This window comes from Dicentrarchus labrax, unplaced genomic scaffold (assembly GCF_905237075.1).
Source record: "Dicentrarchus labrax unplaced genomic scaffold, dlabrax2021, whole genome shotgun sequence".
NCBI lineage: Eukaryota > Metazoa > Chordata > Actinopteri > Moronidae > Dicentrarchus > Dicentrarchus labrax.
The window spans coordinates 26,273,491-27,416,860 of record NW_026136721.1 but is presented as its reverse complement, the minus strand read 5'-3'; the positions used below and the strand labels follow the sequence as shown (position 1 = coordinate 27,416,860).

At 40.1% G+C, this 1,143,370-nt stretch overlaps 33 protein-coding genes and 2 long non-coding RNA genes across 90 annotated transcripts; 23 read left to right on the top strand and 12 right to left on the bottom strand.

Moving 5' to 3' along the window:
• Positions 1-39,270: 39,270 nt before the first annotated feature.
• Positions 39,271-57,476, top strand: si:dkey-27h10.2 (proteoglycan 4). Of its 2 annotated transcripts, XR_007881650.1 has the most exons (11): positions 39,271-39,438; positions 39,965-40,195; positions 40,341-40,466; positions 41,017-41,061; positions 41,215-41,294; positions 41,708-41,804; positions 41,907-41,993; positions 46,101-46,367; positions 47,408-47,494; positions 47,932-48,001; positions 56,262-57,476. XR_007881650.1 is itself a non-coding variant. In XM_051385318.1 (10 exons), exons 1-9 carry the CDS (start codon positions 39,405-39,407, stop codon positions 47,449-47,451), a joined length of 1,011 nt encoding a protein of 336 aa, XP_051241278.1. In that variant the 5' UTR covers positions 39,271-39,404; the 3' UTR covers positions 47,452-47,494; positions 56,262-57,476. The 2 variants fall into 2 exon arrangements, 1 of the variants encoding a protein (XP_051241278.1); XM_051385318.1 differs by lacking the exon at positions 47,932-48,001.
• Positions 57,477-63,261: 5,785 nt separating this feature from the next.
• frem3 (Fras1 related extracellular matrix 3) lies at positions 63,262-93,713 on the top strand. Its single transcript, XM_051383905.1, has 24 exons — positions 63,262-68,465; positions 69,406-69,495; positions 80,333-80,479; positions 81,459-81,689; positions 81,840-81,965; positions 82,229-82,480; positions 85,891-86,040; positions 86,129-86,338; positions 86,456-86,653; positions 86,738-86,902; positions 87,300-87,482; positions 87,578-87,708; positions 88,319-88,477; positions 88,574-88,877; positions 88,961-89,092; positions 89,187-89,518; positions 89,970-90,162; positions 90,264-90,368; positions 90,662-90,789; positions 90,886-91,020; positions 91,378-91,504; positions 91,610-91,797; positions 91,900-92,046; positions 92,130-93,713. The coding sequence occupies exons 1-24, from the start codon at positions 63,437-63,439 to the stop codon at positions 92,697-92,699; spliced, it is 9,432 nt and encodes a 3,143-aa protein (XP_051239865.1). The 5' UTR covers positions 63,262-63,436; the 3' UTR covers positions 92,700-93,713.
• Positions 93,714-93,742: 29 nt separating this feature from the next.
• smarca5 (SWI/SNF related, matrix associated, actin dependent regulator of chromatin, subfamily a, member 5) lies at positions 93,743-103,240 on the bottom strand. Of its 3 annotated transcripts, none has more exons than XM_051383907.1 (24): positions 102,970-103,240; positions 101,488-101,610; positions 101,228-101,394; positions 101,029-101,138; positions 100,812-100,912; positions 100,517-100,696; positions 99,667-99,822; positions 99,437-99,568; positions 99,228-99,296; positions 98,942-99,051; positions 98,594-98,820; positions 97,660-97,781; positions 97,403-97,555; positions 97,132-97,264; positions 96,865-97,013; positions 96,640-96,762; positions 96,422-96,529; positions 96,173-96,286; positions 95,940-96,062; positions 95,462-95,594; positions 95,247-95,365; positions 94,847-95,059; positions 94,631-94,741; positions 93,743-94,234 (listed from the first exon to the last, which is right to left on the bottom strand). In XM_051383907.1, exons 1-24 carry the CDS (start codon positions 103,039-103,041, stop codon positions 94,169-94,171), a joined length of 3,114 nt encoding a protein of 1,037 aa, XP_051239867.1. In that variant the 5' UTR covers positions 103,042-103,240; the 3' UTR covers positions 93,743-94,168. The 3 variants fall into 3 exon arrangements, with proteins under 3 accessions (XP_051239867.1, XP_051239869.1, XP_051239870.1); XM_051383909.1 differs by having other exon boundaries at positions 101,029-101,129; XM_051383910.1 differs by lacking the exon at positions 102,970-103,240 and adding an exon at positions 102,120-102,219.
• A 1,510-nt stretch (positions 103,241-104,750) lies between these two features.
• usp38 (ubiquitin specific peptidase 38) lies at positions 104,751-115,325 on the top strand. Its single transcript, XM_051383906.1, has 11 exons — positions 104,751-104,907; positions 106,664-107,354; positions 108,776-108,911; positions 109,089-109,218; positions 109,473-109,574; positions 109,982-110,140; positions 110,240-110,433; positions 110,517-110,610; positions 110,734-110,840; positions 111,271-112,618; positions 113,295-115,325. Exons 2-11 carry the CDS (start codon positions 106,673-106,675, stop codon positions 113,463-113,465), a joined length of 3,123 nt encoding a protein of 1,040 aa, XP_051239866.1. The 5' UTR covers positions 104,751-104,907; positions 106,664-106,672; the 3' UTR covers positions 113,466-115,325.
• A 1,721-nt stretch (positions 115,326-117,046) lies between these two features.
• Positions 117,047-168,378, top strand: gab1 (GRB2-associated binding protein 1). 6 transcript variants are annotated; one of them, XM_051384308.1, is made up of 13 exons: positions 117,047-117,501; positions 117,684-117,847; positions 150,716-150,844; positions 151,533-151,698; positions 154,687-154,912; positions 155,602-156,287; positions 158,469-158,563; positions 159,177-159,474; positions 161,834-161,926; positions 163,263-163,356; positions 164,017-164,128; positions 166,259-166,387; positions 166,495-168,378. In XM_051384308.1, exons 2-13 carry the CDS (start codon positions 117,776-117,778, stop codon positions 166,651-166,653), a joined length of 2,259 nt encoding a protein of 752 aa, XP_051240268.1. In that variant the 5' UTR covers positions 117,047-117,501; positions 117,684-117,775; the 3' UTR covers positions 166,654-168,378. The 6 variants fall into 6 exon arrangements, with proteins under 6 accessions (XP_051240268.1, XP_051240269.1, XP_051240270.1 ...); XM_051384309.1 differs by having other exon boundaries at positions 117,047-117,530; XM_051384310.1 differs by lacking the exon at positions 161,834-161,926.
• Positions 168,379-182,816: 14,438 nt separating this feature from the next.
• Positions 182,817-185,363, top strand: LOC127355145 (piggyBac transposable element-derived protein 2-like). The gene is made up of 2 exons (XM_051385653.1): positions 182,817-182,933; positions 183,382-185,363. The coding sequence occupies exon 2, from the start codon at positions 184,344-184,346 to the stop codon at positions 185,160-185,162; it is 819 nt and encodes a 272-aa protein (XP_051241613.1). The 5' UTR covers positions 182,817-182,933; positions 183,382-184,343; the 3' UTR covers positions 185,163-185,363.
• Positions 185,364-288,546: 103,183 nt separating this feature from the next.
• Positions 288,547-415,692, top strand: inpp4b (inositol polyphosphate-4-phosphatase type II B). Of its 8 annotated transcripts, none has more exons than XM_051386711.1 (22): positions 288,547-288,667; positions 295,959-296,003; positions 306,177-306,295; positions 312,123-312,239; positions 334,257-334,336; positions 354,829-354,940; positions 358,801-358,870; positions 361,972-362,119; positions 369,249-369,379; positions 377,438-377,542; positions 381,433-381,541; positions 390,973-391,156; positions 396,855-397,190; positions 398,012-398,150; positions 402,583-402,755; positions 403,411-403,534; positions 404,308-404,434; positions 406,016-406,156; positions 406,667-406,764; positions 407,168-407,280; positions 407,787-407,941; positions 411,261-411,451. In XM_051386711.1, the coding sequence occupies exons 1-22, from the start codon at positions 288,583-288,585 to the stop codon at positions 411,433-411,435; spliced, it is 2,886 nt and encodes a 961-aa protein (XP_051242671.1). In that variant the 5' UTR covers positions 288,547-288,582; the 3' UTR covers positions 411,436-411,451. The 8 variants fall into 8 exon arrangements, with proteins under 8 accessions (XP_051242671.1, XP_051242672.1, XP_051242673.1 ...); XM_051386712.1 differs by lacking the exon at positions 411,261-411,451 and adding an exon at positions 414,648-415,692 and having other exon boundaries at positions 288,551-288,667; XM_051386713.1 differs by lacking the exons at positions 288,547-288,667; positions 295,959-296,003; positions 306,177-306,295 and adding an exon at positions 307,018-307,181.
• Positions 415,693-417,237: 1,545 nt separating this feature from the next.
• On the bottom strand, positions 417,238-433,395 carry LOC127355646 (interleukin-15-like). Of its 8 annotated transcripts, none has more exons than XM_051386722.1 (7): positions 433,127-433,395; positions 420,703-420,729; positions 419,982-420,064; positions 419,519-419,606; positions 418,841-418,885; positions 417,961-418,092; positions 417,238-417,782 (listed from the first exon to the last, which is right to left on the bottom strand). In XM_051386722.1, exons 1-7 carry the CDS (start codon positions 433,193-433,195, stop codon positions 417,678-417,680), a joined length of 549 nt encoding a protein of 182 aa, XP_051242682.1. In that variant the 5' UTR covers positions 433,196-433,395; the 3' UTR covers positions 417,238-417,677. The 8 variants fall into 8 exon arrangements, with proteins under 8 accessions (XP_051242682.1, XP_051242690.1, XP_051242684.1 ...); XM_051386730.1 differs by having other exon boundaries at positions 420,008-420,064; XM_051386724.1 differs by having other exon boundaries at positions 420,008-420,060.
• Positions 433,396-433,540: 145 nt separating this feature from the next.
• On the bottom strand, positions 433,541-441,931 carry znf330 (zinc finger protein 330). Its single transcript, XM_051386721.1, has 10 exons — positions 441,835-441,931; positions 441,342-441,514; positions 441,219-441,238; positions 440,760-440,830; positions 439,636-439,712; positions 438,531-438,657; positions 438,338-438,442; positions 438,134-438,180; positions 436,320-436,437; positions 433,541-435,116 (listed from the first exon to the last, which is right to left on the bottom strand). Exons 2-10 carry the CDS (start codon positions 441,459-441,461, stop codon positions 434,839-434,841), a joined length of 963 nt encoding a protein of 320 aa, XP_051242681.1. The 5' UTR covers positions 441,462-441,514; positions 441,835-441,931; the 3' UTR covers positions 433,541-434,838.
• Positions 441,932-442,868: 937 nt separating this feature from the next.
• rnf150a (ring finger protein 150a) lies at positions 442,869-459,849 on the top strand. The gene is made up of 7 exons (XM_051386720.1): positions 442,869-443,536; positions 450,770-451,020; positions 452,031-452,102; positions 452,300-452,382; positions 452,511-452,607; positions 452,754-452,967; positions 455,400-459,849. Exons 1-7 carry the CDS (start codon positions 443,083-443,085, stop codon positions 455,516-455,518), a joined length of 1,290 nt encoding a protein of 429 aa, XP_051242680.1. The 5' UTR covers positions 442,869-443,082; the 3' UTR covers positions 455,519-459,849.
• A 1,585-nt stretch (positions 459,850-461,434) lies between these two features.
• On the top strand, positions 461,435-469,112 carry LOC127355062 (aminoacyl tRNA synthase complex-interacting multifunctional protein 1-like). The gene is made up of 4 exons (XM_051385537.1): positions 461,435-461,863; positions 463,819-464,021; positions 465,409-465,577; positions 466,714-469,112. The coding sequence occupies exons 1-4, from the start codon at positions 461,464-461,466 to the stop codon at positions 466,878-466,880; spliced, it is 939 nt and encodes a 312-aa protein (XP_051241497.1). The 5' UTR covers positions 461,435-461,463; the 3' UTR covers positions 466,881-469,112.
• Positions 469,113-469,733: 621 nt separating this feature from the next.
• Positions 469,734-494,231, top strand: tbc1d9 (TBC1 domain family, member 9 (with GRAM domain)). The gene is made up of 21 exons (XM_051384888.1): positions 469,734-470,517; positions 477,119-477,229; positions 479,432-479,550; positions 480,124-480,352; positions 480,582-480,843; positions 481,383-481,590; positions 482,481-482,687; positions 482,778-482,942; positions 483,410-483,560; positions 486,057-486,271; positions 486,368-486,485; positions 486,570-486,855; positions 486,972-487,101; positions 487,514-487,612; positions 487,910-487,978; positions 489,096-489,336; positions 489,538-489,603; positions 489,833-489,919; positions 491,050-491,118; positions 492,107-492,210; positions 492,320-494,231. Exons 1-21 carry the CDS (start codon positions 470,397-470,399, stop codon positions 493,118-493,120), a joined length of 3,858 nt encoding a protein of 1,285 aa, XP_051240848.1. The 5' UTR covers positions 469,734-470,396; the 3' UTR covers positions 493,121-494,231.
• A 2,510-nt stretch (positions 494,232-496,741) lies between these two features.
• On the top strand, positions 496,742-499,875 carry ucp1 (uncoupling protein 1). The gene is made up of 7 exons (XM_051385215.1): positions 496,742-496,906; positions 497,114-497,250; positions 497,565-497,763; positions 498,316-498,513; positions 498,616-498,717; positions 499,075-499,255; positions 499,341-499,875. The coding sequence occupies exons 2-7, from the start codon at positions 497,125-497,127 to the stop codon at positions 499,453-499,455; spliced, it is 921 nt and encodes a 306-aa protein (XP_051241175.1). The 5' UTR covers positions 496,742-496,906; positions 497,114-497,124; the 3' UTR covers positions 499,456-499,875.
• A 51-nt stretch (positions 499,876-499,926) lies between these two features.
• Positions 499,927-506,063, bottom strand: elmod2 (ELMO/CED-12 domain containing 2). Its single transcript, XM_051385214.1, has 9 exons — positions 505,899-506,063; positions 504,315-504,462; positions 504,195-504,223; positions 503,353-503,450; positions 503,102-503,231; positions 502,648-502,781; positions 501,220-501,288; positions 500,928-501,061; positions 499,927-500,824 (listed from the first exon to the last, which is right to left on the bottom strand). Exons 1-9 carry the CDS (start codon positions 506,058-506,060, stop codon positions 500,667-500,669), a joined length of 1,062 nt encoding a protein of 353 aa, XP_051241174.1. The 5' UTR covers positions 506,061-506,063; the 3' UTR covers positions 499,927-500,666.
• Positions 506,064-508,899: 2,836 nt separating this feature from the next.
• On the top strand, positions 508,900-514,350 carry gprin3b (GPRIN family member 3b). Of its 2 annotated transcripts, XM_051385669.1 has the most exons (3): positions 508,900-509,068; positions 509,198-509,270; positions 511,403-514,350. In XM_051385669.1, exon 3 carries the CDS (start codon positions 511,489-511,491, stop codon positions 513,730-513,732), a length of 2,244 nt encoding a protein of 747 aa, XP_051241629.1. In that variant the 5' UTR covers positions 508,900-509,068; positions 509,198-509,270; positions 511,403-511,488; the 3' UTR covers positions 513,733-514,350. The 2 variants fall into 2 exon arrangements, with proteins under 2 accessions (XP_051241629.1, XP_051241628.1); XM_051385668.1 differs by having other exon boundaries at positions 508,900-509,270.
• An 8,674-nt stretch (positions 514,351-523,024) lies between these two features.
• Positions 523,025-545,967, top strand: zgc:154142 (uncharacterized protein LOC555481 homolog). The gene is made up of 25 exons (XM_051385588.1): positions 523,025-523,293; positions 526,238-526,368; positions 527,491-527,584; positions 528,734-528,874; positions 529,113-529,210; positions 531,669-531,795; positions 532,252-532,461; positions 533,551-533,766; positions 535,548-535,688; positions 536,589-536,834; positions 537,042-537,227; positions 539,201-539,310; positions 539,492-539,592; positions 540,120-540,397; positions 540,675-540,838; positions 540,975-541,158; positions 541,260-541,478; positions 542,644-542,778; positions 542,934-543,155; positions 543,260-543,442; positions 543,643-543,755; positions 543,844-543,938; positions 544,527-544,816; positions 545,021-545,181; positions 545,731-545,967. Exons 1-25 carry the CDS (start codon positions 523,143-523,145, stop codon positions 545,926-545,928), a joined length of 4,194 nt encoding a protein of 1,397 aa, XP_051241548.1. The 5' UTR covers positions 523,025-523,142; the 3' UTR covers positions 545,929-545,967.
• Positions 545,968-546,759: 792 nt separating this feature from the next.
• fam13a (family with sequence similarity 13 member A) lies at positions 546,760-605,800 on the top strand. Of its 4 annotated transcripts, XM_051384451.1 has the most exons (26): positions 546,760-547,035; positions 551,778-551,973; positions 553,845-554,054; positions 556,685-556,862; positions 559,104-559,251; positions 561,801-561,878; positions 562,900-562,986; positions 567,167-567,414; positions 573,826-573,867; positions 581,766-581,807; positions 581,947-582,132; positions 583,134-583,338; positions 587,706-587,764; positions 588,126-588,168; positions 593,973-594,129; positions 596,582-596,644; positions 598,734-598,950; positions 599,051-599,192; positions 599,308-599,389; positions 599,495-599,700; positions 599,934-600,017; positions 600,706-600,801; positions 601,845-601,928; positions 603,200-603,399; positions 604,182-604,283; positions 604,411-605,800. In XM_051384451.1, the coding sequence occupies exons 1-26, from the start codon at positions 547,009-547,011 to the stop codon at positions 604,532-604,534; spliced, it is 3,306 nt and encodes a 1,101-aa protein (XP_051240411.1). In that variant the 5' UTR covers positions 546,760-547,008; the 3' UTR covers positions 604,535-605,800. The 4 variants fall into 4 exon arrangements, with proteins under 4 accessions (XP_051240411.1, XP_051240412.1, XP_051240413.1 ...); XM_051384452.1 differs by lacking the exon at positions 596,582-596,644 and having other exon boundaries at positions 546,762-547,035; XM_051384453.1 differs by lacking the exon at positions 601,845-601,928 and having other exon boundaries at positions 546,763-547,035.
• On the bottom strand, positions 574,191-577,873 carry LOC127354515 (uncharacterized). Its single transcript, XR_007881569.1, has 3 exons — positions 577,548-577,873; positions 576,884-576,980; positions 574,191-574,659 (listed from the first exon to the last, which is right to left on the bottom strand). It is a non-coding gene; the product is annotated as an uncharacterized LOC127354515 (long non-coding RNA).
• A 1,837-nt stretch (positions 605,801-607,637) lies between the features above and the next one.
• Positions 607,638-633,155, bottom strand: herc3 (HECT and RLD domain containing E3 ubiquitin protein ligase 3). 5 transcript variants are annotated; one of them, XM_051384594.1, is made up of 26 exons: positions 633,065-633,155; positions 632,655-632,753; positions 630,395-630,739; positions 628,308-628,467; positions 627,800-627,876; positions 626,852-627,073; positions 626,517-626,608; positions 626,172-626,302; positions 625,857-626,008; positions 625,096-625,169; positions 624,159-624,283; positions 623,946-624,005; positions 621,222-621,333; positions 619,398-619,587; positions 618,391-618,554; positions 618,117-618,230; positions 617,817-617,843; positions 617,621-617,719; positions 617,283-617,453; positions 617,052-617,195; positions 615,757-615,923; positions 614,391-614,457; positions 613,428-613,510; positions 611,898-612,081; positions 610,585-610,687; positions 607,638-609,590 (listed from the first exon to the last, which is right to left on the bottom strand). In XM_051384594.1, the coding sequence occupies exons 3-26, from the start codon at positions 630,615-630,617 to the stop codon at positions 609,382-609,384; spliced, it is 3,150 nt and encodes a 1,049-aa protein (XP_051240554.1). In that variant the 5' UTR covers positions 630,618-630,739; positions 632,655-632,753; positions 633,065-633,155; the 3' UTR covers positions 607,638-609,381. The 5 variants fall into 5 exon arrangements, with proteins under 5 accessions (XP_051240554.1, XP_051240556.1, XP_051240557.1 ...); XM_051384596.1 differs by having other exon boundaries at positions 632,660-632,753; XM_051384597.1 differs by lacking the exon at positions 632,655-632,753 and having other exon boundaries at positions 633,065-633,152.
• Positions 633,156-635,992: 2,837 nt separating this feature from the next.
• On the top strand, positions 635,993-645,014 carry ppm1kb (protein phosphatase, Mg2+/Mn2+ dependent 1Kb). Its single transcript, XM_051384895.1, has 7 exons — positions 635,993-636,131; positions 637,358-637,866; positions 638,161-638,261; positions 640,481-640,646; positions 641,182-641,326; positions 641,467-641,601; positions 642,899-645,014. The coding sequence occupies exons 2-7, from the start codon at positions 637,424-637,426 to the stop codon at positions 643,028-643,030; spliced, it is 1,122 nt and encodes a 373-aa protein (XP_051240855.1). The 5' UTR covers positions 635,993-636,131; positions 637,358-637,423; the 3' UTR covers positions 643,031-645,014.
• Positions 645,015-645,683: 669 nt separating this feature from the next.
• abcg2d (ATP-binding cassette, sub-family G (WHITE), member 2d) lies at positions 645,684-660,229 on the top strand. Its single transcript, XM_051384572.1, has 16 exons — positions 645,684-645,882; positions 647,821-648,041; positions 649,074-649,133; positions 649,223-649,337; positions 649,925-650,077; positions 650,188-650,345; positions 650,911-651,062; positions 651,266-651,367; positions 652,808-653,058; positions 655,100-655,182; positions 657,175-657,264; positions 657,371-657,492; positions 657,683-657,837; positions 658,004-658,093; positions 659,200-659,312; positions 659,531-660,229. The coding sequence occupies exons 2-16, from the start codon at positions 647,824-647,826 to the stop codon at positions 659,676-659,678; spliced, it is 2,010 nt and encodes a 669-aa protein (XP_051240532.1). The 5' UTR covers positions 645,684-645,882; positions 647,821-647,823; the 3' UTR covers positions 659,679-660,229.
• Positions 660,230-661,084: 855 nt separating this feature from the next.
• On the bottom strand, positions 661,085-671,124 carry pkd2 (polycystic kidney disease 2). Of its 2 annotated transcripts, none has more exons than XM_051385326.1 (15): positions 670,124-671,124; positions 669,199-669,312; positions 667,837-667,970; positions 666,904-667,154; positions 666,587-666,811; positions 665,600-665,828; positions 665,328-665,498; positions 665,058-665,239; positions 664,849-664,969; positions 664,659-664,757; positions 663,703-663,824; positions 663,467-663,584; positions 663,187-663,350; positions 662,712-662,859; positions 661,085-662,110 (listed from the first exon to the last, which is right to left on the bottom strand). In XM_051385326.1, the coding sequence occupies exons 1-15, from the start codon at positions 670,545-670,547 to the stop codon at positions 661,901-661,903; spliced, it is 2,712 nt and encodes a 903-aa protein (XP_051241286.1). In that variant the 5' UTR covers positions 670,548-671,124; the 3' UTR covers positions 661,085-661,900. The 2 variants fall into 2 exon arrangements, with proteins under 2 accessions (XP_051241286.1, XP_051241288.1); XM_051385328.1 differs by having other exon boundaries at positions 663,187-663,347.
• Positions 671,125-673,780: 2,656 nt separating this feature from the next.
• Positions 673,781-684,933, top strand: g3bp2a (G3BP stress granule assembly factor 2a). Of its 2 annotated transcripts, none has more exons than XM_051384379.1 (13): positions 673,781-673,961; positions 675,905-676,023; positions 676,113-676,194; positions 678,082-678,255; positions 678,448-678,538; positions 678,758-678,863; positions 679,001-679,181; positions 679,749-679,850; positions 680,262-680,364; positions 680,488-680,547; positions 680,722-680,853; positions 680,940-681,067; positions 681,602-684,933. In XM_051384379.1, exons 2-13 carry the CDS (start codon positions 675,929-675,931, stop codon positions 681,881-681,883), a joined length of 1,536 nt encoding a protein of 511 aa, XP_051240339.1. In that variant the 5' UTR covers positions 673,781-673,961; positions 675,905-675,928; the 3' UTR covers positions 681,884-684,933. The 2 variants fall into 2 exon arrangements, with proteins under 2 accessions (XP_051240339.1, XP_051240340.1); XM_051384380.1 differs by having other exon boundaries at positions 673,783-673,961; positions 680,940-681,058.
• Positions 684,934-686,006: 1,073 nt separating this feature from the next.
• Positions 686,007-689,241, bottom strand: LOC127355286 (uncharacterized). Its single transcript, XM_051386003.1, has 3 exons — positions 689,091-689,241; positions 687,413-687,484; positions 686,007-686,730 (listed from the first exon to the last, which is right to left on the bottom strand). The coding sequence occupies exons 1-3, from the start codon at positions 689,152-689,154 to the stop codon at positions 686,201-686,203; spliced, it is 666 nt and encodes a 221-aa protein (XP_051241963.1). The 5' UTR covers positions 689,155-689,241; the 3' UTR covers positions 686,007-686,200.
• Positions 689,242-692,457: 3,216 nt separating this feature from the next.
• Positions 692,458-713,317, top strand: uso1 (USO1 vesicle transport factor). 7 transcript variants are annotated; one of them, XM_051384502.1, is made up of 27 exons: positions 692,458-692,707; positions 694,250-694,336; positions 695,533-695,597; positions 696,290-696,366; positions 696,620-696,631; positions 696,914-696,976; positions 698,718-698,818; positions 698,914-699,016; positions 699,222-699,277; positions 700,364-700,484; positions 700,594-700,772; positions 700,878-701,018; positions 701,118-701,206; positions 701,304-701,458; positions 702,291-702,496; positions 702,670-702,690; positions 706,425-706,535; positions 706,727-706,845; positions 707,062-707,243; positions 707,333-707,454; positions 707,571-707,709; positions 708,664-708,830; positions 709,718-709,783; positions 710,552-710,650; positions 710,745-710,849; positions 711,066-711,281; positions 712,375-713,317. In XM_051384502.1, the coding sequence occupies exons 1-27, from the start codon at positions 692,642-692,644 to the stop codon at positions 712,444-712,446; spliced, it is 2,940 nt and encodes a 979-aa protein (XP_051240462.1). In that variant the 5' UTR covers positions 692,458-692,641; the 3' UTR covers positions 712,447-713,317. The 7 variants fall into 7 exon arrangements, with proteins under 7 accessions (XP_051240462.1, XP_051240465.1, XP_051240463.1 ...); XM_051384505.1 differs by having other exon boundaries at positions 712,350-713,317; XM_051384503.1 differs by lacking the exon at positions 696,620-696,631.
• Positions 713,318-718,801: 5,484 nt separating this feature from the next.
• Positions 718,802-760,695, top strand: coro2aa (coronin 2Aa). Of its 2 annotated transcripts, XM_051383789.1 has the most exons (13): positions 718,803-719,092; positions 738,313-738,388; positions 745,964-746,164; positions 748,979-749,095; positions 749,958-750,107; positions 750,682-750,861; positions 751,704-751,820; positions 753,687-753,791; positions 753,877-753,973; positions 754,987-755,099; positions 755,220-755,310; positions 755,921-756,180; positions 757,003-760,695. In XM_051383789.1, the coding sequence occupies exons 3-13, from the start codon at positions 745,964-745,966 to the stop codon at positions 757,138-757,140; spliced, it is 1,569 nt and encodes a 522-aa protein (XP_051239749.1). In that variant the 5' UTR covers positions 718,803-719,092; positions 738,313-738,388; the 3' UTR covers positions 757,141-760,695. The 2 variants fall into 2 exon arrangements, with proteins under 2 accessions (XP_051239748.1, XP_051239749.1); XM_051383788.1 differs by lacking the exon at positions 738,313-738,388 and having other exon boundaries at positions 718,802-719,092.
• Positions 760,696-765,395: 4,700 nt separating this feature from the next.
• Positions 765,396-772,369, bottom strand: anp32b (acidic (leucine-rich) nuclear phosphoprotein 32 family, member B). 4 transcript variants are annotated; one of them, XM_051383793.1, is made up of 7 exons: positions 771,665-772,369; positions 768,901-769,050; positions 768,684-768,806; positions 767,695-767,887; positions 767,480-767,604; positions 767,322-767,388; positions 765,396-766,073 (listed from the first exon to the last, which is right to left on the bottom strand). In XM_051383793.1, the coding sequence occupies exons 1-7, from the start codon at positions 771,716-771,718 to the stop codon at positions 765,994-765,996; spliced, it is 792 nt and encodes a 263-aa protein (XP_051239753.1). In that variant the 5' UTR covers positions 771,719-772,369; the 3' UTR covers positions 765,396-765,993. The 4 variants fall into 4 exon arrangements, with proteins under 4 accessions (XP_051239753.1, XP_051239752.1, XP_051239754.1 ...); XM_051383792.1 differs by having other exon boundaries at positions 765,396-766,076; positions 771,665-772,360; XM_051383794.1 differs by lacking the exon at positions 771,665-772,369 and adding an exon at positions 769,587-770,132 and having other exon boundaries at positions 765,396-766,076.
• A 1,845-nt stretch (positions 772,370-774,214) lies between these two features.
• On the top strand, positions 774,215-776,473 carry hemgn (hemogen). 2 transcript variants are annotated; one of them, XM_051383791.1, is made up of 4 exons: positions 774,215-774,383; positions 774,733-774,811; positions 775,276-775,877; positions 775,975-776,473. In XM_051383791.1, the coding sequence occupies exons 1-4, from the start codon at positions 774,320-774,322 to the stop codon at positions 776,085-776,087; spliced, it is 858 nt and encodes a 285-aa protein (XP_051239751.1). In that variant the 5' UTR covers positions 774,215-774,319; the 3' UTR covers positions 776,088-776,473. The 2 variants fall into 2 exon arrangements, with proteins under 2 accessions (XP_051239751.1, XP_051239750.1); XM_051383790.1 differs by having other exon boundaries at positions 774,733-774,823.
• A 2,129-nt stretch (positions 776,474-778,602) lies between these two features.
• trmo (tRNA methyltransferase O) lies at positions 778,603-782,916 on the top strand. Its single transcript, XM_051385554.1, has 6 exons — positions 778,603-778,821; positions 779,257-779,408; positions 780,303-780,477; positions 781,289-781,446; positions 781,693-782,235; positions 782,385-782,916. Exons 1-6 carry the CDS (start codon positions 778,733-778,735, stop codon positions 782,618-782,620), a joined length of 1,353 nt encoding a protein of 450 aa, XP_051241514.1. The 5' UTR covers positions 778,603-778,732; the 3' UTR covers positions 782,621-782,916.
• Positions 782,917-783,708: 792 nt separating this feature from the next.
• On the top strand, positions 783,709-795,266 carry spag5 (sperm associated antigen 5). Of its 2 annotated transcripts, none has more exons than XM_051385366.1 (25): positions 783,709-783,788; positions 784,296-784,367; positions 784,471-784,590; positions 784,710-787,012; positions 787,124-787,316; positions 787,483-787,599; positions 787,816-787,908; positions 788,014-788,148; positions 788,430-788,549; positions 788,661-788,753; positions 789,055-789,189; positions 789,476-789,569; positions 789,702-789,849; positions 790,007-790,057; positions 790,361-790,535; positions 790,786-790,919; positions 791,658-791,826; positions 792,176-792,323; positions 793,056-793,302; positions 793,556-793,688; positions 793,807-793,887; positions 794,000-794,149; positions 794,253-794,327; positions 794,473-794,553; positions 794,663-795,266. In XM_051385366.1, the coding sequence occupies exons 2-25, from the start codon at positions 784,329-784,331 to the stop codon at positions 794,732-794,734; spliced, it is 5,106 nt and encodes a 1,701-aa protein (XP_051241326.1). In that variant the 5' UTR covers positions 783,709-783,788; positions 784,296-784,328; the 3' UTR covers positions 794,735-795,266. The 2 variants fall into 2 exon arrangements, with proteins under 2 accessions (XP_051241326.1, XP_051241327.1); XM_051385367.1 differs by lacking the exon at positions 783,709-783,788 and adding an exon at positions 783,835-783,853.
• A 1,087-nt stretch (positions 795,267-796,353) lies between these two features.
• foxe1 (forkhead box E1) lies at positions 796,354-798,388 on the bottom strand. Its single transcript, XM_051385589.1, has one exon. It carries the CDS (start codon positions 798,006-798,008, stop codon positions 796,917-796,919), a length of 1,092 nt encoding a protein of 363 aa, XP_051241549.1. The 5' UTR covers positions 798,009-798,388; the 3' UTR covers positions 796,354-796,916.
• Positions 798,389-820,356: 21,968 nt separating this feature from the next.
• Positions 820,357-859,589, bottom strand: sh3gl2a (SH3 domain containing GRB2 like 2a, endophilin A1). 4 transcript variants are annotated; one of them, XM_051386506.1, is made up of 12 exons: positions 859,370-859,587; positions 833,116-833,184; positions 831,974-832,046; positions 830,626-830,769; positions 830,151-830,284; positions 829,895-830,053; positions 828,144-828,247; positions 827,893-828,008; positions 826,287-826,301; positions 826,120-826,131; positions 825,632-825,643; positions 820,357-823,024 (listed from the first exon to the last, which is right to left on the bottom strand). In XM_051386506.1, the coding sequence occupies exons 1-12, from the start codon at positions 859,412-859,414 to the stop codon at positions 822,828-822,830; spliced, it is 1,080 nt and encodes a 359-aa protein (XP_051242466.1). In that variant the 5' UTR covers positions 859,415-859,587; the 3' UTR covers positions 820,357-822,827. The 4 variants fall into 4 exon arrangements, with proteins under 4 accessions (XP_051242466.1, XP_051242464.1, XP_051242463.1 ...); XM_051386503.1 differs by lacking the exon at positions 820,357-823,024 and having other exon boundaries at positions 824,932-826,131; positions 859,370-859,589; XM_051386505.1 differs by lacking the exons at positions 820,357-823,024; positions 826,120-826,131 and having other exon boundaries at positions 825,162-825,643.
• A 9,273-nt stretch (positions 859,590-868,862) lies between these two features.
• cntln (centlein, centrosomal protein) lies at positions 868,863-953,463 on the bottom strand. Of its 4 annotated transcripts, none has more exons than XM_051386498.1 (27): positions 953,123-953,459; positions 952,755-952,833; positions 949,398-949,486; positions 947,765-947,849; positions 944,474-944,608; positions 943,382-943,561; positions 941,298-941,431; positions 939,562-939,724; positions 938,744-938,980; positions 931,000-931,140; positions 925,234-925,353; positions 922,276-922,397; positions 918,249-918,365; positions 910,575-910,675; positions 907,619-907,716; positions 906,104-906,633; positions 903,083-903,164; positions 899,427-899,508; positions 898,818-899,086; positions 894,898-895,131; positions 893,433-893,530; positions 890,551-890,677; positions 890,298-890,435; positions 888,644-888,829; positions 882,874-883,071; positions 878,581-878,655; positions 868,863-869,736 (listed from the first exon to the last, which is right to left on the bottom strand). In XM_051386498.1, the coding sequence occupies exons 2-27, from the start codon at positions 952,824-952,826 to the stop codon at positions 869,626-869,628; spliced, it is 3,924 nt and encodes a 1,307-aa protein (XP_051242458.1). In that variant the 5' UTR covers positions 952,827-952,833; positions 953,123-953,459; the 3' UTR covers positions 868,863-869,625. The 4 variants fall into 4 exon arrangements, 3 of the variants coding, with proteins under 3 accessions (XP_051242458.1, XP_051242457.1, XP_051242459.1); XM_051386497.1 differs by having other exon boundaries at positions 953,219-953,459; XM_051386499.1 differs by having other exon boundaries at positions 953,389-953,409.
• A 3,593-nt stretch (positions 953,464-957,056) lies between these two features.
• LOC127355539 (uncharacterized) lies at positions 957,057-958,291 on the top strand. The gene is made up of 2 exons (XR_007881784.1): positions 957,057-957,263; positions 958,154-958,291. It is a non-coding gene; the product is annotated as an uncharacterized LOC127355539 (long non-coding RNA).
• Positions 958,292-962,023: 3,732 nt separating this feature from the next.
• Positions 962,024-1,126,969, top strand: bnc2 (basonuclin 2). 6 transcript variants are annotated; one of them, XM_051386496.1, is made up of 8 exons: positions 962,024-962,467; positions 1,031,759-1,032,109; positions 1,035,753-1,035,815; positions 1,080,058-1,080,160; positions 1,082,048-1,082,283; positions 1,111,942-1,114,355; positions 1,120,183-1,120,256; positions 1,121,348-1,121,485. In XM_051386496.1, the coding sequence occupies exons 1-7, from the start codon at positions 962,465-962,467 to the stop codon at positions 1,120,211-1,120,213; spliced, it is 3,201 nt and encodes a 1,066-aa protein (XP_051242456.1). In that variant the 5' UTR covers positions 962,024-962,464; the 3' UTR covers positions 1,120,214-1,120,256; positions 1,121,348-1,121,485. The 6 variants fall into 6 exon arrangements, with proteins under 6 accessions (XP_051242456.1, XP_051242450.1, XP_051242452.1 ...); XM_051386490.1 differs by lacking the exon at positions 1,120,183-1,120,256 and having other exon boundaries at positions 962,025-962,467; positions 1,121,348-1,126,969; XM_051386491.1 differs by lacking the exons at positions 962,024-962,467; positions 1,120,183-1,120,256 and adding an exon at positions 1,030,330-1,030,776 and having other exon boundaries at positions 1,121,348-1,126,969.
• Positions 1,126,970-1,143,370: the final 16,401 nt, after the last annotated feature.

Sequence of the window (1,143,370 nt, the reverse complement as noted above, 5' to 3'; positions counted from 1 at the left end):
CTTTAAGGACACTTCTAATATTATGTTTGTATTTTTACTTAGCATGGTTTTTACTTGTAGAGGAGTATTTATACATTGCAGTGTTGGTACTTTTATAATAAGTAAGGATACATCTTCCGCTGCTATCCATATGGTGGAGTTACCTCATGGATATGTATGTGAGCCAAGTCTTAAAAAAATATTTGAAAAATGATCCATAGGTTTTTATCAGTTCTCAAATAACTGAGCTTATGAGAGGGGCGTGGAGATTTCCGCAGGACACCAACATTATGAAAATGGAGAATATAATGTTACATCACAAACTGTGTCATGGGTGTTTGACTTTGTTTCTAAATATAGTCTAAAAGGTTTATTCTGGTAACCGCAGAATGACAAATTACAAGTGTTAGGCAGTGGAAAATCGGCTACAACGTGAATCAATCACTGTGACCTAATGGGCAGCAATTTGATGCCCTACAGTTGAACATACTGTAAGGCATCTTACTTTGGCTCCTGATAATACCAAACCAAATGTGGGACGAATCCTCTTTCATTCCCCTCTTCAGAAAAGTCTCACGATAGCGATCCGAAAGGGAATGTCCAATCATGGCAATTACTGGAGAAACAACAGCCACCCCCCCCCCCCCTTTTTTTTTTTTTTTGGATACACAGAGAATCTGAAATCAGTTACATTAGCGGCACCTGTTCTTACTTGGGGGTCTCCGGTACTCACCAGAGCCCCAGCTCAGCTTATCTACAGGAATCTGGAGCGGGAGGAATCCAGGAGGGGTTGGTTTGATTGTGGGCAATTATGGAAATGACTGTGTGTGCTATGAAGCCGTGGCAGACCATGCCAGATCTGACCCCCCACCCTCTACATTCTTTACGTTACCCAACTGGAGACATTTCAGGACCAAGTATAGCCAAAGTGCTACTGCAGTATTCTGGATGTAAAGGAGGGAAGGAACAAGACCATATGCAGAGAAGGAATCTGCCACCACCACCACCACCACTACCACCACCACCACCAACACTCGAGCTCCTCGCAGAGAAAGGAATATAACTGCATTGTCGAACAGCGTGAAAACATGTGGGATGCAGCTGTGGAGCAGAGAAGAGTACATCTGCTGGGAGAGATAGACCATTAGAGAGAATCACAGTTCGACAGACCGCAGTCCTAAGCTGACAGAGTCCTAGTGAGGCGCAGCACACACACGCACACACGAAGAAATAAGCAAACAGCCATACGGTGTCTTCTCTCACAATACTCGATCTGAATTAATTTGGGTTTATTACATTCTTCACATAGCATTTCAGGTGCGGAGAGACTATGTTTGTAACTCATTATTGATATGAATAAAATATTAACAATGATAATTCCCTGAAAAAGATACCACCTGCTTTGCTGTTTTATTTCTGCAGGGTCAGTTGGGGAATTCTCAAACAGTCAGCGTCTGACCCTCTGAGAGGATATCCCGGAGGATGATGGTTAGGTTTTTGCGTGTGACCACATGAGGATCAACAACATGAGTCTGGAGCTTTGCAAGCTCTCATTGCTGCCTCTACTGTTTCCCTGACTGAGGAGATGTTGAAAGCTTACTCTGTTCTTGCTGTCCATTCTGTTCCTGCATTGTTTGCTTCATAACTCAGAATTGTAATCACGAGCATACACAACAGGACTGATGACAGAACTCCATTTGTGCTTATTCAATTTTTCCATTCCAAGCTGGCAAAACCACTACCTCACACCTCACAGTTCATAAGTCCACCTAAAGTTGTCTCCAAGTGTTGTCAGAGGTGGCCAACACTAAGCTGTGGGTCCAACAGAATTCATCTGTAGAGCTGCAAGAAAAGTGGGAATTTTAGCCCTTTTTTTTGACTCAGTAATTTTGTATGAACATGAACAGAACAGAACATCTTGTCCAAATAATGGTAAAAATTGGAATCAGTTCATGTTATACTGTTGTCATGTTGCTGTGATTTATGAATCAGAAATTCAACCTGTTTGTGACAATTCTGTTTTCAAGTGATCCTAGTAGCATGGCTCTGTGGACGGTAATGGTGGACTGGCTAGCTGTTGGCCCACCAATCTGATCCAAACTGAAATACCTCAATAATAATTTGATGGGCTGGCATGAAAGTTGGTACAGACATTCATGACTCCTCAAGACTTTGGTGATCACCAGACCTTTTCCTCTCGCACCACTACTGGCTTCACATGTGTAGCTTTGAGTGAAATGTCTTAACAACTATTGGACGGATTGCAATGATATCTGTTATGCACATTCATATGATATCGTATTACAATCACTTAATTACAATTCATTGATTGATTCCTGAACTTTTCCATCGGGATAAAATGTCTTACTTGTTCACTTTGTCGAATACTTTGGTTTAGTGATAATTAGCTAATGTTAGCATGCTATCACGCTTAACTAAGATGGTGAACATGGTAAACATTACACCTGCTTAATATCAGCATGTTAGCCATGTCATTGTGAGCATGTTAGTGTGCGGATGTAAGCATTCAGCTGAAAGCACCGCTGTGCCTAATACAACCACACAGAGTCGCAAGAGAGGCTCTTGGAAGGAGTTTGATCAACCTTTTGTAAATTTGCATAGTAAAGTATCACAAAGGTATTATCTGAAAGTCGGACTAGTGGCGAGTAGATATCTAACAGTATGACTACAGCGCATTCCCCTCTACCATAGAATTGGAGCACATGCAATGCATACAGAATACATGCAATGTAGCCCCGCAGCGTCACATCACATTATACCATTTTTCTCAACTCCACAACTAACATGAAATCATTAACGTCAGCTCACTGCTAACAGTCATTCAACCACGTGTGTACTTTTCTTTCATGGCTTCCATCCCTCACCTTGCAGCACACAGCAGCATTGTGTTACTCTCACACCTTCTTTAATGGCCCAGCTTTGGCAATTGCAAGCCCTAAGGCATACAGAGCTCGGAAAGTGTTCACAATGTCATTAATAGTCCTGACAACAGCTTAATGAGCCTCTGCCATCTGTTTATGAAAGCTTCAGGGAAAAGCGAGAGAGAAACAAGAAAATCAGATCCAGTAGCGATTTCCAGCTGTGTGAGCGCGCCTGATTTCCACTTCAACATTTCTAAACACATGAGGACATTTTAAGTGTAGTGACTTATGCAGCGTCATCTACTGTGAGTCAGTGACTGAGCCTGGGCTGTCTGCCCGGTATCAACAGCCTCTAAATCACTAGCTTCAACCATCGGACCACACTACCTCGCCTTTAGCTTCCTTGCCCCTCCTTCCTCTGTACCACCCTGGAGTGTCCTTAGGCCTTGTTTGGCTAAAGTATACACATGGCATGAGTAACTGAAGCCACCCAGGGCTCCCTGGCGCGGTGGCACGAGACACATACCGGGTTGCACAAGTCGAGAAGATGAAGTGTCCTGTCACTGTTTACGCGATACTCAATGCCTGATGCATACAAATACACACAAATACAATGACACAGCTCCAGGGAGATAAATACAGCAGCACTGGCTTGCATTGCTCCACACAGGAAACTGATCAGTCATTTGCTTCAGATAGATGCCTTTCCAGATGTGTAGGCGCAGCAACTCTTTAGATTCCAACTCAAGGAGCTTAGAAGTGGTCATTCTACCTCTCAGGGGTCTCAAATCTCTCACTTCACTTTGATCATGTCTTTTTTAATCTTAAAGCAAAAGGAAGGGAAGGTTTGAAGTGACCATAGCTCAGCCCCGTTAGTACTCGGCTAATTACCTCTGTAGTCTGCTTTGAAAGGGACTATTTCCATTTCCTCCCTGTTTCAGTTTCTTTGGTCCTCTCTGAACCCTATAATAGAGAATAGCACAATCCCCCGAAGGCAAGTAAGAGGTTAATGCAGAGATTGATGACTCTTTGTGGCCACTTGTTTGTAAATGTTTCCATCAGGGGTTAAAAGATCCCAAAGTAGCACCGTACATATGTGTGCAAATTGCAGATTCATTACAGTCGAGAATCACTGCGCTGCAAATGAATTTGGTGGGATGGGATGGGATGGTGGCAGGCGGGCGAGTAGTGGTAAGTGTAGTCTGGTGTGGGCAGCAATGATGGTGGTCCCTGACTGTCGATGCTCTCTCCTTTCTTTCCCTCCCTTTACTCCCTCATTCCCAGTACCCCGCCGTCCTCAGCCCATCTGTTCCTGCTTGGCCTCTCAGGCTCTCCCCATCAGGTAGGCCTAAGCTATTGAGTGCTCCTCTCATCTCATGGCATCCTAATAAGCCAGGCGGAGGAGTGTGTGTGTGCATTTGCACATGTGCAATAGGCTACCGTGTGTGTTTTTTTAAAATGTACTGTCTAAAACGTTTGATAAATGAGGGCCCACCAATGTCATTAGCTGGCTATCAACTTACCTTTGGGTATATTAGCTCAAGTTAAAATATTTAGCGTAAAGAGGTACAGCGAGCTGTGCTCATGTTATTCTTCTAAATACAGACAGGTAAGAAGAACAGAGGATTTCAAACGGCATGCCATTCTAATGCCATTTTTATCTGTTAGTGATTTGCTAACAGATTACTTTGACAGTTTTAAATCTAAGCAGTGTCACACCTTTTCTGAGCCATTTCTGCCTTTATTAAGGACCATGCCATTAAGTTTATGCCCCAAATTCTTGCTTGCGTGGTGGATATGGAAGGCATCAATTCTCACTCTAAATTTGTACATTTCATCTGACTAGACTTGCCTGCAGTGTTGCTCTACAGACAGATAATGTATATTGAACTTTTATCATTCAAACAAAAAGGCTGGCAGCCACAACGGCCGAGATTAATCAATTCCACCCTTATTTAGATTAAGCAAAAGGGAAAGTATTTTATCCATTCCTTCCATTATTTGGAAAAGTAGCTCTCAGGGTGGTCCGCAGCATGAGTTTGGAGGGATGATTGGTGTGATATGAAGTCCTGTACAAGTTCTCTCAAAAGTGGACATTATATGGTTTTTTTCAGGGCTTGTGGTCAATTGTGAAATCCTGGTTTACACAGTCTCTTGCGTTGGGATCGTTTTACAACAGAAGGAAAAGAGGCGAATGGAACAGGCGCTCCCAAAAAGGCAGTTAGGTGTGGTGTGGAATCAGTTTTGAGATTTTTTCCTTTCATCCCACCTTGCAAAGGTCACAGTTTGGGAACCCACGGTGTTTTACTGTCCCAGGGAATTGTTTTGAGGTCTCATTTCAGAGTAATATTTCCTTGTCTGGCCCTTGTTCTTTTATATCAAAAAGCTGAAGTGAAAACTTCCCCTTTGTCTGGGATCTGGTTACCAAGCATGAGTCATTTTTATAATGTGCCAGCCTCTCCTGTCAGGATGTTTTTGTTCTAATCCCTTTCAGTTAGTCCAAGGTACGTCTGCTAGAAAACACTGCCCAGTTATTACAGTATACATTTTCATATTGCCACCCTAAATGTAATTCAAACTGTGGTCTCCTTTGTGTTTTTGGATCATACTAGCCATGGAAGGTATTTGGTGGTAGCTTTGATGCAACAGCTTGAAAATTGCAATGTGCCAGATTCGCTACTGCTTTTGTTAGCCTCACTTGCTCTAAACTCAGTGTGACATAAACATGTTTCATTCATTTATGTCCAGGTGTATTTCCACCTTGCCCCTGTTATTACTCTTTATGTATTACCTAACACTTTAATAGCTACAGTGTCTCAGAACTGGTCATGCACTACTGCATGTTAGTTAGATGTGTTTTTGCGTGCTCATGGCCTTAAGGTTCTCATTAGCAGCAGAGTGAGCGTTGTGTCAGAAGGTGGTCTCCATGTTGGCCCCAGTGATGGCAGGTTTGAGTCAGTCACTACATTTTTCATGCACTCAGGGAAACAGGTTACTGGGAAAAAGCCTACCATATTTTTAAGCAAAAAAAGGCAGACGTATATTAAGTGTTAACAGTCAGTTATATGGGACTCTCCAGCTCAATTATTATTTTTTATTTTTCTTTAATTTATTGTAGGAGCATTTTGATTGATGGTGCAGTAGGAGAACAGGCTCTAAAGTCAACAGTGCAAAGTTTTTATTTGCTGTGCAAATCTGAATTTAATACAAATAGTGTACAGCTCAGCTGTGGAAAGTGATTTATTCAGACTCATCTGTTTTAGTCTTATATTCTTTTTTAGTTATTTTGGACACAAGGATGAACAGTTACTGGTAACAATCTTTCTTTTCACTGCTGCGTTGCTGTCACAGCATGTCATGTGCATTTTTTGTAATACGCACAAGCACATATATCTCAAATACAAATAAGTGTATACATGGCCAAAAAAAACATATTTCTTTCGTGGGAATCTAGCTGTTTACCCAGATTTCTGGGTTTATACATGTGAAACTAGATTTATCATTTACACAACTTAGCTAAAAATATCTTGTGTACAATAGTGTTTTTCCTCTGAGTACCCAAGTAAACCCAACAACAAGAATATATTCCAGCGCACACCAAGATACAAGGAATGACACCGTTTTAAAAAAATCTAGTTAATACAGAAACCTGACAAAAACTCTGTTATGAAAGTGCATGTAAACACACTGTGTGTGATTGAGCAGTTGGGTCCCCAGCCTTGGACCTCTCTCAGCAGGGTTCATCTCAGACGGATGGGGTCACTGCCCTGTCTGCCACTGTATGTCCCCTCCCATTCCTCAAAGCCTTTGTCACATTGACACTTGGACAGACATGATCTGAAACCTGCAGATGTCCTCCATACATGTGCATAAACCACACAACAGTTGCAGGCTCATTACCATTGAACACTCGAAAACATAAACACTGGCTCATTATCTTCATACTCCCCTCATAGCCATTTAAAGCAGACAACAAATTAACAAAAGTCAGTGACCATAAACACAGGCTACATGTTTGTACTTCCTTGTGGGAAAGAACATTTTGTAAATAATTTAAGAAACAAAGGATAAATCAGGACAGTGTAAAACCCAAGTTTATCTTCAGCTAATTGCAAAGATACAGAACAGAACTTTTTGGGTGCAGTCCCCACTGTGCTACATTCCAGATGCTGATAGCAGAATTGGACCACCAAGGACTTTAAGTATACTTACATGACTTGAGATGTACAAAGACGCTGATAAAATGTTTCCCTCTGCTGCTTATCCATCCTCTCCTTGTCAGTGAGGCAGTGTTTTGTCTGTAAGGCAGCGTCTTTTATTTTTACAAGTCTACAAGAACAAGTTTGAATTCTGTGCATGGCCATGGCCTAAAAGAGTGTAAGTCTGGAGCCAAATTTTAAAAACAGAACTTACTGCATCAATGCTCTGTTACTCTGAATAATCGACAAGACACACTGCAACAACAGAGGCACTGTTGTTAGGTCGATCAGTCCTCCACATTGGTCCAGACTCATGCTCCCCTCAGGATGAACTGTAATAACTTTGGTTATCCCCTGACTTTCCCTCTAGTGCCATCATCATGGGAAACATTGCACCTGAGCTCCATCATATTAGCGTTACATTGTAAGCATGTTTGCATGCTCAAAAAATACAGTCTCACTGAGCTGCTAGCATGGGTGTTGACTTTTGGTCTTGTTTTAATTTTATGAATACCACTCCTTTGTATGGAGGTGGTAAATCTTTGACACCTGGATGAAAAACCAAAACTATCTGCATGGCTAGAAACAACCAGGACCGAGTGAGAAAAATAGGTTTTTTTTGTAGTTTTGGTGAACCAACCCTTTCATTCAAGGATCTGCTTTGAAATCCATCTGGTACAAGTACTGTACATAATTGTGAGCAGCAATACTGTTAGTCGAATGGTGGCCTGCATGAGCAGGTGTTTGACGTCTATGCTCATAGATGTACAGTCTGTGCTAATTTGTTGTAAAAGGCAGACTTTTTTATTCAGTCTTTGGCAGAGGAATATAAAGAAGGAAATTGGGTGTCTTGCCAACATTAGGCCACAACTGGAATCAGTATTTCTTTGACACAATGTCTTTGATTAGTAAGGTTGTTATGATTTTACAGGCCAAGACATAGAAGCCATATGGCATGTTTTTTATTAAGATGCTAAATGAACTGAGCCTTTATGTTCTTGTGGTGCACGCAGCCCACCAAAAGAGCTCTGTGAATTCTGATATCCAAGGGAGAGTTGACCGAACTCGACAATGCTGGTGAGATAAACCAGCAAGCATATTAGAGGATGGATTGAGCATAAATCATTTGTGCGCCGCTGTGCAACATTCAGATGCATTTCAACACTTGTCCTTCCTTGGGAAAGTGGATTTTTTCCTACCAGTGTTTCACAACCTGTGGCTTGCATGCTGTTTCATGGAGAAGGAGACTGCCAAGTATCACTGCGTACTCCAAATATTTGTGTGGTCAACTGGACAGTGCTGTTGCGGTTGGATCCCATCAGTAATGTTCAAACACTCTTGAACTTGCTTCATGTTTTATACTGTGCTGTTCAAGTGTTGTGCATTTATTTTGTTATTCAATGAATAAAATGTGGCAGACATTCAAGGGAGGAGATGTCTTTCGGTTGTCTGTTGATTTCTGTTGTCCTGCTCTAACTGAGCAGAATGAGCATTTGGTGCACATTACAACACTTGAATGGGCAATAAATTTGGGTTTAATTGCTTCATAAATAGAAATGACAACAATGCTGTATATCTATGGATGTTTGGTTCAGTTGTGAATCAGTATCAATGACTAAGTGACTACTTTGGAAAGTGCTGAGATTTTAAGATTTTAGACAGCGTGTAATCAACAGTGACAGGCCCATTTTTATTTCAGGAAATTGAAATTCATTCATGCAATGCTTCAGTTTGCATCGCAAACATCTTACGTTTCTCTTGGATCTTTAATCCGCTTGTCATCTTAGTTCAGTTGTGTCAATTACCATATTACTAGGGCTGAGCAAGTGCTTGGCTGAATCGAGTCAATGCATTAATATCTGTTTTCTAATAAACAATAAATATGGATTAAAAAAAAAAAAGCTTCAGCTCTGTAAATAGTTCTCTTACTATTGAGATAAAAAAAAAACATTGCCCTGAATTTCAGTTCTGAGGCTGTTCTGTAAATTGTTCTCTAATAAACTTCTGTCCAGCGGTCTAAGCCTTGCCCACTCCAAGTACATATAAAGATACCGATACAGGTGCACTCACTCTTTCCTATATTACTGTATAGGTAACAAATAATCAAAGGGAGGGCAGGGATATATAGGAAGACATTTCTCCTCAGTGTAAAATAATAAGACCATACTTATGGCACGCGTGTACATTTTTAGAAATGTGGTAAAACACAAGATACAGACAATTTAAGATTGTGAAAATGTCTTCCTATATATCCCTGCCCTCCCTTTGATTATTTACACAATACAAACCTCAAGCTCTACATTGCCAGTTGTTCTTAAAAATCAAAGAGAGTACATTTAAGTGGGATAAAAACATATTTCATTGAAGCTTCTTCCTATTTTGCACATGTGCCAAACCTTTTCCCTTTATTTTGCATTTGATGTGCAGTTTGAGATTTTATTTGCATCACTGTCTGTTACAAAGACAAGTCTTTTCTTGTGTTTCAACCTTGTGCTCACAGAGTATTGTCTGTCCACTGTAGCTACTTTGGGTGGCTACCACAAACAGTGCAGCATTATCTGGCGACCAAAATGTTTGGTAATTTGTCAGTATGGGTATCCACAGTCACAGTATACAAACTTCTATCGTTGTTAGAATACAGCTCAGTTACTGTAAGCTCCATGTTGATTCATCACTGCTGTAGACCTCCGGTGTAGACGGAAATGTAATTTGAGAGTGTAACACAAACTTGAACACAGAAAAAATTGAGGAAAATCATCACATTTATTGGGAATGGTGAAGTTTCCAAGATCAACTGCAAAATGTTGGACATCCTTAAATCACTGTGTCTGCAGCCTCATTAGCAAGCAGCTGAGGGAGAGGAAGCCGTATTTTAGTAAATGTTTGCATACCCAAGTGTGACAACTTCACCAGTGGCCAAACAGAGAGGTGTCATGTGTTTGTACCTGTCTTTGTTGAATGCTTAGCAACCAGTGGTTTAGTCATTTATGACTCTTGTAGATCCACACGACTAAATTATTTTCCATCATAACATAAAGTCTTAAGCAAAGGTCTCACATATAAATTGGCTTAGGGCCACTGCTGGTATTGTCATCTCATAGGAGTACTACGTCAAAGTTTAAGTACTACAAGAAAGTGCTATATTATAATAATAATAATATTATTATAATATTTCCATTACTAACATTGTGCCAACAGCAGTTTCTATTCATTTTTATATCATAATCTTTGTTGTTCGCAGTCCAAACAACAAATAAAGCCCTGAAACATGCTCTATTCTTATCACGCATTTGCTGGCACCTTTGATCTCATTATTTTACACATCATGTTGCAGGCCGGCGGGAGGGGGACGGAGGGCCGGAAATGGCCCCTGGGCCATCAGTTTGAGACCCCTGGTCTAAAGGATCTTCTTAACGCTTTAGACTACTAATGGATTTATTTTTTGAAAAGTTAGTCCACAACCGTAATGTGAAAACTTTATGTCTGATTTTATGTTGCACTTTGTTTTAAATCATACATTTAGACTGAGTTTCTTGTGCTGCAGCTGTTGTTGTTTATAAAACTATACAAAATAATATCACTGTTGTAATGCCTCTCAGCTGACAACTTGCCCAATGAAGTCTTCCAAATGATGTGGCACTGTATTGACATTCTGGGTTTACTGTGTTTGCAGTCACCTTCTCTATGTTTCGGGCGTGGTTATCCACTGTTGCAACCAACCTTTTCATGCATTTGTTTTTTATAAAAATTGTAGACTTTTTCTGTTTGTGGAACTATGTTGCATGTGAGAGCAGAAACACACTAGACACAGCCCATTGACATTATTTATAGCATTGACTTTACAGCTTGAAATGTATATTTTCTTTTTCTGTCGTGTCCGAATGATAGTCAGTACACAGTCAGTACAATTTGACATTTCAAGTTAACAAAATATCATACAGCGTCTTAAAGCCAAATACTGTATTGACACATGGATACATAAGGAGGCAGTGCAGTATACAGATTATGCCAATGATAATTGTTTAGCAGGTTGTTTGGACTGGCTGTGTGTCACAGTGTGGAGTCCTGGCTAAATATTTACCAGGTGCTGGGGGGTTAGAAGGCATACTTGGCTGAGCTTGAGTCTCTGGTTCAGGAGCAAGGAGCCGGAGGGTGGGGGGGGGTGCTAAGATGCTGAAGTCATCGCCACCGACTGATGTCGTTAGAGAGCCAGTGACGTTCACTCCTGACCCTTTTACCATTTAGGGGGCCCTGGACTGATATGAGTGTTATTGACCCAGAGGCCATGCGTGGCATGTTTGGGGTCTGCAGAATATATCCCAAGCTTTAACCTATACAACGAAGCCAATTATAGCTGCGAAAGGCCAAACAATACAATCCATCAGTCAGGTTTCTCGGGTAAACAGGAATGGGCAGCCCATGTCGGGGTAAACTCCAAATCCCTGAGAAGCTAAGGGTCAGTTGAGCTGTTTGATTGTCTAATTTGGGGCTGGACTCTGTGTGAGTGTGTGTCTGAGAAAAAGAAGAGAATGAGAGATAAAAAAAAGAGAGTATGGGAGACTGTGCATGTGTTTGTGTATGTGTGTGTGTGTGTGTGTGTGTGTGTGTGTGTGTGTGTGTGTGCATCACTGCGCAAACACTACAGGTCTGGAGGCACCGAGACACCTAATGAATGTGTGTTTGTCCTTCAGACCCCACACACCTCTGTTTATTTGAACATGGGATAGTGTTCCTGAGCTGTTTTATCCTCCCTGTGTTTGCCACTTAACACATGCACCGCAGGGTTGGCCGGTGCAGCAGTGTGCACCACATCTAAAAAAAAGAGGAAAATATCAGTCAGCTTGACAATAATAATAGACAAACAAACTGTGTCTTGTAGTTTGTGGATACAGTGTTCCTCTTCATTATTGTTCAGTCTTCATTATGAAGCAGGGTGATAATCCAAACAGCCCCAGCGCAGACGGTGCCAAAGGCAATGGGCCAACGGAAGATTGGCGGTCGGTTTAGTGTCAATGATGTGGTGATGTGGGTCAGGGATAGCAGCAGCAGCGATCATTGCACAGTGGCTAAGAGCCCAGCCAGACCACCGGGGAGGAGGCCTTCACCTCTTTCCTCAGCCATCAATCACTCACATACATATAAGCAAAGATAGATACAAGCAAACACAAGCAGACGCTCATCCTCGCCATTATGTATAATTTACACTTACTTTCAACCAGAATTACCTACGATGTTGTACGATGTTATAATTTACACTATGCTGTATATTATTCTTGCCAGATCTTTGGTTCCTAAGCAGTGATTGATGCAGCATATGTTGTGGTAAATGGCCGATGTGTATTATTGTTTTTTATGTTCTCTTTATTTTGTTAAAGTGGACAGGCTTTTTTTTGCTCAGACCCCCAAGATTGTCAAAGATGAATGAACCCTAAAGGCCAGGGTATGCTCGCAATGGACTAGTTTTTATGAAGTGTCCTCCAACCAAGTCAGATGTGTTTATAGCCAACAGCTACACTCTAAGGCGGGTGAAAAGCCTGCTGTCGTAGAGAGGAGTGAGACAAACAGAGATACCTTACACATACAAAAAGTGGCTCTGTGAAGTTAAAGTCCTGTGTACTTTCTCACTTCCAAACACCTGCCAAATCCTGCATTAAGTGGGCCTGATAAGAGATAGACTATTTCAGAAACTGAACAAATTGTCAGACACAATTCCACCAATTTCAATGTAGATAACATGAGAAGAAGGAGATTTCAGATGCTTTGCGACCATTTGATAAGCACTTTGGTGAAGGCATAATCCCATCTTAAATCCCCAAGGTCATACAAGGCCTCAACATACAGACCTCCAATTTTATGATCAGTGTTAAGGAGGGTTATGTCTCTTCAATCAGGCCAGACCCCCATTAATGTTCAGTGCCATATTTCGCCTTAGACTTAGGAAAGTGGCATACTGAAAACTCTGTGGATTGACATTATTATTCCATAGTACAGACAAAACTGTTTTAAATGCATGTTTAGTTTGGAAGAAAAGCTGACCAAGGGATCAGTCTGTTACTTTAAAATGTGTATTTTTGTCACTGAATTGTGTGTTTAAGATCCTTAAAAGCTGGTCAGTGCAGACAGTATATCAGAATAAAAGCTCATCACAATGGCTCTGTAATCTTTGGCTTTCTGTTTTGGTTTATTTAAAATGTTCTACAATATTTACAAAATACAACAAATCTGACTTTCACTCCGTGAAAATAACAATGAAGTCCTGGACATTTTTGTATCTTTGTACCTGATGTTTCATATTACCGTAAGGATTCCCTCTGCACCAAACCTGCTCAGCATTATGTCAGTAATGGTGAAGTGTGTTTTTGACCTTTGAGACCTCGGTGTGTCTTCTGTGGAGGCCTGCTACTCATCTGGTGTTAGCTGTTTCATGCTGGTATCATAACTGACAGTTATTAATGTTTATGGTTATCAGCATGAAATTCACCCTGAAAGTGGTGATGAGAGGGATGAGAAGGAGTGTCTGGAGGTGTTGAAGAATTTGTGAAGTTTGATATTTATAGCCTGGTGTCTAGCATGTTGCTTTGTGAGTTTTGCGATGAAATTAGCAAAGGTTCATACATAAATCCATGAAATAATCGCCACTGCCGAATAATAAAGTCTTTCGTTTTTATATTTATTATTATCAACTTCACACACTCACACGACACATATATGAATATGCATGTACTACTACAACACACACACAGAGGCTGCCCTGATGTAGCACCTCTTTAATTCACACCAGCACTTGCTATTCTTCGCTGGTGGTGTGATAGTATTCGCTGAGAGTCGTTCCTCCTGAGTCTTTCAGTTGTCTCAAACACTCTACTTCAGCGCAAGGCCTTATTGCCCACCCAAAGAGGTTATAGGGATTCTCGACTGCCCTCTCTCTCCCTAAGTGGGTGGTCCTCTGGGGTATGGCTGAGGCACAGGTGGAGCATTGTAGGGGTGCTCACAAAAATAACCCCCCTCACTCCTCACCAACAAACCCTCTCCCACCCGTTTTGCCACGCCTGCTCTACGGAAAGGTGGACTAAATTTTGCAGAACCCTCCATTAGACCGTTACGGCACTAAACACTGAAGGTGAAATGTTGACACATACAAACCTGTGTGTTAGCCATTCTGGGAAAAGCTGAGCAAATTAAACTCTCATAAAAAATACAGCATTCTCTAGTCCTTTATTAACTAAGAGCTTTGATTTCAAACTATATCCAATTGCTCTGGCCAAAGTGTGATCATAATAAGGTGCTTGTTAAATACAACTCTTAACACATTTTTATCAGGCCATGGGCAACAACCTTGTGTTATATCAAAAAATATCTCCCCTCCCCTACTAAAAATATTCCCATGCTCTGGTTTTGTAAATAATTATAGTTCTGCTGAATGTGTTTTATAAAGTTTACATGGTAGGTTCAGTGCACCCTATCTGTTGTTTGGAACCCTGCAAACCACCAGCAAGATGTTGACATATGGCAGCTCTGGTGTAGTGCACAAGGCATGGATTACTTGGGACCATAATAAACAGGAGCATAAAGAGGGATCTGTGCAGACGGGGTGCCCTGAGAGGGGTGACTCTCCTCGGACCTCCTTGTCTTAATATCACTGTGTCTGTCTCCAGCTTTCTGAAAACCCTCTGGGGAAGTAGGGATGCTTGATGTAATCACACGCACTCCCATCCTGTACAATTGGACTGTTTGACTCGGTTGGTAAGAGGCTGCCAGCCACCTGCTCATATGTGTTAACAGAGTGATTTATTGTTAAAGGATGATGAAGCTAGACACAGAACACGTGTCTTGATAACCTTACAAGCTTTGGAATGACAGGATATCAGCAATACAAAGGTGTAATAATGAGAAAATGTGTTTTTTTTTTTACCATGTCATGCAGTTGACACATAAACTCATAATAGAGACATATCTGTGCAAGAATACAGCAGGTGCTCCCCGTAGTGAAATTGCAATGCTAGTGTGCACAAAGACTTGGCTGTGTGCTCCATCCACCTGCACTTAGGTAAAGATATGCCAGAATTTCTGATTCAATGAACCATCTATACAAGGTCGAGTGACATACTGGTCTGCATGCTTTCCACCTGTACACCAATGCAGAGGGCATTGTGCAAAAAAAAAACTAGCTAGTTCACATTTTGTTGATCGTCTTACTGCAGAAAAACACCGTTAAGATTGACGACTTTGGCATGGTTGCCAAACATGCAGTGACAGGCACTTCAGACAATGATGGGATTGCAGAAGAATCAGCCAACTTCATGTGAGGCTAAATAACCATTATCAGAGTTCCTATCCTCTTACGTCTCCCATAACTTCCTGCTTAGATCTTTGCGAGGGCCAGATGGTTACATTGGCCACTGGGGATAGCAAGAAGCCCAGAAAGACAGTTTTACAATGTGCAATTACGGGACAGATAAACTAAACGCTCAACAAAGCAAGGCATTCCCAGATCCCTGGCTTCTAGACTTTGATAAGGAACAAACTGCATTCCTTGGCCAATTTACTGTCTTCAAAATTGAAATACCAATGCTAATGAACACTCTTACTGTAGCTTGAATGCAAGATTTTTGTCTCAGTGTAATGAATGCAGGGCACTGTAGATATACTGTAAAGCATGCCTCCGTGATCCAACTGTGGAACCATCAACGCGTGCTTAAAAATCTTTGCAAAGCACTCAAAGCTGTCTGATTTGTTTTGGGCTTGGTCACATGCCAATTGATGCTAAAGGGGATAGAGTTTCTTAACCAATGAGCAGGGCTCCACATATTGCTACACTCAGAGTTCAGCCTGTTTTGTTCCACATTAACATTTCACAGAGAGATCAGGCGCCTGCCCTCTGTGCTTTACCCCAGGGAGCAAGAATCCCCCACAAACTGACACTGATACAATCTCCAGGTAATGGCTGCCTGCCTACAAGCCAGAGGGTGCCTGAGGATATACTGTGAGTGTGTGTGTGTGTATGACTCGAGGAGGCACCCAGCACCACTGGTGTGGTCACAGGGCCAAAGTTCACTCAGAAATGTGTGGCCTGGGGTCGAGAGGTGCTATGGCCTCCGTTAACGGTGAGGGTAGAGTTTCAACCTCCACCCTCACCCTCTCCTCTTTCTCCAGGCTGCTCTGCCACTTACATTTCTCACCATGACACGTGTGACGACCCCCACCTTTTAGTCAGGTGACAGAGGCTTGATGGAGGTGAAGAAAGAGCGGACAACAGAGCAGGACAGCAGGGTGTTAAAAAACAGAATTGGCAGTGGTTTGGTGGTTTAGATTTGTTGATCTGTCGAATGTACGTTAGAGAAAGTCAGTACGAAACAAGAAAGGATCGTTGAACAGGTTTGTCAAATTACTTTAATGTGGGAGCAGGTGTGTTGATGGTGCAATGGTGTAAATACATGGTTCACATATGTAATAACTAGTCTCTGCATTTGGAGCGAGGCAGTGGTGGAGTCTAAGTACAATGACTCAAATACTGTGCTTACATACAGTTATGAGGTACTTTACCCTTGTATTTCCATTTTATGGAACTCCATATTTTGCCTTTTACCCCACTGGTTTTATTTTATTTGACAGCTGTAGTTACACTGCAGATTAAGAAATGCATCATAAATAAAGAGTTAAAGGCCCAGTGTATAGTATTAGCATCTAGCGGTGTAGTTGCAGTGGTGGCCGTAAATCACGCACAAAAACATGACAACCTTATCTACCGGCAGTGTTTGGTCCCCTCTGGGCTCCTGTAAAAACATGGCGGTTCAACATGACAGAGCTTGGAAGGCAACCCATGGTGTCTGTAGATAAAAACGTCTTAATGAAAGGTAACCAAAACACAACTATATGTTATATTATATATATTATATTCAGGTGTATACACTACTACTATGAAAATGTTACACTCTGGATCTTTAAGTAATATAATATCTAATAATATAATTAAGAGAATTCTGCTGCTTAATTAAGAACCAATAATAGTTCTTTAACTTTTGATTTTTTAACAGTCCCTCCAGAAAAACGCGATTATGCGATCGCATAATTCAATGCATAATCAGCCAAAGTCTGCATATTTATGCGGGGACTGCTTTTTTTTCAAATACGCCGCACTTTCGCCGCAAGAATTGCTGATTTTCGCGCAAAATATGCGGGGCTTGCATGATTCCATAATCCCCGCATTTTCGTTGCAGAAAAGTCACATATATCTTAGCAGAAAGTTGATGTTGCGTTTACTTCACACAAGAGCAGCCATTTCTCCCTGTTGCCATGGGAACGTTATGAAGTGATGTAATTACGCGACGTGAACATCATCGAAAAGCTGCAAACCCCGCGATGAAGCCATGATGAAGCCCGCAAATCAGTCTCATATTTTATTTATTCATTTTTACAGAAATTGTAGCATATTCCTTTTGTAAAGCTACAGAACTTGTTTGACTCATCAATGTTTTGTAAGTTTGAGCCATGTGTTTATTAAGGTCTGAAATAAAACAAGATGAGAACTTAAATATTCCCAGCACTTTCTATGATGTAGTATGCTTGCTTATCATAGGAAGTAATAAGAAATGACTCTTTACATTAAGGTAGTAGCCTAGTGAGAACAGGGTTTTGGGGGAATCACTTTTTTTTCTCTTTTTCATCAAACCGCAGTTTTTGCAAGTTCCCGCAATTTCATTGCATAAAATTGCATAAATATCTTGCATATTCCATCGCAATTTTTAAGAAAACGTGCTGCATAATCAAGGATTTTTGCCCGCAACAATCATAAAAAAAACCTCATTTTTCTGGAAGGACTGTTTTAAGACATTTGCCTATACCGATAGTACATTTACTTTACCTTGACTTTAACATGTAATTAAGTATTTTTACATTTTATCATTAATCTTTTTACTTAAAACCTGCAATAACTGATTATGACTACTTGGGTCAGCACAAGCTGTAAACACATCATTGACAAATATCACTTTACAAAATTGTTATGGCTGACCTACTAGCAAACAGTTGCCTATTTAGACATCCAGCGCAACATTTGCATTCATTTGTATTTATGTCTCTAGCCAAGTCATTCATTCTCCTTTTAGCTCAGTTTTGATCTCCATCAACCCCTGAAATATTTGGCTCTTTGGCTGCTAAATTCTCCCCTTTGTTCACCAACTAGTCTCTAACTTTGTCAGCTGTTTGGTGCTTTGAAGGTAGCATACAGGTTTATCAGATCTTTTTTGCTGAAAAAAACAAAACAATGACCTAAAAAAAATGGTGAAAAGCCTCGTAGAGCTGAGGGAAACTGAAGAGTCGGGTGACAAGTATATGTGTCCATCATTACAAGTTATCTTTTACATTAGACAAACTCATTGTTAATATAAAAACATCGATTTGTATAGCTTTAAGTAAAAGACCTAAATACCTCTTCCACCACTGGAGCAAAGACATCCAGCGCTGTTCTTCTGCTGTACAAATTAACATGGAAATGTGACTCTGAAGTGTCCACAAACAGGAGCTATTCTCTCTCTAAAGTTACAGTGACAGTTTTAGTAGTGATCTGTTCTGGTAATTTATGGTATTAATTGGTGCATCTCACAAACACAGACACAGACAAACACGCACACACACATAGGCACACATTCTCAGCCGGCCCTGTTTAAGTGTTCCCCAGACAGTATGTGATCCTCAGACAGGACAGTGCTTCCTCCTCTAGTACTCAGGTCCTGTCTGAAGGATCAGCCTGGCGAGGTCATCCAGACAGACAGGGAGAGAGGATCTCTCTCCTTTATGATGCTCCTGAGCCCGGCCAGAAATATGTTGTATTTTTTTTTGTTCTGTCTGAACTGATGTTACTAGCAAATGTTGTTGACATCTTTTTCAGATTTGTCAGTGCTTTTTGTGCTTTAGCTTCGGTGTGTCCCCCCCCGTACTCTGTTTGAGTCTTTCCCTTTACATCTGTTTATTTCTACCTCGCCGTACCTGTACCTCTTTTTTTCTGTTTTATAAAATGCAGACCTGTTAATTCCCTAATTTTACACAATTTATCATCTCTTTGACATGATATCCTTTGCAATGTTCTCCCCTTTGTTTTTTGTGCCTTTACAGTTTTGCCTCCTCGCCTCCCTCTGTCTCGCTTCCTCTGTCTCTGTCTCACTGCTGGTGTTTTTCTGAAAAATAACAAGGTCTGGGGCTGTGCGTGTGCATGTGTTTTGCGCTGGCTGCATAGACTGGATGGGCTGGCTGCACTGGGCTGGCTTCTTGTGTGGTCCCCCGGCAAACTTTATGATTTATTCAGCTAAAGGCAGAGGAGCACGACCCCCAGTGACCACAGAGAGAGAGCTGCACGTGGGTTTAATGATTTCACCACAAAAATGTCTGCTATGGCTGGGCCTGCATGGAGCTCAGAGCCCCCCCACTGGCTGAATGGTGGGGAGGGGGGTTTTGAAAAGAGAGCTCGGCTGACCGGCCTGAGTCAATATAAACGCTTACCACTACACATCTACTTGGAGGGATTACGAGGGAAGACGAGTACAGACAGAAAGCTACATCCGTTGGCATGTTCCAAATGTTCTAAACTCCTGTCTTCCAACAAATGCTCAGTGATTCCTGCATGCGTGTTGTTATTTTTTATCACGCATTCTGCTATTTTTCTTTCTCCATCCCAACCCCCCTGTGTCTTGTAGCCAGTGGGAGATTTCAGAGGCATTATTGAAATGTGGACACTGAGGATGATGTAACCAAGCTTTCAAGAACAGGGAGAGGGGCAGAAATAATAGGGGGGGGGACAAGGTTGGGGTGGAGTGGTGGTTGGGGTGATGTGGGGGGGAGGTATTTGGCATATTTTTCTCTGCTGGTGTCCAGGTCTGCTGGCTCAAGAGAGTGACTGCTGAGGGCTTGGATCTGGATGCTACGCTCGGTGCTGCTTCTCTCTCTGTCTGTTTGGCTACAACTCCCCAGAACAAGATGATGTCATTCAGAGGGATTTGTGAACATTCTTGATGAAGAGACAAAATCACGGGGGTGAGCCTAATTATGCTGCCCGAGTGTGAACAGGTCAGGGAGCTACGCCGCATCTCGTTTGAAAACAGGCCGGCTTGCTTTTTCAAACAGAAAATGCTCCTGCATATTTTAAAGATAGGGAACAACAACATGGAACAGGTGGAATTTATTTTTTTCAAAGAAAAGACATAATAAAATGAATGATGGCTGCACTCTATTGAGCTACTCCAGTGTAAGGGTCCTGGTATCACACTAATATAACAGAACCATTGTTAATATTATTAGTAATATCTGCTGTGAAAAAGGTCTGTTCAACTGATGTTGTTCACTGCAAGTCAAAGATTCATAGTTACTAGACTATGCAGTTAAATACAGTATATGCAATGCAGTTGTTGCATCATGATTTTTTCTGTGCTTTAAAATTCTTTCAGTAACCTTCTGACCAAGCTGTAACTTACTGTGTATCATTGCTGAGCTGACAATTGCACTTTCATTCATCATTAAGAGGAACTATGTGCTACCGAACTGGGGGAGAAACAATCTAAAAACTGACACATCAACAGCAACATTTATATTCATTCTGGAGTCATGTTTCTGGCTACCTGATGTATGTAAGTCAAATATTAACTCTCCTTTCAACTCTGTTTTGGTCTCCACAAACTCCTGAGAAAAAATCTGATCTTGTTTGCTGAAAACAGGGTTGATGAGAGCAGAGTTGTGGGCTGTAAAACAATGAGACAATGAGCTAAAAGAGGCTAAAGGACATAGAACAACTCTCCAACTCTCTGTTCCCTCAAAGTCAGCACTGTCAGCTTGCTATTAGCTTGAATTAGCGAGTTGATTTTTACTTTGCTCTTTCAAGCGAATCCACTGATCACTGTGTTCCACTGGAATTAACTGAATTTGCCGCAATATTTCACCATTTTAAATGCTTTAAAGATTTGTTTGTGTGGAAACCTCTACTAAGTGCTTCCTGCCATGTACAGAAGCTCTCACAGGGTAGTATCACTTACATCACAGCAGGTTTTAGTCTGTGTTTGCATGGATGCCTCCCGAGCGTCTCTGCATGTATGTCAGAGGGTGAAGCGGTATCAAACCAGTCATCATTACAAGCTCATTCCACAACCCCAGGAGGGATTACACAACGGTCAGTGCGCAGTGGGTGTGACATACGCTTCTCCATCAACCCCAGGCTCAGGGCTCACAGTGAGTAATGAGTCCACCCAGCAGAACCTCAGCACACGCCCAGGGCCCAAGGAAATGTATGTGCTCACCATGTCTGGTATGACAACCCCCCTCCTCGACTAGCCAGGAACACAAACTCATATCTGCTGCTCTGTCTTTGATCCCCAACAATCCCTCCCACAAAACATATTATGTGTTTTTTATATGGCGAGCTATGTAAGGTTTAATGGCTTATTTCTAGTAGCATCTCATAGGTCTACAGAATACGCACAGATGTACACATAGACACACATGCCATGTGTCTGTCTGCTCGTCCGTCTCTCTTCTTGCTGTATCTCTCTATCACATACACACTCGTGCTACCGGGTCTAGACATAAATCAATATGACTCAAAATGCAAAGAAAACATTGACCCAAAACATACAGAGATGATGAAGGCATTTATTTGCTCAGCAGGGTCTGCGATGATATGTGAATGGACCATTTTGTTTGCTTAGAAAATGGAGGTGAATTAATTGATGTGCAGCCAGTGTAATTTAATGTCCAGAGGCCTGTTGAGCCCATTATAGTCAACTGGGAATTTCTCCTGGTAAAGCTGCTGGTTTAGCTGCTGAGCAGACCTCCAGAAAATGCTGGAGTTCCATTTTTCACCTCTCTTCAGTAATAAGTGGAAAATCCAGGGGAAAAATGAGAATCAACGCAAAGAGACAGTTCTTGTTCGTCTCCACTTTTTCTCTGTCTCACCTCTTGTCGTTCTGGTTTCCTCCTCCCTCCTTCTCGCTTCCTCCTGGTCCTTGGAAGGATTTGGTAATACCAATCGGTTCCAAGAGTGACATATCCTCACGCTCCTGCACTCCGACTTTCCCCTTCGTAACCCCCCTCCTCTGCCACCCTGTCCCTCTTTAAGAAGCATTTGTTTTGGGTCTTGTCACCACCATGCACTGTGTGGTTCCAGCCACGATGGTGGCAGACCGTCTCTTGCTAATTACCACACTCTAGATGAGTCACAGAGGGAGAGAGACCGAGAGAGAGGCGTTCTCCGCTATTTTTGGCCCCTGACATCGGCCCCATAAGAGACTTTCCCCTCCGTGCCTACCCCTCTCTGTCCCTCTGATCTCTGGACCTCCTCAACAGATGAAACGAGCACTTTGAGGAGGGCCTCAGTCACTGGACCCGCTCTACTCTTTGCTGGCCTGGTGTGAACAGCTGCCTGTTTTGGTTTGTGTCATACACACAAACATTCATACACTGTTTGGGTTTGAAGGCCTCTCTCGGCAGGTCCTCTGTGTCCTATGAGTTATGACAAACGTTATTATGCTCCCTTTCACATTACTTTAGCACATGCTGCCAGAGTAGATCACTGTGTTTTCCTAGAGCATGGGTCATTTGGCCACCATCCAGTGTTTGAACAGCTGTAATGAGCACTCAACATTAATAACTTCACTATGGAAAGAGAGAGATTGGCTAGTCTTTATAAATGAAAAAAGTGATTTTTAACACTTTTGATTCCATAGTGTGGAGGATATGTGGAATACTCTGTTGAATTTTAGTGTCATGTCTACATTAAGCTGTTGTTCACAGAATTCATATGTTGTTGTGAAAATATCCACATCCACCAGGAGTCAATTGACTGGTTGGAGTTCTTGGTTTCCTTATGTTTATTGGTTAGAGAATAGAAAAACATCCTTAGGGAGAGAATGCTTGCCATCACAAATTTCCATTTGTCACTGATGGAAATAAGCACATTTGTTTCATTTTTTACAAAGACACATAGGGAGTAGTAAAAACTGTACTCTCACTGCTTTTAGGCCACCACAGCGTGACCCAAATTAGACTTTATGTGCCACTTTGTAATGACTAGCTACGGCCCCAATTTTACCCTTGACAAGATTTAAATAAGGACCCATTTGCTCTGGCATCAGTGGTGTAGGTAGCAAAGCAGCAGGCCGGCTGGCCGGACATGTGCTCTCAGCCAGAGCAATCTATCATTACCAGTGTAATAAGGGGAACTGACTTTTTTTATGTCTTACAATTGAGAGCAAAATGAATGCTTCCACACAAAGTGATAATCACAAGGGCTTGCCAAAGGAGAGGTTGCCAGAAATCCAGTACTGCTTTCTTTTTCTGCTTTTCATCCCAGTGGGTTAGGAGGGCTCATCGCTGGTTGATTGCTGTCTAATTTAGTGCTGACCTCGAGGACTGCTGACTCTTACAAGGTCAAATAGCTGCTACTATATTTGTAGTTTTTAATGAGCATGTCAGGATACAGTATGTATTACTGCACATAAAATAATGTCACAAAGATGGGTTTTAGCCATAGTGGTCAGTCGGTCGATCCCCTTTGGTCCAGACTGAAATATCTCAATAACTACTTGATGGATTGACATGCAATTTGGTACAGATATCCATGGTGCCCTAATGGTGAATTATGGTGACTTTGGTGATCCCCTGACATTTCATCTATGGATGATGTTGACATTTACGGTTTTAAGTGAAATGTCTCAACAACTGGTTGGATTGCCATGGAATTAGGTACATACATTATCTATCTATCTATCTATCTATCTATCTATCTATCTATCTATCTATCTATCTATCTATCTATCTATCTATCTATCTATCTATCTATCTATCTATCTATCTATCTATCTATCTCTTTTCCCTTTTCTGTCAAACCTGGCTTAAACTTTCTCTCCTACCTTGGTGTTTGACATTCCAACCTGCAATTTAATAGAAAGAAAGACGTTACACTGTTTGGCACTGAATATTGCTCTACTCAGGGGGAATTATTCCAGTAGGTTTTCACTTTGAAACTGGTTTTAGGTCAGCCGCTGTGTTGGAAATCACTCATTGTTGTGTGGTCTCTCTTCCATTTTCCATTGTGTGGTCAAGAGAATTGCGAGCGCCTCGTACAGTGCTCCATCCTGCCCAGTCAACAGAACAGGGGGGCCTCTCACAGCAACCAACAGCCGTTTGAAGATGAGGTTTGTGGCTAGTTTCCACCCACAACGCCAAGCTGTCTCTGATTAGACCTGGGATCTAATTTGAGAAGGGGGCTAAGAGTGGGTTCGGGGTGTGGGGGTCTGTGTGGCGCAGCCATCCTCTCCCAGAGGGCCCTCAGCTCAAGGGCTTGTGTGCTTGACTTTCTCTCAAGAAATACATCCTGATGGTACGAATAAAAGTACAAGAAGAACATGCAGAAATGGAGATGATTGGGAGAAGCCCGACATCCTCTCTCTGCTTTCTTTTTCTGACAAACTACAGAGGAAACCCCTGTCTTAAACTTCCAGCCATGATGTTGAAGACTATACCCCCCACTCATACACACACACACACACACACACACATATGCAGGCTCTCCTGGTCCCAGTAATCATGACGCTGGTCGACCCTCTGACCCAAGTGATGTATTTCTGTGCAGTGTGTCGGCTCCCTAAGTGTGTGTTCTGGCTCCAGTCTGGGTCATGCATTGTCGGGAATGTTGATGAAAAATGACAGGCCATTATTACATGCCACGGCTGTCCCCTCTTCTCCCCCTGCCTTACCCACTGATAGGGGGATACTTTTGAAAAATCGAAAACCAGAGTCACTACATAAAAAACGAACACCCCCCCTGCAAGGTCCAACTGAGTGCTTTGAAGACCCATTTTTCAAGAACTTTACGGAATATAAACCTGACACAATTTTGCATCCTTTTTTTTTTTTGCTCAGCTCTCTCCTTACTCTCAGCCTGCCTCCTTCATCCTACTCCATTAGGTTTTTATGGACTCGAGTTTCTCTGTGGAGGTCATTGTAGTGCTAATGTTCTGCAGGGTGGGGAACAAAGCGCAGAGCATGTAAAAGAAGCCCTGGTTCCTGAGGGAGGAGATCAGGCAGCTGCAGGCAGGGGGTGTGAAGGTTTCGGTTACCTGCTCGCTGCCTGAACACTCGACTCTTCTCCTTGCGGCTCAGGACCACCTGGGTAGCAGGCGCTGCTTTTCGAGGAATCAGATAGTGTGGATACAAGCAGAGAGACACATAAAGAGTTCACATACAAAAGAGAAACTAAATGATGATCACACACGCACACACTGAAATGATGAACCCACAAATCTCTATCCTTCACTGACCCATATCTGCTGAGCACAACTCCAGGGGTCTGGGTGGATGTCAAAAGGTGTGGTGGCTGTCAGTGACGGTTGACCTTGCACCAGTTCTCTGATATCTCCTGTCACACATCACTGCCCAGGAAGCACTTTCCTTTCTCTTCTAGTCTTTACACACTTCATCATGCTGTCTGACTACAACAAGGCTCAAACCACAGACCGCTGACCCATGTTTGTGTGTGTGTGTGTGTGTGTGTGTGTGTGTGTGTGTGTGTGTGTGTGTGTGTGTTGAGCAGTGGTATGTAAATTAAACATGATGGATTTTTACCATGTATCAATAAACTTTTGTTTACAGTAAAACAACAGTCTGTTTTAAGTTGTGTGCATAATGGATGCAGTGGATGAAGTAAGGCTTTTTTTGATTAAGAGAATAACAAATCAATATACTGTAACAAAATGACTAAAAGTCCAAAGATGTTAACAATAATTAACTAATTGAGGTTCAGAGTTCATTCTTGAGCTTGTAAACCCAAACTCCATCTGCTGATCAAGAGCACATGAAGTCCATAACGATTGGACAAACATGTCAATATGCTAATGAAGATCATGTGATATGACAGAAGCTCCACAACAGCTACTAAATGGACTAAATTGAGTTTTTCTGTCATTAAATAGATACAGAGTAAAAACATAACATGTCAAACTAAAATTAAGAAAAATAAGGAAAAAAGAATATCAAAATAAAGGTAGGAGTCCTTACAACACAAATGTTTGCTATAATATAATACAGCCATATTTACAATAGTAATTTGTGTCAGGCAAACATGCACTCTAACATAGCAAACCATTATTCCTAGCACGGATCGACAACTCATCCAATTTTCTTCAGAGTTTTCTCAAGCTCTTCCCATGTGTTTTTAAAGCAGCTGTAATTTATGTTTTTGTTATACCACTGTATCAAAACACAATGTGAAAATGTGTGACAATGTGAAAGGGGTTACTCATATTAAGTATCGAATCTGCAGCTCCATTTTTGGCTGCAGCTGCAGATGTTTCCACAAAAAAATGTTTTGAAAACCTACTGTACAATATCTGCCCGGCACCAAACAACACACAGATATTTCCCTCAGTTTTTAGTGACCAAAAATAGAGCTGAAAGAAAGTACAAATTGGATTTACATTCAATTGGTGGCCAAAAACGCAACTATAAATTAATGATAATAACCGTAACTGCTAGATGTGTGAGAAACAACTGTTTGCTAACACGCTCGCCTTAAAAGATTCAACTTTTTAGGTGATTATATGTCAAGCTGTGTCTGTTGCCCCCAAGTGGCCAAAAAAATCCCAGTTATTGCAGATTTAATGGTCCATTGTGTAACTGCTCAGATGTGTTCCAAAACTTAAGAAAGACCACTTATACATAATGTGTTATCATTTAGTAGGAGGGGACGTGCATTATTTCTTCCAAACTATATAATAACATTTAAAGTGTTTCTACAATGACTAATGTTTTCCATAATGAGCAGCTATATGGCCATAATTGGTTGTAATTAAGAGGAGTATAGAAAATGAATGGAGTGGCCGCCACAGAGATGGTATCTGTGCATATTGTAGTCCATATATAGCACATATGTACATATGAATTACTTCATTTCAGTCAGCCATAATTTCCACCCATTTAAAAGAAAGACTATAAAAAAAAGTCACAGCAAGCCAAGAATAGTTCTTGTCTTAATATCTGGAAGCATTTAGATGTTGTTGTTTTTGCTCAGCAAACACTTTAAAGTGGAAAGAGAGCTGTGGTTGACCACAGGGGAATAAATATGGTTTCTGATCAGCTCGCTAATTACCTTCCAAGGAGTAAATATGAGTTAAAAAAAAGGGTAAAAAAAACACTGTGAGCCACCCTGGTGTAAATACTAGCTGTTACACACAAATGTGGTCTTCAGATGCTTTATAATCTAAAGTGGTGTGTTAGAGCACTTTATGTGCGTTACTACACTCTAGTGTTCGTAATGCTGCTGCAGCTACAGTACATAAGCATCACCACTCAGTCCTCCCCTACTTGTTGACTAATGCTTTGTTTAACACACTGAAGTTAATGTAGCCTTTTTTGGTGCTTTACACTGTATCTACATCAAGGGTCATGGCAGCTTCTGTATGTGTGGAGATCTGTCACCAGGCCTGGTCACTCCTACAAGAAAGATTTTTACATCTTGTTCACTGCGACAGAGCTTAACTTTATGCTTCGTGACATGCGAATGCAGCGTTACGTAAAGGGGGTGATGAGAGTGTGACACTCGCACACACACTGTCTGTACTCCTCTGCCTGTCTGCCCACTGTAGTTCAATCGCAATCTCGAAGTTTCCTGCCAAACTCCTGCTAATGTTACTCTTGACCACAGTCCAATTTGGAACATGTGGACTGCGGCTTGACATTCACTTGCACACAGGTCAGGATCATGGGTCAGGATGATGATGTGCGTCTTGAGCACCTTCCTCTCTCTGTAATGTTATGTAAACCTCTTCAAGTGTATTACACTGGGCTGCTTCCTGCTGCTATGTGTGTGGCATGCTGCGTACGTCAGCTGATGAGACATAAAGTGAGTCTGTTTGCGCAGTTATAAATACTTGGACAGTGAATGGAAGCAGCCAAATTACCAAGGACTGTTTTGATTAAACTGTCGCAGTGTGGCGTGGAAAATCATGCAGAAATTGATTATGACATGAAGCTGACAATGACATGAGAATCATTTCTGTTTCTTTGAGCACAGATGCCAGGACTGAATATGAATTGTGACATGTTTTTTCCTGCAGATTAATTAAATCAACAAAGCACAAAAGTTTTGACAGGAAAAAAAATGGCGTTTGTCAGATTTAAATGGACTTCAAATTAGCTTCATTGGACTTCATCCTTGCTTGTTTCCTCGTTATATCTAAAGCATGAAATGGTAAGGCAACGAAAAAATGGTGGTGTTGTGCACCCTTTGCAACAAATCAAACACAAAAGTCAGCAAAGGAAACTCAAGAAGAATCACCTGCAGTCTGCTCCTGTGTCTCAGATATTAAGCTATCAAACAAACAAGCCCTACCAAATAAGATCATATGTTGTTTTCAACCTGGGATATTCAGTGATTCTTTTTAATATTTGCTATCAGCATTTGAACAATCAAACCTGTGTATGTTTAATGTTGTTACCAGATTGAGGGCAGGCTCATGAAATTGAGGCCACAGCGAAACCATATTCCATCGTACACGTTATGGAGCTGATCGCGCTTGTTCTAGGCAATGCTCTAGGGTAATTGAATATTACAGAATAGGCAGCTGTTCTATTTTTGATGGTAGCTACTTGCATCAAGCAGCACAGAGCATATCCCACTGGTAAAAAGTCACAGAAACTGCATAGAGAATCAAAAATAAAATACTGCGTGCAGACTGCTCCTCGAATTTCACACTAGATCAACATTGTGGCACCAGCAAGAAGTCAATCAGTTAGAGACAGGTTACAGGAGATTTTAAGTGTAGAAATGTACCGTTTTGTACTATTTTTAAGGATAAAATGTAAGTAAACAATGTATGGCAGGCATCATGCTCTGGAGACGCGTGGATCGCAGAGACAATATACGTCGCAGACCTAACGTTATAAAGCTGTGCCCGGTGGAATTTCGGGGTTAGGCATTGTTTCCCAATCTACCAAGTGCACATTGTTTCTTTTTATTGATCTAATCTGTTATCACCAAAATGTAAAGGAACATATTTCTGATTTTGATTAAAAGATCACTTAGCTACTGCTCGCAACTTCTGGCTGCACATCTTGACATCAATTTCAATGGTAGATGATAATTATATTTCTGTAATAATAAGAAAAATAAAACAACACAAGAAACAGTGTAAGCAATCTGTCAGAGATTAGTTTCTCTAAAAATCAATCTTATTCACTTAACTTAGTGGTGATCTTAGAAATAAAATGCTACGTTGTTAAGCTTCTCCTTTCCCATAACCAAAAGTACAAAAACTCAAACTGGTGCTATACGATCAATAGTATCTTTGATTTGGAGTCAGCAAAGCCTAAAAACTCATTGAAGTGTATCTGTGGCCAGACAAAGGCAAAGCAAAGAGAGAAAGTGGCATAGAGCACGGTGCCATGACCTGGAGGTCATTGGCAGTAGATAATCTGGTATGAGAACAACTGATAGCCTGTCAGTAATGATGGGGCCTAATGCTGGAGAAGAAAAAGGAGGGGAGCCATAGAAGAAAGAAAGAAACCTACTGAGAACTCCCCTATGTTTTTTGTCATCTGTGTGCCAAATTAGGGTGAGAGAGGAGAGGAAAGGGAGGGGGGAGGGCGATGAGAGCGAAAGAGAGAGTGCAGATGGACCACACCGACTGACTGGTTGGACTAATGTGGACGTTTTCTCTCCGGGGTCAGATATTTACTCCTAATTAGCTGGAGGAATGCAACGCATGAGAGCGGAACAGATACGTTACCGTTTTGGCCGGAATTTCCTCTCCTTCCGTGGCATGCGCTGCTTTAACCTGATTAGGTATGGCACTTATCAGAGGAGATGAAAGCACTGTGGGGATCGGTGACGCATTGCTGGACACCCCTGCTCTGCTCCCACTTCACCCCCATTTCCACCATGACCCTCCCCGTGGTCATTACTGGTTGTGCCATGTGTCATGGTACTAGGAAAACTGGGTCGATAATTTACAGTAAGACTGACAACGTGACCTCGGCGTGGCACTTGTTGCGGGACTGGATCAAAAGGAAGTTGTTGAGAATAAACAAGCGGGGAGACTTTCTATAAAAATTATTTTTATTGAAGGATTTAAAATGAGATAAACAAGTTTTACGAGGTGGAGAGAGGGGCATGCTGTTGTCAGGAAGTGAGACAACTGCCAGTGTATGTGAATGAATGTGTTTCAGTGCGAGTATCAAACCTGGAAGCAGCAAGTCAGACCAGATTTTGTGGTTGTACTCCAGCTCCAGTGCAGAGAAAAGCTTGTGGAGGTGGCAGGCCTAACTTCCTGTTAATGATGGATTAGAAGGCTTTAAATGGCAGTTGAAGCTAGCTGGTATTGGCAAACTCGGTGTGGTATAGCTTTAATCTGCTACATCTGTGGTTTTTCTTGAGAAAAGGGGCAATCCCGACTTTGGCACTTGGCAGGGATATTGTTTTCCGCATTCATCATGTCTGAAAGCCATTTGGTTTGAATTCACTCAGAGGTGCGAGGTTGTTGGTGGAATACAAAGAATTATAGTTACTGTACAAAAAAAACAGAACATATTTTAGTTTACCTCCAGTGGTATCTGTCCATGAAGATGGTTTTGGTTTTATTTAGCCAGATTTTTAGGCTTTGAGATGCTTCCCACCATTTTTGATTACTTTCTACCAAGAGAAATAAAACAACGGGGCTTCAGCTTCTGAAAAGACACATTGTTGTTGAATTTGTAGCCACACCGGTGACATGGCCCGTCTATCGATAATCTGCTTTGGTCCAAAGTGATGTATCTCAAGAACAACCAAATGCATTGCCATTTCACTTGGTACTTACATCCATGGTGCCCAGAAGATGAATCTTAATGACTTTGATGATCCTCTGACTTTACCCAGAACCACCAGTAGGTCAACAATGACACTTATCCTGGGTAATATCGCTACATCTACAAGATTGGTTCACTGTGTAGCGAAAAAAAGCCCTGTTCCCCCGCAATGGAAGGATCTGAGACAGTCTCAGGCTCAGTCACCCATTTTTTTTTCATATTGGTTTCACCACGCATTGTAAACAACAAGCAGTTACACACACACACACACACACATTCAGTGACTGTATCATTACAGCGGTTCTCTTTTCACAAGAGTAGCATTGTGTGTGTGTGTGTGTGTTAAGGACTGCTATAACGATTATATTTTCAACACTTGAGACCAAGGGAGAAGGATAGTCTTGAACGACTGTGTATCCCTAAGGGCTCATGACAACAAGACTTTTTGTCCACCCATTTTTAAAAACATCAACAGTCAGCCAATGTTACTGTCTTTCAGAGGCTGCAGCAAGCTCAGTTTTAAAGGTCGAGTGAAGATGTTGGTATCATATTAAACTAAACTGAGACCTAAGGCATCCATTGGAACAAGGAAGCACTGCATGGCTCTGAAGGCTGATTTGACAGGTGCTCTTTAGTTAGGCCAGTGAGGGTATACAGAAAACACAAATCCAGGAAATGTTGCTCAATGTCAAGTGGTGCAGATAAACATGGAAAAAGAATCAGGCACTCCATCCATAGATTCTAATAATTCTTCGAGCATGGGCAATAAAACCGACCAATGCGTATCGACTCTAGGTCTTCATCGGGGTCTGACAAACACTTAAAAAAGTCAGTCACAGAGGTAGAAAACAGCTGTTTCGGTTGCTCTCCTCAAACCCAACAGTTACACATGGAGAAACTCACATGCACAAACATGCACACGTGGCTGGACCAGATAAGTAAACAATGCTCAGGGACAAAAACAAGAAGAGGGAGCGTGGCGCCCTCACGCCACTACATATTTAGATAGCAAAAACATGTTTGCTGCTATATTAATGTTTTGAATATTGTATATACAACCGTCAAACATAATTAGTCAAGTCTGTGATCAACACAATCGCAATTCAATTTACCTCCGTTGTATTAAAACCTGAGCAAAGGTTATAAAGCTATCTGGATCTAAAATGTCTTTTTTTGTTATTTGGGTGAACCAATCCTTTGTGTGTGCAGTGATGAATACAGTTACTGTGCTTAAGAGGATATTATTGTTTGAATGTGGTACAGACACAAAGCTCATGATATGTGCGTGTGGAGGACAGAAATGTGTTAACCCTCATGTTGAGGACGGAGCTGGTGGTCTTCCTACTGATGTGGTTCTGAATTCAGGCTAAACATATATTTTTCAGAAATCCCCAACACAAACAAAATCAATCACTGGCTGTCACACAAACCACCAGTGAAGTGGAACTCCATGATTACACACTTTACTTATCAGTGTTCATACATAACCTTATTTAAAAAAAAAAAAAACACCATGAATATTGCACTACACTAAATTACAATCTTTCTTCCTTCTTTAGCTGTACATTTCAGAATGGAAATGATGTCAGATTTCACTATTACTGCCATATGCCATATGAGAACTATCACTTCTGAATGCAAGACCTACCTCTGCTTGTAGCCAGCGGCACATCTGTGCACCTTCTGTGGTGGGCTCTGCCTGTGGTGGGCTTTGCTTTGTGTGTAAGAAGCAAGCAGATACACATTATACAGACACACATGCTCACAGACGGCCGCAGGTGGGCCTCCAGCGTGATAGCAACAACAAATGACTTTTACTCTCGAATGAACAAACTCCATCCAGAGCGTATTCCCAACTGCTAATGATTTGTGCTACACCTCCTGTACGGGATGTCCGAGCAGCCCCTGAGCATTATGGGCGCCTCAGAGCTGATGGCTGTGCTAATGACCTGGAGGGATAATTTGTAATGTGTGTTACAGTAAATGACAATGAGGTCATACCCTCTAATTTTCATTTTGTACCCCACACAGAGCTTGTTCCCAGCTCCCACTACTACTACTTTATTTCCCTCTCTTTAACTCTCCCTCTCTCACTCACACACACAGACACACACACACTTGCTCGCTGATGGTCTGTATTTGCTCAGGAGTTACTGGAACAGGACACAACAAAGTCTGGAAGCAGAAGGACATCCAGCCTCACAGCCTCCAGGTCTCACGGTTCCACTGATTGACCTGATGAAGACCAAAGGCTCCAATCACTGAGACTGCGTGTGTGTGTGAGCGCATGAAGTATGTGTGTGGGCACGGCTGTGTGTGTGAACATGCTTGCGTGTATGTCAGCACCTGACCACACACACTGTTTGGATGAACCGTTATCATTTGCACATTAGACTTTTGAAAATACTCCAGAAATTCCAGGGCCAGAAACAGTCTTGTCCTTTCCTTCTCCTGCTGTCTTCTTTCTTTTATCCCACACAAGAAGACCCACATCAGTGGTCTGTCAAGTGTGTGTGTGTGTGTGTGTGTGTGTGTGTGTGTGTGTGTGTGTGTGTGTGTGTGTGTGTGTGTGAAGATAGATACCAGTTGGTTTTATCTGCTGACTAGGTGGTACAGTGGAGATGCTGAAAGCACTGGAGTGCTGCCAGTGTGCCTGAATTTAAATACAGCTGGTTGGTAAATGTACATCGACAGAAAGAGACTATAGTGTCTGTCTTCTTCTCATATGCACTGCTGTGCCTGTCTCTAATGTACATCATATCTACTCTCCTGATTGTCTCTATAAAAGATAAAATAACTTTCCAGAGCAGTAAAATCCTTCCTCATAAACCATTTTGCAGTGTTTTAGCATCAAATTTATGGATCTATTACTCAAACTTCCTGGGTTGTATTTTATCATTTCACCAGTACCCCCGCTGTTTCTGGTGTGAACACCGCCTAAAATACAAAGATATGTTGTTTACAGTGATTTACCACAGAAAAAAACAGTGAATCCTCAGATTTATGATGCTGGAACCAGATTTTTTTTGCTTGGTACCTGACTCAAATTATTGATTATTGACCTTTAATTTTAAGTTTAGTTTAAAAGCTGATCCTGGAAACAGCTCTTGACAAAACAATCTCTGCTCAAGGTCCTCTTACTCGGTTGTTCTGGAGCTTTTGACCATATCACACTGTCCTCGTCATCAGATGAAGTTTACTCTTGGTAGACTACAGTGTAGTTGTTCAATCCGTCCAATATTCTGAGCACTCACAGGACTTCTTCAAATCAAATCACATAATTGAAAAGCGCTGAAACAATTGGCCGAGTAATTCGTTGATTGACAAAAAATAAACATGACTGCTTCTCAAATGTGATAAATTGATGCATTTCTCTGTTTTAAATCATAGTAAATTGAATATCTTCCTCCTGCACTGAACGGATTGGACAAAACAAGACATTTGGCAGTTTGTGATGTGCTTTTTTCTGTATTTTGTTACATTTGTTAAACTAAATAATTAAGGGATTAAGCAAAGAAATAATCAAAAGATTAAGTGGTAGTAAAAATAATCATTAGTTACAGCAATCTCTGTATCCTCTGGCTGACACGGCTGTTTACCTCCTATCTGTATCCCACTGCACTGCTGACTAACTGGAAGCCAATTTTAGACCTTTCTTTACCACACACAAACGTTTCCTCTTCAGCTCTTTATTTTTTTTACAATATTGCACCAGCACTTTTCTTGGCATTTACATTGTGATTGTTGCCTGCAGGCAACACCTTTCCTCTCCTATTCCCATGGCTAATACCTATTTATATAGTGTTTCTTATGTTTCGCTTCCCCATCAAACAAGGTAACGATGCCAATACTGTAAGCCGCTTTCATTCATCAAGCACACTGGCATCAGCTGAGTGATAAATCCACTCAATAGTGCGTGGGTGGTATGCATCCTCTGGGTGGTCATATTTGGGAAATGTGAAGTCCAATAAAGGTGTATAATTTGGAGGGCATTTTTATCCAGCCTATACCAGATGTACACAAAATTTCCTGAAGTAAGCAGCGGGTTCAACACAAGATATTTAAAGGCATTGTTTTCATATTCGCTTTGGCAGGCAGGTTCATTTTAATGAATTTCCTTGGGAATTATTTGCAAATAAAGCTCAGTTCTTCCAGAAAATTACCATTTGGCAGACAATTCACCTGACTTACTTGAGCGCAGGAGGAAGTCAAGCTTGTGCCACGATGAATTTGTCTTACTTATGTGCTCTTGTAGAAAATTCTGAAGACAACACACTCAGGATATCAGCGTTGGTTTCACTGTACGCAACCAGCTTATGGATCAGAGAGACCCATTGAGAGAAGTGAGTGACAGAGGGCAGCAGGGAAGAAAGAAAGGAGCGAATGAGTGTTCTGGCTTCTTGACCTCTTAGCATAAGAAGTCTTCTGAGTTCAAACTCCAGTGATTACAAGCTGAGCTGGTATTTAAAGTGGCCCTGCTCCCCCCCCCACCACCACCACCACCACCACCCTGCCTCTCCTCCTCTTCTTCTCCTTCCCCCCATTCAATGCAGACTCGTGTGAGCTGTGTGTGCATGTGTGACAATGCCTACGACTTGAATATAAAAGTACATACCACATGAACCTGTGTGTGTGTGTGTGTGTGTGTGTGTGTGTGTGTGTGTGTGTGTGTGTGTGTAGGGGTTTAGTAGAGTAGGTGGGCAGGGTCAGGGGTTGCTTAGTGGGGTTCTGGAGCCTGTGGGCCTTCTCTATTGTTCAGGCTGGAGGAGCTAAAGGGGGGCAACGAGTATTGAGGCCGAAGGTATTGCCTGCTTACGGTAGGGGGTTAGCAATAAGTGTGTGTGTGTGTGTGTGTGTGTGTGTGTGTGTGTGTGTGTGTGTGTGTGTGTGTGTGTGTGTGTGTGTGTGTGTGTGTGGACTTTTGCTCCAGGAGGAACCCACGAGGGGCGGGAAAAGGAAAGTAATTACAGATGATATAGGACCAAAGGGAGGAAATTGATCAAAGAAAATGGGTGACCAGGAAGTAAGCAAGGGATCTTTGTTACCCCTTCAATTAAACTGAAATGTCTCAGTGGTCTCTCTCTTTGAGCTGCATATGGTGGAGCAGGACTGTGGGGAAATAGGGCTGAGTGTGGGGGTTCTTTCTGGAAGAGGAGAGGGGGGTTTATAGAGGTGAGGCTGATAGATAGATCGACTCTCTGTGGAAGCTGACAGAAAGCCTCCATACCCTACTGTATTTGCATTAAAGAATAGTTCCACAACTTATTTTCATAGTTTTTGTTATAAATATAACAAGCATTAGTTAAGGCACTGGCTGATTGGCATCGACTGTTTCAAATAATCCTCAATATCATTAGTTGCAATCTTATTCATGCAGGTGTACACAGTGTAGACATTATACGCTGCCACTTATCACTGTTACTCTGCTAATTGGTGCATGCCAACACAGTCAACTCCTTCCACCATATGTTTGTTAAGAGGGATTAGTTATCCATCCTCGTGGTAATTGGGATTCTTTAAGAGCCCAACCAAAGAGAAGAACCTTTTCCTTCACATATTACTATATAAGTTTGCTATAAATGGTCAGTTCCTTGATGTAAATGACTTGCTACTGGTAAATAGTAACATTGTACTCACCAAGTGAATTGTCTCGAAATGTGGTGAGATTACGTTACTGACATTTTGATGGGACACAAGAAAAATAAGCAGTCGGATTACCATATGGTTTTTGAACAAATGCTCAGGTTACACTCAAAAAACAAAGAAGGCAATATGTAAAATTAAACTGTCCATTGCAAACATCCATCAAGTTTTACAGACAGACTTTCTGGTTCAACTTTGACCTCCCATACCCGCCATATATGAATTATTACCAACATTTTGGGTACACTCACTTTAGATTTGACCTCCAAATAATGTGGTTTAACTGCTTGTTTCTTACCCTGTCTGACACTGAGTACAGTATTTTCACAATGAGTAGAAGTGATTAAAAACTAGAAACATAAAACCCAAGATGTGATAAACTGGAATTTTCTCATGCATTTGCAAACAGATCCTGGAAGGGAAAAAGATATATTTTGTCATGTCATCATATGTGTCACTTTATCCCTGTCTTAATGCAAAATGTTACCCCACTTGCTAACTGATATTCCATTTAAAGATTTTTGTATATAGCTCATCAGGACTCATTTTCATTATAAGCTTTGAGTTATACATAACTGGAATCAGTTGGACAGACTGTTCCTTATGTGTTTGATATGTTGCACTTTTTGTATTGTTCGTTTGGAGAGTGGCGTTGATACTGATTGGATTATCCCAATGAAATAAAGTTAATTTAATTCAACTGAATAAAAAAAAGAAAGAAAATCATGTGCAGATATGTAAAAATACAATTTCCAGTTCACAGTATCCTCATTGAAACTTTCAAAGTCATCTCCCTCTCTCTCATTTACTGTTGCTTCTCTGTTGCTTGCTTGGCAAATGTGAGTATACAGTATGAATAGTTTTACAAGGCCAAGGGAGAAATAACAGTGAGGGGAGGTGGTGGTGGTGGTGGTGGTGGTGGTGTGTGGGATGGGGGGGTGTAGGGGTAAAGAAAGAGAAAACAGGTTGTCAGTGTGGTTGAACAGCAAAATAGCATTTTCTCCCTCGGGCTCAGCCTCCACAGATGTTTCATTCAGGCCCCATGGCAGGGCCACTCTAAAAAGTGCTCCAGTCCCGACACAATTCAGCCCCTTTGTGCGCTGAAGGAGAGAAGCTCAGCCCACTGTTTACTGCTCGTCCACCCCCCCATCCCCCCTTGTCTAACCCCCCTCATGTTAGCAGGCGGAACAATTGGGGAGGGCCTTGCCCAGAGCTGGGGCGGTGTGGCAGGTCAACAGAATGGGCTGTGAATCCTGTGCCTCTGAATCCTCCGGGTGGGTGGTCCAGCTCTCTCCTCTCTCTGTGTCTCTCTCACACACACATACACACAGAAACACACTTTCTCCTCTGCTCTCCTCTCCTCTCCTTCTTCTCTCCTTCTCCTCTCCTCTTTCCTCTCCTCTCCTCTCAGTGATTAGCTCATCCACCGGGCCAGGCCTGGTGCTGGTGTCTGGGCTCTGTGATGTGGTGATAGGTGGCCCAGAGAGGAAGCCAGGCAGGGGTCTTTCTTCAGGATTAGCGGACTCTCAGTTCCTTGTCACTGTGAGTGGGCCCCGGACAGACCCGGTCAGGCCAGTCGGCAGGAGGGGCCTGCGGTGCCCCACGTGGAGCCTGCCAGTGACTGGGTGGCAGTTAACACTAATCCTGCTGCTGATTACCACTGGCATGGGGAAATAAACAGTAATAAATGAACCTACAAGGCTGAGCACACATACACCCTTACGACAACTCCACCCACACGAAGACAAGTAATGCTGACACGCTTGACCGCACACACACGTTTACAGCAACTAACACGTATCTTTATTATGGATTAATTTGCTGATAATTCTCTCGATTAATCATTTAATTGTTTAGTCTATAAAATCCCCCCAAAAATAGTGACAAATACTTGCCCAGAGCCCCAGGAGATGTATTCAAATGTCTCTCACTGTCCAAAATCGCAAAATATTCACGTGACAAAGAAAAGAAGCTGAAACCGGTGGAAGTTTGCCTTATAAATGACAGTCAAAACAGTTGGTGATTCATTTTCTGTAGATCAACTGCAACATTCAACATCAACAATATTTTCCTCAACCACCTCAACACATACCCTGCTGTCCTCTTTTGCCTCAACAATATTATTATTGATCTTTATCATAGAAAAAACTGCAATAAAACCTGAAATCATGATTCCTATATTTACCTAATTTCTTTCACACTATATCAGACAAGAAATACATAAAGGTACAGTTAAAGTAAGTCTATACCTTCAGCAAGAGAACAGGGCAACTGTCTTAGCCCCATCTGGCGTCTTTCCCCATAGTCACAGCGACATCTAGTGGGCAGAAAATAGTACTGACAATAATGAGAAAATTGCACATTGTAACCCTATTTTGCAACAGCATCAGTTTCTCAAGAACAAGACATACAATTGGTAATTATGACTTTACAATGTATTGCTTAGAGTAAATACACTGAAAACATAAATTGGCAAATTAATCCCTTAAACACATAAATATTAGACACAATATTTGTGTCTCTCACAGGTGCGCAGCTGACACAAATATGCTATATTGTTTGCAAAATCAATGACTAGAAGCATTTTGACAGTAACAATACACACCTGCTACCTCGTATTGCTCTGTAGTGAGAGTCTGAAGCAATGTGCCAGCATGATGTTTCCTCTTACTGTTTAAGCAACACTGTTGTATGATGCATCCTGCTGTGGTCAGAGGCGTTGATCCTCTTTTTTGGGGGTTATTTTTTAAGCATGCAATGCTCAGAGGCATACAGGAAGAAAAGCAGCATTTGAAAGCATCACCTTCGGGCCAAGAGCTTCAACAATATATCTGAACATTGTAGCTTCTCCCACCTGCTGCTGCCATCAAACAAACTTACAATGACATCGATCGGCCCCTACTTCTTTATCCTGGGTGAGGCTCTTTATATGTTTATGTGTTTTATGGACATGCACCAGATTACACTGTGTTCATCATTCATTTTATGACTAACCTAAGTGTTAGTCTTGTCTCGTTTTGATGTTGTTCTGTATGGGTTCAGCTAATTAATTGTTGATGGTAAAAAAACAATACAATTTAAATGCTTAATTTAATAATATCATCATCAGAGAGGGGAACGGGGTCACACCTTAACATATGGTACTTGCGTACAGCTGGTTCCCTTCGAGGTTTACAGTTAACAGAGCTGCTGTGAGTCATGTAGTTTGAAGATGCAGTGCGTGGTTGAGTCACAGATCAGAAAATGAATTACGGTTAAATGTATCGTCTGTGATCAATTCTTTATTGTATATATACACAGACACAAAGAAAAAAATGAAAACACAAAACGGGCATTTGTTGAATCTGAACTTGATGATGAAAAAAGGTTTTTCAGCTTAAACTTTGGTCATTTTTGTGTTCACCTATTGGATCGTTTTGAAAAGGCCGTTTTTTTCCGCAGGTTTGGTGGTGGCGTCTGTCACAGCACAAGAGACATCCTCTGTCACATCTCCAAATAACTTTAGCTCCACAGTCATTCCTAATGACACTATTGCTAATAATGAAATAACCTTGAACACCAACACCACCAACACCACCACTGGTGCCAACTCGACTATGCCCACTACCAGCAGTGCCATGAATATCACCAACACCAGCAGCACCATCCCACCTTCAACAACAAAGCTGACAGGTGACAGCTATTATCTGAACTATGTATTGGCTTATGCCTGTACCCATGTTGATTTCCAAAAAACATGTCTGTAGTATGTTCAGTCCATGATTGTTAATCTCTTTATTATGATTTGCTTGTGGAATAAAATGCTTCTCTGATTCAGGTGATGGAGGTTCTACAGATGGCCGAACCTCCAAAAATACAACGCCCAAAATGCTCTCGGCTGGTCCTTCAAGCAAAACAACCACTAAAACAACCACTAAAACAACCACTAAAAATAAGGACAAAAGTGAGTTGAGACTGCTGATAAACAATATTCTAGTATTTGGTGTTCCCTTATTTGCTTGAGGATTTACATTAGCAAACACTGTGATACTGTTTGGTGAGTACAGTTACATACAGCTGCATAGCCTGGAATTGGTACTGTATAAATTAAACATGAGCATAATTAGTTGCTGCACACACCAGCTTGTTAAATTGGATCTTGTAATGAATATTATTGATAATACTTTAAAGCTGCAGTAATCAGTATTTTTATATAACAATATATATGATAATAAACAACGGATTGAAGGACTACCTACTATGAAAGGTGTGACTTGACTGTTTTCAGCTTGTTTTGCTGCCCCCTAGCTGCCAAAAGAATCTGTTAATGCAGCTTTAAACCATTTGAGTATGTAATTGATAATGGGAGCCTGGAAGCACCTTTCCTTTATGACACTGACGGCTCATTAGCAGGTTTATACTGGCATCCCAACTTCATATTCATTGTTTGATGACAGCTTTTTCCTCTTTTAAAATGTAAACATTTTCTTTTCTTACTTAAACTTTTCTTACAGGCATCACTGCTAAACCTCCGTTGGCAACATCAGGCGACAGGACTGGTGAGTTACATTTAAATGTGCACATGTTGACAAAAGATATCAAACCACAATGTATATAGAGTAGATTTGTTTCTTCTAGTCTTCGTCTGGAGCCAGATTAACCACAATGTGAGCAAATATCTTTATAAACATGAACTGCATTACCTCCTCCAGGCATTATCATCCTAGTTGTGATCGTGCTCGTAGCTTTTGGATTTGGTGTTGCCTGCTTCTTGGCACGGAGGAGAGGAAGGGTAAGTAGAGTAGCTCCTCGCTTCCATTAACCAAACAAGCAATAGGTTTTGGCGAAATGTGCTTATTTGCTTTCTTTCCATGAGTTGAGATTACAAGATTGATACTATTCTTGTGCTTGTTTTACATATGAAGCTATACCCATCAGCCTGTCAGCATAGCATTAAAAATGGAACAGCAAACCTATAGCCTATTAACACGTAGAGGGTTAATCAGTGAGCTTTAAGGTACACAGATGTTTTCACCTTTGGACAAAGCCAGGCTACCTGTTTCCAGTCTTTATGCTAAGCTAAGCTAACCAGCTGCATGGCAGTACCTTCATATTTAGTGTACAGACATGAAAGTGGTCCAAATGTCGAACCATTCCCCTAATGTTGTGACATTATGTGTGTGTCTGAATCTCCTCTTCCCACAGCGCTACTCTGTCGACTTCACTTCCAGACCGGATGAAGCCAACATCCCTCTCAGCACTGTGGAGCCTGAGATGCCTGTCGATAATGCTCCTGTGAATGGTCAGTAACAAAATAAAATAACTGTACAAATCCAAAAAGATTGTGCTGTTCTGTGGTTGCAGTCAGAAAATACTATAATCCTGATCCACGTACACTTTTTAGGTCTGCAAACCTTTGAAAGTGCAGAAACTACTACAAAAGAGCCACAAGAACCAGAGGAAAAACCTGAAGTACAGGACGAGCCCAAAGGTAAGAACATATTGTGTTGTTGTATCGATGGAGCTCAGAGAAACAGAGCAGGATATTTGTTTGAGTTGTAGCAAAGTTGTGAATTTTAAAATGTGTTGTTGTGGGATCATTGTGCACTCTTTTCCTTCCTCTTTCTTAAGATCAGTTAAACAGAATAAAAGGAAGTACAGTTTGTGACAGCTCGCTACAACATGGCGATAGTATGAGATTCCTGCAGGCATATATAGAAATTTTAAGCCAGAATAGAAAATGTGTTTTGCGCTACCACAGACACTGATTTGTAAGCCTAATACAAATCTGAAGTAAAAGAGTTAGATATTTACTATATGTCAAGCAAGTTTGTGAATTTATTGTGAGCACAGTTGGTAATTTCATAAGAGGCTAATCTGAAAAGTTGCAGAGCGGAATGACTCGGGCTGAACAATAACTTGTACAAATGTATTTCGATCAGTTTGGACCACAGAAAATACTGTATCTGTGACGTAAAGCGTATGCACAACTGACACACAGCACTTCTGTAGTTTGAGAGGAGATGGGATGAACGTGCAACCTGCAGTACCCATGGTTACCACTAGATGGGAATGAATCCCAAGTTAAAAAAAGGAATTCCTTATTCAGTTTTCCATAGGTGCTGATCCCTCATATCTCCTGCAGTGGTTGTTGTTGCCATTTTGCCATCTAGAAAGTCTTATTATGTATAATTTAATTCTCAATATATAAAAAACATTCTAAAGTCTTTGTCTTCATATGCAGCAAGTCAGAAAATAAGTCAAAAGGTTTTAAAATCCAGATATTGGGCAACAACATCACAAATATTTGTGAATTCAGAGAATCAGTTCCTTTATAATGTCTTTGTTTTATGCAAAATGTTAAACATTTGGTGCCATACAGTGTAATAAGTGCTTATATTTGTCTTATTGCTTTGGCATTTGTCTGAGAATGAATGAAGTGTTCCTGTTTTACTCAAAGATGTCCTCCCAGGCCGAATTAGCAAGGTAAAAGATACAGTTCATGTCTGGGCCTGTCTGTCTGCCCTGGGCCGCACTTTGTTTAAATGGACAGTGCTGATGGCCGCTTTGAAAAGCAGCTACCTCTCAAATGGTTCTCTTCCTCTTATGGGAGGGAAATGTTGAAGCAAGAGCAGGTGAGCAACCAGATTCCTCTGGTTTCTCCAAAGTTAATCTTAATCAGCATCTATTAGAAATGTGTCATTAGACTGAACATAACCACAGGTTTGTTTAACACAACAGCCACAGCTTCAGCCACCCCTCACCCATGACCTCTCGGAAACACTCACACTTTGTGCCCTTGTTCCCACGGGCCCTTTTATAAACCTTTTCTTTGTGTTGGCATACAATTAATGTGACTGTCATAAGGAGCAGCTCTTACATGAAGTGTCCTGCGAGTTGTTTTTACATCTAAAGTGAGAGTCAAATGTTTGTGACTCTTTAAACCACAGAATGAGATAAGCATTAAAAGAAGTGTTACAGGAAAACAAACATCCTTCCGCAAAATGATGACTAAACTAACTTACAGCAACCCTGGGCAACTAGTATAACGTCAGACGATTAGTACCCAGAAACATTTTACATTTCATACTAAATGATACAAAAGAGGTGAAAGAGGCAAAACATATCAATGGTTAGTCAACTTATACCAGGATTGAGTGCCTCTTTGCATGTAGAAAATATTTCACCAGCAAGTCTGATTGGTCACTTCCTGTGAGTTGAGTGCAAATACGTCTTCTCCTTTCTTTTCCTTTTCTAACTAATTGGGTTTATAATCTTTATTTTCAAAGACATGGCCAAGAAGGCAAAAATGTCTGACAATAAAATGTAATGTTGTTGGTCAAATTAAATTGTATTAGCTCTGTGTTATCTGTTTGGAATGGGTTTCTATAAAAAAAAATCCCACACAGTTTTATAATTTGCGAATTATTCTCCTCTTCTTTGATGTGAAGATCGATACCACATCGATGTCATTAAAGTCCCAGCACACCAACACATGTGTTTTCAATTATTCTGGCTGATTAGACCGTCGCTCACGTTGATGTTGGGCAGGGTTATGATGGGGCTCACGTGGGGTCACCAGACCAATAAGAATGATAAAGGTGTAATCATTCACACACAGTAGAGTGTGGGAGATATTGATCAAACACTGTATGTACACGCCCACACAGCCCTCAGAAGTGGTCTAATCAGCCAGAAAAAGTGAAATGACCTGTGTGGGTAGACTCAGGGTGTACAGGGGCCTTTAAGAGTGGGCAAGCATGTAGTCTAGTTTAGCATTAAGACTTGAAGCAGCTTGCATATCTCTCTCCAAAGTTAAATACATACAACTGCCCCAAAGCTCACTAATTAACTTGTTGTTTCTTGTGTGTTTGGAGATGGAGGAGTGCTTGAAATAAACTAGTTTGTACAATGATTCGTCACATCTGAAGGCAAAAGCCTTTATAACTGTTCTTCACAGGCTCACTCAAACACAGGGTGAAAAGCCTGCCATCACAAAGAGGGTCAAGACACGATAATTGCTCAAATATGGGAGTACCTGTGGAACATCTTTGGATAATCTTTGAAAAGTTGAGACTCTGCTCTCTCTTCCACGCACCTGGCCAATCATTGTGGGATGTGGAAGTGATTGTTTGCTTGTCTGTTTAAGAAAGTTGAGAGGGTTCTCACTCAATTGTAGACAGCTCTGAGGCTGTCCTTGTGCTAAATGCTTATGTGGGCGTGCTAACAGCCTCAGAATAAAAATGCTAACATCCTGGTGTTTAGCAGATGTAATGCTGACCTTGCTCACCATCTTGGTGTTAGCATACTAACATTTACTAGTTAGCACTTAACACAAACTACAGCTGAGGCTGATGGGAATGTCAATAGCTTTGCAAAATTCTTGGTAATAAATTAAAGTACTGGTGCTAACTATAAGGCCAGGGTATCACCAAAGTTATTAGGATGCATCCTCTGGGCACCATGGATATCTGTACCAAATTTCAATCCATCTGATAGTTGCTGAGATATTTTAGAGAGAGTTATGTACGTGTAACTATTTATTGACTTCACAAAGACTATGGGTAGTCACTGCACCCAGCTGTTGTTCCTCAAGTGTTAATTAGTGAGCTTTAGAGATGCTGGTAGGCAGATTTTTTTTTTAACTTTGGAGACCGCTGGGCTAACAGTTTCCACCTGCTTCCAGTCTTTAAGCTAAGGTAACTGCCACCTGGCAGTACGAGTCTGCATACGTAATGCACAAAACACAAGAGTGGTATCAATCTTATACTCATGGAAGGAAAGCGAAGAAAGACATTTCACAAAAGGTTGAACTATTTCTTTAAATGAACCAATAACCTTTTTTATTTGTTATCACATTTCCAGTCTGTATATTAAAAGGAGTTAAAAGGACAGTCAGGTCAAGAGTCCACCTGTGACAAAGAGTGTAGTCATCCGCCATAAAACAGACAGACATGATGATCCTCTGAAGATTGGAATGATGCCTGAGGATCCATCTTACTCATGGCAGAATTATGTGGACACCTTCCTCTCCCCTTCATCTCCGCTTTCCCTCCACCTAACCCTGGGTCAGATAATGATGGGGCCGCCCTACTTTCCCACAGCCTCCAACAGCTGCATGGCTGTGGCTCATTAGGAACTGGTCAGTAATCAGCCGCCTCATTACCAACATGGTGGCCCCCTCAGATGCATTTGCTCAAGAGAAATCCCCCCCCCCGACTGTCAGACAGGGCAAAACCCCTTCAGGTTATATGAGTGGAAATACTGTTATTATGTGGGTGCTAAATACAGAATGCAGTCAACCAAATATCAAATCTGCAATGTCATATAAGTTTAAATGATGGAGAAACATGTCAACAACATTACACAATGAATATATTGCAACAGTTCAACTTCCTATTCAAAGGGCATGACATAAGTGTTGGGTTTTTCCAGTATTTTCCAATGACTCAACCTTCGTGTTATATTAATGTATCCACATATTGTGTTTTCTCTTACATGTGTCATGCTATAACTGGATTCTGGGTAGAAGAAGAGTGTTAATGTTCTTGAAAACCACTGAACGAGAAGTGTGGTTTGTTGTTGTTGTCTTTCACAGCTGAAGCAGATAAATCTGTTGTTGAACCCAGCGCTGAGTCTGCAGCTCTGGCACCGTCCCCAGACAGCTCAGAGGACAAACCTAAAGAGGACGTTGTTGAGCCGAGTCCTCCTGCACCTGTGGAGCCCAGTCCTCCTGCACCCGCGGAGCCGAGCGTGGAGGAGAAAACCGATGATGAAGGCGACGTCTCCAACAAGACCTCTGTGGAATCGCTGAAGGAGACAAATGAGAACAACAGCAACAATGCTGACTTCAGTCAGAGGAGAGGTTGGCATTTAAAGTGTCTCCCCTACAAATGGTCGTTTTGATTGCAGACCTTTCACAGTCACGCAGAGTTTACAACATAAACTCATCTGATGATCATCTACTGATTATACTGTATGTCTTCCTCCTTTTAGGATGCTACTACTGTATAGTTTGTTGTATTTACTGTAGACTTGCATGGTGGACAGAATAGTGACAGAGTGACAGTTCCTTTGCTATCTTCATATCTCAGTTACAACTTACTGCAACATGTTATTTCAAAAGAATTTCCGCAAAATGGTGACAAGAAAAGAGAACTTGCAACTACTCAGTCGTTCACTTATTCTCCAGGTATATTGCGTATACCTACTGGACTCTGAAATTCATTTTCATTCAACATTAAAAGACTTTTACGTTTTTTCCAAGTCTATCTTAATGAAAAATCCATATTCGAGTGACTTTATGCTTTATCCTCTCCATACTGGTCGTCCCAGTGGTGTTAAACTGTTTGAGATGATGGTAAAAATCCACAGTCCTTGATATGAGCAAGTCAAATCAAGTCAAAGTTGGTCTTTTTAGTACAAAACTCCCCCCTTGTTCTTCACCAGACGACGTTTCCTTGCTGAGTTACAGTCGAGGGATAGTTACACAAAGAGGCAATTTCATACCAAGAAGACTGTAATACTGGAAGACAGACACTTTATCTGGCTAACTGAAAAACAGTGTCTCATATTAGCTTCAGATGAACCTTATAATGCACTTTTGCAAAGAAAGGACTGTATTTTTCTCACATCTCTGCTCTCATACACCGATAATGATACATCTGCTGTAAGCTAATATGAGCCGATTTTATCAGTCTATCTCTAGTTAATATAAATGCCTCTGGCATTAAATTTAGAGGTAATTGTATCAGTGTTATTCTTGTTATTCTAATGACTAATTGCTTCTTCTGTCTAATTTACAGTATAAGAAAGCAATAAGGTCACATTACAAGGTTTTTGAGTTTAACATTGTGACCTCCAAGCCATCAGCTGTTAATCCCTTGCTTCTTTTCTTTTAATCAGATTCAAAACTCTTCTGGGACGTTCCTCTCGATTGTCCGGTGTGAGGTACATTGCCTCTCTGCTCCCGTGCTGTTCTTCAGGAACTCGGTAAGACCACAGTGGACAGACGCTCTGCTGCAGCTGCTTCCCTGCTCAACCAGCTCAGGTGTTAGTGAGGGGAAAACCCCCACCCTGAACTGCAGGTCAGCATGCTGTGTACATCCACTGGGGGTGCTGTGCTACTGCTTCCCATCCTGAATTAAGATTTTAAAAATAGAGGAGTCATAACCATTAAGTCTAAAATTATAAAATGTGCTTGTCCCCAAAATTGTAAATCATACTGACAGTTTGACATCCAGTAGTTTAAAAATACACACGGGAAGCTGCATCCAAAACTGAGTCTCATTGCCAGTTGAAAAAGTCAGTATCACAACATACAGTATATCACTTATTCAAACTGTTTATATGTGTTACGTAGCCTAACTATATGTCTGTCTGCAAAATAATAAATCCATTTATTAGCTTTTTACCGATTGTGTCTCAAGGTCTCCATCAGCATTATCACAAGACAACTGAGCAAACTCAATCCACTGATGAAGACCAGGGAAAAAGCTGGCAAGTGGACCTGATTTTTAGTCAAATGATTATTTAAATTACAATTTCCAGGGTCAAAAATAAATCTCCATCATCTATAGATCTATATGCTTTAAATAATTATGAAAAAGCAGTTGTTCCTTTACTTAATTAATGCAAAACCAACTTGTTTATACAAAAAAACCAACTCTATTTCTGCTAACCATGAACCACGTTTGGCTTTCATCCCTGTTTCCTTTTGGTTCCTCCTGCTCTATCTATCTGGCTCTGATGGATGAGATTCTTCTTGCACGAGTACTAACATGGGCCCTCTCAGTCTAATCATCATGTGCTTGAGGATGTAAGGCCCACACCTGCACTCCCTCTCTCTTCCTAAACACTCAGGACTGAAGCCTGAGGCCCGAGGAATTCACACTGCTCTTAACAGCTGATGATAAGCTCACATCTCAGAAGCTAACTGTTCAGATGCTCCGTGTTAGTCGTCACGGGTCATCTCCGCTCGCACAAAAACATCAGCTTCAGAAATCTCAAGCATCTCCACTGCAGCAAAGGCATTCTATCTCTAAACACTTGTTCACATAGTTGTATCTGTGATGTGGTCTTCAGCTGCAAACATGTCGCTGGAAAATGTGTCCGAATACACATTTTTCACAGCAGCAGCATTCTGACTCATCATTCATCAGTAGGAAAAGCACAGGTGTTACTTATGACATTAACAATCTGTTCTATGGAAGAGTCTCATAAGCCATGTCAGTGTGACGTTGAGCCAGTATGCACAATACCAGGAGAGGCAGCTAACTTTCTCCAACTCACTCACTGTGTCCACCCACCCTGTAGCTGCCAGTACTTCCTCAAAGGACGCTGATTGGTCCGGTACCACTGTGCTAGTGAGATACTTTATTCATTTCTAGGGGATGGACTTACCTCAAGCTCCTCTTGCAGTCGTTTCCTTGAGCACATTTTGTTAGATGAATGGTATCTAGAAGTATTTCTGTCTGATGGTGTAACATTTACTTACACTGACAAGACTCTTCTACTTGCAGAAAATATGTGAATAAATACCAAGATGCTTTAAGTTGAACTGAAGTTTTTGGGTGCGCAGAAAGTCCTTTCTTTATTTTAATAAAGTTGTTTTGGAAGTATTGATCCAAAATATCTATGACATACAATGAGATAGTTTATATGAATTCAAAATACATATGTGGAAAACAATAACTTGTTTACCTTTGTATACCTTTAGACTACCTGACAGCATGTAACATCTTTGCAAAACCTGCTCACAAGCTGTCAAACATGCTATCGATATGGTTTCAGTTCCTTGTTCCTTATGTAAAACTGGAAGTTATTTGGATCATATGTGAACACTCTATTCTAAGATTCAAAGATGGCAAATGTTTCCATGAAACGACACATTTATACACGCTTATCTTTAAATCTTTATCTGAGTAAATTCCCCTCTGTGAAAATGTACAATTAGTTTTATTCAAAGTTCCACTGAAGCAAGATCACGAAATCACGTGAGAATCCATCTTGCCTTCGATCTATGCGTCTGTGACAAACAATTTCGTCCGTCAGGTAAGTCCTGAAGTGATAATTAAACTTAATTCATAGACAACTGAATCATGTCACCAGAGAGAGTTCTCCCTGTGTAGCTCGTAATTTGAAAAAAGAGAAGAGAAAAGGAAAAAGTAAACTCTTCACTCTTTCCCACCTGGTTTAGGAAGTGATGAGAAAGCTGAAAACTGAAGTTGAAAGGCTGCTCACCATTCTGCAGTTGTGGATAATGGACATGAACTGACAGGTCATAAACTAAACCAGCATAATTAGACCTGGGACGTTACTGTGTTATTTTCCAGTCAGAGCTCTGCTTTCATGTTTGATGGCTAATGTTTGAGGAAACTGTCTGCACCGCCTGGGATGAATATTTCACAGCGACTGAAAGAGAGTTACAGACTGAGATTTGACTGTGTGAGACAAACGAGGCTAGTAGTTAGCTAGAAGCAGCTTGTTTTATTTGCAGACGCTCTTTTTCGGAAGGGGCTCCTGGTTCAGAGACAGGTCATAGAGGCGAGGACGGGTAAGAAACTGAAACAGATTCTTTGTCTTTATACTAGATGTTCTTGCCCATGATAAACAAATACTTAAGAGTTTAAAATACTCATGACTCATTTTACTTTTTAGATATCTGCCTCCTTTCCCTGCTTCCAAGTCGAAGCAAAAGTCATAATTTCCTTGGGCAACATGGCAACTGTAAACACAGATTTATGGTTGGCAGGATGACAATGCACAATGAACGCAGGATCTTTATCTCAGTAATGACAGTGAAGAGAAGCTTCCTGCTTGCGAGGTTTGATGTGGTTCAGATCGGCAGGTCAGCCATTACACCTGGGCAGCTTTACAGGAAGGAGGGACTGTCGGAAAACGCAGACTGACACTCCCTTCACATTGCGAGCAGAGAACAGCTGGTGGAGGTTGGTTCTGCCCCTTCCCTCTCTTGACTTCCTACCACAAACCATCAAGTTTTGGTCAAAAAAATGAAAACTTGCAGTGTCAAAGTGTTGAAGATAGCTATTAGACTTACATCATTAAAGGGCTGCCCTTAGGGTTTATGCTGTACATGGAGTTTTGAGGTTGACAGCAGTGTGTCATCACTTTTTTCATCTGATTTTGATGATTTTTTAAGTTTGAGAGAAACAGGATTTTACAGTATGCTTCATTACTACTTTTTCAAAACCCCAAATGCACAGTGCTTGTGTGAAAATAGTTTCTTTTTTATCTACAAGGTAGTGCACCCAACAGTGATGGTATGTAAGACATGTAGTTGCAGTTTAAAGTGAAGAGAGGCTCTTGGATAGCACCTGGATAGCATAATGTCAAGGCTGGATTAAAATGACTCAACATTAGTCAGTGTTATTTAGTATTAGGATATATTATTAGCATATTTAGTAACATTCTTGTTTAAATAGAGGCTAATGACGACCTCTATTCTTTTAAAAGTGGAAAAGATCTAAGATGTTATATCCAAAAGCAATGTTCAATAATTTGATAATCACAAGTTTCATATAGCATGAAATAAAAGCATCAGCGCGTTCATTCTTGTCAGTGTTTTGGGATATACAGTGATACACCCTCATCTTAGTTAAACACACACCAGCAGGCATTCATAAAAAGACCAAAGTGTCTTTTTGTGAATGCCTGCTGGTGTGTGTTTGGTTTATCAGAGTCAACCTACAAAGCTTTGTAAGATGATATACATGGGCTGGATCATTGGTGTCTGTACGGGAATATGAAGCGAAAGCCAGCAGCCAGTTAGCTTAACTAAGCATAAAGACTGGCAATGGACAAAAGTTGCATTTTTCAGTTGGTCATACTTCTTGGATTATTTAATGTTTATTGGTGCTTATTGGTTATTAATAATTAAAGGTCTAGTGTGTAGAATTTAGTGGCATCTAACAGTGTAGTTGCAGATCGCGACTCACTCATTTCAGTCTCCATTTCCGCGAGGGAGAGACTACGGTGGCCGTGAAATGCATGAAAAAATGCAAACAGCCCTATCAAACCTATTTGGTTTGTCTTTTTTGGGCTGCTGTACAAACATGGCGGTTCTACATGGCGGCCTCCACACAAGGCGACATGCTGCATCTGTAGATAAAAACGTATCATTCCTGTCTTCAGATGATTATACACAAATGAGAACATACCTGTGAACAACATATTCTATTTCTGCCAATAGGTCCTCCTGAACATTACACACTGGACCTTCAATACAGTGGATAAATATTTAATATCTGTAAGTTTTTAGGGGCTTTGAAGGAAATAAGGTTGTACTTGTAGATGAATCCCTGAAAATCTTAAGCAGAAATTGAGCTGTTGGTAGTGCAACTTGCACATCCCGTGGCAAAGGTCAAGTTGAACAGGTCAGTTTCACTTGTTAAAGCTCCAAAGTTTAAATGAAAAAGGTTTACTTGTCATTCCAGGCATACAAGTGACCGTTACAGGACAAAGTAAATCCGTCAGTGGTGTTTGGCCTCTGACTTTTAGGGATGCCATTCCCTTTAATGTCCTGTCAACAAATTAGAAACAAAATGGAGTAAGGAGATGAGCTGATTGTTTTTTAACTGGAACCAATTCTGACCTTTTCCGCATGATATCATTACACATCTACACCAGATCAATACCTTTCTTTTGTCTGTATGCATACTGTATGTTAATGTTCATTCCTGTGTGATGCCTCTTTATCAAAACCAAAGGACTTGTCCTCTTCCTGCTTCGGTTCGTTGACCTGCAGAGCCTTCTGGGTTGAAGTCTTTTCCAAAGGTCATAGGTCAGACAATCCTAATTAAAGGGTACACAGTGACTGCAGGAGAATAATGTGGCCCCAATGTCAGAGTCAACTGGCTCGCATTCTTTCTCGTCACTGAGCAAGTCTCTGCAGAATTGGATGTGCAGCGGCTGCTGTGATGTGTAGTCCAAACGAGGATACATTTCAACACCGCTGTACATGACACAACCTGAAAAACACAAAAACAATATTTGCAAGAACCAAAGAGCATTTTTCACAATTGACCCAATCTTTTATTATTTTATACTCAAGCACGCAATTTCAAATTCTGAATTCAACACACAAGTCAGGTGTTTAGAATCAGAGTAAAAGTGAGTGGACTTTCCCTGTTGCTCCAAGCTACATCCTTTTATTTTAAGAGATGTCAAAGTATGCTAGGCCTTGACCTTCACTATTTACGCCATACACATTTTACAACAAGAGTGTCACATTTTCTAGATTCTTCCTTTGTACTTCAGTTCATGCTTTGGCAGGCGGCCCGCAGAACATCTATATGCCTTAATTTAGTAGTGCATGTTTCGCCTCTTTGCACGCCTCTTAACAAAAGAAATAGAGGAAGCTAGTGGTAACACAGTGAAAACAATCTGAGGAGAATACAGAAATAGAGTTAGCACTACAGTCATGCGATGTGGAGTCAAAGCGGGTTAGCTGTGAGCAATCACACCCGTGACATTTTGAGATCTATTGACCGTTCTGCCTCTACTCTGTCTGGTTACTAATGCTTTGTTCTTTTCTACAACTCACCAAAAGAGCAAACAGCTGTGTAGTTTATGCTAATAATGACAACTGACTGTAATTTATAATTGTGATGATCATCCAGTGGCGGACTCAGGCTGCCTGAGGGAGCGGGAGTGAAACGAATAAAAAGGGCACCTATGTGTAAAGATGCATTTATGGTGATACAGCTTAGTCAGGGTTAGGATTAGCACCATAGATCTTTAGGAGTCCACCAGTGTGATCATCTGTGCACAGGCATTATAAGCCTTGTTGCTGATTCCCTGGTGATGGGATTAGATAGATGTTAACAATATGTTGTAGCAAATTAATAAATAATTTTTCCTCCTGTTATGACTTCACCAAAAAATGTATGTGGTTTGTGATCTTCATAACAAATCAACGCTAGCGGGTGACACAGCAGTGTTTTTAGCTAAATGCTCACAATGACAATCTTATATTGATATTAAGAAGGTAATATTTACCAGGTTCAGTTTAGCAGGTTAGCATGCTAACATTTGCTAACTGGCACTAAACACAAAGTGTAGCTGAGGGTGATGGGAAGGTCAATAGTTTTGTGACTATTTGGTCACAAATGCATTTTGACCTGATAACAGTAAAGTCACACGGATTCATTTATCACCTTTTTTTGCCCCCACTCCATCTAATAGATGTCAAGTTATTTCACTCAATAAGTAAAAACTTTGACCTGTCGGTCACTAAAAGTTACCCTCCAGGGGCCTTGAATATCTGCACCTTATCTGATGGTAATCAGTCCTGTAGTTGTCAATATATTTTACTTTGGACCAAAGTGGTGGAAGCTAGGCCACTACTGGAGCAAAAAAGTTACTTTGCTCTAAAAAGATGAGCGCAGCATCCAGCGCTTTCATGTCCACACGGCTAGATCTAATGACTCCTGCGACCTGCGACCCCCCGAGAATGCAAACCCCACATGAGGTCTACAGTTGTAGGGACAGTTTCCTCTCCTGTTGTCCTCTCCAGGCTGGTTTAGACATTCCTGGCCTGGCTTTGTGCAGTTGGCAGGGCTGCTGTGATCAGGAGGCCTGCTGACAGACGGATGTTCATTCACCTGCCGGTATCGCCTCTGGCATCGGCTTCACATTCCTCAGGCTGTGTGAAGCTGTCAGACTCACACCGTGGCTTTATTACATCTCAGTCTCTCATCATTCACACACAGTTTAATGTGAACTCAGGTGGAATCTCATATGATGCTAAATGAAAGTTCCTAAAAATGTTAAACCTTTAGTTTCCTTTCATGTGATGCGAGCTGATGTGTGGACATATTTGATGTTGAAACATTCGGATGGAAACGCCGAAGAATTGTGATGAAATCTGTGTGTCAAGCCTGTATATATTCCACACTCTATTGCACCACCAAATACTTAATGAGTACAGGTTAACAGGTTGCGTTGTATCAAATATATATTTTTGTATAATATGTGCATGTAAAAGCTTGATGAAATAGTGAATCCTCGCAGGGCGATTTGGTGAACTAGCCAGCCAGCCAAAAACATTCTAGTGCCAGTCAGTCAAAAGAGCTTCTTTCTGTTTGTACTGGGATCTTTGTTCCCCTTCATTCAATATTCAATATCATAGTTACTGAAATGTGGAAAACGGCTAACGGGACCGTAAATTCACACAGGTTGTTAGAAAGATGCATTTGTACCATCGACTCCTGTCTCATAACTTTCTACAAACCAGTCCTCGTCTTATACTCCGACAGAAGAGGGTTAAATTAAAGTAGATGGCGCAACACAGCTAAAATAGCTTCCTCCATTTTGAAATCTCCACCTCTCCGTAAGGTCAGTCGTGCCAAGAGTCGTCTTTGCTATTGGTCAGTGGTGTATTGGTGCAGTTGAACTTGACAAGAACTTTTTTAGAATGAATTGATTCCACTGCAAATGTTTGAATGCCCTAACTCTGACCTAAAATTAGACCTGACCATAGCGTAGTTATAACCCAATCCAAATCTGAACCAGATTCCTGTCACAATTATGAAATAAAGACACATTACGTTCACTTTGAGCTGAACTATTCAGAGTACAACTTATATTTCTGGGATTTTCTATTATACATGTTTATATATTTTCATGGAATTGTTTGAACAAGTATTCAAAGTTTTTAAAACTGAGTCAGGAATATGTAACTGCTGTAGAACAACATCCCTCTGCCTCGTAGTTCAGGAAACTTAACCTTGTAGTAATCAATCTGTCAGTTCTGATGCGTTTTATCGCTCCAGTTGTTCCAACTTCTGTTTTTGTGCACACCCCTTGTTTTGTCAATAGCCCCAATAAAGACATTCATCAGTTCACAAAATACACACAAGTTCAGCTGAGTGACACATGATGTACTGATTGACACTATCACCGTGTTACAAGTGGTGATTTAAGTGAAATAAAGATTTTAATTTCCAACCCATCGTACAAAGGCCTCTCAGAAACGGCTTCTTTGCTTCAGATGTCAAACTAAGTAGAACAAACAAACTTACTTAACCCCAAAACGAATGAATGGCATTTGTGGGTTTTCTTTTTGTGGGTGAGTGAAAAGGATGAACATCCCTACATGGGATTCAGTTGAGCATTTTTTTTTCCACACTACTAAATCCCTCTTGGAATGCCCAATCTTTCAGCAGCCAGGTTTTCACTATAGTGGCTAACCGGTCTCCACAGATCCCTATCTATCCCCGTGGCTCAACTCAGAATAGCTGTATAGACTAAGATCAATGTGAAGTCTTACCTGTAACCTGAGCCTCAGTAATCACATTACTGGTCTAAACCCAAACTCTTTTATATTGGTGCAGTTCAGATTAACTTGTGACCCGAGTTTTTGACTATTGTGGCGTTTGTGACAACAATATACCACTTTGAAATATGCCATTATACAAATATTTGTATAAATCCAAAGACGAACACTCCCTGTCATGCTGTCACACCACCCTCAGGGACTACACTGTTTTTTGAAGCCATTTAATGGTTAAGCGTAAATCACATCAATAGATTGGGAGTAGGATTATGTCAGTTATCCTTTCCCTCAAACAGATGTTTCTCCATAGAGGTCAAAGTTTATGGCAAAGGCCACATATACTTGGCCAAAGCAGAAGTTACAAGAGGAAAAAGCAGGTGATTGCAGGACACGTGACTGTGGGACAGGATACATTGTTTTCATTGTTCTGTGCCTTTTTTTTTTTTTTTTACTCTCTTTCAGATTGAAGAAAGACTCAAGTGACCGGGGTGAAAGAGGACACACTCGAGTTGGTGGCTGCATCATTGTTGGAGACAAAATTAGTTGTAACACAGAAGCTTTTTCAACGTTAAACGGCAGCTGAGCTCAGCTTTTTAAGTATTTTACTGATTACTCAATTTGTGTGCTTTACAAACTATCAAAAAATACTGGATTTATAGACTAAATGTTACAACGGTAGCACTTTATTTTAAGTGTTTATAATCAGTATATAAAGATATAATAAATGGTTCATAACAAACTATAATGTAGATGGAAACAGATAGCTTATGGTCTATTAATATGTTTGTCAACAACTATGGAGTTACATAAGTGAAAGCTTCTGTATAAACAGATAATGAATGACAATATAGTAAAACACAGCTGTAATAATATAAAATATGTCTTCATAGGAGAAGTTTAATTAAATGTGTATATACTGATTATAAATACTAGGGTGACTTAAAGGACCAGTGTGTGAGATTTAGTGGATCTAACATTGTAGTTGCAGATTGCTACTGTAGAAACATGGCGGTTCAACATGGCGGCATTCATGGAAGGCAACCCGCTGTGTCTGTAGATAAAAATGCTTCTAAAGTAACAAAAAGACAACTGTTCCTATTTTCAGGTGATTATACAATAATAAAAACCTACCAACATAACATATTTCAATGCATTTCTGCCAATAGATCCTCCTAAATGTTACACACTGGACCTTTAAAGTAAAGTGTTACTGGAACTGCTTTACAATAAGGTACAAAAGGTTTTTAAGTTGTTGTTAATGATCAAATAATAAATAATGTAAATAAATAAATGATATAACAATGTAGTGTAAGTGTAAATACAACTATCGGCATTTTATATTCATTGCCAACTCCCCAATCAAAGATATCCTTATTTGTGGGCTGGTAACCATAAAACTGGTCTCTGTACGCTATATAACAAAATATTACAGCTTTTGCCCCTGAACAGTATTTTTGGTACTCATTTGTAAAATATAATAATAATATATAAATAAACAAGATGATATACAGTGGGATGGCAAGATTTTAATTAGTGGTATAGTATTAATTTAGGATGCAATGCTATTTTTGTTGATGCTGCATTTGCTTTTTTTTCCATTGAGTAGTATTAAAGTTTCCGTTATGTTGAAAGACTTTAATGATGTATTAAATAAAAGTATTCTATGTTTGTCCCATATGTTTTTGGTGTTATTTACCAGTAGAAGGCATTTATTTATAGTCTTTGAAGTGGTGAGTGATAGTTCACCTGGTAGAGCTGGCGTCCCACGTACCAAGGCTGAGTCCTTGCTGCAGAGGCCACCGGTTCGAGTTCAACCTGTGTCATCCTCTCTCTTTCCCCCTTTCCTGTATATCTTCAGCTGTCCTGTCCAATAAAAGCAAAAGCAACCACGTTAATGACAGTGTGACACCAGAAGCTATGGCTGTGTGGAGTGAAACGGTACAGAATGAGAGTAAAGATAAAACAATTTATCAACCGTACTTTTTTCATCAAATATTTCAAATGATACTAAAAGTTTCAGAACCAAAATAACTTTATTAACATCCTATAACACCACGTAACCCTCGACAACTTCATTCACAAACTTGATTCACAAGGTTATGAAGTATATAAACAGTACATCCTCGCATAACACTGACACATTTTATGTGCTCCTTTGACCTGAGAAAAATATTTATTAGGTAAATTGGCACTTGGTAAGTCCATTATACTGTTTCTCTGCTGCTCCCCTGCTGACTTTCACCAACTGTTCTTTTAGATCGCCCCCACTCGTTTTACTGTAAGTGCAAACATGAGCTCCAGGTGCAAACACATTTAGTTCAAAGTGACAGTGTTAAAAGATAGGAATCCCCCAACACTGTGCTGCCCACATTCCTGGGTCTCTGATTTTGGAACCGGTGTTGTCCAGTATATTAAGGTCATTATTGGTGCTGATTAAACCTTAAAAAGAGACTTGGATAGAAGATTATTAATTATTAAGATAAAACAATTAACAATTTAACACACAATAAAGCACAATTGACTGCTGTGTGGGGTTCAGGTTCATCACTGAAGGACTTGCCTATATGTATATATATGGATCTAGATTCCTGTTTAATTTCACGAGCCATATAATATTTTTATAATTTCCATCTACAGTGATGTGTTGCCCAGTGTTTGGGTCTGATCCAGCTTCTATATCCAGCCTGTTTCCATGGGCTTCCACTCTCCTTTAAAGACAAGTGATAGCACCAGCCTATATCAATCTGCCCGCAGGATGCTTTAATCCACCATTAAGCAGATGAAATGTTGCACTGAGCCTGCGGTGCAGCAGTGATGGCAGGAGCGGATCTAAAATTTGTGCGTGCACTCCTCAAACCTGACCACAGTCATGGACACCCTGCACCAAATCATCCAGTGCAGCAGAACACAAACCTCTTCCCCCTCGGAAGTGGATCCAAATGTCTCAGGTCTCAGTATCCTCTATTTATACGCTGTGTATATTTACAACAGGCCGGATGATTAGGATGCTAGCTTGTAGTGAAGAAAATGTAGGGGCAATCTTCTTTGGCTATTCTAAGGAGACAAGAAGTTTATCGGGGGTGAGACACCTCTCTGATGTCATAGTTTGTTTTCAAAGAATCTGTCAGAGCTACTTTCGTGAGCTACTTCACACATTCTGCAGTTGATCCTTAAAAATGTATTATTTTACCTTTACATGACGAGGTGATCTCAGTGAGATTGAGATCTCTATTGCAAGAGAGGCCAGCAAAATGAAACATACAGAGAGAAGACAGCAGTGATAATTGATTCAAACATACTATTGATGCACATAGAAAGCATCTCATCCATCAGAGAGACTCAGGATTTATATGTGATGCGAAGTGGTGAAAAAGCTTTCTAAACTCAGTGTTAAGCTATTTGCTATTTGAGGTTAGCCTGTGTTAAGATATAGCCAAGTCAGCAATAGTTTTAAAATTGAGGAGAAATGAAAAATATTGACAAAATTTCAATAAAAGATCCTTAAAAATAAATAAAAAGTATAGTACATAGACCTCTTTTTGTTGCTTTCAAGGCCCGGACCACTTTTTCATATAGTCCACAATAAAGAGTAGGACACTGGTCTCCTCTAATGAACCACAAACCGCAATGATGAACTACATCAGATGTGGAATGAGCAAGGTTTAAGGGTGATCTCCACAGACAAACACATAACATGACATGATGGTCAATTTCAGGATAGATGCTTTATTCTAACACAAGAAAATCATGAAAAGTGTCATTTTAAATAATGTTTGAAGATAGTGGCGCAGATCTGAACTCATGCAAACATCCCTCATATTTCTGTGGGTGTATCTATTGATTAAAGTAATTAATTTTCCTATGAACACACATATGTGCACTTAATGAACTGCATATGGAGGTGGACATTAGAACTACCAAGGTTACGTCTGTGCGGTAGATGAGCTCTGATGCTGCAGACCTTTACCTGTAGCTGACCTTCTGTATACGTACAGACGCATACACACACTGACAGTGATACATATCTACAATTGTCCAACACAGCTGGACTGAGCTGTTCACCAGCTGTGTGAACGGTTGAGATGTTCTCGAGTGATAAGGCTTATGGACACGCTCAGAATGTGAAGAATGATCTCTTTCATAAAGGGAAAACATCCATTAAAGCTTCTGTCAGTGTGCGAACTTGTGGAATGTTGTAATGATTTAAGTTTATTAGTCATTTTTAACCTATTTTTTGAAGGAAAAAAAATCAACTAAATTGTCTGAATTGAAGCCATTACTATACTTAATTTCAATGGTTCTTCCATCACATTTTCAAATGAGGTCATATTTACAACTTGTGATGCATGAAAATAAATGATAACGAATATATATGATTGTATAAATGTGTCTGATCTGATCTGAATTTTGTCTTTGTTTGTTATTGGAGTATTGTGTTCTGATTGCAGGGATGAAAATATGACAATGTATATATTCAATTATTTTTAAATTATTTTTATTTAAAAAAAATACATTTGCTTGGTTTTATTCTTTACAAGGTGGTGGTGACTTGATGACCATGGGAAAATGTGGGTCAAAAGCCAGTAGAGAATTACTGGTCCAATGTTTGTCACCGTATGGCCAAAGCACAGGATGCCGCTCACTCACCTACGGACTGTGTACGGAGCAACAGGACAGTGACTGCAGTTCACTTAACGGCCATTGGTGTCACTATTAACAAGGGTTTTCTAAAAGTTTCAAATAGAACCTTTAAGGCAAACATCTTTCTAAAAAGCTTAACGAAAGTGATGGAGGATCTGAACGGGGCTTCATCTTGACAAACGTGGCTGGGTGGCTGTTAGGGATACAGGGAAAAGATCCACTTGGACTTTGTTTTCCATTTATCATAAGGTCATTACTGCCTGCTGTCATCATTAGCTGCCCCCTGGATGAAGAGTTGATCCTGGGCAGCATGGCCTGGCCTCGGCCCAACTTCTCTCTCTGTTTACCATAGACGCTCAATAAAGGCACGGCATGTCTTTAATATCTAATCTGGACAAAGCCAAACTAATGGCTCAATGAATGCCATGCTTCTGATTCAAAGAAAACACGTTTAGTAGTTGTTTTCCATTCTTTATCAACCAATCACCTAATGCTGGAGAGGTACATTGATTTTTTCCTTAAAAGGTTTAGGAATCATTACATTATAACATTATCATTTTGTCTTTTAAAAGAGAATTTGGATTCATGATCGAGATCTGACTTTTTAGTCCATAGGTTGATATTTTGCAGTGCACTTCTTTGCCATGGGAAGAATGTGAGTGAAATCCAGGAGTAACAGAGTATAAAAAGCTTGGTGTGTTTGTTTCTATAGTTACACCCCACGGTGTGTGTCCCCTTTTTATTCTTGGCTTGTCAAGTGAGGAGGGCAAGATTTATTTAGGGGATGCAATGAAAAGTGTGATACAGAATGCCTGGATGCATATGGCATCTCTGCTATTTGGCCCACGCTTAGGAGAAGGTTGCTGAGTGGTTCACAGTGTTGTCCTTAAAGCATTATCATGTCCAATAAACAGAGGAAACTACAGAAATATACTTTATATATCTATACTATAAATTGTTCAACGTATCAAATTAGACTTCATCTATTAATTGCTTTAAGGTAGCCATCACAATATTTTCCTACAACAGATTTTCAGTCTTGCATTCTTGTCCATTTATTGATGAGAACTTTTTTTCAGCTGTTAACTTGCTACATTTACAGATATATGTATCTATTAAAAAATTGAACTTCATGTAAGATTTGCCCTGCTATACAGTAATATATCATCACTGACATCCGTAACAATAAAACTTTCCAAAAGTTTCAAAAATGTCAACCATTACAATTGAAAGAACTGTGTGAGAATGTTTGAGCAATGCACACGGATCACTTCATCAAGTGTCAGGCCCAACTCAAAAGATGATCCATAAAAGGCTACTAGGTATTTTTATCTTAACATGACCTTGTGCACCATACTGAGTACACATTCTCACATTCTCACTGCATCCAGTATGACTGCTTGATTTCTCCATGCCTATGCAATGTATTTTCTTCACAGATTTCACCTCTCCTTGCTAAAATAAAAATGTTTTGTGTCCCTAGAATCATGTTTAATGTTTTACACTTTTAAAACCAAAGATAACATCTGCCTTTACAAAATATGTTTAATTAGACCCTGTCATAATAAAGGAAGGGATTTTCAAGATTGGATATTGCATTGATTAAATCCTGTAGTGACTGCCTTACCGCCAGTGAGAATGTGTACAGTATTAACAATTAAGACTGAAGATTGATAGAGAACTCGCTTCTTAAATCTTAAAGTATCTGAGCAGTATGTTGAGCTGTGTTGTGTTTTCTCTTCTCTGTGAGAAACCAAACAGTGTCCATACACCTGTCCTGTCAGCTGATGCCAGGTTATTGTCCCTCAGTGTGGGACTAACAGCCTTTTCGGTGCCGAGGTGTCCCACTGAAGTGACCTCAGAGGCACTCTGCCTCATAAGCAGAACACAAAGGCCTTTGGATGGTTATTTCACACAGGTCGTTTATCGTCTGATTGTGTTGATTGTGGTAATACACTTAATTTTTTGTTTGTTGAAGCTTGAGTAAGAACTCAAATTCATGCCAGATTTATTTCATTTATTTATTCTTTATACCATAGAACAAACAGGAAAAAATAATCTACAATAAATTACATTGTGCATGTCATCCTTTAACTGAGAGTTGTGAGAGGTTGAGTTGTGCTCTGCAGAATGAGTCCACTCTTCACAACCTAGAGCCGGGATGCCAGAAGTGGTCTTGACATGGAGACTTTGAGGGTGTTGCTATTACTGATTACTGACTGCTTACTTCATTAACATAGTTTACATCCAAAGCAGTTTTTGAAATCACACAGGTCAATGATGATTCATCAGAGCACTTCAAAGTAACTTTTAAACGACTTGCAGAATCAACTGCATACTGAGCAAAGCATTTATCATTCACAGAAATGACTGTTTTTTGCTTTACTTAACGTAACATTTACCCCTTAAAGGGCACAATTAAGTTCTTATGTGCACAGTAATTTCCAAAAGTAAAGCATGCCAATATCAAGGAATGATCAACTGATATATTTTTTAGATTTTATAAATAAATTGTGGAGAATTAGAAAGTAAACCTAAATAAATTAAAACATCGAGACAGAGAAAATGTATTTGATCATCCAAATTCCACTGAATTAGGTTATGATCTGCTTTTGCACTGGATTTTATCCCCCACTTTTTTCAGAGAGAGAAGGGGAGAAGGGTGGGTGTTGGTTGAGGGAGCACTTTCACAGTCTTGTCCAATGGTCTATCTTAAATTAGCCATGGGAGGAGGCTCCCTCCCTGTGCTGACAGAAGGAGGAGTCTGCGCCTGTCACTGTCTACTGTTTCATTATTACCTGCACAGCCCTGCAGCATTCACCACACTTGTGTCTCTGTGTGGCCACATAGAAACAGATAGAAACACAGAGGACAAACTCCAAGGCCAAAACCATCACAGAGAGATTTCTTTTTTTAGGCTTTTTCCCCACTTGGGACGGGAATCTGCCTGCTACTGCTGACTTGTGAAATAAATCGCAAGGCAACTAGCAGTGGATATGGCTGGTTGTCTGAAAAGTTCCCCACTTTGTCAAAAGTGGGCACTTTTTAGATGCCTGCTTGTAACATTTACTCTCAGCTTCTGTTTTGCCTCAATAGATGCAGAGCCGTTTGACCCAGCTCACCTTTATCGCTACAGATCTGGACCTAATGAAGACAACATTATCATTGCTAACAATGAGATCAGGGTGCCTTTTGGGAGGTCTGTGTTTCTGGACCCTGTGAATGACCTGGTAACAGAAGTGCAGCCTGGTGACCGCTGCCACATCACAGTTTTGGACAATGACCCACTGGCCCAGAAACCTGGGATGCTGACCCCTAAAAAGTTCCCCTGTTCGTTTGGACCTGATGAAGTGAAATACACTCATTTTGGATCTCGTAGCCCCAGCAAGGATCGTGTGAAGCTGCAGCTTCGTTATGACTCCCAGACGGACACGGTTATCATCCCTTTCATGCTGGAAGTGGAGGTGGTTTTCCAGCAGCTTGAGATCCTCACCAGGAATATGCCCCTTAATGTTGAAAAGCTCAGTGGTGACAGCAACGCTATTGATAAAAAGGGCCTGGAGTTTTCCTTTGAGGATGGTGTCACACAGTGTAAGATTGCCACTCTGGTCGGCGCTGGAGGTCTTCCCAGGTATGGCACTCTTTTGAATAACCCCTCAAATGGCCAAATGGTCGACTGTGATGAGTTTGTGAAACAGGGCATTCGCTACAAGCACACAGCTAAAACCAACTCACCAAACAGAGACTATATTCCAATGATGGTAGAGCTGCAGGATAATGAAGGCAACACCATAATGCAAGAGCATTTCCAAATGATGGTTAGAATCAGAGAGGGTGCAGAAAATACCGCTCCTAAGCCCAGCTTTGTAGCCATGATGATGATGGAGATTGATCAGTTTGTGATGACAGCTATTACAAGTGACATGCTGGCTGCTGAAGATGTTGAATCTGACCCAGATGATTTAATCTTCAACATTACTTCACCACTGAGCCCTCAGCAGGGTTATATCATCAGCACAGATGATCAGAACCTGCCTATCACGTCTTTCTATCAGAGAGACATCAAAGATCTTAAAATAGCTTATAAACCACCCTCAGAGGACTCAGAAGAAGAGAGGATTTTCCAGCTAGAGCTTGAAATTGTAGACACTGATGGTGCTGTGTCTGATACATTTGCTTTTATGATTGTGGTGAAACCTATGAATACTTTGGCTCCTGTAGCGACCAAAAATACAGGGCAGCTATTGTTTGAAGGGCAGTCCCGAGCCCTCTCCAGCTCCCAGAATTTAGAGATTAGTGATGAAGATAACCTGGAAGATGTGAGAATAACCGTTGTTGATGGCTTAAAGCATGGAGAACTGACCATGCTCGGAGCTCGCAGGAAATTCTTTACACCTGCCGATCTAGACGCTGGCATTGTGGTGTACCAGCATGATGGCAGTGATACCTATAGTGACAACATAATTTTTAGAATGACTGATGGCATTAATGAAGTTGAGTTTTTGTTCCCCATCACTATTGCTCCCACTGATGATGAGCCACCTATTATCAATGCTAACACTGGCCTTGTGCTATTCAAGAATGAAGTCATGCAGATTTCTCCCTTCATCCTGAGCGCCACAGATATTGATTCAGAAGATTCTACCATTAAGTTTATCTTGGAAGCACCCTACTCCACTGTAGGAGAGCTCCTGCTAAGGCAAGTGGAGCCTCCCTCTGACCCGTCTCTCTGGAAGTTCAGCGAGACAGATGAGATGTTTGAGCAGGTGGTGACTGAATGGTTTCAGCAGGATATTCTTGATGGAAAGCTGTTCTATCGTCACATCGGAGCCCATAGCACCACCACTGTGATTGATCATTTTGTGTTCCGGGTCCAAGATGATAATGACCCTCCTAATCAATCAGGTGAACACATGTTCACCATCAAAATCCATCCCGTCGATGACCTTGCCCCAGAGCTTTTTCCGGGCACAACCCTTCACATGACAGTTCAAGAATATGAGCTGACACACTTCAAGAAGAAATTTTTGTGTTATAGCGATCTAGATTCAGATGACAGGGACCTGAAATACACCATTATTAAGACCCCAACTGACACAGATGAGAATAATCCAGCCCCCTTAGGTGAAATTGTGCTGACTGACAGCCCTGACACTGTAATTACAGAGTTCACACAGGCCCAGGTTAATCACCACAAAGTAGCTTACAAGCCTCCAGACCAGGAGTTGGGCATCACTCCAAAAGTGGCTCAGTTCACATTCATTGTTGAAGACACTGCTGGTAACACAGCAGATGGACTATTCACCATTTTCCTACAGCCAGTTGACAACAAACCCCCATTTATCACCAACACAGGGTTCACTGTTATGGAAAGAAGAACATATGTCATCACTAGGAAAGAGCTGCATGCCACAGACACAGATACAGATGATGAAAATATCATCTTCACCGTGACCCAGATTCCTACTTATGGGCAGCTGCAGTATTTGGGGATCGACATGGCAAATGGTGAAACATTCATACTTGAAGACATCGCAAATGGTCGTCTAACTTACATCCACGGGGGAGAGGAATCCCTCAGTGATGTCATTAAGCTTGATGTCAGTGACGGTTTCCATGAGGTACCCATCATCATTAAGATCACCATTGAGCCAGTCGATGACAAGACCCCCACGATTATGCTCCCAGCAGGTCTGCTTGGAGCATCCATTGATGTACTGGAGAACGGAGCAACAGAGATAACAAGTAATGTCATTCAGGGCCGTGATGAAGATACAGATGACCTCGTGCTCACTTTCATTGTTGAAGAACCTCCTAGGCTGGGTGAAATCCTGGTCCATGGTGCTCCTGCTGAGAGATTCACCCAGGAAGACATCATCACTGGGGCAGTAGTGTATGCTCACACATCCGGTGAAATCGGACCGATCAAAGAGTATGACTCCTTCAACCTTACTCTGTCTGATTTGTCTGATCAGTGGGTTGTTGGTGGAAACAAGGTCCAAGGTGTGACAGTTTATGTCACCATCCTTCCTGTTGATAGCATTCCACCTATTGTCAGTGTTGGAGAGCAGTTTGTTGGAGTGGAAGGTGAGAAGAATGTCATTACACTCAACCACATCCAAGCCGAGGATATTGACACTGACAATGATGATATTCTGTGCACCATCATCGTCCAACCAACATCTGGGTATGTGGAGAACATCTCCCCAGCCACAGGCTCTGAGAAGTCCAGGGCTGGTACAGCCATCACTGCATTCAGCATTAAAGATGTTGCCCTCAGCCATGTCTATTATGTCCAAAGCATCCACAAAGGGGTTGAACCTGTGGAAGATCGTTTCACGTTCCGCTGCTCAGATGGTATTAACTTCTCTGAACGCCACTTCTTCCCCATAGTCATTATTCCAGCCAATGACGAGAAGCCTGAAATTTTCATCCGTGAGTTTGTGGTAATGGAGGGCATGAGTCTGGTTATTGACACACCAATTTTGAATGCAGCTGATGCTGATATCCCTGGGGATGAGCTGCACTTTGAAATCATCAAAAACCCCAAACATGGCACAATAGTTCAGCAGCTAACCACTGGCACTATCCCTGTGGAAGGATTCAACTTGGAACAGATCAAAGAGGCATCCAACATTGTCTATGAACATGATGACTCAGAGACCAAAGAGGACAGCTTTGAAATCAGACTTTCAGATGGGAAACATACAGTGGAAAAAACAGTTCTTATTATGGTTATTCCTGTTGACGATGAGACACCAAGGATGGCTATAAATGATGGCCTTGATGTTGAGATTGGAGAGACGAAAGTCATCAGCAACAGGGTTTTGAAGGCTACAGATCTTGATTCTGAAGACAAAGAGCTGACATACGTTGTGCGTTACGGCCCAGGCCAAGGCTACCTTCAGCGTATCAGCAAGTTTGGGGATGTTTTGGGTAATATTACCCTCGGGATGAACTTCACACAGGACGAACTCGACAAACAGCTCATCCAGTACGTACACACAGGCCAGGAGGGAATCCGTGATCTGCTGAAGTTTGATGTCACAGATGGCATCAACCCCCTTATTGACCGTTACTTTTACATCAACATTGGAAGCATTGACATGGTCTTTCCAGATGTTATCAACAAAGGTGTGACTCTAAAAGAAGGAGGGAAAGTAACGCTTACCACTGACCTCCTCAGCACCACTGATATTAACAGTCCTGATGAATACCTCAGCTTTAGCATCACAAGAGCACCTAGTAGAGGCCACTTAGAGAGCACTGACCACCCAGGTGTTCCCATTTCCACCTTCACCCAACTGCAGCTTGCTGGCAACAAGATCTACTACATCCACACCTCTGATGATGAGATGAAAATGGACAGCTTTGAATTTGAGGTCACAGACGGTTACAATCCTGTATTCCGTACCTTCAGAGTCTCCATCACTGATGTAGACAATAAAAAACCTGTCTTGACTATCAGCAAACTGGTTGTGGAGGAGGGAGAAACCAAGCTCATCACACCATTTGAGTTGACAGCTGAGGATCGGGACACCCCAGACAACCTACTGCGATTCATAGTCACCCAAGTGCCAGTGCACGGGCAGCTGCTTTTCAACAACACCAAACCAATCACAACCTTTTCGAAGCAGGACCTAAATGAGAACCTCATCAGCTATAAGCACGATGGCACTGAGACCAACGAAGACAGCTTCTCCTTCACTGTCACAGATGGCACTCATAATGATTTTTATGTCTTTCCTGACACTGTGTATGAGACCCGCAAGCCCCAGATGATGACAATTCACATCAACACTGTGGACAATGGTGTGCCCCAGATTGTGGTTAACAAAGCTGCTGCCTCACTGAAGGTCCTCCAAACAGGCCACCTTGGCTTCCTGATCACCAGCAAGGCCCTTCGATCGGAGGACCGTGACAGTTCCCAGAGAGTCCTGAAATACTCTGTATCTGAGGCTCCTCTGCATGGTTTCATCATAAACACTGCCCTGGGCAACGACAGTATCAAGACCTTCACACAAGGTAAGCTGATGTCACCCCATTTAATCTTTATTTAATCTTTTAACAGTGTTTTGACTTTTTCAGCTGCACTAATAAATGCATTTCGATTATCAGGTAAATTTACTCAATTATCACCTGACTGCAGTTCCCCTCACATTTATGAAGCATTTTAGCCTTTTTCACTTATTGTTTTGGTTTCATGGCCCACAATTTTACTGTTTTGCTTACCACTCTCACCCTGTTCCCAGCAGTAGCAGGCAGCTGTTTTCAGCCAAAAAGCTCAAATAAACCCACTGTACACAACAAACAATCTACAGCAGCTAGTAAACATAGTGGAGCATTTAGTGACTGAAGAGTCAGATATTTTTTCTAAGGATTTGATGGAGTCCAAAACAGAGCTACAAGGAGAACATTGGACTTAAATGTATCAGCTGGCCAGAAACACATGCTAAGTAATGTTTCTTTGTGTCAGCTGGATATGTAAATAGGCAACTGCTTGCTAACATGTAAGCCATATCAACTTTATTTTTTGAACAAGTCAATGTTGTGTTTTGCAGCAAGTGGCAAAAATAATAATTTAATACTGTTTAAGGTTCATTATCATATAACACTGATATGGAGTAATATTTTTATAGTAGTGAATAATAATTGTAACAAAAGAAGGTCTTTCTAATATGACAACTAAAGATTAGTTGTGGGGTGTATATGATTATATATATTACAACTACTAATCATCATAATAATAACTGTAGATTATATCCCTGTAATAGATATTTCTAACTTATAAATATTTAGACTGCTTAAAACAATCCTGAATGCTTCATAACATGTCTCCTGTGGCCCATATCCTGTGGCCTTGTAATGTAACTTAAACCTTGTAAAAGCAGCTTTAGTCGTCACAGTTATCTTACCTAACGTTTTCAGCTAACACTTTATCTCTCTATATTTGTCGTACCAACAGCTGATATCGATGACATGAAGATCTGTTACGTGCTGTTGGATGGAAGCAACGCCACGAGTGATATCTTCTACTTCACAATTGAAGACAACGGTAGGAATCTTTTGATATATCCTACTTTTATGCGCTGACATCAAACTGGAGCCCATTACTCAGGAATCATTTGCCAGAAGGCTGTCCTCAGACTTTATCTGAGATTTTAATGGCTTTTTAAAATTGAAACTTCCTGCTCTCTGTCAATCTCCCAAGTGTTTGCATCACAAAGACTTAAGGCAGTTGGCCATGACTGACACCCAGTATAGAACCGCCATCTCTTTTTCGCCCCACTGGAAGGGTAGCAGATTTAAAGAACAGGGGTCAAAGGGGACGTAAGCCAAACACTGAGTGTGGGTTGGTAAAAGTAAAAGAGGTGGGACAACCTCATGCTCTAAACTTTATTGTTAAAGAACAATAGGATCCTTTCCCTCGGGGTACTTTTTTGAGTTTTCAAATGTCCCCTTTCATCCTGTGCTTAAAGCAACCCTGTGAAATGTCTAAAGGTAGGTGTGATGAGCTATTCAGTTCATACTTTCTTCTGGAATGTTTTAAAGAGTTCGGTCTAGACCTACTCTATTTGAAAAGTGTCCTGAGATAACTTCTGTCATGAATTGGCGCTATACAAATAAAATTGAATTGAATTGAATTGGAATCAATCTCAGAAAAAAGTTTAGGTTTGGCCTCAAAAATTATTTTACCGATCATTACCTGCAACTGTGTGAATGGTGTAAAAGAATGCTACGATTCTTGAAATACTGGGAATTTCTGCATAACCCAAATGAAGAGATGCTGTTATAGTCTCTAATTTGTACTTTACAAGCCATCAATATCCAATAGAATCATTTACATTTTGAATTATATCCATTCCTCATCTCACTCAGGCACTCCACTCTTACACTTTGGTTTTCAGTAACTCTGTCTATTTCCTGAATATTATCTTCCCTTACACTCCCCTGCCATATGAGCTTCACTTTTACAATGTTATTAATATCTACAGGTATAACATGACAATCTGGTGGTCTTCTCATTTAAAAATATCTGTGAACATGTTCTCATCCTGTTTATCCTAAAGAATTCTCTTAAATGAACCATATATGCATGGTACAGACATGAGGATATACCGTATAATCGTGTCAACTCTAACTCTTGGGTAGATTTACTTGAACAGCATTATAAATATAGAAAATGAAAAGCAATAAAATGCAACAGGTGGCCATTGCTATTTTAGTATCAGCTATAAAATACAAAAGAAGATTTGGAAATGCAATCAGTGCAGCAGGGAAAGTTTAGTCTATAATTATGCACGATTGAGGGCCATGTTGGTGAATGTACCATCATCACCATCAGGGCCATTGAGAAGGCAGGACTGGGAGGATGTGTCTTTTTGTCAAATTACTGTCTTTTTGTCAGCAAAGTGAAGCCTCTTATTAGCCTCGACTGGATTCCAGTAATTAACTTTTTCCCCAAACTGTAAGTGAAGTAGGTGATAATTTATCTTTAATGAGGGTCAGTAGCTCTGACATTGATTTAAAAAGATAACACAACCATTATTATTCTTTAATCTCTACTGTTCACCAGTATTTTTAGTTCTTTACCTTTCATTTGTGACCTATTAATCTACCTGAAGCAAAGCTGATTGGCACTTCTGTCTTTAGATGGAGGTTTAACCACTGGAAGGGAACACAAGGGCTTCAATTAGCTCAACAGTCCTTTTTGTGTTTGGTTTTGCACATCCTATAAGCTTCCAGCCAAGTCAGCAGAACCAGGTGCAGTGGTGCAGGCTGGGACATAAAACAAAACCGTGTTTCCGCATGACCACGGTTCACATGTAAAGGCCACAGACAGTGCCGCCTTGAGCTCACACCACAACATACATGTAATTAATAGCATACACATTATTATATTATTATTATTGTATATATTATTTCACAAATAAAATGGTTAACAAATGCTCTCCTGCACACTTACCACCACACATAGGCACAAACACACACAAACAAATACACAGACACATCCGGAAAAAGATCAGATAACAGCCATTTAAGCCAACCGGGGAATCACTAATGTGAAGTGTTGAAGAGGTGACTCCTGGGTGGAGGTAGCATTATCCTGGACATGTAGGGACATGCAGGTTGAGAGCCTGCTGTTGGTCAGCCTATCTGCTTATAAATCTAAGTAGGTGAACTGTGAGAAGCAAAACTCCAGGTCTTTAGAGATTTGCACCCAAGATTATCCCCTGAAAAGTGGTTTCTGTCAGCACGCTTTTCCTCATTTTGTAATGTGAATTAATTGAATGGAATAGAATGAAGTTTGGAATTAATCCAAATAAAGTGGCTTTATGGAAACACACACATTAGAGAGACAGACACCGAAAGGTAAACAGATCCAGATCCAAACAGAGATTATTCTTATTATTATTTTCTTTTTACCATATATAGAGCGTAATCATTATTTTTCCTAGTCAAAGCTTTTTCAAAACTATTTATCTAATTGAGTTCTTAGGTTTAACACAGTTTGAGTGTGACCTTGCTCTAGGAAATACCCCTCAGATGCACTGATATGGGCAGCAGCTTAAGGGTCTTAGCAGCTTTTAAAAGGTATCTGCCACGACATGCACTGCGCCGATGCTTCTTTACAAGTCACAAATACACACACACACACACACACACACACACACACACACACACACACACACACACACACACACACACACACACAAATACACTCAATCTACATCATTAACATATCTTCCAGGAGTAGTGTAGTAGTTTGGCATACTTTATATAGCTCAAATGTTGCAGGTTATGTGTTTGTTTCTGCAACTGTGCATATCTATCTACAGATACATCAAGATATTTATCAGAGGTTTGAAAGTGCTCTGCCAAGTAGTAATAGTATGTGTGTGGCCAGTCACAGCTGAAGTGTGTCATAGTAAGAGGTCAGAAGTGGACTTCAGTTTCACACCAAGGGTCTCAGCGTAGACCTGCTGGTCAGCGGTTAAATTCCAGAGTTTGAGGAGAAAGTTGGTGTAACTTTATCAAGTCAGGACACATCAAGCAAACTTTCTGGCTTGTGACCTCTGCAGAAATGTGTTGGAGGTGAATAAATCATTCACATGACAGAAGCAGAAGAAAAACAATGAATGAACATGAGGAAGCTGCAATGTGGTGTGTGTTCACAGATTGGTGGGTCGTGTACAAAATACATTAAATCAAATTAAATTAGACTGCCAATGTCACTGCAATATTTGAGTCTATATAGAAAAAGAAATCTAGAGATCATTATTTTATGCCATGAAATATACATAGTTTGCAACATGTTTAGCATTATCTTAGCAGATAGATATTTCCCAAATGCTGATGTTGAGCACTTATAATGATATTAAACATAATGAGTCCATCATTTTAGCAAAATTTTAGAATTTCTACAGAAACTGATACATGTGGACCTTTAATAATATGACGACCCACAAAGGCATTTATCTTAGGAATCAAACTGTTTTGGTGTGAGAGCTGCAGAGAGAGATGAAGGAACATTGATTTATGGGCGGAAAGAACGGGAGATTTCTTTTATTTATTTGCTTCACTTTTACTAAATGTCGTGTTTGAGGCAGTGACCTCAAACACAAACTGTAGTTCAACTTGGGTCACTCTGTCGGTCTGCTGGGAATTTCTAGTAGAAAAGCAATAACCTGCATGCAAGTGACCAGGTCAGAAACTCCCTGCGGCCATTCAAAGTGTGGGATAATGAGGCAATAAATACTTGCTTTTACAAGTGGATACACAGCTCACATATATCCTTGTCCATCAGGCATGGGCCCAGTGAGCCACAGGCTAACAGAAAAAAAACCTTACTTACTGTCAGACGTGTTGAGACGTCTGTAGTTCATTTCTTAGTGTTATATACATGTCAGATCTTTAGACTTTTCCTTGCCTTGTCAATTGTAGGTGACAGATAGCCTCAGATTTCACAGCAACACTAATCAGCCTCTACTGATTAACAGATGCAAAGAAAGAGAGAATAGAGCCTTTGCATTCAGATAAGTTGAGTCTGTGCTTTTTCCAATAGCAACAATATAGTCATCCAGCACTGGAAAGGGATCATAGACCCCAGTGGGTTGAGTGTTATGTGATCATTCAGAGCCGGGACAGGAATGCACTTCCTTGGAGACTCCAGACTCCAGAGCCACAGACAGAGCAGGGCCTGGATGTGGAGTGGTATCCCGAGCAGACAGGTGTGTACGTGAGAGGGAAGGCTCCAGGGGGATCCCCTTTCAAAGCCCTCCGTCACCCCACTCCCAGCTCCGCAGAAATCCAACCCAATCTCAGATAGCCCGATAACCTGCAGACTTCTACTGCGAGGTGCCTGCTCTTGAGGGGCACTTCCCCTGAGGGTGCAACGATACCCAGAAAGGGAAAATGAATGAAAAGAGCTAGAATGAAATGTGTATGTAGGAGTATTTGTTTGTCTGTTAGAATCCTCCTCAGTACAGTAGGTGTACTCTGATGTACAGTAAGACTGCATGCTGACTGACACAGCCATGTTACACCCCAACTTCCTAACTGTGTTTTGGGATCTTACATGTCACCCGTGTCAACAGTCACCAGGAGATTTACTGGCTAATGGTGCCACAGCCGGGGCCCCCTGTGACTAGAAGCTGAGGCCTTTCACCCCCTCTCTGTTCTCACTCTCCCTCCTTCCCCTCCTTTAAGACTCCTTCATGGTATTACTATTCTTTTTGTTTGGTGTGTTCATCTATTTGCCTCTTCTGCATTTCTTTCCCTTCTCTTTCCTTGCAGGGTTTTCCCCGTATCCCTTTCACTTAACTATGATATCACCTAGTTTTCTGTCTTTCTTTCTCTTTTTGTCCTTTTTCTTCAGCCTTGATTTATGGCAGTTAGAGGGCTGCAGGGTGTGGAGTTATGATGTATGGCTACAGCGGTTATTCTTATCTGCTCTCATATGGCAAAGCTGTTGCTGCCCCTAGCCAAGTTGTCATTGAGTTACTAGCACTCCTTTTCCTTGTACTTTTCTTTTAAGCCACGCTAGCGGCGTGGCTCCAGGGACGCAATGTTGTTGTGTCGTATTGTCGGCCAACCATTTTGGTGGAACTCCGTTAGATTTGGTATAGACGTCCATGGTGACCGGAGGGTGTATCCAATTGATTTTGGTGATACCATGACTTTTTGTCTTGCGCCACTGTGAGGTTTACATTTGTGGCTTTGACTGAAATGCCTCAAAAACGATTAGATGGATTCTCTTGAAATTTGCTACAGACATTCACGTCCCCCTATAGGATGAATTGCAGGGGCTAAAGGAGACCAATTCGGTACAGTACTCAGTACCACTAAAAGATTCAGTGTAAAGTGTACAAGGAAGAGGAGACAGCAGCTGCCTGCAAAGACCCACATACAACAAGCCGTCACGATTGCGTTTCCAATAGGAAAATACATGTGCTTTAGATTGGGTCAACATAAACAATAGTTAGTTTTCTTATACATTGCTTCTAAATTGTTTTAATGTTTTTGTGCCAAGCAAATACCTGTGGGTTTTTCACAATGCTGAAGTGAATCCCGCTACCTTTCTAAAACTGTTTGGTTAGTGCTGTAGGTTTTTATTAGGCAGTCGTTTCTTGCAAAAATCCTGAAGTAAAGTTAAGGTTACGGGGAAAAAAAGTTCTAATGTTTGGTTTTTATTCTTACAACAAGACACTGTTTTGTTTCTAAATAACTCTAACTACATGACTTGATATCTGTCCATAATATAGGAATGGGTGTTTGTGAAAATCCATGCTCTTTATGTCTGCTTTTCTTCCATGTTTATTTATCTTTTGACACATTATGGTTTGACAGTAACTAAATATCCCTTGTACAACATTTGATATATTATTAGATTAAAAGTGTTGCAAGCATCAGTGCTGCCTTTCCAAGTGTTGCAAGCAAGGGTCAAAGAGGATGTGGCTATCAGGCCCTGTCAAATTATGATTTGCAACATCCTGCTGAGATCACTTCACTGTCCTGCACTGAAACAGCAATCTAGCCACTGTGATGTGTCGATTTACAGCACAGGCTGCCGCTATCTGGTAGGAATGATAAAAGTTATTAATACATTTAAACATACATCATTCCTAACATGAATTCTTTGCAATGCAGAGAGGAAGCCATAGCTGTCACTATTTGAAAAATCCCTTTCTACACATATTAAGATGTTAAAGCAGCAAAATAAAGAAGAACAGTTCTTCTGTTTACATCGACATTTATCTCCATGATTTAATAGACCACACTTAAAAAAAACAGTGGAAATTAAATACCGGGCATAGCTGACTGGAACCTTCCCAGTATTTATATCAACGGGATGATTAATGAGGAAAGGCAATAATGGTGATGCTTGTCACTTGATGAGGATATTCTTAGAAGGTTGCTCTTCCTTGCATCATGCTGGTGAACGTCAAAGCCTCATATTGACCTTCCTCACCAATGATATCTCCGGCCTGACCCACTATCCCACCGCATCTATGTATGGTGCAGGCGGCAGTGCTGTGTAAATATGAGCTGATAAGGAATGTGCTGTCAAAGGACGCTGGTGCAGGGAAAATCTCTGGCTATAATGTCCTGTGTATGCTTTCAGGTTGTTTTGCTGAAGCCTTTCGCTGAGTCATTCTGCCATGCTGTACCTAAAATATTTCACAGTTTTACAGCTTTGCATTTTCTGACGCTGATTTTTATTTGAAAACTGCATCTAAATACCTACATGTGCCACTTTGTTGCAAGCTACTATGTGACCCACGGCACTAAAAAGAAGGCAGCCAGTGGGTCTCACTCGGGTCCTAAAACAGGAAAACATTATCATACCTCTTTAATATTCATTGCTTGCCCTTGTCAGTGATTAGCATCAATCACACTGAAGCTAATTTATCAAATAGCTGCTAACAGGGACATTTAGAAACACGTGCCACCTATAAAACTTTTTTTCCCCAGCAGAAATTATGATGACTGTCAGTTTGAAAAGCTAATGGAAATGTGAGCTGAGCCAGGCAGCTACTGTATGTATTGGATTTGATAGCCGGACCAATATAGTGTGTGTGTCATAAAAATTGTAATAAATTAGACCATTAATCATGTCAGAGCAGCTATTTTTGACCTATATGAGCTGAGACCCATGCCAGCTCCAGCATCAGTGTCTGACAACATGTACAATAGAAGTCAGAAAAAATGGAGATTCCTCTCTCGTACACTGGTGCAAACAATGTGGAGGCAGGCAGGGAGGCATGCCATGGTGGTAGATCTGGCCCACCCAGACTGTGGCCTGCTGTCCCTTCAGTTGTCCATCCCCTCAGCGAACAAAGAGGACACAGGGAGGAGGGGAAACATGGAGGGGGGTGGAGGTTTGCAGAGTACAGCTGTCACTCTGCTCCACCTAATCTGGGAGTCTGGCGGGAAAGAAGAATTTTGTGGGACACAGTGAGAGACGGACAAAGAGAGAGAGTCTGAGAGGAAACTTTGCTTTGATGCTCTTGAGCTCAGCTAGAAAACTCTCTCTTCTTGTTATTCCTCCTTCTGACCTCGTGTTACAATGTGATATGTCAACAGTGGATAAGATACTTTGCAATTCTTGAGGAAGGACTTGGAAAAAGAAACATACAAAAGTGACATTTTAACAACACTGACAGTGTCCAGTTATTCTGGACCAAAGTAACCACCTGTGTACTACTGGTACAGCAAAGAAACAGCACCTGTTGAGCAGACCACAGTGTAATAAACCCACTGAGTATTCAGGTCAAGGAAAATGGCAGATGTAGCTTTTTCACTGGTCCCCTCAGTGCTAAAGGTTATTTCCTTATGACACAAGATGAGCAAACTATCGACTTATCGCAGCCATTTGAATACAGCTCAGCCTTCCAAGTGTATCAGACAAACTACGGTGGCCACAAAAACGTGTAAGGCCCTATCTACAGCCAGTGTTTGGTTTGTCTGTTACTGGGCTACTGCAGAAACATGGCGGACCCCATAGATAAAAACCTCTGTAGTTAAAAACAGCTCATTCTGAGTTAACAGAAACACAACAAGTCATATATTCAGGTGATTATACATTAAGGAAGACATACCTTTGAATATTATATTCAATTTCTACCAACATCTCCTAAATGTTACACTGGACCTTTAAAAACCTTTTTCTAAAACAAAAAGTAATGTGTTAATCACAGCAAGGAACCATGAGTGAATTAGGATTTGATTTCAAATAAATGTCAGGCAATGTTTTAAAAACAGTTAAAATTTGATACATAGATATATTCGTGCAATCCCATTACATCATTTCACATATGTCATGTTACATGGGTGCCTCCGGTTGATGTACATATCAGGTAGCATTGCAGTTACAGTTTTTCTGTTTTGACTACACCACAAGTCAGGTTAACTATCTGAGTTCATATATTAGTAATATTCCTAATATTTTTGAAATAGTTTGAAATTTAGGTATACGAGTACAAAAATACAGTAATAATTTCGAACCTCTTAAAACCTGTTGCTTTGTGTGTGCACTATATGAGTCTGTTATTTAGCACAATATAGTCTAACAATCTATGAAATACCAGTGCAATTGCTGTGTTCCTTGTCTCATTCATATAAAACCTCCATTGTCTTACTCCTTGTGGCGATGCAGAAACCTGAAGCCAACTGATTGCTCGATGCCAAAACAGAGGCAGCTTTTTGTCTGCGCCGTGTTCATTTGATAATCCACGATGATAGCCACCGACTAAGCTTCTCCGTATATCAGCTCCAAATAGGGCCGGCTGCCAGGACACACTTTCTCCAGCTCAGAAACAATCTGATAATTGAATCCTTTCAAAGAAAGACATCAGGCCTGAACAAGGAGTTTTTCTTTTTAGCCATTCATGACATGTGAAGCAGTCCATATAGAGAAATTGTATCAGTCAGGAGTTTATATAGGCTACATTTACCTGTGTGTATAGTTGTTTCTGCTCAGAATACAACAAACATACAGTATGTTTTCTAAATGTATCATTTAATACATGTACTGTATAAACACCTAAAGAATTTGCGGGTGAGAAAAAACAGACATGATACATGTTTCCTGTATTTTTAGCCATGACTGTTGGAAACCTGAGCATGGTTGAGGGTAGCTGTGCCCACTGGGCTCTGCTGCTCCATGTTGTCAGCCTTTAATCAGGCGTCAGCTTCACTAGCCGAGAACATGTCAGTCTGCGTGTGGACGACGGCATATAGAATAGTACTGCAATTATATAAGGTAGTCTATTATAAATGGAAGATGGGCCTCCATGTTTACTGCCCAATCTTGTCATTTTCGAGATAGTTAATGCCAGTAGAGGTGTGATGGAGTATTGTCATTGTCCCACTTGTTGCTATCAGTTCCATCTGAACATGCTTCTGCGCCTCGGTGAGTGTGGTTTGCCCCTGTTGTGGCTCGGTCTAGTTATGCTTCAGTGTCGACATGTGGGTTTGAGGAAGTGGCCCCCTTCCCATCCCGAATACCCACACTCAACCCCCCCAGTGTTTTCATTCTCCCCAGTCACACAGCATAAAGACTGCAGCCTCTTTCTTTCCCGCTGATGCAAAACTGAGCTCAATGCTGGTTCATTGTGTGGACAGACAGCGGCTGCTTGCCATTGTTCTCTGTGCACTTTTTTTCAAGCTACTTTGCCAGGTACGATGTTCTGCTCACCTTTGTGTTTTGTAATTTCTTTGACATGTATCACACCGAATAAAACATGATTAGTTTTTAGAAATAGATGACTGTCCTTCCAAACTGCTCAGTGTTTCTTCTGACCCAATGAAGTTCCCCCCACTCCTCTGGGCGTCTTTAGTAGTGTTAGGTCAACAGGGCCGCTGTCAGTGTGACCAGCCGTGCGAGACTAAAGAGAGACAGCCTTCTCTAACTTCCCCGATCCAAAGAACCCACTGAGCTTGACCCATTTCACATCAAAAGTCACAGGTCACCAGGCTCTTCTCAGTGAAGGATAAAACATAAGGGCCTTTCGCCGCTGTTGTTAAAAAAACATTCAGATTATGTAGCAGAATCTATAATCTTGAATATCTCTGAGGCAGCCAGTATCAAGTCATTGACCAAAACCGATCTGACAGTTTGAGGGATTATATGAGTCATGAGATAGTGTGGATTAAGGACAGGACTGGGTCTAAAGTTGCGGATCAGTGGCAGGTGACTCTGAGCTTAAGATGGTTAAGAGTGTTTTGTTCAGATGTGTGTTTTATGAGCATGGCCTCAGATAAGTACTAAATTAAGATCACGAATGCCCAAATTAAATGATTTAAGACTGATGATACATACAGAATATGTGAACATGAGTTTGTCAGGCAAGTGGCTTTGGTAATATAAGGTGATATTAGTTGAAGAGAGGGATATAGTGTCACCCTTTGAGGTCACTAATGGAGCAAAAGAAGCCTCATTGCCTTGAGAAAACAGAGTGTGGACATGATGGGGTGAGGAAGATTAACAAGAGGCCAGCTCATTAAAGAAATAATACTATCACAGAATCTTTTTTATAATAAGACCATGCACATCTATGTTTGTATAAGCCCTATTGAGTGTCTAAAGTACAATGGAGCATTACTGTAGGTAGAGGAGGATAAGAATCAGAGGAAATAAGAAACAACTCTTCTTGGGGCCCAGTGAAGTGAGGTTTTTGGAAGCCTTGGTATTAAGTTATCACGTTTCCCTTCCAAAATTAAAATGCCCCTTTGATTCCTTTTATCCTTGAGCCCAGAGCAGATTGCAGTTTATATGGCTCAGTGGCTTCTAACATGAACAAAATAGATTGTTTCCTTGTTGTACTGTGCAGCGGAGGAGGCCTTTCAAACAAAGAATTGGTGCAATAAGCTTTTGTTCTGTGTTTTAGGTGGAAACAAACTAAAGCCACAGCCATTCCGGCTCAACTGGGCCTGGATCTCTCTGGAGAGGGAATACTATTTAGTGGACGAGGATGCCAAATTCCTGGAGGTGACACTGAAACGCAGAGGCTACCTGGGGGAAACCTCCTTCGTCAGTAAGTGTTGTTTAGCATTTGTCATGATACATGAACTTTGGAATGGATGTTCTATAACTTAATGACTAATAACTTTAATAATTATTTATATACTCTATATATTTATGGATAGTCTTTAGTGACTTTAGTTTATGTCAGAAAGATATAATTATTATATTTATGGATTAGTTTTAACCAGAGTTTGTGACAAAAAAGACAATATTCATTTTTTGCTTCTTATTTTTTAGTTTAGTTCTCTGTTAGAGTCATCGTCAGAGTTTCTGTAGTGTTTCCCGTCAGCAATAAATTGATATGAAGGATGATGACACCACACAACATGCCCTTATTAAACTGACAATTTAACAAAGAATTATTGCCCCTTTTATTGTTTCCTTAGACTGGATTATGTTATTTATGCACCATTTCAAAGGCCAGCGCTGCTATAAAACATCAGCATAACTCTCTCATTTAATGCAGATGTATGTTAAGCTGCAAGATGTCTTTGGTTTATTCCCCCCAGTTAAATTGAAGAAAACTTAAAATCACAATCAGCATTAATAACAGTGTTGTGGCCCTAAAGGTGCAAAACCTTTGTGTTCTTGTTGGACTGGTGCTCCATTTCCTCTCTTGTCTGAAAGGTCTGATTGAGAGCACATATGACCTTTCCTAGTAAAGGTCACAAGGAAATGTCAACATGCTGCTCTGTTTGGCTGTGTCAGACTCTTACAGATTTATAACAACACATGTTATCGTGTACGCTTCTGTCTTTGAAGATGCAAGAGGATAGTAAAGGAATAACTTTACAGCGACATATAAATAACATTTTAGATGCAGGTTGTATCCAAGTATTAACCCAAGAAATGTGTGGGGGAAAAAATAAGTGTGTGGGTTTTGACATCAGATAGAATACAACCACCATATCTACATTATGTAAATCATGAACTACAAAACATCCACTTCAATCAGCCATTAAATCTCCTTTCAAATTCCTCTCACTCAGGTATTGCCACCAAGGATGGAACAGCTGAGAAGGACAAAGACTTCCGTGGCAAAGCCCAGAAGCAGGTCCAGTTCAACCCCGGTCAGACTACAGCAACCTGGAAGGTGAAGATCTTCACAGACCAAGAGTTTGAGACCTCTGAGACCTTTGAGATACAGCTGTCAGACCCAGTCATGGCTGCGCTGGAGTTTCCTGACACTGCAACAGTAGAGATTGTGGATCCTGGAGATGGTAGGAATTTAATAATTCAAGGTTCCTGAACAAAGCTTCACCACCATAAACAGAGCATTTTTAATTCAAAGACTTGAATAGATGATTTATTGAATGACAGCATTTCTTATACATGATTGCTCATCATCTGTGTTTCTCTTTCCAAAACAGAATCGACCGTCTTCATTCCTCAAGCAGAGTTCAAGATTGAGGAGGATGTCGGAGAGCTGTTGGTGCCGGTACGGCGTTCAGGAGATGCCAGCCAGGAACTCATGGTTGTTTGTTACACTCAGCAAGGTGAGATGAATCTGTTTGTAGTTGTTGTCTTTCAAAAGTATTAAGTATCATGACATTACATATAATGCAGGTAACATAGTAAATGTTGGACCATGGTAAACTACCTTACCTATCTTCTTATACATATTTGTTTTTTACTGTTTACTGTTTCCCTATGTATTGCATTCTGTTTCCCTTGACCTCGTGCTGCTAATTTCCTGCCAAGAATGACTGAAGTTTCGAGTTGAATCTCCTGTCGTCTCTCTGTTCCCATAATTCCTCAGCCACGGCCACTGGCACCATACCCAGCACTGTGCTGTCCTACTCTGATTACATCACCCGACCTGAGGACCACACCAGTGTGCTGCGTTTTGACAAGGATGAGCGAGAGAAACTCTGTCGCATCATCATCATTGATGACTCCCTGTATGAAGAGGAAGAGAGCTTCAACGTCAGCCTCAGCATGCCCATGGGCGGCCAAGTGGGCGCCAATTTCCCAACCTCCAAGGTCACCATCTTGGCAGACAGCGACGATGGTGAGTGGAGAGAACTGAGCTGAGCTACTTTAGTTGTAGCAACACTTTTCTCGAATCAACAAACTTCATGTGTCTGGGTTTTAGCAGAAAGATAGACAGATCCTGTAGAGAGATGGATCGATAGATAGAAGCAGTGACCTCGTGAAATTATTACAGATAGAAACAAACGCAATTATCGCTCGTCTCAAATGTTTTTTTAGCTTTCATTAAAAAACATCCTTTTTTAAACTACAAACCGTGACCTAAATAATTGTATAAATCTACATTTATAGATTTACAAGTAGAAGAAGTGCATCTTGTCTTAACATTTGCAGGTGTAGCAGGCTTTAAAGAAGCCAACCAGATCAGGCAAGTGAGCAATAAACTGATACATGAGCAGATTACAGCATTATTATGCAACATTATAAGTTACCGACTTCTGTGACTACGATCAGTGTTGTCATACAGGTTCAGGAATGATTCCGATTCATAGCGAACTTCCTATAGACAGCTGAAAGATCTTTGTTTCCTGCTAGAGAAAATATTTATTTTCAGTCTTTCCAAACAAGCAGCTCCAATTTCTCGTAAAAGCTGTTTCTTTATTTGGCCTTTGACTTGGTTTCATAGGTTATTTTTAAAAATATGAGGTTAAGGAAGAACAGCATCACATGCTGTGGTTACAGCGCTACTGAAATTCATGGTGGCAGGTGTTGGTGATCCTGCTGCTCAGTGTCTCTTTGATGCTCTACTCTGCCATTTTGGTATCTGCACACCATTAAGCCTGCCACAAAAGGTTCACAGGCGGCACAATAACGACAGTCGCCAAAACAAGACCCTGGATACTGTACTCGCTTTAATGGCTTTACAGTATGTTCAGGTCCATTACTCTGCCTGTGCTTGGGTCTGACTGCTTTGTTTACACACTGCGTCATTCTTTATCCACCATACTCTGTCTGCCTCTGTCTGTCTGTCTGTCTGTCTGTCTGTCTGTCTGTCTGTCTGTTAGAAACAAAATAACAATAGACAGGTGTTGAGAGCGAGAATGGCGTCCTCAGTAGATGTTCTGCTACACTGTTGCCTGTCTGACAGATAAAAGGGATTCAAACCTCACTGTGCTCCTCGAGCGACCTCCGTCCTCATTGGCATTCAGGGGAGCTCAGGGGGAAACAGAGGGCATCCCTTTGTCTGCAGGGACCAAAAGGCAGGTGGTGGAGAGAGAGGGACTATTATGCAGGGAATCCAAATGACTGGCATGTTTTTACCTTTTCCCCTGTTTTGTGGTATCTGGGCTATGTTGCTCATTTCTGTTAAAGATATTAGACCTACAACGTAAGAAGGAATGCAGTTTTTAAAGCTATAAATCACAAATACTGGTTTGATTTGATCTGTAAAAGAAAATTTGACAAACCGTAGCGCTCCAATTCTTAAAATCCTGAAGGGAATTTCTTGTCTTTCTTTTGCGACCAGTAATGCCAGACTTATTCTGTCTTCCATAAATTCCTCCGCTGTACCTCCAACCTTTCACAGAGGCTAATTTCCTGGACTTGCTTGTTGTAGTGATAGACGTGGTCACAGAGCAGGCATCCCTCCCAACCAATTTGGAACCGAAGTACAATTGAACTTTATGTATAAATAATCAGCGTGCATTCCCAGACATGTGAAGAGACAACAGAAGACTCCTCAGTGTAAACCTCTATTGTGGTTCTACTTCTTGGTGGGTCCTGAAGTAACACCCTACCATAAATCTGGTTCAGTGTGTGTGTGTGTGAGTGTGTGTGTAAAACCATCTGCCTGCCTGAGTAAACTTGTGGTTTGGACTCTCGCCAGCATCAAGCCTCCATTGTTACTGTATTTGTCTGCCTCTTCCTCCCACTGATCTTTAAGGTTGCCATGCTGGCACTCATTCCCCTCATACAACCCTCCCCCACTTCTCATCCTCCCTGGTACTAAATAGCTGGCTTGGAGGCTGAAAGGCATTGAAAGTGTGCCAGGAATCCTTCCTTTAGCATCAGTTGTCTGTTGCAGCATCAGTCAACTTCTAAATAGGTGCAAGATCTGCCAATTCTGCTCAAGCACCAATAATTGAGAGCAACTTTATTGTGAGATTTGATGTGTTTTTGCCTATGGTCTTCATCACTTTCATCAAACAAAACTTTAAATAGACAAATACAAAACCCCAAACTCTTTCAATGCCACATTATCTATGTAGACAATATATGTGTGAATTTACCTCTGCCATGTTAACTGTATATTGCATATGTGATTGGTTATTGTTTTTTATATTTAATGTTTCTGTAATGAAGGCCATCAGCCAAAATGCTTCCGTTGTAAAGTAGGGATAACGTTTGCTGAACAGTGGCCACAAGTAACATTTATGGGATAATGGTAAATGCTACAACATAGTTTAGCAATATAGCACTGACAGAAATTGCATAGTGTCATCTTTTCTCTCTCTTTTTTTGTTTCAGTTTATAATCTAAAACCGCTTTAGGCATGAATTTGCAGCTCTATCAGTTGATCTCTAAGAGCACTGGCTGGACACAGTGTGATGAAAACACACTTTATACAGAAGTGAGGAGAGATGAATTGACAGTGTGTTCCAAGGATCTGAATTCTTGCCCTCTGCCTTTGCAAAGTGGATGGTTGCCTCTTTGTCTCTGCCAAACCCTCACCATACTGCCTATCAGCTGCTCTATCATCAGAAACTGTGATCATCCTTTCACTCGAGCAACACACAAGCACACGTCTTATTCTTCAGGTGTATCCTCAGCCGTTTGGCGCGGAGTTCAGACAGAGCTGTCTGGATTTAGATAAGTGGGGGAGGAAGGTTGAAGGAGAACAGGATAAGAGGGATGACAGCTCTCTTCCTGTGCTGAGTCGAAAATGAAAGAGTTGACTCAGCTATTCATGCCAATTTGTCTCCTGAACCTGATCATAAAAAGCTGCAAAATATGTTATTTAAATATACTCAGATATTACCCAAAAACATCTGAATATCAAGGCTTGATAAAAAGCTGAAATGAAAATATCTTGATTAGGACAAAATGTTATGATGATAAATATATTTCATTTTATATAGAACTGTAACATCATAACTTCATTCAAAGTGAACAGAAACAAAATAAAACTCACCCAAACCATCTGTGTTAGTCTTTCTATTGTTCTGACAATCACCAACTCTGCTTTGGTCAAAATAAATCCTTAATTCACCGACGTACAAGAGCAAAACAGCAGTTTTAGTCGCTCTCCTCAGTTGAAAACAGAAAGACTTATGCACGCCCGACCAAACTGGATTTGTAAACAAAGCACAGACAGGCAGACAGAGTGTGATGTCATTCCCCGTTCAGGGCATATCAATGTTTTAAATCTCATATATATGTATATATAACCTTTAATCATTTCTGCTTTCCTATTATTCCCAAATCCCACAGAGCCCTCGCTGTATTTCGGGGAGCCTGAGTATGTTACGGATGAGAGTTCAGGCTACGTTGAGGTGAAGGTCTGGAGGACAGGGACTGACCTGTCTAAGACAGCAACTGTCACCGTCCGCTCCAGGAAGAGCGATCCTGTCTCTGCAGAAGGTAAAATATGCAGTTTGACAGAATTGACAGCAGCGAGTTGTGATTTTTCCTCACAGTGTTAATTAATGATTTCCTCTCTACCCGGCAGCTGGACTAGACTATGTCGGCATCAGCCGCAACCTAGACTTTGCTCCTGGAGTGACAATGCAGACATTTAGAGTGACCATCCTGGATGATCTGGGTCAGCCGGAGCTGGAGGGGCCTGAGACCTTTGACCTCGTGTTGCGGATGCCCATGAATGCTGTGCTGGGAGAACCAAGCAAGACTACTATCACCATCAATGATACAGTCACTGACCGTGAGTGTCAAGCACACAAACAAAAACCTTCACTTTTTCTTCTTTTTTTTACTTCAAAGTAGCTTCACTTAATCACAGTCAAACTCTCATCTAACAAGTTGATTACTTTCTTTGTAGTGCCGAAGGTTCAGTTTAAGGAAGGAAGCTACAAGGTGGATGAGTCTGACGGGGAGGTAACAGCCATAGTGTACCGCAGTGGAGACATTAACATCAGGTCCACGGTGCGCTGTTACACACGCCAAGGCTCTGCTCAGGTCATGATGGACTACAGTGAAAGACCCAATACTGACGCATCAGTCATCACTTTCCTACCAGGTGAGACGACCTGCTCCCTTCTAATCTCCCTCTTCCTCTATATCCTGCAGCACTTATCTGAATATACCAACCATTTTTCTCCAGGTGAAACTGAGAAGCCATGCGTGGTCAGCCTGATGGATGACTCCGTCCATGAAGAGGACGAAGAGTTCCGCCTCGTCCTGGGAACTCCCAAGAGCAAGTCTCCATATGGAGCTTCTATCGGGGAGCAGAAGGAGGCACTGGTCACAGTTACAGATGGGAAAGACAGTATGTACTTTACTTTTTATCCTAATGACAACACAAAAAGCCAAAATGGGATCAAAAAATGTGGGTGGGGAAAATAATTGGTCTAACCTCACATAAGAACTACTGCAGAGATGCTCTTGAGCAAAGTACTTATCTTCTAACTGCCAATAAGAGTTTTGTACAAGACAGGCTGCAAATATGAATCAGTATGTTGCTGCAGTTAAGTGCAAATTCATTTTACATCTATGCATCATAGAAACTGTATAGAATCTGACTAAGTTAAGTATTTTACTGCTTCTGAAAAGACAGAATTGCCAACAATGGTCCACAAGCAACAACATTTCCTTTATAACACTGTTGTTGACAAAAACTATGGTGATTTGGGTCATGTGTAATTCTAATTTTCTTCCTGTTCTAGAGCCCATCATCCGTTTCTCCGAGATCAAGTACAGTGTACGTGAACCTCAGGTCAAAGGTGACTTGGCTATAGTGAAGATTCCTATCCTGCGTGTTGGAGACACCTCAAAGGTCTCAGTGGTGAGAGTGCACACCAAGGACGGCTCTGCAACATCCGGAGAGGACTACAACCCACTGTCAGAGGGTAAGAACCTGGTTTAGTGGCACAGTAGCTTGCACAGCGTATATGTTGGAGATATGTTTTTGATCATTGCTCTCTTCACTGTTACTGTGTCTAAGATGTTGAGTTCAAGGAGGGTGACAAGGAACACTTTGTGGAGATTGAGATCCTGTATGACGGTCAGAGGGAGATGAGAGAGGCCTTCATTGTACACATGAAGCCTGATGACAACATGGTGGCTGAAGTACAGGTGACACAAAGGCCACACAGCACATACACACACACACACACACAAATATAAACCAGTAGCAAGTCCTGTATGTGTACACGTACAGTGCTGCATATCTACACACGTGAGCATGCGCCCTGTCATTTCAGCCTGTGTTAAAATAGTCACGCAGCAGCTGGCATTGCTGTCAGCGCGCCTGAACCACAGAGTCTTATAAAAAGCTTTTCCCTCTGGAATGAAATGCTGAGGGGGAATGTCCCAGCAGAGCCAAACAGTAGACAAACCTATAAACAGAACTGGGACATTGTACTCATATACTCTACATCAGACATGTGAAGCTCATGTGAAGGTAGAATGAAATATGTGGGAGGAATTGTGAAAAGGATGTTATAGTACTTATATGTTTGTCTTGAACCAAGACATCCCAAAATTATTTTGCATCTACACCTCACCAATATCAGTTTGGGAGTTTTCTCTGTAAAAGTGCTTTATAAGTTGCTACATGGTAACAGTATCAGCATCAGAATCGAATAAGTCCATTATGCATAAATGAATGTATGTGACTGGCTGATTTGTCTGTCAGTTTTTAAAGTCAAAATCCAGCTCACGTTGCCTTTCCTCTTCTTGCTAGATGAACAAGGCCATTGTGTACATTGAGGAGATGGACAGTGTGGCAGATGTTACTTTCCCAGCTGTGCCCTCGGTGGTTTCCTTGCTCATGTATGATGACACAGCTAAAACTAAAGAAAAGCCCCACCCGCCCAATGGATACCCTGTTGTGTGTGTGACGGTGAGTGTAATGCTTCTACTGTTTTTCATAGCCACCCACACCTCCAGATTTCTTTCATTTTTTCTAATCCGCCATCTGTCTTGTCATCTCTTGTAGGCTTGCAACCCTAAGTACCATGACTTTGACAAAACCGGTTCCATCTGCTCTGCGGAGAACATCAACGACACTCTCACTCAATATCGTTGGCTGGTCAGCGCCCCCACTGGGTCAGATGGAGTGACCAGCCCCATGAGGGAGGTGGACACTAATACTTTCTTCACCAACACCAAGTCCATCACTTTGGATTCGATCTACTTCCAGGCCGGTTCAAGGGTTCAATGTGCAGCAAGAGCCTTCAATGCCAATGGAGATGCCGGCTTGGAGCTGTCCAGCCCCATTGTTGTAATCAGCAAGGATGAGGGTGAGCCAATGACTGATGGGACAGACGCAAATGTATGCACGATATAGAGTTCATTGGTTTAATTGATTTTTAACTCTTTGCAGGTATGTGTCAGCCTCGGGTCTCAGGCACTGTTGGCGCAGAACCTTTCTCCGCTAAGATCCGGTACACTGGTCCAGATGACCCAGACTTCCCCAACCTCATTAAACTCACCGTCAACATGCCTCACATGGATGGTGAGCAATAAACATTTGTTGCAACTGTTAGTCCCAACTGTTTCGTAATCTAAACAAATGCCCAGAAATTTAACAAGCATTTCACTCTCAACAGGCATGCTGCCAGTGATCTCCACAAGAGCTCTGTCCAACTTTGAGCTCACCCTGAGCCCAGATGGCACACGTGTTGGCAACCATCGCTGCTCCAACTTGCTAGACTTCAATGAGATCCAAACTGGCCATGGCTTCATCACTGATGCAACAAAGAACCCTGAAATCATTGGCGAGACTTCACCCTACCAGTACAGCACGATCATGCGCTCAACCAACTCTCTGCGATTCTACAGGAACCTTAACTTAGAGGCTTGCCTCTGGGAGTTCACCAGCTACTACGACATGTCAGAGCTGCTGAATGACTGTGGAGGCTCCATAGGTACCGATGGACAGGTACGACACCCATAAAGGCAAAAACTACAGCAAATATAACATTCTAAAGCCTGGTCAACCCATTATTATTATTATTATCCTCACTTTTTCCACCAATGTCAACTGTCTTGACAGTGAGAGTAGCTTATTAGAGACAAGTTTATTGTGCAAGTTCATCTTTTAGAATAGAAACCTTTATGCCCAGTTCAAAAACTCTAACTTTAACTTTTTTAAATTAAATTAAATGAACAATCAATAAAATTGCTAAGTATATTCTTGTTGTTGGTTTGCTCACCAGCAGCAGTAGTTTTCCAGCTAGCCCTGCATGTAGTCACCAAGCTTGTAGAACCACTTATATTGTGAAGTTGTATAGATTCATTTTACTGTGCCACTTTTTGGTGTGACCAGACTTTTAAACCTAAAGATACTTCCTACATGATCCTTGACAATGCTTTATTTATCTCTTATTCAGGTGCTGAACCTGGTCCAGTCCTACGTCACCCTGCGTGTTCCTCTGTATGTGTCCTACGTCTTCCACTCTCCAGTGGCTGTGGGAGGCTGGCAGCACTTTGACCTGCTGTCAGAGCTCAAACTCACCTTTGTGTATGATACAGCTATTCTGTGGCAGGATGGCATTGGCAGCCCACCTGAGGCTGAGCTACAGGGTATGTTCTGAGACCAGTGCTGCTTCCTGCTAGTGCTTATGGAAGGGAAATTTTAAGTCCATTTGTAAAACACTGTAAAACTTTGACCTCTGTTCTCATAGGAGCCATGTACCCAACCAGTATGCGTATAAATGAGGAGGGACGTCTGGTGGTCAACTTCAAGACCGAAGCTCGCTACAGGGGACAGTTTGTTATGTCTCATCCAGGTAAGAGTGGCGCCCATGGACACACACACATCCACTAAACCCATCTAATGTGGTCATTCTATACAGCAACCTCCTATTGGATTACCCTGTGGCCCACATCCTCTCTTCATCTATTTCTGGAGTTCCACATTAGGGGTCCTTCCTGTGTAAAGGTGCCGGAGGTCATTTCAGCAAATGTCAAAATGACCCTGCAGCGTTTACAGTCAGAAGCAGAAGCAGTAACTGTTGCTGGTTCCAGTTCGGACAAAATGAAGCTTGAAAGATTTATGACTGTACACACGTTTGTTTTTCAGGAACCAGCTTGTCATCCATGGTGATGTGTGCTGACCACCCTGGGCTGACATTCACTCTTGCCCTGGTCAGGACTGAGCCAACTTACAACCAGCCCATGCAGCAGTGGAGTTTTGTCTCAGACTTTGCTGTGAGTCGATACGCAATCAAACCTTGCAAACTGTGGTGAAATGATCATAAACCTCTTAAACTTAACATTGTTTCTGTGGTTCTGTTTGACCTCTAGGTGCGAGACTACTCTGGGACCTACACAGTGAAGATGATCCCCTGCATTGCATCACCCAACGGAGAGTTCAGCATCCCTCCTGTGTGCCATCCAAGAGAGCCACTCACGTTTGACATGGACATTCGCTTCCAGCAGGTTAGACCAGGATATCCTGAAAAAATCCCCTGGTATTATTTAATTCTGGGGTCACAACTGTCAGGTCCAAAGTCAGAATACAGATGACACTGCAAAATGGCCATCTTAACAACAGACCTTTTTCAGAGAAGCCATTTTGACATTAAATAGTAGGGTTAACACAGGTGTTATATATGATACTCAACAGAATACCTGTGTTTACCCCGCTATTTGATGTCAAATTCATGTCATTATCTCTCCCTAATGGTAGAAACATTTAGTACAAAATTACTTGTTAAGATGGATACTTTTTTTCCCATATCTGCCACAACACTAGAATATTGTTCTGTGTATGGTAACCCTCACTATGTGCTCTAGGTAAGCGACCCAGTTGCAGCTGAGTTTAGCCTCAACACTCAGATGTTCCTGCTGTCCAAGAAGGAGTTGTGGTTGTCTGACGGCTCCATGGGCTTCGGAGAAGGGACTGACGCTGCTTTTTCAGATGGTATCACAACACTGCCACCCAGTGGATTTTAGCAAACATTACATTAACCCTCTGAGAATCTAATGCTGGAGTCCAACTTTCCATTTCATCTGTTCTTTGCTTTAGGATCCACTATTTATGGCCGTGTGATGGTGGACCCCGTCCAGAACCTGGGTGACTCCTTCTTCTGCAGCATTGAGAAAGTCTTCCTCTGCACTGGAGCAGATGGTTACGTTCCAAAGTACAACCCCACTAACAAGGAGTATGGCTGCCTGGCAGATGCCCCCTCTCTGCTTTACAGATTCAAGATCCTGGTAAGAAGCAGTGAATCCACAAGGACAATACTGTGACAACCTGTGGGTTGAGGTAACCAAAGTAGTCAAAGTCATTTCTGATTTCTGTGTGTTGCTCTGCAGGACAAGGCCCAGCCAGAGACTCAAGCTTCAGTATTTGGTGATGTTGCTTTTAAGGCCACACTGGCTCAAGACACACCTGGAGCGCTGCCTTTGGTCAAACAACCAGGATCAGATGGCTTCACACTCTCCTCATCTCCACTTTTCCAGGTCGGTAGGATTCTCAAAATACAGTATATTCATGTATTGCATAAACACACACATAAGTAAGGAACGGTGTTTTTCTTCTGCAGGTGGCTGCTGGTCGAGAATGGTTCATCCACACTATTTACACAGTCCGCTCCCGAGAAAATGCCAACCGCAACATTGGCAAGCGCAGCGTGGAGTACCTGCATCACAGCATGTACTCTGTTGAGCAGCCAGAGACCTCCAACATGGCCACCCACCGCCACCGCCGGGCCGCCCCTGCTTTCTCAAACCCTGCTCTGACCCAGGACATAGGTGTCGACAACAACCGGGGAACCAACATCCAGCACATCGCTCTAGACCGGGCAGACCGCATGGTGGTCAGCCAGCGCCAGCCCTGGTCCCCTAACCGTGATGCTCTCCTGGAGCGCCCCCTGCTGGAGAGTTCTGGTAGAGAGCCCGCTGACAGCTCCACCATACCCATGCTAGTGGGCCTCGCAGGTCTGATCCTCCTCGTCTGCCTCATCGCCACCATTGTTATTCTGCTGCTGCGGCGCAAGAAGAGGGAAAAGAAGACCCAGTTCCCTCCTTACACCACCTCCTCGTCTTCTGCCTACAACGGCTACAGCCAAGGTCCGGGGAGCATGTGGAGCAGCTCAGACAACTCTGAGGTCTAGATGTGGACCCCCCCCGACCTCAAAAACCTGCCCCCTATTGAAAAGACTATGATAGTCTCCTCCACCATTGTGCCTTCAAAGCCCAACTCTTGTAGCACTGAACAGAGCCCAGTACAACCTATGGACAGCACACTATTTCAGTGCTTGGGGCCTACATGCAGAGAATGCACCAGAGTTTTCAGAGGCTTATTGATCTCTGGTCATGGTTAGTTCTTGCTGTTATGTACTGTAGGTTTCTGCTTTTTTTGGAGCCTATTTTGAATCATGGATGTACGTTGAAGCCCCTCACAATGCGAGTTGTAAAATATCCCGCTTTATCCAAGGTTTGCAAATGCATGAAAATCCCAATTTAGTAAACGCAATTATTTCCCGAGTAAAAGGCAATCTTGTTTAAAGCAAATCATTTTCTATGTTCCTCCTTTTAAAAAAAAATAGTTTACCAAGTTTTTTTATTGTAATTCACTGTTCATTATTTTGTTTTGTGGAGAGTAGAGCAAAATGGACTGAATGTTAGCTCAAGCTGACCTTAATGAATGATAATGTGATGATTTTTAGTATTGATATTTCACTGCTTGTTTTAAGAAGCCTGCAGTATACCTGCCCATTACTGAGTAACAATACCAATAACATGTCATTGAAAGGGATTGTAAATGTCAGTTTAGTGTTTTGAGAATGCAGAAATTTTCTTTTTTTTTTTTTTACATTTTCTCTGGTCAATGTGGCTGAAATCAGATGCAAAACTATCTGTGTACATAACAATGTAGGACTATGAAAAAAATGTATTATTACACCCTGGAGAAACTTGAAAAATTAAGAAATATACGTCTTTCTTGTTTGTTGATCAAGTCCTGAAAAAAACAAAACAAGTGCAGCATAAAAGGTATAATTATTCTTCTACAGGTGACAGTATATTTTAATGTGCCAATTGTTAGTAAACATTTATGGCTTTTGTGTCAATTTCGAGTTTGGATGTATGTACACTTCAACTGCAAAATATAAATGTCCTTTTTTGAATCAGTGTCTTAATTACCAGAGTGCACACATTTTTTTTTTTTTTAAAAAAAGGTGAAAGTTTATTTGTGATGTTCAAAAACACATTTTCTACTTCACATAGGAAGATAAAAGAACAAATGTTTTCTTAAAAATAACAAGGGTACATTTTGTTTCGAGCAATGGAATGTGGTACAACCAACAGGCATAAATACATTTATCTCAACTTAGTACTAGTAGAAAAAAAGGACTAGCAAACAAAAACTAAACCAGCACAGCTGCAGTGTATAGGTAAGTGACAACAAGGCAGGCTTGTAAAGAACACTTCCTAAAACCTATTACCACAAGATCAGTCCATCAGAGGGTTTTACACAGTACATTATCACAGCCTGCAAAACAAACAGACACTAGGACTAAAGATACCGGAGCTGGCTGCCGCTCTTGAATTCTGACATGGAGGATTCAAGTTATGAACAGCTTCACAACTTGAGCTTTTTCCTGCGTCCACGGCCATCTGCAGTTCCCTCTGACTTCCGTTTCTGGGCCTAGGTAAGAGGAGAAAATGATAAGGAAAAACTTCCGAAACAGTAGCCAAGGCCTACCAGGCATAGACAGGAGCTGAGCAGCAAACCCTCAATACTTATTTGTACTTTCAGAACATGTGTTAGTATCAGTACAAAAAGTTTAATTGAACTCCTGGTCTAATTTGTACTATAATTTGCGAACTTTGAAAATATTTTTTGTAGAAAAACATGTTTTTATTTCACAATCCACAATAAAATAAAATAAAAAAACATAATTTGGAAACCCTCCAATCATATCAGCACTGGTATGGATAAAATTCAAACAATATCCAGCCCATGACAAATATCTTGAATTTGTACAACTCAATTAGCATCAGTAAACAAGTTGCTTTAATACAAGATTGATTTGTAACTTACTGATCCAGACTTTGGGCCCCGTTTCTTTTTCTCAGCCTTCTCCCTCTCCTCCAGCTCCATGTTCTCTCTCTCGATCAGTGTGATCAGGGTGTTACATCGCCTCTGCAGCTCCTACGCACACACATCATCAAACATGATTTAAATTTTTGAAACATCATGTGCAAAAACAAACAAAGATAAAAGCAGGAGAAATGGTACAAAGCAGGCTAAATTTACCATTGCAGTCCTGGATTTGAGGAACCAGTCGAAGCGGAACTGAGGGGAGTTGCGGATGCACTGACGCAGCTCGTCGTACACGCTCTCCTTGTCGAAGCCCAGCTTGTGAAGCATACAGATAAGGAAGCGGTCCTCCTCCTCCGTGTAGTTCTTGCCTTTATTGGTGCCATAGGAGATACGGAGCTGATGGAAGGGAGCCTTGTAGCGACCAATCTGGGGAAAGGAGATGAGAAACATATTGAGGGGCCGTTAATTAATCAGGAAGAGGAGATAATGTAATCAAGAGATAATTAAAGAATTGGAGCCAGATTTTAAGTGTTTAACACAAGGCTTAATGAGATAACGCTTATTAGGTGGTATAAACAAGAAATGAATAGCCAAATGGCTGACAGTCAGCTACCTTTGAGTCCAGTGCTTTCTTTATGCTAATCCTTCTCTGGATCCTGGCCTCTCCTCTCTCTATCTGGGCCATGATCTTCTCGATATCCTGCAGCTCATTACAGCGCTCCCAGAATACAGCTGGAGGAACAAACACACATTAATTCACTAAATATACGGAAGACAGATGTTTGGGTTTGGCTATCGAATAGAGGAATAATAAAAACGAATCATTACCAGAATATTCCATGACTTCCTCAGGAGTTTTCCCCTCAACCTCTCTGGCAATGTTCTCGATATCATCTCTTCCCCACTTCTCGTTGGCTTTGATGAACTGGTTGAAGTCACGTTTGTTCCAAATAGTAAATCCCTGCAACAACGGTACAGCTGATTAAAATGTGCACAATCTAGATCCATCCACAAAACGTCTCATTCTGACTTGTATATATGTATGTATGTATGTATGTATGTATGTATGTATGTATGTACGTACGTACATACATACATACATACATACATACATACATACATACATACATACATACATACATACATACATACATACATACATACATACATACATACATACATACATACATACATACATACATACATACATACATACATACACACACACACACACACACACACACACACATACATATATATACATATACGCCATGAATTGATTGTATTTAGTGAGAACAATCAGTACCTGTTGCAGCAAGTTCTCCTTCTCCTCCAGCTCCTCCTCTGTGAGAGCCTCAGCCTCATCAATCTTACTCTGCTCCTCTTTCTGGAGCTGGGCCGAATTTGGCATGTCTGGATTACGGGGTACCTGAGGAGACACAGCCACAGATTGACTTATTCTAACAATTCTAAAAAGACACTGACGCCAACTAAATTAAGACAAATCATTTATTTCTCATTTGAAAGACATCTTTGTACCTTGTAGCCTATGGTCTTTCTGTAGAACAGAATTTCCTTTTCTAGAAGCTCAAAAAGACGTGGAGGGAAGAACTGGAAGTCCTGTACATTTGGCTGCTTTGGGGGACGAGGAGCCTGGGAAATCGAGTCAAACAAACATTATGCAAAAAAGCAGGATAAAATCATCCTTCATAAGAACATTGTAATTACACATTCTGCTGCGTTTCTGCCTTACATCCTGAGGGTGATTACAGAGTGATTCGTCCCTACCTTGGGTGCTTTGGGCTCACTGACTCGCAGAGCTTCTCTGAAGTAGGCATCCACAGCGTAATTGGCTTTCCTTTCTCTCTTGGGTGGCTCGATCCAGTTGGTAATGACCTGAATGAAGAAACAAGGAGGAGAAACAAGGTAAAGATTCAAAGGTTCATGTTGTTGAAATAAGGCAATTAAAGACTGTTGTTATACTTTTTTTTTTTTTTTTTTTTTACCTTTTTCTTCTCTCTGTAATCTTCTCCTTCAAATGTGTACACACTGCTGTTCTCTGTGTCCATGGTGAAGTTTCTCAGAGAGCTCTCACCCAGTGAAGACATCTTCTCCTTCAACTCCATAGTCTAGCATATGAAAAGTTCAGTGTTACTTTTATGGAACATTTTTGAAACTAGATACAGAATAAAGCATTGTTCATAGATTAATTCTAATGCATCCAGACTCACCTTCCTTTCACCTCTCTCCAGGATTTCATCAATGTCATCATCCGTGATCTCGCTCTCTTTGGAAGCAAACACGTGTGTGGCACCGTGGCGGATGATGGACAGCATCTCATCCTTGCCCAGCTTGTTAGCGCTTGGATCCACAAGTCTTCCTGTTAATCAAACAGACAATATCCTGTTGGTATTTTCTGTAATGTACCAATTGCTTCATTGCTCTGACACTTGAATTAAGGCAACTAATAAGACAGGAAATGAAAATGAATGAATAACCTTGCTGGATGACAATGGAGTCCAGGCGCAGTTTCATCTCGGCCCTCTCCACAATCCTCTCCTCCACTGTGTTTTCAGTGATGAAACGAAAGACGCGTACCTGCTTCTGCTGACCAATCCTGTGAGCTCGGTCCTGAAATAAAAAGATAAAACTGGTCAAGTCCCCTCAAAGTAATACAGGACCCACGCTCATATTTAGGGAAATAAATTATCAGAGCCTATAAAGCTTTACTACTGAATAAGGAACGTGCAGTTTGTTCTGAGTACTAACCATGGCTTGAAGGTCGACTTGAGGGTTCCAGTCTGAGTCGTACAGGATGACCACATCCGCTGTAGCCAGGTTGATACCCAGTCCTCCAGCCCTGGTGCTCAACATGAAGATGAACTTAGCGCTGTTGGGCTCATTGTATGCGTTGATAGAGATCTGAAAACACACAAACATGCATGAAACTGAACTTAATCTGACTTAACTCTTTTTATGGTTTCCTCTCACATGACATCTTCTCATACAAGATGCAAGCACCACACCTGTCTCTCCTCGTGCGGCGTCTGGCCATCCAGGCGACAGTAGCCGTAGTTCCTCCACATGCAGTAGTCCTCCAAGATGTCCAGCACCCTGGTCATCTGACTGAAGATGAGCACACGAGAACCTGTAAAGAAAGACGGCCGCATCAGTGAAAAGAATCTATAAAAACAACAGAAGTCTATAAAAAACTAAACTATTTGTATTACAAATGTGTTCCCTCCATTCTGTCTGATCTGATATGTAAAAGATTAGTCTAACACTTATGTTTGATTACAGTTGGTTTAATGACATTAACGGAGTACTGTGCTTATTATAAATCCTATTTTATGCCACCTCACACTTTTACTCCACTACATTTCAGAGGCACACACTTTACTTTTTACTCTGCTACATTTATTTGACAGATGTAGTAACTTTCAAATGAAGAAACACTGTTTAGATTGCACCAGTGGTTTCAACCCTTTTTGTCAAAAATGATGTGCTGAGTTGAGTTGTTAGCAAATCAATGGAGTAATTCCCCCTCTAAATTGAAAGCATAACTTAGTTTCTTCTTCTTTCCTCCTCCATTAATAATCTCACGACCCCCACGTTTATCTTGTGTAATAGTTGAAAGTAGCTCTACTTCAGCCTGTTGTAACAATCCTATAATAATGATATATACAATAATATGCATATCATTCACAGGAGACATCTTACTGCAGAACTAGTACTATTACTTGAAGTATTTTTACCATTTTATTTTACTGAAGCAGGGATCTGAATGAATGTATGTGAAATGGAGCATTTTAAGATTGTTGTATTGGTACTTATACTCAATAAGAAACCTGAGTACTTCTTCCACGTCTTATGGATGATAAACGTGTGTTGTTCTGTGAGACAGTATCTTAATATTCTATTCTGCAACAGAAATACTATACTGAAAGACCATCTACATACCCTGCTTCTTCATCTTAGGTAGCAGCTTGTCCAGCACCACCATCTTGCCACTGTTCACCACCAGGTGGAGGTCGGTTGTGTAGGGGGGACCAGGCTCGGCCCCGTCGAATAGGTACGGGTGGTTGCAGCATTTCCTCAGCTGCATGAGAACGTTCAACAGACGCATCTTGTCCATCTTACCCGCCGAGTTCAGAATGTCAATGTCCTTCATCAGAATCTTTGTGTACCTGAAGGGTTGTGGCATTAGTTAATATTACATACTGGTGTACAGCAATTTCACATCAGTATCCAGGTTATTTCAAGAAAAAAAAAAGAAGCTTAGGACTCATTTTAACTGAGGATGCTTACCACTCTCGCTGCATCTTACTCAGGCCCACATACATCTTGATCTCTTTTTTTGGAAGCAGAGTCTTCTCTACGTCGGCTTTTATACGACGAAGCAAGAAGGGACGGAGAACCTACACACACACACACACACACACACACACACACACACACACACACACACACACACACACACACACACACACACACACACACACACACACACAAAAAGCCAGGTCAAAAGAGTGCACACGCCTTAAAATGTACAGAGATGAGCTGGAAGTTGACACGAGGCACATTCAATACTTACAGTGTGAAGACGTTCGACCAACTTCTGATCACCCAAACAGTTGTTTGTGTCAAACCAGGAATCAAAGTCCTTGTGGAGGGAAAAAAATAATAATTAGTACCAGAATACAAATTTTCACTCTAAATAGCAGACTCGAACCACATTACTGCAACTAAACACTTTCTAGTGAAACACCCTGTTGTTCTTGTGCATTTCTAGCCGATTCTTACCTCTGCTGAGTTAAAGACATCAGGCAGCAAGAAGTTGAGCAGAGCCCACAGCTCGTGAAGGTTGTTCTGCAGGGGTGTTCCAGTCAGCAACAGACGGTTGGTGGTCTTAAATTCTCGCACAATTTCTGATAGCTATGGGAAACAAAAGGGCATTTTGCTTCTTTAGGAAATCTTGTAAAACTGGGTTCTGACATATGTAAATATTTATTGCATTTCAGTGGCTGTCTGACCTTTGATTTCTCATTCTTGATCCTGTGGGCTTCGTCGATGACTAGGTATCTCCAGTTGAACTTCTTGAACACTGCCTTTTCAATGATGAGCATCTCGTAGGATGTGACACACACGTCCCATTCTCCAGGCAGCAGCACATCTCTAATCAGGGCAGTCTGAAATTGAAGCAAAAACATTTTTGTTTTGTCGTGTTAACACAGTTACACAGAGTATCACACAGGAAATGTGCATATAAGCACCCGCAAGAATACGTTTTGGATAGACGAATACCAAATAAACCAGTTATTGTTCATTGGTGGAGCTAAAGTTGGTGGTAGCCCTCCTCGCCCTGAAGTCTTGCCTCCACACATACAGAACAGTCAGTAAATGTATTTAATACAGTTTTGCTGAGATGCACACTACATTAATCCAATACTATAACCCAACAGGGAAAACAATCAAAGGATCTAGTGTCCACAAGAAATCAAGGCTGGAAGTTGACTAAATCTTGCATCAGCTATTTTGATTTGGGTCCATATCATTAAGCCTAAACCAGAAGCCAATTGCATCAGTCTCTCTCTCTCTCTCTCTCTCTCTCTCACTCTCACTCTCACACACACACACACAAATCCCAGTTCAAAGTGAAGTGTAATATTGCAACCAGACAAATTAGTGGTCTACTGATGCCATCAAAAAAGCTTTTTCTACAAAAAACTGACTTGCAAAATTAAAACTACGGCTACTGTGCTAAGAAGTTGTATGGTTGACCAAACTAAATTAACACTGTACAACAACCACATTAAAATCAAGCAAATATGAAGCATTACAAAGCAAAATATCACAGTCATAATATCATATCACAGCGCCTACCCTCTGGTCTCTATCTCCAATCAGGCAGACTGCACGGAGTGAGGGCACCCATCTCTTGAACTCATTCATCCAGTTGTAGAGGGTGGACTTGGGCACCAGCACCATGTGGGGACCAGGGATGTTTCTGTAATGCTTCATGTAACCCAGCAAAGCAATAGTCTGAAGAGTCTTCCCCAAACCCTGTGTGTGAGACATGGAGCAGTACATGTAAATGCAACAACCTTGTAAAATTCACATATTTCTCACTCCCCTTTGAATGTAGAAGTTACAGTTTTGACTTTGAGAAATTACTGACCATTTCATCAGCGAGGATGCCATTGATGCCATTCTCATACAAAGAGATGAGCCAGTTCAGACCACGGACCTGATAGTCTCTCATTTTTCCTGTTTTGACGTCTAGATGAGACACAAGAAAACTCATAAACATCACCTCTGCTTATCATATGTGTTTCCATATGCCTTCCTCTCAAGCCTCAACAAACTATTGTATTAAATATATAATTATTTCTTACAGGAGGGAGAATCATCAAAGCGAGTGCAGACATTAGTAGTCTTGGTGCTCTCGTTCAGAAGCTCTTCGTCCTCCTCTTGCTCTGTGCGGCGATGACGATTACTGTCAAGCATGAGAGAGGAACAACACATTGTGATCATTACAACGGGAGTTTAATTGCTATAATTAAATAGATATCTATTGCGCGGCAGTGAACTCACTCTCCAGCAGAGAGCAGATTCTGTTTCTCATCTTTCTTGATGCGAGGACGTCCTGGTTTCATCTTTAAGGGGGAGGTGGGGGTCTTCTGTGCGGCCGGTTGGATGAAATGAGCAAACAACTCTGTTTGCTTCAACAGGTACTCAAATCTGTTGGTCCGGTCTGTTTGCTACATACACAAGAAGACAGTCTTGTTAACTTATTTATCCGAGAGCGGAGCAGCGAGCCGTGTAATGTAAGAAAATAGCAACGGCGTCCTTACCACTTTCTCCTCATACCCCGGAGTAGCATCTTTAGCTTTGGATGAGGAGGGGGAGGCATCTTGTCCATCAGGCCCTGCATCTGAAGAGGACTCTTTTCCAGCATCGGAAGAATCAGACTTTTCCTGAGCAGAAAAAGAGTAAACAGAAAAACAAGTCTTGGTTAGTGGCTTCCCTCAAATTTGTCAAACAACAGCAGACAGGAACAGAGTAAACAAAAGATCAGGGCTACTCTCTGGAACCCATAGAGAAAGTGGTAGAAATACTACTGCTATCATGGCAGACATCTTCCAGCCTCCCCTACACGAACCCTTAAACACTCTGGGCAGCTTCTTCACCCTGCGACCCTGTGAAGGAGAACGACTGCATGTTTTTTAGTCCCTGCTGTTATTACCGCTGTTTGCAGTGGCCCAAAAACAACTGGATTACAGGTCAATCACATTACTCAACCTGAAAATTAGTAATACACACTTTGAACTCTCTCTTTGCTGCTCTTGCTATTAACACTGCTACATGCAGAGAAAAGACACTTCACCAACCGCACAATTTTTGTATTAAATGTTTCCTTTGCTCCTTATTTGTCACTGCTGTTGTTATAATATACGTTTATGTAACCATATATTGTATTTGTTACCTTTATTGTTGTTGTTTTTTTAGCTTTATTTTGTGTATAGTGGGGGCGCATAACATAGTCCAACTTTTTCAAGATACCTATTTTTACTGTCCATCTGTTGTAACGTTACTTGCTCCTATGACAGTTCCCCTGCGTTGGATCAATACTGTTTGTTTTGTATGCTCTTATTTCAACTGCACACCTACAAAACACCCACCGCTTTTTTAGGATTTTAACCCAAACTCAACACTTTAACAGCGGGCGGGCAGGCAGCGCTGTAGCAGCATCGCTCCTCGGTTACAGAAGCCATTATTGTCCCACTGAAAACAAAGACGCGGATGGGACAGCTGAGCGGGTTGCTGCTCGTTCATTGTACTACTGTTCACATTCACAAACGCTATTTTCTTTACTTCCTAAAAGCCGGAGCACAGCTACAACCAACTCGCCGAGTGAATGTAGTCTGGGAGTAAACAAAAAGCACGCCGGGACTTTGAATGTGCTGCTAATCGATGGGTGGCTAGCTCGGCTAAGCTAACTAGTTAAGGCTTATGAAAGCGGCTGGCCTTGTTGCTGCTGTGTGCTGTAGCTTCAGTCCCGACTCAATGGGACCGAGCTGCTGCTGCTGCTGCTGCTGCTAATGGTAGCGCCGCCGCGGCCAGCTAACCAACGTTAGCTCCAACAGCCCGCACCGACACCGACAGAGTGAAAGTTTACCACCGCGGGGATTTCACAAACACGAACCGTGAGGTGAACAGACGGAGGGGTTTGTTTTTTTTTTTTTTTTTTTCGACGATTGGGCTCTTGAGTGACAGGTCTGTGAAAGATGTCCGGCGCTGAGAGGAGACAATGCCCCTTTTAAAACCACCTTTACCTCCGCTCCTGGTGCTTCTTCAAGTTCAGTCGGCTCTTCCCGCTGTTCCTCGCAGTTTGCGCTTTCGGACATTTCTGGCGAATTTCCTCTTCGATTCAGATGTATCGTCCGTTAGTTTGGTGCCTTGTGTGATCCCGTATGAGCGCCGATGGAGATTTTCCGAACTTTTCTCTCGATAAACGGGAACTATCCGGTTGTTTATAATGAAAGACTCACCGGTTGGGCACAGGGAGCACGTTCGCGCTAGGGAGATTGTTCTCGGCTACCCGCGTTCACACTGGGAACTATCGCGAGACTTGGCTGTGCTGCATTCAGTGACTGTTGGGAAATGTTGGGTTGTAGGTTTTATTGTGGATCACTTTATTTCTTTATACAATTTACAACTATGAATAAATGTAATAAGCATTGGATCTTGATACGAGTGTGTATATTTACCCATTGTGTCTGTACAAAACTGTTTATTTTTTATTTTTTATATTTTAATCCTGGATGAAAGGAATGAAAATGCAGCAATAACAAAAAATCTTCCAGTATATCAAAATCAATTTCATTTATCCTTGGTAACAAAACTTGATGGACCACACAGAATATTTTGGTTTTGTTAAACCAGAACACACTTGAATTATCTGATTCACAGTACCGATCATTTAATAGCATGCAATATATAATAATAAATTATCCAAAGACTGTAGTACTATGCTGATTGAGTTAAAAGATTGAGTTTGATACATTTACCAAGAAGATAATTATTTCACTAGTTTAAAGCCTGAATCCAGGCTTGGTTAATAAAGCATTATAGTTATTATCTAATCACTGTGTTATACTTAACAGCATAGTTTATTTAGGTAAAATGTACTGTAACAGTATCCTGTTGGTGAATCAGCTGAACTTGTGAGCAAGTTTTGTTTAAAGTACATTTTATACACTCACAAATACAATTTAAAAATATGTTTCCTGTACATCCAAAGTAATCTTCTACAATACATTAACTCCTGTTTGGATTGTAATTACAGTTGTTTAGTTCCCAATATAGATTCTTTTGTGGGGAATTTCCTCATAGTAATCATTTAAAAAACACAGCTTTGGTGAGGCTATTTTAATATGTCCATCAATCCTCTCTATATATTCTGTAACAAACCTTTTTGTAGCATTTCCCTAATTTAACCTAATTATGAAGACAAGTCCAATTAAATTGTCTTCAGTGACTTCCATAAAAAGCAGAGCAAATTGGTCAAAGTACATTTTCTAAAGCTCCTCTTTTCTGTTATTTGAAATAAAGGCCTACTGAACATCATACTCAGTCTGTACACAATGCATACTCTGCCTCCAATCTTTCCATCAACACATTTACATAGTATGTGTAATATAAACATAGATATATCACATCATATTTATGTATTTACTTTAAGACATTCTATATTGTTTTCACATTATACATATTTCACACACACCACATTTAACTTGTATGTTGAAGTAAAGTGAAATTTAAGATTTTCGGGGAACAATAAAGCATCAGTCACAAGAGACATTGACATAAACACGGCAGCTTATTTGATCGCTAGACGAGGTGTACTTGAATGCAGCACATGAACTGGGCATAAACGGCTCAGATGTGCCCAAATAGCTTAATGAGAATCTGACAACATTTAATTCTTCTCATCCAAAACGTTAAAAAAAATATATAATTTACCGAAAACAACTAATATTATTCCCTAAAAAAAAAAAATCGTAACAGGCACAAAAATTGCGTCACATAAGGTCCTAACAAGGTCCTACCAAAAGCTCCGTTTACGGAATGACGTCGGCGGACGGTTAATCAGCTGATTTCTGAGCGATCAAATGAACCAAAATAAAACGGTTTTATCCATCAAAAGAGGTTTAACATCCACCAACAACTGACGGTATCCTGCTCCGACACGGTTGACATGCTTTATTGGGGTAAGTCCGGACTGTAACGACCCTCTGCCGCGCTGATACATGGCGGTGTTTATGCTAAGTCAGTGGGACCTGACGTTACTCCGCTACCGTTAACGTCGGGCCCGTTTGAGGTTTGCTTTGTTCGTGTTTTTGTTTTTCCGTTGCAGGAGGACGTTAGTAACCGCCGTCGCCATGGAACGAGATAACGGGTTCCAACGGTTTCAGTTATATTAACCTCCGTGACACGTTTTTTTTATTTTTTTATTTTTTGGGGCGTACAGAGAAAACACGTTAACGTTACAGTTAGCGTTAGCATGGTAGCCGCCTGTATCCACCTATATTTATATATATTTATATATATATATATACAACGTTATATACTGTCAGTGGTATCCACACAGCGGTTGGTCGCTGCTCTACTCAAGTGGCGACACTCACTCATCCTGAGAACCATCAGTGGTTGTTAAATATAAATGGACAGACCTGGCTTATGGTGCCAGAACATGGATGCTGTATTTACTCTTCCCTGCTGATATTTGTTGTCTAACAAAATCAAAGAACTGTTATTCAATGTCATACATATTTATTATCCCAGACACTAAGTTACATGATTTCTAAATATAATGCAAATGCTCTTGCTGTAATAATATGGTTGAAACATTAGATCATTTGTTTACTCACTGTATACATGTGGCAGCCTTCTTTGTTGATTTCCAGTTGGATCTTAAAATATACTTTGGAACATTTTGCTTAAAGAACATAATTTGCTACTAATATTAACCCATCCTAAATTGACAAGCAATGAACAATATATAATTAATTACCTCATTATTTTAGCTAAAGTTGTACCTTTATGAATGTTTTGAAGAAGATGCCATCTTATACTACTTTTAAACAAACAAATATCAACATATATTTGCAAACGGTTTCATATTTAAAAAACCTGTTACAAAAAAATAACCAAAACAATCAATTTATTTACAAAATATAGAAGAGTATATATAGTTTACTTGGTTTCAGTGAGGATCAATCTATAGAAAAAATATGACTGTGTAATAAGCTATCTGGCTTTGCAGTTTTTCCATTCATATATTGAAATTGGGACAGAAAAGATTAGTCAAGATGACTAATCAATAGAAAATGAATCAGCAATAATCTGTCAAGTCATTAACTGTCTGAGTTAAGTAAAATATTCAAAATGTACTTGTTCTGGCTTTTCAAATGTAAGAATTTGCTGCTTTTTTCTATTTATATAATTATAAATTGTTTTTTTATTTGTGTTGTGGGTTGGATCAAATTGCTTTAAATATTTTACAAAAATATAAAAATCATGAAAAGGTCTATCAGTCTCTAATTAGGTCTTTATTGAAATTCAGTATTTGACATTTGTTGTGTTTTATCATGGTGCCAAGCATCACCCAACTGTCCAATTGTCAGAGGGTGTAAACCTCCCTTTTCGCCCTCAATAGTCACATCACAGTAAATTCTACGAGTTCTGCATTCCAGTTGCAGCACATTGTAGCCGAGTACACACGGTCTACCTTTTGAATGCTGACAGTCTGTGCGCTCAATGAATGCAAACAATGTGTGGGCTCTGATGGTTGGGGTAGAAAAGAGCACCAATAGCCTTTTTTCACGGACATTTTGACTTGTCACTGTACTAAAAGCACAGGAGTTAATAATAACAACATAGATATGTCCCCCACATTTATTTTACCATCAAGTGTGACTGCAGGAATTATGTGACCTTTTTAATAAGTTGAATTCTTTCCTACAGACCGCCATTATGGACAAGATTTTGGAGGGCCTTGTGAGCTCCGATCACTCCGTTCCAGTGAAGCGAGCCATTGTGAAGAAGGTAGTGGAAGCAGCAGAGAAAGAGGTGACTGAGGAACAGTGTCAGTCGTTATTTACTCTCACCACCCGCTTCATCTTGCTTGGTGAAGATGCCTTTCAGAGGCAGATTGGCCTCCAGGTTTTGGATGCCTACGCACGTTACCACCGCCCAGAGTTTGAGCGTTTCTTCAGCAAAGACTTTGTCCTCAGTCTTCTTCAGCAGGGCTACGACCAGCTGGACCGCAAAGACCCAGCCATTATAGACTACATTCACTGCTGCCTGCGGCTGCTCATCAGCTGCCCCTCGGTGCTGGAGATCTTTGGCGTGATCCAGGTGGAGGTTTTAAGGATGGTGTGTGAACGTCCGGAGCCTGCTCTCTGTGCCCGCCTGAACACTTTGCTGTCAGACTTTGTGCAGTGCATCCCGAGAGATAAGTCGGGCGTTTTGTTCTGCCAGCAGCTGGTGAGGACCATCAGTTACTTCCACTGCTTTGCCAGCCAAGAGCGGGAGCTGGGAGAGTATATAAGTCAGGTGACTAAGGTTAGCACACTGCTGCAAAACATCTGGAAGGCTGACCCTGCCACACTGCTTCCCTCACTGCAGGAAGTCTTTGCCATTATCTCTTCCACAGGTGGGTTCCTTCCTTCCTTCCTTCCTTCCAAAATGGGTATGATATATGAGATTACAGTTAAGCAGACCTTAATTCATATTTGAGCAAGAACTGCCATTTGTCTGTAGTGTAATGGAATAGTTAAAGATGTTCTAAAGAAGTTTAAAATACCAACACATTTGGATCTCATTCATAGATTTATAGATGTAACGAAGAAAAGAGTATTGCATTTGGCAGCATGAAACCATGACATTATACCCTTCCCTCTATAAATCTTGGCATTAATACCAGCGTTTTAGCGCATGATTGAGCACCTGGGAACAGTTACCTTGTTTCATTTTGGTTTTTCAGGCCCCCGCCAATAGCTGACTTTGATCCCTTGGCTTAGTTTTCTCCTTTTGTATAGGTGAATGTTCATCCAGCTATGTTCAGCATTATTGGTGCACTGATTATTTTCATTTAAGAGCTAATAGCTTCATTTCACACTTGTCATTGCATGGAGCCCTTACCTTTCTAAATCCACTGATTCAAGGAGTACAATTTCCCCAAGGGCAAATATTGAAAATGTATTTTTCTGTGAGGATTTTAGTTGAGTTCAGAATATTTCAGCTGAAGTCAAAGCTGCAGTTTTCTTGTTGATGGTAAATGTTAGGATTGTCCTCAGCTTACTGTGCTGTGTTACAAGTGACTGAACTATGGAGCAGCACAAAATAAACAAACAGCAGGCAGCAGTTTCAATTGAATAGCCACACTCACAGCATGGATGCGAGCAGAGCCACCTTGGGTTTAAAGGTCACTGTGCTCCTATTTCAATGACTTTCTTCAGGTGAAGTGTGCTGTTGATCTTGAGTATTTTGTTCGTGCCAGGGAAGATGCTGTCAAATCCACACTCTTCACTTTAAGACACTATAACAAAATATTACAGGAACCCATCAAAGGAAAGCTGTGATGCAAGATAGGATTTTGTTAATGTTCAGCTGTCAAAGCAATGTAGATATGTTTATTAATTATGAGGTAGGCTTACTTTAGTGTAAGTGTGCTCTGTTGCAGATATATTATGTAAGAACAAATAAATATTCTCCTCCACTTAATATCAGCAGATAGTCAATATTAAAGAACTTGGATTGGGGACTGACATCCCAAGTTAAACAACTTTCAACGGCTGGGAGGCTGAGAAAAACAACAGGAACAACTTAAAACATAATGTAACCAAACAGCACTGCAAAATATTGAATGTTTTAAACACCGCTGTCTAATATTTGAGGCCTTACTTTGTGTTGGTGTTGCACTGCATGATATCACACAAGGGGCTCCAAATTTTCACAACCGTAAAATTTAACTTGAAATGCCCAATTTTACCCGACTTACTATTGATACAAATGGAAAAGGTGGGGGGTGTATTTACAGGTATGCACCATTTCTACTCTATTTATTTTTTGCAGACCCCGCCTTCGACCCATCCATTGCTCTGGCCAGCCTAGTCCAGCACATCCCCGTCCAGATGATCACAGTGCTCATCAAGAGTGTCACCACAGACCACAATGTCAAAGACGCAAACATGACTAAAGCGCTCTGCAGGTAACCTCACACATCTAGTCATCCAAAATAAATGGCTTTTGCAATATATGTTATTATGAATAAATTTTGATGTATACAAATTATTATTATTTTTCTCCACATGTATGTTACCATAATGTTACAACACATTATTGCACATTATTTAAACCGTATAAAATCTTATTCTCTCTGTTCTAGGATGATCGACTGGCTTTCTTGGCCTCTGGCTCAACATGTTGATACCTGGGTCATTGCTCTGCTCAAAGGACTAGCTGCAGTTCAGAAGTTCACTATCCTCATTGACGTCACTCTGCTTAAAATTGAACTGGTTTGTAGTAAGAACTCCTTATTTTGATTTATTATGGACCTCAGGAAGAAGCTAGACGGAATTTGTGTGCATCCTTTAAAGCTACACAGGTGTAAAACTGTGGTAATAATTACGCTAGACTGCAGAAATTTTTCTGAAAAATGTTTTGCCTAGGGCTGGTAAAAAATGACTCACTTGAATTATTGAACCAATTCCCCAGTTAATATACTGTGAATGTATTCATAACATAAAGATTTATTTTTTTACCCCTGTAGGTATTCAGTCGCTTGTGGTACCCCATTGTGCGGCAGGGGGCGCTCGCTGTGCTCTCCCACATGCTGCTGAGTTTCCAGCACTCTCCTGAGGCCTTCCATTTGGTAAGGGATCTCCTGTCTCCTCACAGCCCATTTCCCTCTCATATGGCCACTTTATTGGTTTTTCTCATTTTTTTCCTCTTGTGGCTTAAATTACTTCAAAGCTGCATAGACTTCTTTTCCCAGAACCTCAGGCTCGGCACCGCTCTCCCGCTAATGATGTGTGAAGCACTTAAATGCCGAGCAATGGCCCTTGAGTTGGCCAATTTCATTAGTATCTCAAAACATGAATAGTCTCAAAAATACTCACTAAATGAGACCGAACCCTCTGTGGGGTTCCTGATTTGCAACTACCCTCTGGCTGACCGCGTTGTGGATTTGTATGATTAATATTAGCAGGACCTTCCAAGGTTTGCCGCACCACAGTGTCTTCAACATTTCTCTCTCATCTTCATCCCTCATTGTCCCAGGTTGTTCCACATGTGGTGCATCTAGTCCAGTCTCTGAGGGCAGATGGTCTCTCCACCAGTAAAGCTTTCTTGCTGCAGTTCACTGAGCTCATACACTGCATGATGTACCAGTACTCCGGCTTCCCTGACCTCTATGACCACATACTAGACGCCATCAAGGTAAAAGAGAAGGAGACCACCGTTCAATCTACAGCTTTAAGACTTACTTGTAGACTTCTTGAGTGTTCTGTATCTAATCATTTCAATGTGTCCTCTCAGGATCTCCCCAGACCCGGAGAAGAGAAGATCAAGTTGGTGTTGAATCAAAGTGCCTGGACTTCCCAGTCCAACTCATTTGCCTCCGGTCCTCTGAGGCAAGCTGGGAAGTCTGAGACGGGCAAGACTGGCCTGGTTAACCTGGGGAACACCTGCTACATGAACAGCATCATCCAGACCCTCTTCATGGCCACAGAGTGAGTTGTGTATGCAGAAACCACACATACACTCTGAAAGGCATGAATATGGACAGTCTGAGTGTAACTTTGTTTTTTCTCAGTTTCAGGCGGCATGTTTTATCATTACATCTAAATGGTTCCAACACACTCATGAAAAAGCTTCAGCTGCTGTTTGCTTTCCTTGCACACACTCAGGTTAGTGTTGTCCTGTGTAATAGATGTTACAGAATATAATTAATGATGACAACAACAATTGATGACACGTCGACTGTGTGTGTGTGTGTGCGCGTGTGTGTGGTGCCTGTCTGTTTCCTGCAGAGGGCAGCATATGCTCCCAGAAACTTCTTGGAAGCATCTCGGCCTCCCTGGTTCAATGTCGGCTCTCAGCAGGACTGTTCTGAGTACCTCAGATTTCTTCTAGACAGGTACGCTCACACTCCATGGAGATCAGATGAATAGTATGAGGGTCGTGTCGAGTTGGTGTTTCAAATGTCAAATACAAAATAGCTTTTCTGCTTTTCCTCTATTGGCCCCTTGCTGCCTTTGCCAAATGAAATCAGGCAAAATTATACAACATTAGCGCTTTATTTGTGTGTCACTGAATGAAACATGTTAATACAAAAGCCTTAGCTATTAAGAACACAGTACAAAAAAAGCATTGTGAGTGTTGAGTGTGTGTGTGACTGGGTCTTACTGATATAAACTGTACTTTCTCTAGAACTAAAGGAGGTGACTGTGGGTTTTGTGTTTGGAAGAATATATGTGGTACACCATCACCGCAATGGCACAAAATATAATCAATACTTGTTTGTATTTTCTCTCTAATGTTGAATATCCCTGATTCCTGATCTAAAGGTTACATGAAGAGGAGAAAACAATTCAGGTCCTGGAATCAGCTAAGCCAAAGGTGTCCTCCCCTGTTGACACAAACAGCAAAGACCCAACAGGTCAGACTTCTCCAGCGGAGGGACAAGAGTCATCTTTGACTCCAGCAGAAACCAAACCTGGGAATGACGGGAGGACTTTGATAGAAACGATGTTTGGTGGGAATCTGATCACAGGTATTCGCTGTTTGCAGTGTAACTGTATCTCTGAGAAAGAGGAGCCTTTCTCAGACCTCTCTTTGGCCTTCTGTCCTTCTGCCACCTCCCAGGGCAGCCCTCAACCTGAGGGGCCCTCAGAGGAACCCAAGGTCCTCTGTCAGGGATCTGTCAATGGTGGCAGTGAAATCCCCGAGGCAGGCTCAGCCAAAGCCCCAGCAAGCAATGCCCATTTTGTGCCAGCGACAAATGAGCCCCCTCTCTCTGTGCCTGACCTGGTGAACTATTTTCTGGCTCCAGAGATCCTGGATGAAGAGAATGCCTATTTTTGTGAGAAGTGTAGCTCTCTCCAGCGGGCAGAGAGGACCATGAAAGTGGTGTCGGCACCTGAATACTTAATCCTCACCCTGCTGCGATTCTCATATGATGCCAAATCCCATGTCCGGAGGAAGATTCTGGACAATGTCACAATCCCGCCGCTCATGAGACTTCCTGTACATGGCCCTTCAATTCCTACACAATGTTCCTCTTCTACCTCTTCTCCTCTGCAAGTGGATTCCCCTGAGAGCAGTGAGAATCTGGCCAAGAAGCTCAAACCATCTCAAAAAGACGAGGAGGAAGAGGAGAAGGAGAGGATAGAAAGAGCAGAGCAGATCAATCGAGGAGGAGAGATGTCAGTCCAGTCAGTGCCCTATGTCCTCAGCTCAGTGGTGATGCATTCTGGCATATCGTCCGAAAGTGGCCACTACTACTCTTATGGCCATAACATCAGCGGAGCAGATGGAACACAGCATCCAGCCAATCACTTTGCCCTCGAGGAGGATTTGGGAAATGGCCAGGCCGAGTGTAGCCTCTCCACTTGCTCAGCTCTCTCAATTCCACCTGAACAAGGAGAAACACAACCTAATAGTGGCCAGGAGGCAAGGGATTGGCTGCTGTTCAACGATAGCAGAGTGACATTCTCATCCTTCCGGTCAGTGCAAAACATTACTAATCGCTTCCCCAAGGACACAGCTTATGTGCTCATGTACAGGAAACAGGAGCTACCGGGGCAGAGCATAAATGGGGGGCTGATGGCAAATGGAATGAGATTGAGTGCCGAGCCTCCCCTGCAGAAAGAACTACTGGATGCTATTATCAAGGACAACAAGCTGTATTTACAGGTATGTGGGGGTGAACAAAAAACATACTTCTCCCACATACAGGTGTTATGTTACCTATTCAAATCATTCCCTATAAAGTATAGCAATAAATGCAAGCCAAGTGGGAAGTGATTAGCATTAGAGCAAGTTTTTTAATTGGCTGCTAAGAGGTTCGGCGGATATTTTGGCTGAAATACTGTGCTTATTTTTATGGTTTACACGCATTTGACGTATAACATCATTACCACTAACCCCTCTTAAGTGTAAGGTTATTATGAAAGTCGAGGACTGTACAAGATTCTCTCAGGTGGAAAGAAGCTGAGGAAAAACAGACTGTACTTTTACAGATAACTAAGGGCCTGCAGAGTATAGCTTTTCTTTTTTCCAACTGAACTTGAAGCCAAACCTGAGCTGTCCTGCTCAAAGACGTGAGGTGTAATTTCACGAGTCATTGAACTGTGCCGTGTTGCGTTGACTTTCCAGCGCGCTTGTGTAAGTGACTGAAGTAAATCACCTCTAGAGGGTGCTGTATTAATGTTTAAGTGACAACACTGATGCACTGTAAGTCACATAAAGCTACACCAATGCTAAATGAACTCTCTCGCACAGCATGCCGGTAGGTTAAGTATATATTGTAGTTTACATTTTAAAATGGTCTAACTTGGAGACGTCTCTCTTCCATCCATGCTGTCAACAGGAACAGGAGCTCAATGCTCGGACCCAGGCTCTCCAGGCCCCTTCGTCCTCGTGCTCATTCAGGCCCAACGGTTCAGATGACAATAACCCACCAGGGAGCTGTGGCCCATCTGGTGGAGGAGGAGGAGGAGGGGGAGGGGGCTTCAATACCATTAGTAGACTGGTCTTCTGAAAGAAAAAGAAAAAATGCTGCAGGAAACTAGCACTAAGGGAGTCCTGAACTGTCATACCATAGATGTGCATACAACCTCATAAAAAGAGCACTGAAATGATCTAAAAAACACACACACACACACACACACAGAGCACATACACAGAGCATCTCTGCTGATTCTGATCTCCAAGTCTTATACTTTAGTTTAGTCTTTATACCACTGTCATTTAATATTTTCTATTTTATTTAGATACATTTATTTGATCTCAACATTGTAATCTTTTATTCATCCTCCAAATTTCAAAATGTGAGGTTCATAATACTTATTGGTGCGAATTTGTTCTGTCCTACGAAATGAAAGAAATACGGCTACAAATAATTTGATTTTATAGAAATATATTAAATAACCATTGGTCTCCTAATAAAACGTTACTTACGTGATAAATATGTAAAATAACTTGTTTATATCATCTGGCTTGGCGGAGTGTTTATAATACCTCACACGCACACACATACACATAAACATATGCAAATACATGCATGTGCAGTGCACAGTACAGAAGAAAGAATTCAGCTGTAAGATAAAAAGACTTTTTTGATTTGTCATAGGTCTGAACACACAGCTCACAACCTTTTGTTTACTTTTCTGATTTGCATGCGTCTATTCTTCACAAGCTGTGGAGTTTGATTTTCAAGATATTTGAATCTTTTTTGATGTGTGCTTTGGTGTTTTATAGGTTTCATATCCCATGCAATAAATGTACATATGACTTAAAAATATCATTCTGAATAATCATGGAATACAAAACTATATGTGGAAAATTGAATACTATACAGAATAAGGAAAATTTTCAAGATAAAGGCATTTTCAATATGAATATTTAATGCTCTTCTCCCACTAATAGGTAGTGTGATCTACAGAGAATAGCAGACTGCTTCTTTTAACATATTTGACGACATTTAACTGTTTGAAGGCATATTTTAATGTATTCCTCTGATCTGATCATTCAGGGAGACTTTTGTGTTGATGCTGATTTTATGTGCCTTTTGATATTTAATGCAGATTTTCGAAGAGGAATTTGTCAGGATATACACCTCAGCTGTACTGTGTTAATATTCATAATGGCTTCACCTTTCCCTACAGTAAGAAAAAACAGTATTTGTTGTATTGTCTAACTTAACCAGGCAGGTTATTTAAGGTAAATTTATTTAAAGTGGTATGTTGGCAAAGAGGTGGGCAGATGTTGGGGACTAAACTATAAATGTAATGGTTGACACGTGGTGATACAAATGTTAAAAAAAAAAAAAAGAAAGTATGAAAATGAACTGACTATTAATAAATACTCAATTGAGCGATGGCAAGACAAAGCAGCAGATGGTTTCTGGAAACCTTAAATCATTTTTTTTTGTGTGGAAATGAGCCAAACAGCTAAGGTTATGAGTGTGTTTTTATGCTCAAGCGTACCTCAATGTCTGCGTCACCTTACTTGTCACATTTCCATAATTCCACTTCTCCACTACAGAGAATATATTGACCACTAGGAGCCATCTCTAGTACTACATCTCCACTTGAATGGATCTCCTACTATAAATAATTTATACTCTTCTTGCAGTATATACAGACCCTGTCATCGGCATTGCCAGGTAGCTCGATCTAAATGTGGCAAAATGGTATTAAAGCTGCAAATAAATACAAAAAACGTCTAATCAGTTAAATGCTTCAAACTGAGATAATGTTAAATTCAGTATATTATTGATTATTGATAGCTGCAGACCTCAAGAATTCCACTCAGAAACATGCATTTTCAGTATGTAAGTGACTTTGTTGATTAATAAAAAATGCAGAACTGTATGTTGTTGCATAATTCATCAAAACAAGCATCATCTCATTTTTTGTTTTTTTTTGCTTTGATTGCAAAATATTTTTGTACAAATGGAAGTAAGTACTAATATAGCTAAAAAAAAAGGAACTGGGAAATCACATGCAGTCACATATTGTACCCACAGACACTGGACAAATGATTAGTTGTAATGTAGCAATAGCAGAATTGTTTGCACAGGTGCCATTTATTACTAATTAGCAATTGATATGGTAAAAACATCGCAGTAGCACTAAAGCTTTCAAAGGGCATTTGCGAAAAAAATCAATTATTCTCAATTATTAATCAACCAAACCATTACTCTTTTCTCCTCAGATTTATTGAAATGTTAACTCCTGGGAATGGTTTGATATTATATCTACTCATTAAATGTAATGTCATATTTGGACTTTATAGTATTTACATGAGCTTTAGCTTTGTATAGTTATATATATATAGTTATATATGTCTGTTCATCTAATGTGGGTACAACACAAGCTATTTGACTTTTAAAACAACTGCAGTGGCTCTTGTGCTAAATATGATATCATGAAAATAAGTAATTAACTGGAATGGTGTTTTGTATATACAGCTTCTAATTGCTCCCTATTTCTTCATCCATACAGAGGGATGTTGAAAGAGGTAATGTGCCTGTACAATGGCAAAGTCATTAATCACAGACTAACAGGGAACATCCTTTGGGGGAAGTGTTTACCATTACAATAGCATTCCAATAAGATTCCTCAGATACCAATCTAAGTCCACGGCAAACACTGCTTTGCCAGTGAGTCCAATATATTGATCAGATATGGTAAACCAGATCAATATTAGATTTACAAACCTTTTTCTTAACACTTTAGTGTTGGACAAGCTGCCTTTAAAACGCTACTGTATACAGTTCAATTAAAATAAATGACAAAAACCTATCTACATGTAACTAAGGATGGGTCAATAAGTTCAAATCAAACAATACATGATTTTAATGGCGAGTTTTCTTTAGGGAATAAACGCGCATTATGGATAGTGTAGTTTAGCAGTGCAATCATTTCTTGGGAGCTTTCGGTTCACACTGAGGTGGCTCGTTTCTTTGTCTTTTCTTCAACTGTTTGAGGCCACTTATTGTCCTCACCCGGAGGTCCATAGAGCGTTATTACACCATCTTTCATCTATCAAACCGCCCTACAGTCGTTTGTTGTTGTTTGGGACGGTACATAAACGATTTTTGAACTACATGTCCCATGGTTGGAGCTCTACAGTTTTCCCTGCACGCCGCCGCCTCCCCGTTTCGTCCTCAAAACTAAACGTTGCTGTTAAAGCGAGCGGAGCTACAAGAGTGGAACATCCGGTGGTAACCTTTCAAAACAAATCTCCCAATGAAGAACATACCGCTGGGAGGACGCGTTGAAGGAACGTGTTTTGCGTCGTAAATATGAAATTTACATTCAAGGAAGATTTTGTAATCCACGAATGAAAATACATTTGTTCCTAATTATAAAAAAAAAGCATATTTTACCAAATCAACAGACGTATTGAACTCTGAAAGATTGAGCAAATGAGCATAGATAGTTAGGGCAGCCAACTATTAATCAACAACGACTTAACGTTAAATCGCTGTCCGTTTGGGCCGTTAACATTGGTACAATAGCCGTTGAAACAAACCTTCTGGACAAGCCAAACGTTTATTTTGAAATTAGGATCACCAAACTTCCGGCCTCACGCCGTTAGGCCTTTTAGCTTGACGCCGCCATGTTCTTAAGGAGAGTGAGTTGAGGGAAAGACGAAGCCACCCTGTCAATCATAATTAAGGAACCACGGGAGTAAACTGGTAGGGAAGCTCGGCGGAACCACTGTGTTTACGGTGAAGATTGTTTTAATTTGCGCAGAAACGACAACTATGCACCGGTACACTGTGGGACATTTACATCGCCCAACTGGGAATCGCTCCACTTTGACGGGAATTAGCATGAAGCGTTACATATAACAACAAAAAAAACTTAGCGACTCTCAGTTGCCTGCGCCTGTTTTTTGCCCCCACAGCGTTCCAGTTTGAGCAAAATACACAAGTCACCGTTGATATTTGTACAAAAGGCGGTGCCGCGGAGGTTTATATCAACTCCGAGCTCAGGATATATCCGTCTGTTTGACTACAACTCGTGGAAAATCTGGTCTGTGCATTTCAGAGAACTGCCTTGTCGGTGAGTCGACTTTCGATGAAGGAGTGACGGTATTCATCGCTCTTTTTATTAAAAAAAAAAAAAAAAAACTAAACAAAAGGAATACACAAATACTACATTTTAACTTTTTTTTTTTTTTTTTTTTTTTGGTACTTCCAACTTCCACCGTTTGAGCTTTGTGTCAACATTTGTTTTTTCTTCAGGTACGAGAAGACACTCCCAAAAACAAACGAAGCCCAAAATCTCTCCGCTCATAAACTCCAGGGGAGAGCAAGAGAGAAAAAAGGGAGCAGATATGAGTGGGGGAGATGTGATGTGCTCAGGGTGGCTGAGAAAGTCTCCTCCTGAAAAAAAGTTGAGACGTTACGTAAGTGCACTTTTATATCCTATTTGTTACGTTGTAATAAAGTAACATGTTAGACAAAAAAAAAAAAAAAAAATGTGCCTGCTTTTTTCCCTCCCTTGGACACTCTTCATGTGCGCGGTTGGGCACGGTGACAGACGTGTGTAGGCCTCATCTTGTGTGCATTTCAACAATTAAGTTTTTTTTTCTTCTGAATCCTAAAAAAGGTGTGGGATTACTCTGAGCTCGGTTTTCTGGCAGTAAAAGTGACTTAACCTATGAGTTAGCAGGCAGGAGGCTATTGTTTTGCACGGCTACAGGACACGTTGTTGTTGTTGTTTATTTTGTGTCAGAGCTTTTCATTATCAGACAGCCTCCTTTAATGGCTTCTTTATACCACCACGCAGCAATCCAGTCTCACAGCATTACCTCTGAGGATTCACTTGGACCAATAACACAATACATTGATTAGCCTGGGAAGCTTGTGCAGTCACAGTCAGTTCTCCCTGTGTCAAAGGCGGTAGATGGTCATGCCAAAGGGTTAAATGATTTACAAAACAACTGCGGGCTACATCAAAGGATGACCCCATTCCTGCAAATTGCAATGTTTCTAGAGAGTTGTCCCATGTGCATAATGAAGTGTAGTTGTTTGTCAGAGCTACTATGACTACCGGTATTAATGTCTACAACCGTACACTGACTGACCACTCCTACGGTTAAAGGATGATTTTTCTTCATCTAATCTGTCACACTGGCAGTGAATTGTCACTGTTTTGTGTGTGATTCTCTTGGAAAAGCAAATAACTTAAGTAGCACATGTTGGCTATCAGGTCTTCATGCTTTCCTTCTGGGTCAGTGGATATCTCCGTTATTGATATTTGAATTACAAGGCCCGCAACCTGAGAGGAGGGGTGTTTTCACAGAAACCACAGGTCCAATGAAGTGTTTTTTCTGAAAGCAATAAAACTAAAATCTAGCCACAAAGACAGCAGAGCTTTTCCCCAGTCAAAATCCCAGTTCACTACCTTTTATTGTGAGCATTTTTCTTGTGTTAGTGTATGCTTTTACGAGTGGTAATCACTCACAGCTTCATAACTCGGACCAGAGATGACATTTTGTTTACAATTTGTAGGAAGAAGTAACCATTTTTTAGTTATCAGAGGTCACCCTGATGTACATTATGTGGTACTAAGAATTTAATAGTCCCTCTTCAGAATGTTCTCACTTCTGCATCACTTGAAATAATCTCCAAAAACGATTGTTAGCCACAATCACCCGAAATTGTTCTTTCTCAATAGATTAACAGCAGGCTGGTGGATGACTTAATTGTTCTCAAGGGGATAAAGCAACTAGCTGCTCCGGTTTCATAACCGTTTTCTGAACACCGTAGTGTATATTAGTCAGAAGGCCATCTCACAGTATCTCATGAGGACCATGAGAACTGCTCTGATGCTGGTTTTATACAGAAGAAGATTTAGTGTAGTTTACAGGTGACCAGCAAACTACATTACAGTTGTTGTTTTGTTATGAAAATATCTGTGGTCAGTTGTTCTAGTTGATTTTTTGTTGGATATTTGCATTGTAAATTAATGGTTAGCCATCACAACCACTATCCCACTTTTTTGTTTTCCCCCCTTTCTGACTAGAAATGAGGATCTTGATTGATAGCTATAGCTATTGCCTGGTATTTGACATATAGTGAACATTGATTTGTTTTCATTTTAGTACCTAGACATGAGTAAAATCACAAAAATGTACATTCAAAATTTCAAAAAGTGGTTTCCCATGAGCTGCTACCATTCAAAAAAAAAAAAAAAAAAAGACTATAAATTCTGTACACAAAAGTGGTTGGCTCCCTGTGAAAGGTCATTGTGCTTTGTCACATGAGGCTTTGTAATCCATGGAAGTGCTGACTATCCTTTTTTGGCAGATGACAAATGGGTAAACTGTTACCTATCTGGGAACTGGCCAGCAGCTGTTTGAGTTGATGCCAAAAATAAATAGAGAAGTTCATTATTTTCACCAATAGAAGTCACGCAGCCGGTAATGAAGCACTGTGGTTATAGGCTGGCAGTGATTAGTGGCATCATGTTGTGGCTGAATCTAGGAATTGTTTTGGTATTTGAATAATCTGGTGACCTTTTTTTATTTGATCTATTGTTCTATAAAAAAAAGAAGTGATATCAAGACATTGTCAAGAGTAAGTACTTGCTCTAAGTTAACTGTGTTTCCTGGATTACACAACATTTAGTGTCATTGGCACAATGGTCAGCTTACTTTTTAGCTACACTGCTAGCGACCCACAGCCCTTAGTGTAGTAGGATATGCTACAATGGTAGTGTAAGGGCAAAGTATTGTTTGGAAATGTTGATATCAGGACCAGTACCATATCTGGGCTTCAATACCAATATTATTAATTTTAATTCTTCCTTGCCTAGTCAATTAATAAAGCTATTGTACGGTTGAACCCTTAAATATCTGAGGTTGTATACATACAAAGTTGTGTGTAAATGTGTGTTGTGTTGCGTGGCAATCATACAATAGGATCTGTTGGCAAAGTTAGCTTGTGATTATTGCTCTAAATATATCAGCCATAGTAAAATCTTATGGTTCAGTCAGTTGTCTTCATGTCATTGGTACATAGACTAAATCAGTGGCATTATAGTTACATACCCTATGCCTTAGTTAACTGTATTCACTTCACATACATTTTACATCACAACACAACGCAGTGAGCTTTATGAGAAAATGAATACGAGCCTTCAGCTTCCTCTGTGTCCGGGAGGAGAAGGCAGTGAGGCCAAGGTTCTGTTTGGCAGCGACACTGTGTCCTCCTGACTCTGTTTTTGTTTGTCTGTCATCATTTGAGTGGATATTAGATGTATCGCACACAAGTTTTTTTTTTTACGGTCAAATATCAGTATCATTATAGTTGTCCCCTTACTACTTAAAAGACAAACAACAGCAGTCTTTGTCACATTTCAACTAGCTTTGTCTTCACCTCATCCTTCAGCTAAAACCATAGTTTACTATGTTTTCTACTAGTATTATCTGTTTCATGATCACCACTTCAGAAGTTTGGCTCTACTTGATTTGTCTGTCATCACCTTTTTGAGGGTCTGCTCAGAAAGTGGTGACATTACAGTAAGATACACACAAATACCAAACTGGTTTAAAATGATATCAGTTAATACAGAAATCAGGAAACCATTCACATTACCAGATATCTCGTTTCACAGTTTAACAGTTTATCAAAGAGAACCCAGGCTTCTGTGCAGTCGTCTTTATCTTACTAAACAAATAATCAAGGAAAAATTACATAAGAAAAACCTCATTTGTTCTGAAACAATCAGAGTACCCGGCATTGTTAAGGTAAACATTTGGTTTAGTGACTGAGTTGAAAAAATAAACGAATGGAATAGAAAACATTACAGTAGTGTGTGAACATGCCGCTACCACCGTCAGCGCTCTTTTATTAGTCCCATCTCCAGATGGAGCAGCGGTAGACTCTTAAGTCGGGGACCCTGCTTACCTGTTTAACCACTCAGGGCAAAGTTTGCCCCCGAGGAGCTGCTGCTGATTGGTGGAGCTCAAAGGTGAAAGCAGTTCAGCAGACCTGCCTGCATCTGAGCAGCCCCAGCCATCATGGGCTTGACACATGCTAGACAATGATGTGGACCAATAGAACAACGTCATACTGCTGAGTCATTGATAGGCTGCAACCAAAACAAAGCATGGATGGAACAGTTGATTTTGGCTATCTCTGATTTTCCTAAACTTTGTTTTACGACCTAACACCACTGCTAATGTAAATTACCATTATCATCAAGACAAGAAAAAGAGTTACTAAAACTTTCTGTAATCAGTGTTTACAGCTCAGAAATAATACTTACATTTTACTGCTGATACAAGCAGTGGAAAAACTGAATTAGTGTAATTTCTCTGGGTTGTTTTTCTTTCGTCTCATAAACAATTTAATCATCATTTACATATAATAAACAGAATGTATGCAGTATTTACAATACAGCCTTTGAAGTGGATTAATTCGTTTTTGTAGTCAGAATTCTCTGAGAAAGAGTCAACACTTCATGGCCATTAATGTCTCATTCAGGGGCAGCATGAAGGTATCTAACCACAATTGCTTTTGTAGGACTTTTCCCGGCGAGAGTTTGTCATAAGTGTATCCTCTGCGGTTTTCCTTTTCATTGACACTGCATTTTCCATCTGGTTCTCCTTTTCCTCTTTCATTTCTCGTACCTTTCAATTTGTGAATTTCTGCAGAGGGCCGCAGATAGTGTGCCTGTGACAATACATTGCCACATGATATCATTATGTGAAATAATATCATGTGGTATTCGGTTAAACGTCTCTCTCTCTCTCTCTCTCTCTCTCTCTCTCTCATCCTCATCAGCACCAAAGAACAGTGTCCTAACCTCTAAGACCTGTCTACCTGTCCTGACCACACACTGTACCTAATGAGGCTATATGCCTTATGAGGTATAGATGCCTATGTATGTAGCAAACTTCAGTAAATAATAAGATTCAGTGTTTACCACCACACCCCTGCTGTGACTGTCCGTCTGTGTCAGGCCTGTTATAGACTGGTGACCTGTCCACCCTGGCACTCTGGGACAGCCTCCATACCTAGTAGTATTCAGTGATGGGTGGATGGTACTTTGACTGTGTCTCATCTCAAGCATCAAATACTTTGTCACTGTATTTTTTTCCTAGCCGATGTCGGCTACAATCTCTCTTCAAATCTAAGTTTCTTGTTTAAACAAGATACCGGCTTATCATGTTTTAACGAGAAAAGTTTGTAATACAGGCCTAACAAGATAAAGTGATATGATGATGTAACAAGAAAATGTTCTTATAAAAATGTCCAGTAATAGCAAGACAATATGTCATAAAACATAAAAACACAAAAATGATCTTATAATGGGCAAATATCTTTTGTCATGGTGGCAGCAATACCCTGCTGTAATAAAAGGAATATGAACCACAGACTTACCGAAATGGACATTAGGGGTGGGCCACTAACCCAATTTAGCCAATGTCTGTCTGTTTCTGAGCTCCTTTCAAGAGCTGTTGCTTAAGTCCTGCAACACCCATTGTTAATAAGGACAGACACGCTTCCATTTTGTCCCACATTTATTCTCCATCTTAATTTATAACAAAGATACGTGCAACACAATAAGGACTACCACTTCTCTTTGAATAGTTAGGTATATGCAAAACATAATCTTTCAGTTGATCATATAGTATACAGTTTATCCTCACTGAGGTAAATATTTAAATTTACAGTAATATTGATTTTTGATTATATTGCTAATTTGACTTGCCTTTTTTTCATTTCTTTCCTCTCAGCTACAGAATATGGATCAGGATCATTTTATGCCATGTAGTGCACTGGCATGTACCCATTAGAAACAGATAAGGATTTTTGTTATTCACTTTGTCCAGCCCTTAACGGGGCCTCAGTGCTGCAGCACAAGGCTGCTGGGTAGACCGGAAGAAGGAAAATATTGAACCCTGAAGGTCCTCCTTTGATGACTGTAAAGGGAGACTGAGGACATGCTCCACGCTGGTCTTGAGTCCTCTCAGCTGGGGGGAAATGCATTTACAGTATACACCACTGTGACCATAAGCCATTACTTCTGTCTGTGGCTGACTGGAAACAATCGTCATTTGCAAAGTAAAGAGAAATATGTTTGCAACGAATGTGACAGCTCGGTCATATGAAAACAAAGGCACAGCTCTTTGATTAAGTAGAGGATTCATTAAATCTGCTTAGCAAGTGGAACAGAGAACAAGCACTCACTTTATGTTTAACCCCCTCCCCACATGCTTGAAGAAACAAACAAACAAGCAGCCTGAACGGGATGCAACAGAGGCGTACTTGTGCAGCATTAGCCTCTTAGGCTAACAAAGAAAAATTACTGGGCCGTGTCCCGACTGCCACAACAACGCAGCTCTCCATTTGAGCGAGAAGACTACTGCTGTATGATCTGCCACAGCTTGAAAATGGCTTGCATGTGCCATTAATTATTTAATGTCCATTACAAACAAATAACCATTAAATATTAATATCTGTGCTACTACAATAGTTATCCTTACCGCCCCACTTTTGTCCCAGACTATTGTCATTGTGTCATACATAGGGCGTATCAGTTGCATCGTAGCCCAGTTGGTAACCAGCATGGTTTCAAAGTTATGCAGTAAGGACTCGACTCAGACATATATTAAAGGTTCATTATTCTTTGATAATTGATTATTTTATCAGCTTTGATTGAAATTATTATTTTTTTTTCTCCAGTTGTTGAATTCTTTTATGACCCGAACTGGTGTTTGGGCCTTTGTTTCTAAACACAATGGAAGTGAACATTGTCTCCGTTTTTTCTGGATATTTATAGAGTGTAAATATGTAGCAAGCCTGAAATCATGTCATTGCATCACAAAGGAAAACACAGCCACAAAAACAAAACGGCCAGTAAGAGCAAAGGCCTCTGAAAGTTGGCAGTACGCGTGGTAAATGTCTCAGCAGTCTGTTGTAGCCTCCCGTAAGTGAGATGATATTTGAAATGTTTAATGAACATCAGACCTATCACTATATTACACAGTTTTCTTTATGTATGTGTTCTCCATCATAGCTTTATGTGACAGCAGTTTTGAAACATGAATTACACATCACTCCAAACACCCAAATGGGCCGTCCAGTTAAAAATAAATCAACCAAATTGATCTATTTTGGTTAACTCATTGTTTCCCTGCGTAAATAATGCATATACATATTTCTTAATGTCTTTGTGGGTACGGAGTTTTAATCGTTTAAATCTATATGTATCTGGCTCGTGGTGTCTTTGTCTCCCTGCTGTTTCTGTTGTCATGTGATCATCTACAGCAGGATTTGGTTGTCTGCATCAGAACAATACAGGTAGTTCAAAAGACACAAAGGTAGATTAAACTAACCTTGAGTCATGTCCAGCCTTTGTCTTAATTTTTGCTCACTTACACTGTTTCTTTTACAGTAGATCATCTTTTGTAAACTAGATACTTGCATGCATAACCTTCTGTGCAGATTCTTGACCAATGGAAGTACCTTTCAAAGGGCAGTAAACCATTGTTATTGAAATTGAAGATGATTGCCATCTGTTTGGCTTCTCTATAAAGAGCTTTACTATAGTGTAAAGTTTAAAACAGTGGAATTAACCCAAAGGTCACAATACAATTTAGTGTGTTTGTATAAAGTACAATACAAGATATGAGCATGACACAATATTGTCTGTCCCCTCGTCCTTTCATTTCACTGGTGGCAGGAGAAAAATGTTAACAAGGAAAACCCAAGACAGATTGAGGAGAGAGACGAGGGAGCGTTTCAGTTTCAGTTCCCATAAAGTACGCAAAGGATCTCAACACAGTGTCATAAAAATCCCACCACCAACTAGCATTATTTGCAACACAGACGCACCAGCGCAGGCTAGGCTGCAGGCTCAAAGTATCAGCCTTTAGTGGCATCTAGCGATGTAGTTGCAGATTGCAACAAACTCACCTGAACTGCCCCCTCTAAGCGTGTATGAGAAACTACGGTGGCCTTGAAAAACATGAACGGCCCTATCTAGAGCCAGTGTTTGGTTTGTGAGTTCTGGGCGGATCAACGTGGCGGCCTCCGTGGAAGAGGACCTGCTCCCTCTGTAGATAAAAATTGCTCATTCTGAGGCAACGAAAATACGACTCTTATTTTCAGGTGATTTATGCGCTAATGAAAACATACCTATGAATGATTTGTACAAATTCTGCCAATAGAATCTCCTGAATGTTACATACTGGACCTTTTTAAATAGTGTGCTATCATTTCTGATGACTAAATCTTGATCAGGTTATGCTGGCACTGCATACAATTTATTCTCATTGCCCCCAAACAGCTTTGAATTATGTTATTGTATCCTTCTTTAAACCTTGTTGTGTTGCCTTAGTGGCGCACTGAGATTGTCGGATTTAATTGGTAGGTCAAGGCTGACATGGAGCATTTTGTAAACAGATGTGTCTCTTTTTGCCTGGTGCAGCTGTTTACCGTCCTATGTGCCAAGTCCACCAGCAGCTCACAGAGTGACTGGAGAACTGGTTCTCATGCAGGCTTGGTTTTCCTGTTTGAGACTTGGGAACAGATTGTGAGTTGTGTTTTCTGCTGGAATATGATTCTGCTGAGTCGTAAAATGATCTTATTGTGCTATTTGTCACTGTGCCAAGTCGAACAGTTTCAAGTGCAGCTATTATTAAATGCAGATGACAGAAACCTCTCAACTATTTGCCAAGGCTAATTGTACACGTCATCATGTGCATTTCCAGTTCTTCGCATGGATCAGAACGATTCTCATATTCACTGATGTAACATAGATTCAATTTGAAGGCAAAAGTCTCTCATACTTGCTTTGCATTGTTTCTCACGTTTCAACTGTTCAGCTAATGACACCAGGCAGTAAAAATAGTGTGTCATAAGGCTGCCTTCTATTTCCAGAGTGTAGTTGTAGTTTGTTCTCGACATAGAACAGGGCTAGTAGGGGAACACAGATGGCCAAAGATGGTCTACACTAACCAGACCAAAAGACTGTAAGGGTCCCTGTTCTCATCAGATTTGTGTGTGTGTGTGTGTGTGTGTGTGTGTGTGTGTGTGTGTGTGTGTGTGTGTGTGTGTGTGTGTGTGTGTGTGTGTGTGTGTGTGTGTGTGTGTGTGTGTGTGTGTGTGTGTGTGTGTGTGTGTGTGTGTGTGTGTGTGTGTGTGTGTGTGTGAAGAAAAAAAGGACAAACAGAAGTAGGGCCAAATTTATGATAATGTGCATTCCCTGAATTTTTGCAACGCAAGGACACTGCTTCAAGACTAATGGTGTAAGACTATAAATATGTATGCAGTGACGTGCAGGCTGGGATATACCACAATGGTAATCAATAAATTTGTCATCATTGTTGAGGAGAGTGAAGAGAATTCAAACGGGATGAGAAAGACTGGAGTGCTTCTCTAAGCAACACCATTAGGCAGCCTCCAGTGAGAGCAGCTCTCTGTTCTCTCCCTCTTTCTTTCCGTTCCCAGTGCTTCTTGGCAGGCACAGACAGCAGGAATGTGAGGTTGCTCTGTGCTCCTCTTTGCTGGTCTGCTGGGGTGTGAGCGCCTAGTCCTGGGCTGCTGCTGGACGTTCAGCTTAGGCTAGGATGGGCTGGACTGCACTGCACTACACTGCAATGCAATGCAGTGCAATGCAATGCATCTGCACTGGCCGATTGTTGTTTCTGCAGCACCGGGAGGGAAGAGGAGCCGCTCCCTGGCGCCCCAGCAAGGCATGGCCGCCCCTTCCTGTGTGAGGCGCTGATGGCTACCAGATGGCGGGTTAAGAGAAAGGAGGAGGGGTCCTATATTCTCTCCCTCTTATTCTTTATCTATCCTCTCTGCCTCTATATTGTTATTTTTATGTTTGTATTCTCTACTTTTATCTTGTCTTTTTTATTTTCAACTTACCCCATTTTCATCAACTCCAATAGCTAATTGTTCTCTTAATAAAGGAGGATGATAACCAATGTGATGGTGAACCTGATTTTGCAGGCTGTATACCATGCTGTGTTTCTCTAGGTGTTACATACTCTGACACAAAAGATGTCACTATGACTCACTTGTGATCAATGACTCAGTGAATAATTGTATTCTTTGAAAGCCCTCATGATGCGTACTCTTTAAAAGTCCATAGGTAACATAACGTGAGTAAGCTTTATTATCACTGTAGCTGCAACAACCGTAGACGTCTGCAGACACCTGTTGAGCAGGAGCTGAGGGCTGTGAATAATCAAAAAGTCATCTCTTATGTCTTTTCCTAAACACTTTGAGAAGGTGATGTGAAAGAGAAATCAACGAAGACTCAGGAAGAGAAAACTGCGGTGCTAAGAGAATCCGACTGCACTTACACAAGGCTTTTTTTTTTAAACAAACCTTATTTACACAACATGCAAGACAAGTAAGGTTTCCTTTTCAAAACTGGATCACACCTCCTAAGAAAGGATGTTTTCAGTTTATACAAAAGGTATATTCTCTAGGAACAAAATGGATGTTGTTGAAAATGAGTCAGCATTTATCAGCATTTATGTATATAGTATTTTGTTATGATGAGATATGATGTTGACTAGAAATTTAATATGCTTGTTCTTAAGGTTACTCTTAACTTAAGAGGGTTTGAGAGAGAAGAAATATTTATGGATTTGGATGTACATAAGTTTTGGATTGTGTCACAGTGTTTCTGGCACAAGGAATTGTGGGATGACATTTACTCCTTTTCTTTGGTAAAGGATGGTCCAGTGTGTCCAATGCTAAAGGGGCTAAGAAATTAAACAAAGTGCCTTTCCTTTGCATATTGAGAATTCAAACGGCTCTTATCCTGGCTGTATCTGAAATACTTCCGGCTTATTTCACTCAGTTAGGAGCGTTCCTAAGCACAAAAGACACAGCCGAAGTGTGCATGTGGTGCTTGATGGGCAATAACTCATGAGAACTGAGCTGGGTGACCAGTGGACAAAAGCCTGGTTCTCACCAACAGGAGGCCCTCTAAACTTATTGCACATAGAAAGCACTACTACCTCTTCAGTGTCCCCAGGGTACGGGTACGGTCACAGATGATTTCACACACCTGCTTGATGAAATTAGCTCTCATAGCTTTGCTTGGAGGTTGATCTGTTTGTACTTTTATGCAACCACTCCCTCTGCTAGTTTAAAAGAAGATATCAGATGCATAAAAATTTCATCTGTTGACCATGCTGCATTTAATAATCCTTTTTTTAAAAAAAAAATCATAATTAAAATTATAGGCTGTCTAATGAAGCAGGGTTACTATCTGGATAGCTGAGTATAATAAAAGAGACCTATTTTCATCTTCATGTTCAACGGGTTTGAGGTATTCCAAAACCCTGAAATCTGATTATATTCTCAATGAATCCATCCATAAATAAAGGTTTATCTTACCTTTTCAGATCTTAGTTCAAAACCAAACGATATTCAGTTTATTATCATATATATGGAACATGATATGAAATATTCACATTTTTAACCAAAACGGAAGCTGTAGCCAATAAATCTTTTGCATTTTGCTTAAAAAGACTTAATTATAATTAATACTTCAGCAATTAATTCATTATCAAAATAATTGGTAATCTAGTTTTGACGTGTTGTGTTTTCTTCTGTATTCAAGCGATAGCTAGTTGTAAATCTGAGTATCGAATGTTGTTGGTCCCGTCTTGTGTACATGTGTTAAGCCCTATTGGACTGTTAACATTTTTAAATCGGCACTGACACTTGACGTCACAAGTTACATCTTTACTTGATGTTATCAGTATAACCTTGCCTCAGGGCTTCTACCAAGTCATGGAAAGAATATCAGCTAATGTGATGTTTATGATCAAGTTAGTCTGACAAAGAGAAGCCATTGCTGCCAGATGTCTTGTGACCTAGGCCTTTAAAACACTTCCTCTTTGTGGGGTATTCTACTTTTTAGATGGGAAAATTTGTACTCATGTCAGAGATATTACAATGAAAAATTCCAATGTTTCAAGACTAGTTGTGTGCCTAAGAATGAAATTGCAGTTGCATTGGCATCTGCTATTTCAGGGTACCAAATAATTCCCAGCAGGTCGTACAGATTATTGAACATGTGTTGTCTGTTGCAGATTCTCCAGTCTAGTTTTTAAGAGATTTTCCCAGGGAAACATTTGTTGTAATCCTCTGCCTAATTTGAGCCCTTGGAGAAGTTTAGTGATTGAAAATGTTGGATGATTAGAGTGATCAGGTTTGAGGCCAGCTTTTGAAGGTAGAAATGTGTGTGACTCTCTTCACATTTAACTCACCTGTCATTTCACACACACACAAACACACAAACACACACACACACACACACACACACACACACACACACACACACACACACACACACACACACACACACACACACACACACACACACACGCAGACAGATGCAGCTGGCACTCTAGTTATGTGGTGCTGTGTGATCTGACCCGAGCCGCTGTGTCTGCAACCCCTTAATATAGCTCATTGCTGTCATGGTAGTTTTTGCCTGTCTTCTCTTGCTCCGTGCGCACCAATATGTGGGCATGTTTGTCCCGGCCTGAGGACAGACCGAGTTAGACAGGGGGGTGTTGGGGTGTCAGCCTGGAGACTAGATGCGAAATATTGCTACAGACCTGTGTAATTTCCCAAGTTACTGTGACTCAGACAGGCAATAAAATAGATGCTGTCTGTGTGTAATTGCCATTAGGCCTTATTTGTGTTTTTATTAGGCTTTCAAACATAGTAGGAATCCTCAGAAGAAACAGAAATGGACAGAGAAAGATGGATGACTCTTTGCTATTCACCACTGGTCCCGTTGTGGCCACCATCCCTGATTGCATTAGAGTTACTATGGTGCTGCCTGATATCTTTGGCCTGGCCTCAAGCCAGAGGACATGGTTAAACTCGCACACATGTACACGCACACACACAGATGCAGCAGAGACCCCTGCTCTCAGAGAGCATTCGTTTTCAGCCTGATTGGGAGCTGGGTGTCTGGAGGACCTCCTCCCTCCTGTCCACCTACTTTCTTGGCATTTCTCTGAACTTTCCCTGGCATACTGCTCTTCTTTTAAGGCATGTTGCGGGTGTAAACCTGTGAAACCTGTGGAATACCTTGGCCATCTTTGTCTCATCTATGAGCCCATGGCATTTGGATAACCAACTACTAACTGTTTGAAGTCCAAGCAGAGCTCAAGGTCGGTAATTTGTATGACTAGACTTTAAATTACAATTTGGAATTACTATAAGAAACCAAATTCACTTTCTTTTGGTTTGGAATAAAGGCAACCCAGTAATGCTGGTAAATGCAAGAGAAAATATGAAGAGGAAAATTCATAATATGTATAAAATGTAACGGTCTGTAAATATTATTCTTCTGTGGTGTGATGTCCTGGTGCAGTTCTGCCTAACATTGTGTGAAGTTGCAAAGGGAATTTCCAACACTAGCCTTTTATGATCAGCAGGTTTAGTTACAGGTTTTTAGTGTAACAAACACATTTGCAATTGAGCTGAGATTAAAGGGGAAGTTTTGGTTCAGGAATAATAGCTCTCTCAACATCTGTGTTGCATATAATAACTTACTGATTAGTACAAGTTGCACGAGCAGTTCTGCAGCAGTGGTGAAAAAAGGAAAATCTGCTTTTTATATTCCATGTTTTCTCAGAGACATCTTAAATATGAACTTTTTGCATGAGATTTGCTATGTGTCATTAACTTAACAGTTGTGTAAACATTTGGCTGGACTGCATTGTTTGACTGTGTACACGTCAATAGGGGCTGAAAGGAGAATTGTTCAAGCCCCTCTCGTCAGCGGTCAAGGAACAGCGTGATCATGTGAACCAAGTCTGCCATGTCAAAGGAATGTGTTGAATTCTAACGATGCAGCTTTGACAAGTGCATGTGACTTTGTGCGAGAGCTTAGATTGGCGAGGGCAGGAGAAGCAAAGGCAGGAGAGAGCAGGTAATCAAAAGAAAGAATGCAATGGATACAAGTGGCAAGGCTGTGGAGGAGCAAGCATGCAACATTTTGACCTCCTGCTTATCTGGTAAAAAAAAAAAACGTATTAAAACTGAAAGACAAAACAACAAGGATACTGTGGGAATGTGATAAACTTGTGTTTTGGGGAGTCACATATCCTGAAGTCAGATGAGCCGGTCTTTATCTCTAGCACAGCTTTGGTTCTCATGGCTGAGAGTGGGCTGCCATCTGCACTCACAAACCGTCCTCAGAGTATGCAGATTGAATAGGGCACTGTATGAACAAGGGTAATTAAGCACATTGAGTCTGGGAATCATTTTCAGGAAAGATTCCCATTGGTTGTATAAAGGAGTCATAGTAATTGTGGTGTTAGTGTATAAGTCATGGAGTAACACTGAGTTTTTGTCGGTATGTTTCTTTATTAGAGGAGCAGTTAAAACACAAAGACAGTCAGATACTTGTTCCTTCCATAAGCAGCTGGTGTCTTTTCACCAAGAAATCACTCATTAGAGGTCATTTTCATGCATCGGTGTGACGGGAATTTCTTTTGCTCTTCCTATGAAGTGGACAAGAAAACCGCTTTTAAAAAGCAGAAAATAATTTTTTCTTCTTTACTCTATTGATGTGTTTACAATTTTTACAAAAACTGTGCCGGGGGGAATTAAGCCCAGTGCGCATAATGGATGCACAATCTCCATTTCTCCATGCCCTTAGCTTAATGTTGTTACTCCGTAGGGTAATAGGTAATGATTGCCGATCTGGATTTTGCCCTTGCCACCAGAAGCCAATGTGAGTGCGTTTTTACCACGCTGGAGGAGCAATAACTATCAATTACAAGAAAGGGAGAAATATACTTAAGTAATGGAGCGAGTGTCGACTGGCCATGATTTGTGCTTTAGTGATCTTCCACATGCACGACTTCATTTTTTATTCTGTCATGAAGATTAGAGCGGCACAATTAATGGAAATATTGTGACAACAACATTATCATGATAATTAGATTTTCGTAGTATTTTTCAGTGAATTGCACAGCCTTAATGAAGATGCCTTATTTGAACCTGGATTGTTTTGCTGTATATCTACAATCCTTCTCATTGTAATCTCTTAATAATCAGATTAAAAGCCCAGTCAGAATTAGAATACGTCATATACAGACCTTGTTGAATAAACAGGACCGTTTGGAAACAACATTTTGTGTAAAGGAGGTGAAATTAAGCCTTAATACTTTGTTCAGGGGATAAAAGTGTATCAAGTAACTTTTCACTCTTATAATTAATTTTAAGATTATATAGTCTTTCTTTCATCGTCTACATCTTCATTGATTTGATTCTGCAGACTATATTCTGATAAAAGTGATGCTTCAGCAGAATACACAGTAAATGAATAATTCATTTGCATTCATCTTGATTTCTAACTTTGTAACCTATAAACAGGATACCCCATATAATAATTTTATGTAGCATAATTGGGTGGGAATCATCATTCAGTATGATGGTGATGATGATCATATTTATTCAGATCAAAATGTCCCAATAAACTGTAACTGCAGCCATTGTTGCACACAGAGTGTAGTTATTCACATTAGGGTGGCTCAAAGAGGAAACTACTGAGTGACAGTGGAGTAAAGGTCTTCACAGGCTCACCTGAACCCCTAGGACCTGGGACCCCCACAGGTTTGGAACTAGCAATTTCTATTATAGTTCAAATGGGTAAAGAGTTGAAGTTATCGCTATTATGCTAGATGCAACAAAAATACAAAGCTATTTCTAAACTAGTTAATAGCGTTTGTCATCAGTCACTGGGACAGCAAGTGGACTTTTAGGCTGGAATAAAGAGTGGATTAGCCATGCTGTTTCAATCAGCAAGAGAGGAATAACAGAAAACCTGGATCTATTTTACCAAATTTCTTGGCAAGGAGGATAGATTGTGTCACAGGCAGACACAGGGGAGAAGGCTACTAACTTTACATTGGGTAATATGCGAAGTTTTCTTTGACAACTTGTAAATTAACGTTAACTTCTTAATAACAATCATCTGTGAAATCGGTGCCAATTAGGTCTGTCTCCCGACCCGATTTGGGTCAGAGCCTTCCTTTTGGCCTCCCTCGGCAACAGCACATGCATTAGATGTCCCTAAAATGTAAAATGCACAAATGTATAAATTTGTTCATTGGGTTATTACAGAGTTTGTTGAATAACACAATGGTTCATAGACTGAAAAGGTTAGGAAATTAAACCTTTTTTAAAAGAGAAGCTGTGTGTGCAAGAGATGGTAAGTGCGAACTGAGTTCAGTACGAATGAGTGCAAGCTGTTAGAACAAATCTCCAGGCATGCAAGCACACACCCACAGAAGCCAACCCACAGCTGAAGAGAGAGAGAGGAAATAAAAAAAAAAAAAAAATGCTGACATTGTTTTAGGGCCGTTTGCGTAATCATTCAGTTGGAAAAATACTTTGCATTGTTACCTTTGCTGCCTGCATTGGTGGCTTAAACTGAATGTGTATGAGGGATTCCACACATTCTTCACTGAATGTAAATCAGTGTACGGGAATCACATGAACACACATGCAGCACACAACCTCTGAGGTATGTGTTCACACCACGCACATTCCCTTTCAACTGAAAGTGAAGCAGTATCATCTGAATGTGACAACAGAGACTGGAGGTGTGTACCAGTTTCAGGCGACTGGCTGAAAAAGGAGGTGTGTCTTTAACTTAACAAGCCTCGGCATGCTCAACAGCTCAGCTCATAGAACAGGACACCAAACATGTTTAATGCAAGTACTAAGAATAACCATGTTGTATATTTCTGATCTAAGAAAGGCCGCATATCAGAATAGAATTTGCAGCAGCACCTGAATTCATGTCATTACCATTCATTATTACCCGTCCTTTGAGCGTCCTATGAATTAAATTTCAGATTTTCATTGACTGGAATAACTAGAAACCAAAATTCTACTTCAGCCTTGTTTCATCTCCTGTTTTGCTGCGTAACCAGGCACTGCTTTTTTGAATGCAACACCACTGGCAACACAGAAGCAAGTCCATTTCCTTATCTCTGTGTACGGCATCTCAAGCCATTTCCTAGTGGACGGACTCCAGCAAGAGAGGGGCTAATTAGATCATGTCTAAGGCAACCTCTCACTGGCCACTAAATGTGATTTGGAATAATTTTCATTGGGCTGATTGGATTAGACTGCTGCAGTTCACTGCATGGATAAGGATTGGGTTAGACACACACAGAGTGGAATAACACAGTATTAACAAGGAACCTATTATCCAGATTCATTTTAGTCTCATTGAATTGTAATCAATCAGAAAACCTTAAAATATAGAAACTACACTTTCTGTTGCTTTAGTGGTGTAAACTGCATATATACTAAATATACACCAATATACAGTATATATTAATTTCATGTAACAAATAAGCCAAACACTCACACGTACGCCCACACACTCACCCACAGATGCTTTTCAGGCCTGACTATGGAGAAGTCATCCATCTCACCATGCAGTGGTCCCCCTACAGGAAGCAGTGGGACCGTCATGAGTCTGCCGCTCAACCCACAACCTGCTGTAGTGTGAAACCCTCTGCTTCACTGAGAGCTCCAAGGCTGTGCTGCTGCAGGCTCATATTTAAACATCTAATGTAAAAAAATATCTCAGAAGGTCCACAATAATAATCTATAATATTATAAGTGGACCATTTTGCACTGACTTGTGAATGTGCAGGAGTGGATCAAAAGCCACGCCGGGGATTCAAAGTGGGACGGTGCACTTCTTGGCATGTGGGCATAGCTTGTTGAGTATTGGCTGATATTTTTGGTTCTGCCCACCTATCTTGGGCCAGTGTATTGTAGGTGTACTGTAGTGTAGAAGCAGTGTGCAAGGGGGGTTGGGGTGGGCAGTTGTTGCCAGGGGAGGTGGTGTGTTATTTTCAGTCCATTGTGTCTACTTCCTGTGGGTCAGGGGTTATTGGAGCAGGGTGTTGCAGACTTTATGGAGTAAAGAGGAGGGGAGGGAAGTCAGCAGGGTAGGCAGGAAAGTGGCCAGACTCATTCGACAACAGTGGCTGGTCAGCAGCTTGCCTACCTTGCTTCTCTCGCAATGTTTCTCGTTTTTATCTGCGCCAAGCTCGGACGCTTCAGAACCAGGTAAAGAGCCACGAAATGCATTTCAATAACCAGTGAGCTGGTCATTTGGCATTTGAATACTGCTATCAGCATTTTATAAATATTGTTGGCTTGTTAGTCTCAGCAGAAGGTCAGAGACGGACTGAACTATCCAACAATTTTTCTTCAACATTAGTATGGTAGAGTTTGTTTCGGGCAATAGCACACCAATAATATGGAAGACAGGAAGTGAAATGAAGCTTGATGACTCTTATGTAACCTGAACAACGGTGTTTGGGGCATTGAGTTGTCAAGAGCACTGCAAGCTGCTCTTTGGTTCAGTGTTACGTCCCAAGTAATCCTTTTCAGTGAATCATGGAGGAATAACTGATTGTAAAGTAACAGCCTGAAAATGAATGATCACAATAGAGTGTATGAATGACTGTCAATGATAAAAAAACAAGTGCTCCAAAGGATGACCGGAGAAGCGATAGCCTTGCTTTCGCTAAGAAATGGCCATCACGAGTGCTGCCACTTCAAGCGTTTGCAGTGACAGCGCTTGTGTGAGGAGAACTTTGACTTTGCAATATTGCATTTCAGAAAGAAATCTTGGGAAACAGCAAACTGAAAGAGTGAGCAAAGTCCATTCTCTTAGCATAATTACTTCGTCTTCTCTCGAAGCCTTTGTTTTGCAATCAGGTGTCACTTTGTTTTGATGGTTAGTGGCAAGCTCAGTGCTTAGTTGTTGTACCCATATGCTTTATAGGCTATTATTATGTTCTTTCACCTGACAGTCTTGAGATATTTATTACTTCTTTTTACCAGTGTGTCTACAGCTCTTATGCAGCCGTTTGACTACTACATAAGTAGCTCCACTCTCTCTCTATATTTCTTTTTAAGTATAAATATTACAGTGGTAGCTGTTTCTATAATTCTTTTCACCAGTGCCAGCTGTTTGCCCACAAATTATTATGAGAAGCAGCTAGCACACGGGATACAGTTTCTTTCAAATGTGGGCTGAGACATATATAAACAAATGGTATCATGGCACACGGGTGAGTCAGGGGTAAAACAGTCACTGTAGATGCAGTGGTATGCCTGGCCTGGTCATTTTTGTAATGAACAGAACTGGAAGTGTTTGCAGGTGGGAGCCCTTGTCTTTAGGTATAAAAAGGTGATGGCACTAGACAAGGACATGTTTAACTATTTCTGCAGCTAGAGTAATGCTGCTGCATGTATACAGTATATATGCAGTACGTTGCATTGCACAATTTCTGTCCAAAGAGGATGAGTCTCTCACTCATAGAATTAACATCAGATAGGGATTCTTAACCACTTCCTCCAACACAGTTTAAAAAAAAAATCTTGCAGCAAGTCATCAACTTTCGTTACTGAGTTTTCAGAGTCCAGGTGTGATGTGTGTTTTTTCCACTTGAAGTATAAGAGGTCAAATTATTTCAGACCAGCTGGTGTAGGATTCCCTTTAGTGAGTCTGTCTAGAGGAAATACAGGCTATCAATGTCTAGTTACCCCGTTTGGGGGTCTGAATCAAATCCACAATTTTCTGCACAGCTTATGAGACATTAGCTACTCACATAATGTTAATATAGAAGAAGTTCTAAAGTTAGCGCTTGACCGACCCCCAAACACAAGCACAGTGACAAAAAGAGGCAAAACAGGAAATCTTTTTGCCCAGAGTGTGTGTTGGGACCAGATGACCAGGAAGATAAAAAGCGCTAACAAAGTGGAAACTTCCACTAAGGGATGTTATTTTGCTTTGTGTGTGTTTTTCTCTCCTTTTCTCCGTTTCACAAAGCCCCATGTTTCCTGGAAAACACGGTAAGAGGTAGTTGATTCAGTTTTGATGAAAAAGCTAATACTGTGAGTGCTGAACAGTTTCCTACATTATACGTAACTACTGACGCTTCTGTGCTCCCTCAGTCATACATGATGTGCAGTTGTGTTAATGTTTAAACCGACTCCATGTGAGTTAATGCTTTACCCTGTGAGTACGGTTTAAGTCTGAACCTAACCTGCCTGAAAGCTGTGTAGTGAGGCCGTGGGGGGGGGGGGGGGCAGATGTCAAATGTGCCTGGCAGAAAATTGATTGAGTCATCACTGATTTCTGAAAATAAACAAGCCCCATCGCACTCGGCTACAGCGCAGAACCACTGAGCCGTCCTTCACTTCCTCATGCTCTCATCTGCTCTATCTTCCCCACCTTCTCCCTCTCACTCACTCACTCTCTCTCTTGGTCTTTCCCTCCCTCTGCCTGTGGATACTCTAATGAATGATATGGAATGATTACTTGACTGAGAGTTCCTGTCCCCGCCCTACAAGAAAGAGTTAGTGCAGCAACGACTGCAATTACACAGTTGCCTATCCAAGACATTGGAGTTAAAAGCGGTGCCGTGGTCCTGGGCCGTGTGGAATAGGTACAAAGAACCATAGAACTTGTTGACTTGAACACGTCTCTGACAAAGCCTCAGAGAATATAACACCTGCTGTTGAAAACCTCGGTAAGCAATGCAACACTATTATCACTCTGCAGATATTATTTGTCAAAGTTTTGTGCAGAGAGCTGTTGTTGTTGATAATGGTTTAAACCTTGTTCAATTATTCCAATATGTGCTTCTGTTTTGAAACCTAATGACTGGGTAGTTGCTGTTTCTGATCTCCGCCAGAATGTTTAGTTTTCATGTGAAATGGTTTGAAAAAATCATGACATTGTCTTGTTATTAGGTCACCTGCAAAACCCATGAATTAAAAACACCTGTTTGCCGCTCAGATGGTCTTTTCATGAGAATGTTGGTCTTTGTGTGCTCTGTTTGAAAAGATACCAAGGTCTGTGTTCTTTGGACAGTTACCGTAGGTTGTTAGGGCTGGGGTCAGATGGCGCCTGGCTGGGTGAGAATTTCACAGCTGCACATGAAAGAGGAGCGACTGTGGGATGGTAAATTGAGGGAGAGAGTGAGGGATTGTGTAGACAATAACCGGGGAGAACTTGACTTGTTTTGATCATAGGTGCTCCTTATGAATCAATATACTGTTGATGAGCAGCATGCATATAGGATGTCAGCTTGCTGATGTACCTTTCACTCTTAAGAGGAGCTCTTAATGTAGATGCTGCCTTTGACAGTTGGTGTTTAGAAAAGTAGCTTTCACTTTCTGACTTTTAAGCATTTGGTAATATCAGATAGTGTTAACAGAACGGGGCACAATCTGGGCTATTTTTAAAGCACACAGAAAACAGGCACACATGCACACTGTCTTTACATTACACAGCAGATGTCAGTTTGCTAGTTTATTTCTGGCATAGCAGGAATGCACAAGTGTTACCTTGAAAGTATATGCCCAGCTGCATAAAACAACTGCTCTGTTTTTAGGTATGGAGCTAATTTGTTTGGCATTGAAGCCTGTGCAGAGGCTGCTGCTGGCTCGCATTGCTGCACCAGTGTCTGTACCAAACCACATTAACTTTCAATCTGGCCACTTATAATAGTTTCATATAATCATACATTAAAGAAATTCTTATATTGAGATTGTGGTTCTAAATAATGTTATTAATAATAATAAAAAAAATGAACATTTGCATCTGTTGCAGCATGTACTACATCTACAGAATTTTTTTAATTTTATTTTAATCATAGGATTATGATCTTGTAAAGTACAGCCATTTGACTCCATGGATGAACATGAGATAGAAGGTCAAATTTACTCTAGTTTGACCTCCTACCTCTGTTATCTAAATCAAGATAATGCTTATACAATGCAATATTTATATATATATGTTATTGCTTTATTCATTTTGTTTGTTGTCCACCCCTGTTCTGCATTATGATTCATGTGGATGCATCAGACACAAAACCATTTGAGTTGACATTTTTCAGGACTGACATTTCCCAGCTGTACACTGGCACAATGTGCAGCCACAGAATGAGGAAGCATCAAAGTCATTAGAAATGATTGCTGCTTCGAGTCCATCCAAATCCTTAGTTACGTGTGTGTGTGTGTGTGTGTGTGTGTGTGTGTGTGTGTGTGTGTGTGTGTGTGTGTGTGTGTGATGATCTGTCTTGTGATGATTTATGCAAAACATAAACTAGAACTTGGATAAAAAAGGGCACCTACAGTATTATAGGCCTTGGTGCGACCATGTAAGGTTAGTCATTTGCAGAAAAGGATATACAGTTTCTGAGGAATTCTGGATCATGAGCTGTGTGGTTCTTCTGGAAGAATTGAGACTTGAGATTCTCACTGTTGTGTCTCTGACCTGTGTGGGAAGATGGGGCACTTGCACACAAAGCAAGGATGTGATGTTTCAGTTTAACAAAGATTTGTTCTTGTTTTCTCTTGGAGAGGAGAGAAGTGAAGAGGTTGACTCTCACATGGGAGCAGTGCTATGCTGCGGACACGGATAATAATTGATAAGTTCAGAACCAGTTGGGACTTGGGAGTTACGTTTTTGCTGTGGGTGTTTCTAAGATGGACATGCAAGGGTTCAGTAGGACACACAGGCACACCTAAGCTAATGTTGCTGTTACTTAAGTAATGTTGCCTGGGTGGTCCTATCTTTAGCTTGTTTTCACTCTATTTCTCTTGGTTAATTCCTCTGCTGCCTTTGACCTCAATCCTATTATGGGTGTAAAGAAAAGAGACTCTATATTTCCTACCTTCTTTATTTGGACAATCAGTCTTTGTCAGTTGTTCTCCTGGATCCAGTATAAACATACAGGACAGTATACTTTTACAATAGTTAGCTGCTGCATTATTGGAGCATGACATTTAAATTCAATCTCAAATTTGTTGGACAAGATAATTAAATAATAATTAATTTACCTTGTTGATTTTATATAGCAAGTTGTCCATCTACACCTCTGTTGCTGGGATTTGAACACTGCCGTGGTTCGTGTAAAAAGTAGTTAAAAGTACTTCTATTTATGCAGAAAGGTGCAGTCTGCAGTGCTCTCATGTGTGACTTTGCTTCCATAGGCCTGCCTGGCAACGTAATTTGTCTTTGTGCTGTAGAGTGTGCACTTTGGTATTACAGAACAACATGATGAAAAACTCATTATTATTTCAACATGCAGTTTGTACGTCACTGAAATGTTAAAATAACTACATCAAACCTGCATGTTAAGATAGATTACAAAGCAGGGGAGTGGATTTTCAAAGCAGTGCCTCAATATTGGGTGGAAATCTGGGTAAAACCTTTATTACATTTTTCTGCACTGTGTAAGGCCTTCTTATCTGTTGACTTAAAAGACCCCCAGTTACTGACTAGCTGTCTTTGCAGCATTAGCAAGGAAGAGCTTTTGTGAAGGAGGCATGTAGAGGAAGCTGTCCATGCTGTGGCATATCTGACCTTTTTTATTGAGAGTACAGATGGGAAACAGAATCATAAAGTCTCCACAGGAAGCCAGAGGAAGGCTCAGATCCAGGGAAGAGGATGGAGCCTTCAGATGCAACAGAACAGAAAAAAAAAAGAAATTCAAGGAAGGAGATTTGTCAGTGATTAGGAGCTCTGCGCAGACCTTCAATTAGCAAAGGAGACGAACAAAGGAATATTTCAGTGCTGTAATCTGGGGACAGGGCTGCATCGCTAGAACCATCAGCTCAACCAACATGAGTGGTGAGACGAGACAGATTTTAAAGCCTCCATGAAATGCTGTCTTTACTTCCTTAATGTGATGTATTTCGTCTTGAAACAGGATGTCGTATAAGGCATAACACAGTGAAAGATCATTCTAAATCAGTGTCATTTAGGGAAAGAAAGGCATTCGGACAGTCCAGGTAATCACTTAATATGTGCTTTGCCACAGTAATTGAGGGTCTAAGGATAGTGCGCACTTTATATATGCTGTATATAATATAAAGGCCCTTTTAGGAAAAATTTGTGATTCTCGTCTTTGGGTTATGTAGATAAAATTTTCACTTCTGAATAAGCGTTTCATAGTGTGTAATTTGGTTAAAATGGGCCTGTCAAAGCTGCTGCTGCTTTGTGCCCTTTAATCTAAAAGCTGTGTCACATCAGCTCTGTGGTTTTTGCAATAAAACTGGAAAATGAAACATTAATTCAGTAATAGTTGATGGTAATGATGACCAAAAGTATAAAAATAAAAACCAGATTTGAACAGAAATGGAATAATATTGTTGGTGAAAGCAACACTGTTATTTGTTGGGGTGCACTCCCACTTCATTTCTCAAGTAGCACACCCTCTAGTCTCCCCTAGTCCCACCCCCTCTGATTTACCAGTGGCAGTTAAGAGGGTCTGTGACAACCTGATTACATAGAAGAGGAAGTCAGAGGAGGGAGAGGTCACAAACTACAGACCCTCACACACACTGCAGCACATGATAAAGTCAGAAGGGGCAAACAACAACAAAAACAACATGACACTTGCTTACTCACTTTCAGTAACAGAAGTAACTAAAGTCCCAGAATGAAAACAGCTCCTGTGGATATACAGATGGCAAGGTAGGCTCACTGTTTTTCACTCAAGCTCTGAAAAACATCTGTCGTGGATTATCTACAAACATTTGCGGGAATATTTAGTAGTTTAGTAGTAACTGTTTTTGTTTATTTTATCATTGATGATTCTTGGTGATGATGGTTAGTGTTTGGGCTAACTGGAAAACGTTCCTCCTCAAATCACATGCATGTTTGTGTCTCTCTATGGAACATTTTCCCTACATACAGGTAGAGGCAAAGTGCTCATTAGTTCACCAAAGCTTGTTTAGAGCCTGTAATGTCAATTCCCATTCGAGTTTGGATCCAGTTACATCATTTATTTACTTTTACCTATGAAACTGAATGATAGTTCAATTTACACTGCCTGGGTTTTGTTGACTTTAACTTCAAACATGAACTAACAGGTTATGCACAAGCAAAAACAGTACCATGCTTAATGTCTGAAATGGACTGAATTAAGTTAATGAAGTGTAGATCTGTTCAAACATCACCGGTGTCTATAGTCCATCTACACCACGACTTTACATTTGAGGACATAGTTGTAATACTTAAAATAATACAAATATTTGAATTGAATCTCTTGCAACCTCGTTCTTTTACAGGTAAACAAGAAGACATCTTGAAATTAGCTCTACCTTCCTGTGCATATGGTTAAAGTAGCTCGTTTGTTGTTGTGGTGTTAGCCAGGCAGTTCTTTACTTTCTTCATTGTGAATAGAATATTGAGCTTCCCACCTGCTATGGATGTTCATGTCAGGGTGAGCCATTCATTGGGTTATCTAACAAGCCTCCATCATGTGTGACTGTGATCTGAACAGAACGAGTGAGTGATATAATTGGCTGACTATTAACCACTGTCCAGGATGCTGGACCTCAGGCATGCACATCGTTCATGGAAATCCCCTCTCCTTCCAGCAGGCGGAGGGCTGATGACGTTGGCCGAAAAGCCTCACTTAGCCAAAGGCCATGGACTCTTACTTGACGTTAACTGCCCTCTCTGGTGCTCAAGGATGTAAAAATAGCCTTTTAGCAAGAATCCCAGTCATGTCTCGCTAACAAAGACTGATTTATACAAGTTGCGGCACTAAGCATAGAGGAGCTTTTGTCCCTCCCCTCCTTCTCCTTCTGCAGACCTCGTCACCAAGGCCATGAGCGCCAAAACCTCTGACGCTCTTGACACTCCTCTCTTAGAACAGCCTTTGTTCAGCATAGTCCCACCGTCCTGATAGTGAGGCTTAGGGAAGCACTGTGGTCTACAAAATTGCGTATTTGTTTACTGCATTTGTGTCAGATTGCAGTGTCATGGAAATATTTCGTAATTGTTTTTTTTTTTGCTTGTCTGCGTCAGCAAACGCAATTATTTTAAATTCAGGCATTTGCTCAAATAATTGAAACAAACCCGCTATATGTCCAAACACGGCAGAAAGGGAAAGATGGGGTGAATTGCCAATCATAGTTCGAAGCAAACAAACAAAACAAACAAAAACAGTATCCCTGTTTTAGTGTTGCTGGAGTCATCCACTGGCTCATCCTTACTAACTTCCAGCTCATATAAGCATACTGGGACTTGAAAACCCATTTGTTTAGGAACATGACAGTCTTAAATGTTTAGAACTGAAGTCATTTTAACATTGTGCACTGAAGCTTTTGCAACAAATCAGATCAGAAGATTAAAATGTCCTCTGATATAGCAGTGCTTTCACGTAAATTTTTCCACATGAACGCTGAGTGAGATTACTGCACCTGATGCTTCATTTAAATTTTTCTCACCTCACTCTAAGCATCCTTATTCCTTCTAACGAGACAGAGACTGCTGAAGAGTACACAAATAAATACTGACACACTGGTGACTGTTGTATGTTTAATTTCCTGCTTGAGAGAGATAGATTGTGTGAGTATGAATCCCGTGCAAGAGAGACCTTTTTATATCAACGGACCATAAAATGTGGTCAGTTTTCTGTGCGTCCATAAAACGTACTGAGATTGTGTGATTTTATGGCAGATTTGTTCTGTTATCACTGAAATCTTGACCTTCACTCCTTCGTCTTCACCCTGTGCTCATCCTGCGCCCCGTCTCTCTCTCGCTCTATCCCTTGAGCTGTGTTTTTCTGAGGAACAAACAGAGAAGCTGTCCTAGTTAGGATGAGTCAGTGCAGCTGGGGTGCAGGTCATTTACCCACAGCCCACTCAGACGGGACAGATGGCCTGGCCACTCGCATGCTGCTAAGTGCTAACTATGCATCCAGAGCCTGTGAGCTAAGCTAATGCTATCACCTAATGGGTGAACTGGAGAAAGGTCAACTAATGCTATTAAAACACTGATCTACTGTATGTAGAGATTAATACATCACCAGGCAAAATGATGAAAAATATTATCAGTCAGACCTGTTATTTACATCCACCAAGGTATTGGAAAGTGTGACCTCTTTTAGTTATTTTATATGCCTTGTGCTGCTGAGTCTGCTGCTGAAATGCACAATAATAATACTTTCTTCTTGCTAATCGTTTTTTCTTGATGGTTCACGTTGGGGCTTATAATCAGTTACACATATGTCAAAAATAAACTATGTACTTGCACTGATGGCAGTGTGAGCACAGGGGGTGAGAGAGTCTCCTCTAATGTGTCACTTAAGTTAGTGTCTGATGTGCAGTCTATGAATATTGTTGATGCTGAGGTTCTGCTAAATATAGAGTATGGTATGGATTGTGTACAGAGATATTCTCTATTTATGTGTAGTCCTCGTCATTCTCTTTTTTGTCTTCTTTTTTTAATTGGCTGTGATCCCCTGAGTGGGGGGTCTAATGTAGTAGTAGAACAGCTGTGCACAGATTCTCCTCCCAGGGTGCAGCAAAGTTTTAGCTGTGTATCATGGTATATAGAAGATGTATCGATCTGGGATATATACACACTGCTATCGGCAGGTCTTTTGCTATGTGTCAAATATGGTAACACACCCACACAATAGATACTGGCCTTTTAAAAGAAGCATGGAAACCTAAGTGTCTGTGTGCACTTCACTTAGCCATGCTTATCTGGTTGCCTCTTTGCTTTCAAGGAATAAAACTGCATGATACTCTCCAAACTGTTAACTGTTGATGGGTTGAGTTTTTCTCTGTAAAGTCTTGGAGGAACTATTGGAAGTGTGTTTGCATATTGTCTGTGCATTTGTTTTGATTGTGTGCACATGTAGCACATATATCATAGAGATTACAGTCTGTGGAGTAATGGGTTACCTAGAGTTGTGTGTAAAGTTTGCACAATATTTGAAACATTAAAGCTTTACTGTTTCACAGTGAGCGTAAGCCTGAGATTCCAACCCTTAAGATTAAGTATTGGCAATCTATTTAGTGTCCTTTTAACTGTCCTATAATTGTCTTTGGTCCATTACATTTAATGTGAAAAGCTGGCACATGTGCCTGTATTAGCACCGACTGGCATACATGAATTGCAAAAGACAACATCAGTGTGTCAAAGAAACGGCACCCCTGTCCAAGAGACAGTCATGTATAATGTCCCAACTGCTGCTGCTGCAGAAATATAGAAACCCACAGGCCCATCTCGGTATCATTTACCATTAGAGATATGGAGGCTGAGTTTAAGTATGCAGTTTAACAGCCTGTGATGACAGTACATTCGCATTAGCAATTAGTGCACTTAAAGGCTTTTTAGGCTGCATTAAGCTATCTAAACCATGAAGCACGATTAGCCTTTTAAGTGCAGTAAAGCTGGAGTTGGTGGAGCTTGAACGGTGTTGGCAGGAAGGTTCACCAGCAACTAGTTTCACATATTTATACTAATACATTAGATGAAACTCTTGTTAACAGGAGACTGATTTGGCCACACATTTTTATTTTTAGCAGCGGCAGGCTAAAACATAGCTCATTTCCACTGTCTGTTTGTTCCGCATCTTACTGCATTTGGGAGTCTTGCCATGTCTTTAATAAACACACAGTAGTGCCATATTGTCTCATCTATTTCTCTACTTCTCCTAGTATGGATTTTAACATTGCATGGTACCAAGCAGGACGTTTCCAATGCCTGATATGGTAATGATATGACCCATTTCATTCTTTATTACTGGCAAAAACAATAAAACGCTGAAATGTTGAACAAGCAAAATCTAAGGTGCTGGATTTGATGAGCTGTTTCTTCAGCACAGAGAAAGTAAGAGCTCTCACCCTGCCACTATTTCTTAGTACCATGAACATCACCCAGCCACACAGTCATTCCCCTCTTCTTCTTCTTGAACAGAGTCCTCCTCTGACGTGAGTGATAGTGCTGTATTTTGTTTTCATTTAGTTAAAAATTTGGGGCCAAAGCAATGAAACTTTGGTGATAACAAGTCTAACAAAACCGATGTCCTCAAGGACATTTGTATTGGATTGCATTAACTTTCACTGTGGTTCATAATGTTGTGTCCACGTCCTGTAGATGCAGAGGGTGGTGCTTAATAATGCAGATAATCTCTCTTCTCCATCGTCTCCTCTCTCTGTCTCTCTGAAACCACATTCCGGTAGACATTATTTTCTCCCTTGTTACGCACTTCACCTACTTCTCTCCCCCACCTTTGCCTATGTCATGCTTCAGAGATGTTGGGTCAGGAGGCCTCTGACGGCAGCGTGACTCCACTTAGTTGGCATCTGTGCCCAACACTCCCACCCTCCCTTCCGCTGTCATCGTCTTAGTCAGACCCTCAATGCCCTCTCTGTCTGGCCCCCCTAGGCTCTAGGACCTGGGTGGGCGAATAGAGGGTGTCTTCCTGTGTCTCACCCTATCAGAAAACACACACACAAAAAAAGGGGGGGGATAGAGAGGGAGCTAGCATGGACAGCTGCCATGCTAGGGGAGCCCTCCCCGTCCCAGTCCAGTATCGTCCCATGCCGTCCCATTCCCAACCCTGGGGCTGTGAACACTAGACTCCTACAAGCTGAAGTGGGCTCTGTGATTGTTGAGTGAGCTGAATGGTTCAGAATCTGTTGTTGGTCTACTAAGGAAGATGAGAATGGATGTATACCCTGCAGCCATTAAGTACTGCAAAGCTGTTGGGACTTGAACCATTACTTCGACACAACTGTGGCTACAATGGAATACACAAAACAAAAAGGACTAGATACCTCATCATGTTCTTCATGAGCCTTGACAGGAGGTATGTAACGCTGGACAACTACTCATTATTTGGCAACGGTTTTCTGGTCATCCAGTTCCAGTATGCGTTTGTGGCTTTGGGTTCAAGTCCTCTGGTGTGGTTTGGGTTCTGTCATGTTGATATTCAGTGTGTTCATTCATTGTCAGTGATGAGTCTTGTAAAGCCATGTAAATGAGTAACGTAGCTTCCTTAACCTAGTCTAGAGAGAAACTCGGTTAAGAGTTACATTTCTGCTCAAGAAACATGTTTTTTGGCCACATAAGCAGATTTCCAACAAGTCTGGCACAAGAGTGCACATGTATGATAGATTTTTACATAATATAATTCTGTGGCAGCAATACAGAGGAATGAAAGACAAGATGATTGATAAAAAGTGCATTCTTGTATCCAAAAGTCCAAAGTCCAACCACAAGTGAAGGAAGTACTAAAATGAATCTATACACATCAGTTTCCTCAGCAGAAGTGTGGATTTTTAAATTCACATTCATTTGCAAATTAGGAAAAAACTGTTGTCTCACTACAAGTGCCTGTTATCACACTGCAATGCCAGTCCAAATGCTCTTACAAAAAAAAAGAAAAAGACCACTTCAGGCTGTAGTGCATATCACTAATACACTTTAAATCTGCCTGCATTGGTTCAGAAATATGGTGGGCAGAGGTAGAGGAGAAATCTGATTACTGACCAGCTGCACGTAAATGTGGATTTTACAGTAACCAGGTTATCACAGTGCATGTAAATGTGTTCTCTGACTTCCTGCTTTAACCTGATTTCTCCCACTTTCCTGGCGTCTTGTGTGCCTATAAATGTAATAAGTACCTGTGTGTGCATGTCAGTGAAACGCACCACTCGCATCAGGTGAGAGTGGCTCTCACCGGGGAAGGACAGAATTGTGTTGTGCTGCTTCTTACTCTGGGGAGCGTGTTTATTTTTATGCACGTGTCTGGTACTGAACGGGTGGTACAAGTCAGTGGTATAAAATTGTGCAAGTGTGTATAATTGTGGATGAGGAAAGCTGTGTGAAAGTCCACAGATGGAGGAGAGATGCTCAAGCTACCACACAGCTTGCTATCCTAGCACTACTACTGTCTGTAAACATGCTAATATGGTAGTACAGACACAGTGGATGCAGAATCTCTTCAGGGCTGCTCCTCTTTGAATTGGAAACCACTGCTTTTAACTGTGACTGACCCTTAACGTCCTATCACCTGTGGATTTAAAATTTGATTTTGATCTTAAATGTTGAGTTTGCATATTATTTAGATTAATACATTTTGACTGTCACAGGAGTGAAAAGCTGTTGATACATCATTTTTGCTGTTATCTTTTTGCATTATTTCCTTGATGTACTAATTGTGGCTCATTACAATATTTGTACTCTCTATGCCAATTTCTTCCATTTTGATAATTAAATTATAAGATTAGATTTATATACTTAATATACCAGATTCAGTGTGTTTTTTATGACTTTTTCTTTCTATTGTGCCACTATAAAGGGGCTGTCCTTTTATAGCAGCCCATTTTTATGATCTCTGGGTGTCTACATTATGCTGCTTGTGGAGCTGTTTGATTTGTAATTGTGCAGAAACTGCTTATCATAGCCAGTGAGTACTGTATATAGTGCCTGGTTTCCTTTTTTATCTCTTAATTGTAATTGACCTGTTGTTTTCTTGTGTGAACTTTAAGGGATTTCTACTCCATGTCTGTTAAGCAGTTTTGTTAAACAGGTCTCACTTGCGTCGTTCTTTAGCATGTACAACTTACCCAGTTGTCAACACTCACCATGGGCGGGCCTGGCCTCGCTGTAACCTAAGCCCTGGGTCCTTCTGTTCCCCACAGGGTAACTTGACCCAAGATTGCTTTGTCATGTGCCGGAGAAAGAGGTTCCCTCTCCACACCCACCGTCTTTGTCTGACCAACACAACACAGACACATCAGTGGTGTTTTTTTGCACACTCACTTTAGCTTTTATAGTTAAATTTGGTATTTAAGTGGGCCTGTCTCAAAGGAGGTAGGTTTAATAGGTTTAAGCCTCATTTGGACTATGTGGGTGTGTTTGTGATTATATAATGCAGTCCTTTTGAACTACAGTGTGTGAAACATGTGCTACATGCGTGAGTGCAATATGTCAGTGTGGGATGTGATTTTGTTTTCTTTTTGTATGTAACTGTGTGTTATTTAATGTTTTAGTGTGTTTGTCCATGTGACACGTCCGCGTGCCTGCGGCTTAAAATTGAAGGGCTTTGTTCCTTCATTCTGTTTGTGGAGGGAAAGGTCTGATGCTCTTCATGCTGTCTCTGTCCGGGGCTTGGCCCGCTAACAAAGGACACCCTGTAGATGGAAAAACAGCTAAGGGATGAAAAACTCAAGCCCTCAGCATTATTAATACCGGCAAAATCTTACCCCAAAACAACAACAGCAAAGCTTTAGTTTGCATACCTCACACTCTGTTGGTATGCACCCTGATCTGTCTGATCTCAGTGGTGGTTGTTTGTCTACCGGGTCTTGTCTATCATTTCAAACTCACATTCCAAATAGCACTGGGAAAGTTTCTGGTACTCAGTTGATCATCAGATTTTGTTTTCGTACTACCTATTCACACACACAAAGTGTCCATACATAGCCTACTTTGCTAGCTTTAGCAATACAAGGAAGTAAATCATTTTTGAATAAACCCCCTTTCTTATTATATCACCCAGCAGTTGCTCAAACAAGTCTTGCTAGTATTTTGTGGAGACCTTATTTTGAGCTCTAAAGCAAAACATTCAGCTGAACTGCCATGACTCAACAAAATCACAAGTTCATGACCCCATTGAGTCTGCATTTAAATGAATCACTGCTGGATGTGTTCTCTAAATAAAACTACAAACACCATGAGGTGGAAAACACAATCTTAAAACGGCACAGTGTCAGTGTAGGGCCAAAATTATTTCTTGCTTCTTGCTTCATATTTATTTTGAAGCTCCGAAGAGGCTTTCTTCCCTCTCACCAACCTTTATCTTTTAAACAACAACCCATGATATGACTGCTATGCATGATATGTAAACAAGTTCTGAAGCTGTATGGTTTGTTTTTTTCTGCCAGTAAAATAGCTCTGTATTCTGAATCTATGAACTGATATATTCAATTATCCCATATAATAAGGATAATTAGGATAAGTATTATATTACTCAATCTCTTTTTTTTTTCTCTGTCTGCTATGCTTGAATTTAAAGTCTCCTGTCTGCTTTGTGGTGCATTTTTCTCACAGACAACAGCTCCCATTTGAAAGAAAAGACCTAATTGCCTGTTTCTCTTTATAGATTTGGTTATTCGCCCCAATCAGGGTGCTAGACCAAACTATGTGGCTTTTGTTCTGGTTATCCCAGACACATATTTCTGGTTGCGGGCCTCTTCCCTCTGGCTCTGAGTATTCTTCAGTGAGGGCAGTGCAGCTGGTCGAGAATGCACACAGAGACACAAGCTATGCTAGGACACATTGGCTAAACTGGAAAAATAAAGCATTTGGCCAGCCTGTGGTCAGTTGGGAATGGAGCAGTCATTGTGAGAACACACATATAACCTTTGGCCTCATTTCTGTGCTCACCCTGCAGGCATGGAAGAAGCGGTGGTTTGTTCTTCGCAGTGGCCGTCTGACAGGCGACCCAGACGTGTTGGAGTACTACAAGAATGACCATGCCAAGAAGCCCATCCGTGTGATTGATCTTAACTTGTGTGAGCAGGTATGGTTCCTAATTACCATCAACCTGCATAAGAGCCCAGTTCCATGTTTATGCATATATGATTCATGCTTGAAGAAGTCCAATTTTAACAGAGTTTCACACACAGTGTCACAATTTATCCCCTCATGTAGCCATTTAAGACACAGATATTAGCCTTTTCCCCTTTTCCTCAAAAACCAATAAAAGTTGAACTTTTAAAACCCTGAGCCTTGCTGCTAATATTTAAAAAATATTTGACATTTATGCATTTTTGTGGAAAACTATGTAACTTTTATAGGTGTAACTTGAATGCAGTCATCGTTGCCAAAGAACACAAACTAGAGTTAACTCAAAAAAATCTTGGAGGGTTTAAGATGCAATGATATTATCTATCTATTTTAGTTTAGTCAATAAAAGAAATAGCAGTCACAATTTTCTCTAGCCCAAGGCAAAGTCTTCAAATAATTAGTCCAAGATGCCAACATATTCATCATATAATGCAAAGAAACTAAGTAAAATCTGACAATTCAGCTGGAACTTGGGAATGTTTTTAAAGTTGAGTAAAAATGATGATTCGCTTACGAATCAGTCAATCATCAGTCTACTTGTCACTTTCATGTACATTTCTCTTTGACCAGCTGTAAATTCAGTCATGTCTTTTTTTCTTGACTGATGCCATATTAAACTAATATGTTTGTTACCCTTTCAGGTGGACGCTGGGCTGACGTTCAACAAGAAGGATTTGGAGCACAGCTTCATATTCGACATCAAGACCATTGACCGTGTCTTCTACCTGGTGGCTGACACCGAAGAGGAGATGAATAAGTGGGTTCGCTGCATCTGCGACATCTGTGGTTTTAACCCCACTGATGACGGTAAGGATGGGCATTTGATAGCACATCACTGCTGCCACCCATCAATATAATATCAGTCAGTCAGGAAAATCCCCTTTAATTGCTTATGTCTTTAAAGCCTGTTTTTATGGAACAAACTAGAAGTGAGGTCTCCAGTAGGGGTGGAAGTGGCAGATTACATCTGTACTGCCAAAAAGCAATGATGAACAGGCTTGAAAACATCTATGCTGCTATCTTTGTCTCTGAGGCTAGAGACTGCGATTGCATTGATAAAAGCACTGTGTTTATATTATGACCAGCAGTATCATATTGCTGTTGACTAATATCCTGTTAAAATTGTAGAATATTAGTCATAACGGCTGGTCATGAAAGGCTGCAGGTCACAACCACAAAAAAGCATACAACATATACTGCAAGGCTTAAACAACACAATATTAGCCCACCTGCTAATTACTGTACATTTGATTGGTCTCTGTTTTGATGCCACTGTTGTGCCTCTCAGATATCTGTGCCTCTTTTTCTCTGAAGGAGTTAGGTGAACAGGCTGAATGTGCCAGAAAGCCTCTATTCAGCATAGTTCTCAGCTGAGGTCTAATGATCCATGTGTTGATCCTTGTGTTGTGTTGAGGCTCACGTTACTCTTGTTCCCAGTACTGGATAATCAAAGCATTGTGTGCCTGTCGGTCTCACTGCCCCTCTTTCGTTCTTTCCCTCTTATCTGGTTCTCATTCTCTCGTTTGCATACTCTTGTTTCCCTCTCTTTCTCTCCGCGTCTTTGAGCCTAATTTCAAGCTCCGCTATTCGCACCTCCGTCTTGGTCTTCGATAGTTTGTCCCCATCCTCGATTAAATGTGTTGTGAATTGGTGTTTCACTGATTTACTGTCTGACATATCACGCCACCAAGTTTCTTGTAGGAGTAGAATGTGCTTTTCAAACCTGGCAACTGAGTCACTGATTATGCTGCTCCAAGGTCGTCCCCTCCACAGTATTGTGACTTTGCCTCCACCTCTGTTACAAAGCTAGAGTTGCAGGGAACCCTGATAACAACATTCATGGCACCTCTTCAGCAGAATTATTGAAACTGGCTGTTAAAACCCGGATGTGCAAACAAACAGTAAGCCTATTCAAGGAGAAACTACAAACAAATATCCTTGCAGATAGCCTTCCACACAGTTCTTAATACAAAAGAATGTCCCTGGCTCTCCCTTTTGCGCATGCTTACACTTCTCTGCATGTGAGACCCAACTCCCACTCCTCTGTCATGTGTGGCCACGTTAGAGTGCCTCATAGCTGGACAGATATTAGAGGAGGGAACATTAGGGGGAACAAAGACTCTGAGGGACAGTGTGTAGGAGTTATAGATGAGCAGAGGGGATTTTCCCTTTTCCTGTATGAATCAGCACTTAAAGCTTCAACAAACTGATAGAGAAAAGGGAAGATAGCCAAGGAGAGCGGAGCAAATAATGCACTGTAAAGAGTGAGTACATTTCTATACTTTTAAAAGAAGAGAAAGGGGGAGGGGGGGCTTGTGAGTTGTGGAGTGGGAGGAGAACTGTGAAAAGGAGAGAAAAGTAGAACAACGTGGAATGAAAAGATATATATATATATATATATATATATATATATATATATATATATATATATATATATATATATATTTCACCAAGCATACGCATCAGCCATCTTGGCAACAATCAGCTCCAGCAGAAGGGTTTGAAAAGGACTCTGACATTTGAAAACTCAGTGTGACAAAGCAGAGACCTTGAGGAAATGCTGTCTGAGAAGGAGTGCGTGGGATTCTGAAGGCACCATATTCAGACTCCAGACAAAAAAAATTAAGCTTTTAAGTAGGTTTCATGTGTGTATGTGTTGGACATGAAAATGATGGAAAATGGATGAAAATACTAATTCTTGATGGTGTCTTCTGTGTGTTTCAAGTTGATATTGCCAGTGTTATTTAGGGAATCTTGTCACACATATGTCACACTTCACAGACATATAATGTCCTCCACGTTAAGCTGGACAGCCTGCTGTATTTGAAAAGGTTTATTTCCCCCAGGATCCACCCAAGTAGGAAGTGAGGCTATAGGTTCTTCTGGCTCATTGGATCAGTTAAGAAGAGGCACTCTGTGTCGTAGCTGCAGGCTAACAGCTTTGATTTGGGGTTGAGTTTAATAAAGAGTGTGTGGCGAGCTATTCCAAAGAGATATCTGAGATCTGTCCTTGAGTTGTTCATCAGAGCGAGCCTACACACATCAGCTGCTCAAACGCGGACATTATAGAGACATGAAGTTGAGGTAGTGTCAGTCAAAATGCTGCTGGTGACTATAGACTGTTACATTGGAATTGGGTTGCTAGGAAACAGCTTGGGTCCAAGTTTACTCTGCCAGAGTTGACATTGGCAAACACAGCTTGCTGTTTACTTTCTGCCTAATATCATCAGTCACCAACATCACCTGCACTGTCTCAATAGGCTTTACACGTCCACAACAGGAGAAGTGCCCAACTTCCTTGGATGTCTGGGGCTTCTTTAGGAGCCACGAGGTTAACAAAAATGTGAAATACAAATGTACAACAATGTGGTTGCTGCCCCGATTACTTACCACAAAGCCACCGTACCGTGTGTAAGCCTGATCAGTCATTCACTGACATCTGCTGAGCTAAGGGTGACAGATCTTGATGACATCTCGTTTTTTGATCACTTGTCACTTGATTACAGTCTAAACAATAACTCATTCATTATACAGCCTTTTGTTGTATAAAATGACACCACTGCCTCCCCCCCAGAAGGGTGAGACCTTATTTCATACAAGTGCTTTCATTTCTTCTGGTTTTAGTGGGGGTGATCATTAATTCAGTGACTGTGGCCCATGTCTTCTGTAGTCAGCTGTAGAAAAACCTGTACTGTATTTGTCCTTTCAATACTTTGTGGCACACGTGGTTTGGGGATTACACATAAACATAGCCATGCTGGAATTAACTCCGACCTTCTCATTTGTTTCCTCCAGAGGCAGCAAAAGCTGCTCACCAGTCAGCCATCGGAGGCCTTGTGGTGGATACCCCCCCACACCCAGCACTGGGTAATATTGTTGGTCCAGCAGCAGTGCTGTCCAATGTGCCACCTCCATACCAGCCGGTCAGTGTGCGACACCTGGACTCTCAGTCCAGTTCAGAGGAGCCTCAGGATTACCTGTGGCTGGTCAACTGTGAGAGCAAAAAGCCTGAACCCAACAGGTGAGTTTGTTTTGTCAATGTATGCTTATATTCACTGTGCTGGAGTGCTATACTGTGACATAAGCTTCTCTCTGTACATTTTTCCAGCCCATTTATTTTTTTTGTACTGCCACTCTCGCCCTTCTCTCTGCTGTGTGGTGTGTAGCTCAGTGCAGCTTCACTCTCCATTGGAGGGAGACCAGGAGTATTTGCTCCTGGAGGAGTGTGAGAGCAAGACTCTTCCACCCCAGACTAGTCTGTGAGTGGCCAGCCTTTCAGCTGGAACTGCCTGCTTGTGTGAAGTGCGACACATGTACAACAAAACAAAGACATGAAAAACAAAAACACATCAAAAATTGCTTTGCTGTAAATTAACATGGCATCTGTAGATGATTATTGCTGCTGGATTTGTTATAGATCAGCACAGACTGAGTTGTACTTTACTTAACACCGTATTAATTTAGTCATTTCCCGCATGTTTAGAAATGACCCAAGTACCTCAGTCCTCCACTTGACCCCAAAAGAGGTGCTAATATGTCAAGAGGTGTCAAAGATGAATGATAAGAGATGTTTGTGTATAATTTCAGGTTACTAACTATGGCTTGCAGACAGTGCTGTGAAGGCTTACTCTGACTGAATGGATTTCTTAGCTTCTTTAAATCAATTGTAGATATTTAATTCTCTGATGTACCTGTTTATTGTCTTGTTAGAGCCCATGCTGAGTGTTCCAAGTCTACCTCTTCAGAGACGGACCTGAATGACAACCTCCCCTCTCACCGCACGCCCACATCCTCCACCTCCTCGGCTAAACACACCTCACACAACGGCTTCTTCCCACAGCACCCGGCCCCTGCCTCCGCCTCTTCCATCTACGACTCGCCTCCATCACGCGGTGCCTCGCTCTCAACTGACAGCGGCCTTTACCACCTCCCTCGCAGCTACTCCCAGGACACTGTGCTGCTCCCTAAGTCAGCCTCCTCCCCCTCAGCCCATCCGGACAGCGGGGATGGCTCTGAGCTCTATGTCTTCAACACACCATCACGGAAGCCCTCAATGGAGACACAGATCCGCAACCTTTCCATCAGTTATGATATCCCACCAACACCTGGCGCAAACTGTACCTACCAGGTGCCCCGCACTTTGTCAATGTCGACAGGGGTAGTAGGCTCAGAGGGTGGGGGAGATGTAGTACCCCCTCCCAGACCACCCAAGCCTTCGCTCAGTTCCACCTCAGGACCCCCGCCACCCCCTGCTGAGCGCTCACCTACGGACACCTATTGTGTGCCCCGCTCAGCGTCAGAGACGGATGGAAACTACTGTGTGCCTACTAGTGCTGGGAATAAGGCTTTACGCAGCAACACTATTGGCACTGTGGACTGTTCACGCATCCGCAAAGGTTTGTGTCGGGGAGAGTTTTGTTTTTTTTCTTTTTTGTTGTTGTGTGATTAGAGATTTTTTTATGCATTGCGAAACTGCTATGAAATTAGAACATTTTCTTCATGATCTTAAAATATTTCAATTTAAATATAGCGTTTAATAGGACACACATTCACAAAGTGTTGTATAAGATTTTGACCTTTATGTGGAATGATATTTTTCATCATCTAGACATTATAAATGACCTTATAAGGCTTTTGCACAGCTTTTATGTGGGCATTCTGTACCCTTTTCACTTTCTTTTGATGGATGATAAGAGACATCACCGGAGCTTTTGGCATGTTTTCTTCCGGCTGCAATCCCTATTTTCATCTTCTTTACTCTTCTGTTCACAATCCATTCAAACTGTCAAAAGCTTATCAGACGTGAACACGGAGCAGACGGTTTTCTGCAGATGTCTTTAGGGTCTTGGTGATTAAGAGTCTTGACAATTAAGAAAACTTTGAGCAGCAGTTCCGACCATATATATTGGTTATAATACTCAGTTCTAACATTTAAAAGAAAGCAAGTTATATGAACAATCATCTCCATATGCCCTCACTTGTGGACAAATACAAGCCTTCTGTTGCATCATGGAAACCACAGATATCTTTGGCTAGTTATTAGCAGAGCCTTCTTTGTTGTACATTCACTGTGCTGTCACTTAACTATGGAGCACTGGTGCTGTTCTGTAAATCTAACAGCACAAGACACATACATGTGATGTTTAAAATACTGTATTATCTTCTTCTGAATAGGCAAGAGATGCATTTTATAGTAACAGTTGAATAAAATTAGAAAGTAAAGTAGATCTAATTAGAACACTTTACGTTTGTAACACCAATCAATGGACGGCACCCTTTGTAGAAAGGCTTAAAATAGATAGAATACAACTTTCTGACAAGAAGAGAGAAACTTATGGAGTAAGGTGGGACACAACATATATTCTTCCACTTACTCCTCCCTCTTGTGGTGATAAATGTCATTACAGAGGTATTAGTGGCAAGATTATTTTTTACAAAAACCCAAGAGAGCCTCAAGTCTTTGGTGAAACTTAGTATATTTTTAGTCTTACCTGTGCCACACACAAGCTTTCAGACTAGTAGTCATTGCAAAAATACTAAACATGACAGGTTCGTCAGATGAGGTGTGTGAATTTATGTTGAATGAAGTCGTTGTTGTTGTGAATATTCCTCCCAAAACGTGACTGGGTTGAAGGATTTATTGATGACCAATAAACAGGCGAGTGTATCCAGAGGTGAGGGGAACCTAAATGAAAATATGTTAAAGAACCATTGAACCCAGCTTATGTGAATTTTTGTTTCTTAGAGGGCAGCTACAATATTTCAAAGTAATGACATTTCTCATTGTAAATATTCCCGCTCATGGTCTTCCCCCACTCAGTCTTCCTCCGCTGACACTCTCATTTGCCTTACAAACCTCTCTTAGCTCTGCTGTGGTTCTTGTGGCTGTAAGTGAAATGCATTAGTGACTGCATCAGTGCCTAATGAGATTGCAAAAACAATAATAATGGGCTACACAGTAGAGCTCTTACATATAGCTGCTGAGCTTTATCCCACTGAATAAAAGAATCTTTACAGAGTCATGAAAACATTTTGATTAGATCTCTACTGTGTGTATTATTGAGATTATTCTATAGCTTAAAGGTCCAGTGTGTAGGATTTAGTGGCAGCTAGCGGTGTAATTGCACATAGCAACTCCCTCGCTTACCCCTCCCTTTAAAAGCGTGAAGAACTTACGAAAAAACTGAAAACATCCCTATCTAGAGCCAGTTAGGTTTGTCCCTTCTGGCCTGCTGTATATGCCAGTTCAACATAGCGGACTCCATGTAAGGCGTCTGTAGATAAAAACGGCTCATTCTAAGATCACAAAAACACAAAGATTCCTATATTTAGGTGATTATGCAGCAATGAAAGTATTATATTCATTTTGTGTCAATAGATTCTCCTAAATGTTACACACTGGACCTTTTTAAAGCAGCTTGAAATTTGGCATATAGCTTTGATATGGGAAGTGTAGGCTAATAGTTTGTCCTGTGTTTGATGAAATTACTGAGTACTAAATGTCTAATCCCATAAAGCTGCAGTATGTATGTTGCAATTATGTGTATATTTGGTAATTTTATTGATTTTTTTTGCAGATTTTGGATCCCAGGATTGCTACGACATACCTAGATCATTCCCTTCTGACAAAAGCTGCTCATTTGAGTTCAATGAGAACCTCAGCAGCTACTTTGTAAGTTTTCTTCCAAGGTTCACCAGTGTATGAGCTCCCAATTCTGTTTTGGGAACATTGCTGTGCTTTCACGTACTGGCAGACTGTTTAAAGGGACGTTTTCATGGGAAAATTGGCTGATTAAAAAAATATCAAAATCACAGTATAGACAAATACGACATCCAAATAACAGAAGCTGCATAATAAAGGTAAAATTTGTGACAAAGCAGCATTATAATGAAGTACTGTAATGCTGCAGAGAGCCCCTGGCCTACAGATGTTCCAGATATAAGAAAATGCGTGTTTGATACAGACCCTAACAAATGTCACGTCAGCATGATTTAATAGATTATGGTATTCTGTTTTTCTTTATTGCTGCCCAATAGAATACACGGCTACATAAACAAGCCTGCTACATGCAGTGTATTTATTAACTTTTTTTTTTTTTGGAGAATCATACACATGTAGGCGTACTCACAAAGGAAAACAAGCGCCTTACCAAAACATATTGGGCCTACAGTTACCCAGTTAACTGTTGGTGCTTCTTGGCTTACAATAAGGTTTAGAGGCAGCCGTGTACAATCTTGGTCTGTCCTCTGTTTGTGAACCTGTATGTATGCCTTGTCTCCCACAGAAAAACAAAGGAATGATGCCAGTGGGTAGCCAGTCCACAGAGGAGGTAGACCAGAACTATGTACCCATGAGTGCCAACTCCCCATCACACCATCACTCGGGCAGTTTGCCAGAGCCGATGCACGAAGCGAACTATGTGCCCATGACCCCAAGCACCATGGAGTTCTCCTCCCTCGGAAAGCAGGTCCCCCCACCCGCCCACATGGGCTTTCGCTCCAGTCCCAAGACCCCTCCTCGCAGGCCAGTGCACGGTGACCAGCCCCCACCTGTCGACCGAAATCTCAAACCTGATCGCAAAGGTGAGAGGCCGATGGGTGTGCATGCATGTATAACTGGGACTAGGATCATAAATGTTCTATAGGTTTGTTAAGTTCTTGCTGCAGGGTTGATGTGTGCTGAAGTTTATTGTTGCACTTAACATTTTCCAGTATGCTCGGTATTCACTAATGCAACAACTGACCATGCTTTGTCTCACACTCAGCTGCTATTCTCACAGTGCTGGCTCATGGTCATAAAGCCATCTGTAAAAAAAAAACTTTTCCATCCATTCTCAAAGCAGTGTCTTTATTCTTCATACTTCAGTAGTTGTTATTGATGTGGAAAAATGTTTTCTCATTTTGTTGCCCTTGGTTTTTCTGGTGTATTAAATACAACCATCTTCCTCTGCGCCTGTCCTTGACTAGCTTATTTCACCTCTTGATGAATTAGTTTAGTGCCTGCTACATCCTCTTACATCCAACACAGTAAGCTCCTTGTCAAAAGCACTTTTGTCCCGAGCTCAAGAGGCCCTGTAGACCATTTTGGAGGGGGCTGGTCCCTGTGCCATGGAGTGACCGAAGCCCGGAGTGGTCACCTCCGTCCCCTTTGTTCCCTTCATCTGAATGGAGCTCTTTGATGAAAGACCTAATAGCAAAGGGAATTACAATCTGGGCAGATTGAAAGGCTGAGCAATGGGCAAAGAGAGAAAGAGAATTGAAGGATGTCAGAGAGACAGGGAGTCATCACGTAGGCAAACTAAAAGCCAGGGCTGTTATTGTCGCTGAAGAAAATAGGACATGTTATGGACTTCTACATTTCCCAGTGGGGAATCCTCCCATGCACAACTTTTGCTCTTTTTTGGTCCCGTGACCTTTGAGCCAGTCATCTCCAGATTTGGCATGCACCGTCTCTGGACTGTAATGACTAACAGTTACAAAAAAATACTGTTTTACTCCAAATCATCCGGCTGCTATACTACAGGCCACCAAAAAAACATTACTCAAAGCCGTCTGTCTCGACTCCAAAATCATCGCTGCCAGTAGCAAATCAATTTCTAAGCAGCTCATCAGCACTATTGTGGTTGACCAATTCTCTCACATAAAGAAAATCAGCCTTTAAAAATGTGTAATTATCTGCTACAGAATATTTTGATGCATTGGTCATAGAATCAAGTTTGCTTTCAAGAATTTTCAGAAAGGTACGACAGTAAAAAACTATTGCCCCTTTTGTATTTGTAGCTGTGTCGTTCTTAATTTTTCTTGCTATCTATCACTTAATTTATCTCATTCAGGTCCAGCAATTCCAAGTTTCTATTTGTTCTGTACTGTTTCTCACAGGATCTTACTTGTCTGTCTTCACTGTATTTGTTTTGGTTTTATTAGGAGAGCTAAGAAACACAAATGTATCATGTCTAAGTCTTTTTTTGGGGGGGGGGCGGGGGTTCTTCTTCTAATAGCATATTGTTGATGCATTTTAATGTTTTAATGTACAGCACTTTGTAATTGATTATTTGAAAGGTGCTAAACAAACATGAATTATTATCATAGTTTAGATTCAACACTCAATCCCACTTACATTTAACACTTAACGTGCTGGGTAACTTGGATCTTGGATTCAAGCTACTTGGATTTGCTAAACTCTGTGGGCAAATACATTTTTAAATGAACAGAATATAACATGCTCCTATTGATTTTTCATTGGATATGATTACTTTCTTTATTTACCATGAGCCATGCAAAATTCCTCTGTACTGTGGACTAATTCAACTCACTGCCAGCTATGTTCATCCTGTTTGCACTTCTTTCTCTCTCTCTACTTCGGTTGTTTCAGCCGTATGTAGTGAAGGCTTTGACATCTGTGTTCAAGGCCGGCAAACAGCTTTTACTTTATTAACACTATGATATGTGATTTCTCTGAAATGAATTATCTTTCTTTGAGATTGCGGCACATTTAGGTTTTTGCTCTTGTCAGCACTGCAGAAAAATGTTGTTATCAGTGTGTTAATGTAAAAGGAGCTACAGAATGTGCCTCGTCAGTAAGTTACTCTGTTCTGCAGATTTGTGTGTGCTCTTCTCAACATGACATGGTTTCTCAGTGTACTCTCAGTGCTTATACACAGCTCATCGTGCATGCACAGCTGTGATGTCAGTCTTTGTGTGGGAAGCCGTGGTGCATGGAGTGAGGTGCATGTTGGGCAGTATGGGTCTGCTGTTGTCATGACAATCATCCTCTTGATAACTGTGCTGCACAGAAAAGGTGATTGGGTGTACATGAGGGTGTAGTTTTGTTCAGCAAAGTCTCGTCTTTTGCTTTGCATGGCAGGGCGGTTGTTACAGTAGGGCTTAACTGTTGTGATCACCAAAAATTTTATAATAAGCAAAGTCTTCTTTCACCAATCAGGTCAGAGTCCTAAAATAATAAGAGCAAAAGGTGTCGGTTTAGAGCGAACCGACTCTCAAACCGTAGGTGAATTCCCGAGGGGACGACGCAAGGGTAGGTACTCTACACTGAACTGCCATTGTGTATCTGAAAACCTTCCATTCTTTGACCTGTCCAAACTCTGCTTCATCTTGACTCTTTGCATGTTTTCAATAGTGTACTGTGGGATTTCTCTTGTTTCTCAGGCCTGCTGGTGCTATAAAAGATTAACTGTGTGAAAACCCAGAATCAATTTAACTGTACCTTTTCATACTTCTGGAGATACCCAAATAGGTTTAAAAATATAACATGGGTGTCAGAGCTGTCACATTAATCCAGTCTTATTATTTTAAATCCCAGCAGGAGGGGGATGAGTGTGCACTTCATGCATGGTGGATTTCACTCGATACCATTTTGAAGCTCGTGAGCAGTCACAACATGCTTTTAAAAATAAACCTAAATATCTCACTCTATTGTGACTACTTACATGCAGTCAACCAAATAACTTACTAACATTTCTCTTCTCAAACATTTCATTTTATGTTTTTCTCTCACATACTGTGCTTCCAAAAACACACATTCACAGGTAGCAGCCAAAACAGAATTATTGTCACAAAAACACTCACATGGCTCTGGAAAGTAGTAGATAGCTGCTCAGGAGGAAATTGAACAGAGATATCATCTTATGAAAGAGAGAGCAGTGGCTTCATAAGTATGTAGTTTACAATGTTTTAGTCACAGAAGCCATGGGTAATGAGAATCTATGGTGAACATCTACTGTATAGTGAGTCGCCATATTAGGTTGTGATAACATGTAAGCTGTTACATTACACACAATTTTGCATTGTACATACAGGCCCATTGTTTTCTGTTTTTATTGTTTTCCCACCCTTTTAAAGGAAACTTAATGGTTCAAACTACATTTCACAGATTTAATGTCTTGGTCTTCACACATCACAAAAATCTCATCTCAGTTTGCAAAAGACAAAATTTGCTTGTGATGAAGATATATTTTTTGGGTGATAGAAATTGAAGGGATATATTGGGGGAGTGGAAATGAGTCATTTGTGATTTGTAAGGCAATACATTATGAAACCAGAGTTGCATTGCAAATGGCATTTTAAAATCTAATTTTCTAGGTTTTGTTTGTAGGATTTTCTTTTATAAAAGCTGAAAATATAGTGAGAAATGTTTGTATGGTTTACATATACATTCATTGTGTCATTTGTTCCAGTCATGATCTGCCTTAGAAACATTTTATAAAGTTATGATTAAAACAACCAAAACACTATGAACACATTAATTCCACATAATATAAAACTCCTGCCGTTGACCTTTGTCAGCCTTACTTACATGTAAATTAAGTATGTGTCTTAAGCACGGACTGATTGCTATGTGTACCTTGCTTCAGGAAGACCTGCTCCACTGGAGATTAAACCACTGCCAGAATGGGAGGAGCCCTGTACACCTGTCCGCTCGCCTGTCACACGGTCATTCGCTCGGGAGTAAGTATCTAAAATGTTCAGCAACATTTTTCATAAATTTACATTTTGCTAACAACAACTAAGGGCATGTTCACACTTCTCTGCTTTCCTATCAGCCCTGGGGGGGGTTCAAGTGTGGGAGGCGGTCTCAAAACAGACACTGTGCCTCACATCTCATCGACAAGAGTGGAGTGCTTTTCTAAGTTGAGAAAAATGTGACTTTATAAAGGAGTACGACATGGGACTACAAAAACAAATTGCTGTGCATCATCTTATGGTGCCTAAAGCAGCTGATGTTGTTGTGCATTGTCCTACCTGCTTGTTATATTTCCAACACAAAACACAGTTGAGATTTGGTGTGAACATTCCCTTATGTAGTAGATACAATTAACTAAAGAAGTAGGCACTAACATGCCATGCATTACTGTAGTCACTTTGTTACCAAAGTAACACTGCTCAAACAAACCAGTCTGGGATATGCCTCAGAGCTACACTACATTATACTGAATGCCGTTTGTTGGCTTATCTGGGATGAGGTCTATTTCTGTGCTTAGTGCTGCAGGGACTCTTCAGGCTGCAGTGGTTTATAGTCGTGCCTGTTATGTCTGTATTATATTTTGTGCTCACCAGACACTGCCTTTGCCTCGAAGTCAGTGTGTAAACATTGTGAATGCTGCTCAGTTTCTCTAGGTTTCCAATGCCAACAAGACCCCCGTCAGTGCATAGTACGGCTTCCAGCACTGACTCCGAGGACACTGAGGAGAATTATGTAGTCATGTCCACAGATGAACCAGTATGTAACACACAACTATCCTCTGAAGTTGCATGATTACCTTTTCTATACCTCTCAAATCACAGATAATCAAAACTACAGTAAACAATCTGCTTAATGTAATTTTATTTTTATTGTGATGTGGTCTTTTGTGGTTTGTTGAACCAATTTTACATCATAAAATCTACAAAGAAAGTTTTAACAACAGATGCACCATAAATACAGTGCGTATGAGGCAGACAAAGTTTTCAGGGTTGAACATCATGCAGCCGAGAATGTCAAGCTGTAATTGTTAGCAGAAATCCCATTTCCTAAGGTATACATTAGTGTGGGCAAATCACTTGTTGCTGCAGACGGACTCCTCGACACTTCAACTCTTTTCTTTGCAGTTTCCTCTTGTCCTGCTGCCCTCCTTCCTTTATTCTCTTTTCCTTTGTTCTTTTGCATTTCAGGTATTGTGTTCTTTTAAAAAAAAAAGCTTGTCTTGTCAAAGCAGTACCCTTTCTGTAGTTCAAAAGATCCCTTTTGGTATTTTGGATTTTGGAAAATGAATTGAGTTTAGGTGTCTTTTTAGTCATTCAGTAATGTCTGCGGGAAGCAGGCACAAATGTACCCAGAATAATATTAGGCACATCAGCCGTACACTGATGGGACACCATTTCTGTCAACAGGGATTCTTTCTCTCACAGTTTGGGTATTCGATGTACCATTTTCCTATTTTTTTTTTTCTTGCTGTAACAATTTGTTAACCTTTTCCAACATTTGCTTTGATATTGTCTGCTGACTTCCTGTTCTTTCATCACTCATGTTTATTTCTTTCTCCCTAGTTCCTCATTTCTCTGGCTTCCTTAGGCCCTGGCTTCATCCATTTTCTTTTTCTTGCATTTTGTTCTTGACCATCTGCTTTTCTCTTCTTGTCTTTGTCACTACTTCCTTCTTGCTCTGTGTAGAGAGGAGTCCTTCTACTGCACAGTCCCCATCACCCCTGTAAAGAGGGAGGTGGAGGAACTTGACACCATAGAGGAGGTGAGCAGGGTTGCCAGGTTAGACATGCATGGCCTACCCTGTCAGAATGCCAGAGGTTACCAGTTGCAGATATTATTAGATCAGAAGTGCATAGTACATACTTTGTTGTGCTGTTATCACTCCCTCAACATCAGCTAGAAGCTGTGGCTTGGATACAGTTTGCAGTGATTTTTAGATGCTGTACACAATCACTTTTTCTTACAATTAGTATTTCCTAGTTTTGTCACCACCATAGTGCTAATAACTCCACCCAACTTGTAGTTAGACATTAACACTACCTATAGGCCAAACATGTACCTTTTAGTGTTGTCACAATACCAGGAATTGGACTTGTTCTTCTAATATTTACACTCTTTCCTTATCTTAAATTTGATGTCAAGATGTCATAGCAAAAAGAAAGGAAAACACAAAGTAATGTCAATGAACCACTGCTTTATTTGACAATGTGGGAATGACCATAAACTAAACTAAACAAAAACATAACAGAAACTCTGCAATCTGAACAGGTCCCAAAAACCTTGTCAGAATTCAAATGAAGATATGTTACAATCAGAGTTGCTTTGCAAAGTTATTTGTCTTTTATTGGACAGCTTTGAAAGCAACTGGATTTTTGGCATGTTGATTTGGTGCCAGTTTTTGTTGGCTGTATCAGCGAAATGGTCGAACCATGCTTCAGTGAACAAACCTTGCCAGTCTGGTGCCTGTCAGAAAGGGAACCAGTTAGACTGAATGTTCACTGATAAAACAACAGTGTCACCCGTTTGTTGTCACTGTTTTAACAACCTGTTTTTATGGACTGGGACTACTGTGCACATGTATTTTGCATTAATTGTCCATTGCAGTCTTTTATTCTGTAATTTTTTTTTTTCATCTCCAACCCTCTGTACCTGTATCTGCACCCTCTGTTGGTGTGTTGAATGCAGTTTGGACTCACAGAATATGCTTTGTGAAAGTACCAACTTTTTGGTAAATCAAATATCGGTCAGATCTCTTGCAATCTTAGCAAACAAATGTTGGTTATTGTGACAACGCTATATTGAATCAAAATATGAGCTTTGTTTCACTGTGACACCGCCTCAGAGTTCCTCTTCTGTCAATAAAAGCATCCTTTCCTGGCTTATGTAGAACATGAAGCTTGTTGCGCCCATGACTGCGGATGGTGGGAGCAGCCCTATGGTGAAGCCAAAAGGAGACAAACAGGTGGAGTACCTGGATTTGGATCTTGACCCTGGCAAATCTACCCCACCTAGGAAGGTAGGAATTTATCAATCCCCCACATCCGGAGCCGCGTGTTCACAACTACAGGAAGTCAGTTTAAAGGAATTTTAAGAACAACGCTTTTGTGTGTTTTCATTCTTCAGATGAAAAGCAACGGAACTGGCATGGCAGCGTCAGATGAGCGCGTTGACTACGTGGTTGTGGATCAGCAACGGACACAAGCCCTTAAGAGCACCCGGGAGGCCTGGAACGATGGCCGCCAATCCACAGAGACAGACACCCCTTCCAAAGGACCCAAGTGACCCTGTGGTCCCAAACGCCAACCCACCATCCAAACCTCCAAACCACTGGGCCTTTTACATTAGTGTAAGCTCTGGTTTGTGCTTTGGGACGGTCCAGCTGTCATGTTCCACCTCAGCAAGATCCTTAGTGCGTAGGGGCCAGTGGAGCTTCATAGCCACTCAACTGTCTTTAGTTTACACTGCTGCACGGCCTAGGACAGCACTGTGTGTACAGTTGTAGGGAGGGGAGTGAGCCAGGAATAAGCTGTATGCAGTATGAAAGCAGGTGGAATGACTGGACTTGTCTTCGGGGGTTTGACTTAAGCAGACTCACAAACTTTGAACATTCACTGCCTCCTATGTTGGATTAGAGTTTTTTGTTCTGTTGTTGACCTCTCAGTGGCCGGTGAGCGGATCCAGACTTTAACATTTCCTTAAATTATAATGCTGTTTGATGTCGTATTGGAGTGTAAGGGAAATCACCTGATAACATGATTACAATATTTCGTCAATGCAACACTCAACTAGTTAGGATAGCTGGTTAACAGTGTTGATTTTTTCAGTTTCTCCTGTTTGAGTCTGGTGATGTTTTTCCGTTGGCACTGATCACAGGTCAGTTTAACAGTTTTTTTTCACTAAGTTACGGTGGATGGCTGAAACTGACCCCGATCTGCGTCTGAGGCAAACTTCAAACCTGATCCCTAAGATAACCAAGTACGATAGAATTTCAGAGTTTTATTACTTTTTTTTTCTTTCGATGCAAAGGCAGTTGAACTCGTTCCTTTTACATCTAACCAAGTGCTCAATTTAAGCTTTGGATTCACTCAAGGTTTAATCCACTGAACATGATTTGATTTCCATTGACTTTGTACGTGGAGATGCTTCAATCTGTTATAATGGAAGTGCAAAGACTGTACAAAAGTGTTATGTATATAAACAGGAAAAGTGTCCTTTATTTGTATGGAATATCCAGCGTGTTTGACTCGAAGGTATATGGATTCTGCAGGGTAGAATCCTGTGCCTGACTTCGGTGGTATCAGGACTTATGATTAATGAATGAATTACTGTGAGTTTTTAAAAGAACATGACAGGTTTTCTATAAGTTATGCAAAGGTATCAAACTTAGGCTAGAGAGAGAGAAAATCAGGTACTCTTTATAAATGCATACTAATACAACTATCCATTTTCTAATTTATTTCTCAAGTTATTTCATCAGGTGGATGTCGTGTCCACTTTTAGCTCAGTATTCTTGATTCATATGGAGGAACATTTGCTAAAAGTCTGTTTTTAAAATAATTAGTTTGACAAGCGCCGGTCAATTAGTTTCACAAGTTCATGAAATCCCTAATTTCTCTCTCCTCTTAGGTTTAATTTATTACAAATTGAACTGGCATACAGTTTTGGGGAAATTGACTGCCTCCTGTAGTCGACGTGATGCATCTTTTCTAGACAGTGAAAAAGTCTTTATGTCTGCATAGATCTGTGCTTTACTAACCTGTGAACTCTCACTCAGAAGTCCCAAGCATGTGTCAACAAATCATTGCTGTACATATTTTGCCATCAATTAGATTAACATGTATCATTTGAAAAATGTGCCTACTAAGTCATCTTCATTCTACTTCACTCTTTCCTTACTGCAGTCTCTTTGTGATATGGTCTGCAAAGCTGATGATGCTTTATCTTTTTAATGAATCTCGACAGAAAAAGTAAATTTTAAAAATGGACTAAATAAAATCCAACCTCTTACGCATGTGTTGTCTTTTCTTCCATATGATTGGGAAAGGAAAAGAATAGCAAGTGAAAGAGTCCAGTGTTAAAGGTAAGTTTCTCCTGTCTTTTTTTGTTCAATCATATTTAGGTTGTAAAGTTGATACAATTTCATACATAGCTTTTGCACACAGATTTAATTTCAGCTCTCTGACAACTATATCATGGAAAATTTAACAATGTATAGTTTTTCAAGAACATTTTTGCCAGTATGATCTTATCATCTGAATACTTGAGGATCAAACACTGTAATACTATTCCTTCTAGTATGGCGCTATCAATATCTCCATCCACATAATTTCATACAAACTGAACAAAGCCTGAGGTTGTGCGTTTCTGGTTTCCCTTAATTTTTACATCTTATATATTTATACCTGAGTTCATTTTTAACTTCTTAAACCAGACCGCAGCAAGGAAACCATTCCCTATCCTTTAGTAGGCTACAATGCAAGACATGAAAATAATATATCATTAAAAATAATTATATTAATATAGTTATACATACAGTTTGGGTAGATGTAACAATTATTAGGGCCTGAGCACTGGTCGGCAAGCCCTATTGTATCTGTAGGAATTATTTTTTTCTACCTCTTCGACCGCAACATTTTCAAAAAGTCAGGAAAATTTGCACAAAATTCAAACGTGAAAACGTATGCATTTGCATGCATTTGTACCCGTGACCGGGCACCGCCTATTGGCTCAGAGTCCCGCCCTGAACACATATGTGTGATAATATAATATATAATTATAATATAATAATATATAATTAAAATATAATATAATATAATCGTGAGAGCGATATAATATAATCGTGAGAGCGCCACCTAGTGGTAAAAGGAAATGTAATTTTTTATACTTCTATGTATCTTCCAGCTGATTTTCTGACAGAAGTTCCTTAGGACATTGACGATGACATCTTATAAATCATAAGAACTTTTCGAAAATCGGCTTCCACTTTTTGGGGGGCTAAACATGCCCCAAAACTCATGAAACGTTGCACAAAATTCAGTCGTGGTGAAGGCTAACGTAATGTCTTGGTCCTGTAGATGGGCGTCGCAAAATGGCTTAACACGTCTACCTGCCAATATGTATGTGATGAATATGGTGAGTTGTCGTTGAACGCGTGGCGTGGCGTTAAATTTTGATGTACCGAGCATTAATCTGCTATAACTTGAGTGTACATAGCCCAATCGGCCCCAAACTTCACTTGTCTGATAAGAGTCCTGCCCTGAACACATCTATACGATAATATTCAGTAAAAGTGCTAGCGCCGCCTTGTGGTGGAATCTATTACACTTTTATGTATTTCTCCCAGCAGGTTGACCACATCTAGCTGAAATTTAGTCAGAAGACCTTTAGACTGTTGACAATGACATCTTATGAATCTTATGAATTTTTATTGAACTGTGTTGCCGTAGCGACGCGGCGAACATCACCTTGTTGTTTCAACATTTGATTACATTTTGCGGCGGCTAAACAGGCTCAACACCTCATGAAACGTGTCACACACTTCCCAGCAACCGACTTTATTAAAATGTAAAAGCTTCAACGGTCACATTTTTACGATTTTATGTTGGAAGACAAAACCTGAAAGTCTCTTAAGCTTATGTCAGATACAGACCCACTGTTTATTGATTATAGATTATTGATTTAATCTATTACATACAGAACATAGCTCCAGAGTTTCTACATTGTTTATTGATTATAAATTATTGATTGACCCACTGTTTAATGATTATAGATTATTGATTGAATCAACTACATATAGAACATAGCTCTAGAGTTTATTCACTGTTTATTGATTATAGATTACTGATTGAATCAACTCCATATAGAACATAGCTTTAGAGTTTATATACTGATTATTGATTATAGATTACTGATTGAAACAACTCCATATAGAACATAGCTCTAGAGTTTATGCACTGTTTGATGAGGAAATGTTAGAGGTTATAGATCTAAAAATCAATATCGGATGACAGACAGCAGCACTTTACAGCCACCATAATGTCTTACAGTCGTATTTATACTGGGGGTCTTTATTCAGACTCAGGCAGAAATAGGTTCAATTTTTATTTTGTTTTTATTGCAAAATTCTTTATGTTTTTATGGTTTTTGTTTGCTTTGTTGTTGTTGTTGTTGTTGTTGTTGTTGTTGTTGTTGTTGTTGTGGCCAAATTGTTTGTCTTTATGTTTTGTCTGCTGTATTTTTTTTTTTGTTGTTGTTGTTGTGGGAGGAAACCTGAGACCCAGGAGAAAACCCATGCAGACACAAGGACACAAAGGGAAAAAGGGAAGGATGGGGGAGAAAGGGGGAATAGGGGTGGAAAGAGGGGGGTAAAGACAGAAAGGGGGTAAGGAGAGAGGGGGAAGGAGGGGGTAAAGAGAGAGGGGGTAAGGAGAGAGGGGGGTAAGGAGGGTTTAAGGAGAGAGGGGGTAAGGAGAGAGGGGGTAAGGAGGGTTTAAGGAGAGAGGGGGTAAGGAAGGTTTAAGGAGAGAGGGGGTAAGAAGAGAGGGGGTAAGGAGGTTTTAAGGAGAGAGGGGGTAAGGAGGGTGTAAGGAGAGAGGGGGTTAGGAGGAATGGAGGGGGTTTGGCGAGGTAAAGGGGGGAGGAAGGAGGAGCTACTGTTTTCCAGCCTCCTCCACCTCACTGTCACTGTTGCCTTTCTTTAGCAGCCAGCGCATGAAACCCTTCTTCTTCTTGGGTTCCTTCTTTTCTTTTTTCTTCTCCTCCTCTTGTTTTTTCTTCTCCTTTTTTTCTTTTTTCTTCTCCTCCTTTTCTTGTTTTTTCTTTTCCTCCTTGGCTTTCTTTACTTTTTCTTTTTCTCCTCCTTCTCTTTCTTTTTTGTGGCTTTATCCTTCTTGTTTTTCTCTCCATCTCTCCGTCCAGTCTTGCCGAAGATGTTGAAGCCTCTCCTGCTCTTCTTCTGCAGGTCTTTATCCACGAGGACTTTATTCTCCTCCTCCTGCTGTTGGACTTTCTCGGTCAGGATTTTGTTTTGGTCCTCACAGCTGTGAACCTGTTGAGTCAGGATCTTGTTCTGGTCCTCACAGCTGTGAAGCTGCTGTTTCAGGATTTTGTTCTGGTCCTCACAGCTGTGAACCTGCTGTGTCAGGATGTTGTACTGGTCCTCGAACTGCTTGAGTCTCTCGTCCCAGCTCTGGTTTTGCCGGTCCAGGTCCTCAAGCTGCCTGTCCTGCAGAGCTCTGGACTCTTGCTGCCATGCTTTGTTGGTTTCCATAAAGTTGACTCTGGTCCTCGTGAGCTCCTTCTCGGTCTCACAGAGCCTCGCGGACAGACTCTCCTTCTCTTTCAGGTCTTTCATTTTTCTTTTCTTCTCCAGTCTCCGTGTCTTCCTCTCCAGGGTCTTCTGGCCACTTTTCACCCACTTGTTGTGAGAGACCAAACCCCTCCTGGTGTGGATGCTGAGCTCCTGGAGGTTCTTCTTCTCCTGTTGCACCTGTTGTAAGGTGTCCTCTTTGTCATTCAAGTTCTCCTGCAGAGCTTTGAACCTGATCTGCCAGGAGTTCTCGCTCTGCAGAAGTTTTTCATCTTTGTAGAGCAGCTGGTTCAGGGCCTCAGTCAGTCTCTGAGACAGACCCTCGTTCTCCTTGGTAAGGTTAAGGACACGGTTGTCCTTCAGTTGGAGCTGCTGCTCCACCTGGTACAACTGGTCCTTCAGTTGCTTGTCCAGTTTCTGGTGGTCCTGCTCCAGTTTCTGGTAGTCCTGCTTCTGTCTGACAGCAGCCTCCTCCTTCTCCCGTTGCAGGCTGGCCACCTGCTCCGAGTGGGATTTAATGGCAACATTCAGTTGGAAGATCTGCTGCTTGTAAGATTTAAGGGTCTCGCAGCTGTTTTTGACATCGGCTGCGAACTCCCTCTCCCGGAGTTCCAGCAGACCCTCGAGTCTGTTGATTTGCCACTTTAAATTGTGGATCTTGAAGCCGAACTTCTTCCTTTCGGTCACCAGGCTCTGCCTGTGCTCCGGCACGCTTGTCAGCTCGCTCTGCAGACAGTGGTTGCTCTCCTGATCCTGGTCCAGGTGGGCCTCCAGATGGCAGACGTCTGGGGTAGACCTTGAAGCTTCAACTTCGTCAGAAAAACAAACCCTTCTCTTTGGCTTATTATCTGGATAAGGCCCAGGATTGTTTGCTGGGACCTCTGTGTCGTTGATCAGGTCTGATCTGGTGAAGGTCATGCTGTATATGAAGGTTGTTTGTGGATCCATTGTCAGTAACAGTGTTTGCTGTGATAGACTGTGATTGTCTGTAGCGTGTCTGTAGTGGATCGACTCTTCTGGTACACGGTGCTTGTGTGTGCAGTGGAATGAGTTTAGACTCTGTGGTCCTCCTGAGGTCTCTCAAACAGATTGCAGAGTTCTAGAATGTGACATCAAAGGTTCCGTTCTGTCAGCTTTGATGTCACACGCACCAACATTCTAAAAGAGTTTTTTTTCTTTTTCCCCCTTTTTTTTGGTTTCTGTTTGAAAAGTGGGAGGAGCTTCATCAAATTCCTGAAATTCATGAATTGTTTCTTATTAATAACGTTAATTAACTGACAGCTGAAGCACTTCTATGGTTTTGGATCGAATAGACACAGTTGGCCAAACTCTCTGATTTTTCTTTCTGTGAAGAAAACTAAATAAAACAGTTTTTAAACGTTTACATTTATGTCTACACATATTTTGTTAATGTTTTCTTCCTGATTATGTTTTTAGTAATATTTTATAAAATTTGACTTAATTTGATGAAAAAACTGGTAAAATTTGTCATTTGTTTTATTTATGACTCAATTTCGTTACTTTATTAAATTATTATGGTTTATTGAGTTTTATAACCTTTTAAGTCAGGTTGTACAGAGTTTAGGGATTCAACTAACCAAAAATATATTCATACCAGTTCATTTTTAACTTCTTAAACCAGACTGCAGCAAGGAAACCATCCCCTATCCTTTAGTAGGCTACAATGCAAGACATGAAAATAATATAACATTAAGGAAAATTTGATTAATATAGTTATACATATCAATCATATACATACATATATACATACAGTCTGGGTATATATAACAATTATTATATAATGATTTGCATTATATAAGGATAAATAAATTAATTAAATAATTAAATTAAACCTACAAACGTGGCTACACGAGCAGATCCCTTTCCAACGTCACCATGCCCGGCTTCCAGACGGTTCAAGCCGAGAGGGACACCACCGCGACCAGCATGAAGAAAGGAGGGGGACTTGCCGTGCTCATAAACAACAGGTGGTGTAATCCCGGCCACGTCTGTGTGAAAGAGTGTGTCTGCAGCCCGGACATCGAGCTCGTCGCCGTGGGACTTTGCCCGTGTTATCTGCCACGAGAACTTTCCCGTGTTATTGCCATCACTGTCTATATTCCTCACAGTGGTCTTCATCATCACCATCACTGATTACATTTATGATGTCTTATTTATTCTCCTGTACAGCACTTTGGTCAACTTTGGTTGTTTTTAAAGTGGATTACATATACATACATGTAGGCTATGTGTCGCTAGTGAAGCTTGTCTGGCCAGGAATGCAAATATGGCCATTTAAACCCCAAATAGACAATGGATAACTAACTTACATGTGTCTATAATGTTAACACAGTTGTGTAACAACACGATACAGTGTGTGGAACAGTTTAGAGCCCTGTTTCAGAGAATGGGATCAGTGAAAACTTTTAGAGTTTGACAGTTCTAGAAAGCGCAGTAATTTAGTAACCATGGTAACTCTGTCAGAAGCCATTCTCACATTAAAATAGTAGGGTAAACACAGGTGTTACCCCGTTCCATTCAGGTCAAACAGAGTCAGAGGGCAGGCTGGCTCCCTGGAAAGGCTCTTCGACACTAAATGGAATGGAACTATTGTTAATATCATTGGTAACACCTGTGTTTACCCACTGTTTCATGCCAAAATGGCTGCTGTGAAAAAGGTCTATTCAGAAAGCGGAAAATCTCAATCACCCAAAGTGTCTCTTACCCAGGTGTGCTAGATGAAGAGTACTACTTTCTCTTAACCCTTTATGGGGCAAGTAACCATATTCAGTCACTTCCACACACATTCAAAATACCCTCCCCCTTGCCTCCATTTGGAGTTGTAGAGTCATGTGGTTTTCTCTCAGCCAATCAGGGGAGATCAAGCTATTTGACAGCTATTGACATCATGGCATCTGACCAATCAGCAGTGGCCTGGAGCACTTCAAACACAGCCATCTTGAAGAAATCATAAATATTGCTTTTTTGAACCTGGCTTCTCCCACAGCTATATTAATAACATCATAACTAAACATGGTAGGTGGATTTAACTCACATATTATTTGGTTGAATAGTTTTGTTAAAGATTGAGAAAACTAAATGCACCATATTTGATCATATGCCCCGTTCACCTAAGACTAGCATGAGTGGCACAAGTGTCCATTTTTAGACATATGCCTTATGAATGTATTTTTTTTTTATTATACTTAAATTGCATACACAGGTGTTTACTGTTAGTGTGAGGCTTAGTACTGTGTGAATTGATTTTAATTACTCAATATTGGTTTGTGATAAAACACAGTTATGAGGAAATATAAGTCGTACTAACAGTAATTATAATTGTATTTTCTGTCTTTATTGTGTTTTTATATTTTCTATGTCAATACTCTTCTTTTCCAGTACATCTACATTACACTGTTACTGTTTTCCTTAACAAATAAATCTTTATATTAACTTAAAAGCATATTCCTTTTGCAGCTGTCTGCTCGGCTCTTTTATGGGAACAGGTATACCGTTGTTGTTCCCGAAAACCCTGCCATCAGCGATGATGATAGCTCAGAGGAAGAAGACAACGATGTGGCAGATCCCAACTTCCTTCCACCCACCCACAACCTGGACATTGATGGCCCTTCTGCCAAAAGGAAGTGCGTGTGGCCTGCAGTGGAGGTGCTTGTAGATGAGAACCTGGATGAAAATGAGGACCTCGACGAAAATGATGAAAATCAAGAGCCGGCACCAACAGCAAAGAGGCCCACAGCAAAAGGAAGCCAGAATCCCGATGAACTCTCTGGAAGAAGGTTGACCTGGACAACCCACCCCTGCCTGAATACGAGCACATTCCCCCTGACTTCATCCAAAGTCCATTTGATTATTTCAGCAGGTACTTCAGTCGCGAAGTAATTTCGCACATAACATATCAAACCAACTTATATGCAACCCAGATGAACATCAACACCACCTTTGCCACCACTGAGGATGAAATTATGAACTTTGTGGCTATACTCATCTACATGGGAATTGCTGAGCTGCTCTCCGTTGATGACTACTGGGCAATGGAGACCAGGGTCTCGCAAGTTGCAAACCTGATGTCATCCAAGCGGTTCAAGTTATTGAAGAGGGTTGTCCACTTTAATAACAATGCTCAGATCCCTGGTAACAATGAACGCTTCTTCAAAGTCCGGCCATTGTTCAACTATCTGGTTACTGCTTTCAGAAGAGAGCCAGAGACCCCCAAGCAGTCTGTTGATGAGGTGATGGTTGCCTACAAAGGCAAGACTGCTGGCAACCTGAGGCAGTAACTTAAATCCAAGCCAGACAAATGGGATTTTAAATTATTTGCCAGGGCTTCTCAGGATGGCTTCATTCACGACTTGATCCTATACCAAGGGCAGACTAGACTTGAGGCCCACAGTGTCCCACTGACACCTGAACAACAAGTCATGGGTGTCACCAGCCAGACAGTCTCCGTCTTGGCCAGCACCATGTCCTCCTCCAGTCCAAAAACCATCTTTGCAGACAATTACTTTAGTGGCCTAGATATTGTGCAATACCTCAAGAGCAAGAACTGCCGGTACACACGAACAGTCAGGGACAACAGGACTGGTAATGCTCCACTCAGGCCCATCAAAGAGATGATGAAGAAGGCTGTCCCTCGTGGTACCTGTGACTACATCACCAGTGATGATGGGATCCTGATTGTCAGGTGGAAAGACAACAAGGTTGTCGCTCTGATGTCCACCGACATGGGGGTAGAGCCTTGGTCCTCAGTCTACAGGTACTGCATTGACACCAAGAGAAAGGAACAATTGAGCTGTCCATATCTCATCAAGAGCTATAATGCAAACATGGGAGGGATTGACAAGAGTGACATGCTGGTCCGCCTCTACCGCACTCCCTTGAGAGCAATGCAGCAGGAAGGGGAACATCATGAGGTCAAACCTTGTCTGTAGGGTCTGCCAGCTCCACCTGTGCCTCAATGCTGAGCGCAACTGCTTTGTCAAGTACCATGAAGCAGTTGCCTAAGTGACTGAACTGGCCTGAATTGGACTGACACAAGAGAAGAAATGAGTTCATTATGCAATGTTCCTAAATGGTCTATGACAGTGGCCAGTATTTGTCCCTCAGGAGAAAAAAATGTCTTATAGTTTTTATACATGCATTCTTTTAAAAACAAAACAAAATGTGTTTTATTTTAAACCATGATCCTTGTGGCTGCTGATATTTTATTTGTTGTTTAGAATTATTTTGTATTCATCAAGTATTTATGATTTATTTAATTTTTCTTTGATCAATTATAAAGTTTGTTTCACATATTATTATTTATTTACAATTTCTATGCCAATTTTATTATTTATTTACTTCTTATTTGGCAATATTTTGACTGTTACTGTTGTAACAAGTGGGCTTGTTATGGGTTCCAGAAACAGTTCCGAACTGATTGTTATGTGTATGTGTATTTGTTGAATATGTGTTTTTCTTGTATGACAGTCAAGCCAGTATCAGTACCTCAAGACAGAGATGTCTCTAAATAAATGTTCCTTGCAGTTTGTGCCTATAATAAATAAATGTTCCTTGCAGTTTGTGCCTATAATAAATAAATGTTCCTTGCAGTTTGTGTGTGTTTTTCTCATATATTTTTAAAATTCACACTCAGTAATTTTTTTACCCTAGACAGGCAAGTGCTCATATATGGTAACATCATTGAACTTGATTTGCAATTCAAAGATGAAAAATATTGATAATTTTTTGCAAAAAAAAAAGTCCTGTAACATCCCCCATTAGCTTTCTGATGTTAAATTTAGTATTTCCAAAGATTTCAATGAGTGTCCTATAGGAAGCTTGTGGCTAATTATTAGCATACATAACGCCTGTAATATTTATTTTATATATTTTTTAACAATCATACATTCTTACTAGGATTCTTTTTTTTTGACAAATTGGCCCCTGTTCAGACAATTAAGTTAACAATTTACTTTTACATTTCTTCACAGAAGTGAACCAAATGCTGGGATATAAGCCTACAGTGTGGTGTATATTTTTAAGTTTCTTGCAGTCCTTAAAATCAAGGCCTTGCGACCCCCTGTGAAGCTTCAGCGAACCCCCGGTTTGGAACCACTGACATAGGACAGGTGAAGCTTGACAGGAAGCTTGGGAGAGAGAGATGGGGGACAACATGCAGTAAAGGGCCACTGGTTGGAAATGGAATATAATAGTCATAAGTGTGGATAATCACCTCAAAATAAGAATTGTGTTTTTGTTAACTTAGAATGAGACATTTTATCAACAGACTCTGCCTTCCTTCAGTGGAGACCGACATGTTGAATGTTTTACTGTAGCCCACAATGGATAAAACAAGAACTGGCTGTAGATAGGGATGTTTGCGATTCTCGGCCACCATAGTTTCTTCCTCGTACTTGGAAAGGGAGGGTAAAAATTTTATATCGGAAGACAAAACCTTAAAATCTCTTAAGCTTATATCAGATACAGACCCGCTGTTTATTGATTATAGATTATTGATTGAATCAACTACATATAGAACATAGCTCTAGAGTTTATACATTGTTTATTTATTATAGATTATTGATTGACCCACTTATTATAGATAATTGATTAAATCAACTACATATAGAACGTAGCTCTAGAGTTTATTCACTGTTTATTGATTGATTATACATGATTGATTGAATCAACTACATATAGAACATAGCTCTAGAGTTGATACACTGTTAATTGATTATACATTATTTATTGACTCAACTCCATATAGAACATAGCTCTAGAGTTAATATACTGTTTATTAATTATACTTAATTGATTGAATCAACTCCATATAGAACAAAGCTTTAGAGTTTATACACTGATTATTGATTATAGATTACTGATTGAATCAACTCCATATAGAACATAGCTCTAGAGTTCATGCACTGTTTAATGAGGAAATGTTAGAGGTTATAGATTTAAAAATCAATATCGGATGACAGACAGCAGCACTTTACAGCCACCATAATGTCTTACAGTCGTATTTATACTGGGGGTCTTTATTCAGACTCAGGCAGAAATAGGTTCAGTTTTTATTTTGTTTTTATTGCCAAATTCTTTATGTTTTTATGGTTTCTGTTTGCTTTATTGTTGTTGTTGTTGTTGTTGTTGTTGTTGTGGCCAAATAGTTTGTTTTAATGTTTTGTCTGCTGTATTTTTTTTTTTTTTTTTTGTTGTTGTGGGAGGAAACCTGAGACCCAGGAGAAAACCCATGCAGACACAAGAACACAAAGGGAAAAGGGAAGGATGGGGGGAGAAAGGGGGAATAGGGGTGGAAAGAGGGGGGTAAAGACAGAAAGGGGGTAAGGAGAGAGGGGGAAGGAGGGGGTAAAGAGAGAGGGGATAAGGAGAGAGGGGGTAAGGAGGGTTTAAGGAGAGAGGGGGTAAGGAGAGAGGGGGTAAGGAGGATTTAAGGAGACAGGGGGGTAAGAAGAGAGGGGGTAAGGAGGGTGTAAGGAGAGAGGGGGTTAGGAGGAATGGAGGGGGGTTTGGCAAGGTAAAGGGGGGAGGAAGGAGGAGCTACTGTTTTCCAGCCTCCTCCACCTCACTGTCACTGTTGCCTTTCTTTAGCAGCCAGCGCATGAAACCCTTCTTCTTCTTCTTGGGTTCCCTCTTCTTTTGATTTTTCTTCTCCTCCTTTTCTTTTTTCTTCTCCTCTTGTTTTTTCTTCTCCTTTTTTCTTTTTTCTTTTCCTCCTTGGCTTTCTTTACTTTTTTCTTTTTCTCCTCCTTCTCTTTCTTTTTTGTGGCTTTATCCTTCTTGTTTTTCTCTCCATCTCTCCGTCCAGTCTTGCCGAAGATGTTGAAGCCTCTCCTGCTCTTCTTCTGCAGGTCTTTATCCACGAGGACTTTATTCTCCTCCTCCTGCTGTTGGACTTTCTCGGTCAGGATTTTGTTTTGGTCCTCACAGCTGTGAACCTGTTGAGTCAGGATCTTGTTCTGGTCCTCACAGCTGTGAAGCTGCTGTTTCAGGATTTTGTTCTGGTCCTCACAGCTGTGAACCTGCTGTGTCAGGATCTTGTACTGGTCCTCGAACTGCTTGAGTCTCTCGTCCCAGCTCTGGTTTTGCCGGTCCAGGTCCTCAAGCTGCCTGTCCTGCAGAGCTCTGGACTCTTGCTGCCATGCTTTGTTGGTTTCCATAAAGTTGACTCTGGTCCTCGTGAGCTCCTTCTCGGTCTCACAGAGCCTCGCAGACAGACTCTCCTTCTCTTTCAGGTCTTTCATTTTTCTTTTCTTCTCCAGTCTCAGTGTCTTCCTCTCCAGGGTCTTCTGGCCACTTTTCACCCACTTGTTGTGAGAGACCAAACCACTCCTGATGTGGATGCTGAGCTCCTGGAGGTTCTTCTTCTCCTGTTGCACCTGTTGTAAGGTGTCCTCTTTGTCATTCAAGTTCTCCTGCAGAGCTTTGAACCTGGTCTGCCAGGAGTTCTCGCTCTGCAGAAGTTTTTCATCTTTGTAGAGCAGCTGGTTCAGGGCCTCAGTCAGTCTCTGAGACAGACCCTCGTTCTCCCTGGTAAGGTTAAGGACACGGTTGTCCTTCAGTTGGAGCTGCTGCTCCACCTGGTACAACTGGTCCTTCAGTTGCTTGTCCAGTTTCTGGTGGTCCTGCTCTAGTTTCTGGTAGTCCTGCTTCTGTCTGACAGCAGCCTCCTCCTTCTCCCGTTGCAGGCTGGCCACCTGCTCCGAGTGGGATTTAATGGCAACATTCAGTTGGAAGATCTGCTGCTTGTAAGATTTAAGGGTCTCGCAGCTGTTTTTGACATCGGCTGCGAACTCCCTCTCCCGGAGCTCCAGCAGACCCTCGAGTCTGTTAATTTGCCACTTTAAATTGTGGATCTTGAAGCCGAACTTCTTCCTTTCGGTCACCAGGCTCTTCCTGTGCTCCGGCACGCTTGTCAGCTCACTCTGCAGACAGTGGTTGCTCTCCTGATCCTGGTCCAGGTGGGCCTCCAGATGGCAGACGTCTGGGGTAGACCTTGAAGCTTCAACTTCGTCAGAAAAACAAACCCTTCTCTTTGGCTTATTATCTGGATAAGGCCCAGGATTGTTTGCTGGGACCTCTGTGTCGTTGATCAGGTCTGATCTGGTGAAGGTCATGCTGTATATGAAGGTTGTTTGTGGATCCATTGTCAGTAACAGTGTTTGCTGTGATAGACTGTGATTGTCTGTAGCGTGTCTGTAGTGGATCGACTCTTCTGGTACACGGTGCTTGTGTGTGCAGTGGAATGAGTTTAGACTCTGTGGTCCTCCTGAGGTCTCTCAAACAGACTGCAGAGTTCTAGAATGTGACATCAAAGGTTCCGTTCTGTCAGCTTTGATGTCACACGCACCAACATTCTAAAAGAGTTTTTTTCTTTTTTCCCCCTTTTTTTTGGTTTCTGTTTGAAAAGTGGGAGGAGCTTCATCAAATTCCTGAAATTCATGAATTGTTTCTTATTAATAACGTTAATTAACTGACAGCTGAAGCACTTCTATGGTTTTGGATCGAATAGACACAGTTGGCCAAACTCTCTGATTTTTCTTTCTGTGAAGAAAACTAAATAAAACAGTTTTTAAACGTTTACATTTATGTCTACACATATTTTGTTAATGTTTTCTTCCTGATTATGTTTTTAGTAATATTTTATAAAATTTGACTGAATTTGATGAAAAAACTGGTAAAATTTGTCATTTGTTTTATTTATGACTCAATTTCGTTACTTTATTAAATTATTATGGTTTATTGAGTTTTATAACCTTTTAAGTCAGGTTGTACAGAGTTTAGGGATTCAACTAACCAAAAATATATTCATACCAGTTCATTTTTAACTTCTTAAACCAGACTGCAGCAAGGAAACCATCCCCTATCCTTTAGTAGGCTACAATGCAAGACATGAAAATAATATAACATTAAGGAAAATTTGATTAATATAGTTATACATATCAATCATATACATACATATATACATACAGTCTGGGTATATATAACAATTATTATATAATGATTTGCATTATATAAGGATAAATAAATTAATTAAATAATTAAATTAAACCTACAAACGTGGCTACACGAGCAGATCCCGGACTCCAACGTCACCATGCCCGGCTTCCAGACGGTTCAAGCCGAGAGGGACACCACCGCGACCAGCATGAAGAAAGGAGGGGGACTTGCCGTGCTCATAAACAACAGGTGGTGTAATCCCGGCCACGTCTGTGTGAAAGAGTGTGTCTGCAGCCCGGACATCGAGCTCGTCGCCGTGCGACTTTGCCCGTGTTATCTGCCACGAGAACTTTCCCGTGTTATTGCCATCACTGTCTATATTCCTCACAGTGGTCTTCATCATCACCATCACTGATTACATTTATGATGTCTTATTTATTCTCCTGTACAGCACTTTGGTCAACTTTGGTTGTTTTTAAAGTGGATTACATATACATACATGTAGGCTATGTGTCGCTAGTGAAGCTTGTCTGGCCAGGAATGCAAATATGGCCATTTAAACCCCAAATAGACAATGGATAACTAACTTACATGTGTCTATAATGTTAACACAGTTGTGTAACAACACGATACAGTGTGTGGAACAGTTTAGAGCCCTGTTTCAGGGAATGGGATCAGTGAAAACTTTTAGAGTTTGACAGTTCTAGAAAGCGCAGTAATTTAGTAACCATGGTAACTCTGTCAGCAGCCATTCTCACATTAAAATAGTAGGGTAAACACAGGTGTTACCCCGTTCCATTCAGGTCAAACAGAGTCAGAGGGCAGGCTGGCTCCCTGGAAAGGCTCTTCTACACTAAATGGAATGGAACTATTGTTAATATCATTGGTAACACCTGTGTTTACCCACTGTTTCATGCCAAAATGGCTGCTGTGAAAAAGGTCTATTCAGAAAGCGGAAAATCTCAATCACCCAAAGTGTCTCTTACCCAGGTGTGCTAGATGAAGAGTACTACTTTCTCTTAACCCTTTATGGGGCAAGTAATCATATTCAGTCACTTCCACACACATTCAAAATACCCTCCCCCTTGCCTCCATTTGGAGTTGTAGATTCATGTGGTTTTCTCTCAGCCAATCAGGGGAGATCAAGCTATTTGACAGCTATTGACATCATGGCATCTGACCAATCAGCAGTGGCCTGGAGCACTTCAAACACAGCCATCTTGCAGAAATCATAAATATTGCTTTTTTGAACCTGGCTTCTCCCACAGCTATATTAATAACATCATAACTAAACATGGTAGGTTGATTTAACTCACATATTATTTGGTTGAATAGTTTTGTTAAAGATTGAGAAAACTAAATGCACCATATTTGATCATATGCCCCGTTCACCTAAGACTAGCATGAGTGGCACAAGTGTCCATTTTTAGACATATGCCTTATGAATGTATTTTTTTAATTATACTTAAGTTGCATACACAGGTGCTTACTGTTAGTGTGAGGCTTAGTACTGTGTGAATTGATTTTAATTACTCAATATTGGTTTGTGATAAAACACAGTTATGAGGAAATATAAGTCGTACTAACAGTAATTATAATTGTATTTTCTGTCTTTATTGTGTTTTTATATTTTCTATGTCAATACTCTTCTTTTCCAGTACATCTACATTACACTGTTACTGTTTTCCTTAACAAATAAATCAGAGTTGGCTTAATATTAACTTAAAAGCATATTCCTTTTGCAGCTGTCTGCTCGTCTCTTTTATGGGAACAGGTATACCGTTGTTGTTCCCGAAAACCCTGCCATCAGCGATGATGATAGCTCAGAGGAAGAAGACAACGATGTGGCAGATCCCAACTTCCTTCCACCCACCCACAACCTGGACATTGATGGCCCTTCTGCCAAAAGGAAGTGCGTGTGGCCTGCAGTGGAGGTGCTTGTAGATGAGAACCTGGATGAAAATGAGGACCTCGACGAAAATGATGAAAATCAAGAGCCGGCACCAACAGCAAAGAGGCCCACAACAAAAGGAAGCCAGAACCCCGATGAACTCTCTGGAAGAAGGTTGACCTGGACAACCCACCCCTGCCTGAATACGAGCACATTCCCCCTGACTTCATCCAAAGTCCATTTGATTATTTCAGCAGGTACTTCAGTCGCGAAGTAATTTCGCACATAACATATCAAACCAACTTATATGCAACCCAGATGAACATCAACACCACCTTTGCCACCACTGAGGATGAAATTATGAACTTTGTGGCTATACTCATCTACATGGGAATTGCTGAGCTGCTCTCCGTTGATGACTACTGGGCAATGGAGACCAGGGTCTCGCAAGTTGCAAACCTGATGTCATCCAAGCGGTTCAAGTTATTGAAGAGGGTTGTCCACTTCAATAACAATGCTCAGATCCCTGGTAACAATGAACGCTTCTTCAAAGTCCGGCCATTGTTCAACTATCTGGTTACTGCTTTCAGAAGAGAGCCAGAGACCCCCAAGCAGTCTGTTGATGAGGTGATGGTTGCCTACAAAGGCAAGACTGCTGGCAACCTGAGGCAGTAACTAAAATCCAAGCCAGACAAATGGGATTTGAAATTATTTGCCAGGGCTTCTCAGGATGGCTTCATTCACGACTTGATCCTATACCAAGGGCAGACTAGACTTGAGGCCCACGGTGTCCCACTGACACCTGAACAACAAGTCATGGGTGTCACCAGCCAGACAGTCTCCGTCTTGGCCAGCACCATGTCCTCCTCCAGTCCAAAAACCATCTTTGCAGACAATTACTTTAGTGGCCTAGATATTGTGCGATACCTCAAGAGCAAGAACTGCCGGTACACACGAACAGTCAGGGACAACAGGACTGGTAATGCTCCACTCAGGCCCATCAAAGAGATGATGAAGAAGGCTGTCCCTCGTGGTACCTGTGACTACATCACCAGTGATGATGGGATCCTGATTGTCAGGTGGAAAGACAACAAGGTTGTCGCTCTGATGTCCACCGACATGGGGGTAGAGCCTTGGTCCTCAGTCTACAGGTACTGCATTGACACCAAGAGAAAGGAACAATTGAGCTGTCCATATCTCATCAAGAGCTATAATGCAAACATGGGAGGGATTGACAAGAGTGACATGCTGGTCCACCTCTACCGCACTCCCTTGAGAGCCAAGAGGTGGTACATGCGGCTCTTTGCATACGCCATTGATGTCAGCCTCACTAATGCCTGGATAATGTATAGGCGTGACAGCAAGGCTCTTTGTGTGAATGATGGCTTGTCACTGAAGAACTTCAGGATCCAGGTGTTCAAGACGACCAGTAGCTCAAAGTCAATGACATCGGGTCCCCGCAGGAGCTCAGCACCGCTGCCAGGCAGCTCCAGCACTTCTGCTGATATCCCCAAGCCTATCCGAGGACACCACAGTCACGTCCCACACTACTCTGTTTGGTTTGATGTGTCACTGTTCCGTGCAGCAATAGCCGCCAGACCTGCAAGCAATGCAGCAGGAAGGGGAACATCATGAGGTCAAACCTTGTCTGTAGGGTCTGCCAGCTCCACCTGTGCCTCAATGCTGAGCGCAACTGCTTTGTCAAGTACCATGAAGCAGTTGCCTAAGTGACTGAACTGGCCTGAATTGGACTGACACAAGAGAAGAAATGAGTTCATTATGCAATGTTCCTAAATGGTCTATGACAGTGGCCAGTATTTGTCCCTCAGGAGAAAAAAATGTCTTGTAGTTTTTATACATGCATTCTTTTAAAAAACAAAACAAAATGTGTTTTATTTTAAACCATGATCCTTGTGGCTGCTGATATTTTATTTGTTGTTTAGAATTATTTTGTATTCATCAAGTATTTATGATTTATTTAATTTTTCTTTGATCAATTATAAAGTTTGTTTCACATATTATTATTTATTTACAATTTCTATGCCAATTTTATTATTTATTTACTTCTTATTTGGCAATATTTTGACTGTTACTGTTGTAACAAGTGGGCTTGTTATGGGTTCCAGAAACAGTTCCGAACTGATTGTTATGTGTATGTGTATTTGTTGAATATGTGTTTTTCTTGTATGACAGTCAAGCCAGTATCAGTACCTCAAGACAGAGATGTCTCTAAATAAATGTTCCTTGCAGTTTGTGCCTATAATAAATAAATGTTCCTTGCAGTTTGTGCCTATAATAAATAAATGTTCCTTGCAGTTTGTGTGTGTTTTTCTCATATTTTTTAAAATTCACACTCAGTAATTTTTTTTACCCTAGACAGGCAAGTGCTCATATATGGTAACATCATTGAACTTGATTTGCAATTCAAAGATGAAAAATATTGATAATTTTTTGCAAAAAAAAAAAGTCCTGTAACATCCCCCATTAGCTTTCTGAGGTTAAATTTAGTATTTCCAAAGATTTCAATGAGTGTCCTATAGGAAACTTGTGGCTAATTATTAGCATACATAACGCCTCTTAAACACTACAATATTTATTTTATATATTTTTTAACAATCATACATTCTTACTAGGATTCTTTTTTTTTTGACAAATTGGCCCCTGTTCAGACAATTAAGTTAACAATTTACTTTTACATTTCTTCACAGAAGTGAACCAAATGCTGGGATATAAGCCTACAGTGTGGTGTATATTTTTAAGTTTCTTGCAGTCCTTAAAATCAAGGCCTTGCGACCCCCTGTGAAGCTTCAGCGAACCCCCGGTTTGGAACCACTGACATAGGACAGGTGAAGCTTGACAGGAAGCTTGGGAGAGAGAGATGGGGGACAACATGCAGTAAAGGGCCACTGGTTGGAAATGGAATATAATAGTCATAAGTGTGGATAATCACCTCAAAATAAGAATTGTGTTTTTGTTAACTTAGAATGAGACATTTTATCGACAGACTCTGCCTTCCTTCAGTGGAGACCGACATGTTGAATGTTTTACTGTAGCCCACATGGATAAAACAAGAACTGGCTGTAGATAGGGATGTTTGCGATTCTCGGCCACCATAGTTTCTTCCTCGTACTTGGAAAGGGAGGGTAAAAATTTTATATCGGAAGACAAAACCTTAAAATCTCTTAAGCTTATATCAGATACAGACCCGCTGTTTATTGATTATAGATTATTGATTGAATCAACTACATATAGAACATAGCTCTAGAGTTTATACATTGTTTATTTATTATAGATTATTGATTGACCCACTTATTATAGATAATTGATTAAATCAACTACATATAGAACGTAGCTCTAGAGTTTATTCACTGTTTATTGATTGATTATACATGATTGATTGAATCAACTACATATAGAACATAGCTCTAGAGTTTATACACTGTTAATTGATTATACATTATTTATTGACTCAACTCCATATAGAACATAGCTCTAGAGTTTATACACTGTTTATTGATTATACTTAATTGATTGAATCAACTCCATATAGAACAAAGCTTTAGAGTTTATACACTGATTATTGATTATAGATTACTGATTGAATCAACTCCATATAACATAGCTCTAGAGTTCATGCACTGTTTAATGAGGAAATGTTAGAGGTTATAGATTTAAAAATCAATATCGGATGACAGACAGCAGCACTTTACAGCCACCATAATGTCTTACAGTCGTATTTATACTGGGGGTCTTTATTCAGACTCAGGCAGAAATAGGTTCAGTTTTTATTTTGTTTTTATTGCCAAATTCTTTATGTTTTTATGGTTTCTGTTTGCTTTATTGTTGTTGTTGTTGTTGTTGTTGTTGTTGTTGTTGTGGCCAAATTGTTTGTCTTAATGTTTTGTCTGCTGTATTTTTTTTTTTTGTTGTTGTGGGAGGAAACCTGAGACCCAGGAGAAAACCCATGCAGACACAAGAACACAAAGGGAAAAGGGAAGGATGGGGGAGAAAGGGGGAATAGGGGTGGAAAGAGGGGGGTAAAGACAGAAAGGGGGTAAGGAGAGAGGGGGAAGGAGGGGGTAAAGAGAGAGGGGGTAAGGAGAGAGGGGGTAAGGAGGGTTTAAGGAGAGAGGGGGTAAGGAGAGAGGGGGTAAGGAGGATTTAAGGAGACAGGGGGTAAGAAGAGAGGGGGTAAGGAGGGTGTAAGGAGAGAGGGGGTTAGGAGGAATGGAGGGGGTTTGGCAAGGTAAAGGGGGGAGGAAGGAGGAGCTACTGTTTTCCAGCCTCCTCCACCTCACTGTCACTGTTGCCTTTCTTTAGCAGCCAGCGCATGAAACCCTTCTTCTTCTTCTTGGGTTCCCTCTTCTTTTGTTTTTTCTTCTCCTCCTTTTCTTTTTTCTTCTCCTCCTCTTGTTTTTTCTTCTCCTTTTTTTCTTTTTTCTTTTCCTCCTTGGCTTTCTTTACTTTTTCTTTTTTCTCCTCCTTCTCTTTCTTTTTTGTGGCTTTATCCTTCTTGTTTTTCTCTCCATCTCTCCGTCCAGTCTTGCCGAAGATGTTGAAGCCTCTCCTGCTCTTCTTCTGCAGGTCTTTATCCACGAGGACTTTATTCTCCTCCTCCTGCTGTTGGACTTTCTCGGTCAGGATTTTGTTTTGGTCCTCACAGCTGTGAACCTGTTGAGTCAGGATCTTGTTCTGGTCCTCACAGCTGTGAAGCTGCTGTTTCAGGATTTTGTTCTGGTCCTCACAGCTGTGAACCTGCTGTGTCAGGATGTTGTACTGGTCCTCGAACTGCTTGAGTCTCTCGTCCCAGCTCTGGTTTTGCCGGTCCAGGTCCTCAAGCTGCCTGTCCTGCAGAGCTCTGGACTCTTGCTGCCATGCTTTGTTGGTTTCCATAAAGTTGACTCTGGTCCTCGTGAGCTCCTTCTCGGTCTCACAGAGCCTCGCGGACAGACTCTCCTTCTCTTTCAGGTCTTTCATTTTTCTTTTCTTCTCCAGTCTCCGTGTCTTCCTCTCCAGGGTCTTCTGGCCACTTTTCACCCACTTGTTGTGAGAGACCAAACCCCTCCTGGTGTGGATGCTGAGCTCCTGGAGGTTCTTCTTCTCCTGTTGCACCTGTTGTAAGGTGTCCTCTTTGTCATTCAAGTTCTCCTGCAGAGCTTTGAACCTGGTCTGCCAGGAGTTCTCGCTCTGCAGAAGTTTTTCATCTTTGTAGAGCAGCTGGTTCAGGGCCTCAGTCAGTCTCTGAGACAGACCCTCGTTCTCCTTGGTAAGGTTAAGGACACGGTTGTCCTTCAGTTGGAGCTGCTGCTCCACCTGGTACAACTGGTCCTTCAGTTGCTTGTCCAGTTTCTGGTGGTCCTGCTCCAGTTTCTGGTAGTCCTGCTTCTGTCTGACAGCAGCCTCCTCCTTCTCCCGTTGCAGGCTGGCCACCTGCTCCGAGTGGGATTTAATGGCAACATTCAGTTGGAAGATCTGCTGCTTGTAAGATTTAAGGGTCTCGCAGCTGTTTTTGACATCGGCTGCGAACTCCCTCTCCCGGAGTTCCAGCAGACCCTCGAGTCTGTTGATTTGCCACTTTAAATTGTGGATCTTGAAGCCGAACTTCTTCCTTTCGGTCACCGGGCTCTGCCTGTGCTCCGGCACGCTTGTCAGCTCGCTCTGCAGACAGTGGTTGCTCTCCTGATCCTGGTCCAGGTGGGCCTCCAGATGGCAGACGTCTGGGGTAGACCTTGAAGCTTCAACTTCGTCAGAAAAACAAACCCTTCTCTTTGGCTTATTATCTGGATAAGGCCCAGGATTGTTTGCTGGGACCTCTGTGTCGTTGATCAGGTCTGATCTGGTGAAGGTCATGCTGTATATGAAGGTTGTTTGTGGATCCATTGTCAGTAACAGTGTTTGCTGTGATAGACTGTGATTGTCTGTAGCGTGTCTGTAGTGGATCGACTCTTCTGGTACACGGTGCTTGTGTGTGCAGTGGAATGAGTTTAGACTCTGTGGTCCTCCTGAGGTCTCTCAAACAGACTGCAGAGTTCTAGAATGTGACATCAAAGGTTCCGTTCTGTCAGCTTTGATGTCACACGCACCAACATTCTAAAAGAGTTTTTTTTCTTTTTTCCCCCTTTTTTTTGGTTTCTGTTTGAAAAGTGGGAGGAGCTTCATCAAATTCCTGAAATTCATGAATTGTTTCTTATTAATAACGTTAATTAACTGACAGCTGAAGCACTTCTATGGTTTTGGATCGAATAGACACAGTTGGCCAAACTCTCTGATTTTTCTTTCTGTGAAGAAAACTAAATAAAACAGTTTTTAAACGTTTACATTTATGTCTACACATATTTTGTTAATGTTTTCTTCCTGATTATGTTTTTAGTAATATTTTATAAAATTTGACTGAATTTGATGAAAAAACTGGTAAAATTTGTCATTTGTTTTATTTATGACTCAATTTCGTTACTTTATTAAATTATTATGGTTTATTGAGTTTTATAACCTTTTAAGTCAGGTTGTACAGAGTTTAGGGATTCAACTAACCAAAAATATATTCATACCAGTTCATTTTTAACTTCTTAAACCAGACTGCAGCAAGGAAACCATCCCCTATCCTTTAGTAGGCTACAATGCAAGACATGAAAATAATATAACATTAAGGAAAATTTGATTAATATAGTTATACATATCAATCATATACATACATATATACATACAGTCTGGGTATATATAACAATTATTATATAATGATTTGCATTATATAAGGATAAATAAATTAATTAAATAATTAAATTAAACCTACAAACGTGGCTACACGAGCAGATCCCGGACTCCAACGTCACCATGCCCGGCTTCCAGACGGTTCGAGCCGAGAGGGACACCACCGCGACCAGCATGAAGAAAGGAGGGGGACTTGCCGTGCTCATAAACAACAGGTGGTGTAATCCCGGCCACGTCTGTGTGAAAGAGTGTGTCTGCAGCCCGGACATCGAGCTCGTCGCCGTGGGACTTTGCCCGTGTTATCTGCCACGAGAACTTTCCCGTGTTATTGCCATCACTGTCTATATTCCTCACAGTGGTCTTCATCATCACCATCACTGATTACATTTATGATGTCTTATTTATTCTCCTGTACAGCACTTTGGTCAACTTTGGTTGTTTTTAAAGTGGATTACATATACATACATGTAGGCTATGTGTCGCTAGTGAAGCTTGTCTGGCCAGGAATGCAAATATGGCCATTTAAACCCCAAATAGACAATGGATAACTAACTTACATGTGTCTATAATGTTAACACAGTTGTGTAACAACACGATACAGTGTGTGGAACAGTTTAGAGCCCTGTTTCAGGGAATGGGATCAGTGAAAACTTTTAGAGTTTGACACTTCTAGAAAGCGCAGTAATTTAGTAACCATGGTAACTCTGTCAGCAGCCATTCTCACATTAAAATAGTAGGGTAAACACAGGTGTTACCCCGTTCCATTCAGGTCAAACAGAGTCAGAGGGCAGGCTGGCTCCCTGGAAAGGCTCTTCTACACTAAATGGAATGGAACTATTGTTAATATCATTGGTAACACCTGTGTTTACCCACTGTTTCATGCCAAAATGGCTGCTGTGAAAAAGGTCTATTCAGAAAGCGGAAAATCTCAATCACCCAAAGTGTCTCTTACCCAGGTGTGCTAGATGAAGAGTACTACTTTCTCTTAACCCTTTATGGGGCAAGTAATCATATTCAGTCACTTCCACACACATTCAAAATACCCTCCCCCTTGCCTCCATTTGGAGTTGTAGAGTCATGTGGTTTTCTCTCAGCCAATCAGGGGAGATCAAGCTATTTGACAGCTATTGACATCATGGCATCTGACCAATCAGCAGTGGCCTGGAGCACTTCAAACACAGCCATCTTGCAGAAATCATAAATATTGCTTTTTTGAACCTGGCTTCTCCCACAGCTATATTAATAACATCATAACTAAACATGGTAGGTTGATTTAACTCACATATTATTTGGTTGAATAGTTTTGTTAAAGATTGAGAAAACTAAATGCACCATATTTGATCATATGCCCCGTTCACCTAAGACTAGCATGAGTGGCACAAGTGTCCATTTTTAGACATATGCCTTATGAATGTATTTTTTTTAATTATACTTAAGTTGCATACACAGGTGCTTACTGTTAGTGTGAGGCTTAGTACTGTGTGAATTGATTTTAATTACTCAATATTGGTTTGTGATAAAACACAGTTATGAGGAAATATAAGTCGTACTAACAGTAATTATAATTGTATTTTCTGTCTTTATTGTGTTTTTATATTTTCTATGTCAATACTCTTCTTTTCCAGTACATCTACATTACACTGTTACTGTTTTCCTTAACAAATAAATCAGAGTTGGCTTAATATTAACTTAAAAGCATATTCCTTTTGCAGCTGTCTGCTCGTCTCTTTTATGGGAACAGGTATACCGTTGTTGTTCCCGAAAACCCTGCCATCAGCGATGATGATAGCTCAGAGGAAGAAGACAACGATGTGGCAGATCCCAACTTCCTTCCACCCACCCACAACCTGGACATTGATGGCCCTTCTGCCAAAAGGAAGTGCGTGTGGCCTGCAGTGGAGGTGCTTGTAGATGAGAACCTGGATGAAAATGAGGACCTCGACGAAAATGATGAAAATCAAGAGCCGGCACCAACAGCAAAGAGGCCCACAACAAAAGGAAGCCAGAACCCCGATGAACTCTCTGGAAGAAGGTTGACCTGGACAACCCACCCCTGCCTGAATACGAGCACATTCCCCCTGACTTCATCCAAAGTCCATTTGATTATTTCAGCAGGTACTTCAGTCGCGAAGTAATTTCGCACATAACATATCAAACCAACTTATATGCAACCCAGATGAACATCAACACCACCTTTGCCACCACTGAGGATGAAATTATGAACTTTGTGGCTATACTCATCTACATGGGAATTGCTGAGCTGCTCTCCGTTGATGACTACTGGGCAATGGAGACCAGGGTCTCGCAAGTTGCAAACCTGATGTCATCCAAGCGGTTCAAGTTATTGAAGAGGGTTGTCCACTTCAATAACAATGCTCAGATCCCTGGTAACAATGAACGCTTCTTCAAAGTCCGGCCATTGTTCAACTATCTGGTTACTGCTTTCAGAAGAGAGCCAGAGACCCCCAAGCAGTCTGTTGATGAGGTGATGGTTGCCTACAAAGGCAAGACTGCTGGCAACCTGAGGCAGTAACTAAAATCCAAGCCAGACAAATGGGATTTGAAATTATTTGCCAGGGCTTCTCAGGATGGCTTCATTCACGACTTGATCCTATACCAAGGGCAGACTAGACTTGAGGCCCACGGTGTCCCACTGACACCTGAACAATGTCAGCCTCACTAATGCCTGGATAATGTATAGGCGTGACAGCAAGGCTCTTTGTGTGAATGATGGCTTGTCACTGAAGAACTTCAGGATCCAGGTGTTCAAGACGACCAGTAGCTCAAAGTCAATGACATCGGGTCCCCGCAGGAGCTCAGCACCGCTGCCAGGCAGCTCCAGCACTTCTGCTGATATCCCCAAGCCTATCCGAGGACACCACAGTCACGTCCCACACTACTCTGTTTGGTTTGATGTGTCACTGTTCCGTGCAGCAATAGCCGCCAGACCTGCAAGCAATGCAGCAGGAAGGGGAACATCATGAGGTCAAACCTTGTCTGTAGGGTCTGCCAGCTCCACCTGTGCCTCAATGCTGAGCGCAACTGCTTTGTCAAGTACCATGAAGCAGTTGCCTAAGTGACTGAACTGACCTGAATTGGACTGACACAAGAGAAGAAATGAGTTCATTATGCAATGTTCCTAAATGGTCTATGACAGTGGCCAGTATTTGTCCCTCAGGAGAAAAAAATGTCTTATAGTTTTTATACATGCATTCTTTTAAAAACAAAACAAAATGTGTTTTATTTTAAACCATGATCCTTGTGGCTGCTGATATTTTATTTGTTGTTTAGAATTATTTTGTATTCATCAAGTATTTATGATTTATTTAATTTTTCTTTGATCAATTATAAAGTTTGTTTCACATATTATTATTTATTTACAATTTCTATGCCAATTTTATTATTTATTTACTTGTTATTTGGCAATATTTTGACTGTTACTGTTGTAACAAGTGGGCTTGTTATGGGTTCCAGAAACAGTTCCGAACTGATTGTTATGTGTATGTGTATTTGTTGAATATGTGTTTTTCTTGTATGACAGTCAAGCCAGTATCAGTACCTCAAGACAGAGATGTCTCTAAATAAATGTTCCTTGCAGTTTGTGCCTATAATAAATAAATGTTCCTTGCAGTTTGTGCCTATAATAAATAAATGTTCCTTGCAGTTTGTGTGTGTTTTTCTCATATTTTTTAAAATTCACACTCAGTAATTTTTTTTACCCTAGACAGGCAAGTGCTCATATATGGTAACATCATTGAACTTGATTTGCAATTCAAAGATGAAAAATATTGATAATTTTTTGCAAAAAAAAAAGTCCTGTAACATCCCCCATTAGCTTTCTGAGGTTAAATTTAGTATTTCCAAAGATTTCAATGAGTGTCCTATAGGAAGCTTGTGGCTAATTATTAGCATACATAACGCCTCTTAAACACTACAATATTTATTTTATATATTTTTTAACAATCATACATTCTTACTAGGATTCTTTTTTTTTGACAAATTGGCCCCTGTTCAGACAATTAAGTTAACAATTTACTTTTACATTTCTTCACAGAAGTGAACCAAATGCTGGGATATAAGCCTACAGTGTGGTGTATATTTTTAAGTTTCTTGCAGTCCTTAAAATCAAGGCCTTGCGACCCCCTGTGAAGCTTCAGCGAACCCCCGGTTTGGAACCACTGACATAGGACAGGTGAAGCTTGACAGGAAGCTTGGGAGAGATGGGGGACAACATGCAGTAAAGGGCCACTGGTTGGAAATGGAATATAATAGTCATAAGTGTGGATAATCACCTCAAAATAAGAATTGTGTTTTTGTTAACTTAGAATGAGACATTTTATCAACAGACTCTGCCTTCCTTCAATGGAGACCGACATGTTGAATGTTTTACTGTAGCCCACAATGGATAAAACAAGAACTGGCTGTAGATAGGGATGTTTGCGATTCTCGGCCACCATAGTTTCTTCCTCGTACTTGGAAAGGGAGGGTAAAAATTTTATATCGGAAGACAAAACCTTAAAATCTCTTAAGCTTATATCAGATACAGACCCGCTGTTTATTGATTATAGATTATTGATTGAATCAACTACATATAGAACATAGCTCTAGAGTTTATACATTGTTTATTTATTATAGATTATTGATTGACCCACTTATTATAGATAATTGATTAAATCAACTACATATAGAACGTAGCTCTAGAGTTTATTCACTGTTTATTGATTGATTATACATGATTGATTGAATCAACTACATATAGAACATAGCTCTAGAGTTTATACACTGTTAATTGATTATACATTATTTATTGACTCAACTCCATATAGAACATAGCTCTAGAGTTTATACACTGTTTATTGATTATACTTAATTGATTGAATCAACTCCATATAGAACATAGCTCTAGAGTTAATATACTGTTTATTGATTATACTTAATTGATTGAATCAACTCCATATAGAACAAAGCTTTAGAGTTTATACACTGATTATTGATTATAGATTACTGATTGAATCAACTCCATATAGAACATAGCTCTAGAGTTCATGCACTGTTTAATGAGGAAATGTTAGAGGTTATAGATTTAAAAATCAATATCGGATGACAGACAGCAGCACTTTACAGCCACCATAATGTCTTACAGTTGTATTTATACTGGGGGTCTTTATTCAGACTCAGGCAGAAATAGGTTCAGTTTTTATTTTGTTTTTATTGCCAAATTCTTTATGTTTTTATGGTTTCTGTTTGCTTTATTGTTGTTGTTGTTGTTGTTGTTGTTGTTGTTGTGGCCAAATTGTTTGTCTTAATGTTTTGTCTGCTGTATTTTTTTTTTTTGTTGTTGTTGTGGGAGGAAACCTGAGACCCAGGAGAAAACCCATGCAGACACAAGAACACAAAGCGAAAAGGGAAGGATGGGGGAGAAAGGGGGAATAGGGGTGGAAAGAGGGGGGTAAAGACAGAAAGGGGGTAAGGAGAGAGGGGGAAGGAGGGGGTAAAGAGAGAGGGGGTAAGGAGAGAGGGGGTAAGGAGGGTTTAAGGAGAGAGGGGGTTAGGAGAGAGGGGGTAAGGAGGATTTAAGGAGACAGGGGGTAAGGAGAGAGGGGGTAAGGAGGGTGTAAGGAGAGAGGGGGTTAGGAGGAATGGAGGGGGTTTGGCAAGGTAAAGGGGGAGGAAGGAGGAGCTACTGTTTTCCAGCCTCCTCCACCTCACTGTCACTGTTGCCTTTCTTTAGCAGCCAGCGCATGAAACCCTTCTTCTTCTTCTTGGGTTCCCTCTTCTTTTGTTTTTTCTTCTCCTCCTCTTGTTTTTTCTTCTCCTTTTTTTCTTTTTTCTTTTCCTCCTTGGCTTTCTTTACTTTTTCTTTTTTCTCCTCCTTCTCTTTCTTTTTTGTGGCTTTATCCTTCTTGTTTTTCTCTCCATCTCTCCGTCCAGTCTTGCCGAAGATGTTGAAGCCTCTCCTGCTCTTCTTCTGCAGGTCTTTATCCACGAGGACTTTATTCTCCTCCTCCTGCTGTTGGACTTTCTCGGTCAGGATTTTGTTTTGGTCCTCACAGCTGTGAACCTGTTGAGTCAGGATCTTGTTCTGGTCCTCACAGCTGTGAAGCTGCTGTTTCAGGATTTTGTTCTGGTCCTCACAGCTGTGAACCTGCTGTGTCAGGATGTTGTACTGGTCCTCGAACTGCTTGAGTCTCTCGTCCCAGCTCTGGTTTTGCCGGTCCAGGTCCTCAAGCTGCCTGTCCTGCAGAGCTCTGGACTCTTGCTGCCATGCTTTGTTGGTTTCCATAAAGTTGACTCTGGTCCTCGTGAGCTCCTTCTCGGTCTCACAGAGCCTCGCGGACAGACTCTCCTTCTCTTTCAGGTCTTTCATTTTTCTTTTCTTCTCCAGTCTCCGTGTCTTCCTCTCCAGGGTCTTCTGGCCACTTTTCACCCACTTGTTGTGAGAGACCAAACCCCTCCTGGTGTGGATGCTGAGCTCCTGGAGGTTCTTCTTCTCCTGTTGCACCTGTTGTAAGGTGTCCTCTTTGTCATTCAAGTTCTCCTGCAGAGCTTTGAACCTGGTCTGCCAGGAGTTCTCGCTCTGCAGAAGTTTTTCATCTTTGTAGAGCAGCTGGTTCAGGGCCTCAGTCAGTCTCTGAGACAGACCCTCGTTCTCCTTGGTAAGGTTAAGGACACGGTTGTCCTTCAGTTGGAGCTGCTGCTCCACCTGGTACAACTGGTCCTTCAGTTGCTTGTCCAGTTTCTGGTGGTCCTGCTCCAGTTTCTGGTAGTCCTGCTTCTGTCTGACAGCAGCCTCCTCCTTCTCCCGTTGCAGGCTGGCCACCTGCTCCGAGTGGGATTTAATGGCAACATTCAGTTGGAAGATCTGCTGCTTGTAAGATTTAAGGGTCTCGCAGCTGTTTTTGACATCGGCTGCGAACTCCCTCTCCCGGAGTTCCAGCAGACCCTCGAGTCTGTTGATTTGCCACTTTAAATTGTGGATCTTGAAGCCGAACTTCTTCCTTTCGGTCACCAGGCTCTGCCTGTGCTCCGGCACGCTTGTCAGCTCGCTCTGCAGACAGTGGTTGCTCTCCTGATCCTGGTCCAGGTGGGCCTCCAGATGGCAGACGTCTGGGGTAGACCTTGAAGCTTCAACTTCGTCAGAAAAACAAACCCTTCTCTTTGGCTTATTATCTGGATAAGGCCCAGGATTGTTTGCTGGGACCTCTGTGTCGTTGATCAGGTCTGATCTGGTGAAGGTCATGCTGTATATGAAGGTTGTTTGTGGATCCATTGTCAGTAACAGTGTTTGCTGTGATAGACTGTGATTGTCTGTAGCGTGTCTGTAGTGGATCGACTCTTCTGGTACACGGTGCTTGTGTGTGCAGTGGAATGAGTTTAGACTCTGTGGTCCTCCTGAGGTCTCTCAAACAGACTGCAGAGTTCTAGAATGTGACATCAAAGGTTCCGTTCTGTCAGCTTTGATGTCACACGCACCAACATTCTAAAAGAGTTTTTTTCTTTTTTTCCCCCTTTTTTTGTTTTTGTTTGAAAAGTGGGAGGTGCTTCATCAAATTCCTGAAATTCTTGAATTTTTTCTTATTAATAATGTTAATTAACTGACAGCTGAAGCACTTCTGAAGTTTTGTATTTGCATCAATGTGGTTAAATCAACTGAGTGAGACAGTTCCCACTAACAGCAGATACAGCAACTACACTAACAGCTAAGTGAGAAAACGTAAGAAAAAATAGACACAGTTGGCCAAACTGATTTTTCTGTGACGTTAATTTATTTATTAGACATATTTTGTTAATGTTTTCTTTTTCATTATGTTTTTAGTAATATTTTATAAAATTTGATTGAATTTGATGAAAAAATAGTTAAAATTTGTTAATTTTCGGTGCATTATTAAATTATTATGGTTTATTGAGTTTTATAACCCTTTAACTCAGGTTGTACAGAGTTTAGGGATTCAAATAATCAAATATATATTCATACCAGTCCATTTTTAACTTGTTAAACCAGACTGCAGCAAGGAAACCATCCCCTGTCCTTTAGTAGGCTACAATGCAAGACATGAAAATAATATATATATATATATATATATATATATATATACACATATTAATCATATACATACATATATACATATAGTTTGGGTATATAGAATAATTATTATATAATGATTTGTATTATATAAGGATAATAACTAACTTCCAGAGCAGGTTTAAAAGCTCAGTTAACCCTCACCAGTCGCAGCAGAGGGATCATTTTGTGTTCCAGATGTTTAGAATAATTTTAATTCTAAACAATGGTAAGTGTTAGCAAACTTTGGTGTGTGTCATTAGCATTAGCTATCTCATTAACTTTCATATCAAGGAAAAATATCTTTGGGATATCTAGCTTTAGCTTTGCATTAACCTCAGTCAGTCAAGTCTATAATGCTAAAGGAGTGACATTATCATACAGTCTTGTAATGGGTCTAGGTTTGGTTGGTGCCCATATTTTATATTTGAACCCTAATTGTCTAGCTAACATTAATGAAAATGCAGCGCAGCTAGCTAGCTAATAGGTGAGAATTCAACTCAGAAGTTTTTGTCTTTTGACATTATTTTTGGCGCTGTCATTGATTTAGTTTAGGCATGTTGGCTAACTTTTGTTGGATATACGTACATTATGTATGTGTCGCTAGTGAAGCTTGTCTGGCCAGGAATGCAAATATGGCCATTTAAACCCCAAATAGACAATGGATAACTAACTTACATGTGTCTATAATGTTAACACAGTTGTGTAACAACACGATACAGTGTGTGGAACAGTTTAGAGCCCTGTTTCAGAGAATGGGATCAGTGAAAACTTTTAGAGTTTGACAGTTCTAGAAAGAGCGGTAATTTAGTTACCATGGTAACTCTGTCAGCAGCCATTTTGACATTAAAACAGTAGGGTAAACACATGTGTTACCCCGTCCCATTCAGGTCATACAAAGTCAGAGGACAGGTTGGTTCCCTGGAAAGAAGAAAATTGGCCCCTGTTCTATTGAGACAATTAAGTTAACAATTTACTTTTACATTTCTTCACAGAAGTGAACCAAATGCTGGGATATAAGCCTACAGTGAGGTGTATATTTTTAAGTTTTCTTGCCGTCCTTAAAATCAAGAAGGCCTTGCGACCCCCTGTTAAGCTTCAGCGAACCCCAAGTTGGGAACCACTGACATAGGACAGGTGAAGATTTAGGAATCTGGGGAGAGAGATGGGGGACAACATGCAGTAAAGGGCCACTGGTTGGAATTGATCCCGGGCTGTTACAGTAAAGACTCAGCCTACATGGGCCAGGGCTCTACCAGGTGAGCTACCACACACTCTCAGTCCAAATGTGTTTAAAGCATTTCAGTGACTTAAATTTTCTGTATTTGTTAAAGTAGCTGAAATGAAGCCACTGAATGCTGTTGAGCCAAGATCAGAATATATTTGTAGAATTTAAAGGTCCAGTGTGTAACATTTAGGAGGATTGATAAGCAGAAATGGAATATAATTGTCATAAGTGTGGATAATCACCTCAAAATAAGAATCGTGTTTTTGTTAACTTAGAATGAGACATTTTATCTACAGACTCTGCCTTCCTTCAGTGGAGACCGACATGTTGAATGTTTAGCTGTAGCCCACAATGGATAAAACAAGAACTGGCTGTAGATAGGGACATTTGAGATTCTCAGCCACCATAGTTTCTTCCTCACACTTGGAAAGGGAGGGTAAAATGTCTAAGTCTAAGTCACACACACAGATCAACTTTTTTTTTAACCTTGATGCCTTTTCAAGTGCAAATCACCCAACATCTTCTTGTTTGATCTATATGTATTTTTTTTATTCTTCCAGCTGTATTTTTAATCTTCAGTTGTTGGCCCCTGTGTTTTGTCCCCAGTCAGATTCAAGCTGAACAAATATATTTAATATAGGCTATGGTCTAATACACAGTCAGACTGAGAAGTCTGATTAAGGATTAAATGTGACTGGAAAGTGAAGGTTGAATATTTTTGATTTTTGGAATCAGTGGCTTGACAAAAAAGGCCGAAACAAGGTCCAGTTCTTACAACTAAGACCTCTCCATGACAACCAAGCAACACCATCTACAGAGGAGGGCAACAAGATGTAGTTCAAAGCCTCAGAAACAGGGAAGCGTGGGACCTTGTATTGCCTTTTTTCCCCTGGAAAGTTGTGTTCATAGTAATCAGTTACAGATGTATTGCTTAAATGTTAAAGAAACTATGGAATTACAGTAGTTGTCTTCCAGGTTTTATTGAATCAGACATCAGTGTATTTTTACCCTTGCCCTTACTATTCCTAGTCTTTGCTACAGTTTTCACTGTAGAGTGTTATGCACCTCATGTCTTGGGAGAGATGCCCCCAAGCCAAAATCTCAGAATAGCAATTTAAAGCATGAGTCACCTTGCACAAGAACCTTTCAGTCATTTCTTGTTGTTAGTTTTATTAAACTGGCCACTAGATGGAGCTGTTGTTTGAGGAACTATATGGCTCTCCTTTGCCTATATGCTTTCCCTTTGCCCACACCCCTTTCAGTGCAGTCACTTCTCTTGACGTCCTCTTGTCTGCGGCTCTGCAGTGCTATGGCAGCCTGCATTACTTTTGCACGTTCTTTAGTATAAACTTCACAGGCCAAGGTGATGTTCTTCTGGGTAACTGTAATGAGGTTCTGGACCACTAAGGGCCTTAAAATCCATGAGTTTGTAATTTAGATGTTTAAAAAAAAACGCAGATGTCAATATGTGGCTGTTTTTAATACAGTATGTACAGCGAGCAAGTGTTTGCAGTGTCTAATGGCACAGGCAATCCACCGGAAGGCTATGGCAGGGATATTCAATTTGCAATTTGTAGGGTAATACGGCTCAGATGCAATCTACTGTGATCCCTCGGGAAAGTTTGTCCAGAAAGTTTCTCAATGTGCTTCCTCTGTATACTATATTCTTTAACTACCGTAACACACTCATTGATAGTTTAACACATTGGTTCTGTGTTACAATAAACAAGTACTTTCCAATCCAGGCATGGTTAAACTGATGGTTTTCTTTGTCAAATTTACCTGATTGACATATTTTTAGTGGAGCGCTTCCCTGCTTGTGACTGTTAATAGCTAGATGTTTTGAAAAGTTATAGGGATGCACCAAAACCAGTATTGGTAATCCGGTCTGATACTGTGCTCATATACTTGTAATTGTAATATTACTACTCCGATAGCACTTTATGCCAGAATGATGTTATATATCCCCAGGTAGGTAGAGGAAAGGCAATGTCAGCAGTTTGAAGACATTTTAAGCAACTTTTACAGCAACATTAATACATTCAGAAAGAGAGGAACATCAGATGAAAATAAAATATATAATCATTAGAACTGTAACTGATATGATTCATATCTGTACTCGGTATCGGCAAGTAACCAAACGTAAGTCCTTGTACTTGTATTTGGTCTGAAAAAAGTGGCATCTGTGCATCCCTAGAAAGCTCATAAGCATGAGAAAATATTGATTTATGAAAGATATGATTGGCGGTGTATTGCATCTCTCAACTGAGATGTGAAGGAAGCAAGATGGCTCACTCGTTAGCTACTTCTTTGTAATTTATTTATTTTGTGGTTTATAGGCTTATATGCTCGGCTACTCAGGTTGCTTCTTGGCCTTCTGAATAGGCTGGCTTTACAGGGTCACTACAAGGGTGATTTGGGGTAAAACAAATGTGTTACCTTCTCATATGCAAGTTTATATACTAACCAGCGCTCAACATTGCCATCATTTTGCATCCTGAAACACTACATTTCAACACACATTTATACAAACCTGTGTGTCACAAGATGCTGCGGTCCCTCAGATAAATAAAACGTAATATCTTTTGCAAAATATATTGTTGATTATCCTTTGACACAAAGGTTCTCATAGTGGGGTCCATAGACCTGTGTGGATTTCAGATATTATTCTTTTTGTTGGGAGAAATAGGGGTGAACAATTGTTATTATGATAGTTAATAAAAAAAAAAAAACAGTAGTACAAGGTCCATCCCATTTTAATTTTGATATTGGTGATGTATGCCTGCTTCTACCTACATACAAAACAGTACTGACATTTAACTCTCTCAGCTTGCTAATTATCATAGATTTATGGTTTCAGTACAGGTCTCTAGTTTACTCGAATGCAAAATATGAGCTGACAGCCTTTACATTCTGGTCACATTAATCCTGTAAATCTGTAGAACTCCACATCATGAGATGTACTACATCCTACATAAATCTGCCTTTCATTGCACTCAACATCTCTGCAAATAACCTAATTAAAGCTCATATTGGGATAGGCTTATAATTGTTACTATGACATACGGCAGATTGTAAACGGTCGCCATCAGGTGGCTTCATGCTTTGTTCAAATGGGATTTTTAAAATATTCATGTCACTTTGTCAGACGTGGCGGGTGGAAGTAAGCATATGGCAGTTGACAGGTTTTGACTTATTTTCTTTTTAAACTATTACTTTTTCAGTGCTCAGTGGAGTAGCTGGTTTGCATGCTTGATGTGAGAGAACTAGATTACTGATAATGTCATCATCTAGGCCTATGCCAGGGTTATTTTCATTTTATACTTGGCGATGAGGACCTGAAGAACATCTCCCTAGCTGTAAACACGGTTTCACGTCTGCTTATATAAAATGCTTTATATACAATTACACTGTGTCTTACAGTTATTCCAACTATAATTTACTGCTTTCTCAGCTCTTTTCTCCTTCTGTAACAACTTCCTCAACAACATTATAGCCTATTTGATAGAAATGGAGAGTAAGAACCACACGTCGTACCCGGCATTGTTTCAGTGGAAACAACAAGCAATAAGAAACAATAAGCCACATATAAAAGGTAGCCATTACAGCTTTTGTATTTAGAACTTGTTAAGCATATACAGATGCATTTACAACAAATGAAACATGTTATCCTTCTTTCAGTGAAAAGCTTTAAGCTGTTGGGAGAAAAAGCATTTTGAATCACTATCTGTGTGTCATAATGAGGTAATTTTTGAAATTTAAATATAACTTAAGAGCTGCTGCTCTGTTTGTTTACATGTGTGCCTCTACCTACACAGTTGTAGCTGTGTGCAGCCTGGGGAGCCTCTATGCAGTATCTTTGGCAGTGTGTGAGTAATGGAGCAGGCAGAGAGGCTTCTTAACAGGGCCAGCAGAATAATTATGAGGCGAGCTGAGAGGCTGTTCCTGGGCAGCAGGGAGGCTGTGAGCTTTATTGGGCCTAGCTGGTCTTCTTGGACTTCTGCCTGGACTGATGGGAGAAGTCTGTAAGGTGGCCTGGGGTGCTGTCTTATGGGGCCAGTTACAGGGGTACACATGTACAGGGATAACTGTGGTGTGTTTTGGCATAAATGTTGGCGTTTGGTTTACTATGTCATTGTTACCTCATATGAAACCAGTTTATTAGGGATGCACCGATTGGGAAATTCTGGGACGATTCCGACCAATTTGTGCCAGGGAAACAAATAAATCTACAAAGATAAACATCACTGCCCTGCTGCAGTCTGTGTCTCTTTTCATCCAGGATGTGAGACGTAGAGCTGAACGGTCCTTACTGGTGCATGGAGCACATTATTTGTTTGCGTGCAGTTTTTGCCAGTGCTTTTCTTCAGTATCTGAGTTGGCAATGACCAACACGATATTGATGCGCAAAATTGATGCGCCACAACAGATAAACATCGGCCACTGATATCAGTGAATGCCATCCTATCCGGCCCAGTAGGCCGATGTCAGTCAACAAGGCGAATATCTGCAACGTTCAGCCGATATATATCGGTGCAAGGAGCTGTGTAGTTGATGCTCAGAATACTACATCATGCCTGGTTAATTAACATCATTAGTGTGAGTGAAAGGTCAGCACTATAGACCTCAGTAAATTATGCAGATGTGTGTCATATTAATGGGGAACACACCATAAGTGTTGAAAAGGAACATTCCTCAAGCGGGATGTTTGCCCTAGTAGGCATCATTGGGCTGGAAATTCATTTAATTTGATTGGTAGTGGTAGCTGCATGTGTCCTCTGCTGGATAGAGAGTAAGAGTGCAACCGATACCAGTATCGATATTTTAATATTAATATAGAGTAATGATAATGACAGATGAAACTTTTGAATGAAATTAACATTTTATCACATAAATATATAATTATAACATTACAGAAAAGGTTATTAATTATTATTTTTACTATATTGTGCAGCCCTGAATCTTTTGTTGGCATGCTCTTTCAGCTGGTCTTATTTCTTTTGGTGGATTTTACACAGTTGGTATATACAGTAGTTTGTTGACTTCCTTTTTTATTTTGCCAATATTTCTGTTTGACTGTTGGTTGAACTCCTCTCCAACTTACCTGTCTCTCTGAATGAACATCCTGAATCTTGGATGTACTTCTGATCAAATGCATCTCATTACAGTATTTCCTGGCAGTCCCGTATTGAGTCATCTATAGTTCTGTTTACCGCATCTGTCGCACTCCCTCATCTTCCAATCCTGGCAGCCTGTCTGTCATTCTCTTAACCCTCAACCCACCCAGTCAACCTCTCATCTCGCCCGCGTGCCATCTATCTGTCCATTTTTCTTTCCCTCTCTGCCTCTCCAGCTTTTTCTCTTTCCCCACTGTTTCAAACCTGTAATCACATTAAGACTGAGCCAATGCTGGGCTGAATCTAAAACAACTCAACTTAACATCACTGCTCAGTCAGTCCAGATACAGCAGACAAAATCAATTTCTCCCCCTTGTCCAACTTTTTAAGTCAGCCATACAGCAATATCCTCTTGACACTTACCTTCCCAAAGCACCATTGTACAATTGATAGAGGTGAATAGGCATTATGAAAAAACAAAACAATGCCAGTAGAGAACACAAAGAGAATTCCTCTTGTGATTTTGTGCATGATTCTATGTGAAACTTGTAAACTCAAAGATGTTAAGTAGAGGGTTGTGTACATCTGCTGAATACCTAGCAGTTCATCCTTGTCAATGTAGATAAAGACTGTACTGTACATGAAGAATTAATTGTGTTTCCTAGTTATGTTTTCTCTATAATTCCAGATCAAAGCAACCCTCCTCTCCCCTGTCGAGTCCCTATCACTCAGCAATAACTTGGCCTCACTTGCCTGCATATGCCCTGTCTTTGACATTATATTGTGGATCCCACCTCCTGGCAACAGGCCAGAGGAGAAAAAGTGAGTGATTTCAAAACCCTCTCTTTCTCCCTTGCTCTCTCACTCTCACCAAAGCCTGCTCTAATCAGATTTAGCGAGGGCTTTAGGCTTGAGTTTTTGTGTGTGACTGCAATGTCATCAGAAGAGATTTGGAGCACTAAAACCATTACTGTATTGGAAAGAGTAGTAATTGTATTTAGAAAGCAGGAATTCAATGGGAAATCATAATTCAGCTTATGATTTGCGTCATTTTCCACTCCACAGTTTGACTGCATTTATTGCACATTTGCACAGGTCCATTAACTAGGCTGATGATTATTATATTACCAAGGATATAACTGCACATTTCTATTGCCCCAGATACTAACTTTACACTGCATAACGAGGTGCTATTAATTTTTAATAGCTTAAGGAATTTGCCTGAAGATAAGACTAAATTCACCCCTCCTGATAATGCACTACAATGCCTAGGCTAACGTCAGTCACCCCATGCACAATATAGGACTAAATGTTGCTCAACAGTTCAGTTATTTATTAATAGGATTTTGTTAATAGTCAGCATTGTAGATTATCTGCTTCTTACAGATGAGAAGTTATAATAGCGCAATATTAATTGCAAGGGAGAAGAGGACCTCAGTTGTGCATACTAAGATATCAATCTTTGATTACGCAGCTGCCCGAAGATGGCACGGTATTTTCTGCCTCCAGAGCGCTCACTGTAGGAGTCCCTTGACTCAAATATAGATTGGCTCCTTGAGTCTGGTCTTGGGTGTAACTGGATATGTTTCTGCCTCTGCCTTCACTTTTTGTTTTGTGGTGTGTCAGCTGTGTATCTGTGGAGCTGGTTGTCCTACACAGCATCTTGGAGCTTGCCAGTCTGACAGGGTGTCAGTGGGGCTTGTGTCACATTATTGTCAGGAAAAATCTAAGTCAGGGAAGATATTAAGTTATTGAAAAGCCATGTCTGTAAGGCTTGTTGACTACAAGCACCTAAGAAGTAGAAGAAGTGAAGGAAAAGTACTACACTAAATCTTGACTTAATGTGCCCATCAGTCACCTACTGAGACTTATCATTATTTCAAAGTCTCAAGGTAAATTCATTATAAATTGTTAATTTATATGCTATTCATACTGAAAATATCAATTACTGTCAGTAAGCAGTAAGGATGTTAAGCTCAGCTCTTTGAAACCTTGCTCGCTCTTGTTGTCTATAATGAGTGTGAAGCTGTATTACACTGCCACATCCTACCCCTTATAGTTATGTATTATAGATCATTAGTGCTGTGATTAGGTAACAGCGCTTTGCAACATGGCAAATCCTGTTGAAAAACCAGGCTCCTCATCAGATATGAGTTGCCTGAAGAGTTTTTTTACCAGGGGCTTGCTGGTGAGGCACACTTGACAGGAAACACAGCTGAGTTCGGCTGGTCCCTGTTTTCCCAGTGAAAACAGCTATCCATCTGTGTAATAGGCCTTGTCAAAAGTTTACGGAGAATCAGCAATTCACAAAGACTAGCTGCATTTGCCATCCAAAGGAACTCTGATAAGCTGTAAGAGCCCATTGAGGCAGTGAGCAGGCTTTGATGCATAGTGATATCTTGACAGTTGCTGTCCCCTTCTCATTCGGTTTCCACTGTTGAGACTCTGAACTTTCTGATGAATGTTATCTACGCACTTTCTTCTTCCTCAATGCCTTATGTGATATTTACAAATAATAAGAGATAAATGCAGTAATAACCTAATTATTAGCTTTCCTCTGCTCAGAAGCTCAATCTAAGTAACTTGCTGCCTCATTGAATAGCTTCATTTATTAACAGTTTCTGGTCATAATTTTGCTTCCCATAGGAGTTTGAGATCATTATCCTCTTGTTTGAGTTCAGATATTGATCTTGTTCACAGCTGAGTTGCCAAGATATTCAGAGAATTTCAGCTTTCTGCTAGATTATTATTATTCAGTTGCACCGGTGACTAAAAGAACATACTGTTTATTTAAAAAGAACTATTGAGATCTTTTTTTCCCTCTCTCATAAAAGTTTGATGTGTCTTTTGAACAGGTTATTTCAGTTATATCAGATAATAGCCATAACTACCATGTAAAGTATATTTGAGCTCTTTGACTTGTTTTGTTTTTAAAAATCCCAACCGTAATGGGGCTAATGGTGTCCTGAAATTACTAATGTACTATTTTAAAGCAATTTAATGTACTTTTTAAGGACTGGACTTTTTCAACATTTATAATTGTAATCTTAAATAATCAAATTAATGATGAACTTATTTGACACACATTATAAGAAGAATGGAATGGGAAAAAAAGAAAAATACTGCTTGTTCAAACCTTTGTCCAGCTCTATGGACATACATGAAGTGGACACAAAGATATAGCACTATTGATTTTGTCTAGCCTTGGAAAAAAGGTAATAAAAATGAACAATTGTGTGCACAAATACAGAATTGCTTCTTTTATACTTTGGACTTTGCTTATGTGTGTCGTGTTGAACTGAACAGAAAAGATAACAGATAGCACAATGGACATCCATTTGGAGATTACTTTCACTCATCATTATGGCACGTTGAAAAGGAAAAACATGCTGTGGTTAACAAATGCTCTCCTGCTGTGCACTTTGTTACATTTTGTGTCCAGAATTTCTGAGTGTAGGTCATAACAGGGCGACATTAAGAGTTGATTGTCACTAGATGTGGAAGGGGCTGATTAGTTTGAATGATGATAAACTTTATTTGAGCTTAGCACAGATGCTGTTGACATAGTTTGCACATAATAAAGGGCCTATGACCCCTGTGTAAAGTGTCAATGCTGATTGGATGTGCCCCACTCTGACATAGTACGGTAAGTCTGAATAAACTGTATGTACCCTGATGCTGGACTTATCCCAGTAGTAAAAGCATAGTACAGTGGGTTAATACAGTGATTAGATGTTAACTTTTTGTGTTTCCAGCTTCTTAAGTGCAAAGATTTGCTGCATTTCTTTGTCTTAGTTGATAATTAACTAAACACTGGGTTCTATCATATTCTATGATGGACATTTTTCAGTATTTGTAATGAAAATAATTGGCAGGTTAATGGATTTCTTTTTTAAATACACTTTTTTACATCAGGGAAATGCACTGGTGACTCTAAATAGTTACAAGAGTACTGGTATTGGTTGTTGTACTGGTCATCGTTTGCAGATTCATGGGCCACAGCAAACAGACAGTTATTGTTATCAGCCCTGAAGCTCCATGTCAGTACTGCTTTATTTTAGTAATGTGAGAAATGTGTGTATGTGCATATATTATTCCACATACCTCATGTTATACAGCACTTGTTTAGTGAATGTTTGTATGTATATGAGTCTGTCTGTGTGTGTATGCACATGCATGCAGCTCCCTTTTACGGATATATTACCCAGGCTTTTATCCAGTATCCAGCCATTTCAAGTTATCAGAATGAGGGTTACATTATTACATTATTTTATAGTGTGCAAATAAATCACATCATGCAGAATTGGGTGCATTCTGAAGTTATAAGCTCCCACAACAAAAGCAGTTTAACACTTGGCCAATATGAATAGCAGTGAAACATCAGGACAGGAATATGTTTAGGGATACATTTTATGTGTCCCTGGCTTGGCATGGTGAAATGCCTTTTAAAATTGGAGTCTGTCCAGTTGTCAGTGACAATGATGCTGATTTATTGGAGCATAGGGAAGAGACGCAGGACAGAGGCTATGTTTCCCTCAAAAGTTTTCCATTTGGTAAATGATGCTTAGGTGTTCACTTTCCTTTGTTGACATGGGCCTAAAGCGCAGCTGCATCTGCACTAATGCAGAGTGGGTAACACGACACTTGTGCCCACACGCTCTACTAATAATGAAACAGTCTTTGGTTTTTAATGAATGACCATGCAGTTCTTCACAAACAGCTGATCTAATGGTGTTTAGTATAGTGATATGGCATGAAGAGGATAGATAGAAAGGCAGGGATGAATATGATACAGTATTCTTCACTTTCTCAATCACAATGCTAGCGTTTTCTGATTCTCCTGTGGTCATTTATCTGCAGAGTATTCACCAAATGGAGTTTTACAGTATTTCAGCAGTAGGGTAATAGGCTGCAATTAGCATTTGAATAAAGTTTACTCCTTATTCAAATGATGTCTCAGCAAAAGTGCATTTGTGTCTTTTTTTCATTAATTGTGTTTTATGGATTCATTTGCTGTTATGATATTTGTCTGTGAAATCCTTCATTAAGGAAGAAGTGAAACTCCTTTGTTGTGTAATAGCACAAAAGACAAACAGAAAGTCTAATTGCTTTTCTAGGCGCACTTTATCCACAGGAAATGTCACTGCATATTATAAGCACATTACTGTATTTTGCTTTAGTCATTGTTTCTCATAGGTTATAGTGTAAAGGGGAAGGGAAAAAGTTATACCATAAATTATATTTATGGTATGACTCAACTGACTCAATTATAACTTTATGTATTTCATAAATATATATTTTTTTATATTTTAGTAAGAAGGATACCTGTTTTCTGGTTTGCTATAGTTTGTCATATCAATTTGCTGTTGCTGCTGTTGGCTGTTAAAAGTAGGCTTAGTGATTCTACGTAATGCGATTCTAATACAGTATATATATTAGCAAATGTTTCCTAACAGTCTACTAGCTTTCTGCTCTGTGTGTGCACTGAAAAGAAGAATCCAGTGGTTGTACACAGCCCTGGCTCTGTGGATCAGACCGAGCCACACAACACTAACTTCAGAGTTCATTTCTAGTTTGCTAAAATATGCTGTTGTTGTGATGTTAGTTATAGTACCAGGAGAGTTGTGGGTATCGCTGTCTGGAGCTAGTGTGCTGGCTGTGGGAAACCGCCTCGCCCTCTCTGCAACAGTAGCGACAGTCTGCAAAACCGCAAAGTATCTAACGTTTGTTACATTACTTGCTTTGTTCACTCTATATGATGGTTTTGATTTGTCATGGTATTTTTTTCTCCAGCATTGCTTACCCCACCTTAAATGCAAACTCAAGTTTTCTTCTGTGTTTACCTGTGGCTCTGGTAAATTTATCATAATAAACATTTCCATCACTACAACAACATATTTATAGCATAATTGCATCTTTTTAGACAGAAGCACTGTTCTTGCTCGCAAATGAACTCCGATCAGTTGTACTTGGCGGTTTTTCATTTTGGTCCAGCCCATAAATGTTCAAACTCTCAGGGGTCGATGGCGGGGTTCCAGTTGCACAGAATTATTCAGTATTTAATTTGTTTTTTTACACACATTGTTTTTATTTCAGTTGATTTTTAAGCGTGTTAGAGGCAGTGTTCAGTATCCCTGCTGTTTATATTTAACATACAAGGGCTCCAGATGGATCCCCCCCATTTATAACTATGATGTTGGTGGTGTATTTATGTTTGTAAAATATCTGTTTTTTTCAATTTGAAAACCAAATTATCTGTTTTATTTTATAATTTTATAATAGTTGATTACTGATAATTAGGGGTCATTATGAAATCATGTTTATCCTAAGTATCTTAACAATAAACATGGCAATTTGCATGGTCTCGAATATTTTAGTTTAAACCACACACACACACATTAGGATTAAATCCATCTGACATAAAATAAATGGTATACTATTTGATTTATAGAATAAATATAGAATCTGAGCACATCCCTAATAACTGTGAAAAAGTTCACAGAGAACTTTGTAGAATCTAATTACAATTAAAAAAAAGTCAGGTTGAAAGACTTGGCAGCTGCAGCATAACAGAAGGTTCTGAAACTTTAATGGATCATCAGAAATTCTGCATATCGTCAGTATTTATTTTCTTAAGTTTGCCATGAGTCTTCTATTGTGGGGAATTAGCTTGGGAGTAATTGGTAACTGGTATGAGCATAGTAGTATTTATAATGAAAAATGTATATGTTTAACCCATTCCTTAAGCCTTCTCAACCGAATAAAAGAAGGAATCCTCAAATAATCAAAGTAGAAGAGACACACACACCTGTAGATAAAAACGGTTATTATTATTAACAATTAACAATTAACATGATTCTTATTTTCAGGTGATTATACACTAATGAAAACATGCCTGGGAATATTATATTACATTTCTGCCAATAGATCCTAAATGTTACACACTGGGCTTGTACATAACAAGCGTGTAAAAGATTAAGATGTTCTGTCATCAACCATCATTAAATGTAAGTCAGCTCACTGTGTAGCAGAAAATACAGCATGTATTTAGAGTACATATCATACAAGACGGTATAACGCGTACATTTATAAAATTATGTTGACAGCACTTTACTGAAACTTGTTTTACATCATGTGTCTTCTGTGCTTTCAAACATCTGTAAGTCAGTGCTGTCTCACATTAACATCTCATAACCCCGCAGCTAGATTTAAAAGTCAGTTTGAAAGAAATCAGTACAGTACACCCTAGCAGTGCATCAAACTCACCATTCTGGCAAACTATGCATAGTTTATGGAGAGGTAAGTACACATTCAAGTCAAAATTTTTACAGAAAGTAAAACTAAAGTTTGTCTTATGCATGTAATTAAATGCAAAGCCAGCGTTTTCCTTCAGGAAATTGGTTAGCAGAGGTGGTATGCAGTTCACATCCTGGTGTATTTCTTCTCATGATCAGTCTGCTTGGCCTGAATAACTTTTTCTTATATAACTAAATTGCTTTTTCAGTCCTATGTCGTATGTTTTCTTTATGCTGTGGCATTGCCTCTTAGTTAGTGCTGTTTGGACCCCACACTGCCCTCTGGGACCTTCCCAGGCATTTTACAGCCTGCTAAACCAGCCTTGGCCATTGCTACCCACAGCTCAAACAATTTAATATATTGCCTTCACGGCTGCCTCTTGCTGTCCAACCTTGTTCCCTGCATTCCCCTTCTCTACACTGACCTTTTCTGGAGGTGGTTTTTCCTCAAGATGTCAAGCAGGGAGGGTGATTCAGGCTGCCGTGCTGCGACTGCTGCAGCCGTTCTCAGAATCTCTTGATGAAGCTCCAGTAAACAAAACAGAGAGACTGCACAGAGGCTTTTCCAGAGCCGTTATTGGCTGTGCTGTGGCGCTGCTGTCTCTTCACGTCTGTCTTCTTGTCTTCCTTATGTGTACAGACAAATACGGAGGATGGACAGGGATGCTGACAGACGTGACTAAGGCTTCATGTGAATGCTTTCTTTTATAACAGGTAAGACTCACTGCTGAGAATTATTGGTGAAATAGTTCAATTGTGCCTTTTGCTTGTCCATACTGTAATTATCAATTGCAAAGAGGCATAAAAATGTATGCAAAATAATTAAAACAATGTAGGGGCTATTTTTGAGTGGTGTTTTGTATTACATCATTTAGTAGTTGACTGCAATGGGTGTTAGGTCGGCAATTTATTTGCCACACAAGTTAATAAACAGATTGCTTGTGCATCCAGGTGGTGAAAATGCTTTCTATTTTGAAAGTTAGTGTCATTAAGTGCTACACTGTAAGAAATCTAAAGATTCAGAAATTGGAAAATGAATCAATTGTTTTGGCTTTTTTTTCATTTCCATAGATTTGTGAAACCATCAGTAAGAAGTTTTGACAAAATTGGCATGGTGAATCTTCAACCGAGCCTTGGTAATTATAGCTAAGATAAAACACTGAGAACTGCACATCAAGTGAAGTTGACAGTTCATGTAGCTTAGTGTGTGCACTTACTGGTACTTCTTCTGCAAATGTGTTTGGGTTTGCATACTTTGCATGTTTATTTGTACACATGTACATATCCATCAGTGCACGTGTAGGTGTGTAATTCTTGTGTCTATTTCGTAGATAAAAAGTAATTTTAAGAATAGTTTCTTGTCTAATCACAAACCTCGGTACACAAGCCAAGGTTGCACATTTCAGGCATATTTGATGCAATCTGCTGTAGTTTCAAAGCCTCTCCTCTATAAACAGATGAGTGCAATTTGTTTTGTCATTTCAGCCAATATGTTCTGACTGCCAACATGCTTTCCACTAAACATCTAAAAGCACTCAAGGAGAAAAGAGGCATAGTTATTATTTTAATCATTGTTACACCACAGTACACGTGTAGATGCACACTTGCATACACACAGGCACACAAGTTACACTCGCCCACCCACACATACACAGAGTTACATATTCTGTTGAGGAAATGGAGCTGTGTGACCTTAACTGACGCTAGCATAGCTTGCAGCTGAGGTTCAGGTCACCACTGACATGCATGCTCTAAGTGCAGAGGAGGCTATCTGAGGTGAACAAACCCCAGCATTTGTACAGTTGCACAATTGCAATCCAATTTAGAGCCCCTGCTTTTTAAGTCTAGTGCGTCCAAGCGGTTGTCTAGCTGAGATGAACTGCTCCTTCTAGATGAGATAAAGCACACTCAGTGTTCTCCAGTAAGATAGATGGGCACATTTGCATGCTGGGCTGTCAGTTTCACCGCTGCCAAGCCTCCTTCTTCCTTAATTTCTTTTTAGGCTGTCCTTCTTTCTGCATTTTCCAATGTCTGGCTCTCAAAAGGGATTACTACATAAATTACTGGTAGTTAGGGGATGCCATGATGTCTAATGTATTATTCACAGTTGACTGACAGTAGTACTTAATTTTTTCCAGCTTTAAATGTGTCTATAGTGGGTAAAGGGGGCAAGGAGCCTATGCAAATAACAATGGGTTGTAGCTAATGAATAGACCATGACAGTAGGTTTTCCAGGTAGTTAAGCCAGAAGTTAATTCTGACAAAATGACATATGTAGTATTTCAGAGTTGGTATCTTCATCATGTTCATGCCTAATTACTGGAAATGAGATTTGAGTCAGTGAACAAATAGAAGTTATATTAATGATTAATTAATTTGAATATACTGTATGTATTGACACTTTTAGATTTGGACCAATAGCATATAGATCTATATACACTGTTTAATAATACACTATACATAGTGCTATATATATGCAGAGTAATACATTAATGAATTAAGGATGAATGAATTGAGGAGAGATAAGCAGCAGTGTCAGTGCCAGGTCATGTTGAACAATGTTGAACAATTTTGAGAAAATGGATAAATAGCTGTGTTACTCCAACACAGTTCTGCGGACTGGAGAGGAGATGCAAAGTCTTACCTATTCTTACAGAGTACACAACTCATTATCTAATGTGTTTTTTTTTTTGGACTAATCATAGAAAAAAAACTGTTGTTTTTGTTTATCCAGGAAAAGCCTAATTGAGATTAAAACTTTTCCGAGGGTAACAGGGCCAAAATAGATAGCAACAACAATGACAATCAGCATGAGACAGAAACACAAAAGACGCCACAAAGGTGCTATGTGCAATTATGAACACAGTAATAAGATAATGTCAAAGCTTTCATGAACAATCCAAGAGCTGTCTTAAATCATTAAATAACAAAAGACCAATCCAAAACTTAATGAAACAATGAATGCCATCAAGATTCTAATGTAGCCCAAAACATTAGTAGTTTGTATCTTAGCTCACTTTTCATGCCTCTTCTGTGTTCTGGTCTTATTTTTCTCTTAGTTTCATCACATAGAGTATATCACAACATGTTTAAAAGTTTTTTAGTTTTTGTTTTTTTAGCTCACAGCCAAGTTGAACTCTCAGTGTAACTGTACATCTACAGACATCCAGCTAGTGGACAAAACCTTTAACTGCAATTACAGATTAGTGAAGCTCATAATGCTTCTCATTTGTTTAATGTCTCAATGTTTACTGTACTCTGGTGTCATTGTACAGTAGAAAACAAGGTATTTTTTAGTGAAAAGACCATTAATGAACTGTTTTTGTTAAATCTAATTTGACTACAAATGACCAAAGCTGATCTATACAATCTATTTAAATTGAAACAGTAGTTCTCACTGTTTTATTTTCCTAACTTTTCATGCATTCAGTTTCAGCAGTAAATGGAGCACTCTGTATCACTGATGAGTCTGGGAGCCAGAGGGAAATATTTATGATGGAATTAGATTATTCTTTTCCCCCCCCTCAAACTTGAAAACAGAAGTTGCTGCATGAATTTGTCAGAGATGAAATTACAACTGACTTTCAACATCTGTGACAGCCATCTGTGGCTCCAAAGGTAGCCTATTCTGTTCTTTCTCCATATGCTTGGGTTCTTATGAGATGAGTCGTTGGAGTCTGAATGCGAGTCTTGTGTTGTAATGGAAACCTAACGATGTCCCATGAGCTCTCAGCTCACATTGACAATGACTAACAGACAGTTTTCTGTTGATCACAGACATAAGTCCCATTGGAGAGCACTGCCTACTTGTGCTCATGAATACTCATAAGTTTTAATGCAGTGAACTACAAGAACTGGTTCTCTGGTCCGTAAACCTCCAGGTGTATCTTGGAGGAATAGTTAAAAATAGCTTAGGTAGGAGGCAGAAATGTGCTTCAGGGTGTATTTCAATAACCAGTGTCAATTAATGGCTATCATAGTTGCAAAGAAATCAGTATCAGTATGAGTTTGGTGAGTTGGTTGTGTCAGACGACTCAAATAATTGTATATTTTTGACATATAGCAGTAAAGTTAAGAGACTGTTATATATTATAAATCCTGGTGGATGTAACTTTGATTTGAGTTTGTGGTATGGTGTGCAAGTAGTGCTACCCCTCTAGGGAGAGATGGGGCATAGGGAAATGTTGAGAGATTAGCCTTACATTGAAACAGCCGCAAAACCACTCATTATTCATTCTTCCTCCTGTCAATGTGAAGTATTACTGTCTCTTCCAGTCTTGACACACTCTTACCAAATCCACAAGGGGCCTTTCGTTTAACTGCTGTTCCCTTCACAGTGCTGTTAAATGGCTCATTAGTAAGGCTAAGGTGTCATGTACTGAAGGACAAATGTATTGGCTCTGCAGCTTTACCTGTTCTGTCATATACATAAAGAATGGAGAATGGAGCTTAGTGCTGTCCATGTAGCTCTCAAAGACAGTCGGCTCTAAAACCAGGGAAGTGTTGTATTGAAGAGATTTGAATTCCCTCGTGACGTTTAATTCCCTTGTGACATTAATCAAATAATTGTATTTGACAAGGATGTCAAAGGTATCTTGCTGGATTGATCTTGCTTGATCCCTGCATAAACATTCTGTGTCCATGGAAAGTTTTTTCAAGGTCAGACAAACTGATATAGATACATGCATGTAATGTCCTTGGTTATTCTACATATACCCATCTTTCTGAAGCATTTGTCTCACTTTTATTCAGTTTTGCTAGAGGGATATGGGACTTTAAAGAATCTAAATTTGCACTCTACCGAATGCAGAATTGAACTATATGATGTTTTCTGGGTTTCATAAATTTGCCCTATACTAGTTATCCAGTGAGACATGAGCTGTGTACTGGTGTAAGTACAACAGAAATGTGAATCTGACCATGGAATTGCCTGATAAAATAGCAGAGGATGGAATAAGCAAGAAGGTGTTAATGTGGAATAACTTGCATGGTTTTTCCATGGGCTTAACGGTTTTACTCAATATTTGAGGGGGCTGATATGTTGTATGTCTACAGAAATAATATGTTAACCCCTTTTAAATTCAACCTTTTTTGTGGTCTGAAAAAACATTTTGGAAATGTCAAAACTAAATGACATATGTTCCTGAATTTACATGTAAGGTCTTTTTTATATGGAAGCCAAAGTTGCACAGTTGGCTATCAAAGTTTGTTGATTCAAATACTTGTACATGCAAACTGTGTGATTTGGGAAAGTGTGTGTAGGTCCCATTTGCGTTTTGTATTCTAGACTTACATACATAGAATACATTGAAGTGTATTTTTCATGAACTGTTTATCCAAAAATTTGATTGGTTTTTAATCTCAATGTGTTTACGTTACTAACTACTACTAACTTATTGGTTTTCTTATTTCTCCAGTATTCTAATTGTACATATACACCGATCAGCCATACCATTATGACCATTGACAGATGAAATGAATAACACTGATTATCTCATTATCACGGCATCAGTGGGTGGGATATATTAGGCAGCAAGTGAACATCCTCAAAGTTGATGTGTTAGAAGCAGGAAAACTGGGCAGCATGAGGATTTGAGCGACTTTGACAAGAGTTAAATTGTGATGGATAGACGACTGGGTCAGAGCATCTCCAAACCTGCAGCTCTTGTGGGGTGTTCTCGGTCTGCAGTGGTCAGTACCAATCAAAAGTGGTTCAGGGAAGGAAAAGAACCGGAGACAGGTTCATTGGCGGCCAAGGCTCATTTATTTCACATGGGGAGTGAGGGCTGGCCCGTGCTGTCCGATCCAACAGACGAGCTACTGTAGCCCAAACTGCGGAAAAAGTTAATGCTGGTTCTGATAGAGGTGTGAGAACACATAGTGCATCACAGTTTGTTGTGTATGGGGCTGCATAACATTATGACCACCAGGGTGCCCAGGGGGCTGATCGGTGTACATTTTCTTTAGGAATTTTATTTTGTTGTAAACATAAAAGTCTGAAAATCTTTTTCTTCTGAAAAAGTATACGAGGCATTTTGAATCTGGCTTTTATTCATTTGTGGTGCATAGCTGTATGCACAACACAATAATAAAAACTTAATTTATTTATTCATTTGGTATTATATATGGATTCATATACACGTTTGTGACTCTCACTGTGCCACATTACCAGAAGTAAGAGTAAGAGCAAGTGTTGTGAGTTTGTTTTTGCTTGCCAGCAGTAAGGTTCAAGGTAGATTTATTTATCATTTTCCAGAAAAATGTGGAAATGTATTTATGATTGAAACTCTGTCAGGTACAACACTATCACTGAATGGATCTGCAATGCAAAACACTTCCATTGGCATGTTTGTCTTTGAAAAGGGAAGTTGTTACAAAACTTTGCACATTGTCCTTTCTCAGACTCCTTTTATCCCATCCCATTATTTTTTTCTCTCTTTCTCTCTCTCTCTTTCTCTCTCTCTCTCTCTCTCTCTCTCTCTCTCTCTCTCTCTCTCTCTCTCTCAGTCTATGTACATCCAACCTTTTTCATCCTGTCGTTCTGCTATCAGTTTAGAGGAAGAAATAGATTGTCTCCTCGCTCCCGTAATCAATTTGTGTCAGCACACCAGGTTTCTCTCCGGAACTGCCAATGCTGGGAGAACACTTGGTATTCACAAAATGAAATAATGGGCCACCATAAATTCTGTAGAGAGGCGCTGTCTGTTTCACTTATGTTTAGGGAGATCTCCACTAGATAACTCTTGATAGCATCTTCTATAGTGGCACCAGTGCTCCTGTGTGACTCCTCTCCTCTCACAGCTTTTAAATCCTTATGTTTCTGGTGGTCTGTCAACAGTAAACAACTGGCACCAACGTCTGTACGTATCACTTGAGTTACATTTTGGCGTTTTTTAATGCAGTGGGGCTATTTAAAGCTTAATCTTTTCATGCTAGTTGAGGTTCTTTGAAAATCTACAGTCTTACCTGGGTAAGCATTCCCTTCTCAGGAGTTAACTACCATTGCAACAGCCTCGTGCCCCATGATATTTCCTCTCATTTTTAACAAACTACCACATGCTGTGATATTTCTGAGCACTCTAAATATAGTAGTTTTTCATTTTTTTTACCCTGAGGCAGAAAACAGCATCTAGGTAGACACATAGCCCTACATTCACTTAGTCATTGAAATTCATGAGGAGAGGGGTAAAAAACAGGGCTAATTTTTCAAGAGCAGGTTCACAAGCACCAGGTCATTTGTAAAACCTGTTCAGATGAATACACATGAAATAAATGTTAACTCTGCTGACAGGCTATTAATAAAAGGCCTTACTGTTTGATTTAGAGGCAAGGCGATGGTATGTGCCAAGGGAGGTGGGAATGCTATAAGTGGGCACAGAGAGGAGAAGCCTTATCTTGGTCTAACTGATGTCTTTTGGGCTCCTTGAGTCCCTCAGGTTGATTTGGACTTCTCTTTATCACAAGTGGTACACGGCAGGCGGATTAGCCGACCAATCCTGGATCAGTGAAACAACGCTATACTGGTGACATTCGGATCAATATTATCCTCAAATGACTTATTAAGATGTACCAGATCTGGCTGGTTGGGAACTAAATTAGGTTAACCGTGAAAGTTAAACCAAGAGGCCAGATGAGGTGAGGTGGTTTTCCCCTTATACTGTCTCACATCTTGATGTGCATTTGAACTGGTGGATGATTAAATAGCACTCTATATTGTAGCGACATTGATGCTAGTTCACAGCAGATGTTTTGACTTGTCATATTAGGAAAAGCACAGGTGTTACTAATAACTTTATCAGTGGCTCAATTTTATTTCCATGACAGTGACTGAAGCAAGCTGCTTCAGTTTAGGGCTGATACGATTCCTTGAGTTACTCGAATAACTTCCAAAATCCATAACTTGATCCACATTATTTGCATCGAAGCTTTGTTTAATCCACACAACTATATATAGTAATGGTAAATGGTAAATTGGCCTGAACTTGTATAGCGTCTTTCTAGTCTTCCGACCACTCAAAGCGCTACTTGCCACAATCAGCCAAGTCCTACTTTTGATCAACCTGACAAATGAACATTCAATTTTCACTCTCCTTTCAGCTTTGCTTTTGTCTCCACTAACTCTTTAGCTGCGCAGTGCTCCACTATGTTCAGCAGTTAGTCACTCATTTTGTGTGTTTGTCATTTAGTGCTCGGCATGTTGCATACAGTTGGTTTTAGAGCTTTCTTGTTGAAACCAGCCGTCCTAAAATAATTCAAAACAGTAAAGCTGCTGGTGTAAAACCAAAACAATGGGCTGAAAGATACTATAACTACACTGCAGAGTTATGATAATTCTCTGTGGGTTTGTTGCTACCAGTGACCAATTTCACATGGTTATCTTAATAGATGATGTTAATTGATTAGAGCAGCTTTTATATCCACATTTTGTTAAAAACATTACTTTTCCCACAAAAGATATTTTGCCAATGCAAAATGGTCAGAGCATCTGTTGCTTACTTCTACATTTTTTCACAATAATACTTAAATTCTAATTTCGGGTGGTTTTCGAACTCTAGGTTGTTATTTACAGTGTGTGATGCTTACAAACTTCTGAAGGCTGAAAGGAAAAATAATCAAGAGGAAAAAATATTATCCATTGAAAAGAGCCTGTGGTGGTGCCTGTAATCAGCAGGTCTCAAACATAGGCTATTGAGGCAGTGTTGATGCTTGAAGCTGTTAGTTTAGTAGGCAGGGAAAAGGGCTGATGTTTACCTCTTACTGCCCCCCAACACTGCTCTGTGTAACCTGCTGTGTCTACTGTTTCCCTACCGACCTGAAAAACCCAGTGTGCAGAATTGCCCATCTGCTGGTCTGCTGGCATGTAGTGCAACCCAGTACGCGAGATTAGGAGATCAAGGGAGTGCATGTCTTTCCTCACCCTGCCTGCGAGCTAGTTTGTGTGTGTATCCTGAGTGTGTGCTATGTCACTGTGAAAATGTTAATGAAAATGATAATTTGCCATGAAGTCCATGAGAGCAAATATGCAACACAATGAGTGAAATGCAATAGATATTTTTTGAATTAAAAGGAAACACATACTTAGTGAGAGTTATGCTACAATTTATATTATAATGATCCCTCTTTTACCATGGTATTTCAGAGTAAACATCATGTAAATAGCAGACCATGAAATTAATCTTTAACATTACTATACATACCCTCAAGCAATAGGCAACAGGGGTGAAATAATGTGATTTACCATATTTCCATACAGAAAGAGAGGTGGGAGGCAACTAAGAATTTAGTGGGGAGGGGGAGAAGATAAGTTCAAAGCTACGTGGAATGTGCATAGCAATCCATTACACTGTCATGGTAGGGAAAGAGATTGCAGGCCCATTCTCACCAGGGGAATGTGCCAATTATTAGATAATGTTCAGAACAAGCCGTCATGGATTAAAGCTTTGCAATAGTCAGGATGCTCTTCAAATAAAGATGGTTTGATTAGCATATACTCAGCTTTTCCAACTACCACATAAAGTTTGAGGTTCAACGGAAGATTTCCGCCCTGTACAAATCCTGTACAAGAAATGCATTGTCAGAGTCAGAATTGCTGCAACTACTAGAGTAGACCAAGAATATTGTATTGCAAATCTTTGCTAAACAGTATTCATTTAGCTTTATTTTTGAATTCTGATGATCGAGACAGCATTACAACCTGGCCAAATGTGTCCACCTTGATGTTTAAAACACTGGTAGGACCAATCGATTAAGCTGAAAAAGATAAAGTGACAAATATTTTGATAATTAATTATTTGTTTGAAATATTTATCAAGGAAAAAGAGCAAGCATTAGCTGGTACCAGCTCCTCAAATACAAGAATTTGCTTCTTTCTCTGTTTTCTGTCATTGTTACTTGAATATGTTTGGATTTCAGACAGTTGGAAGCAATGTGACAATTTCACCATAGAGAAATATGAAAACTGCTCTCTACACTCTGTTGACACTGGATTCCTCAAAAAATCATTTACAGATTAATCAATAATTTTAATTATTTATAGTTTCTCCGGTCCGTAGACTAATTATATATCAACATCCAATTTTGCAAATACGTGAATATTAGAAAAATTAAAAGTAAATGAAAAAACTAAGTCATATATAGGAGGAATTTACATATAAGAGGCTTGTTTGCTGCCCTTCAGTGCTCCACTTGCCTCCGTTGATCCTCACATAAACTTGAGTTTGTTGCCCTCAAGGACTTGTAACTTTCAAAACAGTGAGGCACATCTGATGATCATGAACCTTACAATATATGTACACAATTTTAAAACCACTCACTCACTAGCATTTTTTATTAATAAATGCATATAAAACTACATTGTCATTTTGGTTGCAATACTATAGATCTTCTACCACTAAATCATACATCACAGTACATTTCTAATAGTAAAGTGTCATTGACTAAGACTGCTTTGTGTGTTTATTAGACATATTGTCTTGAAAGAGGCTGAGAGCATAAAGTTCCTCGGGGCTATTTGATATCTCTGGATTTATTATTTAATTTTCTCTGATATTTCTCTGATGACTGATTGAAATTCTATATTAGTAACACTTGAATCATTGCACTCAGCTGGAGCAGCAATTAGAATACATTTTATTGTGCATCTGCAACCGTATTTTAATTCGGTTGAATGTTCAGCTGGCATGTCATGTGGTCATAGGACCGTCACATGACATTTTCAATAAATTTAGCCCCTAATCACAACTAAACCACAGGATAATAAATGCAAAATAGATGTGTGATGAGAGACAGTATGAGAGCTGTAAGATTGTAAATCAGTCCAATGCGTAGCACTTGAAATGCATGTAAATGAAGCCATTAGATCTTAGTGCATTTATGTTTCTACAGGGCTGAAACAATCTATGCATTTCTGATGAATATATCTTTTCCATCTTGTAATCCATTGATTTATCATTGAGTCCATAAAATACCAATATAATAAGATACATTTGTATCAAACACCTTTAGCTTTTGTCAATAATAAACCCTAGTCAGTGAGAAAAGCTCTTTTGAGCAACCCTTTTCTAGACAGTGATATGAAGGGTTTCACTCCTGTTTTTGGCTGTCAGACAGATGGAGAGCAAAAGAGAAAAATAGCCAGCATACTATCTCCTAAATCTTACCTCCTGTTAAGTTAAAGACCTCTTCTATTTTTCGTCATCGCTTTCAATAAGTGAACCAATTGTCTGACACCTGCATCACACTCTTGGACTTGTTGTTATCATCCTAGAAATTCACACAGATTTTTACCTTTTTGATAAAAAAAAGGAGCAATTTGGTGTACTCATATGACAGAGGCTGAAAAAGCCATTTGAGGAGGCTGTTCTGTATGGGAAAGATGCTTTCTTTTTTGGGCAGTGACAAGTTGAAAAAAGAAAAAGAATTATGTGTGTAAGTTTGACAATTCTGAGTTAGGGTTTTGGTGGAAACAGAAAAGCCTGACTGTGAGCTCTTGAGCTACAGTCTTCTGAGACGACACACCAAGGGTCCACCCACAACGATGGTTGATTCTGTTGCTGCAGGGAATCTCCTTTCACCACAATATTGTCAAGCTCCCATAAAAATGCCATTCTGCTAAATGAGATGCATTAGCCTTGTGGGGAACATACTCTTCATCAGCTCCATTTAAACAGGAGTGATTAACACATCTTCTTTAATAGTGCTTAGAGGAGGGGCTGCTTTCATTTTGGCCTGAAGTCAGTTAGTCTCTTGGGAGATAATTAATCATTATCTTTAAGCTGTAAGTGGTGACCATAATGACAATATTTCACAATTCTTAAAAAGAAAATGTTTTAAAGACATTTGATGAGTTCTTTTTTATTAAGGCATTCCATAGATATTTTATATATATATATATATATATATATATATACACACAAGACAACTATAAGGATTCATCTTCTGAGCAACATGATTGTCGGTAACAGATTTCATACAAATTCATCCAATAGTCAACCAATATTTCACTAAAAAACAACCTCATGGTAGAGAAAAAGGCTTGGGATTACAAAAGTTAGGATGCTTCATTCTCTGGGGACCATAAATGTACCAAATTTTATATCCAGTATTTGTTGAGATTATCCAGTCTGTACCAAAGTGGTGTTGGCAGGTAGACCAACTGACTGATCAGAGTCATGTTAAGACTGTGACTAAAATTCTACACTTGAACCTAGATGATCAATATATCATATCACAGGAACAGTTTTTAGAACTTATATAATGCACATTTTTGTTTGAGACAAAACAAATTGGGTCACTGGATCATTTATACGAATAAATGGTTGTAGAATCTGGCAGGATGTTCTTGAGGATGTTCTCCAAATACATTTAGAAAGCAGAGAAAACATTCTGTATGGGGTGCAAAAAAATCTTCAAAACAATAAAAAATAATCTCTGCTTGAGTCTTGAATAAGCATCATGCAAATACAGTCGGAAATCCCCAAACAATGGAGAATACCGCAAGACGGCCATCATGGTAGTGTACATGTACCCAGCTTATGTGAAGAAATAAACATGTCCTTGTGATCTGAATTGTTCACTCAGCCAGCTTGCTGTCCACATTTTTAAAAGAACATTTGAACACCTTTGTTTTATACCCAGAAATGATCCTGGCACAGTAAATGTACAGATAGAGTGAAGCAACAAGGATCTAGAAATTGCTCTTGAATGCCGTAGGAATCTTTTAATTTGAGGAATGAACTCATCAAGCCTATTGGCCCTATATCCTCTACTAAATGAAAATTAGGCAAGATGATGAAACGCAATCTAGATATGAGGACTGTCCTCTATTATTCAACTAAACTGCCTCCCAGTGACCACGGCCAGAACCAAACGCAGCCTCCGACGTCATCGGAGGCCAGGTGGTTTGCAGCTGCTCCGCTCAGGACTGTGACTCCGGGGAGGCAGAGACAGGAGAGGTGTAAAGCAAGGAGAGGAGTGAGTTTGTAGCGAATTGATTTGTAATTAACATTATACATCCACCGTATTAAGTATTAATTTTTGTGAAATTGGGAGTTATTTAGTCCCGTGTTTAGAACAAGGAGATTTATGTGATGTTACACTGTGTTAAGATAAATTAATAAATTAATTTCCCCCTTTTCCGTTAACATTTAACAGGCAACTATTAATATATGTATTTAAAAAATTTAATTAATATCATAAACGTTCAATGACTAGTCAACTAATGGCTTGAACTAACAACTAGTAGTCGACTAGTAAAATCTTTGGTTGGGGACAGCCGTACTAGATATTATTAAGAAAATACATGAATTCATTTGCCATATTCTGCAACATATATAGCTATAATCATCATAGTTTGAAGCCTATTTAATTGATGAGCCTAGTTTTCTGAGTGCTATCAGATGCAGATACTGTATACAGTGTGATCAGCTGCATTTTAATTAAAGTATTTATTCACTGGGAAATACTGTGCTTCACTAAACCAACCTAGCTTGTGTGCAAACATGATGAACTAATGCCTTTAATCGAGGTGACAGCCAGCAGCATGTCAACATCTTATAACGGCCCCCAAGGACAACCATGCTTCAAGAACAAACAAATATTCAGGCGAATGTGCTCCACATCCATAAACTGTGCAATTATCAAAACACATACAAGAGCCAAACACCAAACAGTAAAAAATGCCTACAAATCCAGAGTCGCTACAATTATCAAAAACACATGAAGAAAGGGAACACAGACAATGGGAAGGTGCTAAAAGAGAAAAGACTTTAAAGAGAGAAAAACATACAAGAGGAAAAACTCATGCAAAAAGAAAAACCTGGCAACTAGTTTGACTTAGCATCTGAAAAAAGAAGATATGCATAGATGTCCCGAGAGCAATAAAAAGGGGCAGTAAATAGAAACTGCAAACAGAGAAAGAAAGAATCTTTATATCAACCAAAAACAAACCCTGAGGACATATAGAAAAAAAATATAGAAGAAACCTCAGGAGTGGAAATATCAGAGAGATATCCCCCCATTTTCAAATGGCGAGGAGAGCAGTAGGAGCTACTGTTGGACAATTGGTCTTAACAGCTGGTAGAAATCCAAAATACATCAAGGCCTGAAACAATTGAAGAGGAAACCTAAAAAATTCACTGGAAAAAAATCAATCAATAAATAAAATATTTCAAGAAATCAACTTCTTCAGTGTAACACTCACCAAGGTCTAAATATCAGCAATGACAATCAGCCCAACAGCTTTACGATGAATGATATTCCAGTGGAACTCCACGCACCTATTATAATAATAATAATTATTATTATTATATTGGCTTCTGTTGAATACAATATCACTCTTTTAATGGAATTATACATGTAAGGCATATTAATGGCAGCATGGTTCTGCTTTGTATTGATGTGGCATTGCACAGAAACACGACTTTGTGAGACAAGACCAGATGGGAGTGATATGCCGAAATGAAAATGTCAAGTTGTTATCTCGTTTGGCACACACTGTATCAAACGTGGTGGAAGAATTAAACAAAAAGATGCATTTTGCTGGTGGGTTTTTTGCTTTTAAACCTAAAGCATTTTTCTTATAATGAGCATTAGAGGAAAAATACTACACATGTGTATTCAAAGAATCAAGGTAACGCAAGGTTGTATAACAAAATTAAAGTTTTCAGCTCTTTCATGCTACACACAGAAAAAATGTCTATTAAATTCATAGAATAAAATAACACAAATAATTCTAATGTGCATATTTTGAATAACAACACAGTGATGATAATTTGGTGAAGTATGCAAATGTTTGGAGATCTCTTGACACATAAAAAAATGTCACATCCACTGTAAAAATAATTACTATGTATTTTTTTAGATTGGTGGCCTTGTGTGTTCTCAAGCGTTTACATGGTGGCATCAGTATCCACATTTACAAGAGTTCTTGTCATGATTGCTCACAAAAATGTTAAATCTTCTTAGTGCCTTGCCAGTAATACGATTAACACGTAAAAAGACGATAGTGCAAAGTTTATGAAAATTAAAATGGTTCATCCTCTGGGAATTATGAATGTGCTCAGTAAATTTCATGCCAATCTACCAATTAGATTTTGATATTTCTTGCTAACAAGTAGTTTGGCTTGATGGTGTTGCTAGGGGAAAAAAGATAAGGGGTTTTAATAATATGTCAGACTTCAGACTGTTAGTAGTGGAACAAATTCTGTGGAAATACAGTAATTACTTTTTTAGATATCTTGTAATGGACCAAAAATTGGCAAACGGAGAACGTTTGACTTGATGACCTCAAGATTGAAAGTCAGGGGATCCAGAATTATGCGTTATGCCCTGGGGACCATGACTTATTCAAGTCAGTTTTCATGGCAGTCTGGTCATTATTGTTGATGTACTTTTTTCTAGACTAAAGTGTTAAACAGATGGGCAGACTGACCAATATCTTCAGGCCCGGCACTGTTTATATCTACTTTGTATCATCCGAATACAATACATAAAACAAGCAAGTAGAAATCAAAACATGAGATTGAGATAATGTTAAAAAGCTCATGCTGCAGAGAGAAAGAAAGGGGTGGGGGAATGTGTATGAACTATGAAGAGTACACAATGTCTCTTAAATAGGAGACAGTTTATAGAAAAAGTGGATACATTGCTGTCGTATCTCAACAACAGTCAGGCAACAATAGCTACTTTTAAAACTTCAACCACACAAAGCCAGTACAATACAGACAATATTCTGGGCTCTCACAGACTGAGTCACCTCAAATGTACTCTACTATTTACAAAGAAATTATAGTTTTTGTGCAATTTTATAAAGGCAGGAGAGTTGCCTTAACTCACCAAAGAGCTAGTCATTTGAACATTGTTATTCCATTGTTTTTTTCCGGATGTGCTAAACCCTTTGTTTTGTTGTTATCAAAATATTAAGTTATTATGGTTTGGACTTCTATATCTCAGCACAGTCAGCAGGACTAAAGGGTAATGGAGTAAAAACCTTTTCACAACTTCCATTTCTGTTTCTATTTGGCTGCCAAAAAAGTCTCTGGTGTTTCGTTTGTTTTTATGGGAATATTTCCTTGTCCTAGATATATCCAGTTGTAGATAATGGGTAGTATTTCTGCATACCGATACAGAAGATGTAGACGATGTAGAAGCCTGATTTTATATTGACTTTTACCATGTACATACGTGCCGAGGGGTGTATCATACGTTTGTGATAATACTGAAATCATCATATGATTTTCAAACGCATAATGACATATTGTGACGTGTTTACGAATTGCACTATGACTATGTATAGCTGAAAGTAGATGTAACATTGCTGCTAGCTCAGTGTTAACTTCAGATATGTGGACGTGGTTTGTTTACATTAGAAAAAGAGCAGAGGCGCTATACACAATGTACTACATCATCTAGTAACTATATTGGCCGTGAGAAAAGTCGCATCAAGGTCTGATTTGCAGTAACCTGATTGTTTAGATTATTTCTGCTAACTTACCAACTATTAAATCAAACAATGTTTGTACTTGTCTTTGTAAATCTAAAGCCATTAATGGAAGATTTGTTTGTCTAAATTAACTATAAATCATAAGTCATTAAAGTGTTTCATCAAAGCTTATGTATTGAAATATTATTTTTAGCCATGTTGCCCAGCTCTGCCATTTTGCTATGTTGTGAGGGAATTGAGCCACTAACTTGATATGCACAGACAAGTGTGGGTCTTGATGGGTTCTTGGCTTGTTGTCCTACTGTACAGTGGTGTCACCAAATGTCCCTGCAATGTGGAAAAAGGAGCCTGTTCTTATTTCTGCCTGTCAGTTGCTTTTGTATTCTTTTTACATTCATAGTAGGCATCTTTTGTGTGCGTGCTCACATGCACATAAGCACCCTCCACACTTATCTGCTCATACTTAATGTTTTGGAGTGGTCTGGAAACATGATTGTTTTCATCCCCAACTCATATTATTTTCTGTTGATGCCACTGCTTCGCTTCTTCGTTCTACATCTTGCTGTAATATCTCTGTAATGCTTGTGCCCCGAGGCTGGATTTAAGCCTCTGCAGAGAATCACTGCAGCTATGAGGGCTTATCATTCATAGCCTCGACATGGAACAGTAACCCATCCCATGTCTTTGCTGTGATGGAACTGCATGTGTAAAGTTAGTGTGCTATCAAATTATTCCATTAAGTATCTTCCACTTCACCTGTCACTTATGATTTGTGGAGATTTTACAGACACGCATGAGGCACACAGAGCACACTTGTCTCATACTGTACCGCACATTTCACACTGGTTTCACATAGTTTAATATCATCATCATCATAAATGTATGCATGTAGAGGTTTTTGTAGCTTCAGCCTTGGTTCCGCGTGCTGAAAGTACACATCAAAAACTTTTATTAGGGAATTTTATTGGGGATTTTGAACACAATGAGACAGTTTTGTTTTTATAACCTGGAAATTACAAAACAAATCCACCAAACCAATTTTCATAACCACAATCGTAAGAAGATTTTCTTTGCATGTTTTACTCAAGGTTTGAAGAGGTTAGGCTGCAAAAATAACCGAGGGCTGAATAAAATTGTGAACTGTAGAAAAGGTGATACAAAAATTGTTTATTTAGAAAATAAAATGTCTAACTTTTTACAGAAACCCGTACAACCTGCTGCTTGTGCTCAGAGCCATATACTTAGTTTCTCTCGTCCGTGATAGTCTCCCAGGGGATGCTTGTCTTGATGTGGACCCTTGAAGTGTGAAAGAGCACTACAGGCCATCAGTACATTGCAGTTGCCACCCACACAACATCAATTTGGGGCTGACAATAGCCTTGCAGGAAAGAAACTCAAGGGAGAGAATTTTAGCATCAGTACCATAAGCTCCATAATGTTAGATGTCAATCTGTATTTCTTGTGCATTGAGTCTGTGAAAAGAAATGTGACAATGCAGCAGACTTAAGAGAGATCAAATGAGAGTTTGGTTGAGTGTGTTTTGATGATATTAAAAGTGGGAAGGTGGTGACAGAAGGTGTAGTGAGTTAATCCACACAAATGGTTTGATTGAAATGTAAACTTTTTTGCTGTTATTACTTTGCCTGTTGAGTGTGGCGGACAGGTCTTTATTGGAACTGGATACTGGTCATGTAGACGTGTGTAGGTCTGGTTCCAAATCACTTTCAGTCTAATTGGGTTGGTATAGTTCCCTTTCTATTGCCGCGGGTCTTGGGGTCTGTGTGTCTAATAGCCTAGTGTTTCCAAGATAACTTGCTGTCAGAACTGATGATTATTATCATGGCAGGAGAAAATATGTTTTTTGATGTAAGTATGTGAACTATAAAGTGCAGGGGAAAATTACATTTATTGCTGCTCTTTTCGACCGTGGACACCCATTAATTAATGTGGCATCCTGCAGCTGCCAGTGTGGATGCTCTGTTTTTGTCTTTTGGTTTGTGTTGACTGGATTTTGGACTGTATTTATTTGGACTGAGTGTAAATGTCTGAACATCCCATTCTGATTAATAAAAAATATTCCATTCACATCAGATTTTAGTAGTTTGTATTTAGAGTATGGAAAATTGTGGTTTGGGGACTTGGAGGCAGGTATTCTCTTTATTAGAAATTAATGAGGTTATTAGGTTAAGTACTATATTAATACGTTTCTAATAGAGGTTTCATAAATCGCTCTTTCCTTTTCTGTGAGTGGGACACAGACTGTTGACCACCTGTCATCACAGGCAGGCATTTTGACACATGTCGTATTTCCATAGCAGCTCTTAAGTTTGACTTGTTGCTACAAAGATGAATTATTTTCATCTCTTCTCTTGGCCACAGTCCCAATGTCGAGTCTCTATTTCCCACAGCAGCCTCAGGCACATACGTTAGAGACCTGTTTCTGGGGGAATGTGGGATAGTTTGTTGTAGTTGCCATGCCACATCCCTATCCCTGTCCTGACCTCAATGCATGGGACCCAATGGGCTTTTACCCTCCTTTTCAACTCACTAGGTGGTCTGCAGCACTGACATATCTAACACAGTGGAAATGACTCTTCAAGGGCTGCGAAAGCCCTTAGAGATGATGACATTTTCTTTCATGAGAAATCCTCCTGTCAGTGTCACAGTCAGTCAGAGAGCGACGCAAAGCTAAGGTCTGAAACACACAGAGCTGTCGCCTTCAAAGGAGAAAGTTGGAGGGTTCTTGAAGGTTCAACTGAAACTATACTGACCACCCAGACTTGAAAGGAAGGACCGAGATGAGCTATGTTATAATTATTTCCCATTTCAGCATTAAAATGTAAATTTATTCAAGAACAAAATCACAATATTTAATTTGTTATGCTTCGTTTTTATCACCAATTTTGATCTTTGTAGAATTAAAAGGTCAAAGACTTCTGAGGTAATCTATTCTTGTTTTTAGATATTGGATTTGAAAATAACAATTTTCGTACAATATTTTGCTCTCTCTTTCACTGTCTAGGTTTCTCTGTCTTGGTCTACAGAAACACTTACATTAACTCATGTACTGGTATTTTGAAGTACTGGATATTTACTTGTGTAATTTAATTTTTTTATTGACTTTGCTCCTGGTACATTTTCTGCATATATATCTTCAACCTAGTCAACACATACAACATACAATAAGCTACATAAAGATTGCTTTCTATATACAGAAATATGTTTTTGACTTACCTTCACTGATATAAATAGAGTAAACAAAATAATAGAAAAATCTGTCAGTATAACACAATACAATCCAACAGCACAACAAACTACATCCTCCTGTATGACTATACAGTTGAATCAGTGCCTCTCTAAATCAATTCCAATAAAAGCTGAACATTATAACCTTCATGAAGGTAGGATTTATTGCAGGACTGTTGTATTAGACTGCATTAGCTTTAGCTTGGTGTACCTAATAAATTGGTAACTGAGTGTAAATATACAATATTGTTTACCTCTTCTGTATCACATCCATCTCTACCCAGTCATCCCCCAACCATTCATATTCATATCATCTCTCATTCACATCCCTGTTATCTGATAGGCACACATCGATCCTCATCCACACAAACATCCCATTATTCATCTCTACATATTCATACAGCCATCACACCCCTCTCTCTCCCCTCTACTCCTCTCACTCCTTCAACTCTGCCTTACCTCTTTCTATAAAGCCTTATTATCCAGGAAGTAATAAAACCATAAGTCACCCTATAACATAATGCAAGTGCACTCAATGAAAAAGAACAAATATTCCTAAGAAATTCAAATAGTACAATTAATGTAATAGCTGCAGACTCCCTGCAAAGGCCCTCAGGGAAAGCCCAGGTGGGACCAATCTCCCACTGCTTCCAACTGTGCTGACCATCTGTCTGAATTGAGCACTCCACAGTCCCAGTGCACTGTTTGAGTACAAAGTAGGGCCCCCTAATAGTCGACTTAATCGTTAGTTGCTGAGAAGAGTCTAAGTCGACCCATTTTTCATTAGTTGGTTAGTCGCAAAAAAAAAGAAAAACAGCATCAGAATCAGTTCGGAAGCTGTGCCTTGTCGCCAGAAAGAAAAGTATCGGGGCATTGTTGCAGCTTTTCTCTTGTAACGCAGGGAGTCACTTACCTGTGCGCTGTTGCATATGCTAACTGTACAAGCTGCGTAGGAGTGGGGGGGGGGGGACCCAGCGGAGAATGCTGCTAACGAACGTTGTTGGAACGTGGCTGGAATGTGCGACAGAACCGGATCAGAGTGGTGCAATGGAGGCCAGCCGATTTACAGCGGCTTCAAACTGTTTATGTTGCTGATGGCAAAGACTGTTCATGCACTATTATACTGAATGACTCCTGACATTAGGGTTGGGCGATTAGACAAATACATCAGCGATTGGTTTGGTTTTTTTGGGGGGAATTTTTGTCACTTTGTTTGCTAAATTAATGGTCTGTCTCCAAAAAATGAGAGCTGCTGCTCAGTGACAGACATTCAGCTGTGCAGGACACACACTAAGCCAAGAACAAGTGGGAGGAGAAACAACTCTAGAGCCAGTGTACTTTCACATCTAACTGCAGTGAATTAAGGGTTTATTTTGATTAGCTTGACGACAGGGAATACGGGAAGATGAGGACAAAGCAGGGTCAGGCTGGGACAGGAGAGGCATAAAGGCGCAATCACCAATTGTTGGAATGATGGTGGCCAGTTGGAACATTTTAATATATTGCCCAACCCTACCTGACACTGAGTAACATGAAATCAAGTAACTCAGGGAAAAGGGTTTTCAGCTGGCTGCTATTAGCCAATTTCAGTTTCAGCCATTTCTTTTGTACAATGTACAATAAATACTCTCTCAACCCTGCAACCCCACAAAACCATCCACACAAAGCAATTGTACATATGCCCCATCGAAAAAAAAGGTTGCTATAGTGGTTGCCATAGTAAATAATGTTGAACAATTTAAACATACTTGTAAGTGGGATGTTGCTCTGTGTCTGCAGGATTTAAAAGAAGGAAATTGTTAACCAACACATTAGCCATACAAACTTGAAGCTGATACTACTTTATAGATGTAGGCTTCTGTTCCCTAGTGGCCCAACTCAATAGCTGGGCTTGTATATCTAAATAATAATGATAAATAAAATACACAAATTAGGATTTCAGTAGTGACAAATATAGCATGCAGACTTTCATAATAATCTATATATTTTTTTAATTTTAATATGTTAATTTCTCCCTCTCTGTCTTCTTCTGTTACTTTGCCTTATTTTCCATCTATTGTTCATTTCCAAAGGAGTGTCTTATAACCATAACTGTTATTCAGAAGTGACCCTATTAAAAAGGAAAAAAACGCTTAACAATCCTCTTGTACTCCTTACTGTTATCACACCTTTTTGGCCCACAAAGAACTGATTTGTTCTTGTATTCATTGTGTGATAAGGAAGTATTCCATACTTGGCACCTTTATCTGTGGGAGTTATTTCTACAGTGTGACATAATTAGAGCCATTTCTTGTGCAGGTAATTATAATGAATAAATCATAGTTGGATATTTAATTACAGTCTCATGATGTGACGATATTCAGTTTATCATTGCTCACAGTGATTTCTCAGAGACCATCAAGCAGCTGGTTTGACAGCAAGCTCCTTTTGTTACAGGACGTGTATTAAAGCAACATTGTGTTTTAGCGACATTGCACATCAGTAGTGTGTGCAGTCATAAATCCTGATAAAATTCTGTTCCTTGAATTTATCTGACACTGCTGCAGTCTGCCAGCTGCATTTAGGTGAAGCAGCTTGTTGGTCGCAAACAACCAATGAAAAAATGTGACCGGCAGAGTGCCACAAAGATCTAGCTAGCCACTTCATGAAGGAAAAAAATCAGTGAACCTGGAAACTCTATCACCCACTGTGTGAAAAGCCTATTATTCTTAGTACACAGTACAATAACTCCTTATTACCGTGCAGCATTCATATCTTCAAGTGCTCTTACAATAATAGTTTTCCAAATGTTGCCAATATTGTTTTCCATCTGCCATCGATTCAAGTGTAATTTGAGCGGATACACCAGACATTTCTTTTGCAATATGCATACATATTGGTACAGTATTTAGCATGCTGTGCACATTTTATGTAGTGGTGAAAGAATGTGTGGGCTGATTCCTAGTCCTGTCTGCTCTCTTTGTAATTATCAATTAGACTTTATTTCCCAAGAGAACAATAAGTCTCTTCCACAGTGTATGGCGGACCCCGATCCAGCTGCTGTGTGTGAACAAAACATTACCTCAATACCATTGCTGCAGTGTGACACTCACAGTAAGAGGGAGAAATTAACAGCTCATGTGTTATATATCATGTTAAATGCAAGTTAGCACACAGTAAAATCCCTACGCGATACAATATTTAGGGATTATTGGAAGATTCCAAACCTGATTAACAATTTTCTGAAAATATGTTTCACTGTACATTCTGTGAAGTGCCCATGATTGTACAACTACAATCAGACAGCTGAGGTTAATTAGATGACATATGATATATGGTTTACACTGACCTCTATATAGTTCCTCATCCTTTGTCCTATTATTCATACTTTTCACAGACTTCAGCGCCATTAAGATGACTGAGCCCCCTTCTCTGCTTTGAAGGGGTCCCTAAGGCTCCCTGAATGAAGCTCAAACTCATCACTTTCTTTTGAGTGAAAATAAGTCCATATACATTATCTCTGTCAACTATCAACAATGGGTTTTGCTGTTTCAGAACACAGAGGATGAAAAATGATACGACTAAAACAATAAAATAAAACATCAGGTCCAGCAGGGTACCAATCTGACTGATATACTATAAGTTATCAGTTGTTTTATTTGGTCTTTTTTTTAAACAGACTGCCCTGCATCTGGTGATGCATGATCATTTTGCAAAAAAAAAAGCCAGTTTTCACAGTGTTTCTTCTTTTATTCTCTTTCAGGCAGCCATGTGGATGAATTAGTTAGCTCCAGACTTGTATGAAGAATAACAAAATATAAAACCCCCAAAACATCCAGTAAAACTGGAGGATGGTTGCATAGAAGTGGCTGTCTACATAAATGGGCCTACAGGAAGATGTGTTTATTATTAGCTTGACAAATATACACACAGAAACTATTGTGTGTACCATTTACAATATACAACAACAGAATAAAAGGCTGGGAATAGGCTGACAAAAATATGAACATCTTGATATTACTTCTGCATACCACCCACCTTATCAGCTACTAATGTTCAACATTTTTAACTACATCAAACATTATTACAATTTTGACTATACATATGTCCGGGTTACAAAGGTACTCAGTGGTCACCCACCCCTGTGTTCCTGATTCAGTTTGTCTTTGAAGACCATTTTTATACTTGCAGACCCTCTGCAAGTAATTTTGGTCATTTTAACTTGCTGTTGTCTACCACTGTTATCTCTCTGGGGCTCAGTCCTCTGTTGTCTCAGCTGACAAACACTGCAGCCCAGCAAAGGCAGCAGCAACCTCAGCTACTGCCTCATTTTGTTGCATTTCCTCAGTGGTGGCTCATGTAAGCTCACCTTGACTTGACAATGTAATTCTCCTGCGACACTCTGCAAAGTCATTTTGGTTGATTAAAAAGTTGTTCTCAACACCAATAGCCAGAGTTGTCACTGGTTTCCTTTGGGTGGTGAGAAGGAAATGAAACTCCTATTGTAGTTCTGCCACCGTCTCCTGATGTCAGAATATGTCAGTGGATGGCAGAAATACAGTAAACCTCAGGACAGCAATACGGAAGAACATTGGAATGTGTTCGTAACTTTATACATACGCCAACCTTCCAACAAATACATGGAAATAAGGTTGAAAAAGGGATGTCATTGATGTCTTTACAGTGACTTTGCAAAATACAGAAGTAGGACCACTGCACTGATTAATCCTCAGTTGTGATTGAAGTCTTCCTGCTTTAGCTGTGTGTTACTCTTTGATCCATGTCTGGTGCAGCTAATCAACTGCACTGAAGTGAATACATTTTAGTAGAAATCAAAGTTTGTCGACAGGAACTACACAAAGAAAGAGAGGAGCAGGACATCTCACCTTGATCAGGGGCCTCATACCTGCAGATTTCTTTCATTTTTAAATATTTTTTTGGGGGGGGCTTTGATAGCCTTTAATTGACAGTGACAGGAAAGGAGAGGGAGAGAGGGAACAGCACCCAGCCAACGGGCACAGTCCAGAGTCAAACCTATGGCCTCTGCGGAAAGGACTCAGCCCTGGTATATGGGGTGCCAGCTCTACCAGGTGAGCTATCCAGCAGTCCAACCTACTTGTAATAGTGTGATAGGTGGGTGTCCTGGTGGGTATCATGAATGAACTGTGGACTAAAATTTTGTGTTTGTTACAAAACAGGGCTAAGAGAGAAAACCCTTCAGTCGTATTAAACCGATACAAAGGTAGACTGCACGAAAGACAATGGCACAAAGTCATTGAAATGTATTTCAGGCTCCATTATAGACAACCAAGCAGGAAGATGGATTTAATATGAGCCTGACGAGACTTATGGCAGCTGGAAGGATCAGGAGTGTTACCATATGTAAACTCCTCTCAGCTAATGTTTACAATTACAGTGGTAGCAAATTGGAGATTGGTGGCCAGTTTGCATATCAAACGACGCTGAAGAGGAACTCTTTGGCTTTGGTGCACAGGGATGTATTTACTCAGCAAACAAGTTTAATTGGGAAAATAATTTTCCAGCTGCTGTGGATTTGAGGCAGAGGGGGTGTGTGTATGTGTGTGTGTGTGTGCATTTACAGTATTCAGTACAAGGCTCCTAAATAATTAAAACCAGCCAAGGGGAAATTAATGGACCTGGCTTGTTACTGAGCTCCATCATGATAAGACCACCAGCCACACAATCCCCTTTAACAGACCTGTCAGGATTTACTTCATGTGACAGCTGCCATTCTGTGTCTTGATGACTAATTGATCCTCATAGAGATTGCCTGCAGAGAGAGCTTCTCACAAAGTGCAGGAACTGCAGAAGTATTGACAAAATGTTGGGGAGACTCGGATGGAAGTACACATGCTGTTGAGCAGGAAAGGCTTCCTTAGGGCCAATTGTGAGTCTCGATCAATGTTACGGTATGGGATGAAATCAATGGGATGTGGCCTCAAGCTTCCGAACTGCCTCTGTTCATGAGGAGGTGTAGGTTTGACATCTCTGCCCCATGTGTAGGTGGGCATTTAGTATAAACTATGTAGGTAAAAGCACTAATGGGTGCTAACATACTTTAGTATCCGTGATGCTTATCATGGCTCTCTCTCTCTCTCCCTCTCTCTCTGTGTCTTTGTGTGTGTGACAGAGATAGAAGAGAGTTACTAAGAAATAAATTGCAGATAGACATCTAGCACAAGAGAGCTTGAAAAGGGCAGAAGAAGTTACAGTATCTAACTGTATCTTCAGATTCAATATAGTGGCCCCTTTTGTTTTTCAATATGTTTTTCAAGACCACTCACACTTGGATAGAAACAACTTTATATACTCTCCCAAATCCGGTGCTTCCTCCACTTCCTCCTCCCTTCACATCTTTTTCTTCCTGTGGCTGAGGAGTCATTAGGAATTTGGAAGATGCACTTTGACAAGGGGGCCACACAGTCCCCTGGCCTTCAGGCTGAGTCTGGCTGAGCTGGACCGGCACAGTGTTATTCTGACGTTAAAGCAATGGTAGAACAAAGGATGACACAAGGTGAAAGGGAGGGCGGCGGGGATGGAAAAGTGGAAGGAGAAAAATAGGTATCAGTGGTAGGAAACATTGAATTGCAAAGGAGAGAGATAGGATGTGTGCAGTGCAAACTTTTGCTCTAATGTGATTTGTCTACAAATTGAGGAGAGCAGCTTGAGTTTGCCTCCATTAAAAAGGTAGTTACAGATAACCTTTGCCTTTATTCAAAAGTAATTATCCCACTTTTCTTATCTTAGATATTGTTATCCATTAGAGACATTTAATTAAAAGAAATGTGCTGTTTGAAAATGCTAGTGCTTGATATTTTCCTCCTTCATGAGCAGAACATTTTGAATATCAGTTCTTTGGAAGAAGTCATAAATGCATAGCCGAAACTGCATGAGGTAGTGCAGAAACACAGTCTCCAGCCCCAAAGGAAAAGTTTCAACAGCACATACAGTAGAATGACTTGCTGCCTCTGTATCAGTGCCAGTTGTCAGAGCAATCAAGCACCCAGCTGGACTATCATTTGGTGCCACCGAGGTGGTTTCAAAAGTAATAGGATTTCTTGCCCTCCAGAAACAGACTAGTCCTTCTGTGTGTGTTTGACCAAGAGGAATGGAGAGGCATAAGGAAAGGAAGTCCTGGACAATGTGGTGCTTTCTCCTGATTGAAAACAAACTCATTGTTTCCCCTCAGGTGAAAACAGTTTTAGTTCCAAGAATCGTTTTTTATGGCTTTTTTATTTTGTGTTACAACCCCATTTTCCCCCACCAACATTCTTGTTTACATTGATAAGAAGGGTTACAGGAGCAAAAAAGGTGCTGCAATGGCTGTGTCGTCTTTGTCCTTTTGTTAATCCATTTCATTTGTGCTTGAGCACACAACTGAAGGACTTCTTAATATTGCTTCAACGCACGCAGCAGAGGGCTGCAGGTTGGAATCGAACCTGGGCGGCTGCAGTAAGGACGCATGCTTTGGTCAGTGTTTTCACCAGTGTTAATCACTGTTTGTTATTTAGAGGAGGAGACCTCTGTTGATAATTTGAATCCCGGTTAAAACCTCTGGAAGTTCTGGATCTGAAGTTATCAGAGAAACATTAGCAGCAGGTTAACTTGCAGTTAACGGTCGGGACGTCCTTTGTCCACTAGAGTCCCAGAAACATAGATTTTTTTAAAGTTAAAAGTGCTTTATTCAGGGTTATTGTTTTGATGTAAGAGACTCCATAGCCACAGAAATTACATATTGTACTTTTTCACTTAAAATGTGGCCATAACAGCTCATTAAAATAATCCTGTTTTTTTAACACGTGAATTTTTGAAATTAATCTAAATTAAATTTGACAGCAGTTGTCATCACACTGGGGTGGCCAGGCATATTTTAGGGGTGGCAGTTGCTAGGTGATGGTATGAATATTTGCATCACTATTTAACATATGGCCTTTTGTGCATGATATAACATTTCTTTCCCCCTGAAGAATATTGCATTATAATATGCTGTGAGAATCCCTTAACAATGGTGTGCAAGTTGGACAATGAAGGCTTTGTGAACTCAGTACAAGTCAGCATTGCCTCGAGAAAGAGTCATGGATTGGTCATGTGTGTTGCCCATGTTTGAACAGGGGTGATTGACTGCTGGTGAAATGTAGCGGTATGTGTACGGATCACATCACAGTGTCCCTGGAGTGATAGAACTCACTCTCTGTGAAGCAGCTCATTGATCCTGAACTTAGATCTAAAACTCAGATTCGAGCTACCTCTTCTCTGCATCGATGGAAACCAGTGTAGGTGGGGAGACTCCTAGTGAGGATGCCCATTGGGAGGTATACTGGGAGATACACTCGTGACATGCTGGAGGGGACTTTATTTAGCTGTCCGTGGAGCTTCTTGGGATTCTAAGCTGGAGTTAGCTGTAGAGAGAAAAAGGGGCAAACAGACCCACCCAGAAAATGTTTTTTCTCTTGCTTCATTGTGGAAACATGTCCATGAAAACCAGAAATGCTCTGATTTAGATTGACCTCTGAGCTTACTCAGGAGCCTCTGCTGAGCTTACCTACACTTTACACCTCTTAGTTCCTATGAAAGGCTCAGTCTATTCTTAAAGTCTGTTTCCAATCATTGAACTGTGAATTTCAGCTGCTACCACCTGGCCTGCAATTCAAGGCTTTACAACCAAAAAATTCAAAACTGCTTTTGTACCTGCAGCATTGACAATGATCTGTAACAGTCTGACTGTAACTAGTCTATCTCAGTTTATCCTATTACTCTTATGATAGTGGAAGGAAATATTTTATGTTGTTTTGTTTACATTGATTATTTTTAATTACGGGCATGTAAGACACTGTTAGAGCATTGAAACAAATAGGAGATTTATTAAATAAACAATCAACAGGAAATAAATCAACAGCAATTTTGATAATCGGTAAAGAATATAAGACATTTTAGAAAGAAAAAAAATCACTGGTCCAGTTCCTCAAATGTCAGAATTGCCTGCTTTTAAATCATTTTAAATGTAATATCCATGGGTTTTAGTCTCTTGGTCAAACAAACAGGCAATTGGAAGACATCACCTTGGACTCTGTAATTCTTGAATTAAAAATAATCAACAGTTTTAACAATAATGAAAACACTTATTAGTTGTACCGTCGGGAACAATAAAATGTACCTTGACCTCGTCCAAATATCAAGTGGATAAGTGACAAAAGATTAATGGGCAGATGGATGGTACAACAGCTGAAAAGTCTCACACCTAATTATAGACTTGTCTGCTGCGGCACGGCGGTGAACAGTGCTGACCGTTGCTCTCTTGACAGAGTTCTTCTCCATTTTCTGCTTGGATACACAGCAGGTATAAGAGGGGAGGCTTCAGGAGGTGAAGGGGTGAAAGAGGACAAGACACAGATAAACCATTGTTGTTTTGTTCCATTATTTGTATTTCAATTCATTCATTTAATTTCTACTATGTGCTGATCTAATAGGTAAATTCATGCAGGAGTTAGTCCAGGTGACTCTCTGCCTTGAGATCAGGATGGTTGGTGAAAATAATTTATTCCATCTTGGCTCTTTTATCAATACTGTGACAGGTGAAATGCTTTAAAATCTTAATTGTGATCATCCTCCTTCAAGGTCTCCTCATGGCCACACCAACTCTGAATGGTCTCTATGGTGCTGCGTTCTCACTAGCTCCTAGTAACTCTCTCATGCCTCAGCAGATTCATGCTCCATTAGGAAAGCCCGACCTGCGGGCAACACAAGCACCTTTGTGCCCCCAGTCTTATTTTTCTGAGTGCACTCTACTACCGTCTTGGATTCACAGCCCATCTGTCCTTTGAAAGACAATAATTGTGATAAAGGTGGATTGTGAAATTTGATGACTGTTGCTCTTGTAATCCCACGTCTTACACTGAATTGAATCTTCCCCTCAATACACCATATTTCCACTGGTGGTGTGTCAATTTACATTTTCATCATAGTCAACCTGATTCATTGCAGTCATTTTTAAGCAAAGGCTAGAATAGAAAGAGAATAGGCATTGCTACAATATTTGGAAAGTGTCTGTCTCTTTTTTATGTTGCATGCTGTTAACCACAAGGCCTTTTGTGGCAGGATATTGGCATACTTGTATTTTGTAAAGCATTTATTTGTAATTCATTGAAGTTAACGTCTATAACACACCTTACAATTTAAAGGGAATTATGGATGTGCATAGCATAGCATGTATAGCTATTTGTGTCTTTTGTTTGCTTTATTAAAGTGAGATGCTTGTTCATACCACAAAAGATCCACCTCCTTTCAAGTTAGCCTCTCTTAATTATATTACGTCATGTGATAGTTGCCCCAAACAAGATGAAGTGGTATCATAGAAAACAGCAAGGTAACCATTGTCATTTGATTTCTTCTCTCTGTGAGTAATCAATGTGAAGTAGTACATTAACAACTAAACAGCACCCTCCCTCATTAGGTTACTTTACTACTAGATAGATTGAATAGCAATTATAATGGCTCATAGTCACTGCTCCAACATGATTTTGTAAGCCCAAGACCCAATGGAAAAACACAGGATTAGGTCCACTGCACATTTCACATCATCCTACCTCACAGCTACTTCAGGGGAATGCTCGAGGATGTGATGAGAACCACATGCGGTTAAACCAGACAGAGAAATGCTCTACCATGCTGTCAGTCCCAGTTGGAAGTTTGGAAATTCTCTTGAGTTGTCTGAGATCAGATTCAGTGAGAGGAAAACACTCAAAAAGAAACATGGACATCCTACAAGCACTGAGATCCACTGGTAACTTACAAGTCTTGCTTGGACTGCAGTGATGTTTTCCTGTCTACATTTCAGACAGAGACATTGTTCTTCAATTGGTCTCTCTATGTACAATATTTACAGTATATACCAAAGGCCGGGTCCAGGAATACACAAGCTATCCAGTGTATCAAAACCCTCCTAGAGCCCATTTTCAGGAGCTCTTGGTCACAGGTAATGAACCCCAGAGGGAGAATTATTTTATGTTCCGCAGCAAGATATGTTGTAATTTCTGTACTGAGTGAAAGGAAACAATAGGTTATAAATATAACTGCTGTTCCTTACAAGGAGGTGAGGGGACAACAATTGCTGCCCCAGTTCATGGCTCTTAAGAGGTTATGGTAAAATACAGAGCAGAAATGAGGGGAATACTGTGTACTTGACATGAATACGTCCACAGGGGAGGGCAAGGCCTCCCATAACGTACAAAGCACTTACTGATCCAACAGGCACAAGTGCAGAAACTGGGTCTGCAAAGTGCTTCTAGTCCCACAGGTGCATACAGTGTTCTGACCCCTCTTCATCAAGCCTATTGATCATTCAAATCCTAGAGCTATTTGGTCTTAAAATTTTCATTTGTTTGTGAAAAAAGAGGAAGAAAAACAAGATTTGCGTGTTGCCCCTAACAATGAAAACACACAGAGGTAAATAAACAAACAGACAATACAACACATGCTGGGGCCTTTTAAGTGCATTGTGTATCCCCGAAGTGGTGCTCCCCTTCTTCAAATGGAAAGCAGAATAAAAAAAAAAAAGAATCAAACTAAACTGGAAAATTTCCAGTATTCATGAATGTAAAAACAGAAATGATTTGTGAGGAATAAAGAAGGGCAAATTCATTCAAATCGTTATCACCTGGCAGAGATCGCATAATTTCAGTAACACTTTGAATCAAATATGTTCATTGGAAGTGTTGCTATCGTAGAACATCAAATATCTGTTTTCATCACAAAGTTCTACACCCTTTGTCGTGCTGTTTTCGTCAGTTCGATTTCATATAAATACTTCAAACAGGAAAAATAACTTACTGTATTTTTCATTGTAGGTATATATACACATGGCAGTGGTGTGAGTGATTGCCAGCCAACACAGAGTAATCAGTATGCGCTGCAATGTACAGAGCAAAAACTGTGGAGGCAAGCTACATCTTTTATAGATGTCAGAGACTGGCTGCCAAATTGTCCCAGTGGTCCACTATTCCAGTTGTGTTAGGCTCTTCACCTAATATCACTGAACCATTTCTTACATGGGAGAATGGATCTCCCAGGGCCACAGTAACATTGTAAGTTTCAGTTTTCGCTCCTGAGCTAATTTAATCTTAAGTGCCATATATTTGCCGTATACTTGTGGTGATTGTGCACCTCCGGCAAACAGATGTTAGTGTCCTCTGGGGGGGAGCTTTTGTGGTGGATAAACTCAGGATTGTTCACCTTTATCACTACATTTTTTCTACATGCTTCTTTCAAATGGAAGGACAGTGGATGATTTGATTGGCCATGACTGATGTTTGCCTTTAAGGAAAACTCTCTCTTAATTTTTTAATAATGTACTCTCTCTTTATCCTGCCTGTTCTAACATCCATTGTTTGTCACTTGACCCTGTACACCTACATCATACATCACTCACTCTGGCTGCCCATTGTTTCATTTTACTAATAGTGTAAAAATCCTTTCTGATAGATACATACATAATATTCTCACTAGTCCAGTGAAATAAAAAGGTTACCTTGTATCCCTAAATGTGTTTAGCTTATTTTACATCACAGTTGCAACCATTTCCTTGGTTGGGACTGGGGCAAACAGATGCTGCATGGAGACATAACTCGGAATGGGAATGAGTACTCAAGTACTTATTTGGACATTAGTATTTGTTTTAACATATAAGGCTCTTGTATTTAGATCTGCACATGCACAGCCGCAGATAACATCACTCATCTAGTGTTACAGGTAGATAGACATGGCATAAAAGTGGTGTTTGGAAATATTTTGAAAAAGTAGATGAAATGAACATGCATTGTAAGCTATGTACCAGTACATTTTTGTATCATAGAATAAACAGTTTGATGATTAACCATTTGCGGTTTAAGCCCAAGGAGAAAACTGCAGAGACAGAAAACAGGCAACCTCCCATCACCTCATTTGTCAACTATAGCAGTGCTAGCAAGTGCCGTTGTGATGCTACCAAGGCAGAGCAGATTAGCCAGCTCCTTATAAATGTGATATTTTCTGGTAAACTCTGTGGCAGGATAAGGATTCTGCGAGCTGATGGCGTTTGTTGAGGTGTAGTACAAAGCTACCATCACAGCGAACAACAGCTACAAGAGTGGGGAAGATGTGTGAGGAAAGAAACATCAGACTTGTATAAGTTGCACACTGGATCAGGTTTGACTTCCAAATTATTTGTGATGTCACAAATCAGGCTCATAGGCCACTCCTTAAAGGTCCAGTGTGTAACATTTAGGCAGAAATCCAATATAATATAAAAATAAAAATCTATGTTTCCATTGAATGAAATGTTTTTATCTACAGACACCGCGAGTTACCTTCCAAAAACTGGCTCTAGATAGGGCTGTTTTTTTTTGCACATTTCATGGCCACCGTAGTTACTCCCTCACGCTTGGAAATGGAGGGTGAAGCAAATGAGTTGCAGTCTGAAACTACACTGCTAGATGACCCTAAATCCTACACACTGGGCCTTTAACATGCTTGTAAATTTTAAAGCAGCCTTGAGGGACTCATAAATCGACATGGATTGAATCGGCTTAACGATTTTCTGCTCTATCATGAGGTAAAAAGATTTTCAATGAGCACAGAGAATAATAATGTAATACTAACGTGCATGTCAGTAAACACCTAGTGTCTTTGAGAGTAAAACACCACAAGCTCCAGGGATGTTCTTCTGTAGCTGGTTCTGTGGTTTTATACTGGACTAGTGCTTATTAGTAAACCAACCTTACTGCTTGGCTGGTGGAACAGCAGGACAGATAAGACACAAACTGCTGACAACAGCAAAACCACAATAGACTCTGGTGCTTATTTACCTTCTTTAATCTTCCTTTTACTTTTTATCTCCTCAGTTCAACAAAATTAGCAAAATGGTGCCATCTTTAAATGAAAACTAGTTATTTTGTTTGCTCTACCCAGCTGTTGTAGGAGTCATGCCTAAATATAGATCTATATGTGAGCAAAAGAATATGATTAAATAAATGTTATTCCTTCTTCCCCCTTTGTTTCTTAATAGTAGTGACCTAGACCAGCTGCTAGCTCTTGGACTACGTCTGTGGTCTCCAGCCTTGTCATACAAAGCACGTTTTTTTCCCCCTAGTCAAACAAGAGCAAATGATTTCAGTAGTTCCCCTCTGATTAAATATATGCTAATGATAAATAGCAGCTGTATTGAGGTTGGAATTTACTCCCTGCATGGTTTCATCTGCTGTGAAAGAAAGAGAATATTATCTTTATTTACGTGCAGAGAAGCTTTCAGTTTTTCTTTGGCAATCAATGCTACAGGAAGCTTTAGCTGCTTCACAATAAAAGCCTTAGAATTAGCAGCACTGAGCTTTGGGGCCTGTCAATTTTTTTTTCGATTCTATAACAGTCGCCAAAATTAAAAATAATAAAATCATGCAGGCTTTAAGCGTTTTACATTCACCCAGAGAGAACACTAATGCTTGAAAACCAATACTGCACATTAACAGCTAAGACAAACGGTATTCTCACACACACACACACACACACACACACACGCACACACACACACACACACACACACACACACACACACACACACACACACACACGCACACGCACTGTCCCTCTGGCCATACTCTCCATCACTCAGAGTTATGGTAGCTACACTGTGCCTTCCGGAGCAGCCACAGACTCATCCCCATAGACCTGTCGTACATGGTTCAGCGCCACATTTTCAATTGTTCTTTAGACCCTCATAAATCACCCTTGAAAATGTGTGTGTGTGTGTGTGTGTGTGTGTGTGTGTGTGTGTGTGTATGTGTGTCCACTGCCAGTTGTGATCTCTGCCAGCTGTTCACACATTACCAGCGTGGACTTGGAATACTTGACCCGCCAGCATGCACCTGCCATGTTGCTTTTCATTTACACTTTTCAGCCGACTTTTAAAGGCTGAATTATGTGAGCCTTTTAAGAGAGTTGTTTTTTCTCTCACATTTCCCCTTTACGGTGAATCTCTTTGCTCTCTTAAATTCATTCATCATAAATTTCCAAGCTCATAAATTTTCAGCCTCTGCCATTTCTGCTTTCCCACGCCATTGACACTCCTCATTTTCAAGTCACCCTTTCTCACAAATCAGCCCTCCTCCTTCATTCTATGAACCAGCTTCTATCCTGATCTTTAAATTTCTTTATGGTTTTGTCATTCTGGTCTTTGCCGAGGTGTTATGCTATCTGGTGCCATATTGCAATCTGTTCTTTCAATAATGTCCAGCTCCTCAGCAGATCATGGACAAAGATCCTGGAGAATATGATCTATGTCACATTTTTTGAATCCTCCAGGTTGCAGCATCAGTCATTGCAAGAATATAAATTCAGCTCCTGACCTAGATGCATCTTTTGGCTTATGGTTTGTTCCATTATTGCTGGTCCCTGCTCCTTTTGTATTCCCCATTCAATCCGTTGTAATCTTTGCCCTCAGCAGTGGGCTACTTATGTAGCATAGCTGCTACAACTTCTGCAAGTATGTAATGAATTTCAACCTTGTCTCTCAACCTTGTCTATTCCACATATTCAAAAATTCTTCGGCTATTCTCTCTGCTCAGAAAATCCCTCAGGTCTTCAGACCTAGCGGGTAAGTTCTGCATATGGCCGGTGATGTTTTTTTTTTCTTTTCCATGAGCCTTTTAGTGTTAACTCATGGGAGAAAATCTGTCTCCTCTGGCCTCTGTTGGCCCTTTACCCCTCATTAAAGGCTAAACTCTGTCTCCAAAAGCCCTGTAGCATTTAAATACAAGCTATGTAATGTATATCCACACTGTCTAGTCTTTTCTCTAATGTAGTTCTATATCTAAACATCTAAAAAATATACCAGTAACTACATTTCAGGTTTTCGTGGGCCATTATGACCACAGAAATTGCGTGTTTAAAAGTGTTTTGCTTTAGTTTTCCTCAGATTGTGTTTCTGGTATTGGTTGTGTTTAAAATTTAAGAAGGAATCTTACACATGCTGCCTTTTGCATTGGGGGACTGTAGCCTTCTCTGGTGTCTGCATGTTCAGTAATATGGGATACCTGTGTAAAACTCAGTTTAGCCCCTTGTGGGCTTTTATTGTTGTTCTCTGTAAACTTTGATGACTTATGGCAACTTTACTCTGGCTACACTTTCTCAGTGTTGACTTCAGAGTAGCTCTGGCCTACCTAATTACTTGCTTGCTTAGGGTAAAATCATCACCTTCCCCCACAGACTGGATAATGGAGTGGAGGATTGTGTTTCCACAACAATGTAGCAAATCCAGGGCAGCTCTATGGTAGTAATGAGGGCGGGGCTGCTCTTTCATTTCCCCACCCAGGTTTATCCTGCCAGTCTGGGAAATGAAACAGGAACCTTCTCATCATCAGCCCTTTTCTTAAACCTTCACGACACCACTGCCACAACATTGTTAAAACAAAGAGGCTGTTAGATTGATAAAATCTTTTCTAACATGGACTCTTCAAATTCTCTTCAGTGATTGTTTTTGTCTTATTTTGTTTATGTGCATGTACTATTATAATAATAAAAAATAAAGTGGCAATATTCATTTGTAATTCCACGTACATGTTATTTAATTGCATTTACATGGTTAACTTAAAAAGGCTTGCATTTTAAGACACATTAGTGGCACAATTTGTGTGTCTAGATTCTCAAATTGTATCAAATATTGCAAAATATGGTTAGACCTCAAACACAAAATCCAAACCTGACTATTTTGTGGAATTACACCGAAGAAAAACTATGATCATTAAAAAAAATAGACAAAAGAGGTTACCTTTTTTAACAGGATTAAATTAGCATTATGTTTTTTGTTAAAGATTGTTCACCCCATCTTTTGAAATGTTTGTTCATATTCTTTGATCTTAAAGCTGTCACACTTATTATTTGATTAAGTCATTACATTACATATTCACATGATCAGGACACATGTGACATCTCATAAAGGCCTGACTGTCTAAATGTTAATTAGAGAAACCTAAACATAGGAGAGAAACATAATAAAACATACGAGCTACAGAGTATTTAAATAATTAAAGCCACATTTCCTTATCTATTTGGGTAACTAGCTGTGTCAAAACTATAGGTATATTTACCATTTAATTGATGATTAACTTGATAAATATTAGTGTAATTATGAAATATCTCTTACCTATCTTTGTAGCAACTAATTCCCCTCTAAGTCCTACCATCTACACTGTCATGTAACAGTCACATGTCATTTCAGGTCTCATTGCGTCGTCGAGTCTCATCTATAAATTACTCTAACCTGATTACATTCAGAACTCCATTATCATTTAAGCAAACGAATGTATTTTTTTTTTTTTTTAAGATACTAGGAGGCAAAATGTGTCATCTTCAAACTTGGCTTAAAAAGGAAGAGTAGAGAGGGTGGCAGGCTGCAGAAACACGCAGTCTATACAAGGATAATCCCTGGCCAGTCTTGATATGGAGATGCTTCACATTTGCGACTGGACTGCACAATTCCTGTCTGAGGAAAAGAAAAGCAGTGAAAATGATGCATGGTCAGGTGACTTGGTTGCAGCTGGTCCCGTCTATCTTCAGTTGGAGAGGGATAATAACAAGCGAGATTGCTGCCAGCAGGCAGTGTTCCTCATTGGGAATCTGCTCACTTTGTGGCAGCAACGATATACAGTCAGAGTGTATGTTGTCTTCCTGCTGTGGCATGATGAGAAATAATGCAAATGCTTTTGGCAACTGTGTCCCAGGATGCTGTGTTTCAATAAGCCTAATAACTCAAGTCACTAAGGATTCTCCCACCCAGAGAGAGAGCGTAGGTTTTCATGTGGCGTAGAAAAGGGCATGGTGGGGCAATATCAAACTGGTTGTATTGAACAAATCTGCAGGGAAGGTCACAGACAGGGCAAGCTTAGGCTGCAGTATGCGTACGGAGCTTCCTAAGACCCTGTTTTCCTGCGTCTTCCGCAGAAAATCCTTCTAAGTATGGCTGCATTTTGCCGGTTGAGACTGTGAGCCAAGTGATTGATTGTCAGGTTGAAATCACATTTTTTAAACAGTCAAAGTTGGCCATCAATCATTGTCCGTCTGCAGTGAAGGCACCAGCTATACTGAAGACAATCTTTCTCTCACTCACTCTCTCGCTCTCTCTTTCCCATACACACACACTCTCTTTCTCATATTTAGTCTGTCTTGTGGTGTAACGTCAACTGTGAGGCTACTTAAATCTTTAGCATGTACTATACACACATGCATATTTTACACCGGACTAATAGAACATGTTACTTGCATGTGGCAAGAACAAAATAAAAATTAAATAGACAAGTTCCCAGAGCAACAGCATGGGTATTGAGGTTCACTCAAACTTGAATCACATACTTGAAAATGCTGTGTTTCTATTGGCAGAAAACACTGATGAACACAGCAAATAGAAAAATGATTTAGGGTCCTATATATGTGAGGACCTCAAGATTTTTATTACGGCACTATACTTCCCTATTGATTAGATAACATTTATTTGAGCTACAGTGTAACGTGCACTAAATCCTTGAGTGAAATTACTTGGAGCAATGTGTCCGCTGTGATATAAAATCAATGCTCGGGGGGGGTTGGCTGATGGAGTTAATGGTACCGCTTTTTAATTTAAATTATAAATGCTGCAAAGGCATTGTCTTCATTAAATTCATTTACACCTTTTCACAACATTCACCTTTTTGAGTTATTGATTGAGCTTTGATTCCCGTTTGTTGCAACAGACAAGATACCTAGTTGCGGCACATAAATGCCAGACATATTTCCATTCTAAATTGCTTTGCACTGGAAGCAACAGCCATCTGTGTAAAAAGGAATAAAAATGTCTGCTCTGCATTGAAATCAATCTTCTTCAAAGGCAAGGAAGGATATTTCAGGAGCCCCCTGGCTGTCTATTATAGCCCATAAACAGACGATGGTACAGTGTGCATGACCATGCATTTTTGTGCTTCTGCAAGTGTGTATTTACAATATTTAACAAGGCTTTTAAATAATTAAAACAAGCAAATGGGAAATAATGGCTCCTGTTGTTTCATGGATTCTACTGGATCATGACAATACAACAAACCCTGGCAGTATTCATTCTACTGTTTTTATCATTTTTTGCATTCACGCATTCAGATGCAGAAAAACGGCAACCCTGAACACAAGAGATTCATTTGTAGAATTAGGTTTTGCACATTGGCCCTGATATTATCCAAATCCAAAGTGGCCTTCTGCATGTTTCTTATCAAACAATCTTCTCTTTCCCCACAACTAGAACTTGATCATCTCTCTTTGAGTTGATCAGATTTCTTTTGTGCTCTGCAATACCCGAAAATGCCAGCTACATCCCAGTTGCCCTTCATCCAGTGGGCTACTCTCTTCTCAGCTTCTCAAAGCTGGGTTTCTTTTGGGACCTCTGGCTATCCATTATGGCCCCTATCAGCCTCACACACGTGCAAGTGCAATATTGACTTGCCCTGAGCCCTGATAACATCTCCATTTAATCCACAACCACCTAGTTTGAGAGAGGGGTTTAGTAAATGAGGGAGAGAGAAAATAGATGCTGACACATCTCCCCTATCCACTGTTCCTTTTATCTACTAGTAGTAGTCTTTTAACATGGTTGGTTTGTGTGAATTCAGAATTACTTGAGATGCACTGGAGAGCTTGTGGGGGTGACTTTGAGGCACACTTAAAGACATGCTTGCAGCAGCCCAGGGTTCAAATCCAACCTGTGGCCCTTTGCTGCGTGTCATCCCCTTTCCTGTCTATCTTCAGCTGTCACTATCGATTAAAGGCAATAAAAAAAGCCCAAAACAAAATGTAAAAAAAAAGACATGCTTGAAAACCATTTGGCAGCCCAGGAGAGAGAGGTATCATATTGATCACTTAATTCAGTATTTATTTTCTGATTGGATTTGAGATTTTAGTATAGGATACACAAACAATAACCTCACTCTTGCATGTCTTTTGTTGCCAGTGTTTGTCCTTTTCAGGTGTGACAGCCAAATTCTGAATGGATAAACACTTGCATAGAGAATGTCAACTTTTGTGAGAAGTTGTCATACGCATTTACAATGCTAACTGATATTGAGAGTTGGTGTTTTGAGATGTTTCAGATTGTTTTGCTCCAAGGCCATGTAATCTCTGGCCTTCCCTGCACATACGTATTATTAGGAAAAAAATAGTATTATTTGCATCTCATAACCATAGTATTGATGTCAGGTGAGGTGAGTGTGCCTTATAGTTGAGCTCCTTGTAAAAGGTAAGATTCAAGTTATGGGGTCAACTGACACAGTTTCATACTGTATATGGCATTTTGGAGAGCTAAGATGCAAGTTCTTTTACATGTAATGAATCTAATTTAGAATAAATAAAACCATAGGTAAGACCAATGTTATCTTTGGAGTATCCATAATGTGATTTGGGTTTGTTTGTTTGATCTGTAAAATCCTTTGGATGATGTATGTGTTGAGAGAATTGCTTACACAGTGATGTGTAAGCACAGATATTTGGGTTAATTTAAGTTCCCATTAAGTAAAGTTTTATTACATTTTCAATACCACTATGTTTAAAACAAATAAAATACTATTATTCAATAGTATCGAAAGTACTGAAGCTATAAAAAAAAACAGATCTACAGAAACCTAAGACTGCATAGATGAAACAGTGGTGAAGAAAATCAACTGGTCCTCTGTTGATTGAGTAGTAATGTTAATTACTTTTAACATTATTACAAATGTGTTCAGTTATTGTACCTCAAGGAGAAGACAAACACAACATACAAGGGGACGTGGGACATCAGTCATCAGCCGTTATAGTACACAGCAACTGTTTGTTGATTGTATGCATCATAAAGTGCTGCTGACCAGTGTGGTCAAGTTCAGGTTCAGTGTAAGTTAAGGGCATTTATTGCCTGTGGAACAAAAGTTAACGTTCAGTGTCTTTTTCTGTACCAGCAGGTCCCGATCTGTTCTCAAAGATCAATCAAGGCATTTTTAAACTGATTGGTATCGGCTATATTGAGCTTTATTGACCCAATCTGATCTTTTGTTTACTTCAGCTTTCACACAGCTGTTTTTACTCATGAAGCTTTCATGCATGGTGCAGTCATTGTCAACTCTCTCCACTTCCTGCCTCTCCACTCTGCTGAGCTGTGTGTGTGTGAGTGTTAGAGCCAAGGCAGCCCCGCCTGCTGTGGAGTTTCACTACAGGCCCTGCTCAAAGGAGAGACAGCGGTAGAGATCTGACAAAACACTCTCAACAAGCCACAAGTGCAACAAAAAGCCAATAAGATTAGTTAATTAATGAAATCCGCACAAAAGAAGAATACAGAATACAGACAGTATTCAGGCAAAGGCTGCACGGAAGCACCAAACATTGGCGAGAAAAACCTTCAGACAGCAACAGGGCCAAAAAAAGCCAAAAAGTTTGTGCGCCAATATCTGACCCAAGAGTGACAACATTCTTAATGGTATCTTAGAGTTTGTCATTTTCTTGAAAACTGTTGATGACTTGGAGGCGTATACTATTTATGTGTACAATAAACCGCTTTCTTGACTTTTTATGACACTGCTGGAGTCTTTCTGGGGTCGGGCCTCACTGATTGTTGTACAGAAACACAAGTTTATAACTTTTACAAAACGTTGTCCTCTGATGTCCTCCAGCTGATCTGCCTCAATTCTCTGTGATTTATGGACTTTCCTGATGGACATATTACTTTTTCCTAAAGTAGCTAATGGGCAGTTGAACAGTTTCCTGATGGATAGTATCAGCTAACTGTTTTACTAACTTTAATGTTAGCTACTGTTAGCTAGTTAGCTCAGTAAGCTGACTAAGACCCCTCTGTACTGTATTAATTTGACATTTTTATACTTTAGATTATAACTATTGTTTTTGTTGCATTGCATTACATGTTTTAATTGCACTATAAAGACTATATATATTTTCAACATTTAACAGATTCTTAAAGATGTTGTAATCTTGACAAAAGTGATTAAAAAGTAAAATCTGTTGATACACTGCAGTGTTATTGTAAGGGCTAAAAATGTAGAGACCACCGCTGTAAAGGCAACTTTACAGCCCAGATTTGTCTATAAGAATTCAGTGCTACCAGTGAAAAGTTTTACTCTGAGTCATGGCTATGGCATGCTGAACTGACAGCACCAGCTCCTTTGTGAAAACAAATGCTTTAATGAGCACTGATGATTGCCACATTTATAAGTCTGACGTATGCAGATTATGGTCAGGCTGTTTTGTGATATTTGTTATGACTTTATGCCTCTACTCCATTTGAATATGAATCCAAACAACTGGCATTATGTAATACAAACATGAAAAACTCTGCTGCTGTTGGCTACACAGCAAAACAGGAAAAGCTGAAGACCTCTTTCCCATGCAGTCGTGTATGGAAGTTTTATGAATAATGCAGGAAGCATGAGCATTGGGAGGTGGAGAGAGGATGCCAGTTTGAGCTTTAAACATAGAGTATTTGACATCTGAGTGAACATGGACTGACTGTAGATCTCTGCTTTGACAAACACATCCTTCACTTGACTGTGCTTGTAGTTCTGGCAGGAAGCCAGATATTTTAATTTCAATTTGCCATTATAGACAGAGAAATTGTGTAGTGTATATATATTATGTATATACAGTATTGTATGATGTATATATACATAGTATATATTGGTACTTAGTTTGCACTATGATAATAATTTAACTGTACTGCCAATTCAACATAAGAGTGATCTTGATGAATGTATTTTAAGGTGTCTTCGATAAGGTTTGCTGTGTTGAGTCACCAGCAGGAACAGCTGAGTTGCCAGCTCTGGAGAGAAATAATTTGACTTATTTATAGCTTTATTTATTTCAATGTTTTAACACATTAGTGTTCACATTAGCACCAGTGCCTGACGTCAACCATCTTTATTTTGTTATTCTCACATTATGAAATACAAAAAAATAAAGATTATGTAGATAGGTTTTACCTTTTCTTGTGCTTGTGTGCCCACCACCTGCGGAGCACCATTGGATGTGTGTGCACCCTCTTGAGCAGGCTTCCAGATCATATTTAAGTGAGCCACACTGTATATCTGGACTGCTATTGCAGTTTTAAGCATAGGCGTTGGAAGCCCCCGCAGCTTCTCAGATTAGGAATTCGTCTCACTTGCCTGATAATTACATGCTGATTTTAACGGTTGTTTTTGAAGAGCCAGCCATTCTTAATGAAGCCTAAGCCAGTGCCTTAAAGCTTTCAATTGAAGTTCAGTCCCTCCCCACTTAAGACATTTGCTTCCTTAATTTAAATTCAGATCACCAATACTGTATAGTGAACTTTCTTAAATGTAGCCATAAGTACAACATATGCCTGATAAAGGCTCTCTATCAGTGTGTGAGGAAAGGATGTCATGAAATTGTTGTATTTATTTATAAACATACATTCTTAAAGTAATTACAGCAAATACATGGCATTCATTTGATTTCTATGTACAGAAGAATTTGGTTATTTTAATGTTTTCATTTTTACAATATGTAAATATGCAAACATAATTCTTATGGTGATGAAGGTGAAAGTACTTTCATCAAGCAATACAGGATATTAGGGCCTCCAACTATAGATTATTTCACAATCACATTGTGCTGCTTTTTATTCAACAACAAAAATAATTACACTATTATTTTATGAAAGGTCAAGTATGAAGAATAAACTAGGTAAGATTTACTGTTGTTATTGTTTTCCTTGTTCAGAACCCAGCATAACTTGTTAAACATTAAACAACAACAATTAACATTATTAGTGGAACACCAGCTGTATTTTGAACACAGTGCTGTGAGGAAATTAACAAAGCCTGCAGCAAAAGAGCTGTTTCAAATTTAAGGCTTTTGTTCTCAGTCATTTTATTTATTGACTGCTTATTTTCTTAAAGCAAGTGAAGAAAACACTCCCTGTGATAAAGTAGTGCACGTGACCACTGTTAGAAAACTCACTAAGGCACTTGTGAGGTACTGTCTGCTCTGTCTCTGCAGTAATTAGCAGATAGCACATTAGGAGGATGTGTGTGACATGCACCTTTCAGTGTAGTGATATAACATGACAAAACAGAAGTCCGAACAGATGTTTGTGTCTTCTCGTGTTCATGTTCTGTAATACAGTATACAGTTTGTCAGGACAAAGTGTGTTTTTCTAAGAAGGTATTGAAAGGGCTCAGAGGTAAAGCGGGTTGTCCACTAAATGGAAGGTTTTGGTTGGATCCCCTGGCTCCTCCTGCTGCGTGTTGAAGTATCCTTGAGCAAGATACTAAACCCCAAATTGCTACCGATGCTGTATCATCGGTGTGTGAATGTGTTTGAAAGGGCGAATGTGGCATGTAGTGTAAAAGTGCGTTGAATGGTTGGAAGACTAGAAAGGTGCTATAGAAGTACAGGTCCATTTACATTTTTGCCAGGACAAAGTGTGTTTTTCTAAGAAACCAGGTATTGATAGAGTGGATGCTGCCAAACAGAGGTCAATATGAGTTGCAAAATGGTGAATTCATCACCTTGTATATGATTTACAAAATTGTCCACACAATAGTTGTGATGTTTATTGGAAGGATTATATTCTGTGTCTCAATTCAATATTTAATGTTTATGAACTTAATGTATAAGTGGAGCTGAGTCCAAACCCAAAACACCACTGATGCGGCTAATACTAGATACACTTTTGGATTTTGTAAGAAACTGGATAATGAGTTTTTGGTTTAGTTTAAAAAACTGAAATCAGATTGTGGCTTGTGTTTGTCAGCTAAGCAAATAGCATGCTGCTGTGAGGGATAGTGTAGCATAATGAAATGGGGATATGAAGGTAAGAATAAACTTTACTCCATATAGTGCAACTAACTTGTAGTTCTTTGCATTACGACTGATGTTCCTAGATGCTCAACTGACGGTGATGTGTTGCATGCTGCTTGCAGTTAATGAAAGTGCATTTTGGTTTAATTGCAATTTCCAAAAATAATCTACAAAGAGTTTTGTAGCCTGTGTGTACTTAACAACTACACAGTACACAGCGCCAGTAAAAACAGCAGGGAAACAGAACTGTGAAAACCATCTAAGAACTGTTAGGAAAAGGAACAAAAAAACAACTGTATGTATGTAGAATAAAACTTTAGGAGGTGGCAATATAAAGCTTCTGCTAAAATAATAAAATAATAAATAATGAAATGAACAAATAAACCAAATAAAAAGCAGGTTTATAAAAGTAAGCTTCTAACCCATACACTATAAGAAGAAGTCTTGAGTATGAACTAACTTTGGTTTGTCTGTAGGAGGAGCTTCCTGTTTAAAAGCAGAAAGCTAGAAGCGTCTCAGGGGAGTTGAAAGCAGGGTCAGTTCAGGTGCAAATGTAGACCTGCTGGAAGCTTGCCGCTGGCTGCCCAATAGCCATGGGCTTAACCTAGGTTTTCTTTTTGTTGACTGATGGATTGCTTCATGTTCTTTTGAAAAGTTTATGTTTTTTTGTTTGTTTGTTTTTGATTTTTCATTTTTGTGAATAGTTTCCCCACAGCCTCACTAAAACCAGCCTCAACTGGTTTTCAACCTGGTTTTTGGTAAGACAGTGTTGAGTATTTAGACAAAACATTTGCTTTAAAGTAGAGGAATGGGAAGTGTGCTCCCATTCTAATTAATTAATGTGTTTAGAATCGGTAATTTATAGAAAAGTAACAATTTTGACAGATGTAAATTCTAACCTACGATATCATTTTTCCTGACACATGGCCAAAGTAACATTTTAGGGGTCCTTGTAAACGTTTGCTGTTGGGCTCCTCTTTTTGTGTTTTAGTCATTTATATTCTTTAACAAATTTACCATTTCTTTTACAATTAACAAAATTACCAACAACCATTTAACATGCAGCATCTGGGGGTTTTCTGGGCCTTGGATGTCTGGAGTCATGGGGCAGTTATCAACTTTTACCAAGAAGATTTCAAAGTCATTATTTATGGGACACTTACCAAAATGTTCAAAAGTATGGCTACACTACACGCCTGCAATCAAAATAATTGCCTAAAATGTTATAAAGTATTCTATTGGTATTGGCCTCACTTTAAGGGTACAAGTATTGGTATACCAGTATCGTAATTTTAAAATTGATAACCAGCCCTAGTTCTTGTAACTACAATCTAGTTTGTAAGTTTCTGCACAACTCTTCCAATCAGCTTTAAACAATAAGGATGTCATTGTTCTATATTTTTCTTCTTCTCAACAACACAAAAACTCATGTTAGTGAGTATTATAGCAGAAGGACAACATCTGTGGGACTGAGTCGAACTACATTGCCCATGTTCATCGAAAGGTCAGGCAGTGCAACGGTGCGGCTCATTGATGTGTTTTTAGGTATTGGAAAGCAATCGATGTCTATGGCATAGAGGATTTTGATATTGGTCTTTTGATAGGATTTGTTGACAATAAGAAAAATGTAGAATATCAGCAGTATTATCCCATGCATATACCAGTGTAATAAATTGAGATTATGTGACATTATGAGTGTGAAATTGGCTGTGATTACATTAGATGGATGGGTAAGTAGATGGATGGATAGATTATCTGCTTTGTGATTTTTGCTTGAAACATTTTAGATGTTCTTGGGCTCAATTCCCTGTGACAGTTGAGTTGTAAATGTTGCTTCCAACGGTGCAGTCCGGGGGAAATGATGTAGAAGAGCAAAGGAATAGCTGCAACCTACAGGGCTTGTATCAAGCGCTGTAGTGCCTGTGGTTGTAATAACAATAAATTGGTTTCTTAGAGAACCCATTGTTGTAGGCTGAGAGGTTGCAATTCACCCCGCTGCAGTGACTTACCCTTAAAATTAACAGCTCCTAAAACTCAGCGTTTTAAGTGTTGTGAAGCACTATAAGGCATGTCATCCATGTATCCCAGTAGTTATGATTGTTATGGAGCTTCTTGGTTTTCACTTGTACCTCAGGTTCCTTTAAAATGATTTGATGCCTTCAGGCAGCTGTTCCCTCCCCCATCCGCTTTCATCTACTCTTCTCTTCTGCTAGGTTGGCAAGTAATAATAATAGGACAGCTCCAATACACACTCCTGCTCACAGCATGTACTGTATAGACTCAATAGTCATGCAGATATCATCTACATGCATTTGCAAAGGCAGACACTTGCATTGCCTCCAGATATCAAGTCAGAACCAGTCAACTGCAGCAGCATTCATAGGTTGGAACATAAAGAAAGAAACAGAGTGTATAGAGAGTTCACATTGAAGCTGCTTTGTACTTTTGTGCAACAATAGAGAAATGTCAATAGCACTCTTGCGTAAATGTTATGTGGCTGTTGGCCGATGTCAACATTTATGTTATTTGTGTTGAAGGATCTCAGCTCACATAACCGTTACTTTTGTCAGCATGGAGTGGCGTTAATCTTGAAAGAACCTTGTTGAGAAAAAAAGTGCCATTTATACTGTATATTGACTTTCATGTAGGAGGAAATGTCTACAGCAAAAATAAAATTTGGAATGAACTTCAAAAATATCTTCGAGAGCAGGGTCCCCCCACCCCTTCCAAGTGCTTCATCAATTATGGAGGTAGCTGGTGCAGTTTGAGGTACAGCATGCAGTGAAGCAGCAAGAGCAATAGGAGACAGCTTTCCCAGCGTCCTACAACCCACTGCTCCCATTATCTGAAGCCATGAAGGTTAACAACACCAAAACAACGGCACAAGCCGTTATTGTTCAGTAAATGCGGTCTACTGTGACGCCGCTGTTGGCTGAAGTGTTTGTTTAACAGGATATCATAGAATCAATTAGATCTGTTGTGAAGAGCAGCGAGTGAGAGAGCAGGTGTCTGTTAATTTTGTACCTCTACATTGTCGTTTAGTAGTCAGCTTGATTTGGACGTTTTATTAATTCAAGGATATAATCCAGTGGTGTCTAAGTTGTTGAGCCCCTAGATCAAAATACATTTTAACTCCATATAATATCCACTGGGCATGTCGATCCCATTGTATACAAAATACACCAGATTTTGGTGTATTAACCAAAATGTGTGTGTTGGTTGTGATAAGGTACATTTTAAACTTTTAAGACTTCATGAAACCCTTTTGTCATTTATATATTTGTAGAACTGCAATAACCAGTGGAAACAAGCCATAAACTGTCACACTGACATTTATTACCTTTTAAGTTATTAGCAAAAAATCCAGCAGCTATGGAGCAATAAAAGCCTTCATTTGGGGTCATCTGACTGGCCACTATAAATGTAAGTCCAATACTGGTTTTGATCTTCACCAACTCCTGAGGGACATATCTGGCTCTTTAGCTACAACAAGAAAACTCCAACGTAGAGCTGAGGGGAACTGCTAATTAACACTAATACTTATCTGTGAGTTTGTCACTACGAGCAGGCCCTTTCACATACAAGTAGTCATGTTGTTTATAATTAATGTAAGACATTTTGATTAGTAGTAGTAAATATTCTGATTATATGCCTTGATTGGACTCAATCAACACACTTGTATGAAATGATTATAACAGCCAGACATCCTCTGTCAAACATATATCAGTAAAAGAAATTCATTGAGAATAAGAACACATAAAGTAGTGCTATTTTTCTTGAGTTGCAGAGTTTTCTTGCCATGGAAAGTCCCTGCATCAACCCCCACCTGCTGTGTAAGCTCTGCAGTACTTCCCCTGTTAGGTGGTATAGTCTGTCGCCTGTGTGAACCTCCTGATCAAAGCTTCAGCAGAATAAGGCTCAACACAGCAGGGCCAGATCCCCTCTCCACAGCTATAACAAGACTGAGAATGTGAGGAAATAACTTTGCAGTCACGGTTATTCTCCAATAAGTAAACAGATTGTTAGAAAACCTAAAAATAAATGTATGAAAGCACACGCACTCTACATACATACGTGCCTATATGCTCAAGTTTGTATCTGTTACAGTATAAATTAAGTGAACAGGACAAGGTTAAACCTCACAGCACAGGGTTTCCCGCAGGAAACGTGTTAGTCAAGGTGATAGACCGTCAGACCGGGGTGGGCGGATGGTGAGGTAGGCCTGCTTCGTCGTACGAAGAAACGCGGTTTGGAATGAAAGGGAGAAAACAGGATAGAGTATCACATTGGCAGGCGTGTGTTGCTCAGGTGACCTCCTTAGCTGCAAAGTGCTGTGGCATATGGGTTTTTTTTCTTCTGCACATGTACAGATATGTGCCATTTTTATGACATTTTACAGGACATCAACAGCTTCATTTAAACTAGCATAAAAGCTTATTGGCAAATATTATGGAGTTGCCTGAACTCAGTCTCTTGATTTGTCTGATTCCATTGTAAATCTTTGATGATAGATCTTTTGTTAGAGAGTAATTATGTCTTGTCGGGCCCTTTTTACAGAGTCCCAAAGCTTTATATTGAATTCACTTTGAGGCAACAGATTGAATTTAACACGAATAAAGACAATAGGCAGGGAAAACTCATTAAAAGAGACTCTAAGTAGGCCTGATAAATGAGAACTGTGTTGTATATCACAGAAATAAGTCTGTTGTGGTTGAGTCTGACAGCATCATAAATCAATGTGGCTAATTAAATCAAGGTTATAAGTGTTATGTCATTAGATTGAAATGAGACAAGTCTTTTGAGAAACTGCCCTTATTTGAACTGTCTGAGGGTATTGAGGCTACTGCTATGTAGTTATTAAGATGTTATGAAAAACAAAAATAATTACAAGAAGCATGCTTAATTCATTTGCACCACCTCCTTTAGAAATAATATTTCAAGATATTCACCCCGTTGGATTAGTAACCATGAAGCAGAAGATACCAGATATTTCTCTTCACATTTTTGACCAAAATATAATCCACATACCAGCTTTCTGAACAAATCATAAAAGTGATTGGGCTGTCTCTTGTCTTTTCAGAAAGCTTTTAACCCCGGTGATTAGCCTCTGTCAGCTCCCTCAAGTCTTTCTGTGACACCTCTTTGGGCTTTTTATCGCCCATTTGTTGCTTTTCATTCTGGATGCTGGGAGAAAAATCATCATTAGCTCCCGCCTTATCTATTCTTTTTATTTTACCCCTGTGATGAGCCTTGTCGCTGGGATTTGGCTGATAATGATTGGTGCAGCAGTGTAAGCTTAATGGCTTCTCTTTATCTTCAAAGGCTTTGATTCCTCATTGTTGTTGCTTAGCAGACAATTAAGGGGTAAAGGCCTTCTTGGTGATGGATTTCTGTGAGTGTTTTTTTTATTGAAGTACACTACTGCCCTGATTTAAAAATACAGAGTGAAGTACAACATATGACTTAAGGAACCTAGTTTATTCATGATGCACGTTGACTAGTTTGGCATGTTTTTTATATTAGAGTCACAGAAAACCTTTCTTACTTTACTTACTATTTACATTAATTGTTACAGGGAACGTGGAGTTAGTAAAACACTGCATGTGAATTGAGATCCTTTACTTGACTGAAGGCATACAAATAAATAAACCTTTTCACAAGGTATTTATCTAGGCTACAAACAAAGCCACTGAGTCATTTTCAGAGGACAACTTCAAGAAAAGGCTTAAAAGCCTCCCTTTGGCCACAACATCAGACAAGCTCTGTCTAAGCTTTATCAGAACAGTTTATCACACATTTGCACATGACTTTTAAAGTTGTCAGATCTCTGTACTGTGCACACTACACAACTTTTATTCTGGTAACCAAGAGCCTTGAAGTTGTTTTTGTTTTCACACTATGTGACTGATCAGCACCAGGGGGTCACACACTTCAAGATATTTTACAAGGAACCTTTCAGGTCTCCAAACTACGTTTCGTCAGGAGTCTGTGCTAATAAGAACACGTCATGTTTAATCAGAAGAGTAGTTTAAAAACATGCACAAAGGGCATGACTTTACACCATACCGATGTTAGAAACTGAATAAAATAACTTGCTAATTAGCCTGATCTGTCACATTATTAAACCATTAATCAAACTAATAACAGCACTCAATCTTAGACAACATTATCATACTTTTAACAGTTACCTATAATGTTTCTGTAGTTATGACAAAACGTTAAAAATTATATATACTATCAATCTGAATTCAACCAAAAGCTCCCTGCACCAGACTCCCTTTAAGAAATATCACATATTAACAAATCCTAACATCCTTCATAAAAACACATTACTTTAGAAACACCAACTAAAGTTTGTTGTTTGTTCACAGTTTACTTGTCAATTTGACATCAATATAATCCATAAAAACTGTATTCCATACGATGTTGCCTCGTGTTCAGCCTGCGTTGTACCTGCACTCTTTTAGTGAGAACAGACTGTGGCTCGTAACACTGTTTAATCCCCATCCATTATCCGGTATCTGAGGAGGTTTTTTTTCGTCTGTTACCAAAATAACTACTGGTTCGCTGCTTCCTGTCTGGTGCTTGAGAGAGAGGTTACCCGATTCTGCTCTCACTGGCTGAAACCCATGGTTCCCCGAGTCTTCTCCGTCACGACCAGATATTTAGCTTGCTATATATTTTTCTGGTGTCAGAACTGTGGGTTTGCGTCGTTGAACAGTTTACACAACACGATCCCCCTCAAGGGAGCAAGCGCTGATTTGCTTCCAATCTGGGGGCATGTGTCACCAATCTCCCAAAATAGTTGGTGGGTGGAAAATCAGGGCTAAAGTCACGTAGCATGAACTGGGCTTTATGTCTGCTCACTTGCTGTGTTTAAGGAACTAGTATATAACACATATATTTGAGTAACAAGTGAAAATCTGATTTGGAAAGTTCAGATATATTTCTTAAACTTGTCATTAGTTTCTGGTAATGCAAACAAGAATGAGTGATTACATCAAAATTACAGTGATGTACTCACTCAGTCAACAATAGGTGTGTCTCTTTGCTGTGCGAGCCATCACTTCTAAAATGTGACTAAAATCTTCCAGAAGTGTGGTGTGAAGTCTTGATTATTAGCGAAACTTTTTACAATATTCATACATGTGAGAAACAGTTCCTCGTAGACACTGCCTGAACAAAAGTGAGCACACAAACACCACCACACTTAAAGTAAAGTAAAAGAAATCCTTCTTACTTGATTACCTTAAAATAGCCTCAAACCCCAGGGATGGCTCTTATATTGAACAAAGGGGCAATATTCACCAAAGGAAGGTAGCATTATTTTAGAAGGTTTGTTTTTTTTACTTACTTACTTACTTACCAAAGAGTTTATTAAAAATAGCTTGTGTGGAACAAAGTTGCTTAACTAATTAAAGGCCTAATTAGAAAGTGTAGGCAGCTTAATTGGCACTCCATATACTTGACAGGAGCTTGTCATGTCCTTACAGATGTTAATGGCCTTTGATACCCTTGATCTGTGGATACCACAGATACATCCAGTACACAGTACTGCACTTATATGTAACAAATCAGTTTCTAAGTTCACAGTTTTGAAGGACTTGATTTTTTATCTGTGCCAACTTAAAGCTACAGAAAAAATATATGCTTCAAGTCTTTATAGCTGCTGTGGATGTTCTGTGCAATGTGAGGAGATAAATAAATTCAGTTCAGAATATGTGAGACCGTGGGGACTCGTGCAAGAATCACTTGTAAGAACAGAAGTGGCACATACGAGCAATTTCAAAAAACATATTGCCAATTTTAGAATTTTCTGTTCTCTTCACAGTGTTATTATCATCATGGCTGACAAATTTACTGAAATGTTTTTTATATTTTTATCATTTTATTGGCATATTCCATCACAGCAACTTCTACAGTTCAGTAGTTGCTGGAAATAAATATCTCACTGAACTGCCTCAGGTTCTTTGTGTCAGCCCAGTATCATCACCTACTGTAGCTTGTGATATTCTTGTCTAATATGTCTGTGACTGTCACGTCCCTTTGACCGCCTCTCATATTAGTCATGGACTGCTTTGATTTGAAAAGAAGTTTTCTTACTTCATGTAAACTATTTCCTCTGTATGTCTGCTACAGTACAGTAGTGCTCTGATGACACGTTTCTGTACTTAGTTTTTTTTTAACAATCAAAAAAACATTAACAAATGACCTTTAATACAACTACTTACACTGTTTCACTTAGTTGTGATTTATATGTTATATTTTAGTTATATTTTATATTTTATATTTTATTCTATTCTTCTATTTGTGTGTTGCCTAAGGAATTCGGGCAAAGTAGGTTTTCATTGTACGTATAAACCACTGTGTTTCTTACTGTACATATGACAATAAACCTTAAAATTTTTGTGAATGACCTACAAATGGGACAGAAAAAGTAATAATCAAATCACACAAACGTGCACCTCTTCTTGAAAAGGTTCATCTGGCTGGAACGAGTGATCTGAGACCCGTTGTATAGTTTACATTTTACCTCACAGAAAAAAAGAGAAGTTTAGAATACAAAAAAATGCATAAACCTTACTGTATGTTCTGCCTATATGCTGTGTTTGTGTGTTTTATCTTTTAAAGATGTAAAAGAAAGCGCAGGGCTGTTGCTTTGCCTGTCCAACACCATGGTCCATAACAATATGTCATGACATACAATTACCAAATCTTCATGACATTTAGTATGAACAACTGGGGATTAATTAATATTGGTGATGCATCATCTTGTCTAGTGACCCTCAAATTTTCCCTTTGGCCAACGTATTTATCCTGACAAGGTAGCTCAAAAACATATGTACCACCTCCATTAGGCCAAAATTCTCACTGATGCAGTCCATAATAAACAATTTGCATTTTAGATATTATATGAGCCTTGCTCTTTGATAAACTTTGATATTGTTGTTTTGTTGCTACTGTGGCTTGTCATTTTCCATAATAAACACACGCATACACACATTCAAAATGATTTAGGAGGCAATTCAATAATATAATAATAGTCTAAAGAGAGAGAGCTGACCTTAATCAACCTTTGTCTTTTGCTGCACAAGCTTTCTCCTGTTAAGATTGTAATTGAGGTCTGGTGAGCCACAGCTAAGCTTCTTCATTCTCTGGTTAGCTGGGGAAACCCTGTAGCCATCTTCATTAGAAACAGCCAGTCAACAAATTCACAAGAGGCTTTGCAGCTTGAAAAAAAAACAAAACCCTTCTGTAGCCAACTCTTGCTCAGTCATGGAAAAAGATTTTGTTATGAAATGCTGACTGACTCCTTCTAAACGTCTGTGTAGCAATCCATATGTAGGTGTGACATAAAAAAGGTAGTAGGAGAAAGAGACTACGTACTACTTGAAATAATATATATCTGTGAAAATTATTTTAAAATTTTACAATAATAAGTACCTTTTTGATGTTTCTGTTGAAGGAGAAGAATGGCCTGCTCAGTGCTTCACAGGCTGCATCAAACTCAAGCTGTTTAATGTGCTTTTGGTACATGTGTGTACGAGCACACAGGGTATATTTTAAGCCTATTGTCCTTTAGATGCGCAGATGAGAGGTGCAGTCATTGTAAGAAAAAGTGTGATCTGATTGCAACACTGCTGCTACTTCAAAACTTTGACAATTTCCAGCTATATGAAAATCAAATAACCTAAGACATATGCATTTATTAGACAAAGCTATCTGCTCTTTAAAATACGTGTATGACTGGTACTGAAAGTATTAACAGAATAATCTATTCTGACATAGTAATAATCAGATATAACAACATACAATAAGATGTAAGGTCCTGCTGCTTATTTCCATTATTTCATTATATATCTTTATACATGAAATACGTTGGGTTATTTGAGTGTTTGTAATGCAAAGTAAGCAAATTAAAGAGTGTAAAACTCATTTATCAGTTTTTCTAACTTAAAAGCATCACAAGTGGTTAATAAATCATTAAATGTGCTGTCAATTAAAATAACTTAGTTACAGGCCTATATTAGCTTCTCAGTTCTTGTATCAATGTGATTATAGTATATCTTTTGAAATGCAGCCATACTGAATGTGCATACAGTGTTTGTTTGTAACTGTATTTTCTGCACACAGCAGATACTGTTAATTTTCACAGTTTTAAATGTTCACATCTGTCTTTTGAAGATAAAAGCTTTTATATTTTACTTGTGACAGATTCAGCGTTGCCCCTTACAACAATGCTGACTGAATTTGATAATTAAATTATAATTAAGTAGAATACAGTCACTCTCAGTTCAGTCTTGAAAATAGAACCGCTGTTTACATTATATTTGTAACATTTTTCTGCACATCCTTAGAAAAGGAATGAAACATTGTGAGAATTATACAAAATAATAAATTAAAACGTGTAATCAGTGAAGTACTTGTAACATTAATATACATGTACGATTCTAACAAACATCTTGTTAAAGGTCCAGTGCACATTTAGGAAGATCTATTGGCAAAAACAGAATATAATATTCATAGGTATGTTTTCAATAGTGTATAGCCACCTGAATATAGGAATCATTATGTTTTTGTTACCTTAGAATGAGCGGTTTATATCTACAGATGCTTCAGGTCACCTTCCATGGAGTCCGCCATGTTGGACCACCATGTTTCTAAAGTAGCCCAGATTGGACAAACCAAACACTGGCTCTAGATAGGAGTGTTTGTGGGTTTTTGTGTGTTTCATGGCCACTGTAGTTTCTCCATTGTGCTTGGAAGGGGAGGGTGAAGCGAGGGAGTTGTTATCTTAAACTACACTGCTGAATGCCACTAAATTATACACACATACTTCTAAATTGTAAAATGGCCTTGAGGGAATCATAAATAGACATGGACTGAACTGGCTTAATGATTTTGCTCTATCATGAGGTACCTAATTTGGAGTCCATACAAAATGGTGAGTAGTAAGGTTAAGGTAACAAGTAAGTCACTCAACACTGTACGTTGTACAGAAAAGGAAGATCATAAATCAAATAACTTCCAATAGAAAATAATTGTGTGGAAGTGAAACTTTAGATAAGTCCTGAAAACCTTACTGTTCATGTTTTTATCCTGAAAAATCGAATGTTTTAACAGTGTGGTATCCATTTCGTTAGATATTGTATCTTCACTCAGTGGCTTCTTTATTAGATACATTTGTACAATCTAATGCAGTCCAGTACAACAATCCTCTCAAAACATCTTTATGGAGCTTATAATGATATTGTTGGAAATACAAAGGTTTACTATTGAGGTCGTAGTTAAAGGTGGTGTACTGAATTAATTACATTTATTTAGAGGTGTTCTTAATTTGTAAACATGTAAATTAATGAACACCTCTATGATAATGTCAAATCCGAAAACTGACCAATACAGGCATCATAAAATTAGACTTTATGAGAAGACAGTTGTATTGGATTTCATGATCTGAGGCTATGTACAGACTGTTTCAACACATTTCCTGGACAGGATCTATCTATCAATCTATCTATCTATCTATCTATCTATCTATCTATCTATCTATCTATCTATTAGATTCTACAGGTGTACCTTATAAAGTTGACACTAAGTGGATTAGTTTTGTAATTGTGGGAGTTTCTTCATTAAATAAAACAACAACCAAAAAAGAAAAAAAAAATTGATTGATTGATTGATACTTGGTTCTATGCAGCACTGCCACAATATTAACTTTAACTTGTGACTTTCTGTTAATGGTACAACAAATGGTTATACAATGTTAAATAGATTTGCTAGATTCACACAGTGGAATATTTAAAGGTCCAGTGTGTAACATTTAAGAGGATCTATTGTCAGAATATAATATTCCTAGATATGTTTTCATTAGTGTGTAATTACCTGCTTTTGTTACCTTACAATGAGCTGTGTATCTACTTCCAAGGAGTCAACTGTGTTAAACCACCATGTTTTTACAGCAGCCCAGAACAGACAAACTAAACACTGGCTCTAGACAGGGCCTTTTGCGTTTTTTGTGACCACTGTAGTTTCTCCTACACGTTTGGGCAAGCAGTATCTAGTTGATTGCAATCTGCAAAATTCCCTGCTAAAATTCCTCTAAATTCTACACACTGGTCCTTTAACTGTGTCTGAGTTTGGTGCCTGTAAAACTGAATTGAACTTGCTGATATGCCCTCTGCTTCTTCTGGGCTAATTAAAAAGGAGCAGTGAAAGCCCATATGGACTTGGTTTTCATTATTTAGTTTGACGGCTCTGTATTAAAACATATTTCAAAAGTTTTGACCCCCTGCCTCCAGTAGGGACATGGCAATTTACCAGCACATCCAGACTGTTTTATGTTCACAGTACACAGAACTGTCATTGTTGGAAACACTCACTGACTTTACCAGTGTAATTATCCCCACTCACCACAGATTGAAATGCTTTCCTGCATGTCATCAAGTACATTAAAAGAAAGATTATTGGCTGCGATGGAAATTACTTTCTCTGCAGGTGAACCAGAGTGCTAGAGGATGCTTACGGTCACAATATTCTGCTGCACTGTGTGTGGAAATGATGTGGTCTGTGTTCCACATTAATGTGATGATTGTGATGATGGTGAAGGTGACAATGACATAGATAATTCAGCACACACTCACACTTGCCCTTTCTCTGAATTTGTTCAAGCATGTGTGTGTCCTTTTTGTCCAGCCCCCTCCTTGCCATTCTGTCTTCCTTTTGCAGTGAGCTGTGCTGTGTTAAGCTGTATTGTACTGTTGGAGCATCCTGAGTGCTTGTGTCAAGGAGGCTTGCACGCATTGCTTCAAGCCTCTGAGCCATGCAAATAATTGTGTTCCTGACTGATGTCCCATGCATTTTTCATACCAGAGCTTGACTGTGTGAGCAATGAGCAAAAAGTTTATTCCCTCCCGCCGTCTTCCCCCCTCAACACCACCGTACTGTTCCTTTCACCTCCCCACACCCTCTACCTTCACCTCATGCTCATCCCTCCACACATACATTTCCAGCCTCTATCATTGAAATCAATGGAATTGATTCTCCTGGGGTTAATGGATTTTTCTGCCAAGGTGAGGAGGATGCACTTTAATCATGGCAGATCTTAAATATTTTATCAGGGAGAGCCAAAGGTTCAGAGCTGGAGCTGGCAATGTAGAGGAAGGAATGATAGGGGAGAGAGGTTCACTGTGCATCTCAGCACTCTGGTGTAACAATGGGCCAAATGTTGCTCAGTTCAGAAAACAGCAACAAAATGGTATCGGGGAGAGGATGACAGGTTGTGCTCTTGTGTTTGTAGAAACCAAGTAATGCAATTGAGTTCAGTTACTAGGTAAGAAGAAGGTATTAATGTCAGTGGGCGCAGTGGTTTAAACAGATATTGGATTAGTTCACTGAGCTTCCATGGGAAATTATGCTTTATATGTTTTTTAACTTTTGGTTTTACATAATTTCCATAAAACAATTTTATGGTGGTAAATAAAAACATTTAACCCAAGATTTTCAAGGACCAGAAACGACAACATTACTCATAACTTTTACTTTAACATGCACTAAATGTTTTGTTGTTCTGTGACAGTGGTGTTCAGCTTAGAGAATTCACACCTTTAACATGTAGGCTTTGATGATACATTTTTTGTACTATTTTAACCATAGACTGGAGCTTGAAACATTTGTAATACATTTTATTCAAAATTTTGTTGTCATGCTGTGGTCGTCCGAATAACATAGACTATGTCCCATTTTGTTAAATTAGGCTTCTGTTTTGTATGTAACACCAAAAAACATTATATTATTTATTGGACAGTTTGACAGCTAAGAGACACAGCAAACATGGGGAGAGAGAGGGGGGTATGACATGAAACAGGAATTGAACCTGTGGCATATGCAGCAGACATGCAACTACCAAAGCGCTCCAACTCAATTGTTTTAGAGTTACACATATACTGTTAAATAGTGGAACGTCATGATATTTTTAGCATTCAGCTATTTCTTTTCTCATGTCAACGATTAGCTTCAATGAAAGCACATAATGCTATCTGCTGAAGTTCCACACTCCTTCCAATTATTGGCAGTCACTAGTGCAGCCATAAGGACGAAAACCCTCAACTAGACCACTAAACCATGATGGTTTGGAATGAAATCATCTTTTAAACTTAACCCCTGCACCCAGGGGCGGTCCTAGACCATTTGGTGCCCTAGGTGAGCTTTACTGATAGCAACCCATCCCCACGAGAAAATAACTCATGTCCAAAGAATTGCACATTTATTTAAACAATGATAATGATAATAAAGATAATACAAACAATATAACAATATGTGCAAAATAATAACCCTGTTCAACAATCAATATACAAAAAATAAACTTTTAAACATATTTTTAACAGTAGTTCAACATCTGAGAACAAAAAGTGCACACTAAAGAATCAAAACAAAAAATCTAACTAACAATAAAACATTGTGTGCAAAATTAGATACTGTAAAATGTGATTCATATAACCTATTATAATAAAATATACAAAATAAACAAATAAGGTTCAAATTCACCCCAAGTGAATAGAATAATATATTCTACTTCACACTAATATCACACTTCATTCACAATGCAATCTTTCTGGCCTTCCTTGCCGCAAAGTCATCAATTACCTCCTCGTAGGAAATCTGACCACCAACCTCACGGTTGATACTGATTGTGGCCAGACCACTGAGGCTTTCTTGAGCCTTTATGTACCTTTCTCTTTTGCACGTTTCTCCTGCTCTTCTTTTCTATGCTTTCGAAAGTGCACCCCGGATGGCTTTTGTCGTTTCATTTTCCATGGACTGTAGCTGTAACCCGTCGACACACAGCCGACCGACCGACTGCGTATCAGTGTGCGTGCTAGCATGTTGTGACCATGACATGTAACAGCTAAAGGTCACGTCAGAATTGTCATTTATTTTACTTAAGTTTAATTTATTTTTTATCTCAAAGTATTGTTGAAGAGGGAGGGATGGCAAAAACTGTTGAAAAAATAAATAGACATTATAATTTTAATTCAAATTTTTTTCTTGCCGCATATTTGGCGCCCCTCACTAGGTGGCGCCCTAGGCAAGCGCCTATGTCGCCTGTAGGAAGGACCACCACTGCCTGCACCTCCCAAAGTCCTCATCTTAGCTGTATTAAAAAATTGTATTAGCCTAGTTTATCAAATTGAACAATAGATACTGCAGCTTTGCAACTTTGGAATAAATTGGTCCACTGAGGACCAAAAGGAAGGGCTTTATTGAAGCAACAACTCCATTCAGGTTGAGTGAAAATTTAAAAAAGACAAATACAGACAATGGGATAGTCACCATCCAAACTAACAACCCATCACTCATTTCAGTGTGAATTTGTGATCAATAGATATAGAAAACCAATAGCAGAGTATTTTCTGACAAGCCATCATTTAATATTTGTGTGTCTGTCATCAATAGATCCAGATAATGAATACACAGCATTGCATTGTAACAATTACCTAAAGTACAGGTGCTTAAATCAGCACAAAAAATGACAAAAAAAACAATGACAATGTGTTTCTGAATTTTCAAGAGTATAAAATAATGAAACATTACCTGGAAGCCAAACTAAAAGAGTAAATTGCTTCCTTCCAGAACTTTCCACAAAATATTTCTGCTTTCGCTATTTGTAGTTAATGAGGTCCCAACCACAAGCAGAAAAATGTTTATGCACAAACTTAAAAACTAAGACGACTCCCACAAATATTAATGAAGTCCAAAAATTTACTTAGTTTGTACTGTATGCACGAATTAAGATAAAATGCATACCATTTTTTCAGGAATTAGGCCAATGTCTGCAACACTACATAAGTGTATTATTTTTATTACCTTAGAATAACCTATTTTTATCTACAGAGGGAGCGGGTCCTTTTTTAAGGAGTTTGCCATGTTGAACCACCATGTTTCTACAGTAGCCCTGAATGGACAAACCAGACATTGGCTCTAGATAGGGCACATTTTTATGGAATTTATGCTAGCTTCTTCTCTCTGTGAGTATAAATATGAAGATAAACCGACTCTCTTTCAAGTGTTTTAGAAAAATGCTTTTGTCTAGGAAATAAGAAATTTTAAAAAAGAAATCATTTTAAATCAAATTTTATATTTTCTGTCATATAAAAGAAAAGCGTTTTTATCATTGATTATTAAAGCATGGAGCATAATTTATGAGTGCATGAATTCATTTGCATTGCCCTAATGTAATTTATAACACTTGCTGTGAATGTCCATGCATTAACCATTCTGATACATTTATGGATGTTGATTAGTGCTCGGCTGTATGACCAAAGATTTGTATCACAGTATTTTTTAAGATTCAGGCAGTATACAGCAGCGGTATATCATGGTATTTTATTTCTTTTATAGGTTTGTAGTGGCTTACTACTGTCAGGAGCAAACATTTTAAATTTACGTGACATTTTAATGTTATAATTTATATAATGACAGCTTTGATTACTATAGGGTTTTCTTGGCCTCACAAAATGATACAACATATGAAGGAATTAGAATCTACACAGTTTCTATTTTGCAAACTGTGACGTGCTAAAAACAGAACTTAAAAATAGAAAAGATATGTCAACAACAATATTGCTTCCTTTTCAAAACAAAATATTTGAAAATGGTTATATAAATACTATAAACTGACATAAAATACTCTGAGTTATAGTGGTTCTTTCAGCTATGCAACGGTGTGGCGGTATATGAAAAATGAATATCATACGGAAGATTAAAACCAGTATATCGGTTCACTGGGTATATTGCCCAGAACTAATGTTGATGTTAATCTTGGAAAAATGACCCCCGTAGCATTAAAACAGGCAGATTTCTTTGGGCTATCAGAGAAAGGTTTTTTGTAGGTTTTGGGAACTGCCCATTGTTCTGAAACCCCAATAGTCAGAAAAATTTATTAATAGACCAAAAGCCCATTTGTCTGACAGCCCGTTATCCCAAAAACAAAACCCCACAAAAGGCCTGTTTTCCCAAAAATATTTCAATAATGACTTATATTATATTATAATTGCATCCCTGTTGTCCTTTTACTTTAGTGTATTTGGATGTGTAGAAAAGGATGAAGAACGTTGTCTTCATAGTCAGGTGACCTTTGTCATAATGGTATCAATAATAAACATGTATGAAATGGTTTGGTTATATTTAGGTATCAAAATGACTTGGTTAGGTTTAAGAAAACCCAAGGTTTGGGTTAAACTAAGAACATTGGTTAATGCCAGTTACATTGCATATGTAAGTCGGTGATACCAGAGTATATTCACTGCAATGGGCTTTTGTTTCAGAATAATGGGCTGTCGGACAAATTGACTTTTGATCTAATGGGACATTTTTCAGACTATTGGGTTTCTGAATAATTGGCTGTTGAAACTATGGCATGGCACCGTAGGTTTTACAATAGTCAAGAAAGAAGACAAAATGGCTTTTCCAGCATCAATTGTCAGCCTTTAAACTACAGTCCATGTGGCCTAATGCAAAAATCTTAAAGAGCGGCTCTTTTGATGTCAAGTCAAATTGGAGCATAAATGGAAACCTAAAATGTTTTAGACTTGAAGAACACACTACCTCCTATGCCCTCTCTAAACCTGACAAGCTCATCTCATCTCATCTTGTCTAAGATAAAATAAGATAAGATAGGATAAGATAAGATAGACTTTATTGATCTCACACTGGGAAAATCACTTTCTACAGCAGCTCCAGATACCACCGATCAAAAAAATACACATTAAATAAAAACAGAATAGAAAAATACAAGATATAATGAAAATAGGAACAAATAAGAGTTGTATGTACACTATATACAGCTTTTTTATATAGATGTGATTGATATGGAACTTTTCAAAGGTCACAGCAGGAGGTAGTGGCATGTCTTTTTCCAGCCCTACCTTTAAGACGACGAAGGATGAATGTGTGAAACTTAAAATATTGATTTTAGTTGATGTTACTTTAAAGCTAAACAGATTTTGAACAGTGCACACAATCCTTTTCTAAGTCTGTCTTTGTCTTCTATCAGGACCAGATGAGTCACTGCATGTCTTAATGTCTGAATATGACACATCATAATGAAAGCAGTTTCATGTTCTAGCTTAATTGACAGTGGTAAAGTAGCTTAGTCATAATTACTACACTTCCTACTCAGCAGAAGGTTTGAAGAATGAGACATCTGCACCCGAGACAACGCTGCACACAGCAACATCAGAAACAGAAACGTTGAATTAAATATCATCTTAATCACAAAGGGAATGTCACACAAGGCCACGTTCATAATATATTATTATACTCTTATTCAGATTAATTCATCACTGGTTGGAATGATTTCATGGTTTAAAAATAAATGCCCTTTATCAAGAAGTAAGGCAACCCATGTCATGTTGAAGGACAAGGTATAAAATAAATAATTCTTAATTAGTTGTTAACTTGTCAAGGAACTTGACATCCTCTGGCAGTTGCATTTTAAAATCAAATTTTACATGAAGAGATGAAAACTTTTTACTTAAGGGTTAATTTTTTTCCTATTTAATGAAAAAGCATGCAGGCTAGTCTGTACTTCTGAGCCAACTGATTGCCACACTTCCACAGTAGCAGCACCTTTGTCCACTATGCTGTTTCCTCTCTGAAGAAGAACAAGCTACAGCGTTGGTACCTGGGTTAAATGCAGGAAAAAAGACGTATACCCTGAGTGCCTCATTTACTAAGCTCCAACATTAGAAGCTCTGTGTTACCCTCAGACTTCATTAAAAGTTACACGAAGCCACATAGATGCAGTTAAAGATGATGTATGTTGTGTCAAACACGTTGCCCCCATGAGGAGTAAGCTGAGCCGACACTGAGGACACATGAACCCTCAGTGTAATCACCAAAGGCTTTACCAGCCCACCATGTCTGTGCTTACTAGTGTTGGGGGTGATATAAAGAGATGGTGATTAACTATTAAATGTCTGCGTAAGCCTGTGGTAAATGGCATGAAGAGTTTAATGGCCATTAAAGCAACTCATACTAATATGCAAATCATAGGGAGTAAACCAAACTCATTTCCTGCTCAGCCTTTGGAATCTTATATAAAAAAATTCCCTTGTACATTTTATTCTCTGCTGACTCACAAAAAGCTTCTTTTGGCAGATTTTTATTTATTAATTTTTTCAGTTAGGGAGCAGAGCTAGATGGAAGAAAACTTTACTACTTTGAATCTGGCTGGCCTTTTTGATTGTCCATGCAAGGCTGTTGGATACCTTCTTAAAAAGCAGTCATTTATATGTTTATACATTAGTTTTCAAAGTTTTCTGTTACTTGTGACACCTAAGAGTGTAGAAGAGTAATGGCTGAGTGCCAGCCTGAATATTTGAGTAATATCACAGGTCTCCAACAGAGCCATGGCAGCCCAGACCACTTCTAATCTTCTGATCTCTCCCTCCTGCTGGAAATGATAGAAAGTCATGCATGCTGGGAGGAATGTTTTTTATGTAAAAAGGCAGGAGAAGACCACCCTTCATTGGCTAAGACTTCAGGAAATGTACGATGGCATGGTAACTTGGTACAGAGCTCAGCAGTGATTGTGGAATTACATTTACAAAAAGTACATTTACATACACTTTAGTTTTCTTATTTTCAGTCTTATCCTGGCTTTGATCATATTTGGGTGATGACTTTAACATGAAGGGATCCAGGTAGTCCAGTTGGATTAAAAGAGTAATGCGTTGTAAAGGCTAATCAGATGCCAAAACACTGAATCAGAGCCTTGCACAGAGTTGGGTACCTGTGGGTACCCGGCTATGGGTATGAGTATGGGTATGGGAAAAAATGGACTAAATGTGGGCAGGCAGCGGGTGAGAACAAAATGTGTGTTTTTTTTCTGGAGAAATCAGTAATGAAAATGGGCAGGCTATTTATAACATATACACTACTCACAAAAAGTTAGGGATATTCGGCTTTCGGATGAAATTTCAGAATGTACATAAAATGCACTATAACCTTTCCAGGTGATCTTAACTTGACCTTCTACTTAAATGCCCTACTTTCATGATATAATATCACTGTAGCATCAACTTTTTACATTTTCCATAAATTTCAACCGAAAGTGGAATATCCCTAACTTTTTGTGAGTAGTGTAAATCAGCTAAATATGATCAAGCCTAAAAAGCTGCCATGTTTTTTTTTCTTAATTTGTAAGCTCACACATAATCTGAGGAAATGTACAGCTGCAGCAGGAACGCAGGTGCTGTACCAGTTGACAGAAACTTTTCTGATAACACAACTCTCAGAATGCCAAAACAGAAGGTCAAGGACGCTATAACCCAGAAAGCTTTAAGTTTACATGCCAGATCGTTTGAAACTGTGTATGGTGATGGATCTAGCGTACTGCCAGCTGGTCGTGGGGATGCAGCAGCAGCAGCGTAGTGTGTAGCAACAGTTGGTGATTGATTCAGCCAAACAGTTATTTATGCTTATAATGCTTTTAATTCATATTTGTACAAGTTACACATCTAATTGCGCAAGTAAAAATATGAATATATGTGTAGGCATCCAGTTTTGAATTGCAGTTATTTGCGAGTAACCGGTCGGTTCTGGTACTGAGCTCTGCAGGTGCGGGCTGATGTGGGTTTGCAAAACTGGACCCATGCGGGACTCTGCATTGAACAACAGGTTGGAGTGCTTACCGCCAAATTCCAACGGGCACGGCCGCGATGCAATCCAGCTCCACCACGGTCGCCAGTTCTAAGGAATGCTTCAAAATAAAGTACTTTTTATTTATTTTTATTTTACCTTTATTTAACCAGATAACTCAATTGAGAACCAATCATCATTTACATTGACAACCTGGCCAAGAGGCAGCAGCAAGAGCCAATCCAATATTTCGCATTAGCTGTATGTTACAGCTAATGCAAAAAACAATACAGTTACACAAAGCTTTAACTCAGCTCAATATATACAGTATGTACACAACAGAGGTCAAAGTACTGTTTTCCAGAAAAGTAGTGCGATGATCAGAAACTAATGCATGTACTGAGTTATTAATGGAGGATAATGGAATAAGGGTGTGCAGTTTTAGCCACTTTTGCAACTGGTTCCAGTCAATGGAAGTGTCAGCAGAAGGAGGGAGAACTTTTGGGGTGTCCAGAGTAATGACCTTGCTAGAAAAAAATTGTGATTACTGTTAGAAATGCATAGAAATGAGTAGAGAATGGAGATATGGAGGGGTTTTGCCAATGATGATTTGTATTCAAGTTCTGAACCATCCAAGGAGGCGATATTAAGGGGGCTAGTGACTCGAGGTAGGTTCCTGTTGAAGACCATATATTTAGTTTTATTGTTTTTTTGTTGTAGTACACCTACAGCTACATCGACATTGTGACACCAGACCAGAAGTTAATCAGTCAAAGGCAGGTTAGAGGAGATTGAATTTGCATCTGGGGGAATGTAAACTGCAGCAACAAGATAATGATGAAAAATATGGTTTTACATCTTCACATAAAAAGCATGACATTTTAGAAACAGTGCCCATCAGCTTTGACTGTGTGTGAGTACCAAGCATCATTAACGTAAACACAGAGTCTGCCTCCTCTCGTCCTGTCAGCTCGTAACACGGCCTGCCCATCAAGTGCTGATCTGGGATGTTGATGGAGCAGTCAAGATGTGGGCACAACAATCTCCAGATTGGACTTGAGCTAGGAGCAGCCTCAAGTCCAAGCTAGGCCAGTATGGCTCCTATCCCGGCTTTCTTTCCTTCTCCTCCTTGGGGCTAAGTGATCACAGTACCCGGCTGGTTCCAGCAAATCGGCTGAGTGGATTGTCTCAAGGTCTGCTGTTTGTTAATCCAAACCCCATGCTTTGTTTTCCAGCGACTGTAGACTATTTTTGTCATAGTTGGAAGAAATTAACCGATTAAAATGTTTTAAGCTACTAGATGTTGCATCTGCTCTGCGGTTGCCTGAGCAACAAGGAAGCAGAAAGTTATTTTTTTGAAGTGTATGATGACTGCACTTTTTTGACATTTTTATGCCTGTGGCATGTATTTTTTAGGTGCAATCGTTTATTGTGCATTTTTTAATCATTCCATATCTTTTTTTTTTTTTGATTTCCTTAGAGGTTTGATTAAGGAGTCTTTTACTTATTGTACAAATAAGTACAATAAGTAACAGACACCTATAATTATTTTCTCAATTACAGCCTTAGCAATTAGTTATTTAATTGAATATATATTTATTTCAGCACAAATACACTCTGTTTGATTTATTTTTCTGATCTTGTTCATTTAGATGAATCCCACAAGGCTGTCCTAGTCACTGACAGTATAATTAGCTGCATCCTTGGTAAATCAGATGCTAATTACACGCAAATTATCAGCGCAAATTGAATGAAAGGCGCAGCGCAAACGCACATCTGCCCAGAGGTAACAAAGGGTCCTAAAGGTTAATTATGGTATTTTACAGTGTATGAGTAAAATATTGTGCTCTCTGTTTCATCACCAGTTTGTTTAGCAAAATGGTCAAGGTAAGCATATAAATAAACTTCAAAACCAGAAATGAGGGCCTAGATTAATTAATAAGTAATTGTTTTATATTCACACTGATTCTGTGCAGAAAAATGTCTTAATTTGGATCATAGAGAGACAGGTCTGGGATTGTTTGTCTGCATGTTGGTGCTCTTTCACCAATGTGAACAAGAGGATCCAAAACACTGGCCAGCATCAGCAACCTATCAGTACCATTAGCATCCACAACTCTGTCTATTTGTACAGTATAAGGGACTGCACAATGAATGAACAGTTTTTATCCTCATGCAGCTTAGCATGGGCAAACCTGCATCCTGCCAGTCTGTAATTACCTATCAGTGGCCTAACTAATCTGGATTGCATTGTGTAATGCTTCTGTGAGCCAGCTGCAGTGAGAGACATGCCCTACCCTTAGAATGGGCCAGACAAACAACAGGGGCACATGGAGCCTGTGTATGCCTGCTGTCATTCTCTGACAGCAGGCATACACAGCAGACAGAGTGCAGGATCTGGGGGGCTACTTCTCTCAGCTGTCTGTGCCCTACCCTCAGCACCAGGCTGGCATGAGCCAAGAGTTGGCAGATTTGTAAACGTGAATTGGTGCCATGCATTTAAATACAATAATCTTTTAAAAATAGACTGCCTTGACAGTATGCTTGTATTTTGTGTGTGTGTTATTTAGATTTTCTTTATGTTTGGAAGACCTCCTGCCTGCCTGGTATGAGGCCCTCACATTGCAGCATCACCACTGTGCTTCAGATATAGAGTGACAACTATGAATTGGAATCAACCTATGTTTCTAGCCACAATATCTTAACTCCTCCCCTTATCCTCGCCTTCCTCCCTGCCCTGCAGATGGCCTGACCTTTCCAAATAAAACTCATCCCTCTGCTGATCCCTTCTCACAAAGCTCTTACGTGTAGCAATGCAAAGACTGAAGCTCTTTTTAATCTGTTATCTGTAAGATGTGGGAATCTGTTTCCATCAAAATGTTTCGTTAATGGATCAATCCTGTAAACTGCTTGGCTTTGTAGCCCAACATGGCTGTTGAAGAATGTTCCAAGATGCTACTTAAAAGAAGCGTAAAGCTGAGGTTTGTCTATTTTAAACTTAAAGTAGCCTCTGACACATGAGCCAGTGGTGTGTAGAATGAGTGGAGGCAGGAGATTTCAGGGAGCAGGTGTGAGATTTATGGTTTGTGGCTGACTTATGTGCACATTACCAGGTGACAGCATATATGTTGTATAACATAAGATTTACATTGCAGTGATCCAGAGGAAGATTTGATACTGACATTACTCTTAAGATTCAATCTTCTTGATTCTTAATCTTGAATCCTTTCCCTGGTTGCCTGAACTCAAGATGTAGATTTAGTGAGTGGAAGTGTGGAAAGACAATTATATAAAAGTCTCTTTTTTTGTACATGAAGTTGTATACAGTGCACATAAAGTTGTATTTAAGTAGTATATTGTTGAATTATCTATTATTTTGGTTGTTTGGGATTTTTCAAGAAACATAATGCTTTAAAGAATATGCATTAATTTTTGTCATGGCTGTCAGTTCGGCCATCCGTCCATCTTTCAGTCTGTCTGTCAGAGTCCAGAGTGAAATATGAATTACAACTATTGAATGAGTTGCTATGAAATTTGGTACAGACATTCATTGTCCGCAGAAGAGGAATTATGTCTGCTTGTTCAACACAAAATACCTATAAAACTAATGTGTGGATAGCCTTCAGATTAATGATATATCGGCTGATATATTGGTCCACCCCTATTTTGTAGTAGTTAGATTTACAGTGTAGGTTTCAATCCATAAACCTCCTTGTTACATATATTTTCCTTCTCAGTAATGGTTTGCACATTCTTAAATTCTAATTTTCTTCTTAGGACTGTGTTACTTAGTTACTATGGTTACTTAAGATGTACAGCAACAAGACTTGGAGATGGAAAACTAAACTCAGAATAGAATTCAATTTAGACTTCGCTTGGCTCACAATTGTTTGTTTGGTTCCTGTGTTAATTCTGGTGCCTTTTTGTCTTACAAGTCAAAAAGAAAATAGAATAAAGGGAATCCAAGCAACAATAAAACCTGGCTTTACAGAAAGTTGTGTAATGGTTAAGGTTAGATCAGTTATGACCTTTACTGACAGACATATGTTACTTATAGAGGAACAACACTGATAAAGAAATATTTAGAGAATCAGCCGTGGGTAATAAAAATACTTTTGCTGCTTTACTAAGAATGATACATGGATGTTGGCACAGTGGTGTCTCTCGCAGCCAAGTAATTCAGAAACATAGTAGAAACAGCTAATCCATATCTCGCCTGCCCAAAGCCATTTCTATTCCACTGTGTCAGAGCCACTGCTAGCATAGCTGGAGTCCTTCTCTGTCTCCTTTGTCGGAGAGACTTTTGTAAGTAAGGAAAAGAAAAACTATCTCTGCACAGCCTACAGCACTTATTCTATAAAGGCTCATTTAGTGGGGGTAACTTTGTAATCATGGCACAGCTGGCAACTAGCAATTAACCTAGCTCAGGCTAAGTGAGTGAACAAGTTCCACAGTTATAGTCTGGACTCCAAAGTGTGAGAGTTTGGTATGCACAGCACAGACCTTAATGGGCAACAGTGAATAGAGCAATAAATTGTTAAATACATTTTCCCACTTTATTTTCTCCCAGGCACAAACCTCTACAAATTACATATATACAGAACTACTGATGAGACAATAAGTTTTCATACACCTGTTTCTATGTGCATTTTCAGTTTGTACCAAAAAAACGCAACAAAAAAACTTTTTACTCTTGGCTGAGGCTAAAAAGTGGTGTATGTAGTCATGGCTTAGATAAAGCATGTGACTTTAATGCTTCTGCTCCCCTGGAGGGACAGCAGCAACATTAGTTTAGTCCAGTCCTCAAATTAATAAATGAAACAATCATAAATGCCATTTCCATCCCGTTTTCTACATTGTTTTCCACAGTTCAAGCTTTAATAAACTCTTTTGATCACATCATCTCATTGCAACCCCTTCTTCTGCCATGGTTTCATGGCACCTGACTGGATAATTAATTGCTCCAGCTATTTACATTAATGCACCCAGCTTCTAATATTAGTTGGCTTTTCATGAGTGTTATGAGGATGCTGAAGGATGGACAATTGTGTAGAAAGTTCTACCACTTTTTTCAGCAAAACATAATTATTCATTTATTTAACACCTAAGCACATTATGGAACAAGGAGAGACCTTGCAACTTCAGTCATAATACGACAAAGCAAAGTAACTATTTAAACCCTTCACATATTTTTTCTGTTATTGTGATGATTGAACAGTATAAGGTGTTCTTGCTGCTTTGACAATTATGACTACATTCAAGTACAAGTTGTTCCAGGGCTTTATATATATATAAGTCTTCAAACTATATTCAATTGCTTGCATATACAGTACATTGAAAGAGTTATTGATTGCTACAATCATTGCCTCTGTTGATATTGGCCATGAAGTGACCTTTTTATAGTGTGTAGTCCTTGTTCTGTGCAAAAATTAATTCTCAAGTTCTGCTAAAGATAATATGCGGCTAGGAAAAGTGTGTGTCAAGTATTTTCTGAACAAAAGCCATTCTTTGTGTTCTCTTTGCTGCCACTGAGCAAAGAAACACTGTCTGGGGGAATTAATATTTGGTTGTGGATAAAAATCCACTACGGCTGTCTGTCTCGAGTGTTCTCGTGTTGGCCTGGCTCGCTGCACTGAATGTACGGCTTGACAGACAGGAGGAGTCACACAACGTCAATTTCATTTATTGAAAATGAAATGTCGGTCAAGCTGAAAAGAGCAAATAATTCAACTACAACCGTGTGGTAATGATGACAGAAAGTTCATAACCCAACTCGGCCGCAGAGAGAGTGATTTTGCCCTCCGAGCAATTTTAAAAGCCCTGTTTGGAAATAATTCAGTAGCACCAAGTCATAACTAGGTATGTGCACGATTAGCCGTCCAGTCGTTTAAGCATTGCTCGCCTCACTGGTCAGATTAATACTAGGCGGTTAAACTATTGTTAATATTTTATTAGCATAGGCCTACATTGTAATACGCCAGTTGACTGAACGCCAGCTGAAGATGTTACACAGACACCTGAAAAAAATGGTTCCTTGTAAGACCAGCACAGTTTGTCAGTGTTTTGATCTAGTATAAAATAAAAAAATGGTAGTGTCAGAAATGATCTGGCATATAACAACTCGATCAGAGTTATGCAGAACCACATTTAGCACAGTGGACATGTGGACGTTAACCGGCAAGGAGAGCAGGCTGTTGGCACTAGCACTGCAAACGTTAGCCACCCTCAGCAAACCAAGATGAAATTGTTTACTGTTCCAACCCACGGATGTAATGCCTCTTGGGCTATTATTAATTATCTTTTGATTGGTTTTCAAATGGATGTTAAGATACAGGCAATTTTTTTTCAGACAATATTTAACCTTGTCATAGAAATTGTGCTCAATTCTGACCATTTTCTATTTTTTCTTACTTTTAGACTACTTGACTAGTCTGAATTTAAATTTCCATTTAATCAACAGGGAGATTAGTCGCCAGGAACATCCCTAATCATAACAAGAGCTACATCGGCTACCAGGGACTGGATAATAATAATTAATGTAGTTTCACTTGGAAAAATGTGAATGTATACCTTAATTTGTGTCCATGTAAGAATGCAGAATTTTGCAAGTGCAATCGCTCTTTTTTTTTTTCGCAGAATCAGAATACCAGTGTTGGGTTTGGGGTCAGTGGGTTGATGTGAAGGATGCTGGATTTCTAGATTTCAGATCCATCTGCTTCAAAAAAATAAGTTCCTTCCCCAAGCAACTGAGTAAATCCCTTTTACAAGACACACATCAACAACTGGGATACCAGCAGTGGTGCAGTAAAAGAGGATATTTTAACCTGACATGACAACACATGATGAGAAATCAATAGCCGCATCTCTCCACATACTCTGAAAGGGAAAGAAGTAAAAGGGAAAGGATGGGGGGGTTGGTCAGTTCATTTTTAATGTGAAGAGGATTCATGTGGACCTTGACAGATACTGATTGTTGGTCCCATTAGATCAGATGACACAACTGAATACAGATACTGTATGGAGAGAAATTCTACATTTTATACATATACACACACTATATATGTGCTACATGACATAAGCTTTACACATACAGTATATACGCTATGCATACTAATTTTGTTAATCTTGCTTGGTCAACATGTTGTGAGTTTTGTTGGATAGGATAGAATTTTGAAGGATAGGTTCACATTTTTCAAGTCTATTTTAATACAATATTACGTACGTATAATACGTACATTTAAAGCGTTTATTGTTTGCTGTGATTGTTCCTCCTGTCCGTGCTGGCCCCAAAGAGAGCAAATCTTAAAGCATTTTCAATGTAAGTAATGGCTTCAGCAGAGTTAGATTAATCAAATGGTATCAGTTACAACTTTTTTAATACCAAATTTCTGCTTTGTGTTACTATCCTGTCGTTGGGGCTTTGCAAGAAAACACTATCCATAGAAGCAAGTGGGAATTTCACAGTGAAATTATGAACTCGGACAACTGAAGCCTTATATCAACTTGTTCTTAGATTTTGTCGCCCATCGTTTGCATTGAAATTGGTTCAAGTAGAGCTTTCTTTGTCGCCAGTATGGGCAGCAGGAATAATTACAGCAACTAAAAACCTGTTCAATGCAGACATGTCAGAATTGTTTTAAGATGAAAAAGGATGTGAACCTAACTTCTTTTCCTTTTATGTGATCCGTTTGAAATTGTAACCTCTTCCCAGAGTGTTGTTCAGTCTTTGAGTTAAGAATTTCATTAGCAGTAATTGTCACGGTGTGATACTATTCATGTCCACTTTGATTCAACCCGATATGTTCAATGATTAAAGTCGTCACCAAACAGGCTGTATTTTTAATAAGAAATTGAATATGTGTGAGAGATCTGCTGCCTGCAAGAGCAAGATCGTTTCATCATTTCAGGCATTATGTATAGCCTTGTATTAGATTGTGTGTTGGCACTGTTAGGTTTACTCACTGATTTGTATTAACTCCAGTCCTCCACATAAAAACCAAAAATGTAACTAAACATTGTAATATTTTTTCACATTTCAGTCTTCACACTCACCATATTCTCATTGTTTGTGCTTGTGTTGTCATTTGATGTGTGCAGTTGCTGGTTTCTTTGCCATTTCAGAAAAATGTATGGCACAAACATGTTAAAATCAAAGAAAGGGCACCCAGCAGGGGTAGCTGTCTAGTAGGTGAATACTTTGATGTTGTCGTTATTGTGCTTGCGGTTGCCACACTCAGCATGCTGATTTCTGTAACCACAAATAAAACATTAATGCGCAATGGGTGTTAAAAATACAACAAAACAAACTGAAATACAAACTTGCATGTGATAGTTACACATATAAATCATTACATGTATAAATTCATGTGCAGGGATTTAAGGAATGGATTTAACTGAGGCCAGAGAGTGCCCTGAGCAGTCGGTCCTGCTCATTTTTGGCCACAGTGTGTATTTACACCATGAGAATGGGATGTCTCTTGCTGCGGCTATCACAGCTGTGTAACCCTGGCGGAGGCAACATGCACCCCAGAGTCAGGCGTGAATCAAGCTATTGGCTCTCCTCAGTTAATACTGTGAAGGAGTGTATCACAAATTCTAATGGGCCTCAAGTGCTATTGGAATGGGTAAATGTGAGGATCTATTCTCAAGGCTTTGGGGCCGAATAGCTAAAAAGGGCATGTTTATTTTCTTCTCCTCTCCTCAGTGTACTTGTACTATGCTCCATCTCTAGTGCATTGTCTATTGATTTTCTCCAGCCCCCTCTATCAGTCAGGCTTTAATAAGACAACACATGTCGCCTTTAAAAGAAACGTATTAGAATGTTAATGGTTCACTCCACAAACCTGTTTGCCTCTCTGCTGTGGTGTGTGTGTGTGTGTGTGTGTGTGTGTGTGTGTGTGTGTGTGTGTGTGTGTGTGTGTGTGTGTGTGTGTATGTGTGTGCCACCACATTTTCATTAAAGGAGAAGAAGACAACATTCATCTTGATGGTTTTAGGGAGTAAAGGGGGTGGAAAACAAGGAGAATGTGGCAATAGAGGGATGAAGGGATAAGGATGGAGAGGGTAGTAGAAAGTGAAGAAGAAACCTCCTCGTGCAGAGTGGATTCATCTTCTGTCTTATTGCTCCTGTAGGGACCAATTTATCTTCATTTAGGTTTTTGGCACCAACCCCAAGCCAGACCAGCCGCCTCAAGAAAGCACATGAGCCCAATGTGGCTCTTTGCATCTAGGGGTTTGACCAGTGCTGTTTTTTTATAGGCTGAAAAATATTAAATAAATACTATTATTTTGATCTGACAGTCTAAAAAATGGCTTTAAATTCAACACTTGTATGACAAAGTGTTGCCCCTGAAATTGCATTTGTTAACAGTTGAAAAAAAGCATTATTTGAGTGTTAAATTGAATTAATTCTGTAATGGGACACACAATCTCTAACAACTGGCATACATTTCTATTATTTTGCTGGTCTGGTACTATTTGGCAATAACTACAAAGGGTTTATTAAGGAGTTTGAATTGATTTAAAACAAATTATTCAGTACCAAACAACTTCATAGAGGTGAGAATTCAAGAATAAGTAGAGATTATATTTCGGAATATCAATAATTTTCCCTGCTGGAGGATCTGCGATCAGGCTCACAGACATTTAGCAGATCATGGATGTAGGCAGGAGCCTCACCATTTAGGGCTTTAAAAACAAGTAGTAAAATCTTAAAGCCAATCCTAAAATGCACAGGTGACCAGTGAAGATCAGCGAGGATGTGATGTGGTTGCTTCTCTCAGAACGTGTTAAAGGCGGGCAGCAGTGTTTTCTATCAGCCGCAGTCTCTGGATGTTTCGCCTGCTGATACCAGAATAAAGTACATTGCAATAGTTACGTCTAGAGGAGATAAAGGCATGGATGACCTTTTCTAGATCTGTGGATCAAAGCAATGACCTGGATCTTGGTTAAATGTCTTAGACGAAGCAGACTGCACCAGATTTAGTCACCTGAGCATCAAAAGACAACTGAGTCAAAAATAACACCTAAGTTATGGTTTGTTTTCTCAAATGGCTTATGCTGATAGTTTGATTTCTTTGTAGCTCATATACACAGTTACTAAAAAAAAACACCTCTATAAATATAGGGGAAAGGTGCTATCACCTTGAATAAGTAAGTATAAAAGATAGTTGTAACTACTTGCTTTTAACCCCTGATAGCAGTTTAAAAGCCACTATTTATTATGTGTGTTCATATGTTTATCATCTAATATTTCAGTCTTTACATTTCAGGTTGATGCTACATGTCTTAGTATTATAATACATTCTGTTGGTGCTTTAGGAGTTTGAGGCTGCCACCTTCTCTGTGTCTTTATTGAGCTTTAGCTCAGACCATAACACCCTCTCCATTCAGCAGAGTATAAATTAACATTGATTTTAGATATGGTGTTACTGTAGCATCATGGCCTTGGTGGCCAAATAACTAACAATAACCTTCACAGTATGAGTGTGTGGGGAGGTGGGAGGGGAACAAATAAAGACATAGAGGAAGGGAGAGGAAGAGGGCTGCCAATATAAGTCTTTATTAACATTATTAAAAACTGTGGTGCATATGTCTAAGTAACACAAGAAATACCTATTATCTCTGTCACTTTCTCTCTTTAACCTGTTGATTTAACCCTGTAGTGAAGCTGCCATGTTGGGTTATAATCAGCAATTACATTATACTGCACTAAAAAACACTCACTGCACTGTGAATTCTCTATCGCCTTCTCTCCCTCTTCCCCTCCTCTCCCTGTCTACCATATGTAACTTCCAAAACCACATGCTGCATGATGCTGGCTTCCACCGTATGGAGCTCAGCAATCAGATGCTGGTTAATTGTTATCCTTGTAGAAAAGGAAAAGGGAAGGGGTGGTGGAGTGGCAAGAGGAGGCTGGTGAGGGGGAGGTAGACGGATGTCAGAAATCAGAGGGACCCCTGCTGCCATGTCTGGATGCAGCACTGGCTGCGCAGTGAGAGGAGGAAAGGAAAGAGAGAGGGAGAGAGGGACAGAGTTGTGTCTTTTTGACTGTGTTGCGCTGTGCCGTCTGGTCTAGGTGCCCTACTGACAGCCCAAGATTGATGGATAGAGCTGTGTATCGCACATAACATCAATTCTGTCCTGCTTTCTCTTTCATTCTGAGTCTCACTCCCTCATCACTCCTCCCTTCCCTTCCCCTCTCCTGCTCTCCCTCTCTCTCCCTCTCTTTCTCCCTCCCGCGGCTGCTCCAGGTCCCTTGCCTGTCCCTCTCTTCCGTAAGGCATCTTTAATGCTGCCAGAGAGCGCGCTGTGAGGCAGTAAGAAAGCGAGGCGAGCGGATTGCTATCTTTGTGACAGCTTTTCTGCTTGGCAGGCTGCGTGTGAGCCGGGGAACTGGACTGGACTGTGGTGTTTCGTGGAGGAGGTGGGAGAGGAGGTGGAGGAGCAGGGGGGAGAATTGGGGGGCAAGCTGGACAGATGGAGGACGGCACCCAACAACTGGGACACTGCATGGTTGACATGAAGGAGCTGAGCGCCAACCCTGAAGGACTGACCGCTGCCGGTGAGCTGACTGCACTGTGTTGTCTGTCTGTCTGTCTGTCTCTTAATCTGTCTCCTCTAGCTCTCTCCCCTGTCCTTCCTTATACAGTTAAACTCTTTAACACATTGTCTGCTATTAGAATAATAGATGTTTTTATCCTGTACAATGCCCCATTGCTTCTGTAAATGTGTGTCCTAATGATGTCAAGTTTTTGCACAATTTTCTATCTATTATTATGTGTGCAGTGGTTCTCTCTCTGTGTATGTGTGTTTGAGAGAGAGGGAGATGGAGAGTGTGTGTGTGTGTGTGTGTGTGTGTGTGTGTGTGTGTTGAGAGAGAGTGAGAGAGGTAGAGTGAGGGAAGGGTGGAGATACCAGAGGGAAAGATTTTTAAATGCACGATGATCAATAATCAATTGACCGAATTCAGTGCAGTTTCATTGTGTTGTCTGAATAACTCTTGCCTCAGGGTCATATTGCTGCAATTATTACAAAGGAACAATCATTATATATGCCATTAACATAAAGTGTTTCCAGGTGAAGATAATTTTAAAGAAAAATTAGCACACACTGTCCTACCAGCCAGTTGATACAAGAGTTCTGATGATTTTTGGAAATTTCTGTGGGAGCAACATAATGTAGATACCCTAATATTCAATATTCCTTCAAAAATATTCCAGTGAATTGATTTTAAAACTTACCAGCTGCCATTCTGGTTTCAGGTTTTCCAATTAAGTGTTGCCGTGTGGTTGAATTAAAATCACAAATTGTCTGTCTCAGAATGTGGTCAATTATGTCAAAAAAGTCTGCCTCACCTAGGCTTTTTGAATTTGATTTAGTGACTCTGCGGAGAAAAGTTTTGAAAAACACTTTTTTGACATGTCTGTTTGTGCATGTGTGCCTGTGTGTGCATTCATGTTTCTGTCTGTGTGTGTTCCTGCATGCATGAGAGTATGCATGTGTGTGTGCTTTGCCTTTTTACTGCAGTCATATTCCATATAGCCTGAATGTGTTGTCACTAATGAGCACTGGCAGAGGCAAACTAGATGTCTCAGTGCCCATTACAACAGGAGAATGCTAAAGAGATTAGCCATATCAGCGATGCCACAAAGCCTGCTCTCCAAGTATAATACCTTTGCTCACCAAAAAGTACAGACACTGCATGCAGCGCCGCCAAGCATTTGCATTGGCATGCAAGCTCAACACCATCATCTTCCCCATGGGGATAAGTAAATGGAGCTGTACAAAGAGGAATGAAAGCGCAATTCATGATGCCTTGTCTCCTTTGCCTCGAATCACACAGATACACACTGAACCAGCTTACATGCACAATTACACACATGCAAACACACACACGCATAAGCAAATAACAAAACAAGTACACATCAGTCTCTCCTCATACAAATTCATGTATGTACACTCCAACACAGCCACACACACACATGCTCATACTCTAACAGTTATGACCGGATCGCGAACCCTAGATATACGCTGCTATAAAATCACACAGTCACAGTTTGGAGATGACATCTGACAGATGTGGGAGTATAACAGTAATGACAAACACTGTACCTCTGTTTTCTTTCCGCTGAGCATCCTGGGAGACAAAAGGGAAGCGCAAAGCACATAATTACCATGTTTGGCACGAAAGACAGGTTGACAACCCTGCATTATCAGTCGCAAGGTGAAATAGTTTATCTCCTCCTTCTTGACAGGAGAGAAAAGTGGGACCAAACAGGGTGCTGCTGAGTACCTATTAAGGTGGGATTGAATTGGCATTTTACAAACTCCCCACCACAAGTGGTAAAATAATTTTATTTTCAATAACATTAATACCAGAATTTGCATATGGGCATGCAAGTTTAGAATGAAAGCTACAACATAATTGATGTCGTTCATCGCACAGTGCTTGACATCACAAAACTATTTCGGAGCAAAATGTCTCACTCTGTGCCCTTGTTAACCCTCCACACTCCATCTCCCATCGGTGCAACAGTCAAGACCTCCTCAGCACACCCAACTGATTCACAACACTTCATTAAACGCTGGCAACAAAACCATCTGTCCCCTCTCAATCTCCCAGGGCAGTAATGTGACGATAACTCACTCTCCCATTCAGCACCACTTGTCCTAATAGGATGCCTGTTTGTGCAAACATCAATCGAGTTAGAGTTATGTTAGCCTGGCTGATGACTGAATCATCAGAAAAGATGTGCAGGTGTTGTTTAGGCAATTTAAACTACAGAATAGAGAGAAGAGCAGAGCACGGTACGATTGGACAAAAAGAGTTGGAAGAAAGAAAGATTGCAATTAGTGTGCGTGTGAATGTGTGTGTGCATATGTAGTGAGGATGAGTAGAGTTTGGTGGTGGTGTTTGTGCTTGGGTGGAATGGTTTTTTGAGCCAGTTATATCCCTGAAATATCAAATCCCATGGTGAGCCAGTCACATAAGTAAATTATTAATATCATCTCAAAATCCAAAGTAAATAGTATTCAAAATATAAACAGCATTTGTTCTTAGGCACAGGCTCTTACATCTAATATCTATTCATGAAGAGGATAAGAAGGAGTGATTAAGCGTGTGTACTATACCCACTGCAAGGGGGTTTATCAGAGCTCTTTTTGGAAATTGCTTGATTTTCTTAGTTGAGCCGGCAGTATATGACAGGGACCGGGGGAGCGACAGGCAGCATTTTGGAGCTTTTCCACAATTATTTTTTGTGGAGTCAGGAATAAGCAGCAATCCCATGTGAAATCTGCGTGCACACTCCCCCACATTTCCCACTTTCATTCCTCCTTTCAGAGTATCTGCTAGAAGCTAGTGAGCGGTTATCACACTGTGCAGTGGGTGAAGAAGCAGGGCAATGAGAAGGGAAGAGGGTTAAATGATCATATGCAAGATGGACAATTTAAGTCCCTGTACATTAATTAACTTTGTCATTCCAGAGAAATCACCTAGTCTGCTCACATCCTAATAAATTACCCTCTCCTCTCCCTTCAGCGTGCCTTTTTCCCCACTGATACCACCCGCAGACAGGGGGGTGATAGATTGGAGGTATAGTGGGGCTGTGCTGTTATTTCTAGAGCCAGATGAAACTGCAGTATAGCGGGCGGGCACACCTCATTTGCTTTGGACCCCTCTGGGAGTTACATCTGCATGTGCCGCCTGCCTGCCTGCCTGCCGCCTTACTGAGCTTATTACCATATTCATAATGCCAACGGATATCGATTTTAAATACCACACCTGTTCCACCTTTCTCCACATACTTATCCACACATTGGAGCCAGATCACCTGTGAGCTTCATGTGCTAAAAGAGATGAGATTAAGGTGGACAGTACAGGTGGTTGACCTCTCCCCATGTAATTGGTAATTATTGTAATTAGACTTTGTGTATTTGTTTTGGTCAGCCTGATTGTTACTGAGGGGTTAATGATATGCAATATGTGCAGTGCTCGAAGACAAGAATGATGTCACTGTATTTATAACAGGTGTTCTGTCCTCGGGTTGCGTACGCATAATTTGACTAATTACTGTGAATATGGAGTCAGTGTGGACATTTGAACAACCGTTTCCAGAGCTACACTGGAACAGATGCAACATAACCTGTGTTGCCTGTCTTATAATCAAAGCATCTGACATGATCCTTCTATAAATACTTGACACATTCACAAGCTGCACTCTAAAATTCAGACATCTTTTAACTCCAATCCTCCCCCTGCTTCACTATCAGGCATATCTAGTTGCTTTTCCATGTGTGTATGTCTCATGATCAGAATCCATTATCAGACCTAGACTTAGCTCCACTTCTTATCTGCATTCAATTATTTCCGAATGACAGACAGACATTTTCCACTGCTTTTTACCACTCCAGATGAGTTGGCACAGATGGAGTCCTCCAAAGTAACTGGGCTGTTCAAGTGACAGTCCCTTCTCATGGCACCAGAGACAAGACCCAGCAGCTGGCTCTGTCTCAGCCCACCTAGCTAAAGGGCTTTTTGTTGCCACCACACAACATGTCATCCAGGCTTATTAAAGTTTCATCAGCACTCACAAGGAAGCCTTAGTGGTGACAACATGCGGAGACATGACCCTTGAGGAATGGGATGATGATGAGGGTAATGTAAAAACCAGATAACGACAGAAAATTTATTTACATGCATAATTGGCCTATTTGTGTATCTGCATGTGTGTGTGTTAACTTGCCCACATGCTTCAGCTATGTGTGCACTTGATTAATTAGACGTGTGCTGTACTTGTATGCATGACAGATATTGCGCTAAGTTTGCATAAGCCTGTTTATTCAAATGCAGCCTATCCTAACAAGTACAGCAGATGACAAAACCAAATTCACTGAAACTTGGGAAAACCTTGACAAATTGAAATTTTATCCACAATTTTGTCAACATACTCACTCTTTTAGATATGCACGGGAAGTTGCTTGTATTTTTATTCATCATTTTGCCGTGCATTGGGTTTTCTTGGCCTCAGTAGGCAAGTGATTCTCAAGAGGGCACCAGGTAATGATAATGATTTCCATAATTTAGTATGCTTGTTATTCATTAGCAGTCCCTGTAACATTGTTTGTTTTGCATGAATTTAAATGAATGTTCCAAAGAGAATTTAAACTTCTGAAGAGTTGGGTTGACAATGCCTGAATTTATCGAGAGTAAACTCATCATTTTTGGAGATCATTTAACAAATGTACAAAGCAACATTATGATAAATGATGTTAAAACTGAAAGAGTGCCTGAAATCACATTTTGGGAAGTGATAATAATGTTGGAGAACGCATACAATATGTTCTAGTAAAAATTCCGTCAGTATTGCAATAGAGTGATATGCAACACAGTCTAAAATGTTGGATCTTTTAAATCAATCTTCATTATACACTTTAGATTGTTTAGATTGTTCACTTCCATGCATTACTTACTGTGTGGAAGCACAGAGAGGCATAAGAAATAAAAAAATCTTCCAAATAGAGCTGTAAGAATTTTAAACAAAAAAAAAAAGCTCTCTGTTTATAAATTAAAGGCCAATTTCTGAATATAATCTATTTCAACCCTGAACATTTTCCTGAATAATTCTCTGATCTTGGACAGTTCCACATTTATCTCCACAAGATGAAAACAACAGCACCAAGACGTATAATACGTCTCTGATTTTGTAAAAGGACACCTTGTGACCTAATCCATGGGGATTGTCAGTAATAAGCATATATTTTCTGGACCATATCTATTAGCATGCCTTGTGGTAGTGTAGCAAGCTCTTAGATAAAACCCCTTTTTTCTTTGTGTCTCAGTAGAACAATCCAGGAAAACAACTGTGTAACAACTGTTAATTATACTAGTTACAAACGATTAAAATATTTAATGTCATAGTTAACTTGCAAGTAGCTGGAGAGGTGCCAGTTTCACCTCCTGTGCACTGCCAAGGTGCCCTTGAGCAAGGCAACCTAACCCCAAAACCTGCTCATGGGGTGCCGGTAACGTTGCAGCCCCATCACTCCACCATCTATCTCCCCTTTGCATGTCCGCAAGTGCATGAAGTATGCATTTCAGCCTGTGTGTGTGTGTGTATAAAAGAGTGAAAAGAACAATTTCCCCTAGGGGATCAATATCTTCTTCTTTCTTTCTTCTAAACAGCATAGTCTGCGGTGTTAGCTTAGGATAAGATAGATTTGATGCCTTTCCAACATGCAACCTAGTCTTTCACAATTTGTTACCTTAGTATTACATAATTTTGCTGTATGATTGTTGATTAGTCAGATCTAAGTAGGCTTGTTCTCTGTAAAGACCTTGAAGACATGCATTGTGATGAAAGGTTTTGCAAATAAACGGACCTGACTTGACATAAAAGCTGCCAAGAACGTGTGGTCAAGTAATTAGAAAACACAAGTAAATCATTTTTAGTCTTTATAAAAGATCCTCATTATATAAAATGACTATTACCTAAAGTCATGTGGCTCCCATACATCAGTAAGCATCGAGTATCCAAGGCCCATTAGTGGGGTTGATGAGCCTTGGAGGGGCCAATTGTGTCCAAGCACCCCAGGAAGAGGAAAATGCCATTTAGTGGTTTAGGACTCCTCTGTGCGTTTCACCATCGTGCAGGTGTCTTATCTGTTTGGCGATTGAATGGTTGTGTGTCAGACTGGGAAAGTGATAAATGAGAGACAGCGCTGATGACAAATGATACAGTCCTCTACTCATCATTATGGCATAAACCCTCAAGGACAATGGATACCTAGAAACAGTTGTTCTGTCGCTCACAGAGATTGCAGTGTGTTTGCATAATCTAAAATAAAATTTGCTCTGTGGTGGCACATTGGTGATAATGGATCAGATTTCAACCCCTTAAGGCTAAAAACAAACTGGCGCCAAACAACCGCCCCTATCATTTTGTATGTATAACCGCCAGACCAGCGGATGCGCTGCTCTGTGTTGCTTCATGCCACTGTCCTATTTCCAGTGTTGCCGCACCTGGAATTATAGATGATAATGAGAAAAAAGACATTAACTCGTGAGCCATAGCTTTGAAGAGTGGCTCTTCAGGTGAGTTTAAATAGTGACACATGATTTTAAGCTAATGTCTTTTGGTAGACACAATAGTACGATCAATTATAGTACGAAAACAGAAAACAGTTGGCCTTCACAGTCCAAAAGGTTTAGAATACATCCCACTAAGTGAGAAGACTGTGCCACCTGCTGTTGTAAATTTATACCAGCATTGGGCTGTAATAGCAAAGGAGTATTTGTGCTGTTTCCACAAGCCTGCTGACCAGCTCCGAGAGATTGATGTACCACTGCGCTCCAGTTCCTGTCTGTGCTAGGGGCGGCGTCATATGACACACACCATATGACGCGCCGCGGCGCCAGTATGTTTTAGCCTTTATATTATATATATTCACTATCTATGGGCTATGTGTTCATCCCTGTTCATTTACTGTAAATTAGAGGAACACCTCTTCTGAGCTGAAACATCCTGTATAAAAGTTATTTAAAGATGAGAACTTGGGCTCTGGGAAATTGTGATGGACATATGTCACTCTTTTCTGACATTTTACAGACTAAATGATTGATTAACCATAGTAACTGACATTTTAATCTGTGATGAAAGTAATCACAGAGTAGCCCCAAATGTCCTCACTAAGTCAAACTGCAGTAGTGAAAGTTCCAGTTCTCATTCAATGTGTGTTACTTTATTTGTTTCTTCTATTGTTCTAATGTTTTTTCTCTTCCTTACTTTTATTTCCCACTCCCTCTACTTTAATCTCAACTCCACTCTATCTTTCTGTCTGTCTTTGTCTCTCAGGTGTTATTCTAACACCCAAGCTGCCTCAGGTGGAGTTCAGCCTTGGTAAGTCCTATGTTTACTCTGTGATTCAATGGTCATTTTACTTTACAGGGAAGTACTGAAAGTGATGATGTCTCACACTTCCCTGGCATTCTTGTAAGCACATTAAATAAAGGACATATGATGCATACTTGCACACTTTTAGTAACGTCAAATCCCTCGTTGCCAGCCCAGAAACACAGCAAAGGTTTATGGCCTAAAATAAATCCAAATGCAACAATTATAAACACACATCAGCACATCAGTCACTTCCTGACAGTTACACTAATGCAGAAGTCAGTCAGAATTAGTGGCAAAATGCAGACATCCTTCATCTTTTCTCAATTTTGACACACACACTTCAAGCACGGTTAGAAGGGACGAACTTTTCGTCTAGATGGCCTCATTGGTTTTTTATGCAACTGAGATGTTGGAATTCTATTTCTAGACTATTCATTGTGGACCTGATCAAGTTTCATAAAGTTAAAATCCAAACAGAAATGTTATTCCTAAGGTCTTTGACAGGTGATATTGACAGCATTAAAGACTTATGACTTGGCTCCCTTGTTTCTATCTTTTGAGGCAATTGCAGCAAAGGCTTCCCATTGTTCCGTTCACTGGAGAATGACCGAATGCCGTTATTCCAGGCTACAGTTTCTTAATACTAGGAGGAAAGATGATCATTTCACAATCTTATTCTCCCTGGTGTCACTTAATGACCGTCTGGCCTTGACAGTGCTAAGTGTATGGCTTATTAGCATTTAAAACTGTATTTCAATGTTTTTAAACCGCATGTTGATACCTCATGATTCTGAACACTACTGACAGTCCCAGTGCCATTACAGTGAGCCATTATGACACGTGATCAGAGTCCATATAGAAATTGTGTGCAGCTCAATAGGAGAGTCATTATCTTGAAAACATGCACAATCACACACAAGTGCACACAATTGGGTGTAAGTGCACATATAGTAGATGTAGGCATACCAATATCTTCTGCAAAAAATCAAATAAAGCCTTTGAAATGCTGTAACTTTAGGGTTTGCACTTGAATAGAAAGGCTATTTGAATGTAAATTCTGTCATGGTAGAAAACAGAACTGACAGCTGGCACAGAGTTGTCCTTCTTTAATTGCAGTGGTTGAATGTGTGTGCTCAATGTACAGTACATCAGCTCAGATACAATAATAATCTTTGAAAGGCAAGAGAAAAAAAGACATGTTTTGATGATGATTTTAAGAGAACTGACAGTCAGAGCAAGTCTAAATTCCTCAGGAAGCCTAATTCAGCAACTACAAGCACAAAGACCAAAGGCAGCTTTGCCAAACTTCCAGCTGACCCAGTGTACGAGTGTCAAATAGTTGGGTGGTTTGTAGCTTTTAAGCATGTCGAAGGCACATAATGGGGAAAAGCCGTGCAGTGTTTCCTAGATAAGCAAGAGAACTTTAAAGTAAACTCTTGTATGTACTGGAAACCAATGCAGTGGTTTGAGGAGTGGTGTGATGTGCTTCCGTTTTTAGTCCATGTTAGAAACTCTGGCTGCATCTTCTCCACATTATCTCCAAATTATACTGAGTATAAGGAGTAATTGTTGATTGTTAATCGGGCTCACTGTGTTTGGTTGTGTATAGGAGTGGTGCCCAACTTCTGCAATTAACTTTGCAGCTAATTAACATTTAATTATATCACTGTAGACAAACGTGGTATTTAGGGGAATAAGGCTGCACTTAGATGTTAATGATTAAAGGGGGCCTCCACCGATTTTACTCGTCAGGGGGAGTACCACTCAGCTCGTGAAAACAGATGTTCAGTGTTTGCTGTGGCTTTAGAGTGTGCGCTCTGTAAAGGTTAAGACTTGAAATATGTATTAGAAAACCTGCGTTACAAACTGAAGGTGTGGCCTCTGCTGCTCTGATTTTGATTGTTTAGATTTCAACCCGTCTCTTTTGTGTCCCCCAACTGTATTGTGCAATAAATGCAATTGTAAATCACTGGAGTGCCTCCTTAAAACAAGCAATTTCACAAACACATGAACTTATTCTGACTGTCACAAGAACATCTTTGCTGTGGTCAGTGCAATACCATAAACTAATAAATGTCTTGTCTGATTGAAAGTCTGATTGAAGTTTAATAATATGACCAATGATTTATAGCAAAGGAAAGCCTCTCAGCTTACATAGTCTATAAACACAGACTGAGAAAACATTTTATCCTTCTGCACAGATACAGTAGAATACATTTGTTTATCAGGCTCATCACTTGCTGGATTTTTACTTCTGTAGCTTTGGACTTATTTTTCAAACCAAAAATAATGAGGATATTTGTGTGTTTGCCTCTGTTTTGACACCGTGTCATGAAACCTCATGTGGAGAATCTTCTGTACCCAAAATGTAAGATAAAAACAAACAGCTCACTGGAGAAATTTAAATTTTGTGCAAATTTCTGTTACTTAAAATCCGACCAATTTAAATCACTTCTGAGCCTCAGTCTATGTCTGCAGTAGACTTATTTCATTTTTATGTCTTGTATCAACCACTGGATGAGAAGAAATATTGATAAAATGAATGGCTGATTATTTATGTTGTTGTGACCCCCAACCACTGCTTCACTTTAAAAACTTAATTTGCTTTCAGGGAAACACAAGTCCCCCTGGCTCCCCCACAAATTAGCTGCAGCAGTGCATTAGCAGTATAGTTATACACATTCATACGCTAATGTCTACATAGACAAGAACTTAACAGCAGCATATTTTAATTTTGAATATTTCATACACTTGTCTCTCTTTTATAGTTTTTTTTTTATTCTCTTATCAGAGTGCCAGTGTAAATGATGACCATGACATGCTGAATGTCAGGTTATTCTGTGCTGTGATTAACTACAGTAAAAGCAAAAGCAGAGTTTTTCTCCCATGAACACTCTAGCAGGAGTCCTTTGTTGTTTTTCAAGTGATGTTCTTGGTTCTTTACAGTAGTTTTCCAAAGTTAATTTATAACAATCTTCAACAGTGTTTGAGCTTTATGTGTTACAAGACACAAGGTTAAAAAATACATTGTTGATATTCAAATTTATATTCATTTCACCTGTGAATTGTATTTTTTGCATGAATATCCAGACGAGGTCCAAATCTGCTTGTATTATACAAGATTTGTTTCAAACTTGAGGCTTCCTTTACATATAAAACAGTAAATTACAGGCATTTTATTAAAGTCTTTCACAGATTTAACATCATATGCTTGTCAATATCTTATACATTTACATGAGTGATAAGCAGCACTGTGCAGCAAGTGAAGGACATATTTATCACAACACGACAGCCCTAATTTACCCTCAGTTTTCCCCAGACCCACTGGCAAACAGGTGTGCAAAATGGCGGCACATGCAAATAATGTTGTCAAATTAATTGAAGCATTGAAATAATTATCATGATGAATAAGCGTCTTCTAGAGATGAGCGTATCTTCCTGTCTCCTGTGGCAAATCCCAGAGCTCTCCTCACGATTAAATGGAATTTAGATTCATTGTGGGGTCTCAGAGGCCCACTGCATTAAAACTCATTTCCAGCAAATTCATCTTGAAAGAGCTCAGCACATTCCAATCACACAAAATAAATACAGCATAGTAATTGAAGCCTCCAAGGATGGGCAAACATTATTACTCCAATTGCTCAATTGTTATGGTAATTTAGGAATCAGTCTCAGTATACTTTGGTAGTTGAGTCGCTTGACTAAAATTGCAAGTCACGTCATTGTTGAATTAATTTTAACCTAAGCTAAGACACACAATTCACTAATAAATGACCAAAAATCTACAAATATAATGTTCTTTAAGGCACTTAAATTTTTTTTTTCCTGCTCTTTAATCCCTTTGAGTCTCTCTCACTTTAATAGGCCTTTCTCCTCTTTCCTTCTTCCATGTCAGCAAGCCCTCATTATCTCCCCTCTCACTCAGGCTTCCTTCCTGAAACTCTAAATGTCTCTCTAAGGGACTCCTATGTCCTTTCCCTCTGTCACCCTCTTTATTTCCCTTTCCTGCTGCCCCCACCCAGCATCATAATAGCTCTGACCTTAGAGGGTCAGTCGAAGTGTCATATCCCTGTAAGAGAGCCAGTCTAGTGATGCATGGTTTGGCACCCAGTCCCATTTCAATCACCAGTCTGGCTGTGGTTAACTGTGTGGTGGCTAGGGAAGATCCCCCAGGCCAGTCAAATATATGTCCCCTGAGGTGACTGATGGGGACAGTCAGCAGCTTATCTGCAGTATCCCATCTCAGATCTTGTGTGTATGTGACTGCTGGGGGGCAAAAACTAAAAATAATGTTAGAATCATGTCAAGAAAAGAGAGCCTGTGTAATTTTGACAAATGGGGAGCAACAAATTGCAGAGGTGATTATATGATTAAACAGAATGAAAGAAAAAAGATCAAGCTCTTTGGACACTTTATGGCTTCTGGTGATTCATGTATGGGCATGTATGTCATGGCAATCAGCACACACTTTTGTATTGTTTGTATGTACAGATATGTTCAGAATGTTTATACGGGTGTGTAAACAGTTTTGAACAAGCAGCACTGACACAGCAGACCCCCAGTCACAGGCACACAGATGCTGTTTGTAGCATCAGTGCCTATGAACATCTTTTTGCACGACTTTGTTTTGGTTTTTGCCTGCACATACACTTCCCTGCTTAAGCCTTCTTCCTGCATAATCAAATGTTTTACCTCCTTTAATGTGAGTCCAAAAGACTTGGCACAAGGATCTTGAAGAGAAAGGGGGGAATGTGGAATCAGAATAGCCCCTAAGAGATAATACATGCATGAGCTCTGCTGTACTACAAGATATGTACAGCTCGGTCTTGTAGGCTTTTCTCAACAACAGCTGCAAAGAGAATCAGTGGCTCTGAGTGTTAATGTTTCTCCATATTGTTACCAATCGTAAATATGTTAGCCATCTTCTTTTCCCCCGAAGTCAGTGGCTGTTAACCACAATTTAGTCACCGCAGATTTATTTTAGAATTGGGATAAATTGGATGGTGGTCAAGAGATGCCAGATTTATCGCCAGAAGGGTCAACAATCTGGCTTTTGGACGATCGGATGGATTTCTGGCATTTGAGAAATGCTGGTTGACTTGAAGTTTGAGCAGATCCAAGCTTTGCTTTCCCACATGACTGCTGTCAAAAGATTCACTACAAGCTGTTGTAAGATTGTTTTAATATTATTGAAGTAGTATTTTGCAGGTTGTTATTTTGCCCTGTTGTGCTGATTGAGGCTGTGCTGCAATAGAAATAAAACTAAACATTGCTGCAAAACAGACTATATTGTCTTCATCTTTCCAGCCGTCTGCAGGCATATTCTTTTTTTTTGCTCTTGCTTTTTCTTCAAAGAAGAATGCTCAAAGTAGTACTGCCTTACTTCATTTTTTGGATGCAGCTCTCTTGTTTGAATACAACTTAAGTGGAATTGCCAATGGTCAAAAAGCGATCAGGGGTTGTGTTTGTGAGCATAGAAGGCATTTAGGCTGTGCAGAAAGGATGAAAACGTAAATCGAAAAAAATGAAAAAACCTTGTGCCTACCCAGCTTTATGCACACTTTGCAAATTGCATTTGTTTCATTGCTCAGTGATGCTTGTGGCCACCTTCAAACATGTGCACAGGCACCGAAAGGACATGGGAGTCCTTCTTTAAATAAATCCACCGGTCATCAGTGGGTTTATTGCAGCTAGTCTCACCCAGTTATTAAACATGCAATAAAATATATGTATACATAGACCCACACACATACAGAAATGAAGATCCCAGATCACTTCAACATTATTCATGTTTTCATCCATGACTCCTCTGGTTTTGTGGGAAAACATAAAGATGTACTATAGATCAGTGTTTCTTAATCTCAGTTTTGAAGACTCTGAGTAGGTTTAAATCTTACAAGTGCAGTCATGCTACATTATAGCCAGGGCGTCCAAAGTAAATTCATACAGATTAGATTGGCTTCATTAACATTATCCAAGGGTTTTTAGTCTTGTTACAGAAACTCCTGATTTACATAGATTACATATTTAATGGATCATAGGGTTTACAGTATGAAAAATTACAAGCATTTTTATTTTTGCTGTAAAAACTGCTCATACAGACAATACATCTATAAAATATATAAACAGCAACAACAGCATGTCCCTTTATTATAGCAGTCGGAGAACAGCATCAGTAATACATGCTTCAAGGTTTGCCTTGTAATGGCTCCATGCACTGAAGTCCATTTATACCAAGTTATTCCCTTCATGAGTCACTCTATGCTCCCCTGCTGTGGCGGTGCCCCTTTTACTCTTTACCAATTCTCTGATGAAACTCTGACTATGTGTGTCCACCCAAAAATGTAAAAACAGAGGCTGTTCAATAAAGCACCATTACAAAATAAGATCTTGTATTTTGAACACTCTTAAGTGGGTCTCATTATGAGACATACTGTACCCTGGAGAATTGGAGGAATTAGCAAATGAGATTTCATCATTCGTCAAAGGTCTGTTTCAGAATTGCTGTCATGGTTTGAAGTAATAGATGGGAATTATTTATCAGTATCCATCATGCAGTATCCTTTCAGACGCCATATCTAGTTAAGATCCCAACTGATGTACATTTGGCTATTTTGAACAAGAAAAAATCAAATTAACATAATAATTCAGTCACTCCAAGGTCAGATTTATACCGATGACCTCTTGACTTTTTTAGTTTATGTTTGTTTGATGTTCAGGTTGAAAGCTAAAAGCTCAGTTTACTTAATCTATCATCATTTAGGAATGAATATAAATACTTTTCACAGGTAACCCAACTCCTTATCTGTGTGGCATTTACACTTCTTTTTTCTGTATGATATATTCTTGTGCACCGATTTCTGTTTACCACTCACTGTTATTATTATTAGATAGGTCTCTTTTGGAAAGAGATACAGCATATATTTCTCAAAAGACCTCACAGATAAACTAACATTTGGAATTCTGTTATTTATTTATTTTTTTTGATAATGTACTGTAAACATTGGGTTAGGGTAGAGAGGATTGCAGTATATGCAACACTTTTCTCAGATTTAAATGCAGAACATTGTGAGTCAGTGCTTGGCATAGACAGATGAGCTAAAGATTTACTTGAGGCAGAATTATAGGCATGTTTAGTCATTTGTGTGAAATATATACTAAAGTTAAAAAGTTCAGAAAAAAGATATATAAAGAAAGTTAATCATGTTAATATTTGAGCTGCACCAGTGTTAAAAGGACAGATTCACATTGTTTCAATACTGAATGGCTCATATGTACGCTGAAGTTGGTAACAGGTTGCTGTCCATACTAGCATGTCCATGTCAGTATTGTTTTAAGACTTGAAAAAAACTAGTGCAAAAAAACAGAAATCCTTTAACTTGATATTTGGGCAGCATATTCAGATTTTTAAACTCCCCTATGTCTAGCCAATGTCTTTCAGGTTAACTTATCATTACAGACGCTTATCTCAATACTAAATGCCACCCAATGTCCTTACAAACAATAGCTGTAAACCTGCTCCTGTTTTTGCATTTTATTTGTTTCCAGTGTTCTTCAACATACCTGATTGGTGTTGTCAGAAGTGTGCTCTGTTTCACCCGACAGTGGTGTCATGGTACATTACTACATCCTAGAGTACACTTTTACATCTCTACAGTACAGGAAGGTGAGAAGCTAAACCACTGTAGGTCAGCAAAAACAAGATTTTAGGCTGGTGTTAAGTTACTCTCCCTTTTGCAGTGTTCTCTTTTTCATAAAAGTCAGCCAGAGGTGAAATTCAGTCAACTCATGAGTGTTAATTAGCTACTAACTTGTAAATCCTGCCAGCAGAATCTACAATTTGTCCACTTCTCGTTGATTCTGAAATCAAGGATCCAGAGTTTGAAGAGAGAGTTTTTAGTGTTAAATGTGTATTGTAAACTGCATACACACAGTGCTGGAATGGAAAGGCCTTAGTTTCAATTCCAGTGAAATACACAAATGATTAACGCACAATGGTGTAAAGCTGTCCTGATAAAACAAAATGCATATACATTTCTTCATATATTCATAGGTATTGTGTGATATTGGGGCATCTAATGTATGTCGTCAGTAAAACGTTTTTTGCTTGAGTGTAAATTGTTATACAAACTGCTGTTGATCGAGAACATTGTGATTCTTCTGATAGAGCAGATGATCACGACGCAACAAGAAAGTTACAAAGTATTTTCACTGGAATTGGTACAATTTTCTTTTAGAGTAATTATTCTCTGTGTATAACAGCATTCAGCATAACAGCAGATGTCAAATGACAATACAAACCCTCTGTTTAATTGAACCCTTTTGAATATTTTACACTGTCAATCAACCTTCAACCAAATATTTCTCAGTTGCGTCACATAATATAGGTTAAAAGGAAATAGCAAAGTCACAGATGACAAATAAGCTTTGAATTTGTATGCTGGAAGCTTCCTGTTTTATTCGTCTACTTTGTGGCAGACAAGTGTGTGACAAATGCTCATTAAGTCCCTGCTTTGTTTGTGTTGCTTTTCTTTAAAAATGCCAAGGACAGTCACCTTGACAGCACGATCAGCATTCCTCTGCTACTGGGAAATGCCTGTTTCCATCTTAATTTTACAATAGGGGAAAATCACCATGGGTTTATGCGTGTGTGCATTCAAAGAATGCTGTACGTTGTATACTATATGTGTGCAATAAAGGTACAATTTCAATAAATCTGTTCCTACAAGTGGCCACTCAAAAGAAACACTTTACCACGTGGTTTTCCTCATCTCTTTACCTAAGACATCAGACAGAATCAGATAACCCACCTCTAAACCCAAGAAAAGGAAGGTCTATATATATGTCAGAGCCTTTGATGCCCTTTTACTGAACCCTTCATTTCATTCGCCAACTTTGTTCGGGCTCTTCAGTCCTTTTAAAATGCCTCCCACAAGAACCCCTTTCATCTCTAGTTGCTGTTCAGTTGCTTAAATATTAAAATCAAACCCATGAAGAAGGAGCTGCACACAAAGAAGCAATCTTCTGCCCTTGCTGTTTTTTTTAATGGAATTTCACCCACTGAGTGATATTATCCAGACTTTTTTTTGCAAAGTAATGTGTGAAACTGACCAGGCATTGCAAGCAGATCAATTGCTGTTTACATGCCAGAATTGTGCTGGGTAGATAAAATGCAGCTCTTGGACAGGATCCAAGGAGGTTGCTGAACACAAATTTGTCATTACTGTACTCGAGTGTACACAAATGTTCATTAATAGATAAATTCAAAGCCATATGGTGTAATTTACTGGGTATCAGACCGGATGTTTTTTGTAGGCCTTCTATTTGTAGCAGATGTAAACAGAAGAGTTACATCTTCAACTTGTTTTGACTAACCACAGAAAATAGAAAGGTTGCACATAACACATTTTGAAAGGTTCAGAAAAAATGAAGGTGTTTTGTTGCTGTGTGACTCTGTCAGAAGTGGAACTTTACTACCTTATATCTGACTCTACCAAAGAGATAACAAGGATGTCCTAGTACTGCAGTGTTTATCAAGGAAAGATGCATCAATTTGGCTGTGATCACGAGTGCTATCTTGTTACGGGGAGTTTCTGTTGGTAACCAGGAAGCGTTGGTTTCCTATAAAGGAATTGTGGGATGCATAGTCTGTTCCTGTCCTTGGAAGCCGGTGAGAAGCTGCTTTTGTTGTCGAAAATGAAAGCCCTAATAAAACTGATATCTCACCGCCAGAAGGAATTCTACTTTCCTCGCAACCATTTTAAATCAACTGCTGAGGCAACAATTTTATATCTCAGTGTATATATATATTTTATTTATTTGCTCAAAATTTGTGTTTAAAAGTGACACAGAGAGTGAGGACAGTAGATTTAACTCTTGTGTTGATGCAGCTCTTTAATGCTTTGGCATCTGACATCTAATCTGACAGTAGATATTTATATATCTTTAACCTTAGAAGTTTGCTTCTCCTTTTTTCTCTTTATTTACCCTGTTCCCTCATTTATTGTCACATTCTCCATTTGTGACCCAGTGTTGTGTGATTTGTGTCAATCGTTAAGGATTATCCTGTCTGATTTTGATTTTGGTCCTCTTCTTCTCCTCCTTGCTTTCCTCTTGTCTCTTGTTCTCTCCATCCTCTCCCCCCGCCATTGTCTCTCCCTCTCTTCCTCTTTGTAGCCTGTAATGATCTGGTGGCCTCAGGCAGAGACAGGAAGCCCAATGCTTTGGTCCAGGTGGCTGTCATAGATCCCCACAAGCAGCACCTCGTCTCTCATGCCTGCACAGAGATAGTGGAGGTAAGGCCCCACACACACACACACACACACACACACACAAACAGACAGATATACACGTACAGCCACATACATGCACCATCCTATCCTTGCCTCTCTGTGACCTTTGATGTTTGTTGTTTTGCTGTGTCTCTGGGTCACTGGGCCTTCGTTTGTGTTCTCTCCATCTCAGTCTCTCCATCTCTGTCTGCCCTCCTTTTTCTCAACCATTTTTTCCTCATCTGACTCACTGAACTGGAACAGACAATGAGCATTAACCCTCTTTTTTTTTCTGTGACAGTCCAGACATCTTAAAGGGTTTCTGTGTGTAATCAGTTGTATCTCGCAGTGTGTACAGTATTTGCTTGTGGGTTTAGCTGTGTGGGAGTTCCATACAGTCAGAGTGTTTTTATGCTCTTTGACTTCTTTAAATGCTTCTTTTATTACCTCCAGTGTGACAGCACTGTTGCTAAGGCAACAGGCACACAAGTGTTTTTCGGGCGGCAACAGCTGCCCCCTGTCCCACTATGAAACACCCACTTACACACATGTATGCACACACACGCACATTTTTTTTCCTCATATGAGGGCAAAGTTTCCTGAAGCACATTATTTTCCTGCTAATCCAGTAAAGCTAAATTAGCATAACCGTCTCTTTCAAAGGCTGCATTTCAACTGCTTTTCCCCCTCAGTCGTGACAAGGGAACAGCAGTGTGAGTGTGTATGTATGTGTGCGTGTGTGTGTGTTTGAGTATGTGTGTGTAGGAACACAGGATGTGGTAGGATACTGTATGCTGGCTCAGCCAGCTCTGCAGACACTCGGAGTGCTGCTGGAGTTTTGATTTCATGGCTGTAGTGTTCAGGATTTGGAGCTGAGGATATGGACTGCTTTCGACTTCACAAAAACAGGGTATGTGGACATTCTGTGTGATTTTACAAGTCTGTTTTAAAAGAGAGGTTTGCAGCCTTCTAAGAGATGTTTAAGATAGTCTGAGGAGTTTTCTCTGCCATATATTCATTTTATTAGTCTGCATAGTGTAATAAAAGTGATGATCTCCACTATTACATATACCTGTATATTTAGCTCTTCACACAGAACTCAAATAAATCAGATCAGTCATAGTAGCGTTATTTTGACTCAGAAGGAGAACAACATTGAAAAAAGTCAATGTGACATTAAAATCCTCTTTGAATGAAGTGTTTGTGTGTTGTTTAGAGGACCAGAGGTTACTTGTCAGGACAGTGGTTATCAGTAGGGTTTCCCACTCATACATTGTCATCCAATATGCAGAGCAGCAGATGTTCATTAACCTTTGTGGCCAAAGGAGGATCTATGTGCATGTGTGTGGGTGTGTATTTGTGTGTATGTGTATACTGGGGAGCCCCACTGTGTGTGTAGCATGAATCTGAAGACAGCTCAACTGCTACTTGTGTTTGTCACATTCCCGGGATGCCTGCTCTCAACAGCTGCTGCTGGCTTTGCTGGACACTGGTTGGAGTCTTGGCTACATGAAAGCTTCAGCATTAGTTCTACTCATGTGATAGGTATATTATCAGGAATCCATGGTATATGATGCAAGGGTTTAATTTAGAAGATAAATGATGGAACATGCCAGCTGCTACACAGCCCTCGCTAGTCTTACCCATGAATCACTAGACAGGGGTCAGATGAAAAGAACAGGATAGCATTTAATCATCTTGGATCTGGACTTACTTTTAAAAAATGACCTCTTCGGGTGTTATATGAAAAAGTCAAAGTTTTACAGAACACAGAATATGCTAAATAAAGGTATCAACAGTGTCATCTTAAATTACGTTATTATTACTTTAACTAAATATCTTAAACTACTACTGTACCGAAACATTAAACAATGTTTTAATGTTTCCCACAATACAGCTGAGATTATTTAACTACTTACTGTGGGGAAAAAAGAGCGAGAATTGCAGATGGTAATGTGACAGCCTCTTATGAACACAGACAACAAAAATATTATGTTATTGGCCGTTTGTTTATTCTACTTTCATATTTCAAAAATAGAAAAGAAGGTAAAAAAGATTCATATAGATCCAAAAAAAAGCCAGTCTATTGGTGCTGGTGTTGTCTAATTGGGCAGGTAAAAATAGTTTTGGGCAGCTTGGGATAATTGAGGCTGTATCTTGTACTACTTGGGTTGTTTCCTTTAAAAAAGTTAGTCTATATTCTAATGATTGGTCCCCTCTTCTAATGACAAAGCACTGTGTGCATTGGTCAGCACGTAATGACTGATGACTGATGATCGATAAAACCAAATGTCATTTCAACTCATTAAAAGTTTAAACTTTTCTAATAATTATTTGGTCATCTCTGTCATCAAAGACTTAACTCTGTTTACATACGGTAAGTGAAGACTTTTTGTATGAATGTTAATGTATGGAAATAAGAAATTGGGCTACTTTGGATCGTCTGGTGTCTTGAATCTGGGAACACCGGTTTCATTTCTTATTAGTACAAAACAGAGTCTACATTCATTTCTTGTATGCTGATTTCCCAAATAATGCACCGTTAACATTTGTACATAGTTCATACTCAGTGTTATTATACACTGTATTGTATGGAACTGGGACACAGTGCCATATTTCCACAAAAGGCCTTCTTATCTCCACAGAGCGAGTTAATGTCTCAGTGTGTGTACTGTATGTTAATTTGCTGCTGGTAAAACAGAAAAGACCCAGGGAAAACTTAAATATCTTTAAAGTGGAATAGAAAACATCTTTGAGAAATTGTATTTGTAGCCGGCAATACAAAAATGCTATCTAACATCTCGTAGGAAAATCCCATTCCTAAAACATGTGCAATGGGTTCAGGAGTGGTGGTACTCGAGGGGATTTGACGTCACGCTAAGCCAAGGGATAAAACGGCCTTTGATGTCATGCTAGTCAAGTGAAGAACCCCCTGCCTGGAACAAGTCCAAAATGTCTAGTATTTGTGTGTGTGTGTGTGTGTGTGTGTGTGTCTGCGGGTGTGTATGTGTGTGTAATTATGAGTGGTCAAGGGAGGGACAAAAACCTCTAATGTAGGGAGATTCAAGCCAGAATACTTGTACTTCCCCTCCAACCCAATCACACACAAACACACACACACACCCTCTAATGGCCTAAATTGGCCGTTCCACCGGGGTTTGTAACCCAAACGGACAAAAAGACAAGAGAGGGGCAGCTGTCTCCCATAGCATATGTTGACCACTTGTATGACAGTCTGGTTAACTTCTCTGTGTAAATGAAGACAGGCTTAACACTTCAGCTCATCTCAGCCCATCGGTAGCGCTAAGAAGATTCAGCCACAGCTGAGGCTGCCAAGCATGCTGGTAAGTCTGAATGAGGCCTATTCAGTGGGCCAGTGAGGGAGGTGTAAGGGGTTTTGTGTGTGTGTGTGTGTGTGTGTGTGTGTGTGTGTGTGTGTGTGTGTGTGTGTGTGTGTGTGTGTGTGTGTGTGTGTACCTGAACATTCTTGAGTATAATGGCTCTGTCTGTCTTTTTGTCAGTGTACAGTACTGATATACATCCAGATTTGCACTGAGCTCAAAGCAGTGCACTGGTTCCTCTGTGTCTGTACCCGCTGTGCTGAATCAGACTGTGTGTTTAGGATGTTAGTGTACACAAACCACAAAGCTTCATGGTTGGGCAGCAAAATGGCACCAGGCAACAAGACTGGTACTACCATGTCTAGAGAGGCTGAAACAAGAAGCAATAGACTTGTTTTATTTCCCCTCCGTCAGCACATGGAAGATTTCTGAAGGATCAGTGGGGTTAGTGGTGCGGTGAGGAGGTGGGTCTGCATGTTCCCTCTGTGTATGTGTGTGTGCAGTTGAACACATAATTCTATCTGTGTGTGTTTTAGGGCCCTTAATGCTTTGGCTTTCTATCCTCAGACAACCTCTTAATGTAGGCAAAGTCTTGAGGCGTGTTTGTGCGTCATTCTTACCTGAGCTGCAGTTATGCTGATTTATCATTCATTTGGCGTTTGTTTTGTCTATTAATAACAAATTAAGGGAATGTTTAGGCTTTTTGAGGCAGCAATCAGCCATTGTGCATGTTATGTTTATGTCTGTGATTAATGGAAAGACCAGCGCCTACAAACCAATTCTCAACCACAGATGTGTTTAAGTAGAGAAATAGGGAGTGTGGTATCCATTTTTTATTTCCTTCTCAAAATGTTGTTGATTTATTCTTCTAATGTTTAAAGTCTGTGTAATACATCGGTGTTATTTCTCATCGTCTTCTAATTTTGATTATATAATATCATTTTTTTGTTTATTTTTCATTAGCTTGTTGTTCATGCTAATGATTCCAAATTTAGAATAACTAACAACAAAATGAGTTATTAAATATTTTGTTTTGTGTGAGTGAAGAGGTTTACCTAACAAAATGCAGTGAAACAGACCAGTTAGAATATTTCACTTGTGATTTGGCTGACACAGCCATACATATATACATATGCATATTGTGGTTTCTGAGATGATGTTTTTTAATTGAAGGGTGTGACCATACATTTCATACATGTCTGCCAGTCTGTCTGTATCAGTCTCATTACCACTTCCCAGCCTGTCCCCACACAGTCCCAAAGGATTGTGTTCTAAAGACGCCCATCAGTGCGCAGCAGAGGAAGAGGAAGTCCCCTGTGTAAACACAAAGTGCTTTGAATTGGTTCAAATAGACAACACCAAATGGCTGAACAATCGTCCCTAAAAAGCCCCTCAGCTTCTGGTGCAATAAAAGTCACTTATATTAGGATTAATTGCTGATTCTATGCACTGCAAAAAAAAAAATACATATATAATTTTAGTTTAAGCTGGAATTGACTCAAGGTCATAATTGGGGAAATGTATGCACCTCAACCTGCTGAATCTGTCCAGATGCCACCACATGGGCATCTAACTACGCTGAAAATCCTAACAGATCTTTTCAAATCTTCAGTTCATGAGGTTCCATTCTGCTGTTTTGCAAATAACAAGAATCTCCTGTCTCTCAATACCATGTTGAAAAAAGGTATATTACCTTGATACTGACAGAATATGTCCCTTTTTTCAGAATGTTCTTGAAACGTGGGACATTAGTTAGATTATGGAAGAGAAACCTGCCTTATGTCATGGTGCCTTCTGTTGTTTGAAAAATTCCTCCTAACAGGTGAAACTATACGGGTGAAACAAGTGACATCAGGTTCTTACTTTACTGGTACTGCAGGTGTTTTAGAGAGGGTTTTACATCTAAAGTAAATACCAGTAACACCTGTGTTAGGGTGGACAATTTTACACTGCAGGCCATGGATAGCCCTGCAGCTCCAAAGGCATAGAAGTTAAAAGTGATGACTGGATATTGTGATTTCAGGAGAGTTGTGAGTAAATATTAGCTAATGCCATGCAGCCCTCTGGTATGTTTGAAGACACAACACAGGCTGCTGTGAGCACTGGTTTAATCCCATTGCCACCCTGCCACTGTGCCAACTTGCCTGTCAACATTCATTGCTCGTGGCCTGAAGTCTCAGTTGGCAGCCAGAGCTCCAGGTAGACCCACCTGGGAGAGCTCTATCTACTCCTTTTTCGTGCCCAGGAGAGGCAGCAGGGGAGTGGGGAGTGGGGAGGAACGCTGGGAGGAGGAGGAGGAGGAGGAGGAGGAGGAGGACAGACTGAGCCCAGCTGTTGGCTCATTTACCCACCAAAGTCTCCCTCCGTCATTTTCTCCCTTTGGCTTCCTGCTTTTTTATGAACATGTGTGTTGCAGTTCAAATGTGCATAAGGGCACACACTGTCACACACATGCACACACACACATTCAGTATCTTACCCTGTTTCTGTGTTGCCCCTCTCTCTGACAGGCGAACAAAGACCCGCTGTTTCTGACGGGGGTGACCTTCCCTTCAGAGTATCCTGCTAGCCCAGAGACACTAGTCAAGCTGACTGTGTATGATGCAAAGGACAAGAGCCAGGAATCAGTAAGTAAACAGTTGTTGTGGGTTTGTGTGTGTGTGTGTTGTATGTTTGCATGTTGAAAAAAAACCCAGTGTGTGTGAAAGAGAGAGATAATGATGAGAATTTGTTCAAAGCAAGTCGTGAAGCTCACCTTTCATCAGCGTCATCTTTCAAATGTTGGTTGTGCAGTACTGAGCTTTAAACTTTACAGGGGATGAACATGAAAAGCTGTGAGAAATCTGCAGCAGAATCTCATTATGTTTAAATTTATCCTACAGATTCTGAGCTATAAAGAGTTATGTGATGAATTATAGCAGGCAGTGAATTATGGCACTATCTTCGTAATCATTCGTAGTCTCAGTCTCGGACCGAGACCTTTGCCTTGAGTTTTGAAGGAAAAGGGTGTGCAGCCTTCCATGAGCATCTGAGCATAGCAGCCCGTCCTCAGGCGTTGAACCCCAGGAGAAACTAGACGACACATAAGTGGGAATGGGAAAGAGAGCCAGACATAGAATCCTGATTCAGACATTTTAAACAGACTTTATAACAGGCTTTTCAGTGTGGGTGTTTGCATGGTCAAATCCCCGCTCTGAAGAGGGCATTATTTCAGTGGAGTGGTAGTTGTAGTAGGTCAAACAGTGTGGCTATCTTCATTCATTGCTTTAATCTTCAAATATCACACCAAGCTATACTGAAATATGTATAAATGTTTCTTTGTTTTTCTAAACACGAGGCTGGTACACCACTCTGCACACATTATAGAGTAATCATTCAGGAAGCATCCCCAGGATGTGTCCCGGGCTCCATCAAACATCTCTGGACATTTTTTTCTTGAAGCAACTCAAACATAATTTCCTCTGGATAACTGAAATAAATGAATGTTAATGGGATTATTATGGGGAGCTGTCAGTTCATGCAGTCACATAAATAGCCTACAGAACATACCTATCTGACTTACTCAATATACACTTTTCATTTAAAAAAAAGAGCAATAGACCATATTAAATGCAAACACATGTTATTGTCCTATGGGTTGTGCAGTTGTACACCTGTGTAGTTGTACACCTGTACACCTGTACAGATTCTGTCTTCTAAAATAACTTTGCATGCACTATGTGTTCACATATGTGTCTCTCCTGAGACCTAAATTCAGCTGAAGCAGGGACATCATCTGATCTTGCATACTGTACATATTTGGTGTGCCGTATCTTAGTATTTTGGACAATGTATATTTGTGCCATGGGACTCTGTGCCTCCTGGAGACAGTATTCTGCTTAGAGAACTCTGCTGGTAATAAAGGTAAAGAGGAGAGTTGATCTGAGGCTAATACAAACTCCACCTGCTATAATATATTCGTCCAACTATTCATGGAACAGGATAATATATTCATCCTGCTTCTTTGTGCTGCGCCGTGCCAAGATACCTTTGTTCGCCAAATTTCTGAGTGTGTTCTCTGAGTTTGTTGTTGTGCTTGCTCCTTGTATCAAGTGTTTAAATCGTTCACAGATTCATTGAAATTGAAACTCAATTGGACAGTATGCTCTTTAAAGGAGCCTCATGTCTCATGTCCTGTTACTTGAAAAACAACATTAAATGGAAAACAAAGTTAAAACTTCTATACTTGTGCGGTACTAATTAAATGTAGATGTAGAAAAATTAAATCTGTAAATCAATTTACTTTAACCAAGTTTTATCACGTAGCACAACATTTTGTTGCACTTCTGTGGATTGACATTACCTTGTGTGTCTACCTTTATAGTAATTTCCTCTTTGAATATATCCTTGAAACATAATCCCACAATTAATTTGCTTCAAATGGGAACACAATGGTTTATTCTAAGGTGTGTATTGAATATTCATGTTCAACAACACCCATGTGAGCTCAGCACTGTATAAAGCATCCATTCATTGCCTGCCTCGATCCTGGGAGTATTTCTTGTGCTGTGCTGTGCGCTGCCACCAGAGGTTTTAATAAACTGAACAGGTGGCCAAGCAAGCTAATGCCTGGACACAAAAATATTTTACTGATACCTAAAAAAAATATTTATAATATACTATATTGTTGAGGCACTGTATAAAAAAATATTTTATTAAACTGCTTTCGAATTTGTGGTTTTGAAAGTCTCTTATGCTGTCCCTCACTCTCTCTCTCTGTGAGTGATTTTTCTCAGTAGCACCTGTCAGTCTGTCAAGAATATCACTGATACACAACACAGCATTTCACTCTAGCTTGGCTTTTGGAGCTCAAGGCTGAACTAACAGCCTTACAGGACAGGTCCTGTTGAGCCTTCTACACTCATCTCCACAACCCCCACCACCTTCAAAGGAAAAAAGTTTTGAATGATGAGCTGCATCACAACTTTTTGTCAGGTAAAGACTTTTTGTAGCCACTTCACAAAATCTCCCCGTTTGTGTTAGAAGAACACATGTAGGGGCCTTGCAATAGTTGAGGATCTTTATTTCCTCTTTTTTTTTTTTTTTTTTTAACCCAGGCACCAGTGCTCTCATGCTGTGGTCGCTTTTAGACTTTCGTCTTCGCTCGGCTGGGCACAGCCTGCTTGCCTGGGTCTCATTAAAGAGTCTTTAAGTGACACAGGCATGACCCTGAACATGAGCTGGCACAATGCGTCAGCCCCCAGTCGCTTAAGTGGCAGATCGGGAATCACTCAGCCAAGGCTCAGTCATTTAATGTTGCTTTTTTTTTGAGAATGAGCATGGGGGGCAATTTGTTGTGTTTGTGTGTATGTGTATGTGTTTTACAAATCAGCCGTCAACTTTTACATATCACTTTCAGGTCCGGTGGCAGATGTTGTCACTGAAATGGAAAAAAAAGCACACATGGTAACCACTGAATTTCTATTAAAAAACGTAGCAAATTTGCAATTTTGTCTGAATTGCCACGTCGTCTATTCACCAGAAGAGTTTTGGAGTGGAAATAAGAACGGAAGAAATTGTAACAGTGAGGGGGAGGGAACTGATGGAGCGAGGTTTATAGATGACTGCTTTAACATTCGTAGAGGACCGGAGAATTTCATAGTAGGATGATTTCCCTCTGCCTTGGGCTTCCCATTTAGATATTCTAAGATGACACTGGCTGCATGGTCATGAATATTTGAGAACACGCACAGGTCTGAGAGAACGATAAGTGAGGGAGTGGAGGTGTGAGAAGGAGAACGACAGGGTTAGATATCTCTCAGGTGTAAGTGATCCCCCCCTCAAGCCCTAGTTGTCAAAGGATGACAGGCTAGCCTTACTTTGTCACTGATGTCTTACCTGCAACTGCACTTTGAATGGCTCCAAGGGACAATAAATTCCCTTTCAGCTCGCATTCTGATCACTGAATCAAGAACAAAATCACTCTGGCTGAAAAGAGATATACTTCACAGAGTTCACTTCATTTAAAGTAATCTTATCACAGGCTCAGCCAAATCTTTGAGCATAATGACTTAAACAAAGACGACTCAAAGTATAACTAATTTGATGCATCTTGTCTCAAACATTGGTTAAACTAGGAATAAGAGAAAACCGTATCTGGCTGTCATCAGAGAAAGCACTAAATGATAATAGCATTTCTAATACAGGCGACGGATTCGAGTAAAAAGCAGCTTTTATTTTCATTGGAGGTTGGAGTGGAAGATGTGGTCAGACGAACCATTTAGGGCTCTTGGATTAAATCTCTGCACCCAGTCATTATCTTCAAAGTTCATCAGAAATCAGAGCAAGGCTCATCTGAGAGAGGTGAGATAAATAGCGGGCTTGAGTTAAAAGCATATGAAAGAGGTAAATAAGATTATTTGTGTGTGTTTGGTGCATCAGGTTTGTGCTCACTTACCTCCGTGAAGAGGCCTGAAGACACCCTGCTAATGACAGACCTGTGGTTTGTTGTCAGTGCAAACCTATTACTGAGTGTTCTTGTGGTATAAAGAGATGGGACAGCTGCCTCTGGAAGAGCTCTTCTCTCTAATCACAGCCTCATTTATCCTGCCTTTGCTCTCTGCAATCTGGAATGAACGTGTAATGCAGTTTTCAGTTTGCATTCCTATTACGGGCCATGGTGAGGAATTTTGATTGGTTTCTGTGATGTGCACCGTAGTGTGACAAACAAAAGACCTCATCTGAGTAAAACAGGAAAATGGGGCATGTCCGGTCATTTCCATAAAGCCGCCATAAAATGTATTCAATCAAATAAAACACAAGCAGAGGGTTTTTTACTGTGTTGCTATAATGGCCATTTCTTCCTCTGGCCGCCACAGGCTGCCTGATGAAAACACACACACACACCATCTGCACTAAAGGGATGGAGCAAGATATCTTTGATTCAGTGGGCAATGGAGAAAGAGCTGATCAAAGTTCCATCTCAAACTGCTGGCCTTTTTGCCACACACACACACACACACACACACACACACACACACACACACACACACACACACACACACACACACACACGCCCGCTGAGAAAATTGGATAGAGGTTGTATGAGGAGTCCCAAAGCATGGATAGGATGGGGTGTTGTTGGATTTTGTCAGTGGGTTCCCGCTTGAACTTTTCAAATTAAATTCAATCATAACAGAAGTTAATATCAGCACACTTTTTAATATAGAGCAGATCTAGAACATACTCCATATACAATTATTTACAGAGACCCAACATTTCCCACTATGGGCAAGCACTTGGCGACAGTGGCCTCAAGCAGACCCTGAATCGAGGCGGGCCGCCATCTGCCTAGACAGATCAATTCAAATATAAGTTGTAAAATAGTAAAATAAGTTATAATATTTACCTATCGAAATATCTTCTCTTACTTGTGCTGGGAAAAAACACAAAATGCTTTACTAACTTGAACTTGTTACAGAAATATCTACAATATATATCTTTGCTAATATTGAGCATTAGCAACAGCCGCAAAGTTACACACTTTGATGTAGACGTTACTCAATCTCACACTGAATTTGAAATAGTTGTTGTTTGTTACTTGTATTGGGCAAACCATAATTTACAAAAAAAAAAGTTGCTAGCTCAGTTTATATATGTTTGACTAAAATATTCACTCGAAAAACATTGATGTGTTACATAGACAATACAGTGGCAAAAGCCAAATTTTTGCATCGCCGATTGTTGTTTGCTTGACAAAGATTGACTTTACAGATGACGATGATTTAGTATTGTCTCCTGCAGTTAGATGTATTTGTGACTCTATTTCAGTTGTTAACATACATCTTTTTTTTAATTGTGAAACTATTTACCAGATGTTTCAGGGATGGAAGGCCTTCAGAGAGACAAAGTTTAGATTTCATTAAAAAAGTCAACATTTTCAAATTCCACATACATTTAAATGCTAAAATAACTCACTTAACAGATAGTACATTACCCATACACAATTGTGTTAGCTTTCAGTCACTCAATACTATATACAACGTTACATTGTTGTAATCCTTGCAAATTCTCTCATTTTGCTTATTCTACCTGATTTGAGAACTGTATGACTGGCAGATATTAGCCACATCTCAAGAGGCAGTTTGAGCATCCACTGTTCCATAGTGAATTGTCGCTCCAATTATGAACTGCTGAAGTATGGAGAATCCCAGCCTCAGTTAATCCTGCCCTGTCAATAATCATGATGTGTAAAAGGCGGTGACTTGACATATTTTTGGCACAGCCACTTGCTTTTAGCTGGATGAGTGTCAATGTGGTGGGAATTTTCTGTAAGTGCACGAGTTTACTGCCAGAAAGAGAGAGAGGGGAGAGAAATGGAAGCAGACAGGGAAACAGAGCAGACACTGAGAGAGGGCTAGAGGGGACACACGCAGACACACACACACACACACACACACACACACACACACACACAGAAACACACTTTTACAAGAACCAATCTCAGAGATATCCAAGAAAGGTCTTGGTAGTGATTGGGTGGACAGCTGAGCAGTGATAACCTACGAGAGTAACAGTCCTCAGATAAGGACTGTCTCTTGTCTGATGGCCACTTTGCTTCCCTCACCATCATTGTGGCAATGTCAGCCAATGTCACAAGTGCTGAAAAGTACTACTGTTCAAGTCGGCAATACTAAAATTAGTCAAACTAGTGACCTTTCTCTCTTTCTTTCTTGCTAGCTGGCAGTCTTGTAGTCAGAAAATGTAAGATAGTTTAATGGTACTTTTAGTATTAGAACTACTGCTCTAATGGATAGACGTCATTACAATGGATGCATACTTTCTTGTCCAATTAGTGTTATACCAACACAGTATATTAAAATGTCACAAAGATAGTCAGTACATAACAGTGAACCCTGCCTTATTAAATTAGGTCTTTTAGTTTCCTGCAAAATACAGGTTTATTCAGAGCCTCCTCTAGGATAATGTCATTGCCTATGTAATCTCAGAGCAATGTTTCTATCATTCCTTGTAACCTTAACACTTTACTTGCATCAAAATATTGTTATAGAAAAAGTATCATTTATGATGCATAAATCTGATTCATCCCACTGATTTAGCTTGCTGGGTTCAGGGATTAAACCAGCTGTCTTCCTCGAACTAACAATATAAGGAAAACAATATATGGCGTGTCAGGCTGAGACATGAAGGGGGTGTGCTACATTCTTAGAAATGCCAAAGATAGCTCCAGGTTGAAGATGTTAGTATGTGCATGATAGAAAATTCTACCTTGGCTTTCATTAGCAAGCTGGTTCAATTGTCTGACCCTTGAGTCAATCAACCACTTGAATTCATTTATGAAAAGTTAGCAGGGGTCTGATTCCTGCCAATCATAGTAGAGAGGAGGAGTGAGCTCCATGGATGGTGACAGGTTTGACACTTGTCAGTCACGTCAATGGCAAGTGAGCCACACAGATGCAGGCAAATCGTAACAGTGGGAACTTGAAGGGTGGCTAGTGGGCAGTGGTGGAGGAAGTATTCATATTCCTACTTCCACTTCCAAGTCCACTGTGCAACATTTAGGAAAAGGTATTGGCAGAAATGGAATCAAATATCCACAGATATAGTTTCATCATCGAATAATCACCTGAAAATAAGAATTGTTGTGTTTTCATTACGTTAGATTAAGCAATTTTTGTCTACAGACGAAGTGGCTCCTCAGAACAGACAAACCAAACTCAGGCTCAGAAAGGGCCTTTCACGTTTTATCCGACCGAATCTGACCAGGTTGTAAGCATTAAGAATGATTATATAGAAAAAGCCAATTTGTTTGCTGATGGTCTGGTGTGTATACTGTATGTAGGTCATGTACAGGCATCAATATTAAACTGAGACTGTTTTATAAGCAGCTAAAAACTCCTTAACTAAAAGTACGAAATCAGGAAAATGTACTTAAAGTATTAAAAGTACTTAATGCAAATGTCTCCTGTGTCTTACACTAATATATATCATTATTTTTAGTCGTGCATTAAAAGTAGGTTAACAGTTGTAGCTGGTTGAGGTGGAGCTCATTTAAACTATTTTAGAACTAATTGAAGTAATGATTGATTTTATTGTGGTTTATTCTGCTGATTATTTTCTCCATTGATCAATTGGTTTTGGATTGTTTGGTTTGTAAAACTTCAATTAAAAAAACAGTTCTTCAATAGTGAAGAAAGCCATCACAAAGTGACAACTTCACAGTACTTGTTTTGCTCAACCAACAGTATAAACCTCATGATTATTCAGATAAGTAAAAGAAAAGCAGCTTGTCCTCACATTCATATATTTTGTGTGTACAAATCTGTAATTTGTAAAGTAACTAGTAATTAAAGCTGTCAGATACATTTAGTGGAGTAAAAAGTACATAATTTCCCGTATGTGTACACCACCGACTGTGGGTGTGTGTGAGAAACTATTGGCTTTCATCATACAGGGATGATGTGTAGTAACACCCTCACTTTCACCAGAGAAAAGTGCTGCAGTCTCAGTGATTATGATATACTGTATACAGAAGTTCCACTTTTGCCACTCTCACATTCTACCCATTCCAACTGGCCATAAATTATCTTCATTTATGTGCATTTAATTTCACATCCTACCCAGGCAGGCAACAAAGAGTGCATTTGATGGATTGCACAATTACACTTCTGTGAACCTCCAGTTGCCTCTCCAAATCTTGGAATTGCCTCTCTTTTATCCGCCCTGTAGCCAACGGGCATCAGAGTGTCTGCGGAAATCCTCTTTCATAAATTCTCCTTGAATTCTTTTTCTAACTTGAAATTTCTGTGCTTTGACAGCCTGGCTAATTATTCACTTCATTACTAAGACTCTGATTTTGTTTTTAACACTGCTTCTATTACTGTCGCCCGTGGCCTCAGCGTTTCATCCCCCATTACAAGCAAAAGTGAAAGGATAAAACCTCAGGCGAGAAAGGAGAGAACAACCTGTTTTGCCTTGTATGATAATTGGTGAAGCGTTCACTTAGGCAGAAATAAAACACCTCTGGATGAGACTTTTGCTTTAAGTGCTTGAGCTACATTAAAGCAGCTTGAAAGTCCTGCTGTAGATGCCAGTGGCATGTAAAATGTATAGATAATGGGCTGATATTAGAGCGGTAAAGTCTGTCCTGTTTGCGAACAAAGCCTGCAAATCAAGTTCATCACTGACAAGACCATGGCAGCTTTTAATATTATGGATTCCGAATATATACTTATGGCAAGCCTCCAAAACTTGAATGGGATTTGCCTTTCATAAGACTGATACATTTGACATAGTAATGAACTGAAGTGCTTCTTCAACATGAAGTTCCATAGAGATAGGGCGAGATTGGCCTCAAAGCTTTGAAAGAACTGCTCTGTCTGCCTTTTCTTATTAAAAAGAAAATCCTGTTAACTTTAGCACACTTGTAAAAGTGTTGAAGCCAGACGGATGACAATTGAGGGGGAAATAAATGGTCCCCGACCCTGAAGAATAGAAAGTTTAAACACTCTAAAGCATTTTTATTGACAACTGAGCACTCGCTCTGCCATGTCAGGTTAACACTACATGTGTCTCATATGGCATCTGAAAAGCCCCATGGAAAGGCTGTTAGGAGCGTAACATGTCACGATGCAGCGATGTTTTCGAAAACATTTTAGGCTCTTGCCACAGCCTGAGCGTCAGAAGTGTTTTCTCACAGTAATGATATCATTTTATTGGCTAACAATACTTCAAACTCCTGTGTACTATATTTAGAAAGGCACCAGATAACTGCTTATGTTTCCCACCCCCCACTGTGTTGACATGCACTTCAATAAAGTGACTCATTGTGCCAATTAATATTTACAATTGTTTGAAATTAAGTGCACTCTAGGCTTTGTTGTGAGAGTGTATGCAGTCATTCGTGAAAATAGTTGTTGGAATAGTGCACGCTCATTAAAAGCAACCAACTACATCTAAGCAGAGAAGCTAATTACTTATAAAAACTGCTGAGCAGATGTCTGGCGCTCTTGCCATGAGGAGACGCCCTTTCTTTCCAGGGTAAAGCCACAAGTTAACACAAGTAGTACACTAGTAAACATTCTATTTATACATGAGTAATACAAGGAAGCCTTACTGGAGACAGTGAGTTCGGTGCCAATGAATTGAGTGTATTTTCATTAGTATTTTACTATGCTGTATTTTGATTCTAATTCTGTAGAAAAGACACATCATTTATAGGTGATTTAAAAACATTTAGATAGAACATGGGTATCGAACTTGCCAGTGTAATCATTGTAAATACTGTGTATATCCACTCAGACATATACAAAAACAATCGGCATTAAGTGCAGTAAATAGAGAGGAGGAAAAAACATGATGTATACATATAATGTACATATCTACACATGAGCAAAATTAAAGGAATACTTTTGGGGATATTTTGGGAAAGACCCTTGGTCCCCATCTTGCTGAGAGCTAAATTAGAAGATCGAAACAACTCTCATTTTTGTCTGTTCAATATGAAGCTAGAACCAGCAGCTGTTTAGCTTGGCTTACCAAAATGACTGGAAATCAGCCCTGCTCCATCGAAAGGCTTTTCAACACGTTGTATCTTGTTTGTTTAACCAGTATGAAAGCCAAAGTGTAAAAACAACACATTGCGTTTTTCTTAATGCCAAACTAAGGCTCCAGCTTCATATTTACTGTACGGACTTGAGAGTGGTATCAATCTTCTCATGTTGGCAAGAAAGTGAATAAACATATTTACCAAAATGTAAAACTGTTCCATAACTAAATTTATATAGATGATATCCTTATAACATATAACCTGGTAATTACTTTCAATAGGATAAAACTGACATTCCCTTAAAGTTAGCTATACATCAGGATGCAACTGATTGTAAAAAGAGGATGGAACAGAAACTGCTTGCACTTGGTTTTTCTTAAGGCCACAGTAGAATAAAGGTTATGGACATGTACAATATACTATTCAGGCTAAATCTCTCATAATCTATTACTGTGCATGTAACTGACAGTACGTCCTATCAGCATGCAACTGACGTGCATATAAATGGGGCCTGGCAAATTGCCTTATCAAGCACCAGGTAACCACTTGATGCTGAAGTGCCCCTTTCCAGGAAACCTCCTCTTTGTCATAACCTCTCCCAAACCCTTCCCTGTATAATCCTACTCCAATCTCCTCAAGGTGGGATTTGTCTGGATCAATTTCATAATGCATTATTCATTTGAGAATTTAATCAAATATCTCCTCCACCAATCAGCCCAACCCATACCTCTCCTAACCCTCCATCGTCTCTCTACCCATCATATCAGTGATTGTTGGTGTCACCTGCAATAGCAGATTATCAGCCAAATGAATTATTGGGTCACAGGTGAATTAGACGCTTGGCTGACTGTAATCTTTTTTTCTCTGGCAAAAGTAGCTTAGTGTAAGTTAGTTTTTTTCTTTTTTGAGAGAGAGCGAGAGAGAGAGAGAGAGTGAGAGAGAGAGAGGGAGGGAGAAAGAGGGAAAAGTGCTTGAGAAAATCCCCTTTCTGCCTGGCTTCCCGTGGGTTTCTGCAGTGTAATGGTTTCCTTTGAGAGGCACGGGTGGAAAGTGCTGATGCTTGTTGGCTGTGTATGTGTATGTGTGTGTGTGTGTGTGTGTGTGTGTGTGTGTGTGTGTGTGTGTGTGTGTGTGTGTGTGTGTGTGTGTGTGTGTGTGTGTTTGAAGGCAGCTATTTTCCATGGCTAACTGAGCCACTGATGAGCTTGCCAGCCAGGCCAGGGTCTTGTACAGTGTGTGAGTTTTTGTGTGCCTGCACATGCGTTAGTCTGTGGGCAAGCAACATTTGGAATCATGAGTGTGGATTTCAGCGTACAGTAAAGTCACACTAGGTGCGTGCAATTAAAACCCTGGAGTCGGTCAGTCGAGATAGATGTAATAACAAAGCATTTTATGACATTAATGCATAACTTTCTCCTGTCTGTCTGATCATCGCTGTGTGCCAACGGTGCCAACATTAAAGTATATCACCACTTGCACAGCAGTCAGCCTTCTAAGTTTGTTGATGAAGATAATGACACATTGCTTTTCTCCTCCGCCCCTCACCCAGGAGGACTGAAAAGTAAATGAGTGTGGGGCAGAAGGGTTCTTGTCGCTGCTTTGTTGTTCTGTTCTGTGAGCGCAGATGGAATTATATGATAATCAGAAATCAGCCAACATTGTTTCCCCTCTGCACACCCAAAGAGGGTGGGAAGCCTTTAAATATCTAAAAGAAACATTTTTTCCCTCCCCAGGAAACACAAATATATTTGTTTTGATCTTATCCTTTTTTTAAAAAAAAATTATATGCTATTCATGAGTATACACGTCTAAAAAAAACAGTTCTGAATCTATTCATCTGCTATCTCATAGCCACCAAGGACAAATTCTACTTTCACATAAGCAGTATATTTAGTTCAAAAGGCTCTTTTGTTGGTGTTGTTCCACATCAACCGGCAAATATGTCATTTAGGCAACTAATATGGCTGTGGCGTGCAGAGGAACAAAAATAGCTAGCGGCTGTTGCACTTCTCCCACTCTTTCCTGCATCTTGTTGTTTACTAAGTCAAGGTGGTACAAGCTGTCTGAAACTGCAACTTCTATATGGACCTAGCTGTATGTTATGCCACGAGAAATGAAGGGGCAGGAGAGCTTGCTCTGAAACTCCCACACAGTAAGAGTGAGTGTGTTGCCATAGCTTGCTACAGTTCACGACTCACCTCTTACACTATGAGTGACACACACACACACACACACACACACACACACACACACACACACTGCCTATCACTGTATCTAGCATGTCAAATGATGTTAAAGATGGCTAAAAGTAACATAACACTGTACACATAACACACGGAAAAAAATGCATGAGATTGAATAAGACTCATTATTTTCCAATAAAAGTTTTTTGTTTGATAGAATGTATCTATAGTGAAGATACTCATTAGTATTAAAGCACAACCAGTCTGTTGGAGAAATGTTGCAGAAAGAACTGTCCGCCCACACACACCTTTGACCCTCATCTGCTCCAACTCTAAATATATAGCAGCAAAATCCACACAATTGTATTTGAATCTCACACACTGAGGGATTAATGCTTCCAGGTACAGAGTGCATATCCTCGGGGCAGGGCTCATTGTGTTCCGACATGTATGTTCAGCGAGGATGCGGCACCCCTTGGATTTGACTGTACAGTGAAGTCATTGAGGAGCAGACTCTCAAGATATTACGGGGCATCAATCCCTGTCTGTCTGCCTGTCTAGGCTGTTAACCACCTCTGGGCTGCACCATTGATCTCCGTAATTGTCTCGCACTCTTCAAAGGGAGCTGAGAGTTGGTTTGATCCGAGCTGTTTACTTTCACAGCCCCTATAGCCCTGCTCTCTGAAGAAGAGAGCCATCAACCACTTCAGGCATGAGCTAGCATATTATAGTACTATTACTGTGCATGTGCTTGTGTTTGTGGGTTTGTGTGTGTGAAAGAGAAAGAAAGTGAGGTAGAAAAGAGAGACCCAGCATAGCCTGTAGCCTTACAGGCCTGGGGGTGAGCTAGCAGCTTCTTGCTGTTACATAAGGGCAGGGAATTGCAACCTGCACATTCCCTGTTATCTATTCATGGGTATGTAAGGGAATTACTACATAGAACCCTATGTTCTAACTCTGTTGCACATAAAATTACAGGCTTCATTCAGCTATTGTTTGTCTGAGAAGTGTTTTCCTTATGCAAGACACCAAAACCTTCATACTACCGCCACAAACAAGATAACAGAGATGACGTGACAAACAGGATGTTAGGCTTAGCAACATGCTTTGTGGGTGATAAAATGATAAAGTGCATCCTTCTCCTCTCTGCATGCAACATCATTCTATTGCTGCATTTGAGGACTTCAAGTTTAACCGCAGAGTCAGAGAAGGGGAAGTTGCTAACCAGACCTTCCTTCAGGTCTAGCTGATAGCAGCTTGCAATGACTAGCTGATAATAAACACTTGCATATTTTACAATGAATGATCATATGGATCTGTCTCATCTGCTGACAGAAACGAAAAGGGTCTATTAAAATGCAACTCTATCAAAACAGTTCCAAGTTTGCCGTGCTGTAATTTAAATATAGGACTCAAGTCAGTGGAGGGGATTTGAATGGGGCTATACAGTCTTTGGACCTGCTACCAAGTCATGTTTACAGACTGTGAGTGAAGGAGCCTTGATTTTTATCACCTAGTCTGCAGTGGGGTTAGCCATTAAAGTTTATGGACCAAAGAAGAGAGAGTGTGGGGGGAAGGCATTGGTAGTGTGCTTCCAGTGTACCAAGGGCAGGCTGCATGTGCCACAACTAGAGTTTATTTTCTCTTACCTGCAGCTTTGTCTGTGAGATAGATATACATGGATGCAGGAATTTGATTTTCTATTAACTGTTACTCAGGCACATCCTTATCATTCTTGGTGCCCGGTGTAAAACTGTACTCAGTGGCATCTGTCTGATAGTTGGCGAGGCACCAAAAGGACGCAGCCAAGACGTGATTAAGTAAGCAAGAGCAGGTATAGAGGGAGGGAAATGTGAAAAACTAATAGAGTGGTAGGACAGGCTTCTTGTTTGGGGGCAAGCATTGACAAGCTGAAGAATGTATGCGAGAGCAGGTATGAACACTTGTATTGCTGTCTTTCCTCGCAACTCGTCTTCCTTCTGTGACAGAGAATTACAGATATTCGGGAATCTTAAACTGTTTTGTGAGAAAGAGGGATATTAACTTGTCGGACGCTCTGCACCGTTTATCATACATGGCTCTGTAGATCTCTCTGTACTTACAGTAACTGCAGGAGAAGGAATCATAAAAGGTCTTTCCCCAGTCTCTCAGCAGTCGGCTTTCAGTGAGTATTTACCTTTCAGGCTGAAAAAGTCCAATCAAGTCTCTGAGTCAGGTGCAAAAATATCTTCTTGGTTCAACTAGCGGAGAAAGTGTGCCTCTTTAATGTTTTTGAGAAGCAGGATATTTCACATTACAGAACATGTATTTTCAGTATACCAAACATATTGCCTGCCAATGACAGCCACTAGCAGTGCTGACAGAAAGCTGCATCTACACTTTCTTTTACCTCCGTCTGTGTTTGGATTATGTGCCACTTTTGTTGAATTGTCTTTGGTAGCACACATGAATTGTGACATTATCTGATCGAAAAGCATATTTCACACTCCCAGAAAAAATGTCCTGCTCTGGCATATTGCAGATATACAATGGAAAAAAAGTAGCACTCTAGAAAGACTGGAAAATTAATTCAGTGGAAACTCTCCAGCCCCCCAAAAATATGGAGACTTTATATTCAGTGCAACACTATCAAAGATGGTATAATAGGCTGGGATAATGATCGAGTTTGTTTGTCATTGTAGTCCATATTTCAGCGCAACGAGCTGTACTCTTCAAACAGCTGGATAATTAAACTAGCAAATGCATTAAGTATTGACAAAACTGCACCATTGTAGCTCCAATTTTAAAATCACTTAGATATAAAAATATTGATTCAGTACTTAATCATAATGCACAGTAATGTAGCCCTTGTTGTTTTTCATACTCTACTTCTTCAGTTTAGTTTAGATATGGATTTTTCTTAAACCTTCCATGTGTTCTCATGGTAATTTGCACTTGTCTCACTTCAAAGTGAGATAAGAATTATCACTGAATTATGTGAGCACAGAAGTTAAGTCATGGAAAGCTACGCCAATTATGAGCCCACTTCCAAGATTTTACACTCAATAATCTTACTAGAGTCGAAAAAGATTAAAGTTTAGCTTTCTTTTTATCAAAACCAGACCCAGAAGGCATTCATCTCGCCTGTTTCAGTTTCATGTTTGCACAAGTCATACTTTTTGTTTTACAGTAGGTGCATTTGGTGCATTTGATATATTAAAAAGTTATTCATAAAGCAGACAAAAATAGTACAAACGATTAATAAGGCATGTAATAGCAAAAACCACTAGAAGAAGACATCAAAGTATGTTGTATCTGAGTACAAATCAGTATTTTTACACTCAGATAAGTCTGCCTTGCGTTGCTTGGAGTGCACACACACTCCCTTAGGACCAGAGTAACATAACAAGAAGTACACAGCATCTGGGGCCTGCTATACTTGCCCTACAAAGGTCAGATTTAGAACAATTAAAAATCCTGTCGGAACTGATTATGGCCAACGGACCGATATGGAAACTAGAAGCGGAACCTGCCATACTGGGCTGAATATAAGACAACGCTGATTGTGTCCAATGCCTGGTTTGGAAAATACACTTTCAGACTAGTTCAGTTGGGAAAGGTTCCAAAATATACTAGTCCAAGGACAAGATGATTAACATTTGTGCAAAGAGACATGTTAACCTTGCAACGGTAAGACTACTTTACTTTAAGTGAGATTCAGTACTGTTTGGTTGTCCCTTTCATGTAAGCTGCTGATAATTCAATGAAGAAATAGATTGGGATGGGCAAAAGGGGTGAGCTCAGGTCTGGCTGCTTCTCTGTCTGTCTGCAGACATTTCTTTTTTTCTTCTTTTTAACAGATTAGAAGCAGGCGAATGAGGTCAAGGTAGAGAATCATGAAAAGAATATATCAGGGAAGAATGAGAGACAATGTCGAGGGTAGGCAGCTAAAAATGAGAACATCAGCTCACCCGGGGAAAACACAACCGCCTGTTTTTGTCTGCGCTTGTCTGAGTTTGGAGGTGACTGGCCATCTAAGATCCCTTGTTTCTGTCTGAACATCAGCTGCCAGTGGCATTTGTGCAATGATCTTTACATGGACTAACACATCCACTGCCTACAGATTCATCCAAGGTCCATGAATAATGTGTGTGTGCATGTGCAGTGGCGATAGTGTTCAACCAGCTGTGAGTGCTGGTTAAATAAGGCTAAAAAAGTAGGAATTAAGAAGTACTTAAGCTTTTCCTTTTGCAGCCAGGATCCTCAAACATTTCCTCTGTGGTAGGTAGCTTGTGCTCCCTGTGTTGCACATAAGACCAATCCCTGCCAGTCTCAGTGTGCTTTTCAGGAACTCAGTTTGACTGCTCTAAAATATGTCAAACATTTTGAACTTCAAAGTAGGGCATTAAAAGATATAATTTAAAAAATCCAGTTTTGAGTGTGCTTGAATTATATTTTCAAAAAGCTTTGATCTAGCATTTTCAATGCATGTTGTTAATTGACATATATTTCTGTTCCCATAAGATTCAAACACATTCCTATTGTACACAGATTTTTAGAGTGGGAATGCGCACAAAAAAGGCCACAAAACACAACAATAATTACAGTAGCAGTTACCAACAAAGAATTCACAAATTAATTTGGCAACAGCAGAGATGCACATAAACACTGCTTGCCTAGTCAGAGTTAGTTTGTTAGCAGACTGAGAAGCATTTTGGGTAATCCTTGGCAGGTATGAGTGCTGTATCTGACTCTGGCTTCCACTTGGCACCCAGGTCATAATGAATGCAGCAAGAACACTTCAAATCCAGTGTTTCCACCCACGCTCCCTAATTCCACACCCCATCTCCCATATTAAGAAAGCCTGACGACTCATCACCATGACCTCCAGTGCTCAGTGTGTTAGTACATTACAGTCTGTGTGTGCTTACAAATGTTAAATGTCTGGGTGGTGTGTGTGTCCATGTGTGCTTTAGTGTTTGTGCGCATGTCTCATTGTGTTTGCTTGTGTACCTGCTCAGGGTGATAAGGGCCGGTTTGGAGCGTGTCCTTTGTTCTGCCAGAATTACTCATCCCCCTGTGTCAGCATGGGTGAATTAAAAACCCTGCTTAATCCAAGGTTCGAGCCCAGATAGTTAAAACCTAAGCTCGGTGTCACTGGCGTTGCTGTGTGGGTTTGTTCGCCATTGTCCTAAAATGGATTGGTGTGTTTTTTTTCTCTCTCTCAGTGGCAGCTGCATATGTCAGTAAATATCTGAGTTGGTTGAAATATCTAAAGAGCCTTTCAACAAGCCTCTCCTATGATGCTCAAGTATATCAGTGTGTGTCTTGAAGTGTTTATCTGTATGTGCACACACACACTCCTACACATATAGTACCTTGCGCTGTGTGGTCGGAATTCATGTTAATTCAAGTAGCCATAACAAGTGTTTCCTTTGCTGTTGGCCATCTGAGTCACAGGCTGCAACTGAGGTGTGACACACAACTCTGTCTCTGTCTTCCTCCCTCCCTCCCTCTCTCTCTGTCTCTCTCTGTTTCTCTATATTCTTCTGTGTCTCTCCCCCTTTTTTGTGTTGCTATCTTGGTTCTCGACCCATTAATTGTTTGCCTTCCTTCCTTCCTTTCTGTCTCTTCCTCTTCTGTGTTGTTCCACCCTCCTCCTCCTCCTCCTCCTTCTTCTTCCTCCTCTCCACCTCGACTTCTTGTATTTGTCGACTCCCTCCCCTTTTGTGGCTCCCTCCTCCTCTCTGTCTCTCTCTCTCTCTCCCTCTCGCTGGTCTCGCTTACTGTCAAGCCAGCCACAGCAGCAACAGCAATAGCGTCAGTGGCTCACTGTAGCCAGTTCTCAGTCACAGCGGAGGCTGCAGTGTGTGTCTATATGTGTGTGTGTGTGTGTGTGTGTTGCGTGTGTGTTTACAATGTATGTATCAGCCAGTGTGCCTGCTGCTCTCTAAAGAGCGAACACATCGCATACATGGAGTTACTCTAACTGAGGACTGGAGGAAGATATGTAGGAAGACCGTCCTGGAGCTCATTAAGAGGAAGAAAGAAGACATAACAGCACTTTTCCCCTCTCTCTTCTTCATTTCAGTCTGTCTCTCTTTGTCGACCTCTCCTCATTTCTATAGCTCTTCTCTCACTGTCTTACTGGCATACTTGTTTGCCGCTGGATTGTGTGCAACATAACTGTAAGTGTACTTCCTTGTGTGTATATTGTTATATACTGTATGTGTGTAATGTGCGTGATCTCACTTAGTGTGTCAATTTGAACTTACTGTGTCCATATTTTGTGCCCGAGTGCACACATTTGCATGTTAGTATAAATGGCATGTCATGACATCTCTAATGACTTAATTAGGCCAATTTGTAAAGCCCTATTTGTAGTGAAGGAGCAGTGTATTCATGTAGACACTACTGACCTCCATGGTATAATTCTGTTAATATTCATAAATGTTCGCCAGATGCGTATTATTCAGCGAGTGCCAAAACTGTCACCGCTGCCATTTATATAAAATGTCATTTGTTGGCGTTGCATGTGAATGAATGTCCTCTCCTCCAGGTATTCTCTGCAGTCTGTGTGTGTGTGAGTGAGAGACAGACAGGGAGAGAGGGAATGATTGAAAGAGAGTTAGTGTGTGTCTTATGTGTGTGTGTCACTCAGGGCGTGGAGAAAATCAATAGATCTACAGCTTGAGTTGGACCGTTTACCTCTGCCAAGTGATGGGCAGACACTGTGGCCTTCAAAGGTTCACAGACAAATGCTTGGGATTGCCATAGTAGTACACTATGTCAGCTCTGCGTGCTCCTGCACAAGTGTCTTTCATTTTTTTTGTCTATGATTGATCTTTTGTGTGTGTGTGTGTGTGTGTGTGTGTGTGTGTGTGTGTGTGTGTGTGTGTGTGTGTGTGTGTGTGTGTGTGTGTGTGTTTGTGTGTATGTGTTTTCGAGAGTACTTGGTTAGGATGTGTATTTATCTCTGAGCTTGTGTAAAATGTCTCACTGGCAAGCAGCTGTCGCTTTTTTTGAAAAGTAGTGAAGGAGATCATAGATCAAAAGTTTCTCCTGTAGCTTGCAGCCAGCATGGCCAATAGGACCAGTCAAGGGAACGGACAAGAGCAGGCAAAAAAATAGATAGAAAAAAGAGAGCCAGAGCATGTGTGAAGGGAACAGAGCGAGACCATCATAATCAATCCTCCATGATCCTGGAAGAGCATCATTTGTCTTCTTTTCTCACTCCACTCCTCCTCTTGCCCCCATCTTTCTCTCATTTTCTGTGGTACAGCCACTTTGATCTTGCCTAAGAAGATGGTCCCCAGAGCTTCATTACTTTTAAAGCCTTCATCGTGAGGGGCCATAAAAAGATGCTAAGGAATGGATTTCTAAGACCATTTACCAGACGTTCTGTACCGGCTTGCGAGTAATGGCTACATAGGGATATAATGTTCCTCCACGGTGCGTAATGGCCTTCTGTGGCTTGTGCTCTGGGTTATCAGGGCTATCTGGGATTGGCTATGATACGTCAGTGCTAAAGAACATGACGTTGTACATATTAAATGGTCCCTACCGGGAGTCCTGGCTCTGTTTAATTCATAAGGACATGTCTATATGCTGCGTGAACTTGTAACTGAATATGCTGCTTGGGGTTGTGTGTTTTTCTTGGTAGATTTGAGCTGCTTCTTAAACCTTTCACTGTGTTTCAGTATAATGCATTATAGGTTTTTCTCATAGGACTGTTTACAGACCTTGTGTTTTGGTCTCTTCCTCTTTTTCTTTCTGCGCACGCATTCATGTGTGTCTCCCGTTGCCCACTTGTGAGTGGGCCGGGGCAAGAGAATGCGTTTGGGGCTGTGTTTTGCCGTAAGCATGTGAGGATTCATATGGGGTAGCAGGAAAATGCTCAAGGAGGAAATGATTGAGAGAAAAGGTCAGTAGACAGGATGCCCTTTTTTATCTGATACAGGAGACTGCAGAGAAAGCGAAGAAGGGAGAGAAAGAGCAGTGCAGTGGTAGGAAGAGGGAGGAACCAAGATTAGAGGTAAAACTATAGCCAGATAGCCAAACAATAAAAGAAAAGATAAAATAAAGGTGAAGAAAAACACCATGCTAGTAGGGCGAACTCAAAAAAGCCTATTAGAATATTTTCAGCCAGAAACAATATATCATGAATCTAAAAATCAGTGATTCATGTCCGTGGCTTTATAACAGGGAATGCAACTGTCATGTGACTTATGTTTCAGCATTCTGCCTTTCATCTGTCATGCCCTCTTTACCATATGACCCTAGTTCTATGACACTGTTTTACGTCCTTTGTTATGCTTTTACAATATTTCACAGTAGAGATGAACTGATCCAACTTTTATTCAACTTAGAGTATCAGATGATACAGCTCTGGATTCAGTAACAGTGCTCACTTTTTCCCAATTTTCACCATTTTTCACACTTAAAATCTGAATACCTTACTGTGTGTAACTCCTTGGAGTCATTTTTATGTAAGGTAACAACCAGGTCAGGGACTGCTGTGACACTAAAAAAATTAGTTGGCGCCCCTCTGTGACTGAATAAATGTATTTGATAGCAGAGACAGAGAGACACTGTATTTAATGTGGATTTGTCTTGTCATGATTAGAGATAAAACAATAAGTCAATTCATCAATTAGTAGAAAGACGAAATGAATTGGCAAATACACAGATCAGCCATAACATTTTTGGTATTTTCAGACATCTTATAGAGAAATCTTTGATCAACATATTGAGAAAATGGTCTACAGATGAATGATACCCAAGCTGCTTGATAAGTTAAGTCTGAGGGCTGATACTGATCTGCCATGTCAGATTGGTACATCCCATTTTCACAGGCTGACTTTGTTTGCGCTCTGTCTTCTATAAGGTGCAGAGTAAAACTCTATTAGGTTTTGGGAGCTTCCTGGTGTTTGCTCGCAATACATGCAACTCATTTCCATTCATTACAAAAAACTGACACAATCCTGTTAGCTGCCTTTGACAGCTCTCTAAAGGCTAAGACAAAACACAAATGGTCTTGTTTCATATCGTCACTTCACTGTTCTGGCACTGTTGTAAAAACCTAGAAATAAAAACTAAAAAAACTTAAGTTTGGTAAATGAAAGGGCTAGAAATGATATCTCAGTTTCTCAGAAAGGAGTGTAAACAAGCTTAACAACACTTAATTAAGACATTTTTTGGCCAAGTATGATGAAATATGTGGAATCACCTTTTGTACCTGTTGTTAATTACTCTGTGTTTTAGCTTTGTTCGGAGCAGCCTGTGTCCTTGAAACAGACTCAGCCCCCTCCCCCCTCCCCCCCTTTCTGCAGCACAAGCTAGCATGTTAATGGTGTTACTTGCAGGTGCAGGACATTGTGTTTGTGTGTATGTGGATGGGCTTGCATCTGGGCATAGCTGTGTGTGTGAGAGAAAGAGAGAGAGAGAGAGAGAGTGAGAGAGTCTGTGTGTGTGTGTGTGTGTGTGTGTGTGTGTGTGTGTGTGTGTTTTCTTACGAATGTGGATCATCTCTCTTCGTTATTGATGGGCTCGTCCCCTACCTCACTCTCCATGACCCAGTTCTCGTGTGCTGACACCCCCTGTTCACATCATGCCCGCAGCAAACACATGTTGTCAGAGCAGTGAGAAAGGGGGAGACAGAGGGTGAAAGAGAGATAGGAAAGGAGAGTAGATTGTTTGTCACCATGCCTTATGTCAACAAGATCACACGTTTAGCTTTTTTAGATCACATTTAGAGCACAGGACTCAAAGTAAATTCTGACACATTATGTCTGATGCTTACCTGTTTGTAACACCTCTATGGTACAATCAAAATGAAGAAAAGAGTTGTTCAGCAGTCTCTCTTTATTTTTTTTTACTTTTAACTGTTTACTTGCTCCTGTAATGTATTTTTTCTTCTCTGTGTGGTTCTACAGAGCAGCTTCCTGGGTAGTGCCACATTTTCAGTTGCCGATCTGCTGAGAGCTAAAGATGAAAGACTGACCTTGAGTCTCAGGTAAGTGCATGTTTCTGTCATATTCTGTTCATTGCTCTCTGTGTTCCTCCAGGCTAAATAAAATTCTGACTTTAGAGTCCAAACATTATGCCTCTTCACACAAGAACTGACAGACCAACTTAAACATCAAACCGAGATGAGTTGGGAAAAGAAACCTTCCCACAGATGTTGCAACGGCAGCTTCAGAAGCGTTGCAGTAGCTGCCAGGGTTGTTTGTTTCCGAGATGTTGTGTTAGCATGTGGGAATACAGCACTCTGATCTGCTTTTTGTTTTTTCTTGGTAAATGGAGGTGGGACAGAGTGTATTTTCTGATTAAATGAATGGAATGAAAAGGAATATCTGTGTCTTGCTTGAAAGGCGGGCCAAAATCATTTTACTATATTTTGGGATACATATTGAGCCAAAGACTGACATCATAGAGTAACCAATCAAGAAATATGTTTGGCCTGCATACATGCATGCTGTATAAAGGTCAAGAAGGATGCAGGTGCCCTCTGCTTTTAGTCATGGAAGCTTAAGTGTAATTCTTGATTAAATCAAGCAGCCAACAGAGAAAGTTTTATTGTTTAAGAAAAGTTAGAGCGCTACCTTCCTTAAAGACAGGGCTATAAGGATATAATCAGTAATTTTGCGACAAACAAGATTTGTTGTTTTCCTTTTGGAGGACACATCGAAACGTCACAAACAACAGATAAGCAGTGCTCCAGAACATGATTAATGGTGTGTCCATCTCATGAGGCACTTGACATGATTGCTAAGAGGTATGTCTATAAATAAATGGCTACCAAGGCTTGACAAGCATGAAATGGTATTTTTCTGGTAGGTTTAGTGATTTTACAGACACAGGAGTAGAATGGGTTTTTTTGGTGGAAGGATTGACTGTCAAAATGGTGCAATTCATGCACCGTTTGAGTGTTTGATAATTGTTTTAATACTTTCCACCACTTTAGAGAAAGAGGAAACAGCTCTGGCCTGTTGTGTGTTAATTGGCTGAATTCTCTGTGTGCAACTCACTGTCAACGGAGCTAACGGCGTAGGTTTAGGCAGGAATGTGAGGTTGTTCAGAGCCATTCAGATAAGGTGATCATTAATTAAACACCTACACAAAAAGCAGTGCAATCACATACTTGACTCATTTATTAAAACAGTTTTTAAATACAACCAATTAAAAACAACAACTCAGTGGGTTTTTTTTGCTGCTGCTGATACTGAGCTTGCTGCAGTGATTAGCAGGTGTATTCTAGGATCCTGTAACATCACTGTTGGATGTGGACCACGTTTGATAGGTACTGACCACTGCAGACCGAGAACGTCCCACAAGAGCTGCAGTTTTGGAGATGCTCTGACTCAGTCGTCTAGCCCTTGTCAAAGTCGCTCAAATTCTGCCCGGTTTTCCTGCTTCCAACACATCAACTTTGAGGACATTCACTTGCTGCCTAATATATCCCACCCACTGACAGGTGTCATGATAATGAGATAATCAGTGTTATTCACTTCACCTGTCAGTGCTCATAATGTTATGGCTGATCGGTGTATCTTAGAACTCTGTCACTGTCGGTACACTGCCTTATCGGTCGTGAAAATCTTGATTTTGAGACAATGACATGGCTGATAGCTAGCTTGTCTTGTTGTTTAACATAGTGTCAAATTATATTTATTGTTTGTCAACCGTACACAGTGTTATTGACTTTGAATGTTGCTAGCATAGCATTAGCTCTCTGACTCTTCGCTGAGCCAAAAGGATCTGTGAGTGGAAGGAACTAGAAAACATCTCCCACTGCCAAGTCGTAACCAGAGTTCCTCCTATTCACTGGAGTAGTGAACAACGTTTCCGTTGCATTAGAACCTGCACGATGTCCGTTACGCGTCGGATGGTTCTGGCCTCCGTGTCGTCCATTGATTCCTGAGAATGGCTGCATTTTTGAGCTGATTCATAAAGCATTTCACAATAAAGTATTACTCAACATCCCCACATTGTAAAATGTATTTCATAATGTAGTATGTTGTCATATACACAGTGCAGAGATAACAGCCTTATGTCTTACCGCTGACTGTGAGTCTGGATTTTATGACATACTTGTTGCCTAAAGGGATAGTTTTGTTGCAGACATAGTACCTCACGCATCTTGACTGAGGAACCGTATTGCAGGTTACATAGAGAAAGGTGAAGGTCAGAAGGGTTACCATGGTGACCAAGGTTCCATCGACTGGAACACAAAGGAACGTAAATGTTGTGTTTGCTAGTAAGTGTTGCAAACATTTGCTAGTATTTGTGTGTGTATGTGTGTGTGGAAATACCATGCCGACATGTGGACTTTTGCTCATGCCTGAAGCAGCCGAAATAAAATTAAGTATACACAATACTTTATGGCTTTTCATGCAAGTATTATGTATGATCCAGTGGTCAGGATGTTTTTCCTCCACCTGTAAACTGTTAAGATGAAAGTGTCTCTCTCTGTTTGTGTTATCAAACAGAATTTGTTTTTTCCTTCACATTCATAGTTGTGTCTAAAAATATGCCCCTTTGGCAATCCACTCTCTTTTTTCTTCCCCTTTCTACTCTCTTTTGTTATGCTTTTCATTTCCTGTAGGTGATCTCAGGTCACTGGGTATAATTGCATCTTGCACGATTGACTATATGAGCTGCAGTGAGAATAGAGATTACAGCCCCCCTGTGTGTGTTTGCACATTTGTGTGTGTGCATGCACACTTTCATGCAGGTGTTGGTCTTTCCTCCCCTGTAGTCTCACTGCACTGTTGTGTTTCTGGTTCCTTTTGTTGTTTAGTGGTATATTTTTATTCTTTGGGATAACGTGAAGTCCTCCCATGATACTTGCAATGCTGGCACAAGCCTTTTTAATAACAAAAAAAAAAACAGATTACTAAAATGTCAACAGTCTGCTTCTGTATTCAGAGGCTGCTGTTACTATGCTGTCTTCATCATTATTACTGCTCTCTCCACCTACACATACTAAACCATTAATGTTCAGTAGCATTCTTTATGGCCGTGATTCCCAATATGGGCTCAGGACTCCTAAAAGGGGTCTCAGGATTAATTGGAATGGTTGGGAAATGATTAACAGTTTAGGAAATCAGATAAAACATATTTCTGCCACACAAATCATGTTGATTTTTTTCATACAACTTTGCTTTTTTTCCTTGCTAATATAGGTGATTATTTTGACTTTTTCATGCCTTTTAAATTACTCAAATAAAACAAGAAACTACTAGTTGGAAACCAGTGGTGAGTCAGCATTCCTTCATTTTCAGGGGTCATGAGCCAAAAAGGGTGGGAACACTTGTTTTAGGGTTTATTAATATCCGTTACAGAAGATTAAGAAAGCCACTCACTGTGTAAACAGCAAAGGTTTTTTAAATAAAATGAGTACACAAGGAAACATTCTGCACTAATTTCTAGTACAATGATCGGATGCTGTTTATAGACTAAAGATTACTCATCACCATTTATGGAATCAAAGGGAGGAACCCTTTTAGGTGCTGTGCTAAATAATGACAGAGACCATATTTAAAATCTTCTCTACACAAACAGACCCACACAAAGGTATAATGGCCTAAAGAAGTGTTGCTGGTGTGGTGTAGGAGCTGGAATGTGTTACACGGCACAGTCGGTGATGCATGCATAACACATACAGACACAGAGGAAACTGTCTTGATTCGATATGCTGTTTGCTTGTTGGTTCATCCAGTGAGAAAACATTTCAAAGATGAGCAGCTTTTCATGAGCATGTATGATTCATTCTGGGCTGTTTGACCTGTGGATGAGCCTATGATTCACAGTTCAAATTTGTTCTGCTGGCCAAGCAGCTCGGATGCTGCAGCACTGACATGGACAGGAATGCAATTCATTCGGCCCGTTAAGGAACAGATGCTTCATTTTAATACAATGTTCTAATCCCCACTCGGGTTAGCTGTTGCAGAAAGTCAGTTAATTTGAGTTGACTTCGCTCAGCAGTGGGACTACTTTATCTCCATGAGGCGAGGATTGATCCCCTTCACTGAATCTCAAAACCAATATGACTTTGACCAACTTCCTTCATAAGTTCCAGATTGACATTGGTGCTGAGCATATGTAGAGAGGAAATTGGTATTTGACCAGCGCCAGTGTGTGTATGTGAATTTTGCTTTTACTTTGGCCCTTCAGTAAAGTTCACTCTGCTACAGGGCTATCCACCTCAAAACTCATTCCTTATTCCCATGAATTCTCTTTGCATTTCAGCTCCTCTCTCAAGTCTCCTGCTCACTTTTATGTGTGGCTGGTTAGGATGTTTGTCACGGATTGTTTTTGTTTCCTGTAAGGCACGACAGGTTTGATTTGGGTCACTTTTTTTGAAGGTCCCTGACAGTGTCACGTTGAATGATTGGGAGTGGTGGATACATGGACTCAGCCCTTGTGCAGACCCGTCTCTTTTGTAGGCACCAGTAGCCACTGAAGTGATGATGAGGGAATCTTGCCTTCCTGCGGCTCTCACACCAAAAACCACCAACCAAAAAGCACACCAAGGTGTTCACACTCACCGGTATACAAACTGAAGCAGCGTGGACACACAAGCCTCTGTAAACCACGGACACAAGCTCACAGGAAAAAAAAAAAGGCTAGTTGGAGAATTGAGCTGTTTCTTTGAAGTCTGGACCTTTATTAATCAAAGAGCAGACATCTGATTTAAAGAGAATTATTGATGATTTGTTTGATCAGCACACAAAGTTTGCCGGACAAAAACTACATGTTGAATGTCTTATTAAAAGGCTGCAGTCTTTTAAAATTTGTTAGTAGAGATGGGAATGAATTTAAACAAAATTGGAAGCTGAAGAGAAGGAATGCATCACTTCTTGTGTGACGGTATCTGTGTGGTGATTGAGATTAAAAGTCTGAACGGAACATAAATACTCAATACTAAAGTCATCTAAAAAGAAATGAGCTGGCAGTAAGGTCACTGTGTCACCTGAGGTCAGGTTTTAGACAGCTTACATGATCAAGGATATGTGATTCTGTATGCAGGCGTGTGTACATGTCCATGTGCAAGCATTTGTGTTTTGAAGATATGCTTGCATCAGAGCAACATGTCCTCAGTGTTTTCCTGCCTCAGGTTATGCCTCAGAGAACTCACAAGTACCTCACTGCAGCATACTTGTTGTAACTTGGTTGTAATATGAGAGCAGCTGTTTTATAATGTATGTGCCTATTTCTGTATATACAGAAATTACAGCATTTTCTGTAACATTTGTAGAGTGGACAATTATTAACAGTATTATCTGTTTTGTTTTTTTTGGCACCATATACAGTTAGACAAAGAATGTTAGCGAGCAGTTGCCTATATTTACATCCAGATATTACAGGGCAACATTAGTATTTATTTGGAATTTTATTTTTATATCTAATATTTATTCTCATTTTTGCTCCACCAACACCTGAAGGAAATGTCTTGGTTTTTAGATGCTTCGCTAACCTTGTCTGTCTGCTGTTTGATGTTGGACAGGTAGAGTATAGTGAATTTTAAAGAAACTTTTTTTTCTAAGAATAACTGCCAGCTTTTGCAGGAAATAAGGTTGATAAGAGTGGTGAGACTGAATCAAAAGTTGCACGCAAAAAAGATGCTTAAATGTTGGAAGAGCTGAGAGGAACTCATATCTGAGGGGTTGTCACTATGCGCCACCCCTTTTTCATATTACATGCAATCGTTTGACCCAGAACTAATATTTATTAAAAGAAAAAAGATCAGTGCAGCTTTAACCATAGTCCTGTATAGTTGCTTTAATAATGAAATACATACTCTTTATATCTGCAACTGCCGTTAACCCTCCTACACACTAAATATGCTGTCACAATATAGGACTGTGAAGAGTGACCTCCAAGCTGCCTTTACCCTGGTACCTGCACAGAGCTTGTAGTAAATCTCTCTCTGTTTGTGTGTTATATGGACTTGGACTCCTTGCCTGATTCCCTCATGGCCATTACTCAAACAGAAAGAAGGAGCTACTGTACCATAGAAATGCTCCTATATCTTGGCTGAGTGATGCATCACATTGCCATACTAAGTCAGAAGTATTTGTTTATAATGCAATAACTAACCACTATCATAATGAGGTTCCTAATTGTCTGCTGTTTGCAAACATAACTACAGTACATAATCTGTGGTATTTACTGTGGTATCATGCTGACTAATGGTCTCGGGGTTTGTGTTTATGTGTTACAGCCTGTATACATTTGCAGGTTTTTATCCTGCCTCCCCACAATCTCTGTAGGTGTTTTTTACTGAATAACTTGAGATGGGTTGTACCTGTTTCTCCCTCCAGAATAGACTTTCTTTGCAGACACGCACTTTCTAAATCTAGCATGGTTTAAATGGGTACCTGGGACGAGCAACATAACCAGTGTGCTACAGGAGCTGGAAGGAAGTCAGCACTGCAGAGGTCTCTCAATAATGTATGTTATGTATACACATGGGAGGAAAGATTATTATCTCCAAAAAGGGAGGTGAGCCTCTTCACTCGACATCAGAAGCAAATAGTTTTGTCTAAAAGGTACAATGAGTAATGTGAAACGTCTATACAGGTGCCCATAAAGATTATGCAGTATATACATGAGTTTGCCAAATTAGTGACACACTTTCCGTTTTTCATTTTGCTATTAGCCCTGTTGAAAGCTTAGCGTTCGTTCTCTTGCCCTCTAAGTCTCTCACACTGTAGTTCCGTTTTGCTCTTCTTGTTATCTCCAAAAAACTTTATACACTCAGTAGGAGAGGCACTCTATGACCCAGTTCTACAGCACAGTTTGAGATTTGATTTTGATATGAATTTGTATGCTTGTGTTAGTGTGTGTGCGTGTCTATGTGCACATGTGTGCATCAGAGATTTACCATGGCGAGGCTACATTATCTCAGACCAATGCCTCTGCTGCCTGGCTTCTTGGCTTATTTATCCATTCCCACTGGATAGACCCTCTCTTTACTGTCCCACCAGTAACAGTTTAGCCTGTCATGATAACACCATTTTGCCACCCCAGAGTCCTCACTATCGCCCTGTCCCAATTCTCCACAGACAGCCAACTCTCCCTTACACGTATCCAGTATGACTGATTTTATCAAAGCCTGACTAAAAGCCTAAAGATCAACTATCTGATCCAGTTATACTGAAGAAAAACTGCATGTGTGTGTGTGTCTGTGTGTACCGGTTTGTGTGTCCTTGTATTAATCATGTTGTGGGAACATTACTCTTGTCACATTACGGGGACTCCCATGCCCCACTTTGGGATGAAGAGCTGGTCCCACAGGGTAAACCCTTTTAAGGTTAAGATTTGGTCGAGGTTAGGTTAAGATAAAGTTGCACTACATTCACTACATACAAGGTGATTCACAGGCACAAGTACACTTCAAAATACAACTTCTCCAATGATAAAATGTCTTCTTATGAACAATTTATTATAGAATATTTAAAGGATGCCAGCTGAACCTTAGGGGTTCGGGAATAAAACAATGATCCCAGCCTATCATACTTTCTCATGCATTCTCCCATCCAGGTTGTGGTCAGCTTCAACCCTGCTTAGGGTAAGGCTTAGACTTAGTCATGTAGTTGTTATGGTTAAACTTAGAGTACAACCTAGTCCCAGGAGAATTCTAAATTAATGATCTCATATTGTTAACAGCATGACACAAAAATGCTATGCAGTATTTAAATAACAACCTTTGTGTGTGTGTGTGTGTGTGTGTGTGTGTGTGTGTGTGTGTGTGTGTGTGTGTGTGTGTGTGTGTGCCAAATGTAAAGCAGTCCTGCTAATTACACTACTCTGTGGAGTGATTCTTCCTCCCTCCCTTGTGTGAGTCACACACACTCACACATATGTCGCCATTTTTCACTGTGTAGTAATTAGCTGCTCATTTTAAACCGTAGGAATATTTAGTTTGAAAAAAAAAAAGAAATAAGGAGGATAATTATTAAACATAAATGTTTTTAGTTATGGAGTTTTATCAGTGTAGCAGTGAATAGAGGAACATATGTACTGACACACTTAGGGGAGGCTAAAGGACACTTAAGGCCACGGCATTTGAGTCTATAGCTGGTGGGAAGTGTTTTATCTGTAATTCACACATTGAGGGGACTGTTGGAAGCAAGTTTGTGTGTATGTGTAAGTGTGCGTATGTGAGGAATCATCGAATAAAATGCAGGTAGAATGGGTTTATGCTCACATCACCTTGCATGCACGCAAGCACACACACAAGGATAACCATGCACATGCATACACATTAGCTACACACATGCACATACAGTTGTTTCACATACAGTATATATGGTAATACTAACACGCACAACCACATACACTACATGTGTATGTAAAAGAGGGAGAAAAGGCTGAAATAAATGCACATATGGCCTCCTCATTTTTCCTCCTTCAATACTAAAAATGCTTCTTTTCCGCACAGTTCTTCTGCATAATCTGTGAGATCCCCCAGGCTTTAGGGCTCATGGGCAGAATATGAAAATAACTAACTCGGCCAACGCTGTACCGTAGCATCAAAATGCAACTCTGAGAAAAATGGGTGAGTTGGGGGGGAATATTCCATTGACAAGCTGCCTTAATTACCTGCCATGAGTAATTCCAATTCCAATAAACTGAGCAGAAACATCAGGGATAACCCCAAGCACAGTATAGAGCTGTTAAACTAACATCCATAATAAGGTAATAGTGCTATGGTAAGATCTGTTAGACTGGGTCAGTCATTCATAAGGTTCTTCCTATGGCTCACCTCTTTGCAACATAACACATATAGGTCGAAGAGATGGGAAAATGAGATGTGTTAGGAGCAAAAGATGGGGGAGATTTAATAAATCTGGCCTGATGTGGTGCTGAGGCTTGCTAGAGGCACAGCTCACTAAATGATGAGAGGATGATAATGAGGACAAAATGAAGGGAGGAAGAAGGGAAGAGAGTAGGTGTATAAAATCATGTCTCACAGGTTTCTGTTTGTTTTTTTTATGCCATCCTCTATTTTTGCGCTAAGATTAAATTGTGGTGTTCAATCATTCAAGCACCCTGCTGGGGCAATGTAACGGAGAGCAATGCAATCTTTCCTTTTGCACCAACTCCGATATGTGCCCCATAGAAGGTGAGGTCATGTATAATATCCTGTCTGCCTTGCTGTTTAATATCATCCTCAGTAATGCAACGCAGTGTCCATTTGTAGGCATATAGTGGCTTTGAATATTCAGATGTTTGTGTTTCTTGCAGTGCCTTTATATATAGGGTTTATAGAACACTTCAGCTTCATGTTAATTTAAAATTCCATGTTGCATCAGTTCTATCTAATCTAAACAGAATTACCAACAATTTGACACACTGCTGTGCGTACATTACACTTATACATGCACACAAGGTCTCCTCCGGTGATGTTGTACGATACACTCATCTGGCAGCTTTCGATTTATTTCATCTCTGTGAAGTTTAGATCCGCAGGTCCTTATTTTTTATGTCCCTCCTCACTGTGGAGTTGAATGTGGTGGTATGCAGCCTACCAATGATATGAAAAGTTAAATGAAGCACGAGGATTGCAAATATGAACATGAGTTAACAGTCATGCAAGCATTTATGTACATGAGACCAGTTTATTTTTTATGTTCTCTTATAAATGTGAATGTATGATACCTGTTGTAATATGCTTTACAAAGCAACTTGTAGTCCACTTTGACGTGTTTTCAGTAACATAATACAACTATGAAATTTTAAACTTGCTCAACAAGTAAATTATAAATCTATATTTAAACTTTTCCTTAAATTATATCTATGTATTTTTCTAAAAAATAATAAAATCAAAAACTTTGTTCCTGTATTTGTTTTGGTGTCTGATTCCAGAGTGACCAGCTCATTGCTGTTTTGAGCATCTCAACAAACAAGAATAACTCACATCTATTGGATCTGTGTTTGTCCAGTCATCTATGCTGCATATCCACTGTGAGATGAATCCTCCATTTGCATAACAAGGAGCTCATGTTGACTCATAATGTTGACACTGTTTAGAGTAAACTGTGAGTAAGGCTGCTCTGCAGGGCCATACTGCTCAGGTGCATTTCTATTATTTTGTTCTCAGGCATTTATATAAATGGTCACTCAGGTCACTCAGTGTGTATGAGCAAAAGGAGCTTTTTAAATATGTTGTTTCAGACATTGCACACACACACACACACACACACACACACACACACACCACAGGGGCCAAATAGTCCATTAAAAAGCCTTCATGTTTTTATAATGAAGGTTGACTGTGTCTTTGCTAAGTCTAAACTCCCTTCATTTTAGGTCAAGTTCAAATATTTATCTTGTTGCCTTAACACTGTAATAGTATACTGCACCATGGAATTGTATCTTATTTATGTAGCTAGACTATATTTTTTTGTCTTTAGGGAAACAGAGTGAGACGGTGAGAGAACTACTCGACAGTGAAGAAAAAAATATTTTCTGCCTAAAGTTTTTGCTCCTTTGCACTTCTCTTTTTCGTGTCCAGGAACGGAAGAAGCACAGAGGTTCTATTATTATTATTATTATAGTGTACATACACTCCACTATTTGCATAAAGTTCACATTCCTATACTGCTCCATGTTAGTCTGAAGTGATATCTTTCAGGAAGACGCATAACTTTGCAGAACTCGATCCCGGTGTCTTTTAACACCCTGACAGGGAGCCCATGCAGAATATTAACTACTTGCCTTGTCTATACCAATGACCTGTATCAGCATTGCTCTCAAATCCCTTTCATTCACTGAGAAGGAGAAAAGAGCTCTGTGATGCCTGCCATAACCGGATTTTAAAGGCTAGTTTTGATAGAAGAGTTATGGTTGACCTTTCTTATTGTATTTTTAAAGTAACTTTGACTCAGTTAGGGAGACTTAGCCTTAGAATTATGATTTCAGTCTGCCCACTGCACATATTTTCTCCTTGCCATGTTTGTGTGTGACTGTAAAAAATAGCCTTTATAGGACTTTTACATGTGACTTTCTTGACCTTTAAAACTGAAAAATGTTCATAGTAAAATATGGTCATTTTAATCATGATTATGCTGGTGATCTTCTGACTTCTCATCTAGTGCCATTAAAAGGTCAAATGTTCCTCTTTTTCAACAGACCTTACATTGGCACATACAAATGTTGGTATGCTAATGTTAGCATTCAGCTCATAGCGTAACTGCTGTTGAGTCTCAGTAAATGCAGAGTCTGACAAAGTACAACTTGATGAACATAAGGCTGAGCCTGAGGGCCACTGTACACAGGATAATCTATTTTAATAAAAGTAATAATATGGTCTTTTGTCTCGCACCACCCTCAGAGCACACTTCACTATTTCTTTCCCACTATTGAGAAGGATCTAACTGTACTTTCCGTCTGGTAATGTTTAATGTATTTCAGATTGTATTTGAAATCCATACCTGCTGGTCACTGTTTTGTATGAACTGTCTAGTTTGTATTTACTTCCTAAAGCTTTTTAGCTTTTCAGTGCACGCAAACACACACACACACACACACACACACACACACACACAGAGAGAGAGAGAGAGAGAGAAACATAGTTTAATAAGCAGGTGATTGTTCATTTTGGAGTGGTAAGTATTAACCTGTCCTTGGTAAGTCCATTGAAACATCTACATTAGGTTTTAGGTATTAGGTGTAAGGTTACAGCAGAGCTTCATCATGAGATTCTGTGTCGTGAAAAAATGTTCCACAATGCAGCAGTTATATCACTTAAAAGTTCCCCTTCTTTCTTGGAAAGATCACTGTAGACCAAGTAAGTCAGTAAAGCAGTGAACCTGAAGCTATAAAAAAAACAGAGAGACATACAGACTTTGTATTCTTGATATTCTGAAAGGAGCACATATCATATCTGTTAATATAGTGGACAGAAGGCAAAGCAAGTGGTAAACCTCAAGTTCAACAACAATTACAGCACATTAGCAAACAGTTTGTTAACTCCTGCTCAGCTATCTTGGTGTTTTGATTTCATTCATGGCATTTCTCAGTATCTCGTCCCTATTGGCTGAAAAATGAAGCATGAAAGCTCATTCTTGACCTTAGAAATAGCTATTTTATTAAAATAATTCGGTCCACTTACTAGCTTTTTCTGTAGCTTTTAATGGTTAAGAATGATGATGGACAATCATCCTTAAATTCCAAGAGTAATTGTACCTTAAGTCCTCATTTTTATTTTAGGAAATTTCAAGGTAATACATCTACTTCAGGATGCTCGGTAAAACATTTCCACTGATTGACTGCTCTGAGATTTTGTCAAAGGCTTTTACCAAAGTTGTGGAGCCAAGATTTCAATGGCACAATCATCACCAACCTTTATACAGCTAACAGTGGTGCTCCAAAGGTGTGAGGCTCCATTGCCCTGCCATCGCCACCACTACCAACAGTAGATCTCACTTTTCATCTGCTATGATGTAGCTCTCACACACTCTTTTGTCCTCTTTAGTGCACATATACCTGCACATACCGTTGTTTGCATGCAACATCCCCTTCAATCCCCTAAAGAAAGCTGCATAGAGACTTAGATAAAGGCTTGTTAGTGCTTCCTCCCCTGAGGTCGACAATTGAACCTGCCATTAGGTCTCCCAGGATGTTGACACAGATCAATCTGACACAATCCCATCGCAGCGTTCCAGGTAACAGTCACATAACAATCAGATGACTCCAGGGAGTCACTGCGCCCAGCCAAGAAAAAGTCCATCACATAACCCCACCCAAAACCATATCCAGTACCAGAAAGTGAATGAGGGTATTTTCTAAAATGTCAAACCATTAATTTAAAGGTCCAGTGTGTAACATTTAGAAAGATCTATTGGCAGAAATGTAATAAGATATTCATTGGTATGTTTTCATTAGTGCATAATCACCTGAAAATAAGAATTGTATGGAGAGAATTCTCCATAGAATTGTTGTATTTTTGTTACACTATAATAAGCCATTTACATCTACAGAAGGTAGACCCACAATCTTTCTACAAAACACAAACCAAACACTGTCTCTAGATAGGACCTTACCCATTTTTCGCGGTTTGCAGCCACCATAGTTTCTTCTGCACACTTGGAAGCTGAGCGATATTCAATCGGTTGCAATTTTCAACTTCACTGCTAGATGTCACTAAATCCTGCACACCGGTCCTTAAAGCATTAACATTTACTCATCAGGCCATGGCTTACTACCTTTAACTGAGGGGGGGGGGGCTAAAACACACAGTGGATACAGACGACGACTTACCGCCCATCCTCCAGTAAGTGCATGCTTGTCAGAATCAGTGGCAGTCTAGATACTGTTGGTTGGCTTCTTTTTCAAGAGCAATTACAGGACAAAAACCATCTGTTTGACAGAGATGAAAGGAGACACTGTGTTTTGTCAGCTCTTTTACAGTTTGTTGAAAAATAATTATGAAGCCTTAGTGGCTCTCTGTGGGGGCATCTACTCTCTCTCTGTTTCTGAGTCATTACCCTTGAAACCGACTGATTTTTCTCTTTTTTTCAGAATCCGATGCATGTGTGCGAACAGGTTTTATGTTTTTTTTTATGTTTTGCAGTGCAGCTTGCTAGCTTAGTTTGACCCCCTACCACTTAAATGTTGATAATGTTGTATTCATTGAGTTGAGTTGTGAAGGAGGTCACCATCTGGGCATACAGTACGTTCTTTGTCGCTGCACCACCTGCACTCTCCCACTCAAATGTCATCTCCACCCACGCTCATTCAATTGTCATTGATCTGTATTTAGCTTTTCAATGACTTCACACTGAATGTATGTGACTTGTCTTCATTGTCAGAAATGTATGCACCCAACTAAATGCACAGAGTTGAGAACACCTGCACCTTTCGATCACTCATCTTATGTATAAAAAGCTTTACACTGAACTATGCTACAGTACTAATAAGAACTGTTCTATGTAGTTCAGAGTATTGGAAGAATACAAAGGATAGTGTGCATGTATCTTGCCTTAAATCCATCACGCAACAACTGCCACAAACATTCATTTAAAGGGCTCTCCACGGCAGTAACAGTCAATAATGCCAATGTAGTGTGTTCCTGAATTTGTGCCGACACATACCACCGGGCTGGGTGTGTCAGTCCCAGTGCGTGTGTGAATATTTTGACAAGTGCAATAGCACAGAACTGACAGGCAGTCATCATAATCTTATACTGATAATGTGAGTGATAGAAAAGACATATATAATACACTCACTGTTGACGAATTGCTACAGAACGTTACTGTAAAATGATAAATGTAGATCAAATTACAATTATAAGTACAAATGACAAATAAATGTTTTAAAATATCAGTAGTAGTAAAGTTAGCAGTTACAGAATCCAGATAATACTGTAAGGTACAAAACCCTTTCAGATATGGTGTGAGTTGCTTTAGGGAGATTACACGAATATTGATCTTAGTGGTGAATGTGAAATTTTGGTAAATCAGATTCATGATATCAGTTTGCTGCTAGAGGGACAACTGATGTAGCCCCACCTTTTCACTCTTGTTAGCATCAGCACTGGACATCCCACCACTGGTCTTTCAGCCAGTATGTAGCCATGCTCCTCATTAAATAAAGTTTGTATTGTATGATCATCATCATTATTAGTCACTTGTACTACTGTAGTTGTTGCTCATGGTGGGAACAGGTGGGCCTCTGTAAATAATTTTATAAGGAGTACAGTCTAGACCTACTCCATTTGAAAAGTGCCCTAAGATAACTTTTGTTATGAATTGGAATCATACGAATAAAATTGAATTGAATTGTATTCTCAGAGTTTTTTATTGGTACTGTGGTAAAAAACATGATAAAAGTCGAAGTGTTTCCTGGCCTACATATACTTGCCCTTCCACATCCTGACAGTAGACATGACACCACACAAGCCATGTGAAAACCCCATGTAACTGAGAAATGCAACTGCCTTATTTGAGCTGTATTTAGTCCCTTCCTTCCGTGTGTGATGTTTGTTTTTCCTGTTGATTGTGTTTTTAGTTATATTTAAATTGTAACTGGTGTGCTGTCTTGGTCAGGTTTCCTTTGAAAAGAGATTTCAATCTCAAGGGACCTTTTGGTTAAATAAGGGTTGAAGAAATAAAATAAAACAATCATCTTCTGGGCAAAATACAATTGATATGTTTCATGATTTTTTTAATGATTTTAAGATTTAAAGCAGACAGACAGATTTTAGGTGCTTCAGTAAGTCCTCATGCGTCTGCATTGCATCACCACGGTTAACTTACAGGTGGGCATTCAGGTGCTGCTGCTCACAGCTGTTGTGTACTGCAAACATACCATTTACACCAGAGGTCTCAAAATGCCACTCCACAGGCCATGTCCGGCCCCCCATCCCCTTTTATCCGGCCTGTGACATAATGTCAAAAATATAATATAATCCAGCCTGCAACACTATTGTTTTTTTTTATTTATTCCATATCAATTTAAACTACCCTTTCATATACAATTAAAATGAAAAAAAGACAAAAACAAATTCTGTTTAAAAAATTTATTTTATATCGCTTAAAGATTGATAAGAAGAGAGCAGGTTGCTGGGCTTTTTTTTGGCTACAAACAACAAAGATGATATAAAATGATGAAAATTTATAGAAACTACTGTTTCCAGTTTTTGTTATGTAAGCAATGAAAATATTGTCAGAATATTGCACTTTCTTGTAGTACGTGAACGCTGAAGTGGCCCTCCTATGAGATGACAGTGCCATCAGTGGCTCCAAGGCAATTTGAGTTTGAGACTCCTGATTTACATTATAATTCATTATCGTATTGGAAACATACTGACTTTCTAGAGAGAGAATATATAGAATTTGCACATGACAATCATCCAGCAGGTAGTTTTGAGCCCCAGCCTGGATTGATGTGATTGCTTAAAGAAATATCCTTTCTGCTTCGTTTTTTCCACCTTGCATCTTCTGTGAAAACAGCTTATCCCCAGACTGTTTCTGACACTGGTTAAGCACTAACATAAAAGTAAATGTAGTGTGAAGACAGTTCTCGTCATGCAAAAATACAGTAGTTTGTGTGATGGAACTGGAACAAATAGGATGCGTTGAAACTCACAAATCTTGTGCAACCATGCGTCTTGCCCTGACATAGCTCCTATTCTGCTTATTACAGATGTATTGCAACAGACAAACTGATTTTTATAAATTGCATAAATTTGCATGTTGTCGAGATTGATCCCAATGGTGTGTTCTGGATAAATCAGCTTGTTTTGATTGAAAATTGGAGACGTGCTCAACCTTTCAAGCATAAAAAGTCCGTACATACCACTGCCACTAAAATCGACTACTGTTTCAGTATCAAACTGATTTTTTACGAAACTTTAATTCAAGATACATTGCGTATTTATTTTGCATTAATTTCAGATTCAAACTGAATATACATATAAACATAGTGAAAGTCTCTTTCATCAAGAGGAAACCAGGGCAGTTTTTTCTTTGGGAATATACTTCAAGTGGTCCAGACAAGCCGGAGAGTGTGTGCTCAGTTTAGTGTCCCCTGGTGATTCGGGCCAGCTCAATGAACAATGCCCGCAGTGTAATCTTATTGATTGAGTCAGTCTTCTAGTCTCAAAATGTGCAATTGCTGCTGAGTCACATGATAATGCCATTCATCCCCAATGAAAATCAAGACTCTCTGTATCACTTCTTAAGCTTGGCATTCCCCATTATTAGAGTCCCATGTCCTAACATCTGTCCTCAGTGAAAACTAGCCAGCGCTATATTTAGCCCACCCGTCCAGCTTTATATAGGTCAAGAATCCCATCAACACTTCCACTGCTACACTTCAAGGCTGTAGCATTCTTTTTGCCTGTCCTGGCAGGATTAGTTAGTTTTCTCTGACCACTCCCATTCGACAGGCAACATACAGTGTTGATAAGACCTGAAGGACTCCTAAACCAAATCTCCTGTGGGCAAAATCCAGAGCAAAAAGCAAAATAGTGTGTATTTTTAGTGTCCTACAGTTGAAGTGAGGGGAAAAGCCAATGGTGTTTTGCTTCATTTCTGTGGCTGTCAGGTGTTTTCCTCTGTGAGGCTTCCCACAGAGAAAAGCGCCTGACAGCCACAGAAGTATTGCTGCTTTGAAGTTTTTTGATCAACTTTCCCCACCCACAGGCTGTTAAATTTAGACCTTTGAAAATGTTGTACAATTGTCCTTTCCTCGGCGTCACTCTGTAATTCTTTAGGTTCATAAGGCAGCAAAAAAGAACATTTGCTTGGGCGCTTTCATTCTTGGAGTTATTTTTCTTTGCCATTTGACTGGCCTTAACTTCCCAAGAAGTGGTAACGGTAATAAAGGTCTGTACATATTGATTATGGTTATGTACAGACCTTTACTACCTTTACCACTTCCACTCTGCTCAGAGAAAAACAAGTTGAGGAAAAAACAAGTATGTGGTTGTATTTACAGACAAAGACAGAACCACTCCTGATTATTACCTACTGTATCATCACATTTTGCACAGACCACTGCTGTGCTGTACACCACAGTATAACCGCTCATTTCACCAAACAAAACATCACAAATAGTGACCTTCACCATTTGTGTCTGCCATCTAACCACCAAACACGCATATAATAACAGTAGCAATGGTAGTGTTTACAGTAATAAGGGAAAATACTACTAATGATAATTGTTATATAGTAGAAAACCGCAAACAAACTACAGTGCTCAGGTTTCTACTGGATATGTTTACTCAAACTGGGAAAATGATTTTCATTCCTGTTGGTGTGTGGTGGTTTTAGGTATGACTCGTTTGTCTTAAAAATGTTTAATTCACATAATCTGCCACAGTTAGCAGACATTTTCATCTGGGGTCTTGCCTGGGTGGATATCTGTTTCTCATTTAATTGAGTACACTCATCCTCATTGTAACAGTTGGCAGGTTCCTTTTGGACCTGAAATGCACTGCAATGTGACATAAAGTTATAAAGACATTTAAAGTCATTGTTGTAGAGACAAACTGAGTGAGTGTCACTTAATTTGTCTGTTGTCATGGTTTGAAATAGACAGTGCAGTTAATTTTTATTTGGCAAATTGAATTTTCTAGCTCGTGTATTTTCAATAAAATTCATCACAGCTAAGGAAGCATAATACAGCAGCACCTGCAGTGAAGACTACTAATCATTGATCCTTTGAAGGAAGTAGGAAAAGTTCCAGTTTAACCGTAAACATTTATTTTGGGGATCCTTAGTAGATAATATACTGAATTTTCTATACATTTTTGTATTGAATCTTTTATTCAGAAGAAGTAAACGTATGTTCTATTCAGCAGGAGACTTTTACTTTATATGGATAATTTATAGACTCACATTTGAGCAGTTGCTCTATAATACCGTGTATACGTACTTAACGTGTACAGCTCATACATCCCAAGCCTGTTGGACCGGCAGGGTACAGATCAGTTATTTGAAACAAATTACACTGTATGTTCCTACATTGGAAAATGAGTTTGTAAATTGCAAAGAATAGCTTTCAAAAGAAAATAACTGTTAAATGGAAGCCACTTCCCTGATAACTAATTATTTTTTGAATTGTGCCGAATTCGTAGCAGACATTTTAAGCACATTATTTTTGTCACTTTAACAAAGCCGTCTGATTAAGTGTTGTCATAAAAGAGATCCTGGGCCAATTAGATTTAAAAAGGGATGGGCTCCCAGGCAAAGAACAATCTGCAGATTTGTTTCCATGCCAGCTCTAACAGACGGAAAGAGAGGGGTGGTGGAGGAGGAAGGGATGTGGGAGAGAGATCGGCTTCTTTTTCATGCACAGCTCTCATCAGAGCCTTGAAAGTTAATTCGAGGTCAGTTAGTGTGCTTGCTTAAATACTGTAGTTTGCAAAAAAAAGTTTGTGTCACCGCAAACCAGACGTTCTGTCAGAAAGTGGACGTCTCTGCCCTTTTTTTGGCTTGGTTTTAGCAGAATTTGCACAGCAAACCAGTAATGTGGAGATGGAACAAAATTAAATCACTAGAATGAGCTGCTGAAGACTTCTTTTCCTCACAGACAATAATGTATAAAGATTGTATTTGAACAGGTGCTGAGTTTATGGTACATTTGGCCGCAAATCAAAAAAATCACAATATATCTCTCAAAGGCATAAACCAATTATCTTAAAGCAATTCTAACAAAGTCTCCTCTGTCTGTTTAAATGGAGAGATTCATTAGTGGATTGAAGCAGAGTAATCTAAAGAGTAGAGGGGCACTGTAACCCCTAAGGTTTGCCTACGGAGGACTATCATTGAATGTGATGCATGTTAATCTCCATTTCCTCGATTATTTGCGGGCCACTGTCGGTACATACCGTTTGTTCAATGTCAGGGTGACTTTCTTTTACCATGCTTTAGTCTTCTGTGTTGCACAGGGAAAAGAAGGGGAGAGAGAGAGATGATGAGGAATGGGGGGAAACAGAAAGATGAGCAGAGGAGTAAACACTGAGACAGGTGTCTGGCAAGGGACAATGATTAGATTTATAAACCAACCAATGTTATTTTCTCTGCTTGGGGACTGCTGCAAGACATTAAGCGCTAACTGATGCTCCCAGTGTCCCACCGCAGAGACACTTTTCCCTCCATCCTCCTCCTTGGTATCCCAATCCTCTTCTCCTGTAGTCCCTAACATCCCCCCCTGCCTCTCTTCTGCATCTCTTCTCCCCTTTCCTCTTTTCCCTTAGGTGCGATTAGATTTTTTCCCTCGAGTCTGACCAAGATGGATTGGCCTTGAAAGCATCCTTTCTGCTTCTATCACTATCCTTGCGCTTTCTCCTACTCAGTCAGGGGTGTGTCATCCTTCCCCCCCTGTCTCCCAAGACCATTGGCTGGCACACAACATCCAATATTTTCTCCAGCTGGAGTGGAACTGAGCACATTAGGGATGGGTCTGTTAAGGTGATCATCTTGCTCGTGCGATGCCCAGGGACTATTTTTCTTCATTTGTTCAGCGTCTGTCTTGCTGCCAATACTATAGATTTTCTATCAGCTCCTTAATCATGGACCTATGATTGGGAAAGTGATTGGTCGGGCTCCCTGATATGAAAACTCTAGTATCAATTTCGTGTCTGTCAGGGCACATAGCCTAGGTTATTAGACAGCCATTTGAACAGTTATACGAAATGTTCCTTCCTTCAAACCCACCATCCTCCCACTGGAGCAGGCTCGGCTTTATTCAGCATGCACACTCTGCTGCAAAATCTGTCAGAAAAAGGAATCGCCGCAGTCCAAGCGTCTATGTCCTGATTCCACTTTTTAGTCAAACAGCTTTATGATTTCACAACCTGTTCAAGGCTGGAAATAAGCTTATTAGTTTTGGAGAGTTGGGGGGGGGCAACATGGAGATGTTTATTTTTCAGGTCTATGGAGGGCTAATAGTCAGAGGAAAAGATAATTTAACAGAACGTACTTTTTTCCAACAGATTAAACGACGAGACTAACGCTATGTAACTCTCTTCCTGTGTCCCTCTAGGTCATCTGATGGTGTGTGCACAGCAGGAACAGTGGTGGTGAGTCGTCTGAAGATGGGGGAGATGGAGGAGGTTGACGTAGACCACATCACCACCGACATACCGTCACATAAGGTAAAACAGCAGGGTGAAGAGAAAAAGCAGGAGTCTCCATTCTCCAGATGCCTAGTGCTAATGCTAGGATTAGACTGGCACTGCTCAAGTCCTCCAATGAGATTAAATAAACTTCAGTAAACCCTAATGGGGATTTAGAGGATGTCTGTCTGTGTGTGTGTGTGTGTGTGTGTGTGTGTGTGTGTGTGTGTCACGTCTGTGTCCATGAGTACATTTGGGTTGTCCCTTCATAGAAAAAAATTAAACAGAGAAATTAGCATTTTGACATTCACACACTTGACTCTGTTTGTGTGTGATTGTGTAGCTAGTCCTACAATCTTCCGTCATCTGACCAATCGGAAGATATTTCTTAAATGTGGCTCCCTTGCCGCCGCCGCCACCCCCTTCTCCACTCTAATCTCATACAATGCATATGCTTAACTCAGCTCTGTAGTGACTCAGTAATCGTAATCAGGGAAGAGAAAGAGGAAGAAATAGTATCCTCCTTCAGAGTTTGACAGTAAACCGAAGATTGTGTCATCTGAATGGGGTGCCTCCACACCAGAAATGAAGTTGTATGTACTCTGATTTCACTTAATTTTCTGTACATTCCTAATGAAGCCAGATTAGTTAAACATTTGTCAAGTGTATATGTGCTTTAGAGGCAGAGTCTGGTATTAAAAAGTGAAGAAGGAGCTTTAATGATATTTCTAAGGGGGAACGTTCTGATTTTCTATCACCACAGCACAGCTCTGCAAGGCAGCATGGAGACTTGTAGTTCTTGCCTGTTTTTGATTTGCTGGCGTGCATGTGTGTCTGTGTGTGTCTGTGTGTGTCTGTGTGTGTGTATGAATCACTGTCTTATATAATTGACCAAGGGCTTCTACATGGCTGACTGGCTTTCTCTTCTGCCCACCCCTGTTGCTGGTGCAGGGAGGTTCCCTGCTAGGCTCCAGAGTGTCACTGACAATCTGCCCATGTCGTCTTGATGAATGTGTTGCCCTGTGTGTTTGTGTGTGTGTGTGTGTGTGTGTGTGTGTGTGTGTGTGTTGTCACAGCACATTTCCCCTTGTGTGTGTGTGTGTGTGTGTTGTTTCCGTTGTCAAAGATGAGGGGAGAAAAGAGGGAAGGGATATGACAAACATTAGGGAGGGCTCACTCGAGACTCAAGACTCACTTGTGGGAAGTTCTTCTTCAATTTACCATAGTCATGTGCGTGTCTTGCTTCCTGAATGTACTGTGTGTGTGTTTGTGTGTGTGTGTGTGTGTGTGTGTGTGTGTGTGTGTGTGTGTGTGTGTGTGTGTGTGTGTGTTTGTGTGTCTTTGGGAGAGTCTATGGCACTTGTTTGATCATTCCCTGTCATTGCTTGGGTGGCTGCTGCTTATGAATATCCTACTGACCCTGAAAAAAACAGTCAGCTGAAACAAGAAAGAGACTCCAGTCACCTTTGATCTGGTCTCTTTACATATTTTAGTCATCAAAGAGCCATCGAACACATGCTCTCCGCTGCCCACAATTACAATGGGACTCATTTCACAGCTGTGGCCCTTGGCTCATTGTTAATACTTTTCATTATCAGAGATCTTACTTGTGCACTTACTGAAATTTCCAGATGCCAGTTCTTCTGTTCAACTGACACATTTTATTTTGCAGTTTGTCTGCGTGTGTGAGCATGGGCATTGGTTGGGTGTCTGTTTTATTCAGGATCAGTTTCTAAGCTAGGAGAGGCGATGGATTGTTCCTAGCAGTCATTAAAGTCCTTTTCTGGGGACAGGTTTGGCTGTCTAGCTGTGTTAAATGGTTCATCAGACAGGGCAGAGCTGACATACAGTGAGCAAAAAAGATTGTTAGTTGTCAGTATTGCTTTGATGAGGAGTCCCAGTCTTAACGTATCAAGAGGCATTGAAGGTTTTCAGTATCAAAGACTTAGCAAAGGCGGCGTTGTGACATGGACATATTTGGGTTTTATGAGTAGCAGAGTGTGCAGATAGAGGGGTTGTAGTTTTACAGTGTTTGTTGAATTAACTTGTCGGTTTAATATTGAATAGCACCAATAATATGCTACATTAAAAACAAACAACAAGGATTTTTTTTGCCTTTACTAAACAAAAGCAAAAGTATAAAGAACAGTGTGTCTAACATAAGATGCAATAGTTAGCAGCAATAGTAAGCTGCAATAGTCCAGCTGCATTACATACAGTTAGTTGACTCTTTATCCAAAGTGACTTATAGTAAATGCTTGTGAATACATGTGAATACACTACCATTTGCAATACATCAATACAGTACAGTACATCAATTTATATGCTAAACTACTACACAAGCTACTAGATTACTACCTACAATAGTAACCAAGCATCAGTTCCACAACCAAAGAAAACATCATTCTCTACCTACAGTTGTTTGTGAGATTACAGGTTGAGGTAAAAACAGCTCCATTCACAACATATCTACTGTGTAGTATTACTAAAATGTCTGGAAGCCGATTCTGGATGCTGTCAGAGTTTAGGGTAATGTTATGAGCTCTGTCTATCACATTTTGCATCTAACAGCCTGAGCTTCATTTTTCTTTTCTTACCTGACTAGCTCTATGCTGCAAGAACAATGCTGTTTCTTCATTACCCTGTCTTCTACATGGATCTTTTTACAATATTCTCCTTTTAGAACAAGTCAACTGGAAACATTAGACAGTCAACCAGAGAGAGCATCAAGTCTTGGAGCCACTGTCTAGCTTAATTAACTAGAGCTGATAAAAATCTTCCAGCGACAGTTGTTACTTCAACTGTCAAAATCGACAGTTGCTGTCCAGAAATGAGAAGCTGCTTTTATCTGGTAGAATTTTGTCACTGTTTTCATTTTAAACTCTGTATGTGCCATGTGCAAATTTTACAGTAATAAAGGGAGCTTGCAAACAATCAATTGTAGTTCATTTATCCATGTGTAAACCATTCAAAATACTAAAGGAAAATTTAGAAAAATTCTCCTGAATTAAATTGAACAGTATATGTAGTATGATGGTGGATTTTCTTCTTTATGACAGAGTTCTCGCCCCGGTTCACTGAAATAAGCAATAAGCACATTATAAATAATGGGTCTGCTGCCCAATAACACATTGTAAATGAATGATTAAAATTGTGTGGTTCCCCATCTGTATTAGGTAAGATGCTATAAATCAAGAGCGTACATACAGAGCAGGAAGGTATTCTTGTTGTTTCTTTTATTATCTAATTTGCTCTGTAACCTGCGGTTGTACTGTACAAACCTATTGTACGGTTAATGTCACCTTAATGAACATGTTGTTTCTGTACTATATGTCTGTAAACAGAAATGTACTATCAGAGGAGGAAAGAACACCAGGTTGATAAAGACTGAAATGGCAGTGAAGGTAATAAATTACCAACCCAGTCAATAAAGTCACAGTAGGAGTTTTCCTTCAGCTGTCACCTGCTGTGCCTTCACTGATTGCAGTGAAGGCACAAGAGAAACATGCTTGAGGACCTAAACTAAAGAAAGCAGGGCAGCAGCTGTTTGCTTTGTGTGGTTCCATATATGGTCTAGTCTTAATGTAGTATTTGTATAAGCATACAGTACATACATTCAATTAAACTAGTTGAATTTAACACACAACTTGAGAGAGTTGCTGACTCAGGTTGGACACTATTGTTATAATAATGTTAGTTATATTGACTGACAAAGCTAACTTGGGATTGTCATACTTAAATTGCCACAAAGCTGTGAGATGAAATTTTGGTTTATGGGTGTTGTGTAATAGTCATGATCAACGCCCATCTGCTCCTCATATTGTTGTCTCAAAAGCAACACTTTGATGTCAAGTAATATTCTCTTTCCATTTCTCTCCTTCTGTTCTTTTCCTTTTCAGTGTCCCATGGTTTGTGAGTCTGCGTCCCATGCCTGCATCGACAGAGAAAATAACCCACTAACAGGGCCGGGTATGTTTCACACCCTGAACACCTATAATTTCAAAATAATTGCTAAATAACTTGGAAATGGCCAAAGAAGGGATTTTTTAATGTTCCTTTCTTCTTATTTCTGTACATTTTGTTTCTTTGTCCACTCATGACAAAAAAAAAAAATATTTTTACTCTGTTGTTGTGGCCTCAAAGGAAAGCTTAAAATAATTAATCTAGACTCCATTGTAGTGCAGAAAAGGTGCTAGTTAACATCTTCCTTCAACCAGAAGTCCCTTAATGTTGACATGTGTCTAATTGGCCTTGAACTGCCCTTGAATATCCTTTCCATTAACAAAATGAATCAGGGGTATATTATTAATATATATTAAGAAATTGAATAATGAATTTGTTTTCCTGCTTTTATTAAACAGCAGTCTTGGTGTTTTTAGGCACCGGGGAAGAATAGAGGGCGGTATCTCGCAATAAGGTTAACCCTCTTGGTTCTTTGTGGACTAAATGAAGACGAGCAAAAGATGCCTTGCTAGCTGCGTGAGACCAATTTAGTGGCGACACTGAAAGCTATCTCTTTCTCTGGTAGAGAAAGAGAGAATTGTTGAGAGAGAATGAAAGACATGTAGACAGAAAAGGGATAGACTTGAAAAGGTCACGACTCCTGCTGTGTTGAAACTTCACAGCCCTTGTTCATTGGAGACTTGGGGAAACTAGCTTCCTTTTTTCATCCCGTGCATTCATTTGTTCCACAGATCTGTTTTCTCTTTTATCCAGAATCCCACCACCTCCCTAAGCTCCCCAGCAACCCCACGCCTCTTGTTATGGTGTCATTGTCGCTTACTGTTTCTACTGTAATTAGCTAGTGAACTGCAACCATGTTTGCAGGTGCACATCTGCAGCCCGTCAAAGCAATACCCTCCCTGCAGACCCCGCCAGATTGAGTAATGCAATTTAGTCTTCCACTTTTATTACCTTTCAAAATGAGCATGCAGAGAGCAGGGAGATAGGGTAGCCTACGCACAGCACGTCTCGGGGAAGTCATTTTCTTAAGAGGTGTCGGGAAGGGAAACAGAGGCTTCTGATTGGTGGTCAGATTAGTCTGGTGGCGGGGGTGAGTTCAGGGGTTAATCTGCTTCTCTGACGAAGGTGGAAGTCAGCAACTGTCGCTCTTCCGATTAAGGTTGTGCCTTCACCCCCTTCTCTCCATGTGTCCCTTGCTCCCCATTTATTTTTGTCATCCATTCCACTTTCTCTAATCCCCATGCCAACAATGGCTGAATATCCCATTTCATTTACTCTCAATTATGAATCCTTTCTGGGGTCATTCCAGTGCCAGGCATAACCTTAATCATCATTAATTTTAACATCAACTTTAGCATCGTAGAAAAATAATAATAAGCCTCTCTATAGCCTGTTCATCTTACAGTTATTGTCCTTCAGAGGATCTCTATTGCCTGCATGTGACTGCGTTTATGGGGTATCCTTTGTTTTTGCATATGTTTAAGAAGAAGAAATTCAGCTAAAATGAGTTGTTTTAATAAAATATCTTCAAGCTATTCCTGCTGTTTTGATGTTGAACATGTGTTTGTTGTAAATGACAAGATGTTCTAAACAGTGACAGAATATACTGTTTTTCAGTATAATACCAGATGGTGCTTCATTTCTAAGGCGCTTGTTGTTGTTACTGTATATGGATTTTTTGTTGTATATTAATCTTGCTAATCATGCATAGTTTTTACCTTTAAAAGAAAAGTTTGATATGCTATATTTATATCTTATTATTATGAACAAATCTTACAAAATGACCTCTATGCCACACATGAATGAACTACTGTACATTAGACTTGTTTCTACAAAGACAATGCTTGTTGGTAGAATTCATTCATTGTTTGTTTTTAATGGGATTTAGTGAAAATAAGAACATTACCGAATATTGACAGGAAAGCATGTAATAATGTGAGCTAAAGCTAAAAAAAAATTCCATGAAAGACACATTTGTCTTTTTTTTTTTTAAACTTTCCACAAGCCAGTTTCTTGTTTTGATTTCAAATGGTTGCCCAATATTCAGACAGTCAGCACACTTCATGACATTGCATCATATATAATTATCCTCTTACTACATAAGAATTCCCGCTGTAGTGCACCTTCTTGAACCCATCTGCATTGAAGGGCATCACTGAACACTTGAGGACTAATGACGTAGCACCACCAGGATTAATGACTTGGGCACTTAGATAGATGACTTTGGAAAAAAGCACAATCTGGGGCCAGATTGGGGCACAGTACAGTATAAAGGGTTTTGTAGTGGGAGCATTCTCTGTACTGTCAGTAGGAGCAGAAGTGTGGCTCCCACTTTTGAATTCAAGCAAAAACATTTTACTGGTACCATGCCATGTTTGACTGCCTAGAGCGAGATTGTCAACGCTTCACCCCGGGTGCTTCAGCTCCGACTTACTGAGTGACTTCCTTTATGACTGCAGCTCTGGAAAGGAAAAGGGGTAGTAAACAGTGTTCAAGGCGCACAGCTTTCTTGCCCTCTGCTGCCAGCATGCAGATAAGAGCATTAGAGCTGTTTTTCGTTTCCAGCCTTCGATTGCTGCTATTAGCCACTCTCTGCAAAACTGAAGAAGATGGGGCTGCGTATGAATAGGTTTTAATGGAAGAACTGGGTGGTGGGGTTAGCAAGGATAGTTTCAGAATGATTTTGCCCCAGTGTTGTACAATAAACAAGCAATTAAAATGGAAATGGAGGAAATAATATGGCAAAGATTAACAGGACAAGGTCTTTGTTTTTCAGTCTATTCTTGTCTTCTGTGCTGCCACTGAAGTAGAAAGAGGGAGAGAGAGAAAGAGAGGGACTTGTAAGATGAGAAACGCCTTATCTATGGCAGACAAAGTTATTGATTATAGAATTTAATTTGTGCTTCATACCTCATGCAACTTTTGAAGAGTTTCTGTCTGTAGCTTCCTTGACGTAGCCAGCTGTCAAAGTTGGTTTAGATCCTCTCTTTTCTTTTTGTAAACTTTAACATTTTAGAATCATCTTTGATGAGAATGTGATGCATTTTCTGCTGCGTCAGATGATTCAATATACCTTTCTTCTCTTTTCCTTTGTGTCCCTTGTACAGTGTTCAAGAACCCAGTATGCAAAGTGTACAGATTTCAAACAGTGGACAGCAAGTGGATGCTTGTGCGGGAACAAATGGAGGAGTGCACGTTGTCCTTTAGCGTCCCTAAACAGCTGCTCTCGCTGTATATTCAGGAGGACATGAGCAGGTAAGTCACTTTGAAATCATACTGTTGATCCTGTGGATGTCACTGCCAGCTTTCTCATTGCATCAGATAGCTCATTTCCTGTTTATGCAGGCATAAACTAACCAGCCAATGGAGAACAATCAAAAGTTAAAAGTAAAACTCCAACCAGTTGTTACCTCATTATGCGTACAGTAGGTGTGTGTAGTTTCCAGACGTCTTTCCCGACCTAGTTCACCGATGTAAATGATTATTTAAAAGTTCCGCCTATATTTGGAGAGGACTGAATTATTCAGATCTGCTTAACACTTCAAAAGAGGCTCCTGTGCCTATGTATCCAGAAAACGACAAACATTGTCAAACACACACTCATGCACACCTTCTTCCAAGGTTTCTCGCCAAGCATTGTAAGAAGGCCCCTGGAACATCCTGCCACTAGTGCTGAATCAGACAAAAACTTTAAAGTTATAATTCTTCAGATTTTAATCCTTTTTAATTTGGCAAAACCTGCAGTTACTTGTAGTAACAGCAAGTGTAGGTTAACACTACAGGCCCCTGAATTCAAACACTCCCCGGAGCAGCCATTTTGTCAGAAATAGAACAGAAGAGCCAAACAGACTTATGTTTTAATAAAGAAGTCAGTCAATAATTGGCCTTTTTCCATCATGTCATGAGCAACAACAGTCTGACTTTACTTTATATTATTTACAGTGCAGGCTGTTTCCACACGACTGCAGGTCACAGTAAAGTTGGTTATCTTTCTGAGGAGCCTGCATCTCCGGCAGCTCACTAAGACATCCCCTTCTTGTTCCATTACTCCCTCACATACTTAAAACTGCCAAAAATGTTATGAACACATATAAAATTGCACCAGAACATTATAGAAATCAAGAGCATAACTGCAATTAAATTCCAGTCCAGTTAATATTGTGTGAGAATGAGGACAGGTTACAACAAGGTCAGAAGGAGGTGATGTTTCAGTAGTCTCTGAGTGTGCACCCGTAATTAGATCAAAGAGTCTCTTCCCTCAGGCTCGACCAGTGTTTGTCAAGGCAGATCATTACTCAACTGGCCTGTTGTCCCTGGCAACCCCTTCTCATACATAACACACAGACTCATCCATACATGCACACGAACGCACACACAGTTTAAGAGGATTTCTTTCAATACAACTTCACTTCAGCCAAGGAATAGCCACAAAAAGATGCAATCAGAGATTTTGATGAACTTGCTGGTGGGAGGAGAGTTTGATTTGTAATCACTGTGTGCACCTAAAGGATCACACGGAGTTCAAGGACACATTTGCATCCAAAAACGTACACACAACTGCAGTCATACCATCCACCGCACACATACTCATAAAAACAATGGCACAGCCATTATTGACTAGACAAGCTTTGTTATCAGTTTACCTGTCACACAGATGTACTGGAATCCGTTCACATTCCCAGACCGTGGTTCCCACGTGTCCTCTCACAGTATCTCCAACCCTACTTTCTGTTTAAATAGAAGCTGATCTGCTATGCAAACTGATCATTTAAATCAACTAAATTTAGAAGACAATTATAGAATATTTATTAAAATGTCTTATCTGTATAATACAGCTCATGAAGCACACAGCAGGCTCCAAACCATGACAACCATATACAATGTTTGTTTATTAACAGGCATGTGTACCGTATCTCCAGCTTGGTCGCTTAAGCACCTCTCCTATAATCCTCTTTAAATGTTGTCTTTCTCCACGGTGCCTCTCCATTTAGCCGATCCTGTCAGCCAACCTCACACTCTTGGATGTTTTTAATGATTCAGTTAGTGCTGCAAAGTTGCGAGTGCAGCGTCGGATGGTGGGTGGCATAGTTTGCTTCAACACTGTATGATAAGCTTGGATGTTTCTTCCCTCTGTTTGTTCGCTTTGAAGTCTACAGTCATGTTCTAATCTCACTCTGCAAACACAGAGGTGGCTGATTTTCTTTCGTTCCTCCAGTGAAGATGCTGTGATTCCTACGTGTGTGTACGTGAAGAAAATTAATGCGTGTGTAGTAAAGTGTCAGTGTGTGGGTGTCGATTAAACCCCATTCATTAAGAGCTGTCTGGTTTCTCATTAATGGAAAAAATAATGTCCCCCTTCTTTTCCTCTTAATAAACAAGTGCTGTGATTGTGTATCAAGATCCTTATAAGGGACATTTTGACATTCGGCTTCACTGTTTCCAGTTGTTCTGTACAATAAGGATCAGAATTAATGAATGTGCTTGTTGGATGGTGCTGTTATTTTATTTTTATTTTTTCTTCAGAATGAGCTGCATGTGTTGTGAAAGAAGGGTTTGCTTTTCAGTCCTCTCACGCAGTTTTTATTGACCCCACACACAAAGCCCTCCGTGATTAAATTGAACAAGCACTATAACGCACCATGAAATAAAGGTGCCCACATGACAGGTCTTTGCTCTTTAGGAAATGTATTCTGTTTTCCAAGCCATCTGTCCAGGCCAGTTATAACACATGGTTCTTCTTGATTTTTGTCCATTGTTTCATTTTATCTGCATCATTTTTTAGTCAAAATAAATTACTAAACTGCATCAACTACTGTATGTCTTTATATTAAATCCAAATTATTATTGTATGTAGTGTATGTACATTTTTAATAATAGTATGCCTCTTTCCCTTTACCTTCCATCCATTATCATCATATTTCTATTCTATTTCTACTTATCTACTAATTTCTTATGTCATAGTGAAAAGGCAGAATTCAACTTGTGATTGTTTGGGAAGTGTAATCAGCTGAGCTACATAACGTACTGCATTGTTCCAAATACTTTGAGTTATTTTGGAAGCACTTTCTTTCAGCATGAAGAATATGTAACAAAAATCTGCTCCCACACTGTTGACGACAGACAATCAATCCAGACAAACAATCCAAGGACCAAGGAATCAGCCATCCAGAACAGAAAAGAACAACATAACATACCCTATAAAAGTTTAAAGATCATTATCAACTATATGAGTAATGTCAACAAACCCCAAACAGTAACACAATACCACTGACAAAATAATAATCATCCATAAACAACAACAGATATAAGGAAAAGGGGTTAATTCTCACCACAGGATACAATATTAGAAGAGTATGTACACGGCATCTTAATATTTTTAAACTAAACCAAATACGTTGTTTCCCAGGTCCAGAGTCTCGAATTTGCCCAGTCCACCAAGTTGACTGATTTTCTGAAGGGTCTGAAGATGGAAATAAAGTGTAATGAGTTGACAATTCTGTCTGATACCAACAAAATATGTTGCCCAATTTGAGTGCACAGTACAGTATTCATACATGAAACAGGTTAGATCATTTAAACCATGTAAAAAATAATTAGATCCTACTGTATAATATTAAATATTACATTCACAATGCGTTTTCACTTTGAGCATTCAAACAAAATGAAAAAACTCTCAGATACTTTCTTATGTATAAACTACAACTATAAGACTTTTTTTTCCAACGTCTGCAGTTAGATGTAATACTAAAAGACTTGATTGACGCTGTGACCCTTTCTTATATGCATATAGTTAATCAACCTGCCCTATCTCCTTTCACGCCTTTCCTCAATCACACCTTTACTCTTTCCAGACAATAGCACTCTGATTAAGGAGGTGATACTAAATCCCTCTATCCGCCATCCCACTGCCTTATCACCCTCATTTAGCAAGCAGATGTGTTTCTCTATTATTTAAGCCTATTATTTACACTGGGATCGTCCATCCTGACCTCCACTCCAAACTTCCCGACACAAAATAACAGATCTCTCAGGAGACAAAAGTGCGGTTTGACACTGTGATGCCCAAATAGCAGTGGCTGAGAGGTATACTCAGAGGATATAGATCACTGTAAATGGCTGCAATCTCTTAAACAGCACCATGTACCATTTGCTATATATACCAGAAAATTAGACACATCGCCACTTGATTGGTTAAAATGAGCCATTTACAGTATTAGGGGCCACTTCAACTGAAGTAGGTATGCTGGAAACAGTATGTTTGATTGAAACCAGGGGGAAATGTGGGGCCCTACCCAGACCTCATTGCTGTCATCATGATATCATAATCTTGTTCGGCCTAAGGCTTCCATTAGCATGCATCAATGAAAGTGCAGTGATTATATTTTTTTATCTTAGTAATTTGTTTCTGATGCTAGATTTTTCTTTGTTTTCATTTCAAATACGAAAGGAGAAATAAAAAAACGTTAAGCGACTCACTAATCTCATCTCTGGGACTATTGCACACAACACCTTTTGAATAAAAGTGTATATTCAGCTTTTGTCTCTGTTTAAATCCCTTTATAATTAAGAATGGCCTCAAGCATTATTTATATGCCAAAAGTAAAAACAATGTTTTCTTCATATAACCTGAAATCACATGCATGCCAGTGCTGCTGCCCATGGTGGTGTAAATTCCTTTGCTCATGGTAATCTGGAATGTACTTACTTTGTGAGGAAGCCTCCTATCTATCTTCCTATGCCATAAGCATAACTTACTTACAACCACCTGCAGAGCATGTTGGCAGAGTTGCCCAGCATGTGGCACCTCTCTGCCTTGAGGTTGTTTCCAGCTGCAGTTTTGTTTAGAACTAGAAAGAGGCAAGAGATGAGGAAAATATCTTATGTGTGATCTACCATTCTTTTAAAGCTAGTTTAGTTGTTTTTAGCCTGCTAGAAAACTGCATATTCTCTAGTAATTTGCAAATGTTTGCTGTATGTTTATGCATTGAGCTAATGGCAAAATGCAGTGTGGTGAGTCTTGTCACCAAAATTATGAAGGAAAACCTGTTTTACATGTGTTACTTCTAGTGTTATCAACCCAAGCAGGTTGTTTTGGTTTAATTTACCCAGATGTTGATGTTTTTGAGGCAGATACTGATATCAAGATTTAATATTTAAATCTTATAACATTTTGTTTTTTAATTTTAACTGAAAACTCTACTTGTCAGTGCTCTCTGGTAGCCAAATTATGTAATGGAGACAAACCAATTTTGGTATTTCTGTTTCTTGTAACTTATCGGCCAACATATACACGGATGTAGATATATCTGCAATTTATTATGTCATGTGGAATATACTATTATGTAAATTTAGAAAATGTATACTATCAATGTTTGGCATCTGGGCTCTGATCCCATTGCTCCCCACAAGGAAACATCAAGTTCAGCACAGCAGTGAGTGGGGAGTGACAATACTAACTTCCCCCTCTAGGAATCGATCAAACTAAGACAACAAACGGCCAGGCAAGGGCCTAATTTGTCACCATTTGGTTCCAGGATCTCCAGATCATTGGTCCCTAAAATACTCCCGAAAATAACTCCTGCGCTGTTCGGGTCAGTGTGGTGCTGCACAGGCAAAATAAAACAAACAACAGTCGCTGCAGATCGCGAGCTGGCTCCAGAGCTCTGCAGTGCAGCATGCTCTGTCTCAGCAGCCTGAGATTCAGAAAGGTTTGCATATAAATGTTAAGCCCATTCAGGAGCCAGGAGGAAAATACAAACTTGACAAAACACTCATAAAAGTATCCAGAAAATTACTTAATTGCAGTAACGTGACAAGTTTCAGTTCTTTCCTTCCAACCATGGTAACATCATACCATGAGGTATGGAATATAATATTCATAGATATGTTTTTATTAGTGTATAATCACCTGAATATATGAATCATTATGTTTTTGTTACCTTAGAATGACCCTTTTAGACACTGCGGGTCACCTATGTCCACTCTGCTGAACCACCATGTTTCCACAGTATTCCTGAGGGGAAAAACCCAAATCGGCCTCTAGATAGGGGCCTTTATGTTTTTTGCACATTTTGTAGCCACCATAGTTTCTTCTTTGAACTTAGAAGAGGAGGGGGAAGCAAGGGAGTTGCAATCTGCAAGAAATGCCACTAAATCCTACACACTAGGCCTTTAAGCTTATGTCAGCCAATATATCAGTGTAGCTGTTTGTGCTTACAGGATTAAAAAAGATGTTGTGTACCACCACATAGCACATGGCTAGATACCACGAAAGATACATGAGAAAATCTTTGATATGTAGGATTTGATCATACATATGACCATCACTATGTCTTTCTTTCTGGCACCATTTTTATCGCTGCTGTGTACTTAAAAGTAATGTGTAAATAATTTACTTACCTGGAGGAAACCTGGAAATAGTCTGGAGAGGCTTTCAGCACCTAATACTTTGTTGTAGTAGTTGAACTACAACAAAGAAACAGCTACTACATTATGCATTCAAGCAATTATACCTGATCTTAACAATAAGTCGGACCAATGAGCATTTGTGCATGCAGGCTTTCATTTGAAGTCGTACAGTATACAAAATGTATGAGGTGTAATCACTGAAAATTGGGCCTGTTATCATGAAAGCAATGCATATGACCATGTATTTGTTATCCTGAATACTATATTGAATCCCCTTCAACCTCTAATTTCTGTAATATCACTGCAATTAACTTTTCAATGGACGCTGGAGGGCTGGGTTCTGAATGATATCTGTCCATCTGATGTTGCCTTTCACATGCAAATGACGAACCAGGCTGTACAACCCAGTAGGAAATCAGGCCCCCACCTACACACACATGCACACACTCATGCACGGCCATTATTATTTCCTGAAGAAAGAGCACAGATGAATTTGGCCTTGGCCTGCAGGCACAGCTTGATGAAAGACAGGCAACCGATCGCCCCAGTGGCACCAGTAAAGACTATTTCATAAGTAGTGGTAGAAGAATGGTAGGAGCAGGGGGAAGAATTTGATAGGGCAGAGTGGATAAGTGGGCACCAGCTACTAGCCTGAGGTTCAGAAATGTGTTTATCTGGCCAAGCACAGGGTGCTTTGGGATGTTACTGTGTGTGTGTCTGGTTCAGTGTGCGCAAGCTTGTGTTTGTTATACCAGGCTTTTTAAAGGGGTTTGGGAAGCACAGATATGACCCAACACCAGATGTAGCATTACAATAATATTTAATAGTTTTTCTCCCTTAAATTAGATTTTTTTATGCCTAAACACTGAAGCTAAGCTGAAACAGCAAGCAAGCCAAGATTTGTGAATTTCATTGATGAAGAGTTTAATATCTATTAAAACCACAAAGGTACTCAGAGATCTGTGTTTATCTGCAGGGTACAGGACCTGAGGGAGCTGGGGGAGCTGTCTCCTCACTGGGACAACTTAAGAAAAGAGGTGATGACACGATATGGAGGAATCATCAGCTCCTACCAGGAGACTTTGGCTGAACTGGACAAGATTACTGGTATGACTGCACCTGCTCCTAAAGTTTACATTCATGTACCCTATGTGCCCACACATGTATTGATGCACATGCATACAGTGGTGTTTTTCTCAAAATCATTTAAACACACTGGGTTTTGGCATGTCCTTGGTTCCATAGTCTATGTTTAAATGTGATTGTCTTCAGGTTTTCTGTTGAGTATATGAAAATGCTTCTTTTTCTGGGGGATTGAAAGTCAACATTGAGCACTGTAAAAAAAAAAAAAAAAAAAAAAAAAAAAATATATATATATATATATATATATATAAGTGAGAGCACCTGGCTAAAGTTTGCAGATGGCACTGCATACCTTATCAATCAACCAACTCTTTGTCGTTTCTGTAAATTCAAATAAAGATTTCTTTCTCTGTAAAAAAACAGTGTTGGTATTGGTGAAAGTAGTCTCTTACTGTAATGTGTGGTCCCCAAATATAGAGAAATGATGGGAGTAATTAAAGTAGTGAAGTATATAATGTCTCTAGTCTGGCCCGACCTGTCACCGCGTTGATTCTGTTATAACAGCTCAAAATATTGCAGCAGCCACTGACCTGTTAGGTTTAGTCCAAAAAAAGGAGACAAATTTGAGTAGAAGGGTGGATTCTGTGTGAACTGAATGGTAAGCTTTAGTTTTTTCATTTATCTACTTGCTGTCAAAGAGTTTCCATACCATAGGTTGCATTGGGGACAATTGAAACATATGCCAATGTGCTCTTCTGTGTTTTTTTAAAGTAAACGTTTGCAGTACACATGAAAACGGTTACAAATCTAAGCCATGTGCAAACAAAAACATGAGTCTTGCATCTCATTTACAAATAGTCAGTGTTCTACTTCCTATGCAAATATTTTTTGCACACTTTTTGCAAATGTTTTACATAATAAAATTAATCCACTCCATTAGCTCTAATGTGAACACAGAAAGTAATTAGGCTGTTTCTCATTTGCCTCTGACATTGAACAAGGAAACAGTGGACACGTGATAAAGCCACAGAATGTCACTGATGATGGGGGTGTTGGAAATGTATTTAGAAATATGTAGGTGATTCTGTTTAGTTTCATTACTCAAAAGCAGAATGAAACCAACAGTGTACACTGTCCTGTATATATAGTAGAAATTGTCCTTGTATGTACTTGTATACTTGTACAAACCCTAAAAGACACAAACTCATTTTATTGTACAGAACAACAGATGTTAGGTGTTTGTAATACTGTACCTTAATTAACTGCCTCTGTCCTCAACTAAACTCATTCAGTTATTACTAATGAACATCTTAACAACAACAAAACAGAAACATTAACTACAACAGCAGGATGTGTGTCTTTTCCTCTCCATATAATCTCTTCCTATGCATATATTAGCTTATTAACATACAAACATTATGACTGATTATTTTTACTCTGATTTGCTCTCAGCCCCATAATGAGATATTTGTCTTTGCTGCTTTTTCGTTTGCCAAGCTGATAAGAGATGATGGTGGCAAAGCCTCTGCCCGCCCAAGCTCTAAGAAAGGGGGTTAAGGGCAAGGGGAATGGATTATGTGGTCTTAGTCATTATGGTTCCTGTCAAGTCCTTTGTGTGGCCCAGATGCTGAAATACATAGAGGAGCCCCAAGGAGCCCCTGCACAACTCACCACGCTAATCCAGCCTTGCATGAACTGAACAGGATGATAGACATTGCTAAACAAGTTGGGTGGGCAAACTGCTGCAGATGAATCATTGATAAGTAATATCATTTAAAAAAGGTGGAGAGTAGAGAAAGAGAGACAGTGTGTGGAGGTGGTTTGAGAGTGAAGACCAGTGGGTGAGAAAAGACGGGAGACAAATATAAGATAATTACTCAAACTAAACAAACAGTGAAAAATAAAACTATTCAGTGGTTGTCACAAGAGAATATAATGTAAAATGCATCATTGTCCTCTTAAAATGTACAGTAGGTCATTTCTGCCGCTAGGGGGTGTCTCACATCAAAACAATAGCAAAAGATGTAGTTGGATGACATTGTGAGGCAGCGTGTGATCATGGAAGTTGTCTTCATTGTTTACCACCATTGCTGATAAAAACCGGTCTAACATGATTCAGGAAGAAATTGTTCATGGATGACTTAAGTTTTACTCATGTTAAGTTTAGTCATGCTCACCAACTTCCTTCCCTCATTGTCTGACATATCCGCAAGCCACCCTTACTGGAATAACATTACAGATTTCTCTGGATTTTAACATTGTTGATTTGGGATCATGTAAGTACACAACTGGACAGATTATTTCTTGTTTGTACATACAATTTATTTGTTTTAGGGGATGTATCAGTATGGTCTTTAAATAACAATACACAATTGATGGAAGGATGTAAAATATAAAGTGCACCCACGCTTTAAAGTTACATTTTTGTTTTCGAAATAATTGGTTTCACATGGCTCTGAGGATTCCGTATTTATACGCTTATATTAATTGGCTGACGCACATAATGTAAGGTCGATCCTGAGTCAGAGGGATTTTCATGTACAAAAGAAGAATTAGTGCTCTGTGCGCATTTCATGGGTCAGGCGTAGGTTTTTAAAATTTATCTGTTATTTATTCAATTCTGTTTTGGAAGAACAAAAATCTGGAGAAACTGCAGGTAGTAGAAGAAGCAGAGAATCCATCCACTGAGAGACTGAGGCAGTCCCCATCTTCAGGTTCAGCACCCTCAATGATTCCATTTTATCCATTTTTAATGATGAGCTGACCTCAGCAAACACTTCAGATGCTCTAATAACTGTATTCCATTCATAAATTAATCATCCCGTCTTCCATTGTTTACCAGCCGGCGAATTAAGGCACAGATGTAATCCCGTTAACATAGTGTTTGTTGGACCTCCAATGCTGCTGGCACTTCTCTGCACAAAGCTGTCAGTCACTCTTAAACTCCACTTATGGGATAACTACAGCTTAAGGCCCAGAGCTACGTATTGTAGATTAAGGCTCATATCTTAGTTTCTCTCTTTAATATCTATATAAGAACAGTAGTCTCTGCAGACTGTTGCCTCAAGGTAAAGATGTTCAGCTGTGGAGTGCAGAGATATTTTTTCAGGTTACCACGGTTAAGATTCGTCTTAGTAATACTCAAGAAAAGCCACTTAAAAATGTTGGCCAAAATGTTAAAAGACATAAATTGAATGAAAGTCATAAAAAAAACATTGTACTGTCAGACATGATTCACTTGTCCAACTTGCTCACACAGCATGTGTCCAATTCTATTCTATGTCTACAACACACATCTAACTGTGGATTGATTGAAAAACCCTGCTGTGCTCTCAGTGCCACAGGACCATGAAGATAAAACCCTTAACATGCCATAAAAGACCTGCATTGATCTGACAGACCTCACTTGTAAACTACTGTTTTTCTAGTGCCTGTTGCTGCCGTTGGTGATCTTTTTTCTTCTCAGCTTGTCCTCGGGCACCCAGACAGGAATTTCTAAAAGCATAGGATATTTGGTTGCTCATCTTCTGACGGATTCAAAAGAGCACAGAAAAGTGGCTAAGAGCAAAGAAATGACAGAAAGGATTAAAAGAAGAGATAGTGGGCAGATGTTGGTCAGTACTGCTGGCAACCGGCCCTTCTGTCACATAGCCGGCCCACCTGGGCAAACAGATGGGGAACTGATATGACTAATTCATCTAACCTACAACGGTCACTAGCTCGATTAGCCGGATCCCCAGAGCTCTACAGCCAACAGTGAGAACCCACCGAACAGGATGACAGTCGAGTCATTGACTTGAATGTTACCCTTTGGAAACAGCTTCCCCTAGCACAGAAATGGGTTAGGGTTGGTTTTTGACATTTGATTATTTAATGGACTGCTGTGTTTGTTACAAATATTGAAGGTCCCTAAAGGATAAATTCTAATGACTTTGGTGGTCCTCTTGACATTTGATCTACCGCCATCATCTGGTCGGTTTCAGTTTGCCCAATACTTTGTTACATCACCCGATACCTGTAAAACTAATGACAATCCCCTCGGTCTCAGCCTTACTTTGTGTTTAGTGCAGCAAATGATAGTTAGCATGCTCAACTACGATGGAAAACCTGGTAAATATTACCCGCTAAACATCAACATGACTGCATTGTCACTGTGAGCATGTTAGCATGCAGCTAGCATTTAGCTAAAAGCAGAATTATGTTGCTAGTAGCGTAGCTGTAGACATAATAGCCTATGTGTCACAGCTGAGCATGCAGAGATGTGGTTTCCGACTGTCCTGGAGATGATGATCGTGTGTCTTCATCCCTAGTTTCGCATAGCCAAATCTATGTCCATACTGGATTTTAGTGCCCTGCCAGCGTGCCCACTATTTTCCCGGGAATTTCTTTACTGTTGTTGTCTTATCAAGGCAGCAGCAGAGATGGTTGCGAGCAATTGGCTAAGTATTCCGGAGCTCCAGTATTTAACATCGGGGGATTATAACTGTTGCCGACTGGACAATGTGGACATTCCCAAAAACATCTTAGATTTGTGCTAGGGTAACATTACAGACGCAGTTCCTGCACATTCATAGTAGCCACCGCCCTGCATCTGCTTGGTAAATACAGCACATCTGGGGACAGAAAGAAAACTGTTGAAACTGTATCTCAACTACACATTTTTATACATTGAGCTTATGTTTTGGTCTTCACTATATTTAGTCAACAGATTGTATATTCAGTGGTTAGACATGGCATCTGTTTATATTTGCACTTTGATTAGTAGCAGCAAATTTGCTACCACCATAGGAAGAAGACATGATTGATTTTCAGTGCTTGGAAATAATAAACCACATCACTTTCAAAAGTGTTATCCGATTCTGAGGTAACACATTTCAGCTTGAGTGGGCTAGCAATTTCAGCATTATATACAGTGATGGAGGTGCGGTGGATTTGTTTTTATGTTTGGCCAACCTGCCAAATGGTGTTAAAAATCTGTGTCAGGTTACAGGTTTTCTCACAGAGGGCCCTATCTTGCCGATCTGAAGCGCAAGTATCAAACGCAAAAGTAGCTTTGTGGGCGGATCTGGGGCGCTGTTGCTATTATGCCGGTGGGATAAATGACTCTTGCGCCCAGCGCAAATCTAAAATGGGTTGGTCTGAAGTAGCTACATTAGTCATAGGTGTGATTTGGGCGTAACGTGCAATAAACCAATCAGAGCGTCATCTCACATTCCCTTTAAAAGCAGGCGCGCTTGTTCCATGGCGTATTGCTATTATAACGGCGGATTGGCCAGGCGCACGCCAGGAGCGGTTCACAGCCAAGGAGACCGACGTTCTCGTCAGGGCCGTGAAATACCGAGAAGTGACATTATTGACATGAAATAAATGTAACACAGCCATACAATAAATCCAAACAATGAAACACAGCTTCACAGGAAGAAGACCATGGCCTCGGGAGCAGTGCGCACAGGCCGAGCAGTGCGCAAGGGCCAGCTGAGGAGGGAGCAGCGCCGGTGTACAAAGTCAATTGCGCTGAGTGCAAGATAGAGCCCCTAGAGTCTATGAGAACACAAACCTTCTGTAGCACTGAGGCTTTGGTGTATACTCATCTGTTGCCTTTTTTGTTAATATGCTGCAGTTAACATACATTATGACCTACAGTACAAAAACACATTGTGCTTCACCTTAACATACGGTCCTACCACTCTCACACATTTTAAATGTGTTAAGTAACTATAGGTTACCTAATGTTATCCCTGGTTCTTTGATAACAGGGTGAGGTGTTTACTAGGGGAATCACCTCAGTGACCAATTACAGAAGCCCCAATGACACTATATCTATCAGTGATAGACAGGTCGAACTGTGCTAGGGGCAAATCATGGCAATTCAGTTGTGAAATGTCTAACAACAGTAGAATAAAAAACAAAATTATTAGTGACATACAAGCAAATCACTACAATAATGCCAGTCTTAATACTTAGAAATAGTAGCAGAATTTCAGTTGCTTTGTCAATTGTCACATGTTTTTGTGTTTTTGAGAAACTTTAATATATAGTATTAAATTAAGTCTCTGCTTCATATTTATTTTGCTGTCATAGATGTATTAAGATTCTGATTTGAGATATAGAAACAAAAAAACACAATTACAGTTATGCATATGTGGTATGATAAATATACCTTCAGTTATGTCAGTATTAATGGGTAATTGTAAAGTAGTAGTAATAAATAATATTTGTTTGTCTATTCTAATGTTAATTGATGTAACTCTCCTTATGAAAGTGTTTATTCTTCCTTGGTAGGTTTTTCTGGGGGTAAAAACTCACTTCTTATGGTTGAAAGGAATAATATGATGTTTTTCCTACATCAGCAAAAGCGTATCTGAAAAAAGAGAAAAACTGGGTGGATATTATGATAAGCCAGACGACAGACAATCATTGCCAGCAAAAGAATTTAACTTTATCAACAGACAATTGAAGGAAAAGACGTCACACCAGTGGCAACAATGGTGTGTGTCAGATGATCTCTGTGATCACAACACAGCCAACTACATATCACAAAAGATAAAGAGAGGAAACTTGTCAGGGCTAATACAACAGTAAGTCATAAAACTACTTCACTTATAATAAAAAGGAACAGGTGAAACTCCTCACGCACATGTATTTGCATATTTACACACTTCCATGACACTAATTTACAGTAATTGTTACATTACAATTTGGATAATTAAAATACATCGACAGGTTCAGCACCATCAGGGTCTCTATGACTTCTACAGTGAAATAACTTCCTGCATACAAACTGGAAAACCTGTAACTTGCACTAGAGTGGTTTTCACTGGTTTTGTAAGTCAAGAGTAATGCCTTGAATAGGAAATTCAAAGTCATGTGTCTTAAAAGAGGATTTAATTAAAAGTTTTGATGCTAAACTAGATTATGAAACTTTGTGATATAAAACTTTTTGTTCCCTTTTTGGTCTTCTGTACCTGCTCCAAATAGTTTCATTCTAAGTGACTTACCTCTGCTGGCAAACATCACAACACTTCTAAATTGCTTCTGTTGCGTGATTGTTCTTGAAAGCTTAGCCTAATCTCAAAGAGGCCCATCAATCCTATTTACATATTTGAGATTTGAGCAGCCAACATGGAGTGTCAGATTGTAATTTTGAACGTAACTATAAGCCAGAGTATCATTTTGCAGAAAATTTTAATTGGCCATTTTGAGCAAAGTAGAGGCTGCAAAGGGCATACAATCCTGTGCTTAAAGGATTACACTGCACATTAGAGGATGTCATTAACAGTTGATTGAAAAACACTGAGATGCTTGTTGATCTCAAATTGATACATTCTCTATCTGGTATGTTGTGTGTTAAATGGTCTTGCATGGGCATTTAAAAGCCCAATGGTTTGGAGGTTTAACATAATTTTACTCATAACCCAGTGTCAAACCACGTATAATTTGTACGAGTAAATAGTGTTTGTGTAATTTGTTTCGTTTTATGTTACAAGTATGTTTTCTTACGGTAAATGTGGTTTTATTAATTTGAAACTTTGATTGTGCTTGTACTTTGTATTTGAGTATTCTGACATCATACTTAATAAGCGACCACTCACTGATTTCATACATTGTTTGCCACCATTTTACAACATTGTGACAATTAAGATGTGAAATCCTCAACACCCTTATAATGTATAATTGAATCTGCAGTGCAGCTACTTCTCCAACCTCTAATTTAAATGGATTTTAATTTGGTGCTATGTATTCCCTTTTGTCACTCAGTTGTTCATTAAATAGATCTCAAGTCATTCAGTTGCACAAGGCTTTTCTTTTTATGGAAAATCAAAGAGAACATTTCAACATCAATTCAATTTATTATCTAATGTTTGCTAATCTATTTCCATGTGCCTTGTTCTTCAGCACAAAAACAAGGTAATAAAGAGAAAAGCTATATAAAGCAGTCATGTTGGAAAGATCATTGTATAGTTGTAGTATAGACGTCAAGGCTGTCTATAACAGAAATAAGCTTTCATTTTCATCTTTGAAACCTCCACAAATGATAATTAATGGCAATCTGACATATACTTGTGTCTCCATTTTTTTCAGGTCGTTCATTCAAGCCAAGCTGCTGCAAAGCCCAGAAATCTCTGGAGTTCATCCCAATAAACTTGCACACCCAGAGGATGAGGGTGACGTGCCCCAGAAAAACAGGTATTACACTATGACCTTAGACATGTGTTAGACCTTTTATTACACCCATTACTTGACTCTTTTGGCCACATGGGAACAGTTGAAACAAATTGTGAACACAACATTGACATAGCATAAATAACAGTTATTTACAACAATTACTGAGCAACATTATCATTAATTCGGAGTCGAATCCCTGCCTACCTGTAAGTCTCTCTTTAGCTGTTTACCATGCACCACTGTGTTAACCAGCTAGTCACTATGTTGTTCTGCCATTTGGTGCTAAACACGTAGTGTACAGTTTTTGTCAGAGTTTTTCCATTCAAAACAGCTGCCTGCTGCAAACGGTGCTATGGGAGCGGTTGGAAAGAACAAAAACAGTAAAGTTGTGGGCCCGACATTAAAACAATGACCTAAAACTCGCTATAAAACTCGCCAATGGGAGCTATAGACTCATGTGATAATTCACTGTAGGTTCATCAGTACAAGCAACCCACTTTCATATTGTAACATTTATTTCCCTTGTCATACATTTTAAATGTAAACATATTGATTAAAACACTTTGGACTTTAACCGGCCACCCTCTGGTTCCCAAGCTAAGTCCCTATGGACTGACTGCCACCTCTAGAAATGTTGTTCCATATGAAACACATTTCCATAGTCTGCTGTGGTTGTCACCTGCTGTTGTCTTTCTATGCCTGACTTCTCCATCTGTCAGCGATACGCAGAGGGCTCAGACAGGGTGGTTCTCGGTCATCACACAGGCTGAAAGGTGAAAATGAACTTGGCCTGAGAAAGATAGACAAAACACTAATTAAGCCCTTTGCATTTCTCCGGAGAGAAAGACTAGGCTGTCTCCTCTGCCGCTGCTCTCTAGCTGGCAGAGCCTGTTATTGGCCTGGAACTGTCTCAGTGTATTAAGGCGACTAACTGCTGCCTCACTATCTGTGAGTGGGCTCCATTTCAACTATACACTCAATGATTGATGGAAAGTTGAAGAGAGACAAACCGTGACATAAACTGTGGTTCTTTCAGTGAAGACAAAAGGGATGACAGATAAAATAGGTAAAATCAAGTCATCATCCATCCCTGCAACCGTCTTACACTGTCAAGGCTGAAAAGGGGGAAAAATCAAGATAAAACAAGCCTTAGAGGAGTTTGTCAATTGACTGATTGACACTCTGATAATTACCCTCTTTGGGCCTACACCTTGACTCACTTCCAGGCAGTGGTGCTTTAGCTGATGTGTGTGTGTGTGTGTGTGTGTGTGTGTGTGTGTGTGTGTGTGTGTGTGTGTGTGTGTGTGTGTGTACACTCTACCAGCTATACTACACTAGGGCTTGGAGTTAGACTCTCGTGCAGGATACATACAGCTCCCATCAGCTTCATGATGTTAATTAAGAAATCTGGGTAATCTAAATTAATGGTGCATGGTATTTAAAGACAGTGCTGTGGCAGAAAGACATTAGGGGCAGATTTTTTAAAAATCTCTTACCGATATTTATCAAAATATATTTTTTCTTTATTAAATAGGAAGACGAGGGGGAACCAAATGGCATAGTGGTTGAGACGCATTGCATATAAGCGCAATGTCCCCATTTAACAGTTTAGTTATAAGCTTCCAGGTGTTTAAAGTATGAGCTGTACAAAAAATGACAAGTGCAACAATGGCACTTCCTCATGAAATGGCACCACATGAACATAAGTTCAGACTGTTCAGTCAGGTCCTATCCATCCCCCCGTGCAGACGCCATGACAAACCAGTTGAAGTCTTGAGTAAGAAGATCCCTCACTCGCTGGCCTCCCACTTGCAAACACTGCATATTGAGTTATTTTGAAGAACTGAATTCATATAAGTGAGGGAAGGCTAAATAACAGAAACCTGTCTGTTTAATGCAACCAGTTCACCAGCCCCACAAACTCCAAAATGAACATACAGTTGAACCAACAGCTCTTGTTGTAATAATCTTGTTTCATAGTGAATTACTGAATTACTATCACATTGCACATTCGATTTAAAAAGGAAAACACATTGAATAAATGATTGCAATCAGTCCGGCTCAGGAAACACTGGAACCTGCTCCTTAATGGAGGCAAGTCTTAATTTCCAACAGTAGTCAATTGCTCTATTGTTCCGTTTGATTTTCTGAAGTGATGCATTTCACTGAGCTTGGCTACGCAATCCACTCAACAACGCTAAACCATTCATTTTCATTTTGTCTATTTATCATCCAGCAAGAAGAGGAAATCGGGTGTAAAAAAACACATTGAACTCAAAACAGTGTTCATTTGTTTTGCTGGGAATGGCTGTCTTCTGTCTCTAAAATTACAACTGCAAAATATCTCCAGCCTAAAAAGCTCAGCTTGGCAAAGCTGAACTGAAAGCATTGTTCAGCACTCTTTTGGGTCAAGTAAAAGGATGTTTTGTCATTGTTAAACAGGATTGTGGAATGGGTTAAGTATGAATTATAACCACTCATCCTGACTGCCACATCCAATTTCCTGTTTTAGAAAGCAACTGTGCTTAAACATCTTGTTCTGTTCTTGATATATTGAGAGAAGGATGGTGTGAAAGGAAGAGCAGGCAAATCAAGCACAAATTGGTCATTGTGCTTGATGTTCTGAAACCTGCCATTGTGTTTCAGTATACTGCTGCTGGGAGAACCAATTAAGGGAACTTGGACATTTGAAAACTCCAGGGGCCAAACGTGTGGCGGACAGGGAGCCTCATGGCCAGGCACAAGGATAATTAATGGTAGAAGCAGTGGGTAGTAGCAAAGCCCCCACATCAAACCACTATTGGTCTATTGTGGTGTTGTTAGGGGACGGGAGGCTGTTGGCCACTCTGTCATTCACATCTCTGTGGCAACACTTGGAGCTGTGCTGTGTCATTAATTTCTATTTTCAACCATTTTTCAAGCAGTGTTTTCCTATGGTCGGGGCTGTGCACTGTTGTTTTCCCGGAGGTGTTCATTAACTGACCTGGCACTCAACCACACCAAAATATTCACCCCCATAAACCCCTGTCCACCCCCTCTTCCTCCTCTATGTTTTTTCTGATTTAATTGTCAGCCTCATCTATTACTCATTCAAAACAAGGCCTGTTGTAAGCACCTCTGTGCCCGCCTAGCCGTCTGTGAAGTGTTTATTTACTTTTGACGGCGGTGTGCAAATTGGAATGAAGCGCTGCGACATTGGCCGTCCTTCTGGTTCAACATGGGACCAATGCTACATTAAGACCGAAAGATAGCTGGAGAGGTGACTAGTAATAGAGCGATACTGACACAATATAAATCAACCTGAAATATGTATGCCTAAAAGCAAATATAGTGGCAGAGTGCAGACGAATGTCATGCCTCTTTTGTGTGAATAAGTAGCATAAAAACATAAAAATACTGTGTGCAGGTAACAAAAACGAACACCTTGCAGGAACCCCACGACATGACTTTGACATTTTAATGTGAACTAAAGCCCTGGAACCGCTCCATGGCATATTCAAAAATACTGAATCAACCCTCATGTCAAGTACCGTTAACTAGGGGCGCCCTATAGCTCACCTGGTAGAGCTGGCGCCCCATGTACTTAGGCTGAGTCCTTGCTGAAGTGCCTATGGTTCCTTCTCCAACCTGTGACCCTTTTACAGGAAAGGGGGGACAGAAAGGGAACAACATGCACCAGTCTTCAGCTGTTCTATCTAATAAAGCCAAAAAGCCCAAAAATATATATATAGATTAAAAAAAACCATTAACTATCGATATAACACTTATTCGAGGTATCTTTGATGGGTATAATTTATTTTTTGAACCTTGTTTTTCTCACCTCAAGGTCCTTTAGTGCCAAGGTTTCCAAGGTGCTGTATTATACATCTCACTGTTTTAAATCCTATCAACTCTATCTGCTTTCTTTACAGATGCGTTCTATGACATTGTTACTGTTGGTGCCCCTGCAGCCCACTTCCAAGGCTTCAAGTGTGGTGGTCTTCAGCGTGTCCTTAGCAGATATGAAGCAGAGAAAAAGAGGTAGGAAAAAAACACCTTGCAAACCGGCACAACATGGTGTTTAGAGGGAGCATGGGTGATTTAATACAGGACACATGCTGAGGTGGAAACAGGCTTGTATTGACAAAATAATTTAACCTCGGCATAATTGATAGTGACAAACAAATTGTCCCTGGCCCGTGGACTTGATTTTCCAAGCCCCATACAGTTACTTACAACCAAGCAATGCTGAATTTAGACTAGAACTCCATTGCCTCTGACAGCTCAATTTGACTGGAGGCAACAGGCATGATGGAAAAGGTTTGTTGAGTCAGAAGTTCCTCTATACTGGTTCTTTTCCCTGGCAAGCATTTTTTCTCCCTCCTGAAGTTGTATGTTAACTTGTCGCTGAGGAGCCACACATTTTGCTACAACTTCCCAGCTGCCAGCTGGAGCTCGCTCTTCAAATGCACTTGAATTCAAAACCAAGTCATCAGACCAAGTTTTTTGTGGAGAACAAGAACATTTATCATAAATAGTGTTACCACAAAAAGTATGAGATGTGCGACAGTCCTTCATCAGTGAAAAGCACTGCAATAATCAGTTATTATTACTGCCAAATATATCACAAGGAGTGAGTCCTTAAGCTGAAAAACTGAATTCTGTGAAAAAAACAGTGTACCAAGAAGTCTGAGTGATATACTGGCTTTGCTTAGACCAGATATTTTGTGAGTTGTTCTCACTGACACACAGGGAGACTCTCAGATTGAGTTTTATGTGAGATGGAGTTCAGTCTGTGGCTGTGAACCAGCTCTCTGCTTGATTGCTTGATGGGAAAAATATGTCTTGTGTGTTTCCTTTACTGACCAAAACCGCTAGCTGTACAAACACTCAGGGTTGACTGAATAAAATGAGACCATGCTACTATGATCGTATTTTATATACACAGATACAAAGATAAATGTATACGTGCATACACTGACTCAAAGTGCACTCCAGGGCAACATATCCATATGACTTTCTCAAACCTGAGATCAGCAGTATCCTGTACATTTTGCTGTCGTTGCCCTTTGGGTGCAGGGTGGAGGAATATATGTCACTGGAGTTCAGTATGTGGTCACTTGAGTGATGCCAGAAGAAATGAAGGGTGATTTTTCCCAAAGCTCCCCATAGAGTGCAAAGTCATTACAGACCATGCCAGATCCAATTAGTTACAGAGTTTGCAGCTCAAGAAAGAGGGGAAGAGAGGCAAGATGGAGAGGGGTGAGGTGTGGGTATGAAATGGATAAGTTGATGGGAAAATAGTTGGGAGCCTCTACTGATAATAGAAAATAAAGAAAGGATTTCTTTACGCTAAAGTGCACAAGTGAATTTGGTGAAGATGGTCAGTTTTATCGGCTAGCATGAACTATGATAAGGTTTTTCCAGAATCCACTGAAGTGAAATCATTTACTTTGAATGAGAGATTAGACTTCAGAAAGAATTCTCCAGGGAGACAGAGCTTTTTGTTTCATATTTTACTTAGCTAATGACTCACTGTAGCTTAAATTTCCAATTTTCCGCCTGGCTAACTACGGCCTGCACTGAGCCTTATCCATGTTTGACCTGGAATGCAGTCATTTGTCAGTCATTGTCAGAAATAGGAATAAAGTCAATTTCTCTTTGATTTTGCAGCATGTTTGGAGTGGCCATTTTAATGAACGTGCGTGTTTACTTTAAACGAGGGACATTCATCATTTCATGGTTTAATTTGCTTTTATTTTGCATGCACTAAACATCTGACCAAATATTTAGATTAGAAGGGCCCAATGAATTTTTGAATGTGAAGTGCGGTAGTCATGTGCGCATGTTGAGTAGAGAGTCACTTAATTGCAGAGAAAGTCAGCCTATTTGAGCAGAGCAAAGATACATGTGTGAGCGCACACAGACACTCACTCATTATACTTCCAGTATGTCTTCTCGCCTTTCAGAAGCAGCCTTTTGTAATCACATTTGATTAAAAAGGGAACAGTCGGTGAGATGTGAGACTTGGCTATTCAATGTGATATTAATTCATCAAAGAGAAGATGGAAAAGGATTGAGGAAGGGGGGGGAAAAAAGGAAAACCTGAGCGCAGAGGTGTTACCAGGAGGGCAATAAAATAGCTATTCGTCTTTGTTCCCTGGACACTAGAAGAGAGGGAGGGGGGTTCTTTCCAGATCCATTAAAAACCTGCATTGGCCAAACTTGGCAATGACCAGAGTATGCAATGTAGTTTGTCTCTCAGGATGGGCCCGGAAAGAGTTTAATCAATAGCTACACTTAGTATTCTTCCAGAAACCCTGCACATGTACACACAGGGCAAGAGCATTTATCTTTCATTAATGCATGCAGTCCCACTTAAATGGCTGTTTTAAAAGTCACTGGATTTTTATCCGTTTTTAATTGAACCCTGTAGACAGAGCTGTGGATTTGCTGAGGTGGTCTAATCTTTCATTAACAGCCTTCTTTTGAATTATTCAGCTAATCTGCATAACGATGCAATACACTTTTTTTAGACACAGGTTTTATTGAACTTGAGCACTGCCAATTTCTCCCAACCTGGACTGATGGTGCGTATGTGTCGGTGTGTTTTTGTTGCACATGCATGGGAGTGGGAGATATACAGTAGTATATGGCGTTGACTTTTATACAGTTTTTCTGTAGAATGTTAGACAGCCCTGTTTGTAAGGTCAGCTGTACAGACGCTGTGCAGTGGCGTTCCTCTCTACATGTGTCTTTGAATTCTGTCCACCGTAACAGAGAGGAAGGAAGCACTGTCATTTTTCCAGGCCTCCTGGTCAAGCAGAACTGCCAAATGACACGTTTCTGGGACACAGAGAGTGGTTGAAACTACATTGCACACACTTAATAGAGTCTCTTGGGGCCGATGTTCAGATTTAATGTGACTAGCAGCATGTTGTCCAACAAAATAACTTCCTCCCAGGATTTCTGTGTGTGTTCAGAGACAGGACATTGGCAGTGGCTGGGACTCCATGCTGATGGACAGCAGCTTGTTAGTTCTTTGCCTGCTCCAGGTTCTGTGGGTGATGAAGAGGGACGCTGGCAGTAGCCTTGAGGCTTATATGGTCTCAGATCAGGGTTTCTAGCTTGTGTCTGAATCACTGAGGAAAAGTTTGGCTGTTATTTTAAGAACTGATGTGAGATCAGTTCCCAGTGGATGGTTCAACAGCAGATGGAGTTTGGCAGTTAAAAGAGTCTGGTTTGAGATCAGATCTTCTAGCATGTATCTATAGCAGACTATATTTTTCACTGTGTCCATGTGGCAGTGGTCTGGTGTAAGAACTGTGATTAGAGCGTGCTGTCTAAATGACGAAGGAGGCTTTGGCAGTCACCTGGAGTGCTGCAGGGCTCTCTGCTGACGTAGCTGCATTTTACTCCTGCTGGCTGTCAGCAGCAGGCCACAATCTCTTCATTAATTTCCTCTCCACTATTAATTAGCCATGCACTGGAGATGTGGGCTTAATTAGGCCGCGGGGTCCAGCGGTTTTCTCCCTCTCATTACTGTTATAACCAATTCCTATTGATCATTTAGGAAAACCAAGGGGAAGTTCATCCTGGATTATACTGGTTTTAATAATCTGTTGCCTGGAGTCTCCTCCTAGACTGGAGTTTACCTGATGAAGTGTTGCACCACAAATGTGTAAGCACGTGGATGGGCCTTTATCCTGGAGACATAGTGCTGTTTGTTTGTGTGAAATTTGAATTATAAGAAGATGAAGGGAGATAATTTCATGAGTCAAAGGCCACTGTGCATATTGTGCAGAGGGAGTGGCAGCACACCTTCAGTATTTTCATGGCTGGAGGCGCGTGGTGTACCAGGGGTGCACATGGAAATGAGGTGGGATTAAGAAGAATTTATTATCATACATTATCTGTGAGTGTGTTGGGGTCTGACAGCAATTCCTTCTAAAAGCATTGCTCTCTCCACAATGATGTACTGACGTCATGTAATGGAGTCTGGAGGAGTTTCACCTAAGAGGAAACTAATCTCTTACAGGGGGAGGAGAGTTGCAAGTGTAAATGTAGTCGAGCCCAAATATGTGAGACCCAGGTGAATTGAATTCTTGTTTCTGAACATATGGAATATCGAGCAGTCTCCAATGCATTATGTGATAATGTCACCAATAATGTCTCTGCGGCCAAACAGGGAACAAGACCTTTACATGTCTGTGTAAACTAAAAATTACCGTAATGAAACTGGATGCGAGCCACAAATACAGTAATTATGTAGTTTTTATTACAAATTATTTTTTGCCAGTCACACCATACTTAATATGAAACAGCACAGTAATATGACGAGTAGTCATGCTCTGCTGTTCCACATCATGCTGTTCGCCACAAGTCAATCTTTACTGCATGTGTCTTGAGAATGGCTAGTCTCCACTGTGACCTGCCCTGCATTGAGAAGCGGCACAGCTGGCACAACATGAAATTAAGGTTTGCCAAAGTGTGTCACACAAAACTAAGAAATTCAGATGAAAAAGAAACCTGACACCTTCAGGTGACTTTATAGGAAGTTAATCAACTAAAAGTGAAAGCCTTCATACATGCAAGCTGTTTTGGTTGAGAAATATTAAACTGTACTCTGCATCCTTGGTTTAGTGCCACAATTGGGTGTCTAACTATTATTTCTCTGCAGCTAGATGTGTCTGCAGGTAAGATTTTTTAATGACAGGAAAACAGGCAACTAGAACTGGACTAAAAGGGGTTTGTATGATTTTAGAGGTCTCTAGAAAATCAAGTCAGAAGAATATCACAAAACACGAGTGCAGCATGTACTGCACAGTTGACTCTGGGCCACAGGCTGGTGGCTTTGGTTGGATGTACAGTAGGTATGCTATTAAAATAATGAGATAATGAATAATTCCTAACATATGATTTATATGTACTATGTAATGGAATATGAACAAATAATGCTGTTTCTTCCATTGTAGCTCCTATTTGAGATAATTTAAGTAAAACAGAATTTGTGGACACATTAGAAAACTCTACTCATTATGCCATATTTATGCTTACATGTAGGGTTTTCTAACATGCAAGAAATCTGAGTTTCATTGATCTTTATTTCACAATGTGGCACAGAAAAATTTAACTAGCGCATCACTATGGTTAAAACACTCAAGTAGACCTGTCACGATAACAAATTTTGCTGGACAATAAATTGTCCCAGAAATTATTGCGATAAACGATAATTTGTCGTTCCGAGACCATTTTCATCTAATATAATGATATTGGCATAATAATGCAGGTACACCTTTTAAAAGATCAATAAGCTTTTTATTTCTAAACAATATGTAATACTGGAACTGGAAGACATTTTAAATATCCACAAGAAATGAACAAAACAACCAAAAACAATAAATAAAATGGACTCTCAGTCTCTGTTAACAAAAAATGCACTGGAATAAAAACCAAACACAATCAAAAACAATAAATAAAATGGATGTAGACAAAATTGCTCAGACATAAAGAGTGATACATTCCTTAACAGGCAAACCTGCCAGTTAGGACCTTTGTAAACAAAAAGTGCAAAAGAGATGAAGCAGATGCCTATTACCAATATTGACAACTTTGGGCTTCATATGAACTATGAACCTCGCTAGTTCCCGCCTCCTCAGCACGAGCTGAACGATAAATCTAACACACCAAGAGAGGCGGGACTTAAGCCAGAACAGCCTTTTGAGGCAACAACAGGAGAGGGGGGTGGGAGAGGAGGCAGCCGCAGCGAGCGCAGACACAGAGCGGCCAGAGAAACGGAGCGACTGTAGTAAGGCGTTTGTGCAAAACTGCGGAAAAACTGCAGAAAAAGTGTGGGTGTCCCCCATGGGTACGATGCCCCTGGGGTCACCGATGCACTGGAGTGGTCATCCAGTCTCTTTGGTAGAGAGAGAGACGAGGAAAACAAACAAAGCATGTAAATGGAAATTATCGCGGCCGGAAAAATTATCGAGGTCTTTTTATTTATGGTGCGATTAATTGATTTATCGCATATCGCGACAGGCCTACACTCAAGACAACCTTCTAGATCAATGTTTTAGTCCTTAGTTTGTGTGTTTGGAGAAAAAACAAGAACGCTAGTTCACTTGAAATGCTCTATACTGCATGTATGGAATCTAATGAGTCTCTTAGGTCTGTAGGCATACACAAATGGCATGCAAAGTTTAAATAATTGTTGGACAAGTGACTCATTCACAGTATGAATATCAATAAATTCATCTTCATCATTTATTGATTTGTTAAAACAACGCCTGGTGTAGAAATTCCCAGTAGCGCTTATATTGCTATTATATATATGGCATCAACAAACTTATACTCTATGTACAGAAAGCCATCTAACCTTTTGTTTGATTTTCAAAGGATTTTGTACTTTCTTCTGGGATCATAACAGATAATAGAGCGCTACAAGGCAAAATAATACGGTTGATATCACACACTCAGAATGGTCTGATCAAATGGTAACTGCATAGGAACAAAAATGTTTAACTTAAAAGAAATTCGTTCAGATTCAAACATGAAATAGATCTACCATCAAACAAACAGTAAAAAACAAGTTCTTCTGGGAGCCCCTTTAATCAAAAGTAAAGGATTTGGGAAGAAGGAGGCCTTTTATGAGTTCAGTTGTGCTGTGAGTCAGCTTGAGGCTAAGTCCCTCCATCCTAAGACCTACACAGGTGGGTGGATTTTCTGTTCTTGTATTTATTTATTAATATATCATGCACTCCAATGACACCACAGGCTGTGGCCTCAGACGTTACCTTAGGGTTCAATCATCACCTTTCTGACACATATGCAACAAAAAATAAATATCATAGGTTCCACAAAAAGTTGTAAGTTTTGCAGGACTGTTGTACTATATTGTGTATTTTTGTGTCCACCCACTGTTTTATTGGCAACACGTTTTAACAACTTTGCACAAAGCGCTCCCAAATTACATCAGGGATGGAGCGGCCCTATAGCTCACCTGGTGGAGATTGCGCTGCAGGTATAAAGACTGAGTCCTTGCTGCAGCAGCCAAGGGTTCAATTCCCACCTGTGGCCCTTTGCTGCATGTCATCCCCTCTCGCTCCACCTCCCTTCCTGTCTATCTTCAGCTCTCCTATGTAATAAAGGGGAAAAGCCCAAAGAAATATAAGAAGAAAAAAAAATTACATCAGGGATGGAAAAAATGCCAAGGCTTGAAATGACAATCCAATTCTTGTGTGCAACATCCCCTTTGGCATTTCATCAAGTTTGCATTCACAGATTTATGCTGTTTTACCTTTGCATGGTTTGCTGTCTTGGTAGACTCGTTTGGACTGACAGCAATGCTGATGAGGCAATTAAAGTTCCTTGCCTTAGCCAGCCTTTGAGGGGATCAATTCTGTCCTCTAGCATCAGGTGGCAGGTCCCAACATTCATTACTGCCTGCATAGGCTCCCTAATGGGATTGGATTTGTACTTATGAGTCAACAGGGCTGTTATTGAATCTCAGTCGCTGAAGCAATTGTCCTCTTCCAACAACTTTCTCCTTTGCCTCGTTTCTGGAGTCTCTCTATTGTTGCAGTCCTGTAGGATTTTTTTCTCTTTAGTTCTGCATAATGTAATAAGACGAATGTAAGCTCACATGGGATGAAAGGGTTTTACAGACTTTGCTTTGTTGCAGTAGATTATTCAATTATGGTCTTCTCTGTGCTGAAATCTTAGCATTTGAAGGTATGGTTATGGAAGTGGGCATAACAGAAGTTTGCAAGTAAGAAATGGTTTTGTTCTGTGCAGTTGACTATTTCACACTGTTTGCCCTGTGTCTCTCTCTCACTTAGTGATTCCTTTGATTAGCTTTGAGGTTGTGGGTGGTAGTTCTCCAGGGGGCTCATTAGCTGTAATGACAAGGCCAAGATTTTAGAGTTAGCCAGTCAAAGACATGGTTAGTGGCTAGTACCTACTACAGTACGTCTAATTTTTTACAGTCTTCAGGTTTTCACACTTATTGATACATCAGGTAGTGTGGTTCCACACAGGGCGACTTCTAAAGGAGCACTGTCTTTCTCTTACTGCAAAATATTAGGAGCGCTGCAGAGAATACTGTATTATGCTAGTCCTTTGTATGTGCCCCTACCCTCCCCCCTCTCTCTCTTATGTCAATTATGCCTTAGGATCTGGCTCTTGGGTCTGGCCTACATAGAGGCTTGCAGAGCTGACTCTAAACTAGCTGGGAGGGTTGCAAATGACTTCCTCGCTCCACGCTACGTCTGATGGCAGGAAGTCAGCGGAAACTCATTGAAAGTCACTGGAACTTTACCCGAGGAGAATGTTTGATTGGAGTGATTTGCCCTGAATCTAGGAACTGACAAAAGGTGTTTTTGTCTGAGATTAAATAGCTCCCTAGAAATGAGAAATGGATTAATTATTCATAAAGCGAAAATGGGTTGACATTGGACTGCAGGTCCAATTTGACAGTTCAGGCTGAGTACCTGGAAAGCGTTGCTGCTGTACATTTTCAAGGCAGCAAAAGTAGCAACACATAATGAATTAAGCTCAGAAAATTAGTGCGCCATAATGTAATGTTAGTGGTCAATAAAAACCCATTATTTGTCTGTTTGACCTCAACACAACAAATAACCATTTGACATTGTAAAGTAATGATCAGACACATTTTTGACCAGATGAGAGAATAGTTGTTTGCTTTTTGGATGTCGTTAGATAACAACAAGAGTTAAACATGTTTCTTTTTTAGTCCCCTTCATAAAGATCCGGCCTGTGGCTGCTATACTGTGTTTAATTTATCTATTCTGTCAGGGACTAATTTACACCTGTGTGTAAAAACAATTAGATGCAATTTCTAGATGTTAGGGAAGGTTGCGCTTATTATTCACAACAGGGTGTTGTGGAGGTGAAGAGCTGCAACAGTGTAATGCACAAAGCAACTAAGTTTGGGGCATTACACGCTCCACAACAACCAAAGGCATTGAGAGAAACAATTTTCTAAATGTAAAATGCGATGTGCTCAGGCTATCTTTATTTTAAGTGTAGAAAAGCACTTACATTTGACTTAAATTACACCTTGATCAGTTCTGTGTGTTAGGATTTTATGTGTCAGCGTTGATTTTGCCGGCAGTTGGAGCATGTCATCCAGTGCATGCTGGAGAGAAGTTTGTAGCTTGTTTGATATCAAATTATGTCTCTTCCTACTCTAGCTAGTTTTGGCAAATGCTGGTGGGAGGTAGACTCCAGCAAGAACACCAGCAGCACTGACATAAACAAACATGGTATGAGCTTCAGTCCAGTATGGCTTCAATGTTATCTGAAGCAAGTGAGTCCCATTGTCCTTTTTAAAACAGATTTTGGCCCCTTTCATATGTAAGAACTGATACAGTATCCAGTCCATTGCTGTGCAACTGCAGCAAGATCTGTCAAATCTGAAATCTAATGTGTTTTTTCTCCCTCCACCACAGCTTCAGCACTGCCTACCAGTGTATCTACTACTCTCCAGAGCACACAGCCAAAGCTCAGGAGGTGCTCAGCACCATGAGCCTCCTCCAGCCCCTCATCACAAGCTTAGCGGACCAGCTCCTCCAGGCTGCCCAGGAGCACTCTTCCCCCGGACTGAGGGATGCACTCAAGAACCTTTCTGACAAGGTGAGGCTGCCCCTAAACCCTGCACTCACTCTCACTTCCATCTAAACTATCCCTTTATTTCACTTGGCCTCAGGCTGCTGCAATACTCTGACCACCTCTTTTATTCTTGAACATATCTGCAAACATTGTCAGGTAATACATCAGCATGAAAAGCTTTTAGATTAATCTGTAACTATGGTGATACGTTCATTTAAACCCAAACTTAGTTATTTGCTCGAGGGTTTTGCCTCTAAACTTATAAGCAATCATTTTCCTGTTAAAAGTTGCAATCTGGGGGCACCCGGTTAGCTCGGTGGGTGGAGCTGGCAGCCAATGTGCCGGGGCTTGGTCCTTGCTGCGGCAGCCCAGGGTTCGAAACCGACCTGCGGCCCTTTGCTGCGTGTCATCCCCACTCTCTGACCCCCTTTCCTGTCTGTCTTCAGCTGTCACTGTAATGAAGGTAGTAAAAGCCCAAAAAATATATAAAAAAAAAAAAAAAAAAAGTTGCAATCTGAGGACTATTCAGGTGGCCATATTAGCCTAAACTGACTGAAACACTCCTATGTTTACCGTCTCAAAGGAGTTATTCTCCAAGAGTGACTTTGTACCATATTACTCTCCCAGTTTCATTCCAAACAAAACTGTGTAGTTTATAAATTCTCAAAACAACTTTAAAACTTTCAAATCCAACATTTGCTTTGACACAGTTGCACACACAGATGCACACACTAAACAGACAACCTCAGGAAAAATCCATAACTCATCATAAAAACGCCAAACTAACAAAAGTGAATAGCAGCATGGAGGTTTATGGAGTTGGGGCGTTTTTATCAGTATAATTAATGAATTACATCTGGTGCTGTCAGATTGCAATCTGTTGTGGGAGAGATTGTTTTTGCCACAGTGGAATAGAGCCCAATCAGCCCGCTTAATTGGTACATTCGCTCTGTCACCACTTCCTCTCATCCTTGATTAGACACGCACACATTGGCCAAGTAAACCCCTGGCCTGGTCAGCAGAAGCAGGGCTGCTCTCTGATTAAAATCTCAAGCTGTGTTTGTGTGTGTTTGTGTGTGTGTGTGTGTGTGTGTGTGTGTGTGTGTGTGTGTGTGTGTGTGTGTGTGGTTGAGGGCGGTGGAAGTGTGAAACTGTGTGTTTGCGTGTGTGTAAAAGCTGATGCTCAAGTGACATCGCTCTCTTCAAGCCTTTAAAGGCTCCAATCATGAACAGCGTTGAATGTTTTATATCATTCCTCCTTTACATCTGGTCGCAAAAAATCATCTTTTTACAGACACACAAATACTGGGTGTTAATGCAAAGGTGTTTCACGTGACTCATGCTAACTTGCTCACACATTTCAAGTCTAGTTTTATTTATATAGCTCGAAATCACAACTTTGCCTAAAAACACTTACTTAAAGGAATAGCTTGATAATTTAAGAAAAAAAGCTATAGGCAGCAGCTTCTCTCCAGCTACATATTTACCAAATGAACGTGAGAGTGACATCAATCCTCACATCTAACTCTTGGTAAGAAAGTGAATAAATGTATTTCCCAAAATGTTGAATTATTCTTTTAACAATCTGTACATCATACTAGAACTGCAACAGTTAATTTAATAGTCAATTAATGAAAAAATATAATCCAACTCCAACTATTTTGAGAATCAATTAATCATTTGAATTATTTTTCAGACAAAAAAGACAAATATTTCCTGGTCCCAGCTTCTCTAATGTGTTAAAGCTTTTCTTCATTTATACTAATAAACCGACTGTCTTTGAGTTTTGGGCTGTTGGTTGAACAGAATAAGCTATTTGAATACTATACATATTTTATAGACGAAACAATTGATTAATTGACAAAGGAATTGGCAGGTTAATCAGTAAGGAGAGAAATCCCACACAAACAGTGTCTATCTTTAGGCCCCAGATTCAGATGAGCAAAAACTCACCAACAAAATATTAATTGGGAAAGGAGAAAAGACACACGCAGCAGACAAAAGAAATAACCCTCCATACTCACACTTAGCGGCAGACAGGTATTTGATATCCTTCTTACAGACATATAAATAAAGGTGGATGCATTTGAAAGTGCGTCTCTGCAGGGTGTGTGAAGTTTCTTTCAATAAAGACAGTGAGTCACACCTTCAAAGAATCTGGGGAAGATGAGACACCTGCAGAGAAAATCAGGGGGATGTAAGAACCTTTTTTCATCAAGTACTTGCTGCCTCTGACTTTTTCCTTCTTGGTTCAGACCACCCGACTCCAGGCCTAATGTAATATTTCACTCCCAAATACTTTTCCTGGGCACATTCTGATTAGCTTTGGACACGGCAGATGTGCTGTTGCTTCTCTATATGTGATGATGATTCTGTTGATGATGATAATAATAATTTCACTCTGATGATAATCACAGTGAAAAGGCAATTGCAACGTATCTCCCCTCCCTCCAGCTGTGTCCTAGGACAAGTTATATGTCTCCGCTGTAACGGTTACCTGAGAGGAGCTGTGGGTTTGATTGTCTATGCATGATTATGTTAAATTATACGGTGTATAGAGGTCATATACGCAATAGTGAGTAAGTGTCCTCACAGCCAAGTGCTGCTGGAATCTGACCAGCTCTATCCATTCAGCCTCCCTTCAGCTCTCAAGTGAAGTTACGCTGAGTGAAAAAGCTCTATTTTTAACTCAGCCAAAATCCACTCATCCTTCAGGGTAAAACCATTCGAAACCATTCGGGGTGAATAGATTCCTACACTTTTCTTCTTTTTTAGATCAAACGTAACTTATTTTTCCGCAGTTGGAGTCCACAGAGGCGCTTTCTGACTTGCACTTCTGCTCAGTCAAGATCATATCAGCAGATATATTGAAGAAAGACTAGCAACAGAATTTATCCCGAGGGATTTTGAGCATTTCAGATCTGTATACCAGGTAGGTGTGGAGGAGCTACACTGAGGAGTAGTTTTTTGCACGTGGAGGAGCAAAGTTGCTTTGGTTTAGCCTTGGTAAGAAAATGAAGATGCAGTGCTTTTCTCCTTTGCCCAAAGGACTCCACCTCAGATATTTCACTTTGAACACAATATCTATATGAACACTGCAGTACAGTATATCATTAAAATGTTTTCTGCACTTTGCTGTAGATCCTGATGTTAGAGGATGTAAGCTTCTATACCGGCTGAATATTTAGGAATGTAATTGAATGTTTGATTTGTAATTTAAGCAATTCCTATCCAAAAGTAAAACGTATAAAAAGTTACTGTATGAGCACTGGCATAGTCACATACACAACTTCTTTGACCCTGTGATTAAGAAGTGCAAATATGATCCAGATTGTTTTAAATACAGTGTGTGGCTTTGTTCACTCATCTCTGGAAAGATAATGAATAATACATGTTCTCATAGATTGCAAATTAACATTGAGGTCAGATATTCAGAGTTCAATTTGAATATAAATTTACATTTTGAATTCCCAATTCCTGTTAAGTGTTTTGGTTACTGACTGAATCAAGCGTGGCTCATTTTTTAGTCATTTGGACATTTTTATCTTTTAAAACGATGTTTACTTTGTACACAATTGTGTGCATCACAGAATAGTTTTCCAGCAGAATCGCTTGTTCTCAGGCAATTACACACATAGCCTTATCCATAGACTTCAGCACTCACATCATTTACTTACAGTAATGGAACTCATTTGGATCCATTCAAGGCAATTAAAATGGATATGAATTCAACACAATGGTGTTTTTAGTGTAGTCATAATTTGCTTTCTCTGTTCAAACATTCATCAAATGGGCCGTTTCGTGTGGATAACAGTCTTTATATTATTTTAAATTAAGAACAGAACAGTTAAACTAGGCTCAGATGGAACAGTGTTGTTTTCTTATTGACTGAAACAGACTGTAGCTGCATCATAAGAGGAACACTGAAAGATACATTCTTAAAGCAAGTCAGAAGTTTCTTCTCATTAAAAGCTACAATGAGTCAGATTTGTGAAAGTGGTCAGAGTAACAGAACCTGTAACCTGCCAGTTTTGGGAACGACAGTTTAGGTCCATATGAAGACAGGAGAAAGGTCATTAGTGCTGACGCTGATGATAGTTGAGTAAAGACAGCAGGTGAACAAAAACACTGGTGAATCTTCAAACTGAACTAATTATACTAAATCACCATTGTTACTGATTGAATGAGTAGCCTTTTTTTATCAGTGCAATGGGACAAAAAGGTGATACCTTACTGTAGAAAGACAAACAGTGGGTGTAATAACACAAAACATTAAGACGTAACAAACAGAGATTATGATTTGAATTTGGTACATATTTGTTGTTGTTTTTGTTAGTGGGAGAACTATGCATATACCTTTAATATTTGTATGTGTTTCTGTGCATGTATAAAAGTGTGTTAGTGTGTTGTGAATTCATGTATGCATTAGTGTGACCAGAGGAATGTGCAGGTATGTGCGAGGAGGAGGAGAACTGGGAAAAAAATATTAATAATAAAAACAAAATTATAATCATAATAATCAATACATTCAATAAATTGTATTTAAATATGATAAATACATTTTCTTCTAATGGTAACAGTAGCTTTTAGCAGTAAGGCGCCTCACTGGTGTCTAAAAGCACCAATACCAGCTATTAACCTTGTAATGTAAACAGTGCTTGTGTAGGCCACGTTTTGTTCTGAACTAAATGTAACTGTTTTAACCAGCCACAGACTGAAGTGAAGACAGAATCAATAGCGAACGTCACAGCATTAAAGTGTGAAGGGTGAACGCTCGCTTACTGATGTACACGCGCTGCAGTCTCTTAGCTTAGAGAAAACTGAATGAACTACAGTGAATACAATGATGTGATGATGATTATGATGATGTTGATCAGCAAAGTGAATCGTAATTTCCGCTTCTGTACCTCCCAGAGCAGCTTGATGTCCCTAATTGGCTCAAGAAACATGAGCAGAAAGATCATTGGTCAAGATATTGTTATATAGAGAGAAGAAATATTAAATTATGTTTCTTATACCGACATTTTTTAGTTTATTGCTTTTTCTTTTGACTTGCTGGATAGTAGAGTAGTAATTACACAAATGACACAATCATAGAAGTGAAAATCACTCCTTCTGCAGGCTCACTACTCAGTCCACATCTGTGAGGTAGGAGCAGGAAAACAGGTGTTTGTGTGACAAAGATATGTATATAATGACCTTGCAGGTTTCTTTTAGACTGCATTATGTTGTGTTAATAAAATTGCTTATTGCATTGCTAACTCAATTACTCTTGAGAGCCCTTATCATTTTTTACGCAGTGGCGGCAGCTAGAGCGAGGCTCTTTGGTACGGGGATCATCATCAACTTACAGTAGCTGGTGAATTTGAGATCAAAGGAGGTGTGCTCCTCGGAGAAACAGGCTGGAGGAGGAGTAATTGAATTGTTTGTTGTTTGTTGCTGTTTTTGTTGCTCACCGGCTGTGCTGTGGTAATGGAAAGCAGCTACTTCATGGTGAAGGAGAGTGTTCATTTTCCTTGTTTCTTTTCACTTCCTCTGTAAATAGTTACCCGCTTCCAAGCTCACTTCCACCAGTATTTTCCTCCACCCACTCACCCCACCAGTGTGACAATCTCTCTCACTTACTCTGTCTCTTTTGCTTTTTCAGCTCTTAAATTTTCATCTGTTTTGCTGTCCCACAATAACTTTTTTCCCAATCTCTCTTTTTCTCTCTTTGCCACAGACAGAACAATTTGTTCACACACTTAAGGATGAATTGGTCAAGAGTGCGCTGCTAGCACTGCACGCAGCACGGCCCGGGTACGTTTCCAAGAACCAGAAGCAAACCCCGGTGCAGGGAGGCCAACATCAAGGCCACATCCACCAGGACAGTGACCAGAATCAAAGCCCAGTCCAGGGACTCCCAGGCCACAGTCCAACCTTGTCGGTCACTGAGAGCACAGCGGTGTGTAATAATGTGGAGGGATCACAAACCACGACTAGAGGAGAAGGTGGGACTCTGCCGCTGAAGCACCAAGACTCCATACCGCACCATAAAGAGTATGACGAGGAGGAGTGGGTGAGTGGGACTACTTTTCTAAATCTTTCAGAGCTATGACTTATGTTTTTTACAAAAACAATGTGACAAGTATTATTTTTTCTGCTGGTCCTCGCAGTAGAGCACACAGAGGGAGACAAACGTATTACAGATAAACCATTTTTATGGCAAATAATTTCAATTACTTGCAAAATTAGATTCCGTACCAAACATTTTTCTTTTTAATGAGAGGGTTTTCTCTGGGGAGTTTAAACATTTCATCATGACAAACTGGCTGCAGAATGTTATTGTGGTGTAGCCGTTGGTGTGTTTGCATCTGCCACAATGACAGCAGGAGTTTATCATGATTTCTGCACACAAATGCCTAATTATCTCTCTAAATATTCCTCCCCATTATAACATGTTCAAGACATATTTTTGAAGCAACAAAGTACCAAAATACACACCGCCACTTAGAATGCACATACATGGACTCTTGGATTGTCATAGTTGTGCACAAACAAAAGTGAAAGCATCTATTTGTCCGTTAACAGTTGGACCTCAGGAAAAGACGGAGAAAGGTGGAAACAATCCAAACGCTATGAGAGGAATCTCATAGCCAGACAGCAGTTTCCTTTTGACCTTTTGGATACAAAGCCCGCTCAGACTGTAAAGGGAAACACCTTTTTGCTTTGTTTCTTACAGATAAGGGGATACTTTTTTATGCTTTTAGCTGCTTCAGCAGTTTTTCTTTCAGTTGTTGTTAGTTTTTGTTGTTTTCCCTCAATTTCACTGTCTCAAACACAGTAAGAAAGAACGAGATCTAATCATCTGACTGCTTATTGTGTATTCCACTCTTTTAGGACAGGGTGTGGGCCAACGTGGCCAAATGTCTGAACTGTGTAATCGCCATGGTGGATAAACTCCAGGAGGAAGACAACAGCAAGCAGGAGCCAGTCCCTGACCAGCAGCTAGCTGATGTCATCACCTCACACAACCCCGGTAAATGATACACAGAAGCACAATCATATAATCATCTCTGGTGACTGTCACCATCATGTGAAACCTGTTATATTATTACACAAGTTATCTGATTTTGGCTGGTTGAAATCTACAATCCTCTCCAGCTACTGGGCAACAACATTAGTCACCTGTTTTGATTGTAGCCCAACAACATGAGGGTTGTATTTTACTATAATGGACATCCAAACATCCCTCCACTTTGGGCTCCATAAATCAGCTCCTTCAAGTGGAAACATACAACTTCAACTCCCTTCCTCCTCCTAGCATTTCCAAGTGGTATTCGTCGCAAAGACAGCCGATTGCTTTCCATTTTCCTCAAAGCCTAGCTCCGTGAAGTTTGTTCCCAGTGGCAAACATGGGAATGCATAGTGAAAGCGAGGCTTATCTAAACGTGGATGTTGTCATTATGTTATGGCCAGTGTACTGTGAAAACAACATTTACTTTATAATGATAAGTTAAAGCAAATAAGTTTTATAATTTCAATATAAACATGGTTATCTGTTCAATTTTCCTTTCTTGTTTTTATCATAGTAGGTCAATTTCTTCAGCAGCAGAATCAGAACCCAAAAATCAAATATACTTAGTTTACTGTTCTAGATAAACCTTGCTCCCTTTATACTTACCAGCAAAGGTCTAAAATATCCAACAACAGCCCCAACAGGCGTAGTTTCTTTGTTATAGTTGTAGCTTTCTGTATGATAAATTGGTATTAAATGTCTTCATATGTGTTAATTCAAGCTATTAAATGAAACTCTGTGCTATCTGTAGACAACCCACTGTGTGTAAAAAGACCCAGACTCAATGATGATTTAGACATCAACTGTTTGATGTTATTTGTCTATAAAAGCCAAAACCACTCAAATATTTTCCCATTTTAGAGGTTGTTGTTCCTCTTCACTTAAACAGGTCCTGTGCTGCATCATAGCTAACTTTTTATGTAGTATAGTGCCGAATTGGGTTTAACTTTTCCATCATTATCATTGGCAATATAGTATTGTGACTTATCTGATATTTCCCTTCCTGTCCCCATCACAAAGCAGCAGCTAATTTTAACTTGAAAAGAGCTTTTTGGCCAAAGATTATATTAATAAACTGAATCAAATACATTTTCACTGTGAGGGAAATAACACTGAGCAGTCAATGTCTTTCAGTGTATTGGAAAAGCCTCAATTGAAATAAGTGAGACAAGACTGCGGTCCAACTTAGAGGCTCCCTGTTGTTTAAGCATTAGAAAAAGAGAAACTTAAATCGTTGCCAGAGAAGTGGATGAAAGCAATATTTGATATGCAGAGCCATTCACTGTTGACTGCAAGCTGCCCAGTCTTCCCTTACGTCCAATGAAATCCTGCCTCAAGCTTGTGTCCAGACAAGTGCCCAGCCTGATACAACTGCCAACTGGCACACAGAGCAGCGGCATTAGTCTGACCAGGCGACAACGAGAGTGTGTGTGTGTGTGTGTGTGTGTGTGTGTGTGTGTGTGTGTGTGTGTGTGTGTGTTTGTCACAGGCAAATGCACATTCAGGCATCGGTGCAAGCGGTGGTGCATTTGTATCATTTTGTGCCTGCATGTACATGTGTGTCTGTGTGTGTCTGTCTGTCCAAGTGAGCTGGCAGGTAAGAACAAGGCGCCCGGTGTTCAGTCTGAAAGATAAGCTCAACCCCCCCGAGCACCTTTATTAAGATGCTGAACAGGCTCAGAGCAAGTGGTCATCTGCCTGTCTAAATACAAACATGGACGGAATAATGAGAGCGGCTTTATCTCCTAACGGAGACCAGTGAAGCCCAGACTTTTGATGACAAGGCGTTGTGGGGTTTGGATGTTTGGACAGGTGGGCTAGCGAAGAGATGACAGCTGGAGTTCTGTTTCCTCCTCCTCTGTGCAGAGGCGGTATTTGCAGAATGAGATAAGACATGATTTCTCTGACAGGGCAAGGGCAAGGCTGATGTGCTATACATTCTTGGCCGTATCCAAACGTGCTTGTGTGTGTGTCTGTTCATTCTGATCCTCACTTCCCCAAAATAACTTTTTTAAAATGATGAAGCTAAACAAAATGCATGGTTAAAAAAACTCATTTTGTACATTACTTAACCAACACTGCCCTCTGTTGGCTAGTGAGGAGATCATAAACTTGTTTTTGATGGAAATGCATCCATGAAATACCACTAGAGCTGTGTCATACATTTAACATACTGTTTCTAAGCAGGGTTTTAGTATCTAGTGTGATAAAATGAAGTATACACAAGAAAGTAAGTATGCATACTGCATCTGTTTCATCTCTGATTGTGCTGTGGGTATACAGTATTATCTAACAATGGAATACACAAAGGAAATCACGGCTGCAAAAGTTTCTTTTTTTTTAAAATAGCAAATAAATCAGTGTATTATGACAATTAGTATACAGTACATAGTCAGTGGTTCCCAGCCAGGGCTACTTCTGCAGGTTGTACATGGAAAGCTCAACTAATTAAGTCCAAGTAACTGAACTACTTTTGGTTTGATTTCAAGATTTTAACATTTATTTGTGTTTAACGTCCAGTGTGTACAATATAGGGGCATTTAGCAGTGTAATTGCAGATGGCAACTCCCACGCCTTCACGCCTCCAGCCTCCCCTTCCAAGTGTGAAGTAGAAACTACAGTGGCCACAAAACACATGAACAAACGCAAACGTTCCTGTCTAGAGCCAGTGAGCCAACATAACAATTCCTCTATTCAAATGCTTTAATAAAAACATGCCAATAGATCTTCCTAAATGTTACCCACTGGCCCTTTAAGTGTAAAAATATACAAATAGAATGTGATAATGATCAATAATCTATAAAAACCAGTAAGCTTCCCATCAACCTTAGTCAGTTGTAACACATAAACTCCACATGTTGCAACTGTGTGCGTGAAAAACTAGTTATCAAGTGACGAGAGAAGTTGAAATACTTGAAAGTATTGTATAAATAGTTTCTCCAATCTTGCGACAACCTAACAATTGGCTCACTTTCAAATGGAGCCATGGGCTTTTACTTTAGAGTAATCTTTTTCAGTGTTATGTTCCACTCCAACATCCTTTTTCAACAGAAATTACACCGCATTAAGAAAGTAAAGAGGCAATTACATAATGTCTTTAATGAGCTTTGGTACAGTGTGAGATATTTGGCAGTACATTTTAGGGGCCTTCTTACAAGTAGTAATTTCCTGACAGAGAACGCATGGTGCACAGGTGGGAGGTTTCTCTCAAACGAGGCAGTGTAAAGCGAGATGGACAAAAAATATCTCAGATCTGTTCCTGGTGAAAAGTCATTACACTGCCAATTTGGTGACTTTTTGGCAAATGTACAGAATAAAAATGGCATCAGACCGTTTTAATTCACACTGTCCAACCAGTACAGTAGATGTGTTTAAATCAGAATTATATTTAATGTTGTTAAAGCAGGAACAGCATTAAAGCAGTCTGAACTGATCTACGAATTAATGAGTGATTCTAACAGTATCTGTTATCCACAGCCGTGTGATACTGAATGAAAACTTTCTCCTTCAGTTCATTAAACCCCTGCAGATGGCTCTTTTCCAACTTTATTTTAACAAATGTTGTTTGATGTTTCTTTACTAAAACATATTATGGTGCAAAGGCTGGTCTGTCACATAAATAGTGTGATCATTTAGGATGTAATTTAGTGAAGAATTAGGACTGAAAGTATTGAACAGCTTTAACAAAGTACTTGTTTTTATTATTTATTTATTTCGTCACTGTACTAATTAACTGTTGAAAAGCCCTCACCATCTGCCTTTGGCTGCAGATTCCTGGTGCTGTGTGTTCACATCATGCCACTATCCAGACAACAATATGATTTCCTGAAGGAATGTAGAGTTATTGTTGTCAAACTTCACTGATTGGCACAGCTGTTTCAGACCTATAAGACCAGTGATGTGACTGGTTGAGAGTATATTTATTCTTATAACCACACCTTCCGATTCTATGTTTCTACTTCACCCAGCCCTTTATACTTTGCACTGTGCCACATTTATGAGCCAACATATATTTAAATAGGGTCCAATGTGTTGCCTTATAGTACAGTAAAATTTACTGAATTAAAAATGCATTGGCCAATCATTTACCATTATTTGCTGTGCTTAACAAGAAAATAAATACTGTGCCGTACTGTATATATCAGTTTTATTTCATGTTCACACAAATATTTATATGTCATGTTTTTGTATGTGAGTCTCTTATCAGCTGACCATTTACTGTAATTCCTCCCCATTTTCAGGAAACACGAATGGCTGAACTGGTTTCACTTCACAGATGTGTGTTGTTTCTGACAACATAAGCCTTAAGGCATATTTTTATCTACAACCGCACCATAATTATCATTCCATCTTTGCCTCTTCCTCTCTGTTACCATTCCAACTTTCTCTTCAGGCGACTGGCGGGAGCAGCTGCGTCCTCCAGTGACCAGGTTAAAGGAGTGTGTGATGGAGGTGGTGGAGAAGGCGAAGAAAGCCATGACCTTTGTGCTCCTGCAGGAGGCAGCCTGTAGCATTCCACAAGGCTTTCTCCTCCAACAGAGGCGAGATGTGGTCTTCAGTCAGGCAGTAGGTGGCCACACTGAAAGGATAAACAACTCTTGTAGAAGTCCTCAGGAATTTACCTGTCTTGTACATACCCTGTGTTCACAAAACCACTTATAGATTTCACTTTGTAATGCAGATGTCAACACAATACTTGACACGCTGACCGGTAAAGCAGTTTGCTATCTAATTGCCCTTTGTGGTCCAAAGTCCAAAGCTTTTTTTTTTTTTTTTTTTAAAGCAATAGGCCATAATTGTTCTATAGAAGTTTAATACAACAGCGTCTATTCATTTGACAGATTGGGTATCTATACACCAAAATATAATGTGTGTGACGCAGAAAATATTTAAGTTAAACTACAATCTTAAATCAAATAACTATCAAGGGAGAATTACAACTCAAATGTTGTGGTCCGAATACAGCTGTGAGGCTGCAGCTGAACATCCCCTTGTATTGCAGCTGAACTATTTCAGAACCTGCATATTCTGGGCTCCCTGTTTTAGCTTCATATGGTTTGTGGCTGCTTAGCTGTTTTTGCAGAGGACAGCTTATAGAAGATGTTGCTAAAATGTGTGTGTGTGTGTGTGTGTGTGTGTGTGTGTGTGTGTGTGTGTGTGTGTGTGTGTGTATGTGTGTGTGTGTGTGTGTGTGTGTGTGTGTGTGTGTGTGTATTAACAGCTGGCAGCCTTAGCCTGCGGTTTCGTGATGAGGCTGTACGCAGGAATGCAGGACAAAGGCTTCCTGAGGCAGCTCCACCTGGTTGGCCTGGTGGCCCAGTTTGAGAGCCTTCTCAGCACATACAGTGAGTAAATCTGGAAGAGTAAAATCACAATTGGCAACTTCAAAACCTCTGAACACAGATTGAACACTTTTATTTGGTTTCTAGAAAGGAAAAAACCCGGCATAGTGGTTTGGTTTAGGTGAGCCAAAATGTAGCTGACTGATGACTCACTGGTTTTTTTTTGGCATATTACATGGCCTTTTATTGCTTTATGTTTTACACAACATTTTTCCGGGACACTGGATTAAGGGCCATGTAAGATATGAGCATACCTATTCTAGTTACCTGTTCCACCATGATTAAAGGCACACTATGCAAGATTTTTACCTTAATATAACAGCTTCGAAGTCATTTCGATGGTAAACAAACTCGTAGTACAGCGAATCATCCCGGAGGCCTGAGGGGATCAGGCCGTGAGTGCAGAGACGCAGAGCCGTATATAGAGACGGCTCTGGTGAGTGGTATTTACGACAGTTAACGTTAAATACAAGTACTCGGCAGCGACTCTAGGGGTAGCTGTTTGACAAAACCGGAAAACTGCATAGTATGCCTTTAAAGCTCTCATTAATGCTGGTTTGCCAAAGCTCATGGTACAGCCCTCAAAGAACGGACTAGTCAGCAAAATTAACTGCTGAAACACGGCTAATACCTTGACCCATTTTTAGGATCCATGTTCCATCATCCAGTTAAATTTTACAATTTGAGCCGAACTCGCCTCGATTTGAGAAACTAAAAAGATGCACGGAGAGCAAGAATCCAATCACTACTAATTTTGTTTTATTAAACCGTTTAAGGTGAAGAGATTGGGATGCTGGAGGACATGGAGGTTGGGATCTCAGACCTGCAGAGAGTCGTGTTCCAGATCACAGAGGCCAAGACAGATGACCTCAGCGACCTCCAACCTTTAGTGTGTGGCCGACGGTGAGACATTATCTCCTTCTCTTTGCTTTTTCTTTGCTTTAACACTGCATTTGAGTGGGCCTCTTTATGTGATAATGGCAAAGACAAAGCTGTTGTGTACTACAACCTATTGTAGCATTGTTCAGTACATTATAAGGAACAAGTATAGATAATGGTCTGTTGTTGGCCAGTCGCCAACACACCCAGCTGACTGAATTGAAATCTTTTCATTTTAAGATTTGAAATTAACATTTTATTTTACTTCTCCTATAGATTCTTTATTTTTAAAAAAGGGCATGACATGTAATTGCAGTTTCTGAGGGAAATGGGCTGTGCAATTTAGTACAAATAATAGGGAGTGGAGACAGTGTTCATTTGGTACACTTTGAATGAATTTCAAGTAACCTTGTACAAAAGTAACCATGTTTTAGTCAAATTCCATTTGTAAACACTACCAAACTACTGTGTTACTACTACTGCTGTGTAATTTCCTGGTTCTTTCTTACTGTGAAAAAAAGAAAAAAGCCCATCTGAACATATGAATACATAAATATTTTACCCAAAGAAGCTCTGAGGACTGAAATATTATCCATAAAATTAGTTCAAGACAAGAGATTAACAGTGTGCCCGTTTTTGGGGTTTTTAATCTACATTCCTGTCAATAAATCAGTCTAGTGTAAGACCTTTATACTAACTGTTACCTGCTGGTGCTCAAGTACTCTGATCAGTGGGTACTTACAATCTGCACAGTTTACTGTTTACAGTTTACTGTTTACTGTACGGAGCTGCAGCCATTTCCTCTGACCCCTCCTAGTCCATGTCTGCACTTTCACACAGACAGAAGCCCACTTTAATATTTCTACTGCAGTGTTTTAAGAGATTCCAGATCAAATATTAATGCAGAGGTGTTAAGCTGTTTATAGTGTATCATATTCAGTGTACAGTCCTGACTGTAAAACACCAGAAGTGATATTGACTAATCTAGTAGGATGTCTGCTCTGTTTTGTGCTATCTTTATTATCTGCTCTCCGACCATAATTATAACAATTATAACAATGCTTGCTACTGGGGTTCTTTGTGGTATACACTGTTTGGACCAAACAAACCCCAAGTGACCTGCACAATGGAAAAAATCCTGTGTAATAGTATGCCAAGGGTCCCCGCTGTAGTAGTTTGCCATGGCAGGGTGGAGTGCTGAAGTCATCGTTCATAAATACCCTCCCCCTGCCTGCAATAAAGCAGAAGCTCACTTCTAGGACATTTGCCACAACAAGGTCAAGCCAGGTTGTTTGAGCTGGTTGCTGTACACGTTATGCCAACTGTAATAAAATGTTACACTCCTCTTGCTCCACCCCCTCCCCCCTCCATGCATATCTGTAAGGCTGTCTGTCTCACACGCTTACACTCTCTTACACTCATGCATTAAGACCGTCAGTCTCTCTTTTTAAAAGCTTGCTCAGGCCTGTCTTGTGTGTCAAATTGTACAATTTCCCAAACATATCAAATTCTAAAGAATTGCAAAACATATAGAATTTCTGTTATATCACTTTATCTCTGCTGGCTTCCATTTCTTTCTTTCTTTTTTTCTCTCCCTGCATTCAGAGACCACTTCACTGTAGAAGTGCCATTACCACGACTGGTTTTCCAGACCTTGCCAGAGGAAATCAAGGAGGGCAAGCCTCTTCGAGTTTTCCCGGTGCTGTTTAACGTGGGCATCAACGAACAGCAAACTATAGCTGAGAGGTACTGCAGATACTCTTTGTTCACTGTGAAGAACTTCCAATCTGTCGCACTTAAGAACAAAGTTGTGTGAACGTGTTAACCTAGGCCAGTGTGGTCTTAAGGTTATCAATATGAAGTACTAGTGTTGTGCATGTCTTGTTCTTTATTCTTTATTCTTACAAAGGGCATCCATTATATCATTAATCATTAATTAAATTAGAATAATCTTCTGTGCACGAGGCATTCAAAACTCTGCCACACTCACTCTCCCTCATAGGCAGAAAACGGTTGTAACTATATTGCCTTTATGTATGTTAATTGGTTTAAGATGTTTTCTCTAAAAGCAAAAAGCAAAATCCTACCAAAGCAATTATTTTCATGTTTTACCACGTTGTTTTTCAGCTGAATGCAGCATTCACTGCTCTGCATTATTGTTACATCCACTGATAAACAGTTAAAAAAAAGATTAGTGTTTAGCGTCTTGGTGATGCTCTGCCATAATTGACTTTATTCTCTCTGTCATCTTCTCAGGTTTGGAGATATCTCTCTACAAGAAAGAATAAACCAGAGGAACTTTGAGATGTTAGAAGCCTATTACAAATCATTAAGTGAAAAGGTGCCACTAGAATGTAAGTGCACATTTTCATTTATTTTACCAAAGAGAAATACTCTTTATCTTTGTAAACCTTTCCAGGTCCCACTGCTGCAGCAAAGCAACTCTTATGTGAAGTTATAAAGATGTGGAGAAAAGAGCATTAGCCAAAAATATATTGTAATATGTATTGATCTTATGAGTTTAACACAATTTATACATTGCCACTTTATCGTTTAAAAGGTGGGTCTTGGAATTTAGTCTTTTAAAACAGTGAGAAAAAAGTGTGGGAAGTATGAAGCAAATTGTTTTTTATTTAGTCTGCTACCAACAGAACCTGCATTTAGCCTTGAGTGGCAGCCTGTCCTTACATTTTCACAACAGCTGCACAGGAAACAGAACCACTTACTGGCAATGCATTTTGTATTTTCTATGAACAGGTCTACCGTGTTTTCAGACACAGACTGACATAAAGGAATTACTTGAAACCCTGGGCCAGAATGTAGTCACAAAGAAGAGAAAGAATGTGGAGATACTATGGATTGCTGGAACGGTGAGCAGTAGTTGTTTTTGTAACTTTTTGTCCTTGTCAAGTAAGACAGATTTCTCTGAACCAAATAAACATTGTCTTGCATAACCATGGTAACTGTAGATACTGACAATACTGGCATATTGATATTTCATGGGCTTCAATGGGAGTAATGAGCCAAGCGAAATGTAACTGCCTGGGCATGATAGATTGACTTAAGATGATATTTAATAAACATTGACATTCAACCTGAAATTAAATCTCTTTCAGTGAACGGTTATACATGTTCTTACAGTGCTTGTGATCCACTGCAAGAATCTGTTTAAACAAGATGGATCTACAGCCATCTTAGTGGCTCTGTGCTGCTGTTCAGATGGAATAATGTGACTAATGAAAAAAAATAGTTTTTAGTTGGAATATCACCAAAGATATTATAATTCATCCTCTATGGATCATGAATGTCTTTTACTGACAAAGACATCAGTTCGCATTACTGATGCATGTATTGTATTTGTTTTTTTTCCATTCAGATCTGCCGAAGGTTAAATGGCATCAGGTTTACCAGCTGTAAAAGTGCCAAAGACCGGACATCCATGTCTGTCACATTAGAGCAGTGTGCCCTCCTACGTGATGAACACCAGCTCAGCAAGGATTTCTTCATCCGTGCTCTGGACTGTATGCGGAGGTAAGACAGTAATAAAAGAAAGTATAAAACTATTATGGGTGCAAGTTATTGTTCCAACCAATCTCAAACATGCTGCATTTAAAAGGTCAGTCATCCAAATAACTTGAAGATAGTTTCTTATTTTGATTAAGTAGTATGTAGCTGTGTGATAGTTTTGGTTTTATTTCCTCAGATAAAGAGATCAGAGATCCATCTCTGAGATTTCTGCCTCAACCCCAATGTAATGGGGGCTCAAAACTATATGGTGGTTACTCTGGATAATCCACAGACCTCCCTAGCTATTTTAACTGGAACTACTTTCTACAAAAGAAATCAAATTTAAGAAAAATCAACTGACTAGAGCTCTGTGGGTAATCCAGAGTAACCAACTAACACAACACAAACACAATACAATTCACCTAGACTGTATTTGGGTTATTAGTGAGTTTTTAGTGAGCGTACCTCAAAATCTCAGTTCCTAAAACCAAAACTATCAGCTTTATACTACTAGTGAAAATTTGGTAAACTGACTCTTTAATCAATATATCTGAAGTCTTAGCAGTTGTTATACTTAAACAAAAGTGTTAAAAAAGTCTGGTTAAAGTCATAACTTGCACCCACATTAATATTATTATTGTTATGTGTGAAAAAGCTGACGTTCATTTGCACACATCAAATACATTTCGCTTACTCCCTGCTTATCACTGTTAAAGATGTGCCCGTATAGACATCATCATGTGTTCCCATCAACATCACCACCTTCCCTCACACATTCAAAGGCAACCATGCATGTTCCTATCAGTGCTGCAGGAATGCTGCTGCCTTTGGTGTTTGTGTTTGCCAGCAGGATAAACATCTGAATCAGTCTAAGTTCTAATTAAAGAACCTTTATAAAGCCGCTGGTGAAGTGCATATCTGAAATGTCTGGTAATGATCTGCATAGCTGATGGTAGCTGTGTTAGATGAATGGCCACAAGTCAATCTCTCAACATATTCTACAGATGCTAGATGTTAGGACCACGCAGAACTCTTCCACTCCTCCTTTTCTGTCATTGTGGTTATTTGAAAAAAAGAGCTCTTGTTTAAAACGTATCCATGTACAATGCACAGCACAGTAAGCAACTCAAACCTGTGCTTTATTTGCCAAAAGAATTACAGCTGGCAAGCATGTAACTAGCCTTGAGCACACCTACCTAACATTAGGCAGAATGTAATGAGGATATTGTCACACCAAAACAAAACAAAAATGTATGTGTGTGGCAGATTATTATCACTTCCTGATGTCTGACATTTTTGAATATATGTCATATTGCTCCCATAGGGGGTTGAAACAAAAGTGCAACAGTAATTCACTGTCTTACTGGAGGAGCTGCATTCAAACAGTAGTTCGGTGTTTATACAGTACCTACAGTAGAAAACTATACTTCTAAGATGACTGTATTAGCATCCATAGCTTTATAATCTTTTCAGAAATGTGTGCATTGGGTTTTATTTTGTCATTGATTTCACATTAAGATGTATTAAAACGTCTGGGTTTTTATAAATGCGTAATGGTGGGAGATCAGTGTTAGGATCTAGAGTAAAAGGATAAAAGGAAGCTGCATTTTAGCTGTGAGAGTACACTGCAGTGATATCCTCCAGGCACAGTGAAGTGATTCTCTTTGACCGTCTGCATTGTCTTCACCTCTGACACCAGCACGCTCCTTGAGAACAGCGACTAAAATCAGATTAAACACTGTAAGCTCTTCTATTTAGTTCTAAATAACTAAGGCTGTGGTTCTAATTAAACCTCCATACTTAGTAGATTGATTAGTCTTGAAGAAGACAAATTTAACTTTAATTCAGTGTTGAACTGAGGTGAAGTGAGAGAGGGTAATTAGGGGATGCTAATAAGTGCTACCTAAAAGGAGGAAAATCTTAACACACTTCTTAAGTGGCAAATATGAACATTATACTCTGTTGTGTTTCCTCGCCACTCCAATATTTTTATGTTGGAATTAATCTGAATTTAATATATAAGCACTAAATTAATAAGACATTACTGGTTTTGTATGGCACATGTTTTTTTGTTTTTTTATCACTAATATAGTGCATAATTAGTGCATTTAACCTGATTAAAGACGCCGTCGGTCGGGTTTGTCAGGTCACACCTGTGTGGTTGACAATATCAGTGCTATTTTACGTCATCACTTTAGTAAATAATATATTTGATTTCCAGTTCCCTGCTGAGTCAGTGATGTTTAAGAAAGCTGCTTGTTTGCCTTTTAGATGGAAAGTTACATTTTTCCTATATAATATGTACAGCAACTTCAGTGGGTATTTAAGGTAATTCTGTCTGTTGTCGTGAAAAGAGGCAGAGGATTTGTATCTCACATTTGTCCATTAATTGATTTCACAAATTAGGTTTGTTATTTGTTTTGAATAGGAATGCGGAAGGCTTTAATGACAGTGAAAAGACAGGCTGGACCAGTTGACTCGCCGCAGCTCCATTTAGTTTTTTCCAATTGTGGCCGGTTGTGAACCTACTACAATATAGTTTTACAGCTGTGTTTTACAGTATGTGATATAAAGTTTGATATTAGGAAGTTTGTCATTTATATAATTTTCTGGTCTCGACATGCAACAACAGCACACAGATTTAGTACATAGTGTCTCTTAGTCAGTCTATCCTTGTTGGTCTAACTAATCAAGTATTTCATCTGTGTTGTTTCTGTGACTCATCTAAAACCTCCAGGCATGTGCTTGTTTGTCTTACACACACGCCTAAAGGTCCTACAAACTGTTGTGGGTTTCTTACAGGGACTCTGGCAATGAAAAGAAAGCAGATTCACTCTTTGATAGAGATGTTTACTGTACTGCTGACAGCGAGCCACATCTGTCAAAAAGTGTGAATGAAAGTGAAATGCTATCCTAAAAGAAATCAATAGAGTAAATCAAACTTAAAAACAGATGTTTAACAAAAACCTGTTAAACCACTACTTTGAACATGAGCCCTCTGCTCTAGGCTGCACTAGATGAAGCCGGATGTAATGAAAACACATTCTACATCAAGCTTTTTGTTTTTGCATCATTTTGCATGCCTCCTCCTCCTCCATCCTCTGCCATCTCAGCTTTCCGTGAGCATGTTTCTCACATTTGTGGTTGTTTGTGGCTGTGGCTTTTTAAGGCAAAGTCTGTACTAATGTGTCTGAGTGGGCCTTCTGGTAACAGCCTTTTTTGGCTCTCAAGTGGTCAAACTGTGCCAGAAGTGCCTCTTAGACAGCATCTTAGCTGTACTAACACCACAGTGTATTGATCTATCTCTGTTCATTCTGTTTCACTCTGATGGGCACCCCTGCAGTCGGCTGACCCAGGGAGACATTGGGCAGTGGGAGGACCCTGAGGCTGGCGCGTTGACAGAGAACAAACCAGCATCACGACACTTTTACCCCATTGCCCTGCTGCTCGTTAGCTCCCACTTACTGGTTGTGTGGCTCATTTTAAGTCTTGTTTTTCTGCTTGCAAAATATCAATAAATTGCTGACAATGCCATTTCTGCTCAATTCTTTATTCTGTGTTTGCTGGTTCTTCTGTTTAGAGTGGCAGTAGTGTTATGTGATTGACTTATCTGTATAACGGGGCGATCGAGGCATTTTTTTACTTATCGGTACAGGCTACATCAGGCTTCATTGATCCGATCTTTAGTACTATATCAGCTGTCACACAGCTGTCTTTACTCGCAAAGCCATTGTCAACTTTCACCGCTGTCCGCCTCTCCATTCTGAGCTCTGCATGTCAGGGCCAGAGGAGAGACAGCAATAGAGAGCCAACACAGCAACACTCAACATGCCACTGCAAGTCCAACAAAAATCCAGTGAACAAAAAGCCAATAAGTAATTTATCAATGTAATTGGCACAAAAAGATGGACAGAAGGAGAAAAAAAACGTTGGCTATCCTTACTAATTTAGTGCGAGTGGCTTTCTATCAACCTCAATCTACATGTTCATCATAATCAAATATCGTGTCACCCAGTGCAATAGTGTGGCACAGAAAAGTAAGCTATAATTCAAATACACAAAAAATATATAATATATATATATATATAATAAAAAATATGTTATTAGGATCAGTTCATTGTTCCTTTCGCTCTTTTCATATGATTTGCTGAGAATTATATAGAATATTGCCAGCCTTATCCTTTAACATCTAGCATCATATAAAACAGTCGATGCTGTACATAAAATGTGGAGTTAACTAGCAGAAGTTATCTGTGAAACTGATTCGTTTTTTAAAGATCTTTTTGCAGTGGCACGTAAAACATGTACAGTACACACGTTTAGATCTGGATTACGCGTATGGCACTATATGGTCCATTAGTAAAGGGTTCATGGGTTTTGCGGAAACATATCACAACTCATTTTCTGAAATACAGCTGAGATGCACATTTCAGTGTGCCTAAAACAGCAATTGTATTATTAATTGAGAAGGAATTAACCACTTTGGTATTTAGCACTGTTCTGACAGAGCTCATTTTATTTACACCAAACAATAGGTATGTAGGCCTTCAGAGCTTTTCCTTCTTTCCAACTTTGCTGTTTCAGGGGACAATCCCACACTGTCTTCTTTTGCAATTCTTTTTTCTGTCTCTCTGTCTCTAACTCTTAACTGTTAAAAGTCACAACTTATTTACTATGGTGTGCTCAGTATAGCAGTGTGATTGTAGCTCTTTTCAGATTTTCACATACCTATGCTGCAAATTGTACACAACAGCAAATGTTTCCAGGGGACACTTAAAACTGCTGAACGTGCTAATTATAACTAGCAAGATACATCATGCAGTCAAACTAAGATTAGCTTTTAGCTCATTTTGCAACATTATTGTATTGAGTAGTCAACTTCAGCAACTTGCATGTCTGGATTTGTTTTTAAACCCAGTCTTTTGTGTCAGCACATGCAAAGTAAAAGTAAAATACAAAGAACCTTGTGTAGCTCTGATCCAGAAAACCCAGTAAATAAATTAAGGATGAAAGTAAATATTCCACTCCCACATAGAAACATATTTAATATTTCTAAACCCCCACCACTGAGATTTCCACTATCCTATACAAACATATTTCAGTAACTTTCAAAGTGTTCCACTTTTACCAGTAATGAATGGACAACTGTATACCTTGGTTGATGATTTGAGTGAAAGAACAAGTCCTGTTACTGTATGTATTGCCAGTTCCAACTTGGCAAAAACATCTCACAGTCCAATCAAATGCAATGGCATCCCAAAATTCAGGTGGTCCTACATCTAACTACTTTACCCTGTGTTCTTTTATAGGCTGTTTTAATGCTTTAACACAGTGTAATCCAATAAAGACAGTACGGACCTACAGCAAAAACCATAATCTGTGACATTTGTTTCTTATTTGTTAGGACTGAGTCTCAGATGAGCTGATTCATGCCTTAGGCATTTGATCATAGTTGTGGTGGAGGTTTTGTGTTGGATTGCATTTTGATCAACACTAAGTTATTTCTAAAATCAGCCCAAAGGATTTCATAAAACAAGGATCAAGGCACTTTAAGGTACTTAAACCTGAATAAAAAAGCCAGGTCTTGGCTGAAAGATTTGAAAGGTTTGTGATTGGCATTGAAGGCCGTTCCTCTCATTATAATACCAAAGTGTTCTAATTTTAAATCAAAATGTGAATATTTTTAGATTTTAAAAATTACAAGATGCTCGAACAGGAACTGTTCCACTGGGTGTTGGAATAGAACAGTTTATTTTGGCTAATTAAGAGGTCTGTCCTGGTGATGGCAAGGTGAAGGTAATACAGGGTGCACTGTGTTAGGAACATTTTCACCGCTTTACTTTCACATCAAATAGCTCTTCCTTTGGTACTATGTTTCCTCAGCCCGTTCAGTATCCATCTGCAAAAGTTCTTATACTCTGGTTCTCCAAGGTAAACAGCATTTCCTCATCTCTGTCATAATCCCTCATTTCTATTTTCTTATGTTGGTTTTTTCTTGCATAAATGTGAGTCCAATCCAAACAGCTGATCTATAGCGTAATTCACCGTACATTTAACCCCACAAAAACTATGCCCTTCAGTACAATTGTGAGGTACTTTACTTGACTGTTTCCATTTTCTGTTATTTCATAATTCGACTCTACCACAACTCAGAGGAAAATATAGTTTTTACTCCACTACAGTTATTTTACAACTTTAGTTACTAGTTACTTTGCAGATTTAGATTAATACAAAATATAAATCAACTAATAAATTATGATATATTATTATAGACTGAGCTTCCCAGCGGTATATAAAGTAGTTAAAATGAGCTCCACCTTTACCAGCTGCAACATTAAAGTGATAAACACATCAATAATTATAATACAATAATATAATATATATTATTATATTCTGCATAATGAGTACTTTTTTGGTACTTTAAGTATATTTTGATCCTAACACCTTCATACTTCTACTGAAATAAAACTGAATGCAATTTTATTTTTCAGCATTTCAGCATGTTATCAACCTAGCTGTTCAAATTAAACAATCAATTATTTTATTCAGTAAGAACACAAATTAGTATTTTGGCAAGTCATTTTGTTTAGAGAGAATTCACTTGTATTTTTGGTGAGAAGCCGGTTTTAAAGGCTTCTCACATAATTCAGAAACTCATTCATGCTTCCTTTTTTTGTTTTCCTTTCTTTTCTTCCCTCATTCCTCTTCACCCTCTTTATTTGATCACCAGAGAAGGATGTCGGATTGAGAACGTTCAAAAGAATATTAGATGCAGGAAATATGCCTTCAACATCTTGCAGCTGATGGCCTTCCCCAAGTGCTACCGACCACCAGAGGGGACTTACGGCAAAGTTGACTCTTGAGGACACAAGTAATGTACTATCAAAAAAGTCATTGTGTGTAAGTAGTAAATATGAGAGCTTTGACAAAATAGTGAGGATGTAAAATGTTTCTTTCTTTTTAAGACAATTCTTTGTTTAGTTTTTGGTTACTCTGTTATGTAAGGGGGCAGTGTATGTGTTTATTGTATCCCAAGCTGGATTTGCCAAATGTGTTATTTGTCAAGTTAATGCACTTTCTATATTTGCCTTTTTCATGGCTTAAGCAGTGCTGAAGAGTGGGAAAATACATTGGATAAACTTCTGTGCCACAGTGTTTTTTGTGGTCTTCCCAATGCTTTAGAAACAAACAGTTTATAGTCTCATTACATGTTTGGATATACAGAGCTGTACAAGATGAAGATTCATACCCAAAAGTTCCCTCCTGCTTCTAGGAGTTCATCATTTTGTGCAGTTCATGAGCATTTGATCTGTACATTATTATGGTATCACATATCCTGGTCCAAACTTTCCTTATACTGTTTTTGACTGTTGCAGATGTGTAGTCTCATTAATTTTGACTGAACTGTCCTCATGGATGTAAGTTACATACCAGTATTTTAAAGCTTATTTTGATAACTCATCCCATTCTCGTAATGGTTGCACCTGAGCTTTTTTCCCTTTTTATATCTCAAGGTACAGCCAGTGTAACCACATGAAGTATAGGTGGGTGTTGGAACAAGATGAGGCTATTGGACCATCATTTCTGAATGCTATATAAGAAATTGCATTATTTATTTTTATATTCAAAGATTATTTTATTTTCTAAGGGTTGATACCTTGGACTTAAATGCATGTTTGAAATGTATTTGTTGTGTCATAGACTTATTTACAACTGGCTATTTGAATAAATATAAATAAATGAATAATAATAAAATAAAATAATGGTTTAATGTGGATATTTGTGATTGTATAATGCTATATGTATGTATGTTTTGCATACTGTTAACACTGAATTCCATAGTTGTGCATTTAATTGAACAATTGAACTACTACAGTTAAATGAGTCATAATTGAATACAGGCGTTGTATTAAAAACATTAAATATATTCAGGTCAAAACAACTTCCAAGTAAAGCACTCAGAGAGACTACTTACAGACTGTAGTCTTAAAAGGAGGCCCTGAAAAATGTGTCACTTGCTCTTTCATGGTGAACAGCATCTATTGTCACCTTCGATTCACAGCAGGAATGTTGGATTCCAACGGGCACCGCAATAAAAAAATGTTTTAAGGATTAGTGTTTTGGATTTAGTGGGATCTAGCAGTGAAGTTGCAGATTGCAACTATTCGAATACAGCTCAGCCTTCCAAGGGTGTAGGAGAAACTACAGTGGCCGTGACACTCAAAAATCTAGAGCCATTGTTTGTTTTGTCAGTTCTAAGCTACTGTAGAAACATGGTGTTTCAACATGGCAGCTTTGGTATAAGAGGTCCTGCAGCGTCAGTAGATAAAAACGGTTCATTCTAAGGGAACGTAAACACAACAATTCTTATTGTCAGGTGATTATATACTAACGAAAACATACCTATGAATACACACTGGACCTTTAAAATGCATCAAAACATAAAAAATAAAAAAACTTTTCAAACCACTCCTGAAGTCTCAGTTCTTTGCCATTGATTTGTTTTCTCAGTATGTTCAAATAATCCCCCCCCAACTAGTAAATGATTAAAGAAACCACTTATGAGGTGGTGATACTGACAGTTTGCTCACCAGGCTAACACAACTCATTGACTAAGCTCTGTCTCTGTCTGTATCTAGTTACAACACAAGACACCCATGAACACACATTTAGAACATAGAAAAAGATTTTCAGCACCCTCATTGTCCTCATTACAGCAAATTGTTGCCACATTAATCTGATGTGACAGAGGCTATTGAAAAGTCTTCCCCTAAATCAAAGACGAATCCACACCTCGATCATTATCACCATTTTCCCATGAGTCATCTAGATCACTATTGCGATACAGGAGAATGCTTCCAACCTGGTAGATGCACATTAACAGAAATAGAAAATCTGACCTGACACAGAGCCATCATTATTAACACCTGTTGCAAGGAATCAACTTACTCTTTGTAAGGCACAGTCTCCACAAAAATGGATTACCTGAGAATACATTTGTATGAGCAGCTAGTAACAGCAGGCTACCATCATTTCTGGCTTATTCCTTATAACTTACCTGCTACTCCTCATGGACTTACTTTAAGGTAATTTATAAAGTGGTTTTGTCATTCTTCCATTTCAGCTCTCCAGTGTCAAATTCCACACAGAGGATCATATGATGAGACCAATGAAGAGCACAGGAAGATCATAATGTTCTCTTCTTTTTTTCACTTACTTAAAAGTAACCTATGGAGTTTTTTACCTCTAGTAGCACTAACTTTACAGAGTTCTAAATGGTACGGTAAACTTAAAGATAAGAGAAATAAAATGAAAGACTATACAGTTGGGATATTATTTACTGGAGTATAACAACTATTCTCAAGATACTGGATACTGTATAATAGGTATTACATTCAATAGTGTTTAGCAGTGAGGTTAATAATATACATTCTGTATATACAGTACATGATGCCTTTTTACGGTACTTCCTTATACTTTTTTTAAAACTGTACAACGGAAAGGCAGATTGTGATACACAGTGACGGAGAGACTTATTCTGTACAGACAATAAGATGTACTTTCATCCTATACATTTAAACTGTTATATTACACATCAAATTTAGTGTGGTATGTCTATATTATAAAATACAGGACGGCATGGTTTGTCACAGGTTTACACAGTTACAATGTAATATTTAAAAAATAAAAATCACAAGAGCCATAATTCTTTACAAATATATACAAATACACATTCTTAGCTTATAATATTTACACCATATTACGTGTTCGCCAATGTAGCCATGTTTTCCAAAAGTGTATTTAGTCTTTCCAGGAATATTGTAATATTTTCAAGTGAGTATGCTTCGCATGGTGGACAGACAACCTAAGATTCAAAAGAGACACAATAACACATATTTAAACATCAATAAAATACATATTTTTTAAAGTAAAGAAATAAAAAGCTATTATGACACTAGATTTGTGTACTGTAGTAGATTGCATTGAAAAAAGTACCAGCATTGATTTATGAGGATATTTACAACCATATAAACAGGACTTACAGATTCAACTGTAGGCAGTGTGTCATTGAAATCCATGATGCATTCTGTATCATTATTCATAATTTCTTCTTCACCGGCGACCATTATCAACTCCAACATGTAACATCTGAGCGACGTGATTTTACAGCTCTCCTAGGAGAGAGAGAGAGAGAGAAGTTCTGTATGGTCACATACATTTACAGATTAATTACATTGTAGTAATTTGTAGCTGTCATGGCGTTCATTATGCAAGTATTAAAGGTCCAGTGTGAAACATTTAGGAGGATCTATAAGGAGAAATGGAATATAATATTTATAGGTATGTTTTTATTTGTTGGGATGCCTTCCATGGAGTTTGCCATGCTACTGGTTCTTGATAGGGGTGTTTACGTTTTTCACATGATTCACATTCACTGTTGTTTCTCCTTCACGCTTGGAAGGGGTGGGTGAAGCGAGCGAGTTGCAATCTCAAACTGTACCAGATGTCACTAAATCCTACAAACTGGACCTTTAACAGCTTAAAGGCAGCAACTTGATCATGTTCACAAATCAAGATAGAAAAGAATATAATTCCTTTACTGTCATTGCATATGGTACAACAAAACTGTGTGGCAGTCACACAACAAACAGCAATCAAAAATCTAAATTAGAGAAAAATAAATCAAATATATAATAAATAAAGCGTCTATTTCCTGACACCTATAAAAAATATATAACTGATATATACTGAACATTGCAGTGCAGAGTTCTGCAAGTAGTGCAGTATATATAGTGCAGTTGAAATGTAAACATTAGTGCAGTCTTCTATACATAATACATACAAAGTGACTTCTTGTGCCGTCTTCTATAAATGTAACAGTAAGTAACTCAAAACGCACATTTCAACATGTACTTAACTTACTTTAATGTCATCACCTGATGGAGCATACAGCATAGCGTCAGATTTCTGAAAATAAAATGAGACAAATTATAGTTTTTAATAATTGAATCAAATATTAAAAGGTCCAGTGTAGGATTTAGTCGCATCTAGCGGTATAATTGCAGATCGCAACTCCCTCACTTCACTCTACCGTTCTAAGCACAAAGGATAAACTACGGTGGTTGTGAAATGCGTGAAAAAACCTCCCCTATCTAGAGCCAGTATTTGGTTTGTCTGTTCTGGGCTACTGTAGAAGCATGGCGGACTCCATGACGGACGCCTGTAGATATAATGAGCTCATTCTCAAACAATGTAACGATTCCTATAATCAGGTCATTACACACAAATGAAAACATACCTATGAATATTATCTTCCATTTCTGCCAATAGATCCTACTAAATGTTACACACTGGACCTTTAAGTAAAAAATAAACTATCCACTACATGTGTAGAAGTCAACAAAGTATCAGTGAATATAAAAATATGAAGGTTTCTACAGTATAAAACACAATATTTTATTTATATTCCATGTTTATATTTTATATTTTCTTCCTATGTATATTTATATGGAACATTGAACATGTACAAATAAAGGTATTCGTATGAGTGTTAAAGATGAACATAATCAAAATTTTATTTTATTTGATACCTTCTCTCACCTCAATGGCGGGTTTCAGCCTGTTCAAGCAAATCTTTACCTCTGTTACATCAGGCACAGAAGCAGCACACGTAAATGGACTCAAGAAGCTTTAAGAGAGTGAAGAGATACAATGCATTTTATTTATAAGAATGACATCTTTTTGATGTTTTGAGTTCTTGCAACAGTGGCTATGAAAGCAGACAGATGTTTAAAAACTAGTGTGTATTTTACTGACCCACTGTTACATTATGCAAATGACTCAGCTTCAAGTTGTATCTTGCAGATACTTTTCTCAACAGTAAATTAATTTGTAGATGATTGTTTTCTCATTCAGACCCTTTTTTCACTTCACAAAACTATAAACAAAAAGTATCCTTTGTTGCTAATATTTTCTCTCATGAATAACATATAATATCTGACTTATGATATCCAATATTTATGATAACCAACATGTAACTTTTTGACAAACACTGTATGCCTACCTCAGAATTAAGAAACAAAGCCAGACCTGAGTTTTGTGACTCTCTCGGCACAGGTTACAGGTCGACTGGAACAGGACGTCTTTCTAGAAATAATACAAGGAAATGTTAGTATGTCATCCTTTGGGTTGGTAAAGCTTTAATGAGAGTGTTAAGAGAAGACATTTTGGTTAATAAAGTAAATTTGCCTTTATAATACTTTATTTAAGAGCATAGTCCTTTGATATTATAGTTATCAATCTGATAAAACTAAACCACATGTTTTTTAGAAGGTCACAAATGCAAACATAAGACCCATGGCAACAAAGAAAGTATTTTTCTTTCATATTTTATAGGACCAGTTTGAAGTATTTGGTGGCATCTAGTGGTGAAGTTGCAGACTGCAACTAACTGAACACTAGTTGCATGTTGTTACGGCTGACACTGGCTGCCCTTTAGTGTGTATTTATTATTTGTTTCCATGAGTGATCCTGCCGGGTATGCCAATTCAGCTGTGATCCCCAATTCAGCTGTTTAATTAATTGGTGAGAGTTTGCTGAGCTCCTTTGACTACTAGGTAAGTTAAGTGAGCTCATTAGTGGATTCAGCTGTCTGCTTGAGTGAGTGCTGCTGGCTACTGAGCACCATGGCAGAAAAGTTTAATTTGGATACATTTGTAGAACATCCTACTGTTGAACAAGTACATAGTTGTAGGAAGGATGATTTAGTGGAGATAGCTACTCACTTCAATATTCCCTTTGTCAGGTCCATGCTTAAAAAAGAAATTAGAGAACGAGTGATTAGTGGATTGGTGGAACAGGGTGTGATTACTTTGACTGAGCAGTTGGAGTCTGTGTCTCTTCCCAGTTCCTCAGCAGAAGCAGAGAGTGGTCCAAGTACTGAGACACCCTCAGACTCTGGGAAAGTCTACCAGGCAGGTAAGCGAGGGAAGACCCCATTTACTCTGCCTAAGTATGATCTTTCCCCACAGAGCAGTACTGGCAATACTGAAGCACGGCTTAAAGTTGGCTGGCTCGGTTGCAACTGGAATCTCATGACAGGAGACTCAGTCCAAGCTCCAGCTCCAGTTGGAAATAAGAAAAGCTGAACTTCAGGCTGAGACTGAGAGGGCAGTGAGACTGAGACAACTCGAGCTTGAGGCTTCTGACACGGGGCGGAATGCTACTAGAGGCTCAGGTATGTCACCACCTTCCACCACCTCCACCAGTTCACCTAAAATAGTGTTTGACATTAGTAAGCATGTGGCTTTAGTACCTGTATTTTGGGATAATGAAGTTGACTCCTATTTCAATGTGTTTGAGAGGATAGCTGTTGCTTTACAATGGCCACCAGAAGTATGGACGCTTCTGCTTCAGTGTAAAATGCATGGTAAAGCTCAGGATGCTATGGCTGCACTCCCTGTTGAAGATAGCTTAGATTATGAAACTGCTAAGACGGCTATCTTACGAGCATATGAACTTGTGCCTGAAGCATACTGACAGAAGTTTCGAGGTCACAAGAAAACTTCTGCTCGGACCTATGTTGAGTTTGCCCATGAGAAGGGAACTCTGTTTGATAAATGGTGTGCAACATGTAAAGTTAGTGATTTCAATGCATTGAGAGAGCTGATCCTGTTAGAGGACTTTAAGACGTGTTTGTCTGAACGTATTGTTGTGTACCTGATTAAACAGAAAGTAGGTACACTTTCTGCTGCCGCTGTGCTGGCTGATGAGCATGTGTTAACCCATAAATCAGCTTTTTCTCCAGTCTCTGCTGTCTCACGTTCCTCCTCTCCTCCCAGATCCTCTAATCCACGTGGGCCGAAAGAGGAAAGGGAATGTTATTACTGCCACCAGGTCGGCCATGTCATTGCAAATTGTTTGACACTAAAACGCAAAGAGCTGAGGACTGTTTAAAGCAGATTGTGGTGTGAACACTAACTCATCTGACCAGAAAATCGATGACTGTTTTAAGCCATTCGTATTTGATGCCTTTGTGTCACTGACTGGTGAGTCAGCTGATAGACACTCCATACAGGCTTTGCGAGATACTGGGTTCTCTCAATCTGTTATTCTGGCGTCAGCTCTGCCTTTTTCTGATAACTCTGCTTGTCATTACAGTTCAGTTCTTAGAGGAGTTGAAATGGGTTATGTGCCACGGCCAGTGCACCGCGTCCATATTAAGTCCTCCCTTGTTACTGGATTCTTCCCAGTAGCGGTTTGTCCTGAACTGCCAATCCCCGGTATCGTACTCCTGATGGGGAACGACTAGAAGTCCTAGATCAACCCCAGTGTGATGGGATTCGGACATCAGATCAGACACCCTCGAATGTATTTCCAGCCTGCGCTGTAACTCTCTCTCGCTCCCATGAAATTAGCCCAGATGATCGTGAAGTTTCGTTGTCTGACAGTTTATTTATGTCAGTTTTTTCAGGTGACAAAGAGGAGAAGGAAGAGGCTGAGTGTTTCTTATTGCCTGTTCAGGATGAGACTGCTGAGGAAACGCCCTCGCCTGGCCCGGAACTGCTGTTAGCTGGAGGTGCGGCATTTCCAGTCAGTCGAGAGCGTAACTGGTGATTCTGATTGTGATTCTGTTTACCAGATAGTTGTTCCTGCAGGATGCCGCCAGCATGTGATGTCAGTGGCTCATGAGAGTAAGTGGGCAGGACATTTGGGCATAACCAAAACATATCAAGCCATCCTCCGACATTGGCCAGAGGGGTATTGCACAAAACCAAGATAAGGGATTAAGCCGGGATATGTTGGTTATCCTGGCTTAATTTAGCCTCAAGTCTTATCCCGGCCAAGTTACTATGGTGATTTATTCTCTGCAGCTAGCCTGCTCCAGACCAGGCTAACAGCCAGGCTAAGATTAACCCTAGTGATTCACCTGTATTTCCACCGTCAATCCTGTGAGGAATTAATGTGTTTTACAGCATGTCCATGGTCTTTCTAAGTATGTTGCATTATTTTAATTATCCTGCATTAAAATATTATATATATATATTCTCATTTCTCATTTCATTTAAATCTGTTGGCTGTTTGTAATTGCAACAGTCTTTTTATATTGATTCAAGTGGTAGTATTATTACTCAGGCCAAGTGTTATATTGCTATGCTAATGAAGACTGCTTGTCAAAATGCATAAATATTTGTTTATTGCAGTAATTGAGATTACAAAACACAGCTGATGAAGTTGCAAAGGTGTTTTCAATGAAATCTGTGACAAGGGCAATATAGTGTATATATATTATGGCATGCCGTTTAGGAAATTAATCTTTTAATATATTGAATGAATCTTTGAATATATGGAATGAATCTTTTAATATATTGAATTAATCTTTTAATATATTGAATGAAACTTGACTGGTCATCAAGGCACTGCTGCCATCTTGTAGAAGTGAGAATGAGTCAGTCAGGAACCTTGTGGCAGCAATACTGAGCAATGAGGACATTATTAACTCATTGCTTGTACGGGCCAAAATCCTTCCCATAGTACCCGTGCCCAATACTATTCTCCTGATGAAGAAGTTCACTCCCTTTTTAATCGTGGCAGGCCGGCTACAACAGGCCTCAGGCAAAATCCTGACAGAAAAAGCAAAAAAGTCTTCCAGTTCCAGAAAGTATTGTAATATTTCAACTGTTACCATTTTGTAAAACCAGCTAATCCAGAAGGCTATCACTTTGATGAAAAGGATACAACTAGGTTTTGAATTTCATTCAGTATTCTCACATTTCTATCAGTATATCCAAGCTTCATTCCATATATTCAAAGATTAATTTCCTAAACAGCATGCCATTTAGACTATATATATATATATATATATATATATATATATATATATAGACCCATTGGCAGACCCATTGGCCGTTGGAGATGACTATCTCATTGAGAGATACAGATTCTCAGGTGATGGACTAAGATATTTATGTAGGCTGCTGGGTCCAAAAATACAGCACCAGATGGCACGAAGCCATGCATGTTTTGCAAGTGGGAGATGCCTTTATTCTGTTGGGGATGCAGAGAACCTCAATAAAGGAACCATTTGCCTCACATATCCTAGCTTGGTGGGCTGCCCCCTGTGCCAGTTCTATGGGCTTTTTTTTAAACTGCTACAATCATGCAGACATTTAACATGTCAGCAGACACCTAATCTATTCACCTCATTTGTTCACTGTTATCTACTTTAGAGTCACTTACCAGCCTGCAAAATGTTCTTGTATTTAATTTTAACTTGCTGCCAGGTCCTTTTATGGCCAGACAAGTTTGTTCTTTATGATGGATAGAAAGATAAAATAGATAAAAATAGATTAAATGACACACATTGTGGATAATTGTTTGCACTTAATCATACTCTACATTTAAGTAACATGCACCTCTACTTGCCACATTTAAAGCAAAGTGTACAACAGTTGATTAGTGGACTTAAAGTAACTCCTTTGGTCCTTTAATTGTAGCCTAGTGATGACAGTTCCAGTGGAGCACTGTTTATTAATTGTACAGTTTTGGACTACTTAAGCATTAAGTCGGTCCGCTATTGTCTGCCAGGCTTTCTCTCTTTCTTTAATTATGGCATTGGTATTGCCTTTTTTTCTTATATCTTTCACCTCTTCATAGAACTCCATCAGGAGCTGTTGTTCAGCGGCCGTGAAATATGAAGCGCGACTCTTATCCATGTTCCCATCAGTGATTCTGTGAGCGATCGCGAGGTCTAGTTCAGTATGCCGTGAACACGCACTTATCCTGACTATCTACACCTGGCTTAACATAGCCGCGCCTTTTCATCCTGGCTCGGCAAACGTGCAACCGATTAAGTCAGGATGCGCCGAGCAGGCTAGGTCAAGCCGCGCTTGCTCAATTATCCTGGATTTCTTTATTCTGCTTTTGTGCAATACCCCCCAGGTCTAAAGTCTGACATTTCTAAACATTGCCGTGCTTGCCATGTGTGTCAGGTTGTCGGGAAACCTAGCCAGATTGTCCCTCCTGCGCCATTACATCCCATTCCTGTGATAGCAGAGCCATTCGAGCGGGTGATTATCAACTGTGTTGGTCCTCTACATCGAACTAAAAGTGGAATTCAGTATTTGTTAACTTATGTGTGCTGCCCTCCTTGCTCTGTTGTTAGCACTACAGCACCTTGAGGTCTATGTTGGGTCTACTTCTCTACCTGTTGTGGTGTTCACTGATCATAATCCCCTTGTTTTTCTGTCCCGCATGTTTAATCACAACCAACGACTCATGCGGTGGGCACTGTTGGTACAAGACTTCAACCTTGACATCCGACATAAAAAGGGTTCTGAACCTTGTAAATATATTATCTGATGCTTTGTCTAGGCTGTAGAGTTTAGCTATGTGTTATGTATGTAACTTTAACGTAAAGCCGCAAGGGCTTGTAATTTAAGGGGGGGAGTGTTACGGCCGACACTGGCTGCCCTTTAGTGTGTATTTATTTGTTTCCATGAGTGATCCTGCCGGGTATGCCAATTCAGCCGTGATCCCCTGTCGAGGATTGGTCCTTCTTGAGCTGAGACCGCCTACTTCCTGGTTGCTGTTCCCTGGCATCTGTGATTGGTGTGGCTGTGATTTGACTGAACCTACCAATCAGCAGTCTTCAATCAACCCAAGCTGCACTTAAATAACTTGTGTGTCCACAGTTCAGAGCGGCTGTGAACCAGAGATCAGTTCGCCTCGCTGTTGGTTGCGTACTATTGTGTTTAGAGAGTTTAGAGTGTTTGTATTCCTCTAGTATTGCCTGGCTGTTGCCTGAGTGGTTTCAGTCAGTGTTCTTTGGAATCTTTGGAATTCATTTAGTTTGATTCAGAGTACCTAGAGTTGGACTCCCTTTTGTTTGAGACATTTAAATTGCAGAATAACTGCTAATTTGTTTTTGTTCATTGTATTTTTGAGCTTATGGGTGCCACCATGAGAGTAGCATCTGCCCCTAAGCATGACTCATTTGACTCTGAGGTGGGGTTGACTTGTGTCAATAGTCACCTTAATAAACTCTCATTAGTTAAATAAACGCCTGATTTTAACCAGAACCTGACCAGTTGTCACATTCCACCTCATTTACTATCCCAGTCATATGTTGCTGCTCTCCATAACGGGCCGGGTCGTAACACGTGTATTTGACTAGCTGGGAATAAGAACGGCTGTAAGGTGTGTAGGAGAAACTACGGTGGTTGAGAAAACAGAAGGCAATCCTGTAGATATTCATTCTAAGGTAACATAACAGTTCCTATATTCAGGTGATTATACACTAATGTCAACAGATCCTCCTAAATGGTACACACTGGACCTTTAATTTATAATTTCAGCTCATTTTAAATTGATCACACACTGTAACCAGTAAACCTATTTCATTTTTAGTTTGTTCTGTAAATTCAGTTTGACCTGCAAGCATGAAATGAGAAATGTGATCTTTTTTAAGGCATTTTAGCCTTCATTGGACAGTTTGACAGCTAAGAGGCAAACCGGGCACATGGGAAGAGAAGGGGGGTATGACATGCAACAAAGGTCCCGGGCTGGAATTGAACCTGTGTGTCTGACAATGAGTGACAAGACAATATTCGCAGGCCAATAAGATCTACATTTTTATTCTACCTCTCCAGCCTTAGTCAGAGTGCATGAGCACCACTAACCTGAAAGGTATATGGTGCTCATGGCAGCTGTTTGTTCAGAGTTTAATTATGATAATTATAATTTCATTTATAATTTGTCAGTTTTAGCCAACCAACAGTCCAAATCCCAAATATATTCAGTTTAATATAATATATAACATCAAATCCTCATCTTCTTCAAATTGACCGGAACAATGAATCAGTTATCAAGATAGTGACCAATTCGCTTGTCGATCAACAAATCAACGAATCATTTCAACTCCCAGATAATTCAGAGAGTTGTCCTACAGTTCTGTGATTAAACCAGTGCTTTGTGTTTTCATATCTCAGGCTGACATCCCTGCATATTCAAGCAAAGCAGTGTGTGAATCTCTCATCTTCAGTGTAGCTGACCCTGTTGGAGGTCAGAGAATGTGTGAAATAGAAACAGACTTTACCAGGATTTACAGTTTTATGTATGTAGTCCTCTAACTGAGCCTCTTGTTCTCATTTTGTCAAGTTCAACAAGAGCCAAGCGGCAGGCTCACCAATCACATATAGGACAATGGTACCCAATGATTTTGCAATAAGTGCATAGATCCGTCAGGCCCATTAGTGGGAAACTGAGGTTGCCAAACAGTAACTGCTGTTTTCATTGTGTTGCTATAGCAGGACTGGTTCCCATGCAGACCTAGATTTTGTAATCCTTTTCTTACATAATATTTCATGTTTCTAAAGCCCAGAGATATTTTACTGGCAGAGAGAGGTACAGAAAAAAAAGTTCTGCAAGCAGCAGGAAAAGAGCCTCTTGATGTTGGACCTAACATAAATAATTGGATATGGATATTTACAAGATGGAAAAGGTTAAATTATTTTTAAACTTAAAGATGGATATCTTCATACAACACTGGTAAAAATAGGTGCATTCTTATTCCTGTTTTCTTATGTTTACTACTACAGGGTTTGAATGTACTTTTTCTCTTACTGCTTATATACTCATTCTTATTATTCGTATTTTGGATCTAATAACATTGTTTTTTGTAAAATAAAGAAAAAATAAATTACTATTCTTTTTTCTTTATTTTACAAAAACAAAGAATCTTCAAGTCCACTGGACATAACGCCATCTAACAGATGTGTTCCTGATTATTTCAAGACTGCCTGTGTCTTCTTTTCTGATTCTTATCTTTCTAACCAATTACTTCCATTCACATTAAAAATCCTAGAGAAAATTGTCTCAAATTAGTGGTTTGAAGTCTTGATCAATATGGGGCTCTATTGTAGGACCAATTTTATTTTTTATTTTACTCCTTTAGGCTACATTATCAAACAGCATGAGATTTCATTTCATTGCTTTGCAGATGATAGTCTACTGCACTTGTACTGTAACCTATCTCAATCAACTGTCTGGCTGCTGTGAAGGATTAGATGGCAGAAATTCTTCTTCAGCTTCACCCCTTCAAAATGGAAATTCTTATTATAGCTCTTGAGCACACTACAGCCAACTTCTGCCTGCTGTTGTCTCTCTAGCGCAACATTTTGTACCTGCTGTTAAAGGTCCAGGGTGTAATTAATATATAACAAATAGTAATCTATAATATTCATAGGTATGTTTTAATTTCTGTATAATCACCTGAAGGTCTGTTTTCATTACCTTAAAAATAGGAAGAAGTGTATTCTTGCCATTTCTGATTATAAAAATAGTTGCTATTGAGCAACTTATCAATTGATCAATAATCTTCATAATTATTTCAACTCTAAAGAGTTTTGTGTTCTCAAATCTCTTCATGCAACCAACACAATCACATATTGGTGTCTCCTCACTTAAGACAGCAGAAACTTATTTCTTTTTCTTTCAACACAGAGCATCAAATCATAAGTTCAAACCTGCCTTAATTTCTTGTGCTAAACAACTCCATATCTTGCCTGTCAGTTACAATCCACATCACACAGACCGTAATGATTTCTCTAACCAGACACTTTAATTAGAAACAATCTTACTGTCACTGAGAAAGAGAGATTGTTATTCTTAGATGAGCTCTGAAGATCCCTGAAATGCTTTGCTATGATATGATTTAACGTTTCATTTTCCAGTATGACACAACTCTGAAGCAACTCTGCATCAAACCAATTGAGAAAAACTATGGCCAATGCCTAGATGTGTACATATTGTAGCCGTTTGTGAAAAAAGATCTCCTTCAGACATGTTTTCAGACTTAAAAATATTATAAAAAATATAAAACCATCTGTCTAATGGGAATTTCCCATTATTATATCAGGCAAACTCTGCATGTGTTAGGGAACCATCCATGGGTGAAGTAAAGATAATAAGTAGCTCATGTTGTTGAGTGGAGGAAACATTAACATGCAGTTGCATAATTTAATCCACAACAATGGATAATTTATTTTAGAAGATAATTACATGTTTCATATGTAGTATCAGAATCTACAGAATAATTAATAACTATACCTGTTAAATAAATGTAGTGGATTGCAAAAACTTTTTAAGATTCAAGAGATTTATCACATTAATCTACGTGTACAACAACAGTGAAATGAGACTATAACTACTTGACAGCTGAGCTGCACAAAGGGCAAAGTAACAGAATATCAATATAAGAAAAACAACATAAAGCTATATGCAGGAAAAATAACAAAATCACAGAAACTGTTATGAAAATAAGTGACGCGTTCCATCAAAATGACATCAAATTGACAGCCTAGACAAAATTAATTTTCGCGACGACGAAATTGCTCAACTTTTAAATTCAATTCCTGTAAGACATGCTACTTCAGACGACAACTGGATCGACCTTATTACGGACTTTTTCACCGCACCGGCAGCTGAGAGTGAGAGTGACAGCGGCGGCTCGACCTCCGGTATTTCGCGCTACCGACACCGGCCGGCTCCGATCGTGATGGCGAAGAAAGTGAGTGTGACGGAGGCCAGGAGGAAGATATTCCACTGGTGGCTGACCCGATGGTAGCATACAATGTCTCTGATTATAATTATGTAAAGCAGTAAAGTTTATTTATTTGAATATAAACTGTCTATAAATGTCTTTCAATTCATTTGGAATATGGCGGAATGTTGATTGCTATCTTTAGAGCGCTTTTTCTCAAAAACAAGGTTTGGTGACAGTCGACCTTTGGAAGAGCGTGTCTCATACAATTTTTGGAGTAGAAAAATAATTTTGGTATCGCCATAAAGCTGAGACTTTCCTCTTTACAGCCATGAAGAAAACTCAAAATGTGTTTCTGGGTCAAAGTGACTCAAAATGATGGAGCAGGTCACATAATAAGAAATAAGTGGCGAGTTAAAGAAGTTGGAGTGTGCAACCAAAATGCAGTGTGTGCGTTGGCAGTCTGGACAAGTGAGCTTTTAAAGGGCAACTCATGTGCAGGATATGTGCTGAGAGTTGAGCCTCTTAGTCTTGGCCATGATGGGGCAGAGACGCTGGCTTGGACAGCTACTCAAACTATTTGTGGTTGGGGTGGTGAATGCCATTATTGATCCACTTTGCCCTGGATCTGCACCGCCTGGTGATGATTCACATCTGTCACACCACAACATTCAACAGAGGGCCTTTTTATTCGAATAGCTGCTTGATTTGACCAGCAAGTCATGTTTTCAGAAATACTGTGGCCGTGAAGAAGAATTTCTGAAATAATAAATTTGCTTAGCCACCTGAGGTTATGCAAGCGCTGCCTTGCTTTCTTAACCAGGGCGAAAAAGGGTGAAATCTGTTTCGGGTTTACTCAAGGTACCTGTAGCTGGTTAAAGAATGAAACTTAGTTTATTTACTGAACTTGTACTTTTACTTGTATTTTACTTGAGTATTTCCATTTTGTGCTACTTTATACTTTTACTCCACTACATCTCAGGGGGAAACATCATACTTTTAATCAACTACATCTATCTGACAGCTGTAGTTACTAGTTTGTTTGCAGATTAAGATGTCACATATAAAACAACATATTTTTCTTAGATAGGACTATCCAACCGTATATAAATTAGTCAGATAAATTAAAATGCTGCTTTCGAGTTAATGGTAATGACTTGTGATATAATTACAGTCCATTAAATAAACTTACACACCATAGTAAGCACTTTTACTTATATTTTAAGTACATTTTTCTCATAGTACTTGTAATGTATTTTGACTGAGGTAATAATAATACTGGATAATAACAATAGACAAGATTATTTATTAAGCACTTCTCAAAACCAACATTACAAAGTTATTTACACAAAACAAGCAATAAAAAAAGTTGTACAGCACATAAAACATCCTGACATATCACTCACTGTGACATGTCATTAAAAAAACAAAGGCACAATCACCTGTAGTCTTACATGTAGACACACGAACAGCCAGCAAGTTTTTGTCAATGACATCAAGCTGCTTACAAATTGTTAAGTGGAGAGCAACCGTTAGATATAATCTGGAGTGTGTGTAGAATCTGACACTAGAAGACTGATTTCCTATTTATCTGCTGAAGCGGGAACGTTTCTCACCTCAAATCTCACTTAAGACGTGTACGTACAAGCATAAATTGTGGAGGACAGTCATGTTTCAATGTGCAACTTACACCAGTGTTTTGTTAAAACTTGAAACCTCCAGAACACCACAAACTTTGAGAGTGGTAGGAGAAATCTTGTGTTGAGCAGTTAAACTTCAATATTTGCATATTGTATATTCTGGACTTGCACACAAATTAGTATTTAAAGCAGAGTATGTTTATGTATTAAAACAAATGCTGCCTAAAGATAATCAATAATAATAATCCAATAACTAATTACTCAAATATAGTACTTGAGTACCATTTTGAGGTATGTGGTATCTGAAAGTTATAGGATATGTGACCTTTGACCTCCCCCTTCACATTCAACAATTCTAGCATATTATTTATTAGAAATAGATGCTTCTTCTGAAAAACAACAGACCTATAAAAGTCTAGGTTTGACGCAAATAGACAGAGTTGTTCATTTGGCTGGATGTTCTCCAAGCTCTCAAGTGCTTGTTTTGATGCTGGACTGTTTTGTAATAAACCTTTATATACAATCAAGACGGTGTCAGCGGACTTCTCTTCAATACATCTTCACATCATCGCTACTTAGTATACAACAGGTACTTTACTTGAGTATCTTGATTCAGTACTACTGTGTACTTCTACTCTACTGCATTCATTTGGCAGCTTTAAATACTTTTCAGATTCAGATTTTTAACACACGAGGACTATTATTAACCCGTTGGGTGATTAATTGGACTGATCTTCTGGCATTTTGAGATAATCGACATCCGATGAGGCCACTAAAAAATGTCTTCAGGCACATCTGCAGGCAGCCTCGTCAGTGTGGCTGCTGTGGAACGACGTTAACATTCCCCCTTGTGAGTTTTGGGAAGGTGGCGAATACGTTGTTTTCGAGCCCTTTACTATAACGCTCATGCAACCTGCTGTAAAACCTGAATTTCCTACACAATAGAATTTAACATGACTTTTCTTTTGATATCAGCCATCAGCTGCCCTGCTCTATAAAATATCGACTAATATCGGCCACTGAAAAACCAACTGATATCAACTGACCACTAGTGTGAAGTGTTATTGGATAGCTATTGACAAATGACAACATTAAGTAATAATATCCAATAATGCAATGTATTAACAATAATATTAAAGGCTGAAAAGAGTGTTTCTGCATGACTTCTTTTACTTTTGATACTCTACATTACATTTTGCTGCTCAAAATACTTTATTCATTCCCCAGGGAGGAAAATGAGTGCCACCATAGGACAGACAACAGGTAGAATAGGAGAAGGTGTACACATCTCAAGGCAGAGAGCATGACACCATACTAAATAGTGTAAACATCAGCATGACTGTACAAATATAGTGGATGAATAAGACATTAACAATCCTCAGAAGTTTTACTTAAGTAACATTTTCTGAATACTTCTTCCACCACTGAACAATATTTGTAATATTGTCCTAAAAAAAGAGGTCATTCTGCATAGTTAATGATATTTTAACCGCATTTTGCTGATAATACTTTTACTTGTTGTGAATGTTTACTGTCCTTCACTGCGTTATTACAAAAGCTAACACACGGTTGGGTCATCGTGAATAAACTGCAGTCAAATGTCTTCACTATCCCACACTTTAAGCGGATGTTTGCAGATATTTTGCCGTCTGCAGTGACAACAGGAGGAGCTTGTTGATTCAAATCACGCCCTTGGCGACAGTCAACCGAAAGTGAAAGTGAACCCCTGACAGTACTGGTGTTGTGTTTGTTTGGTTTTTGAACAAATAACCATAATGGTGCACGGATCTCCGACAGCAGATTAAATATCTCCCGCGAGGCCCACGTGGATCGCCAAATTGACACACCTCCGATCATTACGCACTATTCATGTCCTGCCGGTGTGAACTTTGCCACCTTCCTGACTTCCTAAATTGAAAACTGGAAGGCCTACTCCTACAAGCCCAAACCTGAAGTGGTAGTTAGGCTACAGGTTAGTTACACCTCACACGCACACACACACACTCACACACAGAAAAGTAAGCTCACCGCTCGCTGGTCTCCGGGGCATGTGGGCTGGGCGAGGATCACCGGGAGCGCCGACATAAGGGCTGTCATCTGCGTAACGGCAGCGGTTGTTCTCCTACCCAGCGGAGCAACAGGCAAAGATCACATTTTTGCATTTCATGTGTTATGATAAAGCTCCTTTGTCTCATTGATCCGAGTCCAGTTTCATTAACACTTAAGTGGAGCGAGCGTGATCCAGATGTCGCTCCAAAGATTTCACACACGCCCTGCTGCTATCGTCATATTTTAAGTTCACTCCTCCTCTGAGTCGTCACTTACACATCAGTACGTGTTAGGACTGTTTTTTTGTTTTTTTTTTAATTGGAGATTATAATTGGTCATTTAGTCATATCAAGCAAAACCATCTTTTAATTTCAAAATGCTCAGTCAGACGTGTTTCTTTTTTATGATTTATTGGCATATTATACACAAACATGTCTCAACAAGTGCAGATGATTACAATGATCAAGGGCCAATATGTTAAGAGGTTTGGAAAGCTTTGTGAATTACCACAGTAACCGGCAGTTTATCATATATTACACTGTAAAGACATGATCCTAAAGTTTATTTCAGGCTGTAACCAGGGCTGATACCATATTCAATATGAGGGCCAAAAGGGATTATTGAGTTGCAAAGTGGGACAGGTTATTTCAGACAACCAAGGCTCCAGAAGTAAAAGTCATGTTAATTTTCTGTTCATGTAGTTTACATAGTGTTAAGATGACCGACACCTCCAAGGCTCAGATGGTCATGAAACTCTCCCGGATGCGTCATCAGTTCAATACAAAGGATGACCAACTACATTAGAAAATATGACTGGGGACAAGACTGTAACCATAAAAACAAACAAACACACACACAGGTAGAGAAGTTAACTATGACCCCCAATGTGCATTTCTGTAAGAATTATCTAATCGTTTGACCTTGAAACAAATCAGAGCTGCAGCATGCAGGAAAAAAATGGCTTTTGTTCTGCAAGCTGCAGCTCTGATTTGCATCCCTGACTGTCTTGCTCCCTGCAGCTACAGTGGCTGATAACACGATATCCATATCCAAGTTGAAATAATTAAAACTGATTATCATAACAGCAACCTATAGAGCATTGTTACAATATTATGATTCCTGTGTTTCTATGTTGAAGAACATTGAGAAAATCATTCAAACAAAACTTTGAAATGCAAATTTATTGTTGTAAAAAAAAACACTTCAGGAGTTAGCAGCTGCTCCCACTTCGCAACTCTGTTACTTGTTTGTGTCAAAATGTAAATGGACTATATGCTCCTGGTGGATCAATCCGGCCCTGAATGTCACAACAAAAGCAGAAAACAAGATGTCTCTAGGACTGGATATAGAATGTTATATACCTTTTCAGTACCAACTGAAATATGTCCATTTATTATCAAAAACCATCAAGGAATACATGTTGGCAGTGACTGTCAGGTCAGATTCATAATTCATAACGGTTTACTTATGTTCTTATAAGTCAGTTTCTGATTAAAATCAAAATTAATATTTTAATTCTGACGCTTCTAGTTAGGTAACGAGTCTGTGTGTTGTAACAGCACTAGTGTTGATAACCAGCCCCAGTTATACCAACTATACTCTTCCTAATTCTTCCTCTGTATGTCTTTATTAATTCCTGACGTGTAATATCATGTTGGGACTGTACAGGTTTCTTTAGTCTCTGTCTCAGTTTAGGCAGTCTCGTCCAGTTTAAGAACAGCCACAGAATCAGCGACCTTTTCCTCTCCACCTTCTTCTTCTTCCTCCTCTTCGTCATCATCTTCCTCCTCCTCGTCATCGTCCTCCTCGTCATCGTCCTCATCATCATCATCATCCTCCTCTCCATAGTCGTCCTGTTGGTCTCCGCCTCCAGATGCTAAGTTCTTCCAGTAGGAATCGTAACCCGACGCTCCGTAATCATCGTCGTCGTCATCAGCTCCGGCCTGGCGGCCGAACTTCAGCGTGCGAGCTGCAGAGAACACAGTTGTGACATTAGCTCAGGTTTCACTCACTGGGATGGTGAAGTGACAAAAGAAAAGTCAGGTGAGATCAATTGTGTTTCTGCAAATTTTAGAAAATCATGTTCTTGTAATTAACGTTTAAAATGATTTCAGTAAGTATTAAAAAGTCAATTTTGGGATAGACCCAGTTAGTGCCTCTCATGTATTATTACTATAGCATCTGAGTCACAAAGCATTTGTTTTCCTAAAAAAACAACAAAACATCCACCATGGAAGGAAGTTTTTTTCATCCATTTGATCTGAAGAGTCTTTGAGGATTTTTGAAAAACAGTAAATGTTAAATAAATTGGCTTCTGTTTTTTTTTTTCAGATCAGTCTTTATTTTTTTAGGAAACAGATGTTTCCTAGCAAATGAATAGCTCTGTGATTTGAATGGCTGCTCGTGCGCCAATAAATTAGTTATACATAAGAGAACATATTACTGATCTGGATGATGAGATCTATGGTACATTACTTGGATTTAATGCAGTATCACAGTGTAAAATGCATTTAAATGATCTTTTAACACTTATTCAAACTGTAACTCTGGTATACCACATTATAATAATGCATAAATATTGTAAAGCTTTTTGTGAGTCACAACAGATATGAGTAGATTTTCAACCAAGCTCTTCAAGCAGAACAGAGATTTTGCTCGACTCATTTTGAGCTGACACAAAGTGTCTCACTTCTCTAATGCCAACAAGCACAAAGAGATAACCGTCAAATGGCAGCAGCTGAATTGGAGAGGTCAGGTCTGTGATAACACTGCAGAAATCTCATTCTTGAAGATGAATAAATCAATTTCATCACATTAGGTTATCCTATAATACTGCAATGTTGTATGTGAAGCAGTCACACAGGATCAAAGAACACATGGTTTAAGTGCCATTTGGTCTCTTTTTGTTCACGAGTAGAAAAAATAAATCTGTCAATAGCAAAATAAATTGTGAGTAAATGTTGAATAAAAAGGTGAAATGAGGAACCAAAACCTATAAAAGAGAGACACATTTGTGACAAGCAACTGAGTTTTTATGGGAAATATAATGTAAAAACGTCTTCACTCTTTTTGTTTCGTTTTTCAAAATCATGATTTAGCAATTTCCTCCAAATGGCAGATTTACTGGAAATAACAATGTTAAGTAGTTCAAAGGTTTGTGCGTTAGACTCACTGGACATGCTGAGGTCTTTGGTCTCCTGGGTTTCGTGACCGCACTTGGGGCAGGGTGGAGCTTTACCTTTCTCCTGTTTGAAGACCTTACTCTTGGCATGGTCATCACAGTAACAGGCCTGAGAGGACAATGGTGAAATCATCACATGGAAATATTAACAGCACACGCATTATCTTGATATATAGTTTAATTTCTGATTTGAAAATATGAAAATGAAATCTAATGACTGTTCAGGCTTGTTTAGACAAGTTCATTCATCATTGTGTCTTCCTTTTCTGCCTCAGGTATAGAGCTTCTCATCTGCCACTGTAGTGAAAAGGTGTATGTGTTGCTGGTACAATTGTCACTATGACTATTCATATATACTTTTCACTGTCTATTTTTGGCAGCTCTCTAGTGAACCTGAACCTGTTGACATGGGCGTTTTGCAACATTGCAGATTAGAGCTTTAGGACTCAATATAGTTTTCATTTTGTTCCTGATGGGAAATGATGGAATCATTTATGTAATTTATGAATGATCTATAGACTTTTAGGCAAAAGAAGAAAAGTCCTCATTTTATGCAAAAAAGCATGCTAAAGTTGAGCTGAATTTGAGCCACATTGTTGTTGTGTGTGAACAAAGGGATGCATCTCAGCCAGGATGGACAGGAGGAATGATTACACCCTCACTAACTTTATGGAATGTACATATGGGCATGTGAGGCATTATCCTTTGAAACCTGACTTGAAAGTGTGTGCTTCTTTTGTAATTATACTGCATGTTTGTGTTTATCTGTTGTGTGGGTGGGTGGTTTGGGCAAACACAAAAGTACATTCAGTGCAAGACTCATTCCGCCTAGATGCATCACAGAGCGGCACAGGAAGTAATTCCTGCCTGTGGCCATCAAACTCTTCAACTCCTCCCTCAGAGTGTCAAAACTCTGAGTCACTAGTCATTAAACTGGTGCTGGTAATGTGCAGTAAGTCGATTAAGGTGCAATATCCGGGTCAACGTGCAATTCACTTGATTATTATGTGATTCTTTGTAATTATCTATAACTTCTGCAACACCACAATTATATTTCTATTTTCTATTTTTACTTTATGTATATACCTATACATTCATTTCAATTCTGTGTTAGATCTTATGTATAAGTACTATTCTTTAACGATGTGTGAGTAGAACTGTAACGAACATATTTCCCCCACGAGATCAATAAAGTGTTTCTGATTCTGATTGCCAATTTCATTTGGCAGTCTGTAGCCTGCAGCACTTTCTTGTATTTTATTTATTGTATTATTCTCTACATGTTACTTTTTGTTGTATATTTTATTTTATGTAAAGCACATTGAGTTTGTATATGTAATGAAATGTGCTTTAAACCAACTTATACTATTTACAAGCTGCCGAGTCATTTTCAACCACTGCCCTTTATAGATAAAGCTGCAATTAGATAACATTGCATATCGGTAACCAACTGCTCTAACCCAGTGACGGAGGGGGGGAAATGTTCTGTGGGCAGCAGCTCTGGCCTTATTTGGCAACATCAAGTTTTATCTGGTTGGGGCGCTCTCTTGCTGCCGTTTAGTAGAACATTTTCTATTTTTTCAATTACATATTTCCTGCATACCGGGAATATTTCCTGTTGTGTTGTAAACTAAAAGCAAAAGCAAATAAGAGGGAGGATTCAATTTGGCTCTTTCTTATCAGTCAGGAGATGTGATACCATATTTTTGCTTTACAGAAAAAGGTCTAGTGGTTCTTAAGGAGCCGATAAACATGTACACTCCCTCCACTATGTTTTCTGAAGTGAGGATAGATGTTCCCCTCACCTTACAGCGCAGGCAGGAGTGTTGTCCCAGTCTATTACAGGAAACACCTAAAATGGAACGTGAGAAAAGGCAAAACATAAATCACGTTTGCTCTTTGGCACACATACCCTCTGGATATTGTTCTCTGGAACAGTTCCGATACACTTTACTTTCCCCCCATTAACCACAAAAGGGACATTGTGAAAGGAAAACCAAATGACTCACATTTATATGTTTCTGCCTGAAGGACTTGGCAGCTGGCCTGGTGTTCAAACTGATCATCCTCACACAAGAAATTTTGACAAAAGGAACAGCGGAAGATTCGCCCTCCTAATCAGGAAGTTGAGACAGTCAGTGGTGATCTTTAATGTGACACTACTGTGACTGGGTGAAATTCAAACAAACGGCAGAGTCTTACCATGATCCCACACACTGCGGTCACACTCAATGCAGTCTGCATCAGTCAGAGGACACACGCAGGAATGAGTGCTAAGACATTTCCTGCCGTGGCACACCCAAGCTTCACAGAAGTCACACACTGCGCCCTTGTGGAAGAAAAATTACAACATAAAAAAAGAAAATCAAATATTTGCCATGAAGATCTTTTTCTGAAACTTACTGTACAAAAACAAATAAACTGACCTTGAACAAAAAATAAAGTACTGTATTGCAGGTTATTTTAAAACCTGCTACATGCTTAGTAGTGCTCACAGATCACTGAGCATTGGGCTCATTCATCACTTGCACGCTGTACGTCATTTCTGTCATTATTCTGGTACACTATTACAGCATTATCTGATACTACTTGGACTATGTGTTTCTTCCTCATCTCTGGTCGTCATTATTATGGGCATAATTGTTATATCCTGTTGCAACACTTGCACAAAGTTTACAACTGTGACAGTGACAAAGACTGATAATGAGATGATAATTTTATGCACGTTATTATAGACATTAGTGCCCATTAGTGTTTTACATTTTATTACTTGCACAGTTTCATTTCTCCGATGTTATCTCCATGTATCCTGTGCCACTGCTTACCAAATCTATATAATACTGTAGGACCAGTAGTTTGCTCCCTCAAAGTCAGGGTCATTTTTTTTGTCTCATGTAAGAAAAGTTGGTTTCCAACTAAAGTTGGTTTTTTTGGGGCTTTTTATTGCCTTTAATCGATAGAGACAGCCGAAGATAGACTCGAACCCTGGGCCGCTGTAGCAAGCAGCTGTACCAACTGAGCTAACCGGGTGCCCTGGTTTCATATTAAAGAAATTTCTGCACAGAACACAGAAATATCACGATAAAAACATACTTAATGAATAAAAGCTGATTTGCAAACACTGGCTGGCCTGAACTAAAATAACAGAACACATTATTAACAAACAATAAGAATCGTGTACTGTATCCGCTTTTTATGTTGCTACAACCAAATGTCCTCATTAGGATTTGTAAGTACGGATGTGTCACCGCACATACAGGCATTCATGCTGCGTGATTGTATCAGTTGAGAAATGTTGACAACTTACCACCATGGCCATTCCAGTGCTGTGGATCCCAGGATGTTTGATCACACAATCTGATGACTTCATGCACTTGGTTTTGCCTGACAACACAAGCATTAAATATTTCATAGTTTAATAAAGTGTCACAACCTGTTTCTCTCACATTATTATGATGAAAAAAGTTGTTGGAGCACATAATTGTCACGCACTGCTGTCTGCCAAAGTATGTTTTACGATACCACCAATTGGGGGCGCCAAAGTAGAATAATTACTATAAACTTTTACACATGGTGGGTTCAGAGGTGTACTCCACTGGCTTTACACATACGGATCAGCTCACCTGTTAAAGTTAATACTACTCAGCCTGTGAAAACAGTGATATAATGTGTCCTGTGGCTCTGAAAAAGCCTACTTAAGTTTGAGGTTATCAGCTTGGGCTTCAAATTCATAATGGAAAGACTGCCAAACTGGAGATGTAGAGACTGAAAGATATGGGGATTTACAGTTCCTGTCAGGGAGGGTCTAACAAAAGACTAGGTCAGGAGGCATAATAAGGCTTATTTCTAGGGATTAAAAGTTAGGATATCTCGACCTCTGCTGCAACAAATTTGACCATTCCTTTTTTAAAAAAGGACAAGTCTGGTGATATTCTAGACCATTTTATTGTCACAAATCCCACGAAAAGACCAAAACCAACAATTAACTGATTCAACATGTAATGTCTGTGCAGCCTGCATCTTATCCCTCTTTGCTAAGGACCTCCACTGTTGTTCAAAAATACATTAACGAGCCAGACTGCTGCACTGAGACATGAGTTGATCCAATGTACACCATCCTGCTGCTGTAAAGACTTACTAGGGCACCAAATCTGTGGCTGAAAATAAACAAATGCACTATTAACTTCTGTTTGAGAAACCCTTGTTAAAAACTGTGTTCAAAGTGATCAGCTGTTTTACTTGTTTTATATTTAGCTTGAAATTAATGTATATATTCATGATATGTTTTTAACCATTTATGTATTTATGATAAACGGGTTCGGGTCTAAAAGCCATAAACAGGCTCTGGATGCCTGTTTTTCATTGTTCATATTATTTAAAATGATAAAGTTCATCTAATGACATACAAACATTTCACTGCAGTTTACTCACCACACTGAGCGCAGACAGGCAGCTTCTGCACTGAGTTACAGAAGTAGCAGAAAGCTCTGTTCTTCTGTTTTCTACCAGGTGACATTACAAGGAGAGAAATAGGTTTGTTAACTGGTTAACCAGTGATATTCTACGTACTTAGATCTTTAATTTAAGGAAAAGTAGCAATACCACAGCGTAAAAATACTCACTTATGTTACAGCTGGTAAAGGTGAGGCTAATTTCAAATCATTCATATACTGCCAGGTGGCTTAATCCATAATATATAATATTTTATTAGTTTAATCAAATTTTGGTAGAATAATCTGAATCTGCAAAGTAACTAGTAACTAAATGTAGTGGATAAAATATACAATAATGGCATAAAATGTCCACATTTGAGTAAATGTAGTTAGATTCCACCAGTATTTAGCTATACTTGAATAAATTACAGAAACATAAAGCAGTACAGTCACTTACCTCTGACATTTGTCACATTCCTACAAAACAAAAGACAAAAATAAAATAAATAAATAAAAACAGTAAGAGAGTATTTACTACGTTATATACTTTAAGCATCGACTTCAAAAGCTATCTACACACCATGTTAAAGTTGCAGGGGTGTTTGGCCACTTGGATGTGTTCCCGGTTGGCTCGACTCTGTTTCTCTCGCTCCTTTCGACTCTCAGCCTTTTTCCGGGCACCGGTTTTCTTCTTGGGCATTTTTCCGGTTCAACGGGGCCGGTAACCACGGAGATAACGGCCGGTTGTCTGACCTGCAACAGACACGGACCATTAGGTGCGGTTGTAACGGTTAGCTGCTTCATTTAAGATGGTTAACTTATTTGGCGCATTATGAGGCAATAACAGCTGGTTAATGTTCACATCTGGCCTGCTACTCACTCGACTACCAGCGAGAGTGAAGAGAATCTACCAGCCACATTAAATTACATTAAACTACATTAAATTACATTGAATTAACTTTACGTTGATGTTATATTATATGTAGATACTCTGTGATGTTTAGTTTTTCTGGTAGTTACATCTAAGTGTCATTTATTGAACGAGTTGCAGAAAAAAGAAAGAAAAATCTTACCGAAATGATCAGCACTCCAACTTCTTCTAGGTCCGGTCGGAAAAACGGTCCGGGCTGAAAACATACTGTTTGTTTTTTGTTCCTACTTTTGTTCCGTGTTCCCTAAATACAATAAATTATACTTCTAGGTCTCCCCAGTGTGAGTCAAAACTATTTAAATATCAGTTGTGTCTGCTTTACAACTTCACAATCATGTGTAGTCTGTTCACTAATGAGCTGGTTAATAGTTAATGAATAATTTTCCAATGTTTATTTATCAGTAATTTAATATTGTTTCTTTATACTTGGCAAAGCAACCTATTATATCACTGTGCATTAAAACAAATTATATAGACAAACATGACACAGTACACTTTGTACACATGAGGCAAGCAGCTTTGTGAAAAGCTCTAATATTGTTATTTTATAGACAATGAAAACAACTTCACTTCACAAACATCTAATAGTGAATCTGTTATAGATAATAGATCACGATTCTTAAAATTAATTTTGCAATTTAATTTTTTAGAATTTATAATTTAAATAACACAATATAATAATTAATTTACTAGATTATTTATTATTTTTTTTTATTTTTTTTTACTTTGATGTATTTAATTAAACACTGTAAGAATGGTGTAGCCTGAATTGTAAAAAATCTATTTTACAAGAAAGACCTGGCCAAGGTAGCAGCCATACTAAATCAATCACCACATATTAACATCAACAACATAATAACAATAAAACAAACTAAACAACACACGCCTCCGTCAGCATTTAATTACATAATAATAATACTAATAATAATAATAATAACAGTGCAAACCGCGTTCATTGCGGTTAATGCCAAATGTATAAGCATGTTTTCATTGGCAGAGCTTCACATGATTTATGACTGTTTTGAGTTTCTCCACATTGCCACGGGGCCTCAGACGCACCTTGTCCACGCCCCAGGTCACGTGCTAACGAGCGGCGAGCCAATCCCGAGCGAGGACGGCAAACAGCTGACGGGGAACAACAACACTTTACAGCGTCGTCTTTTCCTGCAGGTGGTGGTGTGTAGTGGACTCCCGCACGTAGCTCGCAAAACTCCTAGGACACCCAGGGAGTCTATGAGGGGCTGGTGTCCGGCTCTGGCTTGCTATGCACGGTTAATGCTTTAACCTGTAAAACAAAACAAAAAAAGGGGGGAGGGAAAAAGAGGGACGTGGTGCGAGGAGACCCTGAGCTCGTCACCCATCCCCTTAAAAAAAAAAAACCCACCGCACAATGGCACCGTCCCTCATCCGAGCTTGCCGCAGTCTGGCTCTCTCGACGTGGCTGCTGTCGTTTTGTTTCGTCCACTTGCTCTGCCTGGACTTCACCGTTGCGGAGAAAGAGGAGTGGTACACTGCTTTTGTCAACATCACCTACCTGGACCCCGTCACTTCGGAGGTCAAGACGGAGAAAACCGAGTGCGGTCGGTATGGCGAGCACTCGCCCAAGAAAGAAGCCGGGGGTCCGGTCCTGGTGCCGTCCCTCCTGCAGGACAGACAGGCGTGCGACCCCAACATCAGGTTCCCTCCTGTGGCTCACAACACCGCCTGGGTGGCGTTGGTGGCTGCGGGGAACTGTACATACCGAGAGAAAATCCGTAACGTTGCCAACTACAACGCCTCTGCGGTTGTGATCTACAACGTGGGCTCCCCCAGTGCCAACGACACCATAACGATGCCCCATCAAGGTAAGAGACAACCTGTCCACCTGAAAAGAGGAGTTCTGACAGTGTGCTCGGTGGTGTGATGGAGGCCTGAGAGGATAAGAATCAGTTGCTTCTTAAGTGTTGGGCACCTCTGGCCAAGATTAATGGTTTTCAACCCTCTTTGCTTGAAGTTCAAGAGCTGTTCTGCAATCAGCTAAATAATCAAGACAACTAGTCTTGGTAAAGTAGAAAAGTGCACTGAGTTCCCAAGCAGATGCACTGATCCACTGCCTGTGACTGGCTGTAGGTCTTCCTGAAGCTGTTTCTCAAATGTGGGTGCAACGTGTGAAGGTTATGTTGTGATATGATGTTATAACACCTGGATTGTATTATTTAAAAGGTCTGATATTAGTAACACCTGAGTCCAAGTGTACTTTGAGTGATATGAACATGTTTCCCTCTGTTACCTTTTGGTCTTTTCACAGACATCCAGACTGTCTAAACTTTTGATGACAATCAGGAGCTATCTAATTGAAGAATAAGTGGAGAAGATCACAAATCTGACACGTTTGATGCTAGCTTTTGGTACTTGACATTGCTAAAACATATTTAGGGGCCACAGACACATATCGATTGGTGCCACATTGTCAGTTTCACCTGTGGGCTTAAGAAGAACATCAAACACCGAAAACCCAAACACAAAAGCTGATCTGTGTCAATACACAGAACACATATTTAAGAACTCAAATGTGTAAATAAACCTTGTGTAAACAACACACCTTTTGACATAATCCATACAAAATGTGCTGAAAACACGGACCTCAGATTCACCTATCAGGTTCCTAAGGTGTCACATTCCCTTTCCCTGTTTGTCGGAGGCAGAGTCGTTTGTTCGCTACCTGTTGGTGACAGTGTTTTGTTGTTGTGACCAGTAAGTAAGAGGCGCAGGTCACGAACACAACTGTGGTCATGTTTTAGGAATCTTAGACAAAAACCAAGTTTAGTTGAACTTGAAGGCTCATAATGTCACTGGGGAGATTGAATTCTAGGGGCTGTTGAGGTAAAAGGATGCGCAGTGCCGATGGCTGAGGGGGTCATTTCCACTGGGGATAGGGGAGACATGTCACCCTCACATTTAAAATCCTATTTTTGTCTCCCTCACTGCTCTTGTTTCAGGTTGCTTTTCTTATAAAGTCACTCTGAACATTGTCCGTCTGATTGTGAATGCAGTATCTCAGGAACACCTTGAGGGAATGTCTTCAAAATACACACTATTGTCCACTTGGACTCAAGGATGGACTTTATTTTTGGGCTTTTTTTTGCCTTTAATTGATAGTGACAGCCGACGGGGAAGCAGGGAAAAGAGAGAGGGGATGACAAAGGACCACAGGTTGATGAACTCATGGTTGCTGCAGTAAGGCTCAGCAACCCCAGAGCTATCCTGGTGCCCCAAACAGATTAGATCTTGGTAGTCTAAGGGTCGAGATCAGTGTGACCTCCGTCTTGTTCTCATGAACGCAATATCAATATCTTTGTTATTCTTTACATTTCTGGCCATAATTTACACACACTACCCCCCAGCGTCTGCCACCACTGTATCAAACAAAAACAACCACACACTCTGAATGACGCCTCATTGGTTTAATGATCCTGGAAGTCCAACTCTAATCAGTGTATTGTTTATGTGCTCCTCATCAGAGAAGCACACACCTCCAGGGGCTCAGATACCGGTTCTGCTTTGTAAAGTGGTCTCCTTGCTTATATTGCTACTCTCTACTTATTTAATATATAGTTGGTTGGCTATCATGCATAGATACAGTACATTTATTGTTTTTTCTAGTTTGGTAATAGATCTACAGTTATCCTAAAGCATGTAAAAAGCATGTAAAAGAGTCTTTTTGTTTTAGTTTAACTCTTGATGTCATCCCTTAATTCTATTTTAAGCACACTTTATTATTATTATTATTATTATTATTATTATTATTAAAATGAAATGTGACTTTCAGGCTTTCTACAGTAGCTGTGAGCAGAACTGTGTTTTACACTTGACTTGTATTTCCATTGAAAATTGACTCCGGCCACCCTCCCTGTGCCAGACAGCAGCACAATGCATGAAGGCTGTTTGACAAAAGGATCTGTACAGAAACAGATGTTCAAACAAAGAGTGTAAAACACCCGATGACATAATGGTCAAGTGACTGTGAGATGTTTTTAACCAAAAGGTCCACCAAAGTATCACAGGCATTTTTCATAATAAGCAAATAATTTAAATTCTATGTAAAGCCCTTAAAGCTTCTTCTCAAATTCAGTGTTTTGTCTCGGAGAATCGCCCTGACAGACGGTTAAAGCATAAACAATTCTCTTCAAACAGCTCATAAGTCCAGTGAGTAACATTTAGGAGGATCTATTGGTAGAAATGGAATATAATATTCATAGGTATAATCACCTGAAAATAGGAATTGATGTGTTTTTGTTATCTTAGAATCAGCCGTTGTAATCTTTCCATGGAGTCTGCCATGTTGAACCATCATGTTTCTACAGTAGGCCAGAAGGTACAAACCAAACACTGGCTTTAGATGGCGTTTTTCGCGTGTCAAAGGTGTTGCTAGTAGTTGTGAACTCACAGAGAATCATCATCACCAGAGTCTGTTGTTGCAGTCAGCTCTACAAAGCTGTTCACTGTTCCAAGGCCAGCAAAAGTTTTGGTTCACTCTTGCCACTCTCGGAAATTGTGTTTCCGCCTACCGCACACACCTGTTTTCAGCAAATACTTTCTATTATTAACCCTCTCTGCTCAGCACCAAACAGCAGACAGACTATGTTAGCGACTAGCAGTTGGTCGTAGTGGAGGATTTAGCAGCTTAAGAGCCAGATATTTCCCTCAGGAGTTAGTGGAGACCAAAGAAAAGCTTAAGAGAGGGTGAATGGCGGACTTGGCATTCATCAGGTGGCCAGATGCACAACTTTGCATGAATGCTAATGTTTTTCCTGGTATTCTACCTGTGTAAAAAGGAAGCTGTTTGCTTACATGTTTAGCTCAAGAACATGAGGTGATAATATGTACAATATGATGTAGGTCAGTGTTGTGTGGCCCCAATATGGTTAAAAAAGGCTAGTTACGCAGGTTGAAATGCAGTTTGCTGCTAATACCTCTGTACCTTTTTGCAAGCCTTTCACTTATAATACAATATTTTCCATTAATCTCCTGCTATATTTACTCGAGTAAGGGGTCTGCCAGCATGTCTGTTGTACAGTATTTGATCATTAACATCCTCTGTTCCTCCTCCGTTCTTGGAGTAGTGTCCAGTACACATCACTAGGTTACCTGCAGCAAAACATGAAAGGCACCAGGCTATTTTAAAGACTTGACCTGCTTTGAACCATGACATAAATATAAACTGAGATACTTTAGGAGACAGAAACGGCAGCCAGGAGAGATGTAATGACAAAGCTTGTAGAGAAGAGGAAGGTAACCGAGAGTACAGTGACAAAGGAACAGGTCTTAATGGGTTTGACTGAATGTGAGGCTGCCAAAGAAAGAATGGAGCACTTTCCTGTCCAGAGCCAACACAGCCGGGCTGTAAAATCCACAGTTGCTAGAAACCTCTCATGGCCTGTCTTCATCATTTAAGGCTGAGTGGTGTCAGAGTCATGCTGGATCATAAAGCCAGGTCAGATACTGAAGGTTTATCAACTCGTAAAACCAGAGTGTGTCATTTTTACACTTCAGTTTTTTGTGTGTATATAAATCATAGATGTAACATGTTAATTAATGTTATACATTAGACAGAACCAGGCTAGCTGTTTCCCCTTGTTTCCAGTCTTTATGCTAAGCTATGCTACCCAACTGCTGCTTCAGTTTCATTTTGTCACACAGATATGAGATGACGGTGGTGCGATATGTTAAAATTTATACGTCTGGCCACCGTCAGTCCAACAACCGGCAACCGTTGTGGAAATTCAAGTTTCTCTCTTTCACCAAACTAACTCATTTCAAAACAGACTTTATTCAAACTCGAAAGAAACAAATGCAACTCACCAAACTATCTTCATTAGTCTTTCCACTGTTCTGGCAATCACCAACTCTGGTGTCAAACACCATCTAAAACTGAGTTCAATGTGAAAATATTCTGGCTCTACAGCTGTTTTTCCTCTCACTCATTCTTCAGTGTGTGTATTGCGTCGCTGAACAGCGGCTACTATTCTTTGGAGGCAGACCATAAAATTAGCAAAACTGGGCCAAAAAGCTGATATATCATCCAACTGCCCAACCCTATCTCTGGCAACAACCTTCTTATTTAACTCTTGCCATGAAAATAAATAAACGAGTTTCCCAAAATGTCAAACTGTTCCTTCAGTCAGCGACTCTTCAGTTTATACTTGCATTAAGCCACGGTGTAGCCTACTTTGTGTAACTGGTAAAAGTGTACCAGTTAATTCTGTAGTAATCTGTGCTTCAGTGTTATCCACTCAGCGGCAGACCAGAAGCCTGCTAATAAAATGAACAAGGTGGTGTCCACTAACTTAACCCATTCAGTATTTATTCCTTTATTTCTTATTCCACATCTTTTCACAAGTTCAGCCTCAGTCTCAGACATTGCTCTCCTGTTTTAGAAGCAGCTATTTTTGTCCGCTCTGACTGCGTCACAGCGAACAGAAGACAGAGATAAGAGTCAAGGCTTAGGGAAATCTTACATGCCTGGTTATTCCTTTCTTTATTTCTGCTGGCTATGAGGCTGAAGCGTGCCATATACAGGCATGTTTTTCAAACTCTCCAGAGTCTGAACATCATTTGCCTTTTGACAAGAGATAACGCGATTTATCTTGTGTTTACAAAGGCAGTTGTTACATCACAGTGATTTGCCCTGCACACCATATGGCCATATAAAACCAGAACAGGAGTGTGTGTATCTGTACACACATTAAAAAAAAGAGGTTTACAAAACAGCGAACATGCATACACTTATGTTGTGAGAGGGTCTTGAGAATTAACTTGTATTATTAGGGAAGACAGATAATATATTTCCCCTATTTTAAAACATTTATTTTAGAAATTCTCAAAATGAAAACAATGAATGAGAAAAACAGTCTCTGTAGGAAGAAACTTAAATAAAGAAGTGTGTCAGCTTGTGAGAGTCTGAATAGACGTTATGGTTCAGCAGTGTATTACCATCTGTTTGCTGTCCAAACACAAGCTTTTGTTTTCTCTGTCATTGTAGCAGCGTTTGCTTTAGAAGGTCTAACATACATAAACTCATTTTGAGGGAGCAGCCATCGTAATACAAGAATAAACCTTTGTGTTTACAGTGGAGATATTGCCAAGTGAATTTCTGTGTAGGTGTGGGTGGGTAGGGATTTAGGTAGGTTTTGGCAGAGGATGGTACACATTAAGTGTTTTGTATCATACCCTTAACAAATTGTTAATTTAAGCATTGGTTTAATTGTTTAAAATGAATGTACTTCTTCTGAAAAAAAATAAAATAATAAACAATCATATTCTGTTCCTTCAATAATTTAAGCTTTTAACCAAGACTCATAGATACTTGTGTTGATTCTTGCATATGCATGAAATAATATAGTTTCAAAGACTTTTTTTTTGGTCTTATTTCTCAACCCTGGTCATATAAAATGTAGCAGCTGTGGAGATTTAACAACAAACCTGTTACATAAAGGGATTAGTAAGCATGGCAGCAATAATGCATTGCAGCTACATCCGGAAAATGTGACATATCTGTGGTATGTAAAGCCTTAAACTCCTCTGAAAAACACCATATTTTATTTCAGTCTTTCAGTACCGCTGCAACAGAATATAATATCAAAATAGCTCCGTGCAGATCAGTGCAGAGCATGAGGATTTGTAACAGCAATCTAACTGGCAGGCAGCACAGCGGGTGCTGTTGGTGATGGCAGGTTGAGTAAAGCCACTGTTTATGGTGACTGATAGAAGGAGTGGAGCACTACGGGGAGCCACTGTGACTCCATGCAGCCATAAACAGGCGGCAGAAGGAATATGATGTAACAGTTTCTAAGGCTGTTGATGCAGTTCCTGGAATCATCAACCTGCCACCGTACAGCTGAGAGAAGAGCTTTGTTATTCCCTTATTGTGTCTAGAAACTACTGAGTCATTTAAGCATCATGTCCCATGTGTCAGGCCCTCATCACAAACAACTTCAAATAAACTATACAGAAGAGAGTCTGAGAGATACTGGATTTTTTTGGACCAGTACTTAAGTGATAAGCGTGTGTACGTCAGAGCTGAAATAATAGAATAGCAGAATAACAGATTGATTTACAGAACAAAAAACAACACACACACATACATGAATGTATGTATATGTATATATAGAACATGCAATAACATTTCTATAAAGAACTGGATGTCTGTTAACTCTAGAGGCAGAAGGCAAAGCTTATCTATCACCGTAGGAGACTGAAGTGTTGAGAGGCATTAGCTGAGAGGGTGAGAAGTAGTTAATGCAAATGCTAGGAGCTAGTGTTTTCTATCATGGAAACCCATAGAAATCCTATTCTGTGGGCGCACAGTATCATGGCCCTGTTTCAATTCCAACCTGTTGCCCACCATCTCTTCTTTCTTTCATGTCTATCTTTACCTGTCCTATCAAAATAAAGGCATAAAAAGCCCCCCAAAATATTAATAAATACTATTCTGTAAACACGGTGTCCCTCCTGGACATTTCGGGTGTAGGAGTTGAAAAATGCTTGGTGACTCTGTAATGCAGAAGCCATCATTGTGCACAACATGCAAAGCAACAGAAGGTTGCTTGCAGGAAGCCTCTTACATAGAGAGTGAGGCTTTAGTTGTACTGTCCTGTCTAAGCTCCCAGGACCTGAGTTTTAACCCGTGCTCTGCTTTAAACCATAATTCTTTAAATTCCAGGGTTAGATGCCGGCCAGTCTACTTACTTAATTGCCTTTCTCTTGTTTTGCATAATTACCAACCAATAAAACAAAATTTGATATGGTTTTAATTAATTTTTTTCCTCTTGTCATGACATTTTGACATCATTAAGGCAGCAGTTAATGATAATTTGCATTATATAATTTTTTTGGATTAATTTATTGATCTTTTTACCTTTAAAATGTCAGAGAATAATGAAAAATGCCTGTTATAATTTCCCAATGTCCCAGGATTGCAATGCAATTAAGGTTTGAATTCTCAGACACAATACTGCGGACGTGACTTAGCTATGTCCTTGATTCATTCACCAAACGTCTAACCTGCCGCTTGCTGCGTTGTATGTGTGTGTCTGCAGGTACCGGCGATGTTGTGGCCATAATGATCCCAGAGCCTAAAGGTCGTGAGATTATGGCTTTGCTGGAGCAGCGCGTTGCGGTCACGATGCACATCACCATAGGAACCCGCAACCTGCAGAAGTACGTGAGCAGAACGTCGGTGGTGTTTGTATCCATCTCCTTCATCGTTCTCATGATCATCTCCCTCGCCTGGCTCGTCTTCTACTATATCCAGAGGTTCCGCTACGCTAATGCACGAGACCGCAACCAGGTATGACTGTGTGCTCCTTGTCCAATCAGAGTATAACTCTACAAGCTGATGTGTATCTGTCTAAAAGGGATACTAACGGTGCTGTAGTGCTGTGGTCTCATTGGCCCATGCATTTTTCCATCTGATGATGGCTCTGTAAGGCTATAAGGAGAGGCCCCAACTAGCAGCTCTAATTGTAATTGTAATGTTATTATGACAGCTGCCCGAGAAGACGCGGCAAACCAGTGAACCATCAACCAACTCAGCTTTCTGGCCGTTTAAACAAACAGTGCAAATACTCTATGAATATCTGCCTCTGACGTTCTTGTGACGTCTGTAATGACAGTCATTGTGCCTGTTATGATAGGAGCCAGTGCCATGACAACCATTGTTTGCGTTTTCTACATTGAATTATGTTGATTTGTGTTGAATTCAGCCATATTGAACAAATCTGCTCTCAGTTTATTCCCAAGGCAGCCCAGTCAGGTAAAGCCGTTAAAGCATGTAGGTGTGTTTGATAACTATTGCACATGCCTGTCAATTCTGTCAATCTGTCGCCACCTGTTCTTCCAATATTTGCTAGGGTTTTTTTTTATTATTAAACAAGCATCATTTTCTTTTATGCAGAGAAACTGGAAAATAAATAAATATAGTAATAAATGTGTCAAATTTATTGCTGCCTGTGTAAAAGATTAACATGCTTCTCCCATCCTGGCAGCATTTTCAAAACCACCAAGAGTTTAAGTTAGATACTTTTAATCTAATGATCTCTTATGTCACATTGTATGAAAAGCAACTGGTGTACATTGTCATTTGTAGTCATTTTTCTGCTTTTCTAACTGCGGTTTGATTAACACACAGTAGGCGATGTCAGCTCTCCTCTTTTCATTTCCAGTAAAACAAATATGAGGATGTTAAACTGACAAATACCCAATGTGATACCTGCATACTGCTGAGTCACTGACTCTTTTTTTGTCCACTATTAAAAACCTGCTGGTGTCTGTGATAAAGTTTTTTTTTTATGTCTACAGAGACGTTTGGGAGATGCTGCCAAAAAGGCCATCAGTAAGCTGCAAGTACGCACCATTAAGAAAGGAGATAAGGTAAATGATGTTCCCTTTCACATAAACTTTAAAGCATGTTTAGCTAAAAAGTAAGTTTAAAGTATATTTAAAATAAATGTCTTTGTCCTTATTTGAATTATACTGTACTTTTTTGCTATATAGCTATAGTTTAGAATTCATTTGTCTGTCATTTTGCATATCTTCTATTTCTTTCTTGCCTGTGTTCTGTGTTTTAGGAGACTGAATCAGACTTTGACAACTGTGCAGTTTGCATTGAAGGTTATAAACCCAATGATGTTGTAAGGATATTACCATGCAGGTAATGGTCGTGTGCTTAATATTTGTTGTACATACTGTAGCTTAAAAACTAGGTGTTATTTAACATGATATTTCACTGCATTGTAGTTTCACATGTTTTATTTGTGCACTGCCTTCTTATTTGGTCAGACACATCTTCCATAAGCACTGTGTAGACCCATGGCTGCAAGACCACCGTACGTGTCCCATGTGTAAAATGAACATCCTCAAAGCGTTGGGAATCCCAGTAAGGTCCTTTTACATATATACATATTTTAGTTTTAAGAACATTTTATTGACTGACTAATCTAAATCTAAAGTGCAAAACATTAAAGTAATGAATCCTCATTCTATGCATGAGAGTGCCTTTTAAAGACATCTTGCATGTTCCAGCTCAACGCGGACTGTTCAGACGATATTCCTCCAGACTATGAGACATCTGTCGGGGGTCCACCCACCAACCCCATCAGTGGAGCGAGTGAAATCACAGTTAACGAGAGCTCGGTGGTTCTGGATCCAGCTGGAAGAGCAATGATCCTTCAGCAGCTCCACCCTAACGCAGAGACAGAACCTCAGACAGGAGAGGAGAGCCGCATCATTGCCAGCAGTGAGTACGCATTTCTAACACAGAGTTAATGAACTGACTTTCTGACATATAGCTAGGCTGGAAAGTTGGGACATTCAATTTGAATCCACACAAAGTTGTCACCACCTGCTCCGTGTGTTCTGTGCTTGAAAATAGTTTGGGGCATTGGAAAATTCTGCAGATGAAACAAGATTTTCTGTCCTCCATCCCACAGAGGAAACCAGCTTTTGTAACAGTGTGCTCGTTCTGGTTTTACACCCCTTTTGTCGGTTTTGTCATTAGAGGGTTGAATGGTTTATTCTGAGGTCTAAATGAGGCCAGCAGCCACCTGGTCATTGTTCCCCATTCAGGTCCTCTTGTGCAATACAAGAGGGTAAGAATAGTGTTCCCTTTTCAGGAAGTCACAACCTAACCCACATACACTCACATAGCTGTTAAAGTATGTTGTACATTTAAACATACAATATGTCATTTTTGCTGCTAGAGGGTCTCTCACATCAAACCAGCAACAAAAAACATTTGGGATAAAGCAGGTACATAACTCAACAAAATATACAAACATAGGTCTAGTATTTATAGACATTTTAATGTGGAAATGTTATACATATCTTTAAGCACCTTATGCAAACACTGAAACGTTTACAACTGCAACATCTGCTAGTTATCAGCCCCTTATAGTGAGTGCATGCACATGCTCATACATGTGTTTTTGCAGCCATTAAGCATCTGAAGCCAAAACATCACCCCAGAACAGGAATGAAGCCAGAGTTTTAAATGTTTTGAGTCCCAGCACCTATTGTATGGGTGGATGGAGGATGTATTTTGTAAATACAATTTTGAGAAATGATTGTAGTTCTGTTTTGAAAACCTTGTATTTATAAGTCACGTGACTAATTAAAACTAACTTCTGCAGAAACCAGAAACATCAGACACAAACGCTGATGAAGGCAAGATAGATGAAAACTTTTGGGGAACAATGCAAGTTATTTCACACATATTTTTATGCACTATATATACCGATATGTAATATATTACTATAAACGTTTGGATTGTTAATTGGTTAAAACAAGCATCTTGAAGACTTTTGAAGGGTCTAAGCAATTTTAAGAGTCTTTTTTGACAATTAAAGACTAAACAGTTAACAGAGAAAATAAGATTTTTCAGACCTAGTAATTTGTTTTAGCTACAACATCATGTGCATGTTGTGCTCCATTCTGCTTCCATGGGAGTGGTTTCATTTTTTATGTGATGGCACAACTGAGAGGTAAAATTGTAAGCATAGTATTTGTTCTCCTAAATACTGAATGTTAGTAATGTAGTACTTTCTAATTTGCCTAAAGGGGACTCTTCTCAAAAGAAGACCTCGCACAAAGAATAATTTTTACTTTTGTGCAGTTGCCACAAGCAGGTTTTCTCCTCAAGACTAATTAGCATGTAAATTAGATGTGATTTGTCACATGTCACAGCACTATTGAGCTAACGAAGACGATGTCACTGACAGGCAGTTAGCATGAGATGAACAAGCCGATCTGTCAGGGTTTCTGCTGCTTTGGGTTGGCAGTGATGGAGCGCAGATTGTGTTGCGTCCCTAGCCAGAATAATGAACGCTGTTGTTAATGGTAATGCCCCAATCACTCTTTCCAGAGTCATTAACTGGGTCGGTGTGTGTTGGAATCAGGGTCCCAGAAAAAGACCTGATTTGTTGGTGAAATGTGGGACTTTTTGGCTTCTGTCTGTTGTTCCAGTTATTTGTCTTTGTAGTAATTCCTCCTAGGGTCCCTTTCATAGACTGCATGATCTGCATAAAATCCTTCTTAGTAAGAGATGGGGAGGTGGGGATCAACAGTTTGCATTTCATGTAAAAAAAAAAAAAGTCCAGTCAAAGCTAACATTCTGGCAGGCTAAAGGTGTCCGAATATTCAAAACAAACTAGTTTGTATTGTCCGTGTTGTCTGACCACATCTGAAGGCAAAAGTATTTATAGCTATAATGAAATGCCACACTAGAGGGCAGGATGAAAAATCTGCTGCTGTTTCCATCCGAATTTTAAACGAGATTCCAGAAAATGCAAATATATCCACATTTCCATTCACTATGACTTTGTGATTATTATGAGTCTAGATAAACAGCTAATGGCCAGTTGCACTCGAACAAACAAAAACATGATGGAAATTTGGCATTTATGTTGGTTTTATATAATATTTTGTCTCTTTAGTGGAGTGAAAGCTTCAGGTGATGATATGTCAATGTTGTGTTTACAACTTGTTTCCACACTGCCCCCAAGTGGTAAAAAAAAAATAGTGTTAGTGCAGGTCTAAGTCACAATGACATAAACCCAAAGAAATCAACCTTCTTTAAAGGACTTGACAATAGAATATTGTCCCTGGTATATAACTCCATCCCACAGTGATCTGTAATAAATTACCTCCCTGTTGTGTCCCCCCCCCGCACAGGTGAGCACCAGCCTCCACTCAGCAGCGATTCGGACACTTCTATCATGACGGGCGTGGAGGTAGGCATTTCTGAGGTCGACGTGTCCACAGAGCAGGAATGTGAGGTGGCGAAATCCTGAGCCAATCGAAGCTGAGAAAAAAAAGCATGATTCACCAGGACGAGAGCAGGACCGAGTGACCGGGGGCCCCTAGATACTCGCCACGTCTTTGGCCCCTGGAGGAAGTGACTTCTCAGAAGATGGGCAATTGAGCAATACAACATAGCAGCACAAAAAACATCCAGTTCTGTCTTTACTGCATCTGTAGACATGTTGCTTGCTCGTTTTCTAGCAGTCACACCTCACCATTTTGTTGGTTTGACTGCCATGGTGACCAGACAGCCAATCACAGCTCTCACATTGTGGTGACCCAGTTTTTGTCCATATAATCTTTTCACATCCTTAAACCTAGCATCTGAAATGCAATGTTGTAGCTCTTCACAGTACTGAGAAGGCTGAATTAGTTTCTCCTCACTCTGGCAACCTAAACCTGCTGCTGGACACAATATGAGCACAGGAGCAGCAGGGCCTCCTTAATGCCAGATTAAAGCATTAATTATTATTAAGAAAAAGTGCAGATTGTTTGATTTCTTGGTACGAGATCACTGCCAACATATTCCAGAAGTAAGTTTTATTGATGTGATGGATATATAGCACGTAAGAGAGCCTATATCAGCAATTTGTTCTCTGTCCCTAACAGTTGGTGTGAATTCCCACCAGCAATTTTTTCAACTTCAGACATGGGTACATGTTATTATCCCTTGAAAAACTTGAAGTTTCTTTAAGTTCATGTGGTCCTGTGATATTTAAGGAGTTGGAATATGTATGCACACATTATGCTGTAATTTCAGATTTTCTAATTTTGTGAGACCTTCGTTTGTAACTTTTACCAACTGAATATTCCTGTTGTTGAGAGGAAGTAACCAAACACAAGGGAGATATTTCTGTCCTCACATTTGACAATCGTAGCTTGCCACAAGCAGTTTGAAGTGATGTCACCCACTGCCCTACTGAAACTGCTGCTGATTTACAAGTTATCACAACACATGGCGCTGGTGATCGCTCCCTGCTGTTGGTCAGGAGGGAAATGTCCATATCTGTGTTAACACTGCTGCTAAATACAGCTGGCAATAGCAGTTGTCACTACCAAATACTGGCAGTGTGCACATCCTGGAGACAAACTTCCTACACTTGTCAAGCCAGCCAATATAAATAAGTCAACAAGTCTTTGTGCCAAGATTATCAGTAGCACTTTAAACACAGTAGTTGTATTTCATGCACACTGATTCCCTTGGCTGTCAGACAGACTGGAATGACAGTGAATGTGTTCATGAAACTGAAGTAATAACACGAGGCTTACGCCAGTTGAAAGAGGGAGAGAGACTGTTTTTGGTGGACAATGAAGGAGCTATGCCTTGCCTGACAAATAAGCTGAATTTAAAATGGTCTGGATGTTCTTTGAGGAATTTGAAGCTCCAAGCATGGGATTTTTTTAAGGCATGAAAAGCTTAGAGCATGAAAATGTTTACAACTATGGAATCAGTGAAAAGTTTTGCTTGGACTACATCCACACTAAGCTGGCTTATTTTAGAAAATGACACGTATGCAGCCTAGTGTTGTCGGGGTAAGTGGTTTTCACAAAGATCTCCACACAAAAACACAACAACATTGCCTATTCTTCATCCTCTGTCAGCAAACGACAAACCTCATCACAGCCAACATGTGCTCAGAAATGGGTTCGACTGGCAGTTACTCTGATGAGTTGAAAAGAGCCCTTTATATAATTTTTTCATATATATGTTCAAGGGTACAACGCCCTCTGGTGGCTTAACATTAACCCCACGTAAAAGCCCAAGAATAAAGAAGGTGACCACACAAGTTTTTAAATAGCTTTCAACTGTAAATTGGATGTAGAGGTGTAACTTGGAGTTAAGCTGCAAATTTGAGTCATATAGGAAATCCTCTCATTTTGATTAGCATTTTATTTGGAGTTTATTGCCATCACAGTTGTCACAGTTGCAGTTACAGCTCAGTTTTCAAGGTGAGAGGACAGACCAGCTTTAGCCAGCTTAGTGTGAACGTACTCTTAGACTCCCATGACGATGCTGACTGTTAACCTGCATTCATCATCTCTTACAGTTTGTAGCAGAATTAATTATTCTACTTTTCCCCTTCTTGTGTTCTGTTGTAGTCCAGTCAATCACCTTATAATACGTTTTTCAGTCATTTCATATTGAGCAAGGTCAGTAGGATCCAATACTCGACTGGATCTGTGTCCTCTCACATTCCTGTAGACTTGCACACTGATGAAGCACAGACCCGCTGACTGTGTCGATGGGGCCAGTGGAATTTAACTGGGGTTTTTTCACTTCCAGTCATAGTTTCCATGTCCTGGGACTCTGTTATATAACACACACATGTGCACACATCCCAGTTTGGGTCAATAATTGAAGGATCATTGAATGTAGGGGTAAATGTTTTGGCGTTTCATGAAAGCGTTGGTTTTAGAAAACATGTTAAGTTTCTTTAAGCGTTTTGTGAGACTGTATGTTCTTCATTGTAATGGCTTAAGACAACACTTTCTAGAGATAACCATAGTAAAGTAAGAATATTTTGGCTCTGTGAAATAATGCCTGCAGTTGGGAAAAAGCTTGACAGTTTTCACATTACCTCACTTTATATTTAACTGTCATTAGCACATACTGAGCAGTTCTACATGTAACCTAAAATTTCAGCATGACTGACGTGTGGTAGGAAGCACTCATGAATGTACATTTTCATACACTATCTATTAGACAATACACGTGGTAACAGTTGGTTTGATAAAAAGCCTGGTTTACTTCTAGCTATACATCTTTGGCATTGTGGATATGAAAGTAAAGGATGATTGTGATTCTTGCCAGCACACTGTAGATACAGATGTTTAAGTCTCAGTCAGTCTATTCTGGACCTTTTTAAGCCTCCTGTATAATACATCAACTCACATGGATATTGAGACAGCACAATACATGAGACAGAAACGCCCAAAAACATCAATATCTCTCCTCGTCTTTCTTGTTTGTTCTTACCGGCCCACGCTTTGAATTCATGAGTCTTCAATCATGAGCACAAAAACATAACAAAACTCTCTTTCTGACCATTTGTTTGGTCGGCGTAGCAACAAGATAAAGCAAAGCACATCCGTTTTCGTACCAGATCTCTTGATTCTAGTTGTATACTGCCTGAGAGAGCGAGTTTGTCTAAAGCTGGATTAAGGCCTTCTTTTCACGGAGCAACTATAATAATGATAAAATATATATATTATTAATATAATAATAAGCTATAAGGACATCTTTCAGTTTTGTCTGTTTACAGTGTTTCAATAACAACTCTTGTAGGAATAAATAGAATTCAAAATAATTTTAAGACACAAAAGACCTTAGTGTACTCCATGTAATGGCATTCAGTGTACTTATGAAGTAGGGTTGTTGTTCCTAATTGTACCTGCAACATTAAGTAACACTTTATTTTATGTGTCTGTAATTTCCTAATCATTTCCAACAAGGATCCTGGAAGGAACTTTGTAATTTGGTGCTAATTTTGGGGAAAGTAGAAATGTTTTTAAAAGAAAAGCTCAAACTAAATATTCATAAACCTTCATACATTGTTAATAACTTTATTCTCCATATGTATTCATTTATTATAAATGTATTTTTATTTGTTTATCTGACAGGGACTGCTGTCATTTATCAACTGAAAAACGTAAATGAGCCGGAGTCCTTGGCTAGATGTAAAAAAAAAAAAAAAATGGAATAAAACACAATCTTGTAAAAGTCATATACACTGCATATTAAATAAGCACAAAACACATCCACCAATAAATATTGTCACAGTATAACACCTAGTAATTAGCGGACTAAAAGCCTCTCCAGGTTAAATGGATTTAATTGAAGTGAATGCATCAATTGAATGCTCTCTATATTTCCTTATAATTAGCACCAAATGATGTTGAGTATTCAACATTTATTCAGAAATTATAGACCTGTAAAATAAAGCATGGCCCAACATACAGTAGTTTTGTTATCGGTAGTTAATCAAAGCTTTTGTGTATTTCATTGTCACCTTGTCACGTGTTTTCTTCTGTTAATGTAAATTTTCCTCTATTGCACTTTAACCCTCCAGTGGATGGGGAGCGGCTATGCTGAACGACTTGAGAAAGTCTTTTTTTATGTACAGCTTTTGAGAAAGAGGGCTACAGTGTTGAACGTGGCACATGATTAAGTTGTTGCTTATTGTATAATGTTGTGATCTTCTATCTGTACTCTTGTGTATATGTGGGGTGATTGGGGGGGGGGATATCAATATATTGTACACTATACCCAGCAGAAATAACAGCATTGCTATTTTGTTATATAAAAGAATTCTAAATATGATTAGCAGTGTCTGTCCTTTTTTTTGTACCATGATGCACGTGTAGGAATGTCAATGATTGTGAGTTATAATAAATTTGAATCAGGTTTTTTCAACTTTGTTGTTTTACATAAGCTCAATAAAGAGTGTTTTGCTACATAAAGAACACTGGTAATGAACACTATCAGAGCTTGTGGTGTTTGAGTGGAACTGAGGGAACCAGAATAAAGCCCATTATAATAATAATAACATAACATGCAACCCTCTGGCCACCCGATGCATATTTCTCTAGATCCACCCCTGGTTGTTATGATCTATGCTTTCAGCTCTCTGTGAATAGGTCAGGGTTTATTTTTCCTGCAGGCAATGAAGGGTTTTTGCATGGAAAGAATGTGAAGTGTTTCCTGACTGTGACACTAAATACATATAGTTTAAATATAGTCTGGAAACCAGTTTAATACTGTACGTACAGTAGAAAAGCACAACATAAAGTCATGTTGTAACAGTAGGTGGCAGCATGCAGCTTTCAGATCGTTTGAAACCCTTGAAACTAAGACAGAAAGAGGAGAAGGAGGAGGAGGAAAAGTGAATGTGAAAAAAGTAAATTGTCTAATCTAACAATGACCAAGCTCCAGGGACAAAAAAAACACTAAATCTGTCAAAAAAAAGAAAGCCTCAGAAAAATCAGGAGTGTTTCCAGACTTTTTAAAATGGGGTGGCACAAGAGGGGCACTGACTTATACAGAAAGTATATGTCCCAACTTTATATTCTTTCCCAATTTATGCAATTCCAATATTGTTGTTTAGGGACCGAGTCTGCTGAAATATTCAAATACACTAGGCAAAAATAACACGTAGGTACCACATGCAAAAAACTGAATGTTTTTTTGCCCAAAAACTGCCTGAGATTAGCATAAAGTAGGTAGTAGTAGTTGTTACCCATAGAACCCATTTTCATTCAGATATCTTGAGGTAAGTCAAGGGATCACTTTGAAATTGGTCATGCCAGTTTTTCACCAAAATTTAGCCTAACTTTGGCGCATTACTTAGCTCCTTTATCTGGCATGACATGGTTGGTACCAATGGATGCGTTAGTCCATCTAGTTTCATACGATCTTTCTAGCTTTAAAAAGGAGCCCACTACAGCCTCAGTGAGTTAGTGTGTAATGGAAGAGGATAATTATAGTGGGGTGGCACTAGGGGTGGCCCATCAGATTTAATGGGTGGCACCAGCCTCTTGAAACGCCCCTGCTATTAATTATGAAAGACTGTTAAAATAAAATGAAAAAATACACAATTCAGACAGATTGTATAAAAAGTTCCCTAAACAGGAAATAATCTGCTCAAAATTCATCCAAATATCTCGTTTTACACAAACTTATTGCTGTTACTGAGTTCATTGTTTGGGTTCATACAGTTTTGATATGAAATGTCCATTAAGAAATAGGTCACTTAGTCAGTGAATAAGTCAGTTTTCTCAATGATAAAAACGGGTCCCTTAAGGAAAAAGGTTGAGAACCAATTCTCTTTTTTTCTAATCTAATCCTGTGGAGGGCAGTGATGAGGCCAGTGGCATTTAAAACCACAGCAGAAGGGAGAGGGAAGAAAAGGAGGCGGAGGTGAGAAATCAGTGCGAGATGCAGTCTCCAAACCCCTGCGATAAGATGGGTCGTCGTGAGGAGCTCAGTGACTTTCAGCGCGGTACTGTCGTCGGATGCCACATGTGTAAAAAGTCTGTCCGGGAGATTTCCGCCCTGCTGAACCTGCCTCGGTCCACCGTGAGCGCGGTGATTTTGAAGTGGAAACGCGGAGGAATAACGACGGCTCTGCCCCGGAGCGGCCGACCGCACAAGCTCAAAGAGGAGGACCGTCAAGTGCTGGAGAAAGTGGCGCTGGGAAATTGTTTGCCCTCGGTTGAAGCTCTCACCACCGAGTTTCAGACCGCCTCCGGGGCCAGCGTGAGCTCCAGGACCGTCCGCCGAGAGCTCCGCGAAATGGGCTTCCGTGGCCGAGTATCCACTTACAACAAGCCCGTAGGTGAGTTCAGGAGGGTCGGGAATGAGAGGTTCAACACTCGCCCCTGTCCACATACTTTTGGCAGCGTTACACCTATATGTGACTGCAGAGCATTGTGACTGTGCGCTCTCTCCCTCCAGCTGCTCTTGTTTCCTCAGGAGTTTTTGGGACCCAGCTGCAGAGATTTGCTCCCATTCAACCACAGGAGCATTAACAGGTTTATAACTGACCCAAAGCTCAAGCAAACATTTTTAAAAATCACATTATGCACTCTAGAGAAACTCCAAGGTTTTGGAAGGGGTAACTTTTAAAATGTAATCTGATATAATTACTAATTACCTTTTTAAAAAGTGTAGTCGGTAACCTAATGCAGGTATCACTATTAAAAGTAATTACTTGATTACTTTCTTTTATTTTTGGATTACCTCAATATTAAATATGCGGAAGACATGAGAAAAATATCAAGAAGTATGGATGTAAGTGTATTCCATAAGGAAAATGTAACCTTAGAACAGAAAATAGAAACAAAGATTTTTATTTTCAGAAATGTGTCTTCTACACAAAGAAAAGATTCATTTTTAAAATTGTAATCCTGCTAAAAATCCCATTTTTTTCTAAATGTAGTTGTTATCAGATTAGGCCGTATGTATTGGCAAGAATCTGGCGATATGATAAATTTTTAGATAGATAGATAGATACTTTATTTATCCCGAAGGAAATTCAAGGTAAATTCTGTAACTGTAGTGGATTACTTCCCAATCCTGTTCATTTCATGGAGACTTTGTTTGGATGTTGCCTGGCTTGGCTGGATTAAACAGTCTGCAAAACATCTTATTGACCCTTTAATACCTTTTTAATACCTGGTTGCTCTGTTAGTTTGTGGTAATTAAATTAAACACAACTTTTATGTAAAGTTTTTTTGTCACCTTTTTAAGCGCAAATGTCAAACATTTCTTGTTTCTAGCTGCTCAATTAATGCAGTCCTGTCTTTGTTGATGTTGTTCTTTTTGTGGTGCTAATTCCTTAACAAACCTGCAGTTGATTAAATTACTAGAAACCACTGATATGCAGTGAACTTGGGACATTGCCTGGTTGTTAATCCAGCCTTGTTGCTTGGCATTTGTAAAAATGTCATAGCTGGTGTGGGTGTCAGAGTCTGTCGATTTGCATTTGAATCTAAACTTTGGGCTCTTGTGGGAGAAAATAGGGAAACTAGGAAAAACAAACATTTCTTTCACTTTGGGCCTCATTCCATAAGCATTGTATTGATATTCTGCCTCCACTCTCCTTGAAGGCTTTTCCACAGGGTTTTGGAACTCGGGAGCAGGGATTTTCTCCCATTTAGTCACAAGCGCATTAGTGGGGTCAGGTACTGATTTTTGGCGATAAGATCTGGCTCACAGTCTGCGTTCGAGTTCATCCCAATGTTAGCCAGAGTTGAGGTCAGGGCTCTGTGCAGTTCAGTCAAGCTCTTCCACAATAAACTGAGAAACCCATTTCTTCATGGAATTGGCTTTGCTGTCATGTCGAAAGTTGGAAGCACATTGTCTATTGTATTTTTGAATGAATATTTTTGTATTGTAGCGTTTTTGAACATTTTGTATAATCTCAACTACATTTAGTTGCATTGTGGGGGTGTTATGCCTTTTAATTTGACAGGGATCCCTTGAGACAGACAGACAGGAAAGGGAGGGAGGGAGGGAGAGAATCCATCTTGAGTTTGTTTACACGATTATTAGGGGTTCAAGTCCTGACGGGGCGGAAACTAGATTTTCTGTCATTTAGAATTTTTGACATCTTCTCCTAAACCGTAGGTCCGATTGCTACCAAATCCTCTGTGGATCATCACTGGAAGAAGCTTATGAAAAGTTGCATAATGCTTGTTTATCTTTCAAGTTATTAACCAATCTGTATATTATTGAAAATCTAATAAACATTAATACGGCTGTATTTATAATCTATTTCTTTGACGCCAGGAGGGGGGAAAGCAGAGACGAAGCAGGCAGATGAAGATGAAGCCAAAGTGGATGTGTCTCGACTGGACCTGCGCGTTGGACGTATAATCGCAACTCGGCAGCTTCCAGAGACCGACGGTGTTTATGTGCAGCAGGTTGATGTTGGAGAGGCTGCTCCCAGGACAGTGGTCAGCGAGCTAGCTAGGCACATACCGGTTGACCAGGTGCAGTATTACTCTTATATAATGAATGTGTAGTTATGGAATTTCTTGACTATCATGGGGTTTTTTATATGGATTTATTACAGCTTCAACTTCATTTTCATTTCACTTTCATTTTCTAACAATTTTCCAGAAGCCAAGGTCTCTACACTAACAGCTCAAACCCAACAATATTCAACCTTTATGGCTGACATGGCCAAACATATGTGGACACCTGAACATTACACTCACTCACTCGCTCTAACAGCCTCCCTTTTTTGGGGGGGGGAAGCTTTCGACAGGATTGTGGAACCTGGCTGCAGGGATTTTGCTCCCATTCAGCCACAGAAGCATTAGCAAGATCAGACACTGGTTTGGAAAGACGAGGCTCACAGTCGGCGTTCCAGTCCGTCCTAAAAGGATTCAGTGGGACTGAAGTCAGGGCTGTGTGCAGGCAGGCTCTTTGTTTTCAAGGAATTGTCATGTTGAAACAATAACAGCACTTCCCTAAACTGATGCCTCAAATTTGGATGCAGGCCATAAAACAACATTTGTATGGTTTATCTCCTTTTTTTTTAAATTGCTTACTCCAAACCACAAAAACACAGCCCCAACACAACCAAAAGTATGTGGGCACATAGTGTGTCATTTAAATCAAAACACATGCTTGCTGAGATCATCTGTGCAAAACACTGTCTGACTTTGCCAGAAGCTGTAAAACCTCAGAAAAACATTTGGAAGAGGCAACATTTCCATGGACAAAGACAAATATTAGAGATTAGTTTCTTTAAACTGTTGATGGTGTTGGAGTGCTGATAGTCCACATAATACTTCCACATAATACTACTTTTGGTCTTAGTCTGTTTTGCATGGTTTTGGGCCCCTTTTTAGTTTTTACAGCATACAATGGCAGTTATTATATACTGTAACATTAAGATTTCCTGTCTACATCTAAGACAATACGCCAGCAGCAGCCAGGCCCTTTCCTGTTTCAACATCACACACACACACACACACACACACACACACACACCCCCAGCACAAAGCAAGGTCCATTAAAAAGGGTAGCTCAACCAATGTGATTATTATTGATTATTATTGGCATTATTTTCAAATATCTGGAACATATTACATGAAATGTTGTATTTCACTTCTCAGCTCTTCTCAAGCTCAAGCTGCCTGTGGTCTTTTACATTTTTGTAAGCCACAGAAGTCTCTTATTCATGAGACACACAACCCATAAACCTCAGACAGTAGTTTTGAATTAAGGGATTGGAATTGGTGTAGGCTAACCATATGAATATCAGTTCTAGTTGTTTCTGGTTTACCTCATGTAAACTGGGTTATAACATGTTGTCTATTGTTCAGGGAATATGGGCTGTAAACATTTAATCTTCTGTCCCCCATGCAGATACAGAATCGCTTGGCAGTCCTGCTTTGTAACCTAAAACCAGCAAAGATGAGAGGAGTGGTGTCCCAGGCTATGGTCATGTGTGCCAGCTCACCAGACAGGGTTGAAATCCTTGATCCTCCAAGTGGAGCAGTACCAGGGGACAGAGTCACTTTCCAGGGCTTCCCAGGTACCATGACCTGATTACTGCAACTTTAAAACAGATTAATCATTAGCATCAAACTTAAATCCAACAACCATTTCCAACCAATCAGACACTACGAAGACTATAATTCAAGCCTGACCGATATCTGTTGGCTGATATTGGTTTAATCCAGACATATTGGTATTGTATCGGTGTAATGCAATATGCCGATATGATACCTTTTTTTCCCCCGGTGCTTGTGGTAATATTCTGGTGCAAAGTTTATCCAGCAGAGTGCGCTGTGATATACAATATTGTGGCAAGCAACATAGAGTAGAAGAAGCAACTCAGTGATGTCAAGAAGAAGCAGGATGGTTGGCAATGTACATGTTAAATTATTTATCATGTTAAAGAATATTTAACTCAAATATTCTTAGTTGTTTAAGAAAGCAGCCTTCTGAGTACCTTATTGTAGAGTTATATCTGTGCAAAATCAGTGGAAGATCCGCATAGAAAAGGTCTACTTTTTATTCAAGCTTAAAAATTTACAATATCAGATGCTGTATTGGTCATCACTGAGATTTTTCTCACTCTAAAATCAGTATCAGTCTCAATGATCCCATACCATATATGTCAGGCTCTAATTATAATAATATAAGTGAGTGACTTGATGTGTGAATGAATGAATGTCACTGAGTTTAGCCTACTAAAAGAATTTTCCACAGAATGCATGATCTTGTTGAACCTTCCTGTTGCCAGAAAACAACAATGGTGATAGTATAGGGCGCAGTGTGCTTCCAACTTTGTGGCAAAAGTTTTTTGGGGAAAAAAAGCTCTTTCCTGTTTAAACATGTGCACAATGCGAGGTCCATTTTAAAAACTGTCTTTCTCCAACACTCTCAAACACCTTTTGGGTGGACTGGGAACGCTGACTGGAGCCAGACATTATTGCCAAACCCTAATTCTTATGGCTGAATGGGAGCAAATCCTTGCTGCCAGTTTTCATAATCTTGTGGAAAGCCTTTCCAGGAGATGGGAGGCAACACGGTTTTGCTGTTCTCACTCGGGGGTTATGCAAGGACGTTTACAATTTCCTGGACCCAGTTAGCCTGCATTTGTGATGGATGAGTGGATAACAAAGACGGTTCTTCTAATGCTTCAAACTGGTTTGTTGATTGCAGGTGAACCGGACAAAGAGCTGAACCCCAAGAGGAAGGTGTGGGAGCAGATTCAGCCAGACCTACGCACGGACGGCCAGTGTGTGGCATTCTACAAGGGAGCTGCCTTTGAAGTTGTCAGCAAGGGAGTGTGCAAAGCCCAAACCATGAGCGACACTGAAATCAAATAATCTAACAGAGCTGCTCGAAATAGCTCAGTGCAAATCCCTGCAGCCAGACAGGATCCAAAATGTTGTGGAGAGCCTCCCCAGAAGAGTGGAAGCAATGCATTAATGCCCATGGTTTTGGAGGGACATGTGCAACAATCACATGGATGGTCATGTTTGAGTTTTCACATGCCTTTCTACTGTAAGGAAGGTGATAGTGAAGAGTATGTTGCCCTCTGTTGGATGGACAGGAACATAACCATTATCATTATGAAAGTCTGAAGTTCTGTATTTGGCCAAAGGAGAGCGCCACCGTAACCATGATAATGTACAGTAAGTGTATGGAGAGACATGAGAACATACGGAACACAGTCATACCCAGCCTGGTGAAAAGAATCCCTTTTTAGTTGGGAAATATTTGATAAAATATAAAAGCTTTCCCGTGACGCCACAGCGGTCATTTCCACTGAAGCGTGGATGAAACTCAACAGTGGTGAAGTCCCCTTGAAAAAGGGACACTGAACAGGTTTACTTTCTTTTGACAGTATGAAAATGAGTAGAGAAATTACTTTTGAAATTAGTAATTTGAGACTTTTACATTATTGAATATTACATATTTATGTACGGTCAGTTCTTTGTTATTACAGTTCTCTGAGCTGGCTAATGATGGAAGTAAGTCAGTGCATTATGTATCTGCATGTGGAAAGTTTTTATTTGAAGGATTACAGTATTATATCTGAGATCCAGATGATCCTGCTTTTATCTTAATCTGTATCTTACCAGGAATCTCTGGAAATCTGACGGTTCTGAAATGTCCATCTTGTTATTAGCTCAGAAAAGGAGGTTTTGTTTTTGGTGTCAGCAGGATTACAGAAAAACTACTGGCTTGGTTTTGATGAAACTTGGGTGTAGCATGGCCCAAGGAAGAACCCATTTGATCCAAATCACAGGGCGGACACACTAATTATTTTTCACTTTCGTGAAAATTTTCACTTTTGTGAAAAAAGAAAAAAAACATTTGCATATCACAGAATACTGGACTATTGTCCTTGGAGGGGGTCTGGCTCTGCGTATGCCCCTCTAGTTGCTCATTGTTACTCTATATATTGTACATGTAAGTTAAACCTTAGCTTCTATATGTCCTACTCCATGAGACAGTTCTGTGGCTTCCATTTATTATATTGGTAAGCCTATTAATCATTTGAAGGGGTTTCTTGGGTTTTGTGGGTCTTCTTTTTTTTTTTTTTTCCTAGCAAGTCCATTAAATGACCTGAGAAGAAAAACAAAGTTCTTCTTCCCTTTTTTATTTTAAAGGAAGAGCTGAAAACTGCTCATAAAGAATGGGGATGTGATTCAGGAACTAGGAAGTGGAACAGTTGGTCTGAGGCACAATGTTACTGGTTTGAGAGGGAATGGTATTTCGTAGGCTGGTAAGTAACATACCAGAAAAAAATCCAGTTTACGAATTTCCCATTAAAAGGACGTATCAGTCTGACTGTAAAGACCCTATTGATCTATAAGCATTCACTTCGACACTACAGGTTTTTTTCTGTTGACTAATGTACATGTTGACTAATACTACAGGCGGACATTAATAGAACTTTAATATTAAAGGGGCCCTCCCTTCTCCCTTCTCCCCACCCACTCACCTACAGTTCAATCTAGCCATGTACAAACCCAGAGAGGAAATCATACTGGAGTTAGTGGAGGTACTGTAAATCACTCATTTCTGTCCCTTCATCTTTAATAACAACTGCTGTGGTGGAGTGAGTTCTGCAAGTGCACTGCCTGTTGACTTGAAGCGGTTTACAGGAGGGGAAAGTTTGTTAACAACCACCTGAAGCCGTGTTTCGGTTGATGTGAGTCAACTTGTGAATAAAGTGCTGCTCCCCCTCGTCCTGCATCCTGTTTTTGAAAAGTGCAGGAAACCCAACGAAACTCTCTATTCTCTCTATGTCATACTCTCATAGTGTTTGGTATTTAGTCATACATGCTCCTAATCTTTTCTATTATCACTTTCATCTAGTATAATAATATAATGATATATTACACAACCAGGCAAAGTGGGCAGCAGCCCCGATCCCTATTTCATCCATCTGGCAATAAATGTGTGGTGATTAGATTCATTACAGAATTGTTTGGTAATATGCACCACTAAAGAAAAAAAAAACGAACAGTATGAGTCCTGGTGTATACAGTGTCATATATATACATTATTAACTGTTTGCACTAAATAAATAAAATCTTTAAACCCAAGACTCCATTCATTTTATGGCAGCACCATTCCATAAAATGGGAAATACTCACATTTTCCAATAATTTAACCTGACAAACGGTGTTTGTGTCTTTAGAATAGGAGTGTATAGAGAACATTCTTTAAAAAATATGAATAAAATAACTGAGGATGAATGTTTACGTCTTATTAGGTCAATTAAATACCTGACAAATTAGGAAACGACAATACATTGACGCAAAACACACCCAGTAAGCAAACAGTTTTTTCCAGTTTCTGTCACTCAGTAAATGTTTATGTTACATGATTAATCTCAGGAGTTTCCTCTTGCCATGTTTACATACAGTAACTGACAACTCCATAGTGTGTGACATTATCAGTGGAAACAGTGAACATATGCTCATCAACAAACAAACAAACAATCAGCTCATCTCTGTCCACACAAAACAAAAAATAAATAAAAATAGATCACATTTAGGGACAACAAAAGTCCAGACTGATGTTAGAATAGGAAATTGGAAAAGTTGAGTTTAGCGTGTTTTTGAATTCATTCATTATTTTCTCCACGTGCCTCCACCTCCAGCCCGCTGACGTCGCGCGGTGGCCAGCCCGTGACGCGCTCGCTTTCATTTTACGTGCGGCAGCGGCGGCGCTACAACGGAGGAGGAGGAGGAGGAGGAGGAGAGAAGAAGACTGCTGCGTTAAGTGTCAGCTTTACAGTTGAAGTGTCGTCTTCACGCTGCCACACACGGACGGACACCGCATCCTGGGGAGCGCGTACAGTCTATTTAACGTTCATTGTGATCGGCTACAACGCGGTTTTATCTCCGCCGAGCAACAACCGCGGACCTCGGCTACCGACACCTGCCTGCCCACACGGAGCATGCACAACAAAGACTGATCCAGGCACTGCGCTGTGCGGCAGCAACCCGAGCCAGGGCTGCTCTACGAAAACCCGCAAAGAAACCCATCTATATTAAAGGCTGCACACAGAGCGGGTTTGGTGCTGCAGGACGAGGAGACGGAATTCGGTGTTTGGGACCTCCATATTGCAGGCCGATCCGATCCGATCCGTGCCTGGCAGGTTTAATTATAGCAACACTTGCATGCGCGTCTGACTTTCGCGCGGACGTCCAATAGTAGACGGTGTTTGAAGGGGTCGAGGAGGAGAATATCAGGGCCTCCATCGGTGTTGTTTTTAATAATTTAATAATCTCTGCTGGACGCACTCACACACCCCGTTTGATGGTCGCCGTCGTCAGTCCTGTGTGTTCAATGTTCCCTTAAAAAAAAAAACCAGGAGAATTATGTGGGTCAGTCCCGAAGATGTGTTACTGGCGGGCGCATTATGGATCACCGAGAGAGCAAATCCGTATTTCATCCTCCAGAAACGGAAGGGCCACGGGGATGGAGGCGGAGGACTGGCGGGTAAGCTCTATTATTATATACTGCCTCGGATCCATAGCAACAAAAAAATGTCAATACTTTATTTAAACTCAGATTACCGATGATGAGAAGGTGAGATGTAAAGTAGGGGGAGTGTTTGTGTTGATGTTGGACATCAGGAAGCACATGGACGGTTAATGTGAGGAGCATCACATGACCAATCAGCGGCCACAGGTGGCCTTTCACCTGAATGTGTCAGTTAGCACAATAGTCTCTGTTTCCTCTACTAATTGATAAATTAACACTCTTTGTCAGCGTGCTTTAAAGGAGACTAAACCTTTGATCAAGCATGCTGACATCCAGCAAAACCACTCAAAGGACAAAGTCCAGCATATATACTGTCTGCTCTGACCATATAGTTCAGCAATTGGGTCATATTATGGTATACTCTGTGGTAAAAATGACTTAGGCTGCTCCTGTCTGTAAGAGAAAATGAGCTCTCAGCCATTACAACAATGCAAACAATAGCAGTTCTTGTGCAGCTGCCAGTGGCTCAACAACAGTGAATCTATTTGACCACCAACCAGAGAAATGGTCTGTTTGCTTGCTCATGCTGAATCATTCCCCTTCTTCCTTCTCTCACTCCAACTCCTCCCTCTTGCTTATTTCATCCAAAATGGGTCAAGCAGCAGCAGCAGCAGGAGAAGGAAGAGGAGTAGGATGAGGAGGAGGAGGGACATCTTATGGAAATGACAGTTTAACAAGCTGCTGTCCTGTTTTCTGTCAGAATCTTTTGGAAATTTGGTTCATTCCTTGACATGAATTCAGCTGGTTGCAGGCAACCACACAAAGCACCACTTCTTTAAGAAGATAAGATACGATAAGACGCTGTTTGACATCTTTGAGGGAATAAAGGAGATAATTATATACATAGTTTGTTCCCTGAAACCTTGATATATGAACTTGTTTGGGTGCTGATTTTGACACTTTTATCTGATGCAGTCATATGCAGAATAACGCCTGCAATAATAAGATGCTGGGTCCAGAAACCCCCATTCCTCCCTTTGTGCATGATCTTTACCATTGTGGAATATTGTTGTGCTAGATTCTGACACAGGAACAACTTCGAGGCCCTTATCATGTCAGCTGATGATGCATATTTCCATATTCCAAAACAAATTTACAATTAATTAAGTTATTACAAACCAAATGCCACACAGTGAATCTGGAACATGTTGGGGGGCTCTGGTAGTTGGTAGTGGATTATTTCAAGGCATTTTTTGCTTCTGAAAGTGAAGCCATTAAAATTGATTGATCAGTGTTGATCATCACATTTTTGTGTCACTGTCACTGCTCATTGAGCTTTAAGTTCAGTTAACTCTGGCACTGGAGTAAGTGATATGGATAAAAAGCTTACTTATAAAAACCAATCTTGATATACTATAGGGGTTTGACTCCTCATCATAGCTTCTATTTATGTAGTAAATAGCAGTTCAAGAGTGATTTTTAGAGGTAAAACTCTAACGTATTTCACAAGAAAAGTACAAAGATTAGAACAAATCTGAGAACGTTGTGTTGCAGAATTTTATTTTTCATTATTTCTCACCCCTGTAATTGTATTGTGACCCCCTACAAATTTAGGTACTTCATCACAACGATGTAAGCGTTGTTTAAATCCAGTATTATTATAAAGCAATGGTAGCCAAATACACCCAGAGATATTAAAGGGATAGCATGCAGGTGATAAATAGTATGTTAAAATCTCTATATATTGTCATATTTACCAACCATAGTTGGGCTAATAAAGGCTTAAAATAAAGATTACGGTTTTGTTAAGTTTAAGACCTGACATGCATCCAAATATAATGCACTGGTAACACATTTAGAATATAATATTTGTGATTTTACCCTCTTTGATATTAATAATTCAAAATAAGACCTGCAGCCTAATTTTCTCGGTCTCTGGTGAGTTATTACTGTAGCAACATAAAGTGTGCTAAGTGGTGCTAGGGGATGATGTCATTGTTATGTAAATGCTGAGCTTGCTGACTTGTTCTGTGTGCCAGTTGGCACTCGGCGCCCAGTGACCCTGGCACTGTCCCCAAGCACATCTTCCAGGGACAGGGGAAAACCGTCCGCAGCACCGGGATGGAGCATTTTACAGAGCCAGGCACCAATCTGCATATTCAACCTTACGGGGCTCGAGAGCCAGTGTCCGAGCTGGCAGAGGGCCAGCGTGGTGAGAAAAGGCAGATGTGTATTTGTAGGCTGGGAAACATCAGTACAGTAGCTGAGCAGAGATTGGCAGTTGCAGAATGCATTCACTTCCTCCAGAGAAAAACAGAGAAATAATTAACTCTGGAAAGGAAGAAGAAATTAATGGGGCTCTCTTGGGGTACGAACATTGCTGTCTTAGTGTCCATCCAGTCTGACAAGTCAAACAGAGGATCTTTCTCCAAATGTCCTCAACTCCAGTTCATCTTATTCATCTAATTAAACCTCATAAAGTATTCATCCTTCTGGAGCGCTGAGTAAGCGTACTCTATTGTAGTTTTCCTTTTAAGACTCAGAAGCTTGTAGGATGATAGAGATTTTAAATGTAAGTGTTCTCATTGGTGTACGTACCAGTTAAGATTATTATGCATTCAGAGAATAATAATATATTTATCATTATGTGATTTAAACCCTCGCTGTCAAGTTTTGAACCAGTAGTAGCACTATGGAGCAAAGGCAGTGATGAAGAAGAAGAAGAGGGCAATCAAGCAAACGTCCATGTAAACAACACAGGTTTCAAGCTTTTAAGAAGAATCATCTTTGCAAATGTTTTACGAGGAAAGAAATTAATTCAACACTTTTCCAGGATAGAGACAAGAAAACCCCACAGGGCATGTTTAAAAGATGCATAAAAAGCTATTTGACTTAAAGGTCCACTGTGTAGGATTTATTGGTATTTAGCGCTGTAGTTGCAGATTTCACTTGCTTCATCCTCCCTTTCCAAGCGCGAGGGAGAAACAACAGTGGCCATGAAACATGCAAAATAAGTGAACGGCCCTATCTAGAGCCAGTGTTTGGTCTCTTATTTTCAGACTATTATGCACTAATGAAAACTTGCCTATCAATATTATTTTCCATTTCTGCCAGTAGATCCTCCTAAATGTGGCACTTTTAATAAAGCTGCAAGCACGTGTGCAGTTTAGGATACCTGCTCAGTTTTTCGTGTAATATAATTTGCATGACTGATAAGCTTCCAGGTTAAAACAGTCACTTATTGTCTTACTCTTGTCTAATAATCGAGTTTGCATGTACAGTATTTTGTAGGACAGTGCAGAAGGACGTTTGAAAAAAAGTCTTGCATCCAAGTGTCTTTTGTTGTCTATGTGTGCACATATATATCTTCGGAGAGGAAGTAAAGGGAATAAGAACAGAACAAAACCTGCTTTAATCAGACTGTAGATTAAGTCAGATTCAGGCCGTCGTGTCTGTTGCTACTCAAGCTGACACAATTGTGCTGATAGCATAAAATTACACCAAAGTTTGAGTCATACAACAACACCATGTTTTACAATCCAGCTGATAATTACTGTACGTTTGGCTGGGAGTGCGTCATGCCAGACAGATACTGATTCTCTCCTTTGTAGGCCACCTAGTTACCTTGAACTTTATGACTTGTCCTTAATGTCAGCAGATGTTGAGAAACAATGGAGAAGCTAAAAAATACTTTTGATTGCATATGTGGAAGCAAGGAAACCTGCACATGTGGCTGATGATCAAGGCTTGTCTCAGGTTTCTGTAATCTGAAACAGTATTGATTTTGAGTCTGAGGGAGATTGTAGTCCTTTGTGTGCACAGCAACCATCCCCCTCAGGCTATTTGGTTTTTTTGGCAGAAAGAGGATATAAACACAAGAAAACAAGTAGTTTTTACCCTCGTGATGTTTGTTCGGTTTCTTGTTCTTCCACAGAGTGAAAAACATTAATGTTTCAGAGAAGGTGATTTGTTTTGCTTTGTAACAATAGGGAGCTTTTGTTTCTGAGAAGAGAGGCACAAAGCACCACATGATTTTATAGCTTGTTCTGTTCTCAAGAGTGTTTTCCTAACCCCCAGAAATAATAAACGGAACATGTGCCATTACAGCTGTGTGTAGTGTTCCTTCTTGTAGGTTGTGCACCCTCTCTTTCAGCGTGTGGAAGGAAATGTATCTCCGTAAAGGCAGAGGTGTGAGTTGGAACAAGCAGTCACGTGGACACATGGTTTGATGGGTTATTGCTGCAGGCATGTGATGCTTGGGGTTACCGGTAGTACATCATAACAAGCAACCCATGTTTTGGGTTTTCTCTCATCTCAGTCTTACTGGAGGTGGGACTGGGTGAATATTGAGTGGTGTTGCACCTAAAATTGTCTCCTTTCTTGTGCGTAACCCCTCTGTTTCCTGCGTTAAACCTCAGTTGGTAGGTTGAACCTTTCGTTACATGCAGTGCAACTAAAGTCCAAATTCACTGCATTTTCTGTGTCACTTCAGTATCTTTCTTACTATTTTGAAAGGAAGAACTAGCACCTTAAAAGCCTTCTCTGAGGTCAGCGTGTGAGCAACTGTTGAACTTTTCAGTTCTGACTTTTAACCATGTGATTTTTCTTTTGAGGAAGTTGTCTTCACACTTGACAAGAGGTGTTTTGTTTCTTATAAAGGGACAAAACCAAAGTGTCAGGCTGCATTCTCTCATTAGTTTCAGTGTGATTACTCTACTCAACTGCAGCCATGTGTCTGTGTTATTGACTTCTTCAGCCCTGTGGATAGGGTTAAGTGGTGAATATCTTGTGTATGTTCCTGACAGGGGTCTGACACATGACAGGAGTCAATAACTTTAGACACAGCAATCACTATCTAACTGTATGCCAGGTTTAGAGATGGTCTGCCAGCTATTTATTGAGTTCATTTGGACAAAATGGTGAGAGTAGGAATGTAAATAGGAAAATGAAAGATATGCCGAGGAAATGAGGAGAATGCAGTAGAAGGCAGGCAATTAGAGGACCTAACTGTAGTCTGAGGTCTTTATAAAAGGGGTCAGCGAGTCTAAAGCACACAGATTCACTTCTTTTATTATGTCTGTCTTTTCTTCAGACATGTTTTCCTCTCAAAATAAGAAAACATTTCAGCTTCCCTCACTTGTCTCCTCTCTCTCTCTCTTCCCCCCCCTCTCCTCCCCCTCATTCTCTCTCTGTGTGTGACTCATACTGTGTTTGCCCTGATGAGCTGCTGAACAAAAATAACCTGTCTCTCATTGCAGTTGAATCTATACCTTCTCCAAACCAAGGAGAATATTAAGTCACAAACAACTCCACTAATTCTTTGGAAAATGGTGCCAAAATGGCAACATGGCTGACTGCAGGCTTGTGTAGGAGAAAATACATTTTGTGAAGGAATCTTTTTCCGTCATAATTTGTCTTCAGTCTCGTTTAGTTAAAAACAATTGCGAGAAAATTGTACCATGAACCCAGTATTGTGAGTTGTATCATTACATATCTAGTTACAAGTGATTATTAAAAGGTTTTTGGGGTCTCCAAGTTGTGAGAATCTCTGTGGCTGGTGAGTCATTAACAAAGTCATGTCATAAATAAAGTCAGTAGTAAAGGGTCAAAGGCTATGAGTCATCTCATAATAAGACAGCAGTAAATATAAATATTAGTAAGTCACTATAATAATAAAGGGCTCTTATCTGACTGATAAGTTTTCTGGTTTGAGTATACTTCATTTTCTGGTTTTTCGCCACAGTAAAAAACACTAAAACCCTCTTAGAATTGGCTTGTAGTTTGGGTTTGGGACATGCCTCATGTTTTCTTGCTATGGGTGTGTCTTCCTCTTTCTTGCCTTTGCTTTCTACGTTTCTTTGCATGTTATTGTCACCTGCTGATCAGTGGATTAATGTGAAACCACTTGCAGGAATGTTCGCCCACATGACATGCATGTGCACGAGAATCAGCAGCAACAGTAATTTACAAAACAACAGCAGAAACACTGGCATATGTCAGACCTTTAGGTGCATCGTTCCTCTCCATTTAATTCAACACTTTAGCCCATTCATCCTTTTCTCAGGTGACTTTCTCTTTATCTATCACTGTCTTTTATCACCTTGTTGATCAGCCTGTCAATTAGTTTTACACTGGTGGTTATCTGCCTTCATTTATCCCCTGGGTTCAATTAACAAAATCACATTTAGTTATCACTTAATCATAATTATCTAACCCACAGTCATATATATATATATATATATATATCTCACTAATCTAACAAGTCTAACAAGTAAACAAATTCATTTAATGTCAAGCCACAGGATGTTTTCATACACTCAAATCTTAAACCACAAGACCTCACGGGTTTCCCCTTTGCTTAAGCATAACAAAATGGTCTGAAAGTATCAATGCACTTAATGTGTTAGCCGTCTCACATGGTTATTTATGGCTGTTGTACTTTTATTTCACAGCAGAACAAATTTATGGGTTATCTGCATCATGAGATAAGTTAAATGTAAAGTTATTATTGTTTCTGGACCAGCACAAAGAGTTTTTTAGTTATCCTTTGTGATTGGAAACCTGAAGTATTTGCTTCTCAGGCTTTGATAACCAGACTTTACTGTTAACCTTACAGGTTTGCTGGTTGGGACCCTGGATGTCGTCTTGGATTCCAGTGCTCGGATGGCCCCCTACAGGATCCTGTACCAGACTCCTGACTCTTTAGTTTACTGGACCATTGCTCATGGTATGTGCACATTAACACTTGGGTCAAAAACTGTGAGGAGATACATGTGTCTGGAAAAATGAAGCCACTTACCTCAAGACCACTTTGAGAATTCAGTTTTTTGATTCACACCACTTAAGGTGCTTTTATCGACACATTTGAGTTATACAGGTATGGGCTATTCCGGTAGAGAGCCCTCTGTATTTTTATCCCCCTGTACATCCCTCCCGTAGCCGGCACACAACACATGATGCCTTTTAGATACTGAATGCCAAGCATTACATCATGCCCCAGTGGTTTCAAAGGGCAGGATTACAGGAACATGTGCAGGAATCAATACTCAAATACGTGCGGATTTCATATAATCGGCTCGTGTTCACATTAATGTAATTTGCATATTCTATGTATGCAGTGTGCTTTGTAGACCGTCTGTGGAAGTAAATCATGCTAATTAGCATCCACACACTCCAGATTGATTAGATGCAGCTGTCTTTCTTTTTCATTTTTAGTGTGTCATTGAATATAAAATGCTCCCAGCTGTGTGTCAGGAAAAGCTTTGAAACTTCCAACACGAAACCAAGGTTGCAACAATTATTTTCATTATCAGTTAATTTGCTCATTATTTTCCCGATTAGTAAATTAATCGATTTAATCTACAAATGTAAAAATAGTGGAAACACAGAAATTTCCTGTAGCAAAAGTTGACATACTCAAACTGCATGTTTTCCCCAACCAACAGTCCAAAACCACAAGGCATTCAGTTTACTATTAGAAAAGACAAAGAAACCAAGCAGATAATCACATTTGAGAAGCTTGAACCAGTGAACTTTTGTCATTTTAGCTTGAAAATGTACTAAATTTCGACAATGTTGGTAGGAGTACTTCTTAATGGTCCAATGTGTAACATTTAGGAGGAGCTATTGGCAGAAATGAAATCTAATATTCATAGGTATGTTTTCATTAGTTTATAATCACCTTAATATATAGGACTTGCTGTGTGTTTGTTACCTTAGAATGAGTACATTTTTATCTACAGACAGCGCGGGTCACCTTCCAAGGAGGCCGCCATATTTATACAGTAGCCCAGAACTTGTCCTTTGAACTTGGAAGGGGAGGGTGAAGCAAGGGAGTTGCAATAAGCAACAACACCGCTAGATGCAACTAAATCACACAGACTGGACCTTTTTAAAGCTGAAGGAGAGAAGAATCTGGAACACTGTAAAGACATAAAATGAGCCAGAAATCCTTTTTAGGAGCCAGGTTCGTCCTATGCTTTGGTTTTAGAGCGCCTCAAATTCCATATTACAATGTTGATGTGTTGAACACCTACTCATTTATACACAGACAACAGTGTACAGCTGTATGCATACATGTATGTTTTGGCACGTGTTCTGTACGCTACCATTTTTTAAATACTTTATGTTCATATACATGTGGGAGTTATGGGCAATAAAATGCTAATTTTGGGTAAATGTAAATTAATCTGGATCTGGAACAGAGATGGGACACTATTGAGACACTGGCAAAGATGAATGTGATAGTTTATGTTTAACCATGTGTTTAATTCAGGAGTTCCCTACAAAATGTGTATATGAAATGAGTTCTATTTGTGTTCCCTATCTGAAATGAAGGCCCACAAAATACTAGCCTGGCTGGGACATTGCAGTTGATCCCCACTCCCCCTCGCTCTACACCCCTCCCAATCCTTAATTCCTCAGCCCAGAGATAGCAGGAGAGTGGAGCAGTCTGCCAGACGAGGCTAATTCAGTGAATGTGCACTTACTGAAGGGCTGTTTGCAGCAGTGTTGAGGGATAATGGTCCACAGTGGCAGCCATTACTGACATCAATTTCTCCTGCAGCCAAAAGAAATCTGCTTTAACCTCACTGATCACTGATTCCTCTAACAAAATGGTAGTGTTGCTGTTTGAACAGAATATGGACGATATGCATTTACTTTACTCTTTGCGCTTGAAATTTGACTTCAACTGATGTTTTTTACATCATTAGCCATCCAGTGAAAGAGGATCTCCCAACTCACCGTTAAGAATACAAAATACCCCAATATCTCTTACAAGAATGAATAATTTTACCATAAATTCACATGTGACTCTGTACTAGATAATTACTACAATGCCAGTTATTTCTGAAACATTACACCTTCATGCTCCTTCTGTGAGCTCAGTGGCTGAGTGCTCTAACTTTTCCTCCTCGCTCCTTTGCAGGAACCTCCCGTAAAGAGATCACAGAGCACTGGGAGTGGCTGGAACATAACCTGCTGCAGACTCTCTCCATCTTTGAGAATGAGAATGACATTACCACTTTTGTCAAAGGAAAGGTCCAGGTAACTAATCAAAGTTTACATTTGTAGATGTTTTGTACAGATTATACATACTTATTCAGAAAAGAGAGGGAAAGAGTATACATGGTGACACTGTACTTGTTAATTGGGCCCCTGCCAGATCTTAGAACAAGCTTTCTGGTTTGAGTTTAACGTGTGAAAAAACATCTTCCAGTCAGCGTTTATGAGATTGTGGTGCCGTCTTTTTCCAATTTAAAGAGAACCTGTTATTAAGTATGCAGTTTAAAGAAGGCCACAACTGCAGTTTGAATCTTTGAGCACTTGTGGACGACCCCAGAAGTGGGCGTCAGAGGATTAAGATTAATAACTGTTCCACATACATTTAAGAGGGCAATGTAAAATCACACCTTAAACAATTCTCATCTAATGCTGCTCATTTATTCCTGGCAAGATGATGCCTGTAGGAGGCTGTGCTTGATGCATATTACAATGTGGAATTTGGGTTTTTACTCTAAAACATCAATCACAAAGACTACTGCTGCTCCTCACTTCAAGGTCCCACTTTTTAATGTCCCAGCTCATTACTTCATTCCGTCTCTTTCCATCTTGCCTCAGGGGATCATCGCAGAGTACAACAAGAACCATGATGTCAAAGAGGACGATGACACCGACAAGTTCAAGGAGGCTAGCGCCAAGTTTCGTAAGTTGTTTGGGATGCCGGAGGAGGAGAAGTTGGTCAACTATTACTCCTGCAGCTACTGGAAGGGCAAGGTGCCACGACAGGGATGGCTCTACCTCAGCATCAACCACCTCTGCTTCTACTCGTACTTACTAGGAAAAGAAGGTTGGATATAGACTCTATATTACACTATTATCACAGTTTATAGTGCAGTCAGTTGTTACACCTTTCTGTACCCAAGATCTAAACCATACATCAAACTTTTCATCATTTTAGTATTCTTACATGCATCTCAAGGCAATATCCTGATATCTTGAGAGCTACTTTGGTCCATTGGTTTGTCTTGACGATATACACTAATATGTCTATCTTAATGCCTTTCTGTAATTATCAGCCAAACTGGTGGTGCGTTGGGCAGATATCACCCAGCTGGAGAAGAGCGCCACCCTACTGCTGCCCGACGTGATCAAGGTGAGCACCCGCATCAATGAGCACGTCTTCTCCGTCTTCCTCAACATCAACGAGACCTTTAAGCTGGCGGAGCAGCTGGCCAACATCGCCATGCGTCAGCTCCTGGACAACAAAGGCTTCGAGCAGGACCGCTCTCTGCCCAAGCTCAAGAAAAAGTCACCCAAGAAGGTGTCGGCACTCAAGAGGTAAAGGAAAAACTGACGCGAGTTGGAACCCTTGTACTCATTAATAATAAATGCTGTTTAAGCATGATTATGGCATGCAGTCAACTGATCATTAATGTGTTAATGTGCGGTAGAGTAATGAGTTATCTAGACACTTAATGACAGAAGATGAAAGTCTAAAATGGCATTGCAAGTTCAGATTTTAAAAGCAGCAAAAGAACAACACATGTTAGAAAATAGAAGGGTATTGTGGTTTTTAACTCTAATAGGTCTCTGCAAACCCTTAAGAATGGTGTCAAGATCTAAATTTGTTTGAATTTATGTAAGCATGATTTGGTTTCACAGCAGCGCATTATGATATGTGTCTGTCTGGGGTTGGTGTATGATGGTTGCTAACACTTCAAGATATAATGAGTTGTAAGGGTTTTTTTTGCCTTATGAGCCATACTAATTATGTTCATGCATCAATCACAGTGACTATTTCAGCCTCAAACCAAGCTGTTCTATTATATATCTACAAAAATCTGTCATCTGATATGACTGCATTTTCCATACTTCAGGGATTTGGATGCAAGAGCTAAGAGTGAGCGTTACCGGGCACTTTTCCGTCTGCCCAAAGATGAAAAACTCGACGGACACACAGACTGCACCCTGTGGACTCCCTTTAACAAGATGCACATCCTGGGACAGATGTTTGTTTCCACCAACTACATTTGCTTCACCAGCAAGGAAGAGACACTGTGTAGCCTCATCATCCCACTGCGTGAGGTGAGTTGTCCTGGCTAAATGTGTCTGTTTGTATATGAACCGCTACAGTAAGCGGAAGAAATAAAGTTTTTCTTTTTCAGCACTGCAGTCAAAACAGCAGTCACCAGCAGTAGCTGAAAGAAACCTCTAAGACGTGTCAATGTGTATGATAATGTTGTCTACCGATCTGCTCTAGAAAGACACGCACGCACACAGTGTACAAAATACATCTGTCATGCTAAATCACAGTCATCCATTTTGTTTACAGACAGCTCTGGATTGGGATTCATCTGCTATTCGTAAATCCATTACAAAGTCCTTACTAAGTTCTTACCAAATACTAGCTAGTTTTCATCAAGTTGGTTACTGAGTCCTAAAACATATGGGATGTTTTAGCTAGTAGAGACTCTATTAATATTTCAATCGGTTGCTAGGAAACATCCAAAGTGACGTCCAATCAAAAGCAATCAATTATGTAAACAGGAAGTCACTGCACCAGTGTCTGTTACACAACTTCCAAAAATAATCTCAATGGGTCAAACAAAATAATATACTTAAATGTTAATGTACAAAGGTTATGGCTTTTATTTATATATGCATACATAGAGAAATAAGTGTGTTTCAGAGCAGTTTTCAAGCAGTTTGGAATAAGTTGGATGTTTTCTTCGATTAAGCTGACCTAACTGGCAATATTTGGTCCTTTAGTCTGCCATTATTGGCATATGTGATGTGAAAACATCCTTCTACTGTCAAACTCTGGACATTCTGCATAGTGAAGCTCAAACATTCAAATAAAGGAACAAATGAGCTTTTCTATTTCTGACACTTGTCATGGATGTGGCTGTTTGTCATTTATTGCTTTTATTTTTTTTGTTAACTGAGATTGTGAACATTCCCCATCGTTCTTCCAGGTGACCATCGTGGAGAAGGCAGACAGCTCCAATGTGCTCCCCAGCCCGGTCTCCATCAGTACCAAGAATCGCATGACTTTTCTGTTTGCTAACCTGAAGGACCGAGACTTCCTGGTCCAGAGGATTTCAGACTTCCTGCAGCAGACCACCTCTAAGATCCACCTAGAGAGGGAACTTACTGGCAGCCTGAACAGCTCAGACGACGAGGTGAAAAATCTTTTAGCCCATCCTGAAGTTGTGTCTTAAATACAAAAACTAGAAAATAATGTGAATAATGATATAATGTGTCCCCTCCAGGTTTACTCCCAGCATGGATCTCTGCTGTCCAGCAGCCCACAGCACAGTCTGGGCTCAGAAAGCGAGCGTACGTTCAACCTGAACGACAGCAGCGTGCCCACAGCCACCCAAGCCCTCATGACCATGTACCGCCGCCGCTCACCTGAAGAGTTCAATCCCAAACTGGTGGGTTAAATGCACTTTTGTCAGGTACAATTAAAAGCATTCAATCTCGTTACGCATTGAAGGGCACGTAGTAACACCTTATCTAATAATACTCTAATTTGTTCTGCTTCTGTTAAAGGCTTCTTTTTTGCTTGCCTTTTAACAATTGACATTTTCGCACCCTTTCACTGCATTGAGATTAAGCTGCATGGAGGATTGCTGCTAACTGCAGCCTAGCAAGATAATTTTTCCCACAAGACTGTGTGCAAATAAAGCTACACCTGTTTGTTAACCTCAATTCAATGCAACAGTGATCCTGCATTATAAAATATTACAGTATTCAGGCTTTAGTGAGTGTGCAAGAAATACATTTAGTAAAAAAACATATTTTAGTCCAAAGCTGCTGGTGTGAAATGGTTACAGCAGGGTTGCAGTAAGTAGTAGTTGAGCTACTGCATCTCATGAAATTGTTTTCCCTCCCTGCTCAGGCGAAGGAGTTCCTGAAGGAGCAGGCATGGAAGAACCACTTTACGGAGTTTGGCCAGGGAGTGTGTATGTACCGGACTGAGAAGACGAAGGAGCTGGTCCTAAAGGGAATTCCTGAGAACATGAGAGGAGAGCTGTGGCTGCTCTTCTCTGGTGAGGAAATGTTCATAAAAGGCCTGAAGTAAACACGGCTTTAAGACACTCTGAGCATAAAGTAGTTTACCTAGTGAGACCACACCCTGCATACTACGTGCTCACACTTGATCATAACAACACATGCTGAATATTTGAAGCAGTTGTCATTTACCCACAGGCACCCTACTGACAAATACACAATGTTTTTTTTCTGTAGTGCTGCCAGAGGTGGGAAGTAAGGAAGTACAAATACTTAGTTACTACAAATACTAACTTATTTAGTAACATAACAAAAACGCAGAAAACAACATAAAAGACATAGCGTTATATGACAAAACAGACAAGACTCGACCTTATTCGAAGTTTCAGTTGGCTTTGCACAGAAACAGCTGGTATGTTCTTCAGAGGATATACATAAAACATTAAATATAGTGTATTTCAGAACCTGTACTTTTTCAGTACTTCTTTTTTACTATTCAGCCAGTAAACTGAAAAATTGTTTTTCTTCTCCAATTTTTTCGTTTGAATGATTTTACACCCCGGAAGATGTAACGTAAAAGGCAGTATTTCACAAGGAACAGTGAACAATTTGAGAAAAATCTGGAAAAAGTCATTTGGAGGGACCCCTCAGATATTTTTAGGGACAGCGCTCAGGTGGTCCTGACCCCCAGGTTAAGAACTACTGGGTTGGCAACTTGGAGGAGCGTCCAAGAAAACGCTTATTCTCTGGGTGGAAAACATATACCGTACCGCAACAGCAGTATATTTGGAATTATACTGTATGTTCTTTACTGCACTGAATACTTAAATATGAAAATACAGCACGTATATGCACAAAGAATATGTACTTTACAATTGTTGTTTTCATGGGCACAATAATGCCACTACTGTAAATACACAGAGAAAAGCAGTCTGGTCACTTAAAGAAGGTTAAGTAATAATCATGCTGACATGACAGAAGTTATCTTTAATATCTGGAGGAAATGTGGTTCGGAGACTTAAAAAGAGAGGAGGACCTATATCTTGTGACTGTCATTCTTTAACAACTTGCTGCCTTGTCAGGTATGCAACAAGCTCCAGACTTTCCTGTTTACAGGTAGAGTCATGTGTTATGCACCAGCCGCAGCTTGTACTCATCCTCACCTGAGCGGAGCTGGGTTACAAACAGTTCCTCCCTCTCTCCCCAGTGACCCACTTATGGCTCACTTGGTTGTTGCCGTAGCTGCATTGTGTTTATCTCAGTCACACTCACCTGCGTCTTACCCAATGAGTTTTCCTTTCACTAATCTAAAAAAAAAATATTTACTACGCTTTTTTCAAACATTCATAATTGGTATCTGTTTTTAGATCAAACGGTATCAAAACCAGTTTGGCGAGCTTAATAAGCACTTACTGAGGAATCTGGATAACTGTGCTGATTAAAACCTTGAACCTGGACTGATATAAACAGATTTACGTATGTGGGTTTACTCTGCAGAGTTATTCAGATAAAGTTAACCTCTAAGGCATGTAAATACCAAGTGCAAGTGCCATTTGTGTTACAGCGTATTTACTACTGTGTACGTTTACTACTTAACATTTGCAATCTTCTTGGTTCTTGGTTTCTTTAAATCATACTTTGTGTTAATACAGAGATACCAAAGACAACCTTAATGTGACAATAAGGATTGTAGGGCATCTTTTTGTGGATGCTAGTGGAGTCTTCTATATGTGCAGGCCATAAGAGTGTGATGTGCACATTGATGAGTAACTGAAATACTTAATGAAACTTGTGTATATGTGAAACTGGAACTCAGATAAAATCAGTTCAGGTTTTTGTGTTTATGATGGCTTATGTAGTATACCATATGACTACCAGGAATAGTGTAGAGTTATGACAACCAGTGGAAGAAATCTGGAAAAACAATATTATCCTTTTTGTTTCCTTTGTTTTTTGGTGAGATGTCTTCCTAAATTAAGTTATTTTTTTCTTTTTTATCTCACCAGCACAATCTTTTCTTTATCCATTAATTATATTTTATTGTTTTGTAACTTGTGCAAATGAAAACTTAAGACTAATGGTTCAACATAAAGAAGGAAACTTTCAAACTTCCAGAAAAATTCAAATTTAATAAAAATATTGACCATATATTCTCCCAAGTTGACTGATTGCACAAATTGCTACTCTTAATAAACCTACAAGATACAGAAGCCACGGTACCACATACCACTATACCTAGATGCCATCATGGATATTGACCTGAAATATAGTATATGTATTTATTATATTTATTCAGTACCTTTTTATTATTTTGGTATTTCCATGTCCATAAAGTTACTTATCTATGTATCTCTTCATGTACTTCTGCTGCTGTGACAATAAAATCTCCCCTGCATAAGGTCAATAAAGTTAAAATTATCTTTATAGCATTTAAATATTTAATGACATTTTGCAAGTTATCAACCCCATCACAAAGACTATTACCGTACCTCTACCAGTTTAAACCTTTTTAAATCCCGTGTGTTTTTTCATAGGGGCGATCAACGAGATGGCCACCCACCCCGGATACTACGAAGACCTGGTGGAGAAGTCGATGGGCAAATACAACCTGGCAACAGAGGAGATAGAGAGGGACCTGCACCGCTCTCTCCCTGAGCACCCGGCCTTTCAGAATGAGATGGGCATCGCTGCCCTCCGCAGGGTCCTCACAGCCTACGCATTCAGAAACCCCAACATCGGATACTGTCAGGTAAACACGCTGTTGTTTTGATTTTGAGTTGAGCTGACAGAAACCTTGCAGCCCTTGACAATACTTGACTTTTTATTCTCTCCCTCGACACCACAGGCTATGAATATTGTGACGTCTGTGTTGCTGCTCTATGCCAAAGAAGAGGAGGCTTTTTGGCTGCTTGTGGCGCTCTGTGAGAGGATGCTGCCTGACTACTACAACACCAGGGTCGTAGGTCAGTATGTGCGCCTCCCTCTGTGTTTTAGGGTGTTTGATTTGACAGTTTTCTATTTGTTTAACATCCCCCGCTCTTCCCCAGGAGCCCTAGTTGATCAGGGTGTCTTCGAGGAGCTCGCTCGCGAGTACGTTCCTCAGCTGTACGACTGCATGCAGGACCTTGGGGTCATCTCCACCATCTCGCTCTCCTGGTTCCTCACCCTCTTCCTGTCTGTCATGCCGTTTGAGAGTGCGGTGGTGGTGGTGGACTGCTTCTTCTACGATGGCATCAAGGTCATCTTTCAGCTGGCGCTCTCCGTGCTGCATGCCAACATCCACCAGCTGCTTGGGTGCAAGGACGATGGCGAGGCCATGACCGTATTAGGCAGGTTAGGAAATATCTAGATTCTGGATATTATGGGTGTGTCATTCACTGTCAGGACACAAATATTACTCTACGCCAAAAACCATTTATCTATATATTTTTGACATTTGCATATTGTAGATACTTGGACAGTGTGACCAATAAGGACAGCACCCTCCCTCCCATCCCCCACCTGCACTCCTTACTGACCGACAATGGAGAACCACATCCAGAGGTCGACATCTTCAAACTGGTCCGCAGCTCCTACGAGGTATTTAACCTGATGATAATGTGTCTCTGTGAGCCTGTGTCGTCCTCCATGTTGGGAAAAGTACAAGTTTGAGTATGTGAGTGCTCAAGTTTGTCTGTTTGTCCCCGTTTGTCATCCATTTCCTTTCTCAAGGAACTGTAAGGTTACAGCTTTCAGTGTTTTGAATTTTAAATGTAATTGTTTTCGGCTGACTTGATGGTAATAATATACTTTTTATTTATTTGAGTACTTTTTCACTTTTACTTGAGTAAAGAAATTGAATCAGTATTTCTACTTTTAGTCTTTTTTAGTCTTTTTAGTATCTGTACTTCTACTTGAGTAAAGAATGTGTGCACTTTTTCCACATCTGGATAACAGTAATACCACAGCCAGGTTCACCTGTATTTCTCTCTGTTTTTCCTTTTTGTGCCAGAAATTTGGTTCAATCCGTGCAGATGTGATTGAACAGATGCGGTTCAAACAGAGACTGAGGGTCATCCAAACCATTGAAGATACAACTAAACGCAACGTGGTGAGAACCCACTGACTTACTCTTATAGATACTAGAATTAGGCAAAAGTTTGTGATTTTTAAGACTATTTACTGCTAATGTTCTTGCTCAACCCTGTTGTGAAGACAGAAGAACAGTGATCTGATAACAAACCAACTCTAAATATATAATGGTAAAAAAAAGTCTCTTACTTCTGCAGGTTTGAGCTTTGAAACTGAACTACATTCTGGTCATTGTTAGATTATCTGCTCTCTCTTCACACTTTATATTATTATCTATGTTCTATTTTTACCTAATGTGATTATATTTATCTTTCAGGTCAGGACAATTGTAACAGAGACGGCCTTCAGTATTGATGAGCTGGAGGAGCTCTATGTGCTCTTCAAGGTGAGTTACAGCTTACAGTTCCCACTAACTGTTCTGCTGCAAGAGCACTACAGACAGGAAATCAAAAAGTCTTTTGTTCTCTACAGAGAAAATAAATAATAGCCTAGGAGCCTTAATATTAGTGCTCTAGCTGTTTTCCTCTAGTCCAACATATTCTTGGGGCACAGGCCTGTATAAACACAAGGTGAAGATTAATGTGCCACTTTAATGGCGCGGTCTTCTTAATGATTCAGATTATTCAAGAGTGAAATTGTTTTCCAAACATGCTGTCAAAGCATTTTGTGTATTTCACAAACATGACAGAATGAGACTACACTAATGGTTATTGTTTATTAGTAAAACTCAATATCTCAGGAACACCTCGAGGGAATCTCTTTCAATTTGGCACAAATGTCCACTTGGATTCAAGGATGAACTCATTAGAAGTTGGAGGTCAAAGGTTGAGGTCATTGTGACATCACAAAACACATTTTGGACATATTTTAAGAATAGATGACCATATTTCACAATTGGTGGGACAATGAATCTGTAAAACTTTTGACTCAAAGTGACCTTGACAAACATTTTTGGTCATAACTCAAGAATTGATGCGGTAATTCTGACAAAATTTCACACAGATCTTTGAAGGGACACAACGATGAAGTGATGACATGTTTTACCCAAAAGCTCAAAGGTCAACTTCACTGAGACATCTAAATGCCCTGGCTATTTTTGGCCATTATTCAGCGCCATAACTCTGGAACAGAAGGGCAGATTGTCATCAGAATAATGTGACTGCAAATTATTGGAGTCGCATCTAAAAATGCCCAGAGAAAACAAAAGCACAACATTTTGTCTAACTATACTACAAGAATCCATCTTTACATAGTAATCAAGTATCTGTGTACCTGTTTAGCCAGTACATTTATCATAATCCTTTTTATTTATCATTTAAAAAATGTATATCACTGATATCATACATTTGTACCATCAATATACTGATAACTTCCATTAAGGCCAAAAAAACTGCAATATGGCTTGTTGGCGGTGGCATACTTAGTAATTCTACTTTGTATTTAAATTGTTTTGATTTTCATATGGTGTTTTACAGTTTTCACTTCTCTCTTCGCATCTTCAGGCGGAGCACCTGACCAGCTGTTACTGGGGCGGCAGCAGCAACCCCACAGAGCGTCATGACCCCAGCCTGCCCTACCTGGAGCAGTACCGCATCGACGTGGAGCAGTTCAAAGGCCTGTTCAATCTGCTGTTCCCCTGGGCCAACGGGGCCCACTCAGACCCCCTGGCTGTGCGCTTCTTCCGTCTCCTTGACCATAACGGGGATACCCTCATCAATTTTCGGGAGTTCATAAATGGCCTGGGTAAGCACAGTATGGGTTGTGGGTGTGTCCTTGTAAATATTCCTTGGGAGTAATGGTTTGTAACGCAGCTGTTCAGTTGACAAATTGATGTTGTACTCTGTTGTGATTGTAATTTAATGCAGTATTGTATTTAAGATGATGTATTACATTTGGAAGCAGCTACGATGTGTCTGATTTCTAAAGCTGGTTGTTGTGTTTCAGGTGTTTTGTGTCACGGGGACCTTACTGAGAAGCTGAAGCTCCTCTACAAGATGCATGTCATACCTGGTGAGTGTGCATCGATGCAGTTCATTCATCTTGGAAAGTCGTCTTTAGGGAACTTCAGAAAAATGTTTAATTTCAATGGAAAATGTTACGCTTTGAACACTTTGTCTTACACTTGACAAATAATTTTCTCAGGATTAATGTGTCATGTGTTTGTTTTTTTACTACATGACATTACTACAACTACTCAGTGTCTTCAGCTTAATGAATACTTAACTTTGACTTTTATTAGAAATCACCCATGAGCAGGAAGAGCCAGACTCTGCCTTCGAGGCCACTCAGTACTTCTTTGAAGACATCACTCCAGAAACATCCATCGGTAAGGACCTGAGACTGACGTTTTTTGTGATCACATTTGTATTGCATTCCATACACACACTATGCATGTGCAGCAAGATGATATAATATAACCATATATCATCATTAACATTGTATGTATGGATGGATGTATGGATGGATGTATGGATGGATGTATGTATGTATGTATGTATGTATGTATGTAGGTATGTAGGTATGTATGTAGGTATGTATGTTCCCACATTTACCCACAATATAACCCTCAAGATAAAATAAATAATGTCTAGGAGATTAAAGATGAAACAGTATTAGTGGTACTTGTTTGAATATAACAACTCTGAACCCAATTTCTCCCATTGTATAGTAAAGATACAATACTGTACTCATCAGAAACAATTCAAAAAGCAAGTCAAATTTTATTATTATTATTTATGTAATTCTCAGGAGTATAAAATTAGTTAATAAAGCTGTTGTGCTTTGATGTGCAGATTGTTTGTAGACAATTGTTGAGTTAATTCATTGTGCCTCATTTGAAATAGACAGCTTTCATTAGCTCTCAGCAAATATTCACAATATGAGGTGACACATTATATGTTTCTGTATGTTTCTGTTCTCCTGGTGATGTATTGTACAGCACTGTTGCTGTTTTCAATATAAAGCATTTGATTGATAGATTGTTATCATGATATTTGTATCTGTGATATATGTTTTTGTGATTATGGGCATGTGATTTGCAGTGGAGAGTGTGGTTGCATTAACCTTGAAACCGTAGACATCGTGTGCAGCCTGAAAGCACAAACAAAACTTTGATACACAAGTTAAATTATGCATGTACGGCACAAGCCTGCAGGAGTATCATGTGTTGAATATGCAGAAGAGAGAGAAACTGCCTCAAACAGCTTTGCTGATCTGAAAGCTGTTGTTTGGAAAATTAAACTTGTGATGTAGTGTCACTTGTATTATGTGGCCTGCAGTATGTAGTTTGGAAGCAACAAAATACAGTAAATGTTTGATGTAATGTGCTTGTTTTCAAAACAGAGAATAGAGGATGCAACTAAAAGCGCTAAATGTTCATTCTAGCTCTTGCAATTGGATATCCTGACGTTTTTAATTGAACAAATGTTGATGTTCGTCACGCTCCTCTCTCCTCAGGTCATGACTCAAAGTGCAGAAGTGAGAGAGATGATGGATTCGTCAGAGTTACATTTAAGACTGAAAAAGGTAAGCAGTGTAGTCAGTTATTGCAGAAGGAACATAAAATATGTATTATACTATGCTATATTGTCCCCATTTGCCTGACACGAGCAGCAAGATGTTTAATTTCATTTAAATGGCAAACCATTCAAGTGTGAAATTAGCTAGTCTTGAGGAGCAGCCAAGAAAATTGTCTTCACACAAAACTGTATTATATGGGTGTGACTTTCATATACTCAACATGACTGATGTAAAACCATTGCCACAGAATATCAAAAAAAATCTTATTTCCTTCTGGATGTCTGAAACAACATGTGAAATACACACACACACACACACACACACACACACACACACACACACACACACACACACACACACACACACCAACAACAACAAGCTGTACTCATTTATCAAAACACTGACACCAATTCAAGTTTTGTATTTACCTGAGAAATAGGGTAAAAAAATGTGTTCAGTCTTTAATCACAGTACAGAAACTGGCAGACAGCAGTTGCATCTAAAACTAAAGCTGAGCTCCCACATAAATCATTCGTCTGTGGGGGGTCGCTAATAAATTATTAACAACAATTACTTTAATCATAAAAAAAGCATTTTTCAATGTAACAAGTATTATTTCTCTCTGGATTGACTGCCTCCTTTCTATTGGATTTATGACTCATGCATCCTCCCACGAGTGGAGCACTACATAGGATAGGGCATTAGTGCATAAAATAATGAGACTTACTTTCATATGATACCAAAAGTGTGGAAATGTGCTCTACCTTTGAGTGATGGGTCTCAGTTGGCATATTTCATTTTATTGGCACTTCGTTGCCATATCGCAGGGCAATTTCAGGTTGTTGAAATCTACTTGTTCAATTGTTGCAATAGTTGTCTAGGCTATTATTTATTTATCCCTGCCCCTGATGTTGCTTTTGGACCCTGTCTAAATCCAAAATGTGAGTTTGTGAATAAATAATATCAATAACGCATTCATTTGTAAATCTTACAGTGAAGAAGCTGAACACTCCTGAATATCGCCATTACCTCAAACTGTGGAACCAGGAGACAAAACCTAAGCGAGAAAACACAAAAGATCTCCCCAAGCTGAATCAGGTAAGACTTCGCCCTCTGTATCGGTCTTTATATACAATATGTGTATGGGAAACTCAGTTGTTACAGTAGTGAGTATGGCTAACCTGTCGTGTTTTTTTTTTTCCTCCAGAGCCAGTTTATCGAGTTTTGCAAGACCCTCTACAGCATGTTCAGTGAGGATGTTGCAGAACAGGAGCTGTATCATGCCACAGCGACAGTCACCAGTCTGTTGCTGGAAATGGGAGAAGTGGGGAAGCTCTTCTCCTCCTCTGGCAGAAGGGACCACAACATGGAGGATAAACCAGAGTCCAGCATGTGTAGGAGAGATGTCGCAGATCCCAAAACCACCCAGGAGGCCGTGTCTGACAGTGTGTTCCAGGACCAGAGTGACGCCTTTGTCCCTGCAGGTCTGGAGAACAAGCCAAACCCCTGTGAGGAGGGGAAAGGGGACGACGAAAGGAGCGAGCAGCTGCCACCTATGCAAGACATCAAGCTGGAGGACTCGTCTCCCAAAGACACAGGCACGTCATCCGCCATGCTTATCTCAGATGATGAAACCAAAGATGACACCTCAATGTCATCTTACTCGGTGCTCAGCGCAGGCTCCCACGAGCTGGATGAAAAGCTGCAGTGCGAGGACATTGCAGACGACACAGTGCTGGTGCGCAGCGACAGCGGCTCCGACGGTGAAAGAGGTAACCGCCATGGCGGCGGACCCCACGACAGAGGGCTGCCTCACAGCACCAGCATTGATAAAGACTGGGCCATCACATTTGAGCAGTTCCTGGCCTCTGTGCTCACCGAGCAGGCCCTGGTGCATTATTTTGAGAAGCCAGTGGACGTGGCAGCTCGTATAACTAACGCCAAGAATGTGCGTAAAGTTGGGCGCTCCCTCTCGACAAGTGACTATGAGATCTCGCTATCTGGCTGAGGCCTTTTTAAGGGAGATTTCACACAAAGACTTTTGCTGTTTTGAAAGGGAAACATGACTATCAGTCATTGGTATAAGTGAGTTTTAGAGGATAATGAAGGTAAATGTGAATTGTATGTGTATGATAGTTGAATGAATGTGACCAAAAACTGCTGTTAGCAATGTATTTTACCAGATGTGAAAGACTTTTATTATAACAATCACTAGGTTCTGTCCAGCTAAGAAGGAACAGGACATTAATATTAAGGTTTGCTCAGATGAAATCAGTGTGAACATGTAGTAGCTGTACTTTATAAGACATTATGCATAGGTGTTAATATCGTAATCTCTAGTACTTCTTAGGCTATGTAGATGTAAATGTCCACAGACACGGTACAGTTCTAAACTGGGATATTGATAGTCTACGTACGGTCACCTAACATTATATCTGCTCAAACTGTTGCTCCCTTACTTTATGATTCCATTTGCTGTTAATCACTAAATATTTTTAGTTTGTTGTCAAATTACAATACGGGGAACTAGAAAACAAAGCTGTAAAAATTCAATGATGAAGTGAATTTTCATTTATTATTGTGTAAACTCTCTTCAGCTAACACAATGTGTCACTATGGCAGAAACTGTTCTTTTTCACACACATATCTATAGCTTCCTGGACATTCACTCCCCAAAATTGTTGCCAATAATCACTCCAGTGTGTCTTCTTCAGTTTTATTGATAATTGCAAACAACTTGTACAAAAACAATCACAACCACAAAGGGTTAAGGAGTTCAAAGGAAGGTATGTGTGCTAAGAAGTGATGATTACACTAAAAAAAAAAAGCTGTTGAATGAAGAGCCTGCACTTTCTTTGTTTACAACATAATGTGATCCACTAATATGTATTTGCTTGACATTTGCGTACCTATTGTCTGTACTCCAAACTAAACTGTTTGCCTTTTTTTAAAAAACATGTTTTAACCTTTTTGCTCTGAACATTTTTACTTTGCTGTTTTTATGTGAATATTTTTTTATTTTAAACGTCCAGGTGTTATTACTCTGGATTATGATGCATTGTGTGTCACTCCATCTAATTAAAATTACAGTATGATTGACTCAATGCTGCACAGTATAATGCCTCAAGCCTCTTCCATTGACTTCCTCAGACCGAGGAGGATACTGAGTGTTACTGCCATCTGGTGGAAGATAATTTATGCTACCAATCATTAATTTCCTCAAGATTTTTAGCAAAGTCAAATATGATTCCACAGACGCAAACATGTTATTAACATTCGTTCTTTTTGAACAAGTTGAAATATACAAAACTTGACGATTTATGCTCGGAACATTGCACTTTCTCAAAATATCGGGACATTTCATTGAGAGCCTTTTGAGAGAGAACGCAGCAACAAGCACTTTGAAGACCTTCTTTATTAAACCTCAGTTGGTTACAGGGCTTCTCTTACGCTTCCTCTAAACACACTGGGGTTGTAGCTCAGGTCAACCAATCACAGTAAGCCTAATGTGCCCTCTCCGACACATGATAAAGCTATAAATTATGAATTATGAATCTATCAGAAATTATGTTTGTACGAGCAGGGTGATGAAATATTGCTTATATCTGTTCTGGTGTCCACAGGTTGGTCTCACTCTTTGCTTTCCAGAAATTATAAAATCCTCATCTTAAAGCAATCCTGAGGTTTCATATCTAACTAAATGAATAGGAAGATTCTTATTTCCCTGCCTTGAGGGCCTTTTGTTTGCTTTAGATCCTGTTTCTTCAATGTTATTTATTATGGTGTTTTTAAATTAGCATTATACACTCAATTTCCAGTTTATTAGGTACATATAACTTAAACTAATGCAGCCCTGCTTTCATGACTATTATATGTTCAGATTTGTCAAAACTGATTTGAATTCCACGACTTTACTTTGTGGTGTTGTTGAACTGTATTGCTTGAGAGGTATTTATAATATTTAGTTTATCCTCATTGATATACAGTAAATAGCATTTTAGAAATACCTCACAGTACAGTACAACACAATACAACTCAACAAGCAACAAACTACAGCCTCCAAAATGACCATGAAGTTGAATCAACACCTCTCCAAGCAGTCTCAACAAACACTGATTATAACCTTACATGTAGGAGTTATTGCAGGACTGTGGTATAAGACTAGTTTTAGTTTTACCAATTAAACCGGCAACTGAGCGTTGGGGGAAAAGGTCACACATTCTTCCCTTTTACTTTTTCCCCAAAAAACAGATTTTCCCATAATTCCAATTCTGTTTGAGAAGCTACATAGGTTGAATTTAGGGCAAGGTATTACGAAACAGGCACCGTCACTGCTGCCAAACTGCTGAGAGGTCGAACGCGGTGTGATGCAAAGTTCTTATCTGCTAGTGAACTTCAGTCACCACTTCACGTCACTACTCTCCCCCAAAGCTTTTTTTTTTAAAGCCGGTGTCCTCTTTCATAGAAATGTGAAAGGGATGTGTTATTAAAGAAATCCTATATGAGCAGCAGGATGTAATACGTTTTATAACAAACAAATGAGAATGAGATGAAATACTGTGTGATTCAGTAAGGCTACTACGAGAGTGGATGGGCAACCTGGTGTGAGGTTTGACTCCTGCCAATCAGCTACTAACACTTTCTCTGTTGTGTTGACCTGTTCTGTCATTGGCTGAGAGCAAAGACAAGCCTCCAATGAACTCATCTGAAAATGTTTTATTATTATATTATTTTAATGCAGTGGTACAAATCTGAGTAAACTGAAGACCACTGTCTAAGTGACATATTTTATGGATATTTCATATTATATTCAACAACAGTACAGAACAACTGATAAACTGTACAATTAACCCAAACAGTGAGCACAGTAACTGCAGGAAGTTTTTGTGATTGCATTATATTTTGTGTATATTGCATTTGAGATTATTATTAGGAATATTTTATACAATTCTCTCTGTATTATGTACTCTTAAATTTTAACAATCATAAATACTTAATTGGCTTCTTTTTTTGACAAATTCATTATTTCCTCATTGTTCTATTCACTATTTGGTTGTTTTAACTTTGTACTTTTTTTGATGCAGGACAAGGCAGTGTTTGATTAACTTGTGTTCAGGTCTTCACTGTGCTCTTATCCTGTGAGATTATTATCAAAATATAAACTTTTTTTAACTTTAAAATATCTATTTAATTTAGTTTTCTTCACAGAAATTAATGAAATGTAATATATTCTATACCTATAAAAACAAGAAGGCCTTGCGACCCCCTATGAAGCTTTGGCGACCTCTAGTGGGAGTCTGGACTCCTAGGTTGGGAACCACTGATCTAAGAAAGTAAATAATTAGTCAGTGACATACACAGGACAGAGGGAAAATCTGCCAGTATTTCCAAACTCTGCTTACTGTACTGAACAAGAACAGTGTTGATTATAGATTTTAGATAAATTATATATTTAAGGCAAGAAATAACCAGGATGAAAAGTTACAATGCCAGAATGGGAAACTAAAAGAGTTGTTTTTCTGAAATGTGTCTGCACTGTGGGGTAAATTGAACATTGACTTTCTGACAGTCGGTGGACTTTGATTAGACCCTTGCGTACAGGAGTACACAGTAACGCCTCTCTGTGGATGTCGTAAAAAAAGCCAGCCAGATGACATATAAATACAGAGCAGAAGATGCATCCTTCCTTTCTGTGGAGTGGGACCCTTTATGGATTATAATCTGGCCAATCAAATCCTTCCCGGTGACAGACAACTAAGGATCAAAAGGAAGCTTTAAATTCTAGACGCACAATGTGAGTATGTTTTATATCATCAAGCCACACTTTGATTGTTGGCTCATAAAATGTATCACTCACTAACCTTTCAGTTTAAAAGATGAATGATAAGTATCACGGTTTAATGTTTATATGCTGGTTTCCTACAGCAGAATCCTGCTGATGTGATCTGATTGTGCCTGTGTGTGTGTGTCTCTGTGTGTTTGTGCATACTTTTAACACCAGTATCAGAAGACATGGTGGGACTTAAACCCTCAGATGTTCCCCCTCCTCTGGGGGTGAAGATGGCGAGTGCTGGGGCGGCAGCCTGTATAGCTGACATTGTCACATTTCCTCTGGACACAGCCAAAGTCAGACTACAGGTATCTGTTCAGTAATGCTGACAAAGAAAGAAGAAAATCTTTGTTCATTCGTATCCAGTATCATATAACAAGGTTTACTTCACATTTACTGCTGATGTTATATTGTGATGTTCAGATACTAATTTGGAAAACAATGTGATGTTGGCAGCTATTGACTGAGCAGCTTGACTTTCAACTTTGTCCATTTCATTGTCCATAAATCAATTGCACTCATTTGCATTTCTGTTGCTACACGCTGCACAGTTTAGTCAAAATGTTTTCTACTTCCATTCTGAGAAGACAGTTTTAGCCTTGAGTACAATCTGTGACCCCAGATTCAGGGAGAGAAGACTGCAGTGGGAGGCATCCGCTACAAAGGGGTGTTTGGGACAATCAGCACCATGATCCGAACAGAGGGGCCCAAGTCCCTGTACAACGGGCTGATAGCAGGGCTGCAGAGACAACTGTGCTTCGCCTCCATCAGAATTGGCCTCTATGACAATGTCAAAAATTTCTACACTGGTGGCAAAGACAGTAAGTGGTTACTTTTTTTTAAATTACATATTCCCAAATACATTAAACTCTAAAAAATCAGACAATCTCTGGTTACAGAACGTTTTTACAAAATAAAATGTCCCATTGTCACGAACCAAAACCCCTACATGAAAGATATCAGCTCAAGAACATTTTGTAATAGAGCCCAAAAGCCAAATCTGTCTCAGAAGTCAAACCATACAACATATCACACTCTATATCCTTAGATCTTTGATTTAAGAGGGTAAAACTCCTCCAAGAGTTCAACAGTTACAACACTAAGAAAATAAAGAACACAATAAAATAGTTTCAGTTTCCACAAAGAGTGACGTATGAAGATCTGAGGGCAGTGACACTGACTGATGGTTTAATTATACATATGTACACATGTATGTATATATGTATACATATGTATATATGTATGTATGTATATATACACCCACACACACACACATATAAAGTAAAGCAGAAGTACCTCACAATTGTAACTGGATTAATTGTATTAATTGAGTTATATTCCACCATTGGTTGATCCTGTCTGTCTTTCTCCAGATCCCGGTGTACTGGTACGTATTCTGGCCGGCTGTACTACAGGCGCCATGGCAGTGTCCTTTGCACAACCCACAGATGTGGTCAAGGTTCGATTCCAAGCCCAGACGAACCTGGACGGTGTGGCTCGTCGCTACACTGGCACAATGCAGGCCTATAAACACATCTTCCAGAATGAGGGCATTCGAGGACTCTGGAAAGGTGCCGTTAGCAAGCAGGCTTTAAATTAATGAACTCATGAAAATAAGACCCTGAAATGGTTTAAACTGATCTGAACTTATCGTTCTTTTCTGGCTTCTTTAGGCACACTACCCAACATCACAAGAAATGCACTAGTCAACTGCACAGAGCTGGTTACATATGACCTGATCAAGGAGGCCATCCTCAAACACAACCTGCTGTCCGGTGAGTGAGGGAGCTTGTGCATGTGTGCCTGGGCTACAGTAACACACACACACACATAATGCTATCCCAGAGAGACAGCTGATTGGGCAGAAATGTACACACCCTCCCACCCCTTCAACTCTACCGCAGCTGATAACAACTCACATGCCGGTACAGGACACGGTGTATTTTCCCTTCACAGTGCTGTAAATACAGTAGTTAATATGATTTATCTCAATCATTTATACTGTCCTATTCACAGGGTTACGTAATCTACTGATATGTGTTTCTATACTGCTCAGCACAGAGCAAAGGCCCCTCCTGTTTACTGCCATTCACTCGTTTTAAGTTGTTTTGTTTCCAACTTCCTCCACACAGACAATCTGCCTTGCCACTTTGTATCTGCGTTTGGCGCCGGCTTCGTTACCACGGTCATCGCTTCCCCGGTAGATGTGGTGAAAACTAGATACATGAACTCACCACCAGGCCAGTACAAGAGTGCCATTAACTGCGCCTGGACCATGTTGACTAAAGAGGGGCCAACGGCTTTCTACAAAGGGTGAGCTCTTCCCCTCTGACCCCAGCACGCACTCTTGAGGTCATGTGGTAAATCTGTTTAAACCTCTTTTCTTTGTTTCTTGTAGATTTGTGCCCTCATTTCTGAGGTTGGGATCATGGAACGTTGTGATGTTTGTCTCGTTCGAACAAATCAAGAGAGCGATGATGGTCACAAAGAAGAAGATGGAGGCCACAAATTGAGTTTGACTGGAAAACTTGAACTACCAGCCCTGCGCCGGAGCATCGCTGAAGAAACCTAATGAACATCATATCACATTTTAGTTTTATTCTCTTTTGTCTTGTGGTGACAAAGAAGAAAATCCTTTGTTGAAAAAGGAATCTACTTTGTATTTGACTTTATGTTGAACTGATGTGTAAAAGAAATGCATCTTTATATTTATAATTTTTCATAATGAACCCATTCTAAATTAATGGGAGTGAATGGTGCAAACACTTTGTTGTGACAACCTCCTTTGGGAAGTTGGGTTTGCTCTTTAAGACCTGTTAATCTATATCTGCCACATTCTTAGGCAGACTAGTACATCTGTATGTGAGAAATAATAATAAAATGTACAACAGTATGTATGTGAACCTTTAAATATATTTGACTTGTTTTAAAGACCCTGTGCTTGCTTATTAACTCGTGCTATCACTTCCACCACACAAAACACATTTCAAAACGTCAAAACGTGTATTTATTAACTTTGAGTAAGATCTGTTAATCATTACATACCTTCCTTGAAAGCAAATCACGGCATAAAAATAACAACAGGTAATAAAAATGCATTATCACTCTTCAGAAATACAAATTTATGAAAATGGAGGCAAACAACCATTTTGATTTCCACATCACCTATATTACAGAATACAGATGACATCGAGGGGGACACATCAGAACGTGAACTAGTTATTCCTTACATTAGGTTTTAGCTATGGTCAAATGAAATTCCTGAGCGGGACAACTGTGAGAAGACATAAGTCTCGTTTACATAAATACAAACAAGAAAGCTACAAATATGGTAGTTAATCGCCATTTTTAATTTTAATTAACTGTCTTTTGCTCAAAGTGCTTTAACTCTTACAACAGACACACCTGTTCTCGCTACAATCCTCCGCAGCTGCTCTCATTTGCCCTTTTTTTACGAAGCTTAATTACACGCCGGAATGGTCATTTTTGAGGTATAGGGTGTTAGATTTGTGCTCTATTTTAAAAACCCTTAACTACCACTTAGACAAGATCAACAGAGCATGACTAATGAATCACAAAACCAAATATAAGAGGATTTATCGGTTTGAATTTTTGAGGAATGTGAGTGAGCGACCAGCTTCTGCGTTTACGGTTCTCGCTTTCTTCTGCCCAATCGGACAAGGTCAGGGGCCAGGGAGAGATCAGAGGAGATTTGTGAATAGCGTTAGTTTTTAGAACGGACAGTCAATGTGAGGGATACATCGGGGTCCTGTAGATGCGTCTTGACTATATCGTGGAATTTTTCTCTGTACTGATTGAACTGCATGATGCTTTCTGGTTCTTCTGCCACCCAGAATTTATCAAATTCAAATGCCAGATAACCTAGAAGATAAAGAAAAAAAGCTTTAGAGAATTCTTTATTAAAAAAAAAAAAAAACAGCCTACAAATAGAAAATAGAGAAATCATGTGATTGTTTTTACTCACAGTATAGCTGATGAAAGTGCCAAAGCTCAGGCGTGCCCAGTACTGTATTGTAGAAATGGGGTTTCAAAGCACCACTCTTCAGCAGGCTGTAGGCCATTTCTGTCAGGTTGATCCCAACTATAGCATATGAATACCTACAATATGAGGAACACAAAATGATGAACCCAATGAACTGCAGCAATTCCATTTCTGGCAGGTCTAGCATTGTGCAATAATGCATTGATTTTAGGAAGGTTTAACAATACTGATATTGAATATTGTGATACTAATACTGTACATGAATGTCTCTTACCCTAGTTTAGGATGGTTTGCATGGGACAACACCTGACGAGCCTCCTCCGTGTAGTTTTCACTGAAAAAACTGTAACAGAGCAAAAACATTTACGTGTAATTATCATTTACTGTAAAACTGTTTTATACTTTGCTTATATTTACTGATTTCTAAAGATGAGTCTGTTTACAGGTTTTAAGGGGTACAACTGAGAGTCTGGTAAATCGCCTCAAGTGATGTCATTGAGTCAGTTGGGACTGAAGATAGAAATTGAAAAGGGGGTGTGTTAGAAAAGGAGTGAGCTTACCAGAACTTTCCTCATCTATGCTTGAGGGTAGTGGCTCGAGACTAAATTAGCCGCAACGAAACACACGCAAATCTCTAACTGATCCTCTGGCGGTCAAGTGACAATGACAATAACAATATCTCTGGCTCTGCCGCATCGATTTGGATCTCTTTTTTTTAAACCTGAGTCTGACTATGTTATAGGAGTGGTGGAGTACTCTTTAAAAGGTTAATGTTTTATTAAATGCATTTTTTGTAGACTACATAATGTATCTGCGTTGTATATATTCTAATGAGTTGACTAAAACGGTCATTCGTTTGTCTCTTAACTTCTTTCTGCCACAGCTTTCATTTGTTTTACTGTATGTCACTCTTTCAGCTATAGTAGTAGATCGTGAGGTAGAGGACGAGGCATAAACACACAGATAATAACAGGGAACAGATTTTAGAGACAGATTCAAAAAGGTTTGAAAATGCAGTTCTTCCAAGCAAGTACAGTTCCACTGATTGTGATCAAATCATCCAAACAAAGAAAATCAGTCTTTCACTGTCTGTCACAGGCGAATCAATCAGATCAATGAACCATATAACGTAGTCAAACTCTTACTGAAGCCGGTCGGGAGAAGAGCCAATACATCTTTTCCAGTGAGAAAAGCCTTCAGTGCCGTTCTTTTCTCTACTTTCCATGAATAAATACTCTCCAGTTCTGATATAACTGATACTAGCAGCATCTACACTAACCTCTTTAGTGGCTGCCATTGCTGTCACTTCTCCCCCATGTCATCACACGCATACATAGCGTTAAACCACATCCGTAGTAGTAGTTCCTCATAGGATGCTAACGGGTCTAAACCACTTGTGTTTCGGACACAAGAGCAAAGCTTGTAGCCTGGCAAGATGGTTTCTCACTTGATTTAATTATTTCGTAACTCCAACTGCCACACAAGGTTAGTATCTGTGCTATGTCTCACGCTTTCCTCATGTTTTGTTGCTTTTCTTAGTTTTATTGATATTTTAAACCATTGTTGACCCTGCTTTGCAGCAAGGGAGAAGCCGATAAAAAGACAGTACATCATAATGGTCTTAATGCTCAGTGCTGACATTATCTGTAGCTCTTTATAACCTGGTTAATAAATGTCTCATTGTTATTCATTGGGGACTCACACAAGGTTGATTAGGCCCAGCATGCCCATTCCTCTGAAGTCAGTCTTGGGGTCATCTCCTTGGAATCCAATGTCTCCCCACTGTTTGGTTATCCTGGACTCCAGTTTGACTGTTGGCATCAGCAGGTCCCACAGCTGAGAGTACAAATACTTCCAGGGTTACACATTTTTACTGCCAATTTACTGAGATATACATACAGTGATGCCAAATGTGATTTTGTGCACAACATTTTGGATTCATACTTTCTATCATTTAATCATGCTACTTTATTGTGCTGTCAAATTTGATTAGACATTCTAAATGTGGTTTCTCTTTCTATAGCTTCAACTGCTTTTGTTGTGCCGGACATACTTCAAACATCCACTTATTTGTTCTGTGGAAAGGTAATCATGTGGCTTAAACAAGTAAAGCAGCTGATTTACTAATGGACTGATCCCAAAGCAGGAACACACACCTTCAACAGCATGGCCTCATGTTCTTGGTTGTCTGAGTTGAAGACTTCCTTTCTCATGTCTTCCACAGATGTATACAGGCTGCTGTGTCCTGTGATCTGTAACAGACAGACGTGTAGACTTTCCTTGAACCTAGAAAGGGTAGGGGAGTTAAACAAATGATTAATACACTTAATATTATTTGAAGAATTGATGGTGGCAAGCAAAATGACATGATCATGATGAAGATGATGATGATAAGAAGTAACCTTACTGGGGATCTTTTTGGGGTTTGACATTCTTCACTTTCATAATTTGATCCACACATTGCTCTAATTTATCCTTGTTGGTTTCCAAAGCTCCTCTTAAAACCTACAGAGGAAAAGAGAGCACAGGAGAGGAGGAGGTAGTCACAGAAAAGTAATGATAGAGAGAGCTTCCACAGAGAATATTGGCACAGTGGCTCCTATATAATGTGTCAACCACAGCAAAAAAAGAAAAAAAACCTTTCAAAGTCAACCTCAGGCACAATGAAAAGGATGACCAAGCACTTCTGTTCCTACACTGAATGGACTGTTTATCGGAAAATGCTTAACTAGCTATATAGCTAATTCATCTACGCTTGGCAAGTGTATTTATAGATAAGGACTGATTAAGCTCACAGGATATGTCTTTATTGGAGTTCACACATACAACGGCATAACTGATAATGGACGGGTCAGTAGTGAAGCAAGAGGAGTTTCCTTGACAGTTGTCTGTGTACATTACCACCAATTAATCCAGCTTCTATCTCATATCTGCTGTACTTAGATTATAGTCCAGATCTACAAAAAGGGTTTACATTAATCAAATCCTGCAGTTTGACCCTGTTAGTGTTGTTAAGGGCCTCAATGGAGATTAGGAACTAGTTTCACTGAAAACAAAAAAACTGTTTCTGGTGTGTCTATACAGTATGTAAAATAAACAGAAATTGTCATATTCAAAGCTTTTCTTAATCTTAAACCACAACTACTAAAGCTGGTCCTAGAAATTGCCAAGGAGCTGAGTATCAGAAACAACGCTATAACTCATTACCTAATGAAAAACTGACAGTTAACAATGGTGACATTTTCTTACCTTGTTCTTTGATGACCGGAGAGAATACTCTACAACAGGACATGAGAGGCAGATTACTATAATTGTAAAAATGTACAGTAAGCAGGAAAAGTAGACGAGGTTTGGGATGATTTAATGCACCTGCTTTTGTTGTCCTTGTTGCCCCAGGCTTGTATCCGGAGCATATTCTCTGCAGCTCACACTTCCCTGTTGCCTGTCTGAGGAGCCACTTCAGCAAGTATCTCAGGAAGGATGTGTAGACGTACTGCCAGATATACCCCAGCATTTTCTAGAACATGGACAGAGAAAAGAAACTGAAAAAAAGAAAAATATGCAATCTAACACATAACAGAACATTGGTCTGATAATCCACTTTGTTAACACTGATCAATGATGGATGGTGCTGCATTATGGTTAATTTGTACCCCTTCGATTTTCCTTTTAGGGTGCAAGAAATGTCCTAGAAAGCGATGCATCAGCAAACTACTGGTAGTTTATTTGGAAATAAAAGTATAAAAGTACTAAGTAATCAAAATTCTGCTTTATTGGCACGATCATAATCATAGACAGTGTTTCCATTACAGTTGCATTTCAAAATGCATTTATTATAGTAGCATTTTAATATGATAGTTGGTCAAGCTTTAAATAATTTATTATGGCTGTAACTAATGACTTATTTCATTATTGAGTAATACGCAGATTTATTTTGAGAAATCATTTGGGTCTTTCAAAATGCAGTAAAAAAAAATAAAAAACAATCTCCTAGAGCCCAAGTTGATGTCATCAGATGTCTGGTTTTTACCAACAAACAGCCTAGAAACCCCAAAATATCATATTTACCATCATGAAAGACGAGGAAAGGCAACAAATCCTCGCATTTGAGAGGCTAGAACCATTACATCTTAGGCATGTTTGCTTGAAATATAACCTAAACTTAAACGATTAATCAATTACTAATATAACGTCATATATAATCATCAATCACATTAACAAGCTTATCATATGTTCTGCATATAAAGTGTCCTGTAGTGGAGTTAAAAATCTATTTTCTCTTACATGCAGTGGAGTAGCAGTACATAAAAAGTACATCTACTGTATTAAAGCACAGTGCTTGAGTAGAAGTACTCATTTAGCTCCCAACCACTGCCTAAAGATACTCAGCACAATGTAATGATGAGTAACATTATGGCTGAAACAAACACTGGTCTGTCTGTGTTATCATCACAACAATGGCCACTGTTAGGAGCAGTTGAGACAATATCCTGCGTTTAAAACAAACCAGACTGCGGTATGACAAAATGATCGTACATCACTGTTAAAATACAAACACATATTACACCTATAATAGTAAGTGGGTCATGTTAACGTGAAAGCAAACGACCAGCCAAAACAATAGCTCTGTATTAGTAAGCTAGCATTGAGGCTAATGCTAACTTCGGACGAGTCCATTCAGTTTACGTCAATAAAGATTGGGAGACTTTAGTGGAGCTTTAAGCAAACAGTCTGACCACTGCATACAATGTCAGCAAACTGCGAGCTGGTCGCCTCTGGTTTTAATAAACGACCTAAAGCTCTCAAGAAGTCACAGATGGTTCAGACAACAGGTTGTCATGGTATTCGCCCCAACTGTTAGCTATACGTGTGTTGACCTAGATTAGGCGGCGTCGCAAGCATTGGTGCTCCTGACACAATTCACGACGAGCAAGAGGGTGATGTTAATCTTACCTTACTGTCCAAGAGACAATGGCTGCCAGACAAATAAACAGCCAAACTTATCCTCACTTGCGAGCTACCCGCCGTGTGGTCGGTGAGGTTAGCAACGCTCCTCTCTTGACAACAGTGAAGTGGCTCTGGTGCGTTCAGGCTCTCACCAGACAAACAGTTCATATGAGAGTCATTACACGCAAGATTTTTGGATTTCATTTAGTTTAATAATTACACGTAGAATCTTGTGTACATTAAAAAAAGCAAATAATTGACAAGTTTTGCTCAAAAATGGAGGATAAACTCCGTGAAACCTGAGTTGAATTTCAATTGCTTTATTGGCACGAATGTCACAAAACAAGACAGTATTTGCCATCACATTAAGAATCAATGCAACTAAATAAATTGTATAAATTAAAACAACTTGCTATGTGTGTGTTTGTGTTTGCATTACATTGTTGTGTTTGTGTGAATGTATTTCTGTGTGTGATTTTGTATGTGTGTGTATAAAAGCAAGAAATAATCATGAAACAAACGAATAATAATAACAATAGTTGATTTTTGTAACAATATCTTATCAAACAAGCAACAACAACCAAATATTATTATTTATAAGAGATAAGATAATCTATTCTAATCTCAGTTTCCACTCGTTGTTCTAAAATGATGGCATGAGGAGATAAATTCCGGGATTTCTCCCAGTAAATAGGGAAGTCTCTTTGATTCAAATTGGAAGTATATTTTGGTTATAGAAAGTATTTGTCTCTCTCGCCAATTGACATGACGCCTTTGAATGCAGCACACGCCGCCTGTAAATGAATATTGCTGCTGCAGCGCCACCTGCTGCCCAAACCTCACCGCTGTCTGCGCTGCAGAGACAATGCTTCACAGCTGCAGAGCAATATAGATGATTTATTGTTCAGAGATTGTGTCTTTTAAGCATTAGCTTAGCTAGACTGTATTTAAGTGAAGTGTTAACCCACGGACTCATCAAGTCCACAAACCGAGACAGACATTACTATACTATAACTATAAGTATTACAGTCTGCAGATAACGTTGGTTTCAGCCTTGTCAAGTATTTGCATTTCCCAATTTAACCACAAGATGATGCCAGATCCATAATATGACTGTGTGTGTGTGTGTGTTAGATTCTTTTTTTAAATAGACCAACATATTATGTTAATGTAATATTTGGTTTTAAGTCGTCATTATTCCACTGACACCATTCATATTGAGTTTTACACTTCCTAATGCAGCCACTTCACAAATGGTGGCAGCAGACCACACATCTTCCCCATTAAATGATATTTCCTCTGACCAGCTGTGTCAGCTTTTCTATACTGCACATAAGTCCTCACCCTGAAGAGGAAGTCTGGTATATCAACAATGCATATAGTCTATTGCTCACCAATGGTGCACTCGACTGTAATTAAGTCGAGGCCTACCTTCTCACCTAATCAGCCCCTCTGGGCTTTTAGAGGCTGGAGGTCTATCCCATACAATTACTGCTTTTACAGGAGGAGCTCCCGTCTCTGACCCAGGCTATATTTGAAAACTGAATCCCCAAAATAACCACTTAGATTTTAATAAAAGTCTGAGACACTAGCCTAGGTCGAGCTAGAAAGTAGCTTATAATGCTGGTATTAAATTATCATTATAATTATTTGTTGCAGCACCACAGGTGAGAAGGTGTGTCTCTCTGGTTCACCTAAACAGGAGCGTGTCCATGGGGTGGCCTGGGTTGGTAAGGGCTGACATGATGCAGTGCCTTTCACCCACCGCATGTCAGTGTCTATCATAAATGGACTTTTTGTATCCAGTTTAAAGCAACATTTTTACGATACACTTTCGTGTTTGTCACTTTGACCTATCTTTTAACCAGATGAAGGATTTTACTCATCGGACATCTGGATAGGCAGGCTGAGTAAAAGTTAGCAGCAGCTCGGCTGACAGGACGTCCGGGATGTCCTTTGCATGCCAGAGAAAACACTGATTTTTTTAAGGTGAAACTGCTTTATTCAGTGTTTTATAGTTTTTAATCAGTGGGTCTGACATCTGTGGCTGTAATACTTCCAAATGTTCTGTTTATCGTAAAAAATAAATAAATAATAAAAATAAACTATTAATCATAAAATAATAAATCAGGGGTCTGTTTGTTTTAGAGATCTGTGGATAATTCAGCTAAAAACTCCTGAACAGAACAATACACAACGAAGGACTCCTAATAGCAGAGAATGCCACAGTCAGTATCACATCTTTCCCTAAGTTTGTGCTTCTTTGGCCACTGTATCTTCTTAAACATCCTGTGACCCCCTCAGATTTATCTTTTGACCTTCAGTTTTGGCACCACCAGTCACTGTCCACCTGTAACAAGAAGTAAAAACACAAAAAGAATAAGTCTAGTAATAAATACTTTATGTTTTAATGGAAAGCATTTATTTAAATTTACATTTCATGCATGGAATTAGTGATGTTTAACATTTTATCTGTTAAAGCACAATTTGATTATATTGATCATTGCAATCTTTTTTGTCCACATAACACCTTTTAATAGAAACTGTTCTGTTGCGAAAAAAGGGAGAATTCCAAATATTTATTTTCTGAATTGATCGTAAATCACATGAAAGTGCAGCTAAACTGAAATAGCTGCATCTTTGAGAAAGCAGGATACTTCATGACACCAGATTATAAATGTGAATTTATTCATCAGACCCCTTAAAACCACAGAGGAATGTAAAAGTAGCCTACCTTATTCTATAAATGATCTTCCTTCATGCACCCCTTCAGACAGACACACACTGTAAACAACACACAGGTCTTCTCATAAATCCATTTCTGAATGATACAGAAACGCACAGCAAAATAAAAAAAACGACATAATCTCTTGGAATATCGCAGGCTGCTTTAACAGACACATAATCATAAATCTAAAAGTGATCAATTACATGTGCAAGTGAGGCTCCTCTGGATGCCTGCGGCTGATACAGCACTGCCCCCCCCCATTCATCCATTCATCTGGTTTACTCTGCTGCACCACGTTGCCTGCGCTGGACCAGTTCAGTCTGGGGTAGCACACACCATGAGAGGTCCATTTTGTGAAAGGTCCACTTTTTCTTGGCATGAGGCAACGCTAGTAGAGACCTCAGAGGAGAGCATCCATCGGTCGGACAGCGGTGACTCATTGCGCACGGTCAGTCAGTCAGGGTGCTTGAATTTTGCGCTTTTCTGAGGTGGATCGATACCTCTAAGACCCATATTCTGGTGGAAGGCGTGGCTTGGTGTCACCGACACAGGGTTGATTTTCCATATTCATTTCCAGGGTTTAGCCTCTCCTCACTGACACGAACGCGCCAACGGCACCCTAAGGAACGGGACATAAAGCGCCTCTCAAGGTAAGCCATCCTTCCCATTTTCATTAGACTGTGCTTTCCTTCGTGTCAGATGTTCAATTTGTCCGCAAGGTCAAATCAAATCAGCAAATATCAGTGGCCTCTGAGATGTTCGGGTGGGACAGGACTGCAAATGTAGGCTACAGTACATGACATAGATCTTAATTGGCCCGAAGACACTGCGTGCAGCACTTTAATGTATGTAATGTTTTTGCGGCTGGGCATGAATTCACATTCTGCATGCACTCTTTATGTTATTTTTCTAAACTGCTGCAGGGAAACATAAAGCACAGACACCAGGGCGTTTTTAATTGTTGAATGTCTAATTGCAGTCAGGATATGCTTTCCATAAATATTTGCACTTTGACAACAGACACGCAGATGCATAGTGGGAGAGCACACACAAATGGGCTGCACCTGCCCATGACCAGCCTACTATTCTGTTTTATTCAAGTCACACTTAAAATGATTGGTTCAGGTCACCAGTGCACTTAGAGATAGGTGATTAATCGTTTAAAATAAGACTGACAGGATGGATTATACTTTATTTGTGAGTGATCTAGACATAAATGTGGCCTGAATGGAAAACAATCTATTATGTTTGTTGTTGTCCCTCCCAAAGAGGGGCAATGTGGAGACATGTGATGATGCTTGTGAATAACTCAGAAGACAATGCTGGGTTTAACAATAGTTTCATTGAGATGAACTGCACATTATGCAGAATAGGTTATCATCAGTAATGTCGCTGAAATGGAAATGGCCAACTTGCTTTCTGTGGATCACTGAAATCAATCAACCGGTGGGTTCTTCCTCTTTGGATGTAGCCTATAGGCTGTTTTGTATGATTGAAGTCTTGATCACAGTGCAATTCATTTGTCTGACTCTAAAGGGTCAGATATCTCAGACGTCTGCTGAGTGCTGGCACATTGCTTTGGCCCAGATGCTTTTACACTTTTAGGAGACAGGCTGTGATGGAGTCATTCATCAGGCCCAGGATGAAGAGATTTGTGAAACTGTAGGTCAGTGACTAGACTTTATACTAGATTGATTGCAAGACAAAAGAGGATCTCAAGACACACATACACATTTTTGGCTTTCAAACCTTTTCGGGTTTCTGTCATTAGAAGTGCAGTCACACAAAAATGTAGTTATAGTTAAGATTATTGTGATTGTTTTTGGCATCTTGCAGGGTTACTTTTTAAAAAAATGTATCTTAAACTGAAATTGTTCCAACAATTTCAAAGATTAATCACTGATTTAGAGTAACACTGCTATAAAGTGTGCCATTTATAATAAAACACAGCGATGAACATTCAATTGAACTGATAAAACAAGATCACAGGGGTGAGCCCCCTCCGTACTCTGTAACACTGATTATTCTGGGTATTTATGGTAACTTCAGATGAGAATTGGATGCTACTGCCAAGCAAACACATAAATTAGGAACCAGACAAGACTGTTGGGTCCAATGAAACTCCACTGAATGTGGAACATCCACGATTTTTAATCAAAAACATGTTTTATCTTTAAGCACTTCCAGCCAACATATGTCAAAGTCTGACTTCTGTACTTTTCTACTTTGCTTCCAAGTTTGTAAACTTTGCTTTACTTCAGTGACTCTGACACAGCACTCTTTAGGGATTACTCCCAGTTATTCATTATTTTGTTATTTGTACAATTTGTTCAAGCAATTTGAATTTGACATAGCTTTAACTTGTTTTAAGTGTAGGTTTATTTATTTCTGTAGTATCTTATCACAAGCAAAACATGAAGTCACACTCTACATTACAGTGATTTAGATATGTTGTTATGATTGTTATGATTCATTTGATCAATCGATTTGGAATCACATGTGTCAATCTTAATTCAAAGCAGTGGTTAAATTAGGCAAATGCAGGTCATTGATTGTTCTGTTGCTCTGCCTTTATTCTAACACAATTATTTTTAATGCATGTTAATGACTGTGCAAAGAAACTACCTGGAATTATGGATTCAATTCACATAATGCTCATCTAGGCCTGGACTCCTATATGAGTCTGGTTTCATTATTTTGGTCTAAATCAAGATTAAGTTGATACAAAATGAAGCTCCATTAATAAAAACAAACTATATCTGTTTTTATTTTCCTCCTTTAGGAAATTGCACAAACTGACTGGTATTGTGCATCTGTTTTCATCTTTGGATTACGGCAATATTTAAAGACTGAAACAGGGAATCCAGCATGGGAACTAACCCAAAAAGGACAGTGACAGTCCAGATGGTGCCTCAGCTGGCTGTGGTGGACACGCTGGGCAATAAGGAGCCTAATGCCAACTGGGCTAAAGAGCCCAACCTCAAACTCTCTCAGGTTTGTCCAAACCCCACCCTCACATCTCCAGACCACAAACAGGATAACTTATCTCTGACTGCTTCTCCGGCTAACACCATCCCACATACTCAAAAAACAGCCTCCAAGGGAAGTGAACCAGTTAGCAGCGCTGTGTCAGAAAAACCAGCACCAACTAATGGAAATCAGACAAAATCAGAGGTTGTGACAGGTGGAGACCAACAGATACCCGACCTGTCTCTAACAGGCCACGGTGTGGGTGAGGCAGGAGGCCTCGAGAGGGATTCAAACGCTAATGTGAAAATGTTAAGCCTGGCTGAAGAAAAGGATATCTGTAAGGCCGCTGTGCCGCCTGCTCTTTCAGCGTCAAAGGTTGACATGCAGACCAATGACTGCAGAATAAAAGGCCTAAGTGCAGCAGAGGGAGAGTGTGCACAGATGACATCCTCAGTCAAAGCCACAGCACGAGAGGACAGAAATAAAAATCTTTCCCCAAATGATAAAACTCTTAAAAACACCTGTGAATTAAGGCTTACAGCAGCTGAACCACAACACGATAATAAAGGGAGTACTTCAGCTCCCACAAACAAGGACACTGCCGTACCACAGAAATCTCAAGAGCCTGATCATATACGTAGCTGTTCACAAAGCAATGTCAGTCTGCAAGAGACACCCAAACCTAAACAAAGCATGGAAACAACTGCTGCTGCTCCACTTAGCTCCACTACACCTCCACCTAAGAGTAAAGATGCAGAGGCGGGGTTTACAAATAAGAATTCAAGTTCAACACATCCAGAGAAGGATTTGTCACCAGTAAAGAAACCTCAAGTCTCCTCAGATAAACATCAGCCAGTGTCTTCACAAACGGACTCCTCTACTCTGCCCCAGGTTATGCAAAACATGGAGGCATATGGGCAGGTGGCTGAGGAAGTCAACCAGACTGACACAGCTGCCTTTGAAGGACAGCAGCAGCAGCAGCAGCAGCAGCAGCAGCAGCAGCATTGCAAGCTGTACAGAGAGGCTTCGACAATGACCTTATCCCTTTCAAATACCCCAGTCAAGCAGTGCCATGATATGGAGGTTCAAGCGGTGGCTAACACGTGCAGTAAGGCTGTGGCGACAAGTCCGAGCCTGTTGCCTTTCGCTGTGCCTCGCAGGCCAAGTAGTGGTGCAGTCCAGAGGGAGGAGGCGCAGAGCCTGGCTGTAGTCTACCAGGTTGACGGGGGTGTGGGACTGCATCAAATGAACATAAGCTCTCTATCCGCCTCTACTGATCCGAGGTCAGAGAGACTCACTGTTGAGGCGGAGATGTGCCCCAACAAAAATGCCGGCATGGTTTTCCAGTCAGAAACTTTGTCCCAGCAGCAGGACAAAAGGCTAGGAGCAAAGCCTAAAGACCCCGGGTCAGCTCTCTGCAACACTCAGCCAGTTTATCAAATCAACATTGAACACAGCAACCACAAGGAACAAGGAGAGACAGGTAACTCCCAATATAAAAAGGGAGGTCAGACATCTGCTGTGAAAACAGCCGCTACTGAAGCTCCCTCTCTCAAATCAGGAACACCCCCAGAGACAGCCGGTGCTACCAAGTCTGGATCTGCTGACAGCAGCAAAGCTGCGCTGTCTCAGGCTGCTGTTACAACCAAGCCCAACCAGGCCCTGCCAACAACAACAGCAACAAACACTACATCAAAGTTAGAGCTAACTAAAAATAAAGCTGGAAGTCCTAAAGCAAAGGCTAAAGCTGGAGGTAAAGCCAAGACAAAGGAGACAAAGTCCAGCAAAAAGAAGATAGGAACGGAGAGAAAGGAAGAAGAGGATGACCAGTCAGAGAAGGAGAAAGGAAAGAGCGTCCATGATGTCGTCTGGGATGAACAAGGGATGACTTGGGAGGTCTACGGCGCTTCTGTGGACCCAGAATCCCTTGGTTTTGCCATTCAGAGCCACTTGCAGTGCAAAATCAAGGAGCAAGAGAGGAAACTGATAGTCCGGACCTCCTTGCGAAAGTCGGTCTCTGACTCGCCGCAACGTGGCAGGAAGAACAAAAGGAGGCAGCAGAACATTTTCAGGTCAATGCTGCAAAATGTCAGACGGCCCAACTGCTGCGTGCGTCCCCCTCCCTCCTCTGTCCTCGAGTAGCACAGCACAGAGGTAGCCAATGTCAGACTCCTCCCTTTTCCTAGAGGTCAAAATGTTTGTCCTCCCCCTCATCATGATTGCAATGCCAAGTGAAACATTAATGGTGCGACGATCCCTGTAAGTAAGTATACTGGAGTGTTGTAGCATAAAGAGTCAAACTATTTGTGATGTTTGTGATCAAAGAAAGTAGGAAATAGATGTATAAAAATGAACAACTCAAGACTTATTTTCTAGAAATAGATACGATAAAAAAAAGAGAAAATAATTTTTGAATAACAAAGGCAATAATAGTGAAATGCATGTATATTAGGCAGTTGTATGGCCTAAAATGAAGTCCAAACCTTCCCAGTAAAAGGCACTGATCATGGGGTAGACATATTACTTAATGTCAGAATATTTGTGCAAATATATTAAACAAACATCTCATTACATTTGGTGAATTTGGTATATGTTTTTGAGGTGTTTTGGGGCCCTATATTTATAAGATTGCTGTATTTTCTTTTCATGCACATTTATTTTTAGTGGGTGATTACGTTGTGCAAAAAGGGACTGTATGCATACATGCGCTGTTTAATCTCTGTTCTTCTTTGGTTTTCTATTAAAACAACCAAAAACTGAGTTGAGCTTTACATATTCTTCATTTCTGACCTCTTGGAAAAGTCTTCAGGCAGGTATAGCATCCCCGTTCTTATCATTTTTAAGCTTCTTTTCAGTTTTTTTTATTTATTTATTCAAACAATACAATGAACACACACACACACACACCAACCCGAAACACTAATTCAAAGCCACACAACCAAACATATTATCAGGCCCAACAACCTAAATAATCAACAAAACATCAAGAATTAATATAAAAAATTAGTAGATAAATAATAGATGATAATAAAGGTAAATACTTTATCTTACTTACAGATGAATCAAGACATTTTTAAAAACATTTGCAGCCTCTCAAGATAAATAAAATTTATTTCTTGACAAAAAGGTAGGGTTTTACAGGAATTAAAGGTCATTAAAAAAAAAGAAAACCTGGATAATAAAAAGCTCAATCACACATAGATAACTCCACAAGAGAATGTTTGTGTCTAAGCCAGGTGCTCATGTCAGGGGAAGTGAGACCAGCAGGCGACCTCAGCGCAGTCCACGGGAGATGTAAGGAAGTGTGAGACTGCAGCTGAGAGTAAAGGTGCAGTAGGTTGTAGACTGTGCTGGATAAATGTGTGTCGAGTTTAATGAGACAGTTTCTGATCTCTAACGAGGGCATGAAGTTGCAATGGCTACTTAGATCCCAACTATTTACTTTTGATTGACAGGCACCCCAAGTTTTCCCATGTGGGCCTAAAGATTTTATAATCAATGAACGCTTTTACATGAATCCAATAATTAGATTTGTGTGAACAGAAGATCTCTACGGGGTTGTTTCAGCCAGAGGAAAAAAAATCAGTGCGTTTTGCAGTTTTTTAGGTCAGCGAAGAACAGGAGAGATCCAATCTTGGGGATATTTCTATCTATCTCTAAGATGTACTGTTGGATATTGCCTTGTTGTGATGTAGATTGATATCATAGATTTTTAACAGGTTATTTGAAGTAAGTCTATAGTCATAGGAGAGGAGGCTGAAAACTGGTTATTTACAGCTAAAAGCCTAATGGACAGTTTTAGTTTTATCTGCACCGAGCAGAGTGGGCAGGTTTTATTGCCCATTGTACATTGTATTGTCAGTAATGGAGACCTGAGTGAATAATAGAAGCTATATAATATAAAAAAAAGTAAATGTAATTTAGGTGTAAGAGCAATGTTAGGATACTAAGACTTTCTAAACTGAAACAGAAGATGAAATCAGAAACAGAAAAGATTCCCCTGAAAACGTGACTTGTAAAATTTTTGGGGGTCTAAAATATTGACAATTGTCTACTTTTGCATGTATTTCTATTTTTATCTTTATCATCACGTATCATGCATAAAAGTAGGCTATATTTGATGTATAATTCATGCATAAGGGTGATTCATCACAAATTCACTCAAATAAAGATTGTTGCCGTCACCATCAAAGCATGGTGGGCTTATATCCTAAACCTCACTTTCACTCAAAGATGAGAGGAAAAAAACCCTTTCCTAGTCCCACTCAGTCTGCGCGTTGAGTCACTGTTATTCCCCAAAAAAGTGACATTTGATAGTTCCAACTTCTCGAATGTGAAGATTTGTTACTTTTCCTTGTCTTACATTAGTAAATTGAATATTTTTTGACTGTTGTCTGGACATAACAAGACCTCTGATGACATCCATTTGGGCTGTACAAAATTGTGATGGGTATTTTCACTGTTAGATTAGTTGAGTCAATATTAATGAATAATGAAAATAATTTATGTTTGCAGCCCTAGACGCAGTACTGAGAGTCAAGTATTTCAATGGAATCTCAGTTTGAACTCATCTAATTTAATTAAGGTTTTAGGTTTATTGTAGGGCTCCTCTGAGTTCTCCCTTATAATGTTCCTATCATGGGATTTCCAGCTGGCATCATTCAGTGTAATAACATAATAATACAATTTGAATGTGATAATATACTTGTAATCTCTGTGCTATGAAATGTCACAACCTGTAAAAAACAGCACCGACTGAAGTGCCTAATCCTAATGCTTTTCTTTGATCCGCTGGAATCAGAGGACACAGCTACAAAGTTGTACTTATCATATCTGCCTCATCCTACCTGCTTAGATTTGTGTAAGAACAAGATCCTGTGAATGTTTCTGGGACGTAGCAGTGAACCCCCGTGACCTCTTTACATACATTACTCTCCTACTTAAGATAAGTCTTATGGAAGAGTGCCACACTAATCTGTAGAGTCATATTAAGTGTCAAAGTCAGCCTCAGGTAGATTAATGTCTGTCTCTCCTCCTCCTCTACATCCTGCTCCAGTCGTGGTCAGTTTCTCCTTTAAACGTGGACTCTTACATTTCTGTATGCCTGGTCACCAGCCTTAATTCTGAATCTTTCACCATAGCTTTAATTAGCTGTGTTTCAATTTTTAATAACCCCCTACCCACTGTGTCGTTATGCCCGGTTCCCATTTGGAAGTGCAGATTAGATTCGGCCACAGGCGGTGGTTAGCACGGAGGGAGATTTATTCCACTGACAAGGAACATGGAGTGAGATTTCAAAGTCATATGGACAGATACCACCTACTGCTATAGTAACCAGACCAGCATTCAACTAGCTTTCAATATTCACCTCCATGGATATTTTAATTAACACACACCTTGGGCACATAACTGTACTCTATATTCTTATATGGAAGCAGTGGGGCATAGTTTTGACTTTGTTGCATGTCATCCTCAACTTTCTCCCCATCTCTAACGTTGACTGTCAAAAAAAAAGAAGGATAAAGATGGTGCTATTCTTATTAATTGATCATTTCGTACAACATCCGGGCACTCAAAGTGGGAATAAATAGTACATTTGCTGGGGGACTATTTTCAGCTGTGGATTAATACACATTTGGTGATGAAGGAAAACGTCCCTGAGTACAACAGTGACAGTGACTCACTGACAACAATGAAGGTCTGTGGGATGAGATATATCAGACTTTGGCTATGATTATTATTATGTTTTTTGGGGGTTTTCATGGGATTTGTTGACACAGGAAAACTACAAAACCTGTAGCTCCACCTCACTATGAACGCTATACATGTTATTTCTATAAAATACAAATATTAGTTTTGCCATAATAAATAATTGCATAATACATATGTCACAATTTATCAATGATGTTTAAAGTCATGTTTCCATTTTGTAATTATTTTTTCTTTTTGTATTAAAGAACATGGTTTATAACCTTATAACAAAGCTGTTTAAAACACTGGTGATTAAATGCGCATCTTTGGAAACCTGACAGTGACAGTTCAGCGCTAATACCCAGCTTGAGAGCGAAATAATAACCACTTAACAAGGAAACTCCCAGGCTGTGTCAGAAGCTAAAATTAAAGACTGATAGTCCATGAGAGGAAGTAGGAGCCCCCTGTTACAGCCCAAGGGCCTCCCCTGACTCACGCTGAGATGTTGAAACTAATGGTGTTGGTACTGTGTGCAAGCAGATAGGCTGCAGGGAAACTGCTGTGCAAGGAGTAGATGTAAAAAACAGGTAATTTAGTGAGGTGTGAAATATTTATTAGATTTATTTATTTATAAAAATAAAAATAAATCATGCACTCTTCACACTTTTTCTAGATGCTTTTACAGGTTGTCAGATTTAATTTAACTGATAAAAATGTACATGTTAAAGTGAAATGAATCCGCGCGTAAGGTTAAGTGACCTGCAGGTTTTATTGATTCCTTATTCAAATGTATGAGAGACTGTTTATCTATAGATAGATAATCGATAATAATCTAAAAATCTTAATTTCTGACTTTGAAATACTTGGTTTTCCTGAGTGGAAAAGATTAAACACTATATCTTGCCCTGACCCTCCTATTTGGACTGCAGACTTTTTTCACATTTCAAAGTGTAAACACTCAGTATGTGTAACTCAGTAATAGCATTCTCGGATTCTAGGGGGAATTCAGGGCAGCAGCAGCATTTTTGCGCTATAATTGAAGTCCCACAGATAAGTTGCTGTCCTGGTATTGGGATTTGAGATCTGCTCGCAATGACCCAGTTAGCTTCACAAACACATTAGCTTCTTCAGCTCGTATAGAAACCCTTATAGAAACCATGCAGATGCAACAGCACTTGGCCTGAAGCCATGACAATTATCAAGACCATCATCAGGATTAAAATCTATCCACTCACAGATCATTTGTATCATATTAGATACATTTTTTATCATGGGAATGGGAGTGTTAATTACTATTTACAGATCGTAGTTTGAGATTGTGGAGCTGGTATTAGGGGTATTAGTATTAGGGGTGGCTGGTGATCATAGTGTTGCCATATAACAAAGGCTTCAAAACTGATTTATCTACTGACTGGTGGAAGCTGTGAATGTTTCCATTTTCAACCATTTCTGTGCTGTTTTTCCACAATCGTTTTTCATCTTCTGTGTGCCTCTTTCTCTCCCTGTGCCTCCACCTTCAACTCCAACTCCCCATTTTCTCGCCAAGCCTCCATTTCTCTCTGTCCCAGACGCTCCTTTCTCTCTTTGAGGATGATATCATAATGAAGCATTGTAAGCGAGTACAGTGAGGTGATTAAAGCTTCTGCTGCCCTCCACTCTGCAGAATACTTCCCCTAAAACGGTCCGCTGCTGCCCCTCTCTCTTATTCATCTTCGCATTGTATTAGCCAGCTAGCTGGAAGTAAGGCTTGTCCTCCTGATGGCTGCTCAGTTCCCAGTGGAGTATGTGGCCTACATATGTTTGTGGTGCAACATTGAGCTGTGAGAATGTGTTCCTTTATCAAAGAATTCCCGTTTTTTTGCAGCGTACCCCTTTTGTTTCCTCAAGCATTCACTTTTCTGAAGCTGCGCACTCTTTCTTTCTCTCTGTATGTCTTTCCTTTTCCTGTCTGTTTTCTCATACATGCATGTATCCAGCGTCCATCATCAATTGCTTTCCATTCAGCTCACAAGCACATGCCCTCGTAACCTTTATAATACACAGAGCATACGTGTGCAAAGATGCACGTTTGAAAAAAAAAGCACACACTCACACACACATATATACACAAAGGTCACCTTCCCTGGCTTCATTAGAGACTGCTTTATTATGGCTGACAGATGTGCCCATAAATCATAGGTCCCCCGGTGGAGCGAGAAGATCCAAAACAAACTGATAAAGGTGAAACACAGTGAGAAAGGGAAGGGGAGACAGAGAGAGAGATAGAACGAGGGGCAGACAAACAGAAGAATACACACACACATTAATCAATACACTGTAGCTATTGGTAATGTGTTGAAGAGTAGATTTCTGCCATTGAGACAAAACCATCACACCGCCTAAAAAATTATTCTGTTGTCTTTGGCATCCCCGTGGAGAGATAAGCAGCTTTTGTTACATCACTGACTTTTGTCAAAGAGAGAAAATGGAAGGAAAGTCCTTATCTTTAGAGGAAAATGAACTGTTAAAGGGAATAGATTGCTGCTTCAGATTCTAAAATATCCAAAGTGACTCCAGGAGAGATTCAGATAAAAACCCAATCGAGCGTCTTTGTATGATTCAGCCAGAGACGAAGATCCTCCTCGTGAAACTCATTACTTCTGACCTCGGTGCTTTTGTTACAGCACGGCTTGTGTCACTCTGCATTGTCTGCAACACTGTAAAGGAAGTTAATCCTCCTTTTTTTTTTTTTTTTTTTTTTTTACCTGAACAGACACAGAAGTGAACTCTTTAAGGTCTGTGAGAGAAACACTTTACATAGACATTACAATTATGATTTAAAATAATTCCTAATTTTGAATGTGCAAAGCAAGGAGTCTTGATCAAGTAAAATAGCTTTAGCTTCTTTTAACCCATGCTACTCTGTTTGAATTATTATATCGCCTTCAGCCATAGCCAGGAGTCAGCCTCAATGCATCCTTTATACTTTTATACTATTTATACTTATACTATATATATATATATATTTTTTTTTTACATTTTCTTGGATTTTTAGCCATGCTGCGTGTGGGTCAGTCCACCAGTATTAGACTGACTGCTATGAAATTTACAACAGATATTCAAGGTCTCCAGAAGATACAATGTAATGACTTTTTTTAACATTATCACTTGTAGTGCGATAGTTCTAAATGTCTCTCCTGGAAGTTGGTTCAAAGTCTGGCATTTAGCACAAGCACAGGGTTGCTAGAATGTAGACTATTAGTGTTATTAATGTTTTTTTAGTCAAAGGTTTTTTATGTAACTTTCAGAAAAACGTTGTTAATAGTGGCTATTAAGTGAACTGCAGAGATTCTTATAATAACAATGAATGAATAATGTATATAATGTAGCAATGTACAATGTAGCCAGTTAATATCATTGTTTAGCTGTCCAGCACAACTTTGCTGTTTTGGTTCACTCTCACTGTTCTCATAGCCTCGTTATTGGACACAGCAGGCAGCTGTTTTCAGTGAAAAGATAGAGAGACGGTAAATCAAAAGGTAGACAGAGACAGAGACAGACAGGCACAGCAATAACAACAACAACAGTAACAACTAGAATAGTAAACATATGGCTTATAATAACAATGATAATCTTGACACTGATGTCACAATGATGATAACAGCCATAATAATAATGATGAATGACAAACAGTGAATAATAATGGTGATATTAACAAAAACAATAATATTAGTATTGCATCCAGCAGGACCACAGCAACAGCCGCAACCACAATCCCTTGATCTAGGCACAACCATGATCCATGAGAACCTGTGAGATGAGAAAGCACTCCGGGGGAAGAAGTTAAGTTAGTTAAGATGCATTAATGTGACATGAATGTGTGCAGATAGTGAGTGAGAGGAGGAGAGAGGAGCTCAGTGCATAAGTCCGGCCCATAAGCAGTATAACTATAGGATGATTCAGGGCTCACCTGAGCCAGCTATAAGCTTGATCAAAGAAGAACTACACTTGAATGTGGAGTGAAACTGGAAACTGCTTGATAGCTGAAGGCTCCTGTTCTACTATAGGAACCACAAGTAACTCTAAAGTCCCAGTCTGTAACATTTATCTACAGGCAGAAATTGAATATATTATTAGTATGTTTTCATTAGTGTATAATCACCTGAATGTAGGAATTATTGTGTTTTTGTTACCTTAGACTGAGCCTTTTAATATCTACAGACACCGCAGGACGTGGTCCATGGAGGCCGTCACATTGAACCGCCATGTTTCTACAGTAGCCCAGAAGGAACAAATCAAACACCGGCTGTAGATATGCTGCGTTCACAGCTTATTTCCTCTGTCCCCACGTGGCCAAAAAATACAGATGTCAGTTATTGCAAGTTTAAAGCACTAAATGGTCGTGCACCACCCACCAGTCCCATCAGCTCTGAGAGCAACTAAACATGTTGAACTTAAAGCCTCATGCTGGCTTTTCATTTGAATGTTGTATGGCAGTTATTTATTTTATTGAAACATTTATTTTATTATTTGTAAATGTTTCTTACATCATCTTAGATTTTTCATTTGTTGTTGTCCTTTAACTATTTTACAGGTTTTTGTTAGGCTCTTCATTGGTTTTATTTCATTTTTATCTTTATTAATCTCAAATTGGTTTACCGTTTACATTTATACTGTGTTATTATCCGCTTGTCAGTCATCTGTAAAATACTTTGAATTGTCCTAAGGTGCCACTATTTCTAAATGTAGTGACAACAAACTGAAATGTTGCGGAGAGGCTGAAGTCAGGCCTGGTCTTTGTGAGGCACTGCCAAAAAATATTCTCCCAGATCAAAAAAAAATTGCATTTAATAGCTTGTATTTATAGAAAATACTCACTAGTATAATGTGCTTTAACTCATAATGAAAGTAATCGTGATTAGTGATTAAACAGAAAATAGTGGTCAACAAAAAAAAATGGCGACTCACCCTCTCTCTCACACAGAGGTGAGCAGGTGCTGTGGAGTGTCACCAACTGGGATGGTTTATAAACCATCACATACCTTATATAACAAAATTAATTCCTGATTATTCATTCATGGCCCCTGCACCCAGGTTGCTTAAACCAATAAGAAAAAAAAAATACTGAGGACACAAAGTCAGTGTCCTGGCCCTAACAATCTCTGGTCAAGGCTAGTCGCTGATTTAAATCTGTTGACTATCAATAAATTTCACGCTGAGCTATAAATTCAGTTTTTAAGATAATGAATTTGCTGCTCGCAGCTGAGCAAACTCTGGCTTCTCCCAACTGTAATGAGCACAGTGAATAAAGGACACAGTACTTCATTTCCAAACAAATGTGAGTTTGATTAACAAAAGAACTAATTAAAAAGACTGTAAAATACTGTCACATGATTTTACTGTCCACCTTGGTTATCCCAGCTGAACCTATTCCCCTTTATTTCTTCAGCACCCTGGAAATACTGAAAGGTTAAGTCAAAGAAGTGGATGAGTGAATTACCGTGTGAATAATTAGAGCTTGTGACATATTTCAGAGGATTCATGAATACTGATCACGGTGAACTAAAAAAATCTAAAACCAGCTTTTCTGTGCCCCAGGTGAGAGGTTTGGCTTTTATTTCTAGCAGTTTCCTTGAAAGATATCCTGATGACCTCTTGATTAGAACACCATCAATACTCATTAACTTTGTCATCATGATTTATGGCTCAGTCTCATCCCACCCTCTCAGGCTGACAGTGCTGCAATATCACATCTGAAGGAGATCAAGGTTCATCTGAGCTTTAAAAGTTCAGATATACCCTGGTCCTCATTGTGTTAGTAATAAGTTGGTGAATTGGTGGACGGGTCACAGGTTGGTGCATCTTCACCGCTGTGACAAAAAATGGATTCGGAGAAGGCTCATCATCGGTCCAGGGGTATGAGTACCCTGGAAAAGTGTCTGATATTTCTATTCGTGGCCATGACCGGGGCCTGCATCGGCCTTGTAGTCGTCTACTTCAGTGACAAAGCTAACTCTTCTACTCATGTAGAAGGTGAGTGTGTATACTTGGAAAATGCATTGTGTTATATTTTAATACCAACATGTATCTGAGTAACAATACTTAAAAATATGCTGTGATATCGTGCTGATGTTGTTTTGATCTCTTATGTTTATTTGCTTACTTAGTCCTTTTAAACTAAACGCAGAGCAATAATCCTTAATGTCACACACAAGACACTTATATGACAACATTATAATGGTTAATAATTCACAAGACAAAAACCAGAACAAAATGTTTTTATTATTGGAGGTGCCTCATTCATGCCTGTGTATTTAGACTGTGTAGTGGACATTTCAATAGCTGTGGGGAAATACAAGGAGACAAGACAGCAACAGTGAAGAATGTCAATAGAAAATCTAAAGTGAGAGCTTCCTGAGGCCACTGCATCAGTGACGGAGCAACACTGAAAAGCATGTTGTCAGATTGGACCTGCAGTCTCTTTTGATAGATGGTTTTTCACTGTCGATTGTATTGACCGCAGGAGGTGATTTATCTTTATCTAACTCGTCAGGGTGGCAAACAAAAAAAATTGAAACAACATACAAAATTACACAAATCTTCTCCAGGTTTCCTTTTTTTTTTACATATAAATCTGTGATATTGTACCTTAAAAAACTCTTATCTCTACATGAAAACATAAACTAACAGGTAAATGTCTGTCTGCCAGTGATTAAAACAAGTGGTCAGCAGAGAGTTATCAGTTCTTGGAAGTCCATACATAGGATACAAAAATACGCAGTGATATGTGTGGTCCGTATCAAGCTAATTTGTCCAAAATATTGAACTGCAATAATTACCCAAATCAAATTGTTACAAATGTATATCCCATTTGTTAACAGAATTGATTTAAATCTGACATTGATGGTCCCTAAAGGGCTCATCCTATGACCGTGGTTATTGTGCAATATATGTTAGTTTATTGGTTTATTACCAATCAACAATCAATATATCATTCCCATCAACCTCAGCTGTATTACGTGGTCATTGCTAGTGAGCAAATATTAAAACGCTAACATGCTAAACTGATTCGGTGAATAAACATTAGACCTGCTTAACATCAGCATGTTAACTGTGAATATGTTAGCATACTGACGTTAGCATTTAGCTCAAAGTACCACCAGCATGGTTGTAGTGTTGTTGTAAGATTTAAGGGATGTCCTTTAATTTGGTTTTTACCAACCTTTTCAGTAACAAATGCGAGAACTGCATTTTTGGCACGAAGTCAATGGAGGAAATAAAACTTGTCAGTGAAGAATAATTTTGCTCTATGGGTTGGGATTGTTCCTCACTGCTCAAGATATCTTTGACAAATAAACACATTTTTAGTATTTTCTCCGTGAGATGTATTTTCCTATCCTCCAATTCTCTTCATGTATTATTACTACTATATGCCTGACCTCTGTACTGTAATACTGTAATACAATACGCCGAGTACTACCTCCTCCTCCACGTCTTCATCTCTTATCAATTTTATATTTCATTCAAGAAATCCATCATTTATTCTGGTCTCATGAAGGCAAAAATACTTCTTCATTGCGAGCCAGACACATTTCTGCTGCCTCGTTTTCTTTGGAAATGGAAGTGGGTGAATTATTTGGGTTTGCATGAGAGTGCTAAAGTGGTGAAATGAATATGAGCTGAAACTATTTGCTTTTAGCATTACAAGTCCTCAGAGTCTGCACACCTGTCTTTGTGACAAGTGTGTTAGCAGATAGGAGATGCAATGAGAAGTGATGACTTGCACACTGCTGTCACTTGCTCTATATTATTTATTCATGCACTATTTCAGTGTTGGATCTTCATCACTGCAACAAATGAAATAGCAGTCTATGTTTATGCACTGCATTAAAGGGATCATTGCCCCCAAAAGCAAGATGGCTTGTTTTACATAACAAAACAACAAAAATGTGATTATGTTGACCGTTATGTTCTGCCTCAATGACTAAATGCATTCCAGTTTTTTGTTGTTAAACACAGCTGTGCTCCAGACTCCCAACAGAAGCTGCTCCAGCCACAAGGGGAAAGCATGCTGCAACTGTTGATGATGACAAACTGTATAATCAATGCTGTTACCAAGGCATCTCAATTGATTTTTTTTCAATGCAAATAAAATAAGATGTTTTTAACCATTTGAATTTTATGGTAAATACTTATAATACCCCTCTGAACCTGAAGTGTTGTTGTTTGTACATTAATAAATAAAGATTACAATAATGTTATTAGCTCTGGCTCTTGGGATGGCTACGTTGGTTTGTCAGTTCATTACTTTGGTCTAGACTGAAAAATCTCAACAACTTTTGGGTGGATTGCTGTGAAATTTTGCAGAGATATTCATGGTCCCTGGAGGATGAATCCAACTGACTTAGACGATCCCCTGATTTTTCCTCTAACGCCAACAGCAGGTCAAAGTTTTCATTTACCTTGTGGAATACCTACCATGAGGTTGGCAGTTGTGGCTTGGATTAGGCTGTGTTAACAACTACGGGATGGATTTCCATAAAATTTGCTTCAGGATATTTTAGTGATTCCTTAATTTCTCATGTTGCACCATCATCAGCTCAAATTCTCAATTTGTCCAGTATTTTAGTTAATGGTCAAAATCATCTGTATGTCTGATAATAAGCAAATGTTAGCATGCTAATACACAAAATTAAGGTGGTGACCAAGGTAAACATGAAACCTGCTAAACATCAGCAAGTTAGCGTTGTCATTGTGATCCTGTTAGCACACTGACGATAGCATTTGGCTCAAATTACTGCCATACCATAATACAGCCCTTGCATGTCTGTAGTCTCTTAAACTTGTTTTAGGAGAGGGTTACCGGCAGTAGTTAGTGCATGCTGGGTAGAAACAGTTTTTACTTTAAAATAGGGTTCATGTTGCTTGAATACACGTAACACAGTAACAAGTATCCTCCTTTATCATACATTTTCAGGGGCAGACTCAGGGTGTGGTGGTCCTCAGGAGATGTCTGGAGAGTCAGGCACCTTCACCAGCTGGAACTATCCCAACAGCTACGACAACGGCAAGAGCTGCACCTGGCAGATCACTGTGGACCCTAACAAGGTGACATGGATCAGCATCACAGCCCCCAATCTCAGTCAGTGACCTCTGTGGAGTTACAGTCCCGGGGCTCGGGGCTACGGTAGCTGCTATTGTGGGTAATGTGTAGGCACCAGGTTTTGACAAGGAAGACGAATGTGTGCGATTAAAAAGACGATATCTCTGCTGCGTCAGTGTTGATCCTTTTTTTTTACTGCCAACTGTGAGTCAGACAATGTTATAGGAGTGTGATGCTCGGTAATCTTTTATATAATTGTAATCTTCTAAGATTCACCAGTAGTGTATGTAATCCAACAATGGATGTATTAATATCAGATTCTAGATATATAGAAACACTAAAAAGACCTCAATTTGATATTGCTGTCCTAGAGATTTAGAGGCAGAGAATTCCACAGATGATTGGTTTGGTACCACTGTACCACAACCCTATAGATTAAAGCCTGGCAAGATGGATACTTGCATTTATCTTGTGGTTTTGACATCTTGCAAATCCTGCTGCCTCGCAATGCTGCTGAAATAATTTACCTCTTGGAAACCGGTTACAACACATTCATGTAATCCCTTTCTTTTAAGGGGACAATGCCGATGAAAACAATTCACTCATATCTCTCTTTTAAGGCAGGCTTTTTTTAAATAATGTTTGTGTCTGGTGTCTAATCAGTAGTGTTTGTCAAGTTGCTGTTGGGGAAACTGTCTTATGTGAGGCAAAGCAGGGGAGGACAGCTGGGATGAATGCAGTGGCAGTGTTTCGGACAGATGGCTGCCTTGTCTTCTTCATTCTCCTCAGCTCTCTTCCCTGCATCCACAGGAAAAAACTAAAACCTTTATTCTTCTTTCCCTGTGAGCATGGCTGCCTTCCTGTCTGCCTGATCCTGCTCTTCTCTTTGTCTCCTTGTGTCTCTATCTTCCTTCTGCTATCTTTAAACACGCACACAGAGGCACGCACTTGAATACGTACACTCACATAGACACAATTGCACACGCTCTCACAACTGTACTAACGCATGCACTCGTATTTCACGCTGAGCCTCTGTTGCCTTCCCTGTCAGCGGCCCGTCTCCCATCAGCTTCTCAGACTGAAAAAAAAAAAGAAAGATGAAACACCTCTGCATGTCTCTGTTGCAGCTGATCCATCTGTGGTTTGAGGAGTTTGCTTTGGAGGCCACCCAGCTCTGCACGGGAGACTTTGTCACACTGCGAGACTCTCTGGGAACCATTGGTAAATCCTCACATTAATTCCAACCTAAGGGGTAAAGGGAGATATAAGGAGCTGATTTTTAATTTTCCTTTTTCCTTGGTCAGATCGACAATAGCTAGATAGCCAGATAGATAGATAGATAGATAGATAGATAGATAGATAGATAGATAGATAGATAGATAGATAGATAGATAGATAAGCTCCCTCAGCCTGCAGTGGCAGCTTTGATGTCGTGCCCAAATCAGTCCATGCATCCATGGGCACACACACTCAGCTAGTCAGCCACATAGTCCTGCTGCTCCACTGCACACTGTTTTACTTACAGTTACACACTCTCCACCTCTAGTTCTGCAAACAGACTGCAGAGGTTACAGCTGTGTATTTGGTTCACACCTTTGGTTTCTGTTCTCTCCTAGTTCTTTAGGGGCAAATAAACCAAATGTTTTAATAAAATGAGAATAAATATGTTAAGACTGCAATTCAAACCCATGTTTCTGGCAATATTTATTAAAAATAATAAATTCATGCCAAACTTTAAATATTCGAATATCAAATAATATCAATAAATGTTTGGAATTTGTATCTCAAGTATGTTTATGAGTCAATGGCCTCCATACCCTTCTTACTAACAGGTTTGGGGAGTAACAGATCACATGTAACTGTGTTAAGATATCAGGATACCAAAAATTTTTTTTAAAAAGACGCAATAAGATTAAAGGTCGATTCAGTAAAAATGGGGATTACTAGCAGGATTACAGTTTTAAAATACATCAGTTTTTCTTTCAAAAAAATGGTTCATGGTAAAACTACACTTAGATCAATATTCCTATTGATATTTCTTTTAGTTGTCAGTCTTTACTTGCATATTTGGTGTTGAGGTAAGTTTTGGAAAGTAATAAAGTTATGTTAGTTAATGTTGTGATACTTGGATCCGGATATTAATTGTAACCATTCCTACATAGTAGCAAGACCCAGACTTTAAGAAACATAAAACGTTATCTGGTCATTTTCTTTTTGTAGTTGATCTGTATCATTATGTGGTCCCTTTGCATCACTTTGTGCCTCTTTGCAATCTTCATGTGATATTTTGCTTCAACAATTAACCCTTCCTTTCAGTGCAGATGAGCAAATGTACTGTGTCTTTCTACATAACTTGTGTGGTACTTGTAGGTAAATACTGTGGCTACGACAAACCGAAGCCAGTGGTGTCCCTTACAAACCGCCTGACGGTGTACTTCGACACCAATGACAGAAAAACAGACCAAGGATTCAAGGCTCATTACAGGGCTGTGGCTCCAGAGCTCTCATCAGGTAAGAAGATGAGTGGAAATCCATTTCAGCAAGAAAATTGCCTTGACTCCAGCATAATGTTGGATGTCTGTCTTGCAGTGTATGATTGACCTAGAAAGTGAATGTTGTAGGGATGGGTGCTGGGTGAAGAGAGGGGTAGGAGAAGAGTAATGAAAATGGGGTAGGTATGTGGGGGTGGAGGGGTATCCTTGAGGTATATGTGGAGCTAAAGTGCCCTCCCTTTCATCCCTGCTGCCAGAAATAGCCGGAGCTGGTGGCTTTCTCCAAGGTGACCAGGGGGATATGATGACCCCCAGCTTCCCTGAGCAGAACTACCCAAATGGAGCACTATATCAGGTACTGCCACACACACAAACAAGGAGACACAATAAAAGCTCAGATGTGACAGCTACATGGTAACATTTACTTACACTGAGTTATTTTATTTTATTTTATTTTTTTTACATCTGAGAAAGCACTGCTGACCTTTACCTGAGGATGTTATGTTGTAGTACATCATACCGTACAGTGTGCACTCTGCGACAAACAGGAAATAAGTATTTAACTCAGATTATACTTTACTAGTTTACTCTTTTACTTTTATAGCTGTTATAGTTGATATTTAAATATTACAATGGATGGACTACATGAAAGGCAGCTGTTTATGTTCTCAGGCATGTACATGCTTTTAGCTGAGGATCTTTTTAGTTTTGTGTGCTTTGGTACACCAACTGTATGCTATCCCAGTGGTTTCCAACCTTTTGGAGTCACAATGAGGAGGGATGACAAACTGCTTCCTGTCTCACATTCCCTGCTGTTTGCCAAAATATGTTATTTTATGTTACTCTCCACAACCATTTGGAGATCCCCCTGGAAATTATCTCACGTCCCCTTTGAGGGTCGTGACCCCCAGCTTGAGAACCACTGTGCTAGCCTAGCTGTCCAGCACCAAAGGGCAGACTGACAACATGGAGCATTTAGCCTTTAAAGAGCCTGATATTTGCCTCAGGAGTTGGTGGGGTCCAACACCAAAGCTAAAGGGAGAGTGAATCTTACTTACTTACCTTTATCAGGTCACCAGAAACACGTCTGCAAATGATAAAATTGCTCTCTGTCTGCTGGATGTCGGCAGATAAAAATGTACTCATTTTAATCTCAGTTATGCTATAGATGACAAGATTGGGGGCCAGCCTGGCTCTCTCCAAAGTAAAAAAAATACATCTACCACTACCAGTATCTGTAAAGCTCACAAAAAGAGTGTTATCTTGTTTATTTAATTAAAACACAAACAGTAATGTGAGAACAACAATCCATGGTTATAGAAGGTGTTATGTGCATTAATGCTGACTCAGCAAACAACAGGCGGGCGCGTACTACTTCCTGAAGTTACGTAGCACACAGTCAAATGAATCCTATTGCTGGCAGTTATAGCTGAATAAAATCCAATGTTAACACTAATACAATTGATTCAGGTAAATTAAAAGCTGCTATATGCTTGTTTGTTATCAGCTTTCACTTGTGTACAAACTCCTACAAACAGTTACGAAGAGAAGCAAATTTAGGCCTTTTCAAAAAGGTTAGCAGTGGGGCTAACAACCCTGTAATAGGCCTAATGCGTGCAGACTCCGAAATTAGTGCCTGGTTGTTGGATTTCTAAAATTTGGAGAGACCCAGAAAGATTCCCCATGATTCTGGTCTTTATTCTAATAAACTAATCGCCTCCTGGCTCTTGCTTTATACTTAATATGCACACATAGCAGACATTGCTAGTAGAAAGAAGCTGATTAAAATATGTTTTAAGGGCCTTTATAGCTCCCTATGAATTTAATTAATAGCAATATGTGTAATCTATTTCCTTATTTACAATATGTGAATAAGGAATGTGATGTGAACATTAAACATCCTTAGTATTTGGATTCTATTAATTGAAGAGTGGTCACAAATTGAAAATAATCTAGTAGTAGTTGTAGAAATCTATGTGCAACCTATTTGTTCACATTTGGATTGTGCCTTTAAAGTACATTGATGAGGGGAATTAAGGTTTAAGCTGCTGTCATTTAGTACGTAAATCTATGCAAACTACAGATCTCAAAAGAAGAGTTTTGGTTTAAAAAGAGAGAAATAAATTAGTTACAGAGGTTTTTTTTTTCTTCTTTATTCCTAGAGATTGTATAAATAACTACAACTCAGTACTAAGAAGATGGCCGGGATATTTCATTTACCATAGTGTCGTACACAGTGTGTTAGTATTCATTAGCATGTGGTTCTAAATAAACCTAGATTTCAGATTAGCATCTCAAAGTAAATCCATTAGCTATGGATTTCAACGCAGACATGTTGACAGCATTTGTGGTCTTGATCTGTGATTAATGCATCTAATTAAATCAGCGCCAATTTTAATGTCAGGGTTTGCGTGCAGGGTTTGGACGTGTAGTCATATGGTGTTATTTGGCTGTCAACATGATTTCATCTTGCTGTGCTTGAGCTTGACAGGTCACCACCTGTCCAAACAGGAGCAGAATCAGTGATAAAATTAGTTATGAGTTAATATGTGTCAAACTGCAGCTCTGCTGAATCATCTGTTATAAACCAATGGTTGGTGTAGCCATTTGCACTCTTTGTGTTTTTTTGTTTTTTTTTAATTAAATGCATTTTAAAGGGGAAATTATTTGGGATATCAGTCTGTGCAGGTACAAACGATTGGTGGTGTGTGTGTGTGTGTGTGTGTGTGTGTGTGTGTGTGTGTGTGTGTGTGTGTGTGTGTGTGTGTGTGTATGTGTGTGTGTGTGTACACTTTATTTCTATGTTGGATCAGTGGAGAATCACAGTGCCTGAAGGCGAGAGGGTTCGTCTGACATTTACTTCCTTTGACCTGGTCCCTGAGGTCTGTGGAGACTTTGTTCAGGTCTATGATGGCGACACGGCAGGCTCTTCTTCAGTAGGTAAGCATGACATTATACATGCTTCCAGTATACAGTGGTGAATACAAGAGGAAAAGAAAATGTGCTATTAATGTATGAGATTAACAGGGGTTTTAAAAATATACCACAATATTCTGCACAGATTATTTCAAAGCTGGATGTGTGATTATAAGGCAAAGGGATATGTTAGAATTTCAGAATAGACTGTGGGCTTTGTTTAACATTAGCAATGTCAACTATGTGGTGCCATGAATAAAAGATTAGCTCAATTAAAAGTTTGAGAAGTTGTACAATGGACAGAGATTCTGGAGTCTATTTTGAAGTTAATGACTGTAAGTCTGTCTGCATAGACTTCATTGTTAAAGCAGCATTGATTAATTGTCAATTGCCTTAACTGGAATTTGAGGATGTTACTGTTATTGCACAAGTCTCTGTTATTGTTTGTCACTTTTTAACACTGACTATAATCCTTCAAAGGGAAATTCTGTGGTGGGACGATGCCAAAGCCAATCGAGTCCACTGGCAACACAATGGTGGTGCGCTTCAAATCGGACAACACTTTGACTTCTAAAGGATTCAAAGCAACTTACACAAAGTCCAGTCTTCCACCTGTTGTTGTTCCCACCACAGTGAAACCCACAACCACATCTAGACCCACCACACAAACCTCTCCACCTCCCACATCAGGTAAGCATTCTCTCCAAGTCAGTGGTCCCCAACCTTTTTTCCTGAAGGGGCCCCTTTTCTGTTACTTAGTAAACTAACGACCCCTGACCAAGTGATTTCATTGATCTTTCTTATCATATTCAGTGTATAACAATAACAGTAAATAACAAATGATATTTTTTACAATTTACCCAAATAGTGAACTCAATAACTTCCAATAACGTAAAACAAACGATTTGGATAAATTTTTGTGCCTGAGATGCTGAGATATATATATTTTTAAAGTTTTCTTCCATCCCTTAAAATTATGAAGGGTTTGTGACCCCTGTGGAGACAACCACTGCTCCAAATCAGCTTTTCTGTTTAATTTTCCCTCTTGTACACTTCAATAAGATTGGTTCAAATTACTTTTTGAGACCACTTACTCTTCTCTGCATGTCTCTATTTTGATTTTAGATTAAATATTTTTCCTCACTACCAAATACTACCATCAAAATTGATGTTTCTGAACCAGCTTCCCAAGACAATTGTCCATCACAGCCTTCATTTATTTAGCTGACTTCAGAGCTATTTTATCAGACTGCTTAACTATCCTCAGTTATCTCTTGAAAGTGATGCACAGCTATAATACCATTATCTATGGGCTCACATGTTCTATGAGGGTTGTTTCCTGGCCAATAGGAGCTTGTTGATACCCCTTACACAAATGTTATGCCTCCCTGTACAGTTTTCCCTGCACAAACACAGCTCAAAGTGACAGCTACCAAATAAGGATGAATGCAAGTAGCGCTGTGCGTAGGAGTAGGGAGATCCCCCTTGAGGTTTATCTATTCATCACTGTATTAAAGCTATTGGCAGACACAGACCCGTTCTCTCCAGTGACCAATTAAGGTACTAAATAATGAACCTGTTCATGGGGCAGTTTTGTATCAAAGCTAGCTGGTTCTCATCAATAAAAAAAAAGGAAGAGAATAAACTCTATTAAATGGAGTACAGACATACAGAAAATCCACCTTTTGTCCCATGTTTTCTTCGGCTAAAGATAATAATGAGGTGTGAATACGGTAAAATATTGCTTTCAACATGACTTCCTGTACTGTTATTGGGCAGGAAGCGGTGGTCCAGTAATCCTCAATGGGCGTAAAGGAGCGATCCAGTCCTTGGGTTTCCCAAATCCATATCCTGCTCATCTCAATAGCTCCTGGAAGATATCTGTGCCCAAAGGATTCCTGGTTAAACTGCAGATCACTGACATGGCCATCACAGGAGAGACTGGACAATGCAAGGAGGACAAAATGATCATCTCAGATATGTACAGCACACTAGGTGAGCCATAACCTAATCTAGTCTTTACTTTTACATTTAAGTTTAACAAATTTGTCATTCTGCATATTTGTGTGCCTTAAACTTATTGTTTGATATCAAAATGCATCTCAGATCATCTTTTTCAGGCCATTGCTGTGAAGACTGAAAAGTAGCCCTTTTTCTTGCTTTTCAAATTAGGGTGGTCAAGCACCAAGACAAACAGAGCAAGCAAGCTTAGGATATAACCTCATTAAATATGAGGACTTTGGCTTGTGTTTGTTGCACCTTGCTAGACTAACAGTTCTAGTACTACAGTAAAGCTCAATATCTGTCCCCTGCTGTAAAACCGTTGATTAAGATCTTCTTTACAAAGAGCCCAGCAAACTATAAATTACCTCTCCTTATTATTCACTTCAGTGGCTGCAGTGAGGCTGATACAGCTTTATCTATTGCTGAGTTCTCAAGGACTAAAGCGCTGAGGTACGAGGACACGCTCTCTGTGAAACACACATAGATAGTACGTGATGAGAGCGTGTTAGTGTTGGTGCGTCCTGTTATTTTAAGGGGTATGTGTTTGTGGAATTAAATGAAAAAGCACAAATGAGAGGAAGCAGCCATGGCTTTGAAAAGCTGAGGAGACTGAAAAATGATTAGCTTCAAAGATCCTTTAACGCAACGGAAATAAATAACACAATATTCCTTTTACAAATGAAAATCTGAATTCATAAGCAATAAAATACATCATGGTTCATATATACATCAATACACTTATGGTTTTGCTGCTACAGCCTTACTTGGTCTACCATGGCCAGTAGATTATACTGGCTTATGTTAACCTCATTTTGTCTGACTTTAGATATATATTGTGATGTAACTGACATTAGATTCAGTTTACAGACTTTTCTCATACAGTTTAAAACATTTAAGCAGTCAACATGTTTCTGTAATTGCCACTTGTGGCCACAGTAACTGCTCTTTGGGAAAAGTTTTTATAGCCTTAAGCTGCAGCTAACAAATGACTCCCTGTAAGGGGGAAAAGGCTGTAGTGCTATTACTGTAGATCACACTGGGAATTAACACATACATCTGCAGATTCTCTTCCAGCTCATTCTGGTTTACCATGTTGATTTATTGGCTTTTTTTTTTCTCAGGAAGACAAAAAGGAGAAAAAGAGAATATTGGACTTTTTTTGTTTGTCCGGTGGTGTAAAGATCTCCAGTGAGACAATATATATATATATATATATATTTAAGTTCACTCATGATATTCATGATATTTCATAATATGAGCATGACCACAATGACACTATGTGCAGGAAGCTAGTCAATTAAGGGAACTTGGGATCCTAGTACCATTTTGCATCAAACAGTACAATAGGTGTATGCTTTTAGCCTGTGGCCCCCCATTCATTTTCAGTTTTGGACCTCCATGGAAAACATTTGGGCTCAATTGATCTTGCATTTCAATACCATTGTGTATCAAAAAGCTAACATTACCAATTTGTGTTAGCTTTTGTGCTTTTGTGTCCTTGGTAGGAACGGTGTTACATTTTTCACCTGATTTTGTGTTCAGTTGGTGACAAAGAACACTCACAGACAGTAAAGTCACCTCCAATTGTTGGTGCTTCAGCACTCCCATCCATCAACCACAAACAACACAACACACTCACACTAGCAAGCACATACAGTATTTACTACTCTTCTCTTATAGCTGCATTATCTGAACCAGCCTTCCATTCCTGACCCTACTCTCTTCATTTACCTCCATCTTTTACCTCTGTCCTTCCTCTTTCTCTTCCTCAGGTACACACTGTGGCTACATCATTCCCCCTGTGGTGGTCAGTGCCAGTGACACAATATCTGTCACCTTCCAGTCCGACAGTCGCCTCACAGACCGAGGATTCTCTGCCAAGTGGGAGGCTGTGTATCCTGAGGATATCACAGGTACCGAGGACATACAGACGCACTCACGCACAACACACACACACGCACACACACACACCTGAGGCACGCATTGCTGAGGCAGCTCAACACCTCATTACGACTAACCATAAAACATCTCACTCCCCTGTCACATATTTTTAAAAAAATCAGCAAAGTGCATTGCATAACCAGTGTGAACTCTATCAAAGAACAGGTCAGAGTACAGTGTGAAGCATAAAACACAAGATAAAACTTCTTTATCTTTTTCTTTATCGTGATTATCAGGCACGAAAATGATGTGAAACCCCACGTGCAGTGGTGGTGAAAGTGCTTTAGCAATACAGCAATTTAGAAAGAAGTATCTTTTACCTAAATAGGCATAACAATTATCAGCAAAATGCGGTTGTGCATTAAAAGTGTTTTAATAAACATTACATGCATTATCTGGTATCACTTTGTAGATGGTCACAATGCAACTATTGTACACAGTGGTATAGTCTAATGTATAACAATATACATATTATATTAGCCAAGTGGTAACATTTTTATCATAGAAATTCAATTAAAAAAGTAGACAGTTTAATATTTCCCTACTAATGAAGGGGGGACCTAATGAAGAAAGCATAAATAGCATAGCATTAGCATAAAATAGAATATTACTCAGTTAAGGTACAAATACATGAACACTATTCTTGAGTAAATGTAATTAGTTACTTTCCATCATTGTCCAGAAATATCAGCACCAACTAAATGAGTAAAATTGGAGCAAAGGGTTAAAGCTTCTACTTTAGCATGTTTACATTTTGTCATGATGAGACTGTATATTTACTCCACAGGCAGATACTGTAGCTCGTCTACACTTATCTAATTACAATCATGTATCTCATACAGTTTCTCGATGACTCCCTCTTCCTGTTTCAGAAATCCAGGGCTGTGGCTTTTCTTCCAAAGAGGAAACAGGGGTTATCAAGTCCCTGAACTGGCCTATGAACTACAAGGCTAACACTGAGTGCATGTGGAACATCGCTTTGCCTGTGTGGAAAAAAATCACGCTGACGTTCACCCACTTTGACCTAGAAGCCAAAGATTTTTTAACATCCAAATGCTATGACAACATAATGGTGTATGACATCAATAGTGTGACTAACGCGCTGATTCAGAAGCACGGTAAGTTGGTTTGTGGAGTTACAACATGACTGATCCTAAAACTATTAATATTTGTCATGATAGTCAATCACATTGAAATCTAAAACAAAACCAAGTTTTTTTTAATTAATAAAACGGTGTATCTACGCTGTTATTGTTACCTCTACTTGTATAGCCTCTGTGTCACTTCGTTTATAATGGACAAATGGTTCTTTCAATATATTTCAGGCCCATTTTGTGGGACTAAGCTGCCTCTTACCATCAAGGCAAAAGGCACCAGGCTTCTGATTCGTTTCCATACAGACTTGTTTACAGAGGCCAAAGGCTTTAGGGCCTACTGGACAACAAACCCTAGTCTGCCTGCTCCCACTGAGCCGCCCGTTCAGCCAAACCCCTGGGACAACATCACTATAGGTGGAGTATCTATATGAGCCTGAGTTTGCTTACATCTTCATTATACTGCAATGTTAAAAGTAAATTTAAATACAATACACTAATATGTATGTTTTATGTTAACAATTGGTGAATTAATGATGTATAATGTGAAAGGAGTTGCTCTTAGTGGCGAGCCCAAAGACAATACCTTGCTTACATAACGAAACAGAGCTTAAAGGAGAGTGAACATTGGACACACACACAATTCAAAATGAAAGTTAATGTTGGTCAACTATATGTGTAAATAGGCAATTGTTCACTTACACATTGCAAAAAAAATTCATAGAGCAATAATATAAACGACATATTATGTTTGAAGCTTGTAACATTGCCCCCAAGTAGCCAAAAAAATAATCAAGTAATGCAGCTTTGGCATTAAGTGCTGTTCTGTCTTTTTTTCTGCCTTTAAAAAAAAAAAATGAATACCTTTATTTGATAGGGACAGCCAAAGATAGACAGAAAAGGGGGGGTAGAGAGTGGGGATGACACGCAGCAAAGGGCAGCAGGTCAGATTTGAACCCTTGGCCGGTGCAGCAAGGACTCAGTACTCAGTACATGGGTCGCCAGCTCTACCTTCTGAGCTAACTGGGTATCCCTAGTGCTGTTCTGTCTTAATTATCAATTCAATAGTTAATAGATGACAATGCAGCTTAAACAAATCTAGTTCCAGCTTTTAAAATGTAATGCTTTTCTACTTTTCTTTATCATATAATCACTGTAAATGTCATACTTTTATTATTACTTATTTATAATTACTAATTTATTAATAAAATAAATAAATAAATAAATAAATAAAAAGTGTGGGCACCCGGTTGGCTCAGTGGGTAGAGCTTGCGACCCATGTACCGAGGCTGAGTCCTTGCTGCAGCGGCCCAGGGTTCGAATGTGTCACTGTAATAAAGGCAATAAAATCCCAAAAAAATATACTTTAAAAAGAAAAAAAACTGACACTGAAAATAATAGTTAGCTGCAGCCGCAAAGATAGCCAGATTTACAATAATGTGATGTGAAATATTGTATTCTCTCTTTAATGTAGCCTTTTGATATTTGGGGTTTCTTAATTTACACATCTCTCCAGCTATATTATAGATTGCCTTCGGGTTAGCAGAGTAGTATTTTCCTGTCACAAGTCACAATGACCAACATTTAGTCTCAAACAGTTCCTTAGAAGCTGCACAGAGGCCTTAAATCCATCTGATTCATGCTTCCTCCCATCCTCACCCCTTCTTCACACCCTCCTCTCCCATCTCCTCCTGGCTGTGCCTGGATGTGCAGTAAAACAAGGTGATATGATGGTGCTGGGAACACAACGTGAAGTGGTCTAGCGCTTCACTTTCCTTCCTAGCTGGCTGTCACCCGATCCTCATTCTTCACCCAGCGATGAGCCCCAGGTGGCCCAGGCTCCTGCCAAGCCAATTGCTGAAATAGAGTTTTATAGATGGACTCTGCTGCCTCTGGGGTTTTTTTTTCCACCCAGGCTCTGAGCAGAGGTGCCCTATGTGTTGGGTAAAGGAAGAAGAGAGAGAAGGGGATAGGAGTGACTGGGACAATTTCATGTTAACTCCTTGGACGACCAAAAGAAATTTACATCTTTATGCATACTGATGTTGTGATGTTAAGGAGTCAGGATCCATTGTGTGTGTGCATGGTATTATGTATGCATGAAGATACACTGAATACATTACTGCAGACTACATAAGTGAAAACCAAAAACAGAGAAACATAGTTCACTGCAGCCAGCAGAGTCAACCTGATGTGATTGGAGAATTATTTAAAAAAATTAAAGCCTCAGCACCAGTGATTGAAAGCCACTTCTCTGCAACACACAGGCTTATCTGTTAGCTGCAGATATGTACTCTATGTTCAGGTTTTGTTTATACACAGACAAATTCATACTGGCACAGACAACCAGACACAGGATATATTAAAATGGTTTTCTTCCCATTCTCTAGACTGGCCCAGTACATGTGGGAAACCAGCCATTCCTCCGGTTGTTGTGTCACGCATAGTCAACGGAGAGGCAGCCAAGCCACACTCCTGGCCCTGGCAGGTGTCCATGCAGGTGAGAAACTCCTCTAATAAATGTAGTGAATTCACATAAAATTACAACTCTCTTTTCTCATGTTAATTCATTGACTGACTGCATGGACTTATACTTTAAAATGTGTATTCCTTCATCTTAAATTATCAGTATGTAAATATCTTTAAAGCCTTCTCTGCTTGTCTGTGTTTGTTTGTTTTAGGTTTGGCCAGAAAGTCGTCCAGAACCCACATTCTTCCATACCTGTGGTGGCACTCTTATTCATAAGAACTGGGTACTTACAGCAGCTCACTGCTTCATTAGGTAAATGTTCTCTTTCATCATTCTCACATACAGTACATGTACAAGAAAAATAGAAATATAGAAAGTTGTTTTTTTAATGCCAAAGTTTTCTCAGACTTTCTGGAAGCCCATTTACTTAATCTGAGAAGGCAGTCATTGGTGACTGTGCTTTTACCTCAGGCAGAGCAATGCCTTGTTAGAGATGCCTCAACGCCTTGGCTAATGGTCTACAGTGCCCTTTAGAGAGAGCTGCTGGTGCACTGAGGAGATCTGTGTGCTATACAGTAGAGTTTTTTTCTCTTTGCTTTGAGCTTGTGCAGGATGTATACAAGGTTATGTGCCACAGAGGAATAGTGGGGGTCAGCTCAGAATATTCTGTTCAATACAAATGTATTTGTTTTTGTACAACTAGAATTCAGTGGAAAGCTCCAATCTCCTGTCAGCTTATATGGTGCAGTGACAGTGACATGTATCTCGGCCTGTCTACTGTGTGTTTACAGTAAACTATGAGGTATTATTATTGATTCATCTGCTGATCTGCTGCCCAGATATGCTGATGAGCTGCAGCGTTGGCGCATGTGCCTCGGCAAACACAACCTGACCTACACAGAGCCGAGTGAACGCTGCTTCGGTGTGACTGGTATCTATCGCCATGAGGGATTCAAGTATCCCACAGTGCCCACAGTGGAGTTTGACATTGCCCTGGTCAGACTGGACAGAGAGGTGATACCCAGCAATGAGATCTCGTTTGCCTGCCTTCCGTCCGAGGAGGAAGTGCTACTTGGGGGCAAGAAGTGCTATGCCACCGGCTGGGGAGATGAGACCGGTATTGCAGTTTATACTCTATAAACTCTAGTCTCACCTTTTTTAACTACAATAAACTGGTTGTTTTATTCACTCAAATAAAATAAAATCAACTCAACTCAATAAAAAAAATATCTCAGTTCAGGAGGCACTCACCCCTCATTAGTCACAAATTCATTGCTGCATAGTTTGCATGCCCTCTGCTGGACATAATATGCAATACCTCCTGTGTTTATGCTCCTCAGAATGACAAGTTAATGGTTTTTGTAACGATCTAAATTGTCTTGTGTCATTATCAGGTGATTCGATGAATGCTAAAGTCGCAGAGGCCCTTAACCAGGTCGCACTGCCTGTTGTGCCTTTTGACACCTGCAAGAGGATGGATTACTGGTGGTTCCAGGTCAAGACCTCCATGATCTGCTGTGGTTATACCCTGCCTGATGAGCTCAAGTCTGTGTGTCAGGTAAAACAAGACCTACAAGAATACAGCACTAATAGATGACCATTGTGGTAAACCATTCTGATCATTAGTGAGATGCTTTACACATCCAACAGATGGTATTTAACTACATGCTGATTTTGATTTGTGACTCTGACAGGGAGATTCAGGTGGTCCTCTGGTGTGCCAGGATACCCCCGGTGGTCCTTGGGAAGTTCATGGTATAACCAGCTTTGGCCCTATCGGATGCATTATGAATAAGAAGCCCTCCGTGTTCACCCGTTCCTCTGCCTACATCCCTTGGATCAAAAATGTCATCCGCAGGGACATCTACAATGAGCACAGTAAGAATCCAGCTGGTCTAACCTGACCCACTTTGCTCAAAAACTAAATATGGTACAAAGAATTTACTGCTGGTTTTCACCTTCTGTCCTCCCCCGTGTAGCATCTGGCTGTGGAGGGGCAAAGGACTTGACTGGCGCAGGAGGCACACTGTCCACTATGGGTTACCCTGGCAGCTACAACAACAAAGCCAGATGCCAGTGGAACATCCAGGTGGCCCCTGGCAAATTGGTCCACCTCCATTTCCAGAATTTCTCCCTGGAGGAAAGTCAGCTGTGCATGAATGACAAAGTCATGCTCACTGATAGAATAGGAACTCTAGGTATGTGAATATCTGTCTGCTTTTTCTCGCCAGCTAATAAGGAATTTGCTGAGTCATGTGATTACTTTGCTTTATATTACACTGACCATTACTGAACTCTATTAGTATGCCTGAATCTCGTAACTTCAATGCAATTACTTATTTCAACTTATAAATATTTTGGCAAACTCCCTTCTTCAGGATAAAAACTGACTGGCATTCATAGTTACTCTGACAGGTGATTCAAATCAGGGAAACTGACAATCCTAAATTTAGAGGCCAATCAAAGGAAAGCCTGAAACAAAAGTCAAGAAATCAACAAACTAGAAAATACAGGATATGAGTCAAAATATAAAACATTAGACATACACACACACAAATTAGAGAAGGAATCCACAAATGATAAATCTATATCTTCACAAATAATGCTTAAATTCTGTATTTAATGTCAAGATTATGCAAATGTAATTCTAAAAAATGTATTCTATATATCTTTTAAGTCAATCTGTGAAAAATACATTTACAATATTAAAAATTGTAAAACAAAAATTACAAAACAGAAAAACATTGATGTATAAACTCATAAACGCAGAGTCTGCCTCCTCTCTTCCTGTACTCCATCAGCTCAGAACTTGTGTGTGTGTGTCTCTGAAGATGTTGGCACAACAGTCTCCGATTTCCCGTTGAGCCTGAGTCCAATTTCCTCCAGACCGGACATTAGCTAGGAACAGCCTTTTATTTCAAGCTGGGCCAGCACGGCTCTTATCCGGCTCTCTTCCCTCTCCTCCCGGAGCAACAACACAGACTGTGGTGGACTGTTCCGGCCAATCCGACTGTGTCTATCATCTCAAAGTCTGCTGCTCTTTAACCCAAACCCCATGCTTCTGATGACTGTAGGCTATTTCTATTAGAGGTAATATGTCCTCCAGCCGAAAGCCAAAAACAGATTAAAACAAAAACAGAGACGTGTGAAGGAGCTTGACTACTACTAGCAGTACCTACAGGCTCAGCTGTTGTCCAGTCGATTTGAATTAATTGACTCCAAAATCAGGACAGAATGAAGCAATAAGTGAGCAATAAAGGTGTCAGTATAACATCATACAAAAGCTCTTAGAGGAAACAGAGAAGGAATAGAGGTTCCTGAGAAAAAGTCAGACTAACACTTCTTCATGTTCATTCTCTTCAGGCACACATTGCAGCCACGTACATCCTAAAGACCTGGTGAGCGATGGAAACATACTTCATATCAGCTTCTCCTCCAATGACAGGGTGGTGGACACAGGCTTCACTGCCACCTGGAGGGCAGTGGACCCTACAGAGGGTAAGACAGGAGAAAAACGAACTTGACAAGCCATGGAGGGAATAGCTGTCAAGTAAAACTAAAGTATCTCATTGTCTGTTTTTCTCTTCCTTTCCTTTCTCTCTCTCTCTCTCTCTCTCTCTCCCCCCTTATTGTCCACACATACACACACACAGCTCCTTGTGGTGGGAGCTTCAGCACTAATCAGGGTGAAATCACCTCTCCTAACTGGCCCAATGACTACCAAGCCCAGTCTGTGTGCACATGGCGTATCACCATTCCTTCAGCAAAAAGTGTCCATATAGTCTTCACCCACTTTGAATTACAAGCTATAAACCTGTTAGGAAACTGCGTGGACTACGTGGAGATCTTCGGTGGAGAAAGCATGGCATCACTAGGTTGGTTACTGTACTGAAAATTTGTATAAATTTTTTAAAATGTATTTCCTCTACAGTTCAGTGTTATTAGTATAAATATCTTTTATGTCTTGACTGTTCTGCAGGTAAATTCTGTGGCTTCGCCCCTCCACCCAGCATCACCGTCCCTGGCAACACAGTCGTCATTCGTTTCCTTAGTAACGGAAACAATCAACAGAGCGGTTTTCGGGGTTACTGGACCACTGATACCAGTGTTGTCCCAACTTTACCTCCTCCACCTCCTAACCCATGGGACAAAGTCACTATCGGTTAGTGCAGGCCTAGCCAGACTCATAGCAGTCCTGTCTCTGATGTGATTCACAAAAAAAAAACTTTAAATGTTTTTGCTCCCCTCAGATAGAGAATCTATAGGGAGATCACCTGATTTCAAAATTTTAAAGTTTTAATTGAGTCTGCCATTGACGTTGCTTATTTATAGGTAATTTAAAGGCATATTTTCTTTTCCCAGACTGGCCAGTAGATTGTGGAAAACCAGAAGTGACACCCAATACGGCCACTCCGAGGGTGGTTAATGGGCAAGAGGCGATACCCCATTCCTGGCCCTGGCAAGTCTCCATGCAGGTAGAGTCAGCTCCTGTTTGTCTACATGCCTGATTAATAGTCATAGAGACAAACTTTTATTTTGAACACGTTTGTTTCTCTTCCCCAGGCTTCACCATTTTTCCCCATACCTTACATGCATGGTTGCGGAGGCTCTTTGATTCATGAAGAATGGATCCTAACTGCGGCTCACTGTTTCATGGTGTAAGATACAACTACAGAAAGACCTACAGCACATGCAGTTATTAAAGCTCATAGTTCTTTATTATTCACAATGTGAAAGGGGTTGCTCATAGTGAACCAACAGAGAATTATCACCCGAATCTGCAGCTCTCCTCGGCTTAATGTAGCTTTACAACAAGTTTCAGGTCATTGTTTAGCTGTCTGGCCACAACTTCACTGTTTAGTTTACTGTCTTTACGCCATTTTTGGAAACAGCAGGCAGCTGTGTTTAGCTATAAAAACCCACTGTACACTATAAACAGACAAATTTAGCAACTAGCTGGTGAACATAGTGGAGCATTTAGCAGCTAAAGAGTCAGATATTTCCCTCGGGTGTTGGGAAGCACTAAAAACACAGCTAAAAGAAAGTGAATCATATTTTCTAACAGGACTGCCATATCAACTTAAAAGGATATGATATGTAATGTTTCCACTTGGCCCCAAGTGGCCAAAAAAATCACTTATTGCAGCTCTTAGAAACACTTTTCTAAGACCAGTTTGCACAATAGCCAAATGGAAGAGTAAAACAGGTTTCTAATTTTCACCTTCAATCTTCCTCCTTCTTTCCAGCCCACTGAATAAACCCTCGTACTGGCGCATGTGTTTGGGGAAGCACCACATGAACTCTTCCATGGACGTTCCCTCAGTGGAGGAATGCTATAAGGTGGATGGTATAATCCGCCACAAGGGGTTCGTCTACGAGCAGGATCGCACTGACATCACCAATGACATAGCCCTGGTGCATTTGACCAAGCCTGTCAATATGACGAGGGAGATCAGCCCCATCTGTCTGCCCAAACCTGGGACCGTGATGCCTGCTGGGACACCCTGCTTTGTCACCGGCTGGGGAGATGAGAAAGGTAGAAGTGATCATGTATTTACATTTCCTGTAAAAGAACTGTAGTTGTAATGCTACCCCAGAAACTACAGGTACTATTGTGCACTATTTTTAATGTGCTCTATGATGAGTGGGCCTTAGCTTCATTACTAGAGATGAGGAGAGTTTGGAATATATTGGTGTAAATGTGTGCAATAACATAAACTTTTACTTTCCACTTCTTTAGGTAATCTGTTCCCCAAAGTGTCCGAGAAGCTAAATCAGGCAGCCCTTCCTATTGTTGACTTCCAGACCTGCAGTAAACCTGCTTACTGGTGGGACACCCTCAGGCCCTCCATGATCTGTGCTGGCTACGAGTCCCCAGATGAGCTCAAGTCAGCCTGCCAGGTGAGAGGAAAAAATAAAAACTGTTTAAATGGACACACTGGTATTTTTTAGATGAGGATGATACTTGGTTGTCAAAATTCTCTTCAAGCTTTTCTCACACATTACATAACTGTACTGCCTTCTAAGAATGGGTCGTCTTTTATGTAACACCCATGCAAACATGTTTTGTTTGTGATCAGTCAGCCTTGCTTGCAAATGACTGCCCGGTTTTCAGGCGTAATTAGACAAAAGAACATACAAGGGACATTATTTTTTTTAATTTATTTTATTTATTTATTTTTATTTGCCATAATGAGACATGCAGATTAGAAATTTAGAAAAACACTTCAGAACAGTATTGAAGGCTTTTATATTTCAATACAACTTTTTAAAACACAACACCAGCCTTTGCCTCGCTCAAGAAATAATTTTTGATAAAGATTGACCTTTACAGATTCCAGGGCACAGAGATGATTTATAGAGGGTGTCAAAATCAAATGTTCACCAATGCATCTTCTGACCTATACAGTAAATCTTTGTTGGTGACTTCCTCCTCCTGCTCTCCCATAGGGTGACTCCGGGGGTCCTTTTGCCTGCACGGCTGCTGGAACAAACACAACCTGGGAGGTGCACGGTATTGTCAGCTTTGGACCTCAGGGCTGCATCAAAGACAAGAAACCTTCAGTTTTCACCCGCGTCTCTGCCTTCAGTGACTGGATCAGCGACAACATCAAGAAGTTTATATACGAAAGTGGCAAAACCAACTAGAGCTGAGATATTAAAATAAAGATTTTAGCCAGTTGCTAATTTCTGTTTTTTGGTGGGTTTTTTTACAGACCAAGTCATTGTCAGGTTCATTACGTATTGCGCTCTGCTGCTAATAGGATTTGTAGTGTTATGCTCACTGATAGTATTAAGTTATATGGCATCTTCTCCAGCACTGAGAAAATGGTAACAACTTTTATTCAATACTATATTTAATATTTCATACATTTTTGCAGTATACAAACATTGCAATAAATAATTTAAAGAAACAAAGAAAATAAAAAAAAGTCTCTAAACAATTTAATTTTTCTCAAAATTAGAGAGCTGCACTTGCAAATGGAGCAGTAACTTTAATGTATAACTGATTGAAACTATAAATGTCCCTTTTTGTAAATTTTAGCTTTCCTGTAATTCAGATGTTCAAATGTAGATTTTTAAGTGTCTTGCATTATTTAAGTGTATTGCAATATAATTTCAATTGTCTGAAATTGCAATGTTGTGCAAATTATATTGAATACAATATACAAAACTAAAAAAAAGTCTTTGTGCGAGTGATATTTCATTCTTATAAATAGTTATGTTTGCTTTTTCTGTGTGTTATTTGAGCTTTTCCTGTTCAGACCGACCCTCCGGTTCTCTGTGCTTACAAGCTCCCTCCTCCTTTCTCCCCTCAGTTGCGGGCAGAGGAATCCCGCAGGCTCAGATTTAAAGTTTTGGGTTCTAAAACCCCTTAATCACATGACCAGGCCACTCAGCCAATGGGAGAGCTCGGCTCAGATTTCAGCCTAGGAGGAGAGAGGGGAATATAGAGGGAGGAAGAGAAAGAGACAAGCACTAATCTGTGTTCATGATTTAGACAGCCTGCCGGTATTGACAGCACTTCTTCACACTCTCTCCATTGATTGTCTGTGTGTTGTTTGTTTTTTTGGAGTATTTGGATGGCACATTTTAAGGTGAAAGGGATTCCCACAACTGGGAAAAGTCCAAGAGTGTGTCCTGGAACAGAGTGAGGAGAGGAGGAGGGAAGATAGCAGCAGTTTTTGCCCTCATCTTAGCCTCTGCAGGCGTTTCTTCTGTGGGAGAATGGGGGCAGGAGCACTAACCATCTGTGTGAGTAAAAGCTACAAAGCCTGAGTTGGCTCAAAGAATTCCCATTCAACCTGTGATTAAGGGCTAAAGAATGCATAACGGGACTGTGTGCTGTTCAGTGTCTGTCTGCACACTGTTTTGTGATGGTGTGTGTGTGTGTGTGTGTGTGTGTGTGTGTGTGTGTTGAATGTTCTGGTAGACACAAGTGGCTTTTTAAAATGTCAAGGAGGGACAAATGTCTTCTCTTCTCAAAATCTCTCCAAGCTTTCCCTCCCTAGATTAAACTCTGCTCTTTAAATACATGACTACTGGCATTAAGTTGAATACTTTCACTTGTAGTCTTAACAGAGAAAGAAGATCCCTTGCCAGCCAGCACTACTTTAAGTCTGCCATCCGTGTACAACAGTATAACAGTACAAGAGAAAAAACAGGCATAAACACACATGGTAAGCTCCATGTTTCCTGTCCATAGCTGTAATTCTTTCAGGGATCCAGTGCCTCCATGAGGTAATTTTCCACAGAACATTCTTAATGGAAAGTGTGCTTTTAAAAGCATTAAACCACATTAACAGTCTAGTTTTTGTGCTGCGTGTCTCTAGCCGTAGTTTCTTTGAGCTGAGCAGCTGTTGCCTTTGGTTCCTGTGGTGCTTTTTGCTACCAGTTGCTTCAATGGCCACCCACTTTGGGACAGCAGCAAGGGGAGGGAGAGGGTGGAGAGGTGGGGAGGGCGAGGGTGGAGGGCTAGGAAGGGAGGGCACATGCTTGGGCTTGCTAGGCTCTACTTGAGCATGTTAAAAAGACACAGGAAGATGGCCTTGCCTGTTGGCAGTTTATTTGTGTTTAACCTCTTTTAAAAGTCTTGTTTACCCACTTAAACTGTACAAAATGTTTCTGAAAAGCATCTCGCCAGATACTTGAAATTTCAGAGACACTTCTGAAGTGGAGAGGGCAGACTTTCAACAGTCATTGCCTTCCAGGGTCTCTCAGTAGTCAGTGACAATAGGTGTCTGTCTCACTGTCAGAATCGAGTGTGAATGTATTTTAAGGACGGGGGAGGGGGGGAGGAGATGAGGATTATTAGGCTAATCACAGCAGACTGTCCTGGTGAACAATAGAGGCAAATGGGTACCACCAGGAAGTGTTTCCCTTTATTCTTGGCTGCTTTGGTTCACCGGCTCTATAGTTGGTTTTATTGCCAATGGACAACTCAACAAAAACCTTGAAAACTGACAGTATTTGTGAATATCTAACTATAACAGTATAATTACAGTGGAGTGAAGGAGGAGGATTCTCTGGTGTGAAACATAGCTCAGAGGAAGGAGTGCGATGTTTTTAAATGCTCAGATTATAGTTAATTTCACACTGACATAGTGACATTTTACATGTGTCCAACATTACAGCTCAGCTCTGTTGTTTAGGTGGGAACACAGATTACATACATTGTCTGCAAATTGATCCTTTCAGATTAAATTCTTGTTTTCTCAATTGTAATTTACTTTAAATGTAAATGGGTCGGTTAACTTTTTGCCAGTTGAATAAAGAAAATAAAAATGTCCAGGACTGTACCATCTGCCGAGTTAAATCACTGTGCCAGTCATCCAGGAATCAGAGATCGAAGGGTTTTCTATTAGCCTTGTGGTTTGCTTTGTCCCAAGAGTATTTTCTACTTTCATATTTTTTCTTATATTGTGTTGTGGATGTTTAACGGATTATTGACTTATTTCTTCTTTTAAGTAATCTTTTAAGCATATTCTGCTGTGAGAATGAGCCACTTGAATAAATTGCCTTTTTGTTGTTCTTGCATATATAATTGTTGAGGCTGTTGATCACATTCTGGTCTTGTTTGGGGTTTGTTGACATCATTCATTGCAAATTACCTTTAAATTGTTTTTGTTATGTTGTTATTGGTAATTTACTTGGACCTTAAAAGTCAAACACAACAACAAGAAATTTACTTATGACAGATGGACTCAAAATGTGGCTTTACTTAAGTTGAATATCCTGCATTATCATGTGGTTTGTGTGAATGGGGTATATGATCCTCCTCCATTCTCCTAGTTGGGCTTTGAATGAAGGTATGAGTGTGTTCAATGTGACATCACACATACATCTGTGTATGTCAACTGATAAAACCAGTGTGAGGTTAGACCGATGAACATAATATCTGTTTTTGTGAATAGTGCAATACCAAGACATAAGGTTGTGTGTGTGTGTGTGTGTGTGTGTGTGTGTGTGTGTGTGTGTGTGTGTGTGTGTGTGTGTGCATGATAGTAAAGATAGATTAAGGGGGACATGTGTTCAATAAGGCCTATCGTAGTCAGACCTAGCTCAGACCAGCTTAACTCTTAAACACCTGCACGAGTAGTAGTACTACTGGCAGTGTGACCTACTAACATTATTACTAACAATGGACTGTTACACCTGTACAGTATACGATAAAACTGTGTGATCTGGTCATTTAAAGTTGTCTATTGATTTAAAATAATCAATCAAAAGCTGTATTTTAAGAAACTTTAAGAGCTTTGAATCACTATCATTAAAGTTGTGTTCAATCAATCTTCTACTACATAAAGACATACGACCTAAAAAGCTATGTAGATACCGATTTTAAGATCTTTCTTCTACCATACAGTTAAAAAACAATTAAAGGATTATCAACTTGTTCTAACTGACTTTGCGGTAATATAATCACAGCTTTCACCGCACAGTCAGAATCAAAATTCAAGTGTTCTTAATTACCGTTTGACAGTTATCAGGAAGGTGCAATTGGCATATTTTCATGCACCTGTCAGAAAGAAGTGGATGACTGAGCACCATTAACACATCGCCTGTACAAGCTTCTCGAAATTAGCGTATTAGCACTGCCAGAGCATCTGCCATGGTAAAGATCTTGTCTCTTTAGTCATCTCAGCACCATCTGTGAGGTGGGTTTAATCAGCTGACCTGAGCTGGCACATGCCTGTGCACAATCTGTCTGAACAATTGCCCACTAGCGAATAAATTCAGTGGTACTTCCTCTTCACTCCCCGCTTCTTCCCTTCCCCAACACTGAGTCACTGTGGACCTCATTGTGACAAAATCATAGTCGGGGCCTCTCATTTCACCGTGTGGGTCAGTTCACTCATTTGAAGCGATGAACTCTGGAACGACAACATGTCACATGTTGCAGTCGTAGCTATGGATACAAGAGTAAAACTTGCTCTGAATCTGTGTTGCTCTGAAGTGCAGGAAGTCTTTTCCTCCTCACCCAGTGTCTGAATCCTGCTGCTGGTTCCTGCTCCTAGTGACTACACATAAACAGAACTGATTAATCATCCTGTATTTAAATGTGCAAGAAAAAATCAATAATTTACCCCGCTCTGACTAATGTTGGCTCGTTACATGGAGATTTGTGTTTGCACTCGGAGAAAGACAATAAGAGTGTGTGTTGGAACAGTCTGTGCATTAATACACAGAGATAGAGACAGCATGTGGCACTGTTTGCTCTGACAAGTTATCAGATAAGACATACTGAACAGCCGGTGAATTAACACACTAAATATATGCTTAGACTCTGGTTTACAGGGTTTGTCCCCTGTGGAGACTGGGCTCAGCTTAGCAATTATATGACCCACATAAGTGGCAAGAAGGCTATTTCTATTTTGTTATTCTTAATGGTTGCACACAGGTCAGATTCCCCTTGAACTCAATGAAATAAAATGGTGGAGACACTGCCGCTTTTGTCCACAGGGGAATCAACAAAAAGGTTCCTTGTTGCTGCTTTAAGTAAGATTTTCACAGCTACAAGCCACCTATATATTCTCTTGATTCTGGTGGCCCCTGTGGACAATGGTGGAAGTGTTTGTGCAGCCTCATTCCATTAATTTTGAGGGGAATACGACTTAATCCGACTCTATGGCAGGCATTACAGTGCTGAGAATAACTATATAGAAATAGCCAGTCTTCTCAATTATGGTCTTGTTTAAGTAGGTCACATAGAGGCATCAGTATTAAATTGAGACTGTTTCATTACCAGTTGAAAAGTCCTTGTATATTAACACACACACACACACACACACACACACACACACACACACACACACACACACACACACACACACACACACACACCCACACACACACACACTTTTCACTAGATTAAAATACATTTCTGTTCATAGAGCCAACTCTTGTATTACTTCTTCCTAATAAATAAGCTTCATATGTTCCTGAAAGCCACACAGTCTTGCCAATGAAACCTTTTTATCTGCCAGTCTTTCATATCTAAATGTGGGCATTTGGACTGATTATCCTTGCAGCTCTTAGCATACACACACATTAATATTCATAGTGGTTAATGACAGTGACCATCACCTCACCTGAACATTTTGTATACCTGTGTGCCTACATGCGTACGTCTATTTGTGCAGAGGTGTGTGTGTGTGTGTGTGTGTGTGTGTGTGTGTGTGTGTGTGTGTGTGTGTCACTCTGGCAATGCCTTTAACCAAAGGTGTTGCATGGTAACTTGATATTTGTCGTAGCAACACATTGCACGGCCAGCCCTCCCGGCTCTCAGCACACACTGTCCTCTAAGTGCATATCAGTAGGACTGCAGGAGTGCATGTATGGACTCCACAGAGACACCCCCACAACCACCGTCACCATGCACACCTATTAGTCTATGGAGCAAAGTGAGCCTCCCTCCTCCAGGACAGGCTCCAGTGCTGCCCTCTGTGCCCGTAGTGTCAGTGAGTGACTGCTGCTCTCTGCTCTTCTTCCTGCAGCACAACAAAACAGCGGTGCAGGTTAAAGAAGACATGAAGAGGATTGTCCAGATACCCATACTGCGACCCAGGACAGTGGCAACCAAGCACACCAAGCTGTTCGGAGTATCCCTGTTTGAGCAGCAAGAGAAGGGCCTGGTGGAGGATGGTGTGCCTCTGGTGTTGCGGAGGATGGTGGACCATCTCCGCAAGCATGGTGAGGAAAAGCACAACAGAACAGAATAAAGCAAAAAAAGTTGTAATTCTTTAAGTAGAAGAAGAAGTAGTGACATGGCCGTTTCCTCTAAATAAGATAATATATTATGAATCATTTTTAAAACCTTAATCAGATCAATGAAGTACGATGAGGATGAATCATACATACAACAGACATATTATAATTTGTCTTTTTGTATTATTGTGTGATTTTGTCTAACTAAATGAACAGATTCAGTTACACAATAATCAGAAATATCACCATCATACTCTATTGACCATTAATTCCATTATAATGTGACCATACCAGTGGTTTTTCATGTTTTAGCCCATTTACTGCAAATCACAAGTACTTTTGTTTCCATACATTTACAATATGTTCTACTAGTCTAGTAGACTAATAACACTTGAGTTATGTGATCCATCACAGTGAACATCAAACCTGCAGTGATTGTGCCACACTACATTACATACAATACTTTACATTTTGTGGTTGTGTGACATGAAATGTTTATATGTAACAAGAACATTAGCATCGTAAATCAGAATAAGTTGGAGGAGTTGATCAGAATACAAAGAAAGAGGAAAAAACAACAATAAAAGGCAATTTTATAAAGAAAAAGAAAAAAAAGACACAGTGTAAAAAGTACAACATCATTAATCCCACCATGGGAATCAATGTCATCAATGTGCTTTCACCTCAGATGATAAAACTTTAACAAAAGTCTATGCAGATTGGACCAAGCAATAATCAAGTGTTTTCATTATCTACCTAAATTAATATAAGCCCATTTGTGACTGGAACAGCAGCAAACATATATCCAAAAAACCTGCCTAACATGCTTTTTAAATTGAGCAATAAACATGCGAAATATACATAATCTTTACTTTAAAAACTAAAGCTTTAACTGGTATGGTACTTATCTTTCTGTAGTTCTCCTGCTCGACCACTAGATGTCAGTACAAGGAAGTGGATCTCCTTCCTCATGGCTACTGAACCAACAGGCCTTTTTAAAATACGATACAGTCACTGGGATTATTTTATTATTATTATATTGTAGTCTTCATCTGCCAGTCCTAGGCTGTGGATTAACACTATTATTTGGTTCAGTACAAAAAGTATTACTATCATTATACGGACATTGTTGTAGATGAATATCTTACACTAGAAACCTCAGTGACTGATATCTTAAATCATGAGCAAATGAAGCCAAATCCTTTACAACATTTAAATGGCTTGATATCACTAGAGTTAGAGTGAGAAAATATTTAGTCTTTCTTGTAATCTGGGTGAATCGATCTTTTATTTTGCGACCATTAAAATGAAGTCCTCTAGTAGCATCTAGTGGTTGCCATGGGGACCTACAACAACATCGCCAAAGACGAGGGGAGGATGCAAATCAGCCCACAAACGTTATAAATTTGAATGACAGATTTCAAGATTACAGTAGTGTTAGAGGTAAGGCCACACAACATGATTAATTACAGTGACTACTTGGGGTGACAGTAAAAGCTTTAGTTAGTTAGTATGAGTCTTGTTCAACAGTTGCTGCAGGAAACATTGGGGCTATATAACGTTAAGTCAAATCATTGCACAATCATCCTCTGGAGAACAGTATTAATTTAAAATTAAATTCATTTTTGAAAATAGTTGTTTTGATAGTTGTTGAGATTTCTGGGATCAACATCCAGCCAAAACTCTATTATTTTTCGCCTGCAATGTAAATCATGATAATAAGTCCACTTTTAGGGGGGCAGCTTATTTCATTTCATCCACAGTGAGCTCTCTTATTGAATAGCTGATAGATAGGGTTGCTCTTAATATCATGTTAAATGTTAAAGTTCACAGTGTGTCTCTGATCTTTCCTCCAGCCTTGCATCAGGAGGGTCTGTTCAGAGTGAATGGGAATGTGCGAGCTGTGGAGACCCTGAAACAGCGGCTGGAGAGCGGAGAGCATGTGGACCTTCTCTCTGAATCTGACTCGTGTACGGTGGCCAGCTTGCTCAAACAGTACCTCCGGGATCTACCGGAGGGTCTGTTAGGCTCAGCAGTTCAACAGGCACTAATACGTCACTACCAAGGTAAGAGAAAGTAGTTCTGTATGTTACAACACCAACATGTTGTCCCACATCATCATGTAACTTATAGTTTAACAGATGTGTGCTTATTTGTCTTTAACCATCCTACCAGCTCAAGAAGATCAGGTTTTAATTTTTTTACAACCATCATGTGATTCCCCAAATTCACAATGTAATATTGATACCCTCACAAGTGTAGTGAATATGTGGGTCACGGCTCTTATTGGATGATAATCAAGGCTATCTTTAGGTCCTGAAACGTACTATTAGCCCTGCAGTCATCTGCACCAGGCAGTGCATATAAAGGCACTGCTGAGTTAAGTGTGTGTGTGTGTGTGTGTGTGTGTGTGTGTGTGTGTGTGTGAGAGAGAGAGAGAGAGAGACAGAGAGAGAGAGGGAGAGAGTCTATGTTGCTGGAAACGTGCTAGATCTCATATTTCTGCCAATAATCTTGGAGGTCATAAAAGGTAAAGTGAGCGATTTGGCAGGGCAAGTGTCTGTGCTCGCCTTCCGATCTCCTCCCTCACTGGCTTTAATCTGTTTAATGTGAGGAGAGTGTTCATTTTGACTGCAGTATTCATTTTGCCCTCATAGACTCCATAAATATCAGATTGAATTTTAAGGGCTTATAGCCAAGCGCTGCATTAGAAAACTGCTCTCTGGCACAATACTTGGCCATAACTACTGAATAAAATGATTTTGGTGCACTTTGTGAAACTGGTTTGGCCTCCTTGCCGATATTTGGCCAATTCAAAAAAGTCAAAGGTGTATGATGAATAGATGGATAGGCAGATTAAATTGCTGTATGACTGACAGTTCAGAATATGACCAAACCTTTTTCATCCCCATCAGTTAACAATAGTTACATATCTCAATAAGGACAGTAAGACTTATGTGAGACTGTAGTGGAGGGTATATGCAGATATTTAGAAGGTCTGCTTCAAGTATTAAGTATTAAGAAACACTTGAATGCATATACAGAGACACTACAGGAACACAGTGCGTGACACATAGAACCACATACAGTCATATGTATTAACAATATGTGCGGTGCATTTTATTTTCATAATATTATCCATATAATCAGTCCAAAAGCAGCTTCATAATAACAGATATTTTTACTCAAATGTGCTACACCTAATATGTACATCTATAAGCTAAAAGAAAGTAAAAAACAAAACAAGACACATGAATAAATAGTACATAATACAGACACAGACATATAAATGAATAAAGGATGCTCAGTTTACTGATTTAGTAGGTGTTTAATTTAACACAGTGCAATTTCATCCAAACAAAAGGTTACTTCTTAGTCTATGGCTGGTGTTTTTTTATTGGACATATAGTTTGCAACCAAAATACTTTTTTTTTAACCGATACTCAACTTTTTTTCTGTCCACCATTCTCCCTAAAAGTACAAAATCATGGTTAACACAGTACGGTTATTGTCGCTGTCATGTTTTGTTATGTATTTGAAAATCAATAAGATGTTATAGGAAAAATTAAATAAGTAACACCGGTGATACCTTTTTTTCAGTGTAATCTGAAACGTTCAAAGAAAAGTGTGCAGTGTTCAGTTTCTCACCTTTAAGTCGATGAATTCTGCTGTCCTCTCTCTATGTCCACGCACAGTGTGTGTCATTCTCTGCAATGATATGGTCCTCTGATCAGTGATTGTCATGTATTGGCATGTATTTTGATGTGCATCCTCTTTGTTTAAAATGCGTCTACATATGCCCCCCCCCCCATCCCTTAATGTGTGTTTGTCTACTGCACTAACCTGTGAAAACCTCACCAACTTCTCATCAAATCTCACACATGCGACCATTTACTTAACACATTTGTGTACACACAATCTCTGAACTTATACAGCGGCATCAAGAGCAGTTGTGGTCACAAGCCATTCTCCCCCCGCTCTGTACTTAGACAGACGTACACACATGCCCGCCTTCACACACATGCACACACTCACGTAGACGCAAGCACACACAACGTTTGCGTCACTCATTCATTTGGGATCAGTAGCCATATCCGTTTATCCAACTCTGACCCAATTATGTACCCCGAGTAATAGCATCAACATATTTTCAGGCTCTTTGCTCTAATGCTCAAGTATTACTAGTTACCACAACTCAAGATTAAATGTTACAGAGAGCAGGTGGATGGAGTTCTCACTGCCTGCTGGAAACCAGCTGGAAAACTACTTACTAAACGTAGTAGTTGAACACTAAAAAAGGTCTTCCTGCTTCAAAGTAAATCAAGTTGGTCACTCGTCATTAGATTTTTGGTCATTTCATTGTGGGTGAAAAGCTGATTTTCAATGTTGAGAAATGGCTGCGTCGAGTTTCGGAACATTTATCAACTTTTCTACTGCCATTTTTTCGCCAGAAGTTTCAGTTTTTCAGGAAAAAGTTCTGCCAGTATTGGAAATTCCTCCAATACCTAAAATGTGGGATTGGATATTGGCTGCACCAGTCTGATGACCATGTAATTTATTAGTCTTAAAATGGGCCCATGCTACTTCCCAGCAGTATCATGTCACGCATCCATTTTTCCCCCAAGATGGTAAAGTCATGACCTTCCTAACTCTAAATAATCTCACCAATCCTAACCAACAAAGTGTGTGTTTGTAGAGTGCGGTGATGATGTCTCGTGGTCAGATATGAGAGACCTGCTCCAGCAGCTTCCAGACATCCACCATAACCTCCTCCGCTACCTCTGCCACTTCCTCACCCTTGTGGAGTGCAACCACAAGGAAAACCGCATGACTGCCTTCAACCTCGCCACTGTCTTTGGACCCAGTGTCTTCCAGTGAGTGAAACCTTTGTTTTTAAGGTAGATGTGTTGCAAAGAATATATACCAATGGACCAATGGATTCTGACCTGTGGCCCATATAAATAAGGAAAAAGTCCAATATTACTTATACTTATATTACTAAATAATTAATTTGGCTTTGTTTTGGTATCCACCAACTCTTGAAGGAAATATCTGGCTCTGCTGAAAACTGAGGTTGCTAAGAGTGATCCAAAGCAGTAAAGTTGCTGGACAAAAAAAACTAAACAACAAGCTGAAAGAGACTAAAATGCTCCAAAGAGCTGAAGACAAACTGTAGTAGAGTCAGGTGATAATTCTCTGTGGGTTTGTCACTAAAAATGACACCTTTCACTTTACACCCAGTCATTGAATCCACAGTGTGTATGAACATATGCGTTAGTGCAGCTTTAAGGATGGCCCCAGGCTGTGAATTCTGAAAGCTTTAGATTGCAACATGTCATGAAGCAACAACAATAATAGTTATAGTAAAAATAGTAAGAAATCTAACTTATTGCATTGAGTAAATGCTAGAGGTGTACTAATCAAAGTATAAGAGCCTTATACTTGTACCATTAACATACTCACAATCCAATTCTCAATTACTGGTTTAGGGTTAAATGAATGCTTCAGTCTGATATTGGTTTTAACGATTCACACTCAAGGGCATAGGAGGCAACTTGGCTCAACTAATCTAAACTCATTTATTGAAGTTTGCAGTCCTTTATTCAGACAGACTTCAGTGTGTTCACATCCTTGAAGCTCATAAAATAAAGTTTAATATTAAGTTTAAAACATAAAGTATGGTGCCATCACTGCGAACTTTACCAAACATGTTTGTTCCACTCTTTAAATAACAGAGGAGGTCAACTTGCCTTAGTCTGGAAAAAATAAATAAGCAGGCAGATATTGAAGATAGCTAAATCAGAGGGATACAATCATCTTTCCTGTATTTCTGTTTAGTGAGTCAGATATTAAACATTTTTTTCATGTCAGAGCAGTTGCATGGGCAGAATGATTCTACTCTTATGACATGCAGTACATATCTAGTAAGATAATGAACCAGAAGACTAGTTTACCCCACAGACATTGCAGTTGTTTTTGTAAATTTAGTCACTGCTTATTTGTAAGTTTTTACCCGAAACAGAGAAAAGTCTTGGCCCATACTTCAGAATGCAGCGCAGTCAGTATAGTGGGAACATAAATACTCAAATCTATACTTACAAACACAAATTAATCTGAAAGTATGAACAAAAAAGTTAGACATTAATGACTGCTGGAAATTCTCTCTGTACTGGTCTGTGTTAAAATATTTGGCCAACAGGTGGTGCTGTAGCTTATTAAGTGAAGATAAAATTTTAAAGGTTTGCTAGTGATACTTTAGTTACATTACATTGTCCATAAATGTCCCATTGATGTCAGTGCCACGTTTGATCTACATGAACCTCTGGAACCAGATGTTTGGCTCTTCAAAGTCTGACATTATATAAATCAAAGGTCACACGCTATAGGTTAAGGACACTAACTGAGTCGTGAGAGTTGAAGTAAATGTCATATGACATATAAGAAACTGTTGAGCTTAATGTGTTTTCAAATGTTAGCATGACGTTCATAAATAAATGATGCATCAGTGACTCATGTGCCTCCCTGCAGCTGCTGAGCTACGTACCTCTGTTCTCACTAGTCTATTTATGATAGGCTTACTGTCCTAAATCATACTTGTACATTTTGACCTACAGCGACTGTTCCCCAGACTCGTGACTGGTGGGCATCTCCAGTAATAAACTGGGGCGGTCAGGCCGGGAAACCCTGTCTGGTAAAAAGATCAGGACTCACTGGACAGAGAAGGGAAACTGTACTGGATACTCTTTCATACTGTACAGCCTGTTCTCTTCATCGGAAGCTGTACTTTTGTGTGTGTGTGTGTGTGTGTGTGTGTGTGTGTGTGTGTGTGTGTGTGTGTGTGTGTGTGTGTGTGTGTGTGTGTGTGTGTGTGTGCGCTGAGGTTATATAATTAGGCCTACAGTTAGGCCCACAGCCCAGTGTACATCTCACACAGCTGTTCAGTAGCATCAGACATTATACTTACTAGGGCAGCTGAATTCTGCTTTATTAATCAAGTTGATTAGAGTGTCCAAAACCAGACAGCCATTCATTTGCAAATTCTTAACTGTACTTTTATCGTTACTGTCATGTTTAAAGAATTTAATCACATTTCTTCTCTTCTGCTTCTTTTCCAGTGTGGCTCCTGGTTTCGAGGCAATAAAAGAGCAAAATATCTGTAACAAGATCATGGTCAAGCTCATCCAGAACTACAACAACATATTTGAGAGCGGCAGAGAGAGGGAAGGCTGCACAGAAGAGCTGTCGACCCTTATTATTGTCAAGGTGTTGTATACTCATAGGAGCACCAGATGCTCATGTTTATTTGAACTAGATCTGTGTTAGTGGTCAGTACAACGCAGTGCAGCTGGTAAGACTGTCACATGTTGTGCCCATGCACCTTAAACAGTATGAGTTCCTCTCTGGAACCTCTGCCCATGCACTTTGAGGAGTGATGGTTTTTTAAATACAAGGTTACATAATGTCAAGCTAAAATTGATTTAGCTATTGATCTTATATCACAGCATCGCAGGATTTACTCCTCCACAGGTGGCTGTATTTGCTGCACCGATGACTGATGTCTTTATTGATTAGCTGGTTTGTCTGGTCTGCTGGTTTTCCTGGCGGCATCTTGCTGCTGCAAGTGTAGCTCCCAGAGGAAAATGTTGGGATGCGAGAAACAAACCAAGCGCAGCACAGCACACCATCTGTTTCACAGTCATTTAAGTCATACAGTCTCGGATTTATGTTTCTTAAAACACATGAATATTAGTGTAAATAGATTTAGATAATTGGTTTCCAGCAATAAGTTTTACTTGTTTTGAGTCACAAATGCACAAGTCCCCCAGAAAAAAACTGACTAGATACTAAAAACAGAAGCCCAAATTATTTAGATTTTTTAACCTTTTTTTATTTTTTATTTTGTTTCCTAACTTGAGGTTCTGTTGTCAAATTTCACAAGCTGAGAGTTTCAGCTCTGGGTTATTTAGCTTAGAAAGTAGGAGGAGTAACACTTAATCTTTAAGGTTATCTCAAATATTTGTTTCTGGGACAAATACAATTCTGTTGGGGAAACAATTAATCTTTTATTTATTTATTCATTTATTTTTATCTTGTTTTTTTCATATTATTTCTATTGACATATTAACATAGCACAAAACAATCTGTGCCCACAACCCAGCCCAAACACACTCTCATAAACAAGGGGGGGGTAAAGGATCTCAGTAACCAAAGACAACAGGCTGGCTCATCCCAACCACATGTCGAGGACACAAACGTTTACAAGAACACATATCTCTTCCATGTCAAATTAAAGGCTACAAACAATCAATAGTGCAGGAACAAAGCAAAGAGACGAGGAAAAAACAGCAACAACAGTAATAAAACATTTAATATATAGAGCTGTGGTCAGATAGAGGACAGGTATTGCAACAATGACATCACAATTTCTCCATGTGAATAACTGAAACAAGTTTTTATCTTCTTTTCTAAAGTAATACAACTGGAATGTACTGAAAAATAAATCATTCGCCAGTGTAGAATGAATGTTCTTAAAACCTCCTAATGCCTCAAAACATGTCCCGATAACGTCAGTGTCTTTGATGGTAGCTACAGTGATATAAATGTATAACACTCTTGTTTATTTCAACCAGACCTCATGTGAACATCGAGGAATCAAGCAAACAAGCTACACAGACAGGGTAGAGATGCTAACAGAGACACACTAACCATCTTAGTTTTTAATCTTTAAAGACTTCAGAATCATTTTTATTCAAAATAAAATAAGGAAATGTAGCATAAAATCACAAGAAATTGAAGTTGAGTGCAATAAAGAAGGTGTGTGAATGATTTGAATGTTTACTACCGCAGCAGCTGCGGTGTGAGTGTCTTTTACCGTATCACACGCAGAATTGCAAAACTTTGGCCAAATTTCCCCTTTTGGAAGGACATCCTTCGCTACGGTCAATAGCCAACATCTCGATTGTTGATTAACGACTGTGTTATTGAAACCTGACATGGGCCATCTGATGCCACGGTGGGGTCACCAAGCAGCGACCCCTGGGATTTAGCTCCACGTGAGTTTAACCTCTCGTGTCTTCTCTCCCCCAACCACAACTTTTTAACTTCACCCAACATAGTGTCTGGTTCTTATGTGACACTATGCTTATCATGCAGAATAAAACCGCTGTTGATAAGTGACCACATGCAACCTGAGCTCATGAAGGTCCAGATTCATAGTGGCAGTAAAAATTAAATCTGGGAAAGCTTTGACGACATAGTGTCATTTTCTTGTGATTGCATTTTCAGTCACAGATGTCTGTGCTGTGTTGTGAATGTCTGTAAGGGCACAGCCACATGAGATGCCGCTGACCTCTGGGAAACCCTCTCAGTCAGAATGAGATTGTCTTACACATACACATGCACACATACACATAAACACATATGCACAGGCACTCACAGGCTACTTAGGTCTTTCCTCCTCTGACCCTCCTGTTAATGCCTTTGAACCCAGCACATATGATCACTGGTGTTGCCTTTTCCTTCAGTCACTAAATGCTGATGAGCAGGAGGGGTGCGTCAAAGTGTTTGTGTGAGTTCATATGTTTGAATCTATTCTGAACCCTGTTGTTAAGGCTCACAGAAGAAAAGCAAAAGCACCCAGGAGTTCCTCTAAAATGGCTCCCTAGTTGTAAAAATATATTCCATAGCTACTGTCTTTATGAGGGCCCAGTTACAACAGTAAGATAACTGGAGAACAAAGTCTACGGGCCTCTGTTAAGCTTAGATGTGGATTACAAATGTGACAATCTTCTTGTTCCTCTGTCTGATCCCAGGAGGCGCACGTGACAGACACAGAGAAGTCATCCAGCCTTCCCAGTGCACAGACACCAACGCCAGTTCCCAGGACAAAGGTGCACGCTTGGCTTTCCAGCAGCTCCTCAGTTTACCTGTTATGGAAATCTTTGTCTGAGTCTGTCTGCTGTGAAGTGCTGTGTTGTTGTTTGTGCGTGACATTCCCAGGTCAAACTTGCATGAACCCTTCAAATTCCCTTACATAGTCCTTTTTAACACCAACCATGTGATCTGTGTGACGTGATTAACGTAACATGGGCATGTTTTGGAAAAGCTGTTTTCTAACACCACAGCCATTTCTGTGTGGGTCTGTGTAGGTTTCTGTGAGCTTTAAAGATGTTATCAGTGTCAGCTGACTTGTGTAAACTGCCTGGAATTGTAATCAGGTCACTTAGGTCAGTGTGAATAGATTACAACCTTTTTAATAGTAGGCATGTTATTCATCATTACTGAGGAGTTCATTTGTTCTCAGGATAGGAGTCTTTACAAATAACACTGTTTTGCCTTTTCTCATCGTCATCAAAACATCATGTGCACTGCAGTGTTTATATTCAGATTTACAATAAATTGACAGTAAAAGGAGCAATAATACAACATCTAATTTTATTTTCCACAAGAGATGCCCCTGTAGCCTGTCAGATGTAGTAAAAAATAATGACATAAGATAAAGAAAATATAATTAGATTAAAAAAAATATTTGCTTAAGGTTATATTAATTCAGGATTTTTCTAACAGCACCCTGGAAATTAATTAGGATAACCTTGTAGCCCAACATTATTTCATGCACTCAGTTGTCCAGGATTGTTGTTTTGTTATTTTTATGTCAATCACCATTATTTAATTGTTTTTCCTCACTATGCTAATTACACAGGATTTACAGTGTAAACAAATCAAACACCCGCTATCTTAATAAGCAAAGTTGTTTCTCTCGTAAAGTCTATAGTGTGCAAATATGAGATCCCCAGTTTTTTTCCCGTCAATGTATTTGTAGCATGAGGCTTTTTTTGTTGGTTTATATGACTAATGTTTCTATGCACTTTAAATATTTATTTTGCCTTTTATCTCAATACATTTTCCAAGGTTGGACTTAAAAACCTGCCGCAAAATGCAGAACCTCTCGAGCAATCCTCCACTAACACTCCAAAGGCGAGGCCAAGGAAAAGAAAGGTACTGAAAATAACTGTTTATTAATGTCATTAATTACTGTGATTAATTGTGCTCGTTTAGGGGGTTTGACCTAATGGTTAAAACGCTCTACTTCTCACCTTTCCAACAAATACGTCCTGCTTTCTTATCTGCTGTATTGCCCTGGCACTGATTAGCCTGGGGCCATCGCTCTGACAGCCTCTGATGCCTGTGACCTCGCTGCTCGGTCACATGATGTGATTTGATAAAGGCAATCTGCTGCAGGAAACAACAGCGCACTCATTTGCAGTGAGAGACAAACAAGGGCTATGGTATGCTCTTCCAGCAGTGTTGTGGTATTGTTGCACATGAAACCGAGCACAAGAGCTGAATTTGATCATAAATTTGATTTTAAACAAGGGTTGAAAATATCTTGTTTGTGTACATGTTGTAGAAATCGAGCTCTGGGTTCATATGTTTACTTTAAAGTCAAAAACAGGTACATTTAATGAAGTTAATCTAAAATTCTGTTTTAAAGTAGGTTACTTTGATCTCACACAGATGGAAAATTAGGTGTGTTATTAGGTCACGTTCATTTTTATACATGTGATAAAATGACAAGTAATTTCTGTGAGTTATGTGCTTCAGTTTGACAACAAAGACGGATTGAAATTATCTCTCTGTGGTTGCTACGAATGCAGATTTAAACAAAGATGCCATAAACACCGTGTACGCATCAATAGGACCAGTGTCAGTGTAGAGATAAAAGAAATGCTGACTGACAGCAAGATAAACTCAGGAGGGTAAAAACATCTGCTCATGAAGGATGTTTGCTTCCGTCAGTAGTCAGTGAAAAATCTGAGCTGGTAGGTATCTAAAAGTTACTTTAAAGACCCCCTCCAGACATATTACGAAATATATACAAATAGTATGTTTGGAACAATATTTGTGCCTGAAGATTTCCACATTAAAATCCTTATAAATGCATCTACTTCTTGTCTATGAATATGCACATTTTGTTAATTTATGAAGTTTTCCTGTTGGACCCAAGCTCTCCTATTTCACTGTAAAGTCCATTCTGAGTGTATGTGCATTGGTGGCTTTAAGTTTCTTCATCAAACTTGTACCAATCAAGCTCGTAGTTCTATTGGAAGCAATTGCGAAAACTGTGAAAACGGTATTGGACAACACATGAAATCAAAGACATTGATTACAAAAGGAAGGATGAGATTCAGTAAACAAGAGTTAGGCATTAGTAGGTAAGTGAATTCGTACAGTAAGAAGTATTGAATTAAGTTCTCACAGGAAATGAAACACAATACTTTATCTAGTTAACATACATGTTATTGTCCACAAGAGTAATATTTAACTTAACAGCCCAATAGTAATTCAACAGCTAATTTAACTAGAATATTACACTGTATAGTGGCTGACTTGGTTAGTAGTAATCTGATAGATAGAAAGAGGAACTACAGTCTACTAAATCACAAGTCAACAATCACAGAACAGCTACAGTATAGAAAATGTAGTACCTACAGATAATGCTCCAACAAGGATGTTTGGGGAGTGGATAAGATGTCAGTTGTTTGCTTGGGCAAAGATCTGACAAAATGGTGGATGTAACAATGTCAGTTCAGCATCAACTGCTGCTGAACTGTGCCAGTAGTGGTTGCTACTAGCAACACAATGTTCAGCTGAAACCAACTGCTGGTGGCAAAAAAGGAGCCAACAGCAGTAAAACTAATAAGAGTCTGTTGTTTCTTGTAACACTTAACCCGTTAACTTGAGTGTCCAACTACTGTTTCCTGTATAGCTAAAGCTGACACCAACAGATTCAAACAGATTCCTAGATATCCCTGACTTCCTATGAAAATGAAAATGTAGTTTATTGCTCTTAAAGGCTTAATGATTTATCAAGTGATTCATCATCATTACTAGTATTAACTTTTATAGCTACTATTTCCCAAACACTCCTGTTGAATCACCTCCATAAAAGCTGATTCACTTTCAAGGGCAGACACAACAACAACAACACAGCTTTGATGTTTGATCAAATAAATACAGTAAAAAGTATAAATTTTGGACTAATCGTCTCTGACATGGCTGCACATATGATTATTACTGCGGCACTGCGAGGCAGAGGTGTTATAAGTCTATACATTATACAGTATTTATCAGCCTCCGGTCGGGTATAGGTGTGAGAGAAAAACACACAAACACACCGACACACACTTTGAGTTAGAGAGCCCTAAACATATCTGTTGTGACTTATTTATGATGCACCTGTCATTAAAAAATATTGTGTTGAACAACATGAGCTTTGGACTCCAAAAGTCCAAACAAATACAGTTGTTGTTAGTATTATTATTAGTATTACTAATTGCTTGTTGTTGTATTTTTTCTTGCACCACAGAGGCAGCAAGAAATAAAGATACATACATTTAACATAACATTACAAACACAGAAGACAATATTCAAACCTTTCAACATGCATTTGATCTGTGATTAAGGCTCCATATTTCATTTTAGGATTGACTGGTGCACAGAGGAGTGCTTTGGTTTAATCTTGTTAAATTGCTATGGCAGGACCACAAAAAATTTGAATCCTTTTTTTGAAGTATGCAAATGTCAGCTTTTACATTTTTGTGTAAGCAGGAAGAGAATGAATCAGACTGCAAAGACACTTCTGAAAAACTAGACATCTGACAAATGAGCTGTCACCACTCAGTGAATAGAGCTCAGTTATCAGAGGCCAGCTACAACTGGCTTTTCAGTGTAACAGATTACTGGAGAGAAATCATACCAAAGTAAAATATTAAAGTATTTTATCTGGCTTTCTTTGCGGTCTTTTGATATTTTAGTCACAAACAAACTATTAATCCATGATTTAGAAACCAGGTCATATCCTCATTTTGGTCTGTCAGGCTTCTTTGCCATCTGGCCTATTTAGCTCCCACTTGTTGTTGCTCCGTTTGAGCTTTTTTTTTTTATGTAGGCAGAAACTGAGAACCAGGAATGGAGGCTGCGTGATGGGTCAGTGGTCAACACTGTTGAAACCCACTTGCGGTTTGATTTTTAGCTGCGGCTGATTGGAATTCCCATGACGGTGTCTGAAATCAATCACTGATTGATATATAGTCACATTACATCTTTTATGTCCTTTTGTAGTGTGTCTAGAGAGTGTGGTGGTGAGCTAAAATATATAAATAACAAAACCTGAAAAATATAAACCAACCAAGATGACAGCACCATGTTGAAGTTCATTATCACAACACAGTTTTTTTTTCACCTGGATTATTTAATCATGAGGTCTGAACAATACAAGCTAATGTCCAATGTTTTCCCCTTTGTGGTTTTCTGTGAATGACAAATTTAGCTAAATCTATTACAAAGCCCCAGGGGCAAAATCCATACCAGGTCTAGCTAAAGAAGCTTGTGGAGCTAATTATGTTCCCAAAGATTCACCCATTAAGTGCACCAATGACTAAATGGAGGTAGCGTTAGAACAACCCATTAAGTCAAACCCCAAATGGAAATGTTCTGCTGATAATGGGAGCAAAGGGGGAAAAAAAAGCCTTTTAATTCAACCGTTTATCTAGAGCCAAGGCTCTTTTAGCATTGGTTGTTTTTGACAATTATCAATACTTAAGCTGCTGGCGTCAGACCCATTTCATACTCTGTTTACCACAGCCAGTCGGTCTATTTGGCCTCAATGTTCATGGGCAGCCATACCAGTCTTCTCCATATATACTAAGAGAAAGCCCTGTGACACATTCTTTAACGCCGCTCTCGGGCTTCCTTGGTTAAAAAAAATGCAGAAGGGCTCTAACAATGTGGCCGTAATCAGGTTAAGGTTCTACTCCTACACTACAATCCGAGGTTCACGCTATTTATACCCACTTAGGGTCAGCACGGTAAGACAAAGATCAGTCTAACATTACAGCTTTACTAGCTAACCTCGTTTTTCTTTGCCTTCTTTGGTTGTTTTTTTATTGCTCTCTGCTTCACCTCAGAAGACCTTTGAATGCATGTTTTATAGTAACCTGAGCAAAGGTTGTAAGCAGTGTGTTTCTGTGTGTTTCTTTGTGGTTGTATGAGCTTCATTGAGCAGAAATGCTACAAGCTGTGTATAATTTACGTCTTGTGCTGTGTCATATTTCCTGTCACGAGACTCACCTGTTGTTGTTGGCATCCCCCCTCCCCCCCTTTCTACGTAAAACAGGTGAGGAAAGGGAAGAGTGACGGCATGGCCCAAGTTATCCCTCAGCCCCGTCGCTCTGCTGGGTTGCCCCATGCGAGGCCCCTGTCCATACCCATAGTTCTGCCCCTGACCTCTGAGCTGAGGAGCCCCAGTCCGGAGGCGATGGATACAGCTCCCATTGCACTGGCTCGGCAGGACACCCCGGACACTGCCTCACAACTCAGCCATCTCGAAGTCAGCTCCTCTGGCAGCATGGAGGCCCTCAGCAGGTCAGTGTGTCCTGCAAAGAAAATGCACTTGTGTCAAAGAAAATTACAAATACGAACTGGTATTTCTTGCAGTTGCAGAATTGAGCTGATAATCATTTTACTGAAATTAATTTGTGATCCATTTTGTTTGTAAAAATAGATTCAGAGCTTTATTGATGATGGTGTTAGTAAATTGGCATTTTTAGACAGCATGTTGTGAGTTTCATTAGTGTAAAGTCAAAATCTGATTATATTATATTTATAGATATTTTATCTGCAGTTTATGCATTTAAATTATTATTTGTTTTTCAAATAAATATCTTAAGCCCTTCAACTAGAGTAAAAGGTAAAGCGTGCACCAAAAACTGAATTTACTGACTGATATGGTGAGTTACGCCCGCAGTTTTATGGCTCCTTTAATATGACACTCTTATCTGTGAGCGTGAGCCTTTATGACCACTGTAAAATAAAATCTAGACTGCCACGGACCTCACATTACACTTCTAACGATTTATATTTTAATTTTGTAAATGTCCAGCTCTAATGAGGAGAATTAAGGGGGGATTCTGGCAATGGTAAATAGGTTATGACCACTGTTTGCACAAGTGATGTTCTATTAGCCGAGGGTGAGGGTTAAGAATCCTGAGTGTCTGACAGCGATCGGGGATCTAAAGCCCAGGCCTCGTGGCAATGAGCCTCTGGCATGCAAACAAGCCTATTATAAGAAGCTGAAACTGGAACCACTTGGTGTTTAGTGTCCTCAGTCCTGGAATAGCAAGGCTACAGCTGTATCTGTTGTTGGGGCTCTTGCTGCTTTGACCGAGTGCTCAGACTAGCATTAACCTTGGCTTTGATCACATCTGTAATGTTTGGACTTGACAAATTTCACTACCATTCCTTTTAAATCCTTATCGAATGTCACACAACAAAATATAATGTGGGGCAACGCAATAAATGTCATATGTGTGATGTTGAAGCACTAAAATGAGAAATGATGACGCTATGTTGGCTTCTACTACGGCTTTTCGATCACACCAGTGACCTTTAGTACGACATTAATCACAGTTTCAAACAGTGTCAGCAACCAGATCCATTAACACATTACATAAAAGTTTAGTATGACACACACATCACGGCACACTGCACCCACTTACACATATTTAAATAAATCTGTGTAATATAATTGTAATAACAGGCTTTCTGGACTGTATTTTTATCTTAGAATATGAAGTATTTCTTTTTCAGCTTTATTGGCACTAATAATAAAATGTTGATTATCTTAACAAATTCATGTAGTAATTCTGTGTTTAAAAAAAAAGTCAGCCTCCGTTCTTCAAGCGTTTCTTCTCTTTAAATCATCTCAATCATGTTAAAAGGCCAGTCATTGGTCTTAATGGACCAGATGTTCTCGTCTACATGAAGTGGCAAATATAATACTTCCAAGGTGGTAACAGCTTTCCTCGCCATGTCAGGGTATCAGTAAATCTCCTGGTAGAATTCCCTTACATTCTCCTTGCCAGGTCGCATTGGGTGACTGATATGCAGACAGTGTGACAGGGGACCCCAGGAAAGTGCGTCAGCGATCTGAACTCACTGGTATTTACTAATAGACACCTTCAAATAGATTAAAGACTAAAATTTAGGCTTTTGGTACTCACTAGTATCAACAAAGTAAAGATACTGGAGCTATTAAATGTATCTGACTACAGTGAAAAATAGATCATGTGTATGAGTTAAAAAATAATTTCCATTCTAAGTAGCTAAATGAAAAATATAAACGAAGCACATAATAGATCATTTTCCATAAGTGGGTCCATCTGTGTTTTCAAATGTGTTGCTCCTCTCATGGCAGCTTGTCAGCTTGCTCTCACTTTCCATAGGTATGTGTCAGACAAATCGGTGTCAGCATAATGCGACACATACAGCAGCACAACCACTCGTTCCAGGTGGTGAAATATGAAATTCTAAATTTGGGAAGTATGTTAATACTACTACTTACTGGTGGTAAAGAAGCAATTTTTAAAATGTGTAATGTAGATATGATACATGCACCGTTCATTCCAGGAACTACCCTCCGTCTCGTACAGTTACTCTACTCGCTCAGCTCAAATTCACCTCTCACTAGAGGTCAAATCATCATCCTCAGGGTTTCCCTGTTTGTGGCTCCACTATTAGATCTTCTTGTTTATGCACGTTTTGACCTTTGTACTGTATCGGCGTCTTACCACGTTTAGCATGTAGCATCTTTAACATAACACTTTACCTTACTCCTCTATATCAAATACATTAATCAAGTAATTTTGTATGCGACAATGCTCTCACCTGTACCTGAAATATGACACCAGCCTTATTCACCACACGGGCCAGGCAAGCCAACATAGCAGCGTCATGTGAACGTATTATGCTCTCAGCATTGCGTAGTTGCACATAGGAGATGCATACTGGCTTTTGTGTGGAGTTGCCATGGTTCACTGAATCTTGTGATGTAACCATTGAGTTTCTTAGAAGCCCATTGGAAATAGGTGGGAGTGAGGAACGTTGCAGTGTGGTGTGAGTGCAGGTTCCCTGTGGGTATAACGGTATTGTTGGCCGCCTGTCAGGAAGTCTCATCAGTCAACCTGAACGCCTGACAGCACACATTTACAGCAAAAAACTGCTGGCTGGATCAAACTGGTTCTCCTGCACATCAGATGTCTCATATAGGATAGTGGCCATTAATCAAGTTTTTATGTCTATAAATAATCTTAGTCATACAGATCATATGATACAGATCAGCTGTTTTATTCTTGAACATATTCACAGTTCATCAAAGAGGCTGCGTTAGTTTTACTCATGCCTGAAACTCCCCGCCAGTCGGGTTTGATGTTCAAGCTCAGTGGCGGAAATCAGATACCTGGCTGGAAAAAAGATGACAGCAGGTGTGTGTGTATTTTAACTTGTACTGAAAAGTTAATTTATCGATTAGACGGAAAATTAATTGTTTAACAGACTTTTCAAGTATATAAACACCAACAATTCACTGTTTCTAGCTTCTCACTTGTGAAGATTTGATTTCTGAGTACATTTGGATTTTGAATTGTTTATCAGAAGATCTGAAGACTTTGGGCTATGGTTTCTGTCTTAAGACATTTAAAGACAAATTATTAGTCAAATGTTGTTAAAATAATCATTAAATACAACCCAAATTGCAGCAATCATGTGGAATTCTTTTAGCCACTGCTAACCTAACACAAATGCTGTGTTTTTCTGTGTAAATTTGCTTTTAATGTCAATCGGGTGTTGCTACGGTAACGGTCATGATTAAGAGACAAAACAAAATGCACGTGTGAGTGACTGAAGAATCCTATTTCATCTTTAAATTGTAACATTCCTCTGGAGGTCTATCTACGCTCGAAGCATGATGTCTCTGTGTTGGTTTAACACCATTTTCTCTGCTGCAATGAACATATACCAAGCATAGCTTAGCCAGGCTTATCCGACAAATACTTTAGGTCTTGACCAGCACACAGTTTGTGCTCTGAGATATTCTAAGAATGTCCAGCGCTGGTCTAAAAGCCGATGGTTTGGGGGTCCTGAAGGGACTGGAGACTGCACAGAGGAGCTGAGACACAGGGAAACTCTGTCTGTACAGGTCCCAAATCCTGCTTGGCTCTTTATTAATTAATGCAGTCAAAGAAAAGCTTTCTTTTAGATCTACCGTTGCAGAACCATCTCAAGCTTCACTTTTGAAAAAATTGTGTAAAAATTGATTATTAAAGATAATAAAGATAAAGATAATCTCAACTGCAATTGGCAGCATTGAGTTAGTCCCTCTTTTGTTCATTGTTTTGACTTTGGTTCATCCCAAAATTTGCTTCTAGATTTTTGCTACACTTATTCCTGGTTGTGGTAATAAATCACCTCACTTTATTGGTAAATCCGTGTTTGACTTTGGTTTGAGGACAGGGAGGGAAAGTCCTTTTGTATACTTTCATGTTGCGCTCCTACACCTTTAGACAGAGGCGTAACACAAAAACATAGTGATGGAACCTCCAAATTAGTGTTAATAAAAACCTTTAATTAGACTTCAGTGAGTGTTGTTGCATGTTGCAGAGGGATTTTAGAAAAAGTAAGGCAGAGCGGAAGGAAAGGGACCTTGCCAAAATTTTCTGGAGCCAGCTGGAGGATTTTTCTGCTAAGCCAGACTACCTTTGTCTACACATTTTTAAAAATGTGGAAAAAGTGGAGCGTATCCAGATTTACCAACTTGTCATTGGTAGTTTTCCGTTCGCCCCGGAGGGATCAGGCCTTTTTCCGAGTACCCCTACAAAGCTGCTCGTTATCCCCTCAGTATGGTAGTGGGTAAGCGGGATTTCCGCTTTTCGCAATTCAACGGCGGCGGTGACGGCACACATTATTTTAATACGCTTGCCAGACTGTGTAACACCAGTTAAGAACATGGGTGTGGGAGAGAAAAAAAACCTTGACCCCTGTGGCTCCAAAAGAATTTGGAAGTGTTTGTGGTGAACTGCACCCAGGAACACAGACACATTTCTCCTGTACATTGTGTCTTAGGAGAAGACTTTTGAAGTTCAACGAACTTTGGCCAGTTTTGATTCCTGACTGGATTGAAACCTAAATCCTTTGTTTTGAACTTGTTGAGGTGCTGCTGCCCGAAAGACCAGAGTGGTTTCCTCTCCCCTCGACACGCTCGCCCCCCTTACAGTAAGCCACTCGAAGGCACGTCACGTACCAACACACACCAGAGAACCAAACATTCACTGAATGGTTGAACTCAACAACAACTCTTTCTTCTGAGAGTCAACATGTTTACAACCCACGATCAGACTGATTGTTTGTTGGTTTCAGTTTGATGTTGGTTATTTTCTGTTCCTCTTTAAGACATACAAAAACCAAAACAGCAACAAAAACAAACAAACAGGAAAACTGAATATTTTTGGTTTTAAAATCAATAATATTGTGTGACTGCTCCTTTTGGCTAATGTTAAGCTGTATGTGGTGTAAAGGACAGGAAATTTTGTTTTAAATAGGGACTGTCAATAACTATAGTACAAAAATCTGTGACAAATACACATCACAGTTTCATAAAGCCAACCGTATTGCTTGTTTTCTTCAACCAACAGTCCAAAACCAACAACATTTAGTTGACAATTATATAAAACAGAGAAAGTAAGCAAATGATCAAAAAATGTTTTTTATGATTTTTGCTTAAATAGTCAAACTAAATAATACTTTTTTTTAATTTGTGGGTTGGTTGATAAATCACCTAATTGTTTCGTCTCTATTGATTAGCAAAATGTGCTGCAGACTTGTATTGAAGCATTTGGTGAAATTGTTTTGGAGACCAAACAGATAGCCCATCTTATCATTCACTAAAAGATAAATACTCAGCTGAGCAGTTTAAGTGTCAAAATACAGTCTGGAATTGACTTTCTCTGCGTCTGCTGTACTTGGTTTGTCAATTTTTTTTTCAGTCTGACCTTTTGTCCAAATTCTTTCTGTTGTATATTTGTAAATTGAAAGCACTGTTAGAGTTCATGTTGTCACCTGTAACATGTGTTCCTGTGACCCAGTTGAACATCCCGATAAATTGGGGTTTAAAATTATGAATTGTTGTGTCTTTTATGGAGAAAATATAGTCCTTTTTCGCTGCAGACATTTTGACTTGTCATTGTAGAAAAGGCGCAGATGCTACTAATAACATATTCAAGTGTCACAGTAAGCAATGACAGTGTGCCAGTGAGCCAGCATGCACATAGCACTGTTATTTTTAACAGTTTTACACCTGTGCTTTTTCTACTGTGACAAAAAAAAGCCATTAACTGTGAAGACGCATGTCTTATTTGCTTTGAAGCTTACAATCTGGTTGCTTTGCATTTTTTAAATTATGTTTAATAAAAAAGCAAAGTTGTTACACAGTGTCATTGTAGCATCAAGAACCAGCATATATAAAGACAGCCTTGATTTAACACTGCTTGGTAAGGTTTGGTTGCAGTGTTTTTCTTCCTGCTTTGACTTTAGAGAAGAAAACAAGACTAGGTGATTATGAAATTTTCAGCCTGTAAGATCCAGGATATGAAAATATTAAGCAACCTCAACATTCAGTGCGAGCACTGAGTTCCTCTTATCGTTGCATAATGTCATCATGTGTTGCTGGCATACATTCAGTAGCAGCAGCCTGCCTATATTCTAGAGCAGCACCCATTTCTAACTTGGTTCATAATAATTACCAGAGACAAGTCCCACAAAGGCACTGATCTGCAGCACTGCATGGCTATTATTCTGCAGACAAAAGCCAGCCTTATGCTCCTATTTTCAGCCCCAGTGACATGCAGTGATGAGTGGGGTGAGGGTTAATGTTTTTATGCCATTGCACTTCACAACCACATCATGTAAGCTAATTAATTATTTGTGTTTGTTTTCATATTTCAGCTCCCAAGAAGAAGAGAGGCCAATATCTCCTTTCTACATGAGGTAGGCCTCCAGTCTTTGTGTTAGAAAGCTGGCAGAGCTGTGTGACAGTATGTTGTTTTGCACTCGAGGTGTGGGGGAAGTTGCTGTGAGCTGCCTTAGTGCATTACCATTGGAAACAATGGAACCGCCAGTTAGAGGGAAAGCAGGGCAAAATGCACATGCAACAGTTTACTCACCACTGTTTGGGTATTGTGGCGGCGGCGGCGGCGGCCACAGCACATGTTTCAGACACACCACTTAAGGAAAAGACACGGCTGGGTGAAGACACTGTTTTTCAGAATGATGTGATGGTTTACATAATTGAACAGAGTATGAATCCAATCCAATCCAATCCAACTTTATTTGTTAAGCACTTTAAAAACAACCAAAGTTGACCAAAGTGCTGTACAGGAGAATAAATAGGACATCATAAATGTAAACAGTGATGGTGATGATGAAGACCACTGTGAGGAATATAGACAGTGATGATGAAGACCACTGTGAGGAATATAGACAGTGATGGCGACAACACTGGAAAGTTCCCGTGGCAGACAACATGGACGAAGTCCGACGGCGACGAGCTCGATGTCCGGGCTGCAGACGCTCTTTCACACAGACGTGCCCGGCGTTACACCACCTGTTGTTTATGAGCACGGACAGTCCCCCTCCTTTCTTCATGCCGGTCGCGGTGGTGTCCCTGTCGGCTCGAACCGTCTGGAAGCCGGGCATGGTGACGATGGAGTCCGGTATCTGCTCGATGATTGCAGGGATGAAGAGTTTAAAGCTCCTCTTCTTCATCCTCCGTTTAACCCCCTATTTTGATAATTGATTAACTGTTAGTACATTTTCAAGCAGAAATAGTGAAGAAATGCCAAATGTTCTCAAGTGAGAGAATTTGCTTTCCTTTATATCATTGTAATAACTGAATATATACTGAGGTTTCACTGTTAATCTAACAAAACAAGACATTTTAACCCTGGGCTCTTCAAAGTTGGGACAGGCATTTTTTTCAGCATTTCTCTCCATTTTATGGTCTAACCATTAATTGATTAATCAATAAATGATTTGGTAGATTAATTAATAATGAAAAATAATTACAGTCCTAAAATATCTGACTACATCCAGCCAGTATTACTGAATTTAATATATTTTCTTTACTTATTTTACAGTCTTGTGGGTAAAATCAACCCATTACAAGTAAAGTGAAATTATAGTAAACAGTAAACCTCATGTTTTTGCACGTGCAAGTGATAACATTTCATTACAATCTCACCACACCTTTTTGATTATCACCTGTTAATCATTAATGAACCTACTGTCATCGTTTCCCAGTTTGCCCCCAGTGTATGTTGACCTAAAGCCTTCAAAACTCAGCAGTTTGTCCACTCAGTGTTAACAGCTGGTTCTTTGGTTAGTCATTTGGAGTTGGCACATTTTCAGGTGCTGATATGACTCCAGGGCAGCTGTTAGTTTGATCAAGTTTACAATTATATAAAACAGATTTTATCCTGATTTTATTGCTTTTTTTTTAGACACAGAACAAAAGCCTTACAGTATAATTGGGGAAAATTGAGTGTCTAGGATAAGGCGCTCACAGCTGACAAAAAATAATGCAGCTAAAACTCAAATGCACTTCATGATTATTTGCTTCATATCTAAGCTTGAACATTAACAGTTTCTTCAGATTTTTATAGTCTGATTAAATCTGGCTGTTGCCAAATCACAGGTAACAGCATGAAGATGACCAAAATACTCAATAAATAAGACAGATAATAAGACTTGTGTAGCTTTTGCAGAATTGTTTTGTAGCAGCAGTAAACCTGGATAGAACAAAAACCTTTATATTAACTTTGACTGGGACATCTTGTCTCTTGGTAACCCAAATCCTTTTATTCATGACAGAAGGCCAAAGGTCCCGACTAGTTCACTAATCCAAGTCCTACACATGTGGTCAGCCATAGAGTAAGCTATGTGCAGTATGCGTAGTATATAATACATAATTATAGCCTGGTTTACTCTTTGTATGTATTACATAATCTATGTACTCGGCATACCTACTCAGTAAATTGTCGATTACATTTTACTACTCACATTTCTAAGCCTCATTTAAAACATTTCATAGGTCTCTATGACTCATTATAAAGAATGTGCAGGCACACAAGTATGTATACGTGTATATGATATAAATGCATACAGAATAATTTATATTGCGCTCTTACTGCTACTGTTTTCTTATGTATAGAAAATGTATATAAATCATTAGTTTAAGAGAACATGGAGGTGATGAAGAGGCTGTACTTAGGCAAAGTAAGGCAGAAAAAATCTCAACCTCGTGGTGTGTCTAGAAGAAAAGCCAGGGTCAAGAGTTGGGACGTTTGAGACTGGATCAAAGCGGTAGACCGATCCACAGCTCGGTATTAGCGTTCATAGAGCCACGCTGCTAGCATTGATACATATTTCCTCTTTTTCAGCTCTTCAAATGTAGATATTTGCTGCATTTCTGTTGTATGTAATTGTAAACTTAATATCTGTAGATTTTGGACTGTGGGTGGGCAAAATAAGCTTTTTGAAGTTGAATGTTGTCTTGGGCTCTTTTATACACTAAACAATGAATCAATGAACTGAAAAAAATTGTTTACAGATTAACTGATAATGAAATCATCAGTTGCAGTCCTAGTCTGTGTCACCCCGACATCTCTGAATGACTAAGACTGTATGTTGACACTTTCTCCCTCCCTTTACCTCACTCTGTCAACCCCATTCACTTCTCTAGCTCACGTTCATCAATGACTAACTCCATGCCCTACTTGTACTTTGTCACATACACACGCACATACCATACAGACTTTCTCTCTCTCTCGCTCTCTCTCTCTGCTGAAGTCTCATTGCATTCCTTCACACACAGAGACTTGCATGGGAGATTAACCTCAACCCAGTCAAAATGGATCACAGATCATCATAATTTTCTTCTGTGTGTGTTGACCAAAGACTCTAAAGGTCTTGGCTAATATCTGACTGTGGTGTAATACTGGATTACCTGAATGGACGCCCCTGGGTACACAGTGCTGGGGAATTAACTGGTATAAGCCTCTGCTGTGGAAGCTTTGGGGTTGTTTCCTCCTTGCCGTTTTTGCCTTAAAGAACAGTTGACTTTAAAACACCAACACAGACACAAACTACAGAAACCAACAAGCTTGACAGCACTTGTAAAACAAAGACTTGCACTACTGGCTTTTAAATTCACACTCAGTGAAACAATAATAGCACAATTACACAATTGAACCGCCAGACCTATCATTCCATAACAGACCTGACTTAACAGTTTAGTAAATCCTACAGATCCCATCAAACTGAAAACAAAAAAACAGCTGATGACTTGTAAATGGTTACTCTGGTAAATTCAAAAATCACATTTTAAATTTGTCAAGTAAATTGATCAGATCCATTATATATCTCTAAATGAACTGTTCAACATTTTGGGAAATATTAATTTATTTATATATAAGCTCAATACTACTCCCATATCGGTAAATATGAAGGTGCTGCCAGGAAGACAGTTAGCTTAACTTTGCATAAAGGCCGGAGACAGGAGGACTTTCAGACAGAGCCATGCTCCAGCTGAAAGTAAAAAAAATCAGTCTACAGAAGATTGCCGTTCTCAAGACAAGGATATTTGCAATGGAGAAGTCTTCTGAACTCACCAACTCAATCCTCTGCTGATGAGTTAGTTCACCAGAATTCTACCAGGCAAGATTGTAGAAGACTAACCGAAACAAAACCAAAGCAAAGTAATGTGCTTTGAATGGGACTTCTCCTACATGCTTGGAATGGCGGATGATGCGAAGGTGTAACTACAACTATGCCGCTAGATGCCATTAAGTCCTTTAAAGTCACCCACAGTCACTGCCACATCGCCTGCCTCCACCCCAAACCAAGTACATTCTGTAACGTCAACCTTGCTGATAAGTAGACAAAAAGAGAGAACAGCTCTCTCCTGGCCAGGCTGACAAGACTGATAAGGCCAGCAAGGTCACCAAAAGTTTCATCAGTCTCCCCCCATGTCAGTGGATGCCATTATGCTTTACTGCTTCATTTTGAATCACCGGCATTGAAATCAACACCAAGTGAATCTGCTAGGCATCAGCGTAGACAGGAGAGAAGACAGGGTCCCTGATTCAATTGTACTACCCCCAATATGCCTCTTCTTTCTCCTGAGGGCATGGAGCTACCGCCTCGTACGGTGATCCCCACCAACACTCAGAATTCCTCCTGTCCAGTTGCATACTTAACATGTACAAACCACCTAAATACTTTGCTGAATAGTTGTCTATCATCTGCATTGACTTTGACTGTGCTGTTATTGTTGGCGGTTTAACATTCATGTTGACAACCTCCAGGACAGCAGCACTAAAGAATTGTTCTGTATTCTGGATAACTACAGACTGACTCAACATGTGACCTACGCATAAAAAGGCACACCCTGGTCTTAGTCTTCTCCAAAGGTCTTAACATTACTATGGTTGTGGAGACCGATTTTCTGATCACAGCTGTGAGAATCCCAAATGTTCAGTAAGAGTTAATCAGGGAATTGTATGTCACTGAAAACACCAGATTTCTTCTTTCTTCATTCAGATTTTCTTTTCCATATTGGCTTGAGTCTCAGTCAGTCATCTTGTAGATAATTTCAGTCATTACGTTATGTCATTGGTGCCATTGCCACCACTAAGATAAAGGGAGTTTCAAAATACACCATGGAGAAATGTCATACTGGTAAAAATGAATAAAACGGAGTGTTGAAAGCTTTGCTTCACGTGCATTATGACATTTATAAAGAGAGACTTTGCATTTATAATTTTTAACTGAGAAATGCAAGGCAGACCTTCTTCTCTGACATCATTGCCAAACACAATTATAACAGACATGCCTTATTTGCTACTGTTGAAAGGCTGACATCCCCTCCTGTGTCCGTAGCCACTGAGCTTTTATCCACTAAATCGTGCAATGACTTTCCCTCATTCTTCACAAAAAAAATTCTGAAGATTTAACAAGCTGTCCATATCGCCACATCAGGTGTTGTCCTTGCATTCACTTAAAAGAAATTCCATGAGTATGATACAGTTTGATCAAATAAAACCTCAAAAGAAATTGTGCAACATCTGAAATCTTCCTCCTGTTGCTTTTTAAGTGTCTCTACAGGCTTTTCTAAAAATATTTTTAACTACCTGGCAACGGATCTTCAGATAGTCAACACAAATCTGCTCTCAGACAGTTTCGACAGGCCCTGAAACCTGCAGTTATTGTAGAAACCTACAATTTAAAAAAACAATGTCGGCAACTCCTTAATGAATAATTACAGACCCATACCAAACTTCCTGTTTTTAAGTAAAATCATGGCTTAAACAATTGTCTTGGGTGTTTTCTAGTCAGGATTTTGTAGTCTTGGTATTATTAAATCTCAGTGCTCATTGGATTAAATAACAATCATTGGGTTGCAAAATCTCCAGCTGGTTCCTGGTCAAACATTTGACTGGGGTTAATGGTATCATGTTATATTTTTAGATACATGTGTTTAAGAAAGGATTGTTGGCTTGGCTCACTCATATTCTCGTGGTGATATGTTCATTGTGTTTCTGATGCAATGATTTCATCCCCCTTGTCTTATGGTGTCTAGTAGTTCATGACTCAGACTGTCACCATTACACACCGGGCAACAATCCTGTCTCATACCAGAGACGTTTTACACTATGGCATTTTTAGTTGAAATTAAACTGGTGCAAAGTTCTTTCTAGCCAATGATGTCACTTCCTCTTGTCATTTACCAAACTGCCACACTTGGTCCATACTGTGCCAACCCAAAAGTCTATTTGGGACGATGATAGCTGCCACGAGATATTTAATTACAACTTACAGGCAGTCACAGTCAGCTGTTTATTTCATTAACAGCCTAAATGTGGCACAAGCAGACACATTAGAAACTCAATTTCACATTACGGACCAACAGAGATGGTAGATTCGTGATTCATGAGTTATTTCAGGTATTTCAGGACGTCATGAAAATTACCTACAGTCCAGAACACCATAAAAGGAGTTTTTGTAGTGTTTTCAAGGTAGATGAAATGTTTCAGACACACAAAAATGGAGTAATTATATCCTTTTGACATTTTTATTAGAATTAGAATCTAATCTAATATCACCCAATTATGTGGAGATTTGACTGGCTGTCAATAGTACTCAGTATACATTAGTATACAACTAATCCTGTCTTGAACCAATCAGTCCCTATAAGGAGACAGTTTCACCTAAAGGGACCCAAGATGATTAGCTATTTTTTTTAAATGTTTTTCTACATTTCTTCTGACTTTTCTGCCCTTTATCATGAAATATGGCTTCATTTAACATTTCCAGCTTCTTAAAAGAATTTGAGTTAATGGATCAGAAGCCAAAAATGTTGGGGACTACTGCCATAAACTGTCACAGTATCAGTGATAAAACACCATATGACAGAGTGCACTTGCTTTTGTATGATAACCATTTTCCCAGGGCACATATTCCAGTCATATAATTGGCCCACTCATAAACTTTCATGAAGCAAGAAGACAGTCCTCGAAAGTTGTAGACACATCTAGAAACGTCTGTCTTATTCCAAGCCTTAATGTGTCAACTGCACTTGATGAAGTCATACCTCTGACATTTGCAGGCATTAAGGTCTAAGGTTAAGTCAACATTAGTAAGCCATTAAACCGTTTTCTGTTGCTTTAACCTGGTTGCATGCAGTGCCAAGTCTATTCTTAGGTAGTGGGCTAATATTTTTCCTTTGCTTCTTTGCCCAGAGATAACTGAGCGGTTTAGTTTGCTTTCTCCGGAGCACCTGTGAGCCTTAGCTGTCGTAACTTTCACTCCTCTGTCTGACTTCTTTACTTTCTAGCTGTCTGAATCAATGAAAGTGAAGTCAAAGCGAAATCTTTCTAGTCTTCACATGATAGAAACATTGTTAGTCATGAGCTCAGGTGTTAAAAGCGACAATAAAAAGCAGCAGACATTTACAGCCTCATGGTTATGATTTGAACTTTCTAAACTCATCAAAATGATCATCTGGTTGCCACACGATAGGGCGAGCCACCTTTTCGTTTGATTCACACTCCTCGCTTAGAGCTTTGATAATGTCAGTATATGTCCCTGCCATTTTACACAGGTTCACCACAGTCACCTTCACACCATCGCTCCATTATTATCTGTCCCTTTATCAGTGCACCATACGGGGCCTCTGCCAAGCTGTGCTATTACTGTCAACACCACTGTTTATGGAAGATTTTTTCAGGTCACCCCTATACATGTTGAGGTAGTTGTACTCCAGGAAAAGCAGATGTGACGTCTATCAGTTGGGGAAAGCTATAGGGTCTAAGCTTTTTAGAAAGTCTGATGAATGACATCCTCTGTAGCAAAATAAATGGAAACAAAATCACTGAAAATGGCCCTGAGCTAGTTCTTCATTGTAGAAACACAGTTGCATCTTCAATAACAAATAAAACTTAAAACATTACTGCTTGTTTGATGCCACCGTCTAACTCTAAATGTTATAATATATATATAATATATTATAGTTTATAATTACAGATTGTGGGTGTTTTGGGAAAATGAAGAGATATAGGTGAAGCCATGGATCAATATAGAGAGCACTGACCATATACTCTACTGTAGGACTTACTGGTAGTCATAGAAGCCAGCCACTTTGCTCTCAGAGGACCTACTTATGCCCTGAAAACAGCTGAACTTAACACTCACTCATGCACACTAGATGCCTTGATCACCTAGGGCCAGAACCAGAGCCCGAGGGATTTTCAGCGTTGCTCAGTGACCTGTTGTGACCACCTGTTTCGGTAGCATGAACTAACCTTCTTCCTCTCTTGTTTTTCTTTCAGTAACCACCTCTCCCCTGTCCACTGCAGACCAGATGTGGTAAAGTAAGTGGACTTTGTTACCCTCACTGTAGTGGCATGAAATGCAGTGTTGTATTTCTTAAATTCTACTTATTATAAAACTGTCATTGAACCATAATGTCGAAAATGTCTTCTCTCCTAACCATTTTTCTTGGTTCTTAAGTTTTCTGGACAGGACGATACGTTCGACAGTGGAGCAGCACCTCTTTGATGTAAATCCTTTAGGGGGTCAAAGTGCAGAGGACTGTCAGTTGACACTGTCTCCAAGTGTGACCCCAACTGCCCGACAAAGACGTCGACACCTGAGAGAGCAACAGGAAGATGAGCTGAGACACAAAGAAAGAAGCAGGTACAATGACACAGTCATGGCGTTGGTAGTTGATGGTACCACCATGAAATTAGTTGCGTTTTGTCTTTAGTCGCAACACTGAAGTGCACTGAATCTTGTTCTCATCACTTCATTTTGTAGCCTGTAATTGTGTCTCATTCATTTTCCCTGATTCTAGTGGGCAACAACTTCTCTGTTTTGGTTTCTATTTCTATTTCTATGGTTTTATTTCAAGATATCGATAATAGAAAAATACCTTTTGTTTTATTGGAATTGTGTTTATTCAAAGATTGTCTTTTCAAGATAGTTTGACAATGCTTGCTTGTCACACAGAAATACGTTAGCTAATTTACCAAAGTTCAGGGAGGTAAGTCACTCAGCATCAGCAATTGCAGAATACTATCTCTTTCAGAAATTATCAGTGGAACCTCGTAAGGTGCATTTGATTTTTTGTAAATGTAGTTAAGACATAAAATTCTCCAGCCAATAACAGGACACTAGAAAATTATTGTATTTATAGTAATGCACAATAAGATGCCATTATTTCTAAAGCTTGACCGCAGTGCCTCACTGCAATGCTACTACTTCCAGTTATTCTGGTAACAGTAAACAATCGTAAGGTTTCACTCTGGGTGAAAAGCTTGTCCACTGAGACACAGTACAGTCATAACAACTGCAGTCATCGCAGTAAGAAGCTAATCCTTGTTGATGGAGATCTAGTAGGGACTGAGAGATCAGTAACACATGGATTAGAGGAGTGCATTAGACCAAAGACAGCAGAAAATGTCAATAAGTGCGTGGACAGTAAATAGACAGTAAATAGAATTAACACTAAAGCTAAACAGCACAGTACCTCCTGGGGAAGATATAAGTAAATGAGGTATCAAGACGACCTTGGCATTTAGTTTCCTGAAGCACTCCACCCAATATGGAGCTGAAAAAGACAGACCAAAGTATGCAACAGAGAGAGTGAGATGGAAGGCAGATCTCTCATTTCCTCACCGTTTTCTGTCTGAGAACAGAGCTGCGTCTATCAGAGCAGACACCAACAAGGAGAACATCCCGTCAAGCAGTGGAAGCAGTTCAGGCAGCGTGGGCGAAGACACAGTCAGCAGCGTAGACTCGCAGGGTGGCCAGAGTGGTCACACTGAGCGAACCTCCAAACCCAGGAAGTCGAAACACAGCCCGACACTGGTGCAGCTCACCGACAACCAGGACGCCCACGCAGTGAGTCATCACGCCTCTTGTCTTCATCTCTTTTTATCTTTGTCATTTGTCACAATCTTGGATGTGTCTCTTGACTTTTCTCTTATAATTGTTGGGTTTTTTGACTTTTTTTCTTTTTTTTGCTGTTTTAGTCGGTCTTTTCTCTCGTGTGATAGGTCAGTCCTAGGAGAAGGACAATAGATAACCTTAAGAAAGCAAGTTTCTTTCCATTTTTTGTGGTATTATCTAGGCTACTTTAGATTGTATTGAACACCAGAAACAAAATTTTATCACCAGTTTAAAGGGCAATCAAAAACATCATCACCGTAGATCCTCTCCTCTAATGCACCTGTGATGCAGATAGGCCGTTAAAGCATTCGCTTATTTCTGACTCACTGCAAATAATTGTCAGTTACAGTTAAGAAGAATCACTAAATGTAGACAGCAGCAAGCTGGAAGATGACAGGAAGCAGTACAGCTGCCTAATGGCTCCCTGCCGTTCTCATTGTACAGTGGCTTGTAATATGCAGCATGTCACACTAATTGTTAACCACTTTTTTCCAGAAGCAGCTCAAACGTAAGGGCCACTTATGAGTGTACAATTAGCTACAGCTTTTATCCAGTGAAGAAGATGCTGCACTAGAGAGCAGCTTGTCTTTTCTACTGTTATCATGTGGGTACTCGAGACCACAATGAACCAAAACTTTGGGTTTGTCGAGTGCTCAGCATTTGTATCATGTAAAGGGGAAATACAGTAAAGTATGTTTTTAATATAGATTGTTTTTATTTTTAGTGTATTTTACTTATTTATTGAAGCCTTAGAGGTTTTATTGTGTTATTTATTGTCTGGGCTTGACAGCTTCCACACTGAGGTAGCTTCTGCTCAGATTGGGTGATTTTGCTCACCATTTCCCTTTCTACCAAGGTATCTTATGTGTCAGGTTGTATAAGATAATTTGGGGCAATGTTACAAATCAGTGAGCAGGATTTACACGATTTTTGCACTGCTTTGTTGAAGCACTCTGACTTTTCAGGTATAGTCCTGCTCACCATTATTGGCATCCATGAAGTTTAAGTACATAATGTGGAATATCTTCTGAAAAAAGTGAATCAAGTGAAACATTTCGGTTCTATAGAGAACTCGTGTTTGATATAAAAGAGCAAATGAAAAACAACAATTTAAAACAATAAACAATGGGAGGAAAAAATAGAAAAACTTGCTGTGTCACTGGTATTGGCACCCTTTGCTGTAAATCATTATGGAAACACATTGTGAGTCACCTGTGGTAAATCACAAATGAGAATCACCTGTGATAAATTGTCTGTGCCCATGTGACATGAATTAGCCAATGAATAATGACTTCGTGTTTTCAAAAGAGATCTGTTATCCCCTGTTCCTTTGTCACAATGGTGAAGACAAAGGAGCTGTCTGAGGACATCAGAAGTGCGATAATTAGCAAACACAAGACCTCCAAAGGGTATAAGGCCATGTCCAAAGACCTTGGTATCCCTGTTTCAACAGTGCGTTATGTTAATAAGAAGTTTGCCAAGCATGGAACTGTCAAGAACCTCCCTGGACGTGAAGAGAAAAGAAAAAGTGATGAGAGAAGTCTTCGAAGGTTGGTGCTAATGGTGGACAAAACACCACGTCAAACATCCAAAGACCTGAAGACCAACCTGGAACAGTCTGGGGTTATGGTTTCAACAACTACCATACGCCGCACACTAAACCAAACAGGGCTTCATGGGCGAAGATCAAGGAAGACACCATTGCTGAGGAAAAGACATAAAAAGTAACGACTAATCTTTGCCAAAGAGTACCTGGACAAACCACAATCCTTCTGGGAAAATTTTCTGTGGACAGATGAAACAAAAATAGAGCTTTTTGGCAATGCACACCAACAGTTTGTTTACAGACGGCGCAATGAAGCCTACAAGGAAAAGAACACCCTACCAACAGTTAAGCATAGTGGAGGATCCATAATGTTGTGGGGCTGCTTTGCTGCATCTGGTACTGGACGCCTTGACCGTATCACAGGAATCATGAAATCAGAGAATTATCAAGAGATTTTAAAGCGAAATATCCTACCCAGTCTAAAAAAAACTTTGTTTGAGTCAAAGATCATGGGTCCTCCAGCAAGACAAAGACCCAAAGCACACATCCAAAAGCACGCAGGAATGGTTGAAAAGGAAAAAATGGACTGTTTTAAAATGGCCAGCAATGTGTCCTGATCTCAATCCGACTGAAAATCTTTGGTAGAGCTGAAATCTGCCATTGGGGAAAAGAAACCTGCAAATGTTCAAGAGCTTGAACAATTTGCAAAGAAAGAGTGGGAGAAAATACCAGCTGAGAAGTGCAAGAAGCTTATAGATGGCTACAAGAAACGTTTGGAGGCTGTCATCACTGTCAACGGGTGTGCAACCAAATATTAAAGAGGTGTGCCATTATTGCTGCACATGCTGTTTTTTTCTGTTTCTTCTTTGAAATTACAATATGTAAGTTGAAAAAACAATTTTCTTTGTTAAATTACTTTGGACCTCCAATTAAAATATCCTGATATAAATTTGGTACATTTCTATTTATTTCTGAAGATATTGTAGAGGTTATGCAAAAAATGAAGGGGTGCCAATAATGGTGAGCAGGACTGTATTTCAAAACAGGGGAACGTCTGTTTTCTGATTCTGTTTCTAAATTGAATTTCCACAAAATATACTGATCAAGATTGTTATATAATATTACCAAATGACTTTTTAGAAAACATTTACTATATGGGAAGTTTTTTTTGTTGAAAGAAAAAAAGGGATTTTGTAGAAACACATGTGTATAGACCTTTGTTTTGGTATCAGTACCAAAATATCATATCAATAAATGCTTGACCTGAAATGTGCCAGATCATTTTATTGGCAACAGTGATAATAATTGATTGCTTCAGTTTTCCAGCAAAAATCCCAAATATTTTCTTGTTCCACCTGTCGAATGTGAGGATTTGATGCCTTTTTAATTATAAATTAATATAAAGGCATTGGACTGTTGGACATTTGGTCTTACAAAGCAAGCATTTTAAAGACATTACTTTGGGCTCTGGGACATTGTGTTGGGCATTTTACACATCAGTACACTAGCAATTAATTGATTAATTGCCGCCCTACTATTTACCAGTATCTATCTCCTGCTCTAGCTCAGCATCCAGGTTAAGTGTACCAGTACGACTAGATAGTAAAATACTTAGTCAGCTACCTCTCGCTTTGCCAACCAAGACTCAGTGAGTCATACCCAACAGTGATATTGCACAGCAAGCGCTCTATACGAGGAGTGTGTGAAAGCAGTCAAATTCACAGCAAGGACATGGTGTGAACCATGTCGCTGTAGTAACATGACCCAGTCTCTGAAGACTCCTCTTACACTACAGCTGCATGAAAGCAAGCTGCATTAATATTCACACTTGGCTCATAATGATATGTGCTAATGTAAAGTTCAACTGCATGGCACGCTGTCCCACCAACCGCCTGATGGAAATAGATTTGTTCAGTTTACACTCTCACACTTGAGGAACAGAATCCCTGGTGCAAACCCCTTATGTAACAGTACAGATCACACACGGTGCCTCGACACACATATGGTATATATGTGATAGGTGGCACAGTCCTGATTGGCTGGACAAGTGTTGCTGAGTGGCTGGCAGCAATGGTTTGATGAGTGAGGGTCTGTATCTCTATCTGTGTGAACAGCCATCTCTGTGAATGTGAGCTTGTTATGTCAAGAGGCACAGAGGGCAATTAGAGGCTCTGAAAGCCTGCTGAGTATTATTTCTCAGGCTGTAGCAGCAGCACAGCATGATACAATACATGCAGTATTTTTTGTTTTATTTGATCTTTTTGATACATTTCAGCCATAAAATCACCTTTTTGTTGTTTATACAGCCATGGCAAAGATGAAAGTTAAAAACATTTAACATGATGTTAGCAGCATGGCTCTATGCATGTCAATCGGTCGGTCCACCACTTTGGTCCAGACTGCAATGTCTCGACAACTATTGGATGGATCTTTCAGTAACTGGTGCAAGAGGCAGTGAAGTTACTTTACTTTTCGGTTCACCATCCACAAAGGTTCATAAAAGCAATCACGGTTCCTTGTTTCATATTTCGTATATTGTGAGCAAGAACTGAATGTGACCTTTTACATATCAGTACTTTATGAGCCTTTGTTTTTGAAAAGATTACACTTCACTGAATAGCTCCAAAATCCTCCTTAACATACCCATGAAAGGTTTAGAAATAAAAGATGATGAATCACGTTTGGATATGCTAATACAACATAGCTTGTCCCATTATGATGAAAATCATTAAATGTGTGTAGATGATTAATGTATGTATACGTCTTTTCCCAGTTAACGGGATGTGTTGGTGAGAGACCTGGAGCAAACCTCATGGAGACATTTCAGAAAGGGTAAGCTCTTCACTTCTCTACTTGATCCCTTTGAGGAATTAAAAAATATATCACTACACATGTTGAATTGCTTTATCCCACCACGTTTCCTATAAACACACAAATTGTAGCATGTGTTACCTAAATGTTTGTTTTACATTGATAAGCAACTGGCTACCACTAGCAGCCCTGTCTGTTATCTTAAGGAATCTGTACACTTTATCTGATAAAGACAGGCAGCAGAGATACAGTTTATGTATTAGTATGTATAAACTGTGTGGGGTTTCCTGAAGTTTCTGACTACTGGAAGATAAACTCTGTTGTTTCTGTTTGATCAGTCGCAGCTTCTTTGCTAAAGTGGTTTCTCTGTTGGATTTTTTAGGAACGACATTTCAAGAAAAGATGGTCTTCCTTCTCCTCCACAGGTAGGATAAAGTCCACAGTTCCTTTTCTATGAGTCTCTGTTTGTTAGGTTGCACATTGTGTTTCAGCTCTCCTCCTTCCTCTTCTTACACAGTGCCTCTGCTCTGCCATGCATGTGCCACTGGAGGAAATTAGAGTATCAGATTTTAGGGCAATGGATATGGAAGAAAGGAAAGGTCTGGGTATTGAATCTCAATACTTTGTTGTTACTGAATAGATGCGTCAGCGACACCTAGTATTAAAACCTGCCAAGTTCCGAAAGCATCAAACGCTCACTCAGATTTGTACTTTTCTTTAAAACAGTTACTAATCGAAAAGATACATTTTAGACTATGCTATTTGGGCAAGTTTCTTGTATGACTGCCTTTGTTTAGACGACATTTAACATTTGGTTTCATTTTTAGAGGAAAATGTTCATATTCTTTCAAATAACGTATAGAAAAAGTGTTGTTTTAGGTATCATATTGGCACTTTTATGATGAAAATGTCATATGATTGAACCATTAGGACAAGCCAGTGCCCTCCATAGTTTAAAAATACAGAAGAATTGGATTTAAAAATAACAAAAAAATGGAGAAATGGACTAAACTTAATAAAAAGCAGTGGCAAACAGAAAAGGAAAGCACTAACCAGAGGTGTTTTTTTTGACCAGTTGTGTAACTAACCTTAACACCATGCTGCTCTCTTACTCGACCCTGTTTTGAAACACTACCACAGAAACTCTGCAGTTCCACAGAAACATAACATTTCAGTTTTGACAAAGGGAGATTTGCTAAAAAGGGATTTTCCACCTATTATTCTTACACAAACATACTGTAGTTTCTTAATCAGCTGTTCAGAACACTGTGGAAATCCTGTACACTTTAGATTTGAAGTTTAGTGTTGCTGTGAGTGTGAGCAGAAGGAAAAAGTCACACTCTCCATCTGCTCGTCTCCACTTTTAATCTGGACCCGCACCGCCGAACAGAATCATGCAGCACTGTACCAATATGGTGATTTTTTTCCTAATCAGCCCAGATGGATTTTAGTGGCAGCTCCACTACCGCCACACTGTGCCACTGAGCGGCCATCTGGAGCCAGTGTGGCGCCGCTATGAGAGGAGGCTGGTGTAGCAGCCTCTCAGCTGGTCATTAAAGCCCGAGTTACAACACGAGCATCACACAGACGTGATTGTTACCATCAGGCCAACTTTGTCTTCCCCTGAGCTGCAGTTATTTAGATTAATTAATAAGCTGATCCTGTCTGCAAGGTTACATGCTGTTAATTTGACTTACATATACAGTATTTTGGTGATCTGGCAGTCATTATGAGGTGTGTTATTTACTGCTTAACCAATTAGTAGATCAACAGAGAATTTATCAACCAGTTTGATAGTTGTTTAAGTCATTTATTAGGCATATTCTCTCATTCTCTAATGTGAGAATATAACTCTTTTCTCTCTTTTATTTAAGTGTAAATTGCGTATCTCTTCGGACTCATTGTCGTCATCATATTTTATAAACTCAATTATTTATCAGTTACTTACTTAAATAATCAACATGTATGATTTAGTTGTAAGTGACTTGTTAAAACACATACCTCTGTCTTGCAGCTTTTTTTATCCCAAAATACACATAGTGTGGGCGTTTATTGCATGTCTCAATATGTCCATGTGTGTCTTGCTTTAGTCCCTGGAAACCGATAGCAAACATGACCCGTCTGTCAGAACATCTTGTACCTACAACCTAAGAAAACTGATAGTGGGAAATGAGGGCTCCAGTGTTTTTAACCAGCTCATGTGTGCAAGACAGCTGCAACACTGACATGTCAATTAAATGCCAAAATAATTACTATAGGAGCTAGGAGCCAAGTTAGTATTGGGTGGTACTGATTTTAAGTTTTTCATATACCGCTATACACACAGCTGAAGCAACTGCTGTAACTCTTCAGTGAGCAGCAATATTGAGTTTGCCGCAAAATTCTCTATGGTCGACACAAACTATGTAGTGTGTATTGAGATGGGAGCCCTATAAACTTAATAAGGGAACCCTTTTTACTAACGGTTATAATTTTATAACACAACAATTAATAACCTACAACTAACTCTTTTTAACAGGGCAAAACACCAACACAACAATTTGTTTCTTCTTTTTCTTTCACTTTGAATACTAAAAAACTTATTGACAGTGACATAAATATTGTAATGTCAGTTTAAAAGGAAGCAATAGTAAAGTGGGTGGCACATCTTTTTTTATCTTTCAGTTCAGTTTTTACGATGTTGCAGGTTCCAAAATAAAAATTCTGCAATTGTTTTAATGCATTTTGATTCCTTTATAAATTGTATTGTATTGTATTGCCAAAAACAAATGAATGAAGACATTCAAATGTTTTTGTATTATGTGTACTCCTGTCAAAATATAAAGGGTTAGTCATGCAAAAAGAATATCGTGAAATCACCAGAAAGAAATACCATGATATTAATGTTTGGTCATACCGCTCCAGAACTACACCCACAACCAGAAATTGGACGTGTATGAGTGCATGTGCTTTGAAATGTGAAGTGTGGTGAAACACATTTAATGGTTTCAGACCGAGGAAGCTTATGTCAGGCTGAATCTTTGTGTGTGTGTGTGTGTGTGTGTGTGTTCAAGGTTATGTGCTTGTTTGTGTGCCATCTCAGCGAAATGCCCCTTAAATTCCTCATTGTATTTGTTTGTACACTGTGTGTGTAAGCCCTGCCAAATACAGCTTAATCATTGTCTAATGCATCTCTCTCATACAGACACACACACACACACACACACACACACACACACACACACACACACACACACACACACAGCTCTGTCTATATCTCGCCCCTCCTTTGCACCAGCTGGAGGTCTCATGATGATGTAATCGTGGCCCGGGTGTGTGTGAGTGAACACAGTGGCTGATGTTCCAGGGAACAGAGTGCACAGTGTGCGTATCTGAACGTGTGTGTGTGCGTGTGTGCGTGTGTGTGTGTGCACGTACATTTGAATTATATTTCTACACAGCAGGGCCGCAGTCAGCTGTAACATCTGTGCTCCTGTTAATCCACAGTGTTACTCCTCAGTGCATCTTGAATTGAGTTGACATTGTGTTGTTTCTACACTGATACCAGTGTAGAAACACTGCTGGTCATTATTGTCAGCAGATTGATCAATCATTTAAAACATGCAGGATAAACTAATCATCAAGTCTTTTATCAAACAGCCCATAATGAGTCATTGGCATATAAAAGGATTTGACAACAAAAGTGGAGAAAACTCTGATCTGATGCATTTTGTGACGACGTGTTGTTCAGTTGCTCTTCTCTCAACATTTCCTACCTCTGAGACTCTTAACGTTACGTAACATTCACCCAGTGGACCTAATCAGTCCATACTTTAATTGCATGATTACTATCAACTGTGCTGGTAACACAAAATACACAACAAAGCCGACACAAGCTGCTAATTAACAACTGAAGAGTTTTTTTTCCTGGGAACTTTCGATATCAGTTGCTTGAGAACAGACAGTCATTATGTTAATGAACTAGAATGTAATGATTAGTCTTTAAATACCTAAAAAAATCTGCATTTGTACACTTTAAATGTGAATTGTTCTTGATTGATTGCGATAAAGGTGTGAAGTGGTACCAAACTTACAACTTAAACACACTAAATGATTACCACTACTAAATGTGAATTTGACAACAACAGAACTTGACATAAGGTCCACTTCCTGGCTTTTTTTTCCGTCTCAGTCCACTGAGGAAGACAGTGATATCCAATTAAAGCTTTATAATGGACTTCTAGTTTGTTGAATTATTACTTTGTTTTGTTTGGACTATTTGGCGCTGCAGTACAACACACACAACAGGTCTATTTTACAAGACATTTTGACATGTCACAGTAGTATAAATAATAAAAATAATGACGGTTGAATTCCATTTAGCTGCTTCACTGTTAGGGTGCCTGTATTGTTCATACTGGCTTACTTGAACATGTCGGAGCCATCGTGCTTTTCAAAATGTCTGCTGTGAATTATTTAACCTGCAAATGTATGATTAACATTTATTAACATTCACATCCATGTGACATATCAATTGCTCACACAGACACACTAGACCTTTGTTTAGTTCCTGATGTGTACTCTTAGAAATACTTTCAGTGTGGTTACTGCTGTTTGTGTGTTTGTGTGTTTGTTTGTTTGTTTGTTTGTTTGTGTGCACACTGGGTCTTGAAGCTCATACATCTGAACATCTCATTCCTCTGAGTGTTGTTCAGAGCATTACGTGTGTTTGGATCTGTAAGGGGACCTTGAATGTTGATTGAGTGAGCTGGTGCAGTATGTGCTTATACACATGGAGGCACTGGGGTAAGGGGTAAGGGGTGGAGGAGGGGGGGTTGAAAACAATGACGGTAAGTACTCCTTGCCGGAAATTTCTGCCAGTCTGCACGTTCTCCGGACACTAATACTACTTTGTATCCGCCGTGGTTCCCATCACATCAAATGTACTCACATGTAGCAGCTAAGGAGACTTTTGATACCTCCCTGTTTAACTTCAGCACAGGAACACACACACACACACACACACACACACACACACACACACACACACACACACACACACACACACACACACCCACACACACACACACACCTGAGACTCATTATGCTCTTACACTGTAATCTCCCATAAAACCTGCCAACAACAACTCCGTATCATGAACAAAAAAAAACAAAACAAGGGCTTTTGTAACCAGATTCAAGTGCACCCCTTCCTGTAAGCCGTCTGTGGCATTTATGAGGTCCAGTAGCAGTGTGTCTTGATCTGTTTTTCCTAAAAATAGCTTGGTCCCACGCCCAGACAGAGGAAATGGGACCCTGTGGGCTTAGCGGCTAAGTGATCCGTGGACACGTTTTAACTGCATGACCAGAGTATGTTGTTTCCACAAATAATTTACATTATGCTGGCATCTGATTACACCACTTTGATCGTGGATACAAAGAGGAGTTGGAGAAAGTTTTAAAGAAAGGGGGGGGGGGGAAGCTGGTGGATGATGGCTGAACAATGTGAGGGAAATAAGAAGAAGAAGTACTGAGGTGCTGGAAGAGAAGGCTTGTGTGTGATGGATCTGCTTTGAGATGAATGTTTGCCTGCAGAGAGAGAGAGAGACAGATAGAGATAGAGATAGAGAGAGAGAGGAAGAAAAAAAACACCCTGTCAGCCTACGTGTACTGGCTCACAATCTGCTTGCTTTTTTTTTTGTCCTCCCCTTCTCTCTCCCTTCCTCCCTCCCTCCCTCCCTCTGTATCACCCCTCCCGTCTGCTCTGGCTGCTGCGAAACAAACAAGTCCAGAGCGGTGCTAGTGGGTGTGTGTGGGGGGGGGGAATATATGCATGTCAGGCAATAGAGAAAAGCAAGGAGGACTACTGTAGAGAGAAAACAAGAGAGGGGAAGGAGGAAGAGAGGGAGGAGGGTGAGGGATTCCAGTGGGTGAAAGACGAGGCGGAGCCAATCCACTCCAGCTCGCTCTCTCTCTCTCTCTCTCTCTCTCTCTCTCTCTCTCTCTCTCTCTCTCTCACACACACACACACACACACACACAAACACACGCACACAAACACAGCCCAAAGGCAGATGGGCGGATGTTTTGGCCAGCAGAGGCAGCCAATCACACGCCGGGAGCCGCCCCCTTCTGCCAGGGCAGGGCCAGTCGAGGGAGTGTGCGGGGCTCAACTTAAAGAGTGTGTTCACGGGGCTGGTCTTCGTTCGTTTGAGAAGCTCTTTTCTCTCTTTCTCTCATGGTTGTGCAGACGTTCAGGATGAAGATCCAGGAGTCGCCCGTCACTTGTGACACGGGGAGGGTCGGCGGAGAGGTGCGAGGCTCGGATCCGGATTGCGAGAAGACGAGCTGCGAGGACGTGCCCCGTCTGGACCTGACAGCGCTTACTGAGGACAACAACTGGGGAGGTGAGGAGGAGGGGGGAGGGCATCCCTGCTGTTGCTTTCATACTTATATATATATATATATTTTTTTTTTACTCTTACATGCAATACTCTTAAATAAGTCTAGAATACACACACATACACACAGAGACATGCCCAGACACCCCACTGGCTGCCCTCCACCCAGCTCTGCACATGGGTGTCTGGGTAGCAGCTGCACACCTTCTGCTGCCTCTCCTCCTCCTCCTCCTCCTCCTCCTCCCGATGCAACTCCTTCTGCTTCTCCTGTAGGATTTAATTGTAAAAAGATCCTCTTAAGTTCTCTAGCCACCTAACGTTATATCTGGAGGAGAAACACTCGCTGGAGACGGTGCTTGTTTGCTAGACTGGGCGAGATAAGGCAGCGCTGCAGACAGTTTGTTGCTGTTAAATTAGACCACATGGGAACCTTGAATCTGCACTCTCCTCATCTCCCAGGAGAAAATATGAAGGTGGAGGCTAAGTTTAGAGCTGTGTTTTTCTTATTTGGTTGTTTGTTTGTTTGTTTTTACTTGGCAATGTATGGCACTGAATTGTTTCCAGACTGAGCTGCTGCTGTAATTCACAGTCTATCAATCATTAAAGGGGAGCTCGAGTAGTGATAACAGTGTGCCAGTCAGCCAGGGCTGTAGTAACTTGGCTTGCAACCCGGAGACTTTATTGATCCTGGTTGAAATCTTCAGACTTTAATAAAAAGTCTCTCCTGGTTGCTCTGTTCCTCCAGGATGGTGCATTCAATGGCTGTCAACATTTAAATGGTTAATTCGCTGATGCTGGCTTATCAAATGTCTGATGCAGAAATATTCGGGAGCATTGCATTATCCACATCTCTCATATCCCAACATGCTCTATTTTTCTGTCAGACCTGTTTTTTTTTTTTTGAGGTTTTGTTATTAATGTGTTTGTGTTATGCAGTGTTTGTGCAGAAAGGAAATCGTGCACAATCGCAGTGCACCGAGACAGTGATTGTTTTGTCAGGACGTTGCGACACAGCGGGGGTTGGGTGGAGGTTTTTCTTTGCTGAGCAGTGAAAGCCAGGCGCTTTATGCTGTAAGTGTACACTGGAATAACAGCCAACAGGTTTGCCCCAAAGGTGAAGTTAAGGAGTTGAAGGGGCATGTTGCGGCATGTTTTTTTGATCATATTTCCGCTACAAATGTTGGTCTTCCACCACCACCAGCGTCGCCACGACTGTTTCCTGTGTGGTGTGGCAGGCGGTGCAAAAAATGTGTTCCATGCAATAAACTTCAACAGCCTCATGTTTGGAGCATTAGCAGACCATTGCATGTTTTGTGGAGCTCTCTAGTGGTCAAATGTGATTATTGAAACATCAGACGCTGTTGTTGCCCTGCTGCATTTGCTGCATGAGAGGAGAAAGGTCAAGTACTTAAATATTGTGCCTGAGCCAACAAAACTGTTGCTTCAGAAAGGTGTGGTGTTAGTTGTTCTGGTTCCCTTGGTCCGCTGTCTCTCATTGTGTGTGCGTGCTTGTAATTAAAAATGCAATTTGCTTGGAGGGAGGATGCAGCTGAGGTTTCTACAGTTTGTTCAGGAAATTAGCTTTTCCAAGAAGCTGTTTGATACCGATACTATTAAAAGTTGTTATTACGTGCCCGTTGTTTTTCTTGGCTTCTTTTGCTTCCCTGTGAACCTCCTTCCTGTACATACTGTCCTGGATACATAAATGAGTTCACGGCGGCGAGGACACCACAGGGTGCCTGCATGATTGGCTGTGACAGGCCGCTTAGACATACAGTGTATCCTTTTTTTTAGGTGCATGAGATGGCGAACAGATCAGTTCATTTGAAGCATGAGAGGGAGCAGGGCTTGGCCATAAGCACAAACTGCAATTGTGTAAATGTATTGTGCAAAGTTGAACTTTAGCTTGCACGTTTTATTCTTCACTAGCGAGAGCCAAAGAGGGATTTATGTTCTGGCAAAATGAGCCTAGCTGAATAAGCAGTTAATAAAGTTTTATAATGGTAGTAAGTACTGTTTAGGGATGTGTGTATACTGTACAGAAGGTGTAATACAGTACAAATGGGGTTGTGGCTGGATTAGGCAGTGGTGTGAGACCTTTGTTCCAGTACACTTTGTGCCAGCGCCTGTCATGGTGACCTGATATTTGCTGCTGCGCTGTCCTTGCCTGTCTGCCAGCGATGGAGGAAAAGACATTAATGGGAATGTAGACAGCGTTAGACGAGACTCTCAGGCTCGTACGTCTCGTGACTTAATTAAGGCTTGTGGGAGATGGTTGTTATTTTGGTTTCCCGTATTTATTGCAACAGCAAGGATGCACGTTGGTCCTTTCTGACTTCTGTTTCCTTGTTTTCTTTCCATCATCTTGTCCTTTTATTACTTCTGTTTCCTTGTTTTCATTCCTTCATCTTGTTTTTTCCTTCTCTTTTCCCCTCTTTTTTTCTTCTTGTTCCTCTAGATTCTCCGTTCTTTAACACCTTCCTTGATTTCAAAAGCATTTTTTATCCAAGTTGTTGTGATGGTAAGTGTAATTTTACATCGCCGTGTGTGCTGACTTGCTTTGCTACAAATAACATGTCAGAGAGAAAGAAAGAACGAAAGAAAGACGGGGCTGTCTGAATGACCTTTTCTTCTGCATGGCAACATGCTTGAATGATCGGGAACACTGCGGTTGAGCATCTCACACACACAACAACCTTTAATGAAATGGCAAACTGGCATGTTTTTTTTTGTTTCATTAGTCTAGTTAATCCTGAACCATCAGCGAGCGGTTGATTTAAAGGATTAATTTCAAATGCCACTGAGCCTCGCTGGCCGGCCACTCCGCTCTGCTCTCTGAGCTAGATAATAGAGCTCAAAGGAAGACATTCAGTGTGATTGAGAGTTTCACCTGCTGCTGTGAGCGAGCTCTAACACGCTACTTGATAAACTGCACGTACCCAGAGGTAGAGGAGGTCTCCCTGGGAGCAGAGCTGGAATTTGAGATAAGTTGCTTCTCGTATGCCCCAGCTAAGAAAAATATGCATGTGCAGTTTTAGACTGGGCGTGCATATTTTCACGGGTGCTTTCTGACACTTTGAATGTTTACACTAACAGTTGGTTTCCTTCTGAGCTTGTTTTCATTCCCTCCATCACTTCTCACCGTGTTACAGGTCTCTCCTTTTCCATGAAATCTACATTATTGTTCCTGCCGAGTCTCATGTTTTTTTCACACATTTTCTATAGTGTTTTCCCTACTTATTTTAACAGTGAAGTCTCTCAAACTATAATTTCTCTGTATAGTCTTTCTCTCATGCACACATGTTTGGGACAGACACACCAACAGAGTTTATCTCTCACCATGCAGAGTGGAAACTACAACACAAACTCATCACTGTACCTCTCAACAGGGGTCGCGCCCTGACATTATCCCACGGAGAGCCAGGCATTATTAATAGCCCAGAGATTGTCAGGGGTATCTGCATGGCTATTTTCACTAGACATAATTATTGCCAGAGGGGAGACTGTAACCAGGGGACGAACAGAGAGAGGGAGGGTGGGCGTGTCTTACCCACAGTTTCAGGACAACATCTGTGACTGTAGAGCCCCAAAGGAAGTTTAGAGAGAGTTATAGAAAGAGCAGCTTCGTTATGTCCAGTAACTTTCACAACGCCAGAGAGGATCCAAAAAGATGTCAGCAGGGAGAGAAATGACCTTATAGTGTCTTGGAAGAGAATAGGTGCTTATCTTTGGAAAATTCATATATTATTGGACTTTTTGTTTGAAAGCTTTGACCCGTCTTGTAAAACAGATTCTAGCAGGAAATAATAGTCTGGTTTCATTTTGGATTTGGATGCAAGTTGGCAAAATACGCCACGGTTTGTCTGTTTATGTAACAGATTGCTCTTTTTTTATGAGCAAACCTAGAATATAAATCTAGATTAGAGATCTGATAGTAATTTTTCTGGCTGGTTATCAGTTATGAGGATTTTGCTGCTTGTTTTTGGTCCTATGTGATTAAAAAATACCTTTTTTTTCTAGTCTTGGTCTGACAATTCGAAGAGCCTTGGGTTATAAAAAACTGTGATCAGTATTTTTTTAGCGCAAACAATTAATTGAATAATCGAAAAAGATAATCTGCAGATTAATCAATAATGTTAGTTGCAGGCAAAATCTAAATAACAATCATCCATTTAATTATTCAGTCATTTAAGAGCAAATAAGTAACTATACTATACTATTTTATTTGTGCACAAACCGGTTAGTTTTAGTTATTTTAAATTAAAAATGAACCCAAATCAATTTGATGGAAGGATATAAAAGGCTTCTGAGTCAATAAGCAGATTTGATCCTGGATTTATAGTTTGAACTCTTCAACTCAAGAGGAGACTGCATTTCATCCCGTTATTCTGTTGCCACAGAGCTCTCGGGGATATTATGGTGAATCTGCGATTGTACTGCGGCGAGCTATGTGTCGTCTGGCGGCCAGCACGCACCGCAAAAACCAAACAAGATCCCCAAACTAACCTGTCCCACGTTTGCATATCTTTTGTTTACACCTTCTCTTCGACCACAGAACAAGCAAAGTGTCATACTGAAACACAAGGGGTGTTTGTTTCTGTGCCACTCAGAACCAGTCCCAGCGTTCCCGTCACTGCAGAGGGAGAGCATGGACCGCGAGGAAGCTCGGCTGTCCCCTCACGCTGGGGGACGCCTGATCCGCCAGCTGCTGGAGGAAGACAGCGACCCGATGCTGTCCCCTCGCTTCTACGCCTACGGACAGTGCCAGCAGTACCTGGATGACACTGAAGTGCCTCCTTCACCACCAAACGCACACTCATTTGTCAGGTAAAACACATGACATGGTTGTTGTTGTTTTTTTTTTTGCTATGTAGAGGCAGTAGGAAGAAGGTGCCAGTGACATTAACATTGTTATGAATCTTTCCAGCCGCAGACGCAGTTCGTCTCTTGGATCCTGTGACGATGAGAAAGAGGAGCTGACATCCGCCCAGCTCACAAAGAGGATCCACATACTGAAGAAAAAGATCCACAGGTTCGAGGAGAGGTTTGAAGAGGAGCGGAAATACAGGGTAGGTACAGCAGTTTTTTATTTTACCAAATTAAAGATATATGAAATATGACTCATTTAGACTCATGCTTGAGAGAATATTTAATTATGTTGTATTGCTTTTTTCCTCCATCCAGCCCTCCCACAGTGATAAAGTTGCAAACCCAGAGGTGCTGAGATGGGTAAATGAACTGGCCAAGCTTCGTAAAGAGCTAAAAGGTAAGACATAGGCATGGACAACCATCTTTAAACCCAACTGTTTGTAATGAGATAATTCAAGATAAAATGAACTAATGTGTATTTTTCCTGTTTTCTCCTCATCAGAACACAAGCTGATGAAGTCTGAAGAGGACCTGCCGCCTCTGACCCGTCAGCGCAGCAACACGCTGCCCAAAAGCTTCGGCTCTCAGCTGGAGAAGAAACCCCAGCAGGAGAAAGTGCCGAAGCCTCCGGTGGAAAGCACCCTGGAGACGATATCGAAGAAGCTGCAGGAGAAGAGAGAGGAGGTGAACCGCCCAGAGGATATCAAGGTAAGACCGTGACCACGTTACACGCTCACAAGGATGAGTAAATAAAACATAGACAGACGTGTCCAGCAAATGGATGTTTCATGTAGGATAAACAGCATCAATTTTAAAGCAGGCAGCAGAGCTTGAATTTATTATGGTATGTGTGTGAAGGAGCAACAGAGTTGCAACACAGAATGAACCCAGGTCATTTCTGAAATGTTTTTGACCCACTTCCTGTTCCCTCCCGCTCACAGGATATGACACGGGAGCAGATCGGCGCAGAGAAAGTCGCCCTGCAGAAAGCTCTCCTCTACTACGAGAGCATACACGGCCGACCAGTGAGTCATCCTCCACCTCCAATCTTTTAAATAATCAAACACAGATGCATGCAGCTTCTTCAAAAGGGGCCGATCCATACTGTAGATCTGATCTCCTGCCAGCCATGTTGGCCCGAGCACAGAAAATCTTATTTACCACTCTATTGTGACCCAGATTGCAAGTCAAGAGTGAATAATGTCTCAAGCCAGAGTGTGTGTGTGTGTGTGTGTGTGTGTGTGTGTGCATCTGGTTAGCTTCCACAGTGTGTGTTTTAGCTAATTACTTAAAGAATGGGTGTGTTGTTTTTTTTTTTATTTATTTCATTGCCATTTGTGACATTGGAAAACAGAAAGTTTGTCATTTAAAGGCCCACTCTGCCGTAAAACTGCACCGTGAAAGAACTGGCACACACTTTGTTTGATGTCGTATCCAATGGGAATAATTGCGCCGTCTAATCCCTGCTTGCATTGTCGTATATCGGGAAGTGCAGCTGACCTTTCTGTCACCTCCATCCCTCCTCGCGCTGTGGTTTGTGGTTAATGACCGTTAGGCTCTGAAGGGTTGTTATGGGCCAGTCTGGGTTAGCTGTCATTTTGTGTTATGTTAGCGCAGTAGCTAGTTAGTCTGCAGGGAGGCAGTGGATGGCAGAAATAAGCTCACTCTGTACTAACAACGTGCATTTGTTTCCCTCATTTTTTGCTACTTTAGGTCACCAAAAGCGAGAGGCAAGTCATGAAACCCCTGTACGACAGATATCGCCTGGTGAAGCAGATCCTCTGCAGAGCCTCCACCATCCCCGTCATTGTAAGTACCGAATCTTTAAACCTGCCTCCATCTTTTGTCGCCCTCCACAGCTGCCCGTTCGTCCTGCCGCTCTTTGACACGCGAGCGGCAAAGATCGCCACATTGTCCGGACGTCTGCAGACACTTAATCCTCTGCTCATGCTGGCTTCAGTGCCTGTTGTGGGAACCAGTGGCAGCCGTGCCACAGACGTGTTATCCACCTTTCAAGGCTCTAAGTCTAGCTTTAGCAGCTCAGTGAATCCCCCCCCACCCCACCCCGGGCCTTAAAGGAGCTCATAGGTGGCAGATTGAGTTCACAGGAAATGACATCACGAACAGCTGAGTGCAGTAAAGGGTCAAGTTTTAGTCAACTTTTCTGTGATATAAGGACTTGTTTGCCTGTTATAGTTTAGTTCAGTGTTCTGAGCTATTTAATAACCATTTCTATTATGTAATATATGATCTGCGTTATGAATCTACTGTACATATCTGTTATATAATGCACTACCTCTAATCCCCATTATGCAAATTGGAAGAAGTCACCGTGCAGAATTTTTATTAACCCGGAAAGGTCAAATGATGCTGGAGTGGACTGCAAATTAATGTTTTTTTTCCAGCTTTGACCCCGTAACAAGCACAACTCATTGCCTTTTGTTTTGTACCTAAAATATGAGGCGTAACCATGGAGACATTTTTTTTTTTCTTGGCAAGTTTTTAATTTATTTTATTTATATTCAGTTTATTTACTCTTAAAATGGTTTACATGGTGAGGCTTCAAGTGGTAGCCATCTCAAATAAGTCACCTAACACCAGTCGTGGTTGCTAGTTGTTGACTAGTTAGAATCAAGTTAGATTTTCAAAGTAAATGTCATTTGGACATCTTGTGGTTAAAGTGTTAAACTGGAAACCGAAAAATCTGCTGAGCTTCAGCTCCGATTTAAAGTTTAGACGCAGAATTTGTTGAAAACTCGAAGGGAAATCTGGCGTTTTCTCGTGGCCTTGCTGTAAATACCAGAGTGAGCGTCTCAGCGTGGTTAACGCCTCCTTCTTAACCGTCACCACAGGGCTCTCCCTCCAGCAAGCGCAGAGGTCCCCTCCTTCAGCCCATTATCGAGGGCGAAACTGCACTCTTCTTCGATGATATCAAGGTGAAGAGCTGCTGCTGCTTGAATAATCAGTCGCCAGCTCCCCTTACCCTGCCCGCCCCCCTCCCCCCTCCTTATTTAACTACCATTCACCCCTCTAATGAACCTGATTGCTGCCTGTTGATTGGGTAGTTGCCTGTTTCCTGCCACCAGCGCCGGTAGAGACGTTGAATCAGTAGCTGCCTGGATCTGATGTTTGAATCGCTGTGATTTTTTTAAATAGAAATGTGTGCGCAGAACTTTAGAGGATAATTCTTGTTTATCACAACTTGGGTCTTGTTTTTATAGTTTCGGCCATCATTTCTAGTAATAATATCATTGTACTTAGTTACCAAGTTCAGTTGCGAGATCAAGTAACAAACTAAATTGGAAGAGAAGACCCCAAACCCCAAACTACCCATTTTTACCCAGAAATTCTAATTTCATTTGAAAATGTATCCACATATATGTATTTATAAGGAAAACAAACAGCCAAATAGGATATCAAAGTGGGGATCTTCCATATATTTATTATTATTCATAGTAGCTAGTAATGGATGAAGGATGCACAGGAACAACCTGAGTCAGTTCTTGCACCTTAACACAGAGTTTAAAAACCAGTTAAATTAAAAGCTAAAATTAATGGATGAATGGTAGAAATGTCCAGTAGTAGTACAAATGCAAACTTGAGGCTTGCATACAGTAAGCAAAGTCATAGTAACAATATCCACTTTTATATTACTAGTAGTGTAAAATAACATCCAGTGTCACATACGTCTGAGAACTGCTAGTTGAAATATTCCAGATAAGTTTGAGTGGTGTTTACATCCTGTCTGATCATCTGTGAGTTTGAGGGTGTAATAAGAAAAAGAAATGATGTTAAAAACTACAAAAATAAGACCCAAGCTGTAATAAACCGGAAGGATCCTTTAGTAGTGTTTTGAGACAAACTCTAACTGAATCATTTTGCTGGATATGTTGACAGTTTGTAGTGGGTTCAGGACTTAAACATTACATAAAGTTGGTTGTTAGCGGACTGTGTGTCTTCTAGTTGACTGCCTTCATTAACTCCATCTATACATACTAATAAGTATAGACATGAATCACAAAACGAAGGCCGATGGAAGTGCATTGTGCCGCTTCACCGTGACGATTTATAACCATTGATGACTAACACTGCACGATCTCCACGCACTGCAGTGTTTGAGCCTGGAAGCCTGGATGGTTTTAACGCCACAGCACGATGTGGCCGCTTCCACCCTCGGCCACTGCTTGACCTCTTTATGCCCCTGCAGGAGGAAGAGGACGGCTCGGAGGACGACGGAGACTCAGTGAAGACGCAGTTCACTGTGACCGTCCGGCCCGACGTCAGCGTGCTCAGCTTCCTGGACCACATGGACGAGGAAGCGGACGGTTTCATTTCGCCCGTGGACGAACTCTCACCCTCTAAGAACACGACAGACATGAGGCTGTCCAACCTGCACTCCGCCACCACGTGAGTCACGACAACCAAGAGTGCCCTCACATAGTAACAGTGGTGGAAAGTAACTAAATTTACACAAGTACAGTTTTGAACTACTTTACTGGAGTATTTCCATTTTATGCTACTTTATACTTCTACCTCTCTACATTTCAGATAGAGTTTAATTTTTTTGATTTCTCCTTTCAACTTCTCAGTTTCATTTAAATACATTATCAAGGTACCATATTTCACAAAAAGCAAAGTTTATAGGAAAATCCCCCAAAATCAGCAGCTACAAGAGTGAAACACTGATTATATATAAATATATTTATATTTATATTTTTTTCAGTTTCATGCTGTCTGTCTTAAAAAGTCTAAAATCCAATTATCTGAATTTAAGGCCTAAATATGTCCTATAAAGTAATTTTTACAGGTTTAATATTTAGGTATTTATTGGGTTAATAACGTTGCATCTTTCAGTCTCGCTTTTAAATGTTTTTTGGGGAAAAAACAACTATACAAACTACATCTACAAAAGGAAACCAAAAGGAACCAATACAGATTAAATTTTTTGCCAGTATGGAACGTGAAATAGATCCTAAATTTCATTATTCAAAAAGTCTTAAATTTAACTTGTTGAAACCTGCAACAACCCTGTACCAAGTAGGATAAAGTTTGAGTTTGCATGCAGGGTTTTTCCTTGTGGTGAACATGAGTTATTTTTATATTGTTGTACTTCTTCCACCACTGCATAATAAGCCTTCAACATATTCCAGTGTGAGATACTAAAATATTTCTACTGTTTTCTCTTACAGGCAGGAACTTGTGGAGCAGCTCCAAGAGGCCCGTGAAGAGAAGAAGAGACTCCGCAAGGACCTGAAAGAGTTCGAGGACCAGTTCTTTAGACAAAATGGAAGGTAAAAAGAAGAGGAATTTGCTCAGATTACATAAGAGAGTGGACAAAATGAGCAGACATTCACATCGTGGGTTTTCCACTGCTGAACCATCGTCCGTTTCTTAATGTTTGTTGTGTTGTTTCCATAGAAATGTGCAGAAAGAGGACCGCTCCCCGTTGGCAGTGGAGTACAACGAATACAAGCACGTTAAAGCCAAACTGCGGCTGCTGGAAGTCCTCATCAGCAAAAGAGACTCGACAAAGTTCATCTGAGAACAAATAAAAGACTCTTAAAAAAAAAAAAGGACCGATGCTTAGTCTCTAGAGATACAGTCAAACACATCTCACCCTGCTGGAGAGAAGATCTGATTTTCCCTGTCGCTGCCGTCTGTGCTGCTCCCGGCTTCTGACTCGTAGGGAAAAACGGGTGGTTAATCCGATCCGTCGACCACAGCGGGGGGTTTTTTCCCCTCCAGAAGCCTGCGGAGATCTGCCGACCTGCGACTGATTCAAAGTGACACCAAGTCACCTGCTTCACCTGAGAAGTGCATCTCCAACCAAACCTTACATTCACAAGAGGACAGTTATTTTTCCCAATGACTAAGCAAGACGCACACAAATAACCTGAATCACACTTTTATTGCTAATAATTTATTTCTATCTTTTTGAATGTTTTTATTGGAACGGAGAAGTTATTATTGTTTTCTCACGCTTTACTGTAGAAGTCTTAAAAAAAACAATGTAAGTAAAAAATAATAGATATAAAATTATTGCTATTTTTAAAAGAAGGATTTTGCGATCAAAATGTTTGTGTATTTTTTTAAGGGAGACGTTACTGTTTGTGTAACTTTAATCAGCTTAACAGTATTCACTAAATGAATAGCTTTCTCTATTTCAGTTCTAACCATCATATAATGTCTGAAATAATCTTATGTTGCTTCTCTAGAAGTTAAATCGAGTATTTGCTCACTAAAAGAAGTGGTTTTGAATTGTAATACAACCCAAAGACAGTGACTCAGAGTACAAACTGCGAACCAAAATAGTTCATATTCAGTAAAACAGCTTATTTTTGTGATCACTGGTACTTTTTCAAGCATCTCACTGTATATTTTATGCATTGACGTGCTTTCCCCCCTCCTCCCATTCACTTAATGTCAAATAAGCTATTCCTTGTCTTGGAATCACTGGTATGTTTTTGCTCACGATGATGAACATCGACACGGACGTTTTGTGAGACGACTCTGGAGGACAGATATGACGCTAAAAGCTTGTTTTCCCAGCAGTCTTTGTTTCCCTCTCGTTCTCTCCAGAGTTCGTTTTTTGTTCTTTTGTACATTGGATCACTGTGTATGTTTACATTTCTGTGAGCGAGTACATTTTTCCTTTCTTTCTCCAAAATGGATGATTATCAGTGTGAATTTCGTTTTACTGAATGTAAACACTGGCGAGGCTTAATGAATTTTGAGTGTGTACATTTTAGTACATAAATTGTATTTGTATTTTGTATATAATATGAATGAAATCATATTTTTACTGAAATTCTGGGCTGTGTGGATTTTTCTTTGTGTCAAACTTCATCTGCATCATTACAGTACATAACGGTTGTCCGAGTCATAGTCCAAATCCTAAAGATATTCAGTTTACAATGATATAAAAGCAGGAAATCCTGTCATTGTAGGTGCTGATATTTTACTTAAAACATTATTTAAACAATTAGTCAATTATAAAAACATGTTGCAGGTTAATTTTCTGTGGATCCATTAATCAACTAATTGTAATACTGTTTATACATGGACATGGTTTAGAGCCAGAAAAAAAGCATGTTTGGATTCATTTCTTCTTTTTGGGTTGTTAAGTTCTGCAGAAACGATGAAAACATGAGCCTCAGAGCTGTACTGACCATCAGACAGTCGACAAATGATAGCATGTTTACATTGCTGTTGATGGTAGATAACATTAAGAGTTAAGTCTGCAGCAAAATGAAGTTCTCGCAGAAACATGAAGCAGCGAGAATGTTATGCAATTGATCTGCAGTCTGCATAAACATCCAACAGTGTAGTCATGCAGTGTTTGCATCACTTGAACTGAAGCACATTTTCTTGACTACGAATAATTTCAAAAAGGTCCAGCAACTCAGGGATGTGTCCTCGCATGCGCATGCAAACACACATCATTTGGACTGTGTTACATTTGAGGGATCAGCTGCCAAAGAGAAAAAAAATGAAAGTCAGACAGATAAATACCTTGAGTAGACCTTGTTGCTGTTTCTAAACTTATATAAGCTTCAGTAGAATAAAAAAGTGCCTTTTATTTACCCACAAACACACACTGATAGCAGCACCGAGGTGTATTGGGTCCAAAACCTTCATCCTGAGCCAAAGCTGCAAAATGTTGAAGATATTTCTATCTAATAATGCAATCATGAAACATGCAGGAAATGTGCTTTTACACTGTATTGTTTTATTTAAAAAGTTGGCTGGAACAGAGAGCTTTGTGTAGATTTCAGACAAATATGCAAAAATCACATTTTCAGTAGCACATTAAAAGGTGCAAAAAAGTCGAGGGCTGCACAAACCTTTGCATAGGACTAAACTCTGCAGGAGGAATCAGCTTTAAATTAGACAAATATTGACTGGACATGTAGAACGTGTGTGTACATGCAGTATAGAGCTAAGCAAGAGAATGAACCGTCCTAAGAAACATCTCAGAAGAGTCCAGTGTTTAAGACCTTTAGAAGAGTAACCCAGAGTTATCACTAGTACATTACTGGGCTGTTTCGGGTTGTTATTGCTAAATGGATGTGTCAGTGTGACCTATTAGTCAGGACACATCAAATCATTTACTGTCTGAAGTCACTTGGACACCACTGTGTATGAAATATATAAAAAAATATATATATAATATATATATATATAATATATATATATATATATATTATATATTATATATATATAATATATAATATATATATATATTATATATTATATATATATAATATATATATATATTATATATTATATATATATATATATATATATATTATATATATATATTATATATATATATATAATATATATATAATATAATATATATATATATATATTATATATATATATATAATATATATATATATATAATATATATATATATATATTATATTATATATATATTATATATATATATATAATATATATATATAATATATATATATATATATATATATTATATATATATATATATATATATATGCAAGACCATTTCACACACTTCACGCCAATGCACAACCTAATTAAACATTTTGGATTAAGAGGTTTGACTGTATACAGCAGCAGGGCAAGTTTTGGAACAAGTCATATGATAGATACAGTTTATCAACTGAGTTTATATTCAGAGTATTTAATAAGTCATCTGCTCACACTGTTAAATACGCACTTATTGTGTTGTCCTGCCACAAATGTCACAATTTAAGTATCTGCAACTTGGAAACAGCTAATTACAATTACTAATTTTTGAATGATTATATATTACGTTTTATAGGACATTTGGGGAGCGTTGGCGTACTCCTTTTGTGGTGGAGAGTTAGCATAGCGTTAAAGCTAACTAATTAGCATGTTGTATCTCATTTGTTTCATCGGTACAAAAAAGTGTAAAAAAAACAATTTGTGGTGTTAGACGGGGGTTATGTGACAGTTATTCTTGGCTCTCAGTACTTCCCAAGCAACCAGACTTATGCTGTATTGTGTGACCTTCTTATGCCATTGTGGTGTGGCACCATGTTAGGTAACAGCTATCAAAATAAGGTAGGCAATAAATAATAAATAAATTAAGAAACGTTTACGGTGACCTTGCCAAAATTCCCTTCCTTTACCAGAATCTTATGGGAATACAGAATACGGTGTAACACCCGTCCCAGCCAAGAAATAGTCGAGCACTCTCTGTAAAAATGCGAATTATTATTTTTTACACAAAGGTTTTCACGAATTAAACAAACAAGATATAACATTTTCACCAGAGAGCTTTAGAGTTGTTGTTACAGTCTTTGTGCAAAGCTCAGCTAACAGGCTGCTAGTTGTTTTCACCTTTTCTATATAAAAGTGAATCTTTTCATCTAACTCTCCGCCACAAAGCTAATAAGCCATTTCCCAAAATGTTAACCTTTGAAATGACAATCAAGTTATTTTTTTTTTTTGCTTTCACTCAAGAACATGCACACAGACAACAACCACTACAAATCAACTTTTAAACTCAGCTTTTCATGTAGGTTTTGCTGTAGAAGGCAACACTGTTGAATGCAGGTTCTAGACAAAGTCAGCTGCTCTGTGGTCCACAGCTCAAAAGGAGAAGAAACAAAGGATTGCAAATGATATTCACCATGTCTCACCCTGCAGCCTTCTGCCTGCTGGACACTCTGCCATTGTCATTCTTTAGTTTCAGGCAGAGAGGACATGCTGGTGTCCAGATTTAAAAAGGATCAGCGGCGAACACTCCTCCCAGTATCACGGGTAAAGATTATATTCAAAGTGCTATTTACATACATATATACACATTTTTTATTTTTGTCAAAAAATAACCACTCTATTTAACAAATTAAAAGTAACAAAAAGCAGATATATTGTCTCAATATAAGAACATAATTATTTAAAGGTGAAAAATAGAATTTAAGGAGTTGAATATAAAACACACAACTGTGCAAAGAAAAGACCAAACTAAAACTATGCAAACACCAAACGTGTTTCTCAACCTTCACTCGTCTTCGATTTCAGGTCCCAAATTAGTTTTGATCCCAGGTTGTCATGTGAATATAAGTCCTTTTTCTGTATTCTTTTTCTTTTTTAATTTCAGGAATGTCATATATTTCAATTAAACATTTCACAGCGGCCTTTAAAATATCTTCCAAATTGTCCTTAAAAGGTTGAGAAACTTTGCTCAAACCAATAAAAACAATAATACTCTGCATTTACATACATAGACCTTTCAGGTTTCAAGACGCTTAATCTTGTAAGAGCATAAAAAGAGAGTTTCCTTTCTGTGTCCCGAGGTCCCCCATTACACTCTTTTGACACTGACATGGTGGTGTATTGCTGTTAAAGTGCATTAAGACTGCTGCAGATCTCCCGTCCTCAGACCAGGCTGAAGCCCTCGTACTGCTCCACAGCCTGTGTGAGGCGGCGGCGCAGGATCTCTTTGGTCTGGTAGCGGGGCATGTCGAGCAGGTTGTAGCAGGTGTGGGCCACCGGCAGGTAGTGCTCCTCCGCTGTTGTGGACTGGATGACGATGCGCATGCTCTCCATGCCGTGGATGGGGATCCGGTCGCTGCCGGTCAGGAACACTGCAGGCAGGAGACACAGGAGGACGGAGGAGATAGAATCAACTACTGGAGAAGTGTGAAAATGCTCCTACCCTCCACTGCTTACACGGTAAATGGATGCATTTATATTATATTATTACACTGTAAATTATGTTTGGGGCTCTTGTCCAAGGACACTTCGACATGTGGACAAGAGGAACTAACTAGGCATCGAACCTCTAACCCTGTGATTAATAAACGACCCGCTCTACTTCCTCAGCCTCTTTGAACTAAAACTGATATAGGACTTTTTTTCCCCAGGCCAATATCAATATAAATATTTAAGAGTTTTAAAGGGCCGTTGTGTACGATTCAGTGACATCTAGTGGTGCCGCTGCACAGTGCAACTCCCTCGCTTCATCGATTTTTGTTTAGCAGTGTTGTAAACTGAGCACTATGATGTTGGATGTTACAGCGACTGTCATAAATACAAATGCAGTTCTCACTGTTCCGGTTGCATAAAAAAGGTAAACTTTTTTTACTCAGGTTTTATTCATACGGTGGCGTCTTCTTTATACTATGACATGGATTTTATTATTTTTTTTAAACTTAACACAATATACTGCCTAGCTTACAGTATCTCAGTATACTGAATCGTAACCCTGTATTGTGATACGTATCATACCGCCAGATCCTTGCCAACACAATAGCGGTTCAACATGGCGTCCGCCACGGACGACCGAATATAAACATTCAAACATTCACAATGTTGGAAAATCAATGCAGGAAAGTCCCTAAATCCTCTGCCCTTTTGTCCTTCACACAAGTCTATAGAATCTCATGTGAATAATAATGATATAAAGCTCTTGAGATTATTGTCAACATATTCATGCAGCGTGTGCTGACAGTATATTACAGTATATTCTCATGCAGGAACAATCTCCACATTATTACAGTCTTTATAAGATGTTTAACGGTGAGAGCGTGTGAATTAAACTGTCATGCAGACTGAACAATGAGGCAATTAAATGCTTACATAAGAACTGCTTCTTCTTCTCAAGAGGGAACTCGTGGAAAACCTCCCAGAACAATCTGACTGTTGGATGAGTGGCTGTATATTCCCCTTTGTAAACAGCATTCTGCAAAGACAAAAGATGTGGTGATGAAAAGCTTTTCCCTTGTTTTATCATTACTACACCGTCTCCTCTCTGGCAGTGACATTTACACAGCGTGAATCAGTACAACAGAAATAAGTGCATGTATCACCTACTGCATGAAAAATGTAAACCAATAGACTTCTCATGTTTGCCTTGATTTCTGTGATATCTCACATAATAACAATTCCTCTTAGGTTTTCCCACTGATGTGATGTCCTCTGTACAGCTGATATCACCAGTATAATATGTTAAGTGCCAAGACCTCCCATCTTTGTCCCAAGCTACAAAATAACCAAAAGATGTATTTGTTTGGATGCGTTGTTTCAGGGTGCCTCTTTAACATCTGGCCACGGACGACAGATGAAAACCTTTTAGTCTAGTTCTGTTTTCTTTTTTCTCTGTTGATCAATGAGCACTGTCCCTGTCAAATAAACTAATGAAATAAAATTAAAATATGGATTTTATGTTTTCAACTTAAATATATATCGTTAAGTTATTTGCTGTAATTTTAGTGATCTTACATTATCCTTCTTCATATTTTTATCCATTAAGTTTTGAACTCGAATGCAAACTAACTCCCATCAGCCTCAGCTGTACTTTGTGTTCAGTGCTAATTGTCAAACGTTACCATACCAAAACTCTGAACTAAGATGGTTAAACACTGCTGACGTCAGCTGCCTTAGTACAGCTTCACAGAGCTTTCTGGTTTATAAAAGAAGTTATACGTGTCCTCAAAATAAAACTCCTTTAATGTGCTGAACACAAAGAAATAAAACTGAAAAAATCTTCCCAGTCTGTGAAAGTTACCATGATATCACCAGTGTTAAGAGTAATGTACTCCCTTTTTTGTCCTTTATACTGTGAGCACTGTGACTAACTTGCCAGATGTTGATGATGTAAAAGTCAAATTTCCAGCTTAGTCCAATGAAACATGATCATCATCACATCCACAACTATCAATTTGCAAACACTTGCGTCACTGAGGATTTGAGGATTTCTACTTACAGTCATTCTAATCCAACAATGAGAATTATATGTGTCCACAAAATTGAAACAGGAAAGGGTTTGTAATTTCTGCTGCACGACAGTAAATGTGTCCCGAATAAACAGTTTGCAGCACATGAGAACTGTTGGATACATTTCTACTACAAACACTACTTACAGTACAGATTTTTTTTAACCACATACTGACCTTCTCCATCTCCTCCCAGTTGTAGTTGTTGTTGCCGACCACCATGGCCATCAGCTCAGAGGGCTGGAACAGCGACAGGATCTCCCCCCCGCACACCTTCAGGAAGCCAGCGGAGAAGGCCGAGTACTGCTCACTCACAGAGTCTGAGAACACGTAGCGCAGGTAGGCCTCCACAAACTCCTTCCTGAGACGCACACACAGACACACACACAGTTCAGTAAATATTCAGATCATTAATTTGTTCGGCACAGCAGCTGCATCCTCCCCGACTTAATTTATAAGGAAAGAAATTATTCAGACTTCAAGGTGTGACTGTAAACACTCGCTTCCTCCTCCATTGTGTGCTTGCGGGACCAACAATCTCCAGCCTGATCTGAGTTTGTTTACATCTCAGCGAGGTTGTACTGCACAAGTTGCTCAGGTAGATTAAATCGATAATCTCCTCAACCCAGCTGGCTGCACCTGTGGAGCAGCTAAACATTGTCTAAGCGAGCTGGAGTTTATTTAAAATTTTAGACAAACTCTAGAGTACCGACTCCAGCCTGAACCAGGAGGTGATGGTTAATTTAAAATTCCAAACAATCCCACTCTTTCACTGCTCTCACAAAATAAAAAAACTTTTTGTTTACACACAGAAATGATGACCTGCTGTTTTACACACTGCCAGAGCATCCTGTTAAAAGAGGAAAAGCTTCAAAAAAACAGAAGCAAGATGCTCCAAAAATATTGTTTTACTGAAATTTAAAGAAGTGAATTGAGCTACAGGGAAGAGAAATTCTGCTCTTTAGCTTCGTGTAACAAACCACACATAGAGGTGCTTGCTCCTTGGACGCCTGAGTAAGCAAGTAAAACAATACTGTCCGTTAAAATAGAGTTTGAAAACACTCACACAAGGACAAACTAACCTTCAGTCTGAATCAACATCTCTCTTTCAGTGTGTGTGCTTGGGGATGTTTTACACCACAGCAACAACCATTTTCTCTATTATTTATTATTGTTGTTATTACAGTTTTATATCTGGGTGTTGAGGGGATTTTGCAGGAACAACTTGGACTGCTGCTCTCACCATCTGTTCAGCCCCAGCAGCCAGACATGTTGACACCACCCACCCCACAACTCTCTGTGGACTCCTCCACATAACACTGTAATCAATGCCACTGGCACAAGGATGAGCTTAAGAAACAGGGTGTTGATGATGGAAAAAAAACACACACTCAGGAATGCTTAAAATACCTAAATCAATCTTTGTTTTCTGTATTTTCAACACATGAACATGACCTTCAGTTAGGACAATAGGCCGCGAGCTGCCAGCTGTGTGAGCACATGATAATCTCAGTGCTGGGGGACAAAAAAATATTAAAAAACCTGTTTATCTTCCTGAAAGAACAGAGTGTAAAGCATTACAAATATTCATAAAACAAGGTCATTTCAAACAGGACATTGAGTAAAGCACCGGTTGATGAATTTATTCTTAATATTGTTGCCTGTAAACTATGGGCAGTACATATTTGATCTGTCAGGCTGCCTCACCTGTTGTTTTTGTCCACGCTGATGCTCTCTCCTCCAGGGATAAGCTCCTTGACTTCTGTCATCCCGTAGTTCTCCCTGGTGATCTGAACATGATGCGAACACAACAAATAGCCTCAGATTGGAGTTTTGTAGGTTTTTTACATTTAAGGAGTGAAGTGTAGACATTGTAGGCTGTAGAAGGTTTGCTTATGATCAGAGTTTTCAGTTAAAGCGTAGGTCTGGACAGAGGTGCATAGCTTGAAGCCAGGCAAGATGGATTCTCATGCAAAATTTCAATAAAAAGACCAAAGCAAGTATTCTCTGTGTTGCCAAAGTCTGATATATCTTATTCCTCTGATACACCACCACTAAAAACACTACTAAAAACATATCAGTTTGCCAAACTGGGTTCCTTCATTATGATGAACATGGAAACTGAAGATCCCACATAGGGGTGGGTGGATCAATAAGTGTTGTTTTGAATATTAATAGTAACATTAATGGGATTATGTACAATTAAAACTGTCTTGTTGTTTAACATGCATGTGATTAAGTTATTAACAGAGTATGGTAGCAGAAATGCCTAATGTTCAGCAAATCACTCAGTGTCAATAAAAGCATTTATTCATAGCCCTGTTAGCGATGCATTAAACTCATGAAACTGCTTTTAATATTTACAAGCATCAGATCAATACTGGCCACATACATTATCCTGCTGCTGTAAATATGAACTATAAGTGTATGAATCTGCAATAGAAAACAAACAGTGTCCAGCTGGAAAGGAAATTATTTAGTTTTTTAAATAAATTAATCTCTACATTTGTTTTGTTTTTTGGATTTATGTCTCCTGTAGAAACCAAAGCAGGACGGACAGTAGACTATGAGACGGATTATCACACTATATGTTTTCTTTTCATGGGATTTGTGGACAATAAGAAAAATCTAAAAGTAGGCATAAATTAGGGTAAAAAAAGTTACACTTACAGCAAAGTTTAGAAGAAACGTCTCCTCCACATCACCTCCTTCATAGTCTAGAAGTTGTTGTAGACTCCTGCAGAAGAATGAACAGAAGGAGCAACAACATTAACATGACAGTGGGAAAAGCACAAGCTAATAATTTTATTAGAGTGGTTAAAGAAACAACTAATAAAATAAAAGGCTAGAAACACCATAATTAAAAATGTTCACATGTTGGACGCCATGAGGTAAGAAACTAATTTCATATGAAAAACAGCCTCATGTATGGTTGACGACTTAGCTGTAATAATACCTTCTTCATTTCAGAAATATCTGTGGGATCGTGATTCTGTTTTTTTCTACCTTATCAGACAGTTTATTACATTCACCTGACGTGCCAGGTTTTAATCTGTCCCTGTTTGACTTTTAAAATGAAAACGAGGGATCAGCTGTGCCTGTGCTACAGCAAACAGATAGGGAACACCCAAAATTGTCTGTTAGAAGTGGTAAAATATTAGCTAATAATACCATAGGAAATTACTCAGAGGGAGTGTATCGTGTTTGTTTTCCTGCAAAGAACAAGCGGGATATTTGTTAGCAAAACTCAGGAAACACAGAGTGGGCTGGCAAAGAAAATTATATACCATGGCCTTATAATTTGGCCCTAACTACTGAGCTGAGGTCACTTTACAATAAAAATACTTAAAATACTGAAAAGACAATACAAATGAATTTAATCTCAAACAATTTAGCACTAGTGCATTTTACACATTTATTTAAACACTGTTTTATCTCTTCATTGGCAGTGTGAGGTAGCCTGTGTGCTTTTAAGACAGTCAAAATAAAAGTCCAGCATGTAAAATGTTTTTCGAGATCGTCGCCCTTTTGCGGTTGTGTTGTCTCTAATAGCAACAGTACAGGCTGTGCGGGCCCACTTGTAGCTTTCAGAGGACTAATCTCAAAATCAATACTCAACTGGACACAATCAGGCACTGAGGAAATTCTGACCCTTCCTGCTCTAAATTCAGTGAAGAGGCATTTCCCAGCGGCAGTCAGTTAAAAAAAAAAAAAAAAAGGTTATGTAAGCGAGTGACACATTGTTGTACCCTTGAAGAGTCTTTTTGTACGTGTGTTTGAGCACAGCAGGATTTGGGTCTGTTTTTTTTACACAATTTAGTTACATTTCTGCAATCTTTGAGGCTCTATTTGTTTCTCTTTAAAATGGACAGAACCAATCCCATAACAAGTTTCCAATTTTACACCACAAGAAAACACAACTGTATGCAGCAGGTGTAATGTCTAACACAAAAGCAAAGCTACCATCTGAGTGAATCTAAAATAGGGGGATATAGACATACGCCTCCCCTTTCCTTTAAAGCTCAGAGGACGTTACCTGGCCTCGGTGGGTGAGAGCTCTTTGAAGTCCTCCAGCGTCGGTGATACATCGAGCAGCTTCTTGTAGAGAGCCAGGGGGAAGTGGAGGTCCACCACTGTGGAGTTGTAGATGGCCAGACCGCAGATGATCCCGATCAAGTGAAACCAGTTCTGCTCAACAAAACACTGGAAACACACAAGAAAATTATTTTATCAATGCCTTTTCTTAATACTTCTCAGATGTAGCAGTCTTACATCTAACAAAACAAGTGGCTGTACATAAACATTCAATTAACAGACGACTCCACAAGCTTAAAAACATTTATTATTTCAAATAATAGATAATTTATTATTTAAATGATTTTTGAATTCTAGCCTGTTGGAGCTTAATGATAATTATGATACTATTTTTTAGCTGTTTTCAGCAAAAAAGCTGGACAACTGAAACATTTCATAAAAACATTGAAAATAATTGGGTAATTAATTCCATTTAACATGAGTTTTTGGTTTTAGTACAAACAAATACACAATTTAAATTTATGTTTTTAACAAATTAATATAATGAATAAAAGGTTATACAAAGCAGTTTGACCTCGCATAAACAGAGAGAGACAAAAAAGGGTCAATGATGATTCTGTTTCATTGCCAGATCACTAATGATTGGACTTAAGGAACTGGTGATGCTTAAAGTTCAGGGACACCTTTCCCTTACAGAGCAAAGTGTTTTGTAAACCTGAATGTTGCCACTGACATATCACTATATCTAATGTCAGAAACAGCAGCTCTTATTGGAAAATATAGCTGCAGGTTAAATAACACATTCTGGAGATCCATTATAGGCTTACTGCCATCACATATTAAATAAACAAAAGCATTAGAAGAAGCTTCCAACCAAAGTCCTAAAGAAAAGGTCATATGAGTTACTGAAATATTGTCTCAAAACTCTAAACGGCCTTTATAGTAACAGGTGGTAAATACATTTTGAGCTTTTGAATAATCTTCCAGGTGTATTATCTCTAACTCTGCATTTAATTGATGATTGACCTGTCAAACTGTCTCTCATCAACAAAGAGTGTAGAGGAATTCAACAAAAGATAAATTATCACATGACTGAAGTTCCATACTTGGGTCACATGGTTACAACTGAGCAAACAAAAGACTGTGAGATAAATTAACCTTGATATTTATTTCCCAAACTACTGTTTCACCCCGTAAATTTAAAAGGTGAGATCAAGGAGGTTCTGAACTACATCAAGCTGGATATTTGAACATCATTATCATGTGAACACAGTGTTGTTCTGCAGAGAAACTTACTTTGTCTGAGAACCACAACAGGTTGGACTCTTTGTAATGACTGAACATCCCATACACCGGATCCATCAGCTCCTTTAACAGCAGCAGGAAGAACTCTTTAGTTACTCCACCTGCATCAACGGCCTCCTCTCCATCAAAGATCACCTGGAGGAAGCAGATGAGAAGATCACAAATAGCAGTTTTGTGGAATAAGAATTGCTCCTCTACAGTGGCCTTAGACGTAGCTCTCACCTTGAGGGGTTTCTTGAGGTCCACATCAGAGTACATGGTGAGCTCACGAAGTGTGTCGCTTACTAGATGGTTCCTGCGCACATGGAGCACCAAGTAAGGGTTCCTAGCAAGGTGGGGTTCCAGCGTGAGCAGCATAAAGACATTGTGTAAGTTTGCACCGCTGACTGCCATCTTGGTAATGGTCACAGGTTGAGGTGGTGGTGGTGGTGGTGGTGGTGGTGGTGGGGGGGGGGGGGAGCAAGAAAAGAGACAAAAAGATTTTAATTAATTAAATAAAACCTTCATCGTTAAACCAACACCGGTGATCTAAGCTGAAAAAGTGACGTAACGGCAGGTACCTGCATTTGCAGTTCAGCATCTGTTTGCAGCATCGTTGTCTTGGCTTGAGCGTTCAGTATGAACGGGTAGGCACAAAGGTTCACTGAGGGAAAATCACTCTGCAAGAAAAAATAAAGGAAATATTTACTACGAAGATAATTTTTAATTAAGAAGGGTGAAATGATGTGTAATTAGTTCAAGCTTTAAATCAAGTACCTGTGAAGGGGAGGATGATCCCACTTTCTAGAAAACAAAATGAGAGAGAAAACAAATTAATTTGAGCTGACTTTAAATGAAACACGATTAACTTAGAAACTTATTGGATAGCAAGAGCTGACAAACAGCAACACACCCGCAAGCAGGAGGGATAAAATTTCACACTGTCTCTGCAGACACTGAGAATGACATGAGTTAAGAGAGTGTGTGTGTGTGTGGGTGTGTGGGTGTGTGTGTTTGGATACAGCAGATGTCAAGTAACAAGGAAGTGAAACATTGCCAGAGAAAGTCAGCACTCACAATCTCAGCTTTACTCAGAAACCATTTGAGGTAGTCTTCCTGGATGTCCACCAGGCTGGTGATGTCAGGGATATAAAAGCGGCTGTACTCCACATGGCGGGCCTTTAAGTTTACCTGGATACATGGAACAAACACCTGCCTCAACTCCAGGAAATGTCACAGGTACAGTACACAGCAGTCTACAGATTAGGAGCAGGAAAAACAGACTGTAACGAGGGACGATGCAGAATTGATTAAGTTGTTTACAGAAGCAGTGGGTGACCTGTGTGAATACCTTGTGGAGTTTCTCCAGCAGCCTCAGAGTGGCAACGAAATAGTTCTCGTAGAACACCGGTACGAGCAGCGTCTTGCCTCCCGTTAGCATGAACACAACGATGCTCTTGTACATGTCGACCATTCTTATGAACACACTGTCGTCAACAAAACACCACCAGTTATCTGCAGGGACAGAGAAAAAGGTCACATTAATTTATACTGTGGTTGTTATACTGTGGTTGGCTGAGTTTCTTCATTGATCCGACAACATTGTTTAAACTACAGATCTGTTTAACGGTGTAAATATCGAGTGTTCTCGCAGATTCACGCATGAACACTGTTTGTTAGCATGTGGCTTCTGCACATGGACAATAAACATAAAAAAGCATAGTCCATATACTGAACGTATATTGGATTCGTAGGTCCGTAAGGGCATCGTTATGCTTCAAACAAAGTTATTGTCGGATGTTCTAACAGGATCGGAAACACCCTCCCCGCCACATCGGTATTAGGGGGTCTGCGTCAGATCCCGACAATCCAACATCCATGCAGCGACTGGCCAGGTGTGCAGAGGTGGGAAAGTAAGCAGGGTTTCAACTTCTCTAGCTCTCTTTTCTCACCATTCACACAATTACTTCTCACACTTGAAGGACTTTGACCAGCTACCAACTACACTGTAGTGAAGAGAACTGATTTTCCCAAATATCAATATCAGTCTCAAAACTCTGTCACCATCAGGCTGCTTCCTGTTTGGGGATGTTACCCCTTGTTCTGGAACCATTTCATTGTTTGGTGGCAAATCTTACAAATCCCCTGTGATAACAAGCTACGTACAGATGACTTAGGTGGATATGGATGAAGATGCTGACATACTTTAGATGACGAGTCATGTGGTGTGATGTCACATGGTGCCACTGGGTTTGACCGGATGTTCTTTGTCATCAGCTACCAAAGGCGATTTCAAATGACTTGACTGGCATAAAAAATTTAAAAATAAAAACTTGTGTGTGCATGCAAGTATGATACCCAATACTTTGCTGGGGTTGGCGTCTAGCCGGAGGATAGCCATTGCCAGGGGGATAGTGAGGCGGATGTAATTCTTGGAGTCCAGCAGGGCCGGGTACTCAGACAAGATGAGATAGATCCTCATGGCCTCAACGTCAGGAGGGGAGCGCGGCAGCTGAGGGATCAACAGACTCTCAAAGCTCTTGGTGGCCTAAACAGAGGGTTGGACACAGAAAGACGGAGGAGACGTATTGTGTATGTAAGTACACACATCAAAGAAACAATATTTACTGTTGGAGAAAAGAATTTGAGAGTGTACTATGACATGTTTGAAAGCTACACGTATAAATAAATAAAGCAGACAAATTTATGGGATATTTTTTCAATACAGCTTGGATCAACTTGGCACCAGGGGAAATATATCAGTCACTAAATTTTGGGAGAGGCTTTTAGTGGTTTGGAAGGAGGCCTCGGTATCCACACAGATTATAATTCATGTCGGTTTGAGGTGCATGAACCCAAAACCTAACATTACTGAGCTAATGTTAGAGGTTATGACTCAGTCCTGCAGTTTGTGCCATGGATCTGCAGCAGGACTTGATGTACTTTCAAAACAAGTCTGATATTCACATACAAGATGTTTTTTTTTACAACCACAAGCAACATAACCAATGCAGTGCAACATCCCAATGTTCCAACTTTAACTGCTTCATTACAGGGACAAAAACACAAACAGGGAGCTCATTTGTCACGTCTTTAGTCATGTCAAGTTTTTTTTTTTTTTCCAAATGTGAAAAAAATCACTTCCTACTGTGTGATATTCATAGACACTAATGGCTCTAAAAATACTTTGCATTTGTGAATTGTTTTAGATATAAAATGAAGAGATTTTTAAATCGACAGAATCCACATTGCTTAAAGTGAGACACTAGGGGTTTGAATTCATTCATTTTCTGAGATTCTCTTAGGTCAGTTGCTTTATACCCGCATTCACTGATATTTTTTGGGCACTTGAAGGCAGTACACAAAACATCTGATTGTTGATGTGGTGGACGTGTTCGCAAACAATTACCTACTTACACATCCAGCGCCATTAGCAGAGCAACATTAGCATTCATTTGGAGTCCACCTGATGACTGGAAGATACGCAGTCTCCATTAGCTCTGGTTCGGTCTCCATCAACGCCTGAGGGAAATATCTGGCTCTTTAGCTGCTAAATGCTCCACTTTGTTCACCAGCTAGTCGCTAACTTTGTCTGTCACTTAGTGCTGGGCAGGTGGCGTTTAGTGGATTTATCTTACTGGTTTATTGTGGTTTTTGTTTTTTCTAAAAAAAACAGAAAAGACATTGACAAGAGCTAAAACAGTCAAGTTGTAGGCTGTAAAACCAAAACAATGACCTGAAAGAGGATAAAACGAGCAACATCTTTCACATAACATGCAGTCATTTCACATTTGACTCATTGTTAATATAAAAATAAAGATTAGTGAAGTTTTAAAGACATCAATATTAGGGGACTAAGTGAAGTGTTGTTTATTATTTTTTTTTATTTGTGACAGGAAGATTGAGGTATTTCTCCTTTAGAAGGTTACTTAGTCTAACTATAACAGGACACGTAGTGGGCATTAAAGCTGCATTCACAAACTCTACCTTTCTGTATTAGTAGTATTTTCACTTGAGGTCAGATAAACAAAAAGTGAGAAAGTAGGAGGCATTATAAACTAGGACTACATGTTGATGTCCTTGTCCAAACCTTGAAACTGGGTTTGAAGGATAAATATAAAATATAAATGATTATTACCACGTATACATACATTTTATAAATACACTATTCGATGTCAATACCTGCTCCAGAAGTCCAGAGAAGGCCGGTCTGCTGAGCGTCTCAAAAAGCATTCTGACAGAGTTAAGATCGATGCCTGGGATCTTCGGGTTGGTTTTGAAGTGGGTATCATCACTGAGAAAGCAAAGAAACATATGATGTGTCGAATACCTACGGTGTGTCACTGATCACAAACAGGATATAAATAGGTCAGAGCTCAGATTCAGGGACTTTGTGGTAAAGCCTCAACGTGAAAGTCACTGGATTAAACAAGTCTATTCTGACCCATCATGTGGCGGATCAGCTGTGAGCCAAGTTCACTGAATGGTAGATGTGTTAATTCTCAACACTCACATGCATAAACACACACAGAACACACAACTTAAATGTATTTAAGTCAATCCCTACGCAGATCTCCTCTTCAACCTGGGAGTGAGTGACTGATAAACATGCCTGTACAAAGCCAGCATGAAGGACAGCAACTATTTACAGTGTGAGCCTTCACATTCTTACAGCACAGGTTTTATTTAGTCATAACACAAATACATCAGATTTGATCTTTTTGGAGACTGTTTGCCAAACAAAAAACACTGATGCAGATAGTACAGCCCGAGTATGAGCACTGACCCACTTAATATTGAGAACCAGATGTAGGTTCCCCAACCACAGTTTATTAACGATATTTAATATTTTTGCCGACCGTGTTTGAACATGTTATACAATTTTACTGATGTATTAATGTTGTATTTTTTTTCTACAGTTCCAGGCATCAATTGCTTTCAATTAATTTCCATTTGGTGTAGAAATCAGTTGGCAAATTCTTGAAACTTACAACAAGTCTGCATACATTTGTCTTACATCATCATTGCATGGTTAGATTTCTAAACACAGATTAATATGAAAGATTTGCTAATGTGTGATGGATTACACAACTCAAGCATGTTTCATTAGTCTACTAATTATTTCTCATTCTGTATATAAATACAGTGGAAAACATCCATTTCAATTTTTAAAACATAACGTGTGGTTTGCTAAATTGTTAGCTGTAATGTAAAGTACTGTGAGGGTCTTTTAAATTACAAGTTAATATAAAACTCAAAGCTATGGATCTACAGGCTTGGCTCGAAGGGGCACAGTACATAGTCATCCTTAGTGTACTAACCACAGACTGTAAGACTGATTTCATCTCATTTCAAGTACTTTTATAGTCTGAGCAAATCTGTCTAAATGTAACTGTGGTAGTGATAATTTGACTATTTTAAGTTTGACAGGAGATCTAAGTGATAGGTATCTTTATATGCAGGTTTGATCGACAGAGCACCAGCTCCATTAAAAGATACTTCAGGATCAGACCAAGCGCAAATTTAAAACTGTGTCATATCAAAAAGATTTATTTTATTACATCGTAATAAGTAGATTCAATTAGTTTTTTGTCCAGTGTTTTGTTTTGTGTTTTGTTTGACAAGGTCTTTGTCTGTTCACTTAAATTTGTTTTCATATGTGTAGGTATACACCTTCTTAAAAAGGTCCACTGTGTGACATTTAGGAAGATCTATTAGCGGAAATTGAATATAATATTAATAGGTATGTTTCATTTGTGGTCACCTGAAAAAAACCAGGAAACCACTTTTATCTACAGACGCTGCGGGTCACCTTCCATGGAGTTCACAATGTTGAACTGCCATGTTTCTACAGTAGACCAGAAGGGGCAAACCAAACTTTCACGGCGACCGTAGACCCTACACACTTCACAGCCCATTCTCACTCCCAGGTCGTCAAATACAGATGCCAGCAATGCTCACTTAGTTGCAATCTGCATCCTCACCCCTAGATGCCACTAAACTGTCAAATAAATATAATGGAGTAAAAAAATACAATATTGTCCTCAGAAATGAAGTGGAGAAGTATAAAGTAGCATCAAAAACTACCTCAAACCTAAGTACAGCACTGGTTTAATGGCAAAACTGGTTGATAGTTGGTTTAACTACTAATTCCTGGTGAGTTTGAGTGGTTTCTGCAGACAGTATTAAGTACTTCATGTTGTCTCCAGAGGTCTGTTTTACACCCTGATGGCCTCCACAGTTCATTCCTTGGACACGATAAGTATCTGCTGACGAGTCTGTACTATAAAGCCATCTCACCTACACACAAACAGACTGATGGTCGAACAAATATGGAGTTTCACAAATAGCAGTGACCAGACAGATAGCATCGTTCCCAGCCCTGAAGAGCAGCATGTTTTGTTGGATAAGACAACATACCATGATAGTAGGTGACAAGAAAGTGGACCCTGTGAGGTCCATGCTGATTCAGTTCTCAGGACTCTTGCTTACATTAGTCTGTGCACTCAGACACGTTTTTTGGTTGCCCAACATGCATTTCTATTCTATTTTATTTGGGTGTACACGCAAACCAGTATGATGAAATGTGAATGACTTTAATGAAATTCCTTGAAATGAAATCTGGAAGTGCAATTAGATTTTTCCTAACTTGCACCAGTTCGATATTGTAGTGACTTGTTGTGTGGAGGAGAGGTTCAGTGGGGGTTTGATGTCAAGCATGAGTGCAGTTTGTACCATCTGTAACCTGCCTGGGCCAAGTCCAAAGATCCTGTGCATGTGCTCTGCTATTCTTGGCAGAACACATGGTGACAGACCAGGTACCAGTGTACAGGAGTTGAGTGCTTAGTTACTTTCCACCGCTTAAAACCCTTTGTAGTAATACATGCCAACACGGTGTTTATGTACCTTTGGTCCAAGAAGCTGGCGTTCCAACAAGCCGTAGAGGAGAGTTGAATAATGATGTCACTGTGCATTAAAACATAAAACGCTTTATGGTGAAAAATGTTTGACAAACAAATATAGATCTGAAAAAATTAATACTAGACATCTACAAGAGAATGAATATTTTACAGTACAATCTAAAACATTTCAAATAATAACTTTAATTATTTAACTTACTTTGTGACACTAGAGTCCGTGCTGTACATCAGCTTTTGCCTCCATGAGTTTAATCTTTCATAATTGATTGGGGAGATTGATTTACTGATATTAATCACTCTGAAGTCTTCGGGGGGGACATAACTCTGCAGAGAGGAACATAAACAGACAAAACATTAACAGCGCTGTCACAAACATTTAGAAATTGTTTTTACTGGTACTTCCAGTGTGTGTGTGTGTGTGTGTCAGGTCAGCACAAAGACATTTGGGCTTCAGTCTGGGCTGTGTCTCTTTCCTCCATGAAGATAAAATAAATGGGCCACGCCTGAGGTCTAAATATTTTTGCTGTGGAGGCTGAATGTGTGTTATGTCTTCATCAGTTCACATTCCTGACAGTTTGGAGGATATTTGTAGCAGACGATCGCTCCACATACAGTATAGCTCCAATATAAGAGCTGTTAAAAGCTTAGACATTAATGCCCCCCTATGGTAAAACACTGGAACTGATTAAATAGAAAGTAACAAAAAAAAAAAAATGTATTTGGGTAGTACATATTTCTATTTAAGCTGCATATTTTGAAATAGCTTTGATCAGTATTTTTTGTGTTGTAATTATGATGAGGTTAAGGGTTGAGGGTTTAGTGCAGGTGTTATGGTTAGAGGATAGGGAATAAATACATTTAATGGAACGAATAATTTAAGATGATACAGTATGTGTGCAGATAAATCCCAAATGTACGTTAAGCTGCAAAAATGATGCATGTGATAATTGTGCTTTGAATTCTGTGAAACTGCAAAAACTGAGAGGAGTGACAGCAAATAATAGGATAACTGTCAGAAAATGCAAAGATTATAGATGGATCTATTGTCAACCGTTGAAAATAAAACAATAATAATAATAATAATAATTCAGGCAACAAGCTTTAGAGAGAAGTTTAAAAAAATCTTAATTACATACCTGTTCATTAGTGTACAATAAGAAACTATGGTCTCCTCCACAGATGATTTTGGTCACTGCATATTGTTTTGATTCTAATAAAGAAGGGAAAGAGAAACAACATGTTAGCTGGACTATATCTTATAACAGGTATACAATGTCTAGCTTTTTGATCATACTGTGAATTTTACTGCTGATACATAGTTATAAAGGATAATATATCGTGGATGCATCAAGCAATGATCAAATATTAAGTAAATATTATAAGTCTCCAGGTTAAATTTGACCCACTAGATTATATTACCAGCAAAAACTTTCACATCACAAGCTGACATCTGATATTTCCAATAACACAAACTACGGTGGATTTTATGGGAACAGTTTCGTTGTTTGTGTAGGTGCTTTCCGTGTGGCTTTCAATGCAGTTTTTTTAGTATTTCAGCTGCAGTTATACCCTTGTGCATCAACATTGCCACACCCAGCATGACAGTTAAGTACTTGAAGCTCATCCATCACTAACTGGACATTTCTCTTTTATATCTGAGTGAAAGCTGCATGGATGAATGTAAAGTGGCAATTCATTTGCATTCACAATGCATTCACCTACTTGGCTTATCTTTCATGCTGCAAATAATAAATCAAATACATTTACACAATATTCTTTCATCATGATCCTTTTGCTTTTCCTTTCTAGAAAAATAGGGAAAACACATCTAAACACATACTAGATAAGAACAAAAAAAAATAAATAGCCAGGAATCCCCAAAAACTCTTCTGCATACCTGTTCTGTGGAAATTTCCAGTCAGGAAACTGGCCTTGACAGGTAATGGACTTCTGGAATCCCCCAGGATTCCTGTGCCCAGCTGGCCATGGCCGTTACATCCAAACGCATACACCACACCAGTGCAGGGCACAAATGCCAACGTGTGGTGTCTGATGAAAGAAAAAGCAGTAGGTTTAGGAAGCAGAGGGACAGAACTAGCTTCTATACATTGAGTTTATTAGTTAGACCTCTACAGACGAAGTTATGCCAATTCAATGACAAGTTATCACAGAACAATACAACAGAAACAATAATTATAGCAACAACAATAACCTGCCACAGGTGATCTGGGACACCTCAGTGCCCATGAGTTCCAGCACTCGTCTGGGTAAAAGTTCATTATTGTTCGAGCCATGACCCAGCTGACCCCATGAGCCATCACCAAATGTAAACAAGCCACCATCCTGCCAGAAAGACAATCCAGTATGAGTTCTTATTGTTGAAGACAGATTCTTATCTTAGTAATGCAGTTATTCTGCTCTACCAATTATCTGGCAGCTGACCGAGCAGCAGCTAAAAAAAACTTGACTATTTAACATTTGGTGGCAACACGATATGCTTAAACTACGTGAACATTTTGACTAAAAAGCACATGTTGGAGTTTATCAATATTGATACCTTTGTGAGGGCTGCCGTGTGTTCATCTCCACAGCTGATGTGAACAACTTTTTGAGACCTCAAAAATTTGATGTGGCACGGGACAGCGCGATCTGAGGATGGGAACATAAACAAGCAAGGTCACACTGTTCTTCACTGCTAGTAGTTTAGCAAATAATTTGCAAACTAGTGGTTAGACTTAAGTGAACACGGCAACTACTGCACTTGAATCTAGTATTGTAGAGGCAGTTAATCAGTGACTGCCAGTACAATACTAGAAACAAAACAAAAAAACACTTCCTGTACACTGCTAAAGCAGGCAAAACATTGGACCAAGTGCCACAGATGATTTCTACCTTGTTTATCATTGAGACCCAGTTGTCCAGCTTTGTTCTTGCCCCAACCAAATACAGCTCCAGACAAGGAGAGAGCAAAGCTGTGGTCTCCCCCGGCGGTAATTTTTGCCAAAGGAATTCCTGCCAGAGACTTGAGGGGATGAGGGAACAGCTTGCTGGGCTCTCCTTTCCCCAGACCTAGCTGACCGCTGGTGTTCTGGCCCCACGTGAACAGCTGGCCATCTGAGAGTGAAGGGACAGAGAAGCAAAATGTACATCTGCAGTTACAACCAGTGCAGACAAATATACGACATTTGTTACTATCTGGATCTGTGACCCCTCATTCTGATGTATAGTCAAGATTTTAAAAATAACTGTGACAACACTGGGACCAATAACTCTAACATATATAACCATGTATAACATGAATCTGCAACATCCTCAGGTTTTTTTATATAATTTTGAGATAATCAGCCCATGCCTGCGATAATGAGGTGGATAAAAAAAAATGTCTGAACGATGTTAGCGCTCCCCCTTGTGAGTTTTGGAAAGGTGGTAAATGACAGCGAATCTAATCTAAAACCTTTACTGACTTGTGTTAAATATATATTATGTCATAATGTATAGAATAATGCAGTTGAATGATGTCTCTTCTGACATACGGTATCCCGCTCTCCCTTAAGTACCAGTCACATTCTGAAATTTAAAACATAACGATGTATTTTTCTATTTGATGAATTAATAAAAAGAACAATCTACAATAACATGTTACTGGCTAAGATAACTAAGTATATAAGACTGTAATGTGAACGGAATAATGGAAATATGTAGACATATCTTAGTTTTGATTTCGGCATTATATATTGGCTATTGGTCACCCTGCTCTCTAAATATCGGCCAATGAAAAACCCCATATTGGTCGACTACTAATTACATGGATACAAGATGAAGAAATGGTGTCTTTTGTACCTCTAGAAAGTGCAATGCAGTGCTGATTCCCACACATTACTTGAGAGATCCGGTGGTCACACAGCCTTTTGACCAACCTAGACAAAGCAGAAGAAAACATTTGAAAGATTCATAATTCTAAAGATTTCTCAGTGATGTTACTGATGCACAACAACATCACATGACATTTTATAACATAAAATCATGAGATTGTCTAAGGGTGATTAGTCAGTTTTTATTTTTGTGAAAATATCTAACTCATATTAAAGTAGTCTGAGCTCAACTGCAAGACCAGCCCCTAAGAAACTATGTTTCATTCATAAAAGTTTAGTGGCAATTAAAACCAATCTAACTAGCTAAATAAATTAATAAAGTAAGACCATTTTTCAAATTAAAATTTCGTAGAATCGTTTGTAGCATTGTTTTTTTTTTGGATGCATGGGTTACTTCAAATTGAACCCTGTCCTGTCTTTAATTTCTCCTGTCAGGCTAAACGCTTGAATTTCTCTAAAGTGTGCAACTCAGTCACCTTGGGATTCGAATAGCCGCCTCCACAGAGCCCAGGCCGAGCTGTCCGCCTTCACCAGCTCCCCAGGCAAACACCTGACCCTGCTCATTCACCGCCATAGAATGGGCCCGACCGCACGACACCATTGTTATCTTCTGAGTATCCAGAGCTCCCACCAGCTCTGCGGAGAGAAGGAAGAGCTTGTCAGATGTCAGCAGCTTCATGACAAAAAAAAAAAATACATCACAGTATGTACAGCCTTGACTTTTTATTGCAGGTGCTGTAAATACTCCTTTTACAAAAGGCAACATGGTTCATTTACTTCACTGCTGTTTCATTTTCAAGCTACCATCTCATCTGGTACGCCCTAGCCTGGAATTCATTATGCCCTAAGAGACCCACTCCATGTAAGGCATTTAGTGTGGGTATTTTATCTAATATTTTGTACTGCTCAAACTTAGGTTTGTGCTGTATGTAACAGAATAACGCCTGAGATTCATTAGCTACAAACGTATAAAACTAAACTAAAAATCTAATATCTATTATTATCTATTAAAATGACTCAAGTGACAAAACATCCCTGTTGAATAATCTAGATCTGTTACTGAGGATTTCTAGGTATGCAAGAACCTTCTATTGAATAGGCCTATGTGTCTGCTCAAGGTGCAGTGAGTCTTTTATTCACTGTTGTTATAGCTTCACCCACATGCCTATACCAAGTAACATACAATACAAACTTCCACCCACCACTGTCTGCAATCACTTCACAACCACAGTTTCATCCATTAGTAATGGATATGTGGTTAGTAGTGCAACAGAACCAATTGAACCCACTCAGAAATGGAGGCACTTTAAAATAATGTACATGTACTGATACTGTTAAAGACATTTTATGCATGATACAACTAAATAAAATCCATAAAATGTGAAAAAGAAGCCACATTTTTGCTTATGCTTTGTCATCCATGTCTGGTGATATCTAGCAGCTGTAAAACAAGAGCAACTGAACTTGTTAAGACCTGCACGAGACATTTCACTGCGTTTTCAGGCAGCTTCTTCAGGTTCACACAAAGACGATGGATCCACGGCAACATGAGATATTCTCACAAGGGTGTAATACTACCACAGCAAGTCCAGCTGCCACTGCTACGTAATAACTCTTTTAGATTTATATGTTTTTATATATTAATTAACACCAAGGAACAAAACAGAAAGTCTACAGCCTTGCCAGTGGCTCTATGAGGCTGACTGTGTTACTAAATGCACATCAGCGTGCTAACATGCTCACAATGTCAATGCTACCACGCTGACGTTAAGCAGGTATAATATTTACCATGTTCACCATTTCAGTGTGGCACATCAGCATGCTAACGTTTGCTAAGCACTGCACGCAAAGCACAGCTGAGGGTGAGGGGAATGCTTTTAGTTTTGTAGGTAAATAGTCATTAAGCATAGTACCGGACAAAATGAAATGACCTGATGATGGCGCTAGATAAAAGGTCATAGGATCAATATTATAACAATCCTCTGGGAACCAGAAACATCGGAAACCAAATTTCACGACAATCACACGTTTTTTGTGCAGGAGATCGCCAAATAAATGACGACATTGTCTGGAAACTATGAATGAAAATGTTGTGCCAATCCATCTTGTGGATGTTAAAATATTTCACTAAATTAGTAGTGAACTAGAGGAAAAGTCTGAGGAAAACCAAATTAATTCGTATTTAGCATTTTGGAACCTTGAATATCTGTATTAAATTCCACAGAAATCCACCAAAGAGTCAATCTAGTAGAATCAATCCACTGTGGTCCATGAACGTTTGTTTAAAATTTCACAGAAGTTCATCCACTAGTTGTCAAGACATTTTAATCTGGACCAAAGTGGTGCACCGACTGACATTACCATCCCTAGAGCTACGCCACTAGCACACTGGTCAATACCAGTGAAGAATCTTTGCCATCACACCAAGCAGTACCAATACAGACAGCCTTTGTAATCACACCATATTATATCCACACACATTGTTTACACACACCTACTGAAAGTGGTGGTGGAACAAACTGTAATGATTGCCCAAAGGTCAGCCTCTCACTTGAATGCTTACCTGGGGGAGTCCCTGGTTTGTCGTGGCCCAGCTGTCCACAGCTGTTAGAACCACACGTGTACACACTACCATCATGCAGCAGGAACATTGAGTGTTGCCCTCCACAGGCGACCTCTTTCAGTCCCCTGCCGCTGAACACATGACAGTTCCTTGGCTCAAACATAGGGTTCCTCTCCACACCAATACCCAACTGTCCATCCTTTGCGTTCCCCCAACACAGCATGTTTTCGAAGAGAGAGGGAATGAGCACCGATCTGAGATAGTGACGGCCAGATGGAGGAAGATGGAAAAAATGTTCAGGCTTGAGAGTAACCCCGCTTTCTCCTCTTCATGTAACTTCCAACCCTGGAAGACACAAAAAAAAAACAGAGTAATTATGTCATCTTCCTTTATTCGGAGCACATACCGATTACTGTGCTCCATGTGTGAATCCCTGATGTTTTGAAGAATGAAGTAAAGATGGGTTTAGAGGTGGGCGTGGCTGTGTGTGAGAATGATGTAATCCGTATGACAGAGGAACAGGCAGTGTGTTTAAATAAACCCTGTCAGTGTAATCCCAGCTTAAACAGCTCCAAGCGATCCAATCCACAGGCAATACATGCATGTTGCCGACTGAGTTAGCCAAGGGTAATAATAAACAAATGGATACAGAACACAGGACAGGTAACAGCCGTATAGAACCAGCCACCAAACAAATTCATATCAAGGACAACCACGGCACGACACCTGACCCCAATACCTTTATGAATGTTATTATTGGACGAGAAACTATTAGTTGATTATTTTTTTTAGTCCTCTATAAAAATAAACAATATATATTTCAGTTTTAGACCTAGTCAGACCAAACAATCCACTTGAAAACATTAACTTGAGCTCTGGGAAATTGTGATGGGCATTTTATTGTATTTGATACACATCTTAATATTGTAAAAAATTTGTAAAGCACTTTGTAAATGCTACAAAATCAACTTAATGATCATTAGTAGTAGTTGGGCTGCAACTAACAATTATTTTCACTGTCGATCATTTTCTCCATTAACTGATTAGTTGTCTGCTCCAGAAAATGTTGAAAAATGTTGATGCCTGTTTCCTAAATGCCACATTTGAGAAGCTGAAATCAGAAGATATTGACAATTTCTGTCAATCAATTAATCTATTATCAAAATAGTTGGTGAAATTATTTAATAGTTGACAACTAATCGACTAATCGTTGCCCCTGTAATCAGAAGCAGTGGTATAATGCAATACAACCAAGTGTGAACCTGAATACAGCTCAACAGCACAACAATCTACACCCTCTGAAATGAATCAAGGTCTCTCTAAAGTTAATCTACGGTTTCAGCGAAAACTGAACATTGTAACCTTCACGAGGGAAGGTAGGCTGCTGTATTAGACTGCATTATTTTTAGCTGAGTGTACCTACTAACCTGACAAGTGGGTGTATACTGAGAGAGTGGAAGAAAATACTGAAAATGAACTGTTAGACCACAGTAAGCACATGGCCCTGACAGGGTTTGCACTCTATTAATCAAATCCCTTTCCAGGACCTTTTCCAGGAGGTTTACAGGACATCACTATATGAGGCTTACAAGTGGTCATATAGGCTGCAGTTTGGGGCAGTTTACTACATTAATTTGTCCACAGCCCTTAAATAACAGTTCAAATCGGGTAGAAATTATTTTGTTTTACAGAAAATTCACCCTCTAGAAAGTTTAAATGTTCATTTCACGTACAATTAACATCACTGTGCATGTATTTATCAAAGAATTGACACCCTTTGCATCTGGTAAACCTCAATAAATACAGTTTATCCTACCAACAGTGAAGTTTCAAACATAACACACACCCAGGTTTACACAAGTGATCTGAGCGAGGGGCTACAATGCAACAAAAACAAGACAACATACATTATTTCCAGGATAATTCATTTCCAGGTGTTTCCATGACTGGAAAACTAGACTCTTTGGCTTTTCCAGGTTTTCCAGGACACGTGTGAACCGTGCCCCGGTTAGTAAACACTAAATCAAAACACTAATAACTCTATTATATCTCATAAACAGCCTGCTAACTTACAACGCCACGCCTTTATTACCTGTGGACTTACTAGCAAACATTGCAAGCTATGCTAAGCTAGTAGCGTTAACTGTCTGTTTTTCCTCTGTGTGTGTGTGTGTGTGTGTGTGTGTGTGTGTTTGTGTGTGTGTGTGTGTGTGTGTGTGTGTGTGTGTGTGTGTGTGTGTGTGTGTGTGTGTGTGTGTACCTTACACGGTCCAGCCTCAATCATCTGTAAGGACATGTATTTTGAGGTTACGTTAGCTTGCTTGCTGCCGGGGAGAAAGTGAAGAGGAGCGGCCTGGGTCTGCGTTGTGGAGATGAAGATGAAACACAGCTAAATACCTGAGCTTGACGTTAGCTAGCTGGATCAACACTTTCAGTAACGGGACCAAGAACCGGAACCGTCTGTTGACCCAAACCAGCCGTCGATGCGGTTAACGGTCAGCTAACTAACCTTAGCAAGCTACAGTGTCGATGACTGTCAGTATTATGGCTAAAAATAAAAATAAATAAAATAAAACAAAGCAGAAATCCACTGACAAACCGATGTGTCGTTTGCAGGCACAGCGATGTCGCATTATAACTGCTTCGTCCCTCATTAAAATGGCTCTTTACCTGGACAGACGCATGCTGTTGTCGGTCGTCCGGTTTCGGTTCAAGCTCAGGAAACAAACTAGGAAGTGTCACAGCTGCCTACGTCACTGGACGTTAAGGGGCAGAGGCGCTGATGACGCCGACGTTGGGTTCTGATTCGAAGCTTCCGATTCGGCGGTTAAGGGGGAAATTTAAGGGGAGATTTTTATTTTTTTTTATCTTAACAGCGCCGTAAATAAAAACATGACAAAATCAAATACAAATTAATTTATGTGTGTAGGTTTGCATTATTTATTTGTTATTTATTCCAATGGGACAATATGCAGCTTTTTAGCTACACCAGAGTTAGCTGTAAGCTAATTTACATGTGCACATTTTTACTAACATTTTCAACCCAACTAATTTAAGTATGTATGTGTGTATTTAGTGATTTAATTGTTATTTATTTCATTGGGACCATGTACAGCTTTTTAGCTGCACCAGAGTTAGCTTTTTTCTTATTTTACATGTGTGTTAGCATGTTAGTTTTGAGGAGCATCAGTCCGTAAGTACACTTATGTGTACATCATGTTTAGCGACCTACAAAGTTGCTATTTTTACACTTTTTTTTTCAAATTTGCATGTCATGACAAATGTACAAGGCTTTTATAAATATCTAAATCAGAATAAGCCATGAAATATGACAGAACTTCTTACCTGGTCGACGTTTGTGTATGGAGCTACCACTTGAATTTTCCCGCCATTCTGAATTGGCACCGTAGTGTGTTAGAAATTTCTGACACCACCATATGGTAGCGTAAGTACCCCATATACGTACCATAACACCCCCAATTCAGCAGTGAACACAATTGTGGACATAAGAGCTAAAAGGTGCTGTCCACGTATGTGACCGCTAAGCCCCAGGAGATTAAGGGAAGAAAAATTGGAATTGTAAATTAAACAATTGTCTAATCTATTAAGATGTTTTCAACGTTTTTCAAAAGGAAAAAATAACTTTTCTACTTTTGTTTTGAAGTGAGAAAGAATAGATGTCCATGTGGTGGTAACACTGAAAATTGGTGACACTGCTATTTATTTGCACTATGTCTGAATAAAGATTTCACAAATCTGAAACTGTGTTTTAAAGAGTATCTGGCCTCTCTGGGGTAATCTAGTCCAGTCCAGGTACAGTGGGTTTTTGATCTGGACCTGGTCCAACGTGGTCTAAATATGTGGGAAGACCAGTAAAATCTCCCCTTTTAGCATTTTGACAAGTAGAATAAAGTTTTCACAAATTTGAAAGTGGGTCTCATTCAGTGTTAGGGCTTTATCTAAAACTTTAACAACAGTAAGATGAGCTAAAAAAAAAAAAAAAAAAAGGATCGGTCGTTCAGCACTGTAAATTAAATCTCCCTTAAGTTTACCCTTAACTACCGAATCAGAAGCTTCGAATCAGAAGCCAACTTCAGCGTCGTGGAGAAGCTCCGATTGGTCCGCCTTACAGGAAGAGCAGGTGTTACAACAAATCCTGTGACCCATCACATTCTGGGTGATCTCAGCCAACGTTTCTCTATCTTTCTGTATCATATCCTGTATTTTGATGATGACTCATGTAGTGTAAAGGAAGCTGAAAACTGTAGCAGCATTAAAACTCAAATCTGCATTTTCTTGGGGGGGGTAGAAAATGTGTTATTACTGCCAGAGTAGGGCTGTGAGTCTATGACTATGTGTGGACATTAATATCCTTCTTGAAACTGATGTATGTATCTGTCTGATTGAATATTTGTAATCTTCTTGTTAAATTTCTTCACAGATGCAGGAGCAATTGATGGCACTGGTTTTGACTGATCCAGTAGGAAATCGATCATTTCGAACAAACATCTAGGGTTATTTGGTTGGCATTTGGAGGAGCATTAATATTAAAATATATTTATCCCTTGTCGGTGGAACTAGTAATAAGTGTAAAAAGTGCTTTATTTTCCCCTGAAATTTTGTGTAGCAGCAGTATACAGTAGTATAAGTACAATACTTGAGTAAATGTATTTAGTTACTAGCTCTGTATGTGTTTTGAGCAGCATGAGATGTACTATAAGCCACTTATTATTTGTTTGTCTAGCTTTAACTGAGTGGATAGAAGAGTGAGGATGTTTTCCTGTATGTTTTTAAAAAAAAATCTAAATTACATTACATTTACATGCTGAAGAAGCTTATAGGATAAGATAAGATAAGATGTACCTTTATTGATCCCCCGTAGGAGAAATTCAACTTACACACAGCAGCATAGGAGAATGTAGTGCGGAGATTACAGAAGTGGAAGTACAATAAGATATCACAAAATAAGAATATTACAAAATATAATAGAAAATACTAACTATAAATGAAAAGTATATACACTATATGCAATATGCAAGTAAAAATGGTGTGCGGAAATTTGAGCTGAACTATGTGAAGATGACCGAAGGGTTTTGGATGACTACATCCAATAATAGTTGCAGTTCAGGTTGGGAAAGAGACGATGCAGTAACAAGGAGTTCATTATGCCAAGGTATGTGTTGGTTTCAGCCAAGTTACATCATGCTTCAGGGATGGAAAAATATGTTGTTTTCTTCACAGAGGCATCCGTTTACAGTAACATTATTACAGTCTACTAGTAAACAGGGCATTAGCAGCTGGTTAAAGAGGAACTAGGACATGTTTAGACCCAGAAGAACTAGTAGGAACAAAATGAAAGGTATGTATGAGAAACTAAACACGTTGAGGGAAATTCACATAATGGTATCCATCGCTACAGCGCCCTTCTACATCACACCCGTCTCTGATTGGCTGCAGAATGCCAAAGTTGTCGATTCGTGATTGGCGCATACGGCTGTCATTAAACGTCTGTCGACCAATCATCTGCGCTGAACGTAGGGGGGCGGGGGGGAGGGGGGCGTAGACGTTCCCTGCACGCTGATTGGCGCGGTCACATCAGAGGCCTTGTTTGATAACATTGACGATTCAAAACACAGACGGGACGAGACGAAGGCGGCGGGTTTTCATTCATATCAACCACTTCTGTTCAAGAAACGGCCACGGATTTCATCGTATTAATACATCTAAGACATCAAAGGTATGTTGTTTTTGTTTTTTAGTTAACACACAGCCGAGGGGTTCAGGCGGTGGTCTCAGTGTTGTTGGACAAACTGCGAACTTCTTGCTGACTAGCCACGTAGCTCGCTAGTTAGCTAAAGATAGTTATGTAGCTAACGTTAGCTAGCTAGTTAACGTCAATGCCGCCGAAACCGAAAGGGAACTAACCAGGACGTTAGTGCAACAAAAATGTGATATTTAGGAGTATTAAAGTATAATAACTGAAACACGGACACACCCCATCTGACACTTGTGTTATATAATCTGCATACTGATGTATTGTTAGCGCCAGCAGCTAACAGTTAACCTACTGTTACTGCCTCTTGATGTTACACTACTGCACTCACTAAGTTGTGAATGCTGTTGGATGTGAATATAAAACATTTGTGATGCTTTTCAAGCGTTAGGCTGTTTGTAAACATAGGGATAACGCGGGGGCTAGTATCATAATATTATAAAAGTTTAATCACGATCAACACTAATTGCTTATTTTCATCGTTAAGATAGTTGACTAAAATTGATTGTATATGGAAAGAGTTGAGGCTTGTCGTGTCCTTTAGTTAATTGATTAAGATTTATGGTGCTGCAGCTAACTCGTCTTAGTTATTCGTTAATCACTTAATTGTTTTGTCAGATCTTAGAAAATAGTGACAATGTCCATCACACTTTCCCAAAGGCAAAGGATATATATAAATACTGGCCCGACCACCAGTCTAAAACCCAAAGATAATCAGTTTGTTATATTTAACAAAGAAAGGCATCAAATTCTATTATTCAATCCAGGAACCAGGAAATATTTGGCTTTTTTTTTGCTTGAGAAATAACTGGAACATTTAATCAGCTATCAGAACAGTTACTGATTAATTTTCTGTCAATCAACTAACCATTTCACATCTACTAAAGAGTTATTAATTAAGTACTGTGCATTTATTTCTTATTTCCTACAATCCTTAACCAGGCCACTGTTTTTAAGCACCTTTTGTAAATAAGTAAACGGTTTGCATCATATTAACCTGGTTATACCTTTTTGAGATTGCTGGAGGGAGGGGGGATTTTTAGTTTCAAGAGACCTTTATGGCAAACAACACAGGGTTGGTGCATGTCAGACATTCTGGTATGGTGGGCCCTGCTGATCAAACAAAAAAGATGTGTTGTAATAGTCATTAAAATTCCCCGTCTAGCCTTAACCAACCGATTTTCCCTCAGGGTTTGGACGGCAAATCCTTCTACCTCTGCATCCAGTGCTTCTCCAGTGTTTGTGCTGTTAGGGTGATGTCAGCGGCCTGTCTCATGCGCCTGGCAAGGTGCAGTGGTCTTTTACAGAAAGCCCCATTCCCATTCCAGCAGGACAGCCACCTCCAGTTCACAATCGTCCGTAGACAACTGTACAGCCCTTCAGGAAAACGGCACAGCAACACACGCTTTGATGCAGACAGCAGTGGCCGCCCCACTACTTGGGATTCATTTGGCATCTGGGACAATCGGATTGATGAGCCCATCCTGTTGCCTCCCAGCATTCGCTACGGCAAGCCCATTCCCAAAGTCAGCTTATCGAGGGTAGGCTGCGCCTCGCTCATTGGTCAACGCAAGGAGAATGAAGACCGCTTCCAGGTCTCCCAAATGACTGACAACATCCTATACTTTGCTGTGTTCGATGGGCATGGTGGGCCGGAAGCAGCCGACTTTTGTGAAAAGTACATGGAGAAATATATCAAGTAAGGAAATTAAGAGATATGCAAAATTAACTTTTTTTTTTACCGGCTAATAAATACTGAAATTTAACCAGTCGCTCAGTAGATTTGTTTGGTTTTTGTTAGAAAATCTGAAAGCCACTTGTTTATTTTTACCAGCATTTAGTTGATGACGGGTGCTAATTTTGTTCTGGATATGCAGTTATGACTTATCTATACTGTTCAATGTCACAGGAAATGAATTGAATGATTGCGAAAGATAAGTCATACCTTTTTGTAGCTGATTTACTGATCAATATAATCTTTTGGTTGTTTCAGGGACCTTGTGGCAGATGAGCCCAATCTGGAATTAGTTTTAACGAAGGCCTTTCTTGAAGTAGACAAAGCTCTTGCAAGGCACTTGCACTTCTCTCCAGCTGGTAGGTTCTTTTATGTTACATGTACGTAGACATACTGTGTATATACACACATAGTGACTGTAATTAGGGCTGCAACTAATGATAATTTTCATTATCGATTAATCTTCAGATTATTTTCTTGATTAGATTAATCAGTTGTTTGGTCTATTAAAATGTCCATCCAAGTTGCTCAAAATCCAAGGTGATGTATTTAAATGTTTTGGGTTTTTTTAGCCCAAAACCCCAAAATATTTAGTTTAATATGATTATAAATCAGAAATGTAGGAAATCTTCATATTCGAAACGCTGAAAACTGTATTTTTTGCCATGTTTGCATGAAAATTTACTTAATCACTTATCATAATAGTTGGCTATTATTTTTCAGTCGATCAACTAATAAATTAGTTGAATAATTGTTGCAGCTCTACATGTAACAACACTTTTTCTTCTTTCTTCAAAAACTTACTTTTCCTACTTAGGTTTAAAATGATTGGATTTCCCAACTGACATGACCCGAGCACTTCTGGTTAGAGGTCTGTCATTTAAACCAAAGGCACTTAATAAGTAATGAATAATAAACCAGCTACAAGTAGAGCAAACACACTAGTGCTTCACTGCTTCCAGTGCTACATCTACGCATACAGGAAGGTGACAAATTAAAGGGAAAAATGTGAGTACATGTGTGGATAAACATAGCGAATGTGGATCTTTCCACATAGGGCTCGAGGGGTCACTGAATGGTTTTTGAGTATGAAAATGATGTCAGCCATATGTTATGGTCTTCACAGACCTGTAGAGTCTATGCCAGTGAACATTGAAGCTCATTTAAACGCTTATGGTGGCCCGACACTAAATGTTGTTTTTTCCTTTAATGTGTTACCCATCTTTTGATTTTATTTTTCTCAGTCTGCAAAGCATATTGTTTAACACAAGCACTGAAACTGATATTGGGTGTAATTCGAGCTTCCCTCGAACAAATGAATGCAAACAATTTCTCTCAATAAATCATATGGTGTACATGTGTTTCTCAAATGGCATTATATCTGATTTAGGTTATCTGTTGATATAAAAGCTAGTATATCTATAATGTGGCCATACATCGGCCACGTTGTGTGAAATGTCCCAATATGCCTGTGTGTGTGTGTGCATGTTATCTACGGCAGCTGCTGACCCAGCTAAGAGCTGGAGGCCCTTGGCACCAATGTGGATGACGAGAGGCTAGATATTGAAGGAGAGTCCAGCGGGTCCTAAATCCTGGACTACTGGAAGGTTCCCTATCTTTCTCTCACTCTTCTCTCTCTCTCTCTCTCTCTCTTCCTTTTCTTTTCTTCTCACCAAGTGTATGCAAAGCTTCTTGTGAGACAGTGCTTCCGTTTGACAAGTTGTATGAGATGTATGTTGTCAGTGACAGATCTAGTCCATGAGATTCAGCATGTTTAATATGCAGATTAGGTAAAAAAAGCAAGCTTAAAATCTCAATGTAGTCCTCTCATTTATTTCCATGGTGTAATGCAGGCCTACAAATGTCAGCAGAAAAATCTGTTTAATGACATTGATTGATTGATTGATGTGATTTTTGTCTTCCCTGAAGGAAGGACCTCAAGTTTAGTGTTTATGTGTAGCTAAATATCTGCTGCTCAAACATCATTTGCCAGACACATAAATTTGGTTGGAACCATGTTGCTGCTTTCAGTGTTAAAATAACATCTCACAGCTTGCCTGCATTAATGAGAACAAATTACCAAGTAGTCAGATTTGGTATTTTCCTTTATGACAGATTAGTGGAGAAGATAAATGCATGCAAAACGTAGAAGTAAAACAAACCCCTCTCAGAAAGTTTTAAGAAAAGTAGTTTTCTATTTTAGATGAGTCTATGTGTTGCTTTTGCTTTTTGAATACAAATTTAAATACTGGCCACTGGTGTTGTGTCAGGTAACATTTATTATTTTTATGTTCAACCAAAGACACAAGTCTGCTGTAATATTTGCTCTGGACCTCAACTCTGTTAAAACAGTTCGACCTGCATGTGTGACTGCCTCCTCTATTGTTAACTGTGCAATCTCTAGTTTGTTGTAAGTCCACTTTATGACTTCCCACCCATGTGTTCATGTTTTGGTGTGTGGATGTGAGAGTGTGAGAAACACCGTGTGGTTGTTGTGAACAATGTGAACAGTGACGTTTTGTGTGGAGCTTTTTTATGGCACATTCCACCTCTGATGTTTCCTTTCATGTCTCTGTAGCACCCGGGATGAATGCAGGAACCACCTCCACTGTGGCCCTGCTGAGGGACGGCATTGAGCTGGTGGTGGGCAGTGTGGGTGACAGCCGCGCCATGCTGGGCCGCAAGGGCAAAGCCCTTAAACTCACTGTCGACCACACTCCTGAGAGGAAGGACGAGAAAGAAAGGTACGAAGGTGTTGTCAGTTTAGACAAAGCACATCAGCGGGAGATAGCGGTAAGACACATATTGGTTCCTGAAAGACACAAAAAGTGTGTGTTTTCAGTTAGGGCTTCATTTTCAGGGTTGTTGTACCTGTTAGAAGAACTTTAGAGAAGGACAAATTAGACCATCTAAACTCGTATCCATGAAAAAATCTGTTGACTAAAAGAAGGTACTGAACTGTCCATATAAGGATTGATTGCAGTTATTTACATTTATTGATTGTAAATTAAGCTCACCACTGGTTTTTAATGTAGGAGATGTCTCGGTGACATATCTTAAGGTAACTGAGAAGCCCATCAAACATTTGGCGTTGTGTACTGAGTCATCACTAACGATGGGTTGGGGACAGTGAAATTAGTTAAATTTGTGTTCCCTGTTGAGTAAAACCCAACATACTAGGTTTATTTTTCCTGAAACTTGAGAATCCCACATTTCAAAGTGGTGTTATCAGTTCTGATGTATCTTTGTGTTCCCCTCTCCCTCTGCACCCGCCTCAAGGATAAAGAAAAGCGGGGGTTTTATCACCTGGAATAGTCTGGGACAGCCAAACGTCAACGGCAGGTTGGCCATGACCCGCAGCATTGGAGACTTTGACCTGAAGAACATGGGGGTCATCGCTGAGCCTGAGACCAAGAGAGTAACGGTAGGATTATACATTTAGGACTTAAAGACACTGTCTAATTTAGGTATTTTAGGATTTGATTTGTGTTCTCTGCAGTTCAGTGCTACATGGCGGAAAAAAAGAGTTAGAATTGTTGCTAAACATTGCTTTCTTTTCTTCAGTTGCACCATGCCCACGACTCGTTCCTGGCGCTGACCACAGACGGCATTAACTTCATTATGAATAGCCAAGAGATCTGCAACGTCATCAACCAGTGCCACGACCCCAAGGAGGCAGCTCAGAGAATATCTGACCAGGTAAGACGTTTATCGTTGGCTTTTAATACGCCCACAGTGAAACCACACGCTGTATGTAAAGTAGGACACTTTTGTGGTTTGAATGGCTGTGTGTTTATGCATCGTCGAGTGCATTTGGGTGGTTGTTCATTGGGAGGCAGACAGACATATTCATTGAAATAAATGCTTCCATAAACGATGTCCACGTGGATGAGCCTTTAGTCACACACATCAGCTTATAACCAGATTAACTTGTAGCATGTACGCTGTTGAAAGTCTTTCAGAAAATACTTACTAATAATCTACACCAAGGCAGTATTGTGTACAAGCACTCTGCTCTGTAGCTTATGAATACACACCACTCATTTTAAGTATTATTCCTACGTTTTTGTTCCTTAAAGGATAAGAAAATGGTGTGCAGTAGCCATCGATGTTCTGTATTTTGAATCAGTCGCAACGTTGAAAGCAACTGCGTTCTGTCTGTTAGCACCTTAAACCTAATATATATATATTTTCACACCTATCTCTCACATTGTGTTTTGCGCCATTGCCTCAACAAAGCATCTTTCACTCCCAGTACGCGTTTCTGTAATGAACTGGTGGACAATCTCCCCTCGCTCTGCCCCTTCAGTCTAGTGACAGTCACACATGCTCCGCTGAATAACACCTCCTCCACACACAGTTGACTTGCTGTTGTGAAAAAAGACAGACAGGGAGTGTGTGTGTGTGTGTGTGTGTGTGTGTGTGTGTGTGTGTGTGTGTGTGTGTGTGTGTGTGTGTGTGTGTGTGTGTGTGTGTGTGTGTGTGTGTGTGTGTGTGTGTGTGTGTGTGTGTGTGTGTGTGTGTGTGTGTGTGTGTGTGTGTGTGTGAGAGAGAGAGAGAGTCAGAGGTCAGAGTAGACGTGTGTAGAAAAGAGTACTGAAGGGAAAAGCAAGGTGAGCAGATTTAAAATAATTTTTAAATTGAGTAAATAAGATAACAATCTATTAAAAGGGGCCACTGTTTTGTTTTTTGTAATGTTCTAATGTTCTTCATAAAGGAGTATATGTTGAAGTTCATGGGATTGTTTTGTTCTTGTTTTTTAACGTGGTATTGAATTGGATATGGAGCATTATTGAATTTTCCTGGTATTGGTATCACCTACTAAATATATCCCTAGCTCCAGTATAGCCTGAATTAAATGGAAATAGGCCACCATAAAGTGTAGGTGTATGCATCATGGTTCTCTGTGTCAGAAGAGCTCAGCAAGCAAATGGCCAGTAAGCAGGCCTTTTATATACATACTGTATGTTAATGTCCTCTCCTCTCTCTCTCTCAGGCTCTTCAGTATGGCTCAGAGGACAACAGCACAATCATCGTGGTGCCGTTCGGTGCTTGGGGAAAGCACGAAAGTTCAGACTCAAGTTTCTCCTTCAGCAGAAGTTTTGTGTCCAGCGGTCGCTGGGCGTAGTCAGTGGGGTGTCGGATGAAAAGGTGTGGTCTCCGGACCTTATTATTGTGTGCAATACAATCAAACGATGGTGTCCTTGTGGAAACATTATAAAGAGTGTGGTTCTGTTTGCCCAAACAATAATACCTAAGTTACAACGTGTTATTTAGAGTAGCATGATATTTATTAGCCTCTGTGGCGTAAGAGGCAGTGAATTCATGACGTTGCACTAAAAGAAAAACATCCTCTTTATACAAGGTTTTATCTATTAGCAAGCCAATGACCTTAGAGGTGCTAAAAGCTGAGAAGTGTTTGAATGGCAGACAGGAGTTCATGATGACCTGCAGCCCGTCACTCAGCGAATATGTAGACTTCTCTACGTTAGCTAAGATTTTAAGACTTTGTGCCTGTCTGCCATTCAGTTCATTTTTTATCTTTTTAGCTGTTCATAATACCCAAGTTTGCACTTTTTTTATTTTCATGGTTAACTTGAATAAGTTGCATTTAAAAAGAAAAAAATAAGAAAAGTGCATCTCGATTTTACCAGTTTAATTTCTCAGCGATAACCGTAGAATGACACGCAGAGAAGTAAGTGGGAAGGTATAATAATTGAACTAATTTGCCATTCGATTGGAATTAATTGAGCCCTTGAATGAGAATACATACTTAAAGCAACTTCTGAAGCAACTGGAATATAAATATCATGGCCAAAGTAAGTCTTAATGACTATATGTCTGTTCTGGAGTCTCCTTCTCAGTTTGTGTATCTAAATTAGACGATACAGAAATATTAACAGTTTAATCTTTGAAACTGATTTATCCCCGACTGCCCCATAAACAATGTTTTTAACACTTGTTGTACTTAACTGAAGCTCCATTGAAAAGCATAGATTGCCCAATTGCACAATCTTTGGGAGAAACATGAACAAAACCCTGAATGTTCTGTGTTCTAGTGAACTAGTGTGAATGGAGTTGCCTAATGCTGTTTTATATCAACAGCATTTCAGTGGCTGAGTCTTGACGTGTTTAAAAAAAATAAGGTATTCATTTTTCTGGCAATTTAAACATTGCTCACGCTCGTATAAGTGTTTATATCTGTGCTGATTTGAAACAGGTCTTGTTACGGCACAGAGAAGTGTTCAGGGTACACAAATGTATAGTGTATGTTTTGTAAATAATTCTATTTATGTACATCTGGAAAACTGATAGTTCTCTGTTGCATAACTCGTCTAAACAGAATATTTCACACGCAGGAACTTTGCCTAGGTGCTTGCTTGTATCGTGTGTGTGTGTGTGTACACCATTTTGAGTGTAACTCTGTTACAATCAGTAATTCCTCATTTTTAGGCCATTTGAGTGTCACTCAGAAAGAGCGAAAGCACACTTAATGCAACACTAAAGAACTGTTCAGCTAAGAGCCATGTAGGACAATGTGAATGTTTGCTTTAATGCCCTCCATGACTAACGAATACAATCAAAACCCTGTTGGGTTATAGGAGTAATTAAGCTGTATGAGTTGTCTTGGCTGACCCTAATGTGAGTGGATTTATTTCCAGGCAGATTTAAACCATAAGATCGTGCCGTTATGGTTCACTGTTGGATCTTTTTGTTTTGTGGTTGTTGAAGCTAGACAAATGCAAAACTTCATATTTATCAGCATTGTTCCGTTTTGTGAGACTTCTGTCATTATTTTACCACTTACATATGTTTTGTAAATAACTGTTTTCCTCCTTCGTTCGCATATTGAATGAAACCTTGATTTATTGTAAGGACTTTGTCTTTATAACATACTCATTACAAGCCTCCTCGCCTGTTAAAGTCATCTATCAGACTGTGTTCAGTTTTTATTTACTGTATTCTGTTTTACTACCGTTCAAATATAATCATTGCAGCTGTGGATCTGTACCTGGGACCTAAATGTGACTGTTTGAACTACACTCTGTTTGTACTGTATTTTTGGTCTGAATGGCTTGTGAGACACTTCAATTAAAAACTATACACCAAAACTGATGTTGTCTTTGTTGAATATGTTGTTAGAACAGTTCAATGTTTACTGTATTATGTCACAATCATAAAACCACAATAGAGATTTTTTTTACACTGACATAATGTAGCTGCAGTATGTCCCATGATTGAAACAGAGGGTGAGGCAAAAAAAATTACCTGTATGTAATCATAATTAAAAACATAATTAAAAAAAAAATATCTAAAAGTTTTAATCTGACCTTTTTATTTTAAACATAATTAAACTGTTTCTGGCTAACTGACAACTCCTGCTACTTGTGTTGCTAGGCAACGTCTAGCTAAGGAAAGGGTCAGGCCAAAGCCACTTAAAGTTAGATTATTATTGGCTTTGGGTAAAGCTACTTTTTTTTATAACTTTTCACTTAGTTTTTAACCTGAAAGAACCTGATAGCCATTGATATTTAAATAAATTGTGTACTTCTGAAAACTTGCTTAACTTGTGTATACTGCAGATTTATTTTAAAGGTGTGTTCTGCTCTAACGTGCAATACTAATGCAACAAAAAAAAAATGCAAACTTGGATAAATTGTAGCAAGTTTCACAAGTCTTCTACTGGATTTTCACACTGGACAGAAATGAGTGGAAACCAGCGTGAAAGGAGTGAAAATAAGTCTCCATTTCAATCATTCATGTCTTCTTTAGGTGGTACGTAAAGGGTTAAGCCCCCTGGCAGCTTGGTGGGATCCCAGCTGAGTGTGTGGCTGGATGGTGAGGCACCTGTCCCCTGCTGTCATGAGCTGATGTTAGTCAGCCTGCGCAGTCTGTCTGCTCTGTCAGTCTGCAGCAGCAGCGCTCCTGAAGGCTGCAGCGGGACCCCAACCAACAGCGTTCTCACAGTCTCACAGCCCGGTAAGTCCCTGCAACAAACCTTTACTTTACTCTGCAACAACACTGATGGCCTCTGATCTTTTTTTTACTTGGTTTGTCTGATTAGGAAGCAATGAGAAATTGTTCTTTAAAATGTCCTGATTTACTAAAAAAAGATTTAAATCCAAAACTGTGGCACATGTTAAAATAAAGTAGTGTGAGAGTCAGTGCTGTAGTCAGGAGTTTAAGATAGTCATGTGTGCTGTGTGTGTGTGTTTTTTTTTTTTTTTTATGGATAAGATTAAATTTGTCTGGTTTGGTGAGAAAATGAATAACCAGTTCCCAGTCACAGGGTAATATTTGACTTAATTTCTTGACACTTTTCTCTAGAACATATTAAAGCTGTAGAAAGAAAAAGGGTAAAAGTTACTGAAACCCATGCATGAAGTAAAGAAAGCAGCCACCTTAAAACAAAGTTGAACTTGAGGTACATTCAGGACATTATATGTTGTCAATTTCATTTTACAAATATGACGTCTGTGGTCATTTTATTTAAATGATTATATAAAGGACCATATATGCCATAGAAGCTAATAAAACTGAAGCCCAATGTTTGAAAATGTACCGTTATGTCCTCAAAGTTGTAAGTAAGTTTTAACCAGTTTTAAGTTTTTACCAAGTAAATTTGGTAATAGATAAATCAAAACCCTCCGTCCCCCTTAATATCCAACACGTGATCTCACTGTCCTCAGATGTAGCATAGGACCTGGTGACCATGATGTCGATTAATTAAATTAATAAATGTAAACACACATTATTCATAAACACTGGGCCTTTAATAAGGAGAATAAAAAGATGAGGCCACAGCATTGTACTGAGGAATTGGAGTCATCGTCTGAGTATAGTAGTCATATTCGGAATAATAAAGTAGTTTTTATTGTTATTATTTATTTGTGTATGTTTTAATTTATGAGACTTTATGAGGAAGTCTTTAAACCAGCAGAAAATATATTCTATTTTAAAACAAACTATAGACTCGAACTTTCTATATTTTATACAAAAAGAGTTCAGTTTCCCCACGTTTGTCTTGTTTTCTAATCGCCCTGTTTGTGTTAAACATCACTATATTTCTGTTGTGTGATGACGAGCTGCTTTTTTTTACTGGTCTGTCCTCTTACTATTAAGAAATTGGAGCTGTTGAATTCCTGGGACATAAATACGATTGAGGATGTAACATTTAAAGATGCTAGACGGTCTTTTTTCTGACTTTAGGGATAACATTTGGATGTACGCTTGTTAAATATTATTTAGATAAGATAAGTTTCAGGTTATACGGTAGGGATTTAAATTTTCAGCATCCTGTGTTGGTTCCTGGAATATTGTACAGGCATACAGAGACACCACTGCTTTGACACTTTCATTTAAATTGATTAATGAACATTGATGGGTCTTCAGTACAATAAGTAGTGTTACCAAAGGTAGACGTATTTTTAACCTTCCTCCACTTAAGAAGACACGTGTATGTCCATTGTATCTGCCCAGCATCAACTAATTAGTACAAACTGTCCTAAACAGCAGCCACGCATATAGTCCATGAGATATTTTAATATTGAATTTTAATTAATAAAGAGACACATTCCTTACTTTTTTCTGCATTTTTGTGTATCACTTCGGTATGTAACAAATCAGTAAATGCGAAAAAGAGCTAAAACACAAAATTTGTATGTCTATTTTTTTAGTTTATTAGTTTGTTTTTCAATTAATAATTCATTGTTTGTTTGGTATTCTCTTCAGCTATATTGAATCTGTTGTTGATGTTTGTTGTTCCATGAAATATTCATGAAAAGTTACATAAGTAAAATGCTCAGATGTTTATTTACTAATTGATGTAATCTATAAAATGTACATCACCAAAAAAAAAGTTTAATATTGATTTCTATCTATTTATATCACTGTCATTTGACGGGGCGGTTGCTGCAGAGGATGATGGAGAGAGCCAACCACATCAACATTGCAATGATAGAAGATATCGGCAACACCAACGGGACAGCCAGGTCAAAGGTCGTCACGGCCATGGACCAGAACAAGCAGCCGTGTGGCTCCACCGTGAGCTTCCACAACATCCAGTACAAAGTGCAGCTGAAGAGCGGATTCCTCTGCAAAAGGAAAACCAGTGCCAGGGAAATACTGGTCGACCTCAAGTCAGTTGAAATTGAACACAATATTGTCTGTTTTGCGTCTTTGTCAGTTGTATCACACATAGAAATGCTGCAAATGTTACATGGAGAGTCATAGGCTTTTGAACTGTGGCACATTTAGTTGTTTTCTCTTCTCATTCACTCAGCGTAAGTTCAGTAGAAGCTCTGTTATCTTTTATTATGAGCTTTTTGTTAGAGAACAAGACTAAAAACTATCACAAATCTGGTGATTATTGGTGTGTTGACTTGCAGAAACACATTTTGGCGTGACATAACAATGAACTGCAGTAATTCCTTTGAGTCCCTGAATTTGTGGGACCCTGTTACAGTCAAAGAGCGGCGGTTCTTCATGTGGATTCAGTACGGCTCATTGTATCCTTATCCAAAGCGGAACAATAGTGAATGGACTCTTACGTTGATTTCTTTCTGATGGTATTAAACACAGCTGACATTTCCCATGGAAGAATGAATCATTTCACACAAGTTTTTGGGCCTTTTCCCGCCTCAGTGTTAATTATATGATATTAAGCATGGTTTCTTGCATATAATCTCTCTGATGCGGTAAAGAGCAGTCTGCCAGGGAAAGAATTAAACACTGTCACGTGATCCACTGCCAGGCTTTTATTCAGTCTTTTTCTGGTGCTTTTGTAACTGTTCTCTCTGATGTCAAAGGATTTGCTCTTGAATTATTCATTTTTTTTAAACCACAGTATAGATAGTTTTTTTTTGTGTGCCGCTTTCAAAAAATGCTCATGAAACTCCACAATCCTTTCATGAACATTATTTTATTTGGTTTTAGGGAGAAAAATGTATGTAAAATAAAAAGTCTGATGAAGAAAAGGATTTAAGAATCACATTAATCCACTTTATTTCACACTCCTCACATTTCTACCGTAAGACTGGATCGGTGAAGATCATTATACACCTTAGAAATAAATGCAAGCTATTTGAACTATTTGAAGTCCAAGTCGTGCCTTAAAATAAACGTATCCATGTTAAATCGCTTACAGAGCGCTGTGTGTTGTTGTCTTGCAGTGGGATCATGAGACCTGGCCTCAACGCTATTCTTGGACCTACTGGAAGTGGAAAATCTTCGTGAGTATTACACTGATCTTCAAGAAAAAATAGTAGCCAGCATTTGTTGTTGTAGATATATTTAAGTATTGTTTTGTTTTCGTTGACAGATTCTTGGATATTCTGGCTGCAAGGAAGGATCCTTCTGGTCTCTCAGGAGAAGTCCTCATTGACAGAGCGCCACAGCCTCCAAACTTCAAGTGCCTCTCTGGCTATGTAGTTCAGGTACATATGAATTATTTTTATTACCTAAACCTGCATAAGCTGGTTTGTTTGTCGACTTACCCAATGGAAGCACAACACTGATATATGTTTTACCTTTAATTGCGATGTGGCAAACAGTTGCAACAACGTTATGTTCAATTTACAGTCTTGTTTGCATCCACTTGAGAAATGTTATGTCTGATATTCACTTTCTGGTTCGGTCTCCACTAACTCTTGTTTACCAGCTAGTTGTTAGCTTTGTCTGTTTGCTGTTTGGTGCTGGGCAGGTAGTGTGCAGTGGGTTTATCAGAGCTTTTTCACAAAATACTGCTGTGGCTGGAAACAACGCTAAAGAGAGAGTGAATCAAAACTTAAGTAAAGTAAAGTTTTGGGCCTTAGAACCAGAACAAATTGGCTTAAAGACACCAAAAAGCTCCATAAGGCTGAGGAACTTAGAAGTTGGGTGATCCCTTTTTAATATAAAATGTTGATTATAACAGCTTTAAATACAGAGTTTTCTAGTTTCTACACACTATTAGGTCAACATCTCTGCATTACAGGTGTGTGGAAATGTCTATTTGACCTCGAGCTCTCGTCTCCCTTCCTAGGAAGACGTGGTCATGGGCACCCTGACTGTGAGGGAGAATCTGCGTTTTTCGGCAGCTCTGCGGCTGCCCAGCTGTGTGCCTCAGAGTGAGAAGGAGGCTCGAGTCAATCACCTCATTAAAGAACTGGGTCTCACCAAGGTGGCTGACTCCAAGGTAAATAAACACACACGTCCCAATTATATGTCTATTCTTGTGGTCTACCTCAAGCTTCATCTGGTGAGAGTCAGGACAGATTGATTGGTTCTTATGGGTGTTTTTCTCAGGTGGGCACACAGACGACGAGGGGAATCTCTGGAGGAGAGAGGAAGAGGACAAACATTGGCATGGAGCTGATTATTGATCCCTCGGTCCTCTTTCTGGATGAACCAACCACAGGACTGGATGCTAGCACTGCTAACTCTGTCCTGCTGTTACTGAAAAGGTAATAAAGAAGTTTTCTGCCATTCCTCTGATTTTATTAGGGATTATATTCTGAGTCTTCAGATTTGTGCGTGCCCCAATTCGTTTTTTGAATACATTTTAAATTAACATTTTAGCACATTTTAGGCTTATTTTAGTGCCAAAAAGTTGCTTTTAAAAGAAAATAGGACAACTTTGACCATTGTGATTAAGCTTACCTTCAGTACCCATGTACAAATATCAGTATTAAATGTAATTATACATTAAAATATACATTATTGGTGTATTTATGCAAACAAAGTACTAAAACTGTTTTTGATAAGTTGTTCTTTATGCATCCAAACTTGTGTGCCACTTCAGTGCAGTTAATTATAATGAGTTAATAAATTGATTCAAGTTTTAAAAAAGGTTTGAAAGATTTTAAACCACATATAGAAACATTATTTTGTTTTAAGTATTATTTGATATCAATGAAATTTGATTAAAATTGTTTTATGGTAAGAAGCCTACCACATTTAGTTTTACAATTAGAAGGAAGCTTTATTTTGTTTTCTATTAATATATATTTTTAATATGCGTCTTTTCAGAATGGCGAATCATGGAAGAACCATAATTATGTCCATCCACCAACCACGATACTCCATCTACAGACTGTTCGACACTCTGACTCTGCTGGTTGGTGGTAAAATGGTGTACCATGGACCAGCACCAAACGCTTTGGACTACTTCGCCAACATTGGTGAATATGTGGAAACTTATTATCACCACAAGATAACGTCTAACATCTTTATATTGTTCCTTTAATGTCACCTGGAAATCAGTGTGGATAGTTGAGCAACTTTATTCACATAAGGCTTTTAAAAAATTAGATAACATACAAAGCAACGTCTGAGTATAACATGTATTGATATCAAACATGGAGCATTGTGATCTGTGTTCCAGGCTATCCCTGTGAGCCACACAACAACCCAGCTGACTTCTTTCTGGATGTTATTAATGGAGACTCCACCGCCACGACCATGACCAAAGTGCACGGGTCTGAAGGTAACGGCATTTATGAACTGTTCCATGAATAATAATAATAATAATGATAATACTGCCAAGGTCATGTCTTCATTAATCTTCCATAGTAACAAGATGGATTTGTAAACATGTAAAAGCATTTTTTTTTTGTTAAAAAAGTTCAAATATAATATTTTAACCTCCCATTCCCATTTGAGGCTTTTCTAATGTTCTTAACGGTGTGCATGACATTAATCCTGTAGTGTGCAGGTAATGTAGTTATTGTAATTTTTCAAGGGTAACTATTTTTTTTTTTTTAAATTCAAAAGTAATTTTATTTAACAATTTAGCCTACAGGACAGAACAGCTCCAGATTGAGCTTCAGATCAATGTTTTTGATCACAAGAGTAAGAGAACTATTTACAGAACAAGTTTTATTTATATTTATATGTTATATACCAGGACAGATATTGACTCTGACGATACTCATAAAAAGCACATTATCTCTCCCGTATACTAATTCCTGCCCACTCAACACTGATAAAAGTCGTCTACTGCAGATTAAAGTATGCTCCACTCGTGGTGCTGGAGGGTGAGATGCAGTTAAAATCTATTCAGTGTTTACTTTTGTGTCAATAGATAATAGGACAGCCTTTATTTACTAATTCAGGAAGCATTTTAAGCCACTTTGATCATTAAGTAAAGTAAGTAAAGCTTTATTTAAAGCACATTTTAAAACACACACATATGCAAACCTATGCATATATACATATAAATGTGTACACACACAACCATAAAACAATAATTTACATACATAGGGAGCGTATAAATACAAACATATGGAAGATAAAACAAGAGGGAAAGAATAAATTAAAAAGAGAGACAACAGATAAGTGAACAAACAAGAAGAAGGATCTATAAAAAGATGGGTTCTGAAATCTGAGTGATTGGGAAAGACTTTTCCACAATGTTGGAGCTAAAACAGCAAAGGCACGATCATCTTTAGTTTTGCAGTTAGAGCGGGGAATGGATAAAAGCCCTAGATTTGAGGGGCAAAGTGACAAGGCCAGTTGAATTGTATAACACCTTTCAACAAGGTAATTTAAGTGCTTTACATAATACATAAAAAGCATTAAGACAAGATATAAAAGAAAAACAAGGCAATACAAAAAGACACATTCATTTGATTTTAAGAAAGAAGGTAAAATTGAAAAAACACATTAGACAGAACCATAAAAAATACAGTTCAAAGCAGAATCTGACAAGAAAGTCATAGCAGTATAATTCAGTTAGGTGCTGTTCAAACAGGCAAAGAATCAAACATGAAAGACCAACAAAAAAAAAAACACATTTATATGGTAAATATAAATGTGTCCACATGAGTTTTTTTCAATCCAATGCTTTATGGAATTATTGGAGTCTATCGTAGTAGAGTATTTCCAATACGTAAATAAACCATTTTCTTTCCGTGTGCATGGCCAGATTTGGACTTTGAGGAGCTCAGCAGCTCCAGGCAGAGCATCGAGGAGCGCCTGGTAGAGGAGTACAGGAACAGCAGCTACTCCAGTGACACTAGAGCTGAGCTGGACCGCATCGTCCAGGATAAGGAGTGTATCTTATGTCCAAAATCCCGCACCATCACCTACAACAGCTCCTTCTTCCACCAGCTACGTTGGGTGCTGAAGAGAACCTTTCAGAACCTCATGCTGAACCCACAAACATCAGTGGCTCAGGTACAGTAACACAGCCCCACTACTCATTTAAAATACAAACCCAAGTTAAGTTTCAAATCTGCAGCAGGAAAAATTAAAACAGCTACTCATTTATGTATTGGGTAGCTAATTTTAAAGTCTAATTGATCTATTCTGAATTTGGAGCTTTTTTATAATTTATGCTCACATGCTAATATTTCATGCATGTTTGGCGGTGCTCCAAAAGGCAAAAACTATGCACAGCACAGCTCTTTTTAAAAATATATATTGATTTGAGGTCAAGGATCCTCAAGTCAAAATTAAACAGAGCATTCAAAAAGTCTCAAGTCCTCATTTTTGTGACTCAGGTCCAAGTCACAGGTCTACATGTCTGACAGAAACCTCATTTACTTTTTAAGTTTTCTGTTTTTAGGTCAAATGTTTAAACATGATGATGTTCCACTAACACCTTTCCTTTGTTCAAACTCCAGAAAAAGTGAAAAGAGCAGAAAAATAATCAGTGTTAGTGCCGTTATCGTCATGAACAGGATGCGCAGACGGCACTTTCGAGGGGTCGAAACTTAATGCCCTCATTAGTCACCCCATGGCGGCAAAATGCTGTCAGAAGTCTCCTCACTTTAAGAATTATTAACAGCTAATTGGCCCTAAATAAGTCAAAATAATCCTACAAGAGGGGCTCTAGGTGGCGTGGGCGCCATAATCGGCTTTGGTGACTGTTGTGACCCCACTCTTGCCTCTTTGGGCCAGGATCTGAACTGATATCATATCTGCCCAAAGCCCCTTGGCCCCGGTCCGGGACTCATCACATGATGGCGTCATGACCTATCACTCCACTGCCCCGCTTTCACATGAGGGGCTGTGGGGAATGAGGTGAAAAAGGCTCAACCGTATTAGCTTATCCCTTCACCCTGGGAACCGCTTAGTTCTGTCATAATCTGTAAATTGTTAGGATTAAAACTTGTGTCGCTTTCACTTTTCTCACTCTTTTCTGTCATCTTCCCCCACCACTGGTTCAGGTTGTTCTCTCGGATAGGCCGGTCTGGAGGAGGAGCAGGTCGTCCACTTGACCCCTGATCCCCAGAACCATTGGCTTTTTTTTTTTTTGTCTAAGAGGACACTGCTCAAGTTTTATTTCCATTCTTCAGAAAGAATAACGATTGTGGTACCGAAGTACTACGCCAACATTTGCATTTTTCTTCCAAATAGCATCAGAGTCAAACCCTCCTCTACCATGAAGACAAAAATATATGAAAAGAGACCTTTGATCATCTCAGTTTCCTCATGATCTAAGTCTCACTTACAGGGTGCATGAAGGAGGGAAAGGGTCAAATCTCCACCCACATTTAAAAGTCTAGTGTGTAACATTTAGAAGGCTCTAATTGGCAGAATGAAAAATATTCATAGGTATGTTTTTTTTAGTGTATAATCACCTGAAAATAAGTTTTTGTTATCTTGAATACAGACACAAGCGGTGTTCAGTTAGTTGCAATCAGCACGTTTTGCAGTTGCTAAATCCTGTAAGAGTTGCATTAAGAACACCTTTATTGTGAGACCAATGCGTTTTGGCTTGTGTCATTATGGATCATCAACACTTAACAAAAAACAACAGAAAAAATCTAATCTTTTGTTTATAACTCATATTGCAACTTGTAAATATTCTTATATCCAAATTTTACAAACAGGGCTTTCTAAATGGATCTCGATGCTCCTGTTGTCTAAGGCTATGTTCACACTGCAAGCCGTAGTGCTCAAGTCTGATTTATTGCTCAGATTCCAGTGTGAACAGGTCACGATCCTGAAGCGACTCGTATGACGAATGACAATCTAGAGTGACATAAAAGTCACTTGAGTTTTCAGTCTGAAAACTCAGACCTGTATCTGATGTGAAGCATATATGAAAGTGGCTCAAATCACAGTGGAAAAGTTCAGATTTCATATGGTTTGTGCTGTCCACACTGTCATAGAAAACTCTGATATGAGTCACTTACGAGCAAAAAAAAAAAAAGAAGATATCTGGGCCATTTGAACGTAGTCTAAAAGTCTCTTATTTTTGATTGTGCAGTTGGGAGTCAACATCTTCCTCGCCCTCATCGTAGGAGCCATTTTCTTCGGGGTCAAAGATGATCAGAGTGGAATCCAGAACAGGTGAGAGACCTGCTGAAATACACACTGCACATGTCGTTAGAAATCCTCTGTTTTTGACAGCAGCTTAAGTAGCTGTGGTCCCATCCGAATATATTTACTGTACACAGAGCGCTGTCACTGAGGACAACAAGGAGGTCATGTGCTCTGTATTGTTTCTGGGAATTTGTGTTTTTTAGCAACCTGGGAAGAGTTTAGATAATTCTACAATGAAAAGTAACATTTATTTATTTCATTGGCTGATTCCAGTATTTTTTCAAGACTCAATATACTTAAATTTGGCTTCTTTTAGGCGAATAAATAAATAAATAAATTAATAATTAAAGGATTTATTATTTCCCCACCAAAAATGTGGTGCTGTCAGTGTGGAAAATTCTTAGAAACAGCATGTAGATTCTCTCTTCTCATGTTGGGCAATAAAATTTACTGACAATATAATTGAACTGTTATCTGAAGAAATGTAAAAAGGAATCATTCAAATATTTTTGAGACATTCTTTTAGGTTTTTACAGAAGGAGAAGACTCAGAACTTAATTATAAATTCCTGGCCAAGTCCATGTTTTTACATAATACTTTCTAATAATTAAGAATAAAAAACACTTTCATCTCCCTATCTTCCCTCTAACTGTCAAGTACCAAAAACAACAGGTTTATGTAAGACACATTCAATCAAAAGTAGTTTGTAGTTTGTGATGCACAATCAAAAGACACTGCTTGCTATTATAATCTGTACATGTGTTATAACGTGCACACAGATATCATATTAGATGTTTCTGTTAATCTAAAATATCATGTGGCTATGCAGTGAGGGCACATGTTTCCTAATAACTATTCTGTTTTCACTGCTTTTACTACAGAAGTGTGAAAAATAGAGCAATTCCTGAATGACTAATCCTCTTACCATATTTTATTGGGCACAACCTGGTACTCACAAGCCCACTGAAGCACATCTGAAATCTCAATGGTCTCCCTCTTTCTTTCTGTGCATGGTTGAGTGGAACATAAGGTCCTAATGTCATTATATTCATGGTCAATGCATTGGCAGTATGGCAGACACCAGTGTACGCGGCTTAGATGTCTCAAGTTATTCACCCCTCCCTCCTTTTCATTGGGTGCAGGGCCGCAGTGGAGTCAGTCACCTTTTAAGTCCCTTTATGTACATACGGACCACACCACACATAGCAGTGGTGCCCAACCTTAAGTGACCTCTTTTCCATCACTGAGTAAACTGACCATCCCCGACTAAGTGACATATTTTATGGATATTTCATATTATATTCAATGCATAACAATAACAGTACAGAGCAGCTGATAAATTAATAAACCCAAAACACTGAAACCAGTAACTGCAGAGTTCCTGATAATTGTAGGGAACTTTTTATACAATTCTCTCTCTGTATTATGTTTTTTTACAGACTTAAAAGTCTTCTTTTATTACAAATGTAGTGCTCTCTTCTCCCTGACGCCTGGCCATTTGGTTGTTTTAACTAAATACATGTGTTCAGGTCTTCAGAGTTTAAATCTTAAATAATAATCTAAACTTAAGAAATAATAAGTTAATTTGGTTTTCTTCACAGATTTGAATGAAATGTTGAGATAGAGGCCTATTCTATATCTTACATCCCTTCAAATCATATACATATAGTACTGTCATCTGTTTAGACTCTTTGCTGCTTCAACTTTGATTAAACATAGCATGTTTAATCAAGTTAAACTCAACAGTGGTGGAATGTAAATAATGATATAATAATACTAATACTTTTCTATGGTTTTGCACAGATTTATCGAACAACCGTTAGTGTGTAACATGTGAATTAGTGAGCTGTAGAGATGCTGGTAGGCAGGTTTTGTTGCCTTCGGATAGAGCAAGGCTAGCTGTTTCCCACTGTTTTCAGTCTTTATGCTAAGCTAAGCTAACAGGCTCTGCAGGCTTTAGCTTCATATTTACAGTACAGACAAGTTTCCTTCCTTCATTCCTTTCTGTTCTTCCTGCAGGATGGGCGCCCTCTTCTTCATCACTACCAACCAGTGTTTCAGCACCGTGTCTGCAGCTGAGCTCTTCATCACCGAGAGGAAACTGTTTGTGTATGTGATCTGTCAGGAATTCAGCCAGGACTCAAATGTGACATCTGTGTGGATAATTAGTGTGTAAAGCCAAACTTTGACTCCTGCTTGTGTTTTCTTGCTACAGGCACGAGTACATCAGTGGCTACTACAGAGTGTCGGTCTACTTCCTCTCTAAGATCCTGTCTGACATCGCTCTGCGCACCATCACCTCTGTCATCTTCAGCTGTATTGTCTACTTTATGATCGGTAAGACTCACAGATCTATAACTGAATGACTTCGCTCGTTGAGCTCTTGTCCAAATGAATGAATTTAGATGCAGAAAGCTCAGTATTTAGTCTCTAATAACAGTGTGTGTGTTTGTGTGTGTGTGTGTGTGTGTGTGTGTGTGTGTGTGTGTGTGTGTGTGTGTGTGTGTGTGTGTGTGTGTCCACTCAGGGCTCAAATTCACAGCAGCAGCCTTTCTCATCTTCACGCTGACAGTGACTCTCGTGGCCTACACAGCCACAGCCATGACCATGGCCATCTCAGCTGACCAGAGCGTCGTTGCTCTCGCCAACATCTTCATGACCATCACTTTTGTGTTCATGATGGTGAGGGGCGCAGCGACACAGAAATCAAAAGTTGTTGTTGTTGTTGTTGTGTCAGTGCATCCACAATTAATGTTTATTAGTAACACCTGTGCATTTCCTGCTGCGATATCAGAATGTCAGCTGTGAAAAAAAGCCTCTAAAGCTTCAGTTTGCATTGTGTTTGTAGATTTTCTCTGGTCTCCTGGTGAACCTTCCCACCATCATGGACTGGCTCGCTTGGCTGAAGTACTTCAGCATTCCTCGCTACGGCCTCGCAGTAAGTCAAAATTGAAAGAAGGAAGGACATGAAGAATTCCAGTAAAAGTAATAGAAAGAAGTATATGTTTATTATTTTATGGTTCTATGTAATGGAATATATATATAGTTGTAGAGAGAGGAACTTGCACATTGAATTGATACCAAAAACGGTTCTGCATGTGACCAAGAAGGTCCATATATACTGTACACAACACCTGATCGATCCAACAATTATTCTAATTTATAAACAATATTTACATTGAAATAAATATTAATATTGTAGATGTGTTGGCCAATATAAACAAAATAAACACAAAACATACAAAACTGTTTTTAAAAGGATCCCCGATTAAAGCATCAAAATGTATTCTTGGTCTTGTGGTTTAACAAACTAATGTTACTCACTAACTGCTGATAAATAAAATGGGAATTTATTTTCTGTCTTTCTAATTAATTTGTGACCAAGATATGTTTTAAATGAGACATTTTACAGTTCTCTGGTCGACAAACGTGACCTCAAACATTTGACCTCAACCTCGCATGTCTTGTTACTTATTGGGCCGATCTATACACAGATACTGTAATAAGCTGATGTCAACCTATATGGTAGATCAGCCACGGTGATTTATCAGGCTCTAATTAATATGTTCACGTTCTTGGTCACATGCATGATGAAGATATAATACCATAGTTGTTCTAAACTACTTTCTTAGGAGTGTCAAGTCAGTGTGTTTTGTCTTTGCACCTTCTTATTATTTATATTATAAGATATTTGGATGTGCATACACTAACTATAGCCTATCAATAACTATTCATAGTGACATTTGCTGTTAACACATTTTTTGATTTGACAAACAGAAACACTGCAGCCTACTACTACATAAACACTAAATGCTGCCTAAGAGTCTAAATAAAGACCGCATTGTAGGTTGTACAGTTAAAATGTCTCAGACACTCAGAGGAACCTCAGAGGACTGTGAAAGCCTCCCTTATAGAGTTAATTTGCTGTCCATATATTCCTCCATTGTTCAACCACAGATCAGCATACAGTCTTAGTCTAGAGTCTAATGCACTATACTTACTTTAATCTGCTCAGCATGCATTGAATAAGCTGTCTGTGTTCAGGCCTTGAAGATCAACGAGTTTGTGGGTTTGAAGTTCTGCGAGGAGGCTGTGATCCGAAACACCAACATGTCGGCTACAGTGAGCAACTGCAGCGTGAGCACGGTCGGCCCGACGTGAGTAGACCTCCGCACTGTATATGCTCTGGTTGTGTCTTACTGGTTTATACCGCCTCTGCTTCTGCTGCAGCTGCCTCCTTAAAAGACAAATTATGACAAATTATGACACTAAAGTTGACTTTACAAACATTTATGAACTTGTTAAATCAGCTTAAATCAGCTTAAATATTGATATTTGATCTGTAAGTGACCAGTTGGGACTTGTGTTACTTCAGATGTACAGGAGAGCAGTATCTGGACTACCTGGGAATAGAGTACACCACCTGGGGACTGTGGGAGAATCACGTGGCTTTGACCGTTATGACCTTCACGTTCCTCATCATCGCCTACCTGAAATTGCGCTACATTAAGAAATTCACTTAAATGTGTCGACTCTGCATCCTTTATTTTTCTCTTCAAGGAACCAGGCCAGTAGATATTCAACCAAAAATTCACCTTTAAAGAGCCAGTGTGTGCGATTTAGTGGAGATTACGATGCCCTCGCCTCACCCTCCTATCTATACTTAGATATTCAGTATAGGTAAAATACATACCTGAATGTAAACATCGAGTTTACTTATTAGGAAGTAATATGAGGATTTGTTCACATTGTGGAGAGAAGAGAGACGATGAGTTTCAAGATGACCACTCAGTGACAAATATGGAGGATATGTGGTGTTTTTCTTACAGGTTTATATATTAAAGTTAACTGTAGTTATTTATGAATATTTACATTTGCTGCCTTATGTTAAAATCAGACTATGCCCTTTTTTGATTTTGAAATTGAATTTTGAAATGACACTAAACTGAACCTTTGTCACTGATTATTTGTAACTGTAGTTGTTGTAGAATTATATCACCTAAGATAGTAAATATTTGTTTTTGTACTGCTCCAAAGAACATTTGTATACATACCTTTATACTCTGATACAGCCTTTTGAGAACATGTATAAACATTTTCATGTAACTTTGGTCTTTTTTTTTTCAGTGCATCCACTTAGTGTTTTAATGATGACCTACATTATTTCTTTTAAGATGAAGTTTCTAATGATCATATTCAAAAGATTACACTTTACAGGCCATTTTCCTAATAATTTCCAAGGAAGTTTTACAGAAAAAACTATGTATATACGTTTATATTGGTACACTTCAAATCAGTAGTGAGGGTAACCTTAAATATTTTGCACAGTAGGCCAGCTGAACATGCACAAATGGGAAATTCACCTATAAGTTAACATACAATTTAACATATATAAAGAATAATGTTTACAGTAATTCATGAATAATGAAGACATATTTATATGTGTTGAAATGGAGCTGTTCTTCCAAGGATATTTAATATAATAATTTAAATAATTTAAATGAATTATAAACTCAATATATATATATAATATAGTAACTGAAATGATACAAATTTGACTACCACATTGCGTTGCTCTTTTAAGGAAAACTTAAAAACTTTTAAGGATATTACCCAAAAAATAAAGTGTTACTGAATATATTAATTGTATAGTTCAACATTTGTACACCAGCACATGTATTTTTTAAATGTTTTGGTATCTCAGATTAAAAATTATATTTTATTGTGTATTATTATACACCCAAAAAATGCATTATTTCACTACATTTTATATCTCTCTGCAACTCTCAAAGAGCTCATCTTTAATAATTGAAGTATGTGGTATAAATAATCTTAATATGTTTAAGAAAGACACATTTATAGCTGTTTTCTTGTTACTTCAAATGAGTCATAATCTGAACCAGAAAAAAGCATAACAAATAAAACAAACTTATATTTTAATAACATTTTATTTTGGCAGATTAAAAAAAGAAATAGATTGTAAAAAATAAAGTAAGGCACGAGGAAAAAAATAATAAATGCATGGGTTTCCCATGAACACTAGATGCACTCCAAATCGAAGTTTGTTTTAAGTTACAATATGTATCATAAAATGATAATAAGCTATTTAATTTGAAGCTTCATTGATGTACAGAGGAGGAGTAAATATGACAGAATGTGCCACACGTGTACCTACCGTATATTAAAATGATGAAAAAATAATCAGCAAAATTAACAGTCATAGAAACTTTTTTGGTATTTGTGTAAATGCTAAGATGTATGTATACAGTAATTAAAAGCAGGTGAGCATGCTTCAAATGAAATACTAAAATCATATGCTGTGTATTCTGCTGAGTACCACTGAGTATCCTTGAAGGTTGGTATATATATATATATATATATATACATACTGTGATAAATGTAATACTGTACTGGAAATCCTTCATCATTTTTCAACCTCTTTCACACATTTTCCCTTCCTTTCATCATCCTGTTAAAGTAATACTCGATAATGGCTTTAGAAAGTTTAGTGGATACTTTAAAACGTCTCTGTGGAGAACCTCACTCACTTTCAGTGCATTTAAATATTTGAGGTGAAGATTTTGTCACCTCCTTCTTTGTAATACTTCAAGAAATTTAAACAGCTTCAATAAGGTATCTGTTCCGCAAAAAAACGCTCCCACGTCTTCAGTTACTTGTACCGCTGCTGGGAAATTTCCAATAGAGAGTTTCTTGCCAGAGTGAAATAATATTCTTTATCGAGTCTTCACACGTGGCCGCTCCCATTTGTGCTTGTGTCGAGGCCGTCGGTGGACAAGGAAGAGGACGGACGGGGCCGGGGGCCGACGGGAGTGGCTGGCTGCGGGTGGCTGACCTGTGAGACCATATCATCAGACTCCCAGAGTTCCAGTTCCTCCCTCACCAGCCTCTCCATCTGCTCTCTGTGGGCGTCTGTGTCCCGTCCCAGACGCTCATCCTGAACAAAAACAGATTAACTAGTGTGTTTACTGTTTAAGGTTATGCAGGATATCTGACAACATGCACTGTTGTAACATGGTTACTGTAAATCTGCATTTCTTCCCAAACCCACAACCTTATTATGGAAGCATGAGTTATTTATTTTAAGTGTAGTACTGATTAAAATGCTGCTTCCTGATTTTTAAAAGTGTATCTATATATGTATATAGCTCTGTTTTTGGTGTCTATTCAAAAAGAAATCTGTCTCTTTAGCTGCTAAAAGTTCGACTGTGTTCAACCAGCTAGTTGCTAACTGTGTCTGTCTGCTATTTGGTGCAGAGCAGGTAGTGTACAGAGGATTTTTAGCACTTTTGTGTGGAAAACAGCTGCCTGCTGTCATCAAATATGATGCTACAATTATGAAGTGAGCAGTGAGAGTGAACCAAAACAATAAAGTTGCCTCAAAACTAAAACAGTGCGCTAAATTATTGATAATTATCTGGAGATTTGTCATTATAACTCCTTTCACATAGAAATAGTCACGTGATCCATTATAAAAAAGTATGATTGCAGCTTTAAGTGCATGTAAATGCATCAACTGTGTATCCAAAGCATCTCACCTCCATGACTCCGTCCAGCAACCTGCCCAGCATATCTCTCCTTTTGAGTTTTGCTCTCTCCATGGCTTCCAGCTTCACGATTACAGCATCTATCTTAGATACTATGCTGCCAATAGAGTGCTCCATCCTGTCCACGCGTCTCACCAGCCTGAGAAACAGAGACGATTAGTTCCAATATTATACGGCTCCTAAATGTTACACACTGGACCTTTAATTGAGGAAACAGCTTGCAGATTAATCAATAATAAAAAACAATTGCCTGTTGCAGACTGACTTCTGTACTTCAATATCACAAAGATCTACAACCACCAAGAACTGATATCAACGTGATTTCAGTTAAAATATAGGTGTACAAGCCCCTTCCTCCACATATGAAATGCCCTGAGGCTGCCTTACATTTTATTCATCATTTATCAATTCAACTTTCATTCACCTGCACATAAGATACAGAATAAAAATAATAAAAGCCCCATACACTTGAAACTCTTCGTAGGAGACGCCCCCTGAGCTGCTGCCGCGACGACGAGAGCTGTGGCCGCTATCCTCGTCATCGTCTTCCTCCGAGTCGTCCTGGGTACGAGGGAAGCTCCGCCCACTGCTGGGTCTAGTCAGCGAATTGCGTTCCAGATCCAAGTCCTCCTAGCATACGAGCAGAAACACACTGAACATCTGCAGGTGCTGTGGCTGAGAGGACGCAATTACTAAAACCATCAACTTTTGTTTAACCAGTGGAACAAGCTGGCATCATCACTCACTCTCTCTTTCTCCAAGTCATCTCTCATTTGCTGGTGTTCATGCTCCGTCAGCTCTTGATCACCATCGTGATCGTACTTGGCGAAGATGGCCTGAATCTCTGCATCTGTGTGGCCCTTTCTGAGCAAAGAAAAAATCAAAACACACTCAGGACACGTAGCATGAATTTGATACTCACAAAACACAAACACTGAAATAATATTTCAAGGCTTTCTGCATCATTTGAGGTTTTGTTCACCCTTTAAGATCCTGGCGGAGTTCGTCAAGGTTCAGTTTGCCCCCGGCCTGACGCAAACTGTCGGAGATGTCGTCTACTGCCGTCTTCTTCAGTCTCATCTTCATCAAAGCTTTGTTACAACCCTGAGGGAGAGAAATTACATTTGGACTTACCTAAACATGTCAGTTGCATAATGTTGTTATGTGATAGGTAGCCCAGACAAGAATAAAAACACATACTGTGATTGTTCGTAACACAATTTGTCTCCCAAACTTACAGTACATGCACTATACTGTAGTTCTACCATTGCTTCAAAACAAGAAAAGCCTGATAAACTCCACTGTGATTAGCTCACAGAAAATGCCCTATTTCTGCCTTCTACTCTATACTTTGCATTCCTGCTTTGGTTCAGAAACAGGTTAAAATGTGCAAGACATCATCTGTCAGAGCTTTTAGACTGGGACGCACTGCAGCGAGGCCTGATATCTAGTGTAGGTTATACAGTTCAAGTCAAGAAAGGGTCTCCCATTCTAGGGAGCAATGACTGACATTTTAGACATGTACATGTATTATACATGATTTATTACAGGTATTACACAAAGATGTTCCCAAGATCAGATACTACCTACAGGAAGTTACACTGTATCACATGTCTGGAGGTGACAACCTTTAGTACCATTCTGCTGTGCTACCTGAAACAATCAGTTTCCAGCAGTGATTCATAGTGGAGGCACTCCACGGACTCCTTTCTTAAGGGAAACTCTGAGTCATCCATGTCTCATTTTTTTCTAACACCTCATCTTATCTCTAAAAATACACAACCAGACCCAGGAATTGCTATGTTTGGAGTAGCTTCTGGAGAAAAAGCACTTTCTGACATACACCCTGGTGTGCTCTTAGCTTTTCCGCCGTTATTGGCAGTGTTTATTTAATGAAACTCAGCCTAGACAAAATAATTGATACTTGTAGTTAAATACCTTCTTAATGAGGTCAGTCATTTCCATCTCAGACCTCTGCTGGGACATGTCAGCCTTCACCTCAGAGTACGTGTCATTGATGATGGCCAGGAACATGTTCTTTACAGAAAGAATGAGAAAAGTGACGTTAGTGAAGGGTCAACAACATGAACAAACTTACTACTTAAACAGGTGTGACTACGCTACTCACCATGAGAATAAAGAAAATGAAGAAGACAAACGTTGTAAAGTAGATGGGTCCAAGCACTGGATTCGCCTCCTCTATTTCTGAGAACTCAAAGTCTCCCAGAATGATACGGAACTGGGTGAAACTACACAAACAGAAAAACATTTCAAACATTTTTAAACAAGTTGGAGTTGTTAGAGGTATTTGAACATTTATACTTTAACTGCTCTTACATGCTGGCTTGGAAAGTGCTGAAATCGTTGACTTGGGTTCCAAACACCAAGTAGGCTAGCTGAGCATACGCCAAGAAGATGATGAAGAACATGATGGCAAAACCCACAAGGTCCTTAGCACAGCGAGACATAGTGCTGGAAAGCTGACTCATGGTCTTATTGAAGTTGATGAACTTAAAAAGCTGAGAGGATGAGAGAAATTATTAATCGTAAGTGTCCACTATGGTAGTTTTGGACTCCTTATGAACCAAAGGGATAAAAGATTTATACCTTGACCCAGGAAAAAAAGACAATGATTGCAGCCACGTTGTTGAACTGGACCTGCAGGTTGGCCAAAGACTCAAAGTTGGGGTGAGCAGTGTGGTTCTCCAACAGGCCTTTGAGAAGATTGCCAACCATGGCTGTTCTGGTTATGTTCATGATTATAGCAACAACACTCAACTGAAAAAAGAGCAGAAAGAGCAAACAATAAAGTCAGTCAATCTTGTTAAAATAACTATTAAAATCACTTCAATAATCCCAAATACGACTTTTATACACACCGCGACAATGAGAACATCCAGGCAGTTCCACAGGCTCTTGAAGTAATGCAGGCGGTGGATGCGGATCTCCAGCACCTCCTCCACCACGTAGTAGAGGATGAAGAGGCAGAATGCCACCTCACACAGACCCACAAAGTAGTCCCAGCTGGACACATATCGTATCAGACGCACTGTTTGGAACTGCCAGGAGGTCACCACCCCACCAGTAGCAGGGAACTCCACCAACAGCCTGACAAATACATCAAATTATATTCACTGTTAGTATTCACACAATCGTAGTTACAAGCTGGTACCGTTATACTGCAGACGCACACTACATATTGCATATAGTGTATATATTTTTCATTATAATCTTATATTTTCTATTATATCTTATTATATTCTTATTTTGTGATTCTTTATAGTACTTATACACTTCGGTACTTTTTGCACTACATTCCCCCAATGCTGCTGTGTCAATAAATAAATAAAATAATGGGATCAACAAAGGAACATCTTATCTTATCTTATCTTAAATAAAGCACAAATATGTAATTTTCAAAAGTGACGGCTTTCAACTAATTGATTTGTAGTCTGCCAGAAATTTGAAAGAAATTTTGATAATCAACTAATCATTTAAGTAACTTATGAGGCAAAATTTTCAAACATTCACTGCTTCAGATTGCTCAATTGTGGAGATTTGTGCCTTTTCTCTGTTTTATATCATTATAAACTGAATATTTTTATTTAGAAATGTTTGTCAGACAGAAGAAGCAATAGGAAGATGTCATCTTGGGCCCTTAGAACTTGTCTTCCCAGATAATCATAGAATCAGTGGAAAGATTAGCAACAGATTTATGAGTAATGAGGAGCCAGGACGATACCCACAATACCTCTTTTTAACTAATTCAAATGTTTCAACTTCAAAGTTTGAAAAAGGTGAGCACACTGGAAGTTCCTTTAGAAAATGACACTGTAAATGGATATGTAATGACTGATGATTCTAACCTGGCGATGCAGAAGAGGTTGATGTTCCCATTGTAGACAGAGAAGTCGAGAATCACCGCTCTGGTTCCTCTGTCCAGCCACAGGTGGTCTTTGAGAAACTGCAGTTGCATTGCTGACTCCTCTTTCGTGCGAGACAGGTCTTGGTAGTAGCCTCCACCTCCATATTTAGATACTTGACCCCAATAACTGCTTCCATTCATCTCACTCTCTGTTGCATACACCCATCTAAGAGACACCAGAAAGAAAAGAGTATGAATAGTACGTATCTGTTAGTGTAATTAATATGACACAGCTATATAGTCTGCTTTCGGACTTACGCAGTTCCATTCTCGGGGCCAAAGGAGGTGGTGTCCTCATTGGCTGGGGTGTACATGTTGTAGCAGTCCGGAACCTCATCTCTCAGGTCTTCGTGGACGGAGCAGGACTCATTGCGGACTTTTATCTGCCGAAGCCGGGGCACCCCGAGGAGGAGGTTCTCATAGTAGATGAGACTCTGATTCTCTGGCAGGCTCTTGTTATTGTACCACACCTCCCAGTACATGCCATTGAGGAAAGGTCCTTCTGTGAACTATGAGTGAAGAACAGTCAGGAGATATTCAGACATGAGAAACATCCTAAAGGTTATGTGATTGTTGAAAGTTGTTGAAAATTACAATTGTGAACTGCTTTTCCTATGTCTGTTTGCATGAAAAAGCACTAATCTACTCTATTTGATGGCATTATAAACTCAGAGATTCCTAAACCTTTGCCCTGATGACTAAAATTTTTTTTTTATTCAAAGGAATAGTTTGACATTTGGGGAAATTATTAAATTAGTCTTTTTCTTGCCAAGTTACACAGGAACATCTTACTCTCACTTCTGCACAGTAAATATGAAGCAATTCATAGAACTGGTCTGGTTCTGTCTGAAGGTAAAACATCTACCTAATAGCACCTCTGAGTCTCACTAATTGGTTGGTGGTAGGCGGATTTTGCAACCTTTGAGCAGAGCCAGGTCAGGTATTGCATCTTTATGCTAAGTTAAGCTAACTGCTGGATGTAGCCTTATATTTAAAAGACGGATATGACAATGGTATCAATTTTCTAACTCAGGGCAAAAAAATGAATTAGTGTATTTCCTAAAATGTCGAACTAACCTAAGGCTCTCTTTCCGAAAATGTAACGCGATAATAAAAAATGACAGCAAAAATTAAAAATACATTTTATTTTGCCTCACAAAAGATGAATGAAAGATGAGTTTTGCCTTTTACCTTCCAGAAATCCTCCATGGTAGAGAGGCTTCTAAAAGTGGAGGGGTCGCCGGCAGACAGCGGCGAGTCCAGGAAAAGCTGAGACATGACTTTGGTGTAGTAGTACATATTGGCACTCACCATCCCATAGGTCACTGCAGAGCAAATCACAATTTAGCTTAAGTGATGTTCCTATTAGCAATAGCGTCATAACAAGCCCTTGTTAAAATGCAGAAGGACAAAGAAGAGAATTGAGTGAATGCTTTTTGTGTACATAAATGTGTTTACATCCAGTGTGACCCTGCAAAGACTTGACAAAAATCTGGTTAAACTTGATTTTGTTTTACCTATACATTAATATTCTCTGTAGCATTCAGTATTCATCAGGGAGTAGCTCTGGAAACTGCTCCTAATAGTCAAGCTCTGCCTGGCAGAAAACGCCTGAATCCAGTCTGCCAGGAAGTCATTTCCTGGTCCACCCTAAACCACAGTTTGGCATTTTCATTGCAGCAAAAACAGGGCAGAGAAGCTTCACCATTAGTCTTCTCATCACACACATTTTATATGTGGGATTTCCATCGATTTACATCTCAAAATGCGAATTTAAACCCGCTGACAACTGTCAGAGATTAGATTTTCAGCTGCCAAAACCATTACTTCATTTCACTGTGAGCCTGGAAAATAACTTTTCAGCTACAAGAAAAGGTGCCCAGGCCAGCCTGGATAGATCTTGCAACTGCGACATGATTAGTGAGAATGACCATTTTTGCATCAAAATTTTCCTTTTTTACTGAAAAAAACAAACATGATGTGATATTTGTTTGGGTCTGTACCAAACAAACATGTTTACTTACATCGGGAGAACATTTATAGGCCAGGGCATCTCTGCAGCACTAAAATACTTCATTTTAATGCTGTTTGTAACATTTTATCTGTATTAAACTAACTGTAGCTGCTGCGATTTGGATATTGCACTTGGCCATATTGCGATTTCGATAATATTTCAAGTAATTGTGCAACTCTAGAAAACAGTAATTACTGCAAAAACCTGATTAAAATGTGTATGTAGGATGGGACTGGGACACGGTTTAAGACTGGAAGATGGGTTATGTTATAACAGGGCTTTGTAGCACATGATGGGGCTCCGCTAGCACTTTTCCCCTATGATGGTTACTTACTTGATGTGCAGGTAGTCCAATTGAGTCAAAATCAACATTAACATCAGTTTAGATGAAAAATGCCTTGACAGAAACCAGACTGCTGTTCAGTTTATTTCTCACCAGTCAGGCTAACAACTTCAGTTATTACAGATGAGTGATTGAGGGCCCAACCTAGTGCATAAATACGTGTTAAATGTAATTTTTTACAGGAGTGTTTACTTACAGATACAAATAGTGATGAGGAATGCGATATATGTGAGCATCTCCCTCAGTACGTTCCTGAGGTACCTTTCTCGACTGCTGTCACTGTCCTCCATCAGCTCTGTGCCCCACAGAACTGCAAAGAAAAACAGCAATTCAAGAGGACATCAGCATATGTGAAGCATATAGAGAGACATGATTACATAAATACTGCAGTCAAACTTACAGTATGTTCTGCCTTAGTCTCAGCTATGGAGCTGGAAAGAGCAGAAGTGCATTGGCTACACAAATATAACAGACCCCATTTGATGTATTTTGTCCACCTTAAAACAATGTTTTATGAGTTAATGAGATATTTTAATAAGGGAGCTTATTCTGTTTGTTTGTGTTTTTCTCTTGATGTCATTTAGGATGTCGCTTTATTGTTTTCTCATCTTATATTACAAGAATTTGTTTTACTGGTTGTATTGTGGTCCAGTTAATGGCTTTGTTACATGTGAGTTATCCATTTGGTTTGATGTCATTTACATAATTGTTTTTATGGGTTATAATATAGGAAAATTAGGACTTCAAATCAGTGACCTAACTAAATACAAATCTAAATTAATGGCTTACTGTTAACTTTGGTATGTTTGATCAACTCTACAGCTATAACCCATTTTTAGTCATTTTTAATACATTACCATGCTGTCACTGATCTGTATTAAATTAATTAACTATTCAATAATATAGTTCATCATGCTGACAAGTTTAAAATAAGATAAGATAGGAAGTTACACTTTATTGATCTCACACTGGGTAAATTCACTTACTACAGCATCTCCAGATACGACACAAAATAAACATGAAATAAAAAAACCTAATTGAAAAAGATGTAGCTAATAGAAATAGAAAATAAGAATAAGAGTTACACAGCTTCTTACTGAATTACAAAGAGAGAGACTAACTTCTGATCTTTTGCAGTATCTGCTTCATACAGCTGCGGTGCTGATGCCTGTCCTGCTGCTGGGCATCCACGGTCGGGGTCGGGTACAGTCCTCCCCGGGGGATGTGGGTGCTGCTGCCCCCGCCGGTGTAGCTGCCCAGGCCGCTGCTGCAGCTGCTGCTGGAGGCCGTGGACACTGACCTCCTCCCGGGACTCGCTGGAGGCCAGTCTGCTTCCATAATCTCATCCTCAGGCTCAAAACCCGGGTTATCCCGACTCCATGCTTGTCTCGACGGAGGGGACGGGGTGCCTATTACCCCTCCGAGACCCAGGTCTTGATGCTGGATGTTCTCCATCTCTATCCCTTCGCTTGAGTCCAGCCTGTGCGGCAACCTGCCAGCCTGGCTCTGCGGTAGCTGCTGCGGGCGGACTCGGGATGAACTCATGGTCCAGTTAGTTAAGTTAAATGAGTTAGCTAATAGGTATGTTTTTCATCTGGTGCGGGGCATTTGGAAAAAAAAAAAAAAGTTAAACTTTATTTAAAAACGCAACAAAAAACATGAACTGATAAACGTTTATAACGGTTGAAGCATTTCTAGCTCAAGTGTTAAAACGCCTTTTAAAAGCCACCGCAGACAGTTTTGGGAAAGTTACTCTGATAATTAACTAAATAAACTATATAAGTTACAAGAAACGTTACAGGGTGTGTAAAAGTCAAACGTTTTTAAATAACGTTATCCTTCTCCTCGTAGACAGTGTTAGTAGTTTCCACTCTCACCGAACCGTTATGAAAACTTTTCCTTGAGAAAAACCTCAAGCGATTCCTTCTTCAGTTCCCGTCTCAAAAACAATGTCCGTCGTTGTAAAGCGATGCCTTTAAAGTGTTTAAAGTTGTTACCTATCTAGCTATTTTCAAGAAACTGACGACCGCATAGAAAAAATGCCGTGTTTATGTGAAACAAGAGAGATACTTTTCTTGCCCCAGGACAGCCATCTTGTTCTTCAACTGTTCCCCTCAAAAAAATCCTCTCATTCTCATTTGTTCGGGACTCAGATTACATTAGAAGTCATGGCGTCGCAATAAAGGATGGAAAAATGTTTTTCTCTTTGCTGAAATATCCATTGGAGACACAACTTTTTATAAAATGTCGTCTTTAATTTCAGTTTTCAGTTTGTAAAGATTGGACTGGTTTGGGATTATTTTAGCTGAAAGATCAGAATTACCCAAAGTGATTCATTTTCCTTGAAAGCTTTTTTTTTAAAAATAGCTTTTTGAGTCATTTAATACGACCTCCCCAAAAAAAAACCCAATTTATTTTAAATGTTTAATACAGTATTTAGATAAATATATACATTAGGGTTAACGTTACATAATCTCTCTGTGTTTGGGTGAGCGGTTGCTATGACGACAAGGCTCATTGTCAAGAGGCCTGTCAAACTCATTTGGACCTGTAGGCCTGTAACTGTAACCTGTATATATTGTTCAACCCATCCTCTATCAAGCAGCTGAGCTCTAATACTAAATCTTAGCATTGCAATAGGGCAATGTGCAATAAATAGACCAGCACTTTAGCACTTAGCACTTTAATTCTTATAGTTTCTTACAGTCTCTTTGCTGTAATGTCAGCGTTAAAAGTATAGTCCATGTGTCTTTTAAGATGTTTCATGTTGATTTTGTGGTGGTTTTCTGATGTATGTTTGTTGTGAAGCAACAGATTGTTGCACTGTGCCCGAGTCAAATTTCAATACAGTTTATTCCATTGTATTAAAGGCATTGTATTCTATCTGAATAAAGCATCAAAGCTCATCAAAGTTAATTTACCATCTCATTTATCAGACTGTTAAAATGCCATTAACCATAACTAATACTACTAATAATTAAGTTGCTTGTAAATATTGTAGTATTTAATTTAGTATTAAATATTTAATGTAATATTTCCATTTTATGTTACTTTATACTTTTACTCCATTACACTTTGGAGGCAAATACTAGTATTGTACTTTTCACAACACAATATTTATTTTAACAGCTTACTTACCAGCTATGTAGAGTCAAATTATGAATACAAATTATACATATATATAATACATAGAAATCATCCTCACCTATACCAGCTTAAACCAAACAAAATAAAATTTCTATAAACCCTACACTCATTTCATTAAAATATCAGTTGTAAGTTATATCACGATCATTAGTTTTTTCCCCATATTTGACTCTTCATTTTTATCAGAGCTACAAAATCCATTAACTAACATTTGTTTATGTCAGTTAATGGATATGTTTAGGTATTCATATTTGGGAATTTATATTTAAATAATGAAAAAAAACTGCATTTTATGTTATCAAAATGATGGTGTATAAATTGTCTGCTTTATAAGACATAGAGCTTGTTTGACCACTTGGTGGCGCACAATATCCACACTTGTTAAAGCTGGACCTACACCAGTGTCATGCCTATCAGGAATGCATCCCCATTGTGAAATGTATTTAAATTTGTATCAAAGCACAGTTCTCGTTTGACACTACATTTACTGCATATCAAACAATGCAATAGGGCAGCAGGCTTTGTACAATAGCTGACCCTCACTGTGGCCTCCTGGGAGTGACTGAAGTTTCACAGTGTCATTGTTATACTGCAGACATTTTCCTAATCAATGTGTTATCTGTAAGATTTGTTTTTGGGGTGAAATTAGGATTATTTATTATCATTTATTACAGCTTTAAGACTTAAGGTCAGTTCCCATATATGGGTCAAATTGTCTTGTTTGTGTTGTTCACACTTTGATAACGAAGAGCCATATTCCTCCTTGGTTTATTCTGAAATTTATTCTATTATAGGCAGTTTAGCTTCTTACAATGACAGTTTTGCCTGGGCCTTAAAATGTAAGCAAGTTGTGCTTATTGCAAGTGATGAAAACTCAGTTATTTAAGATGGACTTTCTTAAAATAAGTATTTTCGTCACTTTATTGACCTGAATTTGTGAGAAGTTGTGCAAGTGGTCTGTCTCTTAAAATAAGGAAAATAATCTTGTTCCTCTACTGGGATATTATGCAAACGATTATTGTAACTTGTTACTGATTAAATCTAGCTCAAAACCAGCTGCAATATCTTATTAAGACAAAAGTTAGATATATTTCTTTAAAACAAGATTACTTTTCTAATACAAAACATGCTTGACAAGATTAATTTTCTTTAAAGACAAAAAAAAGACTGCAAGATGCAAGTCAATAGCATGTATCATAAGATCCACCTGCCTCGTATTTTTACACACCTTGAGTTTGCAATGCAGACTTCCACACTCAAACCAAATCTAAGATAACCCTAATGACATCACCAGGTTTATATATTTTTTTACACCTCACAAAGGTGACATTATGTTTTTTGTGTGTGTGTGTGTGTGTGTGTGTGTGTGTGTGTGTGTGTGTGTGTGTTAAGGGATATGGGAGTTCCAGTCGAGCTAAAAGTCTCAGAAGAATGATAAGAAGTAACATGCAGGACAACCTGAGTGATTATTAATAGTCAAGCATGGTTTTGGCACAGCTAGCAGAAAGTTGAGGGGCGTGGTTATTTGTTTTGCGTCATAATTCATGTTGCCTAGTGTAAACAGTCCATTGGTTGAATCTTGGTGATGGGGGTTCCCTGCCCCAGATTGCAGGGGTAAAACAATAAATAGAAGCTATCACTTTAAATCTTCAATCTCTGGTACAGCAGAGATCATAAGTTGTTAGTTAGTGGAGCGTGGGAAATATTAAAACATACGCCTGGGATACTCGGTATTTCAGCACAGTTTACAGTCAGTTACTCGTAGTTATTTATTACAAATAATTCTGTCTACATAGATAGGTCTTTCATAAGGTAAGTTAGCCATCCTCCAAGCTAAGTCAGCTAATATATGAGACCGCTGACATGCTAACCGTACCAGCTAATGTTAGCTGCATTGTCTGGTGAAAACCACGACTTCTCGGTGCTCCGACTGTAACGACTCAAAGTTGTCAAGTAGGTGTGTCGCTACGGTACAAATACCCCCATTTTAGCTAACGAGTAAAAAAAAAAAAAAAAACGATGCGTATCAACTAAATTAGTCAAATTAGTCTTCCTTTGTTTTCTTAGAGCTAGCGTAGCAGCGGACTCATTGATGAGGTCTCGACGGGCTGTGTGAGAGTTTGGGGGTTAATTTATTTTAAAGTTTGAGTTAAAGCTCCTTACATCGGGTTGTAATCGATCGCGATACAATCGGTTATAGATTAGTAGTTGATGTTAATTCCCAGAGCCTCACTGGGACAACATGGATGTAGTTTATCGGCGCACTACAATGGCTGTTGCCGGGCTCAACGTCATGTCTGCTGGATGGGTTTCCCCCCGCACCGCACCGCACCGCTTACAATCAACGTGCGGGTTGTATGCGTGAGAGTTAACGTTACAGCAAACTAACATCTTGACAGTTGTCTGTTTTTTCTGTGTTGAGCCGAAAGCGTGTTGCTGTCGCACATTGTGAGAAAGTGATCACCGGCTGGAGGAGAAAAAAAACACACACAAAAAAAAAACGACGACGCCACAAGTTAGCTCAGGGCTAACGTTAGCTAGCTCGGCGCTGCTCTTTTCTGTTTGCCGGGCTAGCTGGCTAGCTTAGCCATCTAAGATGACAGCGAAGAGGCCGTCAGTTTTATAATTAATATCTCTGCAGTTGTTTTTACAGTCTGGATAACGTTGATCTGGCTGACAGTGTGGACGTAAAGTACTCCGGACATTTCTGGAATGAGCACATGTGATGCTAGTTAGGGATCTGTCACGTTTTGTGGCTAATCAACATGCGACAAATGGCAGAGTGTTGTTAGCGTGGACATGAAAAGGCCGCACTCATACAGTAGGCCACTTGTCTACAAAGGGATGCACAGAGGTTTATAACACATGTATGTGATGTGTCGTGTTTAGAAGAAGGTTTTAATTGTGGTACAGTTCGTTTTCTCCCGCGTCAGTCTCTTCCTTTTTTATATATCTACAGTCGGTTTCCCTCTTTGTCTCTTTGGATGAACGTGATGGCGCAGTTGAATGTTAGCTGGTGTGTTAGCCAGCCAGCTAAACAGTCAGCTGTCGTGGTTGTACCATAGGATAGATGTGGGTCACTTGAAATATTGGCCTAATGAAAGTGAAACGTTGTCCTCTTTTATAAGGAAACGTCTGAATTCACCTATTGTACTTTCTGTCCTGGCTGCTCAAACACACCTATGTTGTTTACCTGAGGCGCAATAAACGTTAATGTGTGTTCAAATGGGCTTCCTTAAAATTGTCTGACTTTAAACAATTCATGTAGCAGTTCAACTGAGGCTTTTTTCCCCCCCCAAAGTCATTGTTTCCTACAGTCTGTTGCCAATTCATTTGGTACCCCATCCTAAACTACTGCAGCCAAATACAAAAGCTCTGCAATAAAGCCAACCTTTCTGGAAGTTAAAATGTTCACCGTTTAAGTCATTTTTGAGGCTATAGTAGTGTTTTGGGTATGATTGAATCGTATTTGTTTTAATATAATGCAGTATAATTCACTAAACTAGAGCCTCCAAAATGAACCACACTGTTTGATGATCACCTCACTAAAACACTGAACATTAACTAAATAAAATAAAACCTAAATAACCTTCATGAAAGCAAGATTTATTGCAGGGCTGCAGTATTAGACTGCATTATTTTTGTACCTGATAAACTGCCAACTGACTGTATACATGTGTGTATATGTGTGTGATAACCCCTACTTGTAGATGGCGTTATTACAATTAAACCTTTTTGTTTATTTTCTGTTTCAGCACTTAATATTGTTTACCAAAGAAATGGTGATGGAGAAGCCAAGTCCCCTGCTTGTAGGGCGGGAGTTTGTGAGGCAGTATTACACACTCTTAAACAAGGCACCAGATTTCCTGCACAGGTAATCATTTAAATTTCATGTGGTAAAGTTAATTCTGTTGGTGTTGGTAATACTCTGTTTAACTGCCTGTCATGTTGTTGTGCCATTAGGTTTTATGGGAGGAATTCTTCCTATGTTCATGGCGGACTTGACCCAAGTGGGAAGCTGGCAGAAGCGGTGTATGGGCAAGCGGTAGGTGCTATGGACCAATAAAGAAGATTCACATTGAAAATACTGTGTAGTAGGTGTCTCATACAATACTATTCACATTGGGCACAAGTAATCCTTTTAATTAGGGCTGTACATGAACCTTTTTTTGCACATAGCACTGGTGCGACAGAGGTTTACATTTTTGTATCATGAGTATAAAAGGTCTGTAACAGCATTAAAAAATGGACAAATAATGTTGCACACAGGACATTCAAAATCCAGACCTTAACAAGAAATGTTTTCAGGACAAAAATGTTGATTATTTGCCAATAATTGTAAATTGCATGGACATAAGTAATACGTGGTCAATCCAGAACAGGATTAGATAATTGTTTCTTGAGCAGCAACCGTAAAGTTTAAAACAGCAAAGTCACTATATACACTCAAAAATATCTCACTGGAAACAAATCTTAAATGTCAGTAAAACCTTAACCTTAAATGGCAGCAAACCCTAAAGTAAATGGGAATCAGATTTCATTACATAGTTTTGTAACACAGCAACAAAAGGTGTGCTTTTCAATTATATTGCTGGGACTTTAATGATCCAGGCAATAGTAGCCTGAATCATTATGGTCATAATTTACAATAGTATTTGTGGGTTTTTCAATGGTTGATGTGATATTCAGAGAGCACGACAGCCAGTAGCCAAATGACGATTCAAGCAATTAACATTCATTCATGCTCTGTGGCATGAATAAAAATGCTGAGCAGGCCCAGCTGATTCTGATTTTGAATCAAGATGGCAAAAGGACAAGTTCCAAGGGACTTTGAAATAGGGTTTAATGTTGTGATACAAAGACTGCTCAATCTGGCTGGAACAGAAACTTAAGTGACATCTGCATTTAGATCTATGGGAAAGACGAACGTAAAGAGGGTCACATGTGGTTGACAGCACACATTTGATGACTGATGCTCATGCATTAATGTGATATCTAAGGAAAAACTCTTTCTCAGGTAACTGAGAATGTCACTGCAGAACTGGATCAGACTGTGTCAGCAGGAGCAGTCGTAATTTCAAACATGAATGCACATTTGAGAGTTCAGTGGTGCAAAAATCTACAGATACGAGGAAAAGTCATGGTCAGATAAATCATGTGTCATATTCTTGACAAGTGGGTGGGGTGTACACCATGACAATGGTACAGGCCTGAATTCTTGAGCCCTACAGAGTGGGCATCCAGTGGCTCTGTTATGCTGTGTGAAATGAAATAATTTGAAAGTCACTGAAAAATATGTGACTCATATGCTATGTCCTTAGCAGTCACCAGATCCCCAGCCAATTAATACGCCTATGGAAGATTTTGGACCAAAACACAATCAATCAGGGAGCCAGCGCTGCCAACTTGGTGGCTTTTTTGTTTTACCCTCCTAAGCAACATTATTTCTAGAAAAAAATAAGTATATTCCAATATATAATATTGTAATTTGTTCCCAGAGTAATTGCAGTACATGGCTTTTACTGCAACAGTACCTGAGTCTCCTCTCCTCTTGCTCAGTCAGGTGTGGGGTATGAGGCACGTTTGGTCATATCACTCTTTCTCTGTGCATCTCTGAATTGGGGTGTTTCTATAGCGTATATGTACATATTTTATAGTTGATCTTTTAGTTAGTTTATTTGATCTTCTCCCTTTTTAAAACTTTTTCTTTACCTCAAATATACAAGGTCCCTGTAGTGAGTTTGCGTAGTTGGCTAAATAATATTGTTCAAAGTGTGTGTATGCCGTTGCTGATTATCTCAAAATGCCAGATAATTGGCCCGATTAATCGGCCTATTACTAATCCATTAAATGCAAAATACCAGAAAATTTGTCCCCTCCTTTTCTCTTCATTTATGTGGTTTCTTTATCCCCTTGTCCCTGCATCTGTTAGGAAATCCACAAGAAGGTTATGTCCCTGCAGTTTAGTGAATGCCACACAAAGATCAGGCATGTGGATGCCCATGCCACACTGAGTGATGGAGTGGTGGTGCAAGTCCTTGGAGAACTGTCCAACAATGGTCAACCCATGAGGAAATTCATGCAGACTTTTGTGCTTGCTCCAGAGGTGAGTATTCCTGTTAATAGCACTGAAAGGTAGAGTTTGAGTGACCACAACAGTAACAAGTAATTATTTCTTATTATTAACTGTAAATAGAAATGTTGGACGTTTATCTGCTGGTTGGCTTTTTAAAAAAATTGACACTTGCACTGAAGTGTGTATTTTTTTATTTTCTCCTTACGTGACAAATTTCCACAGGGTTCAGTGGCAAACAAGTTCTACGTCCACAATGACATCTTCCGTTACGAGGATGAGGTTTTTGGAGACTCTGAAGCTGAGCTTGATGAGGGTAAGATGGTCACAAATATCCTATACAGACCTTGTTTTTTAGTAGTTGGTTGTTGTTGTTTTTTTTAAGTTTTTAGTAACTCTGTTTTCATGGTTAAATCTGAGGCTGTTAATGCAAATATATATATATATATATATATATATATATATATATATATATATATATATATATACATATATAAAGTTTTTTTTTTTTTTTTTCTCTCTCTCACTCACTTAGAATCAGAGGAGGAAGTTGAAGAGGAGCCCGAGGAGAGGCAGGCGTCCCCTGAGCCTCTTCAAGAAAGCCCCAACAGCACCACCTACTACGAACCTCATCCTGTCACGTATGCTAAATCATAACCTCAGTAATATATATATTAGTTTGTTTCCCCTCCCTTTTTTAGGAAAAAACATCTTGTATGAAGCATTTTACCTTTTAAACTACTGTGGAAGTGACAATATGCTGATTTGTGCTCTGTAGTAATGGAGTGGAGGAACCCATGGAGGAGCCAGCTCCAGAGCCTGAGCCAGAGCCTGAACCAGAGCCCAAAGCAGAGGAGATAAAGCCTGAAGCAGACGAGAAGGTTCTGGAAGAGATGGAGGAAAAAGCGCCTTCACCGGTCCCTGTGGAGTCTCCACCCAACACCCAGGAGCCTCCCAAGGTGTGTGTGTGTGTCTGTCTGTCTGTCTGTCTGATATTAAAAACTAAAACTAGGCGTGACAAAAACACTTGTTAATAGAAATAGAAAATAAAAACTACACTTATAGAGAAAACAAGCTAAAATAAATAATATATAGGAAATGTCTTTCAAAAATGTATTTAAATGCCAGTTTGGTAAAATCTGTCAACACGGCAAGCATGAGGAGACATTGCTGCAAATGTTTATTGTCCTGACCCTTACAAATCCCCCCAATATTATAATAATAAAAAGAAAACCTTATACTAAAACTAATGAAAACTAAACAAACTAACAGAAACTAAAGTGAAAACTAATTAAAAAAAATACAAAACTATAATAACTGTTGTGTACAAGACAAAGATTTGTTTCTGCAGAAGAGTTTACTTTTATTCAGTGTTTTACCAAAAGATTAAAAGAAAGACATCCCTGTATTAGATTTTCAAGTTCAAAGTCATTTTTTGATGCTGTCGAGTAGCACAACTGAGATTTCAGTTGGATATCGTAGAACGGTGTTGAGTGGTTAAAAGTGTATTACTGCATCCCTAACAGACTTCCTCGTGGGCCTCTGTGACCAGTAAAAACCTGCCTCCTACTGGCACAGTCACCACCTCTGGAATCTCACCCCATGTTGTTAAAGCTCCAAGCTCACAGGTAACCAGCTACCACTGGACATGAAATGTACATTAAGAGTTAACTGTCAGCGCATTAGAAATGGCTCACTATATAGCAGTCAACCACAATGTTTATTTCAAACACACATTGCATTGAAGATGGTGGTTAACAGCAGCAGTAGATACGTTTGTGTGAGGAGCACCTTTCTCAGAACTGACTCCCATAAGCCCTAAATAAAGGAAATACACTGTATGTGTGTACCAGGCAGGGTTGGGGTTTCTTACAAAGCATTGTGGTGTTACATTCACAAGAACTCATGTACTTTGTTCCATAAGTGACATAATGATATAAACTGATCTCTGGAGCATCGTGTGAAAGCAATTATGAAAGATGTGTGGGTTCATTCTTTTTTTTTCTTTTTTTCTTTTGTGGCACCTCTCCCCCACACAGCCCAGAGTTGAAGCCAAGCCGGAGACACAGACAGCACCTCTTCGGCCCAGAGACCAGCGCACACGTGACAGACCGTCGTTCACTCCGCGGGGTCCCAGACCTGGTAATAAAAGCATTTAGGTCCCCAGTTAAGGGTTTATTGCTTTTTTTTTCTTTTTTAAAAAAAAAAAAAATATATATATCATTTGGCTTATTCTTATGCCGTGCATGTCTCTGTCACTGTTAGATGGTGTTGCATCTTCGGAGTCACAAACGGGAAAACCACACTTGAGTTTTGTTAACAAAGGTAAAAATGATATCACATCTAAATGAACCTGTTTCATCACCATTCTTTGATTGCTGATGGGGAATATTATTATTCACTTTTTTGATGCCCGGATTTTAACTTTCTTTGTTTTTTATACAGATGATTCATGTGTTTTTTGTTTGTTTTTTTTCTGTCTGTCGTTCTGACCTGCAGGTGGCAGGGGAGATGCTGAATCTGGTGACATGGACAGCAGGCGGATTGTCCGGTACCCAGACAGCCACCAACTTTTTGTTGGCAACCTCCCACATGACATTGATGAGAGCGAGCTTAAAGAGTTCTTCATGAGTAGGTTTCCTCAAAAAGTAGCACTTTGCATCCAAAGGGTGAAAAAATAAATACTGATTAAATTAAACCATCTATTTTTCTTGCAGCATATGGAAATGTTGTAGAGCTGCGGATCAACACGAAGGGCGTTGGTGGGAAGCTGCCCAACTTTGGATTTGTGGTCTTTGACGACTCTGATCCTGTGCAAAGAATCCTGGGGGCCAAGGTAGAAGGGGCATGTATTGACATTTCATTACCCACTTTCATTCTTTTGGTGGTGGTTTGGTGATACACATTGGTCAGACACAGTAGAGACAGTTTATAATTCTTTTTATAAATAAATGTTCTGCTCAGGTAATCCACCAGGAATGTGTGTGTGCATGTATTTGATTGACCAATGTGGCACTTATTATCACGTATTACGTTAAAGTAGTGTTGCAGCAAAAGTTCAGCCAGGTTGATTGTTTTTGACAATGCTGCGTTGGCACCCCCATACTGATGCCGGACTGGCCTGTTTCAAATGAATGAGGAGCCTGCATTTTTTCACGCAGGGCTAAAGTCAGTCCCAACACAGCCTCAGAGATTAAGTAGTTTCACTGGCGGGGACACAGATCTCATCGGGTCCAGTGTGACACAGAGCAGTGCTTACATAGGGTCAGGGACAGATTAACAAACTTGTGTGCAAACCAGCGAATGATGTGGGTTGTGAAATAGCAATAAATATTCAGTCTTGGTTTCTCCTGTACTGACCTTGCTTTTCTCTCTGCAGCCCATCATGTTTCGAGGCGAGGTGCGTCTGAATGTGGAGGAGAAGAAGACGAGGGCGGTGCGTGAACGCGAGACCCGCGGTGGAGGAGACGAGCGTCGGGACATGAGGCGCAACGACCGGGGCCCCGGAGGTTCGCGAGGCATCGTTGGAAGTGGAATGATGCGTGAACGCGACGGGAGGGGACCACCACCTCGAGGCGGCATGGCCCCCAAACCTGGCATGGGCTCCGGACGAGGCTCTGGCGGCCAAGGAGAGGGTCGCTTCACCACCCAGCGCCGCTGAGAAGAGCACCACCTGCAGTGTGGAAGTAGTACCGTGTTCTTCATCTTCAACCGTTCTCGTTAACGAAAAGAAATCTTCATGTATAAACGTATATATTTGTTTTTTGTTTTATTTTTTATTTTTTTGTTCCCTCTTTGCTTTGGAATGTGACACAGCCTGTCAACCATTTGTTTGTGAAATAGACAAAACAAAATAAGCAAACAAAAAATTTCGCTTATTAGTTGTGAGCTGAGCATCCTTTTCGGGTATCTCAAGAATTCACAAACTTTAATTTGTAAATTCGTGGAAAAAGGCAAACCAACCAGGAGAAATCTGCCACATTAGGAGGGACTGATAAGACTTTTAACTACGACAATACAGCCCATCATTTGGAAAAGAGATTATATGCCTTGACTTAACTGGGGCGCTGCTTCACGAAATCCCTCTATTGCACATTTTATATGGTAGTTTTCTGCCCGTTACTGTTGGAAAAGAGTGAGATGCAAAATTTGTGCAGTTCCAGGGGAAAAGCTTGCCTTTTACTTTTTTCCTTTTGAGAGACCACTGCTTCAAAATTGCATAATGCACTCATCAATATGCACTAATGGGTACTTTTGTCGTATTACATTGACATCCATGCTCGGAACGCAGCTGGAGAGACCTGTTTTGTCTCAACGCGATACGACTTACCGGGGCAGGCCTCGCTTACAGCCTGTCTGCTGTGACCAATGTACTTTTCACACTTTTGACCCAAAACTACGCTTCAATTACTGCTGGATGGACAAGATGACAAGCAAATCTACATTATATTTTTCCTCATTTATAAATCAAATATAAAAAATAAAAAAAGCTCAAATCCTGGACTTTCACCAAATGAGTGGGGGTGCAAAGGATAAACAAGAAACAAAGTTGAACAATAGAAGAGTGGTGGTAATGATGGCTGCTCTGTTTTTCTTTTGATCCCGAGTTTGTTTTTTCTTCATGTTTTTCCCTGCCAGCTAGACCGCGAAAACTGGGATGGACGACACCTCCCTCCCTCTTCCCTCCCTTCCTGTCTTAAGTGCGGAGTAACAGAATAAATGTACAGCAAAAATCATAGTTTACTGTATGTTTTGTTTTCTGTGTATATTTTTCATTTCTCTCTCTCGACTTGATAAGAGCATGATGGTGCCTTCTATTTCACCTTTTCCAGTCTTACTAAAGCGTAAAGCAGTTCGGGGCTTGCTGCCTTCTAATGCGGAGCTGCTGATTTTGAACTATTGTCCACTGGGAGCAGATACAAAAAAAAAATTGCAGTATTCACAAGATTTAAGTTTTTCGGGTGCATATTTCATTTTTCCATACTGTTTTACTACCTAAGATGATCTGTTGTGAGTTTTGTACATTTGTTTTGTATTGTCTGATCTGGGTTTTGTAGAGACAATAGGTGCCTCAAGTTCAGTTTGATGTTAAATGGTTAAGTCGTGCATCTGAAGAACTACTCCCATAAAGAAAAAAAGGTACATTAAAGATGGTGACAGTGCAATGCTTGGTCCTTGGTTAACATGTCAAAGCTCTACAAAACCATGATTTCAGTGAACAAAGGTTTGCAGTTTGGAAAGAGTCTCAATGTGATTCAGATACTGTTGATTCTTACTTTCGGTCTGACCATAGTTTTTTGCGACTCATGGCAGCACTCAGGTTAATCCCTGGACTCAAAAGTTGTCAGACTGTTCTTTTCTCAGCAACAATTTTGTAATGATCTGTGTGGGTGGGCTGGCCATAGTTCCAGCCCACAGACTAGCAAATAATTGTGCTCACTTTTTCTAGCTGTTTTATGCATTTGTATTTTCATATGCTGATTATTCATTGTGCTTATTTTATCCATTTATTTTTTCCATTCGAAGCGAGTCGAATCTGAATGCCATACTAGTCGTCTCCTCCTTGTCCGCGTCGTATTTTCTTTTTACCACTCGGTAGGGAGGGAAGACCTTTTTTGGTTTCAGCTGGAAAGGAAAACATGACAAACATGAGATGTTGTCTTTTTTATTTTTTATTTTTATTTTTGTTATCTTGCACTGAAATGAGAAGTGAAATCGATGTAGCATTTTTCTGGACAAATATACTAATGAGGTCTTCCTTGTCTGGTGGTATTGCACTATTCCCAACGTTTCTGGGACAATCTGTCAGTTTGAACACAGCCTCTCTCCAAATTTCTCATCTGGCGATGAAAACAGGCAAATATTAGTGCTCATCTTGTTATCGGCATGAAATAGTATTCGCTCTGTTGCAGTTAAAACAAGATTTGATGTACAGACATGGCATATTTTATGTAGTTTTCCACAGTGATGCTCGACTACTCTCCCTTGTGGTTGAGATGAAATATTTTCAGATGTGAGAATAGTTTTCGATAGAGAGACTCTTAATTTGTTACCATCAGTCTTTGACCTAATATTACAGGAAAAAAAAGAAACTACAGCTCTTTTGGTCTTTGAGTGTTTTTAACAGACAGCTCTTATGGGTGCCTCTACCCCACGTGTTTATTTGTCAGGTAATTGCTTAACATGGGCACTTGACTGCAATTATACTTTTTACAGCAACGGTCAATGAAGAGAGTGGTGAAGAAGAGCCATCATGCTTTCAGACCAATCTGTGCTTTTACATTTGTAGTGGTGGTTTAAAAAAAAAAAAATGTTTGAGCATATAAATTTAAGGTTGGATAGTTCTTTTTCACTGAGGTTTTCAACCAACCACCCATCCTTTTCCAAACTTTAAAGGATCCTTGTAAGAAAAAGAAAAAAATCCTGTCATTTTATTTTCCTGTGGTTGAAAATACAGTAGAGTGGATCCTCATTGTGAATCATTCCAGTCCTTTTTGAATGGGAATAGAAGTACCTTCTTGGCTTTAGCAGGTGTGGTAAACAGTTGGCTGCCATCTTAATTTTTTTTTTTTTACTGTGTTTACCCTTTACTTGTTGCTAGTACAAAAGTGTTGCAGGTGGAGAATTTATTTTATTTTATTTTTTTCTTCCTTTCTATTTTGAATGTGTTGGACTTAACATACAATAAACTACTGATATCAGCACCACTCATACCGTTTGTCATGTTTGCAGGTTTCTCCATAAAAGGTGATGTGAATAATAAGATATTGATAGGGTAGCCAAAACCGAGAGCAGAAAGCAGAATTCTCCCATGCATGTAGTAAAGGATGTAGTAAAGGAGATATCCCCTACTGTGGTGCAGATTTAACTTATTAAATGAAGGTTGAGTGGCAAGCAGAGAAAACTTTAAGGATCATTATTTGTCTTAATCTCAAAGAGGAAGTTTTTTTTCCTCTGTTCAGAAGACCTTTGAATCCGACCACTTCACTGAGTCAACGGATTCTCTGGAGTGTAATAAGTTGTCAATTATGTCTAATATCAGGTGAAAAACTTGTGTTATAGCCCAGAACAGACAAACCAAACACTGCCTCTATATAGGACATTTAGCATTTTTCACAAGTTTTGAGGCCACTATAGTTTACCCTTCACGCTTGGAACGGAAGAATTGAGGTAAGGGGGGCTATAATCTGCAACTATACTGCTATGCCACTAAACCCACAGATTTAAACATTAAGTTTACTTCTCACAGTTTGTCCTACTTTTACTACTGTGAAAACAGTTCACACAATGAAAAATGCTGGTAAAATATGCAAGTGGCTGATGGATTTACTTCTCTCACTATCCAGATAAACATTAGTAATCTATTGAGTGACTGGTATAATTAGCCCATTTACTAGTCATTTGACTAGTGGACAAAAAAAGTTTATTTTGCCCTCTGGTATTAAGTTTTCTGTGGCACTGCAAAAGATTTGTCAAAGGTCTACACATTTGAACAAAACCAATTGGGCGTGTGCTGTTTAAAGTATGTCTGTGTTAACAAGAGAGGGTAAGAGATGGGTTTGTCTATCAGAAAGTGTAGGAGCCAGTGCATGCTATGAAATATCAAGGACTAAAAGTCTTCTGCTGTATTAGTTTTGACTCTTCTTTCTAAATGCTGTCTCATGTAATGGAATACTAAAGTACAATAACTAGCACATTATTCCACTGATCTACAGGCGGTAGTAACATGTCAGGAAACACTAATGTGCCAACAAAGGCAATGACAATGCAGAAAACATGAAAAATCAGCTTTTGCAAATGCTTTATGAGGAAGGAAATAGATTCAGTATGTTCATACAAAGGGTTTTGGTGGGCAACACATGTAGAACAGAAACTTTGTTAACAAGAAAACTCCTCTTAGTACAGTTATTCATTTATAAGTGTTACCCTTACATGTTCAAAAGACTGAATCAGTCTCATGATCCCCTCCTGTATCTCTTCAGTCACCGTCACTATCCTCTTCAGATGACATTTCACTTGATGTATAATCAGACCTTTGAGCCAGGAGGGGAGCTCTTTGATTTCCTGCTGGATTTCTCACTGGGAGGTGTTTATCTCTCTGAAGATCCAAGAACCACTGAGAAGCTGGGAGGAAGCCAGATGCACCAAAAGGTGAGTGTGGAGGAAGCCGACCCCTTCCTGGTGTAAACCTGGCTCTATCAGGACCTTGTCCGTACACATAAAACCCCCCACTGACTGGATTAGGTGGGAGAACATAATAAGGCACAATAGGTTGGTAGAATACATTAGGTGGAAGAGGAGGGGGTTGCTGATATGTACCCCGCCCTGGGTTACTGGCAGTAGGTGCAAGAGGAGGATTTGTCCGATGTGCATCCTGTCCTGGTTTATTGACAGGGATTAGAGGTGGAGGAGTGGCGTCGATTCCCGTCAAAGGATCGTCAGGAACAATCTGACATGGAGGGCTCTCATTTTGGGTCTTAGCAGCAACAGTTTCTTTCACCAAGGATGCTAAGAATTACAAAAATGATTAAGCATCAGTACATTTACTTAAGTACTGTAATTAAGTACAAATTCAAGGTGCTTGTACTTGTACTAGTATTTTATACAATTTTGTGATAAACTGAAGGATTAAAGGTGTTCCTTTATGGGCTGAGAGAATCCTCCCAGTAATTAAACTAAATAAACAAATAACCCCCTTGGTGGTGGGGAAATGCATTGTCACAAATCTAAAAAAAAAGGGCTGTTTTCTGAACTCATGAAAAGTTCACTTTTTAGAAGTAGCTACGTGGTTCTAACAGGACAGTGACGCTACATACATATAATGATATTATATAATGTGATGTATTAAACTACCCAACAGTATATAAAGGAGGAGATTAACTCAACCTTAAATGTCTACATCAGTGAAATGCAACATACTAATTACTGCAGCAGTAATGTTAATCCTAAAACATTATATATAATAGTAAAAACACTGACAGGGACCGTTTTACTGCAAAATGTAAACTTCTGGTTCTGATACTTAAAATTCTGCTGATAATACTTGCAGTTACATTACTTTTACTTTTACTTATAAAATTTACTGATAAGGTTTTGAATGCAGGACTACTGCTTCCACCACTGCTCGCTGGACATTAAAGTTCAACAATGTGATAATTTCAAAGTGTAGTGCTGAGAAATTAATTCATACAAGGTATGGGTTTGCCATTTCCTGAAGTGTTTTGTTGATAGTTGCCATGGTTATGCCAAACCGGAAGAGCTCCTTGAAGAATAAAGAGAAGAAAGAGAGAACACATTATTATGTATACTAATTTCATCACTAATTCAGGATTGTCAGATGCCGCGTCTTCCACAGGATTTTAGAAATACTGACTCTAGTTGTAAATTATTTTCAATATTTTATTCATGAGGTCATCAGCAGTCACATGACAAAACAACCGGAAAACACCTGAGAACTGTTTTACCTCAGTTCCACCAGCACGTCCACATCCCCACCAGGGGAACAAACAATATGGACCAGTCTACACAAATATTTCTGCCTTCCCCTGTCCCCATTTTGGTCTATCAGACCATATTTCTCTGCTTCTCTTGCCCACCCAGATGATGAAAAAGGTCAAACATCATTAAAAGTGTTTACAGGACTGTACATGATGTGTTGATGTGATCACAATGACAATAAAATCAAAAGTTTGGATGGATGGAGAGTTGAGGGCTTTATCCAGAGCCAAAACAAAACTGCCTTTTGGTCAGGTGAAGCAAACAACTTTATTTCTCTTTTTTTTTTAAACTTTATTTAACTTTTCAAAAATACTTACAATTTCTCTCAAAGGGAACATATATTGCATTTATACAAAAAAACATTTATCGTCTCTTAATTAGGAAGCAAACAACACCGCTAGAGCAAGACTGAAGAGACCGGAGAAAGACCTCAACGACAAGAATATGTGACAGGTGATTCAAATCATCAGAGGCTACACAAGCAGGAGCACCCCCATCATGTGTGAGGCCACGCTACCAGATGAGCTTTTATCTCCTCAACAAAGAGCGGATGTGAGAGAAATTCTGCTGAGAGTGACTATGAGTAAAGCTGCTGGGCCTGATAAAATCCTGCTTACTAAAAACATGTCCGAATCAGCTAGTTGATGGAACTACTGACATTTCTAACATTTCACTGTGACAGGAGAGGATGCCACCTCCACTGCCCTCCACTCATACTTCACACACCTTGATTTGATATGTTGATTTCAGCTCAACATTCAACAAAAACTCCTCCATGAAACTGATTGGTTGCTCTCTGCAACTGGCTATTGGACTTACTCACAAACAGACCCCAGACAGTTTGGATTAGTGGTCACACCTCCACCACTCTAGTGCTCAATGTTGGAGCCCCTCAGGGCTGTATGATCAGCCCCCTCCTGTTCACGCTGTACAACTATGACTGCATTCGTTGTGAAGTTTGCAGACGACACCACCATTATCATCTTGCAGAGTAGTGCACAGAAAACAATCTACTGCTCAACGTCAGCAAAACCAAAGAGCTGATTGTTTATTTTAGGAAAAAAGAAGTAAAGACACACACGCCTGTTTACATCAGGGAGCTGAGGTGTAGCAGGTGAATGGGAATCAGCATTAGGGAACCTGCTGTGGTCATCTCACATCTCCACTGTTAAGAAAGCACAGAAATGACAACCATATTTCTTAAGAAAAGAATTCAAACTCTTGTGCCAAGTATCCGCTGCTGTACCACCAGATTTCATAACAGCTTCTTCAGTCAGGTTTGCATGCAAGACCCTGCAAGACCCTTTCTGACAGTAGGTGATAAAAATGTTTCTGTTCTAAATATTTATGAAATGAAAAAGTAGTCTTACCTGTGTTTTGTATCTGTGAGCAGAGAAGAAAAATCAGAGCGGCTACAGTAGTTATAAGTTCCATCGCTGACAGAAAATGTTTCCTGAAGACCGTCTGACAAGCTTTTTAAAGTGGTGCATCACCATATTCATTTGTGTTATGACTCAGGTGTTGTATCACACAGTAATTAACAATTATATAATAATATTGCTTCACTAATAGGCTTCCCAAAATTACTTTATCAACAGAATCCTAATTACTTTAATTACTGAGGGCACTTGAATCAGCTTGTCTTTATTTTCGTAGGTGTGGAAAAACAAGGTTTTCTGAGTGACAGAAATACACTCCATGCTAAAGAGTACAGAGAGTAATGACTGTGAACCCAGACATTAGAGCAGTCAAAAGACAGATGGGGTCAAGGCCATAGCTATTGTTGACGACACTGAGGTCATGTCCTCTGTAACTTTTCAAGGGAAATGTATTAATCCATGAAAACATGGAAATTACAGTGTTCCCATCCTAATCAACCAATGCTGATTACCAAAATATAGGGAATAGATACGTATAAAATAAAACCATAGATAAACAACATACTGAAATTGTAGTTCTTTGTCTTATTCTGCTCATTGTTTTTGTATTTCCTCTTGTCCAGTTTTGAGGTACTTGTACTTGGGTATTTTCATTTTATGTTAGGCACCTTTATAGTTCTAAAACACTAAAATTCGGATATAAATTGTGCACATTTTACAGCCATAGTTACTAGTTAACAGATTAAGAGTTAATATACACAACATATGATACATTTATAAAATTGCCCCAACAGCAAAAACCCAGAAACTAACAAGCCTTCTTTTTCTAGAATATCACTTGTTTGCACAATAGATAGATACTTTATTTATCCCGAGGGAAATTCAAGAATGTCAAATGTATGTGTGCTAATTTGATTTAATGCACATTTGGTTAAGGATGTACCATGTAAGCACAATATCAACTAACATAATAAAGGTCTTAAAGTTATATTTTGACAAAAGGCTCTACAAGACATACCCTAAAGATTAGGCAAAAAGCAATGCTTTATAAAACACATTACATACTTGCATATATTAAAATGCCTCTCCGAGTACTACATTTTTATGCATGAGTAATAATATTCTTATTATATAATATTACTATTATTACTTACTAATTTTCTCTTATGATGATATTGATATTTCAGTATATCAGGTCAGCAGCACTGGGGCTCCACAGGGAACTGTTCTTTCCCCCTTTCTGTTCACCCTGTAGACCTCGGACTTTCAGTTCCTCTCTGAGTCCTGCCACCTGCAGAAGTTTGCGGACGACTCTGCAATTGTTGGCTGTGTCAGTGAAGGGAAGGAGGAGGAGTACAGGGGCGTTGTGGACTCCTTCGTCGAGTGGTGTGCAACTAACCACCTGCATCTCAACTCCACCAAGACTAAGGAGCTGGTGGTGGATTTCCACAGGAGGAAATCCGCCCCCACACCCATCTCCATCAATGGTGTGACTGTGGCTGTTGTCCAGGATTACAAATACATTGGAGTATACCTGGATAACAAACTGGACTGGGCCAAGAACACTGAGGCTGTTTACAAGAAGGGCCAGAGTCGACTCTATTTCCTGAGGAGGCTCCGGTCATTCAACGTATGTAACATCATGCTGAAGATGTTCTACCAGTCAGTGGTAGCCAGTGCCATCTTCTTTGCTGTTGTGTGCTGGGGCAGCAAGCTGAAAGCAGCAGACGCCAAGAAGATCAGCAGGATCATCAGGAAGGCTGGCTCCGTCCTGGGGGTCCAACTGGACTCTTTGGTGGTGGTGTCTCAGAGGAGGATGCTGTGTAAACTGCAAAGTATCCTGGACAACAACGCTCACCCTCTCCACCAGGTGCTAAACTCGAGCAGAAGCACCTTCAGCAACAGACTCATTTCCCCCCCGATGTAACACTGAACGCCAGAGGAAGTCTTTTCTTCCTGTTTATCACTTTAAACAATCGCTCACTATATTTAGTTGTACTTACTTTATCTCAATTTATGCGGCTAACTGCACAGTGCATATTGTTGTATATTATATATACCTACGTTAACTGTCATTTTTGTAGCATTGTTGCATTTAGTTACTGTTGTACTTTATTTTAATGTTAGCTTTATCCTATTGTGCTTTGCACTTTGTTGCATTTAGATACTTGTTTTATTTTTATGCTAGCTTGATTCTTACTCTTACTCTTAATCTTGAATCTTGAATATTTTGCTGATAAAACACCTGTAATTTCACTAAAGTTTGGTTTTTATCTATTATCTGTGGTGATGAATTGAGTGAAATTGGTCTTTGTATTGGTGTATAATGCAGTGTTGTTGTTGCAGTAATGTCACTTCTGGGAAGAAAACTAAGTGTAAAGTAAAATAAAGTAAACTGTCTAATAGAACAATGGCCAAGCCCTGAAGTTGTCAAAAAATAAGACTACTATGTCTGTATGATTGTTAAAAACGGTAAATTCATAATACAGACAGAGAATTGTATAAAAAGTTCCCTAAACAGGAAATAATCCGCTCAGAATTCATCCATTTCACTCGATTTACACAAACGTCTTGTGTTCACTATTTGGGTTTGAAGTTTGAAGTTTAGTTATTTAAATGTGCAGTGTGTTACATTTAGGAGGATCTATTTTCAGAAATTAAATATGATACTCACTGGTATGTTTTCATTAGTTTATAATCACCTGAATATAAGAATAATTGTGTTTTTGTTACCTAATAATGAGCTGTTTTAATCTACAGAGGGAGCAGGTCCTCTTCTACAGAATCCGCCATGTTGAACTGCCATGTTTCTACAGTAGCCCAGAAGGGGAAAAAACGCACACTGGCTCTAGATAGGTGCATCATTTTTTTTCTGCATTTTGTTGTCCATCATTGTTTCTCCTTTACATTTGGAAGTGGAGGGTGAAGCGACCTGTAACTACACTGCCACTAAATCTTACACACCGGACCTTTAAAAAGGACAATGCACACTCACACATTCGTCTGCAGTCCCTGGCAGGTTGATAATCAGACATATTAAAAGAAAACATACAAAAGCACATCAGCACAAACAGAAAGCACATAATCACAGTTACAATCACATAAACACAGATAAAAACACATAAACACAAACAATAGTTGCACAGTGGCGATACTGATGTCTGGTTAATTATACAGTTTTTAGTACAATATTAAATATCCCTAAAAGATGTCATTTAGTCAGTCAGTTTATAAATGATAGAAAAGTTGTCCCTTAAGGATAAAAGTTGGGAACAACTGGTGCAATGAATGTTTTTCTTGCCCTTTAAATATCTGAACCCACTCGTCTGCTGATCAGCCACGTATCGCCACGTCTGCGCGCATGCGCAATGCCCTCACGTTTGTGTTCCGGGGTCGGTCAGTTGGTGTAAAAATCATCCTTTGGTACCTTCTTCCTTTCTCCCGTTCATATTGTTACTACACAGACATCTGAGAGGGGCGTCTGGGGGGTTTTTCAGAAGGAGAGACGCTTTGAAAACGGCACCGAGAGGACGTCTGTAAAGATGAACTTCTTCCGAGGAGTGATGGGTGGGCAGGCGGTCGGGCCGCAGCCGTCCGGAGCGGAGACGGTAGGAAACCAGCCCGGCTAGCTGCAGCTAACTTAGATTTTCACCACCGTGTACCGGACAAACTGAGACCACGTACACACAGACACACGGCACCCGTTGTTGTTATGATATGTTGTTATTTATTATTTCTTTAAAAAACACTCATAGTCATGTGTTAAAGAGACTTGGGCCTCGTAAATTAGAACAACGAGCTAGTCAGAAGGCTAATTAGCTAACGTAGCATATCTGTCAGTCTGACATATCTGCTGTTGTCCCTCCGTGTAGCTGTGATGAATGGGGAAATGAATGACAGGACAGACACAGTCGGGAATATTAGTTGTCAGTCGCTCAGTCAGCATCTTCCTACAATGTATTTATTTTTTAATTAACCTCCAAAAAATACAGAAGCTGAATTTATTCACATCCCGGATCCAAGACAATAAAGCTAACGTCATAGTCTTCTTGTTATGCACATGTCATGTAACGTAAGGTCTGCAAGTAACGATTACTTCCACTATCAACTACTCAGCTGGTTGTTTTATTTCAGTTAATTATGCTACAGTTTGTCCCTAAAATGTCAGAAAATAGTGAACATTTTTCATCACCACTTCAGTCCAAAATGACATCTTCAAGTTGCTTATGTTAAAACACAAAAGTCCTCAGAGGATATAATCCTAGTATGAAACAAACAACATCTTAATGTACAGCAGCATATGAGTTACATGCACCTTATTGTATGTAACTCTGTTCTGTTTGTAAGTCGCTCCTGCTGCCACTACAGGGGTGTTATAGGCACATAGTCAGATCTTTGTTTGTAGACATTCCTGTTTTAGCTGTTCAGCGATGCAGCCTGTCTCTCCAGCATAATGCACAATACGTTTATCAAGAAACTGCACATTTTTTTTAGTGCTGTCTCTCCCACTACTATTATTTAAAGAGTAACGAAACAGTACACACTTTTTTGTGTGAGTAAATCATATTTACAGCCAATGTAGTGTATTATTAATAGAGTCTTGTCTCATTCAACAGTATAGTGTCCATCGCAACAGTAGTTTCTTGCCCTTTTCTTGAGAAAATGGTGTAGTTCTGTGTTTTCCAACCCTTTTTCCACCTCAAATTGAGGCATATGTTACCGGTTGCATGAATACCATTTGTTTTATTTGAATAAAATTAATCCAGATCAGCTTTATGGGCGAGGTATGTGTACATACCATGAATTTAACTCATTTAAGTTATAGGAAGATGCATAGAAATAGACATGAAGCCAAGAACAATGACAACAAAGCTGAATAAAGATAGGTAAACAAACTGTAATGCACATGCAAGAAGGTGGAAAAAATGAAATGGCAAAGAAAATCCTGAATAAGAAAAATGTATAAAACAATATGCATAACTTTGTGTGACAAATGTTTTTCAATCATCTAATGATTGTACTCCTTGCCTCTGAAATATGAGACAACATCAAGTGCATTGATCTCCCCCTATCAAGACATATGAAAATATTCTCAGCTGTATATGAAACACAGGTACAAGCAAAATATATAATAACTCCTCTATTGACAGATCCAGAAGTTGTGTGACCGGGTAGCTTCCTCAACGCTCCTAGAAGACCGCAGAGATGCTGTCCGTGCTCTTAAGTCCCTCTCTAAGGTAAAGTGTATATATGGAAACTACTGCACTAGAAATACACCCAGCTGTTGGGCACCAAGCTATAACTGATGCAGTCTAATGCAACTGCAATAAATCATACCTTCATGATGGTTTCGATGAAATTGTTTTCTAGAGGTGTTTATTTATTTGTTGGTTTAGCGGCAGTGCAGATGAATAGACATTGCTGTAAATGCACAAGAGGCAATTTATCATCTATAGTCCCTATGACAGTTGTTATAAAGCCCTAAGAACAGAATACCGTGTTGATTTAACTGTATTGATGTAAATGTGGGGGATAGTGTAGGAGAAAAACTTCTCAGTATAAAAAGCAGACATTATAAAGTTTTTAGAGGTTGTTTTTTTATTACACGGCTGTATTATTCTTGTCTAGGTAGGCCTAATATACTGGTAGCGTAGTGTTTGTATGATTTGTGGGTAGAAATTTGCGTTAATCAACATTAGTGATGCTTTTTTTTTTCTCTTTTTCTTTTAATTCAGTAGGTGTTTAGTATATTAACCTTTTTTAATTTACAGGAGTAGGTGTTAACAAAGTAGCAGGGAAATTAAATCCCTGTTCTCCTGTATAAATGTCATGTGCATGAACAAGGACATTCATGAATGTTTTCTACTCTTATTATCTTACTTGTTAAACTGTGCTGATTAAAAATGAACTGATCACTGACATAGACCACTAGAAAGCCACTTCTCATTTCTATTCATGGACATTTATGCTACTGGCTGCCTCATCAACCATGAGTAATGAGTTGATCAGGCATGAATAAGGGATTTAGGAGGCACAGGGTTGCACATTAATACACAGTGGTGTCAACTCTGGTCAAAAACACAGACATGGTTGTGTAGACTTCCCTGTATTTTATAAGAAATGCAATACAAAGTTCATGGTTATTTTTCTTTGTCCATGTTGATTGAAATCTCTTTATTTTTTAAAAATGTCTGTTGACAGTGGATCATTGATCTTGATCGAGTATTTTTGAAACACTACTGCTTCTGAGGGCCAAAAACATTTCTGATATGCTGAGTGGAGAAAGATGTTTGTGCACCAATGTTTGATCAATTATAGCTTATTTTGATTTATTTTTTCCTATTTATGTCTGTTATGTATATGAAACACTTTGAATTACCTTGTTGGTGCTATATAATTAAACTTGCCTTGCCTTCTTTATTGTCTTTTGCAGAAATATCGCATGGAAGTTGGCACACAGGCGATGGATCACTTGATTAACATACTGCAAACTGATAGGTACGTTGATCTAGTATTTATGTTTTAGTTTGGTCTGGTAACTGTCAACTGTCATTATTTTCCCACGTTTTTGTTTCCAAGTAACTAATGCGGGCAACACATTTTAAATTTGGTGCTGTTAAAAGTGCTTTGCAGCAAGAGTTCTTCATCTGTATAGTCCCTAAACTCCGCTCAAATGAACAGATGCGCCACCCTCATTGTCGCAATCGGCTTAATATTCAACCATGACATTAAAAAGCTTTTACATAACACTAAGCTGCGATTTCTTTAGTCCAACACGACAAAATCTTCCCAGCCGGCACTGTTCTCTCCTCACATTTCCACTGTTGACTACAACAAGTCTCCTCACGGGTGAGATTTCAGAATGAGACATCTCGTAGATCGATACAGCAGATCAAGCGAAAGGAACAGAAAATGTTTAATTTTAGACCCTTACAATAACAATCAGAGCCAGTCAGAGGCAAAAACAAGCACTTTTAATGGATGTATTCTGACTGGGCGCCTTTGCCCGCAAGGGTGTATATTGGCCCATTTAGTTGCTCCAAGCTGCAGCACTCTCACTCAATAAAAAGTTGTTGTCCCCATTAGTCACTTTGACACAGAAACTTAGGAAAATAAGTTACCTTTTAAGTTCTTTTAACAATGAAATCTGTGTTTCGTTAACACTGTGCTCCTTCCTGCTAATTTAACAGGTCTGACTCTGAAATCCTTGGCTATGCTTTGGACACGCTGTACAACCTAATCTGCAACGATGAGGAGGAAGAGCAAGGTATTCAACCGTCCTACAATTATTAGAAATAATGAAATTTACCTTGAATTTGTTATCATTTGAAGATAATTCCCTCTAATTGTGTGGCTACTGTTAACAGTGTTTACTGAGCCATTGTTTTGTTTGCATGTGTAAATTCAATTCATAAAACTGGACTTCAATTCAATTTGCATTCCCCTTTTCTGTACATGGATAATGACTGCTTTATGTAAAGATTCTCGTCTCTCTTCTCTTCCATGTTTTAACCCTACAGATGAATCAGAAGGTAAAACTCTTTGTCTGTGCATGATGCCACCTCCCTAACCACCAGCAGCACTTACAAATCATAGGTTCCTCTTGTTTGGGTTGTGGAAAAAAAGAGCACATTAATAGTCATGTTTACACCTCATGCAGTGCACAGATTGTACACCTCTGATAAAATTCAAGGCTGTCTTTTGGTTGTTGTTGTTGTGGCATGTCTTCACAAGAATCAGTCGGCTGATTCCACACTTCCTCAGAGTGAATGCTAGCTTTTGGGTGAGGCTTTAAACTTACTCTTCCCCCTCAGCTCTCGCAGACGCAGTAACCCCTATCCCTGTCGCAGGGAAGCATAAGAACGTTTCCATGCCTGGTCAGTACAGAAACCAAGCGCTCCCTGCAGTAGTTTATAGTACTGCTAGATAACTAACTTCAGTTGGAAGAGTGACTAGACGGTGTTTGGGTGGTAACAAGAATGCTTCACTAATACCGTCACATCTTTGAGTATCTGTCTGTTAGTATGTAATTTCTCATTGCTCCTTTGTTTCTCTCACATTTTAATACCTGGTTGTTTTTGCAGTGTTGTGGTGAAAATGTATTTTTGTTTTCTTCTGAAGTGTATTTCAGTTCATCATATTTCCTAACATTCCTCCAGTGGTAGCTCGCGTTCTGATATCTATGGGTTTTGATAGGGACACAGTTTCTTAAAAGACAACCTACATTAATTTATTTTATTTTGGTCTCCTTATAAATTTGCTATGGCAAACATGTCAGCAAGTAGTTGCTTATTTACACATCAGACACAACATTTGCATACATTTTGATTTGTGTTTCTGGCCACCCGGCAAGTCATTCCTATTTAGCTCTGTTTTTGGTCTCAACCGACTCTTGAGGGAAATATCTTCCTCTTTAGCTTTAACATGTTCCACTATGTTCACCACCGACCAGCTAGTCGCTATCTTTTTCTGTCTGCTATTTGGTGCTCGGCATGTAGAGTATAGTGGTTTTATTGGAGTGTTTTCTAGTCTTTCTGACTAGAAACAATGCTGATGAGGGCAGTGAGAGTGAACCACAACTGTAAATATGCAGGCTGGAAAACCAAAACAATGAGCTAAAAGAATCTAAAACGTTCTGTAGAGTTGCGTGGTAATTCTGTCTACTGTTAATATAAAGATATTGATTATTAAACCTTTTAATGTAATTGTGCTACAACCAAAGTCTTCATTGTTTTGGGGAAGATGCAGCAATCTTAGGCTGTGTTCATACTGCAGGCAAGAGTGGCCTGAATCACATTGTTTTGCTTATGTGACTTAGTGTGAACAGCACAAATTACATAGAATCAGATCTTTTCAATTCTGATTTGGGCCACTTTCACATGTGGTCCCTGTCTGATACAGGTCTGATTTTTTGTGTTAATCTATGCTGGTCTCTTTAAGACCGTGACCTGTTCACACCGGAGTCTGATATGGGCCACATTTAATAAATAATGTGACCAGCCAAAAAGAAATCTGAGCAATAAATGAGCATTGAGCATTAAGGCTTGCAGTGTGAACGCAGCCTTAGAGATGGATATAACAAAACATAGGTAAATATATCTAAAACTATCTGCATTTCTAGATACAGTTTGGGTACCTTTTTAAGTTATGGCTAGACTAATAGGTGGGTACACACTCAGTGGTGTTGCTAACCAGCTTGTCACACTAAAGCTCTCCGCTCATCCCATATTAAACGTCTCTACCTATGTATACACAGTAGAATCCCTTTTTACAGTAACCCCACTGAGCTTACCCTGTTCCCCTCTCCCATCCAACTGTCCCATCCATCTGTGTGTCCCCGTTTATTTTGTCCAGAGGGCATGTTCACAACTATCACCCTGAGCATTTTCTCATTTCTAAAATGGATTCACATATTCTTTGTAAGGTCATTATTCAATAACAGAAGATCATCAGTTATAAACACTCTGAAAAGTTATGAGAAGTTGCAGATTTAATAAGTATTGCTGTCTAACTCAGGCTGAATGCTATGAACAAACCGACTGGTTCCCTTACTATACTGATGACTCCTCCTTTATCGCTGGAGATGTTACTCATTTCAGCTTTTAATCTCCTTCACAGATGAGAATGCCCAGAAGCAGGCAGATGACCTGGGTGCCCAGTTCACAGATACGTTCATTCAGGACCCTGAACATGTGACCCTGCTTCTCACTCTGCTGGAGGTACTGAACTGTGTCTGCTCCTGTGTGCAAGAGATCTGTTATTATATTTGTCTGAACAACTGCGTGGCGTATTTATGCATTGCTGTGGTTTTTAGGAGTTTGACTTCCATGTACGTTGGCCTGCGGTGAAGCTGTTGACTGCTCTCCTCAAGAACCAGTGTGTCCAGGTCCAGGGTATCATTCTGGTCAGCCCAATGGGTGAGTATCCCCTTTCCACATCTGATTGTTGTGTTTTTTTTTTTAATGTCATGATCTGGACCTACACCTTCAGTCTTACTTCAACATTGCTGTGATCCTTTACTGAAGGCATCTGTTAGCTCTCAAAAAGTTGACAATTCGCACAAAAAGATAATTCAGTATGTCAGTATTTTCTTGAGAGCAAAATGTTTGTGTCCATCCACAGGTGTTTCCAGATTGATGGACCTGTTGGCAGACTCTAGAGAAGTAATTCGCAATGATGTGAGTACTTGTCTCTGCTGTTTAATCTGCCATTGTGTAATAGACCTGCAGTGAAACTAAGGTTGCGTTCAGACCGACTTTATCTCTGTGTGATAAAATGCAGCACTGTCATTCATTTGAATGAGGCCAGTTCCACAGAAAAACGCAGGGTTGTACCTGCCTCAAATTGCAACGCTACATAATGTCATCTGTCAAGGTGCTGTGTTGGCCAGTGACATACATGCAAGCACTTATTCCAGGTGGATTACTTTGTAACATGAACGCCATATTTCTGCTGTTTACCTGATGATGGTTGCAATGGAAGATAAAATAATTGCAGCCCTTGCAACTTGCCAGAGTTGTAAATTCTTGTGTCAAGAGTGTTATAAACAGCTGTGATCCGTTACGTGAAGGCAAAGGTGGTGAAAGTACACACAAAGTATACAAAAGGTATACCTTAAGAACTCAAGTTAAAGTATAAAAGTACAGGCTGCTCAAACTCTCTTGGTTTTTCTGAAAACATTTCTACCAGCTGTTTCTGTACAAAGCTAACTTAAACTTCAAATAGTCTCCCTGTCTTGTCTCTTTCATCTTTTACGTTTCTTGATGTGTCTGTCATGCGTAATATGCACTGGTCACAATGTTGGGAGAGCATGCAATGATGCAAAATAAAATTATTAATGTTTTTTTTTAATCTATTTAATAAATAAAGTAACAAGCCTGTTTTGAAAATGTAACGAGTAGAAAGTACAGATATTTGTGTAAAAATGGAAAACGTAAAAAGAGTGGCCAAATAAATACTCAAATACTTAAAATAAAGTACACATACCCAAAAACCTACTTAAGTACACTGACAAAGTATTTGTACTTCCCACCTCTGCTCAAACTAGACTTCCTGGATTGTATATCCCGTCTCACCGGTACCTTAAACACAACCCCTCCGCCACCCCCACCAACGCAGCCCCCTGCATTGTTTTAACACTGGGCTGATTTTGGTCTGAATGGCCACTATGTGTTTAATACAGGTCTTTTTATCATGACAATACATATAATTCTGCGACAATCAAATTTTCAGGACATGAATGATGACCTGTTTTTCACTTCCAGGGCTTGCTGCTGCTTCAACAGCTGACCAAAAGCAATGCAGCCATTCAGAAAATTGTGGCATTTGAAAACGCATTTGAGCGTCTTCTAGATATCATCACAGAAGAGGGCAGCAGTGATGGAGGTACGAGGATCTTGAAATTGACTGTAGAAATTTAAATACAATCCAATTCCAAATGATCGTTTTTCTTATGATATAATGTCCTGACATACATCCTTTTCCCTGGATGCAGGTATTGTGGTGGAGGACTGTTTGCTGCTGCTGCTCAACCTGCTGAAGAACAACAGCTCCAATCAGAACTTCTTCAAGGAGGGCTCCTACATTCAGAGAATGAAGCCCTGGTTTGAGGTTGGGGATGATAACTCTGGCTGGTCTGCACAGAAGGTCACCAATCTCCATCTCATGCTGCAGGTAATACAGAGCAGTCATGTTGAACTGTTGCTTTAATTACAAATTAAAAAGGCAGCACAATGGGATATTGTTTTGCTAAAATCTTGCACACTGTTCTGTCCGCAGTTGGTGCGAGTCATGGTGTCTCCAGTGAACTCTCCTGGAGCTACAGCCAGCTGTCAGAAGTCCATGTACCAGTGTGGCCTGCTGCAGCAGTTGTGTACCATCCTCATGGCCACTGGTGTGCCTGCTGACATCCTCACTGAGGTAATGACAGCAGTACTACCCAAACAGGTCTTTGGTTACTCAAAAGGTTTGGCTCTTTTGGAACTTACTGCACTTTTTGATCTTGCTACTTTCTTTCAGACCATCAACACTGTATCGGAGGTTATCAGAGGCTCACAGGTCAACCAGGACTACTTTGCATCGGTCAACGCTCCTTCAAACCCACCAAGGTAGGACACGACCAATGAGCCAAGATCTCTCAAATCCATCTGATAGTAAATTCTGTACTGACTTTCTGTCTGATCTCTCTTCGTCATCTGTCCATAGACCAGCTATCGTAGTGCTGCTCATGTCCATGGTCAATGAGAGACAACCATTTGTGCTTCGCTGTGCAGTCCTCTACTGTTTCCAGTGTTTCCTCTACAAAAACCAGAAAGGCCAGGGAGAGATTGTGGCTACGCTGCTGCCCTCCACCATTGATGGTCAGTTACAACAAGTTGAAAACTTAGAAGTGGTATTATCAGTTGTTTTACTATAATTTTCAAGAGTTTGTAGACCATTAGGTTGATGGAGTGTTTTTATAGGAGTCTGTTTTATCAACTTCTATATAGAACCTTTTCACAGCAACAGTAAAGTTTCATTAGCACTAAAGATAATCCTACCTCAGTGCAAAACATGGGTCATTTTTTAAGTGGAAGTTCCCCTTGTAGAATATTGACACCTCTGCTTTACCACAATTATAACTAATATATTAATTATAGATGATGGCTAAAAATTAGGAATGTCCCAATCAAGTCATTAAGGAAAAAAATGCCTGTATCCAAGCAGTTCTTTTTATATTTTACAAAATAAAAAGTAGGCTATAAAATATCCTAACACACACACCCCCATAATGTTTTTTGGTCTTGTCGCTGTCGCCGGAGGGAATTTCTCACTTTAAAAGTGTCCTGCAGTTTTGGTTGCTTCTGTGCAGCCTTTGTCTGAGTGACCTGAACGGCCTGTAAGGATCGGATTGGACTTTAATATATCTCAATATAGCTGATACTGATCTTTTTAAAAATGCCATAAATGTCATGACACTGACACATCCAGGGAATCCATCAGTATTGTTTTTTTTAAATTATGTTTATTGGTGTAAACATATTACATATACATGGTATTTTAGCTTAATAAATTAAACCAGTCACACAGTCACAGTATACTTGACCCAAATTATTAGTGGCTCAATTTGGATGGGTAGACTGTTTATTCTTCTTGATCCTTTCAGCTTCAATTATAAATATTTATTTATTCACTTGCTCACCCCCCCCCCAGCAAATTCCATCTCAGCGGGCCAGCTGCTGTGCGGAGGCCTGTTCTCAGCAGACTCTCTGTCCAACTGGTGTGCCGCTGTCGCCTTGGCTCATTCCCTGCAGGACAACCTCACCCAGAAGGAGCAGCTGCTGAGGGTTCAACTGGCCACCAGCCTGGGAAAGCCCCCTGTCTCCCTGCTGCAGCAGTGCACTAACATCCTCTCCCAGGTAGGACACCAACAGTGCCATTTAACTGCTGGAATGAAGATGCCAATGGGTTAGTGTGTCGGGGTAGAAAGGACTTTAAGAACAGAGACATATTTTTGGCAAATAAATAGAGGTTAATGTTGATGTGCTGACAACAGTGAATAGAAAAATGTCACATTATTGTGGTTTTACAGGGAGATAAGATCATCCGGCGGGTAAGTAAAGTGCGTGTGTACTTTGTCTGTGTGTGTTTTGAGTGTTTGGGCGGCACCTATGCTGGTTATTTTGGCTTGGCATCTGTAGTAGGGGTCTTTTTGGCCCACATTGTTGGGGGATCTTGCTTCCCTTTAACTCTTTACTACCCCTTCTTTGTCCCTAACTAATAGCTAAAGCGTGTGGCACGCTTGATGAACAGCTTGAGATATTATAAGTACAAGTATAAGTGCAACTTCAACAATATGTCTCAGTTTTTCCAGTCAGTCTGCTGTCAATACAATTTACAGATCACTGAGGATCTACACAAAACGTTTAGTTTAGTGTTATGTATTTTGGAACTGAACAACAGTAGACAAATCAAGAGTAGCAGTGCATTTTATTAAAACTGGAATTAATGATTTATCTTCAATGTTCTCTCTTTGCCAAGTCATCCAGTGGGCCCATGTGGATGTTTGACACCCCTGCACTAGTTACTCTCACTGTATTCACCAGTGAAGTGTGGGGGAACTGTCCATCTGAGAGAGGTTCAGAGAAAAGGGACACAGCAGCTGTTTTTCAGTGGTTTTATCTCAGATTATTCTAACATCTACTTGGAGTTGTGACTTTGGACCGTTTGCTGTGCTGCAAGTCCTTATCTGTCTGTTCAGGAAGTGTGTGCTACAGCAGCTTTTGGGCCTTTTCCTGTCTGAGTGAGATCTCCACTCTTGTTTTTCTTGTTCTCTTTACATTTACATACCGTACCTGCTTACAAATAAACAGTGCAGGTGCAAGAAGATTTTATAGTTTATTTTTAATGAGGATCAATTAATTCTCACTGTGGATTCAGATGGTTCTAAAATAGGTTTATGAGTTTTAGTTTTAGTGTTGAGATAAGGTGAAAAAGGTTATAATTATTCAGCCAAACTTAACCAACCCTCTTAATTTCCCTGGGAGTTAATCAGTTTGCTATTACTCTTTTTCCCTGGAGTTGCCAGTTCTTCTTCTTTTGTCCTATTGTCCACAATGAGGGTCTGGCTATGGCAGTCTGCTAAAATGTATGAACTTCTCTGCATCTTCCTGGTGGAACTACTTGGTATCAGTTGACAAACTCCTTGCTTTCAACTAGCTTGGTCTCAGTTGAGCTGACCAAGTCTGGATCAGGGAAGCTGGGCACCCACGTTACTTGATCAAGTAAGCAGAAGTGGAGGTCTGCTTAAGGAGGTCTGGTGACAAAAATGGGCTCTTAAAGGAAATTTCACTTTGTGGTGGGGAGTAAGTGCAAGAGGTCCTGCAGTACCAACTAGTCTGCAGAGCACCATCCTCCAGGATAGGGTTTGTGATTGGTGATAATTAACTTTATAGTTTTTAAGATCTGCAGCAATATGTTTGGACACTCAGATATACCTCATGGTGAGTTGAGTAGGTTGGGGGAAGCAGCTGGTCAAACCTGGTCAACTCTTGTGCAGTGAAGTTAAACTGTGAATATCCGCTTAATATATCTTTGTGGTCTTCAACTGTCACCACTGTTTTTCATGGTACTACAAGGACAAGAAATGTGAGTGCTCAGAGTTTTGGCCAGAAGTCATTGGTGTCTGATATAGCAGCAAAGAATGAGGAAGTAAGCCACCATGTTGAAAACGTCTGTGTCGGAGGAGTACTTCACCTCTGGCTCCCATTTCTAAAACAATGGTGTGCTCCAGTTATTGTAGACTGGGATAATAGTCTGCACTCTAAGGCCTTGGTACATGGTTTCTCCTTTTGGGTTGGGAGCAAGTTGCTGCTCCAAGTGAGAGAATTTGAAGAATATCAGGGTCTTGTTTATTAGAGATTAGTTAAAATGTAGCGAGAGATTGATCGGTCAATTGTGGCATCAGATTTTTACTTGACTGTTGCAGTAAAAAAGGAGCTGACTCTGAAGGCAAAGCTCGTGATTTTCCTGTATATCTTCATGCTAGTCTGCATCTGTAGTCCTTAACTTGGACTAATGAGAGGAATGGATGAGATTGCAGATCCAAGCAACAGAAATTGGTTTCACATATTGAGTGTTTGGACTTTTTAGAGACAGGACGAGGAGCTCGGACAGAAGTAGGACTGAATACGTGTTGCTCCTTTATGTTGAACGGAGGCTGCGGAGGTGGTTCAGACATCTGAACAGGTCGGCTTCTGGACGCCAGCCTGCGGAGGTATTCCAGACTCATCCAACTGGGAGGAGACCAATTGGACCAGTGTAATACATTCTTATTGCTCCAAGCCCAACCCCTGGCTCTGATATCCTCCTGACTGTGACTTGATGGAGTTTTGTATTTAACTGTTAGGCTGCACACACAAACATATACAGAAGCACAGTGTGTGTGTGTTTTTTTGCAGAGGTCTGTTCAATTAATACTTGGTGGTCATTTTCCTGTCTTTTGTTTTCCTCTTCATTTTTGCATTACGTCACATTTGGAGACTAAATCTGAAAAGGTGATTTCGTAAGTTTTTGTAGTATGGAATGCTGATAAGTTTTTACCCACACCTTCATGCTCAGATCTCCATACTTACTCAATTTTGGCATCTTTTATGTCGCTGGAGGAAAGAAGTAAGCTCTCCTTAAAGCATGATGTGCTTTAAGTGTTAATGCACCAGTGTATTAGCAGCCTTAAGCTACAGAGTTTACAGTTTCTATTCACCTCTGCACTGTTTTAATCTGTCTTGATTTTCATCATCTTACATTCCAACTCCATTAAAATTATCCTTTATTTTTCTACAGCTGATTGAGATTAGTTATTCAATACAGCATAATTGCTTACTGGAAGTTTCCTATTAATGTGTCCATTGGAAGCAGACTTAAATCTCTTACCTGCTTCTCAAAGCTGTTTTCATGGAAATGCATGATCATTTTTATATCATCTTTTTGTTATTACAGTTCATTTTTCATCCTTAAAAAACACATTTAGTGGGTTTTGCTTTGCATGTGCTGAAAGCTGGAAATATAGTGAAATTACAATTTTATGATACTTGGATTGCAAGTCATCAATCACTCGCTGAATGAAAATTGCAAACCAAAGACTAATTGAAAATTGTGAACTTGTGGAACACCTGATAGCTGGAGGTACTTTTGTGCTTTAAAGGACGTTGATTTATTCATACAGGTTAATGCAGCATGTCCTGGTCAACACAACCTTGTTTGAATATACTGAATGTATTAATTTTAACTGTGTCCTAGTCTTTTGTTTTATTATAACCTTATTAACTACTAATGGTGGATGTGATTGAAGTACTGATGGATTTAATTAACCTTTTCCATATTTTTGTTGATTGTGAAATTAAATGCAGTGTTTTACTCCCAACACGTCAGCTTGGACCAACAAAATTAATGCTTTAACAACAACTCATATTCAAGCACTTTTGTTGCCATTTTATCAGCCCCATTTATACTTTCTTTTTTCCTGTTTGAATTTAATACATTGGTAATAATTTTGTTGGATTTCTATATTATGTTGTGTCACATTCAGCAAATGCAAATTTTAACCCAATCTGGACCTAATCTATGAATCTATGACAGGGTTCAAATTTTAATTAATTGTAACATCTGTTGCCATTCAGGTTTTGATCACCCCCCATATTCAACATTTTCTTCCTTGTCTAAACTCTAAATGTTTTATATCTCTAGAATATTACATATTTGTCTACATTGGATTCTTGACAGAAACTTTGACTGCCATTCAAGAAGCATGTGTTGACATTTCTTATGTTTTGTTCTTGTGCTCCACAGGGCAGTAAAGTGCAGACCAGGGTGGGCCTCCTCATGCTGCTGTGTACATGGATCAGCAACTGTCCGATAGCTGTCACACACTTTCTACACAATCAGGAAAATGTTCCCTTTGTATCCTTGAAGCAGCTTGAAAGCAGTACGCCTGTTTCATTACAATAAATGTGTCTAGTTATAGTTTTGTTAACAAACTATTACCTCACTCCTTTTGATGGACCTTGTATTTTCATTTAAGTTATAACTTGGATGTAGGTTTCTGTGACTCACTGGTGTTGAATGAATCCTTGACTGGGTGACTCCTGCAGTTGACGGCACAGATCTCAGAGAATTTGGGAGAGGATGAAAGGCTGGTGCAGGGCCTGTGTGCGCTGCTTCTCGGCATCTGCATCTATTACAACGACAACTCACTGGAAAACTACACCAAGTAAGCGTCAGCTCACACACCTTGAAAATAACTTATCAGTCAAAATATTAGGGATGATTGTTATTGGGGTCGATTAAGTATTTTTCAGAAGCTTTCATGCACAGCAACGCAACGAGTGCAGCCGTCATCAACTCTCCAACTTTCCACTGTCTGTCTGTCTACCACATACTGTTAAGCTCTGTTTAAGACCTGCTGCGTCATCTCTGTCCTCCTCAGAGAGAAGCTAAAGCAGCTCATCGAGAAGCGGATTGGAAAGGAAAACTTTGTCGAGAAACTGGGCTTCATCACCAAACACGAGCTGTACTCGCGGGCAGCCCAGAAACCGCAGCCGGTCTTCCCGTCTCCAGAGCAGATGCTTTTCGACCATGAGTTCACCAAGCTGGTCAAAGAACTCGAAGGTCAGTCAAGAGACAATTCTTCATATCCAACGAAAATGTATTTATTGTGGCATAGTTTTACGAATTATCTCTCCCGCTACTCTAAACAGGTATGATCACCAAAGCAGTTCACAAATCCAGTGAGGAGGAGAAGAAGGAAGAGGAGGTGAAGAAGACATTAGAGCAACATGACAACATTGTAACTCAGTATAAAGAGCTGATCAGAGAACAGGTAATCAGAGCTAAGTGGCAGTGTCATTTTCAATTCTGCACGTAGTTAAGTTTTGTGTTTATTTATATTTGATGTTCTCTACTGTTAAGATTTTTTTTTGATTGTGTGATCCTCAGGATGCTCAGATCCAGGAGCTTAAAGAGCAGGTAGCGTCCATGTCATCTCAGAACGAACAGATGCAGACTACGGTCACCCAGCAGCTGTCCCAGATCCAGCAGCACAAAGATCAGTACAACATCCTCAAGCTAAAATTAGGTGGGTTCACCTCATTGGTTAACTGGTAGCAGGTGTTTTTTGCCCTTGAAAAAGAACAGGGCTATAATTTATCACAGGAAGTACTGTGTGTCTGGTTTGTTAATTGAAAAATACAATCAGAAATAGAAATGGTGGGAGCAGTGTGCGTTAACAATGTGCACATTTTAATTAATTTTCTGTGTCCTATGTCTTGTTTACATATTTCTGGCCACCATCCCTGTTGATGATAAAGTTTTACTACTTTATTACTGAGATACGGGGTGGCAGTTATATGCAGCGACATCGCAAGATACAGTTTTACAGCAGTGTGCACAGGACAACAATATATATGAGAAGAGAGAGTGTAAAGGAGCAGATCAACATTTTGGGGAAATACACATATTTCTATACAGTTTGCAGTTTTAGTTGGGTTATGTGAGAATTTCATATGTTTGTTTATGGACTTGAACTTCGGACAGAGCCAGGCTGCCCATTTTCACCTGCTTCCAGTATTTATGCTAAGCTAAGCTAACAACGTCTCAACTCTAGTGCCGTACTTAATGCACAGACATGAGAGTGGTATCGATCTGCTCATCTAACTTCATGAAGAGAGCAAATGTAGTTAAACTGGTCAGACTGGACTAGTTAAACTGATGTTGCTTACTTGTTTCTTTGCAGTAATGCTGCGTGTATACAACTTCTTATCTAAGGAATTTAGATAGTGACTAAAATGTTATCATATCTGCATATAATGATGGCTATGAACTTTGTATGTAAAATTGAAACTAAACTATTGCCTTAATATGGCTTACTGTACTGGAGCCTCACTAATAATCAGCCAAGATATTTCTACTTCCTAAAAAATCAAATCAGCTGTATTGTTTACAGTAACTGATTGTGTATATGTGTATAACATCAACATTCATTTCCTGTTGAATCTGACATTTTAACTTGAGTTTGTGGTGATATCTTCAGGTAAGGAGAACCAGAGTCAGTCTAACAGCCAGGGAGACGGCTCACAGATGAACGGGCTGCAGACGGAGGAGATCACACAGCTCAGAGAGGAGCTGGAGGAGCTCCGCAGGCAGCACGCACTCCTTCAGACACAACTCGGTGACAAAGACGCACTCATCAACACCCTGGTTAGTGAATGTCTGTGTACCGAGTCTATGTGTGTGTTTGTGTGCTGGGGCGTTGTACTCTGGGATGATTTCCATTAAATAACAGCGAACAACGAAGGAAAATGTAGTTTCAAAGTTGTGCTGTTGTCAGGGGCACAGAATTTATCACCACGTCTGTGTGTTTGTTTGTCTAAGCTTTAGGCGAAGGAGCTGTGCAGGCAACACACACTCCTCCACACATAGCTCAGTGACACCCTGTGAAGCGTTTCTCAAACAGCAACGGTGGTCACGGTTCAACCACCAGAATATGATTGATTGGCAGACAGATTGCCGTCCAAGTCATCACTGTTTCTTGAAAAACAATTGACATCATTACAAAAACTGTGTTACGTTTTCTCTGGTCAGACCCATACATGACATACAAACAACAGGTAGACTTTGAATAATAAATGACTGAACTCAACTTTAAACCACACCTTCACAGTTGTGGTAACCACCAGAAAACATCACAGTAATTGTTGCCAACTACAGTTTTCAGTCAAACCAAAACTACTTGAAACAACAAACAAATTCTTACAACAGAACTTCAGATCATATTTGAGCAATGGTGCCTTTGAGAAACACTTCCCTGGAGGGTAGACGTCTTTGTGTTTGTAAGTCAGGGAGAGAAAATAAATATGCAACTAATTTGATGATGGATTTATTGTTCAAGTTAATTTTTAAGAATAGTTTCGGCTTCTTCAATGTGATTATTTGCTGCCTTTCTTTGTTCTTTATTATTGCAAACTGAATGTCTAAATTGTTGTTAGGCGCAGACTTATTCTGAATTTAATCTTACAGTTGTGTGTTCAGTTTTACTTTTATTCTGTCACAGTGGATCACTAATCACTAATATGTTTTTAATGTAGAGGTCTGAGGCGTCACAGACAGCCGAAGTTTCAACTGGAGGAACAGACAACACAGAACTGCACAAGGTGGGATTCATCACTATACACTTCCCCTTTCCCCAGTTTCAAGAATGGAGGTCTATATCAGGCTTTAACTACACAGACAGTACTTGTTATTAGGATCATTGTTGGTCTCTGACAGTAACAAAAATACAGAGACAAAGCGCAACAAGACAAGACAAGACAATCAGCACCACAAAATGCAACCATGAGCTGACACAGACACTAAAAACATTAGTTTTCAGCATGTCAGAGGATTATTTTAGCACCCTATGTCTACCAGAGAGGAAAAGGTATATTGTCGGTCTGCCTCATTGTCCCTTCTTCTCTTACCTTGCTGAATACTTGAATATTTACAACTATTTGATCAAATCATCAGGTAAGATCATCACTTTAACAAAGACTTAAACCGGGCCTTACTTCCAAAATGCTTCCTACACACTGAGAGTCAAGAGTTTTTCCAGCTTATAAAAACTTAGTTCTTAGTTGGGTTCTCTACCCTATTGGTAGTGCATCCCACCACACAGCAGCTTTTATGCATTTTTATGTTGTTTGCTAGCAGAAAATGATAAGGAGGACCCTTCATGCAATACAAGTCAATGGAGAGCGATGAATTGTTTTCCTCTCCGGTGTGGGCGGAACTCAAATGCGCTCTGTCTCTATAGACCACCATGAGACTTAGCCTTAAACCTAACCTTAAAGCGTCAATCCAAAGCGTTTTCTCACTTTGAGATAATAACTTTATAAATTGCGTATATTTTTGCAAGTGTTGGCTGACTTTGTTTGTTGTTGCAGGAGCTGGAGGCTCTGAGGAGTCAGGTCCAGTCCCAGTCGGCAGAAATCAACCAGATGAAGACAGAGAGACAAGAACTGTTGAGAAGAGCTGAAGCTGGGGTAAATAAAATGCAAATATGACATTTTGTGCCAGATATATCACATTATTCCTAACAGAGGCTGAATTAATGAACCTTCCACTGGTTTCTCTCAGTCCTCGGCTGCAGTCCCCGGCAGTGATGGCTCATTAGATGCTGCCAAGATGGCAGAACTAGAGAGCAGACTCGCAGCACAGACGACTGAGACAGAGAGACTCAAGGTGTGTAGAATAATTGTTCAACAAAATGTCTGACTGATCTCTGAAGCATTACATCACTTCACCCTGATTTACTCCCAATATTTATACACCAGTTGGCTCTGATCTCTTGGAAATTCATTATTTGTATTTATGGATTATTCTATTCAACATCTATCTCCCTCTGCCTGTTATTGTCCCTTTCCCTCTCTGCCCTCTCCCTCTCGTTTGTTGGTTCAGGAAGAGGGAAAGAGCTCGTCGCAGAGCCGAGCGGAGCTGGAGCAGCAGCTGGCTTCAGCCACCAGCACGGTGGCAATCCTGCAGACGGAGAAAGCAAAGCTGCAAACGGAAGTACAGGAGTCCAAGAAGGAGCAGGACGACCTGCTGATGCTGCTGGCAGACCAGGACCAGAAGATCCACAGCCTCAAACTAAGACTCAAAGACCTGGGAGAGACGGTAGACAAACTATCAGTATTACATTATTTTTCTAAATAGTTTAAACTCTGGCCGTCATTTTATAAAGGCTGAAAGGCTTTACTGCTGTTAAATGTCACTCATCCAAACTGCCAGTTTGATTGAATGACGAGTAGAAAAATATGTAATAACATTTGAAGTTGAAGTGGACCACAGGTGATCATTATTGTGCAGACAGCAGTCACAACCAATCAGACCAAGTTGGCGACCCATTGGTGCTGATAGTCTGGAAATAAAATCGCACAAATTTGGTAACGAAAACTGTTACAGAATATTTGCACCATAACGCCAAGACTTAAACTAAATAATAAATAATAATAATAATAAATCAACATATTTTTGACAATAAATGAAACCGCTGTAATAAAGCTGTAAAGCTAAATGAATGATTAAAAGAGGATTAAATTAAATTTAAAAAAACTAAATGAGACAAATATTTAACTGATTTAAAAACTAAAAAGTAAGGGTGATGCTGTTGCTGTGAGGCTACCTTGCCCGTGGTGCCCGTGTTGCCTTGTCGCCCTCGACTCTACATCCACCATCATCAAAATAATGTGGGGTCATGAATTAGCAACGGCAGCTGCTTTTGATGGATGTTTTTTTTCTGTTTTGGCACCATCATGCACCAGAATTGGTGTCATTACAGGATTGCAGAGGTCGCCTAAAGCTTCTTCTATGTATGTCTCTGGAAAACTACATAGAGAACGGTGTTATATGTATCTGTAGGTTGCAGAGGACCGCAGCTGATTGGTTGATGCAACGTTTATCAGGAGATGGATTCAGAATGGAGATAGTATAAAGGAAACAACCTCTGTACTCCCTTATTCATTGTGTCATCTTCCCTGACTATCAGGACAAAAACATCTCTGTATGTTGGTGAAAATAGGCGTTGCAATGCAATGTGCTTATAGTCTTTGTAGCTCCCAGTTTAACCAGTTAACTGTGGTGGTAGTGCGTGTTAGCAGAGAGGTCGTGAATAGTAAGCCTTCAGATCAAAGATGTTGCTTTATCTTCTGGTCACTCAGCTGTGTTTTGTGTGTTTTGCTTTAGTTAGAATGTGACACTTTCCTTGCAGGTGGACGATGAAGACGACCTCGACGCAAGGGACCAAACAGACGACGACGAGGATGAAGAAGATGAGGACTAGAGAGGAAAGAGGGAAAAAAAAACACTAAAAGAAGAAAAAAGACGAGAGATGGGAATTTGTCTGCCAGCAGGCATGAAAAGACATGAACACATGTAAGAAACTGAAGCATAGGACTAATATATTGAAGCAGTTTCTCTCTCCAGCTGCCATGCTATCTTCATTTGTCTTCACCCCCTTTCTCACATCACATGTACATGTTAGTTATTTGGACATTTTTTTTGTGTTCAAGATGTGGTTTTTCAGAGACAGCTAAAAAGATTTGAACATGTCAGTGCATTCATCTCTGCCATTTTTACCATCGAGTTTGTGATGGATTTTTACCAGTCATGTGTTTATTGTAACGTACTGTCATATAGCGTAGGTTCATTTTGACACACAAGTCATCTGAGAGGATTTAAAATGTAGCAACAAAAAAAAAAAAAAAGCAACTATAAACAGATTTGATATTATCCTCGTTTTATCATAAATATGCTGGTGAGCTCTTCAGGCTGTTTTTTTTCCCATCCTGCTCTGCTGCTCTCACCAGATGCACCTGCAACATGTCACTGTGCTGCTCCCTGAATTTACCTTCACACCCCGATCATTTCGAGTTCAACGTGTTACAGTATTTCAGCACTCACTGTTGTTCCATTTCACTCTGACGACACAACCTAACCGCTCTACAATATGCTGCAAAACACTGACAGAAAAGATGTAAAGACAAAAAAAGATATTTTTGCAACTTTTTGTCCAGTTCTGGCATCCAGCTTCTGTATGATATTGTGTAACTTATCAATTTATGAGCCACATTGAAATGAATAAAGAATCTATCAGTCTGTATGCCTGTATGGAGGAATAATTGTAGATAAATAAAATTTTACTAAATCCACAATGAGACTTTTGTCTTTCAAGGATTTTTTATGTCTGAGCTACATCAATAAAAATATGATATGATCGGTTCCTCACTACTTTAGTTTTGCTTGGAAAGACCTCTGAGTTCTAGGACTTGTCAATACCAGAAATATACTTTTTGATACCTTTGCTGATTATAAACATGTTTTTCTTTTTGTTCATATAAATGGTAAACGGACTGCACTTCTGTAGCGCCTCTCTAGTCTTCCAAACACTCAAAGCGCTTTACTTCACATGTTACATTTACCCACATTCACACACACATGGCAGGAGCATCAGGATCAGGTTCAGTATCTTGGTTAAGGACACTTCCACATGCAGCAGGAGGAGCCAGAGATCAAACCACCGACCGTCTGATTAGTGGACACTCGACCTCCTGAGCCCCAGTCGCCTGTAATAAAATACAAACAAACTTTTGAAAACCGTAACATCTGTTTAACATGTTTACACAAACAGATGTACATGAAGGAAATGTATGACCGAAGTATTCATAAAGTAAAAGTCTGATCAAGCATTCAGTGCCATCTTGAAAGGGTTTTGTGGGGCTTTTTTAAGCTTTTTTATGAAGTGATACACAAGATACGGCAGGAAACGAAGGATGAGAGCGATACAACAGAGGCCCACAGCTGGATACGAACTGGAGACGTTGTGCTTTATGGTCATCATAAACCCAGTCGTTTTCAGTGCACATTGGCACAATAGACCTTTTTCACAGCAGCCATTTTGACATTAAATAGTAGGGTGAACACAGGTGTTACCAATGATAATGATTATGGTTGTGTTCCATTTAGTGTAGCAGGGCCTTTCCAGTCAGCCAACATGCACCATAGCAGCACCTGGACTCCTTGTTGGATCTTATCACGTCAAAATGGCTGCTGTGAAAAAGGTCTATTTGGTCAGTTCTTGTGAAGAACTGTGGTTTGATACGCAGCCCTATTAGACATTACGATTATAGGTTGACAAAAAGACACAGATAAACCAACATCGACACTAAACGCCAGAAAAAATACAGCCAAACCTGACGAGGAGTTGTGTTCTCTGCTCTGTTACAATATGGCGCTCTTTTATATTCAGCATTTTAACTGTCACCAAATCCTAAAAAGGAGGCCATCCAGGCAGGGGAGCCAGACCTTGTAAACATTTGGAGGTTAGCTCAAACCTAGGGGGTTCTGGGAGGATGCTTCCCAGGGAGATTTTTTTCCCAATTATACAAGCTAAATGCACTATTTTTCAAGCCAGTAGAGATAATAGATTGACTCCAAATCTGTCCATTATTTGGGTAAAACATAGTTTCCTAGGGGGAAAAAGATCCTGTAGAGATTACATCCTATTTAGTATCTAATTGTCCAACTGTCTTCATCATTCTGAAACTTTAACACAACAAATGTTCAGACTAACACAGTTTCACTCCTGCTGACTAAAGAAAGTCACAAATTGTCTGATTATTATATTATTATTATTATAAGTTACACAACATAGGTAGGGTAGCAATTTAGTGTGAACAGCATTATTCATCCTGAAACCTATTTTTGTTCCACTATGCTGAGTAAAGTTCACAGAATTTACCTTTATGACCTTCGTCATGTCCATAGACCATTAGCTAGTTAATTTACTGAGTCACGACTGAATAAACAACGGCACACACAAAACAACGACCCGCCATGACAAAGTTAGAGTGGACCTATAATAGATTGTGATATTTCCCCCAGTAACAGAAATGGTCCAGTCAGAGAGACTGAAGGGACATCACACTAAGTTTAATTTATTTAAAAGCATAAAATATTCATATTCTGCTTTATATATGCTAATTTTCTTCCACTTCCTGAGTATAATTTGTCATCTGGGTCCAGCCCTTCATTAAAAGCTGAATAACTGATAATTGAATAACTTACAGTTTCCTAAAACATAATGTTTTGGACACCATACAAACTAATAGTGACCTCGCCAATATAAGAGTGAATCGTTGGTCCACAGTGCACGTATACGTCTACAATTGTTACCTAAAGGGAGACCAACACCAATATTTCATCATATGAGCCTGACCTTTAAGTCTGTTGATATTATTCTACAGATTTCATCCCAGTCATGTTCACCAAATAAGTCTTTTTATGATCAATGATTAAACAATGTTTAAAATGATGGCTGCAGGTTGAAAAAGTGATTAAGATGACACAAACAATTCAGACTTCTCACTGGACATCTTGACAAAGAGCTTGGCAACATTATGAGTAGGTACTGATAAGACTAATAGTCTCATTTGCATACGAGCAGTTTCTAACTGAATTATCTCTGAAAGACACAAAGTTTCTGGCTCCGTTTGTCAGAAAAAGCTCCTCTGAGGATCGTTGAGGCTGCACGAACAAACCCCACGGCTGTGTTCTTGAAGGCATTTGTGTTTGTTTTACACTCCAGGGAGAATTCAGAAGCCAGACAACTTGTCCGAGCAGTTCAGCTATTTGACCACAGAGCCTCAGGGGCAGGAGGAGACCGGTTACATCACTAACACTTTTTTAAAAGTAAAACCACGCCTAAAGGTGCTGGAAGCAGCCTGAAGACTTCTCATGTAGAAAACATCTCGTTTGCCATGTTTCCACACTGCCCTACCCAGATGACGAGGCTTACCCCTGGGCCTGACAGGCCAGTGACGGACTCAGCCTGTTTGAGGAGCAGGGGCAGAAAAAAGGCCTCTCTAGGGAGGGAACTTCATTGTTTGTCCACTGGAAAGGAACCCTAGAGCTGAGGTTCCCAAGCTTGGGGTCGCCAAAGCTTCACACGGAGCCGCAAGGCCTTCTTGATTTTAAGGGTTGTAAGAAAACTTCAAAAATATACACAGTAGGTCTCAACATTGCATTCATTTCTGTGAGGAAAACTAAATGAAATAGTTATTTCTTATGTTATTATTTAAGATATAAACAGGATAAGAGCACGCTGAAGCCTTACTCTATAAAAAGGGGCTCGTCCTGCATTAGGAAAGTTCAAAGAACCAAATAAAACTAACAGAATATTGAGAAGAAAACACTGAATCTGTCGAAAAAGAAGCCTATTAAGTATGTATGATTGTTAAAAATAAAAAAATACTCTTGTGATGGCTGTGTTTCAACACCAGGGGGCAACAAACACCCTCAAATAAAGATGTGCACCAAACATCACTCACATAAGGACATATTATATGTTCTTTAAATGTTCTGACTGTTTACATTTAGGGATCTAATAGTAAGTATTTAAGCAAAAGAAACTTTGTTTAGCTTTTACTTTTTCTCACCTGGAGCTGAGAATCTACATTTGATTGTCTAGAAATGATCTCTCTTTGAGTGAATGTGGTTTGTTTCGTTCACCATCAGTTAAGGCAGCTGTCCACACACACAAAGCCAACAACATATGGAATCCATGCAAAGTACTATGATATGTATCACACAGTTACACCCGTTTCAGGGCCCTGAGGCAAAACTGATCTGTGAGGCTCTAACAGTCCTTCCCGGGTTTTTTTTAAGGGATTGTTGCGGCCTAAAAAGGCTCATTGATGGCAGCTTTTCTGAAAACTAGTGATGCATGTTACAATGTTTTGAGGCGCTTTTTTTTAAAATAAATTGTGGGAAAAAATGGAAACAACTTCAACTTTTATGTATAATTCATTAAAAATCAAAGACAACTTTTTCCAGTGAGAATAAACTTGTTATTAGTTTGGCGACGAATGGCTCAATGATTTTTACATGGGGGACTGCTTTGATTGATAAAACTCACAGGAAACTACAATGTTTGGTCAAATTTGTGGAAAAGTTGTGATTATTGGATAGTATAATACCCAACAAAGAGTTTACACACACAGTAAAGGCTACACATGACAGCTTCATTCAGAGTTTTTTCCCAAACATCTCACTAGCAAAGACTAACTTTCTTTCAAATATGATAATGTTCCTTATGGGTGAAAATGACATATTTCTTAGAGCATTAAGAAACCTTTAATATCTTTAAGGTGTCTGATATTATTTAGGTAAATGTAATCGATTAGAACTTTTGACCGTTTTTTTTTCTTCCTGCACAAAGATTTCAATTGTTTTAATTAATTGTTTGATCTTAGGATGGCAAGGTTCCTTTATTTATGTAGCTCTTCATTTCATTACAAAGAAAATCATTGTGCTTTACACTAAAGTGCACACAACAACAAATGACAGGAGACTGATTAAACCATTAAACAAATAAAATATATAAGAACAAACAACACTGACAAACGTAAATGTAAAAATAAACAAAACTCAATAAACAATGTATGTACTTTAGAGATTGTTTTGTTTTGGGTTTAATCTTACTGGCATCTACATCACATTATATACATGATATTAATAAAACAATCAAATAAAACATGTGTTAATTGCAGTAAACACATATTCCACAAGACTGAAACATGACACAAATGACCATTCATTTAAAGTGAAGTCACTTTGAACCTTTATGATGTAAAATAATGATAAATACAGAGAAGACACTTTAACACTGTTTATATTGTAGAAGTTTCCTCAAATCTCATGTTAGACACTGAATCTGACTATTTTTAAATCTATAAATATTGACACAAAAGAAATGTCTTTCATTCACAAGAAACTAAAACTGATAACCCGCAATAAAAACATATTTAACACAGAAGGACAACCAACTGCGGCCCCTGGGGACCTCAAGAATAAACTACAGTGATAAACAACAAAGATTTAAACTTATTTCTTCTCAGAACATTTTTATGTAATATTTGTCATCTGGAAAATGTGTAAAACAAAAATAGGGACACAAAGAAATCAGTGACTGTGAATGATTGACAGAGTGCCTCTAACCCACCCAATAGTGTGTGATACTGTAAATTAGGACCCCTGGCAAACATGAACTCCATCAATAGTTCCATCTGTTAACACTAAATAGGCTGAATTGGGCACTTTGGATTGATCCCAACATGTTAAGCACACATTAATTCAGATAGAGAAAAAAATTAAGAAAAATTAGAATGATATGATAAAGCGTCTGCAGGATGAGCGTGAAATATACACAATATTCATAAGTAGAGTTTATACATAGTTTTGTGAATCTAAAGGAACAAAATGTGAGTAAAACACACATTACAGGACTGCCCCTGTGTAAAGTTCACACACACATGTGGTTAAAACAACCAAAATGGATGCAAAAAAAATGAAAATAAATAAATAAATGAGTTTATATAAGATTTTTTTTTTTTATTTGGCCTCATTTCTGCAGGAGAGAAAAACCTAATATGAAGGCGTTTAAATCGGTGTATCTATGTCGGTTCAGTCAGCTCTTTCATGCTATCTCTCACCCTTTAAATATACAGTATGCTTCAAATCAAACCTGGATCGCCTCGCTCCTCCCTCCCTCCTCTTCCTCCTCCTCCTCCTCCCTCATCGCATCCTGTGCTCGCATCTCTCCTCATCCTCCGCCCTCCTCCTCAGGCTCTTGTTTTTCTTTTTTTCTCTCCCCCCGCCTCACCCTCCCTCCATGCTGACAACGTTATGTACAGGAGGAGGGATAGTCTCTGTCTGTGAGCTTTTTCCTCTCTTTTCCTATTTGGGGGAGTCTCAAGGTCGAGCCCGGGCATCCTGACTTTAAACTGACCACCATGCAACAACCACCGCTGTTATAAAGAGACTCTCCAGCACCACCAACCACCACCAGCAGCACCCACCTCTACTTCACTCTTCAGGGACAAACTACCACCACCTGCCGCCGCACCTCGCACCCTATGACCGTCTCAAAGGTGAGTGTTCCTCCCGGTGTGAACTCCTGCAGCGGGTCGCGGTCGCTTGTCGTTGTTTGCAGTGTTTGTGGCGCTGCAGGATAAACGGATTGTGCCGGTGAGAGTTTTATTTTTAGGCGTTCAACACTTGCAGCGTGGCTCTGAAGCTGCGAGCTCTGCCATGCGGGCTGCACAGCCTCCTCTGACCCGGCCAGCCAAACACACAACTCCAGGTTCCTCCTGTGTGTGTGTGTGTGTGTGTGTGTGTGTGTGTGTGTGTGTGTGTGTGTGTGCAAGGTGCCGATTAATTGTGTGGCAGCATTTAGATTCAGATGCCTTTCCTACAGACTAATGAGCCCCTTTAATGTAGTTTTAACCCCTCTGAAGAGATACAGTATGTTCTGATAGAGCAGTGCACACGGTGTCCCATTTCTAAATGACTTCTTCCTCATTGATATAACTTAGTATTATCTGTGTGAAATATAACTAATGATTGTTTGATTCATTGTTTTGGCTGTAAACTGTCATAAAACTGGTGGAAAATGCTCCATCGTGGTTTCCCAGAGCCCATGTGCAATCTTAAAATATCAAAATAACAGTTCAAACAGTCAAATATATTCAATTTATTATCATATAAGATAAATAAATGGTCACATTTGAGAAGCTGGAACAAGCAAATTATATTTCTGTTTGGAAAAATGATTGAAACTATTACTTAATGTCAATTAATGAATATTCTGTTGATTGACTAATTGATAACAGACATTTTATTTATTTTGTTTGGGGGATTCTCGAAGCTTCACAATATCTCACTGAAGAAAACAACTGAATCTGATTATTTTAGTGGTAATTAACAAAAATCTTTACAAATGAAGATTGACAAGCATTTGTATTATTCACTGGAAACTACTGAAACACAAAGATTCATATGCAGCAGAGAAAAGATGAGTCGATTCTTAGTTGATGAGTTTATTGATAGGAAATTAATCCTGATAACTGAGTAATCATTTATGTGATTTATCAATGCTGTCTAGAGCTTTAAAAATTAGGATTTTCTCTGCTTTGAATACCATTTTTTTGTGTGTTTTTGATAAGTAGTTGGAGAAAACAAACTAGCGCTGCAACTAACTTAATCTGTTCTTGATTTCTCATTTAAAAATTTTGCAAAATGGTCGTTATAATTTCTCAGAGCCAAATGAGAAATCCAAATTTCTTATCCCAACAAAAAATAATGCATTTGCTCTCATGTGTGTTAAAGAAAAGCATAAAATCCTCGTGTTTGAGAGGCTGGAAACAGTTGTCATTAGTGTATAATCACCTAAATATAGAAGTCATTATGTTTTCGTTACCTTAGAATGAGCTTTTTCTATCTTCAGGTCGCCTTCCAAGGAGTCCGCCATGTTTCTACAGTAGCCCAGAATGGACAAACCACTGGCTCTAGATAGGGCCGTTCATATTTTTCACACGTATCATGGCCACCGTAGTTTCTCCTTTGAGCTTGAAAGGGAAGCAACTTAACAATTGAAGAATAATTGATAATCATAATTGTTGCTGATTGATTTTTTTGGCTAATAGATTACTTGACTAATAATTTTAACCTTTTTAATATTTATAATATTAATATTTTTAGGGGTGGAGCATAAAATCCATAAAAATGTTGGTCGACAAGAAATGTAATTCACTGGAAACTACTGGAGCACCATAATATTCATATATAGTGCTGAAACTATTAGTTTATTAATCGACTAGTTGATTCACATTCAGGAAACTAAACAATTAAAAAACCTTATGAATAATGAAAACAATCATTCGATTAATATGTCCCAACATCAACTATATCCAGAATATACGGCGTTGTATCCATTCACCTAATGTCATCTTCATGTCTGCAAACACGCCATTAGTTATTTAGTGAAATCTTTTATTTTTGCTCTGTGGGTGGCTGTATTGTTGTCCGTTCACCAGTTCACCAGATGGTTTGGATCCATTGTTTTTACTCTCTCTTGTCTGGATGGATGTAAACAAACTTAAGACAAAAGAAAAAGCAGTTTGAGAGCGCTGTGTTTAATGACCCGGGTCTAATGGTCACCACATGTGGAACAGTGGGAGAAGTTTAGGACTTGGTGCCAGTTGGCTCCTCTAGTGTGGCATGGCATGGTAGGCAGGTCCATGTGCAGTTTGTTTGGACTGGAGTACAGTTTAATAAAGGAGTGGCCTATTAATCAATATTACTATTAATGAACTTTTTGTTTATTTTTCCTTCTCATAATGTCTGTTTATCAGAAAATATTGTTGTTGCTGTTGATATTTATTTCCCAACTTTAGTTTTTAGTATTCGCCCAAACTGAGCTTCCTGAACTGAGGCCGACAGGTTGCAGAGGGACCCCACCAAAATAAGGAATAATATAAATCAACTGTAATTTCATTAACTGGATATTTATGTGACAAACGTGTGCAAAAATGTGCAAAAAACTCAGTTTTCATAAATTTTTATTCTCTTTCCAAATGCTAACCACAGGTTTAGCGAGGTCAGATACTACAGAAAGGAATAGTTAAGCCTATATATACACACACACACTGATTTACAGCCTCTTCTTTCACAATGCAACCTTATGGGAAAGTGTATTCTTTGGCCGGTGTGCGTCACATGATGGACGCCGTTGCTGTAATTAAACAGTTTGGCCTTTATGTCAAATGGGCTTCAAAGCCCAGCACTCTTCCTCGGGGCTTCGTACAGAAATGTAGAGAAAAGTTTTACTTCTAAAGGTAATTGCTAAAAATCGCGTTGTTGCAAGAAATGGTTACATAACGTAACTCCCCCTAAAACCACAAAGTTTTTTTACCTTTTATATTTGTGTACAGTTTAAATAAATGAGATATTGGGTGTTAATTAGGTCCTTTTAGAGGAACTTTGTACAGAGCCCCTTCTTCCAGTCTTTATGCTATACTAAGCTAATACTGTCAGCAAGCATTATACGTAACACTTCAACACAAGGGTCAAAGGTCAAGTGCTGGCTTTAACATTCACAGTTTACTAACTCTTAAATGCTACTATATGAAAATGTGATGGATGCACGTGTCACTAACATTAGCATACTAGATCACCAGCTCTTCATTCACAAACCTGATGCCTGTAAAACGCTGCGATGTGCGGAGTTTAAGTGTGACAACATGAGTCATGACTTTTGGAAATGTGTGTGTGTGGGGTAGTAGTAGAGGTGTCATGCCAGCACTAGATCTGTCTAAGTAGGCCTGTGATCTACCTAATGGCAAACTCCTGCCAAAATGAGCATTAGACTGATGAGTTTGCTTGTGGGAAACAGAAAACTCCCAGCTAAAAATAAACCTCACCATTGGCTTTAGTACTTTAAACTGAGGTGAAATGACACATCTTCACGGTCTCTAGACATTTTTCTAATGAGGCGTGTTTTGGTATTTAAAGACACTGTACTCTCTTTTTTTATTAATTTCTGCTCTGTCGCCAGTGAAATCTGTCGTGCACTTTCATGTTGGGGCCTTAAATCTCTACCCTTTATCTCTGGCATGTTAAACGCATACCTGAGGTTCTCCAACCTTGTCCATCCTGTGACTTGTGTGGTTTAATATGTAGAAGCTCAGTGTGGTAAGATCAGATTGTTGGTGATCTCCTTCCTGTGAAACAACAGGTTATCTTGTATTATATCTCACCGTCGGTCAAGCCAGAACAGTAACTAGAGCTATGTTTAGGTTTTCTGAGATGATTCACAAACTCGCTGCTGTTTACAGGAATCAAAGTCCTACCTGTGCTAATAACTGTGAAGTGAAGGCGTGCTTTTGAGCAAATAAGCCGTTGAACCTGAGCACCTTATTTGCAATAAGTCTCTGTCATGTTGTTATGAGCAATAAAGTGATCACCAAATATGACGTGTGTGTGTGTGTGTGTGTGTGTGTGTGTGTGTGTGTGTGTGTGTGTGTGTGTGTGTGTGTGTGTGTGTGTGTGTGTGTGTGTGTGTGTGTGTGTGTAAAAACAGTGTGACATGATTAGGATGTACTTACGTCAGAGGCCTGTTGATAGTTACCCTAAGATTGCACAGTAGGATGTGTAGAACTGAAACAGGAACTCCAGAAAAAGAAACCTACAGATACCACAAATTGTTTGGATCCTGGATCTCCTAAGGAAAGATTTGCAGTTTTTTGTGTAGGTCTGCCCCATAATAGTCGACCAAACCATTAACCGATGAGAAGTCGACCCACTTTCCTTTAGATAGTCACTGAAGTAGAAAATAACAATGTTAAACTCCGTCCGGAAGCTGAGCCTTGTCACTGGGAGTAAAGTATCGGGACTGTTGCAACACGGACCTGCATGTGCTAACTTTACTAGTTTCTTAGCTTCTGACTCTACCTGGACTGCGAGCTCCGATCAGGAGAGGAGAGAGTTTGTAGTGACTTAATTTGTTAGGTAACGTTAACGTTATACATCATCCATTCTATCAGGAAGTCCGAGTATTGGTTTTTGTGAAGGTGGAAGTAATTTATACCGTGTTTGGAACAATAAATTATAAACTAAATGTTCATTCTCCTTGCTTGTTGTTCTGATGCAGAATCATTACCGCGTGTTGTGTTAGCTTTTAAGAGGCAGCTGAAAAAATCTATATGTATTTAAAAATATTAAAAGAATAATCACAAACGTGTAGCGACGAGTCGACGAGGAAAATCTTGAGTTGGGGGCGGCTCTGCTTTTTTCTAGTGTTCTCTGACATCTTTGGGTCCATTTAATAGCTGATCTAGAGCTTTTAATCACATCACTTCATTGGTTTGTAACTGAGAAGATGTTAAAGTGTTCAGTAAAAATGGAAATGAGAACCTCTACCTTTCTGTGACTCCTGGGGATGCTCCATACGCTGGATGAGAATCATGTGCTAGAAAGCTCCAAAACAACAACTAAATGGATGTTGGGGTGAGATTCTTTTGTCAATAATGAACTTTGAAGTGGTTGTTCAGACATTTAAAGACATCTGCTTGTGCTCTGAGAAGCTGTAACAGGATTATTTCACTATTTTAGTGACATTTTATAAACAAACAACAGAGAAAATATACTGATTAATTGAACATGATTTTTAGTTACTGTAAGGCCTTGTATGGGTTTGATGTATTTTCACTTGTCAATAAGTCGAAGGCGAATGCCTCGACAGTGTACATGCAGCTCTCCTCAGCGCTGTTTGCACTGCAGAATGTCTCAACTTTGTGGCATTTTGATGGATCATTAGGAGTGACTCCTCACAGAAGTGATGAAACCAATTACAGGGTGGTAAGTCATTATGTAACCTGGTCCGGCTGTTGAGATGGGTGTGGGTGTGTGTGTCTGTGTGTCTGTGTCCAGAATGCTAATTACAACTCAAGATGATGTATAATCAATTAGTTTTTAGATTGGTCTATAAAAGGTCAAAGAACACTTATTACTTTGGTTTATGACTAATGAGAGAGAGAGAGAGAGAGAGCGTCTCGTTTCGCAATGAGTGGAATAATAAAACTATTCTATTCTATGTGTAACAAATTTAATCAGATGACGGATTTTAAAAACTCATACGACGGACTTGATATGCAAACACCTTCAGTCTTGTTTTTCAGTCAAAGGACCAGTGTGTAGGATTTAGTGGCATCTAGCAGTTTTTTTGCAGATTGAAACTCCCTTGCTTCACCCTTCCCGTTCCAAGAGCAAAGGAGAAACTACGGTGGCTGCGAAAAGCACAAAAATCTATCTCTAGCCAGTGTTTGGTTTGTCTATTTTGGGCTAGTTCAGTGAAAATGACCATTGCAGCTTTAAAAAACTCAAACCATCTTCAGATTGTATTTTTTGTCCAACTAAAGTCCAAACCCCACAGATGTTAAATGTACAACAATATAAAACAGAGAAACATATCATATGACATATATCCTCACATTTAAGTAGCCGTAACCAAAGTTTATGTGTGTACTCGAGTCCTCTAACAGTAGCTGAAACTGTACGTGTGCGCCATGATTTCCTGTTTGCCCTTATGTTGGATTATATCACTGATTTAGTAACAAGTTATAAATGGCCTGAAGGTGAATGAGCTCATCTCACATGTCCTCTTTTGCTTCCCTAACAGAGTCAAACTAGACATTGTGCCTTTAGGTGGTGGTGGAGAACCTGATGTTGCCTCATACATGACTATACCTCCAGAACAAAGCCTGCAGGGGCCTTAAGTCTCTGACTCCACCACCACCACTCCCCCCTGTGGTTCACTCAACACCAAACCTAATGAAGGCCTGCCTCTCTGCCCAGCAGGGCCGAGATGACTTCATGGTGTTTGTGCCCTGTTATTCAAACAGATACCGTCTTTTACAGACTTTGTCAGGGTTCTTATACAAATTATTATATTCTCTAGAAACTTGTTAAATAATACTGAATAATCTTGTTCTGTTCAAATGTACAATCCCTAATTTTAGAATAAAATCTGAACAGTGATCGCTCCATTTATTGACAATTACACAAGAAAATGTAGTGTAACAATAGCACAAGTAAGAAAAGAGTCATAAAGTCAGCAAACTGACTCTGTAAAGTCTGTTAATTAATCAATATTCATACTTACATTAGCTTACATTACCCACCATTAGTGCTCATACTGACCAGAGCCAATGAGCATGTGGGCAGTTTAAATGCTGCTCTAGGGCTGCAAATACAATTATCTTCACTACTGAATATTCACTCAGAGCTTACAGTGACGTCTTTCTTGTTTTGTCTGACCAACGGTTTAAAAGGTTGTAACATTGAGGAGGATCTATTACTATGTTTTCAATCGTGTGTAATCACCTGAATAAAATAATTGTTGTGTCTTCGTTGCCTTAAAATAAGTTGTTTATATCTACAGACGCCGCGGGTCTCCTTCCATGTTGAGCCGCCATGTTTCTACAGTAGTCCAGAAAGGACAAACCAAACACTGGCTCTAGATGTGGGCATTTTGCGCACATTTTGCAGCCTCCATAGTTTCTCCTTCCCGCTTGGAAGAGTTGTGATCTGCATCTTTATCTCTAGATGCCACTACATCCTCCACAGTGGATCTTTCAAATCTCGTAATATTCAATGTTATAAAACTGAGGGGAGAAAAAAAAGCAAATTCTTACATTTGAGAAGCTTCTGACAAATGACTCTAACCTCTTTTTAATGATTGTTTATCAGAGTAGTTGCTGATCAATCGTTTCACCTCTGTATTATCTGATTCCTCGCTTACCTCTTCTTTTCCAGTGAGATAAACTCTACTTTGTTCGCCGCTGTGTGAGCGTTGATTGACGTGATAATTACCCCTCATTATCACTCCAGATGTTTAAATTTTAAGTGGACATCTGACACTGTTGTAATTAAATCTAATCTTTAAATCTACAGCGAAATGTTTAAAGATGGATTTTTTTATATTTGTTGTTTATTACTTGGTGCTTGATGGACTCAAGGCAGCAACCAAACAGATTCAAACAAATCTGCCATATTTAAGTGCACAGGCTTTAGGAAACAATCTGCTGGTGGGCGTTAAGGATGATTACTGTACTTGTCCTGACAATGGTTTGGAAATCCTAAAATGCTCTTATGTAACTGGAGAGTCTGCACGTGACCGCAGAACCTCTCGCTGTCATTGTCACACACAGTCCGCCCAAAGACCACCAGCTTCCCCCAACAAACCAGCTCCTGCTGTTTCTTGTCACTGCAGGGCAGGTTCATTTACACAGCAAAGCCTAATGACTTCTTTAACAATAGCTTTAAAAGACCTGTTTGTATTCCCAGTCTCCTCTTTACTGTTACATCACTGTCACTCAGATCAGTCATGGCAGGTTGTGCTGCACGTTTCTGACATGACAGCTGTCCGACTGTTCGAGGATTATCTGGTGCTGCTCCCACGTGGGGCAAACAAGGAGGGGATTACTTAAAAAAATAGAGAGAGAGGGTGAGAGTCTTTGGATTTGTGCAGTGTGGAGCTCAGGGTGCTCTTGTAGTCTGTCAGGCTGCAGGAAGGTGACACTGTGAAGGCCACAGGAAGGAGGAAGGCTCAGTGCTCCATTAGGGCGCAAATGTGTGAACCAAAATAAAAATCTGACACTGCTGGTAATGTTCTGTAGCTTTCTAGCACTCATGTATTAACTTTACATTTCAGTCATAGAAAAATAAATACCTGGCAATCTTTGATCTTTGTTCCATCCTGATATGCCATTTTTAAAAACTTACTGCTGTTACAAAGATGCCCAAAATGGTATACGACACCTCCTCACTTGTTCTATACGACACAAGAAATATTTAGAACTATTTTTATATGAAAATAATTATTTAAGGATACACTCGACTCACAATTCAATACAATTCACAATACTGGGTTCATAATATGATTTTCTCACAATATTTAAAACAAAATGAGATTGAAGACAAAGTGTGAGTGAAAAAGGCAAAATTCTGCAAAATTTATATATTCAATTGTTTAATCAAAATTATAGAAACCTTTCTGTTTTTAAAACAGTTACAGTTACAGTTACAAATGGGGTAAATAAACACTGGAATAAATGCACAAATGATGTGATACACAGATATATTTCCATAAGCATACTATTGGATCTTTATGATACATGCCCTTTTTTGTGATATTTACATTAAATACATTTATAATGAAAATTTCTAATTATCATCGGGTATCGGATTTATAAACTGGTTGTTAAAGGTTTCATGTTTTTATGAGCTGTGAACACTTGAAGAAAATATATTGTTGTATTTACAGTTTAAGTTTTATAGGCCTACATATGCAAAACGATCCAGTATTTCACAAGAAAATAGCAAAGCTAAGAGTTGTGTTTTTTTTTTTTTTATCTTTCCTTGTTAATCATCTTGTGACCCTGAGGTTGGGAACCACTGTCTTAGAGCGTTTATGTGATCAATGTTCAAATTGATTTTCTCTTCTGCAGCTACAGGATGTGTTTATTTAAATAGCACTGTTTCAGTGTTTGCTCCTGTTGTTTCTGGAATCAGGGGGTCTTAATCGTGAGCCAGATGGGTCAGCAGTGTCTGTTTCATTATTCATGAAGCGGAGTAGATGGCCTCTTACACTAGTGTGTGTGTGTGTGTGTGTGTGTTCACCATATTGATTCCAGCGCCCTAAAGTATCTCTAATGGTTGTTCCTCATGAAAAATGCTGTCAGAGCGAATGAATGCTTGCCCCTTGACAAGGAAAGTAGAAACTATGTACATTTGTTTGTTAGACTCAACAACAGCTGTCTTATGAATGCTGTTCACGGATGGATTTCCAAGTTAATATATTGTATATTGTGGGTTAAACGCTTTAACGTAAAATACAAGATTCTTTATAGTATGTGTGTGGGTCAAAGGAGCTCATGTTATTTATAAAATAGGGAGGGCAATACTGGTCAACCACTGGTGCAGACTGAAATATCTTGGATTTTTTGAGAGATTTGTGCAGACATTCATGGTCCCCAGTGGGTGAATCTGCAAGTTTAGTGGTTTTTAGTGAATGTCTTGACTGCTGTTGGATGGATTGCCTTGAAATTGGTGTAGCTGTTCATGTTCCCTTCACTTTTGTAATGTCTTCTTGTCATTTGTTTAATCTATTGCCTCCACTGGGTCCAAAAGTTTTAATTTAATACCTACAATTGGAAATCAGCCTTAGCTTGGTTTTAGTGCTAATTTGCATGCTTACACGCAAAACCAAGATGGTGAACATGGTAAACGTTACACCTGCTACACATCAGAATGTTAGTTTGTTATTGTGAACGTGCTAGCATGCCGATGTTGGCTTACAGCACTTATCTTATAATATAGTAATGGTCCGCTCCTCTGAGTTATTTTCCCCCCGTGTTGAGAAACACTTAGCATTAGCTGGTCGGCGAGCTGCACATTCTGTGTGTCGAGTATCACAACCCGTTAATGCAGTTAGCTGATGGAGGTGATCTGATTAACAGTGGCAGGGCGTGCACTGCAGCAGTACGCCGTCTGTATTGTTTACAGAGAGAGGCTGAGCCTATATAAAGGCAAGCTAATCCCCTTGAGTCACAGAAAGTGAAACTCACCTTGACTACAGTTACTATGGTTAGGATGGGTGGATGGCTTTAGCTGATGAGGCTCACTGACACTATTAATTCAAGTGATAAAGATTCCTGTGACATGGTTGGTCTGCTCTGAGGAACAAGCTCACTGCCTTTGCTGAATAATTGATCATCCTTCAGACAATTTGTCATTTAATATTTATTACATTTATTTGTCAAATAGTATATTCTGCAATAAAAATGCATCTATTTACCATATTAATTCCCAAGGCAGCACTTCTTGATCTAATTTTAGAACATAAAACCTAATTTTGTGTGCTGCTGCACATATTTTCCCTCTTTCTTTTTCTCTGATGTTGAATATTTTTAATTGTGTCAGTAGCTTGTGCTGCAAAGGCAGTCTGCAGAGCAGCTTGGCTTAGTTGTAATTAATACAGAAACCCTCTGGAGGCTACGACCTGAGACACACTCTTGCCTCTACGCTATGATGTGACATGATCCATAATTAGAATTACCTCTTATGATGTGGGAGAGATTTTAATCTTTTTTTTTTTTTTTCAATTTTAAGGGTCTTACTGTTTCTTAATAGGACGGCTCCTCATACAGCTGAGACCTTTGGCACATGACAATATTTGATATGCTTCCTTTTTGTTTTTCTGAGATCATTCTTATTGATTGATTTCTGTCCCGTGGAATGAAGAGAAACATTTTCATATGCAACAAAAAATATATTGAGTTCTTTCCCTGTTGTTGATTTCCTTGTTCATTTCTTATTAAGTGCAGCTGAAGTAACCACATGCTGTAGTCAGAGCTATGATATCTAAAGAGACTTCAACAGCAGGGGTGTGGCACAAGAGACGCACTGAATTATGCACGGGCGGCAAGAAGTGTCCAGTCATTTCCAATTTACACAATTCCAACACTGTTCATGGACCCCAGTATGCAAAAATATTCAAATACACTTGGCGAAAATAACAAATTTATACCCCATGCAAAAGAATTTAATGGTTATTGCCCCAAAACTGCATAAGAATTGCATAAAGGAGACACTGTAGGTTCCCATAGAACCCATTTTCATTTAGATATCTTGAGGTCAGAGGTCAAGGGAGCCCTTTGAAATTGACCATGTCTTTTTGATATGATACTGGTATTTTAACTCTAGCTTTAAAAAGAGCTCGCTATAGCCTCTGAAAGACAGTGCGGCGTGGGAGAGGTCAGGATAATGCGGTGGCACTTGGGGAGGCCGGTCCGTGAGACGTCTGCTTTAACATAACCTGCAGACTTCAGCAGGCCCAGTTTACTACCTAAATACCTACTATGCTAACATAGTGTTACTTACAAAGCCAAGGAGGGCTAATTATGTTTGGGGGGTTTTGGAAGTTTACAGTATCAACCCCATACACACTCATCGCATTTGCCAAATGTAGGTCTCACTTGTAACTTGATTTCACCGAGGGATCAATAAAGTCTTACGTTCATGCACACATTTTAATTTATCTTTGAATTGTTGTGGAGTAGAAGTATAAAGTAGCAGAAAATGGAAATACTGATGTTAAGCGGGTCAAGCAAAATTGTACTTGACTCAATGTACACAGTTACTTTCCACGCCTGCATGTATGTAGCGATCAGATACATATTTAAGACCCTTTTCCTGTGTTATTGTTTCAAAAGTCAGCAGATCTTTCAACCAGTTTACTGAGCCAACGTGAATTGGCCAGCTACCTACAGTACGGTACATTTCCGCAACTAAAACCAACAGTGACTGGCTGTAAATAAGAAGGCTGCTTTTGTTTGCTTTTCACCTGAAATCAAGGAGGCCATTGTTTTCAAAATTACTAAGAATTTTCTGGGGTAAATGTACCGCTGTAAACTGCCAACTCCATTTAGCTAGAATGGAAATCTTGACCGGCATACAAGTGGTGAGGAGAGCAGGGCAGCACTTCCTGGTTTGACAGTTGATCTTGAGTTGGACGGACTCACTGAGAATGACCCATCAGTGACAAGGTAGCCACGCCCTAAAGCACACCCGGGATAATTAAAGAGCCATTGTTTTTAAAAATTACAAAGAATTTTGAGGTGTAAATCCAACGCCTGTATCACTGTAAACTGCAGACGCCGCTTGACTGGCATAGCAACAGTAACTAAGGTGGGGAGGGGCTTACTCTGCAGTCATTTGATATGAAATTACACAGACACCTTCCTAAGAAACTACAGTTGCACATCCTTCTTGGAAATAATATGTTGAGAGTATTATTTTAGTTTTACATTTGGCAAACAAATCATCAAGAGGGAAGTGCTCCTGCTAAGTGCCTGAGGTGTACCTGTATGTGGAGCGCTCTCTCGCTCTCGCTCTCTCTTACTTTGTGTGTTGTGATCATTATGTGCAACACAACCTCCATCCAGCATGTCTTGAGGCTGGACCCTCTTACCGTAAACCAGTAAAGGAATTGATTTGGTTTCCAGCTCGTCAAACCCAGCTGCTGTTTGTTGTAGTACTCCTGCCAGACGTCTGTGTGTTTGTCTCAAAGATTACATTCTTCCTGCCTATAATCATCATAGCTGTATGTGTGAAAACAGAGAGAAGGTGCACGTAAATGAGTCACTATATTACCCATTTTAACTTATGTGATTTTTGATCTTTAAAGTTTTATTTTATTTTATGTGAATTCAGGCGTTATTGGCTGTACGAGCCGTCTTTCGCTGCCAAAGTTGATGTAAGCAGGTAAGTAAGGCTATGAAATCACTCAATGGGAACAGTTTCAAACAGCTGTGTTAATGGAGATATTGGCATGAATCAGACATGAAAGAATGAGGTGCACTGCACAGGCATGCTAACATGTGAGTCATTTAACATTCACAGTAACAGGAGGTGAGATAAACATCACACAATGTACTTCAGTCGTGCATATGATGAAATGTGGCTTTCATTTGGAACCAGCAACATAGTTTTAAAATGACCATTGATCATCTCATCATCACTTCCTGTCTTGTCTTCCTAAATGCAATCACATTTCTGTCTGTGATCTGCTTGAATGGATCACAACTCATTCGGTCATCACGTCTGACCTGATTAAAAAAGGAGCATATTTTCAAGTAGAAGTACTCAAACACAGTGAATATAGAAGCTGGAAAGAAACGCCAAAAACCGTTCCTCAAGTTTAGACTGGCAACGATGTAACCCAGTGATTGTATCAGTACAGTCACACCTTAACCTGTTGAGACTGCTGTTGAGTAGATTTTGATCTGATCTGAAACATGTTGTACCTTCATTTTGTGTGTGTTACTCTGGTTCATTACATAAGCTTCTTCTCACAGTTTCTTTTTACACTTGCTGTCTATTTCAGTCCTGTACCAGTTGCGTATTTAGAGCATGGCTCGGCAACGTGGACATGGTCACGTTATATGTAGTTTTATATTGAAATATCCATATTGATATTAGGTATTCTTGAAATTTGATTGAGAAGAGTTTATAGATATAGTTTAGTCTATTTTTGGCTAATCCTGTGAATGTAATACCTACAAAAAATATCAAGGGGATTTTGTTACGTAATGTAAAAATTCTGTGTATCCAGTATTTTCAGTGCTTTTTCTGTCATGCTCACCTTTTTCTGAGGCTACTCTATCTTCCTAACTGACAAACATTTTTATCAGATGATGTATAAGAGTACTGGGGAACTAGTAAAAGAACGAGCCAACGTGAACATTTCAAGATCACAAGCTGCTTCTGTCTCATTTGATTCTGTTGCACAAACTGCAAGACACAAAGCTCTCCAGCGACAATGAAGAACTCAAGATGTTTGCTTGTCGAGCATCGCCTGTTTCTTCCCTACTTAACATTGCTGTCTGAAAGATTGCCTGCAAAGCCTCCAGTGCCTCCCAGTTGGGCCCTCCACACAAACATTATAGCATAATGTGGTACTGTGGTGCTAGTGAACTTTCTAACATCTCTGAGGCAAATATTTTACTTTTTCTCCACAACATTTGTGTGACAGCTTTAGTTACTAGTTACTTTTCAGATAACATTTTTTTCATACTTTCCTGTCCAGTTAAAACCATGTAAATCCTTTGGTGATTTAAAATTGCTCTGATAAACTGTAGGGTTTAGTGTTCCTTTTATGGGTTGAGAAAATTCTCCTACTTCTTAAGCTAAATACATTATAAAAACTCATCTTGGATTAGCTGAAAAATACATCGTCACAAAGCTGAAAACTGTGTTTTTCTGAGCTCACAAAAAGTTGACTTTATAGAGATTTGTGGTTCTCACGGGATGGCGAAGCTACAAACGTATGATGATTTTAGCAAATATGATTCACTGCTGTAGATTACCAGTACAGTAAAGAAGTTAAAATGAGCACAACCCGAAGTAAGGTTTTGAATAAAGGACGTTCACAGTGTGTATTAGTACTTTTACTGAAGTGATGGATCTGAATACTTATTCCACCACTGATTTTGACACAAATTTATATTGTCAAAGACGTTGGATCTGCATTTCATTAGTCAACAGCAGTGACACTTTTATTGTCCCCAGGTGCTTTTATTGAAGATGTTGGAGTATGAAATTGACATTACAATTTACAATAAAGCTCATTGTAAGTAGGGAAAATGTATTTATTATGTTTCCATTACATTAATTGTTAAACTTTGTTCGTTGCTGCCATATTTGAGTGTCTAAATAGCCTTTTTTTCCCTTAAATTGCGTCTTCTTTCATATAAATTGCTCATACGATATGATTTGGAAACGTTTTGCATGTTTTCACTGACTGGCCTGTGGGTCCGGACAGGTGTGGCTCCTCATTTGCACAGTAAATCAACAAAACCAGAGCATACAACAACATGCAAATAAATAACAAATTGGAAAAAAAAAAAAAAAAAAAAGCTTGACCTCTAATTTCCCAGTGTTCCTCAGCACTGATGCTTTAGTGCCATTAAAAAGTGATGCAGAAGGGTTTTATTTCTGCAGTAGGAAGGTGTTGCCCTGACCACTCTTTTAGACATTTATTTGCTCTCTGAATGACCCGTGTAAATTAATCTGTCTTTAATGGAGGTTTTTGTGTACACTGGACTTCAATAGCTCCAGAGGACTTATTCAATCACCCGCTGCACCTGTTCAGTTAAGTATATACTTAAATGGGACTGCACTGTTTGCTCAGTTGTTGAACACTTGACCATTGAAAGCCTATAGTACAGCGCTCAAGTACAAAAAGCCTAAACCCTTTATTACAGCATTTTGGGCCCCAAACTGGAACTCAGGATTTTACTTGCCACTGAAACCAGGTGTTTCACAGTCAAAACACAGTCAGACGGCTAATCAGGAATGACAAAGTGAGGAAGGGAAGGTTACTATGTCTCTAGTGTCAAAGGCTTTGGCCTATTTTCTCACAGCAGCCAGCTATTAGTCTGTGGCCGTGTGATCTGTGATTAGAGAGCAAGTCTTGTGGTTGGAGCTCTTTGGAAGAAGTCACAAGCTTTTAGGACTCATGCCCTGTCCTTATTGATAATTACCACAACAGACACTGGAAATGCCAAGGTTTAATCCAGAGCCAAGAGCTGGAGGAAAGGAAATATAGTGCGTAAAAACATGTGAAGCCTCTGCTGCCAGCAGTAAATCAAAGTTGTCTGTCTGCTTTGATAAAGAGTAGTAGATACATGGGGGCATTGGCCAGTTACTCCCCTGTCTGTCTGATATCTTTGACACACCTTTGGCACAGACATACCGGCTATTAAACGCTAAATTGGAATAGTGCATGCACTGTATCTGTACAATCTGTTCTATTCTGCTTTTTAATTTTTACATATGAATGCTCATTGACTTGATATTAGGGTTAGGCGTGTATGTTTTAATGAATTATCCCAAAAGATTTTTATGTCTGCCTTCGATGAGCCAGCCACTTCCCACATCTGTACCAGTTTGTGTTTCTTATCTCAGAGACAGTGTGTGACCGTTGGACTTTGTTGTGTATTTGGGGGAGATTGTTTGTGGCCGGTTTTATCAGTAGAGTATACGTGTGTGGGTGTGTGCATCTGTGAGTGTGTCTGGTTGGTAAGCACATTTTCTCAGTCACTCAGGTAAAATTTTTAGCTGGAACCCTTCTGGGATTACAATTACTGCCATAAAGGATCAACAGTGTACAGTGGTTAAAATTCATCTGATTAAGCCACACCTTCAGAATCCTGATGATACAGATTTTATTGTTTTCTAACTATATGTTTGAATAAAACTATGTGAAGTCACAGATAATGCTTGTAGGCCCTTCCCCCTTTAAAATCAGATTTTCAGTGAGCACAGAGAAACTTTCCTTTTTGAGCAGATAAATGTGAAAACATCCTTCTAGTGTCAAACTCTGCACAAACATCATTCAAACATCACACTGTAGCAACTAGAGGTAAAACATATTTTTGAAAGGAGAGACTTTAAACTGTAAAATTGTTTAGATGCTTCAAGTACAATTTTTCTTTTTTAATTGTAGCAACGTTACCTTTACTTAGATCATTCATTCAACCTTCATTTAAACAGGGAGGTCCAATGAGTGCAGCTCACTCTCCTTTTAATGGGTGCCCTGTGTACACGCAATGAAAGCAAAGGACAATAATCCAACAGTTAAACAAACATAATTTCATTTCATTTTATGTTGATTCTGGCAGCCCCTGTGGACAAAAGTGGTAGTGCCTCATTTCATTGATTTCAAGGGGAATCTGACCCGGTGGCAGGCATTAAGAATAACTAAATAGAAAATCCAATCTTTACACTGATGGTCTCGTTGGCTTATCTAGGTCATAGAGAGACATCAGTGTTACATTTAGACTGTTTCATAACTAGTTAAAAACTGCTTGTCGTAGGTTTAAGGTTGAAGATAAAAACTGGCCACTTCCCTTAGTTATTACGTCCAAACTAGTTAGTTTATGTTTAAGTAATCGTGGTGCTTAAGTTACAAACTAACTAGTTAGTTACTGAACCTTTAGTGTCGACTTTACACCATAACTTAGGAGAGAACTTACACATAGCCGGTTGCAACCCAGTCCTGTTAACCTGAAACATCTGACCTTACTAACATCTAACCATTACAGGTAGAGGAAAAAATAGTCACGATGACCCGAATACTTTACAACTGGCATGCAGGGTTGCACGTTTGTGCAATAACAACGATCGATCAGCCCCCTCGGTTACATCCCTGTTTGACCATGTGAAGGCCAGTTGACAGTGGCCAGCTTTTTTCACCCCCGTCCTCTTATCGACCTGTTAGCCTCTCCTAGCCTCTAGTGCTAATGTTACATTACATAATGCCTCTGTTTGCCTTGGAGTGATAACCACTGCCATCCAACTGAAGCCATGTGAACGGTTGAATGGGTTTTGGGCATTGTGCCAAACAATCTAGCCGATCTAATTTTGAGTGCAGGTCACATCTCTTTGCTTTTACTTGAAAGGTTCTTAGTCTGAGGAGAGTCAGATCGAACTTCACAGAGGACAGATGGTTTGACAGGGACCGCCAGAGATTATAACATTAAGTGGAAATATTAGTTTGGTGTGCTTGTGTAGTGGAGAACATCTAGTCTTCACTCTTAATTCAACTTATGAACGAATGGGGGGAAAAGTACCTTTTTGTTTCTGAAAATGTGTCCAACTTAAGCCTCTTTCAGATCTACATCTGAAACTTTGCTTAATCAGACAGGATGCAGTATAAAGGTGACAGAGGAGGGAGAGAAAGGGGATGACATGCAACAAAAGTCCCTGGTCAGACTTAAACCTGGGATGTTGGATTTACATAATTAGCATCTTTTAAAAGGGCATCCTTCTGATTTTACACATGAAGTTCAGTTTACTTACCTGTTTGGGCAACAAGTGTACACCAGAAAGCCTCCATTACAAACTGGGAATGTTTGAAAGATGTGTACATTTATCAGTTGGAGTGGGTCTAAAAAAAGATGCTATTGAGATGCATTATGGAGTAGGATCCAGTGTCTTTTGGAGCTTAACCCGTACTAGGGACTAAAAGTCTGCTTCTTCCATTTGAACAGTTTTTTTTTTCTAAGAGTTTAGACGATTTATTCTATTAATTTATTAGTCAATCAAAAGAAAGGTAATCTGGAATTATTTGCTTGTACCATCAATTGTGAGGGGTTGCAGTTTTTTTTACATTTGACAGTGAATGAAATATCTAAAGACATCACTTTGGACTTTGTGATTTCACTATTGAGAATTCATTGACTAAACGAAACGGGAAAGAAAATAGGAGAATAATCTATAATGAACTATTTGGTTAGTAGCCGTACTTGCAAGTTCCCAGCTTTTTGGAAGTACAATACTAAATTACTGGCCTGTTGTCCTGTACTTCTGATAAATGAATACTTGAACTGTACTTTCATTTCCATCAGTAACTTTGGGGCAACTTAGTACTGCACAGTGGAGCCACTCAAAGACACTCATGCTGTTTTTAATTGATTTTATTCCCTGTTTGATGTTTTTATAAGCTGTCTTTGCCCGATAGAAAGAACTTTGCAACTCTTGTGTTTGAAATTTGCCAAGCAAAAAAAAACTTGCCTTGCCTTGGAAATACTTCCATCAGACCTTCTAGGAATTGACATTTATAGCTAAGGAGAGAGCTACAAAAGAGATGAATGTAATGTGTTTTTATTAGCTACAAATTTAGTGAAAAAAGAGACATCTGACAAAGTAGGTTATTCATTATTGAGCAACAAGGGTGAAAAGGAGCGTCTTTTCCTTCTCCTTAAAGATCGAGCAAGGAATTCTGATTGAGCAAACACTGTGGAGGAGTGACGAGAGGGAGCGGCGCTCAGAGATTACCTGCTGCTCGCTCTCTCTCTCTCTCCCTCTCTCTCTCCCTCCTTATAGTCACCTCCCTCTAAGGGAGTGTACACACACACACACACACACACACTCTTGCGCTCTCCTCCTGCCTGTTCACACACGCGCTCGGCTTCATGCTGCACACACACACACTGTCTCCTCTGACCGTCTGTGTGGACTGTGCACATCAAAGAAGAAGCTTAGTTAGGACTCTGCACGGACAGCATAGGAAGATTTTGGACTGTGTGTGTGTGTGTGTGTGTTGCTGTATGTGTGTGTGTGGGTGTGTGGGTGTGTGTGTAGAAGCAGTGCTGACCCATGTGTTTGAGATAAAGCAAGACAAGTGACTTTTTTTTTCTTTTTTTTTTTTTTTTATTATTTTTTTTGTTTTTGGCTTGCCACTCAGACAACAGATCCATCTCTGTATCACTCAAGGACCCACTACTCCTTCTTCTTGTGCCAGTGACGACTCACTTGTCAGGGTGAGTGCTGCTCAACTCTCAGTTTGACTTTCTCACACTCCCTCCTGCTCACTTGCACGCTTTTTTCCTTCTCTTCCGTGTTGTCTCTCTCTTGATCTCTTTCATGTCCTGCTCTCTCGGATCTGTCTCTGCAATTTGACATTCTATTATTGATCTTTTACTCTTTAGACCTCTGTCCACAACTGTGTGTCTCTGTGTGTGTGTGTGTGTGTGTGTGTGTGTGTGTGTGTGTGTGTGTGTGTGTGTGTGTGTGTGTGTGTGTGTGTGCGCGCTCACTTTTCCCCCTGGGCATTCAAAGTCTGTGCATGTGCATGAGACAGGCTTGAACAAGATGAAACAAAAATCTTTCCTAACAGAAGCCTTGCCTGCATCTGTGCATATTTGACAAACTATTTCTATAAAAACTTTCCATGCACAGGACAGATTTATCTGACAGCAGACTTGTACTCCTTTTCAGTTAATTATCCTATTGCTCAAACTTGGACAAGTAGCCACTCATTCGCTGCCATAAGCGTGGAAGTATTTTCTATTTTTACAAAAAAAAAAGTAAATATGAAACTGAAGCTGTTCCACGACAGTGAAAATGACATCATCCACCATCCCAGTCAAGTCATCTCTACCCACAGATGGCTATTTATGGTGGTGTCCACCCTTCAAAACACTACCATTCACTGAAATATGCGCCTTGTGGTTTGAATTGCAGTCTGTTTGAGGTCTTTTCATTAAGCCTGGTATCCTGTTTCTCACGTCAAGGTTTATGAACCTATAAGCGTGCAGTGGTTTTCATCCCAGCTGTGGAAGCGAAGGCTAGAGCTCGAACCTCAATACTTCTTCAATACGGACCAAACTGTGTGTGTAGCCTCCAGTGAAGTTGTCATTGAATGCTTCGTCAGATTATTAGGCTTCTTTACTTTTCCTTTGTTGAAGTTTTACATTTAAATGAGGAAATATTTGATCAAAGTTCAATATTTAAAGGACCAATGTGTCAGTGGCAGAGAGTTGCAGTTTGCAACTCCCTCACTTCACCTTCCCCTTTCAAGCACATAGGAGAGAATATGGTGGCCACGAAACATGACAGGTTTGTCCGTTCTAGGCTACTGTAGAGTGGGTAAAAATTGAAAAAAAGGGTTAAACACATTTATATTCCAATCATTACAGTATTGAAAAAAGTATTGTTTGGTACTTGTACAACTCTCTGGTTTCATACCGATGTACAAACACACAGCCTCACTGTGTGTGTTTTAGTATCTGTTTACATTGAGGCTTTTTGTGCATAAGTGAATCCGTGATTTGTATCTTATTGTTTTGCAAATTACATTTGCATGTTCTTTAATAGCTAATGGACAATTATGTACTCTCGTCAATGATTTAATGTGATACCTGCCTCCCTGAAGCTTCAAGAGATGGCTGTGTTTTGTTTTGATTTCTGATTCATCTTTACAACCTTCACACATCAAATCACCACAAATTCCAGTTCATTACATTTGGGTCTTATTTTAACAGGTTTAGTGGTTACGTCCATCAATAATAATAATAACAGCACAAGTTAATTGCTGAGATCTGAGAATGTTGCTAGAAACAAGTCAGACTTTGCAAGAAACACATGCAGTCAGATAATTAAAGCAAAAGGTAACGATTATTATACAAACTCTCTGGTGTAAACAGCCATCACAGTTTACACACCCACTCTCTTCAGACAGTTTTAAACAGTGTTTGATTTTATTGCAAAAAAAATCTGGCATTTTAGGGAGCAACAATCCCCCCAAAAAGTCAGTGAAATCCTGGAGGGACTGCCTAGAATATATTAGTGTCTTATTTTGTCTTTGAAATAGGCTGAAGGAAAAAAATATTTGTAATACTTAGTTTATCATACTGACCGTGGCATACAGATTCACATAGTCTGCCGAGGGACAGAGAAAATCAGTACGAACCTGATTAGGAACTCATTGGTTTTCCAAAACAACCCAATTTTTGTCTATGATTCTGAAGACAATGTAAGTCCCCAAAGTATTTTCCATCCATAAACTAAATTACTTTCATTCATATTATCCACACCCTGCCCGCGAGACTCCTGTGTATGTTAATGATTAATTCACTTTTGTCTCTTCTTGAATTCCTACAGAAGTAAAACCGCCTCCTAGAATAACTATTGTGAGCTAATCTGAAGATCTGAATGTACAAACGTGGATGCCAGAGATTCCAAAAACGAGATTGTTACACTAAACCAATGCACAGAACAGAAACTAAGATCTGTTTTTATGTTTGCACGGGTGTGTGCATGATTGTGTGGATATCTGCACGGACACACCTTCTCGTATAGTAGATGTCATACCAAGTTATTCACCCATAGTTTGTGTTTCAGAACTCCTTAGATATCATTTATAAATGCATGCACAAAGCTAAAAGATTCTCCAGGTAAACACTCTGTCACACAGCCTGTCTTGTCCTTTCATACTCATTCACATGTGCACTCTGAAGCAATGAAGCGGCTATTGGATTACCATTGTGGCTGTTATCCTATTACAAGACAGAGGTTGTAAGCTGTCATCTGTGTATGATAGCAGACAGTCTAAACCACGGGAAGTGTGTCTCACCCACTCAGACACACACACACACACACACACACACACACACAGACACACGCACACAATCAGTATGTGTACACACATACGGTTCCACATACTGACGTGACATGTGTTCACACCTGTACATTCCTCGTCTTGAATTTCACTCAGAGCGTTTACAAAACATTACATCCATCCTGTCTACAGATTGAGAAGGCAGGGCTGGCTCATGCTTTGGTTTTTATAAGTAGTGAGTTTTTGGATTAGGTTTGGGGTTGGGAGGTCATCATTGTTAGTACAGGAGAAGATTGGTTAGAGGTAACAAGGCAGATCGGTGAGAGCGCCATAAGGATGAGCAGATTGTGAATTTGAATTATCTTTCTGCTGATAGCTTTAGGCCCAATGCTGCTTAAGTAACCGATATCTTGACACCAGCAAGTAAACTTTGAACCCCCCCTCCTCCAGAACCGAGCCTTGGCAAGGAGTGCCTGCTAGTGTATGCGTTTATGAGTTATGAGGTGCTAAAAAGACAGCCTGCAGGTGAGGAATAGGTGAATACGTATGTTTTGCACATCTATATACAAGTACAGACCCACACAAGAACTCTGGCTGAGCAAACCAGATGTACAGTATATCTTTTTTTAAAGTCATATCTGTGTTTTCAGTTTAGTTTTATGACTGTTTTTACAGCCCCCTTATTGCGGTTACTGCTGTGACTCACTGGTCACGGACTAAAATAAATTTCCCTCTGACAAAAAAGGACTGCATCTCCTTTTTTTATTTATTTTGCCAGACATAAAGGCTGTCTAAGAAGTCTTGTGAATAAAACAGTTTTTCTGCTGTCAGTAAACGTGCCCGAGTGTCTTTTTGATCAGCAAGAAGCCGGTGTAAAAATAGCCAGAATAGTGTTTTCGTCATCAGTTCTGTGAGGAGCCGAGACAGGCCGCCCACCATGCAGCCTGCTGTGTACCTGCTGCAAGACACAGCTGAAAGGGAGCTGCCACTGGCCTGATTACAACCTGCTTTAGATGTGACAAGATGTCTTAACTTTCTGCCCTGGAAGGCTCTCCCTCCAGTCTTGTAAGCCTCAGCAACATATGAATGCTGATTATATGAACCCAGATGTGCTCCAGTTTGTAAGTACATGTAGCTTACTGAGCATCGCATTCAGTCCCTTTTTAGCAAAAATGTGCACCGACTGCTTAATGCTTTCAGAATTTGGTGTCAAATGTAGGAATTTAAAGCAACCGTTGTTTTATCTCAGTGAGGTCAGTCATTGATTCCTCTCATGCCTTTATGAGTGTCAGCCTCATATGCTGTTTGACATGTTCAAGGTCCTATGAGGAAGTTACCCTTTTAAATATTGGTTTTGTTATTACAGAGCAGAGCAGATGTCACAAAGGGGTGATAATGATCAAGAATGTGTTGTGGGTGGTATGCATTGCAACATGCATTATCAGAGACGTTTGCGTTGACTACAGCAAACCATTACATGGGAATGCATGTCAGTAAGTCCAAAGTATGTGTGAAGAGGTACATCACCCTGTGTAGATCTGAAACAATTGATTCAGTAATATTGATCGAATAATTGATTGACACAAAATTAAATGGCAGCTATTTTGCTAATTGTTTGTTTGAATCACGCCAGATAAAAATGGGATGAATCCTAATGACTTTGGTGATCTACTGACTTTCCTTCTAGCGCCACCGTGAGGTTGATATTTGTGGTTTTCAGTACCGATAATGGGTTGTCCAATGGCTGACGCTAACATCGTTCCACAGCAGCCACACTGACGAGACTGCCTGCAAATGTGTCTCAAGACATTACTCTTACTTAATACTTGTTTTAGGCGAGGTTTCTGAACAGCTATTGGATGGATTACCATTAAATGTTAGCATGCTGACGTTAGTATTTAGCTTAAAGTCCCACTGTGCCTAAGTAGAGCCTCACAGAGCAGCTAGCCTGGCTATAGACTCTTACATTAGACATTAGCCTTTTCCAACTTCTCAAATGTGACAATTTTCTGCTTGTCTTTGTCTATTATGATAGTACACTAAATATCTTTTGATTTTTGACTGTTTGTCAAACTAAACAAACAATCCGAAGGCCTGTTTTTGGGTTCTGTGAAACTGTAGTGGACAATTTTCTGGATTATTTTCTGATTGTTCAAATAGTTCTAATATTAAGCAATAATTCACTGGTTCTATGTTTGTTTGTGCAGTAATTTTGCACACAACTTTTACAGTTCTTTATTGTATTATTTTTAATAGTTTACACTGTTTCTTGTTAGTATTTTGCTTCTTGAGGCAATGCAAGTGTATAAATAGTGCAGGTTCAGCTGCCAGGATGGTCATATACATGTCACTGAGAGCTTCTTTGAGGCATTCAGACTCTTCACCTGAGAAGTTTAATGAAGCTCTTCATCAGGTACATTCCAGTGTGACAGCATGAGGCTCTCTGTGATAGCCTCGGGGTAGAAGCTGAGACGTGAAAGAGTAAACCGAGACACGGAGAGTCATCATCCCCACCTGTGCATTTCTGTTACTCTGAGATTCTCCCTTTTTTTTTTTCTTCTTAAACCTGTTTTTCTCCCGGCAGTTTAAATCCCTGCTCAGCGTTTTTCGAGCCAGCAGTGCTCCGGCCACACCTGCATCATGCTAACCAAATGCTGTTATTTTTACTTCATTCGCTGTGATGTCACTCTGTTTGCATCGTGGTTGTATTTATTTAGCCATCATCTGAAAGGCCAGCGGGGCAGTCCACATAACTCAGGAGAATGATGTCATTGTTGTTAAAGCCGGGAATGGTTTTGGGCTTGTTTCCTCTTCTGTTTTGTTGTCTTGCTTTGCCCTATTTTCATTGCTTCGCTCTCTCTCTGTCTGTGTCTGGACTGCGACTCGATGTAGTTGTTTGGGTCAATTTTTTGTGTTAACATCTCGTCCATCAACCTCCTCCACCCTTAATTCATAAATAATGATCATGCAGCAGGCAGGCAGGGAGCCAGGCAGAATAGCAGAGCAGACATGTTGGCTGGCCAGGCCATGTCCCAGTGGACCAGAGCCACTTATCCCTCAAAATAATGACATATGCATCGACTAGCTTTAAGGAAAGTGGCTAAAAAGAGACATCAAATTTGGGAAGTCTCTCTGTTTTTTTTCCTGTGTATTTATTTACTGTTTTATAATTGACTGAGCAATTGATTTTATTTGCATAATGTCCTAAAAACAGCCTATTTCATACAAACATTATATTATCTGGCTAAGAAATATTAATCCAGGATAACACTGAAAAGTCATAATAATACTGACATTATTAAACAAGCCATCTGTTTGTAATGCAAATATAGTAACAATCATGACTGTAAATGTTGTCATTTACAACACATAATATGGAAAGAATAACCAGTCACTCCATAACTAACCTGTTCTCATACATCTTTAAGCCATAAACAAGGTTTCCACACTTTTAACTTAAAGTCTGTTCCACTTTACAGGATCAATATTTTGGAGACAATTTTTTTGTTCAAACCTGTCCTTAATGTAATCTAAAGAAACAGTTTTCTCAACCTTGATACAAATAATACATTTAAAATGACTCAACTCAAGCGTGGGTTTAAGGATGCAGCATGAGCAGGTGTCCAATGAAAATATATTTTTAGATATGTAACTCTTTATCTTTAGGACACTTTGAAGTACTGACTAAAAGAGGAAGTTATCATCATGCAAAAACACTAGATAATGATGTGTGTTGTTACGTTACCTTAGACGCTCACCAGACACACATTGACCTAAATTACATCCCGTATAATTAATAAATGTCTGTGCCTGAATGCTTATTCTATTACATTGTACGTTTTAACACATTGCACTGACATGACACAAACAACATACTTTTATGTTAAGTGACTGTTACATACCAGCAACTTGTTTCACCATATTTTTATTCATGTGGGACTCAAGAAGAGCAAAGTAATCAGAATTAGAGTAGGTATCAAGTAAAGAAAAAATTCACGTGATTAACAAATATTGGGAATAAAAGTGGGACTAAAATAATACCCTGCGGAACACCGCAAGATATTATTTATTTTTACCTGAGACAAAAAAATATACACAAATATCTATAATTTGCAAAAGAATGTGAGTTCTAAAGGTTCAGTCAAAGGCAGTACCTTTTTATAATTTGTTATAAACAAAACTGTTTCAATAGTTATAGTAGGGTTATAGTTCAGTTAAATTCAAAAGCTTTATTTAAGTCTCGAGCAACCATGATGTTTCCCTCATTTACATTGATGTTGGGAAACGGAGAAACATGCAGAGTTAAAAATACACAATTAGAAACTGAAAGCAGTTGCACACTGAGGTGAAGTGATTTGAGATCATCGTCGTAAGTATGTTGATTATTCAATGCGTTAGGTGGAGAATAAACCTGACTTGAAGCATGAGACAATTATTTTGTTTATACTTGTTAATGTTGTGAAATAGATTAATTACTCTAGCATTCTTATATTACTCAAGGACCAAAACCTTCTGTATAGAGAGATGAATAAAGTAAGTTTCGTAAACGGGAATTTTCATATCACTCAAAAAACTTACATATGCTGGCATGGTAAAAATTTCAGCAACTGAACCAAAACTGCTTAATGTATCTCCCATGTTTGTTTTATTACATGATACTGATGATGGTGTGCATTTAAGCTCTTTAATTTGATCTTAAAGAAATGTAACACAAAGCTCCTGATGCTCAGTAGACAAACACTATCCACAAGAAAGAAAAGACCACACTGCCTTAAAATGTGCACGGTTTTATTATCATGGCTATCCATCTTAGTCTTTTTAAGTCAGTGAATGCTGCTTCTTTTGTTTGCAAAATCAATCACGTCTACCTTTACTCTGCTCTTTTGCTTGGGAGAAAGGAGCAGGAGTATAAAAAGCCCCATCACCATAACTGTGAGAGATGATTCTCCTTGAATGACCTCCTCTTCCCTCCCTCCCTCCCTCTCTCCTCTCTCAGATGACATGGCGTCCTCAGTACCGCAGCTCCAAGTTCCGCCACGTGTTTGGTAAGGCCGCCACCAAGGAGAGCTGCTATGATGGTGTGCCAATCACACGCAGCGTCCAGGACAACAACTTCTGTGCTGTCAACCCACGTTTCCTGGCAGTCATCACTGAGTGTGCCGGGGGAGGGGCCTTCCTGGTCCTGTCTGTCCATCATGTGAGTATCTCAACCTCATGGCAGACTTATGTCAGCTTTTTAAAGTGACATACGCACCATTTTACCCAAAATCCTGATGATGAATACTGTGATATGTTTCGTTAATATGTACTCTGAAGGGAGACATTTATCTTGCTACAAGGGGAAATAAGAACAGTGTGAGAATAGCTCGATCTAGGCCTCTGAATCTCCACTTTTCAAGCAGTTTAATTAGCCCTGATGTTGTGTACACAGATCAGTTACAATGTAAGGAAGTCCCATACAGCAGCTCTGCCAGATAGATGGATAGAACAAATCAGGCAGAAGCAGCAAATAGGTTGTATGAATAGTACTAGAGCACAAAAAAAGTATTCTTTTATAAAGCTTATACCTTTTTTAGGGTTTTTTCACTGTTAGAAAGATGACAATCTGTTATATTTATAAATTAAGTTATATTTCTGTTATGTTTACTAGTGGGTGGTGTGGACTGAATTTTATTGCAAGGTGCATTAATAAAAAACTTCAAGATCCCCTCCAGACATATTAAAACATATATACAAATAGTCTGTTTGGGACAATAATGTCTGTTGACACAAAAAAGTATAATTTTCACATTAAAAGTCATCTTCTTTTACCTCATTCAAAATACCAGAATCTATGAATATGTAAATTTTTGCAAATTTTCCTGCTGGACACAAGATGTCTCCTACTTCTACTGTAAGGTCCATTCTCAGTGTATGTGCACTGGTGGCTTCAAGTTTCTGCATCACACTCATATAAGTTGCATACTGGACCAGGTTTGACTTCCTTCTAGTGTCAAAGCATATTTTTGAGTGGAAAGAGACTTTAACTTCTTACATATACAGTTACATTACAAACAAATAACTACCTAGTTGGCCTCCTATAGTTTTTTTTAAGTGTTACTTTTTCAATCTATGTTGGACAATGTTTCTGCTGACTGTTCAGCATCCTTCATGGTTTGTCTTTGCTCCTGCACACACAGCACACCTGGAAAAGACAGCTCAGCTCTCAGATTATAAATAGGACCGCAGCAGTGGAGCCAAAAGAAATCTCAAGGAAACCCCCCCCGGCAGCTCATTCACTACAACCTAAACATCACATGTGGTCCTTTTTTTTACTCCTCATTATTCTATCTTATCTCCCTCACCAACCTCAGCTTTAACGTGATTAATCAAACTACTCTTCCAGACATTATTTATGCTTATTATCGCATCCACTGGTGTTATCAGGAACAACAGTGATCTCTCAAGTAAACTCAGCCAGACCTCCTCACTTGTGTGCAGGTTGAAATGTACAGTCCTGCTTTATATCGCCGGTCCCTCCTTTCTCCCTCTCTCCATCCGTCTCCATCTTTTAAATCGTCTTGGTGAATTATCACCATCTTCCTGGCATGGGCAGGAATTGCATACAAGCTTAGGAATGACATAACTCATCTTTTGAGCCCCCTCTCCCTCCCTCCCTCCTCTTCCACTCCTTTCAATGTCTTGAGGAGGTGAAACTTCAGCACCCCCACCTCCCATCTTTGTGCTTACAGATGAGCTATTGTTCTGTGGGGGAAAGTAGGTAACACACATAAAATACAAGAACAGAAGGGCTATGTCCTAGTTACCTGTGCATGTGTTAGTTAATGTTTACATCATCCCCATGCTCCAAACACACCTTACCTGCACAGTAATTTAGCCTGCAGGTGTGTGTGTGTGTCAGTTGAAGGAAGGTTCTGTTCTTACAAATAGCATAATTAGCAGTCTTGTTGAGGCAGAAAATCTTAAGACTTCTCCCTCCTGTAACAGGGATCACTGAATACCAGGGCGTGTGTCACAGACGTTTTGTGTAATTCCACCTTCAGTCTTAGTCATTTCATGTTAATGTCATGAACACATCAAATGCTTGTCCTGACCTGCATAGATTGACTCTGTCCTGCTGGAGAGTCGGCCTCGGGACAAGTGTCTGTACTTCTACTAAAGGCAAAAATCTGGGGTTGTGGTGCCAGAAAGACGGAGCGGCTAGTAGCGCCTAATGTAGCTTCAAGCCGCTAGTCTAACACAGCTGATTCTCCTACCGAACTGGTAGCGAATCATGTTGCATTGTGGGTAATGTAGGCACCAGGTTTTGACAAGGAAGAGAAATGCATGGTTCTGCAGCACTGACTTTAAAACTGTGTATTTTAGTCGGATAGTGTTGTAGGAGTGCTCTTTTTACAATACATTTAATGAATACAAGTCAGGTGAAAGGGGCTGTTTGAAGTGATGAACCCATGGATAATCTCTGTAGTTCCCCTCAGTCATAGAAGAAATAGTCTAGCATACAACCCCCTTATAAAATGGTGAATTGACATTTTTATACTTCAGTTTTTGCTCAACTTAAACAAACCTGATGTAACGTGTTAATTAGACGTGCTGATAGACAGATTTTGTTACCTTTGGATCAGAGTTATTATACTACATAGTTTTTATTTTGTGTTTTTAGCTTTTGTTTTCAATTCAGTTTAGTTTCAGTTAGTTTCCAGAGTGGTTTTAAGTTTAGTTTAAATTGTTGTAAAAAAAAATAAAGATTTCAGTTAACTGAAATGTTTTTCCACACCTAAGTTTTAGTTTTTAGTTTAGTTTTAGTTAACTATAATAACCTTGCTTTGGACGGAGCTGGACTAGCTGTTTCCCCCTGCATCCAGTCTTTATGCTAGTGGTGTCAATCTCAGCAAGAAAACCAATACACATATACCCCAAATTCCCTTTCAACCCAATAATACTCTATACATGGGTTAATGAATGGGTTCTCTGTTGTAATTCGTTTTATTTTTGTGTGTTTGGCTATCAGACAGGTAAAGTGGACCCTCACCACCCCAGAGTGTCGGGCCACAGAGGAAACGTGTTAGACATCAAGTGGAATCCCTTCAACGACTACTGCATCGCCTCGTGCTCCGAAGACACTACGGTTTGTACACACTAAGTACATTTTCAGAATGCTTCACTGATGTGTTATCATTTTCCCCGGAATATGAGCATGTGGCAGCAGGGAGATAATTTTATTGCCTTGCCGTTTAGCCTTCAAGGAGAACTAGAAGTCATTCCACACATTCCTCAGCTTTGACCTGACTGAGAGGCTCAGAACAAATCCCTGTAAACAGAAAGAGAAAGGAAGAGTCAACAGGCTTTAAGACAAAGTGTGCCTTTGGGCTATGTCATCTATTTTCCATATTCAATAGATGTTGAATTATATTCTGTATGATATTTTTCATAGACTGACTGTTATACTATTATGTATTATATCATTAGATTATCATTACTCATGCAATAAGGATTTTACTGTTGTAGTTGGTTAAGATGGAGCTAAATTTGAACTATTTTGGATATTTTTTGTTGGTTGGTTTATATACATTTTGAAAGAAGTGATAAAGTGACACATTCACAATGCTTGTTTTGTCAAACCAATAGTCCTAAACTCTAAATAATTAGAAATAGATTGAAACAATTCAAACAACTGAGAAACTGGAACCATGAACTGCATGAAAACTTATTACAGTTATCAATATAGTTGCCAAATAATTTTCTGTCAATCGATTAATCAACTAATCATTTTAAGCTGTACTTTGTAGGCAAGAATCTTAAATCATAAAGTAACTACAGCTGTCAAACAACTAGCGTAGAGTACAGTTTACAATATATTCATCTGAACTGTAGTGGAGTAGAACTATAAACTGGCATGTGAAGTACAAGAACTTTACATTTGTACTTTTGTAGTACTTGAGTAAATGTACTTAGTTACATTCCAGCACTGTTCTTGTGTCTGTCTGCAGGTGAAAGTGTGGGAAATCCCTCCTCATGGTGTGCTGAAGAACCTTACAGTACCGTGGAAGGATCTTCAGGGTCACAGCCGCAGAGTGGGCCTCATCGAGTGGCACCCGACTGCTAACAACATCCTCTTCAGTACGGCCTATGACTACCAGGTAACGCAAACACACACACACACACACACACACACACACACACACACACACACACTAACCTTAACACAGCCACACCAAAAAGTACATGCTTACAAAGAAATGTCGAGGACTTAGGGCCTAGGGGGGTGGCAGCTGCCATAACTAAAAAATGCCTTTTTAAATAGTAATGTATGTTTAAGTTCAATGAAAAGAAGATGTATTCATTTCTAATGCCACCTTTAGATATTTCTATTCAATGATGATTGATGATGATGGGCCACAATAATGTAATCTTTTTGTGTTAAAGTATCTTCATTTTGGGTTGCTCCTTATTTTAATATAGAGAAACCGAGTGAGTGAGTGAGTGAGTCTTTTAAATCTAATTTAAAAAAAGATTTTTGAGACTTTTTAGTGGAATTTTGCTTATTTAGCTTGATGAAACACTATCAGTCTGAAAACTTCAATAAGACAATTTCCTACAAATTAATAAATCATAGGTTAACAGACATTAATAGTTACAAATGACATTGCTTTTACCTTGATATCAATAGAAAATGTTAAAGCTGTGACTTCAGCTCTTTATTTAACCCTGCAGGTGATGATCTGGAACCTGGACTGTCCGGAGCAGGTGATAAAGAACCCTGTGCGGACAATCACCCACCACACAGACGTCGTCCTCTCCATGTCTTTCAACACAGACGGCAACCTCCTCGCCACCACCTGCAAGGACAGGAAGGTCCGACTCATGGAGCCACGCTCAGGAAACCTACTGCGGGTAATGCTCCGTCTGTCTGTCTGTCTGTCTGTCTGTCTGTCTGTCTGTCTGTCTGTCTGTCTGTCTTTATCTGTTTTAGAAAATTCTGTGGTTAAAGCTGACAATCCCAGTGCTCTTATTTTGAGAGGCAGTTACTACAGTATACGGGAGGTAATCTAATGTATCACACATCACTGTAAAGAAAAAAGGTGAAAATAAGGTTTAAAATTGTCACATAGATACTGTGTAGCTAAACTATTGTTTTTTTTTTTATTGGTTTTAGGAACTTTGTTGCATAATCGGCTGCTCATTTGCATTTTCTTTTTTCTTTCAAAATTACATTTTCTTACTGGACATCATTTACTTTACACTACAATGAACAATTGTAGTGTAAAGTAACAGACTGATATCCCAATTTTTGGAAACGTGTGGACATAAAATCAGTTAAACTAATAAAAATGCAAATATTTGTCAGTGAATATCAATAATACCCCCCCAAAAAAAAAAAGCCTTAGTTGTAGTATCCCAGCTAATATTGCATAAGTGGGAGTTCCTTTGCTCCTTTTCCCCATCCAGACCCTCATCCAGCACCACACAGCCAAAACTGACACCTCTGGCCTGAGCAGACCCACAGCATAACTTCACAGACCTCTGGGTCACCAGCCAGTGACTCTCACACTTTTTACATAAGTCTGCTCTCACTACCTTCCCCTGCCTCACGTTACATATAAGGAACATTACATCACTATAATGTGTACTGTTCAGCTGTTATTACCAGCAAATTAGTCCTTTTTATATTACTTCCTCTTATACTGTGCATGCCTGATGCTTTGTTTGATGTATGTTGTGTTGTGTGTTTGCAGGAAGCCAACTGCAAGACGCACAAAGCCAGCAAGGTGCTGGTCCTGGGTAACCTGAAGATGCTCTTCACGACAGGCACTTCACGTTGGAATGATCGACAGATCGCTCTGTGGGATCAGGTGAGAGCAACAGCAGAACAGCAGACAGAATTGTGACAAAATAACCTCAAAAGGTCCACTTACTGTGTTTTTCTGTGCTTTCATGCACATTTCCCGGTCTTAATCAGCGAATGGAGCTGGATCAGGTGTCGGTATGTGGAAGTTCAGTCATGTGACACTTCATACACTGACTTGTTATCAGGTGACTGAAGTGTGACACTTTTTTAAGTCAGGTGATGACACCTGAAGCAGCTCCATTCATTAATGAAGAATGAAGACCATGAGATTGCTCTGAAAAAGCTAGAAAGTGGACCTTTGAGTAACCTGTGCTGTTCCCATGATGAAGTATTGTGTTGTAGGTGCTCAATGTTATTTATTTTCTTAATGTTTCGCTGTTGTGAGACAATAAACAAACATTGATATTCCCTGCCTTCTTGTGCTGTCAGAATATTGTAAATATAATTTGCAGTCAATACAGGTTGTATTTACATTAATTAGTTACTGAATATGTTTCCTCTTTTCTTGATTTAACAGCAAAAGATTCATAATACTTTCAAAGAAACTTTTGCCACGACAAAGAAATAGAAAAAAATGCCCTTTATAATTACTACAGCTGAAGGTGATGTGTTCAAATAGCTTGTTGTCATTCGGTCAACAATCCAAAACCCAACATGTTTACTGTCAGATATCACAACAAAGAGCAGCAAATCCTCACAATTGAGGAGTGAATGTTTGATATTTTTTCTTGATTTTTTTTTAAATGATTAATCGATCAATGCGTGAATAAACAAGGTTAAAGATTTGGCACTGTGGCAGAAACAGAGAACATCTGTATTCTGAACTGATTCTGGGCAGCTCAACACAAAAGTCCAGTCTGTTGTTGTCGGGACAACCACTACATTGTGTCTGAGAGACTCTAAAGTTAGATTGAGGAATATTTCTCAGCTATAAATAACCTAATAAACCTAACTAGAGAAGGTTGTTGGGATAAGTTTAACAACAACAAATAGTTGTATACAGAGATGATTGTCAACAACAACAAAATAATAAGAGTAAAGGCCCATTAATGAGCACATTGTCAGTACTAGAGAATTAACAATAACACAAATGAAGTAATGGGCAGCGTATTACATCACCAGCAGAGAGGTCATGAGTCTCGGTGGCCCTGTTTCCTGGCTTACGTCATTAAAGCCTCAAAGCATTAGAGAGTCAGAATAAAAAACACAGAAAGACTCAAAGTCAATAGTGACATAAATGTATAAATAAAGAAGGGAAATATTAAGAGGAAAATTGTGAGAAAGCGTAGAAAAGTTGAATAAACTATGGATAACGATGTTCAACAACTTTGGTTAATCTGTTCCTGCTCCAAATGGCCTCACGTGTCAATCAAACACTTGAACTGTAGAAAAACAAAATAAAAACACACAAAAGCTCTCCCCATCCTGATCTCTAATGACTCCTCACACAGTGTGGGGATCCTCTCACACACACACAACTCCACCATCTAGTGGACAGATTGGAGAACAAGTTAAACCACACGGCAGTAATACCTGAAGAATTCACTGTCACGGTCTGTGTTAGAGCCAGATATAGTCTCTTTTTGATTATGTCGTTGACGAGTACTCTGATCAATCACACCTGTTGGCCTGTAATAACAGTCGCTGTGGCAGACTGGTGTGTTTCTGATGTGTGAGAGTGTATCGTGGGTAGGAGATTATGGCTGAAGCACGGATTAGGGATTGAGCGCTCCAGTGTTTTTAATTCAGCGCTGGAGAGTGCTTCTTATGTAGAAGTGGATTTAAATGAGTGTTTTTGATATCTGGGGTTTTTGTACATGTTACTGGTGCTCAAGTGTTGTTTTTGATCTTTTGTGTGTGTGTTTTGTAGGATGATCTGTCTGTGCCTTTGTTACAAGACAACCTAGATGGTTCGTCAGGGGTCCTTTTTCCTTTCTACGATCCTGACACACACATGCTCTACCTTGCTGGAAAGGTGGGTCTCTAAAAGCAACTAGAAAGTTCATACACACTATACACTTGATATTATTGTTTACAATCAATTCTCTTGTCTCTCTCAGGGTGACGGAAATATTAGGTACTATGAGATCAGCTCAGAAAAACCATATATCCACTACCTAACAGAGTACCGCTCGAACTTACCTCAGAAAGGAATGGGTGAGAAACACACACACGAATACACACACCCACACAATAGTACTAAATACTACTTTTAAATTAAACTCCAGTATATTGGATGTTTTTCATTTAACCATTTCCTTACTTGAATGTGTATAAAATGTGTCAGTTGGTCACAATTTGGAAACTATGCCTCCCTTCTGGCCGGGCTAACTCTCTTGCACCTGTAAGCAAAGCTGCTGTGCAAATAAGCCTTCAATATTTGAATAGCCAAACCAGCTGATGAAAGCGAAGTCGTAACTCATGTGAAGTGACATGCAGCATGAGCTGAAGCCTGAAGGGATTACAGACATGTGCTCATTTTAAACTCAGGACAAGGATAGTGTTAGAAACTATATTTTACTAATAAATTTTTTATGGAACCGAATAGTGGCAGCTCTTTACTATTAATTTACATATATAGATACAGATACAATGCACCCGTTGTTCCACTTGTGTGAAGCGAGCACTTTGTAGTACTCTGACAGACTGCTAGTACTATAAAAAATCAACAGGCAATATATGTATTTATAGATTAGACTCATATTTTCAGTAACGTCCTTTTGCAAAAATATAAGTGTTAAAAGTATACAGAAACTTTAAAAATGGGGTGTCTCCCAACTTCAGAGCAGTCAGATGGTCCAAAAATGTAATAAATCCTTGAGAGGTTAATGTCCAAATTCATTACAAGGGTCTAATGATCAAAAACATCTATTTATTTTAATTTAGGTGGTTGTTAAAAGGTTTAAAAAGCCTATACTTTCTTTACTGCACATCATTCTGAACCTGTGCTAAAGTGTGGGTCCAGTCCTGCACTGTATTGTCCCACACTGGCACATACATATACTGTAAAAGGGCTTTTAAAGTTGTCAAACCATAATGTTATGTTATTTATGGTGATGTTTTGTCTTGTTGTCTTACATTTCTACCTTATCTCTAAAGATGCAGTAGTGCAGCAGAATATGTGTTTCCTGTGTAAAACTGTCTTTGTGTGTGTGTGTGTCTTCCTACAGGTGTGATGCCAAAGAGAGGTCTGGATGTGAGCTCCTGTGAGGTGTTCAGGTTCTACAAACTGGTGACAATCAAGAGTCTCATTGAGCCACTTGCCATGATCGTACCCCGCAGGGTGAGAGTGCATCGACACACAAACCTCAAACACCAAGGCGGATAGGAAAGAAATTTTAGCTCAATAGATAGCAGAGACCCTATATTCTGTGCTCTCTAAATGTACTGTTTGTGTTTCCAGTCGGAGTCCTACCAAGAAGACATCTATCCGATGACGGCTGGTAACAGGCCTGCTTTGACTGCAGAGGAGTGGCTCAGTGGCATTGATAAAGGTCAGATTTAATGTGTCTTTGACATTTTTATATGGTGGCAAGGTGCTGGGGGATTTACAGGTCCTCTCTTATAGAGTGCTACAGAGATAATGTATTATTGTAGGCCAACCCACAAGTTAGCCTCTTGTTACTTGTAATTCAAATCTAACAAGTTGGAAAGTTTTCAAGAGCGCAATTACACACAATGTGGCTTTAAAGGCAGACTAGTAAGTCTGCGTAGTTTTAGCTACTTGTTAGCCGTTCAGTTGACCTGCACATTAACGCACTGTTTTGTTTGGAATTGTACATATCTATGGCGTTAAAAGGTCAACAACAACAAAATAAATGTCAGCAAGTCAGATTTTGGTGTTGATGTTCTGATTTAAATAGGTACTGACTGCATTTTTTTTTTTTTTACCATACTGTAGGTGTATTTTGTTTCACTATTTTAGTTAGTACCTAATCTATTGGTACTTCTTTACCATTGATGGAAAACATAGAGATCCTTTACTTCCAACAAGTGAAACATCTGCATTTAAAGTAAAAGTATACCTGCAAAATTCATGGTAGGACTGATTTGAACTACTTTATATTTCGTCGGGTAGTTTAATTTATAAACTTCGTCTTCTAGGCCCAGTTCTGATGTCTCTGAAGCCTGGAAGTCAAGTAGAACTGTCGTATTCAGAGATGACCAAAGGAATGGGAAACTCGCTGGACTCTCGCAGGTCCCACAGCAGACCGGGCGCGCTACAGTTGACGTACATTCAGGACCAACTGGGAACCAAAGACGGCAGAGAGGACAGCGGCCGTACAGAGGATGACAGGACCAGGACACCCGTCAGCAACGGAGAAGACCTCGCACTTTGCTCTCCCCCTCGGACAGAGAATGAGGTACTGAAGGATTTTAGTGTCGCTACCTGTAGTGTCTGTAAGTCTGTTAGAAATGTGGCGTAATTTTCTGTTTCATTATTGCACTGACCCCGAAAATTACATTCAGTTGTATTCATTAATAACTCAGGCAGAGATTGAACTGTTTTCATTATAAAATGAATAAAGCAAATACTTTAAGCTAACTAAAAATAAAATGAAGACATCACTTCATTAAAATAATAAAATGAAACTGTCAGCAATAAATGAAAATAGGATTTTTTCTTAGTTGCTGTTACACTTAACAAAATCTACAGCAAAACAAAAAAAGATCATAAATAAATAAATGAAAGGTGGCACTACTCTCTCATTACAACCTTTTGATCCATTGACCAGCTGAACACACAACTCTTCCTTTCTCTTGTATGCAGTCTATTCCCCCAGTGTTAATGATTTTTACCGCCACAAATGTGCTGTGGAGGGGGAGTAGTGTTTTTCAAGTCCTGTCAGGCTGATTACAACCCAAACAAGCTCCACCAATCATAGTGTTAAGGCAGCCTCTATGTTGCCTGACCGGCAAAACCAAGGGCAAAAAATGTCCATTTGGATAAGACTGGTGATATTCTATATTTTTGTTATTGTCAATAACTCAGAGCTTCTCTCATTTCGAGTGTGGCAGCTGGAGGAGACAGTTAAGTGAGATTTTAGTGACTAAATCACCCAGAAGCTTAAAGTAGGGGATGACAAAAACAGGATTTGTGGGGGGAAAAAACTGTCTCCCCAATCTCTTGTGGAAATTCACCCTCGATATATTCCAATATATTGTGTATGTTTTTTTGTCCACAGCTGCGTCTGAAGTTCCACAAGCAGCAGGAGGAAATCCGACGGTTGAGGGAGCTCCTCAACCAGAGGGACGTGCGTGTCAAACAGCTGGAGCTGGAGATTAAGAACATCAAAAACACCCAGTCTCAGAGCTCACTTTAAGACTCACCCCCCCCCCACCCCCCGACCTGCAGAGTCACCTCCTCGTGGGAACAATTGCATTACTGTACAAACCCCATTTTCAAACCACCACACTGTTCTTTGGGTCACCTCTTATCCTTTAATGAGCCCCCTCATACTCACTGCACAGAGGTGATTTGAACCTCAACTTTATGTTTTTCTTTCAGTCTGTCAATCCCACACAAGGTGCACATATTCTTTGTTCATGTACATCCACTCAAACACTGAGTCTTACCCAGCTGTAACATGTTTTAAAACTCTGTGCACCTGTTGAACTTTACCATGTTTTCTTTTTTTAATGCTTCTTCACAGCTATGCAAGTTTATTGTAATTTTTAGCTTTTTTAATTCTCTTTGTAGATGAGCGATAAAAGGTTGCGCGTGCCTGCTCTTGACTGAATGATGTGGCTGTCTGCGTGTTGTTTGAAAGTTGTTGCAGAGTAGGCGCAGACATCCTGTGTGATTGTAAGATAACGCTGAATTTATTTTCTATGCTTGGTGATTGTTTTTTGTTTTTTCCCCCCAGAATTGAAACTACTGTAATTGGAGATGCCTGTGGTGTTTTTAATGTATGCGTGCTTGAATGAGAATGATCTAAATGAATGAAAGATATCATGAATCCCCACTGTGTTCATGAGTCCCATTGAGCTGCATTTGTTTTTATTTTTGAATGACTGGAAACTTGGTGGAAAATGTAATCCGTTTCACAGCAGCTATTGTGTAAGCCAATTCTGTAACTGATGCCATGTAGCAGTTTTGATCTTAATTTTTATATTTATTTTGAAAAATAGAGTCAAAGAAAATACCATTTTATCAAATACTTGATTACAGGGTTGTAATTTTTGGAAAATATAGCACGCAAACTGTTAAAGGACAAAAAAAAAAAGCTTTGCTTTTTTTTTCCTGATGTGGAGTCACTGTGAAGAATCTAAAGCCATTGTAGAGCCGGAGTCCTGCTCCACCTCTGGGTTAGCTTGTGATCCGCTAGCTTTTAGTTCTCAATGCATTTTCCTTAACAAGGTGTCTTTTATGGCTCTCTGTAAAAACCTGAAACATGACACTGGGATTTCTGTTTGTATTTTATCTGCTACTGTAGTTGACTGTAAAACATAAGCATCTCGCAGCTCTGATGAGTGATAGTCTGAGTTATGATGATATATATATATATTAGATATATGACAGATATTTGTCTACTGTCAGAGCCATATCTTTTATACCATGGTCGCCACTTCACCACATCACATAACTTGTCTGTTCGGGAGCTTTGAACAATCTTTACCAGCAGATGAAGTTTGTAAGTAAGTGGACCTTGAGTAGAGAATGGTTTTTGTCAAATGTTGTTTCAAAGGGCAACATTCAATTGTCAAGCTAAATTTTAAGCCAACAAGGAGAAGAGGTCCTGTAGCAACACATTGTGTCATAACACCACATTATGTTCTAACTTGACAAAATGATGTAATAACACACACATTTTGTAAAAATCTTTTAATAAAACAGCATGAACGCAATATGTCTGGTCTGAACAAGAACCACCAATTGAAGCCAAGAAAGATTGTTGGGTCTCATTCCCAGGTTGTCAAATATCGACACTGGGAATGAGACTTAATCAATTATCTTCAAGCCACCAACCCAAAGTGTCGTTCTATCTTTCTTGGCTCTGATTGGTTGTTTTTTTATTTTTTCCAGGTGTGTTCTTGGATTCTTGCAAATGCCATTAGGAGCACTAGGAGGAGCCAGAGGGACCTTTACTTCTGTCAGGATATAGTGAACGTTTCAGCAAATATAACAAAAACATATTTTATATCTATATATTTATAAAAGTTACCTACTGCAGCTTTAAATTAGACTCTTATGACCTGTAGTGCCTCTTGGTGTTATAGTTGAATCAGATTTTAGTCTACACATGCCACATAAAAGCAGTAACAAGATCAGCTTGTTATCATTTCAGTCAGATATTTAAATATTACATATTTCTAACAGTGTTGACTACTGCAATGGTTTTTTGACAGAGCTCCCCAAAGAGACCATCAAAAAGCTTAAGCTTATTCAAAATGCAGTTAATAAAAAAAGGCAACTCCCACATTTTTTGTCACCACAATATATAATAATTTATTACAAAATGTGGGAAAATATGTTACATATATTGGGTTCAAGCTGTTAATCACAAAATGTGTTATTACATAATGCGTTGTTATTACATAATGAGTTGTTACAACTCCTGGTACAGATAAGTAGATATTTGGGGTTTTCTTTTCAGAAGATGGACAGAGATTCCCAGTATGATGTTTCAGCTTTAAAATAATCCTTCTGTGTGAAATTACAGAGTCTGGATGAAGCTATTGGAACAGATGTGAGCTCAACAGGGGGAACAAATCTTCTTCTCTCTCTTAATATGAACATTTTATTTAAATGTGACAGGGAACTCATTAATGTTTTGTTAGTTTTTAAATGCTTAATTAGCTATGACGATCAACCTTAAAGACTTAAACAGCTGTAAAATGTACACACACACACCTACACTGAGCAGTTGGTAAAGTTAATCTTAATGACTTATAGAAACGGGTTTTCCCCTCAGGGAAATTCTGAATGGTGTTCACAGTTTTCGCCAGGGTGCAGTCGGACCAGTTTCTCATATTTGTTGGAACAGCTGACTTTGACCTGCGTTTTTTTTTTTCCGTCAACAGACTAAAAGAGAAAACATTCCCTTGTCTCTCATCACCATGTTGAGAGGAACAATTATCTGAATGGCATGTAAATATGCTTGGATGTCACAGATCCGCTTGCAGATATACACAAACAATATAGCTGTTGAACTTAAGATAAACATTACAGTACAAAATACCATGCATGCTTGTATGTATGTATGTATGTATGTATGTATGTATGTATGTAGTCAGAGGCACAAGCACCACAATGATATTCTAGATTTGGCTTAGGTTTCATGGCCACTTGTCAAAGATGTAACACATGGAAACTGCCACAGCAACCCACACACATTCAGACACACTGGCCTCAATACAATTGTGAACCTTTTGACCTCTGACAGGACAGTTCTAGTACAGCTTCATCTCTGGCTGACTTTTGTCCAGGAGCAGCAACGCACGTCCAACTGTAACCACCACCACCACTGCTGCTGTTGGTGGAGTCTCAACACATTCCCACAATGAGTGTTTTTTTTTTTGTTTTGTTTTTTACAATTGGCTAGTGGACTTGCTCAAGGGCTGATTTGTGGTGATAAGTTGTACTTACATTTAGCTTCTTTTCTGTCACAGCAACAGTTCATTTCCCCTTTTCCAAAACATGGATGCATTCCATTAAGTGCTCCAGTAAGCCATGTCAGGGAGTGAGCACTCACGCACAACACCTGAACCTGGAACTGGCTCAGCTAAATGGAATGCAGCCATCGGTAATGTTATTAACTCCACCTGTGCTTTTCCTGCTGTGACGAATCAAAATGTCCACCATGAAAAGGATCTGTTCAATGCTTGATGCAGTTTATATCACAAATAAATACTCCGTATTTCTGGCTAAATAACAATAGCAGCTCATTTCTTCAACAGCAACATTTTTGTTATATTCTCTCTTTACTGCTGTCCCATTTAACCACCTGTGTGTCCACACAGGCCCCAAAATGTGCATTATTAAAGATATTAAGGTAAATTATACAAATAAACACACTTTGTAAAAGAATTTAAGAAATTTATAACTTGAATTGAATTTTATTAGATGTAATTTTTATTTAATTATAGACATTTCTTTTTTAAACATTTGTTTTTATTTTTATTTATTTTTTAAGTTTTATCTTATGTCACTTTTCATAACAAATTTTATTTCCTAATGTCAGCTGCTACCAAATGTATCCAGTTAGTAAGCTCCTGTTAGCTAAATTGTAGAATTATTTGAATCAACCACAGAGAAAGTCAGTCAGTCTGTCTTTTTAATCCTTACGAAGTTGTGTCTCTTTTAAAGAGGAACTCTGAATTAAGATCACAACCCCGCCTGGCTAGTTAGCTATGAATGTAGGTGCAGCCTTGTGAAGCTAAATGAATCAAATAGTTTTGTTTCTGTGACTATGTGACTGTGTTTGTTTACAGCAGATAGCTAGTTGATTCAGAATAACTTTGACATTATTGTTGCTCAAGCTAACAGGAGCTAACTGGCTAATAATAATTGAAATAAATTAATAATAAAGTCCTTAAGAACTTCTGTAAAGCACTGCTGTTATAAAAATAAGGAGAATTAAATAATGAGGCATTTTAACGATTTCTTACATTATTTTACAAAATATTGTGTCATTTCTATATGTTTCACAATTTATTGATTTTGTGATTTATTTAATTTTTATTTTAATAATGAACATTGGAGCTCCATACACATAGCCTACTGCTGAATTTGGTCCCATTCATTCATATTACAGGCTTATCCACTAAGTAGCTTGCACATTATTGAATATATGTGGCAATTTTACATGAAGTACATTTCCCCACGGATTTGAAACTGGCTGAAACTAATTACTATTTAAATTATTGATTGATTAATTGAAAATAGTATTTGCCAATCATTCAATTTGTTGTTTAGTCTATAAAATATCAGATAACATTAAAAAGTATCTTCAGGTGCCTGAAATAAATCCATAGATATTCAATTTACTAACACAGAAGACAAAGAAAACCACAAAAACAGCAAAATGTACAAACTGGAACCAGTGATTTTTGCTTAAAAATCAAAATCAAACAATTAATTGATTATCAAAATAGATGCTGATTCTTTTTCTGTCGATTGACTATAAATGTTTCAGCTCCCAATGCTGTTATTCCAGTCTATTAAAGTTTTATCCTCTGACATTAATATATGTCTGGTATTTTCCCATTATACCAGACATATATTTGTACACCCACACAGGTGTTTCCACTTACTCTGGCTGACAATCAGACAGTCTTTACCTCCCCATGAAAATGAGTTTAGTCATGCAACAAGTGTAAACACCTGCGTGGGTGGACCGCAGGGCCTTCAGAGCACGCAGGTATTGTCAGTATACGGTTGATTCATTTTGTTGTTAAAAGGACATTTTTTACACATTAAAGTGACACTATGTAAGTTTTGCTTAAATAGTGAAACTGTTGCTACTTGGGCTGGTTTCACAAAGGTATTTCTGATTGGTCTGTGGTGTAAGCTCTTCGTTTGGCCCTCACATTAGGCTAATGTTACAGTGCCACAAAAATAAACCTGAAAAATTACCCAGTCAGAACCGAGACCCACGTTTCCATGGTAACAGTCAGTGACACCTGCTGACCAATGGCACAAACTTCAGCAGCATTTAATAATCTTTAATCTTTTTTTCCTGTGGTCCAACAGTTTGGGATTTTCTTTCTTTCTTTATTTACATCTTCTACCATGTTTGTACATCTTCTCTGAGTCTGAATCTTTTAGTAACTGTTTTTCCCAGAAGGCAAATGTTTTTCTGTTGGAGCAAAAACAGCTGAGTGGATTCTTGATGCAGTTGCTTCACCATGTTTTTCAGTTTCTCAGAATTCACAAATTAGACAGCTTTGTGCAACGGATGAATTTAGATGACAATCTGAAGTCTTTCACTGTTAGTTACAGCTCAGTGTACCAGTGTATACCAGACCAAGTAATGCTGTAGAGGCTGTGTTTTATTGTTTATCATTTTAACTTTTCTTAACTGTATGTTTATTCTGTTGAAATTTACCAAAGTGCCAGTTTAAGATTAATTTCTTCTCAGCCTGTGATAAAAGTTGAATGTTCTTCTGTGGGTCTGAAAGGAGCTTTGATAATGTCATCTGACTTATCTTGGCTAAGGCTCAAATATCACACATTATAAACAGTAAGCCAGTTGTAATAAACTGGAATATATGTGCTCTTAACTAGTTAGGGAGGGTGTAACATAAATATGCTATTTGTTGCATTATGGGAAATGTAGGATGCACCATTTTAGACCCATACTAGGGACCAAATGTCAGGATATTCTGACCTCTGCTGCTTCCATTTTGATCATTCGCTTTGTGAGTTCCCCAGCTTCATTTAAATGCTAACTAAATTGCTGGAGTGCCCCTTTAAATTGATTAATTAATTGAATTTGATTCAATATTTGTAGTTTTGGTGAAATTACACAATTTCAAAGCTACAGATCGAAAAATAATGACTTCACTGCCAGCTAGAATATCCAAAAATGTCTTACCCACCACCTTGTGTCAATCAATGGCTTGCTTGTGCAAATAGAGTTTAATTGCAATATATACTGGTAATACATTCGTATGAATTATTAACAATAAGCAGTGTGGAAAGGAACTTTTTTTCTTGCTATTATTTTATAAACAAATCCTCACAATGTTGGGACAGAAATTATTGCTTTGCTGTACCTAATAGATGATTGTCATTTTGTTATTTTATTATGAATGTGGCCAATATCAAGTACTCAGAAAAAAAAACACTTCTCAAGAAGCCAAATGAGAAGAACAATATCGATCGTCCTCTGTATTAGAGCATGTACATCTCTTACTATATACTGGAGCAATAATGTAGCTGCATTCACTGTCTGAACATGTCTGATTCAATTAACCATTTCAATTAAAGGGTAGTTGTTGGGTTCTTATGAGTTTCACTGTGCCTGCATTTATATGCAATTATTGTGATGTCTTTAAATTGTTGAATATATTTAGTAAAAACTGAAAGAAGATTTTATCCCATTTCTTTTAATATTGTTACTAAAATGTGTATGAAATGGTAATCTCATAAAATATAATTACTTACTATAATTTTCTGGGAACTCCATTTGTCTCTTCTCTAATAGAGCAAAGAGTAAAAAAACATTTCACTCAATTGCACAAACACATAGATTTTTGAGCAGTTATTTTTGTTGCAAAAACAGCAGCGCTTCTGTGGCTTCCTCTGTTAACTCTTCATTATTCAGTAGCGTCTGAGGCTGCAACATGTGGACAGCCAACATTTTTCATCTGTACGATTTGCTTGGCTTGTGCTAAAAATTCAAACATGAGCGCTGAAAGAGGCAGCAGCCTGGAGAAGATCAGGAGGCACAACATTTTAAAAACAAATTATTGTCCCTCAAAAGCACTGTAATGCAGTTTGGTTGCTATTGCTGGGCTTAATGTTTAGAATAAAGGCGTTACAGACCACTGCTCTCTATCTCAGGGCAACATTACTGTTCCTATAAAGTGAAAAATTACTTTTTACAGAATGTAATATACACTACAGACTACTTCAGCATTGACCTCATGCAGGGGGAAACTTTTAAAGGATATGTTAAAACAATACTCACATGCTCATAGGTGCATTATGAGTTACTGGTTGCTGTAAACTACCTGGGTCTAACCCTCTAAGAAGTCATCAGTGTAAGGGGTCATTGATTGATTAACAAGATAGGAAAGGAAAAACAACACATAGCATATTTTGCTATATACAAAATTTATTTTTCAGTTGTATTTTATTTTTGTAAAATCCTCAACACTTCCTCCACTTCAGCCCTATAAAAGTTATTCAAATGAAACAACCTAGAAAGATTTGACTGCTAACAGCTCATAGATGTATGCAGCCTGTGATGAGGGGTCCCAAGTAGACATTGCCTTGTCGGGGGCTTATCAAACCAAACAGTGGCTGGGAACTACTGCTGTGGACATTTTTCCCATCCATATTGGCCACAAAGTGATCCTTTCCTACTTTGAGTCCAGTGTAAGAGATGGGGGACAAAATCTGCAGACCTCGTTCTGTGCAATAGGGTATTTACCCAAAGCTAATATGAGACTGGCAGTGAGTTGGGCTTTTTAAAAGCTCACTGTGTTACTAACAAATGGAAATTTCATACTAAAAAAAGGCTACCTTTGGAAGTAAACAGTAAAACAGTAGCAAGTAAACAGATGAACTTTTACAGAATGAAAACTGGATTTTGTCCCCCATTTCGTTTCGAGTCTCCACGTGGCAAGTATGGAGAAGAGTAGTCAATACAACAACTAATAGCTATTTCCACATACAAATTGGCATGTGAGTTTTGTATCAGGATAGACCTGTAAAAAACAAAAACTACGCCTGTCTTTTAAGATTAGCCTTTCCTGTGGACTGTCTACAGTCGCCATCAGTGCAGGGAACAAAATGAGAGCATAATGTCAGGGGTGGATGAGAAAAGTGGACCTTATGGTCATCATGTCATCCCTTTATCTCATTTTTGGACTCCAGAAAAGCAAGGCAGGACGAGAGAAAAGCACAAAATGTTAACATTTTATTTACAAAGGTTTTTTTTTGTCATACAGAAAGTAAAAATGTAGCTACAACCTTGATTTGTGCAACAGGCGGCCACACTAAAAATCATGGCTCGCTGGTTGCACAGCTGCTATAGCAATAATTTTATTGGGAAAAATAGGGAACAGAAAAAAAAATAAAATAAAGACAAAAAATGAGAAATAATAAACCCAACAACAAAAAATAATTCAACAAAATATTAAAAGCACAGACCCAAAACTAGATACCAGTCCCAAAGTCCTCACACGGGAATACATAAAGAGGGATCGACAGTGAAATTGTGGAATGCTGAGTGCTGGGCTGCCTGAGAACCTCGGGGGCCGTGGGGTGGGTGAGGTGGAGGGTGTTTGGTGGCTCTCAGTTCCATGGGAGGGGGGGAGAGAAAAAAGGGGGAGGGCAGCTCCCCTTGGCCCACCCATCCGGTACAGTCTTGCCCCATAAAAAGAGCTCAGAGCTGGGGGGGTAGACGTGGATTACAAAGGCGGTGCGAGTTATAGGAGGGCGGACGTTTGGGTTTGTGGGGGAGGAAGGGTAACTCGGTAGGCTCTCGTTTTCAATTTTGCTCTTAATCGTCGTCGTCATCGTCGTCGTCATCGTCCTCGTCCTCTGGGTCTCGCTTTCTCTTCTCTCCTTTGCCAGTTTCTGCTTCTGGGGACAAAGAGGAAATCATGCGTCACGTGGCGTTTCGGGTGCGAAGAACGCAAAACTTAAAACGTAGCACAACAACGAATATGAAGGGAATATTTTGTCAGCAGACACCAGAACTACGACTGAACTCGTAGTTTTGTACCTTAGTCGTGCAGGAATCACATTATGGAGGATTTTTACAATCTACATACAATATAATGTTTGTGTGTTACATATTTTACATATAACCAGGCTTACTTACATGTATTGAGTGTTAACTATTAAAAAACAACTTAAAAATTTCAGCATTATAAACTAGTGTGATCCTAAGGAGTGTGGGGCAGTGTTTAAAAATGGTCACTATCATGTTTTGCTGTCCCTACATGTTATAATGTTACACGATTAGGAGCTCAAAATAAACAGTGTCAGATATGCATCTTCAGTAGTGACATTTTTCAGGATTTAGCCGGCCCTTCTCACACTCACACACACACCTGTCAGGTTTCTATCATCCTCTGATTCACATTCTTATATAGTTTTTACTAGTAGCTGATCAAGTAAAGTGTCTTATATTAGTTATATTATGAATAGTCTGTAATGGGTAATCACTGAGGCAGCTGCTTGATAAGGCCCTGGGAACTTTTAGGACTCTCTCTGCACAGAGCTTCGTCTGTAAACAGAATCCAGAGTATGTGTCGTATTATTACTGATATCAAGTTTTAGTAGTCATTGTCAAATCCACAACGGCACCCATATAAAATATATGTACTCAATGTTCTATGCAAATATTTACTTTATTAAAATCTGTAGCTTATGTACAAATAAAATATAAAATCTGAAGGACCTTGTCCCTACTACGCCATCCTGCTTTCCAACTAATAGCCAAACTGCTTTGTTTCCAGCTGCAGTTTAAGTCTATTTGACTACTGACCTTTGCCCCCACACACACACACCACACTTTAATAGCAGGCAATATATGACACTGTGTACCGCGTAGAATCATTTTGCATACTCACTTTTAATACTTATGAGTACACACAAATGGAAATAAATTTAGAATAAGGGCTTGTGCGGAATTCATACAAAGATTTTGGAAGTTGCTCCTGAAGTACAAGGCAGCATCGGCCTTGTGGGGAGTTGTAATGGGAAGAGAGATCAAGGTAATGTTGTGACGGAGTTATAGTTTGAACTACGTTGAGCTCTGGATTTTGATGCAGTTTTTTGATAGGTGAAAGGGTGTGTTGTAACAAATGTAATGCCACATACCGTCATCATCTTCATCTTCATCCTCATCCTCTTCATCGACTTCCCCATCCTGACCGAAATCTTCCTCCTTGGTAAACAAAAATTCACATGTTAAAAACAGACACTCTTTTATAGTCAAATAATAATCCTATCAAGCTTTTTTTGTGTGTGTGTGTTACCTCATCTTCTCCGCTGACCTCATCATCATCCTCTTCTCCTTCTACCTCCTCTTCATCTTCCTCATCATCCTCTTCCTCGTCAAAGTCCTCCTCCTCTCCATCCTCGTCTTCCTCCTCCTCTCCCTCTGTAACCACAACCAAAGTCGAGTCATGCTGTGACCACAAGTCCAACACTTAATGATATCATGACACCGGGAACCGGAAGAACTTCTTACCTTCATCTTCATCATCATCTACGCCGTCTCCGTCCACCTCTCCGTCGGAGTCGGAGGCTTCCCTGTCCTCCATGTCATAGCCATCCAGGTAGGTGAGCTGGGGTAGCAGCTTGAACACGCTCTCTCTGTAGTCATTCAGGTTTGTCACTTCACAGTTAAACAGGTCCAAACTCTTCAGGTTATCCAGCTTTTTCTGTAGATCAAACGCTGTGATTAGAAACTGCTGCTGAACTGCTGTCATGTGTTGCGTTAAGGACACTTACATGCCAATGTGTGTATTCTGTGCATACGGTTGGGTGATATGTACTATAAAGTACAGTTTATACAGAGTTGATTGTGCCTTTAATATATCTGGTTGTATTGGGATTTAGATTTAGAAGAGGTTTCCATCAATGTGCTGGAAACTTTATGGATTACACAAAAAATACTTTTGCATCTTGTTATTTTATCAATAAAGCTCAAATTTCTCAGCCTCAAATGTCTGGAAAATCTACTAGATCATAAAATACAATGCAATTGTTTACACCCTTAACTAGAATCCTGAATGTGTTTTTCTCCTATACACTTTTGTTATGAACGTTCAATAATTATTTGACATATAAATTGTTATCAAATACATGTGCTATTGATACGGAGGCTATCTCCAGTATATTACTAAGTGTAACAACAAATAGTTAGAATATAAACATCCAAATAGAGAAAAGCAGTGCTGAAATTATAAATGTGTATATATTGTTTGTACGGTGTGGGTTGAGTTCAACAGCTAATGTACTGTAATCACATTTACATTATAATTAATACAGCTGTGTGCATAACAAGATTTAGTATAAATATTCAAAGTCCACTTAGAAAAACATTTTGCATTAACAGGAGATAAAAACAACAAAAAAGCACAATGTCGGCACCAACCTCAGACTACGTATCCACATTGTGTAGGCATGCAGATGGGTGTGTGTGTGTGTGGGTGCATACGTGTGGTGAATGCATACCAATGGTTCCAATGTGCTGATGTCTTTCAATTTGTTGCCACTCAGATTTAGATGTGTGAGGTTGGGTAGTTTCTCTGCTAAAACATCAAGGCCGCCGCTGATTCTGTTGTCACTCAACTCCAGCTGAAAGATGGTAGAAGGATATATTATCTTAGCCGATAACTCAATTCAGACACATTGTACATTGCAGGTACGACGGTGAAACATCACGCTTTACCTTTTTGAGTTTTCCTAGTTTAGGCAGGTTGGAGACTGAGATTAAGCCAACGTTTATCAAACTGAGGAACTCCAGGTTGACAAACTCAGCTGTGAGGCCTTCGATTTTTCCTTCAACTGATCGACAATTGTCAAGGACAAGTTCTCGTACCTGAAATATAGAAAAAAGTATATAATATCACATTAAAATAAATGTAACCTTCACTGTTTTATGCATTTAGTCCATCTATGTTACCTACTACTGACCCATTATTAAAATGTAATCTAAAACTCATCAAATTTACAATAATATTGTCACAAACTATCTTCTCTAAAAAAACAAAACAATGTGAATTCTGTAAGCTAAATCATGGAGAGAAAACAAGCCTGCAAACAATATCACCATAATGCGTTTTAATAGTGGATGTTGTTCAGCAAAACTGCCCTTTTTTTTTTTTTACTTTGTGTAAAATAACTTAAAAAAATAAAAATAAAAACATTTTAAGAGTTGCTGTAAAATATTAGAACAACAAGTCTGAAGGCGGAGTTAGTTTGAGGCAGTTAAAGCTAACACTGGTTGCGCAAGTCAGCGTTGGACAAAAAAACGTTGCAAAAAAAGTTGTTGTCAACCGTCAAAGATCACGATTTCTCAAGTTAAAAACCCCCGAAATGGATACTGTGTCTCCGCCTAAAAACACTTGGAGTCACCGTGTGCTCCATCTATCCCGGCACGACAGTTAATGAAGTGATTTCTATTGAAACGAGGAAGAGCCAAAGCGGTAGCTTCCCATGGCCTGGCTGATGCAGTCACTAATGACAAATGCAATGATTTTTCGGTGTGCTAGCTTGCTACAAGGCTAGCCATTGCCCCTTTTAAACGCTGCCGTGCGGTAGAGGAGCAGCTAGAGAGGTCTGTCTGCCCGCCATTAGCCAACCCAACAGCAACGGAAAGGATTGCGAATACACCCTTAGTAAAGATTTTCTTTTTTTCTCTCTCTCTCTCTCCGTAAAACCAGCTTTCATTGGGGAAGTGGAATATGCTTTGTCGTCGAGCGAACGACCGTTATTGCCAGTTTGTCACAGGGCACTACAACGTTTTCAGGTCGAAGGAAATATATTGAGAACGGAAATTTAGTAAAAAAAAACAAAGATGGAGACAGTTCCTTTCTCCCAGAGCTTCAAAGACGACAGAATGACAACATGGCGATTCCTGAGATACAGTATGCAGCTCTCTGAACACTTCGATGGCAAACAAAACATGGTGTTTAGAAGTAGTACTTATTCTTACTTAAACATTATTTACGGGTTGTTTTTTTTCGATGTTAAATTCGGTTTCTTTTTTTTTATTATTTCCTGCATGAGTCGAGAGGAAACGCCGACCGTCGAGTGTTTGGCTGCCCACGCATCAAGCGCGGTGCACCGGATCTCCGTGTCATTCAAGCAGGCTGGCTCTGTTAATGGAGCCGCTTCTTTTGGCCAACACACATTTTGATTTCGTAGTAGTTTTTGAGCAAAACAAAAAAAAAGAAAAACAGTGTCTAGATGGAGCTTTTTATTTACAACAGGGACAGAAAGAACCGTTGTGTTTTTGATGTTTTCAAGTGTACAGGCTTGGATATATTTTGTTGTCTTTGAGCAAAAAAAAAAAAAAAAAAAAAAAAAAAGGGGGGTAGCGAAGGGGGTAATATGGCGGGAACAAAAATACTAAGTTAGATGGGCTGCTGTTGTCTGAATGATTGACTCTGAACCATCTGATTTCCAGATTTCATTAAATAAGTATGCAATGTTTAGACGAGCAGATGCAACGATATGAAAGGGCAACGTAGCTGCTACACAAGTGTGCAAGCTGTTTTTTTAAGGGGGAATTAAAACCGCTGCACACTCCCTTTTTAAAAACTTACACAGGCTTTAAACCCCCCTTTATCTTTTTTAAAGGATTTACAGAATAGTTGGCTATTTGATGTGTGTGTGTGAGCTTGAAAATGTGAACTGGTTGAGAGTAACACAGGCTTTCTTTTTGTTGTAATGGTCAAGCTATGGATGACTCGTGAATCAAGTGACTGTTTTTTTTTTTTTTGTTGTCGCTGCTGAATCTGGCCATTTGATATTAACTACAGAAATTTAACTCGTTTAACTTAACATGTAACCAACATTTAATATTTATTTATTTTTTAAAATATTTTCTATTTTGTTGCACGATCGCCTGGGAGTTGTAAAGAGCATTTATAATAATAATAATATATATTTATTGGGGGAAAAAAAGGAAAAAAAAAAAAAAAGCCCCCCATTTTAGCAGTTATGCTAGCAGCAAACATGGCTTCCAAGGTCTGTATAAAATAAACCACTCTGTGAATGCGGCGCAAGGGGGGACATCTCCTAATATATCAGCGTAAAAAGAAGTTTACTAATTGTGCTACAACGGTGGAGTCGAGCTGAATCGTGTGTGCACCACTGACCACGGAGGCTGCGAAACGGTTAAAGCACTGCAATAATGCCAGCAAGCTGAGGAATCGCCGTTTCAAAGTAACGATTGAATATAGCTTTTCTCGTCTCGTTGCCCCTGTACGCCCAAATCCACAACAGTATAAAAGGATTAAGCTTGTTGTGTTGCGAGTGTTTTCCGCCCTATTATAAACGAGAAACATAATCTAAAGCCCATGTGGTCACCATTACGTTAGCCACACAGGTCACTCGCAAAGCCAAAAAAAAAAAAAAAAAAAAGTAGCAAGCTGGCTAACAAGGCTAGCCAGAAAACTAAGGGTTGGTTTTAAAAAAGCACGACTCACATCAGACGGTGTCCTGTTTCTTAGCTCCAAGTGGATCCTCTTTTTCATGTCCATCGTGCCCTATGAAAGTTAAACTTTTCTCTCTTGGGTTTTGGTGGGATCTTCAGTCCAAAGGCAGAGATGCCCTAATGGAGGGAGAATATAGGACTGTATAATGAACTGAGCCAAACGCTAAGTTAGTCGGAGAGAGGAGAAACCATGGAGGGAAACGGGACTGAAACAAAATATATGCTCAACAGCGCCATCTGCGTCCAGAACCGCCCATCGCCTCCACAAAGGCATTGCAGTCACAAAACATGACGCTGCCCCGAAACAGTGCTATGGTGCAATTTATTTCTGCAAAGGAAAGTACTGTACTGTGTTAAGTGGAGACAAGAGGCTTTTTGACGATATAAAATCACTTTTTTATTAAATGAAGGAGTGCAGGATACACGTGTAGAGTGTACTCAAAACTGCATTCAACCAATTAGACGTCGTTAAAGTAGGTCATATGGTGAGCTTTGTTTGTCTGCTTAACTTAATAAAGTTTCATAGCTTTTAAAGCGTGCTCCACGTGCTATATTTAACTTTATGTTGTTATTGTTTTCATTTTCGGCGTGTAAGAAAGGTAAAATATGTAAAATCATCAGGAAACATCTTGTTTTGAATGTTACTCAAACCTGTTGCCCACCAAAGCTTAAAAAAAAAAAAAAAACTGCTTTGTTAGATTAAATTGTGATTAAGTTGTAAAAGCTTGTGACAGTTTCCATCAATAAACTGCATAATGGATAAATTGTGTTTGTGCTTTTTTGGTTCATAAATGCCAGATTCCTTTAACCCGAGAAAGGAGGGTGTGTTTGGTTTGCAGTAAAGAGAGCATTGTATATGCATATGGTGAGTAAGGCACCCCCTCTAACCCAACCCACCCCCCTTTACTTCCTGAGACGCCACAGCCCTCAAGAAGAAGTCTACTGAGAATCAATTGTTGATTTTTAAAAAAAATAAAATAAGAATATAAATCCATTATATGTGGGATTTTTGTAAAAATTATATGTATATATTTTTTATGTCTAGTCTGAAAGATTTAACACAGATTACTTATTCTCAAGGCTATAACGCTGTATAACCACTGTTCAGTGCACATTATCCAAATAATCTATATTTTCTCTGGTGCAAGTTGCCCATACAAAGCATATATATGCATATAATGTTATTATTAAAATCAGTGTTTGGTAGTTGAAAAGGCACACCAGAAGATGGCAGTGTAATATCTACTCTGACATTCCTCAAACTTGAGTTTCATTGTGCAACAGTAGGGGTGTGTGAATGAGTGGCAGGCTTTTCTGCTTCTGGCTCAAACAGTAATGCAGATAATTGTCGGTCATTTGGAAAGACGTGTGTGTCTGACTTTTAACCAGCTGTTGAGTTGAACTGTGTGCAGCACTGACAGGAGGAGGTGCTGCTGATTGTCTTAAATATTCAAAGTAGTTTTGGGATGTGTGTGTCTGTTTTTGTTTAGATTTAACATAAGGAGGTTATAATACGTTGCACTGTCTGTCCTTGCAAGGGCATAGTTTCCACAGCAACCTGTTTGCATCAATAAAATCTTATCGATAAAGAAAATACTGCATGAACTCAGACAGTAATTTAGATTACAGTTCTCTTACCATAATCTTAGGGCAAAGTGTGTGAATTGCAAGAAGCTCCTTCAGTGCAGACGTGAGTGAATTTAACCAAGAGACCTTAAACATTTCCTCTACAGTGCCGGAGGCAATTGGCAGTTGAGTGTTATTTACTCTACGCTGGACAGCTTCTTTCTCTGAATGGCTCAAACACACACATCAGGGCTCCATGTGCTGTGAGAAGATTGAGAACACACCCCAACTGCGCAGCTCCCCATCTGTGAGATAAGATGGGTATGCCCCAGCCGAAGACAGGATTTCTTGCTTCATCTAATAGCTTTTCAACATTGTAGTCTCACCCAGAGCGCTCATAACACATTCGATTTATTTAGGGGGGGAAAAAAGACAGATTTTAGCATTAATAAAAATGTGCTTTTTAGTATTGAGTATTATTTATGCAGAAAGCAACATGTAGGGCTTTGGAATATTGGCTTATTTATATTCAGAACTTAATTTAACTCATTAGCTGTGTTGTACTCCTCCATCAATATCAGGCAATTTAGACACTGAATAATTGTCTAAATTCAGTCAAAATATACTTTTACCATTGCTTAGCAACCGCTGCCTTTTTAGCTTTACTATCGACTGCTTGCTGATGGTAAACATGCATACAAAACAGAAGAATCCCTTTTTATTTCCCAGTATTTTCATTAGTTTAATTAAACCAGCATTTAACACACTGTTTTTATTTTATTTTTTGGTCTAATAAACCTACTTCTATATGTATTTCCTCATATACCACATTCATATTTTATCACACACTGCCCACACACAACTTGCTCCAGTCTCTTTTTTTCCTATGTGACTGCTGTGCCAACTCCTCCAGCTTTACAAATATGATAAGACCAAAGCTGCAAGAACTCTTCCAGCATATGGTAATGGTTAACCAGATAATTCATTTAGGGGTGGGAATAGAAAACAGTCAGAAGTTATTCTGTCTTCTGTGTGTTTGCCCGCCGTCAATGAGTTGCATTCATTCATAGCAGGACTCAGAATGGAGGAGACGTTGCAACAAGAGAAACAAGAGTCGGAATATAAAAATCCCAACGAGGATCAAGGTTAACCTTTTTACATTTCTTCTTCTCTTCTTTTGAAATTACTTACTTAAACATTTCCACTCTAGAAGGTTGAGTGAGGTAGTTATTCATGTGCATACAGTGTAGAGTCTTAAGGTCAACTCAGACCAACATTTAAGCTGCGTTACTGCAAATAAGAGACAAGTTTAGTCCATCTGTGTAATTGTATTTTAAAGCTCAGAGTGAAAAAAAAACATGTCTGTCTATAAACCACATCTTTATATGCTATCAGTTGCTCACACTTGTCATGTGTAAAAATGCTGCTCTGCATATCTTATTTTATACCGCCTTTGTTAGACTGGTTTCTCTGAATGGGTTTTTTGTCTTATAGGTGGGATCCGTCGCCGATTGAGGGACAGGGATCTTCTCAGGAAGAGAAAGGCTGAAGCTGAAGAGAAGGAAACTAACCAGTGGGTCTTTGGGTAAATTTATAGAAAAGCACAGTTAATGTTGCAGTTTTAGCATTTACAGCTATGTTTACTTTAAGTTACCATCAGGGGTTTTGCAGTAAAGACAAACTCTACAAATCCAAGTGCTTATATACCAGTGTAATGATGGATTAAATAATTGTTTTGATGCAATGGAGAGTAAATTTGAGCATCAGTTAGAGAGGTTTAGTGGGGTTTTATTCACAACACTTGCATTATAAAACACTGTACTTCACAATGTGACAACATTATCAGCTGCTTATCACTCCTCTGCTTTATATTGAATGTGGAGCAAGAGGAAACCAAAGGTTGCTCTGGTGTTTCTATTGACGCCCCAGATCCAGGTCAAGGACTTTGTACTATTAGCTTTGCAAAAGTATCACAAAGAGCTTATACCAACGTCCACTGTTGCTGAGTTTGATTACAATTGTTGTACTGTATTTCAGGGTGGAGAGTCAGAGGAAAAGACCGAGGGCTGAGGACAGGAGCGGTGCAAAGAAGAAAGGGAGGCCCAGAAAGACTGAACCCAAACCGGAGGTATCTGCCATTCAGCAAGAGGCAGCACCGCCTCAGGAAGGTCCTGCAGTAGTGGTGGTGCCTGAACCCACTGAGGTCACCCTAGATCAAACAGCAAGTTCTCTATCACCCTTACTTACGGTGGAATCAAAACCAGCATCTGTCCTTGCTGCCCCTGCTCCTCTGCCACTGTTTGGCTCCATCCAGAGCGCAGTCTTTGCTCCTACTCTGACTCCTCCAGCTCCAGTTAACCTGGCTCCAGCCCTTTTTTCACCTTCAGTTCCTGCCCAAGTTCCCGCCAAAGATCTAGATACGGCTCCAGTCCCCGTCCAAGATTTGGCTCCAGCTCCAGATGCTGCTCCAGTCCCCACCTCTGATCCAGCTGCAGCTCCTTCTGCAGCTCCTCCCCAGGTGGATCCCTTCTACATAGGGTCACAAGGCAGTAAAGCCCTTGACCAGGTCCTGATTGAGGACTTGGGCCCGGATGAGGAGCAAGAAATCCCTGTACCTCAAGACAAAAGAGCTGATGAAGGTAATAAAAAGGAAATTTAGACTTCTAGATTTAGACTTACCTGCCTGGTTGAAAAGTTCTAAAACTAATTGTATCCTATCTGTGTGTTTTTTTCTAGATTTGAGTGGGACAGCGTCGATTAACGTACCTGAACAAAGCAAAATGTTCTCAGTTCCCACCTTCCCACAGCCGCCTCCTCCACAAGAATACTTCCCAGGAAATTCATTCTAATTTTCTAAAACACACATTACAGATACTGCCTCAGTTCAGAACACGCAAGCCAGACTTCATCTTTTTTGGCCACAGTTTGTATCTGACTATTGTTTTGGTTAGTGTGCAGCCTGTTGAGGTTGAAGAGAATAAACATGTTGAGCATATGCATCGCTTATTTGCCAAATGTATGATTTCAAACCTGTATGCTTATTTATTCTGGTTTGTGCTTCACGGACAAGCTCATGAATTTTATTTTGTATTTTGCATTTAGTAAACAGCAAATTTTGCCTGCTTTTATTTAAAAGTAAATGGTATAAATCACTGGTAATTATGTATTTGTAATTGTGGATTTATTTGAATTTTGTAAAAGTTGTTTTTCACCTAATAAAATAACCTGCTTACAATCGTCTGGGTGTGGTCATCATTATCTGCATCATTCAGACATAAGATATGATCAAAAAATTAAATATAAGAGATTTCCTTCAAATTAGTTAATAGATTTTGATCCCTCTATTTACTGTGTTACAAAATGTAACCGTCAATAGTAGTAACTATGGCCAAATGTTACTTGGATTATGTATATACAGCACATTTATTGCACTCTAACTGATAAGTATATAAAACTCTAACAATAAACCATTTTTAAAGTTCTGGTCATTGAAATTAAAAAGTATATGTCATTATTGTCTCCAGTGAACATAATATCTGCACACTTGTATTTAATTTATGCCTTGTTTGTTGCCTGTGGTACACCTGGCTCTACTTTTTCTGCCTACTCTTATTGTGCTAGTTGTACTTTCCTTAATACTATACAGAGGTGGAAGACGTATATATATATACATATCTACCACAATGTAAAATTACCCCATTACAACAAAAAGTCCTGAATTCAAATGAGTAATATCAGCAACATATTTTTCAACATCAGAATCAAATATAAAAAGCAGAGCTTCTACAGCAGAATGGTCACAGTCAGTGTAATGTTATTATACATTATATTATTAGATTATGCATTAGCAGGTAACAGTGAAAAATAATCCAGTAAAAGACTTGCATTCAAACTTTACTTGTAAGTATTATCACCAATAATTTACTTAAGTGGCAAAGGTAAAAGTACTCATTCTGCAGAAGTGGTCCCTGTCAGTGTTTTACTATTATATGATGTTTTTGAAATGATATTACTTCTGAGTCAATGTGTATGTCGAATTTCACTGCTGTATATACTGTTAGGTAGTTTAATCAAATATGTTCGTAGTGTCACTGTCCTGTGAGAACCACGTTTATTTCTTAACCAATAGAGGAACACGTAATCAGTTTATAAGGACAGATTCAATTTAACATAACCAAATTTGGACATACATGGCTTTCCCTGGACAGGAAGGGTATGAAAAAGAAATTTAAAGAAGTAAATATTAGGGATGCACGATAAATATTATGACAGATAAATTATCGTCCGATAATAGGAAATGTATATTATTATAAATTATCAAGATAATTAAATTACAGCCAATAAATTGTCGGTTGATATTAATAATCATTTAGTTGGAATTCTTATGCAAAACGATTGATAGACTTTATCTTCAGTTAGAACAGGATATTAAATCATCCATCTTTGCTCACTACAGCTGATCCTTTCTTAAGCTCAAGTGTGTAAAAACTACAGGTTATAAACATTTTTTAAATACAATAATGCTATAATGATCTGTCATCTTATCGGTATCGACCATGAGAAGCTGGCACATATTGGTTATCGTATCGGCTGGAAAAAAGAAAAATCCTAATTGTGCATACCTAGTAATCGTATCGGCTGGAAAAAAGAAAAATCCTAATTGTGCATACCTAGTAAATATATCTGTCAGACAAAATGCAGCTGAGTAAGAAGTACAATATTTGCCTCTGAGATGTAGTGGGTGGAAATACTCAAGAAGAAGTAACTCTAATTAAATAGTGAATTTGTACAGTACTTGAGTAAACACCCCCCCATTCCACCACTGGGGGGTATGCAGCATTTTAATGTCATAGCTGGTGAGGTGGAACTATTTTATTCTGTTTAATCTATAACATTGCATTTTCTATTATATCAGATTATCCTATTTTTTTGTAACGTCATGTCAAGTAAATAATAATATTTGAGTTGTTGATTGATTATTATTATGTTACGGATTAGTTGTGTAAGCAGAGTAAAAGCAAATACTACATCTACTTACATTCCACCACTGACTGTAGATTGTGTAGCTACATTTATAAATAAAGTTTGTTTAAAAAAAATAAAATAAATGACACACAACTCTTGGCTGCCCTCTGCTGACCTGAAACACAAGTGCAAATGTATTTTATTTTATACATAAACAAATATGACTTCTGCAACATTAATGCGTAATTTATGTGTGATAGCTGCATGTAGTGTTTATTTAAAAAAACAAAAAACAAAAAACATTTAAGTTACAATCCACAAAATACGGATTGTGACAAACCGACTCACTGCTCGGATATTGTCACGTGAAAAACACTCCAAGCGGAAGTCCAACATGTGCTACTTCCGCACTGAAGAGGAACTCCCACATGCTTCTGTCAGCGTGCTGTTTGTTGCTGTTTAACGGCGAACTAAAAGTGGACTTATTGAGAACAGCCTGTCCTTTCTTGTCTTCCTTTAGATCAGTGAGATGAGTCCTCTGTGTGACAGCTGCGGTGAGCACATTCACAAGCTTAATCAGCAGGTTTCTGTGATGAGAAAAGAAATCAAGAACCTGAGGTATGTTTACAGCAGCGCAGGTAGTAAACAAACGCACTGTTAACCTTTCTAACAGTTGTATTTTAGTGGACAGTATATTTTCCCCTTTAAATCTTTCTTTTACTGTAGTGGATTGTATTTTCTCTGTGCTTCCTTGTAGAAACTATTTCTATTTAATTTTAGGGCTGCACAATTAATTCAAATATTAAAGAAATCGCAATAAAAATGCATTTCGTTGATATAGGTAAAAATGTGTGGCAAAACAGCATTATAATAAACTGTAGTGCCCCCCCAAAAAACTGTCAAAATTACATGTGTAATGCAAAAATAATTATTCCCACACTAACTGTGAATCATATTGCAATATCTGTCAAAATAATCTCAATATGATGTTTTGACCATATCGTGCAGCCCTATTTCTTTTGGTGTTTATATGTATCTGTTCTTCTTTAACAGGCAGATGTTGGACAGTGCGGTCAGAGCTCATCGCAAACATATGGTCTCCATTCAGTCGGCCGTGTCAAACATTGGACTCAGTGAACCTGATATAGACCAGACACCACCACCACCACCTTCACCAGCATCAGCACAGGCTGCATTAGAGCAAGGTAATTCATTATTATTACAGCTGTAAAGTCTCCACAGTTGTAATGAAAATATAATAAACATGTTTCTCAGTAAACATAGTAAAATAACAAATTTTCAATCACTAGAGATGCACTGATACATTGGCCCATATTCACCCTGTTGACTGACATCTGTTTATTGGCAAATAAAATGGCATTCACCAATATCAGTGGCCGATGTTTATCTCTTGTGTCACATCAATTTTGCGCTGGCTGAATGTTGTGTCGTTTATTTCCAACTTGGATATTGGAGAAATAACCACCTCTGTTTTCTAGAACTGGTGCAAATTTTACACAAATACAGATGTGCTCCAAGCAGCGGCACGGACAGCGAGCGGCTGTTCAGCTCCTTCATCTCACTTCTTGGATAAAAAGAGAAATAGACTGAGCTGTAACAGATGCAGAAATGCTTATATTTGTAGATTTCTCTGTTTCCCTGTCTCAAAAGGGTGAATAAATAATAAATAAAAAAACATTGGCTATCGGCCAAATTATTATATTAAACAGTGGTATCGGCCTAGAATTTCCCAATCCCTACATAAAATAATAAAAAGAGTCCAAGGTGACTTTAAATTAATTGTGAATTAAATTAACAACATTATAAATCAGAGAAAAGCAGCTGATTCATTTTCTGGCAATTGACTGCTTAGTTAATTGTGTGATTAATCATTTCAGCACTAAAATAAAAATGTATACTGAATATATTATTCATACATACATACATAAATAAATAAATAAATAAAAATAAAAGAAAAAAAGAAGGTGCATAGTACTGGTTAATATAAATGACAAGCAGCAAAGGAAATGTGCAGAAAGGATAATCTATGTTACTTTGTTACAAAAGTTATAAACATTGTTAACTGTGTGACGTTGCAGGAAACATCCAGACTGTCCCGATTGGTTACATTAGTTCCTGTTTCTCTGTGAAGAATGGGACCCCCAGACAGCCCACCATTTGTGGGCCCTCAAGGGCAGAACTGCGCATCCGGCAGAGTGTCTTCAATAACCCTGAGCACGCTCTGGTGGGCCTGGAGCAATACTCACATGTGTGGTAGGTCACATACAGCGGCATGTTTATACTAAGTCTCTTCTACAGTCCCGTCCATGGTTTGCCATTATCTCAGATATAAGCAAAAAGTGACAGAATGCCAGAATGCAATGACGCAAAAAGAACAACATTTTTACTATCACCTTATTGATATGCTGTATGTATGTATATATATATATATATAATACTTTATATTTGATCTTTTATTTTATTTTTAATTCTATTCTTAAGGTTAAGGTTTTTAATTTTAGTTGAATGTATGTTTTGTATTTTGTATGCTACTGGATACTTGAATTTCCCTCAGGATAAATAAAGTATCCATCCATCTATCTATCTATCTATCTATCTATCTATCTATCTATCTATCTATCTATCTATCTATCTATCTATCTATCTGTAGGTTCAGTAAGCTGAATGTGGCTTTTTGTTGTGCACCAACATGTGCAGTTGATGTCAAGAGTCTGCACAAAACCCTTTAAAATGTTGTAATGTAATTGCACTAAAGCATAAATTAAAACCCTTTAAACGGCATTTTCATTGAGACATTTGAGTTTAATGGCGACCTTTCGTTGCTTGAATGAGTGGACCTTTCACCTGTCTCATATAAGCATATGAAGCCATGTGAGATTAGCACTTGTGGACTGAGGATTTAGGATTCCCCCCCTATTTTAGACAAGGTCTAAAACCGAGTCTGCACACACACACACACACACACACACACACACACACACACACACACACACACACACACACACACACACACACACACACTTTATGTATCTGCTGTTTATTTTATGTCATTATGTCTCCACAGGATCATCTTTCTCTTTCACAAAAACGGGCACATGAGTTATAAAGCCAAAGTGAAGCCTCCCAGACTTAATGGTCAGAGAGTTGGTGTGTACTCGACACGCAGTCCGCACCGCCCAAATGCCTTGGGCTTAACTCTAGCTAAACTCGATAAGATTGCAGGTGAGTGTCTTTAACAATTGTGTCTTTGCGAGGATCAATGCACAGATTTAGCAGAATGTAAACATATCATTTCTTTTTAACTCTAAATGATAGACCACACTAATGTATTGAATATTATGTTTTTTCCTTTTGCAGTTAAAGTTAAATATACTAGAAATCTGAACTGTCAAATTTAACCTCAACTGCAAAAACAAGTAATTGACTCTGCTGGATAGAAACACATGATTTCCTACCTTTATTTTCTAGGTGATACAGTACATCTGTCCGACATTGACATGATTGCTGGCACCCCAGTCCTAGACATCAAACCCTACATCCCGGAGTACGACTCCCCCCACACCAGGATGGGCACGGACTCGGAGCCTTATGATTCAAACACAGACCAACCACAGGCAACCACAGAAGCAGGTGCTCAGTCTGACCTAAAAAGCGAAACAACTGATGTTGATGACTCGGGGAGTCTCCTCTCTGATATTCCAGCCACTGATTCATCTAGAGGCAGTGCTCAGTTTTCCCTCCCCAGAGACCTCCACAATGTGCTGGAGGACGTCAGGGCATATGTGACTCAAGGTGATGTTCGCCAGGTGAGCTGCAAGAGCGAGGACCAAGTTTCAGACTCACCCAAAACCAAACCACAGGAGTCTATGGTGGACCACCCTTGCTATGGAGAGGAGGCCTACAGCACTATTGCTGGCTGGATCAGAGAACCTCCTGTTGGCAGTCTGGAGGTGCGCTTCACACCACATGCTCAGAGGCAGTTGGGAGAATTCCTTCCCACACACCTGTCAGGTAAGCTACAGTTACAGTTTACATTATACTACCATCAAGCCTTTTGTCCCTCTGAGAAAAGGGTGCTGTTGTGCTTTTCTCCACAAGAGGGTGCTGTTGCGAAACAAATTAATATGAACAAAGACATTCATAGCATTTATGTCACACAGGAGCCTCTGAGAGTGACAGACGCACGTTCAAGTTTCTGCGCAGTCCAGAGGAGGCTGCTGCCGCCATCAGAGGAGTGCTGTCAGCAGACCCACGGTCAGTCTACAGGAGGACACGCTGCAGAGACAGACTCTTCTTCTTTACCCTGGACACGGCTGACATCACCTGCTGGTTTGGACGAGGCTTTGCTGAAGTACTGCAGGTCCGACCTGTTGAGCAACATCTTCCCTCAGTATGAGAAACGCTCTCGGTGAAAGCTTCAGCTGGAAAGACTCTGGATTTTCTAGATTTTCATGTGTGCAGGGAAACAAAACCAGAGTATCAAATGTTTCTCATACCTACATTGCCAGATTCTCTACTGGCAAACTTTATTAAAATCAGTTTTATATGAAAGACAAGCAATTATTAATTATGTATAAGAAGCTTAAATAGATTAAAAGATTTTTTGAAACATGAAAGTTGTTTATGTGCTCTGTTATTGACAGGGAACTATAATGGCGCAGAAATGGTAAATAATAAATACATCAAAATATTTTCTATGTGTTGGTCCATTTTAAAAAATAGGAGTGATTGTACAAATTCAGTAAATGATCAAGTTTTTCTCATAAAATACAGTATATGTCTTATGAAACCCAATCCATTTTCATTATTCTTCAGAAAATTGCACATTTATTTGTCAAGACTTATTCTCTACTGGTGTTGTCAGGTAGCAGCTGCGTTCCAAATAATTTCCACTTTCACATCTTTTTTTAATTTGGAGGAAGTAACTGGCCCTCTGCCGATAGTGAAAAATAAACTAAATGATCATGAATACATGGACTTTTATGTTTCTTTTTGTAATGTATTACTGGTATAACTCCCCATACCAAGAGTGACAGTAAGTCACTCTCTTTGCTACAGTGGTGTGTTTTTGAGTCTGTGAGAGGAAGAGAGTGAGAGCTGGTTGTGAAAAGACAAACGAAGCATTTAAGATGACGCTGTAACTAAATAAGGGGTGACCTAAATGAACAGGAGAAGCAAAAGAGGGGTTGTTTTTGCTTTGTAGAAAAGGATGGCTTTGAGTAAAATGGGTTAAAAATCAAAAACGTCTTTTAATAAGTAGGTGACAATGATTAATATATGATGTGTTATTTCTATTGTCAGGCATAAAATTATAAATAAAAAGATAAGAAGAAATCTGGCTGTACAAATCTAAAAGACAACAAAGAGGAAAGTTGTAGATTTAATAACTAACGAAAAAACACCCTTGTGTAGTGACACAAGTGTCCTGTTGGGGGCAGCAGTGTGTGACAGCGCGGTACACCCGCCCAGTGGGTTACAAAACCACCGAAGAAGAGAAACGGACCAATAGCAGAGCTGACATTTGTGTTTTGAATGAAACGCGGTTGATGGCAGCTGAACGCTAGGTTTGTTTACTCTGTTCTCACCTCTTTTACAATGTTGGTTCAAGTTGGCTGGTAAATATTGGGAGGTAAATGTGCTCTTATATGATTTAATGTGCTGCCTCACGTAATCCGTCGGTTGGTTAGTGTAAAAATGTCGGTTATTTGACGCTGTGTGCGCAAACTTAACTTGAGTTCATGTAACGTAACTTACGTTGGCTAGCGAACGACTTGGGTAACGCTTTTCTTAAACTCGGAGTTTATCATCTTGCGACCTTCCTCACATTATTCTTAACAACCCCGTTGTGTGGTGATTTACACATTTACCACATACATCCAAGTTATGTTTGGTTAGTTATTAGCCCTTAGCCCTAAATGCACTTATAAGCCTACTTCTGCCTGTATCATAATGTTAGCTCGCTTGTTGACATGACTTCTCTCTGGAAACGCTAATGTCCACCAAGCAGCTTAATCAGCTGTTTTAAACAAAAAAAGCACGTTTAACAAGAAATTGTTTGTCTTCATTTACAGTTGTACAAGTTGTTTCCCAGTCCTTCCAGAGTAATGTCCTCCAGGAAGTCAAGTTCCAGTGGGGAAGGCTTGGTAAGACTTTTGTGCTCTGTAATGCGCATTGTATTTTATTAAATTACTACACAACAAGCTAATATAGAATAATAATATTTGGTTTGACTTTTGTTGATGATAGCCTTCAAGCAGATGTGGAGAACGTACCCCTCTCAGAAGTCTGGATAATGAAATGCCTCATCTGTCAACTCCATCAAGGTTCAAATCAAAATCACTGCTCCGTGGAGACGCTGTGAAAAAGGTGAGTTTACACACACACACACACACACACACACACACACACACACACAAATACTGAAATGTTAATGTTTGCAATGTCTTTGTTACTTTTTCTTACCCTCAATTAATTCTAATCAACAGGCCGATGTTCCTCTCTGTGACTCAGAGCCCCACTTGCGCTCTCCTCCATCCACCAAAGTGATGCAAACCGTTGCTTCCAATACTGACATGACATCTACTGAGACAGCTTGTGGACTTGGAGATGTAACATTTAAATCCTTCATCTGTCCTGGTGGGGAGGTTGAGATTACAGGCTCTTCAGTGTGTGAAGAAGATAGTATTATTTTGCCCGAAGATCAGCCTACAAGAAACACTTGTGGAACCGAAGATACGGTCATCTCTGACAGCATGGTAGTTCAGTCCTGCAGTGACCACATAGAACACCCCTATCACAACCCTGAGGTGAAAGATGCTTCCTTGGTTGACATTGACGCAGCATGTGAAATTTCAAACTCTACACTGGCCTCTGGAGACTTGGATGATAAATGTGCCACAGAAGATATCAGAGCTTTTCAGCACGACTTCTGTGGGAAGACAGAAGTGACTTTGAAATCCTTTGTCTGTGATGGCGGTGAGGTGGAAGTTTCTGATGTCACCAGACTACAAGATGAGACCATTCCTCTGCCCAAGCCACAGCTTGGTGAACCTTTACAAGACAACAGTGTGAATTTAACAAATCTGTCTGACTTTGGTCAACTATGTCAAGTGGAACATGCAGATCATCTCTACTGTAGTGGTGAAAACGATCTTTGTGTTATCACCACCTTGTCTGGGGCCACAAATGGTTCTGAAAAACCTGCTAATGGACTGAGTGACGTAACCTTCAAATCATTTAACTGCACTGGGGGTGAGATTCAAATTTCAGATGACACCAAACTTGCAGATGAGACTGTTCCTCTACCAGCTGAACAAACTGCGGCATGCAGCGATTCGTTTACCATTTACAATTATGGTATAGATCCAAGCATGTTAGCCAGTGACCAAGATGTTCAAAACGGTGATGATCATTTAGATCACCCATACTGTAATATTGAAAGTTATCCACCAACCCCAAGTGGCAACCTTGCCATTAACCAGGAACCATTACCATTCAGTCTTGATGCTGTGGATGAAGTTAAACAGATTAGCTTGGTGGTACCTGATAGCCAGACTGGCAGACAGGAGGGTATTACATTCGGCTCGTTCATCAGTGCCAGAAGTGAGTTTGATGAATCAGATGGCAACCAGTTATCTCAGAAGACTTCCCTTCCGCCTGACGATCATGCTGTGATCTGCCAGCCCAGGGATGACAACAGTGTACCCACTTCCAGTACACAGGATCACATTCAAGATAACTACAATATCAGCCACATAGAAAACAATAAAGTTGTGGTAGAAACTGACAGACCAGCTGTCAGTACATCTTCTGTGACTCCCCTGTCTTTAAAGGCACTGAATGACGAATCTGTTCACTCTCAAATACAAGAAACATCGATAAAGGACTCCATACATCCTGAGGACAGTGCATTGCCTTCAGTGCTTCACAAAACTGAATCCGACTGCAGCCCCCCTGTGACCTCGGCAGAGACTCCAACCCCTGTGGAAGTGCATCTGGAGCATGTCTCTCAAGTGCAAATCAGCACTAGAGCCCATGAATCCAATGAGGAGAAAGACAGCGCTCTCGGTTCATCTGGAAATGGACCTGTTCTTTGTAATTCTGCAGAAAAACCTTGTGCAGAAAACCTCCCTGATGTTCTTAAAGTGCTGTCTGAGTGTCCCACAGTAGCATCAACTTTTCAGTTTGGATTCCTCAGTCCTGATGTTAGGAGAGTTTCTCTATTTGCATTAAAGACTCATAAGGATCTTCCTGTGGACCAATTTTTGGCAGACGATTCTGCTCTTGAGGGTGAAAAGAGCTTTGTAGCCCCTGTTAACGTCAACCCCACTGGGTTCTGGGCAGAGCACTTGGAGAGCCCCATGCCACGGCCTCTGTTAAATTCTACAGCACTAGGTTGCAAGGCCCAGCTAGGCCTAGTAACTGAGCCAGTCGAGGATGTGGGCGTGAAGCCTTGTCCAGTGCGTCAGCCTGAGGTGGAAAAGCCGGTTCTGGATATCCCTTTGATTCCAGATGGTCCTCTGCAGCAGCAGCTTCGGCAGATGGCAGAGTTCCTCTTCTTGGCGTCAGGAAAGATGGGTCCTGCTGCTGCCTCTGCGCCCGATCCACCTACTGCTACTGTCACGGTCCCATTGGCAAGAGCTACTCCTGCAGAATCCCACAGTGTCTGTGTGGGCACCACTCCGATGAAATGGGTAGATCACAGTGTCAATACATCTGGCCAATTTGAGAGAAAGAGGGATTTCTCTGTGGCTGATTCGTGCACTGTAACCGACCCCCTCCTGTGGAAGTAAGTGTTCCCTCTGGATTAATTATTCAATAATAACGACATTGGCCAATTCAGCTTTCTGTCTTTTCTCTGTCTGCCTCTCACTGTTTCCTTCTGTTGATGTGCTCTCAGTGTACCTCCAGGCAGTCTTGAGTGTCTCCCCAGACAAGAGCTGGAACAGAGGTTAAGGTCTAGCATGATCATGGTGGAGGCTCTGGTGCAGCAGTTAGCTACAGCCAGGACACATGGTTGTCCATCTACAGGCCCTGCACCTTCAGACCTCAGGGAGAAACTAGTGCAGACTGACCACACTGAACTCAGTCAGGTAAGGACACATGCAGACATTCAGTTTTTTAAATTTTTTTTGTAGATTTAATTATTTTGCTACGATGACCTCTTCATCTTGTTTCTTTTATGTCAGCAATCTATTGATTTTTTACAGAGGCCATGATTACGGTTTTAATGGATTATTGTTTTTGTATTTTATATAGACCACATTGCACAGAGACCTATATTTGGAGGCTCTGAACAGGATTGGTGAGTTGGAGTTGGACGGAAGTTCCCTACAGAACCTCATCCAGTGTATGCAGGACATGAGGGTCACCATGGTATGACACAAACATTGTCACTACACATGTAATATGTTGCAAAATTTTTGAAACTTTATTGATAAAAGGCTCTGGCATGTCCCTGTTTTCAAGAACCCTTTGTACCTGTAAATACATTTAGTAATGTTTCTGAAAATGTATAATATTATATGTGAAACAACCATGACACCTGAGTTAGTGCTTTAATAACAGTTGTATGTGTATCTGTCACAACAGACTTCTTTGAGTTGTGACACGGATGCTGCTCTCTCTAACATGAAGCAAATAGGAGACGTTGTCAGAGAGGACCATCAAAGCCTTGTTTCACATGTATGTAAACATGTCTTTCATGTCTCTGCCATTTGACATCAATTGCATACTTTTGTATAATTGTCCAATAGGGATAAATTAGCTGATGAGTTTCCTTGTGTTTAGTACGGTCAGATGAAGTCTCTATGTGAGAAGACGAAGGAGACACAGACAGCGATGATGCAGAAGGTCAAAGATGCTCTTCACCAAAAAGATGACATGAGGATACAGATGGAAGAGGCCTTCACAGCCAAAGAGGCTGTAAGTACAGTGACAAATCTCTTAATTGTTCATTTTACCTTAGTAGTTCAATGTATGTTTTGTTTCCATGTATGCCATTCCTTGTTCACGTGGCTGTACTGCAGGTTGAAAAAGATTTGTTTATTTTGTGTTGCTGAAGTCAGTATTTCTACAAACCAGGGCTATAGTTTGTCATGCATGTGTTGTGAAAAGATTAGATAAAATAATATTTCTTCTGTGCTGATATTGGCCGAGGCCTTGAGGAGCAAACTGAGGTATTTCAACACTTTGTCTGTTTCCAGGCCTTCAGTGCAATGGAACAGCTAAGGACACACTGTGCCACAGAAATCTCAGACCTGGAGAGGATTGTGGGGCCTCAGCAAGAACTGTTAGCTGCCCTAGAGCGGACTTACCCAGAACAGGTAACAGAGACCAGGCAAAAACCAAACAGCTCTATTTAATCTATTCAGTATAACATCCTACAGTTCCTTTTTAATGTCTCTTTTTTTAATTGTGTTTCTCTTCTAATGCAGGTTGCATTAAACCAGGTCTACACAGAAACGCTAAATTCTGCGTCTGATGTTTTGTCCAGAACCATAGAGGAACATTCGAGTCTGATGAAAGAAGTATGTATCTTTTTTTTTAATAAGAGACTGAAATAACCGCTGCAAAAGATAAGATGAGCAGAACGAGCCAGAAACTGATGTGACAAAGTACTAACAACATCAACAATGTTTTATTTTAAACTATTTGTGTAAATTGTGGTTCAGTCTGACATTTTCTCACAATGTAATAACAACACAACAGTACCTTGTCATTTTTCTTGCTCATTTGATGGAATGGTGACAGCAGATATAACTGTTGTTAAATGCAACAGTGCTCATAATATTGACGCTTTTTTGCTTTTGTGTGGTCATATTTTCACAGCTTTGCACAGTCAGAGGCCTTCTGCAGAAAACTGCTCCCATGCTTCTGAAGCTGAATGAGAAGGCGGCCGCTGCTGTGAGAGAGCGGGACGAGCATATGTCTGCAAGAGACCAAGCTGTCGAGGAGAGAGAGCAGGTCAGATGTCTATAATTTAAGTCGAACACTTAAAGGTCCAGTGTGTAGATTGCAACTCCCTCACTTCACCCTCCCCTTCCTGATTATACACTAATGAAAACAGTTATTTTTGCCCATAGATCCTCCTAAATGTTACACACTGGACCTTTAATCTCCTGCAACTCTTTTCTACTTGTCTTACATGAATAATGATGATGATGATGATGATGACGGCAAATCATGAAGATGATTTTTAAAAAATTATTATTATTATTATTTAAAATTCAAATGAACTTGTACTCAACAGATAGAGGAAGAATGGAACCAAACTAATTTGGATCTCCAATCTGCCAGAGAACAGATTGGTGATTTAAATCTTCAGGCGACAATTCTGACTTCAGGTAAAAACATAAATATGTTTAACTTGCTTTGGTCATTTCATTCACTCTCTTTTCAAACAGTTGTATTTACCTTTAATATGGTTTTCTTCTTTACTAGCCAATAAACATTTCATTCTTTTCATTACATTTCAGAGATGGGTGTGCTGCGCCAGAAGCTAACAGAAAGGGAGGAAGAGAGAGGTCAGCTGGAGAGGAAGGTGACGGAGCTGTCTGCCACTGTTTCCTCCACTTTGGCCTCCTACACCTTCCTGGAGCAGGCCCTCGCTGCCGAGACTACAAAGTATGATCCCGACAACCACACTAATTTGTTGATGGCATACCAGTGCTGAGGAATATAAAAGGGAACATATACTGTGCTACTGAAACATTATTTTCTTGAAGGAGCAAAATGCTTATTGAACTACAGCATGCAGCTTCTAAAAATGTTGTTGTTTCAGGTTGCAGCAGTCATGGAAGGACATCCAGCAAGCCAAGGACAGAGCAAATGAGTGAGTGTTGACCAATGGTTTTGTCAACTCATTAGGGATGAAACAACAACTTGAGCATTTCAGGTTGAAATGGGTTAATGGTTTGATCTGAAATTTTGAGGAAAATAAAACTAAGATAAATTAATCTTTCTTTATATACATTGATTGTAAATTTCTAAAGGCTAATTTAGTAAGATGATATGTTTAGAACAGAAGAATGGGACCAACCTTGTTTTCTGAGAGCAGAACTTTATGCCACACATCCACAAATGCTACCTAAAATACTGCAACTAATGCCACTGCCTGTGTTCTGTCTGGATCCAGGTTTGAGGCGTCACTGGGTCAGTCAGAGGAGCGTGTGTGTGAGTTAAGTCAGGCTCTGGCTCAAAGCGAGGAGCAGCTCAGTCAGCTGAAGCTCCTCTCACAATCCCAGCACATGGAGATCCAGCAACTCCAGGACGTTTGCACACAACTCAATGGTGTCCGGGAGATGAACGAGGTTCGTTTTTAGATTTTAAGTTTATTTACCCATTCTGGCCCCATTGAATCCCCATTGCTGCCCCATTGCTGCCTTGATTGACAATTTTCTCCCCTAAAAATCACAACTGGAGCAAATGTGTTGCAGTGGAGCTCTGTAAGCTGTCAGGCTGTACATTGTCCATGTTTGCTTGTTTTTGCAAGGGTGCTGTCATCCCATCAACATGGAAATAGTATGTGACTCCTGTTTAATGGTGTGTTTCTGGTTTCAGTTCTTACAGATGGAGAATGAGTTGGCGAGGGAGCAGATGGCTGAAAGTGAGCGTATGCTGAGGGCCAACCTGCAGGGGCTCCGTGAGAGGAACATCCAGTGTGAGGACCTAAAAGGAGAACTTGGTCAACTTCAGTAAGTTTAAGCTAACGACCCCCATCTTTTTATGTATGTTATGATTAATGTTGAAAGCTGATTAATGTGCTATTATTATATCTGTGTCCTAGTGAGAAATTTTGATTAAACACCACAGTTGTCTGGTTGTTTTGGGTTTTGTCAAAAAGTTCTTTGCAGTATGTAATATACTATATATATAATGTGTCAGTCCATCCAGGATTTTGCAGACTTTTTTGAATTGTTGTGGCCTAAAATTCCTGATTTGACAGCAGCTTTTCTAAAAAAAAAAAAAAAAAAAAAACTTTGTGATGCATGTTCAATCTATTTAGGCCATTGAGAAAGTGAAAATTACAAAAAATAGTGGTGGTTTTTGTTTTTGTTCTGTGTAATTAATTAAATATTGAAGACAAGTGAGAATAAAATCTCTAGTATGGCTCAACGTTCTTCACGGGGGTCTGATATGAATGGTAAAGGTCCATTAGTGGAATAGTTGTGGGGATTGGACAAACTTGCAAGGTTGCATCACAAATTTCTGGAGGGACTGGTTAATAAAACAAAAGTTTTTTCATTGGGTGAATGAAAGTGGGAGCAAATATGAAGCTAATTCAAAATAGGTAATTTATGGTAAATTTGATCAAGATAAAAATATCTGTGTGCATGCAGCTTTATTTAATCTTAAAAATATCTGATGCTGAACTCACTTTTTTTGTGTATATACTAAATGATAACTTGTCTGTCTGCGCACGTGTTATGCAGGCTTGAGAACAGGAGTCTGCAGGAGGAACTGAAAACCACAAGGTCCAGAGCCAGTGCAACCCAGCTGGAGCTAAGAGAGAAACTGGGCCAGGCAGCCACTGAAATTACTTTGCTGCATCACACACTGCGAGGGCTGACCAATGAGCTACACGCAGCTCTCAATGACCAGGTAACGCCTAAGAACTGTTAAACCTTTAGCAGAACAGAAATTTCACCACCTATGTCTCACTTTCATATGTGCCCATGCTTATATTCTGTACATAGATACAGCATGCAAGGCTATAGGCCTACCTGTACCTGTATTTCTAGTAGACTGTTGGTGGCACCACTAAATGTGTTTGAGTTCAGTTATGATGCTGAATGCTTCAGTTCTCTATATGGGTGGTGTCAAACTTCATGCAAATTTTAAGAGCTCATTTTGTAAAAGCAAGTATTCCTGAAGTGAACTGTGAAATTAAGTGGACTGCAGAGATGAAACACATTTTTTTCATCCAGGCTTTGTATGTCTAACTTTTCAGAAACCAGAATCACTGAAGGATAAAGAGTCTCAAGCAGTCCACAACGTGGAGCGTCGTCACCCCTCCAGCTCTTTTGTCGACAGCATCATGGTTGCATTAACTGCTGAGAAGGAGGAAGATGTCAACAAGGAGACACCTCCTGGATCAGGTACTGTAGCTCTACCCGCATGTGTCTTGAAGTGATACTCTTTCCAAAATGTAATCGCTATCAGTCTAATAAGTGTTAACTTATAACTTGTCACAGATTTAATTTGCTCATAAAAGCTGTCAGTTACTTAACTTCTTTTAACCTTGAACACAACTAACAACATTCAGATTGACTCTGCGATGTTGCTTAAACTCATGCAGGTGGTCAGTCTGAATGGGTCTGGGGGTGCTGATATATGAATTCAATTTAATATGGAGCCATGTAGTCATATTAATCACGTCTCTGAACAGTGACACCCAGAGATTCTCCTGAGACCTCTGTTTGATTTGAATGGCTCAAATGTGGGTTGAATATGTGTTCAGCAGACCATAGATATCATCCTTAAAGCCAAAAATAACCAATTTTCCATTTCAAAAGTACATGGCGACAATGGCGTGTTTTTCAGTACTCTTATTCTTGTCCTTTTCTACATTATCTGCATTAGCTAACATTTTCCAAACATTTTCTGCCTACTCTGTATGCCTTAAATTTCCCACTATATTACTACATTATATAACTCATTTCTTACAATTAACATCTTGAAGCGATTGAGTTGCAGAGCTAGCATCTTAGTTGACTGGACCATATTTGCGTACATACATCTGAAAAATCAAACTCAGTTCAGAGTGCTTAAATGTCATCTAAGGACTTTGGGCAATGGGAAATCTAAGTTGTGGTTCACTGTCTCTTCAGTCCCCTCAGACATGCCTGAGCCACAGTGTGAAACTTTGTTCAGTGAGACGAGCGCCTTCACCCGCATTGCAGCCGTCACCCCGAAAAAGAATTTGAACGCAGTAGAGTTTGAGCCAGAGGAGGACGAACAGAGCAGCGTCACAGAGCTGTTCGCTGACCTGGGCAGCACCGTCACAGAGCTCATCAGCACCCTGAAGTTGGTGCGGCAGACTAAAGATGCTCAGCTGGAGGAGCTGCAAAACACCATGTAAGTGATTTACATAGGGATTTAAATAATTAGGGAATATATTTTGAGATTATGGCATTTTGGTAGTAAATTTCATATATCTTCTAATATTCTTTTAAGCTTACTTCTGATCTCAATGAATGTTTGGAGTTCCCATATTTTCTTTGTTTGTTTGTTGTTTTAGAAAAAGGCACCATTTATTCAAGCTTAATGTAAAAATGAAGGTGTTGTGTGAATTCTTCCTTAAATAACATTATCTTATGCATTGTCCCAGCTCTGGCCTGCAGGTGGAGCAGCAGGCTGCCAACAACAGACACCAGGCTGAGGTGTTTGAGCTTAAGCATCAACTTGGCCGTCTGAACAGCCTGGTTGAGAAAGGAAGTCAAGCACTGCAGCAGAAAGTTCAGGTAGGAATTAAAGTACATCTCCTCAGTGCTGACTTCATCTATGATTGGAAAATGGGTATGGAAGAGCTCTGACTGATGGGAAACCGTAATGAAGCAAAAGATGTTTCTCTTTACACAGGATGAGAAAACTGTGACAAAGTTGATGTCAGAAATACAAGAGACCAAGGAACTTCTAAATAAACACAAGACTGACAGTAATGTAAGGCACAAAACCCTTATATGTATATATGTATATATATATCTCTCTATAACAAATTCAGAATACAGTTGGCTTAAATGTTACTTTTTTTTAATTAATTTTTTTAAAACAGGATTTGCGGAAGGAGGTGGTTGAGCTTCGTCGTTCCCTCCAGCAGTCAAAGGTGGAGTCTCAATTCCTGCGTGGGGAATTAAGAAAAGCTGGTGGCCAATCAGCTCCTGCAGCACATTTCATGGAAGAAAAGATCCAGTTATTGAAGGAGGTATGATGCTGCTGCGTACGGTGTGCTAATTGCTATATGCTCTACATTTATTATAATACTTTTTAGGCTATTATTAAGCAAACACTTCTCTGATTTTATGTAGGTGGAGAAACTGAAGTTGAGTCTTCAGGAGGTGGAGCAGGCCAGAGTTAAACTCCTTGATAGAGCAAAAAGACATGTAAGTATCACCTTGATGTACTTCAGCAGTTACTGACACTACTGAGTACATTTATGAGCGAATTTCTCTCCTTTTAATAAGATTATCTACATACGCAATATAACTACTAAAGAACTGTGATAAAGTGTTGTAATGCCTCTCACAGCAAGTCATCCACCAGACCAACCAGCAGAAAAGTGAGAATGAGCTCCAGATGTTAAACAACATGATCAATAAAGTCAGAGAGGTGAGGGATGCTTTTCATATGTTGCTTTTGTGCATTCTTTCACCTTTGTTATCCTGTAAATACATTAAATATATGTACATTTGAGGTAATGAATGTTTTCTCTGCACAGACCCTGCTGTCTTTGCCGGATGTCATGAAGAATAGTGAACAACTCCAGCAGCTTATTGAATACATTGGCTGACATGTTTGTTATTGCCACCTGTGTTCATTGTATTTATGTCCGCTATGTTTTAGTTTGGCTTGTGTTCATATTTTTAGTATGATTTAAAATAAAGCAAATTGTCTTCCTTTTTATGTGCGTTTCAGGAGTAATGCCAGTGATCTAATTAAAATTTCAAAATGTTTGTCTATTTTGCATCAGCAAATGTTTGCTAATATTCAAAACCGCACACAGACACAGTTCACTGTACATACCATGTACTGCAAACAGACGTGTGTTGCTCCAAGCTGGACAGTGAACATGTCGCAGTTTTTCCAGTGTCAGATGTCATTCGTAGGTGTTTTCAATGTGATTATTGTTTTTAATTGTATACATTTGTGTGCCAGAGCAGTTAATATTTTGGCCCAGTATTTAGTTCAAGCCATTTAACAGTTAACAGGAAATTCTGGTAGAAAGTAGTAATGAGACATTTATCACACTCCACTCAGATTTTCATGTTTTGGTTTTTGGTCATAATAAGTAATGTGCCAAATACACAACTTCATTCAGAAAATGTGTCTGTTTCACTTTCTGTGTTTATACAATATTTTTTATAATATCTAACAGATGTTAGCGGTGCCATCATATGGTTTTTCTGTTTACAATTGAATTTAACCTCAACTGTGGTTGATGGGCTGTGACTGTAGTTGCACCTGAGTGGGTTTAAATCTCTGTCCCGTGTTTAAGATATTGCTCATCTAGTTCAACAATATACAATAAGTGCACTGTGTGAAAAGATTTCCCACAAAAATCAACCTAATTCTTTTTTATTATAGCCTGCCATTAGACCGTAAACGAAGCTGGTATTACTCAAACAAATCTTTGTGGCGTATTACGCCTGTCACTTCTATCTTGAGTCCAGGTCTTACAATGATTAAACCACTGTCCTCTTGAAATTATAATTTGACACTTGCTGATTACTACTATCCTCATTTAATCCTCTTAGATTTTAAGATTGTAGCAGCACTCGAGAAAAACCAGGACTCCTTTCAACTAAGGATACTTTGTTGGGGAAAAAAAACTTCAAGTCATATCTGTCAACAAAGCTCCTTTTCTGATAGAAAATTCAAGTGTCTTCACTATAATGAAGCGTTTCCTTACAAGTCTCATCTTGTCAGATGCTGACTTTGTCTAAAGGGGGTTTCTTGTGTTGAGATAAAGGACTTGCACTACTTATCTTTATAGGCTAAAATATTGTGTTACAAGTCAATTCATTTTCCTGATTAGTGGATCTGTGTGGTATTAACTGGGTCTGTGTCTAAGTGCTATGTTGATGTCTGGACATGATAATTGAGGCCGGTCACGGTTTCTGGTAATACTGTGGCTCCAGACAACACTTCAAACCAGCTGAGCTGAAACAGCAAAGAAAATAACGCAAGCACAAAAGAAAAATATGTTTGAGGGAATATTTTCTTCATGGTGGCATATGTGTCGTTCTTTTGGCCCTTGTTTGTTTTGTAATATATTTGAATGATAAAATTATATAAATTTAGTATCTTGCTAAATTCTTGCAAACCAAATCTTCCCCCTTGGACATTTAAAAAAACAAAAAACAGTTCTGTTGTCATATTACTTAAATTGTAAAAGCAATGATACATGAATAATTTAAATATTTTATTCTTAAAGAACAAAAGTGCTATAATTCCGTTTATTTCCAAAAAGGCAACCTAATATGCATTTTCATTCGACAACAAAATACATGCAAATATACCAAAGTTAACGTTCTTCACACAAGCCACTTATTGCAAAGCCTATGACCATGAAGCACAATAATTTATTCTAACATTTCAAAGTCTGTTACTTAAACTAGCCAGTACTGTAAATCTTAAACTTGCACATTCAATTCATGACAAAGCAAAAAAGCTTGCAACCACTGGTAGCATCCAATGGCAGTATTGGATGCATTTTACACTCACATATTCTGTGAAGAGGCCTTGACATTTAATTCAAAATGTATAGTGTTTATCTCAGTAAATTACCATCAAGGTTGTAGGGTTAATGGCGAGGCGAGTTTAAAAAAAAAAAAATCAGTCTGTTGAGTTTTGTCTTATTAAATCACTCAAACAAACTAAAACAATCATCTCTGGCTCATTTGGTGCCGTCTCAAGTCTCTGATGTTCTGTTCACAAGGTAGTGAGATGCTCAGATCTAGATTCTCAGTAGCTCAGATGGCAGACACAAACCTGTCCATATTCCCTGGGTACGTGGGGTGTCTCAGGTAACCCCCTGTGTTGGAGATAGGACCTGCAGCACTGCTATACTGGGAGAAAGAGCCCAACTGCACTGGGGAGACCCTGCCGTAATGGTCCATGGACTCTGCCGACCCGTGGCTTGAGGAATGGAGGCGTCCTGTCATTGCATACCCCTGGGTGTGGCCCTGTCCATATGAGCCCTGGGATGTATGGTGGTGTGGGTGGCTGTTTGGTCCCGAGTAGGTGAACCCGGGATGCGTAGAGGGGCGGGATGATATGACCCCTCCACACGGTTGGCTCTGGAAAGCCGGGGCTACCAGGCTGCAGGGACTGGATCCGTTTGGATTCCCCTCGGGACTGAAGCTGCGGCTCGGTTGCTGCATCACCTCTGGGCCTTGACCTCCCAGCATGCTAGCTGGAGTTGGGTGACCTATGATGTTATTGATGCTGAACATGCGGGTCTGACCAGGTCCAAACCCAGGAGGAGATGAGGAGGGGTAATAGGCAGAAGGCAGTTGCTGCCCGTAGGTCGGACTGACTGTCATGTTCGGGTAGACTGAGTTGGCATATGCGGCTGATCTCGCAATCTGGACAGGAGAGAAAACGGGTGTCTCATGGACATATGAGGTGTAAGTGCTGAAGTCACAGCGCTTAAACCTCTTCCTGCGCCTCAGGAAGCTGCCACTCTCAAACATGTCCTCTGCATTTGGGTCTAAAGCCCAGTAGTTGCCCTTCCCTGGCCTCCCAGGCTCTCGAGGGATCTTGATAAAGCAATCATTGAGAGTCAAGTTATGGCGGATTGAGTTCTGCCATTTCTTTGAATTGTCTCTGTAGAAGGGGAAGCGCTCTGTGATGAATTTGTAGATGCCCCCCAAAGTCAGCTTGCGATCAGGGGAGTTGGCTATGGCCATGGAAATGAGTGCGATGTAGCTGTAAGGGGGTTTCCCTCGCTGGAGAGGTCTCTTTCTTCTCCGACCTCTGGGCTGCTCCTCTGTCTGCGGAGGGTTGGAGGCAGACGAGGTGGTGTCTGCTGGGGAGTCTTTCTCCACTTTTACCACTGGCATTGTCAGGGACAGTTAAAAAATGTCCCGTAAAAAGAAAATTGTAAAGCAAACTTACTGCAAATGCTGCACAGGGTTAGTACTTCCACAGTTTAGATGAAGTTCCCTGAGGAAAAAGAATAAATCCTGCACAGTGGAAACAAAACAAGAGATCAGCCCAGCACACAATCCTGCTTGAAAGATCACACTTGTTTCTTACAACTCAGTGTCTTTGAGTCCAAATCCAGCAGTTCTTCAGGTGCAGTGGAAGTAATTTGCTTTTCCAAGAGATCCTGTTTCATTAAATGCTGCGCTTGTTCAGCTTATTCCCACAGTTTGTTGTCAGGTTGAAGAGTTAAAGTGTGAGAGCGCCATGTATATGTGGTGTTTAAGGTGTGTGAGAGAATGAGTCACTCTGTTACCTGAAGAGTGTCTTACCTCCACAGAGCACCTGTGGGACCACACCCCCTTAAGCATCACATGCTCTTGACATACCTCCACATTATAAGGGTCTATTGTTCATGTTTGTGTTCAAGTCTGCAGACATTGTGGTGGAAATTTCTATTTTGAGGGTTTTAAAAAATGTTATGTAAGTTATTTATCTAATAAATATATCCTCATATCATATCCTGAAATGGTAAAAAATATCTACAGTCCAAATCAGAATCTACTTTTCTGATTAGATTTTAAAAAGTTTCAACTATTGTGAATCAAAAAAGTATACATATATTATTGCTTTTTATGTATTTACTTTCAACTATTTATTTTAATCAGGACCTTTTTTGTATCATAGAACAGAACTGTTAAAGCAAACAGCGTTTCCTTTTTAAATTCAAATTGCCCTTTAAAGTCAACCTCAGTTTGTTTTAAAAAGTCCAAAATGGTCCATGTTGTTTTGACGTTTAACACTAAAAGACCTCTTTAGTGGTAATTTAACCTATGAGTTGTTTTTCTACCTTGCTTCCTTGTTTGTTTTGTGCCAGTGGTTGGACAAGCCAGCTGTGTTAAGAGATGTAAATGTTTTCCAGACAAAGGCCGTCCTGTGATTTCAGCATGCAAAATATAGGCCATCATCATAATGCCTGGACGCAACCTGAGAGACAGGAATAACCAACTCTCGACATGGAAATTATTCATTGAAATTGGTCATGATTATGAATGTCTTCAAGGAATTGGTGGTAATACTTGCTCGATACGTTTTTAAAGTTTGTTTTGTGTATTAGTACATTTTTTGCAGTGCAGAAATTGCTGCTCACTTTCTTCCCTTTCCTAGATAGTCTAATCTGTGAAAGCTCTTCTTTTAAGCTGACTTTAAACACTATTAAATTTCACCGGCACCAGTGATCGAGACAATGCTGACACTCTGAGCAACTCTGGTGGTATGAAGTCCGGGGACTCCACAGGGCTGGGGTTCACCTTAATCACTTAAACAAACAGAGAGGAAAACACAGCAGCACACTCCCACCGCTCAACACCAGGCTGGGTTAACACTGCGGGTATGTGTCAGAGCGGGAGCTTGGTGAGAGCCCGTGGGTTTGCTCAGACAGACAGCCTGATGAAAGGTTTAGTCCTCTGGGGAGGGCCAGGGGATGTGACTCTCCTGGGCTGGACCTGTAGCACCATGTTATATGATGGGGTGGGGTGTATGATGAGTTAATTTGAGAGTCCACCTACCTGTTGGCTTTAGCTCAACTTTGTCATTATTCCTAGGAACAGAATAAAAACATTCATTATAAAAAATAAACAGTTTAAAGCCTCAGGACCATTTTAATTTACAATAAAAAATATTTTTCATTTTAAAACCTTCAGTAAGTTTATTTAGTCAAGACTTGGATGATAATTTGATTATTATCAGATAATGAGACATTCATTAGAAAGTTGCAGTATTGTGCACTGATTGATTTAATAACTCATGCTGATAAGACTAAGCCACTATTTTTATCTGACAGTTATAAACATTTAGAATATGTTTGTATAACCTTAGTCTGCATTTTATTGATTTTTAGCATTTGACATTTTTGTATAATGATCGTTACTAAACATCCTATTCGTTTTGTACCTTTTTTGTTTAGCTAAATCCAGCATGTTCTTCTCTTTAGAGTACACAGTAACAAACAAAGTCTGTTGCTGCTTCTTGTTTTACATATTAAAATATACATTTGTATTGGATCACAAATGTTTAATTGTGAACAATATAATTATTATTATATGTTTTTTAGTGATCTGTGAGTAAACAAGGATTTTCCTAAGGTTTTACATGTATATACTGTAGAAGTCTCTGAGTGTGTGGGTTTGTGTGCACAGGGCATGCAAAGCTACCTGACACTGTCAGTGAAGGGAGACTAGGAGAGGGAAATACACAACGTCACTGAAACACAATGGATAGAATTGTTGGTCATTGTGAGCATTTACAGGCTTACTTTAAATACAGGTAAATTAATGCTGATATGTTTATTCCTCAGCAGAAAATACATTTATTTTGATAATTGTTTAAGTCATTTACTGGTCTCAGCTTCCTAAATGTGAGGATTTTATCTCACTGTATGAAAACATTTTCGTTTTGGACTGTTGGTCGAACAAAACAAGCAATTTAAAGATGTCACAGAGGATCTTGAAATTTGTGTGGGACATTTATCAGTTTTAGACAATATATAAAGTATATATAAACAATATATATAAGCAGTTAATAGAAATAAATAAATAATAGAATAAAGAATAATGGGAAAAAAAATATATAAAGAAAATAAATGTTAGTTGCAGTCCTAATGTAAATAAATGTTATAGGCTAGCATCTAAAAAACTTATCAATATCTTTTGGTTCTCTTGTCTAAATAGTAGCTAAATCAAATTAAAAAAGCCAGAAATATACTTGAATAAATGGTGAAACACTTGGGTGCACCATTATTAAAAATAGTATCAAGACTTCACATCCGTAGTTGATAGACAAATGAACAAGTGCTTTCTCTGTAGTCTAGTTCTACAATAAATTCTGCAGCTAGGTAGCATTGCAGTAAAGTAAACAATAAATCAAAGAAGTCAGTAGAAAGTGTAAATATACTGTATACACAATACAAAACCATGTGGTTAAAACTGTAACAAACAGGAATAAGTGTTTGGCTCTGCAGCAGAGCAAGAGGCAATTGATGGCGTATTTGCATTAAGCACATGTATTGCACATATATTCAATTACAATTTGAAATTTGAGTTGTGTTTTTTTAAAGGCACAGTGTAAAAACATGGAATATTGCATTAAGTTAATGCACCCTGATCCACATGACTGTAATAATGTGTTTGATTGTGTGGTTACTTCACTTCATCTCCTGACAGATGTGATGGACATGCAGTATAGTTTGCGAGGGACCTCACCCTTTCCTTAAGACAGCTTCTTATGCTTTATGGCTATGAACAATTAGTGGTGAGTAATTTCTCAGGTACCCGTTGTTACTGGAGCTCAGGCTCATAGTTGCCATAGTTTGCTTATGCATCATAGATTTGGCACTGGTACTGCATTTACTGTTAATATTTGTTCATGAGTCTTTCATCTTAGTGTTTGTGCTTGTGATTAAAAATATGAGTTATGTTGCTGAAAGGTGACTCTATTGTCAACATTTCTGTTCAGGAGCTTTTATAGCATGTCTGTGTGCTTCAGTGACTTAATGATTCTCAGTTAATGCCAAATATGTTGTGAGGCTTGAAAACAGTTCTCGTTTTGAACTAAACTGAACTAAACTAGACTAACAATGAATACAAATCTTATTATTCTTTGATTGCTTGACTAGCTGCTATAATCATTATGGTGGGAACTGATGGCATTATCACCCAAATCCGCTCCACCTCAGCTCTGTGTTGCTTTTTAGTATCTTTCAGCTCATTGTTTTGGTTTTCCAGCCTGCAACTTTACTGTTGGTTCACTCTCACCACTCTCATCATCAGAAAAACCCTGATAAACCCATTGTACTTTACCTGCACAGCACCAAACAGGCGTTGATCTCCTGGATGTGTAAATAAGCAACTGTTGCTAACATGTTATGTGAATGCTATGTTACAACTGGCCCAAAAAATCATGATTAATGCAGCCTTAATTAATAGGAGGTAGACAACATGACATAATCCCTCACACAGCAACTGCAGCTTCTGAATCCTTATCCGTTGGATTTTTTAAACTAGTCCAGTTAGCTGTAAATGGAATCTTCCTTTTGAAGTATACTTGGGTCTAGCATCACTTAGTATATGTTAGGGCCTCCACAGCGAGGGCCCTGGAGCCATGCATTGATGCCACCGTGAGAGGCCTCCACCTGTCCATCACAGCACAGTGTGCAGACGCAAATGACGACAAGAGGCTGGGACAGCTGCACACGAGAGCAGTGCTGCAGCCAAGGCAAATGAAGAGCTCTTCACTTTGTGCCTCACATATACTTCTGGCTATGCCAGAGAGAAACGGCTCTCTCCAAACAAAGACAAACAAATTAGACATTTGAATTTGAACACTTGACTTTAACCATTTAATGGCTGCATGTACAGTATACAGGTGGTGGATGACTAGGACTTTCACAACATGAAAACAGGGCACATGTCACAGGCAGAAAAGTTTAACTGTAGGTGAAAAGAACAGATAATAGGAGATCCTTAACAGCAGTTGTAGTAAAGAGTGGAAAGTTTGTACTTTGCATAAGTATTAAATTAGGTACAGCTGGGAAGAAAATTATGACAAAAGGACAAAAAAGAGAAAAAAAGCATTTGTACCTTTTAATCATGTGGTCATTAAAAAATGCCACTGTAGCAACATCTAATTGAAATTAAAGACATTTCCACAAAAAGCGGATCAGTATATTAGCTGTACTGTATATTTAAATGAGTCATACATTTGCAGAACTCATTTCCAAAAAGAAAATAATTTATCAGTAATTTTAAAAGAAAGAAAATCATCATCACTAAACTTGCTTTTTTTTTGTGGTCGGCACAAAAATGTTTTTAACTCAACATTGACATATCAAAGCGTTATGTTTCTGGCCAGTATCTCTTTTAGCTCAGTGTTTGACCTCTATCAACTCCTGAAGGCAATATCTCACTCTCTACAGTATCTACAGTAAATACTCGACTTATTGTCATTTGATATGTTTTTATTATAAAAGTGTAGCTGCTTTATATTTTTAAATACAAAAAATATTCTCCTTAAAAGGCACCAGCATTTATTTTTGTATAATATGCTTTAAAAAAAATTTCAGAGTGGGTTTCCCTTTTTTCAAGTAGTGGATATCATGTTGCAAGATGGGGCTTTTTATTTCTATTTGAATTTGAATCTACTGCTGTTTGCGTGTTTGTGTGTGTGAACGCTGACCCAGTCAGGCCACTGTGGAGCAAATGAGGGCTTCTTGTTTGCATTAGCAGCTGCAGGGGCTTGGTGAAGATGCAAAGTCCTGACGGTTGACCTGATCCAGACCCAGGCCAGTTTACATAACTGAAGCACTGCACTGCCCGGGGAGCCTGCCGTTAAATCACTGTGCGTGAGTGTGTTGTGTGTCTCCTGTGTACACATTATCACAGAAGAATTAACATGTGAATATAAGTAGTAATAGATAATAAGTGTTAAGTAGATTTATCTCATTTATCATTTAGTTGGTACATGAAATATGCATTACGGATAATTCAGCATTATAGAGCTTTAAAGTAAGTTTCAGCTCATTGTTTAGCTGTCTGGTCCACAACTTTACTGTTTTATTTCACTCTCACTGCCCTCACAGTATAATTTTCAGCTGCAGCAGGCTGCTGTTTTCAGTGTGAAAACTGAAAACTCTGCTAAAACCACTGTACTCTACCTGCTAAACACCAAACAACAGACACAGTTACCAACTATCTGATGAACATAATGGATCATTTAGCAGCTAGAGGAGGAGCTCAGGAGTTGGTGGAGGCCAAAAACAGAGCTAAAAGACAGTGAATATTGACTAGGTGACCAGAAACACGACTCCAAATAAACTATGTTACTCCCTATCTGTGTAACAAAGCAACTGTTTGCTAAAGGGGTAACCATATCAACTTAAAAGATAATGATATGTCAGTTTTGTGTTCACATTGCAGGTTTATGGTGTGAACTGGTGCCAGGCAGGCTGAGTAGTTGATAGGCCAAAATATTTATACAGTCAAGTGAAGTGAGGAGTACAGGTGTACACTGTTGAAAAAAACCACCCACACACACTGTCCCATGTACAGCATGGAAGAGCATGCAGGATGATTCATTAATTTACTGTACAACATAAGATAACAAATTAGTACAAACCCTAGACCTAGACAGTGAAGAAAGTGTGAATTTAGAAAAAACTGGTGCTTACAATGCTTCTACAACTTCACTGTCTCTGTATTTCTCCAGCAAAACCACTGGCCTAGACCTGAAAACGGGGAGATCTAATTCAGGAGTCTTTTAAACCCTCAGTAGGCTTCAACCAAAGTGCTTGTTGGGTGGTTGAGCAGCACCTGAAACCCCCTCACCCCATCAGAACTGATGGGCCTGCTTCAGACAATTTCTGCAACTTTCCATTACCGACAGTCTGACATTCACTCTCACTTCACGCCGTTATGGCCAGGTGTGTGAAGTTGAGAAAATAAAAAGGGCTTGAACTTCTCCTTTAAGCTCTCAATCTTTGCACAACTGCTTTTCTGTCATTTTGCATGTACAGAAACAAGTGCAACACTTTGAATGCCTTCCAGGAAAGATTGTCCTTCTGCTGACTTGATGCACAAACTAGTTTCCTAACATAAATTGGCCTTAAAGTTTAAAGTTCCTGACAGTGCTTTACTGGCATCCCTTCTCAAGAACTTCCACATAAGTAAACACCTTGATCAATATGAATCAATCATATGACTTTTGTGTAAACTTTAAGACTCTTATTTGATTTTAGGGTGTGAACAACCCACAGAGATTGAAGTAGCTGGGACTCCCACACTGTCACCGATTCTGTAGAACTAATAAAGCCTCTTGAATAACTGGTGAAGCTTCATCAATCCAGTGGCTAAATTAAATTCTGCTTAACATTAAGAATAAGGCTGGGGTTACTCTATATTTTCCTATCATAAACAAATTTAATTGAAAAGACTCTCAAAATTCTTTAAAACTGGGACACAAATATATAAATGTATTTCAAAAATGTCTTTAATACTTTCCTAAAACAAGAGGGGTGATGTAAATTATGCAAACATTACTCAAACAGGAGCTACTAGACACTATCACCTGTCAACATCTTCACCTTCCCACCCATGAGTACTCAGTAGTCATTACTACATTATTAAATGTAACTGGGATGGGTCAGACCACATATAAGTGCACATATAAAGTACCAAAGTACTGAAAATCGTGTCCGTGGTAGTTCCTGCTGCAGTAGGTATCTCCAGGACCACATTTTGCCACAATGCAGCAGGACAGTATATGTAGGATTGTAAATGAACTATAAATATATAATAAACTATAGTGCTACTGTTGATTGTAAAAAAACAAAAAGAAACATGTCACGCGTTGTGGCAAATTGACATGTTTAAACATTTTTGGACAAAAAATCTATTAAATATTATATAGTCTATTTCATAGAAGAATAAGCTAAATCAGGCAATAGATGTTGGGATCAAATCATTGTTGGTTTTGATGGAATTCGTTAAAAAAAAATTGGATTTGGATAGGCTACCTTGGAAAAAAAACTTTTTCAGGCCTGCATACCTACAAATACCGGTGGCGTTGAATCTCAATGCTTATAAATTTGAAACTGGTTTTCAGCTGCAAAATTCATGTAAACAAATGTCCCTTTCAGGCTGACACACAACACAAAGCAACAAATACTATGCCTGCCTTTGTAAGTCCACACCCATCAAAGTCAATAATCTTGAACTGCTGCATCAGAGCCAAACCAGCTCCATGAGTTGACTAATAACACTACAATCAGCACTTGTCAAGTCAAACTAATTATCACTGAAAAATCAACACTTGCTGCTGGAGGATGACATGTGTGATTCCAACGATGAGGAAGAGATCTGAAGAAAAAAAAATGTGTCTAATTAATGAGAATAAACCTCTAATTTATTTATATATTAATACATTTGGTCTGTTCATATATCACTAGATGATCAGATTAGCCATGTTTATATCCCTATTCATAGTCAGTTGTGGATCAGGTTTTCTTTGTAAGACTCACACACTGAATGACTCACCCCTTACCTGATAGAGACAGTATCTCTCTCCTGCACTGTAACAGAGCTCACAATTATAGTTCTGCTTGGTTGCAAATGTCAGTGCATTTATGTCAGTTGGGTCCTGTTAGGATCTGTGTGTCAACACCTCATAGATGTCTCAGCCTGCACAGAGCCCAGGCGGCCGCACATGAGCATTTTTACCCATGCCTGCACCTGAAAGGAACCTCGGTTGCACAATAGGATTGCATGTTAGGGTAGTTACAGAAGTCGAGCACTATCCTCCTTATTTTGTTCTACTTCATTAACACAGATTCATTTCTCTGTGTGTGTGTCTGCTGTCTGACAGCGGGGCAAAGAAGAGGATTTTGGGGGGGGGGAGTCACAGGAGATGTGTTGTTACCACACAGAGCTCTTGCGGTTTTGGCTAAATGTTTCCCATGAAGTAAAGCTTTTGCTGTTTTTTCTCTTGAATTGCACAGTACAGCCCTTTCTGTGTATGGGCACGTAATGGCATGCAATTCAGTCAATCATTTAAAAACTGTTTTTGAATTAAAAGATCAACCTTTTTTATAAATACATTTGCTTATTTGCTTTCTTGCCAAAGGGTTGGCTGGACGAGAAGATTAATACCATTTTTATGTCTGTACTTTAAAATAAAGCTACTGCCAGCAGCTGATTAGCTTAGCTTAGCATAAAGACTGAAAGCAAAGGAAATCAACTAGCTCTGTCTAAAGATAACAAAATCGATAAGCACCTTTAAAGCCCACTAATTACGATTACTGTACTCTTGTTTGTTTAATCTGTAAAAATATTAAGAAACAGTCATAACATAACCCCTGGTAAAACCTCCTTCTGATGTTTTTACTTGTTATTGTACAGGTTAAGCAAATGAGGTATAACATGTTAAATAGCAAGCTTTAGAAGTGTTGGTAGGTGGATTTTGTTATCTTTGGACAGAGCCACGCTAGCTGCTTCACCCTGTTTGCAGTCTCTATGCTAAGATAAACTGCTGCTGGCTGTAGCTTCATATTTACCACACAGACATGACAATGATATCAATCTTTCCTAAATTGTTGAGTTAATCACTTAATGCTAAAAACATAAACCTAAAAATGGTTATCTTACAATGTAGAGACACTACGTTAAACATAACAGTGTTACCAGTAGGTATACGTAAGGTTTAATTGGATTTATTATATGGTCTCTGTTGTCTGTCTGTGCAAGCCAGGCACCCTGCCAAAACCGTATCTCCATTATTGCAGCAATAATGGCCAATTCATTTTTTAAATCTTCTGTCTCAGTTTGATCATAATCACTACTTTGGTCACTGGTATTGCAATTGTTCAGTAATGCACAATAAGGCATGTGTCATTGCTGACAAGCTTTCACCACCACCTAAATCCTCTGATTCCTAAGCAGGAAGATACAAGTATTCATCCAGCTTCCACCGATATCCTTGAGCACAGTGTTCTGTTTTTTTCAGCTGTCAAACTCCTGACATGTCTTCTTAAGCTTGGCAGATGGAGCACTTGTGGAAAGGGCCTTGGCTCTGAAAATGCATGTTTGTCATTGAACCTGCTGATTTTTCTTACATGAAGAGATGTCTGATTTTTATATAAATTAATCTAAACAGTAAGGAGATTTTGTAAAAGAATAATACCTCCTCAAATGATAAAACTAGGTATTGCACCACTCCCCAAACTTTTTGCAGGTGCAAGATAATAGTCTTGGGAACACACACAGATGTAGATACATAAAACATACTAAAATAAATAAAACATGACACACTAGCAGCTCTGTGAGGCTGCACTTTGGCACAGAGGTGCTGTCAGTGAAATGTTAACTTGAGCATTCTAATGGGCTCTGAATGACAATGCTAACATGCTAATGTTAAGCGGGTATGTTTACCATGTTCCCCATCTTTGTTTACTGTGTTAGCATGCTAACATTTGTTAATTATCGTGAGACACATTGTTGAATTATCTCACTAAAAAAACTCAAATCGCCAAAGTCATTATGATTCAACCTCTGGGGACCATTAATATCTGTAAATGTTAATGCGAGGGTTCATGTTAACCTTTGTAGCCAAGCAATGTGACTCCTTCTCGTAAGTTGCATATGTATGTTTGTGAGCTGTGGGCAGTACAAGCAAAGAAAAACATTTCATTGAAATAGTTTTTGGAGGCCTGAAGAGATACAACTTTGACATTTCACAAGAAATCATCTTGCAACCCCTAAGTTAGGAACCACAGGCATAGTGCATTGCTCCACTTTGTAAAGTCTAATTTATTTCAGTGTGAAATATTCTAATCGATGTTTGATAAGTTTGATGATACGGGCAGAGCAGAATGAGTGTCTGCTTCCATTCTTTGAAGTTTAAAATAAATATATCCGATGTTGTTGTTGTATGTTTATTGGTCATTATTAGCCGTTAATTATTTTCAGTTTCAGGTTACATTGTTTGGCTATGTTTCCTACCAGCATAATAAAAGAGAGAGAGAGAAAACGCGTCCCACACCAATAGTAGAACAGCATCTTCATGCGTGACTTGACTGAGAAACTCAAACAGGATGTGGTGCAAAGCAGTCCACTTGTGTACATGTGTGCCTAGAAAAGAGATAGGTGATAGTGTATTGGGTGTTGTACGTCTCACGCATTGTATTTGGGTTGTGCAGAGGGAGGTTGCCCTTCTGACTCAGCCTTGCATGGTAGTTGGCCAAGCAAGACAGAGAGTAAGAGAAATCTAGACTGGTATGCTGTTTCTTTCCAGTGCCACCTGTGTGTCTGTTACTGTAGGATTTGTACCTCCTCAATCACTGACACATGTGGATTATCTGTACTTAAGGCAAAAAGCCAATACAAGCCACATCTTGTGTGCAAGCAATCAGACACTCAAACACAACATATCTTTGCCTTTGTAGACAGAATCTTCTAAAGATATGCTACCAGTATAATTGCTGTAATTAGACCTGGAAAATAATGTTATTTAAAGTAACCTTTCAGTGTAAAAGTAATAGATTTTAAAAACACACACACCCTTAAGCACTATTGTCTTAAAAAAAGTTGTAGATTAATGTTGTTTGTGACATAATGTGGATTTACTGTCCTGGTGCTTAGCAGGTTTGAAGGTAATTGGTCTTTGTGGTTTTGTCACAAGGTGCTGTGGGCTTGTGCTTGGCAAAGATAGCCCAAAATTCAGGTGCAAACACAGGTTAAAGGTGGGTCAACTGTTGAGGAAACATTACAAAACAAGTGTGTAAGCCAGAAAAGAGAGAGAGGAAAGGAAATACTATGGAACAATGCTGATAATCTCCCTGATCAGAAAGCTCCTCACCTGGATTTCTCTCTGTGCAGGTGCAGGTGGAAGTCTGCCCCAAAGCAGATGCTTTCCTTTTCTTTGTCTAGCTTTCAAGGTCTATTCACAATCTATGCTGTCAGGGGTTTATGTTATCTTACATAATACACTCTATGTCTATTTTATATATATATATATATATATATATATATATATATATATATATATATATATATAACTAAGACAGAAGGAGGGAGGTTATTGAAAAGGTTAATATTGTTTGTCTGTGGACAACTTTGTATCCAAAGAGATTAAAAGCCTGATCAGAAATCCATCCATCCATTAACTGTACTTGCTAGTTTTCTTAATTTAAGTACAGTTCGAGATAGACAGGAAAGGAGGAGGAGAGAGAGAGAGAGAAAGAGGAGATGACACACAGCGAAGGGCCGCAGGTCGGACCCATGGCCACTGGAGCAAGGACTCGGTCTTGATACATGCAGTGCCAGCTCTACCAGGTGAGCCACCAGGGTGCCAATATACCTGCTTATTGTTGTGGGTCATGGGGAGAGAGGTGGGGTACACCCTGGACAGGTTGCCAAGTCAGGCACAGGGCTGATGCATAGAGACAAACAACTATTCACGCTCACATTCATACCTATGGGCAATATTAAGTCCCCAAACCGCACTGCCTTTTGACTGTGGAAGGAAAACTGAGCACAGGGAACATGCAAACACAGAAAGGCTGCCGACTAGTTTAAACCCAGAACCTTTTTGCAGTGAGTCAGTAATCCAAGTGTCAAAATACATTTAAGGCTCATATGATACAGATGTAGTACATGCATAGTGATTTCATCAGCTGGTTTATAATTAAAGGATATTCCCAGTTTATCACAATTTGGGTCTTATATTTGTAAGGTTTGGCAAACATTTTGGTAATAATAACATTTTACTATGATCGCTAAAAGGAAAAGAAACCAGCAAAGTGAATGGTGAAATCACAAACTGTCAAAAACAGTGTTCACATTGAGATCTTGGTTTGAATTTGACCTACTGTGCTGACTGTAATTGTGCATACACAGTTTTCCTGTGTGATGATGGATCCTCACTGACATTTTGGGTGTGCCTGCTTTTGGTTTAACCTCATAATAAAATGGTTCACGTTATGTAATCTGGCAAAATCCTAAACAGTTTGATCATCTAAACACCTGCATTTTTTGCCCTGCCAGATTACGTTGTAGCAATGTCCAGCGATTTCCAGATTTGAGCAATTCATTCATTGAGTAGCTTGTTGGCATAGACGACAGAGGCAATGGGCAAAAGTAAAAAAAAAAGACCCAAGTTGTAGTAAACAAGAATTATCCTTCAAAGGTAACAACTGAGACAAAGAGCCGGAAAAGCTAAATCTAGAGGTGAAGAAGGGATAAAGGAGGCGACAGAAACATAAGATGTGCAGGGAAGATGGCACAAAGGGGGTTAACATGCTGTATTAGCGTCACTGAAAAAACACACACATGCTCAGTCCTTAACCTGCACATGTAAGACTAAAACAGTTCTGTTAAGAAGGACGAAGCTTTGCTGCTGGACAAGTTATTCTGGATTCTTTCAGAAAATAACAGACTTTATTTTTATGTGTGGGTGTCTTAAGTGCCGATGACGGGGCTAAACCCGACCAGAGTCAGACACAAAGAGAGTTTCTGGATGCAGGCTGAGGCCCTAAATCTGCAACTGTACAGCAATAAGGGTACAAATGCACAAATAAGTATAACGCCTATGTGGATATATGCATGTATATAGTATATATATATATATGTGTGTGTGTGTGTGTGTGTGTGAGAGAGAGAGAGAGATTTGGGCTGTGCTTGCAGGTTAAGTGCCCACACTCTGTCATGCATAGAGAGGTTTCAGGTGCACAATGGCAGTGTGATGGGTGTGACTGTCTCCGGGATTAAAGTAGGAGAATAGATTCAGAAACGGACAGGTTCCACTGCCTCGCTAGCTCTGCACCGAGACTCCTCCTTAACACAGAGCGGGGGAAATCCTGCCACTCTTTAATGTCACAGTATCTAGAGTCTATATTAAGGGGTTTATTTAGTTTGGATGTTAACTTCAATTTTTAAAGGTGCCAGATTTGAGCCCTGTGTGAGCTGATGAAACACTTATTCTGATTGATTTGTTTGTGTATCAACTTTTTGTTTGGGACACCATTTGAATGGACTGGTGGATTTGCACACCAAATGTTTTCCCCTTGTACTGTTTTGCATGCTGTGCGGCTGGCCCTTAACCTGGCACCATTTGTCATGAAAGGCCTTCTCTCTTGTTCTCTGTTGGCTCACACTTTTAAAGTTAAACGTATAAGTTAAACCACTGTGGAGAATTTATGACAGAGAATAAGCGACACTGACGTTAATGTGCTCAGTCCTGCCAAATAGCTCAAAAGCTAGTTCTTCATAAATAGCCTGGTGTAGTTGAGGGTAAGCTAATTGCTTTGTGTGAAATAAGATATAAATTCTCCATTGACTTTTTCCCTGAAAGGCAGCATCCTTCTGTCTCCAGGTGCTTTATTTATGAGTGTACTAGTACTATAGACCTTACATATTATTTGTTATTTTTATACCTCTGTTAACCCTAAAGCTGTATTAGTATATATAAAATACATTCATACAGTCAAAATGTAATTCTACTATTTGGTATGTTTTCTTTTAGATTTATTTTCACAAAACAATCATGCCATCTTTATGTTTTTTAAGGATTTTGCGTTAAAAACTCATTAAGAGACATACAGAGAATGAAGAAGACAGATGTTGTTCCTTTTGTCACCTGGAAATCATAACGCAACAATGAAAAAGGTAAAAGCGTCCAAAAATTAAAAGAATATAGAAGATTTGTGTTTGTTTTCAATAATAAAAATACTAGGAGGAATAGAGCAGGAAGTTCAGTATTGTGGTGGTTTAATTTGTTTAATTAAATAATTTTTTTTAATTAAACTTGTCTAACTTAAAGGTCTGTGTAACATTTAGGGGGAGCTACTGGCAGAAACAGACCATAATATTGATAACTATGTTTTCATTATTGTATAATCACCTAAAAATAAGAATTGTGTTTTTGTTACCTTAGAATGAGCCGTTTTTATTTATAGATGAGACCATGTCAACAACCAAACGCTGGCTCTAGATTGGACCTTTCTGCGTTTTCTTTTTGCCACTGTAGTTTCTCCTACATGCTTGGACGGGGAGAGGTTTACCTCAATATAAAATCTCATTAAATTTAAGTTATATACCTTGACAACCTTAACCTTAACTCACAGGCACAAAATATACAACATTAAAATGTTGATTCAAAGATATTGGTATCAATATTGACCTTTAAAAGGCTGCTGGTCTTATTTCTGTGGCTACATAATGTACCTCAGTCCTGTACCTACATTTTGTTGAATGTGTGAATGAGGCTGACAATAAATCTTGTAGGCCATTTTCCTGTGTGATGTACCTTATTAAAATCTAAAGAGGTAAAAGTAAATAAAGTTAGTAAATGTGGAAACATTTTTTTCTTCTTCTGAATCATTGTGTGATATAGTTGAAATGTTTTAGCATTTTCAACTCAATTGAACTGAAGGAAACTACCCTAAATTGCCAAAAAAGGTATACAAAGTTATTATCAGGGCTTAATTCAACATCCACCCTTCAAGGATGGGATCATACCAATATGAAGTTTGGTGAAGAGAGGTGAGTCCTGTCACACACACACACACACACTGCCCAACAGATTACTTAGGGTTAAAATGGGGGATTTTGTGGTTATTTTTTCACACACACTGACTTTTTCTTTCTCATTTGGATTCCATTGTGTAAGCCTGAGTGACAGAGACCCTCGTGGGGGGACAGAGCTGGTGCTGGAAGTGAATCCGGAGCCGGAAACAAGCTTCACTCTCCTTCAGACTGACAGACAAGCGTGGCGTCAGACCCCCAGAGACCCTCACGGTATGATTAACAAATATGCAAGAACACACACATAAGCACACACCTCCCTGTTGGCACTTACATGCTTCTTTCAGTCCCCGCCTCCTTTCTTTTTATTCCCTCTCTCTCTCTGCTGTCGTAGAGCTGCCTGACCTGTCTTACTGCCTCGTTTGTCATCTCCAATCACTTGCTCTTTGAGCGGCTCTGACAGACAGGGGTATTAGCTGCCTCTGTCTGGTGTTGAGAGCTGGGCTTTCCTGCTGAATAGAGAAACTATGTATGAACGCCACAAGAAAACATGTAATAACACACACTGGCACACTCCCACCAACAGCTGCTCCTCAGAGTGCAACTGTGTGTGTGTGTGTGGTGTTAATTCTCAGCAGTCTTAACTCTTTTCTTGTTTTTTTTCCTTTGTTTGGCTTTAATTAGTACTACTTTCTACTTTCATATAGTTTTTATGTCTTGTTCTCTGGTGTGTGTTGTTACATGTGTATAAGAGGATGAGAGAATTGTAGAAACCATGATGCATTAAGTAATAATTATTTAAGCTACCATATATATGACGCATATCACTTGTTCCAACTGTAGTTAAAGTTATATGATACAACTGTACAACTTCAGTAAATAGCTCAGGCTTTTATTTGCCTTTAATCCCATTTGCATAAAACTCTTGTTCAGCAAAGAAACTATCAAATTGTTTATTTAAACCAGTATTAATGTTACTTCTATCGAATAACATATCAATTACCCATAATTAATTGAATTGTGATGATCTAATGATATCTAGCATGTCCATATTGACAAACGTTTAAACGTTTATATTTGTGTAGGCGATCTAAGCAGCTTCAAGAGGTTTAATACATCCAAAGAATTTCTATAAAATCTTGTCTAGACTTCTAATTGAAACCTGCTTTTATTTGTCAAAATACACCAGACTAGTAAAGGGGACATGCTTCTACTTGGGATGTTGCTTTTAATTTAAGTTTTACAGTAAATGCAATACTTAAGAACTGTGCTTCAGTACAATTCTGAGGTACTTGTACTTTGCTTGAGTTTTTTCATTTTATGCTACTTTATATGTCTAGCAAGATTTTACATACAAAACATTTGATCATCTTATAAATTATGATGCAGTGTCATAAATTAAACTGCTCAGTAGTATGTAAAGTAGTTAAAATTTAAATTTAAATGTGTATGCATCAGAAGTAATCATCCAGTAATTTAATATAAAATCATATAACTCAGACAGAGGCTGTTCTGTTACATGAGTACTTTTAGTATATTATGCTTATAATAATTGTGTACTTTTACTTAATTTCCACACATTTCCTAAAAGTTTAGCTTGATATATGGTCTCAGTTGCCAGTTTATTGCGTACATCTTGCTAAAAAAATGCAAAACTTTCCATTGTATTTTACTGCACATTTTTTAAAGCCTTTTTGGGGTTTGGTTTAAGCCCCTTAAGCCACATAGATGCCCATACTAAACATTTCTAATAGTGTTTCAATGCATTAAAAAAACAAGGTGACATTTGGAAAGATTGAAGAAATACTGAATACTGGAAAAACCTCTCAATATGAAGCAATACAGTTCAACAACACCACAAACTACAGCCTCAGAAATCACCATGCAGATCATCAACACGTCTCTAAAACAAAAGCTGAACATTACAACCTTCATGGAGGAGATTTTTTAAGATTTATTGCAGCACTGTTGTACTAAGTTGCTTTTCTTTTTTGCTAGTTGTACCTAATGAACTGGCCACTGAGTGTTGTATGTTAGGAAACCTTGAGATATTAAAATCTGAAATGTGGTTGGCTGTGCAACATGCATTTGTAGTAACAGATCCTCAGAGATTAAGCAGATGTTTGTCCAATGTTTTGGAGTCTTTTTTTTCTTCAAATGCCTTCTAATACAGAGTAGTGTAGTATATAGTATACAGTTTTCAGTATCTTTTACATGTGCGAGTTGTAGTAGAACCAGTTTTAATGGATTGCAGCTCGTGGGAGGGACCTGAGTTTGATACTTATTGTTCCCTCGGACATGTGGAACATGTCTGTAACTGGTGTGGGTGTCTTGCGGTCTGCTGTGGTTTGGGGTTGGCCAGAAAACAGATGCAGTCTGCCATTCATGCATTATAAGAGCTGCGGCTGATTCAAGTGTCAAATATGATGGAGTGGCTGACTATGCTGCCAGTTTAAGCTTGCCATGGTTGGCTAGCCGTGCGGCTGACTGAGTATGCAGCTCCTCGCTCCTCTCTCCTCTTTACACGCAAACTAAATGCATCGTTGAATCCAACTCCTGCAAACAGACCAGTTTAGTTGGATTTTTAGAAAGAAAACTTTTTCAACTTAGATTAAAAAAGCTTCTATGATTGGAAAACACGAGTCAGAAACTCATCCAGGTAGATTTATTTGAATATATACATATAAGAAACCGACAAACAACCATTCAGCTGATACATGTTTAAAAGGATCTGTATCAATACGGGCCGATCAACGATCATCTGGCATTTAAACAGTTGTTAGAAATGTTCAGCAGCTACGTAAGTGTGTGAGTGACTGTAACACTGGACGGTGTGGGCAGACACAATGGCTATGAAGGATTTTTAGAAAATGAGCTGAAAACGTCCAAGCAGGCCACCCACCAGGAGAGTGGGTCTGAGGAATGCTTTTTACTGGATTGCTTGTCTTGTCGCTCCCCTGCCCCCCTCCTACAGTGTGTGTGTGTGTCATAGAGTCAGGAACACCATTACATACATTACCTGGAAGAGAGGAGTGTGTGTCTGTGCATGTGAGGACTGCTGAGTGAGCGTGTGCGTGTAGTCAGCATGTTTTTGTTTGCCTGGACATGGATTTTCCATATGCACTGTGACCACTGCTGTTGTGGTTTTGAGTTGGTGGTTCCTTTCTTTAAAAAAAAAAAAAAATCCATCTTGCTGACAGACTGTTCAAGGAAAGACCGCACAAGAACGCCTCTTCTTTTTCGCATAGTTACAACTGAAATAATTAGTAGATTAGTTAAAGGTGCAATGTGTAACCATTAGGATGATATAGTGGCAGAAATTGAGTATAATATTCATAGGTATGTTTTCATTAGTCTATAATCACCTGAAAATAAGAATTGTTGTGTTTCTCCTTCACACTTCACAGCCCATTGTCATTCCCAGGTTGTCAGATACAGACATGAGTGGTGTTCAGTTAGTTGCAATCTGAAACTTTACCGCTAGATACCACTAAATCCTACATACTTAAGCAGCCCATCGAGAGTTTGACATTGTTTATTGGAGTGCAATGCTAAACAATATACCAGTTCACCAGTTCCAGTTTCTTATATGTGAAAATTTACTGTTTTTCTTCGTACTTTATGATGGTAAAATTCATATATTTGGACACAGTTTGCATATCTTAGCTTTGGCCTTTATAAATTATAATGAGCATTTAAAAAATGTATAGACTGACCAAATAATCCAGAAAATGATCAGGTCAGATTTATGGTTAATTTAATTAGTTGCAGCTCTGTTGTGAGTCTAGATGAAGCTCTGAATCAAGAGTTTTATTGTCATTGTCTTTGTCAAGCAAATTACAGTTTAAATCAGGTGGCAGATATAAGTAAAATACCAAATATACAAATACCAAGAGGTAGTCACTTTTTAGTATTAAGATTAGGGTTGCCACGAAATATTTTTAATATTATAAATAATTTAAATTAGATTATTATGCAAGGTGTCATTAAAAACGTCAATACTATGGCAAATGTAAACAAAACAAAAATACTACTTCTAAATATATTTCCTTACTTGTATTAATAACATTTGTATTTAAACATTTTTAATCATTACATTAGACTCAGTATTTCATTTTTACATTATAAGCATTTTTGTTTAAATTATGTTTTATAATAAAATAATATGTATATTTTTTATTATATTATTATTTTCCCACACCTTCCCTCAAATTTTCTGAGGCCCTCCTGGTCTCCCCCAAGTTTAAAAAACACTGATCCAAAGGGAAAGGGACAAATTGGACATATATACATTAGTAATTGAGGGATAGTGTATAACTGTGTGTAAAATGTGTCCTTTTAAATATCTTAACTGTGATGTTCAATTGTGATATTGATTGTGTTTGTAAGAGAAAAGGATTTACAAAATACATCAATCAAATACATAATATATCAGTGATCTGTGTGTGTGTGTGTAAAATAACGCCCTGTGAGCACTGTGAGTTTGCCACCACTAGAGGATGCTTTACTTCTAGTTTACTTCTAGCAGCAGAGTGAGAGAGACTAGGGCAGATAGCTGGCACTGTTTCATTAACAACCTTTTACAGGAGACGCCCTGTATCCACAATATCCACCTGCACACCTATGACAATACCAGTTACTGTAACTTGTGGTTATTTAAGCGTTTGTGGATTCATTTCACCTGCACCATGTTAAACAAAGTACAGGCTGTGTCTATATTTGCAGTTACCAGCAGAGCGACAGGCCACAGGGTGTGTGACTGTGGGGGCGACATGCTCTGATGCTGTTCAAAAGATCTGGCTGACTTAGTCTGCTGCAGGACATTACAGCAGACCCCCCCTAAACTGGACCAATGTCAACGCAGCACAGTGGTTAGTATGTGTGTGTGTGTGTGTGTGTGTGTGTGTGTGTATATGTGTATATATATATATATATATATATATATATATATATATATATAAAATGTGTGCATGTGTGTGTATAATGTGTGCGTATGCAGCAGGGTAGTGGGGGAGAGTAGGGGTTAAACTGTGTGCTGAAGAGAGGGTGTAGGCAGATTGACTGGTGGTGACAGATAATGGGTGGGGACCAAAAGGTGTCACTCACGTCTGATAACTGTCATACAGTTATGACCTGAGCTGGCTTATCAGTCACAGTTCCTCTTATCTCATGCACAAAAGGCATTATATACTACAGTATTTTAAAAATGTTAGACACTTAATTATGGGCTCATGTAGCTTGCAAAGTTGATCAGAGCATCACAACATTGTATTTTTTATCATCATAATTCAATAATTGCTCTTAAAGTAAAATGGTTAGGACTAATTCTCTTTAAAAAGTATGAAAGTATCCAGTAGTTATTTCTTGGAAGATTACAAAAATAGCAGGAAGATTTTACACAAAATATATCCAAAATACTACACAGGAACAATTCCTTTGGAAAACCTTTTATCTATTTAATATACGGAAGTCCAACTTAAATTATACATTAATACAAGAAGAAATTTCTTTATATGGTTAAGAGTTATAAACTGTCCATCCAGGAAGTTGGATTGCAACAATTAAAGGTCCAATGTGGAACGTTTAGTGCCATGTAGCGGTAAAAGTTTCAGATTTCCAACAAACTGAACACAGCTCGCGTCTGTATTTGATGCCCTTGGTATGAGAACGGGCTGTGAAGTGTGTAAGCACGTAAACTACGGTGCAAAAGGCTCCATTTACAGCCAGTAGCCTATTCTGGGCTACTGTAGAAACATGAGGCTAAGTTCAACATGGCGGACTCGATGAAAGTTGACATGCGGTGTCTGTAGATAAAAATGGCTCATATGGTGACGAAAACACTGATTCCTATATTCAGGTGATTATACACTAATGAAAACTTACGCATAAATATTATATTCCATTTCTGCCAGTAGAGCCTCCTGTTACACACTGGACCCGGACAAATTCAACCAATTTCTGTGCAACATTGCAATCACCACAACCTTTCCGCAAATTTGACCAATCATTGTAGTTTCCTGTGTAAAAAGAGCTTTAGAATGAGTTGCAGTTCATTGTTCAGCTGTTTGACCACAACTTTAGTGTTTTGTTTTACTTTACTTTTTGTTTTACTGTCACAAAACAACTCTTAGTGTTGTTTTCAGATAAAAGCGGCTAACACAATACAATAATTTAACAATACTCCAAGTGAAGTGAAACTTGGAGTATTATGAGTTAAAGTCTTATGTATGTATGTTAGAAAATGTTTAAAAGTATCAAACGTAAAAGTACTTTATATGTAGATAAATGACCTCTGTCTGTGTGACATTAACATTTCTAATCTTATTCAAGTATTTATTTGTGTGTAAATTGGATTTCTTATGTTGCAGTGGCTTGAGATGGAGCTTATTTCAACTAAATATATATTTGGGTAGTTTAGTCTGTAATGTTGCATTACATTATATACAATGATCACATGTTGTATATAAAAACGTCATCTACAAAGTAACTAGTGACTATAACTGTTTCATGAATGTAGTGGAGTAAACCGTACAATATATTCCTGTGAACTGCAACAGTAAATGGAAAATAGTAAAATGGAAATACAAGAACAATTTTGCAGTACCTGTGCTTCACTTTAGTGCAGAGCTTGAACAAATTTACTTTGTTGCCTTCACCACTGCTGATAGCAGTTGACTTACAGTGTTTACTACAGCTCTACTATAATTCTCTATTTGTACAGTACACGTTGTACAAAGTTTGCATTGTATATCCCAGTTTATGCGTGGTTCATATCTCTTAGAGCCTTTAAGATGCTTGAAGCTGTAGTCATGACTTTGAAATGTCTTAATAATCCTGTTAGTGCAACATTATCAGTTGTCTTGGAGGTACAAAAGAGATTTTCTTACCTGACCTATTTATTTCCAGTTGGATTCTTGCAAGAGGACATGAAAGAATCTACCAGGAAAATGAATAATGCATCTATCGTCTTCTTCTATTTGCTGCGCCAAGTCCCTGCTGTGTCACCTCCATGTTCTGAAAACAACAGCTAAACATAGCGGTTAAGTAAACTAGATGATAAGCAAAATATAAAATGATTTCACAGTTAGTTTGGTTTTAAATTTGTTTCGAAAAGTTGTCGTTTTTTAAACTGATTTCTACCTGCGACACATTTAGGTTTGAGGCGTGTGCATTTATGAACACAAAGTCATTAGGGCAATAACTGTTTCTTGGTATTTATTTGAATAAATTACATTGACTTATCACATTTTTTTCTTTACATCAAGCATACAGTCTTAGAATCCAGTGCAAGAACAAAAGAAACCAAAAAACGGAAAACAAACAAAACAAAAACAAACCAAAAGACAATCATGTGCAGCACAGAGAATCCCTCCTTTCACATTGCTTCTGGATAATATACTGTATATATACATCTATACTGTATGTGTATACTTTTGTCACAGTTACAAAAATAAGATACGTTACTGTAGATGCGCGACTATACACACAAGGTGAAAACAAAACACAGAAAAGCTGTACAGTCCTCATTGAGGGCAAAGATACACACGATTGTTAAAAAAAAAGTGAAAAGAGAAAAAGGAGGAAGGAATTGTATCGCCTTTAAAAAAAGTAAATACATGACCTTCAAACTGTATCATTATTCTTCCCCAGCCAACAAAGTATACTTTCTGTTCAAAGTTGTGCTTCCCTTTAAAAAAAACAAACACTTAATATGAGATATCAGTGGATTTTGCATCATTTATTGTAATTCTGCTGAATATAATGAATTGGTCCTTTGATTAAAGAGACCTCCATGTTTGTTTTAATGTTGAAAACTGTCAGAGACAGTATATCTTAAATACCTCAGCATCAGAGGTCCTCTGCAACCCAATCCCTGTGCATAATACGTACAGTATGCAGACCAAAATAAGCACCCCTCCCCCAAAATACACGCGCAACATTACTACATGATGGGTGAAAAAAATTGTTAGGTATTGTAAGGGTTAATACATTGTCGACATTGCAGAGAATAAAACTCCAGGGAAGTGCTCAGCTGACTAACATATGTGTACTGTAATAAGAGGTTGGTTTCTAGATCATCAGTACATCAGTTAAAGAAGGGACAAAAAAATCCCACACAATACTGCATACAACCATAAAGCTGGTTGGGGAAAATTAAACATAATGTATAATCTTAGAACCGAGCAATTATTCTGAGGTCTAACGTGACTTGAAAAGGGTAAACCAGCGGCTTTTAGTCCATATTATGTTGGAGAAAAGGGTTTTTAGTGTAAGTTGCATCATTTCAATTAATAAAACATTTCCACCGAGACAAAAAGAAACAATTTCTCATTCCATTCAGCCATTTGTGCGCTCCTTGGCTATGTCTAATTTCATCTTAATCAATGGCTTATAGACAGCTAAACTACAGAATACTAATCGGACTAATAGGGATGCAGTAGAAAGGGCTATGCCCTCAGCTGCAGAAAAAACAGTTGCCCCAATGAGTGTTTAAGTCCCATAAGTTATTATATCACAATACATCAACCATTTTTCACACAAGCTGCTGATTAAAATACACGTTGGAGGATTGAAACTTATGCACCATAGTTTTCTTACGTCACTTCAAACAGTTTAACTTCACAACTTGTGTTTTTGCAAATCATGTCATCACTCCACTAATCACTGGCTCAGATATGTAATGTCACATACTTAAGAATACAGTTTCACCCCCTCCTGATGAGAATACCAAAGAACTAGAGATTGCAAGCTTCACCCGGTTGCATCGAGCAGATTTACTGACACCATGCTGTCTTTAAATCTTGAAGCTAAAACTGGAGCTGATTCGGGTTTCTGCAGGTAACTTTGGTACCTAAATCACATACGACCAATCACACGCACATGTTGATATGTAAGAAATAAGAGATACTATGGATAATCTTGGTTGTTAGTTATGAGCTAGATGAATCTGTCTAAACTTTTGTCAAAACTCTGAATAGTTAAAAGGTAAAGACATCCTTTGGACAGACGATTTTTGAGCATGACAGGGACGTGGTTTCTCTAGAAACTGCCCGAGCATGCCAAGAGACGACTACCATTACACAGAGGAATATGTAAAACAAAACAAAATCTGCTTGACATTTTTTTTTTTTTTTTTATAAGATAAAACGTTAAACACTTGAAACCATGCTTGACCTAGAGTCTCTAACAAACATGGAGCACGTGGACCGATTATTTTTTTCTAGTATGTGAGAGAAAGGTTTCTATCTACTGTAGAGGTTTCCACAAAGTACAGTGAATGAGAGAAAGTGTGATTTTGTAAAGCTGCTCTGATAAACTCATGACGGACTGACAGCCAACATAAACTGAGACAAAGCCAGGACAGAAATGGATAAAATGACTATAGAAGCCTGAAGGTGCCTCCTGGGATAAGGGGAAGCAACGACATCAATGCAGATTTTTCCTCATTTAAAGTTTTTACGCTCAATTGGTGCATACTTGCTTTAATTTGTCATCAATCTTTGTTCGTATCTTCGTTCGTTATTGTGTTGTTGCTGTTTTTACTCCTTTAAAGTGGAGTACAGGTAGGAATGTTTAGGAAAAAGGTTACTGGGAATACTGGGAGGGAGGAATTGGAGGCGAGGATTTGTTTTGCCACCGTTGTAGACACACGCTGGTAGGGATGACGTCCTAGTGGGGCAGTGGCACCAGGATATCCACATAGTTGATTGGGAAGAAGCCAGAGTTGCCGTGCAGCATCCCCTCGTACCAGTTGTCATCGATCTTATTGGTCAGGGTGATAATATCGCCTTCCTTGAAGCCTAGCTCACCTTCATTCTCAGGGTCAAAATCGTAGAGGGCACGACAGCAGGGCTGGTCCATAGGGGCTGGACAAAAGTTTTAGGAGCGAGAAGAAAAGGAGAGTTAGAAGATAGGCTAGAGGAGGAGATAAAAAGCTGCATATACTGTAGATTAGAGACATAATGATCACAAGAAAAGCTTGTGAAAAGGCTCACCTGGAGACCTGGCTGGAAGGGGGAAAGAGAAGAGAAGGAAGAAAAGTGGAGGAGACAAAGCAAAAGAGACACAAAATATGACCATCAGTAACCAGAAAATAATAACGAGGCATTCAGCGTTTAAAGGAGCAGTTCTCCTTTTTGGAAAATACAATTAACTCTTTTTGGCAGAGTTATATAAGAGGATCGATACAACTCTCTTATCTGTCTGTTAGGGCTGCAGCCAGCAGCAAGCTAGCTTAGCTTAGCATAAAGACTGGAAAGTCAGTTTTTTGTGTGTGATGGGCTCATTGTTGCCCCTTGTGGTCACTGGAGGGAAAACAGGCACTACAACTGCAGATCTCACCAACTGTCGAGTCGAGGACAACGTCAGGGCTAGAGGAAGCAGTTAACCCTCCTCTGTCCAACCCTGACAAACCCGCCTACCAGCACCTCTAAAGCTAATTCAAATCAACAATTCACCATTCAGCACTATTTCTTGGCCTTGAGCAGTTGTCAGGCAACAAGCTGAGCCTCAAGGAAGTTACTGCTCCCAGCCAAGAATTAGTCCGGCACATAACGCCCCATAAAACAAATAAATTAGTGAGCTAGTGGGCGGTTCTGTTGCCTTTGGACTACAGCTGCCCAACGATAGTTGACTGGCTTTTCATTAGTCGGCTAGTCGCAGAAAAACAAAAACAATGTTAAACTCTGTTCGAGAGCTGTGCCTTGTCACCGGGATGAAAGCATCAGGGGATTGTTGCAACACGGACATTTTCTCTTGTAACACAGGGAGTCACTTACTAGTGCACTGCTGCATGGTGGTAACTGTACTAGCTGCGGTCACCAGGTAGTTATTTAGCCTATTAGCTGACTGTACCGTGACTGTGAGCTCAAGAGAGGGGGAGAGATTTGTTGACACCAATAGCACAGGAGCTTTGGATGCTGCCAGGGAGCGGGCCGGTATGAGAACCATAGCCTGAGTTGAGCGAGCAGGCGGCCGAACACAGACAGTTTATTTACAGTGGCTCCAACCAGGACTAGAGACGGCAGGTTCAGGAGAAGCAGGAAGTGGGAGAGGAGTGAGTTTGTAGTTAAAGTTATTTTAACTACTTTATAAATCATTCATTGTATCAAAAATTCTGTGAGTATTTGTTTTTGTGAAGCTGGAAGTTATTTATTACAAGTTTTGAATGAGACTTGTGTGAAGTAAATTAACTAAATGTTCAGTCTCTGCGCTGTTTGTTCTGACACATTCGGAGTCATTACCCTTTTTGTTCTCATTTAATAGGCTGCTGTTAAAATATACACTACCAGTCAAAAGTTTGGACACACCTTCTCATTTAATGGTTTTTCTTTATTTTCACGACTATTTACATTGTAGATTCTCACTGAAGGCATCACAATTATGAATGAACACATATGGAATTATGTAGTAGACCAAAAAGTGTGAAATAACTCTAAATATGTTTCATATTTTAGATTCCTCAAAGTAGCCACCCTTTGCTTTGTTGACAGCGCTGCAAACCCTTGGCCTTCTCTCAATGAGCTTCATGATGTAGTCACCTGAAATGGTTTTCACTTCACAGGTATGCCTTGTCCGGGTTCATTTGTGGAATTTTTTGCCTTCTTAATGGGGTTGGGACCATCAGTTGTGTTGTGCAGAAGTCAGGTTGGTACACAGCTGACAGCCCTATATGACAACTGTTAGAATTCATATTATGGCAAGAACTAATCAGCTAAGTAAAGAGAAACCACAGTCCATCATGACTTTAAGAACTGAAGGTCAGTCAGTCCGGAAAATTGCTAAAACTTTGAATGTGTCCCCAAGTGCAGTTGCAAAAACCAGCAAGCGCTACGACGAAACTGGCTCACATGAGGACCGCCCCAGGACAGGAAGACCAAGAGTCACCTCCTCAATCTAAAATAAATCTAAAAAACATGTTTTGAGTTATTTCACCCTTGTTGTTTACTACATAATTCCATATGTGTTCATTCATAGTTTTGATGCCTTCAGTGAGAATCTACAATGTAAATAGTCATGAAAATAAAGAAAAACCATTAAATGAGAAGGTGTGTCCAAACTTTTGACTGGTAGTGTATAATGAAATGGAAATCACAAAGAGTCGACGACTAGTTAACTATTGGCTTGAATTAATTACTTCTAGTATTAATAACAACCTCTACTCTGGACGAAGCCAAGCAAGAAGTTTCCCCCCACGTTTTCAGTCTTTATGCTAAGCTAGAATGAATCTGAGTCTGAGCGAATAAGCCAATTTCCCAAAAGTCAAACTATTTCTTTAATAGTTCAATAAAAGAAACATGAGCAATTTTATAAAACATAGGGACAAAAGAGAAAGCAGGGGTTAGACAGAAACAGCACTGCAGACAAGCTGCACTGCAAACAAAAACATACCTTCACAAAAGTCAATTTAAATAAGGATAAAAATAAGAGTGATAGAGAGATTTTACATCTCTTCCCAGGTCACTCTTGCTCACCTGGAGATCTTGCTGCAAAGGGGAAAGGAGAAAACAAAGGTGAACAAAGAGCAGTAGTGTTTATGTTTAATAGCATTTTTCTAGATGGATAAATGATGAATTGATATGGATAGTTACAGAAGGTGCAGCAATGAAAAGGTCAATAAACAAAGCAAGGAGAAACACAAGTTGGACACCAAATTGAAAAGAGCAGCAGACAGACAAAGAAACAGGAGGATAAGACGGACCAGAAGACTGACAAGTGAACAAAACAGAAAGAGCAAATGCTCGTCCACCGGTAAGCTTTTCATTGTTAGTGTAGGTCTGCATTCTTTGTACAGTAGACGGACGGCACTTGTTTTTCTGCTGTTTGTTTGTATTATTTGACCGCAACAATTTTCTCATAACAAAGAGACAAACAGAAAGAGAGATGGAAACCCATGAATGACAAAGTGATGGAAGAGATATGGTTATGGTTGTATCTCTCCGGAGATTCACTTTTGTCTCACCTGGAGACCTTGCTGCAAAGAGGGAAGAGGAGACAACACAAGGGAGGGAGGGGAAAGAAAGCAGTAGAAGTAGTTTTGAGTTTTAAGTGTAAATGAAAGGATGATAAAGAAATGAATTAATGAGCACAAAGACGGAGAAACATAGTGACAGATAAGACCTGGCTCACCTGGAGACCTCGCCCCTGGAAGAATTAACAAAAATCATAGGGGGAAAGAGAAGAGTGCAGAGTTGTATTACTTTGTTTTGGATTGATGGATATTCTGTTCAGTACAGGTAATAACGGAAATGTTTACACCGTAAATTCTCAAACATCTGCCTTTTTATGAAAGTGTGGTGCTTTTTTTGAAACGGGGTACTAATTACCTTATTTTCAACAATATTTTTATAGAGAAACTAAATTCTACTATTCTGCTTTTGAAAGACCCCTGTCAATATGGCCATGTGCAATATCGAAAATCGCAGAAGCTGCAATTTTCTGATAAAGGTAAAACGTTACAATGAAGCACTGTAGTTCTGAAGAGATGCCCTGGCCTAAGAATTTTCTTCTCTAGATTTAAGAAAACATGTTTGTTTCGTACAGAGCCCAAAAGATAAGACATCAATAAGATTTTAATATTTTTTTCATTGGAAATTAAATTTGTGATGCAAAAAGGATAATTTTCCACTACTTGTAAATCGTAACGCAATGACAATATCTGTCAAAATATTTGCAATATGATGTTTTTACCATATAATGGAGTCCTATTTGGAATCTCTCTAAACACCAAAGAGACCAACTAACTAATAACACCACTCTTCCTGATCAACTCCCATTTATGGTATTCATTTATTATTTTAGCTGTTTGTTATTCATGCAAATAAAGCACACTCAAGACAGAATGTTTCACATTAAAAGGCTTCTAGCACATTTATCTTGCCTGGAAGGCTTTTATTGTGAAACATCTCTGGGAAATATTGTATTTCAGTTTTTGTATTTTAGCCCTTCACTCAGATTATTTGTGTAAACTTAGGTTTGTATTTTGTTTGAAACTTCACTGTTGGTAGGATAAACTGTTGTTATTGGGGTTTATCAGATACAAAGTGTAAATGCCTTGCAGTATTCTTTTTTCTCTCTTTTTTTTTTTAAAATCAAGTCTATTTTTTTCCAGAGCTGCAAGTAAAATTCTCACATCTACATGCACACAGCCTAATAATGATTACATTCCTTGTTTCTGTGGTTGACAAATACATGCACAGTGATGTTTAGAAGAAACATTTTCTGTAAAATAAAATAAATTCTACTCGATTTGAACTGTTATTTATGGGCTGTGGACAAATTAATGTAGTCAACTGGCCCAAACCACAGCTTATATGACCATTTGTAGGCAAGTGCTGTTCTGTATTGTCAAGAAAACCTCCTGGAAAATGTCCTGGAAAGGTCCTGGAGAATGATTTGGTTGGAAAACTTTACCCTGTAATGCATTATGATACATCACAAGCATCAATACTGGCTTGTATTTGAGAATTTACAGTAAAAATGAAAAGCATAGAAAGGGTTGTTAAAGGAAAAAAGATAATGAATTAGTAGAAACTAGTCAAGAAACTATCCGTTACAGGCAAATACTACACTAGTTTTTTATTGTTCTGTGAGTTGAAACTCATCAGAATCAGGATTTAGTAGTAGGTTTTCATATACAAAAAAATTCCCACTGAGATACCACAATGCATATGAAGCACCAGGACTAGTTTCTGGACATGTTTCTGAGCAATGAGGTTTGCATTCGGTGTCTCACCTGGAGAGCGAGCACTGTGGATGCCTCCATTGTGGTTCTCACTGATGGAGAAGTCCAGAGACGTGCGTGGTTTAGGAGCGAACTCTTTCCTTGGTTTGACAGTAGTGTCCCTTATCCTGCAAAGTGGAAAACACAGAATCCCTCAATGTACAAAAAAAACCTATACAACATTTTATATGATATTGTAAATACATCCAATAAGGTATGGTAAAACAAGACGACCCAGTGAAACAGTAAGTGTGAGTACTAACCGTTCGTCAATCTTACTGGACAGCTGTGTGAGGATCTCAGCAGCCCGACTGTGGTACTCCACCTGAGCATGCACCAGTGCAGCGAGCTGGCTCACCTGTTCAATCTGTTAAATATACACAGGGTCTACTGTTACATACTGACACCAATGACGGCTGGGACACACCACCCATAAAATGTCCATTGTAATTAGATTTTTATACCACAGTGTTCATTTTCTTTCAGTGTTTCTGAACAGAGATGTTTTACTGTTTACTGCCAAGGGACTACAGATAACAGTAAATTAGCTAATAGCGAACTGTGGTGCTGCTCAGTAGCTGTCCTTGTCAAATAAACAAACAAACAAACAAACAAACATGTGAATGAATGAATGAATAAATAGCATTAGTAGCTGTTCTGTAGCTTTCAATGTTATCACACAATCTTCCCCAGTAGATGATCTTTGCAGAGTTGTTTTAGGTCCTTAAAATGCTCATTGAAATTGCAATTTGAACATCTACAATTGGACAAACTTCATCTGCTGAGGAAGACCGTGACATAGAAAGCTCCAGAACAGCTACTTATGTATGTAGCCAGGACAGTGACTTTAAAATTTGGCATCCAAAAAAAAAAATTGGCATTGAAAACAAAACCAGTACTGAAAAAGGAAACATTGGCACTGAAACATTTGTATTGAAAACAGTTGTATTGGCATTGAAAATTGCATATAATTTGCATATCGGCATACTGAAGAAGTACGTCTCTTTTCCCGGAACCCGCCGTCTGCTCTGAAGCCTCTGGTATGGTGGCATTACTAAAATGTCCTGTTCACCGGGAACTTCCAAACCGCAAGTAAGTCTGTTTTTTTTCCTCTGCCATTTACATGTTTATTCACATGCACAAAAACATACTTACTTGCATACTAGAGATGTAGATATGTACTTCTTCAGTATGCTGATATGCAAATTATATGCAAACCACGCTGTACTTGCCCCTCCCTCAGACCCCTCCTCTCAATGCCAAAACAGTGACAGAAAGTTGAAACTGAAAATCAGTGACAGACATTGTAAAAAAAAAATCTGTCACTGAAAAAAGAGTGACTGAAGAGTGAAGATTGTCATTGAAAAATACAAAAAAATCCCAATAAAATAAAATAATACGATTTTAAGATTTTAATTATTTTAATTTGTTTCTTGTTTCACTGCCAATACAACGGTTTTCAATACAAATGTTTCAATGCCAATGTTCCCTTTTTCAGTACTGGTTTTGTTTTCAATGCCAATTTTTTTTTTTTATGCCAAATTTTAAAGTCACCGTCCTGGCTCCATACTGATGGACCCTGTGGTGAGATTGTTTAGCCAACACACATCACCATATATACCTGAGGCTAGTATTTCGCTTTATAAAGTCATTATGCAAATAAATTGCCACATTCAGTAGACATAGAAACATTAGCACCTAATGTAGTCATGTTTCAGTCCATCTGGTGAACATAAAACCAACAATCACTTGATCAATTGTTTTTCTTGAAAAAAAAAACAAAAAAACATTGTGTAGTGGTGATTTAATGTAGCATTTTAAGATTTGTTTCGATTGTAGAATATATATAAGGACTTCCAATAAGAACAGGGTCAGAACTCACGTTGATTACCATGGTTTGAGAAGATCAAAAGGGAAATTGGAATGGCAGTAGGCCACAGGATAAGTAAAAACTGCACAACAGTACTGTTGTAATTGGTCAGGCTTAGTCAAAGTCAAGTAAAATGATCCTTACATCACTCTCCAAGAGGTTGAACATGCTCAGTTCAGCAATCTCCTTGGAGTCGTCGAATTTCTCTAATGCTTGTTTGAGCTCGTCCTCTGTCACTTTGGCCTGACGTTTCTTCTTATAATCAAAGTCCAGGCGGCGACCCTCCATTTTCTTCAGGTGATGCTGCAAAAAAAGACCAGAAATCTGAATCCTTGACCAAAAGATGACTTGTAGATGTTTTTATTTATTTTTTTGGTGCATCAAAGTTCTGCACTCGTACCTGGATCTCCTTCAGATCTTTTTCATGCAGGTTCTGCAGTGGATCGATGAAGTTTTGCTTGACCTCCATGTCCAGGGCGTCCTTAACCTCACCAAGCTCACGCATGGCCTCCCCAGCATCAATCAGAGCAAGGCCTGAAAGAATAAAGACACATTTAGACACATGAACAACATACAGCAGTCAGTGTATAGTGTAGAAAAAGGTCTCCCGTCATCTCCCGTAACACTATCTCATTAGAGTTTGAAGACAGGTATTTCTCTTTAAACAGCATTTGAATGCTTTTACTTGTGAACTAAATAACAAAACAAATTTCAGGCATCGTGTCTGGAAAATAGGCTCATGCATTTTTCATAACACTGTTAGTGCAACCTTGAGGGAATAGAATAAGGCCACTTTGTTCTTGTGAAGTATAAAAAAAAAAGTAAAAAAAATAGGGCTTGTGCTTCTCTTTCTGTGAGAATCCACAGCAGCTCACCGAAGTTAGACTCCTCTCCGAGCTCCCTGCCAAACCTCTGCATGGACTCTCCCAGGATGGTCTCGGTCTGTGTGTAGCCCGGTCCCTTCTCCTGTCCCCGCATACGTGACATGGAGTTCATCATGCTCATCTTGGCTCTGGTGGCTGTGAAGGCAAAGCACAAATGAAACCAAACAAATGGAGACACCAAACTGACTCAAAATGCTTGATTGTGGTTTGCAGATGATTTCTTGAGTGAGTTTCATTCTTTTTAAACAGATACCACAGTAATGGGATGAGCTAATATTATTTGATATAAAATATTTAGTTGCACTATTACAGATTTGATTTGGTTTTTTTTTGCTATTTTTAGGTATTCTTGATGCTATTTTAGAGTTTGCCATTTTCTGAAAAACAATAAAAAGTTGTTGATGACTCATCCAGCACTCGGAGGTATAAACCCATTTTGTGTCCAATCAAATACTTTCTTGCTCATGATGCTGCCGGAGCAGAGTGTTTCTGAGAGCAAGGTGCTACATACATCTATGGCTGGGCCTAACTGATTACTGCACAAACGCACTTTATGTGCGAACTTAATTCATTGATTTTGGTGAAACTGGATCATATATATGGAGAAAATATTTCCTCGTGTTCACTCTGATGTCCTCTGGCTGCTAAGCTTCAACTCTTTGTGATCTACAGAGTATCCTGATGGACAGGTTGCTTTAACTAGCGGCTGAAGTAGCTAACTGCTAATTAACTGCTGCTAACTGTATTTGATGCTCTGCAGCCTCCGAGACCTTCAAAACACAAGAACTAGTGACACAAGTCCAGCTGGTTATTATTAAACTAACTCCAGCCTGGTGTTTCCCCCCTCACATCTTCCCCTGTCTGTGACTGAAAAGACATTTCTATTTTAGTTTCTCCCTGACATCACGATGTGCTGCTGTGTTTAATTACAGCGAGCGAAAGCACGATGTTATCGATCAGTCAATTACACCTACTGAGCTCAATCAGACAGGTTCTGAAACATCAACATCTCGTGTTGTGATAAATTTAGTTATCAGATGATGGGTCTAAACAGTCAGATCAATCCTTAAATACGGGGTCTTTGCTGTGTAGTTTTCCCCAAAGCTTAATAGTTCAAAGTAATAACTAAATGTAAATATAGAGGACAATAAAAAAGGGAACTCATTACATCTATGTTCTTAAAACAATACTACTACAGTATATTGGTTGAATGTGGCTGTAAACATTTGTTATTGCATTGTTAATAATATATGATGTGATATGGTATGGTATGTATGTGTATGAATGGGTGTACAGTATAATAATAATATAATCCTCATGCACAGCTGATTTATGTCACCTGGGTTTGGCTGCAGATACTCAGTAGTCTTGGTCATGATGTCCAGCACCGCCCGAGCGGTGGTGTCCATCCTCTGTAAACCACAACGTAGAAAAGACACGTGGAAGGAGACAGAAACAGAAGGTGCAGAAATAACCGTTAAGAAAACATGTCGATAGTAACAAAAATGGTTAATGGTTAAAAGACGGTGGGAGAGGATGACAGAAATATTACAGCAGTAAAAACAATTTATGGATCTATGAACTTGTCATCTGACGAGAGAGAGAAAAAAACAGGATAAAAGAAAGTTTTGCTTTGTTCTGCAGAATATCTGTGTGAGAGAGAGACGTGCAGAGTATAAGACACTCATATGTATTGTTGCTCACATATGGAAAAACATACATTATGTTATTCAGGGCACTTATATTTTCAGTCATATATACATGTGTGAGCATATACAACACGCACACACTTACACAAAATATATGATATAAAGGTATTACCATGGATGAAATCTTAGTTTCTAGCTCTCAGCCAGATGTGCAAGAATATTAAGATGCTTTTATTTCATAAAGTAGAGAAAAACCAGGTTTTAAGATAAAGGCAAGTTGTCATTTTCATCTAACTTCTTGTTTTACCTTTATTTATTGGGGAATATTTGCTACAAGGCAATCCCTGAGCAAATACACATTTACACACATTCAAAGCTGGAAGCTGACCAGTACAACCACAGTCTGAGCAGCTTCACAGGAGCAGCTGGGGTTTCAGTAACAAGCCCACTTCTCTAACCTTTAACCAGGAGTTTACAACTTTCCAATTTATATTTAACTTCAATTGTTTGTTTTTTTCACCAAAGATTTGGTGCCTCTAACAGCTTTTTAGGGAGCCATGTTTACCACAGAATAACCAGCGAGTGTTTCTGTGAACAAAATGTTAAGAAATGTTTTAGATCCACTGAAACTGAGAAATACCTTCTCAGAATAGGTTTAATAATGCAGAACAACACTGGTGGATATATACTGTTTCTGGCTGCTGTTATATTAACAATGCATCTTCACAAGTCTGTTACTGACATTTTGATAATCTTATGGTGTACTAATAATGAGCCTTTAATTCTCTACAAGGTCATAATGGGGACAATTATGCAAGGAGTTCAGGCTTGCCTTTTCCATCTCAGTGAAGTCCTCATCGAGCTTCGTTCCTTCTGCACCTCCAACTTTCTCGCTCACTTTCTGCAAAACAAAAACAAAAAAAAAAAACATGTTAGGGTTAGGGATGGTGCACTGGTTCCAAATATGAAAAATAATGCTGCTAATTCCAGACAGGTCCATCAATTTCTAACTCTCAGAAGATTTGTCATTTTGTCATACTGATTGTCAAGAGCAACATCAGTATGTTATGTATGTATTTAAAACAGAAGCCTGGCTCGTTTATGAGACGTAAAATAAATAGTCAGATGCTGTTCTATAGTAAATTACATGTTAGGTGATATGTATGTTTCAGTGAGGGAGTGTTTTGCTCTGTAAGCACGTGCAGTGTGAACTAGCTTGTGTCTGCAACATCACAGAGTCACAACGTCTCTGTTCCAATTAAGATCATGTCAAACAACAAATATACAAATATCAGCTTGATTGTACTGCGATGTGAACACCAACACCTGCACCCACGGATAACAACATCAGCAGTGTGTTAGTGATCTTTACACCAGTCTTAATTATCTGTAGTGGAATAAAACTGCATTAATGTGTTATTAATCGTTGCAAGTAAGGATATTTGTACGTACACATTTTTATGCACATACACCCAATAACTCAGTCTAGACTTTATACAGAAGGCAGTCTGCTATCGAAAGAGAGAGCGAGAGAAAGAGGAAGAGATAAAGTGTGGGCAGCAACAAGCTAAAGGCTCTTATAGCTTCAGACATGGCACAGATCCATGTGCATGGACATAAAAAGAGAAATAACTCCTCTGGGTTCCCGTCCCCTCACTCTGTGTCTCTCTCGCAGTCTCTGTCTGCTGATAATATTTCCAACTCTGCCACCATCAAGCTCCACTTTGTGATGTAACCAGATGGCTTGAGGGAGCAGCAATCTGACGCAACGAGGCCAGACACGGCCCTCAGAGGATGGACTGAGGCAGGAAAAAAGGCTTTCAGGGAACGTCACAACGCGTGACCAAAGAAACCGCAAAAGCTAAGGTCAGTGGATGAAGTCTGACCTCTAGTAAAATACAGAAAAATCACACTATGCACGCACTTCTTGCAATGAAAGAATTTCTCCTGAAAATCCTGAAATACGGAAGTAGAGTCAGCGAGGAAAGTGAGACATATCTTTCCAGGGGTAAAACATAGAGGGTGATCTGTGACAGACAGAGCAGGGGGGGTTATAAGACTAAGCCTGTGACAGTAGTTTATGCAGTGTGAGACTTTCTGAGGATTGGTGCTCTATGAGTCATCTTAGCAAAGTCTCTTCTGATCCCGCTTGAATCAGCTCAATATACTGACAGCAATGCAAAACACACACACGCACACACACGCACACACACACACACACAGACACACAGCACACACACACACACACACACACACACACACACACACACACACACACACTTCCTGTCATTAGTTTCACCTACACATCACTACAATGTCTTCAAATCCTCCTTGAGCTGGTTGCCATGGAGACAGGTAGCTGTCCGTTCCTGGCTTATCAGGTATGGAGTCTACGTCACAGCATCTGTAACTTCCTGTTATTTCTCTCACTAATTTCAAGAGAAAGAGAGAGAAAATAGGGGAAACTAACCTCATTTGATGGACAATGATAAACCGAATCGTTAAGATGGAGGTGTTTGTGTAAAACGTACAGCTGTAAAATAGCAAAAGTGTAGTGTACATGTCGGATGGGCAACTAACTTATGTGTTGAGTGCTTGTGAGCCACAGCTGTGACACCACGAGCGATGTACATAGTGACACTTCTGGTGTTCATCCAAGCTGTCTAATCACATACTGTGCTATTTTACACCTGGGATACAAAATGAGCGCAGTAATCAGTACCTGGGTTCACATGTATACATAATGTGGATGTACAAAAAAAGATGGCTGATATAAAACTGTATAAAAACTAGAAGCACATATGCTTTAACCAGACCAGACACAGGCTTTAATGAGTCATCTGAGCTGAGATACATGTACTTCTTGTTAAAAAGGAGATGGATAACATCAAAGGGACAATTTCTTTTGGAGCTCTTTTTTTCTAATCATATCTAGAAGTGCATAACGGCTGGACGTAATAACAGTCACTATTTTGGTGCTGTTAGAGGATATTGCCAATTATTCTTTCTCTATAGAGAGAATTAGTCTGATATTCTGATCCAAGATGATGAGAAATGTTCCACACCAGGTAAAACAGACTCGGGTACAAAAACAGCTTCAAGATGACTAAGATTTATATAACAGAATAAATTGTTTTTAAAAGGGGTTTGTACATTCGAGGAGGAGAGTTGGTTACTTAGTTTTGTGTTTATGATCTATATAGAAAGCTTTACATTAGTGCTGAAACTAAATCAACAGCCTGCATACTGTTACGTGCACATCCAGGATGTGAAGGCAATATATGCAAAATTGTGTTCAAGAGTGATTAATTTGAGAGTATAAATAACTAATTTGTACAATACTAATAGTATACAATGTATACAAATCAGGGCTGCAACTAACAATTTTTTTTTTTTTTATCCTTTAATACTTGGAAGCTGTACAGACCATTTATGGACAGAGGAAATTGGAGGCATTAGCAGAACTCTAAGCTCTTAGCCTTAGACATATTGGACCTCACACAGCTGCGCATTTATGTCACTTCTCATGGCTTGTTTGAGCACAAAACAGGCCTAATTTGCCCACACTCTTACAATAATTACACCATGAATAATTTTTAATTACATTCATTAGATAATAAAAATAAGTAGAATGTGGAGGTGGTAATAATTGTCAAACTGGTACTCAGAATTAGTGGGAACTGGCCTAATGTAAGCACACAACAGTATAGGAACTGGAGGAGACCTGAGGTGATGTAGAAAGATCTCTAAATTCAACCAAATCTTATTTGTGTGTCCGAGTCTGTGTGTGTCCCACATCTATGACTTCTTTGGCTTGGAGACAGACAGAGGCTCGGCAGTCAGAGAGAGTAGAAGACAGTTATTTCTTAGGCTAAATGGATGAAAAACAACTTTATCAAGCAGTGCCTGTGGGGATATGCGTATAGCTTTGCAGGGAAAGAGCAACTGAATGAATAAAAATGAGCTGTTGGTGGCTGTTTTGAGTAAGTGGAACAGTGCTGCTGTGCACGCTGCTGCCCATGGCTGCTGTCAACGCGTGTTCAACCCCCAGACACTTGCAAAGTGGAGAGCAAAGACAGAGTTGGTGTTGTGCTTTGATGGCTGCAAGCTGAAGAGACAGCAATTGAGTGCAGTGATGGAAGGGAGATGCATGCCAGGATGAACACACACACACACACACACACACACACACACACTCAGAGACACTAAAGGACTATATAGCTTGTCACAGCCAATAACCATAGGACTAATGATTGATCCTCTCCTCACAGTGACTTACTACACACCAAGCTAATGTGACCCAAGCTACCAATCTACACTAGTGCCCAAGAATCCAGCGATCTAAAACCTCCTGGGAAACCAGCAATGTGCTTCCACAAGTAACTGATCTCTTTGTTGAGTGAGGGACAGATTATGGGGACACAACCATCCTCACCCTTTTCTTTCTCCACACATCGCTCTCACTCTCTCTTAGCCCTCCCACTCCTCTCCCTCATCCTCCCTGCAGGGGAAGGACACGACAAGGTGAACTGAGCAGCAGTGGCAGCAGTGGGAAGCGAACCTTACAGGGATGAGTAGAATGCGGAATTAGCTGCCGGGAATATAATAGCAGTGGCGTAGATGATATGTAACCTGTGACGTCGCAAGCTCATGCACTCGTAGTCGTAGAAGACTGTCGGTGCTGATGCACGCTAGTAAATGCAGAGCTGATGCGTGATGACTCTAGACAAAGCGGCAATGCAGGGATAAGGTTTCACTGCAGAGCTTGGGCCGGGTTATTCCTAATATGTTGGAGCCATTGTATTCTAGGCTACTTTAATATGATTTAATTTAAATATCCCCTCCAGAGAGATAAAATATGCTCTGCTTTGGATTAATTTGTGCCTGAACAAAGTTCAAATAACTAAAAGAATTCTTTAAAATATATTTACTTCCTCCCTCAATCCAGAATCTATGAATATGCAAATAGTGGTCATTTCAAAGGTGTACTGCTGAACACAAGATGTCTCCCAATTCCCTGAAGAGTCCATTCTCCATTCAAGTTTCTAGGTCTAGTTTTCACATCACATTTGTGTAAGCTGCAAATAAACTACGACTGGCTTCCAAACAAGTTGTGCTGTCACAAAACTGTGCTCGTTCACATCTTAAACTCAGATTTAATGTGATCACAGAGACACTATTAGCAGATGAATGTGAAAACAACCCTCTAGTATCAAACTCTCAATCTCAATCATCCAAGTGACGTAACAATAAGCAAAACACATTTTTTGCCAGGAGGGGAACGCTAAATGGTTATGTGCAGAGAGGAATGAAGCCAACGGGACAAACAAAATCCTCCCTAGTATAAAAAAATATCATATTCAATCAAGTGTAATCATAAACCTCAGGGACAGGATAAAAAAAAAAAAAGTAAACAAGAAACTGCAGCCATGCTGGCAGCCCTGGGGGGGTTGTACTGAGGCACAGCAGTGAGCTAAATACTAACATCAGCATGCTAACATGCTTACAATGACTATCTCAATATGCTGATGTTTAGCAGGTGTAATGTTTACCATATTCAACAGCCTAGGTTAGCGTGTTAGCATGCTAATACTAGTCACTAGTTATTGTCACTAAACACAAAGTACAATTAAGATAAAGATAAAAAAAAAGATATTTTATATATAAGGGTTGCTGATCGTTCAGCAAAGAGAAAAAGTAGGAACAACAATAAAATACAACTACACACAGAAAACCTTCAGGTCTAGTTCACATAAGGCTTTCCTCCTCACTTGCATTTTTCTCTCCAACTGGCAGCCATGTAAACCAAATCAGACCAGATTAAAGATGCTAAATGTGGAGAGAGAAAATAGCCTCGAGATCATGCCAAAGGCTGCTGGGCGTCCTCCCTCCCTCCTCTCCCCAAAATCTCTTGCATCATCACGCGGGTCAGACAGCAGAGTGTCCTGACACGCACTCACAGTGAATATTTTAGTGTTCACATAGCCTCAGGTGACACACAAGGTGTAGAAAAGCCGAAAACCAGCCTGATGTAACAGGTCAATTTACAGTGTTATTTAATGCTGAGAGGAATCTACACTCGGCAAACGCCAAAAACTATTAAGTCATGGATTTTAATCTGATGAAAAGTATTATAAACAAATCCAAACTGGTCCCAACCAATAGGACCAGCTTATTATCTTCATATAGATTTGTCTGATTGTCCCATTCTGAAAGACATGTTTCCCATGCAATAAATACAAAGACTGAACTAAACACCACACATTATCTACAATAAGGTCAAAAGTAAATTATTTGTACATACAAATTTATAAAACTAAATGATGACCATGAGACAACTGAGCTCTAACAGTCTACTTTGTTTATATTAACTCAAATTGCAAATATATTAAAATATAGATATTAATAAGAGGAGCAAAATAAGTGTAAGGAACGAGGCCAGAAAGAGACAGATTAATGGCATCAATCATCATTTCATAAAATATTAGTTCTCTAGTTTAAACTTCAACCCTATGAAAATGCCCTTATTTGCCAGAGAGTTAGATGAGAAGATTGATACTCTGATGTGACAAATATTAAGCTTCCATGAGCCGCTTAGCTTAGCATAAAGACTGGTAACAGATTGACTGGCTCCGTCCTATGGTAACAAAATCCAGCACCTTGCTTGCTAATATACACATACATATAATACACAGGTTATGTCTCGTCTGTTTAATCTGCACAAAAACAAGTTTAAAAGGGGTGTGGTAAGTGTATTTTTTTATCCTTGGATAGAACCTGCAACCAACAACAGCCCCTGTTTTCAGTCTTTATGCTAATCCAGGGGAGTTTCCAGACTTTTCTACAGGAGGTGCCAAAATAAGGGAACTGACTTATACAGGGGTGGCATGAAGTATGTGTCTTTTTTTCCAGTCATTCCCAATTTATGCAATTCGAATACTGTTTAGGAACCCTGGTAAGCAAAAATATTCAAATACAGTAAACTGTACAGTAAAACTGCATGAGATTTGTCTGAAGTTGGATGTCTGCAAAGGGGAGAATTCATCCAACGCTAATAGGTGTTTTAATTTCTCCTACTGCCCCTAAAACAACAAATCCTTACCAAGTATTGGATCCCGCTCTGCTATATTTAATCAGCAGAGACAATTCACCTGCAGGCCGACAGTATTTTATTTTCCATGAAGAGACTTGCCCGCACAGATTAATGGAAACACTCCTGGCAAACCCAACATGAGAGTTTAAACAGCAGGGCTTTACACCTGTGTAAGACACCCTGAGTTAATACTATTAAAGGGCTGAGGAGGGAACAAACCTGAGACACATAAAGCTCTGTTGTTGCTTTTAAACGGAAGTCCAGGATTAGATTATGCTTCTCACTGCAGCATGAGGTGCGATCAATACTACTACATTTTATCAGCACATGCACACACAAGCCTGAGGTTATGATGTCGGCTTATTTGTTTTCATGTTTCTACACCTGTTTTTGTGCTTTTTGTAAATCATACGTACATTTGATTTGACAAACATTTGTGGATTAGTGGATCCATCCTCACAAAAGAAGAGACTCTTCAACAGAAAGCTTAATATTCTTGCATTTTTCTGTCCATTCCTTCTTAACTTTAACAAGCGATTTTAACAGTTAACACATCTTGTTTTATTTGGGTGTTTGCTGTCCACAGATTGTTTGTGGGCTGAAACTCTATAGGCAGGTCCTTTGTTCAGCTCTCTCTTTTAACTCTTGAGCCAGCCAAAACATAATGATTCATGTATTTCCTAGAACATTTCACTTAAAGGACCAGTGTGAAGGACTTAGTAGAATCTAGCAGTGAAGTTGCAGATTGCAGCTCACGATATACCACTGGACTTTCAAGCAGTAGGAGAAACTACGGTGGCCGTGGAACTTGTGAAAAATGTGAAAGGCTGTATAGAGCCAGTGTTTTGTTTGTCTATTTTGGGTACTGTAGACACATGATGGACCTGCTTCCTGTGTAGATATAAAAGGCTCATTCTGAGGTAACAAAAACACAATGATTAATATTTTCAGGTGATTATACACTAATGAACATACCTATGAATATTATATATTCCACCTCGATCCTCAAATGTTACACACTGGACCATTAAGGTCTGAAAGGATAAAGATATTTGGTTGGTAAGATTATTAGCATTCTGAATATACAATTACTGTGTAAAATCATCTCTCATGTCTCTGTCTGAGTGATTAAAAGAACTGTCAAGCTTATTGTTGGTGGGAAAAGTTACATTTGTAATAAAGGAAAAAACCCAAGCACTTTGAAAAGATGTGGGGTCCGTTTATGGACTTCCTGAAAAATAATCTCAAAAAGGATTCCCCCAACACAAGAACTATGTTTGTTGTCATGTAGGGACAATCACTCACTGTTTTGTTATTTTCAAGACTAGAAAACAAAAAAATGAGGTACAGAGATGTTCTGAACTGATCAGCATGCTAAGATATTCTCACTGACAATGCTAACATGCTGATGTAAAGAACGCATACTGGTTTATCATCTATCTTAGTTCAAGTGTGTTGGCAAATTTTACCTGATGGTGGCGCTAGAGCAAATGTTACATTTATACCAACGTTATTAGAATTCATCCTGATGGAGACATGAATGTTTGCACCAAATTTCATGACAATCCATCTAACAGTTTAGATATTTACTGACCAATTGTAAGACACTCAGTCACATTGCTAGTGAGTGTAATGTTTTATATAAAAAGAGAGAGAAGAAAGAGATACTGTGTATCAAAACAGGAAAAACAAAATGATTGCTTCAAGTGCAAATTTAATATAGTTCTATATGTTGATGTATGGATGCACCTACTTAGACACATACACACTTTAATGATACTGTAATAATGTAATTTAAGTGTTTTTCCAACAATCTCTTTACTGCCGTGCACCTGAAACACACCATTCACAAACGTACCGTTAGCATTAGCTTCAGTCACATGGCGCCCAATGTGAGGCGCACAAGCAGTGTGCAGCCTGCTGCTGCTGCTGCTGCTGCTACTCTCCTCCCCCCTGCCTCCCACCCCTCCTCCCTCCTCTCCCGCACACTAGTCTAATCCTGGCTGGGCACACAGAGGCCCCTGCTTTAAATACGCCCAGGGTGGAAGAGGGAGATTAAAAATGACAGGAGTGATTAGTGAGGCTATTAGGAGGACAGCCCCTGCTGCTGGACAATAACAGGAGGATCTGACTCTTCCTGACAGCATTAAAACACCCCTCCCCTCCACCTCCATCTACCTGCTCCCTAGCTGCACTTTTTTCTTTTTACCCCTTTGAGGGAAAATATCTAAGTGGAAGCATCTTGTGGGGGAAAAGAGATATTTGCATTACATTTCTCCCTCTCATTTAATCTGTACCAAGGTACAACTGGTATGTTTCCCCCATTTTCTCTTTCACTCTCCACTTTCACTGTGTTGTGAGAGAAGAAAAGAAAGTCGAATGAGGACAGAGGTAGAGAAATAGAGAGGTCATCTGGGAATATGACAGTGAATTTGCCAAAATTTTGAAAAGTCAAAAACCATTACATAACAATGCCCAGAAGATGTCTGTCTCATCTTCTTTTTGCCTCCATTTTTCAGAATGCTTCTCTTGTGTTCTTCCCTTTTTTCCAATTCTGTCTTTATCACTTTTTTTTACTTTACCCTTTTCTCTCTTCTCACCTCCAAATACCCTCAAGGCCTTGCCGTACTCAAACACAGCGCAGAATATATTCACTGCTAGACTGTGACTCAACAACAATAGTCTGACTGCATTCACCACTGTTGGGATCTACACTGCCACAGTTAAATCTCGACTTACTGCAGCACCAAAACAACCAAACTGTGAACTGATATTAATACTTTATTTAAAGGCAAACCTATAATTGTAGTAGCAGTCCTGAGGATAGACCTGTGCTCTCGTGGAATCAAGGAAAATCCATTTGTTATTCTTAAGTCCTGGTGTTCAAAGCCAATAGGGGGGTTGCTGGTTCTTGCTCCAACTACAGCTGTTTTGGGATGATCGTAATCCGGCGGTACATCGAGGCCTGAGGGAGCATTAGTGGGGACAAAATTTAACGGTACGCCTGGTGACATTTGACAAAACCAAAGAGAAACAAGCAATGACAACGGCCTAACAGGAAGCCAAAGTGGAACCCTGAACCCGCTGGTCAGTTCAGACAATTCAATACCTGTAGGACAGGTAGGGCATCAAGGGCAGACTGTTTGGACGAGCACCCAGACAGGACAGGGGTGCCAACGTTTCCTCTGTCGAGCATCAGTCCACCGGTTGGCCATGTTGCTTCACTGACCTCTATCCTCTCTGAGTGTGTGGCCTGTGGCTATTATAATCTGATTTGTAAGCCTTTGCATGGCTCTTATGTAACAGCAGGGATGAGTTTGAAGCTGGGGAGATGTGTGCACACTCCAATCCATCCATGTACTGCTCGGTAAAACGGGGGGAGGAAAAGGGAGGAAGGGGAGAGGAAACCAGCTGGCACTGTGTGTGTGTGAGGAAAGCGTGCCAGAGTTTATGAGCATTTGGATATGTGATGATGAGACAAAGATGGAGGATGAGTAACGGCACACGCGACATGAATGATGGCGAGCTTTTGCTGAGCCGCACGATTGGACCGAATGTGCAATGCAGCTGACAAATATTAGTCAATCTGTTTACAGTATATGTACTGTTTAAGTCAAGACACATTTATTATTTGTAGGTTATTTTTTTACATTAGCACTATTGTTTTTACAATTCATTGCAAGACAGCTAGACCGATGTGACCATGTGTATGGCGTTTGTGGAAAGTAGTATGTAAAAACAGGAGTGTATGTAAGTAAAGAAAATAGTATTCATCCATTTGCCGTATCTCTGCTGTTGTGCTAAAACTGCTTCTATCATAAACTGCACATAATCAGTGCTCAGTATTTTCCGGACAGTCACACTTTCCCCTGCCAGACCACCTATAGTTCTGCCCAGGAACCATGAGGTGTGAAAGACTCAACGTGTTCAAATTCTCTCTTTTAATTCCCTCTTGCAATCATTTTTTTAGCCATGCACTCACTGCCTTTTCTGCTCATTTGTTAATCTCACCTGTTTACTCTAAACTTTTTGTCCCTCCTCATTTGCCTTTTTGTTCATACTTTGTCTTTTCTCTCTTGACATCCATCTTCTGTCCATCTTAACATTGTGTTCGCCTCCAAAACAGAGTGTGTTAGAGCAGTGGTTCCCAACCTTTTCCCTTACGTTGGTGAGTAACACTGAGGGTGCTGGCACACATAGACGGATTTTCTCCAGATCAATCAGACAAAAGCAGTTAAAAGTGTGGTCTCTTGTGCTTTTATCTTACTCTGTGGACTAGCAATCCATTAAAAGTGTGTGACGTAGTGAAACCAAAAATATACCTGCTGCTACTTCTTTTTCATCCTGTCTCTACCCATTTGTCATTATTCATAAAATGAGGTTGAACCTAATGACACCCAAGAATAGGAATACACATATAAGAAGGATTTAAGTGCTGAATGATCTGCAGTCAGTCACCAGAATTTGATTTTCTGCTTAAAAAATAAAGGATAATGAAATTCTAAAAATTCTAAAATTCTAGTTAAAAAAAGCAGCTTCAGAGTCTTTTACTAGAAAAAGCTCAAAGCAGGGACTGGGTACTTGACGTGTTCTTGCATCAAAATGGAACCATTAAGAGATAACGCCTATTTGAACAAAGTATCAGCTATTAGCATATATTCAGTTTAAAGATATCTTTCAGCATCATCATTGGTTGGAGCCAAAGTCTCATTTTCATTCATCATCAACAGACAGAGAGAGGAACATGACCCTGAAACAATGATTCTTATAAATGATAAATTATATGACTCACCATTCCCTCAAACACTCACACAACTGTAGAAGCACACACAGCCACATACAGTAAACAACGCACTAGCTTTCCTCTCTTTCTCTGTACTTGATTGCCACTCTGTAATTTCCATTTTAAACGCAAGTGTGTCTCTCAGAAGACATAATGACAGAGCTTTGCCTGCAGAGGACTTGACTTTTTCCAGCACGTAACTGAAAAGGGAAACATGTTATATTTATACAGAAAGTTCATAGTAATATCATTTTAATGTTTACCCATCAGTGAGTTAAATCTGTGTGGGTGTAATGATGGTGTTGTCTAGGATAATGAGCACTGAAAATCAGTATTGATGATGGTTATTAAAGCTCAGCTTTAGACTGCCTGCACTGTGTGTGTGTGTGTGTGTGTGTGTGTGTGTGTGTGTGTGTGTGTGCGTGTTTCTATGACCACACAATTTATCTTTATTATATATTATAGTCCTGCTGCCCGTCGAGCTATACCTCTGTACTATAGATCCCAATGATAGTTTATTAGTCATACAGGAATAACATTAAAGCAGCCTCAGCTTAAATTAGTGTAATTTTCATCATCAGTTTCATGTTAAAGTGCTTCTAATATCTTGTCAATTTTGAATAATATCCAATCTGATCAATGATATTTTGGAGAGGGGCTATTGCTATTGAGAGCTGGTGAACTGCCAATGAATAAATATAATGATCTTTAACACAGACACACACCATGCACTAAGAGTGATCCAGTGGGATTGTATGTGTCAGTAGATAGTTCGCTCTACATTAAAGCACACACACACACACACACACACACACACACACACACACACACACACACACACACACACACACACACACACACACACACACACACACACACACACACACACACACACACGAGAGAGAGAGAGAGAGAGAGAGAGAGAGAGAGAGAGAGAGAGAGAGAGAGAGAGAGAGGGATCCCAGAAGAGAAACTGTAATATTCAGTGGTTGAATCCACGGCCGCCATTTTATAAATCTGCTGCTGTCTTCACTTGTCGGGGGGATCAATGGTATTGGTCTTCTATTATTTCAGTCTCTGGGGAAACAGTCAGGAAAGACGCTGCCATCTGTCTCTCTGCAGAAAGACCCTTGCTGGTTTTTCCTCCTCATGAGGTGTTTGACCTTTTACACAAATTGCTCACACACACGTGTGCACACACGCGCACACGCACATGCACACGCACACACACACAATCCTACACACGCCGAACAGGGGATAGCAATTCTCAACATGTTTTTAAATGTGGGTCCTAATATTAAAAACTAAACAAAATACTTACTTAACTCAATGTAGATGTCAGCTGATATCAAAAACAATGTGACCATTAATCAATAACAAAAGATTTGAAACTCACTGATATTGATATTACGATCATCATTAGCTCCCTTTTAAGCTTTGATCGAAGAAGGTAAACTACAGCTTTTGACAAAATAATCAAAATATATAAATTCAAGGCCCACTTACGAGCATTTTCTGGATGTTTCAAGCACATCTCATAGCCTTCGTTAGCATGAGATCATCAGTGCTAATGAAGAATGTGAGATGTGGTTGAATTGTGTAGTATGTTAATATAGAAGGACCAGTGTGGAGGATATATCGGCATCTAGCGGTCAAGTTTCAGATTGCAACTAACTGAACATGGCTCACGTCTAAAGTTGAAGACCAGGAAACAAAAACGGGCTGATTGCAGTTTTTTAGGGTGGGTCAACACGGTGGCCTTCAGGCGACCTGTGCTATCTGTAGATAAAAACGTCACATTTTAAGGTAACAAAAACACATTGATTCTTATTTGTAGGTGATTTATACACTAATGAAAACATACGTATGACTATTAACCTCCTAAATGTTACACATTGGACCTTTAAAAAGGTAGATCATAATGTGAAAACTACATACTGTGCCTGCATTACACGTTTGTGTTTTTTGTGTATCAGTACATTTGTACGTTATATTGCATATTACTGGCTCATACTGTACAAAATGTAACAAAATGCAACATTCAACAATAAGAAATTAATTATTAATATTGCATAAAATATGCACATAAATTCTAGGAACTTTAAAAAGGTTTGTTCTCTTGTATAATTTAACATTGTGTTCAAGTGCAAAGCCATGTGTAGGTACAATTAAGTCAAGGGTTCATAATGTACTCAATACTATAATGCAAGGTAAATATATAAATGTATGTAAATGAAAACAATACAAATAAACAGTGCACACATTAGAAAATGGAGATGATGGGTATGTAGGATCTGGAGAGAACAGATCAGCACGCCCGCAGAGAAACTGAGTGTGCACCATTTGTGAAAACAACATGTTGTCACAATCCACCAGGTCTGTGAAAGTGCAGGAGATGCTGACACACTCCACTAATGTCCCTGAACTCAACACATTGTTTCACACAAACTTGAGTGGAGTTGAATAAATGCTGCCTAGGATGAAAGAAGATTCATTATCATTGTTGATGAAGATAAATGTGTTTCAGTTCTAACTCAACCATCCTGCAGCGTTAGCAGAATAATGATCCAGAAAGAAACAAGCAGCCGTGCTTTTACACAAAAATCAATAAAGCAGCAAAAACACAGATTCCTTATCCTCCCAACACTACCACAGACTTTCAATCACACTGCACCAATCCCTCCAAAAACAAACAATAATATTAATACATCTAGAGCTCGGCATGACCCATTAAAGAAGAGAAAATTGAAAAAGCCTCAGCAGACAACATCCTGTATATATGATATTGACTATCTGCTATTCAACACCGGTCTGATTTGATTAGATTTTCAGTCCATAAAGAAGGTCACAACATGAGGGGACAGACAAGCAGGAAATATAATGATACTCAGAATACTGATAGCTACTGCTGAACCTTTATATTCATACAAAGTGAGATATACAGAGAGGAATATGTGTTTCAACATTTAAATGCCAATACACATTAAAAGCTAAAACAAATACTTGTTTAATTGATTAGTATTTTTCAAGGGTCATTCACTGGTCCCAGCTTCTGAAATGTGCAGATTTGAAGCTTTTCTTTGGGTTTTGGACTTAAACAAGCAGACAAAACAAGTTATTTAAAAGAGGTCACCTTGCATTTCACATACGTTTTTTTTTTTACATTTTATAAACAAAACTATTAATTGCAAAAATAATAAACAGGTTAATTGATATTTAGTTGTCCCCCCTTAAAAAAGTATGGGTAAAATAGAAAAAATATCAACATAAGATTGATAAATTAAAAAATACAGAATTGATAACACTTCAATTGATTATCTGTGAGTGATCAATAAATGGCAGCCCTTGTGACCTTGTCTATTACTAATGTCTGTGCATCAGTGCATTCAACTTGTCAGCATCATTTTTCACACTAAAATGCTGCTATTGAAAAGGAAAAACAGGTCAACGTGTTCCAGTGCGCGATCTCCTGATAAAGGTGTTAGGTCAAAGCCGACAATGAAAGCATGATTTACACTGAAATACTAAAAACAGGGAGCCTTTAAACACCTCTCTGCAGTTTCAACAAAAACTGAACATTATAACCTTTATGAATGTAGGATTTACTGCAGTATTGAGTGTAGCTGCTCAGCAGTGCTTTAGAAAATGAATTTTACAAAAGGTGTCCGTTTGTGTTTGTGCCTATGCTAACAAAGTAGGTCGAGGATCAATAATTTATGTATCCAGATATATACACATCCTGTAACTGTATTTACATGGCTTGTACATTTACTGTGCGGAGGCTTACATCTATTCAAGAAATCTCATTTTAAAAGCTCTGCTGTGACAAACTCATCCCAAAACAATCAGTGGAATGTTTTTATTTATCAATGTACAGTAATTATAACTTCTCCTATGAAGATATATTTTATATCATTGCCACTGTGTTTTACTAGCATTCATTATCTGTAGATTCAGTAGCCTCCAATTATGGATGCTCACAGGAGGAATTGCCTTACATAAACACATACATAAACATTTATATTGATTTTATATATACACATTTATATTATATACTGATTAAAACTACATTACAGTGTGTTATAAATCATGGAATAAATGACAATATACTATTAATGAATGCTAAATAAGGGGGACTTCAAGTAAAGTCTTGTCCAAATTATATATGTAAATACCTTGTTGAAACATCATTATACAGTATCTATTGTATGTATATTTAATTTGATTTATGAGTTTTATGCAGACGGACGGGCATAAACTGTTATGTCAGGGACAAGAACAAAATTCTTATCAATGAAATTCATTTTAAACCATCTTTTCTGCCAGGATACTTCCGTAACTCACTTCTTTATCTGCAAAATGTAGGCCTACAATCATCTACTTACACCAATATATCCACTTATCTACTGCAAACACCTGCTTATATGTCTGCAAATACAAACACCTATGTGCAAGTATACTGAATATCGTCTACCTTGCCTTTTAATTAAAAAACTATCTTTCATTTGCATTTAATTCAAGGTGTTTTATCCACAGCTCAGTCTGTGGGTGGTGTTTGTCATATTAAGTCTCAATCGCAGAAAAATAACTTTGTTTACCCATAAGCCTCTGGCACTTTTTTAAAAGTCTAGAAGATGATGAAGAGGCTTGTTTACATAAAGCACCAGCATGATTAAATAACTAATTATGGTAAACAATACCATTAGGCCAATTACAAAACATTTAGCAACAATTAATTATTATATATAATAAGGCTATTTAATGATTTAGACCAAAATGAAGCACATATGCTTTATTTGCCACTCCACATGAACATCCTGTAACATGAGGATCTGAAAGTAAAGGAAAGACGGTGAATGTGAGAATCATACATCAACACTAACATCCCCAGAAGAAATAAACTAAAAATATACTACTCTGATAAAAACAGCAAGGGGGGAGTCATGAAGCTGTGACCCCATCACATAGAACATTTGACGGTCTGGTCCGGCACATGCAGCACGTTTCACAGATTACAGCTGCAGCGCTCTGATTCACTGAGTCACACACAGCTCCAATATGATGCAAAGTCACTGTGCTCTGCTTAATCTGAGTATAATCCCTGACAAGCCATTCAGTCTCGGCTCTGCAGTTGCTGGGAGGACGCTGTGTGTGCACAGGGTGAGTGAGTTTACTATGTGTCACGGCTACATCAACTAACATGGCTTTTTTTTTAAATGAAGGAAGCATGTAAGAACACAAAACATCACAAAAATACATATAGTCCTCCCGAAAACTGCTGGACACTCGCTTTAGCAGACATAAAGCATGTTCTGTTCCCTCCCACCTCGCATTACTGTTCCTTCATGAGCCAAATTAGGAATTAGACTGAGGACATGATGCTAGAGCTGCCTGAAAGCAGAGCCTCCTCTCCTCTTTTGTTCCCAACATCCTCATCTTCTCCCCACTTCACTCTGTTACTTCCTCCTCTCATCTCTTCCTGCTCTCTCTTGCACTTTATCCCCGCTCTCTGTCATCTTCTCTCCAGCTTTCTTCATTACTTTACTTGATTTCCAGCAAAGCTCTATGGATAGCAAGGTCAGTCAGTCTACTACTTTGGTCCAGGCTGAAATATCTCAACAGTTAGTGGATGATTGTCATGAAATATTGTACAGACATTCAAGGTCCCCAGAAGATGATGCATAATGTCTTTGGTGACCCTCTGATTTTTCATCTTTGGTTATCAATCAAATACCTTCACAATTAATGACATTATAATCAGCTTCAAGTGCTCACTGCTACTTTGCATGAATTAGAATTTTAACTGCAGAAATGACAACCGGCCCCATACAGTATTAGAAACTGCTAACGTCTTAAATAGGTCCAGTATGTAACATTTAGGAGGCTCTACATGCAGAAATGGAATATGATATTCATAGGTATGTTTTTATTAGTGTATAATCGCCTGAAAAAAAGGGTTTTCGTGACCCTAGAATCAGACATTTTTATCTACAGACACCCCCGGGTTGCTTTCTATGGAGGGCGCCATGTTGAACTGCCATGTCTCTACAGCAGCCCAGTACAGACAAACCAAACACTGGCTCTAGATAGGGCTGTTCACGCTTTATGCAGCCACTGGAGTTTCTCTTTTGCCATTGAAAGAAGGAGGATGAAGTGAGGGAGTTGCAATCTGCAACTACACTGCTAGATGCCACTAAATCCTACACACGGGACCTTTAATGTTCTCTGTGACTCTACTGCTAAAATAGCTCAACCTGTGAGGTTGTACTTATGCACAACGTTGCTTTGAGGTAAATGCATGCCAACATTCTCACAATGACAATGTTAACAAGATGTTAAGCAGGTATAATATTAACGGATCTTTGTTTTACGATCTCTGAATATTATTAATCTAGCAGGTATTTTAAGTATTGTATCAATTAGAATTTTGATCTGATGATGGTGTTTCATACAAAACCACAAATGTCAACCTCATGGTGGCACTAAAGGTCAGTGGATCAGAAGTAATTACGATTGATCCTCTCAGGAACATACAGTAAATGTTCAGAATGCCATGATAATTCATCTGATAGCTGTTAGGATATTTCTGTCAGGGTCAAAGTGGTGGTTAACTGACATCTGGCATCTATAGAGCCATGACATCTTTGCTCATCAATCACTACATATAGTATCATGAAATCCAATAATTAAGATCTTTCTGCTTACACCATGATCACACAAATAAAAAATGTAATGTAAAAAAGATATATATATTTTATATGATTTTATCAATGCACAATGCATTGTCCCTCTGTTGTGACATTGACCTTTAACCCTGAGCAAATGCACTACACACGACGGGAAAAACCTTCACAAGGTCTCATATCTGCAAATTATGTTGCATGACCCTTCATTATTTCCACAACACGTCGGCAGCTACAACAAAAGCCAATAACCAACACGGTGAATGGGTCTCGAAGAGCCTCTACTGCAGGCTCCTGGGTTATAGATTTAGGTAATAATGATGTAACCTGAATGTCCCTGAAGTAGAAGTGTGTGTGTGTGTGTGTGTGTGTGTGTGTGTGTGTGAGAGAGAGTACGGAGGTGGTTTAATTTAGTCTTATCAATGTTACCAGTTATTTCCAAGCGTGAAAGTAAATTGCTTTACTCTCTGCAACAATGGTGACACATTAATTTGTGGAATCATCATATAACGAAAAACCTTACGGTATTATTTTGTTGTGTAATATTACTGAACTTTCAGCAGCTTATATTAATGATCAATATCTTTAAAAGCATATTTTAAGGGGGCAATTAAAAGAAAAGTACCACTGGGTCATTTTGCCCATTCATTATGTTTGATAAAACAACTCTTTACCCACTGCTTAATAACAGGTCCTGAGAATTTCCCTTTTCCAGCCCCATGCCATCAGCCATCTCTCCTGCAGTGGTTGATGCCCAGAATATATAATATACCAGTCTTGAATAAAACATCAACCATGGCCTGAATACTGATGCTGGGAGAGAGAGGGAGGATGAGGAGTAAGGGAGTGGAAAAGACGAACAGCTCACTTTCTATAGACAAACAAGAAACTGTCACTGTCAAAAACACCATGCACCAATGTCAAAGCTAACTAAACATTGTTCATACACATTTCTTCTGAATGAGGACATTTAATGAGTTTACCTCGCCAGCATTCTTATTCAAAATGTGCCAACAGCATCTAACCACAGGACAAGCTAAGAATAGTGCTGGTGCAGGCCGTGTCCGTCTGTCATTAACCTCCAGAACAAAGCTGACGTCAGAACACAGAGAGCTCCACAGTCCAGTTTTCAGCCCTCTGGCCACTGCATGTGCACTGCTGTCAAAAGGGATACGGCAGACAATTCATTCAAAGTTTCTGCTGTAGTTCACCCTGTTCTATTTCATACTTCCAGTAAATCCATGGGATTTATTGAGATGTCAGACTTGTTACTGTGTTGTTTCTGGCCACACCTCATTTCAACGTGTAGTAGCAGCTCTGGAGATGGCGAGTCATGTTTATCACATGAATCTACAGACAAAAAGTCAGTATTGTAATGCGCTAAGTTAGTTAGTCTAGAACATTTGTGAGATGATGGGGTTGATATTTTACACTCACTAGTAAAATAAACTGTCACTGCTGCCTTTATATACTGTAAAACATAACTGAGGACCGGTGAAAGAATTCTGTTTGAAAAATTTTAGGAGGGGAGCAGCTTCAAAAGCTTGGATCAAATATCTGAGAAGGATATAGTGTTTGCACTTGTCAGTACCAGGGGAAAGGGTCTCCCGATGGAGACATTTAAGAGAAAGAGCTCTACTGTGGTAAGAATTTCTTTTTAAGCTGGAAGGAAAATAACGAGCAAAAGTAAAGAGTACTAGAAACACTGTGAGTTAAGGAAACTCAAGATGAGCGGATGGGAGGTACATTGCTGCAGGTACTGTGCTGCTGGACTTGATCCAGTGCAGCATTGCTTTTGCTGCATTGCTGATCCACACTGGGCCAAAACTAGATGCACTGGGTTGGCTGGTGCATTCAATTCTTCAGAGATCACATTAACAATGAGCCTTTGTCTGACTCATGAGGAAATAACAGCCCACGTCACACCTACACTTGACACTCAGCCCAGTAAGGTCCAGAATTATGTCCATATTGGACAATTCTGCAGCTCACGATTTACATCCAATGCCAAGGTTCAGTGCCAATGCCGGAGGTAGTGTGTGACATGTGTAGTGAGGCAGAATGTAAGGGTGTAAAGGTCAGGGTGGTGGAGACCTGGTGAATGTAGCACAGTGACGGTGGAAAGTAAATACTGTACAGAAGCAATTCCATTTTACGCTACTTTATACTTCTACTCCACAACAATCCAAAAGGTAAATGTTATACGTTTTACTCCATTACGTGTATTTAAAAGCTTTAGTTAGTGGTTATGTTACATTCAGATCAATAATAGAAAATATGATCAACAAATACATAATTTTGTATAAGAGTATTTCTACACCACTGTTCTTGTTTTGTGATACTACAAACTAGCACTACTATTCGATGAGTCCTGTGACCTCCATGACTTTGACACGCAGTAATAGTCCATTGCAAAGGATGATTGTTGTTCATGATTGATGTTGAATTTCCCAGAATTATTGCTGCAGTGATTAAATTTTATATATTTTTCCAAGCAGAATGCTGAACATTTTATGTGTTTAGCTTCTCAAAAACGAGGATTTGCTGCTTTTTCTGTCAAACATGGTAGTGAACAGAATATTTTGGGGTTTAGGACTGTTGGTAAATGGAAGACGTCACAAGAAAAACAGATACATTGCTTTCATTCCCAGTTTTCTCAAATCGTAAATTGCAGCCATGCCCAGAGTGAGAAAAAAAAAAAAAAAAAAAAAAGCGGCCATTGTATCAACATCAACTGACAACATTCATGTTGGTAGAAATTTCTCCTAAAACCTGCATGAAAGTGAATACCCACAGATTGACAGTTCTCTACACTTGCTCCTGTTTGACTTGGCTAAGTCTCCCCCTTCCTGCTTTTACCCCTTCAGTATCTCTTGGCTGAATTCTCCCTCTATCTCTCTTCAACTCCCTACCTGCTTAAGGCTGCTTTCTATCTACTCTAACCCCCGTTTCTTGTCTTCTCTTATCTCTCTTTCCTTGCTCCACTCTCGTTGTCCCCCCCGCCCCATCTGTTATCTCCCAGCTGGATCTGTTGTACGCTGCACTGCAGTAGGCCTAGCGAGGATCCAGGCTGGATGAGTCACCCACTCACAATCTGCTGCCCTAAAGCCCTGCAGGCATCAGCCACATCCAAGGACCCCACTGCTGTCCACGGGCATGCACGAATGTACAGCAACGCACGTTCACATGCACGCCTGCACACTGCATACCCTGTTCTGAAGAAAGAAATACCAAAAATGTCTGCACGCGCACACACATACAAAAAAAACAAATTATATCTAAATGGACCAAGTAAAAAAAAAAGTCAGATTCTTAATTACTTGCCCTTAAGCTAAAACAAGATGGTTTCCAGGTGATGAATCATAATGCTACACACGAGGGGTAAGATGTGTGCAGTACTGATATTATTATTCAGCACACACACTGGGAAACCTCTACTCGAACGAAGGCTGACTACAAAATAAAGGATTACTGCTCTGCTATCCACTGTAAGAAATATACCCCATTTAAACTTCACATCTTCTTGATTCTACAGCACCTAAAAGTACCCGGACTGATTCTAACACAGGTTAATGTGTGTAGCTACTGTATTTTAACAGATAATTCTGTTTACATACAAAACATAGGTCATATGACACTTCATGCTGCTCGTACAGCTGTTCCTCGAAGGCGGCTCTGCTTTGTTTTCCAGCTTTCCTCAGTGACATGTTAAAAAATAATGGGTGACATTGCAACCTGGAGTTCACTGTGTGGTGCATTTCTCCAATCTGCAGGTATTCTACTGCTATCGTTTAAAAAGTAGGACAGGTTGTTTCGAATTTGTGCTGTCAGTAAATTTCCATGTGTATTTGTTATTCTACACACTGAGTATCTCTTTTTTAGAGGAAAAATATACATGACGTTCACAAACATTTGAAGATGTACTGAATCTGTCATCATCACAATTAATATGATTATGATATAATATATGATCATAAATGATTGTGTTGATCTGCAGCCAAGAATAAAGCTCATATTTCACACACAATACTCACTCTAAAATAGCATCTTATCTTATTCTATGAAAATCTTGTATCGTCTTGTATGGGTGGATTAATTTGGACCTGATTAAGAACAGCGGGTTCTTCAAGATGCAGCTGTGACTCAAAGTGGGACTCCAGGTAAAAGGTACCATAACATTTAGACAGACGAAGGGATCTAGTAAGTCATATCTGTATAACTCTCAAATTCACTAACCTGACATATAGAAGACATATAAGTAACTCAGTTTACACTTAATGGTTTACATGCATGCAGAAGTAGTCAAACTTGTGAGGAAAACTTGTTGTCTCTTTCTGACATTGAAAAGAGGCCAAGCAACCATTTTATTTGGAAAAGCTGCAACACCAAACCCCCGAAGATTCTTGTTTGTATTTTCCACCTCTCGCTCACTCTGGCACACTTTCTTAAGCTTTCTTGCCATCCTCTTCACCTCCCCTCTTTCTCCTGTGGGTTCTATTTTAATGAACACATTCTTGGCAGCACACACTCAATCCATTGACTTAAAACAAGCTCTCTGCAGCCTTAAGATAAATACAAAAACTGGTTAAAATATAACAACAAGCAGGACTTTGAGGTTTTAGGAGGCCATGCAGTTTTTTTTTTCAACCGTTAGTTGAGTGAATAACACAGACCCAAATAAAAAGCTTCATCACATTAGCATGTTCACAAACATGTGTGCACACGCGATCAGCTGCAGACCCGTACATGACTCTCTCTCTGGGAACAGAGCCACCATGAGAGTAGCATCTTCCCCTAAGCATGACTCATTTGACTCTGAGGTGGAGTTGACTTGTGACGTAATAAGGGAGCAATCGTCACCTTAATAAATATGGCAGTCAGAAACACTGGGTCTTAGTTTAAAATAATAAGAGGAGAAGTGGAAGGTGTACATTTTTTATAGCAGGCTGTTTTTCCGGGAGGAAATACAAACTGTCTCAAGGGATTAAAATGTATTACAGTGTATGCAGAAGTACATCAGTTTATAACGTGCACTGCATAGTGGGAATGAATAATGGATTACTGGATAAATAAATGTGTATTTTTAAGAAAAATTCCATTTCTAGTGGACCTGCTGGGTTTTACCCTTCATGCCCTGTGCTTCCCTTCTTTTTTAAAATGGCTCCTGTTATGTATGCACCACTCTGAGCCCTGATGTCCTTGGGTGAGAGAGAGAGATGTCTGCTGTCAGAGAAAAGTGTGATTGTGGTTGTATGAAATAAATTACTCAGTGATGTATGTGTGAACGTGAAAGTGAGGCTGTGTGAGTGTGAGTGTGTATGTGAATCTCATAAAATTCCAGTAACTTCATGGCATTCTGACTTTTATGAGCCGTTTCTCTGGGCAGAGTGCATCAAGTCTATAAAGAAGAAATGCTGCAAGCCTCCATGCACAAGAATGAGGATTTTCTATCCCTCACGAAGCAGATGCTGAACATTTAACTTCAAACAAACCTGCACAGCTAATTAGCAATTAGTGAGGCACAGGGTTATAAGGTCAATGCGGCTGTGCAATCTGTTCCAATCTACACATAAAAACCAGTTCCACGACATTGTGGCTCCATTTATTTATTTAAATGTTTCATCTTGAGATTTTATGTCAACATAGATATTAGACCTAATACCTTGAGATAATTCAAATTTTGTCAACTTTGAGAGATGATGCTGTTTATAACAAGGTAGCTCTTCTTTTTCTTTAATATCCTTTGTTATATCATTGAGGGTGATGTTGCAAGTCAATGAGCATGACTAATGTAAGGCAATATTACTTGTTTAATACTAAAACTGAAGAGTAAAAACATTTTTTTCCCTCCATTTTACAGAGGATTGTGTGTAGGACTACTTGCAAACCAGCAGAGACTCCAGGAAGTTACTGGTCCCAGCCAAGAAATAGTCCAGCACACAACACCCTTCCCAAGCTAATTATGTTAGCTTTGGATAGAGCCAAGCTAGCTGTTTCCCCCTTGTCTCCAGTCTGTATGCTAAACTAAGCTAACTGGCTGCTGGCTTCGTGAGAGTGGTATCGATCCTCTCCATGTTACTCTAAGCAGTAAAGCAAATAATCATATTTCCCAAAAATCTGAGCGGTTCCTTTAATGCTGATATTCATTTGGCCAAACTCCTATCTGATTCTTTTAAATCCCTGGTCCCATCCCTTAATCCCTGTGACCTCCTCTTTGTGTATTGGAGTGGGGGTACTGCTAAGATCTGGTTTGAAGGATGCGTATGTAAGTATCCAGATTGCTGTGAGTCTGGGCCTGGATTACAGGGCTGTGGCACAGGAGCAGAGGGGTTGAAGAGAGCCTTCTGCCAATGGGAATCTGGGGAAGAAGACAGTGTGTGTGTGTGTATGGGGGGTTTATAACAGTGAGGAACAGACGGCGAGAGACGGCGAGAGACCGCAGAGACAGCTAACTCTGTGCCTAGAGCTGACTGAATCACACTGGGAATAAAACTGAGGAATAAAGACTGCGGCATTTAAAAATCTACAAATTCAGACGTATTAACTGCATATCTATTCATTCAACCACACCTCTTTATGCATGCACACTGAGAGCCACATAACTGTATGCATATTTACGGATATAATATGCATTATGCAGCCTCACCTCACACACACAGATGTATTTGAGGCTATAGAGAAACATCTGCCTGAAGAGAGAGAGAGAGGGCTCTGCTAATGGGTAACAATAGACTCATCACACAGAATTAACACAATCTGCGCAGCCATCTAATTCCCAGTGACTGCTGTCTACTCCCAGTCTGATCAAATGAACTCCTGATTAAAAATGAGAAGTGTGTTAAAAGCAGATTTTTTTTATATTATTTTTTTTTAATCTAAAACTCTTCCAGCTTTTATTTAATTTTTATCTGCAAGTGCTGCTACTCAAGATTATGCAATGAGAATTCAATGACTAATGTGTCTGGATGTAATCATCTATACAAGTATCTCAAGTGTCAGTGTGACGTTAACAGTAACATAAATGACTAATGGCAGCATAAATTAACTAAAAATACATCACTGAATCCCATTGTGTGTCACCATATTGGATCCCAGCTGTTAAATTAACTCCTGTCCTCACAAACTGCTACCTTAGTCTCAGTTATTCAGATCCAACATGCAATTAAGCGAGTTTAATATACACAGATGCTGACCTTCAAGCAATACACTATTATCAGTGTCACAATTAAGCCATTACTCCCCTCCCATCTCAGTGACAATTGCTCATAAAGATGAGAAATGATGCAGACTGGGAGCTGTAACTAAGGCCATTTGGACACTGGGTGAACTGGAGAACAAGGAGCGAGAGTGGAGCATGTTTTTGTGTGACTCAGCCAGGCTCCGGGCGTCCTGCTGCGTGGGGCCTGAAGCTGACTGTCAGTGTCACTGTGACTCACCCCGAGAAAACGGACAACCTCCCTCAGACGTGCTGGAGCTCCCAGCTGACACCGGAAATAAAAGTCACTAAATAGCCCTGGAGTTAGTGGGAGGCCGCAGGGGGGGCAGATCTGTTTAAACCTTTAGACCATCCAAATCCCATTGAAGACCACTCTGATGGCCTCCAAATATGATGATGGTTAAACTCTTCAGCCTGAGCTCTTGGGAGTAAAAACAAGATACAAAAATGGGTGTGATGGGCTGAGGAAGCCTCTGAGTAACCTTGAACTGAATATCTTCTCAAGCATTAAGGCCTACATCTCATACCAGCAGATGATTTACCATTCGACAGGAAAGACATAACTGAACTCATCACAGCTATCTCGCAATAGGCGATAAATGCGTTTAGAGGGCGCCGAGGTCATGGCGTGCCGCTGCTGGTAGGAGCGGATTTCCGCCAAGGCACACTTAACGATTGCATAACATCTTGCGCGTCGGAATTCCCACTGTGGTTGGCTGAAGGAAACACTGATTTAAAACCGTCCTTCAATTAAGGCAACAACTTGCGCATTAGAAGTGTGACCGATTGCCGTGAGGTGCAGCCCTGGTGGGGTTTTTTCTGTGCGGAATGTCATCTGAAGGGTATTGAGAGGAACTGACGTCCCGCGGCATCACTACCATCGTGCCACCTGCCTCCCAGACGGCCCCACACAAACACAAACACACACACACACAAACTTAACAATAATACCAATCGTGCAGTCCTTCCCGTCATGCAGCAAATACGCATAGTCAATCACAACAAAGGCTGCGGTGTAAAAAACCCCCACGAGTGATAAATTATTCTATTGGTGCAATGCTGCACCACGCCAGTCTTTTCAGTGGAGCACATTTCAGCACCAGGACAGCAATGAGTGATGAAGAGGTAACAGATGAAGCACAACTACAGCAGATCGCTACATATGAGTGCACCATTGGGGGAGTTCATTTCAAAACCAAACGCGAGAGTAAAGCCAATCATCTGCTACCCCAAGCGCCACTCCACTGCTGTCCAACAACGTGACACCTCGGATCGTGAAGATCTGGTGCTCAGGACGCAGCGTCCTCTTACCTGAGTGGCTTTGTGGAATTGCTTCTTCAGCCCCGCTACAGACATGGTTGCTACACGGTGGTTCTAAGCTGGGAATATGAACTGGTGCTGCAGGTGTGTGTGAGGAGGAAAATCTCGGTCCTAATTGTATCTGGTAATGATCTCGCAGCCGTTGCTAAGTCCTGTCTACGCTGGTCTTCACCAGAGGGATCTCCTGTTAGAAAGGGGCTGAATAAAGCCCCGATCACGCTATTGGACGCCAAAGCCACATGTCTCACACGGCGATGACGTCGGAGCCAGTTCCTTTTAAAGAGGCCGTCTCCTCATCCTCAACCCCGGCCAATTGCTCCTGGACTCTAAAAAGGTGGCTGAGGTATTTCTAATCTAAGCTGGTTTAGAAGGACGTGGATGGACTAGGAAAGGAGGGAGGGAGGGGGTGAGGCGACACAGACTTTTAGTTTTCCACTGAATTCAGATTTAATCTGAAATTAGGAGAAAATAAAGATTCCCTAACCGCTCCCATCACCTTGGGATGGAAAAAACCCAAGTATGCACGGTTAGTTTTGGTGCTTTCCCCCTCTAATGAGCTAGTTACTTAATTTATTACTCATTTCTCTTTTCAAAAGTTGTTTACATATTACACCCTGCCACCAGTAATTAGTTACATTACGAGTTATATTACTTTTCTGATAATCAGTGTCCCTTCTACTCAAAATTCAGACTTACAACGATTAAAATCCAGTTTTGTTTGTTACCATTGTTTCCATCTTCCAAGTTAGTTTCCTTTAAACCTTGTGCTGTATAAAGATAAATAAATGTTCCCTGGTGATTCCTTGATTACAAAACTGAATCCAAGGATGTGATTGGATATCAAATCAGTAGAGGTGACAACAAAGGTAATGTTGTAACTAATTCTTTTGGTAAGTAACTGTAACAGTATTACTGAAATGCATTACTAATTAGTTACACCACTTGTTGCTTCATTAATTGTATTACTGTAATGTTATTACTAGAAATTAGTTACTGCCCAGCACGGCTAATGAGACGCAATGAGTGGCGACAGCGCGCTTACTCTCCAGCACCCTGGACAGCGCCCATCAACTCACAGACAGAAATCACATCAGACTCATCCGTCCTGTCGGTGTCACTGACTACATGGCGAAAATAGAGTGAGGTGAACAAAAAGCTGCTACTACTACTAAAAGCTACTTAAAGAAAAAAAGAGCAAAAAACCTTCTTCTGGTGCTTTCATCACACGATCTTCCTCATCAGATGGAGTTTGTGATGGAAAAGTAGATACTATCATTTATCATAACTATATATATCATTAACTTTTCTTGAGCACTTTAGTATGGACGTTGTGGTGAGACATTTTTATGTTTTGTGGTGAACCAACAAACAACTTTCCACATTAAGGGCGATACAATTCTAACAAAAACTAACTTAAGTTTTCAACTGTTCAAATCGTATGTGGGAATTAAGTAAGACTAGCGTCCTCAATCAGCAGTGGTGAGATTAACCTAAGTACATTTACTCAAGTACTTAAGTACAAACTTTACTTGAGTGTTTCCACTTTATCCCACTTCCTACTCCACTACATCTCACAGGACAATACTGTAGTTTTTACTCCACTACATTTGTATGACAGCTTTAGTTACTAGTTACATTTCAGATTACAATTTTTCATACATATGTGTCCAGTGAAAACCAAGCATCTCCAGATTTGGTGATTTTGAACTTGGATTTTTGTCATAAACGGAAGGATTAAGGGTTCATTTCATAACAATATAACAATAATAACAATAACCCCTCCCACCAAAGACGTTTCAAACATATGATGATCTTATATAATATGATGTAGATTAAACCTTAACCAGCTACAGCAGCAAAACGAGTACTTTTATTCCCTTTTTGACATACTCACATACTCATGTATGTACAGTATATACAGATTTGAATGCATGGCATGACTTTTACTTGTAGTGGAGTATTTTCACAGTGTGGTATTGAGACGTATACTTGCGTATATACTGCGTTATGGCACACAATGCTGCTTTGGCACTATATTGGACTGAGAACAAAAACCTGAATTATTTCAAACAAAATGAAACATGAGTGTGTCGACATTTATTTAGAGACAGTCGTGGGCTTTAAAGCGGGCACGACCTGCACCAGAACAATGCGCAGTTTCTACTGTTGTACACATATCAGCCCCCTCTTCGTCTTCCCTCATATTATTTGGCTGATACGATTAAAAGCCTGCACCAATCTGCAGGTCTAATGCGAGTAATGGCTCTGAATTAAAGCTAAGAAGTCACCTACACACTTGTAGGCTCAGCAGCAGCCCCTCGACGCCAGATGGCGGGGTCGATTGTGGTAGGACTACTTGGACAGACAGTCAGAGACGCATCCCATATGGTCTCTGTTGCAGCCCCGGAATAAAACTGGGGAGTGACGATCACCATATAGACAAATCCTAAATATGACCATATCTGCTGCTATGAAATGTCCTATTAAAAACTGATTATGGATGTATATCATGCTACCATGTTGGAAATGAACTCTAAACAGTCTATGACACCTGGTAGTAGAGTTGTAAATAATTTAAATAAAGCTAATTTCTTTTGATCCTGAGAAGTAATTGCTAAGTGATGAAATGCAAACACAGTGTGTGCGCATTATAATAAACTAGTGTTATGTAGTGCGCATTTGTGGGCGGTGTGTTATTTGTCACCATCAGACCACAGACTGTGTCAGAAATGCAAAAACGGCCTTTTGAAATGGCTCACCAAAATAAACCCTGAATGTAAAGGTATCCCTGAAGAGATGATGTGCTGTTTGACCACCTGACAATATACATCTACACCTGCTAACGTCTCTGTATGTTCACTTTCCTAATGTAAATAACCATCAATATCCCTGCTGCTGCATGTCAGACGCAGATTGGACTGTGTGAGGCAAAGCCAAACAATACAAGATGTGTCATGTGTATACAGTTAAATACACATGACACATCTCCTTTGTAAATATATTTATCCATTTAATGATTATGCAGAAACCATCACTACTACGGTTTGATCTTATATTGCATATGTATTAATTGTGGAATACTTCCACACTCTTGTAATAATTAAATTCCCCCACAGCATATTATTGGTGAAGAATGAGGAGACACATTTATCATGTTAGTGGCGCCATCCTGTGGAGAATATGAGAACATACATTCAAACTGACTTCAATTATCTACCATGTAGTATATATATCAATCTATGTAATAGACATACCAAGATACCAAACAAAAACAGTGCTTTCAATTAAAAATGTCAAATGGTAATCTAAACTATGAATGCTATTCATGATTTTTCTACAAAAATACACTTCAGAGGTCAAAAGTTAAAACATAATCATTGATGATGTCATAATTCAAAATCTATATAATATTTAATGTGAGCAGCTATAAAACTCCTGTTTCTGCATGTTATGCACATCTATACTATGCCTATTATGCCTGTCTACTGTCCAATAAGTCACAATCTATAATGCTTTGCTTCCACCTAGTGGTAAGAAATGATGCAGCAAAGATGATGCATATTTGTGTAACAGAGTGAAAACTGCCATGCAACAACAACACATATGATTACTGTAGTTTGCATTACTCAGATCGGACCAGCTCCTCTGTGAAAGCAGCATATGTTTGAGGCTGAGGGTATGTCAGATATGTTGTAGGAACATCCTGAACACCAAATGTTTATTTTGTCTGAGTAGCTCTTATTGGCTAACAGAGAAAGCCCGAGTGATACATCAAACAGGCTGACAGTGACCTGAGTGCAGTTCTTTGCTCAGTTTTCCTGCTCGCTGGCCTCGGCGGGCAGCTCTGATAAAGTGCTTGGTCCCACGGCTCAGTGATCTGTATGTGCGCGTGTGGCCCGAGGTGAGTGTCCATTTGTCTTAACTCACGAGACAATAAATCTCACCTGTATCGCACAGACAGATGGAGGCTGAGCTCAAGTGAAATATGAGATTGTTGCCATTAACTTTATTACACTGACCACTGGTCTCATTTTTGGCATCAGCACTGACTGAAAGTTGGAACAGAAGGAGTTTCTGATACATAAATTATGTTCATGTTCTTTTACAGTGAAATGGGGGCATGTTTTTAACATGTAGGGATATTTATAGTTTTGTCCTTCTTGCAGGTTCTACTGCTTATGAGAATCTTTTTCAAAATCTTTTCTGTATATTCTTTACTGCTGACTAATGTAGTGCTATTGAGATTGATAAATATTCCTCACCTTTAGACCCTAATTAAAGGATATCATGATAATATCTGTCAGACTCAATGGGAATGGGAACAAGCCCCCAGAGATACTTGAACTCTGTCTCTTGGGAAAGCAACTCGCTGCCAACCTGAGGAGGTCGCTGTGTAATATCTGCCACGGCATCATGGGCTCAAACGTGAAGACCCTTCTGACTCTCAACTCTAAAGCCCAATGAGGCCCACAGAACTACATTGTTGGAAAAAAGCAGACATGCAGTCCTGAAGTCACCAAACTGGTCACTGCTTGATTAAGCTTAAAAGTTGTGTTTGTTTAAATCAAAAACAGATATTTAGACTGGATGGACAAACTGCTAGGACCCCTCTTGTATCTCTGCCAAAGTAAAGAGCTGGACTCCTTCGCCTCGCCCACTAGGGTTAAATGTGCAATTGGCTGAATTGTCCTTTCCAGCAACCTGGTATAATATTTCTGGGGCAGGCTGAGCAGTGTGATATCCTGATGATTGGGGTAAAAAAAAAAAAAAAAAAATGGGGACACTACCCCAATCTGCCAATCAATAAGCACTGATTGTGACTTCTGCACGACATTGGTAAGGCATGTAAACCAATACAGCCCCAAATCCAGAGCTTTTAGCCCCTCACAGTGAATCTCATACATTCCTGCCAATGCAAACATTTTGACTTCTGTGAACTTTGCCACAGAAATGTGGAAAATTTCATATGACTCGTTCAACTCTATCTCGGCCACGGAGTATGTGTCGGGTGTGCGCAGGTATTCCTCTATGCATTCCTTATCATCCTGTAATATTCCTGGCTGAGGTCAGTGGTTCTCCTCCACCACTGATAACAGCCAGAGCAAGACCCTGCCATGTTTACCAGAACATCTTGCAGGCCAACCAGAAGTCCTGACTTTTAACCCTTACCTATGATTGTGAGCTCTCAGTAGTGACCACAAGAATGAGATCAGAGGTACAAGTGGCATTTTTCAGGGTGTCTGGCATCACTCTTAAGGATAGGGTGAAGTTAGAAGCTCAAACATTCAGCAGGAGCTTGGACTGGACTGCTGCTCCTTTGCATTGAAAGGAGGCGGTTTAGGTGGTTTGGGACTCTGATCAAGAATCCTCTCTGTGGCAGTTTTCTGGGCAGACCCAGAACACCTGGCATGGGAATGCCTCATGATACTTTAATTAATTTTTTACCTTAATTTTACCATGGTAGTTTAGCTAAGATGGTGTCTTTTAATGCTCAGGAGTGCTTGCTCTTGTACTCACAGTTGGTTACATTCATTGTCTGCATCTGTAAACTAAACACATGTTGTTTCTGTTCACCTTCGAGCCAACAATCCACAAGAAACTGACCTCACTTTTTTATGTTAATCTTTAAAACATTAGCAAATGGTCATGTTTATGTTTCGTCATAAATAAAGCCCTGAAGAACTTGTCTCGAGAAAGGTGCAATTATATCTGAGGAAAATGTGTATTTAGGTGCAGATGGAAAAGACAGCATGGGCTGTGACATCCGACTGGGGGTCATTTGTCACACATATGCCAGTCGTGTCACTGGAAACAAACAGCTAACACACAACAGGCCGTGGTCATGTGTTTATGCGTTTCGTAAAGGCCTACCAATCCCCACGCCATCCCACTCCACTCAAACATGCTAATGTACCTGTGCTCTGCTCTAATTGGTCCCAGTGATGCTCGCCCTGCTCCACCTGTGTTCATGGGAAGCCTCCAGTCAGTCCTGCAGTCAGGCCCCCGCCACTGTGTGCGAGCGTGCAGTGCTAATATTATGCAAACAAACACTTCTTTGTTGTTTGGCACTTCTTGCACCAACCCGCCACTGTGGAAGAAAAGGAGAAAGTAAGTAAAGGGAAAGGGAGAAAGGGAAAAGGGGTGGGTGAATGGGGGGTGCTTGAATTCATTAGTGTGATTACCTGAGGTGTGCTACTTTACAGGGGGTAATCTGCCAGCCCGCTTCATACCCTCCAAACTTCAGCCAGTCCGCTAATGAGCGCTTGGAAAAGTTAGTCAAGGTGGAGAGGTGCTTTGAGGAGCTATACACCGCAGACTAAGGTGTTATTATATATGCTGGAGCAGAAAACAAAGGATGGCTGCTTATTTTATAACAGCTTGGACCAATGAAGACCGTTTTAGCTGTTGGTTTTAATTCTAAATGCACATAACAAAACTGCGCTATGGACAGTGTGCCAGTTGGAAAAATCCCCCGCTTGGCTAATTTGAAAGCATGAAATCTCTGACAACAATATACTATCTTGCACCCAAGAATGACAGTTTGACTGATGTGTGATATTAGGAGCCTCATTTCCTACACCATTTGAGACAAAATCCCAGATTAGTCATAGGGACACCAGAGGGTTCAGGTAGTCACATTCAAAGAGTCGCTTCTCTCTGAGGTGATGTTGAGGACTGCAGCTTCCCTCCTACGCTGTAAGAGAAGGTGGATTAGAGACTAGATCAACCCCTCTCTCACTCTCTCTTTTTTCTGCCCAAGAGCTCAGGCCATGGCTTTAGAGAGACAGCTGCCATGAGCAAGGCTTAGGACAGTCCACAAGGACAAAGGAAGTGTGAGTGTCAAAGAATAAGAAAAGTGCAGGAACAGCTTGGTTACGACGGATGAAGACAAAGAGGTGAGAGGGAGGGGAGAGAAATCCAAAAAGGGAAGCCAGAGGATATATATATATGTAGTGTAAATATATATATATAGACAGATCATGTAACTTTCCCCTTCCTCTTGCCCTATGCCTCTGCTTTATCACACAGCATCAAAACATGGCTTTAGTCCCCTGAGTGGCTGGCCTTTTTATCTGCTCCCTAGCTTCCCACGGCGGGCCGCATCCACCCATAATCTGCTGCTGTTTCATGTCTGGAGCGCTGTAGAGGAGGATAAGGGACTTGTTCAAGTGAAGATCAATGAGGTTGTATACATAGCATATGTGCATCAGGAGAGTGCAATTCCTTTTTTCTTTTTAAGGTGGCATCCGATCTAATGAAAAAGAAAATCATACATGGATGTATTGAGGACGCGTGCCTGTGATCTAAAAGTTTAAAAAGTAATTATCATTGACTTAAATTTCACACCACAGCCAGGAGTGAATACAAAAGCACGGTGGGATTTCTGTCACACACTCTGTAAACAGCATCTACCTTTTGTTTGTGAACCTTCTCCCTGTGGATCAAACATGAATGATAGACACAATGGAAAAACTGTAAACATGTTACATTATACATTTGTCAAAAGCACATTTGGCTGTATGTCACAAGTACCTTGTTATTTAAGACAGTGCCAAGTGTCTGTGTGTGTGAAATCAAAGCAGAGTGATATATTGGCAACACTAGCCGGGGTGTGAAACTGTGTCAGGGAAGTAAGGGAAATCACCAGAGGCTGTTTTCTATTCACTCCACAGCTGGTTGACGGGATCTGCAAGGACTAATTGTGCATCAGTTGGAGGCTGCAGAAATTCTCAGTTTGTGCTTTGACTGTTCTTTGTACTGTGGGCTACCCGCCTTCCCACCCAAGTGGCATGCACTCACACCACACCAAGGGAACTTAAAAGTACAACAGACAAGCCTTGGGACACACACACAAATCATCGATCGACCCCAAAGTCAACCCGTGACCCTGACCTCCTCTACCCCTCCAGGAACAATCTCCTGCAGAAATCTGTGGAAAGAAAAAAAATAAAAAAATACAAGAAAGTTGGATTTAAAAAGAAGTCGGGGTGAGAGGAAGAGATAAAGACAGAGGGAAAAAAATGACACCGAGTTGATTGTGTTGGAATGAATAAAAGGGGAAGGGAGGAAAACTTTGCATTTGGAACTACTGATCAAAGTAATTCCCACAGGAAACCTCTCTTAATGAGAGCTGTACAAGAAAAAAAGGGTGGAAGACAAGGAGAGAGTGAAAGAGAAGAAAAGAAGGGTATGGCACGCCATTCCTGCACAGAAAATAAAGAGATGAATCACATACAGCGCCTAGTGGAAGACATGGGTGTGTGTGTGTTGGGTGGGGGGGCTGTTTGAAGGGTGTTTTCAAGATCGTTTTAACGTCTTCACTGAGGGAGCGTCAGAGGCAAGGCCAGGTTAATTAAACCCAAGGGAGTACCAGCTGAGGGGGCCCGCATTTGAATATGTCACAGAAATAGCACGAGTGTGTCAGCCGAGGCCGGGGCTCGGCGAGCAAACATGTTGACTATGCATTACACGCTAAAAGGAAGAGAGAGAAATAGAGACAGTCAGACAGCAAGGGGTGGGGGCTCTGAGATAATTTGCGTGGCACCGATGCTTTGCTCTTCTATACCCAGCGCGCCACCGGATTTTTCTGAGTTATTAATGTTTGTCATTAGCTGCATTACGCTGGAGGACAGTGACTGGAGAAAAAAAACTGCAGAAATTTATATGGGACAAATATTGACAATAGCTGGCTCCTGGGTATTGGAGAAGAAGAAAAGATGCAAACTATGTTAATGAATGGTAATTAACCACAAGGGTTTGTCTCTCCTGGATCCCAGCTAAATTGGTCCCCGAGTTGCAGCTAGAGACAGTCCTGGCCTAATCCTTTATTATAAAAAGATAAAGGAAAACGACATCATTAGCATATATTTGAGAAGGGAGGGGGATTAAAAAGTGGAATTATTTCTTTTTAATTCCTGAACGGAGGATTCTTCACACCATTGTTAATTATACATAACAAAAAGAAAGGAGGAAAGTGGTGAAGAGGAAAACAAAAGCTGAGAGAGGTAAAGCAGTGTAAAAAAAAAAGGAAAAAAAGATGACTTGAAGGGAGGAGTGTGTGGTCTCTTGTGTAAGATGCCAACTCAAGGACAGAGGAGACCAGGATCATGGTTATATATTCAAACGAATAATAAGAGAAGGAAGAAGAGGGAAACAGATAAAAGGGGTTGGAGGTAGCTATGTCAAGGATGGAACCACTCCTCTAATACACTCTGTGCTGTGCTGTGCGCCCATGTGGACCCTTGTTAATGATGTCAACAGCAGGGGTCACTTGTTACAAACAGGAACCATGCTAACAGTCAGCTGTCAATCATGAGAGGGGTGTGAGAACCCTGCTGTCCGCAGAGCACCCTCAGTCACCATCACACACTGACTGACAGTCCTTTGAACTGCTGGAAAAAATACAATAGACCATTTAGACATGGAAAACGACCATGAAATCCACAACACTAATGCAGTCTTTAAAGAACAAAACAGACAAAAATGCGTCAACCAGGTTTTTATTTTGAAATTAAAATGTTTTCAGTAGAAAGTCATTGATATTTAACATTATTATTTATTAAATTAACAACACAACAAATACTTGAATAGAAGCTAGAACATATTTTAACATCCACAAAAAAAAAAAAGATAATCTCCGAAATAAATAAATACTTGCAGTTGCTTTTGATGAATACAATTCAGTTGGCTTCAATCACTAGATACGGTCTCTAGGAGCAGTGTAGTATCAGGTCTGATAAATGGATCTACCCTCTTGCAGTGTATATTCTGCTCGGTGCTGCACTCTTGACTTTCTCAAAGTGTCGACTTGGCATTGCTAGGTCAAGTCCCTGCACCCTAAGGTCCTTGAGGTGCCAAATAAATTAGGGGGAGAGGTAAAAGAGAGTTAAAAAAAAGTATAACTTAAACATTAGCGTAAGCATTTGCCTTATCACCCCAGGTCTGCGTTGAGAGTGGGGGAGAGTGGCTGCACTGTAAATTAGCTTGGAGCTAAAGGGCCCTGTCTGATAGACATAGTGCACTGAGCGCTAACACAGATGTCGAGGGCTCATTTACAAAAGCTGGGCTGCTGTGTTGAGCCAGTGGCCCAGAGTGAGTCGACAGCGCTTTTCTCACAAATATTGGTTCTGCTGCCCCGGCTCAGCTTGGCTCAGCCCAGCTCCCACTGAGTAGGAACCGGGGAGGGAGAGAAGGAGGGAGGGAGAAAAAGAAGAGGATGACAGTTTTCCCAGCCTCAGCCCAGGGAGTCAGGCTTTTTCGCTGACTGGTGTTGCGAGCGTGGCCAGCTCTTCTGTCAGCACTTTCCTCTCCTTCATCTTCACGCGCACAGCCTCCATTAGCTGGCCGGCAGAGGGGATCTGCAGGGGAGGGGAAGGATAGAAAAAGGGTGTGGGGGTGGCAATAGAAGGGGTTAGAGAAAATGAGGAAAACACACAAATGCACCACTATTAAAAAAAAGTCCGATTTTTGACACCTGGCAGCTTTTCAGAGAGCCTGTTTGCTGTTTTGTGAAACAACAGACCCTTGGTTAGGGCCTGAGGACTTGTGAAACTTTAGAGGGACATGTTGAGTGTTTTGACAAAGAAATTCACAAAACAGGCTACATACCAGTAGTTTCAACACCTAATTCAACTCTTTTCTGTTTTCCTAAGCTTCCATTTTAAGCATCACTGGTAGAGTAATATACAATACTAAAGGACAGGTTCAAATTTTTTTCAAGTCTGTCTTAAACAGTTCTTGTTCACTGCAGTTGTTTATCTTGTCCATAGTGGCAGTGAAGGGATGTCTTCGTATCCAGGATATACAGCACACAATCCATAGTCCTTAGTTCTGCTGTGCAAAAATACATTCTCGGGTTCAAGCTAAATCTAATGTGAGGTGTCTGCGTTAAACTAATCAAGGGGGCACCAACTAAATTTTTTCAGTATAAAATTCCCCCATTCTGTTACCATCCATCCACTGCGGCTCAGCAAGGAAAGACAAAAAGAGGATATTATGAACTGAAATGGTTATAACATTGGACGAACCACACTTGATTTAATAAACTCAGACTGTTGAAGCCTCGTATAAGCACCTACATTTTTCAATTTATTTTGCATGGAAAAAGGTCTAGATTTTATCCTCTATCTTACATTGAAATTGTATCAGAAAGCGATCTTGAGGACAGGAACAACCACTGTCTTTTTCTGGTGGGGCTCAAGACACTTTCCCCAGAGGCTTAAGTTGATCACTCTTCAGCAGACACGCCTCAAGGCATAATTAAAATATCACTAGGCATCACTGGGGACATTTACAGCATTGTTGTGTTTTTACTGGATGGTATTTATGTTGGGAAGGTAAGACCATGAGAACTGATGTCCACTTAATCATACAGGATTACAGGGGTCGAGTATGAAGGAACTTTCTATATGTGTTTACTTAGTTGTTGTCGTGGGAACGATGAAAATAAAGAGGTGAATAGGCTTCTCCTTAAGAGTTCTGGCTAATTTTGTTTTTCCTCCGAATCGACACAAGGATTTTATGGTCATTAGGGCGCCTGATCAAAGGCAGGCATTCATACCATATCACCCATAAATATTCACTTCAAGTTATGTGCAGCCTTTTACAAGCGCCTTTTTCAAGTGAGGGAGACACATTCATTCCCTGAGCAATATCCCAAGTCACATGGCATGAGATGAGTAGTGGACTGGCCAAGCTGAAAATAGTGACTTCAATTTCAGAAAATCTTTCACTTTTTATCTCTTTAGCTATTGAACCATACACAGAGAAACGGCCTGAGACAAGTCTGGACTGCTGTAACAAACTTCACTCAATAACATCTGCATTGGGGAATACAACGTATTGCCTTGAAGTGATTAACACAAACTCACAACACATACTGTATTGGAATTAGGTCTGCAGCTGGCATGTTTTAAAGACACGGCAAAGGACTGTGATATGATCTGAAATGATCATTTTATCAATTTCCAATACGTCTGGAGAGTGAGAACTTCAGAAGCTTACATACAAAAGCACACACAGTCCCCATGCCCCTTGAAACCTCTCTCCTCTTCATTAAAGTTACTAGGAGCAGGGAACACAAGGCCCCATGTGCCAGGAAATGTGTGTGTGTGTGTGTGTGTGTGTGTGTGTACTTGAGTATGTGTACAGTAGGGAGTCAGTTCCAGCAGCACTGGATGCATCAAACACGCGGCGCTATTCCTCAGAGAACCACTACAGTGAAGTAACTGCTGAGACATCTCCCTCTGCCTCTGTCCCCCTGAGAGAATTCCCTCTCTCTGTCTCACACACACATACACGCAATTTCCTAATCAACTAATTGCACTTAGAGCCACTAACTATGCAAACAAACCCACTAAAATAGAGACACAGCCACAACACACGGCTCTATGGGACAGCAATGTGGGAGACTGGATCATTAAAAGTACCGATATGGGAATATGGGTAAACAACACTAACAGGTAAACATCATCTACAGACCTAACATGGGTGAAAGTTAAGCCTAACACAGATGTTCAAACTATGAAAAACGCTATCTACAAGTATTTTCTTCGGCATTTTAAGTCACACACACACACACACACACACACACACACACACACACACACACACACACACACACACACACACACACACACACACACACACACACACACACACACACACACACACACACACACACACAAAAACGGGACAAGCAGGACTATCATTCCCTTTCATCTAGCTGCCACATTTGCTGGGGACCAATACCCTCCAGGATGGTTGGAGGTAAGCTGTGATGCAGCTGCTCTACTGGATCCCCTGGGCTGCTCTAGGCAGTGTTAGGAACTGGCACTAATGTTATGCTACAGTTGATTTAGCCGGGCCCCTGTCCCCTTTGGCAGCGTTAGCCAGCACCAGCACTAAGCAACACAGCCGCTGTTTCGCAAGAGACCCTGTCCCCTTTGGCATCACTAAAAAAGCTACTGTAGCATTAAGCCATGCTAACTCACATCCATTACTATTCAACAGGCCCTGCAGAGCAGACCTTTTGTCTAGGTATGATTTCATGAACATGTTTCAGAAGAGAACTGACATGTAAAGCCACTGACACTGACAAGTGTGTGTGTGTGTGTGTGTGTGTGTGTGTTTGTGTGTGTGTAAGAGTGTGTGTGTGAAGAGAAGGACAGGGGCTGCAAGCAAAAGGTGTTTTTATGAGCCAATTAAATGACATTGCTATTCTACAGCCTGGGGCACACCTCAAGGCAAGGAGCAGCTCAAAGTTGCAGCACTCCCGTGACCATTGTCTGGTAGTGGCATTACACACGGCAACTTCTTTTTTCTTAAAAGATCGATCATTCCAGCTCTTTTGTCTTCTCCCTCGGAACGGGTTAGCGCAATTATTTCCAAGGGCCCAATTTGTGAGTGGTTGTAAAGATTGTGTCAGGCTGCTGGATATCTAAATGAGTGAGAATGAAAAGGGCGGGGGAATAAGAGAGCCTAAAAGAGATATAAGGGGGTACATCAACCAAATTTCTGCATGTGCGCAGCAAGTGACTACGGAGTGTTTTTTCTCAGTTATTCACTAGTTTACAACCTTATCAATACAAGTGTAACGTGTTATGTAGAAACTGCTGCTGAATTTAACTACAATTTTATAACACAGAAGCAACATTTGAGTCCTTCAAAGGTCTGTCAGGAATGTCTACCTGTAACAACATCATAACTTATATACAGTTTGTATATTTATACTATACAATGATGTACACTTCTGGTTAGTTTTATAATAACCGCAAAACAGTAAGATTTTGGATCCAACTGGTATGACAGGAGCTTTTTCAAAGGTGTGAATGATTCTTGCTATTAATCTTTGTCCCTGGCTGGTGAGCCATCTCCAATCTAGGCCACTATTCAAGGTAAGGGAGAAGTAGTTACAGTAGTTTTATCACAGAGGGGGAAAAACAGCTCTTTGATCTTTGATCTTCTCACTTTTGTTTGAAAATCAAATTTATCAAACGAGGGAATAACAACAACAACAGCATGATAAATAGATTAAAAAAAAAAAGCCCAAGCACAAAGGCACCATACTAAAAAGTCTTGCATTTGATTATCTCCGATAATGAATATGTCACATTTGCAAAGAGGGGCTCAGGTAAGAAAATCACTAAAGGAAAGACAAGCCTATTCTCTCCCTCTCCTTCATAATTACCTACCCCTGCAGCGGAGCAGATCCCTCTCTTTTCTCCCCTTTAGGCCACTAGAGACTGATATGAAAGGGAATTGGACACTTGGGGCCACAAATACTGTAATTAAAAATCTCTCCTTTTCTTGATACGTTGTTTGGAAACATCATTTCAGTGCGCAACATGCATTTGTTAGGGATCTGACCTAAATACACCCTAGATTAAACACAGGAAAGCACCGGGTCTTTGTTTCAGGTTCCTACTCATTAGGTGTGAAAATGAGGTGATTCTGGCACGACTAGGGTATAAATTTAGAAAGGTGATATACATACAAAAGAGATGCAACCTTTAGGTAGAATTCAGCAATGAAGAACACACCAACAGTTAGATTAATAGTAAGGCTCATTGGCCGAGTTAATGTACTGGGACGCAGTTACGGACAACAAAAGTGGCTGTGCCTGCAGCAAACTGACATACAAAACAAGAAGGTGCTAAGAATTGTTGCCTTTCAGGGTTTGTTCACTGATATAAGGGAATTTAACACATCTAGTCATCTACTCAATGAGGAAAACTTTCACCATTAATTCTCTCTCTTTGTTGACTTATACAATGAAAGTCCACTCTGCTCCAAAGGACAACCCTTGGGTACAATCCGACTGGCAGTAACCTTAAAGCTCCAAAATAGCATCATGACTCAAGAATAATAATAAGATTATTCACCTGGCCTTTTTCCACCCATCTCCTGTGCTGTTTGCTATATTGTAGCTTGCTTGGTGAAGCAATAATCCCAACAGTTTAATGGCTAAGGAACAGCACGACAAGCTGTATTTGCTATTTATATTTTTGTGAAATGCAAGTTAAACATACTGAAAAAGTCACAGCATGCTCTGGTAGTAACAACAACTGAAACACTAGTCTCCTCCTGGGAACCCCCCTTCTAGCCACTGTTCCAGTGACATATTTACAGTACAAAGGCTCGTCCCGAGTCCCCTCCACACGCTTACAAACACACTTACAGAGACAGAAAAAGAGTGGCTGATTTAATTAGCTCAATCATTAAATGAGGCTTAATTAGAGTCACTTTCCTTCGGAGAGAAGAGTGGGACTCAGAGCTGTTCCTTGTCATTACGGAGGCATAATGAGCCACACAACACAACACAACACAACACAACACAACACAACACAACACAACACACTACCCCTCGCCCTCACAGCACCAACAATAGAGAACTTTTTCAGTACATCGGCACTGTGAGGCATCGAGCCTTTGATATGTTTAATGCCAAGGGTTAATGATGTAATGCCCTATGGAAGTGCCAATGTGGTGAGAAGAAGTGGCATGAATAAAGTCTGTTCTTTAACTTCAGATAAATGAAGCCATTTACCGTCGTAGCAATGAGCTACAGGGACCCCTCCCCGAAGTTCGATAAGGGTTTGAAATTACAGGAATGATTTCAGCCCTGTAGTCCACCCATAAATGCCTCTGATGTTTTATAACAAGTCCAGTCTAGATTGCTCCGGCCTGTCTCTACTACTGTCTTAATGTAATGTTCACCTGCTTGTTATAGTTTGGAGGCTGATAAGAAGTGATGCTTGTACGTCTCCCTCGGGTGTGATTGTGAGGTAAATATTAGCGGGCCCACAGCGACACCCCATACCAGTAAACCAAACCACTGTCCTCTCATAAAGAAATCAACAGAGTCAATGACTTTTTAAATGTTATTATGCTGTCATGAGGCTTGAGATGGGTATGTGTGTGTACAAAATGAGTCTGAAAAATGATCTGGAGGGAATGCGTGTGTTTGCATGCATGTGCACACGCTTGCATGCATATGCTCCTCCTGTTCATTATTGGCCAGCAGCAGAAGCCAGTCATTTCCCTGTCTTCATAAAGACTTGGCCCATTAAATTCTACCTCCAGTCAATAATTAGGACTCCACAAATAAACCAAAGGCAATTAAATCAATGCTTCCCCGGGCCGGTGCCTGGACCCCATGGCCCACATGGACACTCCATCTTCTCTGCTGGCCTTATTCATGGTGGGTTGCAGTGGAGCCATACAGTACACCCCCTGGCCTGCTCATGATTATTAGATAGCACCGTCCCTCGATCCTGGCTACGGAGTGCTGCTTATGGTGGCTCTCCACTGAGAGGCGTAGGGTTTGATTTCATTAACTCACCAGTGGAGGTGAGAGATGAGGAAATGAATGCAATGTTTCATTTGGTTTTGAGTGGACATGCGGGGCAGCGGCGAGGGGGCTCAAGAAATGTATGCCATTTCTTTGACATGAAGGGAGCCTTAACTCAACAAGTTCACAATCACGTATATCCATGCCTGCCACACACTGTTCGCCAATGTTTTGTGGATGTCTCTCTTTCTTGTTATGTTGACATGTGGCAGTATATGACAGTGATGGTGAACAATGGCCCACACACAGAGACACAGATACACACATACATACTACTCTTATGCTTTTTCACATCTACACACACACACACACACACACACACACACACACAGAGTGAATGATGGGTTTGCTATTGACAGGGCCACTGAGATAATAAAGCGCTGTCCCACTGGCAGCTCCATTAGGCACTGACAGTGACAAGATGAGGCTGTCGTGAGAGTGCACATGCACGCACGAATATGTACACATACCCACACACACACACACACACACACACATACATACACAGATGGACACATCCTCATCCTCTTTCAGTGACAGCCAGTCAGTTAAAGACATGGATCTCTCTCTCATCTTTCCTTTCACTGGATCTATTTCTGTCTCTGTGTCTTTTTATCCAAAGAAGTGTGTGTGTGAGTGCAGCTCGGGGGTAAGATCATATCACTATTAGGAGAGTGTGTTATTAGTGTCACAGGCAGGGTGACAGGCCAGGCCATTTCACTTCACAGATGTTCTGCTTGGTGAGCCTTTCATAAGCTATGACAGAGAGTAGAACGGCAAAGAGGGTACAGTATGAGAGTTCTTGAAGTGTATTCCCTCACTAATAAAACGCTCCCTTCTCAGCACCAGCAGACATAGTGTGTAGTGCAGCTATGCAGCATTATCACAGCGGTCTCAAAAACGTCAAATTAGGGGCTCTATCTCACAGACAGGCGATGAAAGTGTCTTCATAGACCCTTCCCTTGGCCTCTTAGCATGTGAGATTCAGAAAAACTACAAAAATATGAGAGACACAGACAGAGACAGGGTTTGGTGTCCCCCTGATAAGACAGTAAGCTTTTAAAAACCAAACGAGAAGAAAGCGCGAGATAGAGAGAAGAGGAAAATGAGTAATAAATAAGCAAAAAACAGAACAAGATGGACTTGAAAGGGGATAGAAAAAGTCTGTTGCAGTGAGGGGGGATGACTGCGGAGGTCCCAGCGGTCCCCAAAGGGACCTAGGGGCAAGTCTCAGCCTTGTCATACTCCGCTCTCAACTACTCCTCCACTACTCCACACACCAGCTCCCCCCCCCACCCGTTCTGCCCACGGAAAACGTCGATAGCAGGCTGCCGGTGCCGAGGTCTCTGGTGGACACTAGCTCATTCTCCCGGCATCGACAGGCCCGCCAAATCAATATTTAGTTCCCCACTAACAAGCTGCCTCGGGGTCTGAGCCAGAGAGAGAGAGAGAGAGAGAGAGAGAGAGAGAGAGAGAGAGAGAGAGAGAGAGGGAGGGAGGGAGGGAGGGAGGGAGGGAGAGAGAGAGAGAGAGAGAGAGAGAGAGAGAGAGAGAGAGAGAGAGAGAGAGAGAGAGGAATGCAGGACAGTGGAGGATGGCAGAGAGACAGAGAACAGGGACTGAGAGCTGTCCAGCTAGAAGGGAAAAACATGGATTCAGTAGAGTGGTGTGTGTGTGTGTGTGTGTGTTAGTGTGGGAGGGGGAGAGGAAGGTGGAAAGGTCAGAAGAAGATCTGGGGAACAAGAGAACAGTGTCTGGTGTGTGTCGTGGTGCGGAGGCGACGCATGAGTGCCTGCGGCAGCCGCTGACAAGAACACAGACAAGACACACATACACACACTCGACACTCTCAATCATACACATATCACAGCAAGCAGACGTTGACAGCACTCGAGTAAAGCTCCAGCAGAGCACTCACAGATGAGTGGCTGTGCACACAAAGACTCACAGAGTGAGGATGTACTTGCTTTTGTTTTATCTTTTGCATCATTGTTTTCGTTTCCCCGATCCTGTAGCAGGACACACTGGGATGGGAACTAAAATTCATTTTCCATTTACTGTATTTTGGTGAAAGTGGTGGCCAAATATTTGGTACTGAACACTAACAAAGTGGTATATCTGCAATGTTAAGGCTAAAATATTTGGTATGAAAGGTATTTAGACAAAAAAAAAATTCCAACCATTATGAAAATATAAACACCTAGTAATCGAGCTTGAGAAATCAAGGCTACATTCAGTTGCACTAAAAATAACTAAAATGCATCTCTTTTCGTATTGCTCTGTAAAATGTAAACATTTCTTTTCAACAATACTGTATAGCTTATTCAGAAATAGTTCTAAAACAACAGAAATTAATAAATTTTTCGCAATGAAATGAACCAAGCAGTGTTGTATCTCTGTTATAATGTTCAATATGTGCTGGATTTCAGTATTCCCTATGTCACCAACACTAAGTAAGTGACGGAGAAAATGTCAAAACAGCGGTGGAGTTTGTTATCAATTATCCATATTACTGATATAATGCAATACAGAGTCCCATTCAAAATTCAAAACTTAAGGAAATTAAACCAGTGGAGGTTTTTGGCACATTTTTGTATCTTATAAAGTACCATTCTGCTCCATTTCAATTTATTTAGTTACTTTCTGCCAATTTACCAAAATAACTTTTTGACACTCCAGACGACAGTCTACAAATCTATACCTCAACTATGAGCTGTGCTGGGCTAAAAGATTATTTTACTATGAAGTGAGGCTGCTAATAGCTTGCACTTGGTCGTCCCTGTGTATGTGCAGGAATGAGTAACTTGTGTGATCTTTTTTTTTTTTTTTTTTTTAGATGGGTGAGCCTGACCTTCTGCTGGAGGATGTGGTTAAGGTGATCCATCCACTCCTGGTCTCTTGGAATCTCTGGATGGGTTTCTGTCCCCTGCAAACAAAGCAGCAAATACATTACAGGATGGAGACTCAAACACACACATAGAGACAGAAATTATGCCAATGTTTAGAGAAAATACCTTTAATAAAGTCTAGGAATCTTTGTCCAACATTTTAAGTGAATCAGACTGGAGGTATACTTGATATTTCTTGAGAAAACCTGCCACTGTATCTTAACATTGGCCTCTGTGTGTCTCCTGCTTGAGGGCAGAATTGTAGCATCACACCAGCCAGGGCCTTGAAGAAGCTCTCTGGAGACTCAGTGGCAAGGTATGCCAGTATGCGTTTTCATGCTCCCGATATATAAAGACCTAACAGAGTGGTAGCCTTGTTACTGCTAATGAACTGGGAGAAGAGCGACTGTGTGGCCATGTACACCTCAGCACTAATGTGTTACCTCTTCCACTCAAACCCCAGGTGTTGCTGCTCCAAATGATGTGACAGACCTTGTACTGTCTCACAGGGACATAACAAGGGCAGAAAGTGTGTGCGCGGCTGAATGTAAAAGTCCCTGTACTTGCAGACTGGTGGCAAGGGCTGTCCAATGCCACATGTCCGCAAGGGGTGATTTTTATGTTTACTTTATGTTAACTTTGATAGAGACCGCTTCGGGTTCTGACTTCACCAGAGGGCGCTCTGAAGATCACCCAGTATTCATAGCAATATTAACAAGAGACAGGAAGACAAATGAATGACATACAGTAAATGCTAAGCTATTCATAGTTATGGGAAGTGTTACTGTGCATACCAATCATATTATTTCTATTGTTTTATCTAAAGCTGCAAATTGTAAACATGTTGTATACATTCCCAAATTAAGAAAATTCAGTATCACTTAAGAAAAAAGAAAATCCATCTGTATGTACAGACAGGTGACGAATTAAAGGAAAAACATCAATAAATGAGTCGAGAAACATAATGAATGCAGATACTTTCACACAGGTGCACTGCATGGTACAGTTGAGCAATTAACATCCATTCATGCTCTGAGGCACGTATAAAAAAGCTGAGCAGACCCGCTTGATTCAGATTTTTTTCAGAGGGATATTATAGTAGGGTTGCAGTTAATAAACCCCTAAATACAAAGATGAATGAACATTTGAAAGTTCAGTGGTGCAAACACGATATATCTATAGATATGTGACAAGTGGGCGAGTGCATGTGTGGTGTATGAGTATGAAAATTGTGTGAATAGTAATATTTTATGGCCTTCAGTCACCAGATTTCAACCCAACACCTATGGAAGATTTTGGACCGACGTATTAGACAGCAGTCTTCACCACCATCCACCAAAACACCAATTGAGGGAATATGACACCCATTCTCTTTCTTCTGGACAAAGAATAGTGAGCACTTCAGACTTGTTACAGTATGTATGACAAACGTCTTTTTGGATTTGGATTCAGCAGGTGTTTCTCTTTGGCGTTCCCCTGCTTCCCGGTATCCTCTATGTGTGATCCTTGGTGATAGCAATAGCCTAGCCTAGCCTAGGGGGGGCTTCTTGTGACTACTGCCTCCCACAGGGGTGAACACAGAGTGTGAAAGAGTGTAAGTGCGTAAGAGTGAGTGTGCTTGTCCACCCTTGGTAGATATATAACAAAGCACTGACCCTCCATCAAGCATTAGGTGCAAAACAAACTGGCCTGGCAATTATAGTCTTATTACATGTGGATCATTAACTCCACAACAAGTTGCCCAGGGAGCCTGGAGCTGCTCGGCCCTCCCTGGTCCTCTGTTGCACGCTATGGAATGAAAAGAGGCAAATAATAGAGTGCAGCATGATACATTTGTGGAAGCATGTGTGGAGTTGTTATGTTTGAGCACATGTTAACACCTTCTTTGCATCTATGCACATACATTAAATTGATTTTGTGTTTCTGTATAAGGAAGAAGCTGCAAGTGTATGTATGACTTTTAAAATCTTTGAAAATCAATTCATGAATTAAAAATACAGAAAACAGGTGAACAAATTCTCTATTCCCATGAAACAGCTAAAAACTAGGGTGTTCTCACTTTGGGTGCTTTGCTCTCCGTTAACTACAGAACCAGCTGCACAAACAACCTTGTCACAACTGCATTTCTGTTCAGTAAAACACCTCAAGCAAAAGCTGTGATTTTTTTTTTGCCGGGACAAATCAACAAACCAAGACTAATGCTCGGGAGGAAAGAAAATATGTAGCTTTTGGAAAAAGATGGTGGTCATTACACGAAGGTCAACTGTTCCCAAAATTCTCCTAAAACTGAACCACAACCAGGAATAATTCATTAAAATTTTTTGATACGCCTGAAATTCAAAAATGCATTGATTTCAAAACCAAGTAGCAGTGCCCTACAATGTTAAAACTTCTGCAAATATTGTTGACAAGAGAAATCTGCCAAACTAAAGAAAAGTAGCTATGTTGGCAATGGAGTATTCTCATTTAAAAGTAAAACTGAAAAGTAAAAGCAATCCCATTGAGCCCTGAGTTCTCATTCAGCACACTGGTATCGCACAACCAAGTGAATAAATGAATACACTTGCTATGTGTTGGACTTGTTGAAGACTGCTGGGACATCCTGATAACCTCATGTCACGTCCTAAGTCCAAAGAAAAACATACACTCTACAAAGGTCTTGCAAAAGCTCCGTACATTTTTTTGAGCGAGGGGAAAAGAAATCACAATTCTGAAACAAGTATCATAAAACTTCAGCTCTGTAACAAAAAAAATTATAATTTTCAACATTTTTGGCAACCATGTGTCACAAACCAGCCTCAGTTCAGATTGCGGATTCAATTTTAAATGCTCATAACTAGTAAAGCTTCATCTGCACTGCTAAAGTGTAGCTAAGTTCAGGCTGCTTTAAGTAGGGTGCACACAAATCAACAAAGTGCAATTGTGAAATGGCCCTTGTTTCTCTATGACACTCACCTAAACACACTGGCAGATGCACTTACAGAAACAAACCATGGGATCTATTTCTCTAACATTCAAAATGACATTTAGTAACGCATAATCACACTTAAAATGTTAATCTCACTCTGTGACTCAACATTTACAATTCTCTGTTGGGTGCGTGGATTCTCAACAGTGCTGTGATCTATGAATGTTCAATTAACAAAACAGGAAAAACACTCCCACCACGCTAGGGCATCAAGCAGCCCGTCATTAACTACCATTCATACGACAGAGAATACAAGCGGTGAGCAGATGAGAGTGATTTTACCCACAGAGGTTTCAGCTCTGATGAGGGGGACTTTTTGTCAAGTGAGAAACTGTTCCCTGTCATCTCCTGGGTGGAGCTGTGCTGCAAAGGGCTAAAATTGGTTTCAAATGTGAGTAAGTGCCTGGTGCGCACTCTCTCATCTTGTGATAGATGGGAGGAAGTCCCCAGGGATGGGAGGTTGATTGTAACATGGGGTTGCTAATTGATGACATGGCTGTGTGTGATCTATGGTAGAGAAAGGGCCCAGCAAGTTGGAAAAGAGTGTGAAACTCAGTATTTTGCACGCAGGCAACAGTCAATAGTGAGGATTTTCAGTTCAATGACTGCTTTCAGTAGAAAGAAGAGTTGTACTTGCTCAACTTGTGCCATATTAAATCATATATCAATTCGACAGGTGCTGCAGGTGTTGACAGGTTTTTGATCTTGTCGAGAGCAAGAACACTGGTTTTAAACATGAAGCCACATCCTTCTCTATTGCACTGCAACTTCCCAACTTATTAGTGACATGCTTTGGTGTGTGGTTCACCTTTATTTGGTGTTCAACCTTGCTTACTTGCCAAAATCTGTCTATCCATCATTAAGAGAAAGTCAAAAAGAAGCTGAGATCTCCAGCAAAGCAAAATGCCGTTAGATACAGGGGAAATGAACTAAGAACAGAAGGTTTCTGTTTCTCCATATTTCCTCCCTTCTACACCAACATCAATCTACAATATCTGTTCTCAGAGGATAGGCCAAAGGTACGGTAGCAGCTTGCCACTCATTTACTTTCAATTTACAAAGAAGATGCTCAAAGGTACAATTTGATACTGATGATATAATATCTTTCCCAGTCCCCAGGTGCAATCACTAAGCAAAACCCCCCAAAAACTTTTAGGATGTTTAAAAATTTTACAGCATAGAAAATCTATTACAGGTATGTGCTCTGGGCATAATCTTTAGCCTACTTGATATCGATCCTAAAGTTAGCATTTGTAAGAAACGTGGACCCTCTATCCCTTGGCCTTACCTGGTCGGTGTCCATTATGTCCGCAAGATCATTCTCTGACATATTGAGGATGGAGGCAGCGATGGACTTGGCTTTGATCATAGACTTGGCTGAGAGGCCGCTCTTTGCTGCCACAGCATTGGCCTGCCTCAACTTCCTCCTCTTCATCAACTGCTGCTTGACCTCTTGAACGTCTAAAAGTATTTCACTGGCCAGGGCCTGAACAGGGGAGGAGAATAAGGAATAAAAAAGAAGAGGATGATGAAATGGATAGAGAAAAACAAGAGGGATAGTTCTGCCTGGCAGATGAATAAATGAAATTGATCAAGCATGCGCCAGAGAGGCCTAGTACATTATGGAGGAATATTGAGTTTGACACACTCAGATTCTCTTCGGTTTCGCCTCAAGCTCCCTTGTAGGAATGTGGACCTGAGGGTTTGTTGCCCTGTCGATTGAAAGCTGAGGGAACACAGCTTTGATACCAAACGCACCCCAAGTTTTGCTAAAATCTCCACAGACAGAGAATCATGCATCAGAGAGAGAAAGACAGAGAGCTACTGAAAATACAGCCATTCATTTATTTATTTGCTTTCTGAATGTCTCACAGTACAACAGGGCAGCATAACACTGTTAATAATTAAGCTATGAGGGGCTGTTTTAAATGGTGCCCGAGTGAATGGCAAGCGAGACGAGGAAGGCCTGGGATGGCACAGTTGTCGGGCACTAAATGGGAGTTTGCTCTAAATACAGAGAGACAATTAAATGTTAAAACTGCCACTGTACACGAGAAAGTCAATAAAGTAAACTCCCCTTTGCTTCATTTTGAGCTTATTGATCGAGGCAATAATCTTCTGTATCATTCCCTTGTAAGCCTGCTGAAAAGCTGACCTTGGAATAGATGGTCAGATGAGGGAAAGCTAGAGACAGGAGAACTCACAGTACACAAAAACAAAAAACACAAAAACAAAGTACAACCTGCTCTTGGACAGTACACAATATAACCAAGCAAGCAAGAAGCACACCATGTACACACATACGCAGACATAAGTACAAACATACGAAAACACTCAAGTGCATTACAGTAACAAGGGTAATCACACATGAACAATGTTGAATAGCGGCAAACATCTCCACTCCTCTCTCTTAATTTCACACAGGTGAACCAGGTGCAGTTTACAAAGCCAGTGCTGGTTGTCACAGGAGAGTGCTGAGTGAGTGGTTGGAGGCACGCAGCTGGAGTATGTGTGCTGCTATTTGTCAATTAGAAACATTAAATAAGGAAATAAATACATAATACACAAGCAGAGCTCAGAGTTTCAGAAAGTCATGTAAAAAAAACCCCAAGAGAATGAAATTACACAAAGCCCATGCAGATTAAAATAATAATAATAAAACAAAGAAAATGCAAAAACAACGTTTATATAACTCGACTCATAGAACAAACGTAGATCTGAACAACACCTCTATAAAACTTGTGAATTTTCTATGAAGATTTTCAGTCATCCAAATCAGCAAATCCAGATGCAGATAAAAGTGTGACCAGTTTAATTTCATTACATATGAAATCCGGTTTCATAGGTGGCCTACTACATCTGTGTAGGCATAAAATAAACATTAGTAGCACTTATTAAAGCGAATGAGACTAAATCATAACCATCATCCATTTCCTGATGGCAGCTTTAGCTCTTTTTGGTGATCCAAGATCTGTGTTTAAGGAATATACAGCTCATTAACAAACGGCCTATTCTTTTATTTACATCTTAATAGATATTCACTGTCGCTAGTCAAGGGTTACATTCAATTGACCTAAACCCGGCGGAATAACCCAGGAAGAAATTAAGGGGTGAATTTATCACTCATTCTCAGCCCTGGGAGAGACAAGGAGAAAGGGTGGGAGGGGTATATGCAAGCATTCACATAATATGCACACACACACAAAAACAATATCTTTGTGTGTGTGTGTGTGTGTGTGTGTGTGTGTGTGTGTGTGTGTGTGTGTGTGTGTGTGTGTGAGTGTGAGAGAGAGAGAGAGAGAGAGAGAGAGAGAGAGAGAGAGAGAGAGAGAGAGAGAGAGAGAGAGAGAGAGAGAGATTGTTAGGCGCTCTTAGCCTGGCTACAATCACCATTGCCAGAGGGGCAATTTAGACAGGACGAGGATTAGGGCATGGAGATGGGGATCAAATGAGCAGCAAAAAGATATCCTCTTTAATAACTATCTACCTCTGAATCGCTTCACACACTTGAGGACACAAAGGGCCATTCAAAAACATAAAGAGCAAAGCATGAGGAAAAAAATGCTTTAATTTTGTTCGATTATGCAGGCATTGATGTAAAACGACTGCCGTTTACGTGGTTTACTGTTGTTCATATACCCTACAAACTTGATGTTTAACTATATCAACACCTTCTACAGAATGCGTATGTGATGGATATATACTGTAAGGTAATCACAGGTAAATGTGTTGTTAGATAAATGTTGTAGGGTACTTCATATCCAAGACCTAGAGCAATTTCAAATATTTACAAAACTAAAATATTCCAATTGGGAAAAACAATATTAACTAAATTCGGCACAAGCTTGTACTTGCAGGGATGACGGGCCAAAATATTATTTACAGGATAACTACCTTCAGTGTGTGTATGTGTGTTGTGGAGTAGTCGCTACATGCAGGGCCACTGTTTAGCAGTTCAACAGCAGTGCTTACAGCCTGGGGCGTGTGCAGGGGCCAAAAGGGTTTGCTGGCACACAATAAAGAAAAATCCCCACACACAAAAAACACACACACACACACACACAGCACATACAGGCACAAAGAACAAAAAACAAGCTCATAAAGACACACACAGACACATCTGTACACACACACACACACACACACACACACACACACACACACACACACACCCACCCACACCCACACCCACACTTACATCTGTACACACACACACACACACACACACACACACACACACACACACACACACACACACACACACACACACACACACACACACACACACACACACACACACACACACACACACACACACACACACACACGCACATACACACGCACGCACAGCCCTCCGGTCCTGATCAATACATGACAAGAGTAAATCTCCTCCGGACGTCAGGCAGTCCAATCAAAGGGCTTGCTGTTCTTATAGGGAATCACAGGAGCCAGGGGGAGACAAACAATGATGTGAATCCTGAACAACAACACAATGGCCCCACCAGCCTAGGGTTATGGGAATGGAAGAGAGGAGTTATACGAGCATGAACACTATTTCTATGCGTGTCTATTCAAGTGTGCGTTTAGATGTAATGCAGCTTCTATTTTTGGGTTACATGTAGATTGCATGCATTGCATTGTCTTCTTCACAATATAAATGCGTATGTGTGTAAAAAGAAAGGCTAAAGGTGTAGTTGTGTTCAAAAAATCAGAGGTTGGAAAAGGAATCAGAAGATACATATCCTATCCACCTCAAATTCTTCTTAGATGCAAGTGAGCCATATAACGACAAGAATAGTTAGATAGTAATTCCCAGTATTTCTGGCTTGTGAGGACAAAAGCGATGGAAAATTGCCACTAAACTCCATAATCTGCCACTTGATTTATGTGTGTGTGCAAATACACTGCCACCACTATCTATCTCTGCCAAGCACTTTCCTCCTTTGACAGGCAGGTGTCAGCTGAACAGAATTGATGGACAGTTTTTATCAGTGTCTGCCAGACACACACATAGACTGACAAAGACACACAAACACACCTCAAGGTGATGGATTAGGCCTGAACAAAGACAATAGTACCCATTCCCGCTGGGCACACAGTATTCTCACAGTGGTGGCCTGAGTCTCACTATACATCGCAAGAAAGTATAAATGCATAATAGTACATACACCCTTGGTTACAATTTCATCCAACCATCTTTTGACATTTTGGCGGGCCTGGTTTGTTGTGGTTTCAGGTTAAGCAAGGTAGCGCTGACGTCCTTCCCCCTAGCCACAACTCCAAGCGCTCCTGGGGGATCGTGGGGTTTGCCCAGGCCAGGTGGGATGTGTAATCTCACCAGTGTTTTCTAGGTCTGGGTTTCCTCCCAGCTGGACATTCCCAGAACACGTCATTTGTACATTCTGATCAGATGCCTAAAATAGGGCTGTCGCGGGAAAGGAATTTCCCCTGTGGCAAGATAGTATGTGGTATTGCCGCCATTTTTTTGTTTTGTTTTTGCAAATTACTTTTTATGGGATACAGCGGGATAATGTCATCTCAGTACCTGCTTGAACTGATCACCTGGACTCCTGGCTTGTTATTAGCATGGTATTTCTTTATTGCGGATATTGCAACAGCCCTAGCCTGAACCATCTCAACTTCTTCATTTCAATGCAATGGAGCACTGGTTCTGGGCTCCTTCTGGGTAGCCTTCTGGTCATCAAATAAGCAACTGTTATTCTTTTGATTGCTACCTAGAACTCAAGGGGCTAAAATGTTGATTGACAGTTAAAAGATCCCCCTACACCACAACAATCTGGAACAATGCTTGTATAATTGGCAACTCTAGTTCACTTGTTGATTTCCATCCAGCTTGGATAGTAGGAGCTCAAGACGTGGAGTGGCTTCACAACGGATCACAAGGTCGGCGATTTGATTCGATGTCAAAGCTTCCTTGAGGAACATACTGAACCCTGTAACTCCTGACGGTTAGTCTAGTGCCTAGCACGGATGAATGAGCAAACTGTAAAGTAATCCATTTACATCTGCTTATGAACAACAACACTTGAACATCTTCACTAGGAGCAACTCGTTGCCAGGCATAAGGGGGCAATCCACTGAACCATTTTTTAGGTATCGATTCTCTCTCGCAGAGCCAGAACATGTCGAAGAAATGCCTGGTAGAATTTGGGGGTTAGAGCATAAAACACCTGTAGGTTGGATAGCTACCAACCTACATCTTACATTGAAGAGACTTGTCAACATTATACAGAACTTACATACCACTACAGATCTTTCTGACTACCTTAGTTAGCTCTGCCAAAAAGAACTGCCCAGACAAGGCCCTGCTTAGCCATCTTGTCTTCTCCATGGCATCTAGTTTTTGCTTCTGCATTCCACAAATGATTCAATCCCTCTGGCCTCTCGATACCTATCTCAGGCTCCAACATGGTGTTCATTTTGGACTAGCACAAAAATTCCCAAAACAAACCACCACTTGGGATTACATGAGGCGGATTGCCCAATCCATGTTTCTATTCCTAGTTAGTGCTAAAGTCCATTAAGACCCCAACCAGAGACTTCAAGAAGGCCAGATACTTTGAACTAGCTTTCAGCACATAGGCCCAAGCAACAATCAGAGAACTTTGTCTCCATGACACACACTCACATACAGGCAACCTTCCCGTTCTCTGTAGAAAACTGCATGACATTAGCCACCATTGGGGGCTTATTAGTAGTTCCACAGACTCTCAAGCAGGTGCTCTGTAGTTAAGTGAACCCTGCTATACAGTATCTAGTTGGCACAGCATATCGAGGTGAAATTGTCTGATGAGCCAGTTTTCATTTACAGGGGTCAGCATTCCAAGGTCCCCGCCTTCAACGTTTACCCAATTAACAATGTACAAGACCCTTACACCTGACCTTGTGGGTGGGCACACCTACACAATATCATTACAATTCATAGGTGAAGAACTTACAGGCACACCTCACCGTACTGATTTAAAACGAGTTAGATGATTTGACCAGACAAAATCTGTACCCATGGTTTTTGATCTCTTGCCCCTTTAGTATAGTACCTTGATGAAAGAATGAAGCTGCTCCAGGTGGGAGTAGGACTGGCCTAACTGTCTCTGAAGCCTGTCCAAGGCATGTGAGCTCTGCTGGGTCAACCCCTCCATTTGCTCAGTGGCTGTCTGTTCCAGTGCAGCCAAAGCCTGCTCACTGGCTCCCACACGAGCCTGCAAGGCATGCATGCGCTGCTCCTGTAAAGAAAAATAGCAGGCAGAACTAGTCAGCGAAGGCAAACAATCCTGTTTTGTTTCAGAAAGTACAGAGTCTGCATAGGCGTGTCAGACATTTGTGGCAGTTATAGTTAGTGGTTGACCGATATAGGTTTTTCAATGGCTGATGTTGATATTCAGAGAGCAGGGGCGATATATAAAGCCACCATCAAAACAAAGAATCATGTATCATTCTATTTAATTCTATTCTATAGGAAATTCGGGTATATGTTTATAGCAAGATGCATGAGAGTTATAGTACATAGGTCAAAATCACCTTTTTCACTACCTTCCCAAAAACCAAAAAGGGGACCACTAACATCCTTCCTCAGCAGCTAGACTGACAGGGCGGCCTGCAGATGTGTCTGAAGATATTTTTTGTTTATGAGCAAAGACATCAGCCGATTATCTCTTAAAATGCCAGACAATCTGCCACATTAATTGACCAACCGACCGATTAATCGTGTATTGCTAGTTGCAGTAATTGTAGAATTTACATTTTTCTGACTTTGCAGACTACTAGTGGTATCTGGGGACATTGAGAATGAATGGGCAAGGGCGACACATAAATCACACCAATTCCCACCAGAATAATTTTAAAGATGGTACTATCACAAAAAAATGTATTCTTAGGTTATTTAGTATATGAGATTTAAAACATTAATACAGCAGCAAACAACTATTTGTAAAGATATACGGGAGTAATGACGTCATACACTCCTTTGCTTGTGTTGTTATTCCTGCCTGTCTGTGCTTTGTTTATAAATTAGTTCTGGCTGTGTGTGCATGTTAGTGCATGTGAGTCCCTAAGTTTACAACTGAGGAGAGCAACTGAATCTGCTGTTTTTCTCATCAGCATTGGTAAATTAAGGCTTTATTTTGACCAAACCAGAGTTGGTGATTGACACAGGACAGACTAACAAAGACAGTTTTTGAGGAGTTTTATTTTGTTTCTGTCCAGTTTGAAATGTGTTCTTACGATTATCTGCTAGGTAAAATTACTGGTTTTGTTAATGGAATCTGGTTGGCTGTAGTACCCATTGTTTTGGTCTGAGAAGGCAGTGTTTTACGACTGGGAATCAGGTTTGTTAATTTTTCCTCTGTGATTAAAAGTTGTCAACAATAAACACTAAAAAGCCCAAGAAGGTAAAATGTTCTACTTACTGTACATGAGAAGAGGACTGAAAATCTACAGTTGCGGTGTAAAGATTGATGAACGGAAGTTACTTTTACTTACTCCTCTATCCTGAATCCTTTCTTTTCTTTCAACTATTTACATACTGCTAAATTGTGATCTGATATGACATTTTTTTGTCCACTTAACGCAGTGTGTCATGGCAGTGCAGTTAATTACAAAGCCCAGTAACTGAACTAAACTTGCCTCTCACCGCCCTAAACATTTTAAAATGTGTACAATTCTGGTAAGAATTGGCAGCATGGCTTTCCCTACCTTTTTGTCCAGGTCGTCCTTCAGTTTTGTACAGGAGGCCTCATACTGGCTTTTCTCTGTGGTTGCAACATTCAGTCTCCTCTTTAGAGATTCAATGAGGGCCTTCCTGTTGGTGGCCTCCTCTGATAAAGTCTTCACCTGTATAGAGATAGAGAAAAGGGAAAATAGAAAGGTAGAAAATTAAACTAAACAATGGGGTGGGGGAATTGAAACTCACAAACACGATAAAGGTACTCAAGTCATTTTTGTGTACCTTCTTCTCCAGCTCCTCCACCTGTCCACGGTAACTTTTCTCCATCTCCTGCAAGAACTTCAGTCTCGTCTTCAAGTCTTCCACCAGCTGCCTTTTCATGTTCACATCTCGCTCTGCGTGGCTCGTCCTGGACACAACATGCAAAAACACACAAATAAGGCAGAAAACACAAATAAGTATGAGTTCTACACAGATATTCACATTTATGCAAAGGCCCACACTCATCCTGCCACATCTACATAGCAGAACAAACACAGACACACACAGAGGCAGACACATACACATAGACACACACACTCAAAGCTGGCAGGAACGGTGTCCCCATGTAGTGCATCAGGCATGACAGCTCATTATGACAACTAAATACACTGGCATGCTGTTTGGGTAAGTGGAGGGGGGTGAAATAAGGATGCATATATAATTCTAACTGGCATATATTAGAACAAGTGCTCTGGCGGGGAATGCCACACTAAGTGTGACTGGGGAGTCCTTTTTGACAAACGGCATTTTGAATCAGCAGTGACACTACTTGAAAGGCTGTAATCAATATTTAAATGTTTATTATTTTCAACTCAGCATTACACCAGTCACATATAAAAACACATCAGCAGGGGGACTTGGCTTGGGAAAAACTGATTATGAAGGGAATACGCTCTAGAAAATGTTGTTTGTTTGTGTGCTGTACTGTGCACATAATACTTCCCTAAAGAGAAGCAAGGTTGGTGTATTGTAAGCTATTCATGTCTTAACTGTTGCAAACATGCACCACATGTCACTTCCTATTTCGATAACTTGCTGTATTGACATGTTTAATATTCCAGCATTCTGCACATCCATGTTATAGAGAGGACTCTTTAGTTTAAATGGGCTCAATATGTTAGTATGTTTTATTCTGTTTTCATAAAAGGCAAATATGAGGCATTTTCCATGGTTGTCTATGCCTTGGGGAATTAGAACAAATAGAATAAAGATCATAAGGATGCAGTTAATTAAAATGGTTTTTGCCGTTTTTTTTAAACCAAAGATGTAGTAGATCTCTTAGCTCCCACACGCATCATGGTTTGTGTGTTTTAAATAAACAGATGACGTAACACGAGAGCAAATGCTTTCGTGTAAGTAAATGTCCCTGTCTCCCTAGGTGGATGAATGCCTGAGGGCAGACTGGCTAAATAAATGTGAGCTTGTCCTATTGGAGTGGCATTAAATTAAATGAGAGAGGAGTCTAGCCGGGGGTCTTTGGGGGGAAGTCGCGCTGGCTGGTTACCCCATGGATTTGGCCATTAATGAGAAAACCCATATTGAACCTTTCAGATGACTGTCTGGTGTTGACTTAAAGACGGAGAGCAGCAATAAGAGCCCCAGCAGCTCCCTCTGCCCCAATGCTAATGGCAATTAGACCGACAACATTTATTTTAGATGTTCTCTTCTTCTGCACCCCAAAAAGAATAGAGGATAAAAAAGAATGAAGGATATATGGTGCTTCTGCCAGAACGTGTGATCTCTATTTATGAGTGTTAGTGGAAAGAGAGAAAGAGAGCCTCAAACTATATCCCAATCACTCACACGTTTGTTCCCTTTGTTCTGTGCTTGTTGGCAATATTGTTCATCAAACATGCGTGTATTGTAATGATAACAGTCAGTGGTCTGAAGTGTGCCTGTAAGAGAGAGCGAGAGCGCACAATCCTGTGTATGTTGTTAAGAATGAAGTGCGGGTGGACGTTTCATGTGGCTGATAGACAACAGGGCTAAAGATGAAAGAAGCAGCTTCATAAATAAGGCAGGGCCATAGTGCCGGATATTGACTGAGGACATGCCGGTATACTTTGAAATTCATTTCTTTTTTTCTCCCTTCTCTTCTTTAAGGCGAAGCAGCCTTGCTCCCCGTGTGTGTGCTGAGATGTATATTTCAGAGACGTCTAGACATGTCTTTCATTCTGAGAAGGGGTCCCTCCATGGAGGCAAATGGAGAGGTAGGCTAGAAGAGATGGCGAGTTACTTATGAGTGTGAGTGAGTGTGTGACAAGAGGCTGAGGCTGTCGTGGAAACTCAGCTGAGGGATGTTCACTCTGTCTGGCTGTGATCCGCTGTGCTTTGGTCACACACAAACACATACGCACTGTGGTTGTACACATGCCCCGGATGCATTATTGAGAATGGCAGGCAGAGGACACAGCATACTAGACAAAGAGAACGAGAGGGAGGAAAGCCAAGTTGTTCTTTGTACCTTTCTCCCAGTTCAAAGGTGAGATTCTAATGCAGAATGATGATATGCGCCTTTCACAATGCTGTTCAAATATCGACAGTTTCTCTGAGTGAATTGTTTATAGCTATACATTATGACTATGTAACACAGCGAGTGCTCCAGTAGGTGAACCATGTAACTCATTAGGGCTTGTGGCCCAAAGGCCAGAGTGATGCTGTGTGGGTTTTAGTGTCATGGGCCAAAATGGTCCCTCCTGCGGCACACAAACAATCAATACACTGCTTTGATCAGCATTCCACATCAGCTACCCACATAAGCAACACCACACTACATGACACACAAGACACCCACACGCACACATGTGCATGCACATTATTCCTTCAGTCATTAATATTCACTCGCTCATGAGAACATGCATAATTTCACAAATGATTCACGCAGAGGAGAAGCCTGCCTAAGTGGAGTGCAGCAGACAGAGTGCTGCCACATGGTGGAATCAAACACTGCAGATGAGAGCTGTAGAGAATGTGCAAACATGCAGACAGAGACATAGGGAGATGGAGAGACAAAGACATAGAAAGGGATTTAGAAAGGAAAAAGAAAGAGCTGTACTACAGAGCAACTGTAAGAAAGAAGCACAAAGAGAAATAATTAATGAAGAAAAAGGTGTGAAACTAACTTGTCCTGCAGCTGGCGGAGCTTGTCCTCCTTCTCCTGGAGTTGGCCTCGCAGGGCTTTGTTAGCTGCCACCTGCCTTGTGACCTCCGCACTTGCACTCTGGGGGGAGGGCACAAAGTGTGTGTGTGTGTGTTTGTTAATGTGTTTCAGTGTGTGTGATCGTGGGTGGGGGAGGTTTTTCACGACACGGCTGATGACAGGTCAGACACAGCATGCCTCCTCATTATAGTTACAGCGGGTGGGTGGAAGGTGCTAAAAGAGGTTAAGAGGAAAGCTGTATCTTTTAAAGCGGATGAGATAAGGGGAGTAATTAGGTAAAATAACAATTTATAGACCTATACTACTGAATTAATTTTAATGGAGATAATATATTAGAAAAAAATCTATCAGCAATATTGTTATAACATTTACTACCTTTTATATATTGTTGTTTTTACCTCCTATACCTCTGCATCATGACATATCAAGACATGTGGCTCATGACAACAGCTTGGCTTCTGATCATAAGGCTGATGGATATTTGAATGTTCATGTTCATTTTGGTTTAAAGGGCCCCATGTCTCTTGTGGGATGTGCACCAGTACAAGCTTCTGACAATGCGCTAACTCAGTGCGCGCACCCCCACAGTGCATCCCTCGCCTCTTTCTTTTGCTGTCACCTGACATGACTTCCTCTGCTATGTGTAACGACAGCAGCAATCTGCTCAGTGACACTGATGAGCTGGTTGAGGAGAGAGTGATAATACTGTGGTACCACTCACACCTCATTCCCTATGATGTAGGGCACGTCTCTACTGCTATTCCCCATTTCTCATCTTTCTGACAGGTACTCTGTAATAAGATCAAATGATAAGAAATGCTAATTCATGTCGAAATCACATGCAATTTCAGGTGATGTTGAGTGTAAATTGAAAGGCTGAAGAATTTGTTTTTTTTATGCTACATGATTTGAAAGTAAAACCTTGACAGAGTTTCTTTCAGAGTTTCTAAAGTCCTCAAGGACTGCGGGCTGTTCAAACTAGTGAGATGCTAAAGTGACTCAGAAATATCGATGTCTGATAAAATACCAGGAAAATGTTTTTCCATCAAAAAAACATAAATGCTTGTGTATTCCAACAGTGGGAGACAGTTTGACATTACATAGTGAGTAGAAAAGGGGCAACCAAAAGCAAATTCAAATTCAAATGTGCAAAATGCATAAACTACATTTCCTACTTTTGTCTATAAACTTGCCTGTACATACAAAAATGAATGTATTTTTTGTGCCAAACAGCATTAATACTCTCTGAATTTTCCTTGTTATTCATGGTATTATCCATTCAAGCTTCATAGTGCACATAATTGGAAATGAACATGATGCTTAACATCATCCTATTAAGAGATTTATCTAATAAGGCACGCACAGTAAGACAAAGCATGATTGCAGTTCATTAACCCAGAGTCTACTTGTAACTTGTAACCACTAACCTTAAGTTTGGCTTGAAGTTGTTTGACCTCAGCCCCCAGGGCCTGGGGGGCAACATTAACTGGGCCGTGCATGGTCCTGCCCTGGCAGGAGCACTCTGCATTTAATGGTGCTGTTGGTGCTGGTGGTGGTGGTGGTGCAGTTTGCTGGGGGAACGAGACCTGCCTCCACTGCTCCAGCTCCATCTCTAGAACCTTTTTCTGCTGTTCCATACCAGCCAGGTCAGAGGTCAGCTTCTGCAGATTGAGCGACAGACAGAATTGGTGGGCTAGGATACTGCTGATACTACTACAGCTAAAAACAAAAGTTTTGCTTACTGTTATTAAACCAAGCAAACCAATAGTTTTGTTATAGGATGGAGAGTTAAAAAGTAATAGGAGACATGATGTACATGCTATATAAATTGACATGAAGAAGTTTGAGTCAAATTAAATCTCAGTTTTCTCTGTTTTACAATGTAAAAATGCATTACTACTGTAAGAAAAAAAAAGTCTAAATTCATTGTACATGAATATGATAAACGTAGACACAAAGTAAACACAATATGTTGGAAATACTGTATGCGTTAGCCACAGGAGAGCTGCGGGCTCTGCTTTAATATCGCAGCTGTGATAAATCTCCTTTTTTATGCTAATTAGGAGAGAGATTTTGCCGGTGCCAGGTCAATAGGGCCTAATTCTCACTGTGATTGGCATGCATAATAAAGCCATCCTGCAGAATCAGAGAGCACTTGGGACGGAGGGAGTTCAGCATTTGGTGAGTGGTTGGGTCTAGTGTGATGAACGATAATGGCACTAGCTGATCATGTACAATGTACAGTGTATCAATGATTCTAAACATAAGCATCTGAGGTGAACACTTTTAACCACATGTGTGCGGTGGAGCCTCAAAAAAGCTCTTTGCCTGCTTATTAAGAAACTATGGGGCAGAAACACGTCTCTGTAAGTTTGGTTCAATACTGACACAATTAGCTGATCTGGTATCATTTCAAACATCAAGAATGCTTAATGGCACAAATAGGAGACATGATACATGAAGATATATACTGCACACATGGGATGAATGCTGGAACACACACAAAGACACACACACCCAAGTGAAACCGCAGATTCCCAGGGGTTTACTGTCTGCTCTGCATACATGGAGGTTATTGATATCTGGTTGCTGGCTGACACCTTTTAATAGAATCCCTCTTGTTTTAGGTTTCCACTGCTCTGTTGAAGAAGCACATGCCATATCCCAAGGGAGGGTGGGAGAGAGAGAGAGGTAAGAGTGGCAGAGAGAGAGAGAGAGAGAGAGAGAGAGAGAGAGAGAGAGAGAGAGAGAGAGAGTGAAGGGGGGGCAGTGGTGCACGAATTAAGAGTGGCATTGATGACACTTCCTGTAAGACAGGCTTTGATTTCACAGGCCATTTTCAGCCCTGGTGAGAGATGACACTGACATGGACTGATGTACTGGTGGTCCATTAGGCTGGAAGAAAGGACACATCTCTCTCTCCCAGACCAGTAGTGGTCTCACTGATGCTGTTCCAAGTGATACCCAATCATTAGCAGGATAAATAAGGAAACTGAGGCTGCTGAAATAACGAAAGGAGCAAGAGCATACACGAATGCATGCAGTCAAACATGCATGCATGCGTTTAAAAATAAAGTGACTTTGTCAACATAAATCAACCCAGAGAAACAGTAGCTTATTGTGCAAGTTCCTCAAACACTTTGTATTCATCCTGTTGGCCAGACTTTGTATGTAATTTGAAGTGCAACTATCATCAAAATTCTAGTAATGTCTGGAATTTTTTAAGTTTAGTCAGTTACGTCTGTTTCACTCCCTAATCCTGTGATAATCCCAGCCCCTTACATGCTAGAGGAGGGTAGAACACTCCACACGTAAAGAGATAAGGCTGTTAAATTCCAGAGGCGATGTCACAGTACACTGCAAAGAGAAGTACACAGGGAAGTAATGACTGAGTGAGGTAGATAATCCAAGCAACCAAATGATCCTGTATTTGGATGATATGCGTGACTAGCACATTTAGTCAAGAGCTAGACTTGGTAGAATTATGAGGGTATGCTTCACCCATCACCTGAGTTTTTTAAGCTTCTTATGTCACCTTAAGGGATAACTCTGGTTTATTACAACTTATAATAACAACTTATTTTGTCCATTATCGCTATTAGTAACAAAAACATTTTGATCTAGGAATTGTTGCCATCTTCCTATATTGCCACATTCCTCAAAACACGGCTTGTCGGATGATCCGAAAGGTTTTAAACCAACCTCCACATTAGACAATCTTGCTTGAAAGAGAAAACGAAGGTGAACTTTGTAAGCATTCATCACAGTTCAGAGACCAGCTTTTCAACTGTTTCAACTTTGCAGTAGTTGTGAGTGCACAACACAAGTTTTCCTGTACAATGAGGTATCAATACTGACATTTACCTGCACATAAAGTGGTTTAGAATATCTGGATAAACTTTATGATGATCTCACTACTCATATTATTTACCACACTGGATTTTGTTGTAGTGATATTGCCATGCTCCCAGATCTCAGGAACTACTTTGTGCAAAGTCATCATAACTGACTCTAGCTGTAATATATATGAATCATACTTAGTATGTTAGGAAGAAAGGTAAAAAATATGCATCCACAAATGTCTCTTCATTATAAATGATGACTTAATTATGGAAGGAGGTAAGGAAGGAAGCAACTAGGGAAGGACAGAAAGGCTGACGGATCAGGAGACACAGCAACACAAACAAGTTTCTGTGAAACTGCCATGCTCCTTCTCACATGATGGCCCCTGTGGAGGCTGTCCTAAGCCAATTACAAGCAGAGAGTTTTAGTTGGAGAGTTGGCCAGGACCGCCTGGAACAAGCCCAAAGTCCATCACCTCTTGCCCTTTCCAGAGAGGGCAACAAGATCTGGCTTTGGCCAGTCAGTCGGCTCCAACTTTTTCTGGTGGAGTGGCATTAATACTGCAGGAGGAAAGAGGAAACAAACAGGAAGACAACAATTCCCCCTATGTCCACTCATTCACGCAACAGTGTGTGTTTGTGTATGTGTGTGTGTACACCGTGTGCCTTTACTGCTGTGTCTGAGTCTAAGGTCTCGTTGGGCCTCAGCAATCAGATGCCTGGGTGGGAGCACAAGGGCCACTTCCTAGGTAGCAACACTATGAGGGCTGCACACTGACCTGTGTGAGTCCAATACACTGTATCTGTACTATTCTACACAGTAAATATACAGACACATGCACCTAATCAGGTGTCCAGTGGGCCCTCACTGGCTGCTGCTATGTCTGACTTCACCAAAAGAAGTCTCCTGCCTGTTGGCTTAACGACTGTGTCTGTCTAGGTGTTTGTGTGCGTGTATGTGTGGGTTCATATGCTGGTGTGTACAAGGAGGCCCTGACAGGAAAGATACTGTTTAGGGCAAAAGTACTTAGTGTTTTATTTATAGTCTATACCAAGTCTAAGAGTTTCCTACCTGGAGGCAGATACTAAATAACTAAATGGGTGTGTGGCACTGGACTGAAAAACAGTCACCTTGTGTGTATCTGTGCACACAGGTGCATGTATTTGGAGAAATGTAACTGCTAGTGACACACAGATTGTTGTGAAGAACTGGCTTGTTGAAACATTCAGTGGGACAAGACAACAGCAGAGTCAGAGGGAGAAAAAGAGAGAGATTCTCCTCCTCTCTTCTGCTTCGGGGTGCTGACCTCCACAGGCGAGGGTAGGCCTGTCAGCCACACTTATTAAGCATGATAAGGGCACAGGACCTGCTAGTGTTGCACTCTCAGCCCACAGCAAATACAAAAGAACCACAAAAAAAAAAAGACAAAGACAGAAATATAAGAAAATTCCCAACATTTACAACTACTACCTTTACTCATCTCCCTGTTTTTCCCCCAAGTTACCTGTGTGAGCTGCTTGCTGCTGCAGAGTTTCTCAGTGAGGGAGTTGAGCTGTGCTGTGATCTTCTCGTTGGCCCTTCGCAGCTCTCTGGCTGAAAGCACAGCATCTTTCCTGGCACTTCGCAGTATGTCAATGTGACGCTGTAGGGACTCTATGCGCTGCTGCAGAGAAGAGGAGGAGCAGTGCTGGGTCTTCATTAGCATCCTCTTCCTCTTCCACTTCTTTTCCTCTCCTCTCGTCCCTCGTTCCCAGGGCTCATGCTGTTCATCGTCTAACAGGAGGAAGCACACGCAGGCACCTCTGAGTTGACAAGTGCACGGAACAAATCCCTATTTAGAAGCAACTGCTGGGAGTTAACAGTTGTATGTAAAAGTGTCTTTGTGTATGCACAAGTGAAAACTGCGATGATTAACATTTTCCATTTATAACCAATTCAGGGGTGTCAAGTTCTGAAAAAACAAACAAAAAAAGCCCAAAAGCTTGTTAACTTCTTAAATACGTGTTTCTGATCGACAGCATGTACATACATTGAGTGTTCTTCCTGCTTCAATTAATGGTCGATTAGATTTTTGTAGTTTTGCATCGGTGTGAAAAATGAAAACGTATGCTACCTTGGGCCAGAACATGGAGTTGTTTTCTGTTGGATTCTGCTGCCGGCGCCTCTCTGTTTGAGATCAGGGAACACCTGTAGGACTGAAAGAACAGAAAAGTCTTAGAGAGAGATGAAAAGCAGCTGTTAAATGTAACACAACCGGTTGACATGTTGTGCTTCCCGAAACGCAGCTCATAATGACACTATGATCACAGGGAGTGCTCAGTTTAACGCGACAAGACAAATCACCCTGCGCTTTAATAATTCACCTGAGCGCGTTCAACCAACTTCAACTTCAACGCTTCTCAGCACGGATATTACTTCTGACAGATGCTTGCAAATGCTGCCTTTGTTCAATCACTGTCTGAAAGCCCTGATTCACTCGTACAGTATGACGTCTGTGCGCGTGTAGAGTCATTTGCACTGATAAGTGGGTATGCTAGTGTGTGTATGCGTGACACCTTCGAACTGCACGATCGTTTGTAGCGACATCAAAGAAGCCCCCCACCACCACCACACCCCTCCTTCTTCTCTGCCTGTTTCCTTTGTATATGGGGTCAGGTAGGATTTGATCAGTGCCAGGTTTGATCACACGGTGCCTTGCAGGGGGGAGGTGTGATGAACCCTTTGGTTTGTGACATAGCAACGTTGTGAGGGGCCAGGGCTGTCATAGCGATGAGCCCGGGAGGAGCTGATGGGCACATTTAGCAGATCTGGAGCAGGGAAACTAAAGGGGATCTGAGAGTAAGGGTCCTGACAGCTCCCCGGCTACATGTACAACAACAACCCTCTTTTCCTCTCCACCTTCTCAAAAAGAGAAAGAGAGGAGAAGAGAGAAAGACAGAATATATTGAAAGGTCCCCCTCTTTCCTCTCTTCATCTCTCTTCTTGATGGACATATCTCTCTGGGGTTTAGAGCTGCCATGTCCTGCTGTGAAGTGGTTTGATGCGGACAAGAGCAAGGGTCCAGGCCTATTGATTTCATGGTGTGGAGAGGAGAGGGAAAAGAAGGAGCAACCAGCCTTTGTGGATGCAAGAGCAAAGGAGGTGCCAGTTAAAAGATGTATAGTGTGGCAAGTCTCAAATGATGCAATAAAGGTTTAGTTACAGGAACATTCACAATCACATTGAATACTACCTGTGCAGAGATTTGATTGTTTATTTTATGGTAAATAACGAGCAGCTCACATATGCTTATAAATGTAAAGAAGCACTGGTATAAAAAGACACAAATTAAAACACAGTCTCTGTATCATCAACACACAACTTTATACACTCTCCAGTTCCTTTCCTACAACTCAATCGTCCTGTCATAATAAAACTGATGGACATTTTAGTAAAGAGGACATTCCTTAAATTACTGTATAAAAGGCACACAAACACGTAATTTAAATTAAATCAAGGCTCATTCTTCTGATTTTCTCTATTCTGTAAAATATTTTTATTGAATTTCAAGAATTGCATTGATTTTTGCCCCTGGGGATTCTGTCATTTTTGTACTCAAAAAGTCTCAAAAGGCCATTTGTAGGGTTAAATATCTTCACAAATATAACTACTAGAGCAGTGGTCCCAACCTTTTTCCTTAAGGAACCCCTTTTCTATCATTTAGTAAACTGACGACCCCTAACTAAGTGTCAAAATCTGTGTAAAAGAAGCAATTTTAATATTTTTATGAACTTTTTATACAAATCATATATTTTTTTTTTATTTCAAATTACAGGGTAAAGGTTCTGTGATAAGCTTGTGTTCAGGTCTTCAAAGTTTAGTTCATAAATAATAATCTACATTTTAAAAATAACAATTTAATTTAGTCTATTCAGAGAAATTAATGAAATGCTGAGATATAAGCCTATGGTGAATTTTAAAACCTTTAAACCCCTGTGAAACTTCGGCAATCTCTCAAGTTGGGAACCATGTCCTAGAGCAATAAAGTTTGGTAGGGGCACAGACAAAACTGTTATACTTATATATATATATATTTTTAGGCTTTTTCATTGATAGAGAGAGAGGGGATAACACGCAGTAAAAGGTCCACAGGTCAGATTCGCATGGCCGCTGCAGCAAGGACTCAGCCTTTGATACACATTAGGTGAGCTACCAGGGTGCCCTGTAACGGTGTACAATTGACCCAAATGACTGAAAGGTACCAGCAGATGTGTATATTTTTCATTACTGCCACCTGAAAATGGAAAGTAGAAAAAGTGCAAAATTAGTGGTTTTGGGGCCCCAGGCAGTCCCCCAACATGTACACAGATGGCCATTCCATATTTCCTGCTAAATATACAGAGTTTTAATGATTTATTGATACATTTCAAGGGCTCTAACATCATCAGAATCCTCCTAATGGTAGCTGGAGCTGAGGTGGTGGACAGAACATGTGCAGTTGGCACCCCACACACCTGGATAGGAAGATCAGAAAACCAGAAAAGTGGCTTTTGAGCATTTCTTTTCTGGAAATACTGTACGTGAATATACAATGAGTTCAGGAATAATTACCTTTTGCATCATTGTTTTCCTTGATTACTTGTAGTAGAGCATTAATCTCTAGCTGACTTGCTATATTATCACATGACCATGATGTGTTTAATTAAACATTAAGAGTTATCCTTTCAGGTAGTTGATTGGGCATAATAAGCCTCATATGTTCTTCAATTTCAACATTAAGACAGTTTGGAAGTTCACACAAAAATGCCATTTTCACACCAATTTTCATAGTCCATCACTATTGTGGCAAAAATGCCAACAAAATATAACCTACTTGCCATATCTAAGATTATGATGTAAAGGCCTTGAAATTTGGCACAACATCAATTAAACACTGTATATTTAGGAGGAAATATGGAAATGTCCATATGTATTACTTTGGGGGACTGCCTGAGGCACCAAAACCACCCATTTTGCACCTTTTTCCATTTTTAAGGGCCAGTAATAAAAAATCTATTTGTCTTTTAAACATCTGGATCTATTATACATCATTTTGTCTGTGCCCCTATCAGATTTCATGTCTCTATGAGTTATAATTCTGAACATATTGAACCCTAACAATCTAACAATGGCTTCCGATCAGACATAAAAAAAAAAACTATGCAGTTATTAAAACTCATGATCTAAAACATTTTAGAATTTATTTTTTGGTGTCAAATAGCATTTACATAAAGTTTGAGGAAAATCTCAACTGTAAACAAAAACCTCTACCTGATTTGACACTGAATTACCTTTAATTTGAATTAAATATTTAATTCTGCTAAATATTGTTTAGTAAGGTACCTAGACAGATTCTTTGTTAATACTTAAGAAACAATTTATTCTGAATATGCTGAGTATAACACATAAAACAATAAATACATTTAACATGTATTTATAAAAATTTTATTCTGTACTGATACATCCTATGCTCCAATAACTAAGTTTGTAATCAGTATTTTAGGGATTCAGAAATTGTTTATGATGATCTTTTACCACCAGAAAAACGATACAATTAAAACTGAAACAACTCAAGCAAACCCTGTATGCACACTCTCAAATTATTCAAAAGCTTTTCACATGAATCTAACTAAAATGTTTCTCTTACAGAAGTACTGTAGTCTGCAAGGGCATATGCAACATTAACATCTGACTGCAGTAATGCATTCCTTTTTTAATCCAAAAATAATTATAGGATGAGTGCAGACCAACCTTTTTGTTAGCGTGTTGTCTGTAAGGCGTTGTCCCTGAGGGCACGCTGTTGAGACTGTCCAAGTACTCTTCACCACTGTCACTGTAGAGAAAAGTGAGGAGGGTTATTACAGGCCAGAAGTTGAACTTGCAACCCTGGTTCTGAAAGTACCACCATTGGAGAAAAATCCAATTTACCTTTTATGGTTGATTTAGTTGACATCAAGAAAAAATATGTGCATTTCGGCCCCCCTTCCTTCCAACAGAAAATCAATGTCCCATCCAATTTCTGAGCTGGAAGTGTAAATGTGGGTGTAAATTAAGTGAAAAGCTGCAGTGTCTGGTGCTGATGGTGAATGCATCAACATGTATGAGAGCGGCTGTGGCCTTCATTAGCCCTCTGTGTGTGACAGACGTGTGTGAGAGGCACGGCTGAGCGGAGCCAAGCAAAGTTGCATCTGATGGACAAACGGTAAGGGCTTCCTGACACACACACACACACACACACACACACACACACACACACACACACACACACACACACACACACACACACACACACACACACACACACACACACACACACACACACACACACACACACACACACAGGTTTATTGACAGTGACCTTTGACGTGAAGGTGGAAGCCAGTGACATTTACGCTGGCGGGTTTATTAAGGTGGGGCCTGGGAGAAGCAGCAGAGGTAAAGACCACAGAGAGAGGATCTAACTGGAACATGACAGGGCTGGGGGCTAGTTAGGGTTAAACCCGGTCTGGAAGGGGCACTGGGACTTGCTGAGGATCACTAATCACCACCACTAAGGCCAGTTTTACATGCATTTGATGCTACCCGTTGTCATGCTGGTGAGACAGCTAAACAGGTCTGACTTAAATTTCGCCTTACGAATACAATCCTGAGAATACAATTAATTTTAATATACTCTTCTACTAAGTATGCATCACATGCAGATTCAAATGAACAAATACTAGTCTGCATGATACCCCACCTGTCTACAGCGGTTGTTATGGCGGTCACTTCAGGGGGATCAACATTTGTGTGCAGTGTTCCCATATTGTACATAGATACATGGGGACAAATGGGTCATTGAATAGTGTGACGAGTATGAAAATGAATTCAGTCATATGCTATGGTCTTCACAGTCACCAGATCTAGACCCAGTTGAACAACAATGGGTGTGATGAGGGGATATTTTTTTTAAAGAATGGAGAATCTATAAGAAGGCACGCTGAACCTGTTCTGGTGGCTAGTTGTGGCCCAACAACCAACTTACCAATACATTTTGTGTTGGTTCTTCCTTTCGAATCCTTTCCTTGTCAATAATCTGTCGCTCCACTGTAACGTAGTGTATTCCAAAAGTGATTAAGAGCATATGAAATATGTAAACACAATCATACATACTGCTAACTTAGAACTCAATACGATTCAGGGCAATATTCTCCATGCCCCCTGCTCCCATTCTGTTCTGCTCTCTTACAAAACTGCTGATCTGCTCAAAATGGTCAGATGCCTCCAGCAGCTCAAAACTTGAGAGATGGAGCCAGAGGCAGCGATAAAAAGGAGGGAAAAAACAAAGACATGTCAGTAGCCTTAACGAGTCTGACATCTTTATTTGGCACTATTTAGGCCAAACCTCCTTAAGCAGAAATACTGTATTTCCAGGAGCACCTACCAGAGATATTGCTGAAGAAGACCACTGTGAGATAAGAGACGCAGAAGGCTTTACAGTAACAAATCAGTTGACAGGTGCTTAAATAAGACAACATCTCAGTTTAGACCCCTTTTTCACAAATCCACTTAGATCCTCCTCTCAGGTAAAGCGTATATTAGACTGCTGCTTATTAGCCACATGGAGAGGCATTAGGAAAGCAGGGCATAGCTGCACCCAGTCCCTGTTAAACGGCCTCATGTGGATAGAGATGGGGTGGATTACAGCCTGATGAATTAGTTGGTGAAGAGATGGCGAGTTAGAAGGACTGAGCAGAAGAGCGGATAGAGAGAGGCGTACAGGGAGAGAAAGTGAAGGGAAATAAATATCAGCGATAGCTCTGAGTGTTTGAAATCAAATCATTCCGACCATCACTCAATAAATGTTGGCTCAGTGGCTTTTTTGCATAAAACATACATGAAATAATTACTGTCGATGGTTCTTAATTTAGAGGGTGTTAAACAGCTTGTAGACATCTGGTACTGAGCCGAGTAGGGTCATTCAAAATTTATCTAACTAAATTAAGGCGAGGAGAGGAAAGAGGAGGGTGGGTAAGATGGAAAGGAAGAGTGTGTGTGTGTGTGTGTGTGTGTGTGTGTGTGGGGGGGGATTCGGGGAGGCTGGAGGAAATAAGACTAGCACACACACATTTGTGAATTGACATGCCACAAGATAACCAACATGACTAGACGCAGGGTGGGGTTAGCTTCCATGCATGTATAGCTGTGTGTGTGTACGGGTGGAGGAGGTGAGTCGGGGGGGTAGTGGTGGGCTTGGTACTTGCAGGGGGATCCTTAGCGCTGTCAAGGGGGGGTTAGTGAATATGCAAAGGACCAGTAAATTAAATCAAACTGCCAAACTGTCAATTTCGGGGTAGCGTGACTAGTGCATGAAAATGGCATCACTGGAAGGTATCAAGGCTTTGGCGGCCCCCTTATCCCTGGGCTTTTCTGGCATCGGTTCAACTTTGTGTGGAGAGGTGGCTAATTTTGCATGCAAATTTCAGTCAATAAGCTCCAAGCAAGGCGTCCCAGGATATTTCAAAGGATCTGACAGTAGTTTCCCCCTCCTCTCTCCTTCTCTCTATCATTCTTGCTTGCATTCTTCTTTTGGCTCCTGAATACCAACTAGACAGACGATGAAATTCAATCACCCATTTGCTTACGCTTTGCATATGCACGCTGTCCCCTCGATGCTGCATGCCCCCCCCCCCACAATTCAGCCAGCCCACCCTCTCCACTCCAACCACCTAAAAATAATGAGGAGGCAGGCGGTGAGAATAAGTGCATCTGTGTGTGTGTGTGTATCATTACCTATCTACGCTCATGTCCTCCCACTCGTCCTTAGTGGGACTAGGGCTGCGGCCTTGCCAGCTGATGGCTTGATTGGGGCTGACTGTTCGGTGGCTGCGCTGGCGTAGCGGACCTCTGAGTCTAGTTGTTTTGAATTTGACCTTGCAGCTAATGTTGCTAGCGATCCCGCCTGCCCGCACTGGTCCAGGTGCACGGTTCTTATAGAAGTCCCTGGCTGCTTTGAGGATCCCTAGCTCCTGTCTTAGCCTCAGCAACTGATGATGAAGCTTGGTAGCCTCTTTTTGAGAGGCAGCCAGTCGGGCTTCTAGAGCCATGATCTCACTGCGATGCTGCCCCTCCTGGGCCAGGGCTTGGGCCTGGACCTCCTCTTCACGGACTGCTTCCTGGGTACGCAGATGATCCAGAGAGGATTTGAGTCTGTTGCAGTTGTGGGCCAAGTCTTCCTTGGCCTCAAGTAGCCGCTCTTTCTCTTCCCTCAGCCTCTCTGTCTCCTCATCCAGGGACATCATCCTCCGCTCCAGCTGTTCAATCTGAAGGAATTAGATATATGGGGCCTCAGTGGTACAACATAGTTTTTTTTTCCCTTTGCAAATCTGTCATTTTTATCATAAAAACTTCTGAACACACAGCTCTTGCAATACTAGTAACAACATTCAAATCTTGAGTTTACCCTTTGTTTCTCTACAGTATATGTTATCAGCAAAAGTGTATATGAGAAAGGCCAATTCCTGATTGGACCTGTGTGTGGTAAGATGCAGACAATGGTTTTCCTCTTCAGACATTTTCTCAAGGGTGTACGTGCCAATGAGTATATGCTGTGTGTATGGCTGAACCAAAGAGGGTAGCAGCACCCCACTCCACAGCCTGGCATGACTATGGACAACTGACTGGCACCCCCTTACCCTGATCACCCCTAACTAGGCAGCAACCACGAGCACTTAGTCTATCTGTTAGATCTTTGGTGGAGACTGTTTAAGAGAACAGTGGATGCCTGCTGGGTTTGTGCCTCCAGGCATTTTTCCCCTTTTATTTGGTTCTCACTCTGCCCGCTGGTGAAGCCTGGTACCTTTCAAACTAAATTAGATGGCTATCCCAACCCTTGATGATTCACTGCCATGAAGGCAGAAGGGGGGCTATGTATGAACTCATGCAAGCAGGGGTTTTGAGAGCATGTGTGCACAAACATGTGCAACCTACTGACAGCTCTGATACAAAATTTATGTCATATTATCTACAGTTTTCTGGGATAACTTAGTAAAATAGTCTCTACTCCAGCCCTACAGTTATTTTTTTTGTTATTTGTAAAACTATTTTTACCTGTAATAAAAACAAACTACTTCCTAGCTGACACTCGACTTGGAAATTACTACATGACCAAATCTCCAAAGACTGAGAACACTTATGAATGATTCTTCATAGAGCAAAAGCAAATTGGCATTGTGCATAGTTATGGCTCTTTCGGGTTTCTTTTATTGGCAATGACAAAGAACACTTAGTGATGGCATAGTGCTGTACCTTTTTAAATGACTGTTCCATTCGCTCTGAAGAAACAAAAAGCTTTTTCGGAGTGCTGCTTTTGACCTGGTGCTCCTCCACCACTTTGTGAAGCAATTCTGCAAAGGGGAACAAAGCTTGTTATTGTGACATGATGTGTCAAACTCAGGCCGCTCAATCAATAGAAGGATAATAAAGAGGGTACATTAAATCAATTAGCATTACTAAGGTTTAATTTCCTTCTTAAGGTCCAGTTTCTTTTCTTTTTTTCTTTTGTCAATCAAATCAGAAGGAATGCAGAATCACTAATGTTGCTGTCATGGGGACTAAAAACCATCTCCTGTTTCTAGAATCTTATCAAATAGTCTTTTTTCTTACCGATTAACAGAAAGGTGTTTTATTTAGTAGTCCATACGGAAATAGGAAAACAGTGTTCAAAAGCACACACTGGTACATGTTATGTGCAACCTCCCTAGGGATCTTAAACAAACGAAGAGAAGTGCTTGAATCCCTTGTGAACACATAGCCCCAGGCTGCACTGCTTTGTAGTCCACTATGTTTCCCCAATGGACAACTAATCTCCACAGACTAACATGCTGCTTTATTCTGAGAACTTCAATAGTGGCCTTGGTAAACATATGATTTAGGCTTTATGATAACAACAGAATGCATGCAGGAGTCAAAGTGCTTGGGGATTTGATGCACACATATTCATGTGCGCATACACAATCCAACAAGCCTCAGTGTCACTGTTTGACATACAGTATGCACCTGCAGAAGAAGCAAAATCTTCTCTGCTCACCTAGATGCAAAAGGGCAACACAAAACAATATAAAACTTTCTGCCTTTCATTCTCTCCTCTTAAACATTCATGACAGGACGACTAAAATAATTTGTACAATGAGGCTGGAAACATTAAATATTCAGGACCTTGACTTTTCAGGTCAGTTGATCTTTTGGAGAGCGAGTTGGAAAAAGAGGCCATAGAAGGAGAGAGTAAAAAGAGAGAGGGTTATGTTGTGAGGAGCTGCTGCTCCCTTGCTTTGCATTTGACACTTTGCCCAGGGAAGTTTGTTACTTTGAATTAGCCTGCTCTTTTGTCTTCCCAGCATGTCACATTCAATCAGACAGAGCACCAAATAGGACAGGAGGGCTGCCGGGTTCGCTGGATACATAACCAGGTTGGGAGACAATTATCCAGCTCCAGTGCTGGTGGCTTGGGAGTTGGCACCTCAGCACTACCTTGATAAGAAGACGTGGTGGCTCCCTAGTCACCCACAGTTGGAGGAGGTCCTGGCACTGCAGCATATATTAACGTCCCTCCCACGTCTCCTCATGGGCTGCAGCACAAAGGCCCTGTTCCTTTCATCTGCTGCCTTTCGTTAGTGTGATCCTGGTGTGAGTGCTTCAACCCTCTATCCCTTTGATCGGGTCACAGAGGTTCTTCAGGAGCAAATATTGTGGCCATTAACAATTTTTTCCCCAATATTGTTAAATCTTCTTCCTGGTGACTCTAAACCAATTGGTTTTAATCCAGAAGTAAATATTCCAGACATTGACAAAATGTTACAGCCTTATTTAAATTACAAAATAACAAACACAATTGGCATTTATTGACTCACACAGTTTATGATAATGTTTTTCAAGGTAATCACCACAATATACAATTTATTTAATTTTAACAACTTTATAAACCTAACATATAATTAAACTAGGTAGTGCCTCCATGCTTCAATAAACACCTTTTTATCACATTTTGTCTTTTACTTTGTGAAACAACGTTTCAGTCGGTTTTGTTTTTAAATTTCGGCAAAAAATGCACAATGAGAATAAAACTGTTTAGATCAGAACCGAAAGTGATTTATGTCTGTGGTATTCCCATGTAGCAGATGTGTTCCTATTCAGTATGACAACAGTTATTGCAATAACGTTGGTTGTTATGATAAAATAAACCTGTGGTGATATAACAATCATTTATGTCATTCATCTAGATGATATGAACTATCATCCTGCAACAACATAGTGCCATCAAAACATTTCATGGATCGTTTTTTTGCTCAGCTTCAAGGCTTTTGTATTAAAATCCCAACATTTTGTGAAGTCAGACATATGTAGTGCTGCCCCTAACCTTAAATTTGAAATTTAACTCACTTTGAATTTTTACCTGATAAAAACTGGAAAATGTTTGTAAATGATAACACAAAAGACAAGTAAGAAGATACTGTGGCTCTTGTGTAGCATTTATATTTAGTATTTCATTGTCTGACAAGATGTAAAACTAAGTATGTCCTTTCAAATGAGACTTTGTAGTATTCCTGACTAGATTGTCAACAGGAGAGGACCTACTATTTTAATTAGTGCCATCCTTTAAATCAAGTACTTGCATCTCCAACAGACACCATCATTGGTTGTGAAGAAAATTAAAGTGATCTAGGACAGATTTGTTATTGAACTGGTTAATTAAGACCAGCGGTTGCGGTGGTCAGTGTCTGACAAAAGGTTGCAGATTGGATTAAAAGCGATGTTTTAACACTGGGAATGATATATGCAGACAAGATGAACACTACTTGATCTCCCAATCAATTTGCAAGGAGTTGATCAAGTCTTAATTGAGTTGTCTTATTAATTCCACTGGGAGTTGTCTTATTAATTCTGCTCACTAATGCACATGGCCCAGAGGTAATAGGATAGCTTAAAGGTGCTGTCATGTTAAACATGCACTTTTCTATTACCCGGTGATACTTCCAGTGATTTTTACTTTGTATCTGTGGCCACATCCTTAGGTAACATTGCAGAGAGCTATACAGTAAAATTAATGCAATAATTCAATTTAAGCAAAATACCAAAGGAAAAAAGAAATGAAAAAAAAAAAAAAAAGACTGAAGACAAAAGGTGATTTTTAAAAGAGTCTTTTTCACCTGGTCATTTTTGAGTTCCCATAAAACCTCCCCAATAAAAAGGAAAAAAAAGGGTTCACCTTGGTGTTCATTAGCAAGACACAGGTGGAGCTCCTTCACTGTGGCCCGGTCCATAGCAGCCTGGACTCGCAGCATGTCCAGCTCCTCCTCCAGGCCAGCTCTGCAATCACACATGATAACCTTTTCTTCACACAGCTCTTACGTCAAATCCATACTTCTTCAAACATTAATGGAATAACAAAGAGAAATATGAAACCACTACCAACACAAGCATTGTACAGTATAATGAGTATCTTTTTAAAATCTCCACAAATATCTCTCTGGATTCCACTGTGGACTCAATTATTGTAGAAACTTTTTTTACACATTTTAACTTGAATCTTGCACTGGCTTTCTCTTCCCAACAGAAAAGATGACATGGTGAAGAAATCAACTAATTAAAATGCTTTTTAATTCATCTGGAAATCAAAGTGACAAGCAACATGAAACACCAAGGTAGGAAAGTACAGTGTGTGTGTGTGTGTGTGTGTGTGTGTGTAGGTGTGTATGAAAGTGTGTGTGTAACAGACAAACAGAGTGGAAAGTGTGCACAATTACCTCGCTGCAATTAGCTTGATTCCTGCTAAAGGCTAATTATGTGGAGCCATGCTCGAGACTTTGCACTTTCAAGTTATTATTAGGACCCCAACTGAAGTCTACTGAGGATACGCACAAGCCCACTGAGACAACCACACCTGAAACACACACCTAATTTCCCTCCCCTCTGCTCCACAGAGTCAGAGAGAAATACTAGAAACAAGCTCCTGCTACCGTAGTGGCATTCTTCCCTCAGTTAACCTCATTACAACAGTAGGTCTTCCTTCTGACTGACTTCTTAAGGCATGCAACGAGTGCAGTATGTGTGATACACTCTGAAATGTTTGAAGAGTAACAGGGCATTTGTGGCTATGGTGAACTATAATGAGCATAATGGCAATTAACTCAAACTAGACGCCTGTTTCGACTAATCTAATTTTTCTAGATCAACCAGGAGATTTTTCCATACACATGCCAAGAAAAATGACTTGGGAAAAGTTATCGCCATAGCACAGGGAAAGAAAGTAATTAGCTTTTTAGCCCACACATTCCAGTAGAGGCCTGGTCTAATGGCTGGCCGAGCTTAAATAAGTACACAAATGACTCTCCCTGAGGGAGGGTGAGGAAGCAGATGGATATGTGTCGCTCCTCTATAGATTTTCCTCCATAAATGAACTCAAGTCGATGAGGCACCGGCACTGCCTTATGTGTCCAGGCTGTTAATGGGACAAATGAGCTGAAATATGCAGTATGTGAAGGAGCCTGTTCCATCTCATGTTTCTCTTTTATGCCTTTTCGGATGCTGATGGTATTGACGCTAAACCAAAGTTCATATGCAAAACATTCAATTTTGTTGAAGGATAAGCATACTTTCTTGGATGGAGAAGGGATTAGGTTGCAGATGGAGTTCATTGGCCAGTTTTACATCATAACATTGTAGAGATGGAAGACTCTTGCATACCTATTCGGTAACACATAATTGTCGCAGTGTGTGCAGCAGTCTGCTCCAGAATGGGGATTAACAGATCTAGGGATGTCACAAGAGCAGTAATACAAATTTGGTGACTTATACTTAATATTTGTAAATATAAATTAATACAATTACAGTATAGTTTGTGAGTCAGTTTGTGCAGTTACAGACTTTTGTTTTGCATCAAAACAACACATATGAAATGACAGTATCTGTCAATGCGCTAATCTTGGTCAGTGACAGAAAATTCTCATTTAGTTTAATGAAACTATGTCTGTGTAGACCTTTCTTTTTGAGAGTTATGCAAATATGCATATTTTAAAACTATGATTTCATTCACGACTGTACAAAATAGTCTTCTTTTTTTGTGCTTCAATCTCCACTTACAGTCTCACTCCTCACACTTTGTTTCCTTGTGAGAGTAAATCATTTGATTAACAGACACTGACTATTTTTAGCCTATTGGTGTCTTGATTGTGGGAAAAGAGTCTCTTTGAAAATTTGAAATGATGTTTAGGCAACACCGTAAGGTTGCAGTAGCACTGAGCTAATCCCTATCTCAAGGAGCTATGCTTTACATCTGCTTCACATTATAGCCGCCAACACCTGAAACAATCTCCAGATGTCAGACTACATCCAGTTACCTGCAATTTATCTAAAATGAAACCTGTCATGTTTTCCTGTCATATCCAAGCTATCACAGTGGAAAAAGGTTCTCTACAGCCATACCTCCTATAGAGTTTTTCAAGTCTTTAAAAAAAAAATCTGGATAATAAATCAAATGAAGCTAGCTGGACAATTTTCAATTCCCTCTCAACTTACCCACTACACCTAAGGTAGAATAACACTCAGCAGGCATAAAAGCAAAAGAAGTTTCTTACAAACCAAACTAAAAGCAAAACACAGGTGTTATGTTTGGTAATGATGTGGTCTGCAATGTAAGTCTGTGTCTCATGCCGCTCTTTTGGCCCCGTTTTTGAAAACATTTTCTCTCTCGTGCAGCGCTAGAACTTCAGCCCTGAGCTATCTACTGCATGTCATTTGATCTTGTCTCTACCTGTGTTGCACCTAACACAGCTTAGAGCACAAACTGCCAGCCTCCATCCACAAGGGTGTACAACACAACATCATCTGCAGCCATTGTGCTTTCACATGCCAGCCTCCTCTTGGTTTCTTGTTCGGCACATAAAAATACACAGTAAGAGCAGGGAATAGGGTGAGAAAGCGAAAACACCTCTGGCATTTTTATCGCTGGGGAAAGAATCTTGTTTTTGGGGGTGTGGGGGTGGGGGTTCCCCCTTGGTTAAACTCAGGCTAGAGGGCTGCTCATTCATGGAGGGAGTTTGGGTGGATAAGCCACTGCTGTCAGCAGAAATGGTGACTGGTTGAGTTTACATGGCTCAGTGCTGTATTTTAGCTGCGGGCAATGCAGCGGCAGCAGCAACAGTGAGTCTTTAAGAGTTCTCCAGCCACAGGCCACTGATATAAGAGGTAAATGGGGATTCATGTAATAACCACTAGTGGAAACAACCTAGGATGTCCACAATAGTCCCTGTTAAAGAGGCTTGTTGATGCCTCTAGGTATCCTAATATGAAATAAAACAATATCGTAATGTTGTATTTATTATACATGAGGGAAAAAAAGACATTTGTATAAGTAAATAACACTTCTGCAGTCAATGATTATTTAAATATGAGAGGAAATAGGCACACTACATTCTCTACTGAATGCGTGAACTGTATTTTTGAGGTTCTTTGAAATAACTGCGTTCTTTATGCTCTAATTTTATCTTGTTATGAGATTACTGTAGCTAAGACTTGATGGTGCACTGAAGCTGGCATCATAATTAATAACTAAGTGTGAACCAAGTTTGTTTTTTTTTCACAATAATTAATTTACCAAATAATTAATGAAGGAAAACCTTAGTTGTCTGATATAGAAAACATGTATAAAACATTCTGTTTGTGTGTGTGTGTGTGTGTGTGTGTGTGTGTGTGTGTGTGTGTGAGCAAATGTGTCCCTCCTCCAACTAAGCCCTGGTCCGGGGGCAAAAGACTCTCATTACTTCTAATACCTTTAAGCAAATCAAGATGAAACGAAAAGAAATAGAGCAATATGAGGAACATCAGGGTAAACTTTATTAAACTTAATTAGAGTCAACGTCGCTTACTGGGGAGGTTCACGTCCATAATGGTCACTCTCTACAGAGGAGCTTTCACTGCTGCTGCACTGCAAATGATCTCAAAGGCTTTTTCCCCAGTAATCGCTAGCTAATTTATGCTTTGATGTCGTCTGAGTATAGCATCTTAAGTCTGAGGGCGCACTGCATGTGTTTATTCTGTTTATGGGGCCTAAATAATCCCTGCCTCTTTTTACCAACAGACCTTTAACAACAATTAACAAGCACAGACATGGAGTGCTGCAGACAGATGCATAATGAGGCAGGTAATATGATCCCACTGTGAATTTTTTAGCCCACCCTGTCCGTAGTTGCTTGCCAGCCATCTACTACAATCAGAAGGAAATCTCAATCCAAAAACCAGCCTTTGTGTCAGCTAGTTTATTTGTCTCTGCCTTTTGGCTTAAAAACACGCTAGCATGTATCTGAGAGTTATTCTAAATTGGTTAAATGTTTAGAGATGGGTCTTCATATCAAATTTTGTCAGAGCATAATCACATTATTACAAAAAGGAGAGGCTATTTTTGTTGTAGGATTGTTTGCTTACTAAATATCGAAAGTAAAAGGGAAATCCCATACCATCAAAGAAAGCTGAAATCATAATATTGCTAGCATCAATACATGAAGTGCTATAGACAAATTCCATTTCTAATCCATGTGAATTTTTGAGTTTACTGTGGATACAGTAAATTGTTTCTGTCAACAGCTTTTTAAGTGACAGAAACGAGACTGGAAAGAAGTTAAACTTCTCCAGAAAGATGAGGGTTTTTTTCAGACCAAATTTCATGACTAAATGTCAAAACAGTAGGGGTGTCACGATTTCGATCGAAATTACAACTCAATCTCGAACTTCGAACTCAAAGGTAGAATCAACAATGCAGCCACACCCCCAATGTCACGTCCAGCATGTATGCCAAGGCGCAAAAACACACACGTGCTGAACTGCGGCGTCAACACTCCTCTAATTTTAGGCTGCAGCCAGTTAAAAAATACACATCAACCGACCGAAATCGAAGCCCCTCTTGCTACTCTGAAATCACCAGTGTGGAAGTATTTTGTCATTCATTCATGTCAATTAACACTAACTTAGCCTACTCAACTTAGCAAGTGAAAAGATGATCTAGTTACAGTCCAAAATTACTTTAAGGCTTAAAATGCACATTGATAAGTACATATTCCATGAACACAAACATTGGGTCTCTTCGGAGTGTGCTGAAACAATCAAATCATCATTTCACTATGTTCACGTCTCTGTTTAATGTTTGTTCTGTTTACAACCTCGCAGTTGGAACGGTTTCAAAATAAAAGCCCCCCGAAACAGAATAGGAAAAGGCCAGAAAAGTAAATAACATAAGGAATGCATTAATAGTAATATTAAAAAAAGATCGAAAATCGAATCGAATCGAGGATTTGGAGAATCGTCACACCCTTACAAAACAGGAGCGAATTTTAGATTCCAACTTTCGGCCTTTTTCTGCATTTCATCCCCTCTTTCTCTCTCCCCACTTTCCTGTCTTTCTTAAGCTGCTCCTGGAAAATTGTCTTTACTGTAGTTGCACAAAGGTACATGACACCGTCACATGATCTTTCCATTAAGTGAGTTTCTAAACTCAACTTCAAGTGTCATTGTGAGAACACTGTGAAACAACAGCTCTACAGTGACAGAATGGAACCACTAGTCCTTAGGCACATAGAATCTAAAAATAACTACACTCACTGGTTCCAAACTGCTTTAGGACACAACGTCAGGGCAAGAACTGTTGGGACCATCATGACATGAGTTTTCACAGCCAAGCAATGCTACACAAAGCCTAGTAGCCCCATGTGGAATACATATACGTCTGGAGAGAGATAAAAAAGTTGCTAAAGAATAAGCAATTTGTTGCTCACTGGGTGCCCAGTAAATCAGCTAAAAGAGCAGAGAAAAGAGACCTGTTTCACCTTCTTCTTCTTTCAACCTCTAATTCAAGTGCAGAGATTAGAGGGGGGCCTGGGCTTCATAACCTTCTCTTAACACTGTTGGGACCCACTGTGCAGGAGTTATCCCAGCAATATTCATTCTGGGATGGTCATTTGGGCCTCAAGACAGTGTTTTACAAGTGCTGTTTTTGGAGTAGGTGATAGGGAGCATCTGTCCACAATATCATGACAATAAGGAAGAGCAAATGAGAGACAAATGGAGAGTTTAAACAGACTCATCTAAAGCCTGCCACTAGGCATTTAAAGCTTTACAAGGGGCCTTTATTTGGCCCTAAATTCTTTAGCTGCCAGGAGTTAATTAGCCATTAGTGGATAATTTCTAACACTTATCTAGCATAACCTTCACAAGCACAATCATTATAATACGGTCAACGGAACAACAAGCTGCAACTGCTTGCCCCATGAGCTTCCAGGCAGTAATGCTTCCATAAACTCTTGTTGTTGTAGCAGTATGAAGCACACACTTTCCTTCTCTGATGCTTCTCAACAGAAATTTTCATTGCAGGGAAGTAAGGTTGTTTGGTTAAGCTGGCTTCGTCCATAGTCCCAACAATCCTATCTGTTCACTCATGCTACAGGTATAGAAGAAAGCGAGGAGTGGAATAGAGATGAGCAGTGTGCTTTCGCTTAGTTTAACACACTGAGCTATGCGTGTGTACAGATGTGTGCCCTGGAACGGAGAGTTTTTCTAAAGCACAAGTTTAAAGATCCCAGCCAAGTTTACTTTGCACCAGCCATCCGGGTAAGAAGGGGCCCTGGGGGCGGGAAAGGAGGAGATGAGGTGGAGCTGGTCAGGGGCACATGAAGGGGATCAACACTAACCCCGGAGGACAGGCCAGTTACACAGCTAGGAAAGAGGCCAGCCGTTCTGCATCCCTCGTGGTTTCCCTCACAGGTCAGTTCCAAGGACCCTGCTTGTTCACTGTAGCCTGCTCACCCCCCCCCCCCACACCCCACCCCCAGACCATCCAGTGCGCCGCTCTTCTCAGCTCTAGTCGTGGCCGGGCAGGCAGGCAGGCGGATGGACATCCCTTAACAGGCAGCATTGGCGGCACTAGGGCTGCTAGCCTGTAATTAGCTCGGACAGCTCAGGCTTGGAGAGAGGCAGCCGGGCTATATCATAATGAGCTCAGCTGGGATTAGGAGGACAGGGCAGGGGGGTGAGCAGAGGGGAAAGCAGTAGAGGGGGTGGGGGGGGCAAGTACCAGAATTCTGGCCTCAGACTACTGCAGTATCGCAGAGGGCCGGAGGGAGACAAGTGGGAAGACAAGTAGGAAGAGGGGAAGAGGAGGGTACAGAGGCATAGCATGGAGGAGGGAAGAGGTGAAGAGAGGTGAAGGCTAGGGTAGGTAGGAGAGAGGAAGACTGTGGCTTTAGGCCAAGCTTTGTGTAGCATCATAGTGGGTCAGTGTTAGTGGTACAGTTACAGGGGCTTCTCTAGATCAAACAAGACAATGGCTATACTACTCCCAGAGACAGAGTAAAAGAGAAAGAGACAGAAAGAAAGAGAGAAACTAAGCATCAAAGAAAGAAATTAAATGTAGTAGCCTTTCGAGAAAACTCACACTGTGATTAAAAAAGTCACCAAACTCCAGCTTACAGACTGCAAAGTATCTTATTGACACTCACTTAATAACACTAGCAACAGGACAACTGTTTGGCATAAATGTTAGATTAAAAATGCAATTATTTCACAAAGACACAGCCAGGGATTCTGATAATGTGATTTTACTTCCTGCACTTTTATGTGTGAATTTTTGGGCAGCCAATTTTACAAATGAGCAGAGTCTAATGATCTTGCTTTGGCCCCTGCTGGCTGATAATGATGTGGAGGGCTAGGTGGATGCTGTGAAGTTGGGAAGGGCACACTCAAATTTTAACACCCACAAACAAGAAGGGACAGTGGGAGAGTGTCGGTATGTGTGTACACGTGCGGTTTTAAGCGAATGTGTGTATGCACACTCACATGTCCAGTGCTGGTTATTATCTGTGTTTCAACTGGGCGACTCTGACAGCGAGTGACTTACTTTTCAATGGAGAGTTTCCTGTTGGAGTTTTTCAAGTAGGCCAGCTCATTCCACACTGCATCACTGTTCTCTTGTCTTAGCTGCCATGGTTCTGCACGCTGCTTCTTTCCACCTGGCCTGCACACACGCACACACACACACATACACACACACACACACACACACACATACACACACACACACACACACACACACACACACACAGACAATATATAAGAAGAGAAAAGTACAAATGTAGAGGCAAGTAAAGGCAAATGGAACAGATACCCTTAGCACACATACACACACATGCACATTGAAAGCAAACACACTAACAAGGGAAAATGTTTGGTACTGTACCTTGCTGCCTCTGGGCAATTCACGTGGGGTAACAAGGCCCCTTAGTCTCGCTCTGTTTTTGTTATTCAGCCATCTTTAGCAGTATTCAAATGAGCAGCCTTGACTTTGACATTTCAGTGGCAAATCATGTACACACGTACGCATGTTTGTTAAAGCCCAGGGCACTGCCCGTGTGGCAGGGCGGTGGACCATTCCCTGTGTGCCATGCAAATGTAAATAATGGCAAAAACGCACTCGCAAACGAGGTCATTCAAATGTCTACACCTCACTTATGAATACTTAATGGCACTTTGCGCTCAGTGGCTGCCCCTTCCATTGAACTTCCCCTTCAACACACACAGACACACAGACACACAGACACACACAGACACACACAGACACACACACACACACACACACACACACACACACACACACACACACACACACACACACACACACACACACACACACACACACACACACACACACACACACACACACACACACACACACACACACACACACGGACACACGGACACACACACGGACACACTGTCCATACTGCCCCCAACTGCATCCCTGCACACACCCAACTCATCAATCAGTCGCAGCACCACATATTCAATTCCAATTAGCCTTTCATTTGCAAACTAAAATGGCTTTTAGTGAGTCCACAGATTGCAAAAGTAGCGGATGAGAAGAGAATACCATTTTTGTCACACACACACATCGACACACATACTACAGTTTCTCATTTTTACCCAATCAATGAGGTAGAGGTGTGGAAATGGATTGCGAGGGTCACTGCTATTGCAGAGGGCTCCTTTTCCAGTGGTCATTATTGGCTATGTAGACACAGCCACGCTACGCTAATACCAGTTAAACCCTGGTGCCTGGGAGTTGGAGGCTACTGAGGAACGGCAAATGTTTTCATTTAATACTGCTAATGCCCCTGTGAGCAATTTGGAGCCCTTGAACTTATTCGTAGTGTATGTGTGTGTGAGTGTATATGTGTGCTATCTGTGGGCTTGGGCTAGTTTCCCAGAGTGCAAAGCTACTTAACGGATAATCTCACTGTATCGTCACAGAGATTGATACACTTTTACTAATTCTATTGCAAACACACAGCAATCCTATCACCGACTGGAACTGTAAAAGTATATATTTTACCCACAACTCTGTTTTAATTCTCTCTGTGAGATTTTTAGGTATGTAGTGTATCAACTGCATTCCATATGAAAGGTGTATGAAGCTTTATTAAGTCACGGTAAAGCTTTATACATTTTAATTTGTTTACAGTGGGCCTAAAAGCTGTTGAACATGGAGCCATGAGAGAGCTATCTACTTCAGGCCTCAGTGCTTCCTCCCCTATGGTATCCTAGTTTCCATTATTAAGCAGGAGGAAATAGAGAGAACTTTTCCATGCCGCTGCGGCTAATTGCTCTGATTCAGGGGGAATCTGTTTATGGGCGCAACTTTGATCAGAGTACGGATGCTTTAATAACCTTTAATTTTATTTGCTCACCCCCATCATCCCCAGTCTGATTAAAAAACTTTTTCCCTTCTCTAATATAAATAAGAAGTTGGCTTTTTTCTCCCTCTCCTTCATGCCATTTTGGGAAAATATGGTGGTAATAGTGAATGGCAGGGTGGTTTCACTGGGACTGGCCAACTGCTCACTGCCTGCATGCTGATGAGCCAATGGACCCTTCGTCTGCCTTGTGATTGGTTGGTAGTTCTATCCTGGGCGGGACTGGCTATCACCCCCCCCACCCACACACACACACACACACACACACACACACACACACACACACACACACACACACACACACACACACACACACACACACACACACACACACACACACACACACACACACACACACACACACAGGTGACGTCACTCTGCAGCTTGCCATACAGAAACCAATTGTCTAATTCAATACTTTATTTTGCTAATGAGATGTGAAGATTGATATGAGGGAAACTAAAATCTGGAAGTTATAGAAAAATTATGTTAGTATAACACTGATGTATATTATTTGGCATATACTGTGTGTATAAACTGAAGTATTTGTAAGAATAGACATATGTGAGCGGCAGGTAAGGAGAGAGACGCATTGCAGTTTTATCTTTTGGTCCTGCACACAAAAGGGGAACAAAAACGACCCCCCGCATCTTTCCAAAAAGGCAACAACACAGCATGGAAGCTACAGGGAAATCCCTAACAAGCTCGAAATGCAATGAGACTCGACGCCTATCCCCACTGACTTGTTAGGGCCCTGATTTCCAAGCACTAATGGGAGTATTTAAGTCATTTTCTATTGTCTCTCAGTCAGGCTGGCATTACCCCAGTGGGTTTAACAGCTATTTAAGGATGGGGCTTAATGCCAAATGAATGCCAGGATCATAACATTGAGTGACTGGCTGGTGCCATGGAGGGCTCTGACTGAAAAGGGCAAAGCTGCCTATTGCATCAATTTTTCTGTCAAATCAGTCATGAAATACAGATACACTGACACTGATACTACAAACTTATTATCATAGACTTGTAGGTCTTCTTAGCTCTTTTCTCTTAACCACAGCCCCACAGTCTTATTACATGAATTTACATATTTGCTTCTCACAAAAACAAGGTCGTCATGCAGTCTTTGACAAAAGTGCATTAACCAAACAGAACATTTCTTTGATAACCTGCTAAAATGTATAACAGCAGCACAACTGGTGTTGACTCTGAGAGTTTTCTCTCCCTACATCTCTCTGTCTTTGTTCCCACTGTCTCAGACACATGCTGTTGAGCCGCGCTGAGCTGACATGAGCCGAGTCGAGCCTAGCGCTGAACACACTCTCTCTCACTCACTACACTTTCACACGGGCTCACATTGCACTGCTGTTTTCTTTAATTAACCCAGAGAGAAAACAGCTGACGGGGTCAACACTTTGCTCCCGAGCGGCCACCAAACATATGCACCTTTAGTTACATTTTAAAATGGACTCATTGACGCTGTTGGAGAGAAGAAACAGAGACAGAAAAAGTGGGAAGGCTGGGGGAGACAATGGAGAGAACAAGATGATATTTTCCACCACATTTTCCACTTTGTGTAAAAATCCTGTGGTTTCTGGTGAAGATAACAGGTCGAGGCAGGAAATGGCCCTCCCTCCTCCCCCTCCCTCCACAGGCCTTCTCAAACACCTTGCACCCCCCAGGACCAGACACCTCCAGCCTCTGGCTCTCACATCCTAATGAACGCTGAGGGAGAAGAGACGCAGAAGCGCGCACACACTTGGCACAAAACGGCCCAAATTGACTGGGCTTAAAACCTCTGAGCTTTTCAAAGGCAAAGGTAGGAATTTCTACCACTTTCCCAAATCCAGCACTCAGGTCTTGTCAGACAACATGTGGAGAGGAATGAGGCCCTAAGACTATTTGTGAGTGGTTTCAGAGGGTTGTAGCATTTCACAAGGGCTTTTAACATAAGGCAAGTTGAGTTATGTGCTTTGAAATGTCTCTTACTGTCTGCTGCTGGGAAGAACACAAAGTTATCCAAGTTACTTTGTGCATGCACAGATCCTCTGTGTTTCATGGATCCAATCCTGTGCATTGTGTGAGTCTACAATTTATTATTTTATTTATTTTGTAATATTTTTTTTAAACATTTTTTCCTCTGTGTTGTGCGATATGAATTTGTTACTGTGTACTCACAAGCCATTTGATTTCTCCATCTCTTTCAGCTGGTCTTTGACTGCCTTGTAGTTGGTCTGAATCAGACTCAGGCGTTCACGGCGTTTATCATGAGCCCTCCTCAGCTCTTCATTCTCCTCCATCTGTAAGACACAGTGACATGATTTTTTTTCTCTCCAAAAGTTGCACATGTCAAATGAAACATAACTTAATTGAAAAAAGGAGTCCACTTCATGTACACTGGCACAGCAGTGTGGCAGGGAGTTCGAGAAAGCCCCTCACCGTCTACATATTTAAACTGGTCTACAGCTGAAACACCTCTGCCTGACAGAAACCAGCAGGTTCAGATTCTTTTCTCTCTTCGCCTTCCTCCCTGACAAGTGCTTCCACTCTCACTGGCCAACTGAGACATCATTAAAGGACGACATTTACATGACGTGTCAATGGGGCCACAGAACACCAAGGAGACACACACATACACACACGCACATCACATACACACTTTTAACCAGCGAAGAAACTCACTCACTGGAGTTACCAACTGACGACCAGCATGTGTTGTGTTGGTGGGGGATGTAGCGGTGGGTTTGTTGCTGACACTGTTGTTGACAGCTATTAAAACACAGCAAGATTGGGCTCCAGCTTTAAAGAAGGAGTAAGAGAAGACAACATATAGATTTTTCTTGTCAGGGGCACCCCAACTCCCCATCACACTGACCTTAACAGCGAGGGCGATGGAGAAAACACTTTCAACAGGCAGGACAAACAGAGGTGGAAGGAGAGCAAAGGAAGAGAGAAAGGCAGCTGATGAAAATAGAGAAAAGAAAAAGAGAGAGAACAGAGAAATTAGAAAGAGAAGAAAGAGAGAGCAAAGCAAAAGAGAAAGTGAAAGGAAGAGTGCAGGACAGGTTTCTGCTTGAGTGGCCAGGGCTAGGGAGAGTTGTCGAGCGCTTTCTGAAGGGAAGGAGCTTGTTTACTGCTGATATGACACGGCTGCCCTGCAGAGAGGGAAATGCGAGCCCTCGGCCCTGTTATTATTAACAAGGACAAAGAGAACAGAGAGCACACAAACATTCTCCGGACACACAACGAGTGTACATGCGCGCACACGTGTACACACACACACACACACTCACACTGCCAATGTGACAAGTATGGATTTTCCCTAGTGCGGATTATTCACAGAGGACATCTGCAAGACATCCTCGGCCCCTTCAAGCTGCCCCCAACCTCTCAAAAACAAGGCTCTAATGAAAGGGGCAGAGCAGAGCAGTGTTAACTGGTGGAACTAGGAGCTGGGGGAGGACACAGAAGAGTTGAGGCTGACTGATACGGGGGGGGGCAGGATGGAGCAAGTGGCAGGGCATTAGCCACATCATGGCTTCCCAGGCTCCTTATAGAGCTTCCCCTGGGCAGCCCTGCGCTGGTCATCAGGCCACAGACCCTTGCCCACCGATCAATACACCCCCTTACTCAGCCAGCATACACATCTGTGGACGTTCTCAAGCTGAAAAATAATTACACAGCAACAGCTACTGTTTACTTGAAAGTGTGCAGAAGAAAAAAAGAGGCCATTATTATGAGAATTGTTTGTTTGTCTGCTGCTGTTAGCTGCTAAGGTCAACATGTCAATGGTACAGGCTTGCGTACCCAATTTGAAAGGCATTCTATTGGAAAGAATTGGGTAAGATCAACTGGAGAACAATGGACTGGACACAATGAAGTACTGTACTCTAAGATGCTGGAGGTGAGGTCTCAACTATAGGTGATGGAGGGCATGTTGCCCAGTGCCAGGTTGAAGCACTAAATCATGCTCCGAACTAATGCCCTCCTTAATGTGGTCACAGATTTGAGTTGCCAATCACAGTCTTTCTGTGCATACCTTTGCTAAATGCCCCTCAACTGGCAGACACATAAATGGCACCATTAACTAAGACAGTCATGCGTGTCGTTTGGATCTACGTTGAGCATTACCGTCTGACTAGGTGTCTGCCAGTGATGTAATTCAGACACTTCAGATCTGACAGGAAAATTATGCCTAATGTGTTCCTGGGATTGTGTTCAAAGGGAAATGACCTCTGCATAATCACTCACTCACTGGTCAGCCTGAAAGATGGAAAGGATAAAGAAAGGCAACAAGGAGGATAGCTTTAGGAGAAAGTCCAAATAAAAAACAGACAATACTAGTGGAAAATATACTCTGCTGACATAAAATAAAAAAAGAGAAAGTCCCATTTTGAGACCTTAAAAGAAACATAGGGGAGAGGTGAAAATTAAGTGTATTTTTGCTTGCAGTGAATATGAGAGAGAGATTTTAAAAAAGGCATGGGAATAAAGAATAGTGGGAGAAAGACGTCATAGATCATGTGAAGGTTAAAAGACCAATAAAGCTGATTCGTTTAAGGGAAAAAACCCTGCTTTCACCAGCGCAGCTCCTCTCCCGCTGCTTCACTGCCTACGCACGCCCTGTTTGTATGTGCACACATGTATGTGTATGCGTGAAAGACACTGTAAGAGAAGGTCATGGAGGAGGCAGTCGCAGCACTAGTGCAATTGAACCCTTTGGAGACTATGACTGTTACAGTGCTGCAGACCTTCCTACAACCCAGCAGCTGATGGCAGCAATCATTTGATAGATAGTTGGCCGAGCAACAAGCTGCTCCATTAGGCCTGTCCAGTCCCCCACACTATCAGCTGGACACCACCATCCAATTGAATGTGCCCTATTCAGAAAACAATACCTTCAAGTAGTTCAAAGTCACTGGTAGTTCAAAGTCACTGGCATGTCAACAGCCACGGGCATGTAGGAAAAACACTGAGACAGAAGATTAATATAGAAAAGGCAAAGAGGGGGATGTAGGCTCCAGGAAATAAAGGCCATACAGTTAAGACATAAAGACGAGTTGGGGATGAATAGATTAATGTAGATGAGAGAAAATGAGAGGACATTATGTATATTAATATATGTTAGCTATTTACCTTCAATTGCAACAGCTCCTCAAGGTCTTGAATCCTCTGTTCTGCTCCTCTTCCCCTCCCACTACCCAATTCCACACTGCCAGCTGGGGACAGAGACCTGGACCGCTGCACAGGTGTACCCTGGGACAGGTAAGCAAAGAAGTACTGGGGTGAGAACCTGAACACACTTCACTTACACACACAGGCACAAACCCATGCAACAATTAACATCTGTAGAAACACTGAGTGAATGCCAATAATGGAATTATCCATGTTCACGCCATTCCCCTCTCACCTTGAGTAAAACATGCACATTGTCTTCTTTGGTACACACACACAAACGAAGGTGCTACCAGAGGAATAAAGCAAGGTGCAGCAGCAGTCTGCAGAAGCTGAAGGGAGGAGGTTCGGTTGTGTGTGTGTGTGTGTGTGTGTGTGTGTGTGTGTGTGTGTGTGTGTGTGTGCGCGCGCGTTTGGAAGCGGGAGTTGCAAGCTGAGAGCGGCAAAGGTTTCTCCCTGTGACTGGCTAATGAGTATGTTCATTTCCATTTACATTGTTTCTTTGACAATAATGATGTCCCATTAGGGGAGACTAAAGGGGCTATAGATTCCAGAATGTGCAGGGCTTCATTACAAGAGGTGGGCAGGGAGGCCGCTCTAATTGCTCTACTAGGGGCCTCCAGGTTACACTTGATAGGACAACTGGAAGAGCCGCCGATTAGGATGGGGAGGGGGTTCTAGCCAGCCTGTTCTGTAGAAATAAATAAAGAAGTGAAGAAGTGCTGGGGCCGCACTGTAGAAAAGCAGTGGGAACAATATGCTAGTGGAATATGAATATGAGAAGATATGAGGCCCCCTGTGGTGCCAGGCAGGGCTGACCAGATGGCAGGCTAAAATATGCAATGCGACTAAACGTACTACAGTCCTTGGGCTGGAGTGGATGAGTACAGGGGGAGGTGGTAGAGGAGTGCGCAGGTTTATAATAGAATGGTTAATCAATAAGCCCCCTCCTTTTTTTCTGATGGCTGTTACAAGCTTTGTTGTGTATTAAAGTTATAAAACTTTAGACTTCAGCTCTGGTTGATTTGGGGACACCTGTGGGTACTGGTAGAAACCGCAATGCATTTTAATAACACAGGTCCCATTCAAAATGATACATGTATCAACAACTGGGGGCAGCAAACATGTCTTGAGGGCCTACTCAGCAGAGCAAGAGCAACACATTTTTGTTTACAGTTAATTTCAAAAAGCTGTTTTTCTGTGAATACCAGACAAGGCACTCAGAGAATGCTAATACTGTCCATTTAAAGGACCAGTGTGGAGGATTTAATGGCTACTGAACACCACCTGAGTCTGTGTTTGACAAACTGGGAATGAAGACAGGCTCTAAAGTATGTAGGAGAAACTACAGTGGCCGCAAAACTAGCAAAAAATGCAAAGCCCTATCTGCAGCTAGTGTTTGGTTTGTCCGTGCTGGGCTGCTGCAGACACATGGCGGTTCAAATTGGTCATGGAAGGCAATCCGGTGTCTATAAATAAAAACAGCTCATTCCATGGTAATTTATATATTTAACTAATGAAAACATACCTATGAAGATCATATTCCATTTCTGCCGCTAATAGAGCCTTTAACTGGAATGAAAAATGCTGGCCAAAAATGTGGTTTGATATTATGAAAATATTAAGTAATTGTAACGAAGGCTGTAACAAATAGTTGGAAGCATATTAGAAGCATAATGATAATTGTTGATAATGTTGACATTCAAATTCTAAATCCAAATGGGCATTACAGCCCTATTAAGAATAATAACAAAAATAACTTGTCACTTGTCTAGTCACAGCATGTTTGTTTTCACATCACCACAGTATGCATATTTGTAAAATCTGCCTGTGACAAAAATTTCTAAGTATGCTAGTGTAATTGGGAATGTGCCCTTGGGCTACAGTTGACTCCAGTGACCTGGTGTGCCAGGTTCTGCTATCATGCCTGCATGGGTGCCAACCATGTGTTCTAACTCAGCCTTAATGACTCTATGCAACTAATTAGCAGATTGATCTGCATATTCCTGATGAGTGGCAGGCCAACTGGCTTAGCTTGTATGTCCAATGGGGAAACAGAGAGGCCAAAAGGGGAATCCAAATCAACTAAAAGCCCTAAACTTAAAAGTAAAGATGACCAACTATAAAGCATGACTTATTGAGGATGGATTTTAAATAGTTTTTTAGGTAGTAGTATATTTTGGGTAGGATTTTCTTTAACAATATTCCAATATTAGTGTTCTTCTGTATGTGAGAACCAGAGGAGATAAACTGCTGTGTGCTTTGTCCACAAGGAGTACAGAGGAAAATGACATGGCGACACTGACTAATGACTGAGATTTGCTGCAGATGTTCTCTCTGGTCCAGTTGGACGCCTGTCTGCCACAGGTTCAGAAGACACATGAATGCCTTCTGTTTGTGTGGGAAGCTCTATGTTGTGACACTGTTGTTAATGTTCCACAAGACAGGCCCGTAAGATAAAAAACAGAACACGAAGCAAAGAAAGACGTGCCCGCTATCTACCTCAGCTCGGCAGCTGGTTGGCGGCCATGGCCTGACCTGTGCATCGCACCCTGTAATGGCTCTGTAAACATGAGAGTGCAATACAGATGGAGGGGAGGAGGGCATACAGTAGGAGGGAAATGAGGAGAGAGGCCCATATCTAAACAGAGTCTGTATGCAAGCAAGACTAAAACTCTTATTTACTGAGGGGTCAGTGTCACTGGCTGTAAAGCAAAGAAGAAACATTTCATGGACTGCCTCCCTCTTCCTTTAACCTCTCCTCCACCCTCTCTCTCTCCATCTCCCGGAGAGAGGGGTCACTGTCATCAATGGGCTTCTTTATGATTGCAGCAGCGTGTCATGTGTGCGTCTGGAGCTCTCAAAGCTGAACTTGTTCAAATTCCTGGGCAAATAGGAATGATGTGCACACACACTGAAGCACAGGATAAGACACAGTCATAGATAGATAGACATACATTGACATGTAAACACATGGCTGCAAACATAAACACAAAGCAAATGTACACCATTGCAAAAATCTATTTAAAAAAGAGCACATAATTTGAAAGGATACATTGCCAAACAACTATAAGAGCAGGTAACCTGAAAACTCAAAGTTGCAGGTAAACAACATGGTGTGGTGCAGTGCCTACAAGAAATCCACTCACAAACGCAATGCCTAAGCGAAAGGTAAGCTGTGAAAACTTTCTGAAAACGTTTGGTTGCCAGGGTAACTGCAGTTCTGAGTGCGCTATCTCACCATAGGAAGTGTTTTCTGGCATGACCACTCACCGACGTTCCACTACTTTCTTCCAGGTGCTCCAATATATACAAGCAGGGCAGTGCTATAGATACTTCACTGAGTTCTCAGAGAACTGGGATTACCCTTTCGAACATCGCACTGTATCTCACTATGGGAGATGTGGCCCATTCCTGAATTGCGTGCTCTGATGCCAATTCAACCCAGGAAGGGTTGAAAACACATATAGGCAATACACAAATACAATGAATCCACACTAAGGAAATAGTGAACCAACAAAGATGCTGTCAAATCAAGGCAATAAAACCAAATAAATGTTTGTGGGGATGCCCAGCTCACAGCAGTACAAATATCACCCACAGAAATGCCCATAAACAGGGCCCATGAGGTTGCCATACCTCTGGTGGAATTAGCTGCTGGCTCCTCAGGCTCCAATCCACAGCTTTCATAAGCCAAACTAATATCATCCACTACCCAGTGTGACAGACTATGGTGAGATAGAGGTTGTCTTCTATCAGAAAAGGCCCAAGAGCTGGTTACTCTCTTCCCCCTTATCATCTCATACGCAATACACAGCCGCTTGCGCACCTAGTCCAGGTTGACCTTACGTGGGTGCAGGGGATGGAAGGGACTTTGAGGCAAGGCCCAATCGACAAGTGACGCTCCAGAAGTCTACCTGGTAAGGTGCTACAGTACTCAGCATCAGCAAGTGATGCCTAGGCATGCTAGGCGCAAAGCACAGCGGATGGGAACACACGCAAAGCACAGAGGATGGGAACACACGCAAAGCACAGAGGATGGGGTTCCTTCCCAGAGATGATAAAACCACAAGTGGCAGAACAATGGCAGGATGCAACGTCCTATACCTTGCCATTATCAGCTATACCCTGAGAGGATACGGTGGTAGACAGAGTAGCTAATGAAAAACCTTGACGGCTAACAGTAGCTATGAACACACAAGCTCACCTTGCAGTGCTAGCCTGTCTGTTAAAGCTGCGCAGAAGGCTCATTTCAACAGCTTTTGACCTTGCCAATTTATATAATTGTGTAAATGTAATGTAATGAAACATATCAGGTTTATGGTTTCTTTGGAGCACCATCATATTTGGATATTAAGCAGCCAACAGTGACAACTACTCAAAATGTTCAGTTTTTTAATGACAGTAAGGTTTAACTTAAAGGTTTGATTGTAGACATGATGGTTACTTTAAGTTTTACAAAACGTTTTGTGGGGAGAGAGGGTCAAATACTGGCTGAAGACAAGAACATGCCACTGTGCCACATGACTGGTGGCTGGTTGACTAAAGAATGTCCAACCACTCCTTCTGTAGAGACAGGGAATTAACAGGGAAAAACTACTCTGTGAAATATGAAATAATGCCTTATATGGGATTCATGAGCCCAAGTAGTGAGCGGGAGGAAGGCTAAGAGCCATCTATATATACACATGCCCGGCAGAACCTGCTAACATTCGCGGCTCCACAGTCAACAAAGTTAACCCAGCCTCAGGGTCAACAAAGTACAGTCGACGAGCACCCTTTCCTGGTGAAGCCGAGCCACCAGACCTAACAACTTTTTTGGGGGACCCCTGAGATAGATTAGTTTAGACTGTCTTTTAAAAAAGACAAGATGCACACAATGTGTTAGACACACAAATTTAAACATTTATAAATCTGATTATGATTCATGTTCCTTATTCAGCATAAAAATGTATCAAAAATGTATTGTGTGAAAAATGCATTATAGTCCGACTCTAATTTTAAGTATCGGCACTAGGATCAAAATTGGCACATTTCTTAATAATTAATAGTAGGTGCATAACCACAGACAGATTGTCTGTGTGTGTCTGTTTGTGTGTGAGAGAGTGTGAGTGTGTGTGTTTGTGTCCTAGGGCAAACATAGCAGAGCCCCCAGAACAGGGAAGTACATCAAATGATGTCAATACTGTTTATTTATTTTGTACAAAATAATTACATTACATGTATAAACTGCCAGAACAGAAGCACTTCCACTGAAACTATAATGAGGACAGCTGTATAAATCAAACAATGTGTCTTCAGGCCAGCTTTAGAGTGAGTGAGGCCATCTAGAAACATGTCCTGCCAAACTTATGAGTGGAATACTGAGAAGATCAAAAGCTTCTTTCTTGTTCATAATGTACTGCTGAAGCGGTAAATTAGCCAGTGCCTGAGCCCAAGGCATGCGTGAAACCAGCAGCACACGTCGGCCTGGTCACAGTAGGAGGGGCATCTGTGTGTGTGTGTGTGTGTGTGTGTGTGTGTGTCTGTGTTGGGGAGTTCAGGACAAAGGTTGGCAGAGGCAGGGTCTGATAAATCACATGATTCTCAACAGACCATTTCCTTCATATCCCTTCTCTATGGCTTTGATCTAATCTGAGAGAAGTGGTAACGGATAAGTGTGGGCAGGTTAGCTGCTCACCCACATGCTGTCTTTGTCATAATTGGCAGTAGTGTGTTCTAACCTACCTGCTGTCTTCTAACAGAAATGGTGGATCTACGTTGAAGGGTCTTATCCTCTGGCCTGGGATCTGAGCCTCGGGTGGAGGCCCAGTCAGAATCAGGGATAGACCTCTGAGCTGCAGCATCAACCTGCTCTGACACCACCGCCTGTAAGAAAAGAGACACAATGCAGATGTGTTTGTGTTTGTGGTTGAGAAACGAGAAAAAGAGAGCAAGCCAGACCTATGTGGTGCAGAGAAAGTGACACAACAAATTGTGAATCCAAAGTTATGGGGACCTGGCTTGCTGGGGAGTAGTGCTTGAAATATGCTTCAAACTTATCAGACTTCATAGTAATTTGACACAGTATGTTCAACGTGTCAGATTCAACAGGTCGATGTTCTCATGTAGGTAGAAGTAATGATCTGTGATATATCATAATGCCTTGAAAATATTTTTTCTGGTGCTTACTGCATGCTTGTGCCAGCCTAACCAAACCAGGTTATAAACAAAGGCGTTAACATTAAGCTGACAGGTTCCTACTCAATATTCACAGTTTTTATTGGCTGTTTACCATTATTAGAAAACCAAAAACATAAAACAAACAAAAAGAGAAACCAAACAGCCATTCAGTCACTTTCTGTGTCGGAATTAGTCTTTGAAACATATCAAAATGGTAAATTAAGCAGTTAATATCATTACCAAAATTTAATTAACAGCAGTTGTCAAAATCAATTCAGAGTTTTAAGTTCAATAGACTAACCCTTGCATACTGGATGTCCGCATGATATTTTCATAATGTTGGAGTCAACAACCACATGCCATGTGGCAGTGGGACAGCTATCTACCACCTCCAGAATTGTGGTGAGTGTGCTACCATGGCCCATCTATTTATCAGTGTCTATTAGCCAGTGTCGTAGCAGCATCTGCACACCTCAGCACACAGCAGGGACTACCAAAACAAACTAAAGGGGACAAGGATAAAGCAGACAGCCCACCAACAGAGGAGCAGGTTGTGATGCACACACACATCCACGTATGAATACACTCACACATGTACATTCCCATAATGCAACCGCTCAAGTACTGATTTTATTATGTCCTTGTCACTTAAAAGTGACATTCTATCTTCACACTTTTGCTGCTTCTGTTATGAACAGTTAAGCCCTTTATGAATGTCTGCGTGTACAGAAAGGGTGGCTTTGAAAGACAGGATGCATTCTGTTTTAGAGACACATTCACTCTAGAGTCAAAGGGCATATACAGTATATACACTTTGTATACGATTAGTTAATGCACGAGTCCTTTATCTTGAAGTTAACACTCCACCACCTTACTGCATATATTCTCACCTTTCTTCTCTTAAATCCTTAATAAAAAAGTGTGAAACACAAAAAAAATCATCACCTGCTGCTTTCAACAACACTTCTACTCAACACATCAAATCAATGCCTTTAGAAAAACAGAGGCCTTCACAACTCTGTTGTACAAGGAGGCCCGATACTGAAGAAAACCGCACAGGATGTCATCACCTTTTTTCCAATGAGTCCTGATTGCATTATCAGAAACCTGGCATCTGGGCGTGACCTTGTTAACTGCCAGGGTAATCAACTTTAACCAAAGGGGAGGAGAGGGGATGATAAATTATTAGTGAGGAAGATTTTGTTCATGTTTTATTAAATTGGCCTGTCAAAGGGGGTTGGTCAAATTATCTGGGGCCTCGTTTATTGGAGGCCGGCCATATTGGCGCATCTGTTACAATTATTTATAATTTCTAGGCAGTCAGGAGGACGGACTTGGTTTTTCGGCATCAGCTACATAAAGCAATTTAGAAATTAACTGATGTGGGAGTGTCTGAGGTTTTTTCCCTCTCACAATCTCTCTCATCCCCATCCTGATTTTTTAATCCAGCAAAAAACAGAACACTGTGAGACAGTAAAGGAGCAAAGATGTAAAAGGGAAAAAATAAACATATTACAACATCTTATTGTAAGCAATAGACAGGGAGAGAGCATGAGATTGAAAGAGAAGAAGCGAGCATGCAGGTGCAGTGAAAAAGAGAGCAAGAGATGGGGGGGGGGGCTGAGGGAGGGATGGGGGAAAAAAGAGAAAAGCCGGTCTTGGTAATTACTGAACACGATTAGGTTCTTGGGGGAACTTGTCTGGCACTGGCAGCCCTCGCTGGTGAGGATGCGGCAGGCAGGACCATATGGAGGGAGGCTTGTGATTGTGCTCCCTGAAGCTCGTGACCCGTCTGCTGCCGAGCCCTTGAGCTGAATGTGAAATGAGACTTGCCAGGCCTAATGTTCTACACATGCACCATTTATGCCACAAAACAAATCTGATCACTGTTAATTATGTAGCAGCTATAATCAGGAGGGGCCCCGCCACACACACACACACACACAGACACACACAGACACACACAGACACACACAGACACACACACAGACACAGACACAGACACACACACAGACACACACACAGACACACACACAGCACACACACACACACACACACACACATCTGTGGAGGGACAGAATTTGTGAAAGTGATTGGATAGGCTTCAGAAGTCAGGGCTAGAAGGTGCATGCCCCCCCACCAGGCCAGGTGCACTTTGTATTCAACATGGTGATTCTTCAAAGAATGCGTGTGTGCATATATGCATGAGCGTGTGTTAACTGGTAGTGCAGCAAGGAGGGACTTTAATAGAAGGACAGCAGATAGTGAGTAGGATGTGGGGTGTGTGTATGTTTTTGTGTGCGTATACACAGCCCTGAGTCCTCCCACACAGTCTGTTTGACCTGAGTGTATGTGCTTGAACGAGTGAGTGTACGTATCTGCAGCGGCACATGGCTGTGCTTCATTAATGAGGCGAGCTGTGCTACACAGAGGTTCTCATCTAATGAGAGCAGTTGAGCTGGTAAAACACACCACTGGAGTCCATGTCATTAGTATGTCTCTGGCCCTGGACATGGCCCAGCTCCAAACACGTGCTCATACACAAACTCATGTTCACAACTATTGTGAACAACTAGCTATTTACTGATAACACACTCGTCATACACAAGATAAGTGGTTGACAAAAATGCATTATACCTCATAAAATGTTTCAGATTCAGAAAGCATAATTTGAATGTTTAACGGTTGCACGTTTTTCATATGGGAAGGATGACTGATATATCTGAAGAGAAGAGTCATATGTAAATACAAGCAGCAGTTTGCACTACATTTTTAACATACACTCTCTTGAGGTCTTGAGTTAAGCTAAAGGATGGGCAGTCAAGATGGGGAAAAATCTGAAGAGCAGCCAAAGTCCAAAGAACACCCACCTGAAAGACCATTCAAAGATATCTAAGCTTTCCATCACATTCTCCTGAACATCAGCAGAGAAAATCACAAGTATGCTCTATTCTTATACTGGTCTAAGGTGCACTAAAAGGTCATAGACCCTAAAGATCTGAGTTATATACAGTACATAAAAATACACAAAATAACCCTCTGGCTGACTCCATTCTGTTTGTTGCGCTCTTGGTTGAAAAATTAATTTCCATGGATCTTTGTAGCATTATAGTTTCATCGTTTCCACTTGATAGTTGCTATTAATGATGATGATGATCAAAAGAAACGCCTCACCTAAGCAAAACGTGACCCGGCCGGCAAGGAGGTGGGTGTATTCATGCGCATGTGTGTGTAACTAGCACTTTAATTATACATCTAAAAGCATTTAGATTGGCTAACATAAATAACAAGCCAGAAGCAGATGTTAAACACCATCTCAACAAGCTAAGGGAGATGCACCATGTGGGCTTCTTTCAATTTATAAAAAAAAAAAAAGGAGGAAAAAAGCCTGGCCACCTTGGGAAAAGTTGCTTCGATGCTTAAGGTTCAGTCAATAAAAACCCCTACGAGGGACGTAAACGTGTTAACAACATTTTGTTTTTATCATAGGCTAAAACTGCGTAAAACTGTGAGTAAAACATTTTCTTGAAAGTGAGATGATGCAGGTGCACGATTCTTCTATTCTTTAAGGGAAGCTGTGGTAAGTTTGGTGACTCGGCCATTATAAGAGGTCAAATCTATGAGAATTTGTGTACTTAATAGTGTGAAAACATGCCTTTTTCACAGAATGGATTGTGGACGGATTGGAGCAAAGGCAAATATGTTATTCATAACATTACGATGGCTCTGATCCATTCAAGACTCCCAGTGTGAGAGTGAGCCAGCATGCACAATACAGTACCCTAAAACTGAAGCAGCTAAACGGAATTTGACCTCTGTGGAAAAGGCCTATTGTACATTAAAAAAGTTTCAATAAATACTTAAAAGACACAGGGGCTTCTCTTATTTTTATATGAAACTTTTCTGGAGAACATGAACATGCTTAATTTTCCTTTTCCAATGCTGATGAGAGAATAACCAGTACTTTGACTGACTGCCCACACAATTAACAACTTACCACTCATTTACAGTGGTGAAGGCTCCAGAAAGCCTGAGGTCTGCTATGGATTCTAATGTTGGTCTTTAATCACCGCTCTGACAATAGCCAAACACTACTATAAATACAATGCTGCAGTTAGGGAGATAGTTGTAAATGATTAAATGTTCACTCTAGCTAGTTTTTTGTCCACTAATGAGGGCTCTTCCCTGCTTCTAGACTGTGATGGTGACCACCCAACCTGGCAACCCAAACCTCCCCAACCTGGCAGTTTATTCAGAACGCATCTCATTGTGCGTGGGGGTCACCCAGGTGCCTGATGAGCAGCCAGGCCCTACAGCTAAAAGATCAGGGCATGAGGCCATTTCCAGTCTGACACTATGGAGACATTTCACTGTTGTAAGTACACACACACACACACACACACACACACACACACACACACACACACACACACACACACACACACACACACACACACACACACACACACACACACACACACACACACACACACACACACACACACACACACACACACACACACACACACACACACACAAATACAGAACACCTCAAAAGGTAGTGCTGCAACAATTAGCAATTTGTTGACTGACCAACTACACTTTTGATGTTTGATTAATCCTTTAAGTTAATTATAAAACAAAAACACCAAACACTCTTTGGTTCAAGATTCTCTAATATAACAATTTGCCTCTTTTCTTTTTTAATGACTTCAAACTGAATATTTTTGACATCTAAAGAGTTTTCCAGTATTTTTCTTGCATTTCTTTTACACTAAATGAAGAATAATAAAGACCGTTAACAGGGACGCCCTTAGAGCTGTTGCATCATGTACCAAGGCTGAGTCTCCCCATTTTCCTGTCACTATCCATTCAACACCACAAAGAGAAAAAAAAAATTATATATATATAAAACGTCAACAGATTTATCATATCATAAAAATTATTGTTACTTTAGAACTAGGTAAAAGACTAATGTTTGTTCTATGTGGAGCAGAAACTTTATAAATTTAAACAAAAGAAAAGCTACATTCATTTTTTAACCTATTGCTGACCCCACAGGTTAATTGATACAGGAGGTAAGTGTATCCAAAAAACATCGCCTGGCTCATATCAACTGAAAGGCAAGGCGGAACTGTTTGGTTACTCTAGACATTGTTCGTCTTTAAGCCTTTGTAAAGTCTTGTTATGCTTCCTGTAAAGAGTTAACTTGACATAAGACAGGAGAGAACAGACAGTCAATCTTGGTGCACAGCATGGAAGTATAACACACAATGGGTGTTATTCCTCTCACCCACCCTCCTCCTTTATCCCCGCTCCCCCCCACAAAACCACTGCGGGAGGGGTGTTCAAAGCCGTCGCTCTGGTCCATATTCAAATGAGCGCTGCGTCTCCCCTCCGTGCTCCCGTTGCGATCAGCACTTTGATCACCTCCAATGGTAACTTCCACCAAAACATTTAAAATTAAAATCAAATCTGCCTTAACAACCTGAGCATTAGAATTTAACAGGTGTTCGGGAGGAAGTTGTTACAGAATTTGCGATTATGTGCTCGGATACACACACCTTCAGTCAAACATGCGCCTACGCAGACACACGAGTACACACAAACGCACAACCTGTCAGTGAAATTACAGAGTGGGAAACAGAAAGCCCTCCTGACTGAGTGCTATACCTTGGGATACCTGATCTGTTCACTTTGATGTCAGTAGGTAAGAAAGTTAAAGAAACAAATCAGCCAGACAGCAGCTACATGTGTTCAGTAAACAAAAGTTAATATTAATTCTTAGCATAGGTTATATACAAGGTATTTTTGTAATTACATCTCAGCCTTCGGAATGTGTGATCAGTTTTTTCATTCTGACCCGAACGGGAAGAGATATAGGGTAGAGTGCATGTTCTGTGTGATAAAACAAATATACTATACATATGTATATACACTCACATACATGAATGCATGCATATATGCATGCATTCATGCCCACTCTATACACACACACTCACACACACACACACACACACATATAGACACACACATACACACAGCACTAACTGCATCTTCTCTAAATGTAGTATTAATTACTGGGGGAACACTGCAGTACTGTATTTAATTACTGACTAAATGATCCATTTATATTTCACCGCTGGTTAAATTAACAGGGTTAAGTGAGACAGGGCGATTGTAACTCACTTAACATTTGAGCTGATATCTTTTAACTTCCACAGTCTAGGGGCAGCGCTGTCAGAAAATATCAACCAATCAAATTAAACAATTACAGTCTGCGGAGGCATAGAAATTACTCAACTGCTGCAAAAATATTATCTTCTGCAGCTATATCAGCCATATTGAGTTGTTTTATCTGCCATAGGATGTAGTTTAAACTGAAGCAAAAGTCAAAGAGAGACTCATTATAACAACAAGTGCAGTGCCCTACAATGCTGTTGGAATGAGGCTGTGTGGCTGAGGGGTACAAGATATAGATACCTGTTATTATTCTTAACCAGGTCTTTGACACTGTGTGGTCTAAGAAACACCTATCACCATATCATTAGGAGTTGTTAAAGGACACTTAAAATGTGGCTGCAGCATTAACATTATACTAGAGCCTCTATTGCCTTGGGGTGACAGTTCAAAGGTAGCGAGCTAAAGCCAAACCCCTGCTGACTGACAGATGTAGAACTGTAACATCATCTTCAAGAACGTTAGTGGGCTCCAATTAAATCACCTCTCCCCACCTCTTATATATCTTTGCTATCTGACCGGAGCGTGTTAAAAGGACTTCCAGGAACTTGGGTGGGAGGATAGAAAGAAGATAGATAAAAGAAGTAAGTCAGAGAGTGCAATGCATGCCCAGGACAGAGCTAGAGAACATCAGATAGCTGACATGAAAGACACAGGTGCTAAGAGAAATGGATAGATCAAGGATGAAGTAGAGCGATATTAAGAGAGTGATTCTCAGTTAAAGAGCAGCACCGCAGGCCATGCTGGGGCTTGCCAGTTATTATTGTGCCTACTAATCAACCTACACATTGCTGTATAGAAACAAGACAGATGATATGAGAGATATATCATAAAATAATTAAATATTTACTTATTGTGTAAGAAAAGCATAGATACATTATGCAGGGAATCATAGGCATATATATTTTACTGTCTACACCCACATACATGCTTATTAAAGTTCAACAACTTCTGCAGCAGAGAAGACATCCTATGAAAACACTTCTTAGAATCTTAGAGTTGCAATGCACTTGATAAACTCTGAAAAGAGATGTGGAGGGAGATGATGAAGAATGAGAATAGTGATTACCTTAAAGTTGGTTTGTTTGTGTGGTGAGGGGTAAGGGGCTGCGTGCTGAGCCTGTTCTTGCTGCAGTTGTTGCTGCAGTTGCATTTGCTCCTGCTGCTGCTGTTGTTGCTGGGCCTGAAGCTGCAGGATGTGTTGGTCTTTCTGAGCCAGCAGGCTGCTGAGCTCCTGGTGACTGTGACGGAGGTTGGCCTCACTACAAGTTAGGGCCTGGTAGCACTGGCTCAACTCCTTGTACAGCTGTTGACAAACACAGATGGGATAAATGTTGGAAAAGCAGGGGGAGGGTAGCAGGGGAGGTGGAAAGAGGTAAGAGAATGGGTCAACCAGAGATGGGATATAAAATGGAGAAAGAGGAGACAAAACCACTCATGAGATTGGGTGACAGAGACAGACGTATGTTTTCATATGGGGATGTTTTCTTTTTTCCATAAGACATACGCTAAGATCATCATAGTAAGGATGAAAAGAAAAAAACAAAGTCTAAAAAGACAACAAAAAGAAGATTGTATGAAATGAGACCAATGGTCCTCAAAGTTTATGTTTTATGACTAATAATTGCCTGAAATCTCTCCCTATCCCCCCTCCCTGTGTGTGTCACTGTGTCTGGCACAGTGGTACAGTCATAAGAGAGAGGGATGGTAGGTTGAGAACCCATTCACAGTAACAGGATATGGTGAGAAAAGTCCATCCTTACTGGCACTAGTCAAATAATTGTAGGTTACAGCTAGCTTGGAAATAAATCACCACAGTGAGTGAGGCTTGAGTGGAGTGCAACAAAGTGGCAATAATAATGAGTTTGAGGTTTGGCATGCATGTACCCTCTGATAGGAGGTGGTGTCAGCAGTATGTGCCTCTTCTTGGTTCCTCAAGACTTTCTGTGTGTCTAGGTTGAGTCCTTCCAGTTGCTTGATCAGATGGTTCTGCTCTGCTGCATGTTCTGTACTCTGTTTGTACAGGGTCTGCACTTCTGCATACTCACGACTACACACAAACATACACACACACAGACACACAACACGTTATACAAAGTCATACTGAACATGAACTTTGGCTGTTCATGGAAAAATGTTGCATATATACACAATAGAGGAGTACTGTCATTCTTTTCTCCTTTAATACACTGAAATTACATGTCCATATTTTTGGATTTATTTCAAGCTTATAAATATAGAGAAATCCATAGTGGCTGTTTGGCTGAGCTCCAGGTTCCAAGTTCCAGTCACATCATCTGCTGAGTATCTTGTTTTGACTTGTGTTCGACTGCATTAAATTCAACCTAAATTCAACCCTTGTGAAAACCCAATGTACTCACAATTCAAGGAGGTAGGGGAACTTAAGCGGGGTTTTTTAGGTTATTAATTACAACATCACGGCAGGAGATCCAAACTTACATCTCAGCCCAGTCCATTTCCAACTTGATGCTCTATTTACGTAGGGTGCCATTATCTGTTACACGTTCTCATTACAATGTCGAAAGACTTGCATCTTATTAGCAACATGACATCCAAATCTTTTTCACTCATGCACACTGAAAACTGTAGTACTGCATTCCCAACTGTTGAAAAAAATATGCATTCAAGCACTTAAAACTAATAATAATAATATAAAAACAAAACTTTAGCCTAGTCCGCTATTGAAATATAAAGATACTATAGAGGCTTAAATAATATTAGAACATTGACAAAATTTCATAACATAAACATTTTACAAAATAAACATATGTACATAAGTAGCTCTTACAAAATCATATTTAAAATGGGTGTGAGGAGGTCTGACAACTTACTTAAATTCAGCATGTTGAATTATTGCTTTTCTTAGATTTAATAATTAAAATAAAAGTGTAAAGTGAAAAATGTATTTTAAAAAAGTGTAAAATTTGATTGAATTTGAATTATTCCCAACTCTAATAATCACAATACTGAAAAATAAACTGCAATATTATGGTGAACCAAGGACAATGATAAGTTTGTTTGATCTTTCTTTAGTTAACAATGTCTAAATTTGATTCATCATAACAATGTTTAAATCAACGTTTATTTTGAAATTTGTTTTGTGACTTATGAAATCACCAGAAAGTGCCCCTCTAACTTATAAGGACATCTTTAATCACCTAGCTAAAACCTTAAGAATGGTCTCCATCCCCGGTGTGACTGACACATAAGAGTGCATCTGGCATTAAAACAGAAAAGTAGTTAAAAAAGGTTGAGATTACCACTAAGACTCCTACGGTTCTCACAGTTTTTATCATATCGACTAAAGCTTAGCCAAAGCCTGCCCCGTTTCCCTTTTCTCCCTCTCTTAAAGCACATCCACTATGCAGGGCTTATCAAATGGCTTTAGGTGAGCAGAGTAGAAGAAACCTGTGTCACCCACAAGATTCACGGCATAGAGAGCGATATACTAACTGCTGCAAACACATGTGCGGGGATATACACGCATCTGCCTGGACAGGACAGATGCATACCTCCTTTAACTGATGAAATTACCCTAAAATATCACTTTGTTCACCTGGTTGTTACAGACACTGGGCTACGCTTAAGTTGGTAGGGCTCACCGAAGTTGACTGAGTTGCCCCTCTTTTGCTGCCACCTCCCTTTCTTTGGAAGAAAGTTGGACTGCTAGACTGCTACTGTGGCTCTGCACAGTAGACAACTCTTGCCAGGCCTTGTGTAGCTCCTCCTCCAGCTCCTGGTGTACAAGAGTAACAACACATTTGAAGCACGTTCAGGAAAATGAAGGAACAATCTGATATTTGAGAGGAGATAAATAGATAAATTACACCTGAAATCACTGAAAAGCAGTAACGGCACTGATGATGATCTACAAGGGTCAAAATACTGCTTTTCATGTGGTTTTTGCCCTTAAATATAAAACAAAGTATGTATCGATAACACTTTTATGTCAGCTTTTTTTTAAAAATCGCATTCTGTTTCATGTGGGGACATTTCTTCACTGTGTAAGCAGTATTTACATGACCCAGTCCTTAATCCACTGCAACCTACTACACACATGTTGCACTGGAATCAGAATGTACTCTTCAGTTTTAATCCATTCAGCTGTACCATACTGGTTGTGCAACAGCTCACACAACTTACAGCATATTTTTAGGCTTCAAATTGACTTTGTTCAAACTTAGACATGTAACTACATTGTGCATTTGGCTGTAAGCACTATCAAAACAGTTCTGAGTGTACAGCAGCACTGTGGCTGAACAGATCCAATGGAAGCACTGACACAGAACTCCAGCTGCTGCTATTGTGCTGCTTTCACTGTGCTGCAGGTGTAGACAAGGTGTTAGTGACAGCTTTTCTTTAATAACAAGAAACCAGTTGAGAAAGGCAGATTGCATGACAGCAAACACACAAAGGTCTCCAAACCTTGACAGTTTAGATGTACTTAAAAACAGTGTTTCACTGGGCCAGAATTAACCATATGCAAAATTAATGAATTAATAAAAAAAATTATTTAATTTAATTAGATTAGAGTGTTGTTGTGTGCAGGTACTAAGTGTTTAAATAAGTGACCATAATACAGAGGATCGGTAAACTTGTATCAGCTTTAGGGCTAATTGTCAGGTGTTCCTATCATTTTGTCCCCACCCTGTTTAGTTCTGTTTAGAATAACTACACAGTAGGTGTCTGTTATCTACGTCTGGACCAGATTAAATTATAAAATTCTGGACAAATCTTTGCCATGTCAAACAAATTGGCATGATGTATCCACCGTACACCCAATATTCTCCATCTCCATCTTTCAAATCAATGTATGATACAAAAAATGAGGAACAGGTGGAGTGTCTTAGGCTGTGATGGATGTGCATAGACTAGTTGCTGGGCTTCATCCTGTCCAAGTGTAATTACTCTGCAGCCCTGACTTATTCAAGACTGTCTGTCTGACTCCATTTGACTAGCGTAGCAATATGTTTCATAACGATTAGTCTATAAGGAAGGGAAAGAATGTGAGGTTCTTCTGTCCTGAGACTCTAGTATTGGCAGGCAGCTGATTTCTGTAAGGGGGTGGCAAGAGGCGGCAGGTTGAAATGTGATTGGACACTCTTCAAGGACTTTGATTATGATTTAATTTATTAAATGTTTAAACAGCAACACTGCTGTCACCGTCTAATCACTATATTTCTTATGTTAACAGAGATGGGAAGTATTGATTCATAATGACGACTGGGCCAGATTCTGAGAATTACCAGCTTGTATTTGGGGAGAATGAATGACAAAAAACTCACAAAAACTACAAACTCTTGCAAACACACATGCAAATGACTTCACAAATGTTCCTTTCAGTTGTGGCTAGCTCAATTCACTTTTTACCCAAACCAAGCAAGATCTGTCTCCCCCATGTTAAATAATATTTTTTCCTTCCTTTGAATATGGTCCCTGCATATTTAAATTATGTGCTTTACTACAAAGATCTTTTTATATTCACATGCTGCTGAGGAAAGGATATGAGGGATCAGAGAGTTCAAGGTGTGCAGAAGAAAGAGAAACCTACAAGACGGGGCCCTTCCGCTACAACTTTGTCTGTGTGTGTGTGTGTGTGTGTGTGTGTGTGTGTGTGTGTGTGTGTGTGTGTGTGTGTGTGTGTGTGTGTGTGTGTGTCTGAATGGACTTGTCCCTGTGTTCATACCTTGACTCTGGCCTGGGCAGCATCCCTCTGGTCTCGTTGGCTGTTGGCCTGCCTCTCTTTCTCCTCTAGGTCAGCTCGCAGGGCGGCGCAGCGGGAAGTTAATCCCTCTTTCTCCTCCTCTAGAGCCTGCACCACCTGCCGCTCCTCCTCCTCTTTCCTCCTACACTCTGTCTTCATTTCCTGGATAACAGAGGTGTGTGTGCAAGGAGGAGAGAAGGGGGGTCGTGAGGGCCAAATAAACAACGGTGACGGAAGGAAAAGGAAAGGAAAAGAAAAGAAAAAGTAGGGATTCAAACTGAGAAAATGAAAAAAGAAAGCTTGAGAAATACAAAAAGAGAAGCAACCCATGGGGTTGAGGCTGAGATGAATATGTTAACAGTGGACCGGCTTTGCTGCGGGAGCCCCCTGCATGGGCCGCTGATTGGCCAAGGTCACCTGTGCTGTATGACTGGGCCCACGCGGCCAGATGTTGACTGGTGTGAGCCGTACCGTGCCGCAAGAGCTGGGCTCACGCAGGTATAGGGGCCAGTCTGTCGGCTTTAATGACAGGCTCCTAATGAGAATGCTGCTTGCTGCAAGACCCATTAGACTCAACCTAGGTCTCCTTTGATGCTGTCCCCCACAATTTCTCGCCATGAGACCTCACCAAGACTGTGTAAGGACCATTCCTTTATCAATTAATCATAGCCGGGTCCCATCTAAGCATAATTAGGGAGAAGCCACACCATCACATGCACACTTTTCATTTCCCCCACTGAAGCAGTCATTAAGTATTTATCTGCAAGTTAACAACCTGCTTTTCTTTCTCTCCATCTTTTTCTCTGTTAAGTATTCTCTGTTGTCAGTAGCAAAGAAGAAAGCTAAAAGCAAGAAAGGGTGAAACAGAGCGAGGGTGAAAAGCGAGATGAGAAGACACAAGACATAGAGACATAGGGATTGTGTTCTAGAGGGTCGAGCAATCCTCTTTCTCTTCTAAATGATTCAAACGCCCGTGGCTATAGCCACAGGGGACTTGTCGTGTTCAGTGCCACACAAAAAAGAGACTTTTTGACTCTGAGGCCCAGACTGCCACAGAAAATTTGTTCCACCAACCTTAAGTTCATGGCTCTTATTGACCAGTTGTTCACGCAGAGCTGTCAGCTCCTTCTTCATTACGGCATTCTCCTCGTCCGCTGTCGTCCTCCTCAGTACCAAGTTGTTAATCTCCTGCTGCTGCCCTGTCACTTTCTGTGGCAGACAGCGAGACAGAAAAAAAGACAGAGAGCGACAGATAGAGGGAAAGAAAGAGAGCCATAGGTTACATTATGCATTTAAGTTTTGGAAAAGTCCAATCAAAAATAGGGTCTAGATCATGTCCTCATCAGGGTCTGAATAACATAAAACCAATAAGTAAATTTACCAGGCATTAAAGCAGATTACTATATCTGTAAATGTTAAATGGAAAAAAGGTCTAAAATATATATTAAATATTTAAATGATTACTTATTACATTATTTTCCCAATTATTAATTTGATCTATAAGACATCAACAATTTAAATGCCCATGGCAATTTCCTTGAGCACTAGGTGACATCGGTAAATGTCTTGTTTATAAAAAAAATAATAATACAATTCATATCTAAACTCATATTCGACATATTTAGTTTACAATAATGTTCAGACAGAGAAAAGCAGCAAATTCTCACATTTCATATTTGAATCAGGAATCAAATGTTTTGGCATTTTTGAGTTAGAAATTATTAAAACCACTAATTGTTGCAGCTCTAAACAGAAAGCAACCACACACACTCGACTATCAAGACCTAACTAATACTAATGGGTAATGATCAATTTAATGATTCACCAAACCAGAGGTCAGCAGAAATGGTACAATGATTTTAATGACCACCCACTTTTGATGCTGGTATACATTTACTTCATGTTTTTTGGCAGCCCTTGTGGCCTTAGTAGGAGGAGGCTGGCCTCTTAACACTGCATCAGCTGGGGTTTGGCATTGGCTGGTAATCCACAGCCTTCAATGGCTACACCCTCCTCTCAAATAACACTGTGCTCTGGGATGCAATTAATTGCCATGTTGAGGGAAAATCGCTCAGATATATCCAGATAGTGGATTTAGCGTTCCTCACTACTCCTAGCTCGCCGTGCTAAGAACAGAGGGGCTTTAATAGAGATTTATACAGGAGAGCAGAAAATAAATTCAAACGTTGATAATGAGGTAGGCAAGAACAATTTGAACCCCAGTAGTGCTCAATTGATAGACAAGGAAAAAAAGGGGGGTTCCGCCAAGTTAAGAGGTCTAGGACAGAAAGATTAGCATTTCAGAATTCCCAGTACAGTTCAAAAATGAAAGCTAATTATGTTAAAAAAAATGGAAAGGAGTAGTGAGGGGAAATATAGAAAAAGAGATGGAATTAAAAAAAAAACAAGAATAGGAAGGAAAAAAACATTATGAAAGTTGGAGAGTGGAGATACTAAAAGGAGTGTAAGATCCCGTGTGGACTCAGTGGACCATTACATCTCCACATAAAAAGAAGAAAAACCAATTAATCACTATTTAGGTATGTATGGCTCAAGACTGTGGATGAGATGATGACCGTCAGAGGGCCGGATGACACAGAGCTCAGTGCTCTTAATGAGATTCTCAAATAGCCTGCAAGTTTCATTACAGACAGTTTAAAGAGGAGAAAGAAGACACTTTCTAAACACACAGAGAAGAAAAGCAAGTATGAAGTATGAAAATGGAAGAATTCATTAACAACCTTTGATTGGCTTTTCTGTGAAAGACAAATTGGAATTCATCAGATCAGCTGATGAGACATAAATAGGTTTACATTTTTACACATTCTTAGAAACTAATTTGGATTATGAATAACTAAGTAATCAATTAATCACTCAATTCTAACAGCTCTTAAAAGGTCCAGTGTGTAACATTTAGGAGGATCAACTGGCAGAAATAATTATGTTTTCATTGGTGTATCATCACTTGAAGATAAGAATCATTATGTTTTTGTTACCTTAGAATGAGCCTTTTATATCTACAAATGGACTGCTTCCATGGAGTCCACCCTGTTGTCATGTTTCTACAGTAGTCCAGAATGGACAAATCAGGGCCGTTAGGGGGTTTCACATGTTTCACAGCCACTGTAGTTTGTGCTTTGTGCTTAGAAGGGGAGGGTGAAATGAGGGCGTTGCAGTTAGAAACTGCACCACTAGATGCCACTAAACTATACACAACAGGACCCTTTACTCTAGTAACCCCGTAGTATACTATGGCCTTTAGCTAGTAAGCCTACTTGAATTCTTGAATTTCCCTCTGGATAAATAATCTATCTGTCTATCTATCTATCTGTCTATCTATCTGTCTGTCTGTCTGTCTGTCTGTCTGTCGGTCTGTCTGTCTGTCTGTCTGTCTGTCTGTCTGTCTGTCTGTCTGTCTGTCTGTCTGTCTGTCTGTCTGTCTGTCTGTCTGTCTGTCTTTCTTTAGTGGACCCTCTAATCTAGATCTGACATCAATGTACAAAAAGTATATTATTTCTAAAGTGGCATTTACAGTATATTATTGCCATAGTGGCTCAAAGCTTGGTGTATTATGAATTTACAGTGACATTAATGCAACTGCAACACAGTAGGTACAGTAGAAATATTGCCATTCTAACATATTCATCAGCGAGTGTCTCACACTCTCTGGATCAGAGTTAAGATGGCTGAGGAGGGTATAATGTAAAAAAACACCAGCAAGCTGATGACTCCATTACAGACAGTCTCATTAGGAATGAGCACGATTCTGGGTGAGGGACGCTAATGAAGGAGACTGACAGATGCTTCAGTGAAGGGATGATGATTTGGAGTAAATTACATTAGTGATGTCATTATCGTTAGACATCATACCATCAAGAAATATTACTCAAGGGGCAGTGCAAAAGAGAGCAGGTAAGAGACAGAAAGACCTGGAAGTGTTCAGTTAAAAATACACATAACTTCTGTTGGTTATGAACATTCATAATACTATTATTTATTATTTTTAAATAAGTTTCATTTGACATTTAGGAATACACATTGTTTGTAATGATAACCTAGAAAGGCAAAAGAAAAAAATCTATATTAAATAAAACTGTTTCAGTGAAAGACAAAAAAGCAAGAAAAGATTTTAAAGAAATGCTCGTAATTAAAATCTCAGATAAGCAAGTTTAGCCTAGAGATGTAGTGTGTGTTCGTTTGAGAAATTAATGAGAAATGCCCTCCTTTAGGACCTTTGGCCAAGGCATTTAACTTTCAGTTGCTCCACTGGAGCTGATCATAGGCAAACAGCAAAATATCTGTAAATATGGTCAGTTTATAAAGGACCTTTTTATAAAAAAGCAGATTTAGCTACATTTACTGTACCTGTTCCAGCTCCTGTATTGTGTAGTCTTTGGACTGGAGGATCTCCAACACTTTCCTGTCTTTTATCTCAGCTTTGTGCTTCTCACTAGAATAAAGAGAAAAGAAAAACAAAAAAATGTGCGTCCATAGTCATCTAAAATTGAGTGACTTAAGGCTATAGGGTTAGAATGATTGGACGATGCTAATTATATCCTCAAAGATCAACAGATACCATGCCTATAAAAAAGGCCATATATCCTGTTACATATAGACAATGTGAAAACATTTAAATATTAATTAAAATTAAATAAAAAGGAAAATGCTCAATTAGTAATCAAATCAGAGCTACAGTACTATCCTGCAGCTGCACCAAACTTTTCTCTCCAGCCCACTAGCACCTCTTTTATCATAATGAACTTTTAGGGAGACAAAAACAAGGCATCAATTGGGGACTTGTTTGTTTCAACTGCTTTAGGCCACCAGGGGCCACCCATTCCCTCCACTCATCACTTTCTCCTTCTACACCTCCCATCTTTGAGGCCTTTCCTCTCGTCTCTTTGCCTCTTCTGATCAGCTCTCTCCCCTGGCAGACACTGAAATAAGTATCGTGTCCCTGAAGGAGCTGGAACGTAGGCTGGCCTAGCTACATCTCCTTGTATATTGGGCTGTGTTCACCATGTCCTGAGCAACCAACCAATCACTCTACAAGATCCACACAGGAAGAGGAGGGGAGGGTGAATGGCAGTTCCCAGTGGGCACCAGCGCTTGACTGGAGTCGACACAATTACCATGTCAATATCCTCCTGCGCATCAGGTGATACAATACACATACGCTCTCTGGGTGCATGTACCCCCACCAGTCTCTGTGGACCAGCATACTTTGATGGGTTTCCTATGGGGCTATAAAGGAACTGAAGAGGGTGTAGAGAAGAAATGAGAGGCACAGGTACTGAGGAACTCTCTGCACACTGCCTCACTGTGTTTTACCCCTATTAAGGATCTACTACCAACTATCAGACCTCAAAAAGTATGTGATATGCACCCATGACAGAGAAAATATCATTCTAAGATATCCTCAAAAGAAAATAAGTCCATAGAAACTTGTAAGTATTGAGTACAGCTTTACATTCACTTCAATAGCAGCTGAAACATACAATATGTAAGTGGGATAAACAACCATACTACAGAGATACCAGCAACAAAGGTAATTTAAAGTACTTTTTTTTCCTAATAAAGAGGAAAATATTTAATTTATCCAACTGTGAAAATACCTGAACCTCTGTTCTTTTCTGAAAGTTCCCATGCCACTGTTTTTGGTGTGGCTTAGCCACCCTGCAAAAGAGGTCATATTCAATCTCACAATTTATCCGATAAAGACAAGTATTTGGCAGGAGTGTTTCAACTGTCCAGAATGGGTGCGGCAGAGGAAGACTGTTTTCATTAAAAGGGTTTCCATGGGTGAACTGCTAGACCGGGGATAAGAAGGCTTAAATCAGCATCTGCACCAGATTCCGTCGTAACCCCTGTAGAATGGCCAAGGTGCCTTTAACACCCCTTGAACGACTTTCACACATATTTCTCTTCACTTGTGAGATAAAGGAATTTTCAGCTATTGAGCCTCTCAGGTAGCAATTTGAAAGATGAATCTACTCACCGCTCAACCACCAAACTGACAGCCTGGGTCAAGTCTGGATTTGCCACTTGCAGGCGTTTCCATAGGGACCACACAAACTCCTTGTCTGCCTGTGAAAATAAAGGATTCAGCAAGTCAACAGCTGTTAGTCCTAATTGAGATAAATAGCTGTTGATAAATTTTTCTCAAGATGCAGCAAGGCCTACAAGGAAAGCCACAGCACATCTCAGCCTTTCTCTCTGAAAAACAAAAAATTAAATAGGATGCTCAATGACATTAGCATACGACAGAAGGGGTAGTCAATCAATAATTTAAATATCTTGTACAAAATAGTTTTTGATCTGGCCTGCCCTCTCTAATCATGAGCCTCTCTTAACAGGAATCCTCATCGCTGAGATGTGACCTTCGACTCAAGGGGAGCAAGCATTGACACTTGTCATTATGCACTATTTATGACTGGGGAGAGCTGGGCTCCAAATCAAAACACAGCAGTCGAGCTTGCGTTTGCTTTATTAATCAATTGCGCTCTGGATATGTTTTCCACTACAGCTCCAAAGTAACTAGCCCCAAAGAAACTCAAAACTGATGACAGAGAGTCATCTTCAAGTAGAAAAACCCAGCCAGCCCCTGACACATTTCCAATTCAAATTGTCTCGCTGGTTTTTCAAACATTTTTAAGCTACATTACATTTAATGAGGGACATCTAAAAACTACATTTTCTGACATTAAAAGACAGAATTATACCAAATCGACTTAATATAAAATTATCTGATAAATTATGTTCACATCATCATAAGATAAAAGTCATCCCTCCCACTGGAATCTACTGGTCTCCAATTAGTACATGAATTTTAACCCCCTTTTCAAAAGTGTCTAATCAATTATTTACTCAAATGGCAGAAGCAGACCTTGATAAGACCATGAGCTGAACATATAAAGTGGAAGGACTGTAGATCTCTGTCTCTGTATGCATCTGTGTGTAAGTGTGTGTGTGTATACATAGTGGGAGCAGGGTGAAGGAGGGATAGAGATCTCACCAAATCAGCCCTGCAATGCAACTAACGATGAAATTAAGCATCATGGTTGACTTGAAATAGGTGGTCTCCCTCCGCCTGTCCTTTGGCTGCCATTAGCCGTTCCACAGACAAGCGTTCAGTCAGGACCCTCATCAAGAGCTCTCCTCTGCTGTATGTGCACTTAAAGATGCGGTGAATGTGTGTTTGATGATCGTTGAATTATTAAATTTGAATCTAGCCACTGAAACACCATGGGCTAAACATACCAAAGACGGGCACTGGAATTCAGCCACATATTAATAAAATTAGCAGGGTCTAGTAGGAACATTTGCTAGCTGACAGAGGAGACTCTTTGTAGTTAATGGCTGTCCTGAAGTACTTCTTGCTCGAGACTTAAGACATCAATGGTATTCAAATGCTTCTATTTAAATGGTACACTGCACAACTAAAGGTCCCCATTAGATAGACAGAATCACTGATGTTCTACTCTAGACAAGACCACCAAGGATGGCCTCATGTCAGTTCAACGTAGGGCAGCAGGGACTGTCAGTCTGAAGTGAACAAAGTATCACTGGTAAACTAGTAGCACTATAATGTAGTGAATTACAACTGTAACAAACATTTGATCATGGATGACAGCCTAAAGGTGCTGTGATTTGCATGTTAAAATGTTTGCAGGACAAATGCCTACTCAGTGCTATTAATGAAGATCACTTTTATATGTCATGGGGCGTTTTCTAGTTTTCTTGGGAATACTTTTGGCAAAATTCAGAGAGATATACTGTAGAACTTGTAATATGAACATTTTCAGGTGACAAAGTGATGAATAGCAGTTGTGTTTTGTTGTGTTAGATGAGCAAAACCCCCTAATTATACAAATTTATTTACTTTCCCCAACACTGGAAACACCTTAACAACATTTACCAAGAAGAAAAAAAAATCTTAATCTTACATATAGTTTCAAACAAATACCACTATACAAGTTTTTAGGGATGCCTTGTGTCTCCTACAAACTGTGGAATCAAACTTCTTTTTCTGAAGAAACTCTAAAAAGTGAACTTCAGAAGTCACACAGAACTTTACACACAGCATAAATAAGGTAACAGGCACACATGAGGTTATAGCCAAACAGCACCACAACAAATGTTCCTGCCCCATGTGTTAGGTGGTATCCATAGTCTAATAAAAACTCAAATGTAACACATCATCTGCTGAACCCCACATCTGTCTACCTACCTGTACAGCAAGGTACTGTGCAAAGTGAGAAATGCTGGGTTAAGATCACTCATGTTATTAGGCACCACCTGGTGGTGAGTATGCAAGGACAACCTCCCTCAATCACTGACTCACAAAGTGAGGTTGATGCATTCTCAAATCTGCTCATGAGCAACTCCTGGACAATGCATCTGTATTTATTTGAACAAAGGAAATGGAGGGGTTCACTTTATGCTGAACATTCAACAGAGTGTGGTCAGGTCATTTACAGACTTTTGCAGATAAACAACAGTGCAAACACAAAATGTGCTTTATGCAATTTAGTAAAATGAATTTATCTTTAAATAATAACTAACACCATGGCCTAAAATAGATGTGTTTTTCCATTTAAACTGTCAACTGCTAGTCATAAACCTCAAAACTATAATCATGAGTTCATGCCTTTTGAGAAATGAAACAGAAACACTAATGCACTTTCCAGCACCCATTGTTATCTCCCCAGAAATCCTTTTATTTCTAATTATGTTACATGACAAAGATACATTATGTATGTATCTTACGGTAGGTGAGTCATAGGTCTTTATCTGATCAAAAATAACTTCAGTGGTAATTCAGTGTGAGAAATGGTTTGGACTCTGATGGAAAAGGCAAATAGAGAAAAGGAAAAAAAGGCTTTGCACACAATGGAGCAAGAGTTGCTGGCAACTCTAAGACCTACATGTAGTCAGACATAACAAAACCACAAGTGTCTGTGGTAGTGACTGATTAAAAATATATAATAAGAATCTTTTTTTTCACTGATAAGAGCGACGTATTTCATATTGTCATTGTTTATGTACTAATTAGAGAAAAAACGACAAACAGTAGGATCCTTTAAATGCTGCATTAGTGCACAGACAGATCTTTGACCTCAAAGTGATATAATCATTAATGAGGTCATCATAATGAACACCTTCACATTTTAAACAGGACATTTGCTGAGTGAACTTGCTGTCATCAGCTGAGTTTATTATTAGTTATTTATTTATTTATAAGGAAGTGTGCCTCACTCATTTGTGTTTCCTATAGCCTAATACATTCTTCAGATGGCAGATATCACAGTCTAGCAGTGTGTGCTGGTACCTTTGAATACACATGAACACATACCTGGCATTGCATTAACTCATCTGATAAACTCTTCACTTGCTCCTCCAAATCCAGGATGCGAGTGTCGGACATTTTGGGACTGAAAAGGATGAAAAATAACAACTCGTTTAAGGAATATCACTGTTAGCAGAGAATTAAAAACTAGTGCTGGTAGCTTTAACGTTATCAGGATGTGAGCCCGTTCACATTTAATCGGCGATGACACTGTTCATTTGGAGTCTTTTTGAAAGCAATCTCCACAGGGGGTTTCCACATCTCATCTGACGTTAGCTACGTTAAGTTAGTTACGCTACATGTCTTCAGCACACTCGCAGGATGAGACAATGCGGCTCCTGAAAGGTTGTAACGTTACACAGATTGTCTCTTACCTGTTTTCGTTAACTTGCTAACCAAGCGGAAGGTCAACGCTGTGGCAGAAGCTTTACAGCACTGCGTAAAAACAAGGTAGTGCTACTGTAGCTTACCTTAGCTAGTGTTAGCCACTTTATAAACATTCCTATTTTCCGTATCTTGTCCTGCTGTTGAACAGACAGTGCCCCCGAACACCGTCACTGCATTGTTTCAAACATTTAAAGAGTATCTTTGTAGCTTTTCCAACGACAAAACCAAAACAAACTTTCTGACTGAATCACACCGTTGTCAATAGCTACCGCAACGCTTTCCTCCTTTCAAACAAACCCGCTGTTTTCAGTTTCTGTCCCTCCGCGTCATCGTAATCGCGTCATTTTACGACGGCAGCCGTTAACGTACGGCAGGATCAGAACGCAGTGGTTTCCAAAGGCGGGTCCGGGTACCAAAGGAAGTCCCGGTGGTTGTTTAGAGTGGACCTCAACACATTTAGGTCTTGTAAAGGGCAAATTAAGGAAAAGTGACACTTTTTATTGAATGACACTATGCAATCTTATGTAGGCCTACACGATTATAGCCTGTTAATGGACCACAAACCTTAACATTAATATGATTTTTTTAAACCAACAGTAAGCAAAGTTGTTGGGGGGCTGTTATAGTCTGTGTTCAAAGAGTGACACTAATATAGTAATATTTACTAAAAATATTAATTGAGCTTGTTTATCACAACATGAAGCACAAACAATTCATATCATATGTTTGCATGCATGGTTTGATGTCGTCAAACATCATTATAGTGATTGATTTCCAAGAATGTGCGTCTTGCTGAAGGATGAGGACATAAAATCATGATCCTGTACATTGTTTTGCAGCCATGTGAATTGCCCTGGTGGTGACTTCTTCAACCAGCCTACGTCTCCCACTGGGCTCACATCAGAAGCACATTTTAGCTGACCAACCAAGACCAACTCTGAGCAACGATTAAAATCAAGTCCAAATCACTATGGGTCAAATATATGGGCACTAAATTATAAATAAACTTATATGTGAAAGAATTCTTAATGCTGTGAATAGAGATGATGCTACAGTACGTACAGGGTTTCTTTTGTTTTCTCTACCCACTTATTAACCTTTAGGTCTATCCAGCATGCAGAACTACAAACCTTTCCAATGAAGGGCAGGCCATGTAAACATGCCATTTAGGGTCTTAAATCCAGTATCAAACTATTTTGGATTATTTTACTGTAAAAAAAAAAGACAGTGTAGCAAAATAATCCAATGCAATGTGTTAATAATGGGAGTTTTTATTATTCTGTACACACGTCTGAAAATAAATACTGTGACTTTCTGATTTATTGTTTGTCATAAAATCTTATTTCAATAAAAAATTGCAATTGTATATTTTATGGCTCATAACCATTGACAGTAACATGTCAAAACAATTGCTAAAAACATTTGAATCACCTAATATATTAAATGTAAGGCCTTTAAGACATTTAAAAAGTCTTAAAGGCTTTGAAGAGCACACAGTACTTTGCAAGAAGAAGAATAAAAACTGTAATTTAAAATTGGTAGTGCAGTAACATTTATATAAAAGATCGTAGGCAGAGTGTTGTGTATTTATTGTGCTATTACACACACACACACACACACACACACACACACAGATGCACTACATAGAATAAGGGTTCCCCTGTGTCTGCAAGTGCTGTTATACAAGGCTATAAATCTCTGTTGCTATATCAAAGATCAACAGCCACACGAATGACGGTAAAGGAGAAATGACACAGATATATTGATCTTTGTGTGGTAGTTTATGTTTAAAAATGTGTTTTTTCTTTTAATAAACACACACTTATACCTTACCCCTGTTGATATTTGCCTTGCTTTATATGTTTTTAATGATCTGTTGTGAGGTCAAAGACATGATTATGTCTACAATACATTTTGAATCTTGAAGCAGGAGCTTTGAGAACTGGATGTACACGAGAGAAAATGAACAAAGACGCGTGTTTGACATCTGTTTTGCGGGTGAGACAAGACAACTCCATATTGTGTGGTTAATGTACTTAAGTGTCCAGCCAGACTTGGAGCACAGGGTGAAAGAGCGAAATGAAGAAATATGAGGACTGGCACTCCTCTTCAGTCAGACAAATGTTGGTTCGTCTGCTCACTGCACACACTCTCTCTCTCTTTCTCTCTCTCTCTCTCACACACACACACACACACACACAGGAGAAAAAAAAAAGAAAAGATGCAATTGACTTAGCATGATTAGGCTGTTCCTTGACCCACGAACACTGCCTCTCATTAAGATCCTCATTTGCGGAACAATTTTAGAGGCAGTAGACTGGTACATAATGCGCAACATCTGCCTGCCCCCTGTTTCTTGTTCTGACACACAGAACTGACACATGGTATCTATGAATAAGCCTCTCTCTCTCTGTCTCTCTCTCTCTCTCCCCCTCTCTTTTCCCACTCCCTCTCGCGTCATGAGAAAAAGTGTCCATCATACATCTACAACAGTTCACATCAGAAGTCATCCACAGATTTCAGAAAATTTAGGTACAATTTCTCTTATAAGAAACCATGAAAGAGGCCAAATGTGGTCAAAAGAAAGTCAAATTAACACAATTCTCTCTGAACTCAAAGGGATCTTTGAGTTTCCAACTTTGGTAACCATCCCCTCTTTCATCATCAAATGTGTATAATTTGGCCCCAGACATTGCCAGTCGCTTACATGTTCTGCATGTTCCACCATGTTTGACAGTGCCTGCTGCTGCTCTTTCCTATATCTGTAGCAGCCTGTATCTCTTTCTTTTAAGTGTTTGTTGTCTGTCCCACTAATGACAGATTAATCCAGATCTGAGAGCTTTTTAGACCCCTTAAAAAGGCTGATCTCAGTCAAGCACTCTTTCATATCATCAATGACGTTTTTCCTGCATTTACTAAAAAAACAAAACGTGTTCACACACTCACTTCAGCCTGTATTATTTGATTTGACTTCTTTCACCAACATATTCGAAATGTAAATTATAATAATGAATTGGGCCGAATATGTTTCAGAAGTATTGACATTTGGCTCTACTTCCTTAAAAAACACACCATTAAGAGAGTATTAAAAGAAATTGTGTAAATAGTGTAAATGTCTTAAGTGTGCTGATATTAAGTAGCCCATATATTCTATATGTGGGAAACACCACCGTCACAACAAGAATATCCAACACCTACCTTTAATAAACAATTATTTTGTTAATAAATAATTCATTAACCTACAGTAGAACCAGTCTCTGTGAAGGAAATGAAGCATGAATGAAGAATGAATCTTAAATTTAACACTCGATCATTAGCTTGCCCCTTGGCAGTCATGGGAACTGTGGGTTTGTGACTGAAAAGAGACACATCTCTCAAGATTCACACTCATCCTAAAGTTTAAATTGGATCTCTGAAATTGATATCTGCTGGCATAAGTCATAGCTCTAAGGATAGTTTCATCGTAAGCCACTGTTATGATCTGTGGAGTGTCTGGAGAGAGATGGTCAAGTGATTAAACTTGATCATCTGACTGAAACAGACTACTTTTTTTGTCATAATGAATATCACTTATACTGGTTCACATGTGGAGTACTGTGTGCAGCTGTTTTTTTTTTTTTTTTTTTGTTGGTTTGCTTACATTACTACCCAACCAAAAGAAATCAGCTGTCACTAAAATTTCACTGCATGGTTTAACTTCTTCACTGTATGCCACAGAACACGGCTGACTCAGATGTATAGCTGTAGATGTAAACAATACAGTAGCAAATGTAACCCGACCCTTGTTTGAAGTTGTCTTTGTGCGTCTCTCGAGTCTAATTTCCCAACTGTTAAAATGTGAAGGGCCACCCCTTGAAACAAGACAGCTCTTGTATTGACAGTCCCTACAAGCATGCTTGTCTCGCCTCTGTTCTGCCTCAGCGGAGTCACAGGGAAGTTCAAGTGCTAGGCCGCATTTAATCTACCAGGGGAAGAAAGTGACATAGAATTGTGATCATGCAAATGCACCTGCATGAAAAATTCAAGAACCAAATGACAAGCCCCGGTGTGCTGTTGCTGACAGAGGAAGGAAGAGAGGCACAACACGACACTCCATGGAGAATTGTGAAAGCACAGTCTCCGCCTCAGGTAAGTGGGGATATCGTCTGCATTAATGTGGCCTAGCTTTGATGCTGAGGGAGGAAAGAACCTGAGAACTGCAGGAGATGACAGTAGATACTAAAGAGTCACAAGTCCCCAGCTTTAAAGGAACATTGATTGTACAAATGCCAGTTGGGATGTCAAACCTGCACAGTGTTTAGTCAAACATCACTCCCCCGGCATGGAAATGAGACAGGCTCTAACATGTGAGAGCTACATTAAGTCTTTGAACACAGTCACTTTGTAGCACGGCTGATGACTCTATTTGTTACGTGTCTGATGTTCTCTTGTTGAATAAGATTAGATAATAATAAGCTGTTATCACACTGGGTGCCTTTTGAAATTTAAATTCCCCATCACAAACCTTTGAAATTGCTCACGGAATTTGTGTTCAAATGCTGACATTTAAAAGCTTGTTTGTACACATTTCTATTCAAGCGATGCCCTGAGGAGGGATATTATATCTTTCACTGAAGTCCGTGGGAGAATTATCAGCCACTCTTGACCTCGAGCATGAGCCATCCTCATGCTGAATCCTGTGAGACCTTGGACTGCCTTACAAAACCCCAGGACAGAGAAACCATTGATTACTGCTTCTCTTCCCTGTTTTCAGCCTTTAGACATACAATATCTGTGCACTTAAATCAGATAAGTCCAGCTCAAAACCTTCCCTCATCACAAACCTTACACACTGTCTTCGCCATCATGTGTATTCCTGTATGCATGTGACGTCGCTGACCTCCCACAAGTCCCCCTCCTTCCCCACATGCTGTGTGTACATGCCCCTATGTTCATGTCCTAACCCCCCTGCCCCGATGAGATGGCATGGACCTCTGTTTGACTCCCATCTGATGACCTTCTGGTCTTATCCTCAACAGACAAGAGCCTTCATAAAGGAGGAATTGATCCAGACAAGACCCACCTCACGTGTGTGTGTGTGTGTGTGTGTGTGTGTGTGTGTGTGTGTGTGTGTGTGTGTGTGTGTGTGTGTGTGTGTGTGTGTGTGTGTGTGTGTGTGTGTGTGTGTGTGTTTGTGTGTATCCATGGTGCCATGAGGGCCACACTCACTCACGGCTCACCCAACTAGTGTGCCATCCCAACCCCAGTTAGCCCCCTCAGGAGGTCTGGGAACAAGGAGTCAGGCTATTTCCCTTGGGCTCTTTGCTAGAGAGCTTGTCCTTTGCTTGGTGAAAGGGTAAATTAAGGTGGTGAGGTTGTATTTAAGTTCATATTTCCCTTGAGTATGAAAGAGGAGACCAAGGACATGGGACATTGATCGCCCTGAGTAAATGTCGTCCAGTCGGAAAACAGCTTTTAGATGAGAAAAGTATTTGTCTTATTTCTAACACCTGTGCTTCCCTCTCTATGAGTTAGGTGAGATCAAACTATGACATTGACATATAGAATTGTTTCTGTATCATAGTGCAATTTTTCTTTAATGTTGCTCATTAAATCACTTTGTTCTTTTATGATCAAACATTTGATGCAGTTATCAACAATTATCTGTTTATCTTTGAGTGTCAAAGGATTGAGGATGTTGTATGTTGTACGGACTGTAAAGAAATGTGTGATTTTGTGATATCAAGACATTAATCTGGCATCAGAAATGTCACATCACAGTTAGTTAAGTAATAAAAAAAATAATTATGGGAGCCATTAACAATCTCCTGATTGGAGAACAGTATGAACCAGTTAGAACTCCTCAAGGTTCTTGGTTATGGTCATACTGACCTTTCAGGACTTGTCTATGCTTTAGTGAAAGGAACTTAATGAACAGAAGGACCTCTGTGGATTTGATGGATCCACCAGTGCGCTGCAGCAGCTGATGGCCTTCCCAGGAGGTAGACCACTTCAGTAGCAGGTTCAATAGCTCATTATCAGTGGTCCCGCTGGATAATTAGTGAACAGTGGGATCCTGTCACAGCGACAAATAAACATATACTCTCCCTCCCTATCAAGCTGCCTTTGCTGGTTACTTGTACAGTGTGATTTAATGTCAGTGTCTGCTTAAATGCAAAGGTCAGAACACATGTCTGATACTGGATTCTTTTTTGAATAAACACAACATAAACAAACATTTTTGCTTGTTCATTTTTGAAAGACTTGGAAACACAATATATCTACAACAAACTTGCCAGTGCTCTCTGGTGGACAAACTCTGTGATGGAGGTAATGTTTCTAACTCCATGTCTATACAGACTGTGTAGTGAAAGCAGCCCTTCAGCAGGAGCACCTTCAAGTCCCCCATCAGTGTCCACGCAGGATGTATTTAGCCACAGTAATGCTGTAGGGTCAGCCAAGGTTTGGCAGCAGTCAGAGCCCGATACACAATTCACTGTCTTATACAAACACTGTGTATAAGAATGATTGATAAAGCTGCTGAGGTAATAATGTCAATCAACTCATTTGATTTTTGTCATTTCTTGTTACTCATCAGCCGACATATACACAGATATTTCAAATGTAAAATGCATGTTAACATGTTACATCTTCACAGGTGTTTGAGTCAACTCGGTCAGTGCATGTTATGGTTTATGAAAACTATACTACTAATTATTTTTGTCAAATATGTTTTAAGGGAAAATTAACTGCTGCCTGGATTATGTTCAGTGGCAACGTTTTTTCAAATTGTAGGATGTGCCTTTTTTTTTACTGCTACTAATATGCAGGTGGCTATGGTGGGTTGCATTTGTGATATCAGAGACTGGAGTTTGCATCAAAATGTGCAAAAGCATTTTGGTTAAGGTTGGGTAAAGATCATGGTTTCGGGTAAATGTTAACAGCATACACATGTCTTGTTTCATGCTTCAGTTTAGTGTTCACTTTTGTTCAATCAAGACCAGTATCTTTCCTTAACCTTAACCAAATGCAGAAACATAGTTATATAAAACATAAATCATGCCTTAGTTGCTATGAGCAGATGTTGTATTGCAAGTAGGAGAAAAACTAATGAAATACTTTGTCAGGAAATATTTTGCAGATATGATTTATATTAACAATTTGTGACTTAACTTAAACAGGTTTCCTCATTTTATTGTTTGTATAGTGTTGCTGGGGTATCCTAACACCCTGTACCTGAGCTTAGATCTATATTAATCATGACAGTAATTCCGAAATTAACGTTTTGCTTCAACAAAAACAAGTAAATATGATGATTGACCTTGCTCACGCAGTAATACAGCAGCAGATTGTTGAAATTAAAAGATAGCTAGAAGCTGAAAGTATAGCTATCCAAATATCCCCTATCATATGCTGCTATCACACATCTTGTGTTACTCATAGCAGAAATATTTCATCTGATAACTAACAGCAAAGTAAAAAGGTCACGTTTTTCTTTGATGTGCAGTTTATGTCACATTAATCTTCCACAGCTCCGGGTGTCTATATGGATAATCAACACTGCTGAATAGAAAACACCTCCCTGGTCAAATTAAAGCAGCATCAAAGCATTTGAAGTCGACACAAAAAGAACACCTAATGTTTTTTTCCCAGACAATCCTTTAAAGGCTTTTTGTTTTGTTGCTCACATAAGTATGTAATATCTCATTTAATTAGCGATGTAAGCCCTCTGACAAACAGGCATATGGTCCTCGCTCTCCCACGGCCTTGGCAAGGAATGAATATGCATATCCTGGGACCTCAGTAGCTTGTTACCCTGGAATGAATTCTACACAAGCCTAATCCCTGATCTATTATTTACCCCTTGACCAAACATGCAAGTGGGGCTTCCAGACGCTTGACTTGATAGAAATGACTGCCCTGGGATTCAGTTGCCTCTCTCACCCCAGTGGAGGAGCCAGGCGGAGGCAGGCAGTCACTCTGAGGAGCGCTGTATGTCTCTCTCATTCTGCTCCACTCTATCCTCACACACACACACACACATGCAAATACACATCCCTCCCTCCTTCAACTCTTCACTCTTGAGATGTCTCAGTCAAATGTTGAGCAAATCCTCATAAAAACAAGTGCACAATGAAACTTTAATGAGCGCGCCCACTTCTGAGGGATCTGAGGGACACAACTTAGGAAATCAGTGTCACATCCCTGCAGTACACAGAGAAACCATAAGCTGTTTCCGACTGCTTAAAACTCGTGTGTGTGCGTGTGCGCGCGCATTAGGCGTGCGCGAACCGTACTCGCACTGAGGTCACAGAAAGTGAAATGAGTGAAAGTTTGCTAAAATGAAATGCAGCAGACCCCAAAAGTTTATACAGTGTTTAAAAGACGGCAGGAATTTCAGAAACACTTGTATTTATTTTTGTATCATTTATTGACTCTTTGGCAACGTTTGGTTCATTTTCTATACAGGTGATATTGTTTAAAATACATAGATTATAATCTGTGCTAAAATACAGATTATTTTAACCACAATAGATCCGCGCTAAATACACACGTGAAAAAATATCACAGAATCATTGCTGCTTTTCATCACTAGCGCGTCTTCTTGCGGATTTCTTATCTCGGGGCTTTTTTTCGTACACTTTTGTCGCAAGAAGATGTGACTCTTCCTCCTGACACAGCATCGTTAATCAACTCATCGGGCACAGAAACCCTCTGGACCCACAGTCACTCGGGTTACAGTCACACACGGCGTGTAAAACACTGGTCTGAATTCACCCAACACAACACAGCAGCCACCTTCTCTCCAGCCCGGACCGTCCGCAGCTCTCCTCGGCGCACTGCGCTGACTCTGCAGAAGAAAATCATCGGGGGAGTGTAGGAAGGCGTTTTTTTTAAAAACGTTTTTTTCTCAAGGTAGGACAAGCGGTTACAACCCAGCTTCTGGTTGTCAGCAATCTCGACTGTCTCCTTGACTTCTTCAGTTTACGGTTTGGGGAAAGAAGAGGGGACCGAGTGTCGTGGTCACGCGTTTCTCTCCGTGAAACCGACGCGTTTCCAAACGTCTTGACGCGCGGTTTTTTCTCAGTGAGGCAGCCCGGACAGAGAGGTTTCTCGGGATAAAGAGAGTGACTGTTCCCCCCCCCCCTCGCCACCGTGTTGTACCTAAAACTGTCATAAACAGCGATGATAAGTTTGTGAAAGGAACACCGACCGCGAATCGCCTCAGACAGCGCGTAGTATTGAAGAGGAGAAAGTTCCCCACTTGAGGGCGAAATCAGACTTTTTTGAGGACGCCAAGTTTGAAAAGTGCCAGCAGCCCCGGGGTCTGTCAGATACAACATGCAGCAATGGTAAATATGATTTTTCTGCTTGTGCTTATTGAAGTTATTCAGATAAAACACACCAGCACTAGAAATTATGTAATTGGTAACTTTTCTTTGAAACTTGTGCGCCGGTTTTGTAATCTGAACTCATCAGAGCAGATACAAAGTTATAGCCAAGACTTCATTTTTCAATTGAGTTTCCCACACTTGTTTTTGATTCATATGACTCATCCGGTAGATTTGTTCATGCTTGCATTTAATGAAAATGAATTTCTTCTTCTGCTTGTTTTGAACTTTTTCTTCTCTCTCCTCTTTGTCTCAGAAAATCAATAGTAATCGCTGTAGCATTTGTGAGCCTATTAAAGGCCATAACCAGAAATTAGACTTGTGACATCTTAAGTAAGTTAACAAAATATTACTTTATCTAATTTTACAGTTTTAGTCACGTTACTCAATTACCTCACTGGCGAATTAAAAACGTTTACTTGACGTCTTTATGGGCAAATCGTTAATTCCAGATACAGTGCAAATAATTATTTTATTAATTGTTTACTTGTTTTTTATGTTGTAAGCCACCTTATACTACCTGTAGATTCGGGGGCCTTCATATTCACAAACTCCATACAAACCAGTGAATGCTATTATTCAGTGCAATTCAGTGCAATCCTCAGATAGAAAACACATGTAAACGGGGCTGATAAAAATGTGTTATGGGTGTTTACTTAAATAAATGTGAGCAGACTTCATTTCATAGCTGGCAGCAACATTTCTCAAGTTATTTTTCAGGCCTAAAATCCCCCTGCTGAAAATCCTACTTCACCTTTCTGCAGAAGTCCTTCTTGCAGTTCATGCTATTTTATTTCTTCTGCAACGTTTTATTGATTTCTTGAAATATTCACTGTCTTGTTTCAGCTGATTTTTTGGTCTGTTTGTGGAAGTCTTTATCAGAATGGGTATTATACAAGAACAGACATGTTTGCCTGCGTTCGATGTCAATGCATACAAAAGATTTTTGGTAATTTAAATAGTTGCTTTTAATAATGCTTGTTAGTGGAGCTAAACACTTTGATCTGAGAGTGTCAGTGATTTTCTTTTGTGCTGAATACACTTGCTTTAGTGCCTGTTGATGCGTCCCTGTGCTACCGTACCTCTGAAGGAAAAACTCATGGCCAATCTGTGACAGTGAAACACAAGCAGAAGTACACAGAGGCATTTCATGTCAATGTAAGACATTTCAGCGCAGACATATCTGAATGCTTCAGGAGACAGGGAAGACGGAGGGAGAGGGGTAGAAAAAGAGAAACAGTGAGAGAGAGACTGAGATGAATGGCCTTACTTTAAAGCACCACAAAAGTAGCTTCACACTTTCATCAGTGAGGTGTGTGTGAGATTAATGTCTAGCACAGTATTTTGGCCTGGTCTGAGTGTGTGTCAGGGATGTTTCATGAGCCTGAGCTGGTGCTGCAACTCCAGTGAAGAATGCCAATTTACATTCCTGGAGTGTCATTTCATTACTTTTATCTCCATGCTGCTTTATCTTTGCCAGACCAGTCAGGGATCTGTTCAATTCAAATTTCCTTTACCACACAAGTCACACAAGTTAAAGTGCTGCATCGTTTTTTTATGTGTATGTCTTCCTTGCATGTGTCAGATAATTATACACTTATTACATTCTTTAATAGCAGATAATAAATGCTGGTGTGTTGCTGCTGAAAAATACATAAACCTATATATATATTTATATATATATGTACTTTGAGAAAAACAACAAAAACGGTTGGACAACAAAACTCCACATAAAATAATGGAGAAAATGTTGAGGTAAATGTCCTCGTTAGGCACTGAGTAGATGCCCCGGATCATCCTATAGCGCTGCTACGTGAGGTTAAAGAAAAAGTTAAAGTTGTCAGCGAGGCTGCAGCTAGGTCGTGATTCCTCTGGGTCTGTGGGAATCAGAGAGGGGAGAGTGTGTGAGAGTGTGTGTGTGTGGGGTGGGAGCCACTGGTTAGTCGGTTCAATAATCTTCTGGACAGGTAGGCCTGTGACGCCCCCCTTAGAGAGGCTGCTAATGAAGAGAAAGGCTGCTTAGTGGTGCTCTGCTCTGACCCCACCAACCCTCCCTGTCCCCCCTGCTGGCTTCCTCTGATTACTGCTCACATCGAGAACTCTTTCCTCCTCTTCTCCCTCTACTCCATCCTCTCTATTTGCCCTGGTTTTCTTACTTTCTCACTCCCTGACTCTTTATTTGAAAATAATGGGTGTTAAGTGTGTAAAAGCTCTTTTGATAGCCCATGTACATTTACATATTTTCTGCTCAGTGTTTTTAGTTATTTTTTTTTAAGGCACTTGATTATTTTCATATTTTACGTCATTAATTTGGGGAGATAATCACTATTTGACCTTCATGTAACCATTTTCTGTTAAATTGCAGTTGTGACGAAGCTGCAAAGTTAAGATGTGTACTTTAACGCATGCTCACAGGTATAGGTATTCAGCCAAGCAGAGAGAGCAGTTTTCCGTCTTCCTCTCTGCAGATGATACACATAAATGTTTCTGTGATGCCTGACCAACATCAAAGCTACATTCTTGCAGTGTTTTTGTTTGTCCAGGAGTGGGTCATTGCTGTACCGACCTGGCTCTGCTCCTGTCCATCTGTCCTCAGACCCAATAATCTCTTGAGTGACTGATAGTGTGTCTTGGCAGTGACAGAAAAGGTAATATTTTCAAAGGGGGAGTGGGGTCATATACCTAGTGGTGGCTTGAGATGAAAATCTTTGAACAAGACACTGTAACCTAAGCTGCAGGCTTTAGTGACTAAACAGAGACACTGTGAAATGTTAAAACAAATTGGATTGCAGGACTCCTAATTTAATAAAGAGCACAGCGTGAGATATACTTGATTTAAAACAATATACATATAGTAGACATAATTACATTTTTGTACTTCAGCACGCAAAGTATAAGAAACAAAATCTTCACACACTTACACTCATGAAAACTCTCAAATTTCCTCTGAATACATTATGAAATTTGGTCTGTGTTCCTGTGATTCTTAAGTAAAAAAAAAAAAAAAGAAATAAATAGCAGACGGTAATGAATAGGGTTAACAGCTGTTATGACATGAGCATTTAAGATGTGTTTAGTCTTGTACTATCACACAGACTGATAGCTCTAAGAGTTTTTAATCTGCTAAATCATAGTATTGTCTTGCTGTTGAGAAGGTAGATCACACTTGGAAATGGGAAGTTAATCAGATGAAAATCAGACTCACTGCTACAAGCTGTGTTTGAACTGTAAGCTGATACTTGTACTTACATGTGTTCAATTTTTTTTGTGCCATTTTTTTTTTCTACAGGCTTCATTTCACATGCTAATCCAAACACTATCGTATTCTTTAAGGAAGGAATCAGGAAAACTTTGGTCTTAGTACATGAACACACCCAGTGTGTGCAGAAGCCGCACACTCCCTCAGTCTTTATTTGTTTAAAGTGAAAAATGATAGAACACATTTTGCACAACTCAGCCCTTAGTATAATACACCCCTGCTGCATATTTCTGTCTGCCTAGACACAGTCATGATTCTTACATTTTCAGCTGTTATTTGGGGTGGCCTTAATTAATTCTGTCCAGAACTAATTACCGGCAACTACGTAAAATAAACACTTCAGTGTCACTGGGTGGCAACTGTCCGATCGGTAGGGAAATTACATTTCACTTGTAATCCATACGTTCTTCATCAGGGCTAGAATATAATTCATGTCGACGCTATAGAAATACCAGAGACGCCGGACCTGCGTAACGAACAGGAGTATAGTTGTAACCAAATGGCTCAGTTGGGAGGTATAGGGTTATGTGGTATAATTTATATTTTATAGCTCCCTCCTGCACTGACTGCACTCCAGAATAAAGTTGTTCGATTTTGTTCCATGAACAGTGAGTGAGAAAATCTGGGATTTCACTTGTGATGGAAACTCCAGACACCACTTTGTTCCTTGCTTTCTTCTTGTATTTTTTATTTTCCTGTTGAGTCTCATTTCTTGCTTTCAGATAAAAAACGCTGCTGTTTAAGTTCATAGTGTATATGTGGATGTTTGTTTGTATGACTGTGTGCATTCTTTTATTTTTTCTTTGTGGGTGTGTGCATTAGTGGCCCATGCACCAGTGACTCAAACAACATGGAAAGAGCTCCTCAGGCCATACAGAGTGATTTGATTAAAAGAGAATAATTTGCCCTAAAGGTCTCTTTTCTCTTCCCTCCAAAAAAGCTGGTGGAAGAAATCTGATATGACAAGATAAGTGGTGGCTCATGAAAAATTCCTGAGGACTGAGACGTAGCACGTTGACTTTGGAATTATTGCCCTGAGTGTTTAGTTTTTTGCTAGTAACTGTGCCTGACAATGTTATTTTTACCTGAATAGCCTTTGAAATGATTCCTCAAGTTCTCATTCTAGATTTCTCTAATTCAAAACCTGTTTATGTACTGTCCAAAGAAAGGACAAAGTAAACTTCACACTTCATTCCAGACATTTTCTTCTTCAGACTTCTTTGACAGTACACCAAAGTACTTTTTAATGGTACCATATAGTGTTTCTCTATAGATTTTAATGCCTGTTCAATAAAAAAAGTGTTCATGGTGGTTTGAAGAACAGTAGTTTTGAATTTTTTAGACAGGATTCATACCTTTACCAGGGTCTATATATATTTACTCTGGCGGGTCAGGGCTCTGAATTTGCATGTTCTGGTTAGAGCTGACCAATAAATGGTATTTTCATCGTCATCACGATATGAACATGTTCAATGAAAAAATGAAAAAAAGACTGCTTGAAACTTGAACATGAAAAATCATTTTAGTTAGGGATGGGTACTGAAACGTGGTATTAAATGGGCTCCGTAGTGTTTATTACTACGCTGCAGCCTCTCTGTCTGCTCTCTGTCAGGGCTGACCTCCTCCACATACACACATGCACACACAAACGCACAAATGGAGAAAACTCAGCGGACAGCAGATCAGAGAGTCCGCAGTGGAGACACTGAAGTGAACGAAATGAAGTTAACTCAAAAATTACTTGAGTTGATGACAGCTTGCTACTGTAAGTAAGTGCTTTAAAAGCTTTGTGAGTAAAAAGGCAACACTTTATCAATAAGTCAGATCGTCATCACAATATTGAACAATGTTATCGCACATCACAGACTACCCTTTGATAATGCAGGCCTAGTCAGGATAAAGGCCTTTATACATTAGGCACATGACGAATGAATGACACAAAAATATGGAATTCCTGCCTGGGAATATGTACTGGCAGCAATGCAAATGTGTGACTCATAAAAATGAAAAATGAAATCCACACACACAGGGATTGACGGAAAAACGGCAGCAGCTTGCAGAGCACATGGATAAAGAGGTTACATTCACCGGATTCATCTCAGTTAAATACATTAAAACACCAAAGTCGCACAAGATAAACAGAGTAATCGAGGAAGCGGTAGACCAGAGACTCCTCTGCTCTGTTAAGTAAAATGACGTTGATGATGTTTTTGTGGGCTTTTACAGAGAACATAGATGGATATAATGGCTTCAGTTCTCACACAGCAGTCTGTGCAGAGAGAGAAGTCGCCATCACAAGTCACTTTTGTCACATTGTCTTTATAATTTTTGGTTCCTATATTATATGAACAATCAACAGGTGCACCATAAGTTGTAAAGTGACGTCTGTTCCACACAATGTGATTGGTTGATGTTTTTCACTGTGTAATATTTGCATTCTGCGTAATAGCAGTGATGACAAAAACAACAGTTTGAACGGCAAATAAACTTCTAACGTCAGTACTGGTTGCAGATATGGCCATTGTACGGTAACCCAGTTTTCACCTTCTTTCAACAACTAAAAAAGCAATGCTACCCTTCCTCCCCTTGTCTTGATGTGGCAGCAGGTGATATATAATGGGTTGTTGGCAATGATGTCTGCCATTCATCCGTCTAACAACAACACTGACATCGAAAGAAGGGAGGCCCTTTCTTGTTGTTCCACCTAGAACCTCTGAACAGAGAAACAGTCCTAGTAGACGTTAGATGACAGATGTCACTGGCTGCTGTCCAGATTTCTACTCTGTCCTGACTCCAGCATGTTGGACGGTTTCAGGCAATGTTGAAGGTCCAAGGAATCAGTGTGGGTAGACCTCCTTGCAGTTTTAGGCCCAGAGATGCTCAGAGGAGATGTTTGTATGTGGAATGAAACTGTTGAAATGGAGACTTGTTTTAGATGTTTAGGAGAATGTGTGCCTTTGAGTTGCTCCATGTTCCTCCCGTTACTAGGTAGACATTAAGACATTTGTCTCAAACTAGACATAAGACCTTCTTTGGTCCAGGCGCCATTCTTGCTTTGTGCTCCTTCACACTCTTAATCCTTCATTTCCGTCATCATCACAGGTGGATTGGTTACCACTGGCCTTCCTGCGATAGCCTCCGAAAAGCAGCCATGGGTGGGGGTTTGGTTGTGAGCCTGTTTGTATCTATTTACACATTGTAACTTAGTTCATTGTGCACAGGTGGAAAACCTTGTTAAATGTGTTTCTGTGAGTTGCTGCCTTTGTGTATACTGAATACCATGACCATTTAAAAAGTCAGTACCAGGAAGTATTGGCGAGTCTGCCCTGAATGGCAAAAGCATTACATGAACATTTCATTATGCTACTTCACAGGAGTGATTTGGCAAGCTTATAGAGCCCATTAGTGGACTCATAGAACAAGGGTTACAGTGTGTAACCTTTATTTTATCCCAAACAAATAGCAGATACTTGATGTTTAAGCTGTATTTTCTACTTTCTTACTTACGGTATGTCTGTACAGGAGTCATTTTCAGTTTTTTCATCTATCATGGAAGACACTCTTATTTGTATCAATACAGCTGTCTGTCAATTTACTCGGACTATACAAGCATATTTTCATGCTTCAAGATTATTTCGTTTTACATGCATTTGTACACAAAACAGAGATGACCTACACTCAATACTGTGCCTGAACGCATCCTGTGTTGACAGACAGAGGACTGAAGCTGCTGACTGAAGTTGGGTAGCTGTACATGTAACAGTAGTTGTCCTGCAAATGGTATTGTGTGATTGTACAGTGTTAGGATTCAATAAGTAATGGGACTATTGGTGTACACTGGTATGGTAACTTAACCTAAGTGAGGCAGCTGGACTTGCAAGATCACGCAAGAAGGCGAGGCTTCATTCTGTGTGTGTCTGGCCAAACTACAGTGGCATTGGCCAATCAGCATCTTTTGAGGAAGCACTGGCAGCTATGGGGTGGGCACTAGGTGTGATGCAGAAGAAGACAGTGTTGGCAGCTCCCATAAAGGTTAGCGTAGATGCCTCTTTGGGCTTTTCTCGATGGAAAAGAGGTTTTCGCTCTTTTCGAGACTAGCGACTTTATTGATGTGATTGGTTTAAGTTTGCCTGTGATAGACAGATGGTTCATCCAATCACCTGCCAAGCATTTTTTGAAAGTGCCTGACCTTTTCCACAACAGTTACCAATGATGACTTCACAGATGGTTCGGTGTAACAAACTTAGTTAATGGTAATTTGGACAATACCATTATAGTATGGCACATGGTACCGGGGTAAAAGGGGTTGGCTGGGAGAAAAACATGAATGTTATAGCCCTTCTACACACTCACCCCGGTATGCAGCCAGCTGGCCAGTCGACCGCTGATAGACAGCTCTCATTTACATGTTCTTCTGAATGATAACAAGAGCAGAAATTTACACTGTTGCCCCGGTTTTCTTTTTGCATTTTTATGAATTTGTCTAAATGTTGATTGAATACAACCTTAACAGTAAAGCAGCAACTGCTTATTGAACATACAGTATTAAACAGTTCCAGTCTGTGCAGTCAGTCTGACTAGGGTGGCCATTCGTCCGGCTTTAGGCCGGACAGGGCGACCGGACTGTCCGGCCTAAAGCCACAGCCTTAAGCCGGACACTCATTTGTCCTCCTTTTGAGAAAATAACAAAAAAGGTCCGCCTTTTGACACATTACCTCGTTAGTTTAATACTTATTTGGCTAAAAATGTGTGCCAAAATAAGTAATTTCATTGGTTACATTTTCGTGTTGTGACCTATCAACACATGGCTAATTTAAATATTAAAATGAGCCATGTGTTGATTTGCCACTCCATCACTGCAGTTGCTACCACCAGGCTGTCAATCAAACTCTCAGCTACAGAGAACATAAAGTTAGCTAACGTTGTTTGTTGGACTGAAATTCTGAAAATGCTCATACTCATATGTATAGGCAAAGCCTAGGCAAAGCCTATACATCTGAAACAGAAGGTGCTGCATTTTTTTTACCCTTTATCTATCCAGATAAAAACATTAAGAACAGTTTCTGTATGATGTTTATTAGACCTATGTAATCTGAATTGGAAGGGCACGTTGTCATGAGCTGTATCTTGTATATTTATTATTAGCTATGTCGTATGTGTATGCACCTTTATGTAATCTGGTTGAAAAACATATTAAAATTTAAAACCGGATCATACCAAACAAATATCTGCTTGCGTGTCCCTGTGTATGCAAAGTGTCCTCCTTTTTGATGTGAAGGAAATGGCCACCCTAAGTCTGACTATCAACCAAACAGGGAGCTTATTAAGCTTAGGTTTAATTTACTTGCAAACATGCCTCTTGCATGTGACATTACAGTTTTGAGTACTTTTATATCGAAATGCTGGTTCTGATAAGTTATATAGTTTCCTGTACAAATGCAGAAGTCAGCTGTACAGCCCAAATCTGGCCCTTGTTCAGCTTTCAGGTTGTGTGTTCAATGTGTAAATCCCATATACGCTGGCTCAAGTGGAAGCAGTCACATTGGTGTTTCAAGACTTCACTTTCACCAGGTTTTATCTATCAGTGATTCTGATATAATGTTTGAGGCACACTTTTAACCCTGTGGACTGAATGTATAATGTAGCCTCTATTACCCAGTCTTACTGCAGAGTTTGGACTCTTTATCCTTGTATGACTTATTCCATTGATTGTGGATATTACTTAAAGAAAAATCTGTGAAGGATTTCATATATTGTGTGTACGTTCAATTACATTGTGAAAGTTTTCAGGTATTTATGTGCCCAGTGGAATGTGTGCATATATCAAGAGACTGTCTTCCAGACAGCACCAATCATTTCCGTAAATATCCCCAAGGGACATTTGTTTATGTTCAGTAACAAAGCCCTCTATCTATATAATTTCAGTTCCAGCTAAGGAGAAAGTTGGCAAATGTCTTTACAGAGTCACATATGGAGGAGTTTCCATGGGAGATGGGAGACTGCTGTTCGCTTCCCGTTTCCTACCGACAGTCAACATTGGTTTCTTTTAACCAAGACAAACCCAAACCACGATGTAAATACTAAGTACCCATTTTAAACCATGCTTTTTCACTAACCCTAACCAAGTTGTGTTTGTGCTTCAACCTAACCAAAACTTAACCATACTGTCACCTCATAAAATGTATTTTTGTAATAATTCTGGAAGGCACTGACAAATTATATTGTTCTTCTAATAGTGCCATCACTTCAGAATAAGTTTGTTGTTGATATCAAAATTAGTCTTGGTAATGTAACAGTTGAGCAAACTTAATGCATTTACTGAGAGTCAAGGAAATCAGCCTCCAAGCAAGTGAGCATTGAGACTAATATTCTTTGCAGTGTCTTGACCTCATGCTTTGGTAGGAACACATGGATTAACTCTGTAGAACTGATTTAATGCAATCTAATAGAAACTTCCTCTTTCAGTCTGATGCCACATATTAAACCTGACTGTGACATTTACATATTGACCTCCCTATCAGCATGACAATCTACTTCACAATCTCCAAGGGATATGTAGTTTTAATTGATTATGCTTCATCTATTGACTCTACAGTGCCATGCAACACATCACCACACACCTGGATGACATGTTAGAAGTCCTACCCTGTGATTGTTGGTGACAAAGTTGCTATTTACAGTGATAATCATAGTAATTAAGCAGTTTAAGGATAATGGGATTTCGTGTGTTTGTTTGCATCTTAGTTCACTTTTCCTGTTTGAGGGAAACGTAATGCTCATAAACTGTGTGTGAAGGGCACATCTGTGTATGTGTGTGTGTGTGTGTGTGTGTGTGTGTGTGTGTGTGTGTGTGTGTGTGTGTGTGTGTGTGTGTGTGTGTGTGACTGCATCTGTGTGTTTTCGCATGCATCTGTGGCTGTGTGTGTTTTTAGAGCTGAGGGTTAATCTGCTGACAGGTAGTGTGTCAGGAGGGGGACAGTGGCGCTTTTGAGACAGACACAAGAGACGAGTCTCAGAGAGAGGGAGAGAGAAAGAGGGCCTCTTTCATGTGACTCCGCATTCCACCAAGGCACAGGCAGGCAGAGGCACAAGATGAGACATGCGTCCCCCCTCGTCACTCCCTCTACCTCCTCCCCCCACTGCACCCGCCCTCCTGCCCTCCCCTCCCCATCCAGCCTCCACCCCTCCCCTCTGCCAGTGACCTTAACATTTATCAAAGAACCCCATGCTGGAATTCCTCCTCAGCATCTGTATCCTGGTGGGAGAGTCAGACACACACACATACATGACACAGACACACATAAAAGTGCACACACACACCCTGTCGCAGACCAATCTGTTTTGAATATTGTGGCGCTGTGGAGGGGCTGTCCTTGTTGTTCCCTGAGCTGAGGAGGCTGGCCTCGAGACACTCACACACAGAGACATGGACACATGCTTGCACACACATTCTCTCCTCCTTCTTGTTTCTTTATTGTACCTCCTGTCACTTTGTCCTATTCATTTAACCTTTCATTAGAGCCAGCAGACAGCCCTGTGTGTGTCTGCACAGCTTCAGGAACAATGCCAGAAAAGCCCCACTGTCACAGTTATTAGATTCCTCTGGCCCCCTTTTACCCCGGCAACTCAATATTGAGAGAGGGAGAGTGAAAGAGGGAGGCAGGATGAGGGAAGGGGAAAAGAGAGGAAATGGGGGTGCATGGTTGATGCTGCCACCCAACTCATATGGTGAAGGATCCTCTTGACTTGTCAAGGACATGTGCCACATGTTGATCGTAGACATGTCTCAGACAGAACAAGGAAGGGAATGTTAGCTACGACAGAAAAGAGAGAGAGAGAAAGAGAGAGAGAGAGAGAGAGAGAGAGAGAGAGAAGGAGTGGACACGCGTGGTGTGACTGTCTTGTGCTGTGGCACCCCAGAGGAGTTCGACTGAAAACTGTTTGTGGAGGAATTCTGTTTTTAATGGGCAGCCAGGAGGGGCAGTCCGGTCCCAAAGGAAGGACAGACAGACCAGCGCCCCAACCTTCTCCCTCCCCTTTTCCTTCTCTGTCTGTTGCTCTGACTGTCTCTCTATGTCCTCTCTCCTGCACACAAGCCACATGAACAGAATCATCAGTATATGACCCCTGTTATAAGAGGTCTAAATTGACCATGAAAAATAATTTGTTCCTTTGCAATTTAAATAAAGAGCAAGGAACACATAATGCAGCCACAATTGCATTTGCATATTTAGAGAGCCAAAAAGTACTATAGATCTCCATTTACATTACTATATGAAGAGCATTTCTTGGCAAACAATAAGATCCCTCTGTCATTTGCTCATTCACTATTCCCTCTATAACAAATATATATACATAGATAGCAGTAAGTTGTAATTTCAGACATAAATCATCCCCATCACCAAAGACAGGTGTAACATCACATAACTGTAATTTTGAATTCAAGGTTTTTGTTTTGTTTTGTTTTTTAGCAGAAACTAGTTTTTAATTTTGGAAAGCGCTATATGATCCAAAGGTTATCACTTAGAATCGGTACATCTTCTGCTAGCTTCATACTGACGAGGTACAGTTACAGTCACATTAGCTTTTCATTCAACAAAACTGCCCCACACTCAGTCCCAATATGGTAAGAAATAAATACATAGGGAGCATTTGCAAACGGTTTGTGAGGGGGATCTTGTGGTTGTATAATGTAGTGCACTAAACAGGGGGATGGTGCGCCGTTAGAACAGTGACTTCTCCATTTTCAAACACAGCACATCACTGTTTCTATTGGTGGAAATGAATGCACTGGGCAAAGTTGAAGAGATTACACTGGAAAACAAAATACACTTGAATTAGTCAGTCCTTAGGGCCTTTATTGAAGAGAAAGGGAGATAGAGAAACTATTCCTACAACAGAAGTGTAATGTGATAGTAATTATCTAGTGTACTGTTATTTTTATTTAGCTGGACACAGGTAATAGATACCATCTCATGGCCTTCAAATCCACAAATTCTCTTTGCACTGCCTCTATTTTGAGGCACACAGGTTCGGATGAATAAAATGCATCAAAGTATGTCTATTTCAGGTTCATGGTAGAAATTTGTATGTGTAGGTGAAAAAGAACACATTTGGAGCCCAGTGCAGTCCAGTGCAGTCCAGTGGAGCTTGGTAAGGCTGTGTTTAGGTCAGTCCAGCCCAGTCAGCAGACAGCGGACAGTGATGCTCCTCCAGTAATACATTAGCTGAAATGAATCAAGGCATGGAGTGGAAAGGCATTGGTCACTCTGCTTGGGGGGGGGGGCAATGAATCGCTCACCTGTCATTAGAGATTGAGCCAGCGCGCACACACGAATACACACCGCACACACACACTTTCCCTGCCCTGAAGACAGAGGGCCAGAAACAGAGCAACAGTCTGAACCCTGACCATCAGGCTGCAGTCTTGATGAAGTCCATCTCTCACTTCTGTCACCCCTCTGCTCCGAACCCTCCCTCTGAGGCCACCGCTCGCTCTGTGTGACTGACTCTTTATTATCCTCATCCCGTCACTTAGTTAGAGCGGTGACCAGCAGTCTGTCTCTCTTCCGTCCTCTCTGTCATCCCCTTTTCCACACTCTCCCTCTCTGCCTTGAGGCTGTCGATCCACCTGTCTGCCCCACATCTCTCTAATTCTCTGATTGGACTCTCTCTTTCCTCTCTGAGGGCTATAATTGATGGTGGTGTTATTGTGTCCATTTCTCTGGCCCTAAAGCCATTCCTCCAGGTCAGCACTACTCTACCATTTAAGACATGCTGGGAATGGGGTAGACAGTGAAAAGACTTTTTTTTGTCTGTGTGTATGTGTGTGTGCATGTTCCTTGCATGTATGTCTGTGAATTTGTGAGAGTGCTATAACATTTTATTTTGTCTGTTAAAGTAATTAAAGTGTACCTAGTTGGTTTTCAGACTGTTCTGAAAAATTCTAAACAATCTTGACATTCAGGCTTGAACTATTTTGTCATTTTGACTAAGGGACAATATTTCCTCAGAACTCCATGTTCCTTCTCAAGTGCAGTGTTTGCCCTTGGCGGCCATAGAAATGCGCACAGGGGCTTTTATTGTGCTCTTTGTTTGGTGGTCCTTTCTTGTAGCATGTTTCAAACTGAATTTTAAACTATTTTTCAAAGTAATTACAAAGTGCTGGGTGAAGTAGTTTTAAAAGTACTCCCGAGAAAAAAAAAAATCTCTACCTGTTAAGAAGTTTTAATTCTAATTCTTTATTATTTTCTTACTTGTCACCTGTACAATAATCAAGGTCAATATTCATAATTCATTTGTATTTTCATTTCACTTTTCATTTGATCTCAATTTAAGCTGTCTTGATGTTGTAGTTATTGAAATATTTACAAGGTTAAGTAGGACTTCAGCCTGAATGGTTTGGTACCTGCAAATGTATTCACATTTACCCACCTGACTTTTTTTTCCATAGCTTGCTTTTGCAATGTAAAAGGATGCTGGTTGGTTGTACAATATATCGCAACCTGGCCCAGATTTCAGCAACACGACTTGGTAAAAGAACAGATGTAGGGTTTGTTTTATCCAATATGCTCTTTCTTTCTTTTTTTTGTCTCTCTTTGTCCCTGTCTCTGTCTTTTTCTCTTTCTCTCTCTCACTCTAGCCCCCAGTCCCTCCCCAGCATGGGCCTTGTATTTATTACCCTCTAAGTAATCACTTTGCTTTCTCTTTTGATAGACTGTTATTGCTCTAACTAGCCGAGGTCCCTATAGGTATTTGGAGGCTTTCCAGTTTTATTAGACAAAGGCCTCATTATTCAAGGCCAGCATTAAGACTACCATTAGATCCATTTGCCCCCTAGTCACATGTATCCAGTTGCAGCCAATTCATATTATAGCCCCTGCACACTTAGTATTTACAACACAAACATACTCATTCCCTCTTGTCAAAGTTAAATATAGACGATATTGAGAAAACATTGCCACTTTGCGAGAGTTAGCTGTGAAGTTGTCTCTGCTCATCTCCACTTTATAATAGTAGAGTTTTTGCACACATTTCATCAATAATATAGTCAACATCAATCTCCAGGAACTTTTCTTTTAAGGTCAAGTTTACATATAAACTATGATGATACTGCAACTATATTTTTAAATTTTTTTTTAAGGAGAATAAAATCTTTTTAGGACTTGTTTGCGGGAAGTGTTTAAGGTTTAAACCTCTCGATGGGCGTTTCACATTGCAGCGGTTGACTAATATTTTAGAGCCGGCATTGCTAGGAGAAACGCTGTTAACCTAAGTGGTGCGCTACTGACTGGAGCATAGCCCGGTATAGTCTACGAACGTTGATGCAAGACGTTTTTTCCCTTTTTCTAACATGCCTACATAGTGTTGGTTATAGATTGTTAGTGATCTCTTAACAGCATTCAACATTGTTAGGACCCTTTGTACGGTTACGTTTGTAATCCACTTGGAAAGTAATTAGCTTCCATTTGGAAATCCTATCTTACTAACGTTAGCACTGATTCCCACTAGACAGAAGTTTTTGGTCATGTTATATCAATACCTGTTGAGTCATTGGCAGCTTCCCCACTCATTGCTGTGTTACACATTACTGGAAGGCAGAGGGCTAGTCAAGTTTAGTCAGCTCTCGGTTGTGGGTGAATAACTGAACTGATGTAACCATTTTTAGTGGCGCAGTGAACCAAATATTCACACCCCCGATGGCACTATTTAAGAAAAATAAATAAAAGTTTCTTGGGTGATTATAATTTTTGGACTAAATAAGACAACACAAGTTACAAAGCAAAACAAATATCAAAAGCCTATATACACTCAGCTGTAGTTGCTTGAATGGCAGCGAGAACGGCCGCTAACAAACGAACGGCCCTTCAAGGATACGCTGCTGTCCACCCATTCTCCTCCGTAGTGAAACAGACTGGAGATATAACGAATGTCTTTTTAACATGATGGGAGCTTTTTAATACATTGAATATGGACGTCCCGAACAGTTTTATATGGTACAGTGTTTATAAGCACACAACTTCTGCATGTCACTGTCCTAAATACTTAATATTGGTTCTGCAATGCAGTCTCTATTGATTAAAGCATTTAGAGACTGGCTTGTGTGTGTATACTGATTGTGACTTTGTGAGATACCCCAATCTATCAAACATCCCATCCCCATCAGAACCAAACTCATACTATAAGATATGTATACAGCAGCATAATCTCAGAAGAAACATCACAGCTCTAAATAAAAACAAGATCTATACTCCAAAGCTCACTCATAATCATCAAATTTCAGTCAAGAGCACACTGAACACATCTTGTGTTTGCTCTTTCATGGTCCACACAAGTTTCTATTGTGACTTCCTCTCCTCAGGCTGCCAACACGCCCTCTACCCGGGGGATCCAAAACATAAACAAACAAACAGACGCTCAACTTGTGGCTGAGAGGCAAAGAGATTTAAGGTGCCCCAGTTTTGATTTCTCCCATTTCTTTGTTGCAGCTTTTTAATTTCTTTGTAGCCACCTGTGTGTCCAATATGGTGCTCATCCCTCCTAATCGATGGCCCCTTATTGGGTTTCTGCGTTTGGTCAAATATCTCATCGCTCTCTGGCCCCTCAGGCAACAGGATCCAAACTAATAAGAAATCTCCGCAGTCTCTCGGGTTGGGTCTACAGATGAAAAAAATGATTAGTGCAGAGATAGTATGTATCTGTGACCGAAACCAGAATTCCAACAAGTTCGCCAAGTTAAAACTAAAGCTTCCAGCAAAGAAGTTGACATGTTGACTGATCTTGAGGAGGATGTTAGCCCATGTGAACACTGAGCCAGTCTAATTTGAAATAGTATATTTCCTTTCTGTAAGGCTCTCTGTCCAAACTAAGGGATTTTCACATCCAAAAAAGGGGCTTTTCAAAAATGTTCTCGAGAGCAACTAAAAATGCTGGTTTTGCATGGTGGTGTGGATTGCAAAAAAAAAAAAAAAGCTTTTCCCCAAAACATATAGCTATGAAGCCAGCAAGTCTAAGTACAGGAGTGCAGGTTTTGCCACTCACCATGATTATCAGGTAGCATTTATGAGCAGCAATCAAACCATTACTTGGTTCTTGCTCAGTTGTCTAACAGTAATATATGAAAAATATGTAAATAAAACTTGTATTCGGCTATTCTTAAACCCAAAATAAGTAGTGCCAATTTTATTAATATTGCCAAAAATCACAAATCATATCAGGGAGTAAGAGGCAGGGTAAACAGGTCGGTGGCTCAGTGTTTATAAGATTTACTGTTTGCAAACAAAAGAGTTGTAATAGAGTGAGCCATTTTCCCTTTATTGTTGTATATCAGTTTGGACTGAGAACTTTCTGAAAACATCCTTTAGACGTTAATGTGAAAGTGGAGTGGAGTCGAGTAAAGCTTTAATGTCCCAAGGGGCAATTTGGCTCGCAAAGTTTTCAGATTCTTTGGCTTTAGTGTAGACATGGTCTCAGACAGCTGTGTTTGCTTGTTGTGGGGATGTCTCAAACTTGTTGCAGCTATCGTCTCACAGGTGGTGCTTCTGAATGTAGCCTATTGTACCTGAAAGGGCTGAGTACTTGAGATTTTGTTTCTTAACACTAGTGTAAAGTACACCTAGAACATGATACAACTGGATACAATAATCTTGCTGAAGGTGTTGGTACATAATATGTGATAAAGAATTAAGCAAACATGCACATGCAGATACACTCTTGTGTTACATGTTAGAACCCTCACTGACTAAATATCTTTCGATCCTGATTATGGCCATCAGACCTACTGTATGCGTCTGATCTCATCTCTCAGCCATAACTTTTATCTAATCTTTTTTCCTACTCTTAAAAAAAGTGTCTCAGCATGCAAAGAGAGTCAGGGTTGGAGAGGGAGAGAATAATGCATCCGTGTCTATATCTACACAATCTATATCTCTCCTGTTTACATAAACAGAGTGTGTGTAAGATAGAATGATAGAGAGAGGGAGGGGAGAGAGTGTGTGCACATAAAGAAAGGGAGGCAGAGCGAAAGGAAGAGAGAGAGTGCCACTTTGGAGTAAAGCTGTCATTACTCCGGCTGGCGCACTCGCTCATAAATACTGATAATGAGATGTTTTCAGCAGCCTAATCATTTGCCAATGTAGCAGTAGGTAATGTGAGAGGAACACTCTCTTTCCTCTACTTCTGTCTGGAGATGACACTCCAGATTCTATTTAGTCATTACCGCAGCTGGTCTTATAGAGTGGAACAATAGAAAAGAATAGATTTTCTCGTACTGCTCTACTGCAGTAGTAGTATTAACTGCATGAAGCAAAGATGATGGGAAAATGTGCAGGTTCCCGCTCTACCGTTTTTATATGAAAAATGCAGTTGTAATTTACACTTCAAGTCATACATTCATTTGTTTTTCAAGATTTTTGTTTTTCCTCACCTAAATATGACAGTAATGCAACCCAATCCAGGGACGTTTATTGAAGAACTCCCTCACACCAGTTCAACTGGTTTCTCAAAATTTTGCAACATTCAAAGTGCAATTCACAACATTTACTTTTTTTTTCACGACCCAGAACAAATGCCAAACTTGTGTGTTTTTTTAATTCTTTTTTGGGGGCATATCTTACCTGTATTTGATAGTGACAGGTGAAGAGGCAGACATGAAACAGGGAGAGATGGGCATGACGTGCAACAAATCAACAATCACCAGAGAGAATCGAACCGGTGACAGTTGCGACCATGTGGCATGTACTGCAACCGTTCGGCTAACAAGGTGTTCCGCAAATGCCAAACTTGTGACTTGTGAAGCATGAGCCCTGTTGGACTTTGTGAATGTATCTGCAAATTGCAAACAACAGTCATGTGTGAAACAGTAAGCATCCACCATTTGCAATAAGTGTAAACTTGCATATGACATTTTTGAAACGGACCCCTGATCTGATGGCACCTGATAAACTTTAACATGCAGTTTGCATTCGATCTTCTACCATCAGTCAGTTCTTTTAACCATGACAACCAAACTCTTTCCAAAACATTAATGATAGAGGTGGCTGAAAAGGGATTCATGTGCTTGGAAATGAACCATGTTGTGACCTGTTGATACCTGACAATAAGACATTGGTTGTTTATGGAGGGAACTGAGAAACAACCTGTTTTGTTGTTTAGGTTGGAAGATTTGCAATATTCATCTTTAAATGCTTCCTTTCTTAGTGGCTCTTTTGCTTCTACATACTGAAAGTTAAGAGGCCAATGACAATGTCAGGCACATTTGTCACAGAGAAAATATGGTTTTGAGACAAACTTTGAATATCCATGTCAAAACATCGTCTCCATAAACCACAGGCAATGTTGCATAACTTTATTTGTTTGTGTGTGGGTATGTGTATTTGGAGCTTCTCTCTCATCATCATCAACCAACAGGTTCACTGTGTGATGTCTTAAAGGAGTTTGGGTGTTTCCCTCTCCAGGACGGCCACATGAAGGGCCTCAGATGACCCTCTACTCATGCCCCCCCACCCCCCGGCTCAGAATGAACTGAGATCTCTGGAGGCATGCAGGAAAAACATAAACAAGAAAATGACTTTGAAAAGCAGTCACTGACACTCCACTATATATATCTTTCCTATGGGCCATCACTCTAATGGATGTTCCCTAAGAAGCTCTATGAAAGCACTGTACAGCATGTCATCTACCGCTGCCTATCTTCCACTGGCCATTAACCAGCATCCTTGATCATTTTAATAGTCCCTCCATACTGCCTCTCTCCGACTCCACAGTGATTGGACAAACACTGGTGTCCCTAGTGATATGAGAGGAATACATTGAGGAGCTATTGTGGTTTTCCATGGCCTTGCTGTGTATTGTTTACTGGGTCTGCTTGATTGCCCTCTGTCCAAATCAGAGGGTACAGGCAGGCAGGGCAGGGGTCTACAGGGACGCACTGTGTTGTGGACTGTCCCAACGTGCTAAGAATATTCACTCAACCCATGGCTCTGAGGGGGAACCCATCCATAGCTCAGTAAGCACACACAAACACACACATAGTGGGAGTCACACATTTGTGCACCAGGGACCATATGGCCGTGCATACATGTTGTGGGGTATAAGTGTGTGTGGTAGGAAGACATGTCTGTCTCCACGTCACAGATAATTACCCCCTGTGTGACTTTGCTTCTCACAGTGGGCAAATACAGCCGACCCTCCTTATTGACAGTGGCACATACAGACCAAACATATTATCAGCCATATGCTTTTTGAAATGATATAGCGAGGTATGGACTAAGCTTGAATACATATCTTTTCCTCTCACCATTTCTTTATTTTTAATGACCCTTTTCATCATCTATTAACATAGTTCTAGGTCACATAGCTCATTGCTAGTTGCAGCAATTTCAATGAAAACTGAAAAAAAGAGCATCTGTTGTAATCTTTACCCACTTCTGATTTTTATCTGTTAATCCCTTGCTTAAAACTCATAATTAAGCTAATTAGACACTCTATCTTTGTGCAACTGCACCTCATTGGCCAGATAGTGGGAATATTCCAAGAGCAAGGTTATATCTCTGAGTTAGAATTCAATAAATGCTAAAAGCCAACACAGTCATTCAAGCTTTAAATACTTTTAGTGGATAGAATTTTTTTTCCTTTAATCTGCTGTGTAGTTATTTTCAGAGGCGTGTGTTTTTTGAAGCTTCGTGGAATTCATGTTTCACAGCCGTGGTTTCAGAGCAGGTCTAGTCTTCAAGGCTGCCTTGGCTAACCTTGCTAACCAGGAGGGTAACATTAGCATGTCTTATCAGAGCAAAACATGGTAAGACAAATATGGCTTTTCTTCGTCTTCCAAAATGATCCTGGTTTAGTTTTATCAAAGAGGTAGTAAGTTATTTTTTGTGACCAAAGAAAGATGGAAAAAAAGAATGCAGCAGTGTTGACAGAGTTTTGACACAGTGGTCATTTGGATCAATGAACTCTTAAGAGACATCTAACGTTAACTAGAACCCCCTCTCCCTCACTGGAGCTACTTCAATGTAGCAGCAGGTGTTAAAAAAACATGAACAAAAAGTAAAGTTAAATGGGAATCACTGCTCATGTTGGAAAGCTAAGATAACAAGCTTCTGCTTTCTGAGTGGAATACAAACGTAACGGCATGACACATCCTGCCAAATGCTGAATGTTGGGAAGGGACAGATGTCTTAAACAGAACATGTGTGGAAGCTGACGATGACACGGTAGGTTGATATTGTGCCCAAAAAGTATCATCTAGTGGGGATCACTGCCAAAATGAGCAAGCTAGGGTCCAACTTTCTGAGTGGAAACTAGTCAGTCTAGCTTGTCAGCTTCTAATTTCCACGTGGACAACTTAACTGTACAATGGGTTAAGTGTTGAATGTTGTAAAAGGACTGTCATCTTGAATCTTAATAACAGTCCATAACCAAAGCAATGTGGGATTGTTGAAAAGGGGAAAAAACAACAACATTGGATCCATGTTTTTAGGTTAACAGGGGTAGGACATGCTACTGTCAGATTCATGTAAGTTAACAGTGCACCTCCTAGTAACACTGGCCCCCAAATGTCAGTCAACTGCTGCCATGGGAAACGCCCACTCAGAGGCCTGAAGGCTAAACACTGTTTTCACAAATATGCCCAAAAATGGGTTTATCCTCTTTTGAAAAAGGCTTTTAACGATAGGCACAGAGGAGCGACAATGTTTTTTTTTCCTGCTTTAAAAACTGATTTTACCACTCCTTGCCCATGATGCTGTCATGTGGTCTTGAATTTGCAGAAGCTGAGTGAAATAAGATTTGATTATTGCAGAAAGATGTGAGGAGAATTCAATCTGTATGTTTGTTTGTGCGTGTAAAAGTTTTGACCCTGTCTCTGAGGGTTGCGGTGACTTGATGTTGTTTAGACTCATCTCCTAGCCTTCTCCCCCCTGGAGACCTGTCTTTGTAGCAATCCCAGCATCCTGTTCACTGCTCCGCTGCATCCATATCGCACTAATGATCATGGGAGTGGACAGCTGCTTAATGCAGTAGTGTCATCAGTGCTGCTTTCTGATAGCAGCTCCATTGCACTTGACGGGACTCAAATGTATCAGCTACACACAAGCCCCCGACATTTAGCAGATCGACTAATGTGGTTTCGGAACACCTCGGTAAAGGTGTATTAGATGTGTGCCATATCACAGCTGCAGTTTATGATTACAAGACACATCACATTTGGAGTGTATGATTACAGACAGGGTTCTTATCATTTTTCACTGCTCATAACGCTGTCAAATTTCAAAGTATATCTCTCAATTACTTTAGGAATATGTCATAAATTATGATTAGATTATAGCAATAGGAGTGACCTTTCTGTTTAATGCTATCCATAATAAAATAAAATTGGGAATTCTTGACCAAAAAAGTATGCTGGAGTTATTCCACTACTCTCCCCCCATGCTTGACATACTCATGGTTTGGTGACTACTTGGCGACCCATCACGCACTAGAGGGGTGCCCTCTTGGCCAGCAATGGTCACCTGACCGCAGTGTATGCAGTTATCCAATCATGCGCTCTCTCTATCACACTCCGCTGGAGCGCTCCTGTGCAGCTAAAACAACAGCAGAGCAGTTGGAATAATACTACACAGTACAAGTTTCATAAGAGTGTGAAAGGAAAGGTACATCCGCTGAGGGTGAACATGTGGGATCTTAACATGTGGCTGTTTTTTGTGTGCCAAAAATGTTTGTGTTCTAAACTTAACCTTAAAGGGTCATTTTACTGAAATCCCAAAAAGTAAGGAGGGGAGAAAGGAAATTTGCCTTTGGAAAATTACAGAATGATTTAAATAAATGATACATAGTCATAAGAGCATTAACCTTAAAAGAATTAATCTTTCTTACAAAGAACAAATTCCTCCTGACCTTTTTACAGACAGTATCTGAATTTGACTCAAAAGAAAGCTGACAAGACCTTGCATATCTCACTATAAGCAGATTTCAGTGGAAAAACATTTTCCAAAAAAAAGTGTCATTAAAACTACTGATAGTGCATCCCTTGGATTATCCAGCATATCGGGGACTTTCTGGAAGAAGATGCTTCCGTAGAATTTTTTAAATGTAATTTGTCTGTGGTTTGAGCACCGTGAACAAAATCCATTGTATTTGGGTAATGGCAAAGATGTCAGAGACAGATATCTTAAAACCACAACTATTCACATGGCTACGTATCACAAGAGGTCAGTGAGATAATGCTTGGGTGAACCCGTCCTTTAAATCTGTCAGAGCCTCAATGGGAGAGAGTATGTATACTTCTGTGAGGAGATCAGGGGATGGACCACCACAACTCCTCATTCATCTCAGATCCCTGTCTGTCCCTTGTTTTTTGGTTGCTCTATCTATCCTTCCCTTCTCTTTCCTTTCCTTTCTCTCTGTCTCTCCTCCCATCCTCCCTTCTTGCAGTTCATATTTCAGTTTGCTCCCAGGAGCTCGCAGGTCTGTGCCAGACGGAAATTCGCTGAGGCTGCAGGAGCCCCCTTGGAGGCCACATGGAGGAGGGACAGGAGGGGAACAATCAGGCCCAGTCCTCCCTTGCTATCCCTCCCTCTCGTTCTCTCCCTCTCCCATGTACTTTTTTCTCCCTTTCCCTCTTCTTTTTTTCTCTTTCTCGCTTACTCTCGTTTCCTCTCTCTCCCGTCTCTCTCTGTCTCCAGCCTGCCAGGCTACACAGGTCCTCAGGGTGACTTGCTCTTGGCTCGGGTCCCTCAGCACAGAGCCCTCTCCTCTCCTCCTTCACCCACTCCTTCCCCCCAACTCCTCCTCCTCCTTTTTTTGCTTCTGTCCCCCCCCCCCCACTCTCCTCCTTCCTTCTTCAGCACTCTCCCCGGGGGGAAGACGGTGAGGCCATCCAGTCCTGAGCTGTCCATCAGCGAGGGTGTTTACTTGCAGCGTGACAGGCCGACACATCTGGAGCGCATATTCACTAGTGTTCACACTCTTTCTCCCTCTCACTCTTTGCTGGCCCACTATATATCTGAACACTGCCACCAGACACATTCCTCCAGCTCATTTCAGGGCCCTTTGTCGTCGTTATGGCGAGCCCACCTCTAACTTTCATAAACTCACGAGAAGCACACACAAACACACGCAAAGACGCACACATGCAGAGATTTGTTTTCATCCATTTTCCCTCTTTCTTTCACCCCTCCAGTGGTTTTTCAGTTGCATGACAGAAATTGGAGTTAACCACCAGCAGGGGTGGGCTGAGGGGGCGGGCAGAGAAGTGATGGGGATGGGGGGCAAAAGTCAGCCTTCTCTCATCCACTTCTCTCCCTCCCTCTTCCTCTATCTCTATCCCTATCTCGTTGCCCGTTCCTTTTTTTTTTCTCATTTCAGTGAGTGCAAACTAATTACAGCAGCTCCTCCGCTCCTTTTTGGAAACCCATGACTACTGGTCTAATGAAGTGACACTCTTTCTTCATCCTGTGTCTCTCTCTCCCCCCGCTTGCTCACTCATCCTCCCACCCTGCATCCCACCCACCCACCCTGTCTGTTTTCCCAACATTCCTGTGCTGGTGTGTGACTGTGATGGCTTGTCATCTCGCAGGAATGTCCTGCTCTCCCACCTCGTCCCCCATTTGGCGTGAAGCATTTGCTCCTGGTTTCCGACTCTGCACATGTACACACACACACACACACACACACACACGCACACACTTGAAATGCTAGCTTTTAAAAAATGTGTTCATGCAGATGGTGTCCATTGGGCTGCATACCTACCCTTGGCTTGTGGCCACAACAAGCACAGCCATTCTCAGATAGTCCCCAGCTTGTTTTTCAACTGTAGAAAGTGTGCACAAAGTTATTTTATCTTATGTTGCCTGTGGTAAAAAGAGCCATTAACTCTCTATGGTAAACCCAAGGAATTCTCTTGATTATACTGATGACCAAATATGGCCCACCAGAGTGGTTTTTAAGGAAAAACATTTGTTTCATGCAGCTTTATATATGCACAATATATCCATTTATAATGTATAAAAAGCAACATTTTCAGCTCATAAACCTCTGTAAGGCAGCCTTTATGCTAAATTAATTCTAAAGAGGATTATTAGCTAGATTATAAGTATAACAAATGATCCAAAGTCTGTTTTTTCTATTAAATTTAACATGGCTCCAGTTCTACATGTATCCTCCATACACGCAAAGAGAAGAGATTCTGTAATATGAAGCACATGTGACATTAAGACAAGTTTCAGCATGGAGAGGGACACATAATGACTTTCCCCTAGTCTAGGCATGTTTAATACTCTACTGTCTACATATGGCGAGGACTTATCAGAAGCCTAATGGCACACAGAAACATGCTACACTCAATGACCGGAGGGAGCACTTTCAATGGAAGGCAATAAGGGAGAATATTGTGCGTACGTTTGCATTATGTGTGTGTGTGTGTGTGTGTGTGTGTGTGTGTGTGTGTGTGTGTGTGTGTGTGTGTGTGTTTGTGTGTATGAGCGCACGCGACATAGTCTCCTGATTGGCATCATCCTCTGGAACAAGTCTGGCTCCTTCTAGATCCGGTTGACGTCTGTGCATGTGTGTGATTATTTGTGTGTGTGTGATTATTTGTCCGTCTGTGTGTGTATGTGTGTGCGTGTGTGTGAATGTGTAGGAGATATCACCAGGCTCTCATGTTTATTCAGCTCAACGCCTGGATGACCAGGACTTATCCGCTGTCCTGATTACCCTGCCTGGCCTGCCACCATTAATCCTTCAGAGACCTCAGGCCCCTTAAACAGCCCTATCTTACACACCCACACACACACACGCACACACACACACGCAGAAAAACACACAAAGCCACACATGCATTTTCAGTATATATATAAATATATATATCAAGAGCACATTGTATTCCTCATATACATAACCTCTATATTGAATAAAACTATACTATTCTAATTTTCTCTCTCTTTCCTGTTTTATCAGGGTTGTCCTCAGGGCAGAGTGTCTGTGCCTTTGTATATATGGGTGTGTGTGTGTGTGTGTTTGTGCGTACGCTCTGTCATTTGGGCCTCCAGGAACCTTCTAGGCATCTCTCTAGGTCCCTAGTTGAATTGTGTGTGTGTGTCTGTGTGTGTGTGTGTGTGTGTGTGTGTGTGTGTGTGCGTGTGTGAGAAAGAGAGAGAGAGAGAGCGAAAACAGAGAGAGGAGTGATTCAGTCTAATTTGTGCCACAGTATTTTCTTTATCAGTTCTTGTAAGTCTCTGTGAAGGCCCACATAATCATATTTTATGTTGAGTAAAAATTACTGTATTGTAGCTCTTTTCCCATAACAACCATATTTTTCTTAGGAGACACAAAGTTTTTCTGGTAAGAGGCCTGTTGGAGCAAACTGAGAGTGTGAGCATGTGTCTGCTATTGTGCATGTGTGTGAGTATGCATACATGTGTATTCAGGACACCAGGGTTCTTTTCAGTAATAGTCACTGGGCCAAGACATAATATTGACCATGGCTGTTTTCCCTATTCTGGTTTTGCCCATAATAAATGATGCAGATTAGAAAAGTAGAAACACATTGGGTTGATAAGTAGCCTTTGGAGCGCGCTTGCCATGCCATTGAAGAGGGAGGGGGCTCTCTTTTCTCACTTTGCCTCAATTCTAAACTATTGCAGTGACTCAAGGGCAGAGACGCTGTGTGTCTGTGTGTGTGTGTGCGTGTGTGTGTATGTGTGTGTGAAGTTTTAACTGTGGTCTGTGTACGTTTAGAGCGAGCGGGTGGTGAGGGTGTTTGGACTCTAAAGGAATGACGATGGTGTGTGTTGCCAAGTCCCATTTGAATATATACACAGTAGGGAACCCTCTCATTATAAACAGAAGCTCATACTCGTGGGTGTGCATGCTTGCACATAAAAACACGCGCACAAACACACACAGAGGATGGGGACAAAACGTTGGAACTAGTACAGCTGGAATAAGAGCATGGCTAATTCATATCTTGAGGAAAACAAAGCTAAAGTTGAAAACTTGTGTGTGTTGGGAGGATATTTGTTTTAATGTGACTCCTCTTGCCATTTCAAATGGTCTCCATGAGATAAAACGCCTGTTGACACACAATGTTGCCTTTCACTCTTTGTCTCTTTCTACCTTTCCCTTCCCTTCTTTTTCTGTTTCTTTTACATTGGGAGTGACCACTTGACCACCTGAGCAGACACACACACACACACACACACACACACACACACACACACAGAGACACATACATACACACACACACACACACACACACACACACACTGAGTTGTCTCCTCTGACTCCTTCCCCTACTCTGACATTGCTCCCTCTCTCCCCTCCTGTCCCTGTCTTCTCCTTTTTCCCATAACAAATAACAGCGCAGAATTCCCCTCGCTTCTCTCCTGGGGAATTTTCATTACCGCCCAGTCCCCCTGCCCAGAAGGACTCCCCGCCTTGAACTGTTCAACAGCTGTGGTGTGGACACTCTCTTCCAAAACAGGCCCACTGTTCACAAACACCCGCTGGACTCAGGGTGGGGACTCTGTGTCAACCCCAACAGCTCCAGAGACCAAGCTTCCCTCACATGTGGCCCACCCGAAGGCCCCCTTGCCTGCGGAGAGAGAGGCCTGACGCTGGGCCCTCACCTCTCCTTGTAATAGATTGATAACAGCTTTAAAGGTCCAGTGTAAAAAAATTAGGAGGATCTATTGTCAGAAATGGAATATGATATATAATGCCTATGATCATAGGTATGTTTTCATTAGTGTATAATAACCTGAAAATAAGAATTGTTGTGTTTTCGTTAACTTAGAATGAGACGTTTTTATCTACAGAGGGAGTGGGTCGTCTTCTACGGAGGCCATGTTGAACCTACGGTAGCCCAGAACTGACAAACCAAATGCTGGCTCTAGATAGAGCTGTTTGTGTTTTCCACACATTTCTCAGCCACTGTAGTTTCCCTTCGCACTTGGAAAGGGAAGGTGAAGCGACGGAGTTGCAATCTGAAACTATACCATCAGACGTCACTAAATCCTACACAATGGTCTTAAGTGGGCCTGTGTACAGGAGAGAAAAGATGTTGAAGGATAACTCCTATTTATTGCAACTTGGGTCTTATTTTTAAAAGTTTTGGCCATCATTTCTGTTCATGTTCTTTCGATAAAGCCTTTCCCCAAACAGAACAGTGCTTGTCCAATCATAGCTTTGAAATCGTAACAAGGCACAGTAGGTCTGTCAAGCTTTGGGTTTCTCCTTATGTTTAAGAGGTGTGCAAAAGTGTAAGGAAAGTGTAATGAATGGGTTAAACAGGGTGATTATCCGCGGTAACATGAGATGCACTATAACTACAACATTAACCAATCATTAGTTCAACGGCCAAGAGTTAATGTATCATTAAAAATCTACTTTAGTTTTTCTAGCCACCAAGTGCATTTTTAAGACCACCTATACAAGAATCTTGTTTTAAAATGAGTCAGTGTGAAAAATGTAAAAGTCAGACAAAGTTTTCAAACAACTCAAGGAGCTTATGTTAGCTTAATTGGCTAGCTACCTATACCTGGTAAAATCAGCAAGTTAAAGTTGTAAGTTCATGCTTTATTCTGTCTGAAATCAAGGACCCATGTTTTCAAAAATTACTAGGAATTTGGAGTGTAAATCAGTAAGTCAGCCACCATTATCACTGTACACTGCATATGCGCTATGTGAGAATGGGAAACTTGACAGCCATAGCAAACGAAAACTAAGGGGGGCGGGGCTTAGCAAATGTTCAGTTACTGAGATTTGGGAAAGCGGCAACGTTGCTGAGATGACATCCAATGCGTTAAGAAGAAAAACGAGTGGACAGACAATCAGATCAGTTGTAACCAAACCAAATATCTTAATTAACTTGGTGAGTATATATTATTATTACTGATAGGGATGATGGCTAAATTTCAAATAAAGTATTAAAATAAGACCAAGGTTAATAAACCAGATAGATAGATAGATAGATAGATAGATAGATAGATAGATAGATAGATAGATAGATAGATAGATAGATAGATAGATAGATAGAGTAGACTCTGCCCTTAGCAAGAGTAAGGCGAGGTGCTGTAATCAAAGGCGATTACTCATCGCATGCTGTGACGCCCCACAGTCAAATGCAAAGCAGCTTAAATTAAAACACACTTCATCTGAATAGATGAAAACTACATGGGAGATGAGTCGCCTTGTATCCCCGCCTGGCGACATTTATTTCCGTTGGATCAGCAGAACGTGATTTGCTGGCTGGAGGGGTTTTCATAGAGGTGGCAGTGTGTTTCTTGGCTTCTCTTAGACCTGTGTGTGTGTGTGTGTGTGTGTGTGTGTGTGTGTTTGCAAGAAGCTCCTATCTTGAGTCTTCTTTGGAAGAAGTTAGGAGCACTTGGCAACAATGACAGTGGAAGTCCCCAGCATTTGGCCACAGCCCTGTGTGTGTGTGTGTGTGTGTGTGTGTGTGTGTGTGTGTGTGTGTGTGTGTGTGTGTGTGTGTGTGTGTGTGTGTGTGTGTTCATGCACATAAGAAACGGCCCATTTGAATGTACTGGAGCTGGGATGGGATCAGTGTGTGGGAGGTATTTTGTTCATATACCAAAAATGAGATTATTAAGGAGCAGACAATGCTTGACCACAGGAACACAGCATGTTCCCATCTTACATCAGTGTCACAGTTCATTTCTGTACTTTAAGGGATAGTTCACTGCAAATTGAAAATTAATTTATTGCTTTAAACATTACTTCTCTTCTCACCACCGTGTAAGTCAAAACTCTGAAGCTTTGAGAAACAAAAACCAAAGAAGAGTGAGTTACCTCACATTGTTGAACTTTCTCCAAACTAACTAAAAACATTCCAAGCAACACAAAGAACAACACCATACCACAGTATTTTTTAAAAAGTGAATACTAGATTTTTCAGAAAATTGGCAAAAGAAAATGCAAAGTATTGTTTCCATCCACTACTGTTATGCGAATACAAGGAGTTGGGTGCATCAAGATAAATAGCTACAGGCACTAATTCTCATGTTAGGTGCCATTAAACTACTGCAGAGGAAAACTGTGGAACGAGATGACATAATTAAGAGAGCGCCAGTCAAATTTCAAATGATGGAAAACCATGTCAAAAATGTGATGGAAATACTGAATGTATGCTTAATTTTCTGCATTTCCACTTAAGTTGTGTGATGTGTGATGTGTAGGAGAAGAAGCAACATTGAAATCTTAATAAGAAGCCTTTATTAGTTACATGGATTATTCATGAGACATGAAAAAAACTGGCCAGTTTTCACCTAAGGTGCCTATTGTATAATGGTTAAGAATTCAACTGTATTTTCTTCAAGAGTGCCTCCTAAAACTTATTCTATAAAAACACAACTTTCTTTTTGGACATAATGTTATTCTGTTACTCTTAGCCCAATTATCATTTGAGTGAATAAGGTATGAGGTTGAAGTTCCGTGTACAAGATGCTCTGAGAAGCCAGTGGGAGGTGCAGCTATGTAGTGAAGTGGTTTATTTGGTCAGGAGACACCTGGCCTGAGTGGAGGAGCTCGAAACACTATAAGGCTGCTGCTCCTGACCTCTCTCCCCCTCCTCCTCCTCCCCCCTCTCTCCCTCTGTACTCTTCCCTTCTCTCCGGTGGACTGTTTTGCCGCTGTCCCCCCATCTGTCCACATTCCATTCACCAGGATACCTCTCCATCCTGTCCCAGAGGAGTGTGTCCGTCTTTGTGTGTGTGTGTGTGTGTGTGTGTGTGTGTGTTGAAGGAGGTGGCCTACAGGCCTAGCCTCTGGTCACTTTATTAAAGTGTGTTTTAATTTACTCCTGTGCTCCTGTGAGCCCATGCATCCTGACATGCACACGCATGCACACACACATACACACACACAGTCGCCCCTCCTGAGACATGGCTTATTAACTCCGCTCCTGTCTGTCAGAGAGTTGGTGGGGGGGCCAATACTTCCGAACCACATTCCACAGTGTGGTCTGGTCACGTTGATTTTTGAAATCCTTTTTAATGCAGTCACATAGACAGAGACACACACTGTCATACAGATAGATAACACACAACTTAAACATGCATATATCTTTATGCCAATATGCACAGACCATAAACATTCAGACATGTATAGTTATATGGCCCTCCACGGAGTCTTTGTAGGGTCAGACCCAGAGCTCAGCCGACAGCAGCAGGGATACGTTTCTCATCCTAACAATTAACATGGTGATAATTGGTTATATACCACTTAGCAATAATCACTATGTTTGGCAACACAATTACTGTAAAATCAGATTTACTCAGCTTCAGAGATCTAATAATAAACATATGGCCACAGAAGACTTTGAAGAAACTGATCAAATAATTATAATAAGTATTTCATAATTGACAAAGTTTCACCATGACCTGCATATATCTGCAGTACTGTATATCTCTATCTCCCATTTCTTCCATAATTTATGTGTCTCACAGGCCCCCTCTGTACATTATTCCCTGGGTTTCTCCTCTGTCTCAGTATTAAATATGGAGGGAGGAGCTGCAGTCGGTCTCAAAGGAAAGTATAGAAGTCATGTTGGGCTATCCTAAGGTCCTGGTGTGTGATGCTGGGGCCTCGGGCCCTCAACGTAGTCTCACAGCAGAGGCTTCGGGGCACAGCCAGAGGGGATTTTCTGTGTACGTTTGCAGCTGTGTACTTGTGTGTGTGACACTGTATTTCTATCTACCAGGGACTCTACCAGACCTAGGCTGCATAAAATAGGATGCGTGCGGTGCATGGTTTTATGTGTATATATCTGTGTATGCACATGAGCGTATGTCACCATGGCGATGTGTGAGTGTCCTTCGATGAATGTAGAGTGACTGAACTGGTCTGCTTTACATGTGTCACTTGTGAGTAGCTTGTGAAAAATGTATTGAGAGTGTGGAAGGGCCAGCTGGGGTAAGAAAGGACCGGGGGAGTGAGATACAGGGGGAGGGAGTCAGGGAGTAAGGGGCACAGCTGTAGGGGATTAATGCCCAGAGTGGAGGAGCTGGAGCTGGAGCTGGAGCCCAGGAATGTTCCCCAGCGCCCTCTCAAGAGGGAGGTAAGAGGGAGGGAGTGCAAGGAAAGACAAGGGCACGGGCCTCAGATGTGTCCTGTACTGCACAATCTTTACGTATGTTTACTGGAGAAGAAGGATGGGTGGTGGTGGTGGGGGGGGGGCGTATTTCATCCCTCTCTGTCTTATCCACGGTCTCAATCTACCCCCACCACCTTCACCTCCACCCCACCCACTCCTCCTCAGGCACTTTGGCAGCCCTAGTTCACAAGACTTCTCTCCGTGACGTTCCTCCCTGCCTGCTTTCTGTGTCACATTCTTTGTCTTGTGAGCGATGTGATTTATGGACGGACACAGGAAGCAGTGTGTGCGTGTAATTGCACGGTTACGGTCAAGAGTGTGGAGAGGGGTATCTATCAGATGTCCGGAGGCTGTCACTAAAATATCGATCGATTTTTTCCCTCTCATGATCGTTCTGCTGTGTACCGCATCCTGAATCCTGGATATGAATAAACAGAGATTTCAACTGGGTAATTCTTGAAGTCTGTTTGTCTTTTGAAACCTTCGTGAGATTTATTGGAGGCCTTTGGTTTGTGTGATCGCAAACTCACGCGTGCGTTTGGACTTTTAACTCCCACTTAGAGGAGTTTTGCCTTACAGTGCTGTGGTAGAATTGTTTTCCTCTTCCATAGCTGTGACCTCCACCGTCTCTTATCCACAGCAGTCACCTCTTTGTTTCTTTGCGGACTCTGGAGCCTTTGCCTCCTGTCACTCTATCCGAACGAATGGTGTTGACAGTTGTCAGGGCCAACCCGTTCATTTTCCCGTGACGTGTTCAATGGGGCTGCACTGATCCCCACTGACGACTCTGAAGAGGTGACCGCGGCGAAGGAATGGAGCGCCTGTCGTTGTGACGATAAACCTGTCCGTCCATCCTCCTGCTTGCTCACCCGTGTCTCTTTTCCTCCCATTTGGAAACCACTCCACCTGGTTCGGACAATTACCCCACGTCCACTCGTCTTCCCGTTGCTGCCTTAACTCCTCTTCCAGCCACTTAAGTTGTGATGGGCTAAAAGGGATGCTTCAGCCACCGCCTGGCCCCAGCACTGTTATTAGATGCTCAGAGTTTTGTTGACAGCCCATAAAAAAGCTGTACCCTCTCATTGTGTGTCTGTATGAGTAAAAGTGTGCTAAAAACCATACTCCGCCTCAATGGAATTTACCTCAACTGCTGGGTGTCTGTCCATTAATATCTCTGCATGTGTTTGAACCCTCTGGATCTGTCCTTTCCATTAACCACTTCCTGTTGAAATTATTTGCACAATTGAAAGAGAAAGGGGAGCCTTTCTAAGCCGCCATCCCGCCCTGTACACCTTGTCCTGCTACCAAGTACAAGCTCAAACACTCTTCCCAGTCTGCAGCAGGGTGGGGTGAGACAGTAGGCCAGCCAGCCAGCCATCCAGGAAGGAGCATGGTCTTATCGGGATACAGGTCTCAACACATCACCTCCCAGTCACTGACGCTAACGCTAACGCTTAATCCTCTCTGCTTCCCAAGACCTGATACACTTCAGGTGCATTTAAATGTACACACGCACATTTACGTCAAAGAATATTCTTTCCAATGCACACATGCACATAAACACAAAGTTATGCTTCCTCTCACTGTCATTAGCCATGAGAAGGACTTCAAACACCAGGTGATATCATAGCAGCCTGGGAACAAACAGCGCAGTTTCCCTAATCTTCACATGACTTCTCAGCACTTAGCCGGTGCTTAATTGCCAGGGAAAGTTTTAACATCTGCTTTTATTCAATAGTCTTTATTGGCATGAGTCACCCTCTATGCTACTGCCAGCCGCTCTCTACACCCAGCATTATGTATTAAAAAAACAGAGAAGGAAAAACAGAATTTAACCAAAATTCCTGCACACAGAATGACAAATAAATAAGGTACAAGCCAGGCTTTCATGGTTACTTAGTCCTTGGACGAGCTGGGTTTGAAGTAGGAGGATGGACTTTTGGGGTTTAATTGTTGCTCCTTCAGGGGCAATACATTGTCTTCTCACATAACCTATTTCTACTTGTCTCACTAACATGCCATTATAACAATTTTGGGGGCCATTTTGCCTGAAGATGACAGGAAATGAAGGGGAGAGAGACAGGCAATGACATCGAACCAGGCATTCTTCTATATGAAGTATATGAAAGAGATGTTAAGTCGTCTCCTTCACAGTCCTGCTAAAACATACATTAAACTGCAAGATAATATCCCTGATCTTTTTTCATATTTTATTTTATTTTACATAAAGTGTCCTCAATAAATTTATATAATCCAGCGCCACTATTGTATAAGCAATTCCCCATTATGTCTGAGTTTCAAACTGTGCAGAAGACAGCAGCCTGCGTGGCCTGATAAACTGTTAATGGTCTGAATGTGGATCAGTAATTATTGTCCCCCATGAAGCTGAAGATAAAATTGGTCAGATTCTTTTCTTTAGACACAGTTAAGCGGCCTCTGTGGACACGTTTTTCTGCTACTGATACAGGACAGCTCATCTTAAGTCACTAAAACACTAAAACTTGTGGAGCTAGTGATGGTTTATTTGTGTGTTCCTGTGTGTGTGTGTGTGTGTGTGTGTGTGTGTGTGTGTGTGTGTGTGTGTGTGTGTGTGTGTGTGTGTGTGTGTGTGTGTGTGAGTGAGTGTGTGTGTGCCTACGAGTGTGTGTTCTAAGCAGAGCCAGGATGTCACCATGACCTGGTGACTATGTGGGATCATAACTGAGGAAGGGAGGGAACATGGACAGAGAGAGAGAGAGAGAGATCAAGTCAGAGACGTTTGGGTACAGAGCTTACTTAAGACACAAAAAATGTACAAACAAATATAATATAAAACATCACATACAGATGGTAACCGTGATTTTCCAATATACTTGTAACAGCAATACTTGGCATTGAAAGAGTGAAACAGTACATTTTGCTTTACTATAAGCTGCAACTGTTAGCATATTGGTGTGTTCCTTCCTAGGCCATTGAGCAAATCATTAACTAACTACATAATGTGCTACATTGTGGAGTTACAAGTTTAAAAACAAAACATAATGTAGTAGCCTATTTCCCTACTGTGTGGAAGCCTTTTCTGGATGGTATCAGAGTTTAAGGTAACATTAGCAGCTCTGTTCTGTACTTTATTGGATTGTTACCCAGCTGCTAGATTGCCAAAAACAATAGTTAGTCCTCATCCTAAAAGCTTTTTCACTTGTAGCATTAAAAGGGAAAACATCTGTTTGAAAAATACAAACAGACAAAATAACAGTCTGGTCTTACATCATACTTATATAGAAAAATAGGACTATCTAGCTCTGCACTGCAATATTAGAACAATACTGTTTCTTTATTTCCATGTCTTCTAACTTTTTTGTCTAGGACATGTGGCTTCATTATACATGATATCATGTACACAGCCATCAAGAACAAATTTAATACTCTTTTTACAATGTTAACTTAATTAGCTAGCTAGCTTCATCTGATAAACCCTTCAAGCGACAGTTGACAGTTTAAGCTTGTAAAATCGATGGTCACAGACTATAATTTAGTAACCTGCTTTTATACACTGCTGTCTGAAATGAAAGACCTATTGTTTTAAGAATTATTAGGAATTTCAACTGCTAAACCTATCACTGAAAGGTAGCTTTAAGAAACTACATATGTGCTTGACAGGTGTAGCTAATGGTGGGGGGGGGCTCAGTCAATGCAATTAAAGTGTAAAAATGATACAAAACAACCACTGTTAAACTAGAAATCCCAAGTTATCTGGGATATACTTATCTTTAAGAAAACATACATTCAACTTTTTTGCCATTAATTGTAAGAATATATCCATCTTGCCCAGATATATGTGACAAGCTTGTGATCTGACAATGAGCCAAGGAATTTGCACAGTGAAGAAAAAAACAAGCTGGGGGGGGGACTGATAAAAGGGAAATGATCTTCGGGGAAATGTTAAAACAGACGAAAGGATGGTGTGTCTGGGTGTCCGAGGTATAGTCACACTTACAGAAAAAGGGTAAAAAAAAAAAGAAGAACATTGTTAAAAAGAAGGGTAAAAGCTAGAAAAAGAAGAAGAAGGAAGGAAAAAGAAAGAATCAGAGAGGAGCTGGAGGCTGGGTGGAGTGTTTTTAGGTGTCTGGCTGTAACAGCATGGGTCTCTCCCCTGACACCTCCACAACTTATCATCCCTGCATTCCTGCACAGGGACACTCCCCTGCCCACTGACACTCTCTGTGTGTGTGTATGTGCCGTTTTAAGTGAAAGGGCACGTTGGCCTCCCTCTCCTAGGACATCTGGCTGCAGAAAGAGGGTTTTTTGTAAGACATGTTTATGTATGTTTGTGTGTCTGTAAAAGAAGAGAGGGAGGAAGAGAGAGAGAGAGAGAGAGTAAAGTGAAAGACAAGCATAAAAGCAACAGACGAAGTATGAGGGGAAAAAGAAAGAAAGAAAGAAGAAAGCTGTATTTTGACTGTGTCACAAACACAATTTCCCTTCACCACCTTAGCAGGGCCTTAGGTTGTGGCAGAGTACAGAAAACATCTCAGGGATTTCCTGCCATTCAAAACAGTCCCTGAGTCCCCTCTCCACTCCAACCTCACATTCTGTCCACCTCCTTGAAGCTCTTGAAGTCAGGGGTGTGGCTGCAGACCCTCGTTAATTCATTAAGGCATTCAGGCCGTGTATGTGTGTATGTGCGTGTGTGCGTGTGAGGCAGGCCAGAGGAAGCTCTCTGTGAACTTTACTGATTACAGCAGAAGTGGTGTGTGTTGTTACAGCAGCTCAGTAGACAATGCGGTGTTGTGCAATTACAAAGGTGGAAATATAGCTATCTCTGACCTGCTTTTTTCGTCAGAAGCACAGTTACTTACCCAAAGACTAACTGGTTATCTTAAAATATTACCCAAATAAAACAACTCCTTGAAAGACTTTCATACCAACCAAATCGGGGAAAAAAAACGTTACCTGAAGTTTTGTTCCTAGCTTTGCTGAAGATTGCTTTGTGGAAGAAGAAACATCACTCTGTATTGTTTTTGACCATTTTTTATAATTTGTTTTAGACAAATTAGCTAAATTTGTTTATTTTCCTATAGAAAACAAGATAAACTAGCTTACTTAGAAGTTGTCTTTTCTCTAATTACCTGGCGACTGGCTGAACAAAAGAACGCTAGCAGAATCTCAACGAAAAGCAATTGAAAAAATATAATAATAATTGCAATTTAAATGACAGTTGCAATATTATTCAGAGAAATCACATATTTTCTCAGATCATCTAGCCACTTTACCGAAAAAAGAAGAGAATGTATCTACTGCATTGCAGAGTAACTACCGAAAAAGACTGAGAGACATTTATGTGGGATTATAACATAATTATGTGTAAAGTCACATACCTGTATAAAAGTTAATCAGGGATTTTATTCTTAGGTCTCTGTGACCGCGACAGCTCCAGTGTATTACCTCGTCTGCTACATACAGCCTCGTTATTGAGTGTGGGCTGCTGTGATTCTTTGAGTCACCGGCTGGCTGATGTCAACATGTGGCTGGTACAGTCACCAGGGCCGGAGGGCACAAAAAGCTCAGATGGAACCGCTGTTGGCACAACAGAAGGGCTGGGGGGAGCGGCTGGCTCTGTAAAGTTATCTCTTTGAAAGCGAAGCGCGTGTGTGCGCGCGCGGTTGTAGCTACTGGCTGGAGTGTGTGTTGTTTTACGAGCGCTCCTTCCCATCTCACTCGCCTATAGCTTTGCTTTTAGACTGTGATTAATAGGAGCTTGAGAAGGCCATCAGAGAAATGCAACTTTGCACAACTATTAAATGTTTGCTGTGCTCTGCAGGAGTGAACGCAAAACCTCCTTTACTGTAATGTGATCAATTTGTGTAAAACGTCGCACAGTAGTATGTTTAAGCATGTAATGTAACTTAAATTAAGATATTTCAAATTGTTTTGTGTACATGTGCTACATAGGGATATAAGGATGTTACATTTAGTCTTCTCTTCTTACATGAATATGAGAAAACAGACTTTTTGAGTAGAGAAGCTGGCACTTTGACAAATTTCTAGACATTGTCTTCTCTTACTCAACTCTAGTCTGTCCTGTGTGTCTCTGCGCATGAATTTGTATTTGCAAATGTGTATATGTTTGTGTATGTATGAGTGTAAGAGTGTGTGTGTGCCAAGCCCCTATGCCCTCCCCTGTCTCCACGCCTGGATGCTAACCGCTAGTGAAGGCTAGCCAATTATCCCCAATCAAGCTACCCTCTCTGGAACTGGCGAGAGGAAGCTCCCACTAGAGCTTATACTAGTCATTATGGGGCACATCCTGACATTAACTTTCTTCTTTTCCTCCTTGACTTCATTTCTCTTATTCTTTTCTTTCTTTCTTTCTTTCTTTCTTTCTTTCTTTCTTTCTTTCTTTCTTTCTTTCTTTCGTTCGTTCGTTCTTTCTTTCTTCCCTCCTCCTCCTTCTGCTTTGTCTCTCACTTTCTCTCCCTCCTGCCCTTAACTGAAAGCCTGATGCAGCCATTGCTGAGGCGAAGCAGCAATCAAACACGCAAACTAAAAGCACATGGGTGCTAATTCATGCCTTCCTAATAATGCGTTAAGGAAATTTGGGGTTGATGATGGGGGGAAGAAGCGTAGGCCATGCGTGACGTCATTTGCAAAAGAAGAATGTGTGTTATCGTGTGTCAACTGGAGATGCAAAATGCCTGGTATTGCTTGAAAGATTATGCGTGTGTGTGTGTGTGTGTGTGTGTGTGTGTGTGTGTGTGTGTGTGTGTGTGTGTGTGTGTACCTACAAGGAATAGGGCAGGGAGGCAGGGAATTCTGGGAAATGTCACCCCCACACATACATTTCTCCACCCCTCTAGAGACTTAGAGACAGATTGGACTGAAATCAACTCAGGTAATTTACCCGCATAGAGACAGTGATTACCTCTCTCCCACTGCCTGTATTTTTACCCCCCCTTTTTTTTTTTTTTTACTCTTTCTGGTGTCTCAAACTTTCTAAAATCTTTGCTCCGGGACCTAATTTGCAGTCCTCAGTCCTGTTCAGTCAGAGAGCTCCACATGTTTGATGTGAACTGTAGGGTGACATTGCCTTGTCGGTGCTCAGCCAGATCAGCAGGCAGCCAGAGACAGAGAGACCAGGCGAGGTGTGGTGCCTGTAGGTGATCCACTTCATTCTGCTCCTGTCTTGTCGTGACAGGACCGGCATTAAATGGAAGTAGTCAGTGAAGGAGCAGTGACAGGCCCAACCCTCCACCCTCCCCCTGGGTGTACGTGTATGTATGTGTGTGCGTGTGTACAAGCCAGCATACAAGCTTCCATATGCATTTTTCTGTCTTTCATTGGGACCTGACAACTGAATGGCACTTGAATAGTACTTTTTCCCACTGCTCATCATGCGGTGGCCATGTTATTTTAATGACAGTTGTAGCTATGTGCAATAAAATGCACTTTCATTTAATTTCCATATATAGTACTTAGAGCAGGGGGGCGAAGCAAAGCCACACACTTGAGATCAGCTTATCAATCATCTCAATCATCACACCATTTTGAATTTTGATTCACCACATGTAAATGTCATAGAGGGTTGCATTTTGCACCAATCAGCTTTTACATGTGAGATCAATGAAAAGGTGAGAGCCATCAAAGCAGATGACAGCTGATAAAAAACACATATTTCTGTGCCTTTCAATACGCACTTCAGATACTGTCTTTTTTTCTTATAGCGATTGTATGTGTGTGTGTGTGTGTGTGTGTGTGTGTGTGTGTGTGTGTGTGTGTGTGTGTGTGTGTGTGTGTGTGTGTGTGTGTGTGTTGCCATGCAGCAAATGTTTGAAGATATGCTTTTCTCTCTATACCCTCTCCCCTCTTGCTCTCTGTCTCTATCTAAGGCAATTAGGTGTGTCTTTTAGTTGAGATTTGGAGTATAAGTTGAACATCAGCTCCCTTCCTTGTTGAAAGGCACATCTCAAATTAGTGAGAACCACACAGAACCCCCCCCGCGCTTAGCCTATCACCATCTTTCCCTCCTTTGCTCCTGTGAAGACACAGAGGCCCCCGGGGCCCTGAAATGTCTCCACACGCTGGAAATTGAATCAAACGGCATCAATCAGGACACCCTTTTTTTTTCTCCCCCCTTTCACTCCTTCCTCTCCCCTTTCTTTTTTTCGTCTGTGTTTGGTGTCTCTAAGCAGTCTGCCAGGGTATATAAACAGCACCACTAGGAAGCACAATTGCATATGAAGTAAAACAGCACTACTATAAAGGATTTTTTAAGGCTGCTGATGCTTTGAATTAGCGCTCGTTCATCTAAGTCGGATTGCAGGCGGCACTTTTTTATTTTAAGTATTCTATCGGCCCAATGTCTTATAAACACCACCCCGCTGACACACACACACACACACACACACACACACACACACACACACACACACACACACACACACACACACACACACACACACACACACACTGATATTATTATCCTCCTCTTCTGTGGCTCTATGCTGTAAAATGAGTTTGCCCCAACTCCATTAAAACCCGCGCCAGCCTCTCCCCTGACACTGCCGCCCTATTTGCATGTGCTAGTGAGCCACTCCACGGAACAAAGGATCTCCTCTCTTCCTCCTCTCCTCCTTTACTCCGTCCCACTGGAATGCGCGATAAGTGGGCAGATGACATTCACGGAGAAAGACTGCAATAAAGTGACTCTCCCTCCATCTCCTCCTCTCCACCTTTTCTCTTCCTCAATCACTCCCTCATCTCTGTGCCACCTCATCAGAGGCAGAAAGGGGATATTGCAAATGACACGGGCAAATCAGCAGTAAATGGGCACTAATTTGATTGACATCTGGGCTGCTGTCACCGAGGCGGGCGAGGACAGGCCCCAGCCAGCAGACAGCGAGCGGCGTTTACCCAGTGCACAAAAAGCCAGCTTTCAACTAAATCACTTCTTGTCCGGTGGGCCCTGCCTCCTCGTCCCTCTCTCCCTTTCCTCCGCTCCTCCTGTATCTCCCTCCCCACCTCCTGCCACCCACCGCCGACCGACTTGCCAGATTCTAATTGCGTGTGTCCTTCCTCTCAGTGCAATTTTCCCATTACCGCCACAAGAGCAGCCGCACAGCTCATCTGAAGCGAGGTTGTCTCCGAAATATGTACCTCCAGGTTAACCCTTCACTTGCTTTACAGAACCTCCTGCAAGCACACGCTGTATGGTGGACAGTGTGTTGTGTTGTGTTGACGTTTTTTTCAGTTTTTTTTAGAAAACACAAACACATGCCTCTACTTTTGTTTGGTTTGAAGCATTTTGGTTCATGGTCTTCAATACTGGACCAAAATAAATAAGTTGGATTTGTGTTAAAAATAAAACTTGTTTTCTTTTTTTTCCCCATGTGTTCCTGCCGCTGTCTCTTCATTCTAAAGGTAAGTTTCTTTGTTGTTCTCTCTACAGACACATAAGTGATATGGCCTCACCACTGTTAGCTCTCATGCTTAGTATGGTATGGCTAAAAGGCGCCAACACGCATGTTTACTTACAGGCCATACACACATTCATCTCCAGTCACAATCAAAGCATGTTTAATTCAGGGCCTTAAATCTCTCACTTTCTCTCTCTCTAATCCTCCACTTCTCTTTCTTTCTGTATCTCTCTTTCCCCCCACTTCTTTATTTATGTCTGTGATGTTGGATTGTGCCAACAGCAATGCCCAGGGCAAACAGCAGAGGCACCCATGCCAATGAAATGCTAATAAGTGCTGTGTCATTTCAGGTGTTTTGTGTGAGTGTGTGCATTGCATTGTGCATAATCTCAATGTCATTGTGTAAGTAAAATAAAACGTATATACTGATACAGTACATAGTATGTAATTAATAACTTAATAGCGTAATGAAAACTTAACTGTGACACTGACACAATTTTTTTTAAAACCAGTTTGCACTGGTGTGCATTTCCTCAAGCACAGTGAGGTTTTTTTCTCCTCATCTGTGCCTGATTGGTAATTTAGTGACTTGCATAAGTGAGAAGAGGAATGCAAAAGGGAATGTACCACTGGAAATATAGCACGGCATAGCAACTTTGGTGTAAAAGTTCACAGCATTTTGTGTCATTTGCATGAAATCTGACTGCAATGAAAGTGCTTTGTAAACTGTACACATCAGTCACTGGACGTGCACGTGACTGTCCATTCAAAAATCAAACAAAACCCTTATACATACTATGGTTTTGCTTTTCTGTTTTACTTGCTGCTGCTTTACATTCTTTAATACAGTTAATAATACAGTTTTCTTTTGAGTATGGCAATAATATCAGCAAAGCATTGTTTCTTACCAGCATCTGTCAAGTACAACAACTTGTTTGCCATATGAAGGCTTTCTCTTAGTACAGCCGCCCAAAGGCAGCAGTGTTTTCAGCATCTAATCTGGGTGACATACTTTGCCAAAGTGCAATTATGCACACTAGCGCCAAAGTTTAAATCACTTACAACCACCAGCAGGTTGATGCAAAATGATCATTCAAACATCTGCAGAGAAGTTGGAAGAGTGTCCCAGCTGATACACTGTCAGTCCTTAGAAGGGTTGGAGACATTTTAGTACCACTATTAACCCCATTTTCTCACATGAAAACCTAAAGACAATTAAAATTTCTGTCTCAGTTCTACATCAATGAACTTCCTCAGGACCACCTATTCTCATATATCCTCTGTTCAAATCTTCATCCAAAAACACCAGCTTGAGTGGATAGAAAAGGAGATGATACTGCATGCTTCATCACCTTCTGTCCAACATATCTGGTAAAAGAAGCACCTGAAACATAATTTTTCATTGCATAAGAGGTATAGTAGACTTGTCGCTGCAATAATTGACATGATGTGGTAGTATGGAATCATGGCTAATAAAATTGTACTGTAAATTACATAGAAGCGTTACCAGAAACTAAATTTAAATATCAACATATTTTGTGGATCACAAACAGGATGACTATGGGAAGTGTCTGTATATATACAGGGTTGTTGTTGGATGTAGTCACCACCAAAAGCAAATTAATGCAACCATAATAATCAATTGGGTAAAAAGGGAGCCACAATGCCCTCTGTGCCTTACACTTGCCTGTGCTCTAAGCCCTTGATTCAAAATAGCCTAGCTCAAAGACTTATGGTGGTTGAGACCACCCTGATTTATTAACTAAATGAACAAAAAAATAGTGCTGAAAGTAGCTTGAAACAAACAAGGAACTTGTATGAAAAGTTAATATAAAGCTTTACCAAACAGGAGAGTATTATGGATAAGCCTGCTTATCCTGCTTAACCTAGAGCGTATATTTTATTCCACTAAACTTTACCTGTATTTTAGATCTTTAAATTACTTACTTTGGATGTCTGCGGGTCTTGATTTTCCTCCCTAATTATACGTACAGTTATTTCCAAAATGACTTATTTGATTTCTAGCAGACTGTGTTGTCTCCTTATACAAAACACTGTCACCACCAAGGAGCACTGTTTGGCCTCTGCCATGTGGTGTTAGCCCTGACACTGCCCTGGAAAGATGACACTGTTCTTCATTATGTGTGTTGTAGCTTACTGTCACACTTGCACGCACACTATGCAATAATACAGAACATGTCTTGTGCGCAGGGAGGAAAAGAACAAGGGTGGCATTGGGGACTCATTGCCCTGGGGCCAAACCTGCACTAGACAGAGGAAACAACTGTACACACACATACACACATGCCATTAAAGGAATAAAACCATGTTTTCACTTTGCAAAAACTCTGCTCAGCATCTTGAATACTCTGGGTTTCTTTTTATATCTAGAGAACTGGAAGAGATAAATTCAGGATGTGAGCGAGCGAGGAAACAAGGTTGTCCATTAGTCAGCTGCTGTGATAGTCTAAAGAAGCCACCCCTGGCCCTTAATGGCTTCTCTGCAATTATTGCTACACTACCTCCTCTGTTTCTATTCAGTAGTACGTGACATGCTTTCGCTGGAGCCACTGTTGTACATGTCCACATCCTAGTTATAGTGAAAGCATCTCCGAGGAGCATTGTGCTTGATAAGTATTGCTCTAATAGAGAGGGTCCAGGTAAAGATGGGACTCTGAAATGAAAGGTCTTTTTTGCTGCCTCTGTCTCTTTCCTGCCCTCTACCGCAATTCTTTAGCTCTCTCTTCAACCTCTCCTGTACTCTCTTGGCTGCAAGCTGTATAAATGTAGAAAGTTGGAGGCTCTTAATGTGTGAAGGGCCACGTTTCTCATGTCTGCTCTTCAGATAACATGGCAGCACATCTAATGGTCTGGATATGCTGAATGTTTTGGGGACTCTTCAGGTTTAGTCACACAATGAAATAAACTACTTCTCTAGCAGGTTGTGTCATTATAAGGGTCCTTACACTTACGTGTGCGTGCATTCGTGTGTGTGTGTGTGTGAGAGAGAGAGACAGGAAGAGAGAACGAGAAAGAGAGAGACAGGGATGAATGGAGAGTCTCGCAGGTCCTCCAACTCAGCCCAGGTTAATGGAACCCATTATCACACACAGCCACTCTGTCTGTACAATCAGAGCCTCTCTCTCTGAGGGAGGCACTTTGTCACACACTCACGCACACACAAACACACACACACACACACACACACACACACACACACACACACACACACACACACGCAAACGTACACAATTTATTTGTGCCATCTTCTTCAGCTTTCCCTACTTGTTTAGCTTCCTAATATACAAGCTGTTCCTCAGCCGGTGTAGTAGAGGCTAATTGTTTTAGCATGTAGTTGCCACTCTTATTTTGAGCACTAAGAAACACTAGGGGTCATTTTACTGAGATGAGTCAGAAACTGTATGCTAGCAGGCCTGACTCAAATCTCCCTGCCTTCCCTTTTGTTCTGCTCAGCAGCTTTTTTATTTTTTTTACAGCTTCCTGAACCTGAAAATGCTTTCATATCAAGCAGCAAATGTGGCCCAACAAACATTTTTTTCTTCTTAAAAAAGAAAAGAAACAAAGACTGCAGTGACATAGATTTGCCTGCTACATTTGCTGCGAGGCACAAGGCATCATCAAACATTTAGCAATATGTGAGACACACTTAAAAGAGCCTAAGAGTTGTTTGCTGGGAAAATTTGGACAGTTTTGTTTGTCTATATTCGTGCCACCGAGCAAAGGGTGTAAAACATGTAGTGATTCTTTTGAAAAAGAAACATGCTATCCTCCCACTGTGGCTTGATTGCTGAAGGCACAGAGAGGTGAAATGTCTTATCTAGTCTATCTCTGTATTTGCCACATGAATATCTGCATGGCACTGAATGAGTGTTTATACTACATAAAACCATGGTGAAACAAAGACTTCCAAAAGTACTGTAAGAAAACCTAGTTTAACTTTTTTCAGGGGAATGAGCATTATTTCGCTTATTTGATGATGTATAACAGTAGAGAGGTGACATGCATGGTCAGTTTGACCCCTACAGGCCACCTGGGCACCAAAAACAATGCACTTCACTCCATCTGCCCAGAAAGTCATGATAAATTTGACAACAAATGAAGCTAAGTGTTTATTTAATATTAATGCTTTTAGCAGCCTATAATGAACCCCTTTTGTCACAAGCCCAGCACCGTTGTGGGTTAACTATGACCATCTTGACACACTGAACCCATCCAAGTGACAAGCTATGATTAAGGGTGGATTACAGACCCTGGCAAATTAGGAAAATATTTATTTAATGCACCACAAAACCACAGTATCAGCTGACATGAAGAATACCTTGTGATGGTCCCTGCTTTATTTTCTTATCTTGAGGCCCTCTCTTGTCCTTGTGTGCCTTGTTTTAAGACATCATTGTTGTGATTTCCTAAAGTACTTTGTGTCTAATCAAATTACCACACAGCGAACCTTAGGGCCACATGGTAATCCAGTGCAGGAAAATAGTGGAGGGTGCGAGGAACAGGGTTTTAACAGGGCCCACCAGCTAATTTTCTCTTCTGGGCTCTGTAGCAGGATAATCCATAATACACACCCTGCCATGCAAAGTTTCTTGGGAGTTGCAGTTTTTGTTTTTAAAATCACGCAAATAATAATAAGTTGTGAGTATAATTATTTATCATATGGACAGTAAACATAAATTTCACTTTTTTAAACTGATGACAGAAAACCTCAATGAGAGACTGCACCGATGCACAAGTTACTTAAGGATTTAAGCTCTCTCTAGTTGTGTGTGTGTGTTGTTGAATGCATTCTTATTCGCTTCAGTGTCCAGCTCCCTAATTGTAAGCAGCATACATGTTTGTGTATGGACACATGCCACTGTCTCTGTGTTGATCCTGTCTCAATCAGAGAGGAGTTGACCCATCACAAAAGCCACAATATTACACACACACATACACAGAGCAGTAACCCTACGTTCCCCTGTAAACAGTTTACAGTGCCTTCTCTCTCCCTTATGCAGACACAAGCCAAAGCGTCAGTGTTGTGTTCAGCTAATCCTACTGTTTAGGTTTTGTTGGCGGCCTCAAGCTAGGACTATGCATGACCTGAGGGAAAAAAGTGTTTGTGTGTGTGCATGTTTGGTTATGTCACATACATTAAGGACCCCCTCTTTAGCTCCCCACCCTGCACTAATCTTCATTTATATCAGTCTTACAGTTTGTTTGGGTTCTGTCTCTCCTCCGTGAATCCCTCTGCCCCTCCTCAACCCCATTTGTTTAGCTGAGCTTGTGCTTGTTTTCTTGTCGTTCTCTCCTTGATTGAGGTTGACCCAGCCATCTTCACAACCTCACTGTATACACACACACGCACACACACGCACACACATACAGAAAGCTCCTGACTGTGTGTATAGACATTGTGGTTTTGGCTTGCTTTGTGTAGCAATGGCCCAAGGTAGGAAATGCTGTTTAGATTAAGTGTGTTCTGATGTCCTCTCAAGCCTTGTTCCTGCTGGATCACGACCCGTTTGTACCACAAACCTCTCTAACACTACACGCGGAAACACCAGTGGTTTAGGGTTAGGCATAGGACAGTAGAGGTTTCTGTTTTACTAACCTCTTACCACATCCTCTGTGTGACTCTGTGACTTTGACCAAAGGAAAAAGGGGGAATCTGTATTATTTTATTCCATGCATTTAATTTTTCCTCAATTTTTCTTTTGTTTTCAGGTTGCACTGTAAAAAGCTCAAATAAAAGCTTGTTTTATATACGTGCTGGTTTTGAACCAGATTTTTCATTTGATTTCCTTAGAGGTGCACATGACTGCCAAACACTGAAGCCCAGCCAACTAGGGCACCTAAATAACAGCTATCAGAAATAAAGAGCTGACAGCTGATGCCTGCTCTATGTTTTAATAGTGGAGAAAAAGGAAAAATTTGTCCATAAAATCAGTGTGGTCTCCTTGTTTTCTCTCACCAGGCAGTCCTTAGCTGTGTGTTTTTTCACATAATCATCTCTGCTGGTGAAGGAGGAAAAAATGTAGATATTCACTAATAGATTGATTGAAATAATTGATTGTTTACGTGGTGGGTTTACTGTGAATTAAAGCTAGTTACCATATTTATTACATCTTATTTCTAAAATCAAAATAAATCTTGTCAAACACCACTTCGCATTAAATCATTGAACTTATTTCAAGAAAACTTGATCTTTCCAAGTAAGACATATTAAATCTATTTTTCAACTACAGCTGACAAGAAACAAGTATGGTTGTCACATTAGTATCCCAGACATATAAGAGAAATCAGAGCGATCTTAAAGCGGTACTCCAGAGGTTTAGTATTGCACTTCAGTGAAGCTGAGGGACTCACAGGAGACAGATTAAACAAGGAAAATGGTCAAAACAGAAGCAGCGGAGGCTGAGATATATTGACTTTTATTCCCTAATAGGTCAAGGCTGTCTCCTACATATCCCATGATGCAACAGGCGTTCTATTGAAAATTATAAGTCCAAGCTAACTTAACCCTGATGATATGGATATATTTTCTTAGAATTTACAAAGCTTTTCCAGAACCACAGAGGACATTATATATGATTATAACTTACGAACTTATGGTGAACTCAACTTCAACCATAAAGTTTCCTTTTAAATCTATACAAGACAAAAAAAACACAGCAATCTTTTTGTTGGTTAAAGATCACTATAAATAACTATAAAGAGTTATTTCAAATATAGTTGGACATGCAATAGTATTTCTGAAACAATTAAATTAAGCCTAATTTTAAAGGGGCTCAGAATTATAAAGGAATGTTTTCATTCATTTATTCATAGAATGAAAATAATAAAGTTCCGAAACCATGATCTTATATTTCTATAGTTTAGTCTTTTTTTGCTTGTTTTAAGGACAGATATTGATTCATCGTGGCTTGAATTTTACGGCAGTTTCACAGATTTTTTGCCTGCCTCCGTAGGAATTTTTGATAGAAGCAAGTAGATTTCTTTAAATTACACAATATACTGCTTTGTTGTCAGAGAGGATTTTCTGCAGCGATAGTGAAGAAAGTTCAAGAGCAGATGACGCAAACATGGGGGAAAGACAGCAGGAACAGGAAAAAAGAAAAAACATTAGAGAAATGTTAAGTTCTTTTGCCGGTACACACACTTTTTTTGTGTTGTGAGGCTGTGTATGGTATGAAAAGTGATGTGATGAGATCAGCAAGAAGCTGCACAGACACCTCCCCTACACTTGTCTCAGTGGTCCCAGCATCATTACCAGCACCACCGCAGTACACTGTCTTATCTACTGTGGCAACTGATACAGTGACAGCCACTCCTCCAGGACACACACAAACACACACACACACACACACACACACACACACACACACACACACACACACACACACACATACTATATATCCACACAATGCTCAATGCCATACTCTCAGTGCTCACCAATCTCCGGCAGTTTTCCCTCAGGGTCCTCTTCAGTCTACAGCCTGTGTGTGGTGGCAGAGGGATGATAGGAAGTTATTTTATATATCTGTAATGTTTAATGTTTTTGCTCAGATAATGAAATGTTACGCCACATCTGAGCTCCCCTAAAGATCTGACAAAGTCAGGAGAGGGCAGTCAAGTCTTTCTGTCGGTTGTTTTTTAATTCACACACATGCATAGATGCACACACCTGCTCAGCATACATGCATACACACACACACTTGTGTTCTGCTACTTCACTGGAAATCTTCAACTAAGTCCACGTGCCTTTGATTTGTGAGCTCAGTCGATATAGTCACACAGGCTCACAGTCATTTAAAATTACTGCTCAGGTGGGAACCATGGATGTGTGTGTGTGTGTGTGTGTGTGTGTGTGTGTGTGTGTGTGTGTGTGTGTGTGTGTGTGTGTGTGTGTGTGTAAGGCAGGCTAGGTGACTTCATTCATTTTAGTGGCTGGAAACATAGGCCACACCTGTTCAACTTGCCATGCTAACGTTCTCAAGTGGTCTTAGTCACATTAACGCTTTGAACCTCAAACACACACACTCCCCCACACACACACACATACACACACATATACACAATCCATCTGCTATTTAAACTCCAGTAGAACCCCAGTAAAGTTAAGATTCAGTTTTATGTAGTTGGCTCTTTTTCTGTCCAAGTTCAGGGCTCTGCGCTGCTATGTGCTTTTACACCTGGTAAAGTGGCCATAACTGGTTTCAATGGCAAAACTGATTTCCTCTTCAAATTACTCAAAGCTATGACTCAAAATGTCTCCCTCTCCTCTTACGTCCTCCTTCCATCTCAACCGTCCTGTTAATTTATTATGTTTTATTTCCCTCTTTCTTTTTACGGTCTTCCTGCCTGTCTCCCTCATTCTCTCTCTTCTCTGTTTGTGTATGAAATGATGTAAGTCAATGTATGGGGAACTGGGACATTTTTTTTCTTTTGTTGTTGACATGAGGGGTAGTGCATGACAGTCTAATGTAGCCACAACCACATGTGGTTACATATGCCTAATACTGTATGTTTGCTTTTGGCAGCGGAGCAGAGGATGACTATTGTTCCCCCTTTCAGACCCACTCCTATTAATCATGAGTGTGCATGTCTGTGGGTGTGTAGAAAGAAAAGAGTGCACGTTAAACTCGCCATGAGGTGAAGGAACCTGTAAATACATCAAACAAGAGCCTACACTGTCTATGTACTGAAATATACACACTTACAGTGATACAAGAGGACAGGGAGTAAGAAAGTGTGGCTCTGTAACTGAGGTACTGTACTGCTTTATGCTTGAAAAGCATATTATATATACTTATAATTTGAGTGTAGAATGGCTGGGAATCTCTTAAATACAAACAAACATGTATTACTCAGCACCACTTTTGTCTCAAAATGCACAGGCCTGTTTAAAAAAGTCCACTTGTCAATGTTGGAGTTACTTGTAACTGTCACACATTACAGTAATCCTCTTTATATTCTGACTAATGAAATGCTGCAACAGATTATTTATGTGATATTTAGTGATAATCAGATTAAAGTCATTGAATTAGTGCAGGCCATCATTTGATTACATGTAAAGTGATGCTTTTATTTCTGCTTTTTTAAGCTGGAGAATATTTAATATCTCATTAATTGACTGTTTAATATTTTACAGTAAATAAATTAATTTACACCTGCTGATGTGAACAGTTGCCTAGCAACAGCAGCTGTAAGCAACTGCAGGCAGAAAAGCACTTGGAAAGACAGATGTTGGGAAAGAATTTAAGACTGACACTTGGTTTCTAGGTGAGACTGGGTAAAGTGGAGCTTCTGCTGTCAGTTTGAATTCACTTCACAGAAAGACAAGAACATCACTGTTGGATGTAAGTCATGTTTTGTCCAGAACGAGTGCGCACCTGTAGGCTCAATTCTGATCTACTGGTGTATTAGATTTGGAAAGTAATCGATAATAATCAATTCTGTTACAATTTTGAGACAGGAATTGGAAACTGGTAACTGTTGGCTGTTTCTAAGACGTTACCCCATTCATCAAGGTCTTTTAACCCCAACAACAACTTTTACTACAACTTTATTATTACTATAGCAGAACAAATTTGGTTTACAAGCTGGATTTAAATACACAAGTCGCAGGAATACACAAGTGACAATGAACAGCAATAATATAGAGCCAAGGAAATAAAACAGAATTAGTTGTTGCTCTATTTTGGGGCCTTTTGTACCCTCTAATGCTGATAACCTGTTACTGTGCCTCATCACCTCACGCAGTAGCTCTGTAACCTCTGCTTTGCTTTATGACAGATTTCATGACAACACGATTAGGTGGTTAAGTAAATGCAAACTTTTAGTATTCTTTCATGTATCGTACATTATTGTTTTATAAATTTTTTTAAATGGTGGATTTTTACGGATAAGTATCTGTTTTTACATGTTAAACTGTGTGTACGTGTGTGCTTGCATATGCGTTTGTGTGTGTGTGACTGTGGATAGGTCCTATATGGAAGCAATTACTGGCAGCGAGGGCCCTCAGACACCCACAGTGCCTCTCACTCTGGGCCAAACGGAATGTATCCCCCCTCCTCTCCCCTTTCTCTTTCTGTCTCTCTATTTCTCTCTCCTTTTCCCTCTGTCTTTTTTACTACCTCTCTCTCTCTCCCTCTCTCTGTGGACTAAATTACTTTCATATGAGCCCCAACAAAGGGGCAAGGTGAAACCCCTTTCTATTTTTTTATTGGGAACAAAAACCCCGGCCATATTTTAATTCACATCACACATTTCCAATTTGCGCAAACAAGCCCTGAAAATACCAGCGCTAATTAGACTAAACCTAATGTGTGTGTGTGTGTGTGTGTGTGTGTGTGTGTGTGGGTGTGTGTGCTTACATGTGTGCATGCTCCATGAAAAGAGAGGCCATCTCCAGTTGCATTACTGTACCCCCTTTGGGTGCTGCGCTGGCTAGTTAGTATGCGTAGCCAGAGCCATGTAGGATATGAGTTTTTGGGGGGTCCCTGCATCATGTGGTTTGGGTGGAGGCGAGCTGCTACGGTGGCCGCTGTCCTCCACATCTTCCCTATATATGTGACTTTGTTTATGAAGGTAAGCTTGCTTTTTCAGGACATCCTAATTTTGAATTTAATGCTTGAAACACCAGAAGAAATTGAATTAGTGGTAAAGCATCGACTGAAAAAAGCCCCCACAGATAAACTGGCAGCGAGCAGTGACAGGATTGCAGTTGTCAGGGTTTGGCAAACTGTTGTCACCCCCTCTCTTGTTACAGTAAAGAAAAGCTCAATGGAGGAACATTGTCAGCCCTGCCAGCGGTCTCTCTTCCTCTGTCTGTGGGAACTGAGAAGTCGGTATTTGCCATGTGTATAACCCTCCAAACTGACTCTAAATGAGATAAATAAGTTCAGACTAAATTGGCAGCTTGCGTCCAAAGTGATTATTCTTCCCTTAATGTCTCCTCATTGGAATGGGAGAAGACTTGGCCTGCACGGGAATACCGCGGGGTGTGGCAAGGCGGTCTTTTCCAACACAAAGAAGTGACGAGTGATGGCAGCCAGAGTTTACTTGTCAAGGTTTTTAAACACACACACACGCACATGCAGCGTTCTCATGTGCTAACCCCGTCCTCTTCAAATGGTTTGTCTCTCACTCCACACTCCTCCAAACTTGGCCCTTGACAGGGTCTTGCATTCCCTTCCCATGAGTCCTAGCGTGGCTAGTCAGCAGAAGGACCCCAGATTGTGCTGGCTGCGTCGCCGCCTGCCTCGTTTGGGAGCGTGCCTGGGCCCTCCGTCTCAGTAACCTTGGTTTGCCCCCTCTGTTTGTGAATTCTTGCTGCTCCAATAGGACCACATTGTCCCCAGCAAAATGCTTTCTGGCAGTGGGCAGCTGGACAGACCGGTGGGAAAGTGAAGCAAATGCTCAGATTGTCTTTCAGGCAAATAAATAAGGAATGATTGTGGTGTTTCACCTAAAAGTCATTTAGTGAGTGCTGGACAAATATGGGGAAGAAAAAGTTGAGAGCTAGAGTGTGTTTGTTATTTATAACACGCTGCCAGGTCAAGAGTCACGAAGAAGTGACATTTGATGGTGAATTATCTGTCACAGTTTTAGATACACATAATTGCCAGTTAAGAAAAAGACGCGTATCTTATCGGATCAGAGGCACTTATCGCCTTCATCCTGGTTTTGATTGGTGCTTTAAGCTGAGCAGCGAGTTGTGATTGGTGACTCAAGTCCTACCAGACGTTACAATAGGTGCATTTTGAAGCATCAGATTTCATGCTGTGGCTGTGTTTTGTGTCTGCCAACACCAAGACTCTGGAGTGTTTAGCCTTCACTGCTAGTTCTGCTGTCTAAGGAATTTCACGGGCTTGAGTAATTTTTAGTTATGTCTGTCCTTCCTTCTCTCTGTTTCTTCATACTCTTTCTCTCTCTTTCAGTCAATTTTGTTTAAAATCATAGTTATTTGCGGTGCGGCGCTGGATAGTTTGTGGTTTTCGGACCGGCTGTATTATTCCAGTATTATGTATCTAGTCTTTCACCATAATGTTATAAGAGGCTTCCTTGGCTTAAAATATCAGATAACCTATATGGTATAAACATCAGTATCCTCCCAGTATTTTTCAAGGTCCCATTTTAGTACAGTTAGAGTGTGGAGCTTTGATAACCTATTGTATATATCATTGATTCATTTAAAGGAAAATTGCACTGATTTGACACATCAGAGTCTGTTTAGAGGTTTTCAGGAATAATACTGTTCTTCCGTACTGATTTTTAAAAAACTTTCTGTGTGAGTCTGCCAATGTTATAGCAATGCTCTTTTAAGTGAATCATGTTGAAAGCATCACACCTAAGTTGTAACCTGTACATTTACTAATTTGAACTGTTACCTGTTAATTTTAGGGCTGATTAGTCAATTCATCCCTTTGTGGATAGCCAGAAAATGAATCGTGATCAGTTTTCACAATAGATTTTTTAAGTCATTATCAAAGTAATAAAAAAAGCTTAACATGTACCGTTTTAGCTCCTTCAGAGGATTTTCTACCTTCCTCCATTTTATATTATTGTAAATTGAATATCTTTCAGTTTGGACTGTTGGTCGAACGAAACAAGACATTTGAAGTCATGTTGAGAGATTATGATGAGGATTTTTCACTTTTCTGATGATGAATAGATTATTAGTACAAATTATTGACACATTATTCAATGGTGAAAAAAATCACCAGTTTATTTTCAAGCTGCAAATTTTTAACCAGTTCATCTGTTTTCCTGCCTGCCTGTCTGCCCACATCCATGTTGGTTCTTCCGCCTGTCTATCTGTTTGCTTGACGGTCCACTGTGTCACAGCGCTACTAATGGCCATTGCTGAGCCAGCCACTTTCTAAATGACACCCTCCTCCACTCAATACAGCTGCCCTGCAGTTACACACTCACTCCTCTCCCCCTTTTTCTTTTCCTCCTGCCAGTTTCCACCACTTCCTCTCATGCACAACACAGTGAATACCCTCCCTCGTGTGAAAGAAAAGCAGTTTCTTGTCAATTTTCTCTCAATATTTTCCACTCAACATGCCTCTTGATGAAAGAACCTCGTCTTGTCTGACACACACGCACACACACACTCATCTCATCACATATCACCGGCGGAATGACTGACTGACGGCGCACGACTGGAGCATCTTCTCCCCGCTGATAGCAGCGCCCTCACCAACAGGATGATTCGTTCATTCATCATTCATTCCTCTCCCACTTCTCTCTCTATCTTTTTCTCCCTCTTCACATCACATCCCTTTCTCTCCTTTTAATCATCTTTATCTTGTTGTATGAGTGTGTTTTTGTGCATTTGTGTGCTTGTGTGCGTGTTAGAAGCAGAGGGTGGCGCAGCACATTTCCTCTATTGTAAGCTGTACTAAAGACATATGGAAGCCAAATTGAGTTTGGCCATAGTTTGACTACAGCAACCCTGCCAGACTAAATCCTGGATCAAAACACTCTCATGATCACTCTCATTCTCCACACATATCAGCTCTCCAACCTCTGCATACCCCAGGTGCCACTTGTATTTAATGTAGTTCAAATGACTTTATTAATTCTCAAAGGAAGAAAAAAAAACAGTAGCACTTGATGTTCATCTTGTGTGTCCTCTGCAGTTCGCTCTCTTTCCTTGGACCACACACACTCACAAACTTCCCCCTCAAAGTTCATTGGTTAATCAGCCGGGGGTTCCAGCATCCTAAAAGATGGTGGTGGCAACATTTTGGCACTGGCAGCTCATAACTGGATTGCTGTAATTATTCATTGGGAGAGTGATGCCTTCCAGGGGCTGAAGATTGATTAGGTTTGATATGCGACTTAGTGTAATCTGTCTTTGACCAGGGCTCCTGTCCAAATTGGCAGGAATAATAAAAAGAGAGGAAGTTATTTTTAAAGAGAGAGGAGAAAGAAGTGAGCAAATGAAGACAGAGGTGGGTGGACAAAGGGAAGAGAGAAAGATTGAGGCATATCCTGTGTCATGTCTCTTGTGGCGCCCTTTGCCATACACAAACCATCAATCTGCAAACAACAACAGCAGGGCAACCATTTTGTTTACAGTTGAGCGAGGCTCTAGAGCTAAATAAAGTCATTACAACCTTAAAGTACAGCACCTCTTATTGTCAGCATTATTGTGTACTTAGTTCAAAATGTTAGTTTTCTAAGCACATTCAGGGGAACTTTTTTCTGCTTTGCTTGTTTTGTCAGCCAGACCAACACGATCCTCGGTTGTCTCATTTTCCACGACTAAAGTGTGTCTTCAGTTAATCCTCCAGTGTAAGCATGGCAGAACTTAAAAGGCTCTGATTAGGCTGTTGTGTCCCACAGGTTGGCTAGATATAAACTCGTGACACACTCACAGTGCCCATACATACCCTGGAGACCTCTCTTTGTGTTAATTAAAGGAGTCTCAACTGCAATTAGCAGGCTTTACAATGAGCGTACTCACAGACAGACACATACGTGCACACACGTACATATACACACACTGAAACAGACACATCCAAACTGTGAGCACATTTATGGGCCCACAAACACTCTTTACAGTTGCTTAAGTATCACTATGCCGTTGCATTTTGCTGTTAGGTAAACTATACCAGATTGTCACTGTCTGCTGGTGGTCGCTTTAGTGATATAAATGGCCGAATGAAGATTTAATTCTGCAGAAAATCTTAATTTGCTCAATTGTTAAGACCGAAAATTTAATTTTTGTAAAAAACAGTTTACACAACTTTCAAAAAACTACCCCAAAACCTGATTACGAAAAATCTGAAAATGCTCAGAATGCTTATTTAAAAAATGGTGTTTTGATCTTAATCTTAATCTTGTCAATGCAAATATGTGTTTCAAGAAAAGTTACGTTTTCTTGATATCAAATCGGGGATCAGAGGGACAGAGGGTATTGAATGTTTTACAGGTTGTAAAGCCCCCTAAGTCAAATTTTGATTTTGGGCTATATAAATACTATTTTACATGACTTGATACTAATGTAGGGGTCTGCCTTACTGTGTTTTTGTTTTAAAACTACATTTCTTGACAGTGCTCTATGGTGTTAGCACCACAAGCAAAATTCTATTTACCTTCCATATAGTTGGATGGAGGCAGAAAACGCAGATATGCATATCTCAAAACATAAGGGAAATAAAACCAAAACTGTCCGTATTACCTGATACTAGTCAATTTGATGATTCTTTGGTAACCTAAACCTGTATTTTTGAAATGAACTTAATGAACTTATGCTCAATACCCTATGTCTTTCATCCTGTTGATGTAGGGAAGGTCTGTTACATTTGGAGAGTGAACCTGGTAAAGCCAGATAGAGATCCTCAGCAACTTGCATAATTTTGCTGCAACCCCACAAACTGAGTGGCTGTTTCTCTCCCTGTTAGACCTAAACATAAAGCCTTGGTCCATGGTGGCCAAATGGCCCATCATCCTGTCTCCTTATGTACCAAATTAGTCCAGACCTGTCCCAGTGTGCTCCAGCCTTGTCCACAGGAAATCAAGGCCAGGTGAAACTTAAGTGAATGAAGCCCCACTTTGGCACATTCTAGCTGGGGAGATGGTGGCAAGAGCAAGACCCCCTTGGAGCTTGTCAGAGGTTCGGAGAAGACACACACACACAGGTGCGAATACTATTTGCTGATGTTCACACAGGGGCACAAACTTGCAGTGGATAGGTGCTTTCAACTCTGCGGCAACGCTGCTTAGCCACTCCACTCTCATATTTACTTATTTATTGGCAGCGATGGCTACGATGACAGGGTCACTCACTCTCAGAAAGCCTCCCAGGCTCAACGACGTCCCTTCAAGCAGTAGCGTAAAAATTTTAAGAGCCCTAGGCCTGGTTTGATGATTTTGACGTGAGTTAGCGTGTAGTCGAGTTGTCGGGTGCATTCAGGGGGCTAACTGTTTTAATGCGTTCACCCGCTTGCCTCGTGAGTGTGTGTGTGTGTGTGTGCGTGTGCGTGTGTCTCAAAGCGAAGCGAAGTGTCACTTAATAATTTAGTCGTTGGTTTCGTCCCCCTTGCCGTCCATCCATCCATTCACAGCTCTTTATGTCTTGCCTCTGGGAATGCGGCGGCCATCCCTCTGCCTCTCAGGGAGTGATAGAACGAACAGAGACAGGTGACAGAATCTGGCTTGTTGGTGTGTGAGGACAAAGTGAGAAAGATTGACTGCAAGAGAAAGAGAGGCAGACAGCAGAGTGAACATAAACGCTCAGAAACAGACAAGAATTAAAGGAGCTTGAGGTGATTTACGAGTGACTGGAAGATAATGAACAGCAGCCACTTTTTTGAATCTAAATTTTTACAATGCAGCTTCATTACACAGAGCCTCACGTCCATTCTGTCATTAAATCTGTCTTATGTATTAAAGCAATGCAACGCAGACACGCAAGATGGAATATATGCCCATGCCTTACACACACAAACACACACACAGCTGGATTTCTGGCGTCCGTGCATGCCAGATGTAGACAGGAGATCTTTCTCTCTCTCATCACTGTTTTCAGACTAATAGGTTCTTGTTCTCCGTGGAAGTGGTTCTAAGGCGAGAGCTGGAACTCAAAGCCTGCACGCCAAACCTGTGGCTACGGTTGTAATAATCAAATAATGTAACTTGGCCACGTGTAAGAATGTGTGTTAATACACGAGAGCTTTCAACAAAGTCTCCCAATGCCAGTGGCCTCCTATATACTTTAATATGACTTGATGTTCACTTAACCCCCCCTCCTCCTCGTAATTGAAACCTGATGGTGGAATAATAATCGTTTCTTCATATTTTTTTTCTGCTCTCTGCATTCACTAAGCTGATTTTTGCCTAAACTGCGGGATAGTATTCAATTACAAGAGGTTTGGATTAGGAGAGGGCACTGCGATGAGCTTTACACTTGCAACCTCTCTATGGGTTCACTGGAAGAGAAGCTAAAATGACTTTTTAATGCGCCGATTATTCGGTTGGCGCAGACAACATGCAGAACTTGAAAAATAAAAAATATATTACTTTTGAAGCTGCACTTCCTACTTCTCTCCTCTTCACACACACAGCTGAAAAAAGATGAGGAAAAACAGAGCAGAAGGATGTGCTGAGAGTGAGAATTGAAACCCAACTTTTTGTTTGTGATTGAATTTCTCCTTCCGCGGAAATGAAGTCCCAAACCAAAACTTTGTTGCTTGTTTGCTAAGTGGTTTTACTACCACAGGATGATTTGTGTGACATTTATTTGGGAGTTTTTTTTGGCCGGGGAGAGTCACAAGTGTTTGTGTGTTTGTCGTGTTGTTAGCGGTTATGTTCCTTGTCATGTGTGTGCCATAAATAAAGACTCCCCTGGCTAATGTAACCCACATGTTTTTTTGTTCCCACCTCCCTCCCAGCTCAGCATTTGTTTTTGAGGAGGACTCAGATGGTACACAGCTCTTTTGGGCCGAATTTCAAATTCTGTGAGGTCATTGAATTTTTTTTTTTTTTTTTTTATCAAAAGCAGCCGTGGACTTCCCTGTTACTCACAAAGGCTAACCGGTATAACGTGTGATTCCCATTACTTCACTACCTCACCACTTGGCAGATGCACAGCTGGTTACTGATGTCTCTTGAAACATTTGGACACACAGTCATACCCAGACATAACCATTAGACTGACAAATCCATGTTTGGTTGCATTTTTGTCTCAATTGGACAGAAATTATTCATTTCAAATGCAGAATATAAGATGACACTGACCATAAAGGACTCCCTCTTTTCCCACACCTGGTTTTGGGAAAGGACTTGTCTCGCTGGGGAAGTTTCCCCGATATAATATTAGGAAAAGAGAGACCTCATCCTTGAGACTTTTTCTCTTGTAAAAGTGAAGCATGAAATACTTGAATTAAAACAAAACGTAAATCCCACTTTCACATCCTCCTGTCACATTTGTGGAAGTGGCCAGAATTATTTTCTCTGGCTCCTAGCATTTATCAGTCTTTTTGGGCTCATCATTAAACTCTGTGACTCCAGGAAGGCTTTTGACCAGATTTTATGACCAAATGGAATATATTTCCTATGTGGCAACACAACAAGTTACACAAGTCATCAAAACCCCGTCTAGTAGAAATTACAACAATACAGCCACAGCAAAACACATTTTCTGTTAACATGAGGAAATGTTGTACTGTGTGTCAGTAAAACGTTCACTGACATTTTCCACCAAAATATCCGGTCTTACAATGTCCGCTTGTAATGACTGTCACATTATGAGCTCCTTTATGGTTATGTGGGGACTTGATTAAGATTAAGGAAAGATTTTGGCCTTAGTTTGGTACAGAAAATGTCAACGGTGACTTGAAGCACAAGACTGTATAATCTTTTTAATATATTCAACGTGTAAAATGACATGCTAATCATCAACATGTTGAACTGAAGACGTGTTTGGTAGACACACGTGGCTACAGCAGCCGTTTTGCTCACCTGGTAGTTGGGTCGGATTGAGGTTGGATCATGTTCCTCGACAAAGAAACCACAGAGTTCCATGAGGCTGAAACGTTAGCATGTTTTTCTGATGTGGCCAAAATGGTGTAACTAAAATTAGTGAACTTGTTCCTGGAAATCTGTGTGTGCAACCTTTTATGCCTTTGGGAGTTCATCCTGAGTTCAACACCGCCACTTCAGAGTTATTTGGGACCGGACTGAGACCACCTTCTCTCAAGGATCTCGGTGTGGTTGTTTTGGTCCGCACCTGAGTGCGATTACTGTGCTCACAGCTGCCCAAACGATTCACACCAAGGGGGAAAACAAACCGATTTAACTGGACTAAAAAGCGCAGGTTTGAAAACACCATAAAAGGACATAAGGAAACTTGCTAGCCTAGCAGCATTAAGGGCCTGTCCTCACGAATACGTTTTTCTGGATTCCAGATAAATACTTTAGCGTATCGGCCTCGCGTCCAGACGGATACGGCATTTTCGGGGTGTGAAAACGGTATTTTTTTGGAAACGGGTCCCAGAGTGGGAAAATCCGAAAACGCCTGATTGCCCGGAGTCGTCAGGGCGGCGAAACAGATTTTTTCCCGAAACAATGACGTATTAGCCTCACTTCTCTAGCCTTTAACCTCAGCCGCAGCCACTAGACGCGTCATAACAATGACATAACAACAATGGCGGACTTCTACTACTTGTTTGTAAACAGCGCATGCTCCATGGCTTCTTTTCCGGTGTGGCGGCGTCACAGCGCCACATACAGGGCTGGAATATGTACTACAGTGTTTTGGGTCGTTGTCAGTGAATCCGTGTGGTCGCAGATATTTCTGGAAACGACGCCGTGTTTACGGAGATTTTTTTTGAAACAACATCGTATTGGGTGAGGCCGCTCACAATTTCCATTACAACAAAATATCTGATGTTGGGAATACATGATTATCAAGTCCTCAAATACAATACAACTAAAAGAAAATCACATTTTTGGGCCGCCAATTTCGGGTAATTTAATGCTACTTTTTCTGGTGCTTTATTTCCTGTCAGTATTTTGTCCCACCACAACAAACAGTAGTCCTCAAGCGAACAGTTATAAAGGTAACAGTAACAACCACTGGCATTACACTCTGTTTTATCTGGGCCTCAGCAAGAGAAGAAAGTGTTTCAGTTAGTGTCAAAGAGAGCAGAAAGCTAAAAGAGGTAAAGATATATTAGTGAGGTCAGAGGGGTAAAATCCTAGAGCGAGAGTGAGAGAGGAAGAGTAAAAAACAGAATAATGAGAGATGGGAAGTTTGCAAAGAGAAGGACTTTATCAAACTCTCAGTGCTGGTTTCGGTGGAGATCGGGTTGATGGTGGTGGTGGTGGTGGGGGGATGCTGTACAATGGGGGTGCTGGCAGGGTTGCCACGGCAGCGTTCCGGATGGGCAGGCGGTCTCCTCTCAGGGGGTGAGGGGGGACGTGGGGCTGTCAGGGAGCCTGGCAGGTAGAGACACAACGCCCTGTGACTGGGGGGGAGCACGGGTCAGTGAGAGAGGACAGGAGCGAGGGGATGGAGGCAGTGGAGGGGTGAGGTGGAGGCCTGTCTGATGAGGTGAGAAGAGAAAGAGTAGAAGGGGAGGGAGAGTAAGGGAAGTAAATGAGGGTGGATGAGGAGAAGAGCTAGAGATGATTAGAAGAGAATTATCCAAGTGTGAGCGTGGATGACTGTGGAGTTAGTGGAGGAAATAAGGGGGAGAAAAGGCAGAAGGATGAGGGTGCCCAGATATACACATCTGTGAAATGCTCCGAATCCACTCCAGTCAATAGACTAGTGATGGAACTCAACTTCTTCTCCATCTGTTTCTTCTTCTTCTTCTCCTCCTCTTTCTTCACTTTCCCACACAGTATCCCCACACCTCTTGGTTCATATGTAACCTTTTGCACCACACCACACTGTAGTGCACATAATCCTACAAAGCAGCTAACTAGAATGCTGCAGACTACATCACAATATTCTTTTTCTCTGATATTTTATTTATTTCAGCTCATGTCCTGGTAGGATTGAGGAGTTGAGTAACAGAACTCCAGCAATTCAGAGATGCACAAATTAACTTTTTCCACAGTAAAATTGTCAACAACAAATTGTCCACCTCCCGGCAATGCCAGAATCTCATTCGACATGAGTTGTGGAGGTCAGCGTGTGGGGTTAAAGTTAAATTTAGTTGAACTTTGGCTGCAAAACCTGCCAGGAAAATCTGTTTAATGTGCTCCGCTGTGCCTCCTGCAGCTGCACTCTCCATCATAGAAATAATGTCCTTGTTCTTGCGCTTAAGGTGACCCTCCCTTTACGTAAGAAGTTCTAAAAGTATTGGTGATTCAACCCATGTTGGTTGGAGGGTCATAGGCTAAAAGAACATACATCCAGTAAATCCAAAGTCCTAAATATCTTTGGTGATGTCTTTGTTTTCTTTGTCCTATAAATGCTGCCAGTATAAATAAATCACTAAACGGCACAATATTGTATTAATTAAAAGAATGGTTTCTTTCTTGGGGACTTACAAAAAAATTTTTTGCTTTCTTGCAGGTGGTAAATTGAGAACGTATATTCTTAAGGTAAAACAATTAGTTGATTAATGAATTAGTTGTTTGACAGAGATATTTTTTAATGCAAAAATCCCCCAAATTCATGGTGTACAGCTTCTCAAATGTGAATATTTGGTTGTATGCTTCTTCTTTTATAGTACATAGAATGTCTTTGGGTTTTGGATTGTTGATTGGACAAAACAAGCAAGCAAGCAACACATACAAATTTTGGACATTTGTTCCAATAATCGAGAAAATTATCAGCTGCAGCCTGTCCCTAGAAGATGCACTTGGTATATTATACTATAGAGTTTATTTGGGGGGTACTACTAAAATAGGTGTGAATGCGTTTGGCAGGGTGAAAGTGCGGTGCAGAAAAGGTAAAGTGAGGGAGGCAGACAGCTTGTGGTAGGATTTGCTGTAATTTGGTGAGAAGAACAATGGTCTGGTCAGTTCAGAGCCTGCAGGGTCAGAGGTGCTCATGTGTACTGGATATATGTGTGTGTGTGTGTGTGTGTGTGTGTGTGTGTGTGTGTGTGTGTGTGTGTGTGTGTGTGGCTCCACATGTGCACCAGTCGTTGTGTTGGTACTGATAAAATTGTAGTTTTGTCTCCTGACCTCATGAGTGGAGTCTTCCCTTCTTGGAAAAACAAAACTAGCACGTGGAGCACTTGATACATAACATGTGTCATTAGGTCATGAATTGCCAAATAGGCATTAGCAGATTGTGCTCTCTGCGATTAACCTTTTGCCATTCTATGTTACCACAACTACAGCTGAAAATTGTAAATAACTCAGACTTGAAGTAAACGCTTCGTGGGTTTTCTTTTGGGTTTTTTTGCCTCTGTTTTTTTTCACAAAGGTGCACTTATTAGTGGAGGCCAGATTGCAGTGATCAGTGACACAGACAATCATGTGGCTCTCTTGTTCCTCTAAGACCTTTGGGTGCCCTCGTCTCTACTACGTCTTTCTCCCTGTCTCTGTCTCTCCTGTTATCACAAGTGAACGGCTGTTCCTGTCGGTGTCATATGATGTCTTGTGGCCCCGTAGTGGTAGCAGAACAGTGACAGTTCTATCCCTGTGCCATCTGATCGACACGCCATTCCTTGTCACATGCACACACACTGCCTGTTTGAGTGTGTGTGAGCATCCTTGTATGTCCACAAATCAGGTCACCGACAGTACCAGCCCTCAGCCATGTGCTCCTGCTTATGTCTCTAGTATACTGTACAAAGGCTGCACTCACTCTTTTGGAAATGCCACTTCCCACCAGTGTTAAACCGTGATTATTATTATTTTGGTCTGTTTATTCTGAATAATTTGACCTCAGATGGCCAAAAAAATCTGAGCTTTTAATATGGAAAGAAGTTTGGATTACAAAACAGCTGAGAGGATGAACTTGTGTAGCACCCTGAAGTGAACCAGTGTTCTCTTTGTGTGTTTGAGACTCATTCTCCCCAGCAAAGAGACACTCATCAACCTTTTTCTACTGGCCTTAACCATTTGTTACTGCGGCAGATAATCACCATCACTGCGCAAATTATGTTGTTCCACTTTCCTCTCTCTCTGCCCTCTGCTTCTGTCCTTCCATTTGCCCTTGTTTTAGTGTGTAAAAGGCCAATTTGAGTTTTGCTCACTTGTGATTTCATTCCATGAAAAATTATCTTTCCTCCAAAGAACAAAAAACAAAACAAAACACAGAAAAATAACACAAAAGACCAGCGTAATTATGAGTTTTTGATGACCTCTGCATCTGTTTCATACTCACTGTTGTTGGCTTGAACAGATTTCTCACTTTGCATAGAAAATGAAAAGCAAGGTACAGTACTTTATCCTCTCAAGACTTAACAGTGCAGAAAGGAGAATTTGTTCTCTTGAGACTGTTCTAACAACCCAGCGCTGTCGCACCCAATTTCTGGTCTATTTGACCCATTAAATGTCAATGTTTGGGAAACAAACAGACAGTGCTAAGAGTTTTGATGGGTATAATAATGTGGGCTTAGTGATGGAGGGTGCCTTCTGAAACACACCTAGCTTATGGTACAAGGACAGAAAGTGCACCAAGATGTCAAGAATGTTTTAGGTCTCACTTTTACTCTGTGCACTTGGTTTACTCTGTTTTACCTGACATGCTCTATATGCATTCAATACTTTTTTTAAAAAACAATTAATCTGTATTTCTAATTACAACTTGTGACTAGTTGGAATCATATACTATACCATACTTAAAGCATGTTACATCTCTTCACACCAATCACAGAACAATGAATATATTGCAGTATTACATGCCATTGTAAGTGGTATAATGTATAGAGTTAAGAATTAAAATTCAAAGTTTTATACAGTAGCCTGATACACATAGAACAAGTTCCACTGCCATACTGCATACAGTACACAGAACTAATTGTATTGTATTGTATCTAAATTAAGTTAAGCTTGCTGCCCTGTCTTATTCCTGTGATTTTCTGTCTAATAAACAGCAGCATACAAAATTCTTGAAAATAAAAACAGTTACAACAGGAGAATACAAACTGAATAGGTATAACAGTTAATGTGTTGATGTAATGGATAGTGGTACCAAAGTACATCTAAAAAAAATTATTTGATAAATTCACTCTGTTGGCCTAAGTGTATCGATCGAGATTTTATATTTACTCAAGGTTATGCATTGTTCAGGAAATAACCAAAATATGAAAGGAAGACAGGGCTTACTCAAAAACTCATATTTTTTATAATTACTGAGCTCATGTTTCCCCAAATTAATGATGAAAAATGTTTATACTACATTCTTTCACAAAGAATATATTCTTTTAATAACATCAATTGAAAAAAAAAACCCCAATTCATTTTTTGTAAAAACAGAAAAGAAAAAAACCCTCAATGTGTGTGGAATGATTCAAATCTCAAGTCACCGCAGAAGTGATCATTTTTGATTATTTAATACATTGTAGGCATTTTCACAAAGATTTGGGATGTAGCAAGCAGAAGACTGGACACTGGATAGTGCTGCAGGATGGCTCTCAATTACCTTGTACAATTTTTGCACACTTTTTTGTCCATTATTAAAAATATTTGTTGATCAACTGAACAAATTGAGTTTGCTTCAGTGTTCTGTGTTATAGTTTTTAAAATGTTATTCTATCTTATATTTGTTGTCTTTGCATTTCTGGATCCCATATTGGATTGTATCTGTATCTGATTCATTGTTTTTGTTTTTTGCCTTGGGAATATTTGGATTGTGTGTGTGTTTTATGACAGAATCAAATCAACTCAATTATAATTTCAGTTTCTATCTCTTAAAATGACATACAATGCAGCTTTCATCACCTTTTTAGGAATGGGGGGTTACATTTTTGGGGTAACATATTCCTACAATTTTGACTCTGAAAATGTAGGCTTTGCTCTGTAACTCTTCAATCTTGTCAATCCCTTTCTGACTGCTTGGGTTGTAGGATTGTACCCCAGACTGAGCGTGTGAGTCACTGGGGAATAAGGATGCCATAGCAGAGCTTTAACCTCATGCACACACTTGTATTGATCCATACAAGCCTCAGTGACTGTTGCTACTGAGCGGGCTGCACTCTGTCATACAGGGCTCCCCCTGTCACTGCTCACTGGCAGCTAAGGAGGACTGCAACCCATCACACACCAGTATCCAACACACACTCATCAGCCTCTGGGCTAACACGCTGCCACCAACCCTCCACTCCCCTCCTGCCTCACCGGACCACCCTCACTCCCCCATCCCCTTTTTCTTTTCCTCTTTCTCTACCTCACTTTTCCTCTAATGAGTTGCAACACTGATAACGAGCCTGATGATCTTCCATTGATTCGGCTATCACTTGCTTGTCTGGTAATTGATCCGTAGCTGAGCCTCTAGTTAATTATATGGGCTTCGACATGGACCCCTGCCCCGGGGGGAATTCTCAAGTCCTGCACAATAATAGTTTTAATAAAGGAGCCTGAGGATCTCCTGCATCCTTTTTTTCGAGGCCCCTACCTGCTTCCCAGCATTTTTTATCTTTCTATTTCCTTCTTCCTTCCCGCTTCCCTCCTAAATTTCTCCATCTCCGTATTTTTTTACTTTTTACTTCTGTGTCTCTTCTTCGTTTCCTCTGTCATCATGGCCATTACCATCAGCAGAGCTGAGGGGGAAGGAAGGGAAAGGGGGGGAGGGAGAAAGAGGGAGAGATGTGGAGGGAGAGTGAGCAACATTGGCAGAGTCCACTCCTCCCTCCCACAAATAACAGCCATTAACCAGCCAGGTCAGAAGCTGAGCCACCAGCTTGACTTGAAACACTGAGTGCCATTCGACAAACCCACAGACTTGCACATTTATAGACGAGAGGGAGAGAGAGAAGCGTGAGCTGGAAAGCAAAAAGGAACCTCGGCCGCTAAATTGTCACTTAATATAATTAGCCCAAGCCTTGTGCATTACCTTTTCAATAAGTTGTTAAGAGCGGAGCGTGTGGTACATGGACAGGAGGTGACACATTACGCCTTTTACGACAAGGCTGCTTGTGGCTTCTGACAAGGCGCAGGCCACTATGAAAAAGATAAATGAAGAAAAGAAAAGAAAGAGAAGTAGAGGGAGGGGGGAGTGTAGTAAAAGAAAGACAGAGTGAGGTAAAGAGATCTAGAAGTGGAGAAAAGCATCACAGGAGACAAAAGCAAAAGGATTAGGATGTAGGCAGAGAAGGAGAAAGAAGTGTGGATGTAAATTGAGCTGGAGACAAAAGACACAATTGTACACTTTGAAAGTGGTCAGACACACACTGTACACTTTTCTCCCTGTGCACAGAAATCCCTTGTACATAACGGTAACGACTAGTGTAATAATCTCAGCTAAGGTTAAGAGTATACTGCCATTAGTAGACCGTACAAGAGGCTTTTAACAGACCAACCAAGCACCTGTCTGCAGCAATTTACCACAAAATTTGAAGTGACTTTATATATCAGAAGCCATTTAATGTAGCCGCGGAGAGAAGTTCTCTCTCTGTCCCTTTCTCTTTTGTTCCTCGGCGGTGGAAAGATCACAGTGACATCTCCCTCTCGCTGCGGACTGAGGCACCTGGTCTGTCATTTCTCTAATGATGGTGGGGTGAAAAGACAGGGAGGAGATGGGAGATTTAAAGGGAAGAGGAGGGGGGGGGATGTCTTCATTGTTTGAGATGTGTCCTACGCTGTGTCAAAGGAAGCATAGATCTCCTTCCTCTTTTTTTTGTTTTATCCTCCTGTGTGTCTTTTTCTCCGTGTCTGCCTCCCTTTACTCCTCCATCCCTCATTTTATCCCCTTACCTTTGCTGCTGTGGGGACCAATTTGGCTAAAATGGAACCTCTTCCTCATTTTTTTCTTAATTAAAATCTGAGAGCCTCCGCAGGGGGGGAGGTGAGGGGGTTTCCTGTGTGTGTGTGTGTGTGTGTGTGTGTGCGTGCACCTCTGTGTGTGTTCATATGCTGGTGGCAGATTGCCTGCGTTCCATTAGTCTTTCATTAGAGTGGGTGAAAATCAAACAAAGGCACCAGATTTTTGAAAGATATAACAACTCTATTGATTTTTGTTTATTTAAAAAAAATATATATATTGCTGCCCTACAAATCAGAAATAGAACCAATTTCAGCTGTGATCAAAGAACCGTTCTGTTGAATGTAATCCTGTGTTTTCAATTTTTCAAAACAAAGAAACAAATACTTGATAACAGTCTGCAATGGTGATGCTTTTCTTCAAGCTGTTTTTTCTTTTCTTTTTCAAGGTAAAAACTCTTTTGCTAAGCACTGTGTGTGTGTGCATGTTTGTGTGTGTGGCAGGATGGTCCCTCAGGGGAACTAAGTTGCTCTGAGATGTGCCGGCGTCTCGCAGCGCAAATGGTAATAAGGCAGGGGGGACAAATGCCCTCCCTCCTTCTCCTGCTCTGCGATGGCGCTTGCCCCCACCTTCCTCCCCCTAACAGAGGAGGGGTGTGTGTGTGTGTGAGGAAGCGTGCAGCGCGATGTCATTGAACATCTCAGAGTGGAGCGGCACAGTTGACTCAGTTGAGCCTGCACCGGCCCGACACACACACACACAGGCTTGCTTTCCTCTTACACACACACAGACACTCAGAGAGCCACCGTCTCTCTCTCACTCTCACTCGCTTGCTCTCACATGCTCTTGCACACACACACACACACACACACACACACACAGAGACTCAGGCGCTCAGCTCAGTTCCTCAGCGGCTGCAGCTGAGTACAGAGGAGTCAGAGAGAAAGAGAGAGAAGCAGGGAGAGAGGAAAAAGAGAGAGGACAGGCGGCACGGCACGGACGTCGAGAGAGGGACACAATCACAGAGAGGGAGAGAGAGAGAGAGAGAATAAGGGAGAGAGAGAGAGAGAGGAGCGGGAGGCAGGGAGAGCTGGATAGCGGTGGCTCACTCCCACACCTCATCTTCACTTTGCTGGGACAGGCACAGAATTGATGGTAAGAGACATTCATGAATTTTATTGGCTCAACTGTTTGCTTTATATGGTGCTTTTCACAGGACTTTTTTATATTTAGAAACATTTTTTCCTTTTTTTGCATTTTTGAACACAGATTTTGTTTGATGTTCATGTTTTCTGTGAAACTGCTTATTTACATTTTCACATTTTGTTGTTTGTTTGCTTTTTTTATGTTAAGAATGTAGTGTACTTTTTTATTTCTTTGAGACTTATTTATTACATTAGAATTTTTTTATTTTATAGAATTACATAGTTTTTTTTTTTTATCCTAATGTGTGCATGTGTTCAGTGTTAAAGTGTGCTGACGGCAGTTCCTTGGTTGTTCAACTTTTTCTTACTTTTTTAATTTTTCTCTTACGGTCCTACATATCCGTGTCTGAATGTGTGCATGCATGCGGGTAAACATGTGTTTCATTGTGTGCGTGTTAGTGTGTTTGCGTTGAGGCCATGTCCAAGTACAAAATGACTGACAGATGGATTAAAGCAAAAACTGAGGCCACGGGCAACATCATGCAACCCCTCCTTGCTAATTCCCATAACCCCCCTCTTTTCTTCTTTTACTCCATTCTCGCTCACCTTCTCATCGGCCCCCTCCTCACCTCCGTCCTTCTCCTCATCCTTCCTCACCTCCAATGCTCTGCTCATCTTGCCCTGTCCAAGACGGGCCCCTGAGGAGATTCACTGCGAGCCCTCTTTTCTCTCTCTTCTTGAGAATTAACTCCACACACACTCCTCCGCCACCAGGGCTGCCAAGAAACCTCACACACATCTACTCCCTCAACTCCCCTCTCACTGTTATCCTCCTGCTCGAGAAGCAGGACCCGCACGAGATGAAAAAAAAGCAACAAGACCCCAAAAGAACCCACCTTCACTGACTTTCTTTTTTTTCCCTTCTCTCCTCCTTCACACTCCCACATCCCTCCTGCCCTCCCTCTCTCTGTCTCTCCCTCTCTCTGTCTAAGTCCAAGGAGGCAGAGTTGGATGTGAGAGGCAGTGAGTGCGACACAGTCCCACAAGAGCCCAGCACAGACCCGGAGCCGCCCAGGCCACCTCCAGCTAAGGCTAACGGACCCACCGGCACCGCTGGCGTTTGCACGAGCATCCCCTCCAGTAGCCACAGTAGCAGCAGCACCAGCAGCAGCAACAGAAGTGGTCTGGGTGGCATTAGCATCGTTAGCAGCAGCGCTGAGGGAGCAGGCGAAAGCTCCATGCAGTTCAGCACCAGACCGCCTAGTGCTGAGCAGCCGGGCTTCATGGGGACATGGCAGCAGCAGAGCACTGACAGCAACCTTCTCTACAGAATGTCCCAGCAGGTACGTCAACTCAGCCTCAAAGCCCTCGTCCTCTCCATCTCTGTCTCTCTTCTCCCCTTCCCCTCTTTCCACATTTGCAGTCTATTCAAGGACCAAAGTTTTATTTTTCCTCTCATGGAGTATGTTCAGACCTTTGCTATTGTGATTCTTACTACCTCTTGGTCTGTGTGTGAAAAAGAAAGAGTTTGTACCTATGTGTGTTAGTGTGTGTGTGTGTGTGTGTATCTGGAAGTACTGGGGTGGTTGTGTTTTGTTTGTGATATTTAAAATTAAGAATCCTTAAGTGCTATTGCATTTCTGAGACTTTTCCCCACTTTTGGAATATATCAGATTTGATGTTGTTGTGTGTATGTCTTTATGTTGTTGTTTTACACACACCATGCCTGACAGTGTTTCCATTAATGTCCCTTTTAATTTGAGTAATTCAGTAATTGTCTGCTCTACAAAAATAACCCAGAACAGTATATTTTATGTTATTTTAAAATAAAAAAACACACTTTGCAGAAAAATATTCACAATATCAGATAATTCATTTATTTCACCATTTGATGGATTATCCCATGTCCAGATTCGTTACATACATGCTTAAGTCTCCGTAATTGGTCTGTGAGCGGTGTGGAGTTTAAAAGCAAGCAATAGCAGTGTTTTGGTAACCTCAGTGCCGATAAAGACTCGGGAAGGGGCACCCCTCTGGGACCGCCTAATTGACTTCATGTGGCCGAGGCAGGAAGCCCCTTGCGCGGCTGCAGAACAGCAGAGGAGCCGTGAACGAACACAGGCTCGCCTGGAAAAGTAATGGTGATAACGGATAGCCTGCACCGGCTGAGGAAAGCCCACATTTCCTCCCGACATTTCTCGCCTATTACCGTGGATGTTACGCTGAATTTCTCTCTTGTTTAGTAGTTTCTTTTTGTATTATTCTTATCAAGGAGCTCCCCAAGTTAGAACAAGAGAGTTATTTTTAAAGGGGCGGGGGGGGGGGAGGATTTTGTGGTTTCGTCGGATAAATGTCAGGTAAGGAGAGGGAAGAGGAGTGAGAGTCGAGTTTTGTGCAAGTGTGTGTGCGTGTGTGTGTGTGTGTGTGTGTGTGTGTGTGCGTCCGTTCGCGCGCACGTGTGTGAGGGGGAGACAGTAAAGATAGAGGATGGTTGTTAGGTTGCAGTTAATCATAGCGGGACCTGCAGGCTCTCCTCTCCGTACCATGCACATGCTGTTACGCACTCAGGCCACAGCGGCTCTTGCGCAACAGCCTCGCCGCGGCTTTATGTTGTAAATGATGAGAAATGTTTTCTGTCACCTTGACGGTATTTACAGCTCGTAGAGTTTGTGTTTTGTTTTGTTTTTTAAATCCCAAAGGTGTAATCGTGAAGGTGAAACCGATGTGTAGAGACTAAAACATATTCCGATGTAACTTTTCTCTTCCAAAAGCATCCTTTCCGATGTTGTTACGTGTTTCCTAATGAATTAAACTCCCTTTTCTGTATTCCACTCAGCCTATTCTTTACCAAACATTCGTTTTTTTGGAGAAATTAATCGCATCTTTGCACTTCTCATGTAGCATCACATAGGCTATATATATATTTATTTGCTTTTTTTAAACAAGCCTTTGTCCTGAAATTCTCCCCCCCGATCATACAAAGTATTGATAAGTGATTTGGGAGAGCCGGGTGCATTGTATTCAGAGAGGAGAGCGCTCCTCTTCTCTCCTCTCCCGGTATGAAGCAGGTGGATGGGCCCCTGCTCTCAGCATCTGCTGGGACCCCACGTTTGCATCCCCAATCCTTTTTACAAATGCGCACCGTTGTTTCAATATAATCAGCTGTGGGACTCGCTGTTATTTATCCTTCCTCGCACCACTTAGAAGACATCTTCCCATGTTTAGTAGGCATGACATAAATTCTCCGAAGGAAGCCTGTTCCTTGACAGACTCGCCTTCTTGGAATCTAACCGATAATGACTTTGTGTTTGCCGAGGCTGGCGCACCCAGGGGTGTTGGAGGAGAGAAATGCGTTATGGGCTTGTGTTTCAAAATCTTCCCTCTCTCCCTTAAAGATCAACTGGGTGACACGAGGGATGCGGTATTTTATCGTTGTTAGGCCAAATTATATTTCCATCTGATCGATAGAGACCCGAAACTGCTCTGCGCAGTGCGTTTAGGACAGATGCGGCTGTGGTGAGAGGTCCAGGGCAACACCAAGCCAAAACATTAGGCAACACCTTTGACATTCCTTGTAAACCACACACACAAGGCAAGACTTTAGAAATTAGAAAAAATAGGACTTCAATGAATACAGTTTTTTTTTTCCTGCCACACTTGAAATGACATTAATAAGCTCATTGTTTACAGCAGGTGTCTGATCATCTCGGTGCATAAACATCAGTCAGCGATGGAAGAAGAGGTTAAAGCAAAAGATTTTAATGATCAAATTATGAATCAGGAGAGCTCATGTTGAGTGTGTTTTTTTTTTTTTCATTTTCTACACGGTGTTTAATAGCGCAGGCAAGCCATAAAAAGCAGCACCTGCCTCCTTCAGCGTAAAAAAATGACTTAAACAAAACAGAAGTCAATTTGAGAACAAATGTCAAATAGGAATTTATTGATTTCCTTTTTGATTTGCTCCTGTGTTCAACTCTTTATCGTGTATTTTATATTTTGGCTGTAATTATGATTTATTTCAGAATGAATAAATGAATTTATTTCCATATTCACTAAGATGTTTTCAAGACAATGAAACACTTCCCCTACACATTTTTGGCTAGAGGTGATACTGGTACAAATTGGAGAAAGAAATAAAAAAATAAAGGGGAATTAAATAATTGTTCTCATGTTTTATTAAGTTTGTGGTGTTAAAATTGCATATTGATAACAGATCTACGTGAAATCGTTTTTCATTATTGCGTTTTTCTCTGATCTAACGAAATTAACAACAGTGGCGATTAAAGCACGACTGTGAGCGAATAATTTACACCTTTCATAACAGGCCTTAATAGGCTTTTAATCTTTGAAGAAACTTTTTTTTTTTTTGCTAGGTACACAGCAGATTCACAACCTCCATAATCCACGCAGGTGTCAACAGGAAACAACATGAACAGCATGCAATTTAAATGAAATCAATTAAATGGATTCGATAAATACTGCCTATTTTCGCAGCTTCCTAATGTTCAGAAATCGCTGCACATTTTGCAAAACACAGCAAGAGGGAACTTTCATAATTGTTTTTATGGAGGAAAAATTACAAACATTAATTAGGAGTTGAATTATTTCCCAGACATTACGGAGTGATAATATTTGGAGGCTTAATTGACCCGCTGCTGTACATGCGTGGCTATGAATATCGACCCCTGCAAGTTAAAAAGCCCGGAGTTAAGTGATACTACGAGCCTAATTGGTTCATCAGGGATAATTCCTCCACAATGCAGCAGCCGTAGGCCGCGTCTATATGTATTATATTTCCCCTCCGCTCCAAGCCGGAGGAATGTGGGAACAACTCATGGTTACAAAAGCTCGTAAACCTCCACCTGAGGATCTGATGCTGCCACCCAGGCTTACAGCAGACCTCGGAGGAAAAGAAAGAAAGAAATCAGTGTCTGTCTTCAATCCAAAAGTATCTCTAAAATAGCTTCTTCCTTTTCTTTTTGCAAGGGTGCTGTAACGCGGCTTCCTTTGAAGTGCGACAGGTCGACTATGGGCCGAGACCTGGAAGAGGTACAGTGGCACTACAGCTTCTGTCTGCTCTCAGTGCTGCCTGCTCATTTTATATCCACATATCAATACAAAGCTTTATAATCTAGAAATATGCATTAGCAATAAATGTAGAATTGTAATAATAATAATATTAATAATAATAGTAATAATAATAATAATAATAATACATTTTCTTTAAATGTAAAGTTTTTGCATTCTTTAAATTTCACATGCATTTTGCCACTTTGTACCTTTTTTTTCAATTTCAAATGAAAAAGTGTGCAGCATTTTCTTTTTCCTCATACTGTATCATGCATTTGCAAATTTAAGATCCTGAATTTTTTTTTTTTTTATTGAACAAAAAAGCAGTAAAGGATTGTAATAAAATCAATATCTCTAAATTTTTTATCAGTAATGTAAATTTTTTTCCACCTTAAAAAAAAGGATTGCTGTCCGGTGATTAGCTCATAATGCCTGGTTTTAATACTGCATCGAATTGTTAAACAGCATACAGGCATTTTGGCATTGATAACACAAATATGTTAGCTCTATAGTTTAAAAAAAATATATATTCTCTAAATTTCCAAAGTCCAGCTTCATTTCCTCCATTTCCATCTTTCTATCTATTTTCTCGCGTTTTCATGTTTTGTGACATATTTAAACATTTTGTTTGGATCATTGTCACAATCATATTGGTTGATTTTTCGCCTATTAGCTTATAAATTTTGTTAATGCAGTGAGTCCTGTCTGTCTATGTCAAACCTTGCAAAGTGAGCGCTGTTAGCTCTCAGGGCACAATGTCAGACATATTTGTGAAATAACATGCTTTGCTTTGTTTTGTCTGACTGAAGAAATGAGGTTGATATTATCCTCTTCAGTGCAGATCACAGAACGCGCTAATCTGCCCATTAACACACTGATACACTTACTGTGTGTGTGTGTGTGTGTGTGTGTGTGCGCACACACATTGTTTTACACTGTGGGGTACAAGCGTGTTGCATGCTGCATATGTGGTGCATATGCATTGCTTTTTACCATTGTGTGGGACTGGAAGGCAGTGATTTGATGCATATGTGTGGAATTATCCACAGTCAGTGAATGTGTGTGTGTGCGTTACACTCAACTGTTATTATTTCCATGTCTGTCTTTGATGGGTCGTTGCACACAGAGCATATGGATGCCTATACGTACATGTATCTGGTGTCAAGTGTGTATGTGTGTCTGCGTTCTGACACTGAAGTTTATGCATGTGCATGTGTGCGTTAAGGCATTTGTGTCCGTGCTTTTGCCATTTATTTTTCTGAGTGGGTGGCTAAATACTCATATGCCAGTTGTGTGAGTGTGTGTGTTTGTGTGTGTGCATGAGCCTGAGCGTGTGCAGTTTTGTGGGTGTGTGTGTCCTCTCTCTCATTGAGTGTGTGTGTTTCTGCGTGTTGGCTCTGGCTCCATGTGTGTGTGGGTGCGAGGTGAAGTGTCTCTTGGCTGGCCTTGGCTGGAGAGCTGGAGGAGAGCAGAGGTGAAAGAGGAGATTTGCAGAAAAGACACGCACCACTTCCCCCATTACTACTTTTTCTTTTTCTTCTTCTACTACGTCTCTGTCTTTGACTGCTTCTTCTTCTCCTTCTCCTCTCACCCGCTTTCCCTTTCTCTTCTTATTCCCCACACCTCAACCCCTACTTTTCTCTCTCTTCTTCTCGACTTATCTTTCCTACCAAATCTCTATCTCCACCTCCAGTCCACCACATGCTAAATCGGATTGTTTTATTCTGCAGCTACTGTTTTTATAGAGTAGGCTCGTGATTGAACCTGTGTAACAAAGGACCACTTTGGGCGTTGCACACGTTTAATGCGTTTGAAGGATTACCAATTATAATACGACACAAGGCCAAGTGTTTTTCCAATGAGAGGAAGTGACGAGCTTTGTGGTCTTGATTGGAGAACGTTTGAAGCTACTTCTTCACTAGAACAAATCCCACTGATAGCACCTGTCTCTAACTGCAAAGTTGTGGTTGGCTCTTACACTCTTTAACGCAATTATTGCAATGCTACTGGCCAGTTTAGAGGCTGCTAGATAACACGAGCAGTGCAGAGAAAGGCCACTGTGGCTTTCAGTGAGCAGGCACCTCGCTCAGTCTTTGTGCAAATGCAACAATGATGATGTGAGTGTTTCCTGAAGGCAGCATTATTTCTCCAAGAGAGAGCACAGCAATGGGAGAAATTGAGTGGGAAAGTGGCTGCAGCTACTTGTATATTTACTGTATGTGTGTGTGCACTATTAAGAACCCATCTAGTTTGACGGAGTAGGAGGATGTACAAGGTCCCATTCATGCTGTGGTCCCCACTATATTTACCCAGGCACCAACCAGGGAGATATGACGTCCGCAACATTTTTTACTGGCTTTCTTAAATCAGTTTTTTTCTTGCATCACCAAGCATTCATTTTTATTGAAATATGATGATACATTAGTATAATTTGTTTCCGCGTTATGCCATTTAATGAATATTTTCCTATTGCATCTACAGTACACATTTACGTTTAAGCGTATAAAATCAATATCCATGATTTTATTTTGCTTTTGCTTTTGCGGAGACTGCTGAGGAAATCCGTCAATACAACTCCTCGTGCACACACCTCCATTCTCCTTTCTTTGCCTCACCATCTTTTGCTTTTATGTAAAAATAATAACCAGATTTTACTCTCAGCTTTATCTTATATGCATGATCTTGCCCACAGAAATAAATCTTTTTTAAATCCGCCCCTCACATGGCCATGATCATGTGTGTCGCGGGTCATACAGTAACCTCTGTAGCCGCGCAGTAATGCCCTGCAGGACCAGTGTTATGGTTACGTACCGACCCTGATTCTGTGTGTGAGACCCGGGGCAACCAGCGATCAATAAGCATCATGTGAGCATCACTCACGGGTTCCATGTCAGCTGTTTCCTGTTTTTCCTGAGGAGACGGCCGCCTCACCGCCATGGTGAAAGCCTGAATAATGGGGAGGATACATAACGTAGAGACACTATCATGGAAGTCAAAAGGCTTTCTTTATCATATGTCTGGCAGAGCAGTATGCTGTGCGTTCTCTCTCTCTCTCTGTGTGTGTGTGTGTGTGTGTGTGTGTGTGTTGAGGAACGATAGAAATGCAAAGCCATCTGCTCTGTTCTTATCAGATGGTTGAGTGGTGAAATCTACTATAGCTGAGTCTTTCCCAGGGACTGCTTTTAGTCCTGTGTGGGCATGTGTATTTAGGTTGTTGTTCTTTGTTTACTGTTATTATGCGAGTTGCTTTCGGCAAAATAATCAATAAAGTACCTGCAACCTGAATAGAAACATGTAACTTTAAGGAGATTATGTGAGGTTTATTCAGGTTTGATTCATTTTAAATAAATGTAGTGTTCAGTGTGGCAGTTGAGGCAGCCGTGTGTGGCATGTGATTAGACCACAGAAATAATGCATAATGTTTTTTTCTTTAATATTTTTTTCACATTTTTATAGTGTTATTTAGAGATTTATTTTAGTTTGATCATATATATATATTTTTACCCCACCGCTGTTTTTCTTCTTTTCTGCTGATGGCTCTTTAAGCAACTGAACACCATTCTTCACTCTGTTTTTCCTTCTTTCATTTTCTTCCTTTCTTTCAAAAGATGGCTGTTAGTTATTTGTCTTTGGGTAGTTTCCTGCAGTTGGGGAGAAGTCGCCGGTGTGAAGAGGAAGTGTGTGTTTGAAGGGCCAGTCGCTCAGGATGTCACCACCCCGCCACTGGCTAATGAAGGGGACATAAGCACAGGGCCAGGGCAGCAACACACACACACACACACACACACACACACACACACACACACACAAACATACACTCACACACACTCTGACACGGCAGGAATGCAGCAGCTGTCACCAAGGTCCAGGCAGTTATGAAAGGGTTGAAATAAAATTGTGTGTGTGTGTATGTGTGTGTGAAGTGGCAGTACCAAGGGTCATTGGGGTGTTGAGAGCTGGGAGGGGCCCATGTTGGCTTTGGTGACCCAGAGATTGCCACCGGCAGAGAGGATCATCACACGTAATTGACTTAAGTGAGAAGAGAAAGAGAGAGCCAGAGGAATCATATGGATTTTGCGCTGGCCTGTAGTATTTTAAGACATGACCATATGGCGGAGACATTGTTGTGAGAGGCTGTTCTTTCCCGTTCTGCATCCAGAGGAAGGTGACATTAGGTGTGACCTGTGCTAAGTGACAGGAACTTGGGCATACTTTCACCACGGCTTCTCCCTTTTCCTGTTATTCCTCAACTCCTGTTATTTTGTTTTCCTTGGAACCGTGCCAGGACAACGGGCAAATCGACAGCCTACTATTTTTACATCCGTCTTAAGGACCCCTGTCTGCTCGCTCTGCCTGCCAATTTGCCCCATCAGCAGTGGCAGCGAAGAAGAGCTCTCAAGGCACCGAGCCTTTCATTTTTCTGTTGGCGATGTGGCTAATGCTGTCACTGTTATTTGAAAAAGCACTCAGGGTGAATTGCTATTATTATTGTTAAAACCATCATCATCATCAGGCTTATTTATGGTTATGGATAATCATGGTAATTTTGTTCAGGTCTCACAGTTGACTCGGTCTCTTTCCCCCTGCTGATCCGAAATGTACTGTTGAGTGTGTGTGTGTGTGTGTGTGTGTGTGTGTGTGTTTGTATTGTACATTTTCGATGTGCTGGTAAATTACCAAAGTTGTTGTGCAAAGAAAATGGTTTTCAACAGGTAACAGTGATTTCACATGTGAGGAGAACTTGCTACATCTCTTAATGCATACGCTGAACTCTGTGACTTAATGTGTGTGTGTGTGTGTGTGTGTGTGTGTGTGTGTGTGTGAGGAGAGGAGGCAGAGGAGGAGTTAGAGCACCCCCCCACCCCCAACTATTTTCTGTCTCATTTCTTTCTCTTAGTCTTTTTCGCTCCCATGTTATACCCTGCGTCTATCTCTCTTCCCTCTGCTCCGTTCTGTTCTGTTCTGTCTTCAGCTTACAGTGGAGACTTGATTACTGGAGGCCCAGGGAGGATTTTAGGGAGGTTCTGGAGAAGGGAGGCTAGTGGTACAGGCTGTGGTAGGCTTGTAGCCAACGTACACACACACACACACACACACACACACACACACCCCCACCCACACACACACACACACACACACACACACACACACACACACACACACACACACACACACACACACACACACACACAGAGATTCAGTTCGACAGGCATAGATACTTGCTTTGGCACACTCCTATTATGTTCTCTATACAGATTGTGTAAATTGCTTCCGTTGTCATTTTAACTCTCTGAAAAACTTGAGTCTAAACTCATTAGCTACTTTTTCTTGTGAGCAAAGTGTTAAAGCAACATGTGCAAGCATTTGTTTGTGCTCTCTGCTGACTTTGTAAAGATGTTTGCGCTGTTGGATTAATAACATTTAATGGCCACTGTTAAATGCAGCTGCTTTGGCATCCCACAGCTCATGTTTTTCTGGCAAACTGAGACTCTGGGTGGCTTTTGTTTTTGTGAGTATGTGTTGTGTGTATATATACGCAGTGCAATGAAATACCACAGTGCGTGTGTGGGCTGGATGGGATGGGCACTGTGTGTGTTGTCACTGAGAATACCTGTTCATTTAAATGTGGCCCCTGGACACACACACACACACACACACACACACACACACACACACACACACACACACAGCTGAATTAAACCTGTCTGCATGTGAGCCGATCACATATTGAGCAGCATTTCACTTCACTTTCTCACAATCTATAATGTCAATTAACTCACAAATGATCTAATTAGCCTACTGTGATACACATCAATTGGTCTGACCCTGTATCCGCGGCAACCAGCCAGGGGTGGGAGGTCACCATGCATGACCTCTGGCACCACACATTGTTGGCTGTCCGCCTCTTGTGACATTTATTGTGCAATTGAAGTGACGGCTTCAGTCTTTTAAAAAGGGACAAAGTGAGAATTTGTGTAAAGAAAAAGCTCTGTTTTTCAGTGTGTGTTAAAAGATGTGTTTTGTGTTGTTGACACACGCATGTTTGCAGGCACACATACAGCCACACAGACATACACACACAGGTATACACTTGCTTTCTCTATGTTGATGTTTTCTCTGTAAATGGCCTGAGCTGCCTCTTCCATTGTCGGGAAACACACTCAGCGATAAGTGCTTTGTTGGAGCACCATTCGCTGCATGATGTGTGTGACTCTGACTGGCATTTAATATTTCATGGCATTTAATCCATTTGTTATGTTTCCTCCAAATACAAAAAAATCTGCAGCTTTTGTTTCCTTTATCCAGGCCATTACTTCGCAGCTTGTTGATCAGTTTAGATTTGTAAAGGGTAGCAACAAGGGATTTATCACCTAGATTTACTGCTATTTTTTCTGCGTGACCATTAAGCTAATAAATTCAGCACCTTGTTTGTGGCTTAAACGGGGGCCTCATGAGGGCAAAGGGGATCTTTTGTGCCTGATCAATGGGTGACCAGATATAACACAATAACATAAATAATAAAAAATATCATAAGGAGACGGCTGTGAGATTTACTGCGGGGAAAAAAATGAAAACGAGCACTGAAATGAGAGCACTTAAAGAGCAGTCAAGTTTACAGGATGAAGCAGCAAAGAAAGATAGCGCATTATGACAAAGAAGAGGAAAAGGATCCGACAGTTTGTGCATCAGTCAGAAGGTGAGGAGCAGGCTCTCTTTGAGATCAATTGGTAATAGGCTGAAGTCACAGAGGCGATTAGAGGCGTCGACTTGCCTGTGTTGTAAATGCTGTCAGATCTGTTAAAGGAAGCCTAATACCTCTCAGGTTGAAAGCTGTAATAACATCAACTGTAACTGGATCCGCAGGGAAGTGCAAGTGAGTCTGCGTGTGCGTGAGTGGAAAAGGAACGGTAGTAAGGCAAAAGTGTTTCATTGTGTGTGTGTGTGTGTGTGTGTGTGTGTGTTTGTGTGTGTAATGTCTAGGTGTGTGTTTGTTTGTGTGTACATGGCGTGTTACAAAGCAGCAGCAGCACGCATAAAGGCGAGAGCCGCGGGGTTGCTCCTGGCATTTTTTTGGCCACCAGATGCCTGTCACTGCTTTAAGGAAAAAACAAAAAAAAAGAGCAGGGGATGAGGAGGGGAGAAGGACAAAGAGGAGGGAGGGAGAGAGGGGCGAGAGGTGGGGGGCGCCACCGCTGTTCAAATCATGTCACGTAGTGCTAATTCATCCAGCCTCATTAGAGAGAGGGAAGGGACCAGAGGGCCTCTCTCAGGACAGGGCCCGGGCTCAAACACACACACACACACACACACACACACACACACACACACACACACACACACGCAACCACACACAGATATATGCATACACACATTGTCTCAGTTTTGCTTTAGCACATACTTACACACAGATGCAATTTCTCTTTTCCACACAGAGACACACACACACACACACACACACACACACGCACACACACACACACACACACGCACACACACACACACACACACACACACACACACACACACACATATACATGTAGACATACATACACAGATGACACTGGCACATGGCGCAGTGCGGGGGCAGTTTGGGGAATAGAAAATTGCCTTCTCAGGAAGGCCCCGGCCAATTAAGGACCTGACCGTATTGAATGTCAAGTGTTAATTTGGGCTCCCCCTCCTTCCCTCCTTCCCTCCCTCCCTCCCTCCAGCCCCCACCCTCACCCTTCAATTTCCCAGCAGTGGTGGGCTTGGGGTGGGGGGTTTGTGTGTGTGTGTGTCCCAGAGATGAGCAAATACATGTCAAGCCAAAGTTGATTGCCTGCTCCGTATTATGTGTCGCAGGCAAGTGGCAAATGTGCTCCCTCCTTTTAGCCTTTCGCATACCCCCTGAGGGATGCCGCGATGGAAGGAGGAGGAGAGAGGGAGGATTAACTGTACCGCAGTGATAAGAATGGGGGTTTTTACACTGGGGAAGGGGGGGGAGTGAAGGGGACAGACAGGGAGAGAAGTAGAAAGAGGGCACGGGGTTTGTTTGATCTCATAGGACTGGGTGGTGACTTTGATAGTCTTTTAATTGCCTTCATTTTCGCAGAGGTGATGTCCCTGGCAGACACTCTCAGAGTAAACAGTTTTAAATAGGGAATGAGTAAATTTCAAGTTTAGAGAGCCATTTATTTTCTAAAAACGGATCTATTAACTTTATGAGAAACTTAAAATGATGTCAACGTGATGGCTCTGCATTACACTCACAGCCGTTGGCATGGTCCAGGGGCAGACAAGGTTGTTTGTGAGTCGGACTGATGGTAAATGCCCACCTCCTTACCTCCATGATCTAATAGACATCCACTTAGTCTTAATGGGCAGATTCCCTTTCTCCTCTCGTGATGACTGTTGCACTCTTTAAAGGTGGAATTGCCTGCTTGTCTTTCCTATCAACCCCCCTCCCCACCCCTCCTCTAGCCCCCGTATCTCATGTTCACTACCTCTCTCCTAGGATAGAGGGGAGTATATCTAACAAAATAAATATTAATGCATTGCTTGCATTCACACCAGAGCCAATTCTCCGGCTTTAGCCAGCCCTCTGGCAACATCTGTTAGTGAAAGGCCCTTTGTTTTACATTAACATCGGTGTATTTCACGTGAGCATGTGTGCCCCGAGTTCGTGTGAGTGTTTGTGTGTGTCCGGTGATAGTAGTGATGTTGTGAAATTGAATAGAGAGGGTGAGTATTGATCATTTCCCCCTGTGTGTTATTAGTGCCTGCTGCTACTGACAAAGAGAGCATGAGCCACCCACACAAACACAAACTGACAAACACGCACACACTTACACACACACAGAGCCATGTTTACCCAAGAAATACAGGAGGTTATTTGCATGTTTTGACAACTGTAATACATTGTGTCAACAGGAAAAAAGTAAGCTTTCCTGCTACATAATATTTTATGGAAATATCAACATTATTGGCCAGAAGTGGTGGTGGAAACCTGTAAAATTACAGGTCCTGTAGTGTTATGACAGACTGGGTTATGTGTCACTGACTTATATGCGTCAAGGGTCTTGTCAAATAGAGCCAATTTTTGCACTCCCAGCTCAAACGCAGCCACACACATTTACGTTCTGTATTATTACAATCTGTTTTGTCAATCTGCTGTAAGTGATAACACGTTTTGAGTTCACAAAGGTCACGGTGAAGTGTAATTCAATCACTGATCACTGATATCCAAACAGCACATCCGTACAGGCCTCCAGGGCCGGGGGGGGGGTGTTAAAACCCAGTCTAAGTGCTCCGTCTCTGGGTAGACAGTGATGTCTGCAGGGCCGCTGGAGCTCCAGTGGTCAGCCACGACTGAGAGGTCTGTCAAGCCCTAATTGATCACCCTGACCTGGGGAGCTGAGGACAAAGGGAGAGGGTTGTGGAAGAATGCAATAGATAAGGCTAAAGGGAAAAGAAAGAAGGAAAAAAAGAAGAGATTGTGCGACCGGTGGCTTAATCTCTGTGGACTGGCCATTTTTCCCCTTTGGATGATAGATATAGTAGGCCTAGCGTGTGACACAGATGGATAATGCAGGCGTCTGGGGTGATAGAGTTATAAATTAACACATTACTGGACCTTAATGTGGACTACTGTGGACGACCACACACCAACATCATCAACCCTCCAGGCGTGCACACACACACACACACACACACACACACACACACAAAACAAAGACACACACAAACACGCCTACAGTCTCACTGATGCGTCTAGCTGAGCTCAGGGTGCGGATTGTACTTCTCAAGTGGCATTGATTTGTTAAAGTGCTGAATTAGCAGCAGAAGTCCAGCTGCTGGCGCTTCTCTACTTTGTCTTTCCTTTTTTCTTTATTTTACAATTTCACTCTCTTAACGTCTCCTCCTCTTTCACTCCTTCCTTGTTGCTACACTCTACTTGCTCAAATGCTGATTTTTACTCTCTTTCTCCAGCTCACATGAACTTTCCTTTTCTCCTCTCTGTATGATTGCCTTTGCTCCCTTTACCCAACACACCTTTTGCTCGGTCACAAGTGTTCCTTCCAGCAACTTTGCTCTCCCTGGTTGTCCTGGCAAATGCCTGTTTCTATTTTCCCCCCTCTTCTGTCTCCAGCTGGAAGGTTTAACCTAAAAGAACAGTTGGTTTTTCTCTCCTTCTTCTTGTGGCCCACACAATACTGCCAGCCAAAACTGTTATGTCCCTGACTTTGAGACTGAAAGGGAAGTGGTCTGTGTGTGTGTGTGGCTGGGGATTGGTATTTAATAGCCAGACATACAGAAGAGCTAATATCCAGAGCAGCAGTAGCCTGCACATTGTAAGGCCACACACAGTGACAAGGTCCTGCTCAGCTCACTGTATTTAAAACTCACCCAACTCCTGCAGTGCAAAGCAATGGCTTACACATCTACAAGCTAACCGCAGTGAATTCCACTGGTGTAAATGTCATTTAACAACAAATGAGTGCCTCTGGAAACTGAGCAATGTACAGTAAGGGTCACTGGTCCCTCTGTCTGCCGAGTATATAGTGGTGTGTTGTACTTGGGCTTATAAGTTGGACAGACTGTCTGCTTTCTGAGTCCTAGTCAAGGCCCCTAGCCAAGAGGTGCAGATTTGTTAGTGTCTGCTCCATTATCACCCATCACTCTCATGGTTTGTTGTATGTGTGTGAGTGCGCGAGGAAGAGAGAGGGAGAGAGAGAGAGAGAGAGAGAGAGAGAGAAAGGAGAGTGAAAAGACTGTCCCCCTTTCTTGCTTGCTGTGGTCCAGCCCAAACAGTTACCATCTGGTGACCAGGGACTGACCCTTTTCTTGTCTCACATACACACACAGACGTATACACACACTGAGTGCCGGACTGCATCCAAGTGATGAGTGAGTGACCACCCGACCCCCTCCATCCCCCCTCCCCCTCCTCTCCTGCCGAATGTCCGTCTTTGCCAGACCTCCCAGGTCCCTCCCCTCACTGCACATGATTGGTCGATGAAAGGTTGATGGGCAAGTGATCTGTCCACAGCTCCAATAAAATGCTCAATAAAGCACCGATCCCGGCCCTGACAGGGCTAATAGAAAAACACCTACGAGGAAAAATCACCTAAACACACATACGGTACACACGGGTGCCACACACACACACACACACACACACACACACACACACACACACACACACACCACTGTGGCCCAAAATAAGCACATATCTCCTCGCTAGTTTTAACCACATTGCTGTTTTTTAGCTGTTTTTGCTTTTCTTGTGTTTGCTTGACTTATTTAGGCCCCCTTGTGCCACAGTCAGTGACATCTGGCTTTTTTATTTTAGTTTATTGTAATCTTAATATAAATTTATATTTTTTTGTTATGTTTGGAGTCCATTATATTACAGTTAAAATGATTAGTTGACCAGTCAATTAGTTGATTGACAGAAAATGAATCTGCAACTATCTTGATAATAAATTGTTGTTTAGTAGTTCTTTAATGCCCCCAAACAATCTGTGAAAAAATATGTGTAGACACACTGTTAGTCTTCTGAACCGAGTATCTTTGGCTTTTGGATCATGGTCAAACAAGACATTTTAACACGTTAACTTGGGCTCTGGGAAAGTGTGATTTAACTTTTTTCTGCCATTTTATTGACCAAATGATCAATGTCTGAATTGACAAATTAATTGCCAAATTCATAAAAAGTGTAAGTTGTAGCCCTCGCCCACATATCTAATACGATGGCAAACTTAGACTATGAAGTATACGTATTTAGTTGACAGGAAAGACAAGTCACTGTTTTTGTGTGTAGTGAGGCGCAACAAGAGAAAGTGGGTGTGTGTGTCTAGTTTTCTTGGGTGACAGAGACATGAGCACCAAGGTCAGAGGCAGAGCAGAAGTGACACATGCATCACAGGGTTGTGACATGCCAGGGTCACGACAAAGGTCATGCTGGCTGTCCAGAGAACACACACTCCTCTTAGCTCCTCTTCTTGGTGTGTGTTTTTGTTTGTCAAGGAGTGACTGTCCCTTCAAAGGAAAAGGGAAGTAGAAGCAAACTCAACCTCTGCTTCTCCTGGCCGATGTAGTCCTGGGGAACAAGGAGTGAGTGGAGAGCAGGTCACAGCCAGAGTGTGATGTTGTGACTACAGCTCTCCCTTCAGGTTAAATGCAGTGCGGGGACAGAGAGAAAGAGAGAGTGAAAGAGTGAGACAGAGCATCAGAGAGAAACGGAGAGAAAGCACAAGTGGAGCATCTCAGCAAGAAAAACACTTAAAGTGAGGGATAGTGAGCAGGGATGGGGGGGGGGCAGCAAGGGAACTGAAGCAAGGAGGAGGAGGAAGGGAGGGGGAGCAAACGGGTGTGCGTCCCTCGCCTGAGGCTGATGCATTGTGACAGTCACTTAGAAGGATTTCACTTCCCCTAAACTGTGGCTTGCAGGAAGAAACACCATAAGTTGGGACAATTATGGGCTGAAGCAGATATGACAGGACACATGCAGAGTGAGCCGCGGAGGGAGGGAGGAAGGAAGTGAAGCGGGGGGGGTGCAAAGAGTGTGTGTACATGTGTGCATTTCCAGTGTGCGTAGACTCAGGAGAACACAATCATATCATCTGCTTGCGTTTGGCAGATTGGTCTGTATATGAACAGTACATATGCTGTCCAAATCCTGTGTGTGTGTGTCTGTGTGTTTGTGTGTGCTTGTCTGTGGGGGCCAGGGAGGGGTTCTTGCTCGGTGCACGCCATGTCAGGGAGCGCCAGCGTCTCGCTCCTCATGGTACCGTATGTTACCACTCTGCCTCCCTCATTCCTTCGCCTCATGTCTGTAACTTAACCTGGTGACGGAGGGTAGGAGGCTAGGAGGGAGAGAAAGAAAGAAAAAAATAGAAGGAGTTGGATTTAAACGCTGCCAAGAGAAAACAGGCCCTATTTTTCCCCCCTCTTCTTCGCTTGATTTGATTTCTTCCTGTGATTTTTCTTTTTGCATGTTAATAGTTTGGTCTTTCTTTATTTTGGTGTCACAACGCTGATAAGTGTCCCAAAAGGTCTTTTTTTGCTAGAGTACATTGTATTACCCCTGTGCAGCAAGCTCTGCCAAGAATGTCACTGTAATTTGAGTGTAAGTGGATTCCAAGAAATACACTTTTCCTGTTTCATTGAGTCGTTTTGCTTTCAGCGCTATTATGTCCTTCGTGCGAGTGAGGTGCTGGTGAAATTGTCTGTTTTTCTCTGGCTTGTTTCTTTCCGCATGCCACCAACAGTTACAGTTCACCTACAGTTCTCTTCATTCTCTTTCTCCATTTGTGTGTGTGTCTGTGTGTGTGTGTACCGTGCGGTAAATAATGACAACGACAAAGAGAGCCTTCATTTTGAAAAATATACCACACTTGACCGCCCTGTGATATCATCTATTCAAACATAAACAGATAGATGTGTCTCTCCTTCTGCTTTTGTGTCTATCCTTCCTCCTCCGCAGTCTCCTAAATGTTTTTATTTTCCTTGTGCGTCGAACAGACAAAACTGCACACAGAGCCCATGTGTCACTTATAAAAATCAATCAAATTAAGGCTAATTTAAATGTACCTCTTCTGGTTCCCATATGGGTGTAGATACCGTTTCTTCTGGCATCTGAGGTATTTCAGATGTGGTTGTATCTTTGGGATTCTCTCAGCTTTGTTGGCAGGAACAAGGCCCGCAGATTCTTAAAATTCTGATTGATTTATAGTTTCCTCAAATGCAGGTTTATATTGCTGAAACTTGATTTCACACATTAACCACCTGCAGTGCTAGTCCCCACTTGTGTCTTTGATCTATTTGATTTTGAAGACATATATATTTTGAAGATAATGATGCTCTGTAACCTCCTGCAGCCGCAAAGACAAAGTTTTCCCTGAAGTGATGTATAAACTAAGCTTTAGCCTTCCATCCTCGCCAAGTTCCCTCCCTGCTTCGCTCCCTCCTCATCAGTATGGCAGTTGTGTTTGCTGAGCTGGCTTTTGATGGACTTTCGTTTGGTTTGGTCATCAGAGATTTGGTATTAGCTCCCCCTCTCTCTTCTCTCCCTCTCTTCTTTTCTCTCTCTCTTTCCTTCCCTCCCCACGTCTCTCCTGTGGGTATTATTCAGATGCACCTTCAAGACTGTGCTGAGACTGAGGCTGTGTGAGGGAGTGATGGAGGGATGGATGGAGGGAGGAAGGAGGAGGGGCAGACTGGGACAGAGGTTGAGGGGTATTAAACCCCTGAACACAGCTGGGACCCCAGCTATCAAAGAGATGGTAATGACCGTCTGCTAGCATTAGAGAAGCTGGGATGAAAGAATGGCCAACAAACCCAGTGAGAGAGGAGAGTTTGGCACTGTGTTGAGCCTGAGCACATAACCACCACGTCGTGTCCAGGGAACTGATGAGTGAGACTGAATGCTGACAGATTTTACTTCTTATTTCTTGACTTTACTTCTTAATTCTTGACTTTAAATAGTAAAAAGGTCAGGAATAAAGCTCAAGCAGGTTAGGGGAGAGTCATAATTAGCTAAAATAATACTGTATGCACTCATATTTAATATTCATTTGTCAGGAGATAGAACTATTGTCACTGTGATAACCATATTTTTGTGTATGGTAAGCCTTCAAGGTCAAAGTGGAGTGTACCTACAGCAGCATGTCCACACTGACACAGTGCCTTGCCTTTTTATAACACAGTGCTATTTTTGGTCTGAACGCCTGCTAAGACCTTAAGCAAACAAACAGTCAGTGGAAGATCTCAGAAGTTGTGCAAGTATGTTTATGTTAAATCACGGGAGGGTGGACCTACCCCTGCTTAGCTGAACCCATGTCCTAACAGTTAGTAGTCTATAGGTAAAAAAAAAAAGGGCTGCTTCCCACTCCTTAGTGCCTATTACCCATACCCACTTGCAGCAGTCATTACCCGTGACAGGGGTCAAGAAGGGTTGTGGGCTAAGCACTCCATCGTCTAAAGAGTCAATAAAGGACTGTCATGTCTGTCCACAATGACCCTTAACGTGATCTATTTAAGCAAGAAAGCAATGTGCATTTGTATGTTGGTGGTGTTTGAGAGGAGATTACTAGTCAGGCAGATTATGATCCATGTTGTGACTTGCTGAAGCTTCTTCCAAAGTGGTTTGAAGCACAGTAAGGTCTCTTTACAGTTTCTGTTCCTCTACTGAAAAGAGCTATTTGTTTATAAAGGTGCAACTGTGGACTGAAGAACAAGCATTTTTTCTGGCCCTTAGTCCATTTTTACCACTGGTAGCTGCAGCTCTCCATACAGTCCAAGCAGGCTTGAATAATTTATCTCCTCTTGCTCTCCCTCGATCTTGTGCTCTCTCTTCATGTCGCTCTCTGTTGCTCCCTCCCCTCTCCCCCCCATTCCTCTTAGCACTTGCTTCATTTGTTTGCTTTGAGGAGCTAAATCTTGTTTGCGCGTATTAATAAGTCAAGGCGGATTATCCCCCCCCCACCACAGCCCCCGTAGCGTCCTAGCCTCTCTCTGCTTACACTGTATTTGCGGCCGGGTGGCTCTGTTTGCAGAATGCCCACCCCCCCATACCAGAGAGGCCTAGTGTGCTAGGCTAATTAGATTAATTCCGATGCCTGTAATGATTGCTCGCCATCTATTTTTAATGACTGGTGCATATCAAAGAGTAGTAAAGCATGCTACCAGCAAAGCCTGCTCCCAGTCCCCCAGTGTGATAGGGACTGTAGGGGGGCACTGGCTTAGTGTTAGAGTGTTAGCATATTGCCATTGTGTGTATGTGTGTGCAGTTGTGTCACTGCAGGCTAAGAAGGAACATGTGTTCAGCTTGGCCTTTGCCTGGCCTCCTCAAAAAAATAAATAAAACACAAATAAATAAATCAGCATCCGACATTGTGATTTTTTTTTGTGGTTGTGACATACGAACTTCCAGCTGCTGTCGTTTCTGGGCGCTCCTCTTACACATTTATTTTAGTGGGACTGGAAAAACATGACTAAGATTAGGTTATGCAGTAAAACAGATGCTGAACTAATTTAAAATCTGCATAAAGTAAACAGTATTAGTATTACCTTTTTTTGCTCTATTACTCCCATCTGATGTTTTTTTTTTTCTCTTTCAAAACATATCCTGTTTTCCCAGCTCCCACTCACTTGTAGTAAATCAAAAAGTAAACCTTCTTCATAGCATGTCATGAAGCATTAAGCCATGGATTACACCTTGCCATCCCTGAGCATGTGTGTTCATCACCCCTCTTTATGCATTTGAGATGATGCTCATCTTTAATAGATAGATCTAAGTCTCTCCCCTCTTTTTTCACCCCTGTCTCTTGGCCCTGTAAAAGGGAGTATAAATATTTGAGAGGCAAGCAGTTCAAAAGTGGGGAAAAAGGGGCGTTTAGCGTAGCCATTTGGAAACACAAATCTGAAATGAGAGACTGTGAAGAGTAAAGGCAGACGGCAAGGAAAGGGCACAAGATCATGAGGCAAGAAGCAGAAGTCATTCAGAATAAGCTGTCCATATACATCTCTCGCTCTCTTTCTCTCCTGATTTTCTTCTTCTGTTCCTCTCTCTCATGCTGAATAAATAGGTGCAACTAACAACTCTCTCACACACACACAGGGTAGATTTCCATAAAATATTAAAGGAGGTGTTTCCTGTAATTATAGCACTGTTTGCCTCTGCCTCAAAGCCTGATCTGTAATTAAACAGGATTGCACACGCATATGCCAAAGTAAAGCACGCACAAAGACACCTCCACACCCCCATACACGCGCGTGCACACACACACACACACACACACACACACACACACACACACACTCTGAGTGAGGTGCCGATTTGTGAGTAGATTGCTGTAATTCATACTCTCTTATGACACATGCTCAAATTTGTACACACACACACTCAATGGACTCATTCATAGACAAGTGCTCATACACATCAAGGCTTGAGCAAACACACACCTTCCACCATCTTTACACACACACACACACACACACACACACACACACATACACATACACCCATCTCTACCTCATTCCCAAAAAAAAAAAAAATCAGGAGTCTGTAATATGGTATCTTTCCTAGACACCCTATTGTGATGTTATCTCCATAACTATCCATATATTGATCCACCTCCCTCCGTCCTCCTCTTTAATTCTCTCTCCATCTGCCCCACTCCCTCCCACCCCTCACCCACCCAGCCCTTATCTAATCTGGCTATGCCACTAATGGCAGCCATTCCCAGCCATGAACAAGTGCCATAATGTGCTCTGGTAAGCCGTTATGATGTGAAATGACCCTATTGATTGGCTTGCATCCCCACTGACAAAAAGAAGTGGCGGCAGTCACTTATTACTGTTAATGAGCTGTGGGATGGGCCCTAAGTGGCACGGCACACATGCACTCTCACACAGACACACACAAACACCTGCACGTGCGTACAAATGCAGACTTGCGCACTTTGCATAATTTTGAAGGCATTACTCCTACCTGTCTGTGTCCCGCCACATTTTGGCTCGTTAGCGACGGGAGGTCCCACCGCGTGGGCGAGTGACGAGCTTTTAATGGCTGCCACTTGGCATTGTCATGTCGCGTTTTCGATGACTGTTGCATCTGTTTCTATTTTTGCGTCTGTTGTACACACCTGGTGTGTCTGTAATGAACAAGGCAAAAGACTGCCACTTAGTCTGACAAATGATACAAGCTTTTGCTTTTTGAGTAAAGCATGTTTTAGCACAGACGCCCAGATGTGAGCTGATGTCGGCAGTGTAATAGGAGCCGTAGCAGTGGTGAGTGTAATGATGGCCAAAACAAAACTGGGAGGTTTGGTTAGACACCAGTGTGTTGAGGCCACAGGCGTAGATCTGACTCTGACACTGTGCCGTGTAGACAGAGGAAGGGTGTGTATGCCAAGCTGCTTTATGAATGAGGGGAATCTTCTTCTTGCATATGTGTGTGTACGTACATGGCTGCCGCATGTTTTCCGAGCTGGCAGTGGCTCCTGGGGATAATCCATGGGACACATCCAATCAGCCGCAGTGCATGTGCGACACATGTTTTTTTATTCAATCTTCTTGTCTTTTCATCTTCCGCCACCACCAGAACGCTTCCTGCTATTTTCTTCCCAGCTCGGGACAAACGAATAACAGATGTGAGAAGTTGGAACGTTCTCTCCCATCCACCTCTCCCCTTCCCCTCCTCCTGTACTGTGACTAGTCTGTGACAACCTTTGCACTCCCACTCTCTCCTCGCTCCCTCTTTCCCGCTCTTTTGTTTCCCCGAAGTCTGCCCATCCCTCGTCCGCTATGTGGGGACATAAAGCTGCGCCCATCTCCCACCCGCTCCCACTGGATGACTCTGTCTTTATTATGAGACTGTTTGCCTCTTTTGTGTGTGTTCGACCTGGATAATATTAGTGTTAGTGTCTTGGTCCTCAGGGTCCCCCCGTCTACACAGTGAATCAGAGATTTATTTAATTTACGGGAATGACAAGTCAGCATGGATTGGAACAATAACTGTGTCATACAGTTGCTTCGCATTTCACTGAGACACATCACTTATTTCAGTGGAACTCGGGGCGGGGGACAGCTACAGGAACTGCTGTGGAAAGTAAAGCACTTTGGAAGAGAAGTGGAGTCACCTTGAAATTAAATGCCATTTGTGTTTTTTTTTAAACAGATGACTCACACTTCAGAAATAGAAAATTAAATGTTTTTGAAATCAGGCTTACTAGTTTTGTCTTTGAAGTTTTGAACAGATTTTGTAGCTTATAATGGGATTGTTTGCACAACAACACTCAAATGTTCCCATACAAATCAATCAAAAACTTTAGTAATTAAACTATAATTCAATACATTTGCTTATTTATTATATCCTCAAAGGAATAAATCAATGGCGTATCAATGTTGCATACTTGAAAAGATTTATTTATGCAAGGCAACGGCTGGAACAGAGGATATAGTGGGGTGTCTGGGAAGAGTCAATATTTTCATATGTAAGCCTGTGAAATTAATGACCTAATATCTGCAATGAGAAAGCTCGTTTTAAAGGCATAATCCTCTCGCTGTTTCTTGGGAAGAGAAGAGCAACTGAATCAATGAAGGTTTAGGCTCTGGGAAATTATAACTGCATACACACGCACATGCATGGGTTCACACACGCAAACAAACGTGGTTATATCCAAGACAACACATGCACAGTTTTATTCTTCCTGGGAAGCCAGCCTCACTGCAAGAGAGAGTGCACTTTTATTTGATCATGCAAAGCGACAACCTGTGACAATAAGTACTATTAAATTGGTATTAATGTTCTTTTATTTAAGGTGATTAAGGCTGATTAAATAAAAATCTAACCACAGCCTTATTCCTGTGTGGAACAAAAAGCAGTGCAAGACATTTGGCAGTTTTTAAAAGTAGCAATCAGTTACTGTATTAAATCCAAGGGTCAAATACGAGGGGAAACCTTACCTGCACTTTACATAGTGAAAACACATGTTAGAGGAGTGATTTCTAATTTTACTGTAATATGCTCCAGTTCACAAACTGCACACTTTCATTCTCAGGTTGTGTAGCAGACCTTTTTTCTTTTAGTTCTGAGGGCTCATTCATTTAGGGTTGTGCAACTCGCGTATATATAACCCTTACCAGGCTTATCGGTTACAGAGCCAGGAAAGACAAAGGCTCTTATGCATTCATGAAAGCGCTGTAGTTTCCTCCGCACAGAGACACACTCACACATGTAGAATTAAAATGCCATTACTTAGCTGGAACGGAGGAGCTCAACAAGACAGAAGAGACAGGGAAAGGGAGAAAAAGAGAGACCAAAATGGTACTTAATTCTTTCATTATCCAAATGAATGAAAATCACATCACTGCATCAAGACAAGGCCGTGCATCTGTCTCAAAATTAACTCACCAATTATGTGAGGAAGCTAATGAAAGCAGGGGCTCAGTGTCGCAATAGCTTGAAGCCGTCAAAAAGGCTTTTGATTCCATTTGGAGGAAAGACCTCTGAGGGCAGTCTGGTCCGGTGCCAGCTGACCTTCTTTATCTGACCTCTGACCCCCGCAGTGGCTCGGGAACTGGGCTGATAGCTGATTTGTTGGTTTGCCTGATAGCCCAGAGAAAGAGAAAGAGAGAGTGAGAGTGTGTGTGCTCTTGGAAATCTTGTTTTCACTGAACTTCTCAGTACTTGGTATAGATATTCATAACAATTACGTGCTGGTTGGATGACATGTTAACAGAGTTGCAGCCTTGCAGCACACTGACCCTGCACTCATGCGATGTGACTGCCAACACTATGCCTCTACACCATGTTTTAGTATCCATAGGAGGCCACAGCGGCTGAGGAAAATAGAAAGAATAGGATGGTAGGGGGCATGTAGAGGACAATCATTAGACTGCACAGAAGGAGGGATGAGAAGAGGAGGCTGTGTGTGAGAGGAAGAGAGCGGGAAGCTCAGCGGTCCCCGAGCATCTGGCAACACGTCGCAGGGAGCCACGGTCCCTGTCATTAATAGTGATGAAATCATTTAAGCCATCAGGACTAAACGAGCCAGTTAAGAGACACTCAACGCTACACTTCTGTCTTGAGACGGAGAGTCATCGCTTGCGTGCGCCGCTGGCATTGACACACAGAGCAGGAAAATAGATGTGTGCGTGTGTGGAAGCTGAAGGGGTGTAGAAACTACATTATCTATGTACACTTCTGTGTTTTTTCTACTCAGCTGTGTTTGGGATGAGCCCAACTAGGTTTAATATGAGGGTGATTCTCCTTCCTTTTTACAGGATAAAAGTCCTTAATTTGAGTTTCATGTGCACAACATTTTTAGAAAATGATTTTGTATTGATGTTTTTTTAATGCAATATTCACAAGTTTTACATTTGTTGTCATATATTACATAAATAAAAATTCAAGTACTACACAAACTTGCAAAAAGAGTTTTTGGCAACATCTGGCCACCAGGAATGGCAGTACACAGCATGCAATGGACAGATATAGTAAATGAAGAAGAAGATGAAGGAAAACTCACGTGATAAGACACAACACAATCATTAAGAACAAGAACATAATTAAAATCACAGATTACTTGGTTTATCTCACGAATCATAAACCTTGTAGTGTTTTTGATAAATGTAGACCTATTGTGTTGACATGACGACCACAGGCCTGAAAAGCATTATAAGCTGACCACTAAATGAGTAGAAAGGTAAATGTGGTCATTTTTATATCAGGTTCCAGCCTCAGTAGCAGCTCTGCTGAAACTATTTGAACAAACAGGTCAATTATCTAGTCCACGCTCTACCTGTACATCAACTCAATGTGCATTTGTTTTGTCACAACAGTGAGAGGAACATAAACTGTCTGTATGGAAGAAGTTGGTGGAATCAAGCAACAAACTGTATTATTCTGGTGTGCCACAATTTACAAGAGATGTGCCATCATTAGAGCTGTAGTGAGTGAGGAACCAAACCACTGGCTAAATCTGCCATGAAATACAAGACTGCTGCAATAAAACCTGAGCATCTGCACCAAACTGGAAACAGATGAACCCTGTCAAGGATACATTGTGCTTTTTTCCCCTCCTTGTTTCCTACGAGGCTGCGGGTCTTCTCTGGATGAGTGGTGAGAATTGTGATTTTGTGCATAATTACATGTGTTGATGTGCGTGCACAGTGCACAGCATATGCCGATCATGTGCACACACTGGTGTACTTTTGTCGGCCTTTGTGTGTATCATGTTATGGCCTACACAAGTACCGAGGCCACAAAGGAAATCCATTGCCAACAACAGCACAGCTACTGGCAAGGAGCCATACCACCCCAGAGGCTTATGGGATAGGGTTTACAACCAGAGACAAAGTGTAGGAGGGTGAAATCTGTAAGGGTCACCCTGTGTTATACTGTATATAGTGTCCAGTTATTCCTCAGAAAACTGTCAAATGATTTCCTAGAATTCCATATTTCTCACATTTCTCAGTAATGACTGTTTTCATCTTGTACATGTGGAGATAAAAAGCATTGCGGCCTGTAGACTCCGCACTCGATGTACAAATCAAGCTATTAATTCCAAGTATTACACTGATGTAGAGCAGAGTACCAGAGATTTATAGACTACATTAGGAGTCAGACGAGAACATTATGGTGCTTATTGTGAATTAGGGCATGGGCTCTCTGCCTTGTTTGCTCCTGGGGAGAGGTCGTGATATCCCATTACTTCCTCAAACCCCTCACTCTGAGGGGACAAATGTGCTTTTTCCATCTCGGTCCCAGATAACTTATTTCCAGTGTGTTGGCTTTTCGTTATATAATGATATTTGATCGTTTGACGTCCATGCTGGATGGCTGGTTACACTATACAGATGTACACTGGTGATTGGTTTATTAGCCTTATAAACATAATGATGTGGTGTGTTTGCCTCTTTGGAGAAGCAGACTAAAGACACCAAAAAATTGCTGGGTTGTGCCCCTTTCTTATTCTCCTGGTGGCTCAGTTAGATGATGTGTTATGTTTGTGGTAATTCATCTGAGTCGGTGTTAATAGTCGACATACATTTTCTAATGGCGTAACCCAGAGCCAGAAACCACTATGCTCACCATTAAGCTGGCCTCTCTCCCTCTCCTTTGTCTTGTCATCCTTTTCTTCCCCTTCTCTCCAGTGAGCATCAGTGCTGCCTTTTTCGTCAGTGGCGGTGCTGTCTATTGACAGAGCAGTACATTCTAGACATATCTGGGGGATTAAGTTGCAAATTTAAGCAATGGGAAAATCAATGGGTTCCTCTTTTAATTCATGAGAAAGGCTGTCACTGGGAAAAAAACAGTAGGGGGATGTGGCTGTTTAGATCACATTCATCCAGGGAGAAGCAGAGGAGGAGGAGGAGGAGGAGAGAGTGAGGACAGCATCCTTTAAATCTCTCCATCAAATGGGGGCAAAGCTGATGGTGGCTTGCCAGAGGTAAAACCACTGGAGAAAAAAATAGATCCTTTGTTTCCACCTTTATCACTGCTGCCATTTGTCTGACTGCTCTTTCATAGACTAACTGCTGAATATTTGAATGTTATAGAGTGTTCATTTTTCTTTATCAGAAAGCAATGTACTCTTGGGAACAAGAGTGTGTTTCTTGTATTTTAACTCCACTGTAGAAACACTAGTAGTCAGCAGTGTTGGGAGAGGCTGCTGCAAAGGTTTTAAGTACTACCTGGACTCTCAGCCAATAAAAGCAGATATCTGCCTGCACAGATGTATATTTTCACAATTTTTTTTTCACGTAAAGTCACCCAGCCCTTTTGTTTTCATCTGCAGGGATTCCATTCAAAGATCTATTTTTTTTATTTTGCCACCAGAAAGTAAGAGTACAAGCTTTTTGTATTAAAGGTAATAGAAGAGAGGGATGTGAAGAAGAAAACCTTGCCATGATTGCAGAAAAAACATTTTCTCAGACACAAGTCACCCTAATTCCTGAACATTAGACGTTTCTGGCGAACATTCAGTAAACTCATCACATCCCTGTGTTTTATGACTCCTCTAAACAAGTCGCGTTCATCCCCAGGTTACACTCTGATACTGTGTATCCCCTGCTGACTTCAGGGAATTTGATTTTTTTTAATGAACAGCTCAATATCTAATTCATTAAAGTGGCTGTTTTATTTGATGCATTTTCCTTACTCCAGCTGAACCAAGGGAGCAAGCCAGGGGATGAGGGGAGATGGCCCTGTTGATGGACGTCCAGTTGCACTCACAAAGTGCTCCGAGTGTGTGCCTGCTTGTGTCCCCCGGAGAGACCCGGGGGCTCGGGTCGATTGTGGCTCCCTCTCCACAGGGGCTGAGAGCGGGAGTTTTACTCTGTTTGACTGCTGAAGGACGGGAGCTGTAATTGGCCTTGCACACACTCTCTCTCGTCATTAGAGGCAGGCCAAGAGGCAGGCTTAACAATCGGTGTGGGGCGCACTGCCAGTAGTTTCTCTTTTTCTCTAGGTATCTATCTGGCAGTGAAAAAGCATAAGGAGGCATGTTAGGCTTTAGTGCTGTATTAAGAATGTCGCCCATGGCTCCGCTTACTGTGTGTATGTGTTGTGATTGAGCAACATGTACATTTTCCATTAACACCATTAAGGGGTAGAGGGGTCAGTTTATAGGCCCCTGCTCACACTTCAGGTGCTTTTCAGTTATTGGCTGGACTGGATGGAGACGGAGGGTAGGGTTTGTGCATCAGGAGGACTGAAAACACCTGTGGCTTGAGAGTCAATTGATGGACCCATGTAGCCTTTCTGATCTCCCCCCTCGTTATAGTTATTTATTTTTTGCAACCTATTCTGAAGAAACGATTACTTATAAACCTTGGATACTGAACTGGAGTGGAAAAGCAGTTTCCACGCTTGGCCCACATACTCTCTATCTGGTCCAGCCAAACCCCGACACATTGGTTTCCACCACCATCTCCTCTTTGTAGATCCAGTCTGGGCACGTAACAGTATATATCCACTGCTGCTCTGTAATTAACACGTCTCTCATTTAGCAGCTCCGCTGTGGTCCCCACTGATCAACTGTCTTATCTCTGCACAGATCACAGTCTCTAAGTAGAGTCATCCCTCTCCAAGACACATGTACAGTAGCAACCGATACAAGGGGCACAGTTCATCCAGAGGTATAATAGAAACATGCATTGCATAATATAAAGAACAGGGAATCTGATATATAGTAGGTTGGAGGCCCTGAGGAGAAAAAAGAATAGAGAGAAAAGGTGTATTAAAGTGAAACAGAGGGCCTTGGTGGAAATATGAAGGGGTCAGAATTAGAGTGGAAGGGGCTCCCTGGCGAGGGCCTGGGGGGGTGGCTGGGGATGTGTCAGGTGCATGAGCTGCGCTCTGCGCTGGGCAGTGTTGTTGTTACACCGAGGGCAGCGCCACAAGTCCGAAAGTATTGATTTCCCGCCTTGTCGAGAGGCAGAGAACTGTCATGTGGAGAGCACTGACCTTGGTACACACACTAAGACAACTATTCCCCCCGGCCCCCCACGGCACAGAGAGGAGAGAAGAGAGGAGCAGATGCAAGACACAGCAGCGGCAAGCAACAAACAACAATGAGCTACCACGGGGGGGGGCTCGAGAGGAAGAAAAAGAGAGGAAAGAGAGAGCTTTCAGAAAAAACGTAGGAGCAGGAAGCAAGAGAGAGAGAGGGAAGCTAACAGTCAAAGCCAGGGCCAGTTCCCCTGAGTTGTCAGTGGGCAGCCCTGTGTCTGGTTATCACGCTGTTTGAAATGACAATGGCTTGACTTGTATTTTCCTCCTGAGACCCAACTCAGATCTATAAGCCAGAGGGAGGGGAGGGAAGGAAGGAGGGAGGGGTGGGTTAGAAGAGCAGAGAAAAGAAAAGGCTGGTCATAAAAGGAGACGATAGAAGAGCGAGAGGGATGTAGGAAATAGTATGAGAGAAAAGAATGACAAAAAGGAAAGTGAGGGGGGGAAAGGAATAAGAGATTGACTCCTTCTGTCTCTGTATCACTGCTGTAGTTGTAGCCTTTGACATCCACAGAGAGAGACAGAGAGGAAGGAAGAGAAAGAAGGCAGCAGCAGCAGCAAGCAGCTCAAGTGAAATGTTTTTCATGTGGAGGCTCCATCAGGATTTGACAACAAAAAGGGCTCCCTGTCACCTGCAGCTACACGGTGGGGCTCATCCCCAGTCACTCTGGAGCACAGCACACTGAGAAAGACAGAGAAAACACAGCCTACAAAGAGCTCTCCTCGGGTTAGATCAGGGTGACAGACACTTAAGAGACCCAGCTTTAGTCACACATCTCTCGCCTCAGATCAGGGTGTTTTGCTAACAAGCTCAGCAGCAAGTTCCCTCACTTGTGCACTGAAGCTTATGAATAAAGGCCACTTTTTTATGATGAAGAGTTCTGTGTAGAGTTGCAAGGGAATCTGTTCACAAAGTCTCTTTTTTCAGGGAAATCTCAAAGAAGTGCAGTCCTAATTGAATTAGCTGGCTTATTAGTGTTTGACATTGTAAGCTTGGTTATAAGTAAGGAAGTGGGGACTTGGGAAGTGGATTTAAAGAGCAGTGTTGGTTTTGGTTCTAATTTTACACTCTCCTGACACACATTATTCCCCTCAGCTGCAGTTAGGCCCAGATATGGTAATGCTAATAATATGTGTGCAAGGGGGTTTAAGTGGCTTGCTCACCTCAATTGCCATGCCTGGGAAACACAGTGGTCTATAAACCTAGTGGCTAAAGCCTTGTCACTGGTGCGGACTTGTTATTTAAGGACAAAGCAGAGATAGTGAGATGGGTGTGATTTTTGATATTCAAAAGCAGTGGAATTGTATCATTAGACAAAAAATAGTGATATTGAGGTATTGTTCCATTTAAAGATAAGAACAACCAACCTTCCTCATCCTCCACCTATCTTTGTCTGCTCACAGTCCTCTTATTTTAACGTGACTTCAAGGGATAAAAAAACAGACTAAGCACACCTTTGGCCATAATACTTTAGTAGCCTTGATGCTGAGTTTTGCCTCTGTTAGTCTGCCTTAATTTGGTCAAATCTAATTGCTAATTACACTTGCTTTCATTATCTCTGTGTGTTAAATCCAAGGGCTTTACCAGTATTGTCTTTACTCACCGAGCGAAAGAAAGAACCTTTGATCAAGATTAACAACATACACTTGTCTTCGGTCAGTGCAAAAACACACACACACACACACACACACACACACACACACACACACACACACTCACATCCACGCAAATGCATGCACATGCTGCAGAAACTTAATGAATCTGTTTCATGTTATGTCTTGACTTTCTCTCCCTGTATCGATATTCACCTCCCCATGCCCTGAGAACACAGTTTCTAAAAAAGTACAACTTTGTGGTTTTAGAGAAGTGTATTAAATAATAACATGAAATCTTTATTAATCTTTTTCTGTCAGTCAATAGTAGTCTATTCTGGATCCATTCACCATCCTACAGGGTCAGTAAGTGTTAAAAATGACTGTGGCAGTGATTAACATCTTAATTATTTGCCTCATGTTTATTGTCAGCCTCCTTTGGGAGCACAAAAGAAACTTTGTGGCTTTCACCACATCACCACGAGTGCTCCGACCATTTAAAAACACAGAGACACAAACATTGGCTTTTATTGCACCTCCCCAAAAATATAGCGAGACAACTGGCAGCAAACAAATGAATAAATGTAAGCCTCCACAATTACCCCTTGCTCTCAGTGGAAGCATAATGGATCTCTCTGCACAAAACGATTACATGCCACTTGAGATAATGACAGATTGTGCTAAAAGGAGCTACTTTACCCACTTATTCAGCTCTCTTTGGGGGTATCACGCCATTTGTGTCTGTGGTGAAAAGGGACATGCCAGTGAGGCCTGCGGGCCCCTCAGTCTCCCTGGGTGCCAAAGGGCGCAATGCCAAAGCAAATGCTCTGCCTGACACATGATAAACTTGGGGACAGGTGACCAAAGTGAAGCAGGCCATTCCTGCCATTCCAGACAAATTTGCGAGTAATGACATGCCAACAAAGAGCCTACATGTCACTTTCACCTCTCATAAATCCAGCAGGAAAAAACAGGTCAACACTCTCACTGGTGTCAACAGGTATGATGAAATGAGGGAGCATCTGACGATACAATCGCAACTCTTTTTCTCTTGTGCCTAGCACAGAGAGGGCTTCATTGTACTCATTCCAATTTCAAATTTGGCGTGGTCTCAACAGCTATCAAATATAGTGTTGAGTGCAAATGCCAGTATACTACACAGCAACATGTAAGTGGCACAGAAATACAAGCTGGCGATTCATTTGAAGTTACAGCTAATAAATCAGATTATTATTATTATTATAAGATTATTTAGGACCAGACTTGGCAATTGTTTTATAGCGAGTAAAAAGTGATAATATGTTTGCTCCTCAAACCAAACAAGAGGACACAGTGGAGAAATCTTATCTAAAACTTATTAAATGAGGAGGTGAATGTGTGTATTTTAAACGTAATTATACTGCAATCTGTAATTTATGTAAATGTAGATGTCCAAAAATGTTCACAACTTCTGACTGGAGTACATTGTGGCAGACCAGTGCAAGTTTTGGTTTGGTGACAAAAAAAAAACAAAACATCATGTTGGTTGTGAGAATGAACTAATTTCCTTAAGTGTATTTAAAGTGCATTGTTTGCTTCTAAGATATATTCAGAGGCGGTGATGCTTTAAAATAGAGAGAGAGAGAGGATCATAATCATCCCAGCACACAACACAACTGTATTTCTTTTTCATTTCCATCCTTGTTTGTCTCTGTGTTGTTTTTTTGCCCTGGTCTTGAATCTATCCCACGTATTCCCCACTGCCCATGACATACTGGAAATGCCTGGTTAAGTGCTGTTCTGACATTAGCTGAGTGTAGTCACAGCATTTGGCCTGGGGACAAATGCTAGAAAGGCCCTATAAATATGGATGCCACCCACCCCTCCTCTTTTCTCCCGCTTTCCCTTGGCTCCCTGATGAGTTTGCATGTGTCTGTGTGGCACGCCGTTTGCTCTGTCACACCATGTCCCCACTGTTTGTTTACTCACACTGACAGAGATACACTCGCTTGCCATCGGTACTCACCACCTACGCCTGCTAACCAAGTGCCAAAGAGCTCACTAATGCTCCAGCTCCTCCTGTAAATAATGCATCTGCCAATGCCAGGCAGTTATCATAGCGTCACGACGGCCCCAGCTCTCAGAACTATTTCATAGGCTGATGGGTCTGTTAGCCTGCACGTCACTCTCAGTCCGCCTGCGTGCATGTGTGTTAGCGAGTGTCACTGTCACCTGCTGTTACATCACGGAGCATCACACCCAGAGAGCTCAGTGCTGCGTGAAAATGAGACCAGTCGAGCCTGGCGTCTTCCTGTGTGCCCACCTCTGCCCCCGGCTCTGTGGCGGCCCTGTGGATGCCCCGTGGCTGCACTGATGCCAGCACGTGTGGAGCTGCAGGGAGGGTCCCCGTGGGGAGGAAGTGGGCCATTAGTACAGTCCTTGCCCCGGCGTTTTACTCCACTTCAGTACACATCACAGAGGGCCGCCCTCTCACTAACTAGCTAACACATGCTAATTAGTCTGGCGACAGAGCCAGTTCCTCCTTGCTTTGGGGGCATATGTGTAGCTCCAGAGCAAAGCTGGCTGAGAGGACCTGGCCAGGGACTGATGCTGCTTCATTAAGTTTTCTTTAATGCACTTCAGATAAATGGGGAATGTAGTACAGTAGCTTAGCGCTTTAAAGCAGCCTGGAATATATGAATGATGGAGAGTTCAGTCTTCAATCTTAAAAACGGTTGTGAGTAACTAACAACTCACTGCGTCAAACAGACATTTCACATAAATACTGTACTGTTGTGCTTTCTGACATTCCTTACCTTCCAGATTAGTGTGGCGTGCCGTCTGCTCTCCAACCAACTTGCCTTTCCTGCAACGTCTTCATTTTCTGGAAACAAGAACAACCACAGCCTTAATGAAACTTAATGATGATAGTCATAACACAACAATAATCCAGTGGTCTGGAAAACTAATCAATGCGTCTTCTCTCCTTCCCCTAATGACCTGTGAAAACAAAGCAATAAAAAGGCGGCGTGTGTTTATTTTGGCCAAAGCAAAAGGCTGATAAGAGTGGCTGGCTGATTAGCGCCGAGCAAAGCCAAAATGGTCACAGAGATTAGGACACCACACAAAGCTAATGTCACCACACGAGGTAAAGGTGCGTGCTTGTGCATTTCAGGAACTTTCCCCTTGATGGAAAGTTTGCAGGGCCATTTACTGAAAATGTATTCATTCTACCACTGGAGGCTTGTTATCTATGTGTTAAATAGATGAGGATTTCCTGTTTCGTGTCCATACACTATGATTTTCCTGTTACTGTAACTCTAGTCACTGATGGTAGTTTGTCATCCCAGTAATGCGACGATAAACACATGTTGTTTCCCTTGTCTTCTGTGTGAAGTGGCTGACCAGCGTAGCTCTCATTTTAGCAAGCGTCTTGTCTTTTGGTCTCTGGTTGATTCCTCCCAGACTCTGGCCCTTCACCACAAATCATTGTGGTGTGCTGTGCGCTGCTTCGGGACAGAAATTTGCCCCTAAAGTGTTGCAAAAACACTGATCCTTGGATTCATCTTTTCCCTTTTCAGTAAGAAACACAAAACCAGTGGCTAATTTGTTTTAAACAAGCTTGTTATTTCCACAGTTTCTTTACTGTATGATGGAAAGTGTTGGTTTGAGTGACTGCTTTTAATTAGTTAAGTACAGATAGGGGAAGAAGGAAAAATAATATTTTTCTTTCATGCGTGTGGAGGGAATTATAAATAAGCGAGAGGAAAAATAGAGATTGTCACATTTTTCAGGGCATGTGTAAAAATACACAAACACGTGTTTTTTTGTCATCACTTACTATATAGCACATTAACTGCATGTTGCCACACGTACAAATAAGGACCAGTCAGCACACATTTTACATCAGTGGAAATCATGATTTGTACACGTGCTACACAAACACACAGAGGAAAAGACCACCTTCACACCGCTCTCTGGGGTCCAAACCAAGTATAAGTCATGCATACTATATTAGGACACACAGAGTTTCTGAAATTCTCAAAATTAAAATGATTTAACAAGCCCTGTAATAAATGTATTTCTTATTCCCTGGTCAGATCATATGAATTCCTAAACACACAACACATTTCACATGACAACATGGGAGATCAGTGTCAGGTGGATTACATGGAATGATGGGGTGATGTGTCTTTTTTTCCTGCTTGCTGGAGAGCCTGGTGTCCTGATTAAAAATTTCAGCTCCACTGCCTTTCTAATTAATTAGCGAGGCCACTCAGAGGAGCGCTGTGGACCAATTAGTCTCTAGCAAGCCGATGATGCCTATCGCTACAGCATCACTGTACAGCTGTCGCTCCCCGCTCCGAGGACGGCTGGGGATGGACCCTCAGGTGCTCTCACAGGTTCAAACAGCAGCGTGCGTGCATGCACACGCCATCAGATGCATGCATACACACAACATAATAATTCTAATAATAATAGAAAAATATAACATATACAAAATATACACGTACTGACACACTGGACACAGGATGAGAAAAATATTTTCAGACTTAGCTTATCTTTCATTAAATTAAACGATCATAAACAACAATAAGCCTTTGAAGTTTAATGAAAGATAAGTGTGGATTAAATAAAAACAGCTCTTGTTATGACTCAGTGAGTCTAAAGATAGAAAATGAAAGATGAAGATAATAATTTAGGTAATTTATCAAGTGAAAATACCAAGCATTTTCTGTTTACAGTTTCTGAAATCCAACAATATCCTCCTTTAAATATGTTGAATCTTTTTGGAATTTTGACTGGGAATTTGAGACTTTAATAAATAATACAGCAAATTTCAATTATTTTGTGCAGACTAAAAATGGCAACTCTATTCAAAGATACTGTGAGGCTATGCAGCTGGAAAATGAGAATATGCATCTAAAAGAAACAAAGATATTGCTAAGACCAACCGTTCTTCTGTTGAGCTAAATGTAGGGTAAAGACTTATACATTGTAACACCACAAAATGTCTTTTTTCTATGTAATCTACAGTAGTTGACATTGTGAGCTGTATGGCTTTGAAAATCAGGACAAAAGCCACCTAAAAACACTGAAGCTGAACCTCTTTCATCCTGACAGCCTCCATAGAAAAGCAGATGAAATAAGACGGCCCTGTTCCCGTTTCTAAGGCCTTGATGGTAAATTCATCCTGCATGCTGACCACAGGGCTGGGTGGGGAGGTGTCTGCATTTCTTCGGAGGGTTGGCAGAGTTTGCTGACTTTGTGAGAACGGACTAGTTATAAGACCGAGGAAGCTCATTTCCACTTCAAGGGGTCGTCTGAAACATGGCATCAGCAGGCCTCTCTGTTAGCTCTCGCTCGCTGTACACTCGCACATGTGTGCGCACTAATGCATGTGCGCGCTTGCACACACACACACACACACACACACACACACACACACACACACACACACACACACACACACACACATCATCTGATCGTCTCACATTCACAGATATTAATAATGTGTCTTCCCATCGCCTCCTCTCGCAAAGTCTAATGTTTATTCGTACTTGAGGAAAATGCGCTGATACAGTTTTTCTTCAAGGCTGAAAAATAGCCAAAAGCGAACAAAAATGTGGAACTTCAAAGCCCCCTGTGGTGGTGGGTACACATTAATGAACACATCACACGCAAACACACGTAACATCCTGCAAATGATTCACTATCTCTTTTTAGTAGTTTAATTACAAAGTGGAGTGTGGATTGGCATGTTTGAGCATTGAAGAGGGGGGGGGTTGCGTAGTGTACAGCGGAGACACACACTAACACAAGTCCCTTTGCAAGCACAAACAGTCAATACTGTAGTGGCTGATTAGTATGAGAAGAGGGGATGAATATTGGAGGAGGACTCTCAAGGGCCACCCATGAAACATGGAGAGGATGTCAAAGCATTTTGTTCCCATCTCGTTCATTAGACCTAACTCAGGCTATTGGATGCTCAGAGTATTTTATAGTTCATTCACAATCACACGCACGCACGAAGACAAAAGAAAAGCACACACTGAAAACAACACTGTTGGAAACAGTTGTAGTTATTAGATCGGCGTGTCTGACATTTTGTCGACATAAGTAATTAATTTAGCCTTTCTATTGGGAAAGTCCAAAGAGCCCAATTAACATGGCTAATATTGCTGCATCGTGTAAAAACATCATTTTTTTAATACAGAGGGAATATTCAAATAACTTGCCTTCATTATTCAAATGTATAAGCAAAGTCATCACTGGGGAAAGAGACAAGATGGGATTCACACTCGCAGGAACAAGAAAATGATAATCAATCTTTTATTTCTGCAAAGCAATCAAATATTCAGCATATGTGCTTTTCCTTTATCTTGGTTTTCTTTATTTGTGTCATCTGAAATTTGAGGGTTTCTTAGTTTTGTCCTCATTATTTTTCACTCAAAATTTAGAGGCTTATTTATTTGGTGTATATTGACTAAGTGCCATGTTGCAGTGATAACTGTTAATTATTTAATTTAACACATTTGGAAATCTTGGCAGTGTGTTTACACGAGCCAAGAAGAAGCAATTTGGTATTTAATTGAAATTATACAGTAAGTCAAGGCTTTAGAGGAAGAGGATTTTTGACTTTTACAGTTAGTCCAGTACACATGCTCAGACAGGAAGCCAGGCCAAGACTCACTCAGTTGCCAAATCCCACGGCTTTGTAAGCAACACGCTGCAGAAATGGAATCAGACAAATAATATCCTTAATTTAGAGAGTGAAAATGTTAAGGTCAGAGGCAGTAGTGAGGGACGTTTTATGGTGTATTTGAAACTTTTTTTTTTTAGAGATTGCTATTGTGGTACTGTGTTTTCTATTTTCACGGCTCGTTCGGGTATTTGTTTTCTAGCGAACTCAGGGGCCCCACTACTGCAAGGCCTGGGCTCTTGGCTCTACTCTCCCACTCGTATAGCTATAACAAAGTCAATATTACAAAGAGGTAACACATGTCGAGGTATGCTTCAGGCCTGCCCTGGTGCTGTGATCCTGGATTGGGACACACACACACACTCAAACACACACATATAGTGTGCAGAAGAACGCATGCCTTCAATAGTAGGCAGCCTACCTTCATGAAGAAAAATGTATCCCCCTTTTTTCATCTCTTTGCAAATTTGTTCTCTGGTTGAAGCTGGTATTTTGGCTTTCACACATGTGAAATTGTTCATGTATGTGTGTGTGTGTGTGTGTGTGTGTGTGTGTGTGTGTGTGTGTGTGTGAACCTTCCTACAGTGTAAAGTCCTTGTTGGTGTCTGTGTGTTCACATAAATTCTGAGTGTCTATGTGTGTGTGTGTGAGGGCCAGTTTGTTTTGTTTTTCCCTTACTTCAGCACATCTGAGAGAGCTTTTCTGGAACTCCTGAGCCCTGTCCAAACAAAGATGGCCGAATGTGAGGGATGAAGGGGAGGTGGATCAGGGTGTGCGTGTGTGTGTGTGTGTGTGTGTGTGTGTGTGTGTGTGTGTGTGTGTGTGTGTTTGTGATTTTTCAAGTAAGCTGGGACCAGAAGGGCCTTGCGAAAAAACCAAGAGGAGGGAGAGAAAACCGAGCCCCTGAGAAAGGCAGCTGGAAACACGGAGACTTGCGGTCTCCCCCCCCCCACTTCTCCTCCTCATCCCCCACCTCTCTCTCTCCCCTGGTCCAGCTGCACTCAGATGTGTCTGCCTGGTCCCCCCCGCCTCACCCCTGCGCTCCCAAACTCAATGCCACTGCCAAGGAGAGAGAGAGAGAAAGAGGGAGAGTGAGGGAGAGTGTCGCAGCTGGTAATACTTACTGGCCATTTTACCGCGGTAAAGGCATGAGATTCATTAGGCCAGGGCCCGCGTGTTTTGTGCTGAGTACCGGCCGTGTTATTGTTAGGATGTGGTAAAATTATAAATATGGAGGGGTGGGGGGAGATTTGGAGGTGGGGGAGTGCAGGAATCTAAGTGGAAGGGTTGGAGAGGAGCGAGGTGGTGAGGGGAGGAGGAGGAAGAGGAGAAACATGCCACTCATTAACTCCTCTGCCACAGTCTTGTTTCTCATGATTGGGTGGCAATAAAAAAGTCTGTCACAATTTGTCAAAGTTAATGACTCAATGGCACACCAGCTCTCAAGGGCTGGAAGACACGCTAACATATGTCGAATTAGTCAATAGCTTTATAATTGCAGAAATAAGGATTCCGGCTTTAGCCAAATGAAGCGGACTTAGAAAGTCCTGGGAGGGAATTTGCAATTTGGTCAGGTCGATTGCAGAATAGCAATCACGAACGCTTGGCACTGCTTTCCTCACGCAATTGTCGAGTTTCTTTCTTTTTCCTTCTGTCTTTCCTTCCTTTACTCCCTCCCTCCCACCTGTTGGAGCTGCTCTGTGTCTTCTTTGTGACCTGTGACTCTGGAACAGCGTCTAGCCTCCACTTCAGCCCCTCTATCTGTGAACTTTGTAAGACAGATAAAGACTAAAACACCCAGATGGACTTTCCTTTGGTCTGCCGTCTCCCTCCCTCTCTAACTGTCCCACTACACACACACACACACACACACACACACACACACACTTGGAGACACGCAAAGACACTCCTCACTTCTCTCCCTCATTGTGTGGCTTTGGGAGTGACACAGTTGTCATTGCAGTAATGTAGCCATTGGTTGAACACTCTCTCCCTGTCTCTCCCTCCCCTCTCTCTGTCTGTATCTGGGTCTTGTGTCCTATTGTTCTGTGTCATTCAGTGACGGAGACTGTAAATACTAATAAAAGTTGCAGCATTTTTTTGGAGTGTTGTATCTAAAGAGGGAACTACGAAACTGAATCAGGAGCAGTCTTCTCACTATGCTGGCTAAGGTAAATGATTGCACAAATCTGTAAATAACAATAATCTGGGCCGCTTTTAGGGATACATTTTATAATGTGGTTTTTCATAGATGCAACAGATAAGTAAGATGCAAGTAGATGTAGCACTTGGTTGCAAATAATCTGAATAGAGCAATTATCCCTGGTTCAGCATAGCTTATACATAGTTTTGTATTTCCACAGCTGTTGGGTGTGCAGGCCCAGGTGTTTACAAGTAAACCACCATGCTGACACACTGTTTGAACAAAACTCTGAGGAAAGAAACAAATATTATTGCCCAGTCGTGTGTCTTGAAAACCAGCCAATCTGTCTACAGTAGTGTTCGGTTTAGTTGAAAAAACACATATACATAATTTGGAGATTGCTTACACACAATTAGTGCAGGCTTTTTTACATTAAAAATGGTCAAAGAAAATAAAGAGCTATTGGCGAGATTAAATCTAGGAACTCTTCCAAGATTTCCCTGGCTGGGAGCTACTTTGAGTAGGGGAATTCACTGAGTGTGGGTGTTTGTGTGTGTGTGTGTGTGTGTGTGTGTGTGTGTGCGCGCACATGTTTGCATGAGAGGGAATGTGGGAGAGTGTGTGGGCGCTCGTATGTGTGTAGTTCAGGAGGTAGAGTCCCACCCTGTAGACTAGTGTGATGACTAAATGTCAATTTGGGGGAGTCTCAGCAGTGCTGGCCTCCTGTCGTCACGCTGCTGTCAAGCCTGCACCCGTGTGTGTGTGTGTTGTGTGTCCCGTCGCCCACGCCAACCAATGATTGCCATGGAGATGTCCCCTCACAGAGAGGGGTCGGCAATATGTCTGGGCTCTGACTAATACTTTCTGTTTGTGTTAGGGTGTAGATGGGGAGTGAAGCAAAGAGCAGACGATGTTGGTCATTCTTTCTCCCCTCTCTGTATTTCCACCAACCCCGACCCCCCTCCACCACTCCTCTCATTCTTTCTGTCCCCTTTCCTTTTTACTCCCACTCTTCTTTTCTCTCCTTTCCCCTCTCTCAAACATGTGTCTGGTCGCACTGTGTGGTCATGTCACTCCCTCAAGTCTCCAGACAGAAACCTAGAGTGTTGTTGCAGTGCTGACTGTCACTGTGATATTTGCATTTGGCGGGGGCGATCAGTGGGCCAGTGAGTGCAGGTGTCAAGTCTGACAAGGAGTTCTCCTTATCTGGCGCAGGTCGCTCCCTCTGATAGGCTGAAGGTCAGAGCAGATCTAGTATACATTGATGACAATGTTTCATTTTCTTTCCTTTTCCTGTCTGCACAATGGCCAGTAATAAGGATGCGTGTCTCTGAACAATGCAAAGTCTAAAAACTGGCTGAGTGATTTCTGGCTTTTATTTGATTTTATTGCTGAAAGATTCCATCAACGCAAAGTTAATTGACAATTTGGTCACTGATGAATCTTTTAAGCACAGATAGCAACCATTTACTGGTTTGAGCTTCTTAAATATGAGGATTTCCTGTTTTTCTTTGTTTTATATCTCTATGAATGTAATACGTTTGAATTTTAGATCCCTCAGATCTTTTTGATACAAAAAAGAAAAATGCATGTATATTTGTTGGGGAGATTGTTATTATAAAGATTTTGTTTGAATGCACCACCAGTTGTATAGAAACTGTACCAAAAGTTGCATCATACAGGAGAAAATTGGGAAATCTGTCCTGACACCTTTTGCACAGCACCTTCTCAAACTTCCTACCTCCCCTCATCAGCTTTCCTCTACCTCCTCCACCTTTGCTTCAACACCTCTTCCCCACCTTTCCGATACACCAGCTTGCCTGACTCCCCCCCTCAAACCCACCCCCTTGCTCCCTTGCTATCTCACCTCTCTTCCTTTTCGCCAAATTTCCCTTCGCTCTCTCTGTCTCTCCCTCCCTCCCTCCCCTAGCACCCTGCTTTGAACCTGGCCTTGAATCTGTGGACCCAGAGGTCTGTCACTGGGCAGATGGTTTGATCTCTGGCTGGGGAAATGCTTTGAGGAGAGCTGAGAAGGGCCAGGGGCCTGGACCAGGGTCCTCTGCCTGGACTGGCTGTCTACACAAAAGATGGGAGAAACTGGTGCTCCCTTGATGCTTAGGTATTTGAACTGACAGTGTAGTCCAGTGTTAACACTGTGGTACAGCTCTCCATCTATATAGGTGTATGGCATATGATAGCGAGATCACAGGGTTGTGTTTCTGGTCCAGTATTGTGATATTATACTCCCTCTCCCACTCTGTTTCACAATATCAAAGCCAGCTGGGTCCTTTAGCTGTCCACTTCATAAACAAGCATGACTGTCCTGAAGTACACGCACGGCTATTTATCATGCAAGTGAGTCAGAGCGAGTTTCGTCATTGGTCTTGGACGTTTTTGGGGTGGTGCTCATCATGGGGAGATTTACTTTCTGTGACTGTGTCAAACCACACAGTAGAAGCAGGAATGTTGGAAGCAGAAAATTAGCTGAACTGTGTGCCTGTTTGATTCTGGAGTAATAACATGGGTGTTGTGTCTGTGTGTTTGAAGGAGTGCAGAGTGTGAGTCATATCTGACAGCTGACAAACACAAAAAGACAGGACTGGACCTCTGGTCAAAGTTGAAACTGGACGTCATTTGGAATGACAGTGGATGACAGATGTCATCACTCACACTACAATTGTTTAGATTGTCCAGTTATAGGCTCCAGATTTATGTTCCTGATTAGTGATTGTAATTTCATTGCTAGCCGAACCACATTTTGCAGATGTGTTCACAAAATGGTTTGATATGACAGATGGCATCACAAAGGGCTGGAAACTGTAAAAACAGTGAGCCATGCCAAACCGTGAGTTTATCTCTCCCCAGTAATCTGATTACATTTGAACCACACTTGATATTTTCTCCACTACATCACTCCTGACCTGCAGGCTTTAAGTTATGACCCCTTCATTCTTACGATTGCACTGTGTTGCAGAAACAGCAGGTGAAGCAAAGTGCAACAAGACTGAGAGGCACTGCCAAACATCTGAAACTTATGTGTCAGATTTTCACAGACCCAATATGTTCACAGATTAATTTTAGTGTTCCCCAGTTGTTTATTTACCTTGCTCACTTCATTTCCAAACTTCATTTTCAAATTTGGCCCTTTTCAACTTTAGTCTAAGTAGTTTACAGTTAGTTACTTTAAAAAGGGCTAAATCTAAACACTGTAATAGCTTTTTGTATACATTTTATCAGATTTAAGATACATTTACTGATTGACAATGAATCTCAAGCTTTGTCAAGTCACAAAGAGCGTTAATTAAGGGTGCGTGCAAACAACAGACACGGCTGCTCCCATTTGTTTGACTTAAAGAGAGGAAAGAAAGGAAGAAAAGAGAGGGGGTCCCAGGTCTCCATATGAATACATGAAAACACATGCTTCTCTTCTCCTTCTGTAATCCACCGGGGACTCACGCCCCATTTGGTTCCCATTAGCATAGCTCTGGTCGCTCTGCCCCGTGTCAAAGCCCAGACGCACAGCTGCACAAAGGACAGGGACCTCTGGCTCTGTGACTGCCAGCCGCTGGGCTCAAAACCAGAACTGACATGGAGGACGGGCCTTGCACTTTGGGGATTTCAGAGGGAAGACACTAGCCTTTTTTGTAGACTACAGTTTTCCCCGTACAGTTTTACACTAAAGTCAGTGCACAAGTGATTAATCGTTGTTTATTTTGTACCACTTTGTAAGGCAAGACAGCTCTGTTTCAAGTCACATCCAATGTACAAAATCAAACAAGCAAAAATTAGCCATGGCATGAGGTATTTGCTCCCCTGTATTTTGTGGCGTGCTGTGTCTGACTACAAAGACTTTCTTTATTCGGCGTGTTTTATTTGTCACCTGTTTCCAATATGGACACTGTGAAGTCCTGATCTATCTGATGGAGCCAGGGCTCGTTTTATGACACGCAAAGCTGCTGTGTCTCTTTTCCTACACACGTTGGCTGCACATTTCTGGCAGGAAATTGACAGCATTTCAGCAGCTAACTCATGGATGAGATAATATCTTGTGGGTGGAAGAGAGGACAAGATGCTCCCAGTGTTTTACAGTGACCCTAAGCAGAGACAAATTTAAATCTGAAGCTGCTGCTGCAGACGAGGCGCACACATGCACACATAATGCGCACATACACACAGGGTTTTCATTTAAATCTCGGCTTTGCTTAACTCACCAAACAAGAAATGTGGTCTGTGGCTATGTGTTGAACATGGTAAAGGTTTCAATTAAAGTAGGAGGAACAATACCCACCCAGCATCCAGCAGCTGTCTGGTTTGGCTTTCCATTGTGCACTGTCAAGGGAGGATACAGAGAGGCTGGAAGGGACTAGTGGTGTTTTAGTGGTGTTTTCAATGGCATATGGTTGCAACGTCAACCAGGAAAAATGACAGGGTAGTAATACAGTTGTACAGGATATTAGTTTAGGATCACCCTCAGTTCTATGGTTTCATAGAACTTGTAGTGGCCAAAGCACTGTATTTGTTGATCTCTACATATGCTGCTTGGTTTAGGGTTGGACACATTTGCATGTATCAGTATTGATCCTGGGCCATGTAGCCGTCTTTCCCAGTCTGTTTAAAATCCTCTTGGACCCGACTACAAGAGTCCAGGCTGAAGCCATCTTGTTCTGCAGCTCCTCTTTCCTGCATTTCTTCAGTCCATCTGTCCCACTAACAGTCTTTTAATTGAGAGTCCTCCCCGGTCTGATGCTGGCCATTGCTGACTGTCAGTGTTTATACAATTGGGCTGGGACAGGGACTGTGAGCCAAGCAAAACATCCATGAAACATCAAGCCTCCAGCTAAACAAAACCCAGCAATGAGACACACACACTTGAGCCAGATAAGGGTTGAAAATGATGCTTTCTGAACGCAGCTAGGTTAAGTTGTTGACCATAGCAGTAACACAGCAGCTGTGAGAGAGTGTTGACTGTTGTCTGGGTCTAATTGCTACAGCATTGTGGGATTTTCTTCACTTGCTAACAGCTTTCACTTTCTAGCCGCTCATTTTTCTAGTGATTTACGAAGTCTCACACACACTCGCTCACACACACCCCTCTGTCCTTTTCCTCACCGTCGTCCTCTTTAGTTGCGAGCCAAAGAGGAAACCCTGGCGAGACGCTAGCACAGTGACTAATGCTGTATATCTGGCCGGGCCTCAGATAACACAGCCTCCTCCCCCGGCCTGCTGTGACAAATATGTGCGAGTGTAGCGGTGGGATCCGGGCCCAAGCTTGTCCCTGACCCAGCCCAGGCCAGACGCAGGTTAAACCACGGCCAAATACAACCCAGATCCATGCTGGCCACAGAAGCAAAGTTTTGAGTACGTGAGAATCATGAGAAGAAGTCTTTATAATTTCGTCTTTCTCGTTTCCTCTGACAAGCCACACACGGAGACGAACTCACATCCTTGATGATGTTGTTTTTGATGGCCATCTATGACACATCCGTCTGCTGCCTCTCTTAAAAAAGTCTGTATTCAGTCTGTAATCTTTCATCTTATTGCGTAGGATCAATGTTGATGCCGTCATATCACAAACATCTCCTGTGTTACTCTTTTTTACACTTTTCTTACCTAATGTGGAACAATGCACAAATTAATCCCAAGAAATAACAGGCACAGTACGTCCCCTCCCTTCCCTTTTCTCCCGTCAGTTCCTCCTCAGTTGAGGGGGCTTGCTGCTTTAATGCTTCTTAATGCCGCTGTCTGCTTAATGGGCCAGATATGAGAGGTGCTGCTAGCCAGCGTAATAAGTCAGTGATTAGAGGGCGCCTTGTCACAGCAGCAGCCTCGCAGACAGTGGCACGCTCTAATTGCCGTATTAGACGCCCCTTAACTATCTTGTCAGCTGTCAGACCCCAGCTCGTAAACAGCAGAGGTGCATTTGATATTTGCAATTGTTTATTTCTGTCTGCTGCTCTTAGCGCTGCCGCACGGAGAGAGGTAATTAGAAAAGGGTTGTGTTGTGTGACATCACTGGGCTAAATTTGGGTTCTCTAAATTAGAGTTTTCTAAAATCTTCATGCAAGGAGAGTTGTATAAAAAGGAAAGTACTGATATGACATGGAATTCACTCAAAACTTTAAATTTAAGGGTGACAGACAAAGAAGTGGACTATGCAACATGATTAGAGCAGCAATTAAAGATTATATTTATTATAAATTAATCTGCTGATGAATTCATCATGAAAATATCAGCAGTTTTCTGGCAATTCAGTGTCATTGTCATTTTAGTGTTAATTTAAGTTAAATACAAAAAAGAACAAAAAATTAAATTGGAGATTAATATATTAACGATGTGTCCTTAACCATAAATTTAGATCTGCTGACAAGATTGTAGGCTAGTTTTTGGGTATCTAACATCATGACAACATACAGTGGGAAACATGCATGTGGATGTGAAGGACAGCATTATAAAAGAGCTTTATGAACACAGATGTTGCTTCAAAGACAGGAGGGTCTATCCTATATCTAAAAGGTCACAGTTTTGACCCCAGCCATGGCAAATGAATAGCCATGTCTGCTGCATAAATGTGGTTGAAGGGGAACGCAGAACTCACTTATTGCACGTTGGTCTGGATAAGAACGTCAGCTCAGCACATAATGTATGTACACTCTAACTGACACATGGCGTATAATCCTCACACTCTGTGAGGATTGCCATGCCTGCACCTGGAGAGCTTAAAAATTGTGTAAAGTCAAATAATCTCTGTCTCCTTTCTCATTCGGTGTCAAACAGTGAGGTGACATGGTTAGAAGTGGCGTAATTTTGTGTTTAATCTTGGATTAGCCCATGTTCACTTTGACACCTCCAGTTACTAAGCTGGTTTACGACACCTAAGGGCGAGCAAGGGGGGATTCTGATAGATTTTATGGTCCCTCAGTAGATTATGAGTGAGCTGAGTTTTATATCCTGAATTACAGGCTATTGGTCTAATCCACCAACTAGGTTATGTTATTTGCCGCTGTTAAATAGCAGAATGGGCATTTGGGTCAGCACTGGTAGGTTGGTGTTACACACCACAAATATTCTGACGTTAGTGATCGTGCATTGACCTCAGTTGTGTGACGTAAAGGCTGATCTTTTTCTATCTGGAACTACTGATTGACTGTTACGGACATTGTGAAATATAGGTTGCTGGCGCAGACATGGACTCCAACCTACGACCCTTCATGTGCATGTCTGTGTTACACTATTGTCACACCAGTGCCTTATAAGAATAACAGCAGGACAATATTAGATAGCATATTTAGTGCAGATTGTAAATTCATAAAGTTGACTCTGATATGGCTTTGATGTGTGGAAAGCAGTTTTTTTGTCACTGTCTTCCTCTTCTTGTCTCTGACAGACACCCACGTGTATGTCTACAGATAGTGTCTTCACATTTTCTCAGAACTGGATTTGCTGAGTGATGAATTTAGGATTTTCCTGTCAAAATAAACAGGCAGCTACTCATAGCAGTCACCTTGTACACCATAACCAATTTCCTGCCTCAAGCATTCCTGAAATTTTTGCTCTGCAATTTAAGTGATTACATTTTTTTTCTTTACAGCCTAAAGAATTAACACACAGGACAAAACCTTCAGTCATTCTGCATTGACTAAACAGCATATGTGCCAAATGTAAAATACATTATCTTCATCATGTGGATTTGCTATTTAAAATGCCATGTTATTAACTTGGAGTATTTTTTTTCATTCTAACATCAGCAGCCAACATATTTAGATTACATGCTAATGTTACAGAAATACAATATTTGATTTAAGAAAAGATAAACGTGTGTTTTAGTGAAACAGTTCCAAGGTTTTTTTTTTCCATAATCAAGGTTTCCTGTACCAGCTACAGCTGCACATTCCCTTTAGGCAGTTGAGGTTGCAGAAGTGTTACTATCTTTATTCCTCAATTCATCTTGATAATGTAAAAAATGTCTGATAAACAAAGGCCTGCCAATGCTTATTAAGATTCATGTTTCTCATTCCTTTTTTTTCTCTTTTTACTCCTTTTATTCTGTCCTTGTGTTTCTCCATGTCAGTGGGAAATCTACAGCTCCCAGCTGCTGCACTCATTGGGATGATAAAGCTGTATTCATTTGTGTTGATTTCTGTGTATATCATACATTTTCTCCATGCTGTACAATCTCTTTACTGTTTGAAGAATGTGAAACATCTTACAGGTTCAAATGACCTGCAAAATGTGCCTGAATTTTTTTTAACGGCCCTCTGTGAGGGCTTAAGCCTCGGCAGACGATGCATTGTGCTGTACTGAGTTGCCCTCAGTCAAGTCTGGACACTTAACCTCTCACTACTAAAAGCTTTCCGGGGTCAGACTAAGTGCAGCTCCAGTGTTGAGTAATGGAGCCTCAGTCAAAACAAGTTACATTTCTGTGTTTTCAGGAAGGGAAGTCCTTTGTCGGTTCACATGAACTCTGGAAATTACCGTATAGAGAGGCAGATTCACACATTGGAATGAAATAGCAGTTGGAAAAGTTGGTGGCTGTGAGTTATTCTTTTGTGGCAGTTACTGATGATAAGTCACATTGTTAAGTAACAGTCTGGAAAAAAGTATTATGTTCAGTATGAGATGAGGTTTAGGGACTTGCTGTTCTGCAACAGTCTATGTAATAATTAGTCCCTGTGCTTCTTACTTGTATTTATGACTTCTATTTGATAACCGCTGTTTCGCTGTCCTTGCTTTATTATCTCTCCTTTGTACTCAAGCCGTGATTGACATAGATTTTTCTGTCTGTCCTGTGTCTCTGCAGGCCATTCGCTGCACACTGGTGAACTGCACATGTGAGTGTTTCCAGCCAGGGAAGATTCACCTACGAACATGTGACCAGTGCAAACACGGCTGGGTAGCTCACGGTAAGTAAATTCATTGTTAGGGTGACGGGTGTATGTAAATAGGGTGTAAATAAATATAAACTTTGTTACTAATCCTTATAAAACTACCTCCTCTTGCTCTAGAGACATTAGAAATCCTGACCTACATACAGTATCTGTACTTTCTACTGCGTATAGAAAATGAAGACAGATGCCAGCAGCATGAATCCATCCCTCATATCTCACAATTTTAATATGCATAATTTTGTATTAGAATATATTTATATATTTTACTGCAGATATTTTCTCTATCTGTGGTTGTACAAGAATCCAAATGTTTTTACTCATTTTCCATAGTAGAAGTAACTTTGTTGTTTTTGTTTGCTTCTGTTTTTTCAGTTGCTTTCAAAGTCTTGTTTTTGCGCCTTAGATCAAAAAAAAGAAAAAAAAAGAACACAACCACAAGACAGATAGAGAAGCGAGAGACCACACGTTATGAGTTTTTCACGCGGGTATAAAAAAAAAGGAGAGGAGGCAAGAAAGTACAAAGAGAAGGAGGAGAAAAAAGAAAAAAGAAAACACCTGTTTGGCTTGCGTCCGCACAAGAGCGAGCCACGGGCCCTTCAGCAGATCGCACAGGACCCCATTGACTATTTTTTAATCTCTCCCTCTGAACTGTCAGGCACCCATCTTTCCACTCCCCCACTTTTCATTTCATGTCGGCATTGGCAGGGACTCTGACAAGTAGTTCTTCATTTTTTATTATGTTCGTGTCTGGCTGCGCTGTGTTGTCAGGCAAAGCCCTCGTCAGCAGGAAAAAGCCGTCCCAGGATCAGAGAGAGACCCAACCAGGTGTCACACAGACAGGCAGGGAAAGAGGGGAGGGAGAGAGGGAGAGAGAGGTATGAGGTAAGGGAAGAGAGAGCGATTGAGACGAGGAGGAAGAAAGAGAGAGTCGACCAGGTGTCGCCCAGACATCGAGAGAGGGGAGTGAGGTGACTGAGGTTGCGATAGGGGCAATAAAAGAAACCTACGAGTAGCAGCCATTGATCATAGTTTTTTGCCCTAAGTTATGCCATTCAGGCAGCATACAGGCTACTCTATCCTTTTGCTTAAGTCAGGGTTGTATGCAGCAAGAGAAACTGCAGATAATACTCAGCACTGACAGAAGTACTTTCACCTCCTCTGCATGTTTTTGGGTAATAAAAAAAAAAAAGTTTAATCTTTGTCCTAAAATATCCTACTAAAAACACGCTATTGAACACCAGTCAAAGATAATACAGTAAATCACAGTGCTCTTTCTAGTAGACAGATAAAAATACACCATTATCATTATTTATCATACAGCATCAGGCCTCTATCAAGGAAAGTTAACATGATTTTAAGCAGGGTTATTGCATTAATAATGCTATAATTTACATAACATTTCTGTTATTAGGTGTTATTATTATGAATGTTATTTTTATGCAAAGCATGATAACCAATTTAATATGAAATTTGCTACAGTAGACATGGATATTAAAAATATAGGAAACCAAACCTACATCCTTGACTTCATAGTACATAAACCATGTGAGCACATACCTGATCAGCCACAAAGAAAGGAGGAATTACAGATTTGAGACAAAACAGGGTGGATGTATTGCAGGTTTGAGTCGAGATGGAGACAGAAGAGGCAAATAAAAACGGAGATGCAAAGGCAGCGTAAATGTGAAAGAGCAAGAGATTAGATTAAATTGAAAGAATGGCAAATAATTACATTAATGTCATTGCTTTTATCTCATAGATACGTTATCATCAGCCAGTGCTGACCGTGCAGTAGCCTCTGAAGGAAGATATGAGATGAGAGAGAAACTTGATAGTCATTAACCGTGCCTCTGTGTGTGTGTGCTGTGCGTTTTCTTTTCTTTCTCCCTGTCATCCATACAGCTCTGGACAAGCTCAGCACCCAGCACCTGTACCACCCGACCCAGGTGGAGATTGTTCAGTCCAATGTGGTGTTTGACATCAGCAGCCTGATGCTTTACGGCACCCAGGCCGTACCGGTCAGGCTCAAGATCCTTCTCGACCGCCTCTTCTCTGTGCTGAAGCAGGAAGAGGTGCTGCACATCCTGCATGGCCTGGGCTGGACCCTCCGAGACTACGTCAGGGGCTACATACTGCAGGTCAGTGACCAACACGCATGCTACAGTGCCATACACATGTAAAGCATCAAATGGGTGTAGTGTATATGTCAAGACCAAATATTAGCCTTACTCCCTCTCTAAATGCATACCTGCACATGCTTTTATATTTGCCTCCAATTTTTGAAAGTGGTGATAATGTCCACAGTGATCACTACCATTACTTTCTCACCAAGTGTGTCTACAAATTTCACCGGCATTGCAGTTATTTTGAGAGGTATTGATCAAAAGCAGAAAAGTGACAATCTAGGCCACTTCAGTCCCATTGCCCATCCATTTTCTTCACATTTTCCCTGCTGTTACTTCGGTTGTTCAGTCTGCCCCCTTTTCCTGCCCTGTCAACACTATGCCCCTCCACTGGAAAAAGGAAAGGAATAAAAAAAAAAGTGGAGAAAAATGTCACGCCAGCAAACTATAAAACCACTGTAGTGTGTTTCCTCTCCCCATCCATCCTTCCCTCCACCACTCCCTCCCATATAATTGCAGTCAGACACATTTCTCAATCAAAGGTACGGAGGTTTTGGTGTTGAAACCCAAACCAAAGTGTTCCTGAATGAATTAGTTAAGAGCAAGTGAACATGTGCATGTGGTTAGCTCTGTGTGTGTGTGTGTATGTCTGTGTATGTATATATGTGTGTGTGGGTGTGTGTGTGTGTGTGTGTGTGTGTGTGCGCGCGTGTGTGCACATGTGCTTATCTGTATGCGTATATGGTTTGGTGTTCCAAGAGTGTAAGTGGAACAGCATGGTGAGGAGAGGGTGGTTTGTATGTGGAAACAGCTTCTGTGAGTAAAGCGCTCGCAGATCCAGTCTTAAAGAACACACACACACACACACACACACACACACACACACACACACACACACACACACACACACACACACACACACACACACACACACTGCAATAGGAACTACAATTACATAGAAGAAACATGTTTGGGATTACAATTTAAAATGAAGCATTTTATGTGTGTATTTTAGAGACAGAAAATAAAATTAATATAATATAATATAATATAATATAATCTATCGACAGTTATAATGTATTTTTCATTCAGTAAAAGTTTGTAATCTTTTAATTGAACTAAAATAACTATAATTTACCTTATTAATAAATCTGTGGAGTATATTTTGCTTAACTAGTTAATCGAATCAGTCTATTAAATGTCAAATAAATAGTTAAAAAAAAATTCTCGGTTTTGTCTGACCAAAACCTGAAAAAAATTAACTTAAAATAATATGAAACACAGACAAACAGAAGATCTGCAGAAATGACCGATTAACAATATTATTTTGACTAACTGATTAATTAAACAACTGTTTCTAAAAATCATTCTCACCATTTAATTTTCCTGAGTAGCCAAACTAAATGGTCCTTGTTTTGAGTAACCATTGGCACACTGTGGTTCCCATAGTCGTAGCCTCTGTGTTTACATCAGCTGGTTCTAATAGTCAGCTGGTGGGAGCGCCGTTGCTCAACTGCTCAGCCTCATGTCACGCTACTGGCTAAATCCTCTAGATCTCCTCAGAAGGGCTTCAAAGGGGCCGCGGCCACAGAGAAGCAGCCAGTCACTTAAGGACAGTAAGTAGTCATTGTACAGCCCTATTAGCCTGTAAGTAGCTATGAAATTCAATCATCTTCCCTGAGCCTCCGGGCAACGCTTTGTGTCAGGGGTGTGTTCCCCAACACTATGCTGCGTTAAATGAGAGATAAAATGAGGAGAACAGTATTGCAGATGATAGGTAATAAGTTGTCTTTTTGATATTGATGTCAGGGGACATTATTTGATGATAAATGATTACTTAACAGTGATCCTAGCAGTCAGGCCTTCAACCGCTTCCTTGTACTGATTTAGGATTTGAATAAAAGTGTTTAGGCCACAGGAGTAATCATGTTAATTTCTATTTTAATGAGATATGCTCTAAATCACTATAATTATCCAGAAAATACATCCACTATTTCTGAATTATGTTCTAATGAAGCCCCCATTTTCTTTGAGAGTACTGGTTAGCACACTCTGTATGTACTTAAGACATATGGTTCTCTTTTCGTTTTTCTCTCCTGTATTCATCTAAGTTATTACTTTTTCTCTGCTAGTATGTCACAATGTGTCACAATAGTATGGAATAGTTTAGATTTAGAAACAAAAAAATGTATGTATGTATGAGTGTATTTATGTGTGTATGTATGTATGTATGTGTGTGTGTGTGTGTGTGTGTGTGTGTGTGTGTGTGTGGTGCATTATGTTTGCTGGGTGTCAGTGTGTATGGGTGTCAGTGATGCGCCAGAGAACTCAAGACACTGAGCTGACAGAGTATACCTGCAGTTCCTCTGATGCTTGACCACTGAATGTATGCAGTGGAGGAAGAAAGAAAATACACACATATTCAACCGAAAACATAGAGAAAAAGCCTGAAAACGCAGATTTGAGTAGATTGGAATCTGAGTAATCATGTTAGAAACACTAGGCTTTCATTGGTTGAAAACATGTATTACAAACTCTTCATGACACCGTTCTATTCTTAGTAGTATCAGTTAGCGAAGTGAATGCCAGTGTTTGTGGCACCCACTGGCCAGCCTCTCATCTGAGGTAAAGGTCACCTTTACCTCACTCCCCAGCCAACCTCTTATTGTCATTTCATATCAACTTATCTGCTTTGATTCTCTCCCGCTGAGGATATTTTTATCTTTATCTTGTGTAACACTCGCCTGCTCCTTTTCAGTATACACAGCGTGAGTGAGCCAGTGCTTACATACCTTACATATACACTGACCTACAAGAATAGCTCACTCATGTTTGGTTCATTCATATCAGAAGCATCAGTGTTGTCTAATCACCACCTGCTGACATTTCCACATAAGCACCAATGCATTTAGAGTAAATACCGTCATTATCACCACTGTAACCCAGTTTAGATTATCCCGCAGAATACACTCTCCACAGCAGAGTAATACTATGAATATGTTGCCACAGCTTTTTAGTTCTAATTTACAGAAGTTAAATTACAAACTTAATTTCTGTCAACACCTGTGATAAACTTTGCCCTCCTTCGTCCTCTCTGCCATTCACTGCATAACAAAATGAAACCATTGAAGAGGTGTGACTAAATATGCGTACACTTTGCAATTTACCTTTGTAATAGGCTCCTTAAACTGAAGAAATTAATCGATATTATTAAAAGCTCAATGGCTTATCTAGTGGTTGGAATTCTGATTTGTAAAGGAGAGGAATTATACATGACATCAATAACCATTAAAATGAATGATTATCTTTCTCTTCCTCTCTTGTTTCATCATTCTATAAACCGTTTGTAGCCTGACCTTCAGTCCACAAACCGTTCTCTTATAGCATTAACGCACTTGTACACCAGCAAATCCACACAGTCAGTTGCTACAGTATTTCCATATACAAATGTATGCGCGCAGGGTTATGTGTTAACGCGACCAAGCAACAATAACATAATGAGTTTAGATGTAGTTCATTTCCCAGTAACAAACCAGTTCTTGCTGCCTGACAAGCGAGAAGAGAATAACTCCCTCTCATCACATTTTCAAGAGTTTAAAAGTTATTTAATGACCTTTGCAATGTCCCTTAACACTAGCAGCATGAAAAAATTGATTATTCTGAAAACTCACAGAGCCAACTTTACTTTGTAAAAAAGAAAAAAAAAAATGTTTGTTGGTTGGATGACATTTGTTAGCAACGTGGGACCCTCTGGTTCTTTTACTCAAATTATTGCAGCTCTCCATTACTTTTGCAATTTGTTTAGTGTAAAACTCTTATCAATGTTTGACTTAAGTCTTCCAAATTTTTTTAGACCTTGACATTTTTTTTTTACACATACTCTATATTAAACTAAATTATGTTCATTATATTAAATATGCACATAGAGTACCTAGAAACAAAAACAAAAACTAATAGCAGGCAGTAGCCATACTTATCTTGCAGTTATCTAGGTTTTAAACCAGTTGTGTGAGTCCAAGAGGTCACTTTCAAGAGATAGTGACAACTGAAAGTTATGTGTGTACATTTTTTTCAACCCTTTTCAACCCTGCTTCATTTCTCTGGTATTTCTCCCCTATCCCTCTGACTTCAAGTTCAATCCAAGGCATTATGTGAACAACACAGACACATTTATTCGTCGCCAGAATTCCTTGCCCTTCACTTTGGCAGGACTTTTACCTTCTTCACTCTTTAGCCCTTCATCCTTTTCTCCCTCCCTTCTCCTACTCATCCCTCTCTCCTCTCCCATGGTTGTTTCCAGACAGACCCACAGCCAATGTGCACCAGATGCCCCCCAACTCCACCCCATCCTGCAGCCTGTCACTGCTCACTCCTCTGTTCGATACAGACAGATGGAATTGCTATCAGTACTCTCTCCCTGTCTCAGCCTCTGTCTCCCACACTCCACGCTGTCTATTTTGTCTTCCTCTTTCTTATCCCTTACCAAGTGAAAAATAAGTAGACAGAGAGAGAGAATGAGTGGAAAGAGAAAGAGAGAGAGAGAGAGAGAGACGCAGCCTTTGCAGCCAACATATGGGCCGAAGCCCAGGGTTTTCCTGAGCGACATTCTCAGTAATGTTCTGTCCTTGTAGAACATTGGGCTGCCTCCACTTTTATGAGATGTGGTTTTCCTGACTCCACACGGCTTCCAGGAGACCCAGATGGAACCGCTAACAACCCCCACCACCGCCACGCAACCACACACACACATACTGTACACACACAAACAGTCTTAACCCTAATTGCATACACACTCGGAGGAATGCTTATTCAAACTATCAGGCGCACACACAGCCACAAAATCACACTCATCTACCCCAGTGACCCTTCAACATAGGCTTTGTTTCAGTGGCAGATGCCTGGGCATGAGGATGTGTTTAAAGTTATTAATGCAGTAAAACAATCTCCTTAAATTTCTCGTTATTTATCTACTTATTTGGTTAATACATTGTTTCTCTAATGAGCATGAACACAGTTTTTTTATTTTTTTTTCGAGTGTGTTGGAGGTCCGCAGGAGGGCTGTGCTCTTATTTAAAAAAACTTGTGACTGTAATGTTGTACATGTGTACTTACACATGTGGAATATGAGATGTAATTACATGGATTAGGGTGCAACAGCATTTGTGTAAGACAGGAAACCATTTCCAGTTGCAGGTGGGTCCTGAGGCCTTAGTAAAGGTACCACTCGGCTTCTCTATAGTGGTTTAGAAAGGTATTTATTGAGTAAGAGTCACATTTCAAATTTTCTTTCTTTTTTCTTTGCCTTCCCTCCCCCTTACTGCACTCCCCCTCTCCATTTTCTGTCTCTCACTCTGTCAACTGTGAAGGGCACCATATCTCTTGATCCTCGCCTGAGAAACTTCCATTTTAGGTAGTCAGGCTCCATGCAACAACATTTTTTGGACACAATCCCCTTCTCCAATCTCCTCCATACGGCACACTTGTAACCCCTATTTTCCTCCTGTCCTCCTCTCCTCCTTTCCACCCTCCATCACCTCCCAGTGCCTCCCCTTCTCTCAGAACCTGTTTTCTGTTATCACTACTTAATGCCTCACCCTGGGAGATGGACGGGGGAGAGAGCATTCTCCTAAGGTGGAAATTCTTACGTTCATATGGTTATGATTTGGTGGGGAGGTCAGGCTCGATTTTTGCTGGAAGGCTTACGGTTGGCTCTGTGCTGGCCGTGCTGGGCTCCAAGCACTTCAAAGAGGGCCGGTGTACTGAATCAAGGTGATTCTCACCCCCCCCCCCCCACCACCACCCTGCGCACACATACACACACACTTGTCCTACCTAGTGCTCTTAAGGGTGTCTTCTCCCTTCTTATTCTCGATCGCTCACTTCTAAGTAAGCTAGAGATAAAAGGATGTGATTTCAGATTAGAGGATCAGTCAGAGAGAGGTAGAGGAGGCATTATCAGCAAGGCATTAAAACCATACCATTTGATAACATACCAATTTCATATTTAAAAACAAAAGCTAATTTAGTCAACAAGAAATAATAATCTTTCTAAAACTAATAAACTAAACTGCAGAAATCATACACCTCTTTACTGTCACTTTTCTCACAGCTTGCAAAGCTCACAGCCAGCTCCTTACACAAGTCCTGCCCATGCCAAATCCTCAGTCCCTCACTTTTGAATCCTGAACCCGAGCCTCAAATGAATTCAAGCTGGAGAAGGAAGGTTATGAGCAGGTTACATTGTATGCAGGAATTTGGGAAATAATTCCCCTTATATTGGATTTGGAACGTAGTCTGAATTTTACCATAGATTCGACAAGGCCTCACAAGCCACTGCAAGTTTAAAAGTGAGAAGAAAAAATTGTGATAAATAATGGTATGAAACCTGTTTGTCCGTTTGGTTTCATATACTCATAACACCTCTACACAAGCTACCATGTGAAGGTTGAGAAGAAAATTGCTGTAAATCTCTATGTGTTGAAGTGTGTATACTGTTTTTTTCTGTGTATTTCTATTTATTTGGCTACACTGAGGCCTGAGGTGAAGTATGGCTGACTGAATGTTACTGATCCTTTTTGTCAGATAGCTTTCAAGATGTTTAGGTAATATCAGGACTGCAGAGACGAGACAGTAGTGTGTAGCTGCCAGCGTATGGTCTTTTCTTTATATTTTCTGTTCTGTCCATTTGTGGTCATTTTCACTCTCTCACATCTAATACTTCTACTGCCGCCTCCACTGTCATCTCTTGGTCACTTCTATGTCAGAGAATTAAGGATGTTTTCTCAGTGTGTGTACTCTGGTCTTAGCTGTTATGAACTACAGTACTGTGCTGTGTTGTGTTCTTAATGTGAAAACAAAGTGACAGCATTGCTGCAGCAACATTCAACACTGTGCTTTTCTCCTTCTCTTTCTCTCTTTCAAATGGTCAAATCAAACACTTGCTGTGGTTCAGTCCTTCGGCATCTGCCTCATAAACGTTTAGTGTCACCTGGGTTTTTACTCACTGCGCACACACACACACACACACACACACACACACACACACACACACACACACACACACACACACTCAGTTTAGAGTATAAAGACAAGTATGAATTTCCTGCTAATATGCACACTGTAATGTTTTATTAAAGGAGTGATTCACTGATTAAAATTATAATTTTTTTACTTGAATATTATTACGTGCAGAGCAGGCCTGTAGTAGCAGTTCATATGCTGCAGTCTAGGATCATGGATGCTGCATCCCAGAACATGATAAAGAGCCAATACACACGGCAATTTCTTCTCAAGAGACACTTAAGTAATTACACCACATTTTGAAATCCCTTTAATGCATCCATTACATGCTTGGTGGCCACATGTATATTTCAAAATGTTATTTTAACTTACGATGAGTGACCCCGTATTTGGTCAAATTTAAAGTTCATGAATATTCCATGCCATAACATATGGGAGTGAGAGGTGTGTGTGCGTGCTAATAAAATCTGATTGGGGAGTTAACATGCTGTGCAGGGCAAACATGGGAAGTGAAAATGATATGTTTAACATACATGGTCAGGTCTAGGGGCTCCCATGGGATCCTAGTAGGGGTTTGATCAAACTACACTCCGCTAGGCTACACACACACACACACACACACACACACACACTAACAGTACATGAGCGCCACCTTCTTACCCATTTCCTTCTTAAATCCCCATGATAAGGCTGACTTCAAAGCCTCGTTGCCAATCCTACAGCTTTATCTGAGATGCTTGTTTGATTCACCGGCTGCATCTCTTCCCATGCCCCCCCCACCACCACACCCCAACACACACACACAACCTTATTCACATTCACTCTATATCTGAGAAAAGCTTCTATCTCTGTCCACCTCATGGTGTCTCCTAAGCTAAGTGCAGAAAAGAAGACACCAGTGCTTTTCTTTTCCCCTGTAAGTTCCACTGGCATGTCGTAATTAGAATAAAAAGGAATATTCTGCCTATATTAATGGGGTGCCCTCTTTCTCCTCATCGCCTCTGAACACCCTGCCTGCCCCATGTGATATGCATTACAGTGATCCGTGTCATGGGATCTCTGGTTCTCTCACTGCACATTTGCCTTTCTCTTTTTACCCAGTGTCCATGCCCCGGGAGAATTCCCTCAACAGGTCCTCGCTGCCGCCCTGGTGCGGCTGAAGCTCCCCATGAGAGGCTCTCATAGTCAGCCGTGCGCACCCTAATTGAAACTGGAAATCTGCCAGCCTGCTTATCAGGAATTTTTATTTACCTCTGCCAGACTCTGCCCTCTTTACTTTTCAAAGAGGGCCATGTTATAATTGCCTCCTCAAACAGAATCCGTCTCTTTCTGTCGGCATCCCCGCTCCATATATCCCTTTTCATAAGTTATAATATCCTGTCTCGCCCGCACTGGAAGGAGGAAATGGCTTCTGAATTCTGAAGTGGCTTTTCTGGGGGCTACAGGGGTTTGTTGCTGCAGAGGGAAATTGAATTTTACTTCAAGGTCAGCGACACTAATGACGGTGTGGGAAGGTGTTGATCTCGTGTAGCACTGGTTTGTTTAGCAGCACCCCACTGTATCGATCGGCACAGGGGATTCTAGTCCTGCATTGATTGTCACACTGAATTGTTTAGGAGTGTGGTGGAAATCACTAGTGAAGTATAAGTGGTTATTCGGGACTATATTCACTCTCGGGGGTGGGTATTTATAGATAGAAAAATAAATGACTGTTTCAAACAAAAACAACACTGACAAATGTATAAGATCTCCAAAAAAGAGTAGATAATCATCAGCACTAGTAGATACAGTACATAAATGTCCTGAACTGCTCCCCCACATTATGACTGATGCTTAATATAGCAGTTGAAAGTGTACATACACTCTAAATACCACTTGAGAATTGCTCACAGACACTCATACCTTATACCTCTCATCTACTCAGTACCTTCCTAGACTCAAAAATACACCCACCCATACACACACACACACACACACACAGAGTGAGAATTTTAACCAATCACTTTCATGATTCACTGCTGCTTGTATGCAATATGGTTAGTTATGGGTAGGTGCCCTGCGGTGTGAGTGAATGTGTGTCACTTCCCCCACAAATGGAAACATTTAGACACTGAAGTGTGTCCTGAGGTGAGAGCTGTAGAAGCTCTCACTCATAAAGTAGCGGGGAGGCAGCCTGTGGAGGAAATGAGCTAGGCAGACTGGTGGAGGGAGAGGAGCGTGACACACACTGAAGGACCTCACACACACACACACACACACACACACACACACACACACACACACACACACACACACACACACACACACACACACACACACACATACATACATACACAGACTGTACACACACATGCTGGTGAACCACACACTGGTGACTGCTGTGGTTGTGCTTTGCGCTGTGTCTATCACCGTCTCGTTTTTCAGCAGTGGCTCCAGCTGTGTTTGACTTCCTGTGTTTCTACGTGATGTTGTGGTGTCATTGGCAGAAAGGACACAACCAGTATTGTACGTCCATGTTGTGTGAAAGTGGTTGAAAGGTTAGCTGACCCCACCGTGAACCAACACCAGTGCAGAGGCACCTGTAAGAGATCACCGCAAAATAATGTGGGATGCTTCTCAGTTTAGACTTAAATTCCACTTTTTTTTTGCGATTTCAAGTCAACACCTTACCACCTCACTAGTGTACTGTAAGGTCCCATCTCTTTTTCCTCTACGGTTCTCTCACTCCTCTTTCGTTATCCGACATGTTGTGCATGGGTGCCTTTATTAAGCAGGATGACCTGTCATGCAGGTGTGAGGAGAAAGCGATGACTACCCGGCCCCTCCACACATCCTCATTCTCTCCCCCCCTCTCTCTCTCTTCTACTGTCTGTGGTGTAAAGAAAGACACTGCCTCTCCTCTACCAATTGGTCTGGCTTCACTTCACCTCAGACAGGAGAGGGGCGGTGGACAGGGGGGTTGAGGAGAGGAGGATAAGGAGGTGGTGGAGCGGGGTGAAGCCTCAGTGTGAAAGCAAAGCCATGCTCTTCTCTGAGAAGGACCCAAGAAACTTCAAAGTCAGTTGAATTCTGTCGTAGGTCAGCCTGTTTTTAATGGTGATTAGTATTAGCATGCGTTGCAAGCTTAAAGACATTTTTTTGTTTGTTTGTTTGTTTTTATCCCTGGCCATGCCAATAAACAATCAGTGCATTAAGTGGCGAGCAAATGGAATCAATTCATCCAGTTTTGCGCAGATGAGTGCAGAAAACGAGGCGTGAAGCAGCCGCTCTCTGTGTTTGGAGTGGCTAATTAGGAGCCCATTACAGGGCATCTCAGCATGGTGCTACCCTGATTGTTTATTAGAATTTCACTAAGGTGAAGGAGAGCGAGAGAGAGAGAGAAAGAAAAGGGGACTAATAGTAGTAATAAATGGATAATAAATGGATACCTAACAGAGACACACACACACACACACACATGCAGCCTTGGTGAATGCCAGCCCCTGGGCCTCCTACAAAAAGGGCTCTTGTAAAAGTGGGGGAAAAAAAGAAAGATCTCTACCAGCACCATGCATATGCTTGGCTCCGTCCTCTTAGAGACTGTCTTATTAAATGGGTAAGTGGCTGAGTGCTGGGACCACCAAGTGCGCCTTGCTGTCACTGGCACACTGCTCTCTGTGGGCTGAGTGCTGTAGGCGTAGACAGGATATGATATAGGGTCACCAGAAATGATGGTTTAACACTTGATGATACATCAGTTCCCAGCACTCACTGCTCAGCCTGTAAGTGGCATTTCTAAGAATTTTCTAGCCCTGGATTTTGTTGTAGAAGATGCAGAGCTGAGTTATAGCCTCCCACAACTCTACCTTGAAAGTGCAATGTGTGTTTCTGTGTGTGTGTTGGAAGGCATAGGCAGTAATCAACAAAGACAACAAGGTCTTCTCAAGAGGGAAGATCAATAGACTGCTACAGGTGACTGACCTCAGTGAGCACAAACACATACATGCAGGATAACCACACACAAACACACACACAATCAGGCGTAGGCACATACACAAGTAAGTACTTGTGGCGTGCTCTCCTCTGTGTTGTCTCCACCTAACCTCTGGTTTATACTGTATGTGTGTGTGTGTGTGTGTGTGTGTGTGTGTGTGCTCACACAAACCAAGTATTACTCTCTCATCTTCAGGATCTAAGGCTCAGTGCCAACTGGTGCTTTGGTGCCAGGCACTGCCTTATCACCTCCCCGGCACACACACACACAAGCACACACACACTTGCATTCTTACTCACATGTGTACTTTAAACAACCTTGTTGCAAGGGGTTTGTGCACGGGCACTCACACAGTCGTACATGATGATCTACCCTCCACATAAACAAAGATAAGAGCAGGAACGGTCAGCACAAGGCCCCAAGAGGTACAAAGCTATTACTGGGAGACCACAGTCGCGTGGCTGTGTGTGTATATGTGTGCAGTCACATTTGTGTTTATGCAGTGCCAGTTGCAGAGCAGAGCTCTTGGAACAGCAGCTCCAAGTATTGCGTGTCACCACCATTTGCCAGCATTGCAGCGCTAAGCACTGCTAACTGCTTAACGGGAGGCTGCCACTGGTAGCGTGAGGTGTTAAACTCCTCTCTGACTTTCTGTCAAGGTCTTTGCCACCAGCCGTCACAGAGAAAAGACTCAAAAGTGATCTGACAATATAATCACAGCAAGTCACTGAACAATGTGCCAAAGGGCCCTGACAATTTGACAATGAATTTGTCAGCTGCAGTGTCTCACATTAGGCATTGAATCACACCTTTGTCAAGCAGTGCGGCCTACTTAGGTATGGGGTGTGCTGTCTCCATCTTGATCCCTGACAAAAATCCAGCCCATTGAGGTGACACAATACAAAGCGTTTTCCCACTTTGCCAAGCTGACAAACCTAATTACTGTGGTAAAATTCCTGGGATCAGGCCTAGATCAAGTCTTCTTAGCACTGTGAGCTGCACACCCAGTGTCCCTCAGGAAAGGAATTCCATTGATTTCCCAGATTCCCAGGTAACACAGAACATGCCTCAAAGCTTTTTAATTGCTTACTGAACTTCCCATAGTGTTACCTTTAGAGTTTATAGCAATTATTGGGTAGAAAATATACGTTTTTCTCGTTGAGTTAGGTGAAATCTCATTACCCATTTATTAGCTTTAAAAACCTTGAGGCAGCAGTACAAACTGTTGTAAAAGTTTGCCAGTGGTGACATCTATGACTCAGCTTGCCATTTATTAATGTTTCAAGAGGTTTTTACAGGTCCATGTGCAACACAAAATCAACCTCTTTTCAACACAGTATGATTTGAAAGCTAAAAATAGACAGTTTCAAGCACTTTTCTCTGGCGGAGTGACAGAAGTTCGCCTTCGTGTAGCAGTGGAATGAATTCCTCAGCATTATGACCACATCAGTTCCTTCAGCTCTTTGAAATAAACGCAGGACAGACTCTGTTGTTATCAGAGCATAGGCCCAGCCACCTTCTCCCTTTATGGGCATGTTTCGCTAATCTTGCTACTGGCCTCTGCTTTTTAAGTCGAAACAGGTGTTGCACTTATAACGCAATCTTGTATTAGCGCGAGCACCTCAGCTCATACTCCTCCGAGGCCGTGTTTTCTTTGCAGATTCCTTTCTTGGCTTCGAGGCCTACACCTTGTTTTATATGAGTTACAGACTTAAGGACGAGAGTCATTAAAGCTATTTTGATATGGGTGTAATTTTAAGATGGACTTGCTAGGGGTCAGGTATACTTGTTACAAACCCTGTTGATGCTTCAAAAACCAAGGAAGGATTTCATGTGCTGGCACTCAACCAGTCAAGACAAAAGTCATGTCCATTGTGAGTCACAACTCATCATTTCTGTTTTTGCCATCCACTGTGTGCTTGTCAGCAGGTAGGTGAGTTTTATTGTCTGCCTTAAAATAAAAGCGATATAAAGTAAAAATCAATCTGGCACAAGACCCAGCAAAGGTTTCTGCTTTGGTCCCCTCAGCCACCCTCCTCTCTGCCTTTTTCTTCCATTTTCATGTCTAAGGATAGAGAGATTAAAGGGAGGCCATGTCTCAACCCTGAAGAACTGCCATCACTCAAAGATGAGCAGTGCCAAGCTCCTCTCTCTCTCTCTCTCCTGCTCTTTCTCTGTCTTTCTATCCGTTGAATACACAACATCCCCTGGTGCTCTTTGGCCCTTTTCTTCATCCTCAACCCACTCACACACACATCACACCCATGATTTACTGTCATACACTCCTGTGTGTGTGTGTGTCTGTATGCATGCATGTGAGTCAACGTGTGCACACATGTGCTCTGTCTGCATGGCAGCGGCCACATCAAATACACTAAAGCAGCACTCCTCTGAGACATTACCCCATCTATTCTCATTCCCCCATAGAGATTCCAATACAGAAAAAAGTCAACATTTCAAAACCTGAAAAAATTAATAAATAAAAGTAAAGGCAGACTGCATCTGGCACAATGTCTGTACTTAAGGTTTCCAAGTATGTGTCTGGGGAGGAGATCTGGTGGGACGGAGCCCGAGTCGGCTTGGAAGCAGTAGAAACGGATGTCACACTGGAAATTTATACGGTGCGGTTCAGGGAGCAACGGCTGTAAATTGACAAGTGATGCTTGTGAGCAGCATTACCCGTCTGTTTCTCTTTCTCTCATCTTCTATCTTTTTCCGCTCATCTTTTCTTCTCTTAGCGTAGCTGTTACTTCTTACATCTGTGCTCGCCCCGAGCATTATTGTTAACGGGTGAGAGATACAAAAACAAGCCAGAAGACTAGAAGGGGAAAAGGTAGCTGTGCGCAGAGACGTGGGAGAAAATGACTTGTGTTCGCTTTGTAACATGAAATAGTGACAGACAAAAAATGTACTACAGCTGAAGCCAATATCTTTAATCTTTAAGCAATGTTTTGCTTGGATGAATGTGACCCTTAAGTCGTTTTTTGGCAGTGATGAGAGAGTATGAACTGAAGGGGAACTATAATACAACTCTAACAATATAAATACAGCATCACGAGAAAAACCTAAAAAAGTCCGGAACAGTGCTTTATTTAAAAATCGTACGCCCTCTTACCAGTATCAACTATAATCCCTGTCATTTCATCAGAAGCATGTTTAATATGGCCAAGGCTATTAGCCACAGTATTGAGGTTGAGTGTGCGTGCGTGTGCATCTGTGAACCAGTGTGCACACCGTCATGTGTGTGTATCTGTGCTATAGTTTGATCGGGTCACTCTACTGTATAAATGTCTCTAATGGCAGCACTCTTTTTAATAATGCAGGATCCTCTTTTCTCTGTCCCTCCTCCCCATCACATCATGTTTGGAGTGACAGCCACATGAGCCACCATCCCACTCTGTCTACAGTAGGTCACCTAGACACAGACAGAGAGGAGCCAGTGCCAAGACCATGAGACTGGAGTATGATGCTGAAAGAGATGCACACAAAAAAGAAAGACAATTGGCTACTTGCAGTCATTTGCAAGGAGAGTGCAAGGAGATAATTGACTGGCAATTTTGACATTAACATCTAAATAAATTTGAATTCTTTTGCTCTATAAAAGCAGCTTTCTAAATACAACTAGTTTATTTTTAAATACCTTTACAAAAGAAAAGCACTTTATCTGTTAATATGTGTTATAATTATGAAAGCATTCCAGGAGACATTATTATTTTCTGGTTGACCAGTGGTTAACACACACACCATAAAACTACCATGTCTCCATCTTTGTTGCATCTCGTAACCCTCTTTCTCTTCCCACATTTCCTGTCTTTGTCTCTATCCCAAAAAGGCAAATAATAATCCTTTAGAAAATTCATTTCTAAAATGCTTTATATGTACAGGAATCTTAACGCTCCAGTTTAAAAGACAGTACACAGATGCAAAGAAAGCAGTTAATAAATATAGCTATAACAAACAATATGAATTGAGGTGTCCACTAAACATCACGCAATATGTCAGTGTAATGCCTGTCCATGTGGAGAGCCTGTGTCGTAGGAGTTTGTAGAGATTACAGATCTGTGGTTGGCCAATGATGGCACAATCTGACAAAGACATTTTAGCTCCAGTGGATATTTTTAATAATTGAATATATTTTCTTTTAATATAGAAACATCAAAATCATTACACTCTAAAGTGAATCCATCTGAGAGGATGATTTGTCTTGGTGATTCTGCTTCACTGTACGAGTCAGCGCTCACACTGCCTGGGCAATGTTCAGCAATGACATCTGGTAGACTGAGCTCTTCTCCCACCAGCACTGCCGCACGCCAGTTGAGAACAGACAGATGCCAAGACCACTGTGGCAGCTCTGTCTTGCTCCCTTTCTCACTTCTTTTTTTCTCCCACTGTACCAATTCTCTCTGATATGGGAAACATGCTGTCACATCTGGGCCGTACAGAGAGAAAGAGACGTGAAGGGAGAGATAATACGAGACAAAGATGGGTAGAAGGATCATCAGGGTGCAGAGAGGGGAACTCTCACACAGCCGCTCTCATGCACACGCACACACACATGTAATATGTCACAGGCCGAAACATCAATGTGGGTGCTGTGAGGATGATGCCCCTTCAGGGTGACAGCGTGATAAGAAGGGTCTATTATACTGTAGCACCAGTGTAGCATGGTGCGCGTTACTTGCCGCACCCCTACCTCGTCTCTTCCGCTCTCTCCCCTTCTCATTAACCTCGGCTCTGATTGCCCCCAGGACTCCCTTGTGCTAATTAGAGGGGGGGAAATGTGTCTACGATGCATGCACCCCTGTATAAACACACACACACACACGCAGCTGACAGAAAGGCTTCTGTGACTGTAGGTGTGAGAATGAAAGGCTCGCCTGCTATTGTGTTTCATCTACGTTCTGAAAGTGTTGGCAACTGCGGGGTTAACCCCAGCAGGTGATGGTTAGCAGCACTGTTGATTCCTTTTACACAGACAGCCTTCATCTCCGTAGTGCTCACCTCTTGATTTAGCCGCGCTAAATCAAGAAGTGAGCAGTTTGTCTCAACATGACACAATTATGAATAATGAAAGGATATGAAACTGTGAATTGATCATTTCTGTTTTTTCCCACTTGTCAGTCACTTGTTATAATGGGTATCACTATAATATTATAATGTAATAACAATTCTTAATGAGAAATTCAAATAGAATCAGTGAATTATTGTAATATAATTAATGTAATTCCTTCATATTTTAATGAGGATTGACCTCTTGTGGTGTGACGCTTAGGAGGATGCAGATTAACCGATTGCCAAGTTGAATCGCTTCATTCACACACACACACACACACACACACACACATACACAGTTACACAATGACTGTTCTCTGCTCCATGGCAAATTAAAGCCTATTGACAGAGAAGCTGTGCAACCTCTTCCATCGCAGACATTTCTAATAGCACTTTGACATCTCCATTCAGGAGACTTTTGTGTTCTGGGGAGCAATTTGTGAATAAAGAAAGGACCCATTTTCTTTTTTTTGTTTTACATGCTGTTAGGGACAAGCACGAACTGACACAAACATGTTGTGGGAGTTGTACAGCAAATAGCCATTTGTACCTGGACTGGACCTGGGGGAAACTGGGGAAGAAAGAAAAAGAGAGGAACAGAGGGAGGGGGGTATAGATAGAGGGAGGCAGTGGGGGGAGATGGAGAGCGAAAGAGAGAGTATTTAAGAGCACTTGAGTGCCAGCATAGATGTAGTCACTTCTCCCTGTGGACAAAACCAGGCCCCTCTGCACCATGGCATGATTTTTCACTTTAGCAAGCACCACTCAGTGCTCCTCCTTCAGTCCCGGTCTCCTTTCTCCTCTCCTCTCAGTCACTGCGTGCTTCAATGATTCCATCATTCTCTTTCATTCACTCTGACTATAAGGGGCACAAGTGAGCACACTCACACACACACGCACGCACGCACACGCACACGTACACACACACACACACACACACACACACACACACACACACACACACACACACACAATTTGACCCATTTGCCCCCCTGCCATGGGTAGTAAATAATTCCATTGTGAGGGCCATTAGTGACTATCTCAAGGGTTAAGAGGGGAAATACACAGGCAGTCAGATGGGCGATTAGACAATAAGAAGATGAAATGTCTACTATTGTTTTGTTGCTTATTGTTTCACAGAGCTCACATTAGACCTGTAGCTAATTCATATGCTTAATGTCCTTTTATTTGCCCTGTTTTCTTTCTCAAGAGGACACATCCTGTAGAGATGAAGACATTTACACACACATGCACAGACATACACACATTATTTGTATTGCTACCTCTCCCACATGTGGCAGCAGGTTACTCTGCCAAAGTCTAATGATCAACAGGCCTGGTTCCCATCACTGTTTAGGATTCAACATCTCTTCAGACTAAAGGAAATGTAAGATGCAATTATGCAAAGTATAGAGAGGGCAGAGCCAAAACTCTTCGCCTGTCCTACTGCATTCCAATAGCAAAACCAAATTGTTTGTGTTAATGTACTAGCCTGTGTGTGTGTGTGTGTGTGTGTGTGTGTGTATTTGTGTGTTTATGTGTTTCTCTATGAGTAGGGCCTAAAGCAATGCAGCTTGCCATCTTAGTTGAAGACTGCACCTTACATGGCTACACCACAGTCTTGCCAGTGACATAGCCTTTTAAGAATGAGTGTCACCAAGCCAGAAACCTTTCTAAGACTGACTCTGAACACTGCAATAAATCCTAATTGTGTGTGTGGGCGTGTGTCAGTGCACGACTTGTATGTGTGGTGTGTGTTTATGTGTCTGTATCACCACATAGCCTGCAGTCAGTCGTGTGCACATGAACCTGTGGACACACTAACAGGTCCTCTGAGCCTTTAGTGCAGCCACTGTCAGAGGGATCCTTGTATTTTTCCACAGGCATGTCAGAGGATTACACAGTCCCTCTGCTGTTTCACTGACCACCGCTCCCCCCCAACAGTACACACACACACATACATCAAAGCAGCTCAGCGTAGTGCCCAGCACTGAGCTAGGGGCACACTGGCCTACTCACTCAGCAGGCCGCTGGCACACACTCCACATCTGCCTGCAGGGATTGCCAATGGCAATCATGGCCTCTGTGTGTGTGGGTGTGTATGTATGAGTGTGTTTGTGTATTAGAAAAAAACAAGATATGTTCTTTGTTGGTTGTATGTCCCTCTGAAAAATAGTTTACAGCTACTTCTGTGACACATTTTTTGGTAGCACTGTTAAAAAAAAGGGCTACAGATTCTGTTTCCCCATATGGCTGCCATCAACAAGACATCAATTTTAATCGCATATCAACTAGATTCTGAGACCAGGTTCCAATAATTCTATTTAATGTTTAAGAAAAACACAACCACACTGGTACTTGTCCAGTTAATTTTAATTGTTTTCTTAAAAAGGAAATTTAATGGTAATGGGAAGAGACATTTCCCAGCATCTATCACATCTATCAAATGTACTTTCAATACCAGTTTACAGAGACATAGGAATAAAAAAACTGAATGCTTAAAAGGGGTTAGAAAAGAGCCAATCTGGTACATGTAAATAGGTATTGGGTAGCAATGTACAAGAGTTATAATGCAACATGAATTATTAAAGCACCTAGGCACACTGGCCGAGGGGAAGATATGGTGTGTGTGAATTATCCCTGATCAATATATAGAGTTTAGTGGTAACATGGTTCCTAATTACGCCCCCGTTTGACCACATGCTCACCTCTTCTCCCCCTTTTTTGTTTTCTTTTCCTTCCAAACTCTGCTCCCAGCCCACTCTTCCTCTGTCAGGCGCTTTGGCCTACATATAGGGCAACTACACAAGTACAATACAAATCAATGGGTTCACACATTAACACACAGACACACAGCAGACAAGGTAAGAGCTTCAAAACCTCTAACCGAAACAACTCTAGCCCTCCAGGTTGATCAATAGTCCGAAAAATAGCATTAACAGCCCATCGCACTCTTTCCATCTCTTTCATTCTTCACTAATCATTCTTTCAATGTTATCCCTCTCAGTTCTTCCCCTAATTCTCCTACGGCAGTGAAGAAAGTTTATTTCCCAGAGCTCCTTAGAAATCCCAGAAGCCTGTATGCCCCCATCTCACCTCCAAGCCACAGCCAGACACCCTGTTAGAGGCTATTACTACCGTTAGCTCCCCCTCTCCATCCCAACAAGACTCAGACAGAACCTGGACATTAGCTAATCCATACTTATTGCATCTGGGTTCCTCTCACAGTCTTGTAATTCATATGGAGAGACATATTAGCGCGACATATTAGGCTGGCAACAGGTCTGCGAGGTGAGATGCTACACTGACACTAAATTGACTTAGCTGGAGCCTCGTGGGACGTTGTAGGGTACTGCTGCTAGCGGACGACTAGGGCCCAGTCGGCCTGTATTGAGTTTCTGTGATGGCTGTTTAGCTTGTAGTGCTACACAGGGCAGGGAGGGGGTTTGGAAGGTGCTCTGGCTCATTGCGTTTACTGACAGGAACCCTGCAGACCACAAGGCTATAGGGATCAATAGCATTGCACTGCACAGCACTGCCAGACCAGGCCAGACCCAAACACAGAAAGATTACATTACACATGGGCTTAAATCAGGGCTGGCCTACAGTGTTATTAGCATAGCACAAATACATTCAATTTGCACTTAATTTTAGGAAAGCATTTCATTTTCTAATGAATTGTCACACACCCTTTTTAGACTAATTCTCTACAGACACTATTGTAAATTCATGCAAACACAAACACGCAATCTGGCCCAACATCTGATAGACGCACACAAACGCAGGTTATGTTTTTGTCTGGTGATCCTGGACCTGAGCCTCCAGGTGGCCCTGCATCCCTTTTCTGAACAAACAGAACAGCGGTTCGCTCCACTTCCCCCATGTCACTGAGGCCAAGTCCAGACATTGTGTGGCCCACTGGCCTGCTGACACGGCCACCCAGCCTGCCAGGGATTTGCCGCTGGGTCATAGAGTTGACATTTATTAAAGGAAGTTGCATGGAGAGTTACAGGGAGTTGACAGTCCTCTTGTCACGTCGCACTCCAGAATTCAGAAACCTGTGCAGTACACACCCCTCTCTGTTTCCAACAATAAAAGAAACAATGAAGCTGTTAAGCCCTATATGACCCTCTTAGGGCCCACTACAATGAGAACTATAAGATGAATGACAGCTTTCATTTCACTGCCTAGTGCCACTGAAGTTCAAGCTTATCATCTGAAGATATATATATATATATATATAAATTCAAATCCAAAACAAACCCTAAAACAATGCAAATCATATACAAAAACAAATGCCTATAAGTTAAAATTACTCTCTAAGTGGGCAGTATGAATGATTGTGAATAAATATTTGTGGGCCGCAAGGGGGAATGCAAAGTTTAGTGGACCGTGAGGAACAATGAAAATCTAAAAAAGAGAAGTCGAGTGAAATGGATTGAGTGTGTTGAGGACCAGATGTGCTGTGGATGGATCAAACATCTGCTGGCTCTGCAAGGCCTCAACGGTCTTGAATGACCCCCATCATCCAACCTTTCTCACCATGCATCACGGTAAACCTTTTGTTCTTCACTATCTGCCCCCTCATACAGATCAAGCTATGTTTGAAAAAGGCCTTTAAATTAATTCTAAGCATTTAAAATGAAAGGTTTTCCCCTGAGATATTACGTGGCATATGCTTGCAAACATGTACAGGGATAAAAAAAAAAATTACAGTGCAAGTTCTATTTTTTTTTTTTTTCTGTTATTGTTCTTGATCCTGTGTGTTTTGATGGTCTAGAGCTTTTCTTGGTGTATAAGTTACAGTACAAAGAGGCAGCACCAGATGGTAATGGTGTTTATTTTTGCAGTAAGTAATCACCATTCTGGAACTTATGACAGTAGACAGGCCCAGGGACCTGGAACCATGCCCCGAGAGACCTGAGCACCTCTTCCTGTACCCACATGATCACAGACACAAGCATACACTATCTCACACATACACATGCATTCACACATAAACATGAACATCGTCTAGGCTGCTGGCGATGTGAGCCCCTGGGCCACAGGGATAGATGTGTTCTGGCACATAGGTTGGAGTAGTGTAAATTACACTGCAGCCACACTGGCACCCTGTGCCTGAAAGATGAATGAGCCAACTTACATGCCATGCAACAATTCCAGTGAGGCTGGAGTTTAAAGACAGGGATACTGTACTGTTTGTAATTTGTAATTTTACCAACTCAGTGCACTATTTCACATTGATAAAACAGTATTCTTAACACACACCAATATTGTTATTATTGTTGTTTACCATAAGACAATACTAAGAAACAATCAAAGCCAAGTCTAAATAGTCTAATTATGTAATTATAACTATATCTAACTATATCTTATCTTTTTACAACTACTTTCAACCTGAATTGTGTCCTTTACATCATGCAAAAATACTTTATAAAAAACTTTTAAAAGGTGTACTTGTGTATTTAAGAATTGCAGTCGCTGTTTCATATAACCAAAATTGTATATAAATGTACTACAGTCTAGAAATACTAAAATAATACTTGTTGCAATTAGAAATTTAAGTGAGCAAAACTGCCCAAATAAATTAACTAATTTGGTAGCTTGGTTGTCTTGTAAGTTGTATAATGCATTTTATTTTGTACTTTGATTATATGATATATATCTTCGGACCTTAGATTTCCTTTTGTGTATTTCTGAGGTGTCAGAAATGTCAGCACATATTATGTATTATATTAGTAACAGCATGTAACAGAGTAATAAGGCTGATTTAAAAAGACTGATTTGCATGATAAGCTGCCGAGCCAGCACGCTACATAAAAATTGGAGCACTTGTTCAGCAGTCACTGATATCCTCCTGTAATTTCAGACACAAATGATATAGTATATATATAGTGTGTGTGTGTGTGTGTGTGTGTATGTATGTATTGTAACACACTGCAATAATGAGTGATTTACAATTACATAGTCCTGAGCAACACATTTTTGCCAATTCGCCGAACAGTCTATCACAGATTCCTAGTTAACATGACAGACACAGACTCCTTAGGGGCACCCAGAAACCCTAGTGGCCCTTCCTCCATATGTGAGTTCAGCCGGCAGTGAAATACTGTCGGGGAAAGGAGCGGGGTGGAGGGAAGGTACCAGAGAGAGGCTCGAGTTAATGGTCTTGCATCTTCCTGGCAGCATGTCAATAATGGCTCTGATCACATTAAGTAAAGAGTCCATTAGCTTATTCTCTTTCCTCCTGCATGCTCCATAGCAAAAGCACAGGAGAAAGCTGAAAAGCCCCTCTAATGCAGTGTGGCTGTGTGTTACAGACACCTCTATCTGTTCCCAGCTAGACCAAAACAAAATGACTCTGGAGGTTTACCTACAGTACAATCCATTATCCATTCACATCTATTTCCTTTTACACAGTAGCGTGATGTGTGGATTATTTTGATTGTGTGAAGATCAATGTTATGTTCCAGGTAGTATAGAAGAAAATTCAGGAAGAATGTAAAACATTTTTGCAATTAGGGTTGCAACTATGTCAGATTTTATACACAGTATAGTCACAAACAACTTGTCACATATTGGTTTTATCAGCTGGACCCCTCATGTAAAGTTTTCATTAGCAATAAATACATGTTTAATGCTTTACTAGTTTAGTTTAGTTTAGTTTCACTAGGCACAGTTACCAACCAAAAAATGCGTTTTGCTACCATTACTAGCCTAAGGGTATAATGTGATAAGGGGCAGGTATTACACAAAAGAGGAACAGAAATGACAGACATGGTAGAAACATGTAACTACGTGGCCCAAGAGCAAATTGTGAGCATATGTTAATGCACCTTCTCTGCACCGGCCTCCTGCCAAAATAGTAATCAAGACAAAGGAGATGTGATGTAAGAGGGAAAGAAAAGCAGGTTGTCAGCTCCACCCCCCCATCTCTACCAACACACACACATTGGACAGACAGACCATTTCTCAGCCGCCTCGCTGCTCTCCATTGGCCCTGGAGGGGGCACAGCGGCCCCCACATCTGTCTCCCAGGCCCACGACAGACCTGGCTGCTGCATCCAGACCCAGCAGATCACACGAATCATCCTCAATTAATGTGAACCATCAGGCGTTCCCTCGCTGCTTCTATCACTCCACCCCTCTTCTCTGAGGCATCCCCTCGAGCTCAGTGCTAGGCCCGCTGAGTTTTACACATTGACCACAGCTACGGTTCCTTAGCACAGTTGGGTGAGGCAAGCCAACGTTATTGTGTATGCTTTGTGAAACTTGACAGGGAATCAATACATCAGTCCAGACCCAGACGTTGCTCACATGTAAGTGCTGCGAGGTGGTTCTTCAGAGGTTCTGAACTCAGAGAACAGCCGACTTTGCTCTACAGCGCATCAGGGCCTGAAATGGCTTCCATGTGCCGCCCCATCTGCACCTCTACTGGGCTGTGGCCAAAGGACTGTCCTTTTCACTTTTTAAAGATGCCGAGGGACAGCTTTAAAACAAAAACGGTGGTGATGGTGGGGGTGGAGGTCAGGGGGGTTGGATGAATCAGAGGTTAGCAGACCTTTTTTTAAAATGACAGGTTTGTTTTCAAAAACAGATAATGAAAAAAGACAAGTCAGTGGGAGAAGAAACGGAAACTGTTTACTAAAAGCCACCTGGAACATGGGATGTGCCAGATTGTGACTCACGCGTCTGTGGTAAAGTCCTCTATAATACCCCCCCCACACACACACACACACACACACACACACACACACACACACACACACACACACACACACACACACACACACACACACTCCTCTATCCTTGCAGTCTGCAACTGCACTATAAATCTCACTCCAGTCGATTAGTGTGCCCTCAGCAACAACTAACATGAGTTAAATCAGGTTGAAAGGTGAAGGCAGGGTATCTTGCGGCCTGTTGGTTGATCAGTATGTCTGGCCTGGCGAAATAAGCCCTGTGGCCTCTTCACATTTACTCACACCAGAGTCCAGCAAGCTGTCCTCTCTGGCAGTATTGAGTATAATATTGACCAGGCAATGCTCTTTGCATGGTTGTTAATTAAATGATAAAATAGTTTAACTTTTGTGTTTATGTTTCGACATATTCTGTTCAACAAGACTTTTCTTCCATACATGCTGAAATGAGTGGCTGCCATCCTTTAATGATTAAAGATTAAATTAAATTTGTATTTGCCAAATTTATTTAAGGTTGTGCACAGACTAAAAAAGGCGAAGTATGAACATAAGTGTCAGCTAAATACATATACTGTAACATGATTTTGAGCAGCTGTTTTATCTATTGTATCAAATTTCCTACCAAAGAGTAACTACAAATTGTCACTTATTAAAACCAGACCTCTTTCAGGAAGACATCAACCTTGTCTGCTGACATAAAAGATGGCACAAGTATGTTATTCTTTGCACACTACTTTTACCAGTATCCCAGAGGGACAGTGTGGCAAAGTTCTAAATAAAACTGTTTAAATGTTTGGCTGCTATTTGTTATTTTTTTATAATCTGATGTATTGGAAAACAGCTGTAAACCACACAATATCATAATATACCAGATTTGTCATGTACCTATTTCAAAAAGGTACATTTCACTAAGTGATGGCTTAATTTGTGAAATGTCTGTCCTTGTAATAGGCAACCACAAGGGGACATAATGGTGAGTCTGATTGGTCCACAGGGATACTGCTCGATCTGTCTTTGCTGATAGGATGGCATGTTTTTACTGTTGTCTTGTTAATTACACATTGATGTCATCGTGTATGTCAGCAGACAGCCGATGTACAGTTGATTGTCATCTTGCTATAGAGATACAAGTTAATGTTTCCGCAGTTTAGAAAACATCAAACATCTAAGGTGGATACACAAGGTCACATCGAAAAAGTAACAAATTCTTTTGATGTGCAGAGCATAAAGGAGGAATTTACCATGATCACAGAGTGCAAATTTCAACCTCTATGATTCTTACAAATGTCCTCCACCCACATCTGGACAGAGCTACTGATTTCCCTGTGGTCCATCACAGGGGAAGAAGTAGAGCTGGTTGTTCACACATGACCTCTGACCTGCCACTGCGGAGCCAATGGGGGAGCAGCCTGTGTCTTGGGAGCTCTTGCCCTCTGATGTGATGGCTCCAGGCAGTGGGCTTTGCGTGAACCCATCCCCCATGGTACCCCTCGCCACTAGATCCTCTGCATTATTCATACAGCCTCGAATGGGGTGGGGAGAGAAACAGAATATGGAAAAGGAAGCACCAAGGTTCAAGACCTTCTCAGATCACAAGGAACTTCTGCTTAACCTCCCTTGAAGTGGCGAACACAGGGATAGAGCAGTTTTTTTTAAGGAACTGGATCTGAAAGCAGGACTGGAGATCAATGGGGATTCCCTCGAGGCTTGGTGAAGATCGCATTCACTGCAAGGTGATTGGTGAATCAATGTGGTTCCCATGGTTCACTTTGCCATTGTGAGAACTGATCCTCCCTATTGCAAGTGATACTGTCTTATGATCGGTTGACTTGCTCTTATGTTAATGTTGAACCAGTGTAGTGTCATCCTACACAGACTGTACATAACACATAAATTGTACACGGAAATGTAACTAGAGAAGCTATATGACACAACCTCTCTGTGGGTCATATATCTCCCATTTGATCTACTGTATATAGGAAAAGGACAATACGATTTAATATTTTCTTTTTTTTTCATGTTTGCCTAACATGGCATCTCTCTCTATTGCTTTCCAAAGACACTCAGTCAGTGAGTATGATAGGTGATGATTAGTGAAAAGCATATACATATTAAGCTGTTAATCCCTAATGCACACCATGCAACCTAACAACACTGCACACCCCGGCTCTTAATACAGCCCAGCACATAACCTTCTAATTGCATAATTGCCTGATTTGTTTTAACTGACAGTGGTGCCCTGGCCCATGACAAGGCCATCATTTGCTCATCCTCATTGTCAGCAATTTGCAAGGTGGATACCCCACCACACACCCACTATACCACATCCAGCAGCACAGTATTAGAGACAACCATGAATTAAGAATGCATTGCAGAGGCAGAGAGATGAATAAATACAGCCGTTGCTAGGTTAATTCTGAGAGACATGGAGGAAGGCAGATAAAATAAACTAACAGCAGCAGGCTGTCCACCAGATAAAGTGGGTACTCCATCGTCTCTCTGCTGTAATTATTGGCTAATAGTCATTAACCTGGCAAACAGAGGTTTAGCTGTATTGTTTAAAGGACTCTGGGATGCATAATGACAGACTAATATGTCATAGCACTGGGGGAGATGGGGGAGGGGTGGATTAATGAGATTTTACTGGAGGGAGTGTACAAGAAGAGGTGGGGCACGCCTGGAAAATATAGGGGAAAGAGGGCCACATTAAGCTAATTGGAAGATGAGTGCCTACTTGTAAAAGTGCTTCTAATGGCATATTTGTTTCTCTCACAGCATCACAAGGCTAATGCAGGGGAGTGGAGTTGTGAGACTTACTGTAGTAAGGACTAAAGGGGCATGTGTTTGTCTGAAAATGTGTCAGCTCATACCTTAGATACTCATTCTAATACAATACATACACATTTTTCCTCATCTTTGGTTGTTTATTCATTTTTATGGGGGTTATATGAATTAAACATTTTCGTATGGAGTTTAACATTGCTACTAAAAAATGATACATTGCAAAATATAGTGTTTGCGGTACAGCCATGTATTCAAAGGCTTCTCAGAATAAATAGCAGTAGTAGTTTCCACATGGACTGAAGCTTAATCAAGTTTGTCCCCACATATCCTTTTCTGGACCGATTTGATCCATTTTTGAATTTGTGTTGACTCTGTGCTACAAGCCCAACCCCAGACCAAAATGCTTGTTGACTAGCCTCCAAAACTCAATTGACCAGTGAACGAGGAGTGCTTGGATAGCCTCCTCTCAGACAGGGTCCAGTTAATAGCAGAAGTGCTGACCTGTTCTGACAGCTGGCTGGCCCTTCCTAACACTAATGGGTTGCAGTTTGGCCTGTGTCATTGTGTTTTGGCTTTTGTTCGACTTCATGAGTGGGGAAGTGGAGGCACAGGGTAGGACTAGTAGAGGGTAAAATAAATGTCTAAACGATGTTTGATTCAGTCAAGATGTTGACTTCGGTCAAGCAGTCTTGTTGATGTGTATAACCTTGCAAAGCTTGTGTAGTTTTATTTAATGATATTACTTATAGCTCAAGACTAATTCCTAGAATGTTATTAATGGAACCCTCTTTAAAATTAACTCCTTTTTTGAAGCTTGTGGTTCCTAGGAATGTTATTTCAATCTAAATTTGACAAGCAAACATCAAAGTGGGGCAGTTAGGAAATTTGTGTCTTAAACTGGCTTAAATTTAATTAAATGTGACCTACTAATGATCCCAAAAATGCCGGTACTCTCTCCTGCTATTTACTGCTTTTGAAACAGAGACGCATTTCATTAGAATAATACACTTTTGCATTTAGAATTTTTCATACTTCTAATCAGACTTGCGATTGTAAAAACGTCATTTAATCTTTTTTGTCACTAGAAAATATTAAAAGACTGATTCACTTCATAGAACTACAGTTTATAAAGAAATGTGTTTGTGGAACTATTTAAAGATTCACTTTCTAATTTGCTTTCATTTTTTTGTTTCAATTAAATCAAATGGAAGTACTAATGCCCAGATGGCCATGCAGTATGAAATAATAGTGCCCAGGCTAGAATTTAAAGTCATACCTCCAGGCAAAAACTCCAGAGCACACACAGAATGAAAGTGTAAAATGTTTTTTAATGTATATTTAACAACAAATACCCCAGTGACTATTGATGTTTCGTCTCAGAAGAATCTATTTCTCCAGTATATCTGAGGGCATGATATGAAACCACTCACACTTTTATTTTCTCTGTTTTTCTGCTCTTCTTCCTCTGTGTCTCTCCCGTACTATCTCTCTTTCACTGTCTCTCTTTAAACATTTATCTTCTGTTTTCTCCTTACAGGCCCTTTGTGCTTTGTGATGTTGGTTTTTACAGCTTTTACTCACCAGAGATGCCATTTATCTTTTATAGATGCCAGCAGCTAGGAGCACATATGAAATGTTACTATTTCACTGTGACTAATTGTCATCCCTTGCGTTACTCCCTTGATGTCACTTGCGTCTGGTCCCCCTGGAATCTGTGTGTGATATGAAGTATTTACACTATGTCTCTATCTCTTTCCTCTATTTCTTACTTGCTCACGCAAACACTCATACTATACCATCTTATGTAACAACAGCAGTGGCAGCAGTTACTGTCCAAGGATCATTTTGTTAAGAGTTTTGTCATAAGTGCTACGAAGCAGGGAGGGATATGGGTTCATACAAGAGGACAAGAGGACTGGGTCAATCATTTATTGCCTCAAACTCAGTGGCTCAACCACAAAGTAAATTCTCAGGCTTTGCCAAGATTATTTTCCCAGAATCCCTTGCCATATCCTGATGTTTGATAATGTTCACTTTTGCAGGGAGACTAAGCTTTTTATTTTTCAGCCGTTAATAGCACATCTCTGAAAGACACTAGCCAAGTAAAGTGTTCTATTTGGAATAATGTCAAAGTCCCATCAGAGTAGCTCTGGTCTCTTAGGATGAAAACCTGTTTCTAATCATTTCCAAGCCTCAAAAAATACAGGAACTGGCCATGGGCTATTATAAATTATCTATTGTTAATATTTGTTATTTTACATTTATGTCCCTTCAAATAGGTAGCCACAGTCAACTAAAAATGCATCATCGGTTGACTGTCTCCTAAATGACATGGTCATTTATTATATTTAAAGTGAAACAGATGGTTAAATCTTTTAAATTTGATTAATATATAAGGTAACACAGGTTATGTGTCCTAACATAAAAGCATGATGACTATACAGCCTACCAAATGAAAGGAACACATGCTTAATGCCACTGTTAAGGCACTCAAATACATCCTTAAATAGAAATTTGTTTTTCACACTGAATGTCTAAAGCCATTCCCTGATACATAGTGTAGCAGTCCCATGTTCCCCCGAGCATTTCACTGCCTACACACTGAGAAAAATGCCTACCAACCAAGGTGCGATTAGTAGCTTGCATTAATTATTCTATTATTTGTGTTAGCCATTTTTTTTCTCTGGCTCACGCCATTTTGTAAATATCCCTAGGTATAGTTTGTATACAGAGGGAGTCCCTGCAAGAGTTCACATCTTTTACAAAGCTTTTTTTGTCAGTCTCACAGATTAACATCCCTACAGTGTTGGAAGTCGCAGAGACCTGCTAATCGCCCCACCTCAGTGCTTTTGATTTGTTTGCTTGAGACTGAATTAAACTCTTGCCTACTCTCATCAGTGTGTGATTAATGATCACATTCGCAGGGCTGATTTATTGAAATAAAAATAAACAAGCGATAGTGGAAGAGGGTGGGGGAGGCTTCGACAAAGCTTTGTCAGTTACTTGTTGGTCCAGGAGCCTCTGGATTTCATGAGCATAAAAATCTGCCCTTTCAAACTCTGTCTTCTGCTTTGACCACACTGATTATGCACAATCAATAATGGTTTGTATTTTGTCTTCTCTTGTCTCTTCTGGGGCATCTAGGATGCTGCAGGCAAGGTGCTGGACCGCTGGACCATCATGTCCCGAGAAGAGGAGATCATCACCCTGCAGCAGTTCCTGCGCTTTGGTGAGACTAAGTCTATTGTAGAGCTGATGGCCATTCAGGAGAAGGAAGGTCAGGCAGTTACAGTTCCCTCCTCCAAGACAGACTCCGGGATTAGGACATTCATTGAAAGTAACAACCGAACCCGCAGCCCCGGGCTTCTGACACACCTGGAAAACAGTAGCCCATCAAGCATTCACCATTTCGAGAATATCCCCAACAGCTTAGCTTTCCTCCTGCCCTTCCAGTACATCAACCCAGTCTCCGCCCCCATGCTTGGATTGCCCCCCAATGGCCTGCCTATGGAGCAGTCTGCTCTCCGGCTCCGGGAGCCCAGCCTGCCAAACCAAGGTGAACAGGTGGATACCAGTGAGTCAGAAGTGTCCCTGTCACCATTCCGTACAGGCCAGAGCCCTAGCCGTGGAGCCCTGGGAGCCATGAACAACAACATTGAACCCAAGACAGAGCCCAACAACAGAGCATCACCCATCTCTCCAACCCCCTCTACCCAGCAGGCTCAACAACAGCAGCAACAGCAGTCACAGCTCCAGCAACAACAGCAGCAGGGCCAACAGCAGTCCCAAAATCAGCCTCAGCAAACCAACAGCTTGAGTGACCACCAGGTCCACCACCACTTTGTAAAGGACGAGCATGCTAAAACCATCACCCATGCTTCCTTTTCCTCCAAAATGCACCGCATGCGCCGCATGGGATCAACCTCACGCAAGGGTCGTGTGTGCTGCAACTCTTGTGGCAAAACCTTTTATGACAAAGGCACACTTAAGATACATTATAATGCTGTACACCTGAAGATTAAACACCGTTGCACCATTGAGGGCTGCAATATGGTCTTCAGCTCACTACGCAGCCGAAACCGCCACAGTGCCAATCCCAATCCACGGTTGCACATGCCCATGCTGCGCAATAACCGCGACAAGGACCTCATCCGTGCCAATTCAACCCCTGGGACACCTGTCATCTCAAGCACCAAGAACGGTGGCTTCACACTCACCAGCCCTGGAAGGCCACCACTTGGTTTCACTACTCCACCAGTAGACCCTATGCTTCAGTCACCCCTGCAAAGCCCACTGGTGTTCCCCACCCTGAAGTCGGTGCAGCCAGTCCAGCCAGTGCCCCCATTCTACCGTACACTACTGTCCCCTGCTGATCTTGTCAGTCCTCCAGTGTCACTGCCCACCAGCCCCATCCTGCCCACCACCACCAACAGTACCACCCTGATGGACCAACAACAGCAGATCCTGGCTGCTGCAGCGGCGGCTTCACACAACAATATTCATATGTCAGAGGCCGGACCCATGTCCCACCGCTTACATACACATAATGCCAATCACGACCACACCACTGGCATCATAGACCCCACGCCCAAAAAGAAGCCTCGTAAATCTAGCATGCCAGTGAAGATTGAGAAGGAAGTAATTGATGTAGCAGATGAATACGATGACAAAGATGATGATGACGATGACCTCCACCATAATCACCATCATCACCAGTCATCCCTTCTTCACAACAATGTCAAAATGAACGGTAACTGTAACAGCAACAACAATAGCGGAAATGGTAATGGGAATCACAGTGGTGGAAGTGGGCAGCAATCCCCTTCCCAGGATGAGATGAGCCCTGGCTTAGCTCTAAGAGGCATGATGAGACAGAGTGAAGATGAATGTAGGGAAGGGACTGGTAGTGACAGCAGGGGTGGAAATGATCTTCAAGGCTCTGGTGAGCTACGTTGTATGGACAGCTTCACCTCTGAGGACCAGGACCATGAGAGAGACTTTGAGAATGAGTCTGAAACCTCTGATTCCAAGATGTTCTACCGTGATGAGCTGATAGATGTGGAGGAACAGCAAAAACACATCAGGGGCGGAAGGGGTCTAGACAAGGAACAGGAAGATGAGGGTGGTGAGGAAGCCCATTTGAGAAAGGAAATGGAAGGCAAGGGTCATTCCTCACCCTCCCCTCATCTGCCCCCTATCAAGATCAAGGAGGAACTCAACGATCCTACTTATGACATGTTCTGCATGGGCCAGTATGGCCTCTATAATGGAGGCATGGCCGCCGCTGCTGCCGCTGCTGCAAGCATGGCTGCTCTGCACGAGAGCTTCATCTCTTCAATGAGCTATGGTGCCAGCCCACCCAAATTCCCTTCTTCTCAATCACCAGAGGGAGACCCATGCTCAAGTCCTGACCCCAAGATCTGCTATGTGTGTAAGAAGAACTTCAAGAGCTCCTATAGCATGAAACTGCACTACAAGAATGTGCACCTCAAAGAGATGCATGTGTGCACTGTGGCTGGCTGCAACGCTGCCTTCCCTTCCCGGAGGAGCCGAGACAGGTTAGTTCTATAACTTGGTAATGTAACCATTTTATTTCAATGTAATTGCGACAGTCGCAGGTAGGTTCAATGGAAATGTTTACTTCAATCTATATCATCTATTATAATCTAAATTATAACAATACATAAATCTACAGAATATACTATTTTTTTGTAAGAATATAGCAGTTTTGTAAAAGCGATGTTACAACATAATTCAACAGAAATATGCCTTTTCATTTCATGTTAATAAAACAAGATTTAGATGCAGTATTTCATTACTGTATGACATTTACCTGGATAGGCTATCACTTAACATCTGTTCGCTAATTCAACACTAAATTGATTCTGGGACATCTGCTCCTTGTCAAGTCAAAGTTCAGAAGAGTAGGGTGTCAGGATGAGAAACACATTCACACACATTCAAGCAAGCACTAGGTCGTATCCATCAACCCTGCAGCTGCAGTGTGTTGTTTACCTGCCCTCAGAACCTCACCTTGTCACAGGAAAGTGAAGGCGCATATATTAACATAGACAGCGGTTTGTCAAACCACTGCATTCATTAGCGCATTAGGAGGTGAGGCTAGCCATACTCACCTGGGCTTGTTAGCACGTATCAGTCCCACACACTCACTCTGCAGAATACATATACTGATGCAGCAGTGGCAGCAGGTTGATGCCATAACATGTGCTGGAGGTACAAAAGATCACTAGTGCCCAGAGCTACCACTGGTTCGTAAAGGGATTAAAAACAACTGTGTTTTGCATCATGGAGGTACTCGTAAATGTAAAATTGGCCAGAATAATCCTTTGAATATAGCTATTAATAATATTCAGCATTATAATTACTGTTTTTAGAGGAATAAAATATATATCAAACATATATATCAAACAGTTGTGTGTAAATTCACATTTCAGGTTTGGTGACACATTCCCTTGCCAGTCATTTAAACAACCATGGTCACCTGTCCAAGTTATCTAGTCACTAAACACAGCGTGGACATAGTGTAAATTTGTAAATTCCCTTCCACCCCTCTAAAATACAAAGCTATACACACACACACACACACACACAGACACACACACACACACACACACTCACACACACATTATATATATATATATTGCTGCCTCCTGCTAGTTCCCTCCACCCGAACTCCCTGCTCCTTTTCCACCCCAAGTCTTTTATTACATTTGCTGTTTCGGTGGCATCTGTTCCTACCACTGTTTGTTCATTAGCAGCATGTAAATAGAGCTGGTGATTCTGGGACTCTATTAGAATGAATGTGGAGGGGAACAGGGGGGAGCAGAACAAGAGACAAGTTAGCGTTAGTGAAGGTGCAACCCTGCTGCTCACCTGATGCAGCTGTGCCGACAGCAGCAAGATGACAAGACGTGTTATAATAGCATGCATTGCCTCAGTGTGGTGTACTGCCACCGGTGAGTTTGTTATCTCCCCTCTTTTGACACAAATTTAGGAATAGTGTGCGCCTAAGGCATGACTGGCCTGCTGTGTAACATGGGCATGCATACGTATGCACACTCACTTGCACACACACATAGATGCAAACACACAGGGACATGTACAAATAGATAAGATAGATAGATAGATAGATAAAACTATTTGTATACACCATATCTCTTTGTAATTAGTCTCTTAATGCTGTTGTTAAGAGTTGTTGGATATAAACAATTAACTGCCTTATCTGAACTTTAAAATAGCAGGAAGATAGTTAATAGGAGAAGTTAATATGATAAAAAAATTTCATTGGTAGATAGGAATTACAGCTAAGAGTAAAGTGCCATTGGTAATCTTCAGATATTGCTCAGATTTTAAGGTGGATACTGTGAATCAGAAAATTAAATTCCTACAGCTGCCCCAATTTTTTGTCAGTTATGTAATTTAGTGCCCTCATCCTGGAATCTGCTGTCATGACCCCATAACGACAAAACTAAATGAAGCAGTAAGAAGAAAGAAATAATCATCAGAATAAAAGAGGGGGAAAGGATGGTGTGAGGAAGCTGCATTTTCACAAATATGAAGCTGGGTGTTTGGTATCAAAGCCAGGGGTGAGTGGAGTGCTTTAGACAGGAACAGAGGGTTCAAAGACTAGACTGCATTGCATAGAGAAAGGGTAAAACCTTAGCATGAACTCTTCCTATACTCGCTCTCTTCCTGTATCAGCTGGGATGTGTTTGTGTGTGTGAGTGAGAGAGATGGTTTGACTCCATGATGAGAAAAACACCAGCATATAAATACCATTCAAACACATAAAGTGGCAGAACATATGGGAGATGGAGATAACTTTGTAGCAAGGAGTGACAATTGCTGCTGTGAGCATAATGCATCTTTAATACAGTATAGCTCTGGGTGGGTGAGACCTAAGCACACTATTGTTTCCATACTATCTCTCTGGGGGATAAATTCCTGATAGCATATGGGACATATTACTCTGTTGCTGGTTCAAACAGGGAACAAAACAACAGAAAGAAGGGCATTGCATAGCTAGAGAAACCCTGGGGCTTTGAGACAATTCAATACACAAGCCATGCTTTCATCAAATCTGTCCCTGGATAATCTTCTAATGACATAATGTACGTTTGAGTGTAATGGTAGCAATAAAATGGGAATATAATTTAGTTGTTTTCATAAGAGCATTTGCTCTGATAAGATTAAGAAACTGCACGTAGGAAGACATTTGCACAAAATAATGTTTAGAATGTTTATTAGTAAGAAATTTGATAAGTCAAACTCCATTCTTTCACCAAATAAAATGTTTTTTGCCAGTAATGATTAATAAGCTGCTCTTTCCTGTAGTTCACTTCAGACATAAAAGGGTGATAAAACAAAAGGAATAACTTAAAAGTAATTCTGTTTAAAAAAAATTAAAAGAACCTTTAGAATAAGAACCATGTTGCATTTTAATAAAAGGAAGGTAAAGCAGTGGTTATTTGTTGTTGTTTTTACAGCTGAATAATATATGCTAAAGCAGCTCTATAATACGCAGGCCTGCTTGGCTTCCCTTTCTCAATACCTCCCAAACAGCTGTTGACATCCATCAATAGGGAAGTCCAAGTACCTCTGCATATCTGATTAGTCCATTGACCGAGTGAAAAGCCAAAGGCACGTAAACACACCATCAGACACCAGCATCAAAAGCTCCCGTATCAAAGTGAAGAAGAAAACAGAGGAGAGGTCATTTGATCTACCGAGAAAAACATCCAAGAGCCCATGACATTGTCAGAGTAGGACACGCCATAAATGTGCTGCCACGGGAAAAAAAAAATATCACCAGTGTTTGTTCAGTTTGGATCCCTTCCCTATTAGACTGTAGGATTTCACACACATGCGTACACACAAGAATTAGTGAGCATGAATACTGTACACACACTCAGGAATACAGGAAGGATAATTTAATGTGCCCTTGAGCAAGCATGTAATGTGTGTGTTTTTGAGTGTAAAACAGAGACCAACATAAGAGTGTGCGTATGTGTGGTTTTACAGTGGGGTGTTTTTTCTCCCAGCCGCCTGCCATAAATGATTGCATATTTATTGTGGGGAGTGAGCAGCGTCGGCAGAAGTGTTGAAGAAGCGGCATGATTAACTGCTGGAAAGACGCGCGTACCAGTAATCATCACCATTATTGGCCTCATTAATCATATTTTTTTAAACCGTTGACGAGACTTGCCTTACTTATCTAATTTTTATCAACCTACCCCGCTTCTCTTTTTTCAACCTTCACTCCAGCATTCTAACCTGCTCCTATGTCGCTACAGCAAGTAGGTGTCCTCCCTTTTCCACATTCCCATGGTGCAGCAGTGCGCAGCCCATGGTCCCTGCACGGGCCACTGCAAACGGAGAGAGTGAAGGTTAATTATGTTGGAGAGTCTCTTTCCTCCCCTCTCCTTCCTCTCTCTGTCTCCCTCGCTTTCCCTCGGTCCCCTCACGGCATGTGGGCCCGGCTCCGCTGCTTCACAATCAGCTCTCTGTTTGTCTCTTATAAACAAAGGGTACGCTGCTCATAGAGAGAATACGTTAGCAAAAGCCACTCACCCTAGTTTAAAATATCTGCTGATTAAAATACGGAAACTTGAAATATTACATCCCTTTGGTTTATCGTTGACAGTTTCCTTGTGATGTATTTTGCAAAGAATAAAAAGAATTTTTGTTCTTAGATAAATAACACAAGCACACTGTTTGTAGATAAAAATGTTTTTAATGTGATATTTAAAGCCTATGCACACTATGCTGCTGAACAGACTGAAACAATGAAAAGTATTTATAACAGTGACAGAGAGTGATAAATGCTACAAACACTTGTCTTCCCACTTCCACCTAAAACCTCATAACACACGCCAAATGACAAGACAAAGAACCACTCGCGTCAGTTTAATACCACTCAGCCTTCCATCTTATTTACACATTATGAGTCATTTAGACAACATACACACACATATACACACAAACTTACTGACACAACAACAAGGGCAAGGGCCATCAGATGAACCTAAAGATGATTAATGCCGGCTGGGACAAACATACTCTCACTCTACCTCCTCTGCACAGTGGGCTCTCTAGAGGCCTCCCCCATCTTTTGGGCAAAGATGGGACTGTCAAATTGGTTTGCCAGCCACATTACTGGCCAACAGGGAGGGAGCGATGGAGGAGGGGGGGCGGTGGGGGCACTAAGGAGCTGGGTTTTGGGGAGGAAAGATAGAGCGTACTGAAGTGGACTGATGGAGGTGGAGGGATGGAGGGGAGTGGGAAATGGGGCAGAAAGTCTAAATTTGATAAATGAAGGGATAAGTGCATTATGCCCACCGTGCGTGTGTGTGTGTGTGTGTGTGTGTGTGTGTGTGTGTGTGTGTGGATTCAGCTGACTTATTTTGTTTATTTAGGGCATTGCTAACACAGGAGTTAAATAATAATGTGTGTGCAAATTATCATAAACTGGGCTCTTTTTCTCCTCTTCAGCTTTTGAGATGAAATAATTTCCAAATGGTTAGAAATGATATACCATAAAGTTACCTTTTTCTTCCCTTTATTTTATTTTCATATATCTGTAAAATACACCGAAAGACTGTAGTATTAAATGTTAACATTTTTCATTAGATGTTGTTGTAATATTCTAACAATGTGGTGTGCATTTTGATTATTTAAAGTGGCTACTGTAGCTAATAGCTCAGACTACTTACTGCATGATATTTAGCATGTCTTTAATATCTAAAACTGAGGTAGCCATGGTTAACTTAGAGCTTATTAGCAGTGAGAAGGTGTTGTTATAGAGATGGAGACATGTTGCAAAGGACCTGCCTACCTGAGCATCATCAACAGCATCCTGAACTTCAGGTTTAATTGAGCAAATGTGGCCCCTCTTGATGTCAAAGCCCCTTTTCCCTGCAGAAATTGTGCCCATCTAATTATATATTATATATCACTGATTAAGGCATATTTCTTAAAACACTCAGGCCTCTAACAGGCAAGCATCCACACATGTATTTGACAAGACAGGAATACAGCGCCATAGACATTGAATCATGACTCCCATATTTTAGCCATAAGCTAACACCATATGGGTGCAACTGTACTATCAAAGGATAAAAAAGAACAAAGGATTTATATAGTCCTTTTGATCGAAGTCCCACTATATGGAAGTAGTATATTTTCTGTTCACACACATACACACACGCACAAACAGACAAAAGCAGTGCATGCAGTGACAGCCACGGCCAATCGATTTGCCACGCTCTCTCTCCTCAATGCTGACGATGCTTGAGTGGACGGGCTCCTGGTTGCCTGGTTCACGGAAAAGGGTCCCTCAAATGAATGTATTTTTACCTCTTGCAGGACAATGTCGGATAGGGAAGTAAATAATTAAAGGAAAGGGACCCTTTTTGACTGCATCAACCCTGCCACTGCTGGTAAGCTCTACTATCCATTGTGACTCCATTTTTGCCCGTCCTGCTAAGGATGACCGTTTTCTTTTCTTTTTTTAAGTTTTTGTTTTGTTTTACACACATGTGCCCTCCCTGCATGGAAACCCCTCACATTAAAAGGCACTGAGTGTTTGCATATTATTCTTATTTGATGTAAGTGCTGACCTGATAAGAGAGGAATGGGCCATGTGTATGTCGTATCTGATATCGGTCATTAGTTGCTTAAGTTTCTTTTCTGTGTTATGCAGTTTTGTTGTGACATGTGTGCAGTGGGTCCCCTTGTTTTCCAACTTGGCAACTGTGAAATTGGAGGGAAAAAGCACTGAATTGGATTTTTCAAGCCCATTTCACCTTGCATCCTTTAGCATGGCTTTGTACGCTAACTGAAATCCTCACTAATCGTATCCTGGCTTAAGCATGGCTCTTGTTATTTAGTTTCTTTCATCAGCTGTAGCATACTGTGTGATACAGTTTGCCTTGTGTTTGGGAAAAATGCCCATCTTAATTAAATCCAGGACTACATAAAGACATGTTCATTGAGGTGCTCGATTAAGCCACCTCCAATAGGGAACAAATGCGATAATGCTGTCAGGGCCTAGTGCTAATATGCTATCCAGTTCCCCTCGATTATCACATTACCACAGCTCGAATCAATTGATAAACTCCCATTCAATATGGTGGAGTATTTAATTGAGTCAGAGTCTATTGGATTTGAGGGCTGTGCAGTACAGACATGCTGACAGCGGTAAACACTAGCAGGATGCTCTCTCTCTCTCTCTGTGCGATCTTAGAGCACTTTTTCTGAGGAGAGCTGCAGGGTGAATTTCTGTCTCTGTGTGACTGTGTACCTCAACTGATAGCAATAATTACACATAGTGGTTCTTAGATATTGAGTATTTGTAGCCTGCTACCATTTGACAAAAGTAAGATAAGATTAAAATATGATAAATACACTATTGTAAATACAAATACATGTATTTCAACACAAGCTATTTTTTTTTATCTGATAAGCAATGTATGTTCCTCATACACTGGCAGCATTCTGATTTACAACTCTGACTGTCTCCCCACATTAGGCACAGCTCCAACATCAACCTGCACCGCAAACTGCTGACCAAAGAGCTGGACGACATTGTCCTGGACCCCCAACTCACGCCACTGCCCAAGGACCTGCGAGCCGAGTTACTGGCCAAGATCTACGCCGGGCACCACATGGGCTTGGACCCTATGGCCGGGATGGGCATCGGAGGCGCCAGCCTCGGGCCCACTGGCCTGAACCACAGTGTCCGTTCCCCCATGAGCATCGAGTATCCCCACCACCCTCTCAACCAAAACCTTAAAAACCACCACACCAACGGCTTCTCCCGGGGCCAGCCAGACGAGTACATGGTGTTGGACCTGAGCACCACATCTAGTGTTCAATCCAGCAGCAGTCTCCACTCCTCACATGAGTCAGACGAGGGCAGCGATGAAGGCATCCTATTGGATGACCTGGAGGAGGAGGGAGAAGAGGACGAGGAGGAGGGCAACAGTGAGGGGGAGGACTGCTCCCAGCGCGCCGAGGGGCGGGCTGAAGGGAGGCATCGGGATGAGACTGGAGAACTAAGAGGAGAAGGACATGGTGAGAGGTTGGAACCTTCCTCCTCACCATTCCTCCTTTCGTCCACCGGGGGCAGTAATTGTGGCAGCAGTGGGATCCTCTGCAACATCTGCCACAAAATGTACAGCAACAAAGGGACCCTGCGTGTGCACTACAAGACAGTGCACCTGCGCGAGATGCACAAGTGCAAAATCCCCGGTTGCAACATGGTGTTCAGCTCTGTGCGCAGCCGTAACCGACACTCTCAGAACCCCAACCTCCATAAAAACATGCCCTTCTCTACAATAATAGACTAAATAATGACTTGCTACTCTACCCTGCTGTCAGTCTGCCCGCTCCTCCCTTCATTCCTCATCCTTATTCCTCCTCAAATTAGCTTTTAACCCCAGCCCAGGGCCATCAAATACAAGCTAAATGCCTGTATGCCTCCTGCCCGTCCTCTGTAAGTCATTGTAAGACATTTCTATGTCCCTCTATAAAATTCATTGACTCTAAATACAGTTTATTATTGTGACCTTTGACTTTTCCTTCTTTGGAAGAACAGGATGACGCTCTTGAGCATGGAGTTTACTTTATAACAAAACTCCAGTTGTTTTTTTTCATAAGCCCCTCCATCTTTCCTTTCAAACGTCATCCCCACTTTGTTTTTTATGTCCGTCTCCAAAGAATCTATTCAAACTCTTATTTGTGACTTTGCCTGCAGAAATGATAATATTGAAAAAAAAAAGAAAATCTTCTTGTTGTATTTGTGTAATGATAGCTTTTAAATGAACCCCTTACAAAAGCATGACAGCTTCATTTGTAAATAATGTCCCAAGAGGCTTTTGATGTAAAAGAGTTGTGTTGATGGTTGTTTGCTTCTTTTTTCTCTCTCTTTATGGTTTTATGTTACAGTCCAGTACAATACTTCCAGCTATAGGCAAGACAGAGGTAGCATCTTACTAGCTTGACTCACTTATGTTAGCTTCAAAAACACATTTTAAACTGAGTCCTAGGAAAAAAAAGAATATCATGTGGCTTGTTTTATCTACTTGTTAGATATTCAGAGGTTGCCGGCATGCTTTTTTAGGCTCCTACACTGATATCATTCTCTGTATTTCTATTGATTTTTTTTTGTCTGTTATGTTTATGAGCTTTAGTATACCAATTCAGTTTTTGCACTTTGCATCTATACAAGGGGATGTGTAATATTATTATGAGGACTTTTGCAATGGTAAGTTTAGGTGTTGTTTGGGGTCACTGATGGCTACAGTGCCAAGGGAAATGACAGTACCTTCAAAATACTTGTGCCAGTTTCTTTTTGCACGTGCTCATTTTCGAACACAGTTTGACAACAGAAAACATCTTGAACAAAACCTGAGATCTTCCCCCATTGCTAAACAACGTATCCAGAGAGTGTCTTGCTTCAAAACAAATCCAGGTGTGACTGAATATACATTGCTGTTTCACAAAGACAGAGGAGTTAAATATCGAGTCTCTCTCTCTCTCCCTCTCTCTCTCTCTCTCTCTCTCTCTCTCTCTCTCTCTCTCTCTCTCCTCTTTGTTTAAGGGGTAATTTGTGTATGGTTGCCAATTATGATCACAATAATAACTTCAGAGTTATGGTAGGGGTAATCTGTGTAAAACTCACGTTGGTTCTCACAAAAGGCATCTTAATGAAACATGATTGTCCCATAGATTTGAAAAAAAAAGAGAAAAGAGATGAAAATAGTCCTTCAACTGTGACCAAAACAAAAGTGTTTGCTTAAGCAAAACTCTTTCAGTGTGACATTGTACTTAAATCGTGCCCCATTGGATTAATATGATGCACTTCAGTCTTAAATCTTTTGCTGTGATATTTTCGGTATCGGTTTCCATTGCTGAGTGTCGGCTACAAATGTACTCTATGAAAAGTGTTGCCATTTTGCTGGCTGTTGGTTGCAGCCTTTTTTAATATGTCCATGACTGTCTCACGGTACAAATATTTCCAGTAACTGGGCAAAAGTAGCCAAGGGAAGGGGTATTTATTGGTGGGTGATGTATCTTCATGGAGATGTTTTTGTCCAGTATAAGAATATTTTTTGTAAAAAGACAAAAAATAGAGATTGTTCCTCAGTTTGACTTCTGTTTCAATGTATTAGCAATGCCATGTGTTACTATACAAGGAGATCTTGTCTAACTTGACTGGTGCTACACACAGAGGGAAAAATATGCAGTGTTATGTGGTGTGCTGTACAGTATTCACAATACCCTACATCCATAACAGTGTTGAGTTCCATTTGTTTCATACTTAAGCCATTTTGCAATATAGACATGACCTATTCTAGTGAAATATTTCACGTCCTCTTTTTTTAAGACTCCACCTATATGACACATGCAGTTTTCAGTCCTCTCTTCTCGGAGATAAAGAGAGTGAGACAGAGAGCTGAGGCTGATGGAAAGGTTGCGGAGGTGGAAGGCTGACTAGGGAGGAAAGGATGACAGCAACGATCATTAAAAATGTGCTGCTTCTCCGTTACCTGGAGGCATCCCTGCCATTCCAGCTTCTTCTGTCTAATAACTCACTTGTCACTTCGTTACACTGCCAGACGCCAAGGTTGCTGACAAGACTGTGACACTGACAGAAAGAGAAAAAGAAGGAAAGAGATTGTGTGCTCTGAACAATTCAATTTGACTCACCCAATTTAGCTGAATTCAATTCATCTATTCATTTTCTATGTGTGCCTATTTTTATTCAGGGTCACTGATAATTCAATTCAATTCAATTCCTTTCTCTCATTCTGCTTTTCTCTTTGTCTGTCAGAGCACAGTCATTTAACAACCGCCTTACCCATTTCTTCAACCCGCCACTCACTTACCACCTCCACACCCCACAGCGCAGGTCCTACAGGGACACACACTAATAGTGTATGCTTAAGTTCACCGGACGGCCATGGCATAGGAAAAAGGGATGGGTAATTGCCTGTTTATCCCAAGTGAAGGGAAAATTGAGTACAGGAACCCCTGCCTTCTCCCAGGAGTGGGTTTCACTGAGGCGCTTGCTGCCTCATTCACTCATTCAATCCCCCCGGCCCTCGCTCTGGCAGAAATAAAAAAAGTGCTACTCGAGGAACCCTGCTGACAGCTGTCTCTCTAACACACAACCATACAAATGCACACACATGCACACAGAGGAGAGTGGCGCACACTCACATATGCTTCCTACTTACAGGCCAGAAGGATGACAAGAACTAGATGACTTGTTAACCTCTAGTGATGGAGGAGACAGGGGCAGAGAAAAATAGAGAGTATTCTCACCACAGGAAATGAAACTCTCCATCTACCATTAACATTATAGCTGCTGCCACGACACAGAAAGCTAACATTCCATTATGGAGATTGGTGTGAGCTAGTATTGAGTCAGACATGAAAAGTCCAAAGCTATTAATATTATTATTTCATTTAAATGTCCTAACATATCTAACAGCTAATGATTTGGACATTTTACCTATAAGGATAGTGGCTAATTAAATACATCTATCAAAAAGGCCAGCAACCTCACAGATTGATTTGACCTCTGTAGAATTAAAAGAGCTGTGCCCAACATATCAAATTAATATAAATGTGCTCTGACCAATAACCTCAGCTTCGATGCCCTTCTTGATCTGAGAAAACCAAGTTTTCTCCTACGGGCTCCGAGTCCTGCACGGTACTGGTCATGCCAGCAGGGCTAAGAGCTGCGAGAGGCTGGAAACAGAGCTGAGAAAACATGCAAACGACTGTCCAGCATAGCCAGGCAGACAGACGGCAGGAGAGAGAGAGCAGGAAGAGATGGTGGAAAGGCATTGGGCTTAGAAAGTGGTCTGGCTGGAGCCTCGCGGCAGTCACTTAACAAGGCAGGGGAGAAAGCGAGGAACACAGGGAGAGGAGAGAGCAAGAGAGCAGCAGGGCCAGGACTCCCCAGGACTCATTGCCAACTTCTTTTTGATTGCCTGCTGGAGAGCGATCGAGCCACCCCTTACATTTCCACCCCTCTCCCCTACACTTTCCTCTCCTCTGAGAAATGACCACCAATTTCCCCCTCTCCTCTGAGAAAACCCCAGAATCCAATCCTTGTCTTTTTTACTTCTCCAACCACACGGGCCCAGGTGCATTCTGCTACCTTGTGACCGGGCCGTGGATCCGCAGGAACGCGCCACTTAGAGCAGCCTCTTTGGCCCAGACCACTGAAGTGAATCTTTAATATTTGATTAGACGAGCGTCAAGCATCAATTATTCTGTAATTCTACATAGCACGCAGAGGGTGAATGGGATGGCAAACGGTTGAAGCGCCTGACCTGTTAACCACTGTCCATTTTGTTCTCGTCACAGAGTGAGTGAGTACAATAGGTGTAAGTAGAGATGTGACACCGCATGCAAACTGTCCAGTTAATGTAGCTTGTGGAACAAAGTGGGATTAAACGATGGGACATCATAAGAAATATGCAGATAGTAGAAAAATACACACATACGTGGGTTTGTATAGATGCTTCAGTCTCATGTGTTATGTTCTAAAAAAAAAAAAAAAACACTCATTAATCTGAACTGGAACCTGTGAAATGTCAATGATCCTGATAAAAAAATTACTGTAAATTCATATAATGTTTTCCATTGTGCCAATTATATTTTACAGTCTTAAAATATAAATAAGCTTGAAGACCTTGTGAATTTAGATTTTTATTTTCACTTGTGTTTTTGTGTATCCAATGCATTTGTGTCTGTGTCTTTAAAAGCCTCCGTTATGGCACTGGCACTCAACAGCGTTGCATGGCTACATAGTCGCACTGCAAAGAACAACACTTTGGTGTCAAAATGGTGATTTGGAAGCCTCATGAATACTGTATGTTACCTAAACAGGTGTTTCCCATTTGCAGACAGGAGGAAAAAAAATGGTCCTCTTTTTAAAAGACTCTTGTTTCTTTTTTTCTTTCTTTTTTGCCTTTCTTGTATTGTTTCTGTATCATAACTCTCTATGGTTTTTGCATAAAATGCATAAGGGTTTTGGGATGTAAATGGAATTTTATTCATATTTTGTCCAAATACCTCTTGTAATTTGTATCAGAATTCTTGTACAATTTTTATATTAAAGATTTATCAGTCACTGGCATTTTGTCATTACATTTTATTTAAGAGGACCTAGACTTATAATCACTGAATTGTGTTATTTGTAAAATTGTATGTAAAATAGCTTGAAACGACTACATTCTCTATAAAGCAGAAAGAAAATTACAGAGCCTGAAAACAATGTGTCAATCAAGCCATTTTAACAAGGCACTGTGATTTCAGCAGGTTTTACTGGGCTCTTTAATTACCCTATGATAAAAATCACTTGGGAAAAGGCTATCTTGACCAATTAGTGGACGATTAGATTAATAGAGTTATTAAAAGATGTACTGGCATGAGGAGAAGGTGCTGCTGGTCTTAGCAAATTAGTAAGATGGTCATTCAAGGAGGGAAACAAAGGACATACAGCACCTTTGTCTGATCATATGCTTAAATTAAATTAAACAGACTACAGAAGAAACTGCTGTATTTTTGGGTGAAAAATATATATTAAAATGTACTTAAAATTGGCTTAATTTGTTTAGTACAACATGCTGAAAAACAGAAATGCCTTTTATAAATGACAACGCTTTTTCATCCCTCTATGAAAGTAATATTTTCATTTATAACTCTACATAAAATTAACATTAACATCTTTGAATATTTACAGAAAAAAAAAAGAGTCAAAGAAAAAAAAACTTAAACAACGGTACAACGATGTGACACCGAAGACAGAAATTGACAACGACAACGGACAAATGCAGGGTCATTTTGCAAAAGCGACCTGTGCTGACATCATTTGCTATGACTGGGGGTCAAATTACAAATTGATATGAGCTCCAGCAGGGATGTCATGTTTGCTCTGGTAACCAACAGGAACATAATGCCTCCTCCCTCCCTTCTGTGAAAGTGAAGGAGTGACAGAGGCCTTGTTGACCTTGAATTAGACACCATTGCTCTTTGTCACACACCAGTTCCTTGATCCCCTGTCATTGTTGATAGCTGCACAACACATGCGCACACACATACACACATATTTAAGAATAATAGAGCTGGATGGTATTGATTATATGCAGGGTTAGTAAAAGATACTCTCACAGATATCCTCAGCCACCCATCTTAAACACACACACACACACACAAACACACACGCGACGATCTCCCACCAGGGAGGCGGTGGGCGCTGTCTGCTACTAGGCTGACCTCCCCGCTACATAACTGAGCGTGTTTCTGACGGCGGCAGGTCATCGATTGGCCTGACAAACACACTGGCCCTCCGCTGACCTTTGAGAAGCAGAACTCTCTGCTGTCGGAGAATACATAGAGACAAACACACAGAGAGAGAGAGATAGCCAGGGCAAGCTTTGTTGTGTCTGAACTGGAAAGGATGCTGCCAGGGGTGGAGAGGTTGACAGGGCAAAGATGTCCATCAGTCCATCTGTCTGTGTATCTGACCTTAGAGTCAGTCCATTGAAGCGCCTTAGTCTGTCAATGGCGTGCTGGATCAGTTTTTAAACCTTGAAGTTTAAATGTTATATTTCAGAATTAGGTTTCCAAAGCAGCGAAGCAAATTGGAATTACATTACAGCAGCGTTTGGTATGGTTGACTTACAATAAGATATCAGTTTGGCTATTCAAGCATTATAAACCTGTGCAGACCAGTGCTTCACAGACAAAAAAAGACAAATCACTACCTCCCATTCACCTTCACATTTACGGGCAAGTGCAATATATAGGACAAATAAATGGGACACAGCTCTCTTTTCCAGCCACACGCAGCAGTGAAACTCAAGCGACTGAGATATGGTTACATGTTAGAGTTTATTTTAAAAATTCAAATGAAAGCCAATGGTGCCTGCAGAGTGTTTCGGTTGCAAATGTCTACAAGTAGCATGTACCGTCTCCAGTTCAACAGACTTGCATGTCTTTTCACTGTGGAAGGAAGCCAGTGCTGTCAGAGAGAACCAATTCCAATGCAGAGAGAACATGCAAATGTCATTCAATAGGGGGCTGAAGATGAATCAAACTGTAAAGTGAAAGTTTTAACTACTTAGACACTGACACAGCATGCCACCCTACGAGACTGTACAATTACACACACACACTGTATATATGTAGTCAAATTGATATATATTTGTTATTTGTAAATCATTTTATGAAATCGGCTGTTTCCATTCTCTTAGCTAGTAAAGCATCAGATATTAGATAATGCTGTTAACCAACTAAAGAAGACAGACACACTATCCATTTCAGACGCAGAACCTATAGATTGATACCATTTTGTCATTACACTTTCTGCTTCTTAAAAGGACTTCAAAAATCAAAAAAGCTATGGTAATATCAAGCGGCAACCTCCATGACTTGCAATTGAAGCCAACAAGGAAGTAACAAAAACTGCAGTAGCTTTAATGGCCACTTGAGGCTGGCAGCAGAAGTGATCAATCTCCACAAGGCCACATATTAAAATGTCCAACTTTAACATTTTTATTAGTGCTGTCAGTTTAACGCGTTATTAACGGCGTTAACGCAAACCCATTTTAACGGCATACATTTTTTTATCACGAGATTAACGCCTAGCACACTTTGTAGTTTTTTTCACATGCTGTTGCAACAACTAGTAACGTTAGAAAAACTACAACACCACACCGGATCTAGCTAGATCGGAAACAAAACAACAGGCACGCCGCACACACTTGTTTAAGAGTGGCAGACGTTACGTTTTGAGTGGATGGCGAGTGCCAGACGCCGAAATGGAAGGATTCCTTGTTGTCTGAAAATGTCAACAGCCTTGTCTGTTTGAGTAACAGGCTCAAAGCAAAGAAGTAGTAGGCTTACCTTTTATTGGTAACCGTTACTGTTCATTCTTTCTGAAATAAGAGGCTGGGTTGAGCCTCTGGTAAATAAAGAGCAGTAGCCTGACTGCTATGTTCAAAGCAAACTTGAGAAAAGTATTAAGCCATGGTTTAACTGCACTATAGACTGAGTCCTAGTTTACCTTACATGTGCACTTTGTAATTTTATTTTGTATCGCCCTGTTTTGATCCCTTAAAAAGGGCTGTTGAAGGGGCTGTTTGTGTGACGAAGTATTTTTTTCACCCTTTTGGACAGTGTTACATTGTGTGAGAGATTATTTGCACCAAGTAAGAATGTTAGTGTGAAATTGAACACTACAGTATATGCCAATGTTGTTTTCAATAAAAACAACATTGGCATATACTGTAAAAGCAAGCTGCACAAAGCAAGCTGATCCACTTTTCCATGTTGATAAGAGCATTAAAATGAGAAAAAATAATGGGACAAAAAGAAACCAAGGGATATTTAGAATAGATAAAAATGTGTGATTAATTGCGATTAAATATTTTAATCGTTTGACAGCACTCATTTTTATATATAGTCATCTGTTTAAATTCTATTAAGGCTTAAAGTTATGCATATTATTATATTATATCTATATATTAGGACATGGCCACTTTGAGTGACAGGTGGGTGCCTTCACAGGCAGCTGTTTTCAGTAACTAGGTTTCATCTGGCCCGCTTCAGCTCCATTTTTGGATTAGCCACATCAGCACTGCCAAAATGGCAACGGCCAGAGCTGACAAGGACTATTTACATTTTTAATTATACATGGGTGATATAAAAAAAAAAAATTGTTTCAAGTCAGGATACATCACTGGAAAAACAGGGGCCTGAAGCATAAAATTATATATAATAATCTTTCAGACCCATTGTCTATGTGATTTCTTAATGCAAATGAGAGGTTATAAGGTATGGAACTAAGAAACAAAGAAACTGCACAATGGAAGCCATATACCCCTGGGAGCAACTGAAAAACACTGTTGCTAAGTTTTCAAGCAACACTTCACTTTTAGAAAGACTTTTTTAAATCTATAAGCCATATCAATAGTATATATCAGTCAATGAAGGCAGTATGAAGTAGTGACCACAGTAACATCAAGCAGACAGTATTCCAATACTTCTCTCAAGGCTCAAGGAAAACAGTAGGTGCCTCTATATGAAACTGTCAGAGAAAACAGATACAGACAAACAATTCTCGAGGTAAACTATAAAAACTCGGATTTTCAAATGGGATTTCTGATTTTTGTTTCTTCCAACATGTCACATTTATCTTCCAAAAAGGTACTCACACCCATATACCCACACACCGTCCAGTCACTGCACTGAAGGCAGAAATCAATTTTCATTGAGGGCTAACTGATTGTAATTGCACACTATAATTAGAAGGTAAATTACCAGAATTTAGAGGGAAACAGCAGAAAAGATTTTATATGTCACTGCTTTATCGCGGAGCTGCTAAATTTAAATCTCCATATTTAATCTAACAATGAACAGAGGCACTTCTTTCAACTTTTTGACGGGTGCAATACATAATTATATTAAAAGAGACTGGATGACTGTGAGCAGAAGCACTTATAAATGTTAGTGAATTGCTGAGGAAATGTGGAATTAAAGGAAATAAAATAGATGGTGACTCCTGAATTCTTATAAAAACTCATCTGTGGTAACATGAGCCTTTGCTGGGATGGACCGCATACAAGTATAAGACTTTTTACTGGGCCTTATTGATTTGGTTCTACACCAGTGAGGCCTGCAATGCTGGCTAATGCTATTGACGAGCCATCAGTCTTGTCCAGAAGTGTGGAGGCATGCAGCTCTTTTTCCAAGACCAACCAAGGAAGGAGAGAGGAAGAGGAGAAAAGAAAGAGAGGGGAAAAACATCAATGGACAGTGATGGAGAGTGGGGAGGAGGGCGAAGATGCAAGCACAGCAGACAGACTCAGACCCCTGTCCATGGTTTGGGAACACTAAATTAGAAAAAAGACAAAAGGGATGAGAGAGGGAGAAACTGTAAACAGCCGCATCGATCCAACTAGTGTTGGGCAAATCAAACCATTACAGCCAGTCTCATGCCCCGGAGTTGAGGGAGATAGTGTGAATATCTATACACTTCCCTAGTGAAGAGAAAAGTTTGCACCAGCACACACTGGATCTCTTTTAGAATTGTTGGACTTACTAACTCTTTAGTCTTCTTCACCCGCTAAATAATAAGGTGCAAGAGCAGCAGGACATTAAGGGGTTAACACAGAAGAGGGTGGAAGGGAGGATGAAAAAAGCCCTCTGGCAACCCAGGGACAGAGGGAACGCTGAACTCATCACAAACCCCTCTCCTGGCGTCCGCCAGCACATAATGACCCCAACAAGACGGGAATCCCTTTTAATTAAAGTGAAGGGAGATCAGTTAAGCAGATGGTTGCCGACAAATATTAGGGGAAATAGAATGTTTAATGGTCTGTGCACTTATCGCAGGCTATTTTCCACACCCAGCCCCAAACTGATAAACAGGACAGAGCCTTGTTAATCAACCTTACAACCTTTAAAGCCCAAGATAAGAGAATAATTCGGGATCTTTGTAAATTAGCTTGAGATGTGGCTAAGACTCTGGCCCCTTGCGTACTCAGGGCCAGACTGTCGAGGAGGGAGAAGAATTTCTATCAGTGTAATAGCCTTGTGCCATGGTGAAGAAGTTTGGGGGGAAAAGTACTTTTTCCAGGGGATAGAGATATTTTTTCCGGTATTTTTCTTGAGTTTTTTATTCCCCTTGTGGTTTGACCCTCTTGCCACCACCCTACTGCGCTCTTATCAGTGACACAGGAGAGTCACCCGCCTCCGTGGAAATAATCTAAACAGAGAGGCGGGGAATCTGCAGCCCGAGCCGGTGGCCTGTGTGAGCAGGTTAACGGGCCTTCACCCCTCTAAGTCAGACACAGGTGGGGGTGGCCTGTGTTTATTTTGCAGATGATGGATTGAAGAGGAAGGGATTATCGACAACAGTAGCAGCCACGTGAGAACAGTAGCAGGTACTATTTTTCTATATAAAGCCCTATACAGGAAAAGTTTAGATAGCATACTGCAGCTATTTCGTGTGACTGAAGGCTCTTGACGTTAATCTGATATTCTAACTAATTCCATTAGTGTATATTAAAGCACCATAGTTTAGTGTTTTGCTTTGTACAAAAAACAAAAACACATTTTTTTTCCAGTCAAGTGCTTTCAGTCCCTTAAAAAAAGGAATGGGGACTCCAGTCATTTTAATCCAAAATTGAAATCTCAACCCAGACCATTACCATACTAGTCCAAAATCCCAATAACCTTTTTACCTTTTTAAATAAATAAATAAATAGATCCCTTTCCCTTCAACTTATTTATGTGATGAAATTAGTAGTGTTTTAACCCCACTGTCAGATTACATCCTGTTACATCCTTCTGGGAAAGGCTTGCATACCACTTTTAGAGTCCGAGTACTGGCGCATAACTAGCTACTTTTGGTAAAAATTAAACTACCTTTAATAACTATATTTCACATATGTTTATTTGTTTATTCAACTCCCCGTTAGCTACCTCATTTGAATCTACAAATGTACTCAGATAATTCACGGTTGGACTTAATGTTTTTATGTGTTGTTTGTTTTGTTCATTTGAGGTCTTGTATGTCATGGCTGGGCTGATATAAATAATACAATGCAAAAACCTGCAATGAACTCACAACTGACATTCAGCTTATGCTGTCCTCAGTGACCGTAGACTTTTTGCCAATGCAAATTTCCCCTCTAGTATATTTTACCTTTTCCTAAATGAAAAACACATTGGCTGAACTCAGCTCCACCTCCTCCCACCCCCATCTTTTTTTCAAATCACATACAGCAGAACCATACTTCAGCTTTGTTGTTGTTCTAAGCTCTGTTGTTTCCTTCCTGGCCTCTTGGAAAAGGGACACCGGATTGAAGGTAATTACATAGAGAAATGCAGACATTTATCAGTGCTTGTGGTTTGGGACCTTAAATGGTCCTGCTGACAATTTCCCTTACAGTAGGCCACTGTGGAGCTGGCAGGTTCTGTTCAGAGCCCCAAAGCCGGGCTTGAAGGCTCAGAGTGCTGCCATATGTTGGACCTCACTGGTGCCAGCAGCGAATGTGCTGAACAACGCGACTCAAACCATGAACTCCGTGCCTTGGCAGAGGGTGTGTGCATGGGCTACTAGCAGGAGTGTAGAAAAAGTACGCAGTTAACAAAAAGGGATTGCGTATTAAAATGTTTTTGTGTGTCCACAATTCTGTCTACCTGTCTGTTTGTCTGTCCAGTGTCAGATTGAGAACACATTTCATCCCCATGTTTCTGCAACACACACACACGCACACACACACACACACACACACATACACAGACACACACAGACACACACACACACACACACACACACACACACACATATACTCATATTAGTCTGAATATCCATGGAGAACATCCCAGATTGCAATGGGTCACACCTGGTTATGCTTCTTCCCTGTCTCCCCTCTCGCTCTACTCCCCGGTTCCCACACCGGCGGCATCTGGAACCTATTGGCGGCAGAGTCACACCGAGCCATAAAGCCCTCAAAGGCTCACAAACGCACTAGGGGTAGAACGTCAAACAATGTTGGCCCAACAAGCTGCCAACAGACACAATGCATCTTGAACCTGAACAAACCCCAGTGCTCATTTTTTATCCTGTCCGTCTCTGTGTATGTCTCTCTGAACTATTCCTCTTGTTCTCTCGCTCTCACAAACACCACCTGGGAATGAGTCGAGGGAGAATTTTACATTTTTACCCCTAAATGGAATTGGTACTGATGCTGAGGGAGCTAAATGTGGCTCCGGCGACTGAGACCGTGAAGAAACCGATACTGACGAGGCCAGAAACTTGCTGTCAAAATAACTTGTAACAGAAACACAACACTTCAGTGCATTCAAATGTTTGTGTATTTAAACATGCACTGGCTGGATCTATTTAAGGTTTTAATCAAAACTCTTCAGTCACCATGCACTGCCCACCGTGTCACCAACGGGTTAATGACCGCTTCTGCCACCCAACAGATAATGTGATCTGTCCTGGATAGGATCTCAGGAGCGTGAGCGAGACCCATTGTCACACAGCCATCCTTTTAGACATGAGAGGAGCAGGGGTGGGGGCCATTCTGTCACAGTCTTGTAATGCTCTTATCGATTCTCCATATCTGTTACGGAGGCTGGGAAGCACGTCCCAAATTCGATATGCTTTTAATAGGGGCCAAGTTCTCCAAACAACACAGTGCCGATCAAAATGGAAAAAATAACTGAAAAGATGACAGCAGCGAGAACAAAGCCTTTGCAATTGAGCAATTAAATAAAACTGAAGTATGTTTCGTGTAGTTTGTCTGGCAGTTCCCTTACACGCTTTATATATTGCCTTGTTTCTCCCAGCCATTTCTCCGCTTTTTGATTTCTGTGGCATAAAAAATGTTGGCCAGTGTTTGAGCACAAAAATCTGTGTTGGAGCTATTTCAAACCAGCATTTTATTGTTAACAAATGCTGCCTTTGATACTGGCTACAATAGGTGATACTTCACTGTTTGTTTGTGCTGGAGGTGAAAATGAGTTGCTAACATTTGGAAGAGAAGGCTTGTGAAATACACACACACACACAAATGGCACTCTTTAATGTCGTGCAGGAGCCGGCAATGTTTTTCCACTCATTAGAGGGACTTTGAAGTGTGTGTCTGAAACTTAAGCTTGGGAAATCTGACAGAGACAAGATTGCGGTGCACACTTTCTTCTCCAGGAACACCACGATTCAAGGTAACATATCCACATCCTATTAGTTTGTGGTAAACTTACCAATTGGATGCAGACAGACTGTGGTATTAGGCAGTACAGAATTTGATCATGTTGCCCATAGTATAAAATATAGTAGGTCTACACAGTGAGATAAATACAGCTCTGTCAGATTTAATTTCACCCCATGACTATGACCACAACAGCATTATTAAAAGGGAAGAAAAGGGTGAATTTTGTGTGAGAAGCTGCATAAGTGCTTCGCTGGGCTCAAGTCCTAAGGACTCCAGTGAGGGGTGGTGCAAAGGCTTGCCTCTTCACTGTCAGACCCCTGGGTGCTGTCTAAATTAACTGGGACGAGTGCATTGTTAGAGGGATGACCCTTTCCCTATTCACCCGGATCTTCCTATACACACACACACACACACACACACACTTCATCACACATACACACTCTGAACGTCAACCGCTAAGCCTTGATAAATCTGATAAGCCACCCTGGTGGCTTCTGTGGCCAATCCGCGCAGAGAACAACATGGTCGGTATCAGGCAGCTGCAAAGCCCTCGTCAAGCGGGACTCCAAAGTACTCTGAAGGGCCGAGCTTGCACCCCTGAAAGCTGGTCCGTCTCTCAGAGCTCCCTTACCCCAGCCCAGCTCCTATCCTCTACCCCCATGGCTGGGTGATGTCATTATTGAAGTCTTTGGCGTGCTATCCGAGGAGTAAGTTACCATTGACAGGTTCAGAGCCTGGCTGGCTCACCCATGAGGATTCATGACTTTGAAGCTATTGGCCTTAAGCTGCAAATTATTCTTTTCAGGCTCTCTCTGCTCTACCTACGGCTTTAATCCACACCCTCCTCCTCAGTACACTAGAGCTCCACCAGGCAGCACCCACTAGCCTGCACACACACACACACACACACACACACACACACACACACACACACACACACACACACACACACAGACGTATTATAGATAGAGATAGAGAGATACAGACACACAGAGGTAGGGAGAGAGAGCGAAGACAAACACATGCTCACTAACTTTCCTAGATATCTGGAAACACATACTTTATTGAATAGCCTCATTGCCCCCCTCCTCAGTACAGTAAAGTTAATAACACCAGCAGGGCAGAGCAGTACCAGGCTCCAGCAGCACCGGCAAAGATCCTCTTAGCCCCAGCCCATCCATTCCTCACTCCCTTCATCAGCACTTAGTGGACATCTGTGCAGTGCCAGCCCTCTCCATATGCCACGGCGGTCAGAAGACAAACGACCATGTCAGTGCAGTGGCACGCCTGTATGTCTGATGCCACACAGGGGTGCAGGGTGGGTGTGGTGAGGGACAGAGACAGGAAAAAGGCCAGGGCCGGTTAGGAATGGGCTGGGTGTGCAAAGCTGCCAGCACACAGAGAAGGGGGCAATAAGTTATCTAAACTGTAGACACATGAAATACCAAAACTAAGTAATGGCTTATGTGGTTAATAAGGCTTATGTGGAAAACAAAGAAAAACACTTTAAAGACTTGCAGTCTGTGGGCCATAGAGGTGGTTTTGCTTGTTATGGCCCATTAACTACACATACACGTTATAGTACTGCAAGCTGACCACTTTCAAAAGCATACCATCATTTTTTTGATTAATTTTCTACCTTCTGGGCAGCCATACTTTTTCATTCATTCTGCCATGGTGTTAAATAAACTTGCCACCTATTCATCCATTTTTCATATCTGCTTATTCTGGGCAGGGTCACGGTGGGCTGCAGCCTATTACGCACTAGGCAGGCATTGGTTTCCATTCATTATGCTGTGTTGATAAAATTAACTAATACAGACTTAAGTTAAACAGTACAAGTTAAAAAGTACTACCAGCTTAACAGCATTATTATTAGGGGTGTCCATATCTCCCTTCTAAGACGATCTGATACTTATCTAGATACAAAGTCTACGATACGATTCAGGGATGATGCATTTTAATATGAAAAATTTGATGCAATAGGAGATACAATGCAATCTGTTAGAGTAGTTAACATTTGTTTAATGTAGATGTTTCTTTTCCATTCTAAAATTTTCTGAGCCAATTCTATTAAAGTGGCAAATTACATATATTTAAAAAAAACAAAACAGGTAACCCCAAGTATTTTTTCTTCTTTATGGCATGCGAAAAAAAGGAAGTGGAATGTTTTATTTCAGAATTATAAGTCATTGTGTTAATTGCTTTTCAAATAGACACAGACAAAAAAGACTTCTGCCGTGATTACAACAGATCTTAATCTCAATGTACTTCATGGTACAATCCAGAGATTGGTCCACGTACTGATGTAGTTACCTCTATAACACTAAAAACAATTTCCGACTCATATCTGTAAATCTTTAGACCCCTAATTATTATGTATTAATACATATTATTTTATGAAGTCACTAATGCAGTTGTAACTGGGTAGGTTTTAAAAGATTGGTGCTTTAACAACTGCCCAAACACCCTAGATTTTAGAGTTGGCCTTCAATCAACCTTTTTAATATGGCCCAACCAAAGTGGATTTTTGAGGCCTGATACTGATATCCATATCTGGAAATTAAAAAGATTCCTTACATTTTTTTCATTTGTTATTAATTTGTTCAGTGTTTGTTGTGTGGGTGGGGTGGCTTAGATTTTCTGACAACATAGCATATGGATGTAATGCTCTTCAACACCCGATTAAATACCCGGATGTTGGTGCATCACTAAACACATTACCAAGAAAGCTTTCCTCGCTTACGACTATGTTACAATACAAAGATAATTTAGTCCAGCCAAAAAAAAGGAAAAGAAATAAAGGCCACAAATTGTTCATTGTTATGAATGACCTGTCCCAAGTCTGTAAGTTGATTCTCACATTGTATTGTAATGAGTGAAAACCAACCAGTCTGCCTGGAAAGTAAGAAATAAATCTCAAATCATGAGGTGTGGTACAATTATACTAATAATGTAAAACAATGAGCCTCACTGGCACTGACAATATAGCTGGTATGTTACTTTACAGCAAAATGACCTTGAAACTAAAGTCTTATATCATGCTCACAATCACAATGTGATTTTAGAGAGAAGCTTTCTCTCAAACAATGATGTGGAGCTGACAACACTCAGCTACATTTGGTAGACTACAGTATACAGCAACGTTATGGTCAGCATACTTTTACAATAAATCAGCAAAGTTGTCCAAATGATTTCATAGAGCAGTATGATCCATGTTCTTGATGAAATGAATGTGACTGAAAGGTGACTATAACAATTCAGGAACACATAAGGTTAAACTTGTCATACTTAAAACCCAAGGCTTGAGTTTCAAGTGTAACGCTATGACTCACGTATCACCCTCATGCTCATGCTCCAAAAACAAAAATCTGTGTCCAGCCCTGGATGAAGAAAGAGGGACTGGAGGGGGGAAATGAGAGATGAGAGAAGGTGTGTGTAGAAAAGTAGGGGAGGAATAGCAGTATTCCCTGGGTAAGGGGCTCTGGCGAAGGAACTGAGAGGTGTTTTGGCTTGTGTTGCATTCGGGGAGAGTGCAGCGTCTCCCAGAAGGAGGCTATAAAAAGACAAAGGAGGCAGGAGGCCATGTGGAGAGACTGTTGAAAGGGAGCAAACACCCACTCCATAATCCCACTACTGCCACCATCACCACCACTGGGGAAGAGAAAGAAACCCACACTTAGATTGAGATCACATAAACGCTACACTAAATTGCTAGTACAAAATCAGAAACAGATAGATTTTAGACAAATACAAATACAATACTAGCTGAAGTCAAAGTTAAACTTTACTGGTCCTAGTGGCCAATTGGTTTTCCAGCATGTGTTAAACATAGTGTTACATCAAAAACATAAGACTGACAGCCACAACAAACAACAGACAGACATCCACCAATGCAAGATGATGATGGAAATTTTTAGGCAAGCAGCATTAAACAAATGTAGACGCATGTGCAAGCAGCTGGAACTGAACAGTCATTAGTGCCCAGTTACATATGTAAAAGATGAAAATAGAGATCAGTATCTCAAAGGGGAACTGGAGATATGACTAAACACAATGGTCTCAAGAGGCAACAAGGCTTACACAAAAGGAAACAAGCCCTTAGGCCTTAAGTCACAACTGACAGTTCGATAGACATATAGCCTACACAAATATACAAAAACAAATACATACAAAGCACATGGTTTCACAGAGGGAGTGTTGAACATGCTCTCCTCCTGACTACCCCCAAATATCTAAACAATGAGGTAAAGTTGGCTGTCTTTTGTGAACAACAGGCATAAAATGTAAGTCTAAATTCCTGACGCAATACAAATCAAAATCAAATGAATCCAAAGCCCTTCCCTGCTTTGTTTTACTCCTGTCTTGGCCACCGTGGCCAACACGGTCAGTCAAAACATGGAAGCCTGATTTGAGTGAAGGGGATGAGATATGAGAAATGGAGAGGAGAAAAAAAGGACAAAGGAAAAAAAAAGAGAGGATGTGCCACATCCAATTCTGAATATTTACGTGTAAAATGTGCTCTGCAGTTCTTTCCCCTAGCAGGTCCATGGGAATGCAATGCTCTGGCCCTTTGCCTGGGTAAATGTGTTCCCTATGTGTGGGCTCTCTATCCCTCTGTGTTGTCTTCACCAGAAAGGGGAGCAACTGGGCAAGGTGCAAGAGAAAGGTGCCTCTGGTTAAAGAGCTTTTTTTCCACACTGACACATATGGTTCGGAGAGAGAGAAAGAAAGAGAAAGAGAGAAAGGCAGAGATGGGGTGGGGCGAAACAGAAAAGCCATGGCTCTGTGGTTGAACCTGAGTGTGGGAGGTCCAGAGCCCCCCTAGCCCACCTCCACCACCACTACTATTAAATACCTTTGGAACATCCCGACTGGCTTTTAAATAGAGCTGCAGAGGGTAACTGGTGGATATGGGGGAAACTAAGCATGCCCAGAAGGGGGGGATGTTGTGAATCGCTGGGTGTCCATGACCTGGCACTGCTCTAGCCCTCCAGCTCATTGTTCTCTGCCCAAGAAATCCTTTATAAGCCCATTAGAGTGTGAATTTTACCAATCAAATTGGAGTGTCTAGTACTAACAAATGCTAGCATTGGATTTTATTGCAGTATGAGCCCTCCTGGTGCAGGCCTTATGGACTATGTGGTCAAGCTGTTAGCCATTACATTGACAGGCATGCACACCTTCCTACATCTGGCCTTCTGCAGCTCTAACACACCAAGCCAATTACGTGTTGTTGTTCTTTTTGACATATAATGTTTTTCGTAATCAGATAATTGCACTACCCTTCAAACTCCCCCGATACATGTTTTTTTTCCCTCTGTGCATGTGTGTTGCTGCTGAAACACTGAGCCAAAACTGCTTCATCAAAACATGAAGGAAAAGGGGAAGAAGTATTTAAGCAACATGTCTATCAGTACAGTATTCAAGACTTTGCAAGGACTACAAGTGAATCGATGAGAGACGAGGAAAAATAATTACTGGAAACCCTCAACTCAATATTTTACACGGTTCCACTTTCAAAAGTGTGCACACATGCAGAGGAGATTTCCTGAAACATGTTCTCTATGACAAGAATCTGTCAGTTTCTAAATACTTGCATGTGAAAATGGCCACAAAGAATGCATCGATGTGTCTAAACCTTGATGAAGGGAGGAGATCTCTTGATTGAGTCATGTGGTTGCATATTATCCCTCAAATCAACCAGCATGTGCTCTGCACTCACATCTGCACAGCACTCAAATCTACAGCACACCACAGCTCTGCCATTTAGCCCAAAATACTTCACACCCTCTTAAGGATATAAACATTATTGTTGGAAGACGTATAAATGAAATGTAATCTAATGGTCAGGGTGAAACCATGATCTGTCTTTAACAACAGACCGTCCTTCTTTCCCAGATTTTTTACTGTCTGAAACATTATGCATTTATGGAGAATTTCTGCAGAAACCTCAGGAATCTGCTCGTCTATGATTAAGACATTTCCATAAAACTACATGCAGTTATGCCTGTATGGGTGCAGCTGCAATCTGCAGAAATGAAATGCAGAAATACAGACTTTTATGTAAAAAATATATACAATTTAATACAGATCTCTCTGTATTTCATATGCATACCCTCTGCTTTAGAGAAGTCCTCTCATTAGGAGCAATTGCCATCTGCACATAGAGCTACCCAGTGGCTGGGATAATTGTACTGCTAATTGTCATGTGGTGTCTGCTGGTTGCCAAGAATAGACAGTGCCATGTGGCCTGGTGTCTTGGGGTTTGTTTCTGGCCTTGATAACTTGATAGGGAAGATGGGAGGGCATTGGTCTCCCAGAATTAAATTAAACAGTAAATAATGTTTGTGTTTTTGTCACGATTTCCTGTTTGTTAGTAGTCCCATTAGGGGTTTATCTTGGAGCATTTTCTCTCTCACACACCCTCTCTTTGCACTCTCTCTCTCTCCGGCATACACACACAGGAAAGAAACAGTGTCTATTTTATGCTCTACAGATGAAACGCATTAGCGAATGCATGGCAAGGGACACTGAGGGAGGGGCAAAAAAGCCCTCTTCAGTTCCAACGACATCAGCATTTTTTTGCAAATTTGCAATTAGTCTTAAGGGCCAGTGTAAATTAGGTCTCCTGACAAATGAGCTACTGGGACAGGACATGAAGTTTCAATAAATCTGAGAGGCTGCTCAGGGCATTGGTGTCCTCTTACTCTACAGCATCAAGAGTCCCAACAGACAGCAGGGGGAGATCCATGGAATAAGCCCAGAAAGCAGCACTCACCACAGGGATTCATACGCCCGAGCTCCTGCCTCTCTCCTCTCAAAGCTCCACGTGGGAGACCACTCTATAGGAAAGAAAAGTATTTCATGATGGAGATGTGAGAAGGGGTTGGGTCTCGAAAGCCCTGATAAGGGGCCTCTAATGTGGGTAAACTAGCATCGGTGTCTGTGTCTACACTCATAACTTCATGGATGAGACCACTTTACGCTGAGACACTGAGAGTGAGAGTGCCGTGGTCCCATTCAGGGGAGTCTAGAGTTGCGTCTCATCAGTGTTTAAACATATTAGAGCGGGGCCTGCGCTGTTGCTGATTTGATCTGCTGCCTCTGTGGAAAGACGTAAAATATAAGGTTTTACTTTTTAAAGACTGTGCTATTCTCTCTGCATGGTTATTGATGATGCATCAACTTACACATTTGGCCATTGCACGGGAGGGTTTCTGGACAAGTATGACAGTTAATGGAGTTGGCTGAGGAAGCCTGAGCAAGGATCAAGTTCAAATGGATTCCTAGTTACTGTCCATTTAATCCAATTGGACAAAATAACACGCCACAATAAAGTGCTGCTTAAGGTCGAGAAATGCATTTAAAGGGGAGGCAAACTGATGACAAAGCGAGGGAATGCAGGATGGGACTGTGAATAGCATTAAAGCCCCATTTGTCTGCATTACCTGTATGGAAGGGAGTTGAAACTTCCAGGAGAAGGAACAGTGATGGGAGAAAACAATAATGTGGTGGCAGGAGGGACTGCTTACTAGGTTACACGCAGATGTAGCCCAAGATTGAATTGCTAACAATTGGGATACTTGGAAAGTACAGATTGAGACATCTGCCTCATGTTACAGTGTGATGCGTACAGTATCACATTATGTGACCATGTACTGGCTATTTGATCGGTTTCATGGTGCTGGATTAGGAGCTGCAGCGATGCCTCAAGCACCGGGACTACTGAACAAAAACATACTAGTGTTTGTAGCTATGTAAAGCATTTTCAGTAACACCTTTTCTAATTCACTGTT

Coding starts and splice junctions, on each gene's coding strand:
- si:dkey-27h10.2 (XM_051385318.1), top strand. CDS start 39,405: ATGACATCGATCGGCCCCTACTTCTTTATCCTGG. Junction 41,062..41,214: donor AACATCAGGCGACAGGACTG/GTGAGTTACATT, acceptor TACCTCCTCCAG/GCATTATCATCCTAGTTGTG. Junction 41,805..41,906: donor CGATAATGCTCCTGTGAATG/GTCAGTAACAAA, acceptor TACACTTTTTAG/GTCTGCAAACCTTTGAAAGT.
- frem3 (XM_051383905.1), top strand. CDS start 63,437: ATGGCTGGTTGTCTGAAAAGTTCCCCACTTTGTCAAAAGTGGGCACTT. Junction 89,093..89,186: donor CAACATGCCTCACATGGATG/GTGAGCAATAAA, acceptor CACTCTCAACAG/GCATGCTGCCAGTGATCTCC. Junction 90,790..90,885: donor GTTTTGTCTCAGACTTTGCT/GTGAGTCGATAC, acceptor TTTGACCTCTAG/GTGCGAGACTACTCTGGGAC.
- smarca5 (XM_051383907.1), bottom strand. CDS start 103,041: ATGTCCGAAAGCGCAAACTGCGAGGAACAGCGGGAAGAGCCGACTGAA. Junction 99,823..100,516: donor TTGGAGATAGAGACCAGAGG/GTAGGCGCTGTG, acceptor CTTCAATTTCAG/ACTGCCCTGATTAGAGATGT. Junction 97,782..98,593: donor ACCTAAGATGAAGAAGCAGG/GTATGTAGATGG, acceptor CTTTCTTTACAG/GTTCTCGTGTGCTCATCTTC.
- usp38 (XM_051383906.1), top strand. CDS start 106,673: ATGGACAAGATTTTGGAGGGCCTTGTGAGCTCCGATCACTCCGTTCCA. Junction 109,575..109,981: donor CTCCTGAGGCCTTCCATTTG/GTAAGGGATCTC, acceptor TCATTGTCCCAG/GTTGTTCCACATGTGGTGCA. Junction 110,434..110,516: donor ACCCTCTTCATGGCCACAGA/GTGAGTTGTGTA, acceptor GTTTTTTCTCAG/TTTCAGGCGGCATGTTTTAT.
- gab1 (XM_051384308.1), top strand. CDS start 117,776: ATGAGTGGGGGAGATGTGATGTGCTCAGGGTGGCTGAGAAAGTCTCCT. Junction 151,699..154,686: donor TTTTAACCCCACTGATGACG/GTAAGGATGGGC, acceptor TGTTTCCTCCAG/AGGCAGCAAAAGCTGCTCAC. Junction 164,129..166,258: donor TCATGTCCACAGATGAACCA/GTATGTAACACA, acceptor TGGCTTATGTAG/AACATGAAGCTTGTTGCGCC.
- LOC127355145 (XM_051385653.1), top strand. CDS start 184,344: ATGGGTGTCACCAGCCAGACAGTCTCCGTCTTGGCCAGCACCATGTCC.
- inpp4b (XM_051386711.1), top strand. CDS start 288,583: ATGGAGGACGGCACCCAACAACTGGGACACTGCATGGTTGACATGAAG. Junction 288,668..295,958: donor TGAAGGACTGACCGCTGCCG/GTGAGCTGACTG, acceptor TTTGTCTCTCAG/GTGTTATTCTAACACCCAAG. Junction 391,157..396,854: donor TCAAGAACCTTTCTGACAAG/GTGAGGCTGCCC, acceptor TCTTTGCCACAG/ACAGAACAATTTGTTCACAC.
- LOC127355646 (XM_051386722.1), bottom strand. CDS start 433,195: ATGACAGCCCTTATGTCGGCGCTCCCGGTGATCCTCGCCCAGCCCACA. Junction 418,886..419,518: donor GGCTGAAACCCGCCATTGAG/GTGAGAGAAGGT, acceptor TTTTATTTTCAG/AAATCTGACGCTATGCTGTA. Junction 417,783..417,960: donor CACTGCCTACAGTTGAATCT/GTAAGTCCTGTT, acceptor TTTGAATCTTAG/GTTGTCTGTCCACCATGCGA.
- znf330 (XM_051386721.1), bottom strand. CDS start 441,461: ATGCCCAAGAAGAAAACCGGTGCCCGGAAAAAGGCTGAGAGTCGAAAG. Junction 441,239..441,341: donor ACCCCTGCAACTTTAACATG/GTGTGTAGATAG, acceptor TTTGTTTTGTAG/GAATGTGACAAATGTCAGAG. Junction 438,658..439,635: donor GCACTGGAATGGCCATGGTG/GTAAGTTGTCAA, acceptor TTCTTCCACAAG/GGCGCAGTGTGTGACTTCTG.
- rnf150a (XM_051386720.1), top strand. CDS start 443,083: ATGGCACCGTCCCTCATCCGAGCTTGCCGCAGTCTGGCTCTCTCGACG. Junction 452,103..452,299: donor CCATTAAGAAAGGAGATAAG/GTAAATGATGTT, acceptor TCTGTGTTTTAG/GAGACTGAATCAGACTTTGA. Junction 452,968..455,399: donor GAGCCGCATCATTGCCAGCA/GTGAGTACGCAT, acceptor CCCCCCGCACAG/GTGAGCACCAGCCTCCACTC.
- LOC127355062 (XM_051385537.1), top strand. CDS start 461,464: ATGCAGTCTCCAAACCCCTGCGATAAGATGGGTCGTCGTGAGGAGCTC. Junction 461,864..463,818: donor CACTTACAACAAGCCCGTAG/GTGAGTTCAGGA, acceptor CTTTGACGCCAG/GAGGGGGGAAAGCAGAGACG. Junction 464,022..465,408: donor GGCACATACCGGTTGACCAG/GTGCAGTATTAC, acceptor TCCCCCATGCAG/ATACAGAATCGCTTGGCAGT.
- tbc1d9 (XM_051384888.1), top strand. CDS start 470,397: ATGTGGGTCAGTCCCGAAGATGTGTTACTGGCGGGCGCATTATGGATC. Junction 486,856..486,971: donor GCCATGACCGTATTAGGCAG/GTTAGGAAATAT, acceptor TGCATATTGTAG/ATACTTGGACAGTGTGACCA. Junction 489,604..489,832: donor CAAGATGCATGTCATACCTG/GTGAGTGTGCAT, acceptor GACTTTTATTAG/AAATCACCCATGAGCAGGAA.
- ucp1 (XM_051385215.1), top strand. CDS start 497,125: ATGGTGGGACTTAAACCCTCAGATGTTCCCCCTCCTCTGGGGGTGAAG. Junction 497,251..497,564: donor CAGCCAAAGTCAGACTACAG/GTATCTGTTCAG, acceptor CTGTGACCCCAG/ATTCAGGGAGAGAAGACTGC. Junction 498,514..498,615: donor CATTCGAGGACTCTGGAAAG/GTGCCGTTAGCA, acceptor TGGCTTCTTTAG/GCACACTACCCAACATCACA.
- elmod2 (XM_051385214.1), bottom strand. CDS start 506,060: ATGAACTGTTTGTCTGGTGAGAGCCTGAACGCACCAGAGCCACTTCAC. Junction 504,224..504,314: donor AACAAGGACAACAAAAGCAG/GTGCATTAAATC, acceptor GTCCTGTTGTAG/AGTATTCTCTCCGGTCATCA. Junction 502,782..503,101: donor ATGAGGCCATGCTGTTGAAG/GTGTGTGTTCCT, acceptor TTGTACTCTCAG/CTGTGGGACCTGCTGATGCC.
- gprin3b (XM_051385669.1), top strand. CDS start 511,489: ATGGGAACTAACCCAAAAAGGACAGTGACAGTCCAGATGGTGCCTCAG.
- zgc:154142 (XM_051385588.1), top strand. CDS start 523,143: ATGGATTCGGAGAAGGCTCATCATCGGTCCAGGGGTATGAGTACCCTG. Junction 523,294..526,237: donor CTCTTCTACTCATGTAGAAG/GTGAGTGTGTAT, acceptor ATACATTTTCAG/GGGCAGACTCAGGGTGTGGT. Junction 543,156..543,259: donor AGAAAGCATGGCATCACTAG/GTTGGTTACTGT, acceptor ACTGTTCTGCAG/GTAAATTCTGTGGCTTCGCC.
- fam13a (XM_051384451.1), top strand. CDS start 547,009: ATGGGGGCAGGAGCACTAACCATCTGT. Junction 562,987..567,166: donor CGAGGCCAAGGAAAAGAAAG/GTACTGAAAATA, acceptor TACGTAAAACAG/GTGAGGAAAGGGAAGAGTGA. Junction 581,808..581,946: donor TGCAGACCAGATGTGGTAAA/GTAAGTGGACTT, acceptor TTGGTTCTTAAG/TTTTCTGGACAGGACGATAC.
- herc3 (XM_051384594.1), bottom strand. CDS start 630,617: ATGCTGTGTTGGGGGAACGCAAAGGATGGACAGTTGGGTATTGGTGTG. Junction 624,006..624,158: donor ACGGACTCTAGTGTCACAAA/GTAAGTTAAATA, acceptor TTTAATGCACAG/TGACATCATTATTCAACTCT. Junction 617,844..618,116: donor TTCTGAGTAAAGCTGAGATT/GTGAGTGCTGAC, acceptor TTTGTTTTCTAG/AAAGTGGGATCATCCTCCCC.
- ppm1kb (XM_051384895.1), top strand. CDS start 637,424: ATGTCAGCGGCCTGTCTCATGCGCCTGGCAAGGTGCAGTGGTCTTTTA. Junction 637,867..638,160: donor TACATGGAGAAATATATCAA/GTAAGGAAATTA, acceptor TGGTTGTTTCAG/GGACCTTGTGGCAGATGAGC. Junction 640,647..641,181: donor AGGAAGGACGAGAAAGAAAG/GTACGAAGGTGT, acceptor ACCCGCCTCAAG/GATAAAGAAAAGCGGGGGTT.
- abcg2d (XM_051384572.1), top strand. CDS start 647,824: ATGATGGAGAGAGCCAACCACATCAACATTGCAATGATAGAAGATATC. Junction 653,059..655,099: donor CACAAACATCAGTGGCTCAG/GTACAGTAACAC, acceptor TTGATTGTGCAG/TTGGGAGTCAACATCTTCCT. Junction 659,313..659,530: donor GTGAGCACGGTCGGCCCGAC/GTGAGTAGACCT, acceptor GTGTTACTTCAG/ATGTACAGGAGAGCAGTATC.
- pkd2 (XM_051385326.1), bottom strand. CDS start 670,547: ATGAGTTCATCCCGAGTCCGCCCGCAGCAGCTACCGCAGAGCCAGGCT. Junction 669,313..670,123: donor GATACTGCAAAAGATCAGAA/GTTAGTCTCTCT, acceptor TTTTCTTTGCAG/TTCTGTGGGGCACAGAGCTG. Junction 665,829..666,586: donor AACCTCTTCTGCATCGCCAG/GTTAGAATCATC, acceptor TGTATTTGTCAG/GCTGTTGGTGGAGTTCCCTG.
- g3bp2a (XM_051384379.1), top strand. CDS start 675,929: ATGGTGATGGAGAAGCCAAGTCCCCTGCTTGTAGGGCGGGAGTTTGTG. Junction 676,024..676,112: donor GCACCAGATTTCCTGCACAG/GTAATCATTTAA, acceptor TTGTGCCATTAG/GTTTTATGGGAGGAATTCTT. Junction 679,851..680,261: donor TTAAAGCTCCAAGCTCACAG/GTAACCAGCTAC, acceptor TCCCCCACACAG/CCCAGAGTTGAAGCCAAGCC.
- LOC127355286 (XM_051386003.1), bottom strand. CDS start 689,154: ATGGAACTTATAACTACTGTAGCCGCTCTGATTTTTCTTCTCTGCTCA. Junction 687,485..689,090: donor CTCACAGATACAAAACACAG/GTAAGACTACTT, acceptor TTATTCTTCAAG/GAGCTCTTCCGGTTTGGCAT. Junction 686,731..687,412: donor AAATGGCAAACCCATACCTT/GTATGAATTAAT, acceptor TGTAATTCTTAG/CATCCTTGGTGAAAGAAACT.
- uso1 (XM_051384502.1), top strand. CDS start 692,642: ATGAACTTCTTCCGAGGAGTGATGGGTGGGCAGGCGGTCGGGCCGCAG. Junction 706,536..706,726: donor ATCAGGAAAATGTTCCCTTT/GTATCCTTGAAG, acceptor TGACTCCTGCAG/TTGACGGCACAGATCTCAGA. Junction 707,244..707,332: donor GCTGGTCAAAGAACTCGAAG/GTCAGTCAAGAG, acceptor TACTCTAAACAG/GTATGATCACCAAAGCAGTT.
- coro2aa (XM_051383788.1), top strand. Junction 750,862..751,703: donor GCTCAGGAAACCTACTGCGG/GTAATGCTCCGT, acceptor GTGTGTTTGCAG/GAAGCCAACTGCAAGACGCA. Junction 755,311..755,920: donor GCTCAGTGGCATTGATAAAG/GTCAGATTTAAT, acceptor TTCGTCTTCTAG/GCCCAGTTCTGATGTCTCTG.
- anp32b (XM_051383792.1), bottom strand. CDS start 771,718: ATGGACATGAAAAAGAGGATCCACTTGGAGCTAAGAAACAGGACACCG. Junction 767,888..768,683: donor TCAGCACATTGGAACCATTG/GTATGCATTCAC, acceptor TTTGATCTACAG/AAAAAGCTGGATAACCTGAA. Junction 767,605..767,694: donor AGATGATGATGAAGATGAAG/GTAAGAAGTTCT, acceptor TTGTGGTTACAG/AGGGAGAGGAGGAGGAAGAC.
- hemgn (XM_051383790.1), top strand. CDS start 774,320: ATGGAGGAGACGTTGCAACAAGAGAAACAAGAGTCGGAATATAAAAAT. Junction 774,384..774,732: donor AAATCCCAACGAGGATCAAG/GTTAACCTTTTT, acceptor TTTGTCTTATAG/GTGGGATCCGTCGCCGATTG. Junction 775,878..775,974: donor AGACAAAAGAGCTGATGAAG/GTAATAAAAAGG, acceptor GTTTTTTTCTAG/ATTTGAGTGGGACAGCGTCG.
- trmo (XM_051385554.1), top strand. CDS start 778,733: ATGAGTCCTCTGTGTGACAGCTGCGGTGAGCACATTCACAAGCTTAAT. Junction 778,822..779,256: donor AAAGAAATCAAGAACCTGAG/GTATGTTTACAG, acceptor CTTCTTTAACAG/GCAGATGTTGGACAGTGCGG. Junction 782,236..782,384: donor CCTTCCCACACACCTGTCAG/GTAAGCTACAGT, acceptor TATGTCACACAG/GAGCCTCTGAGAGTGACAGA.
- spag5 (XM_051385366.1), top strand. CDS start 784,329: ATGTCCTCCAGGAAGTCAAGTTCCAGTGGGGAAGGCTTG. Junction 788,149..788,429: donor CCTTCACAGCCAAAGAGGCT/GTAAGTACAGTG, acceptor GTCTGTTTCCAG/GCCTTCAGTGCAATGGAACA. Junction 794,554..794,662: donor TGATCAATAAAGTCAGAGAG/GTGAGGGATGCT, acceptor TTCTCTGCACAG/ACCCTGCTGTCTTTGCCGGA.
- foxe1 (XM_051385589.1), bottom strand. CDS start 798,008: ATGCCAGTGGTAAAAGTGGAGAAAGACTCCCCAGCAGACACCACCTCG.
- sh3gl2a (XM_051386503.1), bottom strand. CDS start 859,414: ATGTCTGTAGCGGGGCTGAAGAAGCAATTCCACAAAGCCACTCAG. Junction 832,047..833,115: donor ACTTCACTGAGATGGAAAAG/GCAAGCCTGAAC, acceptor TGTGGTTTACAG/AGGATGGACACCACCGCTCG. Junction 830,285..830,625: donor CGGAGAGGAGTCTAACTTCG/GTGAGCTGCTGT, acceptor TTATTCTTTCAG/GCCTTGCTCTGATTGATGCT.
- cntln (XM_051386498.1), bottom strand. CDS start 952,826: ATGTCCGACACTCGCATCCTGGATTTGGAGGAGCAAGTGAAGAGTTTA. Junction 947,850..949,397: donor GTCAGTTTGGTGGTTGAGCG/GTGAGTAGATTC, acceptor TCTTTATTCTAG/TGAGAAGCACAAAGCTGAGA. Junction 943,562..944,473: donor ATAAGAGCCATGAACTTAAG/GTTGGTGGAACA, acceptor TCTGTTATCCAG/GAAATGAAGACAGAGTGTAG.
- bnc2 (XM_051386490.1), top strand. Junction 1,035,816..1,080,057: donor TGGGCCGAGACCTGGAAGAG/GTACAGTGGCAC, acceptor GTGTCTCTGCAG/GCCATTCGCTGCACACTGGT. Junction 1,080,161..1,082,047: donor ACACGGCTGGGTAGCTCACG/GTAAGTAAATTC, acceptor TCATCCATACAG/CTCTGGACAAGCTCAGCACC.